This window comes from Caretta caretta, chromosome 8 (genome assembly GCF_965140235.1).
Source record: "Caretta caretta isolate rCarCar2 chromosome 8, rCarCar1.hap1, whole genome shotgun sequence".
In the NCBI taxonomy this organism is placed as follows: Eukaryota; Metazoa; Chordata; order Testudines; family Cheloniidae; genus Caretta; species Caretta caretta.
Genome location: NC_134213.1, coordinates 49,267,161 through 50,229,493, shown reverse-complemented (window position 1 = coordinate 50,229,493; position 962,333 = coordinate 49,267,161). Strand labels below are relative to the sequence as shown.

The following is a 962,333-nucleotide window of genomic DNA, read 5'->3' as shown; positions in this document are numbered from 1 at the left end:
TGCTATTTACTTACACGTAAAGTGCCATGCCTGGGTGACATATGAATAGAAAAACTGGACAGAAATTTTCCATTGGAATGATTTCCCGGCAGAAAATGCCATTTCCACAAAATAAAAATTTTTATTTTGCTGAAAACTTGATTTTCTGTCAGAGTAAATTGAAATTAAGTATTTCATTTCAGGTCAGTTTGATCCACATGGGAATATTTTGGGGGTGTTTTTTTTAACTGATCTTAAATGTTTTGTTTTGAATCAGTTCAACAAAATATTAAAATGCATTTCTCTATCAGCTAGCTGCTGGATGGGAGTTGTAATTCAAGCCCCCATTCTCTCCTGAGCTGATCTCCCTGGAGGACTACATCTCCCATAATGCAATGTGGATAGCCAAATGACTCAGCTGCATGGTGCATTATGAAAGATGTAGTCTGGCCAGGGCTCATAGGAGAAAATGTGGGGGAGGGGCATCAGACTCCTGAATGACAACTCCCATAAGGCAATGTGTCGCAGTGGGAAAATGCAGTTTAGCATTGAACTGACACAAAATTCTGTGTGTTGGATCAGTTGAATAAACCAGAAACATTTCAGTTTGGGGAATGTCAAAATGTTTGGTTTCTATCAGAGATGTTGAAATGAAATGTTCTGATACTTCCCCATGGAAACGTTTCAGAATTTCCATTCTGTGAAAAATTTCAAGTTTTTGCCCCACTTTGGAATGAAAAACGTTGAACATTTCAGAACATGTCCGATGGAAAAAACAAATCTCACTCAGCTCTGATAAACAGTAATTTCACATTGGCCATGCAGATGTCCCACGGCCTAGGTGGGAACAGTGACTGAAGGTGAAAGTCTCTACTCTCTGCCTAACGCCTAAGAGATCTAGCCCCACACTTGGGTAGAAAAAATAATCGATAAACAAACTCCCCTTCCCAGTGCCCACACAGCACATGCCGCACAATCAGCGGTCAGGCTGTCCTTCTAGGCAAGACCTCACCACATCTCAATCAAAGCCAATCTCCTTTCCCTTCAAAGCCTGCTGGGCCAGTAAAAAGTCCTTTGCAGTTGAAGACAAAGTGCCCTGAGCCTGCAAGTAGCATGTGGTTGAAACGTACGGATGCTGCAGCTGCTGCATTTCTGGTGTACAGGGCCTCACCCTTCACTTCCTGCCCAGCTACGAAGTGTTTAGTTTAGTTTGTCTCAAAACCACATCTCCAAAGGGGACCTGAACAGTGATGACACATGGGGCACAGCCTGAGCTGTTTTAGTCCATTTATTACTACACATGTCCTTGACAAGAGGGGCCTGCAGCTCAGGTTAACCACTCCTCAGGTGAACTTACTCTTTTAGTCCTCCTAGCAAAGAGAAGGGAGGGAGAAGTTGACAGTCCTGAAAACAACTATCTATGGAGAGGAAGGGTGTTGATAATTTATTTTGGCTTTCTAGTTCCCCTTGAAAAGAGCCCAGCCATGCAGAAACGGCTTGCAGCATCAGCCGCAAAGGAGAGAAAGAACTTAGCTTCTCCCAGAGGACCCTCCTCCTCCCACCAATGCACAGCCCCCCCTTCCCTCCCACAGGGGAGAAGAGGTCTGCTGCTCAGCTGTGTAGTGTCCACATTCCCAGAGGCAGTGGTTGCTCTCAGGAGATGATGGGGGTCAGAGCTGCAAGACATGAGCAGCCGGAGAGGTGGATTTCAGGGCAGGGTCTTTAAAGTGTTATGGGCTAGTTACCTCCCTGGGAACTGCCACCAGAACATTGAGCTTCTTCACCTAAGGGTCTAAGTGGCTTTTGTTTTCTCTCCCGGAAGGTTTTCCCACATCTATAATGCACCCCCAGACCTCGTGACCGAACAAGAAGTGGGATCCTTGACAGTCCCATATAAAGGGAAGGAAGTGGGCCCTAATGAGATTGGTATAGAGTGCAGAGGAGCTAAATTAAGCAGGAACACCACAAGATGATGTCACCTGTCTCCTCTGTGGCATATACAGAAACAGGAGGAGTATTCCCTCAGAAATACTCTCCCCCACCATGACTCATGCCATGCTGGAGCCTAAAAAGTTATTTCTACTCCACATGGCACATGCTGCTGTTAGAGTCAACATCAGCATGGCCACTGAGTTCGCCAGCAGCGGGATCTAGCCTGTGGCACACAGTCACTGTGCACCTGCTCTGAACATGTCAGTAAAGCAGTGGGTAAAGCAGAGCTGGTTGGCATAATTATTTAAGACTTCCAAAAGGCCTTTGGTTCTGCACAAGAGGCTACGAAAGAAGCTCACAACCTCCTGTGCGAGAGGCTAAACATTCTCATGGACCCAAACTTGGCTAAGAGACAGGAAACAAAGAGTAGGAATGAATGGCTGATTTTCATCATGGAAAAAGGTTAACGGAGGGTGCCTCAAAGTTCCATACTTGGTCCCATGGTGTTTAACGTATTTATTCCTGATCTGCAGTGGGTAGGGGAGTTGAGAGGAAGCAAAATTTGCAGATGACAATTTAGGTTGATCAGGGCCAGAGAGAATTGTGAGGAACGAAAGAGACATCAACTGGTTAGATGAATGGGAAACATGATGGCAGATGAATTTCAGCGTGGATAAATGCAAAGTAGTTCAGATTGGCCCTTCCCTAGAGACTGCGCTGTGATGTGGTGGGAAGGCATGTGTGCACCAAGGGACCTGGGAGCTATACAACGGGCAGTTTTAATTCCTGGAAGGGCCACCCAAGCTAGACAGGTTGAAGGGAAGGGACCAGCTGAAAAGCACTCCAGGTTGCAGGTTCAGTGATTGACCAACAACCTTGTAAAAAACCTGAGTTCTAGAAACACAACAAGGTAGCCATTCCGGCAAACAGCGTGATAGACAGGGATGGCGGAGCCTTGTTCACACCTTAAACTATGTCAGGTAGGACAGTAAAGATTCAGAAAGCAGATTAGAGGGGGGAAATTAAACTATTCATACACCTGACAGGGTTCTAAATTACTGTATCAGCTCAGAAAAGGGGATTGGGTGTCCCTGTAGACAGCTCAATGAAGACTGAGTTCAATGTGCAGCTGTGGTCAAAAAAGCACACAAGATGTTAGGAGGCATGAGGAATGCCTGGTGAATAATACAAAGCATATTATAAAGTCTTTTATATAAAAGCAATGGTGTGGCCTCATCTGGATACTATGTGCCATTCTGGCCAGCCCATCTCTAAAAGGATATTGCAGAACTAAAGGGGGGGTCAGCGAAGAAGGATGATCAAGGACATGGAAAAACTCCCATGTGAACAGAAATGGAAAAGACGGGGACTGTTTACCTTAGCAAAGAAACAAATAAGAGAGGATGTCACGAAACTCTATAAAATAATAAATGGGCCAGAAAAGGGAGCTACCTTCTGTTCTCCGTGTCTCCTAACCCAAGAGCACAGGGACATTCAATGAAAGGAAAAGATGGAAAATTCAAAACTGACCAAAAGAAATGCCTTTTCACACCACTTGTTTTTATTCTTGCGCTAACCACAGACATTGCGGGTAGTGAAATTAGCCGTACAAGGCAGTGGCAGCCCCACCTTTCATGGCCGAGAGCTTCCAGATGGAAGATGACACCAGAACCAAACTCCCTTTCTGCCAGGTCAACCCAGGCCTCTCCTGTTCTGCTCAGAACTTTCCCCTCCCCCGCTCATTTGCAGGAGAACTAGGTGGAGATGTGATCTGGGTATATTGCCTTGTGCTCTGGGCCTCTCCCATAAATGAAGAGAGAACTTGGTATTTAGAGAAGTTAAAAAGTGAAGGGCCAGACTGTCCCTGTTGACATTTAACCCTTTCACACAAACAGTACAGCATCCTCCCAGCCACCACGCTAGCACTTTACAAGAATTCCTACTGGGAAAGGCTGGGACTATTGACATCAGACGCTTCCCTGCAGGGATAGACCAGGACTAGCTACCTCCCAGCTAGCACTCCTCCAGCATTTGCTATATTCCTTCCTGCTGGAAGAGGCTGAGTTGGAGAAGGGGACAGCACACTCTTTTCAGTCAGTGCTTCTCCAGCGTTTCATACAGTGCCTGCTGCTGGGTTAGGTGGGGTGGGGCTTTCATAACCATGTACTTTGCCCACTGGTGAAATTTGTGTATAGCATCCTGAAATAGTAGTAGCAGGGGCACATGTCCCCCTAACCATCTACACCTAAATACTGGGGCCAGGTATGGAAATGCCATGGTATGAGCCTGAACACCAACACCGCTAGACAATCCCTGCCAGTAATCCAGCAATGCCAAACTGGATCACGCACAGGCCATCTCACCCAATATCCTATCTCCAATAGTGCCCAGTACCGACTGCTTCACAGGAAGGTGCAAGAAACCCTGCAGTGGACAATTTTGGAAAAACCTTCCCAGCAGAATATTTCTTCTCCGGACCCTTCAGTTAGTGGCTGGTTTATGCCTTGAAGCATGAGAGTTTATAACACATCTATTTATTTCACTTTTATTCTTCTAGAACCATAAATGGTTTCATTACCCATATAAAAATCTCATCCTATTTTGAATTTACCAAGTTTTTGGTCCCATGGCAGTGAGCTCTTTAGCATAATTATGCATTGTGTGAATCTGTATTTCCATTTTGCTTTTAAGTTTCATCAAAGTAGCCCGTTGCTTATATTATGAGAATGGGTCAAAGGGAGTACCTGATTTCCCTTCTCTGTGCCATTCTTTACCTTACATAACTCTAGCATGTATTATTTTAGTCTTCCCCTCACTAAACCCAGAAGTCCTAGTCTTGTCAATTTCTCTCCAGACAGAGCTACAGTAACTCCTCACTTAAAGGTTGCTGATCAATTAGGGAACATGCTCATTTAAAGTTGTGCAATGCTCCCTTATAACGTTGTTTAGCAGCCACCTGCTTTGGCCACGGCTTGCAGGAAGAGCAGCCTGTTGCAGCTAGCTGGTGAGGGTTTGGAAACAGTGTGTACCTTCAGCCTCCTTATCAGCTCCCCGCTCCCCTAAGTTCCCTCTGTTGCAGCCACCAAGCAGGCTGTCAATTGCCAGCAGTTCAGCTGTCCCTCCCCCCACTGCCATGTGCTGCTCCTGCACTCTGCCTTGGAGCTGCTCCCGGAAGCCTCCTTCTTGCTGTGCAGGTGGGGAGAAGAGGGGGGCTAATATCAGGGTGTCCCCCCTTCCCCCTGCTCCTGCCCCTCGCTTACCCCATCTCCACAGAGCAGGGGGGGAATGGACACTACAGGGCTCAGGATGGAGGGAGCTTGCTGGCAGCAGCTGCTGTCTCAACTTGCTGATCTACTTAAAAAGGCAATGTACTTAAAGTGGGGTCAGTGTACTTAAAGGGGCAATGCACATCTCTCTCGCGCTCACACACACACAGTGTGTGTCTCTGTCTGTCATGCTGTCTCCCCTCCCTCCATTTGTGCTGCCTTGCAGAGTGTGAGGCTACATTAACAACAATGGGTTAACCCTTGAGGGTTCAGCTGAGTGCTAGTTCATCATTTAGCAGTAAGGCATTCCCTGGGAAATATCCCACCCTCTTTCACCCTCTGACTTCACCACCTCAACCAAGCTTCACAATCATCATTGCTGTGTACAGTATTACACTGTTTGTTTAAAGCTTATACTGTGTATACACACACACACACACACACGCATATATAATATAGTCTTTTGTCTGGTGAAAAACATTTCCCTGGAACCTAAACCCCCATTTACATTAATCTTATGGGGAAATTGGATTCACTTAACACCGTTTTGCTTAAAGTTGCATTTTTCAGGAACATAACTACAACGTTAAGCGAGGAGTTACTAAAAGAAAAGGAGTACTTGTGGCACCTTAGAGACTTAACAAATTTATTTGAGCATAAGCTTTCATGAGCTACAGCTCATTTCATCGGCTGCATTCAGTGGAAAATACAGTAGGGAGATTTATATACATAGAGAACATGAAACAATGGGTGTTACCTTAAGTGATCACTCTCATTACAGTGTGTATGGTGAGCTATTACCAGCAGGAGAGTGGGGGAGGGGGGGAGAGAGGGAACCTTTTGTAGTGATAATCAAGGTGGGCCATTTCCAGCAGTTGACAAGAACGTCTGAGGAACAGTGGGGGGTGGGTGGGGGAATAAACATGGGGAAATAGTTTTACTTTGTGTAATGACCCATCCACTCCCTGTCTCTATTCAAGCCTAAGTTAATTGTATCCAGTTTGCGTGTATTTTCATGCCTCTCATCATTTTCAGCACCTGTCTCTGGGACCCTTTTGCTATTTATTTTTGAGGTCGAGTGACCAGAACTGAACACAATGTTCCAGGTGAGTCCATCCCATTGATACATAGCATGGCATTCTAATAAACTCAGTATCATTTTCTATCCCATTCGTTACACACCTTCACATTGTAATTGATTTTTTGCTATCATCAAGCAGATGCTTTCATTAACCCACCCACAATGACACTCGGGGCTTTCTCCTCAGTGGTTACTCTTCATCGAATACTCAGCAATCGACTGCAGCAGTTATTCCTACCAACCAGAATTCAATTCCATAGGCCATCCTAGAATCATAGGACTTGAAGGGACCTTGAGAGGTCATCTACTCCAGTCCCCTGCACTCATGGCAAGACTACATATTTTCTAGACCATCCCTAACAGGTGTTTGACTAACCTGCTCTTAAAAATCTCCAATGACAGAGATTCCACAACCTCCCTTGGCAATTTATTCCAGTGCTTAACCATCCTGACAGGAAGTTTTTCCTAATGTCCAACCTAAACCTCCCTTGCTGCAATTTAAGGGCCTTGCTTCTGGTCCTTTCCTCAGAGGTTAAGACAACAATTTACCTCCCAGCTCTTTGTAAACAACCTTTTATGTACTTGTAAACAGTTATGTCCCCTCTCAGTCTTCTCTTCTCCAGACTAAACAAACCCAACTTTTTCAAAAAAAGAAAAGGAGTACTTGTGGCACCTTAAAGACTAACCAATTTATTTGAGCATGAGCTTTCGTGAGCTACAGCTCACTTCATCGGATGCATCCGATGAAGTGAGCTGTAGCTCACGAAAGCTCATGCTCAAATAAATTGGTTAGTCTTTAAGGTGCCACAAGTACTCCTTTTCTTTTTGCGAATACAGACTAACACGGCTGTTACTCTGAAACCAACTTTTTCAAACTTCCCTCATAGGTCATTTTCTAGACCTTTGATCATTTTTGTTGCTCTTCTCTGGACTTTCTCCAATTTGTCCACATCTTTCCTGAAATGTGGCGCCCATAACTGGACACAATACTCCAGTTGATGCCTAATCAGAGCGGAGTAGAGCAGATGAATTACTTCTCGTGTCTTACTTACAACACTCCTGCTGATATATCCCAGAATGTTTGCTTTTTTTTTTTTTTTTTTGCAAAAGCGTTACACTGTTCACTCATATTTCATTTGTGATCCACTATGACCCCAGACTCTCCTTTCCGTACTACTCCTTCCTAGGCATGTGTGTATGCAACAGATTGTTCCTTCCTAAATGGAGTACTTTGCATTTGTCCTTTTTGAATTTCATCCTATTTACTTCAGACCATTTCTCCATATCATTTTGAATTTTAATCCTATCCTCCAAAGCACTTGCAACCACTCCCAGCTTGGTATCGTCCGCAAATTTTATAAGTGTACTCTCTATGCCATTATCTAAATCATTGATAAAGATATTGAACAGAACCAGAACTTATCCCTGAGGAACCCCACTCATTATGCCCTTCCAGCATGACTGTGAACCACTGATAACTACTCTCTGGGAACAGTTTTCCAACAGTTTTGCATCCACCTTATAGTAGCTCCATCTAGGTTGTATTTCCCTAGTTTGTTTATGAGGAGGTCTTGCAAGACAGTATCAGAAGCCTTATCAAGATATACCATGTCTACCACTTCCCCCGCAGCCACAAGGCTTGTTACCCTGTCACATCTCCCTGTAGCAGAGTTCACTTGGGGCCAGCAGGCCTTGTGAGCAGCTCAACAGTCTCCAAAGTCTTGGGGGCCTTGTCAAGCAATCTGGGGGCCTGGAGGCCAACTCACAGTCTATTATTCTCCCCGTTCCCCTCCCTTCCCCCGGTTGGACTAAGGGCCGAGGGAAGAATAAGGCGACCCAACCCCACCTTGTCCACTGGGTCCTGACCCAGGGTTCAAGGGGGGGGGGGGGGAGGATGGGATTGTTTTCATCCCCTCTAGCTGATACCCCAGACCATCCTCCCCTAGGCCACTTCCTACCTGACTACCCCTCAAGTGCTCTCTTCAGTTTGGGCATGGTCACAGCCCTCAGCTTCCCTCCTTGCAGAGGGTTGCTCTGCCTCAGTGATTCAGACAGTCCATCATGGCTTCCCAGCTCCCTTCACAGCATTCAGGGATTTCCCCCTTGTTAGGAAGAAGGGGAGAGAAAAAGGGGTCAGGACCCTGGCTTCCCAGCTGGACCTTACCCACAGTCCAGGGCCATTCCTGGAGTCCTCTGGTCCCAGAAGTTACTAACTGGCTTCCCTCCTATAGACAGCCCCGCCACCAGCTTGACTGCCAGAGCCCCATTCGAAGCAGGCTCAACAATTGCTGAGGGACGGGGCCGCCTTGGCTCCATCACCCCTTTTGTCTTAGTGAGGAGTCTGGAAGCCCCACCACACACCCATTTACCTAGCTCTTTATTATTCATTATTATCTGTATTGCAATAACACCCAGAAGCCCCAGTCATGGACCAGAACAAAAAGACAGTCCCTATCCCAAAGAGCTTACAAGCGAAATAAAAGAGCCAACAAGAGGAGACAGACAGACAGGAGCACTAGGACACAACGAGGCAACATTGGACAGCACTATAGTCTCAGCACACCTGCTGCCCAACTACCTGTTGGCTAGTTTTGTGCCAAATACCAGGCCTAGGATAGAATCATGGGAGCACCCACTGTCACCCGTCAGCCACACTGGGAACTGAACACCTGTCAGTCTGTTTACTGTCTCTTGCTCGGTTGCTCATCCGTGATCCAACTCCACCTCTCACCCCCTGACTTCCTAGTTTCCTTAACAGCCTCTTGAGCGGGACCTTGGTCAACAGCTTTTTGAAAGTCCGAATGAAGTATACCAAGCAGTTCTCCTCCAGCGAGCTGACAGACCCACCACAAAAGACCCTTTCGCTTCCCCTCCCCTGAGTTCTGTGTTTCTTTCTTTCAACAGACTCAATTTGCGTTTCACTTTCCTTCCCACTGTGGGTGGGTTCCCCTGACAGCTGTAATGATTTGCAGAAGTGACTTTAGTGCAACACACCCTGCCTGAGCCTCGGAACCACAGCTGCATCCTCCCCAAGAGAATTTCGGGGGGGACCCATTAACAAATGAGCTGGAGAGGAGGGAAGCTAAGCAGCGCATTTCACCTGTGAAGACCAAAGGTTAAACAGTCACTAGTACATGAGAAGCTTGGAGATCTCAGCCTGGTTCCTACTAGGAGACCCGCCACCAGAGTCTGCATCACCAACTCACTACCTAATATTGCCCTCGTTAGCAGCAACTGCTCTGGATGGCACCAGGACTGAGAGGGGGCAGCCTCATGCCAGGAGTCTGCTGCATTGGTCAAGGGGTAGAAGGATAAGATCCAGGGCTGGGGTAGCAGGGGGTGCAGCAGATCAGGACTGAGGTTCATTAGCAGAGCGACAGTACGTGAGGAAGTTTGATATTTTATTAGCAAAACTCCTCAATTTCACAAACCACCTCCTTTAAAAATACTATTCAGCATTCTCCCTCCAACTACTAGGCCAAAAGTGCAACACAAACTATCTGTGCAGTGCAGAACAAGACAAAAGCAGGGGCTCAGATGCATTCGCAACAGTTCACGTCTCCTTTCCCCAAACGCTCCATGCTCACCCCCAAGAATTAATAAAAAACAGTGTCAGAGAGAGTTAAAGGCTGAGCAAAAAGGGTGGGAGCCCAGCCAGAAGAGTTGTGGATCCTGGACAAAGAGTAACTCCTGTTTATACTGAAAAGCAGTGTCAAGAGCCCTCAGTGAGACTCTAATGCAGAAACCAGGTGTTCAGAGCAGCAAAAGGAAATAAACAAAACCTAATGCAGGGGAAGAGTGCATTAACCCCTGGGGAGCTGGAGCAAAGTGCATAGACTGAAGCCGGGGAATTGCAGAGCTGCTAGTAACCAGGGATGGAGTATGCCAGATCTGATAAAATGGCCTTTATGGACAAGTCCCCTACCACAAGCTCTCAAACCATTTCAGAGCACAGGCCAGCGGCCAGATCAGCCTCCCCTCCTAGCCATGTTCTGGCTTACAATCCCACCACTTCCCTCCAGCAGCTATGCAGACATGTCTTACACTGGCAGAGAACAATGGGGGTGAGGGACTCATCCCTGCAGAGAGCCACATCTCATTGTCCAGCTGCGCAGAGGTCTAAGGTTCACCCCCACTAGAGTGGGTGCTGCAGTCTCTGAGCCTGCTTCTGGGGAGATGCCATCCTCATCACCTTCCTTCTCGTCCCTGGCCAGAGGCTGTGTCCGACCTTTACAGACTTATTGCAGATGTGCTGCCTCTCTTGCTGTGCAGCTGGGCTGCAGTGGGAGTGCCTTAGAGATGGGCTGCAGCAGAGGCATGAAGGTTGGATCATGCCATTTATTTCTCCATATTTGGAGGTTGGTTACAGTGTCACCACCGGTATGAATGTGAAACGATGGGCCGAGCAGTCTGCAGCTTCATTTTAAGTTCACAGGCATGGCCAGTAATGTCTGCAAAACACACGGAGAGCCCCAGAGAGCAGGGGCTGTATACATGCAAATGTAAGCGGGGGAATAGTCCCGCTATTGTGGGGAACTTTCCTGGCTTCTGCACTACCACAGTGAAGTGGGCTAGCAAAAGGATCTGAGTCCTCGCTCCCACTTCCTTTACCCAGTGGCCTCCCTGCCCTTGAGGACTCCCCTTCCACTCTCCTGTCTGGCAGAGTCCTCGTAACCCCAACAAGGCTGGGCCCAGGATTCCTGGGGGCTCGACCCCCAACCCTGCTGTGGTCACCTAGGACAGGGGTTAGGGTGTCCCCACTCCGGGGTACTCTCTCTGCACTGGGCACTTCTCTGACCCACTGACCATTACATACAATTTAAAGCAAATGCAAGTTATTTAATCAACAATTAATTTTAAAAAGAATAAGGAAAAATGGGAACGGTTAAAGGAAACACATCAACCCGCTCTGTGGCAGGGAACATCACAAACAGTGTCCCTGGAATGTCCGGGCAGTTCACAGTCTGTTCCTTGTAAGTCCCAGGCCTTCTTCTCAGGCCCCGGCTGTGCTGCAGGGATGCTGTGAGTTGGACACTTGCCCTGGTAGTGGCCACATGCTCTGAGGCTCTAAGTGGTAGGACCCTTCTTCCCAGTGTCGCCCCCACCCTGTAGGGGTTACAATCCAAGCTTGGCCTGCAGAGCCTCTTGGCTGAGGCGTCTCCCTGTGCTGGGCCCGCTGCCCAGGGTCCCCCTCGCTCTCCCCAGCTGCTCACCGCACCCAGCGCCGGACTGCTCCAGCCCCACCTCTACCACACTGTCTCAGCACGGCTGCTGCTGCTCTGCCTCCAGCTCCCTGGGCTGCTTCTTTGGCCCCCCTGGCTCTGGTTGCTACAGCTCTGTTCCCAGGACAGGTCTGCTCTGCAGGCTGCTTCTGTGACTCTGCTCCCAGCACTGACCTGCTTCGTGGGCTGCTTTTCTGGCCCCTCTGGCTCTGGTTGCTGCAGCTCTGCTCCCAGGGCAAGTCTGCTCTCTCTGGGCTGTGCCTCTGGCTTTGGGGCTGCAGCTCTGCTCCCAGGACAGGGTCTGCTCTCTCTGGGCTGCTTTTCTGGTCCCTCTGGATCTGGCACAGCTCTGCTCCCCAGCTTAGCTTGGGCCCCTGCTTTCTCCTTAGCTCGGCTCCACTCTGTCTGACCCAGGCAAATCCAGCTCACACGGGGGACGGGACCTCCCTGGCCTCCTAACTCCCTGATTAGCCTGCCCGCCCTGTCGTTCAGGCTGACCTAGAGCATTGGTCTCTCCCCATTGTTCCAGGGGTCTATCAGTCTCAGGGTCCTGATTTCCCATAGACCCTTCCCCTTTTAGTACTGGGAGCTAGCCAACCAAAACACCCCAACTGAATGTTAGTAAGGGGCCAACAGTCCCCTTACACAAAGTACTCATATTATCTGTCCCATCAGATATACTTCCACCCCCCTCTTATCATGGAGCGTGGGGGGAGAGAGAGAGAGAGATTGCTTTCTAACACCTTCACTGCTCCTGATACAAATGCCCATTCAAGTAAATGAAGCATCAGAACATGCTGTCCCCCCCCCCACACACACACACACACACTCGGGTTCCACTGGGAAGTGGGTGCCCCAGCCATTAACAGAGCTGGTTTCATCCTTCAGCATTAATGAGGCTGATCGTTAGGCAATTCCTAAATTAAATACATGAAATCATCCTGCCTGGGCTTGCTCACCCCCTCAAGTTGCCACCCCTCTTTGCCCCACCTCTCTTGGCTTCTTCAGCCTGCCCCCTCACCCCCTCCCTCTGCTCCCACAGAGGGCTTTGCTCTTAGGATTTCCTCAGGAAGGAATTCCTGTTCATAGCCAAAAAAACAGCAAAATAAATGGGTCTGGTCAGAAAACAAACAATCAACCACCACCATTGCCATCTTTCCAAGTGCTGCAGCACCCGCAGCAGTGACTTGGAGACATTCCTAAGGACAGTTCTGTCCACTCCCAACCCTGGAGATTACAAGCCTCTGTTTCCCTAGATCCCTAAAGCATCAAATTTCTCTGACAGCACTAAAGAAGAACTGCTTTCTTTGGACCCTCAGCCTCTGGCCCTGAAACAGACCATGCTATCTAAGAATTTGCTACTGCATTTTAATGGAGCGTGTATCATCCAGCATAGGTATGGCCCCCATCTCCTTAGTATCTGAGCACCTCACAGTCTTTGAGGTATTTAGCCTCAAGACACCCCTGGGAGACAGGTCAGTGATATTATCCCATTGGACAGATGAGGAACAGAGGCACAGAGAGAGTAAAGACCAGATTTTTAAAAGGTATTTAGGTGCCTAGCAGAATTTTCAAAAGCATTTAAACATCTACCCCACATTGAAATCAATGGGTGCCTAGATCCCTTTAGGAATCTGACCCTAAGCAACTTGCCCCAGGTCAGGCAGGAAGTTGGAAGAAAGTTGAACCTGGATTCCCCAAACACCAGGCTAGAGTGCTAACCACCACATTCTAGCCCCCGCTCTGCCAGTGCCTTGCTGTATATCTATGGGAAAGTCACACGGCCCCTCTAACATGGGGAGATCGCTCGCCCCGCAAGGCTGTTGAGGCCTAGTACTGGCAATGTGCTCTGAGAATTTTGGCTGAATGGCAACTGGAGCCCTTTGAAAAACAGAGACTTTGTCTCAAACATTTTCCTGAAAAACGTGTCCGTGGCTTCCCTTGAAAAACGTGAAATCTGGGTGTTTTCCTACCAGCTCTAAAGATGATCTCCCCAGTGGGCTAGCCTCCTTCGCTCTGCACCTCGCGTCGTCACTCCCACCACCAGCGCCACTCTGACACGGCAGCGTACACACCCGCTGTGCGTTGGTGGCAGTGCCAAGAGAGAAGCAGGCCCAGTCAGTGCAAAGTATTGTTATTAACATAGGCAGAGCCCAAGAGCAGTGTAAAGAAGCCTTAAAGTGACTGGAAATGCATATTAAGGTCCCTGTATACTGGCAAAACAATGCAAAAGGGCCTGAGCATAAATGAGAATTAGGCCCAGTATGTATCACTTGCTATTACCGTAGGGATAAATCCTGCATTGCCCTGGCAGGCACAGAAGGGCCAGGAGACAGGAGAACAGCTACCGTTCCATACAGAGGTGTGGATTTACAGCTACAGAGCTGCCTGGGGACAAGTTGCCTTCCCACCCGCCAACCCCAATACTCCGGCCAGTTGCAGGATTTGGCCTCTACATTTTGCCACTGTCAAGCATCTCAGCTAGTCCATATGCCTCTACAGCTCGCATATAAGCTAGAGCTCAGGAGAGACAGTTAGAGAAGCTGGCTTGGTTCAGGACAGGAAAAAAAAAAAACCCAAGAGAAGACAGGAGGTAGAATGGCTGACTTGGAGCCTGTCAGTCCTGGGCTGCATGGATCTCAGCCAAGATAGAGCTCTCTGTTTATTCTTTCAGAGGCTGAACTGCTCTCCGAGGGGGTCATACATCCCACCCAGCTCCCAACTTTGGAGTTTTGCTCCAGAGCAGCAGCAGGAAAGGCCTTTGCTGATGCAATAAATAAATAACTGATAGGTCTATTTTTAGCTGGCCTACAGCTGGGTGAGTTTTATTTTTAGTGTTTAACATGAAGCCCTGGAGGTGAGGGGCAGAGAAGAAGAGAAGGAGGCAGCGCCCTGGAAAAACGAGAGGCATGCAGCTCCGGGAGCCAAATTTTCCATTGCTTACTTTAACCCCAGCCAGTATGTGCAAAGAGAACTCATAACTATCCAGACAGCCCACAGAGCTGCAGGCCAGGCAAACAAGGTATGTTCCTGCCTGGAGTTTAACCTGAGGTTGGGCCACATTTCCTCCACTCTGGCTTCTAGCCAGATGTTAAAATAAAAAGTGTATTATATTTGCCCATAGGTTTTTAACACTGTTTTATGTGCTGGAAGGATAAGGGGCAAAATTCTCAGCTGGTAGAAATGAAGGAAACTCCCCTGGATTAAATGGAGATGAATCTATTTATCCCAGCAGTGGCTTTGGCCAATGGACATTGTGACCCTATTTATGCTCTCATATTGGTGTAAATCAGGAGCAGCTTCCTCCCATGTAAAACTGGGGGAAGAGAGGGGATTCAGACCTTGTATAAGATACTAGGTGGTAAAAACGTTACTGTAGTGAGAGATGCAAGGAGTCCTGGAGAAGAGTCTGAAAAAAACCACAAAGTTTGGGCCTACATCTCAATATTCCCAATGGACGGGAAAGAGGGGCTGGATCTGGGATTTTGCATATCCCCATCCCTATAATGGGTCACTCACTTGTATATGAAACAGAACGCAAAGTCTGAGGATTTTCAGACCTGTGGTTCTGTGAGCAGATCCAGGGCTCATCTCTACTATTAACTAACTTCCTATACCTCACAATTAGAGCCACTGCAAACATTTTGTTCCAAAATCCCAAACCATGCCAAATGCAGACCAAAACCAAGACGTGTCAGCCTCTTGAGCGAACTTGGGCAAAGGGAAGACAGAAGAGCAGAAAAAACATCTTGAAATCCACTACAAAGATTTATCTGGGAAACATTTAGATATTACACTGATGGGTTCCACAGAAAACCCTAAAATGTAATATCTAAACGAAGATTAACACATTCTTGCTGGGAGGGGCAGATTAAAGGGGAGAATTGCAGCGGATGATGCAGTATAACAAAGTTATAACCTTCAGACCTGCCTGTCCCCACCCCTCATACTGTTTGGGACAGGGAGAGAGAGATTCTCTCTCTTCCCAAGAGCCAGACAACAGTTATGTAGAGGTCAGAATGCTCGTGTGAGGTACAAGGGCCCAACTCTTGCTCTGGGGGAAGCCTCCCCCACATACATGCTTACTCTTCCTTCAGGGTTATAAAGGAGTGACTTGGTGATGCTCCAGGGATTGGCTCACTCGTTTGGCCCCTCTGTCTTTGCACAGCACCTTACTGCCTGCCCCCAGTCTGCACAGGATAACTCCTATTCCCTCGCCCTGAACTAGGCTTGCACAATAGTGAGAACACTCCAGCAGCACTCTGAACCCGGGGTGCACCCAGTATATATCACCAGCACTAGGCTTCCTGAGAGCCCCTCTGCTCAATAGTTTCCACTCAGCCCAAGGAAAATGGAGAGAACACTTTGCAGAAGAACTTGGGTCTAGAAAGGGAGTGGGGTTCTGACCCTCGGTCTGATAGGCCAAAAGGAAATTATGATGGCTATGGGTTATGAGGCTTCACCCCCTTCCGCACCCTGTCTGGCTAAGGTACTTACATGGCCCCCATTACTGTAGTGTCTGAGCGCCTCACAATCTTTAGCATATTTACCTCACAACACCTCTGCAAGGCAGGGCAGGGCTGTTATCCTCATTGTGCAGATGAGCAACTGAGGCACAGGGAGACCAGACTCGCCTGGTCACACTGAAAAGCTGGGGTGGATCAAGGAATGGAAGCCGGGCCCCAGGCTAGCACCTATCCTGCTCATAACCCCTCCTCCCACTCCCTTCATCTCCTGACTGCCAGGAACTGTTCGTTAGCGCCAGCTGCTCTGCATTCTGTACTGAGCATGGCACCTGCCACAGCGGGGTGAGGTGCTGAATGGCTTTCCTCTCCTAGGAGCTCCTACAAACCACTAACTAGGCCAGAACGACTTCCCTATCCAGAAAGGACCCTAGTTGACCTAGGAATAATTCCCTGCAACGGCTGAAGAGCAGACAGGGTGCACACCCACCCGAGGGGAATTCGGCTACATGACCTCAGAAGCGGACACCAGACAATGCCTCAGGGGGCACGAAGGGGCCACACAGAGTTGTGCTCCTCCCTAACCACCAGCTCATGCTTCAAAAGAGGAAAACCCTGGGTTTCATTCCCACCCCCTTGCCAATTTAAGGGTTGACATTAACACCATAAGGCACAGTCAGGAGCAACGTTCCAAAAATAGCCATTTGTTTTCAGGTGCCCAAGTTGAGATGCCTTGGGCCTGATTTTCAGAAGGGCTGAGCACCCACAGCTCCTACTGAGTTCATCTGGTGTTCTGGGTGCTCGGCAATCAATCAGCATTTTACAGACAGGGAAACTGAGGCACAGAGAGTTTAAGGGACTTGCCCAAGGTCACACAGTGAGTCAGTGGGCAGAAGCAGGAAGGAGAGCCAGGTCTCCAGACTCCCAGTCTTGTGTTTAAATCGCAAGGTTACTCTGCTATCCCTTTAGTTTCGCCTTTATTCTACCTCCACCCCAGATATTCCACTGGATAGGCCCATACATCTGGCCAAGCAGAAGTGTGTGCAGCTTCCTCCAGAATCATGCAGTGCTGTGCCAGGCCCATCCAGAAGGGGGTGCTACACAGCAACATCAGGCGCTTTTTGCTTATTCCTAGGACCTATGCGTGCTCATTTCTCAGCATTCCCTGGCAGAGACTGCACTGCAATTTGCAGACCCAATTATTTTCGTCCCAGAGGACAAACAAAAATAGATGAGACATTTGTTCTCAGGCCTGAGATCAAAGCCCCACAATTCTGGGATGCGATTCAGATCGCTGCACTGCTTCTAGACTAGATCCAGAACTGTCCTAAAGTCCTTGTCCTAAAGTCTCAGACATGTGGGTTAGAGCAGATGCTATGGTTGGGGCCCATCTCCAATTTATAAAGCCTTACTATTTACCAAGTACAAGAATTCTAATGAGGACCTATGGTTCAAGGACATAAAATCCATGGTGGAGTTTGGTAACGTTACAAGTTGAAGGCTCAGTTCAGCGAAGGACTTAAGCAAGTACTAATGTCCAACTGAAGACAGCAGACTTGAGTGCCTTATTGAATGGGGAGGGACTTACACTCATGCTTAAATGCTGTGCTGAACAGGGATCCAAGAGAGGCACTGCATACAATGGGAGCGTCGCAGGCCAGTTTCTCCTCCCTCGGAGAGACGTGAGCCAAGAACCTGAGACCCTGAAACATACACAGTTTACACAGAGAACAGAGCGCATGTCTGAATCCCTGTGAAGAGCCTGAACTGCGGAGCTGCCCTGCTTAACGCCTGCCATTAGTGGAGCAGCATAAACAGTTATGAAAGGGAGAACTGTGAGCCGGACGTTACCCCACCATAATAAACGAGAGGCAGGGAAACCGGCAGGCACCTTTATTGGCTGAAATCAATGGAAGCTTTGCCTGAGTAGAGCAGCATCAAACCCCACTGGACAGATTTTTAAAAGAGTTTAGCTCTTAGCTAAGCACCTAAATGAAGTAGCCCAAATCTACAGACATGAGCCATACCCAGCAACTCCCACTGAAAACAAAGGAGAATTCACCTGCTGTTGAGAATCAGGGGGGGATTCCATGAGGTGGCTAAATGGGAGCTGAGCTCTCTTGAAAATACCTGGCCCTAGCTATATTCTGGCTGCTTTCACTGGTGGTGAACAAGCCTCCATTTCTCACAGGCCACTGAACATCCCCTTGCCAGCTTCCCCCTTGCTTCACATACAGCCACTTACCTGCTCAAGAATCTCTAAAGCTACCGATTTTAAGGTGATCATATTTTAGTCATTAAAAACTGGGCCACACCAACTAATAAGGGAGGGACCTAGAGACTGCCCAACCTTCCCCATTAGCTGCCAGGTCCCCATTAGCTCAGATGCCGGGAAAGATAATCAGAACAATTTTTCCCCTCTCACCTCTGATGCCCTGTAAGAAATTAAACTGTGGCTTCAAAAGTTACTCATTTTAAAGAGCTCTCAAGAGGAGCAAGTGGAGGAGGGAGAGGGGATTGGAGATTAAAGAGACAGACTACTTAGCATTGCTGGAAAGAAGCCAAGCTAGAAGAGACAGGGCAGAGGTTCCTGATAGATGAGCTCAGTGGTATGCCCAGCTGGAGGCTTCTTCCCAGCCCTTCCATAACACCAAACCAACAGGAAACAAAATGGAATCAACAGGCAGCAAATTTAAAGTGGGTAAGAAGAAGAATTTATTTGTGGAGCATGTGAACTCCCTGCCACAGGATATTATTGAGACAATGAGATTGGGCTCTAATCTAGGGACTCTTTTTAGCTGTGTCTGGTGCAGCACCGAGCACAACACCAGGTCTTAGCAACTGATAACAGGTCAGCAGGATTCAAAAAAGAGACTAGTATGAATAAAAAACAGCATCTGCTTGTGACATAGCTAGGATAGCAATGACTGAGGCTAACAGTCCACATGCTTCAGGGCATAAATGAGTCCCCAGCTGAGGGGTGAGGAAGATAATTCCTGACCCCACCACGATGGTATAAATTGCACACTTAGGTGTCTTATGGCCAGGTTACTCCTCCCACTAAAGCATCCTGCACTGACCACCACTGGGAGAAAACCCTAGATGGACCATTGGGTGTTTGCAACGTAGCATGGGCCATATTCCTAAATGCAGTACCAGCACAGACCCTCCCTTCACCCTTGAGTCCCCAGTGTTTTCTTTTATGCTTGTCTCGATTATCCTTGGCATAAGCTTTTGTGGATAAAACACCACTTCTTCAGACGCATGGAGTGAAAATTGTTTTACCCACGAAAGCTTATGCCCAAATAAATCTGTTAGTCTTTAAGGTGCCACCAGACTCCTTGTTGTTTTTGTGAATACAGAATAACACGGCTACCCCGATACTTTATTATCCTTTTCCTTCCTTTGTCCTCATTCCCATGCTCCCACCTTATTGTCTGCTTCTCTGCCCGCCGCCTCTGGTTTTCATCTATTTTCTCCTTAACTGTGCTCCTAGTGCTGCCCCGGGATGTTCACGAGGCACATGTGCACTGGCTTCCCACCCTGACTCTGACAGTCACTCCTGTAACTGCAGCTCTGGTACAGAGCAGCGCAAGGTGTCTCTGTAACCAGCACTGCGTGTGGTGTGCAGCTGCAAGGAGTGATCCAGCAGTGCAGGAGGTGGGGACAGGCAATGGGCACAGGTGCTTTTCTGAACCAGCAAGAAAGAGATGATTTACATTACTATAGCACCGGGAGGCCCCAGCCAAGATTGGAGCCCCACAGTGCTATGCACTGAACAGATACATGGTCTAAACGGACAAGACAGACAAAGGATGGGAGAAAGATTATCCCCATTTTGCAGATGGGCAACTGAAGCAACCGAGAGACCTGCCCAAAGCCATATAGGCGGTCTTGGCACTGGGAATTGAACCCAGATCTCCTCATTCCCAGACCAATGTCTCTTTCAAGGTATTCCCAGAAAAAATTAGCCATATGATCAACCTGGCCAGAGTCAATCATGCTCCATGTGTCCATCACCAGCAAAGGCATCGCTGATATTACATGGCAAGGGCCTCAAAGAGCACAATTCTTACAGAAGACAGACAATTCTCACACAATTTCAGCTGCCTCCAAACCCAAGCTGAATTCTCAGCAGACTGACAACTGGAGGGGTAGGCTCATACGTTCCCAGTCCAGAAAGAACTATTATAATTATTTGCATTGCAGTAGCACCTAAGACCCCCAGTCCTGGACCATTGTGCTAGGTGCTGTACAAACAGAACAAAGATGATCATTTAGTCTGACCTCCTGCATAACACAGGCCATAGAATTTCACCCAGTGATTTCTGCATCCAGTCCTATCACTTGCAGTTGAACTATAGCATCTCTTTTAAAGACACATTCAGTCTTTCAGGGATTCAAGTGGTGGGGGCATGAATGCACTCAGGGTATGTCTACACTACGGAATAAGGTCGAATTTATGGAAGTTGTTTTTTTAGAAATCGGTTTTATATATTCAAGTGTGTGTGTCCCCACAGGAAATGCTCTAAGTGCATTAAGTGCATTAACTCGGCGGAGCGCTTCCACAGTACCAAGGCTAGAGTCGACTTCCGGAGCGTTGCACTATCCCACAGCTATCCCACAGTTCCCACAGTCTCCGCTGCCCACTGGAATTCTGGGTTGAGATCCCAATGCCTGATGGGGCTAAAACATTGTCGCGGGTGGTTCTGGGTACATATCGTCAGGCCCCCCTTCCCTCCCTCCCTCCATGAAAACAAGGGCAGACAATCATTTCGTGCCTTTTTTCCTGAGTTACCTGTGCAGACGCCATACCACGGCAAGCATGGAGCCCGCTCAGGTAACCATCACCCTATGTCTCCTGGGTGCTGGCAGACGCGATACGGCATTGCTACACAGTAGCAGCAACCCATTGCCTTCTGGCAGCAGACGGTGCAATACGACTGGTAGCCGTCCTCGTCGTGTCCGAGGTGCTCCTGGCCACGTCGGCTGGGAGCTCCTGGGCAGACATGGGCGCAGGGACTAAATTTGGAGTGACTTGACCAGGTCATTCTCTTTAGTCCTGCAGTCAGTCCGATTGAACTGTCTTATGCTGAGCAGGCAGGCGATACGGATTGCTAGCAATCCTATTGCATCATCTTCTGCCGGGCAGGCAAGAGATGAGGATGGCTAGCAGTCCTACTGCACCATCTTCTGCCGAGCAGCCATGAGATGTGGATGGCATGCAGTCCTTCTGCACCGTCTGCTGCCAGCCAATGATGTAAAAGATAGATGGAGTGGATCAAAACAAGAAATAGACCAGATTTGTTTTGTACTCATTTGCCTCCTCCCCCATCTAGGGGACTCATTCCTCTAGGTCACACTGCAGTCACTCACAGAGAAGGTGCAGCGAGGTAAATCTAGCCATGTATCAATCAGAGGCCAGGATAACCTCCTCGTTCCAATAAGAACAATAACTTAAGTGCACCGTTTTTTATTGGAACCCTCCGTGAAGTCCTGCCTGAAATACTCCTTGATGTAAAGCCACCCCCTTTCTTGATTTTAGCTCCCTCAAGCCAACCCTGTAAGCCGTGTCGTCAGTCGCCCCTCCCTCCGTCAGAGCAACGGCAGACAATTGTTCCGCGCCTTTTTTCTGTGCGGACGCCATACCAAGGCAAGCATGGAGGCCGCTCAGCTCACTTTGGCAATTAGGAGCACATTAAACACCACACGCATTATCCAGCAGTATATGCAGCACCAGAACCTGGCAAAGCGATACCGGGCAAGGAGGCGACGTCAGCGCGGTCGCGTGAGTGATCAGGACATGGACACAGATTTCTCTGAAAGCATGGGCCCTGCCAATGCATGCATCGTGGTGCTAATGGGGCAGGTTCATGCTGTGGAACGCCGATTCTGGGCTCGGGAAACAAGCACAGACTGGTGGGACCGCATAGTGTTGCAGGTCTGGGACGATTCCCAGTGGCTGCGAAACTTTCGCATGCGTAAGGACACTTTCATGGAACTTTGTGACTTGCTTTCCCCTGCTCTGAGGCGCATGAATACCAAGATGAGAGCAGCCCTCACAGTTGAGAAGCGAGCGGCGATAACCCTGTGGAAGCTTGCAACGCCAGACAGCTGCCGGTCACTTGGGAATCAATTTGGAGTGGGCAAATCTACTGTTGGGGCTGCTGTGATGCAAGTAGCCCACGCAATCAAAGATCTGCTGATATCAAGGGTAGTGACCCTGGGAAATGTGCAGGTCATAGTGGACGGCTTTGCTGCAATGGGATTCCCTAACTGTGGTGGGGCCATAGACAGAACCCATATCCCTATCTTGGCACCGGAGCACCAAGCCGCCGAGTACATAAACCGCAAGGGGTACTTTTCAATAGTGCTGCAAGCTCTGGTGGATCACAAGGGACGTTTCACCAACATCAACGTGGAATGGCCGGGAAAGGTACATGACACTCGCATCTTCAGGAACTCTGGTCTGTTTCAAAAGCTGCAGGAAGGGACTTTATTCCCAAACCAGAAAATAACTGTTGGGGATGTTGAAATGCCTATATGTATCCTTGGGGACCCAGCCTACCCCTTAATGCCATGGCTCATGAAGCCGTACACAGGCAGCCTGGACAGTAGTCAGGAGCTGTTCAACTGCAGGCTGAGCAAGTGCAGAATGGTGGTAGAATGTGCATTTGGACATTTAAAGGCGCGCTGGCGCAGTTTACTGACTCGCTTAGACCTCAGCAAAACCAATATTCCCACTGTTATTACTGTTTGCTGTGTGCTCCACAATATCTGTGAGAGTAAGTGGGAGACGTTTATGGCGGGGTGGGAGGTTGAGGCAAATCGCCTGGCTGCTGGTTACGCGCAGCCAGACACCAGGGCGGTTAGAAGAGCACAGGAGGGCGCGGTACGCATCAGAGAAGCTTTGAAAACCAGTTTCATGACTGGCCAGGCTACAGTGTGAAAGTTCTCTTTGTTTCTCCTTGATGAAACCCCCCGCCCCTTGGTTCACTCAACTTCTCTGTAACTAACCACCCTCCCCTCCTCCCTTCGATCACCACTTGCAGAGGCAATAAAGTCATTGTTGCTTCACATTCATGCATTCTTTATTCATTCATCACACAAATAGGGGGATGACTACCAAGGTAGCCCAGGAGGGGTGGTGGAGGAGGGAAGGAAAATGCCACACAGCACTTTAAAAGTTTACAACTTTAAAATTTATTGAATGCCAGCCTTCTTTTTTTTGGTGCAATCCTCTGTGGTGGAGTGGCTGGTTGGCCGGTGGCCCCCCCACCGCGTTCTTGGGTGTCTGGGTGTGGAGGCTATGGAACTTGGGGAGGAGGGCGGTTGGTTACACAGGGGCTGTAGTGGCAGTCTGTGCTCCAGCTGCCTTTGCTGCAGCTCAACCATACACTGGAGCATATTGGTTTGATCCTCCAGCAGCGTCAGCATTGAATCCTGCCTCCTCTCATCACGCTGCCGCCACATTTGAGCTTCAGCCCTGTCTTCAGCCCACCACTTACTCTCTCCAGCCCGCCACCTCTCCTCCCAGTCATTTTGTGCTTTCCTGCACTCTGACATTATTTGCCTCCATGCATTCATCTGTGCTCTGTCAGTGTGGGAGGACAGCATGAGCTCAGCGAACATTTCATCACGAATGCGTTTTTTCTTTCTTTCTAATCTTCACTAGCCTCTGGGAAGGAGAAGATCCTGTGATCATTGAAACACATGCAGCTGGTGGAGAAAAAAAGGGACAACGGTATTTAAAAAGACACATTTTATAAAACAATGGCTACACTCTTACAGGGTAAACCTTGCTGTTAACATTACATACATAGCACATGTGCTTTTGTTCATGGTCGCATTTTGCCTCCCCCCACCACGTGGCTATCATCTCACCCCCTGCCTCCCCACCAGCGGGGAACATTTCTGTTGAGCCACAGGCAAACAGCCCAGCAGGAATGGGCTCCTCTGAGTGTCCCCTGAAGAAAAGCACTCTATTTCAACCAGGTGACCATGAATGATATCTCACTCTCCTGAGGATAACACAGAGAGATAAAGAACGGATGTTCTTTGAACGCCAGCAAACATACACTGCAATGCTTTGTTGTACAATGATTCCCGAGAACGAGCTACTGGCCTGGAGTGGTAAAGTGTCCTACCATGGAGGACACAATAAGGCTGCCCTCCCCAGAAACCTTTTGCAAAGGCTTTGGGAGTACATCCTGGAGAGCCGCAAATGCCAGGGCAAATTAATCCTTTCACATGCTTGCTTTTAAACCATGGATAATATTTTAAAAGGTACACTCACCGGAGGTCCCTTCTCCACCTGCCGGGTCCAGGAGGCAGCTTTGGGTGGGTTCGGGGGGTACTGGCTCCAGGTCCAGGGTGAGAAACAGTTCCTGGCAGTCAGGAAAACCGGTTTCTCCGCTTGCTTGCTGTGAGCTATCTACAACCTCATCATCATCATCTTCTTCTTCTTCTTCCCCGAAACCTGCTTCTGTGTTGCCTCCATCTCCATTGAAGGAGTCAAACAACACGGCTGGGGTAGTGGTGGCTGAACCCCCTAAAATGGCATGCAGCTCATCATAGAAGCGGCATGTTTGGGGCTCTGACCCGGAGTGGCCATTCGCCTCTCTGGTTTTCTGGTAGGCTTGCCTCAGCTCCTTAAGTTTCACATGGCACTGCTTTGGGTCCCTGTTATGGCCTCTGTCCTTCATGCCCTGGGAGATTTTGACAAGGGTTTTGGCATTTTGAAAACTGGAATGGAGTTCTGATAGCACAGATTCCTCTCCCCATACAGCGATCAGATCCCGTACCTCCCGTTCGGTCCATGCTGGAGCTCTTTTGCGATTCTGGGACTCCATCATGGTCACCTCTGCTGATGAGCTCTGCATGGTCACCTCTGCTGTTGAGCTCTGCATGGTCACCTGCAGCTTGCCATGCTGGCCAAACAGGAAACGAGATTCAAAAGTTTGCGGTTCTTTTCCTGTCTACCTGGCCAGTGCATCTGAGTTGAAAGTGCTGTCCAGAGCGGTCACAATGGAGCACTCTGGGATAGCTCCCAGAGGCCAATACCGTCGAATTGTGTCCACAGTACCCCAAATTCGAGCCGGCAAGGCCGATTTAAGTGCTAATCCACTTGTCAGGGGTGGAGTAAGGAAATCAATTTTAAGAGCCCTTTAAGTCGAAATAAAGGGCTTCATCGTGTGGACGGGTGCAGGTTTACATCGATTTAATGCTGCTAAATTCGACCTAAAGTCCTAGTGTAGACCAGGGCTCAGACTGTGACAGAGGTTACTTGACTTCTACCAAGTCACAAGATCTCCATTACCACACCGTGCTGTAGTGCTGCTCAGGCCTGACACCCATGGGGCTTAAAGCCTTTTGCAATGCTGCCATGAAATACGATCTCTACATGCAAGCAGTTGGGAGGATTTAACACTACAGGAGATCATTGAGACAAATAGCTTGGGAATTTTCAAAAGCTATAAATCAGGACAGTGTCTCCCAGCAGGGGCTCTCGGTATAAAGAGAGGTTTCAGAGGAACAGCCGTGTTAGTCTGTATTCGCAAAAAGAAAAGGAGTACTTGTGGCACCTTAGAGACTAACCAATTTATTTGAGCATGAGCTTTCGTGAGCTACAGCTCACTCTGATGAAGTGAGCTGTAGCTCACGAAAGCTCATGCTCAAATAAATTGGTTAGTCTCTAAGGTGCCACAAGTACTCCTTTTCTTTTTGGTATAAAGAGACAAAGCCACTCCTCTCCATAAGGGGCACCTCACCTTTGGAATTCACCTTCCTCCTCTCTCCCTGGCTCTCAAATAGGCCAAATCTGAATGTCAGGGCAAGCTGCTAGGCCCCTCTCTTGTGGAGGGAGGGATGATCAGGGTGTGACTTTCCTTGGGTATTGTCCATTTCATATTTTGGGGGGTGGTCAATTGCTGGCTCAGGGAAGTGGCTATTTTTTTTTTTTATGTTAAAGACACCTAGGGCCCAGGATAGAGGCTTTTTGCTGGTTATAAATCTAAAAACATCAGTCAATCTGCACTGGGACTCACTGGGGCAAAAAAGTCACAGCAGCTGTCAATCCTTCTGGAGCAGAAGCCGAGCCAGAGGCACATCATTGGGCTGGAAGAAACACTCACCCTAGCGCAGGATTGAAAAACTGGGTGCATTACATGGGAGGAGGGAACCTCTAGAATCGGCCACTGTCAGAGGCAGTGCACCAAGATGCACCATACATCTGTTCCAATGTGCCACTCCTGAAGTTCTGGTTACTACCCACAACCCAGTAGCTGCTATTAAACTTCATTTAGAGAGTTCGCTGATAACTGCACAGCTTCCTCATCAGTATAGACATCAGCATGATTCATTCCGCTTATTCCACAAGTATCTGGCACCTATTTTAAGAGTGGCATGACTGCACCCTAGAATAATATACATTTATGGGCTCTGAGCTAGCATCACACCATTTGGTCACAATCAATTCACACCCTCTGCAAACCAGCTGTAATAAAACTTTTATTCCAGGTGACCCACAGGGGCAAGCCACTGGTTTCTCCAGCTGGAAGGCGGACCCACACTGCTTTTTCAGCAGCAGTTTCTTTCCTCTCACTCAAGGCTGGTTCAAGTTATCATGTCCGAGTCAGCAGCTAAGACATGCACATTCCAGCTCACAGGGCACCACACTCCCTCCAGCCAGAGACAGCAGCACCCATTGTAATGCGCCCCTAGCTTGCCAGATGCCTACATGGATTGGGTCAGGCATGTGATGACCAGATTCAGTGAATGAAGACTGAGTCCTCTGTCTCTCACCTAGATGTGTGGTTATCCTCCCTGGGATACACTATCCTACGTACTCTATAACTGTCTTTGTGTACCTCCGCTGGTGCTCAGTTTTCACCCTGTAGCCTATCGGTTGTGAGTCTTGGTCATTGTTATTAAATGGCCTCTGTATGTCATTCATCTGCTTGGGCAGGCAGAAGTTAAAGGTCCCAAGCCAGGTTCTCAAACACCAGCCTCCACATTAGGACCTGCAAACTCTGGATGTAAATAATTGCCAGTGCAATTTTGCACCAGCAATGACTTGCAGCCACAGTTCATGTCATTCAGACACCTCAGCCCCGACTGCACCCACAAACCAGTGGTGGACCTAAAGCTCTTAAACTGTGGGACAAAATTCCACCTGTGTTTATTAGTACCCACAATATTGCAGGTGCAAAAACAAAGTCTTGATAAAGGCCAGACTGAAAAATACGACCCCCGGGGCACTTTCCAGCCACCCTGGTCTTCTGACCAGCGTTTCTCCTCTCTCTCAAACTAGCACCACTCCCAAGAGCCAGGGACAGGCGGGGGCTATTTGTACCTGCTGCCAAATTTCCTAACACCCAGCCACTCTCATTGCTGGACAGTTTGAGCTCAAATGCTCTGAGAGTAGGCAAAGGAGGCCTGAACCACACAGGTCTCTCTGCCATGTGGTTTGAAATGCTTGCATAATATCCCTGAGCCAGCTGATAAGGCTGGCCACACACAGGTCAGTCCCATTCTTCCCTATCAGCGATCTGATTCCTTCGCCCCCTACGGTGTTTTGTTACCCGGCTTGTTCTGTTAATAATACAGTACCTTAGTCAGGGAAGCAGCTACCATATCTCTCTCCACGTTAGGGTGTGTGTATCTTTGTGAGGAGGGATCTGTATGTGTGCGCACTGGTGTGTCTCTCTTCCTGTAGCATGTGTCTATGGATAGCACATCTGTGTATGTGTGCTGTGTATGCTGTGTGTATAGCGCATGGCTCTGTGTGTGATGGTGTGTCTCTCTGCCTGTAGCATGTATCTGTGTACGCGTGTTGTGTATGCTGTGTGTACAGTGCATGGATCGGTGTGCGGTGTGTGTCTCTGCTTGAAGCACGTGTGTCTGTGGCTAGTATGTCTGTGTATTGTGTATGCCTGTGTGTATAGCATGTAGCTCTGTGCATGGTCGTGTGTCTCTCTGCCTGCAGCATGTGTGTGTTGTGTATACCTGTGTGTACAGCGCATGGCTCTGTGTGTAGTGCTGTGTATTTGTGTGTGTGACTCTGCATACCTGCGAGTGTGGGTTTCTGTCTTCCCGGTTGCATGTGCACCTGTGGCTAGGATGTGCCTGTTGCCTTGCGAGTTAGCATGTGCCTGTGTGTTGTGGGGTGCGTTGTGGGGTGCGTCTGTGTGAGGCGGTGGGTTTTTTTATGTGCCTCTGTGCAGCTGGCCTCAGGTCTCTCTTCCCGCAGCATGTGCAGACAGGTCGCCCACGGGCCAGCGCCTGCACAGCGTGTCCCGTGGCGTGGGTGCGAGGGCGGCGAACGTGGCCGGCGGGCGAGGTGTCCCCCCAGTGGCCTGGGCCCTGCGTGGGTCAGAAGGGCCGGGGGCGGGTCACGCGTGGAAAGCCGCCGTGCCGGGGAGAGGGAGCCAGCGCGAGCAGAGCTGAGCGGGAAAGCTCAAACAGGCCAGGGCGTGAGCCCCGGGGCCGGCCTGAGCCGGCAGTCGCCCCAAGTACGGCGGGGAGAGCGGGCAGGGCAAGGGGCGGAGCGCTGGGAGGCCGCTGGCAGCAAACATCCCGAGCCGTCAGCTCACCACTTCCTCTGGCTGCTGCGAAACTTCTCAGGCGGCGGCGGCGGCGCGGGACTGTGGCCGGGGCAGCGCCCCGGGGAGCGGCAGGTAAATTGCTGGCGGCCGTGCCAGGGCGTGTGGACGTAGCCGCGGGGCGCCCTCCCCGGTCCCAGCGCGGGGTGCTCCCGGGAAGCGACTCCCCGTTGGAGCGCTGGGTCACCGCGCCCTGTGCACACAGACGGCGGGCTGGCGGAGCGAGCAGCCTGCTTAGCCCTGTTGCTCTGGGACCCCTATTATCCAAGGCGCGCTCCCGGGGCCGGGCGGACATCACCGGGAGCTAGCTAAAGTACTGTCCTCCGTTGGCTAAAGGGAAACTGAGGCACGGCAGCGGCGCTCAGGGGTTTCCCTGAGGTCCCCAGCGCCGGAACCCAGCATGTAGCCTGAGCGCCCTGTCTCGGATCTGTAAACAACACTGAACTTATGCCGCGGGCGCCAGCACTGTGGTCCAGCCCACAGGTCACTCGATTGGGAGGCAGGAGAGCTGGATCTGCCATTGGCCTTGGGAGTGACCTTAGGCACATTACTTCCCCGCTCTGTGCCTCAGTTTCCCCACTCCATTTGCTGGTCCGCTCTATTCCACTATAAAATCTTTGGGCCAGGGATTGTGGAGGGTGCCCAGCATGATGGGGCCTGGAGCTTCATTAGAGCCTCTGGCTGCTACTGGAATCCAAGTAAATAATAAGCTGCTGCTGGTGCTCTGGATTCTGCGCTGTTATTTAGCTGTGAGCTTGGAGAGAGCCATGCACAGGAGAGTCAGAAAGTGAGAGCTGCCTTTCCTGAGCACGGTACTGGGAGGGTGGGGGGTAGGTTAGCTTCATTGTTAAAGTGGCACATGCTGAACCTCTCAGCACAATTGCCCTTGTGTATAATGAACAGCTCCGGGGTTCCTGACTTGGTATTGCTCTGGGGCTGTCTCCACTATGAGCAGTTCAGACAGCAGGGGACGCACCCTCTCCCCTCTGTGAGCTGGCCAAAGGGTCTCCTCCTAATTCCAACAGGAGTGACACAGTATCCCCCATATCCGCCTGGGCCCTTCTCCCATTCCAGTAGCTGGAGCTGAGGGAGGTATGGAAACTGACATGAGCTGTGAAGTAGAGTTTCTTTCTAAATAAAATTTCTTGAGTTTTAAAAGGCAAGGGAGATCTCTCCCAGACCTCAGATGCCTTTGCTGGGACCTGAGCCTGGTGTAACAGGAATCTTTGACCCACAGTTGTTACAAACGTTCTTCTGCATTGGCTGTGCCAGTCAGAGGACCTATCTGGCCTAACCTATATAAAGGATACCAGCATGCTGTCCTGCAGGGATCCTAGTTCAACACTCAACTCATACTCAGGTTCTTTGATCTTATATCTTGACTTTGAGTAAGGCTTTTGATACTATCTTGCATGACCTTCTCCTAAAACAAACTAGGGGAAATGCAACCTAGATGGAGCTACTATAAGCTGGGTGCATAATTGGTTGGAAAACAGAGAGTAGCTTTCAGTGGTTCACACTCAAGCTGGAAGGGCATATTGCGAGGCGTCTCACAGGGATCAGTTCTGAGTCCGGTTTTGTTCAATATCTTCATCAGTCATGTAGATAGTGGCATAGAGAATACACTTATAAAGTTTATGGACGACACCAAGCTGGGAGGGGTTGCAAGTGCATTGGAGGATAGGATTAAAATTCAAAAATGATCTGGACAAACTAGAGAAATGGTCTGAAGTAAATAGGATGAACTTCAATAAGGACAAATGCAAAGTACTCCACCTAGGAAGGAACAATCTGTTGCACACATCCAAAATGGGAAATGACTGCCTGGGAAGGAGAACTGTGGAAAGGGATGGGGGGGGGGGTTATAGTGGATCACAAGAGAAATATGAGTCAACAGTGTAACACTGTTGCAAAAAAAAAAAAAAGCAAACAAACATTCTGGGATGTATTAGCATGAATATTGTAAGCCAGGGGTTCTCAACCAGGGCATATGTACCCCTGGGGGGGGGGGTACACAGAGGTCTTCCAGAAGGTACAATAACTCCTAGATATTTGCCTAGTTTTACAGTAGGCTATATAAAAAGCACTACCAAAGTCAATACAAACTAAAATTTCATACGACTTGTTTGCTCTATATACTATACACTGAAATATAAATACAATATTTATATTCCAACTGATTTATTTTATAATTATATTGTAAAAAGGAGAAAGTAAGCAATTTTTCACTAATAGTGTGCTGTGACACTTTTGTATTTTTATGTCTGATTTTGTAAGCAAGTAGTTTAAGTGAGGTGAAACTTGGGTAGGCAAGACAAGTCAGACTCCTGAAAGGGGTACAGTAGTCTGGAAAGGTTGAGAGCCACTGTTGTAAGCAAGACACAAGCAGTAATTCTTCTGCTTTACTCTGTGCTGGTTAGGCCTCAACTGGAGTATTGTGTCCAGTTCTGGGCACCACATTTCAGGAAAAATGTGGACAAATTGAAGAAAGTCCAGAGAAGGGGTAACAAAAGTGATTTAAAGGTTTAGAAAACATGACCTGTGAAGGACGACTGAAAAAATTGGATTTGTTTAGTCTGGAGAAGAGAAGACTGCGGGGATGGGGGTTGTGGGGGGGAGAAGACATGATAACACTTTTCAAGTACATAAAAGGTTGTTTACAAGGAGGTGGGAGGTAAATTGTTGTCCTTAACCTCTGAGGATAGGACAAGAAGCAATGGGCTTAAATTGCAGCAAGGGAGGTTTAGGTTGGACATTAGGAAAAACTTCCTGTCAGGATGGTTAAGAACTGGAATAAATTGCCAAGGGACGTTGTGGAATCTCCGTCATTGGAGATTTTTAAGAGCAGGTTAGACAAACACCTGTCAAGGATGCTCTAAAAAATACTTAGTCCTGCCATGAGTGCCGGGGACTGGACTAGATGACCTCTCAAGGTCCCTCCCAGTCCTATGATTCTATGCTTCCTGGAATGATAGGGGCTGGTCACACTGTGAAGGCAACGTGTGTAGGCCCTGCCCAAGGGGGAAGAGGATGGGGATGGGGATGTCTGGCTTCCATTTCTGAGTCCCCCCGCACTACAAAATTTCATTCCCAGTTTGCAGCACTGGTGTTCAGGGCAGAGTTTTGTGACATAGTGCTGGACGTGCCAGAGCCCAGGCTGCACTGGTGCTTGCATTTATGGCTAGCAGCAGTGCTGCAGAACAGATACAAAACATTGTGTTGACCAGGCCTCTGGGGCTGATCCGGGAGTAGCTTGGTGCACCGGAGAGGTGCAGCCATCTCTAAGCCAGGTCATTCATCAAGCAGAGGCAGGGCACCTCAGGCTCCCAAAAGGAGGCTGGAGAGAGACTCGAGAGTTGGGAATAGCAGGAGCAGGGCTGCCGAGCCTTCAGCCAATCTGAGTGGCTAAACACTCTTCGGTGCTTTAGGGTTTTGTTGATGAAAATCTGCCTTTTCCCTCAGGGTACTGGAACATGGGTCAGAACAAGAGCTTTGCTGAGCATGAGGATTTCAGTTCACAGGGAGTCACAAGATCTAGAGATGGGGTTGAGCCATACATTTTAGCTCCAATGTTGGGGGTGGGTGCAAATCCCAAGGCTGCTGGTTCCAGCCAGTCTCTAGTTAGAACTTTTATTATCAGTTTCACACAGACAATTCTCAGTAAGGAGTGATGCCCCACAGCTCCAAGCAATATTCAGCCAAAGCCTCCAAGATTCACAGGGCTGCCACCTCAAATCTTCAAGCAGCCCAGGCTGCCTGGAGAATCTTCCCAAAGGGCTTGCAAGCTTTGGTAAAGAATACAGCAAGCCCAGTCTGAGTTTCAGATCAGTCAAAAAGAAAAATGTAAGCAGAGGAGTTGTGCCAGGTTGATTATACAGCTTTTACAGAGATCTAGCCAGAGTTCACGAGAGCCATCAATTAAATATAGCCTGTGTAGAAACATGGAACCTATTCAAATCACCAGAAAAGCTCTCAGACTATAGGAAGGAATCATCCCTGTACAGAGATCAGCTGGTATCAAATAGGATCATCAATGCTTATTAGGACCCCGCTCCTTCAATAAGCTCCATGCAGATGAATCTCTGCTGGATTGGAGCCTCCAGGCTACGAACAGTAGATACTAGATACACATGGGGATGGTATTTTATAGCATATTGTGAAGGATAGACCATTTACTAAATCTCATTTTAGAAGTAGTTTTGGACAAAGTTCATTAATAACATTATGAGCATACAAAGTCAGATGGGAACAGTATCATTCTATTGTTGTTTGAATGATTATAAAAAGGGTCAAATTGATCAGTGTTCTTTAATTTTATTGCACTATCAGTATCTGCATACATAGATTGTGTCTGGGCCTGTGCATGCTTCTATGGTTAAATTTTCAAAATAGTTTCACTTTTAATCTCATGTTTTTAAACATTCATAACTTGCCAAATCATTCACCTTTGGGGAGAAAATTATCTACGCTTGGCTTCTGTCTGATATTTTCAGAGGGGCAGGGAAGGGAAATTTGATCAAAATCCCTTGAGCCGTTTGTGAGCTCTGGAAGAGTGAAGGGAATATACTATTCACCATTTCAAAAACATCCTAACCAGGCTTTCTTAGGTAATGTTACAAGGAAACCAGCTGAATGTGAAACTTGCACTGACCATGAGTAATGAAACATTTCCTTAAGTCTGCAGGTATGCACTGAAAAATAGCCCCAGTACATAGGTGTGGCAAGTTAAGTCCATGTTGGTCCAATCAAAGAACTTGCAAGTGTAACATCGACAGACCCTGGTTGTTGTCGGGCAAGATCGAACCAGGGACGTCTGGAGCTTAGTGCATGAGCCTCTACAGCATAAACTAAAAGCCAACTGGCTATTACTTAAGGCTGTAGAGCAGACTCATTTTCCCCCTCTCTCTTAAGTGGTCTTGGTGCCACTAGATGGGACAGAACACCACACCCAGAAGATGTGGGTGTTATCCAAGCTCTTCTGGTGAAGTCAGCAGAGCCATGTACCATGTTTAGTTATTTAGACCCCTGCAGAGGGGAAGGAAGGGAATACCACCAGCTCAGAATGCTAGCACTTTGCACCAGTGTAACGGTGCATTGCAGGGCAATAGAGGTTAGGCCTTGTCTACGTTAACAAAACGTGCGTCAGTGCAAGTGCACTGATCTGGCCTGGTCTATATAGAGACTTAGTAGGTGGCAAGCCAGGGTGTAAATCTACAGTGCTCTAGCCCACTACATACTAACTGACCACATGAAATCTGCTACCATGCCCCAAATGTTCTGTAGTGCGCTTTGACCTTTTAGTACACAGTAATAGGGCCCACATGGTCAACGCACAACAAGCTAGTTTATGTAGATTTACACCCTGGCTTGCCATGGACTAAGTCTCTGTGTAAACAAGCCCTTACACTGGTGCAAATTCCAAATGCAGGCAGGTTGTTCTAGCACAAAGTGGGACACATAGTGTAGCTTTTTGATAAATTACCCAATTAGAGTATGTAAGTCCCACTTTGGGGCAGTACAGCCCCCCACATCTCCATCGTGGGTTTGCAGTGGTGTTAACTACATCCATGCAGTTACACCAGGGCAAAATTTTTCTTAAATGTAGGCAGGCTCTTCTATGTATATATTTCAGAGAGTCACAGATTCCAAGGCCAGAAGAGACCATTGTGAATATCTAGACTGGCCTCCTGTATACCACAGGCCAGAGAACTTCTCCCGCTCCCTCCCCCCCACAATTATTTCTAGAGCAGAGCTTTTAGAAAAACAGCCCATCTTGATCTAAAAATTGTCAGTGATGGAGAAGAATTCATGATGACCCTTGGTGAATTGTTCCAGTGCAGGTCATGGAATTGCTCAAGCTATTACCCTCCAGATTTTAAGTTTTCTATTTTCTTCCAATTCCCCTCCCTTAAAAACAGCTACCCACCTCTAGGGCATTAAATATACAAAGTGTCAGCATTGTGAGAACAAGCACTCAAAAGTCACCATATTCCACAAGTTAAAGCCTCAGTTCTGCAAAGGAATCCAGACAAGTCTGCGAAGAGTCCCGGTGAAATGAGACATAAGAGCATGTCTGAATGGATCAATTTGTAGGATCAGAGCTTGAGGTTGCTGCAGTCCTATGAACTTGGCCACATTACACAGATGTAGTGCTTTCCAGTCCTTTTCCCATTGTTCAGTGTAAATCTTAAACTTCTTTTTAAAAATATTTGGTTACTATAAAATATACAGGATGTGGCCAACTCATGTTGCCGGAACAACTCTTATAATTTTAAATTTCCTGACACTTTTAGTGCTTGACCTTGCAACCTTTGCATAGTATCAATGCTAATTATTTGGGTTTTGTAGGTCCAAGTTGTCAAATGAAGATCTCTAAAATTAGATGCCTAAATCCACATTGAAGTACCTAAATAAGTGACTTGATTTTCAAAGGTTCTGGGCACCTGTCGCTAACATTAACTTTAATAGGAGCTGCAAGTGCTCAGCACCTGGGGGCGGGGGAGGAGAAAGAGTGTCACATCCTTTATTTAGGAGCATAACTTTAGACAACTAAGTTTGACAATTTATATACAAGAGACAAAAACACAAACATGTCCTATTGATACATCAAGTAGATGCCTAAAGCTCTGGTTGCAGCAAATTCTTCAAGTTACAACAAACTTTTCTCTGACTCATTCCTATTACATGCTTAGTGCCAGGAAAGGGTCATTATAATGCACTCATTTCTCTCTTCCATAACTGCTTTACAAGTGAACTAAGTGGCTCTCCTAAAATCAGGATTCTGATTGCATTTGCACAGTACCTGCTTGTACCATCCTCAGCTCTAATCAGTTCTGACACCCTCCCAAAAAAACTCTGACTATCCAAATGAATCAGTCCGTAGTGCCTCCTCCTAGTCCAGCCCTGAGCACTCAAGAGACAGCTCCTCAGTCCCAACTTGCAGCACCTTCTGCTCCTCCAGACGTGGGCCTGGAGCACCAGAAGAAAGTCAGTCACATCAAACTTCCCTGCTAGTTTGAAAGGTGCATACGCTGGGATCTGTGCAACAAACCCCTTCTGGCTGAATGGGGGTGTAGACTAGTGAGGCACACCCTTCAGCAGCCTTACTGACAAGGCTGTTTGTGATCTGAGCGTTGCCAGCTCTAAACTGAAATTTCATAGCTAGGGATGCCAAAAAATTTTCAGTGAGCCCCCCCCAATTATTGCACTAACAATCTTCATCTACAGAGCAAAAGGCAACAGAGGCCCTAAATAATCATTTAAAGTTAGTTGTGTATCAGATTTAACTGAGGGTCAGATTGGGACCCTGGCAACAAGGCCTTACAGGTGTGGAAAGCCCCCCTACTGCCCTGGACCAACTACCTGTGTTCCTAATAGCTGTGTGAGGACAGAACTTCCGCCTCCACCTCCCACAATGCATCACCAGCACAACTGAGCAGGCACAGAGGGTGGAAGTTATTTACACCTCACCAGATCCAGGGCTGATGCATGTTACTTCCCCTTCGAGTAAGAGTGAGAACCACAATGTGGCTTGTGGTCTGCTCCTCGGGCTGCACAGCTGTACACTGCCCCTTACTCAGGGCTTGAGGCAAGAAATTAGGGTCCATTTGGGCTAGACATTTTACACATACGTTAAGAGTCACGTTCAATTTATTCAGCTATGTTTTAAAGGGGAAAGACAGCCATGGCAACATTATAAACAGCTCTGCTTTTCTGTAACCAAGTAATTACAATTTAAAAAAGAAAATTGCAACCCCTGTGACAGGGTCAGGCCAGATAGCTACAGGAGAGTGATAGAAGGTAGATATTAGCCCCAGATTAAGCAGATCCCTTTTCCCTGAGTAAGATAATGGGCGGTTCCAGAACAATCCGGAAGTTGCTGGAACCAATTAAGGCAAGCTAATTAGGACATCTGGAGCCAATTAAGAAGCTACCAGAATCAATTAGGACAGGCAGGCTAATCAGGGCATCTGGTTTTAAAAAGGACCTCACTTCAGTTAGTGAGGTGTATGCGAGGAGCTAGGAGCTAGAGGTGCACAAGAAGCTGAGAGTGAGTAGGTGTGCTGCTGGAGGACTGTGAAGTACAAGCATTATCAGACATCAGGATGAAGGTCCTCTTAGGGATGGCGGAGAACCCAGGCCTGCCCTCTGCTCTGGGTTCCAGCCCAGGGCCCTATGGATTGCTGCTGTCTATAGTGTCTCCTGTGACAGCTACAATGCCCTGGGCTACTTCCATGTGGCCTCCTCCCAACACCTTCTTTGTCCTCACCGCCGGACCTTCCACCATCTGGCCTGACCCTGTCACACCCCCTTAAAACTTTCAAGACAGTAAATATAAAGCGTCTTGATGCAGGAATTAAAATATACATCCTGTTTTGTCTAAAATTACTTTTCTTGTGGAGTAGAGTATTATGGGAGTCTGACTTCCCGTTTATGGATAAATGGCACTATAGCTTCACACACACACAGAATATCCAGACAAAAACAAGATATTCTGTTTGTTTGATTACTATTTTTTTTTTCAGTTCCACAAGGATAAAGTCAATAGGGAAATACAATCAGTTCTAAAAATTATTTACAGGAGCCTCTGGGGGGTGGGAGAAGGGGATGAGTGTTGGGATTTTAATATTTTAAACAAGAGGCTCTCACATTTTCCCCCGTGATGCCCCTGTGCAGGAGGGTGGGAATCTAGGCACTCCAGGGAGACAGTGTTGTCTAATAGATAGGGCACTGGTCTAAGCCTCAGGAGACATGGGTTCTATTCCCATCTGACCCACTGGTGTGCTGGATGACCTTGGACAAGTCATGTCACTTTTCCGTGCCTCAGTTTGCCTATCTGTAAAATGGGGATGTTGAGACGACTCCTTTGTGAAGCACTTTGAGATCCACGGACAAAAAGTGCTATATACGAGCTAGGTATCATCATTCATTCGTTTTCCTACTTAAATAAAAAAGGCTCTTTAACAATAATCAAGGAGAGAGGCACCAAAATTGACTGAAGCAACATTTTGCTGCAAGTGTTCATTCCCTATTGTAGCTTATTAATGTTATTTATTGTTTCCATTACAGTAGCCCTAGAGGTCCCAACTGAGATCACAGCCCCATTGTGTTCAGCCCTGTACAATCACAATGTACTGAGGGAGTCTCTTCCTCTAGATTTTGGCCCACTGAATTAAATCCAGCTCCAGCCATTTAGGCCTTCACCCTGAAGCAATGGGTCTTGGGTGCACGCCTACAGTTAGGCCTGTAAAGGGTGCACCAGAATCCACAGATGTACCTTGGGTCTATGCCAGACAGGTACGTAAATCCAGATCTGGTTTTTCCATCACTAGGGGCTACTCCCACCATCCATCCCCAGTAGCACAGAAATCTAGGGTGGGATCTTTGCCCAGTTCCAAGTGAGCAAACAGACAGAAGGCAGTTTTGTCTACAACTGCCAGAGGGAAATTCCAGGCTGGATATTTTTGCCCTCCCTTCCTCAACACCCCATATATGGTAGTTTTCCTCTATAGTCTCCTTCTTACCTTGGGTGAGGTGTGGGCTGTGATGGAGTGGGCTGTGTACACACGTGTGCCAGTATGTATGGCACATGCGGGGCATAGTGTGCACATGTGTGAGGAGGCATGCAGTATGCAGGTTTTGGCCAGTTTAGTCCCCTCTATAGAACCTAGTAACTGGGGTTGCCCTGTTGTGATCCATCTGGCTTTTGCCACTAACCCATAGGCGTTGGAAGGCAAGTGGGGACAGTGCATGCCCTGCAGGGACACATGGACAGATACAGGTGTCTAGCTCCTCTCAGTTAGCTTTGCCAGCCGTTCCAGTTGCGACACACTGCCTTGGTGCTAGAGGGAAACCCTCCCCCAAGCTCTTTGGGGCTGACGCAGCTCCACTTTACCACCACCCTGCATTGCCAGGCTGTGACACTTCCCTCCCGATGGGAGGGTCCCACAGTAAGACGCAAACATCAGGCATGAAAGTTTGTCCCAAAGGCTGCCCTCGGCCGGATCGTGTCACAGTAAAAGCTCCTCATGGCTGGAATGCAGGGAGGAGGAGGAGTGGTGGCTGGGATGGTGTAATCTGTCTGACTATAGCCTCCTTAGCAACAGTCACTCCACTTGGCAACCCTCGAGGCTGGAAACCGGGGGAGTAGTTGGACACCAGCCTGTTTGCCTTCTTTTTTCAAATCCTGCTCTACCCATTGCATACTGTTTAACCCCTAGTTGATGTGCTGTGATGCTGTCCACACGCTATACACCACTTCCTGCAGCGTAAAGGATCCAGCCCCACTGTGACAAGGGGCTATGGTCATTGTCTGTGGACAAATGAAGGCCATTTGTGTATTTGTCAGCTAGTCAGTCCACCCAGCCACAGGTGCCCACAGACACTCTGTCTGCTTGGCTAGGGTACATGGGGTGACATGTTGATTTGGGAAATGCTGCTCCTGAAAGCTTCCAGAAGTGACATCGCTAAGTGAGCCAATCACATTGTGCAAGGCCGTGATGCACTTGCTCCTGGAGGCAATAATAGCTTTCTGTGTGCCAAGGTGTAGCAGTAGGTCAGGTGGCCTCATACTTCTACAGAGCCTAAAGAGAGTGTTTTCAGTGTAGCCTGTCTTAAAACATTAATGAATTAAGCCTCATGATCCTCTTGTGGGGTAGAGAAGTAGCGCTATCCCCATGTTACAGGTTGGAAACTGAGGCACAGAGCAAGTAAGTGACTTGTCTAAGGTCACAGAGCACTCAGTGGCAGAGGTGGGGACAGAACCCAGATCTCGTGGCTGCCAGATCATTCTCCCCAAAATCTTCTCCCCCCTAATTTTCTGGCCTTTCTGCTTGCAACCCCAGCCACATCCAGGCATTGCAGAGTCACGTGCAAATAAAGACATGTAGTTCAAACATGAATGTGCTTAGCAAAGTTATGATGTCCTTCACCACATGCAGATTGGGTTTGGGTTGGCATCACATAATATACCTGCTCTCAGGGACCACTCAAAATGCAAGCAATTAGGGTCAGGAGTGTGCAAACGCCCTTCCACCCATGCTGTCTTGTGCCACGGCATGGGTTTTCCTCCTGCTGCTGCCTGTGAAATACACAGACAGAGGGCACCACCTCAGAGAGCCAACTCTGCACCAGAACAGTGACATGGGGCTTGGGGCCAGGATTCAGTGTCAATGATATTCAGCCAGGGCCAAAGCATCACAGAGCATTTGGGTTTGTATGCAGTTAAAGGGGGTAGCTTGCCTAAGTTGACATGGGTCATGAGAAGGCCAGAATCAAGGGCCACTACCCAGAAGAATTAATGCCCATCACAGACTCTAGCCTTATACTGATATAAATTATAACCAACTGCTCCAGGTGAATGCTTCCTGTCCTTTTTAGGGCCTTAGGAGTTACACTGTTTGAGGGGGATAGGTCATCAAAAGAGCAGCCTGGTTGTCCATTGGGTGCTGAGTAGAGCTGGCTGCAGTTTTTCCATGCAGAATTTTTTACACACACACACACACCATTTTAAATGAAAAAAATAGTGTTTTGTCAAAGCAGAAATGTTTGCTGGAACTGTCCATTTCTGATTAAATGCGGGTGGGGGATGCTGAAATACTCAAACTGTTTCAGTTTTCAGGGTTTTTTTTCTGTTTTCAGCAACCAGAACCTGAAGATTTCAGCCAAAATTAACATTTTAAAAAAAAAATTGGCTCCACATGTTCAAGTCATCAAAAACCAAAACTTTTTGAAATGCTTCTGTTTTGGCTGCTGAAAATGGATTTAAAAAACAACAATATGCCACCCAAAAAAATATGTAGAAAATTTAGATGAAAAGGATAAAAAGTTTGTTTCATCATAATCTGTTTTCATTGTTTAAAAAAAATCAAAACAATTTCTCATGCAGCTGTAATGCTGCAGTGTTCTGAAAATCCAGCTGCTCCCACTGGGATACTAACAGCTAAGTGCTGAGCGCTTTGGCAAAATCTGTCCCTTGTTTTGGTGTTTAAATAAGACCTGAGCTCTTTTGAAAATCTAGCTTCCTCAGTGGGTGCTGAGCCCTTGAGAATTTGTCTCTTGGTTTTCTGTGATTCAGCAAAGAGACATGACCAGGAATGCATCATGGATCTGGATTCCAGACAGTGTTTAATTTCCCAGGGGCAGAATTTCTAATAGCAGACTTCTTCATTCTCTTTCAGGCCACGTTAACGCACCATGCCTGCTGCGGTAGTGCAAAATGGCAGGTCTGACTTGGTGGAGAGTAGGATGTCACTGCGGGCGGAGGGTAGCAAAGGACTTACCAGGGTGCACTCATGGCCCAAACTGCAGTGGACAGCCCTATTTTAGGCTGACAAAGATGCTCTGTGACAGATTAACACCTCCCGCAAGGGTGTCACACCCTCCCTGTGGCCAGACAGGTCAATGAAAGACTGGATCATACATCAAGAAGGGAGACCATACATGTTGAGTTACTGTTTAGAAAAACAACAGAGCCCAGGCTTTGCTGTTCATTAAAACAGAGGATGTGACTGCAAATCCAGAGCCCTGGGCAAGTAGCAGCATCCATCCACTAATGAGATGTACTGGCCCACTGGCCAGATGTACTAGCCAGCACCACAGACACGAGCGAGAGGGTAAAACCTTGGGTATCGTTGCTTGTGAGAGATACAGAAAGGGTCAGACAGCAATAAATGCCGCCCACAACAGGAAAACAGCAATACAAACATGGGTCCTTTAATAAACTAGGGTCCCTGGTGATTCCCAAAACAAACACCACAGCAGAGATCTCCCATAATTTAATAGTTGTAGAACACAAGTGGAGTCGAGATAACCAGGTTCTGTCTCTACCAGAGACAGTGTGTGAGCAAGGTCTGATTGTCAGAGGAGGATTGCAAGTACAACCTCCACGGAAACCTGCCAAGTTAAGTGTGGGTGTGTTTAAGGCATCCATGGTTGAAAGATATGGACCTGCTCCTCTCTGCCTCTGTTTCCCCTCTCTATAAAACAGGTATTCCAATAACTCACCCTGCCTCCCAGAGAGGCTGTGGGACTTGAGTTGTTAATGCAGGCCAAGACCTTTAATAAATAACAATACTTAGCTTTCATATAGCGATTCTTCAGCCAAAGCTCTCAAAGCACTTTCTAACCCTTGAGTGGAAAACACTAGGTAAGCACAAGTTTCGATTTATTAGCCCCCAAGTCATCTGCCAGTTCTCCTAGCAGGTATCTGACCACAATCTCATCATCATCCTTAACCTGGTCACGTCTGTGGGGAGTCAAAGCCTCCCAAAGTACCGCCCTTTCAGACAGCTCAAACCCATAAGGCAGGGGTTCTCAAACTTTTTTTGCTGGGACGCTCTTTAAAAAAATATTTAAAGCTGTGACAACCCACCCCCATCCCATGCTACCCTTACTTCTGCACTGCTGCTGCAACGGGGTGCCTCGCCTCCCCCCCACCCAATAGTGTTATGACCCCCTTTTGAGTCAGGACCCCCCATTTGAGAAACACTCCCATAAGGGCACCACCTCATGCAGCCCCTCAAAGGGCTTTGTTAGGTCTCTGGGGAGGCCGAGTGTGAACCCAAGAGGCGGAGCCAGCCCTCTGACCTTGCCCCTAGAAAAGGTATGCTTTTTTGAGGGAACCCGCAGGTCAGCAGTACCTCGCACTCTCCCCCAGGGAAGGAAACCTTACACGAGGCCACAAAAATGCTGCTCCTTCCCCTCCACAACCCCACCCACTTCTTGCAACAATTGCAAGGTGAGTCACAGCAGCTGCATCATCTGTCAGGCTCTGCACTGGGTCAAAGAGATGTGCTCACCCCACCACATTTTCTGACACTCTTCTTCAAGTGACTTGAGCCTGAGTGAAAGGTGCCTCTCCGATACTCCTGGAGACTGAGATCCTCTGTTAATGTAGCCACAAGGGCGTGCTTCTCCCACCTACCTACCTCCAAGCATACTCCAACACCACTAAGGTCCATAGAAAGACTCCCACTGATTTCAGTGGGCATTAGATCAGGCCATGTGCACCTCAGGCCATGACCTGCTGGGATCATCTTGAGTTGGGAAGAGAATCGAGTCTACAACTCATCTCCTGACCTCTCTGCTGAGTCTGTCCACCATATAGGGGCTGTGACCCAGACACTTAACCACCATGGCTAGGTAGATGTTACTACCCTCCCTCAGACAGCCAAACAGGCATCAGTCAGTATCAATGTTCAGTCACCACCAATCTAGACCTGAACCAGTGACCTGGTGATTAAAGGCTTTGTACCCCATCCAAGCCCACCAGGAGCCCAGCTACTGTCTGTCAGCTCTAATCTGAGCAGCCTTCCATAGAGCTGGCTACCTGCCAAGTTAGACCAAGTAGGACAGCACTAAACTAGCAGCAGGACAAGGGGTAATAAAAAATAAAATAAACCCCACAATTCCCTAGGCATATTGGGGGATGGGACCATATTTACCCCTCCCTCCCCACACACACACACACAACCATTCACACATACTGAGCAAATGCACCTCTGATTGAGAATCACTGGTCTATGTCCCCGTGGGGGTACACAGAGGTCTTCCAGGGGATACATCAACTCATCTAGATATTTGCCTAGTTTTACAACAAGCTACATAAAAAGCCATAGTGAAGTCAGTACAAGCTAAAGTTTCATACAATGACTTGTTTATACTGCTCTATATACTATACACTGAAATGTAAGTACACTTTATTCCATTTGATTTATTTTATAATTATATGGTAAAAATGAGAAAGTAAGCAATTTTTCAGCAATAGTTTGCTGTGACTTGATTAAGGACTTTGAACTGGTTAAAAGACAGGGAACAAAGGGTAGGAATAAATGGTAAATTTTCAGAATGGAGAGGGATAACTAGTGGTGTTCCCCAAGGGTCAGTCCTAGGACCAATCCTATTCAACTTATTCATAAATGATCTGGAGAAAGGGGTAAACAGTGAGGTGGCAAAGTTTGCAGATGCTACTAAACTGCTCAAGATCGTTAAGACCAAAGCAGACTGTGAAGAACTTCAAACAGATCTCACAAAACTAAGTGATTGGGCAACAAAATGGCAAATGAAATTTAATGTGGATAAATGCAAAGTAATGCACATTGGAAAAAACCACCCCAACTATACATGCAATATGATGGGGGCTAATTTAGCTACAACTAATCAGGAGAAAGATCTTGGAGTCATCATGGATAGTTCTCTGAAGACGTCCATGCAGTGTGCAGCAGCAGTCAAAAAAGCAAACAGGATGTTAGGAATCATTAAAAAAGGGATAGAGAATAAGACAGAGAATATCTTATTGCCCTTATATAAATCCATGGTACGCCCACATCTTGAATACTGCGTACAGATGTGGTCCTCTCATCTCAAAAAAGATATGCTGGCATTAGAAAAGGTTCAGAAAAGGGCAACTAAAATGTTTAGGGGTTTGGAATGGGTCCCATATGAGGAGAGATTAAAGAGGCTAGGACTTTTCAGCTTGGAAAAGAGGAGACTAAGGAGGGATATGATAGAGGTATATAAAATCATGAGTGGTGTGGAGAAAGTGAATAAAAAAAAGTTATTTACTTGTTCCCATAATATAAGAACTAAGGGCCACCCAGTGAAATTAATGGGTAGCAGGTTTAAAAGGAAGTTCTTCTTCACTCAGCGCACAGTCAACCTGTGGAACTCCTTGCCTGAGGAGGTTGTGAAGGCTAGGACTAGAACAGGGTTTAAAAGAGAACTGGATAAATTCATGGAGGTTAAGTCCATTAATGGTTATTAGCCAAGATGGGTGAGGAATGGTGTCCCTAGCCTCAGTTTGTCAGAGGGTGGAGATGGATGGCAGGAGAGAGATCACTTGATCATTACCCGTTAGGTTCACTCCCTCTGGGGCACCTGGCATTGGCCAATGTCAGTAGACAGGATACTGGGCTGGATCGACCATTGGTCTGACCCAGTATGGCCATTCTTATGTGACACTTTTCTATTTTTATGTCTAATTTTGTCAGCAAGTAGTTTTTAAACGAGGTGTAACTTGGGGGTACATAAGACAAATCAGACTCCAGGAAGGGATACAGTAGTCTGGAAAGGTTGAGAGACACTGAAATAGATGGTGATTTTCTGGTTTGGCCACCAAACCAAAAATCACACGCAAAAATTCAGTTAGTTTTGAACCAAACTTGACTTTTTTTTGTTTCTCTCACTGAAACAAAAACACATTTTGTTCGGATCAAATGAAACTATTAAAATGTTTATTCGAATTGACATTTTCGGAACAAAAATGTTGAAACACTTTTTTTTTTTTAAATGAAAAGTTGAAACTAAATGTTTTAACATTTCCCGCAGAAAAAATTTCAGGTGTTTTTTCAGCCAAAGCTATTCACTTAATTCAACTCAAATTTGTTAAGCGTTCCCTGGAAAAATGCATTTTTCAGTGAATAGTAAATTCACTCCCAAAAAATAAGTCCAGCTTAACTGCTGGGACCTCGGGAACTAATCAGGGTGAAGACACAATCTCTGTGGAATCACTTGAAAGCAGGCCTTGTGGATTCCTTGACAACTTGGCCATCACCCATACAAAACATGATGGTAATGACTAAGAGGTAAGAGTTGGACCAGGAGAGGCAGGAGCAATGCAGCACATTGACAAGGGGGAAAGTGGTCTGGGCCGCTGCCAAGAATGCAGTGCTTTGCTGGTTACGTGCACAGCTACGGGAATGCCATTGTTACGTCAGCCTCTGTTGAAACTTGTATAGTGGATAATGGTTCACCTCCCACAAGAAACCTCGACTGTGAGAAACACTTGGTTAAAAAAACAAAACGGAGGGCTGCAGGTGGCTCGGGGAACAAGCAAGGGGCTACAGAGCCTTTAACTTCAGAGTCACAAGTTGAAATCTAGCGCTGGTCTGCATAGTCTGAGCAACGTTGCTATCTAAATGCTGTAGGTGTGTGCGCGTGTACACTACAATCTGATTGGTGATTGCAACTCAGGGAGGCAAACCTGGGCTAGGTTTACCCACACTAGAATGGCTAAAAAAATAGCAGTATGGATGCTGTGCAAGCCTGCTGGAACCCTGGGGGGGGCGTACTTACATTGCTTGCCTGTGTTACCACTTCCATGCTGCTGTTTTTAGCTGCCTTTCTACCTATCCTGCAATCACACCTTGGACTGCCGCACAAACGTACTGTGTGGTAGTCAGTATGCTGGAGGGGGCAGCCCACTTTCTGGTCCTCATTACGGAAGCCACCCTCACAGTCTCAGCCCAGAGGTGAACTGTCAAGTGCACTCTGTAGGCAGTACTCAAAGCTCACCACAAGCACCTGTCATGGCTAACCAGGGTTGAGGCATTGTGGGAAGACTAGAGACTCCCAGCTAAAGCCTCACCAACTTCTACCCCAAGTGCAAGGCACACTTCCTTGACCTGCCTTCTCCAGCCTCAAACACAGAGCTGCATGTACTTTAAAAAAAAAAAAAAAAAAAAAAAACCCAAACACACCTACCAAAACAAACACTGCACCAAACATACAGTTCTCTGCTGGGGAAAGGAGGAGAAAGAAAGAATGACCCACACACAACAAACAGGAGTCATGTCATGTCATGTAATGACTGACTGGAAGGTGCTCAGACACTACCGTGTTGAGGGCAGCATAGGAACCTGAACAGAATAGAACTAGCACCTTGCATTAAATTTCCTTTGCAAGAGATCATTGTAAAAGCAAGTGAAGAATCAGTTTGAAAGTGTCCCTCCACATCTGCATTATTTACCATCGCTCCACCATTTCAGTTTGTTTTTCCAGCCACGGACAAATGCTACCCCTTTTCTTAGGGGCAGTGGCCCATACAGACATACAACCCAGTAGTCAAGGTAGGAATGAACAAGCCTCAAAAGGTTTCAAGAGTCAGTCCAGATAAAGCACTCACACATTTGGATAAGTTACAGAGTAGCAGCCGTGTTAGTCTGTATCCGCAAAAAGAAAAGGAGTACTTGTGGCACCTTAGAGACTAACAAATTTATTTGAGCATAAGCTTTCGTGAGCTACAGCTCACTTCATCGGCTGCATTCAGTGGAAAATACAGTGGGGAGATTTATATACACAGAGAACATGAAACAATGGGTGTTACCATACACACTGTAACAAGAGTGATCAGGTAAGGTGAGCTATTACCAGCAGGAGACGGGGGTGGGGGGGGGGACCTTTTGTAGTGATAATCAAGGTGGGCCATTTCCAGCAGTTGACAAGAACATCTAAGGAACAGTGGGCGGGGGGGAGGGGGGGAATAAACATGGGGAAATAAATAGTTTTACTTTGTGTAATGACCCATTCACTCCCAGTCTTTATTCAAGCCTAAGTTAATTGTATCCAGTTTGCAAATTAATTCCAATTCAGCAGTCTCTTCTTGGAATCTGGTTTTGAAGTTTTTTTGTTGAAGAATTGCCACTTTTAGATCTGTAATCGAGTGACCAAAGAGATTGAAGAGTTCCCCGACTGGTTTTTGAATGTTATAATTCTTGACGTCCGATTTGTGTCCATTTATTCTTTTATGTAGAGACTGTCCAGTTTGGCCAATGTACATGGCAGAGGGGCGTTGCTGGCACATGATGGCATATATCACATTGATAGATGTGCAGGTGAACGAGCCTCTGATAGTGTGGCTGATGTGATTAGGCCCTATGATGGTGTCCCCTGAATAGATATGTGGGCACAGTTGGCAACAGGCTTTGTTGCAAGGATAGGTTCCTGGGTTAGTGGTTCTGTTGTGTGGTGTGTGGTTGCTGGTGAGTATTTGCTTCAGGTTGGGGGGCTGTCTGTAAGCAAAGACTGGCCTGTCTCCCAAGATCTGTGAGAGTGATGGGTTGTCCTTCAGAATAGGTTGTAGATCCTTGATGATGCGTTGGAGAGGTTTTAGTTGGGAGCTGAAGGTGATTTTCTTTGTTGGGCCTGTCCTGTAGTATGTAACTTCTGGGTACTCTTCTGGCTCTGTCAATCTGTTTCTTCACTTCAGCAGGTGGGTATTGTAGTTGTAAGAATGCTTGATAGAGACCTTATAGGTGTTTGTCTCTGTCTGAGGGGTTGGAGCAAATGTGGTTGTATCGCAGAGCTTGGCTGGAGACGATGGATCGTGTGGTGTGGTCAGGGTGAAAGCTGGAGGCATGTAGGTAGGCATAGTGGTCAGTAGGTTTCCAGTATAGGGTGGTGTTTATGTGACCATCCCTTATTAGCACCATAGTGTCCAGGAAGTGGATCTCTTGTGTGGACTGGTCCAGGCTGAAGGTGGAATGGAAATTGTTGAAATCATGGTGGAATTCCTCAAGGGCTTCTTTTCCATGGGTCCAGATGATGAAGATGTCATCAATGTAGCGCAAGTAAAGTAGGGGCATTAGGGGACGAGAGCTGAGGAAGCGTTGTTCTTAGTCAGCCATAAAAATGTTGGCATACTGTGGGGCCATGCAGGTACCCATAGCAGTGCCACTGATTTGAAGGTATACTTTGTCCCTAAATGTGAAATAGTTATGGGTGGGGACAAAGTCACAAAGTTCAGCCACCAGGTTTGCTGTGACATTATCGGGGGTACTGTTCCTGAAGGCTTGTAGTCCATCTTTGTGTGGAATGTTGGTGTAGAGGGCTTCTATATCCATAGTGGCCAGGATGGTGTTTTCAGGAGGATTATCGATGGATTGTAGTTTCCTCAGGAAGTCAGTGGTGTCTCAAAGATAGCTGGGAGTGCTGGTGGCGTAGGGCCTGAGGAGGGACTCTACATAGCCAGACAATCCTGCTGTCAGTTATCCAAATGACATTCTATCTTAATCCTCTCCAAGAAGGAAACCTCATGAGACCAGCCTCTCACATGTATTTCACTGCTTCTGGTCTCCAGGGGAACCCAGAAGCACAGAGCTGTGTGACAAGGAAAACTGGGGTGAAAAATGTTATTTGAACTATTCTGAACTTATTAGATGTTCTAATTAATTCTTATTAGAGCTGAACCCATAACAAAAGCCCAGACCCAAACATTCCCCAAACTCTGGAAATGCCCATATACAAATGTAGTGTCTCGAGTGCTTATTGTATTCAAAGCAGTACATCCACCTGCGGCTCGGATCCTATGCTCCCATGCCAGAGGTGGGAGTTTGATGCCGGACTCTGGTCCCATTTGCCCTGGCCCAGAAGGGGTCTGGGAATATGGTGCTTTCAGTCCATAGGAGGAGGAGGGGATCCATGGGCATTACTATGCAGAAGTCCTGTCATTCAGCAGAAGAGTGAGAATGGCCTAGGCAGTGTAAGCCAGCCCCCTCAGAACTCAAGCCCTTCGGGGAACTCGGTAGTTTTAGGAAGACAGCTAGTGTTGGGTTTACACCATTGCTGCAGCCAGTGAGGAATCCTTTGGGACCCTAGACACAGCAGGTTTGCTGGAGGCTCTTCAGCACTGCTGGGCAGAAGGTCTGCATGATTCAGCCCACAGACCAAGCGTCCCAAACCATTGCCCTTTCGGGAGCTGCAGACTCATCTCTGCAGCTGGCTGAGCGCTCACCAGGCTGGCAGGCCCCATGGGCAGCGTTCAAGCTTTGTTGATCAAACGTGGATTTCAGGGCAGCCTCCTGATTTCCTGTTGTTTCCTCTGTCTTCACAGGCACTGACCGGAGCTGCTGCTGGGTTCCATTTGCCTTCCCTCAGGGCTGAAAGCCCAGCAAGGGGACCGCACCAGCCACAGGTGGGGAGAACAGGTGCCCAGCCAGCCAACTGCAATGGAGCAGGTCAGCTCCTTCTTTGACTCACTCTGGAATCTCATTCACACCAAGCACCAGGAAGGCATCTTCAACACCGTCTGCCTGGCAGTGCTGTTGGGGCTGCCCGTCCTTGTCCTCCTCGTCCTCCTCGTCATCTGCTGTCACTGCTGCTTCTGTAGACAGCAGACCAAAGGCAGCATCAACAGCAGCAGCAGCAATGGGCAGGTCCCAGCAGAGAGGAACAAAAAGAGGAAAAAGAAGGGTGAAGAGGACCTGTGGATCTCGGCTCAGCCCAAGCTCCTCCTGCTGGACAAGACACCATCGCTGCCTGTCTAGTCGGAGGGACGGAGCCAAGACCCTCCTCCCCAGGGAGCCCTTCTGGCCACGTGCTGCAAGGAGATGTTGTGATGGCTCCGTCTCTTTTGATAATGACTTTAAAACCAGGACTTTCAGGACAAGCCAGAAACTAGTGAGAGCACGGAGACATCACGAGAAGGCACGCAGTCCAGCATATCTTTACATGCACACCCAGAACTGGACTAGGCAGCTTGCTCCAGGACACACACATCCATGTGCACAAGGACGTGCATGCGCTCACATGTACAAGCATTCACGCAGCTATGAGCACATGGATATTCACCTTCATGTGCACAACATACCTGCACTCCCATGCAAATGAACCCAATGTCACGTGCACAAAGCCATGCGTGCCCAGGGATGTGCACCCCGACAGGCACATGAACATACATGTACACAAGAACATATACGCATGCACTTGAAAACTAACCCACCCTGGCACTCCTCTGCACACACACGGGCTCTTGCTCCTGCACAGACATGAACACATGGTTACAGCACAATGAAAAGGGTTTTCCTTCACACCCTGGCAAGCTATTGCTTCACAACTCCTGAAGACACAGGTATCCAGCCCACTGCTGGAGCTTCCCATGGGGCTTCCTAACCCAGCCCTGCCTTACAGGCCAAAAGACGCTCCCCCAAGGCAGCAAAGCAGCCACCCCTATTGCTGGCAGCCACCCCCATAACAGAGGATGGCAAGAACAGATCAAAAGTGGCACAGTAAGAGACTGAAACCTTTGCACTGGCACTATAAAGCCCGTCTAAGACTGGCCTTGGTACAGACTGGTCCTTTGGCAGCTTGTTCTGCTGCAGAGAAGGTGGCTTCATTTCTATACAGCAGCGAGAGAGAAGACTCCAGCTAATTCTGCACAGAAGCTTGGCTCCAGCATTAGAGTTATTTATTTAATGACTACTAGAAAGGGTTCATTCATGGAACCCATGTATACTAGTCGGGCCCCGGAACATTGACTCCATGCAATAACTTAGGCCATGCACCCCCCCGGCACGCTAGACACACACGCAGGCAGAGCCACACTCCCACAGACACACAGGCATGCCCATGTAGCACACCCAGACAGTGGTACACACAAATGGGCACACACAGGGAGTAGCTCCTGCCATCCAGCTGTGCCGCTGGTCCAGGGAGCACTGCAAGGGCAGCTGGCTCTGGAATACAGCACGAAGACATAGAAGGGAGCCTGAAATCCAGATACACTTCGTACCTCCTGCCCCATCCCGCCCCAAGAGACATTGTCCCAGACAGAACCCCCCACAGTCAGCAGGCCACAGTCATCTGTGCCCCCTGCTCCACCTCTGACCCCAACCATGCCCTCTTTGACTGCAGTCTATTTCCCAGGGGTCCTGCCTGACTCCTCCCCGTGCATGCACTATTATCATCAAGGTTTATTTAAGTCACATTTACATGGTTTGCAAATAAACAGAGTGGGTGGATGCCATCATCTTTCCAACAAGCCAGTGCAAGAGACAAATATTTTTGCTCTAAAGGCTCTGCTGGGAACATTCTGCTTTAGTTTATTTTTAGCCTCCAGAGCAGACTACCCAGACAGTTCAGGGAAGCACACAAACCCATCCGGATCAGCCCTGGTGGAGCATGCCAAATGGTACAGCCTCCAGCATGGCAGACTCCTGTGTGGTGACCTCATCTGCAGCAGGGTGTCTCACCCACCCTCCACTAGAAGAGCTCTCTGACTCTAGGATACCCTTCTGCTAGGGTAAGCAGGCAGCAGGGCGAGCTGGCTGGGGCTTACAGAATCAGCCACTTCTGCTGTGCCATCAAAGTGCAGCCCAATTTGTCCGACTTTGTGACATCACTTCATGGGGTTTGGCCCTCACTCAACTGTGTTGTTCGGAGCCTCAACCCCAGACGACTCCTCACCCATGCCTTTAAGTAGATGCCTTTCAGCTCCTTCATTCACTTCATCTCCATTAAAAAAAAAAAAAAATACACAGGGACCCCCCAATTTCAAGGCTGAGAGGCAACAAATAAGAGTCAGATTTTAGCTTAAACAGCCTTAAGGGAAACCTGATCCTAGATACCAACTCTCCCTGAACATCTCTGGCCCAGCTTCTGCTCTGGGATATTTGATTATAAAATTACATCATTTGGGAAACAGAGAGAGAAATAATCTCTCTCTCCCTCTCTCACACACAAAACTAGAGCTAGAGGAAAACATAACTGGGGGTACAAGCACTTACTGGCTGGCAGAGAGGAAAATATAGCTAGTTGTGACATGGCTACCTTTGGGCTACAGCTGTTTTGCTCTGCCATAGTTAAAAGACCCAGAAAGGCATCCCGGAAAAATGCTTCCTATGGGGGCCCTCAACCCTGTCAGGACCAGAGAGTCAAAAGAAAGGGCCGTGTCTGCATATAGGAACTCTACTACGGGCCCAAACCATTAAATCCAAACATGCCCAAACTTTGGGGAAGTTCAACTTTATAGCCCTGAGCCATCTCTTTAATGGACTGAACCCACCAGCCCAGAACTCCAGCTCCTGATGACTTGGCCCCATCTCTATCCACTACATACAGTCAAAAGAGCAAAGCTCAGGAAGCTACCTTGTATGAGAGCCATCCTCTTGGCCAATACCAGGGATCGAACCAGCACTTCCAGAACTGAAAGTGAGAGCGTCTGTAGCTTGAGCTGCTGAATACCCCATCCTCTATGGGTCTGTGTGACACATGCTAACCAGTAGGTTCCATCTGCACAGCCAACAACAAAGCAGTGTCTGATGCACGTTCAGTACACCCTGGTAAGGCCCACCTGGGCTCAGGTTCCTACAGCTAGCTCTGCCACTGTGGAGAATAGCCTCTGCCTTGCAGACAGTTCTTCATGTGCATGCATCTGGATTTCAGCATCGGCCTCTTCTGCACAGTTCATGCTCAAGAAAAATTTTTAAAATAAAACTTTTTTTTTTTCAAACTCCTGAGAGAGGTTTTGTCTCCAGATCTCAGCCATTTCTTTCTTTGGGAAAATCTTTTTGCACCATCTCACTGGCCTTGGATGAGACCTTTGTTGACTTCAGTCGAGAGGAATGCTGAAGGACACCTCTTTTCAGCCAGTCGCAGATACATTATACTTAAAAGGGCAGTTTCCAATTAGTAACGTTTAGTGCGTCTCCTCGTTAATGAGTGCAGGCCAACCTCTCTTGGCATGAAAAAAAAAAGTGGGAGGAAGAAGAGTTATGCTTCTGCTCTGTATGAGTTGGGATGCACACAATATTTTCCTTCGTGGGGTTCAGTCGATCTTAGTTCTAGGCTGGTTTAGGTCACAAATGAGGAAAGCTTAATGGCGCTCATCCAGTCCCTCGTAGCTGTTTGTATTGTACATATCACAAACACACAGATTGAAAAGCTAGGCCGAAGTGAAGATGCCAAAAGAGCTCAGCGTGTTGGCTGTATTTGAGGTGCTCAGCATTTTTCAAAATCTGACCTTATTTACATGCAACTTATTTCGGGGTCATTAGAGGAGGTTTTGGAACAAATATAAACAGTATACAAACAGTAATAGGTCACCAGGAACAGATAGGATTCACCCATGAGTTGTGAAGGAACTCAAATATGAAATTGCAGAACTGTGGTATGTAACCTATTGCTTAAGTCAGCCTCTGTACCAGATCTGTACTGGAGGATCATTAATGTGACATCAGGTTTTTTTAAAAGGCTCCAGAGGCGATTCTGGCAATTCCAGGCCAGTCAGCCTAACTTCAGTACCAGGCAAATTTGTAGAAACTACAATAAAGAACAAAATTATGAGACACACAGATGAACACAATTTGTTGGAGAAGAGGCAACACAGCTTTCGTAAAGGGAAATCATGCCTCACCAATCTATTAGAATTTTTTAAGGGGGTCAACAAGCCTGTGGATAAGAGCGATCCAGTGGATGTAGTGTGCTTGAACTTTCAGAAACCCTTTGACAAGGTCCCTCCCCAAAGACTCTTAAGCAAAGTAAGCAGTCATGGGATGAGAGGGAAGCTCCTCTCATGGGTCAGTAACAGGTTAAAAGACAGGAAACAAAGGGGACAAATAAATGGTCAGTTTTCACAGTGGAGAGAGATAAATAGCAGGGTCCCCCAAGGATCTGTACTGGGACAAGTACTGTTCAACATATTCATAAATGATCTGGGAAAGGGGCAAACAGTGAGGTGACAAAATTTGCAGATGATACAAAGCTACTCCAGATAGTTAAGTACAAAGCGACCGAGAAGAGTTACAAAGGGAACTCACTAAACTGGATGACTGAGCGACAAAATTGCAGATGAAATTCGAATGTTGATAAATACAATGTAGTGCACATTGGAAAACATAATCCCAACTATACATAGAACATGATAGAGTCTAAGTTATCTATTACCACTCAGGAAAGAGATTTTGGAGTTATTGTGTATAGTTTTCAGAAAACATCTGCTCAATGTGCAGCAGCAGACAAAAAAAGCTAAGAATGTAAGGAACCGTCAGGAAAGGGATTGATGATAAAACAGAAAATATCATAATGCTACTACATAAATCCATGGTACACCCATACCTTGAATAATGCATATAGTTCTTGTGGCCTGATCTCAAAAAATGATATATTAGAATTGGCAAAGGTGCAGAGAAAGGCACAAGATGGAACAGCTTCCATATGAGGAAGGATTAAAAAGACTGAGGCTGTTCAGCGTAGAAAAGAGACAGCTAAGGGGGGGATGTGATCGATGTCTATAAAATCATGAATCATGGAGAAAGTGATTAGGGAAGTGTTATTTACCCCTTCACCTAACACAAGAACCAAGGGTCACCCAGTAAATTAATAGGCAGCAGGTTTAAAACAAACATAAGGAAGTACTTCTTCACACATGCACCGTCAACTTTAGAGCTCTTTTCCATGGGATGTTGTGAAGGCCAAAGAGTATAACTGGGTTCAAAAGAGAACTAGATAAATTCATGGCAGATAGGTCCTTCAATGGCTATCAGCCAAGATGATCAGGGATGCAACCCCATGGTCTGCCTTGTCCCTAAACCTCCAACTTGCAGAAGCTGGGACTGGACAACAATAATTGCACTATTCTGTTAATTCCCTCTGAAGTGTCTGGCTCAGGCCACAGTCGGAAGACCGCATACTGGACGAGATGGACCCAGTATGGCCATTCCCATGTTCTCATGCATTAATGGGTGCTGCGCTCCTGAAAATCTGTCCTGGTCAGGGATGCTGAGCATGTCTGAAAATAAGGCCCTGAGCTCTTTTGAAAAATCTAGTCCTTAACAAAGACCAAGGACTGATCAGGCCAGGCTTGGGGTGTATTGGGAGAGCTATGTGCCTGTCAGGACTGGAATGACAGAGGATGCTTCACATCAGGAGTGAGGGACATAGGCAGAGTTGGGTGGGAGCATGGAACTGAACGGCTGGCAGTGGCCATAAGTCAGGACCTAGATGTACAGGCAAAGCCAGCAAGAGGAGAGGACAGGAAGCTTTCATGGCACTTACTTATGCCAGCTCTGACTCTAAGCAAAACAACTAGTCCCTCCCTTTTATGAGCTGACTTCACTAACTCCCTGGCAACAGAGCAAAACATCTGCACTGTCTGGGCTAGGCAGTAGAGTGACATCAAAATTTCTGCATGGACAGGATTTAACACTGAAAGATCTTTTCATGGGGGTCAGATGTTTCATGGCCAGATTCCCCAAAATGAAGTGGACCTAGGGTTCCATCTTGTGGCCATTTGTGATTATTGCAGTGCCTTATTCCCATATCATATGGCTTTTCCAGGGGATTAAAACATATCCCATGTTGAGTGCCACTCCTGGTGAAAGATAGGAACCCAAAATAATCAGGCAAAAATAAACTTCCATCCAGAGCTACACATAAATATGTGGTTCTCATTTTTTGTGAAGGGCCCCATTTTGGAAAGAAGCCGAAACTGTCCGATGTCACATACAAATTCTCCTGTATTGACAGCCCTCTCTAAGGACTACTTTTGCCTCTGAGATTTGTTTAGAGAGCTGCTAGCAGCAGCTGAGCCTCCTGCTCTATGAGAATAGATACATGAATTTCTCTATCAGATTATCTAAATATAGTACAATGACATTGCGCACCTTTACAAGTCATTTTACCAACTCAGTATGTATATACTACCTTTGAATTTTTCTCTAGAGCCAGCAGTAGCTGAAATTATAGCCTCATTTGCCACACACAGTCCCTTACCCAGCCCCAATTGCACCTACTCGTATCTATACAGTTCCCTGAACTGGGTGAATTAGTGGAATAGCTCATCACAAACAGGCCAGCATGGGGTTATCACATCACCATAGTAAAGAATCACTTACCTGAGACCCTCTGACACACCCATATGCTCACCAAACATTCTCCTTCTTTCTTTGAGTATCTTTGATTCAGCAGCTGGGGAAACAGGCTGTAGTCTTCCAAACCTCTCCAGGTAACCGCAATAGCACCCTGCTAAGTCCCTAGCTGCTAGCCTCTGTTCACACAGCTGTAGCCTTAGAAACATCAGAGCAGTAATTGGGGAAGTGGTGAATAGAGGCCTAAGTCCCCAGCTGGTGGGAATCAGCATTAAAGCCAATGGAGCTATGCTGATTTACAGCAGCTGAAGAGCTGGTCAGAGTCTTTAGACCCTGGAAAGTGCCCATCTGTGGATTATCCCAGATCCACAATGAGCGTGTTATGTAGTTTATACAGTTTTGGCCCTCTGAGGACAGAGCAGGTTTGAAGATCTGCTCTAAACTTTTCTCATTGTGAGGAACTGCAGCAGTTCTGTGTGCTGATTTCTCCTCTCCTTGGCCTGCCTTAGCTGAGAGGAGCAGTGGGGTGAAGGCGGGAAAGCTGTGAGCCAGGGAGGAGGAAGAAGGAGCCTTGGCTGCCTGCTCAGAAGCTCTGAGAGCAGCCAGCAGGGGCAACAAAGCTGGCACCATGGCTCATGGCTGCCTGCAGCTCTGTTTAGAAGTGACATTTCTACTGGGGTGGCTCAGAGTGACAGCAGGGGTGAATGTCTCTCCAGGTGAACCTTATTAGGCAGGAGGGAGGGGACAGTGGGAATCCTGGAGACCCCTTTTGCAGGAATAACTGCTGGCAGGAGCTGCCTTTAACCAGCAGCCTCTCTAAGTGCCTCCCCCCAAAGTGTTGGAAGGAATTTCACTCAGAAAATGCCACCCCCACACACAAACTTGGGGCAGGTAATCCTTTCTGAGGCTGCACCTGTGTTAGGCCCGCTGCTGGGCGGGGGGTGGAACTGGCAATGCTCCCTGAAGCTACAGCAGCCCTGCCTTGCATGACAGATATTGGCCCATATGCCTCACTCATGCTGACCTGTCCAGAAACTAAGGCCCTGAAGAGCTCTTAGGGTTACCCAGCTCAGCCTCCTCCCAACCCCACCCCCCAAAAGCTGCCTCTAGAAGCTCATTTGAAGGGATTATATCACCCTATGTGCTGTTCATTTCAAGCTCCAGCCTCGCATGCACTGAGAGCAGGGGCTGGGAAAGCTCACTTCATTTCTCTATACAGCTTTCCCCCCACCCCTTTTCTTCCCCCTGACTTTCACACTGAACCCCAGTTTTGGAGTTAGCTGAAGCTTGTGGCTTTGGTGGGTTCCCCCAGCATGGGGCATGGTAATTACCGCTCATCACTCCATACACACCTGAAAGGCAAACTATGTGTTTCCATGGCAACAAAACCTTATTTGTGTTGTAGGAGAGTGAGATTGAAATGTACAGAAAGTGGTTTTGAAAGCGCTTAGTAAAGGCCTGGGGGAAAGCTGTCAGTGGTAGTACAGAAAGCAGTGGATCTGGAAATGCCCAGAAGCTAAAAGCAACAGCTGAGAAATGAGACTAGTGGGGTTTCTTATTTCCAGGGATCATCTCTACAGGCCAGGACCATCCACCTGGCTCCCATGGAGTCCTGGGGCCCCTAGAGAGCCCACCAAAGGCTGGTTAGGAGGGGGGATCTTCAGCATTAGCACTGAGGAAAGGGAATTTCCACCACAGTTACAATGTGTCACCATGTGGAAAACAATGCACCTGCCTCTGGCTAGCACTGGACAAAGTAGCCTGAGTGGGACAAGGGCACTTCGAAGAGAAACACGCCTTCCCCCGGCAATTGCACTTCCCTTCCACAAAGGGTAGATCCACAGTAGCCAGCGCTTCTGGGTGAACTGGAGCGCCTCGTTTAGAAAGACATCCAATCATGATTTAAAGACTCCAAGAGAATTTACCACATGACTTGGGAAGCTGTTCCAATGACCCTCAAATAAACCCTAAGGGTATGTCTACACTGTGACAAAAGACCCGTGGCTGGCCTGGGTCAGCTGACTCAGGCTTGCGGGGCTATAAAATTGCAGTCTAGACGTTTTGGGGGCTCAAGAGCCGGGGCCTTTAGACTTGGGGTGGGGAGAGGTCTCAGAGCCTGGGCTCAAGCCAGAAGGTCTACACTGCAATTTTTAGCCCTGTGAGCTTGAATCAGCTGACGCAGGCCCTGAGAATCAGTGCCACGGGGGTTTTTGTCAAAGTGTAGACGTACCCTAATAGCCTTCAGACCTTAAGCCAGTGATTATCCAACACACGCTCCTCATCCCCTTCTGGGAGCAGACACCAGGGGCCCATGCCAACCGCAATGGTTTAAAAATCACGACTCAGACCCCCCACCCCAAATTCTGTGTTTATTGTAATTATATTGTGGTTTTGGCATGGCTTTTGTTATTTGAAACCGTCCCCCTGCCCATCCCCAGTGTGTGAGACAATTCATGTTGCCCACTCCCCCTGATTTATTGAGGTGAGTTGTCCCCTGCTGCAGGAGCTTTCACCCCCACATCTGCCCCTCCCCCTGCCCAGCAGCTAATTCTTCCCCCCAACCCCCAAATGAATCCCATCTCCACATTAGTTATGCCCCCCCCCACAATTCTGCCCCCCAGCCTCACCTCTGTTCCTCCTGTAGACCCTGGGCTTCTTCACACCCACCCCATTCCAAACTGGGCTCGGGGCTGCTGCAGGGTCCCCTCACCCCCTTCCCAGGCTGGGTGTTGTGGGGAGAGGCAGAACTATCCCCCCTTGCTTGGCAGGGGATGGGGGAGGAAAAAAAAGGGGCCCAAAAGTGGTGTGGATCAGGGCCCAAGCAGCATAAAGGTGCCTTAGTGTAAATGAGAATCATACCCCTTGTGGTCTCATTTACAGCAGAGCAAAGTAGGTGTGAAAGGCTCCTAGGAGGGCAAGATTTTTGTTTAGAAGTGTCTTTATTGGTAATGGCTAAGGGGCTCCATGTTGGTCTGTGAATGATTTATGATTCCTAGGCATTCTTTCTATTTAAGAACCATTTCCATTCAGCATTATGAACTAGAAAGAGACACTGATACACAGGATGCCCATGTTCCAACGGGCACAGCTGATTAACCCTTTGGGGAGGTGATTGAATGTGACTGGCTCACACCAGTCTTGGTGAGCTGGTACTTTCCCCTGTTGGCTACATTGTGTGCTCCAGGATCTCAGCTTTTCTTCACAAGCAAATGATGACTCACCCTTAAGACTATGAAGAAAATCTTCACCTTGTGAACTGGTTGTAAACCATGCAGTGCTGCCTATCTTAATCTGCTGGAAACAGCAGGTCAAAAAATAGTGTGAACTACCCTTGTTCATGTCAATGTGCTAATTCTGGGTCCTAATGATGACCATTTAAATGTCACCATTGTAATTATTTCTGCGCTGATGAAGAGGATACAAAGAAAGAGAGGGACAATAAGGCCAGGTCTACACTACAGACCTATATCGGTATAACTACGTCGCACAGAGGTGTGAAAAATCCACAGCCTTGAGCAGTACAGTTATACTGACTTAGCGCTGTCTACACAGGAGGTTTTGTCAGCAGGACAGTTTCTCTCATTGACATAGCTACCACCTCTCGGGAAGGTGGATTAACTACACCGATGGGAGAAGCTCTCTTGTCAGCCATAGGAATGTCTTCACTTAAGTGCTACAACGGCACAGCTGCACTAGTGCTGTATGTGAAGACAAGCCTCATACTGTGAAAATTCTTCACAGGCACCTGTGAGTGGCATCTTATTTTGGCATCATGAGCAGGCAGAGTTTAGGATAGTAAAACCACTTTTTTGTGCCCCTCCACCTCTTTATGAAGCCTGCCTAGGAGTCTGTGAACATGAATATACTGTACTCCCTCCTAGGCATTTGTTTTGGCTGGAAGACACCAGCTTTCTAAAAGTTACAATTAAATTATACAGAGGGATTTTAGTATGAAGAAACATGGAGCTGGAATTAGAGGACCCAAGACAACAGAGTTTAAACCAGGGTTGATTAACGTTACCAGCAGTTTAACAGAAAGCATTTCATGATGCTCAACGCCTGTAGTGGTGGGACTGTACCTTTAAGAGTAGAGAATGTTCTGCATCTAGCATTGAGAGGTGAAGGAAGAGGAGACAGGTACTGCATGGACCTAGGAGAGAGGGGGATGAGTGAAGAGATTTCTCTCCTGTGAAGTGTTATCTGTTGTATTCAAAATAATATTTAGTACTTAATTATCTTCAAAGCACTTTGCCAGCATTAACTAAGTAACACACAAAACACCCTTCTGAGGTAGGTTGGTGACTATTATTCTCCCCATCTTGCAGATCAGAACACTGAGGCAGAGGAATTAAATGAGTTGTCCAAGGTCACCAAGAGAATCCTATTCAGAGAACTCAGGTGCTCTCAGCTATTCCGATGTTGATGCCATCTGACAACAAATCCCCTATTGGTACATATTCCTCATTCCAGTCCCCATTTTCCTTTCCAAGCAACTAGAGGGAGAGCCATTCCTCTAGTCACAGCAGAGCCCATGTCAGCAGGGGGAGCATTACACAGAGCACCTGGAGTTGGCACTAAAATGGACAACCTGTAGCCAAAGAGAATTATGGAGCAGCTCAGGAGTGAGCTACAAATAAACCTGAACTGAGGTTTAATAACCAGGGGCTTTAAAATGACACTGTTGAGTTTCATTTAGATGGGAAATGTAGGTTTTTATAAAAAGAAGCTTATACAAAAACTTAAAACTAGGTGAAATTTTCCAGTGTTGTTTTTAAAATTCCAAAAGAAGCAGTGTTTGAAAACCAGATCTTTCCCCATAGTGTAGACACCCCAAAGACTGTGGCATTGTGCTAATGCATGAGGATCTGAAAGAGAAAGTGACTAGAGGCTGATTATTAATAAAAGTGAAGTGCAATGGCCTCTTTTCATCATCCAAGCTGGAAACCAGGAGAAGAAAAACACGGAGCAAAAATAGAAGCAAGTAAACTAGACTCTTAAAATTATCAACCCACGGGGTTATTTTCAACATAGATAAGGGTGCATTTTAACTGGATGCATTTTAACTTGACAAAATGATGCATTTTAACTTCACAATGCCCCCTTGAGGCCTGAGAAGTTACAGTAGTAGCTGGTAGCAATATCTAGTAGTGAAGGGCATTTGCAAATATGAGGGTCAGCAACTTGGGTTGTGGGAAGCCACAGCATGAGTTTAAAGCTTGCTTGTAAAGTTCATAATGATCAGGGAAAATAGATCATCTGTGTGCATTGGACCAGTCAGGTCCTTGTCGAGTTCAGCCAATCAGGATAGCTGTAAATGTTAATATTCCCCATCAGTCTCCTCCCACTCTGTGACCGGTGACTTTTATCAATAGCCTCCAAATGCTTAAAGCAGGCTGAACCCAGAGAGCTCTGAGCAGGGGCTGCAGCAGGCTGGACATTTGTTACATAAGTATTGGAACAAGCTGTTCAAGTCCTTACATTTAGTTACAAAATAATGGAATTTCATTGTCAGGAATTGACAGGCTCGGCCCTGCTTGGAGGCCATTTTAGGCCCTGGTCGTTTTCCTCTTCCCTGCCTGAGACCTTTTTTTCCTCCCCAGGATTGGTTCATTGCTGGATGATTGAGGACGGATCTTCATTTCAGTGTAAGGGATGGAGAACAAATGGCCTTTCCATGGTGCCCAGTTGACCCCCTGGAAAGAGAACAAGGAATTCCCTTTAGTAAGCATGTAAACCCTGTGTGAGGCACTGGGATACAATAATACATAACTCAGATATTGGGAGGGTTGTTATTTATTTGGATCTCTACCATAATAAGAAGAGAGAGTCTCAGCCAGCCCTCTGGACACCCCTAACACAAGTTAATAAACATACAGTTGGGCACGCACCAAGATTGAACCCCCTACACGCATAACACATTCAGAAACCTATGTAAATAGATGTATTTTGTGTCATGCCCTAACACCAACAGATCGGGACTATTTCAGACAGGTGTCTGAGGGAGAGCCCATTTCTGAGCTGAGGTTCCCCTTGTGGAGCGTATTATACTGCCAACCGTGTGCCCCCCCCCCTTTTAAAATTAGGAAGTTCCAGTTCAAAAGTTCCTGCCCATTTGCAGCTGTAGAAGCAAGGCATAAAGAGAGAGGTGGTTTCTCAGGGTGTGTTTACACTGCAGCTGGGAGTTGTGATTCCCAGCCCCTAGGTAGACAAATTCACGATAGCTCTCCCTGAGCTAGCAAGCTAAAAATAGCAGTGGGGGCGTTGCAGCACTTGTAGAAGCTGAGGCTGGCGGCCAAAGTTCAAGCCCACCTGCCCCCAACTGGGTCCAATCTCAGGTGCCTAGTCCAAGCCACCGCCCATGTCGCAACACCCACACTGCCTCAGTGTAGACATACCCGCAAGTAGCAAGGTCCCATGCCATCTGCGGCTTTATAGGTTAAAAGCACCACTTTGAATTCCATCAGCAGCCAGCGCAGAACATGGGGCAGCAGTGACACATGTTGCCAACACCTAATGGGGTGGGCCCCTGCCCTGAGCATCACGTATACAGCGCTTTTCATTTGCAGAGCTACAGCGAATGACAAAGGAAGGCAGGTAGCAGGATCTCCACTTTACGGATGGGTCAGCAGAGGCACAGAGAGATGAAGCAACTTGTCTAAGATAATGCCCCAGCCTTTTACCTCTAGAGACAAGGGTTCAAATCCTGGCTTAGATCACAAGAGAGGTTCCACTACTCCTGCTGTCCTTGCTCTCTGTATAAACACAGGATTCCAGTTTCTCATGGCTGTCAATCCAGCACCTTTCAGCACTACTAAATTCACTGTTCAGTACTGTGATCAGCTAGCTAGTGGCAGCGTGTCTGCAGCTATGTTTCAAAGGATGGAACTGGAAGTACTCAGTGTGCATGTGTGTCTGTCTCATAAACCCTATACCGATTACTATAAATGGATGCTCGTTTAGTTCAAGCAGTAGGCTCTGTGCTGTCTGGGCTGAATGCTGCGAGTTCCATCTCTGCAGTCACTCTGAAGTTACAGGTGGCCATGGTGGGTACCCTAGTAATGACTGTGAGGTTCCTAGGCTGCCACGGATTGATTACAATACACCCTTTTTAAAGGGAAGAAGTATGCCTGATCTATAACTATTGGATGAGTCTGGACAGCCCTTCCTGACTCAGGAACCATCTGAGCTGTCCAGTGTCACCCATGTCCCTGAAGTTGGTGAGAAGAAGCACACATGTAGCAGAACCCTGGCACTCACCTCACTGTGCTTGTTTTCTCCATATTTGCCATTGAGGTTAGCTAAGTGGCAGTTCTTGTACCACCAGGCACCCTGATGTGACCTCGCACAGTTGCTCAGAGCCACATCATTGTCCCTATCCCAGGTGGTGAATTTCCAGCCATTGTGGTAAGTCAGCGCATCCCCTAAAAGAAGGGAGAAGGAGATGTTAGGCACAGCAATCTCGGGGTGCCACTATCAAACTGCTAGAGGGGTGGAGGCTAGGAGGGTGCAGTTCCAAAGACTTGGCAATTCCCAGAGGGTGGGGGTTCAAAGGGATGGAGGCGTAGGTGGTAAATGGGGCAGGTGAGAGGATTGGAAGCCAAAGGCAGAGGCGTCATCAGGGCAGGGAATACCTGGAGTACCGATGGCAAAGGCCATTATATCATCAGGATGGGAAGTAATGCTGGGTGAACTCCCAAGGAGTCTGAATTCCAGTTCAGTTCAGGATCAGGTTGCCATTCCTCCCCACACAACCCTCCTTCTTCTCACCACCCCCCAATGTTGTCTTCCTTGATTGGGAATGCCTAACAGCCCCTCCAATGCCTTCACAGGCTCATCTGCTGGAACCACTCCCTTCTCTGGATTCTTCAGCAGGTGGCCTGCTGGGCCCGCTCCCCCCAATCCAGTCTGAGGACAGTTCCATGGGCCTTCCCTCTTCTCTGCCTCTTTATCCAGTGGCCGGTGAGCCACACCTAGTCCCTCCCTTCTCAGGAGATGGCTTGGCGGGCCCGCTCCCGAGGTCCAGCCAGAAATACCAATGTATATTTCTCTCCTTAGAGAAGCACCAGGAAACAACCTGGTTTATGGGACTTCTAATGCATCCCAGTCTATTCCAACCCACATTCTTATGGGGAAACAAGTGTCCCAGATTCCAGTGCCTGCTTCCATTATGTGAGACTGAAGCAGCAAGGATACAAAGCATTCCTTACCAGCAGTGCCCTGGTAATTCCCCACCGAGAGCCTGTACTTATCCTTGCTCGAAGCCACCTGGAAGAAGTCATAGACAGCATAGGCAGAGTCATTGGAGGTCTGCAGATCCACCCGGATCTCATATTGAATGGGTGTACTGCTAGTGAGATTGTGCAGCTTGTCAAGACCTGGGAGAAGAAACCAAAGTGATTATTCTATAGAGGGAAAACAGGTGTCAAAATTCATTCACTTTCTCTGTTCCAAGGTTTCTTCTTGCCACATTTGTGGTTAAATCAGTGGTTTGCTCCTTCTCCTCCCACCTTCTCCCCCGACTTGATCCCGAAGTTACATCGTATGGATAAGGATGAGTTTGCACTATCGCACAGAATGACATCAGAAACACAGGAGTCTGATTTCACTTCTAGATCAAGGAGAATAATCCAGACTCCAAAGGAACATTCACTATCTCTAAGTAAATCTAAAGACCCCAACCACAGTCACATCTACGTGCTGAATTTGCCAATCTAAGCACAGTCAGCTGAAACAGCCGGAAAGGAGATACAGAAAATGACTTGCCAAGTACAGTACTTTTTGTTCCTATTCTTCATGTTTCAGTGAATGCCATGTTCTCCTTTAAATCAGTGTGCTAATATCTTGTAACTCCTCTCCTGGTACAGGATCACAAAACTCCTGAACTGAACCGTTTCTGAGGTATGAAAAACATTGGTTCACTCTGAGTGAAAGCCAAATGAAGTTCAGTGGGCACTAGATTTGTTTCATTTGCCTATGCACTTCCAGGCAAGAGCAGAAGCAGCCAAGCCCAGGGCTGTTCCGATGGTATTTCCAACCTGACTACAGACCTAAGAAGTTTGCATGTTTCAGATAAGTATCAAAATGCCAGCCAGCCTCTATAAAGCCTGTCTTTAACTGTCCACCCTTCACCTGTCACATACAGATACAGTACCAAGCCAGAATTCCCCCAGAGGATCTCCAAAGCCTTCGACATAATTCCTCCAGCGCTTGTAGAAATCCAGCTGCCCTGTGTTCCGCCTCTGAAACACCTGCAAAACAAGCACTGCTGCATGAGTCATGAACAATTGGGTAAATTATCCTCATTTTCTGTGTGTGGAATATTCACTAGAGATTGCAATTTCCTCCCATTTGTCCATGATTCCGACCTGCCCACGAAGAGGGGGCGTTAATGAGTGTTCAGAATTCAAGCTGTTGGAAAAATGGGATTGGCCAGGTGATTTCACATGCTTTTTTTTTAATGTTCTCTGATTGGATAAGCACACAAGCTCTTCCAATGCATACACTTGTGACTGGAAATTTAAAATTTGCTTTCCACTAGGGCAAATATTTGCCCTAGTATAACTCAAATCACACTCATGTTTGTGGATAGTGAAGCTAAAAGGAACCACAGACTTCCCAAATGTGGTATAAACACCTAAATAAAGAGGAACTAGATATACAACAGGACCAACCAGAACTTTTTTTTGACGTGTGAATGAATATTCATGGGAAATTGTTTGCATTATTCATTCTTCATTAAAATAAAAACATTAAAAAAAAAGGAGAGAGGAACATAATCTTATTCTAGTGGAGAATGGGGTCCCAGAATCACACAGTTTTATGCTCCTGCCCTGTTGTACAATGCCCTTAGGTCATGGTTTCTATGCTGTGGCCAGCAATCTACTAGGAACTGGACTCAAGACTGCTCGTTCATTTCACATGAGCCACCATACAGTTATCAGGTGGTAAGAAAATTCAGTCACTAACACCATTGGCCTGACTGAAATAAGAGACCAACCAGTGAAATGCTTTGTATCTCAATGAACCTGACCCAGTCCCCAACCAACACACCGTGATTGGTGTTCACCCCACATCAGTCCCAAAAGGGTTAAGGAAGCTGAGAAAGGGCCCGATAGTGAGATAGGCCACATGAGGGGATTAGGCTGGGGTAGCAACTCCTGACTGGAAGATGGAGCTCAGCTGAGCAGGTGAGGGGCTGGGCTGGGCTAATACAAAGCCAGGAAGCTGGCAACAGTAATGGCTACAGTCAGGAAGTCTGCATCCATCCTCTGTGTATTAGAGAGGGAAGGAGGGAGGCCCTGGAAAGAGTGGGAACCTGGCCCTGAGGGAAGGATATATCTGGGAGAGAAAAGGGCAGAGAAGAAAGCCTGTTGGAGGCAGAGTAGGAAGCATCCCAGAGAGAAAGCAGCAAGGTTGAACACTTAGACTTTGGCTGCGTGTTGCAGGGGCCCTTGACTGGAACCTGAAGTAGTGGGCAGTCCCAGGTTCCCCTATCTGCCACTGACAGAGTGGCACTGCCTGGACAGCAGGCCTAGTGAGACTCTATACCCCAGAAGGGAAAACCACATAATGGTCTGGCCAGAGGGCTAAGTCATGAAGACAAAGCTGCAGCTCCTGGAGTGAGAGGCGGGCTGCAGAGTGAGGGAGAGAACAATGGAGAGAGAGACCACAAAAAGAGGAGTTGGACCTGGAAGACAGCTAATCCCCAGAACAGCCAGGAGGAGGCGCCACCTGCAGTGAGTAGATCATGCCATAACACCAAAACTGGCATCCCCATTGGCAGTCTCAGCAGAGGCCAAGGACTGAACAGGCATACAGGCAACTATCCCCTTGCCCTAAAGATGGTACTTCCCAGGCAAGAGTTGAGGAAACACTGATGTGGAGCTGTAAAGTAAAAGGAGGGGATAATTCCAGTGCTGCTGGCCATAAACAGAAGATTTCAGTCTCCAGGGATGTCAGAGCAGCGTTAGAGTCACTTGATTTTTTTAAAAAGTAAACAGATGTGCAAAGACCACAGCACCACTCACTATCCATCCGCCTCCATCGGTGGTCATGTCACAGTACACCTGCATGGGCCTGCCAGCATCACCATTCAGGTAGATAGTGTACATGCCACTGGTGGCATTCCCATTTTGCTGGGTCTGGCTGCAGTCAGCAGGATATGGGTAGAGGAAGGCAACTGTGGGAACAAGACAGGGAAAAACTCACATCAGCAAGTCTGAAAAGGAAGCTGGAGAGGCATTCCCAACTGAGTCTCCTAAAGAGGATGTGGTTTGAACAGGGGCACAGCCTTAGGATTATGGGATCATATAGAGTCCTGCACCATATGCACCCCCACAGGCACCCATCAGCTGGAGCACAAACCCGGATGCCCTGGGTCCTGCCATGCTCTGGTAAAGACTGCCCTCCACCTAAGCTGCAAATTAGCTTTACCTGCTGTCTACCTGGCCCAGGAATGGGGTCAGTGGAGACTGCAGGAGGCAGCCTGGTCCTCGAGAGGGTCTCAGGAAAGCTGGATTTGTGTGGGGATAGATATGTAGGGAAGTCATAGATGTGTAGAGAAGTACTGGTTCTAGATGGAGAGGGAGCTCACTAACCCCTCCCCACTTGCATCATTTGTCCACAATGGGCAATGCCTTTGTGACCTTCCCCAATAGGACAAACCCCTGCATCATATTGGCATGAAAGACACCTTAACAGGATGCCATTTTGATGCAAGTTTCCTGGACCCTGTTAGTTAATTTGGGCACCTCCTGAATGCCAAAAGCAGTGCTTGCAAGATACAAGTTGCCCCCATGCTACTGGGATGATGCAAGCACATCCAGAGTTGGTGATCGCCTTCCCTACCTCCAATCAGCTTTTCACAATCAGTCTATCTATTGTACTCAACTGGTAGGTTCTGCAAGCAACATCATCCAGATGGATCTGAATCTCCATATAAGCCATCCCACTGTCACCTCATGCTCTTCCCCAACTGCATCTCCAACCCACCATGCAGCCTGGCCCAGGGCACCAGACTGGGAGTCAGGAGATCTGTGTTCTATTCCCAATTTACCAACTTACTGGATGACCTTTGATGAGTCATTTAATCTCTCTGAGCCTCTGTAAAGTGGAACCATCACCACTAACCCTTAACTGCGAAGTGCTACAGATGAGATGTGCTAAGTATTATTAGTGCCAAGCCCTACCTGTCAAGAAGGTATTGGCTGCCTTTCTGCTCCAGCGGTCTCCCTTAAAGGCCACCACGTAGACTGTGTACCTCACTCCTTGTCCCAGGCCTTCCAGTATGAACCTTTGCTCATTAGGACCCAGTTGCACTTCCTGCCAAAAAAAGAAAAGATAGACTAAAGATCTGCTCAGCTCTACAGTCTGCGTCATCTATTCCCGGCCATGCTGCTTCCATTCTCTGCATGCTTTTAGAGGTGAGCAGGGCACAGGCAGAAGAATGCTGGTAGCAGGGTGTACCCTATAACTACAGGGCCATCTGCATATTAGTGGGTAGGTTGAGGATTCCCTGTCCCTGGAATGAGGATTTGGGGGAAAGAGTGAACTTGCACAGACCCTACAGACAACTGTATCCACAGGGAATAGGCTGTATACACATTCATGAATGAGATACCTCACGTTCAAGGTGCCCTCTGACATGTATAAACACACCGGAAAAGCAAAGTTAAAACACATCCCTGCCCCCAGTGTCAAGGCCAGTTATGATGGAACTCTCCTATTGCGTGAAGGATCTGCCCAATCCACAACACCCAGCTGCAGTCACAGTGGTATGTGCCGTCCAGTAGGACACCAGCTCCTCCCAACAAGTGTAATTAAGATGGAATATTCCACTCCCCGAGGTACCTTCTCACTTCAATTCTAAGGTTGTGCATGTGTTCTTGATAATGGGATCTGATTGGCTAAACCCAACATCCCATGTGCACTTTAAACTGGGGCGGTTTGTAACAAGCAGGAATTGAAGAGCTCACAGTACCTTGCTGGTGCCATCTGGAGCCTGGTAGGTCAGAGTGTAGCCACTGATCTGTGCAACAGGCGGTGTCCAGGTAACTACACCACTGCTGTGTGTCACATCTGATACATGGAGGTTCTTGGGAGAGTCAATTTCTATTTCAAACAAAAAAAGAGAACAGAATCAAACACTCTGATTGTACAAGTACCTCTGAGAAGAAGCAACCCATAGAGTGAATCTTCAGCATAGGGCATGGAAGTATAGAGCTTTTAGTTCCCAATATTGTTAACTGGGACTCTGCAACTAAAGAAACTATATTTCATGGTTAACAAGGAGGAATGCGTGAGGTACGTTAGCAGAGTGTTGGGGCCCAGAACTGAGATAGTAAAGACTGCTGCAGATCAGGCTTCAGATACACTGGCATGGGAGCTGAAATTGAAATAGGATGGAGTGTTTTAGGTCAGATATGAGGTGGCACCCTGGACTGAAATAGCATAGGGTGCTACTGAGGGAAGACGGGATTACATTGGCAGAGCTGTGAGGGCATCCAGAGTTGGAATAGCTGATGATCTGAATTTGGGTTCACTGGCAGAACTACATGGGAGAAGCTCACACAGCATTTGCCTGCACCCTGAGCCAACACCAAGCTCATCTTCAGCCGGTGTTACCTGTCCCACATGTTTATGATCACCAAAATACACCCCTCTTTCCTTAAAAACAAGCTAACCAGCCTGAAAGTAAATATGTATTTCTCACTTCTAAAGACTGAGGAGTTAAGAGTCAGTGTAAGGGACTGGGGCATAGGTGCTCTGGCCTAGCTATCATGGCTGGGCTGGTGGCCATTAGTCAGGGATGGCCATGAGGCAGCATCAGCAAGCAGGGATCAAAGTAATCACTAGAGCCAAGACTGATAAGGAAGGGTCAGGGTCAGAGTCAGCCCAGTGTCAGAGACCTGAGATCAGAGGTAACTACCAGGCTGGAATCAGGTTGCAAGAGTCAGGCTGGGGCTGGAGGCCCGAGCTCAGAGATTGTTACAAGCCTGGAATCAGGAGGCCAAAGTAAGGCTCAAAGTCAGGCTGCGGTCAGAGACTGGAGATCAGAAAGCGAGGTGAGGTCTGGAGTCACAGCAGGCCAGAGATCTGTGTGGTTGCCCAGACAACTTCCTGGGGTACCCTCTAGGATAAAATAGTGAACATGGGCCAATCAGAAGTCCACAGCGTGCTATCACTCTGGATCCTTTGGGTGGTACTTCCTGCAGTGCCTAATCTCCACAGTGCCCCTTGAATGTGGCTCTGTATGGCCACCTCCTGGCGATTTGGGAACAGGTTCCACGAACCCAGATTCTAGTCTCACGGATCCTTACAGTCATGGTGCAGGGACATGAATTAAGGTGGTCCTTCTCTTTCTCCAGAGGTAAACACTGCAACACACTTGGGGTTCTCTTCTCCAAACCCGGGGGCTTTGCATTAACGATCTATAACCACATAACCCATCCATGGCAAAGTGGCTCCCTTTGCAGGCACCAGAAACATTTTATTTTAATATGTTTGCTTACCCTAACAATTCACAAGTACAAAATAACCCACATCTCTATGGTTCTGATCTCTGGTATTTTGTGTGATTCAGACCGCCTCCACAAACAGCAAAGACTAAGCCATACATTCAAATATCTGTGTGGTTGTTTCCTGAGTGTGACAAGCAGGCTGGCTTTATTTTTAACCAATACTATTTCACTGTGATCATAAATAGCCTCTGATATTGTTTTATACTGGACATACAAGAATGAAGGGTACGAGGCATCCTTTGTGACCAGTGTGGTTTCTGACACTTGTTCCCTAGAATGATCCCCTCCTAGCTCCTGAGCAGAATTTTTCAAAAACAGAAGCGGAGGCAGCCGCTGAAGAATCCTTCCCAGTTTTCACACAATGCTTGGTGCATTCTGGGATAGGGTTCTTTGGAAACCTGTTGTTAATTTCACAAAGACCTCCATCCATACGGTCCCTCCCTGTTTCAATCTGAGGGTGTCGGGTGGGCAGCGCCGGTATTCAGGAAAAAGCACCAACTATTGACCTGGGAGCCTATGCACCCACCCACCGACGTATGGCAGAATTATTGACACAGGAGCCTATGCACGTGCGCATACACACACACCCACACACGTTTGGCAGAGCATCATGGAGCTCACAGAAATACTCAGCTCAATTCCCTGCTCCACAACAGGCTTCCTGTGTGACCTGGGGCAAGTCACTTACTCTCTGTGCCTCAGTTCCCCATCTGTCAATGGGGCTGCCCTCCCGCACAGGGTGTTGTGAGGATAGATAAATCCATTAAAGACTGTGAAGCACTCAGATACCACAAAAAGAAAAGGAGGACTTGTGGCACCGTAGAGACTAACACATTTATTTGAGCATAAGCTTTCATGAGCTACAGCCCACTTCACTGTAGCTCACGAAAGCTTATGCTCAAATAAATGTGTTAGTCTCTACGGTGCCACAAGTCCTCCTTTTCTTTTTGCGAATACAGACTAACACGGCTGCTACTCTGAAACCTGTCAGATACTACAGTAATGGGGGCCATATAAGTATCTAAGTTAGACAGATGGAAAGAGTGGAGCAGCAGTGGCTTGAACACAGGGTTGGGAGGCAGGAGAACCTTATTTCTCTTATGTTTAGAGAGTTTTTGTTTCATAAAATAGAAACAGAGAGAAGATATCTACACAGACAAAGATCCCTTATCAGGTGAGAGAGGCAGGAACTGGTACATCAAAGCGCACATAAGGAGCTATTAACTGTGAATGAAACACCATATATTCAATGAGCTGTTATTCCCATCAATTAAAATAACTATTTACTGAACTTCCGAGATTAAGAAAAAAATCAATTTTTATTACGTATGGAAGCAGAAATCCTCTCAGGTTAGTACTGTGGAAGCTTGGACAGCAGAGGGAGATCTAGGGTATTGGAATCCATTGTCCTACTCCAGTGATACTCTTGTCAGCATTCCCTGTGCTCTCCCAACCAATTCACAGTGCTACTGTTAAGGGTCTGAGCTGCAGGGGGCTGTTACAACTTGGACACCAAAAACAAACTGCCTCTTGGCCTAAAAACTTCCCATACAAGGTCTCTGCTACAAGCCTATTATTTTAATCATTGGGAATAACGTAGCTGTTGTCTTGAGTAAGATTTGAAAGGTATTAGCAGAGCAGGTCGAGAATTTTCTGGCACTGAAAAATACCATTTTGTTGAAATCAACATGTTTTGTGAGAATGTATCAATTTTGACAACAGTTTATTTAGGAAAAAATTCAAAATGTTTTGATTTTTCATTTTTAATTTTTTTAAACAAATGTGCAGCACTGGGGGAAAGCCGACAGTTACGGTGCAGCACGTGGTTCAGACAGAGACATCCCTTAGGAGAGGATCTATTAATGTAGATTCTCTATGTCCTAGTAAGGAGAAGAGGATGGAAGATGATAGAATACAGGAAGGATCGATGAGAAACAGTCAAATGAAAAAAGGCCCCATTCAATTACATCATGCAATGGACAGAAAACTAAAAAGTGACAAGTTTTTAAAGTGCTTATATACCAATGCCAGGAGTCTAAATAATAAGATGGGTGAACTAGAGTGCCTCATATTAAATGAGGATACTGATATAACAGGCACCACAGAAACTTGGTGGAATGAGGATAATCAATGGGACACAGTAATACCAGGGTACGAAATATATAGGAAGGACAGAACAGGTCATGCTGGTGGGGGAGTGGCACTATATGTGAAAGAAAGTGTAAAATCAAATGAAGTAAAAATCTAAAAGGAACCAAACTGTACCACAGAATCTCTATGGATACTAATTTCATGCTCTAATAATAAGAATCTAGCAGTAGGGATATATTACCAACCATCTGACCAGGATGGCAATGGTGACTGTGAAATGCTCAGAAAGATTAGAGAGGCTATTAAAATAAAAAACTCAGTTATAATGGGGAATTTCAACTATCCCCATATTGACTGGGTATACCTCAGGACGGGATGTAGAGATAAAGTTTCTTGACACCTTAAATGACTGCTTCTTGGAGCAGCTAGTCCTGGAACCCACAAGAGAAGAGGCAATTCTTGATTTAGTCCTAAGTGGAGCACAAGATCTGGTCCAAGAGGTGAATATAGCTGGAACGCTTGGTAATAGTGACCATAATATAATTAAATTTAACATCCCTTTGGTGGGGAAAACACCATAGCAGTCCAACACTGTAGCATTTAATTTCAGAAAGGGGAACTACACAAAAATGAGGAAGTTAGTTAAACAGAAATTAAAAGGTACAGTGCAAAAAGTGAAATCCCTGCCAGCTGCATGGAAACTTTTTAAAGACACCATAATAGAGGCTCAACTTAAATGTATACCCCAAATTAAAAAACATACTAAGAGAATCAAAAAATTGCCACCGCGGCTAAACCACAAAGTAAAAGAAGCAGTGAGAGGCAAAAAGGCATCCTTTAAAAAGTGGAAGTTAAATCCTAGTGAGGAAAATAGAAAGGAGCATAAACTTTGGCAAATGAAGTGTAAAAATATCATTAGGAAGGCCAAAAAAGAATTTGAAGAACAGCTAGCCAGAGACTCAAAAAGTAATAGCAAAAAAAAATGTAAGTACATCAGAAGTAGGAATTCTGTTAAACAACCAGTGAGGCCAAGGGACGATTGAGATGCTAAAGGACCACTCAAGGCCGATAAGGCCATTGTGCAGAAACTAAATGAATTCTTTGCATCGGTCTTCATGGCTGAGGATGTGAGGGAGATTCCCAAACCTGAGCTATTCTTTTTAGGTGACAAATCTGAGGAACTGTCCCCGATTGAGGTGTCATTAGAGGAGGTTTTGGAACAAATTGATAAACTTAACAGTAATAAGTCACCAGGACTAGATGGTATTCACCCAAGAGTTCTGAAGGAACTCAGATGTGAAATTGCAGAACTACTAACAGTAGTCTGTAACCTATCATTTAAATCAGCTTCTGTACCAAATGACTGGAGGATAGCTAATGTGACGCCAATTTTTAAAAAGGGCTCTAGAGGTGATCCCGGCAATTACAGGCCAGTAAGCCAGACTTCAGTAAGAGGCAAACTGGTGGAAACTACAGTAAAGAACAAAATTGTCAGACAAATAGATGAACATAATTTGTTGGGAAAGAGTCAACATGGTCTTTGTAAAGGGAAATCATGCCTCACCAATCTACTAGAATTCTTTGAGGGGGTCAACAAGCACGTGGACAAGGGGGATCCATTGGATATAGTGTACTTAGATTTTCAGAAAGCCTTTGACAAGGTCCAATCGAGTAAGAGCTTAGAACCAGTGACTGCTGCCTCCCGTGTTGTGTCGACGCTTGAGGCAAAGCTGGAGTACCTCTCCAGGGTGCAAGCCTGGGCAGATAATATGGAGGCCCTGAATTGCCCATGCATCAGTACCCCCCTTCTCTCGGCATCACCGATAAAATCCAGAGGAGAGGAAGAATCAATACATCTGGTCCCCGATCCATTACAGGAGTTGCCGGAAAGATACTAAGATATTAGTCTGACCACCTTTGGGGCTCCACTCCGGATTTTCTGTCTGAGTTTACTCTCATAAACTTTCATTCTCCTGACTTCACCCACAACGCAGTGGGGCTTTTCTGTCAGGGGTTGCTCCCTTAGCCTTATGCCCTCCCGGGCTACCCATAAGGCAGTGAGTTTAATGAGCCGCAGGTAGTACCATCTACTGTCATTATGATAGTAGGCATAGCCTGACCTGAGTAACTCTGATAAAATATAAGGGTCCTGGTTCTCCATTGCCCTGTGCAGTCATTTATACCGGTGCAAAGGGGGTGTAAAATGCTACCAAATTCAAAGAGTATCAGGATAAATTAGATGTCATTTGTGACAGAAATTGCAACCATATGCAATATCTTTGGGAACCATATTGTATTAAGTTTATGAATGTTTTATGTAGCATTATGGACCAGGGATCTTATGCAACTCCATGGTGGAAGGGTTACCACAGCTCCTCCAAGAACTAAAAAAGTCGGGGGAGATTACTGCCATCCCTGAGATTGCAAACAGCTCCAGAGAAGTATCACCTCCTTGGGTGGTTTGCATATACTCATTTAGGGCAGTACCAAAGGAGAGGCAAGAGAAAAAGGAAGAACTTGGGATTTAAAAGGCTGAGTTTACACAGACTCAGGGCATGTCTACACTACAGAGGCTACAGCACTGTAGCTATGCTAGCATAACCCCATAGTATAGGTACAACCTATAGCGATGGCAGGGGTTTTTCCACCACTGTGGGAACATCACCTTCCCAAGCAATTGCAGTTAAGATAATGGAAATATTCTTCCATTAACCCAGCTGTGTCTACACCGGGGCTTAGGTCAGCATAGCTACTGCACTCAGGGATGTGGATTTTTCACACTCCTGAGCAAAGTAGCTATATCAACCTAAATTTTAAGTGTAGACCAAGCCTTAGGGTCTTTCTTTGGATTCAGCAAACGGACAGGAGTTGTGGTCCTAAGGCGGCCCCAACCCTCGCTGAAGGGTTGGAAGGACTTAGGGCTACCAGGGCCCTATAGGACTGATGGGCTATTTCTGTTACATTTAGTGTGCATTTAGAGTCTGTTTTGTTTTACCTTTTTTCTGTGATGCTTTTGTCTTTGAATAAATGTGCTTACTTTGGATGAGTTTTGTGGTCACTGGTAAAACAGGGTTGTTATCCTTGGAAAGAAACGAAGGAGCAGGGGCTAGACATTTGTCAGGCCTGCCTAGGATAATCACAGTAAAGAGAAGGGGTGTGCAGCCTAAAACTCCAAGTTGGAAGGGAGTGGGACATGGGGCCCTGTCCAGAGAGAAGTGAAAGCTAGAGGCCTCAGACTTCAGGACCATTGCTGGAGTGGACCACAGAGGAGGTGGGTTAAAAGTGCAGTTACCCTTCAATCTGCAAGCTTTCAGGGTGCATATAGCTCTTGCCTCATCTAGTTCTGCTCTCTGTGCATTGCTAACAGCTCATAGTTATCCAGTTATCTTCATGATAGTTTAGCCACTGCAGAATTTCAAGTAGCTAATACCTGATTGGCAAAGTTACCTTTATACACAGTGATACAAAAAGAGATCATGCAACACCAGATAAAAAAGGGATAGACATGTCTCTATCTAACTTCCCTTCACTCCTGTCCCCCATTACCTGTCACAGCTTTTGTGTTTGCTCTCTTGCTCTGCTGGCCTCCCTTCTCAGCCCAGATATAGATGATGTACTCCATGCCTGGCATCAGATCCATTAGAGTGATGATGCTCTTCTCTTTCCCCACAGCTATCTCTCTGGTGTCCCCATCAGCTGAGGTGTAGCTCACCATGTATCTGTCTATGGGAGCCTGGACTCTGTTCCAGGAGATGGTGGCCGTGCCCTCTGTCACTCGGTCGGTCACCAGGTTAATTGGGCTGTCAATGTCTGAGTAAAAGTGTGGATTATTAGAACATTATGAACAGATTCTAAACTGTCTCCTTGAAGCTTGTTTCTTTTGGTCTCTAAACTTTATTTTCATACTCTTAGAACTTTAGTTAGGTAAAGTACAATATGTACATAGGTTTCAGTATTCATGTCTCAATGGCTAAGCATCACTCTTGCTTCTGGGGTTTTAGGACTGAAATATTGGGACAACTGAAGGTCAGAACTGAAGTTCATTGGAAGATGCCCTAGCAGTGGTATTGCAATTGATGCTGCAGGTAATGGCTCAACTCCCTAGGAAAGCCAGGAGTGGAATTTTTGGCTAGGGGCTCCAGCTCAAACCTGAACTGTGAAAGGACTTGGGACTGGAACAGCGAGGGTGCTGTAGGTCAGGAATGAGGCCCAACAAGAAGGGACAGAACTAAATTAGTAGGAGCCCTACAGACTGCAGTTGGGGTACACTGGCAGAGGTGTGAGGGAGAAGTGCACATAGCATTTACCCATGCTACATCTCACTTCTGCCAGTTCTGTTTCCTCTCACAGGAGAACCAGTTTCTGAGAGCTTTGAGATGCCTACAAGGGGCACACTCCTACAGCACATAGCTGTGTGGCAAAAAGTCCTATATTTTATATTGTGTGTAACAAACTAGGGGGAGGATACATTCACAGCTAATCCAATGTGAAGCCAGTCTGCTACTGTAAAAAGAAAAGGAGTACTTGTGGCACCTTAGAGACTAACCAATTTATTTGAGCATGAGCTTTCGTGAGCTACAGCTTTTCTTTTTGCGAATACAGACTAACACGGCTGTTACTCTGAAATCTGCTACTGTAGTATCGCATTCCAGAAATTCCCCTGGTTACCTGTCACAGCTTTAGTGTTTGTCCTCTTGCTCTGCTGGCCTCCCTTCTCAGCCCAGATGTAGATGTTGTACTCTCTGCCTGGCTTCAGACCCGTCAGGGCGGTGGTGCTCTGGTCTTTCCCCACAGCTATCTCTCTGGTGTCCCCATCAGCTGAGGTATAGCTCACCATGTATCTGTCTATGGGAGCCTGGACCCTGTTCCAGGAAATGGTGGCTGTGTCCTCTGTCACTTGATTGGTGATCAGGTTAGTTGGGCTGTCAATTTCTGCGAGTAAAAACCTTGATTATTACAATGTTATTGGCGGATTCTCAAATGATTCCCCTAGGGCACCATGTCTTCTAGACTCAAATCTTTCCATACCCTTAGATATTGTGTGAGATGGAGGAAAACAGAAGGCTGCTTACTTGTCAGCCCTATCACTCACATCTCACTAGGTAAATACTGCTCTTTCTATCAGTGCTTCTGGACTCACGACTGGAGGACTCAGAACTTGGCAGAACTTTTAGGGGGCCCTAGCCTGGAGTAATAAGCTTGTTGTGAGTCAGGATTTAGATACATTGGCAGAGCTGTGCATACTCTAGGACTAAAATAGCAGGAGATGCCATAGGGGAAGATTGTGGTGCACTGGCAGAGCCCTGTGGGGGAAGTTTGCACAGAACCTATGTCAGGGGTGGGCAAACTACGTCCCACGGGACACATCCGGCCCATCAGAACTTTTAATCTGGCCCTTGAGCTCCTGCCAGGGAGTAGGGTCGGGGGCTTTCCGCATGGCTCCTGGAAGCAGCAGCATGTCCCCCCTCTGGCTCCTATGTGGCTCTGCTCTCTCCACATGCTGCCCCTACCCCAAGCGCCACCCTCCCTCAGCTCCCATTGGCTGGGAACCGTGGCCAATGGGAGCTGCAGGGGCGGCACCTGCAGATGGGGCAGCAAGCGGAGCCACCTGGCCAGTGCCATGCCTCCACATAGGAGCTGGAGGGGGGCATGCTGCTGCTTCTGGGAGCTGCGGGGGCAGTGCCTGTGGATGGGGCAGCGCGCAGACCCACCTGGCTGCACCCTCCACATAGGAGCCAGAGGGTGGCATGCTGCTGCTTCCAGGAGCTGCTTGAGGTAAGCACCACCCAGAGCCTGCACCCCTGAGACACCACCCCCCTGTGTCCCAACCCCCTGCCTCAGCCCTGATCCCCCTTCCGCCCTCCAAACCCCTCAGTCCCAGCCTGGAGCACCCTCCTGCACTCCAAACCCCTCATCCCCAGCCCCACCCTAGAGCCTGCACCCCCAATTGGAGCCCTCAACCCCCCCTGCGCCCCAGCCCCCTGCCCCTCTCCTGCCCTCTGAACCCCTCGGTCCCAGCCCAGAGCACCCTCCTGCACCTCAAATCCCTTATCCCCAGCCCCACCCCAGAGCCTGCTTTCCCAGCTGGAGCCCTCACCACCCCCCTGCACCCCAACCCCCAACTTTGTGAGCATTCATGGCCCACCATACAATTTCTATACCCAGATGTGGCCCTCAGGCCAAAACGTTTTCCCACCCCGACCTATGTGCATTATGGAACCAGTCAAGCACCCCATTAAAGTCAATGACATTTTGCAATTGAGTAAATGGGAGTGGGGGTAAATCCTAAATCTCAATCTTGGAATGGCCTGCAGCATGTATGTACCTATGCCATGTTTGGCCCCATGACTAATTGTTCTATAATGTACACTGTGCAATAAGCTGGAAGAAAACAGAACAAAACACAGCTAATCTTCAGGGAGCAGTTTGTGGTATGCAGTTAGCTAGTATCACATCCCAGAGATTCCCCTGGTTACCTGTCACAGCTTTAGTGTTTGCCCTTTTGCTCTTCTGGCCTCCCTTCTCAGCCCAGATGTAGATGATGTACTCCAGGCCTGGCTTCAGACCTGTCAGGGTGATGGTGCTCTGGTCTTTCCCCACGGCTCTCTCTCTGGTGTTCCCATCAGCTGAGGTGTAGCTCACCACGTATCTGTCTATGGGAGCCTGCACCTCATTCCAGGAGATGGTGGCTGTGTCCTCTGTCACTCGGTCTGTCACCAGGTTTGTTGGGCTGTCAATTTCTTTTAGAGAAGGTTTAACAGTGAAAAGGTACAGTGAGGATTCTCCCCAACACTTCATTAGGAGAGACCCATCGGTCCTTCCCCACTTTTCATGGTCCTTCCCCCTTCCACAGCTGTGAAAATGATACTGTTTCTTAGGCCAACAGCAAAGCTCCTACATGAATCAGCACACAGGAAAAAGCGCTCTTAGGGACTGGCTGTTACCCTCCATCTACCCAGAGTGCAACTATATCGTTTCTGTTAAAAAAAAAACCAACACATCCCACAAGCACCAGATGTGCTAACCCTTACACCAGTTATCCCTCAGTGTCCTACTCTCAGGGTAGTTCTTGGAAAGGTCAAAATGGTGACCTAGGGAAGGTTTCTGAGGTTGTTTATGGCATTCTGAAGGCAAGTCATTAATTCCATGTTCAGCCAACTAAGAGGCCTTGATGATGGCTATGTTTTACTAATTGAATGACCTCCATTGTACTGATATTAATGACTAGCATCTGTGAATAGGGATCCCTACCAGCACTTGTGATTAAAAGGCTCCATTTTCACAACTAAAAGCTAGTTCAGCCTACTAGTGAGAATTACAATTTACAGGATAGATTCTTGTCTCACTAATACCAGTGTAGATCAGAAGTAACTTCAGTGAAGTCAATGGAGTTGATAAACTGGTGTGAGATCATGATCAAGCTCCACACTTCTTCCCCTGCCATTAGTTACCTGTCTCAGCTTTCGTGTTTGCTCTCTTGCTCTGCAAGCCTTCCTTCTCAGCCCAAATGTAGATCACGTACTCCATGCCTGGCTTCAGACCCATCAGGGTGGTGGTATTCTGGTCTTTCCCTACAGCTACCTCTCTGGTGTTCCCATCAGCTGAGGTGTGGCTCACCATGTATGTGTCTATGGGAGCCTGGACCCTGTGCCATGAGATGGTGGCTGTGTCCTCTGTCACTCGGTCGGTCTCCAGGTGAGTTGGGCTGTCTATTCCTTTAAGAGAGTGTTTGAAAGTGCAGGGTTAACAGACTCCCTGAGCAATATTCCACCTGATCACAACAGTCACATTCCTTGTCATGTGTAGCATGTCTGCATTTCTTTTACTCTACAGTGATCAGCAAACTCTTTCAAGAGTTTGAAAGTATTTTCCACCACCCAATTTTATTCTGTTCCTGACAGCGGAGAGACACACCTAGCTTTATTTGGTTTACTTTCTGGTCTGGTCAGCAGGAGGGCAGATAGCTTTGAGAATACTATTAGTGAGTTAAATCCTGGTGCAAAGCCAGAGAGTAGGGCTCAGAGTGTATTACTGGTGGGTCCTACAAATATGGTGGCTTTTAAAAACTTGAAATACATTATTTGTGGACGAAATGGCAGAATTATCTTTTAAATAGCTGTTTTGAATCCAGGAGGCACTCCTTCCTAGACTGATACCATTTCAAGAGAATGGAAATTTGGGGAGAATAATAATACTCAGTCCATTTCAATTTTCAAATTACTTTACCAGCAATAACTCATCCATCCTCACAATAGCACCCCAGAGGCAAGTATTGTTATCTGTGGATGAGGACAATGAGAGAGAAGGGCTAGATGACTGCCCAAAGACACAGGAGTCAATATCAGGAGTTCCTGGTTCCCAGCTTTATACTCAGAGGAATGGACTAGTCCATTTACTAAGGGCCTGACACAGGGATCCTTTAAAGAAGAAATTAGTATTCTCCATTAAAGCATCCCAGTGGCGCCTTGGCCTCTTCACGCACTATCATGAGGAAGGGAGGAGAGAGAATGACCCAGAGATGGCAGGAGAATCATCTTAAAGGAAAAATGGTAGTCTTGAGTATTGAATAATTCATAGATGTTCAGGTCAAAAAGGACCATTGTGATTATCTAGTCTAGTTCAACCTCCTGAACCACCCAGGCCAAGGAACTTCACCCCAGTAATTTCTGGTTGACTTACAGCATCTCCTTTAGAAAAAGATATCTAGTTTTAATACAAAAAGTTCGAATGATGGAGAATCCCCAAGATGAATTGCTCCAATGATTAGCCTCACTTAACATTTTGCACCTTAATTCCTGTCTCCATTTGTCTAACTTCAACTTCCAGCCACTGGAACTCATTATGTGATTTGTTAATGCTTTTGGAGACCTAGTTTAAGATCACTTTAATGTGTGAGATGTCCTTTATTGGGGAACTGTACCCATTGCTGGCAATGGAGGATGGTCTTCTCCACCCCTTCTCTGGTACTAACTCTGGAGTGTTGGGAGAGGCTATGCAAACAATTCATGTACCGTGCAGCATCTGTGCAGCCAACCAACCTGGGTGGGTCTCTCCCAAAGGAGCTCTTGTTCCACAAAACCATTACACAGCTGGCACTCCAGACAGCACACTTTATGCAGCTGTGTTGCAGTTATGTTCTACAAATTCCCTTAAACTTCTATGAATTGGCTGATCTGGTCACACTGAAGAGAACGAGGGGAAAATATTAGAGGAATTAATAAGTTCATGAAAAGCCTTGGGGCTGTGCAGCACTAGAATGGTCCTACGCAAAGCAGAGAGCATTCTAGTAATAGCCACTGAAAAGGAGATGGAATCTATATATTCACAATGTTCGAAAACATAGATGACAGATGGAGCCATCACGTTCCAAAGGCAGCAGTGCTTCCTGACCGCACTTCCTTCTAAGGGTAACTGGAATCAGATGTCAAGAGTAAACAAGAGCACCGATCAAAAGAAAAGTCCAGCAGACTCCGGCCAGGCAGTGGCCAACAAAAGAGACCTCGGCAGTGCCAAACCCACCCAGCAATCCCATTAACAGAGAAGAAATGTGGGAGGGACGGAATGACGATTCCATTTGGGGATCTGTAGGTTTCCAGTAGTGGGGGAATCCTGGATTCCCATCTCACAGATGAGAAACAGATGCAGTCAGAGTGAGAACAAGGCAGAATTGCCCTGCTGTTCGCATGCAGCATTTAATTACTGGCTGTTGGAGGACCTGGCCAGCTATCTGTCCTCTGCACAGTGTAGTGACCAGAGCAACATCCCCCCCCCCCCATATGCCTTCCTCACTCCTCTGAGAAGAGGACCCAGCCCTCTCTCCACCTTCCATGCATCCCAGTTGCTTCCCCTTGCTGCTGGTCCTACCTCCCATCTGTAACCCACACGCTCATCTGGACTGATGATGTTTTACATAGTAAGTTACAATGCAGCGTTGCTGAGTCTCACGATATTTGGTGTTTGTCTTAAAGCCCTAGCTCCCACAGTCTGGTGATTACCTGAAAATTTCAGGTTGGGTTTTTTTGTTTTTGTTTTTTGTTTGTTTTTTTAGTTTCAAACCCTCATGATTGTGGAGAGAAGCTTGAAAACATGAATCAACTCAAAACAAGCATCACCACCTAGGGAGCTTTGATCCTCCTTGGGACTTCTGGATACGTACCAGTTCGGCCATTCACTATAGATGGTTTTCCTTCAATCTCATCCTTCATGGATATGACAGTGATCTTGTACTCTGTGCCAGGCTTCAGGCCTATAAGAAAACAAAAGGAGCAGTCCCAACAATTAGGGAATAAAGTACATAAATGTTTTCTTAGAGAAATTGCATCTTCTTCTCTCTGATTTTACATTACAGCGGAGTTTGAGTTGTGGGACTGGGATTTGTACTTCTTGTTTGGAGAATATGTGGATATGATGTTTTGGTTTAGGCTCATCTCTACAGGCCATACTGGTCATAAATTGTGGGGATTTCCATTTTACCCATCCTTAGTGTTCCCAGGTCTGAAATGAGAGAGTAAATTTTATTTATATGAAAATAGAATTAAAGTTGAATGAACGTGCATTGACATTTACTAGCCATACCACATGGGGAGCTTTTCCATGTGATGTCCGGTATCACCCTTCAACCCACACACACAGAGAATATCCTCATGATGGCTACTTGTGAAGATGTGAACAAGTGCTGGACTTGGTGCAAAGAAGCAAGTAAAGCTGTAGATCCAGATTCACAGCTGGTGTAAATCACTGAATTCAATGGAGCTATGCCAGTATACACCAGCTGAGGATCTGCCCCATATGATTGGCAATATTGAAAGTGAGACTCCCAGCCAGACAAAAAGCAAATAATACCTCCTCTTTTGCTACAAGAGCAAGCTAAATAAAGTGCTCTGGTCATTCACATTCAGAATCTTTCATGATTTGAGATCAGATTGAATGGAAATGGGTCCTATCCTGGGGTTCTGCCAGTTAAATTCCAGCCCCGATCATCAGTGAACATATGTGCTGAAGGGAACTCAGTATAGTTTCAAACTAACTTGGCCAGTAGGTGCTACAGGTGGTTAACTTGGCAGACTTTCATCTATGTACTACAAGGTTCATGGATAAAGGCTCATCATGGATAAAGGCTCATGTGCGGGAGAGGGATGCATTGTAGGTGTCTCACAGCAGCAGCCTGGGCATGAAGTGAAAGAGTTCTGCTAACTGTCTGTGTCTGCTCCGAGCATCAGCCACACAGAAACAAAAGAGATGCTCTTCTCAGGTTATGGTTCAAGAGTCAACCTCTCTCTTGTGCCTGTCTCTCCCCATTTCTCCCTGGCTGTGACCCGTTTGGGCTGTATCCAGTCACTTACCGCTGATGATGTATCTGCTCTTTGGTTCGCTGCTTTTAGGCACCACCACCTCCTTCTCCTGTCCTTGCGGTGAGCTGAACCTCAGTTTAAAATAGTCCGGCTCTGTTGGGGGGTTCTCCCACTCCACTTCCAGCGAGTCCTCCATCTCCTCTGTCACCCAGGCAGCGCTAACTGCAGATAGAGCTACAGAAGACAGAGTGGGGAGGGTGATGAGCGAGCACCACATTATCATTTCAGCAGCACCAAAGCCACCTCTTCTCCATGTGTGCACACAAGACAGGAAAGAGCCAAACTACCTCCACCAGGGGTCTCAGGCCTCAAAACCAGGTACAATTTCTCAGATGAACTGAAGGGTTGTTAACTAGACACAATGCAATTATTCTTTCAACAGGCCTGACTGTACTCACTGTAAAGCTCTATCCCAGCCATAGAGGACTCTGGCTTCTATGTCTTCTGTTACAAATAAATACATACTCCCCATAATCCAACCCTTTACTGGCTTTACCAAGGGCATTGAGATAGCACAGTGTGAAGATCTCATCACCTAAGTAAGGTCAGACTAATTCAGGTCTGGCCCAGAGATGCCTGAGGAAAACATAGCTACTGCAGGGAGTGGTGCTGACAATTCAAAACTGGCACTCTGCCGTCTGAGTCCATAATGCTACAACACCCCAGCATGATGTTAGGAAGTGCTGTGCGCCTGGCATTGCCATATGTACAGATGAAGTCCTGACTACTTGTACTCTTTAAGGATCTTCATACCATGCTGTACAGCCTACGCAGTACCATAACCCTACCCAAGTCCCACCTGGGTAATTACATTCTCCTTCTTTGAAACCCTTCTGTGTCCATTCAAATGGATGGTTCTCGGAGAGTAAGGAGCTGCAATTTCTTGGAGAGAGGATGGCACAAATTAAAAAACAAATTCCTCTACCTCCAACTGCAGAGAAGGAGCAGAGAGAAGGCTAAGATCTAAAGAGTGGAGTGAGGAAGTATATATGAGGCAAGATCGCTCAGGCAGAGATTGGTGGAGTGGAGAGAGCGGGCAGGGTTATAGGTCAATATAAGTTCTGAGGGGTCAGGTGGAAAGAGTCCATGGAGAATTCTGAAGGCCAGCAGGGCATTTGAGATTGACAGGAAGACAATGAAGGTGACAGAAGACTGGAGGGAGAGTGAGGGGGAGATGTGTCTGTGACGGTGGTAAACCAAGTGCCAGATCTGGCCAAGGTCATAAGTGTTAGTTAAGAGCTGACAAACTCATAGCTGGAAACCAGATCAGCTCATCTTACGTTCATTTTGTTAAAATAGGTTGCAGCCTTATAAGAATGTATTGAGTGTTTAGACTCTACGGAAAGCTTGTAAATTGCTGCATGCATTAATCATACTTGTAATATGCATCCGATGAAGTGAGCTGTAGCTCATGAAAGCTTATGCTCAAATAAATTGGTTAGTCTCTAAGATGCCACAAGTACTCCTTTTCTTTTTGCGAATACAGACTAACACGGCTGCTACTCTGAAACTTGTAATATCAGTATTCCATGCTATCAGAAAATATGTCTGTTTCACTTTATAACTTTGAAAATGTTTGCTCTGAACTTGTGAACCCAGGCACAGAAATCCTCAAGATTAAACCGGCCATTAATGAATATCACAATACAAAGGATTGGTAAATGGCCCTATCACACCTTGGAAATGCCATGTGCAAGGGAGCTCGTCTCATGGACTATAAGGCGAAATGTAAAATATAAAACAGGGTCACAAGAAAATTGTTCCTTCTTTGCTGTTTGAACTTTCACAGGGCCAAAGATACTAAACTAAGGCAGAGATCCCCAGGGGTTACCCCTGGGTCTACCCTGAAAGACACATTGAATTGACAGATTACTACATCTCTGTCATCTTTAGGAACCATAGATAGTAACACATTTGCGTGTATGTTTGCTTACTTTAACCTGTAAATAATTCTCTCATTTCTTTTTCCTAGTTAATAAAACTTCAGATAATTTATTACAGGATTAGCTACAGGCATTGTCTTTGACGTGAGATCTAAGATGCAAATTGATCTGGGATAAGAGACTGGTCTCTTGGGACTGGGAGCAAACTGAACATTCTGTGAGTTTTGGTGTAAGTGACCATTTATCACCAAATCCGGATTTCCTGGGTGGCAAAATAGACTGGACAGTCTAAGGGGACTGTCTGTGACTCCTTGGTAAGACTGTTACAGTGATCCAGGAGTTCACGTTTGTTACTAGGTCAGTAAAATCTAATTATAGAACATACCACCAATTTGGGATGTCTGCCCTGAGGTAGGCACTCACAGTCGTGAGCCACTCCAGACAGCGTGACAGTGAAACATTCCTGCTTCCTGGAGTCAGAGAGTAAACTGGCCCTAGCATTGTGAACTCCCTTGAATTCAGAAGCAGAGAACAATGGCTGGGATTTTAGGGGGGAAGGGAAATTTTGGCATCTTTAAATGGGAGAAGAAAGGCTTAGAGAATGGGCCTTTCCAAAAGCTCAGACAGGAAGTCATGTGAAGTGCCATACACGCCCAAAGCCTAGCAGTTTGCTCCCCCTATAGTTTGAACCTGACTTTGAAGACCAGCGAATCCTTTGTTGGAGGAAAGGGACTTTCTAGTGCTCCCACCTGTCCTTGCTTGTAGGTGTTCTGGGTTACTGGAAATCCCCTTCTTCACATAACGAAGTGTGATCTGATACTTTGTGCTAGGATGAAGGCCCGGGATCTCATAGCTGAGCTGTCCTTTGGGCACTCTGACTTGTACTGCGGAGGCCTCATGCCCTATCGGATAATAGCTGAGGAGGTAATAATCCACGTCGAGCACCTGATCCCAGCTGAAGGTCAAAGAATCTTCTGTGGTCGACAGCAGCTGCACATTCTGAGGAGCAATGACTACAGGAAAAAAAGGAGAAGAAATTATAAGACTGATATCTCATCTTGGGGCATGGTCCAAAGTCCACTGAAGTCCATGAGAGTTTTTCCATTGACTTCAATGGGGTTTGGATCAGGCCCATATTTTGCATTGGTACAATGAATGAACAGCTGGTGAACAGGACTACAAAGACAGCGCTGGAGGATGAAGTCCTCTGCTTATCCACAAAGAGGTATAGTTGCAGTGGACAATGGGAATTGAGAACACTCAACGTTGCAATAAATGGGATATACTTAGCACCATGGACATGTCAAGCATCAAAAGAATGCCAAGAAACAACTTCCTTAACACTCTCAGTGTCACCCATGGTACCAAGTGTGCCTAGGTGCCACAAGTATCTAGTACAAGTGCCTAGGTACCTAGGTGCCACAAGTTCTCCTTTTCTTTTTGCGAATACAGACTAACACAGCTGCTACTCTGAAACCTGTCAAGGAAAGAGGCTCCTCCTTGCTTGGCTGGATGAGTGCAGTTACCATTATATCATTCTTGTTCTGTGGCATTAAATAATTCTGTACTGACGTTACAAGATCCAGAATAAGTGCAGGACCCTCTAATTGCCTAGTCAAAGAGGCTTGTCAGACATATAGACCCAGGAAGATAAAGACTGTCCTGGAGATCTGGGGGCAGGAACAGAACTCTAGGAAGGGCAGCACATCTCAATGTTCTACACTGGAGATAGCTGGTAGCAGGTTATCCTCTAAAGCCAGTGCTCTGGTGTTGTAATTCGTGGCCTATATTTTCATTGGCACCCAAAGCAGTAACTCTGTAATAGTACTGCAAAGTTCAACTACAGCTGGGGAATGACTTCATCACAGAATTTGAGTGGCAGCAAAAACGGGCCTTAACGCTTCTCACAACATTCGGTCCTGAACCTCAGAAAGACTACCGAGCTATCACAGCAGCTATACAACAGAACTCTCCTCACTCTACAATTGCTCAGACACTTACAAATGCCGAAACTGCAGTTCTGAAGGTAAGCCAGGCACTTTCAATGCACTGACTTTCACTGCTACTGCTGGAAGGAGGCCAAACACAGGGATGAGTTACAGCTGTCAGTCACACAGTGAAAGACAGTCACAGGCGGCTACTGCAGGAACTAACTGCTTACTGGAAAAGTGATTTCAAGGTTGTAGAGAGAAGTTCAGATGCGAGGGAGCATGAAAGAGAAAGTCCACGTATGAGAGAGAAAGAACAAGTGCACCAGACTACACGTATATATATAAATATATAAATGAGTATGTTGGAATGCATGTATGTGTAATATGCATGAAAGAAATAAAAATCCAGAATCTCTAGTTTGGTTGTTTCATGGAGTCAATATTTTTGGGCCTCCTGCTCCCCTTCCATCAATAACAATTCTCTATCCATTGGGCACAGACCCTGTGCCTTCAGTTTCTGCAGAAATCCTGCTCAATATTTGATGAACCTCCGATCAAAGAGAACCTTCTCAGTAACAGTTTGAGTTTGAGTTCTATCACATCTTGAGCTGAGTAAATCCCACACTTGCTCTTTGACAGTCAGTTTACACGATAAGGACACCCAATGCCACTAAATTTACAGAAAGTGATAAGTGATAGCAAATAATGGTGACAGATGCTCAACAGGCTCCAGCCTTAATTAACTCAAGTTTTGCACAGTATATTTTTATACCTTTCTGAAGGATTCAAAAAACTAACCATTCTCATGCTTTTCAGATAGTAAATTTATATAGACTCTTCTTTATAACTGTACATTCTATTTTACACAGTAGATATTAAGGGGATACTATCAGTTCCTTTCCAAGGAACGAGGAAGAAACCACCAGTTCAGATAAAATAAGGCTGGCATAAACTTTTCAGAAGAGCTTATGCTACTGAGGAGCCTAAGTTCCACTTTTAAGAATGACTTAGGCACTAAGTCAATTCAATAAGACTTAGGCTCCTAAGTCACGTAGGCACTTTTGTCAATTTTACCCCAAACCTTTTTGAACCTTTCCCAAAACTTGAATCAAACACCCAATGATTTTTCTACTATCAAAAAAGCTGGATTAACTTTTTAATATATGTAGGGCTTTTTATTTTTACATTTCACGTCTTGGAACTCCCTGATTTTGTCCAGGAGTAAAAGCAGAAATACCTCCAGGGTATTTATTGGTGCTATTCCATATCACAGCAAAAAACCAGGAAATAGTGAACATCTGCTCAGATTTCCATAACACATAAGCTCAGATAAGCAACAGCTGAACTTTCAGCGACCGAACTGAACTTCTGCATCTGCTGCGGTTGGCCCATCACAAAACAAGATTGTCTCAGTTCCTATTCCTCTGCTGGGAAACAAGTGTTACAGTTTATTCCAATGGATTTGTGTGCTGGTTTTAAGGGTTTATTTTATTGTACTAAACCAACCTTTAGATCTTCACTGTTAAAGTTACTTTATTGTTAGTTTAAGATGCGTTACAGTCAGTCTGGTCTACATTGACCAAGCAAAAATTTGTTAAACACAGTTTAGACTAACCAGAGCTGTGGTTCCCAATCATATGATCTTCTTGCCTCTCTCTCCCCGCCAAGTAGCTTATTGCTAACTGCCATAAATACTGCTTGCTGCATCTAATACAGTATTTTCCTGGCTTCTTCCCACTATCTTCTTAAGCTCACATTGGCACCAAAAAAAAAAAAAAAATGGTGTTACTTGATACACTTCTTATAGTGCCGTAATAATGTGTACAACTAGTTGATTCAATTGCTTATTATTTGGGGTTCAGGCCCTCTGGGGTATCTGGACCCTGATTGTCACACTACGGAAGTCAGTTTACATCTTCAGGAATGAAGAAGTCACGTGCACTAATTTCAGGGATTATTTGGGCCTTTGAAATAATTCAGGGATAAGGAGATAGTTTTCTTTCCTTCTGCAAAATCATCAGAACTCGCAGAAAGCTGGTGATATACTGGTCATTAATATCATTGTGTGATGTATGTATGGGTTGTGCATAAAGAATTACATGTGTGTGCTGGAAATATGTTCTTAAAATGTGTTTCAGAAGCAATGCATAAATCCAGCCTGCCCTAGACAAAGAAATGTGGATTTTCCTGGCTGACTGGCTTGATTACTGGCAGAGGAGCCATCACTTAAGGAACAAAGAACAGAAACCTCGGTGTCTGTAAAAAATGGATCCTCCTGGCTTGAAGGGCAGGAGCTGCTGGTAACTCAGAAGTGAGAAACCTATTTAGGCAAAGACTATAACTTGCTAGAATTAAGTTTAGTCACTAGAAAGCATGTATGGTTTGGTTTGTCACCAGACCTGTCTCTTTTTCTCTTGCTTAGTATCACTTAAACCTCTGTCCTTTTTATTAGTAAACTTACCCTTATTTTATTACAAAACCATCTCAGTGCTTCTATATTGAATTAAGTGTGAGTCCTCAATTAAACAGGCTGGTGTGTGCTTTGTCTCTTTGGAGGCAGCAAACTTAATAATTTTTGTGAGTGCTCAGTGAGAGGGACTGGACACTGCAGAGATGTCTCTGGGGAATTCAGGAAATGAGGTTCACTGATTGTTACCTGCAAGGCAAGGTTAAGATTAGCAGAGTGTCAGGGAGTTTGCTGGTGAAACAGACAGGCAGACATGGCAGGGAGCTGATACACAGTCTAAGTTCCAGCAAAGCTCTCTCTTACTGAGGCAGAGAAGTAACACAGTGGTTTACGGCTGTGCGTGCCCTGAGGAGAGCACCACAGTAGTGAAGAAAACTAAAGAAAGTTTGATCCCTGCAGAAAACAGATATTGACAAATCCAGTGTACACCCTAGCCCTTCTGATGGGAATAACATCTTACCCATTTGGTCAAAAGATACATTGCTTCAGCAATCATGAAGCCACTAAACATGATGGTAGTGTAATTTGTCCTACTGGGAAAGGCTCTCTCTTGAAACTAATTGGGCTTTTTTCCCAGCAATCTCTCCTCACTTCATCCACAGCTCTAGCCAAAGTCCATCCTTAGAGGTGCGTACACAGTTCCCATTGCCTTTAGTTGAAGCTATGTAACGCAAGGGCAGAATATGGCCCTTCATTGCCTTGGAACATACATGGGATTTGGGTTTACTTGTGGTAAAATAACCCCAAACACACAGGACAGATCTTGTTCTGTATGTAAGTGCAGTTTGGATGGAGCAGGCACTATCTGCACCCTTTAAAGTGAAGGGCCCAGCACAGAAAAACAAAGTTGTCTATTAGCCAATTGCATGGAATAGTGACCCAGGTGACTGCAATATCAACAAGCTGTCACTATTTCTTCTTCCTGGCTTTTCAGTTCTACATCATCAGCGGCATGTTTTGATGATGTGTTGACACAGAGGTCGCCTGCCATCTCATCCAGAAACAATACAAATTCTGAGATCAGCTAGAGCCATTCACCCAGGCAGATGTGACAAACCAAAGCCCTTCTGGGGCCTGATCAATAAATTGCAGTCATTTGTCCAGGGAAATGGCATGATGAAAACAAAGGTAAACAAATGCTACATTTTGGACACATAGAAACCACTGAAAATCCTCCTTCTTTCCTCCTCTTTGGTAACGAACAAACTTGCACTGTATGGAGTGAAAGGATTCTTTGCATAAACAATACTAATTGCTGAGGGAAGTATGAGGACAGATGGGGTTTGGATGATTAGATGCCAAGAGTCCATCTTGTGTTCTAATTACTATTATAAATCTTTCTCCATTAGCCAGTTGCTTCTCAGGAAATAGATTAAAGCCCTATGGCCTAAGCAAGCGGGAAACCAGGAACATGTTTCTAAATTCACTGCTGGGTTGAAAGCTCACATATCTGCCTGTTAGGAATCCTGGCCCCATTGGAGAGTCTCAGCTTCTCATACTTTAAAACCCCCTCCACTTTCCACCATTCCTATTGCTTCTGCTCCAACACAATGATTTTCAAGCAAAGGCAATAACTTGATAGAAAAATTTGGTTTTAATCAGGTGCCACGTTTATTTAAGGTATCCCAAAGTGCTCTATAGAGTGATGAGGTGATGTTAAAAAAGAACACAAGTCAGTATAAAGAAAAGGAGTTCTTGTGGCACCTTAGAGACTAACCAATTTATTTGAGCATGAGCTTTCGTGAGCTACAGCTCACTTCAGATGAAGTGAGCTGTAGCTCACGAAAGCTCATGCTCAAATAAATTGGTTAGTCTCTAAGGTGCCACAAGAACTCCTTTTCTTTTTGCGAATACAGACTAACATGGCTGTTCCTCTGAAACAAGTCAGTATCTGAGGTTTAATATCTAGTTCCCTCCATAGCTCCTTATGGATCATAAATGAATTGTAAAAATTAATGAGTGCAAATAATTCTGCACTTTAGGGAGTAGATACGTGCTAGTTGCTCAGATATGCCAGTAATAATGACAACAAATTATTAAATGTGTCTTGTTGTATGCAAAGAGATGTAAACATCAGTGAAACTGTACCACCGCAGCAGTCGGTAGTAATCCTTCAGGATCCAGAAGTCTCTTTCTCAGAACATGAAAGCCAGTTTAATGACATTGGAAGAGGAGAGCTTGGCGGATGCTGCAGAAATATAAACTGTTTCACACAGGATTTAGGAAAAGTAGATCAGCAAGGTCACAAAAAGGAAAAAAAGTCGTAAGTTACAATACAAAATGAATTCTATAATGTGTATTAATTTTATAACTTGTCCACCCTACTACTGGAGCAACAGCAGCAAGAACAGCGCGGGGAGGAAGAAGCTAGGTTGCACTCAGACCCTTCTCTTCGGGAGGCAGGGCCAGAACCCCCTTGGGAGACCAGAGACAATTCTGGCTGCCACCCTCACAGACCTGGCTGCCCCTCTGACAGCATGCACTCCTTGCTCATTTCTGTGGACAGAACAGAATGATCATAGACAGAGAGGCAAACAGAAAACCTGGAAAGAAAGACTGGGGGTTGACTCGGGTGAGGTGTGGGTTAAGAGCTTTGGTATAGGGGGAGAATTTTGTCTCTAGCACTTTTTCTAAACAAGGTGAACCAGTGAGCAAATGTAGGTTTTGAGGAGCAAGTTCAGAGCTTTAATGCTGATTCAGAGCACAGGGGATCTTGATTTATAAGGTATTTCACTTACAATAATCTGCCTGTACTCAATTCACCTGCCTCAGAAGGTTGAAGGGCTGAGTTGACATGGCTGGGATATGAACTTGCAGTTATAGGGATTTAAAAGACATTTCAAACTGGATGACTAGACCATTGAGCCATTTTTATGGGCATTAAGGCTTTTCAAGGATGGGAAGTAGTAATGGTAGCAAGCCCTCAGACTGGCAGCTGGGGTTGAGTTGGTTGTCCAGAACAGGATCCACTCACTATTTGACTAGGGCTCCTAGGGCACTTTTTATGCTAAAAGACCTTGAATGAGACTGAGGCTGAGATTTCAGAGGAGACCTATTGGAATGAGGTGCCCAACTCCTCCTGAAAGTCAATAGGATTGGGGCACATAACTCCCTTAGGCCCCTTTGAAAATCTCAGACTATAGATTCAACTTAATAGATACATGTGGAGAAACAACAGCAACATAAAACCTTCCCTAGTAGACACCCTCCAGCAAAGGCAGACCAGCACAAGGAAGGGGATTATGATCACGGTTTTCAGCTTTGTCATTCTGTGTAAAAGCAGACAAATGCAGGCTAAGGTTAATGACCCAAAGAGCAAGGCCATGCACTGAGTCTTAAGTACAGCTACACAAGGGCTTCAGCAGAAATCCTGCAGCAAGTAGCCTCACTGATAGTGTCTTTAAACTAAGGAGGTTCTGCTTCTGGCCCAGTCCAGTTGGAATCTCTGGAGAGAGAGCAGGGTCAGCTCACTCAGGTCTAATCAGTCAGCCCCCACTGCCTTGTGCAGATACAGGACAAGAAATAGCTTCTCAAAGGGGAGTTTCCAACAGCAGCAGTGGGAGCAAACAACCTAGCTAGATTTAAGATGGAGCTTGATCAGTTTATGAACAAGATTATATGATGACATTGCCTGAGACAGCAGGAGACTGGACTTTATGACCTACAAGGTGCCTTCTAATCCTAAATTCCCAACTGCCTCAGCCCAGAGTAGATTATTGAAGGTTTTCATGTACCATAGGTCACAGCTTGTACTGAATCCTCTGGCTTACTTACAACAACTGCAGACTGCAGCAGGCAGGCAGACCTGGCTGACTCCCTTGCCTTTATTCCCAGGACCGATCTATGGGCTTGGTTAGCATCCCTCTTTGGCTATAGGCCTCCATATCCAGCCTTTGGCTATGGGGGTGGGGATAGCATCCTCTCCAGCTAATGGATGTTGGGTGGGGTTAGCTGCAGAAGGAACCAAACATATGCCACAGTGGGCAGGAAGGAAGGGGGATATAGGGGACACTTCGGGATAAAAGACAGAGGGAAGGAATAAAAGGAAGGTGATTCTTACCCTGGGAGCAGTCAAGCCCAATGAAACCATCGTGGCAGTAGCACTCGCCGCTGTCACAGAAACCGTTGCCGCTGCAGTCATTGGGGCATCTCTTCTCGCTGCAGTCATCTCGAATGAACTTCTCATAGCATTGGCACACACCATTGTTGCAGATCCCATTGCCACTGCAGTTCATAGGGCACAGCCGCTGACTGCAGTCTTCACCAACGTAGGGTTTGCTGCAGATGCATTTGCCATCAACACAGCGTCCATTGCCATTGCAATTGTTGGGGCAGCTGGGGCGGGAGCAATCGCTGCCCTCCCAGCCTTCATCACAGTCACATCCACAGATCTCTTGGATGAAAGTTCCATGGCCACTGCAATTCGAGACACCTGACCAGTTAGGGACCCAGAGCCGACATCAGCAGGTAGCATGCAGGAGAGAAAGAGGCAGACAAAACAGCATTAGAAATAGAGCCGTAGACCGATATAGAGAAGGTCTATTCAAAACCACTGGTAGGAAAGAGAAACTAAATGGACTGATTATAACTGCACCCACTAGGGTTATATGAGACCATCACCTGGGCATTCTTCTTTGTTTTAGACAGTTACCTACCAAAGAAAAACAAACAAATTCAACATTTTCCTTTAAGATGAAAAATCCTGGGACTGGAAACAAAACAAAAAACCTAGGAATGCTACAATCACGCCTCCTGCTGTTGTGGAATTCCAGAATGTCCCCTCTCACAAACTCAAGAACTCCATGCCCTGACTTCTCAGACACTCCAGAATTCCTCTCAAAGCTGAAAGACACATGTTAGCACATTTTGGGAACTTCAGCTTTCCCCGCCAAGCCCAGGAACCTGACCCCTACCCCACCTTGGAGATTCCAGAGTTTGACTTCCTCAAGATCAGGAAATCAAGTTATCTTGGAAATGCAGGAGTCTAATCCAAGCCCAAACTCTTCCAGAAACCCCAGAATTCCACACCCCGCTGCTGAGTCTGAGCTCCTTGCCACTGTGAGGACACTTGAAATCACCCCTACCCCTGCCCATCACCACTGGGGAGCACAGCAAACCAAGCACTCCATCACCTCATAAACAGTAGAATTCCAGCCCAAGCTCTGGAACTTGAGCTCCCCCCAAAGCCCAGTGAAGTCAGTGGGAGTCTTTCCATTGGCTTCAATGGACTTCTGGCGTTCCTGACACAGAGACTTCCAAATTCCCCACCTCAAACTCCGGAAACTAATTGATCCCATTAATCCTGCTTTCCATATGCCTCAGACTTCCATACTCCAATGCAAGAAACCTGGGCTCCAGCCTACCCAGAACTTTTCCAGTAGGGAATAGCACAGCACAGAGAGGGACATACAATTAAAGTTACTGGAGTTAGAGAGAACACACTACAAAAAAATAAATCACAGTATGATGCACACCTTGGACTCCCCCACAGCACCTCTGTACACTGCAGGCCTCCTTGAGCACCATCATTTCTTTCTCCATCTTTTCCATCCTTTCCACCAGATCTTTCATGTGTCCCAAAGCTTCACAGTCACCTCTCGGTGTCTGAACTCGGATGTTGTGCCTGAATATGATATTCTGCTCCTCCTCCTCATCCGCATCCCCAGCAGCAAGCAGCACATGACTGTCGTCTTTGAGCGGCAACGGGTCCGCCTCCACCTTGATCTGGGATGATTTGGGTAGATCAATCTTGTATGAGTGGCTGAAGGAGATTTTCTGACCATTGCTGGTACAGTTGTGAGGTTCATGGGGGAGCTGAACAGCAGCTATTTGGAGAGCAAGGTACAGGAACATCCCCTGAGGGAAAGTAAGCCAACTCCAGACACTCATCTTGTAATTCGTCAGAGGGAAGGATCCTATAAAAACAGTGAAGATGGTTTCAAGGATGAAAAAAAATTCTACCATAAAAGCATCGCAGCAGGCCATGGTCTATCTGGTGCTGTGAGCTCACAAGTTCATCAGTGACAGGTTGGTCAGTATTTGGATAAGACATATACAAAGAATATCTGGGTGATACAGAAAATGGTAATTGTGTTGACTCAGTAGGCACCACTCTTCCTTATAAGTCAGCACTGAATTAGAGTCCTGACCCATCATTAGCAGGCACTGTGCTCTGCAAGATGATATCTTTCAGATGATACTTAAAACCTGATTATTAACTATCCCGTTGCAATTTTAGTTCAAGTAAAAGTGTTGGCCCTACCTGACATTAGGTCTAACAATTCCCCTGCAGTTTAAATGGATATAGTATTTTTCCCTCACTTATTACATTAAGCTGCTGTACACTGTTGCAGTGTGCTGTTAAACATAGTTCACCCCAGAGATTGCTGCATTTCAGTGGTGGATGGAGTAAACGCTATACAGTGAAACATGCTTTAAGGCAGCCACTCAAGGGTGACAAAAATCAGCTCCTTAACAGAGGTGATTTTCCAATAAAGTCTGTAGCAGAATTGTTCTCGGAACATTCAGGATAATATCTTGGGGCAGCCTCTTATGAAAAGAGGTTGGCTAATGCAGATTGTTAGGATATAGATATTCAGGCCTGCCTGTAAAGGCCTATACTTTAAGAATGTAGGTATATGTTTATCATTTAGCTAGTAATAGAGGTATGCAAGAAAGACTCTCTGTAAGGGCCTTCTCTCACTGTGACAGTCTGAGGCCCTGTTCTTAGGCCAATGCCTTTGGCTAAGCAGCAGAGGCAGCCATAAGCTGGGAAGCGTATGGTCACATCCTCACATTCCAAACTAGTCAATATGGGGCTGTTAGGAAGGTGATCCGATCTATCACCTCCAGAGAAAGGGAAGAGCCTAGAAGATGTAAAAGGAAATTTAGGTTGATAGATTTCTGTCTGTTAAGAACTCACTTATCAAAAGACACAGCTGGGAAACCCTTATGTCTTTATAGATGTAGTTGTGAAATCCTCACTTCTGTATTGTTTTGTCATTATAGTTCCCACTTTGCTATTGCTTATTTGCATGGTCTCTGTCTGGTTCTGTGATTGTTTCTGTCTGCTGTACAATTAATTTTGATGGGTGTAAACTAATTAAGGTGGTGGGATATAATTGGTTAGCTAATCATGTTACAATATGTTAGGATTGGTTAGGTAAATTTCAGTAGAATGATTGGTTAAGGTATAGCTAAGAATATTACTATATAAAATTAGGGGCAAACAGGAAGTAAGTTGGGATTCAAAAATAAGGAAAAAGGAACTTGGATTTAAGCTTGCTGGAAGTTCACCCCAATAAACATCAAATTGTTTGCACCTTCGGACTTCGGGTATTGTTGCTCTCTGTTCATGCGAGAAGGACCAGGGAAGTGGGAGAGTGAAGGAATAAGCTCTCTAACACAGATGGTGTCTTGCATAGGTTTCACTGCATATAGTTTACATAGCTGTTTGTTAATTGGAAAATATCACAGGATCCTTTGGAAGGAACTGCACTGTACAAATGTACAATATTTTTATTTATCGTACAGTGAATTTAGTGCTGGTGTAAGGTACCAGGCTCACAATCAGGGAGGCTGAATAGTTCTCTCCATACAACAAGTTCAGTGCAGACAATGATAGGGCAAGACTTTCACATACTGCTCTGTCTGTGTTCCTGCACCCTGACCTGGAAGTCCCTCTTCTAAGAGAGAGGAAGCACAGCTTCCATGCTGGGCATGCAGGCAAGGGCACTAACTGTGATGAGGACACTTGTACATTATCAGCTGGATTGAGACATCAGCTCATTTCATATGGGTCACTGAATAACAATGAACTGGTTATCATCAGCCTGGGTGATGTTTGAACCAATATCTAAAGGTTCAAGGCCCTGTATTACCAATTCCTTCGTCATCCAGTCTACCACTCCAAAGACTCCTTTCCAGTCTAAATCATGTTACTGGCCCCTGTGAAATAAAGACTGGGACTCAATTTGTGCATGCCGTTGGAAAATTAATTCTGCTTCTTCTAAGGTGTTACACATTTTGACCCTTGCATTGTCCTGAACCTGGGGAAGTCAAGGTGTTACCCCACATTCTATTTTAAACTACTGTATGATGACATGGTGCCATCCTGAGTTTTGAGGTCTCTCTAGGGATTTGAAGCACTTGGTTTAACTGGATGTCAGATTTGCTTTATAGTCACTGCAAAGGTAATCGAGGAGCCACACCAGATAACCTCATTGTTAGTTTGAGTGACAACAGGTCTGACAAACTAACTGATGCCAATGGGAAAGATAATTTCTGGCAGTTTTAATCATGGTGGCACTTGTAGTTAAGAGCGAAGATTGTTACACACACAGACACACACACACACAGCAGGGGAAAACCTACTTTTCATGTCCCAAATTCTGTCTTGGAAAATGGAGGAGATCTCCCCATGACATTACAGATCCTCACTTTGACTAGCCAGAGCCTGAAATCATGGCATATGGAGCTGTCCTTTAGAGCCTCCTTGGCAAGGTTCAGGAAGAGTACTCTACTTATTCAGAAACTTGAGGCTCTGGCTCCTAAAAAAAACCAAACCCCAAAACAATAACAAATGTATGTAGGGCCAAATGCTCAATACCTTACTCAGCACATGCTCAGGCAGAACACTCACTGAAGTTAACAGGAGTTTTGCCAGGGGAAAGAGTGAGTGAAATAGCATAAGGACTTCAGGATTCAGTCCATGAGCCTTTATTATGTATAAAGAAAATTTTAAAAATGAGAAACAATCTGTAGCTTTTTCCTTCCAGCATTTGTCAAACTATATCTAACCTATTTTTCGTCTCTCAGCACATTATTCTGCTGATGCAGGACTTCTTCATCCTTGTTCTGAGGTTTTGCAACCACCTGTTAGCCAAGGAAGATGAGGCTTTTAATCCTCTCTCCGTCCCCCATCATCTGCTATTCCATTTACAAACTATTTCCAAACCTCCCCTTTCTTAGGCAAAGAGCCACAGAAATTAACTACCTTCAGCTCTCTTTAGCCCTCTGAAACATATCAAGTAATAAGGGCTGTCCTCATCTCAAGGCTTTGAGCCAACATAGTACTTGAGATCCACAGATTTTCACAATAGACCACAGACAGGGTGTCCAGAACCTTGTTTTACAGGGTTTATTTTCAAAGCCCTGGAAATGAAAAACCCACACACGCATACACACATGAAAAGCCCTTTTCTCATCTCTGGGTATTGCATGCCATTCTGTGTTGTAACATGATGTCTCTACTAATTAGACTCTCTTGAGCACCGCAAATTGATCTCAGATTTTCCTGGGCAAGCAGATCACTCAAGAGAAAAAGTCCTGAACATAGCACTTCTGTCAAGTATAATGAAAGAGGATACCAGTACTTCTGGCTTCAACATCATGTAATAAAAGAGATTTTCCCCTGCTGTTTAAGAAAAAGAGGATGGATGTAACCAATCTTTCATTGAGAACATTATGGTCATATGTATAAGATCATGTAACTGGAAGTAATAGGGTGAAACTGAGTAAAGGAAAGGTTTAGATTGAATACCAGGAATTTTTTTTCCTAACAGTCAGATCTATTAGACTATGGAATAGTCTAAGGAAAGTGGTGGAAGATACATTGCTTGTGACACTTAAACCTCAACTTAGTAAAACACTAGATAATAAGACACTGTAGAGAACTGGCAGGATTCTCATGGGAAGGATAAGATGATCTAATCCTATAGGTCTTTTCCATTCCTAATGTCTATGCCTATGTATTTTAGTGTACTGAATTTTGCAATTTGCTGTTCTGGACAACAGTATTTCTTCAAGTTAACTGGCCGTTGTATATATTACTTGTAGTGCAGTGTCACTTTATCACCCCAGCTCCTTTGTGCTAGGCACTGTACAAGCATAAAACAAAATAGGTCCTTGCCCCACAGAATTTACTATCTATGCAAACATTTAAAAGGTAACATAGTTTTAATATCTTCTATGAGTGCTTTCATAGGATTTAAACCCACAACCTCTTATGCAAGGCTGATGTACCTAAACCACAAAGCCACTTGATAGGCTGTTAATAAGGTAGCTGTACTTTCCTAACCATTTTAGATGGTAAGCTCTTCAGGGAAGGGACTAGAATTTACAATATGTTTGTACAGTGCCTATCACAATGGAACCCAAATAGCTTCAGGTCTGTAGGAGCTAGCACAATACAAACATTAGATAAAAGTCACTGATCCAACTGGATGGTTCCTAGCATGGACTCAAATGTCTGCATCTTCTCTGAAGGTAGCAACCTCCTCGAACTAGAACATTTTTGGTTTTTAATTAATTAGTTAATTTAAAAAAATAATAATTTGACAACTTTCAGTGCCCTGAGAGCAAGAGTTTACTAATTGAACCAGATATAGTGTCAGTAGATGCTGGACAAACTGCCTCCCCACCTCCCATCATGCTCTGCCAACCCCAATGAAATGAAAGAATAATTTAAGTCTCATTTAACCAGTTCTTAAACCATACCCATAAGGATCAGTACTCCTGGGTTCTATTCTTATTTCTGTCACTGACTTGCTTTGTGACCTGGAAGGAAATGACATAACTTGTCTTGGAATAGTGCCTGACATACTAATTGTACCCCAAAACACTCCATAAATTAAATGCTAGATTTACAAAGTTAAAAAAAATAATTGCGGTGGAAGAGAGACATTTTCAGATGAAAATAGATACACAGTCAGGTAAGTGGAGAGATGCACGAAGGTTATTCCAGATGGCAGGAGATGCAAAGGAGAAGAGTCTTGGACCAATAATGGTGAGATTGTAATATGAGGCAGGGAGGATGCTGATACTAGGCAAGTGGGATGAACAGAAAGGGGAAGGGAGAGACCAAGAGCCAGTTGCTTGGCTGGTGTAAATCGTCATGGCCTGATTATAGTTCCAGCAAAGTCAATGATCTACACCAGCGGAGGATCTGGCCCAAAGGCTATGCAGCAAATCTATGAAGGGTTTTAAAAACAAAGGGGTTAATTTTCAACCAGATGCTGAAGTGGAGGGAAAACAGGGGTGTTGTTTGAAGATGTAGGGGATATGGTTACATGTCTTTTTATAGGCGAGAAGGTAGTGAGCAGATTTCTGTATATGCATGGGTTAGTTAAAGCATGGGAACACTGCAGGGATGGAAGCTACTATAATCAAGGCAAGGGATGATGAAACCACGGATGTTGATTTCAGCAGAGGTGGGACTGAGAGGAACATAGGGAGATTCACAGACAGACATAGGAAGCCTGGGAGAAGGAGAGTCCAGAGTGAAGGGTAACTCCAACATTGCAGACAGTGGAGTCAAATACAAGGTCTCCATCGAGGAGAGAAACCGAGGAAATGGAGTAATATTTGAGGATGGTTCTTTTCCCCAAAGGAAGCACATCAGTCTTTGAGATATTTAGCTAAAGGAAGTTGAGACACAGTAGTAAAGAAAGGCAGTGAGGCGGTGAATATGTGCATACTGTAAAAGTTAGCAGTGTAAGCTCAAATTAAAGGCAGAGGAAAAATGGCCATGAAATAGGAGAAAGAGCAGGGGGCTGAGAATTGAACCTTGTGGGATTCCATAGTGCTGTGCTATTCCCAAAGAAGAGCGGTTTCATTCTGGCCTTATCACAGAAAGTGCTAAGGATATTGTGGTTATTGGAAAGGTGGAAGAAGGCTGCTTCTAAACCCCTTTGCTGAGAAAGGGAAGGTCACAGACAGGTTTGAGCATCAAAGTCAAGGGACATTTCTTGAGGAAGGTGGTGGGGATTGGCTCCTTGAAGAGGCTCTTTTCTGGGCTAGCTAAGGGGAAGTGGCCAAACATTTTCCACATATGTTGCAACCAATATTGTGCAAAGTAATAATTCCATCCCTAGTTAACTGAACCTGGGAACGCTGGGGTTGGGTTCAGGAGACTTCAAATGCTATCGAGTATGAGTAGCCACCATTAGCTCAACCTTAATGTCCGTAACACAGACATTGGCTATAAAATTATTAGGGTCTTATTACAGCGAAGAGTTCAATAGCTCTGAAGCAGGGTGATGTGTAATAGCAGCTTGCAGATAGGAAAGGGGTGCATCCTCAGAGGTACGTGGCAAAATCCTGTTCCCAGTCACGCTGGAGTAGATCTGAAGTAATGCCATTGCAATCAGTTAAGTTGTCCTGATTTATCTTAGCGTGAATGAGAGCAGAATCTGGGCCATTTTATGTTGTTAATATTGCAACTTTGTACCAATGAAAAAGTGCTTAAATAGACACCAGCAACAGTGAAAAGCAGAACTCATTCATGAAGTTTTTCTATATACTTTGGCACCTCACAAAATACCCAATATCCACTGTGCCCAAGTTTCACAGAATCTAGAAATGGAATATATCTATTCAGTTCTCTAATATTCTAGTCCATCTCCCAGCCATTTGCTTCCTATTATGCATTTACTCATTTTATCCAGTCTAGAGGGGCACTCAGCCATGTGGATTGAAGAGACAAGTTACTTATTTTACAGAGTTTCCATAAACTTCATTTAGCGTAAATGACTGAATTTCTCATCTTGACTTTCTGCACTGAGGCTATGCTGCTATTTTCAACACCATTTCCTGTAGAAAGCGGCTCCTAACAATTTTATTTCCCTGTGTGGGATGATGTTTTGAATGTGATTTGTGCATGCGTGCACGTTCAAGTTTAATTCTGATTTTAATTCTGAAACACAAAAACACATCTTGGGCTCCAAAAGGAATGGGTTATTATAGTTATAATATGAGCTGACCATATTCTGCTTTGAGTACAACCGAATCCAACTTGGTTAGACTGTTTCTTTGCATGAGTCTATTGCCTTGTTCAAGGACATCACTCACCAACTGACTCTTTACCTAAGTCTACAAAAGTTTGGAATGATTTCAGTTATTAGAAAACAGAATGGAAACCAGTCAGATAAATCTTTTTCTTCTCATGCATTTTCTCTTCTACAAAGTCTACATTTTTGTATGTACCTGGTTTCCTAATTAGTTTGAATGATTTATGTCTGAATCCCTTAGACAGCTTTGAAAATCTCTGCATCTTTGCTTTTTAATTTTTTTTATTTTCCGACTTAGTTGTTTAATATAAGGTTTTTGTAGCAAGGGTGTAACACTAGCTATGAGGCTTCCTTTTATTATATATATTAGTTACCAATCAGATATTTACATTATTAATTCAGTATGTGGTTGGGGTTTTTACCTGTCATTAATTGTTATTTTATTAAAGGTTTCAGAGTAGCAGCCGTGTTAGTCTGTATTCGCAAAAAGAAAAGGAGTACTTGTGGCACCTTAGAGACTAACCAATTTATTTGAGCATAAGCTTTCGTGAGCTACAGCATCCGATGAAGTGAAAAAGCTTATGCTCAAATAAATTGGTTAGTCTCTAAGGTGCCACAAGTACTTCTTTTATTTTATTAAAGTAAGCCTCTCTCTTTAAGAGAAGAGAATTTTTTAAAATGCTATATAATTCACAATTTTTGTAGTTATTATAACTGATCATGTCTGCCTCTTTTCTTTAGTTTTGTTTTGCTAGTGGAATGTCATCTTTTTGACATAAACAGTATAATAAATAAAATACTTATTATGGAAAAGAATCAGTCTATTTAATTTGACCTGATGATAAAGAGCTTCAAATAATTTGGCCCTATGGAGTTTGTGAAGTGACGTGCACTGTAAGGCATGAAAGCGGCTGCTGAGCAGGTAGATAGTTTGTGTTGCAGTCGTAACATGTAAATATGAATAAACAACCTCAGTATGATCCCCTGGCAAGAGGAAGAGCATTTTAAAACAAATGAAAAACCATAGAAATTAGTGGCTGAAATAGAAAGTGTAAAGAATACAACAGAGCCTGAAATAACCAGTCTAGGAGTGAAATCCTGACTCCACTGAAGTAAATGACAACTCCCATCGACTTCAGTGGAGATAGCATTTCACTCTAAATGTTTGTTTCTTTGAAGGAAAACACTTTGAGCAAGTTTAAACCTTTTAACTTGGAACATATATATTAACTGGAACACCATTTTCTGTGAAATATGTATTCTAATAACGTTTACCTGCCACACAGGTGTGTTGTAAGGCTTATTTCATTAGAAGAACAGGAGTACTTGTGGCACCTTAGAGACTAACAAATTTATTAGAGCATAAGCTTTCGTGGGCTACAGCCCACTTCATCGGATGCATAGAATGGAACATATATTAAGAAGATATATATTCTTAGATATAGATCTTCTTAATATATGTTCCATTCTACACATCCGATGAAGTGGGCTGTAGCCCACAAAAGCTTATGCTTTAATAAATTTGTTAGTCTCTAAGGTGCCACAAGTACTCCTGTTCTTTTTGCGGATACAGACTAACACAGCTGCTACTCTGAAACCTGTCATTATTTCATTAGATTTTGTAAAGTGCTTTGAGGTCTTCAGGTGAAAGATGCTATAAAAGGGAAAACAATGATTATTTATGCTTCATCAAGATCTAAGAGTATTCCTATTTCTTGTCCTAAAGGAAATGAGAAAAATGTTCCCCTTACCTCTAGGATATTCTTCAGCTGTCTGATAAGCAGTAGGGTCCTTCTGTTTTGGCTGCCACCTGCAATGGGAAACTGGAGCAAGCTAAAGGTTAGCAACTGCTCTTCTCTTCCCAGCTCAGCTTCTGATGCCTCTTTTCCCCTCTGGGAGTTTAAATCTCCTTCAGAGGAGATGAAAGGAGCCAATAGAGACACTTGGGTGTTTCCCTTCTGAGCTTTTCATAACGAATGAAGAAGGTTTGAGAGATGGTGAAAAATTCTTCACTGTGTCTCACTCTCTCATTCTATCAGACCCTATCACTTTATGTTTAGATTTTGACTAAAAACCAGCAGATGTTTATACTTTTGCAAAAACAGGAGCAGAGATCTCAGAATTGTTCTGAAGTCCCATATATGGAAAAGAACTTTTAAAGCATTATTTTGCTGAGGCCTGGGTGTATTCAACACAAAAAAAGGAAAAGTATAGTACACTTCAAAACCAGTTAAGATTAAATCACAACACTGGGGCTCAAAAGCGTGTCTCTTTCACAAACAGAAGCTGATCCAATAAAGATATTACCTCATCCACTTTATCTATCACATCATTAGCAAAACTCAAGTACTTAAAAGAAAGCAAATTAAAAGTTAAGGATACCACTTCTTTTATATCACCCACATAATAAAATTATATACCTACAATAAGGCAAATCTAGAGTGAATTGGCACAGTTCCATAGAATCTGAGCCATTATTCTTACAAAGGACTAGAGCTGACTGAAATATAAAAACCTATTTTCATGAACATTTTCAGAATGTTGAAGCTCTTTTCATTTCAGAAGATTTGAAATGGACCTCTTAAAAATAGATTTAAAAAATGATATAAATAAAAAATTTCAAAAACCTGATTTTTGGTAAACTAAATATTTCTATTCCCATTTCAATGTTTTCTATAATTTTTAATGTTTCAAGAACAGACACATTTTTCACAGGAAAAGTCAACAATGTTGCCAATTTTTTGTAAAAATTTAATATCTTTTTAACAAAAATCTAACTTTGTATCAACATAATTATTGAAAATGTTATTGAAATGGTTCTCAAATGAAGCCTGCAGCCCACACAGATTTTGTAAGGGGCATAACCCAAGACTTTGCAATTTTCTTGGGTGTAGTTTGGCAACCGTTAGGCACTAGGGAAAACCCACATGCTAATGTTTCCACTGAATGCATCCAATGAAGTGAGCTGTAGCTCACAAAAGTTTATGCTCAAATAAATTTGTTAGTCTCTAAGGTGCCACAAGTACGCCTTTTCTCTTTCCACAAACTAATGACAAGCTTGATAATGGCAGAGATCTTTTGAATTTATGATACTACACCACTGAAGGAGTGGGGAGTTCATAAGGGGGAGCGAGGGAAAGGGGGCTCTAACACAAGCATGACAGAAGATTTCTGCTGTGTACATGGGGAGCCATTTTGGGGGGCCAGGGAAAGTTAAACCACTTTCCTTCCAGTACTCCAGATTGAACCCTATTGTAATCAGTGGCTGTCTTGGGTACTTTTATTTTTGAGGCTTGGAACTCTGGGTTTACTTCTTGCCTTCTTTATTCATTATCACTTGATCTTTTGCCTACAGGGAACTGATTCAGAGGAAGCAGCATGGTCCAATGGTCTAAGCATAGGACTCCGAGCCAGGAGTAGCTGCATTCTAGCCCCTTTTCGATTCTGACATACTGCGTGGCCTTGTGCAAGTCAATTAATCTTTCTCAATATCAGTTTCTCAGTCTGTGACAGTGACAATGGCCCAGATCTTCCAGTATTGTGAGCGAGGCCCAGCACAACTGGCCATAGCCAATTCTCCACTAGCCTAGTTTGTATGCCTCCATCTTTTCCTATTGCTGGCACAGGGGGCATATTCAGGAGAAAGGGGCCATGCCCAGGTTGTCTCTGGGGCCTGCTGATTCCCATCTACCACACAGGCTTCTTGGAACCAATGGCAGCTGGAGCAATTTAGAGTGCAGGCTGTCCCTAACTTACACTAGGGGACCACCCTGGCTCAGAATGGGCTCACAATCTAACCCAATCACACTTACCTGTCTCATGGGGATGTTGAGGATTCCAGCGTTCTGGAATGCAAGGCACCATGCAAATCTAAGTATCATAGACATGTATTGATCACTCCTTCTCTCGTCTGCTGGGATCTGTTATAAAGTATGGTGCACTTTATTGCACTGAGTGTATTTTTCCAAACACTCCCTATGAATAGGTGTCATGTCTGAGCTGTTGGAGTAAAGAATTCTCACCAACAATGGACTGCTAGAAGGGGAAAAAACGACGTTCAGGAAACTTTGTCAGCTAAGGCAAATTGAATTCAAAGTCTTACTTTTAAGAGATTCTGGACATTGTTTGAAATCACTTGAACATAACTGTTTATGCTAAAGGACATGCTGAAGACCCATATTAAAGAAACTATTGGCTCTCCTGGTCTAAAGGACTCCGATATGCCATATTCGTTTGCTTTTTCCAAATGGTTGCTGCAACAGGAGAGCAGAAAGGACTCCAAGAATAGTTCAGAAAAAGGCAAAACTATGCTTTCTGATAAGCATGGTTGATTTCAATTTGATCTGAGAACTCCAGCAGGCTCTGCCCACACAGGCAGAGACCATCAGAATCACAATCCATCAGACTGCTTCGAGAGCAGTATTTACCCAATGAGTACTTTCCCCTGAGCAGCTCCAGCTCTAGCATGGGGGAGGCTCTAAACTACACTAGCTGGTAATGGTCTCCAAGGAACCATCCCCAGCTAAGAATTGCTGGAGCACAGCAGTATGGCTCCAGACGTGCCTTGGCCCAGTTGCATCTCGTGAGCGGTATAAAGGGGCTATAATGGAGAGGAGAATTTGGATCGCAGGTTTGTGAGAAGATAACCTGCTTTTTAATAAGAAATATTTTAAATCACTAATTTAGTAAAGCTAAAGGGTGAAACACAGTACTTGGGAATTATGGAACCTTCCCCACATTGTTACAGCCAACACCTCAGTAACATGTACAGGATAGCAAATATTCCGCAGGATTCCTACATGCCCTGCCAGTTGTGCAATCATCATTCTGTTCGTTCAGCAGCCTTCGCAGCGTGTGTGTATTAGAGTGTACACATCTGCACAGTTACTGTTTCTGCACTGGATGGGTCAAATGGGACACTAAATTGTAGTGGGAGAGCTGGATTTTAAATTAGAGTGATAACAGAGCTCAGAGCTGAGTTTGTCCTGTTGAATTGCTTTATATCTTTAATTGGGCATCAATCTCCTTATATATCCCCCTACCCAGGATTATACTCATCATACACAGCACCTCCCACACTCACCTCCACCCATTTTCCATCTGGACTCACTAGCGCCCCCTGCAGCTGATGAAGGACAAAAGCAGAGCAAATGCTGCAAAAAATAATGCACAATTATTATTTTGATTTTTTTTACACAAAATCTCTTTGGTTGTGTCTGTGTCCCTTTTTGCATTTGCATTCCACAAATATTCTAGCAATGAGCTCACTGGCCAGCAGGTTTTCAGAAACAGAGAATTCAAGAAAATACTAGAGAATATCTATAAAAAGCAAGTATTTCATTCTTTCTGCAAGCACCAGAAACTTGATTTTAAGCATTCCATTCAGCCAGTCAGGGACCAGAAACACGTAACTTAGGTGTTCAGATGCACATAGCTTGACTTTTTAGTATCAGATACTCACAACAAACTGCTCATAAATGAGTTGCAGATCATGAGCCTGGATATCCCATATTTCCAGAGCTTTGTGCTCTTCACGTGGTGGGGGATTCCCTCGGTGTAGGGGAATCTTCATTTGATGTAAGAACAGTTGTAGTGTCTCCTATACCAGACCTCAATTACCCTCTTAGGTCAGCTTTCTCACTGCTTTGCTCTGCAAGCAGTGCAAAGGGGCCAGCGCCTGGGCCAGGATTTAGCCCAGAGCCTTGCACCTCTTGGTTGCTGGTCCTGAGTCATATCGGGTGAGTAGTGACTGAAAATTGCTACCATATTATGGCACTTTGGTAGCCTATGTGATGCGAGTTAGTTGTCTCAGTCCAGTGCCTAGAGGACAGATATCCACTTGACAGAAACTATCCACCACAAGTAGCACTGAGGTTGGCAGGGAGATCAAGGATATAATAAGCTCTGCAGATTGAACTATCCTCTCAACTATAAAATCAGTCTCATCAGGCCATGGACAAGGTTGATGTTCTTTGGCAGCGGTCAGGGTTCATTATGCTACTGATTCTGCTGTGCATAAATAGACTTCAATCCCCAGGACTCAAACCGCAAGGAACTGTGCTTCCGTTAGAGACTAACCAATTTATTTGAGCATAAGCTCACGAAAGCTTATGCTCAAATAAAGTGGTTAGTCTGCCACAAGTCCTCCTTTTTTTTTTTTTGCAAATACAGACTAACAGGGCTGTTACTCTGAAACCTGTGCTTCTGTCGAAACACATTGGAACCCCTCTGCCTCTGCTCAGATGTCTCAACAGGAAACCTGTCACATGGACAAAAGGCAGCACGTCAGGCCTGTGAAAGGAGATAATTTCAAAGGCAAGACTTTTTGGATGCTCCAGCCAGTAGATATGAATTGTTAATTTCATCAAGAGGTTGAGTTCAAAGTGAAGAGCCCAACATATGTTCCACCTGAAGTCACAACTCTGCTTACTACAGCAAAAAGTTATTTTAACGCACCTCGATTGAGATTCCACACAGTGCAAAAGGGCAGTTACTCTTTTGAGGCAATATAGTACAGGAAGAAACACACAGCACATGCAGAATTTCCCAGTCATTTTTCATTGGTGAGAGGGGTCATGATTGTTCTTTTGTCTGTAAACCACACATCCTTAATCAAAATTTGTGAGTTGAGGTGGTGTGAAATCTTGCCACTGTAAATTAGCTACTAAAAACCAAGAACAAGACCTATGAATAGCCAGGCAGATGAAGAAGCCGTTTGAGAAACAGAAAGAGAGAAATGAGAAAAAGAGACTGAGAGATAAATCAAATGTGTAGTAATTATGGACATGCAGCACAGACATACTTAAATGGAAAGTGATCACATTGTGTGGTGTATTGCTGAATTGCATTGCATCATATTTTCCTGTTGGAACTCCATCCCAATCAGTTTTACAAGCTCACCCCTCCCAACATCAGATCCTTGTGGTCTGCACAAACGCTTAGCCTGAGGTTTTGCAAAGACTACTAGTTTAATCTAATGAGGGAGGTATTTATTCAGACTGACATCAGCACGGGGATGAAGTTTCTACACAGTGTAACCCTCAAAAAAGGTTTGGGTTCCCCCCGCTCCCCACACACAAAAGCACTTTAAAGTGGAGTTTCACTGTAAAAGGAAAGGCATACAGAGCAAAAGATCCACCCCTTTTACTCCGAGAGTGGTGGCAAGAGTTCTCATCAGCCCTGCAGTGGTAATGGGTTGCCAGCAGCCTCGGTAATGATGGACTCTGAAAGTACTATAGTATCTTCACTCTCATTGGGAAGCAGATATAGCAAGTCTAACCCAGCTCTTCTTTGGTCCCTGTGTATAGAAGCAGCTGCAACAAGATCAGGAACTAGGGATTCCTCTCCCTTCCCCAGCACAGTGCTGACTTTCCTCCTTATCTTTGGCCTTGTCTATGTTGGGAATTTGCCCCAATTCCAGATGCACACCCTTGTGTGCATCTTTATGTTCTCTACAGAAAGCAAAGGAACATCAGGCCATCCGTGTCTAAAGAGTGTGTATGGTGTACATGGTGGCAATACTGCTGCCCATGGGTGTGGGGAAGTCTCAGCACATGGAGGAAGTAAAGCAGGAGTGACCCCATAATGCCACAAGTCTGAGCAGAGCATGGGGGAGCCTGACATGCTCTATAGCTAGATAGACTAGCCAGAGGAGCCCAGCTGCTTGCATAGGTCTAATGGTTAATTTGTCACAGACACCTCTGGGGCTCATCTCTTTAGTTGAGCCTGTTATGTGGGGCATCACCCACGGAACAGGGCCTGTGTCCCCCTTTGTTCATAACAGCACTGAGCACGCTGGCAGAGACTGACAAACTCGAAGGGTGCCATTCGGGGCTGTGAACTCCAGGCTTCATGGGGAGACGGGACAGGATCTCCCACTCCTGGCCAGGAGCTTTCACCTCCTGTGGATTTCACTCTGTCACATAGGTCAGCAGCTTGGTCCCCTGGGCCTGAAATAGGAGAGATGCCAGGGGTTGGGCTGCAGAAGGGAAATGAACAATGTGTCCTATTATCGAAAACCATGGCTCTGCCTGGTTCCACCAAACCTCTCCCTCCCCACAAACTCCCTTAAATCCCCCTCCAAAGCCCCCCTCCCTACCCCAAACCTCCCTTCCTCCCCCACGCCTCCCAAACCACCCCTCCCCCATACTCCTCTTCCTCCCCCTCCCACAACGCCTCGCCTCCCCGCTCTCCTCCTTCCCTCCGCCCGACGGGTGGCTGGAGGCGCATGCGCCAGGCGGGGAAGATGGCGGCCTCCATGCTGGGCTGGGCGCTGCAGGCCGCTCGGCAGGTCAGGCCCGTCGGGCGGCAGCGCCTGGCTCGGGGACTCCCCGGGGCTCGCGCTGGGGCTGGTAACTTCCCTGTCCCGGGCCCCCGGTCACTGTCCCGCCACCGACTAGCCCCCTAGCCCAACCTCTCTGCTTGCCCTTGCCCCTGCCCCCATCCGTGCTCCTCGGTGCCCCCCTGCCCCCGGTCCATCCCCATTGGTCCCCTTCAGTCCCTACCCAGTGCCCCCACTCCCTGCCCCCGGCAGCCCTCCCCCGGCAGCCTTTATACCCTTGCCCGGTGCCCTCTCTCTGCGGCGCTGCGTAGCGGCCCACGTCCCTCCCCTGGGTTGGTCTGTGTCTCATCTTCAGCTCTCCGTGCAGCGCACGGGGTGTCCCGCTGGGTTCGCCCCTGGGTGAAGTGCGGTCTTCCTGGCTTCAGGTCGGTTAATTTAGGCGGGAAGGATTGGTGGCGTGTCTGGAGAAGCATTTTGTGGAGTGTGCCACTTGGCTTTAGTGGCAGTGTTGTCTAGGACAGTGGCTCTCAACCTTTCCAGACTACTGCAGGTGAAGAACCAGCAGCAGGAGAAGAGAGTCAGCTACAGAAAAAATCCTGTTTTCACAGAAAGATGCCTAGTGATAAAAAAACAAGGGAAGAGAGTTTAGCAGCTAGAAATAGAAAAGGCCCTTTAGGATATTTGATGTGTGTGTGTCTCACATGATATATCCTCTATTGAGACTGTATAGGCTATTAAACAGATATAACTTAGACTGTGCAGTAAAAATATTATCTAAGAGACACAGACAAGGTTTTCATCTCGAGGCCAAAAGACCAAAAACATCAAGACACTTGATTATGGTCTTTGATAGGCCAAGAGACTACTGATACTTGATCTTAGCCAAAAATACACTGGATCCCAGCACCAAAAAACAAACAAACAAAAAAACACACCCCTGAAAAAACCTGGATTTTTTTCTACGGGTTCTAGGAGGTGCCAACAGCCCTTTTATTTATTATGATGATTTCTATTCCAGTCATGCCTTAGCCAAGATCAAAGTCTCCTTGTGCTACATGCTAGTAGGGCATTTTATTATGACTATGGACTGTGTATTTAAATCTTGACAGTCTTAAAAGACTCCATTGTATGCTGTGTAAAACACACCTGTGCTGGGATGTATGATCCTGCAGGCCTTGTCTATGCTACAGAATTTTGTGTTTGAACATAGCTGTCAACAACCATGTTAACACTTGAAACTACATACAGTTTGTCCTGGTCCACACTGATTGTTAAACATGACAGATCACAGTTGTCAACAATTGTGTGCTTAGACATGGTAGAATTTCATGACCTAGGCCAGGCCAACAACAGAGCTAGCTGGTGTGATTTGCTGAGCTACAGGATTAAATTCCCTGGATGCGTGAAGAGGGTGACTTGCCAGTATTGTCAGGCCTGAAGACCAGAGGAGTCAGTGAAGGCAGTGATTGAATCCAAATGAGGTAGATGCTAGGAAGAGTAAAGGAATAAGCAATATTTGGAATTGGGTGAGTGATAAAATACTGGAAGCTGCAGATTTAAACTTTATATTTTCCCTTTTGTTAGATATTTCCTTTGCCCTGTAGAGGGCAAGTGCGGGGTTACTATGTAGACTGGAGAATGCTGCGTGATGTAAAGAGACGGAAGATGGCTTATGAATATGCAGATGAGAGGTTGCGGATCAACGCTCTCCGAAAAAATAACATCCTGCCTAAAGAACTGCAGGTAAAGTAAAGTCCATCTGTACTTTCCTGTGGGACCATTTAGGGAGATGGTATGCACACCCACACTGCTGCAGCAGCAGCATTCTCTGAGCATCACAAACTACTTTGTATGAATCTAATTGTGCAGCCAGTGCCAGGCTTCAGATTCGGGGGGGGAGTCAGTCTAGAATACCTGCATCCATCTAGTTCACAAGCTCACTTCACATCATGTAGCCATCTACTTAGTATTGATACTCAGCTCCAGAGCCTTGTCCCTTTTGGGTCATTCTCAACAGGAATAAAATCTCTTGGGTGGAACTCCTTTGCCACTGCTAAAATCAGAAGTCATCAGAGGTTATTAGAACAGGAAGTGGTTATGTCCTGCAGGGGTACAGTGAACAGCCTCATTGTTCCTATGGATGTTCCTGGAGTCTTGTTTTTCCTTCTGTAACTGTCACAAATGGGTGTGTGAGGGCCATTTCCCCTTTAGGTATGGGAGGTTCACTGTCTAGTTCAGTGGTATACAAACTTTTCCAGTTGCATCCCCACTTACCATTTATGGAATCTGTCTGTGCCTCCCCCCTCCATTACTGCACAGCCAAGGCTTCCTCAGCTGCAGGCTGCTTCTACCTTGCAGACAGGCTGCACTGCTAGGGCAGCGCCAATACCTGCCCCCTCCCCTCTTGGGTCTTCAGCCTGGGGGTGGAGCCAGCACTCTGCACAGAGGATGCTGGGAGCAGAAATTGGCACGGCACACTGACCCATGGGCTAGGTGGCCCACTGAGGTGACTCGGGTGGAGGTGCTCCCTCCCTGCCCCCAAGGGGGCTGGCACAAGCTGTCTGGCATTGCCACTCAGCTCTGCACGTTCCTCTGTGCCCCCCTGGGGGGTGTGCCCCATAGTTTTGCTCACTACAGGTCTAGTTTACTAGTTCCTAAAGAAATGCTGTACATCCAGGCTGATTTCTGCTCCCACACTACTTTAAAATCTTGGGACGTGATTCTGCAAAGACTTACATATTTGAGATTAAGCATATGGGTAAATAGTCTCATTGATTTCAAAGGGCTGTGTGCCCTATTAAAATTAGACTTTTACAAGTCTTTCCAGGATCAGGACCTTTAGATATAAATTTCTGGATTTTTATTGTCTAGTCACCACTACCTCAACCCACCCATCTGAAAACCCTAATAGAGCCTGCAGGCGTCACCAGGGCTATAGAAATTGCTAGAGTGGGGAAAAAGGGAGAAAGATAAGTGCTGCTGATCTAACTCTGTAGTTAAAACATCCTGCTGGAGGTAGCTTTTTTCCCCCTAGCTAAGCCATCAGTTTCCTTATTTCCCAGTGCCAGCATTTACAACAGGAGATGCTGACTCAAACGAATGAGGCACTGAGAGAACAGGAAGCAAGACTTCTCCTCAGAACTCTGTCTTCAGCAGTTATTTGTCTGGAAGCTTTATTTATACTCTAAAATAAAGCTAGCAATCTTTTATCTTTACCAGGGAATAATGCACCCGAGCTGTTGCTGTGAGGGGTGATCGTGGGAATAAGTTAGGATTCTGCTCTGACTGGTTTGTTAAAGGGGTGCAGAAAGAGTTGATTTGTAGTAGGGAACCTTCTGACTTCTCTGGATGAGTGAGTGCTCTAGTATTTTCTGGGTGGTTGCTCACATAACTAGGATATAAACTCATTTCCTAATAGAAACTAATTCAGACCAAAGGAACAATTGATACCTCATGGGGAACATACTCATTGTGTCCTGGTTTCAGTCTGTCTTCCTTATCTCTCTCTCCATTTTCTGTGGAGTTTCCTTCACAGAGATGGCTTTACCTACCCTTTTGAGTGAGATATACCATGAATCGTTCTCATTGCTATGAGCTGGTCTTTACATGGCATATTCACCTACCAGTATTGAGGTAGCACCAGCCTGCAGTGGACATTTTGTATAAAAACAAGGATTTCTGTTGGTTTATCTGCTCATGCTATTCCCCAGGTAGTGGTGGTCATCTTTCAGAGTCACAGCTAGCTACTGTAGTAGTGAATGTGACTTAAGGTGGGGAATGAACTGTTCAGTATAAAATCTCCTTGTCATTCTAGTGCCCCTACTAGTCTTCAGAACTAGGGAAGAGGAGCATGGAAAATAAGATCCACGCTGTTGCTTTCCACAGCGTGATACTTGGGCTCTAAAGAAACACTTAAGCAACAGGCTCCAGATATATGCCTTTCAGAATCTGTTCCTCTTTGAGTAGCATCAGAAAGGCACCAGTTAATTCTGAGCAACTCCACTGTACAAATCAGACTTGTCTGTCTATCTCTTGTAGCTGTAATGTGGAAAATATAACAACTTACAGCCTCCAAAAGCTGATGCTACAAACTCCCTATTGAAAAATGGCAGTTTACATTTAATTTGCTAATTTAAAGGACACTATTTTCTAAAATCATTTTTTGCTATCTGTGACAAATTGTGGCTTGAAATGTATTTCCTTAAAGACTTGTTTCCCTAACTACCGACCTTCACTCCCCAATGTGGTTGCACTGGCTTGTTCTTGTAGGGTTGTTTGAAAGTATTAGGCTTTGTACATAAAGCTCTGAAGCATCTGGTTTGAAGGTAAAACATACAGTTACACTGACTTTGCAAAGGTAAGAAACAGAAGTAGGTCATCTGTGCCGTTTCTTGACCTTTTATCCCTTTGAGATCACATGACCTTTTTAGGAGAAGGAAATTTTGCAAGGGTACTGCAAGCCTCATGGAAACAGTAATTGAATGCAACACCATTTTACCTGATCCAGCATTAGACCCTGCCACTGCCTCAGTTTCCCTGTTTTGGGTTTCCCAATGTGACTGTATCCAGATTCTTCTGAATCAGACATCTCTTCTTGGAGTTTGGGATATAAAAACATTATAGTCCAAATGTCAACTTACTTCAAAACAAGCCTCTCCCTGATTACCAGATTCACAGCCCCTTGCTGGGCTCAACAGTTCTTTGTCAAAACCCAACTCCTGCTGGTTTTTTCAAGCCTCTTCTTCTTCTTACAGCTTCTACTCCTGCCCCTCCCTGCAGGCTGCTCCCACCAGGTCCTTCCTTCTGGCTGGAGTTGAGACACCTTCCCTAGTCTCTTCTGATACTGGGTCCCCTGCAAGAATTGTCCTGCTTATTGTAGGTCTTTCTCCCTAACTGAACAGACTCCTTTATCTGCCTGGAAGCCTCTCAGCTGGGGAGGTAACTAACATGAAACAGATGGGGCTGAGTCCAACTCCCTTAAAGGGCCAGCCCACCCTCTAACATAGACACTATTGACAATTGGTAATTGTCCAACTGGACTGTTCAGTGACTTGGGTGAAATACATGAGGACACTTTTCAGTTCCTAATGGAGCCGGGCCCTCATCCAGCAAGTGGAACCATTAAATCCCATGGGAAGTCTGAGGAGAGAGAACCTAGAAGAGCATGGAGAGCAAACTGCCCTCTCATTAGTTGAGAGGTGGTGGCTCCAGGGTAGGAAGGAGGCACATGCTGGTACCTCTGCTGTGGGTAAGGAAGCCTTCAGGCCTGTCCATCTATACCCCATTCTCTAAACTGTCTTAAAAAAGATAACCCTGGGCAAAATACAGCATAGGAACTTCAGGGTGTGTGTGTGTAATTGCCCTTCCTTTGGCTCCAGGAAATAGCTGATAAAGAGATTGCTGCCCTGCCACGTGACAGCTGCCCTGTGAGGATCCGGAATAGATGTGTCCTGACATCCCGTCCACGAGGCGTGAAGCGGCGCTGGAGGCTTAGTCGAATTGTTTTCCGCCACCTGGCTGACCACAGTCAGATGTCTGGGATACAGAGAGCTATGTGGTAAATCACCACTAGGACTTGTTTGCTCAGTCAAAAAGCGGAGACTGGGCCCAATTTATGCATTCCTGTAACTGAAAAAGCAAGACTGTCCTTTTGTTTAAAGTCCAGCATGAACATACCAGAAACAAGTAGGGGGAGGGGATAGAGAGGTTCTGTCACTGGGATACCACTGTGAGGGGACTATTGCAAATCTGATGGCAAAGAGATATGGTATAAGGGGCGAATAGGAATGCATCAAGCCAGGCTGTGCTAGAGGCAGTTTTATTTTGCCAGGAAGAGCTGCTACCCTGTTATAAAACCAAGCTGGGATTTGTAACTAAAAGGAACATCTAAATTAAAAACACATTACAGTACAAGACTTGTTCAGTGATTCCTGTTTGCTCTTTACATTCAGATTGCAATGACCTCTTTTGCACAGTTATCTGCTCAAAAGTATCACTAAAAACAAGGAATCACACAATGTAGCAGGGACGTATGCTGCAGTGAATATGAAGACAAGCTCCAACTACTCCGGCCAAGTAGCTGAAAGTGTGCTCACCCTCAGTTAAGGTATTTAAACACTACACCTGTTCAATTTATCTGTATGTTAGGGGCAGGCTAGGCTGGCAGTGGACAAACACCCCATTGAGCTGAAGTGTACTGAAGTTCTTCTTCTTCGTGCAGTTAGGGAGCCTGGTGCCGTAGTCCAAGAGCAGGCCAGGGTAGATGACCTGGATCCTAGGCCTTGTTCTCTTATCAACCCCCTGAATCATTTCACTGAACTAACATCTCCGGGCCTTAGTTTTTCCTTCATCTGCAAAATAGGAACAAGAGCATCATATCCCTTGGGAGTTAGGTGAGCTAACATCAAATGCTACATCTGCTTTGGGGCACAGGGGAGGAAGAGCAGAGAGCTGCTGCCTCCTGCAATCAGAGCTATACTGCTGCAGTGTGTACTCAGCCTCCCTCTCCTGTTGCAGTAGACCGTGGGAAAGGAATGTGGCACTGGGAGTACTGCACTAGGGAGCTAGTCACGGCCTGTGGCTTCCCTCCCTTCACACTGCAAAGGAATACCCTGCTGTAGGCAGTGTATGCAGAGGCCATCCTCACTGCTGTGGTGAAGCAGCACGGGTAATGAATTTGGCAGTAGCCCTTGTTACCAGATTTTCCAATTACTTTGGGGAATGCTCATTTATTAGGGTTACTCTTTGGGGCTGGGGTGGGGGGAAAGGGGAGCATGTTCTGTACTTCTTTCAATGTACTGCTTGTGTCCTCATATGGAGCTCTGCTCCCTGCTGCAAGTTCCCTGCCAGTGGAGTTATCCTGCAGGACCTAGGTTCCCCAGGGCTCGGTTCTTCCAGCCCCAGAATCAGACGAACACACACACACGTTAACAGAGTGCATCTGAGAGGACCGAGTTAATCAGCACTCCCAAGCTGACCTCTTATATGTCCCAAGCTGTCCCCCTCATAGGCCCTTGGATTCAGCAGGCTGGGTCGAACAGCATCTCCAAGCTGTCACCCTCATATGCCATGGGCACCACACTGGAGTAGAGTATGCCTGAGCAGCACTTTCAATCTGCCACCCTTATTTGCTCCTGGACTCAGCAGACTGGGTTGAGCAGCACTTCCAAGCTGCCACCTTCATATGTCCCAGGTTCAGCATGTCCCTATCTTCACTTCCATGTTACAATTGTTCTGATAGTAACCCACTTGATAAGCAAACCCCACAGGATTTTTGGGTGCTGCAGGGATCTTTAGCTTAGGTACGAGGAGCGTTGCTGCAGGGAAAATGAGGAAGCCAAAAACCATCCACGGGGGGGGGGGGGGGGGGCTAGAGAGAGAGAGAGAAGCAACCAGCTGTCACGGAGTCACCGGGCAATGCTCTGGAACTACTCCATACAAAGCCAGTCAGGACTCTGGGGGATCCTCCTTTGTCTGAGCAGACTGTCTCCAGGGCAAGAAGCTTTACACAGCTTTGACCTTCCTGGAGCTGACCTTGGAGCATTCAGCATCCCCTTCTCGCATGGTGCGCTTCCCACAGCGAGTCCGCACAGGCGGGGCTCCTGAGGAAGCCAGTGGGCCCGCACCCCAATTCCAGAGTCAGACGTGACTCTCAGCCAGCCAGTAAAACAGAAGGTTTATTAGCCGACAGGAACACAGTCTAAAAGAAGAGCTTGTAGGTACAGAGAACAGGACCCCTCAGTCAGGTCTGTCCATCTGGGCCTCCCTCCATTTCCCCAACCAGCTCCAAATGGAAACTCTCCTCCTCTCACCTTTGTCCCTTTCCCGGGTCAGGAGGCCACCTGATCTCTTTGTTCTCCAACCCCTTCAGTTGGCACCTTTGCAGAAGAGGGGCCCAGGCCATCAGTTGCCAGGAGACAGGGTGTTGGCGATTCTCTATGCAGACACCATCACACTGGCCCTCTAGGGCTCTAACAATCACATACCCTTATCCCACCACCTAGCTACTTAAGAAATGCCTAGGGGAAACTGAGGCACCAACACAGTATTCAGAGAAAACATTAAGACCATTCCCACTTTGTCACATCAGCTTAACCATGAAAGTTATTTACTGCCAGGTAATAACCATAGGGGAGCCAAAGAAACTAAATAGTTATACTATTAAATCTAACTTAAATTTGATTATAAAAGTCAGGTTTAGAAAACTGACTGATCACACAAGTCAGGGTCAGAAGGCTATACCTAGCGAGAGAGAGCTGGGTTCTCACCACTCCATGAAGCTTGAATCAATTGGAGGTTCCAGGTGGTGGTGGTGGTAGCTGAGGGTCTGGAGTGCTGGAGACAGGTAGAGCCCCCAGCACGTTCAGGAGAAGATTAAGTCCCAATAGAACTGATACAGATTTTGGATCCAGGCATCAGAACACTTACTTGAGCATGGGTAGGAGTTTTTGTAGAGAAACAACACACTAGATTTGTTTATGGGTGAACTGATGGCTCAAGGGAGTATACCAAAGTAGTTTTGTTCAGACTAGGCAAAACTGATCATTCCTGGCTCTGGGCAGTGTTCCTTGGAGGGAGCTCATAATGCAATTAGAGAGCTTCACTATTTTGGATACCAATAAAGGATTATTACTAGAATTGGTCTGATAACTACTGAGCTGGGTGTGTGCAGGCGTGGAGCACAGATTCCCCATCATGCAGTGCTTCCCTGCTTTTCTGGTCCCAGAGTTCTATGCAGTTCTTGCCTTGGAATCTCTGTTCTCCATTCTGGATGCTAATGGAGATGCCGCCCTGTCCCATCTTCGATGCAAATGAGGCTAGGGGAGTTTCCTTAATCCTGTCACCCTTTGTCCCAGTGTTTAGGTGCGTCTCCTATGGCCTTTTCATTGCTTTTTGTAAGTCTTTCTTCTGATTGTTTTTGGTTCAAGCAAAGACTGTGGGGGAGGGGGGAGGTCTTTTGTGAGTCAGACAGGCTAGGTACTGCACCCTGGTTCCCCAAGAATATAGAGCTGACAGGTAACACCCCCACATTCAAGGAGATGTTTTGGGGTGTACAGGATCCCTGCCCCCTTCCTGTTCTGTGATGCCTTCCCCATCCCTCACATTGCTGGGAGGAGCGTGTGTTTGATCCTACCTTTTACCCACATGCTACCAGTTGCGAGGCCTGCAGAGGCTCATGTTCTATCACAGCAATGGTTGAGCAGCTTCCTGCTGTTAATATGGGAAGCTACAATGAATTCCACACATTAACCAACATGGGGTCTAATACTTAATTCTGTTGACCTGTAGGCTCCTAAACAACTCAAAGTAGGGTGGGAGAAAGTCAACAGTTGTACTGTGCTCTGGTAGACAGCACCACCTTTTTTAAAGAAAGGGGGTCATGCTTATAGCAACTTATTAATTCATTAGTTTGGTACAGAACCTTCCTGTCAATGATCAAGAACTTTACAAAGGGTAGAGAATTGTTACGCTTCTGCCTTGTGCTAGTCCAGACATTGTTCTTGCATCTTTCCTTTTTATGGCTACTAACTGCACTGCTGTTACTCAGCTGTGTCTCCTGCATTTTGGGGAGGTGGTTGGAAAAATGGGTGGATTGCCTGCTGCAGGCAGATGCTGGATAAGCTGGTCACATTCACCTTCTCCTGGGTGCGCTTAAGCAAGTCTCTTGACTAGCAACAGGTATCTGCTCAGCATGCTTTCTACAGGATTCTTGCCATTGCCCTTCTGTAAAGAACGGTAGGTAAGAGCTACTTTTCAGCTCAATGAACCAATAACTAGTCAAAGATGCAGATTCCACTCTTATAATTAAGCTGTCTTCAGCTATTTAGACATGTCTGTCCTTTTGAGGTTTGTTTGACAGTTTCTCCTGCTTCCTGCATGTAGAAAGTCGCTTAAGCTGGGTTAATACATTAGGGCTAGGAACCAAATAGCCAAAGGCAGCCAAATGACATGGTGACTAACACACAAGGTAGCCATCCTGCAGCAAAAAAACTTCAGGACCAGGCTTCAAAAAGAAACTGCTGAGCTTCAGTTCATTTGCAAATTTGACACCATCAGCTCAGGATTAAACAAAGACGGTGAATGGCTAGCCAACGACAAAAGCAGTTTCTCCTCCCTTGGTGTTCACACCTCAACTGCTAAAAGAAGTTTAGCCTCATCCTCCCTGACTGAACTAACCTCGTTATCCCTAGCCTGATTCTTTCTTGCATATTTATACCTGCCTCTGGAAATTTCCACTACATGCATCCGACGAAGTGGGTATTCACCCATGAAAGCTTATGCTCCAATAGGTCTGTTAGTCTGTAAGGTGCCACAGGACTCTTTGCCACTTTTACAGATCCAGACTAACACGGCTACCCCTCTGACACTTGACACAACAGTTTAAGTTTTTTTTTTTCTGTTTACAATGTTTGCATAATTGTCAGTTTTCAGATGAGCAGACCAATGAAAAGCTCTTGGGGAAGGAAGCAATACAAATACTTTCTACTCTTCAGGGAAGAGGAGGAAACCACTTGACGGAAAGAAATGCTTTATAAGGGTATTTTATTTAAATATTTTCTCCAACCTGAAATGGAAAACAGGTAAGTGTCTTTGCTTGGAAGAAGGTTGTGTAAACAATGCACTTGTAGAACTGATCTCTGCAGCACAGCAAAAGTCTCATATGGAAGGTCCGTGTCAAGGCAGCCTTTGGAGTAGTCTCAAATATCTAATGGTATATCCCCTTTGCCTTGTTTCTCTCTGCTTTCAACCCAGGCCTTGTTAATGGTTCTTTTCATTTCATCATCTCCCTCCGCATACATCTTTTTGAGAAGGTTCATCAGCCCCTCACCAGGGTCTGAGGTGTCATAGGAGGCTTTCCTGTAAGACAGGTGGATATGTATGAAACAAGCTTATCATTGTATTACTAATCATAATGCCTAGGAGCCTCAGTCATTTGTAACAATTCTCTGCCAAACTTTAAATGCTTTAACAATTCTTATGCAAAAAATTGGTATTATGTAGAATTTTGCCTTGGGTTTTGGGAAAGGGTGTTATGGAGTCTCAAGCTGAGTCCTCTGAGCTTGGCATCTTCAAAAAGAAAGAGAGGATGTTGTCTAGACCGGGGTGGGCAACCTTTCAGAAATGGTGTGCCAAGTCTTAATTTATTCACTATAATTTAAGGTTTCGTGTGGCAGTAATACATTTTACATTTACAGGGGCTGGCGGACGGAACCCCAGACTGGCAGCAGGCTTACCGGGGCCGCAGCTGGCGGGGTCCAGCGGACAGAACCCCAGACTGGCAGCGGGCTGAGCTGCTCAGGCTGCTGCCAGTCTGGGGTTCTGGCCACCGGCCCTTGCCAGCCGGGGTCCCCGCTGCCAGCCCTGCTCAGCCCGCTCCCGGCCCGGGGTTCCGTCCATCCAGGCCGGCAGCGGGCTGAGCAGGGCCAGCGGCTGTGACCCCAGGCCAGCAACGAAGCCCCCGGGACTGGTGACCAGGACCAGGAGCCGGAACCCCAGGCCAGCAGCAGAGTGCCACTGTAAATCAGCTCACGTGCCTCCTTTGACACGTGTGCCATAGGTTGCTGACCCCTGGTCTAGACTAAGTGGAAAATAAAAACAAACAGACATTATGTTGGAGATGTCTCAGTAAGGGGGGGGTAGGAAGAACCTTGCAGAGGGCATTAGGGTTTGAAACAGGTGTAGATTAAGTTCATAGAGATGGTAACTAAATATAGCACTGGATCCAGGAAGTACCAAAAATCAATCTCTGCTGTTACCATGAAGTCGGTGCAAGAGCTTACTTCTTAAATCAGCCTCCTACCAAGGTGACAATCCTAAAGTATCCCCCGCCTATACTAGATCACATCTGTTAAACCACCAATGGACTGGCCCCTTAAGACATGTTTCACTGCTAAAGAAGCCAAATGATAAATGGAACCTACTTTGATTTATTTGGTACCCAATTTTACCACCTGCATATCACCACAAATATAAACCATAAGCACATACATTGCCCTTACTGGCTAGCATAGGGAAACCTGCCCCATAGCTTCTCCCCTCATCTTACCTTTGAAACTCCTTGTCTACTGTACTAATCAGCTGAACGGCTAACTAAAAAGTAAAGGGTTGAACCAAGCCCTGTTAGACCAGCAGGGGGAGCAAATTCCCCAGTTACAGGACTCTATGCCAGAGCCAGTCTTCAAAAGTTGACCCCTAGAGCAGGGGTTCTCAACCTTTTTCTTTCGGAGGCCCCCCACAACATGCTATAAAAACTCCAGGGCTCAGCGAGGGTGGGGGAGGCTCTGGGCAAGGGAAGAAGTTCGGGCATAGGTGTAGTTTGACTTCTATTTTCGGTGGGCACGGGCCAGTGGGGCTGGAGCCAGGTCCACACAGGGAGGTCCAGGGAGGGAGTGTCACCTCCACCCCCCGAGTTACCTCAGAAAGCCACTCGCCTGTTTGGGTTGTGGGGGAGTGGGCACAACCAAAAATTATAACTCAAAAGTGGGGGGCTCAGCTCAAAAAGTTTGAAAACGGCTCAGGGTTCAGGGAGAGGGGCAGCTAGGGGTTGTGTGCAGGCAGAGAGGTAGCTCAGGGTGGTGCAGGGAGGGGGTAGCTCAGGGTGCAAGGAGAAGGGTAGCTCGGGGCTGTGTGCGGGCAGAGGGATAGTTCAGGGTGTAGGGAGAAGGGTAGCTGGGGCTTTGTGTGGGCAGAGGGACAGCTGGGGCTTTGTGTGGGCAGGTAGATAGCTCAGGGTGCAGGGAGAGGGGTAGCTCGGGGCTGTGTGTGAGCGGGGGGATAGCTCAGGGTGCAGGGAGAGGGGTCACTCGGGGCTGTTTGCCGGGAGGGGGTAGCTGAGGGTGCAGTGATGGGGTAGCTAGAGGTTGTGTGCCAGGAGGGCTCCCCTGCAGCTCCTATTCACCAAGGGCTCTGCCAGCCAGGGAGCCAGGTCTCCCTGCCCAGGCGGCTCTTACCAGCTGCGTGAGCAAAGGGGGCTAGGAGCTTCAACTCCCTGCACAAGCAGGAGACAAGGGAACGCTGCAGCTGCCTGCTCCATGGCACTAGCCAGAGAGCAGCAGCTGTCCTACACTGCCCAGCTTTGGCTTCTCACCTCTGACCTGACCAGTGGGTGGCGAGAGGAGGTGGAGGGAGGGTGTGTGTGTGTGGAACTGCCCCAGGATTGCCCTGTTCTTGCTCTGTAGCTTTGGGCGGGGTAACATCCGTGTCCCTCCAACTCTGCCCATGGGCTCAGGGCTTCTGCCCCGTGGGGAACACCAGGGCTCGGGAATTCAGCCCAGCTGCTCCCGGCTTCAACCCCACTGGGGCTCCAGGGATTGGGGCTCCAAGCCCACTGCTCCTGGATTCAGCCCCTCTGGAGTTGCTGGGGCTATGGCTCTGGGTTTTAGCCAAGGGGCCCCGTGGCCCCCGTGAAAGGGTTCGTGGACCCCCTGTTGAGAACCGCTGCCCTAGAGTGTGACAGCAAGATTGTCCCAGCTGATCTACAAAATGGCTGGGTCCTGCAACTTTACGGGATTTATATATTGTGACTAACCCCTTGAACAGGGAGTCAGTGCAGACCTTTGTAGGGCTGGCTTAGTGGTAAAGTACTGCATTGCAGGAGACATATGTTCAATGACCAGTACCCAGTCCTTTGTACAGCATGCACCAGAAGGAAGAAAGAAATTGCTCATGAATTATGAGATACGGATGCAGAAAGAACGTAGTTTTGATCTGAATCCAAATTTTGCAGCTAAGCCCAATCTCTACCAGTGAGCCCTCACAGGATTTGCTGGCAATACTGACAGGCTCCTGTTTTATTCCTCCTTAGAAGGTTGCAGGTCCGAGCTACAAAGGAGGGACATAAAAGAGCCTCAGGCCATCAACAGAGATGTAGAAAACACTCCACTACCACCTGCAGGGAAAAAGCCTCTTAGAGCATTTAGTCCCAATTAGAGCAGCTCCTAATACAGCCTCCAAGATAGGAACATGTGGCTTAAAGAAGAGTTAACTTTAAGCCTCTCATTGCTGGTCTTCACCACCACGCTTCCTGTGCTGCACCATTCACCAATATCCTATTAAAACCACTTAAGGATGTACCAGGTGTATCCCACCTGGAGCATTTGAGCTGCAGAAGGCGGAATGATTTTAGCAAATCAGTGCAAATTCCTTCCCAGGGCACTAATCTTTAGTGCCAAAGGAATCCCCAGATCAGCTGATTACAAAGATCAGGGAAACAGCTATGAAATAATTCTCAGGCCATAAAACAGGTTAAATGCTAGGCCCTTGGACCATAATTCTCATTGTGTAGACTTAGAGATGTTAAAGTCGCAGTACACATCTGCTTTCTTTGAGGACACTAATGCAATATTGTTGGGGTGGAGTGAAGGGAGGGACACTTACTCTTTCTCCTTGCTCTCTTTTTCCACCTGAGTCAGGCAATCCCATTTTTCTTCCTGTTTCTTCCTACATAACACAAGGATCATGTCCGTCTTGATCTGTAAAGGGAGGCAAAGCAAAACAAATCTGATGGTAAGAGGTGAATTAAGGATACTTATTATAGGAGATACTCATTGCATCCACAATAATTAAAGTAGCAGAACAGTTTCTGGTATTATTCTATTGTTGGATGCTCAAAACTTTCTCAGAGAATTGCTGTCTGGGCTAGTTTTTTCTTATATGGGACATATTTTTAAATCAATATTAAGTATTTGGCTGTGGGGCACTAAGGGTTACTTTGTTTTGAATACTCTAAAAGGGACACAGTCATATCTAACAGCAGTCAGTATTAAAGGGAGGTAGAAAATACTCTATGAATTCCAAAACACACCCCCACTGCAGGAGCAGCCTGGCCCACAATACTTAAGATCCTGACAACGTTGTGGTCTGTCTGGTCAACGGCCTTTTTACCTGGTCAGAGGGACTAGAGACCAATCAATGTTAAAGATCCTATACCTAGTTTCTGTCTGTGGTGATTCATAAATATTACACCCCAGTGGAAAACTGGGGAAAAGGATTAGTATGAGCTTTTCTAAGGACTGTCTCAGAATTAATGATCAGATACAACCTTTTTGATCCCTGAAACTCAGGCACACCGCCCACCCAACCCCCAGCACTACTTAGCACCACCTGGAATTAGAAGACGTTATCTGCTGTGGTCTGTGCTAGTAGCATCCCCAGTTTATGACTCCAGCCAGTCCACCTCTGCACATTTTACTCGAACACAAGGACTCAGCTTATATTTTCAAGAGTATGTGGATTTTGGTTTAAGGACTCAAAAAAACCACCTCAGTTTAGATTCTCAACAGCCTCTGCTTTTCCACTTCAGACCCATAACCCACTTCTAATCTGATCTGCACCTCCTTCTACTATTCTATATTTTGTGATGAGGATAAATGGCTTAAGAGTCCAGTAACAACAACAACAACATTTAAATCAGGGGTAACTCTATTTGAACCCATATATCCAGGGATAAAAAGCTAGTCTGAAGACACCACCAAGCCTCAGTGCAGCACCCCAGTGAATTACAAGCAAGACCCTGTGTATTAAGATTGACCTTGTAACCTTGACCTAAATTCTATAATCAGATCCCTGCATTCTGCTTCAGATCAATTCAAACCTCACTCTTTTTTTAATTCAATACAATATGAAAAATGAATATCTCAAGAGTAGCCCCTCATTATTTAAGCCGATGTTAAGTTCAATTTATTTTACACTGCCGTAAAGAATTGTGGACCACAACCCACATTTTTATGTTATATATGTTTAGAACAGTGTTCTCAACGTGCGGGCTGCTTGGGGCCCAATCAGCACAGAGCTGCGGCCCATGTGACATCTGTAGGGCCATAGAGATAGCATTGGATGCGGTCCACATAACACATCGTGGGCCACATATGCAGCCCACGATGGTAAATAGGTTGAGAACCGCTGGTCTAGGATGACCAGGGACAGTCCCGATATTTGGGGGTTTGTCTTATATAGGTGCCTATTACCTTCGAGCCCCTATCCCAGTTTTTCACACTTGCTATCTGGTCACCTTATATGTATCATTGGGGAAAGCTGCAAATGTTGGCAGTTAAGTATGGGGCATATGTGGCTTTTGGCACATAGGAATGTATGAGCGGTGATTTGGGTTTGCAGATAGGCACATTAGCTGGAAGTTAAGATAATCAATGCTGGAATAGTTAATGATGTTTTCTATCATTCAACTTCAAAGCCAACATCCCACTGAGACAAATGGGGTAGCTCAGCTCTTATCTCAGGCTGTGTACAGATTCAGGCATCTAGTTACTTTCTGGGCTTGTCTACCCAAATATTTTGTTGGTGGCAAGGAAAGCTGGGACGTGAATCTACTCTGCACTAGCCTGCGGTGCACTAGGTGTCCATTTGGACCCTGCTGAGGTGCACTAAGAGTTTGTTCAGGATATATCGAAGCATACTAACAAACACTTAGTGCACCTCAGCAGGGTCCACTTGGACAGGTAGTGCATAGCAGGCTAGCATTGGGTAAATTCACACTCCCGCTTGCCACGAACTAAGTGTTTGTGTAGACAAGCCCTCTCTTCATGTTTGGAAAATTTTTCTTTGCAACCATAAGGGCTACACACAGAGATATTTAGGAGCCTAAAGATGCATACATACACTTAACAGGATTTTCAAAAGCACCTAAGCAGGTTGGGTGCTTAACTCCTATTGATTTCAGTGAAAGTTAGGGCCCAGACCCTCTAATGTGTTTAGGCGCTTTTGAAAATCCCACTAAGCATCTATCTGCATCTTTAGGCACCTATATATCTATGAAAATCTGTCCCTTGATGTTTTAAAACAAAAGCATGGATTCTGGCACACAATTCTGCAACAAGGATTCAATTTTTCAGCCACAGAATACGTGAAGTCATCATTACAATTTCCCTTTGGAGGCTGGAGAGAGCAAGAGAGAAGGTTTGAGGTTAGAGCAATCCTATACGGCTAAACTGGAGGATTCTACTGAATCAGGCTAAGATTACTCAGATGGTGAGGGGGGTCTATATAAGTACGTACAAAGATAAGACACACAGACCTTCCTTGAACTTCCTTCCACAGAGATGGGTTTCAGAAGGTTATTGAATGTCATGGAGTAATTCTTCCCATTCAGATTCTTCACAAGCAGATCAAATGACCTAGAATGGAGAAAGAAAGAGTATAATGAATGCACACACTTCACTTCCCTATCATACGTGCAATGCAAACTGACCCTTAACAAGAGAGGGATACAGCCTGACTCCTTGGGAAACTGAACCCCAAAACTTTTGTTGTTTATCCAGGACTTTCTGATTCCCTACTTATTGCAATATTGGAAGATTCCTTGAAAGGACTATTGTCTAAAGGTTACAAGAAACTATAAGTCAGAAGTCCTGCTCAGAGTTCTTTTTTATAGCTCCGCCACAGACTTGCTGTGGGACCTTGGGCAAATCACTTAACCTCACAGTGTTTCAGTTTTGTCACTCATAAAATGGGGCTAATAACACATCCCTTATGAGAGTGTTTTACGGCCTAATTAGCATTAGTAAAATGCTTTGAGTTCCTCTGAAGACAGCTACATATGCATGTGCCAAAGTATTGTTGGAGAATTTAAGATTTTAACCCAGAAGGACTCAATACAATAGGCCTTAATCTCAGGTATAGCTCTTCCAATATGTTCTTCCTGGTACAGCACAGCAACAGTCTGGACTCACCTTTCTGTAAAGTGGACCTGCACATTCTCAGCTGGAAGCTGCTGCACTCCATTTAAAGTGATGTAAATCTTCACAAACTTATCCGACTGATCCCAACCTGAAAGGGAGAAAATCAGATAGGGAGGCTGGAAAAAACCTCTTCCTGCTCATGAGTGGTGTTCCTCTGAAACAACCATAGTTCCCCCAGAAGAGAGCATGCCTTCCACCATAGGCCATACATTACTGCAACTGCCTTCAGAGGGAAGCCATTAGCTACTCAAAGAAGGGTGGAATGAAAGAGGGGAGGCCAGGTATACCCTTTGGGGCTCTGCTCTCCTGGTCCCCATAGTGCATCAAAGACCAACTCTACCACAGCAGGGAGAAGCAAGGCACCTCTGCCTGACTTAGCGGAAAGGGGTGGGCAGGATTAGAGCTGAGTGGAAGGTTTGGCTACATCTCTCCTGGCCTCCTCCTTTGATGCCCACTTTCACCCAGTACTCTATTCAATTGTGGCAGGGTGCTGGACTATGGGCACTATCTCCACAGATCAGCATGTTGGACACTCCCTGCACCTTTTGCCTAGATTGTAACTGAAGAGCACCTGCGCTTTCCCTCACATCTGCCAACTATTGGGAGGGGGGAGGGTTGAGGAGGACAGAGACCAGTAATTTCCTTCCCATTAATGCTGGAGGATTTGGGACTGCTTAAACCTGCCATGCCACCCTCCCCTGGACAGTGCAGCTAAACCTGAAGAGACTCTGAATGTCCCGCAGTGGCAGCTGCTGGGCTACCTAGTCTGCCGGATCTCCTGCTGGTGCCAGGAAAGGGGCTCCTCCTCAGATAAGGCGGGGATAGAGGCTTATTTTTGCTTTGGAGCCAGAGCTCTTGGGATCCCTTAACCCCTCCCATCTTTAAAACACAATGCCCATATTGGGCAATTATCATCCCTGTAATTTAAACACACACACACACACACGCACGGTGAGTACAAGTGACAAACTGAGTTAACCAGTTAACCACCAGCTGGCACTAATGCTCGGTTCCATTTACATCATTAATCTTAGTGTGATGTTATATGATTAAAGTATGACCATGTGAATCGTTGTTGCTACCATTGTTCTATAATTGCAACAAATCAAAGTATGTCATGTAAAGGGTATATGGAAAAGTTACGATTCGCTTAATATGATTATCCTATTTGTATGCATGCATCATTTTTATATCTAAAGTCATGAATATTGTCTTTATACCTGTATTTCAAATGTGTTTGCTTCTGGGTAATACCCACAAGGTATTTAGGCAGCACATTGTGAAGAGACTATTCAAGTTGAATGGCCCATCAAGGAACACTTAACTCACAATGACAGGTTTCAGAGGAACAGCCGTGTTAGTCTGTATTCGCAAAAAGAAAAGGAGTACTTGTGGCACCTTAGAGACTAACCAATTTATTTGAGCATGAGCTTTCGTGAGCTACAGCTCACTTCATCAGATGTTTACCATGGAAACTGGATTTAACTTGGATTTAAACTTGGAGAGTGGTCAGTTTAGATGAGCTATTACCAGCAGGAGAGTGAGTTTGTGTGTGTATGGGGGTGGGGGGGATGTGAGAAAACCTGGATCTATGCAGGAAATAGCCCGACTTGATTATGTAAAGAGTTGTCACTTTGGATGGGCTAGCACCAGCAGGAGAGTGAATTTGTGTGGGGGGGTGGAGGGTGAGAAAACCTGGATTTGTGCTGGAAATGGCCCACCTGCTGATCACTTTAGATAAGCTATTACCAGCAGGACAGTGGGGTGGGAGGAGGTATTGTTTCATATTCTCTGTGTGTATATAAAGTCTGCTGCAGTTTCCATGGTAAACATCTGATGAAGTGAGCTGTAGCTCACGAAAGCTCATGCTCAAATAAATTGGTTAGTCTCTAAGGTGCCACAAGTACTCCTTTTCTTTTAACTCACAATGACCATGGAAGACGCCTATCCACATCTAGGGTTGCCAACTTTCTGATCGCAGAAAACAGAACTTGTCCCACCCCCTGCTCTGCCCTTCTCCAAGGCCCCGTCCTTGCTCACTCCACCCGCCTCCTCCCTCATTCATTTTCACCAGGCTGGGGCAAGGGTTGGGTTGTGGGAGGGGGTACAGGCTCTGGGCTGGGGGTGTGGGCCAGAAATGAGGGCTTCAGAGTGCAGGAGGGGGCTCAGGGCAGGGGCAGGGTATTGGGGAGTGGGATGGGGGGCGGCCAGGAGGCTCTGGGAGCTCCAATGGGAGTTGTGGAACCAGCTCTTGGGGCAGTGCCTGTGCCAAGGAGTCGGAGGGACATGCCAGCAGTTTCCAGGAGCTGCACAGTGCTGGCCGTTACAGCCAACTGGACTTTTAGTGGCCTGGTCAGCTGTGCTGACCAGAGTTGCCAGGGTCCCATTTTGACCAGGGATTCTGGTTGAAAACCGGATGCCTGGCAACCCTATCCACACCTGATGGACTTTCATGTGAACGTCCTAACTGGAGTATGGGTAATGGCCTCTGCTATAACTCAGCAAAGCATGCAAGGCCATGTGACTAAATCATGACCCTAAATTCCATCTTGTTACCTATATTTTTCCCCACAAACTGTGCAGAGGGCTTTGTTTGAAACAATGGGTTTCCCTCCACATAGATTCATAGATTCATAGATATTTAGGCCAGAAGGGACCATTATGATCATCTAGTCTGACCTCCTGCACAATGCAGGCCACATGGCAGAAACTATTAAAGACCCTGGAAACATCTCCATTTTGCCTCTTTTCTACTCTGATTTCTGGACTATGGACTTATACTAAAGGGAACATTCTAACCAAGGGACTGAGGACCTTCCAATGATTTGGGAGCAACCAGAGACTTAACCAGTTAGCAGTTTATGCCATCACTGCTTCAAGCCTTAACCAAGAACTCTTTGCAACACTAAAACTCACCATCTCTACTATGACACTGATCTCAGAACTGTACTCATGTCTGTATGTATAATGATCTTTTAACCCATACTCTCTCTTTTTTATTTTTTAATAAATTTTAGTTTAGTTAATAAGAATTGGCTGCAAGCATGAATTTGGGTAAGATCTGAAATATTCATTAACCTGAGAGGTAATATGTCCAATCCCTTGGGATTGGCAGAACTTTCATATTTGACTTGACAGTCTAGGAGGAAGCCCAAGGCTGGGTTGCTTTAGGGAACTGTGTTTTGTCTTCTGGGTAACTAGTAAGGTATTACAGAAGCTGTTTTGTGGCTAGCTTGGTGGATTTAAGTATTGGAATGACCACCAGCTTTGGGGATTGTCTGCCCCATTCTGCAGTTTGCCCTAATTAAGTAACCTCAGTGTGGCCCAGTGGGACTCCAGTCACACTTAGCTCTGCAGGAAGTGGGGTTGGAAGAGCAATCCTACCATAACTGTTGATTTTCACTGTGTATCCCACAGCGGGTGGTTTCTCTTCCTCTGTAGTGTCTTCTTTTAGCTTGGGTGGTGGCTGGTTCTTGATTTCGATCTCTAGCTTGTACTTTTCTGCCATCAAGACATCATGAGTTCTTTTCCTTGTGGCTTTTTTCAGGAGCTCTTTCACCTCTTCCAAATCTTTCTCCAGCTGAGTTTAAGAACAGAAGACCATATATGTACATTAGACACATGCCTCTTTATCTGAGGTTTACTGCTGAGCCCATTCACTCATCTCAGTCACAGAAACTAGAGATGGATTAGATGACTGAACAGGTCTTGTCCATCCCAACCTCACACCCTGGGGCCAATGTAGGACTGCTACCTATATTGCTTTGTCCAGTCAAATATTAAATATTGCAGAACAACAAGAATATTGCCACTTCCCTATTCAATAGTCTGCAAATTTCTCCCAATGTTTAGCTTGCATTTTCCCTTTAAAAACTCCAAACAGATGTTTTAAGTTGTTTTTACTCATGGGGGCAGAGACTTTTTCTTATGTGTTTGTATTAGCATAACAGGATCCTGGTCCAGGACCTGGACTCCTAGGTGCTATGATACAAATAATAAAGAAGAAGAACATACGAGCTCCCACAGATATGAACCAATGGTTCATCAAGCCTACTACCCTGTCTCTGACAGTGGCCAATACCAGAGCGTACAGAACAGGGCAATTTGGAGAGCTCCATCCCTGTCTTCTCTTCCTGGCAGTCGAAGGTTTAGGGTCCCCCCAAGCATGGGATTACATCCCTGACCATCTTGGCTAATAGCCATAGATGGACCTATACTCCATGAACTTATCTAATTCTTTTTTGAACCCAGTTATACTTTTGGCCATCACACAATCCCATGGCAACCAGTTCCACAGGTTAATTGCATGTTATATGAAGAAGTATTACCTCTTGTTTGTATTAAACCTGCAGCCTATTAATTTAATCGGGTGACCCCTGGTTTCTGTATTGTGTGAAAGAGTAAATACTACTCCTCTATTCACTTTTCCACATCATTCATGATTTTATAGATCTCTATCATATCCCCGCTTAATCGTCTCTTTTCTAAGCTGAAGAGCCCTAATCCTCTTAGTCTGTCATTGTATGGAAGATGTTCCATATCCTTGATCATTTTTGTTGTCCTTCTCTGAACCCTTTCGAGTTCCATTATATCCTTTTTGAGATAGGGCGACCAGAACTGGACAAAGTATTCAAGATATGGGTGCACCATGGGTTTATATAGTGGCATTTTCTATCCCTTTCCTGATACTTCCTGACATCCTGTTAGCATTTTTAACTGCTGCTGGGCATTGGGCTGAAGTTTTCAGAGAAATATCCACAATGACTCCAAGATCTTTCTTGAGTAGCAACAGCCAGTTTAGAACTCATCATTTTGTATGTACAGTTGGGATTACTTTTTCCAATGTGCATTACTTTGCACTTATCAGTGCTGAATTTCATCTGCCATTTTGTTGCCTAGTCACTCAGTTTTGTGAGATTCCCCTGTAATTCTTTGCAGTCAGGTTTGGACTTTACTATCTTGAATCTCAATTTTTTATCATTTGCAAATTTTGCCATTTCACTGTTCACTCCATTTTCTATATCATTAACGAATATGTTGAACCGCACAGGTTCCAGAACAGATCTTTAGGGGGCCATGCTATTAATCTTTCTTTATTATGAAAAGTGACCATTTCTATGCTTTGTTTCCATCTTTTAACCAGTTACTGATCAATGAAAGTACCTCTTATCCCATGACTACTTACTTTACTTAAGAGTCTTTGGTGAAGGACCTTGTCAAAGGCTTTCTGAAAATCCCAGTATATTGATTAATCACCCTTATCCACATATTCTTTGTTGACACCCTCAAAGAATTCTAATAGACTGATTTAGTCATGACTTCCCTTTACAAAAGCCATGTTGACTCTTGCCCAACAAATCGCATTCAGCTATGTGACTGATAATTCTGATCTTTACTATAGTTTCTACCAATTTGCCCAGTACTGAAGTTAGGCTGACTGGCTTGTAATTGCCAGGATCACCTCTGGAGCCTTTCTTAAAAATTGGAGTTACATTAGCTACCTTCCAGTCATGTGGTACAGAGGCTTGTGTTAATCATCGGTTACATACGACAGTTAGTAGTTCTGCAATTTCATATTTGAGCTCATGCAGGACTCTTGGGAGAATACCAGGTGACTTGTTACTGTTTAATTTATCAATTTGTTCTAAAACCTCTTCCACTGGCACATCAATGTGGGACACTACTTCACATTTGTCACCCAAAAAGAACAGCTTTGATGTGGATATCTCCCCCACATCCTCTGCAGTGAAGACCCATACAAAGAATTACTTTAGCTTCTTTGCAGTGGAGTTGTCTTCTTTGTCATTTAGTGCCCCCACTGCCTAGTTGGCAGGCTTCCTTCCTCCAACATACGTAAAAAAATTCTTACTGTTAGTTTGTGTGTCTATTTCTTGGCCTCCCTTATTTTATTTAACCTGCCAGAGTTTGTGCTCCTTCCTATTATCCTCAGTCGGTTTTGACTTCCAAATTTTAAAGGATGTCTTTTTGGTGCTGATTCTTTTGGTCCTTTTATTGTTTTCTCTGAATTGGGGTATACATTTAGGCTGAGTGTCTTTTATGGTGTTTTTAAAAATAGTCCCCTTGCTGCTTGCAGGCATTTATCTCTTGTGACAGCACCTTTTAATTTCCATCTAACAAGAGTTCTCATTTTTGTGTAGTTTCCCTTTTAGAAGTTAAATGTTACTATGGTGGTATTTTGGTATTATCCCCCTACAAGGATGTTAAAATGTAATTACATTATGGTCATTATTACCAATTGCTTTAACTATAATTACCTCTTGGACCAGATCCTGTACTTCATTTAGGACTAAATCTAGAATTGTCTCTCCCCCTGTGGGTTCCAGGAGTAGCTGCTCCTCTACGCAGTCATTTATGGTGCCTAGAAATGTTATCTCGGTACCACTCCCAGAAGTGATATTTACCCAGTCAAATGAAGATAGCTGAAACCACCCACTGTTATTGGTTTCAGAGTGGTAGCCATGTTAGTCTGTATCAGCAAAAAGAACTAGGAGTACTTGTGAAACCTTAGAGGCTAACAAATTTATTTGAGCATAAGCTTTTGTGGGCTAAAACCCACTTCATCAGATCCATGCAACGGAGCTTTCTGCTTGTGTAACATCTTCAACCATCCTTAGCATTTCACAGTCACAGTCAGCATCCTGGTCAGGTGGTAAGTAGTATAGTCCTACTGCTATACTCACATGGAATTTCTATCCACAGAGATTCTGTGGCACAGTTCGTTTCATTTAAGATTTTTACCTTATTTAACTACTTAATTTATTAAAGAAAAAAAAATGAATACAGAGAGGGAGATCATGGTGATACCCACATGATAATTTCAGAAACATATGGTAACTATTTATCCTGCACTCTGCTAACTAAATTTTTTTTGGGACACTTATTTTAACCACCTGAGCACTTTCAAACAGCAGCTGTAAAAAATCAACCTACTGGAGAAGTGGTTCCTCAGTTCTAACCATTTCTCAGATGTGAAATTCCCCTGCAAAAGTTACACTGCTTTAAGATACAAGACAGACAATATTCAATCTTGGACCAGCAACATGGTTAGTCCAATACCATACAACCTTTCCAAGGTAGAATTTGGAATTTTGTGCCACTAGAAGGGGGAAAACTGACAGCTTTTTCCAGTGGGACACACAGCAACTGTTCTATTACTGGTAGGTTCTGAAGGATCAGATCTTAAAATGCAGACAAGTAGTTTTTCCTCCATGACAACTAAGATTGCAACTAGTCACCCACAGCATATTCCAAAGTTTTAGCTTCCACTTAGAGCTAAAGACAATAGAAATCAATATGTCCATCCCAACATATGGGATGCTTGCCAGAGGACCATCAATTAAGCTGAAGTTGAAGTACACATTCCCCTGGAAAGGAGTCTTCCAGCTACTCAAAGCAGTGACTCCTACTTCTTTTGGTCAAGCTAAGGAGAGAGACAAGAATAACTTCCTCATGTCCTGTTCAAAGTGCTCTATCATCTCCTCTTATGTGTTAATCAAGAGCCATAGATGAGTATAGAAACTATACAGGAGGTAAGCGGACTAGAAATAACTAGTTAGTTGACCCCAGTACAAACCAAAGATCAATTGTGACAAAATGCCTGTTATACCAAGAAATCCAAACCAACTAGCCTTCATCCCAAATTAAAAGTTGTATATTTGTCCGCTTTATGAATCAAAGGCACTCACTCTCTGTTTGAGGTTAACTTGTTCCTTCACAATGTTTCTTTTTCGACTGTAAGCCCTGAAAGATGTGAAATGAAAGGTATTAAATATAATCAAAGAACATATGACTATGTTCACTAAATTGAGAGAAACTTGATGGGGTATGTACCCCTCACAGGCTGTGAAAGAGTTAATGTAGGCCTGAGAAGCCAATTTATATACCAGCCTGCACCTGGAGAATGGGCTAGACTTAACTGAGGATGAAGCCCAGCTGGGGAGGAGCAATTATAAAGGCAGGAAGTTGAGAGAAGAAAGGAGTTGCTTGTAGAAAGTGAAGAACTCAGAGTAGAGAGGTTATGAAGGGAAAGCTGAGAGAGCGAGAGCACATACCCTGGGATCCCTTCCTATGTGGGGAAGTCTGGTAAGAGACCAGGTGAGGGACTAACTAAGCAGGGTTTGGGAGTGGAGCAGGCTCCAGTGGTAAGCCCTAATAAAAGGATAGGATTTGGACTACCAGGGGAGAGCCCAGGGAGGTCCTCTGTTGAGGAACAGAGCAGCAGGGATGAGAGGTCAAACTGAAGGAGGGCAGAAATTGGTTTTAATTTGTATATTTTTTATGGGGATTCCAAGGGAGAGACCCCTGAGAAAGAGAGAAACAGTGGAAAGCCTAGAGAGAAGAGTGAAAACCATGGGGCCCAGAAGTGGGGTAGATGATCCTTTTGTGAGGGTGTTAAGACTGTTTTCTGCTGGACTTTCTTTCCCTGGAAAGAGTGGACTAAATTGTGACCTGGCTGGAGGGCCAAGTCACAGAAAGAGACAGACCACTATTGCAACTATCAGCAGCGGGTGCCAGATGCGGGGAGAGAGACTCACTCCACTAGTAGAGTAACAAAATTCCATAGTGACAGGTTTCAGAGTAACAGCCGTGTTAGTCTGTATTCGCAAAAAGAAAAAGGTGTACTTGTAGCACCTTAGAGACTAACCAATTTATTTGAGCATGAGCTTTCGTGAGCTACAGAGTTTGTCACTCAAGTCAGGGGTGGGAAAACTTTCTGGCCTGAGGACACATCAGGGTTGTGAAATGGTATGGAGGGTTGTGCCTCTGCAAACAGCCTGGTCCCTGCCTCCTCCCACTTCCTGCCCCCTGACTGCTCCCCTCAGAACCCCCAATACATCCACCCCCTGTTCCTTGTCCCCTAACTGCCCCCCTGGGATGCCCCCCTTGTCATCTCCCCTCTTGGGACTCCCCCACCCCCATCCAACCCCCCCCCCGCTCCTTGTCTCCTGACCACCCCCTTTCCCCTTCCCATGCTGCTCAGAGCGGCAGGACAGGCTTATTGGAAAGTCCGGGAGGTGGGTGGGCGCAAGCCATGCTGCCGACGGGGCTGCGGGAGAGGGGGAAGAGCAGGGGAGGGGCTGGGGAATAGCCTCCCCAGCCTGGAGCTCAGGGACCGGGCAAGATGGTCCTGCTGGCCAGATGTGGGCCACAGTTTACCCACTTCTACTCTAAGTGATAGTGACCCTATAGAAGGGATATGAATTGTATGGCACAAGAAGGAAAAGAATATTGAAAGATAAGCACCTGTATATAGCCTTGAAATATTAAAATAAATTACTTAAAGGGGAAAGTCTGGATAATACAGAAAAATTACTGAAATACAGACCTTGAAATGAATGAAAGAAGCCTCCATTATGAAAAATATCAAAGAAATGTTATACACTGATGCCATCTACTGGATATCAATGGCAACTGCAGAGAAACTGAGAACTCAAATCCAAGAGCCTATCTGGTAAACTGACAACAGAAATAAGAATTGCATGTGCATGAGCCCCTCCTGGCCCCGATGAACCCTGAAACAGCATATACAGATTGAAGTCACCATGTGGGACCCTATAGTCTTGCTGAGTTCACAAAAGAAGCTGCAAAATTCAGAAGCACTACTGACGCTTGGACTAACCCCACGAAGAGACTCCCCTATCCAAGTTAACACAACTGAGAAGTGGTAAGACTTGCTCCAGAGATAGTAGTTTTGCTTTGTTTTTAAAGTAAGTAACTGAAAGTTCTCATGTTGAGTCTACACTTTCTAGTGAGACCACAAGTAACCATATTTTGGATTTTAACTAAGTAATGCTAGCTGCATGTTTCTCTTTTGTAAGTCCAAGCATACTGGCCTAAGAACCTCAAACAATAACTTTTAGCAATTCCTTTTGATGTTTTAAACTTGTCCAATTCAAACTAAACATTGGAAAGAACAGGAACCATATTCATAAGGACAGGTTTCAGAGTAACAGCCATGTTAGTCTGTATTCGCAAAAAGAAAAGGAGTACTTGTGGCACCTTAGACTAACCAATTTATCTGAGCATAAGCTTTCATATTCATAAGAGCGCCTTAAGACAAGGCTAGCCTTTTTGGAAAATTACTTAAAGCACAATGAAGCTCTCTCCTGGCGATAAAGAATGGCTACACTGCGTACCTTACAATGGGATGGCTGTGGCAGCCCAGCCAAGCTGTTCGAAGGTGCGCCGTGTAGACATAGCCTAAGTATCGTGATCTGAAGAATCATAGAATATCAGGGTTGGAAGGGACCCCTGAAGGTCATCTAGTCCAACCCCCTGCTCAAAGCAGGACCAATCCCCAACTAAATCATCCCAGCCAGGGATTTGTCAAGCCTGACCTTAAAAACTTCTAAGGAAGGAGATTCCACCACCTCCCTAGATAACGCATTCCAGTGCTTTACCGCCCTCCTAGTGAAAAAGTTTTTCCTAATATCCAACCTAAACCTCCCCCACTGCAACTTGAGACCATTACTCCTCGTTCTGTCATCTGCTACCATTGAGAACAGTCTAGAGCCATCCTCTTTGGAACCCCCTTTCAGGTAGTTGAAAGCAGCTATCAAATCCCCCCTCATTCTTCTCTTCTGCAGGCTAAACAATCCCAGCTCCCTCAGCCTCTCCTCATAAGTCATGTGTTCTAGACCCCTAATCATTTTTGTTGCCCTTCGCTGGACTCTCTCCAAATTATCCACATCCTTCTTGTAGTGTGGGGCCCAAAACTGGACACAGTACTCCAGATGAGGCCTCACCAATGTCAAATAGAGGGGAACGATCACGTCCCTCGATCTGCTCGCTATGCCCCTACTTATACATCCCAAAATGCCATTGGCCTTCTTGGCAACAAGGGCACACTGCTGACTCATATCCAGCTTCTCGTCCACTGTCACCCCTAGGTCCTTTTCTGCAGAACTGCTGCCTAGCCATTCGGTCCCTAGTCTGTAGCGGTGCATTGGATTCTTCCATCCTAAGTGCAGGACCCTGCACTTATCCTTATTGAACCTCATCAGATTTCTTTTGGCCCAATCCTCCAATTTGTCTAGGTCCTTCTGTATCCTATCCCTCCCCTCCAGCGTATCTACCACTCCTCCCAGTTTAGTATCATCCGCAAATTTGCTGAGAGTGCAATCCACACCATCCTCCAGATCATTTAAGAAGATATTGAACAAAACCGGCCCCAGGACCGACCCCTGGGGCACTCCACTTGATACCGGCTGCCAACTAGACATGGAGCCATTGATCACTACCCGTTGAGCTCGACAATCTAGCCAGCTTTCTACCCACCTTATAGTGCATTCATCCAGCCCGTACTTCCTTAACTTGCTGACAAGAATACTGTGGGAGACCGTGTCAAAAGCTTTACTAAAGTCAAGAAACAATACATCCACTGCTTTCCCTTCATCCACAGAACCAGTAATCTCATCATAAAAGGTGATTAGATTAGTCAGGCATGACCTTCCCTTGGTGAATCCATGCTGGCTGTTCCTGATCACTTTCCTCTCATGCAAGTGCATCAGGATTGATTCTTTGAGGACCTGCTCCATGATTTTTCCAGGAACTAAGGTGAGGCTGACTGGCCTGTAGTTCCCAGAATCATCCTCCTTCCCTTTTTTAAAGATTGGCACTACATTAGCCTTTTTCCAGTCATCCGGGACTTCCCCGGTTCGCCACGAGTTTTCAAAGATAATGGCCAATGGCTCTGCAATCACAGCCGCCAATTCCTTCAGCACTCTCGGATGCAACTCGGCCGGCCCCATGGACTTGTGCACGTCCAGCTTTTCTAAATAGTCCCTAACCACCTCTATCTCCACAGAGGGCTGGCCATCTCTTCCCCATTTTGTGATGCCCAGCGCAGCAGTCTGGGAGCTGACCTTGTTAGTGAAGACAGAGGCAAAAAAAGCATTGAGTACATTAGCTTTTTCCACATCCTCTGTCACTAGGTTGCCTCCCTCATTCAGTAAGGGGCCCACACTTTCCTTGGCTTTCTTCTTGTTGCCCCCAGATCCATAGTCATACTTATGTGGCTCTGGCTCATCAGCACATCATGACTATGACTGCTCCAGTTATCTTTCTCTGTGCCTTCTAGTCAGGTTATGTTCAGCCTTTTTTATTTCAGTGATCCCATGGCCTTTTAGCCACCACAGGCCCAGCAGTTCTAAAAGCAGGTGGATAAAAATCAATTATTTAATTTTTTTTTCAAAGTTGGATTTTTTTTATATAAAATGCTTTGAGGAAAAAACCTATATAAAGATAGATACATTATAGCTCAGACATCTCATCATGGAATAGGGATTATAAATTCTAATTCTATAGTATGAGATACTATATTAATGTAATGTTTAAGAAAAGTTTTGTAAATGAGTTCCAATAGGATTAGGGACCCAATCTTATGGGGCTCCAGGGGCTTCTGTATAGATTAATCTTTTTATCTACCCAATGGGACTTCAGTGATCAGTCTAGAAGATACCATCAGAAATGCTTAGTTTTACAGTTCTCAAATTGTGGATTTGTGTCTCCAGAGATAACATGCTTGTTAACAACAAAAACATTTTTAAACTAAATCAATATACATAACATATAGAGGTGAGAAATAACAGACCTCAACCCTATTGTCCCTCTGCAAATTTGTGTACAGCGAGTCAATCCCTTACCTCTCTATAGAAGTGCAAAGTTTCAAAAAGTTCAATGAATAGAAGATTGTTGGGGCTGGAATAGATCTGGACAAGGAGTAGAAGTCTGGAGATAAATGTGAGAAGGGAGGGACAGGCAGTGGAAAACAAAAGTGAAACTGTTTGAGCAGGTTTCAGAGTAACAGCCGTGTTAGTCTGTATTCGCAAAAAGAAAAGGAGTACTTGTGGCACCTTAGAGACTAACCAATTTATTTGAGCATGAGCTTTCGTGCTCACTTCATCGGATGCATACCGTGGAAACTGCAGCAGACTTTATATACATACAGAGATCATAAAACAATACCTCCTCCCACCCCACTGTCCTGCTGGTAATAGCTTATCTAAAGTGATCATCAAGTTGGGCCATTTCCAGCACAAATCCAGGTTTTCTCACCCTCCAACCCCCCACACACAAACTCACTCTCCTGCTGGTAATAGCCCATCCAAAGTGACAACTCTCTACACAATGTGCATGATAATCAAGGTGGGCCATTTCCTGCACAAATCCAGAAGTCTTGAGGTCTTTCTGAGTGTAGCCTTCATTGATTTGAGATCTACCATATCATTCTCTCACTGGAAGGGAAAACCTATAATGGCAGCAGGCCATAAGAGCCCCAGCTGGGGAATATTTTAATGAAGTTCCTCTACTTGTGGGTAAGACAGCCATGTGTGCAAAATGCAAACAGTGCAACCAAGAGAGGCAAGGCATGGTTGCCTGAATGAAACATCTTTGAAGATGATGAAAGGAACATCACTTTAAAAATGTATAATGTGTACCTTCTAAAAATGAAACCTACATCTCCCTCCGAGTTGTGAAGAATATGTATTAAGGTTATAACAACCAACAAGAATGCACTTTTATGTAGAAATCCATGATTAAACAGTCTTCCTGACGAGTGATTTAAACCATGATTTAAATCAAATCCACCCTGTCCAAAAGGATGCTGGGCCTTAAAGAATGTTGGTGCCATGGTCTGGTTCTTTATTTTGGGCACACATAGAGGGCATCACACCCAGCTTCAGCGCAAGGTGTTTTGAGTTCAAACCCAAACTATGTGCTTTCTTTGAAACATATGCTAAGAGGATGAAGAATCTTGCCCCTGCCTGCTTAACTGGGTGGAAAGGGGAAAACCGGTGCAACAAAAAGATACTTACCATAGCTAAGCCACTGGACATTGTTTTGATATCAGTTCCTTACACAACCTTGTCATTTGGAGGACCATGTCTAAATGGCTGACTGCATTTCAGGTTGCTAAGCTTTAGGTTGGCCAGGCCATTGCAATCTCCAGGTTCATTCTGTCTGAGACAAGGAAAAGCAGGGCTACTGATTGCTTCAGGGATGTTTCTGTTGTAGACTTATGCAAAACAGCCTTTCGTGCCTGCTCTTCACTCCATACATTTACAAAGAACTATTGCCTGAACTCTGCCTCTAGGGAAGAATCCTGCTTTGGTCTCTGCCTGGCAGATCCTCCTTCCAAAGTTGGGGAGCTCAAGCGCTTTTGCCTTCTAGAGTCAACCCCATCCCATCATTCAGTTTTGGACCATCAACAGGGTAAGTATAACTAGACCAGGATAGGTTTCAGAGTAGCAGCCGTATTAGTCTGTATTTGCAAAAAGAAAAGGAGTACTTGTGGCACCTTAGAGACTAACAAATTTATTTGAGCATGAGCTTTCGTGAGCTACAGCTCACTTCATCGGATGCATCTGATGAAGTGAGCTGTAGCTCACGAAAGCTTATGCTCAAATAGATCAGGATAGTTATTCCGGTAAATTCCCCTGCGTAGACAGACTGCAAGTCCGGAACTTGATGGAAAGGTTTAAGTGCAATGGTTAAGCTCCATAGTAGTACAAGACCACACCTTCCTACCTGCTACAACCACCCCTGTGGGCCTAGAAAAAACATCTTTAGAGTAGGGAATTCCACTTGTTTGATGCCAGGGAGCAGAGACCAGAAGTGAGACCTGTGCAAGATAATACTTTCAGAGAAACTGAATTACAGATAAGTAATTACATCTTTTGTTCCTCCATTTTTTTTGGGGCACTCAGAGGAAAGGAGAATGGGAAAAGGACCCCTCCTATGGGGGTACTAGGCTGTTAAGTATCTAAGGGAAGCTGGATCGGAGGAGGGTTAAAGGGCAATGGGTTAATACTACTTAGTGAAGCACTAATACAATGCCTTTTGTCTTCAGAACAGTTACAACCATTACATTCCACTGTGTCCCACACTGGAAAAAGGTGTCAATTTCCCCCTTCTAATGGCACAAAGTTCCAGTTTCTAGCTTTGAAAAGTTGTAAGGTACTGGACTTACCTTAAGGGGTATAGAGTCAGCATAGCCAGTCCTACGCTTCCTTCTTCACACCCTGGTGCAAGTGCCATGAAGGAGTGGCTGGAATCATAGTGTACCCCAACTATCTCCCACTGGATATGTACCATGTGGACCACAGGCAGCTGGAACAAGCTAATGTGTGCTGGGGCAGATTCAGGGAGCTTCTCCTCTATTTCCTCTGTGGGGGAGGAGAGCCATCCTTTCCAAGGCACTCCCCTTGGAGCCAGAGCTCCCAGCTGTTCTCTGTGGGGCTCCCACAGCCAGGCAGGGAAGCAGGGCAGGCACTGGGAGAAATGGCAAGGGCAGCCAGAGGTACTTTCTTCTCTTTCTGGGATAGAGCAGGCAGCCTGAGTAGCTGCAGCAGGGAAGGACCAGCAGCTGCAGGGGCATTAAGTGGAGGGTGTGTGTGTGTGGGGGGGGGGACGACGACAGGACACTGACTCCCGTAGGGATAGGGCCAGACCCAAACCCTTCCATTTAAATGGCAGCTCAAGGGAGCACATGGTAATGCCTAATCACACAGGAAGTCGCTCAGCCAGGCAGCCTGCGGGGCCACCAATTCGAGGCTGGAGGGCCAGCAGGGCCGAGTGCCCAGCAGCTCAGAAGGCAGGCAGGGTACCACGCATTTGCCATATTTCTTGTGCTCGCAGGAGAGAACTATGGGGTGTGGCCCTTCCAGAGCCCGTGTGTGCGCGCCCGGCTGGGCACAAGGAACAGTGGCAGGGCATGCTGGGGCACCGGGGGGGGGGGGGGAGGGACACGGACATGCTTCCAGGAAGGGGTAACACAGCCCAGCCAGCTGGCCCGAGGGCAGGGGCAGCAGCAAGACCTGCCCCGACCAGCCCTCCACGGGGCTCTGTGCCCCCCATTCCCTGCAAGACTGCCCGCGCCGGGCTCTGTGCCCTCTGCCAGCCCCTCTGGGCACTGTGCCTCCCAACACCCTGCAAGACCCACTCCCCCGGACGCAGCGCCCCCCACACCCAGCAAGACCCGACCCCCGGGCACTACGCCCTCCGCCGGGCCCCGCCAAGGCCCACTTCCCGCGCGCCCCTCCCCTCACCTCCTCCCGCGCAGACGCCATATCGGGGATGCTATGCCGCTGTGTCTGCTCCGTACGAGCTGCAGCCGATCTAGGGGGAGGGGCAGCGGCAGCAGCGGCAGCAGCGCCTGCTCCCGCCCCGCCCCGCCCCGCCCCTCTGGAACTTTCCGGAGCCCCCAGCCGCCACGCCCCATAGTAACGATCCCAGGCTTCCGCCTGAGAGCAGGAGCCCGGACCACGCCCCTTAGCGACTAGAGCCGCATAAACCACGCCCCTTCTCGCTCCCAGCAGGAAGAGGCATAGAGTTCGCGGAGGTTCGGGCGTCCTAGAAGGTCCTACTGCAGAGCTGGCGTAGACGCTCGGCGGCCATTTTATCGCCGTGCGCCCTGCGAGCGGGAACGGAGTGGGCGGGGCTATCAAAGGCGCGACGTTTCCAGGGAGACAGCCTAGCTGAGGCGCCGCCCGGGCCGCGTTAAGGGATGTTCGCCGCGGGGAGGCGGGCGCCTCTGGTCAGGGGGCTCCGGCTCTACAGTTGCTGCCCGGGGGGCTGTGTCCCAGTTCCGCCCCCATCCCCCTTCAGCTGGTGGCTGTCACACCAGCCGTGGCGAGTCTCTCCTCTGCCCGGAGCACTGGGGGTCGCTCTTGGTTGGCCAATGGCCGCCCAGAGGAAAGGGGTGAGGAGCCCCGCTCTCGCCGCGGGGGACGGGGGAGCCGGCGCTGTGCGGCAGAGGGGCCGCGCTGTGCGAGGAGAGCCGCGGAGAACGGTGTTGTTCAGGTACCGGCCCGGCCGGCAGCGTCCTTAGACCCGGTTAGGATCCCGCGTCGCCGCGCTCGCTGCCCTCTTCCTTTGGGGTTCTTGCTCTGCCCTCAACAGCTGCCAGCTGGTTCGCCCCTGCTCAGTGGGCGCTGGTGACTGCAGCTGTCATGGACCAGTAGCCCGAGGAAGGTACGTGAGCATCTTTAGCCCTAGACAGTTTTTTGAAGTGCTTATATACCAGTTGGTTTCAGAGTAGCAGCCCTGTTAGTCTGTATCCGCAAAAAGAAAAGGAGGACTTGTGGCGCCTTAGACACTAACCAATTTATTTGAGCATAAGCTTTCTTGAGCTACAGATCACTTCATCAGCTGCATTCAGTGGAAAATACAGTGGGGACATTTATATACACAGAGAACATGAAACAATGGGTGTTACCATACACACTGTAAGGAGAGTGATCAGGTAAGGTGAGCTGTTACCAGCAGGAGGTGGGGGGGGAACCTTTTGTAGTGATAATCAAGGTGGGCCATTTCTAGCAGTTGACAAGAACGTCTGAGGAAAGGGTGGGGGGAATAAACATGGGGAAATAAATAGTTTTACTTTGTGTAATGACCCATTCACTCCCAGTCTTTATTCAAGCCTAAGTTAATTGTATCCAGTTTGCAAATTAATTCCAATTCAGCAGTCTCTCCTTGGAGTCTGTTTTTGAATTTTTTTTGGTTGAAGAATTGCCACTTTTAGGTCTGTAATCGAGTGACCAAAGAGATTGAAGTGTTCTCCGACTGGTTTTTGAATGTTACAATTCTTGACGTCTGATTTGTGTCCATTTATTCTTTTACGTAGAGACTGTCCAGTTTGGCCAGTGTACATGGCAGAGGGACATTGCTGGCACATGATGGCATTTATCACATGTGCAGGTGAACGAGCCTCTGATAGTGTGGCTGATGTGATTAGGCCCTATGATGGTGTCTCCTGAAGAGATATGTGGAAACAGTTGGCAACGGGCTTTGTTGTAAGGATAGGTTCCTGGGTTAGTGTTTCTGTTGTGTGGTTGCTGGTGAGTATTTGCTTCAGGTTGAGGGGCTGTGTGTAAGCAAGGACTGGCCTGTCTCCCAAGATCTGTGAGAGGGATGGGTCGTCCTTCAGGATAGGTTGTAGATCCTTGATGATGTGTTGGAGAGGTTTTAGTTGGGGGCTGAAGGTGATGGCTAATGGCATTAGCCAAGCTCTACGATACAACTGCATTTGCTCCAACTCCTCAGACAGAGACAAACACCCGCAAGATCTCTATCAAGCGTTCTTACAACTACAATACCCACCTGCTGAAGTGAAGAAACAGATTGACAGAGCCAGAAGAGTACCCAGAAGTTACCTACTACAGGACAGGCCCAACAAAGAAAATAACAGAACGCCACAAAAGGTTCCCCGTCCCGCCCACCCGCTCTCCTGCTGGTAATAGCTCACCTTACCTGATCACTCTCGTTATAGTGTGTATGGTAACACCCATTGTTTCATGTTCTCTGTGTATATAAATGTCCCCACTGTATTTTCCACTGAATGCAGCTGATGAAGTGAGCTGTAGGTCACGAAAGCTTATGCTCAAATAAATTGGTTAGTCTCTAAGGTGCCACAAGTCCTCCTTTTCTTTTTTATATAGCAATGTTAGAAGCCTAAATAATAAGGTGGGTGAACTTGAATGCCTGGTATTAAATGATATAATAGGCATCGCAGAAAGTTGGTGGAATGAGGATAAGCAATGGGACACAGGAATACCAGGGTACGAAATATATTGGACGGACAGAACAGGTCAGGCAGGCGGGAGGGTGGTGCTGTATGTGTAAAAAAGCGAAGAGTCAAATGAAGTGAAAATCTTAGCTGAACCAAACTGTGACATAGAATCTCTATGGATAGTAATTCCATGCTCGAATAATAAGAATATAGCAGTAGGGCTATATTACCAACTACCTGGCCAGGATGGTGATACTGACTGCAAAATGCTCAGAAAGATTAGATTTCAGAGTAGCAGCCGTGCTAGTCTGTATCCGCAAAAAAAAAAAAAGGAGTACTTGTGGCACCTTAGAGACTAACAAATTTATTTGAGCATAATGCATCCAATGAAGTGAGCTGTAGCTCACAAAAGCTTATGCTCAAATAAATTTGTTAGTCTCTAAGGTGCCACAAGTACTTTTTTTTTTTTTTTTTTTAAAGAAAGATTAGAGAGGCTACAAAAATAATGGGGGAATTCAATTATCCCCATATTGATTGGGTACATGTCACCTCAGGATGAGATGCAGAGATACAGTTTCTTGACATCTTAAATGACTGCTTCTTGGAACAGCTAGTTCTGGAACCCACAAGAGGAGAGGCAATGCTTTAGTCCTAAATGGAGCACAGGATCTGGTGACTATAGCTGAACCATTTGGTAATAGTGACCATAATATAATTAAATTTAACATCCCTGTGGGGGTGACGACACCACAGCAGTCTGCCATGGTAGCATTTAATTTCAGAAAGGGGAACTACACAAAAATGAGGAAGTTAGGTAAACAGAAATTAAAAGATACATTGCCAAAAGTGAAATAACTGCAAGCTGCATGGAAACTTTTCGGAGACAGCATAACAGAGGCCCAGATGTGCCTACCTTTAAGATGCAATATAGGCACAGTGTGGTACGCAATAGAAGCACACTATGATACTTGCTTTTTTTATTTTTTGGTCTCTGCTCCTGCCTGATTGGTTACTTCCAGTTTCACATGGTGTCCAGTTGACCAGTCAGTCCGTAACTCTGGCGTTCGTATCTTTGAGGTTCTACTATATTTAGATTTTTCAGAAAGCCTTTGATAAGGTCCTTCACCAAAGGCTCTTAAGCAAAGTAAGAAGTTTAGCGGGATAAGAAGGAAGGTCCTCTCATGGGTCAGTAACTGGTTAAAAGATAGGAAACGGTAGGAATAATGGCCAGTTTTTAGAACAGAGAGAGGTAAATATAGTGGTGTGCATCCCAGAGGTCTGTATTGGGACCAGTACTGTTCAACATATTCATAAATGATCTGGAAAAAGGGATAAACAGTGAGGTGGCAAAATTTGCAGATGAAACAAAACTACTCAAGATAGTTAAGTCCAAAGCAGACTGTGAAAAGTTACAAAGGGATCTCATAAAACTGGGTGTCTGGGCAACAAAATGGCAGATGAAATTAAATGTTGCTAAATGCAAAGAAATGCACATTGGAAAACATAATCCCAACTGTACATATAAAATGATGGGGTCCAAATTAGCTGTTACCGTTCAAGAAAGAGATCTAGGAGTCATTGTGGATAGTTTTCTGAAAACATCCACTCAATGTGCAGTGGCAGTCAAAAAAGCAAACAGAATGTTGTGAATCATTAGGGATAGATAAGACAGAAAATATATTCCCTGTATATAAATCCATGGTATGCCCGAATCTTGACTACTATGTGCAGATGTGGTTGCCCATCTCAAAAAAGATATATTGGAAGTGGAAGAGATGCAGAAAAGGGCAACAAAAATTATTAGGGGTATGGAACAGCTTCCATATAAAGAGAGATTAATAGAACACACTTTTCACCTTGGAAAAGAGACTACAAAGGGGAGATATGATAGAGTTCTATGAAATTATGACTGGTGTGGAGAAAGTAAATAAGGAAGTGTTATTTACTCCTCATAACACAAGAACTAGGGGTCACCCAATGAAATTAATAGGCAGCAGGTTTAAAACAAACAAAAGGAAGTATTTCTTCACACAGTGCACAGTTAACCTGTGGAACTCTTTCCCAGAGGATGTTGTGAAAGTGAAGACAATAATGGGATTCAAAAAAGAACTCGATAAATTCATGGAGGATATATCAGTGGCTATTAGCCAGGATGGGCAGGGATAGTGTCCTTAGTCTCTGTTTGCCAGAAGCTGGGAATGGGTAACAGGGGATGGATCACTTGATGATTACCTGTTCTGTTTATTCCCTCTGAAGCACCGGGTATTGGCTACTGTTGGAAGACAGGATATTGGGCTAGATCAGTGGTTCCCAAACTGGGGTTCACGAAATGTTACAGGAGGTTCTTGGGGGAAAAAATTCCCTAATGGCGGACAGAGCTGTCTCTAGGGACTCCGGGCAGCACGTGGCCAGCAGCCCAGAGCCCCTGGACTTCCAAGAGCTAAGCAGATCAAAGCAAGCATATCTATCACACTGAGGAGATTTAAACTTCAAGACTCATAAGAAATGGAAAGGGAGGTGGATATTTTTTGCTGTTTTTAAAATTAAATAGGCAGCTAATATTGTTTTTTAAATTATTATGAAGAACAAGTTTAAGCTTTGTTGCAACGTGCGTTGTTTGCCTGGACTGCTCAAGACCTGAGTGCTTGTGTAGGAAGAACTCTTTGAATTGGCTTCTTAAATACCTTCATGCTGTTTCACATCTGATACTCCTTGATGAAACATAGGAGCCTTGTCTTATAACAGGCTTATTCAAAGTGATACAAGCTATGAAAGTGAGATCTTGGAAGTGTGTTGCCATTTTCATAATGTATTAATACTGTAATGATAATAATAGTGTATAATAAGCATGTCATAAAAACAAATTTTGTATTTCCAAGATCACTGCTTTTATAATTTATACTCAGGTAAAGAAGAAAATCCCTGGACATATTAATTTTTAGGAGGGGGTTCGTGAGACTTGACATTTTAGTGAAAGGGGTTCACAGGTTGTTAAAGTTTGGGAACCACTGGGCTAGATGGACTTGTGCTCTGACCCAGTATGGCCATTCTTCTGTTAGAAAAGGGTATTCCTTGCTTTTTTTTGCAAAAATGTAATCTTAGCCCTGGTCTACACTAGGACTTTAGGTCGAATTTAGCAGCGTTAAATCGATGTAAACCTGCACCCGTCCACACGATGAAGCCCTTTTTTTTGACTTAAAGGGCTCTTAAAATCGATTTCCTTACTCTACCCCTGACAAGTGGATTAGCGCTTAAATCGGCCTTGCCGGGTCAAATTTGGAGTACTGTGGCCACAATTCAACGGTATTGGCCTCCGGGAGCTATCCCAGAGTGCTCCATTGTGACTGCTCTGGACAGCACTCTCAACTCAGATGCACTGGCCAGGTAGACAGGAAAAGAACCGCGAACTTTTGAATCTCATTTCCGGAGACTGCGGGAACTGTGGGATAGCTACCCACAGTGCAACACTCCGGAAGTCGACGCTTGCCTCGGTATTGTGGAAGCACTCCGCCGAGTTAATGCACTTAGAGCATTTTCTGTGGGGACACACACACTCGAATATATAAAAACGATTTCTAAAAAACTGACTTCTATAAATTCGACCTAATTTTGTAGTGTAGACATACCCTTACTTTTATTCCGTGTCTTCCCTTCCCTCCTGCCCCCTCGCGCTTCCCAGCTGTCTGGCCCTCTTTTTCTCTGCTCCTCTCCCCCAGCACAAGCTTCTGTCCCTTTTCTAGTCTGCTCCCCTGGCCTTACTGCACAGCCACCTTCTCCTTCTCTTCTTGGGTATAGTGCTTGCCTGCCCCATTGCCTGCTTCCACTGTGTATTCTGCTAGGGAGATATGCAAGACCCTGTAACCTCACTCCTTGTGTAGCATCAGCCTCTAGGAGTAGTGTATACTGTATATAGACAGACTGGCACCTTTACTTCCAGCAGCTTTCGTAAGCCTGCAGGGTCTGAAGACCCCAGGCATCTCTAGAAACAATGGGAAAAGAGGAGCCATGTGACGTATCAGTTCTCCACAGACTGCCAGCAATTGAGCTGTGGACCACAGATACAGGTGTGGTACTGCATTACCCCATCTAGGGGTAGTTAATTATTTTTTGTGAAGGTCCAAATTTCTTGGTCAATGTATAGTCAAGATCTAGACTCCAGAGAAAATAATGATGATCATGCTAAGTAAAAAAAGATTTTGGGGTCCACTGAAAAGTGTCTGGTGGTCTGAATTTGACCCACAAGTCTGCCTATTGACTACCCCTGCCCCAGACCCTTGAAATTAGTTGCTTAAATATATAACATCCATTAGCGGACTTTCTAAGTGTGAATTCAGTGATAGGTAAAGATACAATTTAGTCACAGAGGTCATGGATTCTGTGACATTTTAACAAACCTCTGTGACTTCTTTGGCTTCTGTCCCCCCCTGCTTGGGCTGTCAGTTCCTTCCCCTACTTCCCCCCAGGACTTGAGCTTCAGTCCCCTGTGGCGGTCAGTGCCCCTTCCCCCTCTTCCCCAGTTATTTTTAGTAAAAGTCAGGGACAGGCTTCCATGAATTTTTGTTTATTGCCCGTGACCTGTCCCTGACTTTTACTAAAAATAACTGACAAAATCTTAACCTTAGTGATAGGACTTGATACACTAATGCTGCATGCCTGAGAATGACCAAACTGAGTTGCTGTAAGCATATCAAAAGTGCCAGTGTTAATAAGATTTATTATTGTAAATAGAGGTCAAACCATTTCTTGAGCAGACATTGAGGGTATCAGTAACGTAAGCAGTTTATGAAAACAAGCATCTCATTCCCATCTTGTTTGCATTTCTGTTTATTTTACAAGATATCATTCACACAATGAAAACAAGATACTGATCTAAACATGTCTAACAATTAAAAAAGTAAACATTTCTTCTGATGATGTACATTAATTTACACTTTTAATAACAAGTGTTACCTTTACATTTTTATATGATACATGGATTGGTTATACAGCGACTGATTGGCAGTATAGAAATGTTCCCAAATCCTATGTCTAACACAACAAAGCTCCTGTAGCTCCCTAGTCCACTAGCAGTGTATTTCTTTTATAATTAGAGATGGACCCAAATCAAGACTGTGCAGCTGAATAACCCAACAGGTGGGGAACCTTCACGCTGGATCCAAGCTTTGCAGCTGGTCCCTATTTCAAGAGGCTGAATAAAACCCTTGGAACTGAACCCCCTTTAAATTTTGGAAAACTAGGGATCTGGATAGGGCCCATCTTTGCTTGCACTTGACATCATTGTATTTTCTGCTTAAACTATAAAAAAGATTCTCTCCAGAGTTGGGCTTTCTAAGAGCAGGTGATGGTTCTAAGTGAAATGGCTCCCAATACAATTCTTGAAAACCTCATCCACATTCATTTCCTCTGGGGGTTTGTTGAAAGGAGGGAATCAGGAAAAGATGCCAATAACATTTTCTCTTGTTTATATGAATTGGTAGTAGGCTCAATGTATTATGTAAAATACAAAAATAAGAGAAACTGAAAGGAAATTAGTACAGCCCAGGATTCTGGTGGTTATCAAATCACATGAATGAAATTTGTGAACTAGACTCTTCTGATGTATTTTATCTCCTAATTCAGTTTCCTATATATTATTCTATATATAATATATAGTTTCCAAAGATGCATATATGCTCCTTTACAGGTTAAATAAAAACAAGTCTCACTGAATAAGAAAATAAGGGAAGGAAGTAAAGTTCTTATTTCTGAGCCATATTTTTTCCAGGTAAAAATAGGCATGAAATACATTCAATAGCAAACCACTGGGAGTCTGGAAGAAATTAATGACAGCTCTGTATTCCTGAAGGGCAAACCTGTACAAAGTGAGTAATGGTCATGAAATGTTGTTTTGCAGGCCTCTGAACTAGGAAAGGTAGGGTTGTAATTAGTGCTTGTGTGTAGTGCCCTTATATGCTCCAGTTTTTAGTTCTCATTATGAATCTCTTTAAAACTGGATGCTTTCTATGTCTCATAGCCTAGTTTTAGAGGGTGCATTAGGGGGTGTTCAGAAGTCAACTTGCGACATTTTCTACACTGAATAGTTCAGAATGAAAGGGATGTAGTGTGTGAGCATTTAGCACTATTTGGATAGAAATGCTTTTTTTGTGGGACACCTCTCCATGGGATGGTTAGTATAATAATCAGACTATATTTTAAGAGGAAAATGTATGGTGCTGCTTTACATCTGTGGGCATATGTAGCGCTATATGTCCAGTAAAGACAGCTATTGAACAACTGACTACTTTACAAGGCATCATCCACTGATGGCTGCTATGGGTTCAAGAGAACTATCATTGAGCTCTTAGTTAAAACCACTGCCTAGATGTTCAAATGTAAAACATGTACTAAAGGCTTCTCTAGGAGATGAAAAATAACAAAGTTCACATGTTCAGTACAGGGATGTCAGAATTCAGCCATGCACACTTCCTACTGAGAGGTTGTGGCATCAGGAAAGCAAGATTTTTTCATACTTAATTTGTAAATCATGATACTGTAGCAGCCAGTATGGGCAGTTTTTCTACTCTGCTAAAGAACACTACCACCAAGGCTAGTCAGCATATCACAAACTCAACTCCACTGGTGAAATCCTGGCCCCACTGAAGTCAATGGAAGTTTTTTCATTGTCTCACTGGGGCCAGGATTTCACCCCTGGTGTTTGCAACAAAACCTAATGCTGTAATGTATTTGTCTCTTCTCAGACTACAGGAGTCTGCTATGACGAATATACTCTGGTATTGAGGGATGAGTTTCTGCTCTGCCTGACTCTCCTTTCTTGTTCTAGTGAACCGAGATACCTCGCACCTGCTTTTTGCTTCAAACTAGCTTTTTAATGAAATAAGAGAACAAAACAAAATACGCCAGCATAAAACAGGAAATTCAATGGCTAAACAAAGTCCTGCCATACAACTTATAATACAAAAAGATTTTTTCTGTTTATCTAAAGATAACTTAGCTATAGCAAATGGGAAGATGTACAATCTAATGAGCAGGGCAGAGGCTGGGATGTGTGTGTCAGCTGGCTATATGATTCAGTGCTTTCCTTCTACCGAGGACTGAAGCATAAGAACCTTGAGCAATTTATCTGAATGAAGGTAAGTCATTAACTTTTCAATTTTTTTTAAGTAATATGAAGTATGCACTACTATTTTACATAAATTCAACTTTGATCCACAAAGATATGATTAGTGAATCGATGTACCATATAATTAATCCAACTTTTTATTTATCCTGTTAGGTGTTTCACCCAAACTTGTGCATAAAGTGGAAAAATATACTTGTTCTTTCTGCATTGTGCACCTCAGTGAGGCCTTAGTATCCACAAGATTAATAACTGCACCAAAATATATATTTTACAGAGACTTGTTTCTTTGTGAAATTAAGGCCATATTTCAAAATTACTTGTTCTGAATAGAAGTAAAAATAAAAATCCCCAATAACGCTTGCTCCTTACATATGGACAGACGCAAATTAACTTTAGTATAACTGTTGGAACTGGGTATGCATTTTGATATTGATTTAAAAAAATAATTACTTCCACACTTTGAGTTATGTTTACTGTTTCAGTGCTGTTTGAACAGATACACATTCGCTTCAGTGAGACTTTCAATTCAGGAAGTCTCCCATTGAAAAAAATCTGTACAAACATCAGCCTTTACCACATACAGTATGTCAGCCAACCCTGAAGGTGCACATTTCCATCATATACCTAATTCTGTCTTTCACCACTGAGAGGGCCAACTAAAACCAATTTTTTTATCCTTATGACAATCGTAGGTTATTTGTATATACAGCCAGGAAGTGGGATTTTACCTCCTATCTTGTAACCCTAAAGTCTTGTTAGCTTTCCATGTTATTGAATATCACTGTCATTACAGTCAGGAAAGTGCTATTTTATTTGTTCTTTCACTGATTCCAACAAGATTTACAGTTTTTAAAGTCTAAAGGTTATTCATTCTTCTAATTAGAGGTGATAGACACTCAACCTGGGATTGGAGGGTTGGGGGCTGTTAGAAAAATCAAGCCTCTTGGATCATAATCAGGAGTTAAAATTCTGTCATCAGCACTGGACTGATAATTTTATTGCTATCACGTGAAGGTAAAATAGAATCCAATTTCCTCTCCGATAACTGTAACAGCTCAGCATGGCTAACAAGTAGCAAACATTTTTATGACTGGAGACATGCCAGAAAGTGCCATTTTTAAATCACTTTTCTGTTTATACTGCATTGAAGACCTTGTTTGGAAAACAATATAAATCAACCTCTAGGCATGATTGAAATTAAAGGATTGGAATTTAAATGAGAAATTTGGACAGAACTGGTGGTTTGATACCAGTAATAAAGTTGGCTGTGAGCACAGTACTCCTAGTATTACAATATGGTAATTATCCTAATGTATATAATTGTCACCTCCAGTTTATTACATAATTTAGTTCAAGTTTGTTAATTCACTTTCCAGTGACACCTCAATGCTGAAATTAATACTTAACTGAATAAAACACCAGCGTTCCTGTCCAGTGGAATTACTAATAGCAATAAGCTGATTATGGAAAGCATGCCAAAATAGTTTCATTTGAAGAACCCTCTTATTTTTGGTTCCACTCTGTAACAACATCTAGACAAAACACTGTTCTTCCATGTAAGTTTATAAACCATTCTAAAGAGAGGAACTTAACTCTTTTCAGCTCTGTTCTTAGAAAAAAGAACCTACATCACCAAATTGCAGGACTTTTGCTGCCTACGGATAGTGACTACATTTTGATTTCTACTTCAAACAGCTGACTGCTCTTCAAAATGTCTCATTTGGCATAGGGTAAATATTAAAACTTGTACTATATGTAAAAATCTTCTGAAAATATACTTGAAAATGAAGCAGGATGTGAGTATCATTAAACTTTATTGTACAGAGCTGATAAAATATTGCATTACTTAAAGTTTAAAATCAAAACAGGGCTAATGTCCCTGGAACATGGGGAAACAATGCACAACTAACCTCTTGTCCAGCAACAATATTTATCTGCGAGACCTTCTTATAGACATGTTAAATATAATTAAAAAATATTTCCATCAGTTTAAGCAATAGTTTAATTTTTCATGAAATAAGTATTTCTATAAACATTTATGATAAAAAAAGACAACTGCTTTTGCACTTCAACTTAGAGATATAAAACAAGACAATCGTGTTTTCAGACAGACTCAAGAATAATCATCAGAAAAGTTTACCTCATGAGTAAAGTCTATTATCTTGCATTTTTAATATTTTGTCCTTTTAAAAAAAAATACAGGAACTTAGGGTTCCCTAATAAAGTGTCAAAAGTAAATAAACTGTTCTATGGTGTTTGTTTCTCCTGTGCAAAGAGAGTATTTTGATTTGATGCTTCCAGTTTTGTGCCAAGTGCAAGCCTTAAACCTTGGCCCAGTGTTTCATGTGAAAATGTTTCCACCAACTTTACCCTGGGGGGAAAAAAAGCTTTTATTGCACAGGGGTAGTAGAATGTCAAAACTAAGCAAGGTTTCAAATCTACTTATTGGCCAAAAAAACCCCAAACAAACCTCACCCAAGGAATATATCCTTCCCTTTGTTCTGATGGAGGGAATCATTTCTCCAGTTCAGAAAATAAAACATAGAATAAGAAGGGAACTAGAAGATTTCGCTTTAAATTCCAGTTCAGGTGTGACACACAAGAGTTAAACAGTGCTGCCACTCAGCGCCTGGAAGACCTGCGCTCCTTGAATTTGTGCAGGAAGCTAATTGCCAGAATCAAACACACACAATATTCGCAAGGAACATTATAAACACATGTGCTATGCCAGAGAGAGCACAAGACTATCTTGGTTGTGACTTAAGACTTATAATGAATGGGAAATGCTTCACTGCAGGATGCAATCACCATTGTAAACTTGAGATGATCCCATGGCATGAGTATGGAGCAGTATAGAGCCTGGCATTATACTGTGCTTTCTTTGACAAGATTTATGCTGCCCTCCTTCTTTCCCAAAAAGAAAACAGCTGTAGTTATAATTAGTTCACATACTAAACACTTAGTTCTGAATTATTTGATCCATCTTAACATCTAAGCATATAAAATAAAGTGTAAAAGGATGAAAGTTTTGGAACGTGGCTTTCAGGAAGGCAGGTGGGAAATAAGTATTCAACATAAAATTGGATTTTTTTAAATAACTTCCCTTTGGAAAGGGTCACACCAGAATGAGTAAAGACACTGAAGGATTTCACTTCAGTGCCTGCACTCCTGCCTTTTGTCCTTTTCCCAAGAGGAGAGACCCCTGGGAAAATCCTCCAGGGCTTCAGTTGCTTTATTCTTTGTGCTCTTGTGCCTGGAGTCTGGCTGGAACTATGTACTGCTCTCTTTGGGTGGCTGGGATGGTGGAGGCAGCTGGGGTGGCTGTGTGCTCGTGGCAGTTTTGATAGAGTTCAGGGTTTTGCTAAACCAAGAGTTTTTAGCAGCTTGGATTTCATTCATAAGGGTTCCTCTCTGGTGCTCCAGTTCCTAAGGAAGTAGAATAGTCAGAGTTGATCAGAAAATCATTGATTAGAGAGGCATCTTCAAAGTCACTCCCTTTAACTGAGTTCTTTCCTTCTACAGTCAGGGGATGGGGAGGGGAGAGGCAGTAGAACTACAGAAGATACTACTACAAATTAGAACTCTTTCTTTGAAGACCAGAGGGGAAGAGTGAAAAAACATCCCATTTTTCTGGGAATTCACAAAATCAGCTATGTCCAATTAGATTGGCATAAAGTAAACCCTCAGAGGTGATGTGTGGGTGTAGCAATGGTACAGATGAGCATATAGACACACTGTAGGCAAACAAGATTTAATCTATAGGAGGGTAAAAGACAAATGGTATGGTGCCTTGATGGCTTGGGAGCTGTGTGTAGAGATGTCTAGAAGTAGAACAATAGTATGAAAGGAAGGGCATATCTTGAGCTGCCACTGAACCAATAGAGGAATGGTAGTGTCTGAGGAGTGGAGGGGCTGCCTTGCTTGCAATGAAACTCTTTGCCATGGGTACTGACTGATGCCGCAAGGGATGATACTATGCATGATGGATGTACTATGCATGATGGATGTTTTGACTTGTGGTGAGAGCGACTCCACAAGCTTAGCAGAAGAGGAGAGGGTACTTCAAGAACAAAAGGGTTGACAACAGACAATCATATGCCAGACAGGACTGGGGTAAGTTAGGGCCACAAATGAGCTATTTTTTGGACATAGCACTATGTTATTAAAAGGCTGGATTGTGTTTTATAGTCATTGCCATGGATTGGGAATAATGTACAGTTACATTTACCCCCAGCAGATCTACAGGAGGCATTGAGTTTCATACCCTTTCCAGAGCTCCCTACCATGCAAGTTAAATGTGGCCATTGTGCCACCCTTTAAGAGGGTGCAGTATGCATTCTTCTGCAGTGGTCTTAACCCCCTTTGGCTGGGCTAGTCTTGTAGGGAGTGCAAGAATGACTCTATTCAGCTTTGGTGCAGGAATGAAAGGAACAGGAGACTCCTTTCAATTTGGCTATGTCTACAGGGCTTACCTTACAGTGGCACAGCTGTGCCTCTACAGTTATACCTCTGTAAGATCTCCTGTATAGCCACTCTTTGCCAGCAGGACAGAGCTCTCCTGCTGGCAAAATAAAACCACCACCAATGAGCAGCGGTAGCTTTGTTGGCTGGAGAGTGTCTTCCCTGACCGACAAAAGTTTTACCAGTGGAAGTACCAGTGTAGACATAGCCCTTAGCGTCACTGCATAAAAGCAGCATTCTAGCATCATCTACACTACAGAGCAGAACCAAAGTCAAGGAGACAGTCACGTTGCAACTAAATTCCCCATAGAGTAGATAAGGCTTAATACAATCAGTCTTTTCTGCAGTAAGATACCTGTACATATACCTGAATTTTGCACTTTGCTTCCACAAGCTGCAGTTTGGTCTGTGCCAGTTCCAGCTCCATCTCCCTCAGATGCTTCTTGAGGGCATCCTTCTCATCATCTCTTTCTGTTCCCCGGGTCTCTCTGCTTATAGCAGGCAGCTTCAATGCTCCTTCCTTACTGAAAATCTCACTGCAGTGTTTGCAAGCCATCAGTTTACCCTGGAACAGCCAGAGAATCCATTTTTAGCTATGTTACAGATGTCCTGTTTCCTGGAAGAGCCGCTCTTTTATGTTAGATTACCATCAAAAAGCAAATGAAGCCACTAAGTGTGTGAGTGTCACATGTGGTGTTACCTCAAATGATTTTAGAAGTTCATGAACAACAGATATGGGCACATGCACCAGGATAAGAATTCCTAATACTTTCACCATTTTTTCAACACATCTAGACTTCAGAAGTCACATTTACCCTCTTGTTGTCAAGACTTGTGATATTTTTGCAGTACTGCATTAATGTTAGCATATTTGTTGACAAAGTAGATTGCAGGGTTTTTTCTCTGGCTCAAACTTGCTGCTTTAAAAAAAGAAGAATACCTTTGATCAAATATTAAGGTTAATATGGCTTTTGGCACAAAAAATATACAGCCATGGGATATTGCTTAGAAACCCGCTCCCACCCAGGTTTTCCCTACTCGTCACAAGCGATCACTCTATGCTGGATGCAATGGCCACTACTTTGCTATTAATACTGGCATGTAATAGTGATATTATCTTACAGAATGCTCCTAGTGTCAAGATCACCTGACAACAGCAAGTTCCATACTGGGTTGGCTTGAAGAGGTGCTTACAAATTGACTAACAATTTGTTCCAGGAACTTTTCAGGTATCGAAGTTAAGCTGGCTGGTCTATAATTCCCTGAGTCCTTTTTGTTCCCCGAGTTTAAGATCTGTATTATGTATTATCTGTATTATGTTTGCCTTTCTCCATTCTTCTGGGGCCTCACCTGTCCTCCATAAGTTCTTGAAGATGGTTGCTTCAGCTATTTCCTTAACTACTCTAGAATGAATTTCATCAAGCCCTGAATACATCTAATTTATCTAAAATATTCTTTAAACTTTTCTTTCCCTATTTTGGCTTGCATTCCTTCCCTCTTGTTGTTAATATTGGGTTGAATATCTGGTCACCATTAACAATAGCAAGTGTCTGCTAATGTAATCCTGCTGACATGGCACTCAGACCACTTAGTAAGAGTAAACAAGTAAAAAAATTTACTGAAATGCTTTAAGAAATTAGATGCATGTCAGTCTTTATTCTTCTAAAATTACAGTTTCACAACAGTAAGTAGAGTGGCTGGTATTGACATTTCTGAAATGTCTTTTTTGGTATGAGAGGGAAGATATGTATGTTGCTATACTGCCAACTACTTGTAAAGCATGTGTAAAACCCTTGGTTTAATGTTTCATAAATAGTAGGCAGTAAAATATTTAACCCTAGTACAAGGCAGACATTTGCCACTGGATAGCAACAGTTATATACTTCAGAAAGTTTGAGAACTACAGAAACAGAGGGAGGGATTCCATGTACGTTGCTGTGAAGTCCCTTATTGGGGAAAATTCCGCTAGTGGGGAGACTATGTAGGACAACCAGAGACAGCTCTATGCAGATCTCACAAGGCCTTGGTGTTCAGGACAGAAGGGGGATGGTTATGGAAAGTCTAGGGCAGACCAGGCCAGCCCACCATAATTAAGAGCAGCTCCCTGGTCTGCCCAGAATCCATAAGTCCAAAGCAACCTTTGCTCTCTCTGTCTTGGGCTGTGCCTGTGTGCACTGTGCAAAATGGAGATGCACCCCAAAAGCTTTCCCTTTCTCAGCTTATTAGAACGTATAAAGACTTATCCTTCCATGCTTCCTGCAAAATACATACATTTCTGCGGGGGAAAATACAAGCATTCTGTGCACTCTAGTTTGGAAACTCCAGCATACCCGATATCCACAACGGCATGGTGAAGGGACATGTACTCTACAATTGTTTCCATCCTGTGAAACATCTGAGAGGGTAGTTTAGACCATCTTCCTGGCTCTCAAGGCTGCTACTATACGGCTGCAGTTCAGATTCCTTTCAGTATTTTACTGCCAGCATCTATGAATATTTGAGTTAGACACTTCACATACAGAGGCCTCATTCTCACCTTCACAACCTCCAGTTCCTCCTTACTTGCTGTCTGTTGTTTCTCCAGCCTGGTACTCAGCTGGGAACAAATCTGGAAGAGAGAAAACAATCCCTTTTATAAAGTTTATTAAAAAAATTTTTTTTGTGGTACATTTCAGCAGTATTTTATTATAGCTTCACCGAAATCATACACCGTCATTTCCTCAGAATGAATTAATTAGTGGTAGCAAGGCTGATGAAAAAGGTCTAAATGGTAGTATTCAAGATGCAACCTTAACACTGAGATTGATTTGACTAATTTCATGGGGAGCTGGCCTACATCCTTAGCCAGGAGCAGGGCAAAAGAGGCAGTTGCACTGTAGTGGGTTGGGAATGGCTTGATAAGGAGGTATTCTTCTCTACAGAAAACGGCAGATTCCACTTGGACAACTCCAGAAAGAATATAACTGTCTACAATTCATGCTCTCAGAAAACCTGAAATGAGACATGCCCTGGTCAAAAGTACAAATACGAAAATGCTGAACAGTCAGCTTGCCTGAGATGGGGAGTAGAAAGACGTTAAAAATGGTTTACAAATAATTATATGAAACAGGAATTTCTCGATAAATGTTACTTGTTTATATTCCGCAATAATGGCTGTGGTTTTCTTTATTTCAGATTCCGCCTTCTCTAGTTGTTTCCTGAAGATTTCCTTCAGCTGGAAAGTTCAAGGAGAGAAATCATATTAGTAGGTGTGCTTTGAGGAATTTTCCAACATGTGAGTGATGACTTCACTCTTGAACATACTCTGCATTTGTAACAACACTATAGCTCTTCATTACCAACTCCCACTACTTGATAAAGCCTGGTATTAAAAAAAGACTTGTTATAGCCTCTGTTTTAGTCAATGTGCAGTTATCTTTTAGTAGTATGATTGTATTCTCAGCAATATGAACAGCCATTTAAGAACAGGGACATTTACTGTATATCTTTGGTTGGGAAATTCTGCTCTAGAGTATGGGGAACATCTTTGATTATGACTGAATATAAACGAGCCCACTAGACAGCCAATTGTTGTTTAGTGTTTGAGTTCCCCAGATCCATACTCAAATATAATTTTCTCCTGAGTGAAAAGGAAGGCAGAACATGCCAGGATCATCACAATGACCTCTCCAGCCCAAATGGCTCAGAATCGCAGTACTGACCACCTATATGGCAGTGCATTAAAATACCATTAAATCCCATCCTGCCATTCAGCACCATAAAGCACACAGAGACCTTTCAACAGAAGTGAAGGTCTCTCTTGCTAGAGGTAGTAAAGCTCTAGCGACAGATGGAGAGAGGATGGGACTCTCCAATTTAGAGAAACAGAACTATGAAATTTTTTTTTTTTGTGGGAGATTGATAACCTTTTGTTAATGCAATGATGCCAAATAAGTCTCATTGCTTCAGCTTCTGTTTACAGACAGTTATCAAAGAAATCCTCAAGCATGATGAGAGGGGTTTTTGCTATTAAAACACACTTATATGTAGGTCATTGTCCAGGACTTAAAATAGCTAAACGTTTAAAAAAAAAAAAAATCTGTAAACCAGTATCAGGTGAGACCCAGTAGGGAAAAACATCATTTCCATTCTGTTCTTGGGCTTACAGCCTGGAAGCACTTAACAACTCATAGCTTTAACTTGTTGATTCAGCATGGCAAATTCTATGCAACAGCCATGCCTCCAGCTACGTTTGTAGGTTCTGAAGAGGGTCTGATTAGGCCTCCTTGGGTGTGGGTGTTTTACATAGTGGCAGTAAAAAGGATGTTGGGAAACCGGATTAAATGTTGGAAAAATGGGACCCTCAGAGCTCCAGTAGGAACACAAAAGATGCTCAGAAATAGAGAACTTTAATTTTTTCTCTTTATGTGCATTTTTTATTTTCACTCTGACTTAGAGAATGAATATTTTGAGGGGCACTAACAAACATTTGATACCATTGTTTAATACTGACCCTCAAATTCTTGTGGTGTGTGTGTGTGTTTGGTTAGGTGGGAACACTCAAACAAGTCTTACCTGGGCAGTTTCTTCTTCTTGCTTCCGCTTTTCTTCCTCAGTCTCCACTAGTTTCTGTTTAGTCAGGAGAAGCTCCTTGTTCAGAACATCTGCTTTGTCTTCAGCCTGACAATCAGAAGGGATGAGCTAAAAAAAAAACTTGATGCAACTCTGCCTCCTATGTTCTCCCACGCTCACTTTTTGCAGCAGAAACACGTTTTTTTCTAGTAACTGCTTGCTTGGTTATTGCATTATGTTTCAGCTGCTGTGCAAATGCCACACGACTATTTGATACTCTAACAGAAAATGTGCTGGGCCATATTAAGAGCAATTAAGGATCCTGGATCACGTGTGAGACTCCTGGCTTATGTTAGGGTATGTGTGACTCTGATGTAAATAAAAGGAAGACTACGAATTAGAAGGGAGGCAGCATGGTATAGTGGGTTGGGTTCTCAACCAAGCTCCCATGTGACCTGGGCAAGCGGCTTGATCTTTCTGTGCTTTGGTTACCACAGCTGTAAAATGGGGAAGATATTACATCACAGGAGAGTTGAGAGTTTGTGTAGCACTTTACACTTTCAAGTATTGTTTGTATTACAATACTTAGAGTGCAGGTCAATATAAGACGCAGAAGAGCATTATCTACCATTGTAAAAACACTGCAAAAATATTTTCTGGAGAAGCCAGATAATGCATGTTGGTCAGGATGTGTGAATTTGATCCCTCATTTGAAGAGCTAGGCATGATGATGAGATATTCAAGAGTACCAGAAATGTCTTGATCTGGTGGGGGTACCTTGCTAGCTTAGCTGACTACAGTGAAAAAGAGGTTTTGCCAGTGTTAGGTACAGTCAGTGGCTAGGTAACTTCTCCATTTCACAGATTAATATTGCATCGCAGCACTCACTCTGTTTGATAAGCAAGTTGATGGAACAGGCAGTGGTTGTAGCCAGAAATAACTCACTGGCTGCAAAATCATGGGAAAAAGCACTGCAAAATGATTGATTACCCAATGCAGAAATTGTTTGTGTGACCTGCAACATGTTTTCCCACCATCACTGGCACTATAGCTTGCTTCTTTGCCATGCTGCCACTGGTTATTAATAGTAGTTAAATGCAGAGGATGGGTGAAATCCTGGCTCCACTGAAGTCAATGGGAGTTTTGCCAGTGACTTCAGTAGGGCCAGGATGTCACTCAAGGTGCTATGAGACAAGAAGAATGTCCCTACCGTTAGAAGCTTACATCTACAAGAATAACCAAGATGCAGTGGGGACACCCACAAGGTTTCCTCCCCTCCCCCCAAACACAGTGAGAGGAGTTAGTGTTCGGGGAGGAGGGCAAAAGAGATGAAGCAAGTCTTTAGCAAGGATATGAATAAGAGGAAGGTGGGAGGATCAGTAGGTCATTCCACACAAAGTGGCAGTATGACAGAGGGCACAAACAAGAGAATAGTGAAAGGAAGGGGATAGTGATGCTAGCATCTGATGGCGCAAAGGAGGTAAGGGGATAGTAAAGGGGTCCTGCCAACTTTAAAAAGAAAAAACAAACTAACCTGTTTTAGACCCTAGACCAGCAACATAATACATGGTTCAACATAACCATTATAAACACCTGAAAGAACTATCTGAATATCAGTTCCTTTTTCTGTTTGCTCAGTCCCAGGTTCTCATCTGCCTAGCACCATCATAAGTGTCATTAACTCTTGTGGGGAAGGAAGACAACAGTTGCACATAGAGAGACAAAGCTATTGCCACAGCAGGGGTGAACTACAGGTAAAAAAGCCACTTCAATCTCCTACATAGAAGACAGCTAAAATATGAGAGCAGGAATGGGCAGAAAATAAGCAGCTGTGGAGCTAGCAAGTGTTACAGTTTGGCATGTATTTCAACTGCTGCTGGGGAGGATACATCTCCTAGCATCCCACAAGGTTTTATCATCTACTCCTAGCCTCCAGAGACATTGCCCGTATCCTTTGCCTCTTGTGCATCTCCCCCATCAGTATGGCTCAGGCTCTTAGTCATAACTGAGCCCAAAACAGCAGACACTGACTTTTAAGAGGTAGAGTAACTGCAGGGTTGTAGCATGGACTGTATTTCTTTATGTAAGTTGGGAATTGTATACAGTCAAAGCACAGTCCAATTCAGATACCCTTACTCATACCACGGAGCACCTTACCCCACAACAGTGCCTACTGGCTTCAGTTTGAGTAAGATGCTACTCACTGAAGTAAGAGTGCAGAATCTGTCCTGTTTATTATTTAATACATTGTTGATTACTAACAGTTCACCTCTAAAGAATGTAGCAGAATACATTCTGAAGCGCACTGCATTATTGCAAAGAGATAAGACAACACCCCAGTTGTGTATAACCTTCCCAAAGTCAACCTAATCATGTGAACAGCTCCCCCAGCACTTGTCCTCTGTGCCACAGGTTAGGTTTTGTAGGAAGCATTTTACTGATGGAAATACTACACATCTCAACTTTTGGTGCTAGCTCCACATAGCTTTCTTGGGAGTGCTGTCTGCTACCTTGGTAACTGGAGATGGGATTAGATGGTTTTGGAAGAGTAGAGGAATGTGTGAGGTGAGAGACATACTGGATGACATTGTAGCAATTTAAAATTCTGGAGAGCATGGCATAAATTTTTCAAGTTAGTAGCCATATTCTGATATTTGCATTAGAGATTAAGGTCTATATTTTCCAAAACAGACTGCAGTAGCACAGGTAATTTGGTGTCCACTGGTGCCAATATTTGTGCCTGCAACTGCATCCATTAGACACTTAGCTTCTTGACTGCAGTTACAGATCAGGTAGCTAGGCATCTCATGGGAGCAGATAAAGACAGACACTAATAATAATGCCTTCAGTTTTGCACTCATTCAATTGTGAATGCAAAATACTGCCATTGTCCTCCCCACCACCTAACATTAGGAGTTCAGGCTCAGGCCTGGCTACAAATCAGTGCCTGTGTTACCTGGTCCAAGTCATTTCGGAGGGCTATTTTGCTTGTTACAAGTTCATGGGCAAGGTCATCATTCTCCTGTTCCAGCCGCATGCTCGCTTCCTGGAGCCTGCGGTTCTCCCTCTGCAGAAAGAGAGGAACAAATAGGAGAATAAGTTAATTCTTATCAATTTTAAAATGAAGGAACAAAGAAACAAGTGAATATTTTGTGGGTGGGTATGAGAGTGAGAAAAAGTGTAAAAACCAAGAAGGCATGAGTGCACAGTTAAGGCAGGATTGCTGCTGTGGGAAACAACATTGAATTAAGCCAGCAGATCCAGTACCCCATCTGACAGAGCCTGTTTAGAAAAACTGAAACAGTGCTATGGAAATGTATCTTGAAGGGCAGTGATTCCAATTCCGTCCCTGTGGTGCTCTTTACAAACATATTTATTTATGTTCAGGCCCAAATGACACACTGATTGTAGGCTTCTCTGAGTGCAAAAGCACCCTTTTTACCAGAAAAATATTCTTCTACATGGTGATCGTTAAGGGAAATTGGTTAGATGATAAAATCCCACACAAAACACAGTGGTAATGAACAAGAGCCATTTTCAAGAGATGCTCTTAATAGTCTATTCAGGTCCAAAATAGAATCTGTCCTGTCCCATTTTACTAAATATTGATTTCAAATCTTCCATAGGAATATTATGTTCTGAAAATGATGTAGAATCAACTGTCCTTCCTCTGCTGGATCTCAAAACAGGGCAGCCTAGTAATGAACCTTTCTCTAGCTCTGTTGACTTGCTTTTCTCCAAAATCTGTGCCAGTGGATTCTAGTGTGTATTCAAATGACATCTGCCAAGAAAGAGTGCAAATGGGGAGAAGGCCTTTCTTTTTGAAATGTATACAGACTCCAGAACAGTGATGCAGATCAACTCAGAAATGAAAAAATATTCAATGTACAGACTGATTCTCCCCTGCCTTGTACCTTGTGTAGTCACCTATCCCTGTGCAAAGTGGTTGTAAAATATTACCAGACCAGTGTAAGTAAATTAGGGGAGAAGGGAGAGAGGAATAACGAATGCATTTTTTATCATTGGAATGATGTTTCTTGTCCAAGGGCTATAAGGCAGAAACATTTGTTAAAGATGTCTCAGGGTGAGCAGACAGACTGCCAAACATATTCTGAGAGTCCCCATCAAGCAGTTGGCTTGAGAAGAATGGGCTAAATATGGGGATCTTAAATGAATTTGCAAAGAGCAGCAGATTTACTTGCCTTAGCCCTTGCTTAATGGCTTCTAGTCTTTCATACCAAAGAAGGGACGGGGGGGGGGGGGGGGGGGGGGAGAAATCTATGAGCTATGTAAAATAAAGACAAAATTTCAAGTTTTTATGAAGAACTTCCTTATGACTGAAGAATGGAATTCTCCACATGATAACATTTGACAAAGATCATCTTTTCACTTGAGGACAGATGTCAGTTTTTTCCTTTGAACAAAAATAAAATGAAATATATTACAGCCTCTAAGATAGCAAGATACTGCCTCTGTAATATACTTTCATGAGTTACTCAACCAAAACATTGCTTCAAAACAAAGAATTCTTGAACCCACTGCATAAACGTGCTACTCAGCTTTCTTAATTTTCCTCCTACTCCGCAACTATGTTCCTAACAATCCTAATGGAAGATATGGGTAAGGCATTTCCTCTCTTTAAATCTCAACGGAGTAGGGTTGCTAACCCTCCAGGATTGCCCTGGAGTCTCCAGGAATTACAGATTAATCTTTAATTAGAGATTATGTCATGATGAAACCTACAGAAAAACCTCCAGCCAAAATTGGCAACCCTGCAACAGAGATACAGTCCTGTTTTTGCTCCAACATCTTCCTGCTGCAAGAGTATTTCATATGCTTGCCAAAACAGAACTACTGCTCAAAAAGGATGTTTTAAAAAGAAAAAAACCCTCTCTTGTTGTTAAACAGCTTCCTCTGTGCCAGGAAATGGAGCCTTTGCAAATACTTACTCTTCACTGTGACCTTATTGTGCAACAGTGCCTGAAATATTGCACTGCACAGAAAGGTAGATTTGTTTCCTTTTGAAGACATCATACATTAAATGACTGCTACACGATTACTGAAGCCTTAAATGAAAGAACCTTATTATGATTTCACACAAGTCAAGTAAACATCTTTTAAAGACAAAAACCTGCTGAGTTTTTATTTAAATTACACTGTACTCTGCTATAAATATAAAATTGTTAAAACTAGTTCTTCAGGTAAGGGTAATATATACTTGGATGTAAAAACTAAATTACAGTCTTCTATAGAAAGCTATCTAGGTGTCTTTAGTTCAATACTTTTGTTCACACTATCAAAGGATTGCCAATTTCATTAGCAAAGATAGCTGCCTGACAGCAGATGTAGCTGAAAAAGAGACCAAATTAACTTAAAATTTCTCACTAGACAGAAATTACTAACATAGCTGCTGTAATGCTGATTATAGGAACACTGTTGAAAGATAAGGAAGAAATCAGCTGGATTCCTTACAGACCTGTGTGAAATAACCCTGCAAGTTGGTTGGCTTTAACATTCTTTGCTATGCTTTTGCCAGAAGCTTCAGTGTCTGCAAAGCAAGCAGCAGAACGTGAGGTTTCAAACTCCTGCTCTGCACTCACAGACAAGTAGGAAAGCAAGCAATGTGGTTGGAAATGCACTATCCTCCTCTTAAATAGGAATCTGCATGCCAAGTTTTAAAATGTTAGATGTGTCCTATTCATTATACCAGCCAACAGCTATTTAGTCTCTGTGATTCTACATATATTTATTTTCTAGCTGAGGATAATTTATCAAGTTGCCTTTCCTTTCCCCCAGAACAAGGATGCAAAGTATGATTAGCCATGAGTAGACTTCTCCAGCCCCTCCCCACACCCTACCAACAAAGAACTGCATGCTTCCTCAGGAGCAAGTTCTCAAATCTATTTAAATAAAAAACAAAACAATTATTAACAAAAAAAGAGGAAGATAGTAACTAAACTGCCTCTCACAAAAGGAAGTGAGCTACTTTTGCTGCCTGTCAAAAGTGTTTTGCAGAGTTTTACACAGCCTCATTTTCAGGGGGAGGATTCTTCAGATTAACTTTAAATGCAGTTTGTTAGCTACAAGCAGGCTAACATCAGAACCAGCATTTTGTAACCTCACATGAGCTCACTAGTCAGACCTGCTAGATGTTCTGCAGGTGTAAAGAGAGACTCGCTATCACTCCCTGCTTTGTCTCTAAATATACAGCATTTATAAAAGTTTACTGACAGTACGAATTATTCCCTTCTTGTTGGTATCACCGTTTCCACAAGCAGTAAAATAAAAGATGCAGCTTTCCAAATTAGTTTTCTTCCTTTTGTCACAGGAGACAGCTGGTTACATTTGGTTAGCGTCTGTAAAAGGAGGATACTGCATTTCCAATAGAGACAAACACTTACACTGCATACATACAAACAAATAAACTTACCTCCTGCAAAGTCACAGACCAACTACTGCTTTCAATCATTGGTGTCAACACAGTCAAACAGGATATCCAGTGAATTTTAAATACCAAACAAAATAATTAGGAAATTAACAAACAAAAATTCCTGATTTGCTAATCCTACACTGGGATTTTCTCACTTTGTTTTTTAAAGGTATGGTCTACTCCAGCTTCCACTTATTAAAACAAACACTGATTTAAAGAAGAAAGCTGATTTGAAACTTGCAGGCAAGTCCCAACTCAGGAAGACTAAAAGGCTAATAAACTCCACCCTCTGCTATCAAGCTAGCATGAAGGATGAATATACATGATTACCAATGATGATGCAAATTGTTTTCACTGCTGCTACTAAGCTGGGTGTGACTTTGGTGTCACAAACCTTGCTGAAATCTTAATTTTCACATTTTGTTGTACCCAAAAGCAGATATTTAAACATAGAGAGTTTCTTATTGATGGAAATGAAAAGACTGATTGGAATTCACAGTCCTGGATGGCAGTAGGTTGAAGGCTTCATGAGTCAATCCAAAAGAGCAGTTAATTAGGTTAATTCCAAGATGGTAAAATTGAGAAATGTAGGATGGCTAAAAAGCCACAAAGCTTTAAAGGAACAATTATCCAAGACAAAAGCAGTTTTATGGAAGGCGTCACAAAGTTTTTCACTGCGCTCTCTGCTACGCTGATGAACTCTTGGCTCTGGTTTTAAAAAAACATTCCGTCAACTGTCATAGTGCAGAGTTTTGGTTTTTTAAAAAATTAAGAAGAAAACCACTCTAATAGTTACCAAATGTTTCTTCCCCTGCATTCAGGAATGCTAATGCAACAACTAGCACCAAAATAACAATTATTAGAAGATTAATTTTTACTTATTGACACTTCAGGCATACAAAAAGGCTAATACATCTGGATTATACATTAATACAGATAAAAAAATTGCTCCTGTATGGCAGTGGAGCCACAGAGGTGTAACTGTCCCACTCCGATGAAGTGAGCTGTAGCTCACGAAAGCTTATGCTCAAATAAATTTGTTAGTCTCTAAGGTGCCACAAGTACTCCTTTTCTTTTTGTCCCACTCACAGATCTCATTACAGGATCAAGGCTATTGTGTGCAAAATTAGGACATCAAAGCAATTTTGGATGTGAACAACTTTAGTTAAGGGTCATATTTTAGCAGTAAAAACTAAAGTGAACATATTTACTGTATTGCAGCAAAGTCACACTGTAGGAGTAGGAAACATTTCTAATTTATTTCATTAAGATAAATAGAGCAGCGACATTTAACATTTTTGGTCATGAGCGCTGTGTGAGCACACTTTTGCGCACATAGAGCTCCCGCTAAAGTCAATGGGATTCTGCGTAGGTGCAGGGTCTACCTGTAGGATTCTAGCTTTTGTTTGCACCACTGTACAAGACATTTTTTACAGGATCCAAGTTTTCATCACTGATACAGCCTATAAACCCATACTATAGGTGAGAAGTTCTCAGAGGCTGGAAAAATAACCCAGAATATGGGGAAAATATTTGTCTGAATTATTTTGGTACTTTTCTTGGACACGCAGCTCCCATTTTTTTACTGGCTACTACTTACAATTTGTGATATGTTTTCACTCAGAGTCAATTCATTTACTTAAGAATGGCAACTCAGGCTGTGTTTCTGTTTTAGTTTATGAAAATGTCAGACATTATATTTGTCTGAATGTAAAAACCCAACAGTAAAGTTATTCTGCTGCAGAAATGTGTCTGTATGTATTAAGTTTTCCTAAATGAAATATTTCTAAATTGAGAAGAAAGAAAATAAACCCAAAGTGAATTTCAGAGCACTATTTCTGATTTTTGTGTGTCCGCGTGCGTGTGTGGGGTGAATGAAATCTGTCACAATTGACTTGCAGAAAATAAGCATGCCCAATAACTAATTCTTGCATCATACTGTACATGTAGCATAGTGTACTACATTGCTTCCACTCAGTCTGTGTAGGATCTGGCTAGCTGATGATTAATCAGATGTTGTAAAATCCCAATTTTAAATGATATCAGAATTTACAGATGGTTTGGGGTTGGACAATTCTTAGAATGTAATAATCATAAATTTACAATCCTCCCCATACCTTAAGGGATATTGTCAGTCAGTTTGGACATACCTCTCTACCAGATCTGGTGAAGAATATTAAAAAAAAGTCTACTGCAGCGAAATTAATCTCCACGTCCACGCTTGTTTCTCTGGAGATCTGCATTAGGGGAAGAAGGAGTGCTTCCTCAGCAGTCCTTTTCCCCTCACCAGAACACCCAGATGCCCCTCTGTAGGTGTACTGCCCAGAAGAGACTTCACTGGGTGTTGAGCAGGGTGGGCAGGAGAAGGAGACTAGCCATGCTGTGCATCATCACCACTTGGTGTTCACTGGATTGGTGTGAAAGTGTGGCTAGGAGTTAATACAACTCAGTGCTGTACAGCTCTCCCAGATCCGCTCCATGACTCCCACTGAGTAGCCACTATGCCAACAGCAGTATGGTTTCGGCTAGAGCCACATTGCTAGCAACAGGAAGAGAAAGCCCACTGAACAGACAGTTCCTGGCTCTGTCAGTCTAAAGGGCCCTTTCCTGCGGATCCACATAATTTGTAAAGTTGGGAGGCTTCAACCCCTCCTCACTCCGCAGTCCCCCAAGCCCTGCCCCCCACATGGGATGAGAGGATAATTCACAGGACAGTTTAATTCTTAATTAAACCGTAATGGGTCTGAGCAAAGTGACATACAAGAAGGCTGTCAGTGTACGTCTAAATGATCATCCCAAAGTTGCAGGTAGTGAAACAAACCAAAACACATGCTGAAAACAAGGGAGAGAATAAATGTGTTCTACATCTAAAAGATGAACATGCTGCACAGACCCCTGCTCCACAGAGCTCGGAAGAAATCATTAAAACAAAAGCCATCCCCACTACTGAATGGTGAACTGAAAATAATTTTTTTCTTCTAGGAAAACTGAGTCTTTAAGCCACAACCCACATGGAGAGCATCATCCCAATGGGAGCTCTTGGAGCATTATGCAAGGACATCCTGGGACCTTTGACAAGGTGCAGAGTGCTATCCCCCAGTTCTAGGGAGCCTCGTACTAGCAGTGGTGTGAATATAGTCCTTGCACTCCTGAACACAAGGGCTGCAATGATGTCTTTTAAGGTATGAGCAGGACTTTTTGCTTTCTCCCCCTTGTACATCCATGCAGGCCTCCAATCATAACTGACTGACCCCTATATGCATAGTCTTCAAATCTGATTCTCACCATTCTCATCAAGACATACTAATAAAATTAAACATACAAAACTGGAGTTAATACACTTATCATAACAGACTTGTTCTCCCATTAAGAGAGAGAACCTCTTTCCCATGTGTGAAACCTATCAGATAAAAAGCTTGAACTAAATGTGGCTCAGCTGGTTGTGAGGGATCTCTCTACTAATCAGTGCATCAACAAAAGGTTGACCTGATCCAATCCAGATAAAAGTTACACAAGGAGATGCACAACTGCAAGCCAGAATCCTGAATTCTAGTCCTGCCTCTTGACAGTGACTCACTGTGGGTGTGGCCAAGTAAGTCACTTCACCTGTTTCACGATCTGCTAAATGGGAAAAATAACCCTTGCTCATCCATCTCCCATGAGTGCTGTAAGGTTTAATTAGCTAATAGGCTTGCACAGTGCTTTGAAGATGAACAGTACCCTACGTTTTCTAAGTATTATTGTAGTTCTATGTTAGTATGAATGAACTGAAGAAAGAAAACAATACCAGTTAACAAGCAGTAAATATGGTTATTTCTAAATAGGGAAATTAACTAGTATTCTGTTGGCCATGAAGGCAGTCCTAGTTCTGACAGAAAATTGGATCTATGCTGGATTAGAGTTATGTTAAAAAATGTTAATTTGCAGTTTAGCCTCAGAAATCAAGAAATGTCAGTTACACTTTCACACACAGTCTTAACTCTGCCTCTTCATGTGTATGCATTGTAACAGTCTTTCACTACATGGCTGTGTACCATTCCTCAGCATCATACATTGTTTTCTACAACCTTAGATACTGTACACAATTGTAGTATCTTATAGAACTGTTTACTACTCTGTGTATGCCAGACAGAATACATGAATGTAATTCATTTAAAAGTACATAGAAAATGGCACTTATACGTTATGTATAATATTGAGGAACAGTAAAAAAGTTGCTGGTATATACTGGCCACATAAGTTCACAGCTAAGTCACCCAGTAAGTAGTTCAGTGCCTCATCCCTGAAAAGTGCACCTAAGGAAAGCTGAGCTGCTGCTGGGGGAAAAAAAAAACGTGTAGTAAAAGGATCCTGAATTTTAAATCAAATACAAATCTTAGAAAGAACTTACCCAATAAAAGTCTAAATCAATAGAATATATCATTATGATAATGATAATGAAATTCAAATATATTATAATAAAAAATTGAAAAATATTACAAGGTGCCTCATGTTTATTAGGGATTGTAGAAAAAAATTGACATATTACTATAATGTATTATCTGAGGAACAACATCTGGGCATGAAATCAAAGCTCAGAGGCTCTAGTCCAACTGACCTGTGCTAGGAGTAGGACCTGAGTGCAGAAAGGTGACTTTATGAGTACTGAGTTCATCTTCAGCAAAGTTTTACGATATCTGTTGTGTTCGCTTATCTGTGCATTATCTGCAACATTCTTGACAAATTTTCCCTCAGTATTGTTTCACAAATAATGGTCAACATTGGTAGATGCAAAATAATGCTTTTCTGAACCCCATTCTGTAAGAATGACAAGCTACCCTACATGTGCAATGTTTTTCCAAGTTTTGCCATAAACAGGGCAATTACTCTTATAAAGTAAAAAGTACACCCCCTACCCCTCCCAGGGAAATGTCAATAGCTTGATCAAAGTGTGCTTTCTAGGCCCAGATCCTACACTGAGCTTTGCATGGGCAAACCCTCTTCATCTGCACAGAGCCCCACTGAAGCCAATGCGGCCCCATGCAGGTGCAGGGGTCTGCATACCTGGTTTTCAATGCAGGATCTTGGCCATAATTTTTGCCTTTTCCCCCTGTTCATAGCTGTGCATGAGTAGATCATGGAACTGTCAAATTTATTTATTATTTGAAATTATTCACAAATTGCTTCACTGAATGATTCCTGATCTGCCTGTGTATGCAGCATCAGAAAACAAACACAAGAAAGGATAACATCATGCATACTTATATTTTCTTATACATAACACAATACTGGCAAGATATTGGATAGTCACACTCAGGCTCCCATCCAGGAAGCTGCTGTGTGTGGCTGGAGCTATATGTACGTGGGGACCTGCCTGCAGAGAGCAGCTTTCAGCATTGGGGCCCAATTACCCTGGAAATCAGAAATTCAGATATACTGTTGAGCTAATCTTATTTTTGTGAGCCATCAACCTATCAGACTAACAACTTGACTCCTCCACAGTAACCAAGACATTTGACTTTGAATCTGTGGCCATATGTTGTTGATCCCATTAAGCTGTAATTGATATGCATTAAAATACATGTAATAACTACCAACATTATTCTGCTTCACACATCACTGGGGCTTTATTTTTCTCCTGTTCATTATTATGTCTATTGCAGTAGCACCAAGGGACCCCAAGCAGGAATCAGGGCCCCCTTGTACTAACAAAAATTATGAAACCTTGCAACAACAGAGATGGATGACAAGGACCATATGTCAGTCTTGGAAGAGTTCACCTTCCTAAAGTCTTTGTGGGTGTGACCATGCACAGTTTTTGCTAAACAGTAAGTATTATTTCCTCCTTTTTGTGTCAGTAGTTGAGAATCACCCTCAGTCTCTCAGCGTCTCATGCAGATTCCCAGTAAAAGCGCAACAGCAGGAGAGTTACCTACAAACATATAAACTGAAAGAAGAAAAATATTATATGTGGCTATTTGAGGGCTTCTCGAGTGTTCAATTTTTTTTTGACTGAAATACTCCTGGAAAATCAGAATGACTCCAAGTAGCCAAAGTGATCATTAAAGAAATTAGGTGAATTTGACCCACCACTTTAATTCCCAGTATAGTTTTCTGTACTGTATTGGCATATCCCAGTATGTGTGAAATACTGACATAGGCACCTCTTGCTGACTAGTGAAATCTGATCACTAGTCCATGTAATTTAGCCAATGGAGTAGGTTTCCATATAGTGTCTCCTTTACCTTGTATCTGTCCATTGGGTCTTCCTGCTGCAGCTGACTCTCTCGCATTGTCTGATACTCTCTTTCATATTTCTTCAGCTTCTTTGTGGGCACCTGTGGAATACATTCAGAAAAACATGTTCTTAGAGAAGCACAGGAAAAGGCTGCCAGAAGTCTTTACTTGCAAACATGAAGTGGAGGAAGCTCCGGATATTCTGTACTGAATAATTAATTCCTCATCTCACTGTCACCAGAAAGCTGCGGTGAAAGCTGGGGGAAAAGTAACATTTTTGCACTCTACTTTTGTTGACAGTAAAAAGAGGCACACCAAACAGTTATCAATACAGTACATGCGGAGAGGATCCTTAGTAAGCTTAATGGCATTTATTTTTAAATACTTCAAATTGAATCCTGAAGTAGAAACATTTTGAGAAAGAATCAGGAGGAGGAGAACAGGCATAAATATGGGGAATAAACGAAGAATGGCAAGAAGAACATGGTTCTTTTGGTCTCTTGGATCCACTGAAACTTTAACAGGAAGAGTTTGAGAGCAGTGATGACAAAGTGCTATGAAAATTGAATGATCAAAATGTCATGTGTCCAACAGGAGGATGTTGGGGAATGAATTAGGGGAGAATCAAGTGATTTTTCCCCTGCCAGTGAGAATCAGTTTTTCCATCAAACAGAAACAGCTCATACACTGCCCACATCACTTACATTACTTGTTGTTTAGATAGTGAGCTCAGACCTGTACTAGTCTCTGTGAAGTCTCATTGGAGACATGGTTGGTAATTTTGTGGTAGAACATTACCAGTGACTGAGGTGGCTCTGCTCTCATTCATCTGCCCACTCGCTGCCCACACCAAGTCTGTGCATCAGTGTCCCAGAGTTAAGTGATGCCCTGTGACACTGCTAAAGCTGCATTGTTCACTTCCAGCCACAGCAGGGAAACAGTGAGTCAGCTACACAGATGAAAATCACAGACAGATTTGGTAAACAACTGTGCAAACAGGTCAAGTCACAGACAGCTGGATTTACACGAAAACATCCATCTGCTTTTTTTGCAAAAAAAATCAGTCAAGATATAGAGACAGCATCTGTATTTTTAGGTGTAGAATGGAGATACTCAGCTTTACATTTATTTTTTAATTGGCTATAATGTAGCTTTGTGTATACTCTCATTACTTGCTCCCTTGACAGACCTTTAACAGCACTCTAATGTCCCCATACAACCCACAATAGGCATCAACAAAGTTGCTAGCTGTATGGCATACATTGGCATCATGTCACAGTGATTTATAAAAAGATACATGATTTGCCTTGATCTGTTCCTGTGATATTTCTGCCAGTCTTCTAACCCCCCCACCCTTGTTATTAAGCAATTGACGAAAATCAGGAGCATTACATGCTAATACAGAGCTTCATGTGACAGCAGCATTGCAGCTACTGGCAGGACAGTGCTGCACCACAACCACCCTGTCATGGTGGTTGTTGGGAAGAGAAGGCTATGTGGCCACTAGAGGATACTGCATGTGTGTGGGCGCGCATGCATGTGAGTGGGACTTAATATAGTTTCTCTCTTCAATTTTCCATTTGGGGATTTTCTTCCCCTGCCATAGGAAAGGGCCGAGGTGGTTCCCAAAGTCAGAGCAGAAAGGGTCGGGGGAGTTACAGCTGGGAGATGTGGAAGCCAATCCTGCTTTGCAAGGTGCAGTACACTGTCACAGGGAGTTTCTATGCTCGATGCAGGAAGGGCTAATACAGCACAATGAATCAGTTGCAGCCTATTGTTAAACATAAGCCTACAGCTCTAAAATAAAGACTTTGAAGAGAATAAGGAGAACAGGGAAGAATACAATCAATGCAATAATTCTGGATAAATGTTCATGAGAATTCTACTTGGATGCCTCTTAAATAAATATCTATGAAAAGTGCTAAGTGATAAGAGGGAGATAGTATTATTATTACCTGAAAACAAATTTGAATGAAAATAATTTAACAGGAGAAGCTCATTTATATGTCAATTGACTCCTACTAACTATATGAAAAGCAGGGCTTCCTGGGAAAGTACAAACCATTTCCTCTTTCCTACTATGCTATGGCTGTTAAGGCTACCTTAACATTCAGCGCTAAATGTACATTTCAAAGTAAGATTTTAAGGAAGTGAACCAATCCTACACAAAACCCAATCTATTCCCACCCTGCTGTGCTTCCATGATGTTTATTTTGATCTTGCTCAGAGAACTAGACACCAGAATGATGTGTCGCTAGGATACCTTCCAAGCTTATATCTCTCTCTTGTGCTACTGTGTGATGCTTTGCATCTACCGGCTATTGGCACAAAGCAGGGAGAGAAAAAGAAGGGAATGACAGGTGGAGAAGCATGTACAGATATAAAAAGCAGGAGTATTTATGAAGCAAAAGGAGAATTAGACTAGAAATTGCTGCACCTTGAAGTGCTGTAGTGCAAGGTAGACAATTCTTTTGGACAATGTTGAAAATTTCAGATCTGTATTGGAAATTTCAGGACAAAGCCACCAGACCCCAGTGCAAAGAAAGGGGCACAGTGAGGGAGAAAATAGTAAATGAACTGTTGTACCAACCAACTTACCTGCTTCTCGATATCTTTAATTAATAGAGGATCAAATCCTTAAGGTGCACATGCAAAAGTGTGTGTGCTAAATCTCATTAGTATCACAAGGTCTGGGTTTGCATACATGCATATATCTACAGTCATTCACTTACATACCTCCATGATGGGCACACATTCTACATACATAGGGTGGATACAAATAAATTAGATTGGCTAGACAGGAAGATAGGCAGAAGAGGCCGGAGAAAGATTTCATGGTCACCTGTACTCCTTACTTTCAGGTATTTGTGAGTTTAAGTCAAACCTTAATGACATATGAATGTTTATTTCATATTTACTGATCAACAGAACTACCAATTAAGCAGATCCATTATCAATCATTTCTATATTATGCACACTTCTATTGCATCCACCACTGCAGTCCTCCTGGATGGTGAAAGGGACTTGCTGGAAGGTCGTGATGGTTAAAGCATGACCTCATGCAGACCTACTAGTTCCTCAGAGATCCAAACATCGAAAAAAGCTGAGGGAGTTTCTGCACATCTTACGAAGGAAGCATGAGGCCCAAGTTCCTGCGTTTTATATCTTGATATCTAACTAGGTACGTATATGGCCGCCATCACTATAGCATCCAAGTGCCTCACAAACAATCACTTCTCCACCTCATAGGCATATAGGTTATTACTCCATGTTACAGATGGGTAACTGAAGCACGAAAAAGCCAAAGTTCACACAAGAAGTTTGTGACAGAGCTGAGAATTGAACCCAGGTCACCTGAATCCCAGTTCAATGCAAGACCAACCTTATTCTCTTCTTTGTAATACAAGATAGATAGGCAGAAGAAAGGCAGTATAAAGATATGGGCTGGGTAAGCAATAACCTATACTAGGAGGTTTGGAGGAGGGCTGAGAGACATCGCCATGAAACAAACAACTACAAAGAGCACAGTATCGAGGATTTATGGCACCAGTTTAGTGTTCTATGAGGATGAGGACTAGTTCTCCTTATTGGAACTGTGTTAGGGCTTGGCTACACTTGCGAGTTACAGCGCAATAAAGGAGCCCCGGGCGCACTAACTCACTACCCGTCCACACTGGCAAGGCACGTAGAGCGCTCTGACTCCGCAGCTACAGCGCTGCTGGTACTCTGCCACGGCATCAGTATAGACACCCTGGTCTGTTATTGCACTGTGATCGGCCTCCAGAAGTATCCCACAATGCCTGTTCTAGCCACTCTGGTCATCACTTTGAACTCTACTGCCCTGCCCTCAGGTGACCAACAATCAGACCCGGCCCGTTAAATTCTCTGGGAATTTTGAAAATCCCCTTCCTGTTTGCTCAGCCAGGCGTGGAGTGCTCTCAGAGAATCTTTCCAGGTGACCATGCCTCCACGCGCCAGGCAATGCCCAGAATGGAGCAATGGCGAGATGCTGGACCTCATCAGTGTTTTGGGGGGGAGGAAGCTATCCGGTCCCAGCTGTGCTCCAGCCGCAAGAATTATGATATCTTTGGGCAGATATCAAGGGCCATGATGGAAAGGGCCATGACTGGGACACACTGCAATGCAGGGTTAAAGTACAGGAGCTGTGGAACACCTACCACAAAGCCCAAAAGGCAAACAGGTGCACCGGTGCTGCCCCCGCAACTTGCTGTTTTTACAAGGAGCTGGATGTGATACTTGGGGGTGACCCCACCTCCATGCTGAGTACCACCATGGACACCTCAGAGGCCAGTGCAACAAGGAGGGAGGAGGAGCAGCAAAGCGGGAGCGAGGGGACTGAGGCGGAGGAAAACACCCCGGAATCCCTAGATGCATGCAGCCAGGAGGAAGGTAGCCAGTCGCGGCGGCCGGTGCTTGGGGAAGGACAAACACCAGAGGAGGTTCCCAGTAAGTGGCTTTTATTTTGGGAAGGAAGTTATTCGGTGCGGGCTCTTGGGTGAGGAGGGTTAGGGCCGTATGCATGCGTAGATGCGGAATAGGGCGTTGATGTGCACTCTCACATTGCGGTAATCGGCCTCAGTGATCTCTTCAAAGGTCTCAGCCAGAACTTGGGAAATGCGCTTGTGCAGGTTTCTCGGGAGAGCCACTGTGTTCCTTGTCCCAGTAAGGCTAACTTGTCCACACCACTGTACTGTGAGGGGCGGGGGGACCATTGCTGCACACCGGCAAGCTGCATATGGGCCAGGGTGGAAGCCACATTGCAGTAGAAGACCCTCCCTTGCTTTCCAGGTCACCCTCAGCAGAGATATCTTCCAGGACGAACTCCTGTGGGAAATGTGGGGACAGTGATCAGTATAGGGGCCCCCTGCCGCTATTGGCTCTCCCCAAGGCACAGAAACCCAGAGGACAGTACAGCCGTGAAAAAATCAGTCACACTTGACCCTGTGCTTACTCACCATTTTGGGGCTCCCATGGGTTATGTGCGCTTGCTTTGGGACAGGCAAATTATGCTATTGTGTAGACTGTGCTTGCCCTGGAGTATGGGGGAATCATTGCTCTGTTTGGTGTGAACAATGCTGCCTCTGTTCAGTGTTGCATTTTGCCTTTACAGATGCAACCTTGAGATCTCAGCCGTCTGTGTTATCAACAGCTGAGAGGCTGCAAAGAATCAGGAAGAGGCCACGTAGAAGCAAAGAGGACATGCTGCATGAAGTCATGCAGCATTCAACTAATGAAAATAAAAAAAGTGCAGGAGTGGCAGGAGAGTGAAAGGAGGGTCCGCCAGCAGAATGCAGATCGCCGGCACCAAAGCACAGAGCGACTGATAAGCATCATGGAGCACCAAGAGGACTCGATCCAGGCGCTCGTAGCCATGCAGGCGGAGCACTACCGTGCCCTCCCCCCCTGCAGTCCTTGTCCCATAACTCTTTCCCTTGTGCCACCATGTCACCTCCAAACCACTTTCCCCAACATCTGGGTTCTTACCACCACCCACTGCCTCCAACCCCTGTAGCTTCACCACCCAGCCCTGAAAACTACAACCCTTACCCACTGCACTCAACCCCCATCACCATGCAGTATAGTACAGTCATCCTGAAGTGCAGCACGCATTGCACAGCACTCCAGACAGGACATACGCAAATCTGTGATTGTACCATTCCCCACCCCACCCTACCCCCTTGCCCTTTGTGTTTCCCAAGCAGTTGTGTTGTGTTTCTTTTCAATACATTGATTTTTTGAATTTGAAAACATTCTTTATTATTGCATAACGTAAAAGAAACCTTAGCCTAGGAAATCAACAGGCACTGCAAGTCAGTGTATCATACATAGCAAACACAGATTCCTACTGCACTTCACTCCCGTGTAGGGCATCACACCAGACATTACTGTTTGCTTTCAGCCTCAAATTGCTCCCTCAAGGCATCCCTAATACTTGCAGCCCCATGCTGGGCCCCTGCTCTCTGTCTGTTCAAATTCAGCCTCCAGGTGTTGAACCTCTGAGTTCCATGCCTGAGTGAATCTTTCATCCTTCCCTTCACATGGAGGGTACAGCACGCAGATATAACCGCGGGGATGCTGTTATCGGCGAGGTCCAGCTTCCCATACAGAGAGCGCCAGAGACCCTTTAAATGGCCAAAAGCACACTCCACAGTCATTCTGAACCAGCTCAGCCTGTTGTTGAACCACTCCTTGCTGCTATCAAGGCTCCCTGTGTAGGGTTTCATGAGCCATGGTATCAAAAGGTAAGCGGGGTCTCCAAGGATCACAGTGGGCATTTTGACTTCCCCTACAGTGATCTTCTGGTCTGGGAAAAAGGTCCAGGCTTGCTGCTTCCTGAACAGGCCAGTGTTACAAAAGATTTGTGCATCCTGCACCTTTCCGGGCCAGCCTGCATTAATGTCAATGAAACACCCACAGTGATCCACAAGCATCTGGAGAACCATAGACCAATAGCCCTTCTGATTAACATACTCGGAGGCTAAGTGGGCTGGTGCCAGAATTGGAATATGAGTCCCATCTATCACCACTCTGCAGTTAGGGAAACCCATTTGTGCAAAGCCAGCCACAATGTCATGCACATTACCCGGAGTCACGGATCCTCTGAGCAGGATGCGATAAATGGCCCTGCAAACTTACATCAACACAATTCCAACTGTCGACTTTCCCACTCCAAACTGGTTAGCGACCGATCAGTAGCTGTCTGGAGTTGCCAGTTTCCAGATTGCAATAGCCACCCGCTTCTCCAACATCAGGGCAGCTGTCCTAGCGCCGCAGGCTGGGGGCGAGCTCCTCACACAGTCCCATCAAAGTGGCTTTTCTCATCCAAAAGTTCTGCAGCCACTGCTCGTCATCCCAGACTTGCATGACGATGTGATCCCACCACTCAGTGCTTGTTTCCCGATCCCAAAAGTGGCGTTCCACAGTGGTGAGCATGTCCGTGAATGCCACAAGCAAACTCGTGTCATTTGTGTTACTCGAGTCGATATCATTGTCGGAGTCCTCACTGTCACTTTGTATCTTAAGGAATAACTCGACTGCCAAACGTGACGTGTTGGCGAGACTCATAAGCATATTCCTCAGCAATTCGGGCTCCATTCCCACAGACCGAAAGGGAAGACAGAGCACACAGTACAAAAACCGTTGAAAGATGGTGCCAAATGTGGTTGGAAGGAAAGGAAATATGCTTGGATGCGAACCAATGCATCATAGGGCATTGGGACAGGAACCAGAATGCCCCGCACTCCCCACCCCTTTCCCGCAAGCCACAGCTCCAGAATGGGAAGAGGTGCTCTGTGGGATAGCTGCCCACAATGCATCGCTCCCAATGCAGCTGCAAGTGCCGCAAATGTGACCACGCCAGTGAGCTTGCAGCTCTCAGTGTGGACAGACTGCAGCACTTTTCCTACTGCGCTGTACGAAGGCGGGTTTAGCTGACAGTGCTCTACATCTGCAAATGTAGCCATGCCCTTAGAGGCCATTAACAGGAACCTAAACACACTAGCCAGTAGTGTGCAGAACTCCTTGTTAAATTTTTAAAACATACTTGGCCACCTGCTGGGAGCAGCCTTACTTGTCTGCTTTAGGGTATTGTTGTGAGCTGGCTGAAACCTTGTTATGGGTTGCTAAAACCACATTGAGATTGAGAGGTGTGAACACACCCTTCAATTAACATGAGGATAAGACCCCATCTAGGACAAAAGTGAAGTACCCCTGAGCCAATGGTTCATCAGACTGACACGGTTAAGGCATGTCAGTTTCATAGTCAATGGTACACAAGGGAGCAGTGTGGCCAGCATCATGTCCCCCTGCCATAGTCTGCCCTAACCTGAAGGAGCAGGTACCATTTTGCAGCTGGGTAAACTGGAAGTCACCTTTCAGCATGAGATTGAGCAAGACTCAAACCCACAACCTTCAGTATTGTAGCTCAGTGCTTTAAGCACTGTGACGAAGTGGGACTGTTCTTAATGTTCCCTCTGAATACAGTAGGGGTGCCTCAGTTTCCCCTATGCATTTCTTAAGTCTCTAAGTGGTGGGATAAGGGGGTGTAATTGTTGCAGAGCCCTAAAGGGCTGGTGTACATAAATGGCCGACACTCTGTCTCCTGGCAACTGATGGCCTGGGCCCTTCCCCCGCAAGGTGATAGCTAAAGGGTTGAAGAACAAAGGAATCAGGTGACCTCCTGGCCCGGGAAAGGGACAAAGCCCAGAGGAGGCTCTGGAGGGTGAGTCAGTTGAGGCTGGCTGGGGACATGGAGTGAAGTGCAGATGTGGCTGTCTGGCTCACTGCCCCCCAAAATGGACCCGGCTGAGGGGTCCTGTTCTCTATACCTACAAGCTCTGTTTTAGACCGTGTTCCTGTCATCTAATAAACCTCTGTTTTACATCTGACTGTGAAGCGGGGGTGCAGGATCCTCTGGCTTCCCCAGGACCCCGCCTGGGCGGGCTCTCTGTGGGAAGCGCATGGAGGGGCAGACGATGCTGAATGCTCCGAGGTCAGACCCAGGAAGATGGAAGCTCTGTGAGCTTTTTGCCCTGCAGACAGGTGTTCACACAGAGGAGACTTCACCCGAATCCTGCCTGGCTTCGAAGGGAGCAGTTCCAGAGCATCGCCCAGGGACTCCATGACAAGCACTCAAGTCACTGCACCTGTGAATCCACCCAGAAACTTTTGCTGAGTATTGTTTTAGGTAGGGGTGTGTGCAGAAAAACTGAACACAGGAACTGAGAACAGACAGAATAGAGAGGGAACCAAAAGCAAACAGCAAGAGAGTCAAGCAGTAACCTGTGGGGATAGTGTGACCCTGAGAAAAGCTAGAGAAATAAGCTGTCTTTTCGGTTGGCTAGAGAGGCTTGGGGACTGTAAGTTAAGAAACCGCTCCTTTTTGTTCTTGGTTCCTCCGGCATTTGTAGAAGCAAGACTCCATACATTCCTTGTGTGACATACTGAACCTCAAAATAGCACCCTGTAACCCCCACATTCACCACTAGTATATGGTTATGATATTTGTACAAAGAATGCTTTCTAAGATATCCTATGAAAGTCATGATTTGCTGGAACTCATTCTGTCAAAATATGTATATCATCATTGTATACGGAGTTATGAGATTTTGCTACATGATTGTTATTGAAATATGTTATGAGTCAAGGAGATGCCCAAAGCTAGCTCTCCAGTAGCAACAAAATGGGTGACCCACATCCAGACAGGTGTTAAGTGACCATCACCAGCCATTGACCGGGGGGGGGGGGGGGGGGGGGGGGGGACTGTAAACAAGAGATTTACAATTCAGTAAAAGACAGTTGCTCAAGCTCTGTACAATAGGGGATTGCTTAACTCCATGACTCAGCCAAGTATGAGGACTCGTGATGATTGACTCCATGTTTGAGCCAGTATTTTTCCAGGCACATGAACCTGAGAGTATAAAATAAGGGACAGTGGCATCATAAGTCCACTTCTCTCCTCCCCCATCTACTCTGAAGTAGCAAGAATGCTTGGAAGAAAAGACTTTGAACTGTGGAAACTGGTCCCAGGCTGAGCAGGGAATTCAGCCTGTGTATTAAAAACGGTGAACTGCTTACAACGCCTAGTGGGGTGAGAAAAACTGCTTGATTCAAATCTCACTTAGTCTGATAAAGTTTAGGATTTGACTGTGATTTTATTTTATTACTCTTTAATTTCTTATGTAACAAACTCTAACCACTATCCTAACACTTATAATCACTTAAAATCTATCTTTCTGTAGTTAATAAACTTATTTTAATGTTTTATCTTTACCAGTGAGTTTGTCCAAAGTGCTTGGGGAATCTGCTCAGATTACAAAGTGCATGCCTACTACCCTTTGGTGAAATGGCAAACTAATTAATGAGCTTACATTGCTCAAGGGAAGGTCTTGAGCAGTGTAAGATGGTACATTTCTGGAATCCAATGCTGGGGTTGGGGGGATTTGCTAGTGTCTCCCTGTGTACAGTTCATGAGAGGCTGTGAGAACCTGCATGTAACTTCGGGTGTGCCCTCACATGCTAATGGCTGTGTGAGAGCAAAGCCTGAAGGGGCTGCTTGTCACTAGCAGAGCAGTGTGACAGGTACCCTGATCCAGAGAGTTAAAGAGGACACAGAGGTCCCACAGTCCAGGTTGTACCTCAAGGTCTGTCACACCTTGTAAATAAACAAGACAGCATCAAAAAAATACCAGATGCTATCAATTTCTATTTCCACCTGGAACATCCCCAGTGCCCTGAACTTTGTCTAGCCACTTGGGTCAAAAGGCAACAACACTACTAGTTCTCCTTATTAGGATAGTGTTACAGACCATTACCAGGAGACTAAACACACTAGCCAGTAATATGCAGCTCTCCTTGTTAAATTTTTGAAATGTATTTGGCCACCTGGGAGCAGCCTTACTGATCTGGTTTCGGAGATCATTCTCTAGCTGGAGCAGAAGTGGAATTCTACTTGTGTGGATTCTACTTGGTGCTTTAACCACCCGTCCCAAAGGCAGCAGAAATCAATCCGAACCTGAATGGTAAACCACAAATGTTTATTGAAAACAAGTCAAACATAGGGAGTCCTAGAAACAAGAGTGTCTACTGCCTCTCTTAAAGCTACTCTGTTTTGCTTTCTCACTTTTCCATTCCCTGAGAGTTCAGTGGTGAGTTCTTGATATTTTATAGGCTTCCATACAAACTGTTTGTACAATCTCTCCTCTGATTTCCTAATGGCAGGATCGTGCCCTCATCCTATGTGTCTGTACAAGGGAAGACACCCCCTCCCCATCTGCTTAGGACCAAACCCAATTGCAGATGGAGTGTGGGAGAGAGAGCAAGGGCTGTGCACCTGGTACCCCATTCTGTGAGCAAATGTTATACTTTTATTCTCTTACTGGTGCTAAAGGTGAGTAATACAATCTCTCTAATGCTACTATTAGACAGGAATAGAATTACATTGGAAGATACAAGGGTAATGCAGTTAGAAGAGGTTTCAATGCTCAAAGAGACACATCTCCATTCGGACAAATATATCTCCACTTACACCACATTCCTATCATCACTGGAAAAGAATATCCAAATACAGCGAAATACTGTTCCAGCAATTTGAGAAAAAGCTTCCACTAGGAAAACATTCCACTCCAGAACAATAATCCCATATATTATAAACTTTACATATGCATAACAACTGGCGTGGCCTCTACTACTATCCAGTAGTAGTATTCTCCAAGGAGTCTGACATTATTATAGCTCTTTCTTTTCCTGGATCCATGCTGTTTTGCACTTTAACTCCTTGATACAGTTTGCCCAACTCATGATCTCAAACTGTGATCTATTAGTTTACAAACATCTGACATATCTCTGGGCCCTTTCATAAATAATTGCATTATGTTAGCCATGTTTCAATCTTCATGGATTGCGGCTGAACTGAGTATGCTCATAAAAGTGTCCATGAAAGCTTCTGCAATATTGATTTCTTCTTTTTTTAACACCTTGAAGCGTATGCTGGCTGGATTGTGTGGTATCAAATTTAGGATTTATAAACCTTGCTTAACCGTGTATCTCAATATCTTATATTCCATTCCCCTACATTTGATTTTTATTTTATTGTATTGTATTCTTCACAACCAGACACACACACACAGCCAGTCATGCAGTAATCTCAATAAAACACTCAAACACAAGGAACTGAACAAACAAAACTTCCCTCTGAAGAAGCACAAGACTCTCAATGGGGCAAAAACAATGCCATTATCAAGTGGAGTGAACATTCAAATGATCAGTACAATGAGCTGTCAGATGGCAGTTGAGGAAAAATAATACATTGCATTCTTTAGCTGGGCTAGCACCAGCAGGAGAGTGAATGTGTGTGGGGGGGTGGAGGGTGAGAAAACCTGGATTTGTGCTGGAAATGGCCCACCTGTTGATCACTTTAGATAAGCTATTACCAGCAGGACAGTGGGGTGGGAGGAGGTATTGTTTCATATTCTCTGTGTGTATATAAAGTCTGCTGCAGTTTCCACGGTATACATCCGATGAAGTGAGCTGTAGCTCACGAAAGCTCATGCTCAAATAAATTGGTTAGTCTCTAAGGTGCCACAAGTACTCCTTTTTGCGAATACAGACTAACACGGCTGTTCCTCTGAAACCATTCTTTAGCTTGTTCTCCCAGTTCACAGGAACAAAAAGATCTACAACTGCTATAAGGTCACCCTCTTTGAGGAGGAGTCTGAGGCATGGCAGCACACTGCTCTCTACCAATCATGGGTGGCCAAGACAAGAAGGAATCAGTGTCCACTCAACTTCTGGAGAGTTTTCTTTCATCCAACAATATTTCAAGTAATTTATGGATAATCCACACCAATCCTGATGTATTAATGAAGTCCACATCTACATCCCCTTTTCTCCAAGGATCTCAGAATGTTTTACAAACAGTCACTAAGCCTCAGTACCATGTGAATTTGTATTATCATGCTCATTTTATAGACAGGGAAATTGAGGCAAGTTATGTGACTTGCCATGGTTTCAAAGGGAGCCAGTGGCTGACCCAGAGCCAGAACAGTCAGCATGGATTCACCAAGGGCAAGTCATGCCTGACTAATCTAATTGCCTTCTATGACGAGATAACTGGCTCTGTGGATGAGGGGAAAGCCATGTTGTTCCTTGACTTTAGCAAAGCTTTTGACACGGTCTCCCACAGTATTCTTGCCGGCAAGTTAAAGAAGTATGAGCTGGATGAATGGACTATAAGGTGGATAGAAAGCTGGCTAGATTGTTGGGCTCAACGGGTAGTGATCAATGGCTTCATGTCTAGTTGGCAGCCGGTATCAAGTGGAGTGCCCCAAGGGTCGGTCCTCGGGCCGGTTTTGTTCAATATCTTCATTAATGATCTGGAGGATGGTGTGGATTGCACCCTCAGCAAGTTTGCAGATGACACTAAACTGGGAGGAGAGGTAGATACGCTGGAGGGTAGGGATAGGATACAGAGGGACCTAGACAAATTGGAGGATTGGGCTAAAAGAAATCTGATGAGGTTCAACAAGGACAAGTGCAGAGTCCTGCTCTTATGATGGAAGAATCCCATGCACCGCTACAGACTAGGGACCGAATGGCTAGGCAGCAGTTCTGCAGAAAAGGACCTAGGGGTTACAGTGGACGAGAAGCTGGATATGAGTCAACAGTGTGCTGTTGTTGCCAAGAAGGCCAATGGCATTTTGGGATGTATAAGTAGGGGCATTGCCAGCAGATTGAGGGACGTGATCGTTCCCCTCTATTCGACATTGGTGAGGCGTCATCTGGAGTACTGTGTCCAGTTTTGGGCCCCACACTACAAGAAGGATGTGGAAAAATTGGAAAACATCCAGCGGAGGGTAACAAAAATTATTAGGAGGCTGGAACACATGACTTATGAGGAGAGGCTGAGAGAACTGGAATTGTTTAGTCTGCAGAAGAGAAGAATGAGGGGAGATTTGATAACTGCTTTCAACTACCTGAAAAGGGGTTCCAAAGGGGATGGATCTAGACTGTTCTCAGCGGTAGCAGATAACAGAACGAGGAGTAATGGTCTCAAGTTGCAGTGGCGGAGGTTTAGGTTGGATATTAGGAAAAACTTTTTCACTAGGAGGGTGGTGAAACACTGGAATGCGTTACCTAGGGAGGTGGTGAAATCTCCTTCCTTAGAAGTTTTTATGGTCAGGCTTGACAAATCCCTGGCTGGGATGATTTAGTTGGGGATTGGTCCTGCTTTGAGCAGGGGGTTGGACTAGGTGGCCTCCTGAGGTCCCTTCCAACCCTGATATTCTATGATTCTATGAACTCCCAATTCCTAATCTGCAGCTCTAACTACTAGACCACATTAAGCAGAGTATTTTCATTCTTTACTTCTTATTTATTAGTGGTCTTCCTTTAACCATAGATCCACAGCTCCTCATAGCCTTCCTATATACTGCTTCATATACACTAATAACTGAATAGCCAACTGAATTTGCTAACTTTAATATTCCGTTAGATTTATTTCTGCAGTCTTCTACTGCTCTCTCTGGTTTCTATATATAAAATAAACAAACAAACCAAACATTTAATATTTTCCTCTCACTTTCTTTGAAGTAGGTGATTTAAGTTTTCGGCTCCACTTGTTTGCTTTCCTTGGTATTAGGGTTGCCAACTGTCTAATTACAGAAACCCAAATATCCTTGCTCCGCCCCTGCCTCGCCCCTTCCCTGAGGCCCCATCCCACTCACTTCATTCCCCCTCCCTCCGTTGCTTGCTATCCCCCATGCTCACTCACTTTCACCGGGCTGAGACAGGGCGTTGGGGTGCGGGAGGGGTTGCGGGCTGTAGGCCAAGGAGTTTGGAGTGTGGGAGGGGGCTGGGCCTGGGGCAGGAGGTTGGGGTGCGAGACAGGGTGAGGGATGCAAGCTCTGGGAGAGAGTTTGCGTGCAGGAGGGGGCTCAGGGCTGGGGTAAGGGGTTGGGGTGCAGGAGGGGTGCAGGCTCTGGGAGGGAGTGTGGGTGCAGGAGGCGGCTCTGGGCTGGGGCAGGGGGCTGGGGTGCAGGAGGGGGTGCAGGATGCAGGCTCTGGGAGGGAGTTTGGGTGTGGGAGGGGACTCAGGGCTGGGAAAGGGGATTGGGGTGTGGGCTCCAGACAGGAGGGGCTTACTTCAGGTGGCTCTGCGGGGCAGCGGTACAGTGGGGCTAAGGCAGGCTCCCTGCCTGTCCTGCGCTGCTCCTGGAAGCAGCCAGCACGTCCCTGCGGCCCCTGGAGGGGAGCAGGCTCCATGTGCTGCCCGCGCCTGCAAGTGCAGCCCCCATAGTTCCCATTGGCCACAGTTCCTGGCCAATGGGAGCTGCGGAGTCAGCACTCGGAGACCCCCTGCCCCTCCGCGCCCAGGGGCCTCAGGGATGTGCCGTCTGCTTCGGGGAGTGGCACGGGGCCAGGGCAGGCAGGGAGCCTGCCTTAGCCCCCTGCACCGCCTGACTTTTAGCAGACTCAAATCTCCCGGTTTGACTTCAGTAGCCTCCAGGAGATAGAGACCGATTCCAGGATACTCCCAGCGAAACTGGGAGGGTTGGCAACCCTATTTGGTATTTCAAGATTAGGGGGCGAAATTAAATTACTTCAAAGTCAAGATGCCACCACAATCTAATTATTTGTTATACCAATGAATGCTTAACTTTCTCCACACTTACTTTTAACTTTAGGTATTTTTAGACTGTAAGTCAATTTTATAATGATGTCTGGCTTATTGAAGTATGTCATCTGAGAACCAGAAGGTTTAGACTAAATTCTAAACCAATACTCAGAATACACAGTAGTGAAAACGAACTAAGATCATATGTAGTATCTTGGCTTGTATTTCAAGTAATTGTACCAGTTTCTTCCAGTTAATATCTTGTATTAAAAAGAATGTATTCAGCTAAACTAAGGTCAAGGAAGGATAATACAGCTCTATTCAAACAGCTGATTAAGCTTATTTAAGGCTTGAATGTAACAGTGAAACTTACAGTGAAACTGTCTTAAAGCTTCACTGCATTGTGTAATCATTGATGCAGATCACTGAATTGTCCTTTCAATAACAATAAGATATCTGAGAGGGCTCAAGCAGTACCTTGAGATAATTGTCAGAGTGGATTAGATTAAAAAGAAGATAAGTATTCTGTCCACATTAAAAAAAAGAAAACAAAAGAAAAGAAAAAGAAAAGGAAGCCACAGTGGGGTTTTGGCAGAACACAGTAGACTCCATTCATCCTTCTTGTAATCTACAAGAAATCTAATCCAGAGGACTAATATACCAGACATGATACTATACAAGGCAATCCAAAGAATTTGATTCTCCAGAGAGATTCAATTTAATCACAGGCATAAAGTCCCCATGGGAGTAAAAAGGAAAATTTGAACTGGCAACATCTTATGTTTACTGGGTAAAGGTAAGGTTTATAGAGAAAAACTTCTGACTCCCTGTTAAAGAATAAATATGGAGATCATAACAAGTAGCCTGTGCACATGGAAAATTCACAGGTTGGAATAACTGGGACACAGGTAGAGAGATTCCTCATTTCTCCTTTTGTCACAGTCTTGAGAACAGCTCACTGGCGGCTCAGTGACCATGCTGCTTCATAGTAGTCTTGAGATCAAACTATAGACAATGCTTCCCTCTACCAAGCATCCTGAAACATGCATTCTAAAAAATACCCAACACTGGATGCCAACAATCTCATTAACTATTGGCTAGTCTCCTACCTCTCTTTCTCAGGCCAAGATTATCAAGAACCAGAGAGCAGTTTCCAACTGAACCTCACCTTCAGCAATATGCTTCAGTGTCTGGCTTCAGGCCAGGTCCTGGCACAGAAAAAAGTAAAAAGAAAAGGAGTACTTGTGGCACCTTAGAGACTAACTGTAGCTCACGAAAGCTTATGCTCAAATAAATGTGTTAGTCTCTAAGGTGCCACAAGTCCTCCTGTTCTTTTTGCGGATACAGACTAACACGGCTGCTACTCTGAAACCTGTCAGAAAAAAAGTAGTTACCTTTTCTGTAACTGGTGTTCTTCGAGATGTGTTGTTCCTGTCCCTTCCATATGAGGTGTGTGTGCTTGACACATGCACCGGTGCCGGAAGTTTTTCCCTCAGCAGTATCCATAGGGGACTAGCTCTGGCGCCCTCTGGAGTGGTGCCCGCATGGCATGGTATAAGAGGCACCGGCTCCCCTCACCCTCAGTTCCTTCTTGCTAGAAACTCCGACAGTGGGGAAGGAGGGCAGGTTGTGGAATGGACATGAGCCACACATCTCAAAGAACACCAATTATGGAAAGGTAACTGTCTTTTCTTCTTTGAGTGCTTGCTCATGTCCATTCCATATTAGGTGACTCCAAAGCAGTACCCCTGGAGGCAAGTAGTTGTTCACGGATGTGTAGATTGCAACAGAGCTCTGCCGAACCCAGCGTCGTCTCTAGCCTGCTAACTGATGGCATAATGAGCGGTAAACGTGTGAACAGAAGACTACGTTGCGGCTCTACAGATGTCCTGGAAAGGGATGTGCACCAGGAAGGCCACAGGAGACGCCTGTGCTCTCGTTGAGTGGGCTCTGACAGGTGGCGGCAGAACCCCTGCCAGGTCCTGTATAAGGACCTGTAACAAGTCCTTATACACGAGGTAATCCAATTAGAAATCCTCTGTGAGGACACCGGGTGACCATTCATCCTATCCGCTGTAGCGATGAAGAGTTGAGTCGATTTTCGGAAAGGCTTGGTACGTTCTAAGTAGAACGCCAAGGCTCTCCACGTGGAGGGAGACTGGTGCCGGCTTGTGGAGGGTGCTGGGGGAGCACTGAGCACGGAGGCTGTGGTGCTCAGTGCGGCGTCGGACTGCTGCTCTGGTGCCGGAGTGAGTGCTGACTCCATTGGGAGCGCTCTTCGATGGATATCGCACTCCTTCTTTGTCCTAGGTTTAAAGGACTTGCAGATACAGCACTTGTCACTTATGTGCCCTTCGCCTAAGCACTTTAGACAGCTGGTATGGGGATTGCTGATGGGCATAGGCTGTTTGCACCAATCACAGGGCTTAAAGCTTGGGGTCCAGGGCATGCCCCGACCCCCGGCTGGGTCCCGTTGGGGACTAACGGAGAGTTTGAGTACTACTACTAAGGGTAATTAAGAAAACTACTAACCACGTGTAACTATTTACAGGATTTCAAAGTTTGCAAGATCAGAGATGGAATCAAAGCCCACCGAAGCAGCAGATGTTCCAGCACCATCATTGGCGGCAAGAAGAAACTGAGGATAGGGGGAGCCGGCGGCACCCCTTATACCGCGCCATGTGGTCACCACTCCAGAGGACACCAGAGCCGGTCCCCTATGGATTCTGCCGAGGGAAAAACTTCCAGCACTGGTGCATTGGCAAGCACACACACCTAATATGGAATGGACATGAGCAACCATTTGAAGAACAGTGCTTGTTGCTCTGTTTAACAATCTCCGCGTAGTGAAGGACAGAGGTGAATCAATGATGCTGATATTCTAATCTAGTCTATTCAGGTTCTTGCACGGCATGTATTACTATGAGATCTGAGTGCCTCATGCTATTCTACCTTCTACTCTATCAGCAGGGGGACATTCCGTTAAAGCTTCCTGGCGAGATAGGTTTTGCTGCATAAGCCCAACTGTTTGGTGCAAACCTACTTGAAAAGGCTCCTTTACATGTAGCATGAATCTCCATTTAGAATTCCAGAAAGGAGGAGTTTACAGATTCTCCTTTTATTGCAACAAGGCAGCTTTCCCTTAGCAATCACATCTACCAATATTCTTTCATTTCAGTGAGAGAACTTTTTTTTTTTTAACAAATCACCTTATTTTCCATGTTGTACACATAGATTTCATGAATAAAGAATCTGCAGAAGAATAAGAATCCCATTTGAATCCTAACTCGAAGCCAAGGAAAACTGGTTGGGCTGAAGTTTGGGTCAGTTTTTATTTTATCCTAACAACAGGATCATCAATTCATTATCTAAATGCATAGGGTGCAATTAGACTAGAAAGAGGAACTCATGGAATTCTAGAGAAACATTTTGAAAATATTCTATTCTACGGTGATGAGTTATCCTGATTCCAGATGGCAGTCTCCAGAGCCAGTGACATGAGATGCTTTGGACACTTCTAAGGTTGGGGGTTAATCCTTCCAAAAGATCTCCATATACCGAAAGCCAGCTGTCAATGGCATGATATTTTGCATTTCTATAGCCCTTTCATCTAAGATTTTTATTAATTAGGCCTCAGAATGCCCATGTGAGATAGTTAAGTACCAGGCGAAAAGAATATTTTTATTATCTATCATTTAAGGAAGGCCCGGACCAACTTTCCAAACAAGGTTCCTGCCTCCAAAATCTTATAATCTAAGTAAGTTTATCCTGGGGGACATGACGTGAGATCAGATAATTAGGGGAAATGTCACTTTGTTTAGGCACTGGGGACAGGATCCTGTTCACGATAACAAAGTTGTGGATAACTGCGGTTGAACCATCCATCAGGTTTGTTATTGGTTCATATCAATCCACTGCCACATTTTAATTTTTGTAAACGTCAAGTTTACATATATTTGGATTTGTTGCTGTTGCTCCTGTTTATCTTATGTGATTGTAGCATCACACTTCAGCTCAGTGTGAGGGATGTCTCTCACTTTTAAAGTTTAGACCATGTGTACACTAGCGAGCTTACAGCGGCATACCTGTACCGATGCAGCTTGTCTAGCCGCTCTATGCCGACGGGAGAGAGCTCTCCTGTCGACATAATTAAACCACTTCCAATGAGCAGCATTAGCTGTGTGGGCAGGAAGGGTCTCCTACCATCATAATGCTGCTGACAAGGCGCTTCTGACTCAATTTCCCCCCAGGCCCAAGTCAGTGAAAAGTCTTAGGGAATGCTACATACAAGGTGCAATTGCTCCTTGGGCAAGTTCACAAGGCTCACAAAGGAGTGGAATTGCTGGGGTTCTGCTACACTCTGCATGGGGAGACACTGCAGGGGGAGGCTGTCACACTGTATGCCACAGTGCTGTATGTAGCTCTACCCATGGTAATGCAGGGGTGGGTGAGGGGAGTTGTCAGTAGGTCCCACCAACACTGCAGGTCCACTGGCCAAATATCCAATACAAAAGGCATGTTACATTGTAGGCTGCGGCCACTACTCCAACGTGGAGACTGCCATAGTGGCCATGTCATGGTAATGCTACTACTCTGTACCCTGGCTCCAAGCTGGTTTATGCAGGCTCTGCACGGGACTCAGAATTTGGCTCTAAACTAAAGAAATGGGTCCCATTAAAAGGATCACTCAGGGCTAACTAGAGAACAGCACTGCTGGCTCTGCTGACTGACCTGTCAATTCTTCAGAAAGAAAATGAGGGCAATATATACTGTCCAAAGGAGCTGGGGCTTTCTTCTGCCAGCTTCCCCCGTTCCACTCATCCTTCTGCTAGTCACTGCAATGAGAAGGAGGGCAGCTGGGGGGTTAGGAGAGGACGACAGAACAGTGTCAGAGTACACAGGGAGGAGAAGGCAGTGCTGTAACACGTGAGTTAAATATAGTGCTGAACTCAGGGAAAGGAGACAGTCCCAAAGACCTCTAACTTACAGCAGCTTCCCAAAGAATAGCCAGAGTTCTCCAGTCATCTCCTTTCCTCTCCAGACAGACAGACACACCCCATGCACAGGGCCAGCCCCACTCTGCACAGTAAACAACCCTGTGTTAGGTATTCCTAGGTAACCAGTTAAACTGGCTTTCCAACCCCATTTACAACAGCTCAGACTCCTTGAAGGGATTGCAGGGGAGTGTAAAACTGAGGCCAGTGGCTAATATATGGTGATAGGAGAATTAGATGACTCAGCAAATTCTGGATCCTATTCACTTTACCATGGTGGAGCTGGTTAACTTCTCACAGCCCCAGGGTGGAAGGACTGGTTGGAAAAGAAAAAGTTGATTTTGCAATTGGTAGCCAGAGCAAACACAGAAGAGAGCAAGAGTGCTAGAAAATTAGGAAAATACCCTCCACAATTTTCTGGAATCATGCTGGGAAGGGGAAAAAAAACCCCAAAGCCCAGAGACCACAAATAAACTGAGTGAGGGTTAACTTCTCAACCTCTTACTTCCAGTATGTGGAAACCAATGCAAATTAATTTTATCATCTTACAACTTGTGGGCACACAATGTGTAAGCAGCCCATCCTCTTAACAAGGGGCCCTTAACCAGGTTCAGTGACTTCTAGATTGCAAAAGCTGTAAACACTCCACATTAAGCACATTTAGCACAGCCAACAGCTTTCAGCTAACAAGCAATCAACTGAGTGCATCTTGTGAAACCTGCAATTAGACTGGTGAAAACCATCTGCCCAGCAAACTGGACAAGCAGATGACTTTGAATGATACAAGCCATAATGCATGGCTTGTTGTCTACAGATTGTACAGAAAAGGTTATTGAAAAACCGTAGTTCTTGACATGAGAGAGATTTAGTGGTTACGGCATTAACCTAGGACTTGGGAAACCCAGGTTCAAGTCCCTGCTCCACCAGACTTCTTGTGTGACCTTGGGCAAGTCACTCAGTCTCTCTGTGCCTCAGTTCCCCCTCTGTAACATGACAGTAATATCACTTCCCTGCCTCACAGTGGTGTTGTGAGCACACAAACCTTAAAGACCAGGAGGTGCTCAGATATTCCAGTAAAGGAGGCTATAAGCACCACAGACTGACAGACAATTTGTGAACCAAGTGCCATGAAGGAGAGCTGGGTTTGTGGATAGCAGGTGCCAGAGGAGAATTCACAGATGTTCTCTATGGAAGATACCAGCTGTATCCATTCCTGCATCTTCTGGGCTAGGGGAGTAGAGCAAATAGATACAGATTGGATCAATGGTGTGCAGTGAATGAGGCAGGAGAGCACAAATTGAAGAACAACAATTGAAAAAAAAAACTGAAGAACTGTTCAACCTCTGTACTGATTATAAAACTTTTGCAATAAATGGGTTCAGAATGAGCGAAAACAGGATCATAAAACTGAGGGCTAAATGAGAGAGTTATTTGTAACTCAGATTTTCATCTACATAGATAAGCATTTACATTTTGTTCCATCCACCAGTTAGGGAAAAGACAGGCTTCTATAAAGAGTTTCATTGCTTTTTCCACTGGAAACTGGTTTCAGATAAGCTTGTTTTTGTCATCCTAGCTAATTCACTTTCTTATGAAAATCCCTCCAAAGCGGGTGGTTTTTAGCTAACAAACAGAGAAGTGAAACTTTCATTTGTTATTGTCTTATTTATGCAAAATGTACTTAGTGCTTACAGCAGTGAAGCATGTTTCATCTTCCAAGCACCCTGTAAAACATGGAAAGAAAAATGCTGCTGTTACAGGGGACTTCAGTTTGAGAGACATATGCTGGAGGTCTCATGGAGCCATCAGTAAAACATCATTAGAGCTTCTAAAAATTATGGATGATAATTTTCTGACATAAAAGGCATAGTACCCAACACAAGGTACTATTTTGGACTTGATTATGATACATAAGGATGAAGTCATCACTGGACTGGAAGTTGTTGGTTGCCTAGGAACCAGGGATCATGATCTGATTACATTCAGTATGGGCAAACAGAGGACAGTCCCAACTAGTAATATATGTATATACACACACATTTGGGTACTTCAAAAGGGCTAATTTCCCAAAGCTGAGGAAAATTATTAGTGAAATTGAGTGGGAGGAAAAATGTAAACAGAAAAATGTGAATGAAAACTGGAAGTTCTTTAAGAAGAGTTTATTAGATGGCCAAAAAGCCACAAATCAACAACCAAGGAAGAGGACAGCCTTGGCTAAAAGCCTCTCCTGGTTAGTGGTGAAGTAAAGGCAGCATTAAGAAATAAAAAAAACCAATATATAACAAAAGGAAAAAAAGGGGAAATAGATGGCCATCAATATAAATTGGAAGTTATTAAGTGTAGAAAATTGATAAGGGAAGCTAACGATATCAAGGAAAAATACAGGCTAGCAGAGCTAAGGACAATACGAAGGAGTTTTTAAAGTTTATTAGGAGCAGAAGATTTCTTAGCAAGGCCCAGTAATTGATGGAGATTGTAAAATTTTTATTAATACATAGAAAAGGCAGAAATATTCAGTAAATATTTCTGTTCCATATTTGAAAATAAGTAGGATGATGTACTCATATCACAAGATAATGATGAAGTACTTTCCAGTCCACTACTAATGAAAGAGGACGTTAAACAATATCTACAAGGGATAAACATTTTTAAATCAGAAGGCCTGGATAATTTGAACCCAAGAGTTCTATAAGACTTGGCTTAGGAGATCTCTCTCACTGGTGTTCCTTTTTAATACATCTTGGACATTCCAGAAGACTAGAAGAGTACTAATCTTGTGCCAAGATTCATAAAGGGCAATTGGGATGACCCAGGTAACTATAGGAAAGTTAGCCAGATATCAATCCTTGGCAAAATAATGCAAAAGCTGACATAGGATTCAACTGATAAAAAATTAAAGGACAGTAATATAATTAATGGCAGCCAATGCAGTATTATGGAAAATAGGTTTTGTCAAACAAACCTGATTTCATACTTTGAGGAGGTTACAAGTTTGGTTGATAAAGGTAACTGCTCAGATATAACTTAGATAATTTTTTCACTTCAAGGTCTAAGAGACACAGACAAGGTTTTCATCTCGAGGCCAAAAGACCAAAAACATCAAGACATTTGATCATGGCCTTAGATAGGCCAAGAGTACTTTGACTTTGTACCACATTACATTTTGATTAAAAATTAACACTATACAATATTAATAAAGCATGAGATACCCTGATTAAGAACTGGCTAACTGACAAACCTAAAAAAGGAGTTGTTGATAGGGAGTCATCATTAGCGAGTTGGGATGTCTAGTGGGGTTCCGCCAGGATCGGTACTAGACCTGATGCTATTTAATACTTTCATCAATGACATGGGAGTAAATATAAAATCACTGCTGATAAAATTTGCAGATGACACAAAAATTGACGGAAAGGTAAATAACGATGAGGATAGGGCAGGCATACAGAGTGATCTGGACTACTTGGTAAGCTGGGCCTGAAGCACTTGCATGAGAGGAAAGTGATCAGAAACAGCCAGCATGGATTCACCAAGGGAAGGTCATGCCTGACTAATCTAATCGCCTTTTATGATGAGATTACTGGTTCTGTGGATGAAGGGAAAGCAGTGGATGTATTGTTTCTTGACTTTAGCAAAGCTTTTGACACGGTCTCCCACAGTATTCTTGTCAGCAAGTTAAGGAAGTATGGGCTGGAAGAATGCACTATAAGGTGGGTAGAAAGCTGGCTAGATTGTCGGGCTCAACGGGTAGTTATCAATGGTTCCATGTCTAGTTGGCAGCCGGTATCAAGTGGAGTGCCCCAAGGGTTGGTCCTGGGGCCGGTTTTGTTCAATATCTTCATAAATGATCTGGAGGATGGTGTGGATTGCACTCTCAGCAAATTTGCGGATGATACTAAACTGGGAGGAGTGGTAGATACGCTGGAGGGGAGGGATAGGATACAGAAGGACCTAGACAAATTGGAGGATTGGGCCAAAAGAAATCTGATGAGGTTCAATAAGGATAAGTGCAGGGTCCTGCACTTAGGACGGAAGAACCCAATGCACAGCTACAGACTAGGGACCGAATGGCTAGGCAGCAGTTCTGCGGAAAAGGACCTAGGGGTGACAGTGGACGAGAAGCTGGATATGAGTCAGCAGTGTGCCCTTGTTGCCAAGAAGGCCAATGGCATTTTGGGATGTATAAGTAGGGGCATAGCGAGCAGATCGAGGGACGTGATCGTTCCCCTCTATTCGACATTGGTGAGGCCTCATCTGGAGTACTGTGTCCAGTTTTGGGCCCCACGCTTCAAGAAGGATGTGGATAAATTGGAGAGAGTCCAGCGAAGGGCAACAAAAATGATTAGGGGTCTGGAACACATGACTTATGAGGAGAGGCTGAGGGAGCTGGGATTGTTTAGCCTGCAGAAGAGAAGAATGAGGGGGGATTTGATAGCTGCTTTCAACTACCTGAAAGGGGGTTCCAAAGAGGATGGCTCTAGACTGTTCTCAATGGTAGCAGATGACAGAACGAGGAGTAATGGTCTCAAGTTGCAGTGGGGGAGGTTTAGATTGGATATTAGGAAAAACTTTTTCACTAAGAGGGTGGTGAAGCACTGGAATGCGTTACCTAGAGAGGTGGTAGAATCTCCTTCCTTAGAGGTTTTTAAGGTCAGGCTTGACAAAGCCCTGGCTGGGATGATTTAACTGGGATTTGGTCCTGCTTCGAGCAGGGGGTTGGACTAGATGACCTTCTGGGGTCCCTTCCAACCCTTATATTCTATGATTCTATGATTCTATTTAAACAAAATTTTAATGTAGCCAAATGCAAAGATATACTTCTGGGAACAAGGAATGCAGGCCGGCCACACTGACAGAGAGGGGTATTGTATTCTGGAAAGCAGTGACTCTGAAAAGGATTAGGGGTCATGGTGGACAAGAAACTCAACATGAGCTCCCAGTGTGATGCTGTGGCAAAAAGGGCTAATGCAATCCTTGGATGTATAAACAAGGTAGTAGGAAGATGAATTTACCTCCGTCTATAGCATTAATGAGAATGATACTGGAATACTGCATAAAGTTCTAATGTCTAAAATTTTTAAAGGATATTGAAAAATTTGAGAGGGTTCAGAAAAGAAGCATAAAAATTATTTGAGTGCTGGAGAAAATGCCTTTAGAGTGAGGGACTTGCAGAGCTCAGTCTGTTGAGCTTATGGAAAAGAAGACTGAGAGGTGGTTTATTAGCAGTGTATAAATACCCTCACAGGGCAAAAATACCAGGTATTAAAGGGTTCTTTACTCTAGTGGAGAAATGCATTAACAGACAACCAACGACTGGTAACTGAAGTCAGACGAATACAAATTAGAAATTGGGCATAAACATTTTAACAGTGAGGGTGATTAACCACTTAAACAAACTAAGAAGGGAAGTGATGGAATCTCCATCTCTTGATGTCATCAAAACCAAGACTGGATGCCTTTTTGAAAGATATGACTTAACCAAATACAAATTACTGGGCTCAATACAGGTATAACAGGATGAAATTTAATGGCCTGTGATATTCAGGAGGTCAGACTACATGAGCTAATGGTCCCATCTGATGGCCTCAAACTCTATAAATCTATGAAGTGTGAATGACCCCACTCATCTAAATAAGATGTTGACTCTGAAAACTAATGGTGGATATTTCATTCTCAATGTTATTGGCTATTTCACTGCAGAGCATTTAATAGAAACATCAAAATCAGCAAGCTAATGTGCTTATCCATAGATACTGGAGGCAGTGGTATATATCAAGGCAGGAAGGAGGGGGGTAAGTTACTGCTGTGATGGGGAACGAGGAAGTCAAGTTCCTCCCTGTAATGTCAGGTTACTTCCAATGAGGAAGAGGGCAAAAGGAGATGCATTTCTACCCCACTGCCAAAAGGCTCAACTTCTTGGATGCCCAAAAGCTAAGTAGACGCCTGTGCCTTTCCAGGTACTAAAAGTCCCAACTGTCCTGTACCCAGCTGACAAAAGCAATTGTTTCACCACTGACAGCTTGTACAGTGTTTTAAGAATACATAACAGCAAAAATCTGCTTTAAACATTAAAAATTTTGGGCAGCGTAAAATAAATCAAATTTTATGTAAAAAAATAAAGACTGATATACTGATTATTCCCTTCCATATTTAATTCAGTAGGTTTTATTCATTTACTTAAATATGCCTCAGAATTTCCACCCTGCTACAGAATTCAGCCTCTCAGAGCCATAAAACATAGGGCCAGAGAGAATCTAGGTCCACTTTACCACAGAGATCACAGGTGAGTCAGTGGTGAAAGCAAAATATACACTGGCAACTATCATGATATTTACCACCTACATGTACGTGAGTATTATGGAAAACATATGCTTATTCACTATTTACCAGTTCCATGATTGGCATTAAATATACATGCATATGCAAACATTTCTGGAAGTTTTACTAGACAGATGTCTGCATCACAATTATTTCCTTGTTGTCAGTCCCAGGAGAGAGGTGAAGAACTGAATGGTTGCTGGAGAATGAACTCCCCCTCTGGCCCTTAGAAACCTTCACATCAGGGTTGAGGTACCGGCAGTGCACATGGGATGATCTGCACTGCCACTGGGTATGCTATACCAGTTTCTCCAGATAAATGGAAATCAGAAAAGAATCTAAATATGATTAATTTGAGAGGGGAAAGGAATTGTGTTTAGACTGTTTAATCCCCAAGGCTGTCAGTACAGTACCTTTCATGAGCAACAGTTACTCAATTGAAAAAATAAATAAAAGCTAAAGAAATCGTAATAGAAAATATTTTCACTTTCAGAGACTGAAATAAAAAGGTAAGCTACTGAACAACTAAACTGAAGTCTGTCTATAGCATCCAGTGACTTTGGCCCCAATCCTTGTATTAGCTCCATATGGGCACACCCCTACACTCAGAGAACCCCACTGAAGTCAATGGGTTTGTGGGTGGTAGAATTCATTTTAGGCTTGAGGCCTCTGTACATAACAAAAGGATCTAAATTTCACAGGTCCTCTCTGTGCAGTTGACATTCTTTGTGATGCTGTTAAGGGAAAAGTGATGTGTCATCATGGTTACATGCTTAAGAACTCTGGCATCACAATGAAAGTAAAATGCTGTATGTAAATACAACATTAGCACCTTACCAGGCCCGATTGCATACCGCAAACTAAATAATCTAACCAGCCTGCAGTGGATAGATTAATTATTCCCCTGTAATCTATCCAACAAATAAATACAAGGACTCCATTGTCATAGGTGGATTCAGAGGGTGCAAGTAACCTGTGAATATATTTGTGAATGTTTAACAAAATCCTTCAGCTGAAGTATCTATCTCACACATCACTGTGGCCTCTCCAGGAGTAGATAACTGAGAAAGAGAAAATAGAGAACAAAGAAAACATGAGACCTGTTTGCTTCTTTTAGGCTTTGTCTACACTGGAGTATTTAAGGCCAGGTCTACACAGTTTTTGGACCAGTGTAACTATTTCAGTCTTTTCGTACAGGATTTATACCAGTACTGTATAACTGTGTCCACACTAGGGGGACTATACCACTTTAAGTTAAAGGAGTGCAACTTTTGTGTGCAGACAAGGCCTTAAAATAAACAAAATCCCAGTATGAACTGTGGGAGCCCTAATGTACATCAATCAATCCTTAACTAACAGGGAAGCCACTGAAGCCTTGTCCACACAAGGCCTCATCCCCAAACAGGTGTCAGTACTAGTGGAATTACTAGGAAAATTCCAAAGTGTAGACACAGCCGATGTGGTTTGTTGGAGACCATCACAGGAAATGGTGACAGGGAAGTATTTGGTAGATGGAAAGGTCAGACTGGGTCGAGGAGTTTGGACTCTGGAGAAGAGTCTTGGCAGTTAAAGAAATTGGGTGAGGTTTGTCATAGGGTGTGTTTAAGAACCAGAGGAAGGGTGACTGGTGTGTGAAATCACAGAAGTCAGAAGATTAAATTCTGAGCGACTGGGCGACGTGGGGAGAGAGAAACAGAATGTTTTAAATTCTTTCTTTTTTTAAAAACACCAATTTAACACAAGCTCACGAAAAGCACGTAGGAGAAAAGCTCTCTAAAAATTTCAATAACCTTCCCCTTCAGACTGAGAACAAAGAACTCCCACTCCATTTTTCTAGACCTCCTAGAAGGCCTCCAGAAAACAACCACCACCGCCACAGGGGAGATAAAACTCTGGAAACTGCTAATATTTTAAAAAAGCCTGGGAAAAGCTCCTTTTTTTTTGGCGATGGGTAGGGTGACCAAGTGTGAAAAATCAGGATAGGGAGTAATAGGAGCCTATATAAGAAAAAGCCACCAACATCCTATAAAATCGGGATATCTGGTCACCCTAGTGATGGGTGGGATGAGAAGGAATGAAAGAAGATAAAAAGGGCACAGTCAATGTTTGTCCTTTGCAGGGCAACTTTACAAATGACCTAAGGCCCTCAACACAACAGCTGTACGTATAGGAGGCAGGTCAACACAGATGACTAGATATTATGGGGCTTCACTAAATCCAGAATGAAAGTCCCAATTTCAACAAAACAGGTCTCAATACCAGGACAGCCATTTAACTGGGATGTATATTCACCCCATCTGTAACAGGCTAACACCTGAATTGGTGTGGCTGTGCTCAGAACTTGATTTGCAGTAGGTACCCCAAAATGTTGGCTATCACCTGATTAGTGTAAATTTTCGTTCTATGTGATTTATTCAAAAATCAGTTTTACTTAGGTTGCTGCACATACAAAATATACGGGCAGAAAAAGCTGAGTCCTATAATGCCACAGCAACACTATTCTTACACACTCTGGGTAGAAAAAGCCCGAGAGTCAAAAAGAGCATTTGCAGCATGTATTTTAAAAATAGCTTTTCACGCTGCATTGTTTGCTTGGAGATAGTGTCCATGAAAACCATTATGATGGTGTTGGCTAGTGGCTAACAACGAATGAGTTCTATGAAATGAATCCAAGTTCCCCCAAAAGAGGTGCAAAACAATAGAACAGGCAGTTAAATGAAAATACAACTAAACTTTCCAATGGAATTTACCTGAACTCTGGATTACATCGGATTATACCAGTTAAACCTCTTTGATACAAGTTTTCTGCAGCTAACCTGAGAATTAAAATTCCCTAGAGTAAAACCACTCAGTTCTGGTACAAACTGCACAGTGACCAACTTTGATTTGCTTCTGTCAAGTTCAGAATATTAAGTGCACGGTAGTTTCAAATAGTCATCTTTCCCCTTTAATGACACTGAATTAACAGGAAGAGATGCATTCTGGCCTTATGCTTACTGTTTGCTCAAAATATTTTGCTCTTTTCCTCCTATCTTTTTATTTAGCAATCTATGAAACTGATTCTCCATTGCCTTGCACCTTCCACAGGTATTTACACCAGTGCAAAACAGGTGTAACACACTACTACATCTTAACGATAGCATTTTACACCCACTTTGCACAAATGTGACTACACAGGTGGAAAATCATAAACCTCTTTTTAATTTACTACATGGTAATAATGTTAGCTATGTAACTGCAGTGTAGTAAATTATGTTATTTACAAAATATGATAAACTTTCAGCATGAAAAACATACAGAAGTATTGCTCTCATAATGATGGTTTTGGAATGTAATTTAAGATGACCTTATCTGAAATCTTCCACATATTTGGCACTTTGCGTATTCAATTATTTATTATTTGTATTGTGGGACTGCCCAAAGGACCCAATTAGGAGCTGGGCCCAGGGACGCTGGAACAATTTTTATAGTGGGGTTCCTGAGATCCACTGAACCAAACTTGTATATAACGGAAACCACTTCAAGCCAGGGGGTGCAGCAGCACCCCCAGCACCTCTGGTTCCAGAACCTATGGCTGGACCTCAGTGTGCTCGGTGCTGTACAAACACGAAGTAAGACTTGCCAATGCCTTAGAGAGATTTCTTTATATGGTAAGTGCTGTGATCCCACTTAACTCACTTGTATTTTTCTGAGGCAAAAGAAAAGTTTCTCCATTTCCTGTGGAAACGGCAGCTGAAATGAGTGTGAGCTGGGAAACAGCTGAAACTGAAGGGTAGTGGGGGAAGTGGTTTCCCCTCTTGCTGAGGGCTCATGCAAGGTCTTTACTGTTACAGTGATTAGAACTCAACAGCACCAGAAAGTTAAGTAAGACTGGCCTTAGACATAAGCAACAGCCTGTGGCCCTATAGTTTTATGCTAATTTGGCAACTCAAAGTCTAGGCTGATTCCCTCCTGTACATCTTGGCACTGGGACCGATAGCAAAAGTCTGTGTTTATTATATTTACTTAGCATTAACCTTTTGTGACCCTGACCCATGTCAGCTGACTGTCTTACTAGTACTCCTGTGTGTCACACACTTATGGTAGGACTTATTGGACGAGAGGAATTATGATGAAACTAGTTCTGCCAACCCCCCACATTAAAAAATCATGACTCAGGCCCCCAAAATCATGAGATTGTCTTAAAATAGCATGAGATTTTAAAAAATAATATATTTTGGAATCTTTTTATTTGCTTTCCAGTGCTGGAGCCTTTAGAGTTCATGTTTTCAAGCTTTTCTCTGCCAGTTTTCTCTGGGAGGGCTAGCAACTGCCTTTAAAAAAAAAAAAAAGCTGAAATTCTCATGTAATTGCATGAATCCAGAAGCTGGAGCTTTAAGAAAATCACCAAGTATCACTAGTCTTGTGATAAAGTCATGCAAGATGCCAACACTGGAAACGCATACTCTGATGTACTTTACCCCAATCCAAAAGTGAGACTGGAAAGGGGAAGGAAGTCACAGAACAAACCTTTGCTGGAAGCTTTGGGGTGCTGAAAATTGTGAGGCACTGGAGTTCAGATAAATCACATCAGGTTAAGACCAAAGCAGACTGTGAAGAACTTCAAAAAGATCTCACAAAACTAAGTGATTGGGCAACAAATGGCAAATGAAATTTAATGTGGATAAATGTAAAGTAATGCACATTGGAAAAAAATAATCCCAACTATACATACAATATGATGGGGGCTAATTTAGCTACAACTAATCAGGAGAAAGATCTTGGAGTCATCGTGGATAGTTCTCTGAAGAAATCCACGCAGCGTGCAGCGGCAGTCAAAAAAGCAAACGGGATGTGAGGAATCATTTAAAAAGGGATAGAGAATAAGACGGAGAATATCGTATTGCCCTTATATAAATCCATGGTACTCCCATATCTTGAATACTGCGTACAGATGTGGTCTTCTCAACTCAAAAAAAGATATACTGGCATTAGAAAAGGTTCAGAAAAGGGCAACTAAAATGATTAGGGGTTTGGAACGGGTCCCATATGAGGAGAGATTAAAAGAGGCTAGGACTTTTCAGCTTGAAAAAGAGAAATCTAAGGGGGGATACAATAGAGGTATATAAAATCATGAGTGGTGTGGAGAAGTGAATAAGGAAAAGTTATGTACTTGTTCCCATAATATAAGAACTAGGGGCCACCAAAAGAAATTAATGGGCAGCAGGTTTAAAACAAATAAAAGGACGTTCTTCTTCACATAGCCCACAGTCAACCTGCAGAACTCCTTGCCCAAGGAGGTTGTGAAGGCTAGGACTATAACAGGGGGTTTAAAAGAGAACTGGATAAATTCATGGAGGTTAAGTCCATTAATGACTATTAGCCAGGATGGGTAAGGAATGGTGTCCCTAGCTTCTGTTTGTCAGAGGGTGGAGATGGATGGCAGGAGAGAGATCACTTGATCGTTACCTGTTAGGTTCACTCCCTCTGGGCTACCTGGCATTGACCACTGTCGGTAGACAGGATACTGGGCTGGATGGACCTTTGGTCTGACCCAGTATGGCCGTTCTTATGTTAGTTTGTAACTTTGGGATTTCTCCCTCCATAGACCTTCCCCTTCCCAACATGGAATGAGGGATAAACCCTTCACAGCAGCACTCTTCCTTTTCCCTGCAGAGAGCTCACGAGAAGTCCAGGGATCTGCACCTGGGGATAGGCTATGGGGTGGGGGGGGTGGGCAAGCAGCAGTCTGAGCCAGAACACCTGGTCACTTCTGTGGAAAGGCAAAGCCTGGCATTAAAGAGGAAGAAGCAGAGGAAACTGTAAGGGGAACCTTATTCCCACGGAGGGGTACAATTAACTCCACAGGTAAATTGTTATGTCTGACAGTGGAAGAACTTAACATTGCTTCTAAACTAACTTACCATTTAAAAGAAAGCACACAAACCTGTAACCATTTCCAAAGTCAAATCCCTACAAACTACTTCTGCAGAATCTCATTCAATATAGCATACCCATCTCGTGGGGCTATCTGGTACAAGTGACCAAAGCAGACTCAACAGGATTTGCTATTTAATTTCATCCAAAAATCATATGCTGTTCAGTCCAGTATGAGACAGTTAAATGTATTTTAAGGCTGATTGAAATCACGATGGACTGTATTTGCCTTATAGTATCAAAATGGAGCCTGACATGACTAAAAATTAACCAACTTCAGAAGTGTCAAGTGTGTGCATTTTTCAGTCCCTCCACTAAAAGCTGTAGGTTTTCATCTTTGCTAAGGATTTGGCCAGTGTGCTGAAACACATGCAGCAACTTGTGCTTCAGAACCAAACCCTGTACGCCTTGATAAGCACATATATTCTGTGATGTTAAAATAAATAATACAGTGATAATAATACTTTGTCCTCCCACAGTGTATTTCATCCAAAGATCGCAATACACTGTGAGGTACTATTTCCATTTCACAGATGAGCAAAAAAAAAGTGACCACAATGTTATTTCATCACACAGAGAGAGAACGTGGTAGAATCAATTAAGGCTGTAACTGAGAATTTCTGACACCAATTCCTCCTTTAACCACTCAGCACTAGTGACTCACATCTGACCAGGGGAACAAATGTAGAAAATCCAGACTAAACTATGCACAACGTGTTGTTGTCTCTGCACTTCTCTGAATTTGTACAAACCATGGATGCAATTGCTAGATCCATGTAAGCAGAACTTCCCAAGTAATTAAACTATAGGCTTAGGCTCAGATGCAGTGTTTCTTACCATGAAAATTTTATCCAAATGATCCGTGAGAAATAGCCTAGTAGCATGGAAGCAATTGAGCATGGGAGACACTCAGGACAATATTCTTGGTTCTGGGCTGGTGAAACTCAAGAGCATGACAGAGTTTGAGAACTCAACTATAGCTATGCGCATGATAACCAACTGCTCGAACAGTGCTTCTGCTAGCCAATTTACAGCAGTGCTAGCTGTCTTAGAGAAAGATCTTATTCTGTGTTCTTGGTCAGGAAGAAGTTGCTGTTATGGCAGTTGCCTAAGAGAGGGAAGAGGGCTTTGTCTAGACTAAGATTTAATGAAAAAAGAAAAGGAGTACTTGTGGCACCTTAGAGACTAACAAATTTATTTGAGCATAAGCTTTCGTGAGCTACAGCTCACCTCATTGGAATGCATCCGATGAAGTGAGCTGTAGCTCACAAAAGCTTATGCTCAAATAAATTGGTTAGTCTCTAAGGTGCCACAAGTACTCCTTTTCTTTTTGGGAATACAGACTAACACGGCTGCTACTCTGAAACCTAAGATTTAATGGTGTGCGGTTAGAACATGTTAGCTAACACATTGTAAAAGCTTGGTGTAGACAAGGCACACAGCCTGTAACATTTGCTAAGCTGGTCGCGTGAAAGCTCAGGAGGTGCTTTGGCTTTTACTCAACCAAGTTTAGCACATGTTAAAGAATGCACTGTCTTGTCGACAGTAGACTTTTCAAACATGTTCGCTAGGGCAGTGGTTCTCAACCAGGGGTACATGTACCCCTCGGGGTAAACAGATGTCTTCCAGAAGGTACATCAATTCATCTAGATATATATCTAGTTTTACAACAGGCTACATAAAAACCCCCCATGAAGTCCGTACAAACTAAAATTTCAGACAGACAATGACTAGTTTATACTCTCTATATGCTATACACCAAAATGTAAGTACACTATTTATATTCCAATTGATTTATTTTATAATCATATGGTAAAAATGAGAAAGTAAGCAATTTTTCAGTAATAGCGTGCTGTGACACTTTTGTATTTTTATGTCTGATTTTGTAAGCAAGTACTTTTTAAGTGAGGTGAAACTTGGGGTACACAAGAGAACTCAGACTCCTGAAAGGGGTACAGTAGTCTGGAATGGTTGAGAGCCATTGAGCTAGGGTGACCAGACAGCAAGTGTGAAAAATCAGGACAGAGGGTGGGGGGTAATAGGTGCCTATATAAGACAAAGCCCTGAATATCTGAACTGTCCCTATAAAATCGGGTCATCTGGTCACCCTAATGTTAGCTAATATGTTTCAACATATCTTAAATCTTAGTCTAGACAAGACCTAAGTGCAAGGAAGAAAAATGGCACCAGAATGAATGTGATTGGACAAAATCAAAGGAAACTGGCTTAGCTCTGGAGTGCTAATCAGGTGTAATGAAGAGAGGTCAGGTGCACATAAACGGCAATTTCCACAGGTAATGAGGGGAAGGTAAAGTAGTCATGAATTTAATGTATTTTTAAAATACATGGATAGGGCATATTTTTCCTCTTGTGAAGATTATAGATCTGCCACATATGGAGGAATCCAAGCACTGTTACCTAAATAAATTCTTTCCTTCTGATAGTTATTTACACAGATAGTATACCCACAGAGACCAAAAATCGCAAACAGGGTGTCTAAACATAGGCTCCTAGATAAGAAATCTGATGTTTAGTGATGCTTAGCATCTGCATCTGTCAATAAAAAATTAAGCTCAACACCTCTGAAAAATCAGGCTTGTAATTTGCAAACCCTCAATCTCACCAATGACTCAGTCACGGCAGACCCTTGCATGAAGCCATTCACAGAATCTGATCCTAAAAAATGTGGAATTGGGAGCCCAACTTCAGGCACTCTTTGAAAATCCTAGACGAGACAAGGTGCAGGGAGCTTTTACTTTGACATAGCTAGGTGAGGTCAACCCTATACCTCCAATCAGCAGTTGAGTTCACCTAATTACAGCACAGTAAAAACTACCTGTACCTTGTCTGGATTAAGATTTTACAGCAGGATAGCTAATGGATGAGTTATCTCGCTTTTTTTTTTTGTATTGAAGACAAAGCTGTTAACTTCAGTGGTATCCCACATATTCACAGGGGTCTGCATTAACAGATCCCAATACAGGATCATGACTATACGATGCGTATAATGTACATACACGTCTCTAAAATGCTTTAGAACAGTAATTTGGTGCTGTATTTTAACTAAAAAGTTTGCATAGATGCTTATGCTGATCTTAAAATAGGATATATAACAACTCCTATAAAATGAGTGTGAAGTCTATGAACCATCATGTGGGCCAAATTCACAGCTCAGATCCACAGGAACTATGTTGATTTACACTAGCTGAGAATCTGGCCTTGAGTCTTTAACTGACATGCTAAGCCCTTGAAGTATTGAGGTTATTTAGCACTTGCTCTGTTTTTAGGAGAAAAATACTTTGTAATTAGTTCCAGTCTCATTTTTACTTCTTTCAGAGAGCTCAAAACACTTGAGAACCATAAAAGTTCAAATCAAAATTACACAAAAAAATTATTATACACACCACAAAACTAGCTTTTTTACTGAGCAATTCCTCCTCTCTTCACCTCAGTCTCAAAAAGACATTAACTCAATATGAACAGTTTAAATTATTACTGCAAATTAAATTACTATTATCATTATTATTACTATATCTGCTATTTCTCAGTACATATAGACAAACTGTAGAGAGATTTATATAATTTTTTAGAAGAACTGTTATTGCTTTCAATGAAAGGGCTTCTCTCCTGTAGGAGTATAACCATCACATGTTACAGTCAAAGGATCAACAACCTGTGAACAACAGTTCACAATCACAACAGCAACACCTACCACAGATTTGGGTTTGCTGATTGCCACCAGACTGGCCAGAAAATCTTCATCATATAGCTGGCTAAAAATATGGGAATTGTAGGCCACCACTATGGAGATTTCTTCCATCATTTTGTCAGCAAGCTCCCAGCTGTTAGCAGCAGCAGGTTCACTATCCAACAATGAACCTTATCTGAGTTCTTTGTGGGTGATGGTCGCCCACACCCACCTGAAGAAGCTAGAGTGGGTGGAGTGTCACAAGAAAAACCCCAACCAACCAAAGCAGCTCCTGTATGTAGTTTGTCTCTTGAGGTGGGAAGGGGGAGTCTCTTATCTTTACAGGAAATTTGTATTATAAATGCCTGCTCACATTCTCAGAGAAAGTAGAAAAGTAATTTACTGAAGTTTTCACAAATATTAGGAAACTATTTAATTCCCTCTGTTCATCCCAAAGTTCTTTGTAATGATTCACTCTTTAAATCCAATATTTATCCACAGGCAGATGATTCTTCTTGTTGGGGGAGTTTGTTTTTCTACTGAATTCTTGCTTTATGCTTATTCTGCAGATTCAAAGAAAAGGAGTGTATAAATGACCTCTCGTATGCCCTCCACGGAATTTTTCACAGGTTTATAAAGCTATCCTCAGAAATACTTGAAAAAGCAGTCACTTTCTTCTGCACAGTTTTAGGTTGTCATTTGTGTCACTTAGGGTTTTTTGGAAAACCTGTACGAAAATTAAAGCACAAGTAGGGCTGCTACAGCAACAATATCAAATTACAAGCAAGAGTCCCAGCTATGGTAGAGATTTAACAGATGTTAGTTTCCTTTTGTAACCCAGAGAGTAAAACAGTCACCTCAAAAAGGGAAGAATATGATGAAAAAATCAATAATCTTTTATCTAAACTATCTATACTCTAAAAAGGAAATATTTCAGGCAAAAGAAAACCAATAGAAATCCACATTATTTTTCCCAGGCTTGATTGTCCTTAGCATGAAATATTCAGGACTTCTGTAACTTTTAATTACAAAAGTGACAGGGTCTCAGACAGACAGTGTACAGTAGCCCTGTTGGTTGCTTCCTGGAGAATCAGTCTTGTCAAATCGTTTGTTTAAACATCCATATGACAAAGAAAAACTGCCAAAACAGAAAAAATAATTTGGAAAATGATAAAAGAAATTGAAAGTTATCAAATTATAAATGAAAATATAGTTCTACAGAAAAGTATAAATTGATTTAAAGAAATAAACAAAACATACCCTCTGAGAAAAACGCCCTTACGCACAGTTTTACTAGGAAAAGTAATCATTGCCAAATGAACACAGAGTAAAATTATATTGTCTGTGCTTCTGTTTAGCCCCATCTATTACATTTTTTACCCCCTCTGGTAGCATTTTGTTCCAGCGACGAAAACTCCAATCTGTGCAAGAAATATAAATGGATTCAGTTGGGTGTTTTTCCTCAAATCAGAGTGAATGCTGGACACTGCAAACCTTACAGAGATTTCCAGTCCAAATTACCAGTCGCATATTGTCACACGCTTGCTTTCCAGAATAAACAGGATAAGATCAACGTTGCTCTTCTCTTTTTCCTGTTTTTCCTGAAGTATCTTTCAAAGATTACATGCGTATTTAAATAGCACCACGTGTTATTTGCATTTGAATAGGAAACTTGAGCAACAGCTGTAGTGTTCAGGATTAAAAACCAACATCTCTTTTGCTTAAATAGAGGAGGAAAAAAATTACACGTTATTGCTAGGAAACAGAAGAGTGTTCTAATAGGCTTATGGCAAACAAAAATGAGGCACTTGAGGTGAAATCCTTGAGATTAAGACAGTTTCTGATCATCTTGAACCCTTGCAGGAGGAAGACAAATATTTTCACTTGAAATTTATCTGCAATGCAGCTTTTGTGCTATATATTTCTCCTTTGCTTAAAAGAGGTTGTCTTATAATATTTCTTTTACTTGTTTCCCTCAGGAGAGGTAATTCAGATTCAAAAATTAGAGTGATATCCAGTAAACAATTTGTTTATCAAGGAGTCCAGCAGACAGATCATACCTTGTATTCTAAAATCTTCTTATATTTTCAGAAGAGCTGTAACTTGTACTGGGAACTTCTTCATGTATGTTCTCTTCTGCTTCATGGCTTCAGGTTTTTCTTGTAGCAACACTTGCTGGCGCTGAAAGCAGTTCTTCCTGCATTCACATTTCTCTCAGTCATGGTGACTCAGTGTGTGCGGACAGTATCTGTATATGAGGTGTGCTAACAAAGACACCTGTTGTAGGAGGTGAAGAAAGAAACTTCCCATAATTCCACACTCCTTGCTGGCAGCTGTACAGAGGCTGCAAACAGGGACTGAAATTACATTTGAACAGTCATGTGTGTACCAAGGGAGCGAGCACACAGAACAACAAGCAGCATTCCTGCGATAGTGAGAGCACAACTTAATTCTACAACAAGGGTAGGGGGTAGAGAATGCAGATATGCAAAATAATACCCAGCTCAGATCATTAAATCCTTCTAGTCAACTTTTTGCTGGTCAGAGATTATGGGGCAGATTTTACTCTCATTTTACAGCAGAACAGTTCACTGACTTAAAAGGGTATTATTTCAATCATGTGAGCTTAGCTGAGTTAGCCTGATGTGACTGAAAAGTCCTGTTAGAATGCAGGCAAGTTGTGTTGCCTGACTGGGTTGTAGCCCAGAAAGAGCCTAAGCTGCAACATGGCCAGCACCTGCATCTTAACAGCGCTTTTCAGTACTGTTAAGATAACCCGATTGAGCTAACACAATTAAAAACACAACCTGTCTGCCTATCAAGACATGGCCCAGAGTATCATTTCACTGAAATTGGGAAGAGGGGATATGCCTTTTCTACAGAAACAGCTCACAATCTCTTCAAGTCTGCCCACGTGTTTTCTGAACTTGAATACTGAGCCCCTCAGCAACAAAGATTTTTAAGCACTCCTTTGATGAATAACATATCAGACACATGATGTAAAATCTATGTGCAGACTAGAGCTGCCTCACGTTACTCCTCATCCTTTGTAACAAATGCTGCTGCTTTGCATAACACCACACATGTACTGCAGCAGCAGTCATCAAGGAAGTGGTAAAGCAGTTTTCCTGTGTCATTTGTATTTCAACCAGTTGGTCATGGGGAGGCAGGAGGGCAATCTTAGCCAGCCAACAGATGGTTAGGACAGCAGCACAAGATTACACTAGCTAATATAACTGACCTGAATCACATATGCTGGGATTTTACACATTTGGATGAAAAGAAAATACGAATGGAATATTACTGAATTTTGCATAACATTTACCTTTATGCAGCAAAATTCTGCTTACTCACCGGAGAAGATTCCCTCCCACCCTACCTCCAGCAATGTCTTATTCCATATGACAAGGGACCTTTCGCCTGAACGACTGAAATGAGTAGGTGAGGTAACTTCTGTTGTTGGAACAGACGTGAAAGAGAGTGCAGCTAGAAAGCTTGTCTATTTCACCACCCACCTTGTCTCTCTAATATCCTAGGACCAACATGGCTCGACCCTCACTGAAAAGAGTTATATATGCTGAGTAAGGGCCCTCTCCAGATTCTGCCGCCACTCCTTTTATGAAGCAGAGTTTGGAGTTTCCTTCAGTTACTCCAAGTTGGATTCATTAACATAACAGACTTCAGACAATTACATTCAAACCTGTTTGTATAGCACTTGAGGTGCTACCTGGCAGCGTTTAAGAGATTTTTGCATAGTTTTTCAACCAATACAGGATGAACAATGGTACTATCATACCCCTTTCATAACTTCCCCACCATGTAATGAGAGGTAAGATCTGTTTCAAATGCAGCCATTAAAGTGGAAAACAGCTGATTAGAACAGAAAGCTTGTTTATCCCACATTAAAGGTCTACCCTCCTCCTTACCCCAAGAGGATTACTGGCAATTAAGAAGCCAGAGGAGTGGACAAAAAAAAAAGAAAAAGAAAATTCTAGCTCTTAATTTGCATAGGGAGTAATATTACTCTCCCACAGAGCTAAATATCACAGAAAAACCCCTCAGGACTGTAAAATGGTTGATCAAACCTGGGCAATCCCAGAAAACATTGCTGTACTCCAGAAAGAGTTTAATCCCACCCTCTTCATTAGGCTGATTCCTAGGGTAAATCACACTTTTGTAGCCTGGGGAATGCCAGACCAGCCTTGATTTAGGTGTTACCTACCTCAAGATAAGCAATAATCAATACAGTCCTATGTAGATATACCTTTGAGAAGGAATATTAACCATTAAATAAGTAACTGGCTTGAAACAATCATAGTAAAGGCTCATATTCTAATTATGAACTAGTTCAAATTTTAAGAGAAACATAATTAATTAGGAACCCCTGTGGATTTTCTGACAGGTTTCAGAGTAGCAGCCGTGTTAGTCTGTATCTGCAAAAAGAAAAGGAGTACTTGTGGCACCTCAGAGATTTACAAATTTATTTGAGCATAAGCGTTCGTGAGCTACAGCTCACTTCATTGGATGCTCATGAAAGCTTATGCTCAAATAAATTTGTTAGTCTCTAAGGTGCCACAAGTCCTCCTTTTCTTTTTGTGGATTTTCTGTTTTTACACAAATATTAAGTATAAAGTGATATTAATGGAGAGTGTCATGTAACTTCATAGCAGTGGTGTATGCTGAACCAGATGCCTATTGCTGGGCTAAAGCTTTTCATGGTTTTACTTTGTCAGATAACATGGCCTACATTTTAAAAAATGTGTGTGTGTGCACCTGGGTTGTGCCTGCAAAAATCCTGCCCACATGTGTACAAATCAGGGTTGTACATGCAGTAAGATATGTATGCATGCAAATCCTTGACTTTTGCAAGTGTATTGCCTTCCTTGTAACTTGGGTGCAGGCAAAATTGTGCACTCAATCTTACAGATTTAAGCCAGCAAATCAATATACTTTAGAGAGTTACTGTTATTCTTCTGGTGGTAGCAGAGGTTAGCAGGACTGGAATTGCTGAGGTACAGCCTTTTCCAGCAAGCCGGTGACTCTGGAATTCTCTCCCCCTCAATATAAATCTGTAGCAAGTTTTAGAGAAAAGGTCAAAACTTTTGCTTCTTTTTTATTTTATGGCTGTGCTCTGGCTGTGTTTGAATTATTTACTGCATGCATGGGTGAAGGAAGGGGAGATGAGATTTGTTTCCCTTACTTTGTTCTACTCCTATTTTAAAGTTAAAAAAAAAAAAAGCTTTAAAATTGTTCCGGCCTTCTCTATAGATTATAAGGAAGCAAATTTGCAAAACCTGAACTCCTCCTTTCCTTCCTCCATCCTTTGCAAATCATCTGTATGCCACACAGAAAGCTAACACTGACCCAGGTTCCCACTGTAGTTATTGATGAGTAAAGATCTGTCTGAGACCCACCTCCCAGATGCTCTTTCCTTGGCTGTGCACAACAGCAGACCTATTACCTCCCTCGGCATACACACCCCAAATGCAAAAGGGAAGGAGAGCAGGCCAGCTGTGGCTGCCCCAAGACACAGGCAATAAAGTGATTTTGAAGGCCACTCCTTTCTAAACAGGGTATAAAAAGGTTCATCTCAACTTTATGTGGAATTTCAGGTTTTGCGTTTTGCTGAAGCTTCAAGTAAACCTGCAGGACGTGAACCTGGCAAAACCAAATCCACCCCATTTGATTTTTAAAAACCTATGTGGACTTTAAACAGGTGATAACGTCTGTAGCTGTGATTCTAACCCAGTGGTTCTCAACCTCTCTCAACTGTACTCCTTTCAGGAATCTGATTTGTCTTGCCTACTTCAAGTTTCACCTCACTTAAAAACTACTTGTTTACAAAACTGAGACATAAAAATACAAAAGTGTCACAGCACACTATTACTGACAAATTGCTGACTTTCTCATTTTTACCATATAATTATAAAATAAATTGATTGGAATATAAATATTGTACTTACATTTCAGTGTAATATGAGAGTCTGTTTTTCACTTGTGAGTCTTGTCTGAAGCCTGAGCCCCAGGTGGCAGGGCTGAAGCAGGTAACTTAGCTTTGCCAGGTCCCCTGTGGCATGGAACCCCTGGCAGCTGCCTTGCTTGCCACCCCCTAATGCTGGCCCTGCACTTGTGACCCCCTAAACCTGTCCCGTGACCCTTCTGGGGGCTGCAACCCCCAGGTTGAGAAACACTGATCTAGATGAGTTGAGTACTCCCTGGAAGACCTCTTAGTACCCGCAGGGGTACACGTACCCCCGGTTGAGAACCACTGTTCTAAACTACATATTGACACCCAGCAACATTCAGCTCCATCCAGCCTTTTAAATTATGGCTCTCTCATTTCTTACTGAATTAAATCCAGATTTTAAAATTTAAATATTTTACATTTCTTTCCTATATTCCTTATTTCATTTTCTTTCTAAAGCTATGTCTACACTACCACCCATAGGCACCAACTCCATGGCTGCTCTGGGGCTGCAGCACCCATGGGAAAAAGATGGTGGGTGCTGAGCATCCACTGGAAGCCCCCCATCAGAACCTCCTCCTTCCCCCAGCACCTCCCACCCACCTGCGGCCTCACGGATCAGCGCCTCCCCCTCCATCCCAGCGCCTCCTGCCTGCCACAGATCAGCTGTTTCACGGCATCAGGAGGCAGTGGGAGAGAGGGGGAGGAGCGAGGGTGCAGCGCACTCAGGGGAGGGACGGAACTGGGCGGGAAGAGGCAGGGTGGGGGCAGGAAGAGGCGGGGAAGAGGTAAGAAGAGCAGGGTGGGGTGGGGCATTGGGGGAAGGGGTGGAGTGGGGGCAAGGCCTGGGGGAAGCACCCCCCGGCAGATTAGAAACTCGGTGCCTATACTACCGCTTGTGTTGGTATAATTTATGTCGCTCAGGGGTGCAAAAAACCACCCCCGAGCGACATAAGTTACACCGACATAAGCACCAGTGAGGACAGCGCTAGGTCGGTGGGAGAGCTCGCTGGGGATGGTTTAATTATGTCAATGGGAAAGCTCTCTTGCGTCATTATAGAGCCACTACACAAGTGATCTTACAGCGGTGCAGCTGCATCAGTACAGCTATTCTGCTGTAAGGTCTCTAGTGTAGACATGGCCTAAGGCACTAGCAGTTATTTCCTTACTTTCCTCTCCCCGCTTCAGCTTTCTCAAGAAATCAATGGTGAATTACTCACTTCATGTCCTTCTGTCTCTAGATAATGTATATAGAGATTTCTTTTTAAAAAAAATCGTCTATGCAAATCATTGTCCTGAACACTGTGTTTGTGTATAACAGTCCTTTCCCCCACCCTCCACCTACGTTTTGGGTGGGATTTTCAAAGGAGCCTAAGGCCTGGTCTATACTACAGAGTTAGGTCGAATTTAGCCGTGTTAGGTAGATTTTAAAATGAATGCGTCCACACAACTAACCCCGTTCTGTCGACTTAAAGGACTCTTAAAATCAACTTCTGTACTCCTCCCTGGCGAGGGGAGTAGAACTAAAATCAACCTTGCTGGGTTGAATTTGAGGTCGTGCGGGCGCAAATCGACGGTATTGGCCTCTGGGAGCTATCCCACAGTGCTCCATTGTGACCGCTCTGGACAGCACTTTGAACTCCAATGCACTAGGCAGGTAGACAGGAAAAACCTCGGGAACTTTTGAATTTCATTTGCTGTTTGGTCAGCGTGGGAAAGTCAGCAGCACAGGTGACCATGCAGTCCCTCCAGAATCGCAAACGAGCTCCTGCATGGACCGAAAGGGAGACACTGGATCTGACTGCTGTATGGGGAGAAACATCTGTGCAGGCAGAACTCCGATCAAAAGGAAGAAATACAAGTATATTTGCCAAAATCTCACAGGGCATGTTGGAGAGAGGCTACAACAGGGACATACGGCAGTGCCATGTGAAAGTTAAGGAGCTGAGGCAAGCCTACCAAAAGACAAAGGAGGCAAACGGTCGTTCCGGGTCAGAAACCCATACATGCCGCTTCTATGATCAGCTGCATGGCATTCTAGGAGGGGACCCCACCACTGTCCGTGGACACCTGCAAGGGGGGAGTCCCACGCAACACGGAGGAGGATTTTTTGGATGAGGAAGAGGAGGAGGAGGAGAATGCGCAGCAGGCAAGCTGTGAATCCGTTCTCCCCGGCAGCCAGGACCTTTTCATCACCCTGGAGCCAATACCCTCCGAAGGCGGGATCCCTGACCCTGAAGCTGGAGATGGTACCTCTGGTAAGTGCGCATTTGTAACTACAGTACAGGGTTTAAAAGCAAGAGTGTTTAATGTTTGATTTGCCCTGAAGAATTGGGATGCATTCATGGCCAGTACAGCTACTGGAAAAGTCTGTTCACATGTCTGGGGATGGAGCAGGAATCCTCCAGGGACATCTCCGTGAAGCTCTCCTGGAGGTACTCTGAAAGTATTCTGGAATCATTGCAGCACAAAGCATAGCAACGAATGGTCCTGGGTTTTGGTCGCATACAAGCAACATTCAGTCTATATCCTTCTGTGTTAGCCTCAGGAGAGTGAAATCATTCATGGTCACCTGGTTGAAATAGGGGAATTTTTGTAAGGGAACAGTAAAAGGACCCCGTTCATGCTGGGCTGTTTGAGCTTCGCTAAAAGGGATCATCCCGGAGAACAGCCACGCGGTGGGGTGGGGGGAGGGGTGTGCTGCACATCCACCCCAAAACCGCAGCCCCTCCTTTTAAATGTGAAACCCAACCCATTGCTTGCTATGAGAAAGGATGGCGCTGCAGTTTGAAACCATTCCCACATGTTATGCGTAAGAAGCCAACCCTGTGTACTCTTTGCCTTACCATGGCTGCGTGGAAACGGAATTCTGTTGCCCAGCCGTGTGTGATGTGTCACCATACCGGCAGGCGCTCAATATAAAAGGCAAAATGTGACCTTGTACCTAAAGCACGTGTGCTGTCTGCTGTGAATTGCTTGATTCACTGTGAAACATAAACATATATCTGTGTTGTTACCTTTGTCCTTGAATTACAATGACTGTCGTCATATACTGTATTTGAATAGCAAATGAGAACAGATATTAACATTAAACAACACATTATAAAGTGAGATTTGCAAATATGAAGAAACTTGAAGTTAGCAGGGCACCGTGGGCCAGGAGTCCTTCGTTCTAATCCAAAGTTTGCACCTGACTTGCTGTGTGGCCTTCTGCTAGTTGGACTGCTCTGATTCTGTTTTCTCATCCACAAAATGGAGGTTGGATTACCCGCCTATTTCATTGTGAAAATTAGTTAATATTTGCATTGAAAATACAAAATGCTAAGTATAATTATTTGGCGATTGCCTGTCAGGTTCTATCCAAATTACTGTCAAAACAACTTATTAACTGGCAGACTGCCACACTGTGCAGGGTGAATAGGACACAGAAGAAGAATACAATGAAATATTTATTTGGATGCTTCATATCACAACTGGTGGTGTGCCTCCTAGCATAAATGGTTTTAATTTTAATTTGATCATCTAGGGCATGTCCACAAAGCAGCTGGAAGGTGCAATTCACAGCGCGGTTAGATGTCCACATGCTAACTCTGCTTGAGCTAGCACCTAAAACAGTGCAGCCGCAGTGGCATGGGCACAGTCCCGCCTGATCCACTGCATACATGCTCGGGTGGCTAGCGGGAGCTGCCGCCCAAACCACTGGGGCCGCACTGCCACGTTTAGGGGCTATGTCGAGCATAGCTATGTTGAGGCCACTGAACTCAAGCTAGAGATTTTTGTGTGCGGATGGGAGTTGGGTTAAGGGCAAAATTCAAGTTCTAACTTGAGCGAACTGTGTTGTGAGACATACCCACATATGTGGTCCATAGTGAAAGAGTTCTGCAATGCTTGCAAAGCTGCTGTCATTACATTACTCCCTCCACTCCAGCCAAAAGAGCTCACCAGTGCAGAGGAGAGGTGACAGCACCCTCAGCAATGGGGATGCAGTGGCTGTGATATCCCTGGAAATGTGAGAAGCACTGTGCCAACTCCAAGCAGAGCTGTGTCCATATATTCCACAATCGAGCCCTTAGTTTGATTATAATGATGTGAAGGCTAGAAAGTGAATGCTGAGAAACTTTCAAGGGGAAATTTTTATATTAAACTTACCTCCAAAAAAATTCACAAGATTTTTGAGAGGGTTTTTTTTGTTTAATTTTCAGTGACTATTTTATTCTAGTTTTAAACATTTTGCCTTGGAAACTATTTAGATTCTGTCATGTTGCATAAGATATTAAATTATATACACAATGACCAGCAACACCACACTTTAATCTAAGAGTCAAGTTATCCTTTGCCACTACGTCTCTGTTCATCATTGCACTCTATAGTGAAAGGAATATAGTTCACATTTGGAAGAAAAAAATATTTCAGAAGCAAGGACAATTTCTCCTCAAAGGTTTATTTTATCTGAGGTTCAGTATGCAAGTTGTTTCAGTCCTTAATTGTGTTGATCCAGTTTCCTAATGTGGAAACTATATCGACTACCTGATGGTTCAAAAAATGTAATACAATTAGAAAAGCTATGGTTTTTTTCAAGATACATTTTTCTTGATTTGATAGAACAGGCTTATCTTTGAACTTGGAGTGGTATGTGAGCGGGAAGGGAGCATCTTACACAGCTGAGTGAGGCAATTCTTTCCATGATAATGAAATATTTCTTTACTCAGACTCGATCAAAGAGACTCCAGGCATTTTCAAACATTTGTATGTCCTGTTGGCATCTCCTCAGCTTTTCACCTCTGGCTCCATTTTGCCTTTTATTCAAGTAAGATACGATCTGGTCCATGACACCAGTATTACCACTGCTATTAAGTCTACGTAGCTAATGGAAACGAGCCACTCTGTAAAGAAAGACAAAGGAATATATCCAGCCCAGTGCAGGCACCCACAGGAGAAGAGATGGGAGTGTAGGGAGTCTCTTCTCCTTGCGTCCAGCTGCAAAGACTGGACAAAATCTACCACTTGGACTATTCAAGGCTAGTGCTTTTGCCATGTGATCGAGCTGGCCGGTAGCAGAAAAAAGAGGACACTGCACTTCCATCAATGGTGATGTAGTGGCTGTGCTCCCTCTTGCTCCCTGGAGGCTCAAAGACTCCTAGAGATCCTGCTGGTGTGGTGTCTCCCTACATCACCACAAACAGGGCTATGTCTTTGCCCTGGTCTGCACTACGAGTTTAGGTCGAATTTAGCAGCGTTAGATCAATTTAACCCTGCACCCATCCACACAATGAAGTCATTTTTTTCAACTTAAAGGGCTCTTAAAATCGATTTCTGTACTCCTCCCCCGATGAGGGGATTAGTGCCCTTGCGGGTCGAATTTGGGGTAGCTTGGTCACAATTCGACAGTATTGGCCTCCGGGAGCTATCCCGGAGTGTTCCATTGTGACCGCTCTGGACAGCACTCTCAACTCAGGTGCACTGGTCAGGTAGACAGGAAAAGGCCCGCGAACTTTTGAATCTCATTTCCTCTTTGGCCAGCATGGCAAGCTGCAGGTGAGTGCAGATCTTATCAGCAGAGGTGACCATGATGGAGTCCCAGAATCGCAAAAGAGCTCCAGCATGGACCAAACGGGAGGTACAGCATCTGATCACTGTATGGGGAGATGAATCCGTGCTATCAGAACTCCGTTCCAAAAGACGAAATGCCCAAACATCTGAAAAAATCTTTAAGGGCATGAAGGACAGAGGGTATAACAGGGACCCGCAGCAGTGCCATGTAAAACTTAAGGAGCTCAAGCAAGTGTTTCTACCAAAAAAACAAAGAGGCAAATGGCCGCTTGGGGTCAGAGCCCCAGACATGCCGCTTCTGTGATGAGCTGCATGCCATTCTAGGGGGGGCAGCTACCACTACCCCACCCCTGTGCTTTGACTTCATCAGTGGATTATCACGCAACAGGGATGCACATTTTGGGGATGAGGAAGATGATGATGAGGAGGAGGAGGTTGAAGATAGCGCACAGCAAGCAAGCGGAGAAACCGTTTTCCCCGAGAGCCAGGAACTGTTTCAAACCCTGGACCTGGAGCCAGTACCCCCCAAACCCACCCAAGGCGGGCTCCCGGACCCACCAAGAGGAGAAAGGACCTCTGGTAAGTGTACCTTTGTAAATATAATACATGGTTTAAAAGCAAGCATGTTTAATGATTAATTTGCTCTGAAGACTTGGGATGCATTCATGGCCAGTACAGCTACTGGAAAAGTCTGTTAACATGTCTGGGGATGGAGATCGGAAATCCTCCAGGGACATCTCCATAAAGCTCTCCTGGATGGTCACGCCTCATGGTCACCTGGTTGAAATAGGGTAATTTTATTAAGGGGACATTCAGAGGTGGCCGTTCCTGCTAGGCTGTGTGCTTGTGGCTGAAAAGAAATATTCCCTGCTATTATCCACACAGTGGGGGAGGGGTGAAGCGATCACCTCAGAGAATTGGGTATATGTGTGTGTGTGTGTTGGGTTTGTGCTGCACGTTAACCCGAAAACTGCAGCCCCTCCTTTTCCATGGCCAACCCATTTTAAATAGCCAACCCAACGGCTGCTTGGTATGGGAAATGAGGGCGCTGCTGTTTGAAACCATTCCCACATGTTATGATGCTTAAAGCAGCCAAAAGACTGTGGCCTACCATGGCTGCCTGCAAGCCGAATTCTGTTGCCTGGCCCTGCATGAGTGATCTCTCACACCAAACCGGCAGACCCTCAATATAAGAGGCAAAATGTGACCTTGTACTGAAAGCACATGTGCTATGTAATGTTAACAGCAAGGTTCTCTAAAATGTGTCTTTTTAACTACTACTCTCCCTTTTTTTCCCTCCCGCAGCTGCAAATGTTTCAACACTCACATTATCATCTCCATCCCAGAGGCTAGCGAAGATTAGAAGGTGAAAAAAAACGCACTCGCAATGAAATGTTCTCTGAGCTCATGCAATCCTCCCACACTGAAAGATCCCAGCAGAATGCATGGAGGTAAGCAATGTCAGAGTCCAAGAAAGCACAATATGAACGTGAGGACAGGTGGCGGGCTGAAGATGATAGGTGGCGGGTTGAAGATGATAGGTGGTGGGTTGAAGATGATAGGTGGCGGGTTGAAGATGATAGGTGGCGTCAGCTTGCTGACAGAAGGCAGTAGGCAATGCTGAAGCTACTGGAGGATCAAACTGATATGCTCCAGCCTATGGTTGAGCAGCAGGAAAGGCAGGAGCACAGACCGCCGCTACAGCCCCTGTGTAACCAAGTTCCACAGCTTCCTCACCCAGACGCCCAAGAATGCGGTGGGGGTGCCTCCGGGCACCGAATCACTCCATCCCAGAGGACTGCCCAAGCAACAGAAATCTGGCATTCAATAAGTTTTAAAGTGCAGTGTGGCCTTGTCCTTCCCTCCTCCCCCACCCCACCTGGTGCTTCCCTCCTCATCCACCCCTCCCGGGCTACCTTGGCAGTGATCCCCCTATTTGTGTGATGAATTAATAAAGAATGCATGAATTTGAAACAATAATGACTTTATTGCCTCTGCAAGCGGTGATCGAAGGGGGGAGGGGAGGGCGGTTGGCTTACAGGGAAGTAGAGTGAACCAAGGAGGCGGGTTTTCATCAAGGAGAAACAAACAGAACTTTCATACCATAGCCTGGCCAGTCATTAAACTGGTTTTCAAAGCTTCTCTGGTGCACACCGTGTCCTCCTGTACTCTTCTAACTGCCCTGGTGTCTGGCTGTGTGTAATCAGCGGCCAGGCGATTTGCCTCAACTTCCCCCTCCACCATAAATGTCTCCCCCTTACTCTCACAGATATTGTGGAGTGCACAGCAAGCAGTAATAACAATGGGAATATTGGTTTCGCTGAGGTCTAACCGAGTCAGTAAACTGCTCCAGCACACTTTTAAACAACCAAATGCACATTCTACCACCATTCTGCACTTGCTCACCCTATAGCTGAACTGCTCCTGACCTCTGTCCAGGCTGCCTGTGTATGGCTTCATAAGCCATGGCATTAAGGGGTAGGCTGGGTCCCCAAGGATAACTATAGGCATTTCAACATCCGCAATGGTTATTTTCTGGTCTGGGAAGAAAGTCCCTTGCTGCAGCTGTTGAAACAGACCAGAGTTCCTGAAGATGCGAGCGTCATGTACCTTTCCCGGCCATCCCACGTTGATGTCGGTGAAACGTCCCTTGTGATCCATCAGTGCTTGCAGCACCATTGAGAAGTACCCCTTGCGGTTTATGTACTCACTGCCTTGGTGGTCCGGTGCCAAGATAGGGATATGGGTTCCGTCTATCGCCCCACCACAGTTAGGGAATCCCATCGCAGCAAAGCCATCCACTATGACCTGCACATTTCCCAGAGGCACTACCCTTGATAGCAGCAGCTCAGTGATTGCGTTGGCTACTTGGATCACAACAGCCCCCACAGTACATCTGCCCACTCCAAATTGATTCCCGACTGACCAGTAGCTGTCTGGCATTGCAAGCTTCCAGAGGGCTATCACCACTCGCTTGTGAACTGTGAGGTCTGCTCTCATCTTGGTATTCTTGCGCTTCAGGGCAGGGGAAAGCAAGTCACAAAGTTCCATGAAAGTGCCTTTATGCATGCAAAAGTTTCACAGCCACTGGGAATCGCCCCAGACCTGCAGCACTATGTGGTCCCACCAGAGTGTGTTTGTTTCCTGGGCCCAGAATCGGCATTCCACGGCACGAACCTGCCCCATTACCACCATGATGTCCAAACTGCCGGGGCCCATACTTTGAGAGAAGTCTGTGTCCATGTCCTCATCACTCTCATCACTGCACTGTCCTCGCCTGCTTTTGTAGGTTCTGGTTCTGCATATACTGCTGGATAACGCGCGTGGTGTTTACAATGCTCACAACTGCCGCGGTGATCTGAGTGGGCTCCATGCTTGCCGTGCTTTGGCGTCTGCACGAGAGCAGAGTGGCAGTGGAAGCAGCAGGTGGATGACGATGCTGACAGCAATATGGTGCCCTCACGGATAAAGGCGTGAAATTATTGTCAGCTGTTGCTTTCACAGAGGGAGAGAGGAGGGAGCAAGGGGTAGGCTGGCAGCAAATGGTGCAGTACGACTGTAGCCGTCATCATTTCCAGGCAGACTGAATCTCCATGAGACGAAACTTAAGAAGAGAATGACCTGGAGTCACTCCCATTTATGTCCAGGCGCCCCTGACCGACCTCACCGAGGTCGGCCAAGAGCACCCAGGAGACAACGACGACAACAGCTACCAGTCATACTGCACCGTCTGCTGCCACAAGGCAATGATCTGCTGCTGTGTAGCAATTCAGTACCGCTTCTGCCAGCACCCAGGACATGTACGGTGACGTGAGCTGAGCGGGCTCCATGCTTGCCGTGGTATGGCGTCTGCACGGGTAACCCAGGAACAAAGGCGCAAAACGATTGTCTGCCGTTGCTTTCACGGAGGGGTGGGGGCTGACGACATGTACCCAGAACCACCCGCGACAATGTTTTTGCCCCATCAGGCATTGGGATCTCAACCCAGAATTCTAATGGGCGGCGGAGACTGTGGGAACTGTGGGATAGATACCCACAGTGCAATGCTCAGGAAGTCGACGCTAGCCTTGGTACTGTGGACGCACTCCGCCGACTTAATGGTGTTAATGGTCTTAAATGGGGACACATACAATCGACAGTATAAAATCGATTTCTAAAAAATCGACTTCTATAAATTCGACCTGATTTCATAATGTAGACATACCCTTAAAGGCACAATAGAGCTACAATATTTAATCCTACTTCGCATTTTCAGCATGCTTTCTACAAGCAGGAAAACTCTTCAGGCCTAATTCTTCGTGCACAGATTACAATGGGATTGTGAGATATAATGGAGGATTGATTCATATAGATACCCTCCCTTGATTTTTCAAGGGACACCATCAACCTAAGCATCATACCTCTGCCTGTTACAAGTAATGCCTAGGATTACTGTAACTACATAGTAACACCTAGGATTACTCTAGCAGATGAGAGAAATAAATAAAAAAATTTCTATATATATGTGGAGTTGGTTTACTTTCTGAATTTGACAGCACTTTGTGTATGGTCAGTGTCACTATTTTCCCATCGCTTACTTGGTCTTTCACAAAACTTTAGAAAAAAGTTTTAAAAGAAGAAAATTTGGTTTGTAAAACCATAAAAATGTACAGGAGACTCTGAGGCAGGTGTGTACCTGACATGACTTTTAGCACATTTGCTTTAAAATTAGCTAAATTTCAAGTTGACGGTGTTCCCTTTTACCCTGATTTGCTCTTTTGCTCCTACCAGTCAGCTTCTAGGCTGGGTAAGAACTGTAAGAATGTGGCAGCTCCCGTCTAACATCAATTTGTATGCAGAAGGTTCAGGTTTTATTAGATTCCAAGTCTGTATTCACCACTCAAATTAAAGAGGGAAAAATCAGTCTTTGTCTTCTATTGTTTACAAAAGGCTCTATTTGGGATCTCAAGAAAAAGCTCTGAGAATTCTGGCTCTACTCTATAACAGCACTGCTTTAAAGTAACACATGAAGTTGATCAGAAAATGGGTGCTTTCAAGCAAATGTTAAAATTAATGTGAAAAAAGAGACATTATTTTGTTTTCTCCCATGTGATTGACCATATATAATGTAAATCTAGTGCTGTGGATACCTATGGGGTTCTTAGAAAAATTTTTTTGGTAGCATCAGAGTGTGGCCACCAACCCTTGCTGGTGGCCGCTCTGACAATTTGTATTCACCTAAGAACTGCAACTGCACCATTTTAAGTGTAGACCTGTCCTTATTTAGCTGTAACACTCTGAGTACCTTTCCCAGACCTGAAGAAGAGCTCGATGTAGCCTGAAAGCTTGTCTCTTTCACAACAGAAGTTTATTCAATAAAAGATATTACCTCACCCACCTTACCTCTCTCTAACACCACATTCTTAGTTACAGACCATCTCTCTTTAATGTAATTCCCCAGCACTTCAGCTCAAGGTTGTAAGGATGCAGTCTTTGCATTCACTCGAGGATTCCTCTCACTTTATGTCATTAAAGTAGCACAACCTCGGCCTCACAGGTCTGCCCCTTCCGCCCAAGTAATTCATAGAATCATAGAATATCAGGGTTGGAAGGGACCTCAGGAGGTCATCTAGTCCAACCCCCTGCTCAAAGCAGGACCAATCTCCCATTTTTGTCCCAGATCCCTAAATGGCCCCCTCAAGGATTGAACTCACAACCCTGGGTTTAGCAGGCCAAAGCTCAAACCACTGAGCTATCCCTCCCCCCTAATTCTTCTATACCACATTCTTTCCATGTTTGGAATTCTCTCTGGCCTTTCTGAGCTTCAAAATAGCTATCTATCTATTGAGAAATCATTACACAGAGAATAGCTAGTATTATTGCCTGATATAAGTGAACAGCAAGAAGAGCAGCTTGTGTACATGTTTCCTAAAGGAATTAAAGAAGTATTTGAAAGAAAGATGGTTTTGAGAGTTCAACTATTAATTATGGCCAGGCTGTAGCAGTTAATAGCTGGCCAGAGTTATGAAGATGTCCTGTCCCAGCAGATCACTACAGGCAGCTCACTAACTGATGTAGAGCGGGTCAAGCCACAGGAGCAGAGAAAATGACAACTGTGGCTGGCCCCTGCGTGAAGTTCAAGGGAGAGGAAAGGCAATTTGCTCCCTTTGACACCCACAAAAAGTCAGTGATAATCTAGCCCATTATTATTATTAAGGTTCATTTACGTAGTGCCTTTAAATTCAGTGGCTCTCCCTAAACAGAAAAACATGCATTCCTTGCCCCAAGAGCTTATTACTATAGGCCAAATCCTGCTCTTATGCACAGGAACAATCCCACTGACTTCCTTTACACTACTTGTATAAGTAAAGCCAACAACACTCAGCCCTGGGTCAGCGTTCCCACTAATTTTTCCCACCTATGTGTGGAATGAATTTTGTTATGTGCACCAATATGTGTGACAGACACATCACCTTCATATTGGTGCACATTAAAAAATTCATGTGGTGGGGGTAGGGCCAAGGTGTTCTTGTGGGAGGGGGCTCAGGGCTGGGGCAGAGGGTTGGGGTGTGAGGGCTCCGGCTAGCGGTGTGGGCTCTGGGGAGGGGCTGGAGATGCAGGATTTGGAGTGCAGAAGGGCTCTGGGGCTATGGTGGGGAGAGAGGACTCCCCCCAACACCCTCTCCTCCAGCAGCACCTGGGCTGGGGGGGAGAGGCGCCTGTCCCTCCCACAGGAGCTCTAGGGCTGGGGCTGGGGCTGCAGGATAGGCACCCCTCCCCCGGCTGTAGCAGGTCTAGGCTGGGGGAGGACTGCACCAGGGGTGGGCCTGGGCCGCGCCAGCCGTGCCTGGGGCCAACCCGTGCTATGCTGGCCGCACCTGGGTCCGTGCTGGTTCTAAATAGGCTGCTGCCTAGCTATGCAGGTTACAGGGAATTTAGCCCTCAGGGAGTATGAGAGGGGTTGCACAAGCTGTTCAGGGCTCAATCAAGGAAATTGAGATGAGAGATTCCCAGCCCTATTTTATGCTCCAGAGCTATACCCCATCATCCCTTTAAAAGATGCTGAAAAGTACACAAGCCACCAGCAGCTGACCAGGCAGCCAATTACTCATCCCAGAAAATTGGAACACTGATTTATTTGAATCCTTGTGATTGTAGGCAGGGTTTGTGGGTCCTTGAGAGATGAAGGCCTGAGGCCTGAATGGCATTACAGTAGAACCTCAGAGTTACGAACACCTCAGGAATGGAGGTTGTTCGTAACTCTGAAACATTTGTAACAAAACGTTATGGTCGTTCTTTCAAAAGTTTACAATTGAACAGTGATGTAATACAGCTTTGAAACTGTACTATGCAGAAGAAAAACGCTGCTTTAAACCATTTTAATTTAAATGAAACAAGTACAGAAACAGTTTCCATACCTTGTAAATTTTCTTAAACTTTCCCTTTATTTTTCTAGTAGTTTACGTTTAACACAGTACTGTATTTGCCTTTTGCGGGGGGGGGGGGGGGGGGGGGGGATGTCTCTGTTGCTGCCTGACTGTGTATTTCCAGTTCCAAATGAGATGTGTGGTTGACTGGTCAGCTCGTAACTCTGTTTTTTATAACTCTGAGGTTCTACTGTATTTCACAGTTTGTCTGGAGCCTGATGGAAGGCAGTTGAGGCTTACTGGTGAGGTGGATAGTTAGGACAGATGGCATCCATTTCCTTAATGAGCCAATTAAGAGAACCTACCAAAGGGGTCTATCTGATCTCACAGGAAAGAAATAGAGATGGAGACTGCAAAATCTGTCCTGAGAGATTCCTAGGGCATAGAAGCCAAAGAAGTGAGTTATGCAATATAGTAGTTAATTGGTAGCAGTGTGGTCTTGCGGCTAAAGCAGCAGACTATGTCAAAATACCTGGGTTCTACTTGCAGCTGTGCCACTGACTGATCTACTGTGACTTTGAACAGGTCATTTCCTTTCTCTTCTTCAGATTCCCCCTCTGCGAGTTGGGGATAACAATATTTCATCTTCCAGAGGTGTTGTGAGGCTCAATTCTTTAATATTTGTAATGTATATTGTGATAGTTAAAATGTCTGGCAAAACTGCAAAATACTGTCGGCTCTATTTATTCAAACAATGTGAACGACTGAACAGAGACAATTTTCTTTTGAGTCACAAGAACTGGTGACAGAGTAGCAGCCGTGTTAGTCTGTATCTGCAAAAAGAAAAGGAGTACTTATGGCACCTTAGAGACTAACACATTTATTTGAGCATAAGCTTTCGTGAGCTACAGCTCACTTCATCGGATGCATGCGATGAAGTGAGCTGTAGCTCATGAAAGCTTATGCTCAAATAAATGTGTTAGTCTGTAAGGTGCTACAAGTACTCCTTTTCTTTTCAGTCATTTTTGTTGCTCTTCTCTGGACTCTCTCCAATTTGTCCACATCCTTCCTGAAATGTGGTGCCCAGAACTGGATACAATACTCCAGTTGAGGCCTAATCAGAGTGGAGTAGAGCGGAAGAATTACTTCTTGTGTCTTGCTTACAACACTCCTACTAATATATCCCAGAAGGATGTTCGCTTTTTTTGCAACAGCGTTACACTGTTAACTCATATTTAGCTTGTGGTCCACTATAACCCCCAGATCCCTTTCCGCAGTACTCCTTCCTAGGCAGTCATTTCCCATTTTGTATGTGTGTAACTGATTGTTCCTACCTAAATGAAGTACTTCACATTAGTCCTTATTGAATTATATCCTATTTACTTCAGACCATTTTTCCAATTTGTCCAGATCATTTTGAATTTTAATCCTCTCCTCCAAAGCACTTGCAACCCCTCCCAGCTTGGTATCATCCGCAAACTTTATAAGTGTACTCTCTATGCCATTATCTAAATCAGTGGTTCTTAACCTGGGGTGCACACATCCCCTGGGGGTGCAAGATGCCTTTTCGGGAGGTGTGAGACATGCCAGATTTTTTTAGAAGGTAAATCATTGAAAACACAAATTAAGCACAGGCACATAAGTACAACTACTTTGTTTCATGAAACCTATGTATTTATTAACATTATACATTTTTTAACGATTACTGTAACATACAAACAAAAATATATCTAGGTTTAAAGAACTGACCTACTTCAACGATTTTTGATAAGGGGTGTGAGAATATATTTTGATTTTTGATTAGGGGTGCGAGAACATATTTTGAGAACCAAAGGGGTGCAGGCTGCAGTAAAAGTTAAGGACCACTGATCTAAATCATTGATGAAGATATTGAACAGAACCAGACCCAGAACTCATCTCTGCGGGACCCCACTCGTTATGCCCTTCTGGCATGACTGTGAACCACTGATAATTACTCTCTGGGAATGGTTTTCCAACCTGTTTTGTACCCACCTTATAGTAGCTCCATTTAGGTTGCATTTTCCTAGTTTGTTTATGAGACGGTCATGCGAGACACTATCAAAAGCTTTACTAAAGTCAAGATATACCACGTCTACGGCTTCCCTCCATCCACAAGGCTTGTTACCCTGTCAAAGAAAGCTATCTGATTGGTTTGAAACGATTTGTTTTTGACAAATCCATGCTGACTGTTACTTATCACCTTATTATCTTCTAGGTGTTTGCAAATTGATTGTTTAATTATTTGCTCCATTAGCTTTCCGGGTACAGAAGTTAAGTTGACTGGTCTGTAATTCCCCGGGTTGTCCTTATTTCCCTTTTTATAGATGGGCACTATAATTTGCCTTTTTCCAGTCTTCTGGAATCTCTCCCGCCTTCCATGACTTTTCAAAGATAGTTGCTAATGGCTCAGATGTTTCCTCAGTCAGCTCCTTGAGTATTCCAGGATGCATTTCATCAGGCACTGGTGACTTGAAGACATCTAATTTGTCCAAGTAATTTTTAACTTGTTCTTTCTCTATTTTAGCCTCTTCTGATCCCACCTCATTTTCACTGGCATTCACTATGTTAGACATCTAATCACCACCAGCCTTCTTGGTGAAAACCAAAACAAAGAAGTCATTAAGCACCTCTGCCATTTCCACATTTTCTGTTATTGTTTTCTTCCCCGCCCCTGCACCATTGAGTAATGGGCCTACCCTGTCCTTGGTCTTCCTCTTGCTTCTAATGTATTTGTAGAATGTTTTCTTGTTACCCTTTATGCCTCTGGCTAGTTTGAACTCGTTTTGTGCCTTGGCCTTTCTAATTTTGTCCCTACATACTTGTGTTATTTGTTTATATTCAGCCTTTGTAATTTGACCGAGTTTCCACTTTTTGTAGGCCCCTTTTTTGATTTTTAGATCTTTGAAGATCTGGTTAAGCCAGGGTGGTCTCTTGCCATACTTCCTATCTTTCCTAAGCAATCAAATAGTTTCCTCTTGTGCCCTTAATAATGTCTCTTTGAAAAACTACCAACAGTCTGCTATTGTTTTTCCCGTTAGACTTGCTTCCCATGGGATCTTACCTACCAACTCCCTGAGTTTGCTAAAGTCTGCCTTCTTGAAATCCATTGTCTTTATTTTGCTGTTCTCTCTCCTACCATTCTTTAGAATCATGAACTCTATCATGATAAGCAACACGTGAAGAGTGAGAAGGAAACCATCAACGATATACAATTTTTATATTCATATTATACTGTTTGTGGCTGCCAGAGAGTGTGTCTGATCTATGGGCAATCACAAACCTCACTGAAGCTGATGGGTTTGCTAGCCACCTTTCATTCAGGCCAAGTGTAAGAAGCAATTAAGTGTCTTTATGAAGAAAGACACTGAAACAGTAAAAACTACTGCCCAAGGTAGTGTACTGAATAGGAAGGCCTGAGCAAGAACTAACTCAGGGAGAATAAGAAGGGTTTCCTTGGGACCAATTGCAAACTCAGGGGCGAGGATATTGATCAAGGGAGCTGTGTGTCTGTGCATGAAAGGAATCAGAAAGCCAGCAGACAGGGGGAGAAGCAGTGAGAGCATGGCTCTGGGAGGAAGTCAAGAGAAAGAGTTTTTTCTGGGCTGGCAGCAAAGGCAGGTTTTGAAATTGTGAGCCAGGAAACTGTCTGCTATTGTTTATTGCTATTGTGTTCAGTGAAACAGGATTTTGTGTACAATTCTTTGTAAAGAAACAGCATTGCACCAAAGAAATACCTGACTCTATCATCATTTTCTCCTCCTAATGGAAACAACATGCAAACACCCGAATATTGGCTAACAACTCAGGCCAAGGGATAAGAGATAGGTCTTGAAGAGATATGAAGGAGGTGAGGGTCACCTTACAGGATAGTCACCTTAAATGTAAGAGTGGTAGCCGTGTTAGTCTGTAACAGCAAAAAGAACAAGGAGTCCTTGTGGCACTTTAGAGACTAACAAATTTATTTGGGCAAAAGCTTTCATGGGACAGAACCCACTTCATCAGTGGGTTCTAGCCCACGAATAGAACCGGCTCTAGGCACCAGCAAAGCAAGCATGTGCTTGGGGTGGCACATTTCTAGGGGCGGCATTCCGGCCATCCTTTTTTGGGGGGGGGCAGTTGCACTCTCAGAGCTGCGCCACTTAGACGGGGCGAGGGCTCAGCGCCCCTGACTGCAGCGGGAAGGGGAAGCCCCAGCCCCGGGGCTGAGCTGCCGCTACCTGGGGAGGAGAGGGTGAGTCCTGCCAAGGAGCCAGGACTGCGCCGCCTGCTCTGTGCACTGGCTGCTGCGCCGCCTTGTGCCACCCCTTATATGGGGGTTTCTCTGCGCGGCTGGGCAGGGGAGGGGGGAAAGCCCCTGCAGGCGCTGGGAGAAGGTGACATCACTCCCTCCACTTCCAGCACTGCCTGCGAGCCCCAGCCCCACCTGAGCCGGCTCTGCCCACGAAAGCTTATGCCCAAATAAATTTGTTAGTCTCTAAAGTGCCACAAGGACTCCTCATTGTTTTTACCTTACATTTAAGTTCAGGGAAGGTTTTCTATGCATAAGAGGTAACATGGAAGAAATCAGAAAGACATTTGTGGTTGGAATAGCCAAACTGGTGATTTTGGCTGTTACAACAGCCAGAGTGGAGGAGGCTGGGGAGGTGAGAAGATAGAAGAAAAGTGTGGATACTTCTGTATTCATGATTAAATCATTTAATGAATTGCCAAAGCCCCTAATGACTGCCCCTCCATGTTCCCCATCCCTCACCAATCTCCCACTCAGTCCCTCAGTTCTCCCAATCCCCAACTGCCTTCTCCACTGGAGGCTGCTGTGTCACTTTTGCATAGTGCTGCAGGCAGGCAGGCAGAGTAAGCTGCTTGCAGTGCATAGGCACAGCCCTGAAGCAGGTGCAGTACAGTAGAGGTGGCCCTGCCCTGTGAGCTTGGCAGCAGCAGTGTCATCCCCAACACTAGGGTTCTCAACTGTCTAATCGCACAAACCCGAACACCCTTGCCTTGCCTCCCACCATTTCCCTGACACCCTGTCCCTTATTTGAGGCCCCTCCCCACGCCCACTCCATCCCCCCTTCCTCCATCACTTGCTCTCCCCAACCCTCATTCACTTTCACTGGGCTGCTGCAGGGGGTTGGGGTGAGGGCTCCAGGTGGGGCCAGAAATGAGGGGTTTGGGGTACAGGAGGGGGCTCTGGGCCGGGCCCGAGTGGTTCCAAGTGCAGGAGGGGGCTCAGGGCTGGGGCAGAGGGTGGAGTGTGGGAGGGGGTTCGGGGTGCGGGCTCTGGAAAGGAGTTTGGGTGCAGGAGGGGGCTGAGGGCTGGAGCTGGGGTTGGGGTACAGGAGGGGGCTCAGGGCTGGGGCAGAGGGTTGGAGTGCAGAAGGGGGGTGAGGGGTACAGGCTCCGGCACTTACGTGGGCAGCTCCTGGAACTGACCGGCATGTCCCTCCAGCTTCTAGGCTCAGGGGTGGCCAGGTGGCTCCGAGCACTGTTCTGCCACAGGCACCGCCCCCGCAGCTCCCATTTGCCGGAGTTCCTGGCTGATGGAAGCTGTGAGAGTCAGCACTCTGGGCAGAGACCCCCTTGTCACTCCTGCACTGAGGAGCCAGACATGCCGGCCACTCCCGGGAGCCGCATGGAGCCAGGGCAGGTAGGGAGCCTGCCTTAGCCCTGCTGTGCTGCCGACTGAACTTTTAGCAGCCTATTAAAATCTCCCGGATTGCTTTCAATAGTCACCGGGAGATCGATGCCGATTCTGGTAGACTCCTGGCCAATCTGGGACGGTTGGCAACCCTACTCACCACAATGGTGGAGTGGAAGTTTATGTGGTAGGAGCCCAGGGGAAGCCCCCCTCCTCTGCAGGCTGGAGACAGGGGCAATTGCTGGAGCCCACCAGGGAACTTGGGGGGAAGTGTACAGGAGCCTCTGGTGGGGAGCTAGGGGGTTTCTGAGCAGTGGATTGGAGCTGGGAGGCAGTCAAGGCAGGGGCACAGGGGAGCCAGGGCCTGAATATGCATGTGTGCATGTTTAGGATCTTTGAGGTGCAAAAAAACCAGGACAACCTGGATGACCTTGAGCCAATAAAACTGGACTGCTGGCAGCATGCCCTGAGCAGCCTTACAGATTTCTCAGCACAAAAGGGCAGATCCTGGGAAAGCCTGGACAGGTGGTAACCTTAAGTCAGTGTGCACTGATTGTTGCATTTTCAACCTGTAATTGTCACACACACATTAGGATGGTCGGGGGGTGTTCAAAAACAGAAAATATACAAAAACATGATTTCTTCTTCATTCCCCCCCCATCTCATTTTTAGGGCAATCTCATGATTTCTGAACTCTTGGGAGTGGACAATACTGATAAAATTACATGCATTATCAAATTTAATTGTATAAGTAACTGATTATATCAACAGTCACAAAAAGGAAAATCCAACCTTTTCCTATTGTATATCCTGTATAAATTATTTACATTTCTGTAGCAGCAGCCAACCTCTCTTCTTCCAATGTCAACAAACTGGTCTTTATGCTCTCAGACAGACTTTTGGAGCTTGAAGGATTTCGAAGTTTCAGATTTTAAGTCTCTATGTACTAGCATAAGGAACATTTAATTGTTTAGTACCCTTACTACAGGCATTTCTGAGCAGCTAGATGTTATCTACCTTTATTATTTCCAAAGCACATAATTATTTATAGTCTCACTAATCCTTTACTATTTGTTTTTGATCAGTAAGGGGCAATAGAGGGAAACCCAACATTAAAACCTGGATATATATTGTCTGACTCGTGCTCACCTTGTTCTGAACATCACCTCATCATTCTTGAAAGTTCTTTGGGAACCCTTAAATCAGTGGTCACCAACAGGCCGATTGCAATCGACTGGTCAGTCCAAGAGGATCTCCCAGTTGACTGCGATCTCCGGTGGTACAGCGGGGCTGCAGCTAAGGCAGGTTCCCTGCCTGCCCCGGCCCCACACCGCTCCTGGAAACATCAATGTGGGCCCAGGGGCAGGGGTCTCCCTCCACATGCAGCTCCTGCCTGCAATCACCACCCCCCGCAGCTCCCATTGGCCAGGAACGGGGAGCTGTGGCCATTGGGATCTGTGGGGGCGGTGCTTACAGAGAGGGGCATATGGCGGTGGTAGGCAGGGAGCCGCCAGAGGTAAGGGCTGCCCGGCGGAAGGCCACACCCCAACCCCCAGCCCTGACCCCCCCTCCCAGAGCCAGCACTCCATACCCCATCCTGCACCCCAAGCCCCAGCCCTGACCCACTCCTAGAGCCAGCACCCTGTACCCCCTCCTGCACCCCAATACTCTGCCCCAGCCCAGAGTCCTCTCCTGCACCCAAACTCCCTCCCAGAACTTGCACCCCTCAGCCCCTCCTGCACCCAACCCCCTGCCCCAGGCTCAGACCAGAGCCCCCTCCCACACTGCAAACCCCTCAGCCCCAGCCCAGAGCCCGCACCCCGTTCCAAACCCCTACCCCAGCCCGATGAAAGTGAATGGGGGGGGGGGAATGGAGTGAGCAGGGCTTTGGGGAAGGGGTGGGGCCTCAGGGAAGGGGCAGGGTAGATCCTGGGTTGCCCTTAAATTCAAAAAGTTATCTTGGGTGTGAAAAGGTTGGAGACCACTGCCTTAAATAAATAAAACACCAGCTAAAAACCAAGTTATTCTATCAAATGTTGTTTGCTACATTCAGTTAATCCCCTTCAATGCAGTAATATTTTTACTAAAAATTCTATATTTTGAAATCATAACTCAAGATCAGATGCAATCGGAACCACTGGAATGTGGAGGGGGTTTTAAGGAGTGAAAAGATTCTCTCCATTGGAGCCAGGATTCCCAATCGGCAGATACATTAGCTTCCAATCCAGCAATAAATCTATAAAAATATGCTGCTTGTTTCCTGATTGCTTAGGCCATTAGGCCTTAATCTACTTCCTGAGGGGAAAAAATGGCTAATGGAGAGATTTATAATAGTAATCAGAACACAAGATGGACTCTTGGCATCTAGTCATCCAAACCCCATCCATCCTCATATTTCACCTCAGCAATTAATATTGTTTCTGTAAAGAATCCTTTCACTCCATACAGTGCAAGTTTGTTTGTTACCAAAAAGCAAGGAAAGGAGGAAGATTTTCAATGATTTCTAAGTGTCCAAAATGCAGCATCTTTCCTGTTTGCATCCTGTGATTTCCCTGGTCAGATGACTGCAAGAAATGAACTGAAGAAGACCTCTGTGTAGCTCGAAAGTTCTCTCTTTCACCAACAGAAGTTGGTCCAATAAATTATGTTACCTCACGCACCTTGCCTCTGCAATTTATTTATCAGGTGTTTCACATCTGTCTGAGTGGATGGTTCTGGGTAATCTCAGAATATGGCATAAAAAGTGAATTAAAAATATTGTTTCTGGACTACATGGCACCCGTCTCTGTGTCCACACATCATCAAAACATGCCAGTCTCTCAATGCAGAACTGAAAAGCCAGAAACGGGGAAATGACGACAGCCTGGCTGTTGTCTCCATCCCAGGCACTGAGCTAACGAGAACTTTCTGTTCTGGGTCCTTCACTTTAAGGAGCACGGATACTGCCTGTTCCAAACTGCACTCATGCATGGGACAAATTCTATCCTGTGTATTTGCGGTTTTTACTACAAGTAAACCCAAATCTCACTTTATATTACAAGGCAATGAAGGGCCATATTCTGCCTTTGTGTGTACACAGCTTCCACTAAAGGCAATGGAAACTCTGTATATACATCTCAGGATGGAAATGGGCACAAGTGAAATTGAAGGGAGAAGAGGAAAATTACCCTACTTCATGTAAAGGAAGAGCCCACCCCACCACCAGTACAAGTACTATATCAACATACCTATTGCCAAATGTGTATGATGTTATTACCATCATAAGGACTATTGTGGACAATGAGTTTGCCAGGATCTAGTTTCTTTAGACACCAAACTTTATCTAATTTCCTTCAATACAAAAGTCTCTCTTCAAGTTCAGGAATGAGGAAGTCACAAGGAATCAGTGTAGGAACCATTTGGTATTTTAAAATAACTCAAGCAGTGATAAGAGGAGGCTTTTTTCCCCTCTCTGCCAATCAAGCCAGACTGGAAGGTCATCAGAGTTATAACTTGATAACACATCTTTCCTTATGGTGCCAATGTGGGTTTAAGACGATAGTGAGAAGAAGCCAGGAAACTACTGTATTAGATATTGCATGCCATGTTTGGCTGGTACCTAGGAACAAGTTACTTGGTAGAGAGAGAGAAGCAAATCTAAGGCCAGTTCTACACTATAAACTTCCATCAGTAGAACTATGTCGCTCAGGGGTGTGAAAATATCCACCACTGCCTCCCAGACAGACGATGCACTTGTACCGACCTACACTCGGTGTAGACAGCACTATGTCGACAGCAGGGCTTCTCCCATCAATGTAGTTACCACCTCTCGCGGAGGTGGAATAACGGTACAGTTGTGCCGTTGCAGCATTTTGAGTATAGACCTGGCTTAAGAGACTGATCGTATGTCTGGGAATCAAATTTCTGACTAGTTTCAGTTTTCTGAAATTACAGCAGAGTGGCAGCTCTGCTATAGTTAATGTTGAGCTTTGCTTACTGTTTAAAGGGCAACGATTTAAGTGCTCAAAAATCTACATGCTTACTTCGATTATCTTGAAATTTGATGTGCTTCATGGGGGTCAAGAGTAGGGTTATTAGTCCAAATTTGGAGTTATTTGTGAAAGGGGTTCCCAAGACACAGCACCTCCTAAAAACAGATTGTGTACAAAATCACCTAGTTCTTCTAACCTTTTTTGTGTCCATCTGAGGCTCAAACTATGGCTCTCCCCTTCGCCATACTGACCTCAATCACTCAATATTTATCTCAGTTAGTGTGTGGCACCCACTCCCCCTTTGGGGAAACAATATTGAAAAAATTATGAAGGGTAAGATATAGAATCTAGGTCAGCATAAGATATACCGATGACCTAAAAGAGTGAAATGTGCATGTGCGGCAAGATCAGGGCTCTGCAGGCAGTCTGTTTTCACAGTAACTTGCTATGGTCATTGAACCTGAGCTGTACCTTGCACTGTGAAGTTAAGGTGCACCCTCTGGCAGCTTTCAGAGAATATATGTTGTGCATTTTGTTCTCTGCCTCCATTCTGCTGGGGCTCCCTCTGGATGTTCTGCCCAGAGACCAAAAGTTCTGGTTTAAGAGCTGTTTTAAAGTTCTTAAGTAAAATTTTAGAGAAGTACTGTCAAGGAAATTTGCACTAATAAAATAGAGGGAAGATGAAAGACTCTAGTATACAGTTAAAGTAACACATTTCTTGAACAATGGATCGGACTGTAATCAAAGGAAAGCAAGTCACTGGGTCATTTGGTCAATGGATTTTTGCTATATAGCCCTCTAAATGAAAAGGAGTACTTGTGACACCTTAGAGACTAAACAATTTAAGGTGCCACAAGTACTCCTTTTCTTTTTGCGAATACAGACTAACACGGCTGCTACTCTGAGCCCTCTAAATGTGAGCTGCTCATACATTTTTACAGTTGTATAGATTTTGTTGTAGCACAGCTAGGGAATATGGGGGTTGGAGCAGGGGCAGGGAATGTGAGGGTTGTTGGAGCAGTGTGGGGGTTGAGAGAGTGCAGGATGACCACTCTGCATCTTCAACCACCTTCACCCCTTAGGGTTGTGTTCTGGCACAGTCACTGACAGGACAGCACGCCCTGAGATAATGTCCCTGATGAGTATAAGGATTCATTTCAACACTGCTTTTGAAAATCTTGTCTGATGACTTTGACAAAGAACTGGATTTCCAAAAACTGGCCATTCCTCCTGGAAAAGCTGCAGGAGTGGATGTGAAGCAGACTTGGGGAGTCAGACAGATATTTCCTAGTATATTGTGGTCAGGAGTTGGCATCAAAGTTGATTCTCCCTGCCTAGGTGCTTAACATGCCTTACAGAAAATCAAACTATAGTAATAAATGCTAATAATGACAAGATAAATATTTTGGCTTTCAACAATGCTAGAACCCCAGACACCATTGAAAAGAGGGGGAAGAAGTGAAGTCCTACACAGGCCTCTCAACTGAAAGGAAACACCTCTGTAAAAGGTTTCTTATCTTACCATTGAGTCAAATCAGAATACATTGGTTCATTTCACTTGTGCACACCATTGCACAGGCCTGGCCACTTTCCTCCTCTGCATTGGAATGTGAGACTAATTGTTCTTTTCCTGAGCTATTCTGTAGGATTAGTCATAGGTTCTGGTTACAGGACCATGTGTGTTTAGCAGGGTGGACTCGATTTAATCATGGATTTCTACATAAAAGTGCATTCTTGTTGGTTGTTATAACCTTAATACATATTCTTCACAACTCAGAGATAGATGTAGGTTTTATTTTTAGAAGGTACACACTATACATTTTTAAAGTGATTTATTTTGAAAACTTTTCAGATTAGTTTTACAACTATATCAGAAAATAAATGATTGTTTGTTTATTTCATTTACCAAAGCTAATTGAAGCAGATATTTCTGAAGTCATTGGGAGGTGAACTATCTCCGACTCAACAGGTTAGTCATTAATATTTGGAGGATTTTCTTGCCATGCTGTATTAGGAGGAGAACATCACCAGAAAGACATTTAAAGTGTTTTATTTAACTAAAACAACAACATTATGTAGTCTGGATTTGTTTCTTCAACAGCAAACATATAATATTTTAACAAAACAAGCATATTAATTTTTGAATTTAGTTAAACATTCAAAAACACTTCTTCAGATGCATGGATCTGAAGAAGTGGGTTTTTTTACCCACAAAAGCTTATGCCCAAATAAATCTGTTAGTCTTTAAGGTGCTACTGGACTCCTCGTTGTTTTTGTGGATACCGACTAACATGGCTACCCCTCTGATACTTAAACATTCAAGTTTTTTAAAATCAGGTTTGTTTTTGTTAAAATTGTTTTTAATTAAAATAGTTAAATGAAATATTTAAAAAAAACCAACAAAAATAAAATCGACTACGTCAGCCAGGTCAACGTGAGAAACTTAAAATATTGGCTTCTGCACTAACTCAGTCGTCTTCACCTTCATTTTCCTGTTTGTTCATAACCTAGAAAAGAAAAACAAGCTTTCCTGCTTTTTCAGGTCCCAAACAATTTCTCAAAATGGAATGAATTAGTCCAAAGGAAGAAAATATTCTTTCTACACCGGCAGAAGAAGCTACTGCTGTTAAAAGTGAGATTATCACTTCAACTGTCTCTGAATCCAAGTGACTTCCAGTTCACTGGTGTGACTTTCTTTAAAACGTTATCAGCAAACACATATTTCTTGAATGGTTCTTATTCCCAAACTGGGTCTCTTTTACGGCCTGCCGCCATGATAGGTTTTCCCTTCTAGTGAGAGAATGGTATGGTAGATCTCAAATCAATGAAGGCTACACTCAGAAAGACCTCAAGATTTCTGGAATATGCTGCTCAAACTGTTTCACTTTTGTTTCTACTGCCTGTCCCTCCCTTCTCACATTTATCTCCAGACTTCTTCTCCTTGTCCAGATCTATTCCGCCCCCAATAATCTTTCTGAACTTTTTGAAATTTTGCACTTTTAGAGAGAGGTGAGGGATTGCCTCTGTGTACACAAATTTGCAGAGGGACAATAGGGTTGAGGTCTGTTATTTCTAACCTCTATATATCAATTAATTAATTAATTTAAAAACATTTTTGCTGTTAACAAGCATGTTATCTCTGGAGACACAAATCCACAATTTGAGAATTGCAAAACTAAGTGTCTCTGATGGCATCTTCTAGACTGAGCTCTGAGTCCCATTGGGTAGATAGAAAGATTAAGCTAAATAATCTATAGAGAAACCCCTGGAACCCCATAAAATTGGGTCCCTAATCCATAAACTACTGGAACTCATTTACAAAATTTTTCTTAAACATTACATGACTATGTTGTCTCATACTATAGAATAAGAATTTATAATCCCTATTCCATGATGAGATATCTGTGGAGCTATAATGTATCTTAATTAAAAGTATCTTTAGATAGGTTTTTTCCTCAAAAAGCATTTTATCAAAAAATCCAATTTAAATAAAAAAATCCAATTTAAATTTAAAAAAATCTATTTTTTTTTAAATCATTGATTTTTATCCACCCTGGTGTTTAGGGATCATGGCTGAAGCTGACAAGATGTTGGGCTTCAAGTGCTATGAGGCCTACAGCAATAAAATATCGATTACAAATGAGGATTTGGAGTGCTTAAAACATGGATGAAGGACATTCACCAAAGGGCTGCTCAGTCTTTACAGAGCAGGAGACTTCACATTCTCATTCAAACTCAATCAGTTCTGGGCTCCACTCAATGCTGTGGTGAGCAGGAAGGGCCTGGATCAGATGAAGATCTCATGGAAACCTCTGTCAAGTCCTGTGAAGACTGAACTCCCACGATTGCCTATATGAGGGGGGAAGGAGCGGTGGATCTCACACTTTGAAGGGATGTGAGATTCCCTGAAGCAGTAGAGGCAGATCTTCTGCAGATCACTTACCAAGAAGACCAGAGGGCAGGCAAGGCAAGGTTTGAAACCTGGGACTTTGGGCATAAGTAACCTGGTCATAGAGGAAATAAGGGGGCGCGAGGGACAGAAACCCTTGCTGTCCACTAACTATTATTTAAAAAGCACTAACTAATAAAAAGAGTAAAATAACAAAACTTAAAACTATGTACAATATTTACAGATAATGGATCAAGTAGAAGTTAGAAGACTAATGGACACAGGAGGGTTCTGTCCCAGATGGCCAGTGATAAAAAGGAATTGGAGAGATGGTCAATCCACGCCACCATTTATACACTTGGATTGCAGCATATGAGATGCAGGGCATAGGTGTGGACCAATGAGAATTTCTGGTCCTGGGTGCATGAAGTGCATGCAGAGCCACAGCAAATACCCATACCCAAAAAGATGGGACTGCACAGATCAAAGAAATACCTAATATGTATGATAAATTCTATGTTGCTAGACAAATATATTTGTTTATGCAGAAATAAATGTACTGCATCCTAACAACAAGGACCTATCTTTACTGAGTTAAGGGAAATGATGACTCTAGAGGCTTATGCAAAAAAAGTACTGTTCTTTTGTAGTGCTTCAATCTGACATTCAGAGGTGCCTGTTCATTGCACGATGCTATACCATGAATCAGAGATGTAGCCCAAGTAGAGAATAGAGTGCGCAGTAAAAAACACGACCCTCCTTATTGTGATGACAGGATTGCAGTTCTGCAAACTGGAGATAACAGCACGTGGATAATAAGTGGAATTGAAGATCAGCTTTTAATAAGAAATCCCACATGACACAGCAGCACTTTCTGTAGGTCTGAAAACAATTTTCTCCAGTTTGATTTGGCTTCTCCTTCAGAAATTGATAAACGAGCAATTTTTTTCTGTCCCTTATGTTGGAAAATTAATTTGATGCATCACTGGCAGAGCCAGGAGGGTGAACATCTCTTGCAACCTTGGAGCCTTTCTACAAGGATCTCCTTCACTTTTCGGCTGGGTTTTGGGTTGGCTTTTCCCCTCTCATAGCAAAAAAAAGATTTCTAGCCCTTCCCATTGCAAAGATAGATTCCCTTACACACAAATCAATGCATGGTTACTTGTTAATCCAGCCTGGCAGGAAACTGTTTCCAGGCCAAACAGCAGTTTCAATAAAGGTGTGAACATTATTACTCATTCACTTCAGAGAAAAGAAAAGGAGGACTTGTGGCACCTTAGAGACTAACAAATGTATTTGAGCATAAGCTTTCACGAGCTACAGCTAACTTCATAGGATGCATCATGAAAGTAGCTCACGAAAGCTTATGCTCAAATAAATTTGTTAGTCTCTATGGTGCCACAAGTCCTCCTTTTCTTTTTGCGGATACAGACTAACACGGCTGCTACTCTGAAACCTCTCACCTCAGACAGGTGTTAGCTTCAAAGCCTAGTTGGAACTATTTAAATAGCAACATTATTAATGAATGTTGTTTTAAGCTACGAAAAGAACAATTTCCAGTTGAGACAAGTTTAGCATAGTCCCTACTAGCTTAGTTTGTTCTTTTTGGCTCAACTAGTAAAACTATTAGCTAGGTACCACAAAGGTCTTGCCTCAAGGCAGAGCCAAGGTTATTCCCAGGATGCACAGATCACCTTGTTAACATGCACCTGTGACAAGAGTTTGGGTAACTGTTTCATATTGAAAAAGCCACAATTTTGTTGAACCTGTCAGCTGCTGTTCATGTAACGTGATGAGAGCAGCACTCTGTCCTCTTACACAACCAATCCAATGGGAGAAACTCTACTTACTCTGAAGTGTGGATGGAAAAAACACAGTTACAAGGTTGGATGGGGCTGCTCTCATCAGGGCCTTAATGTGCGGCTATTATCAAGTCTTTCCTCCCACTGCGAAGAGGGTGAGGAGGGATTAGAAGAGAAGCCAGCTGCCATATGTGAGCTATGCCAAGGCAGAAGAGCAGCCATTAACCAATATGTTTAGACTGCAGGAAAGCAAGTTCATAGAGCTGAAGGCCAGAAGGGACAATTACATCATCTATTCTTGACCTCCTGTATTGAGCCCAATTACTTGTGTTTGATTGAAGTATAACTTGTGTTTTGGTTATAGCAAATCTTCCATTTAACTTGTTCTGCCTGGCAAATTCAGCTGTGAACAAGACTGTGCTTTGCCCTTAGATTCTGATCAGGTAACTTTACAGTGCCCAGGCCCTCTGACAGCAATTCTGGGCTCCAGGGCAGAATAGTCAATGTGCCCGCATGCATGTACAAGCTGTACCACGCGGACGCAGTCCACCTGACATTTGGGTAGTGCTGCACCTGCGCTGGCTGGTGCCCAGCAAGCTGCCAGCTGCATTACTGGGTGCGCTCTTCCGGCATAGCCAGGGCTTCCACACGCCTGTCCAGAAGGATTCCAACTGTCTAATCTCACAAACCCAAAAGACCCTTGCCCCGCCCCTTCCCTGAGGCTCCTCCCCTGCTCCCTCTATAGCTCGCTCTCCTCCTCCCTCACTCATTTTCACCAGGCTGGGGCAGGGGGTTGGGGTGCAGGCTCTGGGAGGGAGTTTGGGTGCGGGGTGTGGGCTCTAGGCTGGGGCAGGGCGTTGGGATTCAGGAGGGGATCAGAGGATCGGCGCTTACCTCAGGCGGCTCCTGAAAGTGACCGGCACACCCCTCTGGCAGCAGCTCCTAGGCAGGGGGCCCAAGGGGCCTCTGCACACTGCTGCCCGCAGGCACCGTCCCCACAGCTCCCATTGGCTGCATTTTCTGGCCAATGGGAGCTGCGGAGTCAGCGCTCGGGGAGGGGGGAGTGCATGGAGACCCCCTCCCCAGGCTGCAGGGACGCACTGTCAGCTGCTTCCGGGAGCGGCATGGAGTGAGGGTGGGCAGGAAGGGCAGCTGCCCTTAGTCCCGTTGCTCTGATGCCGCCCCCGGGCCCTTTTACATCACCCAGACCCCTGGGCAATTGCCCCCTTCCTTTCCCTCCACCCCTGTTGGCAGGACTGATAGTGCCTAGCCTCTTGAAGTTTGGGACAAAATAAATCACTCCTTAGATTCTGCAAATGTGGGGAAAATACAGCAGCCAAATTTGCTATTGGCTGTTGAAGATGTATGCTGACTTTGGAGTTACGTAACATGTATGAGTTGTGCTAGATGTAGAATTGTGTAAGAATTTCTACCAATCTAATAACAAAGTACAAGTTACCTCCAAGGTGTCCCCCAAATGCATGGAATACTATCCCACAATTACCTAAAAAACAGTAGTATTTCTTGCAAATTTCCACTGACCCTAATAATTAGTGAGCTCCTAACTAATAAACCATTCAAATCCAGAACCATCATACTTAGCACCGATCGATGTGTTCCAGACCGGGTGGTAAATCACTGCTAGGGACACACCCTAAATGAATGAGACAGCCTCCACCACACTTTACACACAGTCTTCAATGAACACAGCTTCTCTGTTTTCGCCAGACTGTCCTCAAGACACAGAGTGGTGCCAGTGCTTTCAGACTTGTTTTAAAGTTACAACTGTGTTTGGTTTCACTGTGTCTAGGGCCGCCCGAACTTTGAATCCCCGAATAAAGATTGGTCTCGCTTTGGGAGACTCTACCAGTGTTGAGACAAATGGTAACTTACCATTTTCTTCCCAAGTGCATTAAACGAGTATTGACAACCCAGAGCATTCAAAAACCAGGAATCCGGCTTAAAGGTGGTCTTTAAAAAAAAGTGCATTTCTTTTTATTTGTTTTCTGATTACTGAACCTTCAGGTTCATATTTTCAAGCTCTTCTGTGAAATCATGAGGGCTAGAAACTTACTTTCAGAAACAAACAATGAAAGCTGAGATTCTCATGTATTAACATGACTCCAGGAGCTGCAGTTTTAAGAAAAACATCCAATCATAGAATCATAGAATATCAGGGTTGGAAGGGACCTCAGGAGGTCATCTAGTCCAACCCCCTGCTCAAAGCAGGACCAATCCCCAACTAAATCCAGATGAGGCCTCACCAATGTCGAACAGAGTGGAACGATCACGTCCCTCGATCTGCTGGCAATGCCCCTACATATACATCCCAAAATGCCATTGGCCTTCTTGGCAACAAGGGCACACTGTTGACTCATATCCAGCTTCTCGTCCACTGTAACCCCTAGGTCCTTTTCTGCAGAACTGCTGCCGAGTCATTCGGTCCCTAGTCTGCAGCGGTGCATGGGATTCTTCCGTCCTAAGTGCAGGACTCTGCACGTTTCCTTGTTGAACCTCATCAGATTTCTTTTGGCCCAATCCTCTAATTTGTCTAGGTCCCTTTGTATCCTATCCTCACCCTCCGGCGTATCTACCTCTCCTCCCAGTTTAGTGTCATCTGCAAACTTGCTGAGGGTGCAATCCACACCATCCTCCAGATCATTTATGAAGATATTGAACAAAACTGGCCCAAGGACCGACCCTTGGGGCACTCCACTTGATACCGGCTGCCAACTAGACATGGAGCCATTGATCACTACCCGCTGAGCCCAACAATCTAGCCAACTTTCTATCCACTTTATAGTCCAATATTGCAAACCTCCTGGTAAAATCATGACTTGGCACAGTTGTGGTCCTGCTTTCAGGTTTGTTATTCAGTCTCAGAATAACTGGAATGCAGGAGAAGCCCCAAATCCCAAGCAGCACATTAGACATAAAATAAATGGCAAAGATGAACAACATAGAGGGCTCAGCATTGAGGGAGACCTTGAATCTTTGTACTTGTCAGTGATTGCTGGAGCTATTTGAATTCTTCTCCAGGTAAGATCTTCCATCTATTTTAAGCATTTACCCAATATCTGAATACTAGCTCCCACACCACAAGGCACCCAGATGATATTTCTATGTGACAATGTGGAAGAAAGATGAGGCCAAAACAAGGTAGCATGAAGTCATAGCCAAGTTTGACTGATGGGTTTCTGGCAGCCAGAGATTTGGTCAGTTCTGTAGCCATCTGATGGCTGTTGCTGAAACTTAGGCAACATGGCTTTTCTCCCTACAGAAAAAGACAGCAGAGCCTCTAAAATCCTCTTCAGAGGAGCTTCTGTTGTTCTGCAGAAGGTGACCTCAGCTGCTGTGCCCAGATTCCAGGGAGATGGTATTTCTCGTTAGCTGCCCTGGAGATAGTTACATTCACTTTTGGTTTTCTCAGGACAGTTTGAGTCATCTCTCAAAAACTAATGAAGGGGCCTTAGCAGCCTGTTATGCTACTTTGTAGCCATGATATTGTTGATAGAGGATAAGAGGGCCAAATGGAGAACTACTAGTTTGAAGATAAGATAATGGAAAGTATGCTTGTGCTATCCAGAAAGGGATGAATGATGAATTCACTGAAATGTTAAGTTATTTTCAGCAGTTATACATTTCTCACATTTGTGCTACTAGGATGAGAAAGCACTAAGAGCAGCACTGATTAAAAACAAGAACATTGGAAATAAAACTTTAAAAGGGCTTGAGTCATTAACAGCAACCTCACTTTTCACATATGTTTGGAACTGGACCATTTGGAACACTTCAAAATGTAAGACAATCAAAGAACAACAACTTTTTGCTAAAACTGGCTGTGTAAATGTAAGGTCCTAGTCATGCAATCTCAGTCCAAGTAATCTTCAGTATTGTTTTATACAACACATTTTTAAGATCAGGGAATAAAACAGCTTTGCTCAGGTTAGTTTCACAGGTCACTGTATTTTCCAATTATCCTTTTGGGTACAACTATAGAGGGCACTGGGTGTATTTAGAAACTGTCCTGTTAATCACTAGCTTAGCAATTTACAGAAAACACTCCATGGCACTTACACTCTGAGATTCATAAAGAGAACCATATATGTTTGATTTATTGTCATAACCACTTTCCAGTTTAGCATTAGTAAAACACACAGTCTCTCTCTCAGAGCAGATGTATGATGTTATTTAATAAAATAAAAAAAAAAAAAGTCAGTTTGCCACTTACACTCTGTGGATCCTGAAAGGGATTTCATGCTGGGGGAAAATGAACTCATTACTTTTAGTGGACATTCTGGGCAAGATTCTCCCACCTTGCCCCTTTACAATAACTTAGGCCTAGGCAAAGTGGCAGTAAAATGCAGAATGGCAGCATTTTATATCCATTTTTCACAGGTGCAAGAAGCAAGGGAGCAAAGAATCCTTTGTGTATATTTCCAAACACTCAGAAAATTGATGTTTTGGAACTAAAAGAAACCTGCAATAACAGGATTTTTTTGTGGTCTCTGCTGCTACCTGATTGTGTACTTCCAGTTCCAAATGAGGTGTGTGGTTGACCTGTCTGTTTGTAACTCTGAGGTTCTACTGTAAAACTTTCAGTGCTTACAGTGAATGATGACGGAGGAGCTAAAGAGCATTAACATACATACAAGACTCTTTTACTGCTTGTCCATATTTCAACTGTGAAATGCATGGCTCTCCCACATCCCCTAGTGCTTGCCCAACAAAAGCACAAAACAGGGATATATTTTGGGAATTTCAACAAAAGCGAACTTGCATCTCAAAGAAAATATCCAGAAACTGTTCTTTGCTACTGTTGAAAACTAAATAAATTTGGTCATGACCATCTCATATACTTAAGTGAGAGTAACAGATTTGTCATGAGTTCTAACAAAGCATTTGTCCAGCAAAATATTTGTTGAATTAACTGCTTCTATTTTGGCACTGAGGCTGGCAACAACTGTAGCGCAATCTGAGGTGGACTCTGGGTGTTAACGACGTACACAGCAGCAAATAAAGGGGCTGTGTTGGTAACAAAGGGGCAGCTAATATAGTATTCCTCATTTCAGAAATGTCATCACTATTGCCCACAATGTCATGTGTCACACTCACTAGCACGTTTCTCACTGTTGTAGCTCCAGGCAAGATGACAGGTTCTTAAAATATCAATGTGGTCTGAAAAACAACCATGCTTGCTCTTACTCATCTGAAGCAACCAGCTACAAAGAAAGGAAATAATTGCTTTTAAATATCATGGTTAAATCTTCCAAATCAGGGGTTTCCAGTCTCATTTATACATTGTGGCATATGAAATCAAAACCATCTGGGTCTATCATACAGTATCTCAGTGGATGGGTTATTTACCTCTCTCCTCAAAAGCTGAGAGAAACTTGTCCTAGCTGACATTTAACTTATTTGGCCAACAGCCCTAACACAATTATCAATGATTTCTGCTAGGAAAGGCTAAAACTGATATAAATGGGAGCTGCAAAGCATGTAGTGTCTCTAAACTATCCCCCTTTTTGCCCTTGATTGGCAGAAACTAAGGAAGAAGTAGCTCTGAAGTCCTCTGTATAGCAATAATCCTATGACCAGTGTTCATTAAGCATCTCTCTTAAAAGGAAATGGAAGATGTTTCTGGCCACATCTGGGCAAAAAGATCATTCGTGGTGACTCAGACAATCTGCTCAGGTAGTCTGCTAGGCTGTTCTGTATGCCTGGCAGACAAGATACTTCTAGATTTATCGAATAGGCAATACAGAGCTCCCACAGTAGAGTGGCTTCCTGAAAGGGTGGAGAAGTGCAGGCTCTCCCCTGTTTGTTGAGGTAAAACATTGCCACTGTGTTATCTGTGAGGACAACAGGCTGATTCCCCTGATCTGCAATAGAAATACTTGGCACACCAGTCTCACAGCTTTCAGTTCTCTGACACTCATGTGAAAAGCTAAGTCCTCTAAGGATCACTGACCTTGTGTCGGCCCAGCAGAGAACCCAAGTTGGCTCCCCATCCCACAGCAGAAGCATCTGTCACTTGTGTGAGAGTCGGTTGTGGGTGGGCAAACAGAATACCTATACATACATTGGCAGGGTTTGTCCACCAATCTATGTGAGGCCACGAGAGGACACTCTTATCACTAAGTCTAACTGAGGGCGGCTTGGCAAGTAGACTAATAACAGCCAGTCCTGCCGCGTTCTGCGGCACATTCTGGCATATTGAAACAGGTGCAAGAGTGCATGTAGGTGCAACAGGCCATGTGACTTAGAAGCCTCCAACAGTTTTGTGCTGTTGTGACTGGGTGAACTGTCAAACATAACAATTGATCAGATGGCCTGGAACCTGGAGTCTGGAAGAAAGGCACTCACTTGAGATGAGTCCAGTACTGCCCCTCTGAACCGTACAGCCTCTGGTCCAGGGAGAGGAGAGATTTTTCTCTGTTGATTAACAGTCCCTAAACATTGAACATTGACTGAATCAGGGCAACACTTATGTATTTGAAGTCTGGACTGGCCCCTGACCAGCCAGTTGTCAGGGGTAAACCTGAACTTCCAACCTTTGGAGGAATGTAGCTACTATTGCCACTACTTTTGTAAAGACCCGGGGAGCTGCTCACAGGCTGAAAGGCAATACAGTGAACTGGTAATGCTTTTGACTTACCAGAAACTGGGGTACTTCTTTTGAGCTGGATTAAGTGGGTGTTTTACCCACAAAAGCTTATGTTCAAATATATTTGTTAGTCTTTAAGGTGCCACCGGATTCCTCATTGTTTTTGTGGATACAGACTAACACGGCTACCCCTCCGATACATGGAAGTAGGCATCTTTTAAGTTGACAGCGGCATACCAGTCCCCTGGATCCAGGGAAAGGATAGTAGAAGCTGGGTGACCATGCGAGCCTTTATCTTTTTAAGAATCTGCTAGGTTGATGCAGGCCTATAATTGGTCTGAGATCCGCCCTCCCCCGCCTTCACTTTTGGGATTAGGAAATATCAGGAATAAAATCCCTTCCCTCTGAAACCATCTGGAACCTACTCTATGGCTCCTAAGCGAAGGACCGATTGTGCTTCCCGGATAAGGATTTTCTTGTTAAAGTGGACCCTGAAGAGGAATGGGGAGGGAGGAAATGCAGCAAACTGGAGAGTATATCCCACTTCCACAGTGCTTTAGATCCACTGGTCTGAAGTAACCGGGGACCAAGCACTGTGGAAGTGGACAGATGGCTTGTGAAGATGAGAGTGTTTGGATCTAGAGAGATGGAGACTCATGTTCACCTTGACTGCCCATCAAAATGACCACTTTGCATTTCCTGGGTGTCTTGAAGGGGCTGGAGCTGGTGCAAAACAGCAGGAACGGGAGGCCTACACCTATCACCCCTGGACCTTTTTTTTGACAGGTCCTTGTTGAGGCGGAGGAGCAGCATATTGGTGCATCTGCTGAGGCTGAAAGTGCTTCCTGACAGGGCAGATGTTATTGACCTAAGAACTTCAAGGTGGCTTTAGTGTCCTTAAGTCCATGGAGCTTGCTGTCCGTGTGGTCCAGGAATTACAGAAGGCTCTCAAATGGCAAGTCCTGGATAGTATTCTGGACTGCACAGGGAAGGCCAGAAGACTGCAACCAGGATGATCTATATATGGCAGCTGCAGAAGCCAGGGTTCTAGCAGCTGAATCTACTGCGTCCAGCCCCGCCTACAACGTAGTTCTCGCAGCTGATCTGCCCCCATTGACCAGAGAAGAGAATTCCTGCCTAGTGTTCTCTGAGAGAAGCTCCCTGAACTTTTCCATGGAGTCTCACAAATTAAAATCACACCACCCCAACAGAGCCTGTTGTTTAGCAATACACAGCTGCAAATTCTTGTTGAATAAATCTTTCTGCTGTATAAGTCCAACCTCATAGCATGTTTTGATTTGGGTGATGGCACCCTAATGCCCCGTCACTCTCATAGATTCATAGATATTTAAGTCAGAAGGGACCATTATGATCATCTAGTCTGACCTCCTGCACAACGCAGGCCACAGAATTTCACCCACCACTCCTGCAAAAAACCTCTCACCTATATCTGTGCTATTGAAGTCCTCAAATCGTAGTTTAAAGACTTCAAGGAGCAGAGAATCCTCCAGCAAGTGACCCCAGGCTAGAGAGGAAGGCGAAAAACCTCCAGGGCCTCTTCCAATCTGCCCTGGAGGAAAATTCCTTCCTGACCCCAAATATGGCGATCAGCTAAACCCTGAGCATATGGGCAAGATTCATCAGCCAGACAATACAGAAAATTCTTTCCTGGGTAACTCGGATCCCACCCCATCTGATATCCCATCACAGGCCATTGGGCCTATTAACCATGAATATTTAATTACCAAAACCATGTTATCCCATCATACCATCTCCTCCATAAACTTATCGAGTTTAATCTTAAAGCCAGATAGATCTTTTGCCCCCACTGCTTCCCTTGAAAGGCTATTCCAAAACTTCACTCCTCTGATGGTTAGAAACCTTTGTCTAATTTCTAGTCTAAATTTCCCGGTGGCCAGTTTATATCCATTTGTTCTTGTGTCCACATTGGTACTGAACTTAAATAATTCCTCTCCCTCTCTGGTATTTATCCCTCTGACATATTTATAGAGAGCAATCATGTCTCCCCTCAACCTTCTTTTAGTTAGGCTAAACAAGCCAAGCTCCTTGAGTCTCCTTTCATAAGACAAGTTTTCCATTCGTCGGATCATCCTAGTAGGCCTTCTCTGTACCGGTTCCAGTTTGAATTCATCCTTCTTAAACATGGGAGACCAGAACTGCACACGGTATTCCAGGTGAGGTCTCACCAGTGCCTTGTATAACGATACTAAAACCTCCTTATTCCTACTGGAAATACCTCTCCTGATGCATCCCAAGACCGCATTAGCTTTTTTCACAGCCATTTCACATTGGCGGCTCATAGTCATCCTATGATCAACCAATACTCCAAGGTCCCTTTCCTCCTCCGTTACTTCTAATTGATGCGTCCCTAGCTTATAACTAAAATTCTTGTTATTAATCCCTAAATGCATGACCTTACACTTCTCACTATTCAATTTCATCCTATTACTATTACTCCAGTTTACAAGGTCATCCAGATCCTCCTGTAGGATCTGGATGACCCTGTCCTTCTCTAAATTGGCAATACCTCCCAGCTTTGTATCACCCGCAAACTTTATTAGCACACTCCTACATTTTGTGCCGAGGTCAGTAATAAAAAGATTAAATAAGATTGGTCCCAAAACCGATCCTTGAGGAACTCCACTGGTAACCTCCCTCCAGCCTGAAAGTTCACCTTTCAGTAGGACCCATTGTAGTCTTCCCTTTAACCAATTCCTTATCCACCTTTCAATTTTCCTATTGATCCCCATCTTATCCAATTTAACTAATAATTCCCCATGTGGCACGGTATCAAACGCCTTACTGAAATCTAGGTAAATTAGATCCACTGAGTTTCCTTTGTCTAAAAAATCTGTTACTTTCTCAAAGAAGGTTTCAGAGTAACAGCCGTGTTAGTCTGTATTCGCAAAAAGAAAAGGAGTACTTGTGGCACCTTAGAGACTAACCAATTTATTTGAGCATGAGCTTTCGTGAGCTACAGCTCACTTCATCGGATGCATACCGTGGAAACTGCAGCAGACTTTATATACACACAGAGAATATGAAACAATACCTCCTCCCACCCCACTGTCCTGCTGGTAATAGCTTATCTAAAGTGATCATCAAGTTGGGCCATTTCCAGCACAAATCCAGGTTTTCTCACCCTCCACTACTTGCGTTATATTGATGACATCTTCATCTTCGGATGGTACCAAGGGCCCATGTGTCCTGGAAGCAGGCAACTGTGAAACCAGAGGTCGAATCAATGGTGGATGGGGCGTCAGTGCCAAGGGATCAGACTCCTTAAGGAAGGAGATACCAGCACCAACAAGCAGAGCAGATTTCTTGCTGCCACAAATGCCTCCGAGCTAGTCAGCACCAAGAGGATCTCTTATTGCAGTGCTCAAGAAGTTGATGGTGCTGCTTCCAGCACCAGGCTCGACAGTGCTCCTTGCAGTGCCAGAGCTGACTGAGCCAACTTAGGTACTGATTTGGAGAAAGAATGCTTAGGTTTCAGGTGCTCTGTACTCAACTCCTTAACAGACTTAGAGGGTGGAGACCTGGCCCTGGCTGGGGTCTCACTGGAAGGTTTGTATTTCTTCCTTGGTACAGGTGAGACAGAATGGTGCTGAGATTCTGCTAAAACTGGAGGCAAGTATCTCACTGAAGCTGCAGCACTTGGCATCGAGTCAAACCAGAACGGCTCCACAATGGCCTGAGTGCCATTTCCATCAGCAGGAATTTCAGCCTAGCCTCCCTTCCTCTTTTGTTGTAGGCTTGAACTCTGCAAATCTGACACCAGCCCCTTATGCTCACGAGCATCGGCCTCGAGCAAGAAGCACAGGGCTTGAAGCCTGGTGACGAAACTCTGTTTTGTGAATAAGAAACCACCCAAAACGGGGAAAACAACAAATCTGAAACATTTTGTTTGTTTAAACACATCTAAAACTTACTAACTATCCTAACTATACTGAAGATTAGACCAACTATATATATACACACACACACACACACACAATATTTACAAAGAGAGAGAGACAGAGCGCAAGCGAGCGCTGTTCTGGCATTGAACAGAGTTCCAATAACTGTCATGGGTGCTAAAAAGGAACTGAGCGGGGTGGGGGTAGAGGCGGCTCTGCCCTTTATAACTGCAAACAGTGGTGCACAGCAGCAGGGGGGAGCTCAAGCTGCCCAACGGGTTCCGCTAAGAGAAAAAGTTTCTGATGGCCGTACGCTGGGCACACCAACCTCAAGAGTGGAATGCACATGTGCCATCTCTCAAAGAAGAAATTAATGATAAATCAAGTTCAGCTGAAATCTTTTCACCAGGCTTGGCTGCTCCTAGGCTTCCTATAACAGGACTGCTAGATCCCCTCCCACCTCTCTTATGTTTGAATAAGCTAATGAACCACTTGCTTCAGTGAGTCAGCAGAACCCACTTAACATTCCTTTGCAGGAATAATACCTTCTAACAGGGTGGTGTGGGGTGTTTCTCTCTCTCACACACACAGCGCCAGCCTGTGACACTAAATCTAAACTGACATTTTTCTTTTAATTTAATTCCATTTCCCTCCACTGCCAATGAACTAGGCATCATTCTTAACCTTGAGTTGTCCTTCCCCTCCCTCCAACATTACCTATTTGGATGTGCATACCTCTGCAACATAACTTAAGTGGGACAGTGCCTTGATTCCACCTCTGCTGAACTCAGTTGTGCCTTTATCTCACCCTTCAAACTCCAGTATGTGCAGAATTCTACTTTCTGCCTTCTTATCCATATACACAACTGTGTCCACATCACACCCTCAAACAACTCAGCTGACTTCCAATTCATTTTGGGATTTAGTTCAGAATTCCCTTTCCTGTTTTAAAAAGACCTCATGCTCTTGCTAGAGTCAACCTCACAGACTTGGTTTCCTCCTCCCTTGCTAAACTAGTATTGGGCTCCATTTCTCCCCACAATATGGCTACCTTTCATGAAAGAACACTCCTTTCTGCAGCTCTTACCATCTGGAAGAGCGTTCCTCTGCATATCTGATTCATTTGATCTCCTTCCCCTTTTTACATGCGGTATCTGTTCTCCCTGGCTTATCCCTCCGAATACCTCTCTCCCTTTGTTATTGGCCTTTTGGCAGACTGCTTTCATCTATTCACCACACACCATTGTTTCTTGTAATGCATACCATAATATTATCTTGTATTAATTAATGTTGTGAATCATTTAAAGATATAGTTTGCTATCCAAACAGATATAAAATATATTCTTGTATAGAAAATAAAATTGTACTCTATTGAAATTTATTTTTAAAAACTACGATTAACTATGCTAAGAATAATTAATTTGAAGACGTATTGCACTGAGCTGGTTTGGTAATTTCTACTAGTTTGGGGATTGCATTTATGTGTGATACAAAAGTTTGTAACAATTTTAAACTCAAAATAGTCTAATAGCTTTGGCTGCATACCAGCAAACAGGTACTCCACTAGAAAAGTTGCAGGAGGACAAAAACAATGAATGACAAAAGATTTTAATGCAAAATCCTTTAAAAGGATAATAAACTGACTGGAAGAAAAATTGAGACAGCATAAGTATTCTGAGAATTCCATACTCTGCACAGATTTAATTTACCAAATAGAGTGAAAGTCATTCTAAGTTTGGGGGGGAGGGGGGAGGGGGAAGACTCTTATTAAGCATATGTAGCCAAAATCACAGTAGCCATCATATTGGGTGGTAATAACAAAACTGTATCTGACACAATAAGTTAATAACATCATCATTAATATACTACCTTTTACATTGAATGATTCCAAAATAATTCACAAACTAGGTATATACATAAAATCACTGAAATACAACCAGCTGGCACACAATGAACTGCACAAGAGTAAGGTGAGGGAAATTTGGGCCTAAGAAAATGGGCAAACTCCTTTCTCTTACAAAAAGTGCCATACGACTCTCTATGATGCCAACACAGAGCTAAGGCACTTCTATATCTAAGGTCTCTGAAAAATGCATACAAAGTAAACAGCATAGAAATCAATTTATTTAGCTCAGCAGAAACCAGGCCTGAAATTATTCGAACCAGGATTTGAACCGTGGTCTGACTGAATATAGGTATGTCAAACCTGAAGCTTAACCTTTTAAGCCCTTCCCTTCCATACTTTCATCTCTGAAGGGAAGGATTCAAGTCCTGGCGTAGGTGACAAGTAAAAGGGATTTTAGTCTCAACCTTATGTTCACTTTACAAACCTTGTCCTGGCACAATAAAAAATTGTCAACCAATGTGACACAGAAATGGTTACCTACCTTTCTGTAACTGTTGTTCCTCAAGATGCATTGTGCATGTCCATGCCCAGCGCATGGTTGTTGAAGATTTTCTCTTCTACCTGTACCTGTTGGGGTAGTTCAAGCTTCCTCTGCTGCCATGTGCTACTGGATGCAGGTATAAAGGGCGGAGCTGCTCTTGACCCCCCTCAGTTCCTTTCTACTGCATAGACTCCGATAGAGAGGGGTGGGTCATGGAATAGACATGTGCAACATATCTCAAAGAACAGTTATGGAAAGGCATGAAACTGTTTCTTCTTCAAGTGATTGCACAGGTCCATTCCACTATAGGTGATTCATAAGCAGATTGACCTGGAGGTGGGCCTGGAGCCTATTTGAACAGTGATTGTAGAACAACGTGCCCAAATCTGGCATCGTTCCTGGATTGAAGGGCTCTAGTATAATGAGAAGCAAGCGAGAGCACTGATGACCATGTCCAGAGTAGGAATTGTGCCAGGAAAACCGCAGTTGTGCGTGTGCCCTCGCTGAATGGGCTAGCATGCTAGCCGGTGGAATGACATTAGCCAGTTGGCAACATAAACACATATACAAAGAAATCCAAGAGAAAATCCTCTGAGAAGATACCGAGCGATCTTTCATTCTGTCAACCGATGTGATGAACAATTGTGATGATGACCTAAATGATTCAGTCCAGTCTAGGTAAAAAGCTGAAGCTCTTCTGACATCTAAAGAGTGGAGCTTTTCTTCATCTCTGTGAGCATGAGGCTACCGGAAGAAAGTTGGCAAACAGATTGCCTGATAAATGTGAAAGTTGGAAACAACTTTCGTCAGGTACTTTGGGGGAGGGCAAAGGTAAATGTTGTTCTTAAAGACCTTACAGGAGGCTCTGATACCAGATCTCTCCACTCGCCCACTCTTCTAACTGAGGTAGTTGCAATAAAACACAACACTTTCACAGAGAGGTGGAATAGAGAACAAGTCTTGAATGGTTCAAAGGGTGGTCCCATTAACTTTGCTAATAGGAGGTTCAGATCCGATGAGGGGGGGGATAAGTTCTTGTACACGTCCAGCCCTTTCAAAAATTTGATAGCAATGGGATTGGAAAAAAGATCTATTGTTCATGGATGAGTGGAAAGCAGAGAGAGTTGCCAGATGAACTTTGACAGAGCTAACTGCTAGATCTTGATGTTTCAAGTACAGAAGATCATCTATCAAATGTTGGGCTGGCACTTGCTCCAGAGGAACAACTTTCTGATGGGTCTAGATGGAAAAATGCTTCCATTTAGCCAGGTAAGTACTCTTAGTTGAAGATTTTCTACTATTTAGAAGTACTTCTTCCATGTTCTTTGAGCAAGTCTTTTCTAACAGTTTTAGTCATGAAGTTTCCATGCTGTCATGTGGAGGGCCCGCAATTTGGGGTGGAAGAGGCAGCCGTGGTCCTGGGAAATTATGTCTGGATTCAGCAGGTGAGACAATGTAGGTCTGACTGACAAGGTTATCAGGGTCGGGAACCAGTGCTGCCGATGCCACACTAGTACTGTAATTATGAGGCGAGCATGGTCTCGTTTGATCTTGGACAAGATTCTGGGCAGTAACAGGATCGAAGGGAAGGCATACAGCAGGGTGTTCTTCAAGGGCAACAGGAATGCATCCGTCAACAAACAGGGCTGTGATCTCCTTGGGAACAGAACTGATGGCACTTTCTTTTGGTCCTTGCTGCAATCAGGTCCATTTGGGGAGTGCCCCACCATCAGAAGATCGACCTGGCCATGTCTGGACAATGTGACCACTTGAAAAGGACTTGTTCAACTGATCTGCCAGCATATTCTTCACCCCTGGAAGGGAAGCAGCTCTGACATGAACAGAGTTGGCTATGCAGAACTCCAGACACAACCAAATGGAATGTGCTCCTCCTTGTCTGTTTACATAAAACATGATGGCTGTTCTGTCTGTTAACACTAGATTTTTCCCCTTAATATGCGGAAGGAAACCCAACACACAAGATGGACAGTTCACAATTCTCTGACATTTATCTGAGCCTTTAGATCTTGGGAAGACCACAGACCTTGAGTCTGCAGCGACCCCATACGTACTCTCCAACCCAGTGATAACCCATCTAAAGAGCGTGCTAGTTGCAGGGGAACAGTGGGGACCCCCCACAGACTTTCAGAGGGTCTGTCCACCATTCCAGAGATGACAAGATTAGCACTGGTACTTGAACCACCATGTCTAGATGATGATGGCTCAAGGAATACACTGAAGCTAGCTACCCTTGTAGCTTTCTAAGATGCAGTCTGGCATGCTTCACTCTGTGCATAAGTAAGAGTTGTTCTGGTCACCAGCTTGCCCTTGTCCACCATCGCATTTAAGTCCTGCCTTCAGCCGTCTCGTAACCTCTCCTTAAACTTCAACATGTTATTCTACAAGGTGAAATCATACCGACCTAGGAATGCCTGTTGATATGCAATCCTAAACTGCAGACCCCCACAGTAGCAGTATCAAAATTTAAACTGACTAAAGACCTAAAACTGAAACTTACAACTAACACTAACTAACTAACTACTATTTCTAAGAAAATGGGTATAATTTACACTGGAATGAGGGAAGAACTTGCAGTAGCAAGATTGAATTCATTCCAACAATTGTCATGGGCAGTTAGAAGGAACTGAGAAGGGTTGGGGGTGGCTCCACCTTTTATACCTGCACACACTGGTGCACAGCAGCAGAGAGCACCTGAGCTGCCCCGACAGGTTCTGTTGGGTGAAAAAATCTCTGACAAACATTCACTAAGTGCACACTCACCTACAGTGGAATGGACATGTGCAATCACTTTGAAGAATAACTGTCAATCTTCATTCAAATGTAGAAGTAAATTGGAGTTAGCAGTGGTGTTCCAAATGAAGGCTGAGGTGCATTGGCAGCATTATTTGGAAAAATTTGCACAGCATTTGCCTTCTATAGGCTGGACTCAACTTAGTGCTGAGAGTCTCTCACTTTCATGAGATAAGTGTTTTAATATTAATACATACAAAGTAGTAGCCTAATAAAGTATTAAACTAGAAAAACAGAAAGAAATTAGTTCTCAGTAGTGCACTGTGATTTAACAAAAGCTTCATTTTCTAATTTTTTCCCAGTGGGAAGATCATACTTTCTGGTGATACACTCTCAGCCCATTTTGCTGAGCATTACTTACACAATTCCAATTAATAGAAAAGCCTCAAGACTTGAGTTAAGAATACCCCTTTGTATTTAGGACCAAAATTTGCTACCAAATGGTTACGCTCTACTTTTATAATCATTCCAACAGAAAAATGCCAGATCGAAGAGGAGACCAACCAGCAACATCCCACCTCTACATCCTCTTGCATTTTATCAATTTAAAGTCATTATTTCCCCTAGCATAGACTTACGGAAGAACTGAGAGCGTTTCCCCAGATTAGCAATCCATCACTACAAAAACACTACCCTAGTACAGAGCTCCTAAGAAGCCCATTGTTTGCAGATAAGGCTCTGGCTAGGGTACCATTTGGACAGAGGACCATTGTCTCGGTAAGCGTAAACTGGAAAAGAGATTGTCTTCTACTCCAAAACATTTACATTATAAAACAATACCTGGCAGATGAATAGCCCCAAAGGCAAGACACCTGGTAGCCCAAATTAACAAATGGCTGTGTGAGCCTCAGACATACCATCCAGCTTTTTAGTCTTTTGACTATTTACAAATTAACTAAGTGACATCTCTACTTTTACTTTTCCAACTATAAATCAATTTCCCTATTCTACTTAGTTGCTTTATTCAAAGCAGAGTTGGAGGAAAAAATGCCCGATTCATTATTTTGTTTAAATATAAAGAGTAAGAATTTCACTTTTATTTCCATGTTCTGCTGCCTCTTTCCCTCTATACTCTTTGGCGGAATTAGAGATAGCGAAGAACACTCTTACCTTAATGTTGCAGGCCTGTTCCATCAGTCTTCTAGCGTTCTCTTCTGCTCTGTACCTCTTTGGCAGCTGAACTCTGAAGAATTTTAAAGCCCCTTCAAAATCAGCCTGTAAAAGGTCCTCCTTTGAGGTCTGCAATGAAATACAGATAAGAACTATTATACACACAGAGAACATCCATACCTACTCTATTATTGGATTTATCATCTGCTAAATTTATTCCAAACAGCCATCGTTCACATTAGCTCAAAAAAAAAAAAAACCAAACCAAACCAACCAAACAAACAAAAACCCTCTAGGACAATGGTTCTCTAAACTATACCTTATAAGATGAAATAAAAAGTCAAGAGCACATCCAGAAAAATCCCAGGCAAAGCAGCATGATAAGAGGACTTTAACAAGCTGATGTACTTATCTTTCCATACCTGGAGGCTGAGAAAGTGCATCTGGCAAAGCCTGTCAAGATGGAACTCAGAGACAGAAAAAGCTAGGTGGAGAATTATGGTGTTTTTGAGATGGTTTGTGCTTCTTAGGTTGTTGCTGATTTCAGTAACTCCCTGCTAGAAAGACACTGTATATGGCTGCAGACATGATCAGCAGACGTAAAAGTGCTTCTGAGTTATAACATGTATCAGCAAATCATTAATGTGGAGGAGCCTGTGACACTAAATTCATATGTAGCACTGTGCCAGAAAAAGCATTACACCCCACCTCTGTATTTTTCAGTTTAATGCTTATCACAGCGGTATTGAGCCAAAACCATAGCCAGTACTGTACTTGGAAAAGCGAAGAGATGAAGATTCAACAGAAATCCAGTAGTGCTGCTGACAGGGTAATATGAACAGTTGCATAGAGATTAGTATTTGTTTCTGTTACTCACGCTTTACTAAAAATATATGTAAAATTTAGTAAGATTAACTTCTGCATTTGAGAGAATACAAAAGACTACAGCTACAATTTTCAAGTGTGAATACTGTGATGGGGCAAGGCCAGATGGCTAGAGAAAAGTAGTGGGAGATAGATATATAAGCTCCAGGCTAAACAAATCCCTGGTACCAGGATAAGTTAAATGGCAGCTGCTCCAGGTCAATTAAGACACCTGGGGCCAATTAAGAACTTTCCAGGGAGAATGCTAGGTTGATTGGGACACCTGAAGCCATCAGGGACTGGCTGAAACTAGTTAAAAGCCTCCCAGTTAGTCAGGTTGGTGTGGCTGTCAGGAGCTGTGGGAGGAAGTTGTGCTGTTGGAGAGACTGAGTAGTACATACCATATCAGGCACAAGGAAGGAGGCCCTGAGGTAAGGGTGAAGTGGAGCTTGAGGAAGTGGGGGCTACTGTGGGGAAGCAGCCCAGGGATTGTAGGTGTCATGTTTCTAAAGGTCAGCTGCCATAGCTGATACTGTTAGGGTCCCTGGGCTGGAGCCTGGAGTAGAGGGCGGGCCTGGGCTTCCTGCTTTGCCCTCCCCTGATTAATCCCTGAGACTAGGAGACAACAGAGATTGTGCAAGGGAGGATAGCTTCTCCTCACCTTCCTTGCTGGCTTATGATGAAAATGGCTCAGTAGACTGTAACCCTTGTCTCTAGAGAGAGAAGGGTTATGTGGAGGGTCACAGTGAGCCTCTGAGGCTACCGAAATCCGCCAGGAAACGTGGGACCCATGGAGACAAGGACAGAGCTTTGTCACAATACCCAACTTCCATGTGTACACTGCACTAGGTTTGCACACAGGTCAGGGTTGCACATATGCAATAGGTGTGTGTGCACAAATCCCCAAAGTGAACTACTCAGTTTCCCAAATGAAGCCTCACCAGTTCAAAATCTCAAAGTCTTCAAATGAAGATTGGATGACTTTCTGGAAGATATGCTTTAGTCATACACAAGTGATTGGGCTCAATACAGGAATAACTGGATCAAATTCTATGGCCTGTACTATGCAGGAACTCAGACTAGATGTTCTAATGATCCCTTCTGGCCTTAAAATCTGTGAAAATCTAACTGGAGAAAATGATCCGGATGCTTTCAGTTATGAATCAATGCTACACACTTTGTGAACCTGGATATTCTTATTGCAGGATTGGCTCATTTACATATAAATAATTAAATCAACTATATAAACACTATTTTTTTTAAAAGAGCAAATATAATTTTTCCCAAATGCTTTAAATTATAATTATATTTCAGTAAAAAGCTGCAGGCTTTAAAGCATGTACCAAAAACAGTCAAGCATAGGAAGTGGCCCAGCTGGCCACAAACAGCTCTTTTGAAAATGCAGTAGCAGCTGGGCCCAAAAAAGATGGAAGGAGGGGCCTGAAAGGAACAATCTAGTTAAGCTTAATACAATTTTTAAATGGTACTCAAGATTGTGCAGGTGTTTACATTTTTGCTCCCATTTTTATTACAAAACATTTTTCATAGTGAGTATACAGTGCATACATCAGAAAAAAGGCTTTAAAATTCCTTCAAATTGTGTATCTAATTTGTTAAAGTGGTAGGAAGAGCCAGGGTGAATTTTCCTGATCACTAATCTCTTGAGTAGTTTAGTGCATGAGGATGGCACCTGAAGTATGCCACTTCAACACTGACAATGTTGCCAGTTATTGACCCATTTTTATACCCCTTTTTGGGAAACATCTTGGAGAAGGTTATAGTAGGCGAACTCTGGCAGTTTTTGGAGCCTTTGGATTTCCTCAGTTGGGCTTAAGGGGACAGATTACACTGGATGTGTTGACTAATGACATCCTCCTAATGACTAAAGAAGATCAAATGTCCATGCTGATTTTTTTTGGGTGTGTTGGTAATCTTTGCTACCACTGATCACAAGATATGGTTGATAGGTTCATGACCCCTCAAGGAGTAGCTTAAGTTGCTTGAGTAGCACTGTGTGCGTGAGATTCCAGAAAGCAAGTGTTGTTCTACCCCAAAAATTCTAATGAAGGGTTCCACAGGGATTTTACATAGAAGGAGCTCAGATACTATCCTGATGGAGTTCTAATAGATGGAAGGACTGCTGACAGAATGTTTTCCATCCAGGTTCTGGACTTCAAAAGTCGATGTCAGAGCCTTGATTTCTTAGCCTTCCAGCCACACTGCAAGTCCCATCTTTTTGCCAGGCTATGATAAGGAAGGAGATTGAGTGCTGGAATTACATTATCCTATTTTTATGACAGGTTTCAGAGTAGCATCCATGTTAGTCTGTATCCGCAAAAAGAAAAGGAGGACTTGTGGCACCTTCTCTAAGATGCCACAAGTCCTCCTTTTCTTTTTGCGGATACAGACTAACATGGATGCTACTCTGAAACCTGTCATTATGCAAGGCACTGAATTTAGCTGTATGGAGTGGATAAATTTGTTAGTCTCTAAGGTGCCACAAGTCCTCCTATTTTTATGTGACTTTTTAGTTTGAATTGGCCTGGATTAGTCTGTTCACTTGTGTTGTCTGTATTCTATTTGTATTTTTTAACTAATATATTGCACCAAGAGCTCCAGATAGGTGCCCTATAAATCAGTTAAATCAACTCAATTAAATACACACTACAATTTCTCCAGTATATCTTAATATGATATAGGGGTAGCAGAGAACAGAAAGCGCTATTTGAAAACAGGCACCAAAGTATCAGTCTTCAAATACACTGTGAGACAATTTCCCCCCACCCAGCAATGGGACTTTTCAAATGTATTCCAAATGCATTTTTGGGGTCCAGGACATTGTCGGGACCATTCTGAATGCAGTTCTAGGCAGCTAGAAAGTCAAGCCCTTGGAACAGCAAAAGCACCACACTCCCAAAGCAGTAGTTCGTTATAAAAAACTCTCAAAGCATTGAACCAAACTTTGATGCAAGCAACTTGCTAAGAGAACCAAATTTTGTTTTGTATAATTTACATGTATTATTTTGTTCTCCCAAGCTATTCATTTACTATTATTTACTACTCATGTAAATAAGAACTATTCATACGAGTAAGAGTTTACTGGATTGAGCCTATAGCCATTGAAAAGTACAAGTTATGAAGTTTTAGAGCAGGTACACAGTGTTTAGCTGAAGCCTTAATATTTGGACTTTTCTATTTCACAATGCATTTTTAATTTAAAAAAAACCAACCCTGTTAATTGAAACGTTAAAGTTTTGCAGTGAAAAATCACATGAAGTCAAAAAATTCCAAAGTAAAGATTCTAAGAATAAAGTTCAGTGATTGCATTTGCGTATGTCTTATACTCTTAAGTTGTTCAACAAACAGAAATATTTAGCTACTTATTAGAACAGGAAAGAAAAAAGCAACAGAAAACAGTATATGCGTGTGTGATGGGGTGTCCACTGAACACAAGACTGGAAAGGGTTAAGGTGGGCCAATTAACTGCCCAGGTTGCACCTGGAACAGGAGCCAGGGAGCAGGGATTGATTAAATGGGGCTCAGCTGGGCAGGAACAGGAAGAGCCTGTCTGTATAAAAGTCCAGGAGCTGAGAACAGGAGGATGCTGCAGAGGAGTAGTCTACAATCGCCCTCTGGGAGGTGTGTTTGGGGCTACAGAGAGTAGCCTACAGTTATTCCCTGGTTGGAGGGAGTTTGGCTGGCACACCCAGAGAGGTGGGAGAGCCAGCAAGGTAGGAAAGGCACAGGCGAAAACAGCAAGGAATAGGAGTGCGGACCTTGACTGCTGATTAGAGGGCCCCAGGCAGGGGTTTCCCTACCAGCTAGTGAGGAAGTGGCACCAGCTCAGGCACTCTTCCCGCTCAGTACCCAGCCGGTGCCACTCCCTCAAGTCAGGGGACTACTTAGCCACCTGATTCCCCTCAGCTGTGGCCTTTTGGGTTAATTAGCCCCCTTCTCAATCTGCATTAACCCTTTCAGGGTAAGTGTGGGGTGAACACCCATCATAGTGGGTAATACAAATTATACTGGTGTTGACACTGTAAGCCTTCCATTTTTTGACTTTTTGTGATCCTTAATGATGGATCAAAGAAGAATTCTGGAGCCATTCAGCATACAAAGATCTGTAAACTTCTTGGCCTGCAGTCAATCCGCTTGTTTTAACAAAAAAACTTTGTAAGCTTGGTGAACCAACAAGTCCAGCTGTGTATGTGTACATGTACACATGTGTACATGTGTTGACCAGTTTTTGTGTATGTGGGGACTTAAGGACACTTTCTAGTACTCAATAAGCAGCTTTCAAATGGTTGTGTTTTTGTTAAATTGATTTTTCTTTCAAACCAAAGAAAAATAGTAGATCTCAAAGATGTCCATGGCCATATCAAGTTGAAGTTTCAAATTTCAGCCTGTTTCATCACAGCTGTGTCTTTAAAAGGGTGGGCAAAAATGTTTAGGTTTTTTTGAAATGGATAAAGTGTGTTTTTGTAGATGTGTAAAAAGCCCTTCAAGGGATTTTACTGAAACCAGAAAAAGCACTTTCCACTGAAAATGTGCAGTTTTGAATAACCCTAAGCATGAAACAGGAGAAGAGAATGCACACTGTTTTGAAATTATGGGCAGTATAACATACCCACCTTGATTACTTTTTTCAGTGAGTAGACAATGTCACAATGAAGCTCCCCAAAATAGTTAAGAACATGCAAAGTGGAAAATGTAACTCTGACTTGTTTGTTTTAATTTAATTACTCTGTCCTGCTTTGCAGAAATTTCCAGCCTGCTTCAGTTATATCAACATCAACTCTGACTAATTGTTACCTAAGAAGTGATGAGGTATATGAGATTCAGGGTCACCTACACTGTACACTCTGGACTTGATTCTTCACTGTCTTGTATCTTGTATAATCATTTACACCTACCTGTACAGAGTATAAAACACTACCACATCAAAATGGCAGCATTTTACAACCTCTTTGACCAAAGATCAATGTCTGCCCAGAGCGCAAGGCAGTGGAGAGTCGGACCCCGTTCTCTCTAATTCATTTCTAAGTTCCCTACCATTATATTTGTTTTCTATGTGAAATACTCTTATCCTATACAGTTTCCCATCTGTAGAATGGGGATAATGATATTTACCTCTTTTTGCAAGGTGCTTTAAGCTCTATGGATGAAAAGCGCATAGATAGGAGCTAGGTACTACTATTATTATTGATCTTGCACAATATAAAATCTACTCTTCCAAGACAAATAGGTCAAACTGTATGTCTCTTATTTAATCTCTTACATATTCTAAATCTGGTTATCTAAAATCAAGGATTATCTGCTAATTTTTTTTAAAGCTTTGCATCCATTCCTTTTCCATTGATAGGAGAAAATCTGCAATGGTATATGTGACATGGTTCCCCATAATGCTGCCCTGTAAGTATTAGTCATGGATCCCACATCATTAGCCACTCCAATAAGATAAAGCTTGAACTACTGTACTTTCTACCAGAGTAGTGAGAAAACTTTCAGAGAACCAAGGCCTTGTCTGTTAGAAAATGATCTCCCTTTAGCGTACATGCAGTTTATACTGGCAAAAGAGTGCATTTGCCAGTATAAAAATGTCGTGTAAAAAAAAAAAAAAGAATCACAATGCTAACCAACAGTACCAGCACAAGTTTTCGTGTAGACCTGGCCTAAGCCTTATGCACAATGGATTGACATCCACAAGTGCACTGCTAATAACTCTGTGACTGAACATACACAATGTCTCTTGCCAATTCTCTCCAGTGCAGCTATGTCTACTCACAGACTTCCAAAAGGCACTGTAAATTAAGACTTGCAAAATAATCATGAAAATGTATCGGCCCAAACATAAATTCAAGGACTAGACACGCTCAGTCTAACCGTGATGATAATGAAGGGAAAAACCCAAATGAAATTAATGCTATTTCAGTTGCCCTTCAACAAGTATAATTGACTCAGGTGAGAATTTTACAGGCTGATGTAATTGCTATAGAGCATATTTTTCACATCACTCATTAATGGAATATATTCTGCATACAGCTCAGGATTTGGGCGCATTAGGAGTGCTACAGGGGGAAGCCTGGATAATGCTTATAGTTTGATTGATTCAAACCTGTTATTAGCCTCTTTCTATGATGAGAACTAAATCCATACCCACACCAAATGATGTTGTTCAAATTTGTCATCACTTTTCATTTCAAGTAACTGAAACTACTTGGTTTTTGATCTGATGTCTCACGATGCAGAAGGAAGGGAGTATTCTGGTGAACTTCCTATGCCTCAAACATCCTATAAGGAACAGATTGTCACTTATCTGGGTCTACTGCAGAAAATGGAGATCAAAAATAGGTTTCTAAAGTACTTGTAAAAAATCAAGCTTAGGTCACTCTAGTAATAGTACAGGATTAGTTAGAATATGGCAATAAAGAAACCCCCCTGTCCCTCTAGAAAACCAATTCCCCATTATAAAACTGTCTGGGTCCAGCTAAAGAACTCCCTCCTACACACAATAACCAGCTTAGTTGGAATATTTATGTTCATCTATGAAATACTGGATATTAGATAACAGAACTGCTTTGGACTAATTATACAACAGAACCAAAGCCTGGTTTAGTTAGAGAACCATGGAAGAAAACTGGACAGGGCTGGCTAGTGATTTTCAGTCTTTTAGCTTAACTATTTTGTGTGTTTGGCTTTGTTCTTGTGCTACTGTACAAAAGATAAGCAGGTCAGACATCTCTGTATCATAACAAGCCACACTAGCTTCAGGCCATTACACAGACACACAGCTCAGGTGCTCCAGCAGATAAGAGCATCTTTAACCATTTCCTTCCAGAGATAACTTAGACATTTTACACCTTGCCAGCTGGATTTTCACAGTCAAGCACAGAAATGTTAGAAGTAAGCAAATGTACAGCATCACTGCTTCAAATTATGGATGAAATTGCCTGCATGTCTGAAATTAATCATTGGCATCAGGAGTTAAGAATTCCGAATGCTAAGCACCGATGCATTCTGCATTAGTATTTGGGAATGAGTAGGACATACTGCACTAGCAATCACGATGAAATGGAGAACAAAAACATTCAAATCTCTCTCATGCAGCCCTAACTATGATCCTCACACCAGTTAAGGAGTGGCACTGATGGGCTCAGAAGGGAGTATCCATCCAGTCTTCCTTGGCTAGAAGGGCAGTGAGCAGGATTCAGTGCTTCTTAGGTGGGCTGTGTAAAGGAGGGGGGAAAAATGGGGGAATCCTCATGTATCTAACAGCTGCAGAGGATCCTTGGAGGCAGAGGGAGGGGAAAGGAGGATGGCAGATAAGCTATGAATTAATTTCAAGAAAATGTGATCTCACCGCAAGCAGCCGAGGCACAAACAGGCGATGCCCCATCCCAAGAAGTTCCAGCACACGACATGCATACTCATTCACCAGCTTGCTCCTCTCGTCATGCATGTCCTGTGACTTTTTGATGGGTGGTGTAAGCTTGGCAGCTGGGGTTGTGCAAGGTACCCCCTCTTCCATGAGCAATAAGCAGTAAATATCCAGAGTGAGAATCGCAGTCTCTTAGCCACAATCTGAAAAACTACAATATTATAGGAGCTAGCCTCAGGTCTCCCAAATAGGTTCACACTTCTGTCTAGAGTAAGGAATGCCAGCTAATGTCTTACAAAGAGCAAGGCATCTTGCTATGAATCAAAGAAGAATATGATCCACTGTAATGGCTTAGCAGGAGTCCAAAGTAGATTACAAAAAACAAACCAAAGAACACATGCATCTAAATATATCTGGAGAGCAGGAAAATGGCAGAGAATGAGAGCAGGAAAGCTCTGATGGGAGAAAGGCAAAGGATAGCTAGCAGGGCCCAGTGCATCTATGAATGTGTGTGTGAGCAGATAGGAGCAGCAGTAAGAGCAATAAAACCAGGGCAGTTATGAAGCTGCAAAGAGAAAAGGATGAGCTCATTGCACTCCCTGATTCGTGACAATCCTGGCAGCGGCTGCTGCTGCTGCCTCTTGCTGTGAATCAGTAATGAAGGGGTAGGAAAGGAGGGGGAGGGGAGAGAAGGAGGTAGGTGAATGAGCATGCAGTGTGTGTCTCGGGGGAGAATGCTGTAATAAGAAGCCAATAGTGAGCTGTTGAACCAATGAGCTCCCCCTCCCAGTCTACCTTAAATCAATGTTAGCCAGACAGTTTCTGCTGTTGAATCCTGAACTCACAGATATATGAACTACATCTTCTTACCATTGCTTAGAGAAAATCAAGAGACTGCCAACCAATATATATACCTTATTCATATCTGCTTTTGAAAAACACAGACAGATTCAATACCGTCCACATATATGTGGGTAAGGCAAGACACTACAGTCCCTCCTAGATGACTGCATGGAACAGTGAGAGATGCCAGGGTGTACTGATGGACTACTGATAGAGAGAGCACAGCACCTGGATTCTAAGAAGCTGGAATGACATGGCCTATGTTTGTTTCAGGTAGTATGACTTCAGGAGCTGTTTCTGAATGTGGAGAAGATTTGCACTGATGGAACAGAAAGTATAAAATATGATAGAAAAGAAAGAACTGCAAATTTGTCGGGGGGGAATGCTGTGATGTCACACCTTCAATTGTCTTCCATTTCTCCCATGCATGGAACAGGCCAGATACCTCTGCCATATGGCTAGATATACTGTACCGGGTTCTACTTCATCTCTCACTGGGAGTGAGCTTGAGAAAGCATGCTTTTTATGATGCTCTGCCTTTAAATCATTCAGTTAGAAAATGGACTGTCCAACAGAGCATATCTTTGGAACAATTCATACACTAGACTGAAAACTAAAATAATATCCCTGCCTAAGCAGACAGATAATGGAATTCTACATATTTCTAATTTATAGAAAGATGGTAGATTTTGTAAAGCTCTAAAATGACAAAGATATGATCCTTGAAAATTGCACACATTTCTGCAAATACAGATTAATTTGCAAAAAGCATTTGACCCTGGACTTTCTATATCCAGGATAACCCCCTTTAGCAGAGCTACTAGCCAAAACATTATTTTATAAAAAGTGAAATTCCACAATACAGGATCACCACATTGAAATCACAATCAGAATGCTCCCATATGAGTAGTCTAAATGTGAAGAAGATTTGACTTAAGACATGTCTGGATAAACTCTGCAACAGTAGTGAAAAATACTAAATTGAAGTTGATACAATTCAGGCTAATGCATCATCTATATTGAACTCCATTAAAACATGAACACATTTTCTTGGACTGACAAAGAACTGTACGGGAAAGGTGTTAGCAAAAATAACTCCATCCTCACAGGTCATCTTGGTTTACTGTGACAGATGAAGTGCATGGGGAAATGGCTGGAGCAGTCGTGGAAGAAACTATGGGCTAGCAACAGCTGACTATGTCCAAGATTCCTTAAACTCTTATGCATGGCTGTGCAGGAGGCAAAAAAGAAATTCTTCATTTTACTCTCAGCACCTACATATTTGCTCTAGCAGTATATAGCCTATTTAATCCAAGCAATCTTCTCCTGGCAGTTGATTTGAGTACATCCTGCTGCAAGGAAATATCTTATTTTGCAGAGCATATCATTCTTGTTTGGACTGGGCTGTCTGGAGAACAGAATTTTGAAGGAGGGGAGGCTAGACCATCTCTGATTTAGTTAAGGTTAGTGATACCCACTGAGGCTTGGGATCTACAGGGAGTAAGTACTTTGATCCACACCCTGCACCTGGCTGTTGAAGGCTGGTAGGGAAGTAGTAGGTCCGTGATTGGTAGATTGTCCTAGCACTCTTAAGAGAAATTGTGTATGACCTTTGCACAAGAAATCTTTACTTGTAACAGACAATCTGACCAACTATAATCTTCCATTTTGGGTTAAGATTATGGAGAAAGCTCTGATATTCTAGAATCCTCAGATCTTTGATTCTTGCCAATCTGGCTTCAGACCAGTTATGGAATTCAGACTGCACTGGGGAAGTACTGGTTGAAGACTAAAGATCAGGAGTCCATATTAATAGATTTATTAGTGGACTTCAGCACTGTTCATCATGAGGTGGTCCTGACTTGCTTAAGGCCCAAGCAGGAAGATAAAAGGTTGCCTTGTAACATGATTCCAATGAATGCTCTTGCGTAATTGTTTCAGTGCATGGAAGGTCTCGCGTGGTTACGCAAGGTTCTACCTTATCACGTCTAAACAATGTATGGGTAGGTCCACTGTGGGGACTAGCGAGAAAAGGACGTGTTAACCGGGTTGAGAAAAAGCTGAGGAGTTCCACTCGGGAAAACAAAACAACATAGTGGGGTTTTTTCCAATTTTGTTTTTGTATTTTTGAAGTATTTACATGAATATAACATATGTTGGAGAGTTCGCAGGTACTAGAAATATTAGAATCAAGTTTCAATCTGTGAATAGATTCACAGATGCTAAGGCCAGAAGGGACCACTGTGATCCTTTACTCTGCCCTCCTGTATAACACAGGCCATAGGACTTTCCCAAAATAATTCTAGTTTGAACTAGAGAAGACGTTTTAGTAAAACATCCAATTTTGGCTTAAAAATTGCCCATTATGAAGAATCCAGCATGACCCTTAGTAAATTGCTCCAGGGGTTAATTCCCTTCACTTTTAAAAATATATGCCTAATTTCCAGTCTGAATTTTCAGTCTTGTTCGACCTTTGTTGGCTAGGTTGATGAGTCCATGATCATAATCAAAGTTTCAAAATGAAAACTTTACTCTAAAACGTTAAAAAGGAAACAGTGTGACTATGCAAAAAGAAAAGGAGTACTTGTGGCACCTTAGAGACTAACCAATTTATTTGAGCATGAGCTTTCGTGAGCTACAGCTCACTTCATCTATGAAGGTTCTTGTTATGCCTACTGGGAAACACAAAGGAACTTACAGAACTGTCTAGAAGCATAGAGGGTGGAATGACTGGTGAGAGAGGCAGGGCTAGTGGGTGGAATCAACAGGAGGCAGAACCGTTTCATTCAGCATTTGTCAATTTTTGAAAGACCTGCACTCTGATCAACAGACCTCAAGCTAATTTTAATAGACGGGGGGCCTCCGCTATTGTGTTCTTTTGTTTTACTTATAGAAATGCAGACTTTTCATTTTGGATAAGGTTTGTTTCTTTTTATGTATGAAGAATGAATATGCTTGTGAAGTGAATACAAAGATGTCTCTTTACTCTAGCAGGCAAAGAAATAATGAGATCCAATTGCTGGGGGCTGAAGCAAGACAATTTCAGATTGGAAAGAAGGTGCGATTTTTAGCAGTGAGGATAATTAACTACTGGAGTAGCTTCCCAAGGGATGTGGTGCATTCCTCATTCCTTTACATCTTTAAATCAAGACTGATGGTCTTGCTAAAAAAGAGCCATATTGTAACAGGTTTCAGAGTAACAGCCGTGTTAGTCTGTATTCGCAAAAAGAAAAGGAGTACTTGTGGCACCTTGGAGACTAACCAATTTATTTGAGCATAAGCTTTCGTGAGCTACAGCTCACTTCATCGGTTGCATCCGATGAAGTGAGCTGTAGCTCACGAAAGCTTATGCTCAAATAAATTGGTTAGTCTCCAAGGTGCCACAAGTACTCCTTTTCTTTTTGCATATTGTAACACTAACTCAACTAAGAAGTTATAGGTTTGATGCAGGGGGTGCAATCTATGGCCTGAGTTGTGCGGGAGGTCAGAGCTGAATATCATAATGGTCTCTTTTGGCCTTAAAATGTGTGACTGACAGTGTTTTTTTTTGCGTTTCATTTTATAAAACCTTTAAGGGTTTTGTTTTGTTTTTCAAAACCCTTCCCCAGTTTTTTCCTTGGGAAAATAATCTTTTTTTTTTTTTTTGAAGGGGTGTGTGTTTTTCTAATAAGCCGATGATGATCTGGTGTCTCCATTGCATCCGAACCAGAGGGTACAGTGGAATGTTTCTCTCTATGGATGGAGTACAGTATATGCAGCTTATTAGCAACCCCTCAGTGGACAGCCAAAAGTTGCCATTAACCAGCAGTTGTCAATAAGCGAAAGGCAGATTTGTAAGGCTGCAGCCAGGGAAGGAAGCGCTGGACCTGCCCGAGCTCTGGACACAGGCAGGTTTATGGGGGCTGCAGCCAGGGAAGGAAGTGCTGGGACATCCCGAGCCCTGGATGCAGACAGATTTTGGGGGCTGAAGCCAAGGAAGGAAGTGCTGGGACATCCTGAGCCCTGGAAGCAGGCAGGTTTATGGGGGCTTCAGCCAGGGAAGGAAACACGGGGCTACAGGGTACCTCTCCCTGGACTCTCCAGGCTGCGTTCTGCCTTGGCACGGGGGGCCTGGGCTTGATACAGGTCAGCTCTTCCTTCCTTGGCTGCAGCCTCACAATCCTGCCTGTAGCTGGGGCTTTCCATGGGGTGCAAGGGTGCTGGGATGTGTGGAGTCCAGGTCCTGGTGCCAGGGCAGGACACAACCTAGAGAATGCAGGGTGAGGTAACTGTGCCAGCCCATTGGCCCTCAGTGCCCTGATCCCTATGCAAAGCCCTGGCATCTGGGTGTCCGCCTGCTGCCTATCCTGGGGTGTGGGCTCCACAGGTCCCAGCACTTCCATCCCTGGCTGCAGCCCCGCAAACCTGCCAGTGACTGGGGCTTTCCACAAAAAAGTTGTCAATAGCTGGCATGCCTGTTGCCAGTATCCAGACCAATTCACGTTGTAGCCCATTGTACGGTATCAGTTCCAGGCAGAATGGTTCTATTAACAGAAAGCGATTATTAACTAGGCCAGTATTAAGCAGAACCTCCTGCAATTGGCACACGAATGAGAGTGAACAGGCTGAGTCTCAATCCGGACTGAGCTGCTATTAGTAGGCTGGAAGAAACAACAGGAAGATATGGCAACAATTACCTTAACCCCTCAGATTGAGAGTGGGTCTGCTGTTTGTCATTCAAATTTGCGATTTGGCAGTCTTGTTACACTCCCAGCTGCTGCAGTTTTATAGCACAAGTAAGCAGGACATCTTATTTCCATCTGTTTCTTGTCAGGAAGTTCCAGCACTCTCTCTCTGATGCAGACCTTACTGCCATTCATGCAACATTAGGCTATTGCAATGGGCTCTTCAAAAGGCCACTCCTTAAATCAACTCAGAAACTGAGGCTGTTGCAACTGGGAGCAAAGCGTGCAAGTTAAGCAGCTTGTCTTGCAGTCAGCACACAGCACTAGTACTCTGAATCTCCACGGGCTGCTCATTAGCTTCTCAGTGGACTTTAAGGTATTGGTTCTGACCTATACATCCCTAACTGGCCTAGGGCTTTCTTCTCCAAGAGACTCTTTCTGCCCATGCGACAATGCCACAGTTGAGCTCAGCAGAGATGCATGATGAGGAGCTCCCTGCTAGAGAAGTAGATGCTAGAGAAGTAGCTGCTGGCAGGGCATTCTCTGCGAGGGCTCCTCAACTTTGGAATTCACTCTCCAACTTGGTTTCAAAATAGCCCACATTTGTTGACCTTAAGAGCATGGTTCAAAGCCATCTCTCTGATGTAGTTTTAATATATGATTGTGATTGAAAATGCGTCAAGGAGCCCCTAAAATAAAGGATAGGTACTTTTACGGAACTAGTGTATAAATCAAAACAAAAACATATACATGGGAAGGAATCTGTGGACGGATGAAGTTCAGGGGATTCTAGATGAGGTTGCGGATTTCTATCTGGGGGAGATTAGGTTCTGTGATAGTTAAGGAGGGAAATTTTAGTTTAGGACAAACTGGAGAAATGGCCTGAAGTAAATAGGATGTAATTCAATAAGGACAAATGCAAAGTACTCCATTTAGGAAGGAACAATCAATCAGTTGTACACATACAAAATGGGAAATGACTGCGTAGGAAGGAGTAAAATGGAAAGGGATCTAGGGGTCATAGTGGACCACAAGCTAAATATGAGTCAACAGTGTAATGCTGTTGCAAAAAAAGGGAACATCATTCTGGGCTGTATTAGCAGGAGTGTTGTAAGCAAGACACGAGAAGTAATTCTTCCACTCTACTCCATGCTGATTAGGCCTCAACTGGAATATTATGTCCAGTTCTGGGCACCACATTTCAGGAAGGATGTGGACAAATTGGAGAGAGTCTAGAGAAGAGTGATGAAAATCATTAAAGGTCTAGAAAACATGACCTATGAGGAAAGATTGAAAAAATTGGGTTTGTTTAGTCTGGAAAAGAGAAGACTGGGAGGGGACATGATAACAGTTTTCAAGTATACGCAAAAAGAAAAGGAGTACTTGTGGCACCTTAGAGACTAACCAATTTATTTGAGCATGAGCTTTCGTGAGCTACAGCTCACTTCATCGGATGCATACCGTGGAAACTGCAGCAGACTTTATATACACACAGAGAATATGAAACAATACCTCCTCCCACCCCACTGTCCTGCTGGTAATAGCTTATCTAAAGTGATCATCAAGTTGGGCCATTTCCAGCACAAATCCAGGTTTTCTCACCCTCCACCCCCCCACACAAATTCACTCTCCTGCTGGTGATAGCCCATCCAAAGTGACAACTCTCTACACAATGTGCATGATAATCAAGTTGGGCCATTATCACAGTGTGTGGTTTTTGGGAGGGGGGTGAGGGGGTGAGAGAACCTGGATTTGTGCAGGAAATGGCCCAACTTGATTATCATGCACATTGTGTAGAGAGTTGTCACTTTGGATGGGCTATCACCAGCAGGAGAGTGAATTTGTGTGGGGGGGTGGAGGGTGAGAAAACCTGGATTTGTGCTGGAAATGGCCCAACTTGATGATCACTTTAGATAAGCTATTACCAGCAGGACAGTGGGGTGGGAGGAGGTATTGTTTCATATTCTCTGTGTGTATATAAAGTCTGCTGCAGTTTCCACGGTATGCATCCGATGAAGTGAGCTGTAGCTCACGAAAGCTCATGCTCAAATAAATTGGTTAGTCTCTAAGGTGCCACAAGTACTCCTTTTCTTTTTGCGAATACAGACTAACATGGCTGTTACTCTGAAACCAGTTTTCAAGTATGTAAAAGGTTGTTACAAGGAGGAGGGAGAATAATTGTTGTTCTTAATCTCTGAGGATAGGACAAGAAGAAGCAATGGTCTTAAATTGCAGCAAGGGAGGTTTAGGTTGGACATTACGAAAAACTTCCTGTCAGGGTGGTTAAGCACTGGAATAAATTGCCTAGGGAGATCGTGGAATCTCCATCACCAGAGATTTTTAAGAGCAGTTTAGACAAACACCTGTCAGGAATGGTCTAGATAATTAATCCTGCCACCAGTCCAGGGGACTGGACTAGACGATCTCTCTAGGTCCCTTCCAGTTCTATGATTCTATGGCATTCATAGAATCACAGAAGTGTATGATTGGAAGTGACCTCAAGAGGTCATCTAGTCCAGTCCCCTGCACTCAAGGCAGGACTAAGTATTATCTAGACTGTCCCTGACAGGTGTTCGTCTGACCTGCTTTGTAAAAACCTCCAATGACGGAGATTCCACAACATCCCTAGGCAATTTATTCCAGTGCTTAACAACCCTGACAGTTGGGAAGTTTTGCACAAAACAGTTGCTGGTTTGCTACTGCTGTTTTTAAGTATTTGTCAAGGGTGCTCAGAGCCTGGCGATATGGGGGTCTTATGTCTTAAATGATCATCCTGGGCTCACACTCAGATACTACGGTAATGGAAGCCATATGAGTACCCAAGTTAAATAGATAGGCACTGAAATAACAAAATAAGCATCACTAATAGTTCCTACATCATAAACTATTGCTTTGGTGTGACAGTTTCTGAGCTACAGAACTGTCCAAAGAAAGTGTCTTTGGATTACCATTAGTATTTTAGTATCAAAAAAGACTGAGTCACTAAAAAGCTAATGAGAATCTAACATTGAAAAAACAGAGGTTCTCTTTAATGAAAATGCCTTCCTATGGAAAGATAAAACACAGGCTGCAATGAGAATAAATTTGAAAATACATGAAGACCATGTTTTTCTTACACTGGAAGACAAGAGACCAGAATGGTGGGCAGCAGTTTTCAGAGAATACTTTATCAAATAAGCCAGGGGCTTGGGGCCACTAAAGGGCTGAATTCTGGTGAATTTTGAGTTATTTTTCCTGCTTTCATTCTAGAACCCTTTTAAAGAAAAAAAAATAGCTTAAAATTCACATGAACATGTACATGACACTCTAGCATAGTGGTCCCTTGATCCTGAGCTTATTAGGACAAATTATCCATGGCAAACAGTTTCATATGGGAGTTGAAGGGTTCATCTACAGACTTGGTGTCTAAAGAGGTAATTTTCAATAAATATACTCAATAGAGCTGGGCTTTGAAACCTGCAAAACCCACTGCTGTTGACCTCCCTAAGCTGGGAGAACTAGAAATGTAAAGGAGAATCTCAGCTTTGTTTTTTTAAAAGATAAATTTCTAGATCTCTCCCTTGTGAAGACAGCCTTGAAAACACAGAACAATATCCACTGATCACTAATGCTGAATGGAATAATTAGCTGGAATCCACTTCTGCAGCAGGAGCCTTGGGAAAGAACCTAACAAACCCCTGTGCACCTGCTCCCCCTGCACACATTTTTGAGGTAAAATGAGTAAGTTTAAATTTGTTCTGCCTCTCAAATAACCGTCTCCCTAGCCATGCCGCAAATCCTTAGGCCAGCCTTGTGCACAGTAGCGTGATAATGGTGGACACGAAGCGGTTACACTTTGGATGTTGAGAGAGAAAACAAATTGTTGTCACTGTTTTTTTGCAGGGCTACCCAAAATGATATGGGGCTGGCTCTGCACTTAGACAGTTTTTGTAGTTTTGCTCAGAATTCAGAGGTATCTCTTGGACATGTCTAGAGACACAGCCAGCATTGGGCTAAGAAGCCCCAAAACCGCATCTTTGAAAAATCTACTTCTCATGTAGAAGTTTTTCTCAGGAAATCCTTGTCTCTCTCAGTTCCTGCCAAGCAAGTAACTGAGCCTGTATAGCTCACCAGAAAGAAAATCCAACATGACATCAACAGTGTCAACAAACAATCAAGAGAGGAGTGACTGTCAGACATCTTCAACAATGCTCAGAGAGAGCCTGGAATAAACTTAAAAGTAAGGAAAGGACAAATAACCCCCACCTCCCAGAACACGCAGACTTCCTGGGGAAGTGGCTTGTGCCAGCCTAAGCCTCAGAAACACCCCATCCATTTGCAAGGGGTGAAATTAACTCCATCTCTCTCAGCCTAATGCTGGATGCCAGTCACGGTATGTCTGCAGTGCAGCTGGGAGCCTGAGTAGATAGACACATGCTAGCTCTGGTCAAGTTAGTGTGCTAAAAAGATGACGTTGTGGCATGCATTAGCCACCCATGTATGGACACAAGGGATGGGGTAGGCTTCTACATGGGAGGCTAGCTTGTGTTGCCGCCCACGCCATAATGGCCACAGTGCTATTTTTGGTGCGCTATCTCAAGCAGAGCTAGTGTGTGTTTGTCTACCCAGGCTGGGAGGCACACTCCTAGCTGCAAAGTACACTAAGAAGCCTATATGTAGAGCTTAAGTGGGATTTAAGTGAGAGAGACAAGCATTGTGCTGGCCTAGTGTTGACAAATTATACAATTTTATTGTGAGTCTCACAATATTTTTAAAGCACTTGGAGTCACATGATTGCATGAGAATCTTGGCTCTCATTTAAAAAAGGCTCTAGCCCTCTTGGTTGCAGAGAAATTGTGAAAATGTGGCATTCAGAAGTGATGTGCCAAGTCTTCATTTATTCACTTTAAGGTTTCGCATGCCAGTAATACATTTTAACGTTTTTAGAAGGTCTCTTTCTATAAGTATATAATATATAACTGAACTATTGTTGTATGTAAAGTAACTAAGGTTTTTAAAATGTTTAAGAAGTTTCATTTAAAAATAAATTAAAATGCAGAGCCCCCCAGACTGGTGTCCAGGACCCGGGCAGTGTGAGTGCCACTGAAAATCCGCTCGCGTGCCGCCTTTGGCACGCATGCCATAGATTGCCTACCCCTGCTCTCAAGGCTCAGAATCCCAAGGCAAATAAAAAGAACACAGAACATATATTTTAAAATCTCAAGTTTTTCAGGGCTGACTCATGATTTTTAAATATTTGGAGTTGGCAATATTGCAAATTTTATCCAGAGTGAGGAAAGAGATGCAGTGCCTTCTTGTCCCCTGCCTATCCTTCACTGACATACCTGTAGTCCTGCTGGTAGAATTCCAAGAAATCAATAAAAACAATGAGGAGCCCTTGTGGCACCTTAGAGACTAACAAATTTATTTGGGCATAAGCTTTCATGGGCTAAAACCCACTTCATCAGATGCATGGAGTGGAAAATACAGTAGCAGGTATATACACACAGTACGTGAAAAGATGGGAGTTGCCTTACCAAGTGGGGGGTAAGCACTAACAAGACAATTCAATTAACAGTAGAATACCAAGGGAGGAAAAATCACTTTTGTGGTGGTAATGAAGGTGGCCTATTTCAAACAGTTGACAAGAAGGTGTGAGTAACAGTAGGGGGAGATTAGTATGGGGAAATTAGTTATTGTAATGACCCATCTACTCCCAGTCTTGAGTGACTAAAGCGAGGCTGTCTCAAATGCAGTAACTCGAGTGCACTACACTGAGCTGACGGTTGCAGTGAAGACAGGACTTGAGAGGCAGAGAACAAAATCTTATCCTTGATTTTTAAAGTCTTGGTACCGCCCAGAGCACAAGACCCAAAATTTGGGACTGGGTAGGTGTAAGCGTCCACCCAAAGGAGATGACAAGGTAGCATGAGAGCAGAATGAAAAGGGCTCCCTGCATTACTGGCAAGATGTTCGCTATAGAGGAAATGTACTCCTATGCAGAGGGCCAGTGTAACCTTGATGCATCACTTGCCTCCCACATAAACCCTGGCTTTAAGAGGTACACCACTTGTGATGGCCCTCTGCATAGTGATAAATTTCACTGCATGAGAGCAAGTTGTCCTTAACAGGTTGGTTTGATGAGTGAAGGTAGCAAAGGATAGAGAAGGGAAAGGAGAGATACAGAAGAATAATGATATCAAATAATCCACCTTTTTCATTCTAGTTTTAATTTATTTTTGGAAATGGGGAGCCTCTGAGCCTGCCCACCCCCACCAGCGAGCTGTCTGAAGTACTCCCTATCACTAACTTTTAAGACACTCTGGATAGCATATGTTAAAAAGATTTCCAACCCCTGTACATTTGAACTTAGTATCTTTTTACAGACCAAAGGACAGGCCTTGATCTGTTCGCAACCAACCAATATTTTCTTAGTGGTTGCCTACATCAGTGCACTTGATCAACAGCCAGGGTTCGGGAATTTTTATGAACCGTGGACAAGATTTTTTGTTTTGTCCACAGCCTGTAAGTAGCTCATCTCTACAAAGAGAGTGCGCATGTCCAAGAAGTCACGGTGCCAAAGCACTGTCAACTCTGGAACTCCTTGCCAGAGGGTGTTGTGAAGGCCAATACTATAACGGGGTTCAAAAGGGAGCTAGATAGATTCATGGAAGATAGGTCCATCAGTGGCTATTAGCCAGGATGGGCAGGAATGGTGTCCCTAGCCTCTGTTTGCCAGTAGCTGGGATTGGGTGACAGGGCATGGATCACTTGACGATAACCTGTTTTTCATTCCCTTTGGGGCACCTGCCATTGGCCACTGTCAGAAACAGGATAGTGAGCTTCTGTGAGTAAGATCTTTGGTCTGACCCAGTAGGGCCATTCTTATGTTATGTTTTGTTACACTTTTAGTTATTGCACACTATTTTCTTTGCGTTTCAGTTTCGTGTATTTTAATTTGAACTTTTACTTCTGTATGATTATGGATCTTTATACTTGCCTCATTTTGCTAGCCCCAAACTGAATTGAAAAGCGTGCATTTAATTTTCCAGGTAACCGAGTAGGAAGATTAAAGTAAGGAAACAATACATAATGTGTAGAATTTAAAAATATGATTTAAAAAACTGATTTTCCTGAGCCTCCCTATGTTACTTTGATAGTTGCTTAACCATAAACAAGAGAACATTGGCTCAGAAGTTGCATTTTGTGATATAGCTACATAAGTTTGGATGCAATTAATCGAAAATGTAAATTCCACCGTAAACCTTGCTTTACACTTGCAGCTCACTCAATTAAGAACTTTTGAGTGGGAATAAAAAAGCTTGCAATGGCTAAAATTGCCTTCCATATTTGTCTAAAATGGGGTGTCAAATGACACTTTTTAATGGAACAGGTTTCCTAACAGATGCAAATATTTTAATGTTTACTTTGCAATCCACAACAAAGAAGCTGGCTGTCCTGGTGATAAAAGGCACTTGAATAGGTGCCATGCACTGGAATGGGAATTCATTTTCCTTTTCACCATTCTAAATCTATATTCTTAATGATCGTCCTTTTTATGAATATGTCAAGATAGTAAATTGCTTGTGAAAGTGCTCTAAACTGTCCTTCATTAACAGTGTATCTGCCATTTAAACATGAATGTTCATTTTACGCTGCTGTGCCTTAGTCTGTCTCCCTCTTGGGAACTGGGAGGTGAGAGCAAAGAAAGTTGTTTACATCAATGAGCTCAACTTATTAACAATGCTTCAGTTACAATTACAATATTAAATATCTAAACAATAAGGAATTGTATAATACTGCCACCAACTGGACAAAATTATAATTGAGAATGCTTTGTGGATGCTATATGTCAGGGTGGCCAAACCACAGCTCGCAAGCCGCTTTACAGTTAAAGAGCAGCTTGCAGAGCCTCCTATGCCCTTCCCCCAGCCCATTCTCCACCTACCAGACTTGGCAGTGGGGAGCTCTGGACTTCTGTCCTACAGCAGGGTGGTGGCTCTCAGTGCTTCTGCCCAGCGGGGACGAGGCTCTCAGGGCTTGAGTCCCATGGGGTGCACCTGCTGGTGTTTGAGGCTTGAGCCCCACGTTGCTGAAGCCCTGATCCCCAAGATAACCCTCCTCCCTGCCAGGCAGACATCCCAAGCCCCAGCAGGTGTGCCCGGCTCTCTAACTTCTAAAGATTATCAGATGCAGCTTGGAGGGTCAGTAAGTTTGGTCACCCCTGTTTTATATTCTACATCAATATCGGAAAGGTAGTAACTGTTGGAGGAAGATGTGATGAAATGGAACACTTAAACTTTCCCTACAGTGTCCAAGTTGTATTTCCTTCAACAGTCTATTTTCCATACTGAATCAGACTAATACTCCCAATCAGGTCTGGGAGTCTATGGCAGTGGCCAATGCCTGTTGTTCAGAGAAAAGCAACCAAAACAACACATGATGATTGTGCCTAATCAACTGTGCATTGCTGTGAATGTGCTAGATCATGGAGGTGGGGATGAGAGCAGGTTCCTCCCCGATTCCTGTGACTATCATTTTATTCTCTGAAGCAGGTTAGCATGCCCAGGTTATTGGTCAGAGGAGCTTCACTGTCATTTTTTAACTCTAGCGAAAGCTCAGCTTTAATCTAGGCACCTGGTAGAGCAGTGACACCAAATTTACTAGGCTAGTAGACAGGTCAGGACCAGAGTTATAATTCTGTTGGTAATTAGAGGACATTACTGAACATTACTCACAGATGCCAGGAAGAAATGACATTTACTGGATAAAGGCTCTTTAATAGCCTGTTGATTCCTAAAATTAGAAATCACCCAAAAGATTGTGGAGGAGAAAAAACGACTAAAGTTGCCATTAATTTAGGCCTGGGGTGAGGTCTACCTAGACCAAACCCCCAGAGCTGTTGGTCTACATGCAGTATCCAGCTCCAGCTCTGGAAAGGAACAAGCTCCTCAGAAGCACATGGTTTCATAAAGATGTTGTTCTGAAGCACTCAGATTTCACTGTTATTTGAAAGACAGATCAACTAAAAACATATGGTTTCTAAGCTATAAAAGTTGGAGACAAATACATTTAAGTGGCAAATATTTATTCCAGAACTCAGAGTACAAAAATCTTATCCCCTCAAACAGAAGAGCAATTCCTGCTGAAAGCAAGCCATGCTCTAATTTAGATCATCATTTCCATGTTGCTGCTGCTATGGAAATGGAGTCTTCTGTAACAAAGTGAAAGGTACATCCTTTTAAACTAATAAGTAGTTTCTAATTTAGAACCTGATCTTACTTGACTATATTCTCTTTGTGGTTATTTTATGCTTTCCAATAGGGAAATACTTTATCAAGATAACTTCTCTATTACTGTCTAGTGCCTATTACTGCCGCAACATAAGGATGGATGCAACATAATGTATTGTCTTAAGAGTTGCTAACCAGAGTAACAAACCAAAATGCAGACAGTTACAAGCTTATAAAGTGCTTATTATAAAGTGATTCCAGAATACCTTCTTAAAAATTTTCCCTTCTAATCATCTGGGGTAGTCAATTAAGAACTGACTCAGTGGGCAAGGGAGGTAGAATGTACAGATAATCATCAAGTAATTAGATTGAGTGCTTTATGTTACAAATAACCAGGGCTAATAATTTAAAACAAAAAGTCTCCTTAATCATAACAAGGCCTTTCTAAAGGCAGATGTTTAGGGGTTCAATCCTCTTCCTAACATAACACCAAGACCCTTGCCTACACTTGAAAATTTTTCTAGAAACATACTACTGTTGCTAACATCAGCTCAGCTGCACAAGTGTTAGCAACGTTGGAAGCACTACTGGAGACAGACGACTGAGCTGATGCAGATGTTTTAAAAACCGTATCACATAACCCTGTTCAGAGCAAGTCTAATCAACATGGTGTTAAAACACTACCAGCAGCCTACCCATATGTCTGTGATAGAAACGTCATGTAGGCATGCAGCTGAAACATCTTTGGGTGTAGCAGAGTACGTTCCAATACCCCAAATAGTGAAACATCCGCCAGGTCACAGCACGTGTGTACACGTAACCTAGTCCATTAGAGAGACTCTGTGCTGAGATAAACTGGCCCCTAGCTTTAGCCCTATGAGCTATGAGAAGTCTAAGGGCTTGTCTACACTACCGCACGGGGTTGATCTAAGATACGCAATTTCATTTACGTGAATAGTGTAGCTGAAGTCAACGTACTTAGATCTACGTAACAGTGTCTTCACTGTGGTAAATCGACAGCAGATGCTCTCCCATCGACTCTGCTTGCGCGTCTCTTTCCGGTGGAGTACCGGAATTGATGGGAGAGCGCTCAGCAGTCAATTTATCGTGACCCCCACTGTGTCAATTGCTGCCTGCCATCCAGTGAGTAGTGTAGACAAGCCCTAAGAGTTTAATTAATTGGTTTTGTCTTGTCGAGGAGATAAGTAAAAGCTCTCAACATTTAAGGTGTATAATCTAATGTCTCTCAGAATCAAATAGGGTTTAGGGAAGAAGACAGGTAAATTAATGAGCTGATTAAGACGGAAACAAAAGACGACTTTAGTAAAATAAATTTTGGGTGAGGATATAGGGACCAGCTATCAGGATTTGGAACTCACTAACTCTGGGAAATCCATATAGAAAAGCTAATCTATTTCAGCATAAACAGCTGTCTATGAGAAGGTTTTCTGCTTTCTGAAATGATCTCCTGAACTTCTGCAGAACAGTCAGAGCTGAAACCTCCTGACAGGCCAGTAGCAAACTTTTAAGACTGAGCAACTTCCATGTGAAGAACATAGCTGTGATCCTGAGAGAATACACCCAGGAGACTGAGAAGTGAGACTTCAAGGTCCAATTCTAGATCCAAGAACCAGAGCTGTTCGGTCCAGTTTTGAGCTATCAATAACACTTTGTCCCACTTGCTCTTTCTGATGACTCTGGGAAATAGAGATATTTGGGGAAAACATGTAAGAACTGTTGATTTCAATTGCAAAAACAAATCTCTTGAGTTTCCTGGGATTATTCTGCATGATTTTTATGTTTGAAATCTCAGGTTTCACATTTCTTGTCTTCCTTGTTTTTGCTGGAGGTCTCCCTTGGAAAACCCAAAGAAGTAGATTAGGTGCTCTCTTAGCCCTTCATTGCTATGATGGGGTGCTAAATCTTTGAAAAAGGGAGCTTGCCTGTTAATTGTTCATTAGGCAGAATACATTGTTAAGTGAGTGGTAACAAAAACAAAACAAAAAAGCATTCAACACTCTGGATAAAAATCACTTTCCCCCTTGCAGGGCTTGTCTTCACTGGAAAGCTGATTCATGTTATAGCTCAAGTAATCCTGTTAATTAGACTCCCATTCACACTCAAACTCCTCTCTTCTGTATTGCTGTACTAGTCACTCAAGTTGGCTGCTATGACTAAGGGCATAGGCAAAACTCCAGTGACCAACTCACAGCTGCTAACATGACCATTCTGTCTCCTGGATGCAAGCTAGCACTACTCAATTGTTGCTAGTTCTCTAGTACTCTCCCACAATCCTGCTTGACCATGTGGGACTCCATTTTCACAAGGTATGTGTCATGTCAAACTGCTAAATTCCCAGTCATCCCCAGAATCTTCCGCCACTTCCCGCAGCTCCCACTGGACAGGAGCTGCAAACCACGGCCACTGGGAGCTGTGAGGGGGCCGTGCCTGCGGACGGTCAACGTCAGCAAAATGTCTCACGGTCCACAATCAGATTACCCTGATGGGCCGCATGCGGCCCGCAGGCTGTCCACCACTGCCCAAGAACAATAATAGAGCACAAACATTTTTTTCATCTTTTGCAGTCACTTTGAAAATTGAGAGTGGAAGCGAGTGGCGTTGCAGACTGACAGCTCTATTGAAATGTATGTGAAATGAATTTCCTTTTTCCAGGCTGTTCCTTGAAGATGTGTCAATATAACAAAGTAACCACACAATCTGGCACAAACTGGCTATCTGCTAAGGAAACTCCAGTTACCAAGGTCACATTTTCACTGCAAGGCTAATTTGCGTTGTCTTCGTTTGAGTTACATACCTCACATTAGCATAGCTCAAGTTACAATGGCCACACTATGAAATAACCCTCACATTGGGTTGTCCACAAAGGTGCTGCACTCACTCATGTGTGATGCTATGATTTCTGGGGGTATATCCCACGCTTCTTTGAGCTACAGTAAGGTGAGCTGCTCTATGAATTATTTCCCAGTAAATTGTGGGAGAATTTCTCTGTCCTTTCTGGACACATGGGAAATTGTGGGAAGACACTGGAGGACTAGTGACAATTGATTGGCACTAGCCTGCATCCCATTACAGAGTAGTTATGTTAACAACTGAGAAGCTGTGCTAATTTGAGTTGTAGTCTCTACCCCTTGAAGGGTCAGCCACTTTCAGTTAAAAGCACCAGGTTTTAAACAGCAGACTGTTGGACAATACGGTGGTTTTTTGACAGTAGCATGTTGGGAATACTGCAGAGCACTTGTCCAATTCAAGCACCACTTCCATTTCCAAACGAAAGCAAAGACGAAGTCCTGGCCCTGATGAAGTCAATGTGAGTTCTGCAATTTACATCAACTGTTGTTTTCTTCTGAGCAGGTACATCTATGAGGCATCTTAATCACGATATTACCTTTGTCACGAGGAACTTCACTGCATGATGAAGCAGTTTAATACAAACAACAAAGCTGAAGTTTTTAAGGACAACCCGTCCCCCCCCCCCCTTACAATATTTTCATTTTCCTCCATGATAACTCTGAGAGACCAACCATTATTGTCTGAGACTTTTCAATGTGTTTTTATTACAAGGTGTGGCATATTCAATTAAGCAATCCCTGAAGGTGAATATCTCATACTGCTTTATAATAAACAAAAGGGTTAAAATAAATAACTTACCTTTAAGAGTGCCAAGGCTACATGAAAGATTATGTTCAGACCCTGAAAAGGAGAAGAAAAAAAGAGAACTGAATCAGTCCCACTGTACCAGGTTTTAGTTCTCCATTAGTTCCCACCATTTATTACCAGGGAGATTTGCAAGATTTTTGTCAGAGTCCTGAGGTACCCCCAAATTTCCCACACTTAAGGCCCCATGAATCAGCTTCCAAACTTCTAGCTGAGGGGGACCGAGAGACTTTGGATTCCAGCGATTTTGCTCTCTTACTGGTCAGATAGGTGCTTTTGGGCAGCCCTCTGTCCTTTGGCTAAGTATCAGTCAAATCTGGTCTCTCGTGGACAGTACAGAATACTACCAGCAATAGACCATTGGGACAGCCTGTTTCTTCAAAGCCAACAGAACCAAATAATCTAGTCAATACAATTTTTGCCAATCCAAAGAAAGCAGCTTGTATCTAAATTTTTTTGTATTAAACACCCACAAAAATCCCAAGTCTTAAACACACAGGTTTTCTAATATCAACTCAAATGTAAGACAGTTCAGAGATCAGGCAGCTGTGTAAATCAGCCCTGTTGTGCTTGCCACTTTCACTACATTGCAAACATATGGTTCTACATACATGAATACATATAATAAAGGAAATAATGATAAAATAATGATGCTCCACTGATTTCTGATCCCCTGAGAGAACACAGTGCTGGAATTGCTAGGCTAGTGGAGCTGAATTAAAGGTACCAGTGCTCCCTCCTAGCCTTTCTAACATACCTTCAACAGGACAGCTCTGCCTTCATCTGGTGCCATTCTTGGTCCAAAGATAAAGATCTAGAGCCTCTTTCTGACTACACATAAAAGTTGTACTGCTTAACTGGTATAGTTAAAGTGGTGCAATCACCTTCGTGTGGATGCAGCTATGTCGGTATAAAGATACTTATACCAGTAAAGGTATTCCTATATGACAAGGCACTGTTATACCAGTATAACTGCATCCACATGAGGGCTTGTCCCAGTATAACTATATCAGTAAAAATATCACACCCCTCACCTATACAGTTATGCCAGTACAACTTGCCAGTGTAGACCAGGCCAAAGGGTACAGTACAGCTCCATTGTGCATGATCCAACATTCCCTATGTCAATAAAGCAGGCTCTACTATCTAGGACTACTTTGCCACACATAATTCCATTTAACTTTTTACAGGGCTTTGCAATACCTTGGGTATGGTAGATACCGTACTATATAAAACCCACATGTATTGTATTATTTTGACTTTCCTTTGTATTTATCACGATAACTTTACATTTTTTTAGCAAATGTAGATTGTTCAATTGCAGTGTACCTACTACACTGCCTTACTCAGATTTAACATATGAAAGAGTTCCAACAGACTTTCCCAGAAAGAATGTTGCCTTTATAATACACACAGTTATGGGATTATCGCAGGATTTCCTTAGTAATCTCCCCTTGTACAATAACAAGATTTCAATGAGTTCCTTGCTAATTTCACTCTGTAATTTGTTTTAACAATATCATAACAGAGTTTCTGAGGTAATCTCACATATTTTTATTAATTAGGGTTGAGTGACTTGGTTTTTGCAAGGATAAGAGCCCTTAAACTTTTGCCAATCCCTTGAACCAAGCCTTCTTTAAGGTTCAGAAATATTGATTTAAATTCCCTCCATCACATTTCACCTCCAACAATTTGCTGTCAAGATCTATCCTGCTGTTTAACGCTTCCCTGTTAGCAACATATCAGATTGCCTAGCACTCCTGGGAAACTAGCTCACATGTCAGGGGTTTCCAGGCACGCTGTGTCATTTATAGGAGTGGGTTCTGTTAGGAAAACCCAGACACAAAATTGAAGAGGCAGCATGTAACCCCTAATGTCCAATAGCATAGGGAGGGCTGTGGAGCCATCTGCTCTGCCCCTTAGAAAAATGCTGCTGGTAGCGGGAGGTAGAAGTAGCCTCCTCCTCGAGGAGCTTGCTGATTCTGCTGAGGAGAAGTCCTCCAAACTGCCCCCTAAACGCGACGCTCTATATCTTAAGTATAAATGCAAAACTGTGGAGTTTGTCGTGTCCTGCACAATCCAGACTTCATCAAAAGCTGAAGAACCTTTTAGAAAGAAGTTTTGTTCGAATGTAAGCTCTGTCAGGCAGGGTCTGTCATGTTTGTGCAGTGCTGAGCATAATGTGGTTGTGGTACACAACTGGGGTTCCGAGGTGCTACCACAATAACATAAAAAAAAATTGCATTAGCTAACAAGTTGTTTGGTAATTTTATATTTAATCACTATGGCAACAGATCACACATCCTCCACCAGAGGTCAGAATTGTAGCAGCACTGAAACCAGAGGAGCATTTATTGAACAATCCCTAGTTCCATGGGCGATAGCAGCAGTTTAAATATACACCAAAAACGATTTTGTTTATTTTTACTAGAAAAGTGTTAGATTGTCAACCATGCTAACTGAAATTCATGCAACAGGTAAAGCGCTGAAAGCAACAGTCGACGCGCCCAATATTGCCATTCCAGAATCTCTCAACCTGATCCTAGACAGAACATTTTAAGTGGTAAAAATGGTATTTCAAGCTCCATAGCCTTTCAATACTTGCCTTCTCTGCTGTGACTGCCAACAAGAGTGCCAATCAGTATGGAATTTTCTGTCATTTGTGATATCAATCCTTTAAAAGTGTAACTGAAACCAACAATTCATTTCACATAGTCATCGGATGGTAACAACTTTTATCCACAACTGAACTGGACTAGGTTTGAGCACATGATTTGTAAATGAAAAGCTCTGTATCTCATAACAGTCACCTGTGTCAAAGTCATAACTGCTGTCAGAATGAACAGTGATGTGCTCAAACAAGAACCTGTCAGGACCCCAGTATCAAAGCCAGGCTCACTAGGTCCATGGGCTGCATCCGGAGCTGCTGCACCACAGCAATGAACTGATGTACCACCTTGACCAACAGTCTTACTGCTAAAGGCCTACAGACCGACATCAGCCTACCTCAGGCCCCTGACTGGATGGACAGGCAGCATTCTCACTGGGCACCTGGACTATATAAAGACCCCCAACGGGAAGAGGAAGCTATCTGAGCATCAGACCATTGCCTGCTGGTTGCTGCCTAAACCACCTTGCCTTGTTGCTTTGCCTGACCATACCTTGTTGCCCGCTGCCTCGCCTGACTTCACTCCCTAATCCACTGACCCAACCCCTTGGATTGGATCTTCCAGCTTCTGACCTCTGCAAGAACTCCGACCATTGCTCAGAATACCTCTGATACCAATCCATCTCCCGGCTACCTCACCACCCGCACACACCTGACTACTGCTCTGGACTGCCACCTAGCCCACCTTGGCCAATGGGCATTACAAAACCCCACAATCAGCATGGATTGACTGGCAAAGCAGATTTTGTTATCATATGCCAACACACTGTCCTACTCCTGCAGAATTACTGATCATTACTGTCATGTGCAATTTCAGGCACGAAAAAAGTCCCATAAAAAAAATCAAGAGAGTGTTGGTCTGTCTTCCCAAGAACGCTTCTCTGTCACAGCTCTAAACATATAGTGTTTCCAGCTCCCCTCTACCATGTTCTTGTTATTGAGGTCACTGTAACAGCTCTTATATCACCTCTCTTCCAATAGACAGCAAAAGGGACATGATGAGCACCTTCCTGTGCCCTGAAGATCCCCAGCTGCTTTAACAGCCCCTTGGGGTGACTGACAGCCAGTGTAATTGACAGCAGCCCTGACATTGCTCCAAGTTACATTGGGCAACCAGTCAAACCCATAGGCAGCCCAGGATCAGGAGGGCACAAAGTGAGTTAAAACTTCCTATACATACAGCCCTCCTGAGATATGTTCTATGCTCCTTGACTGCAGCCAGTCAACCATCTATGTCAAGAGCCCTGAAGCAGAGAGAGGGGGACCTGTTCCCCTAGGATCCATGCCTGGAACTAACCCTTTGTGCACTGACCTCCCACACTTCCTCCACAGAGACAGAGAAAGGTCAGCAGACTCCATAGCATCACATGCAACTCCTCCTTGGGGATGGCCATCTGCATAGCATGCCCCCCAGCAGCCAGCATGACAGTCTCTGGAAAGATCAACTTCTCTGCAAGCCCCTGAGTGCTGCAGAACAGCTGGAGAGCCTGTGCAGAGGCCTAGTGCCTTTAGCAGGTCTCATGTGATCCATCGGTTTTGGGGAATGAACCTGTTCTAAAATGGGCAACTCTTGTCCCTCCTGCAATGGAAAAGTTTGGGTAAGACTCAGGGAAGGGGAAACTCACGAGTTTACTTCTCCCCAAGGCCCTATCCCAGGGGCTTTTCCAAATGAGGAACTGATATACCCCTCCAGAATCTATCCTGAGTTTCCTGTAGGGCATCAAATTCATACAAAGTACAACTTTAAGGCCATAGGGGTAGCGTGAGTAAACAGAAAAGAAAAGTTTTAGAAAAGAAAGCTCACTGACACTTTGTGCACAGCTGGAAAAAAGGAAATGAAACAGATGCGTGGAGGCTGCTGAACAGGTGTATGGGCTTGTTAGGAAGTGATGTTGATAAAATATATGCTAATGAATAGTATTCTCCAAACAAATGAAACATGAATTGTAAACAATATACCTGATGAAATACGGGGATTATTTTTCTCATATTTTTGGTTCCGTTGTAAAAGGCTGAGGTTCCGTTAAAAAAAAAAGAAAAAGAAAATGTTTCCCTCAACTTGATCAAAACCCAAGGTAATTGCCATCTGTGCAAGTTATTTCAAACAGAGGAGCTTGCTGACATGAGGGAGAGTCTGAAATTCCCGTTGTTGGCTGAACATAGTTGTTGACCACTTCATACTCCTGCTCAGTTCATTGGGTTCAATTTAAATATTTTCTTCTCACAAGTCAAACCAATTAATCCTCACGGAGGCTCTGGGGCAGAATTTAGGCTCAAATAATTCTAAAATAAGAAAACTCACAGCAGGGGCAAGAAGCTTGATCATATTCCCTTTGTGGAGATTCCTCTGAATTATTCTCTCAAAAGGCTGGAAGGGGGACCCCTCTGGAACAGGCAGGGAGTTCAGTCCCCAAGTCTCTGGAATTCAGGGGCTTAGCTAAAAAAGCATAGGTGTCCTGGTGAAGGTCTTGTGTGGGGGCCCATGGCCTCAGTGGACCCATGATTCCACAGACTCTCTCACTGGCTACCATGCTTTGAATCTCCCTTTCCCTCCTCACCTCTCAGGTGGCTTCCACAGGGTTGCACACACAAGCCAGAGGGATGCAGTATTAGTACTGTAAAGCAATAATGGTGGGGTGATGATGCATGAAGAGAGTTCATCCCCTGTCCCTGCCCACTCCCCCGCTCCGATTCAAACGCCATGAAAGGACTACTGCAGTGCCCAGCTAGTACTCTATGCTACTCTGCATGTGAAGCCAAAAGACTGATTTCCCAGGGAATTTTGGGTTCTAACCAGCAAACCAGACACACCAAATTTCATCAAAATTGTAAAATATGTAAAGTTTCAGCTGAAAATAATGTGTGTGTGTGTGTATACACGCATGCGTGCTGAAGTTAAGACTGAAAATGAGTGTTTGAATGGAAATTTTTTTTTAACTTTACAGTTCTGTTCCCCTAAATGTGTGAGTGCCCTACAGAGGGACTGTGTCTTTTTGGGGGGGACCATAAGGGGTGGGGAGTTCAAGGGGAGTCAAGTTAAATTCACCTGCAGCCAAGATTTCCTCTGCACGGTAGTAACACACTTAAAACTCAGCACAACACTAGGAGAATCCCAAAAGAGGATCAAGCAATCCTCAACAATCCTCAACTTTTAGGTCATGAACATGGCATTAATATCACTTAGTCCAGCATAAGTAAGTGCATCCTTTACTGAAACATAAACTACTTGTGTACATAAATTCTGAGACTATTTTCTCTATCCACGCCATAAACACCAAAACATACTCACTAAAGTGCATAAGTAAACTACAATGACATGTGATTAAAACCCTCTTTAAATACTCAGGAACTCAGGAATAATTAACCATTTCATTACAAGAGCAATCATGTTTTTTGGATTGATGAAGCTGACCTTCCAGTAGGGAAAATAACTGTATATTTTTTTCCCTAGGGCATAAAAATAACCTAATAGTCACAGTTCATGGGACATCATGTATTTCTCTTTCAAATATAACGAGAGGGTAAGATTAAGTGAGTACTAGGGATATGTTGATTTTTTGTTATGGACTAAACTATTGTGGACTAAAAAAGTTTTAATGAAAAAAATTAATTTATCACAATTTACATGTCAACACTTAGGGTAATTATGAATTAGACAAATATACATTGCAATATGGTTGCTTAGTGCATTTGAGGATTTGAGCCTTTTCACTCTAAAACTGGAAATGCAGAAGAAAGTGCAACTACTGCTATGGCAGAAGCAGATACAGGATTGAAAAGTGTTTGGCCTTGAATGCTGATACGCTTTCTTTTACAGAACCAATGATTTGGATCAAGTTACTCCTTTATGTATGTTTTATTTCATTGCTTAATTTAGTATTTGAATTCAAATTAACTTGTTATAAAGATAAACAGGCTGGTGCCAAGCTGCTGGCAACCTTCAATAACCCAGTGCGCAGCTGGCTTGTGCAGCTGGGAAGTGGGTGGGGCCACAATAATAGAATCATGGAAATGTAGGGCTGGAATGGATGTCAAGTGGTCAATTATTCCACCTCCCTGCACTGAGGCAGGACCAAGTAACCTAGAATACAGTGATGCAGCACATCTCCTGAAGAGCACGTGCCTGTGGGGCTTTTATGGAACCCATGTCCGATTTTCAATCTGTTCTCACATGGCAGAAGTCCCAAGGGAAGATATTGTTGGTACTGGCACCTCCCTTCCCAACGAGGCATCACCACTTTGACACAGATGCCTCTGTGGTCAGAGAGCAATGTTCTTAACACGACCACCCACCACCTCAGAGGGTGAATCTGGCCGAACAGATTTAATGGAAATTCATTCAGTATATTCATCTCTGATTTGGGCTTGCACGGAGGTGAATACATGTGGTTTTACTCCTATATAAGGATGGCTTCTAGAAGGAAATAAAAAGGAGTTATTGACAAAACATTCTCTACAGCTTACATTCAGATGGGTCAGGTATGTGCTAGAGACATCTGAGTTGCTCCTAAATAACATTTGAAAAATCTCAGACCAAAATGGATAGTATCAAGAGAACCAGTCATTGTAACTCCGTTTCAAAATTCCAATATTTACATGTTTCTAATCTGGTTTTTAGAATTTAGCTATTCATCTGAAGCTAATTTGAAGCTGTTTTGTAATTGTGTGTTCAGCTGAACTTGTAAAGGGTAATTGGGGTTACAGATTCTAAAAAGAAATTACAATTCTATTTAAATTTTGGATTGGGTCCAGCTGAATGTTTGTTTGGTGGCTACGATTTGTGGGAGCACATGAAGGGGCCTGAGGAATAAATTATGCTTCTTTGCTGACTTTAACTATATAGAGTAAAAGGTCTGTGGCACAGTCTTCAATTTGTAAGTCATGGAGGCCTCCTGAACATTTTGCAGGGATTGGTTTTGAATTAATTTAATAGATAATAATAATAATTTGCATTTACATACCACTTCTCATAGCTTGGTAAGCACATCTGTGCCTTTGTTGTCTCATCAGTAAAATATGGATACGGAGGATAAATCCAGCTCTGAAAAGTGACTGTGTAAAAATGGATCTTCTTACTCATAAGATCTATCTGTTCCTTGTGTGTATTCAAAGTCATAGCTGCTTGCTTTACTGACTAAAATAAGCTGTTAGTATTGTTTATTGCTGTTAGTGAGAAGTCAGGGAGAGAAAGCTGGATTCTATTTTGGCTCATTTGTCATTAACAGAATTGCTAAATTTCAATTGCAAAATATTTGTTCCTGTTCTGACAGCCAGAAAGAAATCCTACTTGACTCTTACATTCCAGGGTGAGTTTCCAGGGCAGGCAGCTTGAAAAAAACATTTAACTTGTAATTCTGTAAGAAAGTAAGCCTTGGGCAGGCAACAGACACAGCTTTCTTAGTAACTAGTCCTCAGCTATGGAACTCACTTCTGAAAGAAATCAAACTGATCACAAACCCCAATGTCTTCAGAGTAGAAGGCATAACTTACTTCTTCAACCTAGCCTTTTTCAATAGCCCCACCAAAATCACCTAAAATAAAAACATAACAATAATAAAAAATGGAGTCCCTATAGTAAAGAGGAGGAGAAAGAAAAATACTGAAATTTTCATGTCTATTTTTTAATATACAGTAGAACCCTGTTCATCCAACCCTCCATTAGCCAGGTCATACAGGTCCAGAAGCAGGGATCTCCCCTATAGCCGCTAGATGGCACTGCAGACTTGCACTTTCCCATTCCTTGGCTTATCCAAATGTTTGATAATCTGATTTTGACCCAGTCCCCATTAGATTGGATAAACGGGGTTCTGGTGTATCGGTATTTCTTTCAGATACCATGGTGATGGAAATAGTATAAGAATCTAAATTAGATTCAATTGAATGGATTAAATAGACAAGTAAATTGGATAGCTTGGTAGATAGATTATTAAGTATTAAGGGTGTCATTATTTATGAAAAGTGCTCAGCCACCCAGCAGTCCGCATTATGGCATTTTTTGCCAAATTTTCAAAAAAAAAAAAGCTCAGCGCTTAACTCCTAGTTCTTTAGAAAACATGGCCCGTTATTTTGGTGACTAACTAGGAATTGAGCTCATTTGAAAATCTTGTCCCAATTGTGAGTTCTTCCCAACATGTGACTTGCCTAAATATATATGAGACAGTTGCAAGGTAAGAAAAAGAACCCAGGATTCTGGTTTATGCCTAATCTACTAAACCACAGGCACCCAATACATGTTTTCTTTCTTCCCTGTAAATGGAACATTACCCCAATTCATCATTCTGGGTTTTTCTTTAATGGGTCATACTGAGGGATACATGTACAGTGAGTTTAAGAGGTTTTGATGAATTCAGTCAGTGAATGAGTTTAACTTGCCTATATTTGATTTATATTCACTGCATGTGAAGGATCTTAGAGTGACAGTACAATGGACGCCATTAAAATGTGTATATTTCCCATTCCAAAAGCAATTGCCATACCATAGTTTCTCTGTTTCAAAGTACAGGAAGATACTGTTGTGACTGTAAGCATGGTACATGGAACAGTTTATGTTGAGTTTTTAATTATACCAAATGCACTTGGCACACTCAAAGGACCTGCTCCTACCTCTTTAATTGAGTTTATATAGCTCTCATCATAGCCTCAAGGTGCATTTTACAATTACATTAAAAATACAATTATCAAATGGATTCCAAAGTTGAGAAAAGGTCTTCTGATCAGCTGCTTCCATGGCCTTTATATTATTGAGGGGCTGATATTACCAATGGTATTTTAAACCATAGTAACTTGTGCCTAAGGTTCGCATTCCCTAAAGGCTACATTATCAGAATCAGCAGGGTGAGTCCCACTATTAGAAATATCATTAGAGCAGGAGACTCCGGGAGCACATGAGTAATGATAGTAGGGACCACAACAGCATTCACAAGTTATTAATATTTCCTTTATTAAAAACTTTACTACACAGATAATTAATGCCACAGTTACAGACACCTAAGTGAAGTGTAGGAATACCATAAGATGTCGAGTATCAATATTTTCATACTCATATCCCCAAGGGTACCATAAGGATAGGAGAAATTTTCAACAAGTGGTCATCTGTGGAAGGTCTGCTGATGCATTCTTCCTCACTATTCAGTCCTTTTATTCTGTTACACTCACACCCATAACTCTTCTACATATGCTTAAGGGTTCCAACCCCTTTTCCCTTAATTGGACTTCCATACCTATAAAATTTGGGAGGCCCCACTTTTCAGAGGCTATCCTCTTAGTACCCCTTATTTTCATTAGCATTTACAAGTCCCCATGGTAAACTGTGATTGCTGCAGTATTTCCCAAGATGTTACAATCGCGCAACATGTGGTACATTGTGGCATATTTTCCCGATCACCATCTATTAGCACATAATTTACAGTAATCTTGTAACTTCACTGGCACAGGGTTACTCTTGGGTTAGCCACATTAGGCCATGAAAAGGTAAGTTAAAACCTTACAGGCCTCAGCCTGCAGGCCTTGCATTACAGCCTTACTTGCTTATATACTTAATCACTCATAAATGCTTGTCAGCCTTATACCCCTATAATACAATCCTACTTATTCCTATACCTCCAACTTAAATCTATTCATCACACATTGATTACATATGAATTAACCACAACAACAGATGACACAATTTAATGATTGTATAAGGTGATTACCTACAAATATGAGGGCTGAAACGTAAGCATCCCAGTAAATCTCAAGTGTCAAGGTTGTCATAGGACGTCATAAGCTAGGTGCCTACACTGGTATCTGAGAGGCTGGCCGTATTTCCCCATATTCAGAGTAAGAAATTTAGTACACGCTTCAATAGCATCATCCTTCCAAAAAAAAAAAAAAAAAAAAGCAGCTGATCTTGTTGGGCTGGTTAATATAACAGAGACAAGGTAGGTGAGGTAATATGTTTTATTAGACCAATTTCTGTTGGGGAGAGAGACAAGTTTTCGAGCTTACACAGAGCTCTTCTTCAGGTCTGGGAAACTAACTCAAGATATAACTCAGAGTTAGTTTCCCAGACCTGAAGAAGAGCTCTGTGTAAGCTTGAAAGCTTGTCTCTCACCAACAGAATTTGGTCCAGTAAAAGATATTACCTCACCCACCTTCTCTCTCTAATATCCAGGGACCAACAGGGCTACAACAGCAGCGCATACAACAATGGTTAATATAATGTCATTTCTCCATTTGTAATATTTACTTAAGTTCTTTTTGATATTGTGGTTTTGCTTTATGTACTTCCTGGAATGACTAAAATATGCTCCTATCCACAAGCAGCAGATGGCAGTACATGTTAGGTAGGAATCATGTTAGGTAGGAACCTAAAAAAATTATCCTTCGGGAGACTAGCTAGAAAGTGGCTCAAAAGCTCTTCAAGTAAAATGAGGGAGACAGAGTTCAAAAGCATGTTGTGATAATGCACTATGTGGTTCACAGCTGGTGCTGAAGAAAATAAAGGAAAGCCTGTACAGTGCTCTACAAAAATAAAGAGAAAATATCTACAGACTATATATATATATATAAGTAACAATAGACAATAAATGTTCTTCTGCTCTCAGGGTCTAATCTGGGTCTGACCACAGACTGATATATTTGAAAGGCTCTGCATTTTTATAATGCTATCTCTGCCTCTCTAAAGGCCTGATTCTGGCAAATTAGGAATTGGTTTCAATGGAATCTGTATTAGATCCTTATTCCAATTATTACCAGCACTCCTACAGTACATAATTCAGTGGGAATTTAACAGGCATGCTCAGCAACTTAAAAAAGACATTCTCACCAACTGCTTTCTTGTATTTGGGAGTTATTCAACTTCTGAATAGTTCCTTTTTGCAGAAGAATACCTGTCCAATGAATGTCAAATGATCAGAGAGCAAGTAAGTTTAATACAGAGGAAACTAATAAAACTCACAGCCAGAGAAGGAAAGTTAAATAGGGTACTCACACCTCAATGACAACGTTTTTCTTAGGTCTGGGTTGGGCTACACTTAGCCCTGGTCTACACTACGAGTTTAGGTCAAATTTAGCAGCATTAGGTCGATCTAACCCTGTACCCAAACACACAACCAAACTTGTTTTGTTGACTTAAAGGACTCTTAAAATCGATTTTTGTACTCCTCTCCAGCAAGGGGTTTAGCACCAAAATCAACCCTTGCTGGGTCGAATTTGGGGTTGTGTGGATGCAATTCGACGGTATTGGCCTCCAGGAGCTATCCCAGAGTGCTCCATTGTGACCGCTCTAGACAGCACTCTCAAATCAGATTAACTGGATAGGTAGACAGGAAAAGACCTGGGAACTTTTGAATTTCACTTCCTGTTTGGCCAGTGTGGCGAGTTGATCAGCACAGGTGACCATGCAGAGCTCATCAGCACAGGCGACCATGGAGTCCCAGAATCGCAAAAGAGCTCCAGCATGGACCAAACGGGAGGTACTGGATCTGATCGCTCTATGAGGAGAAGAATCTGTGCAGGCAGAACTCTGTTCCAAAAGATGAAATGCCAATATATTTGCCAAAATCTCCAAGGGCATGATGGACAGAGACTACAACATAGACACACAGCAGTGCCGAGTGAAAGTTAAGGAGCTCAGGCAAGCCTACCAAAAAACAAAGGATGCAAAGGGTCGCCCCGGGTCAGAGCCCCAAAATTGCTGCTTTTCTCTGAGCTGCATGCAATTCTGGGGGGGGGGGGGGGGAAGCCTACCACTGCCCCACCACTGTCTGTGGACACCTGCCAGGGGGGAGTCTCACGCAACAGGGATGAGGATTTTGTGGATGAGGAAAAGTAGGAGGAAGAGGATAGCGCACAGCAGGCAAGCGGAGAATCTCTTCTCCCTGGCAGCCAGGAACTGTTCATCACCCTGGAGCTAATACCCTCCCAACCCTCCCAAGGCGGGCTCCCAGACCATGAAGCTGGAGAAGGCAGCTGTGGTGAGTGTACCTTCATAAATACAATACAGGGTTTAAAAGCAAGTATGTTTAATGATTAATTTGCCCTGAAGACTTGGGATGCATTTGCGGCCAGTATAGCTACTGGATAAGTCTGTTAATGTGTCTGGGGATGGAGTGGAAATCCTCCAGGGACATCTCCATGAAGCTCCCCTGGAGGTACTCTAAAAGCTTTGCCACACAGTGCGGGGAGGCCCTTTCATGCTGAGCTGTTCGCGTTTGGCTGAGAGGGATCTTCCCTGATACTAACCATGCGGTGGGGGAGAGGGGGGGGCGGGGGTGTGAAGCACATGTGTTATGTAATGTGAATTGCTTGATTCAGTGTGAAATAGTCTTCCCTTTGTTCTCTAAAATGTATCTTTTTAAATACTACTCTCCGTTTTTTTTTCTTCCGCAGCTGCAAATGTTTCTACACTCCCCCTATCATCTCCATTCCAGAGGCTAGCACAGATTAGAAGGTGAAAAAAATGCACTTGCGATGATGTTCTCAGAGCTCATGCAGTCCTCTCACAATGAAAGAGCTCAGCAGAATGCGTGGAGGCAAGCAATGGCAGAGTCCAGGAAAGCATTAAATGACTGCGATGAGAGGAGGGAGGAGCATGTTGAGAGCAGGCAGGATGCAATGCTGAGCCTAATGGGGGAGCAAACTGACATGCTCAGGCATCCGGTGGAGCTGCAGGAAAGGCACTACGGGCACCCAGTCACTCCACCCTAGAGGACTGCCCAAGCAACAGAAGGCTGGTATTCAATAAGTTTTGAACTGTAGTGTGGCCTTGTCCTTCCCTCCTCCCCTCATCCACCACCCCATCTGGTGCTTCCCTCCTCACGCCCCCCCCCGGGCTACCTCGCGAGTTTTCCCCGTGTGTGTGATGAATTAATAAAGAATGCATGATTTTGAAACAATAATGACTTTATTGCCTCTGAAAGCAGTGTTCGAAGGGGGGAGATCGGTTGGCTTACAAGGATGTAGAGTCAACCAAGGGGGCAGGTTTTCATCAAGGAGAAACAAACAGAACTGTCACCCCATTGCCTGGCCAGTCATGAAACTGGTTTTCAAAGCTTCTCTGGTGCACACCGCACCCTCCTGTACTCTTCTAACCGCCCTGGTGTCTGGCTGTGTATAATCAGCCACCAGGCGATTTGCCTCAACCTCCCACCCCGCCATAAATGTCTCTCCCTTACTCTCACAGATATTATGGAGCACACAGCAAGCAGTAATAACAATGGGAATATTGGTTTCACTGAGGGCTCACCTAGTAAGTAAACTGTGCCAGTGAGCTTTTAAACGTGCAAATGCACATTCTACCACCATTCTGCAACTTGCTCAGCCTATAGTTGACCTCTCCTTACTACTGTCCAGATTGCCTGTGTATGGCTTCATGAGCCATGGCATTAAGGGGTAGGCTGGGTCCCCAAGGATAACTATAGGCATTTCAACATCCCCAACAGTAATATTCTGGTCTGGGAAGTAAGTTACTTCCTGCAGCTGTTGAAACAGACTAGAGTTCCTGAAGATGCGAGCATCATGCACCTTTCCAGCCATCCCACGCTGATGTCGGTGAAACGTCCCTTGTGATCCACCAGTGCTTGCAGCACCATTGAAAAGTACTCCTTGCGGTTTACGTACTGGCAGCCAAGGTGGTCCGGTCCCAAGACAGGGATAAGCGTTCCGCCTATCACCCCACCACAGTTAGGGAATCCCCACTGCAGCAAAGCCATCCACTATGACCTGCACATTTCCCAGATTCACTACCCTTGATAGCAGCAGCTCAGTGATTGCGTTGGCTACTTGGATTACAGCAGCCCCCACAGTAGATTTGCCCACTCCAAATTGATTCCCGACTGACTGGTAGCTGTTTGGTGTTGCAAGCTTCCAGACGGCTATCGCCACTCGCTTCTCAACTGTGAGGGCTGCTCTCATCTTGGTATTCTTGCGCTTCAGGGCAGGGGACAGCAAGTCACAAAGTTCCATGAAAGTGCCCTTACGCATGCGAAAGTTTCACAGCCACTGGGAATCATCCCAGACCTGCAACACTATGCGGTCCACCAGTCTGTGCTTGTTTCCCAGGCCCAGAATCGGTGTTCCATGGCAGGAACCTGCCCCATTACCATCCTGACGTAAAAATTGCCAGAGCCCATGCTTTGAGAGACGTCTGTGTCCATGTCCTCATCACTATCGTGATGGCCTCCTCGCCTGCTTTTGCAGGTTCTGCACATACTGCAGGATAATGCACAAGGTGTTTACAATGCTCACAACAGCAGCGGTGAGCTGAGCAGGCTCCATGCTTGCTGTGGTATGGCATCTGCAGGAGAGTAGAGTTGCAGCAGAAGCGGTGGATGACAACGGATGCACCGAGAATAGATATTTACACAGAACGACGAGAGGACCTGAGAGGTGGATTCATGGCACCAGGAGGGCAGAGTTGCAGTGGAAGCAGTGGATGATGATGACGGTTAGCAGTCCTATCGCACTGTCTGCTGACAGCAGTATGGTGTCTGCATGGAAAAGAGGCGCGAAACAATTGTCTACCGTTGCTTTCACGGATGGAGGGATGACTGATGACATGTACCCAAAACCGCCCGCAACAATGTTTTTGCCCCATCAGGCATTGGGAGCTCAACCCAGAATTCCAATGGGCAGCAGAGACTGTGGGAACTGTGGGATAGCTACCTACAGTGCAACGCTCCGAAAGTCGACACTAGCCACAGTACTGTGGACGCACTCCGCCAACTTAATGAACTTAGTGGGGACACACACAATCAACTGTATAAAATCGCTTCCCAAAAATCGACTTCTATAAATTCAACCTAATTTCGTAGCGTAGACATACCCTTAGAAGTTTTGCCAGAATACCTATCTCAGTTAGGAGAAGGGGGTGGGTGGGAAATCACTTCCCTAATCAACATAGATATGCCCAGCAAAAGACAAGTGTAGACAAAATTATACCATCAAAAATATTTTTGCTTGTATAGCTTATTTTTTGAAGGGGAGAGTGGGGCGGGGGGGAGAATTGGTATAAAGCTAAACCAGCAAAAAGCTCTTTAATCTGTCTCCCCTGTAGAAGGCCTTGCTGGTATATCTATAATGGTATAGCTGTACTGACAAACACTTTATAGTGTAGACAAGGCCTTAAATTCTGGCCAAAGCAACAGTCTTAAACATTTAGAGGATGTTTATTTATAATGAACTACAAAACAAAGTTTAAAACTAAACTAAGATCAGAAATATGTGCTCAATGTCATTCAAGCTATGGGTTGCATTCATCACATTATAAAAAATGTATGTATACTCTTTATGTATGTTAGCAAGAGGTGGGTTGCCTGGGAGGTCCCTGAACGTGTTTTTCTGGAGCTTCACCAAATCAGGAAACTTTGCTGTCGCAATGACCAGACTCTTGAGAATTAACATAAACGTTTAATCTTTAGGTTTATCCTTAAAATAATAATTAAAAAGAAAAAGACAAAATGTAAAAATATGCTATGGGGGTGGGGGGAAGGGAAATGTTCCCAATCTCCCATGAGACTGCTCAATGATACAGTAAAGATTTCCAGCAGGGTAGCACTGAAGCCATAAAACACATGAATTCTGGGACATCAGCAAAAAAATGAGATCCACCCAGTTGATTTAGAATCAAAGAATTTTTTATAAGTTACTTTTTAAATTATGTGCTGGACATCTCTCTCCTGTCCACCATAATTCAGCATTCAGCACACAACATAGAAATTTGCTAAATTTTCAGCAACATTGTGATGGGGCATACTTACCCGGCATTGGTTCAGAAGTGGTTCACTCTGTGGGCTGAGGAAGCCACATCCCCCTTACCCCTGCTGGGCATGCTCCAGCTGGAACCAGAGTATAAAAGGGAGTACCTCAGCTCAGGCAGGGGACAGACAAGAGTAGACTTGTGTTGCAGGCTCCCACAGGGAGACTGCTGGAGCTCCAGGATCCAGAAGCCAGCCAGGCTAAGGCTCCAACAGACCCCCAGCCAACGACGACGGAGGAGAGACAACGGAGGCCACGAGGCTACCAGCCTTGGAAGGAAGGGAAGGAAGCGATCCAGGGAGCAGGACTGAGGCACTGGGTGACCAAGACTGATTGTGGAAGCACTGATTCTCTAGGGCCCTGGGTCGGGACCCGGTGGAGCAGGGTGAGTCCGGGCCTCCCTACCCTAGCTGCCCTGCCAGTGAGGCAGCCAGCACTCGGAGGGGTGAATGACGCAGCAGGACTGCCCTACTGACCTAGGCCATTGGGCCATACTGCTCTGATCTACAGAGCAGCTAGACTGACTTTGGCCATTGGGCCGCACTGCCCTGCACCAAATGGCAGCTGCATTGCATTGACTCTGGACATTGGGCCGCACACCCCTGCACTGAAAGGCGGCTGCATTGACTCTGGCCATTGGGCTGTGCTGTCCTGGGAGCCAGGGCAGCTCTGGCAATACTGGGGGCGAGGCCACTTGGCCCACTAAATCTCTGTTTTGATCCCCTCACAACCTGATGCTCCACACCTAACTCACGACACACATCTTCAAAAAGAGAAATATTTCTTTTGTAAAAACAAAAGCAGCCAAAGCAATTTACTCCCAACTCTTCTCCCCTTCATCTGCTCCCCCTCATAAAATCAACAAGACCAAGAAGGCAACTTCTGCTCACATAAGTTATCCTGAGTTACAGATTGGTCTAAGATAGTTCTCACTTTGCTCATATTTTGTCATCAGCTTTGTCCTGAAACTGCACATTAGTTTTGGGATAAATAAATTGCATCTATGAATGAAAGGTACCTAAATTACAGGTGCACATAGGACTAGTTGGATGGCAACAAAAGGGGTTTTGTTGAATCTTGGGTCTTCTTGTGGCCACCTCATGCCCTCCTGGTGTCCTCCATGAAGTAGTCCTTTCTTAGACCCACGCTTTGATTTTTTTGTTTCTATACAGCTTTAGAGGTGAGTAATTATGGTCTGTTTTCTGATGATCCAGTGGCAATGAAAGAGATTGGTACTGTGTCTGGCTGCAGTTTTATATTCATTCACTCAAGCAATTTAGTCTTCCTCTGTTTTTGTGAGCATTATTTTGAAACTAATTTTAAGCCCTTTGTGATTCTAATCTAAACCATTTAAAACAAAAACTTTAAAGGTTCATTCAGCCATATACTACACCAATTGCTGAACTGTTTGCATTTATTTCTGTTCCAGTACTGGAAACCCTCTCCCCAACCCCTATAGTAACTATAAGATAAATTCAACTACAGTTATGCTTAAAATAGGTCTAAATGTCTGACATAAACCCATGAAAGCAAGAGAGTTCAGAGATAGCAAACTTGACTTAACTCCACTACCTTAATTTTGTGGGGGTGGGGTGGGGGGAGAGGAGGACATGGATGAAATCCACTGGCTGTATAATTCTAATCTCAAAATTGACAATATAAAAATCTATATATAAATATATGTACATAAACACACACTTTTTTATGTATCAGGTATGTAGTTCTGATACAAAGTTCTAGCATTTTAATATTTTAAAACACACTACACAGCTGTAGTTACACTTTTTTTTAAAAAAGGAACTTGTAATCTTCAATGATCTTTTAACTCTGGGCAAAGATGATGGATTGACAACCTTTTAGATGAAAGCCCTCTATTAGCCACATTACAGATACCATGTCTATTCAATACTTTACCCTGTGAGACTGCAAAGAGCAGTATCAATTAATGCCTGTGGTAATGGAAGGAATGTGATATGGAATCCTGTCAACTAACAAATGGACGAACAATTCATTTAACCCGTTCTGAGAGTGAAATAACTAATTCATTTACTCTTTTCTTTCAAACTACTACACAGTGGGTCTAGTGTACCATATTGGACATACAGGTTCAAATCCTACCCTTTAGTACCCTAAGCATGAGTGTTGCTGATAACCTACCCATCCCACCCTGCAATAAACTCTTAAGGACTAATGTTAATGGGCTCAGAAGAAAATACTACCCAGTTAACACTGGATGCTATGAGAGTGGTTGGTTGACATAAGAAAAGAAAACACCTCCACAGGATCTGAGAGAGATGTGGAAGAAGGGCTGTGGACTAAAGACGAAAAAAAAAGTGGCAAGGGCATTTAACCTAAACTTAAAGTCTGATCATCTATACCAGTGGCCCTCCAACCTTTTCTGTCATGCCCGCCCCTTACCCGTAATGAAACCTGTCCATGTCCTCCCCCACACCCCCTTCCAGAAGCCATGGACAGGAGCAGGGCTGGAAGCAGAGCTGTGGCTGGGGCCGGGAGCCTAGGCTGGGGCCGTGGCTGCAGCTAGGAGCGGGGCTGAGGCTGGGGCCCGAGCTGTGGCTGGGGGCGGGGCCAGAGCAAGGTGGTGCCAGAGTGGGGCTGGGTGGTGCTCCCTCTCTGCCCACCATGGGGATGGGCCCAGGCCCCACTGTGCTCCCTGAATTTTCCTCGGTGCAGCCCACAGTTTGGGGATCACTGATCTACACCCTTTTTATTTAAAGCAAATAAAGTTGTTTTTGACTTACAGGAGCGAAGGGAAACAGAACCTAACACACATCTGTGCAACTGTTGCAATGGTATATTTTCATGCTGAAACTTTCTGCACAGAATTTTGATCTAAAGCTAGTTTTTAAGTCTGAACTGTTACAACTCTAAAATAGGGTTTATTTTTAGAGAACCCTCTCTACCATTTAATAAGCTTTAGTAAAACATGCATAATGGAAATCCTGGCAGATGCTTAATTACAGGTTTGATAGACTATATAGCTAATTCTGAAAAGTTCCAGCATTTTTGTCAACAGAACCTTGGTAAGATAAAATATTGTAAACTATTTTTTTAAATTCACATTTTACCCCACTGTAGATCTGGGGAGGAAGTGGGTTTGTTCCAGATCCAATTCCTGAGGAAGTTTAACAGGTTAAATATTAATCTGTTCTTTTTCAACTTGGCTTTGTTGATGGAATCACAGCAGAGTTTGACAACAATAGATAAAAAATAACAGGCTATTATGACTTCTAGTACTAGAGTCAGAACTAATGTGCTGAGCAGACTAGTCTTATGGTCTGAGCTATACCATTCTGCTTAGTGTTTCCCAGCACCTACATGCCCAGCAAGACACTGCACTGGAAAAATCAAACCTTCCATGACAATGTGTATAATCCCTTTGCAACTTTAACTATTTCATTATGAAACCTAGCGCTCCTCAAGAATCATAGCTATACAATAGAGCTCCACAATTTAACTCTGAATTCATGCCCACTCACTAGATTTAAACAACATTTTCTAAGATTTATTTACAATCAAATCTATCAGTCTATTATTTTATACAAATAATCTACCAAGGCTGATTCTGAACATTATTTTTACACAAATTCTGGGCTGAATATTTATGGAAGGAGAATGGTCCAGGGTTATAATATAGGACAAGGAGTCACGAGATCTGTTCTATTCCCAGCTCTACCATTATGTCGCTGTGTGACCTTAGGAAAGTTAGCTTCACCTCTTTGTGACTCAGATTTTCCAGTCTCTGAATACTATAATTATAATACACATAATTTACAAAAAATAGATTGAATTCTGCGTAACTCATTTCTACTCAGTCCTCAGAAATGTTGATCCCAAAATGGCAGCTCGATATCCAGACTATTCATTTTTGTGACAACTGTCTCTTTCTGGTATGACTGATACTACCAAACATGCACCAAGCCCCACCAGATGTGTGCTAATATTTAATGTATACCCTTTAGAAGGAGAGAAACGTAATCCTTATGCACCTCAACATCCTCAAAGTTTTGCACAAAAATGGCCTTCTGTAATCAAAAACTAAACATAAGATTTCAAGTTATTATTAAAGTTGTGACACAAACCAACAAGCACCAGGAAATTCAAAGTTAATAATGGAGTGACAGCTTTAGCATTGAACTTCCTGGCTTTTGACAATACTGCTTGTATCACGACTCCATGTATTGAACATTTTCCTTTAACAGAAAATTTCATGAAAGGTTATAAAAGGCATATAATTTACCTGTCAGAATCTTTTTTTTTTTTTGCTTTCTAATAAATACGTAGTTAGACTTGTGTAAACACATTTTTTTTAAATGCATATTTATGAAAAAAAAATGTAAAATGTTAACTCACTGAGATTCAGTACAATTATCTAAATATCTATTATACATACATACATGGACCAAGAATTCAGTGTTGTGAAAGAACTGAGTACGTGGCACAAGATACTAAGAAAGTTCACTCATAAGAAAGCAACTTGTCAAACAGAAAAAAAAGAGTAAGATAAGAGATCCTTGATCTATTAAATATGATCTTTAGTATTTCTAAACTAATTTATGTACATACAATAAGAAAGCCCTACATAGCAAATACAACCACATTTTTTAAAAAGGAAGAAGTACCATTTCTCCTGGGATCTCCACAATGATCAAGGAGGGATGGCAATTTTGACTTTAAAATGCAAACAATGGGGAAGAAAGTGGTGGGATAAGCCAATTTGAGTAAGTGTTTAAAGAAGGCAAGCGATGTAGCACAGTGAAGAATCAGGTTACTGGAGATAAAATGAGATTGAGGAATGTGAGTCTCAAGGATTACCGACAATAGAGGGTGAGCCTATCTTACCTACATTTATGAGAACTGAATTGAAAGAAGAGCACTTCTCATTTGGGGTTGAGGTGATCTACTCAAAAGTAAGCTATTTAAGAATGTTATATGGAAATCTATTAGATGGGTGAGACGTTTAGTTCTCCTAACACTCTGTTCCACTATGTAGAACTCCACACTCCTTAAATCTAGGTTTAATTCAACCTAGATTTAATTCTCTGCTGTTCACCTTCCAACTATCAATATCCTGCAGACTGGTCCAGAGAGCCCCAACTTGATGATGTTCTGGTTAAGCTTCAAAAACCATTTCCTTCACAGGGTTTCTGGGGAAGGGTTAGGATACGGATATGTTCCTTTATGCCTGAGTGTTATAGCCTGTTGTTCTTGTATGAGGATATGTTCCTGTTACTTTGTTTAATTCTACTGACGGGCTACATTTGCAACCCATATGTGATTTTTTAATTCTGCTGTATGCTTGTAAGATCAATTATTCAGAGTGCCTAGAGCATTTTGTATGGCTTATTTCTTACTATTGTTAAAATCTAAATAAATAAATAATCAACAACAGTGACTAGCATACCCCCAACCCTAATCCTCTCTAGCCATCAGCAGCAATAGCCTCTGCTCAAGTCCCTCAGCCATAAAATCCTCCCCATTCCAGACAGGGCATGGACACAGAGGTGACAACGAGGAATTCCTAGGAGGCATTAGTGCAGGGACATTGGAAATGTGGAGCACCCTAGGCCTACATCACATCTTCAACAGTTGGGAGATGGGTAGAGGGGAAGTTGATGACTGGAGGTCACAGGGAGGATGATGGTGGGATGGGGGGAATGCTCACAAAAGGCAGTGGTTTGGATACACATCTGAGCCTTTGAACGCACATTCAAACCTAACCATTTGTTATTCTCCCAACATTCACTGTGACCTTGCATGGCAAGTTCCAGACTGCTATGAATTTTAACAAGGAAAATATTATCTCCATCCAACTATGTATACGGAAAAGATTAAAAGACCTTTGCTGTAGATGCACAAACACCACTATAATGCTAAAAAAAGAAATCCTGAACAGCAGTTCATTATCTATCACTATATTACTGGTTTGCCATTTAGTTTCTCCTCTTTCCTATCCTCCATCCCCCCAAATTCTTATTTTCCCCACCTATTAAGGTTCATTAGTGACCTCTTCCGTGAGACTTTCAGTGGAAAGCAGCATCCTTGCTCGTTATAAGATACCACTGTCACCAAAAAATGCTTTTCCTTTCTGGAATGAGGATTTAAAATACCCCTTTGAATTATCAATGTTCTTCCCTCTCCCAGCACAGATAAAATCAATATTGATAAACCCCACCTGAAATTATCCCTGTCTGGCACAAAGTGTTAATCCAGTAGAACCATAATTAGCATCACTTTCATGGGGACCAGAGAATCTCATTGCCAGTGACTAGCTCTGACCATCTATTCAGCGTTTGGTTCCCCATTTTTCTTTCTTCAGACTTTTTTTCCTGCATGAAAGAGTTACTGAGGATGTAAATATTTTGTCAACTACAGGCAGGATAGAGACATAGAGAAAGCACAGCCAGGAAGGAAGTTAAAAGCTATTCAAAATTCATCTGTATTTATGACAAAGACAAGTTAATGAAAAGGCTGGAAACCCATAAAAAAGCCACAACACAGCTCACTTCAAAGGTGTTTTTTTTTTTTAAGGTGGACATTTTCCATTGTTAACTGCTGCACCCATTTTTTTTCCCTTCCAGTTGCTGGAATTACAGATATGCTGAGAAATAAAGGTAAGAGCTATTTAATGCAGGCAATGCTATGATGCATAGCTCTTCTTGGAGGCTGCCTGGAGACGTAGCTTTACAATATGACTGAAGTCCTAAATTAAAGACCCATTTCTTGTCTTTTTTTTCAAGCTCCATATGCCCTTAGGTTTTATTTTTCTTCTCTGTGGAGGGCCAGAAACATTTTTGATTTAACCATAGGCCAACCCTAATACTATTTTTGACCATTATCTCCTCTAACAAATTCTCGGGAGCCCAAGTATTTTTAGGCTGGATTCTTTCTGGAAGTCAGAGTTATTTTCTGGCTGGTCTGTACCGTTGCTTCATTTTCTGTCTGAGACATTTTCTTGCTGGTGCTTGAGATTTCTACACATGACTTCCCACTAGCCCTCCATTTCTTTAATATTTCTGATTATTGTTTAGCCATCATAAATTAGGCCCCTTTAGCATTAAAGGGTTTTCCTCCCTCAAATGCTAGGTTTACTTTTTCTGGCAGATTCCAATTTTTCCTCTTACACAGCTTCACTTATACTCCCAAAAAGGAAAAAAAAAATTTTCATCTTTTTTTCTGTGTTTTCGCCAAACAAGATGAGACAGAGGCTACCAGATATGACATCTGTATTTCAATGTTTCTAGAGTTGAGTTGAGTTAAAAAAAAAACAAAATAATCTACATTTTCTTCAGCATTTGTAGTTTCTTATCAGGGTTAATACAATAAAGGGTGAAGTGTGGTTTTACTGTCAGACGGGCAATCACTGCTGTGATAAGCTGTGGATTCTTGTCTGCACTGTCTCTTACAATGACAGTGGCTGAAAGAGACTGGAGTGAATAGACATAACTTTCTCTTCAAGAACCAGAGTGTAGGGATACATTAGATTGACAGAGACTGATTGCACCCGCAGACAGAGTATTCTTCCCAGCAAGTTAAAGAAGTATGGGCTGGATGAATGGACTATAAGGTGGATAGAAAGCTGGCTAGATCATTGGGCTCAATGGGTAGTGATCAATGGCTCCATGTCTAGTTGGCAGCCGGTATCAAGCAGAGTGCCCCAAGGGTCGGTCCTGGGGCCGGTTTTGTTCAATATCTTCATTAACGATCTGGAGGATGGCGTGGATTGCACCCTCAGCAAGTTTGCAGATGACACTAAACTAGGAGGAGCGGTAGATATGCTGGAAGGTAGGGATAGGATACAGTGGGACCTAGACAAATTGGAGGATTGGGCCAAAAGAAATCTGATGAGGTTCAACAAGGACAAATGCAGAGTCCTGTACTTAGGACAGAAGAATCCCATGCACCACTACAGACTAGGGACTGAGTGGCTAGGCAGCAGTTCTGCAGAAAAGGACCTAGGGGTTACAGGGGACGAGAAGCTGGATATGAGTCAACAGTGTGCCCTTGTTGCCAAGAAGGCCAATGGCATTTTGGGATGTATAAGTAGGAGCACTGCCAGCAGGTCGAGGGACGTGATCATTCCCCTCTATTCGGCATTGGTGAGGCCTCATCTGGAGTACTGTGTCCAGTTTTGGGCCCCACACTACAAGAAAGATATGGAAAAATTGGAAAGAGTCCAGTGGAGGGCAACAAAAATGATTAGGGGGCTGGAACACATGATTTATGAGGAGAGGCTCAGGGAACTGGGATTATTTAGTCTGTAGAAGAGAAGAATGAGGGGGGATTTAATAGCTGCTTTCAACTACCTGAAGGGGGGTTCCAAAGAGGATGGATCTAGGTTCTTCTCAGTGGTACCAGATGACAGAACAATGAGTAATGGTCTCGAGTTGCAGTGGGGGAGGTTTAGGTTGGATATTAGGAAAAACTTTTTCACTAGGAGGGTGGTGAAGCACTGGAATGGGTTATCTAGGGAGGTGATGGAATCTCCTTCTGTCAAGGTTCCTCCCCCACTCTGAACTCTAGGGTACAGATGTGGGGACCTGCATGAAAACCTCCTAAGCTTACTTTCACCAGCTTAGGTTAAAACTTCCCCAAGGTACAAATTAATTTTATCCTTTGTCCTTGGAATAACCACTGCCATCACCAAACTCTAACTGGGTTTACTGGGAAACGTAGTTTGGACACGTCTTTCCCCCCAAAATCCTCCCAACCCTTGCACCCCACTTCCTGGGAAAGGTTTGGTAAAAATCCTCACCAATTTGCATAGGTGACCACAGACCCAAACCCTTGGATCTGAGAACAATGAAAAAGCATTCAGTTTTCTTACAAGAAGACTTTTAATAGAATTAGAAGTAAATAGGAGTAAAGGAATCACCCCTGTAAAATCAGGATGGTAGGTACCTTACAGGGTAATTAGATTCAAAACATAGAGAATCCCTCTAGGCAAAACCTTAAGTTACAAAAAAGACACACAGATAGAAATAGTCATTCTATTCAGCACAATTCTTTTCTCAGCCATTTAAAGAAAACATAATCTAACGCATACCTAGCTAGATTACTTACTAAAAGTTCTAAGACTCCATTCCTGGTCTATCCCCAGCAGAAACCAGCATATAGACAGACACACAGACCCTTTGTTTCTCTCCCTCCTCCCAGCTTTTGAAAGTATCTTGTCTCCTCATTGGTCATTTTGGTCAGGTGCCAGCAAGGTTACCTTTAGCTTCTTAACCCTTTACAGGTGAGAGGATTTTTCCTCTGGCCAGAAGGGATTTTAAAGGGGTTTACCCTTCCCTTTATATTTATGGCACCTTCCTTAGAGGTTTTTAAGGTCAGGCTTGACAAAGCCCTGGCTGGGATGATTTAGTTGGAGATTGGTCCATTTGAGCAGGGGGTTGGACTAGATGACCTCCTGAGGTCCCTTCCAATCCTGATATTCTATGATTCTATGACACAATTCTGTTTTGAAAATAAACTTGCTAACTTAATTCCAAAGAGATCAAAATGCTGAACTCAGTGTATGATTTACTCCGTAAGGAATAGGATGCACGTAAGTGAAATGGGTGGCACTGATGTTCTGTTCTCCTCTGTTTGTTTTACTAACACAACTAAGAAATTGTTAGAGAAAGAAGACTAAATGGTTTGAGTCCAAACTGGAACACACTGTGCTGCCGAAAAGTAAATAAAATAATCTTTACCCCACCTCCGCTGGAATTGTGAAATTGACAAAAAATCCATCTCCCCAGCCAGGCTGCTGTCCAGTCTCTGCTCCAAGCCAGGCTGCCATCCTGGCTCAGGCTGCTGCCCAGGCTCCCGGCTCCCCAACCAGGCTGCAGCCCGGACTCCCCACTCCTCGCTGGGAGCGCGGGACCTGACCAGACTCCGGGCGCAGATCTCCCCGCCAGGAGAATGGCTGGTTGGCTGCCATGCTCCCAGTGGTGAGCCAAAAGCCTGGTGGGGCAGCCAGGCTCCTGGAGGGGAGCCGAGAAGCCTGTTGCGACTGCCCCATTCCCATCGTGGACCTGAGAAGCCGGGCACATCTGCCCTAGTCCAGGTGGGATGGGGCTGTTGAGGTCCCAGCCGGTAGTGGACTACCAGTGGGGAGATGCGCGCAGTGCTGAGAGCTCTTGCTGTCAGCCCCCCACACTGCCCTTCTTAAGTCGGTGGAAGTGCACCTGGTGAGGATGTGTACCATCAACAGAAGAAGAGTAGTGTGGATATGAACCACCGCAGTAATTACTGCAGTGGCTGTAAGTTGATCTAAAGTAGGTTGACTTAAGTTTATAGTGCAGACATGCCCCAAGAAACTGCAACTCTGTTCTCTGGAGTAAGGCAGTGCTTGATTATTTTCTTTTGATTATTTTCTACTTGTCAGGCCTAAGAGTTTAATGTACCAGCACTGTTTGGTAATTCTCCACGATCTGTGAAATACCAGGCTATCAGAAACAACATGTAATATTCACACTGTCTTTGGATGTTCTGATCTGGGGAAACAATGTAAAGTTCTACCACAGCAGTCTCATCTGAGCAATTGGATGGTTGCCAGAAACCAGATTTATTAAACTTGGATGAACTATCCATTTTAAAAATTAAATGGCTAACTAACTGAACTTACACTTATTTACAAGTCCATCCTGAAAAAGTTAATCACTTCCAGCTAGTGCAAAACTACATTTATAAAGAGCAAGGTGCCTTGCTAGCGTCTTCAGTTTACCACATTCAGCATTCATTTAGAAATTAATCTGATAGAAACTGAGCAACAAATGACTAAATCTTCCAACAAAATGAGGTAAAAAAGGAAAATTAACAACATTTTTTGGACAAAAAGCATTTCTTCTGATTCAAGGATGGTGTCATTTTACCTCACAGAGTAGTAAATCAATGATGTGGAAGACCATGCAGAGTGGGAACTTGGCAGTAAAGAGGGTGAGAAACCACTGGGATGCATACATGTGAGCTTCCAGGTTCAAGTCTGAGAAATGGCTATATAAATCAGGTAGCTGCTCCTAGAGTAAGAAAAAAAAGGGGGGGAGGGGAGAAATGCTTAAATGTCACCCAAGGATCCTCCAGTTTCAGAAACGCACTGCCAGCAAGGTTATTTGAGGTTTGAGAAAAGAGCAAAGTGAAATCCTGGCTCCATTAAAGCCAATGGGAGTTTTGCCACAGACTTCAGTGGGGACAGGATTTCACTCTCATTTTGTGGCAGCTTCTCTGTGTTACACACCACAGATTCTATCATGCTAGCTATTAAAAGCAAAATCAAATCAATAATCTACCATGGGATTAGAAAGAGAAATTATAGCACATTAAATATGGAAAGGTAGAGTAGTTGTGCCAAGTATAACATGTGCGTAACTATCGATTTAAAAAAATCGTTAATGCTTTTGTTATAAATGGTTTCTTCTGGGAAAACAATTAAATTATGGACATTGAAGCAGGGAGTTTAAATCAGCGTCAGGGATCATGAAAGATAAGCAAAAAACTAAAAAACATTAACAATCAGACAACGAGGCAAGTTCCACAGGCCAGGAATGCAGTAATCGTCAACTACCAGGTATATAGTAATGTCAATTGTAGATCATTTAAATTGGTCATTAAAAATACACTTACTCGATAAAGTTCATTGTAGCTGTTTGGTACAAATATTGAAAAAAAAATACTGAGAACAAATTAATGTATTTTTTTTCCTATGTAGCACCACATAACAAGTATCAGTAAATTGTAAACATACACAAATTGTCATCCTGGAAAGCAAATTCAAAGGGGTTGTGTGCCCAAGATTGTATTTTAGTTTTTAAATCTCAGAAAGGGAAGTTTGCAGAACAGTTGTATTTTTACTCTGGTTAACTGATTCCAACAGCAAGCTTCAATTATTGTAACTGCACCACAGGTCAAATCTTAATGGACTGTTAATAATGGCTTATTAGTCAGGACAACAGCGTATAAAACTTGTAATGATTTAGTCAGAGTTAAATTGCTTTTAATATGAAAAATTAAAATGCGAAGAAAAACTAGATGCATATTGAGTCAAAATAAGATGACCCGTGACCTGCAAAATGACCTGTGTTGGACTTATTTTTCATATTCATAGAATTGTCCCAGCTTGTATATCTTAACTCATAATGCAAGTCATGCAAACAAAGACAATCCTATACCAAAATATTCTCATATTTTGTTAGAACTCAGAAGTTCTACTGTAGACACATCAATTTAACAAATAAAAAGAGAAGGGGAGAGAGAACCATAAATATTCTCTCTTTGAATCAAAAAAGTTAGCAAGAGTAAGTATATGGAAGCCAAAAGAAAACAGACACAGACCCAACCACAATGTTTAGCTTCAGATCTTAAATGTCCCTCACGTTGGGGCTCTTAGGACTCAAGAATTTGGTCCAATACACTTCTGAAAGGAGAAAGTTGTATTTTTCTAAAGCTGTAAGAGAAGAGTTTACCTCTTCTCCACCCAACGTTACCACGTATGACAGGACCAGAGTGCTTGATCCTGGTCCTACCTGCATTAGTTTCTCTAGTTGGTAAAATTTGCAGTGAAGATCTTCAAAGTTATTTTTGTAGAGGTCTCGCAAGCCATAGTCATACATGATCTTCACCAGCACACAAAAGGCCTGCTCCTCTGGCATCTGCAGGGAGAAACACACAAAGACACTCTGAATGACAATGCAAAGATTTGAAATACCATAGCTGTAAAATTTTAAAATTCCCTTTGCCCAAGTGATTGTAAGAGATTCTGAAAAAAATCTAAAGGTTTCAATTTTTTAAAATTCAAAATTACTTTTAATTTTCTGAAATTTTATTTTTTAAAACATTAAAAACCTTGAAATAAAAACCAAATGTTTTGTTTTAGGTCAAATGAAATGTTTGGTTTGGTCTAAAACTAATTTTTTTCCTCTTTTCAATTCATCACAATTTTTGAAAAAGTTTTGTTTTGAGTCAACCTGAAAAATTTTAAAAAAATATTTGAACTGCCAGCAAACCAGAAAAAAAAAAAAAAAAGAGTTATTCACACAGTTCTTTTAGGTACCAAAAAATCTGAGGGGAATAATTTATTCTCCTTGAGGAAAACATGAGTTAGGCCTTGTCTATACTGATTTGAAACAGTGTTAGGATCTTTCTTCAGAACCTTATTCAAACACAGTGTAAACAGTATTCTAGTCTTAGTTCAATGCTTGGGACTGTAAATGCACAACTGCCGTTAGCATTCCCACTACAAAGGTAAATGAGACTATTTAGCTTAGCTGGTACATAGTTCTTATCTAGAAAACCATGGTAAAAAACAAATTGTCATCAAAACAGTCTTTGTCAACTGGACATTAGAAAAACACTTCTCAAAAACTCCAGGCTATATCAGGCCCTCATGGGAAAAAATGCAGAAAGGGCACATTTACAGCCAACTTCCAGGTGCATCAAGCAGTCCTGGGTCAGGTTTTCCATGACTGAGGATGCAGCAATGAGCTTGGCCCTCCAAACGTGTGACCATTCTGAGACCTCTCCCAGCAACATGACTCCCTCAGAAGCCCTACTACACCATGGCCATACCTCCTCATCCAAATGATACCGAAAGCTTTAATCCCTGCTGGGGCTATACTCAAGACTAACTTAGGGGCTGCACTAAATCAGCCAACCTCACTTCTAGAGTTGTGCTGGCTGGCTGTATGCCCTATGGGAGGGGAGGCTGTGGGAAGTCTTGTGTCATCATAACCTCCCTTGACAGAATCCCTGACTTCAGGGGATGCCGTAACAGGGTATGTGTGAGCAGAAACTATTACAGACACAAATCAGGACCTTAATTACAAGAATGTCTTACTTCTGCAAATATCACATAAGTGCCAACGAGCAGAAACTACTTCTGAATATGTGAGTGACAACTCTTGACCTTTTACTATTTCCACTTGCACGCAGAATCTCTCTCCAGACAAATTCTAGAAAACTGAATAGAACAGCTGAATAGTTTTCTTCAAAGAGAATTTCAGTCCCTTTTTACTGACTTCTAAGGTTTCACCTTTTAGTGCCCAGACTAAGATCATGCCTTGCCTCTAGGCCTAAACTGGTGCTGAGTCCTTTGTCTTTAGCCAGTATACATGAAAGTAGCTGTTGAACCTCAAGAACTGCCAGCCCAGCTGCCAGGTGTCTCTGCAGACTAAAATCAGACATAATAAGATGTTATGAGATCTCAGATCTCTTGCCACAATTTTATCTAAAAAAATGAATCCCTATGGAGGACAGATAAAGGCTGGAGACCAAGTTAAGAAGAGAAATTAATAGCTTTATCCTTCATAAAGAGTTTGGGAACTGGGTCTGTTCTTTCTAAAACATAAATGTAAACTTATTTTACTTGTTCATATACGAACAAGGAAATTATGTTCACACACATGTGCATGCACACACACATTCATCCCCATCCAACACATATGGTGTGTCTGCAGTGCAAAAAAAAAAAAAAAAAAAGATGAGTTCTTAACTCAGGTTAAAATAGCAGTGAAGACATAGTAACTCAGGTTTTAACTTGGGTTAGCAGGTGAAGTTTAAACCTATAAGGGAACCTGGGGTTGAACTCAAGCTGCCAAACTGCAGTGTCTTCACGGGTATTTTAACCCAAGTTAAGAATAGATCTTCTTTTGCAATGAAGACATACCTACAAGGAGTAAGAAGGGATTGTTAGTTTGTTGTGAGGCCAAGTCTTTTACAGGGAGAGGCCATGGAGACTTTACTCTCAGGGGATAGGGATTTCCCCAGTATTACCAATCCCAAGAGTCCAAAATCATGAATCAATCCCCAAAATTTATGAGATTATTGTTAAGCCAATGAGATTTTAAAAAATAATAAATTTTGGTTTCTTTTAATTTGCTTTGGTTTTTGAGCCCCTTTTCCAAACATGATTGCTAAAAATTTACCAGTTTGTTAATAATGAGAGCTAAGATTCCCACAATTTCACATGAATGCAAGAGCTGGGCTTCAAGAAGCACACAAAATATTGTGAGTCCTGTGACAGCTGGAGACAAATGGTTCCCTGTGATTGTGAAATCTTGGCTCATATTTTGGTGGGTATTTCTCCAGCACAGGAAAACTATGAAGACTCAAGATGGAGGTTCAGGCTACCCATCCACCCCTAGAAGACAACTGCAGGAGAAGGAAAAAGCACCCCCTATCCCAGAAGAATAAATAGGGCCTGAAGATGATGGGACCATGTAGAGATTAATAAGTCTTAGAGAGGTTCTGAACAGAGTCAGTAAGCATTCAGGACAATTAACTGGTTGGGCATGGACAATCTGGGGGAGCTAGGGGCTTGAAGGATGTGATCTTCTACCTCTCCCCCACCTGAGCTCCTAAGCTACATCAGCAAGAATTTGCTTCCTCCCCTTCTCTGATCATTTCAGTTTCATTTCTTATTATGAATGTACGTATTATAAAGGCATATTAAGATGGGTGTGATTGCCATTTGAAGGTTCCTAGAAATATATTTCAAATTTCATCACAAACTCTAAAAACACTCAAAGGCAATTCTGCGTAGTAATGCCAGTGTAACATCATACATTTGGAGATAAAGGGAGCCAAACAAAAATTAATCATATTTGGAACTTGGCAGCTTATTCATTTTTGAACACCTGTGTCTCCACAAATAGCTCATCTTATCTGAACTAAACTTAAAAAAAAGTCTACTGTTGGGTACGAAATGCCAAGTAAAATATCTCTGGAATGTTTGATTTTGGAATATATGGCGGGGGGAAGGGGAATGTGGTTCTAGTTTCAATTGTGTCTATAAAGAGACAATCGTCTCTCCACAATGCTCTTACTGGGTTATCAGCTCCTTAGATCTTCAAGATGTCATAGTTGCCTTTTAAGAAGATAATACTTATGCCTGAAACAGTCTGAATTTTTCTTTTAGACATTTTACTTAGTAACTTCTTTCCTCTTGGGCTGTCTGTGTTAGGGATAAATCTTTAGGGGTCTTGTAAAGAACCGTACTCTAAATGGCAATAAATTCTGATATTGATTAATGTGATGTTACCAACAAAAGCCTGGCACTGAAAACAAGCAACAGCCTGCATAACTGTTTTTTTAAAATGCTCTTCACAATATCCCATTTCTTAACTCCGTAGATGTATCAATACATTTGTTTAGCAGGTTGTAAATATCTCGTATTTTTCAACTGTTCTAGTATCTTGGAAATGAAAGATGACAATACAAATTAACAATCAAGTATGCCAAGTATGTCTTTCAATGAATGGGTCAAATCCTTTATTCAGTTTTTGCTCATGAGGAGATTTCAAAAGTGCTCAAGTGACTTGGGAGCACAAGACCTATTGAAAGTCAATGGCACTTATGCTGCATTTGGGGGAGAATCCCACCCTCAGATAAGCTCCCACTAACTTCAATAAGAGTTTGCCTGGTGAGGACTAGGTTAAAAATGAAATGAAAATCCATTAAAAACTTCAGAATTTGGCACACAAATTATCCAAAAAAGTATCCTTAACCATCAAATAAAAACTGACCACGACAAAATATATAACAGCTTCTATTATAACAAAACCTAATTATTCCTGCCTAATGGCTTCTTAAGAACATAAGAATGGCTATAATGGGTCAGACCAACGGTCCACCTATCTAGCCCAGTACCCTGTCTTCTGACAGGGGTTAATGCCAGAATCTTCAGAGGGAATGAACAGAACAGGGCAATTATCCTGTGTTCAAAACCCTGTCATCCAGTCCCAGCTTCAGAGGCTAGGGACACTCGGAGCATAGGGTTGCATCCCTGACTATCTTGGCTAATAGCCATTGATGGACCTATCTAATTCTTTTTTGAATCCCCGGTCATACTTTTGGCCTTCACAACATCCCCTGGCAAAAAGTTCTACAGGTTGACTATATGTTGTGTGAAGGAGTACTTCTTTCTGTTTGTTTTAAACCTGCCGCTTGTTAATTTCATTAGATGAACCCAGTTTTGTATTATGTGAAGGGATAAATAACACTTGCTTATTCTCTTTCACCACACCATTCATGATTTTACAGACCACTATCATATCCCCCCCCTTAATTGTTTCTCTCCTAAATTGAACAGTCCCAGTCTTTTTAATCTGTCCTCATATAGGAGCTGTTCCATACCCCTAATCATTTTTGTTGCCCTTTTCTGCACCTTTTTGAATTCTAATATAGTTTTTGAGATGGGATGACCTGAACTGCACAAAGTATTCAAGTGTGGATGTACCATGGATTTATATAGTGGTATTATGATATTTTCTGTTTTATTGTCTATCCATTTCCGAATAGTTCTTAACATCCTGTTAGCCTTTTTGACTGCTGCTGCACATTTCAGAGAACTACTCAAGATCATTCTTGACTGGTCACAGCTAATATAGACCCCCCATCATTTTGTATGTATAGTTGGGATTATGTCTGGCAATGAGCATTATTGTTGATTTATTAACATTGAATTTCATCTGCTATTTTGTTGCCTAGTCACTCGGCTTAGTGAGATCCTGTGATCTACCCATGTACCCTTTGTAACTCTTCACTGTCAGCTTTGGGCTTAATGATCTTGAGTAATTTAGTACTGCCTGCAAACTTTGCCACCTCACTTTTCACCCCTCTTTCCAAATCATTTATGAATAGGGTCCTACCAAATTCACTGCCATGAAAAAAGCATCACAGACTGTGCTTTCTGGTCTCCCTCCATGACATCTGGTCTTTTGTGTGCTTTTACCAATGCTATATAGATTTCACAGGGGAGACCAGCATTTCTCAAATTGGGGGTCCTGACCCAAAAGGGAGTTGCAAGGGGTCATAAGGTTATTTTAGGGAAGTTGCAGTATTGTCACCCTTACTTCTGCGCTGCCTTCAGAGCTGGGCGGCGGAAGAATGGCGGCTGTCGGCTGGGCGCCCAGCTCTGAGGGCAGTGCCCCACCAGCAGCAGTGCATAAGTAAGGGTGGCAATGCCATAGCATGCCCCCATTACTTCTGCGCTGCTGCCTTCAGAGCTGGGCGGCCAGAGAGTGACAGCTGCTGACCAAGGACCCAGCTCTGAAGGCAGCTGCGCAGAAGTAACAGTAGCAATACCATACCATGCTATCCTTACTTCTGTGCTGCTGCTGGCAGCGGCTGTGCCTTCAGAGCTGGGCTCCCGGCCAACAGCTGCTGCTCTCTGCCTGCCCAGCTCTGACAGCCGCACTGCTGCGAGCAACAGTTCAGAAGTAGGGGTAGCAGTACTGCAAAGCCCCCCTACAATAATCTTGAGACTGCCCCCCCCCCACCCGGAACTCCTTTTTGAATCAGGACCCCTACAGTTCCAACACCATGACATTTCAAATTTAAATATCTGAAATCAAGAAATTTACGATTTTTAAAATCCTATGACTGTGAAATTAACCAGAATGGACTGTGAATTTGGTCAGGCCCTATTTATGAACACGTTGAACAGCACTGGTCCCAGTACAGATCCCTAGGGGACCCCACTGTTTAGTGCTTTCCACTGTGAAAACTGACCTATCTTTTAACCAGTTACTGAGCCATGAGAGGACCTTCCCTCTTATCCCATGACTGCTTACTTTGCTTCAGATCCTTTGGGAGGGATCTTGTGAAAGGCTTTCTGAAAGTTCAAGTACACTATATCCACTGGGTCACCCTTGTCCACATGCTTGTTGACACCATCAAAGAATTCTAACTGATTGGCAAGGCATGATTTCCCTCTACAAAAGCTGCGTTGACTCTTCCCCAATGTATCGTGTTCATCTGTGTGTCTGAAAAATTTGTTCTTTACCATAGTTTCAACCAATTTGCCTGGTACTGAAGTTAGGCTTACTGGCCTGTAATTGCCGGGATCACCTCTGGAGCCTTTTTTAAAAATTGGAGTTACATTAGCTATCCCCCAATCATCTGGTACAGAGGCTGATTTAAGCAATAGGTTACCTACTACAGTTAGTAGCCCTGCAATTTCATAGTCGAGTAGTTCATATTCTTATTTGTAGATGAATCACACATTTGTAGAGGTATAAGCCACATGTACTCTCTCTTGGCATCAGGCTAAAAGGATTCCACAGGGAAGGAAAAAATGGACAGAAAAACTAGGATTGGTGAATATTTGACTGACACCAAGTTACAGTACTAAAATTTTTTAAACGGTTTCAGCTTCATCATGTCAGAGCTTTCACTTTGTAATTTACTCACATGCAGCAGCAACACCGCAGCAAGGAAGGACTGTCCCTGACAATAGCCAATGTCTTCATCATAAACAGAGTATGCCTAGAAAAAAATAAAGGCAAGTTTAATTTCTTTATTGAATATTTAAAATCCATGTATCTCTTGTCACATAATGCAGTTTAACTAATGCAGTATTCAGATCATATGATATTCTGGAGCTAGAGGCACTGAAGTGCATGGAATTCTAACCACTTTGGTGTAGGCTTAATGTGCATTAAATAAAACATGTATAGATCGCTGTTTGTCCTTTACTGACACTGTATATTTGCCGAGGTGCTGAAAATGTTGGGCCTTATTCTCCTCCCACTTAAACCAGTGTGAATCAGCAGTAATACCACTGAAATCAATAGCGTTACATCAGTGTAAAACTGATATGAGAGGAGAATTAGAACAGTTACCTTTAAAAAAGCCAGACCAACTGTTACATGATAAAATTCTGGGCCCTGAGGGTGTTAAGAAGAAAACCACCAAGGGGTAATTTGAAACGGAAATTTTCTCTATAAGACAGCTGTCCCTGCCTTATTAGCATACTGAAAAGGAATAATAATACTCAACTGCAGATAACAAGGTTGTAATTCCACGGAGGATTTCAGGTGACATCATAGGAATGAGGCTTAAGACAATGTTTTCCAAACATTTGAAAGCTTCCCTTCAGGAAATGAAACCAACTGCACCTCCTTTCAAGCCATCCTGGCATTGTTAAAAATCTACCAATATTTTAGAATTTTAATTAAAGGGCTTTAAAATACAATTTGATCTATGTCCTTATATTTTTATTTTGTAGATCTTAATAATGATACCTACTCTCCTTTCCTACATGCTTTGAAAAGCAGTGAAACAGTTACTGTAGACACAAAAAGAAAATATCATCAACATCTGAACTGGAACTCACTGAAATGAATGGCTCTGTTCAGATCTCAGAGCTTTCATTTCAAGCTCTCTGAAAGCTCAGACAGACATCACATCAGTTGCATTTCAGCTCAAGTTTTGAAAAGTTTCTTCACAACCATAACAACTAGAGACTACGAAAAATTGCTTCACCTTATCCTCCACTGGTGTACGGTTCCTGAGAGATCGTATGCCAATCATGAGGTTAGCATTGCACCTTTGTAGCTCTAACTTGTGCTGAAGCTGGGCATTTCTGAATCAGGGAGCTGCAAACAGCTCCCTGCCTAGCCCTCACACTTCCTGTGAAGAATCAAGCTCTTCAGCCATAAATTCTACAGATATGTTATGAGCAATTGGGTACCATGAGTAACCTAGTGATATAATTCACATGGAAGTTTCATGTTGCCTGTATTCCTAAGGGTACAATTAATGACATGCAGCAATAGTTTTATTATAGCCCTATTCATCCAGGTCATCCAAATAACTAATGTCCCAAATGTTGCTTTGATTATGTGTGTTGCATCTCCAAAACAAGTAAAACATGTATTGTAATTTTAAAACAAATCCACACCCACAAAACATTCATTAAACCATCAATGTAAGTGATGCATTGCCTTCTGTACACAAATGATCTGCTATAGAGATAAAGTACAGGATAAACACAAGACTAATAAAAAAGAAATTTTCAACATCTGTCTCTGATTCTCTGTTAAAATTTTGCGCTTTGCTTCAGCTGAAAGTGGGTTTTTAGGAAGTTTTTTCTTCTTTGGGAGATATTACATTTTGAACACCCAGAAACATGATAGTACCTCACAAAATAAAACCGACATAGTCCTACCCCAAATAATAAATTTAATTTTAATATGACACAAATAGCAAGAGCCATAGGGTATGTCTCCCCTGCCATCAGTGCGAATCACAAAACAGTCTCGACACCCTCCCGAACATCTGATCCTGTAAGATAATGGTTTCAATTGGGACCCTACATAAGTGTTTTGTTTCTAAGTCTCAGATGAGACAAGGTTGCAAATTCTACTTAGCTGGGGATAGACTGGATAGTGTGGGAATAGGATAGTGTAGGCAATATTCATGCGCAGCTTTTTGAAAGGCGTGGTAACACATGGAAGATAGAATTATACATTGTAGTCACATCTTGGATCAGATTTTTTTGGATAACCTTTCCCTTGCATTTGTATCAAAAAGGATATTCACAGCATTGGGAGAATTACCAATATAACCCACAATGTTTTCACAGAAACCAAATTCTGTATTTTCTGTTCTTCTGGAGCCCCTCTGAAGTAAAAAGTGCAAAAGATGCTGTGTGTGAAGCTGCCATCAACAAGTGCAGTCAGTAGCAATGAACCCTTTTCTCAGTCCCGGGGAGGAAAGCCATTTCCAGTTTTGTTTCACGTTCTTTTGGCAGATTTTTATTGCAAGCCCCCCCATATAAAACTTTCATGTAGTGCATCTTCATTGGGGTCTTGTTGCAGTGCTTACAGTAGATGATGGTGGAGGAGCTAAAGAGCATTAAAATACATATCAGATTCTTTTACTGCTGGTCCATATTTCAATTGTGAAATTCATGGCTCTCCCACAGCTCATAGTGCTTGCCCAATAAAAGCACAAAACACTGAAATATTATGGGAATTTCAACAAAAGCGAACTTGCATCTCAAAGAAAATATCCAGAAACTGTTCTTTGCTACTGTTGAAAATTAAATAAATTTGATATTGACCATCTTCAGTGAGAGTAACAGATTTGTCATGAGTTCTAGCAAAGCATTTGATCTGCAAAATATTTGTTGAATTAACTGCTTCCATTTTGGCACTGAGGCTGGCAACAACTGTAGCGCAATCTGAGGTGGGCTCTGGGTGTTAACGACATACACAGCAGCAAATAAAGGGGCTGTGTTGGTAACAAAGGGGCAGCTAATATAGTATTCCTCATTTCAGAAATGCCATCACTATTGCCCACAATGTCATGTGTCACACTCACTAGCACGTTTCTCACTGTTGTAGCTCCAGGCAAGATGACAGGTTCTTAAAATATCAATGTGGTCTGAAAAACAACCATGCTTGCTCTTACTCATCTGAAGCAACCAGCTACAAGGAAAGGAAATAATTGCTTTTAAATATCATGATTAAATCTTCCAAATCAGGGGTTTCCAGTCTCATTTATACATTGTGGCATATGAAATCAAAACCATCTGGGTCTATCACACAGTATCTCAGTGGATGGGTTAGGGAGTCTCATGCACTCATATTTTCTTCTGCATTTATAGCTACCCTTGCTGGAAACTAGCTGTGGCCCACAGATAATATCTTTTTATCTATATGGTTTACTAATCTTTTGGTTGTAACCAAGAGAGTAACCAGAACGGAGACCACAACAGCCCAGATCCATTCTTTTTATCATCTGCTCAAATGCACAGAGATTCACATCCTCAGTTAGATAAGGAAACAGATTTACTTAAACAACATAATACTAAAACTGAAACCTGATTACTAATTTTGACAAATTTAGCTGCTGAGGTTACAAGGTAGGAGAACTCCATAATGCTTAATAACTGTCAGGAGCTGTCAGTCTAGTAAATGGATGCTAGTTTGGGTAAGTGTGTAATTAAAATTGGTCTCCTGGTCTACTAACCCCAAGCACTGGATCAATATAAAATGTTTTTTTAATTAAGAGTTAAAATGGAATGGATTCTGGACATGTCCTAACCAGTGCCAGGATTCGTTTAAAAAATAGAGTGTTAATTAAGAAAAAGCAATTAGGGAACATGTTTTTTTCATCTGAATTCCCACATGTCTACCAGTTTGTGGGTACTTAATCCCTTATTTATTTAGTACTTCCAAAAGTTGTTTCATATCTGCCTTTTAAAGGGCAGTGCCGTTCAGTAGCAAATACCCAAAGCAATAGTCAGTCATTTATTTTCAGCATTATAACAACATTCACTATTTTTTCACATTTTGAAGAAAAAATATTTCTATTTTTAATTTCTATTTCTATTTTAAACAGTAACACAAAACTAATAACAAGGGATAGACATTACAGAGGGTTCTATCTGTGGTCGGCAATAATTACGTAATAGTTAATTGGTTTAAAAATAGCAACAGCTAACTAATTCAAAGAGATTTTAAAACAGGTATGTTCTACGTCAATTAAATTATTGTTAGCACATCCTGATACATAAAACAGGAAGTATTCGTGAGGTAAATGTTCCATTTTCATCATCAGATTTTCATTTCATGGCACAGAACTTGTAGATAGAAACATAAAACTGTGATAACAGATCAGACTAATGTTTCCTCTATTTCAGTATCCTACCAGATGCTTCAGAGGAAGGTGCAAAAAACCACAAAATGGATAATTATGGAGTAACATGCCCATCGGGGGAGTTTCTGCCTAACCTCAGGAAGTTAGAGGTTGGCTTATACTCTGAAGCATACGGATATACATCCCTTGTAATTTTTAAAATCTTCTCTTATGTAACTGTATGTTCTTACTGTTCACATAAATGTCTAACCCCTTTTAAATTCTTGATACACTCTTGGAACTCACTGCCACAAGATATCAAAACCACAAGTTCATGACACGTGTAAATAGTACGGAAAAGATTAAAAACTTTGGTAGTGACTAGTGATCAATTAAAGAAATGACAGGCAGTCATATTTAGGCAGGATTAGGCAGCTGCTAGTTTGAGCATTAAGCCTTCTAGCCAGGGTAAAAGAGACTTGTGCTGCCAGGTCCCAAAGACACAATCATGAGGGCTTAGAGATTATTTTTTTAAATGAAATATTTGATTCTGGAGAAATTAATACCATTTGCCCAGGAAAGTTTCATACTCATCCTAGCTGAGCGGATTTTTCAAGCTTCATATTTAGGATATTTCAAAATACAAGGTTTTGTTTTGGTTTTTTGTTGTTGTTCTTGTTCTTTTGTTTCAGTTGTTTTTTGTTCAATAACTTGTAAAACTTTACATTGCAGAGCATCACAACAAGCTTTATTTCATCAATTTACCCTCAACAATAAGGGTGCTACCTACAGGGACCATCACAATATTATGCAACTAACAAGACCATCCACAGCAATTTTTCAAGGCAACATCCTTTTAGGAGCACCAAGGTTGTTTTTCCAGACCTCTTAAGACAAAATCATGCTCCCAGTGAAGTCAATGAGACTTTTATCATTTACTTGAATAGGAACAGGATTTGTCCTTTAATGACCTGGGACAATTTAGCAAACTTTTATGCTAGTATTCTGCTCTGACTGCTCTCAGAAATCTTTGCTTACTGTTGTAAGTGAAGAGTGAGATTCCTGCACCTTCCCCTCCCCCCCACAATGATATAGGAGTTTTTTAAATTAAAACAGACGGGCTGTAAGTCTCTACTGGGCAATCTTGTTCAACTCATTAATAACAAACAGAAACTGAGCCACCTCTACACGATCAATAAGCTTCTTTATAACGGCTATCAGTCTTCTAGAACTTGTAAGGGATTTTTCAAGTTATCACAACACCTATAGCACCTTTTGGGATCAACACAGCCTCCTAAAATAACACTTCTGATATGGAGTAGTCTGCTGATCCAAATAGAAGAATGCAGAAGTCTAGGGTCAACAGAAATGCTCTTTAAAAAACTGTCATAGAAAATTGATTGAGATCCTAGCCCTTAACAGAATTAAGTAGACTTAAAAATTAGAAATATATTCATTTCAAAGGTGAACAGAAAGACTTCTGGCCTGAACTTAAACCCTCAGATTTCTGTGATTCTGCTGCTACTGTGGATGATGTCACTAACATGAAAGCAGGCTAAGGAATGCATCTCAAAGCTCCAAAGTGAGATGGACTTTGATCACTTTGCCTTCCCAATCAAGAAAATTGATTCAGACATGATAGCTCAGATCTCCCAAGGTTCCATTGTACTCAGAACCCATTAAACTTCAACATACTAACTAGGAAATGTGAAATTACAATCATATTGCCAATTTGCCTTAAACACAGCGAGTCAGTCACACTAAACTACAATAGATGACATTCAAATATCCTTCTATAGCTTCAGCTCTGGGAAGATCTGCATTTTTTCCAGAGCTCGCATTTACCCCCATCTTCACACCAGTATAGGCACACAACAGAACTACCCTCTTTCTGGCAAAAGTCATGGATGGAGCTTCCTTAGAATTGGGTAACAGCATCTTTCTCTCATCTGCCAGGGTCACTGGTGAACACCACAGCAGGCTCTCTCTCCCATGAGTAAGCACCAAGCACATTGAATGCAAAGGATACCCACAGACTGAGAGTCAACGGCAGGTTTGCAGGACTACTGCAATCCCAGCTAGCTTTTTATTATCTATTTTTGTGTCAGTTCCATATTTCTAAGGATGGTCTGAGGGATATGCCAACAATGTGTGATGAAGGAATTAAACCTTTATATTACCAAAGTTTTACTCTAACAGAACTGGCTTTAGATTATACTTGTATTAACAGAATTACACTGCACTTCAATGACACCGTACTTCCAGGGGCTGATTTTGAATTAAGTTTCTTTTTTCTGTGCAACAGTGGGTCTTATATAAGAATCTGAGCTCCTTGCCATTTCCTTATACACAGGCAGGCTCCCACCTAAAGCAGTGTCAAAGTGGGAGCAGTAGGGTTTTCACCTCTCTTTGCTTTGAACTGCCTTTTCTGACCCTCATATAATTCACCTCTCTTCTTCCTTCTGCTCTGCCCACAGCAAGAATCTGTATGTTGCTCTCATAATTGGGTTGCAGGAGAAAGCATATTGCACAGAAAAAGCAACACTGCTCTATCACCAACGGCTAGCGTATTCAAACAGACTGTGCACGCTGTAACATCGTCTGCTGGAGCCTTGGGAGCATCACCCCTGGAACTGTCTTCAGTCCCCAGGCAGCAGTGTGACTATCCCAAGGTTCCACCTGAGCTTGGAGCTGGGTCTCTCATTTAACAGCTTATAGCGCTGAGAGGTTAGGAAGTTATTTACTTCATGTTTGGTCTCTTAATAATTTTGGTTGTACAGTAATTTACAACTCTGCACCCAAATCAGTTGAACAGCTAATTGTATGTCCAGGTTGCAGAATAACAGTATTCCTACTATTTTATCTAACAAGCTGGGATATCTTGGCTACATCACATAATACACCCTCCCACACCACTGTGTTTACATAGAGCTATGATTATTGAATTATTTAATCCATTTATGAAGTACCCACTGCAAGGCATTTCAGTTTCACACAATAAGCCTCATGCAGAGCTGTAACTACAATCTGAGACCAGGAGAATGAAGAAATATTTCCAATCTCTTCAGGCAGGCCTCCTAGCACAATAAATCATTTATTTTCTTTCCAGCACTGTAGCTTCACAAACCTGACCTTTTAACAGGTGCAGTCTCAGCAGAAAATTCATATGTGAGACCAGCATTACTCTTTCCTAGCTGATGCACAGAGGGAGAGTCTTATTAATATGTACGTTGAAGAGGACAAGATAATATTACAAATTTGTTTTTGCTTGCAACAAGAAAATGTTTACACAATTGCTTTTCAATCCTAAAAAAACTAAAATTACATTTAAAAAAAAATCCTTAAACTGATACGGTGTATGCTTTAAGCATCTCCACGGGCTGGCACAACAGGCTGCTGTAGGAGTCAGGCCTGCCCCCTGACTGGCAACAGAAATGAAGGCAGCAACTTTTCACACTGTAACTTATGGGGAACACTGGAGAGACCATTAAGAAAGTTGCAAGTGTGATGTTTTGGGATTCACCCAGGCCACTAAGGGATTGGGTCAGCCATGGCCAGCCTTAGGGATGGGCAAGGTGGGCGAACGCCCAGGGCACCATGTTCGGGGCGGGTGGGAACACGCCATCCAAGTGCTGCAAACTGGCAGGCCTGACCAGCCGTGCAGAGGGTGGGCGATGCCGTCTGGGGCTGCCAGCCTGGCAGGGAGGTGCAGGCACCAGGGTTTCCCCTGCGGAGCCAGCAGGCCTCCCCCCTCTGGAGCCAGAGGGTCAACTTCTGGGTCCCCCCTTCCCATGGGCACAGTTGTCAGGGGGCATATGGCTGGGCTCATAAAAGCCTCCTTCTGCAGCCCTTCCTGCAGGCGATGGTGGGGGGAAGCCCTGGGAACCCATGGGGACCAGGAACTATGGGGGAGATGTGCCTGTGAGCACCAAGGATGGTAAAATAAAGTTCATCCAAGGCACCATTTTCCCTAAGGCCAGTCCTGCAGTCACCAACTGCCTTGTAGCCCTGGGTGTCTTGTGGCTGTGCAGCTTTGGTCCAGAGCTCTGACCCCAACCGCCTGCCAGCAGGACACAAGCCTCACGCTGGCTTTGCCCAACCTGGTTACTACTCCTGGCAGACAGACCTGAGTACCCTTCTAGCCCCAAATCACCCTACTGCAGGGACCAGCCCCTCTCACTGGACCCTCACCAAAAAAGTGTTAGGTTTGCTGCCTTTACAGACACAGTAAAACATTCCAACATGTTAGCTTTCTAGAAGCACACACTTTACAGATCTCACACACCACTGATGATTCATAATGAAAGCAAGAGCATTGATTAAGTGATACCAAGTAAAAAGGATAAAGGTAGAGATGGTTACAAGCAAATAGTGAAAACATGCATTTAAAAGACTAAAACTGAATCTAGAATGATACAGTCTTTTTTCAAGATGGTTTCTCTAACTCAGTCTCCTTTCCAATTTTTACTGGCCAGGTCCTATCACAGAGTTCAAATCGCTTGGTTCCTTTGTCTCCTAAGGTGAAGGATAAAGATGGAGTCCCTCCCTTTTATCCCCAAAAGGATTGTCTTTGTCTAAAAAAATCAGGAAGGCCTCCTGGAGATTCAGTCTCCTTTGTCTCTCTGGGGTACAGGACCCATGGTAATTCTCTGTCTCTTGAATTCAGGATCAGGATAACCCGCACCAGTTTAGCTTGACAGCTTTGTTTATGGCTAATTTACAAATTGAGATAAACCCACATTCCTTTGTCTAGGACACACTTGTTTATCACCTTTACCTAGGCTAGGCTGTGTGGTCTTAGTAACATCAAAGAAAGGGAATTCATAACTTCATATATAGCATTAAACCATGCATTTTACAGTGATATTAATAACCAGCGTGTTATTAACTTTCACATGATACCTCCCAAGGCATATTTTGTCCAAACATTATTGCAGTAGTGTATAGGGTGTGAATACAGGGATGTCCAGCGTCACAGTAAGGATACGTGCTGTGACAAAGTTCCTGCTCTACTTGGTGGGTCTTGCGCTTATTGGCGGATTTGCTTGCTTTGGAGCTTCACGGCAGCCCTCAACTTGGCCGCTTTCTGAATTCACAGTCCAGGTCGACTCCTCCTGTGTCTGACCAGGAGTTGGGAGGATTTGGGGGGAACCCGGGCCTGCCCTCTACTCCGGGTTCCAGCCCAGGGCCCTGTGAATGCAGCTGTTTAGAGTGCCTCCTGGAACAGCTGTGCGACAGCTACAACTCCCTGGGCTACTTCCCCATGGCCTCCTCCCAACACCTTCTGTATCCTCACCATAGGATCTTCCTCCAGGTGTCTGATAATGCTTGTACACCTCAGTCCTCCAACAGTCCGCGTTCTCACTCTCAGCTCCTCGTGCCTCTTGCTCCCAGCTCCTCTCACGCACACCACAGACTGAAGTGATCTCCTTTTTAAAACCCAGGTGCCCTGATTAGCCTGCCTTAATTGATTCTAGCAGCTTCTTAATTGGCTGCAGGTGTTCTAATCAGCCTGTCTTGTCTCCAAAAGGTTCCTGATTGTTCTGGAACCTTACCAGGGAAAAGGGACCTACTTAGCCTGGGGCTAATGTATCTGCCTTCTATTACTCTCCTATAGCCCTCTGGCCCGACCCTGTCACGGTGCATATAAAGAAGAAGAGAGCACTGAAGGAGAGGACACTGTATTGGAGTGAATCAGGAAAGAGGTTTGAAGGATAAACAAAGGAGAAACCAACTGGATAGCATTATGGAGCAGCTTTGCCACACTGAAGGGTGAGCCAAAGAGCAAACCGTCAAAATAGGCACATCATGCTATAAAAGTTACATGTCATGATAGCACGAATCAATACAGCGTTTCCATTACATTATCTCCTATAGCTAAGAGAGTCCAAAGGAAAATACTTTGGGCATGAAGAGTACTAGCCGCTCCAGAAAAACAGCTTGTAATTCTCTCTTTGAGGCCCAAACACCCAGAGACATAGTCAATTGCTGCAGTGGGATTGTTATTCCATTGTAAACCAACCAACTGCTGTGCTGAATAATTCATCCCCATTTCCACAAGCATAGTTAGGATTCAGAATAAACTATAAACTAGATGAGCAAAAAGAGAAAGTGTCAGCAATGAAAGGTGCCATGTCACAAATGACGTGGACCCTCCTCCAGTTCCTCAGTTTTTATTGGAAACATTGACACCCGCTTTGAGTGAAAAAGAGTTACCTTTTCCGTAACTGGTGTTCTTCGAGATGTGTTGCTCATGTCTATTCCACAATAAGTGTGCATGCTCACCACGTGCACCAGTGCCGGAAGTTTTTTTCCTAGCAGTACCCGTGGGGGGAAGCGACCCCTGGAGCGGCGCCTGCCTGGTGTTGTATAAGGGGAGCTACACGCTCCCCCCACCCTCAGTTCCTTCCTGCCGGACAACTCCAACAGAGTGGAAGGAGGGCAGGATGTGGAATAGATGAGAGCAACACATCTCAAAGAACACCAGTTACGGAAAAGGTAACCGTCTTTTCTTCTTCGAGTGATTGCTCATGTGTATTCCACAATAGGTGATTCTAAGCTATATCTGTTGGAGGCGGGTAGGAGTTCACAAGTTCCCAGGACGGAGGACAGCCCTGCCGAACCCGGCGTCATCCCTGGTTTGGGGGACGATTGTATAGCGCGAGGTGAATGTGTGAACCGAAGACCACGTGGTGGCCCTACAAATGTCCTGGATGGAAACGGGGGGGCACGAAGGCAGCCAACGAGGCCTGCGCCCAAGTCGAGTGTGCCCTCACAATGGGTGGCGGGGGGACACCAGCCAGCTCATAACAGGAATGGATGCACGAAAGGATTGGAAAGCTGCTGAGTGGAAATCGGCTGGCCCCTTGTGCGCTCAGCTGAGGTGACGAACAGTTGCAAGAACTTTCTGAACAGCTTGGTCCACTCGAGGTGGAAAGCCAGAGCCCGCATCACATCGAGCTTGTGGAGACGGCACTCCTCACTGGACACGTGAGGCTTGGGGAAGAGAATTGGTAGAAAAATGTCCTGACCCATGTGGTAGGCGGAGACCACCCTCGGGAGGAATGCGGAGTGTGGGCGGAGCTGGACTTGTCCTTATAGAACACCGTGTGCGGCAGCTCAGAAGTCAGGGCCCTGAGTTCCGAGACTCGCCTGGCTGACATGATTGCAACCAGGAAGGCTACCTTCCATGAGAGGTGAGAGCAGAAGCACATGGCCAGTGCTTCAAATGGGGACCCCGTGACACGAGCCAACACCAGGTTTAGGTCCCACTGCGGGACCGGGGGTCTAGAATACGGAAAAAGACTGTCCAAACCCTTAAGGAACAGGCCAATCATAGCATGGGAAAATACCATGTGCCCTTGCACCAGTGGATGGAAGGCCAATATGGCTGCCAGGTGCACCTTTACTGACGAGGGCACCAGGCCCTGGGCCCTCAGGTGGAGGAGGTAATCAAGAATAAGCTGGATCGGGGCGGCCACAGGGGAGACACCCTGGTCCACCGCCCACCTAGAAAACCGGGACCACTTCGCCAAATAAGTGCAGCGAGTGGAGGGCCGTCTACTTTCGAGGAGGACATGCTGAACCTGTTCTGAGCATGTCCTTTCCTCTCCACCTAACCACTGAGCAGCCACGCCGTAGGGTAAAGAGCCGCTAGGCTGGGATGGAGGAGGCGGCCCTGGTCCTGAGAGAGCAGGTCTGGGCGGAGCGGCAACTGCCACAGCGGAGCTACCTCCAGGCCTGTGAGGGTCCCATACCAATGCTGCCTCGGCAATGCCGGGGCAATCAGGAGGACCCGGGCCTTGTCCGTCTTTATCTTCTCCAGGACCGTGCTGATTAGAGGGAACGGGGGAAAGGCGTAGAGAAGCCAGCCTAACCAGGACAGGATAAAGGCATCAGAGATAGCGCCCCTCCCCAAGCCCCCACTGGAGCAGAAGCGGGGGCATCACCGGTTCTGCCGAATCGCAAATAGGTCCACCTGGGGAGTTCCCCACCTTCGGAAGAGCCGGTGGGCCACTCCAGGTGGAGGGACCTCCCATGTTGCGAGGAAAAGTCCCTGCTCAAGCAATCTGCACTCTCGTTCTGGGCTATCCCACAGCCTGAGGGCTTCGTGGCAGAGGATCAGGCCCCACATGGCCTGTTGATATAGGCCATGGAGGCCGTGTTGTCCATGAGGACCCTGACTACCTTGCCCTCCAGGTGCGAGCGGAAGGCCATAAATGCCAGCCGCACCGCCCTGAGCAACTTGACATTTATATGTAGGGTCAGGTCTTGAGCTGACCACAGGCCTTGGGTCTGAAATTTCCCCACATGGGCCCCCCAACCCAGGTCCGACACATCGGACACTAGATCTGATGATGGGGCCCTGTCCCTGAACGGGACCCCTTGGAGCATGTTGTTTGGGGCGGACCACCACCGTAGGGAGGTGATCACAGAGTCTGGCACGGTGAGGACCTTGTCCATCCTGTTCGTGGCCTGGGAGAACTTCGAGGCCAACCAGAGCTGGAGGGGCCTCATCCTGAGTCTGGCGTGACGGACCACATACGTGCACGCTGACATGTGACCCAAGAGCTGCAGGCAAACCCTGGCTGTTGTCACCGGGAACCTTGTGACCGAGTTGATGAGACCTTTCAGGGTCTCGAATCTGTCTGGCAGGAGAGAGGCCCTGGCCGACGCTGCATCCAGGGGCACCCCGATAAACTCCATGCGTTCGACTGGGACTAATGTGGACTTGGTGTTGTTTACCAACAGGCTCAAGGTGGTGCATGTGGACAGGAGGAGTGCCATGTGATCCCTCACCTGCAACCGGGAGGTGCCCTTGACAAGCCAATCGTCCAGATAGGGAAATATCTGGACCCCCCACTGTCTGAGGTAGGCCGCTACCACCAACATTCATTTTGTCAACACCCTGGGGGCAGTGGACAGACCAAACGGGAGGACCGTGAATTGGTAGTGATTCTGTCCCACCACGAAGGGAGGAGATGATGGAGGCCAGGGAAACCATGCGGAATTTGAGTTTCACCATATACTGGTTCAGACCTCGCAGGTCCAGGATGGGCCTGAGCCCCTCTTTGGCCTTTGGGACAAGGAAATAACGGGAGTAATACCCCTTGCCCATGAACTCCTCAGGCACCGCTTGTATTGCTCCTACTCCTAGGAGCCGCCCCACCTCCTGCTCGAGCAGAGCTTCTTGCGAGGGGTCCCCCAAGAGGGATGGAGGCGGGTGGTAGTTGGGCAGGGAGGAAGTGAACTGGAGGGTGTAACCCCGGGGATGGTGTTGAGGACCCATCGGTCCGAGGTTAGCCGTGACCATTCTGGGAGGAAAGCACACAACCAGTTGGAGAAGGGGAGCTTTATTGGGGGTGGATCCCTGATGAGGACTGGCAGGGTGCCCCTGAGTGTCCTGTCAAAAGCACCTTTTCCCTGGCTGCTTGCCCTTGGAGGACCCAGGCTGGGGGGCACACTGAGACTGCCTCTGAGGGCATCTCTTAATAGTCCCGCTGCTTCTTATGGGCAGCCTCATACTTTGGGAGGGTGGCCTGGGCGGGAGTCTGCTGTGGCTTGAACTTAGGTTTTGCCGGAGCTGGGACATAGAGGCCCAGAGTCTGGAGGGTCGTGCGGAAGTCTTTCATACCATGCAGCCTTGTATCTGTTTCCGCTGCAAACAGAGCTTTCCCGTCAAACAGGAGATCCTGCATGGAAGACCATGCAACGCTGGACAGCCCAGAGAGCAGGAGCCATGACGCACGTCTCATGGATGCCACAGAGGCCATGAATTGTGTGGCCATGTCCGCAGCATCCGAGGCTGCCTGCAGGGACGCCCTAGCAGCTGCTGCCCTTTCCTCCACTAGTGCCCTGAACTCCTTTCTATCGTGCTCCAGGAGGGAGTCCTCAAACTTGGGCAGGGAGTCCCACAGATTGAATTCGTACCAGCCCAGGAGAGCCTGATGGTTTGCCACTTGTAACTGGAAGCTCGAAGATGAATAAATTTTCCTTCCGAAAGAGTCCAGTTTCCAAGAGTTCTTGTTCTTTGGGGTCGGAGCTGGCTGACTCTGCTGTTCCCTGTGGTTGACCAACTCGACCACCAGGGAGTTGGGCGCTGGGTGGGTATACAAGTACTCATGCCCCTTAGTGGGTACAAAATACTTGCGTTCCGCCTTCTTAGAGATGGGAGCCAACGAGGCCGGTATTTGCCACAGGGCATTTGAAATCTTAGCCACCCCTTCATGGAGGGGCAAGACTACCCTACCCGGTGCCGACAGGGACAGCACGTTAAACAGGGAATCGGAAGGCTCCTCCATCTCCTCTGCCTGGAGGTGGAGGCTTGCTGCCACCCTCTTTAAGAGTTCTTGATGGGCCCTGAAGTCCTCCTGCGGGGTGGAGGAGGATGGGGCTGCAATCGCCTCCTCCAGGCAGGGCAAGGAGGCCGGTGCAGTGCTCTGGGTATCGGCTGGCACCGGAGGGTCCACCACCTGGTCGGACTCTGGGCACGGTGCCGAGGACATATGTCCCACCAACTCCTTTCTCGGGGGTCTGGAGAGGGAGGCCGACAGTGCTTCCGAAGCTCTGGCCACCGAGCAAGCTCCCATCGGGGGCTGCACCGGAGTCCATGGTGCCCACTGGTACCATTGGGCTGGCAACGATGCTCAGTGCCACTACACCTGCTGTGGTACCAGCGGAGCCGGCTGTTCGAGTTGGCTGGCCTGGCCCTTCGAAGGACGGCTACGAATGGAGGCCGGGCTGGCGTAATATCTACTGCTGTCTCTGGACCGGGAGGAGCGGCGGTGCCGGGATCTATATAGGCCACAGGACTGCAATCTTGAAGTGAAGAACTGGTACCGATGGTAACAGCTGCTCTGTGAACAGCCTCGACGGGCGGACCCATGACAGCGAGACGCCTGTGATCGACGCCCAGGGCCGTGATGTCTTGGTAGAGACTTGGAGCAGGAGTCAGAGTGGGAACAGCATCAACGACTGTGCCATGACCGACTGCAGTACCCCCTCTGAGACGAGGACTCTTGGTGACGCCTTCCGCAGTCCCATCAATATTCACTCCTTGAGGATGAGCGGTGCTGAGAGTCCCGGCCCGACGAAAACCAGCCAGACAGTCTGGTCGGCGTCGATCCCCTTGGACTCTGCCCCAAATGGTCGCTGGGCAGTGAACGGCATCGTGAAAGTTCCCTTGACCAAGACCGGTACCGAGCCAGAGGCGACTGCGGAGATGCTAGTGGTGGCTTGCCTCTGGAGCATGGGGCCGACATCGGCAGCGCTCCGGGCGCCAGCATGGACATAATATCCCAGGCTGGCTGGAGGGCTTCAGGCGTGGATGGCATCCAGAGAGGCCTGTTCCGAAGGGGCCGGGCTACTCCACTCAATGCGAGTCGGAGGCCTGGGGCCCAGTGGGGATCGAGGACTGCCCGACATGGGCCTAGCCTCTGTTCCAGACTTTCCTCAGTGCCGCTGCGAAGAGGGAGTCTTTCTGGCCCTCTTGGCATGCCTCGTGGACGGGAAGCAGTGCCGACTGGTCGATGGCACCAGAAGGACGCCGTGTAGTGATGCCAGGTACCGGTTCGGAGCAGCGTGCCAGAGTTGGGGTCAGCGCCGACTCCATCAGGATAGCCCGGAGCCTAATGTCCCTTTCTCTTTTGGTCCAAGGCTTAAACGACTTGCAAATCTTGCACCTTTCGCTGATATGGGTTTCTCCCAAACACTGCAAACAGTCTGTGTGCGGGTCACTTCTTGGCATAGAACGCCTACAAGAGCTGCGCGACTTAAACCCCGGGGTACGGGGCATGCCCTGGCCCGGGCTCACCGACTAACTAAACAGCTAACTAACTACAGGTACTAATACCGAACGAACGAACAGCTCTGGGGATGAGCTACAGCAAAGCTGGAGCAGAGTACTTCCAACGCACCTTCACTGGTGGGAAGAAGGAACTGAGAGTGCAGCTCCCCTTACACCACAGCAGGCAGGCACCACTGCAGGGGTCGTGGGGGGCGCTCCCCGCTATGGGTACTGCTAGGGGAAAAACTTCCAGCACCGGTGCACATGACAAGCACGCACACTTATTGTAGAATACACATGAACAATCACTCGAAGAAGAATAAAACACAACCATGTTTGCAGAAACAGGTGAGTGCTGCATTTATTTTTGTTTGGTTCTTTGTACAATAAGGTTGTTAACCTAGACAAACTGGGATATTGATTTCTCTGCAACATATTTGATTCTTCCTATTAAAAAGTCACAGCAGTTGTTTCTACATCAAATAGGAGCTGTTTTAATCAGAAAATGAGAAAAAACAACATGCCTCAAATTAAATTGTGCAGTGCAGATACTCCAAACCAAAAAACTGAGAAGACTATTTCTGCCAATTGCTTTGTATCCCTATAGCGTAGTGCTTTAATTAGATGTGTAGGCATGGAAGTAGGTCACCAGCACTATTCCATTATACCCAGTGACACAGAGAATGAACTCTCCAAAAATAGCTCTAATTTTCATAACATTTACAAAAGTGCAAGAGTGCAAGAAATAAAAACTCTTTTTAGAAAACACTTGATCTATAAAAGACTAGCCAATCTGAAGCCCCCAAATGAGTCTTATATAGCCAGTAACTGCTGGTTCTTTTCTCATCACCATCTTCAGCCTTACAAGTTCATTTTTAGAGTCTTAATTTCATCACACAAATGTGCTGCAACAGAAAAATCTTCAAGTTTTCCTGATTTCCTTCTATTCTGAAGAGATTAAGAGAAGAAACAAGAACTGACAGTTCCATTAAAACATGGCAGTGAGCTTTTAAGACTTCCTTCTTATTTGACGGCTCTGATCATTTCTCATTTCACTGGGGCACAGAGAAACTCTCTCCTCTCCAGCTTTCGACTCTCCTATTGCAGAAAACAGAGACCCTTTCCTGGCGCTATTAAACAGCGGCATTCTTCAAATGTCTCCTGTTTTCACATTAGGAGAGCAGCAGGAGTGCACAGTATCTATTAAAAGACTCTCTCTAATAAAAAGCTGCCAAGCCATTGCTTTCAGCACTGAAGGTTTTCATAAAATCATCTCTCTTATAAGCAAGTTCATTAACTTTTAAAAACAGTTCTTGTAAAACTTGACAAGGCTCTTGTACTGTGTAACCAACTCAGGACCAGATTAGATATAGGCACAATAGGCACATTCCCAGGGCCCTGGCTTGCAGACATGTGATGCTATCAGACTGATTTCTGAGGTTTGTTTTTTTTAAATTATGTTTCTAGCCCTTATGGTACTGTCATCAGGTGGCTGTCTCCTAGGTGCCCCTTTGCGGCCTGAACAGCCCACAGCCTCGATTTCCCTCTTCCAGGCACCGATCGCCTGTCCATATTCTCCACCATATGTGATAAAGCGGTGTATGCCTGGCAGGTGTACCTGAAGCAGGCCAGCGCACTAGCCTCAGTTTCCTGTTTCTTCCAGAGTCCCCAGTAATTCCAAACAAGTTTTCCAAGTATAAATAGCTATTATCGGGGTTAATTTATTACAAAAGGTCCCACACCAACACAATTCAGATTTCCCCAGCACAGTCAGAAAAGCACATTCATTCTTTCAAATCCCAACACACCACATACAGCTCTGAACATCTCTCACCACACCTCCCCCAGGTACGGCTCTGGTGTCTCACACGATGCCTTGCCCCAACCCCACTAGCTATGGTTCTTCTCTGCCCTGCTTCATTCTCAGGTCTGGCTCTAGATCTTACATGGAGACACCAGCAAGTTAATCATTCACCAGGATTCAGCCTGCTCTGGCCCTTCGGCTTCAGCTCTCTGGCTCAGAGAGCCAACAGGCATCTCCCTCCTCTGCTTGCAGCCTTCAGCCCTCTCCAGCCATCTCTGGGCATAGCTCTCTAACCTAGAGAAGTCTGTAGGTGACTCCCCCAATTTACTTCCTGCCTTCTGCTTTACCAGCCTGATTTGGCTCCACTGTTCACCAGTGAACTCTCCCTCCTTCAACGACATCCCCTTGCTAAAGCTCTCAACCTAGTCCTGCTCTTCTTATGAGCTTTTTCGCTGGACTCACTCCCTTTCTCAACTCTGGGTTCTGAGCTCTCGCTTGACTTTGGGCTGTCTCCCACTAGCGTGCACCTGGACTAGAACAGAATAATTGAGACCGATTTCATATAAAGGGCCAGTTATTCTGTTACAAGTGTGAATAACAGCTTGAAAACATGACCCTGAGTTTCAGAGGAACAGCCGTGTTAGTCTGTATTCGCAAAAAGAAAAGGAGTACTTGTGGCACCTTAGAGACTAACCAATTTATTTGAGCATGAGCTTTCGTGAGCTACAGCTCACTTCATCAGATGTTTACCGTGGAAACTGCAGCAGACTTTATATACACACAGAAATCATGAAACAATACCTCCTCCCACCCCACTGTCCTGCTGGTAATAGCTTATCTAAAGTGATTGTGGCACCTTAGAGACTAACCAATTTATTTGAGCATGAGCTTTCGTGAGCTACAGCTCACTTCATCAGATGTTTACCGTGGAAACTGCAGCAGACTTTATATACACACAGAAATCATGAAACAATACCTCCTCCCACCCCACTGTCCTCTGCACAGAGCCTGAAGCAGAGGTAGGAGCAGCACTCACTGGGGCAGACCAAACTATTCTAGGAGGGCACTATGCCAAGGTTTAAGGGGCACCCTTCCATTGCTCAGAGAGCCCTGCCAGTACTCTCAGCAAGGCTGGAGGGCCAGAGAGCAGCCAAAGTCAACAGTCCAGAGGAGAGGGAGCCTCCTGGTTCCTCCTTGAGGTAACAACAAGAGCAGCCTGGGGAAGAAGCAGGCTCCTGCTGCAGGGGTCTGTATGAGCAAGAGCCCCAGTTACTGGGGGAGATGGAAAGGGTCATTGGTTCTGGCACTCAACAGGAGGTAGAAAGGGGGCCAAAGTCACTGTCACATCTCCCAGTGGTCTGAGGAAGGGAAGGTCCAGCATCTGCAGTCCTTAGCTGGCCTGGAGGAGCAGGGACCACTACTGTCTGCAATTTCCAGCTTTTGGGTCGGGGGGTGGTATCCTCTACTACTGCTCCTGAGAGAGGGGAGAGCCTGACATCTCTGGAGTTCCCAAGCTAGCTGGGTGGAAGCCTAGGGCTCCCCTCTCCCTTATTATTCCTTATTTTCTTCTAGGTGTCTACAAATTGCTTGTGTGATTATTTGCTCCATTATCTTTCCGGGTATCGAAGTTAAGCTGACTGGTCTACAATTCCCTGGGTTGTCCTTATTCCCTTTTTTATAGATCTAGACAAAGGCGTTGGTTAGGTTGATGAATGCCATGAACAGTTCCTGGTGTTGCTCTCTGCACTTTTCCTGAATCAGTCAAGCCACAAAGATCATGTCAGTTGTGCCTTGGGATAGCCTGAAACCACATTGTGATTCAGGGAGGTGGAGGAGGTGGTTTAGTAGGATCCAGGCAAGGATCTTTCTTGCGATGGAGAGGAAGGCAATACTGCTATAGTTCCCACACAAAGATTTCTCCCCTTTTGTGAATACTGTAACAATGGGTAAGCCGCTTTTCCCTATCCGCAATGCCCTATGGAAGGTGCTGTGCAGGTTTGGCTGTCCACAGAAATTCATTTCCATCATCAGACTACTCCATGATGGAGTGACTGCCACCATTCTGTGCAACAGCTCAGAGACGAAACCATTCATCATTCACACTGGTGTCAATCAGGGCTGTCATTGCTCCAACACTCTTCTCCACTGCGTTGCCGTGATCCGCAACCACCTTCCTGATGGAATCGGGATTGAGTATTGTAAGGATGGGCACCTCCTCAATCTCCAAATAAAATCTAAGATCACGAGAATTAGCATCACTGATCAGTATGCAGATGACTGCATCATTCTCGCACACACAGAGGCTGACCTACACCCTAAATCTTTTTGCAGATGCCTATCACAGCCTGGGTCTCCCTCTCAACATCAGGAAAACCAAGGTACTCTATCAGCCCTCATCTGCACAGACTACTCTTTGTACTCCACAAATCACCATCGGCAGAGAACTCCTGGAAAATGTGAACCATTTTCCATACCTTGGTAGCCACCTCTCCCAAACAGCCAGCACTGATCCAGAAATTGAATAAAGGATCTGCTGTGCCAGCACATCCTTTGGAAGACTACTCAAATGAGTCTTCAGCGATAGGGATCTGCTAACAGGCCCCAAGATCTTGGTTTACAAGGCAGTTGTCATCCCCACATCTCTCTATGGGTGTGAGACCTGGGAAACCTACAGACGACATCTCAAGCAGCTGGAAAGGTTCCAGCACCACTGCCTCAGGAGGATTCTCAGGGTCAGCTGGGAAGACTGACACACCAACATCAGCGTGCTCTCTGCAGCCAACATCAGCAGTATAGAAGTGCAGGTCACAAAACATCAACTCTGTTGGGCTGTCCACTGTGTACGTATGTCTGACACACTCCTCCCGAAGCAAGTAATCTTCTCTCAGTTAAGTCAAGGAAGAAGGGCTCACAGAGGGCAGTGGAAGTGCTTCAAAGACATACTGAAAGTATATCTTAAAAAGGAAGGTATCAACCCAACAAATTCAGCGCAGAACAGAACACAGTGGCACCACACTATAGACCAAGCCACAGCTCATTTTGAGGAGAACAGATGTGCTCATGAGACAGAGAAGTGACAAAGGAGGAAAGAAAGGGCACAACTGTCCAGTCAACAACTATGTCTCCTCCAAGATTACACCTGTCACTTCTGTGGGAAAATCTGCAGGGCATGTGTGACGAGTTGCCCCACTTCAGGGTGCCACCTGATGTGCCGAGATACCACTGAGCCCGCCTGTTCTGCTAGCATTGGCCCCTCTTGCTGAGCCAGGCTCTTAAACCTCTTCTAGCACGTACACAGGCAGGGCCACACCCACCTGCAGAAAAACACAGACACTCAGATTAGCTCTGGGAAGACTCAGTTTAAGGGACTTGCCTCAGCATTTAGGTGCCCACCTTCCTGAGAGTGCAGACCTAAAGGTATATTGTCTTGCACTGTATAAAACAATCTGCACAGTGCACGCTCATAAAAATTTGCCCTCTTCCTCAATATGAAGAGAGATATGAACCTTTTCGTGTCCCCTCCCCAGTTAAAAATTGCACAAACTGGGTTTAATAATAAACAAAACAAATTTATTAATTATAAAAGGCTGATTTTAAGTGGTTATAAGGGATAGCAAGCAGAATAAAGCAGATTATTAAGCAAATAAAACAAAACACAAAAACTAAGCTTGAGTCACGAAAGAAATTGACTACAAATAGTCATTTCTCACCTTAAATGTTGTTTCAGGCAGATTACAGAGATCCTTGAAAGCGTGCTGCACTGGCCTGCAGCTTGTAACTTCAGGTATTATTACTGACAGGCTAGACACGCTTCCTGGGCTCAACTCTTCTCTCCCGGGTTCAGTTCTTGCTTCCAGGTGATTCCCAGTGTCTCTTTGAGCGGGGTGGCAGAGGAGAACCACAATGATGTCACTCCCCCGTCTTCTATAGTTTTTGTGTATGGTGACAACCCTTTGTCTTCCAGTGGAAAAACACTGACATTCCAAGGGCGGGGGGGGGGGGGGGGGAGGAGGAAGAGAAGTCCCAGTACCAGGTGACTCAGACCCATGTCTCTGCAGGGTGATAGCTGCCATTACTCGCAAGCTGTCTGGAGCGTCCACAGGAAGACTAAGCTCTTTCACAGTTCATTGTCTTTACTAATGGGCCATCAGTGGATTATCACATTCAGTAAATCATAACCTTTCCAATGATATCGTAAATGAGCCATCTTGCATAAAGTATCTCTCAGTTATGCCATATCCATATCATAAGCACGTTTCCATACAGAATATGGAGTGTAATGTCACAGCATGAATTGGGCTCCTCAGCCACTTAGAAACTCAACAATGAACCCCCTTGGCAGACATCATCCTCGCATTGAGGGCTACCCGAAGAGTTTATATATAGGTATTATATTTGCCCTTTTTCAGTCCTCAGGTATCTCTCCCATCCTCCACAAGTTCTCAAAGGTAATTGCTAATGGCTCAGAGATCTCTTCAGTCAGTTCCTTAAGTGTTTGAGGACGTATTTCCTCAGGCCCTGTCGACTTGAAGACATCAAACTTGTCTAAGTAATTCTTAACATGTTATTCTGCTGTTTTAGTCTTTGATCCTACTTCATTTACACTGTTGTTCTCTACGTTAGTCATTGATCAATGCTAACTTTTTTGGTGAAAACTGAAACAAAAAAGGCATTTAACTCTTCAGCCACTGCTGCATTTTCTGTTATTGTCTTTTCCTCCTCATTTAGTAATGGGCGTACCCTATCTCTGGTCTTCCTCTTGCTTCCCATGTATTTGTAAAATGCTTTCTTGTTACCCTTTATATTCTAGCTAGTTTAATCTCATTTTGTGCCTTGGCCTTTCTAATTTTGTCTCTACATACTTATGTTTTTTCAATACTCATTCTTTGTAATTTGACCGCGTTTTCACTTCTTGTATGAATCTTATTTGAGTTTCAGGTTACTGAAGATCTCTTGGTTAAGCCAGGGTAGCTGCTTACCATACTTCCTATCTTTCATATGCATAGGTATGGTTTGCTTTTGTGCCCTTAATAATATCTCTTTGGAAAACTGCCAACTGTCCTTAACTCTTTTTTCTCTTATACTTGCTTCCCACAGGATCTTACCTACCAATTCTCTGAGTTTTCTGAAATCTGCCTTCTTGAAGACCACCGTCTTTATTCTGCTGTTTTCCCTCCTCCTGTTGCTTAAAATCAAGAACTCAATCATTTCATGATCACTTTCACCCTAGCAGCCTTCCACTTCAGATTCTCAACTAGTTCCTCCTTGTTTGTCAGAATTAAATCTAGAGTAGCCCCTGCCCTAGTGGCTTTCTCCACTTTCTGTACAAGAAGTTGTCTCCAATGCATTACAAGAACTTGTTGGATAATCTATATCCTGCTGCAGATGTCTGGACAGTGGAAGTCCCCCATCATCACCAAGTCCTGTATTTTGAATGATTTTGTTAGTTGTTTAAAAAAAGTCTCATACACGTCTTCTTCCTGGTTAGGAAGAAGGAAACCCCTACCATGATATCACCCTTGTTCTATACCACTTTTATCCTTATGCAGAGACTTTCAGTAGGTCTGCCTTACACTTCTGTCTCAACCTTGGTGCAAGTGAATACATCTTTAACATACAAGGCAACACCTCTTCCCTTTCTTCCCTAACTGTCCTTCCTGAACAAGCTGTATCAGTCTATACCAATATCGTCTACTCTGTCCTCCTGCACAGCACAGGCCATAGGACTTGCCTGAATTAACTCCTGTTTGAATCACAGTAGATCTTTTAGCAAAACGTCCAATCTTGATTTTAAAATGGCCGGTAATGGAGAATCCACCACAACCCTTGGTAAATTGTTTCAGTGATTAATTACCTTCCCTGTTAAAATGTATGCCTTATTTTCAGTCTAAATTTGTCTAGCTTCAACTTCCACACACTTGATCTTGTTATACCTTCACTACCTTGAAGAGCCTTGTACTATCACATTTCTGTTTCCCATGTAGGTACTTATACACTGATCAAGTCACCCCTTAAACTTCTCTTTGATAAGTTAAATAAACTGAGCTCCTTGAGACTATTACTGGAAGGCATGTTTCTCATTCCTTTCATCATTCTTGTGACTCTTCTCTGAACCCTCTCCAATTTATCAACATCTTCCTTCAATTGTGGACACCAGAACTGGACACAGTATTCCAGTAGAGATAACACTGGTGCCAAATACAGATGTAATACATAACTTCTGTACTCCTACCCAATTTTCCAGATTATACATCTAAACATCACACTAGCCCTTTGACCACAGCATCACACTGGGAGCTTATGTTCAGCTGATTATCTACCAGGATCACCAAGTCTTTGTCAGAGTCTCTGCTTCCCAGGATAAAATACTGCATCCTGTAATTACGGTCTGCATTCTTTTTTCTTAGATGTATGAATTTGGCCATACCAAAATGCATATTTGCATGCACCCAGCTTACCAAGCAATCCAGATCACTCTGAACCAGTGACCTGTCCTCTTTATTATTTACCAGTTATGACAAAGTTCCTCCTCTGCCTTGGTGGGTTCTGCGCTTTCCGGCAGATTTGCTTGCCTCAGAGGTTCACAGCAGCCCTCAGTTTGGCCACTTTTGCCACTGACACAAACCTGCCATTCACTCAGTTAATCTCATCACTGGCCAAGATGGGGGAAAGGGAGGAGAACAATCCCCACAGTCTGTGTTGTCCCACCTAGTGGGTCGGAGACAGGCCAGAGGCCTTCCCCTCTGATATGACTCTCAGTCCGGGTCAGCTTTTCTTATGTTAAATAAGGAGTTGGGAGAATAGGGGGAACCCTGGCCCGCACTCTACTCTGGGTTCCAGCCCAGGGCCCTGTGGATCACAGCTGTCTACAACGTCTCCTGTAACAGCAGTGTGACAACTACAACTCCCTGGGCCACTTCCCCATGACCTTCCCCCATCACCTTCTTTGTCCTCACTGCAGGACCTTCTTCCTGATGGTGTTTGTATTCCTCAGTCCTCCAGCAGCACGTCCTCTCACTCCCAGTTCCTTATGCACCTCTCCCTAACTGAAGGGAGGTCTTTCTTTTAACCAGGTGCCCTGATTAGCCTACCTGCCTTAATTGGTTCTAGTAGCTTCCTAATTGGCTCCAGGTGTCCTAAGTAGCCTGTTTGCCTTAATCGGTCCCAGCAGGTTCCTGATTGTTCTGGAATAGTCCCTGTTATTTTACACGGGAAAAGGGACCTGCTTAATGTGGGGATAATGTATCTACCTTTCACCACTCTCCTGTAGACATCTGGCCTGACCCTGTCACACACTCCAATCTTTGTGTCATCTGAAAACTTAATAAATAATGATTTTATGTTTTCTTCCAGATCATTAATAAAAACTATATCGATTAATCGCAGTTAACTCACACAGTTAACTCAAAAAATTAATTGCAATTAAAAAAAATTATCACAATTAATCGCAGTTTTAATCGCACTGTTAAACAGTAGAATATCAATTTAAATTTATTAAAGATTTTGGATGTCTTTACATTTTCATATATATATATATATATATATATAGTATTCTGTGTTATAATTGAAATCAAAATGTATATTATTTTATCACAAACATTTGCACTGTAAAAATGATAAAAGAAATAGTGCTTTTCAGTTCTCCTCCTACAAATATTGTAGCACAATCGCTGTTGTGTACGTGCAATTTACAAATGTAGATTTTTTTGTTACATAACTGCACTCAAAAACAAAACAATGAAAAACTTCAGAGCCTACAAGTCCACTCAGTCCGACTTCTTGTTCAGCCAATCACTCAGACAAACAAGTTTGTTTACATTTACAGGAGATAATGCTGCCTCCTCCTTATTTACAATGTCACCAGAAAGCGAGAACAGGCATTTGCATAGCATGTTTGTAGGCGGTACTGAAAGGTATTTATGTGCCAGGTATGCTAAACATTTGTATGCCCCTTCATGCTTCGGCCACCATTCCAGGGGACATGCTTCCATGCTGATGGCGCTCATCAGAAAAATAATGCGTTAATTAAATTTGTGACTGAACTCTTTGGTGGAGAATTGTATGTCCCCTGGTGTGTTTTACCCGCATTCTGCCATATATTTCATGTTATAGCAGTCTCGCATGATGACCCAGCACACGCTCATTTTAAGAACACTTTCACTGCAGATTTGACAAAACGCAAAGATGCAATAATTTGAGATTTCTAAAGATAGCTACAGCACTCGACCCTAGGTTTAAACATCTGAAGTGCCAAAATCTGAGAGGGACGAAATGTGGAGCATGCTTTTGGAAGTCTTAATAGAGCAACACTGATGCGGAAACTACAGAACCATCAAAAAAGAAAATCAACCTTCTGCTGGTGGCATTTGACTCAAATAATGAAAATGAACATGCATCAGTCCACAATGCTTTGGATTGTTATCAATCAGAACCCATCATCAGCATGGACGCATGTGCCCTGGAATGGCGGTTGAAGCATGGAGGGACATATGAATCTTTAGCGCATCTGGTCTGTAAATATCTTGCGACGCCGGCTGCAACAGTGCCATGAGAACTCTTGTTCTCATTGTAAACAAGAAGTAGGCAGCATTATCTCCTGAAAATGTAAACAAATTTGTTTGTCTGAGCGATTGGCTGGACAAGAAGTAGGACTGAGTGAACTTGCAGGCTCTAAAATCTTCCATCGTTTTATTTTTGAATGGTTCTTTTTTTTTTAACATAATTCTACATTTGTAAGTTCATCTTTCGTGATAAAGAGATTGCACTACAGTACTTGTATTACATCAACTGAATATCAACTATTTCTTTTGTTTTTTTTACAGTGCAAATACTTGTAATCAAAAATAAATATAAAGTGAGCACTGTACACTTTATATTCTGTGCTGTAATTGAAATAAATAATTTGAAAATATAGAAAACATCCAAAACTATTTAAATAGATGGTATTCTATTATTGTTAAACAGTGCGATTAATCGTGATTACATTTTTTAAATCGCCTGACAGAGCTAATAAAAACATTAAATAGCCTTGGGCCAAGAACTGATCACTGCAGGACCCCGCTAGAAACACTGATGATGATTCCCCATTTATAATCACATGTTCAGACCTATCACTTAGCCATATTTAATCCATTTGAGATATGCTGGAGTTTTTTGGGCATTGTTCTAGTTTCTTCATTATAATGTTGTGTGGGACCAAGTCAAATACTATTCCCTTTTTATCAACCAACTTTATAATCTCATCCAAAAAAAGGTATCAAATTAGTTTGACAAGATCTATTTGCCACAAAACCATGCTGATTGACATTAATATGTTACTCTTCTTTAATTATTAATCGAGTCCTGTATCAGTAATTTCAACATTTTTCCCCAAGATTAATTTCAGGCTGACAGACATGTAATAACTCAGGTCATCCTGTTTATCCTTTTTAAATACTGGCACATTAGGTTTCTTCTAGTCCTTTGGAACTGTCCCAAGATGCATTCAAAAGCAATATTAACACTTCAGTGATCTCCTTGGCCAGCTCTTTTAAAACTCTTTAATGCAAATTATCTGGACCTGATCATTTTAAAATGTCTAAATTTAGTAGCTGATGTTTAACTTCTTACTAAATTACTGTTGGAATGGAAAGAATTTCACCATCATCATATAATTTGAATATATCATCCAGCTATTTCCCAAATACAGAACAGAAATATTAATTGAACACTTCTACCTTTCTGCATTATTATAGACAATTCTACCATTTCTGTCTAGTAATGAAATGGAGGATGAGACATGTAACGGGGAGAGGGAAGGGGAGTGCCAGAGGTAGTGCTCAGGCAGTTATTCATTCTGCACACCAAAAAAAATTAAAGGGAATACTGGATGCAACCCCCACGCCCTTGCAAAAGTGGTCCCTAGGAAAAGGTGCCAGCCCCGTCTTTGGGAGCATGGATCACTATGTCAGAGGTCCCCCATTGATGCCAACCCAGCAAAAGTTTTTGTGGGGGCACAGGTTGTCACTACTGCCCCCCACCCCATCCTTATAAAAGGAGGGAGACACAATTACCACACCTGTGGCTGCCTACCGGAGTAGGTATAAATTGTTTAAAGCAGAAATTTAAGATCTCTTGGGGTGTAAAATATGAAGTGTGTGTGAAATTTGTCAGTTGCTCAGTGACTTATATAAATATTTGGCGGATGGAATCCTCCTCCCCAACCCACAGAACACCTGCACGGCCACTACATTTCTCATACACAGTGAAGTTTTGGCAAGCGGATCCATAACGTTTGTAAATCTACTGGTTATCCAGCCATCCCATCTAGACCCACATACAACTCCACTCTGACCTGTCCTGGAGATAACTGCCAAAGAATGCAGCACTCCCTGCATGGCCTCTCTTTGGCCTGTTCCCCATGCAGCAGAATCATAGCTCTCTTGCTGTGGTTTGGGCTTTGCAAACCTGTGAAAGGGGCAGACACGAGCCTCCTGTTTTTGGTAATTGGATAAAATCAAAGATTGTAAAGGAAAAGACCCTTGTACAGGTTACACTAAATCAGATCTCAGAAGGTTTTTTGTTTTTTTGTTTTTCTGTGTATCACAGGGGTTGACAAACTACGGCTTGTGGCCAGCCGTTTTAATCCGGCCCTCGAGCTCCTGCTGAGGAGTGGGGTCTGGGGTTTGCCCCGCGCCAGCCGGAGAGCAGGGTTGTGGGCCGCGCCACGCAGCTCCCAGAAGTAGCGGCGTGGCCCCCCACTCCAGCTCCTATGCTTAGTGGCAGTCAGGAGCCTCTGCTCTTCATGCTGCCCCCATCCCAAGCAGCACCCCTACAGCTTCCATTGGCCAGGAACTGCAGCCAATGGGAGCTGCAAGGGCTGTGCCTTCAGATGGGGCAGCGTGCAGAACCACCGGGCTGCGTGCAGAGCCACCTGGCTATGCCTCCACATAGGAGCCAGAGAAGGGACATGCCGCTGCTTCCGAGAGCCGCTTGAGATAAGCACCGCTCACAGCCTGCACCCCTGAGCCTCTCCCTGCGCCCCAACCCCCTTTCCCCTCCCATCCTCTGAACCCGTCGATCCCAGCCCAGAGCACCCTGGAGCTGCACCCCCCAACCAGAGCCCTCACACCGTCCCGCATCTCAACCCCTATATTGTGAATATTCATGGCCTGCCATAATATTTCTATTTCCAAATGTGGCCCTCAGGCCAAAAAGTTTGTCCACCCCTAGTGTATCAGCTCAAATTGCACGTTGAAAGTCATAGGATAGCCAGTAACTGACTATTTTAGGGCAGACATGTCAGTTTGCAATAGGATACATAAACTTGCAAGAAGCCATTCGATGAGATATAACTCAACATAACTAATAATCCCACAGCTTCACTAAAATAATTCCTGCTGACAAAAAGAAAATCTAATCTAATCTTATTTCCCATCCCTGGCTGAAAATCACGATGGTGGGAGAACATAACAGATCTAGCCGTGATACCCCACTTCGCGCATCTCTCCACTGTGGCAGGTCTGTTTTTTGTGCCTGGGAACAAGTTACTTCACTTAGTGCCTAAGCTTCTTCATCTGTAAAATGGAGCTGATGATACCCTCCTCCATCAAGTGCTTTGAGATGTATGAGTGAAAGTGCTACATAAGAGTTAAGTGTTATTTGTTATCTGAGTAGCTGCTTCAGGGAGGCTTTTTGCTACTGTCACTGCAGAACTGGCTGTGAAGGCTCATCCTGCCCTGGCAGCTCTCTACTTCAGACCAAGTGACAAAGCTCAGTTGCCTTGTGCCTCTACTGTGACAGACCTATGAGACTGCACTGCCCATCAGCAAAGCTGACTTGAGTTCATAATATTCCCACAGTCTCACTTGGGAAGATACAGAGTATGAAGTTACAAGATCTATTTTAGTAGGTCTAATCCTGAGGAACACTGAAATTACATCTGTAATTCAAAATAAGTTTTAAGATCTTACTGACCACTGATTTGAACCAGACCAAAGTTACAAGAAGGGAGTAAAATTACAGCAAAATCTCAAACATTTTTTTTTAACTGAAAAAAACTGACCATACCTTACATATCTTGTATAGCGATTCCTGCCCGTCTCCTCCTGTGTCTTTGAAATAGTCATGTGCTGGAAATGTTCGATGAATGTCTCGTGTAATGACGCTCTCCTGGGCAGAATCCTAATGAGAGGGAAAAAAATATTATTAGCAGAGTTACAGTATAATTAAATATGCAGAATGTAAAATTATATCTGCAGTCAACATGGGTAACTGCCTTACTGACTCATCCCCCAAAAATGCACTTAAAAAAACCTCAATTCCAATAACCAGTTGACAGCTGCTTTAGTAAGAGCAACGTGGCAAGTTTTTCTTCCTCCAGGCTTAGGGTCCAAAAAGCTTAAACTCTGGTAGCACTTTAAGGAAATGGTTAGTCATTTAATTGTAGTTGCTTTTCCCCTGGAAATATTGCGTACTATATCCCTCTGAATATCAAGAAAACAGAGTCAGACTGCCTTGAGCAACCTTACAGATGCATTTCTTCAAAACGTATCAAGCCAACAGCAAAACTGTGCTAATTACAAATTAAAACTAGTAGTTTGAACCTGGCTATCTGAAAATACTTAAAATTGACCATTTAATGCTCTCAAGAAAAAAACAAACAAACAGAAAATGCTATTATACTAGTATCCATAATGGCCACACACAACTATTCATCTTGCCTCTCTCAGAACAGCAAAAGGAAGGAATAAGTGATTGTCAGACAAGTCCATACTTTCCCTTGCTACCAGTAACCTCTTTAATTCAGCTGAATTTTCATGCTGGCTAGTAATTAGATCTGTCTCTGTGTGCAAAAGGAAGCAGACTGCTTGGAAAGCTATGTGTCTGTCAAAAAACATCCAAATTATTGCAAATCAATCCTGGGAACTGGGAACAATCCTCTGTATAAATCCATGGTACACCCACATCTTGAATATTGCATGGATATGTGGTCACCCCATCTCAAAAAAGATATATTGGAATTGGAATCCTTACAACAGCAGTTTCACATCTTTGAAAAGGGAATTCCCAGATTTTCATTGGTGCTCATCACTTGTTTCCAGTTCTGAAGGTCCAAAGATATTGATCTTTGAAGTGGACACTTTTAGATATTAAAAGGCTACTTTAGGACACTTTCAGAAGGTTTTATGACTCCCTCTGAGCCCCACAGAATTGAGAAAGAGTAACTAAGGCATCTGGCTTTACAGGCTCAGGAATATGAAAAATAATCTCAACATATTTTGTTAAAATTCCCTAAAATATTTGTAAATGTGACACACACACAATATATAAAGATGTGGTGTAGTATAAAGGTTTTGTAAGCACTGGCTTGGAATGACAACATGTCTTTGCCACTTGTGAATATGGCTTTCCCAAACTCATGCCTCAATAAAACTTTACACCACACAATCCTGTACTCACATTCTCTCACTCCCTTTCCTCTCCACATTCTCCACATTTTTATATAAAAATATATAAAATTGACGCAGCATGTACATAATCCCACACAATTCCAGCTTCACAATCAACTATTTTAAAAATTCAATAGTCCTTTTCCTTTTAAAATATCTCACATTAGAATTTGTATGTCACATGTTGGAGTTTTGTGTATTGAGTGAAAGATTTTTTTTTGTGAAGTTCAGTTCAGCTTCTTTCCATAAATAGACCATCTCTTAATTATCATAATCTTTTATTCATCTGGGAGTATAAAATGCACCAATCTTAATTAAAAGAGAGACAGGAATTGAGAAAAAGCAGAAGGGGCTATTCCTGGGAGGCTTTTTAACAGAGTTAGATACTTGGATGAAGAGAATGGTTAGGTTAGCCCAATAAATACACTGGTCAATTTAGTTCTGTAGTATGCGACCTTAGTCTCAAACATATTAACTGCTGTCATAGCAAAAATAGCTTGTACTGGCATTAGAATATAATAGTCTTGCTAGATATGAGCCCAAACCAAAACCTTAGATCTGAACAGCCCTGAACTTCGGAGAATTCAAACCTGCCTATGAAGTGTGTGTCCTAGGCCCACCTCTGACCATTACAATACTGTGGGCTATTAATTCATCTTTTTTCAAGACGGTAAAAATCTTTATTTCATCCAACTGTCTCCCACTGTCCTCAGACTGTTTTCCGGCCAAGATTTTCAAAAACAACAAGTGATTTTGATTTATAGGCACCCAAACTGAAACATTGTAAATGGATCAATTTTCAGAAAGTGATGAACACCTCTCCTCTGAAAATGTGGCTCCTTAAAAGACCCTCAGTTTGGGAACCCAAAATTACCAGTCATTTAAAAAATCTTGGCTTCTAGGTATTATAACAGCTTGCCGTTAAGGAGGTGGATCGTTTTCATATGGAGGAAGTCTGGATTTGGATTGGTCCTGAGTAAAACTGACAAATTCAAATTAGATCCATTTTTTTTTTTTTTAAACAGCGAGGGTGATTAACCAATGGACAAACTACCAAGGAAAGTGGTTGATATCCATTTCTTGATGTCTTCAGATCAACAGCAGACGCCTTTCTGGAAAATGTGTTTTCCTGCACCCCAACCCCCTGCCGCACCCCGCACCTTTCCTGTACCCCAACCCCCTGTCCTCAGCCCCCCCGCACCCCAGCCCCCTGCCCTGAGCCCCTGCTGCACTTCACACCCCTCCTGCACCACAACCCCTTGCCCTGAGCCCCCTTGTACATCCCACACCCCTCCTCTGCCCCAACCCCTTGCCCTGAGCCCCCTTGTACATCCCACACCCCTCCTCTGCCCCAACCCCTTGCCCTGAGCCCCTTCCTGCACACCACACCCCCTCACCATACCCCGCACTCCCTCCCGCACCCCAGCCCCCTGCCCCAGCCCTACATTCATGGCCCTGCATGCAATTTCCCCACCCAGATGTGGCCCTTGGGCCAAAAAGTTTGCCCACCCCTGCTCTAGGCCTAGAGCTACTGTCAAGGCTCTTTCCCCACTCTGAACTCTAGGGTACAGATGTGGGGACCTGCATGAAAACCTCCTAAGCTTATTTTAACCAGCTTAGGTTAAAACTTCCCCAAGGTACAAACTATTTTCCTTCTTCCCTTGGACTTTATTGCTGCCACCACCAAGTGTCTAACAGATATATAACCAGGAAAGAGCCCGCTTGGAAACGTCTTTACCCACAAACTCCTCCCCAAACCCTACACCCCCTTTCCTGGGGAAGGCTTGATAAAAATCCTCACCAATTTGCATAGGTGAACACAGACCCAAACCCTTGGATCTTAAGAACAAGGAAAAAGCAATCAGGTACTTAAAAGAAGAATTTTAATAGAAGAAAAAGTAAAAGAATCACCTCTGTAAAATCAGGATGGTAAATACCTTACAGGGTAATCAGATTCGAAACAAAGAGAACCCCTCTAGGCAAAACCTTAAGTTACAAAAAGACACAAAAACAGGAACATCCATTCCATTCAGCAGAGTATTTTATCAGCCATTTAAACAAAACAGAATCTAACGCATATCTAGCTAGATTACTAAGTTCTAAGACTCCGTTCCTGTTCTGTTCCCGGCAAAAGCATCACACAGACAGAGAGAACTTTTGTTTCTCCCCTCGCCCGCTCCCACCCCCGCCCGCCCGTCCCCCCGCCTCCAGCTTTGAAAGTATCTTGTCTCCTCATTGGTCATCTTGGTCAGGTACCAGCGAGATTATCCTAGCTTCTTAACCCTTTACAGGTGAAAGGGTTTTTCCTCTGGCCAGGAGGGATTTTAAAGGTGTTTACCCTTCCCTTTATATTTATGACAGCTACTTATACTCAGATCCACCTACCATATTGTAACGTACATCGCCCACTGCACATCCATCTCTGAATTTGGCCCAATAGAGTCTAAACATAAGTGCAATTTAAGGAATTTAGGATGGTATACACTGAGGAGCTAGAAGAGGAGGAGGGGGTTAGAAAAGAAAACAACAGAGGATATAACAATCCATATGTGAAAGCAGACTGCACCTTACTTTAATTTACAATGTCTCACCACTGCTTCCTGCTACTCAGCGTGTACTTACACCAGGATTTAGAGAGGAGTGACAAGAATCATCAAGAGCATGTGAAAAAAAAGAAATTGTAAAGCTTAGGATTGTTTACCTTTGTGAACTATATAAAATAAGAAATGGCCTAGAGAAGATTCAATGAGAACCTCTGTTCTCCCTGTCTCATAACATAAGAACAAAGGGACATTTAACAAAATTCAAAGGTCAGAAATTCAAAACAGATAAATGAAAATATGTTTTCACACAATAAGAACGGCCATACTGGGTCAGACCAAAGATCCATCCAGCCCAGTATCCTGTCTACTGACAGTGGCCAATGCCAGGTGCCCTAGGGGCAGTGAAACTAACAGGTAATGATCAAGTGATCTCTCTCCTACCATCCATCTCCACCCACTGACAAACAGAGGCTAGGGACACCATTCCTTACCCATCCTGGCTAATAGCTATTAATGGACTTAACCTCCATGAATTTATCTAGTTCTCTTTTAAACCCTGTTATAGTCCTAGCCTTCACAACCTCTTCAGGCAAGGAGTTCCACAGGTTGACTGTGCGCTGTGTGAAGAAGAACTTCCTTTTATTTGTTGCTCCATGCATAATTAGGCAGTGGAATTCACTGCCACAGGAAGTCACTGGGGCAAGGAACTTAGCACAATTGAAAGACATTTGAATATTTATATGGAAATCAAGAAAAGAACTATAATTAGTAACAAACATTTTGGAAGGGATATTAAGACAATCTCTAACTATCAGAGCTCAGAATAGGACCTACTGTGGGACACAAATACCACCACATCTGCTTACAGTGGGCTTTCCTTAACTTTTCTCTGGCATATCTGGTGCTCACTTCTGGCAGAGATGGGATAGCAGACCAGATGGACTTTCATTCTGATCCAGTCTGCCAATTCCTACATTCCAAAGAACTTTGCAAAATACAAAATTATAATACTAATAGTTTAAAAGAGCTAAATACATATGTAGATACTGTTCCATGCTTGTCCATTTTTCAGAACAAAAAAAGAAGGTAATATGCAGAGTTCAAAGGGGTCAGGTAACACCTGGTCAGACCCAGAGAAAAGTTACCATCCAGCTAAAAGATTAGGTGAATTTTAATTTTTTTCCTCTGTAAACATTCATTACACTATTAGAGCGGATACAATACAATCAATAATGCAACATTTCTTCAAAAAAACCCGACAACCCTTTACTCTGCCTGAGTTTTTCTTCATTCTTTCCTTTTTCTCTCTCTATTCTGCACTCTCTTTTTTCTGCTACATACTGATACATTTAGTCTGTCTCAATCTGTTTGGTCTTTCAAAAAAAACAACAAACCCCACAGGTTCCATTTGCTTCAAGGCATTGAGTGCCCGATGATCAGCTTGTCCCATTGTGATGGAGTACTATAAATTTAAAGTGGTCATTAAAAGCTTATCAAGGAGTCTCTTGAAGTTGCATGCAGAAGACAAAGACACTGTATATCAGAGAGAGTTTCTGCCTGTGGCATAGGTAAGTTGGAGGTGTGGTTTGAAAAAAAAAGGTGGTTGTCTGTCCACTGGAAGTTACCCAGACCATGATGTGCATACTCAGTGTCATTCAACATTTCTTACAGGCATAAAGGTGTAGCAGCCTCTAGTTCTTCTGGAAGGCTCTTTTCTACTTCTACTTTCCTTATTTTTACATGATTCTGTGGCAGTGAGATTCTGAATGGCTGCTATTGGGAACCATAAGAAATCTAATTATAAAAAATAAACAGATGACAATCCTGCACTACTTATTATTATTATTTATTTGTATTACTGTAGTGCTTCTTGCTAAATATTTTATATTTTGCTCTCATGCTGCTTCCATTAGCTGGGCGTTGGGATTGCTTCATTCCATTATAAGGTATTGATTTGATTCATTAAGCTGATGATTTTACTTAGTAAAGAATCAGCAAATATTACTAAAAAGTTCAAGTGACTACACTGGAGACAGAGTTAAGAAACTTTGGTTTAAGACTGCAAAAGGAAAACTGAGGGCATGGAGATAAATGATTGAGAGTTCCACTCTCACTCTTAATGAGAATACCATGGCTGTAAACCACTGAGAAAGTTAATTGAAGGCTACTCTTGCGGTTAAAGCACTGGTCTGAGTCAGAATACTCCTGACTGTGCCATTGACTCATTGTGCCACTCTGGGCAAGTCACTTCACATCCAATTAGCCACCTTAACTCACAATAAATAGTACCTTACTTCCCTGATATCAGATTACTGCAGAGTACCGATTTCTGATTAATTGCAAGAGTATGGCAAAGGTGATAGATTTGGGCTTTTACTTCCTATGCACGTCAGTTTCTTCATCTATATATTGGTAGTGTTGCAGGGCTTATCAAGTTTTATAAGGCTCTTTGAGAGCTCCACTGGAAGACATTATATAAGGGGAAAGTATTTTTATTGCTCCAGAAAACGACTTCAGTCAAATAAAAAGAGGTTAAGGTCATTAAAGTGAGGGTATTTTTTTAAACATGTTTATTCAACAGACTGAGGCTGTTCAACTGGCTGTTTATGTGTGTTCCGAAATTAAACCTAGTTTTGGAGATAAGAAGACCAGTGTAAATGGTTAAGATTTCAAGGAACTGCTGCTCTCCAGAGTTGGCTTATTTTTCACTTGCAAGTTGAGTGACTCCAGCTCTGAGGAATGGCCCTAATAAAATTCAGTTTAATAGGCCTTCAAATGCATGGCAGCCACTAACATTTGTACTGCCTGCTGCTAGCAAAATATTAATATTTGATGTTACAGCATTTTCATTTTAGAAGTCTATTAAGCTCGTGTCTTCAGTGTTTCTGGATTTTGTCATGGAACTGCATTCTTTAAGGTTTACACAGACTGAAAGAGTTGCTGATAGACTGATTTTAAAATATGTTTTATCTGCACATAGTGATCCTTATCAAAAGGAGACACGAGCCTTTTTGTATTTTTTGTTTCTACCTTTCTAGAACAGCTTAGTTTCCCCAATAATCCAAGCAGAAACGCTACAGAACTATTTTCAGTCGACTGGGTATCTTATTCCAACCAATAAGGATACCCAGCTGATCTCCAGTGCTAGGCATACAGTACAGCAAGCATTCTGATACCCCGAATATATTCCTGTCAATATTTGCCATCACAACATTGCTTTTTCAGTCCCCTAATTTGGAAACAGACAAGTTATTCTGAAACATCTTCTACTCTCTTGAATCCACCCTTCTCTCAGAATGGTTAAGGATCAACAATCCCATTAAAGGTTAGAGTAAGCTCTGTACAACGACAAGAAGGTACACTGACAGGAGATCAGTTAGAAATTTTTTGGATAAAGGGAAGAATTATTTGGAGTCTATCATCTTTGCATTTTATAGAAGAAAATCCAGTATCAGTGGTGGCCTGGTGTTTATGTGTTGGATTGGCAGTTCTTTGCATTACTTGGCAGTGACATTGGCTTTGGAAGAAAAGTAAGACTCCAGCTCCTTAGGCTGGTGGAATTTTGCTGCAATGTTCTTTCAACATCACTTGTCAGCCAATTCCAAAAACAGTTTTTACTCTCCTCTGTGGGAGAACGTGCATCCCAAGAGATGAAAGGTGGTCTTGTGGTTAAGGAACAGAAATGGGAATCAGAGAATATGCCTTCTAGTCCTGGTTCTGACGCAACCTGTTAGACCTCTGCATAGGCTGACTGCTGCATATTAGCTTCTGTACATCAGTTCCCTCAATTCTAAAACTGGGGTGATAACACTCACAGGGAAAGTAATTCATGTGTTTAAATCATCTTGATACATTAGATGGAAGCCACTATAAAGGTGCAGAGCATTATTCTTAAACTACCAATACTCAGCATCTCTGTAATGCTAACTAACATTAGCCCTAGAAAGCAGTCATCTGTGACCCAGAGAATACACAGGAGTCATAATAATGACCAAATAGTGGCAAGGGAGGACTGGGGAAAACAGATACTCTTCCCTTAAGTTCCTTTCAAACTATATCTATCAGTTTGCTATTCAGGGTGGAATGATTTAAATCAAAGTGAATCAAAGTGATTTAAATCACCAATTTTAATCATGATCTAAAACAGCAATCAGGAAACCTTGTTTAAATCACCGACTTCAATCTTGTTTTGCATTTGTACTTTTTAGTTATCTTCCTGAAGAAATGTTATTTTGATTGGTTGGCATAATTTGGTACTTTTTGCTAACCAAGAGGATACACTGTAATTATAGACATGCTTAACAGGTTTTTATTCAGTTAGGATATGGTGAACGATGCATATCATATTTACTCATGTGGGGTGGGAAACTGTGGGGAAGAGATCTCAAGATTGATGCAAAAATGATATTAATAACATTATTATAACAAAATATTTTTAAATAATTACAAACATGTTTGCACCTTTACTGACTATTAAGATAGAGCTACAAGAACATTATAGACATGCTGCTTGGAAATATAACAATGCATATGTTTAACTAGTTATGTTACAAAATGTTAAAGCTAATCAAAGAAATTCCAGAAGGTTTATGCCTCTATCTTCCAAGGACAACCACACTTCAAGACAACAGACCCTGTAAAACACAAACGTTTTAAATAGAGACCTAACTTTAAAAAGGAACGTGCAGTGTGTTATCAGAAAAGACTGTTACCTTTTCTGTAACTGGTGTTCTTCGAGATGTGTTGTTCATGTCCCTTCCATATTAGGTGTGTGTGCTCGCCACATGCACCAGTGCCGGAAGTTTTTTCTTCAGCAGTATCCATAAGGGACTGGCTCTGGCGCCCTCTGGAGTGGCGCCCGCATGTCACAGTATAAGGGGCGCTGTTGGCTCCCCCCACCTTCAGTTCCTTCTTGCCAGAAACTCCGACAGTGGGGAAGGAGGGCAAGTCATGGAATGGACATGAGCAACACATCTCAAAGAACACCAGTCACGGAAAAGGCAACTGTCTTTTCTTCTTCAACTGCTTGCTCATGTCCATTCCATATTAGGTGACTCCCAAGTAGTACCCCTGAAGGCGGGTAGGAGTTCAAGGATGTGTAGATTGTAACGCAGCTCTGCTGAACCGAGGGTCATCTCTGGCCTGCTGAATGATGGCATAATGCATCGTGAACGTGTGGACAAAGGACCACGTCATGGCTCTACAGATATGCTGGATAGGCATGTGAGCCAGGAAGGCCACCGAGGATGCCTGAGCTCTAGTCGAGTGGTCTCTGACAATCGGTGGCAGTGGGATCCCCACCAGATCATAACAGGTCCGTATACAAGAAGTGATCCAGTTAGAAATCCTGTGTGAGGACACAGGAAGGCCCTTCATCCTATCCACTGTGGCGATGAAGAGATAAGTCAACTTATGGAAAGGCTTGGTATGCTCTAGGTAAAAAGCCAAGGCCCTTTGGAAGTCCAGAGTGTGCAGCCACCTCTCCCCACTGGTCTTGTGTGGCTTAGGACAGAACAGAGGGAAGAAGGAAGATGTCCTGGTTCATATGGAAGGTAGATACCACCTTCGGCAGGAAGGCTGGGTGGGGCCTCAGCTGGACCTTGTCTTTGTAGAAGACATGTATGGTGGTTTTGAGGTCAAGGCTTTAATCTCAGAGACTCGCCTTGCTGATGTCATCACCACAAGGAAAGCGACCTTCCATGACAGGTGGGAAAGGGAGCAGGAGCCCAGCGGCTCAAAGGGTGGGCCCGTGAGCCTGCAGAGGACCCAGTTAATATCCCACTGTGGGACAGGGGTCCATACCTGTGGGAAGAGTCTCTTGTGGTCTCTCAAGAATCTGACCATCGTGTCATGAGAAAACGCCATCTGGCCCTGGATCAGTTGGTGAAAAACGGAGATGGCTGTGAGATGCACCCTAATAGAAGACTGTGCCAGGCCCCGGTTCCTCAGATGAAGCAGGTAGTCAAAGATAGAGTGTACGGAAGAGCATGAGGGAGAGATGCCATGCTTGGACGCCCAGCATCCATTTGGCCAGGTAAGTCAATTTGGTTGAGGGGTTCCTACTCCTTAGGAGGACCTGTTGGACCTCATCTGAGCAGGTCCATTGCTCCGGGTTCAGCCACACACAGCATCCATGCAGAGAGGTGGAGGGATGCGAGGTTGGGGTGCAAGAGCCGACTGTGGTCCTGTGACAGTAGGTCCAGTGGGTTGGGCAGGGGCCAGGGAGCGGCCGCTGTCAGGTTCAGCAGAGTGCTGAACCAGTGCTGGCGAGGCCACACTGGGGCGATCATGATAATCTGTGCCTTGTCTTTCTTGATCTTTCCTAGGACCCTGCTGATGAGAGGAACTGGAGGGAATGCGTACATCAGGTTCCCTGACCACCACAGGAGGAAGGCATCGGAGAGGGAGTCCTTGCCCAGGCCTTGCCGAGAATAAAACCAGTGACATTTCCTGTTTTGTCTGGTGGCAAGCAGGTCCACTTGGGGAATTCCCCACCTCTGGGGGATCACTCCGGGTGGAGTGACCACTTGTGGTGAGAGGAAACGTCCCTGCTGAGGTGATCCATTAGCATGTTCTTGACGCCAGGGAAGTGACAAGCTTCCATATGGATTTCATGGCTGATGCAGAAGTCCCACAGACAAAGTGCCTCTCGGCAGAGAGTCAACAAGCATGCTCCCCCTTGCCTATTGATGTAGAACATCAAGGCTGTGTTGTCCGTCAGGACTCTCACCACCTTGCCCGACATGCCAAGTGGACGGCCCTGAGTTCTTTGACATTTATGTGTAACGTCACCTCCTCCGGGGACCACATACCCTGGGTCTGGAGATCACCGAGGTACGCACCCCAGCCGAAGTCTGAGGCATCCGATACCAACTCGATGGAGTGATTGGGGTGTGTCGAACGGAACCTCCAAGACCATCGTGTGATCAGTCCACCATCACAGTGAAGCAAGTATCGTCCAGGGGATGGTACCAATCTTCTCTGGACTGGGAATAGACCGTTGCCAGCCATTGCTGCAGGGGTCGCATCCGGAGCCTGGCTTGGTGGACAATGTACGTGCATGCTGCCATGTGACCAGCAGATGCAGACAAACCCTGGCCATAGTCAGGGGAAACATGGAGACTTCCACGATGATGTCAACGTCTGGAACCTTTCTAGCAGCAGGAACGCTCTGGCGCAGGTCAAGTTGAACACCGCTCCGATGAACTCTATCCTTTGCACTGCAACTAACAGACTTTTTGTCGTTCACCAGGACACCCAGGAAGCGGCATGTTGCTTGCAGCACTGCAACATCCTTTTGGACCTGAGACCTGGAGTTGCCTTTGACTAGCCAGTCATCAAGGTACAGGTAGATCTGGATACCCCAACGCCTGAGGTAAGCAGCCACCACCGACATGCACTTGGTAAACACTCTCGGTGCTGCCACCAGGCCGAATGGGAGGACCACAAACTGGAGTGGTGGGGGCCCACCATAAACTGGAGGAAGTGTCTGTGACCTTGAAAGATCGCTATGCGGAAGTATGCATCCTTCAAGTCAAAGGGGCATGCTAGTCTCCCAGATCCAGGGAGGGGATGATAGATGCCAGAGAGACCATGCAGAACTTAAGCTTTTTTAGGTACTTGTTAAAGTCTCGCAGGTCCAGGATGTACCTTTGGGATTAAAAAGTACTGGGAATAGAACCCCTTGTTCCTGTACTCGAGAGGAACTTCTTCCACCACACCCAGCTGTAGTAACCCCTTTACCTCCTGAGCAAGGAGACTCTCATGAGAAGGGCCCCTGAAGAGGAACGGGGAAGGCGGGTGGGAAGGGGGGGGGAGAAAGGAACTGGAGGGTATAACCCCGTTCCACTGTACTGAGGACCAGCAGTCCAAAGTTATAGCCATCCAGGCAGGGAGGAAGATGGAAAGATGGTCAGAGAACACTGGGAAAGATTGATCCGGGGAATAGTCTGGTAGGTTGCCCTTGGGTGCACCCTCAAAATGACAGTTTGGATGCTTGCTTGATAGGGGTCAAGCCCGACTGGGCGGAGGAGGGTGGCTTATAGCCCTTGGCTCGCTTGTGGAGCTGGTCCTGCCGAGGTTGGTTCCCCTGGCCCTGAAGTTGCTGCAGTTTGAACCGCTTACACACTGGAGCTGGGACGTAGACACTCAGGGTCTTCAGGGTGATGCGGGAGTCCTTGAGGCCATGCAACTTGTTGTCCGTTTGATACATAAATAGGGCCCTGCTGTCAAAGGGCAGGTCCTGCAATGACTGCTGGGCCTTGGTGGACAACCCAGAGAGGAGCAGCCAAGAGACTTGCTGCATGGAGAGAGCGGAAGCCATAGTACGGGAAGCAGCAGCAGCATCCGACGCAGCCTGGAGGGCAGCGGTCGTGGCCTCATCGAGGATCGCTCAGAACTCCATCTTGAAAGTCTCAGGGAGCAACCCTTTGAACTTGGCCATGGCTTGCCACGTATTAAAATCCTATTGGCCAAGGAGGGCTTGGTGGATGGCCACACTCAGCTGAAGGCTGGAAGACAAATAAACCTTACATCCAAAGAGATCCAGCCTCCTTGAGTCTTTATTTTTGGGGATGGCCCCGGGTTGTCCTTGCCTCTCCTTATGGTTAACCGCCTCAACCACAAGGGAATTAGGGGCTGGGTGGGAGTATAAGTACTCGTGCCCTTTGGTCGGCAAGAAGTACTTGCATTTGTCCCTTTTAGAGATATGGGCCAGGGAAGAGGGGGTCTGCCACAGGGCATTAGTGATCTTAGTAACCCTTTCATGAAGGGGTAGAGCCACCCTGGCAGGAGCTGAGGAGCAGAGGACGTCAAACAGCATGTCCAAGGGATCTTCCAATTCCTCTGCCTGAAGTCCCAGGTTAGAAGTGACATTCTTCAAAAGTTCCTGGTGCGCCTTGGCATCGTCTTGAGGACCTGGATGAGGGGGCCCTGTGATAGCCTCATCTGGCAACAACGAGGACAATGCCAGTGCCGTGGCAACCTCCACATCCATTGGTGGTCTAGTAACTTGCTCCCCTAGGTCCTGGACCTGAAGGGTCTTACCCCCTGAAGCCTCAAGCACTGGAGGGGGACAGGATATCGAGGCTGCTGGCTTCTCTGAGGCTCCCAATACTGATCAGGCAGACTGGGAAGGTTGCATGAACCCTCAAGGGTTCCATGGCTACATGGCATCGGCCGCTATGCTTGGGGCCATGGGACAGGTTTCGGTGCCAATAATGTAGATGTCAGGGCTTGTCCCACAGACAGGGAACCTCCTCCGAGCCAGAGCTACCAGCAGAGCAGTCAGTCCCAGGCAACCAAGATTGGGTTGAGCGGTGGCTCTTGTCCAAACGGTGCTGGTCGCTGCATCCAGAAGTTGACCAGTCCAAGCAAGACTATCTTGATCAGGCTCTCGGGAACCGACGGCATTTGGTGGATCTGTGGTGGATACCTGGTGATCCATGCCTCTCACTACTCGACCGGTACCAGGACATTGAACGGGATTGGGAGCTACTATGGGCTCGTTGCTGGGAGGATCGTCCTGAGTAGGGCGACCTCCTTCTTGGAGACAGGCGATGATGGCCCAGTGATTGGTGGTCTCTGGTGTCCGATCGGTCTCGGGCCCTTGGAGTCAGTCAGGGCTGGTCCTGGAGTTCTTGCCGGGTGGCGCGTGTCTCAGAGGGCCTGCACCAATCTACCAGCGAGGTACGCCTCAAATCCCTTGATTGGTGACCCCAGCATGGGGACTGAAGAGGACTCCGCTGAGCCTGCCTCTCCAGTCCTGAGGCGTGAAAGCTTTAGGTAGGCGAACGCTGGCAGTACGTCCCTCTCGAAGGGAATCGGAACCACTGAGGTGGGTACACAAGCAATGGCATTGGCCTGCAAAAAGCTGAATCATTCATACACATGTGACTTGCCCAGGTGTCTACAAATTCCATCTTATTGCTGTGACTTTGCGCAGAAGAACGAAGGGGTTTCCACCCACAAGAGAGAAAATATAAAAGGCCTTGCAAGCCTCTCCATTTTGTCTTCAGCTGGCTTAAGAGATGGCCGCTCCACCCAAAAGAGATGTCTGAAAGAAACTGGAATAAAAGGACAGTAACTACAGAGGTGTGAGTGATTGCTGGACCCAGACTAGGAAGGAGTCCAGTCTGTGAAAGAAGCTTATTGGAACATTTCTGGGGGTGAGATTTCATCTGTATTCAGTTTCCTACTGAATTAGGCTTAGACTTGTGAATTTTATTTTATTTTGCTTGGTAACTTACTTTGTTCTGTCTGTTATTACTTGGAACCACTTAAATCCTACTTTTTATACTTAATAAAATCACGTTTTGCTTATTAATTAACACAGAGTAGCTGTGCATAGCTCTCTGTCAGTGTTATAGAGGGTGGACAATTTATGAGTTTACCCTGCATGAGCTTTATACAGAGTAAAATGGATTTATTTGGGATTTGGATCCCATTGGGAACTGGGTATCTGGGTGCTAGAGACAGGAGCACTTCTTAAAGCTGTTTTCAGTTAAAGCCTGTAGCTTTGGGGGACGTGGTTCAGACCTGGGTCTGTGTTTGCTGCAGACTAGCGTGTCTGGCTCAACAAGAGAGGGTACTGAAGTCCCATGCTGGCAGGGAAAATGGGCTCAGAGGTAGTCTCAGCACATCAGGTGGCAGTCCCAAGAGGGTTTCTGTGACCCAACCCGTCACAGAGACTGCAAGGGTCATCGACTCTAAACCCCTATTAAAAATGTAGGCCTTATTTCCAGCCTGAATTGGTCTAGCTTCATCTTCCAGCTATTGGAGCACGTTGTATTATTCCCTGCTAGATTGAAGAGCCCATTATTAAATATTTGGCCCCCATGTATGTAATTATAGACTGTGATTAAGTCACCTCTTAACCTTCACTGGTTGCTAAGCAAAATAGATCGAGCTCTTTGAGTCTATTATAATAAGGCATGTTTTCCAATCCTTTAATCATTCTCGTGGCTATTCTCTGAATCCTCTCCAATTTATCATTAACATTCTTCTTGAATTGGGGAAACCAGACCTGGACAAAATATTCAAGCACCAATGCCAAATATAGAGGTAAAATAATCTCTCCACTCCTACTTCAGATTCCTATTTTTATGCGTCCAAGAATAAAATTTGGATTTGGCCACAGCATCGCACTGGGAGCTCATGTTCAACTGATTATTCACCGCGACCCTCAAATCTTTTTCTGCTTCCCAGGACAGAGTCCCCCATCCTATACATATTGGCTTCATTCTTTGTTCCTAGATGTATAAATCTGCATTTAGCCATATTAAAACACAGATTGTTTGCTTGCACCAAGCTTACTAAGCAATCCAAATGTATGTGCATCAGTAACTTGCCCTCTTCATTATTTACCAGTCCCCCAACTGGGGTATCATCTGAAAACTTTCAGTGATAATTTTGTTTTCTTCCAGATCTTTAACAACAATGTTAAATAACGTAGGGCCAAGAACCAATCCCTTCAGAACCCTACAAGAAACACACATACAATTATGATTCCCCATTTATAATAGGGTGACTAGATGTCCGGTTTTCGACCACGACATCCAGTCAAAAAGGGATCCTGGTGGCTCCAGACAGCACTGCTGACTGGGCCATTCACTGTCCAGTTGGAGGCGCCGCACCATGGGGCTGGCAGGCTCCCTGCTAGCTCCCGCATGGCTCCCGGAAAGCAGCTGGCATGTTCGGCTCCTAGGCTTAGGGGCAGCCAGGAGGGTCCACGTGTTGCCCTACTCCCCACCCGCAGGCGCATCTCCCATTGGCTGGGTCAGGGCAGGAGATGAACTAGCGCAACTCGCGAGTGCTCAGCTGGAGGCTGTTGAGGGGTTGTGGTGTGCACCTCTCCCGCTGCTGCTAGCCCTCTTCTCCTCGTGCTCCTCCTGTGGCTGCTAGGCTCGAGCTGCGGCAAGTGCCCTGCAGCGAACCACAGTCTGTCACCCCATCGCCAGCACCCAGGAGTTTGAGAGGTATGTGTATCTCCATCTCCGAGTGCTGGGAATGGGGCTGCACCCCCATCCCCATCCCCCTGTCACTGCATCCCTCCCTGTCCCAATCCCCCTCACTGCATCCCTACCCGCCCCAACCCACCCCTGCATCCCATCCTACTCCCCTTACTGCATCCCTCCCCCATCCCATCCCAACCTGCCTGGCCACACCTACCCATCCCAGCCCTGTACCCCTTACAGCGCTCTCCCACCCATCCTCTCCACCTCCCAGAGCTGCCATATCCCGCACCCCCCACAGCCCTGCACCCCATTCATCTCCATACACTGCTGCACTCTCATTATGTCCCTATACACCTCTGTACCCCCCACAACCTCATGTACCTGTAGCCTTCTGCTTCCCCTGCATCCCCATCCACCCCACATACCCCCACTCTGCTCTCATCCTTGGTCTCTTTCCCGCCCCATCCTCTCTCCCCCACAATCTTTTCCCCTCCAGCCCACTCTCCTCCCTTCCCGGCTGGGTGATTTAGGCAGCCCCTAAATTGATGAGATAAAATATGTATGTATTCATTTCATAATACGTTTTTAAAAGAGAATGGAACTCTAAAAGAAATGTATTATTTCTTAAAAATTAAATGTTGTTGACTAGTACTTGCAGAAGAGCCAATGCATCATACATTTCTCTGGACCTTTGTCAAGCTACATTATAACTCTTTGTTGGAGACTCTCTCTTTTTATGTGTATGTCCAGCACCTACCACCCTGGAGCCCTGATCTTAGCTGGGGTCTCGAGGCACTAAACAACAATTGTAATAATAAATAATGTGGAAGTATATGTGTTAGTGCATGCTAGATGTGTACACATTAATACACGTGTGGGAGTCAGGTTCTACAGATTTATTTATATAGGTATCTGGACAGATGTGCATTTCTGGGGTTGTGCTCTATGGATTTGTATTTGGGCTTCAGGACTGGGCCTTTAATGGACCCATTGCAGCTGTGATAATGTGTGGTCCTAATTCCAAACATAAAACTACAATATAGGCATTTAGGAACTAAAAATTTATTAATTGATCTATCATTTCCACAACTGACTACCACTGACAAATGTGAACTGCAGTCCTTTTTCTCATAGATGGAACAGAATTGTTGCACCAATGTTGCATTATACAAAACCTTTATAAAGATAATGTGACATGAATAAATCCGGTTTTGTACTTGTCAAGAGCAATATCTGACAAGTAATTAAGAAAATAGAGCTAAGGGTGGAGCAGATTCTTAGTTTCCCATTTGGATTACCACTTATCCCCCTGAGAAAGTAAAATAGATCCCCAATTTATCTTTTACAAGTTATATTCTTACTAGCTGTCTTACTCACCTGCATTTGAAGCTTAAATTCACTTTAAGCTATCACACCTATTCACCCTTTTATCATTCATCCATTTTGTAGAGCAACACCAGCATGCAGGAGTATATGTATATGGCATTGGTGAAACAAATACTGGACTACTGTATCTGATTCTGGTGTCTACATTTTAAATAGAATGTTGAAAAATTGGAGAGGGTGTAGAAGAAGAAGTTTAAAAAGTTTAATTTTCCAGTAGTGTTTAAAATCTCTCCCTGGTGAGATGAAGGGTATTTGTATCACACATACCACCTCCCATATTCAAACTGTGGCAGCTCCTGGCCTTCTCCTAGTGCCTATTTGGGACTTACAGTAAAAATGAGCACATGAACGAGGGTGGGGAGAGCAAGTGACGGAGGGAGGTGGATGGAGTGAGCAGGGGTGGGGCCTCGGGAAGGAGTGGGACCTCAGGGAAGGGTGTTTGGTTTTCTGGAATGAGAAAGTTGGCAACCCTAATTTACAATTACATTTTGAGATCTATCATTTAGCCATCTTTTAATCCATTTACTGTGTGTCATGTTAATTTTATATCTTTCTAGTTTTTTTTTAATCAAAATGTCATGTGATACCAAGTCAAACACCTTACAGAAGTCTAAATATATTACATCATTATTACTACCTTAATCAACCAAACTTGTAACCTCATTAAAAAAGATATCAAATGACAAGTGCATACTTACAAATATGTTAGCTAAATGGAAAGCTCCTAATATAGTTCCTACTGTCACTAATGTGTAAATGGCAAGATGTTTTATGTACCAACATGGAATCTAATGACCTCACTAGACTAGTGTAAGAACCTATTTAACTACAGAATACTTAAAGGGAAATTATTTAATTACTGGCAGTTCACAAACACACTGTCAATCAATTCTGTGAAACAAGAATCATCTCTCCAAAGTCAACAACTGTTACCTATTTAAGCTAAAGATTTTGTAAGAGTTATTTAAGTTAAAAAGAATGTTTTGAGAATTAAAAACCTTTGTATAACAAAAGACTGTTTGGACTTTTTGAAAAAAATTTCATTTTCTTTCAAATTTCAGTAAAATTGAAAGAATATCTCAGAAACTGGACTGAATAAAAAGAAAGAGTTAAAACTAACTTCAAAAGTTATCTGGATCTTCCCTGCCACAAGAAGAATAAAGGTAATTTTAAAAATGTTACATCTTCGTCAAACAGACTGCATATTCAGGAGCTGAAAGTGTCACATAAGCCAACCCTGAAGGCAGGATGTCAATGAAAGGGTGACAACAACCAAATCTGAGTCTAACAAGCCTGAAAGCGGTGTGTTTTTCTAGAATTTCACAAAAATATGAAGAAGAAGAAGAAGGGTATAAAAACTCAGAAGTGAGCAGCCCACACTTACACCTTCTGCTACCCAGCTCAAACACAGGTCTCCGCAAGCAAGCTGCCAAAAACAGATTTCAGAGAAAAGGAGTACTTGTGGCACCTTAGAGACTAACAAATTTATTTGAGCATAAGCTTTCGTGAGCTACAGCTCACTTCATCGGATGAAGACTCGAGAAGAAACCAACACAAGTAAAACCTTCCCAAGATTTCAACATGGATTGGTGAGAGGAAATTAACTAAAACACAGCTAAGGGATTATATTTAAAATGTTTTAAATGATTTCTTAGAATACTGAAATGCTGCTGTAACTTAAAAAAACTGCTACATTGATGACATCTTCATCATCTGGACCCATGGAAAAGAAGCCCTTGAGGGATTCCACCACGATTTCAACAATTTCCATCCCATCATCAACCTCAGCCTGGACCAGACCACACAAGAGATCCACTTCCTGGACACTACAGTGCTAATAAGTGATGGTCACATAAACAGCACCCTGTACCGGAAACCTACTGACTGCTATACTTACCTACATGCCTCCAGCTTTCATCCAGACCACACCACATGATCCATCGTCTACAGCCAAGCTCTACGATACAACCGCATTTGCTCCAACCCCTCAGACAGAGACAAACACCTACAAGATCTCTATCAAGCGTTCTTACAACTACAATACCCACCTGCTGAAGTGAAGAAACAAATTGACAGAGCAAGAAGAGTACCCAGAAGTCACCTACTACAGGACAGGACAGGCCCAACAAAGAAAATAACAGAACCTTCAGCCCCCAACTAAAACCTCTCCAATGCATCATCAAGGATCTACAACCTATCCTGAAGGACGACCCACCACTCTCACAGATCTTGGGAGACAGGCCAGTCCTTGCTTACAGACAGCCCCCCAACCTGAAGCAAATACTCACCAGCAACCACACACCACACAACAGAACCACTAACCCAGGAACCTATCCTTGCAACAAAGCCCGTTGCCAACTGTGTCCCCATATCTATTCAGGGGACACCATCATAGGGCCTAATCACATCAGCCACACTATCAGAGGTTTGTTCACGTGCACATCCACCAATGTGATATATGCCATCACGTGCCAGCAATGCCCCTCTGCCATGTACATTGGTCAAACTGGACAGTCTCTACGTAAAAGAATAAATGGACACAAATCAGACGTCAAGAATTATAACACTCATAAACCAGTCGGAGAACACTTCAATCTCTCTGGTCACTCGATTGCAGACCTAAAAGTCACAATATTACAACAAAAAAACTTCAGAAAGACTCCAACAAGAGACTGCTGAATTGGAATTAATTTGCAAACTGGCTTGAATTAGGCTTGAATAAACACTGGGAGTGAATGTGTCATTACACAAAGTAAAACTATTTCCCCATGTTTATTTTTGACCCCTACTGTTCCTCACACGTTATTGTCAACTGCTGGAAATGGCCCACCTTGATTATCACCACAAAAGGTTTTTTTTCTCTCCTGCTGGTAATAGCTCACCTTACCTGATCACTCTTGTTACAGTGTGTATGGTAACACCCATTGTTTCATGTTCTCTGTGTATATAAAATCTCCCTACTGGATTTTCCACTGCATACATCTGATGAAGTGAGCTATAGCTCACGAAAGCTTATGCTCAAATAAATCTGTTAGTCTCTAAGGTGCCAGAAGTACTCCTTTTCTTTTTAAAAAACTAAGTTTCTTTTGTTAATCACCAACCAGTTAGACAATGTATTCCTGGAGAGGAGACCGGGGCTAAACATCGGTAAACAGAAATAGTGAAATGTAACTGGATTTAAGATTCTTACTATTCATAAATGGCCTATCTTAAGACAGCTCCTTAAATGGCTTCTTCTAAGTAATCACTAATTTAAATTTCTTCTTTGATTTAATAGGATTTAGTTAAAATTCCTTACTTTGCCCAGCTATAAACTGTTTAGATTATTAACAACTAGACAGACTTCACTTGCCCTGACATTATTTTGTCTATGCATAAACAGTTTTAAGTATCTAATAAGATACTAAAATTGAATTCCCAAGAATTTTGGAAAGTAATATATTTTGGTCTAAACTTATCAGGTGAAAAGTGCCCCAAAAGACAGTTCACTCTCATGTACATAAACTCTGTTAAAAGTTCCCCAGACAGACATTTGGAAGAGACTGTACCAAAAGGAACCAGTTTATTGTTTGAGTTCAGTCATTTGTGTGGTTTTGTCTAATTCCTTCTTCTTATTATTCTTTTTTTTAAAAAACAACAATCATGGTTAATAACTGTGATTGTTTTACTTGGACTCAATCATAGTATTCCCTAAGACATGTAAAAGAACGCCCGTAATTAAATAGTTAGAACCACACCCCTGAGCTGGTGGTCAGAGAAACTATTAGTAGAGCCAGCCTACCATTTCTTGTTCTTCTAAACTAAATATTTTTAGTAATTTCAAAAATAAAATTGCCTGGCATCCAACAATTTAAAACTAACCCTTTTGACCCTACATTCATGATTTGTGTCAAGCTGTATTTGGATGGAAATTGGAATTCAATTAAAAATGCATAAAAAAGCATTTTAAATTATTAGTTTAAACATACCTACTTTAATTGTGCTGGATACAGCAGAAAAAAGTTTAGGAAAACATATAAAGATTGAAAATTAACTGATTTATAAAACAAAAGCAGCATTATCTGTAGATTGTGAAATGAATTGCTTGTTGCTGGTCACCATATCTTTCAAGATTTTAGACTAGTAGATCAGATTCTGTCACACCCCATTGGTATTCACAGATCAGAGGATGAAAACAAGATTTCCTGTGTTTTCAGCACCCTATTGGTTTCTCAACTTTCAATTATCTAGTCATAGAACTGAACTGGTTCAATACACTGGAAAAAAAAATTCTCTCTGCTCCTGCAGAAGAGAGGATACTGCTCTCAAAAGCTGGTTTAGCGCTTCAACAAACTGGGGACCGAGATTCTTAGCCAGTGACTTCCAACAGTTCAGAAGTCTGATTTTCTTTAAAACTTCAACAGTAAACAAGTATTAACTGAATAATGTTTTTTATTTAATTGAAATTATTTTAGTAGATTATAGTAAATTCATCAAGATTAGAGTCCAACCCAAGAAAAGTGCAAAAAGTCCAAAAAGAGTCCAACCCAAGAAAAGTGGCAGGGGTCATAAAGGAAAATGTTATGGGTTGTGATAGAGGATATGGCATTGAAGAGCACTTTGGAGGGAGAGGACTGGTACAGTGGACCCCATCTGAATGGATAAATATAAGGAAGAAGAGTAATTTTATGCCTTAGCATAGATTGTTATAATTAAAAATTTAATTTAAAATAACTTTAAAGTAGTATTTAATTTAAATTTAAAAAAATCTCGTTTTAATCACTGATTTTAATCCATCTACTTTTATAGCACCCATCATCATAATATCTAAGCACTTCCCACATAAACTACATGGGCACAGCGAGATTTCTAATGGACTTCAGGAAGCCTTCTTCTCTTCTCCTTTCCTGGGTTGTAGGTACTTCTTTTCTTTTTTCTTCCCTGCTATTTCAATTTAACAACTTAATTTATTTGAATTGCTCTGGTTATGTGGGGAGGCTCTCTCACTAGACAGTACTGTCACTTCACAGTTCCCGCTCACTGGATGACATTTTCAAAATAATAATACATAGCACATAAACATACTCCTTGAATATATGAATGTTCTGCCATGACTAAAATAACCCAGAATCTGTTTAAATATGCAAACTTATAAATTAACTGACAATACCCTTTTTCTTAGTGCCTTTGAACATTCATGTCAGTCAGCAGCACAGATATAAAACTGCTGAAATCCTACCACAAAAGAAGCAAAGAATAACCCTCAAACACATGAAAGCTTTCATTATCAGGAAATGCAGTGAACTACATTCAGTATGTGCCCTCAAGCATGGAGGAATAAACAAGTTATATTGTAAAATAAAAACAAACAAAAAAAAAGATCTAATCCCTTCACATAAAGGATATTGTTGGGAAAATATCAGAAGACAGGACCTGCTTTGAAAGCTATAGAATCACCTTTCATTAATTTAATAACATAATACTGCCCAGTCACACATTTTCCTGCATCACAGGTTAACAACTATTCAACATGTCAAATTAAGGCTACATTAATAAACAGATTAAAAACAGAGATCTGGAGTTAAACAAAGAGTTCATTTGCTTACAATATGTTTAAAGGGCTACCATCAATTAAAAACACTTTTGTCTAATTTATTTTTAACTTAAATTGTTACTAGAATACTATGACTGAAAGAATTTTTTTTCACGTTTTTATAAATTTAATTACTTTGTGCACTTGGTGTTTTTCCATAGTCAGTTTAACTATTTCCTCTAGGTAGATAGTTAGATCACTATTTCTGTGGGTCTTTCACATCACAGCAGGGAACAGCTTGTTTTGTTTTGTTTTTTCAACAGGAAAATATGGTTGTAGGTGTAGCATCTGAGACTCGTGTAACTGATTAGGTTTCAAGATGGTGTCCCTTTAAAATACAATTTATCATGAGAATTTCACTACTTTCCAAACTAGTCAACATAAACCAAAACCAAACAAAACCCTTCTAGGAAGGAGCCCCCCCTTCCCCACCTGTTCTGGCCAACCAGTTGCCAGATTACTTTTCTGCCTCAATGTCCTTTTTCACTCCAGGCATATAAAAGAGTTCAACAAAGATTTTGGGGGTGACACAATGCTAACCAGAAACAGGCTTTGTAATCATGTCTGACAAACCGAGAAGATAACCAGACATATCATGCAGGGCTCAGTAGACTTAGCTGGGGAGAAGAAATGTTTGAGAATTCTGATGCTCTCACAAAACAGTCAATAGCAAAAATGACTTTTCATAAAGCAGAACCAATTAACCCATGTCTTACATGTAATGACATCCCTCAGCATTGTGGAACTGCAGCACGTACTGTGTTGTTTAACGAAGAGTCTAGGCATACAGAGTTACAGTGATGTGGTATCATTGCCTTAACTTTTTGTTTTACTCCTATACTTTTATGGCTTTGTATCTGCAATATTTTACCATGTCAGTTTTGTTCCTTTATTATAAATATATATGCATTGCGTCTAAAAGATTCTAACCTGTGATTAGGCCTTGACCTTGAATACTTTATAAAAGTGATTATGACAGTCAAATCAGTGTTAACACAGGAAAGAAATTCTGCAAGATACTCAACAGAATATGGAATAGACCAAAAAAAGAACGCGAGAGGAAAAAGAGGGGAGAAGGAGAGAAAAGCTAAAGACAGAAGAGAAGGAAAGAGAAATAACATAAAAGGGATGGGAATGGATCAACAGGACATGGTGAGAAAGATGATAGAGGAAGGAAGACATACAGGGGAAACGGAACAAGATAAATGATAGAGACAAAAAAAAGTCAGGAGATATCAGACTGATTATATTTTGCTCTCATTCACTCACAAACGGAGGCTATAAATCAAGCATCCTACCTTCAGTTTGGACCAAGGTAAATCAGATTGCAAGACAACTAAGATCAGTTGTACTCTGTTACTCTGACCAGGCTATAAAGATCTATAAGAGCCACACATAGTTATGAAATGGAAGAATGGCTTTTTCCTTTCTGAACCCTCTAGAATCTATCACTAAATCTGTTATACAATTCTACTGCTTCCAAAATCCTAAAATCTAAATGGTTAGATGCTGATGTGCTTACAATTTCAGCTCCCCCCCCAGAGTTGCTTTAGGCAGATGGATGCTCCTGCCCTGGATACTAGTGCTCACTACTTGTATTTAATTGCTATGAGTGAGTGGAAAATTAGGTAGTGAGCAATATGGCTCATACTAGTGACATGTTTCCTTTTTGAATCTTGTGTATTTATTTTTATTGAGGGAAGATGGATCCAGATTACAAGTGCTTTGGCTCACTTTCTCTCTCTTTGTCTTTCTGACAAGTGTTACTTGTGTCCGACATTTTTATATGAGCATTGCACTTCTAAATAGCTTTTAATTGCTTTGGTCTGATTATTTTTGGGCTTCCTAATGCTCATGTTGTATTTATCATACAGTATTTTTATAATCATGTTTGACACCTTTGCCTCTAGGTGCTATGGCTTAACTTGTAAAATCAAAAGAATAAAATACCGAACAACATTTCTATTTTTTAAAAACTTATAAAGATATCAAAGAATGTTGCAAATCAAAGAAATTAGTTTTTGCCACTGTGGAGTCTACGCTCTCCAGCATTTATATTTGTATGTTGAGATTATTTGACTCACATAACACTTGTATTTTTCTGTTTTTTAGGATATTTAAGAACTCTCCTAGGTCGGCTTGCCTGAGCCTTTATAACCTAGGTTAGTTCAGATGATATCTGTCCAAGTTTGGGATCTTTCAATTCGAGAAATTTACACTGGAAAGGTCAAAAGGTTTATTAGGATTCCTATTATTTACAGATGCTTAGTTCTGTTTTGAAACACAAATACTGTATAAATTATTCAGAATAGGATTTTGTGCATCAACATAACTGTGTCAGAGATGCACAGAATATGGTCTAAAGGCCAAATGAGGCCCACATAGTCACAAATTGCTACCACAAGGTACACTCTTCCTGCAACTACAGGTCAGGGCAAAACTAGTTTACTGATGCCATTTTTATTGCTGAAAAACATAAGCAATTCATCTATCAAGGAAGAACTGAAATACTATGGTTGTGTGCAAATACTATAGCTATGTGATTTTTTTCTTAAAAATTTGAAATGCATATAAATATATAAGGGAGCAACCCCACCCATCACAGCAAGTTACCAGTGCAGCCCTCAGTATCACAAAGTTTGAGCTTACCTGACTTACATAAAACTTTGCCACCCCTTGTTAATCTTATATGTACCTTCCCCTCACATCCGGTAAAGCTTTCAAAGCAGTTGCTTGACACTGTGGAGTTCATCACCTTTCAAGATTCTCAACTGGATAATTGAAAACTGTATTTGTTGCTATTTTAGTTGTTCTTTGTATCCTGCCTTATTAGAGATATGCATTCGAGAAATCAGTAATGGGAAGACAACATTCAGTTTGGGATAAGTAATCATTTATATATTTTACTTCCTAAGAACATTGTTTAACACAAATATCCTATTACAATATTATTGTATTAAAAAGATTTAGTGTTACTGTATGAGATGCATGCAACCAGCATTTTAAGTCAAAATACTTATTTCTGGGAAACAGAGCTGTGATTCAGCAAGGGTAAGGGTAAGTGCCAGGGTAAGAGACTTTGTCCATAGTTCTAAAAGCCAATTGACATCTCTGTTCCCAGTATGCAGACCAGTACCTACATAAAAGACAACACTAATATACAGAAGGCATTGAAATATATCACTCTGAAAAGTACTGAGAGGTTTTTAAAAGTGACAACTGATTTTCTAGTGGCAGCCAAACCTACAGTAACAATTTTTTCGTCTACCCAGGCTGATCTCCTGCTAGAACCTGCAGGCCAAATAGATGGCTTCTTATAGGTTTCTGTATAGCTAATATCAGTCTAAGTGGAAAATCAGTCATACTCAGTGATCATTGCTTTGTTACACAGAAGGCATTAGTAAATGTTAATGCCTGTTATAAATTTAAAACAATAGAATTAAAGGGCAGTAGCATTGAAATAGTTTTGTTTTCTTGTATCACTGTTATGCTCTGAAAGTATGATTTTCCAGAGGACCACACTGATGAGTGTGTATGGGGGAGGTGCAATGGCTCAAGCCTTGAGGGAATGTATCACATGAAAGCTCTCAAATTTCAGGTCCGTTTGGACCAAATACTGGCTAGGAAGCAACTGAAACCTCCACATGGTAAAGATGGTTAGGAAGGATAGACCTACTGTTTTCAGAACGATACTTTCAGATAAGGACTCATCCTTGGAGATTGTATAACTAGAATGATACCTATTTCAGGCGAAGGTGCAGTAAATAGACAACATATGTTTCCCTTAACAATCCATAATCTCCACCGCCAAAATTTACTAAGAGAAAAATCCTGCCTCCTTCACCATGGATGGGTGAATGCTCTAGCAGTGTAACTGATGCCATGGATGTGAAGGATTAAAGGGGGAGTGGGTGGAGACTATATAGGAAATACATGGCCCTTGAGTGGAATGGAGCCCTACTGTGCAAGAGCTCTCACACAGCATCAGGGAGGACACAGATGGAATCTGGGGCCAGAAGATCTGCACCTGTGCTGATCCTCTGGTGTTCACTCCCACAGGAGAGGGGCCATGTACTGGGGGCCACAGGGCACCATTGGTCTGAAATGGCCTCTGCAGCCTGGGAAGAGGATTTCTTCTCATTACCCTATTACACACATGCCCATTGACCAGGCCAGCTGCTAGGGCTGGGAATGCTGTTGAGATTTTGGCCTTGGGTGACCTATGCCTTCAAAGGGGACACAAGTATATACAAATAGTGCAAAAGATATTGTCAAGACAAGAACAAATTCTACCTCTATTCAGGAAAATCTTACATTATGAAAACAAAGTTTTAAAAATTTCTCCATTTATGTCCTTAATTTCGCTTTCTTGTCAGATTGAGCAATAAAACTATGTCAGCCAGTATCACTTTTTCCAGTTCTCAAGTATGGTGCTGTCAGGCTTGGATTCCAAACAATGCAGGAGAATTTGTTACACACAATTTTGTGTAACCATTTCTATTTATATTGGGTTTTGTAAACCTCTTTTCTTACAAAATCTAAACTTTGGGTCAAAACTACTTGACAGTATTTCTTTAAAAAGGAAGTGGGAAAAGGTGAATTCTCTAGAAGAAATTGAAAGAATTAAACTTGTGATAACAGGAGCACGGCATAACTCTTTCAAAATAAGGAATGAAAATGACCTGATTTGAAATAACTCAGCTCCTTCACTGATAAATAAAGGATGGAAAGATTTTACCCAGAAATTTATCAACATGGTGAATGTGACTATGTCCAAATCACAATACACACTGAAATAAATATAATCACAGCTACATGAAAGCTTGGCACTGTTCTCTAGGGATTTTGTTTGATCAAAAAAGCAGCGTTTAAAGTTTTCTAATGCATGAATTATACATTTTTAAATTACAAAATTATAGACATAAAATGTTGCATACAGATTAAGCCCTGCTCAGCACAGGCTAACACCATAGTTTTCTAATGAAGTAAATGCTTAAAAAGTGACCCAAAGAAAGAAATTAAACTCAGACTACAGTAGTTCATTAGATTACAGACAGAAAATTTATACCTACAAAGGGTAGGTATAAATAGTCAGTTTTCAGAACGGAGACAGGTAAATAGTGGTGTCCCCCAGGGGTCTGTTCTGGGACCAGTCCTATTCAACATATCCATAAATGATCTGGAAAAAGGGGTAAACAGTGAGGTGGCAAAATTTGCAGATGATACAAAATTACTAAAGTTAGTTAAGACCCAGGCAGACTGTGAAGAGCTACAAAAGGATCTCTCAAAACTGGGTGACTGGGCAACAAAATGGCAGATGAAATTGAATGTTGATAAATGCAAAGTAATGCACATTGGAGAACGTAATCCCAACTATACGTATACAGTGATGGGGTCTAAATTAGCTGTTACCACTCAAGAAAGATCTTGGAGTCATTGTGGATAATTCTCTGAAATCATCCACTAAATGTGCAGCGGCAGTCAAAAAAGCGAACAGAATGTTGGGAATCATCAAGAAAGGGATAGATAATAAGACAGAAAATATCATGTTGCCTCTATACAAATTCATTGTACACCCACATCTTGAATACTGTGTGCAGATGTGGTTGCCCCATCTCAAAAAAAGACACATTGGAATCGGAAAAGGTTCAGAAAAGGGCAACAAAAATGATTAGGGGTATGGAACAGCTTCCATGTGAGGAGAGATTAATAAGACTGGGACTTTTCAGCTTGGAAAAGAGACGGCTAAGGGGAACTATGATTGAGGTCTATAAAATCATGACTGGTGTAGAGAAAGTAGATAAGGAAATGTTGTTTACTACTTCTCATAACACAAGAACTAGGGGTCACCAAATGAAATTAATAGGCAGCAGATTTAAAACAAACAAAAGGAAGTATTTCTTCACACAACACACAGTCAACCTGTGGAACTCCTTGCCAAAGGATGTTGTGAAGGCCAAGACCATAACAGGATTCAAAAAGGAACTAGATACATTTATGGAGGATAGGTCCATCAATGGCTATTAGCCAGGATGGCCAGGAATGGTGTGTCCCTAGCCTCTGTTTGCCAGAAGCTGGGAATGAGCGACAGGGGATGGATCACTTGATGATTACCTGTTCTGTTCATTCCCTCTGGGGCACCTGGAACTGGCCACTGTCAGAAGACAGGATACTGGGCTAGATGGGCCTTTGGTCTGACCCAGTAGGGCCATTCTTATGTTAAAATATTTGACCAAATCTGTGGCATTTTAAAGTACCATACACAATTCAAGACCTACTCTACTGAAAGGCAGCAAAAATTATTTGAAATGAATGGCCTGTGATTGTCTCATGAATTATGATTTGGAGACTATAAATCAGCCAGTTCCAGCTATGAGTAACGGCTTTATAAAGAAAGTTTTCTACAGTAACACAAGCTCCAATGTAGAAACATTCAATTACTACTAAATACCCTTGTGTGCCCTCTCTCCACAACCTCTCTTTTTATAATATACATTACAAAAATACTGTGTTATAGGCAACACTACCAGTTCCACCAATAGTTAACCTGCCCGACACATCACACTATAACACCCTGGTTTCAGTTGCTTATAACTTTGCCAGACTTCAGCTGCTCAGGCTGAAATTTCCAATACCACGTACCTGACTGCCTCGAGCTGAATTTTTATTTGGAAAGTTTAGGCAAAACTGGTTCAGTTATTTTGAGAACAAAATTAAGAAAAATAAATTGGCTTGCTCATGTTAAAAAAAATCCTTACAACCTTTTCTTTAAGAAGCTATAGCCAGATATGTGCCTTTTTCTGCTCCTGTAAAAACATGCCCAAATTTGGCCACTCTCTCACTTGTTCAGGACAATTTGGCAGCTAGATACTCTCAAGTGTCCATCCGTGGTAGGGATGCTCAAACCTGGGGCTGAACAACTGGAACTGGAACAAGTGGCACTGCAGACTGAGAGAAAAGAGACAGTCTTTCCTCTGCTCTCAATGCTTCCCTGGCTGGAATCCAGTAGTGTGGAGGAGGAAACAGCCTGACTTGAATGAATAAGGATAAGACCCAGATGAAAGGGCGATAGTAAATAGGAGCCAGGGAGGTGGAACTGTGCTCCACATCCCATGCAGGAGAGCAACACTGGTTCCACTGCCATATACTGTAGGCCTGGCAGGATCTGCCCTGGGAACCTGAGTTTCAAGGTCATTCAAGTCTTCCATTGAAATTTTTATTCCTTAAGCAAAAAGTTGTGGGTTTTCCTCCCCCACTCCCATTTTGGTGTGTGCAAAATTCTGTGATTTCACTATGTCTTGCCAACTTTATTTTTGAAAAGTCTTAGAAATATCCCATTCAACAGTAACCAGACTGCAAGTTACCTCACCCACAGCACATTCTGGCCCCAAAATACTAAGACATTTGTCAACCGTTGTTCGGATTCCTAAAACTGTTTGGAAAGCTGGCCTTCTGCGTTATCAGCATTGAACAGTTTTGCCTTAAGCAAATAAATATGTTTGTAGAGACAGTATTTGAGCTAGAGATGCAAGAGTCCCCAGGAACTGAAACAACTCATTTAGCATTTTTCTCACATTCAACAATTTGTACTTGTCGCACATGCCATGATTTCAAAATATCTTCTTGAACTGTTAAAATAGACTGTCATTATTTAGATTTTTAAAGTCTTGAAGAAGTATACTAAAATACAATATTATCACGTTGTCTTTTGTTTATATGCTGCTGGGTACATTTCAGCGTGGAAGTTAGCAACAAGGCAAGTAATTCCCAAAATTAACCATTCTTGTGCTGAAAATGTAACCCTAAACTCAAAGCTCAGCGATGGAACATCTACATATTTACAACAAAGCACTTAAGTCATTACGTTGGAATAAATAAGTAGAATGTAACCTTTGTTATTATAACATAGTTAATGGTAGTTTGTAATTTTAATTGTTTTATAACAAATAAGGTATTTCTCAATAGACCTGTACATTTATAGCAGCCCTATCAACTTCATTAGGCCCAAAATCTGTCCCCTCTAAAAACTTTTGAAAGGATTGGACTGGAGTGAGACACACCTATCTTTACGTTATTGTGTTAAAATTCCCCCATGTTAATTATACCAGTCTCGTCTGAGCCCAAAGGATCACACCCATATCACAAAAATCCTGAGATCAATGGAACTGCACTCACTTGTGCCAGGACTGAATTTGATATTTAACACATTTTCTACTGAGTATTCGGGGCGCCTCTGGGGGGTAGGAAGTAAAATGGGGCCACCCAGGAACATACCTTCCCACTAGAACCTCTAAGACTCAGACTGAGGCCTGGTCTACACTATGGGGTTAGGTCGATTTTAAAATGAATGCATCCACACAACCAACCCCATTCCGTCACCTCCTCCCTGCCAAGAGTAGCAGCACTAAAATTCACCTTGCTGGGTCGAATTTGGGGTAGTGTGGACGCAAATTGACGGTATCGGCCTCTGGGAGCTATCCCACAGTGCTCCATTGTGACTGCTCTGGACAGCACTTTGAACTCCAATGCACTAGCCAGGTACACAGGAAAAGCCCCGGGAACTTTTGAATTTCATTTCCTGTTTGGTCAGCGTGGGAAACTCAGCTGCACAGGTGACCATGCAGTTCCCCCAGAATCACAAATGAGCTCCAGTATGGACCGAAAGGGAGACACTGGATCTGACTGCTGTATGGGGAGAAGTATCTGTGCAGGCAGAACTCCGATCAAAAAGAAGAAATACAAGTATATTTGCCAAAATCTCACAGGGCATGTTGGAGAGAGGCTACAACAGGGACACACAGCAGTGCCGCATGAAAGTTAAGGAGCTGAGGCAAGCCTACCAAAAGACAAAGGAGGCAAACGGTGGCTCCGGGTCAGAGCCCCATACATGCCACTGCTATGATCAGCTGCATGGCATTCTAGGAGGGGACCCTACCACTACCCCACCACTGTCCGTGGACACCTGTAAAGGGGGAGTCTCACGCAACACAGAGGAGGATTTTGAGGATGAGGAAGAGGAGGAGGAGGAGAATGCGCAGCAGGCAAGCAGTGAATCCGTTCTCCCCAGTAGCCAGGACCTTTTCACCACCCTGGAGCCAATACCCTCTGAAGGCGGGATCCCTGACCCTGAAGCTGGAGAAGGCACCTCTGGTGAGTGCGCATTTGTAACTACAGTACAGGGTTTAAAAGCAAGAGAGTGTTTAATGTTTGATTTTCCATGAAGAATTGGGATGCATTTGCGGCCAGTACAGCTACTGGAAAAGTCTGTTCACATGTCTGGGGATGGAGCGGGAATCCTCCAGGGACATCTCCATGAAGCTCTCCTGGAGGTACACTGAAAGTATTCTGGAATCATTGCAGCACAAAGCATAGCAGCGAATGGTCCTGGGTTTTGGTCGCATTCAAGCAGCATTCGGTCTATATCTTTCTGTGTTAGCCTCAGAACAGTGAAATCATTCGTGGTCACCTGGTTGAAATAGGGGAATTTTTGTAAGGGAACAGTAAAAGGACCCCGTTCATGCTGGGCTGTTTGCGCTTCGCTAAAATGGATCATCCCGGAGAATAGCCACACGGTGGGGTGGGGGGAGGGGTGTGCTGCACATCCACCCCAAAACCACAGCCCCTCCTTTTAAATGTGAAACCCAACCCATCGCTTGCTATGGGAAAGGATGGCGCTGCAGTTTGAACCATTCCCACATGTTATGCGTAAGAAGCCATCCCCATGTACCCTTTGCCTTACCATGGCTCCATGGAAACGGAATTCTGTTGCCCAGCCATGTGTGATGTGTCACCATACCAGCAGGCGCTCAATATAAAAGGCAAAATGCAACCTTGTACCTAAAGCACCTGTGCTGTCTGCTGTGAATTGCTTCATTCACTGTGAAAGTCTCCCTTTTGTTCTCAGAAATATATCTCCTTAAATTTTACTCTTCCTTTTTATCTCCCCCCAGATGCAAATGTTCTCAGGTTCCCCCATCATCTCTGTCCCTGAGGTTATCACAGATTAGCAAGTTAAAAAAAACGCACTTGCGATAACATGTTTTCCGAGCTCATGCAGTCCTTCTGCACTGATAGGGCACAGCTGAATGCATGAAGGCATTCAGTGTTAGAGGCTAAGAAAGCATTAAGTGAGCGCAAAGAGCAGATGCAGGAAGCGATGCTCAGGCTAATGGGGGAGCAAAAGGACATGATGAAGAGTCTGGTGCAGCTGCAGGAAAGCCAACAAGAGCACAGACCCCCGCTGCATCCATTGTACAACCCCCTGACCTCCTCCCCAAGTTCCATATCCTCCTCACCCAGACACCCAAGAACACGGGGGGAAAGGCTCCGAACACCCAGCCACTCCACTCCAGAGGATGGCCCAAGCTGTCATTCAAACAATTTGATTTGAAGGATTCTAGGTGGACTCCTCCTGAAGGTGGAAACAACAGACTGGACTTCTACATAGAGTGCTTCCGCCGACATGCACGGGCTGAAATTGGGGAAAAGCAGCATCACTTGCCCCATAACCTCAGCCGTGCAGAACACAATGCCATCCACAGCCTCAGAAACAACTCTGATATCATAATCAAAAAGGCTGACAAAGGAGGTGCTGTCGTCATCATGAATAGGTTGGAATATGAACAAGAGGCTGCTAGGCAGCTCTCCAACACCACTTTCTACAAGCCATTACGCTCTGATCCCACTGAGGGTTACCAAAAGAAACTACAGCATTTGCTCACGAAACTCCCTGAAAAAGCACAAGAACAAATCCGCACAGACACCTCTGGAACCCCGACCTGGGGCATTCCATCTGCTACCCAAGATCCATAAACCTGGAAATCCTGGACGCCCCATCATCTCAGGCATTGGCACCCTGACAGCAGGATTGTCTGGCTATGTAGACTCCCTCCTCAGGCCCTATGCTACCAGCACTCCCAGCTATCTTCGAGACACCACTGACTTCCTGAGGAAACCACAATCCATCGGTGATCTTCCTGAAAACACCATCCTGGCCACTATGGATGTAGAAGCCCTCTACGCCAACATTCCACACAAAGATGGACTACAAGCCGTCAGGAACAGTATCCCCGATAATGTCATGGCAAACCTGGAGGCTGAACTTTGTGACTTTGTCCTCACCCATAACTATTTCACATTTGGGGACAATGTATACCTTCAAATCAGCAGCACTGCTATGGGTACCCGCATGGCCCCACAGTATGCCAACATTTTTATGGCTGACTTAGAACAATGCTTCCTCAGCTCTCGTCCCCTAATGCCCCTACTCTACTTGCACTACATTGATGACATCTTCATCATCTGGACCCATGGAAAAGAAGCCCTTGAGGAATTCCACCATGATTTCAACAATTTCCATCCCACCACCAACCTCAGCCTGGACCAGACCACACAAGAGATCCACTTCCTGGACACTACGGTGCTAATAAGCGATGGTCACATAAACACCACCCTATACCGGAAACCTATTGACAGCTATTCCTACCTACATGCCTCCAGCTTTCACCCAGACCACACCACACGATCCATCGTCTACAGCCATGCCCTACAATACAACCGCATTTGCTCCAACCCCTCAGACAGAGACAAACACCTACGAGATCTCTATCAAGCGTTCTTACAACTACAATACCCACCTGCTGAAGTGAAGAAACAAATTGACAGAGCAAGAAGAGTACCCAGAAGCCACCTACTACAGGACAGGCCCAACAAAGACAATAACAGAACGCCAGTAGCCATCACCTTCAGCCCCCAACTAAAACCTCTCCAACACATCATCAAGGATCTACAACCTATCCTGAAGGACGCCCCATCACTCTCACAAATCTTGGTAGACAGGCCAGTCCTTGCTTACAGACAGTCCCCCAACCTGGAGCAAATACTCACCAGCAACCACACACCACACAACAGAACCACTAACCCAGGAACCTATCCTTGCAACAAAGCCCGTTGCCAACTGTGTCCACATATCTATTCAGGGGACACCATCATAGGGCCTAATCACATCAGCCACACTATCAGAGGCTCGTTCACCTGCACATCTACCAATGTGATATATGCCATCATGTGCCAGCAATGCCCCTCTGCCATGTACATTGGTCAAACTGGACGGTCTCTACGTAAAAGAATAAATGGACACAAATCAGATGTCAAGAATTAACACATTCATAAACCAGTCGGAGAACACTTCAATCTCTCTGGTCACTCGATCTCAGACCTAAAGGTAGCAATATTAAAACAAAAAGACTTCAAAAACAGACTCCAACGAGTGACTGCTGAACTGGAATTAATTTGCGAACTGGATACAATTAACTTAGGCTTGAATAGAGACTGGGAGTGGATGTGTTATTACACAAAGTAAAACTATTTCCCCATGTTTATTTCCCCCACCCCCCACTGCTCCTCGGACGTTCCTGTTAACTGCTGGAAATGGCCCACCTTGATTATCACTACAAAAGGTTTTCTCCCCCCCACTCTCCTGCTGGTAATAGCTCATCTTAAGTGATCACTCTCCTTACAGTGTGTATGATAACACCCATTTTTTCATGTTCTCTGTGTATATAAATCTCCACACTGTATTTTCCACTGAATGCATCCGATGAAGTGAGCTGTAGCTCACGAAAGCTTATGCTCAGATAAATTGGTTAGTCTCTGAGGTGCCACTAGTACTCCTTTTCTTTTTGATTTGTAGTGTGGCTACAATAAGCAATGTGGCCTTGTCCTTCCCTCCTCCCCCACCGCACCCCACCCGGGCTACCTTGTCAGTTATCTACCTTTTTTTTGTTAATTAATAAAGAAAGAATGCATGGTTTCAAAACAATAGTTACTTTATTTCGAAGGGGGGAGGGTGGTTGGCTTACAGGGAATTAAAATAAAAAAAGGGGGCGGGTTTGCATCAAGGAGAAATACACAGAACTCTCACACTGAAGCCTGGCCAGTCACAAAACTGGTTTTAAAAGCCTCTCTGATGTGCAGCACACCTTGCTGTGCTCTTCTAATCGCCTTAGTGTCTGGCTGCTCAAAATCAGACTTCAGGCGATTTGCCTCAACCTCCCATGCCACCATAAACGTCTCCCTCTTACTCTCACAGGTATTACGGAGCACAAAGCAAGCAGCAATAACAATGGGAATATTGGTTGCACTGAGGTCTGACCTAGTCAGCAAACAGCACCAGTGAGCTTTTAAACGTCCAAAGGCACATTCTACCACCATTCTGCACTTGCTCAGCCTATAGTTGAACTCCTCCTTACTGTTGTCCAGGCTGCCTGTGTACAGCTTCATGAGCCATGGGAGCAAGGGGTAGGCTGGGTCCCCAAGGATAACTATAGGCATTTCAACATCCCCAATGGTAATTTTCTGGTCTGGGAAGTAAGTCCCTTCTTGCAGCTGCTCGAACAGCCCCGGAGTTCCTAAAGATGCGAGCGTCCTGCACCTTTCCCGGCCATGCCACGTTGATGTCGGTGAAACGTCCCTTGTGATCCACCAGTGCTTGCAGCACCACTGAGAAGTACCCCTTGCAGTTTACGTACTGGCTGCCAAGGTGGGCCGATGCCAAGATAGGGATATGCTTTCCATCTATCGCCCCACCACAGTTAGGAAAACCCATTGCAGCAAAGCCATCCACTATTACCTGCACATTTCCCAGATTCACTACCCTTGATAGCAGCAGCTCAGTGATTGCGTTGGCTACTTGGATCACAGCAGCCCCCACAGTAGATTTGCCCACTCCTAATTGATCCCCGACTGACCGGTAGCAGTCAGGCATAGCAAACTTCCACTAAGCTATTGCCACTCACTTCTCAACGGTCAGGGCAGCTCTCATCTTGGTATTCCTGAGCTTCAGGGCGGGGGAAAGCAACTCACAGAGTTCCAGGAAAGTGGCCTTACGCATGCGAAAGTTTCGCAGCCACTGGGAATCATCCTGTACCCGCAACACTATGCGGTCCCACCAGTCTGTGCCTGTTTGCCGAGCCCAGAATTGGTGTTCCACTGTATCAACCAGCCCCACTGCCACCACGATGTCCCAATTGCCACAGCCCGTGCTTTCAGGAACATCTGTGTCCATGTTCTCATCAAAATCATCCTCGTGCTGCTGTCTCTTAGCCCGGTTCTGCATGCACTGCAGGATAATGCGCAAGGTATTTACAATGCTCACAACAGCAGAGATGAGCTGAGCCGGGCTCCATGCTTGTAATGGTATGGCGTCTGCAGGAGAGCAGAGTTGCATAGGAAGTGGTGGATGATGACGGATGCCACGAGAATAGATATTTATACAGAACGATGAGAGGACCTGCGAGGTGGATTCATGGCACCAGGAGAGCAGAGATGCAGCAGAAGCGGTGGATGACGACAACATGGAGAAATTTGCTATTGAGACTGAGCTCATTTACAAGAGCAGGAGATCAGAGTTGCAGCGGAAGCGGTGGATGATGACGGTTAGCAGTCGTACTGCACTGTCTGCTGACAGCAGCACCCAGGACACAACAGCAGGGCTGATGGTGAGCTGAGCTGAACAGGCTCCATGCTTGCTGTGGTATGGCGTCTGCATGGAAAAAAGGCGATTGTCTGCCGTTGCTTTCACGGAGGGAGGGGCAACTGACGATGTACCCAAAACCACCCGCGACAACGTGTTTGCCCCATCAGGCATTGAGAGCTTAACCCAGAATTCCAATGGGGGGGTGGAAGCTGCAGGAACTGTGGGATAACCACTCCGTAAGTGGATGCTAGCCACTGTAGTGAGGACGCACTCCGCCGACTTAATGTGCTTAATGTGGACATACGCAATCAACCGTATAAAATCAATTTCTAAAAATCAACGTCTATAAAATCGATCTAATTTCGTAGTGTAGACATACCCTTATACAGAGAAACCCCTTCCCTGAGGGCATTAGGACCCACATACCTCCCCCCTCCCCACATCAAAGTGGTCTTGGGGAAAAAGGAACAGCCAGACAGAGACACAAGCTAGGAGTAGCTGAAGCAGCAGCTTAAGTAGGGATGTTTTGGATACTGATGATGACAGTATTTTCTGTGGTTTTGACTGCACTTTCTCAGCCCAGTGATGATTGTCTGTTTGCTCCAACCTCCACCTGTTGTCTCCCAAACAGCCTGTAGTAAGGCGGTGTAGCCGCCCTGCAAGCCAGAGGGGAAGGAGCCACCCTCCTTGCCCAAGTGGGCAGAGCCAAGCCTGTCTTGCCCCTCCCACCAGATGTATGTCACTGGAACAGGAAGTATAAAGGGTGGGGCCTCCCACTCAGTTGGAGCTGAGACACCGAGGGAGGCAGAGGGCTCCTGCTTACTCCCGGCCATGGACCCTGCTGCTGAGCCCAGCAATGCCCTACCCGCCAGGGAACTTGCTTCTGCCATGGACCTGCTGGGACTGCTGTGGGCCACCTCTCAGAAAAGCCAGAAACTGCCCCGCTGACCCAAGTACACCCCGAGGGGAGGCAAGGAAGTGGCCCAGGGATAGCTGACCTTAGTCTGGCTACAGCGCTGCCTGAGGTACAGTCAGTGTGTTGCGGTTGGGATTCCTGCTGACCCCGTGGCAGACCACACTGCCACGGCTAGGGTCCTGGGTCGGGGACCAGTGGAGTAGGGTGGGCTTGAACCCCACCTGCCACCCCAATCCTGAGGTGGCAGCCTCCCCTCACCAGGTCCAGTGGCCTGCGTTTGTCGGGTCGTCCATCAGAGCTAGGATACCCAATCCCTGGGTTTGCTCTGTGTCTGCAACCAGAGGCCAGAGCTGATTGAGTACTGGTTTTGCCCTGTCTCTGAATCAAGAGACTAGGGCTAATTGACTGCTGGATTTGCCCTGTCTCTGTATCAAGAGACCAGGGCTAATTGTCTCCTAGGTGTGCTCTGTCTCTGAATCAAGAGACCAGGGCTAATTGTCTCCCGGGTGTGCTCTCTCTCTGAACCAAGAGACCAGAGCTAATTGACAACTGGGTGTGCTGTGTCTGTGCATCAGGAGACCAGGGCCAATTGATGTTGGTGTTTGCACAGTCGCTGCTTAAAAAGCCTTAAGGCTATAGACTCTTGACTGTTCAGCCCCCGCCTCGGGGCAAAGGCATATGGGCTCCTGGGAGAACCTGTTTCTACCTATGGGCTGAAGCTAATTGCCTATCTGGGAATTCAACCCCATTAGGCCAGTCGGGATACTAACGCCTAAATGCTAATTCCCCCCAAATACTAGGCCAAGGTCCCGATGGCATAGTGAGGCAGCATGGCCTCCCTCCGACCCAGAGTGGGAGGGACAACCACCACCAGACTACACAGCCTCTTCACCTGGCCTAACTTTATCTGCCCTTACCATCCTCTTTCCTCCCCTGCTTTGTCACCCCACCTCCTCCCTTTAACGTTCCCTCTCCCTTTCCTTGTCTTTCCATTTAGCTAACCCTCTCCCAGCTAAACCCAAACAACAACAACAAGAAACTAACATGATGTTTGCTGCAATCATATTGTTCAATCTGCTTGTGTGTTATACCCCTTCGCCTGTCATCTGTCTCATCCACTTAAACTGTAAGTTATTTGAAGCAGGGACTATCTTTTATTTTGAGATTGTACAGTGCCGAGCATGATAGAGTCCTGATGTTCACTGGTCCCTAGGCAGTACCACAGCAAACACAGATTAATAATAAATGATAATTTAAATAAAGATACCACAAAGCAGTCGTTGTCAGTTAAATCCTAGAATCATTTACCTAAAATCTGAAGATAGTATATGATCTTATCTACATAGCCAACTTCTTACAACAAATGATTGGCCTGCAGAAGGCATTCGTTCAGCAAGCAATAACTAGTAATCTGCACTTTCACAGTCCAAGCACATGAACTCTGAGATACACTTGAGCTCTGACAACCTGGGATCCAAACCTCTGAACCAGGTTTCCCCACTCTGAAGTGCATTGATGCTCTCATGCAACTACCACCCTGGCCCAGAATAAAGGTTTGACAAACAATTTAAAGTGTCTTTCCTAACACGGTCTGTGCTAAAACAGAGTTTATATAATCTGAGCAAAGATGTTTAAGAAACTAAATGCTAGATGGTACTGAATGAAGTGCAGAGACATCAAGGTTGGTATAAAAAGACATGTTGCCATAGAGACCATCTTTGAGCTACTAGTTGCAATTACAATTGTGCTGTGTGACTCGATATATCATCCCAAGGCCAAACTAAATTTAACCTTACTTAACAAAAAGCAAAACAAATGGATTACTTCCCTAGCACAACACAATAGAACTATAATGAAACATTCTGTGCTAGGTTACATACTAATGCTGAAAATATGTATCTATATTTCAAGGAATTATTTCATGCCCCAACTAGAGCTCAGTATTAATCTTACTCCCAGAATTTACTGAAGGTCACCTCACACAGTATGAGAAACAAAGGTCCCTTACCAGTAATTGTATTTTTTTTCAGCAGATTGTGAATATAGTTCCACAAGAACTCTGAGCATTGATGTGATGAGCCCCTCAGAGCCTTTTCTTCCAATTCTACCAACAGTTTGAGAGAGGGTGGGGATTACACTCCTCTAATGGAGTCACTCTGTCTCTGGATACTGCTAAATTTTCCTTCCATAGATATCTCTCAGTGGATCCATAATAAGGTACAATAATTCTGAAGAGCAACCAGGGTACACCTCTTACTGATGCATTTAGAAAAACTATGATACCTAGGGCTCCCTTACAACCACTAGTTTCAAACAGCAAAGTTTTACCCTGTGCTTCGATAGATTCAATATGTTCTTTCAGGAACAAAACAAATAGTATCGGCAAATTTCAATGACATACTTGTTTGGTGACCTGGGTTATGATTATAATTTTGGTGTTTACATGGAAGATTCACCAACCCTCAACTCCCTCTCTCTGCAAGTACTAGAATTTCTGGGAGCTAGATACAGAAACAGAAATCTCTGCTGTCACAGCTTTACTTGCTGGCAAAACTGCCCCAGCACATGCATCCTCAGGTTCCTGCTATAAAACATGTGGGGAATCTCCTGGTTTCTTTTTAAATTTTAATGGCAATTAGGTCTAGAGCTGGTAGAACTTACTTAGTGGTACTCTTCCAAGCCCTGTTTCCAAGCTCTCTCCCCCCTCCTCCCACAAACTGATCCCTGCATAAAGGCCTCCTGCCTTCCTGTCTAAATATGGTGGCATAGATAGATGACTTCTGGTGAGGAGAATAAGCAAAGAAGCAGATGAACATTTTGCACATAAATGTCCTTCAAGATGCAAAATAAAGGAAGGAAAACATTGAAAATAGAATGTAGAACAAAGTTTTCCATGAAGTATCAGCAGCTCTATCTGGGAAGAATCAGTAAATATAAACATGGATTGCTATTTATAGGCAACACAAAAAATGTACGTCAGAAAAACACCTGGGATCTCTCATTCTCAGATTCTGTGTCCTTCACCTCTACATGACAAATATCAGAAGGGGGAAAAATACTTTCAAATTAAATACATTCACCGCTCTTCTACTTGGAATTGTGATAAATCTATTTTTTTTTTAAACTGACTTTTGTGTATCCAAGAGAACTTTATAAACCACCATTTCATAATGAATACTACTAGTAGTTGTAGTTAATAGTAGGCCCCTTTATGCTACCTTCCACCCAAGGATCTCAAAGAGCTTCATAAATAGTGATTAAACCTAACAATACCCCAGCAAGATAGGTATGCTAAATATTATCTTCATTTTACAGGTGCGGAAACTCAGGCATACAGCATTTAAGTGACTTACCCAAGGCCACAAAGTGGGTCAGCAGAAAAGATAGGAATAAAACATAGAAGAGTGCTCCTGACTCACTGCTATACTCTAACTACAAGACCACATTGCTTTCTTAAAGTAGGGTTGCCTTTTTTTTTTTCCCAATAAATTCCCTTAATCATACTTCTTTATCCTCCCCACATTGCTGCCATTTTTCAAATGCTACCCCAGGATGCAAGATGTCTAATGTCACGTTATAGTCAATACAAATGGTATTTGAAGAACAAATTAGTCAGTATTTTCCTTTCTAAATGGTCAAGAATATTATAACCTACACAGGGTGAAAGAGTATTCTCTCCTAGACCTGATCCTGGATTCCTGCAGAGCACTACAGAATACTATCAAAACACCACGTCTTCCAGGGTTATCGCTTTCTTAACGACACTTATTAAAAAAAAGTAAATGAGACCAAAAAATCCAACAATACATACATCATATTCCAAGACAGGGAGCTGGTTACTTTGGGAAGATTTTACTTAATTTATCAAATCCTATTAAGTGACCGTGTAGTTTGGTTTTCTTAAAAATATGCACTGTGACAGCAGCTCATTCAGCAGTCACCCACATTTAGGTTTAAGATCTATTTTTAGTTCACTTTTGCTTTTTATCATAGAAAAACAGACAGACCATAAAAGCTCAGCTTGAAGGAAGGGTTTAAAATTACCTTCATGGTTTTCCTGGGACAAAATTCATAGCTTCAAAGCAAGCAGTAACAAAGTGAGATGAAAGCATTGGCCAATCTAAGGAGCAGTGCCAACTATGGGAAAAGAAATGGGAAATTTAAAATGGTTGGCCATTTACTTTAAGAAAAAATGCTCCTAGGTTGAAATTCCAGATAGCACTAGAAATATCAAATATGGTACAAAATGCACTTAAATTTTAAATTATTTCAGAGTAATGCATACATGCTGCTGTTTCTTCAATTGATTCACAAGTGGAGCAGTGAAAAAAAAACCACACCTCTAGCATCAGTGATTTGTTCCCCAAGGGTGATTCATCCCCAGGAGAGGGCAAGTGTTGTTTGCATTAACTACCCTCAGGAGGGCAAAAGAGATGGTAATAAAACCTAAGAAGGGCATGACTCTACCACCTTCCCCACCAAAGAAGGCAGTTGTTAGTTGTGGCTGACATTCCATACATGCACACAAAATTAGAGGTGGACAATGTCTGGGAGACATGTTAATTCAGTACATTGCCCAGCAGTCCTAGCCACATCCCTTCCCAAACCAAGGACTGCTCATTTTTTGAGCTGGGCTCTCAAGAGCAGAAGCAGAATCCAGCACCACACAGTCATGATTTGAGCCCCCTATCTGTAAAGAAAAGATAGGTAATTGGATAATCCAGTCCCTAATCCCAGGCCTGCCATATAATTAGTCAGTGTTCCAGGTTTTAATTAAATTCTCAAGGGGACAACAATGCCCTTTGCACTGAAAGTAAATAAGCAAATATTCATTTAAAAGGCAGAGAAGCCATGCTGTCATAAAAATTTGTTTCTGTTTACCTGATTTTCAGAAAAGTATCATTTCTGGAAGACTATTTTTACCCCTAGCCAAACACTCATTTTATATTCTTCTTGCTCCATCCTCTGCTACACATATAACATTGCTTGTTTGAATGAAAAACAATAAGAAAGTGAAAGAAATAAAGTGCCTGAGTGACAAAGGGACAATCTATTTGGGAATCACACAACTACTTTTCATTCTTAGTCATCATATGTATAGGTCATGCATTACATTTTCATAGAAGAAATATACAGTACACATTACATTTCAAACAAAAAAATTGCTTCTGCTTTGGAATTTTTCATTCCCAACTCAGCACTCTAAGAAAACGCAATATAAAACATTACAAAATGACAATTCGTTAAATTTGCAGAGTGGTTTTTTTCTGCCTTTGGAATTGTTCATTATGCACAAATGGTCCAAGTGCAGATCTCATCAATAATTGATAAACTGATAGGAGACTTGCAACAGAAAAAAATAAACAGTAGTTGAAAGGTCTGGAGTGAAATAAGGACACAAAATGCTTACAGAAACTACAGGACTACCGTTCAAGCTAATATTCCTGGATGTTATTAGTACTTCAGGTTTCAGAGTAGCAGCCGTGTTAGTCTGTATTCGCAAAAAGAAAAGGAGTACTTGTGGTAGTCTCTAGGGTGCCACAATACTCCTTTTCTTTTTATTAGTACTTCAGTGGTCACATGGTAAAGCTGTGAACCAGATGCATCCTTTCTGGGTCATAAATAATTCTATGTTCATGAAACTATACAAAGTCTGATAACTGATTTAGAAAAAAAAAAGCACATGCTACACCCTGAGTTCACTGAAAAAATGTTGACACTCAACATGTTGAAAGAATCGAAAGGTACTGACAAATTAAAGTGATTTAAACAAGATTGTCACTATATTTTTAATCATTTTAAGATCTATTTTTTCACATTGCTTTGTTATTATAGGATTTCTTCCAACTGCTGGGCTTGTGGCGTGGATTTATATTTTAAATAGACAATTAATTTTGGAAAAAAATAAAAATGACTGGTTCTTTGCAAACAGGAGTCCCAAATATTGAGCATTGTTAGCCTTCCCACAGCTAATACTTTAAGAATGACATTTCTTTAACCCTCTACATTATGCTTACATGTTATATTACAGCTGGCCCCTGCACAGTTGCATGAGGGGAAAGGGACAACCCCACGCACACACACACACCACAGCAAACCACAGTTGCAGTTCTTGCACTTCTGAGACTGTTTAGCTTTAATGTTTAGAATTGCTGAGTACCCATAATCCCAACTGAAGTTAATGGCAGCTGCAGGTGCTCAGGACCTCTGAAGGTCAGCCGAAGGTGTACCAAAGTTGAGCACCAAAAAACAGAGGCACCCAAAGTCATCAGTCACTTCTGAAAATTTGGCTGCATAACTATACATAAAGATCACATTTTACATCAGACTTCAGAGTGGTAGCTGTGTTAGTCTGTATCAGCAAAAAGAATGAGGAGTATTTGTGGCACCTTAGAGACTAACAAATTTATCTGAGCATAAGCTTTTGTGGGCTAAAACCCACTTCATCGGATGCATGCAGTGGAAAATACAGTAGGAAGATATATATACACACACACAGAACATGAAAAACGGGTGTTGCCACACACACTATAACGAGAGTGATCAATTAAGGTGAGCTATTATCAGCAGAAGAAAAAATCTTTTGTAGTGATAATCAGGATGCCCATTTCCAACAGTTGACAAGAAGGTGTGAGTAACGGGGCGGGGGGGGGGGGGGGGAGAGAATAAGCATGGGGAAAAGACTGGGATTGGATGGGCCATTACACAAAGTAAAACTATTTCCCCATGCTTATTCCCCCCCCCCCCCCCCCGGCGCTTACTGTCAACTGTTGTAAATTGACAAGCTTTCTGTTTTTTAAATTGAAAAAGAACTTCCCTTTGTCTGTATTGTGGTTCTCCGGGAAAGAGGGGAACAGGGAGCAGTTATGCTGTGAGAAGCTGAAGGCCAGATAAGAAAATCAGATCAGAACATATCTAGAACTACTTATTTAACAACCCAAATATGTAAGTAAATCAGGAATGTTTAGAAAGACGTGATTAGGTTTATTTCTGTTTATTTCTTATTGGCTTGTGAGTTATTCTTGATGTTTAAATTTTGTAAGTGGGTTTTTTAAATCTAGCAAAAGCTTAAGTTCCAGATGTATTTTCTTCCTTTTTGTTTTTAATAAAATTTACCTTTTTTAAGAACAGGATTGGATTTTTGGTGTCCTAAGTGGTTTGTGCATATGTTGTTTAATTAGCTGGGGGCAACAGCTAATTTCCTTTATTTTCTTTCTCAGCTCTTCCCTGGAGGGTGGGTGAAAGGGCTTGAGGGTATTCCACAGGAAGGAATTCCCAAGTACACCTTCCTGGGTCCCAATGGGGTTTTTTTTCCCTTGGGTGGTGGCAGCATCTACCCATCCAAGGTCAGAGAGAAGCTGTGACCTTGGGAGTTTAACACCAGCCTGGAGTGGCCAGTATTAATGTTTAGAATTCTTGCGGGCTCCCAACTTCTGCATTCTAAGTGCCAGAGTGGGGAATCAGCCTTGACACTACCACTTATGCCAGTGAAACTTATGTCGCTCAGGGGAATGTTTTTTTCGCACCCCAGTGACATAAGTTTTGCTGATGTAAGTGGTAGTGTAGACATGGCCTAAGATTGTCACAGCTAAAGACAAAACTGAACAGATAGTTTAGCATAAGTAGTTAGCAGATATTCTGAGGGACCATTCAAGGTAAAGTGTCCCATTAACAGCCCTGCAGTCATAGGACAAAAACAGGGGTTAGTGGGTTATAGATTGTTGTAACAAGCCATAAATCCAGTGTCTTCATTAAGACCAGGATTTTGAGTGTTTAGCAAAATTATGAATTTAATCTCCCAGGCTCATCTTTTGAAAGTGTTGTGCAGGTTTCCTTTGAGGATGGGGACTGAGCAGTCAGATAAGGAGTGACTGTTTTGTTAAAAGTGTTCATCCACAGATAATGTGGTGTTTTTGTCTTTTATCATTTTCCTGTGAGTGTTCATTCGAGAGTGCAGTGATTGTCTGGTTTCACTCACATAGTTGTTATTCGGGCATTTAGTGAACTGGATGAGATATGTCACACTTTGTGATAGGCATATGTAGGACTATGGATATTGCAAGGTGTGTTGTGACAGGTGTTGATCATTGTAGCAGTGGAGATATGTCTGTAGGTTTTGCATCTGTTGTCTGAAAGGTCTGGTGCTGCTTTGAGTTGGTGTATCCTGGTCTGTGGGGACCTAGCTTCTGATGATCAATTAGGCTGGGGGTTTGTTAGAAGGCCAGAAGAGGGGGTTCAGGAAACATTTATTTCAGGATGGGGTCCCCATCAATTATGGGTTATAATTGTTTGATGATACTCCATATGGGATCCAGTGTGGGGTGGTAGGTGACAACTAGGGGTGTGAGGTTGAAGGGGGTTTTATTTCTGTATTGAAGCAGATTCTCTTGGGGTATTTGGCTGGCTCATTCCATGATGCGATATACTTCTCTGGTGGAGTGTCCTTGTTTGTTGAAGGAGGCTTTGAGTGTGTTATGGTGTATATTCCCTGGACTTTCTCCTCAGATCATATTCTGTGGCATCTGAGTGCCTGGCTGCAGATAACAGATTTCTTGATGCGTTTGGGGTGGTTACTGGATCTATATCTGGAGTAGATGTAAACTGGAGAGCTACAGAGATAAATGAACCCCAAGTAACTTCTCAAAAGCGGGTAGGCAAAGAGACTCATAGTCTCTAAGGTCAGAAGGGACCACCATGATCATCTAGTCTGACTTCCTGCATATTGCAGGCCACAGAACCTCACCCACCCACTCCTGAGACAATAACCAAGGATTGTATAAAAGCAGAAGATTGTCCCACTTGTTATCCTCTGTGAGGGGAGATGGAGGTTTCGCCAATAGTGGATCCCAGCTTTAAGGGTTGGACAAGCTCTGGAAAAACTAACCATAGGGTGAGAAATGCTTTATTAGTCAAGAAAGTAACTTGTTAATAAGTATAGACTATAGATTGCATTTTGTGTTTTCTTTTACCCGTAACCTCATGTTTTCAAATTCTTTTACTTTCCTTTATTTTGACTCCTTATCTCAAGCTCTGTTAAATAAACTTTCATTTTGTTTTACTATAAACTTAAGTGCCTTGTGCTAAGGAGAGTGTTTAACTGATTTGTAACCAGTGAACTGTGGTGCCGTTTCCATGGAAACAGCAGACCAGTATACACTGCAGGTGTCCAGAAGATAGAGAAGTGAGCACTTGAGCGTAAAACAGTGGGGTGTGTAAATTGCTAGCCTGCAGAGACTGGAGTAGAGCACCTGTATTGCAAAGCAGCCAGTGGCTGGGAACTGTTTCCCCTGGTGGGCACAGACAGAACTCCCTCCTGCTGTGAGCAGATGTCAAGGCTGATTCCCCAGTCTGGCACTTTGAGTGCAGAAGGTAGGGGCCTGCAAGGATTCTAAACATGAATACTCGCTACTTCAGGTTTGTGTTAAACTCCCAAGGTTACAGCTTCTCTCTGACCTTGGATGGGTAGATGCTGTCACCACCCAAATGCAAAAAAATCCCTTTGAACCATGGAAGATGCATTTGGGAATTCCTCTCTCTGGGGTCCCCTCAAGCCCTTTCACACCCCCTCTGGGGAAGAACTGAGAAAGAAAACAAAGGAAATCAGTTGTTGCCACCAGCTAATTAAACAACATATATACAAACCTCTTAGGACACAAAAACCCAATCCTGTTCTTAAAAAAGGTAAATTTTATTAAAAACAAAAAGAAAGAAAATACATCTGGAACTTAGGCTATTGGTAGATTTAAAAAGAGCAAATATAATAATTAAGCATCAAGAATGGTTTTCTTGAGGTCCAGCTTAATGGTTACAAGCAAAACGAAAGCATTTGGGGGTTAGCACAGAGGAGTCCACAAGCCATAAAGAAATAAAAGAAATAAACCTAATCGTGTCATTCTAGACATTTCCTGATCTACTTACGTATCTGGGTTTTCAAATAAGTAGTTTCTAGGTATGATTTTATGGTTTTTCATACCTCGCTTAAAGCTTCTTACAGCATAGTCCATCCCTGTCTCTGCTCTCCGGGAGAACAATCAGACAGACAGACAAAGGGAAAGGTTTTTTTTCCCAATTTTAAAAAGTTCTAGCCCTCCCATTGGCTCGTATGGTCAGGTGCTCACTCCCTTCCTTTTACCTATGGGCTTTTTAAACCCTTTTACAGGTAAAGCAAGCAGAGAACAGCTACTAACAGGGATTTTGTAGCTAACTGGCTGGCTGTCCGTCCATAAAAGGGAGTCCCCTCCCCCCACCCCCTTCATTTATCACAGCAGATGTCAGTGATTCACCCCGGACACCCTTGGTAACCTCCAAAAGTATCACAGCCACTACATCTTTAATGATCATATTGAAATCTTATTCAAAAGATTTCAGCCTCCAGCAGCACAGTTCTCCCTTAAACCATGCAGGGGCCTTAGTGTAGCAGTAACTTTGAGGGAAGCATATACTGCCCACAGTATAAATAATATTCAACAACTTTCTGCAGTATCTAGATTCTCCTCTAACATTGCTGTTTACAATCATCATTTGGTTATGTCACTTTTCAGTGTCTGTCAGAGTGTTCGTATCCAAGCTACAGGCCCATCTGAACATATTTTATGTAGGATTTTGTGAGTCTGTATTAAATGTTTTATTGAAGTCCAGATATATTATATCCCTTCATCCACTAGTTTTATCATTCAGATTGTACTGTAAATGTCAACGACTTTCTGCCTCTGAAGCACCATGTCAATGGATGGCATTCTATAAATAATAAATAGGCCAGGTTTGTCTGGCATGAATTATAAAGTCACACAATTTATCATCATTTGTAGGTCCACTACTTAGATTTTTGTATACCTCTTTTAAACATTTTTTCCTCTCAATATTTTTTCTACTATTTTACTTAGTATTGAGGTTAGACTAATTGCTATATACCAGAAAATCAATACTACATTTGATGTTTTCCAATCCTCTTGTAGCTCTCCAGTTCTCCATGATTTCTAATAATAATTGTCAGTGGTTCACTACATTTATTAGCTAATTTATTTAGCAACTCTTGGCTCATGATCTAAACCAGATGGTTTCTATGCTATTTTTTTTCCCAAATAGATTCTCATACAGTAGCTGCTATTTAAAATCAGTAAATATTTTTATGTTTTCAGCTCTTTCTAATAATCTGTACTTCATTTTTTGCTTCACTAAGAAAATATTGTTTAAAAAGCCATGTTAGAATTATTTTAATCTCCACAGGGTATTGCTGTGTTCCTCAAACCAACTCTGTATTATGTTGCATCCAACAAGCCTGAGGTACTTATTTAAAAGGAAGAAAAAATGTAAATTGTTAGCACTTACACACAAGGTCAGAATCTGCCACAAAGACTGTATTACAAATTAACTGAAACCAAAAATAAACTCAGAAATTGACTTAATCCAACTGAGTTAATTTTGTGCTAAACCACACAAAATAAAGGTCACTATATCAGGAGACTATTGCAGCTGATTTCAAATCTAGCATCTTTTATATAAGAGACGTACAGTACAGATGGCACAAACTCAGCCCTAATCAAAACTAATGAAATTGAACTTGACAACTGTAATGAACAGAATGAATTCTTGCTTTCCTACCAGTTTGAAAAATATCAGAGTCTTGCAAATCATTAGTCTAGCAAACTAAATGTATGATGGTAATAGATGCACTATCCTTAAAACACCTGAGGGATACAGTCATGACAGAATAATGAACTACATTAATTTTTTAAAATTACATTAGAGATGGCTTTTCCTGCTTAATAATGAAGTCATGAAGAGGCATTTACAAAGCATTAACACTTAAGAGGAGCAGATTAAAAAAAATAAAAGAAATGACAACTTTGCAAGTTAACATACTTTCAAAATAAAGAACAACAAAGAATTAAACTAAAAGCTAGTACCATGGTCACCATTCTAGCTAATTTATCTAATTTACATATATCGCCCTCAATAATAAAGTTTTTTTATTCTTTTAAAATACAAATACAAGACAGCAAAACAATACTAACGACTAACAAGACAGAATTAAGGGTTACAGACACAAGAAAAAACTGTTTCCTACCTTTCTCTAACTGTTGTTCAAGAGGTGTTGCACATGTCCATTCCACTGTAGATGTGTGTGTGCCTCGTGCACAGGTGTCAGACATTTTTCTCTCAGCAGTTCCCACTGGGACCTTGCGCCACTGCACGCAGGTATAAGGGGATACACTGCCTCAACTACCCCTCAGTTCCTTTCTACTGGAAAGACTCCTATAGGGAGTGGAGGGAGGGCGAGATGTCGTAGAATGGACATGTGCAACGCATCTCAAAGAACAACAGTTACAGAACCATAGGTAACCATTTTTTCTTTGGGTGATTGCATATGTCCATTCCACTGTGGGCAATTCACAAGCAGTTTGAACTGGAGGTGGGCTCGGAGTCTACTTGAACAAGGATTGTAGGACCATTCATCCACATCTGGCATTGTCTTTAGAGTGATGACAGATGGCAAAGTGAGAGGGAAATGTATGGACTGACAACCGTACAAATGTCCAATATGGGTACAAGAGCCAGAAAGGCTACATAAGCTACCTGTGACTTGGTTGAGTGAGTCACCACTTTACTTGGAGATGCAATGTCAGCCAATCGGTAGCATAAACCAATAAAACTGGAAATCCAGGAAGAGATCCTCTGAGTCAGGGGTTTTCAAACTGGTGGTCGGGACCCCTCAGGGGGTCACAAGGTTATTACACGGGGGGGTTGGGAGCTATCAGTCTCCACCCCAAACTCTGCTTTTCCTCCAGCATTTATAATGGTGTTAAATATATTAAAATGTGTTTTTAATGTATGGGGGGGCGGGTCGCACTCAGAGGCTTGCTATGTGAAAGGGGTCACCAGTACAAAAGTTTGAGAACCACTGTTCTGGGTGGATAGTGGGTGGCCCTTTACTCTGTCTGAAAGCACAATGAAGAGCTGAGATGAAATTCTGAAAGGCCTACTCTGATTTAGGTAAAAAAACCTGAAGTTCTTCTAACATTTAGAATATGGAGTTTTTCTTAAGAATGGCCATACTGGGTCAGACCAAAGGTCCATCCAGCCCAGTATCCTGTCTACCAACTGTGGCCAATGTCAGGTGCCCCAGAGGGAGCGAACCTAACAGATAATGATCTAGTGATCTCTCTCCTGCCATCCATCTCACTCTCTGACAAACAGAGGCTAGGGACACCAATCCTTACCCATCCTGGCTAATAGCCATTAATGGACTTAACCTTCATGAATTTATCCAGTTCTCTTTTAAACCCTGTTATAGTCCTAACCTTCACAACCTCCTCAGGCAAGGAGTTCCACAGGTTCACTGTGCGCTGAGTGAAGAAGAACTTCCTTTTATTTGTTTTAAACCTGCTGCCCATTAATTTCACTTGGTGGCCCCTAGTTCTTATATTATGGGAACAAGTACATAACTTTCCCTTATTCACTTCTCCACACCACTCATGATTTTATATACCTCTATTATATCCCCCCTTAGTCTCCTCTTTTCCACGCTGAAAAGTCCTAGCCTCTTCAATCTCTCCTCATATGGGACCCGTTCCAAACCCCTAATCATTTTAGTTGCCCTTTTCTGAACCTTTTCTAATGCCAGTATATCTTTTTTGAGATGAGGGGACCACATCTGTACACAGTATTCAAGATGTGGGCATACCATGGATTTATATAAGGGCAATACGATATTCTCCGTCTTATTCTCTATCCCTTTTTTAATGATTCCTAACATCCCGTGTGCTTTTTTGACTGCCGCTGCACACTGCGTGAACGTCTTCAGAGAACTATCCACAGTGACTCCAAGATCTTTCTCCTGATTAGTTGTAGGTAAATTAGCCCCCATCACATTGTATGTATAATTGGGGTTATTTTTTTCCAATGTGCATTACTTTACATTTATCCACATTAAATTTCATTTGCCATTTTGTTGCCCAATCACTTAGTTTTGTGAGATCTTTTTGAAGTTCTTCACAGTCTGCTTTGGTCTTAACGATCTTGAGCAGTTTAGTATCATCTGCAAACTTTTCCACCTCGCTGTTTATGCCTTTCTCCAGATCATTTATGAATAGGTTGAACAGGATTGATCCTAGGACTGACCCTTGGGGAACACCACTAGTTACCCCTCTCCATTCTGAAAAGTTACCATTTATTCCTATGCTTTGTTCCCTGTCTTTTAACCAGTTCTCAATCCATGAAAGGATCTTCCCCCTTATCCCATGACAACTTAATTTACATAAGAGCCTTTGGTCAGGGACCTTGTCAAAGGCTTTCTGGAAATCTAAGTACACTATGTCCACTGGATCCCTCTTGTCCACATGTTTGTTGACCCCCTCAAAGAACTCGAATAGATTAGTAAGACATGATCTCCCTTTACAGAAACCATGTTGACTTTTGCACAACAATTTACGGTCTTCTATTTGTCTGACAATTTTATTCTTTACTATTGTTTCAACTAATTTGCCCGAAACTGACGTTAGACTTACCGGTCTGTAATTGCCAGGATCACCTCTAGACCCCTTTTTAAATATTGGCATTACATTAGTTATCTTCCAGTCACTGGGAACAGTAGCTGATTTAAAGGACAGATTACAAACCATAGTTAATAGTTCCGCAATTTCACATTTGAGTTCTTTCAGAACTCTTGGGTGAATGCCATCTGGTCCCGGTGACTTGTTACTGCTAAATTTCTCAATTAATTCCAAAACCTCCTCTAGGGTCACTTCAATCTGTGACAATTCCTCAGATTTCTCACCTACAAAAGATGGCTCAGGTTTGGGAATCTCCCTAACACCTTCAGCCGTAAGGCTGAAGCAAATAATTCATTTAGTTTCTCCGCCATGATTTTATCTTCTTTAAGTGCTCCTTTTGTATCTTGATCATCCAGGGGCCCCACTGGTTGTTTAGCAGGCTTCCTGCTTCTGATATACTTAAAAAACATTTTGTTATTAGCTTTTAAGTTTTTGGCTAGCTGTTCTTCAAACTCCTTTTTGGCTTTTATTACATTTTTACATTTAATTTGGCAGTGTTTATGTTCCTTTCTATTTACCTCACTAGGATTTGACTTCCACTTTTTAAAAGATGCCTTTTTATCTCTCACTGCTTCTTTTACATGGTTGTTAAGCCACGGTGGCTCTTTTTTACTTCTTTTACTGTGTTTTTTAATTTGGGGTATACATTTAAGTTGAGCCTCTATTATGGTGTCTTTGAAAAGTGTCCATGCAGCTTGCAAGGATTTCATGCTAGTCACTGTACCTTTTAATTTCTGTTTAACTAACCTCCTCTTTTTCGCATAGTTCCCCTTTCTGAAATTAAATGACAGTGTTGGGCTCTTGAGGTGTTCTTCCCACCACAGGAATGTTAAATGTTATTATGTTATGATTGCTATTTCCTAGCAGTCCTGTTATAGTTACCTCTTGGACCAGAACTTGCGCTCCACTCAGGACTAGATTGAGAGTTGCCTCTCCCTTTGTGGGTTCCTGTGCCAGCTGCTCCAAGAAGCAGTCATTTAAAGCATCAAGAAATTTTGTCTCTGCATTTCGTCCTGAGGTGACATGTACCCAGTCAATATGGGGATAATTGAAATCCCCCACTATTATTGAGTTTTTTATTTTGATAGCCTCTCTAATCTCCCTTAGCATTTCATTGTCACTATCACTGTCCTTGACTTGAATGAGGCTTTGGAAAGAAAGTCAATAAACTGCTTGATAAATGTAAAAATCAGAAACTGCTTTAGACAGGAATTTTGGGTGAGGTCAGAGGAAAATATTGTTCCTAAAGAAAATTGTATAGGGAGGCTCTGATACTAAAGCTCACAGATTCCCTACTGGCTGATGTTATAGCAACCAAGAAAGCCACCTTCATAGACGGTTGTTATAGAGAACAAGTGACTAGAGGCTCAAAGGGGGAACCCATCAACTTTGCTAGAACTAATTCCACTGTGGAATTGGGCTGTGAAGGGTATAATCTGAGCAAACCCTTTCGACACATGATGGACACAGGATTTGAAAAAATTGACTCGTTATCCACAGGAGGGTGGAAAGCTGAGACAGGCGCCAAATGGACTCCGATGGAACTAGGAGCTAACCCTTGTTGTTTCAGAAACAAAAGATAGTCCAAGATACGGCAAATTGGAGCCTGAGCTCAGAGGACACCTCTTTTTATGGACCAAATGGAGACTCTTTTCCATGTAGCAAGGTAAGTAGAACTGGTTGAAGGCTTCCTACTATTTAGCAGAAATTCCTGCATTCCCTAAGAGCAAACTCGTTCTGAGGTTGTCAGCCATGAAGGATTCACATGGTCAGATGGAGGGCCTGAACGTTGGGATGAACCTGAAGGCTGGGTCCTGAGAGATCACATCCACCTCTCTTGGGAGCAGCAGTGGAGGTCTGGGCTAGTAGAGTTGAAAACCAACATTGACAGGGCCACACTGGAGCTATTAGAATAAGGGGAGAAGAATCTTGCTTGACTTTGGATAAGAATTTGGGCAGGAGCGAAACTGGTGGGAAGGCATACAGCAGGCCTTTTGATCAGGGTAGAAAGAAAGTATCTATCAGTGAACCTGGGCTGTGACTTGCTTGGGAACAAAAAAAATTACATTTTTTATCTGCTCTTGTTGCAAATAAGTCCACATGGGGAATTCCCCACCACTGGAAAATAGACCTGGACACATCTGGGCAGAGACCACTAGGGGTGACCTGCAAACAACTTGCTCAGGCAGTTTGCTGGAGCCTTCGGAGCTCCCAGAAGATGAGCAGCTCAAAGGTTGATGAAACTGGTAATGCAGAAATTCCAAAGGAGGATTGCCGCCTAGCATAACTTTGACGAATGGGCCCTTTCTTGTTTGTTTACATTGAACATGGCTGTTGTGTTGTCTGTAAGTACCAACCAATTCCGCCCCATGACAGGCAGAAGGAACACCACACAAGCTAAAGGGATGGCCTGTAGCTCCCTGATATTTATATGGAGACTTGAATCCTGAAGGTTGGGATGAAAGAGGACGCTGGGTCCTGGGAGATCACATTCACCTCTCTTGGGAGCAGCAGTGGAGGTCTGGGCTAGGAGAGTTGAAAACCAATGTTGACAGGGCCACACTGGGGCTATTAGAATAAGGGGAGCAGAATCTCCAGTCAGACCCCAAGTCTGAAGCAGATCTAAGGGAGCTTCCCAACCTAGATTCGATGCATCTGTGACTTGAACAAGTGACTGTCATGGATGGGGAAAGGGAACTCCCTTGAAAACATTGACAGTTTCTACCCACCAGTCCCGCAAGGACAAGACCTGAGACTTGAAACACCATGTCCATATGATGACAGGCCAATGCTGCACTACCTTAGTTCTCCGAAGTGTAGCCTGGATTGCTGCACCACACAAGTGCACACTGCCATGTGTCCTAGAGTAACTATCCGGAATTTTGTTTTCTTTAGGAACTTGTTTAGATGCCTTAGCTCTAAAATAGGCCTGAGACCCGCTATGCCTTTGGGATTAGGAAGTGCCAGGAATAAAGTCCCTTCCCCGTGAACATGGGAACTTCCTGTATGGCCCCCACAAAGAGGAGAGATTGGATCTCCTGAAGTAGCACACTCTCATGAGAGTGGTACTTGAAGAGGAGGGCCTGGGAAGGCGGTGAAAAGGGGGGATAGAAATAAATTCAAGATCGTATCCCACTTCCATCATACTTAAAACTCACTGATCCTTGGTGATGATGTGGGTCCAAGCACTTAGGAAGTGGGATAAGCAGTCAGCAAAAACTGGGATGGAGAAAGATGGTTGTGTGCTCTCAACTACCAGGTCAAAATGATTGTTTAGAGAAGTGGTTCTCAAACTGTGGGTTGGGACCCCATTTTAATGGGGTCACCAGGGCTGGTGTTAGACTTGCTGGAGCCCTACCACCCAGGATTGAAGGCAAAGTCTGAGGGCTTCAGCCCTGGGTGGCGGGGCTCAGATTACAGGCTCCCAGCCCGGGGCTGAAGCCATTTGTCTTTCTTCCCCCCACCCGCACACACACTCAGGGCAGCGGGGCTTGGGTGGGCTCAGGTTTCTATATGACCCTCCTGGGGTCATAAAGTAACTTTTGTTGTCAGAAGGCGGTTGCAGTGCAATGAAGTTTTGAGAACCCCTGGTTTAGAGGACCCAGTTTGCTTAGAAGAACTGGCAGCTGCGGGGGGGGGGGGGGGGGGAGGCAGAATGCCTTTGGTAACTTCTGCTCCTCTCTTTGGACATGTCCTGGGTATGCAGCAAGAAGGGCTGAAACCGTTAGGACTGCTGTGGGTGGAACAGCTTTCTTTTTGCTGCAGATGTATAATTCTCCAGAGACTTACAGGTCACCCCTGAATCCTTAAGACTATGAAGCCTCTCATCTGTCTTATTGAAAAAGAGGAAAGAGTCTTCAGATGGGAGGTCCTGAATGGTTTGTTGCACCTCCAAGGGAAGACTTTATGACTGCAGCCAAGATGAACGCCGCATAGTGATGGTGGAAGCCATAGCTCAAGCCACAGAGTCCGCCACATCCAGGCTCTCATGCAATGATGTTTTGGCAACTAATTTTCCTTCCTCCACCATAGCAGTGAACTACTCCTTTGCCTCAGCAGGAAGCTTGTCTTTAAATTTCAGGGTATCATCCCACAGACTGCTGGTTCGTGATGCTAAGCTGTAAACCTCCTATGGAATAAAGTTTCCTGCTAAACAGGTCGAGCTTTTTTGCTTCTTTTCCTTTAGAGGTAGAGGCAAGGTACCCCTGTCTCTCTTTTTCATTACCAGAGAGCTTGGAGGAGAGTGATTATAGAAGAGCTCAAATCCCTGTGAAGGGACATAATATCTCCTCTCCACTCTTTTAGCAGTGGGAGACAGGGAAGATGGGGTTTGCCATAAAACATTGACAGGTTTCAGCATAATCTCATTAATAGGGAGAGCAGCCCTAGAGAGTCCTGCAGAGACTAAAATGTCCACAACCTTGTGTGACCTTTCTTGCACCTCTTCTGGTTGGATATCCAGAGCTGCAGCCACCTTCCTCAACAAGTCTTGCTGAGCCATGAAATCATCAGGAGGGGGAGAAGTAGACTCAGTCACTACCACCTCATTTGGTGACAAAGAAGAGGCTAAGGGTTGTTGAGGAGGTGCCTCCTCCAACTCCTCCACAGGACAGTCCTGAGTATGCGGTTCCCCCTGCACAGTATCAGTTCCAGTTCCAAAGGAGGGAAGAAGATGACCTTGCTGAAGATGCTCCTGGTGCATAGCTCATTTAGAAGGGCAGGAAGGGAGTGGAGAGGCTATAGAATGTGGAGGGAAGGCACAAGGGGTCCAAAAGAGGCATTGATGTGGGGGCGGGACCCAGCCATGTGAAGGCCATTGGTCCTTAGAGTGCCGAGACTGCAGCTGATACCACAGTGGGCAGGCATTCCACTGGGGCTCCTGGGCATGCTCAGGTCGAGACACCTCCGAGTCTGATGAGGAGTCTGCTTCCTCAGACCACGATGGAGCTGACCCTGTTGGTACCAGGGAGACCAGCTCTGAGTCTGGAGATGGGGGTATCAGTGAGATCATTGCTGGCTTCACTCCAGATGGAACTCTACAGAAAAGGGCCACAACTATAGAAACCACTGGTACTAAACGGTGCTCTGGTGCTGGAGCCAGGACTATGCCCTTCCAATCCTGGTACTGGGCGACATTCATGAACTGCAGGGAAAGTCGGCACCGACAGGTTAAGCAATTCTTTGGCTGCCTCAAAAGCCTTGGGCGTAGACAACAGCAGAAAGGGCTCCTGAGTCTGCGATCCTGAAAGGTGTACCAGTCCTTCAGGGACCGGTCTTGACAGGCTCTGGACTCAGCAACTCAGCCCTTCTTGGGCTCTGGACTCAGCAATTCCTCCTGAATTATGGTCTGTGTCTGGGGGTACCTTTTCTTTAAGCACACTTCCGAGTTCTTGCCTCCACTTGGTGACTCACCATAAACTTCAAAGGCTTCGGTACAACGTCTATGGGAGACTTATGTTGTCTCTTCTTAGGTACCACCACCAAGGGTCTACTGCTGGACTCAGTCAGAACAGGGAGAGCACTCCTCACCAACTCAGATGTGCTCTGTACCCATTCCAAGTAGGAAGGTTCCAACGACAGGCGAAATGCAGACTGCATAAGCAGGGACTTCGGACTGGCAGCCCTGTCCTTTTTTGATTGGGGTTTTAACCCTCGATAAATGTGACATTTGTCAGTCTCGTGTGAATATCCCAGATGCTCAAGGCAGCTGTAGTCTGGGTCGCTCACTGGCATAGACTTGTTACTTGAGAGACGGGCCTTGAAGCTGGGAGAATGAAGCATTAGTCTGGTACTGAGCATGGTACCCAACTGGGAACTGATAACCCCACTCTAGAAAATTACTACCCTAAACTTATTCTTATATCTAAATATAGATTAAAAACTAACTCTGTAGGCAAAATATACACTAAAATAGGGAAGACTTGCAGATACAAAAGATCAGAGCTCCAACAACCATTACTAGCAGTGGAAAGGATCTGATGGAGGTCAGGGGAGCGCAGCCATTTATACTTGTGTGCATACGCTGGCATACACTGCCCTGAAGGGGAATGCTAAGGGGAAAATCTATGACAACCGTGTACGAGGTAGGCACACAACTACAGTGGCATCGACATATACAATCACTCCAAGAAGAAAAGGAAATTTTTTAAAAGATATTTACCAGTTTTCAACTGCCAAATTAGATATGAGCAAATCAGTTGATGCAAGGGCTTAGGTTAGTCTACAGGCCCTAGATTACATATAGTATAACGTGCCACCATTCTGAGCAATTTACAGAAAACACCGTTTGTCTGATTCTGTTTCATCCTACCAAAACATGGCACAATGTACTGATGACAGGGATGGGGCAAGAAGATACTGGGAGTCTTTTCTACATAGCATACCGCACAGAAGCGGATCAGAAAATGGACTGAATACTAGATGGGAAGCCTGGCAATGCACCCAGGATTGCTTCATGGTTTCACTGGGGAATGGTTGAACAGCTTAGGGAAGTGGACAGATGACTGGCCCCCTCTCATAGGATACTGTTGACAGCAGGTACTAAGGGGGAACATGCAGACATCTTTTCCAGAGCAGTAAGAAGTGCTGGTGAATGAGTTGTGCTTTCTTCCCGCTCCTCCCCAAGACATTCTCACAGGTGCCCACATACAAAGACCCTCTATTGTAGACCCTCTATTTAGACATTACTGCTCCATTTCCTTCCCTAGGTAAATTTACAAGCAAAAGCAGACTTTTGTCCATAGTTCCATAGGAATCTGTACTTTCAATGAGACAAATGTTTATATGAAACAAAAATATGAGGAAAAAAATTGAAGGTAATGTATATTTGCTCTTATAATACCTAGATAATTAAAATTAATGCTATCAATTCCTCTTTTTCACAATACTTAATGGCCCCAATTTTCAGAAATGCATGCATCTGACAGCACACACAATGCCAGATGTGAGTACGCAACCAATGATTTACTGAGGGTGGGTCACCTGCGCAGTGCTAATTAGCCTTGAGACAGAGCACCAGGATGGGAGAGCACATGTGCAGACTGAACAAACACTGCTGTCGAAGATCTCTGATCAGAAGCACAGGGACGTGCATATACCTGCAGTGGAGCACCCATAGGGACACTACTCAAAGAAGACCCTCAACTCGTACATAAAAGCCAGAATTTGCACACTAAGAAGAGTGTGTTCCAGATTTACATGGGTTTGAAAACCTAGGCCTATGTTTTTATACGAAAACGATGTTTAGGAAGGTGGACATGTGGATGATTCCCCACAATAGAACAATTATAACTAGGAATGAAAAAAAGTTGTCCCTCCATTCTACCAAAACTAACAGAAGTGAAAGTCCCAAGTAGGGAAGAGAACTATACTAGTAGCACCACTGAAATCATCCCCAATACTAATTTTTTATTAGTTATTCTCATAAAGTTACATAGTGCCTTGCAATTAAAATGCAGTGTGCCTAAGTTGCTATGGCAGCCGTACTTCCAGAGAACAATAAATTCCTCAAGCTCAGTCATGAATAGTGCTACAAAGCTGAAATGAAGTCTGCATTTGAAAGGTTTGTGGGGGATTGGCAGGCGGAGGAAGCAAGAGGAAAAAATTTGATTCTTCCAGTTATGAAATAGGTAATCAGTACTTTGAATTACTTTCCCATCTCCAGCAAAGCTCCTGAGGTCCAGGATCTCTGGATTTTTGTCTGGTTTTCTTTTTCCTTATCCCTTTAAGAGCTGAAAATATTCCTGATAACCATTTCAGCATCATTCACCTCAGGCAGATTGGCTCAAGCTATAAATAGCACATTCTGCCATCTGCCTTTCTATTCTGGTGCTGAATGCAGTGCTGGCATTCTGTTCACACTTCAGTGATGCCAGGCCTGATGCTGTATAGCCAGCAGCAATAGAAAATAATAGTGCAAGACAGAGATAATGAGGTGAGGAACAGAAATGATACTACTATAATTAACTCTGTTTTGATATTCACTACTGTAAAGAATTCACACTGGTGCTAAGACAGTGATTCCCAAACTTGTTCCGCCGCTTATGGAGGGAAAGCCCCTGGCAGGCTGGGCCAGTTTGTTTCCCTGCCACGTGTGCAGGTTCGGCCGATCGCGGCTCCCAGTGGCCGCGGTTCACTGCTCCAGGCCAATGGGAGCTGCTGGAAGCAGCGGCCCTAACCTGCACAAGCGGCAGGGAAACAAACCAGCCCAGCCCGCCAGGGGCTTTCCCTGCACAAGCGGCGGAACAAGTTTGGGAACCACTGCGCTAAGAGAATCTTAAAAGCATATTTAGTAATATTGTGTATATCCTGTCAGTAAGACAGACTGCAGAATTATTCTTTAGTGTAATGGTATTCACTCAAACACTTTTGCTTTAATTATCACACAATCAGTAACAAGTACAATAACGCACCTCAATCCTGACTTGTGGCCGCCCCCAATACTCCAGTCAGGGGAACAAATCTAACCTTGGTGCTGCCCTTTTGAAACAAGAGCCAGACTTATCATTTTTGGGTGGGTTTACAAGGTTTTGCCTCCCCCGCCCCCAAATATCCACCATTATACACAGGGCCAACCTAAGGATTTTAAGAAGGGTTCGATGAGATGATTTTCAAATCCCCAAATTTATACGGATACATTTTACATAAAGAACAATATTGCTATGTTTGACTGAACTGAGCAAGACACAGGACCTGAGAAACGGGGTGGGATGGGGGGAGGTGCTCCTTGACACTTTTTGGCTCCCATGACCTAGAGGCCAACCTCGCCCCCAGTGTAACTTAGAGCAGCAGTTGGTTAAAGTTGTCCCCTGCTGGCTGTTCAGGGTTTGCCAGTGTAGTGTGCTCCAGACCCACCCCATTCCATCCCCTCATGCCCCCGGCCTGCTTTGGCATTCTCTTTCTCTCTATCTGGGGAGGGAGAGGAGTGCAGTGGAATGCAGGTGGTGTAGAGGAAATTATGCTGGCCTTTGGTCACCCATGTGTTCCCCTATGTCAAGAGAATCCCCAGCTACCTTGTTCAGGCAGCTTTCCACTATTTTTGCACCACTCCTGCCAGTGACTAGGATCTGGCCCAAAAATTGTGTCCAGGAACATAAGGGAAGGAGTTTTCTTTAGGTCTCCCCACACTACATCTAGAAAGTGGAATTCAGCTGCTCATTCCTTTCAGCCTTAGAGATCCATTTACAACAATCTATATTTATGCTTTCAAGGCCATCTTTGCAAGGAAAAGGGTTAGAAATTTAAGCCCTGACTCAGCAAGGCACTAAAGCATGTGCCTGACCTCAAGGTGACTACTCACGTGCATAAAGTTAGACATCTACCTAAGTACTTGCTGAATTGGGGCCTTTGTTTTGCTTTGTTTTTTAATGAAATCTGAGAATTTTCTTTATCTTTCCAATTCCTTCAAATCAACAGCAGCATATTTTACAGGGCCAGCTGCTGGCTCGCTCAATTGACTTCAAGATTTGATCTCCAAACAGAGACAGATTTCAGCAATTTTATTTTCACATGTAGAGAAATGTCAGCTAAGAAAGATAGGTTGAGATAACCAAACTCATTCTCATTTCTACATAATCCAGATGGTAACACAGGACTTCAGAGGTAAAAGTTTAGTGTATTAATTCACTACAGAACTTACTATCCTCCACCCCAAGAACTTTAATAATCACTGGTGTTTACAAACAATTAAGCAATACATTTCACATGGAACTATCTTCATGCATAAAGTAACATTACTACAAACCCACAGCTGTTAAACAAGAGACCCAGTTATAAAGTTAATAATAATGTAAATTGCAATGGAATTATCGCAATTGGGTCTGGGTCTCTTCTTCAGTTGGTTTGGCTTTTAATCACTGTAACCTATACTTACTTTAGTGGGGCTAAGTGGAAAAGAAATGTCTTATTTTGAGAAGTGCTTGGGACTTTATCCTCTCTTCATTCTGATTAATGGCAAAACTCTCAGCGACTTCAACAGAAGTAGGATAAGGCCACTAGCTAAGCAAGCTATCCCCTGAGACCGCTTCTGAAATTGCTTGGAAATTGAGTATGGTTTATTAAATGTATTTTTTCCATTTTTAAATGTGTATGTAAAGTTTTTACGAATGCATATAATTGGATATATGTTGCCTTGATTTGCTTTTTTAAATATACTACTGCTTTTCTTTGAGTCAATGTGCCATATTTCACATATTCCCCTTCACACTTTGAGTACCTTCAAAGCACAATAGCCTTCTGGTTGGTTGCCACCTATCTAAATTAAACTAAATTTTCATTTTATGTATATGAATGCTAAGAATCTTTCTGAAATAGTAACTAATTTTCCATATTTTATATCAGTTAACTGATATCAAATGTATTTATATTATTTAAACAGTTCTGTTTTGTTCCATTGGTACTTTCTGATTTTATCCAGAAAAATTATTTCACTGTTTTAGAACCTTTATCATACAAATTGTTTTACTCCCAAAACATGACTGCCTTAAGCCAGTTCATTTGATATGGAAACCATGACATAACTGTATTTTCTTTACCATGATAGCAAGATCTTTGAAGAATGAGAAACAGTTTTAAACACCTACCTTTTATAAATCCATGTTGGCTGTATCTACTGAAACTATATGTTTCAAAGTAGCTAATTCATTAAATCAAGCAAACCTGTTTTTAATATTTTCCTAACAAGTGATGTTAAAATTACTGTTCTACAAGGTGTATTGCAACTTGGATCTCCTTAAATTAATTGACTTAAACTGGGATCTTTTCAGTCCTCTGGAATCTGAACAGTAAAAAAAAAAAAAAAAATCTATTGCCTTTTCCATTAAAATCCCAGATAAATACAGCATGTTGTCAGAAATTAGTCCTAACTCCAGCACTTTACTTAACCTATACATTCCTGGAATCTTAAATTTTCACCTACCCAACATGTGGTAATCCCCTGAAAACTTTCAACCCCCGTAAAAGACGGACACTCCCTTTATGCAGAAAAGACAGAATATTACAACTCCATCATTTTTATGAAAGAAATATTTCCCCCAGTTGTACATTCAGACTAGCATGTTATTACATCTTCTCAGTGAGAAGGTAATATATTATCTCTAAAATGATCACCTGGACTGTCTGAATATAAGTAAGAGGGTATGCCTACACAGCAGTAAAACACTGTGGCTAGGTCATGTCAGCTGACTTGGGCTCCAGCCTGAGTCCAAACATCTACGCTGCAGTTTTATAGCCCTGCAAGCCCACATCAGCTGACACAGGACAGGTGCAGCTGTTTTACTGCATTGCAGACACACCCTTAGAGCTCTCTTTTTCACAACATTTGAAGCAGAGCACAGAGTATACTAAATCCATAAGATAGGAATAAAACCACAGAATATTCTATGTATACTCAATAGAGCTATAAAATGTTTTGTTCAAAAGAAAAACAATACCACCAGTTAGGTGCAATGCTGGACCTAATATGACCAAAAGTGAGTTACAAATATTTTAAGCAGCTAAATTCTGACATTAGTATTTTACAGAAGTCCCAGAAGGCTCCCAAATAGGGACACACTGCACTAGTCAGTGTCCAGACATGAAGTAAAAAGACAGACCCTGCCACAAAGAACAATTCTAGTTGCTGACAAGATGCAGCAGGTGGACAAAACAAACACCAGACGAGGTAAAAGGGAAGGATGAGAAAAGACTGAAATGGGGCTACTTTTTCCATGGTAAGTAGTAATCACAATTTGCCATCTGCCTAGTCATGGTCAGCCATCGGGTTTTGTAGGCATCACAAAAGAACAAAAACTGGAACACGTGTGTCAATGGCAGTAATAATTAAGTTGTAGTGCAATCATTAATAGAAAAAATTACATGGCAATGACAGAAGGTTAAAAGCAATTAAACGTTTCATATACCTTGGTCATGATGATATGATGTTATGTTTGTGTCATACACTGTCACGGAAATAATTTAAAATGAATTTTTAGAAGACTTGGTTCTCTAATTTTGGCCATGTTTTCTACTGAGGCGAATGTCATCCAACTTTACATAAAGAGGTTAGTCCTCTATCAGAAGTATTAGTCATACTAGTATAATTATTAACCTATAGCTCCTCACAGAGAGATACATGTACAAAGAAGCATTAGGCCCAACTCTTTATATGCTTAACTCTAGTTGAACACAATGGAAATTGTGTGAAAACAGACTGTGGGATCATGCCCATAGAGTATATATTACATTATGGTTTATGGGCTTGGATTTCTTTTTTTATAGCATGAGTAATTACAACTGGTGTTTGTTTTATAGCAGGAGTAATTCCAACTGAGTTATACTAATGTCTCACACCCGTGTTACAGGACAATCAGGTCCTCCGTGAGATGCACAGCAAAGTGAGCAACCCAATTAGCACTAACAGATATTATACACATCAGTCCCAGTTCTGCAAGTAACTGTGAAGACTGACTACTGCACCTGGGTGGAACCCCACTGGTTTCAATGGGACTCTGTATCAAGGCAGAGGTTGTCCTCATTAAGTCACTTGTAGGAGTGGGGCTTTAATACTCTATGTTTGGCACAGTAAATTTACCATCAAGTCTGCCTTCTGCACAACACACACATTTTGGACTCCAATTACTAAATGAATTAAAAAGTTAATCTTTCAGCTAAAAAGAAAATGAACATCAACGCTTTCACAAAGCAAATGGAATACCAGCAAGTGTTTTGAGCTTGTTTCTTCTCTGATTAAATTACCTGACTCTCCCAGTCCTCTGGGTAATCTCTCTCTCAAGTGGTCCAATAAACAGCATTGTACTTTTTCTCACGTCTAATAATAAGGTAATGATAATGTGTCCAAATTTTTCTCGTGCACAGTAAGTTAACCTTAAATAGAATGTGAGAGGAAAAACAAAGACCAATTTTTAAAAAACCAAATCATATAGAAATTTATCTCAAGAGCACTTTTGTGGAAACACAGAATTTGTCATATCAGATCATTTATCCACCTAGACCAGCACTGTACCTGTAGCAGTGAACACCAAAGGCAACACTCAACCCAGCATACAGCCCCCAAACCCACAATATAATGCACCTATACAATTGCAACGTGTTTTATTCATCTGGAGGGAAAAACAATTACTTAAGACATTCTTAAACATGATGTTCAATCACGCTTCTAATTCTTTTAGTTTGAATAGCTAGAAATGTTAACAGTCATTAAATTACCTTTGGGTTTTTTGTTTATTGTTCAGTGTTTTTCTTAAGTACAGTCACTATTTGTCTTGACCTCCTGGAGCTTTCAGTGCTACAGGTTGACTATATGCTACCTAAAAAAGCATTTCCTTTTACTGATTCTAAAGGCACTGCACTTTAATTTCACTTTTCTCAGTAAGCAACAGGGAAAAAAGCCACATCCTGATCCTGCAAACACTTGTGCATTTTAATAACTTTACTCAAATCAGCAATCCCACTGAAGTCAATGTGAGTATTCATATGACGACATTTAAGCAAGGTCATAAATATTTGCAGGGTCACAGCCTTTTTGATTACTTCTCACTTTACCATTCATCACTTTGAAAACCTCAGCCAAGCCTCTTAAATCCTTTATGTCCTAACATTATGCTCTTAATCTTTTGCAATATCCCTGTATGCCAAAGCTCTAAGTATTTTTACCACCTCTCCTTGGGACTTCTTAATCTCTGCTGCATCTTTCTTGAGAGCGTTTTTCCAGGAGTTACATGCAGGTACTGAGAGAAGACAGCCTCCCTGTAGACATTTCACTAAGACAAAACCACTGAGTTTATCCAGATTCTTGTAATGACATGTCATTTGCTTCATCACACAAATGGATAACTGTTTTTTGGTAACTATTCCTGGAAATCATGTCAACTTTTTATCTGGTGAACCCAGTAGAGTGTCCTTCCTACCTAGCCTCAACAGAAAATGTCTGCCTGTTTTGAAGAATTACATATATTTCTATTTATAACTAGGTTTAAAGGATGGCAGGCTCAGGACTCTGCACAGGGAGGCAGGATTTCTCTGTTGAGTCATCCTGATTGTCAGGCATTTGAACCCTACATATGAACGGCAAGTATAATTACTGCTGACTCACATTCCAGCAGACTTAACTCCAGCCAGGATGTCACAGGTCCTGTAAGGAAAATTCTACAGCCAAGTTTGGGGAGAAAGATTATGCTTATGTTTGGTTATTATCTGAATGACCAATAAAGCAAAATTCCAGGGAGGGACAATGTTGGGACTATAAGCAGCATGTATATTATATATTCTGTTCACAGCAGAATTGGAATTACATTTGCATACAATAAGATTTATGGACATTCATGGCAATAGCTACTAAACACTAATGCTTTCACAAGAAAGCAACCATCCAGAAATGTATTTATGTAACCAGTACCATATTCCTGTTAAGTATATTAGCAAACAAAAGAAAAGCTATGAAGACATGTAAGAAAAGAATAAGAAGACATTTTAAAAAATATTTGAAGATGGCACTTTCTTTTTCACAAGGAATAAAATAATATGGACATCAATGCCTAGCATTATTATTATTACTTTTTGTGGAGGTATATTTCATTAAAGATATGTTAGATGTGATATATCAGATAAATTTATACCAATCTTTTTCCCTTTTTGAAACAAGTTAGTTAGTTTCCATCAGAGTGACGCTTCCGGGGCTTGAAGCTAGTTTTCATTGTAAAACACTATGCCTGAAGCAGTAAAGTAGAGCAGCAAAGCAAGAAGGTACATATCATTACTCTTTATGCTTTAATTAACTTTCTCAACCACCTGAGACTGGCTATTTTTAAAAGATTGCTTCTCACCAGTGATGCTGTAATTACCTTCCCTTGAAATAGATTAGTTCAACCCTACCTATAGAGCTATCTGCATATTTAAAAATTACAAATTCATTTCTGTAAAGAGCTCGTTATGATATTTATCCCACCTAATTTAATTCAAAACACCAATTTGTATGTTTTCTTAATTTCAGAAGCCATGCTGGGAGATGGTTAGGCTCTCAGAATAACAGACACACACACAAAAAAAAGTAAAAAGGAAATATATGTTAGTAAAATGATTTAGCATTACAGCACAGTTTAATAGTAGGTGATTTTTGTTTATAAAGTGTACTTAGGATCTTTAAAGAGATATGGTCAAGTTAAAAATCTTATTTTAAAATAACATTACATAGGACAGAAATAAAACTTGATATTAAAATTAAATGTCATTAAAATTAATGTACAACTATTTCTGCTGCTTGGTTTTACTTTTGTTTACAGTCAGTTTCTAGTCCATTTCACTTCAGACTAAACTTTCAGTTGCAGAAAATCTTATGAGGCAATAACTGCAAGTCTGGAAATATTTATTGAGAAAACTGTTTTCCACTGGAATTTTTTCTTTAAAAAAACTAACATTTTTATTAAACATAGATTTTTTTTATTTGTTTTTAAAAAGGTGGGTTGCGTTTTTGTTTATTTTTAACAAAATCTAAATTTTGAAACAGATTTAATCTGGAATAGATTATATCATTTCATACCAACATAACAGAAATGCGTCCCGCATTTCAGTCAAGTTCACTGGTGAGATGTTAGATGAATTTATACTTGTAGTGTACCTAAAAAAGGAAAATAGTTTTCTCTCTGTGAGGAACTATAGGTTAATAATTATACTAGTATGACTAATATTTCTGATAGAAGACTAACCACTTTATGTAAAGTTGGATGTCATTCGCCTCAGTAGAAAACATGGCCAAATATAAGACCATTTACTGGACAGGTTACACAATTGCAGATAATGTGCTAATTCATAATGTGTCATCAGATTTTAACCAATTTATCCTTGTCTGTAGGTCCCTTTAATTGAATTGGTCAAAAACATCAAGAAAAGTAGCAGGAAGAAGTGATGAAGGCTATTTTACAAGATGAAAAACTAACCAATTAGATGGAACGAAGTAATTGGCTAATTGAGACGGAAGAGTGGAAATAGGATGCCAGAAAAACACAGGACAGGTAAGTAAATTCTACAAAGACAGAGTAAATACCCAACTGACAGGCAAGCAGAGAGACCACTCTGCATAGAAGATGAAAACTAAGGGCAGCAAAAACTGACCAGGACTGTTTTAATTTACATCAAAGTTTGCTGAATTAGATCATAATAGGCTGGGTAACTACACTTTGTGCCTCGTTCTGCCTAAACATGCACAACCCCTACTCACTTCAGTGGGAGCTGAATATTTGTAAATGAGAGCAGGAAGGATGATTCAGTGGTTAGCCTGTATTGGGCACAGTCCTATTTAACATATTCATAAATGATCTGTAAAAACATGTAACCAGTGAGGTGGCAAAATTTGCAGATGATACAGAACTACTCAAGATAGTTAAGTCCCAGGCAGACTGTGAAGAGCTACAAAAGGATCTCACAAGACTGGGTGACTGGGCAACAAAACAGCAGATGAAATTTAATGTTGATAAATGCAAAGTAATGCACATTGGAAAACACAATCCTAACTCTCTCTCTCTCTCTCTCTCTATATATATATATAAATAAAACGATGGGGTCTAAATTAGCTGTTACCACTCAAGAAAGATATCTTGGAATCATTGTGGATAGTTCTCTGAAATCATCCACTCAATGTGCAGCGGCAGTCAAAAAAGCGAACAAAATGTTGGGAATCATCAAGAAAGGGATAGATAATAAGACAGAAAATACCATATTGCTGGTATATGAATCCATGGTACGCCCATACCTTGAATACTGCATGCAGATGTGGTCGCCCCATCTCAGAAAAGATATACTGGAATTGGAAAAGGTTCAAAAAAGGGCAACAAAAATTATTAGGGTATAGCACGGCTTCCACAGGAGGAGAGATTAATAAGACTGGGACTTTTTAGCTTAGAAAAGAGGCGACTAAGGAGGGATATGATAGAGGTCTATAAAATCATGAGTGGTATAGAGAAAGTAAATAAGGAAGTGTTATTTACTCCTTCTCATAATACAAGAACAAGGGGCCACCAAATGAAATTAATAGATAGCAGGTTTAAAACAAACACAAGGAAGTATTTTTTCACGCATCTCACTGTCAACCTCTGGAACTCCTTGCCAGAGGGTGTTGTGAAGGCCAATACTATAACGAGATTCAAAAAGGAGCTAGATAGATTCATGGAAGATAGGTCCAACAATGGCCATTAGCCAGGATGAGCAGGAATGGTGTCCCGAGCCTCTGTTTGCCAGAAGCAAGGACTGGAAGACAGGGCATGGATCACTTGATGATAACCTGTCTGTTCATTCCCTTTGGGGCACCTACCATTGGCCACTGTCAGAGGACAGGATACTGGGCTTGATGGACCTTTGGTCTGACCCAGAATGGCCATTCTTATGTTACGCTAATTTACAATGTCACCAGAAAGTGACATTTACATAACACTGTTGTAGCTGGCATTGCAAGGTATTTACATGCCAGATATGCTACACATTTGTATGCCCCTTCATGCTTCGGCCACCTTCCATGGTGATGACGCTCACTAAAAAAAATAATGCATTCATTAAATTTGTGACTGAACTCCTTGGGGGGAGAATTGTATGTCCCCTGCTGTGTTTTACCCACATTCTGCCATATATTTCATGTTATAGCAGTCTCGCATGATGACACAGCACTTGTCATTCATTTTAAGAACACTTTCACTGCAAATTTCACAAAATGCAAAGAAGGTACCAATGTGAGATTTCTAAAGATAGCTACAGCACTCGACCCAAGGTTTAAGAATCTGAAGTGCCTTCCAAAATAGACGAGATGTGGAGCATGCTTTCGGAAGTCTTAAAAGAGCAACACTGATGTGGAAACGACAGAACCCAAACCATCAAAAAAGAAAATCAACCTTCTGCTGGTGGCATCTGACTCAGATAATGAAAACTAACATGCGTCGGTCTGCACTGCTTTGGCTTGTTGTCAAGCAGAACCCGTCATCAACATGGATGTATGTCCCCTGGAATGGTGGTTGAAGCATGAAGGGAAATCTGAATCTTTAGCACATCTGGCACGTAAATATCTTGTGACGCTGGCTACAACAGTACCATGCGAACGCCTGTTCTCACTTCCAGGTGACATTGTAAACAAAAAGCGGGCAGCACTGTCACTTGCAAATGTAAACAAACTTGTTTTTGTCTGAGCGATTGGCTGAACAAGAAGTAGGACTGAGTGGACTTGCAGGCTCTAAAGTTTTACATTGTTTTATTTTTGAATGCAGATTTTTTTGTACATAGATCTAAATTTGTATGTTCAACTTGAATGATAAAGAGATTGTATTACAGTACTTTTATTAGGTGAACTGAAAAATACTATGTCTTGTTTTTTTACAGTGCAAATACTTGTAATCAAAAATAAATATAAAGTGAGCACTGTACACTTTGTATTCTGTGTTGTAATTAAAATCAATATATTTGAAAATGTAGAAAAAATCCAAAAATATTTAAATAAATGGTATTCTATTATTGTTTAACAGTGTGGTTAATCACAATTACTTTTTTTAATCGCTTGACAGCCCTAGTTTCAAGCATTCAAAGTTAGCAAATGCCAGAATTAAGGTGGCCTGCACAACTCTAATTTGGCCCCCTTGTGCTCATGCATTGTAACACAGTCTTTAATTACATACTGTTCCTGCCCACCCCCACCCCACCCCCCCGACAGTGGGCACAGGAGAGACAGGTTCCCTGCTCTCAGTTCCAGTGACCAGCCCCACCCTGGCCTGAATCAGCCATCCCCAGGAAAGTCCAGCTTCACCCCTCTAGCCCTGGGCTGGAGAAGCATGCAGTCACTCTGTGGGGATGGAGTATGCACAATCTGGTGAGCTTGAGGCAGACACTTGTCATGGAAAATTTTAGCCTAACAGTTAAATTTGGCAAAATTAAAGATTACTTAAAACAGGGTCTTACCATGGGAAGTGTTGGTCAACCTTAATAATAGGCAGTGCTACAAGCCCCACCCATCAGTTTGCATTTTAGAAATATGAACACCACCCTTCTAAAAAGAGATTACACATAGTTGTTCATTTTGCTGTGCCCCAGACTGACCTACACACCCTTTAGAAAGACTGTCACATTTCAACACTAAGAGCCTGATCCTACAAGGGTTTAAGAGCCATCAACTTTCTTTACAATTCAAAGGGGTTGGGAACACTTAGCACCTTGTACTTCAGGCCCAAAGTTAAGATAAATATAAATCAATATCTCCAAATCCAATTAATAAAACCTAATAAAAAACTAAATGAAGATATCTAATCTGCAAATAACATATGTAGATTTAATGGAAAGAAATGAAATAAAAAATAACTCTAATGAGGTTGGGTCCATGAAACTAACACGATCTAGGATCAAATTAAGTCTGTAAGGCAATGAGTTTGCAGACCTTTTGTCTTCCCTTCTGGGAGAGACTGCTGTAATTAGTGTATTGCCATGGTCTTGAAGATGGGTATAAGAAAGAATGGAATTAACTTCTAAGTAATCAATGTCAGAGTTGCTAATACCACAACATACATCTCCCAGACATTAACAGAGACACTCAGCCACAAATAAAGTGGAGGCAGTTGATAAGCAGCATAAATTTTTAGTCAGCATCTCTAGTGAAGAATGTAGTTTGTGAAACAGGAGGATTGCTGGGATCTTTATTCTGGGTGCAATCCTTCTGAAGTTTTTCAACAATTACTTTTAAAATGTGAACACTGAAAATAAAAACAAAACAGACAACAGTGTCTGATTATTTCTCTGGTGAAAATAAGGATAATATCTGTCCTTGTAAGCAAGGATATCCATAGTTAAGCATCAAATCCCATTTATGCCATACACATATCGGTAAAGCAGTCAAATAACTGTCCACTTTTGAATTCCAGTCATGTGGATTTTATGAAGGCCTTGTAAATCAAAGAATTCCAAAGGCTGATCACATCCTGGGAGTGAAAGCCCTAGGCTATTTAATCTCAATTTTATTTTTTAAATTTCCAGGGCTGGCCTTCATGTACCTGTAGCAGATTAGTTAGATTTACATAGCTATCTAAGTTAATTTACCCCCTTTTCTAGTGAGATAGTTCCAATCACTTTCCAGAAGCTACCACCTACTTGTACATCATCGGCAGAGATAGCGTCAGCAACAGCACCAGAGGCAGCCGAGGCTCTGACAAAAGCAGTCTCTGGCTGCTGTTGTGGCTCTCTAAGAAAGCAGCATGAAAGAAGGAACACCTCCAACAAAGGAGGGCTCCTTGTAGTGAACTGGGGTGGGGGAGAAGAAAAGCAATCTCATCCACAACCTCCACAAAATAGGGAATAGGTGAGAAGGGCAAGAGAAGCTCTCTTGGGAGAAGGAAGCTAGAGTGAACTGTATTGGAAGAACCAGAGAGAGTGAGTAGGATACAAAGGGATACTAGATGGACAGAGCAGCAGGCAGTGAAGTTGGACCAGTCATTTAGCTTTACCCCACACCCTTGTGAATCCAGCTACAGAGCCATTACCACCCACTCTAATCCTCTCCAGGTGATCTTTTTATCTGGTGTTGGGAGAAAACCTGGACCTTGTTTCTCTCCCCCTGTGGAGTTCTGAATCCCCCCGCTCTGAGACAGGACACAAGGGAAAAGACAGGACAGAGGGTCCTGTCAAGAGATCAAAGGGCTATCAGGTGGGAATAAGAGGTGGATGGACTTGGCTCAATTCTGCAACGAGCAGAACCATGAGAGCTCAGTGACCCTGCTAATCTCATTGCTTGCTGAACTCCCAAAATCAATACTCTGAACATCCTCTCTAACGCAGCTTCCCACCACTGCCCCCTTACTGCAGAGCTGTTCTCTATACAGCTCCCATCTATTGTAGGGGCAATGGTACTTTTTTCTATATCCCCAGAATGGGAAGTGTTCCCTGCACAAATGTCTGTCTTAGAGCAAGAGCAGACGCTTGAGCTGTCCGTGATGCTGCTGGTCCTAACCCAAGATAACAGCTATCAGCAAATCCCAGCAAGAAGCGTGGTTTCTCTCTAGAAATGGGGCACTGACCTTCAGGGCACCACATGTGGGTTAAATGAATTATTAAAGCTTGGCCTGTTTCTTCTCCACAAACTTCACTTTTCTAAAGTGTGAAAACAGCCAAACCATCAGCCTTTCATTACTATTAAGTCTATGAAATCTTAAATTGATCAAAGTTATTCTTTTCAAGTAATTAATATTACCACAGTATTCTCAATATTCCCTGTTAATATCGCTGATATATTAATTAGGAAAAAAGGCAAAATTATAAAGATTTGAATGATGAGCACTATCAGCTCTTCCCTGGACTTCCCTAGAATTTATACCTCCTTTTGGAGTTACGGATTAAAAAAAAATGGACACAGCAGCAGCAGGGATTTCACCATTTCCTTGTACAATGACATATTTCCCTGCCCTTGCTCATCTTTTTCATTTTGATGCAGCTCAGAATCCTGTAGGCCTTATTTGCAGCAACTGAATACTTTATGTTTCCATTATCATGTTTCTTCTAATACAAATCCCGATATACTTTTAGTTACTTTTCAATATGTATATGTTTTTAATAAAAGTAATAGCAACAAAAATACTTTTCGTTGTCTTTTAAGACTGCCCAATGGAAAAAATTGGTTCTCAGAGTCCTAGAGACAAACATCTCTCTCTTATAAACCCCTTTTTTCTAATCTGGTGAGGTAGTTTAGCAGCTTTAAACTTCTAAAACGTAAGAAATTCCTACCTGTTTTTCCTGCCAGCAAGTAACAATGTAAGAAATGGTAAACAGCAAATGGGAGGGCTGGTAAAGATGTTCAATAATTACTATTTATTAATCATCTAGCAACAATCCAGCCTTGAATCATTGAGGCCTGCAGGGTGAACAGTAAATGTATAACCACGCCCCAGAGTCTGTCTAAACAATAACTCCTGAGTACCTATTTCAATTAAACTTTCATTAAAAAAAAATACAAAATGGTTGAGACTGAATGACAAACATCAGGACTTGAAACCTAATGCTGTGGCCCCCATGATGGGGATTGTAACTGAGCAGATTAATAAACAATGAAACGTTGTCTTACATGTAGTATTCTGACAAAAGTGTCCAAAAATGTTCCTTCTCGAGGAGAAAATACAATTATTACTGTGTCCTCCATTAACATAAAAATACATAGTACATTGAATTTGTGTGAAAGCCCATGACATCCTTTATCTCAAACAGGAACAAAAGAGCACTTCCTTAAAAAACCCAAACTACAAAACATCATCTGATACCGTTTTGTGGTTATTTACACAGTTAAGAAAACCCAACCTTTTAGATCAATGCAGCATTCAATAAAACTTGTTCTGCTAAGAAGCATTCACTGATATGTATATTAAATGGGCATTTTGAGGCTTCTGCTTTGTGTGTTGGTGAAAAGTGACACCTCCTATGATAGTAACTATAAGGGTTCAGTGTCAGCATGTGCCAACTAGTTCCTATACTGTCTAATTACACACACACACACGTCATTAAATGAACATTATTAAGGTTGCAAAGTCAAGCACTCAATGGTTAGGAAATCTCCTTGTGTGTATGCATTATGATACAGTCTTTGATCTGTGGCAAATTGCCGGTACGATTATGATGGGTCCCACACTTCCTCTTCTTGGGGGCGGTTCAGGGTGCAGATTCTTGCCCCTGAACTAGGGTATTTACTGTCCCACTAGTAAATACCCACCAGAGAAGGGTAGTGGAGAGGGAGGGACCCAGGCCCGCCCTCTACTCCGGGTCCCAGCCAGGGGCCCTAGGGATAATGGGAAACCACTTGAACTAGTGCTTCCTTCCCCTGGGCTACTTCCCTCTCCTGCTCTTCAGCTTGTGGGGCTTCCTGCACTCTCTCTGCACAAGCTGGGTGTCTCTCTATCTAGGGTCTTGGTCTTCTAGCCAGCCACAGCACTTCTCCAAACTGCTCTCTGCTCCAACTCCTTTCCCTGACTGACTGAAGCAGGGGTTTTTTTAACAGGTGACTAGCTTCAGGTGCTCTAATTGGCTTCAGGTGCTTTTAATTAATCTATAGAAACCTTTCTTCCCTCTACAGAGAATAAGGCTCCTCCTCATCCTGGGACTTACATATCTCTCCTATATCACTCGCCTGCTGCCTTCTAGTCATGCTGTATCACATATCCTCCCCCCCTGCTCAACACCATGGGGTTGGGCTACTTGGGACGAGAGGCAATGCTTTTGTGACAAGCCATCTGCGTTGCCGTGTTGGCTTCCAGCCCTATGTTGTACTCGGAAATGAAAGTGTTGCAGAGATAGGAATCATCTAGTCACTTTTGCATTCTTCTCCTTCATTCTGTGCATCCACTGGAGCAGGGCGTGGTCTGTCACCAGGGTAAATCGCCGCCCCAGTAGGTAGTAGTGGAGAGTCTCCATGGCCCATTTTATCGCCAGACATTCCTTTTCAACAATGGCATACTTTTGTTCCCTGGGGAGGAGCTTCCAGCTGAGGTACAGGATCGGGTGTTCCTCCTCCCCTACCATCTACAAAAGGACGGCTCCTAGCCCTACCTCCGAGGCATCTGTTTGTAGGACAAATTCTTTCTTGAAGTCTGGGGCTATGAGTACTGGATGGCAGCAAACGGCTGTCCTTAAACCTGCGAATGCTCCTTCTGCTACATCAGACCATTTTACTATCTCGGGGCCCCGAGCCTTTATTAAATCCATCAATGGCCCTGATCTTGTGGTGAAATGGGGATGAATCTCCGATAGTACCCTAGTATCCCCAGAAATGCTCTGACCTGCTTTTTACGGACTGACCGAGGCCAATCTTGTATTGCCTCCACTTTGTTCTATTGGGGTTTTACCAAGCCTCTCCCTACCACATACCCGAGGTATCTCACCTCAGCTAGTCCTATCACGCACTTGAGAGAGTTGGCAGTGAGGCCAGCCTTCCGCAGGGCATCTAGTACCGCTTCTACTTTCCCTAGGTGTGTTTCCCATTCAGGGCTATCGTCTAAATAGGCGGCGGCATACCTGGCATGGGGTCGCAGCAATTTATCCATAAGTCATTGGAATGTTACAGGGGACCCATGGAGTCCGAAAGGAAGGACAGTGTATTGGAACAGGCCATCGGGTGTAGAGAAAGCAGTCTTCTCCTTGGTGTTCTTGGCCAAGGGAATTTGCCAATATCCTTTGGTCAGGTCCAGAGTGGTGAGGTATCAGGCCTTGCCTAACTCATCAACTAGCTTGTCGACACGTGGTATCGGAAAGGTATCGAATTGGGATACTTCATTCAACTTCCGGAAGTCGTTGCAAAACCTCAGGGTGCCGTCAGGCTTGGGGACTAGGACGATAGGGTTGGACCACTGGCTGTGGAATTCTTCAATAACCCCAAGTTCCAACATCATCTTCACTTCTGTCCTAATTTCCTCTCTTTTAACTTCCGATATCAGGTACGGTCTTATCGTCACCCTTATTCCAGGCCTGGTGACGATATGATGTTGAACCAGTGTTGTACGGCCCGGCTGTGTACAGAACACATCTTGGTTCCGTTGGATCATGTCAATGACCTCCGTTCGTTGTTCTGGGGCTAACTCGGGGGGTATCCTCACCTGCTCCTGTGTGTCGTCCGCCTGAGGTGGAGCTCTCCGAATGACCAGGCATGTCTCTCGGTCACGCCAGGGCTTCAGTAAGTTTACAAGATCTGCTCTTGTCTTCGGTGGTCTGACCTTATAATCCACTTCCCCAATGGCTTCCACTATCTCATATGGCCCATGCCAGCTGGCCAGGAGTTTGCTTTCCACTGTCGGCACTAGCACCATCACCCATTCTCCCGGCCGAAATTTCCCGTACTTTCGCCTGGCGGTTATAATATGTCTGCTGGGTCTCTTGTGCTTTTTTAAAATGTTCTCGTACTATAGGGGTTACTCGAGCTATTTGCTCTCTCATCTGTGTCACATGCTCAGTGACATTCTTTCCTGGGTTGGGTTGTTCTTCCCAGTCCTCCTTGGCGATATCTAATATTCCACATAGGTGGTGTCCATACAGTAGCTCAAAGGGAGGGAAACCAGTGGATACCTGGGGGACTTCCCGTATTGCAAACATTAAGTAAGGTAGAAGGGTATCCCAGTCTTTTCCATCCTGTGCTACCACCTTCCGGATCATACCTTTAAGGGTGCGGTTAAACTGCTCTACCAGTCCATCTGTTTGTGGATGGTAGACTGAGGTCTGTATGGCATGGATGCAGAGCAGGGTAGATAAGTCCTTTATTAATTTTGACCTGAAAGGGGTTCCTTGGTCAGTCAGGATCTCCTTAGGGATGCTCACTCTGGCAAAAACCTGAAGTAATTCTTTTGCTATTGCCTTGGATGTGGGGTTTCTTAAAGGAATGGCTTCTGGATACCGTGTGGCATAGTCAAGGATGATTAATACGTTTTGGTGGCCCGTGCCGATCTTTCCCACGGGCCCACTAGGTCCATGGCTATCCTTTTGAAAGGGATTTCAATAATAGGCAAAGGTACTAATGAGGCCCGCAAGTAAGGTTGGGGGCTATGCAACTGGCATTGTGGGCAGGAGGTACAGTAGCGTTGGACCTCCGCGTGTATTCCTGGCCAATAAAATCTTCTTAAGACTCTATCAAGTGTCTTCTCTACTCCTAGATGTCCCCCAAATAAATGACTGTGAGCTAACTCTAGTACTGCCCTTGTGTGTTTCCACGGGACTAAGAGCTGCTCTACTTCTTCCCCTCGAATTTGCACTATTCAGTACAACAGATCACGTTTGATCATATAATACGGCCTTGGGCCTTTGGTCTTTCCTTCCACAGGTATGCCATTTACTTCCACTACCTCCTCCCTCACATTCGCATATAGCGGGTCATTGGCTTGGTCCTGCCCGAAATTTTCAAGTGCGGTACCGATTTGACCTAACTCCATGGGACCTATTTCTTCTCCGCCCCTTGGGTTGCCCCTACTTGGGCTAGGAACCACCTCTGAATCCTCACTGGCCTCAATTGTCTCCTGAACAGGCCTGCTTACCAACAAGGGAGGCTTTCTGGTTCTCTGCTAGAATCCTGGTCCCTAGCCTTTTATCTGCCCTCTTTTCCCGCCTAGACTTTTGGGGTTTCCCAGGGGATGAAAATAGCTCTGGGGCAAATTTGGCAAAAATTGGGGTGAGGCTATCTGTAGGTGCCTCTATCTCAGCCCTGGGGTTGCTACCCTCTCCTGGCTCTACTGTGGGGAGTAAGTTCTCAAACCCGGGGAAGTCCCTACCAATTAAGATCGGGTAGGGGAGCCTAGGGACCACTCCTGCAGTTACCCTGGTAGTGTTTCCCTGGATCTCAATCCATACTGGGATTGTGGGGTAGAAATTTACTGTGCCATGAACGCATGTTACCCCTGTGGTTTTGGCACAGGTCAGCTGGTCTTGCCACACCAAATTCCCCAAGACCAGTGGAACAGCACTCCCGGAATCTACTAATGCTATGGTTGCAATAGCGTTCATCTTTACTGACCTTGTATACCCAAGTGAGGTCATCACGACCCCTACCAGGCCGATTAGGCCACATTATTCCCAAGGATCCCCCAGATTGCACTGCATAGGCTCTTCCCTGTTGGGGCACTGGGATGCTATATGTCCCAATTCCCCACACTCGTAACACCGACCCCTTATCCCAGTTGCTGCCCTCTGCCTGGAGCTATTTGGTCGCACCTCCCCAGCCCTCTCTTCCCAAACCCCCAGGTTCCTTCTTGGCCTCGGGCCATTCCTCAGTGTCTTTCCTCCCAGTTATGGTTCGTCTGTAGTTCTCGACAATCCGAGGCCTTGGGTTTGGGGCTGTCTTCCTGGTTTGCAGTGTCTCACCCTCTGGGGTCTGGAACAGTTCACGAGCTGCCAGCTGTCTTTCCACGAGGGAGACCAAGTCATCGTAGGTAAAGGGGTCATTCTGGCCAACCGAAGCTCTGGTGGCAGCCCCCTCATATACCGGTCCAATACCAGGAGCTCCATCATTTTTTCAGAGCTGAGGGCCTCAGAGCACAGCCATTTCCGGGTCAGGTGGATCAGGTCAAACAATTGCGATCGAGGTGTCTTGTCCTCTGTATACTGCCATTCATGAAACCTCTGGGCTCGCAAGGCAATGGTTACTCCGGATTTGGCCAGGATCTCTGCCTTCAGCTGGGGGTAATACTCCTCAGCCATATCATAGTAGACCTTCTGGGCCTCTCCACACAGGAATGGGGCGAGGATACCAGACCACTGATCTCGGGGCCAGGCCTCCCGCAGGGCTGTTCTCTCAAATGCCAGGATGTACGCCTCTACATCATCCTCCCGTGTCATTTTCTGTAGGAAGTGGCTGGCCCGTATAGTCCAGGTTCCGTCGCAATTGTGGTTCTGCTCCATAAGGGCCTTCATCTGGTTTGCCAGCTCCTGTAGCAGAGCTCGGTCCTGGGCAGCCTGATTCATCAACAGCCGATTAGTCTCCTGCTGCACCCAAGTCGCCTCCTGTTGGGCGGTTGCTTGGATTTGGATAGCCTCCTGATGGGCCGCAGTGGCTTGTATTAGAGCCTTGACCACGTCGTCCATCTTGGGGACGGGATGGTTTTGGTTAACCCTGGTTTAAGTCCCCAGCGCGGAGATCGCACCCCTCACACCACATGTGGCAAACTGCCAGTACGATTATGATGGGTCCCGCGCTTCCTCTTCCAGAGAAGGGTGGTGGAGAGGGAGGGACCCGGGCCTGCCCTCTACTCCAGGTCCCAGCCCAGGGGCCCTAGGGATAGCAGTAAACCATTTGAACTAGTGCTTCCTTCCCCTGCTCTTCAGCTTGTAAGGCTTCCTGCCCTCTCTCTCTGCACAAGCCGGGTGTCTCTTTACCTAGGGCCCCTGGGCTGGGACCCAGAGTAGAGGGCGGGCCCGGGTCCCTCCCTCTCCACTACCCTTCTCTGGGTTAGTGGTGAGACAGTAAATACCCTAGTTAAGGGGCAGGAAACTGCGCCCTGAACCACCCCCCAAGAAGAGGAAGCGCGGGACCCATCATAATCGTACCAGCAATTTGCCACAGATCATATGATATTTTTCGACAGGACTCCTGCTGCATTCAACACACAGGATGGAGCTGCTGTAAGGATGAATCAGGTGTTTGTAGTGATGGAAGGTGTTGTCCAGTCCACAAGCAAAACAACACAGTTTTCCCTAGCCTTGTTCTTGGAAACAGCTGAACCTTTTTTGCTGAAGTATTGCAAAGACGTCAGCCTGTGGCAGACACATGGGATGAAGAATTTCAGCCCAAACAGTTAAAATTTGACAAAGTTATAAGCCACTGAAAACAGGATCTTATAATGGGAACTGTCAGCAGCCTTAATAAAGCCTTGACAAGGAGGGAGGGCTAACTCAGGGAAGCCAGCTCCTAAGCACAAGAAGGAGCAGCAAACAGGGAAATTGTACGAGGGAGTTCTCCAGGTGAAGGAGGAAGGACTACGTGATCCTTCGGGTGAGTTTGTTTATTATTTACTTACTTGCTTGCTGATTCTAGGAGCAGCAAACAGGAATTTTGCAAGGGAGTTTAGAGAGGGCATGTGAGAGGCAGATTACGTAAAAACATACGCCAGTAACATTCCTCCCAACACACAAAAAACCACACTAAGAATAAAATCAATGCAAGCAGTAGAGTGGGGGCTATCAAGTTAATTGCACTGAGTGCAGCATGTATACTATCTGCCTTGTGGGCAGGTGTTGTATGTAAGCATCTCAAGGCCCTCAGAGAGACCGTGGGTAGCTCCTGAGGCCAGAGTGGCTGAACTGGAGGAGCTAAAGGAGACAGAGAGGTAGGTACATACATAAGACTTTCCGGGACACAGTAGAATGGTCCCACCCCTGATCTGATAGCTTCTGTGCTGTTAAGGAGGATGAAAGTCTTGGAGAAAGAAAGGGAAACAATCCCATAGTTGGGATCCTCCTTCCAGATGATGTCATGCTAGATTCTTACCATGACTCTACCCCTCTGGGGGAGGGAGCCCCAGTTACTAGGGAGAGCCAAGGAATAGTAATATGTATTCAATTATTACAAATAGAGATAGCTGGGTTTGTGATGACTGGGAGAACCACATGGTGAATTGCCTACTGGGTGCAAAGGCTGCAGATCTCACAAGACATCTAGACAGACTTATCCACAGTGCTGGGGAGGAGCTGGTAGTCATGGTACATGTAGGTAGCAATGACATACAGAAAGGTAGAAAAGAGGCCCTGGAGGCCAAATTTATGCTGCTTGAAGTCCAGGACCGCCATTCTCTGAAATGCTTCCCGTTCCACATGTAGAGCCAGAAAGACAGGTAGAATTTAAAGCATGGATGAGACAATGGTGTAGGGAAGAGGGGTTTAGGTTTATTAGGAACTGGGGAACCTTTTGGGAAAGGAGGCAGCTATAGAGGAAGGATGGGCTCCACCTAAACCAAAATGGAATTAGACTGCTGCCATATAAATAAAAAATCCTCTACAATATTTTTAGTAAGAGCTGGGAGAAACCCAACAAGTGTGGAAGAGCACACGGTTCAGGTGGAGACATTCGTTAGGGATTAATTTATTAAAGGGGGAACTCTATATCTTAAGTAAAGAGGATAGGAAACAAGTTAGTAAAGTACAGGTAGTGAGAAATAGTCAAATGTCCAAGTGTCTCATTTAAATATAGCACATGAAGGCACATGAGCATGAAGAAAATGTACAAATGCTTATATACAAATGCTTGAAGTCTAAATAGTAAGATTAGTGAACTAGAGTGCCAAGCATTAAATGAGGATAATGATATAACAGGCACCATGGAAACTTGGTGGAATGAGGATAATCAATGGAACATGGTAATATCAGTGTACAAAACAAATAGGAATGACAGAGTAGTTTGCACATGTGGGGGAATGGCACTATATGTGAAAACAAGCATAGTCTTAATGAAATAAACTGTACCATAAAATCTTTATGTATAGAAATTCCATGCTTGCACAATCAGAGTATAGCAGTTGGAATATACTATTGACCACCTGACCAGGATGTTGATGGTGATTGTGAAATACTCAAGGAGATTACTGAGGGTGTCAACAAACATGTGGACAAGGGTGATCTGGTCAACCTAGTGTACTTGAACTTTCAGAAAGCCTTTGACAGATTCCCTCACTAAAGGCTCTTAAGCAAAGTAGAAAGTCATGGTAGAAGAGGGAAGGTCCTCTCCTGGATGAGTAACTGGTTAAAAGATAGGAAACAATGTGTAGGAATAAATGGTCAGTTTTCACTATGGAGAGAGGTAAAGAGCAGATCCTCCAAAGAACTGTACTGAGACCCGTGTTGTTCAACATATTCATAAGTGAAGTGACAAAATTTGTAGATGATACAAAATTACTCGTTAAGTCCAAAACTGACTGCAAAGAGTTACAAAGGGATCTCACTTGACTGGGTGGCAAAATGGTGGATGAAGTTCCATGTGGATAAATCCAAAGTCATGCATATTGGAAAAAATAATCCCAACTATAAAACATATATATGATGGGGGTCAAAATTAGCTGTTTCCTCTCAGGAAACATCTTGGAGTCATTGTGGATAGTTCTTTGAAAACATCTGTTCAATGGGCAGCTGCAGTAAAAAAAGCTAACAGAATGTTAGGCACCATTAGGAAAGAAATAGATAAAAAGACAGAAAATATCATAATGCCTCTATATAAATCCACAGTGCACCCACACCTTGAATACTACATGCAGTTCTGGTCGCTCAATCTCAAAAAAAGGTATATTAGAATTGAAAAAGGCACAGAGAATGGCAAGGAAAATGTATAGGGGTATGGAAAAGCTTCTGAATGAGGAAAGATTAAGACGACTGGGAATGTTCATCTTAGAAAAGAGATGACTAAGGGGAAATATGACAGCGGTCTGTAAAATCATAAATGGTGTGGAGAAAGTGAATAAGTAAGTATTATTTACTCCTTCATGTAACACAAGAACTAGGAGTCACCAAATGAAATTAATAGGCAGCAGGTTTAAAACAAGCAAAAGGAAGTACTTCTTCACACAATGCACAGTCAGCCTGTGGAACTCATTGCCAGGGGATGTTGTGAAGGCCAAAACTATAACAGGGCTCAAAGAACTACTAGATAAGTTCATGGAGGATAGATCCATCAATGGTTGTTAGCCAAGATGGTCAGGGATGCAATCCCACGTTCCAGGTATCTCTAAACCTCCAACTACCAGAAGCTGGGACTGGATGACAGTGGCTAGATCACTTGATAATAGCCCTGCTCTGTTCATTCCCTCTCAAGCACCTGGCATTGGCCACTGTCAGATGCAGGATACTGGACTAGATGGATCTTTGGTCTGGCCCCGTATGGCTGTTCTTATGCTAAACGTATGTACAAACAGTTGTGTGAATAAATTAGTCTACAGGCCTCCATCTAAATATTATAGTTGATTGTGAAAATCTTAGTTCCAAAAAAGCTCACTTATTCTGATACTATATTTTAATATAATAATTAAAATGGTTGAGCAAAGTCATTATGGTTGGCAAGAAGAAGCACTTTTGAATTTTCCCTTGGTCCAAGGGAGATGGGCACCCATATCCCACTGAAATTCAACAGAAGCTGGACGCCAAGTCCCCTTTTGCTCCTTTGAAAATCCCAGCCTTTATTACTAAATTCCATGGACAGTGGGAATGCAGCGTTTGCACTGCAGTACTTAAACACAGTTAAATCCTCAAACCAAACATCATTTTCCTAAAGCGTACTGTGGGTTTCTTTTTAACTACTATAATATACCACTGTATGCCCTCAACCATGCCTAACCTTGTATTACTAGAAGGCCAAGAGAGACTCCATTCTTCTTTGACTCAACTCTGGTTAGAAAAAGCTCAGTTACTATCCTGGGGTGTTACAATGCAGCTTGTAAGCAGGAGGAAGAGACAGGACAGGCAAGGGTGCTGAGAAGTGAGGGAGTTGGTCCTATGTGAGAAATGCAGCTTCACACCTACAGGAAAATAAGAACGGCCATACTGGATCAAACCAAAGGTCCATCTAGCCCAGTATCTTGTCTTCCGACAAAAGTGGCCAGTGCCAGGTGCCCCAGAGGGAATGAACAGAACAGGTAATCATCAAGTGATCCACCCCTTGTCACCCATTCCCAGCTTTTGGCAAAGAGGCTAGAGACACCATCCCTGCCCCCAAAGCTTAGGAGGGGTAAATACATATGGAGTTTGTGAAAGTCCCAATATCAGTGACACTGTGAACAACCTTAACAGCTTACCTATGCATTTTGGAAACTCCTTCGATGTTTTCATAGAAACCAAACTGCAGTGTTATAGCAAATGCAATTCTCTGTTAAGGAGATAAATATCAGCACTTCACCTGTCTCTCTTTCTCCTCAGGATACCATCAGAACTAGTGACAGAAGAGGCAAGCAATTATGGTAGCACAGAATGCTCTGGTAGCATCAGTGGGAGCAGCAACTTACAGTGTCTGCATTAAACCATCAGCGTTTACCAACAGTTACAACATCTTATTCCCTTATCAAATTACAGGAAATATTGCAGTTTCATAATGGTTAATAAATCATGCCTTTTTAATAGTAACCATTGTGCTAGTGGAGATAATAGCTGGCAGAGGACTGACAGGAGTAGCAGTGACTAGACTGCTACCCTATTTTTTTATTTATATATATATGTATGTGTATATATATATATATATATGAAGTAAAGCAGATCAGATGGCAAGGAAGGTAGGTGTGAGAGAAACCAATTTATTTCTTTTTCTATCGCATCTTTCATCCATGTAGTATCCACAAATGGTTCCCAGCCTGTTGATGTGTCTAGAAATCAAAATAATGAGACTGCATCCTATATTACCACCTATGAAATTGAATCAGTAAATCTGACCACAACATAGCTAGGCACGCAGCAGATGTAGAGTAAAGAGAACCATGTAACATGCAAATAATAATAATGCAAAGGAGGTTTGAAAAAGTTTATAAAGAGATTAAAAAGAAACTGCAAATATAAAAGGTTTGATTATGATACTAAAATAAATTTGTACAGCATAAAAATAATAAAACACTTAGAAATGAAATGCCATTCATCCTGTTAGAGCAGAATGACTTTTTGGTTGTAATTATAGCAATTTACTTCAATTTATACTACACATTAGATAATGTATTCAGAATATTAGAAAGTGTTATAGGATTTTCAGCATTTAAAATGAATAATCCTTCTTAATAGCAGATCAATGTCATTTCCAGTTGACTACTACTAATTCTCTCTTTGAAACAAACATTAATGATGATAGATGTTCCTTAGAGCATTCTTTAAAAAAAAAAAAAAAGGGAGCTGCAGCTGTAGGCAAGTAACTTTCTCTATTCCATTCTTATCTGCTAGAGATCTGCACTACTGAACACACAGTTACAGAAATGTCTCTGCAACACAATAGCATGTCAGGGAAGATGCACTTATTCCTGTAATAGAACAAAATACATTACTAAAACAGCAGTGAGCACAAGAGGAATTTGTGAACCAACTACTGGTGACCTTCGAAAAATAAACTGCAAACAGTCCCTATTGTAAACTGAAGGTATTTAAAGAGTCTGAATGTGGACCCTTGAAATTAAGTCACAGATATTCTATTTCCTTCCCCTCTCCTCCCCCCGAGGGACACAAAGAGGTGCCCACAAAAATTCTATGGAAAAAAAATTAAGTTTGAATGAAATTCAACAAATATTGTAAAAACCGAGGAAAATATGTGTAACTTTATGTATTCAAGATGGCAGTTGCCATACAGCTCAAGCTCTCATATGGACTAAATATCAGCATAACCTACTGGGGAAAATTCAATCCTGCTGTAAACTGGTACAACTCCACTGATTAGAAGAGAGCTGCATGCACATTAGGGCTTAATTTGACTCACTGAATTTCAATCAGAAGCCTCAGAAGGTAACAAGTGACAGAGTAGGGCATGGGGAGGATTGACCAGGGGATGTTGTGTGGGAGTTTTGCTGATACTGTCTGCATTGGTGATGGGATATCAAGGTGTGACTTCACTTGAGGGATGATACCTGAGCATGTAACCTGAGCCCAGGAGGGGGATGGGGCCAAGTGACACCTTCTGCCCAGGAAACTGGACAAAGGCTAGAGGAGGAGCCGGGGTGTGTGGCTGGAGGAGACTGCTGGAGGGGGTTTCAGTTTGGAGCTGGCTGGGGAAATGGAGGGAGACCCGGGGCCAGGGTCCAAGCTCCCTGACCCCACAATATGGACCTGACTGAGGGGTCCTGTTGTCTGTACCTGCAAGCTCTGTTTCGGACTGTGTTCCTGTCGTCTAATAAACCTTCTGTTTTACTGGCTGGCTGAGAGTCACGGTGAACTGCAGGAAGTGGGATAGTGCAGGGCCTTGTCTCCCCCACACTTCGTGACACAGCATATATAAAGTAAAGGAACATTTTTAAAGGAAATAATAAAAATACCTTATGTAGACTGGAGTTTAAGCTTGTAGGGCAAAGCTACCGTCCCTAGGGTAAAGAAAGTGACCACTAGTAGGGAATAATGACCTGAGTTGGTGGCTTTACTCTCACCCAGCAGGTGTACATTTTTATTATAAATGTTACCTCCAGTCTATATATTATATCTTTACTTCCATTCTGATATTTTTATTATTTTTATTTTCCTAAGTATTATTTTCTTGAATCAGATTATAGCAAAATGTTGCCTGAATATTTTAGAAATATATTTCATTTCTATAATTTTAATATTCCTTGCTAAGTTTTAGCTCTGGTGACATTCATATATTACCTTTTCAATCAAAAAAGATATCGTTCTGTATATACTGACCACATTTTTCATTATTTTAAATCTTCATCACCATTTTAAATTGCAGCAAGAGAGATTTAGTTTAGACATTAGGAAAAACTTCCGAATGTAAGGGTTGTTAAGGACTGGTACAAATTACCTAGGGAGGCTGCAGAATCTCCATCATACAAGGTTTTTAAGAACAGGTTAGACAAACACCTATCAGGGACTGTCTAGACAATACTTGGTCCTGCCTCACTTAAGGGGATAGGACTAGAAGACCTATCAAGGTCCCTTCCGTCCTACATTTCTATGATTTTCAGAACTAACCTATCTATCTTGCCGTTTGTATGGTGTTTGTTATGTTCACTGCTGCAACAAGTAAATTTTCCCTTGCTTACAGTTCCCAGTTGTAGGAACAATGTTATTTTGTACATGTATGCAGCCTTGCACAGGCAAACTTTAAATTTACATTCATCTTTATTAAAGCACTGATTTATATTTTATTAGCATTTGAACATTTAAAGGAAAATTATGGCTGAAGCTGAGGCAATGCCATGTTACGTGGCATTAGAATTCCTATGCCACTCCAGATTTTCATCAAGCTGCTGATGTGAACTCATCTTTTATACTGAGACTAGCCAGAAAGTCATTTTATATAAAATGCTTGTGATTAAATATGTACAATAGTAAAAAGATTGCAGGAGCATTTGTCCCATAAGAGGATACATTTCATCTGTGTCTTTTCAACAACCATACTGAGAGCGAGTATGCCAGTTAGTTCATTCGTTCTCGGTACTTTGTATTCTGATATGCTTTATTTTCAGACAGGTAGGTTTGGGACCATTACTACAAAAACAGAAAAAAATCTGCTAGTGAGTATAGTACTGATATTATTATTAAATCTGTTTTTTCTGGTCTCTCCAATTACCCTTCAACAATAAAAATAACAAATGTATTAATTTGTTTTATTGCTGACTAAGAATTTCTTATTTTCTAATGCCTAACAATGTCTTTCTAATGTCTAACAATGATGTCTGTTAGGTACTACCTCCTCATTCCTTAACGTCTAAATCCTGAGTAATGAAGTTTTAAGGGGTGCAGTAGGGGAGGAAGAACATGTTCTGTTTTTGTTTTTCTCTTTTACTTCCTAATCCATTAACTCCTCATAAGGCTCTGTCTCAGTGTGTTTCAGTATGTTTGCCAAAATGTTCTTTATCCTCATAAAGTAAGAGGTAATCATACAGGTCTTGTATGAAGATTATGTGAACCTGGACAAATTGTCCTTCCACCCGATTCTTTATGCAGTTCATTTCTCAATAAAGTACAATCTTCTCTAAAAACCAGTCTAGACTGTCTAATATTGGGACTCTCAAATGCTTCCAAAGGGTGGTCCACAACTTAGGCCTTGTCTACACTTACAGCGTGTAAAATACATGTAGCTACACATGGCAATAAAAGGCTCTGGCAGATGGGAAATGTTCCAGCAAACAAGAACTGCTGGAACCTTTCCCTGCTGTCTACCCCTGCCAGAATCTTTCTCCACTGCTGGAGCCTTTCACTGCGGTGGGGAAAGGCTCCGGCAGCAGTGAGGCAGTGGGACACTACACTGCTAAAAACAGCAGTGTGGATGTGAGAGGCTCTGCTTTGTTGTACAGAGAGCCATGTATGTTATAGACCAACCTAAGGTTCTAGCATTTCTATATTCTACTTGCCTAAGCAGTACCTCACTGTCTACACTGCTACTTATGTCTGTGCTAGCTGGGCATGCAGTGTCTGTACTCTAAAACACCACAAGTGCAGACCTAACCTACAAGGAGAACTTTTCTCATGCACATTTCCTCCCCGATTGGCACTTTCTCCTCCCTTTCTAGGGCCACCTGCCCTTCAAATAGTTATCATAACACATCCCTGTGGCAATTCGTTTAATTTTAGGAAAACATTTATTGCTTTTTGAAGCTATGACCAGCCAGCTCTACTCAAGATCACCAGCAAATTCCCTGCAGAGCAGTCAGAGAAAAGCCACTCTAGTACATCCAGAAATTACCTAGTCACAGTAATAGTATTTACCTTTCTTTCTGGGTAAAATCTACACAGAAAACTTTTGTGAGCTCCCTACAGCCTGAATGAGAGTAAGATCATTAAGGAAAGTACAAACCAGATCATTTAGAGCTATTCTTATTCAGGCTTAATTAAAGCAACATCTACAACCAATCTGTCCATCAGAATGCAGGGAAATAACTGCAAGTACAGAAAATCAGGACAATGAATTTTCAGATCTCCCACACACTCCTATAACTTATGTTTAGGGCCCTACCAAATTAATGGTACACTTTGGTCAATTTCATGGTCATAGGATTTTTAAAATAGAAAATTTCATGATTTCAGCTGTTTAAATATGAAATTTCAGTGTTGTAATCATAGGGGTCCTGATCCAAAAAGGAGTTAGGGGGGGTTGTGGTACTGCTACCCTTACTTCTGCAGTGCTGCTGGCGGCAGTGCTGGCTTCAGGACTGGGCAGCTGGAGAGCAGTGGCTGCAGGCTGTGAGCCCATCTCTGAAGGCAGAGCCGCCGCCAGCAGCAGCGCAGAAGTAAGGATGGCACGGTATGGTATTGCCACCTTTACTTCTGTGCTGCTGCCTGCAGAGCTGGGCCCTCAGTCAGTAGCCGCCACTGTCCAGCCGCGCAGCTCTGGAGGCAGCAGCACAGAAGTAAGATGGCATGGGGTATGGTACTGCCACCCTTACTTCTGCGCTGCTGCTGGCCACCCAGCAGCCGCCCCCCTCCAGTCACCCAGCTATGAAGGCAGTGCAGAAGTAAGGGTGGCAATACCGTGATCCCCCCTAAAATAACCTTGCAAATCCCCACCCCCACAACTCCCTTTTGGGTCAGGACCCCCAATTTGAGAAAGGTTGGTCTCCCCGGTGAAGTCTATACAGTATAGGGTAAAAGCACACAAAAGACCAGATTTCAGGGTCCATGATGCGTTTTTCATAGCTGTGCATTTTCATGGTAGGGCCCTACTTATGTTACAGCACTTCTATTTTGCTGTCCTAAGACTCCTGATCACCAAACACCAAAGTCACAACTTTAACCCATATTCAAAAGTTATTTCACTTCTCTGCTAATCTCCAATCCCTGCCCATTCTAATCTAGGTGGCAGAAATTTTTTTAATTGCGATCATCAAAGATGAAAACTCATCTTCATTTTGTTTTCACAATTTATATGCTGGCATGCTGTGACACAGAGAGATACAATTTTATTAGTCAGTCAGGATCTGATAAGGTGTTGGAAGTGATCCAAGAGGTCCAGCTACTCTGACACCCCCCAATTTCACATTTTCTCTTCTACTCCATACAGCAAACTGTCAAGCCAAGACACTACAGTTCAGCGTGCACCTAAAAGAGTAGGACCAGCAGATTGGCAGATAACAGACATACCAATTAGCAGAGCTTGTATGATTAGTGAGCAAAGACTGACCATAGTATCTCAGAAATTGACGGGCGGGGGAAGGAGAGACACAGAAAAGGAGAGAAAAGCAAAGTAGGAAGAATTCAGAAAATGTGAAAAGGATAGGAGGAAGGCGGGGGGGGGAAGGTGCGAAACAAGGAAGAAAACAGGAAAGGTAGAGACAAGAACAGAAATCCATCCTGCCAAAAACAGAACCTCTTACAAATCAAAGACAGAAAAGCACTGGCTTAAGAAAAAACATTTCAAGCATCAGGAAGTAGCAACGAGCTGTATTAAAAGCTCAAGTAACCTGACTTAGGTATAAAATAATTTACCACATAAGATGAAAGGCTAGAAGAAAACTCTCACATTACTATGCCATCAAACTGTTTATGAATTGCATTTCCCCCCAAATATATACCAGGGTGAATCCTCAGTCACTGAGTGCCTACACCTCCCTCGACTTCAATGGGAAATTGGGTTGCTCAGCAACACTGAAAAATCAGGCCACCTCTACCTAGATGCCTAAATATAGACTTACTATGTTAACTTTAGGTACCCAGGTTTGAAAATTTTGTCCTAGCTCTTTCTGCTGTGGTGACTGGCTTCAAAATGTAACAGTACACCAGTTACGACATTGAAAATCTTTTGATGTAATTTTTTCCCTAAAAATCCCTGGTTATAAACCACGCAGCAATGACCTTTAACTCCCAGGAGGCCTGTGGCTCTCTCTCTCCTACACCCAGTACATTTTTTGGGGGGTGGGAAAGGAAACTGACCAATTTGCAGCTGAAGGGAAGAAGCGTTATGGGTTCTGTGAGTGAGCTCCCATTGCTGACTGGCTGCTTGCAAGCGAGCAAGCTTCTCCTGTGAATGTGAGCACAGCCTCTGGACTTAAAGGGCCAACTCAATTGAGGCTCTGGCTCAGGGAAGAGCTAAAGGGACAAAACTAAGGTTTCAGAAGGGTAGCCATGTTAGTCTGTATCAGCAAAAACGAAGAATCCTAGGTGCCACAAGGATTCCTCATTGTTAAAACTTAGGTTGGAAGCTATCTATTTCCTCCCCTCTAAAACTGTATTGGTTAAGTTCTTGATGTGATCTGAATAATAAAAATAGCAATATTTCACAAAGTATACAATATCTTCATAGCACAGTAAAAACAATAAATATTGACATACAACCTATACCTGTCTGTCTGTTTAGGTAGTATGGACAGAATAGAATTAAAAGAATGCAAAATAAAGAGAGACTGATGACAAAATCTTAGTCAAAATAGAAGTCAGAACACATGAACATAAGCCCCATAAAGATTTCTTGGAAAGAAAAAAAAAAAGGGTAATTATATCAATTGTCATTTTAAAGCCATGGAAGATACTAATAAGAAAGTAATTCTCGCTCTTGTGAGTACCTTTCAGTTAACAGAGCCAAGAGAATGATTTTTTTCTAAAAATCAAAGTATTGAGAGATTAGAGCAGAGGTGGGCAAACTACTGCATGTGGGCCTCATCCAGCCCACAGAACCCTCCTGCCTGACCCCTGAGCTCCTGGCCTGGGAGGCTAGTCCTCGGCCCCTCCCCTGCTGTTCCCCCTTCCCCCGCAGCCTCAGCTCGCTGGGTGGCCGGGCAGCACAGTTGCAGAGCCACGGCCTGACCCGGTGCTCTTGGCAGCACGGCTGTAGGGCCGCCAGCCACTGGTGCGCCCGGCAGCATGGTAAGGGAGCAAGGGGGTTGGATAGAGGGCAGGGGAGTTCGGAGGCTGTGGTCAAGGGTGTGGATAGGAGTCGGGACGGTCAGAGGGCGGGGAACAGGGGGGTTGGATTGGGCAGGGGTCCCGGGGGGCAGTCAGGAATGGGGGAGGGGCTGAATGGGGCAGCAGGGGGCAGTCAGGAGTGGGAGGTCCAGGGGTGGTCAGGGGACAGGGAGCAGGGGCTGGTGGATGGGGCAGGAGTCCCCAGGGAGCCATCAGGGGACAAGAAGCAGGGGGGTCGGATAGAATGCGGTGGGCAGACCACGCCCGGCTGTTTGGGAGGAGATAGCCTCTCCTAACTGGCCCTCCATACAATTTTGGAAACTCGATTTGGCTCTTAGGCCAAAAAGTTTGCCCGCCCCTGGATTAGAGGATGGGGAGAGAGAGGAAATGCAGGGATGGTTGTGTAAATCACTCCCCTGTTCCACGTTGAGTCCTGCTGAGTGAAATCAATTAATCAGCCAAAAGCACAAAAAGAGCAATGCTGCAAGAGAACAGCTGACAACTCCAAAAGACATGTTCTCAAAAATAAGACTCAAGCTTTTTACTAACATGCTACTTAGATAAAATAACTGAAACCTCCCCAAAAAACAATCCACAACTAAGAGCACTGAAATTTAGTCTGAGAACTTAATGCTTTATGACATCATAAATGGTGGACATGGAAAAGAATCATTAGGTCATCTAGTACGTCTTTCTGCCAGTGAAGGATTTCCTAAGGTACATTTCCTTGTAATTTGTCCTGCCTGCTTCAAGGATTTGTTATGTTTACTAGATTAGTACCAAAATCCCATCTGCAGCACATCCTGGCTATCCCAGAAGGTATCTCTGTGTTTGGGAGAGTGGAGAGGAAAGATGCTCCCCCCTCCAGCGGTGGAGGTGCTGAAGGCATCAGCCTGGTCCTGCCATGACAGGAATATGAGGCCAGGAGGATCAACAGTGGAGTGGGGCCTGACGATCCACTCTTAACTGCCCCTCATGTCAGCGAACAGGCACCTCAGCAGTGCTGAACTGACACCCGCACGAAAAAAAACCCCACTCAAAACTGGTGCACGCGCTCTGCACGTTCCGCCCACACATAATGCAGCACCATGATAAAACTTGGTAAGCAACAGAAATTGTACACATTAATGTTATTAATGTATGTACTGAAATAGGGTACATATGCCACGTAAGATTTAAGTACTGCAATGAAAAACATAACAAGCTGAAATAACCTGTAAGAAAAGCAGAAGAGGTGCTGATGAGAGATGTTTGGATCTGATATAATACCAGGCAGAATAATACTAGTTTTCATTATAGACTAATTTTAAACCTCCATGGTCAAATGGTTAAATTTTTGCCACCAACACAAACAAGGGAGCATGTGTTCTCCATATACCTTTCTTCCTCATACTTAGATAAAAGAAAATGTTACAGCCAATATTTTCCAACTTGGGTGAGGATAAAAGAACTAATGTTTGGGAAGCATTAACATTCTCTGGTGATGGTAATAAGTACTTTCATAGATCTGCTGCTAGAGGAGTCTCTAAATCTACATGGAAGCAAGATTTGCTCCTTAATACAAAAGTGTTGTATTTCAGACTGCAAGCAATATAAAAAGTCCCCAAAATTATGCCTTGTTCTACTTAATACATAACCATAACTGAATTAAAATGTTTTCAGATCAACTCCCAAGACACAGAAAGCTGAATAAACCCCAAGGAAAATACAGCTCATGCAAAACAAGAATTTCAGATCATTACCAGTCCCAGAGCACTAACAAAAACATCTGCTTTGAATGTAACACATATATTCAGCTTCTGCCTAATAAGTAGTTCAGCTGGGATTAACTGTGTACGCTCTTGAATCACTGTCACACAGATATTGTACAAAGAGATCTAACTTCTTTAAAGATGGGATGACAAGGCCATGGTTTGGGTTTAGTTTTGTAAACCTCAGGTAGAATTTGGGTTTGCAAGATCAAAACCAGGGCAATTTGCATCTGAGTTCAATGTTTACTAAACCAAAGTTCAGGAGGATGAGGCTAAAAGGCTCCAGTTTTGGCCCATCTCTATTTCCAAGGATCACTTTACATTCTGCAAGCAGTCTATGAATAATACAAACTTCTTTTTGTCTATTGCACAATCCTATAACCGCATGTAATACTCTAGTCCTACAACTTTTAATTCATCTTCCACAAAAATAAGTAGAACCATTTCTGCTAACCAAAAGGCCATGTTAACTCATCCATATATGTGACAAAAAAAGTTTCTAAATAATATTCACTATTAAGTAACAACTAAAAATTCTTTGAATATTTATAGCCTCTCATACACAAATGAGCATGCACCTTCCTGAAATGAGGTATTCTTCTTACAAGATTGCATTAGAGATTTCATTTAAACTTTTAAGTATTCAGTATTATGTCGTACAAATTATGACTTAATATGAGAGCAATTAACACAAAAATTTCAAACTGAAAAGAATATAAATTAAACTGCTCAGTGAGCCAACAAGCCAAATTGAATTTACAATCTTTCTCCGTGACAAATCTGAAGATTCCAGCTAACAATAAAGGGCTTTTGTGAATTCCTAGACCTTTCATCCAGAAGCTACAGCTGAACATATCATTACAACAACTCAGTGATGCAGACAGGTTAAAGTAGGTGGGGATATACCTCCTCATCTCCTGTTAACAGCTATGGGGTGGCCCCCTCCTTTCTCTGGCGTGGGTAAGCAGCAATCCCAGCAGTTCCCCCTCCTAGTTCAACCTATGTGCCCACTACAGAGATCTTTATGAACACTTGCAACACAAACTGTCTAACAATGCTGGTGACCTCCAAAAATTCCACAGAAGATCTGTCCAGTTTATTTGAAAAAGATCTTGCTAATGAAATAATGGAGGATTGAGAGGTTATAAGGAATGTTTCCAGCTGGTTCACTACCATTTCATAACTTAGTATATGTGGGAAAAATATGATCACACTTCTTTGAAGAGACAGAGCATTTTGAGGGAAATATATTTTCTAAGTCTTCACATGCTATTTTTGGAAGAGAGCACACTGCCCTCTTAAACCAATATACTTTATGTATTAATAACGGTATGCAGACAGCTTGGTTAAGAAGGCTGAACCAGAGTCTCAAGATTACAAGACTGCAAGGTTTGAAGGCTCAGATGTGATGTAATCAAAGTCATTGCCATTCAGGGGCTGTTGTGTAGTCTATTGCTTTGTAAAATGAGTTGGTATTCTCAGTTCAGTTACGAGAGGCAAAATCACCCACCATGATTACCATCTAATAATGATAATCACAGCAGAAATGCCAAGGACTGAATGGACCATGGAAATTGATGCTGTGGATAAACAGAGGGCTTCTTTATCCTGTCAACATCCTACCACTTGCAAGGAAAGCACCCCTGGTGGGTCATCTCTAATCCATTCTCATCCCATGGCATGAGAGCAGGGATACATGGCTGATGTGGTTCATGGTTGCTTCTGATGCCTGACCCTTCTGCAGAGAGAGGGAGACCCTGCATACATCCACCTGCAGTGTATCAGGAAGCAGCCCCACTTCTGGCTCCTCCAAAACCACCTGCTTAAGTTCTGACTGCACTTCTCCCCACATTCCTCCCAGAATGCACTTCCCATCCATGTCCCACCAAACTCAGAGACCTGTGGCAAATTGCCAGCACTACTATGACGGGTCTCGCGCTTTCTCTTCTTGCGGGGAGGGGGGTTCAGGGCACCGTTTCTTGCCCCAGTAGTGTACTAGAGGAGGGGAGTGGAGAGGGAGGGGTAATGATAGCGGTAAACCACTAGAACTAGCAGTTCCTTCCCCTGGGCTACTTCCCTCTCCTGCCCTTCAACTTGTGGGGCTTCCTGCCCTCCCTCTGCACAAACTAGGTGTCCCTTTACCTAGGGTCTTGGTCGTCTTAGCCCACCACAGCACTTCTAAACTCTCCTCTGCTTCCCTCCAAACTGCTCTCTGCTCCAACACCAATCCACTCTGCTTCAACTCCTCCAAACTTGTCTGATTGAAGCAGGGGTTTTTTATCATGTGACTGGCTTCAGGTGCTTTAATTGGCTTCAGGTGCTTTAATTAATTTATAGAAAACTTTCTTCCCTCTACAGAGAATAAGGCTCCCTTCTAACACTCTCCTGCTGCCCTTTGGCCATGCTGTATCACATATTCCCGCCCCCCACCTTTGCTCAACACCATGGGGTTGGGCTACTTGGGATGAGAGGCAGTGCTTCGTCAGCATTGCCATATTGGCTTCCAGCCCTATGCTGTACCCAGAAATGGAAGGGCTGCAGGGATAGGAACCACCTAGTCACTCTTGCATTCTTCTCCTTGTTTCTGTGAATCCACTGGAGTGGGGCGTGGTCTGTCACCAGGGTAAACCGCCGCCCCAGTAGGTAGTAGTGGAGAGTCTCCATAGCCCATTTTACCGCCAGACATTCCTTTTCAACGACAGCGTACTTTTGTTCCCTGGGGAGGAGTTTCTGGCTGAGGTACAAGATCAAGTGTTCCTCCTCCCCTACCATCTGCAAAAGGACGGCTCCTAGCCCTACCTCCGAGGCATCTGTTTGTAGGATGAATTCCTTCTCGAAGTCTGGGGCTATGAGTACTGGATGGCAGCAAAGGGCTGTCCTTAAATCTGCAAATGCTCCTTCTGCTGCATCAGTCCACTTTACTATCTCGGGGCCCCGAGCCTTTATTAAATCCGTCAACGGCCCTGCTCTTGTGGCAAAAAGAGGGATTAATCTCCAGTAGTATCCTACTATCCCCAGAAATGCTCTGACCTGCTTTTTACGGACTGGCCGAGGCCAATCTTGTATTGCCTCCACTTCATTCCATTGGGGTTTCACCAAACCTCTCCCTACTACATACCCGAGGTATCTCACCTCAGCTAGTCCTATCACGCACTTGAGATGGTTGGCAGTGAGGCTGACCTTCCGCAGGGCATCTACCACCACTTCTACTTTTCCTAGGTGCGTTTCCCAGTCAGGGTTATCGTCTAAATAGGCGGCGGCATACCTGGCATGGGGTCGCAGCAATTTATCCATAAGTCATTGGAATGTTGCAGGGGACCCATGGAGTCCGAAAGGGAGGACAGTGTATTAGAACAGGCCATCGGGTGTAGAGAAAGCAGTCTTCTCCTGGGTGTTCTTGGCCAAGGGAATTTGCCAATATCCTTTAGTCAGGTCCAGAGTGGTGAGGTATCAGGCCTTGCCTAACTCATCAACTAGCTTGTCGACACGTGGTATTGGAAAGGTATCGAATTGGGATACTTCATTCAACTTCCGGAAGTCGTTGCAAAACCTCAGGGTGCCGTCAGGCTTGGGGACTAGGACGATAGGGTTGGACCACTGGCTGTGGAATTCTTCAATAACCCCAAGTTCCAACATCATCTTCACTTCTGTCCTAATTTCCTCTCTTTTAACTTCCGATATCAGGTACGGTCTTATCATCACCCTTACTCCGGACCTGGTGACAATATGATGTTGGACCAGTGTCGTATGGCCCGGCTGTGTACAGAACACGTCCTGGTTCCGTTGGATCATATCAATGACCTCTGTTCATTGTTCTGGAGCTAATTCAGGAGATATTTTCACCTGCCCCTGTGGGTCGTCTGTCTGGGGTGGAGCTCCCCGAATGACCAGGCACGTCTCTCAGTCACGCCAGGGCTTCAGTAAGTTGATGTGGTAGATTTGCTCTGGCCTTCAGAGGTCTGGTTGTCTGACCTTATAATCCACCTCCCCAATTGCTTCCGCTATCTCACATGGTCCATGCCAGCTGGCTAGGAGTTTGCTTTCTGCTGTCAGCACTAGCATCATAACCTGTTCCCCCGGCTGAAATCTCCGTACTTTCACCTGACGGTTGTAATATATCCACTGGGCCTCTTGTGCTTTTTCCAAATGTTCTCATACTACAGGGGTTACTCGAGTTATTCGCTTTCTCATCATAGGTGGAGGGGTCATTCTGGCCAAGCCAAGCCGGGAGGTCTGGTAGTAGCCCCCTCATATACTGGTCCTGTACCAGGAGCTCCATCATCTTCTCAGAGCCAAGGGCCTCAGGGCACAGTCATTTCCGGGTCAGGTGGATCAGGTCAAACAACTGCGATCGGGGTGTCTTGTCCTCTGCATACTGCCACTCATGGAACCTCTGGGCTCGCAACACTGTCATTACTCCGGCTCTGGCCAGGATCTCTGCCTTCAGCTGGGGGTAATCTGCTGCAGTCTCCGTGGACATATCGTAGTAGACCTTCTGGGTCTCCCCACACAGGAACGGGGCAAGGATACCAGACCACTGATCTCGGGGCCAGGCCTCCCGCAGGGCTGCTCTTTCAAAAGCCAGGAGGTATGCCTCCACATCATTTTCCCGTGTCATTTTCTGTTGGCAGTGGCTGGCCCATATGGTCCGGGTCCCGTCACAGTTGAGCTCCATAAGGGCCTTCTTCTGGTTCACCAGCTCTTGCAGCAGGGCTCAGTCCTGGGCAGCCGGACTCATCAACAGACGATTAGTCTCCTGCTGCATCCATGTTGCCTCCTGTTGGGCAGTTGCTTGGACCCGGGTAGCCTCCTGCTGGGCTGGGTGGCTTGTATTAGGGCCTTGACCACGTCGTCCATCTTAGAGACGGGAGGGTTTTGGCTAACCCTGGTTTAAGTCCCCAGCACGTAGATCCCACTACTATGATGGGTCTCGCGCTTTCTCTTCTTCGGGGGGGGGGGGGGGGAAAGAGGGGGTTTCAGGGCACCGTTTCTTGCCCCTGAACTGGGGTATTAACTGCCCCACTAGTGTCCTAGAAGAGGGGAATGGAGAGGGAGGGATAGCGGTAAACCACTAGAACTAGCGGTTCCTTCCCCTGGGCTACTTCCCTCTCCTGCTCTTCAGCTTGTGGGGCTTCCTGCCCTCCCTCTGCACAAACTAGGTGTCCCTTTACCTAGGGTCTTGGTCTTCTTAGCCCACCGCAGCACTTCTCCCAACTCTCCTCTGCTTCCCTCCAAACTGCTCTCTGCTCCAACACCAGTCCACTCTGCTTCAATGCCTCCAAACTTGCCTGATTGAAGCAGGGGGTTTTTATCATGTGACTGGCTTCAGGAGCTTTAATTGGCTTCAGGTGCTTTAATTAATTTATAGCAAACTTTCTTCCCTCTACAGGGAATAAGGCTCCCTTCTTACACTCTCCTGCTGCCCTCTGGCCATGCTGTATCACAGACCTAATCAACCTCCTGGCACTGGCCAAAATGGCCATTCACCAATCCAGAAGGAGAAAGCTTGAGAGGAAAATTCTCTGAGAGTATGGGGCCTTGTTCACTCCCTAATTGTCTCAGGTATCTGGGCCAAATTCCTCTGGGTAACATCCACCAATTCCTTGGACTACTTCAAAAAGCTGTGGGTCCAGTCCAGAGTTCTCTGCTCATCAGTTCTTTCACCTTCACTTTGGTTCCTCTTTTGTTGCCCACGCAATTAACTGATTTCTAGCCCTGTGGCCCCTCCCTCATCCGAGGAGGCAGGCCTTCTGTTCCTGGTGGACCTATTTTTCTAATTCAAATAAGCTGGCCCCTTTCACTTTGGGGTTCTCTGTTTGGTGTCCTCCGTTGTTACACCTCTGACCTCATCTTCTCCATTTTTCAATTTGTCCCATGTACTTAACTGGCTTCTCTTTCTTTGTGGCCTCCTACCTTCTCCTGAAAGGGAGGTCATTTTCCATGGAGAGGCCTGTCCAGGGTCTGCATCACTCCTACAGAAGTAGGCTTCTTTTCCATCTCTCTGAGGGAAAGACGGCTCCTTTCCTATCACTGTGAGGGGTTCCCTGCTCAATGCCCACCCCCCAGGCCCCAATAGTTTTCTCCTCTCACACACTTTACTTTTTTCATGATCACACTCCATTGGCCTCACCTGACCAACTCCCTTTGATCCCTCCCATCTGACTGAGTGGGGGGTTTGTTGCCCCAAAGCAGGCCTCTTCCAAGAGCTCTGTCTGTTTCCCCATACGTGATTACATTACACTGGCCCCTTTCACCAGCACAAAGTTCTCATTACCTTAAAGAAAGGAGGTACATAAATGTTTGAACCTAAAATAAAATCACCACGCCTAAAGAGCCCCAGTTTACATTGTGAACTGATACCATTGACTGGATTCCATAGGAACAAAATCCTCCCAGCAGAGAAATATGAAAATCCTAGCTACTCAACTGTCAAATATAGTTTTAAGACAACCTTTTTTTCTCAGATATATTTATTAACTGTGCAGTTTTATAGTTCTAAGTCATTTGAGTAATAAAAACAAATACATAATGATTAACGTTATTAATAAATTGCTTGTATAATAATTTAATACCATGATTAATTTAATACCATACCATTCCCACAGTATTCTTGTCAGGAAGTTAAAGAAGTATGGGCTGGATGAATGCACTATAAGGTGGGTAGAAAGTTGGCTAGATTGTCGGGCTCAACGGGTAGTGATCAATGGCTCCATGTCTAGTTGGCAGCCGGTGTCAAGTGGAGTGCCCCAGGGGTCGGTTCTGGGGCTGGTTTTGTTCAATATCTTCATAAATGATCTGGAGGATGGTGTGGATTGCACTCTCAGCAAATTTGAGGATGATACTAAAGTGGGAGGAGTGGTAGATACGCTGGAGGGCAGGGATAGGATACAGAGGGACCTAGACAAATTGGAGGATTGGGCCAAAAGAAATCTGATGAGGTTCAATAAGGATAAGTGCAGGGTCCTGCACTTAGGACGGAAGAACCCAATGCACAGCTACAGACTAGGGACCGAATGGCTAGGCAGCCGTTCTGCAGAAAAGGACCTAGGGGTGACAGTGGACGAGAAGCTGGATATGAGTCAGCAGTGTGCCCTTGTTGCCAAGAAGGCCAATGGCATTTTGGGATGTATAAGTAGGGGCATAGCGAGCAGATCGAGGGACGTGATCGTCCCCCTCTATTCGACACTGGTGAGGCCTCATCTGGAGTACTGTGTCCAGTTTTGGGCCCCACACTACAAGAAGGATGTGGATAAATTGGAGAGAGTCCAGCGAAGGGCAACAAAAATGATTAGGGGTCTGGAACACATGACTTATGAGGAGAGGCTGAGGGAACTGGGATTGTTTAGTCTGCGGAAGAGAAGAATGAGGGGGGATTTGATAGCTGCTTTCAACTACCTCAGAGGTGGTTCCAGAGAGGATGGTTCTAGACTATTCTCAGTGGTGGAAGTGGACAGGACAAGGAGTAATGGTCTCAAGTTGCAGTGGGGGAGGTTTAGGTTGGATATTAGGAAAAACTTTTTCACTAGGAGGGTGGTGAAACACTGGAATGTGTTGCCTAGGGAGGTGGTAGAATCTCCTTCCTTAGAGGTTTTTAAGGTCAGGCTTGACAAAGCCCTGGCTGGGGATGGGTCCTGCTTTTGAGCACGGGGTTGGACTAGATGACCTCCTGAGGTCCCTTCCAACCCTGATATTCTATGATTCTATGAGCTTCTTTAAATGCGGTCATATTACACTTCCAAAAAATGAAATTCAGACTGTTCAATATACTGTTTAATTACAAATGAGAGCAGTATACTACAGTATTAATCATTGGACTATCTCTACAGAATCACAAATACAAAAGATTGTAATTACATTGATAAATTAGTGTGCTCTGTGTGTCACAGAAATACATCACCTCTAGAACAATGTCCTATTAGAAGAGTTATGCTCTTTTTGGTGTGTTACCCGTATACTATCCAGTAAATATATATTAAGGACTTTGGTAGTCCAGTAAAGCAGCATAATTTTGTTACAAGTCTCATCTCTTCTTTGAGGAGCTCAGATTTATAACAAGAAAAAATAATCAAGTTATCCTAAATGTAAAGCCTCGTGTAATTAATCTGCTTGTCATGAAAATGCAAAGTTTTAGATACGATGTGGCAAACTGGAGCTACAGCATACTCTCAATTTTTTCTTTAACGTACTGTGGATTTTAATAGTTTCAATAAAGAATGAAGTAGGGATTAGACATAAAATTTTGTTGAACATGTTATACATCCTCTTCAGCCCAAGCATGCAAACATTTAAGCAGATGCATAATTATACTTGTGATAATCCTATACAAATAGTAGAGTTATTAAAGCTTCTGTGCATTCCTCTTACTTATGAGTAGTCACATTATAATTAAGTTATGCATCAGACTAAGTGTTTGAAGGATTGGAGCTTTAGATATTACTCTAAATAAAATCCACAACGAGACACTGGACATGCAAAACCACCAAGCTAAGATTCCCTGCCAATCTAAGACTCCCACTAAAGTTAATGGAGATTTGACGTGTAAAGAAAGCATCATTTTGTAAGTAATAAATATCTATGTTAAGAAAAAGCCACATTAAAATAATCTAAGTGATTGAAAATGGTGCAGTTATATTGCCTTCTTAACTGAAATCTCTTGAATGAATATACACATTGCAGTAAAGAAGCAAATTTTTGCTGGTGCATACATCTTCAACACTTGAAAACTGGAATAAGAAACATCTTGCAGAGGAAAAAAGAGACAATATACAGAATATTTTAACAGGGAAAACAGTGTCAATGAAGAAAAAGTTGTGGGAGATCAACTGCTTTTGATGTCAAACCATGTAGTCATTTCTCTAGTTTACTTGATACTTACTGCTGCAATTCTTCACGTGATCAAGTATCCACATCTTTTGCAACTGCCCTGTAAAAATACCTTTAGAATTGGATAATGTACAGATAGATACAGGAGGTCAGCTTCCCAGTGAAATCTCTCATTTGCTGCTCTTAAATCCATACTGTAGTAGATTAATATTTACACATATAACATGAGCAAATGGCTACAGTGAGGTAAAGGCTTATCACTGAAATCAGAAGTGCTTTAAAGCACCCTATGCTTATGTTCACTATGCAAGCCTGTGGGTATGTGGTGTCTGCATACAACAATGAATGGTACCTCTATATAAAAATCTGTAATACATACTTGATTCTGATTCACAGATCAACAACAGCATAAATCAGGAGTAGTTTACTTTCACCTTTGCATATATTTTTACAAATTTTAGGGGGCAGAGTTAAGGTTGGGTGGATGGCATACATCAGGCAGGGTGATCATGTGAGATAAAGGGTGATATGATGTGTAGTCTAGTGGAGAAAGAACTGGACCGGGAGCTAGAAGATCAGGATTCTAGTCCCTACTTGGCCACTGTCCTACAATGTGAACTTAGGCAAGACTCGTCTACCCTCTGTTTCCCTTTGTCTTGTCTATTTAGAATGCAAGCTCTTTGAGGCAGGGATCGCATCACACTATGTGCTTGTACAATGGGGTCCTGATCTCAGAGGCCTTGAGATACTACAGTAATAGCAAATTCCGAGATCCTTTAACTATTCATTCCCAAACTTGGTAAGGTTTTGACTGTTTGCAATTGTAGGATTTCTGTAAGAAATGTGTAGTATTGGGTTTTGGATATATACAGTTTTAAAACCTTTTGCTCAAGATTTTGTTTAGGAATTTCCCTGTTTTTGAATAAATGCAAAAAAAATTAATTGAGTTGACATATGTCGATAGGAAGAGAATTGGCATTTCTCATGTATCCCTCTAAAGCACTACGCTTCCCTGCTCTCTGTCTTGCCCCATATACACTCCCCTCAAAAATTAAAATGCAATTTTTCACAAATCAAACAAAACTGAAAAAAAAAAAGTTTTCAAGCCAGGCCATTGTAGAGAGATGATGAGCCAAAACAGTTAGGAAAATCTTGAAAAAGTGAAGACCAGATACATTTTCAAGAAATCATGGGCCTGATTTCAAACTTCAACCATTTGTGCAGTAGCTACATGCAGAACGTGTGGCTAGAATGAAATTCCAAGCATGGAAAGCTGCAGCCCAAAAGGAATTTTCAGAAAGTTATGAGCATCTGAAAAGAGTTAGTGGAAACCACTTTGCAACCTTAAATATAGATGTTCAAAAAAATGTACAAAGTGGCGAGTTTAAGATCTTTAAAAGGCTCCTGTGGCATGTGGCCACAGAAATAAAGGATTGGGGCTAGCAATGAAATTGCTAACAACTATAGTTTAAACAACCTGATGAAGAACTCAGTGTGGTTCAAAAACTTGTCTCTCTCACCAACAAAAGTTGTTCCAATAAGAGGTATTACCTCATCCACCTTTTCTCTCTAATATCCTGGGACAACCTGGCTACAATTACACTGCATACATGTGTTAATTGGAAAATTAAAATTAAAATTTCCATTTTACCCTTAATATATTTTAATCCACAATTGCGTAAGTCAACAAAAGCATGGCAAGGACATTTTTCTTTCGGATACTTCGATAGATTTCTTCTTCTTCTTTTTTTTTTTTAAATAAGGATCCCGGGAAGACAGTCAGATGAAGAGACGTTATTGAAGTATACACCTGAAACTTTAAGATTCCCTTTGCAAGAATATATTTTGTCTAATACAGAATATGCTCCTTTTGGTCTCAAAAGAATTCATTTTAGGAAGGAGAATAAAAAATAGTTTTACAAGTTCCCAGGGTGTTGCTGGTATCTGTCTAGTCACTTGCATCCTTCTACAAGAACATTAACAGGATGTTTTAAGTCATGAAATAATTTAAACATGGAAGCTTCACTGTTTTAAGCTGTGATTTCTTTTGACATTTTCCAATTCTTTCAACATTCATTCTTGAATTCATAAACAAGAGAAAGATGATGACAGGCTAGCCTGAAGGTCCAATGGCACTCTGAACTGCAACACAGGAAACCAGAATACAGAACAGAACTAGAGCTTCATGATTTAACCATTCCGGGACTGGACACTGAGAAGGTCAGACAATCTAGAGAAGGAAGGACTAAATGTGTGTCTTTTAAACACTCCATCCCATCAGCAGATAAACTGCAAACCGAAAAAGACTGATATAAAGACAAAGTCCCCTCCCTCCACTACAAATGTCTAGCCACGGCTCTATTGTTGTGAAGGTATACATACACAGCATATTAAACTCTATTTTCAGCTACACAGACCTCAATACCAATGACATGGAGGATAGGTTCCAGTCAGTGTTGTGGCCTTCTATTTGAACAGAGAGTGCAATGGTTAAGGATTTGAAAGATCCTCTGCTGTTTCTAAAATGTGGTGGCCACTGTGATGATTGAAATATGAACATGTATATAATTGATATTGCCACTGTTAGACAATTGCAACAAAAGTGGTACAAAGTATATCATGTAAGTGTCAGGGTTCCTTCCCCACTCTGAACTCTAGGGTACAGATGTGGGGACCCGCATGAAAGATCCCCTAAGCTTATTCTTACCAGCTCAGGTTAAAAACTTCCCCAAGGTACAAACTTTGCCTTGTCCTTGAACAGTATGCTGCCACCACCAAGCGTTTTAAACAAACAACAAGGAAAGAGACCACTTGGAGATGTCTTTCCCCCAAAATATCCCCCCAAGCCCTACACATACCCTTTCCTGGGGAGTCTTGAGAATAATATCCTAACCAATCGGTTACAAAAATCATCAAAGACCCAAAACCCTGGATCTTGGAACAATGGAAAAATCAGTCAGGTTCTTAAAAGAAGGATTTTATTAAAAAAAAAAAGAAAGGTAAAACTCATCTTTGTAAAATCAGGATGGAAAATACTTTACAGGGTATTCAGATTCAAAACACAGAGGATCCCCCATTAGGCAAAACCTTAAAGTTACAGAAAACAGGAATAAACCTCCCTCTTAACACAGGGAAAATTCACATAAAACAAAAGAAACTAATCCGCCTTGCCTGACTTACCTATACTGGTTACAATATTGGAGACTTGGATTAGGATGGGTTGGAGAAGATGGATTTCTCTCTGGCCTCTCTCAGTTCCAAGAGAACAACCATGTAAACAAAGAGCACAAAACAAAAGCCCCCTCTCTCCCTCCCTCCCCCCGGCCAAAGATTTGAAAGTATCTTATCCCCTTATTGGTCCTTTGGGTCAGGTGCCAGCCAGGTTAACTGAGCTTCTTAACCCTTTACAGGTAACAGGATGTTGCCTCTGGCCAGGAGGGATTTTATAGCACTGTACACAGAAAGGTAGTTACCCTTCCGTTTATATTTATGACATACGGTGTCATGGAAAAGTTATGCTATACACTAAAGATGATTATCCTGTTTAAATCCATGTATCTTCACTGTATCCGAAGTTATGAATATTGGTTATGTATCTATATGTTAAATATGTTGTTCCTGGGGTAACACCCATAAGGTAATTTACAGCCTGTCTAGCCAGAACATTGTGAATGGACTATTCAAGTTTGATGGCCCATTAAAGGACACTTTGCTCTAACAATGGGCCATAGAAGAAACTCCTCCTGCCCTGTGAGTCTTCCTGGGGATGGCTTAGCCTCCAAATGGCCAATGGCTGCCCCTGTGACTTTACAAGCTGCAGTCTATAACATCACCGCTACCAACATGATATAAGAACATTGCCATTATTGTATGTATATGATCTATTGAACATTTTAACTCTCTTCTTCTTTTCTCTTTCAAATAAAACTTTAGATTTCAGTTAGTAAAAGATTGGCAGCAGCATGATTATTGGGTAATATCTAAGTTATATATTGACTTGGCTACGGGGCTGATCTCTTGAGATCAGAACCACCCTTTGTTTGATTAAATTGGTTTCAATAACAACTCATCAGAAACTCTAGTATCTGGATGGTGAAACAAGGGCTGGGATGCCTACGGAGACTGCATTTTTGACTTCTTGTTAACCAGTGTGGTGAGACAGAAGTTTACTTTTGTTACTGGCTTGGTATAAGAACATAAGAATAGCCATACTGGGTCACACCAAAAGTCCATCCAGCCCAGTATCCTGTCTATCGACAGTGGCCAATGCCAGGTGCCCCAGAGGGAGTGAACCTAATAGGTAATGATCAAGTGATCTCTCTTCTGCCATCCATCTCCACCCTCTGACAAACTGAGGCTAGGGACACCATTCCTTACCCATCCTGGCTAATAGCCATTAATGGACTTAGCCTCCATGAATTTATCCACCTCTCTTTTAAACCATGTTAGAGTCCTAGCCTTCACAACCTCCTCAGGCAAGGAGTTCCACAGGTTCATTGTGCGCTGTGGGAAGAACTTCCTTTTATTTGTTTTAAACCTGCTACTCATTAATTTCACTTGGTGGCCCCTAGTTCTTATATTATGGGAACAAGTACATAACTTTCCCTTATTCACTTTCTCCACACCACTCATGATTTTATATACCTCTATCATATCCCCCCTTAGTCTCCTCTTTTCCAAACTGAAAAGTCCTAGCCTCTTCAATCTCCTCACATGGGACCCGTTCCAAACCCCTAATCATTTTAGTTGCCCTTTCCTGAACCTTTTCTAATGCCAGTATATCTTTTTTGAGATGAGGGGACCACATCTGTATGCAGTATTCAAGATGTGGGCATACCATGGATTTATATAAGGGCAATAAGATATTCTCCATCTGATTCTTGATCCCTTTTTTAATGATTCGTAACATCCCGTTTGCTTTTTTGACTGCAGCTGCACACTGCGTGGACGTCTTCAGAGAACTATCCACGATGACTCCAAGATCTTTCTCCTGATTAGTTGTAGCTAAATTAGCTCCCATCATATTGTACATCTAATGATAAAATAACTACCAGTCTGAGGTGAGTTTGCCCTATTTCTCAGCAGTTTGTCCCAAATCTGTCATCCTCAACTGCAACCCACTGAGGCATGGTGATAGCCACTTGGCCATATTTAGTCACACATGATCTCCAACAGCTTTTGTTATGGATGACCAGGATTATTGCTTTGGTGATTAAGGAATTTAGTTGCTAGAATATCTGTAACTTTGGTGATTCCAATGAGACCTGGGAAAATATGAGTCAGTTGGACATGGTGAACAATTGTATATCACCATACACAGACATTTTATAAGCAGCATCCTTCAAGGATCTGTCCTCTCACGTTTTCCAACATTAGTGGCCTCTTGGTGAGATAATTTTTAAACATAGGATAGATACACAAGTGTACATCTCTTCCCCATAGTCCTTGTTAGATCAAACTGGACCTTGGAGGAATGTTTCACTGATACTGCTAGGTGTATGCATCCTGAATCCTCTCTCAACAACAGCCCCTCCCCCTCACAAAAACCCAGTTACCTACCTCTAACTGTAGTTCTTTAAGACGTGATGCAGATGTGTATTCCGTGTGGAATGTGCACCCTGAACACTGGAGCCAGAGAAAATTTTGCCTAGCAATACCTGTAGGGGCAGTGCTGACACCCTGTGGCACAGACCCTACCCTGGCAGTATACAGACAGCACCACCATGACCTCCTCAGTTCCTTCAAACTGAGCATCAGATGTAGACTCGATTCAAAAGGGACAGAGGGTGGGTCATGGAACACACATCTGCATCACATCTAGAAAAACAACAGTTACAGGTCATTACCCACTTTTCTTCTTCAAGTAGATGCAGTCATGTATTCCATGTGGGTGACTCACAAGCAACACTCGCAGGAGATGGGGGCTCAGAGTCTTTTTAAAGGAGGACTGCCTTCCCAAGTTTGCATCTGATCTGGAGCAGCTGCAATGGCATAGTGGTTTGCAAAAAGTATGCACAGAGAACCAAACAGCTGCTCTGCAAATGTCCAATATAGGAATATAATTTAGAAATGCCATTGATGTGATGTGAGCTCTTGTGGATTGAGGTCATACACCCTGAGGAGGCATAGCCTGATCTACTTTGTACTCTGTCATGATACAGGAAGTTATCCACCTAGAGACTGTTTGCGAAGAGACTGCTTGGCCCTTTTGAGCCGCATATGAAACAAAAAGATGAGGCAAGGAATGGAAAGGTTAAGTTCTCTCCAGATAAAAAGCTAAACATTGCCTGTCATCTAATGTGTGAAGACACTGCTCCTCTGAGACTGAATGCAGCTTAGGAAAGAACAATAGCAGACAACTTGATTCAAGCGAAACTGGGAAACCACCTTAGATAAAAACTTAGGGTGCAGCTGCAGGATTACTTTGTCTTTGGAAAAAGGCAGGTAAGGAGTTCTCCACCATCAAAGCCTGCAACTTTCACACTCTCCTTGCAGATGTTATTGCCATAAGGAAGGCAGTTTTCTGACACAGAAGGGAGTAAGAAGAAGTTGTTGGCAGAGGCTCAAACAAAGATCCCATGAGAGCTGCTAAAACAATATTAAGGTCTCACTAGGGAACCAGTTCTTTAACTGATAGGTGGAGATGAAAGACTCCTTTCAAGAACCTCACTGCCATGGGGTTTGAACACACTGACTTCCCATGGATTGAAATCACCATCAGGTGCACTCTCAGTGAAATAAATACAAGACCAAAAGACTGAAGGTGTAACAATTACTCCAAGTAAGATGTCCTGGATACAAGCCAGCACTGGTTGAACTTCCCAGGCTAATGATCATAATGAGAACCACTTCCACATGGCTGAATAGGCAGCCTTGGTGGAGGGCTTTCTACTAGTAAGCAAGACCTGACAGACCACCTCTGAACATCCTTCCTCCTTATTTAACTATGTAGCAGCCACGCTGTGAGATGCAGGCAGCCAAGCACTGGATGCAAAACCTGACCATGATGCTGAGTTACAAGGTCTGGATGAAGAAGAAGGGACAGGGGGGTGACCAATAATGCGACGAGGTCTCAGACACACTGAAGCAGTGAGAATAAGCTCGGCAGGGTCCAATTTCAGCTTGATAATCATCGAATCATAGAATATCAGGGTTGGAAGGGACCTCAGGAGGTAATCTAGTCCAACCCCCTACTCAAAGCAGGACCAATCCCACATTTTTGCCCCAGATCCCTAAATGGCCCCCTCAAGGATTGATCTCACAACCCTGGGTTTAGCAGGCCAATGCTCAAACCACTGAGCTATCCCTCTCCCCAGGGGAAAGACCTGCGGGATGACTGGAATTGGAAAAAAGGCAAACAGGAGTGCTGATTCCCAGCGCAAGTGAAAAGCATCTGTCAGGGAGCCCAGACTGAGACATCCAAAACAGCCAGTATTCCTTGTTTGCCATGAGAGGCAACAGATCAATTGTCGGGATACCACAAACTGCAAAGATGAACCAACTGCAGGACACTGGCTTCACAGACTACACGAGATTCAGATAGAAATTCCTGCTGAGGTGATCCATCAGGTGACTGGATTCCAGACAAGTGATTGGCCATGGGTATAATGTTTCCCCCAATGCAAAACTGCCAGAACCTGACTGTCTCCTGACAAAGCAGGTTGGAGTGTGCTTCCTGTTCACATAATATATTGTGGTGGCAATGTCCGTGAGTATGAGAACCACTGAGCCCCAATGTGATCCTGAAAGGCACTGTAGATGACATGAAGCTCCATGACATTGATCTGCAGAGAAGCTTCTTGTTCTGACAACAGCCTGGAACTTTCAGCAAGTCCGGATGGACTCCCCAACCTATTAAGGAGCCATCAGCAACTACAGTCCTGGTCAGTGGACGCCAAGTTAAAGGAAAACCCTGACACTCATTGTCCTGAATAGTCCACCACTGTAAGGAGACCGGTATCAGTGGAGGTAGTCAGACCAGCATGTCCAAGAGACAGATCAATTTTAGTCACATCTGAATAGGATGCAGGCGCAGCCTGGCATATAAAACTACCTGCGTGCATGTGGCCAAGCAACCACAGCCCACATATACTTGAGCTGTGGGTGGGAATGAGACCACAGTTCCGACATAGGTAGTAGATTGCCTGGAATCGCTTGGTCGGTAGAAACAATCTTGAACTTTTTGATATATAAAAGGGCCACAATGAACTCCATTCACTGAGCTGGAATGACTGTTGCCTTCCCAGGTTCAGGATGAGTCCTAGATGATCGAGTTGAAGTAGCGTGATGTGAACATAAGAGAGGACTTCCTCTCTGGGCTTGCCCCTCAATAACCAATCATCTAGATACAGGAACATACGAATTCCCTTTACCAAGAGGTGCTGTGGTGACAATGGGGGAGCCAGCCCCGATGAGGCAAACCACCAGTCTGAAGCCCAATAAGGTGGCGAATTTGGTGCCAAAGAGGAGTGGGGAATCAGCACCAGCAGCATCAAATGAGACACTCCCACTTGGTACCAGGAGAGCCATCAGTACCAAGGCCGATACCAAACTCGATGATGGGATCTGCTGCCAAGACAATGGCAGTGCCGAAGGATCCACCAGCATCAAGGGGCTTTTGGTCCTGAGCCTGGCCTCAACTTTCTAGTCTGCAGCCCAGATGGTAGATGGTGGACAGACGCAGCGGCTTTGTGACATGGCCGAAAGGTGACACTTAATTTGTGTTTGGAATTAATTTGATTGAAACAGGGAAGAGAACCAAAACAAAAATATGGTATCCTTAACTGTATTAACATAAACTAAGAATTTGTACAATTTTCCTGCCCCTGAGGGTTTACCCACGGGAAGCCACAATTTGGCCCAACACCATTACTCCAATGAATTCTTTCAAATATAAAAATTGTTTGCTGCAATAAAGTCATGTGAGAGATTAAGAGCAGCTCAGTTGTAGACTTCTTAATTTTTTTGCCTTAATACACAAATCCTATTATTTATTCTCTTATAATAAAATAGCTAACAGGAAAATGAACAATTTAATTGGTTAATAAATATTCCAAGCCCTGTGGGTACCCTACATGCCTTTCATGGGTCAGGACAAATTTGCCTAATCACTGAAAATATCATTTGTCCATTTACAATTCTAAACTTAGAAGTCAAACAAGGAGAACTGCCAGAAGCAAAGTCTGGGGAAAGAACAAATTAAATATAAACACACAAATTGGATAATACGTAAAAAGGTTGCATACTCATAATAAAAAACAACTCCTATAACTGGGTGCAGGTATCTGAATAGGTTCACATCTGAGGTGTATGTGAATTCAACATAGTTGCAGGTCCATGCCTTTTTCCATGCAATTACCAACATATGGAACACCCTACCCTACTTTTTATTTAAATATCTCTTGAAAACTGACCTCTTCCATGATGCCCACAATAATTCATTATTTATTTATTCAATTTCAGTAATATTCACTCATCTCTATCTTCCTTTTCAAATTAAATATTTATAGAAGGAAACAAGAACAAAGGGGAGCAAAGAAAAATAACAATACGATCAAAATGTGGGCATGCCTTAAGTAACCATATATATCTGTATGCCTCAGAATGTGTCACATTCTTTCTCAAGTGGATGGGGCTTGGCACTGCAGAGGGGATCTGATAAAAATCACACTGTCCTGAGATCTGATAAAAATCACACGGATCTCATGGAATCCATAGAGGACTGGGGCATTCTTTGACCCACCTTCCCCCTACCTCCTAAGTCAGCCTGACTGAAAAGGCTGCATTGTCCTTGCATCCCACCTGTGCTCCAAATTACCCCTTGAGGGAAGTCTGAAGTTCTACACCAGGAGTCCACATGAATTAACTGTGAAATGGTGAGCATTAATTCTTGCCTGCATTTTCCCATGGGTTTGCTGGAGAACAAAGCTGTGTTGTGTACAGTGCTTTTCTCCCTTCTCCCAGACTCTGCTCCCTCAACACCCAAAAATTCCGGGAGCTTTGATCACAATTTACAGAAGGATTTCCACAGTGTTAGAGGAAAGGAAGGGAGGATGTGACGTTACTTAAACAGCAACTCCCTTCTAGCTCTCAGGCCTTGTCTACACTATAAAATTAGGTCAAATTTATAGTAGTCGGTTTTGTAGAAAGTGTTTTTAACCAATCGATTGTGTGTCCCCCCCACACAAATGCTCTAAGTGCATGTAGTCGGCGGAGTGCGTCCACAGTACTGAGGCAACAGTCAACTTCCGAAGCGTTGCACTGTGGGTAGCTATCTCACAGTTCCCGCAGTCTCCGCTGCCCATTTGAATTCTGGATAGAAAGCCCATTGCCTGATGGGGCTAAAACATTGTCACGGGTGGTTCTGGGTACATATCGTCAGGCCCCCCTTCCCTCCCTCCGTCCCTCCGTGAAAGCAATGGCAGACAATCGTTTCGTGCCTTTTTTCCTGGGTTACCTGTGCAGACGTCATACCACAGCAAGCATGGAGCCCGGCAAGCTAACCGTCACCGTATGTCTCCTGGGTGCTGGTAAACGCAGTACTGCATTGCTACACAGCAGCAGCTCATTGCCTTTTGGCAGCAGACAGTGCAGTATGACTGATAGCCATCATCGACGTAATCCAGGGTGCTCTTTTAACCGACCTCGATGAGGTCAGGGGGGCCTGGGCAAACATGGGAGTGACTCAGCCAGGTCATTTCCCTTTTAAGTTTTATCTCATAGCGATTCAGTCCTGCTGGCAGTCCTACTGCACTGTCTTTTAATGAGCAGCCAGGAGACTACGATGGCCAGCAGTCATACTGCACCATCTTCTGCTGAGCACCCATGAGATGACAATGGCTAGCAGTTGTACTGCACAGTCTGCTGCCAGCAAGATCTATAAAGATAGATGAAGTGGATCAAAACAAGAAATAGACCAGATTTGTTTTGTATTCATTTTCTCCTCCCTTCCTCCGTGAAATCAATGCTAAACCCAGTTTTGAGTTCTATCCTTGAGGGAGCCATTCTGTTTCTCGCAAAGCCACCCCCTTTGTTGATTTTAATTCCCTGTAAGCCAACCCTGTAAGCCATGTTGTCGGTCGCCCCTCCTTCCATCAGAGGACGGCAAACAATCATTTCCCGCCCTTTTCCCTGGATTGCCTGAGCAGGAGCAGACGCCATAGCACAGCAAGCATGGAGCCCATTCAGCTCACTGCAGCAGTTATGACCATTGTAAACACCTCACGCATTATCATGCAGTTTATGCAGAATCAGTACCTGAAAAACCAAGCAAGGAGGCGACGGAAACACAGTGATGAGGACATGAACACACTTTTCTCTAAAACCACGTTCCCCCGCAATTTGGCTATCCTGGTGGCAATGGGGCATGCTGTGGAACACCGATTCTGGGCTTGGGAAACAAGCACACTCTGGTGAGACCACATAGTGTTGCAGGTCTGGGATGATTCCCAGTGGCTCCGAAACTTTCGCATGCGTAAGGGCACTTTCATGGAATTTTGTGACGCTTTCCCCCGCCCTGAAGCGCAAGAATACCAAGATGAGAGCAGCCCTCTCAGTTCACAAGCGAGTGGCAATAGCCCTGTGGAAGTTTGCTATGCCAGACAGCTACCGGTCAGTCCATAATCAATTTGGAGTGGGCAAATCTACTGTGGGGGTTGCTGTGATGCAAGTAGCCAACGCAATCATTGAGCTGCTGCTATCAAAAGTAGCGACTCTGGGAAATGTGCAGGTCATACTAGATGGCTTTGCAGCAATGGGATTCCCTAACTGTGGTGGGGCGATAGACAGAACGCATATTCCTATCTTGGGACCGGACCACCAGGGCAGCCAGTACATAAACGGCAAAGGTTACTTTTCAAAGGTGCTGCAAGCACTGGTGGATCACAAGGGACATTTCACCAACATCAACATGAGATGGCCGGGAAAGGTTTGTGATGCTCGCATCTTCAGGAACTCTGGTCTGTTTAAACAGCTGCAGGAAGGGATTTACTTCCCAGACCAGAAAATAACTGTTGGGGATGTTGAAATGCCTATAGTTATCCTTGGGGACCCAGCCTACCCCTTAGTTCCCTGGCTCATGAAGCCATACACAGACAGCCTGGTCAGTAGTCAGGAGCTGTTCAATTATAGGCTGAGCAAGTGCAGAATGGTGGTAGAATGTGCATTTGGATGTTTAAAGGGTCGCTGGTGCAGTTTACTGACTCGCTCAGACCTCAGCGAAACCAATATTCCCATTGTTATTGCTGCTTGCTGTATGCTGCACAATCTCTGTGAGAGTAAGGGGGAGACGTTTATGGCGGGGTGGGAGGTTGATGCAAATCGCCTGGCCGCTGAATACGCACAGCCAGACACCAGGGCGGTTAGAAGAGCACAGCAGGAAGCGCTGCGCATCAGAGAAGCTTTGAAAACCAGTTTCATGACTGGCCAGGGTACTGTGTGACACTTCTGTTTGTCTCGCCTTGATGAAAACTGACCCCCTTGGTTGCCTCTAAATTCCCTGTAAGCCACCCACCCTCCCCCCTTCGATCACAGCTTGCTTGCAAAGGAAATAAAGTTATTATCATTTAAAAAACATGTATCTTTATTAATTGATTATAAAAATAGTGAGATAACTCACAAGGTAGCCCGGGTGGGGTGTGGGAGGAGGGTAGGAGGGAAGGAAAAGGCCACTTTAAAACTTGTTGAACAACAGTCCTCTGTTGCTTGGGCTGTCCCCTGGGGTGGAGTGGTTGGGTGCCCGGAGCCTCCCGCCCCGCGTCCTTGGGCGTCTGGGTGAGGAGGCTATGGAACTTGGGGAGGAGGGAGGGCGGTTAAGCCGGGGCTGAAGTGGCAGTCTATGATCCTGCTGCTGTTCATGAACCTACACCAGACCATGTCCATTTGATCCCGCAGTACCCCCAGCGTTGTCTCATGCCTCCTTTGATCTTCCTGCCGCCACCTCTCCTCATGTTCATCGGCCACTATCCTGTACTCTGCTATTGTGTCCCTCCACACAGCTCTGTCAGTGCCGGACGACTGCATGAACTCAGAGAACGTGTCATCACACGTGCGGTTTTTTTCACAGCCTTATCTGAGATAGGCTTTGGGACGGAGGAGGGAGGCTTGAAACATTTGCAGCTGCTGGAGGAAAAAAAGGGAGTGAAGTATTTAGAAAGATACATTTTACAGAACAATGGCTATACTCTTTCACGGTGAACAACACTATTCACATTACATAGCACATTTGATTTTGGTACAAGGTCGCCTTTTACATCTTATATTGAGTGCCTGTGGCTTTGGTGTTAGAGATCACACACGCAGTGCTGGGCAACAGAATTCGGCTTGCAGGCGGCCATGGAAAGGCATAGTCTTTCGGCTTCTGCAACCTTCATAACAGTAGCGCCCTCCTTTCCCATACCAAGCAAAGCCCATTGAGTTGGCCATTTAGTGCTACAGTTTTCCTGTTAATGTGCAGCAGCAGAAACCAAACTAACCCCCTCCCCTCATCCAATTCTCTGGGATGATAGCTTTACCCCCTCCCCGCACTGCTTGGCTGGTATCAGGGAAGATCTCTGCTAGCCAAACGCGAACAGCTCAGCACCAATGCTCCTCCCCCCCGCACCACATGGCTAACTCTGGGGAGGATTTCTTTTCAGCCACAGGCCAACAGCCCAGTAGGAACGGCCACCTCTGAATGTCCCCTTAATTAAATTCCCCTATTTCAACCAGGTTACCATGAACGATATCACTCTCCTGAGGATAACACAGAGCGATAAAGAACGGATGTTGCTTGAATGCCAGCAAACACCAGGACCATACACTGCCAGGCTTTGCCATGCAATGATACCAGATTACTTGCTACTAGCATGGCATGGTAAAGTGTCCTACCATGGAGGACTGAATAAGGCTGCTCTCCCCAGAAACCTTCTGCAAAGGCTTTTAGAGTACCTACAGGAGAGCTTCATGGAGATGTCACTGGAGGATTTCCACTGCATCCCCAGACACTTTAACAGACTTTTCCAGTAGCTGTACTGGCCACAAATGCATCCCAAGTCCTCAGAGCTACTTAATCATTAAAAAACGCTTGTTTTTATAACATGTATTATATTTTAAAAGGTACACTCACCAGAGGTCCCTTCTCCGGCTTCGTTGGGTTGGGAGGGTATTTCAGTCAGGGTGATAAAAAGATCCTGGCTGTCGGGGAGAACGGTGTGCTGTGTGCTCTCCCCAAGCTCCTCCTTCTCCTCATCTTCCCCATCTGCAAAATCCTCAGGCATCGTGGAGAGTACCCCATCATCGGAGTCCATGGACGGGGTGGGGTAGTGGTGGCGGCTCCCCGTAGAATTGCATGCAGCTCAGCGTAGAAGCGGCATGTCTGGGGCTCTGTCCCAGAGCGTCCATTTGATGCTTTGGTTTTCTGGTACGCTTGTCTGAGCTCCTTAAGTTTCACACAGCACTGTGTTGCATCCCTGATGTAGCCTCTGTCCCTCATGGCCCCTGAGATTTTTTGAAATGTTTTGGCATTTTGTCTTTTGGAACGTAGTTCTGATAGCACAGATTCCTCTTCCCATACAGTGATCAGATCCAGTACCTCCCATTCGTTCCATGCTGGACCTCTTTTTTGATTCTGGGACTGCATGGTTACCTGTGCTGATGAGCGCTGCATGGTCACCTGTGCTGATGAGCTCGCCTGACCAAACAGGAAATGAGATTCAAAAGTTCCCAGGGCTTTTCCTGTACACCGGGCCAGTGCATCCAAGTTCATAGTGCTGTCCAGAGCGGTCACCATGGTGCACTGTGGGATAGCTCCCGGAGGCCAATACCTACCTTAGCGTCCATACTAACCCTAATTCGAAACGGCAATGTCGATTTCAGCGCTAATCCCCTCGTTAGGGAGGAGTACAGAAATCAGTTTTAAGAGCCCTTTATGGCGAAAAAATGGCTTTGTTGTGTGGATGGGTGCAGGGTGCAGGATTAGACCAGGCCTCAGACTCACTAGTGATTTGAGAGAATCTTCCACTCTTTTCTCCCCTCTGAGGCTCAAATCTGAGTGCATGAACTGACCCTTAATCATCAAAATGATGTTAATAGCTGGATAGTCCATAGAATTTACAAAGTAAATAAAAAACTGAATCAAAACATTTTTCATTTAAGGAACCTTTTTGTCAACATAAAAAGTGAAATAAAAACATGCTACCTGTACTTTGGCTGCACACAGTTTATGATTTATGCGCCCATTAATAAATGAAATGCCATCTTTAAGCAATACTTCTGGAAATACTGCCCCATCTCCCAAGGATAAGAAAACAAACTTCATATATCTTCAGAAGGCCCTGGCCATCTTCATGGAAGTTGTGTCTCCACAACATCTTTGGCCACATGTGCCACTAGCACTTCTCCTTGGCAGATCAACTCCAATGGAGTCACATTGCCAGGCATTCTGCAACAGCTATAGGACCATGGACAGACATTCCAACTGTGGATGGGGGCATGGATCCTGTGGTATGGCAAGGCCCTCAGAAACTTACTAGCATAATAAAAAACTCACCATACACTTTTATTTGCTTGTCTACAACTTTATGAAAGGAAATGAGGATATAGTAATTTCATGGTGATAAAAGTACTCTGAGGTACTGTAATATCTGAAATGTTGCCAGGCCATCTTCATGTGCTGTTGCAATAACTATAACTTCTGTTTATATTTAAACTGTATTTGTCGTACACATGATAATGGACTAGAGCAATATCTAACCATCGTAATGATGTATTTCCCTCTGTACCACTTAGTGATACTATGCAGTTTGACAGGTGAACTACTTTTAAAATATATTCTAATTAGATTTTGCTGAGAGTAAAATCTAAAAATGATCAACGATATTCAATAGGGAAATACCAATGGACATTAAAAATATTTGAGGAAACAGAATAGCAAATACAATTTTAAGATCATCTTTAATAGACCCTGTACAGCCAAAAATCAAAAGTATTAGATCCACAAGGGGGAAAAAACCACCTTGTTTTGGGGGTGGGGATGGGGAGAGCATAGACTTAGTACAAAAACTATAGCACAGTAGCCATTAGGCATACAACACAGCAGGCCATTCTTCCCACAGTTCTGCCACATAATGGCATTTGAGCTTTTTCGGCAAACATGGAAGATCTTCAAATAAGAAAGCACATTTAAATGTGGCATTGTGTTTCACTGCTTATGATTTTCTCTGGAGAGACACCCTAGAAAGAGATTAAATTTGCCAATTCAAGAAAATGAAGAAGAACATTCCTCTGGAAAAAGTCACTGCATGGATAATACTTTTACCATCAGAAAATGGCTAATATTTTTTTTTCCATTACCCAAGTATTCAGTCCTTTTCACCCTTGAAAGCATCAATTGCACCTAAGTAGAAGCCAATCTTCCCACATCCTCTTTCATATTAAATGTAAAATCAGATTCAAAGTACCAATACAAATACTCAGGAGAAACAGAATAGCAAATGCCACGGCACAATATATGCAATCCATACACATTTGCACAAGGGGAATCTCATACATAAATGTAAGCAATTTTGCTTTGCTTAACCTGCAGTACAGGACGTGTCCTCATTTCAACCTTTACATTCTAATTTTTTGCTTAGCAGCTAATTTTTTATTATTGTGGGCCATTTCCTAAAATGTTTCAGATAACTCCAGCATTCTGATGGCACAGGGAGGGGTTTTAATGTTCATTTTATTAACCATGTTGATTTCACGACTTGGTTGGACATGTTGATTTATTTGGTTAATATTTGTACTGTTATTTCCTACATTTTATTTTTATTTCAAAAGGTCTGTAGGTACATGGAAGTGAGGAGTATTCCATTAACAAAACATTTATGTGACTTACAGTTAACAAAGAAATAGAAATTGTAACCACGGAATAAACTGAAGAAGAAAATAAATCAGAGCTTTCTCCTTAATCTGGTTTTCACATGCAAGAATGTGAGATCATCATACTGGGAGACTTTGTGGAAAATCAGGACGTGATGCAAATTGGGCAGTTGCCTGACTGACATAAGAAGAAATATCTACTGTACTTCCTTTTGTCCATCAAAAGGAGTTAAGCCTCATGTGGAATCCTCCAATGCATGCTAAGGAAAAGAAAAACCTTTATGCAAACCTCACAGAGAATTCCTTTATTAGAGAAGCCCTTCTTCAGAGGAGCAAACTGAAAAATAAATAAAAAGTATAGGTAGCCATGCTTGCTTTACAGGCCAGATTTTGACCAATATTCTGGCACATAGCAGTAAGGGACATACAGTACTGGTTGTAAACTCACGAGTTAAAAATTTCAGCAATCAGTCTGACAGATTCCAAGAGATGGTGGGTGAGGTAATATCTCCACAGCAGCCCCATCTCCGGAACCTACATAAGCAAATGAATGCCCTACTCCCATCCAGCATTCAGAATATCCACCCCTCCCGACTCCACTCCAACACAGAGGTTCCTGCAGCCTAAGGCTGCAGTAAACTCATGTAACTGTTAAAAGAAAGAGAAAGCAGGGACCAGAAAGAAGGAAACAAAGTGATCTCCCATTGAGCGGGGACATGGGTGTATTCAGAAGGTGTTCTGACTTACCCCTCCAGCAAATGGCCTTTGGAGAATCTTTCCCACAGCTGATATCTCCAAAGGCTGAGAAGAGGGATGGGGAGGTAAGTATAACAGATTCTGCCTGTTGGACAAGGAGCAAAGGCAAACCACCTGATATACACTCTGCTGTAGCATCTCTAGGGTGGAGCACCATCTCAGAATTCTAACTGCCAGGTAACAGAGTTCCAGCCAGCTCTCCAAACAGAAGTTCAGTATGGCCAGGTTTTGCGTCCCTATATGACGGAAGACTAGCTTCATATGCAAAACAACTTTCCTCTCCACTGTTATTTGCACAAAGGTAGCTTGCAGTGAGGACGCTGCTAGTAGAAGTGAATTAGTCACTAGGTCTATAAACCATCATGCACATCTGTGGTAGTATAGTAAAAATTTATTAAACTAAAATTTTTGAAAAGTAAAAGATTTGTTCAACTTTAAGACATTTCTGTAACTTGCTGAACAACTGTTAACTCTTATTACCTTATTTAAAAAAAATACCCACAGTTAGTCATCAGTATGTACAGGGTCAATTAAAAACCTTTTACCAGTTAATATGTATGCAGTATGTAATTTGGTTTTCCCCACCTTGTCACTGCTGCAGTGGAATTCCAACTGCATAACTGGAAACTGTCCTTCCAGAAAACAAGCAAACCTTCAATATATTTTCTCTTCTATAAAGATTTCATTCTAATCTCAAGAAAACAATAGCACATATAGATCATGTGGCCCTGTTTAGAAGAGACATTATGCAGCTTTCTGGATTCCATAAACTTCAGTTGGTGACATATAGGGGTTGTTGACTGGGTTGACCAGGAAGGTCAGAGAAGAGTATGAAGGAGAAGAGTATCCAGTTGAAGAGCATGGAGTTATGAAGCTGCTTTGGGTGACATAGGTGGGACAAGCCAGGAAACATAGTTAAATTAGCTTTTTCATTTATTTCTTGGCTGCCATATCCTGCATATCTGGGGTATGCTGACCAGGTTCAGGGCACCTTTACTTTTATATAGAATACTTAGGCTGGGAGGAATCCAAGTCTGCTTCTGAGAATGGAGTAGGATTAGGCAGCTATAAAAAGATGAAATCAGCTAGAGGAAATTCTCTGGAATAAAAGCAGCTTTATTGTAGCTGTGATACCCTAGAGGCTCACAGAGCATATGTAGGCTACTCACCCATGGAAATAATTATAAAGGGCTGGATAAGCATCATAATCAAAAACCCAAAGCCTCAAAAGCAAGAGTCACATTGCTAGCACACATTTTTGCATACTCAAATGATAGTAAATGGTAGGCAAACTAGTTAAAGTAGTAGTAAATCTGAAGAAAAACCTTTTTTTAATACCAGTCCTGCAAGCCCTTATATAGTTGTCCCATGGATCAGGCACTTTCTCAGTTACAACAACTCATAAAAAACAGATTTAGAGAAAATCAAAAAGATGTTAAAAATAATAGAAAGTATTTTGAGCCAAAGCAGTGATTTAAGAGGTTTGTTAAAGTTGCTTAATATCACCACACACAATTACAGGTAACCTACGAAGGAAAAGAGGTTAGTCTGTGATTTTATTACCGAATTTTTTTCCTATTTATTTATATGATAATTCAGGTTTCGTCTATCATGTTTCACTTAACAGATTTTGCAGATGACTCAAGATATACCTTGTTTATCATGTCACAAATACCAAACAAGTAACATTTATTCAGTTCAGGGGGAGTGATTTTTATTCAAACTGAATTCTTGTTTGTTTTTCTTAGCAGCTATTGAACTCAAACACCAAACAAAGAATTGGAAGAAAAGCTCTTTTGCTACACATTCACCCTTTCCTTTCAAGTGGGTGCTGTAAAATCTCCCTAACCACATCTTTGGGTCCTCTCAGGAAGGTTGATATTTGAAAGGTTAAAACCCCCCAAAACATTCATTTATTTTAGAAATCAAATCCTTTTGTGCTATCTTAATACTACACTGTCAGTAAATGAGAACGAAGAGGCAAAGCCCCTTTTCAAGTCACCTTTAAGACTTGAACCACTGTGGTGCATACCAAAACTAGTAACCTGAGACTTTGGTGGCAGGTTTTTAGTTTTCCCCCTCTTCACCTTAAAAAATTAGCTTATTTCATTAGAGACTGGCATACTGCTACTTCACCCTCCCATAGGCAGCCTTAACTACAAGTTAAATTATGAGTATGTGGGCACAGACTGGTCTTAGGCCAATAAACAGGTTACACTTCCCCAAAAAGGTGGAAGAATCACCATGTAGAGTTTAGCAAAACTAGCTGCAGCGTGAAGACCAAAGCTTGATTCCATGAACTACAGAACAGTTGGAGATATCTATGAAGTATCCACTGGGTAAACTTTTCAGAAGGATCTTAATCCCATTTTCAAAAATGATTCAGGCATTTACAAGGTGGATTGATTTAAATCACCAATTTTAATAATTATTTACATCAGCAAGAAATAATTTATTTAACCCTGTTTTGCATTTATACTTAAGCCATTTTCCTAAAGAAAGGTTTGTTCTCATTGGTTGGTACAACCATTAAAACATATTGATTTGCAAGTAAATATAACCTTTACACTAAACGTGTAACTAACACGTTTTTGCTAACATGAGAATACCCTGTATTTATAAACACTTAAACAATTGTATAGTTTAACATACATTTATTCATATTCTTAATTATTCCCTTTTTATTGTTAGAAAATGGTTAACGATACATTTTTTATTCACTAGATCATTAATTTTTTATTCCAGATTTATATGGAGTTACATTTGGATGGCAATTGGAATTAATTTAAAAATGCACAAGAAAAACATTTAAAAATTGTTTATCAATAAAATAAAGCTACCTTAAATGTGCTGAATACATAAGTTTATCAACTAGTTTTGCATTTAGGACTAACGGATTTATTGAACAAAGGAAGTATAAACTGTAGTTAGTGAATTGTCAGATTGTAAATCTGGCCTATGGTGACCAGGAAATAAAAAAGGTATGTGGGGGGCCAACAGTGCTGATAGGTTAGGTACTTTTCAAAATCCCACTAGGAGCCTATCTGCATATTTAGGCACCTAAATACCTTTGAAAATCTGGCCCCTTGTCCTTCAACTTTTAGACTTTATAGATTTAATTCTCTCTCACACCTGGTTTTTATTCAGAGATTGGATGAAAACATGCTTTCCTGTTTTTTCAGCTCCCGGTTGGTTTCTCCATTTTGAATCAATTAGTCCAAATGAAGAAATATTTTCTCTTCATCTGCTGGCTTAACTGAAAACAAAAGTAATTAAGACAAAAGCTTTTCTGCTCAGCAGAACTGAAAGTAAATGTAAATACTAGCATTCACTCAATTGCAAAGATTAAAAATAATATAGATACTGAATGCGGTATTGTGACATTTATAAAGCTTAACTGACTGCAAAATTTAAAGATGTTTTCCCCCTGATTCTCTGTATCATAAAAAAAGCTGAACCCATTAACTCATTAAAATTTGAGGAGGGCTCATTAAAGCAGCATTTTTCTTTTATGTATTTAAATTATTTTAATAGATTATAATAAATTTAGGCCTTAACATTGGCCATTTTAAAAAGGTTTGTTTTTAAAAAGAAAAATTAATTTAAACAAACTCTTATTTTGATTTATTTTTAAATACTTTTTACCCACCCTGGACACTTAGGAGCCTAAATCTCTCTCTCTCTCTTTCAATGACACATAGGCACCAAAATGCCTAAAACTCATTAAAAATCACACTAAACCACTTAAGCACTTACAAAAATTTCACCCATTATCTTCAGAAGGGAAGGAATAGGTTCATCTGTCTAGAAAGGAACAACTATGAGATATATGGGGTAAAGACAAAGGTACCAAGGAATTCCTCTCAAATTTTATCTGGAGTATTAATCTGGGGTAATTATCAACACCAAATAAGCTTAGCTAGACTAGAGGAAAGTTCCAACTGGCACTTAAACCTGGCTCACCAATACACAATATTAGAAACAATGACACAGACGCACGATATAGGGAAAGCAAAAAACCCAAAAATTAAAGTTTTTTGTTTTTTTTTTTAATTCTAATTCCTTAGTTGTCTCCCATTTGGACTTTCAGAGAACACAGAATAACATCAGGGAACTAAAGCCAAGTACGGTTTTGATATATATAATACTACTTTATTCTTTTTATTTTTTCTTACCTTTCTTACAGTTTTAAAAATGTACAGGGGTTCAGAACCACCTCAATAAAACAATGCGTACTTTTTTTTTTTTTTTAAAGAGACTACTGTAGTCAAACCATTGGTGTGCAAAAAAGGTTGACTTCCGTTATGAAAAGTCACAGGCACAATTTCATTATATGCATTTTGGTAAAATAAGAAACTACTTCGCAGCTGTTAAGAGTAGCAATAGTTAGGCCTTTTTAAAAAACAAATCTCCATCTGAGAAAATGGCACCTTGGGTTAAAACTAATATTTAAAATATGTCACTACCTGCCATACTATATCTGAACCGTAGGCAATTTATTACACATGTAGTGCCCTTGCAAAGTATTTTATTTAAGCGGTGAACCTGAAAGGCAGTTCATTACAAAAGGCAATACTGAGGCTCTTATCTGTATTTTATACTAAATTGTCTCTCCACCTCCTCCTCTAATAAATATCTATTTAATAACTGCATAAAAGTATTTCTCTTAGAGCAAGTAATTCTTTTTTAAAATCCTGTAGACTTAAAATTGACCTACTCCATATGCTATGAAAACATTAGGCACAGATCACATACTTTACATTTTCTTTTTTAAAAAAATACAATATGTGCAAGCTAGGTTCACACAAAGGATTGGCAGCTAAACAGTCAGCTATTCAGACCCCACAGAAAAGTTATTTTCCATTAAATTTTTTTTTAAATGCACTGAGCAGTGATTTACACTGCTGTTTGTGGTTATCATATTTGCATTAGGATTATTTGTGTAACTGCTAAAGGAAAAGCTTTAGTACATCCTAAAGGACACCACATCAGTACTGTGTGCTAATTTAGCAGGAACCAGAGAACAAATTTTGTAAAAGTCATTAGAATATGGTGAATGCAAACATCCAGCTAGTAAAAATAGCCAGAATTTTCTGAAGGAAGAAGTTATTTGAAATTAAGTTTATCTGACAGGCTCCTTCATTAACTAAGTCACTTCTGAATAATGGAACCCAGGGTGCAGGGCATGAAAAAATGGAAATGGGGGGCGGCGGGGGGTGAGGAGAAGAAGCAGGCTTTGTGGAAGCTGCACAAGAAATGCAAAAAACAAAACTTTAATTTTATCCAAAAAGTGTACCCATCAGTTTCTTTCATTTGTATGGGGTTTGGGGGGAGGTGGGAAAGGGGAAAGGTTTAGCGGATATTTGTACAACTGAAAATAGTACAAGACACAAGCAAAGACTATATGCAGCTGATTGTTAAATTGCAACATTTATTATGCATCCTCTGTCGATATCATTTATGGAGAGCCATTCACCGTGTTTAAAAAAGTATATTTTAATGCTTGAGGCTACTGTATATCCTGCCACATATATAATACTGTATATGACAATTTCTCTAAAAGGAAAAAAATTAATAGGTCACTAATTTATCTCAAGGGGGAGCCTGCTTTGAAGTGCCAGTTATTTCATGCCCTGCAGAAGATATGAGATATTGATTTCTTTCATCTTCTGTTAAATTTCCGTCATACCACCACACAATTTCACAAGACCCATATTCATTATAATTTGTGTACCCTTTCAGTGCCCTTTAATAGCAACCTTTTCCTTTATTACGAATCACTTGCAAACCCCATCTCATGTCCTAGGAACTATTCAAGTAAATATTTCTGTTGTGGCAAATTTCCAGATGTAACAAATGCTATCCAAACCCAATGTCAGATTGCATTTCATTAGTTGTCCCAGTTTTCTTTAAATGGAGCAGGAATTAGCCCGTTTTCTAGGTTTGGGGTCCCGTACATCCTTGTCTTTTAAACACATACAAGATGAACATATTGTCTCTGACAGTCTCCGGAGTCCCAGCCTGAAAACACTGTTGGAGAGGCTATATATCACACAGTTGCAGAAACTATTGCTTATAGCAAGCCATGTTGTTAAGAAGGAAAGTGCTGGATTTTCCAGCACCCTAGAGCTCTCCAGCAGAAAGTATATGATATAGGGGAGCCAAAGCATGTAAAACACACTGGTTATCCGAAATAAAACCATGGCATAGCGGCGGTCAGGGCTGTGCCCAGTCTCTCCCGCAGCATCCACTTCATGGCTAGGAAAGCGAGCTCTCCGGTCATTTATCTCTTTGGTGTGCTGCCGGCAAATTTTGAAGATGTGGAAATATGTGAAGCATATTACCAAAGCAGCTGGAGCATACAGTAAGCACACAATAAAGCCAGTAAAATAGGCATTGGTGAGCCAGGAGGTAGCACACCATTCAAAAATATCACCATGGTAACCAGGTTTTCCCCAACCAAAAAAGGAAGGTAAGAAGATCAGACAAGAGTATATCCAGATCAAAATGATACAGATTCTCAAGCGACAAGGCGTGACCAGTTGATTATAGGAGAGAGGTTTTGTAATAGCAAGATAGCGGTCGACACTGATGCAAGCAAGACATGCCATGGAGACACTCTTCAGCACAGAGATGATATATCCAAAAACCTGACAAGTCAAGGACTCATGGACACCTGTAGAATAGTGAAGCAATGATAATGTAGGAACCAGGCAGCTAACTCCAACAAAAAGATCAGCATAGGCCATAGTCTGAATAAAACAGCTGGTGGTATAATGATGTAAGAGCGGAGCACAGTGAAAGACAAATATTACAGTTAAATTACCAGCAATAATTAAAAATGTTAGCAAAACAATAATAACCGTCTCAAGGATGCAGATGTCGACTGCATTGTAGTGGCCAAATCCTAGCGGACAGGAGAGATGCTCAGACACGTTCACAATGATACTGCTCATGTTCAGAGTCCTCCATTCAGTCCATCTGGAGTGGTTCATGGTTTGGGATTAGGGAACACTGCAATCAGAGCTACAGTGAGCAGGTGACCTGCCCAACATCAGCTAAACTCTGTTTCAGAGTCTCATCATCTCTCTTTGTAGACACTGCCAGTGCTTCTATCAGGGAGGTTACAGTCTCATAGCTGTTGATGCCCCTTTAGCATCAATGCAACGCTCTGACACACCTTAGCTTTGAGGAAAGAAAAAAAAAAGCCAAAAAGGCCACTGATGAGTTTCCTCCAGTGCTCTCCATCTTTACCAAAAAAAAAAAAAGGCACTTCTAAAGAAAACAGGTTCTTTTTACTGTATTTGTGGAAGATGAAAATAAAAACAAAACAAAAAAAAGGAAGGGGGGGGGACAGGAAAAAGTCAACTGCTTCAAAAAAAATTCTGTGATTGTTTTTTTCCTGAGAAAGGCAGTTTCTTTGGAATTAGCTAAAAAAATACAAATAAAAAAAAGAGAAATGTCTCAATACAACACAGGTTTCCTGAATCAGCAATCTTTAGAAATGAATTAATGCTTTATGTTCATTTAAATAATTAAATCACAGAATGTCTGGAAAACCAAGGAAAAGTTCACCGTATCGTGCTGTGTCTTTTGGCTCCGTTCAGGAGATCTTTGCTTCATCTATCCTATTCATTAGAGAGGAAAGGAAAACATTTCTGTCCAGGTTAATTCCAATAGACTCACCACAGTTTGTGTATGAATAATGAATTTTATTTGGAGGGAGAAAGGTATGGGGAAAGCTAGGTTTGTCCTCTGACTTCCAGGAAGGAAAACATAAATCTACCTGTACAATGAGGAAGATCATGTGTACTCACTTAAAAATCAGAAAAATGTAAGAATAAATTTTGGAGCTTTAAGTCAGTATTCAAAGCTCTTTTAAACAGTTACGGTCCACTCCAACTATCAATGTCAGCAGCATAATCCAAGGTCCTCACAGACAAAACAAATCCTTCTTGCATTTCATTTCAGCAGTGATAATCAAAAATAATTTTCTTCAGAAATAATGCCATATCTGCTACAGTGGATCAGTACAGTGAAGTTCATAGGTATATCCATGGTATTTCTCACCTTTGTAGCAACACCTGAATCCTTTCACAAGCTCCATACAACAAGAACAGAAACTTCCATCTGCATTCTGCTGTGAAGCTAATGAAATGCTGATCAGACTAGAAAAGCTGCCATTGCTTACTCCAATATTCTGTCATTCAGCTTCAGCTTCTAGGCTGCCACAGACTTTCGGTTTTTATTAGATGATTAGCATGATAAATCACTGCTTTAAAAACCAGATCTTCTAATAGCTGGACATTACCTGTTAATTGTATTTGCAGTTATGGAGCAGCCATATGTTAAAGAAAGCCTCTTCTGTATTCATTTTTGAGTAACTGCTTGATTAGTGCAAGGACCATTAGCTAGGTTACTAAATGTACACAGTCTTGCTTTTAAAAAAACCCAGAAATACTAAAAATATCTTTAATCCTAGAATTCCTGAGATAATGAAGAGGCAGACAAGAATTAATCAATCCAAATAAAAAGATTTGTCAAGGTCATTTAGATATTATTTTAGTATTTGTTTAACGTCCCTTTAAAAGTACTGACATCTCACTGGTGCTTTTGATAGTCTTCGCTGCTCCTTCTGAAGGAATTTCATTCACTAGAAAAGAAGCATTTTCTCCACTTCTGATGCAGTAGTTTGATAGAAAGCATTCTTTTGAAGTTAATTTTCCAAGATGTACCATCATGCTGTACAGAAGGGTCTTTTTGATTTTATAACATCCCCAAAACACTTGCCAGTTGTTCATTCTCTCTGTCTATAAGTAACTTAATCTGTTACAAAATCACTACTTTTTAAAAAAAATTCTCTTGCTACATCAATAAACCGATGTTTCTCACCTACGTTCATTCTTATCAGCTGCTACGGTGAACTGCTTGATACAGAAGTCCTATTTACTGTGAGGCAGTTACAAGGATGCTGTCACTATTTCTCACATTCTCTCTCAAAATTATTGCTTGCACCTGAGCCTGCTGCTCCTCTTTATCCTTAGCTGATGCAGAAGAACTCACTATCAGAAAGGTGACTCGGTCCTTCTGCCCCAATCAACAGCACAGCCAATGGCTAAAGCAGCTGAAATTGTCACTAGGTAACAGTTGCCAGGCACAATGCAGGCTTACACAGCAAGAGGCAAATAAGAATGACAAATTAAGACAATGGAACTGACCATTTCCCTGTAATATATTAATGGCATTTGGAAACTTCTGAAAGAGGCTTCCCTTCTAGTACTTCCATAGGGTTATATCCTGCAGATTAGCAAAAAACCGTTGCATACCACATAGAAACTACCATAATATTACTATAACAATCACCAGTTAAAGAAGTCAGCAGTAATTAATTCTTATTGGCAGGAAAGACCTATTAATTATTAAACAAATAAGTGCTAACCTTCATAAAGTCAAATTGATTGTTTTAAAATAAAAAAATATGCTTCTTTTTTGATCTGTAAAAGTTTAAAATCAGCTTCTACCCTCTTATCAATTCAAATTGCTGAACTATTTATACAAGACAAATGTAGTTAAGTTAACATAACTACAGAATAATAAAAAATACATTTAAGCAACGTTTAAGATCCAAAATAAATACCCAAATGCAAAGACATTTAAAATTAAGGCTGAAACTACCTAATTAATTCGCTCTATTATGTCTAGATATGAAGAGGTCTCAGCACAGTATATTTATGGAGTATGCAACATTATCTACTGCAATACCTAAATACAATGTTGAGAAAGTTATTCTCACAGTATTTGTTAGGAATGAAACTAACATCCATTGCTTCTAAACGTTTAAGTGATTTAACATTAACCAATTATTTGTTTTAGCTTAATGTAAAAAAAAGGGGGGGGGATTACCAATGGATTTTAAAGGGGTAACTTAAAATATGTCCCTAAAATAATTCAAGATGTCTAATTGTATACTTAGTAAGTTATTAAAAAAAGATTTTGGGTCAGAATAATTTTCTTTCAGTAGGCGAGTCTGAGACAATGTAACAGACCGTTGTACTGTTAAAGTCCACAGATTTTTTAAACTCAATTAACTGATTTATGTAATACCAATACATATTCATGATATTATTCCTCTTCTGGTTATGGATCCATTAAATATATGTGTTTAGTCATTCCATGATACAAAATGAGCATAAAGTAAAATTATTACATTCACACTAGACACATTTTTAACACAAAATTGAAACATTCAGTATATTCAGAAAATACCCAATCATACACCAATACAGCACAGCACAATTTAGTTAAGGGCTAGCAAAATACATTTGTCACAGGTTTGGTTTTAGAGAGTGAATAAAATAGAATAAAGTATCTAATTACTAATTCTTGTAATTCTGCTACATCAAACCACAGACCAAATCTGGCAAAAGTTGCTCCTGGGTTAACACCTTGTATTTCAAATTCAGCCTGAAGCAAATTTGCAAGGCTGAATGACAAATCTCTAGAAATTGGAACTGCATACTGAACTGAAGCAACGTAACTACGAAATACACTGGTACAGCAGTGATACTGTATTCCTCCAGTCGAGGGATTTAAGAGAAATATAAAGCAGTACTTTAGTGCAATATAAAATATATTCCAATCACTTGCTATTGTAAATTGCTACAACAAAATGTGTTAGAACTAGATTGAGCCTTTAGGCTCAGCTCTGAGTAACACCTAGCTGCACCACAAGAGGAGCAAAGGAAAGGAATTTTGACTCCTCTCCTTTCCCACTTGCTTGCAGCCGGTGATGGGGTGAGGAGAAGGCTTGGGAGAGGAAAAGTGGATGAGACATCCCTCCTCCTCCCTTCCTTCTGCTGGACTCTACACATGAACCAGGCTAAAAGTGAAGGGCTCTTCTACACTTTTTAAAACACTGAAAATCAGACACTTCAAATTTAGCAGCAGTTAAACGTAGCATTAAGGGAATCATAAAAAGGTAAATGTAAAAATATAAAGTTTACATGACAATAGTTTTGAAACTTTCTGATTTCTTAATTTCTTACAACTACAATACCCACCTGCAGAAGTAAAGAAACAGATTGATAGAGCCAGAAGAGTTCCCAGAAGTTACCTACTACAGGACAGGCCTAACAAAGAAAATAACAGAACGCCACTAGCCGTCACCTTCAGCCCCCAACTAAAACCCCTCCAACGCATTATTAAGGATCTACAACCTATCCTAAAGGATGACCCAACACTCTCACAAGTCTTGGGAGACAGGCCAGTCCTTGCCTACAGACAGCCCCGCAACCTGAAGCAAATACTCACCAACAACCACATACCACACAACAGAACCACTAACCCAGGAACTTATCCTTGCAACAAAGCCCGTTGCCAATTGTGCCCACATATCTATTCAGGGGACACCATCACAGGGCCTAATAACATCAGCCACACTATCAGAGGCTCGTTCACCTGCACATCCACCAATGTGATATATGCCATCATGTGCCAGCAATGCCCCTCTGCCATGTACATTGGTCAAACTGGACAGTCTCTACGTAAAAGAATAAATGGACACAAATCAGATGTCAAGAATTATAACATTCATAAACCAGTCGGAGAACACTTCAATCTCTCTGGTCACGCAATCACAGACATGAAGGTCGCTATCTTAAAACAAAAAAACTTCAAATCCAGACTCCAGCGAGAAACTGCTGAATTGGAATTCATTTGCAAATTGGATACTATTAATTTAGGCTTAAATAGAGACTGGGAGTGGCTAAGTCATTATGCAAGGTAGCCTGTTTCCTCTTGTTTTTTCCTACCCCCCCCCCCCAGATGTTCTGGTTTAACTTGGATTTAAACCTGGAGAGTGGTCAGTTTAGATGAGCTATTACCAGCAGGAGAGTGAGTTTGTGTGTGTATGGGGGTGGGGGGGATGTGAGAAAACCTTGATCTATGCAGGAAATAGCCCGACTTGATTATGTAAAGAGTTGTCACTTTGGATGGGCTAGCACCAGCAGGAGAGTGAATTTGTGTGGGGGGGTGGAGGGTGAGAAAACCTGGATTTGTGCTGGAAATGGCCCACCTGTTGATCACTTTAGATAAGCTATTACCAGCAGGACAGTGGGGTGGGAGGAGGTATTGTTTCATGATTTCTGTGTGTATATAAAGTCTGCTGCAGTTTCCACGGTAAACATCTGATGAAGTGAGCTGTGGCTCACGAAAGCTCATGCTCAAATAAATTGGTTAGTCTCTAAGGTGCCACAAGTACTCCTTTTCTTTTTGCGAATACAGACTAACACGGCTGTTCCTCTGAAACCTAAATAATAACAGCGACTGAGTGAGACCACAGGTCCATCTAGCTCAATATTCTGACAGTGGCCGGTTGCCAAATGCTTCAAAGGGAATGAACAGAACAGGGCAATTATTAAGGATACAATTTAGTCATGGAAGTCACGGAAGTCACAGATTCTGTAACTTTATCAGACCTCCGTGATTTCTTTGGCTTCAGCTGTCAGTGGCTGCAGCTGGGGCCAGAGCCATATGCTCCCCTACCAGCCCCCCACAGCTAGGCGAGAGCTGGGGCTGTGTGCACCCCCGCCCCACCCCCGTGACTTCAGCTAGGCTTTACACCTCACTGTGGTGGTGGGGCTCAGGCTGTCAGTCCCTTCCCCCCCCCCCGCATAGGGCTCCAGTTGTCATTCCTTCCTCTTCCCCCATTTGCCCTCCTCCCAGTTATTTTTAGTAAAAGTCACAGACAGGTCACTGGCTCCCTCAAATTTTTGTTTATTGCCTGAGACCTGTCTATGACTTTTACTAAAAATAAGTGAGACAAAATCTTAACCTTAGCAATTATCAAGTGATCCACCCCCTGTTGTCCAGTCCCAGCTTCTGGTAGTTAGATGTTTAGGAACACTCAGAGCATAGGATTGCAGGCCTGACAACAGTGGTTAATAGCCGTTGATGAACCTGTCCTTCATGAACTTATCTAATTGTTTTATTAACCCAGTTATAATTTTGGCCCTCACAACATCGCCTGGCAACAAGTTCCACAGGTTGACTGTGAGTTCTGTGAAGAAGTATGTTTTCTTGTTTGTTTTCAACCTGCTGCCTATTAATTTCATTGGGTGACCCCTAGTTCCTGTGTTAAAAGGCGGGGTAAATAACACTTACCTATTCATTTTCTCCACACCACTCATGATTTTATAGACCTCTCTCATATCCTCCCCCACCCCCCTTAGTCGTCTCTTTTCCATATCGTATGTATAGTTGGATTATTTTTCAATGTGCATTACTTTACACTTAACACTGAATTTCATCTACTATTCCGTCACCCACTCACCCAGTTTAGTGAGATCCCTTATAACTCTTCACAGTCAGCTTTGGATTTAACTATCTGAGTAATTTTGTATAGTTTGCCAACTTTGACACCTCAGCATTCACCCCTTTTTTCAGATCATTTATGAATATGTTGAACAGTACTGGTCCTAGTACAGATCCTTGGGGGCACCACTCTTTACTTCTCTCCATAGTGAACAATTTATTTTTATCCTTTGTTTTCTGTCTTTTAATTCATGAGAGGACCTTCCCTCTTATCCCATAATTGCTTAGTTTGCTTAAGAGCCTTTGGTCAGGGACTCTGGCAAAGGCTTTCTGAAAGTCCAAGTACACTATATGCACTCGATCATCCTTTTCTACATGCTTGTTGACACCCTCAATGAATTCTAATTGATTGGCGAGGCATGATTTCCCTTTGCAAAAGCCATGTTGACTTTTCTCTCCCCAACATATTATATTTATCTGTGAGAGAGATAATTTTCTTTTTTACTACAGTTTCAACTAATTTGCCTGGTACTGAACTGTCATAAATATAAAGGGAAAGGTAAACCCCTTTGAAATCCCTCCTGGCCAGGGGAAAGCTCCTCTCACCTGTAAAGGGTTAAGAAGCTAAAGGTAACCTCGCTGGCACCTGACCAAAATGACCAATGAGGAGACAAGATACTTTCAAAAGCTGGGAGGAGGGAGAGAAACAAAGGGTCTGTGTCGGTCTGTATGCTGGTTTCTGCCAGGGATAGACCAGGAATGGAGTCTTAGAACTTTTAGTAAGTAATCTAGCTAGGCATGTGTTAGATTATGTTTTCTTTAAATGGCTGAGAAAAGAATTGTGCTGAATAGAATAACTATTTCTGTCTGTGTATCTTTTTTGTAACTTAAGGGTTTGCCTAGAGGGGTTCTCTATGTTTTTGAATCTAATTACCCTGTAAGATATCTACCATCCTGATTTTACAGGGGGGATTTCTTTATTTCTATTTACTTCTATTTTTTATTAAAAGTCTTCTTGTAAAAAACTGAATGCTTTTTCATTGTTCTCAGATCCAAGGGTTTGGGTCTGTGGTCACCTATGCAAATTGGTGAGGCTTTTTACCAAACCTTGTCCAGGAAGTGGGGTGCAAGGTTTTGGGAAGTATTTTGGGGGGAAAGACGCGTCCAAACAGCTCTTCTCCAGTAACCAGTATTAGTTTGGTGGTGGTAGCGGCCATTCCAAGGATAACAGGTGTAATATTTTGTACCTTGGGGAAGTTTTGACCTAAGCTGGTAAAGATAAGCTTAGGAGGGTTAAGCCATGTTGACTTTTCTCTCCCCAACATATTATATTTATCTGTGAGAGAGATAATTTTCTTTTTTACTACAGTTTCAACTAATTTGCCTGGTACTGAACTTAGGCTTAAAAGCCTGTAATTGCCAAGATCGCCTCTGGAGTCTTTTTTTTCCCTTTTTTCAAATCAGCATTACATAAGCTATCCTCCAGTTGTCTGGTACAGAGATTGATTTAAGTGATAGTTTATTTCAGAACTCTTGGGCAAATACCATCTGGTCCTGATGACTTATTACTATTTAATTGATCAGTTTGTTCCAAAATCTCCTCTGCTGACACCTCAACCTGGTGTATTCACTTTGTATTTACCTGTGACATTCTGAGTACATTTCCCAGACCTGAAGAGTTCTGTGTAGCTTGAAAGCTTGTCTCTCTCACCAACAGAAGTTGGTCCAATAAAAAATATTACCTCATCCAGCTTGCACCTCAGTCTTGGATGGATCCACATAATAATTTTGAATGTCGAAGCTCATACTTCCAAGCCCTAATGTACATAATCAAACTAGGCTTCCTGCAGAGATGCATCACTAAATAGAAGTTGACAACTGAGAACCAACTCACTCACTAGATCTGGTCCAGCATATTTTTGAATCATCAGGTCTTTTTACTGGGGTCAGAAAGAGTCCTACAAATATTTGTAAGCAGCAACCCTGCCCTCATATTTTGGAAGTTGTAAAAGGAGTCCAGGAGGATACTAACTAGCCAGTGTGTAACAGTGTGGAAACAATGTCAATATATGTTGAATCTTTTTCAGTGTAAAATGATACCGTTTCATGAATTATAACAAAAGTGATAAAGTAACTAGATTAATTAAAAGTGCCCCTTCTTCCTTGTGTGAGAATTACTATACAAAAGTAGGGGAGTTTGAGTTCTTCCATTCAGGAAGTGAAGTCAGACAAGAAGCCAAGTGGCAAGCTGCCAGTGGCTCCCCAGACCTCAGCTGCTCCAAGAGCCCAACTCCCCAGACCTCAGCTGCTCCAAGAGCCCAACTCATTATGGATTTTCTCAAACAGCTGAAAGGGAAATAGTGCAAGTTACAAACTGTCTACATTAATTTATATTGTCTTTTGTTGAGGGATGGGGGTGCAAATTAAGCAGAAACTAGCCAATCCTGACAAAATCCATGGAGTTTGCAGGGTATGGAGAAACTGATGTTATGCCTTGGAGACAGCACTGCCCCATTTCCACATGGGCAGGAGGAAAGCCACACACAACAAAGGCCTCCACATGTAGATCATTAGGAGACAAAATAGCTCAAAATTATTTTTTTAAACAAAATTTGTCCTCATTTTTTGTTCTGTTTCATTACTTCCCCTTTATATACAGTGGTATGCTGGAAGGTATTAATGGCTACCATCAAGCAGTTGTTTAATCTACAGAAAATTGCAGACCTGGTTCAAATTATGGAGTGTGCTAAATACCCTTCTTTCACGCTCTAATTGACGGAACAATTAAATGCCCCTTATATAGTGAAACAGCTGGAAACAACAGAAGCTACCACCCACAGCAAGAGACCACATGACAAGGTCTGAGCAAAACCATTTCAGGGAGATTAACGGGGTTTCCCCACACACAGCTTCTTGGACACAAAAATCACTGGAGAAGTAGATTTGGAAATTGTGATCAACGAAACTCCCTGCTGTTGCTTCTTCTTACTGAGCCCTGGGAAATAGGAGTGTGTGTACATTCACTGTAAATAAACAGGATTGCACCAAAGAAATATCTGACTCACATCATCAATTTCTCCTCCTAACGGAAACAACTGTGCAAGGCCCAGAATAGTGGATACTTGCTCAGGCCAAAGAGGAAAAAATATTCCTTTTTTTTTTTTTAATAGTTAATTTCTTTATAGTTTACTTCATTTCTATCAAATTCCAGCCTTTCCTTTATTTTCTATTCTAGATTTTTTCCTCCCCTGCGTTGGTTTACCTTGGTTCCCTTTTCATCCCAGGGATCTATTTATTTCAGTTTCAGCTCTAAATATTTTTTCCTGTACATTTATTTTCATATTTTTATTTCACATTTCCAAGCTCACTGTTCTCCATCCTGTCCATTGTTGCTGTTCCCCAATCCCTTAACATCTTTCCCTTCTGCTCTCCTCAATTCTGCCTCTTCCCTGCAATCTTTCCTGTTCTCAGCTGCAAAAGAAGCCCTGCTGACTCCTTAGTTTTCCTCCACCTCTATATTTAAGGTAAATACAAATGGTTTGTCCACCTTCCGCCTCGTAGTCTCAAATTCAGCCCCTAGTCTCTTCCCTTCTTCCAGGTTGCACCCAAGTCACCTCACCTGTCAGCTGCTAGCAGGAATTCTCTTCTCCATGTCAAATACTTCCCTTCCCACTGCTTTCCATCCTGTATTTACTCCACCTGCTGGCACTAAAAAAAGTTGTCGTCATTAAGAAAGTTATGTCCACCATGGCTGTTACCATGGTGGAAGTAATCAGACCTGCAAGGAACTATGCAGAATTGGTCACCCAGGGAAAGACATGAGACTGAATCACTGAGGCAGACAGAACTAACCAATTGCTGGATTCTCGTATCTGTGCCTGGGCAGCTCTTGAGAACTTGGGAACTGACGAGAAAACAAAAGGAAAAAGTTTTGCAGAATTGGATCAGCGAAGGAAACTGGCCATGAATATGTTAAAGTTCTCTGTCTGGTCCTTTTATGTCCCTGTGTATTACGCAACCACCTTTCATAATGATTAAAAACTTGGTATTAATGACCAAAATAGAGACTCCATCCATATAATCCAAAATAGAGACTCCATCCATATATATATACTCCATCCAATATTTGCATACATTAAGCTAAGTTCTTAGAACTGATCACTGCAGCTTTCCTTTAAAAAAATGTTTGGAACCTCAAGGATTAAGTGGCTACACTTTTGAAACTACAAACTCAATTCAGAGCTGTACATTCATCTGACTACCAAATTGTGGACATACATGGAATATTTTCACTCCTCAAGTCAATGAAAATTAAAAGCCCTGTGGAAAACTGGCTGGAGGATGATTTACATGAGGAGGGTGCTGTGGAGAAGTGTAAAGGATACTGCTCTCTTGCATCACTTAGTAAGTGGTTGTAATATCTCACAGCAAAAGTAGCACTACAGCATCAAGCTCGATAATCACACATTGTTTGAGCATCTATTGAGTGGAAAGAGAACAAAAAAATAGGTGACCTAGCATGAAGGAGACAACCGACCAGGACTCACTTTAGTTGGGTACCTATCTCAAGGCATTGCTCTAGGAAGGGGAAAATAGCAACAATCATGTATAGGCCCTCAGCCATGATCATGTGGCTACAGACACTGCCATTAAAACTAACAGGCCGGTCTTACTACGAACGGTAAGAGGCAGGCAAAAATAATAAACTGGCAAATATACAAAGCAGCATTAACTACCCCTGCCCAGGCACCATGATCAAGGGCACTGTTATTTGCATTGTCTTTTCCTTTAACCTCTCCTTCTGGTTATGTGACTAATGTGTATTTAATGGCTTGTGAAAGTATATTTAAGGTCTAAAAACCATGCATTTTATTTAAAACTGCCATTTTTGCATTCCAAATATCACATCATACCCATCCACTGTACAGTTAGCTTAATGTTAATACATAGCCCCCGCGCATGGAAATTACACTGCAGTCACAGATTATCATGGAATATCAGGGTTGGAAGGGACCTCAGGAGGTAATCTAGTCCAACCCCCTGCTCAAATCAGGACCAATCCCCAATTTTTGCCCCAGATCCCTAAATGGCCCCCTCAAGGACTGAACTCACAACCCTGGTCATCTGAAATAAATTAGCTATTAAATACACTATACAGTACTGTCAAGTAAGTGCCAAATAAAAGTTTGGACTGCTAAATACATTACTCAACAAATGACTAGCAATTAAAAGCTCCCAAAGTAGTTAGCACCCTGCTAAATACCCTTTTCACCACCTGCACGTCATATACTTTTCGCACTTGTAGACAAGCACCAAGCAGAACTGCAGCACATGAAAGATAATGGTAACATTTGGGAGGGGGAAGGGCTTACGGATTGGAGCTCACGCTCTGTGAGCGTATACGAGAAAAATGGCGATATTCAACTGCACAAATTTTAGGCTCTCAAATATATGAGATGTGGGGAGTTTTAACTGTCAAACTTTGACGAGGTAATCAGCTGGGTATGTGGATCCCAGATTTTCTCTGCGTTGGATTACCAATCCAGTTATTGGCAAAGATCTCTGGCTTGCAGTTATTGACTTTCAGCATGCTATCTCAGAGGTACAGCTATCAATGGCTCCCTTTTGGCTTAGTCTCTGCTCCTGGGATATTTCAGAGAGTGGTCTCTCAGTTCTTTCATGATATCCAGGGTACATATTGCTATTTGGATGATATTCTCCTCTTCGCTAAAACCATTCCTGAGCATAATACTATTCTGGACCAGGTGCTAGCCCAACTGCAACAAGCTGACAAAGTTAAATGCAGCCACGTGCAGTTTTGCAAAAGATGCTGTAGAGTTTCTAGTGTAGTATCTGTCAGCCAATTGAGCGTAGCCAATGCTGCAAACTGGAGCTTCACGACCATTACCCTGACTACCAGTGTAGTCTGGTCATAGCAGTTGACATTCGTTCAGTGGCCTACCTCAATACATAGGTGGTCATGCTCTCACCCTGATGGAAGCAAAGCATTTCCAGATTGAACAAGAGTTCTTGCTATTGTATGCTTCAAGGTCTACTTAGTGGAAAGACATTTCACTTTAGAAACCAATTATTTGCCTGTTTTGGCCTTTATCATAACACCATTGACCTGCTGACTGTGAAGTTGCAGTGGTGTATTATTCAGTTGTAGCAGTATGACTTCGATTTGGTACATACCAAAGGAAGACAATTTATTTGCCAATGACCTTTTGAGAAAGTCTTCTGAGTTGGCACCCGCATAGGCAGAAACAGCAGAGTACTCTATGCTTTTTACTGAAACATATGTGGTGGACTGCTGATGCGACTCTTCAAGATATTGAGCTTGAAAGGTGATATGTGCTATAGAAGTGGTTTGGATGGATCCACTCCTTAAGAAAATGTTGTGTACACTCTACAAAATTCGTTCCAAGATCACAGTGAAGACATGTGTTACTCAACATCTCTTATGAAGAAGAGCCTGTGTGGTCATCCCAGCAGTGTTGCAATATGCAGTCCTGGATGTGTAACATTTAGGAGTTACAAAGGAACTTCTGCATAGTTATGCTTGGTGGCCAGGGCTACACTCAGACACTGAGCATCAGGAGAAGGCATGCTCAGCCCACACAATGCGTACAACTACTGTTCCTCTGGATCCTTTGAAACTGGTAGTCATAGACAGACCATAGCAGAGAACTGCAGTAGATATCTCTGGCCTCTCAACTGCACTGCATGGCTACACACTGTTAATTGTTATAGACTATTACTCATGTTACCTTTCCACATTCATAATTTCACAAGGCACTTCAAAGGAGTTCATTTCTTGCTTAACCACTGAATTTGTTATTTTTGGCCTACTAGAGTGCCTTGTTTTAGATAATGGGATATCTTTTGTATCCAGAGAATTTGAAGGTTTTCTGATGAGTAGTGGTACAGAACAATAAAAATCTACTACGTACCATCCCCAAGGAAATGGAACAGCAGAGAGACTGCATGGAACTCTGAACAAACATATAGTTTGCATACTGGTGCAACACTGAGATACACCCTTCCCCTTATTGCATTAAGTCATGCTTTAAAAGATATTCAGAGGACACCTCATGAAAATACTGCTGAAATCCTGTTTTATCAGCTCTTCAGCCAACCTATGAGAACCAAGTTGTCTATGTTGACAGAAAAGGTTCATCCCAGCAATCGCCGTCCTAGAAGCCAACTGATGTGATGAGGAAATATATGAGTTTCAACAAGCATGTTGTGTAGACCTACCCATGTGTACTCCATGGGTAGGTCTACACAACAATTAGACATCTGCAGCTGGCTTGTATCAGCTGACTCAGACTTGCGGGGCTTGGGCTGTGGGGCTGTACAATTATAACGTAAAAGTTCAGGCTCAGGCTGGAGCCCATGCTCTGGGACTGGCAAGTGGGGAGGGTCACAGAGCCCAGGCTCCAACTTGAGTCTGAATGTGTACACTGCAATTTTACAGCTCCATAGCCCAAACCAGCTGACACAGGCCAGCCACAAGTGTGTAATTACTGTGTAGACATACCTCAAGTCTTCAATCCTGGACAAGGAGTGTAAATTAGGCAAGGGCTGGAAGCATTTTCAATATTTGTGGTATGATTTTGTGGGCTGCAGGGTATGGAACGTTGGTGAGTGCATTTACCACAGGAAGAATGCATTGTTAACAGACAAGTTATACTGCCTGAAAGCTGAACAGATAGGGAAGAGGACCTTCTTTCTGAACGTGATGTCATGTGACCAACTGGTGAAGTTGCACCACTGCAACAGCATTCATCCCCAGAACTGAATCAGAGGTATAACCTGTGGCCCCAGGATCACCTGATGCCTCCATCAGGTACCACCAAACTTCTGGGGGAGAAGGGAAGGAAATTATGACGACTGGTGTGTGGGTGTGTGTGACACCTTCCAGTTCCTTGTTCAGTTCCTGGTTCCTATTCCCTGAACTCAGTGTTCCTGTGCCAGTTTCTTTGCAGGGGATGAGGGAGGGGGAAGAACCATGTGCACAGTGTTGGGTGAGTGCAGTTACTCAAGGCTTGCCATTACACATCTTCTGTTTGGACAGTTATAATGTTTTGTGAGACTTGCTGACCTAACCAGCTCAAGGTTATTATATGTTTTGATTGACAACCTACCCAAATGTCTTGCTTCTTTATTTGTGTTTTGCAATTGATGTTCTGGGGTACATCTTTTTAAATGATATTCACTTTTGATTTAAAAAATTCAAATTCAATAAAAAAAATTTGAGAATCCACCACAACCCTAAGTACAAAGCCACAGCACAAAGGCAGCTAGTAAGTGGCCAACACAGGTATCAAACCCACAACCTTGGTGTTATTAGCATCTCATTTTAACCAAATGAGCTAGACACAGCAACCAACGATCACGTAGTATAGCTGTCAAGGTTCCTTCCCCACTCTGAACTCTAGGGTACAGATGTGGGGACCTGCATGAAAACCCCCTAAGCTTATTTTTACCAGCTTAGGTTAAAACTTCCCCCAAGGTACAAACTATTTTACCTTTTGCCCTTGGACTTTGTTAGACGCTTGGTGGTGGCAGCAATAAATATATAACCGGGAAAGAGCCCGCTTGGAAACGTCTTTCCCCCCAAAATCCTCCCAAACCCTACACCCCCTTTCCTGGGGAAGGCTTGATAAAAATCCTCACCAGTTTGCATAGGTGAACACAGACCCAAACCCTTGGACCTTAAGAACAAGGAAAAAGCAATCAGGTTCTTAAAAGAAGAATTTTAATTGAAGAAAAAAAGTAAAAGAATCACCTCTGTAAAATCAGGATGGTAAATAGCTTACATGGTAATCTGATTCAAAACATAGAGAATCCCTCTACGCAAAACCTTTAGTTACAAAAAGACACAAAAACAGGAATATACATTCCATTCAGCACAGCTTGTTTTATCAGCCATTTAAACAAAACAGAATCTAACACATATCTAGCTAGATTACTTACTAAATTCTAAGACTCCATTCCTTTTCTGTTCCCAGCAAAAGCATCACACAGACAGACCGACCCTTTGTTTCCGCCCCCCTCCGCTTTGAAAGTATCTTGTCTCCTCATTGGTCATTTTGGTCAGGTGCCAGCGAGGTTATCCTAGTTTCTTAACCCTTTACAGGTGAAAGGGTTTTTCCTCTGGCCAAGAGGGATTTTAAAGGTGTTTACCCTTCCCTTTACATTTATGACAATAGCCAAACACAAGTGTTCAAAAAGCATGAGTCAGAGTCTAAAAATCACAATATGGACTGAAAACTCATGAGATTGTAAATAATGAATTTGAGGTTCTTTGTATGCCTTCCATTTTTGAGCTGTTAGGGTTCACACGTTTAAGTTTTTTTCCTGCAGCCATGAGGGGTAAAAACTTACTTTTTTAAAAATGAAGGGTGAGTGTGTCACAAATCACACAACTCCAGGAACTGAGCTTTAAGAAAACACCAAATATCACAAGACTCATCATAAAAATCACACACAAGTTGGCAACATTGAAGCAGCCTTCCCAGACATGCAAAGAATTATGATGACTGCAAGTATTTATAAGAAATTTTACAAGATTCACTGACAAAAAACTTGGTTAAATGTAGAGCTAAGATTCCCCAGTGACATCTTGTGCCCTTCCAGCAAAACTCACACATCTAAAAACCAGGAAATACAGAAATAAAGTACACATCAACCCAAATTCCACTGTGCATCCTGGAGCTGTCAGTAATTAGTGGGAACTTTTTGGATGCACTGCCGCTCCATTCACTGTTAGGTGTAGCTGTATTGAATGGAGGAGGAATTAGCTGGAGAAACTTGGAAGAGCCATAATTGTGGTATGAGGCAATCTGGGGTCCCTGAGCACTTCTTCCGCCCCTTAACCTGTGTGTGTGATGAAAGGAAACAGGTGTATGTACTCCCTAAGGAATGCAGTTTGACTCATTTCAGCAGCAAGATGTGTAGTGAGTGTTAGCAGCGGTGCCCAGGAGCCTTCTTTCCCTGGGGCTCATCATCAACAAGGTGGAATAGGAGAGTGGTGTGTGGATGTTATAAGTAAAAGTGTGGTGTTAGATGAAGGGGTTGATAAAGTGTAAAGGTGAAGGACCTGTAAAATGTAGTAGGTGTAGGATTGTATCTGTGACATAGGCTCATTGTGTGAGTGTACAGTAGGTCCAGGTAGCTTCAGTTCAGTGCATCTCACCCAAAATACAAGTTTTGACTTAGCAAAAAAAATTAGACTCTGTCCTACAGTGGTCCTGGGCCCTATTCCTTGAGTGTTCTACAATACCTGCAAAGGTTGACTGCAAGTATGTTGGTATGGGTATATTGATACATCACTCAAAAAGGGGTGAGTTACAGATGGGTTCCTGTGTATTTTAACTTTGTATTTCTTGGTTTTCAGAGATTTAAGTTTTGCTGAATTCCACGTTGTGGAAGGGCATAAGATACCATCAGGCAACCTTAACACAGCATTAACAAAGGTTTTTAACAAAGGTTTTTTGTAGGAGTCAGTTGTAATTTGAGCAGTTTTAATTGTCATGTAGGTTTGCAGCTGAGGTGCTAATGTGCACAGCTACTATGTGATTCCTACCTGGTCCTGACCCCTCTTGTACACTTTGCTGAAGTGGAATGGGGATAATGGTCATGGTTTGAAGTGTTTGTAGCGGGGAGTTGCTGACAGCACAGGGAATGAAATCAAAGATATGGTAATCTTGAGGGTTTTCCCTTGCTGGTTACAGTAACGTGAAGCACATGAGAGAAGTCAGAGGTCTCTATCCTCAGCCGTTGCCTGCAACATATAACCTCACTGCCAAATTTCTGGTGTAAAAAGTTGCTCCTTGCTGTCTGGTGCCTTCTGCTGCTGTGTACACATCACAGGCAGTGGCTTACTAGAAGGTCGCATACCTGCTTGGTTATATAGACAGAGTTCCACATAGAATTAGGCCCCATGTCCTCATCATGCAACCCCACTATGCATCCTCCAGCTGGGCCACCCCATCCCTACTCCAGCCAGGCCTCATACCCCTGGCCCACCTAGTCCCCGCCTCCACAAGCCAGCCCCCACTTACCCATCATGTACAAGTGGTGTGTACCTTAACTTTCTATGTCCTGGTTTTCAAAGTTTACATTTCTGCATTGTCTGCATTCTAAAAGGCCACTAGATACCACTGCACAACCTTAACTCTCCATTAATGAAGTTTTGGTGCATTTAATTTTCTTAGTTCTTTTAAAAAAATTATCAGCACCCCTATTTACCACAGCACAGTTCTCTGCTCCACTGCCCCTGGCTCCTTGGCAATGATTACCCCAACCACAGAATGCACTGGCTGCACGTTGGTCCCTTCAGTGTCTCTGCATCATCTCCATTCCCTCTGACTGGTTCCCCTTTCCCAACCATTCCTCCCTGCCCCCATGAAGAGGCAGATATCAGCACAGGACAGGAAAACTAAGAATCTGGGAGAGAGGTCAGGAACAGTTCAGTGACTAGTATGGAGTCTGTGGGGGCATTTTTGAAGGGGGCGGGGCTAGACATGGGGGGCATGAGGGGAAAGATGGTCCAGTGGTTAGGACCTGGGAGACTTGGATTCAATTCCACGCTCCATGACAGACATGCTGGGTGACTTTGGACAAGTCACAGTCTCTGTGCCTCAGTTCCCCCATCTGTAATGAGGATGGATACATTAAAGATGGTAAGGAACTCAGATACTATGGTGAGGGGAACCATATAAGTTACCTATCACTGACTGACTGCAATGGAGATTTTGGAGGAACAGAGCTGAAGCCCCAAACACTCCCCTCTGACCTGACCCCCTCTTTTACATCCCACTCTTCCCTACGCTGGTCCAACACTTCCCCTCACAGCCCTGACCACCAGACTCCCTCCCACAAAATGCCCAGATTCCCCTACCAGTTCTGCAGCTCCTCCAACACACTCAGTGCTCAGAGCCCCCCCCCACACACAGGCCAACTGAAGAAGATGGAATTTTAGAGAAGATGGGGCATAAAGATGTTCAAACTATCAAGCTGAAGTGTGCCACAAGGTCAGCTGGTTACCTGTGCCTGCTTTGCCTCCCAAAAGTAAAGGTGAGACAGGCCTGGTGGGATATACAAGAGGTACCTGTTCCAAGCACAGGAATGAGCTACCTGGAGCACCAATAAGCTGGGTATGACCAGGGTCTTGGGGACGGACCAACAGTAGTTTACTGTTGAAAAGAAGCTAAGGGGAGATTTAGGGAAGGACAACAGATCTCCGAGGAGATTTCAGTGGTGGTTCTCAGTGGAGAGGGAGCCGTGGAATGAGCCTAGGTGTACCTCACCAGATGACCCTTCAAGCAAAGTGCTTCTAATTTTCTCCCAAGAATCAAAATGGAACATTAAGTTAAAATGCATAAAGCTCAACTGTAACACTCTACAACTCTTTTGATTGTTTTTACAGATTTTTTAACATTTGCTATTTAATAAATTACATTTTTTTTGTCTCAACATTAGTATGACCTTATTGCTTAATGAGAAAAATTCACCCTTTATAGAAATAAAGTGGTATGTGTTATAAATCTCGTGTGGGCTGGAGAACAAGTCTTAGATTTTTATTTGGTTTGAGGAAACTGCCACTTTTCCCACAAAGATTCTCCCACCATTCCAGGAAAAAAAATTAAATTAAATATAAGTATTTTGTTGGCGCACAAAACATCAGGTTAAAAATCTGCTTACTAAAAATAAATGTCCTTAACACTTTTACTAACACAAACATAGTTAATTAAAGCAGAATTGTAAGAATTTACTTTACAGTATTTATGCTCTTTGCTTACAGATTTCATTGGTCTCTGCTGGACAAGAGAATCTGAATACTGAGTTTCCCTTTTGCATATAGTACATTTCACTTTTGAAATCTTACATACTGGCACAAGGTAGAGGTGCAAATCCTGCTGGGGGATTTCACTGTAATTTTTATTTTCAGGTTTTGTAGAACATTTTACCAAACCTTAATTTTCAGGTCAGGGTTAATCAGATAATGCTTTTAAAGAAACAAATGAGAAGACAAGATTTGCTGCAAATTTTGAAGAATATTTTGTGATTAATTTCGGTAAACAAAACACCAAGAACTTATTTAAGCACTTAATTTTTGTTCAGTGGTGAGCTTACTCGTGTCCAATGGGACAAGCTGAGAGTTCTCTAAACTTCTAAAGCTCACATTCAGACATGCCAAGTATCATGCATCTCACACAACACTCACTTAAGAGGGCAATTTTTTTCATGCATTCCTGCATCTCTGGCAATTTATCACATTTTTGGAGAACTTAATGTATCCATGTCTCCCCACAAAACACCCTGTAGCCTAAGAAAACAGACACTGAGCTGCAAATCTGGAAACCATGAGTTCAAGCCAGATGCCTTTCATCAGAAATAAAACCACATACTTTTTTTTAAAACTGAATTTATGGTTATAAGCATATTATTCACAAATAAGTAAATTACTTGTCTAAAACGTCTCACAGAGCATAACAAAACTTGGCAGCTACTCATATTGCGTTATATTATGGCCCCTCCACCATGTCTGGGAAGGCACAGGGAGTCCTTACCCCAATGCACTCATACACATGGGCATATGAAATAGAGAGAATTAAACTGAATGCCTGAGGAATTCCGGGCATGGCAGCTTGGGGAGGAGCATCAGCAGAATAATGGAAGCACTGTCTCCTTGTTACATCGTTGTAAGTAAACCCCACTGGCCTCATTATAGGTTCCACACCATAGGACCTAAGTTAATTTGCCTTACACAAGCCAAGTAATTCCACGCACTGCTGGAATAATTTCAGTGCCCTTTATTCTCCCCAACATGCCTCCACTTCACATTTTAAGTGTAAACAGAACGCAGAATTTTCTACCATCCTTGTAATGAGAACAAAATGGCCAGCTGTTTTGGAAATACTGTAAATTTAAATGACTTAAGTTGTTTAAATGGATAATCCCCAACTCCATCAAAATTTCCTCCTTCGGACACCTACTAGCAACCCAAAATTAAATTAATGGATTGGTTTTAATATGGACCAACATGGTGTCAAAAAGTAGTGTTCTTTCTGTGCGCATGTTATTTATAACCTATAGTTAAAAATATATATATATGAATGTTAAATGTCAGGTCTATTCAGTCAACAACAAAAAATTGAAAGACAAGTCTCTGAGGCAACCTTTAGAGAATTAAAAATGCAAATGATAACATCAGAAGAAAAGAGAGATGGGCTTTCAACAGAAAAAAAGAAAAAAAAATCAGGGTTCTTTCTGCAGAAGAGATCGGTTGCTCCTTACAAATAACCAGTCACTACAGATAAACATGTTGGGGAAGGCAAGATTTTGTTTGTTTGAATCGAGAAGAATTAAACAAAATGTACTGAACATGAAACAAAATTCCAGCACTAATTAATTTTCTACCCGAGCAAAGGTTCCATACAGGTATCTCCACTGATTTTCGAATTCATGGAAATACAGGATCAGCCTTCAAAGACCTTATGTGAAAACCCATTAAAATTATATGAAAACATTTACTTTGGCAACAATCATAATCTAACCAAAGTGTTCATATTATAGGGGAAATTTTGCTATGCATTTAAACATTTTCCCCCAGAAAAAGTTTCTCTGTAAAACAAAAAGGACAAAAAAAGAGAGAAAAAAAGATAACATTCAAAAAGCTGTATTTTATTGTTATGGCAACTGATGTGCTAAAAATAAAGAAATATCAAAGTTGTTATGGCAACTGGAAATTTAAAAGCAGTCAAGAGTAGAATAATCAAACCTTCAGCTGCCTTAAATGTAACATCTATGACTCAATTTTCAGATGAGCTTTCAGATACAAGTTCTTTTGCTTTTGTGAATCTCCTTTAGAGACCAGAATTACAGTATAACTTTTTAAAAACTCTTCAGGGTAATAGAACGTGAGGAAAATAAAAGTGAATGGAAAACAAATTGGTCATTCAGACTTCTCATACTCAGCTTGGTGTCCTTGCAGCTTTATCTAGGCAGCAATTACCTTAGTTTATTGTAAGTCAGGGATAAACAACATTTATGGCATTCGTTGTAATGGTGGGAACAAATGACATTTTAAAAGTTGCATTAAGATACTATTAAAAACTATGCAGTCAAGTCAGGCCTTCCCAAAGTTAACTCTTTGTGTGTATGCATTAGAAAGCAGACAAATTAATGGATCACAATTTTTCTCAAATACCACAATACATTTAAATTTCTAATATACATAATACAATTTTAGGGATCTAGCTAGAGGTGCACATTTGCTATGAAGCTAAATTGCTGTGCAAGTCAGCTTAGCACAGCATGCTTTTTTCCCCCAAGTACTAGCAGATGATTGTTAAGTTACCACTTTTGTTAAAAATTTAACATATGCTCAAAGTGCACTTTCAAAGCCTCACAACTCAGCCAAATCCTAACCAATCTTTGACCAAAATACTCAAAAAGTCTCTTCTTAGTAAGACCTAATTTTTTTTTAAAAGATTTCAATTTTCTAATTAGTTTGGCTGTATTTCTGTTTTGAAAAAGATGGAAAGGTTTTTTATTTTGTATTTAAAAGGGGGAACCATTTTTCCTTAAACTAAAAACCCACCTTCAAGCAGAATCAAGGAACAGAAAATTTCAGCTACATGGATGAAATGCTGTAAAGTTATGAGTAACTGAAAATAATTTATAAATGGAAATACTTTGGCAACCTGAACTGTTTACTGTAGCTGTTGCTAGCACTCCAACAATATTGAGGGTCACAACTGAAGACAGCATGTGTCTTAGGGTACGCTGGCAAGCATTTCCCCTAACCCACTCCCATCCGTACACAAAATCCTCTTACCCAGGTTTAGTGGTGCTTTCAACCTGGGCTAGCTGGCATTGCTGGGGATACAGATTACAGCAGTATTTCCCAAACGCAGCCACCGTGGCTGCATGCGGCCACCAAAATGTGTGTCCTGAGAACCCCTGGGTTAGAGACTAGGTTTCACTTTCACTCAGGCCAGCATCCCGCCCACTTAACCAGCATCCATATGGCAAACCCACTCCGAGCTAGTCCTTTGACTTTTTGTTGTTGTTGTTGTTGGGGGGGAGGGGTGAGATTTTAGAATTCTGTCAGCCCTGTTGCTTAGAACATGTGGTAAGAATTTTACCTTGAACCAAGTCTAGTTAAGTTTTAGCTACTAGACAGTTTAGCTACTTATTTTTCTTTTAACCATTTCTGATTTTAATACCTTGTACTTGCACTCACTTGAAATCTCCTCTTTGTAGTTAAATAAACTTGTTTTATCCTTTAATCAAAACTTATCCAGTGTTGTGTTTGAAGTGAACTGTCCAGGTAACTCCAGTTAAAACACAAAATGTTGAACATTGACCCTTTACAAGGACAACGGATCTCTAATATCTGAACTCTCCAGGAGAGGTCTGGACAGTACATTATACACACTGTTGGGAAAATTTGGGACTGGGACTGGGTTGGGGGTCACCCTGCAAGTGGTAACCGAGGCTGGTGGAAGCCAGAGCGTGCATGGAGTGTTGCTGGCAGGCTGCAACTATACACAGACACTCAGGGTGTGACCTGCAATCTGTTTGACTATTTGTGAACAGCCCAAGTTGGGAGCTACAGCAGCAAAGCATTGTGAAGCACCTACAGAAGGAAACATCCCACACTGGTCTGGATTACATCCCCAGAATGTGATACCCACTGGATCGAAGGCAGATACCCCAAACTGGCAAGGAAAAGGAAACTTAAAATAAGTCAAAGGGTGAATAGTTATTGCAGCCAGTAGACTGGCAGACTCCGCTTTAAATAAAAATTTAAAAGAAAAATGTAAAGGGGGGGGCTATACATCCCTTGCTTCATTTCTTTATTCAGCTTGTGACAAAAGGCCATCATGCCTTTATCCAAGAAGAGAAAGATAGACAAAGAGTGTGCACATTTCAAGAGAAAAAGAAAATTTTGTATTTCTTTGTGGACATGAATGGAAAGTCCACATGCTTGGATTTGTACAATTTTAGTCGTCACTGGTCATTTGTTCACCCGGTCACAGAGGTATCAACACTTTTTTGCACAGCACCAAAATTCTTTGAGAAAAGAAATGAAATGGAAAGTACACAGGTTCACGTATTTATTTCACTCAGTTTTTGATAAACAGTTTTGTAGTCTTCTTGTTTTAGTGTTTAAAAATCTGTATACTTAACTGCCACCGTGATAGATATTATTATATAGAAACTAGAAATAAATAGTATAGGTTTTTTTTTAAAGGAACGGCTTTAGCATTAGAGACAAATTGATCTTACCTTGTGTATAACATATGGCATCTGAGATACAAATGGATCTTAACTTGTATGTAACACTTACATCAAAAAATATTATCTATTTTAAAAGCTGACTTTTATACAGTGCAGGAGACCGTCAGGTAAGTATTCAAAAAGTAAAGAGAACCCAATTTTTCAAGTCACAGTCTAATTTTGCATACAATCACTGTATTTGGGCACGCAAATCTGCACTGACACAAGCAAATGTAGTAATTCAGCATTTAACCACCTGATCTACATTGCCAAATATGACAGGTTTCAGAGTAGCAGCTGTGTTAGTCTGTATCCGCAAAAAGAAAAGGAAGACTTGTGGCACCTTAGAGACTAACAAATTTATTTGAGTATAAGCTTTCATGAGCTACAGCTCACTTCATCGGATGCATTGCCAAATATGTTTGCAGTTTTAGAAGCCAAGTTCAGGTTGGCTGAAATTTGCCCTAATGAATAAGGTTTACATTTCCTTTACAATCAGTGCGTTAAGGGAAGAAGTGAATTAGCCCTAAAACCAGAAGTAAATGTTAAATCATAATTCTGTGAATTTCAATGATGCCAGACATTCGATTTCCAGAATGGAAAACTACCAAAATACACTATATGGGACACTGTCTCTACTTCCCCTAAAGGCACAAGTCCCCTAGTAGTTGTTCCACACTCAGTAATATAGAAAGGTTAATGCTAGATCTCTCTCACACCTTCAAACAAATCTCGTCCTTTAGTAATGCAGCGTCCTGAATGGCAATTATGCAACCCTTTGTTTGAAGATGGTAGACAGTTAGGAAGAAGTCAGCATGCAATCAATTTGAAATGAGATTGTAATGTTCACAGGAGGTTCATTTTTTTATTTTATTTTCTCAGAAATTACAGTGATCTGTTAATAGTCTACATATGCAATAATTCTTTACATTTTAGAGAGTTCCTTTGGCTCTGGCAGCTAGGTGCTTATCTACAAACTGAACACAAATTACATACAACAGTCCACAATGGGGGAGTACTTAAGAACAATTATTCTTGCCTTCAGAAACATTAGCAGATACTTTTACAATATGCAAAAAGAAAAGGAGTACTTGTGGCACCTAATATGTCTTCTGCAGTTTCCACAGTATGCATCCGATGAAGTGAGCTGTAGCTCACGAAAGCTTATGCTCAAATAAATTGGTTAGTCTCTAAGGTGCCACAAGTATTCCTTTTCTTTTTGCAAATACAGACTAACACGGCTGTTACTCTGAAACCTTTTACAATATGGTACACAAAACACCTACTTTTAATAATATTTTCACTCTGCTTGCTCTATGAACAGCTATGTGTTCACGCTCAGGACGTAAAACATACCACTAAATATCTAGGGTAAGGAAGAAACCAATATGTATTATGACAGGTTTCAGAGTAACAGCTGTGTTAGTCTGTATTCGCAAAAGAAAAGGAGTACTTGTGGCACCTTAGAGACTAACCAATTTATTTAATCTCTAAGGTGCCACAAGTACTCCTTTTCTTTTTGCGAATATGTATTATATTACCCTTCTTGCTAATTGTCCCAGTTTGGCCTGGACTACCCTACCGGTTTTTAAATCGACCTGCCTAGTGTCAAGCATCTGACAGAACTATCATTCAAAAATGTGTATGCGAAGAGGAAGGAGAGACAGGGACCCTGACCCTCCACTACAAAATGCCCTGATGCCTAGGGGAATGTGTACAAAACTGCAACCAAGAGACCATAAATTCTAATCTGTTCCAATGACTGCTGTTAATACATCTGCACATTTCATAGCCCTTAATAGTCAAGACTTCATCACCCTACTTCAGGGGAGAGGCAATTATCAATCACCTAGAGATAGGAATACAATCTAGGTCTCTGATATTACAGACCCAAATCTCATTCACTAACGTTCAGAAGAAATGTGTCAAATTATGTACTTGGATAAGGTGTCTCTAGCTAGTAGGCCACACACTGCTCCCAGAGCCAGGAACTGCATCCTAATAACCAACAATACAGTGCTGTCTTGAGTTACAAATGAAGGCGCTAAATATATCGAACTACTTCTTATATTAGTGAGTATCCTAGAATAACTGTAGTTGTTGACACGATTTTATATTGCTAAATATTGTACTTAAAATGAATTTGGATGATTGTTAATATTTGTTTTATTGCTCTATTATTATTGTTTGTATTTTGGTCAATGGGGGCTGTTCCTTTAAGAACAGCTTTAATAGTAGAATATGTTTGAAGATGACAGAGCAGTGTGGGGAAAATTTTGCCTCTGTATCCACACAGAGAGCAGAGGCAAAGTGTCAGCTACCAAAATGTTGGAACTTGATTTATTACACTTATTTTCCCAGAAAGTTTACCTAGCATTTATTGAGGGACTGGATGCTTCGGGGAATTATTAAAAGCTACAGGACCTTGGATCTATAGGTCACTAGCCTGAACCCAGCCTGTATCAGTAAAGATTAAAAGCTGTTCCCATTTAAAAGATGTTTGCTCGCCCCCATAGGAGATGAGTTCGGTGGGTCTCAGTTCTAGATCCTACATCACAAATTCATCACCAGAGTTTGCATTAATTGGTAGACTCAGCAAAGAGCCCCAAAAACTGAATGGGTCATGGAGGCTGAACTATCCATTCCCTCAAGAGGAAACTTCCTGTGCCCCTATGTCAAAGCTGATGTATATTGGATAAACAGAGCCAACACCCTTCACCAGCACTAGAGCCACACCGTTGTTTTAAGTTGAAGTTTGTGACTATTTGCAATTGTTTTCATTAAATAATTTGCCTGTCACGCATGGAGCTGCACAAAACTTGACAGAGCTGTTTAAATGTTTTCCTGGGCACTTTCAATCCAAGTCAAAATCCCAGGCCATACACTGGCTCCATTTTCTAAAAGAAATTTGGTGCCTAGTCAGTAGGTCACAACGGGAAACTATACCCTCTCCCCAAGCCTGCAAGAGGTAGATGCTGAGCAGCAGAGGCTAGTAGAGGTCAGAAAGGGACCACTGCCAACCAGCTAGCCTGGTCCCTTAATGATGGTGAGACAGCACAGTCCTTTCATATGTAGTCTTTTCGATCCCACTCAGACTCCCACCTTAGGGCTGAAAGAGAAAGAAATGGGGAAAAGGCTGACAGGAGACATGCAGGAAGCTTTAAATACCATCCCACTACCAAAAGACTGTAAATTAGGGAGATCACCTGAGGTTCCCTAAGATGAGATTCAATGAAGGGAGAAGCCCTATGGTCCCCCATTTCCCAGAGTGGTGGGAAGAGGGAAAAAAACACCAGAAACGGGTGTGTAGGGAAAACTGTTCTCCATTAGGAATATCCGAGGTATGCAGCTAGCCTGCTCACGTCCACACATCCCCAAGACAATTGCAGACAGAGGGTGCCTGTTGCAAGAAGGGGCTTATATTGGGATGGAGGAATATGGAGTCTAGTTTGGGTCCCCACTGATGTGAATAAGCATCTAAACCTTGGTATGTTATTTGATCCCCAAACTTTTAAAAGTTAAATAAAATTAAAAGTTCACCAAAATATACACATAACTCTCCAGAGTTGCGTGTTTTTGATCCCAGATCCCTCGGCTATTTTAAAAAATTGCACCTAGAAAAATGCTTCTATTATTGGCAACTACATCTACTGCACAATTTTTCACTATGGAGAAATTTTCCTGTGAAGGTCTGGTACTGGCCGCTCATGCAGGATAATACACTGGATAGACCATAAGTCTGATCCAGAATTGCAGTTCCTACATCTCTTACACAGCTGCTAGTGGGAGAAACAGATGGGCGTTTGTAACAGAGAGCATTGTTTTTGGCCACACCTTGCTTAATCTTACTTTAAAGCATAATATCATTAAGTATCCATATTTCTGTATGTAGTGTTAAAATATAGATTTCCAAGTGATATATTTATCACCAGTGTGCCATTAGCTTTCAGAAAAGACCTCACTCCACACATTTTATAAAACAGTAATATTTATACAGTTGGTTGATTCAATTGCTTATCACTTGAGGTTCAGCCCCCCTGTCTTTACAGAGCAGTAAATCTTTGCAAATGTTCTTTGAAAAGTAAAACCTAGACTAAGCCTCTCTCTCCTGAGGGTGCAGAGACGCCAGGCTGTCTCTTCCCCTACTTGTTGGCTTGATACCTCTCTTTACCTAATATGTAAAAATGGGCCTTCATTGTCTTTTCCTCATGACCAGGCTGGTCAGAGAATAAAATACACGTTCCTTGGCTAAGATAGACAGTGCTTATGCATTGCTTGCCAAACACATTTTAAGAATATAATTCTAGTGTGGATTCATAACTTTTTGTACACATCCTGCAAGAATACAAACCATCATGCCATAAGTTTCCTACTGCTTAACTGGTCGGCATTATTCTCATATTTGGGGCCAGAAACAATGAAAATTCAATCTACCCTTTGTTCTATACTGTGCTACACTGAGCAAAGCAGAGTTGTTTGTTTCTTTTGTAGCCTTATTAGGACTTTCCTAACATGGAAAAATTGAGGATGCCCTACCAATAAATGACCTGAAAGAACAATGTTGGATATACTTTCAGAAAGACAAACGATCTTCAAAGTAATGTGCGCAAGGCCAGGGGAGGAAGGAATACTTCAAACACATAAGTGACAACTAGTTACTTCAGTTTATTATGTAGTATTATAACTACCCTTTAAATACGTAAGTGGGAAAGCTGTGCATTAAGACCCTGAAATCTGACAGTTTTCTAAGCACTTCCCTGCTCACAGATAAATCAAGAATTATGGGCCAGATTCTCAGCTGGTGCAAATCATTGAACCTGGCCTGTTATTTGTAGTTATAAGTTTCTCCTATTGTTTTCATACAAAATATGCCTCACAGGTAAGTCTGTCCAATACTTGAGACCTAACAAACAGCAATGATTGGGTTGGAGGTAGGGCAACCAGATAGCAAGTGTGAAAAACTGGGACAGTTGGTGGGGGAAGGTGCCTATATAAGACAAAGCCCCAAATATCAGGACTGTCCTTATAAAATCAGGACATCTGCTCACCTTAGTTGGCGGAAAGACGAGAGACTAATGCTTCATCAAATTTTATCACCTAGGTTTGCTGCTGATTTGTCAGAATTTTTCTGCCACTGTCTATGTTCAAGTAGGTGAAACAAAAGACAGCAGCGTAAAAACAGTTACAATTACTAAGCAAAAAAAGTAAGCATATGAAAAACTCCATAAATAGTTAAGTACCTGATCTTGCAATATACTGCATCTCTTCTCCAAGGTGCCAAGCATCTTTAATTCTCAGTGAAGTCAATGGAAGTTGAGGTCAAAAACAAGTCACATGATCAAGCTCTAAGCGTTAAGAAAGTCTTTAAAGCTAAATAAAACTAATTTCTATTAACAGTGTATTTTAGGCAAAGTGTTTTAACAAATACACATCACTGATTTTAAATAAGATCTTTTGTCATAACTCCTGTTCATTATTTTCATTAGATAATTTCATTCAAATCTGATATCGAACTACCTCAATGTATTTAACAATTGTATTCCTTAATTGGATATTCATTTATTGCACAATGGTACTGAAGAAGCAGTGTACAATAAACTATTATTATTTACTTGTTTAGCACTAATGAGTTTGGCACTGTGCACTATGCAAATACCATCTCAATAGGTTTAACAGATTAGAGAACACATTTTCAAACAGGTATATGTGCATTTTTTGTGCATGCCATATAAGCTGAAATTGTGGGCACTAATCAGAGCTTCCCACACCAGCTCAAATATGCACCAAAATGTGTACACAATTCATTGAAAATCTGGGTTTAAATACTTTATTAAAACATTATTAAAAATATATTTCTTTATGAGTCACTTCATTCCAACAACAAAGGTTACACTGAGGAAAACAGGAATGGGTTGGCTTTCCAAGTGAAATAATATGCCTCAACTTCTACTAATTATTTCTAATAAATATTCTCAGTTCAAATGGCATAATAGCTCAAAATCTTCAAAGCTGAAAAAATGCAGCACTCCCGAAATAAATCAAAAAGCTACTAGAAATGTTTGTAAAGCATGAGACCTTTCTATCTCCTAACTTTCAGCATTATAAAACTCAGATTATTATTAATTTACACCAGAAAATGACATGCTGTCCTGTCAGTCTGAGCGGACACTTGAAATAACCTTCCTTCATGAAGAGCAAAATGTATGATACTTAGAAAGATTGGCGATTCACAAAACATGGCATGAACAATCTAAGAGTGTGGAGAGAACCACCTTATACTTTGTCTCCTAGGAAAAATAGATAAAATTAAGGCAGCAGAATCTGCTACGGCTATTGAACAAACTGAAATGAAACAAAAATAAAATTGGGCAACAAGCTCATAGACAGCACACAATGATACTAATACCTGAAGGTATGCTCTCGCAAGAATTATTTCACCTAATATCCAAGCAAATCATTAAGAAACTGATATACAACACAGACCAAGTGTGATATGATTAATAAGAATTACTTATATGCCATTTTCACCTTTTAATGAGAAGATCTTAACTGCTTTTATAATGTTTAAATCATTGGATATTTTTCTCTTTTTTCTTAGCAAACTGCAGAAAAATACCTTATACATTATCAATTACAGAAGATTTATATGAGCCTGCAGTCACACCACCCTGTGTGGCAATCTTATCTCTAAGCAGGTAAGGAGGTCATGCCTACTCAATATGTAAATAGCACACAGCCAAGGAACAAGCCAGAGGCTGGAAGAAAAATTCAGTAGGTGAGAGCTTTCCACAGAGTTAGTATTGAGCAAATTTCCCACTCTAAAACAGCGTCATGAAACAATGTGCAGCCAGAAGTGCTTTTTTTCCTAAGCAGGTTTGAAACCATAGTTTGGACAAGTTGTGGTCTCCAAAGATCCCAAGACAAATTTTCACAAAAGTAAAGTTGTTAACCTACATCCCCTAGCCATAAATCAGTTCGTAAAGGTCTTTGCGGTAAATACTTGTCTTATTAGAAGAAGAGAAAGTAGTCTATTTAGAAATAATAATAGCACTTCACTGCAAAAACTCATTATCGAGAAGTTGCTGGACTTGAAAATGAACAAAATCTTGCCTCCTACTGGTGCTCTCATACAGGTTAATATTAGAAGTAGACCACTAAGCAGCAAGTTTAATGTCAAGTGATGCTTCCCAGGTCACTCAACAGGAGGAATAGAAGGTGCTCTACTCTAAATGGAAGCATAAACTCACCCACCCTCAGTTAGGACAAACAGATGAAATGTCCTGTACAGGAGAAATTTGCCAGAAAGTTGCTACGCAAATATTCTTTTCTAGTTTCCTTCTTTAAAACAGCCTGCACAGGCAGCTGGTATGCAATCCCCTTTTTAATTAGAGTCCTTTATTGTTTAATTAGTCCCAGAACATTTAACAATGTAAGCCTGCATTGTGCATTGGGATAAAAGATGCTTCTCCCTCTTGGTTCTCACTTAATATCCTCTGTTGCTGCTAGAAATAACAAGCTTGATCTATTTTCTATCCAAATCAATGGCGTCTTTCCATGTTAGAAATAATCCTCAAATCTACAATGAACATTTCAAGGCTACTTTTGCAGTCAGAAATTAACATGGGGGCTTCCTAATAGAAACAGAAATTATAAAGCTTTCAAAGGACTTCAAGGTATACTGGATTTACTCACATTTAAATAAGCTTTGGCTCACTTCCAATTTCCTTCATCTTCTATCTTCCAGCTGCATTAGTTAACTTAGAAAAATGAAGATTAACTAGGTGTATTAAAAGCAAAGTATATTAAATATGTAGCAAAGTTTTTCCCACTGTACAAATATAGTTATTAGAATTTCAAATGTTGAAAAATAAATGCTTGCACATGTTCTTAACAGGTTTACATGGGTTATTTGAAGGTTGATCTTTTACTTCAAGCTTTTCTACTCAACTTGTGCACAGAATTAACAGGAAAATGCATAGAAATAGCTGTATTAAAACTCTGTTAGCATAAAATTTAGTTCAGCTCTGTGGAAGAATGTGCTCCTCTAGAAGAGGAGCTCAAACTAAGTACTTTTTAAAACCCCAGGGTTGACCAGAATAGAAGAAAATAAGACATAATGGGAAAATTCTTACCCTGATTCTTACCTAAACCCTGGGTGGTTTGGAATGCAAAATCTACTTATTAGTTCAATTTGTTCTTTAGTTTTGGACCAGAGACTACTGGTAAAGGGACCCAGCCCCAAGCCCCGCCCCCACACACAAACTCCATCCTGAAGCCCGCACCCCAAACCCTCTCCCACACCCCAACCCACTGAGCCCCCTCCTGCACCCCAACCCCGCATCCCCTGCCCCAGCCCTGAGCCTGCTCCTATACCCCAAGCCCCTCAGCCCCATCTCAGAGTCTGTACCCCTAGCGGGAGCCCTCACCCCCCTCCTACACCCTAACCCCCTGCCCCAGCCAGGAACCCCCTCCTACACCCTGAACCCTCATTTCTGGCCTCACCCCGGAGCCCACACCCACAGCTGAAGCCCTCACCCCCCTCTCACGTCACAACCCCCTGCCCCAGCCAAGTGAAAGTGAGTGAGGGTGGAGGAGAGCGAGCGACGGAGGGAGAGGAGCTGGAGGGAGTGGGGCCTCCGAGAGGGGACGGGGCCTTGGGGAAGGGGCAGGGGAAGGGTGTTCGGTTTTGTGCAATTAGAAAGTTGGCAACCCTATTTTGCTGCAAGCAATTTTTTTTTCAGAGGACATACTTGCAAGTTTAATTTTACATTAGAGACCATAAAACCTCCTAATTTAAAGGATCTATAAAGACCTGAAGTCTTAACTCTGGGTCTTTTCTTTTCCCATTTAAACTGAGATAGTATGAAAAAAATTAGGAAACTTGTATCTGATATCACAATAATATGACAACAGCTGGAAACAGAATGAATATATTACCTAGTTTATTCTTTTCAATCAATGAGATTCTAACCAGCCAAGAAATAGTATATTTATTCCCCTGATCTGTCTCAACACTGGCATTTATAGTGCCTTCATTCAACTGGCCCCTCACTGGATGGCAATTGCTTCCCTGTATCCATTTCAATTTGTTTTTTGAAGAGATTTGTTCTCCTGATTTTGTAATTTAATCCCAGAATCAAACTTCCCATATTTTGAAACCCAGAAGAATCTCCGGAAAGGTTGTTCTCCAACTGAATGGCCTGCAATTACGTTCTTGGCCCAGATACATGCATTACACAGTGAGCAAACAGAGCTAATTTTGGCTGATTTTTTCCCACTTCCATTCATTTAATTAGTTGATTATATCTAATTTTCTGGGCAAATGCTTCTATTTCCATAGCCAATAATAATGACAAGCATGGACAGACTTGTCTGGTTCCCCTATACAAGTCAGTTCTTACAGAAATACAGCCATTAACTCTTGCCTGAGGTTCTTCATACAAATCTCAGTCCATTTAAGGAAATTTGTATTGCATTCACATCCAAATTTATCACCCCATATAACCCCAAACACATCTTATAATGACAATTTTGTTCTTGTTCTCAGCATACTAAATAAATCACTTTCAATTCTCTTTTAATATTGTCTGCTAATTGCCTGTCCTTGATCGTTTGTTCCTGTGTATGCAGTTAAGAAACATACTTAATATTTTATCTAGCACCTTAGCAAACAGAGAAATGTGATTTTAAACTGACAGCATCCCATTAAGTAATCACAGAGAACTTGAAAGAACAATAATTCTCAAGCTGATTCAATTCTGGCAACACTAATAATAGTTTGCCTTGTTCTATTATAAGTTTGTTTTTTTCTTAAGAATCAAGCCACAAAATTTAAGGAAACATGAAACATTAATGAGATGCATCTAGGATAGGAAAGATTTTATTCGTTTTCAAGTCCGGCAAGTCCTCTGCAGTGAGGTGCCTTTATTATTTCTAAGTGATAGGCCATTTTTGCCTCTTTAAATAATAATTCACATTTATATTGAGTCTTTCATTTAAAAGATTTGCAAATTGATTTATGGATAGGATGTTGTGGGTAGGAAACAGGGCTTATGAACTGTAAACAAAACCTGATAAACTTTATAATGTGATTGATACCTATGTGCCAAGTGTTGTCTTTGGTGAGAGATCTAAGATACAATTGACCTGGGGTGTACGTGACTGGTGCTTTCGGACTGGGAGTAACCTGAATATTGTTGCACCTTAGAGACTAACAAATTTATTTGAGCATAAGCTTTCGTGAGCTACAGCTCATGAAAGCTTATGCTCAAATAAATTTGTTAGTCTCTGAGGTGCCACAAGTACTCCTTTTCTTTTTGCGAATACGGACTAACACAGCTGCTACTCTGAAACCTGAATATTATTGTGATTTTTGGTGTAAGGGATCATCTATCACAAAGGCAGGCTTGCCTGGGTGGCAAGATAGACTGGAATACCCAAGGGGGCTGTTCATGACTCCATGTTGAGGCTTACAGTGCTTGAAGAGTACAATGCTTACAGTGCTTGAAGAGTTCATACTTGGTTGGTGAAATCTAATTATGGAACACACTAGTTTGGGGTTTGTGCCCTGGTTTGTAACAGTCTGCCCTAAGTTGGCACTCACATTTGTGAGCCACTGCAGACAGCCTGACACTACCACCCATTCCTTTTCTCTCTCATCAGAAATGCTTTCCTGCTTCAGTTTCCCTACCTTACATGCCATTTGTCCATCATAGCAGGTGGCTCCATTTAGCTTGCCTGCTTCTGCAAGTTGCTTCTCTCAATGTTGTGTCGAGAACAACGGACATGGCTCTTGGAGGACAAGGTATGTCATAAATCATCTTTCTAATAAGGGGAGAAATCTTTCTTTCCTGTGCTGAGTTTAAAAAACCCCAACCCCACACAAAACACAGACTCTAACATTCACAAAAGGGAAAACAAAATGTATTTAAAATGCTATTTTGATGTGCTTGCATCGTTAAAAATTAAAATTAAATATCCATTTTATGTTGTCACTGAACTGTACGCTGAAATGTGGGAACATTAATTATGAAGTTACTTGACAGTACATGGTTAGACAATTAGAAGTATTTTTTGCATTACTGTTTGTCAAATTATGACGTTTTCAAGAAGTTTGTACATTATTAAAATTCCAAATTAGAATTACATTTATTTTTAGTATCTACCACAATTTAATTCATCTTATGGTCCACATATGATGTATTTCCTGCTGTCTGCCTACAAGCAGTAATTTTCCATGAAGTCAAGCAGCTAGATCCTCACTGTGGGTTATGTCAGGTCAGTGCTGGAGTATTTTCAAAGCCTCCAGACACTAACATTACTCTCTTCGCTACTTGAGATAGTCATAAGCAATGATGACTAGATATTATACATTCAGTATTAGAGACCCTAAGTGTCATTTCCTCATTCCTGCTTAGGGACTAAAGCCAAAGTTTTCCTACTTTGTGCCTCAAGTTAGGTCCCTAAATCCATATTTGAAAACATTTAATTAAAGATAATTTATTTACTCGTTTGCATCCAAGTCTTCTACTGTAAAGATTCGTACTTTTAGAGACTATGCTACCAAGAGGGCAAGAAACCCAACAAGACATTGAGTTTCCAGAAATGAACCTAAGCATTGAATACTTATACAGGGTTCGCAAATATCCACAAATAGGAAAGGTCAAGTGAAGAGCAATGAAAATCAGAGAATGTAGAGACCTCCCATCAATGAAAGGCTAAAAAGAGGGTGACTAGTTCAGAAAGGAAACAAGTAAGAGAAGAGGCAATAAAGGCATTGAAGGGTACAGAAAAAAATAAGGTGTGCATTCCTATTTACCTTCTTTTCATAATACAAGGGCAAAAGGACACAATGAAATTAAGACAGGAAATTTAAATTTTGAAACCGAACAATCTATGGAATTTATTATCACAAAAATTTATTGCAGCAAAGACCTTAGTAAGATTCAGAAGAGAATATGGATATGGATAAAATACTGAGTTTTATTATCCAAGATTAAATTAACATTTTTTTTAAATACCAAAGAAAATTCTTCAAAATATAAACCAACCCTGAATTGACAGGGTTTAGGGAAAAACTTTCCCTATTGGCAGATTATTCCATAATTGTCCATTAAGAGGGTATCTGGTAACAGCCATCACAAGAGACAAGACATCAGAACAGATGGACCTTTTATCTGGTTCACTATAGCAATTCCTATGTTCCTAGGTTTTGTAACAGCTTAAAGAGATTTTCATAAAAAACAGAAAAATTATTATATGAGCAATAACTACATGCAGAGAAACAACAAACTATATACAATATTAGAAGAAGGTATACATAAGGCAAAATGATCTTAACATACAAAGTGAAATGACATTCAACCCAGCAATTTAAAAATACGCTGTGGTGAACAGAAGAGTTGAACCTGGATTTATTGTACAACACTGCCCAAGCTAGCCGGCCATCAGATATTTAGTTCAATTTGTAATAAAAGTCCAAAGTTCTTCACACACATAAAGATTTAAAAAAACAAAACAAAACAATCATTGACAATAAAGAACCCCTTCAAAGTCCAGTAAAGTAAAGGCAAACATCCCTCAATGCAAACTACAACCACTCAACCCCAAGAAAAGCATGAGAAAACAGGTAATCTTTACAATGTGCCATTAAGATAAAGATCCAAACCTTATGAAACTAAAGAGAGTGGGCCAAGATCTATTGTTGTGGGTCCCTAACTGGAAACACCATGCCACCAGCCCACTTCCATTTAAACGTGAAGGCTGTTAGCTCAACTACCACAGCTGACCTTACGTGTTGCAGTATCATGCAAGCGAAGAAGCGGTCTACACAGCAGCCAGCATTCAGCAGGTCACGCCCAGAAACAAAATGCAAGCTTCTTGATACACAGTGGCATGTGCAAAGGCTGTTCCATTCTGCAGGTACATAGAAAGGCTACTTCCATGCACCCCACCCCTTTCCACCCATTTAAAAGCTAGTCACAATGTGGCAGACTGCACAGTAGCAATCCAATCTGGAAGTTACAAAGGCATGCAGTAGTATCGCACAGTCTACATTCAAAATGAAAAAGTCACAACCTTCTAACAAAGTACAGCTAGAAAAAAGTACTCTCTGTGAGCGAATTGCAGAAGTTGTGCTGAGCTTCTTGGGTGGTATGAAATGTGCTTTTTTCCCCCTCTTGGTCTGCCAGCATTACAGGCGTGTATCAGATTTCTATCACGCATATTTGTTCTTAGAGTGGGTCTGTGATGTATTGCAATGCCGTGTGCTGGCCAAAACCATTGGAATAGTGGGAGGCACTTACACTTAACTGCTGGTGCACCTGCATTCATTTTGTGTGTAGCTCTTATTGAACCAGTGGCTTTGAGCCTGGACCAGCATCCAAGGTGCCAACATCCTGTATTTTACTTATGTTGCACCAGTCCGGTCTGGACCTTCTTGGATTGCCTGTGTTGGGGGAGGTGTGTAATTCTGGACTTTGTCCCCTTATAATTCAATGTCCGTCTTCCTTCTTTTACTCCCACAATTCTTTCCTTCGATTCAGGGAAATCTGGCAGTCACTGTTACAAAATACCGATATGTGCACACAGTGTTTTGAGTGCTCTCTTGTGGTATTTCTAATTACAATACTACTTAATACAAGCAATTTCCTGTTGGACTACATTATCTAGAATCATTCACAGGAAGTTGAATGTCTCTGTGTCTAGAAAGTGGAGAAACAATAAAGCATGGTGGATACTTAAGATAGGATAGATTTGACGTTTCTATCCTCTTCTGTAGATAAGCTTGAGAAGTTTATTGAGGGGATAGTATGATGGGATTGCCTACAAAGGCATGTGGCCCATCTGTCACTGCTATTACCAAACAATTTAAATGGCCAGAGATGGGACACTATACAGGGAGGGCTCCGAGTTACTACAGTGAATTCTTGCCCAGGTGTCTGGCTGGTGAGTCTCCCCCACGTGTTCAGGGTCTAACTGATTGCCATATCTGGAGTTGGAAGGAATTTTCCCCTGGGTCAGATTGTCAGAGACCCTGAGGGGTTTTCACCTTCCCCTGCAGCATGGAGCACAAGTCACTTGCTGGTTCGAACTAGAGTAAATGGTGGATTCTCAGTAACTTGAAGTCTTTAAACCATGATTTGAGGAGCTCAGTAACCCAGCCAGAGGTTAGGGGTCTATAATAGGAGTGGTTGGGTGAGGTTTTGTGGCCTGTGATGTGCAGGTGGTCAGACTAGATGATCACGATGGTCCCTTCTGGCCTTGTCTGTGAGTCACCACTCTTATCTGCAAATCCAGCACACAAGAAACCAAGAGGAACCCACACTGTGAACTGTAGCAACAAAAAGGCAAACCAATTCCTTCATTCAAAGAACTTCATGCCACCTTTGTTTTCCCTCTCACTGTTCTTCCCTGTCTGTCAACATTACTTCGGTCTTCCCTAAATTGAGCCTCTGCCAAGTAGCTTTCATTAAAGCCTCTATCTTGACCAGAGACTGGAAAAGCTGATAGACTGTGCAGTCTGGATCTGATATAGGAAGACCTTAGTGCTAGGTATCATATGTATACTAAAGGCACTCTAACTCATACCACTTAACTATCTCCCTTAACAGCCTCAGATACATGTTGAGCAGGAGGCATGACAGAACAGAATCCTGGAGTACTGCACGTGAGAGTGTTCACTATGATAAATGAAGGGGCAGGAGGGTAGTTCCCTTTTATGGACACACAGCCAGCAGTTATAAAATCCCTCTTAGTAGCTGTTCTCTAATTGCTCTCACTGCTATGCATAGGTAAAAGGAAGTGAGTGGGCACCTGGCCAAAAGAGCCAATGGAAGGATAGAACTTTTTAAAATTAAAACAAGACTCCCCTTTTGTCTGTCTGTCTGTTGTTCTCCTGGGGAGAGGCGGACAGGACAGCAGTTATGCTGTAAGAAGCTTGGGCCAGGTACGAAAAAATCATCAGTATTATACCTAGAAACTACTCATTTAAAACCCCAGATATGTAAATAGATCAGGAAATGTCTAGGAAGACGCAATTAGGTTTATCCCTTTTATTTCGTTATGGCTTGTGGATTCCTCTGTGCTAAGCCCAGGTGCTTTTGTTTTGCTTGTAACCTTTAAGCTGGACCTCAGGAAAGCTATTCTTGATGCTTAATCCTTGCAGTTGCTCTTTTAAGATCTAGCAATAGGCTGAGTTCCCAGATGTATTTTTTCCTTTTTTTTTATTAATAACATTTACTTTTTTTTAGAATAGAATTGGATTTTTGTGTCTTAAGAGGTTTGTGCACATGTTGTTTAATTAGCTGGTGACAACAACTGATTTCCTTTCCCCCCCCCCCTCCTCTTTCTCAACTCTTCCCTGGATGGGGGGTGAAAGGGCTTGAGGGTACCTCACGGGAAGGAATTTCCAAGTGCACCTTCCTGGGCTCTCAAAGGGGTTCTGCACTTGAGTGGTGGCAGCATATACCAATCCAAGGTCAGAAATGGGAGTTTAATACAAGCCTGGTGTGGCCAGTATTAATTTTTCGGAGCCTTGCGGGCCCCCACCTTCTGTACTCAAAAGTGCCAGAGTAGGGAATTAGCCTTGACATCCACAGATAAGCAATTGCCAAAATGTTTTTAAACTGTCAGAGAAAAAAGAATGGGGCTGGTTCAACTATCCATGCTAGGGTCCACAAATGTCCATGTTAACAGTATATTGTGATCAAAGACTGAAGATGGATCCAACAGAATGAGCATGTACCCTTAATCTTCAGTCACCAAAAGATGATCGTCCTACAATTCAACCTCCATACCATAACAAGGCCTAAAATAAAGATCCCCAGATGTCTTGACACTCTCGATATTATCTGAGCTGCTTTGCCACAGCCTACTCAATAAACCTCCCTTAAAAAGAGAGGTTGTAGACATTGCTCTAATTAAGATTCTCTGTATCAAGAGTTTAACAACTGCTTCTTTAAAAGATGCTAAAAAGGCATCACTGACAATTCCTACTAACAGCTGAATTGCTCTCCATCCACCTTTGCTAGCCAAGATAATCAGGGGTACAACTTCTCGGGTTGCGACCCAGCACGTTGAGAATGGAAGCAAGTGATACTTGCTGAAACACTAATGGGAAAGTCTTTATATTTTTCTCTCCCCCTCCCATTCATCTACCCCACGCACAGTTACACCACATAGGACGAACAAAAAGCATGCTACAGCCAATTTTAAACGTAAGCCTTTGAATGACAAGCCCCTCTCAGAACAATTTGAAACACAGGATGTTAAAACAACACAAATTGTATAGACTTTGTTAATACCTGCTAGATCTCATAAGGTCTTTAGGTTCTCACTTACAGAATAAGACCTCACTAGGACCGGCATGAGGGCCAGTGAAAGATGTAAGCAGAATGCAGAACATTTAAAGTGAAAATAACATCTTCACTGGGGAAAAAAAAAAAAAACCACTTCATCTCATTTCACTAACCATTTTATCCATCATATGCCAAATTATATAAATCACCAGCTTTTGTATAATTGTAGTTGATGGGGCAAAGTTCATGCCTTCAGAGAAAAAGATTTCCATTCAGCAAAACTGAGTTTTCAAAAATTTCATATGGAACATTAGATGCAATTGTCCCTTAATAATCTTGAAAAATATAAGCCACCTAGAAATCCTTATCTTCTATTAGTTCACGAAAACCACAAATTGCAACTACATATTTCTGTAAGGCAACAGTTTGAAGATCAGAGTCATATAAAAAAGTAATCAACTTTTTTAGCCCGCAATAAACAGCTTCCCCAATGTTAGAATGGAGGGGAGGAATAACGGTGAATGGATTTGATGCAGCACACAACAAAATGGTGGTCTCCAAATGGCGGTCTCCAAATGGCTCCCAGAGAAAACTGTGTCCAAATCACAAAAAACAGTATCAACTGACACTCCTGCTGGCAAGGCTAAATAGGCCATGAAGATCAAACTCTTCTCTCAATTCCAGGAGCAACTTTCTCACCTTAAAACCCCAGCTGACTGGTCAGATTAAAAGGTACAAGCAACAACAGGATAAGATAGAGTTCCATCTCTCTAATGTCTCTATTTAAGACTTGTGAGGGCACCAGATACTAAAATGATGGCACCCTACGCATGCTACTAATTACTACTAGTATAGTAGTCAGGACTGAGTCATACTGGGAGGACATTGTGAGAAGTTTGCATTGCCATTGCCCATGCTGTATGTTTTCTGTGGACAGAAAATTTCAGTCTCTGGGGCTATAAATCCAGTACATTTTACAACCACAACGTAAAACTGGAGTCATTACTTGCTTCCATCACACTCATCTTTGTGGCTATTGTTTTAAATCAGATAAAACGACAGTAATATGTGTTTTAGAAACATAAGATAGATAAATCTTATAAAACAGGATGACTAGTCTGAAAATGCACAGAAGCTTTGTAACTTTATGCTAATGATTCTCAAACTCTGGTCCATGGGCATCAGTAGTCTGGGAAGCCTTTCCTGATGATCTGCAAAAACTATTAGGACACCCAAGCACCAGAGGCATTGCGATGTGGTGACAAGAGGTGATCCAAGAGAGGATATTCCACTCACAGAGTGGTCCACAGAATGGAAAGTTTGCAGAACCACTGCTCCAGATTACTAATGATGCTATGCACTGGAAACCAGGTGACGAGAAGAGGAGCCAAGTCTCTTCATACTTAAATATACTTTTTAATATTCTTATATAAAAAAGCCTTTGCCAAGATCATATTCTTTCAATAAAGAGCAAAAATTAAAATAGCATCAGCCTCCAATTGCTGTGTAACAAACAATAAATCTTAAATAAGACCCAACATTTTAAAAATAAGACTATGCAGTGGTTGTTATCAAGGCAAGCAGAAAGTTAAATGTCAAACATTACTATGGATATAGGTCACTGGATTCTATTGTTAATTAATGCCATCCAGCAGCTACCCACAGCAGGGGGTAAAGTGTGTTCATCACCATTCAAATTACTTTTTTTTTTTAAAACAATTCTGCACACTTGTCACTTTTCAGCCACACAAAACTGAGGTTCTATATAGTTTATTCTAGAAAACAAAAGCATAAATAATTTTTACCTTTGTGATGAGAATTCTGTATTTGTCCAACATGGCCTGGTTGTCATGGCATCCTGCTAGCAACTGCCAAACCTCTGCCCTTAGTGCCTCTGGAACGCCACTCTTCACCAGTGTAGACAGTCCTTTTGGTCGCACAGCAAGGTTATTGTGCCTGAGAAAACAAATTAAGTGTTTACCTCTCCTAAATGAGAAGACAAAAACATTCAGTATGAGAAATACACGGAAAGTTTTCTGAGTATGTGTGTTTTTCTCAAAAGTACAGTCATGACTAATTCAAACCATAAATATTTGTTTCATTGCTCATATTTGCAAGTACTTCTCAGGTTACTAACAAAACTGCCACAAGAACTCATATCAGGATTGGTGACAAAATTTGCTGAATTCCCAAAATCAAAATTTGCTCATTACCCAAAAGGTCAACATTAGAGAGGTTTAATCAAGACTAGAAAAGTGAAGAACTGAAAAGGGAGCCAAGCTAGTCAATGGAGAACACATTGATAAATTAAATTCATTGTCAGCAAGTGCAACAATCTGTAGTGCACAGAACAGTTTCTCTATTCATACACATAGGTGAGCTCAAAATTAACTAACTATTAAGGAAAAAGGCATAGCCATATGGAAGTTCATTTAAAACATCTGCTCAATGTACAGTTACAGTTTAAAAAAGCAAATAAAATACATTGGGTATCATAAAAAGAGGCACTGATAATATTTTAATATTATTGTTATAGAGGCACTAGTTACAGCTCCATAGTTAAAGCTGAGTTGAGTTTTGCTTGTAAAGCAGGGATTCAACCTCTTTGTTACTTATGAAGAGTATACAGTGTTTCCACCAAATTAAATTTGTTAGTCTCTAAGGTGCCACAAGTACTCCTTTTCTTTTTGCAAATACAGACTAACATGGCTGCTACTCTGAAACCCACCAAATTACAGCACTTCCTTTGAGTACTGAATTAATTTTCCTAAGGATTTACAAGTAAATCTATTAATGAGTGAAAATTAATTAAAAAGTATTTTTAAAAATAATTTAGCACTTCTCTATTAGACTTCTTGTCCACTGCTTTTCAACCTAGTCCCCCTCCCTGCGTAGAAGATGGAAAAGATTCATGCATGGCTGGGACATATGTTTTTAAAAAATTAAGACATAATTCACCTGTGGAATTCACTTCAAAAATTGAGAGAAAGGGCCTAGTAGAATTTAAAAAGGATTACATAATGATAACGGCATCACTGCTATCACGTGCAATTACATTAGATGGGTTAATCTTGTACGACACATCAACCATCACATTTCGCAGAATAAAATCCCACCCACTAATCACCTAATGAAAGGGTGAAGTTTCTCCCATAAGTATATTTTGTAATTTTCAATTATAGAGATTTCAGAACTTCTTCTAAAAACATCAGATACTGTCCACTGTCAGAGACAAGACACTGAACTAGATGGACCATTGCTTTGATCTATCACGGCAATTTCCAAAAATGCAGCAGAAGGTCAGTGTTTGAACTGATTCTTTGGTCTCAAACACAAGTTACACACACAGTGAGCATGAACTAGTTAGCGAGGTATCTATACCCACGAGAAAGTAGTTTAAGATGTGTTTGGTAATTATTTATATAGTGCCATTGCTATGAACAGACAAGTAAGAAAACCAAGTCCCTACCCCGCCCCGCCCGCCGACTTTATAATTTAATTTAAACTGAAAGTGAAACAACCACCAACCAGGCAACTGGTAAGAAGGGAACAAAAGAAAAAAGAATGGAATACTATTGTGATAAAACCAAACAAATAACTATGCCCCCAAAATACACCAAAGTTTAAACAGTCTGAAATGGGGTGATGAAGTTCATCAATTCTGAAGCAATAATTCCATAAGATACATGCTGTACTTTCGAGTGAGCTTCCCACACCTGCACATTTAACTACAATTTCTTTTTATTTGTTAGGTAATTTACAGAAACCAAAGCAAAAAAATTTTCTTTGTAAGTAAACATAAAGGCCTACTTAATTCTGAGCCTTTTAACGTGTAGATAAATCCAACAAAGAGATAAGATTGTAAACTTTCACATGCACATGAAAGACAATAAGCAATTCTTCACTACCAGCAGCAAGAGCACACAGATAATAATATACAGTGATAGTCAAGAGAGCAGAATACTGTACTCCATTACCATCATATATTTCCAACTTCCAAGCATGTTCGAGCACTGCATGCACAGGATCATAACTGATTTGTTACATAAATACTCAAGTACATTAATTTTACTGCACAGATAGCACTTCTCGATAGTATTAGATAGTTCAGTTTACATTATAAAATAACCATGCAGTCAAGCAAAACTCTGTACCTTTACAATTAGCAACTCTTCAGGTATCTGAGCGTCTATCTGGGAAATAGTTTAAACTATTAATATTCCTTGCTGTCCATTTTACTGTAGAAAATAAATATGTATGCTTTTTATTTTCTCTATTGCCAGATGACCTTCTGCCATCTGTTTGGCTGTGGAAACGGCTTTAAAAAAAACAACAAAAAAAACACAAAGCTTTGCTTATCCGCTTATTTTTATCACATACACCGTTTGGCATTTGGAAAGGACTAGGTTTCTCATGGCTACTGGTGAATTTACATCTTTAATTTCTTACAAAGTGCATTTATTATCTTGGCTACACTTCAGCAGCTGTTATTTAATAGGTCAAAGAACAAATACAGGATATTATCAGAGATGCCAAGACCTTATGATTATGGCCTGGGAAGACATAACAAAAACAATAAAAAATTAGAGTTGCTATAAATATTTCTGGTTAAAGACTACTAAGTATGGCCATTATCTATGTACACATCAGAAGCTATTATCCACATCTTTTTGAGAATTCAGCTGGTTATGACAGAAGTTCAGCTCAGAAAAATAAACCTCATTCTAAGGATGCCCTACATACTGTGACTTATTAAATAAATGAGAAGACAGTCCCCTATCTTCCATTTGTTTGTTTGTTTTCTGCTTATCTTGTTATGACTTCTTTTAGGAAAAATCTCCTACAGACTACATCTATGCAATTTTTTTGTCATATCAGTCCACCCGTTTACAGTAACATTAAATGACAGGTAGCAATTAACATGCAAGAAGTTTTTATCTCCAAAACAATCAGTGCACCAATTCTCAAGACGGAAATGTTAATTTCTTGCAAAGGCATGTATCCTCTTTCAGCATATGCTGTAGTGTTTGGCACGTTGGAGGAGCTTATTTTATTTTATCTATTTTTAATTTTCAAACTGTTACATTTCTGATCAGCTGTTTAATGCTATACTTTTCAAAAAATCCTGGAAAGACTAAACAATTCCTCAAAAGTTCAAATACTGAACAGGCGAAATTCATCTCTGACATAACATCAGTGGAGTTACACTAAAGCTGAATTTGGGCAAGCGTGTTTTAGATTTAATCCATTTCCTCCTACCTCTCATTAATGCAAGCCTGGATTAAGGCAATCTGGGACTTCAGGCACATCTCCAAATCCCCTCCCAATCTGAGGTGGTGGTAGTAGCGAAGACCATCCACACAAGAATAATCTCCTAGGGCAGTGGACAGCCTACCTGTTCTCTCTTTGGGAGAACTTATACAGTATACCCAATTTATACTTATACAGTACGCCCAAACCTATCTCTACATCTGAACATGCTGGGGTCAGCACGTGACCAGCAATGCCCCAGCCCCACCTAACCACACAGAGGTCTCAAGGTGGAGGCATCCCTTCTACCACAACAGCAGAAGGCCCTGTAGAGCAGTGGTTCTCAACCAGGGGTACACATACCCCTGGTGGTATGCAGAGGTCTTGCAAGGGGTACTCAACACATCTAGATCAGTTTCTCAACCTGTGGGTTGTGAATTTCAGGGGGGTTGCAGGACAGGTTTAGAGAGGTCGTAAGTGTGGGGCTGATGTTAGGGGCTGGAAGCAGGACAATTTCCCAGGGCCCCATACTACGGGGGCCCCACGAAGCTAAGATACTTGCTTCAGCCTTGAGCATCAGGGCTTTGGCTTCAGCTCTGCCACCCAAGGCTCTGGCTTCAGACAAGGCTCACAAATGAAAAAACAGGCACAAGTATCACACTGAAATGTAAGTACAATATTTATATTCCCTTATTTGATAATTATATGGTAAAAATAAGAAAGTAAGCAATTTTTCAGTAATAGGGTGCTGTGACACTTTTGTATTTTTATGTCTGATTTTGTCAGCAAGTCGTTTTTAAGTGAGGTGAAACTTGAGACTTGACAAATCAGATTCCTGAAAGGGGTACAGTAGTCTGGAAAGGTTGAGCACCACTGCTGTAGAGGATGGCTCCTGGTGCCACCACCTAGACAGAGGACTCTGCTGGGTTAATAGTAGCAGAAGGTCCCCACAAAGAAAGTCCTCAGATAAACTAGCAGGCAGGGGCCTGCAGCAGCTGTTCTTCAAGCTGGTTGAGGTCCTTCCCCTCTGGCTCACTACTCATACCCTGGGTGTTTTTCAGGAGAATTTGCATATGAAAACTAAGGATGGAAAAGCGCTTTGCATTCCAACCTAATCTTATTTAAAGACTGAGTGAGTGTTGAAGCTAAATCCCGCAGCAGATCCATTCCATCCCATTCCTTCAATTACATTTTTCTAAAATTTTAAATTCTTAAATGAAAGTCGGGTATAACTCTGCAGTGGCACAATTTAGCAGAAACAACCACAATCTTATTATTGTAACCCTATCACCATATTAGCACCCAAAGAGTGCTAGGTACTTTACAGAAAAATAAAATACCCACAGCACCTAATGATCCTACATTTTAATAGCAGACTTGATTCAATGGGTGAAAGCAACAAAACAGAGGCAAGATAAAGAATAGAGTCACAAATAATAAGGGAATAAGGATCATCTGGTTTGATGTATGCATATTTTGCTAGTTCCATAACACACACACACAGTTTTTGTTCTAATCTATTTCCCACTTAGCTCTGAAATCCCAAAAATAACATTCCATCCATACTGGCACTATACATGTAGCTACTTCATTCCATGAACATGTTTCTTTTCACAAGCCTAGGCAGTACCCACTATAGTTATTTGCAAAACAGTTTCTATTACAACCTTCAATTTGCAGATGCTCATACCTTTCAACCTCCACATTGTGGCCTAAAATTTTCTATGCTTGGTCTGCATCTCAACAGCATTTTATTTTAATTTGGGTAAAACTCTTCTGGACATTTCTGAGTTGTGAAAAGGTGAAACGAATATGTTTTTATCAGTCTGAAAAAAGTTGCAACCTGTTTTCTAGGTATTTGAAAATTTCTAAGATATTTCATCAAATTGTAACTTTTCACCAGGCCTTTCATGTATCCTGGATTGCCTTCTTTTGAAAGATGTAAACATGCATTTGTTCACCTGGGAAGACTAAGTTTTCCTCAAACATGTAAGCCCTCAATTTTAATTTTTCTAACCTTGTGTCAATATGCATTTGAATGTTAACTTGAAATTGAGAATTTTGCCAAAAAATACATTTGATCAAATTTAATTTGGTCTAAGCAAGGCAATTTGAAGTCTGTTACATGATTTAAAAACCTCTTCCTGGCATCTGAGAAAACAGATCAGTGTTCCCTTGGGATTCTATCACATATAGGACCAACAGAAAGAATCAATACCAATGAAACCATAATACACAACATGTAACATCATAAGGAGGAAAGATTTGGGAACAGACAAATTAGTACAAATTAATAAATCAGGTTATAAAGATAAGCATTTAAACAGGATAGGGAGGGGGGAGCATGAAATGAACCATGTTTAACACCAAGATTGAGTAGAATAATTAGTCAAATAAACCTCGGAAAATGCAGTAACACAGGGACCAGGGCTTTCATGGAAGCACTGGGAGAGAGATCCCCAGAATAACCACCAATTAAAAATACAAGTGCTAATCCTTTATGCTCTGGGTTTAAATACATGTTTTCATATGGAACATCTCTACTTTATAATCATAACTAAAACGTTTCGGGGTTTTCTAAATGGAAAAAGAAAATTAAAATTTAAGCCAAGGGAATTTTAGGCCTTGTATTGTTTTATGAGCCTTTATCTGCTCTTCGGAAGGGTGAAAAGGTTCAGTATTTAAAAATCTAAATGAGAAAGTTAATATTTACCATCTCCCCAGTAATTCTCCCCAGGAATACAAGACCTTCTCAGGACAATCCTTAGACACATCACCAGTACCACTTGAGAGTTCATTATCGCTTTCTGCAAAGAAACAAAAACATGCACACATTTACCAAAGTGCTAACAGATTTATAGAGTAACAATTTTTTCTGAAAAAACAAAACAGTTATAGGAGACAACACAAAAAAAGGCAGAAAATACAAAGGAATATGGAAAGCTTGAGGATTTGTGCAGACAAGTGAGGGATGAAATGTAAGATGCAGAAGTTTAAAATTAACACATTTAGGAAAGAATGCACAACAGACATAGATTAGGGAACTAGTATCTAGAAAGGCATTATGTGAAGAGACTTGGTGGCAATCAGTGACGCATTAAATAAGAGTACTCAGTACTATACTACTGCCAAATACAAGCCAATTCCATTTCTAGGTTTTATATACAGAGAAATTTCTCATCAAGTAGAGCAGATTATATTAGTCCCTTACATTGCACCACACCTAGGACACCATGCACAGTTCTTGCCTCAGAAACTCTGATCACACTCCACAGTGATGAAACAGTATCTTACTGAAAAAGATCCACAGAAGAGCAGCAAAAGTGATATCGTGACTTGGAAGCTGAAATTATATGGGAAGTTAGAAGTGAAGAGGCAATAATCTCAGGAGTGTTAAGGATAAGTGGCTTTAATGGAGAGTTAGATACAGAGGTAAAATGGATGGGATGAGCCTGTGAATCAGAAATTATGTTGAAGATATGGGTTACAGGGAACATTTTCTAAACAGTTTAAGTGAGTTAGGAGTCTAAATCCCATTTTCAAACGTCACCGGGGAAACTGACCAGCACAGCTATTTTGGTATAATTTAGCTATAACAGAGTTACTCCCCCATATGGACACTATTCTGGAATTACATCAATTATGTTCTGGAATACATCATCGATGCAGGGAGCTATTCCAAAATAGCTATTGCAAAACAGTTATTCCAGAATTGCTATTTCCCTGTGGAGACAAGCCCCAAATCTCATTGAGTTCAGGTTCCTAAATCACTTCTGAAAATGGGACTTCACTATTGAAAAGTGTACTCTAAACAATTATATGCTTTGCTAGCTGAGATATATATCTACAGCCCAGGGGTTGTTTCTGAAGCTTTACCACCCACATTCAAACCTCAAGTTTCACAGACAGAAATTTAATGAAGTAGAGAGAGAACTCTTTCCAGAAAGGTTTCAGAGTAACAGCCGTGTTAGTCTGTATTTGCAAAAAGAAAAGGAGTACTTGTGGTACCTTAGAGACTAACCAATTTATTTGAGCACAAGCTTTCATGAGCTACAGCTCACTTTATCGGATGCATACCGTGAAAAATACAGAAGATGTTTTTATACACACAAACCATGAAAAAATGGGTGTTTATCACCCACTCTCCTGCTGGTAATAGCTTATCTAAAGTGATCACTCTCCTTACAATGTGTATGATAATCAAGGTGGGCCATTTCCAGCACAAATCCAGGGTTTAACAAGAACGTCTGAGGAACAGTGTGGGGGGGGGAGGAATAAACAAGGGGAAATAGGTTACTTTTTATAGTGACTTAGCCACTCCCAGTCTCTGTTCAAGCCTAAATTAATTGTATCCAATTTGCAAATGAATTCCAATTCAGAAGTCTCTCGCTGGAGTCTGGTTTCGAAGTTTTTCTGTTGTAATATCGCAACTTTCATGTCTGTAATCGCGTGACCAGAGAGATTGAAGTGTTCTCAGACTGGTTTATGAAAGTTATAATTCTTGACATCTGATTTGCATCCATTTATTCTTTTACATAGAGACTGTCCAGTTTGAGAGTGATCGCTTTAGATAAGCTATTACCAGCAGGAGGGTGGGGTGGGGGGAGAGAAAACCTTTTGTAGTGATAAACACCCATTTTTCATGGTTTGTGTGTATAAAAACATCTTCTGTATTTTCCACAGTATGCATCCGATGAAGTGAGCTGTAGCTCACGAAAGCTCATGGTAAAATAAATTGGTTAGTCTCTAAGGTGTCACAAGTACTCCTTTTCTTTCTAGAAAGGCTCATGATTAAAGACTAGATTCATCTCATAGGGTATTGGCTGGCACAACTGAAAAGGAAATGGGCTTGATGTCACAAAGTGTTCCCTCTCAGGTGCAAGACTTAGTGGGGTTACATGTGTTTTGTGTACTGGGAAACAATGTGACCACAACCATTATATGGAAAGACTGTAACTCATTTAGTTGGGTTGACCTAATCCTCCATTCAATCAGAATAATTTGAGGAGTCTATGAGATAATCTTGGAGCTTTTTTTTTTTTTTGAGGCACATGAACTTGGAGAAGATTCTTCTTAAGCTGTGGAAGGACTGGCCCAAGAGCTTTTGGAGCAACATACCTACCACAAGATGTTTACAGTCAGAGTGGAAGAAAGGAAATATCCCCATTTTGCAGATGAAGAACAGACGAATAGAGAGTTTAAGTGACATGCCCGAGGTCTCACACCGTGTCAGAGCTGGGAACTGAACTCGGATCTTTGAGAGTCTCAGTCCACTACCTTAACTACAGGAAAATCCCCTCCCGTCTCCCACTGAAACATTTCACATTGCATATTAGATGGCGTCAGATGAGAGCAGAGTGGTACTGACGAATTTATGGCCAAGGTGGGGCCAAATTAGACTGCCAAAAGAAATTATGAGATCTTTGTATTTCACATATATCAGAGGACCGACCATAACCAAAAATAAACACAGATACAAAGGAGGACCTGTTACCATCTATACAAACTTTTTCCTGGTTCCAACCACTGAAACCACAGATTTCTCATTATATGTTTACTAGTAATTTTAGGTCTTTAAACACAATCTTAAAAGCAAAATAAAAACCCAATACTGTTAAATATTCAAAACTAGTATGGTTTAGAAGATAACTGGTACTGTGATCAGGCCCAATCACAGCTCTTTTGTACCACTCTGGCAGCACAAAAGAGTCGCTGCGATGTTCCCATTATCCTTGGAGTCCCAAAGCAGCTAAGTATAGTTCAGAGCAGGCCTGAGTATGCTTTAAACTTTGCCCGGGGGCAAACTATCCCTAGAATCCAGAGAGCACAAAAGGTGGCTTAAAGCAACTTTTGCTCCACAAGAGAGTGTGACAGAGCTCAGCCACACTCTTGAGTCTCTGCCAACATCTTTAATTTTCCAAGAATTTTCAACATTTCATATTAGAAACAAGTTGATATATTGAACTACTGATGCCAACATGTAGAGGAGGATCTGTCCAACATACTGGCATGATTTCTCTCCAAACTAAATCTTCATCGCTGTCACTCTGACTCCAAGTACAGGTTCCTAATTAATAATCTCAGCAGTTGCCAAGTACAAGTCATTAATAAAAACATACTGGTCCTTGAATTTGACAGCCAACAATGAGGACAAAGATAGCTCATGTCTTGCACCTCAAAAACACTCAAAGCAATGTGAACAGAAATACTGGTTTGGAAAAACAGAGTTCCACAATCTCTTCCATTTCAAACCAAAACACGATTCATGAAATTCTTTGGGTCAGAATCAGTTTGCATGGTTTCATAGGTCCTGAAATAAAGACGACGAAGGTTTCAGTGAATCCTGTTGCCCCATTTTTTTTAATCTCCATGCAGTCCTACAGGCAAAATTTTGATTTGATGAGTTCATATCCTTTTGTGCAGGTTCACTGGAACCAAAAGTAGAAACACTGAGCTCAGAAAAATCAATTTTCCCTTATAAAGCAAGGATATAATGATAATGAAGTTTATTAAAATATACGATAGTAAAATGAGACCTCTTCCGATAACTTGAAGAACTCATTATGGCCCATGGAAATGTACTGTATTTTGAAACCCAGATCTGCAAAGCATATTATTAAATTCTAAACCAAGTAACGGAAAATATTGTGGACTCATTCTCCTTATCCTTACAACCTGAACAATAATTAAAATTTAAGAACAGTAATTTTTAAAAGAAATTTAATAGCATAAATGAAATTTTAAAAATTCTCCCGTCCTGATTTTCCCAGCTAGATCAGATACAATTCTTCCCTCTTCTCTCCCTCAGACACTAAGTAGAAATGGATTCTGCTGAGCAGATCCATTATTGGTTACATGGGGTAATTCAGCCAATCACAATAAAAATAGGACATGTCCCACTGATCTACCTGGCCCAAACCTGAAGCTCATTACAAGTAGAAACTTCTAAATCCAGAGCAGAACAAAAGCAAAAATAATCAGAAAAATGTTCCAAGGTTAAAGCTTAAAAATAAATAAATAAATAAATAAAAACTTGAGAACCTGAGTGGTAATGTATGTTCACAGGTAAAATGGTTCTACTAAACCACTGCTGAAAATAAATGCACAAGAAATATTCTTGCAGTTTGAGAAACATATGACTAAGCTCCACAAGATATATTCCAGCCTGGACAGCAACACCAGAAATGAAGGTTACTTAGCCTACAACTGAGGTTCTTGGAGATGGACTCTGCATATTCACACTCTTGAGACATGTGCCAACCAGTGCCACTGAACAGTGCAACCTTTTAGTAGCAGTGCCAATATGACCGCTCACATGGCCCCTCGGTGCTCCTCTCCTCAACATTTGAGCATGTTCTGATGGCAGGGTTGTAAAAGCGAGCACTGCAGCGGTTGCCACCTCAGTTCCTTCCACCGCTAATGCAGAGCCCCAAATAGTTAGGACTTTGCAGAAGAGGGAGGAAAAGGTACAGAGAATGAATTTGCAAAGTCTATCTCAAAGAACCTCGGCTACAGGTAAAGAACCTTCTTTTCTTCTAGATGTAAATCAAATCCACCCTAAAATATAGTAAAGCTTTTAGAAACTTCTATATTAGAAATATAGATTTTCCATCTAGTGGTGTGTGAAACACTGCAATTGCAGTTAAATGTACCCTAAGTGACAACAGATAAACCCTCGTTCTTTAGAAACAATACTTCAAATATGGATTGAATAAGGGCTACCCAAAGTGAAAATTTTTTCCATTTCAAATCATAACATTTTCTGGTTGATTGGCTTCTAGCATTTAGTAACACATGCTGTACATCTAGAGAGAAACAGTACTCTAATTCTGTCAGAGATTCTGTCAAATTTAACAAAAGTGGATACAGAGGATACCTTTGCTGCTATGACAGAAAGTCCTATGACAGTGGTAATACCCTGAAGTTTCCTTTGAAAGGAGGAGCTAGTTCACGTACCATTGCTGTCTTGGCCATTCTGGAGCGACAAGTATCGTCCTGGTTAATCATGATCAGAGCCTTCAATATTAAAGGGAATAGTGGGAAAGCATACATCAGATCTGTATCCAAACTGAGGAAGAAAGCATCTGTTAGATGCCCCTGCCTTGAACAAAAACAAACAGCATTTGGTGGTGTACCTTGTGGCAACTAGGTTTATATATGGAGTACCCCACAGGGCAAAAATTCTCCTGATCACAGTGTCTTTCATGGACCATTCTTATATCTGTGGATCTGCTTAGCTGGTCCACTAGGTGGCTGAAGGCTACCATATAAATCTCATGAAGAATACCCCTCTCCCAAGGCTTTAGTGGCTCCTCCCCAATTCTTAATATAATATACTGCTGTTATAACTGTCCATGGCCACTTGAACCACATATCCTTTCACCTGAGGGAGGAAAGATCTGAGTGCCAGACAGCTCGCTCTTAACTCCAGAGCACTGATCGGGGAGGTGACACTCTTGCTGATTCCAGAGCTCTCGTTACACGGTTGTTGACATGGGCACCCCAGCCTGTTTTCAAGGCACCTGTTGTAATTGTCATGATGGGGAAGAAGGGCTGAACCTCAGCTCCCTGCATTATATGATCCTTGTCCGTCCACCACAAGAGTTTTCTAGATCTTGTTTGTAATAGTAATTACGAGGTTCCCGTAGTCTATTGCAGGTTTGAAGTTTCTTGCCAACCAGTGGCATGAGGTATCATCTTTAGTCTCACATAAGGTTGATGTCATAAGACCTATTAGGGAGAGGAAGAACTTCACCTTCTGAGATGGATTCTGAAGCAGATACTGAATGGGCATATGACATCTTTAGGAATTTGTCCTCCAGAAGCCCTCGCTATCGTGGAGTCTACAATTACTCCTGTGAAAGGGGCACTTCGTAAAGGCATTTATAGATATTTATTTTTGTTAATCCAAATACTCAACCTCTGGAACAGAGACCACGTGAATCAAGTGTCTATTTCCAGCTTATGTTTGGAAGCTGCTTTTAAGAGCCAATCATCTAAATACAGGAACCAGGAAAATCCCGTCTTCTCAGAAAAGCTGCCGCAATGGATATGCACTTCATAAAGACTCTGGGTGCCCTGGAGAGCCCTAAGGGAAGGACCCTGTATTGGAGATGGTCCTGTCCTGTGCAAAATGAAGGTACTTCCTGTGTGATGGTCTTATTGAAATATGCAGTTAACTATCTTTCAGGTCAAGAGCAGCAAACCAATTGAGATAGGAAATCGATAATGAAACCCACTATTAACACTTTGAAGCAAAACCTTCAAATGTACCTGTTTAGTTTCCTCAGATCCAGAACTGGGCAAAAACCTCCACCATTCTTTGGTATTAGAACACATGAGGAATAGAAACACCAATTTCTGAAATTTACCATAACCTCTTCTACTGCTCCCTCCCTTAGTACAGAGTTGTTTTTTTCTCAACACCATCTTGTCAGAGGGCTTCCTGAATAGGGAAGGAGAAGGTTCGTTGGGAAGGAAGATTTTGAACTGGATGGTATAAACAGTCTTTTATAGTGTGGAAAACCCACTTTCTGTGGTGATCTTTTGTGAATTACTGGGAAATTGGCTTAAATGGTCTCCAAAGAAAAAGGAACAAAAATCAAAGTTGGGATTTGCTGTTCTCAAACCTTATGTCAAACCTAAGGTCGAACTGCTGGTAAAGAAGTGGAGGACAAATTCTTTTGTCTCAGCGTGGACTTAAAGGGACATCTTCCATACCAGTGTTGAGAAAAAGATGATTGCTGTTGGTGGTAGTGTTGTTGAAATAGGAAGAAGAAGAAAGTGGATAATACGGTCTTCGATATCTGAAGGCCGGTGTAGGAATTCATCTCTTAAAAGGCTGTAAGAGACTCAGGGATTTACACACATCTCACAAACCAGAGGCAGATGGGCTGAAGGCAGCTGAGGCAATTATTTGGATCTGTTTTGATCCAATATATTTTAGACTATTTTTTATCTGGATAAGAATATCTTTGATATAATAGTACAGTGATAGAATTTATATAATGGAGCATTTAAAGTATTTTCAAGTGGTTTTAGAATAAACTTACCATACCTGTAAACTGCCTGATCATTAAAACAAAGAATCTGCAGAGGAGGGTTTTTTGGTTGTTTTGTAAAACATATTTTTAAAAGGAAAACATACGCAGACCACACAATTATGGATTTTATGACTTCCCCACAGCTGAATCTGAAGCACTGGAACTTTCAGGGGCATCTCAAATTGTTTTAAAGTTTTCTTGCTGCAGAGTGGCAGGGAAACTTTAGAGCAGTGCATTAGGACAGCTGAAAATATTACTGCCAAACAGATGTTAACAGTGGACTTCCTTCAAGAGAGCAGTCCCCTTTTTATAAAGCTAATGGGTGGCTCCTCCTCTTGGACATTCCAGTCCCACACAAGTAAAGAAAGCTATAAAAACACAGTTGAGAGTCCAAGAGATCCAATATGCACACTCATTTGGTGTACTCTAACATTAGAGTGAAAGGCTTCTGCTGTATCTCCCCAAAGAAACTGTATCTCCCGAAACTGCTGAGAGTGTGACTAAAACAAGGAGGTAACTCCAAAACTTGACCTAAGATTAAAACAACGAGGAGTCCTTGTAGCACCTTAGAGACTAACAAATGTATCTGGGCATAAGTTTACCCACTTCATCAGATGCATGCATGCATCTGATGCAGTGGCTTTTAGTCCACAAAAGCTTATGCCCAAATACATTTGTTAGTCTCTAAGGTGCCACAAGGACTCCTCGTTATTTTTGCTGATACAGACTAACACAGCTACCACTGTGAAACCTGATCTAAGATTAGTGCTTCCTAAACTAGATTAAATCAGTGGACTCTTATGTCAAGATTTATTTGACTGTAGCCAGATGTAGTTCTTATAGATTTAATGTTGCTGACTACTGGATGTTCTTATGCTCCGTGGGCATCTTTACACCAAGTACAGCATGCAGTATCTTGCACCAGATATTCATATTTCCTTTAATTTATTTATGATACCTACTATAGTTCATCCAGTATAGAGATTAATCATTCGCAATACTTCAGCACCGGGAGATGGGGAGGAAACCATTTTGGAGTTACAAAAGCTACAATACAATCCTAAATCAATGAACTGCTTAAAAAAACTGATTAGCTATCTTTAGTAGCCACTTTTTCTTAAAACTGGTACAAGACTATTGTCAAGCTGAAACTTTTACAGCATGCCAAATTTCAGTTGTAGATAGTACCAGCCCTTTAAATAGAGTTTAATCATTAGAATTAGATGAACAGTTTCTGAACTGCTTTTAAGAATCCTAACGAGAACAGAACAGGAGCAGGATTTAGGGGCAGTATTTTGAGACCCTACTGGTAAAGAACACTGTGTATTGCTCTTACATGCCCTCTCCCCAGCACTCACAGATGCACTGACAGCCGCTGCAGGGGGAAAATCACAATGTTCTCCAAGAGGGTAACACATGGAGAACCCCAGAAAACCCATCCTCCCAACAGTGACAAGCTACCTAGCAGGCTATTGCACACCCTAATAACAAATTCATGATATTTTGATTTTCTGCTTTTCTGTTTGAGCCTTTGTTCCCTTGATCAGCCTCAATCAGCCTTGTGATCACCCTCCCCGTGTGTGATTAACGAGGGGGTAGGGCTGACCCAGGATGGAAGGCCTTAAAAGCCAGAGGCTAAGCAACCAAGGGGAGCTAGCGAACAGGGGACTGCAAACAGGGGAATTTGTGGGAGGGAGACGTAATAAAAGCGCTATGGTTAGGAAGGGCCATATTGCCAGTGCCAACACTGCTCCTGTCTCCTCCACCTGCGCCTGTATCCAGACAGGTTTCAGAGTAACAGCCGTGTTAGTCTGTATTCGCAAAAAGAAAAGGCGTACTTGTGGCACCTTAGAGACTAACCAATTTATTTGAGCATAAGCTTTCGTGAGCTACAGCTCACTTCATCGGATGCATACTGTGGAAACGGCAGAAGACATTATATACACAGAGACCATGAAACAATACCTCCTCCCACCCCACTCTCCTGCTGGTAATAGCTTATCTGAAGTGATCATCAAGTTGGGCCATTTCCAGCACAAATCCAGGTTTTCTCACCCTCCGCGCCCCCCCCCCCCACACACAAACTCACTCTCCTGCTGGTAATAGCCCATCCAAAGTGACCACTCTCTTTAAAATGTGTATGATAATCAAGGTGGGCCATTTCCAGCACAAATCCAGGTTTTCTCACCCCCTCCAAAAACCACACACACAAACTCACTCTCCTGCTGGTAATAGCTCATCCAAAGCGACCACTCTCCCTACAATGTGCATGATAATCAAGGTGGGCCATTTCCAGCATAAATCCAAGTTTAACCAGAACATCGGGGGGGAGGGGTGTAGAAAAAAACATTGTATCCAGACAGAGAGCCTAACAATGGATGCCTCTACCCAGATCCTGGTGTGGATTTGCAGAGACTGTGGCCTACATTTCCCACTCACAGAAAGCCAGGCTGGGGGGACCATCCAGTGTGAGAGGTGCCTGCTGGTGGAATCTCTCAGGAAGCAGGTGAGAGAGCTACAGGAGGTGGTGGCTAGGCTGAGGAGCATCCGTGCACACAAGGAATTCCTTGACAGTATTCATATGGAGACTTCCAAGGCTGAGGACGCTATCAGCTAGAGAGGACTGCTGTCATGCCACCAGGTGAGGAGAATATGGCTCTGGTACAGGGAGGACACTGGCTGCTGGTTACTTCTGGCAGCAAGCAGTTTTCCACCCCACTATGGTGATGGAGAACCATTATGCTGCCCTGGCAACAAGTAATGAGGAATCACCTCCAAAGGTTGAAGAGGAGAAGCCAAATACCCCCAAGGGTAGGAGGATCACAGCCTCCACTCCCAGGAGGAAACATAGGGTAGTGGTGGCTGGAGACTCTCTTCTGAGGGGGACAGAGGCACCTATCTGTCGCCCTGACATGGCATCCTGGGAGGTATGCTGACTGCCAGGGGCCTGTATTCAAGATGTTACAGAGGGATTGTCGAGGATCATCTAGCCCTATGACTACTACCCCATGCTACTCATCCATGTGGGCATTAATGATACTGCAAGGTATGTCCCTCAGCAGATCAGAAGTGACTACAGGGCTCTGGGAGTAAGGGTGAAGGAGTTGGGGCACAGGTGGTGTTCTCTTCAGTCCTTCCAGTCAAGGGTAGGGACTTCAGTAGAGACAGATGCATCTTGGAGGTGAATGCCTGGCTGCGAGGATGGTGTCGCCAGGAGGGCTTCAGCTTCCTTGACCATGGGATGCTGTTCCAGGAAGAAGGACTGCTAAACAGATATGGGGCCCACCTATTGAGGAAGGGGAAGAGCATATTTGGCTACAGATTGGCTAACCTAATGAGGACTTTAAACTAGGTTCGACGGCGGCAGGTGACCAAAGCCCACAGGAAAGTCAAAAACATGGAGACCTGGGAGAAGGGTCGGAATATGGGGGGAGCGTGGGCTGTTATAGCAGAAATAAGGGAGAAACAAGACAGAACTGCGGGGGCGGGAATCATATCAGTATCATAGATGTCTGTATACTAATGCGAGAAGTATGGGGAATATGCAGGAAGAACTTGAAATGCTAGCATATAAACACAACAATGATGTAGTTGACATCACGGAGACTTGGTGGGATATTGGTATAGAAGGGTACACCTTGCTCAGGAAGGACAGGCAGAGAAAAATGGGAGGAGGTGTTGCCTTATATATTAAAAATGTATACGCTTGGACTGAGGTTGAGATAGAAAAAAAGAGACAGCCTTGTCGAAAGTCTCTGGGTAAGGATAAAAGGGGTAAAAAACAAGGGTGATGTCAAGGTAGGGGTCTATTACAGACCACCAAACCAGGAAGAAGAGGTGGAGGAGGCTTTTTTTAAACAACTAACAAAGTCATCCAAAGCACAGGACTTGGTGGTGATGGGGGACTTCAACTACCCAGACATCTGTTGGGAAAATAACACAGCAGAGCACAGATTATCCAACTACTTCTTGGAATGTACTGGAAACATTTTTTTATTTCAGAAGATGGAGAAAGCTACTAGGGGTGAAGCTGTTATAGATTTGATTTTGACAAATAGGGAGGAACGAGTTGAGAATTTGAAAGCGGAAGGCAACTTGGGTGAAAGTGATCATGAAATGGTAGAGTTCATGATTCTAAGGAATGGTAGGAGAACAGCACAATAAAGACAACGGATTTCAAGAAGGCAGACTTCAGCAAACTCAGGGAGTTGATAGGTAAAATATCATGGGAAGCAAGTCTAAGGAGAAAAACAACTGAAGACATTTGGCAGTTTTTCAGAGAAACACTATTAAGGGCACAAGAGCAAACTATCCCACTGCATAGGAAAAACAGGAAGTATGGCAAGAGACCACCCAGGCTTAACCAGGAGATCTTCAATGATCTAAAACTGAGAAGAAAAAAAAAGTCCTACAAAAAGTGGAAACTTGGTCAAATTACAAAGGATGAATATGAACAAACAACACAAGTATGTAGGGACAAAATTAGAAAGGCCAAAGCACAAAATGAGATCAAACTAGCTAGGGACACAAAGGGTAAAAAGAAAACATTCAACAAGTACATTGGAAGCAAGAGGAAGACCAAGGACAGAGTAGACCCATTATACAATGAGGGGGGAAAGACAATAACAAAATGTGGAAATGGCAGAGGTGCTTAATGACTTCTTTGTTTTGGTTTTCACCAAGAAGGTTGGTGGGCGATTGGATGTCTAACGTAGTGAACGCCAGTGAAAATGAGGTAGGATCAGAGTCTAAAATAGGGAAAGAACAAGTCAAAAATTACTTAGACAAGTTAGATGTCTTCAAATCACCAGGGCCTGATGAAATGCATCCTAGAATACTCAAGGAGCTGACTGAGGAGACATCTGAGCCATTAGTAATTATCTCTGAAAAGTCATGGAAAACAGGAAACATTCCAGAAGACTGGAAAAGGGCAAATATAGTGGCCATCCATAAAAGTGGAAATAAGGACAACCTGGGGAATTACAGACGAGTCAGCTTAGCTTTTTTACCCAGAACGATAATGGAGCAAATAATTAAGAAATCAAGTTGCAAACACTTAGAAGATAATGAGGTGATAAGTAACAGTCAGCATGGATTTGTCAAGAACAAATCGTGTCAAACCAACCTGATAGCTTTCTTTGACAGGGTAACAAGCCTTGTGGATAGGGGGTAAGCGGTAGATGTGGTATATCTTGACTTTAGTAAGGCTTTTGATACTGTCCCGCATGACCCTCTCACAAACAAACTAGGGAAATGCAACCTAAATGGAGCTACTATAAGGTGGGTGCATAACTGGTTGGAAAATTGTTCCCAGAGAGTAGTTATCAGTGGTTCACAGTCATGCTGGAAGGGCATAACGAGTGGGGTCCCACAGGGAGCAGTTCTGGGTCTGGTTCTGTTCAATATCTTCATCAACGATTTAGGTAATGGCATAGAGAGTGCACTTATAAAGTTTGCGAATGATACCAAGCTAGGAGAGGTTGCAAGTGCTTTGGAGGATAGGATTAAAATTCAAATGATCTGGACAAACTGGAGAAATGGTTTGAAGTAAATAGGATGAAATTCAATAAGGACAAATGCAAAAAACTCCACTTAGGAAGGAACAATCACTTGCACACATACAAAATGGGAAATGACTGCCGAGGAAGGAGCACTGCGGAAAGGGATCTGGGGGTCATAGTGGATCACAAGCTAAATATGAGTCAATGGTGTAACGCTGTTGCAAAAAAAAAAAAAAAAAAAAAAAGCAAACATCGTTCTGGGATGTATTAGCAGGAGTATTGTAAGCAAGATACGAGAAGTAATTCTTCTGCTGTACTCCACTCTGATTAGGCCTCAACTGGAGTATTGTGCTCAGTTCTGGGTGCCACATTTCAGGAAAGATGTGGACAAATTGGAGAAAGTCCAAAGAAGAGCAACAAAAATGATTAAAGGTCTAGAAAACATTACCTATGAAGGAAGATTAAAAAAAACCCCTATTTTTTCAATCTGGAGAAGAGAAGATGGAGATGGGACATGATAACAGTTTTCAAGTACATAAAAGGTTGTTACAAGGAGGAGGAGAAAAATTGTTGTTCTTAACCTCTTAGGATAGGACAAAAAGCAATGGGCTTAAATTGCAGCAAGGGAAGTTTAGGTTGGACATTAGGAAAAACTTCCTGTCAGAATGGTTAAGCACTGGAATAAATTGCCTAGGGAGGTTGTGGAATCTCCATCATTGGAGATTTTTAAGAGCACGTTGGACAAACACCTGTCAGGGATGGTATAGATAATACTTAGTCCTGCCTTGAGTGCAGGGGACTGAACTAGATGACCTCTCTAGGTCCCTTCCAGTTCTATGATGAAACAGATTCTGGTTCAGAATTGTTATCCTAACAAATGGATGTATTTCAGATGTTTTATCTGTGGTATTTATAATGAAAAAACTAATGGCTCCATTTTGTGTGGGCCTTTTGTTGAATTCTATTTAACAAACATTCATTTAATAGACTTATTACTCTCCCACTAGTATTTAAAACCAATTACATATATAGAGTACTTAGCACTACCTTTTCAATAACTGCAGCTGTCTTTAAAAAGCCAGGCACAGTAGATCTGATTCAGTGAGTTTGATATTATTAACTTATATAGTAACTTAGAAGTAATTAGTCTAAGTGCCTTCTATAGCACATGCAAATAAACACATCCTTGCCCCCCGAAGAACTTACAGATTTGCTTGGCTAAGCAGGTGGATTTTTGGTAGTGATCTGAAGGAGCAGAAAAGGTTCATGAGGAGTTTTAACTGAGAACCTGTTACAAACAAAAGAAACTGTGCAGTGGGTAAGGGTGACAAAAAAGTAGTCAGGAGAGAAGCTTGAGCAGAGCACAGGGAGTGGAAAGGAATGTACAGAAGGAAATTAGGTTAGATGTAGGTGGTAATGTCAATAAAAGTGAAGTTTAAACTAAATGTAGGAGAATAGGGGAAGTCAATAGAAAGATTGAAGGTGACAAGGTATGGTCAGAGTAACAATAGGAAGATGCTACTGACAGCAGCATTTTGAACATATTAAATAAAACAGAGAGATAACAGTGAGGAAGACCAGAGAGAAGCAGGTTTCAGTAGGTAAGCGGAGATAAGAAGCACCAGAGCATGGACCAGAGCTTGTTTTGGCAATAATGATTGAGAAAAGGAGATAAATTATCAGAACTAGTCAGGAAATGTATGTCATTTCCCACAAAAACTTGACAAAAATGAAAAAAATTAATTTGTGTAAAAAAAAAAAAAGATTCTCAATGACCATATGATTTTTTGTTTCAATATAAATGCAAAAGAGGAAAAATAACCTCTCACATAAATTTCTATTTTATTGAAACAGCATTTTTTGTTTAAAAAAATCAGCCAGTTCTATAAATAAGACAAACTTATTTCTCTGGACTGCCAGAATCAATGTAACAGTAAATTAGAAGTACATTACATTTACATTAAGGTAAAATAGTTCATAGGGAGATAAGATCAGTTCTTAGGAAACAGCAATGACTTTGTAGATGCAGCTAAAAATTTGGACATGAATGTGAACAAAGCTAGCCATGTTGGCTCCCGCTCATTGAGAAAAAAGGCTGGATATTTGTAAGTTACATATTGAACTGGTATGGGAAAAAATATTTCCCAATAGCTATTTGAAAGATCACCTAAACACAGAGCGCAAAAAAGGGGGGGGGGGCCTTTAAAAAGCTACATAATAGTGTGTTTCTAGCTCTGTGAACAGCTGTAGCAAACAAGTGTTTCCATTCAGTATCACCCTTATTTCTTGTTCATGGTTTGAACAGACTTCAATTTTTACAGAACTTGTTTGCTATTCAAAATTCTTCAAGTACCATTTCATGCTGACAAATTCCAACATGTTGATTATTTGCAGATTATTTGCTGAGTGTCTGCTATTTTTATTACCACTATGTGATTAGTCACCATCACATGGTATTGCTTCTTTTTCCTCTTTGGAAGAGCAATTAAAACAGTGGCTGGGGGAGGACTGAATCAGATTATTATAATAGAGGCTGAGAGCAGATACAGAATTATCTCATCACATCAATATGAACTAATTGGGAAGGGCATGTGTGGTCCCCTCTCCATCCATGAAAGGTTGGGTCATATTCTAGCTTAGTTTATATAAAAAACAAAACAAAACATATTTTGAAACAGTTAAGGTTGTGTCAGGATGCATCCCACACTCTCAACACCTTAAAACATGGAAATAAATTGAGAGAAAAGTCTCCTGCATTCTTTGCTACTTTCACATTACCTATAACACAGTCGATTACACTCTCCCATCAGGCTTTCAATTTTCTCTCCAACAGATACCAAAAAGCAATGCATAGCCCAGCTTCAAATTCATGCTGTTGCACAAAGCCTTAATGGTGACCTCATGTACCCATATCATTTATATGAGCAGAGTGGCATATCTGACTATCACACAAACCATTCATATGGGAAGTTAATCTGCCTCTACAATGCTAAAGTCATCAAGGTTTTGCATGAAAACTCTGGGACAAAGCTCTTGGGTTAGGACACACTGACAGACTGACTCAGCCCCCTCACAGTAGTATGAGCAAAGGACCATTACATTGTGGCTATGTACATGGACCCCACTTTTTAAAATATCAGATGTATTTTACGTGTGTTTCTCCCTTTCCTTCCTGAGGGGGCAACAGGCAAAGAACTGGTAGCAAAGACTAACAGACTGGCAACATGCATTCAGCAAGGACCTGATCCAAACATCAGGGAGCATCATGCTGCTCAGAGGAGTGCAACAGAAACAACAGCAGCAGCATGACAGAGGCAATTCAGAGGTGAAAAGATCCCTGTGAAGCAACTTGGAGAACTTCAGACTGGTCAACATTTTCCCCACGCGCCCAGTAGATTCAGCTGAAGCCAGGGCTGCACAGATGGCCACAGACTTTATTAATATTTATATCATGCTCATTGTGTCTCTCCCCTTCATTCCCCAACACAGGTAGGATATATGCAAGGTCCCATTGTTGTACTGCCCATACAGACCCTTAGTTGTATTGGCATAGTGAAAGGGATCTGCAACTGGACTTTCACCTGTGCAGTTTCATCCTCCCTTCCCCCCCAAACTTACTTGGAGTGACTTTTTAGAAAGGTAGGTAATACACAGGTAATGTGAAGAAAATTACTTTAATCAAAACAAACATCCTCTTTCATACTAAAAAAAATACTTATCTAGTAGCAGCAGGGAAGAACAGAAAATGGTGTTGGATGTGAATGAGGACAACATTCAAGGACTATGTGCTCCTTGGTGAAAATCTGCAAATGACTGTCTGATCTTCAAAGAGACCATATACTGCCTTTTTTTGCAGACCATTTGGCTTCAGTTATATAATATTGTATAGGAGTGGGCTAGGGCCTGCAAGACAAAGCTAGAGCAACCACCGAAATACTATCTTCGGTACTCAAGGACTGGCATTCAGCATTCAGCATCAATGATAACCTAGTGCTAGTGCAAGTCAATACATCAAAAAACTTTCAGTCGGACCATGTTTTTATTGTTGCATTTGATTACACTATGTTTGCATTCATCTGCCTCTTTGTACTCATATGAAATCTAAAAATTTGTAGTAGGCAACGGCCACATCTTCCTACTTATGTCTATTCATAGTTTAGCATTATTGTAGATTTGTATGACCTGTAAAGACAAACTGTTGTGTATTCTCTTGAACATCTGCTATCTGTTGTGGAAAAAGGCAGTATATTGGCCTAGCTTAACAGGCTAGGCTACACTAACAGTACTGCTAAAGTAAAGTCTGCTCATGAAACCTGGGGGATGAAAGACTGTTACATCTAAAGAGGGTGTTACTACTGCTAGTCTTCTGCAATTTAAATTTTTAAGCTTGTTTAAAACAATTTTTCTATTCTATTAATACCAGCACATTATGTTTGTGCGATACTTTCAGAATTTTGCAAGGTCTGTCAGGAAACCAACTGGAGAAATATAACAAATGGCCCAACTATGAGATTTAATGTTCAAATAATTTGCTGTGCAGTGAAATGTTTTAGCACTCCAAACACTCAAAAATTAGAAATGCTCACCTCAAGTCACCCATGAATTAATTTAACAGTAAAACAGTTCCCCCATCCTAACATATTTGTTTCAAAATATTTTAGAATAATTTTAGCAAACATTGAGCTACAACTATTGAAGCAAAAACTTAAAATATGGGGAGTGTGAATGAAAGGTTAACACAGTAAACACACACTCCCACCTTCCCCAGACACAATTCTCCTGCTCAGATTGAATGGGAAGCTAGAGATGGATGGCATAAATAGGGTAAGGACATACATTGCCTGTAGAGGAAAAGGAGGTACACTGATAGAAGGAGGACATAAATCAAGAGGGGAGACACTTCACCTCTCATTCAAGTAAATATTTGTTCACCCCACTATCCAGGGCATGGCTTTGATGTGGCTGGGAACAATGGCAACAGCTTCTGGCATCTCAACTAGCAACAGCTGAAGCAGCGTTCCATGTACCTTTGCTCTTGCAATGCTGGTTTAGTTCATCATGTTGGGGCTGCTTCTTTCTCCGCTCCCTCCCTCCTTCCTCATACTGCATTGGGTGGGGGAGTGAGAGGATAACATGCTGCATCTGGGCCTGACCATCCACTGCCCCTGCCACTGGCTGATGTGAGTGGTGCTGGGCCAGGTGGAGCATGAGGGAGGGTTGATGCAGTTTTCTGCCTGGACAGGGTAACCCTTGTGGGCTCCCAGTTTCAGCCCTGCCCATCTCAATCTAGTTGCTTGGTCTGCAGTGATGACGGGAGCTAGGCTAATCCACAGTTTTGGCATCTGGAAACAATTTTTCTCATAAGGCAAAACTGGCAAATTGCTGTGTGGGTTTTTTTTACCTTCCACCTGGCACTCAAGAGGTCTGGCTTTGGCGTTTAATTATTTCAACTTTGGCAGATTCCAATGCAGTTGGCAGGTTAGAAAGGGTCCTACTGAGAGCGCTGTAATCTAGTGGCATACTTGGGCATTGACCCTGGTCACAGCACAGCATGGCGAGGGGTCATGCCGATGTGTCTCATGCTGCTTGCAACTCCGCATCTTCTCTCTCCTTCTCCACATTGGAGGCAGGAGACTTGGGCTTTCAGTCAGAGTACCTTAGCAGAGCTGAGGGTGGGAGGGTGCATGACCTTCACAATTACACACAAGTTTATAGTACATCAGGGTATACCACATAAGAGAGCTGCAGTGGAACAACCTTACTGGACAGTTTGAGGTGGTTACCCCAGTTAGGTAATATTTTAAATAAAGTTGTGGCCTCTGCATTTAAACAATATTATGGTGGGTGTCACGCTGCTTCCATGTCCATAGCAAATAGTTTTCACAACGAGCCAGTTCTCTCCTTCCCTCCTCTTCCCCCTTTCCAATCTACTGCTTGGTGGAATTGTGGCACAGACCCTAAAAAAGAAGAACCAGCAATCCCAATTCACAGATGAGGGATTCTCTGGATGAATCTTTGCCAGGTCTCCCCCATGCTGCTGCTCCTCTTCATGGGGTGATGTGATGGTAGATTTGAGCAATATTATTCTGCGCACATTGGCTCACCTGACTTGCAGACAGCAATAGTCCCTCTCCCTGCAGCCTCTGAAGCAAACATGGTCCAGTGGACCTTTCCAGCCCTCTCTGCCTTAATCCCTAGCTTCTTCCTCATTTTCAGATAAAATCCTATAGGGGCCCTGCCCTACTTTTACTCAAAACAAGTTTTGTTTACTCATTTGTTTGCTCAGCTATAGAGCAAAAATTTGTTTGTAAAAACATTTGTACAAAAAGAGAAGACTCCACTCATGTATATTCATAAATAGCAAATACAAAAGGGTGCTAACCATGGAAAATTAGAAGTTGGTATATACTTCACTTAAATCTTAATAGATAATTTTCCCCCACTCTTCATTCAGCATAATTCTCTTTACAGTTCACTAGTTTTACACCCACAGTGATGACAAAGCCAATTAAATGCAGCACAATAGATAAGTGCTCCTAAAAATGTAAATTCCTTCAAAATGTACTGTACCATCTGAGTTTGACATCTCTATGAAAAGGCAAAAAAGAGAAGGTTATTTTTTTTAATTTTATTTTAAAGCGTGGAACGAGAGATACTTGGATATCTAGTGGGAGCAATTCATAACCCCTAGGGACCACAACAGTAAGAGTTCAAGTCAATCAACCTAAGGTACAAAGGTGAAAACCTATAATGTAATTTGCATCAGAACCCAGACACACCAGAAAAAAGGTCACAGAGGTTATCGAGGGCATAGGTAACTTCACAGACACCCCGCCCCCAGGAGACTTGATAAACCAATAAGGAGACCTTTAAAAAAAATCAATATGCCATTTTATAGGTAACTAAGGTAAAGAATGCAGGGCAGGTGTAATGTAATCACAGTGGTTCAATCTCAAGAGTGGCTCATTTCTGCACTCTGCACAAGCTACACCCGTTTACTGTCATTTATTATTTACAAGGTAAAATATCAGTTTTACAGAGCATAAATTGAAGTGACTATATTTTAGCCTTTGATTAGATTAGCAGATAAAATGGTTATCAAAATCACATTTTTAAGCATTCCAGAAAGCCAATTGAATTGAACCAAAGTTGATAGACCAGATTTTTGAAAGTGTCAATGCAGATTCCACAATGATTTTTTTAATATGTATAAGCGTTAGCACATCCATGCGTATACTCCATTTGTCCTCAGTTTGCACTATTGGGTGCATGAATGAGGTCCGCAATGTAAATTTCATGATTTGCACACACTGTGCGAAAGTGTACAAAACATTTGCCCACACAAAACTGAATGTGCAGTGATTAGGATTTTACAAATTTAGCCTAAAACAAAATTGAAGTTCCTAAAAAGAACCTTACGGCCCCAAGATATCCTATGTGGTCTGTTTCCATACAGGGGACTGGAAAATCCTCAAATTTTTGCTAGCTGTTTCTACTCATCATTCTGTTGGAGGAGTGGGGCTTGCCCCAAAGCAATAGTAGTGAGGGGAACTGGCCCAAAGAAATAGAGGTTACTTACCTGTATCTGGAGGTACTTCAAGATGTGTGGTCCCTATCTGTAAGCATGCACATGATTTGCTTGAGTCCAGAAATTTTTAGTAAGCAGCATCTGTTGGTCCACATATCGCAATTGTTCTACTTGTGCTCCAAAGAAGAAAGTATTAAGGGCAGTGTGGACAGACACCTCTCCAATTCATTTTCTTACCAGGGAGAGGGGTAACTAGGGGCTGTGCGCCAGGATGGCCCCCCCCTTGTGGTCGCTGCTCCCCAAGGGCTCTGCTGGCTCTGGAGCTAGGGAGGTTCTTACTGGTTGCCTGAGCAGTCAAAGGGGGCTATAAGCTGAGGAGCAGTCGCAACCCTGGGCACCAACTGCAGGAGACGGGGGACCTCCACAGCTGCTTGCTGCATGTCACCAGCCGCCCTGCAATGCCCGGCTCCAGCTTCCCGCCTCCAACCTGGCCAGGAACGGAGGGTGTGGAGTTGCCCCTGAGGCTGCCTCTCTGTGGGTAAAGCACTGCAATTTGGGGGAGGAGCAACACCCCCCACACCCCCTAACTCTGCCCATGGGCTCAGCACTTCAGCCCCACAGGGGGTGCCGGGGCTCAGGGTTTCAGTCACAGAGCCCCATGGCCCAGTTGAAATGACTTGTGGCCCCGCCAGGGGGCCAGGGACCCCCAGTTGAGAACAGCTGTTTTAAAGTGTATAAGACTCATTGGTCTTCTCACTAAAGAGGTTATACTCATCGAAGGGAAGGTTCTCAATGTTATTCTGGTCCTCCCTGAGGTATCCCTGGGACTTATAGGGAATTATAGACAAGTCAGCTTAATTTTGGTACCTGAAAAGATAACGAAGCAAATAGTCAAACAATCAGTTTGTAAGAACCTAGAAGATAAGGTGATATGTAACAGTCAAGCTGGAAGGGGATATCGAGTGAGGTCCCACCGGGATCTGTCCTGAGCCTGTTCTATTCAGGATCTTCATAAATGATTTGGATAATGGCACAGAGAGTACACATATAAAGTTTGCGGACAAGCTGGAAGGGGTGTGAGCGCTTTGAAGGACAGGATTAGAATTCAAAATGATCTTTACAGACTGGAGAAATGGTCTGAATTAAACAGGATGAAATTCAAAAAGGACAAACGCAAAGTACTATACTCAGGACGGAATAATCAGTGGCAAAAATACAAAATGGGAAATGACTGCCTAGGAAGAAGTACTGCAGAAAGGGATCTGGGGATGATGGTGGGTCACAAACAAAATATGATTGAGTCACAGTGTAATACTGTTCTAAAAAAAGCCAACATCATTCTGGGATGTGTTAGCAGAAGTGTTGCAAGCAAGACAAGTAGTAATTCTTCTACTCTACTCAGCACTGATAAGGACTCAATTGGAGAACTGGGTCCAGTTCTGGAAAGATGTGGACAGAGGAAGAGCATCAAAAATGATGAAACATCTGGAAAACATGACCTACGAGGAAACATTGAAAAACTGGGTTTGTTTAGCTGGAGAAGACTAAGTGTGGGGGCCTGATGAGAACAGTCTAATTATGTAAAGGTTGTTATAAAGAAAAACGTGATAAATTGTTCTCCTTATCCACTGAGGACAGGACAAGAAAGTAATGGGCTTAAATTGCAGCAAGGGAGATTTAGGTTAGACATTACAAAAAACTTCCTAACTATATGGATAGTTAAGCTTCAAAACAAATTAACTAGGGAGGCTGTGGACTCTCCATCTTTAGAGGTCTGTAAGAACCAGTTAGACAAACACCTGGGAAGGATGGTCTAGAGATAATCCTTAGTCCTAGCCTGAGCGCAGGGGGCTGGATTAGATAACCACTTGAAGTCCCTTCCAGTCCTACATTTCTATGATTCTATTGTATAATTACAATCATAACTCATGTCTCATGACTACAGCTGTGACAATGGCTCTAGAGGCAGTATCTACTGTCACTTGAAGTGACATCTTGGCCACCAGCCTGCTTCCATCAGTAAGGGCTTGGAACTGGGCCCTAGCTTCCCAGGGAAGTCTGTTTTTAAAGTCAGCAAATTTGGCATAATTCAGGAAATCGTATTTTGCTAACAATGCCTCATAGTTAGCAGCTCTGAATTGGAGACTAGCAGATGACACTTTCCGACCCAAAAGGTCAAGATGTTTTGCACCTTTGTCAGTTGGGGTAGTCTTTGAGAACTCTGGGTCTTTGTGCAGCAACTTGAACCACTAAGAAGTTGGGAACTTAATGAGCTGAAGAAACCTCTGACACTTTCTCTGGCAAAAAATATATATTTTCTCACTCTCTCTGGGGTAGGGACACACCAATGTAGTGGGTTTCAAAATGGCTTGATTAACTACAAGGGCCACCTTCAAAGGGCCAGAGGCTTGGAGGATGTCCAATAGGCGCTGTTGTGTGTCCTGGTCTTCTTCAAAGAGATATCTGGAGCTCCATTGTCACACACTGCAATAACTCCTGTTCTGCTTTTGGTCATCAGATAGAGAGGGAGATGATGGAGCAACCACCTCTTTCAATGAGAATGATATACCCACCAGAACAACTGGATCCAGCTTGACTTCCTCCTAAATTCTGACAGAGCCAACTGGAATGGCTAGGAGAGGACAGTTGGTGTGATTCCTGCACAGATCCACGATGCCTACTGTATGGATCCCACAGGCCCCAGTAAGACCAGTACGGATTGACCAGAGGGGAAGGAGTGTAAGGCATCTGAGACCAGTGGTTGGAAGGAGGTAGACAGTTCCAGTACCTTCTTTGGTCTCGTTTCCCTTGTAGGAGAAGGGGGGAGAGGGAGCCTCATCTGGAATGTCAGTCACTTGATAAAATTATAGGCTCCTGTTCTACCAGCAGTGCCAATGATACTAGGGGAAGGATCTTCGAAATTGTGGACATAGTAGGGGAGGATACTCTTCCTCACAAGGTGGTCTCTCCGCATGTAGGTATGTTTCTAAAGGAGCCGAGCATGAGTGCAAGGGAGCTTGTGGGCAGGACAGAGTGAAGACATCCTCCAGCGAGGTAAAGGCTTCAGTCCTCAGTGTTTCAAGGGCTTCTGAGGAGTAGATCAGTGGATCCAGGTCATGCAAATGTCTTGTGTTTGAGAAATCTGGCATGGAGAACCAGAGGTGGATTAAGGTTTCGTGAGGCCCTGGACCAGAGCATACCCTCTGCCTGCAGCCTCACCCCCATTCCACCCACAGCCCCAAACAGCCCTGCCCATCCCACCCCCCAATATGGCCCCCATTGGCTCCTTTCTGCCCCACCCCTCGCTATGGCCCCAAGACCAGAAAGCTCTGTTCCCCCCTTACCTGGGCCCTGAGGCTGCAGCAGGAAGCCAGATCTCCTTCCAGTCCCAGGATTGCAGCAGTGGTCGGGGCGTTGGGGCTTCCCCCACTGCCCCGCATTTCTGCGGAGCCTGAGCAGGGAGCAGGCTGCTGCACCTTCCCAGCCAGGCTCTCTCCCAAGTAGCTCTGCAGGCAGTGTTCCAGCATAGCTGGAGAGGCTCTAGCCCCGTCCCTTCCTCTCCAGCTCTGAGTCTGGCCCTGTCCCTTCCTCTCTCTGCCTGGGCAGCTGCTGGGGAGCACTGGACCCTCCCAGTCATTGAGCAGGGTTGGGGCATAGGGGCTTCCCCTGCCCACCTGCCCACCCGGCACTGCGGCCAGGGAGTGGGGTCAGGGGAGTGCAAAGACTTCCCTTGCCCCGCCCAGTGCTTGTCTGCTGTGGGCGGGATGCCCATTTTTCCAGGGTCTCTCAATTGGCCGGGGACCTTGGGCACGGGTCCTGTGGGCCCAGTTGATAATACGCCACTGCGAGAACATCGGAGCCATCGGATGGGATCCCCATCATTGAACTCCTACACGGAACCATTGGGTACCACTCATTAGGTTTGCAGGATGGAGCGGGACCCAGTATGATTGGATCCTTCTTCCTTCATGCCTGTCCTTCTAGGACAGAAGGGTTATACAGACCTAACTCTTTAGAACCCTCACATGAGGACTCACTTGACTTTGACAGGATGGGGAGGAATCCTCTCTCTTAGAAGCAGATTTGGACAGAGATCTGTCCTTATGCCTATGTTCATGTCCCCTTCTCCTGTGAGAGGATTTCTTAGACTTAAGAGCTTTTGCCTCTACTCTGGAAGTCATGCTCGGAGGTCTGCTGCTCATAGTCTGAGGCCGTTGTATGGGGAAGGTCTCTCCAGCCTGAATCTGAATGAGATTTCACGTCCTGCTCCATGAGGTGCTTCTGCAGAGAAAGCTCTTGTCCCTTATGAGTTTGGGGAGGGGAAAGAGCAGCAGATGTGGCACTTGATGGCAATAAGAGTCTCCCCAAGGCAATAAAGGCAGTGCTAGTGGTAGCTGCTGATGGAAAAGGTGCAGGAGAGACAATTCTTGAACACCGGAACTCTTGGCATAGTCCCTCTTCAGAAGGAGAAGCTCCCTGGGGTGAGAAGAACTAAACGAATTATGCTAACTATAAAAATACTAAAAAAAAAACTAAACTATTTGCAACTATTTATAAATTATATTTACAGGTTAACAGTAAAGAAAGATCAAAGTGGACAAGGAGGATTCTGACTCCGTCCATGTGGTGGTATGAAGGAACTGGAGAGGTGTCGGTTCACACTACCCTTTATAGTCTGTTTGGAGTACGAGGAGAGTAACTTCACATCCCAGACCAAAGAACACTGTGTACTAAAAATTTCTGAACCCAGGCACATGGTACACATGCATACCCAAATGTGGAATACATATAGAGACCAATCGAAGAAAAACCCATAGAATCCTATCAAATACTCATGAATATCAAGGATATCCACAGAGGGCCATGGTCATTCACAGAACAGCCCTATGCTGCGAAGATTATCATACAGAACTTGCTGCAGATGGAAATTATCACTTAGCCCTCAAGGGGAGTGGGTTTGACAGAGAGAAGGGAGAATATTCTCATATAATGCTTACCCAGTCCACCACAACTTGCACGTATGTGTCCTGTGGATTTGGAAGAAGGAAGAATATGATGCTGTCCAGAGCACCCATCATCCCTGTCCCATCCACTCCTGACCTGAATCACAAATGAGTTCCCACAGACAAATTTTCATGGGGTGGGGGAGATTTGGGTACAGGAGAGAGAAGTAAGGATGTCATGCAGCTAGGACCCTAACTACAAACTATTGCCCCCTAGCAACTTTTGTTATAAAATAATTCTTGAAGAGAAGCAGCCATAAAATTCCAAATTTCAACATTTGACATGAGAAATTCACGTCATACAACTCTAGGTAGGTTTGCATCCCATGGAAATGTTTTGCATTTAAATATTTATTTTTTTAAAACTGAGAATTCACACTTGAATCACTCACTTTACAATATGAACATAAATCAAACTAAACTATCAAGTGCGTGTTACATCGAGCGAGAAAAAAAAATATACAGCAATATACTGTACTAAATTTTTCACCACTTAAAGGGATTAGAAACTACCCAACAGCACAATAATATTGCTGCAGGAGTTGATTCAATGTATTTTTAATAACTGAAAGGTTAACTTGCAATGCAGTAAGAATAGTCTAATGTTAGAGAACTGAACGTACAACCTGTAAAAATGAGAGATTGACTCATCTCAGGTGTAATTTTTTTATTTATTTATTTATTTTAAATGAGACACTATGGATTTGCACACGCATTAGAAGCTGTTGTATAAAAAGGTTAAATCTTGTGGGACTGCAACCAAGGTTTCTGTCTGATAGAAGGTCATCTTGTCCTATGTTCAAACAGACTGTCCTCACAAACTGAACAGGTTTTAGTTTTTATGACTACCGTGGGAATTAAAAGCCAATGCACATTTAAAGTTGTTTGGTTGAGGGAGGACCCAACAGCAGCAGCCTGTTTTTGGGTTCTGACACAGTTCTTATGAATTAAATGAAATATCAGCTATTTTTAGTTTGTATAAAAAATGCAGAATTGACTACTCCCCCAAACGGTTCTTATGTAATTTATTTGTTCTTATGTAATTTCCACAAAATAGGAATTCATTCTGAGATACTACTCTCCTCCACTAACTCTGCTTCTGTAACTCCTTGATTCTCTCATCCTCTTTTCTCCTGCCCCAGAGACCATGGTGATGCCACTGAGATTCTTTCCTCTTGCTAAAAGAACAGGAGGAGTTGTGGCACCTTAGAGACTAACTAATTTATTTGAGCATAAGCTTTCGTGAGCTACAGTTCACTTCATCGGATGCTGTTTCCTGTCCCTCCCCACTCCACAACTTTTCTTCTTTCAAAGTCAACTTCATAAAACTTTGCAGTGTTGTTGTAGCCATATTGGTCCCAGAGTATGAGACACACAAGGTGGGTGAGATAATACATTTTATTGGACCAACTTTTGTTGTTGGAAAGTACAAGCTTTTGAGCTACCCAGAGCTCTTCAAGTCTGGGGAAGGAAATCAGAATGTCATCACTAAATACCAGTTGGGACAGACTAAATGAAGTGGGCAATTGGGGCATAGACCATTATGCATGCAGGGTTTGAAGTGGGCAATTAAGGACAGTGTGGTGTATTACAAAATGTTAGACTGAGCCACAAAACCATGTCCCCGTTAAGTTCATGGCTTTTGCTGTTTATCCGAGTTTGAATTTAAGTTAAGAGGCTTGCCTTTTGAAGAAGTTGTGCAGGTTTCCTTTGAGGACAAATATTGAAAAATTAGATATGGAGTGATCGCTTTATGAAAACTGTTCATGCACAGGTGATATGGTGTTTTTGTCTTACTACATTTTTTGTCTTTTACCATACTCTGAGATGATCAGATCATTTTACATTGCTCACTCTGTCCTTACCAACTCTCTCTTTCTGGGTCCTCCAATACATAACTCTCTCAGATTTCTCTGCAGCTTTCAGACCCCTCCATCACTTGGATCTCCCTCTCATCTTCGAATTTCATGATGTCTATACGCAACACCAACCTCTCCTCCACGTCGCAATCCTCACATGCTATTACTTTGTTCTTATTTCTGGAGAGTGAAGCCATCTCAGAAGAGTCCAAGGACCAGGGGACTTCAGGAGGGAAGAACAAATGTGTAGCAGAAGTTCTACCTCTACCCCCCAACTTGTTAACAAAAAAATTCAACTTCACCTCCCTAGTAAGATTCACATATGTTTAATCACATTCCAACATGGCTCCGATAGCACAGTCCCTTCCTTCTGCACCAGCATCAGTGCAGAGACTCATTCTTTCATATCTGGAGGACGCCCAATTCAATTCCTGGTGTGTCAGCCATGGTGGAGGCCTAATCATCTTTAAGAAATCTGTTGCTATACCAAAAGGCTGACCGTTCCTTAGTTTTCCTTTCAGCACTGCATTTCAGGAAATCATGCGAATGTTCTATAAGATGACTGACCTTTGGGCAGATGCTTCTTAATTATCAAGCTACTCTCTCCAGAAGTGTCACCTGACTAATAAAGTGTTACTTATTTCTTTTCTTTTTTTTTTTTTTAAAAAGGAGGAATCACTTTTTGAAGACTATTCTTTGCCAATTTACAAAAATATAAAAGTTTACGAAGGAAAATAATGCCATTAAAACTATCTTACAGTTGGCTATACATTAAATAAATTCAACTTTTTGTATAATTTTGGCACATTTGTAAAGAAAGCATTTTATTTATCATCTATTTCCTACTTCTGAACTACTTTCTGAAAGCACTGAATATTAAGTATGACTTTATGTGGGCAACAGCAGGGAGGCCTAGTTTTTAAAATCATACAAAACTGTATCAAGAGAACTCAAAAGCCGTCATTGCAATAACAGTTTAATGACTGTGGGAGATACAAAGAAGACAAGTTAATTCGTGAAATTATTTACACCTAGTTGCTGTATATCAACTTCATATCAAAAGAGCACTGAGCTGGTGGACTGAAGTGGACAGCAGAAACAAAAAATCAGACCGAGTCGTCAAGGATGGTCTTCTAAGGGTAACCAGCATCATTAGAAATCAAAACACATTAACTCAAAAATAATACCTTTCTCCTTCCCCCAATCAATCCAGTCTTAGGACCTCAAATGTGGAACCCTGCCTTTCCATGAGCAATCTCCTAAGCAACCAGTTTACACTCTTTCCCCCAAGTATGTGTGTGGAAGAGGAGGAAACTGAGGTTAACACCTTTCACAATTTCGTGACCTTATACCAGGACCAATTCTGGCAGGCTATAGAATCCCCCAGTGGAAGGAAAAACAGGGAGAATCAGTTCAGCTGCAACCACTGGAACAGTAATGAACAACAGTTTCATTTGTTTGCCATAGTTTAGTGCCTACTTATTCTTCATTCCTCCATCACACACTATGAGGAGTGAATTTGAGAAACCCTGTGCTGTACTTCATATGCCTGAAAACTGCTTCCCTCCCCAGCCACCTCCCAGCCCTCCAAAAAGAAGATCTGTTCTGTTCTGAGAAGCAGTTCTCAGGAAGCTTGGCCAGGCATGTGAGGAAACAGCAGCATGAGGGGGATACTTGAACTTCAAGTTTGGGTCTTAGATGACCAGGAGAGGTGAGGGAGCACTGTCTTTTCCTCACTAGTTAGCAGCTGCCTAACTTCATTTCATGTTGCCCCTCATGGGGGTCTTTTAAGTCTCCACCCTCCTAGCTATTTCATATTGCCCTTTTTCTATAGGATGCCTCCAGACCCCCACTTTCAGGTGCTTCATGCTGCCCCCATCTAGGGGTTCTTTCCTGACCACTGATGGCTCTTTGTCTGGGGACTTCTGTCAGGGCAAATTTAAATGGGGGAGGAAATGAAAAAATTATTACAAAGGAAGCCCCTATGAGCGTGCTTGAACCAGCCATGCCTTGCACCTTGTCAAAATTCAAAATTACACATTAATAATTCACTCTCCCACTACTTTACCATGCTTTATGAACATGAGCACAGATACCCTAATACATTTCACTTGAGACCTCTTCCAACAACATATAAGGGAAAGTTTAGTCAATATATATCTGGATCTCTTTTAGTTAAATTATAGTCTGAATTAAGCAACCTTGTTAGCAAGGTAAGGAAATTTAGTGTGGAGGTTCAATGCATTCTTTTGCTTTGACAAGCAAGCTGTTAATATTAATTAAATAAGACTATAGTGATCCCCTAAGCAGGGGAACATTTCTGAGCCGCCCCCAGCTCTCAGGTTTGATGACTGAGCTGACAGAAATATGAGCTGCAATGCTAGTGATAAAATGTAATGGAAATGTATGTTAGGCTGATATGAAAAATTCCTAAATGGCCACTGTATGATTTTGCAGAGATCTTTAAAAAAGACAAACTGGAAGTTACTGTCATGAAACCAAAGCACCAGTAAGAACAAAGATATGGTTTATTTATTAGAAAAACACAATCCCGATTTTCTATAAGTTCTTGCTCTTATGACACAATTAAATGTATTTCCCATTCACATTAAAATGCTAATGACCTTAAAACCACCATGGGAAGAAAATCCACATGTCCGCCAATAAAACAGCAGCACAAAAGTCCTTCTGAACCACTCTCTTCATATATGGACTGAAAGACTATTCTGTCCTATTTCTTAAAGTGACATTTCCACTCCTAATCATGGCATGAGTCAGCTAGCTCACAAAGGACCACGGAATGCTTAGTCCTGGGGTTGGCAGAAATTGAGATAGCTGCAAAGGATAAGTAAGCAAGAAGAGGATGCAAATAAGGCATCATACACTTTTATGGCATTATGTAAATAAATAATATTGCAAGCTTCAAATGTCATACAATGAATCATGAGGAAAATGATGGAGCGAATAGAGTGGGGAACAGCACTTCATAAAGAATAAAGAACAACCCCGCAAAACCCATACATGGATGAACTAACTGGTAACCTATGAGATGGGAAAGTCCCTACAATACAGAATATATGCCATAGTCAGGACCAGGTAAAAAGGGAGGCGAGAGGGAATATGGAGCCGGTATTTATGGTCCCTGATCCTAAACAGAAATTAAACAAATAAATAAATCTTAGTCAAGATCTAAAATACAAACGAAAAAAACTTTGGAATTTTTAACTATTATATTTTTCCATAATAATAATTAATAATCTGCAAAAGAAGGTACATAAGAATGGAAATATATGTAGAACAACTGGTAGTGACTCATTTAATCGGCACATCTAGCAGGATGGATAACTTCTAGGCAAGTAATCTAAATGCAGTTTCCATGAGAACAGTGTTACATCGTAATGACATTTTTAAAAGAGGATTATTTCCTTTGCAAGTATTTTGAATTTAACATATGGAAACTAACATTAGGTTTAACTTACCATTTTATTTTTCCTGCTGTGCACACCTCTGTACTCTTATTTACCCTATTTTTAAATAAAACTGTTTTACACAACATCAAGAGGGCAAGCTCTAGAGAATATTTATTCTCTAATAGCACAGTGTTCATTACATTCTGGAATAATCACTTGTTATTCTCAATAATAATCACTGGGAAAAAAGGAATTAATTGTGCAATAGTAATTGACGCCTGCTCCATCAAACAAGCTGCTGAAAGGACACTTACTACAAATTTAAAATATATTCAGGATAGATTGCCAGCATGAAGGAAAACATCCACAAATAATTTTTAAGTTATATAAAAATGATCCACAGGCACCAGGGATTGAGTCAGAAATCATTACTACTATAAACAGCTAAGAGCTTCCTGGCATCACTGTTAATTATGAGAGCTCTTTCTAGAGAATAATGGACTCTGATTGGAAGAAAAACCCTTTAACAGAAGCTTGCTATCTTGTTAGCCTAACGGGTGAGGAGGAATGGCAAGTTTTGGTGCAGAGTGCTGTATGGATGCACCCTGTTTGCTGCTGCATCTGGATAAAACAGTCTAGATAGGACAGTCTAAAAGTGTTGGGCACTGCTGCTGGTAGTGAAGATGCACTAGTTGTGAATGACAGATTATTTTTTTTTTTTTTTGCTATTATAATACATCCCTGATGGGCACAAATAGGAAGGTTTCAGAGGAACAGCCGTGTTAGTCTGTATTCGCAAAAAGAAAAGGAGTACTTGTGGCACCTTAGAGACTAACCAATTTATTTGAGCATGAGCTTTCGTGAGCCACAGCTCACTTCATCAGATGTGTACAGTACGGTACACATCTGATGAAGTGAGCTGTGGCTCACGAAAGCTCATGCTCAAATAAATTGGTTAGTCTCTAAGGTGCCACAAGTACTCCTTTTCTTTTTACAAATAGGAAGAAATCTATATGGGAATAAAAGGCAGAAAAACTATGAAAAAAGCAGCATATACGGGAATTTTACATGTTCATTTTACTCTTACCTTCTTCTGCGTCATCCTCCTGTGGCGATAGCGGACCCCCTCCACTTGTTGGACTGACTGATTCATCATCTCTCTCAGACTCCCGCTGCAGACTTACAACTTCATAAATTGCATCTCCAGCATTTGTGTGGCTTTTCCCTGCAGACTAAAAATAAGGACATAAAATGAGTTTCAATGTTAGGTTCTTGCTATTCACCAATTCCATGTTTCTGCTGGTTTGTTCAAAATAGGTTTAAACCAAGGACTGATATAGTAGTTTGGGGGCAAGACTGTCCAATTTCAATGGAAGTTGCACATGTGGATTGAGATTAGTATAAGACATTGCTGAATGTAATTTGAGGAAGAAGAAAAACAGCAATGAAAACAGGCAGAACAATTATTGTTAAAGCTCATCCCGCAACAACCTTTATGTATTTGAGGAATTATAACAAAAACTTTACAATTTAAATGTAACAAACTGAGACAGAGAGGAGACTGCTTCAAGAAAAAATTGCAAAGAACAGACAGGAAAAATATTGTGATAATAAAAAAAAAGTACCAAGCATTTTTGAGAAACCAAGTTTCTTAGGCATTTTGTAGAATGTTGAGAGTTGGCAGTAGGTAGCATGTTGCGCATCAGAAAGATTACAATACGCACTGCATGGGCAACGTGCTATGAAAGGATCCTTAGAAGTAGGTTGTGTACAGTGCACACATTCACCTGTGCTCCAGGGACCACAATATCTTCCATTTAATCCCAGGAGCCCTTTAGGATTTGTATCCAGTGTATTTATGTTTTACCAGTAGCTGAATTTAGCTGGGATGCCTGAGCTCAATATCCCTAGTTATAACAATTTGGGGAATAAGGCACTCTCACTGGAGGGCACTTGACACTCAAAAGTAGCTTCATACCTGACTGTGCCTAAGTTTGATAACTTTCAAGGCACACTGAAAGGAATACATTTTCTGACATTCTTTATTTAGCATGAATCAAGTGTGATAAAAGATCCATTAAAGACCCATCAAAATTTTTTGTTGATTAAAACAACTTGTACTTCATATTTTTAAAAATGTAATTACTTAAATCTTGAAGATTGGATCAATGAATTTGATAAGTCTAAAAGAAAAAAAATCAGTAAAATAACTCTTTAGTGTGTCCACATTAAATCTTGAAAGAGAAAAGAACCAGACACCAAGACTGTTCCTAGATGTCTCCTCTCTAACATGTGCCCCAGCTGCTTCACTTCCCAGAAATCAGAGAACAGTATATACAACTCTCCTTACTCCCCACCCCCATGTAAAAAAGTTTCTTCTCTGATGTACTCAATATTATTATTCAAAAAGCATCGTGATTCATGTATTTTCATATGGTTGTCCAATAATAAAGCCAAATAGCTGTTATTAAGTGAACTGGAGATAAAGTAAAGCCAAAAAGTACATTTTAAGACCAGTTTTAGATCAGAGTTTAAGCCTCCTTAATTCTTTGCAAACCTTACATGATCACAGTTAAAATAAAGTCATTTTTCAAACAGGCTAATAATGTAAAGTCAGCCTCAAAAATCAAATGAAAGCAGTCTTACAGAGGTGGTGTTAAAATTGTCTCAGAAGCACGGTCTTAACCACATGAGAAAAAAGGAATATCCAATAAAGGATAAGTGAAAGAAAAAAAAAGTTACCAAGTATTAGAATAAGATATTACTGTTTCCTCTGTCAGCAAAAAATAAGAGTAACATATGAGAACTTGCTGTGTAAAACCAAGGCACTGACCACTTATCACTTAAGAGCCCCTGGCACCTTTCATTCAAAAAAGGAGCACTAACTCCAGCTTGCTCGCCAATTTCCACCTGCAGTAATTAACATCTTCCACTCTAAATACCTCCTCTAGTTTCAATTCCAGTTGGTGGAACTGTTCCATGGGCTAGTCTAAATCTGGACTGCCTGTAGTTGGACAAAATCAAGCATTTCCCCCCTACTCTGATCAGTCCATCACATCTGTTTCTATTATAACCAAAAAAACAGGGCATGGGTCCTCTTCTCTCTCTCTCGGAGTATCAGACAGTTTTCCATACAGTTCTGGAAGTGCAGGATGAAATCTGGGCGACAGTTTATAATTTAGAGCCATTACCCTTGTGATTAGTAAAATATAGCAGGGAGGCATTGGGTCCATTATCAATGCATACACGTTTCATCTCCCAGGATGTCAGTATCAGGTAATTGCAAGGCCCTTGGTCAAGCAATTATGTCGACACTGATAATCTCATCATTTATCAAAATCTCGGACATTCCTTTTGGAGGGATAGAGAGGGGTGTTATTGAGAACACTACAGTTATACAGCTTTAGCATTATTCTGAGGACTTGGGATAGTATTCAAAAATCTGTTTAAATGTCATTTTTTAAAAAATATATTTGTCTGAAACTCAAGGCACATATAAACAAACATTTTAAAAATACATTAAGAAGTTCAGATTAGCCCACTGCCAACATTTAGGACTCTTCTAACCACCAAAAATGCCCCCTCAATCCACTTTCCACTGATACCCTTAAAATCCCTTCAAAAAAAGGTGAAGTATTCCTTGAAACATGCTCTGCTGACTCAAGTTTACTTGGACCAAGAAAGAAACTGTATTTTATGATGAGTATCAAATAAAAAGGATTATAGTGTACGATCTTTAAAACTGGAAAGGGCAGCAGTCTTCCACATTTTCACATACTTGTGTTTTTTATAAATTCTACTGTATTTCACTTCTCTCTATTGTAAAACCGAAGAGCTGGAGTGCCAAAGAAAACAGCTTGCATGAGACTGATTTAGTCAGGTGGGCATTCAGTGTAGTCTGTGCCTTTACTGTACAGTAAAAACATCACTATCTGTTCAGCACTAACTGTTTTATCCCTTAGTAAGGCGACAATTGTCATGCTAGTTTAGGATCAGCAAAATTAAGTCAGTCCTATTCATTTAAGTCAGCCACAGGGGTTGTGATTCCACTGCAATACAACATAAATTAGAAGATCAGACTTCACTCTTCAGATCTTGAGCCAATATCAGTTAGATGTGTAAATCTCTAGAGAAAATGGATCAATGTTTATTGCAGGAGTATGAAACTCTACATAATTCCAAAATGAACTGAATAATAATGGAAAGCTGCAAGTAATGGGGATCAAGCAGGACAGAAAAACTATGGGGAGGACCTTTGGATTCTACTCTACTGAACATTATTCAGTAAAGCTTACACATACTAAGAAGCATATGCACCCTTCCACTGCATGGCAAGGACGGATGCAAAATCATGTAAATCACACACTCACAGTCGTGGGAAAGCCACACAGAGGGAATATGCAGTATGCTGTATCTTGAGTCCACCTCCCCTAGGTTGAACTACACAGCCCCTCATACAAATAATGACAGACAGAGCTGGGGGGGGGGCGCTAATGAAGTGAAATATTCTGGAGGAAATCTAACTTGCACAATAATCTGTTGTGTGTTATTCTGAGGAAGGTACATGTTTTAATCGATATTATTAAAGCATTATATAACATTACAATCATCTATATAGTGATTGTCATTAATAATGATCATTTAATGGTGCAATTTATAACATTCATTCCCTCACAGCTCCTTCCACACACCGGGGGCAGTGTAGATGACATCACATGAAATATCACAAGAAGGCAGACAATTAAATATTGTGCTTGTATACATATGCTGTAAGTCTAATTACTAAAATGGTTGAACCTGAGTGCCTGGGATTGAATAAGGATATTGAAATAAGAGGCATTACAGAAACTTGGTGAAACAATGATAATCCACGTGACACTAATACGGGGCACAAAATATTTAAGAATTCCAGTAGAGTGCACTGGTGGGTGGGTGTCACTACCTGTGAGAGAAAGCAAACTCAAATATAGTAAAAAACTTAAATAAATCAAACTTTACTATCGAATCTCTATGGATATAAATTTCATACATGAATAATAAGAATATAGTAACAGGAATATACTAAATCACCTGACCACGGTGGTGACAGTGATTGTGAAATACTCAGGGAGTTTACAGAGACTACAAAAACAGATCACCCAACAATAACGAGGGATTTCAACTATCCCAGTACTGACTGGGTATATGTCACCTCAAGACAGGGATGCAGACAGAAAAATTTCTGGATACCATAAATGACTGCTGTGACATTGTGTACCCTGGGGGAAACACCCTGTAATCCACCATATTCCTCATTTGTATATAATTGTGATATTATATATAAAGCATCCCTTGTAAGGTATCAGGGGAAAGGTTATGATCTGCTGAAAGTCATTTCTCTATCCAAATATGTATATCATTAATGCATATGAAGTAGGGCTGTCAAGTGAGTAAAAAAATTAAACTCGCTGTTAAACAATAATTAGAATACCATTTATTTTAAATATTTTGGATGTTTATTACATTTATAAATATATTAATTTCAATTACAATACTAAATACAAAGTGTACAGTGCTCACTTTATATTTATTTTATTACAAATATTTGCACTGTAAAAAAAATACATTTTTAATTCACCTCATACAAGAACTGTAGTGCAATCTCTTTATCATGGAAGTTGAACTTACAAATGTAGAATTATTTACAAAAAAACTGCATTCAAAAAATAAAACAGTAAAACTTTAGAGCCTACAAGTCCTCTCAGTTCTACTCCTTGGTCAGCCAATCACTCAAGACAAACAAGGTTGGTTACAATTTGCAGGAGATAATGCTGCCTGCTTCTTGTTTACAATGTCACCAGAAAGCAAGAACAGGTGTTCGCATGGCACTGTTGTAGCTGGTGTTGCAAGATATTTACGTGCCAGATGTGCTAAAGATTCATATGTCCTTTCATGCTTCAACCACCATTCTAGAGAACATGCTTCCATGCTGATGAGGGGTTCTACGTGATAACTATCAAAAGCAGTGCGGACAGACACATGTTCATTTTCATCATCTGAGTCAGACACCACCGGCAGAAGGTTGATTTTCTTTTTTTGGTGGTTTGGGTTCTGTAGTTTCTGCATTGGCATGTTGCTCTTTTAAGACTTCTGAAAGCATGCTCCACACCTCGTCCCTCTCAGTTTTTGGACAGCACTTCAGATTCTCAAACCTTGGGTCAAATTCTGAAGCTATTTTTAGAAATTTCACATTGGTACCTTCTTTGCATTTTGTCAGATCTGCTGTGAAAGTGTTCTTAAAACGAACATGAGCTGGCTCATCATCCAAGACTGTCATAACATGAAATATATGCAGAATGCGGGTAAACCAGAGCAGGAGACATACAATTCCCCCCCCAAGGGGTACAGTTACAAATTTAATTGACGCATTATTTTTTTTAATGAGCATCATCCACATGGAAGCATGTCCTCTGGAATGGTGGCCAAAGCATGAAAGGGGCTTACGAATGTTTAGCATATCTGGCATGTAAATACCTTGCAACGCTGACTACAAAAGTGCCATGCAAACGCCTGTTCTCACTTTCAGGAGACGTAAATAAGAAGCAGGCAGCAGTATCTCCCATCAATGTAAACTAACTTGTTTATCTTAAATAATGTCTGGTGGCACCTTAAAGACTAACAGATTTATTTGGGTATAAGCTTTCATGGGTGAAAAACCACTTCTTTAGATGCATGGAGTGAAAATTATAGATACAAGCATAAATATACTGGCACATGCAGAGAAGGGAGTTACTGTAATGGCTACTGCTCTGATACTTGTTTATCTTAGTAATTGGCAGAATAAGAAGTAGGAGTGAGTGGACTTGTGGGCTCTAAAGTTTTACACTGTTTTGTTTTTGAGTGCAGTTATATAACCAAAAAAATCTACATTTGTAAGTTACACTTTCATTATAAAGAGATTGCATTTCAGTACCTGTATGAGGTGAACTGAAAAATACTATTTCTTCTGTTTATCATTTTTACAGTTCACATATTAGTAATCAAAAATAATAATATAAAGTGAGCACTGTGCACTCTGAAATCAGTATTGAAAAGGTAGAAAAACATCCAAAGATATTTAATGAATTCAATTGGTATTCTATTGTTATAAGTGCAATTAATCGCGATTAATGGCGATTAATTTTTTTGAGTTAATCATATGAGTTAAATGTGATTGACAGCCCTAATATGAAGTTATGAGAATTGTGTTGTAGGGTTGTCACTAAAACATGCTGTAATTTGGGGGATCAACCAGATATTAGCTCCCCAGAGGCAACAGCAAGGAAAGTGACCAACACCTGGGTGGGATGTCAATCAACGCAGCAAAAACCATTGTCCAGCAAGGGAGCTACAATGCAATGACTCACCTGCATGAGGCCACAGCAAGGGAATTGTTCAACCTTGCCTGGAGACTCAGCAATGCCCACCCAGACATGCCTGGACTTGTGTTTTCCAAGCACATGGACTGAGGATATAAAACCAAACACAGGGGGCCCATGCTGGACTTTTCTCCTTCACCCACCTATGCTGCAAGCAACAAGGACACTCTGAAGACTCCAACTGAGGGGACTGGCCCAGATTTCAAGGGTGAAATCTGTATATTAAGGACTGCAATATCCAGTGGGGTGAGAAAAACTGCTTAGTCTAGTTGTTGCCCAGTCTAATCGGGTTGAGAGTTTAGACTGCGTGTTTATATTTTATTTCTTTTGGTAACCAACTCTGACTTTTTGCCTACCACTTAATTTCACTTAAAACTGATCTTTTATAGTCAATAAATTTGTTTTACTGTTGATCTTTACCAGTGAGTTTGTCTGAAGTGTGGGGCAAATCTGCTCAAGTTTTGAAAAGGCTGGTGTATATCCACTTCCATTGATGAAAGATGAACCAATTAATAAAAACCAATTGATGAAAGATGAACCAATCTTGAGCAGTGCAAGATGGTATATTTCTGGGGTACAGTGCTGGGAACTGGGGGGATTTGGCTCAGGTGCCTTTCCATGTGTGATTCATGAGTGGCTCTGGGAGCATTCATTCAATCTAGCTGGATGTGGGGTCTCCACATGTGGTTGTGCTGAGTGATAACAGCACCTAGAGGGGTTTGCTGCTGGTCACTAGCAAGGCATTGTGAGAGAGACAACCCAGGATGGAGAGAGTTCAGAGGGCACAGCGGTCCCACAGTCTCAGGCTGTACCCCGGGGATCCCATCACAACTGCCTTTTGAAGCTGTTTCCCTGGAACCCACAAGGGGAGCATCAGTTCTTGATTTAGTCTTCAGTGGAGCACAGGGTCTGGTCCAAGAGATTAATATAACTGAACCACTTAATAATAGTGACCATAAAAAAATTGAAATTAACATCCTTACAGAAGAGAAAATACCAAACTAACCCACCACAGTCACATTTACTTTCAAAAAGGAAAATACCACCAAAACAAGGAATCTAGTTAAAAGGAAACTAAACGGAACAGTGTGACCGAGTGGACTAGGATCTGAGGCCCCTTGCTGGAAGCCTCAAGGTCCTGACACACTTGTCCCAGGAAAGAGCAGTAGAGAGATTCTCCAAGCGGGCGAGAGTGGCTCCAGGGGAAGCAGCCAATCAGAGACCAGGAGAGCCCAATAAAAAAGAGCTGGGGGGGGGGGCAGTTCCTTGCTGGAGCTAGAAGAGTGCAGATGGTACTCCTGGCTGCCCAAAGGGAAATGCAGCACAACAGACAACTCAGTGCTAGTAAGGACTGGGGAAGCGAGGAAGGACTCCTGGCTGGCTGCTGGGCCTGAACTTTGAAGGGCCCTGAGATAAGAGTAAGGTGTCAGGGAAGGCTGGGGCTGTGGGGAAGCACCCCAGGAAACTGAATACAGTTTTACTGAACGGACACAGTGGAGCGTGGCTGCTATTCTTAGGGTTCCTGGAATGAGACTCAGAATAGTTGGTGGACCTGGGTTCCACCATAGGCCACTGGGGAAGGGCCTACAATTGGACAGTTTTAAACCCCCAGAAGGGGACTGAAGTGTCAGGAGGTCCAGCTGGAGAACTGGGGGGGCAGAACAGACTAAAAGGGCAAAACCATTGCCTTCAGGGAGGAAGCCCTGGGGGTACGGCCCAATACCAAGGCTGGTACTGGCTTAAAGACCACAGACACACCCAAACAGAAGCAGGAGCTCGCGAGAGGTGGGTGCCACACAGTGAAGTGCCTGCAAGGTGCATGGAAACTTTTTGAAAACACCATAGTAAAGGCTCGAATTAAACGTATACTGCCCCCCCCCCCCAAAATATAAAAAACAGTAAGAGCAGCACAAAAATGCCACCATGGCTAGACAGCAGAGTAAAAGACACAGTTAGAGGTAGAAATGCATCCTTTAAAAATTGGAAGTCAGATCATAGAATCATAGAGTATCAGGGTTGGAAGGGACCTCAGGACGTCATCTAGTCCAACCCCCTGCTCAAAGCAGGACCAATCCCCAACTAAATCATCCCAGCCAGGGATTTGTCAAGCCTGACCTTAAAAACTTCTAAGGAAGGAGATTCCACCACCTCCCTAGATAACGCATTCCAGTGCTTTACCGCCCTCCTAGTGAAAAAGTTTTTCCTAATATCCAACCTAAACCTCCCCCACTGCAACTTGAGACCATTACTCCTCGTTCCGTCATCAGCTACCACTGAGAGCAGTCTAGATCCATCCTCTTTGGAACCCCCTTTCAGGTAGTTGAAAGCAGCTATCAAATCCCCCCTCACTCTTCTCTTCCGCAGACTAAACAATCCCAGTTCCCTCAGCCTCTCCTCATAAGTCATGTGTTCCAGTCCCCTAATCATTTTTGTTGCCCTCCGCTGGACTCTTTCCAATTTTTCCACATCCTTCTTGTAGTGTGGGGCCCAAAACTGGACACAGTACTTCAGATGAGGCTTCACCAATGTCGAAAAGAGGGGAACGATCACGTCCCTCGATCTGCTGGCAATGCGCCTACTTATACAGCCCAAAATGCCATTGGCCTTCTTGGCAACAAGGGCACACTGTTGACTCATATCCAGCTTCTCGTCCACTGTAACCCCTAGGTCCTTTTCTGCAGAACCGCTGCCGGACCATTCGGTCCCTAGTCTGTAGTGGTGCATGGGATTCTTCCGTCCTAAGTGCAGGACTCTGCACTTGTCCTTGTTGAAGCTCATCAGATTTCTTTTGGCCCACTCCTCTAATTTGTCTAGGACCCTCTGTATCCTATCCCTACCCTCCAGCGTATCTACTTCTCCTCCCAGTTGAGTGTCATCTGCAAACTTGCTGAGAGTGCAATCCACACCATCCTCCAGATCATTTATGAAGATATTAAACAAAACCAGCCCGAGCACCGACCCTTGGGGCACTCCACTTGATACCAGCTGCCAACTAGAAATGGAGCCATTGATCACTACCCATTGAGCCCGACAATCTAGCCAGCTTTCTATCCACCTTATAGTCCATTCCTCCAGCCCATACTTCTTTAACTTACTGGCAAGAATACTGTGGGAGACCGTGTCAAAAGCTTTGCTAAAGTCAAGGAACAACACGTCCACTGCTTTCCCTTCATCCACAGAGCCAGTTATCTCGTCATAGAAGGCAATTAGATTAGTCAGGCATGACTTGCCCTTGGTGAATCCATGCTGACTGTTCCTGATCACTTTCCTCTCCCCTAAGTGCTTCAGAATTGATTCTTTGAGGACCTGCTCCATGATTTTTCGAGGGACTGACGTGAGGCTGACTAGCCTGCAGTTCCCAGGATCCTCCTTCTTCCCTTTTTTAAAGATGGGCACTACATTAGCCTTTTTCCAGTCGTCCGGGACCTCCCCCGATCGCCATGAGTTTTCAAAGATAACGGCCAATGGCTCTGCAATCACATCCGCCAACTCCTTTAGCACTCTTGGATGCAGCGCATCCGGCCCCATGGACTTGTGCTCGTCCAGCTTTTCTAAATAGTCCCGAACCACTTTCTTTCTCCACAGAGGGCTGGTCACCTCCTCCCCATGCTGTGCTGCCCACTGCAGTAGTCTGGGAGCTGACCTTGTTCGTGAAGACAAGAGGCAAAAAAAGCATTCAGTACATTAGCTTTTTCCACATCCTCTCCCACTAGGTTGCCTCCCTCATTCAGTAACAGGCCCACACTTTCCTTGACTTTCTTCTTGTTGCTAACATACCTGAAGGAACCCTTCTTGTTACTCTTAACATCTCTTGCTAGCTGCAACTCCAGGTGTGATTTGGCCTTCCTGATTTCACTCCTGCATGCCCGAGCAATATTTTTATACTCTTCCCTGGTCATTTGTCCAATCTTCCACTTCTTGTAAGCCTCTTTTTTGTCTTTAAGATCAGCGAGGATTTCGCTGTTAAGCCAAGCTGGTCACCTGCCATATTTACTATTCTTTCGACACATCGGGAAGGTTTGTCCCCGTAACCTCAATAAGGATTCTTTAAAATACAGCCAGCTTTCCTGGACTCCTTTCCCCCTCATGTTATTCTCCCATGTTATTCTGCCCATCAGTTCCCGGAGGGAGTCAAAGTCTGCTTTTCTGAAGTCCAGGGTCAGTATTCTGCTGCTCTCCTTTCTTCCCTGTGACAGGATCCTGAACTCTACTATCGCATGGTCACTGCCTCCCAGGTTCCCATCCACTTTTGCTTCCACTACTAATTCTTCCCAGTTTGTGAGCAGCAGGTCAAGAAGAGCTCTGCCTCTAGTTGGTTCCTCCAGCACTTGCACCAGGAAATTGTCCCCTACACTTTCCAAAAACTTCCTGGATTGTCTGTGCACCGCTGTATTGCTCTCCCAGCAGATATCAGGGTGACTGAAGTCTCCCATGAGAACCAGGGCCTGCGATCTAGTAACTTCCGTGAGTTGCCGGAAGAAAGCCTCGTCCACCTCATCCCCCTGGTCCGGTGGTCTATAGCAGACTCCCACCACAACACCACCCTTGTTGCTTCCACTTCTAAACTTAATCCAGAGACTCTCAGGTTTTTCTGCAGTTTCATACTAGAGCTCTGAGCAGTCATACTGCTCCCTTACATACAATGCAATTCCCCCACCTTTTCTGCCCTGCCTGTCCTTCCTGAACATTTTATATCCATCCATGACAGTACTCCAGTCATGTGAGTTATCCCACTAAATCTCTGTTATTCCAATCACATCATAATTCCTTGACTGTGCCAGGACTTCCAGTTCTCCCTGGAACCACAAACTCTGGTAAATCAAGTATAAAAGTATAATTAGGCAGACCAAAAAAGAATTCGAAGATTAATTAGCAAAAGACAAACTTAAAAAAAATTAAGCGCATCAGAAGCAGGAAGACTACCAAACAATCCATAAGTCCACTGGACGACCCATGTGCTGAATCAGCACTCAAGGAAAACAAGGCCATTGCAGAGAAGCTAAATTAATTGTCTGCATCAGTCTTCACTGAAGAGGATGTGAGGGAGATTCCCACACCCAAGCCATTCTTGTTAGGTGACAAATATGAGGCACTGTCCCAGATTGAGGTGTCAATAGAGGAAGTTTTGGAACAACATGATCAGTTAAATGGTAATAACTCAGCAGGACCAGATGGTATTCACCCAAGAGTTCTGAAGGAATTCAAATATGAAATTGCAGAACTACTAAGAGTGGTATGTAACCTAGCATTTAAATTAGCCTCCATACCAGATGACAGGGGAATGGCTAACATAATAATTTTTTTAAAAGGCTCCAGAGTAGATCATAGCAACTATGGGCCAGGACACCGAACTTCAATACCAGGCACATTGATAATGTTGTTTTTTACTATAGTTTCAAACAAACACATTGATGAACACAATATGTTGGGGAAGAGTCAACATGGCTTTTGTAAAGGGAAATCATTACTCACCAATCTATTAGAATTCTCTGAGGGTGTGAGCAAACACTTGGACAAGCGAGATCCAGTGGATATAGTGTATTTGGACTTTCAGAAAGCCTTTTACAAGGTCCCTCACCAAAAGCTCTAAAGCAAATTAAGTAGTCCTGGGATAAGAGGGAAGGTACTTTTATGGATCAATAATTGGTTACAAGATGAATAAATGGTCAGTTTTCATTATGAAGCAAGATAAACAGTGGGGTTCCCAAGGATCTGTACTGAGACCTGTGCTGTTCAACATATTCATCATAAATGATCTGGAAAAAGGGGTAAAGAGTGAGACGGCAAGGTCTGCAGATAACACAAAATTATTTAAGATAATTAAGTCCAAAGCTGACTACAGAGTTACAAAAAGATCACTGAACTGGGTGATGGGACAACAAAATGGCAGATAAAACTCAATGTTGGTAAGTGCAAAGTAAGGTACATTGGAAAAAATAATCCCAAATATACACACAAAATGATGGGATCAGTTATCACTCAGGAAAGATTGTGGAGACACTGCAGATAAGTTTTATGAAAACATCCACTCTATGTGCAGTGGCAGTCAAAAAACCTAACAGAATTTTAGAACCATTAAGAAAGGGATAGATAATAAAACAGTGAATATCATAGTGCCACTACATAAATCCATGGAACGCCCTTGAATACTGCACGCAGTTCTGGTGGTGCGATCTCAAAGGAATATATTAGAATTGGAAGTAGTACAGAGAAGGGAAATGAAAATGATTTGGGATATGAAGCAGCTTCCATATAAGGAGAGATTAAAAAGCCTAGGCCCATTCAATTTAGAAAAGATATGACTATAAAAACATGAATGGTGTGGAGAAAGTGAATATGTGAAGGGATAAATAACTTTCCTAACTCAAGAACTAGGGGTCACCCAGTGAAACTAATATGAAAAATGTTTAAAAACAAACATAAGGAAATACCATTTCACCTAACACCCATTCAACCTGTGGAACTCATTGCCAGGGGACTGGGTTCAAAAAGAATTAGATAAATTCACCACTGCTGGCCAGGAGTCCAGCTCTGAAGGCAGAGCTGCCGCCAGCAGCAGCGCAGAAGTAAGGATGGCACGGTATGGTATTGCCACCCTTACATCTGCGCTGCTGCCTTCAGAGCTGGACCCTTGGTCAGCAGCTGCCACTCTCTGGCCGACCAGCTCTGAAGGCAGCAGCGCAGAAGTAATGAAGGCATGGTATGGCATTGCCACCCTTACTTCTGCACTGCTGCTGGTGGGATACTGCCTCCAGAGCTGGGCGCCCAGCCGACACGCTCCGGCTGCCCAGCTCTGAAGGCACCGCTGTCGCCAGCAACAGCACAGAAGTAAGGGTAGCAGTACCACAACCCTCCCCACAATAACCTTGCGACCCCCACCCCCAACTCCTTTTTTGGTCAAGACCCCTAGAGTTGACAATACTGTGAAATTAACCAACATGGACTGTCAATTTGGTAGGGCCCTGATGATGCTGTAATGAACTACAGTAGTAGAGTGAGCTGTTGATATTTAAATATATAAAGATGCCTGGGTTGCTTTAATGTTAGAGCTACATTATTATAAATATCCGTAGAACTTTACCACTGCATCAGTAAGCAATTTAGAACTAGATAGGAAGGTTCCAATTTAAGCATTTATAAAATGTGTAATGTCAGGGAATACAAACTCAAATGCCTAGAGATGAATAATGGCCCTTTCATTAACTAGCATGAAAAGGAATATTTGAGATTAGGCAAAGTGCATTTGTAACCAAGTTGCACCTGTGAACTCCAACACATTTTACCGAAACAAATTAATTACTTTTATTTATTTTGTGTGTGTGTGTATTAGATAAATTATAAATTAGACAAATTATAACATGATAAAATTAAGACTCTCAAAGGATTGACTTTTCTTCATTTTTAATTGTTATTCTCTATCGCCATTACAGAGGTGGTGCTAGCCCACTGGGGATCCTAAGCAGGAATATTGTTCTCCCCTCCCTCCTCTCAACAATACAAAATGTGAATGGGGGCCCCCTTGAGCTGCTTGGGGCCCTAAGCAATTGCTTAGTCTGTTAGAGCTAGAGCCGGCTCTGCGCCACTATCAGGGGCCTTGGAAACATCTACAGAAACAAATAATTAGAAAAGGTTGACTAATGCTCAGAAAGTCAATTTTTTCTAAAGAAAGTCAATTTTATACTTATTAGAAAACACTGCTGTACCTGTTTTAGCTTCATGTAGAAATTTTCTGTGAAGGTCTTTCTGCTGAAATACCAGAAACGCTCATTAGCTGGATACACACGAACAACAGTCTCCAGCAAAAAGCGGACTGGCTCTACCACTTCAGTGACCACCATATCCACTGCCACAGTCATGTACACACGTTTATCTGGAACGCAAAAATAAATTCACATTCACAAAAGCAGTCAGTCTCAAAAAGATTCAATTTCTCAAGGTACTGATTAGTATAAAAAAAACCCACAGAAACAGATGGCTATTTAGGTCCAAATCCCTTCCTATTAAATCCATCTATTGATTCTGCAGCACATATTTCATTTCTGTTTTAGATCTTGTATATCCACATAGAATGAAATGCACAATAGCCAATGGGATAGTCTCCTTTAATAGCAAATAATTCTGGTAGTTCTCTAACACAAGCAAGCATTTGCAAGAATGGAGGCAAAACGTCCCATATGGGGTGAGGAGGGGGAAGGAAAGAAGAAACTGCGGACCAGAACCATGGTCTGAGGTCAAATGACTGGAAAATTACACTGGGTCAGGTCACAAATCTGAAGGTATCATCTAATGCTGAAGGAGTGAGCTGTCTTAGAAGCCAGATACTCGGTGTCAAAGCATCCCCCACATCATCCTGCATTTGTCCCAAGCCCCATTGGCACTCAGATACAAAATGGATGAATGATGCCTAGGCCTTGTAAGTTACAAATAAGACCCCTTAAGTACATGATTTTACTGTTGCAGGAAACACAGCTTTTAAAATAAGTGTTCGTTTTTAGTCATCAGGGATATGAAACAGAGCCTCAGGCAATAACAAATGCACTCACCTGGGATAGTTATGTGATCAGACCACAAATGGACAATGGAAAGAACACAATCAAGTCATGAATTGGAAATAGGGTCAAGCTGCACAGCAAGAGCCAAGTCTACACTACGCTAGAAGTAACAAACTACTGTATATAACATCTTAAAAGACACTAAAAAGAAGTCCAAGAATAAGGAAAAGTATGCTGTGCTCGGAGTCAATACTACTTTACGGCTAAAATCAAGGTTAAAAAAAAAGATAGGAGTTCCAGATTCAACCAAGCAGTAAAACAGGAACTAGGCGCAGTGAGGAAATGGCTGCTAAGTACCCCTGGGATTGAAAATTCTGATCCCCAGGGGAACATGCCTGTGACCTCACACACAGCTCTTCTACAGGATTCTGACCTGGCAGCAAGAGCACATGCCAGTATGAGCAATTCTTTATGTTATATGTGTTTATACAGTTCATCGCACAGTCAGGTTGTGATACTGACCGAGGCCTTTGGGGTTACCATGATGTTAACGTTAAACTGAAGTACACAGCATGCTCTCAAAGAGACAAAGGCAGAAAACATTTATTAAACAAGGTTAAGTATTCTTTACCATATTAAGTAATTACTAAGCAAGCAAAACAGCATTGTTAAAAAAATCATTTACCTTTAGGTGTTTCCTCATTAAGTACTAGAAAAGTAGGTGCATTGGGATTCCACATTCCAGTAATAACATACGCTCTCCCATCACAGCTCTTTCCCATGGACTCCTAAGAATAAACACATGTATTATATGCATTATAGTGGCACCTACATACAACCAATATAAGGGGCCCGCCCAGTTGTGCTAGGAACTGTACAGTGAGAGATAAGCCCCTGCTTCAAATCTAAACAGTGAAGACAGACAAGGTTGAAAAGGGATAGAACATACAAGCAAAGTGAACAACATGATAGCTTGCAAACATTTCATTTATTTTCATTTAGTTGAATTATTTTTGTTAGTATTTTATTTTGGGGGAGCGTGTTTCTGGCTTTATGTTTTACTGTTTTGGAGTGTGGGAATAGACAAACAAATGAAGGGAGAAGAGACAAGGAAGGGAGTGATGAGGGGAAGGCAGGGAAACAGACATGGAGGACAGTGTCAGGAAAACTGACTGTATAGGAATAAAAAAGCCAATCAGCACAGGGGAGAAAGCATTCAGAGTGAAAACTAGGGAAACTCTCTGAGGAACTCATCAACATCCAAACTTCCAGGAGAAAGGGGAGGAAGAAATCTCTCACGGTGCAGCTGTACCCATTGCACCTGCTTTGGTGTTTGCTGCTGGCTGGTAGATTTGTATGTGCCACCATTGAAGTAGATTTCTTTGAGAATTAAACCTTAACTTTAGGGGGAAATGTCAGAACAACATGCAGATGCATCCAGAACAGCCCCCTCCCACCACCACCACCACCCCTGACGTACATGCATGCACTAAAATCTCTGTTAATGTCTCCATGTTTGCACTAAAAGACAATTCCATGCAGTGTCTCCCATTTCTAAAAAAATTCATAATCTTGGGAGAAATAAGTCCCAACACAGAGTTACGTGTAGAGGCTATTGCCAAGTCTGTCATCGTATATGCACGCACACCAGACTCTTGAAGCCCTCTCCCTGTTTTAGAACATCCCTTCATTGCTCAGATCAAGGAGGGCCTTGCAGAATGGCCTCTCCACGGATCTTGAGGAGAGAGGTATCTTCCATCCTACCTCAGATTTGTCAGGGTGCTGGGTAATTAATCTGAGGTGCTCAATAAAGCTGAGTGAATAATTTATTCACTGAAGAGAAGAAAAATAACACTTCACTTTCAGGCAACCGGAAACTATCTGCAAAGTCACTTTGAGTCTGCCGAATAGTTTCAACCAAACAGAACGTTTCCAAAACATTCTGATTTTTTCCAATCAAAATGGTTTGGTTTGACATTGTCAAAACCTTTCAATTTGTCAAGCTGATGGTGGTGCCCTTTTTATAAGCCACTGGGGCAGAGTCTCCTGGAATGTAGAAAACCTAGGTTCAATTTCACCCTTTGTGGAGCAGGGACTTGAAATTGGGCCTCCCGCATCCTAGGTGGGTGCCCTAAAAAGCTGGCTATAGAGTCACTCTCACATACTTTCCCTGGCCCAATGATTATTCATAGCAATCATGGATGACTAAAAATTGCCACTATGAACAACAATGGAGAGAGCGAGAGACTCACATGAAAATATTCCACAGCCCCATGGCTAGGGCACTCTCCTGCAATGTGGGAGACTCAAGTTGAAATTCCCTCTCCCACTTCAGAGGCAGGGGGAATTGAACCCTGGTCTGCTACATCCCCAGAAGACTATCCTAACCACTGGACTAAAAGTTATAAGGAAGAAATGAGCACACCCTCATCCCTACCGATTTTGTGAATCTAGTCTTCCTCTGTTTGTGTTAAAATATCAGAACTGAAATGAAAGACATTGAGTTGGGTTGAACAAAATGTTTGACTTGATCCAGCTTGAATTTTTTTCTGATTTTTTAATTCACTGCAATTTTTTTTTTAAAATTGTTTTCACTTCCACCTGAATCAAAACATCTTTTTTTGGAATTGTCAGAGAATTGAAAAATCCATGATTCACCCAGTTGTACTGCTGAATTCTCCAAATAAACAGAAAAAGGACTTTTCAGAATATTTGTTATACTTAAGCAAATAAACTAAGATTATGTGATGCGGTAGTTTAATGCAAAGGGTTTTATTTCTGGAGACCTGGATTCAAATCCTTGCTAAGATGACATATTAAAATACGTTTTTTTAGACCTGTTTCAGTAGACATTTGTCTACATTACAAAGCAACCACAAAGTTTATTACAATTTGTTGTTCCATTTCCTAATCAAAGGATACAACTGGAAAAGCAGATCTGTTCATGTCAATACTGAGATATGTCTGGAGAAGGCTGAGGGGGGGCACTATAAGTAATCAAATATGTGAAAGGTTTTTATAACAAAGGATGGTGATAAGTTGGGGATAGTTTAGGTATATATAATTGTGCCTCAGCACAGGGCAATGGACTGGATGTCCTCTTGAGGTCCCTTCCAGCCTTACACATTTCTGTGATTCTGCAAGTGTGCCCATTATTTGCACACACTGTGTTTGGCTCAAGCTAGTATCATTTAGTCCCTTGCTGTCATCAGAATGACTTTTTTAAAAAAGTGGGGAAAAAATGGTTGTAGCAGGAATCTCATTAGGAAAAAAGACATGCTGCAGCAGGACAGGAAGAAGAATTCTTTAAAGTGACTGAGGGTTTTGGATGTCAGTGAAGACAACAGGTGGTAGAGATCACATCAGGGTGCATTACTCTGATCTTCACAGGGAGTAAAATATATCCTCAACATCTGAGCCACAGCCAAACCCCTGAGATGTGCCAACATTCTGAAGTGTCTTTCACTGCACTGACATGTCTTTTTAACTTGCTGATATGAGACAACATAGAATGCTTTGACATCTTCAAAGCACCACTGGAAATTTTCAACTTGAGTCAAATCTCATTTGAGGAAGATTCCTTTTCCCATAAAAAAGAAATGGAATGTCCTCCTCACTCCTAAAATTAATTTACCATGAAGTCTTCAGGAATTATCTTTCATGCTGACAACTCACACTTTGGAAAAAGAGGGGTATTTAGACAGGATCGAGGATTCTTGTGTCTTGACTGCTAGAAGGACATCCTTAAACAATTTAATGCCACCAACATTAATTGCTTGCTATGAAACACACCAGGATCAACTTGTCCTGATCAACCATTTTCTCACCTTACACAGGAAACCAGAGGGACATAAAAGGACTGGAAGTAAATCAAGGTTATTGTACTGATGCGCAACTCCTAACCAGCTCAAGTTAAGCACTTCTAGAATATGTTGAGATTTCAATATTGTAGAATACTAATCAAAAATCAAAAAATTAAATTACATAAACTATTAACTTGTATTTAACTTACAAACAACTTGCTATAGAGTGTACAATAGAAAAGTTAAAAATTGAAAAAGGTCAACTAGTAGTTAAGAGCAATGGCCAAAATTTTAAGTTGTAATGAAGCAAATGAGGGGCTGAATGTTTCTAAGCATCTAGAAAGTCAGGTCACTTATTTAGATGTCCAAGTATGAATGTAGGTACCTGATTTTAATTACCCATATTTGAAAATTTTGGCTTGTATGCCTACTTCTAATAAGTGTCAGCTCACCAAGCAAACTCCTCCACCGTTAAAAGCAACTGATGGCTACAGGTTGTGACGTCCTAATACAGTGAAACCTGCACAAAAAGACAACCTTCAATGGGCAACTCTTTGTCTTAAGCAACTACTTTAGACAATCTACACATGGTTTTAGTACCTTCTTCCTCAATGGTTTAGTTAAAATCCAAGGGCAAAATTTAGCCCTTCTTATAAATGGGTACGATTCCACTGACTTCAGTGGACTGGGTCTGCTTACGGCAGGACTGATTTTGGCTTCTCCTCTGCTCAGTGAATATTTTTTAGTGCTCATTTTGGCCATCAATTAAGTTAAAATATAACTAGATGTCATGCTGTTGCTTGGGCAGCCTATACAGAAGCCACCGAATGAGTTATGTACCTCCATGATGTTCTGTCCTGAACCAAATCTGATATATTACAAGACAGTGTGACAGACATGGCAATTGCCTATGATTTCTTTGGGAGAGCTTACTGTATTAAGTTTATGTATCATTGTGGGCCAGCAACTGTATGGGGGAGGGTAATCAGAGCCATCCATGAAATAAGAACCGTGTGGGGTTATCAGGCAAATTCAATCAAGTTGTAACACCTCCAGAGATACACCACCCCCTGGGGAGGCTCACCTACATTAGTTCAAACTGGATTTTTTAGAGGCCAAACAACAAAAAGGATTTTTGGATAAACAGCCTAAATTTAAACTGAGTCGAGACCTTTCTAATCCAGAAAACAGACAGGATCTTCTATCCAAAGGCAGGGCCTCAATCTTTAGGGAATGACTGGAAGGACTGACACCGATCAGAGCTCTTGTGGAGATAGGGGAAAGTGATCTCTGGTAAGCTTATTAGCATGTTTGTATGGGTTTTTTTTTTTCTTTTTTTTTTTTTAATGTTTTCTTGATAATTTTTTATCTTAAGAATAAATGTGCTTGCTTAGAAAAAGCTGTTTGGCAACTTAAACCATGGGCAATTATGCTGTTTATAGCCTCTGAGGAGAAAAGCAAAGTATATGGGCCTGTCAGTCATTCTGCCTTGCTGGGGGAACTCTGCAGCCTGAGAGAACCCCAGCCAGGAGGAAGAGAGAGAGGCAGGTCTCCACTCAAGACAGCTGATGGGGAGCCAGAAGCCTGAGGGTGGGTGCCCTTGCTGGACCACAAAGAGGAAATACAGGTGCAGTTGCCCTGAAATGGGACACTAAGAACGACTTTAAGGGACAGGTGTCTGTTGACACCATCCAGCCATCGTGTTTTAGGTTTCCGGGTGGTTTTTTCCATTCTCCTTTTACTGAGTCAAAAGTCAAAGATGACTCCCACAGGGAAGTTGGTAGGCATTCAAACAAAATGTCCATGCTACCTTAGAACACACTGGGCAACCATTTGAGAGAGCAGAACCTGTTTAGTTAGAAGACTGATCTCTTCATTTGTCCTGAATTTCAACCATTGGATGTTTTCCAATCATTCAGAGATATTTTATCTGAATGACGTCCAATTTCTATTCCATCTGGACAATGAGGGGCCATGTTTCAGTCCCGCAGGTCAAGATACTGACCACTGTATATCCTCAGCTCAATCTCTCTACTTATCATGGAGTTTGGCTTTCAAAAGACATTTTTGATTAAGCAGCACCCCATTACTGATGACGCTTTTGCACTGCAGGCTTCAAGTTCTTCTTTGATGCCACCCATGTTATCCACAATGTAGTTGAGGTAGATGGTCGCCCAACGCAGCCATATCGACTAGGTGGTTGCCCACTAAGATGCTAGTGCCCACACCACATACAAAGTCACCAGCTGGAAGAATTTTGGTTTTACTTCAGTTAATTTTCAGGCCAGCTTCTGCCGCTGAGCTTTCCAGCCTTTACATGCCACAATAAACTTTTCCACTGATTTGGCAATTAGCGGATGTGACAAAGTGGGAATTTTCTGTAGTATTTTTATGAGTCCTATGTGTACCTCAGTTTCCCCTCTATGGTGCACTACTACCCAGCTAGGAGAAAAGGATTAAATTTGCTCTCCAGTCAGACTAAGTCACAGGTGTGTGTGTTACCTCCCTGTATAGGTGGAATGAAGAGTCTTTAAGGAATTGGTTGAAATCAGCCCAGATCAACAAGAGGGCTGGAGACACAATGCAAGCTCCAAAGACTCAGATTTCCGGCTTCTCAGCAGAGAAGCTAAGCAAAGATCCAAGCTGAAGAACAAAAGACAGAGAATGGTGTTGAGGGGGTATAAGGGTTGGTTTCCAGAGGTAGCTGGAAGCTCTCTCACTTGGGAACTGACTAATGAACGAAGAGAGAGAGAGAGAACACACACGTGCGCAAGCACAAGTTAGATAATGGAGTTTGCTACAGCTTGGCTGGGGCTCTGGGTTGACCAGAATGGACTATGCTTTAACCTTAATTTCTCTATGCTAACCTAAGGACTTCTTATGCTGTGGTCCACTTGACTACAATACCACTGTTTTGATGCCACTACAAATCCTGGGTGAGGTGCATTAGTCCCTGAAGAGTGTACAAGTCTCTCCCAGGAATTTATCTCAGTTGGACTCACTGAACAGAGCTCACAGTGTGAAGCAGCAGTGCTTAAGCCCCAGAGGTTTAGTCTCAGGAGGTAGTGAGGTATCCACGGCCTACCCTGAAGGAAAAGAGACCCCTTAGGGTGAGGCACATCAAAGGATTTCCTTCAAGAGATTGTTCCGAAGTTGGGGGCGTAGCGCCGATCCTGTAGGTCTGTGACAGTTGTGGGCCTGTGGGGATCCAAAAGTGCTATGCCATTGGCAAAACTGATGTCAGTAAGGTTATCATCATCCAGGTATATCCCTAAAATATATTTACTTAGTGTTTGTTCAAGCACATATTCTGATGACATTAAGAGCTCTGGAGCGGCAAGATATCCTTGCTGAACATCTGACCTAATTCAGAGGAAGGCAATTTGCTTCTCATTTACAAGAATGCAGCTTGAAGAGTCATCATATCAGAGATGGAACACTACACAGAACTTGTCAGAGATTAACATTTGATTTACTAAATATACAATCTGAATACACAATATATGTTGCTTTTAATATGGGTTTCTAGAAATTTGAGGCATATTCACTGGATATACTCTAAGAACAAATAATTTGAAAATAAGAAGGATCAGAGGAGGGACTCTTTAAACAGCAGTGTCAGTCACATATGATAGATTAATGTCATGCTTTAAATAAGTGACAACAAAACTCTTGCAGATGCAAATTATCAGACCTTTGCTAGATTTAGGTAATCAGGTCAGACAAACGTAGAAAGCTCTACTTTATTTGCTTATTTGAGGGACCATTTTCGTTAAGGATAGATTTATTTATTTTTCCCCATAAAGGGACACTGTCAAGGTTGGCATTTGAATAATTTTTTTTTCTTATCTTTGTATGTAAAGTCCAATTAATTCTTTTAGATATGCTTTCTTCCCCAGGATAACAATGTTTCAAATGTTTTTATTTAATAAAACAAAATTCAAGAACAGCTCTACAATAGTAAACCAATATTTGCACATAATGGAGGAAACCTTTTGGTAAAGGACCAAATTTCACCTTCAAGTTTCAAAGCTGGGATTTTAAAAGACTGAATTACAATGGGCACCCTGACAGTGTCCTTTTTCAAAAAAGGAACAGAAAACTGCACCCCATAGCCTCTAATTTGTCAGACAAGATGATTATTACCATATCAAGTAAATGCATGTCACTGTTCTTCACATTTCGACCTGGGCTTAACAGCATCCCAAAGCATCTGCAAAAGGTTTTTAAAAATTAAAGACATTAGAAAGTCATTGAAAACTACAGCAATATCTTCTTGAGTGTGCACACGACAAAGATCACCCACTATTTTCCCTTTAAGTAGAACCATTTTTACAGTAAATTGCTGTTGGTGCTTTTATCTCTCACATTCAGAAAACGCCACCACATATACTAGACATGGCCAAGAAATCGTCTACTGAAAAGATAAAGGCAAAATCAAGTATTAATTTCTGTTACGAACTTTCTTGAATAAGTACAAAGCTTAAAGTATACAGTTTAAATGTTAAAATAGTTCTGATACATAGGAAGTATTTGAAAGCAAGATATTCAATATTTCACCACATCAAGGAATATATAGCAAAAATATAATCTACTTCTGTACAGAAGGACTAAATACTATTTCCAATGTTCCTTTCTACCATTTACAACACAGTATCAGCATTCTTTAAAAATGAAAATGCTTTTCTGTTCATTCTCTATTTTAGTGTCATGTCCATTGCTAACGTTACATTTGAATTGTAAAGGAGAAAAAACACTGAGGTTGCTTTCTTTTTCTGTAATTCTTTATGGATACATCAAATGAGCTGAAGGGTTTTGTTCAAATTTGAGCAACTGATATAGGAAAGGATTATAAAATATATAAAGCCCTAAACAGAAAACATACATGCACACCCACCCCGCTGACCATTTGGAAGAAATTATACCCTTCTTCAATGTTCAGTACTCCAGCCCCTTCAATTAAGGTACAGGAGCTTACAAAACACATTATACTAGCCTGCAGAGGCTCCAACTGAGATCAGGACCCCATTGTGTTAATTGTTTATATCAGGGGTCAGCAACCTTTCAGAAGTGGTGTGCCGAGTCTTCATTTATTCACTCTAATTTAATACATTTTACCATTTTTAGAAGGTCTCTTTCTGGAACTCTAACATATAACTAAACTATTTTTGTATGTAAAGTAAATAAGGTTTTTAAAATGTTTAAGAAGCTTCATTTAAAATTAAACTAAATTGCAGAGCCCCCCAGACCAGTGGCCAGGACCCGGGCAGCGTGAGTGCCACTGAAAATAAGCTTGCGTGCTGCCTTTGGCACGTGTGCCATAGGTTGCCTAACCCTGGTTTATATAGACAGCACCTCGTTGTAGAATCACAGAATATTATGGTTGGAAGAGACATCAGACATCCAATCCCCTGCTCAAAGCAGGACCAACACCAACTAAATCATCCCAGCCAAGGCTTTGTCAAGCCAGGCCTTAAAAACCGCAAAGGATGGAGATTCCACCACCTCCTTAGGTAACCCATTCCAGTGTTTCACCACCCTCCCAGTGAAATAGTGTTTCCTAATATCCAATCTAGACCACCACCACTGCAACTTAAGATCATCGCTCCTTGTTCTGTCATCAGCCACCACTGAGAACAGTCTAGTTCCATCCTCATTGGAAGCCCCCTTCAGGTAACTGAAGGCTGCTATCAAATCCCGATTCACTCTTCTCTTCTGCAGACTAAATAACCCCAGTTCCCTCAGCCTCTCCTCATAAGTCATGTGCCCCATCTCCCTAATCATTTTCGTTGCCCTCTGCTAGACTCTCTCCAATCTGTCCTAGAGACCCTGAAATCTAAACAGACAAGACAAAACAAAGGAAGTATTTACCATCCCCATTTTACAGTTGGGAAACTGAGGTACTGGGGCTATGTCTACACTGCACACTAAGCCCAGTCTCTGACTCAGGTTTCAGCCCAACCTCCACTTCTGTCCACACTGACGGGTTGGGTCACAGAGACCCCCTTGGAACTGCCACCTGATGTGCTGGGACTACCTCTGAGCCCGTTTTCCCTGCCAGCATGGAACTTCAGTACACCGTCTTGCTGAGCCAGACACACGAGCCTGCTACAAACAGAGACCCAGGTCTGAACCACGTCCCCCACAAGCTGCAGTTTTAACGGAAAACAACTCAAGAAGTGCTCCTGCCTCTAGCACCCAGATACTCCGTTCCCAATGGGTTTCAAACCCCAAATAAATCCATTTTACTCTGTATAAAGCTTATACAGGGTAAACTCAAATTGTTTACCCTCTAACACTGATAGAGAGATATGCACAGCTATTTTCTCCCCCAGGCATTAATACTTGCTCTGGGTTAATTAATAAGCAAAAAGTGATTTTATTAAATATAAAATGTAGGATTTAAGTGGTTCCAAGTAATAACAGACAGAACAAAGTAAGTTACCAAGCAAAATAAAACAAAAACACACAACTTTAGGCCTAATACAGTAAGAAACTGATTACAGATGAAACCTCACTCTCAGAGATGTTCCAATAAGCTTCTTTCACAGACTATAATCCTTTCTAGTCTGGGCCCAATCCTTTCCCCGGTGCAGTCCTCGTTCCAGCTCAGGTGGTAGCTAGGAGATTTCTCATGATTGGAACCCACTTCGTTCCACTACCTTATAAACCTTTGGTACAAGGCAAGAATCTTTTGTCTTTTTGGGTCCCCACCCCTCCTTCTAAATGGAAAAGCACCAGGTTTAAGATGGCTTCCAGTACCAGGTGACATGGTCACATGTCCTGTGAGACCCCAAGCCTTCATTCTTCCTGGCCTGACTCATAGGAAGGCTTGCAAGTAAACAGAGCCATCTAAAGTCAGTTGTCCCAGTTGATGGGAGCCCTCAATATTCTAAACCACCATTAATGGCCCACACTTTGCATAATTACAATAGGACCTCAGAGTTATATTTTATATTCCAAGTTGCAGATACAAGAATAATACATTAATATAAATAGGATGAACACACTCAGTAGATTATAAGCTTTGTAATGATACCTTACAAGAGACCTTTTGCATGAAGCATATTCCAGTTACATTATACTCACACTTATTAGCATATTTTCATAAAATCATATGGAGCACAATGTCACACACACAAATCAATCTGACTCAGGTTAGCAAGCACTCAGGACCCAGGTCCTAAGACCCTGCCTTGGAGATGGGTCAAAGTTTGAGTCCCACTGTAACTCAGGTCCAAGCCCTGTCATTTTGCAGTGTGGATGCAAGTCAAGCAGCAGACCCAAGTCAGAAGGTCTGTGTAGTGCAGTATGGATGTGTTAGCACAGCTGTGAGACCCAGGTCCTGTAACTGTAAACCCAAGTTAACAATGCAATGTGAATTCTCAAGTGTAGGGTTGGAAACACCAAGTTCACAGATTCTGGCTTAGTGTGCAGTGTAGACATACCATGAGAGATTAAGTAACTTGCCCAAGATCAGAAAGGAGTCTGCACTGAAACCCAATCTGGTGCTTGAGCCATAAGGCTATCTTTCTACGAAAGAATAAATTTAAAAAAAAAAACAAAAAAAAAAACCCTCTTCCTCTAAGATACCAAAGACATCTCCAGCGAGAGCTGGAAAAAACAGACTTAATATGCCTCATATTTTTTTAAAAAATAGAACACTTCTTAAAACAATCTCTTCAGGCTTCCTTTATACAGGATAAGGAAACAAAGGCACAAAGCCAGTTTTTAAAAAATCCTTGGTAAGTTCCTCTCTTCCTCTTGGTATCTGTTACATCACAAATAGAGTGGTTAGCTGATGCATATTTATAATGGACAAATGTTACGCAATATTACACAGAATATTTTTTAAGAAACGAGATCTCACAATCAAGAAAGCATCTGAGCAGCATTATTAGTAACAGGCTGAATTATAAAAAGCACAGACAATATTTTAGTCTTTTTTGACAGTTTTCTTTTGCACAATAGCCCAATTTTCTCTAATGGAAGAAAGGTTTGACTGTTTCATAATGAATATTTAGGTTTTACAATAAACAGGGATTATAAGGAATAGACAGTTTAGACATTTAGTATTCAAAGGATACCACAAAAGCAGTTTCATAGCTTTCAAATGACTGACAGCTAACTAATTAATATTGTGGTGAGCATGGAGTGTTATGAGTAGAGATGTAATAAACAATGCAATTACATTAGCAGAATGAATATCATTATATTAAAAACTGTTACAAACAGGTTTTTCCACATAAGTGATTACTACCCTATTAGCCAGGTTTGTTCCTGTTCATTTTATGCATGTGATATTCTTTCTCTGCTTCATTATAGAAATCAGACATGGTAGTAATTTATATAAAAAATTATGTTTTTTCTCTCTTCATATTTTATTATAGAGCGTAAAAAAGATCAATAGCAGCTACACAGGCTTCAAAAGGCAAAAGAGCAGAGTAACTCCTCACTTAAAGACGCCCTGGTTAATGTTGTTTCGTTATGTTGCTGATCAATTAGAGAACATGCTTGTTTAAAGTTGCACAATGCTCCCTTATAATGTCATTTGGCAGCCGCCTGCTTTGTCCACTGCTTCCAGGAAGAGCAGCCCATTGCGGCTAGCTGTTGGGGGCTTGGAATCAGGGTGGACCCGCAGCCCCCCATCAGCTCCCTGCTCCCCTAAGTTCCCTGTGCGGCAACCACCCAGCAGGCTAACAATTGCAGGCAGTTCAGCTGTCCCTGCCCCCCTGTCAGTGTGCTGCTCCTGCCCTCTGCCTTGGATCTGCTCCCCAAGCCTCCTGCTTGCTGTGCAGGGGGTGTGGAGGAGAAGGGGGGGGGAGGCTAATGTCAGGGCATCCCCCTCCCCTCTGCTCCTGCACCCCGCTTACCCCATCTTCCATAGAGCAGGGGGGACACACGACAGGGCTCAGGATGGAGGGAGCTTCCTGGCAGCAGCTGTGGTCTCAGCTTGCTGATCTACTTAACAAGGCAGTGTACTTAAGAGTAGGGTCAGCGTACTTAAAGGGGAAATGTGCATCTCTCTCTCTCTCTCACACACACACGGTGTGTGTGAGTCTGCCATGCTGTCTCCCCTCCCTCCATTCGTGCTGCCTTGTAGAGCGTGAGGCTACATTAACAACGAGCTAACCCTTGAGGGCTCAGCCAACTGCTAGTTCATCATTTAGCAGTAAGGCATTCCCTGGGAAATATCCCACCCTCTGACTTCACCACCTCAACCAAGCTTCACAATCATCATCACTGTGTACCAGGATTACATTGTTTGTTGAGAGAGAGAGAGAGAGTGTGTGTGTGTGTATATAAGTAAAATATAGTCTTTTGTCTCATGAAAAAAATTTCCCTGGAACCTAACCCCCCGTATTTACATTAATTCTTATGGGGAAATTGGATTCGCTTAACATCGTTTGGCTTAAACTCGTATTTTTCAGGAACATAACTACAACGTTAAGTGAGGAGTTACTGCATACAAAAGCAATAAGGTTACCAGGGAAGAGGAAAGTGAAACTGAAAGACAGGCACACAACTCAGAACTGCTGGTTACATCCTTAGGCCACAATCCCACAACTTGTTGCATGTGGCACATCATCTATGTCTGCACAAAGCTCCACAGAAGAGAATGGGGCTAAACGGAAGTGCGCCACTCTGCCTGCATGCAACAAGTAGTAGCACCAGGACCACCCTGAAAATAAACCGGTATCATTTTCAAATTAATACAGATTTCCATTTATACAACAAGCCTTATCCATGGGTAAGCCCAATGGCTTTAACATAATATGCACAAAATCAGAGTTAAGGTTAAGATTGAGTCCTTCAATCATGGGCACCCAGCTGATGTTCTGCAACTATGATCTAATGATACTGGTCAAGATTCTAACCTCAGTTACACTGGTGTGAATCAGTCTCTCTGGAGAAGTGAGTGGAATTACTCTACATCTGTAACTGAGGTCAAGTCAAGCCCACTGCCTCTAGAAATGAAAGAGTATTTCAATCTTCATACAAATTCTCTGGTTAGCCTCTCTGCTAAGAGTGTTAAAATATTTGATGTGGATACGACAGAGAAAATCAACAACTCATTTCACCAAACAATAACCAGTCACTCTCCTCCAGAGCAAGACTGAAGCCAGTGGCCCCAAATATGACAAACTATATCACATTAACAAGATATTGTAGCATCCAGCTCCTTCTTACCATCCAAATTCTAGAATTTAAATTTCTCCAAATCTATCAACAATCTTTTGTACAGTGTAGACACCAAAACTGGACATAGCATTCCAGTAAAGTTCTCATTAATGCCATATACAGGGGTATTAACACTTCCCCATGTCTAAATCCAAGGATTACATTTGCTCTTCTAGCCACAGCATTGCACTGCAAACTTATGTTCAGTTGGTTATCCACCATGACAATCAGGCCCCTTTCTGAATCACTGCTTTCCAAAATATAATCCCCCGTCCTAAAAATGTGACCCATATTCTAGATACCTAGATGCACAGTCTTGCATTTAGCTGTATTAACATACATGTTGTTCACTGTGCAATGCAGATCGCTGTACAGAACTAACTTATCTTCATTATATACCACTGTGCCAATGTGTCACCTGTAAATTTTACCAGCAATAATATATTTTCTTCTAGACCATTGATAAAGATAATAAATACCACAGGGCCAAGAACAGATCCCGCTGAGACCTGACTAGAAACTCCGCTTTTGTATTATAAGTCCCCATTTACAATTACTTTGAGATCAGTTAGCCAGTTTTTAATTCATTTAATGTGTGCTGCACTGATTTTGCAGAGTTATTTTTAATCAGCTTATGCAGTACTAAGTCACATGACTTACAGAAGTCTAAGCATCTTTTATCAACAGTTACCTTTGTCAACCAAACTTGTAATCTCAAAACACAGTATCCAGGAGGTCAACTAGAATTACTTCAAGTAAGTCATAATACTTGGTGCTAGAAAATCTATAATTTTTTAGGAACTTAAAGTAATTTTTACTAGTGGCAGCATGAGACCTTCAGCATATATCCCCAGATTGAAATTTCCCACAATAGCGCAATTTTTCTTTCTGCATATTATGAATGGATACTTAAAGGAGCTCTTTATCCTGTTCTCTAGCCTGATCTGGTGGTCCATAACAGATTCCCATCAGTATCCAATCTTGTAATCGGTCAGTTAGAACATTGATCCATATGCATACCAGGTACTGCACTTCTGAATTGTCAATTACTCTAAAGCAGGTGAACCTTTTCATAACATAAGTTTCTTACTGCACTTGCTGAAAGTAATTAACAAGATACTCTTATGAAATCATCATTTAAGATTAACCAAGATCAAATGTTGTACAAATCTTGAAGTTTGCATGAAACTACAAAAAAATTCAACAAATGCTTTGATGCCCCATAGCCTCCACCTACAAAGAAATTAGAAATTAATTCTGTAGCCTCTCTAACTATCAAAACTTGGAAAACCATCTGAATGACATTAAAAAGTGTGAACCTTTATAGGCAGATCTTCAATTAATGTTTTTGAAGTACAGAATGAAACAAGTAATTCCGAGTGTTTCCCCAAGAATATGCATTTGCACTGTTTGAAGAAAAAAGAAATCAGTTAGAGGCAATTTCATTTTTGTAAAAACTAAATAATTAGGCACTAATGCAACAACTATTCCTAAATTGTCACTGGTTGCTAGGAGCTGCAAGGAGTCTGAGGATCACATATGAACCAGTCATTAATTAACCCAAAATCACTTTCATCCACTACCCAAGAGGACACTATTAACACATGTAGGCTTACAGAATCCAAACTGAGCTTCATCAAATTAGAATACAGAAAGACAAAAATACACACAATCATCTTGTTGTAAAGAGACTTAGGTCTTCGCTGATCAGGATAGTCTGCTATAGGAGAATTTGCTGTTGGAATTTCCACAATATATTATCTGCAGGTACCCTCACCAGGAGTATAAATTCTCATCTTTGCAAAAACCTGAGTTTCCATCTCAGAAAAACAAGATGGAACACTAATTACTTGCTTTCCAAAACATACTGCCGAAATTCAGTCAAGTGAAGAACTCACCAGCTAGGGTCAACTATGTATCTGCAAGGCCTCATACACAACACAAGGAGCATAATTCCTGTCGAACAAAACCTTTGTGTTGTGCTCCAGACTCTAACTCTAGAGCTGAAATTCTCCATAGCTTGCTTCAAATCAAAAAGAGTATTTTTTTTTGAAGTTTGAGCAAAATCTTTTAACCATTTTTGAGTTATGTGGTTATAAACAAAATCTTGTTTAAATACTAAAATTAGAAATTAGCTTTACTATTTCACAATTTAGTATTTTTACACACACATATGTATATTCCATACAAAAACTAAGTTCTTTAGGGTTGCAAATTCAAACACTCAAAAGGTGGGGAATGCCAGATTTACAGTTGCCCATAAAACCTCAATTCTACCCTCTTGTATCCCTCCTCCACCCAGTCTGCATAATGAATAAGGCAGGGGTCCTTTGGAAAAATTAGCGTATGATTATGTAATTATAGACTATCATAATGCCCCCACTCCCACAGCAAAGAAAGGGTTGTATAATCTCCATCCATCTATTTTAAGGCTATATTTGACATACCACTTACTCGGTACAGAAATGAAGTTGTATCATGACAGCAAGAGTGGATTTACAGGTGAAGAGGGGGAGGGATAGCTCAGTGGTTTGAGCATTGGCCTGCTAAACCCAGGGTTGTGAATTCAATCCTTGAGGGGACCATTTAGGGATCTGGGGCAAAAATTGGGGATTGGTCCTGCTTTGAGCAGGGGGTTGGACTAGATGACCTCCTGAGGTCCCTTCCAACCCTAATATTCTATGATTCTATGAAATTATTCTATATCCTGTTTTCAATCCTATTTTTAGTTATTTTTTTAAAAAGCTCCCGAAGAGTAGGAATGGAGTTTCAGGATACAGAAAATCACACAATTGTGTTTAAAGGTAATATTTTTTATTATATTTTAACTGTCTAAAGTGTTAAATTTCCATTTTATGACAAAACTGGAAGTGAAAGAGAAAGATACATGTCTTTTTCAAGTTCTTTTTAATTATTTTTTTCTGGTGAGTATCTCGATCATTTCAAGGTACTTTCTCCTACTAATCACTGATTAGAATATAATACTTTCCTCAACTTTTTCACTATATGAGAGACTTGAAAGTGTATCTGAATTCTTTTGGTAAGACTGCCACCTGGTGGATTTTTTATGTTAATATTTTTAATGCTACTATTCAGAAGGAACTTCCCCATTATACCATAACAACCACCCCCATCACCACTGTAGTTAAGGACAGTTAGTATTTTATATTATGAAAGACAGTTACTTACCTTACAGTAACTGGTTCTTTCAGATGTATTACCCATATTAATTCCACTCTTGGTGCATATATGCATGAAATGAAACTGGAATCTTTTGGCCAACAGAGCCCATTCCTGTGCCCTAGATGGTCTCACCCCACCCCCCCATTCCAAGGATATCAAGGGCATAGCAGGTCCAACCACCCTTCTGTTCCCCCACCAGTGCAGAATCCCAAAGGAGTAGGACTCCATAGTAGCAGAGAAGGAGGGTGGGTCACGGAGTCCATGCGGACAACACATCTTGAAAACTGACTTCCATGTGGATTTCATTCTTGTTTACTAACAAGCAGTATCTGTGTGCTAGGAGGTAGATAATAGCTATTCTATTTAAACAATGACTGCAGGACAGACCTACCAAAAATGAGCATCTAATCTGGAAGTTTCTACCAAAGTACGGTGTCTTGCAAATATGTGGACGAAGTTCCATGTAGCTGCTCTACAAATTTCAGAAAGAAGGACATTCTTCTAACAGGCAGCAGAGGCTCTAAAGCCTGTGCTCTAGGTGGCTGTAACTTGGTTTGCTCCCAATATGTTCTTATACACTTGGAGACTCATTTTTATCATCTCTGTGAAGATTAAGATCAGGCAATATTCTATCAGCAAAGGCTACCAGCAGTTTAGGTGTGTTCATGAATGATTCTGACCTTAAGGTATAATGGCAATCCCCTGCAGTTGAGTAATGCTTGGGGAAGAAAACTGGGAGATGAATTAATAAGGTCATAGGCAAGTGTTTGGCCCATGCTGAGGCCATCGTGATCATTGATCCAGCATCTTGCCTCAGTTTCCTCTAGACCCTCTGTATCATTGAGATGGTTGGGAGAAGGTATACATGGGTCCCAGTGTCCAGGGGACAAGAAAGCCATCTGACAGAGAGCCCGGACTGGAGCAAATGATCTAATTATGGCTATCCTCATTTGCAGAAGACACTCCGAAACACTATGTCCTTGACTGACCACCTATGGTTGTCCGAGAACTGTCTGCTGAAGTAATCTACTAGCAAGTTCTCAATCCTTGGAAGATGTGGGGACCAGGCATGATAGGGTGATCAACATACAAAATCAAGAGCCAAACGGCTTCCTGACAGAGTCGAGAGGACCAGAATCCTCCATGTCTACTGACATAATCCATAGGCAGGATGTTGTCTGTCAGCACCTGACCTGTGAATCCCTGGAGTAAAGGTAGAAACCGCCACGCGTGCCAGGCAGATGACGGAGTTCCAGGATGTTTACATGCAGACAAACTTCTTGAGGGGACCATAAGCTTTGAGTTTTAAGGTGATTTAGATGACTACCCATCCCTGAGTGAAGGTATCAGTCACCAGTCTCTCTCTAAGTAAAGGTGAAGAAGAGCGTATTCTGTTGCATATCTGAAGGTCTTTCCATCAACGTAATGAGGAGAGAACTTTTTATGGGACTGCGAAGATCGTGTCCATGTGGTGTCTGCTGGGTAGATACACTGACGTCAACTGCTCTTGTAAGGAGTGTAGAAGTCTGGCAAGATTAGGGTTGCCAACTTTCTAAACTCACAAAACTGAACACCCTACCCCGTCCCTTCCCCAAGGCCCTGCCCCACCCCTTCCCCACTCACTACATTTCCCCTCCCTCAGTGGCTCACTTTCCCTGACCCTTGCTCACTTTCTCTGGGCTGGAAGGGTTGGGGGTGCGGGCTCCAGGGTGGGGCCAGAAATGAGGGGTTCAGGGTGTGGGAGGGGGCTCCAGGGTGGGGCAGAGAGTTGGGGTGTAGGAGGGGGTGAGGGCTCCAGCTGGGGGTGTGGGCTCTGGGGTGGAGCTGGGGATGAGGGGTTTGGGGGTATAGGAAGGGGCTCCAGGTTGCAGGGTGGGGCCGAGGGATTCAGAGTGTGGGACGGGGCTGCGGGTTGAGACAGGGAGTTGGGGTGCAGGAGGGGGTACAGGCTCTATGCTAAGGTGCAGGAGGGGGCTCTAAGCTGGGGGATGAAGCCGAGGGATTCAGAGTGCAGGAGGGGACTGAGGGTTGAGGCAGGAGGTTGGGGTGCAGGAGGGGCTTTGGGCTCTGGGTTGGGCTAGGGATGAGGGTTTGGGGTGCAGGAGGGGGCTCTGGCTTTAGGGAGGGCTCAGGGGTGGGGCAGGGGGTTGGGGCACGGGCTTACCTCAGGCGGCTCCCGGTCAGCGGTGCAGTGGGGCTAAGGCAGGCTCCCTGCCTGTCTTGGCACCACGCTACGCCCCGGAAGCGGCCAGCAGCAGGTCCAGCTCCTAGGTAGGGAGGCCAGGAGGCTCTGCATACTGCTCTTGCCCGCAGACACTGTCCCTCCAGCTCCCATTGGCCATGGTGCTGACCAGAGCTGACGCATTCTGGTCGAAAACTGGACACCTGGCAACCCTAGGCAAGATGCATCACATAGGTCCAGGAGACCATGTGTCCCTGAAGTCTGAGGCATGCTCTCACTGATGTTTTTGGGTGCTTGAAGTTAGTTGACAAGGTCCACCTTTGTTTGTAAACTTGTGTAAGGTAAGCTTTAGCTGACTTGGAACTTAACACAGCTCCTACAAACTGTATGCTTTGAGTAGGTGAAAGTGTAGCTTTTTCTCTGCCGACTTTGAGGCCCAGTATGATAACAGTTGTAAGGGTCACCTAAATCGAGTTGGTGTTGGGGTGATCTTCCTCAGATCAGTCAGTTAGTCAAGCTATGGGTAGAACTGGATTACCTGTTTGATTAGATGAGATGCCAGGACTGCCAAGCATTCTGAATGCCCCCAGTCCTGTGGAAAGGCCAAAGGGCAGGACAGTGATGAGAGTGTACCAGTCATGAGATCTTCCTGCTAGGAACTGGAGAAATTTCATGAGGGCCAGAAGCATTAACATGTGAAAATGGGCATCTTGAAAGTTGAGAGATGTGAGCCAGTCTTGAGAATCTAACAAGAGAATTATGGAGGCCAGAATCACCATCCTGAATCTGAAATGCCAGATGAACCTGTTGAGATGCTGAAAGTCCAGATATGGGATGCCATACTACTTTCCTTCTTTGGAATGAGAAAGTAATGGGAATTAAATGCCCTTCCTCTGCACTGCTGCAAGCACTAGATGGAGTCCAACTCTTGTTTCAACAGTGTCATGTGAAAGGGTGCCCCTGAAGGAGGGTGAGAGGTAGAAAAGGATTGGAATTGAAAGCAGTACCTTTTGCTGACAATGTCTAGGACAAACTGGTCTGAGGTGATCCCATTCCAAGCTTCCAAAAAAGAGATAGTTGCCAAAAGGGGAAGGAGAAGATTTGTAGGAGGTTCTGACAGACTCTCAATGGTGTTGGCAAATTTGTTGGTGGGAGGAAGACATCTAGTGTCCAGTGTTGAGAAAGAGCTCTCCTCCTTCTGCTGCAATAACTGACCTGGCTGGAAAGTTCTATGCTGTCTTTTGAGAGAAGGGTGATCTAGACCTAGAAAGAGGGACAATTAGCTAATGGTTTTCTGGGATAGGCTACCCAGTAGGCAATGGTTGATAGGTATATGAATGCTGGACTAGAGGACAAGAGGATACCAGGGAGCCTGTTCTCTGAGATGCACGCCTTTTCCTACTGAAAGAGCAGTCCCTGGAGCCTATCCCAAAATTCCACTCTGATCCCCATAGAGGGGAGGAGGGAGAATGGGAAATGAGCCCATAATGTGAACCAGTGGGTAGGATGAAAAGCAGTAAGACTCCTACAAAGGTGGGGTTGCCTTTTCAGTAGTTACAAGGATGCTCTCACGTCCCCTCATTTCAAGTAGGCGACTGAAGCAATGCCATCAATACTTTGTTTGTCTGCAATATTAAGGTCTCAGTGACAAGTGGTCTTGCCAGCACCATCACCAACCTATCCAGTGAAGGTGATCTTGAATCAGGCCCACAGCTAAATCATTTGGGGTCCATATATGCTCTAGAGACAGCACCAATGGGCGAAGTTCTAAGGCAGGGGTGGCCAACGTGCCGCTCCGGAGCCACATGTGGCTCTTCAGAAGTTAATATGCGGCTCCTTGTATAGGCACCAACTCCAGGGCTGGAGCTACAGGCGCTAACTTTCCAATGTGACGGGGGTGCTCACTGCTTAACCCCTGATTCTGCTACAGGCCCTGCCCCGACTCCACTCCTTCCCATCCCCTCCCCTGAGCCTGCTATGACCTCACTCCTCCCCCTCTGAGCCTCCTGCACACCACAAAACAGCTGATTGGGAGGTGCAAGGAGGGAGGAGGCGGCGCTGATCGGCGGGGCTGCCGGTGGGCGGGAGGCGCGGGGAGAACTGATTGGGGCCTGCTGACGTATTACTGTGGCTCTTTGGCAACATACATTGATAAATTCTGGCTTCTTCTCAGGCTCAGGTTGGCCACCCCTCTTCTAAGGTGACTGTGCCACAGCAAGCTCAATCCATGGGTTTCATGGTGTAGATCAGGCTAACTCAAAATATGTTGAAATGCAAGTCAGGAGCAGGAGTCACACTAGCTAAAGTTATGTTATGTTGTTAGCATGAGTGAATAGTGATATTAATAGAAGCGACAAGGCATAACCTTGGGTCATGTAGTAAATATGTTTTTGTTTTAACTGGGTTTAGCAAGTGTTGTAGGGGAATTTTTGGATGTTTTGGAATATTGGTAACCACAGAATTTGCAATGATGCAAATAGTAATTAGAATGATGTTTGATATTAATAACTAATAATGAAGTAGAAGGTATTTGAGTTTTCGGGTATGAAAGGTTTAATGTGGTAGCCGAAATACAGATATGGTACAAGGTAGGCTTAATAGGAGGGTTGTTGTTATAATTTATTATAAAAAGGTATTATTCTAATTTTAGATTTGCATGCTCATCCACCATCAAGGTGCTGTTAAAAAAAAAAAAAAAAAAAAGAGAGACTAAACACCAGTTCTTCTCATCCAGGGACTGATCATCCCAGAATGCACCATTTATTCTTGGAATGTGAATATAAACGGAGCATATAGTTATATTGTAATTCCTGTTTGCTTTATGTAATTTTTAAATTAAATAATGCCTTTAATTCGATCACTCATTGTGTCAGTCACAGTCCTCCACTAAATTAAATTATCTGTAACTACCCTGGAGGCTCAACCCTTAAAGAGTTCAGTATGGTTTTATTCCTTATGTTTAAACTGTTAATTGGAAACACATCAAACAAGGTTACAGTTGTCACATCAAACAAGGTCACTTTTGTCAGGCAGTTGGCTGCCCTTTGATTGTTGAGCCAGAGACAAATCAGACACTGGTGCCTAGCAAGTTGAGATGATCAGCAGCAGAGGGTTACTTGCACCTTAGTTCATATCTGGAGCGGTGCTCCTTCCGACCCTTCTCTGAGGTCATAGACACCAAAATGGAGGCAGAGAACGGGACCCTCTTAGTCACTGTAACACAGGAGCTCAAGTGGAATCTCAACTCACTGTGGCACTCATGAGGAGGAACTGACAGGAGGACTAATGTCAAGCTACATCCTTTCTTTTCAGGAGAGTGAGTTTGTGTGTGTGGCTTTTGGAGGGGGGTGAGGGAGTGAGAGAACCTGGACTTGTGCAGAAAATGGCCCACCTTGATTATCATACACATTGTGAAGAGAGTGGTCACTTTGGATGGGCTATTACCAGCAGGAGAGTGATTTGGGGGGGGGGGGGGGGGGCAGAGGGTGAGAAAACCTGGATTTGTGCTGGAAATGGCCCAACTTGATGATCACTTTAGATAAGCTATTACCAGCAGGACAGTGGGGCGGGAGGAGGTATTGTTTCATGGTCTCTGTGTGTATATAATGTCTTCTGCAGTTTCCACGGTATGCATCCGATGAAGTGAGCTGTAGCTCACGAAAGCTCATGCTCAAATAAATTGGTTAGTCTCTAAGGTGCCACAAGTACGCCTTTTCTTTTTGTGAATACAGACTAACACAGCTGTTACTCTGAATCCTTTCTTTTAGCGTCCACAGTTGCTTGTACATAGCACTCCAGGAGCAGCAATTTTAGGTGGGACTCTAGCTTTTTGAGTCCATTTAGAGAAGGAGAAATATATTGAACAATCACTTACGAATGTGTCCCTCTCCTAAACAAAAGAGGAACAGGTACATCTAGACTGCAAAATAAATAAATAAAAACCCTGCAGCAGCAAGTCTCAAAGCCTGAGTCTAACTGACTCAGGTTTGCAAGGCTCTCACTTCAGGGCTAAAAATAGCAGTTTAGATATTCCCTCTCAGGCTGGAGCTCAGGCTCTGAAACCCAGCAAGGAGGGTGGGTCTCAGAGTCTGTGTGGGAATATCTACACTGCTACTTTTAGCCATGTAGCACAAGCCTCACAAGCCAGAGTCAGTTGACAGAGGCTCTGAGACTTGCTGCCGTGTGTGGGAGGGGGAGATTTTGTGTTTTGCAGCACACATGCACCTACTGAAGCTTCACACAAAGAGGACAGGTTTTGAACTCCAGGGATTTTGCTTTTATCATATTGTCAGAGACCCTGTATATGGTGGTCCTCCCTATAAACTAAATGTCTGACTAAAAGGTTGGTGCTTGTGGCAACTGATAAAAAGACTAACACTAGTAACTAATTAACAAATACTAGTACCTACTAACACTAGTGCACAGGGAAGCAAGCAGATAGTGTAAGGATTCTGTCTCATTGCCACAGGTGGTAAGATGGAATGGAAGGACTATTGGACCACTCTACTCTTTATGCCTTCAGGCGAAGAAAGAGGAGTGCAAGAAAATATAGCATGCAGGCACACCAAAACCAGACATTGGTGGCCAAAAGAATCTAATCTCGCACACATGGGGCATAAGCACACCAAATGTGGACCAATCACACAAAAACTTTCAGTTTCCAAGGAAGAGAGTTTTTGCACCTAAGAGTCCTGTCAAATATTTTTATACAATACTTATGCTTACTTCTACATATTACTAATTATTAGGCCTGTCAATTAATCACAGTTAACTCATGTGCTTAACTCAAAAAAATTAATTGTGATTAATTGCAGTTTTAATCACAGTGTTAAACAATAGAATACCAATTGAAATTGATTAAATATTTTGGATGTTTTTCGACATTTTCATACATATTGTATTCTGTGTTGCAATTGAAATCAAAGTGTATATTATTTTTATTACTAATATTTGCACTGTAAAAATGATAAACAAAAGAAATAGTATTTTTCAATTCACCTCATTCAAGTACTGTAGTGCAATCTCTTTGCCGTGAAAGTGCAACTTAAAATTTTTTTTAAAAATCTACATTTGTAACACAACTGCACTCAAAAACAAAACAAACTTCAGAGTCTACAATCACCATTCCAGTGGACATGCTTCCACGCTGATGACGCTCATTAAAAAAATAATGCATTAAATTTGTGACTGAACTCCTTGGGGGAGAACTGTATGTCCCCGGCTATGTTTTACCCGCATTCTGCCATATATTTCATGTTATTGCAGTCTCGCATGATGACAGAGCACATGTCGTTCATTTTAAGAACACTTTCACTGCAGATTTCACAAAATATAAAGAAGGTACCAATGTGAGATTTCTAAAGATAGCTACAGCGCTCGACCCAAAACTTAAGAATCTGAAGTACTGTCCAAAATCTGAGAGGGACAAGGTGTGGAATATGCTTTCAGGAGTCTTAAAACAAAGTAACACGCCGATGCAGAAACTACAGAACCTGAACCACCAAAAAAAAAAATAAAAAAAATCAATCTTCTGCTGGTGGCAACTGTGATAAATGAAAGGGGGGGGGAGGGGGCAGGGAGTACCTCCCTTTTATGGACACCCAGCCAGCCAGCAGCTATGAAATCCCTCTTAGTAGCTGTTCTCTAATTGCTCTACCTGTAAAGGGTTAAAAAGTCTCACTGCTATGCATAGGTAAAAGGAAGAGAGTGGGCACCTGGCCAAAAGAGACAATGGGAAGGCTAGAACTTTCAAAAATTGAAAAACGACTCCCCTTTTTGTCGGTCTCTTGTTCTCCTGGGGAGAGGCAGACAGAGCAGAGCTATGCTGTAAAAAGCTTGGGGCAGGTATGAAAAATCATCAGTATCATACCTAGAAACTACTCCTTTAAAGACCCAGTTATGTAAGTAGATCAGGAAATGTCTAGGAAGATGCGATTAGGTTTATCCCTTTTATTTCTTTATGGCTTGTGGACTCCTCTGTGCTAACCCCAAGTGCTTTTGTTTTGCTTGTAACCTTTAAACTGGACCTCAAGGAAGCTATTTTTGGTGCTTAATCCCTGTAATTGCTCTTTTAAAATCTAGCAATAGCCTGAGTTCCCAGATGTATTCTCTCCCTCCCCCCCCCTTTTTTTTTTAAATAAAATTTACCTTTTTTAAGAACAGAATTAGATTTTTGTGTCTTAAGAGGTTTGTGCACATGTTGTTTAATTAGCTCGTCGCAACAGCTGATTTCCCTTTTTTCCCCCCTCCTTTCTCCACTCTTCCCCAAAAGGGGAGGGGGAGGTGAAACGGTTTGAGGGTACTCCACAGGAAGGAATTCCCAAGTATGCCTTCTTGGGTTCTCAAAGGGGTTCTGCACTTGCGTGGTGGCAGCATCTACCAATCCAAGGTCAGAGAAAAGCTGTAATCTTGGGAGTTTAATACAAGCCTGGAGTGGCCAGTATTAATTTTTAGAATCCTTGTGGGCCCCCACCTTCGGCACTCAAAGTGCCAGAGTGGGGAATTAGCCTTGACATCCACAGATAAGCAATTGTCAAATGTTTTCGTCCTGTCAGAAATAAAAGAATGGGGCTGATTCAACTATCCATGCTAGGGTGGGGAATTAGCCTTGACAGCATCTGACTCAGATAATGAAAATGAACATGTGTCGGTCTGCACTGCTTCAGATTGTTATCGAGCAGAAGCCATCATCCACATGGACGCATGTCCTCTGGTATGGTGGTTGAAGCATGATGGGATATATGAATCTTTAGCACATCTGGCACATAAATATCTTGCAATGCCTGCAACAACAGTACATGCAAATGCCTATTCTCACTTTCATTGTAAATAAGAAGTGGCAGAATTATCTCCTGCAAATATAAACAAACTTGTTTGTCTGAGTGATTAGCTGAACAAGAAGTAGGACTGAGTGGACTTGCAGGCTGTAAAATTTCACATTGATTTATTTTTGCATGCAGTTATTTTTTGTATATAATTCTACATTTGTAAGTCTAATGGTCATGATAAAGAGATTGCACTAAAAGTACTTGTATTAAGTGAATTGAAAAATACTATTCCTTTTGTTTTTTTACAGTGCAAATACTTGCAATCAAAATAATATAAAGCGAGCACTGTACACTTTGTATTCTGTGTTCTAATGAAATTAATATAGTTGAAAATGTAGAAAACATCCAAAAATATTTAAATAAATTGTGTTCTATTGTTTAACAGTGAAATTAATCACGATTAATTTTTTTCATCCCTTGACAGCTCTACTAATTATACCATTACTTGAAAACATTCAGTGCATATTATTTCCTAAATAATTTTATTAAACATTCACTAAAAGTTATAAAATTAGAAGGTAAGTTACAAATTCAAGAATCTAAACTTTGTATGAACGGAGGAGGATCACAGGACTTTGCACAGACATTATAGTCCAGACAAAACTGGAGGAAGATGGGCCTAGCCATCCAGCAGGAGACATGTTCTTGTAAAACTTAAAGCTGAAAAGAATAAAAACTTTCTAAGACTAATTTAGAATCAAACCACAAATTGGCAGTCTTCACACCTGTTACAGTTGCATAGAAACAGGAATCAGGAGAAATGGAACAGAAAACTAAAAAGTTGATCAGGAATCTGGATTTCTTTAACTCAAAAAAGCAGCACCAGCATTCAAACACCAATACATACTTTGTACAGTAATCAAACCTTTAACCAAGAACAAAGCAAAACAATCCTTGGGAACAGAAAGAATGAAACAGAAGCTTTAAGAAACTTTGGCCAGATCTGAACAGAAGGAGACCTCCACGGAAAAAAACAAAATGGAAAACCTACAGATTCAAGAATTTAAATTAATGGTCATCAGGGCATTAATGCCAACTCAGAGTTTGCTGGATCTGAAATTAAGGTATTGAAAACAGATTCATGTCCCACTAGCAATCCAGTGAGACACTAACTCTCCACTGTTTCTATTTTTAAGATGTTAGTATAGCAAATGTGGCTTTAGCAGATATGGCTGCCAGCATTTCAACAGGAACATACTAGACACAAAAGGCTACAACAGATGTACTACATTTTGTCCCACATATTTGACACATTAAGCAACATCAAAAGCAGTTAAAGTGCATAAACAACAAGAATTGTAGGCAAACCCAAAAATGCGACCAAGAAGTGAAGCAGAACGAAAAACCCTGAGTATTATGAGAGAGATTTTCAGAAAATATCTGCCCCCTTCCCTTAGGTACCAAAGTAAGTGGCCAAATCTTCAGCCAACATGCAGATTTAAAGAATAAAATAAAATGGGCCTCAAATCAACTGTAGCTCCAAGTATTTGATCCTGTGCTGAGACAACACTGGTTGGATTCACCTCATAGTAGTAGTGAACACTGGTCTTAACACTGAAATAATTCCAGAAGTGATAGATGAGCTATAAGGTGTTTGGACACTAGTAACCAATTAACCTATATTTTTCTATTCCTTTGGATATTTAAGAAGAAACACTTGGTAATACACACAAGTTAGCTCATTAGAGCTCCAAGTCTGAATTTAATATGTATGTATTATTAGCGCACAATGTATTCAGTTCCACTGAATCACAGGTATTTTGTGAGGACGATGATAAGCACATTAGAGAACATTTTCTTACACTTAACCTGTTTTACTTTATATCATGCTTACCTTTCAATGGCCAATTCTTTGTTTGACAGTTGCTGGACTGTGATCACAACTTTCTTCTCAATTCCCTGTTTCAGTTTGAAATAAAATCTCTCTCTGTCCTTTGGTACAGGGCTAAAAAGAAAGAATTAGTTCCTTTAGCACACATATAACACAATATAGGTGAATAACTATTAGAAATATGATGTGGTGATAGCTAGAGCCTCATAAAATTATTTTCCTTTTATTTTTAGGGCATTTCATTTTATTTTATTTTATTGTGGGAGGCCCAGGGGGAAGGGTGTCTGGGCCTGCCCCGCAAGGGAGTGGGAGGCTCCGGGAGGGGTGTTGCAGAGTGAGGTCACCCTGCATTCACCCCACAGTGGTGCCATCTGTCCCATGGAGCTGGGCATGGCTCCCCACTCCAACAGTTATGACCTGGTACACAGGGTTGCAGAGCTGCTGGGGTTTGGCCTGGCTAACCCATGGGACATGAGCAGCAGGAGCCACCAACATGGGGTAGATTTTTTGTTTTATTTCATTTTATGTTGTGTTATTTCACATTTGTGAAAAACCACAGAGCTCTAGCGATAGCCACCCACTTAGTTCCACCAGTGCCACCCATGTCTGCAATCATTCAATATCTCCTCTTCCCCTTTATTCGTCTATCATCAGCAAATTAATAGCTTGGTACTGAACAAGAGGAATCTTTGCCCCACCCGCAGGGGCCTAAATTTCTGTACGTTTCATTTTCATGTTTGCAGCTATTATGTGGTGCATATTTATCTACTATAGTTTAAGACTGCTTCTCAATCAGTAGCTATCTTAAGTTACAGTATGAGAATATTAGGTGCCCATAGTTGGGCACCATGCAAAATATAAAAGCAGAAACAAGTGTTACACAAAACAAAAATTCCCATTGCTACCCCTTTCTATCCAAAATTCTCACATATCTGTATGTCGTAAATCATACCCAAAGAACACTGTGTGTTAAGAGAAGGGTGCTCATGCTTATTGAAATGTGCTTCCTTTCCCACCTCCACAATGCTTGAAGACATTTTTCCAAGATTTTCTCCTGTACCCTCAACACACTGATTCAAATTTATTGGCTTATGAAAACTCAGTTAAAAGAGTTAATTTACTCTACTGAAAGAAACCCCAGAAAACACTGGTACAAATTTTCAGCAAGCTAGGCCTCAATTATCTTTCCAAGTTCCATAGGCACACTTGAGTATGTACACCAAGAACTAGAATTTAAAAGTTACAAAACTTGATTAATATTGTTTTTCTATACTGCTTTTTATTTTTGAATCAGGTTAGGCTTCTACAAAAAAATGTATTTAAGACAAACAAAGCAAAAACCTCAAACAAACAAAATAGCATACAGCAAAAAGTAAACCAAAACTAGTTTCTTCACTAAATGCTGGTTAGCCACACATCCCTCAAAACAGCTGCACATGTCTTATGGAGACTTCTAATTTTTCTCCGTTTTTCAAATTACCTAAAATTTCCTTTACCATCATCTTCTTTGACCTCTAAGGAGACACTGAAAGTGAACACATCACTATCTGGGGTAGGAAGAACAGTGTCTTTAACATGGTCTGAAGCTTGTTTGGAAGACCGTCTGAATGCTGTTGAGAAACTATATAAAATTCTGCTGACCTGAAAAAGGGAGGGGGAAAAAAAAGAGTAAGAGCACCGACGCCATCCGTTCATCTGCCTGTGGAGAACATACACAGTTGTGATGTATTCCCTCAAGGAATCATTTCTCAGCAAGCATATTTTTGAAATTCTTAAAAAAATAATTTTGCCCTTCTTCTCTCCTTCTCCCCCGCTCAATTCAAGTGTTTAATAAGAATACGTGTTGAGATACCATAGTTTTAGTGTTACAGAAGTGTGTTCATCTCTGATGCAATATCTCAGAAATTATTATTAAGTCAGCAAGTTTCACCTAGACAAGTGATTTTCAACTTGTGGTCCGCAGACAATGTCTAACGGGTCCATGAAAGGTGACTATGAAAATAAAGTTTCAGATCCCAGAAAAGTCATTCCATTTTTCTGATCAAAAGTATGTGAATCCCCCACCTACAGGTCAAACCCCGAAGTGTTGTCATTACCATAAAAAACAAAAGTTTAGCACCCTTTCTCCTGCTGCGTCAAATGACCTGCTGAGCACGTGAGACATTTATGGTTGAGTTCTATTCAGTCCGTTTTCAGCTTAAGACTACTATGGTACGGATCTGTGGACCGCAGGCTGAATTTCCAAAGGGATCCACACCTTTATTCAAAAATTAGAAGTCCACAAATAAAAAAGGTTGAAAAACCACTGGTCTACGCAGTTCATGAATGTAATTTTGTTGCTAAATGACCTGCAGATTTTGTTATTGTAATTAATTTTACATTTAAAAATCTGTCCAGTTTATTGTTTGTACCTGCCAGGTCCTAAACTTCACATTCGCTTTACTTTTTTCTTTTTACCATCTCCACCCTCAAGACCCAATACTGTGCTGATCATCATTAACTCAAGGAAAGCAGAAGTCTGCTCTTTCAAATGTCCCAATGCTCTTCTTTAACAATCAAGAGGAATCCCTACTGAGGGATTTAAGACGTTCCGTTATAACTCCAAGGCCCAAGCACACTATCTCATTGGTAATCTCAACCCAGATTTCAAGCAGGAGTGAAGGATTATCTCCCAAATCTCCCCATTACATCATAGTGCAATAAATTGTAAACTAGGACTATGTTTGGGCAAGACCCACTGCAAGATAAACACTTTGGTAAAAGGCATTAAAGTAACTTCCTAAATTATTTTAATATTCAAGAACACACAGCTGCACATCTTGTGAAATCTACTGCACACATGCCAAAATACTGAGGTTTATTTTACATGATAGTATGTGACAGCAGATATTTAAAGACTGGGAACAATCATAGAAAATACCTTTATTACGCTCGGTAACAAGTCATGTGGTAGTATTTTATACTTACTGCCTCTTTAATCTCACAGGAGAAAACATGAATCTGGAACTCCTCTGTTCCACAGTAGCTTTCAGTAAATGCAAAGCAGTCACTCTCTGCAGTTCCATTTTGTCCACGTGCACAGAACAATATCTTATAGATTGGGAAAGAGGCTATCTCCATATTGCTGGTTTGGTCTATTATTCTGCAGGGGGGAAGTGACAAATGTGAAGTCAGTCAAATAAACTGGAACCAAATAAAGATATCCACCAGCTTCTTTCTGTAACTGAATGAGCTATTATGCAAAGTATCACTACTATTCAATGCAAGCACCCAACATTATAATACAATTAGAATCATAGAATCATAGAATATCAGGGTTGGAAGGGACCTCAGGACGTCATCTAGTCCAACCCCCTGCTCAAAAGCAGGACCCATCCCCAATTAAATCATCCCAGCCAAGGCTTTGTCAAGCCTGACCTTAAAAACTTCTAAGGAAGAAGATTCCACCACCTCCCTAGGCAACGCATTCCAGTGTTTCACCACCCTCCTAGTGAAAAAGTTTTTCCTAATATCCAATCTAAACCTCCCCCACTGCAACTTGAGACCATTACTCCTTGTCCTGTCCTCTTCCACCACTGAGAATAGTCTAGAACCATCCTCTTTGGAACCACCTCTCAGGTAGTTGAAAGCAGCTATCAAATCCCCCCTCATTCTTCTCTTCTGCAGACTAAACAATCCCAGTTCCCTCAGCCTCTCCTCATAAGTCATGTGTTCCAGACCCCTAATCATTTTTGTTGCCCTTCGCTGGACTCTCTCCAATTTATCCACATCCTTCTTGTAATGTGGGGCCCAAAACTGGACACAGTACTCCAGATGAGGCCTCACCAGTGTCGAATAGAGGGGAACGATCACGTCCCTCGATCTGCTCGCTATGCCCCTACTTATACATCCCAAAATGCCATTGGCCTTCTTGGCAACAAGGGCACACTGCTGACTCAATGTAAGAAATGTAAGCAATAAAAATGTTCAGTTTCAACTACATTTGTTTCAATACAATTTATATCAAAATAAAATAGGAAGCATATAATACTCTAAATTATATCGGAGCAGTATTCCTCATAAAAATCACTGCTCTGCAGTTAATCACCAGAATCAAAGGGTCTGGTTAACTAGGAACCACAGAAATTGTGAAAATGCACTTTGTATACATACATGCCCAGAAACTCAGCAAAGGGAAATTCTGTAAACTCCCTGTCTGAGAAGTTATTAGTAGTCTGAAATGTACGCTGTTATGCTGTATACTGCTAAAACGTCAAATAATGGTGAAAACTGACCTTAATATCTTGTCTAAAAATATCAATAAAAGGCACACGACCCCCATTTGAGGTCAACTTCTCATCAAGATTTCCTTTACCCTGTCCTGCAAGCTATTTTAAGGGCCTGATATTTTATTTTTGGATAAAATCGGGGCATACTACCTCCTGACAACCATCAATAGGAAAAAATCCAGCAAAAAGTAATAAACCTCAAGGCAACTCCAGCTCCTGCATTTCATAAAGAAAAAGAAGATATACAAACTGTCTCTGCCCAAGGAAGGTCTTGGAAGTGCCCTGAAGAAACTGGAGATACTTCCCCCTGTCATATCATGCCCAAGCATCAGCTCCTTCCTAAAAGTAAATCAAGGGCTAGTAGAAAGTACCCATATTCAAAGGTGTTCGGAATAAAATCACTTGAAATTAACTTTAGCTGGAATATGTGAAAGGCTTCCTTTCTAAAATTTGGCAAAAGTTACCAACACTGCAGGTATGCTACTCCAAATGATTTCTATATATCTTATAAATTGAATTTCTCCAAACACTAGGCCAGGGGTGGCCAACCTGTGGCTCCAGAGCCACATGCAGCTCTTCAGAAATTAATATGCAGCTCCCTGTATAGGCACCAACTCCAGGGCTGGAGCTACAGGCACCAACTTTCCAATGTGCTGGGGGGTGCTCACTACTCAACCCCCAGCTCTGCCAGAGACTCTGCCCCCACTCCACTCCTTCCCACTTCCTCCCGAGCCTGCCGTGCCCTCGTTCCTTCCCCCCACCCTGAGCCTCCTGCATGCCACAAAACAGCTGATCGGGAGGACTGCCGGGGGGTGGGAGATGCTGGGAGCAGGGGGAAGAAGAGCTGATGGGGGGCTGCTGATGTATTACTGTGGCTCTTTGGCAATGTATATTGGTAAATCTGGCTCCTTCTCAGGCTCAGGTTGGCCACCCCTGCACTAGGCTATGCTAATGCCTCAAACCTTCCTAACATAATTTTCTATCTCAATGTGTATTTAAACTAATACTTTATTCCCTAACTCAGAAAAGTCACCTTTTACATAATCTGCAACAATATGCATTGCATTAATACACCATTTTTATTTAAACAGAAAAATAGGTATCTAAGTTTTTCATGAAGTGGGTCAAAGCATTCACAGATCCACAAAATACACACGTACCAATGATGTGTATATTTTTTCTGTTAGAAGTGAACCCTCTTTCTCTCCATTTCCCTTGATTTCTCTCTTGCATGACACCTGCAAGTCTGATGCTTTAGCAAAGTCACATCATTTCCAATTATATATTAGCCTGGAAGCATTTCCAAGGCGCCACCTTGTGGTTTCCACCAAGAATCGTAACAATAAATATTTTATTGTGCAGGAAAACCAGATTACCAAAAAAGACTATGCTCATTCGGAACCTATTTAATGAAGGTAATTTTATTTGTTTTTGCTTTAAGAAACGGGTGCCAGGGAAACTAACTACACTGACGATGAAAAGCAGAGTCAGTAAGGGAAAACTAACAAAAAGGTGGGTCTTTTCCAAAGGAGGCAAACTTGTCTAATGCATAGAATTTCATTATGGAAAAAACATCAAGGATCTTCATTTTATGAAACAGGACCTACAACATACACTAATATATATACTGTATTTACAGAATTAAGCTCAAGCACAACATCTATAAAAGCAATATGAAGTAGATAAAATGATCATTTAAATCAATGGGAGCTGTGCCTACGTACTTCAGTTCTAAATTTGGGACACAGTACCAAGATCTCACTGTAACTGTATGAATACCCTCTTAAAAGGTTATTGGCATAGATTGAAATTACAACCTAAAAGAATGGCACTACTTACAGCCCTTCACAATGGTCAGCAATAGAATCTTCACAGCTGTCTTTTTGCAAGCTCACATTACTTTTTCTGTCTTCAAAAATACTCCATTTAGTGAGCATATAGGACTTTTGGGGAATATTACTGTAAAGCTAACTGCTTGCAACACCTTTATAGAGTCTACAATTACAAACCCTGTATATAGGAAAATGCTAATAATGTGAGCATGGTTTTGGTTATAGAAATAAAGCATGCTCAAGAACTTCTCAAATGTGATCTTCACTGATTTCAGCATTAGGTATGTTTATTCTGTAAGGACAGGCTGAATATTTCTCATTATACAGTGTGATCTGTTAAACACAATCTAGAATATTTCAAATTCCAATGCAAATTAACAGAAGGTAGAGATTTTGTCTCATACAATACATCAGGGAGATTGAATTTATGTGATTGAGTCCTACCATCATCATACAATAAAACTAGTTTAATATTAAAGGGTTCAAGATTCTAAGTTCAACTTGTGCATTTTTCTCACTGGATGTTTTACTTATTCGTTTAAATATCCTTGATTTTTATTCATTTTATCATTTCCTCAGCAAACAGAGTTTGTGATAAATTATGCTTTTGGACAGACCTACGCAGTTCAACTTCACTGGAAGCCCAGTGTTTGCAACCCAGGTCAGAATCTGAACTCTTTGGGTATGTCCATACTACCCACTGGATTGGCTGGCAGCGATCTATCCGACGGGAGTCGGTTTATCACATCTAGTCTAGACGCAATAAATCAAACCCCTCTCCCGCCCCCCGCGAGTGCTCTCCCGTCGACTCCTGTACTCCACCGCCAAGAGAGGCACAGGCAGAGTCAACTGGGGAGCGGCAGTAGTCGACTCACCACGGTGAAGACACCGCAGCGAGTAAGTCTAAGTACGTCGACTTCAGCTACATTATTCACGTAGCTGAAGTTGTGTAACTTAGATCGATCCTTCCTTCCGCCCCAGTGTAGACCAGGCCTGTGTGTCTGCGTAAGTAAAGAAGTACCATTGTAGTTCACCTTACAGAGCCTTCTGGGACATTCGGAACATAGAGAGTCACAGGAAAAGAGGACTGGCATGAGGACCTCAAAGCTTCCATAGCACGTAGAGCTTCTGACTCATTACGAGGAGCAGAAATCTTCATAGAACCTAGATACATCAGTTTGTTAAATAATACACTGTCCTCTTCTGGGAGTTCATTAGGGGAAGAGGGTCTAGGTGCCGAGATTTCTGAAAATGAAGAAAATAAATGTTAACAATAAAACTCTCAGCCATTGCATTAAATTAGTGCAAGTTAAAAGCTGCAAGCCTACATTTGTAAACCTAAAAGAAACTATCACTGTATCTGAACAAGCTCCCTGAAGCATTACCCTAGACAATGATCACATAGACCTGGAAGGGCAGTTATTCTGAATTATGGCCATTTCATATTTGTGAAGCTTTTGCAGTCATAAATGTAGTCAGGTTACCAAAAAGACATTTTAAGAACATCTCCATATTTAGTGTCAATCTCTCCCTACTGACTACAGGTATTGCTTGCTGAATGAGTGTGAGTAGCCTAAGGTTGATTCATCAATCTGAGCATTCTGCAAGCATCCCCACATGGGCCATATTGAGGAGATAACTGGTTAATGACTGGATATTGAGCAATTAGCAAGGTAATGCAGCTAGTCAGTTGAGGACAGTTAAAAGACAGACAGGAGTAAGAGAGGAAGGCTTGAGGGAGGCCAGAGAAGCCCAGAATCTCAGAAACCTTCTCCCCCAGTTTCCCCTCCCCCAGTCTGGGGATTCTTGGGACTAGTATCAGACCTCTGCACAGTCAGACTCACCTCAATTTTTCCTTTGCTCAGTTTCATCCCATAACTTCAGTACATACCCAAAATATCTTAACCAGTACCTGTATTGGAAGGGTCCAGAATTAGATGTAAAGAAGGTTGCTTTGTCTGACTGGCTGACACATCTTCAGCTGACCGTCTGCAAGCATCATTGGAGTCTTTACAGTCAGTAGAATAACTTATTTGGCCTTTTTCAGAATCTCTCAGTATCTCTTCCATGGCTTCCTCCAGCTGTTCATCTCCATTTGAAAATATCTGTACAAAGGACAAGACACAGAAGACTTACAAATTGTCTGCTACTTTTACCTTAAGAGTTATTACACAAATATTTGAAAAATATTTTCAAATTTGTTTTACTTTTTTAAAGAAGACATTTTGCCAAACACTTCTTCAGCTAATTATACCAGATATCCATGTTACTCATGTGGCTAAAGCCATGAATGCACCCAAGGCTCATCTGTGTTCATTAAACCAACAAACAAAATGTGTACAATGGAAGAATATATCTGACTACCAAAGGTTCCAACATCCAGTATTACAATGCAGCACCCAGTATAACTACTCAGGTAATGACAATTTATATATCCTCAAATCTTTGACTATATGCAGTACAGATTTCACCTCTCCAAGTACTTTGTATTGTATTAAAATGGCATCCATGAGTCACGAATGTGTGCTATACTCAGATAGTATATTAAAAGGCACACACAAAAATAAAAGTGTAATTAGGTATATCCTTCTCCTCACATTTTTAATATACATCTGTAATGAATGGCAAAATTAATTTGGAGGTTTTGTTCCTTATTCTATTTTCATTTACCTTTATTTTTTAAAATGTAACTGAGAATTAGAAACAGAGCTCTCTCCAGGTGTTCAGACAATAGTAAAAACATTGTTCAATTCAGTTTCTGTATACAGAAAAAGGGAAACTACCTAATCATAACAAAACACATCTAGTCAGTTGAGACAACTACCTGGGAGAGACATTTTCATATCTGCCATCTCCTCAGCACAGTTCAACTTTGAGCCACACTGAAAGATAATTTAAAATTAATTTCCTCACCATAATTTTCTCTTCTTTGAATGGGAGCACAGTGCTCTGTCAGTCAAGTATTGACAAGTTTTCTATCTTGTCACAGATTTTGGATGAAGAGAATAATATTCCTAATGAGCTTCCCCACCCCGCCCGCATCTGTCAGTTACTTGCCTGCTAAAGTGAAGAATAATTCACATTCAAATAAGCTCTTATAAGGGAGTGGTTTCTGACAATGCACTAGAAGCTTAAAGCTGATAAAATTACAGTAAGGTAAAAGTAGAACTTTTACGTTTCTCCCATATAAACAGCTGCTGCCCCCATGAGACAAGTACTTATAGGAAACGGCAAACAGTAAAAAGACATCCATCAAATTTAAGGGAAAGAAAAACTTAAGTCTTTCAGTATCTGATAGCTGCATTGGATGAGTTTTTATCTTCTAAGGCCTAGTACAGCAGTTCTCAAACTTGGGTCGGGACACCAAGGTGGGTCACATCCCCATGTTAATGGGGTCTCCAGGTCTGGCTTACACCTGCTGGGGCCCAAGGCTGAAGCCCAAGGGCGGCAGGGCTCAGGTTGCAGGTCCCCTGCCTGGAGCTGAAGCCCTTGAGCTTTGGCTTTGTCCCCGCCCCCACCCACCTGGGGTGGTGGGGCTCAGGCTTTGGCCCACTCACCCAGGGTGACAGGGCTTGGGCAGGCTCAGGCTTCGGTCCCCACTCCTGAGGTCAGGCTGTAATTTTTGTCATCAGAAGGAGGTCATGGTGCAGTGAAGTTTGAGAACCCCTGGCCTAGTAAACAGAGCACTGAAAACCGAGTGCACTGAAACCCAACATCTCCTCAAAGGTTCTCTGTGTTCCTGAGCCCATGAAGCAGTCATGCACCTGCTAGCGTGTGCACTCACTCAAACGGAAGGAGAGTTCTTGTATAACCGATCGCCTACAAGTTACAGGACTATCTTGCAACAGTAGACTTAACTATTCACTTTTTTAGATCCTCTATATAAAGACAAATTTGCATCAGTCTTTCCCCAGGGCTTTGTTTTATGCAAGTAAAACTTCACATCCTTGAGCACATCCAACACATTTCAGTGCTTCTCATGGTCTGAGCTGGCTTGGGGTAGAAAGAGGGCAAGGGAACACTGACTCAAATGGAAGGTTGTGTTTTTCCCAGGAAACAAATTCTAAATCTCATCTAAGAGGTACCTTAAAATAAATATAAATGTTTTTTAAAATTTAAATTAAATTTTAATGAATTTTTAAAAACCTACACCCAACCACCCAGCAAACCACTGTTTAATGGATTTGGTGAGTACTTGCAAAACTAGATGCCGAGACCTTAGAACAAGGGGCTCTCCTGGCTGTGTGTGGTTTCTTAAAAGCAGTGTTTCAGTTTTGTTCAAGAGACAGCTGCAGGTGCATCAGTTCCTGTGGCTGAAATTAAGGAGTTCTTCTGGTACGTGCCTGGACCGTCCTGATGGTATGATCTTCAATCAGCTGCCTGCCACACATCTTCAAATACTATGAGGCCACTATTTCCTTAGATATTGTGGAATTAGCAAGGCAGTTTTGCCCTCTCCCCATCATTTTATCTTAAGGACGGTTTTGAGTTGGATGGTCAGGTTTGCAATATTTAAGGTGCAGTAAATATGATCCAGCAGCTCAACTTCATCCTACAGAGCAGACAACCTAAATCATTGGATTGGGACTTGGCTAATGCAGAGCATCAGAAAACTGGTGAAAATCTTGAAATCCCAGCTCCGGCCTCCAAGGCTACTGTATGTACAAACACATGGAGCTGAGAGCACCTCCTTTGATCTTAGTGTTCTAACCACTTCTAGCACTGTAGAAATCCACTGAGTTAAGGAAGTTTCAAGCTTCCCTTCAACCTTTGACAAAACCCCTCTCCCTACCAAAACTGCTGCTAAATTAAAGGGAAAAGCTGGGCTGAAGAGAAAAACCTGTCTGGGCAGAGAGCTTAGGGACAGAAACGAGGCTGAAAGTATAGTGTAGTTATAAGCATGTCAGCAGTGGAAGTTGGGTCATTTTCTAAAAATTTCCCACCTGTGCCAACAGCTCTTCCTGCACCAAAGTTCACCATGTTGGAAACCCTTATGAGGCAAAGTCCCACAGCCAGAACCATCTGTAACACTATCAGCCAAAAACGCTTAGAGAAAGTCTGACGTGGTATTAAAAGTGGCTCCAGTTGCAGGAGTCTTGCCTGTATTAAGTGTTCCAATGTTATCCACAGTAGGAAGTTTTTAGAAAAAGAGTCCTTAATGTATACCAGTGTTTCTCAACCTGAACTTAAAAAAAAAAAATCATGACCCTCCTCCCCCAGTAAGACTTGAAAAATTGCAAACCCCTACCTTAAATCTAATTAAGTAAATTATGAATAATACTCAGAACCAGCGTTAGAGGGTGGCAAGCAGGGCAACTGCCCAGGACTCAACACTTCACGAGGCCCCATGAAGCTAAGTTACATGCTGGAGCCCTGCTACGCGGGACTCGAGCATGTAATTTAGCTTTATGGGGCCCCAGGCAATTTCCCTGCTTGCCAACCCCTAATGCTGGCCTTGCACTTGTGACCTCCCTAAACCCATCTCGTGACCCCTACAGGTCATGTCCCCCATGTTAAGAAACGCTGGTATAGACAATGCTTAGGAAGGCAGATCAATAATGCAAAAGTCAGTGCAGTCTATACACATATAGCTTAATCCTGATCTCATATACAAACAGCGAAACAGTGTTCTCAATCATAAAGCCACATTGTTTCCTATCTCCCAATTTGAAATTTTTAAATTTCTAAGAATAACTGGTTTCTTTTGTCGACTGTATAAATCAGAAGGATGCACAGATGGCTAAGTCTTGACACTTCAAGTTATTACATAAGTGACTGGACTGAAACCTTCATTAGACAAACAGATTTGCTCACTCAGGTCCATTCATTTTGCAAATATATACAGCAAGAACAAAAGTAAAGGATTTTAAGAATCTGCACAAACACCAAAGTCAATTAAATAAATTGTAATATAAATCTCAATCTTTTGGCGCAAGAGATTCTTACTACGCATTTAAGAAAAAAAAGTGTACTTTTAGTTGAGGTTTCTCATCTTTTGCACAGGGATCCTCAGGTTGCTGATGAACCAAGACAAATTCTTCACTGTTTAATGTGGACACAGATTCAGATGATTGACTAAATTTATCAAATGAGGACCGGACTTCCATTTCAGGACTGCAATCCCCTCCTGCTGCACCAACCTAATAAAAAAAAATGTACAAACACTGAGTCAGCTCTGAAACTGTACGCAGCTATCCTTTTCTAATTGATAAATATATTTAATAGCAGTTGCAGAAGAAAAATAGTGCCTAACAAAAAGAACAGAATATTTTAAATTATATAAACATAATGGTTAATGGGAACTCAAAAAGAGTTTTTATTTTTGGCCTTCCAAACCATGATTTTAGATAGCAAGACCCTATAAGAGACATTCATTTTCCTTCCCTTCCTGACCATTTAAAGGGAAGGTGAAAAACAATCTAAAAATATACTAATTAAAAAGGAGAAGGGATTAAAACACTCCGTTCTGAATTGTCATTTTCATTATTTCAAAGTCCCAACCACAAAATAAAATTGTTTGGCATGCTCTATGGTAGCTCTAGAGCAGGGGTTCTCAAACTTTTGTACTGGTGACCCCTTTCACATAGCAAGCCTATGAGCGTGACCACCCCTTTTATAAATTAAAAACAATTTTTAATATATTTAACACCATTATAAATGTAAAGTGGGGTTTGGGGTGGAGGCTGACAGCTTGCGACGTAATAACCTCACAAACCCGAGTGGTCCCAATCCCCAGTTTGAGAACCCCTGCTCTAGAGCCAAAACAAGTCTTTGGCTCTTCCCTAAAGAATGGTGGCTTCATTGTGCCCATGTCGACACATGTAACTCCAGCAAAGTTCAAGAACATAAATATGACCTTGAAAATTTGACCTCCTCTAGGCTTGCAGACGTCATAAACAGAAATCTTGGAATCACTGCAGAACTCCATTCTATCCAGGGACTGATTTATACAGATTTTATACAGTATACTCTTGTCAGAAGGCTGTGCTTCCAGCAAAGCCACTGTCCTGTGGTTGCAACTACTGTGGTAGAGATTACCAGCTGGGGTTAAAGTTTTAACTGTACCTGTGCTCTTTCAGACATCATCTCACCATTTCAAAAACACTCACATATTTAAGAAATATTTTCAGACGAATGATGTAATGTGAGCTCCACCCAAGCCTAGTTGAGAGATTCAGTGTTGCAATAAACTTTGTTCCAGAGTTTAAAAATCTCTGTAAAAATGTTCTCTCACTTAATGGCCAAGTAATAATCCCTTCCAGCACCACATTGGAAATGCATGAGAATAAAGACACAGGGAGGAAAGTGCAATGATGTGATTATTACAAAAACTACAACAATTAATGTCTGTACAATTGAAAATTTAACATGCTATATAAGTGCTTGGAGCTCACTTACTATATTACTCTATTATAGAGAAATTCCTGTTATAATGAAGTGGGGTGAAAGTGCTTCAACGCACTTCAGGGGATTTGAACTGCTCTGATTTTCACTGAAGATTCACTTTAGAATAAAATTTCACTGCCCTCTTCTTGGAATGCAGCAATTAGTCACCATGACAAATATGCTCAAACCCTGTCTACATTAGAACTCCTACTGTTGCTAGCACCCATAGTTGCACCATTGCTACAAGACAAAATATTTTAATGTAGACAAGGCTTGGCTGAAACCTGGGAGGAGAAATTGCCACGACCCCCAGTATGGTGAGGAACCATAAGTATGCCTCTCAATATTATTGATGCTGCTCCCTTAAGGAGGAGATTGAGCTGTTGTAAAGGGCCCTATGCAAACACTGCTGATAAAGGCCCCAAAGCTATAGGGAATAAGAAGAGGCCCTACCACTACTCCAAACATATTTGGTGGGCAGGCGGGAGGATATTTTTCCAAGTAGGCCTCATTTCATTATAGTGAAACTCCACTGAGTGAATTTTTGCATACGCTTGGTGAAGGGAAATGCTGGGGGGGTGGGGGAGATAACAGGACTATACTATAAGAGGATTATTTTACCGATTATTAAGTAATCTGAATTCTACCAGCAAATCAAGTCTTTCTTGAACAAAAATGTCCAGTAAAAACAACCTGTCTCCTCAAGAAATAGTGTTATTCTGCAAGATTGTTTTCCTAGACAGCCTTTCTATTTGATTAACTTCAATGTTATTTGTTATTTGTATTCAGGTACAATGTAGGAGCCCCAGTCCTGCTGTACCAGGTGCTGTACAAAACAACAAAACAAAGAGACACTCCTTCCCCACAGAACTTGCAATCTAAGTAGAAGAGACAACAGGTCGAAAAAGGGCAGAGGAGCACAAGAAATGAGGTAATACTGATCAACAGGGATCCTAGAAATCCATTTGCCACAGGAAAACATGGAATTTACATTTTTGCACAGAATCTTTAGTTTTTACCTTTGTGAAAAAATAAAAACATATTAACTGTTAACTAAATTTTACTGAAAATACCAGTGTCACTTACTCAATGTGCACAACTTCCACCTCTTGTAGTTGATTTTTGAATGCACTTTAAAATTTACATAGCTAAACATACTCCAATAAACTGCTTCTTGGGTATAGAGGTTTTTTCAACAGTATATAGGGATTCCTGTTTTAATGCATTTCCAATTTCACTTCAGCCTCCAGATGTGAGAAATTAAAGTTATGAGAAGATGCCAAAAAATCACCCCTAAAACCATGTCACTGAGTTTGGCAAGGACAACATTTCATGGTAATGTGCAGTTCTGTACTGTATGCACCACAGCTGTAGATTACATTCGAAGACAGACAAATACAAACTGCAATTATATTAATTTTATTATAATGATTAATTGCACTGGTAGGCTTCAAACTTGCTTTAAAATGTTAAATATATCAATAAAACATTGTGTTCAACTGACAGGGTGACTAAAAGGCAGTGATTTTTCAAAACACAAATTTAAAAAAATCAGATTTTTTTTATTTAAACTGGATTTTTTTGATAAAATGCTTTTTGAGGAAAAAACTAATCTAAAGATAAAGATACATTATAACTCAAAGGTATCCCATCATGGAATAGGGATTATAAATTCTAATTCTATAGTATGGGACAATGTGTTCATGTAATGTTTAAGAACAGTTTTGTAAATGAGTTCCAATAGATCATGGATTAGGGAAGCAATGGTATGGGGTCTCAGGGGCTTCTGTATAGATTATTTAGGTTAATCTTTCTATCTATCCAATGAGACTCAGGGCTAAGTCCAGAAGACACCATCGGAGATGCTTAGTTTTGCACTTCTCAAACTGTGGATTTGTGTCTCCAGAGATAAAATGCTTGTTAACAGCAAAAATGTAACTAACTAACTAACTAACTACCTACAACCCTATTGTCTCTCTGCAAATTTCTCTACACTGAGTCAATCCCTTACCTCTCTCTAAAAGTGCAAAGTTTCAAAAAGTTCAATGATTTAGGGAAGATTAGATCTGGACAAGGAGAAGTAGTCTGGAGATAAATGTGAGAAGGGAGGGTCAGGCAGTAGAAACAAAAGTGAAACTGTTTAAGCAGCATATTCCAGAAGGGGTAGCCTTCATTGATTTGAGATCAACTATACCATTCTCTCACTAGAGGCAGCAGGCCATAAAAGAGACCCAGTTTGGAAATATTTTAATGAAGTTCCTCTACGTGTGGGTAAGACAGGCATGCGTGCAAAATGCAAACAGTGCAACAAAGAAATGCAAGGACTGGTTGCCCGAATGAAACAACATCATGAGAAGTGTTCCTTCTCAGGAGGAAGCTGCGTTGAAGATAATGAAAGGAACATGTCTGAACATGCAGGATCTTCAGGTTGGTAAACTTTTTTATTTCATCCTTCTTTCTTAAGGACTGCCTGTCTTGCTTCTGGATTATTCTTGAATTCTCATGTTTGAGCAAAAAATATAGTAGTTACTCTATGGTACTATCATTTTAAATACAGTTGTGATCAAAAATAAATAGCTGAAATAGGCAGATCTTCCTTTTACAATTTCACCTTTAAAGTAGTACTGTCAGTCAATGCAATGAGTAATACTAAATGAGCAGTATGGTGGTAATAATGAAATAACTGCACTGACTTATTTTGTTTAGGAGAATCCATCCTCAACATACAGGATTCTGAAGACTATCCACCTTCAAGATCACCATCATTTTCTATAGTTTCAGAGTTATCTGCCAATGATAGTGTTTCAGTCACATCATGTATGTCACATAGCCACAGTATATCACCTGTAGCAAAAAGAAAAACAACTCCATCATCCAGAAACAACCATAGATAAGTTTGTGGTAAGAACCAGCAGATTACAAAAAGAGGTAATTGATGAAAAAATGGCCCCATTTGTTTATGCAACAAACTCTCCTTTCCGTATGATTGAGAACTCACATTTCATAAACATGGTTCAGTCATTAAGACCAGGATACAGTCCACCCAACAGAGCAGATGTCGCAGGCAAATTGCTGGATAAAGTGTATGAAACAGAAATTGAGCAGTGTGCAAAAGGTCTAGAGGGTAAAATTGTTAACCTCAGTCTTGATGGGTGGAGCAGTGTCCACGATGATCCTGTGGTACGTGCTTGTGTGACAACAGAAGAAGGGAATGCCTTCCTTACAGAAACAATTGATACATCAGGAAACACACACACAGCAGAATACTTACAAGTAGCAGCAGTAAAAGCTAAAAAAACTCAAATGTCTACTGCGCAGCTTGATCACAGACAATGCTGCAAATGTATCCAAGATTAGAAGAAATTATTTAGAAGAGAGTCCCAAGCTAATAACATACGTTTGCAGTGCTCATTTGATGCACCTCCTAATCAAAGACTTCAGTGTTCCAGAAATAAAGGCTAATGTGGTTGAAATTGCAAAAATACTTCCGTAACAACCATTTTACAGCAGCTGTTCTGAAAAAAGTGGAAGGAACCAAGCTAACTCCCACAAGACATGCAATGGAACTCGGTAGTGGACTGTTTTGAGCACTGTATCAAGAACTGGCCTAATCTGATGACAGTTTGTGAACAAATAGATGGCACTGTCACAGCCAAAGTTCTCAACACTGGGCTTAAGACAAATGTTGAACGCATTCCGAGTACCCTGAAACCTATTTCCGTAGCCTTGAACAAAACGCTGGGAAATAGCTGTTTTATTACTGATGCTGTTGAAATTTGGAAGGAAATGAGTGAGATCTTTAAGAGAGAAACATGCAATGACAGAGTTAAGTTACAAGCATTAAAAAAATGAATGGGACAAGCACCATCTCCAGCTCATTTTCTTGCAACTATTCTCAATACATGGTACCAGGGTCAAACCTTAACTGCTGAAGAAGAGGAGCTGGCTATGACATGGACATCTAGCAATCATCCTGTGACGTTGCACTCCATATGACTTTATTCATACTCATTAGCATATTTTCATATAATGTAACTGGAATATGCTTCTTGCAAAAGGTCTCTTGTAAGATATCATTACAAAGCTTATAATCTACTGAGTGTGGTCATCCTATTTGTGTGAAGTATCATTCTTGTATCTGAAGCTAGAAATATGAAATATAACTCTGCGGTCCTATTGTAATTATGCAAAGTGTAGGCCATAAATGGTGGTTTGGAATCTTGCTGGCTCCCATCAACTAGAACAATTGGTTGTAAATTGCTCTGTTTACTTGCAAGCCTTCCTGTGAGTCAGGCCAGGAAGAATGTAGGCTTGGGGTCTCACAGGACATGTGACCATGTCACCTAGGACTGGAATCCATCTTAAACCTGGTGCTTTTCCATTTAGGAGGAAGGGTGGGGACCCAGAGAGACAAGATTCCTGCTTTTTGCCAAAGCTATATAAGGGGGTGGAACAGAACAAAGTGGGTTCCAGTCATGAGAAATCCCCTAGTTACCACCTGAGCTGGAGCTAACAAGAACCGTACTGGGGAAAGGATTGGGCCCAGACTAGGAAAACTCATTGGAACATCTCTGAGGGTGAGATTTTATCATTTTTTTAATGTATTAGGCTTTTTGGTTTATTTTCCTTGGTAACTTACTTTGTTCTGTCTATTACTTGGAACCACTTAAATACGACTTTTTATATTTAATAAAATCACTTTTTCTTATTAATTAATCCAGAGCAAGTATTAATACCTGGGGGAGGAAACAGCTGTGCATCTCTCTCTATCAGTGTTATACAGGGCGGACAATTTATGAGTTTACCCTGTATAAGCTTTATACAGAGTAAAACGGATTCATTTGGGGTTTTGATCCCATTGGGAGCTGGAGACAGGAGCACTTATTAAGCTGTTTTCGGTAAAGTCTGCAGCTTTGGGGCGCATGGGTCAGACCCTGGGTCTGTGCTGGAGCAGACTGGCATGTCTGGCTCAACAAGGCAGGGTTCCGGAGGCCCAAACTGGCAGAGAAAACAGGCTCAGAGGTAGTCTCAGCACATCAGGTGATAATCCCAAGGGGGTCTCTGTGACCCAATCCATCACACATCCCTCCACAGTGCCAACTATAATAAACTTCAGAGCTAAAGGTGAACCATTCAAGAAACATATGTTTGCTGATGATGTTTTTAAGAAAATCACACCAGTGAACTGGTGGAAGTCACTTAAGCACTTGGAATCAGAGACACTTAACAGCAGTAGCTTCTTCCGACGGTGTAGAAAGAATATTTTCTTCCTTTGGACTAATTCATTCCAAATTGAGAAATCGTTTGGGACCTGAAAAAGCAGGAAAGCTTGTTTTTCTTTTCCAGATTATGAACAAACAGGAAAATGAAGGTGAGGACGAATGAGTTAGCTGCAGAAGACAATACTTTTAAGTTTCTCACATTGACCTGGCTGACACAGTCGATTTAATTTTTGTTTTTTTAAATATTTCATTTAACTATTTTAGTTAACAATTTTAACAAAAACAAACCTGATTTTAAAAAACTTGAATGTTTAACTAAATTCAAAAATTGATGTGCTTGTTTTGTTAAAATATTGTATGTTTGCTGTTGAAGAAAAAAATCCAGAATACAGACCTCCTAATACAGCATGGCAAGGAAATCCTCCAAATATTATTGATTAACCTGTTGAATTGGAGATATTTATGAAGTCATTGGGAGGTGAACTATCTGCTTCAATTACCTTTGGTAAATGAAATAACCAAACAATCGTTCATTTTCTGATATAGCTGTAAAATTAATCTGAAAAGTTTTCAGAGTAAATCACTTTAAAAATGTATAGTGTGTACCTTCTGTGACGAAGTGGGACTGTTCTTAATGTTTCCTCTGAATACTGTAGGGGTGCCTCAGTTTCCCCTATGCATTTCTTAAGTCTCTAGGTGGTGGGATAAGAGAGTGTAATTGTTACAGAGCAAAGGGCCAGGGTACATAAATAGCCGACACTGTCTCTTGGCAACTGATGGCCTGGGCCCTTCCCCCCTGCAAGGTGATAGCTAAAGGCTTGGAGAACAAAGGAATCAGGTGACCTCCTGGCCCGGGAAAGGGATGAAGGCGAGCGGAGGAGGGGCTGGAGGGTGAGTCAGTTTGGGGCTGGCTGGGGACGAGGAGTGAAGTGCAGATGTGGTTGTCTGGCTCACAGCCCCCCAAAATGGACCCGGCTAAGGGGTCCTGCTCTCTGTACCTACAAGCTCTGTTTTAGACCGCGTTCCTTCATCTAATAAACCTCTGTTTTACTGGCTGGCTAAGAGCCAAGTCTGACTGCGAAGTTGGGGTGCTGGACCCTCTGGCTTCCCCAGGACCCAGCCTGGGCGGACTCGCTGTAGGAAGCGCACGGAGGGGCAGAGGATGCTGAATTCTCCGAGGTCAGACCCAGGAAGGTGGAAGCTGTGTGAGCTTTTGACCTGAAGACAGTCTGCTCACAGAGAGGAGACTTCACCAGAGTCCTGCCTGGCTTTGTAGGGAGCAGTTCCAGAGCATCGCCCAGGGACTGCATGACACCTCCTAAAAATGAAACCTACATCTATCTCTGTGGTGTAAAGAATATGTATTAGGTTTATAACAACCAACAAGAATGCACTTTTATGTAGAAATCCATGATTAAATCACTAGTCTTCCTGACTAATGATTTAAATCAAATCCACCCTATCAACTAATACCTATATATCGTGGCTAGGGAAACTAAAGTTCAGCATTTCATTTTAATTGTGGAAAAACACAGATTTTTATGTATTTTTTTAGTCAGAGCATTTGGGGTTTTTATCATGGAAAACTAGGATCCTGCTGATCAATATGGCAGGCAATGGTCTCAACACACTTGCTGTCTAGCCATTGTTGTTGTTGTTTAAGACATCCTGGCAAAGGACAGTTTTAACACAGTACATTTGCAAATGTTTACAGAAAGCTCCTCCCAAGCTAGAGGGGCAGTATGGTTTAAAGCACAAAAGTGCTTGTCTGAAAATTTTACCAGTGGGCAACAAACACTGGCTTCATTGGCAGGAGATGGGAGTCAATGTCTCACTAGCGAAAGAGAATAAGCAGTGTGGCGTTAGGCTGCAAAAGGTCTTAAAAGTGAAAACAAGAAGTTTATGTTTCATGTAATGGAGAAAGAAGAGCCAGTGGATGCAAAGAGAAGGATGACATGGAAATGAACTTTGTGACTTTTTTTTTTTAAATAAACATGAGTGGTGCAAAATTGCATTTACCGAGTCCAGAGAACACATTGCAGTAATTTAGATGCAAGATGACAGCATGAACAAGCATTTTGGAAATGTGGATAGATAGATAAGAAAAGGTCATATCCAGGGCCACCCCAAGGCATATGCGGAATACGCAGCTGCGTAGGACACCATGAAATTTGGTGCCCCAAATTTCATAGTCCCCTAAGCAGCCACATGCTGCATACGTGGCAGCACCAACTCCAGCGGCCAGCCCTATCCCCCCGCAGGCCCCCACGCGGGCTGCGCCCCCTGCAAGGGGCAGGGCCATCCCAGGGGGTGCCAACTCCCTCCACCCCGGCTCTTAGTCTCCGCCCCCAGCCCAACCCCCATTCCATTTCTTCCCCCAGCGATGGATGCAACCCAGAGGATTAGCAGGGGGCCTGCGCCAGCAGCAGTGGTCGGGCCCAACCCCGCGCTCACCGGCAAGAAGCAGAGCAACCCATCCCCAGCCTGCTCCACTGTGGCAGCTCCCAGCCACATTGCTCCGCTTCCCGCTGCCGGTGAGTGCAGGGGGTCTACCCCCAAGCAACAGGGCTGGGGCCTGGGCAGGGGAAGCGGAGAGGGCTGGGTCGCTGCACTTCCTGCTACCGGTGAGTGCCGGGGGGTGGTGCTTTCCCCAACACAAACATCCTGACGCAAGCGACACGGCTGGGCCCGGGGAAGCAGAGCGGGCTGGGGCCGGGTCGCTCCACTTCCTGCAGCCGGCACCAGGCCCCCTCCCGCTAATCCCTCGGGCCGCTCTAGGCCTGTGGGGGCCCCCCCAAAACAGCTCCCCACAGTTCCTGCTTCTTGAGCGCAGCCCATCCCCACCGCAGGGAGGGTAAGACAGGTGCTTGGGCTGCTTAGGGCACCATAATTGGCAGGGATGGCCCTGGTCATATCTTAGCTATGTTATGCAAAAAGACTCAGATTTTGACACAGCCTGAATGGGAGGGTAATTTCAGATAAAAATCTAGGCCTGGTGTCTTTTCAAGATACCCTCTTTTAGATACTAAAGAAGTTTGATATATTGTCATATGGCAAACAGCAACTTTACAGCAGCATTTGTATTCTAATATAGAATTTCTGCTCTATCACAAGAGTAACTTCTCATCTCAGAGACAGTTGACAGTCATTCAGCTCCTTTTAGCACCACAATATAGAACAGAAATGGGTGTCAGTACTTTTGTCTTGTGCTGTGAGGATAGTTGGGACTGAGGTACAAAAGTAAAAATGGCTTCCCCAGAGTACAAGTGGAAGATTGAACATGCTACTCAGTACCTTTTTGACGCTGAAATGCATGAATGAACCACAGAAGTGATTGATTTCTCATCTCCCTTAGCCCATTCTAGTCATGTGCTATTTTGATAGCAAAGGCTTTGTACACAAAAGTTAGTATGACACCATCCATGAGCCAAAGTAGCTTCCCATACCATGTACAAATTAGCCACCAAGTATTAAGAATTATCAACTTGAGTCACATTCCAGAGCATATAGCATAAGTATTAGAATGACTGCCTAAAGACATGATATACACTCCCAAAATGCACACCAAATTTAAAAGTTACCCCTAATTTCTTTCTTTAATGAGCTGCCTATAAAAAAAATATTCACATATACCACATAATAAACATTTGGATGTTGATACATCATACAGCTGAACACTTACCAAGTGACATAGTAATCTAGTAAAGCCTGTTAAGTGATCCATACAGATTAAAAGATCTTTATGAAGCAACTGACTATCTTGTGGGGCAGGGGAAGGCGCCGCACACAGACAGTAATTGAGGATGTAACATGCTCTTTTATTACCGAAAGAAAACAGAGGCAGTTCTTTACTGATTTTCTGATTACTTCTAGACAACAGGAGGTTATGAGGACTCTCTTTGGTAGCTAGTTTTACTCTTGTATATTAGCACCTTCCCCATCTCTCTCACTACCAATGGTTTTGAATTTAAATTCTTCCCTTCCTAAATCATAGCAATTTAAAATGTCAGAAACGTTAATGGGTTTGGTTTCAAGGAACAAGACTGAAGTTATGATGTAGCAGGCAGGCAGACAGGTTTATATATTCTAAACTAAATCTACATATCACACATTCAAGTTTGGCAGGTTATAACCCACAATACGATCACAAGGCTACTCTAGAAGCTCTCTTCCCTGGAATATATATGGCTGCAGTGAAGACGGGGAATCAGCTTCCTCGAAGAGAGGCACTCCTAGAGCCCAGGAAAAGACAGATATTTACCTCTCGTAATTATTCTTCGAGATGTGTTGTTCATGTCCATTACAATTAGGTGTGCGGGCCTCGCACGCATGGACGTCAGAAACTTTTCCCTTAGCAGCTCCCATTGGGATGGCAGAGGAGCCCCGGCGCCCTTATGGTGCTGTATATAGTATCCAGCCAGCCCGACCCCCCTTTGGTTCCTTCTTGCTGTAGACTCCAACAGAGAGGAAGATGAGGGAGGATATTGTAATGGACGTGAACAACACATCTCGAAGAACAACAGTTACGAGTGGTAAGTAACCGTCTTTTCTTCTGCAAGTGCTTGTTGACGTCCATTCCAATTAGGTGACTTCCAAGCTGACCATCAGAGGTGGGTAAGAGCCAAAGAATGACTGACTGGAGGACAGCCCTGCAGACCGCTGTATCATCTCTGGACTGTTTGTTGATGGCATAGTGAGATGTAAACGTATGCAATGAGGACCAGGTAGCTGCTTTGCAGATTTCGTGGATGGGTACAGGCACCAGAAAGGCAGTCAAAAATGCTTGCACTCTCGTTGAATGGGCTCTGATTGCCGGAGCTGGGACCTTAGTCAGCTCATGGCCAGTGCGAATGCAGTCTGTGATCCAGGACAAAATGCGCTGAGAAGATAGAATGAAGGCCCTTCATTCTATTGGCTATGGCCATGAACAGTTGGGTTGATTTGCGAAAAGGCCTCGTGCGTGCTATGTAGAATGCTCGGGCTCTTTGAACATCTAGCGTATGCAAGCTCTGCTGCTGCGGGCTCGTCTGAGGCTTTGGAAAAAACACAGGCAGACAAAATGTCCTGTCCCATGTGGAACTGGGAGACCACCTTGGGGAGGAATCTAGGGTGCGGTCTAAGTTGCACCTTGTCCTTATGAAACACCTTATAAGGGGGTTCGGAGGTGAGAGCCTTTAGTTCAGATACTCTCCTCGCCAATGTAATGACCACCAAGAACAATACCTTCCATGAAAGGTAAAGGAGGGAACAAATAGCCAGGGGCTCGAACAGCGGGCTCATTAGCTTGGAGAGGACCAGGTTCAGATTCCAGGTTGGTACTGGCGGTCAAGAGTAAGGGTATACCCTCTCCAATCCCTTGAGGATATGCACCACCATGGGATTTGAGAACATCGAGCACCCAGATTACCCTGGATGGAAAGCTGAGATACCTGCCTGGTGTACTCTGATGGATGAAAGTGAGAGACAGTGGTGAGCTGGAGCTGGTTAGCACGAACCGGTTAAATTTTGAAGCTGGTTTAGAACTGGTTGTTAAAGGGGTGGGCAAACTCCAACCCGCGAGCCACATCCAGCCCATGGGACCGTCCTTTCCGGCCCGCCTGAGCTCTCAGCTGGGGAGGCTCCCCTGAGAATTCCTTTTTAATTTTTACTCACCCAGCGGCGCTCCGGGTCTTCAGCAGCACTTCGGCGGCGGGTCCTTCACTCGCTCCGGGTCTTCAGCGGCACTTCAGTGGCACATCCTTCAGTGCCGCCAAAGACCCCGAGTGACTGAAGGACCTGACGCCGAAGACCCGGAGCGACTGAAGGAACCGGTTCTTCAGCTTTTGGCAGCTCATCACTGGTGATGGGCCTTGTTGCTTGAGGTGAAGCAGGTAGTCCAGAATAACTGGGATAGATACCTGGAGCGGTAACAGACGTCTGGGTTCACACCAGCAGGAGAACCTTTTCCACTTGGCCAAGTAAGTTGACCTAGTGGAAGGTTTCCTGCTGCCAAAAAGTATTTGTCTTGCTGGCTGACAGCACTGGCTCTCAATCAAGTTTAGCTTGAGCTTCCAAGTCATGAGGTGCAGGGACTGTAGGTTCGGGTGGAGAAGGGGCCCATGGTCCTGAGTGATCAAGTCCAGATACAGGGGTAGGGCTATTGGGGCATCTGCTGATAATTCGAGGAGTGTTGTATACCAATGCTGACGTGGCCAGGACAGGGCAAGCAGGATCACCATTGCTCTGTCCTTGCGTATCTTGAGCAAGACCCGGTGGATCAGCAGGATTGGAGGGAAGGCATACTTCAGGGCCTCTCCCCCACCGCATTAAGAATGCGTTAGAGATAGAGCCCGGGCTGTGGTTTTGAAATGAGCAGAATCGAGGGCACTGTCTGTTGTCCTTCGTAGCCAATAGATCGACTTGGGGATAACCCCACTTTTGGAAAACTGACTGCAGGACATCTGATCGGACTGACCACTCGCGAGCTTGGTAGGACCTGCTGAGGTGATCTGCCAGCTCATTCCTCACCCCAGGGAAGTAGGATGCTTCCAGCTGTATGGACCAGGCTATACAGAAGCCCCAGAAGAGCCGAGCCTCGCGGCAGAGGGGCGAGGAGCGAGCTCTGCCCTGTTTATGTAAAACATAGCAGTGGTGTTGTCTGTCAGGACGGTCACGCTGTGACCTTGCAAAGTGGCGTGAAAGGTTTGACAGGCCAGATGAACCACTCTGAGCTCCTTCCGGTTGATATGAAGGAGTATCTCATCCTGCGTCCACAGACCTTGCGTTCTCAGTTCCACTAGATGTGCACCCTAACCCAGATCAGACGCATCTGTTACTAACATCAGTGAAGGCTGGGTTGTGGCGAAGGGGACTCCCGCATAGACGACTGGTTGGTCCAGCCACCACACAGAGACTCTTGGACTTGGCCGGGTAGTTACTATCATGTCCAGGCTGTCTCAGGCCAGGCGGTACCATGATGTGAGCCACACTTGTAGGGGTCTGAGTCTCAGTCTGGCATGCTTGACTATGTAAGTACAGGCTGCCATATGGCCTATTAACTTCAGGCAACCCCTCACGGTTGTGGTGGGGTATTGTAATATCGTCTTGACAATTTGTTCTATGGCCTGAAATCTGGGTTCTGGGAAACTTGCTTTTCCCTGTACTGAGTCCAGGACCGCCCCTATGAATTCTATCCTTTGGGTCGATATGAGTGACGACTTGCTTATGCTGAGAAGGAGCCCCAGTCTGTGAAGGGTGTCCCTGACCAGTGTAACATGGGACTGCTCTTTGGAGTGCCCTGTCAGCAGCCAATCGTCAAAGTATGGGTACACTCGAACCTGTCTTTTGTGCAGAAAAGCTGCTACCACTGCCATGCACGTGGGAGGCTGTGGAAAGGCCGAACGGGAGCACCGTGAACTGGTAATGCTCACAGTTTATCACAAAACATGGGAAGCATCTGTGTGCCAGACGGATGGCAATGTGGAAATAAGTGTCCTTCATGTCAAGGGCAGCGTACAAATCTCCCAGATCCAGTGACAGGATGATAATAGTGCTTAGGGAGACCGTGCAGAACCAGAGTTTGACCATAAATGTCTTGAGTCCGCGAAGGTCTAGAATGGGTCGTACACCCCCCCTTTACCTTGGTTATTAAGAAATAACGGGAGCAAAATCCCTTTCCCCTTAGCTCCTGGGGAACCTCCTCCACCGCCCCTACATCAATGAGTGATCGCACCTCCTGCATAAGGAGTTGCTCATGAGAGGGGTCCCTGAAGAGGGATGGGGAAAGGGGGTAGGTGGGAGGGAGGGAAGGAGGAGAACTGGAGGGAGTATCCCACCTGTACTGTGCGTAGTACCCAGCGGTCTGATGTTATACGGGATCACGCACTGTAGAAGTGGGATAGCCGGTTTAAAAACTGTGGGGAGGGATCCTGGGGTTGGATTGGTACGCTGTCCTCATGCATGCCTTCAAAACCCTTGCTTGTTGCCTCGCTGGGGCTTATTTGGGCCTTGGTTAGACACATTGTTCGACGGTCTGCGTCCATTATTCCTGCCTCACCTGCAATAAGGGTCTTGTCTGGGGTAAGGTTGGTATTGCTTCTGCTGTGGAGGTTGAGGCCTGAAGGGCTTCCTCTGGGTTGCTTCTGTATGCATTCCCTGTATTTCATTGTAGTCCTGGAATCCTTGAGGCTATGCAGCCTGGAGTCCATTTGCGCTGAAAAGAGGCCAGAGCCTTCAAAAGGGAGGTCTTGCAATGTGTTTTGGACCTCGGGAAGGAGGCCTGACACCTGTAACCATGCTGAATGCCACATAACCACTCCTGATGATATGGTTCTGGCCGCAGTCAGCTGAATCAATGGAGGTTTGCAGAGATGTCTTGGCTACGCCTTTTCCTTCCTCAATTAGCGCAGAAAACTGCATGCGAATCCTGCAGCAGGTGATCCTTAAACTTGGACATAGAGTTCCAAGAGTTGAGGTTGTGTCTGTTAAGGATGGCCTGTTGGTTTGCAATCCTGACTTGCTGGCCTCCCAATGAATAGACCTTCCTGCCAAAGAGATCCAATCGGTGCCAAGGCCTGCAGACCCTGGCATTCTTTTTCATTCACAGCTGACATGACCAGTCAGCAGGATGGAGGGTGGGAGAACAAGAATTCATAGCCCTGAGATGGGGCGAAGTATTTTCTCTCCACTCCCCTGGCCGTCGGGGTAATAGAAGCTGGGGTTTTCCAGATTGTCTTATAATTACTCTGGATAGTCTTGATCAGTGGCAATGCTACCCTTGAGGGTCCTTCCAGAACCAGGATATCAACCATCGGATCCTCAGACTCAACAGCCTCTTCCGCCTGAAGGCCCATATTAAGAGCAATTAGGTGGACAAGTTCTTGCTGGGCCCTATGGTCGATAGGTGGGGGTCCTGATACAGATTTTCCTGCCAATTTCATCTGGGGTGGACAAGGATGTGTGCTGAGGTGGGTTGCCACCATCCTGACCCTCCTGTAATGCCCTGTAGTTCTGGACCATGTTGGGGCCTGTCAAGGCTGTTGCCTCTTCAGAGGCAGACTGTGCCTCCTGCGGTCTTGGGGTGTGCTTCTCAGTAGTGGTGCAGGCAATGGACCTGCCTCTGTTGGCTGCTCTGGGGGTCCGAGGTTGGTCTAGAGAGAGTGGCCTCTCTTGCCCTCAAGGTGCGTTTATATGGCGACCTTGAGCGGTGTTGCATTGAGTGCGCCGACCTGGAGGCTCTAGAAAATGTGCCCTGTAGGTGATAGGCCCATGGGGTCCAAAAGGGCCACTGCCCCAGAGGTGGCCACTGCGGCTGCCAGGCTGTGTGGGACTCTCTGCTGGTCTTGGTCTGGTGCCTGCTATAACTCGAGCGGCCTGAGTCAGCTTCGGAGGCTGATGGGGAGGAGCAAGGCAGTGCAGATGATCGTTGTGCCACCGTGGAGTGCCGAGAGGTGTGGGCCAGGGACCAGTGCCGAGATGATCGTGATAGTGAGCGTTACCGGCTATCCCGAGACCTGGACCACCTTAGAGCATATGGTGCCGGGGAAGTGGCTGGTACTGTGTTTCAGTGCCAAGTAACCGAGGACGACATGGAGCAGTGCTGGGTCCTCGTTGAGGGCACTTCTTCATCTGGTGCCGTAACCTCATGTGGGGTTGTCAGTGCCAGGGAGTGGCGCTGTGGCGAGCTCAAATGGGAGAGGTGCCGTGAGCGGCGCACCATTGCCAGTTTCCCTCTGGACAGCACCCGTCTGGTGCCAGAAGCTTCTCCCTGCATGGGATGGGAATGGGCGCCAACAGTTCGATGAGGTCCTTTGCAGCCTCAAATGTGTCAGGCATGGAGGGGGGTTCCAAGACCACCTCTAGACACTGGTCTGCGCTGAAGTCGCTGCGCACCGGACTCAACGGTGCCTGCAGCGCCGGAGTCAATGGTGCCGGTTCCTGATAGGAAACAGAGTCCTGTCTCTGAGTTGTAGGAGCCTCTCTGAGTGTCTTGGTCGCTCTTTGAGGGGAGTGTCCTCTTTCCCCTTTCTTATGGCACTTGGCCAGTGCCAGGGAGCTTGAGTGCTGCCGGGGCTGGTTGGCTCGTCTCAATGCTGGGGATTTACGGAGCTGGGAATCTCTAGAGCCCGGTGCCGAATCGCGCACCAATGCCAGGGCACTTCGCACGAAGGAACTTGGGCCCGGTACCAGGCATTCTGGGGCCGCTGGTTGTAACGCAGACTCCATGAGAAGCTGCTTAAGATGAAAGTCTCTTTCTTTCTCAGTGCGGGGCTTAAAGGCCTTGCAAATTTTGCAGCCCTCAGCCTGGTATGCCTCCCCCAGACACCTAAGGCAGCAGTTGTGGGGGTCGCTGTTGGGCATAGACTTGGGGCAGTTAGCGCAAGCTTTAAACCCCTGGTCTTGCTGCATGCCCCGCAGCCCAAGGCTGGTAGCTGAAACTAATTCCCAGTCACCTCTAGCTAAATTGTACCTAACTAACTTATTAACTATCCAACAACAAACTGTCTAACTGGTAAAACAAGATTGCTAAGGGATCACTCGCAAGTGAGAGAGCATATTCCAATGCCGCCACAGGCAGTAAGAAGTAACCGAAGCGGGGTCAGTCCTGCAGGGTTCTATATACAGCATCATAAGGGCACCACTAGGGGGCTCCTCCAGAGAAAAAATTTCCGACCTCCGTGCACGTGACATGTGCACACCTAATTGGAATGGATGTGAACAAGCACTCAAAGAAGTAAGATTTGAGCCCAGTGTGGAAACCAATACAAGAAGAATTCTCTATTATTCTATGCCTCCCCCAACCTCCATTTTGTAGGTCCACTTTCCATATGAATAACCCAAATTACACCTGTGGATGAGGACAATTCTTGTTGATTGACATCCCCCTTACTAAATTCTGAATAAGAGCACTTACGCTGACCACAGTCTTGTTAAATTCACTGTTGGTGCTATCTAAGTAACTAACAGCAGCAGAGGCACTGGAGCAGTCTGACTGCAGACTCAGAAAGACAATAGTATGCCTCTTGACATTTGGAAAGTTCTCTCAACACCTGTACAGATTAGAGCTTTATATTTACAGTAAAAATTTAAATTCTACATAAAATAATGGCTCGGGCAGCCACACACTCCCATAGGCAAATTTATTTTATCAAGCCTTGATCAGCAATACAGTACACATGCTGGTGCAGACGAAACCCCTAGAAAAAACACAACATGCATTTTTTGTTTAAACTATTGAGCATTACATAAACTAGTAATATACCTCCTAGGAATGCAGAAAACATTGCCCAAATGGATTTTTTTGCCAAATAGGTCACATTTTCAACTGCAAACTGAGTCCTGTTTTTAAATTTGAAGAGGATTACATATTTTGGACTTCACAAAAATTAAACATGTCCCATTTTATCTAGTTTTAAAATAGAAAGACCACATGCAACAATCTACGTTGAGGAAGTCTTAAGAATTGTGCTGACACTGTAGAAGATAGGATGGTTAAGGCAATGGACAGGACTCAGGAGATTTGAATTAAATTGCTGCCTGCCTCCTCCTACACAGATTTCCTGTGCGATTTTGGGCCAGTCATTTAATCTTTTGGGGCCTCAGTTTCCAATTCTTGCTCATATGCGGCTTCCAATTATCCAATCCTTCTTTTGTGTTGTGTACTTAGAGCACAAGCTCTTTAGGAAAGGGACTGTCTCTTAATATGCATTTGTACAGAGCCTAGCACAATTGGGCCCTGATGTTGATTGCATTACAGAAGTGCCTTATAGATCCAAACAGCTTTTCATGTTTAGTGCTATGAACTAAAAAGAAAACCACAGCAGAATGAGATTAAATTAACCTCACTGCTACTTTCTTGAAATAGAAATGATTCAATATAAAACACTAACAGTTTCTAACAGGAAGTAAGTTGCCTGTGCTCTCAGAGCAACCAAAAGCAAGCTTCTAATGTGCACGTTTCTCATCTAAGATAACAAGAGCAGGACAGGCAAACTCTTGCTTAGTAAAGCTGACCTATTTTGTCTTTAAGTAGATGATGTAAACTCAATAGTTTTGCCAAATGATCACAAAATGAAATTGTGATAAAAAGAAAACAAAAAAGAAAAATTACTTACCAGTACCTGATTCTTGAATAGTTGCTTTGTACTTATATGTACTCTGGGAAAGGTGCCACCCCTGGAATCTGAATTCCTGGAACTTTCTGAAAAGCCATGTCCGTTGGGGCTACATGAGCTGCATTTTACGCTACTGAGCAATCAGCACCCGAGATCATAAGGGAAGTGCAGTCCTTAATTGCTTCAGTTTCTTCACCTAAACCTCAGAGTCCAAGGTATATAGGAATTCAGAGGCAGAGGGGAGGATGGGTAGAGAGTGAGAATATACAGCAGCAACTCCCAAGGAACCACAGTTACCAGTAACCTCTTACTTCTTCAAGGGCCCCTGAGCACTTCCACTCAAAAAGGAGATTAATGAGCAGAACTGGCCAGACAGAAGGTGGGCTGAGGAGTTCTTAGTTAAACCAGAAAGAAACATTGCTCCCCTCATTCCAGCATCAGAGCAGGATGTTAAGTCCAGAGGCTAATGTACAGTAAATGCACTTACTGACCACCACACAGCTATTCTGCATATTTCTATAACAGGGATATGTTTAACTCAAGCCATGAAAGCAACTGTTAACTCTAGTTAAGTGAGCCCTAAGACCTGCAGATATGGGCATTTTAGCTATGTCATAACAAGTTTTAATTCAGGATCTTATCCACTAAATCCCTCTTGCACTTTTCCCCAGGAACTGCAATAAAGTGAGAGAAGATGGAGAGGACTAATGCAGAATCAGGTGACAGGCCCTTCTCACAAGCTCATATCAAAAAAAATCTCTTCCATTCTGAGTAACAATTCTAAGTTGAAAACGTCTTAGATTGTAGTAGAGGACAGCTTGAACATGTTGTATCTGTGAAAGTCAACATCCTATGACTCATGTTGCCTGGTACAGAGACTCTGGATTGTGAGGAAAAACTAGACCGTCCCTTTGGGATACAAGATGCTAATAAAACAGCTCTAGAATACCAGTATATCTTTGCTACTTTGGCCAATGCGAGCAAGCCTCTGTCTTGATTCACCTTTTGAATGACCAATTACCCGCATTTCTATGGAGTTACCCTCATTTCTAGGTTTTTTTTAATATATTGTTTTTGCAGCTAGTTTATAGTTCAACCACCCACCTTTCCTGAAATCACTTTATGTCCTCTGTAAATAATTTTCCCATACAACAAGGTGTTGTTTTCACCTGCATTTATGCAATGGGAGAATACAGTGGGGAAGAAAACTATTAGAGCCTCCCCTGGGATAGTGCTTGGGATGTGCTATACACCGCCGGGATCTAATTTGGATATGGATATGGATAGAGCCCTTTTTAATGTTTTTAATAAAGTAAATACTAATGGAAACTGTGATCATGGGAGACTTTAACTTCCCAGATATAGACTGGAGGACTAGTGTTAGTAATAATAATAGGGCTCAGATTTTCCTAGGTGCGATTGCTGATGGATTCCTTCAGCAAGTAGTTGCTGAACCGACTAGAGGGGATGCCATTTTAGATTTGGTTTTGGTGAGTAGTGAGGACCTCATAGAAGAAATGGTTGTAGGGGATAGTCTTGGCTCAAGTGATCATGAGCTAATTCAGTTCAAACTGAACGGAAGGATTAACAAAAATAAATCTGCAACTAGGGTTTTTGATTTCAAAAAGGGCTGACTTTCAAAAATTAAGGAAATTAGTTAGGGAAGTGGATTGGACGGAAGAATTTTCGATCTAAAGGTAGAGGAGGCCTGGGATTATTTTAAATCAAAGCTGCAGAAGCTATCGGAAGCCTGCATCTCAAGAAAGGGGAAAAAATTAATAGGCAAGAGTTGTAGACCAAGCTGGATGAGCAAGTATCTCAGAGAGGTGATTAAGAAAAAGCAGAAAGCATACAGGGAGTGGAAGAAGGGAGGGATCAGCAAGGAAAGCTACCTTATTGAGGTCAGAACACGTAGGGATAAAGTGAGACAGGCTAAAAGTCAAGTAGAGTTGGACCTTGCAAAGGGAATTAAAACCAATAGTAAAAGGTTCTATAGCCTTATAAATAAGAAGAAAACAAAGAAAGAAGAAGTGGGACCGCTAAACACTGAGGATGGAGTAGAGGTCAAGGATAATCTACGCATGGCCCAATATCTAAACAAATACTTTGCCTCAGTCTTTAATAAGACAAAAGAGGATCTTAGGGATAATGGTAGCCTGACAAATGGGAATGAGGATATGGAGGTAGACATTACCATATTTGAGGTAGAAGCGAAACTCAAACAGCTTAATGGGACTAAATCGGGGGGCCCAGATAATCTTCATCCAAGAATATTAAAGGAATTGGCACATGAAATTGCAAGCCCATTAGCAAGAATTTTTAATGAATCTGTAAACTCAGGGGTTGTACCGTATGATTGGAGAATTGCTAACACAGTTCCTATTTTTAAGAAAGGGAAAAAAAGTGATCCGGGTAATTATAGGCCTGTTAGTTTGACATCTGTAGTATGCAAGGTCTTGAAAAAAATTTTGAAGGAGAAAGTACTTAAGGACATTGAAGTCAATGGTAAATGGGACAAAATACAACATGGTTTTACAAAACGTAGATCGTGCCGAACCAACCTGATCTCCTTCTTTGAGAAAGTAATAGATTTTTTTAGACAAAGGAAACGCAGTGGATCTAATTTACCTAGATTTCAGTAAGGCGTTTGATACCGTGCCACATGAGGAATTATTAGTTAAATTGGATAAGAAGGGGATCAATAGGAAAATTGAAAGGTGGATAAGGAATTGGTTAAAGGGGAGACTACAACGGGTCCTACTGAAAGGTGAACTGTCAGGCTGGAGGGAGGTTACCAGTGGAGTTTCTCAAGGATCGGTTTTGGGACCAATCTTATTTAATCTTTTTATTACTGACCTCGGCACAAAAAGTGGGAGTGTGCTAATAAAGTTTGCGGATGATACAAAGCTGGGAGGTATTGCCAATTTAGAGAAGGACAGGGATATCCTACAGGAGGATCTGGATGACCTTGTAAACTGGAGTAATAGTAATAGGATGAAATTGAATAGTGAGAAGTGTAAGGTCATGCATTTAGGGATTAATAACAAGAATTTTAGTTATAAGCTAGGGACGCATCAATTAGAAGTAACGGAGGAGGAAAGGGACCTTGGAGTATTGGTTGATCATAGGATGACTATGAGCTGCCAATGTGATGTGGCCGTGAAAAAAGCTAATGCGGTCTTGGGATGCACCAGAAGAGGTATTTCCAGAAGGAATAAGGAGGTTTTGGTACCTTTATACAAGGCACTGGTGAGACCTCACCTGGAATACTGTGTGCAGTTCTGGTCTCCCATGTTTAAGAAGGATGAATTCAAACTGGAACAGGTACACAGAAGGCCTACTAGGATGATCCGAGGAATGGAAAACTTGTCTTATGAAAGGAGACTCAAGGAGCTTGGCTTGTTTAGCCTAACTAAAAGAAGGTTGAGGGGAGACATGATTGCTCTCTATAAATATATCAGAGGGATAAATACCAGAGAGGGAGAGGAATTATTTAAGCTCAGTACCAATGTAGACACAAGAACAAATGGATATAAACTGGCCACCAGGAAATTTAGACTAGAAATTAGACGAAGGTTTCTAACCATCAGAGGAGTGAAGTTTTGAAAAAGCCTTCCAAGGGAAGCAGTGGGGGCAAAAGATCTATCTGGCTTTAAGATTAAACTTGATAAGTTTATGGAGGAGATGGTATGATGGGACAACATGGTTTTGGTAATTAAATATTCATGGTTAATAGGCCCAATGGCCTGTGATGGGATATCAGATGGGGTGGGATCCAAGTTACCCAGGAAAGAATTTTCTGTACTGTCTGGCTGATGAATCTTGCCCATATGCTCAGGGTTTAACTGATTGCCATATTTGGGGTCGGGAAGGAATTTTCCTCCAGGGCAGACTGGAAGAGGCCCTGGAGGTTTTTTGCCTTCCTCTGTAGCATGGGGCACGGGTCACTTGCTGGAGGATTCTCTGCTCCTTGAACTCTTTAAACTACGATTTGAGCATTTCAATAGCACAGATATAGGTGTGAGGTTTTTTGCAGGAGTGGGGGTGAAATTCTGTGGCCTGCGTTGTGCAGGAGGTCAGACTAGATGATCATAATGGTCCCTTCTGACTTAAATATCTATCAATCTATGAATACTTGACCAGGAGTGTCAATTTCTTTAAACATCCCTCTCCTCTGGAGGATGGAACAACAATAGATCTATAAAGCACACAACAGATAAAAAAAAGTTTTAACCTTTTCTAAAAATTAGGGCTGTCGATTAATCACAGTTAACTCACGCGATTAACTCAAAAAGATTTATCACAATTAACCGCAGTTTTAATTGCACTGTAAAACAATAGAATACCAATTGAAATTTATTAAATACTTAGGATTTTTTCTACATTTTCATATATATTGATTCTGTGTTGCAATTGAAATCAAAGTGTATATTATTTTTATTACAAATATTTGCACTGTAAAAATGATAAATTTTATTTTTCAATTCACCTCATATAAGCACTGTAGTGCAATCTCTTTGTCGTGAAAGTGCAACTTACAAATGTAGATTTTTTTTTGCGTAACTGCACTCAAAACCAAAATATAAATCTTCAGAGCTTCAATCACCATTCCAAAGGACGCTTCCAAGCTCATGACACGTGAAAAAAATAATGCGTTAATTAAATTTGTGACAACTCCCTGGTTGAGAATTGTATGTCCCTTGCTCTGTTTTACCCGCATTCTGCCACATATTTCATGCTATAGCAGTTTCGGATGATGACCCCAGCATATGTTGTTCATTTTAAGAACACTTACACTGCTGATTTCACAAAACACAAATAAGGTACCAACGTGAGATTTCTAAAGATAGCTACAGCATTCGACACAAAGTTTAAGAATCTGAAGTGCCATCCAAAATCTGAGAGGGACGAGGTGTGGAGCATGCTTTCAGAAGTCTTAAAAGAGCAACACTCCTTTGCAGAAACTACAGAACCTGAACCACCAAAAAAGAAAATCAACCTTCTGCAGTGGCATCTGACTCAGATAATGAAAATGAATGTGCATCAGTCCACACTGCTTTGGATTGTTATCAAGCAGAACCCATCAAATGCATGGACGCATGTCCCCTGGAATGGTGGTTGAAGCACGAAGGGACATACGAATCTTTAGCACATCTGGCAGGTAAATATCTTGCAATGCTGGCTACAATAGTGCCATTAAATGCCTATTCTCACTTTCAGGTGACATTGTAACCAAGAAGTGGGTAGCATTATCTCCTGCAAATGTAAACAAATTTATTTGTCTGAGCTATTGGCTTCACAAGAAGTAGGACTGAGTGGACTTACAGGCTGTAAAATTTTACATTGAAAAATGAAACAATGTAGTTATTTTTGTGCATAATTCTACATTTTTAAATCCAACTGTCATGATAAAGAGATTGCATTGAAGTACTTGTATTAGGTGAATTGAAAAATAAGTCTTTTTTTTTTTACAGTGCAAATACTTGCAATCAAAAATACATATAAAGTGAGCACTGTACACTTTGTATTCTAAGTTTTAACTGAAATCAATATATTTGAAAAAGTAGAAAACATCCAAAAATATTTAAATAAATTGTATTCTTTTATTGTTTAACAGTGCAATTAATCTTGCAATTAATTTTGTAATCACTTGACAGCCCTACTAAAAATATGTATTTTCTAACAGAGGGAAAGGAAAGAAATGATTATTAAATGGTAGTAGCAGATACTGGTTTCCATTGTTACTTGACTTGGCTAAATATCATCCTTTTTCTCTTCCCCCTATTTAGTTCAGATCTCTGGATATCCTAGATGCTGTCATATCCTGCTCTTCCTTTCCCCTCCAATCCTCTAGCAGCCTGTTACAGCTAAAGCTCAGCTTTCAAGAACTATATTAAAAAGAGCAAATATTGTCTATGGCAGCAGTTCACAACCAGGGTGCCATGAACAAGTTTTACTGGGGGGAGGAGAGGTGTCGCCAAGCAGGGTCAGCATCAGATTTGCTGGAGTCTGGGGCTGGAGCCTCGCTTCCCTGACACTGGGGCTGAAGCCAAAGACAAAGTCTGAGCAACTGAGATTTGTGGGGCCCTCTATGGCATGGGGACTAACAGTGGAACTGGTTTTTACAGGCAGAAAAGAGTTATGGCACAGGTGGGCCATGGAGTTTTTATAGTATGTTGGGGGGAGGGGAGGGGGACTTGGAAACAAAAAGATTGAGAACCCCTGGTCTATGAGATGTAAGTTTAAGGCTACGTTAATAAACGACACGTGTGTGTGTATACTATATATACGTATTTTTTTTTAATTTTATCTTAATAGGTTTTAAAACAAAAAATGCCACTATATAAAACCTTTACTGTGTCCTTATTTAGCCCTTTTAAAATGGGACCTGCAAAGGGGGAAAGGAAGAGTCCCCTCCTCATAATATATAATGGCAATCTAAAAGATCATTTTCATATCCCTAAACTCTTTTTCTGCTTCTTGATTTTTTATGGTTGAAATGCAAGTGTTGTTTTCACAGAGATATCCAAGATAAACAATTAAATGAATAGGAATGTTTATTTTTACTCACTCAGTTTAAAATTCTGTTTTTGTTAACACCTATTTAAAGCAAACACCTGAAATCTCCCAACAAATTTGACAATTACCCTCAAAGTCCTCCAACAAAACCAGAAGCTGAAGTCAAACACTCTAGTATTTCTAAAAAAGTTTAAAACAAAAAAAGCTGAGAGAAAATAAAGTCCACACAAAACACTCACTTCACGTTCCACACGACACACAGTAAAGTACCAAAATAGGGTATAACCCTTTAAAAATCCTTTGTAGGATGTTTAATAATAAAATAAGACAGGAGATTCTAGAGAAGCACAAGAAGCACTGTATGGCTCTGGAGTATTTTTAAGAGTGACTGGTCCTCTCTCCTTGCCCCCGAAACAAGTAATATTTTCCTAGTGACCTTTTAAAGCTATAAATAGACACAAATACTTTTGCATCTCAAGCTTGTAATTATGTCGTACAATAAAAGAATACAATTTTTTCCACCATATTTTTTCCACCATCCCCCCACATACCCACATTCAACCTACATAAACAGCACAACAGATACCATTTATGAAAAAAGATTCTATGTTATGGAAGAATTAAACTGACCAACAAAAAGGCTCAGCCAGCCAATTTGACTCTAGCTTTTGGCAAGCTAAATCCAAAACCATACCACTTCTCTGTTTAACACAAAGAAAAGTAATGTGCTGGATAATGAAACAGAAAAGGTGACAAAAAAACAAAAAACAAAACATACTTTTCGCTATGACTAAGGTGACCCTTTTAATGTGGTTTGATCTTTTGAGTCACCCTGCTGTATTTATGCGTGCAGTGTTATTCAAATTTCTAGTTTGCTAAGGTGATGTGCGCCACATGCTAATTTGCTGCTGTGAAGCTACATATTGTCAACTTACTGTTCAGTGTTAATATAGTATGCCTGAGGCCATGTCTACATATTGGCATTATAGTTGCATAACTACATCATTGCAACTATGCCAATGTATCACCATAAAGCAGAAGTAAAGACCATAAAATAAAAATCAGAGGCAAAAAAAGGGCATCCTTTAATAAACTGAAAGTTAAGAAGAAAATAAAAGGGAACAAACTCTGGCAAGTCAAGTGTAGAAGTATAATTAGGCAGGCCAAAAAAGAATATGAAGAGCAACTCGCCGAAAACACAAAAACTAACAACACAAATTTTAAGTACATCAGAAGCAGGAAGTGGGGTCACTGCATGATGGTGCTAAAGGAACACAAGGCTGTTGAGGAGAAACTGGACTAATTCTTTACATCAGTCTTCACTGAAGAGGATGTAAGGGAGATTCCCACACCTGAGCCCTTCTTTTTAGATGACAAATCTGAGGAACTGTCTTAGATTGAGGTGTCAATAGAGGAGGTTTTGGAACAAAGTGATAGACTAAACAGTAATTTAAAGTCACCAGGACTAGACAGTATTCACCCAAGAGTTCTGAAGCAACTCAAATATGAAATTGCAGAACTACTAATTGTGGTATGTAACCTATTATTTAAATCAGCTTCTATACCAGATGACTAGAGGATAGCTAATATAACACCATTTTTTTTAAAAAGGCTCCAAAGACGATCCTGGCAATTACAGGCTGGTAAGCTTAACTTCAGTATCAAGCAAATTGGAAGAAACTATAGTAAAGAACAGAATTATTAGACACACAGATGAACATGATATGTTGGGGAACAGTCCACAAGGCCTTTGTAAAGGGAAATCATGTCTCACCAATCTATTAGAATTCTCTGAGGGTGTCAACACACGTGTTAGCAATGGTGATCCAGTGGATAGAGTATTTGGATTATAAGAAAGCATTTGACAAGCTCCCTCACCAAAGGCTCTTAAGCAAAGTAGGCATAGGTAAAGAGACAAGGTCCTCTTCGGTACTGGATTAAGCCATAAGGTAACTAAACTACAGCTCAGGGCCTCCCAATATGAGGGGCCTGTAAAAAAGAAAAAACTGACTCCATTTCAAATTTTATGAAAATCAGTTGATAAAGGAGATATGGAAAAAAGAGGATTCTCTCTAAATATAGACTTTTCATTCAAATATGACAAAAATATACACGTGGCTACACAAATACCCTTACCCTACCCTTATACTTCAATCATTGTTCATTATTGACAGGTGGGAGGCCAGTGCTAAGAAGAAAAAACAAAAACCTATAATTGCACTTCTAAAATTAGTATTTCTACTAGTAAGTCTACTGTCAGTCTCCTAAGGCAGCGTTTTGTTAGCCAGCTGCTACTGGTAAAATTCTGACCATGCCTTTCTAATTTATTTAAATAAATAATCTCACCGCTGATAAAATTGGGAAAAATGTAGAGTCTGAAACTGCAGTATCGTGAAGCAATCCTGCCAAGCTCATACTCGTATGGGACTCGTCCTAGGAGTGACGTCATGTATAGTGGCCCCCTTGGCTGGTAATAGCCGGAAGGCCACCATCTTTTGTTTATGATCCAGCATGCTCAGTCGCATCGTGCCTTTGTTCCCATTTTGTTTCGTTTTCTGAAGTGTTAGTGTGTTTTCTTCTTTTGATCTGTACATACGTACAATTGTGTATTTTAGTGCGCATGCTGCTTTCTGCGGTCCATACTTCATATGATTGAGTTTGCAGGTGAACTTCTTATGGACTTGGATTGAGTGGATCTTGAGGAGGACAAATTTGTGTTGGCTTCCCTCCGTCAGTTTCAGGAACCTTCACAGTAAATATCAGAGAGCGCTGACAAAAGGATAAATTGAGGGTTTTGAGAGAAGTATTCTGAGTACTTGGTGAGCAAGTTATTTCAAACTATGTGCATATATGATTTATAAGGTATTAAAGCCTATAATATTCATTATATTTGCTTGACTACAGGCAAGTTTTTCTCACTTTCTCAATGCTTGTCGAGAGATTACCAGTCTTTTTTTCTGGTAAATTCTCTCTCTTTCACACATACAGCTTGTTGTCACTCTGTGTCTCCGAGGTGTTTACTCAAGATTAATTAGTGGTCCTGGGGAAGACAGAGGATAGTGAAGTGAATGCGAAGAGAGATGGCTGCCTAGAAAAAAGATTGGGATTTTCTGCTAGGCGGGTTTGGTGCACATAAGGTAATATTTTATTATAGATAGTATGCTACGTAAAAATTCTTATATAGACTTATAAATCACATATCATATGCATAATGCATTGTATTTTTATAGTATGGCAAACGAAAAATACCAACAATTCATTGTTTTGTAGTGAAAATTAAATCTGAATAAACATCTGTAAGTAGATTTTATATATACTGTGAATAAAATTTGTATTTTTCTAACAAAATAATCAAACGGTTTTTCATTTATTCATATGAAAAGAAGGATAATTTTCCTTATTCACGATATAAAAAAATTATATATCCTCTCCTTTTCCTCTGAGGACAGACAAAATAGCACTAACTTTTAACAGAAATATCCTGGTATAACAACACTATATAAAATTAATATTTTACTGGTTTCAATTAAAACTTTCTAGTACTAATTTTAGTAACAATATTTGGTAATTCAGCATAACCTTCTATAAAAAACAAACCAAATAAATTTACTGGAAAAATACAACCCACATAGAATTTTCTGATGATCTGCTCTGATGATCTGCTCTGATGATCTGGTGTAATTCATATCAATATAATTAATAGTTGAGCTTTAAACTTGTGGGTTATCTGCATCATATATCTTCTATTGCCTTTTTTATCCTCTATTGCCATCTCTAGTTTTTGCCATTCTCTAAGAGTCTCATTGCATATTCCGACAAGGAATTCCACAATTTAGATGCCCCAACAGAGAAGAAACATTTCCTGAGAACTCTTCTAGCAAATGGTATTCTTTACTGTATTGTTTTTTGGATTTTTTTATACTGTATTGTTTACAATGTTCTTTCTGTGAAAATAATATATTTTTTTTATTTTTTATTTTTTTTTTACGGTATGGGGCCTCTTACACTTGAAGTAGTTTAGGGGCTCAAAATGTCATAATCCGTCCCTAGTCCTCTCATGGATCAGTAACTGGTTAAATGACAGCAAACAAAGGGTAGGAATAAATGGTCAGTTTTCAGACTCGAGAGAAGTAAATCGTAATGTCCCCCAAGAGTCTGTCCTGGGACCAGTGCTGTTCAACATATTCACAAATGATCTGGAAATGGGGGTAAACAGTGAGGTGGCAAAATTTACAGACAATACAAAAATCACTCAGATGGTTAAGTCGAAAGCGGACTGTGGAGAGATACAAATGGATCTCACAAAACTGGGTGACTGGGTAAGAAAATGGCGGATGAAATTCAATGCTGATAAATGCAACATAATACACATTGGAAAACATAATCCCAACTATACATACAAAATGATGGGGTCTAAACTAGCTGTTACCACTTAAGAAGGAGATCTTGGAGTCATTGTGGATAGTTCTCTGAAAACAGCCGCTCAGTGTGCATCAGGATAAAAAAGATAACAGAACGTTAAGAACCATTAGCAAAGGTATAGGTAAGATGACAGAAAATACGATGCCTCTATACGAATCCATGGTTCACCCACACCTTGAGTACTGTGTGCAATTTTGGTCCCATCCCATCCCCATCTCAAAAAAGATCTAGTAGAATTGAAAAGGGCAACAAAAATTATTAGGCGTATGGAACAGCTCCCGTACGAGCCAAGATTAAAAACACTGGGACTTTTCAGCTTGGAAAAGAGATGACTAAGAGGGGATGATAGAGGTCTATTAAATCTTGACTGGTGTGGAGAAAGTGAATAAGGAAGCGTTATTTTCTCTTTCACATAACATAAGAACCAGGAGTCACCTGCTGAAATTAATAGGCAACAGGTTTAAAACCAACAAAAGGAAGTACTTCTCCATACAATGCAGAGTCAACCTGTAGAACTCATTGTCAGGGGATGTTGTAAAGGCCAAGACTATACAGGTTCAAAGAAGAACCAGGTAAGTTCATGGAGGATAGATCCACCAATGACTATTAGCCAAGATGGTCAGGGATGGAACCCCTGCTCTCAGTGTCCCTAGCCTCTGTTTGCCAGAAGCTGGGAGTGTATGACATAGGATGGATCACTCAATGACTGCCTGTTCTGTTCATTCCCTCTGAAGCACCTGGCACTGGCCACTATCAAAAGACAGGATACTGGGCTAGGTGTGACCCAATACGGCTGTACTTATGTAGAGACAGCCTTCAGCAATGGAAAGGGTTTTTCTGTCACTGTAGGTACACCATCTCCCTAAGCAACGGTAGCTAGATCGACAGAAACATTCTTCCATTGCCCTACCTGCATCTACATTGGGAGTTAGATCTGCAGAGGTACAGCACTAAGGGGTGTGGATTTTTCACACCCTGAGCACCATAGCTATGCCAAGCTAAATTTTGTATGCAGACTAGACCTATTCCTTAAAAGTGCTAATGTTTTCAGGCCGAACATTTGAACCTAGTTTTTTGCTCATGAACATGTCAAACAGCTTAAAATGTATAAGAGATATATGCATATGGTGTACATCCACCACTAAACACACGTTATATTTTTAGTACATATCTGCATCTTAATTTTTAAATGCCTCTGGTAGGTTCATGTGTGTTTAAGTAACATAGCTGATAGTCTATATGGAAGGCAGACAGCACACTAATAGGGCTAAATCCTGGACCTTCTGAAGTCAATGAGATTGTTCCCACTACTTCAACAGAGCCAGGATGTCACCCCTAGCCTTCGTCTTCTCACTTCTGTGGAAACTTTTGCTATCAAGATACAGAACAAAATTACATCTGGTCGCTATTAGTTGATTAAGCCTCCCCAGTGCCTTAAATCCAGCAGTACTAGAAAGTGTTAAACATCTCTGAGAAACCAGTAAACTATCAGTATTTTCTTGATTTGCTAATACTGTTGTATGGGATAGAATAAAAACTTTTCATGAACAGAGAGGAGACAGATGTATATTATCAATATACTTCTACAATCATGAAATCTTTTTTCATAGCTTCCAAGAAAGCAGTGTTGAGGATGAAGTCCTTAAAAAAAAAAAAAAAAATCCCCTACCACACAAATGAGTCACTTGACTTATTTTGGAAAAATGGACATTTCTGTGAAAGTAAAACTACCCTCCATGGCAAGAGCACAGTTACTGGTCTGTTCATGGAAAACAAAGAATGATGTTTTTGGTTAAGTTGTTGTATTGGATACCTAAATAAAAAAGTGATGGCCACATTACAGATGCCATAGACCAGCAGTTCTCTACCAAGGGTCTGAGGCCCTCTGGGGGGCTGCCAGCAGATTTCAGGGCATCCGCCAAGCAGGGTCAGCATTAGACTCACTGGGGCCCAGGCAGAAAGCCGAGGCCCCACCATCTGGGGCTGAAGCTTGAACAACTTCACTGGGCCCAGTGTGTCGTGGGGCCCCAGGCAACTGCCCTGCTCGTTACCTCCTAATGCTGGACCTGGCTTTTATATGCAGAAAAACAGTTGTTGTAGCACCAGTGGGCAGTGGAATTTTTACAACATGTTGTGTGGGGGCCTCAGAAAGAAAAAGGTTGAGAACCCCTGCCATAGACAAACTTTAAAGTCCCTGCAACTTATAACCCAGGATCAACCACTTAAGGAAAATGGTATCAATACAAAGTCACATCAGCCAAGATTTATTCCCCCTCTGCAAGATTTTGCAACCAGTGCTTTGCACTAGATCGTATTATGAATACCAATGTATTTATAAGAAAGAGAAAAAATGTTTTGCTTACTCAGGCTTTGTGTATGCGCTGAGTCCCTGAACCACTTGGTAACACAAGAATTCAGTCTAGAGTCATTCAGGGAAAAATACTGTCCTGACTAGCCTTAACCAACTAAGCTGGGGAAAGAAGGTCCCAGAACAGTGCCAGCCATGTGGTTGGCACAGAGTCAACTTGCCAGCTCAGTGCAGCATGGCTCAAGACGACAAGGAGCACACACACATGCACAACCACACAAAGGAGCAACACATCCCCAGCCTCCTTTCTGCACACAGTCCATTGCAGAAGAGGAAGAGGAAGTACTATAGTTAAGAAGCCCTAAACACAGAGCCAATGTGCCAACCAGGACAACTAACTCAAACACTAGCCTAGGTTTTTCAAATGAAATCAATTCATAAGTAAATCCTCCCCCACCCCACTCCCACCCCCCCCCTTTTTTTTTTCTTCTTTTAAAACATTCAGAAAGTCAAGCTGGGTCCTTTCCTTTTCACACATCCTCAATAATAAACATTAGGCAGGCCAAACTATGCCCTCTGCATTACCTGTGCAACCCCACTGCCTTCAACAGGGTGCACAGGTGTTGTGACAGGTTTGTAACTAGAATTTAGTAGACAATTCTACTGATCCTGGGCAAGTTATAGAATCCCAACTCTCACTCAGCTGTGTGTGCAGTGCTAGGCATTAAAAACAGAGTAAAAAAATAAATGTTTACTTTTAACAACAGGTAGAGGACTGCATCTATTTAGAACTGATTTAGTGTTTGTCTGTACGGTGACACTCAAGAGAATTAATCCTAAGTATGAAAAAGTCTGAATTTAAAGTGGATTAGTTAAAACCATATTAAATCCATGTATGGATGCTCTCATTCAGAATTAAAATGACCTTCATCTTGTTTAGTTTCATTCACTTTAAAAATTTATTAAACTAAACACATTGAAAGCCAATTGAATTCTAAATACAAGGATCCTCACAGGGATTTTACTAACCCACTTTATATTTACACCTTTAGTTAATTCAGATTAATTTGCCTGAGGTTTCCATGTGTAAATAAGCCAATAGCTACACTGGTGCAGACCTGTGTGTGGACACACATCAGATTACAACTGATTATATTACTTAGGATTAAGTTGATTGAAGCATGTTCACCCATAGTTTTCCCACCAGTTTACATAATTTTTTTTAATTACATATTTTGCTAAACCAGGACTAGTAGCAGAACTGTCCTCATCTCCAGGAAGTTATGACTAATTATGCAGATCTTAGTGCTAATAAAAACTCAAGGAAGAAAAGGTATAATACATTTGCATGTTAAGTATCAGAAAAGTAATACTGAAAGTATTTACTATGCATGTATGCTATTCAGACTCCTGAGATCCAGTTTTTGTTGAGTAAGCAATTCTGAGTCAAGGGTACCGCAGTGCAAGTGCTACAAATTAAAGTAGTTCTGTAATATTCTTTCAAGCTGCTTCCTTGTCACTAAGCACACTCTTTAAAGTTGAGTAATTTAGGAAAATGTGGCTATCCAACAGTTCGGTTTTGACTTTGGAAAGTATGAGGTAGTGCTGAAGACAGAACGGATGATGCTACTTGAGTCAAGTTCTGATAGGCAAAAAAAAAAAAAAAAACCACCATATCACTGTTCCCGACTACTTGCGGTTTTCAAGCTCTCGGTCAAGCTCAATCCTGGTGCGACAAGCAGGTTACTAAACGTTATGGCCACACAGTTTAGAGTGATGGACTGTATTCCAGAGTGGAAAGCAACAGCGTAAGAGGCTCATTTTTTAAAATAATTTATTTAATATATTTTACTACATCAGAAAATAGTGCGAACAGTGGTGATGTGTTAATTTAGCCACTGAAACAAGCTCACAGTTAAATATATTGAGTGTTCCTGCCAACTACCATCTCTGCGGGCTATTATTTCTAATAACATGAGACTGTGTGAGAAACTTGTCTGAGATAATATAATAGTAATATTTTATAATAGCACAGCTCTATTCTTCCTGAAGTGCTTTATAAACAGGAGTCACTTCAGCCACCACTGAAATGCATCCACCTCTGATAAACAGTTGCTGGGCAAATAATCATCACACTACACAGTCAGCAGAGATAATTTGGGCAAGGAATCAGAGAAGTGTCTACTTTCACAAATTGACAGGTTTCAGAGTAACAGCCGTGTTAGTCTGTATTCGCAAAAAGAAAAGGAGTACTTGTGGCACCTCAGAGACTAACCAATTTATCCCACCCCACTGGGAGGAGGTATTGTTTCATATTCTCTGTGTGTATATAAAGTCTGCTGCAGTTTCCACGATATGCATCCGATGAAGTGAGCTGTAGCTCACGAAAGCTCATGCTCAAATAAATTGGTTAGTCTCTGAGGTGCCACAAGTACTCCTTTTCTTTTTACTTTCACAAAAACTCCAGAGGAACTTTGCTCTCCACACTGAGAAACGTAACCTCAGTTTAAGGTCTCCTTTGAAAGCACCCTTGTCTCTGTTCCATGGCCTATCAGCGGAACCAAGCTCCCTCCCACAGCTCTCCTAGGCCTTCATAGAGATCACCTGACCCCTTTCCAGCTGGGTTTGATAATTGAACAGGGCTGGTTGGCCCCAGGCTCTTAAAGAGGCAGACCACTTGTTACAGACTGTCCACAGCAAACTCCATAGAAAAAAAGAGAGAGAGAACTATATTTTTATTATATAAAAATAAACAAGCCATCCACTGGTGTTCCAGATTTTGAAAATCAAATAAAGATTTTTAGGAGTACCAAAAATCTTTACTCAGTCTTGACTAACACCTTTACACTGAACTCCCAAATCCACCTTTTTTACTCCTAACCAACCCCTTTCAATTCAATTCTATGCTCGGTCATTACCTGGATATGTCAATGTCAATTTAAAGTCAACATAACCAAAAGTCAACTCCTGATCTTCCCTCCCAACTCTCTTGCACTCTCTTATTTTTAAATCACTGTAGACATAACCTTCAATGCCCAAGACACCCTTCCATCTCTTCAAAGCTGTCATTAAGAGCATATTCCTCACCCATTGAGCGCATCACTCCACCAGCTACCTCTTCTCTTCCGCCCCAAACTTTCAGAAGCTTATTTTAACTTTCAAGATCCTCCATCAACTTTGCCTCGTCTAACATACAGACCTACCTTTTTGCAGAGACTCTTCTTGTCCCCCCAGACCCTACCCAATGATACCAGTCTTGACACCCCATACATCTACTTCCACAAACATCTCTACATTCTTTTAACACCTCAACAAATGGATTTCTTACTAGCCTAATTCATAAAGCCCTTCCCTTTTCACTGAAGACTACTTCTGCCATGAAACCTACATATTAGTCAACTAACCATCCCACATGGTAAAATAAAATAAAACAAGCTACTCTTTATACTACACCATGGCATGCACTTACCCCTACTGAATAAGCACATGGGCTTATTGCTGTTACTCATCTCATTTCCTATTGTTCCCTCTCCTCCTAATTACCACATCTAGTTTAGTTTGCAAGCTGCTTGGGACAGGGAATCATATCTGTCTGCTTTAGGCAAAGCCAAATACAAACTGTGAGCAATATATCACATCCACCACTTTCCCCATGTCCACAGAGCCAGTTATCCCATCGTAGAAGGCAATCAGGTTGGTCAGGCATGATTTGCCCTTGGTTAATCCAGCTTGACTGTTCCTGATCACCTTCCTCTCCCTCCAAGTGCTTCAAAATGGATTCCTGATTTTTCCCAGAGACTGAGATGAGGCTGACCAGTCTGTAGTTCCCCGGATTCTCCTTCTCCCCCCCCCCCCCCCTTTTTTTTTTTTTTTTTTTTTAAAGATGGGCACTTTATTTGCCTTTTTCCAATCATCTGGGACCACCCCCGATCACCACGAGTTTTCAAAGATAATGGCCAATGCCTCTGCAAATCACATCAGCCAACTCCCTCAGAACCCTCAGATGCATTGCACTGATCCCCATGGACTTCTGCTCGTCCAGCTTTTCTAAATAGTCCTTAACCTGTTCTTTCACCACTGAGGGCTGCTCACATCCTCCTCATTCTGTGCTGCCCAGTGCAGCAGTCTGGGTGCTGTCTTTGTCTGTGAAGACCGAGACAAAAAGAGCATTGAGTACTTCAGCTTTTTCCACATCATCTATCACTAGGTTGCCTGCCCCATTCAGTAAGGGTGCCACATTTTCTCTGACCTTCTTGTTGCTAACATACTTGTAGAAACCCTTCTTGTTACCCTTCACATCCCTTGCTAGCTGCAACTCCAATTGTGCGTTGGCCTTCCTGATTACACCCCTACATGCTCAAGCAATATTTTTTATTCTCCTTTGACCAAGTTTCCACTTCTTGTAAGCTTCCTTTTTGTGTTTAAGCTCACCAAAGATTTCTTTGTTAAGACAAGCTGGTCACCTGGCATATTTGCTATTCTTTCTGCACATTACGATGATTTATCCCTGCACCCTCAATAAGGCTTCTTTGAAATACAGCCAGTTCTCCTGGACTCCTTTCTCCCTCATATTGGCCTCCAGGAGATCCTGCCAATCAGTTCCCTGAGGGAGTCAAAGTCTGCTTTTCTGAAGTCCAGGATCCATATTCTGCTGCTCTCCTTTCTTCCTTTTATCAGGATCTTGAACTTGAACATCTCATGGTCACTGCTGCTCAGGTTGCTACCCACTTCTACTTCCCCTACAAATTCTTCCCTGTTGTGAACAGCAGGCCAAGAGGAGCATGGCCCCTCGTTGGTTCCTCCAGCACTTGCACCAGGAAGGTGGCCACAACACACTCCAAAAACTTCCTGGGATTGTCCGTGCACTACTGTATTGCTCTCCCAGCAGATATTAGGGCGATTGAAGTCCCCCATGAGAACCAGGGCCTGTGATCTTGAAACTTCTGTTCGTTGTCTGAAGAAAGCCTTGTCTACCTCATCCTCCTGGTCTGGTGGTCTATAGCAGATGCTCACCACGACATCACCCTTGTTGCTCTCGCCTCTAAACTTAACCCAAAAAGACTCTCAACAGGCTTTTCTCCAGTTTCATACTGGAGCTCTGAGCAATCACACTGTTCTCTTACATACAGTACAACTCCTCCACCTTTTGTCCCATGCCTGTCCTTCCTGAACAGTTTATACCCATCCACAACAGTTCTTCAGTCATGTGAGTTATCCTACCAAATCTCTGTTATTCCAATCACATCATAGTTCCTTGACTATGCCAGGACTTCCAATTCTTCCTGCTTGTTTCCCAGGCTTCTCGTGTTCATGTACATGTGTGACCGGGGTTCCGGGGGGGAGCCTGCTGAAGTCACTCAATTAGGGTGAACTGCAAAGAATGGGGCAGACAAACCCCAGAGCTGGTGGATATTTCAATACTCAGATTTACCAAGCCAACACTAAGCAGCTTCTGTTGACACTTAAGCAGATCTGAGATAAAAAGGATCTTTTATACAATTTCAAGCCTTCTTTGACAGGTCGGAGTCCCTTGATTTACAATAGATAATCAGGGTGACTGAAGTAGGTCCATCACCGGTACTTAGCTACATGAATTAACTTAAGGCAACTGCCCGTTTTCACCATTCGCAGATGATCGGCTACGCATTTCAAAGAGAGATGCAGTGATATCCCAGGTTTACAGTTCATTTAAATGTTAGGATATTCTTTTGATCTCTGAATTAACAGAATACAGCATAGACAGGGACTGTTGATAACATTGTTGATCATTACCCATATATATGTAAATACACAAAAACAAACATTATCTCCCCGCATGTCTTTACGGATTGAATTTGAATTGGATTGAAATTTGTCTTTACGGATTGAATCCTGCAGGACGCTTAACCCTTTCTGGCACATAAGATGACTAAGGGCTTGTCTATCCTTACCCGCTGGATCGATGGGCAGCGATCGATCCAACAGGGGTTGATTTATCGTGTCTAGTCTAGACATGATAAACGGACCGCGAAGCGCTCTCCCATCGACAAGAAGCAGAATCGGAGTGGATGGGGGAGCATCAGCCGTCGACCTACCACAGTGAAGACACCACGATAGGTAGATCTAAGTACGTTGACTTCAGCTACATTATTATTATTAATTATTAATGTAGCTATTAATGTAGCTATCACTGCGTAACTTAGATCGATCCCTCCTGTAGTGTAGACCAGGCCTAAGGCACATAAGGTTTCAGAGTGGTAGCCGTGCTCTGTTCTGTTATGAATCCTGCACTGCTTGACCCTCAAAAGATATAGTTCTGCTGACCACAAATGGACACCATAGCTCTGAAAAAAAAAAAAAAGACACTCGTGACCAGTCATGGGAATGCAAGGGCATTGCATTTGATGAGCCCATATACATGCACAGGCAAAAAGAGTTACAACAGCCTTCTTCAGAAATATTCCCACCATTGTTGAATGACGGATGTACAGACGTCAAACATTCCTTGAATAATAATAAATTAATAAATTATAGCCTTTTCCCGGCTTACATAATCAGAAGACTATAACCTTGTTGCCCCCTTTCGATTACTAGAATCCTGGTTATCATCACCTTTTTCAGACATTTGTTCTTTCTAAAGGAACTAGAAACAATGGTTGACATATCTCAAAGTTAGAGATACTGACTAAAGAGTCTTCCAAATATTGTAGGTCCCTCAAGCTGCAGACTCCCATAATTAACTTGAGGATGAAACTTCCATCTTCCTTGTGGCTAAAAAGAATCCTTAGCAAGTGACCAACAAAATATGGTTACATACCTGTTCAGTAACCACTGTTGTTTGAGATATGTTGCACATGTTCTTTCCACTTTTGGTGCGTATGTGCCGGTGCATCAAAGTCAGAGAACTTTTCGTAGAGCAGTATCCACTGGGGAAGTGGCTGCGCCTTCCACACTTTCATGCTGCAAGCCAAGGGCATACCGAGGCAGAGCAGCCCCAAGCACCCTCATTTCCTTTATACCTGAAGTCGCCATTTGCTGTGACCCTGACATACAGGGGAAGGAGCAGGAGTCGTGAAATAGATATGTGGAACACATTTCAAACAACAGTTACAGAACAGGTATGTAACCATTTGCTTCCACATGTCGATTCTGTTTTAGTGACTCACTCAAGCAGTTCCAAATGGAGAAGGGTATTGGAGTTTATCTAAATATCAGCCTCCCAATTCTATCATCACTCGTAAGGCCTGGAGAGAGCATAACGAGCAACGAAGGTATTAACAGATGAAGCTGCAGCCCTACAAACATCGCTGATGGAAACTCGACCTAAGAATGCAGCCATCAAGGCTTGTTAAAACTCTGAGGTAGTGGAACCTTAGCAAAGCCACAGTACAGACTAATACATGAGGATATCCAGGAAGAAATCCTCTGCAAAAGTGACAAATGGTCCCTTCATTCGGTCAGCAAAGGAGACAAATAATTGCAGAAATATCTTTACGTCTGTAGACTTAATGAGACTAATGCCCTACAAACATCCAAAGTATGGAGTTTTTCCATCATCGTGAATGAGGTTTTGGGGAAAAGACTGCTAAGTACATAGGCTAATTTAGTTTAAAGTCATTTAGTGAGAAATTTTGGGTGTGAATTCAAACTAACTTTAGTATTCTAAAACCCTGTAAAAAGGAGGGTCAGTCATCAAAGCCTGAAATTCTGCTAGCCTCACAGCCAAAGTAATAGCCATCAGGAATACTACCTTCATTGAGAGATGAGAAAAAAGATGTAGTCATTGGTTTAAAAGCTGGTCCCTATTAAAACCAAAAGCAGCAAATTCAGATCCCAGGATGATGAGGGGTCCCTGTAACAGGGTGACACCTCTCACAAGCTCCCCTCTTGGCAGAGTGCATATGCTGCACTCTCTTTCTGCCTTGGGGTGAGTCTTCAGTAACTCAGCCCTCCGGCCGGCCAAGTCACACACAGTCTGTATGTGAAATGAAAAGGAAATCCCTTCCAGGTTACAAGTCTAACAGTGGCCTCTCTGTGCCCTCTGTAACGTCTATCTACAGCCCTGCCCCTGGATTCGCTCCTCAATCAGTCCAGCAAGGCCTATCGCAGTACTCTGGTTTGAATAGTCTCTCAGCCTCTTCTGGGCTCTCTCAAATTGTCCCTGCTCTGGTACAGATCAGTGCTCCCAGGCTCCCTCCCCGGAATCAATGTCTTCACCCTCTCAAGGCCTTTCTGTCCCCAGCTCTCCTTCTGGGCAACAAAAAGAGTTCAGTTCCCTCTTCTGGGGTACATCAAAAGTCCAGGCCACCTCCCCAGTGACTAATTGAGGGGATGAGGGGCCAGACCCACCCACTACTTTAGATCTCAGCCCAGGGACCCTATTGATAACAGCTATGTCCCTTTAAATAAACTGGATTCCTTTAAGTAAACTGCGTCGCTGCTACAATTCCCTGAGCCACAATTCTTCACCCTTACCTCAGGGCCTTGCCTGGTTGAGTCCCAGCAGCCAGCCCAGAGCGCCTTCTTGCTCCCCTCAAGTCTCTGCCAGCATTGCTCTGTCCAAGGTCCTCTGGCTTTCTCAGTTACCCCGGCACACCATCCATACTTCTCCCACTCCAGCTAAGAATTGCACTCTTGCCCTGCAGCTCTTTTTATATTAGCCTGCTGGGCCCCGATTGGCTTCTCCCTTCAGCCCCTTCTGATTGGCTGCATCCAACACAGCCATTCTTGGCAGTTTGGAGGACCCTCTCCACTGCCTTCTTCTGGGGTGGGATGTGACAGGGCTGTGAGGCCACCAGCAGGGAACCTCAGGGCCTAGTCCACCCCATCACAGTCCGTACCTGGGAAGAACTTCTTCCAACCTTTCAAGAATCTAATATTGATAGGGTTGGTGGGGAGGGAGGGAACAGATCTTCCCTTCTAAAAAAGGATGGAATGCTGAGAGAACTGTCAGATGAACTCTCAGGAAACTGACAGTAAGTCCTTCATCCTTTAGGTGAAGCTGGTAATCCTGGATAAACTTAAGAGGAGCCCATGATGGAGGAGTATCTTTCTGCTGGGATCAGAGAGAACCTCTTCCATTCCTTAAGGTAAGTATATCTGGTGGAAGGTTTCCTGCTATTTAAAACAACTCTCCAGGAAGCTGCCTGTTCCAAGAGAACAGGCAGCTTCCTGGAGAGTTACCCAGGGAGCATCCAAGCAGCCAGTTGCAGGCTGAGAGAGCTGCAATGCAGAGTCTGGCCATGGTCCTGCAAAACTACATCTGAGACCAGAAGAATAGATACTGGATCTCAAATCAAAAGGCTCAACAGGTCCAAGAGCCAATGCTGATCAGACCAGGCTGGCACTATCAAAATTAGCAGAGGGATCCTGTCTGGGTTTGCACAAAACTTTTGGCACCACAGGAATGGAGGGGAAACATGCAGAGACATTTTCCCCCTCCAGGACACTAGAAAGGTGTCTGACAAAGATCCAGTGCTTGACCTGCCCTTGAACAGAACTCGTAACACTTCCTATTCTGTTGGGTGGGAAATAGGTCTATTTTTGGCATTCACCAAATCCAAAAAATAGGTTTTGCAACATAGGGATCAGAGATCACAAATGGTCCCCTCAGACAATGACCTGCAGAGATGATCCACTACACAAGTGGTTCTCAACTCGTGACCCATGGGCCACTTGCGACCCAATCAGCACACAACTGTGGCCCACGTGACATCCTCAGAGCCATAGAGGTAGCATATGTATTGTGTGGATGAGGCCCACATAACACAGAGAGTTGCATATGCAAGCCACAATGGTAAATAGGTTGAAAACCACTGCACTAGACAGTTTTGAAACCCAAGGGAGATGAGATGCTTTGAGCACAATTCCATTCTTTCTGCAGAGGTTGTGACAAAGTTCCTCCTCTACCTTGGTGGGTCTTGCGCTTATTGACGGATTTGCTCGCCTTGGAGCTTCACGGAAGCCCTCAGTTTGGCCGTTTTCATGAACCCACAGTCTAGGTCAACTCCTCCTGTGTCTGACCAGAAGTTGGGAGGTTTGGGGGGAACCCAGGCCCACCCTCTACTCCGGGTTCCAGCTCAGGGCCCTGTGGAATGCAGCTGTCTAGAGTGCCTCCTAGAACAGCTGTGCGACAGCTACAACTCCCTGGGCTACTTCTCCATGGCCTCCTCCCAACACCTTCTTTATCCTCACCATAGGACCTTCCTCCTGGTGTCTGATAATGTTTTTACTCCTCAGTCCTCCAACAGTATGCGTTCTCACTCTCAGCTCCTAGCACCTCTTGCTCCCAGCTCCTTACACATGCACCACAAACTGAAGTGAGCTCCTTTTTAAACCCAGGTGCCCTGATTAGCCTGCCTTAATTGATCCTAGCAGCTTCTTGATTGGCTGCAGGTGTTCTAATCAGCCTGTCTGTCTTAATTGTCTCCAGAAGGTTCCTGATGGTTTTGGAACCTTCCCTGTTGCCTTACCCAGGGAAAAGGGACCTACTTAACCTGGGACTAATATATCTGCCTTCCATTACCCTCCTGTAGCCATCCGGCCTGACCCTGCCACAAGGTATATTGCTTCTTGGCCAAAGGGATTCTACCCTAGCACCTCCATACTTCTTTAGGAAGAACACTGCACCATTGTTGTCCAAGAGCACGTCTCAGAACCACTTTTGACATGGGGAAGAAACACTTAGCAGGCCAGGCAGATAGCTCGAAGTTCTCAAACACTGAGGTAGAGAGAGAGAGAAAGAGATCCTGATCTGACCAGAGACCTCAGTCTGAAAATTACCGAAAAAAATTCCGCAACCAAAAGATGAAGCATGACTAAGATCATAGAGGGCAGGGTTGAGGCAAAAGGAACCCCACCGTACACATTAGCAGGGTTTATCCAACAAAACACTTTGAAGAATGTGAGTCAGCATGTCCAGTAGATAAGAAATGGTACACTTCAACCACTTCTGCATGACTGATGATGTTTGGCATGAGGATTCACATATGTACAAGCTGCAACATTGGCCTAGAAGTTCCAGAAAATTCCTCACTGTCGTTTAAGGGTAAACCTAGAAGTCTTTGCACAGGTGCAATATTGCCTGAAACCCGGCCAGAGGTTAATACACTCATTATGGTCGAGAACCACTCCTACGGATTAAGATTCTCTCTAAAGGGAGAAGAATTGAGTTGTCCTTGTTGATCAACAGGCCAGCAAATGGAAGAGGGGCTGAATCTTTTTGATGGCCACTACTACTTGCTGTCTGGATTGATCTCGAACTAACCAATCATCCAGATACGGGTATACCAGGACCCCTGCCTTCCTGAGATGTGCCATAACGAATGCCAGGCACTTTGTGAAGATTTGAGGGGCTGACAACAGGCTGAAGTGAAGGACCATAAACATTTGCTGCAATGGATCTTAAGAACCTTCTGTACCTCTAGTGAATGGCTACATGGAAGTAGGCATCCTTTAAGATGAGGGCAGCAAATCAGTCATTGGGTGTAGGGATAGGATAACAAATGCAATGGTAACCATATGAAGCTATCTTTTTTAAGTATCTGTTGAGGTTTTCATAGGTCTAAAATAGATTTGATGTCTCCCTGGGACTTTGGAATTGGAAAATGAAAACAAAATCACATACCATGATGGTGAGGTGATACTTCTTCTGTGGCCCCTAACTGTAACAGGCTGAACTTTCTGAATTAGTAGAGTTTCATAAGAATGATCCCTGAAAAGAGAGGGGGGATACAAGTGCATTGCAGGGTATAGCGCAGTTCTACTGTGCTTTGAACTCATCCATCTGGTGTAATGTGGGTCCAAGCACTTAGAAAGTGAAAAAGCTTGCTGACAAAGCAGGGGAAATAATAGTCATGGGCCAGCAAATCAATCAGTAAAAAGTCAAATAGACTGCTTAGATGCTACAGACTGTTTAGCAGTAACAGAAGGTTGAGGAGGTGTTTCTTTGCATCCTATGTCACATGCTCAACAGGGTAAAACAGATACCTCTGCTGGACCTATTAGACAGCTGGACCAAAGGGCTAAACTGCCTTCTCTTAGGGCCTGGAGCATAAATGCCCAAACACTTTAGGGCTGCCCAGGAATTTTTTAGATAACGCAGAATTTCATCTGTCTTCTCTGAGAATAGATCTGAGTTTTCAAAAGGCAAATCCTCAACTGTATGCTGGAATGCCCAATGACTTCAGGCAAGATGTATGATGTATAGTGACTCCCATCACCATCACTCAAGCCACTGAATCAGCTCTGTCCAACAGAGCCTGCAAGGATGATATTTCCACTTGGTGGCCCTCACAGATAAATAATTTCCTCCCTACTCTAATCTGGCAATTTATCCACAAATTGAAGCATTGAGTCCCAAATAATCACAACAGGCTAAGACAGCCTGTTCATTCGCAATTCTGAACCGAAATCCTGATGACGATTAATCCTTGCTTCCAAAGAAATCCAATTTCTTTGCACCTTTGTCTTCGGGAGTGGATTTAGACCACCATTGCATTGCCTTTCCATTCACAGCCATCATCAAACAGCACAGATCCTCGAATACTCATGTCCTTGGGAAGGAACTTAGTACTTTCCTCCATTCTTTTGGACATTGGGCATGAGAGAGAATGGAATTTGTCAAAGGATTTCTATAGGTGCCACAATGACATCAATAGGTAAAATATCCACTAACTTTTGTGGATTGGGCTAGACTAGTTCTATCTGAACACCTTGGGAGGCAGCTACCCTTTTCAAAAGTTCCTTGTATGTTGTAATCATAAGGAACCAGGGAGGATGATTCTAAGACAATGGCCTCATTCAAGGATGAGGAGAAAGTACAGAGAGTGCACGGTAACATCCCTCTTTTCCGCTGTGTCTGTACTGGAAGGGTCAGGCACTGGATGATTGGTACCAACCTCAATATTGGATAAAGTACAGTGCCTTGATGGAGATTTATTGGTATGCCGACAAGGCAATGAGGACCATGTAGGATAAATATGAAATTAAAGAATTAGAGTTATCTTAAATTTGGTTAAGAAAAATGTGTTGTAAAGCAAGGCCCTGATTAGGAAGTAGAAGAAAGGCCTTGAAAATAATGAGTTATAAGGCCAGAAGGAATGAAGTAGGAAGGATGCATGGTTCAAAGAATAACTAATGAGATGAATGGAAGTTTCTAAAAAGAAGACCTCTGGCCCAGTAAGGAAGACTGCAGATGGTTTTCAATAAAACAAAGATAATCTGTTTTAAAATAAGCCAACATGGCCCTTTCCCACCCCATATACCAGTGTTAAAGCATATGTGAACCCAGGTGTAATGGAAAAATTCTCAGGAAGGGAGGAAAGGCCATGAGAAGAAAGTAGGTGGTAAATTTTATCTAGATTAAGATGAAATAAGGTGGAACTGTCTCAAATTGGTTTTTTAGCTAAAGTCAGTAATTGGCAATGACATCACTTGTTTATTAAAGGGTATAAAAATTTGTCAACTCTTAAAGGGTTTATTGCTAATACCTGCCTGACCACGTTGGAGCCAACCAATATGGGTCTGAGCACCTCTGGGTGTAGCCCACTTATAAGCAGCTTGATCAAATGCTTATAAATGTTGTTTATTTTTAAACACTGTTTGGATGTAGTAAATTGCATATGATTTAGGCTTTTTAGGCATGTTTAGAGCAATTGTATAAGTACTATTTGGTTAAATTAGTATTTGGTAGTTTCCCATATCAATATTAATAATTTTAATTATTAATAATTCTAACAGACCTGAAGTCTGGAGGGACACCTCCCTCCCCAAAGATTTCAAAAAGGCCACACTCTTCCCCAAGCACTTGTTACTCAGTTGCCCTGGGAGAGATCTAAGGAGCCAAGGCAGTGGGTAGTAAGGCTAGAAGCTCAGCCTCCCTAAATCTGAGCCACCATGCTGTGATCCAGGGAACTCTTGATGCCAAATGGCAGACGATGAGGGGTGCACAACAAGGAACCCCTGCGATGGACATCTGTATCAGAGTTCACCAAAGGGTGTCATGTGAGGTCTCAACCAAGAACCAGTAGCCCACCTGTCATCATAATAACTGAAAAATATATGAATGGATAACATTTAAGGAGTTATGTATCCATATTCAAAATTATGCTCAAAGGACTTGGAGTTAAGACAAGTCATCAGAAGATGACATACCTTCGAGGTGTTCCCTTCAGGCAGGAGATAATTGACACCTATCTCCCACTAATGAAGCTCTCAATTCCCCCATTTTACAAAATGGCATCCTCTGCACAGCATGACCTCACACACAAGGCCACGCCACATGGAGGATACTATTTTTCTCTACACATTTGTGCCTCCATGCAGCGTGACCTCGCAAACACCGTGCATGTGCAAGGGCACTCTGTGTGGAAGATACCATTTCAGAAAGCAAAATGGCATCCTCCATGTAGCATGACCTTGCACGTACAGTTGCACTGCAGGGTGGGTGTCATTTATAGAGTTTCCCACAATCCCAGATAGTATATCTGAAAATGGGGTCATACAGGGGAAAATATTTAAGTACTGCTAGTCTACCCTCTTTCTAGCGAGACATCAAGTAACCTCATATATTTTGAATTTTAAGTAATAGTATATGCATGTTCTCCTTTCTAAGTTCAAGCAAATCGTCCTGAGAGAACCTCAAACAATACCTTTAAGCAATTGCTCGATATTTTCAATTAGTTCCCCCCGTTTCAGACTGAACTGAAATAGAAGGACAATATTCCTAAAAGTGCTTTAAAACAAGGGCAGCCTTATTTCTTGGACAACTACTGGAAACATGAAAATTAATTAGGGGTACTAAAGGTCTGTAACTGATATGTAAATATAATAAGAGAGCTTAGGTGGTTTGTGTTGTTCCCTGGTAGAGCTGCTGGTTCCCAACACTGGTCTATACTAATTGCTTACAAAACTGAATTTGATATTGTATTCTATGTGTGCCTAGAACATTTGTTGGATCTACACTTGATCAACGAACTGTGATTGGTTGCTTATGTGGTTCTGGGTGAATTAACTGTTGGTTGGTTAAGAATAACCAAGTGTCCAGATCTGAGGAATACTGTCCCAGACATGTAAAAGACGACTTGGAAAGAATCTAGTACTAATGTTAATAAGCTAAGACTCCTTGGACTCAATAAAGAGTTAAACCCAATTAAATTCCATTCCAATATTGACTAACGTTTACAAAGATTACAAATGTGGTTTGCTAGATTTTAAAAATGAGGTCTGTCACCTCAGAAAATTGACCCCCCCATTCACACTCAAATCAAAAAGCCATACGCTTCCACAGATGGCAGCAATGAGAGAACTAGTGTACACAGGGCACAGGCATTTTCACTCTTGCATCATTTAACCCTTTGCTTAAAGCAGGTCTAGATGACATAATAGTAAAGACACCTGCACTCTGACACTAGCACATCCACCACTGTTGCCCCCAACAAAGCTGCACCAGTTGTAGCAAACGGTGGGAAATTTCCTACAAAAAACTAGTTTGAATAAACCCAAAGGAGTCTTTATGGTCTAATACAGTGGATCTGTAATGAATTCAAATTGTTCTATAGGATATGAGTTAAATCAAGGAGAATGGAATCACTGGAAAATAGATTCCTTGATGGATCCTGGGGGGAGGGATAGCTCAGTGGTTTGAGCATTGGCCTGCTAAACCCAGGATTGTGAGTTCAATCCTTGAGGGGGCCATTTAGGGATCTGGGGCAAAAATTGGGGATTGGTCCTGCTTTGAGCAGGGGGTTGGACTACTGAGGTCCCTTCCAACCCTGAGATTCTATGATTGTAGTCTTGGAGGGGTCAAATGCCTATCCAAAAAAAATTGAAAGCGCTGTTCAGTTTTCATCTTAATGGCCTGGAATACAAATAGACCCCACCATGTGAAAATATGGCAGGGTCAATTGGGTAAATAAGTCCAAATTGGAAGGCAGCAGGAATGTGGCTGAGCAAAGGTGAAAACCAATTACCTCATGGAAGTGTGCAATCACCAAGGGCAAGAGGGGAAGGTTAGAACTTATTTCTGACTCAGGTATGATAAGTAAAGCTTTCAGTTCCTGCTTAGAATACAATCACCTGGGTGAAGCTTAACTTTTGTATAATTTAATGTATTTTGTTTTTCATGTCCCCAAAACAAAACAACTTTAAACCTGGACTTTCTCCGGGAAGGTTTGCTTGGTTGGCTCATATAAAGCTAGATTTCTGCCATAGGGCCTAACTTTCCCAAAAGAGCAACTTGTTAATTTTGTTTTCAGATTTGGTAAAAGTCAACTTGTTTTACCTTAAGTATAGTTGCCCACACACAAGTGTAGCTCTCCCCCTCGGATTTTACTACTTTCCAAGAAAGTTAATTGTATACACTATTTTCATACAGCAGCAGTCACTGGTAACAAAGAACAGCAGCTGAAAATTTTACTTTGATAATGTGTTTCGTTGGGTACTGCATACACCCAATTAAGAATACTAACCTGTTCATTTATCTACTCTGTATACATGTAACTTCCATTATACTTAAGGAGACAATATATATTTATCAAAGAGAAAACAGGTTTCCTGGATTTTGCCTGGACTGTCCATCTAAAGATGATAAATAGGAGTTTCCCCAAAAACATGAAATCTGTGTTAACATAATTCAAAAGTAGGGCTGTCAAGTGACTAAAAAAATTAACCATGTGATTAATCACACTGTTAAAACAATAGAATACCATTTATTTACATATTTTTGGATGTTTTCTACATTTCAAATATATTGATTTCAATTACAGCACAGAATACAAAGTGTATTTATATTTATTTTTATTACTGGTGTTTGCACTGTAAAAACAAAAGAAATAGTATTTTTCAATTCACCTAATACAAGTACTACAATGCAATCTCTATCATGAAAGTTGAACTTACAAATATAGAATTATGTACAAAAATACTGCACTCAAAAACAAAATGTAAAATTTTAGAGCTTGCAAGTCCACTCAGTCCTACTTCTTGTTCACCCAATTGCTCAAAGAAGTTGGTTTACATTTGCAGGAGATAATGCTGCCCGCTTCTTGTTTACAATGTCACCTGAAAGTGAGAACAGGAATTCTCATGGCACTGTTGTAGTCGGCGTCACAGGATATTTACATGCCAGATGCACACACTTCAACCACCATACCAGGGACATGCAACCATGTTGATGATGGGTTCTTCTTGAAAACCATCCAAAGCAGTACGGACCGACACATGTTCATTTTCATTACTTGAGTCAGATGCCACCAGCAGAAGGGTGATTGTCTTTTTTGGTGATTCGGATTCTGTAGTTTCCACATCAGAGTCCTGCTCTTTTAAGACTTCTGAAAACACACTCCATACCTCATCCCACTCAGATTTTGGAAGGCACTTCAGATTCTTAAATCTGAGTTGAGTGCTGTAGCTATCTTTATAACTTTCACATTGGTACCTTCTTTGCATTGTGTCAAATCTGCACGAAAGCGTTCTTAAAACAAACAACCATATGTGACGGGTCATCATCCGAGACTGCCATAACATGAAATATATGGCAGAATGTGGGTAAAACAGCGCAGGGGATGTAAAATTCTCCCCCAAGGAGTTCAGCTACAAATTTAATTCACATGTTATTTTTTTAAACTAACCTCATAAGCATGGAAGCCTGTCCTCTGGAATTGTGACCGAAGCATGAAGGGGCAAGTGCATGTATAGCATACCTGGCACATAAATACCTTGCAATGCTGGCTACAAAAGTGCCATGAAATGCCTGTTCTCACTTTCTGGTGACACTGTAAATAAGAAGCGGGCAGCATTATCTTCTGCAAATGTAAACGAACTTGTTTGTCTGAGCGATTGGCTGAACAAGAAGTAGGACGGAGTGGACTTGTAGCCTTTGAAGTTTTACACTGTTTTGTTTTTGAGTGCGGTTATGCAGGGCTGGCCCACAACATTTTGGCACCTGAGGCGGGGAGCTCAAATGACGCCCCCATACCCCCAGCTTGGGCCAAAACTTTGAAATGTCTCAATTCTGCCTTCTTCCTGTTCTACTCCTCTCATAGTACTGCTCTGCTACCTACCCCAATAAAGGAGAACTAAACTTAAAATGCCTTCTTCAAAAATTTTAAGTAACACTTAACTTTCAAAACACCTGAACAGCAAATGTAACTTTTCTTGTCTGCGGAGTAAACACTGGCATTTTTATCTGTTTGAATAATCTAATTGGTGCTTTCCGTGCCTTCTTGGTTGCAAAGATCTGAACTGCTTCCTGAAGGTCCACAGTCTGGGCCAGCTCATGCTCTATTGAGATGGTTGTAAGGCCGACCAGCCTCTCCTGTGTCATTGTGGAGTGTAGATGTGTTTTTATTAACTTCAGCTTGGAGAAGCTGCGTTCTCCACTGGCAACTGTTACCGGAAGTGTTAGAAGTACGCACAGAGCAACAAAAGCATTTGGAAAGAGGGTGGTCATCTTATTTGTGCACATATATTCCAGAACAGCCTTTGGAGTTGATCCTGCTGAAAAGTATCTTGAAAGGGCTTTCAGTTCATCACCTAAATCACTCGCATCAATATCACGCATGTCATCATGTGTCAACACTGTCTCTAGTGCCCTGCATTGCTGGTGTAGGTCTTCTTCAGATATAGTGAGGAGTTTGGGAATATCATACAACATCCCAAATATACTGCTGTGTTCCTTGAGCTGTATGAAACATTCTTCAACTGACTGTATTGCACAATCTAGCACCTGATTAAAGAAATCAACTTTGAATTGTTGTTTGGGGTATCTTATGGGATTATCCCGTGTCTCATAATCAAAATGTCGTCATCTTCGGTGATTCTTGTATTCTTGAATGGGTGGGAAAATAGCTTCAATGTGAAGTTCCTCTGCCAACTTCTGTGCTCTCTTCAGAACGTTTTGAAATCCCTCATCTTACCGGTAAGACTGTAGGTATGACTTTGCTTTGTCCCGTTGTTCCATTTCTCCAGATATATCAAGGTCAACACCTTGGAGTCTCTTGCTTACAACATTTATTTCAAACAGTATGTCATGCCACAACACTAAGCCAAACAGAAATTTGAAGTTATGTATGTTACTGGTGATTCCATTTCCCTCTGCCACTGTTCTCTCATGAACAGTTCCTGCAATAGCATTATTCTCCATATTGGCAACTATGGCATCATTTATCTTCCCAATTTGGTATTTGATAGGCTTTATCGCCTTCCACTCGACTTTCCCATCGTGTGGCACTCAGTCGTTTCAGTGTCAGAGAGGATGTTCCCAGAAGTTGCTTCAAAATTTGCCATCTATGAGTTGATACAGAGAAAAATACATAGATGCTTTGAATTACATTAAAATATTCAGCAGCCTCACTAGAAGCTGATGCTGCATCACTGATCACCAAGTTCAATGAATGGGAACTGCAAGGGACAAAAAAAGCTTGGCGGTTTAGCTCTCGGATCCGTGTCTTCACTCCTCTGTTCCTTCCTCTCATGTTGGCACAATTATTGTAGCCCTGACCTCTCATGTCAGCTATCGCAATTCCCATATCTTCCAGCCTTTTAAGGAGCACATTTGTCATACCAGCTCCTGTAGTATCATCAATGTCAATAAATTCTAGAAAATTCTCTCTGACAGTCACCATTGCAGGGATATTTTCCCCAAGTTCTGTTGTTGTTACAAAACGCACTATTGAAGTCATTTGTTCCGTATGGCTGATGTCAGATGTGCAGTCCAAAATAACAGAGTAATGTCTTGCTGACTTCAGACCTGGCACAATCTTCTGCTTGACTTTTGTTGCCAGTAACTATATGATCTCATTTTGAATTGTTTTTTCAAGGTAGTGGTGTGTGTACATTTCTTGGGTGGTGACTCTTCTTAGATACTAGGTTTTGGCTGGCAAGCATTCTCACAATGACAATGAGCCTTTTCAGAACATTTTGACAGTAAAGAAACTCTGATGCAATCATCTATGGTGGCCTTTAACCTTAGTCTCATCTCAAGCTCTTTCCACCTATGGAATGCTCTCTGGTGATTTGCTGCTTTCTCATGACATGCCAGATTTCTAGCCAGAGTTTTCCAGTCCTTTCTTCCTGTAGAACCTAATGTGGCTGGAACATCAGACTGGAAGAGTTTGCAACAAAAACAGTATGCAGCTTTCTGGGGCTGAGTACATAAGCCATGGCTTTTCCACTTTGTCACCATTAGGTATTTCACGCCAGTAATATGTTGGATGGCAACTTCTGTTTTCATTGTCTTTGGGAAACATGAAGTTTTTCACTTGCTGTGCCCATGCAGTTTAAGGAAGTCCCTCAGGCTACAAGTGGGTCCACAGTCCTGGATCATCTAGACTTAAGGAACAAAACTCAGCAGCAGCTGTTTCTTGTGCCTCCACCACACTCTTCTCTGATCTACACTTTTCTTCAGGAACTTGCACAGTTATATCCATTTGAGATGGAGATATGGATGTTGCAGTAGCTGCCAGGTCACCTGCACTCTGACTAACTGGAAGATCAGGCATCTCCTCACCACTCACATCCTCACTGGGGCCAGAAGGCTCACCGTGAACATCTGTGTCTATGTATCTCAGGAGAGCTCCTTCCTGATTAGATAGAAAAACTTCCTTTGCTTTCTTTTTCTGAATGCTGCCCCAGAGGGGCGTTTTCGTCTTTCACTCATGACTGCTGTTCTGTGCCAGCTATAGTGGCTCTCAACACTCAATTGAAGGGGACAAATAAGCAGGCTGACAGCAGGGCCTGAGTGAGGGAAGATATCAGCGTCTTAAGGGGCGAACTGGCTCCTACTGCTTCAGTTGACTGTCTGTTCTCCTCAAGTGGGTTCAGGGAAGCAGCAGGAAACAGGAAGCATCCTGAGAAGCTGGTGTTAATCAGTCCAGGCTCCTGGGGGTGCTAGAGAGGTACATCAGAGGCGGCTCCTCCTCCTCTCTCTCCCTGCAGCTTTCTGTTATTCCCTCTCACCTTCTCTCCTGCCTGCCTGTTATGTCTCTTGTGCCCTCCTTCCTCCAGCACAGCACTCCACCATCTCTGTGCATCTAGAGCAGACAGAATACATATGCACCACAAGCAGACAATTTTTTACACTCTGGGTCCCAGTGGCACCCCCACACACAGTTGGCACCTGAGATGGCTGCCTCAGTTTGCCTCATGGTAAGGCCAGCCCTGCAGTTATGTAACAAAAACATCTACATTTGTAAGTTGCACTTTCAGGACAAAGATCGCTATGGTACTTGTACCAGGTGAACTGAAAAATAATATTTCTTCTGTTTATCATTTTTACAGTGCAAATATTTGTAATCAAAATATACACTTTGATTTCAATTACAACACAGAATACAAGTTATATATGAAATGTAGAAAAACATCCAAAATATTGAATAAATTTCAGTTGGTAGTCTCTTTTTTAACAGTGCAATTAAAACGGAGATTAATCGACAGCCCTACTCAAAATACTAAATTCCTCCAAGGAGCTTGTACATGTGTATACTAAAATGTTTAAGACACAGATACTAAGAAATAAGCCAAATGGAATTTTTCAGAAAAATCTATGACTTTATTTTAGTAGAACTAGGTCATATCCTAAGTCTTCAAGCCCACTTATTCCTTGATATTTTTGGTTGTGTCTCACCTTCGTATGCAAGGTATCTCAAAATAAATTTTACAATTCAAGATAGAATTACTATTAAAATTAGTGTTTCCCAGCTCCAGGACCAAAGTTATTTGCCCACCCTGCGGTAATGAAAGGATTAAGAATATTTTACCCCATATCAGAAAATCAACTTCCACTGAAGGAGGAGAATTTTGTAAAGCTATACGATGCCAGGGTGAATACAAACCAATGATTTAAAAAAAAAATTGGACTTCTTTTATTTAAATTGGATTTTTTGGATAAAATGTTTTTTGAGGAAAACACCTATCTAAAGACTACATTATAGCTCAAAATGTATCCCATCATGGAATAGGGATTATAAATTCTATAGTGTGAGACAATATATTCATGTAATGTGTAAGAAAAGTTTTGTAAATGAGTTCCAATAGTTCATGGATTAGGGAACAAATTTTATGAGGTTCCAGGGGCTTCTTTATAGCTTATTTAGGTTAATACTTCTATCTACCCAATGGGACTCAGTGCTCAGTCCAGAAGATACCATGAGAGATCCTTAGTTTTGCAGTTCTCAAACTGTGGATTTGTGACTCCAGAGATAACATGCTTGTTAACAGCAAAAATGTTTTAAAATAAATAAATGATCTGGGGAAGATTAGATCTGGACAATGAGAAGAAGTCTGGAGATAAATGTGAGAGGGGAGGGACAGGCAGTAGAAACAAAAGTGAAACTGTTTGAGCAACATATTCCAGAAGTCTTGAGGTCTTTCTGAGGGTAGCCTTCATTGATTTGAGATCTACCATACCACTCTCTAACTAGAAGGGAAAACCTATCATAGCAGCAGGTCATGAAAGAGACCCAGTTCGGGAATATTTTAATGAAGTTCCTCTACCTGTGGGTAAGACAGGCATGCATGCAAAAAGCAAAACAGTGCAACAAAGAAATGCAAGGCCTGGTTGCCCGAATGAAACATCATGAGAAGTGTTCCCTCTCAGGAGGAAGTTGCGTTGAAGATGATGAAAGGAACATGTCTGAACATGCAGAATCTTCAGGTTGGTAAACTTTTTTATTTCATACTTCTTTCTTAAGGACTGCCTGTCTTCCTTTTGGACTATTCTTGAATTCTCATGTTTGAGCAAAAAAATATAGTTGTTCCTCTATGGTACTATCATTTTAGATGGAGTTGTGATCAAAAAGAAATAGCTGAAATTGGCAGATCTTCCTTTTACAATTTCATCTTTAACAGTAGTACTGAGTGTCAGTCAATACAATGAGTAATACTAAATGAGCAGTATGGTGGTAATAATGAAATAACTGCATTGACTTATTTTGTTTAGGAGAATCCATCCTCAACATACAGGATTCTGAAGACTATCCACCTTCAAGATCACCATCATTTTCTATAGTTTCAGAATTATCTGCCAATGATAGTATTTCAGTCACATCATGTATATCACATAGCCACAGTACACCACCTGTACCAAAAAAGAAAAGAAAAACCTCCATCATCCAGAAACAACCATAGAGAAGTATGTGATAAGAACCAGCAGATTACAAAAAGATGATTGATGGAAAAACTGCCCAGTTTGTTTATGCAACAAACTCTCCTTTCCGTATGATTGAGAACCCACACTTCATTAACATGGTTCAGTCATTAAGACCAGGATACAGTCCACCCAGATGTCACAGGCAAATGGCTGGATAAAGTGTATGAAAAAGAAACTGAGCAGTGTGCAAAAGGTCTAGAGGGCGAAATTGTTAACCTGAGTCTTGATGGGTGGAGCAGTGTCCACAATGATCCTGTTGCATGTGCTTGTGTGACAACAGCAGGAGGGAATGTCTTCCTTACAGAAACAATTGATACATCAGGAAATGCACACACAGCAGAATACTAACAAGAAGTAGCAGTAAAAGCTTTAAGAATCTGAAGAAAATTTCAAATGTCTAGTACGCAGCTTGGTTACAGACAATGCTGCAAATGTATCCAAGATTAGAAGAAATTATTTAGAAGAGAGAGTCCCAAGCTAATAACATACGGTTGCAGTGCTCATTTGATGCACCTCCAATGTTCCAGAAATAAAGGCTAATGTTGTTGAAATTGCAAAATACTTCCGTAACCACTTTGCAGCAGCTGCTCTGAAAAAAGTGAGAGGAACCAAGCTAACTCTCCCACAAAAAGTGCGATGGAACTCAGTAGTGGACTGTTTTGACCTCTGTATCAAGAACTGGCCTAATCTAATGACACTTTGGGAACAAAATTGTGAACAAATAGATGGCACTGTCACAGCCAAAGTTCTCAACATTGGAGACATTGTTGACATTAAGACAAACGTTGAACGCATGCTGAGTACCCTGAAACCTATTTCTGTAGCCTTGAACAAAATGCTGGGAAATAGCTGTTTTATTGCTGACGCTGTTGAAATTTGGAAGAAACCGAGTGAGATCTCCAAAAGAGAAATATGCAATAATAGAGTTAAATTACAAGCATTAAAAAAATGAATGGGACAAGCACTATCTCTAGCTCATTTTCTTGCAAATGTTCTCAATACTCGGTACCACGGTCAAACCTTAACTGCTGAAGAAGAGGAATGGACTATGACATGGACATCCAGCAATCATCCCTCTATAATGCCAACTATAATAAACTTCAGAGCTAAGGGTGAACCATTCAAGCAATATGTGTTTGCTGATGATGTTTTAAAGAAAGTCACACCAGTGAACTGGTGGAAGTCACTTAAGCTCTTGGATTCAGAGACTGTTGAAGTGATAATCTCACTTTTAACAGCAGTAGCTTCTTCTGCCAGTGTAGAAAGAATATATTCTTCCTTTGGACTAATTCATTCCAAACTGAGAAATCATTTGGGACTTGAAAAAGCAGGAAAGCTTGTTTTTCTTTTCCAGATTATGAACAAACAGGAAAATGAAGGTGAAGACGAATGAGTTAGCTGCAGAAGACAATACTTTAAGTTTCTCATGTTGACCTGGCTGACATAGTCAATTTAATTTGTGGGCTTTTTTAAATATTTCATTTAAAATTGTTTTTAACTAAAATAGTTAACAAAAACAAACCTGATTTTAAAGAACTTGAATGTTTAATTAAATGCAAAAATTCATATGCTTGTTTTGTTACACCTTTGTTAAAATATTATATGTTTGCTGTTGAAGAAACAAATCCAGAATACATAACTTTGTTGTTTTAGTTCAATAAAACAATTTAAAAATCTGTCTGGTGATGTTCTCCTCCTAATACAGCATGGCAAGAAAATCCTCCAAATATTAATGATTAACCTGTTGAATTGGAGATAGTTCACCTCCCAATGACTTCATAAATATCTGCTTCAATTACTTTTGGTAAATGAAATAACCAATCATTTTCTGATATAGCTGTAAAACTAATATGAAAAATTTTCAGAATATATCACTTTAAAATATGTAGTATGTACCTTATAACAATGAAACCTATATCTATCTTTGAGTTGTGAAGAATATGTATTAAGGTTATAACAAACAACAAAAATGCACTTTTATGTAGAAATCCATGATTAAATTGAGTCTTCCTGACTAGTGATTTAAATCAATTTGATTTAAATCAAATCCACCCTGAATTTAAGTATTAAAAGTGTTTTCTTGCAAATTACTGCTGTGGCACTATGCCCCCATATTCTTCATAGAAATATTGTTATAGGATATGATTATGGCATAACTATGATGCATTTTATGCAAGATAGGGAATGTGAGATATCATTGGAAAGGGTTATAATGTACTGAATATGATTATCCTATTTATATGCATGTGTCATTTTTGTATCTGAAGTCAGGAATATTGTGTATGCATCTATTACAAATGTGTTTACACCTGAGGAATGCCCACTGGACAGAATGCAATCAATCTAGATGGCCAGTTGGGAAGGGGCATTAGGGAAAACTATAGGTCTCTGAAATGCTAACCTCCCACCAGGAAGCCTTACGCTGCAAACAGTCTCTGAGTTATGGCTACAGGGACATGTGACCAAGTCACCTGGTATTGGACTTTATGATAATACTAGTGTTTTTCCACTGACAGGAGGTGGTGGGGGCTTGGGGGAATCAAACTGGGAGACAAACAATTCCTGCCATATGCAAAGATATTTAAGGTAGGGGAGTGACATCTTTTGCCAAATCCAGAAAGGCAATTAGGTTGGAAATTCCCTTTACATTTAAAGTTTCTCTTGGGTTCCCTGGCCTATTGCTGTGACCACTTCATTCCCCTCTTTGAATCCCTTCACTTGTTCTTCTGCACGATATAAAATGTAAAATTCTTGCCCTAGCCTTCAAGGTCCTCTACGCCCTCAACTTGTCTGCCCTTGTCCTTATTATGTTGATGCACAGCATCATACGGGGGGGGGGGGGGACCAGAAGGAGGGGAGGAGAGGAAGTAGTGGCATTCTTCTATACTTCACCAACAAACCAAGTTTTGATTACTTGGGGAGACTCCATTCTCAGTAGACTGTGCAATGTGCTAAATACAGTGTTGTTCTGCTAGGATCCATTGGACTCCTCCGGCTTGGCTCCATGTTGGTGAGGCTTGAGTGCTTTGCTGGGCATCTTGAAGGTTGAGCTCAGCTCCTCTTCAGCTGGGCTCAAATGTACCTGTGGACATTTTGTGCTTGATTACCCCTTGGAAGGAGCCTGCATGCACCTCTGGGCTATTCTGTGTATCTTGGTCTTGGCTCTTAGTGAAACTTGCATACCTCTCTTGGCTCCTTTTAGTTCATTGGCTCCATGGGTCAGATTGGGATCTGAAATAAATGGGTGAAACTTTCCCAAGCCATGCCCCCACTCTCTTCTCATCCAAATGTGATTTATGAATATGAATAAATGACTATTCATATTGTTTGTGTACTTAGGTCAACAGTATAACCGTTTACTATGGGTGCATCTACACTATGAGCTAGGGGTGTGACTTTCCTGCTCATGTACATATACTCATGCTAGCATATCATCGAGCTAGCATGAGTATCAATAGCAGCGTAGCCGTGATGCCATAGGTAGTGGCACTGGAAGCACGGCTGGACTGTGCTGAGGACAAACCCACCTGAAACTGGTAGTGACGTACTCGGCATGGCTCAGCTGTGCCTCCACTGCTTCTGCTTGTGCTACTGTGGCTGCATGTGCCCTAGCTTAATGAGAGCTAACAACAAACGTATACAAGAGCAGGAGAAGAGCACCCTTAGTTCATTTTATAGGCAAAGCCTGTGTTGACACTTAACCTAACTGAAACGAATAGAAAAAAAGTTCACACCTCTCAGCTATTGTTCCAGTTCTCTTCAGATTTAGGGGATGTCTACTCTATAGGCGCTACAGCTGTAGTGGTACAGCTAAGCCACTGTAGTGTAGACGCTTAGGACATGTCTACACTACAAAATTATGTTGACCTAAGTTACATCAGCATACAGCCCCTGCAGTAATTAAACTGCTTTTGCTTGTCCACACTATGCTTGTTTTTGTTGGCCGTGTGTGTCCTCACCAGGAGCTCTTGTACTGACTGTTTGGTCAGTGCAAGGCATTGTGGGACGGCTTCTGAAAGCCAGTAACCGTTCATAGAATATTAAGGTTGGAAGAGACCTGAGGAGGCCATCTAGTCCAATCCCCTGCTCATTATTGATTATAAGCAATGCATTGTCTACACTCACACTGTCTATCTAACTACATCCATGTTGACTCTATGCCTCTCATGGAGGTTGAGTTAAGTTGGAGTAGTGGGGTAATTACGTAAGCGGGATTGAAATTTTAGTGTGGAAACTTACATAGTTAAGTCGACGTAAGCTGCCTTGAGTCAATCTAACTGTGTAACGTAGACCAGGCTTTACTACAGCGACTGAAAGTGTTTTTTCTGTTGCGGTAGCAAATCCATCTCAAGATACGGGTTGTCGCTGCTTACCATTCTCCCTGCCACAGTGTTGTCAGCTTTTCCCACATTAATGTTTTCTCGGACACTGGCCGAATACTTCCGGATGCTACTGCCACCGCCTCTTCTGTTGCTCTATTTTGTGTCTTGATTCTGTGTAGTTGTCATTTTACTAAGTTCTATGGTCATCAGGCTCTTCCACGCCAGAAGAGACCTGAATTTCAGACATGAAAAACAAGCAGACTTTTTTCCTTTGGGCTCAAAGACAAAACCTTTGAATCTGATGTGTGTGTCATGGAGAAGTAAAAAGGGTACAAGACCAATTTGTCTCCTCTTGCTGGTCATCTTTCCATTGCAAAATGACAAACTAAGTAGATGAATAGGGATAAAGCAACTAAATCTGTATGTAGAAACCATTTGAAGAAAGATATTGGTAGGTAAAGTGATCGGATTTAGTTGTACAGTATTCAGGGAGACTATAACTGAAAAAAGCAGAGACTAAAAGATAATGAATTTAAAATGTTCAGATGGGTGATATGTGCTTATTTGTTACGTTGTGTAACAGAGCATGACCATTCTTTCTTCATTTTTCTTAGAGTGGAAAAAGGTTTTATTATTACGTGTAACTTCCTCATCTTGATAGGAGTATAAGCATTCCTGTGGGGAGACTTCTGTGGTAAATATTTCATGTACTGCTTTATATGTGTGTTTATATTATAAGCACACAATATAAAAAAACTAATACATTATAAAATGTGTTGAAGAGACCTCTATGTCATGTTCACGTTTGGGAGGTTATCTTTGCATAACGGTTTATATATAAACTTAGATTCACAAGATGATGACTCTTGCCCTGAACAGCTTCTTGATTTTCAAAGGCAAGTGGATTTTTCAATTTTTAATATGGGAAAATGAGTGCAAATATTCACCTGGTGTGGAAGAGAGAAAGTGAGATGTGCCTCATAACTGGCAAAAATATGCTGCAACAATTAAAATTCCAATTATTCTTCTAGTTAACTCACCACAATAACCAAATGCTGGTTTTGTTTGTGATTGTGGGGGAAATATATACACATTCAGGTTGCTTGAAGTTCACAAAAATCCAGTAATCTTTTAAGTAAGATTACGTAAATGTATGACACAACTGACAGCTGTATCTGGCTGCCAGTTTTCATGTTATGAGCAAATACATTTCAGGACATCAGATTTTTTTTTCTTCTCCAATAGGGTCTTACTGTTACTGTTAGCTTTCAGGTTAGCCTGGGCTGGGGCTTGTCGCAAACATGTTTTATACAGTTTCAATGGGAGTTTTGTAAACTGGGTGCAATCTTGTTGTGGGTGGAGTTAAAACCTCATTGAGATTGGTAGGTGTGAACTCACCCTTTAGTTAAGGTAACTGTAGGGATCTGCTCCAACTTAAGACAAAGTGAGTATCTGAGGGCTTGTCTACACTGGCACTTTACAGCGCTACAACTTTCTTTCTGTGGGGTGTGAAAAAACAGCCCCCTGAGTGCTGCAAGTTTCATCACTGTAAAGTGCCAGTGTAGCCGTGCTCCCAGCACTGGTAGCTATTTCCCCTCGTCGAGTGGGGGTTTTTAGAATTCTGGGGTCTTGTCTATGCTTATATTTTATCTCAACATGATGCTGGGCATCAACATAATAAGGACAAGGGCAGACAAGTTGAGGGCGTAGAGGACCTTGAAGGCTAGGGCAAGAATTTTACATTTTATATCGTGCAGAAGAACAAGTGAAGGGATTCAAAGAGGGGAATGAAGTGGTCACAGCAATAGGCCAGGGAACCCAAGAGAAACTTTAAATGTAAAGGGAATTTCCAACCTAATTGCCTTTCTAGATTTGGCAAACAACTTCCTTCCATACATTTTTTTTTTTTTGGGCACACGGGACTCTTACCTGATCAGTCTCCAAGAAAAAGAGAGATAAGCAGCAGTACTGACCATAATTAAAAATTATTGAATTTTCTAGCATTTGTCCTGAGAGGTTTCTCTTTCCATCGAAGTGGTGAACCATTTCTTTATCTCCAAGGAGGATTCAAGTAAGTGGTTCCTCTGTTTACTGGAAGTTCTATATTACTAACACAAGCTATCATTTAAAGTGTTGACAGCTAGGATCAACTATGATTAAGGGAAGAATATATCTTTACCCTATATCTGTGTAGCATGCATAAACCAGTACAGCTTTTATCTGTAAAGGCAGTAATATCCTACAACTATTAAAAATTAACATATGCCAGGAAAGCCAAGGGGTAAATGGCATTGATACAGAAGTAGTTAAGGTAAGCATGCTGGATGAAGCCTAAACAATCAGAAAGGAGAAACAAACCAGAGCAAGTTGAGGAATGTAAACAAGCAAAGCCAAAAGGACAAGCCTCTTACTAATCATCTTTAGAGATCTTAAAATGCTAATTCTAGACCGAAAGCTAGGCTCTTAGTTGTGCAAGCCCTCTTTTCTCCCTACCAAGAAAAAAAAACCCTACAGGGTCACCACATTTTTAACTGATATCAAGGCCTTTGATATGCTACCCAAAAGGGCCCCAAACAAGGCATGAAACTAAGCTATTGATCTTTTATTTTTCAAATAGATTTTCCTGATTCTCTGACAGAAATGAAAGTAAAGAGTTTGATTAAACAGAATGCTACTGTTTTCTATATGCTATAAGTATGCTACATATTCCATCACTGAATTAACAAAAAAAGATGTTCAGCCAACAGTTGGGACCTAAATGTGCTAGCCTGGCACTTGGGAGACCTGGGTTCAATTCCCTGCTCCACCAGTCTTCCTGTGTAATCTTGTTTAGATTTGTAGATTGCTGAATTAATTTTTATTTTCAAATTAATTCTGAACCTGCCAAGAGAAAGGCTGAGGACTTTTTGTGGACGCAGAGAAAGTAATTTTCAACCTCAGACCACCAGCTAGCATCTTGTTCTCAGCCTCCTTTACATGCACAGAGCATGATGCAAGAAAAGGAACAAACCAAGCATGACTCTCAGGCTATGTAAAGTTTGCAGGGCTGGCAGTTTTTAAAAAAAAAAAAAAAAAAAACATGAGAGAGAGAAATCATGGACAAAAAATATGGACCCTAGGATCCACTGCCGGCAAAGCCATTTTTGTACAGTCACATTTCAGAGAAAAATCACAACTAACATTTTACACACAGTACAGGGATAAAACAAACTTGCTTTCTTGATTACTGCTTATGTTGCAGAAAAGCAAGCTAAATTTACTCTAGATCCTTTGAAATCCAGTATTCAAGCTAAAACATCTAACTAACTTGAATAGTTTCCAGGAGAAAGGGAAGGTTACATCTTTTTCAAGACCAACAGCTAGTATTTTTGTATGTGCAAATGGAACCCAAGTTACACGTTTATGATTCTCCACTGCATAGGCTGCCATTTATAAGTTTCTTTTCTGCTTAACAAAATTATTTATTCAGCAGCTAGCAACACACTGAAATGTTATTGCATTTCAACCACAGTGTTTTTAAATATTTCCAATTTTTTAAATTTAAAAGACCAGATTTCAAAGAGAAACTGCTGAGCTTCAGTTCATTTGCAAATTTGACATCAGCAGCTCAGGATTAAACGAAGACTGTGAATGGCTAGCCAACTACAAAAGCAATTTCTCCTCCCTTGTTGTTCACACCTCAACTGCTAGAAGAGGGCCTCATCCTCCCTGATTGAACTAACCTCGTTATCCCTAGCCTGATTCTTGCTTGCATATTTATACCTGCCTCTGGAAATTTCCACTACATGCATCCGACGAAGTGGGTATTCACCCACAAAAGCTTATGCTCCAATACGTCTGTTAGTCTATAAGGTGCCACAGGACTCTTTGGTGCTTTCACCTGAACAGTGTTTGCAGCACCACCTTGCCAAAGTTGCATCAGACCTAAAGGCCCTTGTGACTGCATAGTGCCAGATAAATATATGTACTGAGGATCAAGTAGCAGTCCCACAAATGTTTAGTATGAGAACATCCTGAGCAAGGTCACTGACATGACTCGGGCCCTCACCAAATGAGCTGAGAGCATCTATGGAGGAAGAATACAGGCTACCCCACACACTCAACTGATGCAGAAACCAATCCAGTGAAATACTGTTTGAATCAATATCACCTGACCCCTCATGATCCACACAGGGGAAAAAAAAAAAAAGACAAGAAACACCTGTCTAAAGGGCTTTAACCTGTCAAGATAAAAAGCCAGTGTTAATGTTTAAAATAGAGACATTCCTTAACGTCTCTTAATGTTTAAAATAGAGACATTCCTCATCTCTCAGGGAACATGGCTTCAGGAACAAGACTGGAAGACATATCACATGATTTAAATGAAATACTAACAAGATTTTAGTTGAGAACTTGGGATGAGGTTTAGGGCTACTTTGTCTTTAAAAACATTAAGAAGGGCCCACCAACAATGGGTGAGCTCAGAGATTTTTCTGGCTGAAGTTATAGCGATAAGAAAGAATCTTCTGGCTTAGGTAAGGCCAAACACAAGTGGCCACTGGTTTGAAGGGTGGACCCACGAGCGCTGCTAAAACTGTGCTGAGGTCCCAAAGAGGTACTGAGTCCTGGATTGGAGGAAAAAGGCAGGTTACTTCTTTAAGAAACATAACCATCACTGGATTGGCACAAACCAATCAAGACTGTTTTGGATCACTGCCAAGTGTGCCCTCAGCAAAATCAGAGGCAGGTCCAAAGATTTCAAATGTAGGAGATACTCTAATACATCTTGGATCTTTGTTTCCAAAGGCTGTACTTTGCAAAAACAGGCTCAGCTGGAAAAATGTTTCTGCTTAGCCAGGTAAGTCGGTCTTGTTGATTGCTTTCTGCTACTGAAAAGGATTTCTTGACCCACTATTGAACACTGTGATGAAGCAGAGCAATGGCCAGCCAACACATCAGGGGTTAAAGAGAGCTTCTGGGCCCAGCAAGCCCTGCCCCATTATACCTTCAGCCAATACCAGCCTGGAAGGAGGAAAAAAGGAAAATGCCTGGCTCAGTTCAGGACTGACTGGCAAAGAGGCAGGAGCTAGCCACCTCTCTAACTGAGGGGAAGGATCACTAACCTGGCCCACCAATGCAGCCATCTGAGAGGAAGCACAGTCTCCCCATCCAAAGGAGACTTTGGAGGAGACCTAGAAGCCTCCAAGCTCCAGAGGCAACTGAGTGGGCAAAGCCCAGAGACACTGTGGGGCTTGGTCTGCCCAACTTGCAGCCACCTGCCTGCAGGAGCCTGGGACCATGATGAGGTGCAGCTCAAGACCCATGAGAAGGACCCTACAGAAGCAGACCTCTCAGCTAAGCGGACTAGAGGAGCCATGCCCCAAACTGAATAGATTGATAGGAAGTAGCCCAGGGCAGTGAATTTAGACACTCTGCCAGGAGGGCTGCCCCTATTCAGGAGTTGACACACACAAGGCCATGGGCTGGGACCTGGTAGAGAGAGACGGCCCGATTCCCCCCTACTTCCCCACCTCCAGCCTTAAAGACTGAGGCCCCACAACCAAGCAGAGGACCAGGAGCCACATACTCTAACCTCTAGACTGTCTGGTCCTCCAGGCCATCCTTTACAATCACATTCTCTCTTCTTGGTTTAGCCAGTCAGAAGCCAGTCTGAAAAGTGGAGGCTGCCCATGCCCAGATGCAAAAGGAAATCCAGAAGAAGAGGCAGGGGTGAGGAGGAGGAACTGAGAGACTGAGGAGAACCGAAAACCAATACTGCCTTGGCCATTCTAGGGCTATAAGGATCAATCTGGTACAATCCTCACTTCAGCTTGTGAAGGACTTACAGAAGAGGAATTGAGGAAATATATACATTAGACCCAGTGTCCATTAAAGGTGTCAGAAAGGGAATATGGGCTGTGCCCTGCTCAAGAACAAATCAAGTGACGTTTTCTGTTCGCTTTTGTTGCGAACAAGTGGATGGAAAGGAGGCATCCCCCTCTGAAAAACGAGTCTCAACACTCTTCTTGAGAAATCATTTGTGACTGAGTGAAAGCCTCCTGCTGAGGAAGTCATCTAGCTGGTTCTGCACTTCAGGTAAGTGTGCAGCCCCAGGTGAAGCGTTTTCCCCAATGCAAAACTCCCAAAAGTTTACTGCCTCGACACAGCAGGGTGCACCAGGCCCCTTCAACCGCCACCTATTCAGATAATACATCGCAATGGCGTTGTCAATGAGAATCTGCACGAAGAGTCCCTTGATATGAAGGAGAAAAGCCTAGCAAGTTTTGTGGATTGTTCAGAGCTCAAGGACATTGATATGAAGATTTGCCTCATGCTGTGATCAGAGGCCTTGAGCCCAAGAACCCTCCATATGAGCACCCCATCTTATTAGGCTATATCTATACTATAGCTTATGTTGGCAGAAAAGTTGTCACTCAGGGGTGGGAATAAACGACCCCCCAGAGCGACGTAAGTGCCAATGTGGACCATGCTATGTTGGCAGGAGAGTTTCTCCTGCTCATGGAGGTGGTTTTGTTATGCCGATGGCAGAGCTCTCTCCTGTCAGCATAAAGCATCTTCACCAGAACCGATGCAGCTGTGCCGCTGCAGCACTGTACATGTAGACATGCCCTTAGAAATTAGTCAGTTACAACTGCCAACTCCCGAGGCTGGGGGAGAACAGAGGACCCCTACACACACATTGCCTGGGTTCATCCACCACCGTACGACCTCAGCACTGTTGGTGTAGTTAGACAAACTTGTCTCAGTGGTGCCTCCTGGGCCAACGGACTAATCTCACCCACATTTGAACCTTGCAAAGACAGTCGGACATACTTGGTTACTTATGTACATGAGGACATACGGCCAACCAACCTCAGATCAGTCCAAGCCACGATGGATCGGTGAGTCCTGAGAGACAGGCACAGGTCGTGAATCACCTGAAATTTCTGCTGATACAGAAACGCAGTTGAACTCATAGAATCGAGCAGGACCCCAAAGAACTCAATTCTCTGAGTAAGAATGAGTGATGTTTTTTATTCAGGATGAGTCCCCCATGACTGAAGAGGGGGATGATGAATTTGATGTGACAATGAACCTGACTCTCAGATGACCCGTGGAGCAACCAGTGGTTGAGGTAAGGGAAGATGTGAATACCCTTTCGCCTTAAGAATGCTGCCACCACTCCCACACATTTGCAGGAGAAAAAAGGAAGATGTTGAGATGCCAAAGGGGAGTACTATATACTGATACTAATGATCCCTTTCAACAAACCTGAGATATTTTCTGTGACCAGGAAGCACCATAATTGGAAATACACATCTCAAAGACTGAGGACAACAACCTAATTATTTTGATCCAGGGAAGGGAGGATCGATGCTAGAGATTCCACATGGTTACCAACATGCTTGATGAATTTGTTGAGAGCACAGAGATTGAGTATGGATTGCAGTCCCCCTTTGGCTTTGGGAATTAAAAGATGGCAGGAGTAAAAACCCTGTCCCTAAAACAGTGGAGTAAACTCCTCTGTAGCTCCCAGGGTAAGCAGTGACTAGATTTCCTGAAGGAAAACAATCTTGTGAGATTGGTCCCTGAAAAAGGGAAATGGAGGGAGAGTGAAGAAAGGGGGAAATTAGCAGAATTCATCTGAATATCCTAGACCCACAATAATTACAATCCACTTGTCTGAGGTTATCATCTGCCAAGTGCTGAGGAAAAGAGCTAGTCTGTTTTCAAGATGAGGATAAGGAATAGGAAGATAGCTGCTAGTTGTGTCGCTGCCCTCAAAGAAGTCAAATGGTTGCTTCTCTGTCACAGGCGGAGACAGAGACAACTGGTTTGAACTGGAGTTAGACAATATCTTCTTTTGAGGTCTGTCTTCTTCTGGAGGTGTCCTGGTCCTTTGAGGGATAGAATGTCAGCCTCTGCTCTTGTTGATAAACGTTGAGAAGGTTTGTATTGGCACTTCTTAGTGAATGGGTTACACGCTCCCAGAGGACAGAGGGTAGCACGGAAGTCTTTAGAAGAATGCAAGACTTCATCTATCTTATCAGAGAATAGCAACTGTCCACCAAAAGTTAAGTCCTCATCTCAATAGAATGTTGAATGTCTAGTGCTATTCCAGAATTGTGTAACCATGATCCCCTTCTTATTGTAGGGGCCATAGCCTAGAAAAGACATCTGCAACATCCAGTGCCATGAAAGTAACATGAAGTCTTTGCCACCAGCCTACCCTCAGTGAGGAAGGCCTGGAACTCATTCCTTGCGTCCTCCGGGAGCTTGTCAAAGAACTTAGCCATCCCTTCCCAGCTGAGGAAATCATATTTTGCCAAGAACACTAGCGTTCACTATCTTCATTTGGAGCGAGGCAGTCAAATAAATTCTCTCTCCTAACAAATCCAGACTTTTCAGCTTTTTCTTTCTAAGTTGCTTTGGACCTCCCCTGCAGCAACCTCTCATTGGAAGCTGTGATGATTGAAGAGCTAGGCATTGGATGTGAATAAAACACATTCAAACCCCTGAGCAGGTACGTCAGAATGCTTATCCACACATTTAGCCTTTGGGGGAAGCAAAGCAGGGGTTAATCATAAAGCCTTCACAAATTGTAATAAGGAGTCATTAATCTGAAGGACAACCCTTTCTGGAGTAGTTATGTGAGTATCTTCCTAGACTAGTTCAGCCTCTATACTCAGAGCTGAAGCCACCCTTCAAAGCAGGTCCTGGTAAGATTTAAAGTCTTCTGGAGGGGAGATGAGGAGTCTGGGACTACTGATCTTCCTGAGGTGGCAGGGAGGGAACTGGGTATAGTCAAGGTTGTCGCACAAGAGAGGTTGTTGCTCTGACAAATGCTCCTCCAGGATTTGTGGTTTGAGAGGATGGACATCCTCCTGCATTCTTGATAGGGAATTCTCTATAGGCTGGTCCCTTTGAGGGTAGGGAGATCTGCTTGCAGATGGGAATCGAGTCCTAACTTTAAGTAAGCAGGAGGCACTCCACAATTCCCAGGAGGGGCACTGCAAGAAATGGCAAGGCATAGGAGAACAGTACATCAGGCGCCAAGATGGTCTGTCCTTTCTATAGGAGTGGAGAGACTCTCTGCAGGGTGCTGCTTAAGGGATTTGCTAGATTTCTTCCACCATGGTGGAGAAGAACTGAAAGACTTTATAGCATAATCTGAGAAGACCTCTATATAGTCTGTGGGCTTGGGTGGAGCCCAACCAGATGGGCCTACAAAGTATATTGACTTGTCCACAAACAAAGAATAAAATGGCCAAGTCAACCCAGGAGCATTGTTGGTACCAGACACATTGCCAAAAAGTTCAGGAAATCACCTCTTATTGGTGCCGAAGACCACAATGGAGTTGGTGTGGGCTCAAAGCAGAGTCTAGGTATCGAGATCCCCAGTGACAAGGTGAAGAATATTCACGGAGCGATAGAGTAGTGCACCTCTACCAAACCTACAGCCTCCTGCCCTGATGATGGTGTCTGTTCCAACTTCATTACCAAGGATGTCAATGGCATCAACCTTAGCCTCAGTGCTGAAAAAGCGGAAGGGCCTAGAACAGCAGTTGGTATTGATAATCCTGGTGACTCCTGAAGTAGGCAACGCCAGAATGGACAAACAGAACAAGTTGATTGTTGCCACATAGGCCTGCGAGGCTGATAGAAACAGTTGTAGCACTGTTGCTTTTGATACCTTAGGTACTGGATTTGACGGCCATCCCCCAAACAGATTGAAGTAAATGGTATAGTACTCGAAATCTCCTGCCCTTGTACCAGGAAGATGTAGGCCAAATGGCCAGCTCCACATTGGGTACCATGGTCTTGCAGATGTCTCAAGGCTGCCTTTGAGGAGGAAGATGATGAATCCCTCCTTTCTTGCAGGTGCCCCGATCTGTCTTGTGGGTCCTTTTTCAAAGTGATTCCCGAGACATAAGACGACACTGGAGCTGGCTCATAATGAATTCCAATACAGTGAAGTGTGAACCACAGTCCCAAGTTTCCAATGTCTTGTAATGTGCAGATCACAGTTTCACACTGAAACACAGCCTATACTAAGGTCCTTTTTGTGGAAAAGTAACTTCACCATAAGACTATCCCACCATATTTGCTTGTATTACAAATTATGATCAAGAGACCTTTCAGCCATGCTACTTTTTCCCCGCAGAACCTGTACTATGTCAACGTCTCATGATTTTGCAGATAGACATTCTAAGCTAAGTCAGATCATCTTAGTTGCTTTACTTACTGCTCTACTATCAAATGAAATACTAATCTGTTCAAACATTTTTTGACTGAACTGACATAGCAGCAGCTTTCTGTAATACAGTGGAGTCGCATCATACACGCATTTAACTTACGCAAATTCAACTATACGCACTCAGCAAAAAAAAAAAAAAAAGAAAGAAAAATAACAGTTTAAATAGTTGCGGGCGATTCCGCCCAGCATTCCACTCAATGAGCGTATGTCCCGGAGTGAGCGTGAGATGGGAGATGTGAATCTGCTGTTCCCTCAGTTGGTCTCAGTTCCCGCATGCCTCTCATAGTGTAAGCATCTCGCCGTGCTGTGTGTGATTCTAGTGTTTAAAGATACATATTTTTCGTACAACATGGCCCCTAAACACAAGCCAACTACTTCATCTGGTGCTCAACCGAAGAAACGGCATTCTGTTCCAACGCTGGAGGTAAAACTGGCTGTGTTAGATTTATTGAGAGACGGTATGTCGGTCTCCAGTGTGGAGCGTAAATATGGGCACAACGAATCTAGCATCCGTGCCATCAAGATTCGAGAGAGAGAAATTCGTCAAGCCGTCGCATCAAGTGCTCCAATAACTGCTAAAGCGACGAGCCAGGTGCGTGATAAGTCTTTAGTGAAGGCCGAAAAGGCATTAAACTTATGGCTGGAAGATATGAACCGTAAAGGTGTGCCTATCGATGGCAATAAGTTGCGAGAAAAGGCTCTTAGCCTCTACGCGCTGTTCAAACCTCCCGCCGAAGAGGGACAGCCTTCTGATGAGAAGGAATTCAATGCCAGCCAAGGTTGACTTAACAGTTTTAGGAACCGCTTCAACCTCAAAAACGTGCAGACTACTGGTGAAGCTGCATCTGCCAATGAAGAGGCAGCAAAAGCCTATCCCGAACAATTAAAGAAAATCATAGAAGAAAAGGGCTATCTTCCGGAACAAGTTTTTAATGCTGACGAGACTGGGCTCTTCTGGAAAAAAAATGCCCAACCACATTTACACTTCGAAATCAGAAAGACAAGCCCCGGCTTCAAAGCAGCTAAAGACCGTGTGACACTGTTTTGTGGCAATGCGGCTGGGCATTTAATAAAGCTAGGCTTGCTCTTCAGGGCCACAAATCCCCGTGCCCTAAAAGGCAAGAACAAAAATCTCCTGCCTGTGTTCTGGCAATGAAATAAAAAAGCTTGGGTGACAGCAGCATTATTTCTGGATTGGTGCCAAAAGTGTTTCAATCCAGTGGTCAAGCGGTACCTCAAAGAGAAAGGACTTGACTTTAAAATGTTGCTTATAGTAGACAATGCTCCTGGCCATCCTGAGGCACCCCGGTGCGCATAACCATGTTGAAGTCATCTTCCCCCACCCCCCCATACCACCTCCATCCTCTCGAGCAAAGCGTGATTTGCTGTTTCAAGGCCACGTACCCCAGGCTTACATTCTCACGGATACGTAGCGCTATGGATGCTGATCCCAATCTTAATGTGATGGAGTGTTGGAAGTCCTTCAACACTGCTGATTGCATCACTTACGTTAAACAGGCAATGGATGCAATCAAGCCTGACACAGTCAATGTATGTTGGTGAAACCTAAAAAAAGAATGTGTGAATGATTTTAAGGGTTTCCCGACCATTGACAAAGAAGTAAAACGCATTATTCAGATGGCCAAGCAAGCAGGTGGTAATGGCTTCGTCGACATCCTTGAGGAAGAAACTGAAGAATTAATTGAGGGCTATAGAGAAACATTAACTAACGAAGAGTTAGAGGAATTGATAAAAATCATCTTCAGAAGACGAAGAAGACAACCACGAACAGGAAGAGCAAGCAAGTTGGAATCTTCATAAATTTGCTTAAGTGTTCCAAGTAGAAAACACGTGAATGATTTAATTTCTGAATACGATCCCTCTATGGAACGAAGCCTCAAAAATCACATGTAGTATTACGGACGATTTGAGACCCTATCAAGAAATGTTCGAGCAGCTCAAGAGACAACAGCGACAGCTGCCGATCACCATGTTTTTCAAGAAAAAAAACCAGCAGCAGATGAGCCTGCACAATCAACTTCTCGAGCTGAACCAGAGCCAACCACTTCATCTATGACTCGCTCTCCATCACCCAAGTTCTCCGTCACCTCCATCTCCTGGATTGACATCAAGCCCTTAGGACCCCTCAATAGCGTTGTCGGGGAAGAGGAAGACTAATCATCGGAGCGTGTACAGCACCCATCTTCATCGTTTCATTGATCATACAGGCACTGTACTAATCATCATAGTCACCATTCATCATCGTTGCATCACCATTGTCTTAGTCGTCGTAGACTAGCAAGAATATCCAGGATGTATGGTGAGTGGTTAGGTTTACTGTTTTCCTTTTTTATTCTTTCATTCTTCCGTCTCTCTCTCTCTCATGTAATTAAAAATAGTGTAAAATTATATTTTGCTTATGTACTCATTATATACTGTAGATTACTGTATACATATTACTGTACAGGCTACACAAAACCATGTACAGTACACTGTACTTTATGGGCGACTTAAGGGATTTTCAAGAGTAATTTTGACTATACACAATTTTCACCTTACGTGCTGACTTTAGAACCTAACCCCCGCGTAAGATGTGACTCCACTGTACTATACAGGAGACCCGGGCTGTATTTCCAGTCCTCAACTCTGACTCCCTAGCCAGCAGGAGCCAATAATTTTTGAAGCAATGCTCTCTGCCCTTCTGTGGCCATGCACAAAAGGAATGAGTTTCTCAACAATAATTGCTCTGGCTAATTGAGTAACAATGGAGGAATCTGAAGGGGAACCCTGTGCAGCCTCCTGCGGCGGGATACCTACCAACTCTCCCCCAGTGATGGAAGAATGGAAAGCAGATGATAAGAGAAAGGCTAAATCTTCAGTATGCCAATAGGAAGGCAAAAAATGCCATTCGGAAGTGAATTGATTATACTTGCAAGCTTGATACAACAAGTACCCATGAAATTAAATACTGCAACTCCCATACCACCAAACTCGATTTTCAACCTTCAAAAAGTAACAGCAACATTTAGAAACTTTTGTTTCTACATCTACTTAATGGCTCCATATGACATTCAAAATATATTTTGAACACGGAAGGCTATCCAAAAAAAGAACATGCCACTGAAATACAGGATTCGTTTCTGCTTGATCCGTCAGTGCTGTACTCACACATATTCATTTCTATAACCAGGAAAAAAGACTTTCTATAGATCTAATTTCCAAAGAAGGGGCCTAGAAATTTTGCAAGCATTTTCACTGGCTTTCTGATTCCAGAATTAACGGTATAAACTCCCTCATGCTTGTGAGATGTTGGGTGCACTTCTTACAGGATTTGCTTTTTTACCCTTATTGTACCTGGATTTAAGTTTTCAGCTAAAATAGGTGGAGATCAGAGTGGATTTAAATCTGATTTTTTTAATTAAATTAATTTTGTTTTTCAAAAAATAAAGTTACTTAAAATTTAATTTGAAGTTTAATAACTGTGTGAAGTCAAACTTACTGTAATCTATTACAATTGTTTAAACTAAAAATTAAATTAAAAACTATCCAACCACTACTTGTTTGCTGCTAGAGTTTTAAAGAAAGTCAAATCAGTGAACTGGTGGTAGTCATTGACTAATCACTTGGAATCACCAATTGTTGAAGTGCTAAACCAGTTTTTGACAGCCTTTTTCAAGGGAAGAGAGAATATTTTCTTTATTTCAGTTCATTCTACAAGTTCAGTTCAACGTTAAGAGATCAATTGGAAGCAGGAAAGCTTGTTTTCCCTCTTCCAATCTATTAATAAAAGCTAGGTGTGAGAGAATGAGATATACTACTTTTAAAGACTTCAAGAACACGGTGACCAGAAACAACCGGTTAAATTCACTAACTACAGATAATTCCTTTTTTAATACATCAGTTGCCTGTTTTGATAAAAAATTTTCTTGTGTATCCTGTACATAAGATTTTATTTAAGAAAATAATTAAAATCCTGGTTTCATGCATTTTTAATTTAATTCTAATGTCCATCCAAACACAGCTCAACACAAATTATGAGCAAAACAAAAAAACCAATTAGTAAATAAGAAATGCACCATTCATCATTTCCTGACATAATAAAAAAATTCTGTGCAAGAATCTGAAAAAAAAGTATGTTGAGCTATTTAATTGCTTGAACATATACAGACCATGTTTCCTCCTGGTTAGCAAAATAAAATAGTACCAAATTTAGCGTAGAGGCTACATTTACTTGACAATCAACATGTTTTAATGGTTATCAACCAATAAGAATTAGCCTCTCTTTATAAAAAATAACTAAAGTACAAATGCACAACAAGAGTGACTTAAATCAATCCATCATGATTCCGGATGCAAATTCAAGTTCTGGAATAAACTAGAAGGTACTATCACTGCCTGTCCTTTACCTTTTCTGTGCATGAACGGAGGATTTTTTCCCCATAAGTACAGCCCATGATCCATTTTGATCAATTTCACGGTCAGAGGATTTTAAAAATCCACAAGTTTATTGACTTCAGATATTTAAATCCAAAATTTCATAATATTGTAACTGTAGGGGTCCTGACCCAACTCTGAAGGCAGAAGTATGCGTGGCATGGTATGGTATTCAGAGTTGCAGCAGTGTTAGTCTGTATCCGCAAAAAGAACAGGAGTACTTGTGGCACCCTAGAGACTAATAAATTTATTAGAGCATAAGCTTTCGTGGGCTACAGCCCACTTCATCGGATGCACAGAATGGAACATATAGTAAGAAGATATTGTGACAAAGTTCCTCCTCTTGCACTTATTGGAGGATTTGCTCGCCTTGGAGCTTCACGGCAGCCCTCAGTTTGGCCGTTTTCATGAACCCACAGTCCAGGATGTGTCTGACCAGGAGTTGAGAGGTTTGGGGGGGAACCCAGGCCCGCCCTCTACTCCGGGTTCCAGCCCAGGGCCCTATGGCATGTAGCTGTCTAGAGTGCCTCCTGGAACAGCTGTGCAACAGCTACAACTCCCTGGAATACTTGCCCATGGCCTCCTCCCAACACCTTCTTTATCCTCAGTCCTCCAACAGTATGTGTTCTCACTCTCAGCTCCAAGCACCTCTCGTTCCCAGCTCCTTACACACGCACCACAAACTGAAGTGAGCTCCTTTTTAAACCCAGGTGCCCTGATTAGCCTGCCTTAATTGATTCTAGCAGCTTCTTGATTGGCTGCAGGTGTTCTAATCAGCCTGTCTTCCTTGTCTCTAGAAGGTTCCTGATCGTTCTGGAACCTTCCGTTACTTTACCCAGGGAAAAGGGACCTACTTAACCTGGGGCTAATATATCTGCCTTCTATTACTCTCCTGTAGCCATCCAGCCCGACCCTGTCACAATATATACACACACACACACACACACACAGATAAGTTGGAAGTTGCCATACAAACTGTGAGAGGCTAATTAGTTAAGCTGAGTTATCAGCAGGAGAAAAAAACTTTTGTAGTGATAATCAAGATGGCCCATTTAGACAGCTGACAAGAAGGTGTGAGGATACTTAACTTAGGGAATCCTAACAGGCAAAAACTTCAGCCTCTCTGGCCACTCAGTAAAAGAAAAGTAAGGGTGGCAATTCTGCAACAGAAAAGATTCAAAAACAGACTCCAACGAGACACTGCTGAGCTTGAATTAATATGCAAACTAGGTACCATTAACTTGGGTTTGAATAGAGACTGGGAGTGGCTGGGTAATTACACATATTGAATTTATTTCCCTACGTTAAGTATCCTCACACCTTCTTGTCAACTGTCTAAATGAGCCATCTTGATTATCACTACAAAAGTTTTTTTCTCCTGCTAATAGCAGCTCATCTTAATTAATTGGCCCCTCAGTTTGTATGGCAACTTCCAACTTATCTGTATGTATATATCTTCTTACTATATGTTCCATTCTATGCATCCAATGAAGTGGGCTGTAGCCCACGAAAGCTTATGTTCTAATAAATTTGTTAGTGTCTAAGGTGCCACAAGCACTCATATTCTTTTTATGGTACGGTATTGTTACCCTTACTTCTGCACTGCTGCTGGCAGGGCACTGCCTTCAGAGCTAGGCATGTGGCCAGCAGCTGCCACTTTCCAGCCATGCAGCTCTGACAGCACAGAAGTAAGGGTGACAATACCACGACCCCCTTACAAAAATCTTGTGCCCACACCACTGCCCCACAACCCTCTTTTGGGTTGGGACTCCCATTTTGAGAAACGCTGGTCTCCCCATGTTTCAGAGTAACAGCCGTGTTAGTCTCTATTCGCAAAAAGGAGTACTTGTGACACCTTAGAGACTAACCAATTTATTTATTTATTATTCATGGTCTCCCCATGAAATCTGCATAGTATAAGATAAAAGTACACAAAAAAGACCAGATTTCATGGTCCATGATGCGTTCTTCACAGACATGAATTTGGTAGGGCACTATCCATAAGCATTAAGTTCATTTTTAAAAGAAGGTAAGCATGGCCTTGTTAACAAGACAACAGAAGGTATGACAACAGCTAGTGTCATTCTATTCAGGAGGTATTCTACCATTCTACAGTATTTTCCACAAAAGGGTGCAGCAGAATCCAAGCTTTCAAGTCAGAAAATTAGGTTACAACCTTATGGATGTAAAAGACTTGTCAACACACAAAAAGTTGCATTGCTTTAAAATCAGTTCAAATTCCATAGCGTATACACAGTTACAACTGCATGGAGGTGCCTTTATAAGAGAAGGGGAATAAACTATACCAGTAGAAGGCATATTCACAACCCAGTATAACTGCATTCATACCAATGTCATTGTACTGGTGCATTTTTTTCAGTCAAAGAATCTCACTACTAACCAAAATAATACTGGGGGGCAGAGATCACTGTGTGTGTAAACCAGGCCAAGACAACCCCGAACATGCGAGCAGAATTTAAGCCAATGCAATGCTGTTTTTCTGTGTATGCAAGCAGCTTGAAATAATAGTTCACACCTCTGAGAACTATCCCATTTATCTCAATGGATTAAGAAGCCTGAAATATAAAGGTAACTTAAATGCTGAATGGGCTCATCCCACAATTACAAAACGTCTCCTCTAACTCCCCAGACACCATACAATTCAACTGCCAAAATCTTTAGGTTTCATCCCTAGAAAATTCTACAAAGCAGTTATGCATCAATAAAAAAAAGCTTCTGGCAGGCTTAAAATGTAGCAGAAACAAATTGAATAGCAAGATAAAGAGCTACAGTACTGATTGTATTATTCTGTTTCACATTTAATTCACTTAAGACCAGCTTGCTGCAGAGTACTTGAGGCCTTGATTATATTTAGAGCATACCAAAGACAAAACACATAGGTATAATAAAGTTTCTACCTGAAATTTTTCCTTTTAGTTGTTACAAAAATAGTTACACTTTGGTTCATATTTCCTATTGGTGGTTTCACCTGTATCTCAGTACAAGCTATGTCACTCATTTTAGACACAAGTTATTGCCTTATCATCCAAACCTGGTGTTTCACTGTTTCTTCCTTACATCATTAATTGCAAATATGTTTTAACAGAGGTTAGAGAAAACCTGACTGATAGTTTAAAAAAACAAAACAAAACACTCCCTCCCTATTTTCCGTATTTTATAGACGCATAGATTTCCAGGCTTCAAGGGACCATTATGATCATTAAGTCTGATCTCGTGCATAACATCAACTGTACAATTTCACCCCGTAATTTTTGAATCAAGTCCATTACTCTGGTTTAACTAAAGCATATATTTTATTGCACACCTCATTCTAGGTCTGAGTCATACCTGGTTGATTTAGACACACATATACCTACCAATGGATCTGTCCTTGTTTGTGAGCCCATAGCAGCATCTATCTCACCAGGGAACACCTACACTATTCCAAGGGGAAAGGAGTACTTGTGGCACCTTAGAGACTAACCAATTTATTTGAGCATGAGCTTTCGTGAGCTACAGCTCACTTCATCGGATGCATACCGTGGAAACTGCAGCAGACTTTATATATACACAGAGAATATGAAACAATACCTCCTCCCACCCCACTGTCCTGCTGGTAATAGCTTATCTAAAGTGATCATCAGGTTGGGCCATTTCCAGCACAAATCCAGGTTTTCTCACCCTCTACCCCCCCACACAAATTCACTCTCCTGCTGGTGATAGCCCATCCAAAGTGACAACTCTTTACACAATGTGCATGATAATCAAGTTGGGCCATTTCTTGCACAAATCCAGGTTCTCTCACCCCCTCACCCCCCTCCCAAAAACCACACACACAAACTCACTATCCTGCTGGTAATAGCTCATCCAAAGTGACCATTCTCCCTACAATGTGCATGATAATTAAGGTGGGCCATTTCCAGCACAAATCCAGGTTTTCTCACATCCCCCCCACCCCCATACACACACAAACTCACTCTCCTGCTGGTAATAGCTCATCCAAACTGACCACTCTCCAAGTTTAAATCCAAGTTAAACCAGAACATCTGGGGGGGGGGAGAGGAAAAAACAAGAGGAAATAGGCTACCTTGCATAATGACTTAGCCACTCCCAGTCTCTATTTAAGCCTAAATTTATAGTATCCAATTTGCAAATGAATTCCAATTCAGCAGTTTCTCGCTGGAGTCTGGATTTGAAGTTTTTTTTGTTTTAAGATAGCGACCTTCATGTCTGTGATTGCGTGACCAGAGAGATTGAAGTGTTCTCCGACTGGTTTATGAATGTTATAATTCTTGACATCTGATTTGTGTCCATTTATTCTTTTACGTAGAGACTGTCCAGTTTGACCAATGTACATGGCAGAGGGGCATTGCTGGCACATGATGGCATATATCACATTGGTGGATGTGCAGGTGAACGAGCCTCTGATAGTGTGGCTGATGTTATTAGGCCCTGTGATGGTGTCCCCTGAATAGATATGTGGGCACAATTGGCAACGGGCTTTGTTGCAAGGATAAGTTCCTGGGTTAGTGGTTCTGTTGTGTGGTATGTGGTTGTTGGTGAGTATTTGCTTCAGGTTGCGGGGCTGTCTGTAGGCAAGGACTGGCCTGTCTCCCAAGATATGTGAGAGTGTTGGGTCATCCTTTAGGATAGGTTGTAGATCCTTAATAATGCATTGGAGGGGTTTTAGTTGGGGGCTGAAGGTGACGGCTAGTGGCGTTCTGTTATTTTCTTTGTTAGGCCTGTCCTGTAGTGGGTAACTTCTGGGAACTCTTCTGGCTCTATCAATCTGTTTCTTTACTTCTGCAGGTGGGTATTGTAGTTGTAAGAAAGCTTGACAGAGATCTTGTAGGTGTTTGTCTCTGTCTGAGGGGTTGGAGCAAATGCGGTTGTATCGCAGAGCTTGGCTGTAGACGATGGATCGTGTGGTGTGGTCAGGGTGAAAGCTGGAGGCATGCAGGTAGGAATAGCAGTCAGTAGGTTTCCGGTATAGGGTGGTGTTTATTTGACCATTGTTTATTAGCACTGTAGTGTCCAGGAAGTGGATCTCTTGTGTGGACTGGACCAGGCTGAGGTTGGTGGTGGGCAACAACCACATACCACACAACAGAACCACTAACCCAGGAACTTATCCTTGCAACAAAGCCCGTTGCCAATTGTGCCCACATATCTATTCAGGGGACACCATCACAGGGCCTAATAACATCAGCCACACTATCAGAGGCTCGTTCACCTGCACATCCACCAATGTGATATATGCCATCATGTGCCAGCAATGCCCCTCTGCCATGTACATTGGTCAAACTGGACAGTCTCTACGTAAAAGAATAAATGGACACAAATCAGATGTCAAGAATTATAACATTCATAAACCAGTCGGAGAACACTTCAATCTCTCTGGTCACGCAATCACAGACATGAAGGTCGCTATCTTAAAACAAAAAAAACTTCAAATCCAGACTCCAGCGAGAAACTGCTGAATTGGAATTCATTTGCAAATTGGATACTATAAATTTAGGCTTAAATAGAGACTGGGAGTGGCTAAGTCATTATGCAAGGTAGCCTATTTCCTCTTGTTTTTTCCTCTCCCCCCCCCCCCCCCAGATGTTCTGGTTTAACTTGGATTTAAACTTGGAGAGTGGTCAGTTTGGATGAGCTATTACCAGCAGGAGAGTGAGTTTGTGTGTGTATGGGGGTGGGGGGGATGTGAGAAAACCTGGATTTGTGCTGGAAATGGCCCACCTTAATTATCATGCACATTGTAGGGAGAATGGTCACTTTGGATGAGCTATTACCAGCAGGAGAGTGAATTTGTGTGGGGGGGTAGAGGGTGAGAAAACCTGGATTTGTGCTGGAAATGGCCCAAGCTGATGATCACTTTAGATAAGCTATTACCAGCAGGACAGTGGGGTGGGAGGAGGTATTGTTTCATATTCTCTGTGTATATATAAAGTCTGCTGCAGTTTCCACGGTATGCATCCGATGAAGTGAGCTGTAGCTCACGAAAGCTTATGCTCAAATAAATTGGTTAGTCTCTAAGGTGCCACAAGTACTCCTTTTCTTTTTGTGAATACAGACTAACAGGGCTGTTACTCTGAAACCTATTCCAAGGGGGTATTTCTCTCTTATTTCTGGTCACAGGTAACAGCCATTGTTCACATGCTACCTTGAACGTCCTCAGGTAGACTTCTTATGTGGATTGGAGCCTTCCAAGATCCATTGTCCGTTAAGTGTTTCTTGATTGGGCACTTAACTTGCAAATTCCTTTCTAAAGAAGCTGCCCAAATGACTTACTAAGGCTATTTAAAATCAAACTAGTGCACAGCCAATATTCATAACTTCAAACACAAGAATGATACATGCATACAAATAGGATGAATATGTTCAGTAGATCATAACCTTTGCAGAGATGTATTACATGGCATACATAGCATAAAAGATATTCCAGTTGTGTCATACTTATATTAATAAATATATTTCCATAAAGCATTATGGGGTGCAACGTCACAGTGGGCTCTTGGGTGGGGCTGGAAATGAGGAGTTTGGGGTGTAGGAGAATGCTGTGGGCTGGCTGGGACCGAGGGATTCGGAGGATGGGAGGGGGATCAGGGCTGGGGCAGGGTGTTGGGGTGCAGGCTCTAGCTGAGGATGAGGGGTTTGGGCTGCAGGAGGGTGCTGCAGGCTGGGATCAAGGGGTTCAGTGGGCGGAAGGGGGATCATGGCTGGGGCAGGGGGTTGGGGCACAGGGGGGAGGCTCAGGGATACAGGCTCTGGACGGCGCTTACCTCAAGCAGCTCCTGGAAGCAGCAGCAAGTCCCTTCTCTGGCTCCTATGAAGAGGTGAAGCAAGGTGGCTCTGCACGCTGCCCCATCTGCAGGCACCGCCCCTGCAGCTCCCACTGGAGTACCAGAGGTGGGCACTGGAGTGCATAGGAGCCGAATGCTGGGAGCCACGTTGAGCGGCCCCTGACCCTGCTCCCTGGCTGGAGTGCCGGAGTGGGAAAAGTCCCAGACCCTGCTCCCTAGCGGGAACTTGAGGGCCTGTTTAAAATGGCTGGCGGGCCAAATCCGGCCTGCGGGCCGTAGTTTGCCCACCTCTGCTTTAGGATATATAAAGGAGGCAGGGTAGATTTAAATTGCTTTGATTTAAATCAATCACTAATTTTAATCATAATTTCAAGAAGAAAGCAGGAAACTTTCATTAAAATGATTTAAATTATGTCTTGCATTTAATATTTTTTAGTTATTTTCCTAAAGAAAAGATGATTCTCACTGGTTGGTAACCATTAAAACACGGTGATTTACAACTAAAATATAGCCTTCACACTAAATTTGGTACTATTTTTTGATAACCAGGAAGATACATTTTATCTGTACACATTTATTTAAGCAATTATATAGCTTAACTTACATTTATTCAGATTCTAACATTTTTATGTTAGAAACTTGTAAATGTATTTCTTCTTTCTAGATTACAAGTAGTTTCCTGGAGCGACAAAGTAGATGAGATAATATCTTTTATTGGACCATTTTCTGCTAGTGAGAGTTGGGCCAGTAAAAGCTATTACCTCATCCACTTTGTCTGTCCAATATCTTGGGACCGACACGGCTACAACAACACTGCATACAATTAATTTACTTGTGATTTGTGTCCAGACTGAGTGGTTATTTGACACTACTGAGGACACTAGTCAACTTTGTTACAGGAGCCTCTATTAATAGGAGTTTGAGAAGGCCATCCTGATCCTTTTCCTAGAGTGAAGGAGAAAGAGAGAGCACTGGTTGGGACCATGCTCTTCATTATACCTCATAGACACTGAGCAGAGTCATCCCTGCGTCTTGGAATGCCAAAGTTACCACTAAGTCAAAAGCTAGCTTTCTTACCAGTATCAGCCATGAGCCCCATGGCCTAACAGCTACAAAGAAGAAGGGGCAACACAATGGGAATGAAGTCAAAATGAAGTCCGTATTTGCGGAAACAAGGCTGAGAACAGAAGAACAACCCAAGACTACAGTACCTGCAACAGTGGAAAATAAAAATATTTTTTAAATTAAGAAAACTTAGTAAATACTAAACATCTTAGGAGATGGAAGAAAGCACATAGGTCACCACCAAGAAGGAAGAGTGGCATTTGGGAAAACACCTTTTTGAGTATGTCTACACTGGAATAAAAGACCCACAGCATGGGCATAGCTAGCTTGGGTTTGAGGGCCTTGGGCTCAATGGCGGAAAATTGCTGTGTAGACGTTTGGGCTGAGGCCGGAGCCTGGGCTCTGCGGTCCTCACTGCTTACAAGCATTTGAGAAAGAGACTTTTTTGTATTCTTGGGCTCAAATGTGTACATTAAAAAGCAAGCGTACATGCCCCAGGGGGGGCTACCAGCTAGACTACTTAAGACTTGCTAATATCTTTCAAGAACAAAGACCTACACAGGCAAAAAAGGGAATAAAAGTGGAAGACACAGATTCACAAGTGATGTGTTACTAAACAAATGCCAATGAAGCACAGGTTGAATTATACCATCACCAGAAAAGAAAGGAAACTAATGGTGTTTCGATAGTCAATGGAATTAACATGTTCCAAATATCATAATTACATAAGGATGTTATGTGTAAGTTGTCTAACATGTCATAAACATCAAACAACCAGACCACGGGCTGGATCTGTTCCACTTTGTGTATTTATATGGCCCACATAGAATATTCAAATTCTGCAAAATCTGAGTTTTCAGTAAAAACAAAGGTTCTTGCCCTACCAGTTGCAAAGATAACCTTTCAATCATGAACTAAGAATAGCTACTCTGAAACCTAAGAGTAGCTGATGTACTGTTCTCTTCCTGAATCTGCAGACAGGCTGAAACAATGACTGAGAATTCCCGTGCCGTATTAATCTCATTAGAATCTTAGCCCTGGTCTACACTAGGACTTTAGGTTGAAATTAGCAGCATTAAATCGATGTAAACCTGCACCCGTGCACACGATGAAGCCCTTGATTTCGAGTCAAAGGGCTCTTAAAATCGATTTCCGTACTCCACCCCTGACAAGTGGATTAGCGCTTAAATCGGCCTTGCCGGCTCGAATTTGGGGTACTGTGGACACAAGTCGACGGTATTGGCCTCCGGGAGCTATCCCAGAGTGCTCCATTGTGAGCGCTCTGGACAGCACTCTCAACTCAGATGCACTGGCCAGGTAGACAGGAAAAGAACCGCGAACTTTTGAATCTCATTTCCTGTTTGGCCAGCATGGCAAGCTGCAGGTGACCATGCAGAGCTCATCAGCACAGGTGACCATGATGGAGGCCCAGAATCGCAAAAGAGCTCCAGCATGGACCGAACGGGAGGTACGGGATCTGATCACTGTATGGGGAGAGGAATCGGTGCTATCAGAACTCCGTTCCAGTTTTCGAAATGCCAAAACCTTTGTCAAAATCTCCCAGGGCATGAAGGACAGAGGCCATAACAGGGACCCGAAGCAGTGCCGCGTGAAACTGAAGGAGCTGAGGCAAGCCTACCAGAAAACCAGAGGGGCGAACGGCCACTCCGGGTCAGAGCCCCAAACATGCCGCTTCTCTGAGGAGCTGCATGCCATTTTAGGGGGTTCAGCCACCACTACCCCAGCCGTGTTGTTTGACTCCTTCAATGGAGATGGATGCAACACGGAAGCAGGTTTTGGGGACGAAGAAGAAGAAGAAGATGATGAGGTTGTAGATAGCTCACAGCAAGCAACTGGAGAAACCGGTTTTCCCGACAGCCAGGAACTGTTTCTCACCCTGGACCTGGAGCCAGTACCCCCCGAACCCACCCAAGGCTGCCTCCTGGACCCGGCAGGCAGAGAAGGGACCTCCGGTGAGTGTACCTTTTAAAATATTATACATGGTTTAAAAGGAAGTATGTGAAAGGATTAATTTGCCCTGGCATTCGCGGCTCTCCTGGATGTACTCCCAAAGCCTTTGCAAAAGGTTTCTGGGGAGGGCAGCCTTATTGCATCCTTCATGGTAGGACACTTTACCACTCCAGGCCAGTAACACGTACTCCGGAATCATTGTACAACAAAGCATTGCAGTGTATGTTTGCTGGCGTTCAAACAACATCCGTTCTTTATCTCTCTGTGTTATCCTCAGGAGAGTGAGATATCATTCATGGTCACCTGGTTGAAATAGGGTGCTTTTTTTCAGGGGACACTCAGAGGAGCCCGTTCCTGCTGAGCTGTTTGCCTGTGGCTGAACAGAAATGTTCCCCGCTGTTAGCCACGGGGAGGGGGGAAGGTTGAGGGGGTAGCCATGTGGTGGGGGGAGGCAAAATGCGACCTTGTAACGAAAGCACATGTGCTATGTATGTAATGTTAACAGCAAGGTTTATCCTGAAAGACTGTAGCCACTGTTTTATAAAATGTGTCTTTTTAAATACCGCTGCCCTTTTTTCTTCTTCACCAGCTGCATGTGTTTCAATGATCACAGGATCTTCTCCTTCCCAGAGGCTAGTGAAGATTAGAAAGAAAAAAAAAAAAACGCACTCATGATGAAATGTTCTCTGAGCTCATGCTGTCCTCCCGCACTGACAGAGCACAGACAAATGCGTGGAGGCAAATAACGTCAGAGTGCAGGAAAGCACAAAATGACCGGGAGGAGAGGTGGCGGGGTGAAGACAGGGTTGAAGCTCAAATGTGGCGGCAGCGTGATGAGAGGAGGCAGGATTCAATGCTGAGGCTGCTGGAGGACCAAACCAGTATGCTCCAGTGTATGGTTGAGCTGCAGCAAAGGCAGCTGGAGCACAGACTGCCACTACAGCCCCTGTGTAACCAACCGCCCTCCTCCCCAAGTTCCTTAGCCTCCACACGCCCAAGAACGTGGTGGGGGAGGCCACCAGCCACTCCGCCACAGAGGATTGCCCAAAAAAAAGAAGGCTGGCATTCAATAAATTTTAAAGTTGGAAACTTTTAAAGTGCTGTGTGGCATTTTCCTTCCCTCCTCCACCACCCCTCCTGGGCTACCGTGGTAGTCGTCCCCCTATTTGTGTGATGAATGTGTGATGAATTAATAAAGAATGCATGAATGTGAAGCAACAATGACTTTATTGCCTCTGCAAGCAATGATTAAAGGGAGGAGGGGAGGGTGGTTAGCTTGCAGGGAAGTAGAGTGAACCGAGGGGCGGGGGGTTTCATCAAGGAGAAACAAAGAACTTTCATGACTGGCCAGGCTATGGTGTGAAACTGGTTTTCAAAGCTTCTCTGATGCGTACCGCGCCCTCCTGTGCTTTTCCAACCGTCCTGGTGTCCGGCTGCGCGTAACCAGCAGCCAGGCGATTTGCCTCAACCTCCCACCCCAACATAAACGTCTCCCCCTTACTCTCACAGATATTGTGGAGCACACAGCAAGCAGTAATAACAGTGGGAATATTGGTTTCGCTGAGGTCTAAGCGAGTCAGTAAACTGCACCAGCGCGCCTTTAAACATCCAAATGCACATTCTACCACCATTCTGCACTTGCTCAGCCTGTAGTTGAACAGCTCCTGACTACTGTCCAGGCTGCCTGTGTACGGCTTCATGAGCCATGGCATTAAGGGGTAGGCTGGGTCCCCAAGGATACATATAGGCATTTCAACATCCCCAACAGTTATTTTCTGGTCTGGGAATAAAGTCCCTTCCTGCAGCTTTTGAAACAGACCAGAGTTCCTGAAGATGCGAGCGTCATGTACCTTTCCCGGCCATCCCACATTGAAGTTGGTGAAACGTCCCTTGTGATCCACCAGAGCTTGCAGCATTATCAAAAAGTACCCCTTGCGGTTTATGTACTTGGCGGCTTGGTGCTCCGGTGCCAAGATAGGGATATGGGTTCTGTCTATGGCCCCACTACAGTTAGGGAATCCCATTGCAGCAAAGCCATCCACTATGACCTGCACATTTCCCAGGGTCACTACCCTTGATATCAGCAGATCTTTGATTGCGTGGGCTACTTGCATCACAGCAGCCCCCACAGTAGATTTGCCCACTCCAAATTGATTCCCAACTGACAGGTAGCTGTCTGGCGTTGCAAGCTTCCACAGGGCTATCGCCACTCGCTTCTCAACTGTGAGGGCTGCTCTCATCTTGGTATTCATGCGCCTCAGGGCAGGGGAAAGCAAGTCACAAAGTTCCATGAAAGTGCCCTTACGCATGCGAAAGTTTCGCAGCCACTGGGAATCGTCCCAGACCTGCAACACTGTGCGGTCCCACCAGTCTGTGCTTGTTTCCTGAGCCCAGAATCGGCGTTCCACAGCATGAACCTGCCCCATTAGCACCATGATGCATGCATTGGCAGGGCCCATGCTTTCAGAGAAATCTGTGTCCATGTCCTGATCACTCACGTGACTGCGCTGACGTCGCCTCCTCGCCCGGTATCGCTCTGCCAGGTTCTGGTGCTGCATATACTGCTATATAATGCGTGTGGTGTTTAATGCCTAATTGCCAAAGTGAGCTGAGCGGCCTCCATGCTTGCTTTGGTGTGGCGTCCGCACAGAAAAAAGGTGCGGAACGATTGTCTGCCGTTGCTCTGATGGAGGGAGGGGCGACTGATGACAGGGATTACAGGGTTGGCTTCAGGGAGCTAAAATCAACAAAGGGGGTGTCTTTACATCAAGGAGTATTTCAGGCAGGACTTCACGGAGGGTTCCAATAAGAAATGGTGCACCTAAGTTATTGTTCTTATTGGAACAAGGAGGTTAGCCTGGCCTCTGATTGATACATGGCTAGATTTACCTCGCTGCACCTTCTCTGTGAGTGACTGCAGTGTGACCTAGAGGAATGAGTCCCCTAGACAGGGGAGGGGGGGAAGCAAATGAGTACAAAACAAATCTGGTCTATTTCTTGTTTTGATCCACTCCATCTATCTTTTACATCTTTGGCTGGCAGCAGACGGTGCAGAAGGACTGCATGCCATCCACATCTCATGGCTGCTCGGCAGAAGATGGTACAATACGACTGCTAGCCATCCTCATCTCTTGCCTGCCTGGCAGAAGATGGTGCAGTACGACTGCTAGCAATCCATATCGTCTGCCTGCTCACCATAAGACGGTTCAATAGGACTGACTGCAGGACTAAAGAGAATGACCTGGTCAAGTCACTCCAAATTTAGTCCCTGCACCCATGTCTGCCCAGGCCCTCCTAGCCGACGTGGCCAGGAGCACCTTGGACATGACGATGATGGCTACCAGTCGTATTGCACCGTCTGCTGCCAAAAGGCAATGGGATGCTGCTACTGTGTAGCAATGCAGTACCGCGTCTGCCAGCACCCAGGGGACATACGGTGACGGTTACCTGAGCAGGCTCCATGCTTGCCGTGGTATGGCGTCTGCATGGGTAACTCAGGAAAAAAGGCAAGAAACAATTGTCTGCCCTTGCTTTCACGGAGGGAGGGAGGGAACGGAGGCCTGACGATACGTATCCAGAACCACCGGCGACAATGTTTTAGCCCCATCAGGCATTGGGATCTCAACCCAGAATTCCAATGGGCAGCGGAGACTGCGGGAACTGTGGGATAGCTACCCACAATGCAACACTCGCCTCGGTACTGTGGAAGCACTCCGCCGAGTTAATGCACTTAGAGCATTTTCTGTGGGGACACACACACTCGAATATATAAAACTGATTTCTAAAAAAAACGACTTCTATAAATTTGACCTAATTCCATAGTGTAGACATACCCTTAATAATATAAAGCCTAATGATAACACTTTATATTTCATAGACTGATTCATAAAGACAGGAAACTTGAAGCAAAAATACTATAGGGAAGGAGAGGAACAAGGGGCAGAAATACAGGTGACCATAAATGCAAGTAAATTTTCCCACCCTGTAATGCTGAAAGCGAAAATAAGGAACTAATAGTGATGGTAAGTAAAAGTTTGGTAACAAAATGAAAAACATACTGTACCCTTGATCTTTATGCAAGCCTCTTATTGACATCACTGGAGGCTTCAGTGCAGACATGGGTTGTATGTGGCCCACACCTTAGCACATGAACCAAAATTTAAAGTTGAATTCAGCCCTCTAAACAAAATGAGGCTCAGTATTCCACCATATCTCTATGAAAATTACAGTTAAATACTTCCATCAGTTCTTCAGATTTAGCTTCACCTTTTAGAAACACTATTCAGACCGTTCTGTGCTAACAAGTCAGTCAGTATTCCAGGCCCAATCAAGTTCAAACTGCACATTTACCTCATACCAGTATCATTTGATGTTTAATTATGTCAGATGTACCATACAATCCAAAAGTGCTGCACAAACAATGTTGGCCCCAGTCCTACAGAGATTTATACATGTGCTTAACTTTTGAAGACGACTCACAATGTATCACGGTGAGTACATGTACACGGGAAGCCTGCAGAATTGGGGCATTAACCTTAAAATCACCAATTCCAAAACTTCAATATGTGCAGATGTCTTAAAAAAGGCAAAAAGTTATATTTTGAAAATCCGGTTTCAGAGTAACAGCCATGTTAGTCTGTATTCGCAAAAAAAAAAGGAGTACTTGTGGCACCTTAGAGACTAACCAATTTATTTGAGCATAAGCTTTCGTGAGCTACAGCTCACTTCATCGGATGCTTATGCTCAAATAAATTGGTTAGTCTCTAAGGTGCCACAAGTACTCATTTTCTTTTTGAAAATCCATTTGTACACGGCCGCTTTGTTACACTTTGTTGATGGCTTTACATACAGGATAAAGTGAATTTTAAGTCCCCAAAACATGCAAGCACGTTGACATACAGAACTTGGGAGTTTCCTTAAGTCAAGTGAACACTTCAGTGGGGTAACATGGGTTTGCGGAGAACAGAATTTGTTGCTTTCTATCCTAACAGGCAGGAAGTTTGTGAAAGAGGTAGGGGGTGCAGCTGCTCTTTACCAAAGTGGGATTTGGCATCATGTCATCAATATCATCATGAAGCTGGCTAAAGCTTGAAAATGAAAACATGAGAAATGTTTCTACACAGGCTTCTTTTAAACAGAAGGTTTTTTTTCTCGTTGTTGGTTTTATTTTTTTAAAGCGGCTGGTACTTTATATCTATAGCTCAAAACACAAAAACATTCAAAATCCCTTGCTAAGAAAAATTATATGAGATGTAATTAACATACAACAAAATCAAATGCAAACAGCCCAGCCCTGAACCCTTGACAGTGAGATTGAAGTAATTGCCACACTTTAGAAACATACAGTAGAGCAGACGTGCAAAGTCTCACTCCTTCAGAGAGCGACTCCCTCATTTGGGATTACGTTTTAAGGAGTTTTTAAAGTGTCTCCATGTGCATGAAGGGTTTTGCTGTGTGTATCAAGTAAGTGTTTGTGCTCCTCAGACACACAGACAGATGCAGACTGCTGCTTTGCTAGTTTTAGACTTGGGAAGTGACTTCGCTTTTCCTATGAGGAGAAGAGAGGAACTCTTCCACCGAATCCCCCCTTCCCAGCTCAAAGGGCGAGCAACTTTACCATTACACGCCAGCTTCATAACACATACACACACACCCCCGCAAAGCTGCACTAACCCAAGGACCGCTGGAGTGCAGGGAAGCACGCACACACACACACACACACACACACACGAAATACCTGGACACGGAGCAGGACGACACAGCAACTCCCGCACCAAAACACACACACACCTCGCGTCTCCTCCTCCTCCTTTCGGGGCAGGGGAGGCGCAGCCGGCGACTCTGAGAGGACCGGGGGGGGGGGGCAAACACCGAGGCAGCAGCAATGTCGGCAGGTCACAGCTAGTGCCGCCCCCTGGCAGGAGAAGCCACCCGAGGTCACGAGGACCTGTCACAGGCTCAGGCCGCCCACCCAGGGCAGGGCAAAGCGAGACTAAAGACTCGCGGACCTGAAAGAAAGCAGCTCCCTCCCCTTTCCGGGCACCAGCGGACCCAAAAGAGAACCGCTCGCCCCCCCCCCCGGTGAAGAGGGGCGAGGTACCGCCTCCTCCCGTCCGCACACAGGGGGCAGCCCAGGCACAGCGCAGGAGCGGGACCTCGAGACGTTGTTCCCCTTCCCCTCGCTCACCAGTCGCAGAACTCTGCGTGCCCGGCCCGGCCCGTTCCGGCTTCACTCCAACCCCGGCGCTCCGAGAAGTGGGGGGGAGGGAGCGAGCAGGAGGGGAGGAGCGGGGGGAGGGCCGGGAGTCGCGCAGCCGCGCTGAGGTTCGAGAGGACGGCGAGCATTCCAACAGCGGAGCGCGCGCGCGGGTCCAAGAGACGCAGGCCAAGCGGCCGTCGAGGGCGGTCTTTGGAAAAGGCGGTGTGAGGGCGCCCCCAGCGGCTATTGTTGCCTCTTGCTCGTTGGTGCGCGCGCGGCGATCTACGGCCTTCTGACCGAGGGGCCTGCCGCGCGTGCCCCGTCAGTCATTGGCGGTTCAGGGCAGCCGCGTGCCCTACTGCGCGGACTGCTCTCGCGTATGAAGGGGGCGCTGTGGGTTGCTCGTCAGGGAGAGCCGCTGAAGCCCCGGATTTTCCAGGGTGGCGGTTAGGCACCTAAAATAACTGGTCTGAGCTGAGCTTTGCAAGGGGGGTAGCCGCACGTCTCCTGAGGAGCGGCTCTGCCAGCTCAGCCCCTTGCCCCCAGGGGGCGGCTAGCTGCCTTAGTGTGGCTAATTATGTTGGTGCCTAGCTTCAGGAAATTGAAAACGTTGCCGTTTGTGGCTGCTTGCTGACACGCGTTGCTGCGTGGCAGGAGTAACTACCAACCACAGAGGTCAGAAAATCCAGAGTCAGCCCCTCTCCTCCGAAAAAAACACCCCATTAAGTGAGATTGGCGTGCAAGTCATGAGGCTCTTTGAAACAAGTCTGGTGTGGTTTTCTGTCTGTCACCCGATATTTAATATGTGCCACGGCTGAGCTCTGGCACTTCTAGACTTGGCAGTTTATAGCCCTAGCATCTCTGGACTTGCTGCATCAGTTACGAATGAAAAAAAGTGTTTTAGCCCTGGCACCTCTCATTACAAATTAAGCATTGCTGTCAGCTGATTTGCAAACTCCCAATGCAAGTCCTCAGGGTGGGTGTCAATCACAGTACTTCCAGCTCTTGCAAATTAAAGTGCTTCCTGCTACAGCTGCTGTGAAAATAATGAGAACACTTGCTTTCATGCAATTGTGGTGCAGGTGTCTGTAAGTCTCATAACCTTCCTTTCTAGACCTGGCAGCCACCTGTTCCCATAGCTGCCAAAGCTTGTGCAGCTCCACCTGTAACATTTCTGACAAGTGAGAAAGTCATTAATGTATGTATCCTAATCCTATATAGTTTCCCGTTATTACTTGCTGTGGGGGACAGGGATCCATGGCAGGGACATTGGAGAATGTCAAATATGGAGCGGCATAAAACCTTCACTTCTTTCCAAAAAAGTCAATTGCTACTGATTATCCCATTCTCCCATGCCCCAAGTAAATTAGTGCCTTTCTACTTTTGTGCTTGACCTTCAACTGCCTCTGGGCCTGCTGGATCAAGTACATAATGGCTCAACATAGGGGGGGATTATATTGCCCTATAATTCCAGCAGATGATACCAATTTGTTTCTGATTATTGACCCATCAACAATTATATATCCATTTATGTAACTGGAGAGTGTTCTGTTGGTTTCCTTTCTCTATTTCTTTCACTCTTATTCTCCTTTTATGCTGAAACAAGCTATAAAAATAAATTGTAATTAAAATTAAATATACATATTATAGAGCTTGTCAGGGCTGCTTCTGCCTCAAAGATAGATCAAGGGTGGTTGCCTAGAACAGCAATGGGTTAAGAAGCTAAGGTGACCAGATAAGAGGTGAGGGGTAATAAGAGTCTATATAAGAAAAAGACCCAAAAATCAGCACTGTCCCTTTAAAATCAGGACATCTGATCACCCTATAAGAAGCATCACTCCAGAATGCTTAATAATGACTATTTATTGTGTGAATGACTGTGGGCTGGATGGGGCAGATTTTTCCAATTAACATAAGGCAGCAAATCTGTAGAGGTGGCACATGATTTATATAATTAGGTAGGATTTAGAAAAGATGGTGCAGGGATATCTTATTTATGCAATGTTCTACACTAGTTTCTCTCCACAGAAGCTAGTTCTACACTGATTTTCCATGCAAGGAACCTGGGTATACTGATGGGGATCTTGGACAGGGGATTAGCAACTATGGCGATCCTATGGCCAAAATTCTATGCTTTTGGATAGTTCAACAGGTCTAGACAACCCTAATAAACATACAAGAGACTGCCAGTATGTTCTTGGGGGGGAAATTTTAAGGGAAAAAGCTAGTGCAGACAAGACCTTAGGAGTTACTGTAACAATAATAGATACAGCATTTACACATGGAAATGTGATTTTTTTCAAGATCCTGATGTTGTTTGAACTTATTTAGTGTGACTAGAAAAAATTGACACATCCAAACATTCCATTCAGATGAATGATTATTCATATACTGTAAGAAAAGGACAGCAAGTTTTGAATATACAGTCATAGACCCAGGTTCTATAGTGAGGAAGGGCTGCTTTGCACTGCACTGGCATCATAAATTGGCACTAAAGCTGGCCGTTCATAGGGAAAAGGTCATGGCCAGAGGAAAGGAAGTATGACTGATACCTCTCTAAAACGATGCTGAGTGCCAGCTGTCTTTTTGACCTATGGTGGCTATTTTCAGTTGGCATAAGTTAGAGCAGTCTTCAGGCTGTTCCAACCTGGTCTGTGGTTAGACACAGACATGTGGCAATATCAGGAGAGTACAAAGTTAAATTTCATGTCCTGTTTGCATATCCCTGATTTGCACAGCATCCAGGATCTGGCACTTAGAGTACATTGAGTTCCCTTTTAATGATTTGGTTTATTGAGGTGCTTGCTACAGCCTTTTGTAGGATTATTTATTTAATAATCTTGTTTGATCTTTACATTTTAATATAATTAAGTTGCAACCTTCATATTGGCTTCACTAAGAAGAAACAGATATTTTCCCTACAGTTGCAAAGACGACAGAAATATAGCAGAATATTTATTTTATCATCTATAAAACTTCTGAGATTTTCCTTTTGGTGTTTTAATGCATGTAATCAATAGTTAATGACAGTAATCATTCACTGATAATGGTGCCAAAGAATACAGTCAATTGCTATTAAATTAAATTGCAATTCATATAATCAATTATAAATTAAATTTATTCATAATCATCTAATTTGTATTGCGTAGCATCTATTAATGCAGTTGACTGTGGATTGGTTATTTTGTAATTCAAACACCATTCATTAACATTAATATGAAATACATATCACATTTTAATATCATTTATTCTCTATTAGTTATTTTGTAGTGCATACCAATAGCGAAGGATATGATTAAATAATAGTTAATTTGCAATGAAAATACAGTAACACATGCCTTAAATTCCTTGTTGTTATTTTGTAGTGCACCTCAGTTTACCCTTCTAATGCAACAGCCATACTTAGCTTTGTGTGTTCAATTTATTTTTTCTTTAAAATGTTACTATCTTTTTCTGAAAATACTTTTTTTCTAATTAAAGTGTAGCAGTGCTTCCCAGCCATTGGTATTCATCACTAGAGCTGATGCATTAGTGTGTAGGGCCCAATCCAAAATCCAATTAAGTCAATGGAAAGACTCTCATTTAGGTCAAGGATCTGGAGATTGATATTCTAGCCTTCACCTTCCTGCCTTCTTCATTAGCCTCTGTTTAGTCCCTCCCTGTGCACTTCCATATCCCGCATTTAAATTGTGTACTCTAATGGAGCAGCAATATAAGACCTGGATTTGGAGCAGTTGATGTTCCATTAGATAGTGTATATTTAAGGGCTGGTCCAGTGCCTGTTTAAATCAATAGGAGTGTTTAAATTGATATCAATGGGCATTGGACTAGGCCTTTTTTGGGAGACATCAGGGACTGTCTGGTACAGTCAAGATCTTGCAGGATCAGGCTTTTAATCTAGTAATGCGGTACAGTTTCTCAAAAAAAATTCAGCCAGAAAAGGTGCTTGGGAATTTCCTGATCCACAGCACCTCCAGTAAAAGAAAAAGGATTTAATTAACTTTGTTATTTGGGGCTACTAATAATTTTTTTCTAAACAAAAGCCTTTACTGACTTTCCTGTGTTTCCTTTTGTTGTAATGGAGCCCACTTGGTTTGCAATTTTCTCTGAAAGCATTCGCCAAGCTCTTCCGAAAATAAGGCAACAGGAGTCAGCCTACATCTTTCATGTTTGTAAGAGATTAACAGCATCATTTGTACATGGTCTCCACCGCCATTGAGAATAGATTTCCTGCGGTTACTTGCTTCTAAATTGCTTGACACAGCAGACCACAGTATCCCCCAATAGCCCAGGTGTTTCATAGATTTCTATGAAATATTTTTCCTACTTTTGGCATTCATCACATTTGGATACCACTGTGGTCTTTATCTCATGTGTGGGCACAGAATTTTACATAATATAAGAAGGAGAGACTGTATGTTTCAATATTAAAACTGAATATATCCCAAACTATTAAGCATTGACATTCTCACCATATGACAGTGGAAAAATAATTTTTCCTAGCTATGGAAAGTCTCAAACTTAGACTATTACTTTCATGTCACAGTAAGATGTCTCTTCTTAATATATCCAGATCCTCAAGCAGATAACTTCATTGATAGTTCAAATAAGCTTATTGTGAGATAAAAAATCCAGTAACATCAGTGAGATGTGTTTCTAGAGGCTTTTTTTTTAATATAGAAAAGGACAACATTCCTAATTAAATTTCTTCTGTTATTTGTTGGAATTATTTGTATTCTTTGTTTTCCAAGTGAGCACTACAAATATCAGGTGACAAAAAGATAGACTATTCCACACTAAGGCAATTTTTCCAAAGTTTAATCAAATTAGATCCTTTTTTGTTTAAAATGTATCTACCAAAGCCACAATGCGAAAATCTTCCTATCAGAAAAGGACAGGTTTCAGAGTAACAGCCGTGTTAGTCTGTATTCTCAAAAAGAAAAGGAGTACTTGTGGCACCTTAGAGACTAACAAATGTATTTGAGCATAAGCTTTCGTGAGCTACAGCTCACTTCATCAGATGCATTCAGTGGAAAATACAGTGGGGAAATTTATATACATAAAGAACATGAAAGAATGGGTGTTACCATACACACTGTAATGAGAGTGATCAGGTAAGGTGAGCTATTACCAGCAGGAGAGTGCGGGGGGAGTAAATCCTTGATGATGCGTTGGAGAAGTTTTAGTTGGGGGCTGAAGGTGACGGCTAGTGGCGTTCTGTTATTTTCTTTGTTGGGCCTGTCCTGTAGTAGGTAACTTCTGGGTACTCTTCTTGCTCTGTCAATCTGTTTCTTCGTTTCAGCCGGTGGGTATTCTAATTGTAAGAATGCTTGATATAGATCTTGTAGGTGTTTGTCTCTGTCTGAGGGGTTGGAGCAAATGCGGTTGTATCGTAGAGCTTGGCTGTAGACAATGGATCGTGTGGTGTGGTCTGGATGAAAGCAGGAGACATGTAGGTAGGAATAGCGGTCAGTAGGTTTCCGGTATAGGCTGGAAATGGTTTCCGGCCAATGGCTGACGGCAGGATTGTCTGGCTATGTAGACTCCCTCCTCAGGCCCTATGCTACCAGCACTCCCAGCTATCTTCAAGACACCACTGACTTCCTGAGGAAACTACAATCCATCAGTGATCTTCCTGAGAACACCATCCTGGCCACTATGGATGTAGAAGCCCTCCACGCCAACATTCCACACAAAGATGGACACAAGCCATCAGGAACAGTATCCCCAATAATGTCACAGCAAACTTGGTTAGTCTCTAAGGTGCCACAAGTACTCCTTTTCTTTTTGCGAATACAGACTAACACGGCTGTTCCTCTGAAACACAGCAAACTTGGTGGCTGAACTTTGTGACTTTGTCCTCACCCATAACTATTTCACATTTGGGGACAATGTATACCTTCAAATCAGCGGCACTGCTATGGGTGCCTGCGTGGCCCCACAGTATGCCATCATTTTTGTGGCTGACTTAGAACTACGCTTCCTCAGCTCTCGTCTCCTAATGCCCCTACTCTACTTGCGCTACGTTGATGACATCTTCATCATCTGCACCCATGGAAAAGAAGCCCTTGAGGAATTCCACCATGATTTCAACAATTTCCATCCCACCATCAAACTCAGCCTGGACCAGTCCACACAAGAGATCCACTTCTTGGACACTACGGTGCTAATAAGCGATGGTCACATAAACACCACCCTATACCGGAAACCTACTGACTGATATTCCTACCTACATGTCTCCAGCTTTCATCCACACCACACCACACGATCCATCGTCTACAGCCAAGCTCTACGATACAACCGCATTTGCTCCAACCCCTCAGACAGAGACAAACACCTACAAGATCTATATCAAGCATTCTTACAATTAGAATACCCACCGGCTGAAATGAAGAAACAGATTGACAGAGCAAGAAGAGTACCCAGAAGTTACCTACTACAGGACAGGCCCAACAAAGAAAATAACAGAACGCCACTAGCCGTCACCTTCAGCCCCCAACTAAAACTTCTCCAACGCATCATCAAGGATTTACAACCTATCCTGAAGGACGACCCATCACTCTCACAGATCTTGGGAGACAGGCCCGTCCTTGCTTACAGACAGTCCCCCAACCTGGAGCAAATACTCACCAGCAACCACACAAGAGAACCACTAACCCAGGAACCTATCCTTGCAACAAAGCCCGTTGCCAACTGTGTCCACATATCTATTCAGGGGACACCATCATAGGGCCTAATCACATCAGCCACACTATCAGAGGCTCGTTCACCTGCACATCTACCAATATGATATACGCCATCATGTGCCAGCAATGCCCCTCTGACATGTACATTGGTCAAACTGGACAGTCTCTACGAAAAAGAATAAATGGACACAAATCAGATGTCAAGAATTATAACATACATAAACCAGTTGGAGAACACTTCAATCTCTCTGGTCACTCGATTACAGACCTAAAAGTGGCAATACGTCAACAAAAAAACTTCAGAAACAGACTCCAACGAGAGACCTGCTGAATTGGAATTAATTTGTAAACTGGATACAATTAACTTAGGCTTGAATAGAGACTGGGAGTGGGTGGGTCATTACACAAAGTAAAACTATCTCCCCATGTTTATCCCCACCCTGCCACCCCCACTGTTCCACAGACGTTCTTGTCAACTGCTGGAAATGGCCCATCTTGATTATCACTACAAAAGGTCCCCCCTCTGCCTCCCGCACTCTCCTGCTGGTAATAGCTCACCTTAAGTGATCACTCTCTTGTTACAGTGTGTATGGTAACACCCATTGTTTCATGTTCTCTATGTATATAAATTTCCCCACTGTATTTTCCACTGAATGCATCCGATGAAGTGAGCTGTAGCTCACGAAAGCTTATGCTCAAATAAATTGGTTAGTCTCTAAGGTGCCACAAGTATTCCTTTTCTTTTTGCGAATACAGACTAACACGGCTGCACCTCTGAAACCTATCTTCCTATTGTATCCACTAGGGGGAACCATAGGGTAACATGTTACCAGGTAGATTATGCTCTAAAAATACATTTGTTAGCCCTGGTCTACACTAGGACTTTAGGTCGAATTTAGCAGCATTAAATCGATGTAAACCTGCACCCGTCCACACAATGAAGCCCTTTATTTCGACTTAAAGGGCTCTTAAAATCGATTTCCTTACTCCACCCCTGACAAGTGGATTAGCGCTTAAATCGACGTTGCCGGCTCGAATTTGGGGTACTGTGGACACAATTCGATGGTATTGGCCTCCAGGAGCTATCTCAGAGTGCTCCATTATGACCGCTCTGGACAGCACTCTCAACTCAGATGCACTGGCCAGGTAGACAGGAAAAGAACTGCGAACTTTTGAATCTCATTTCCTGTTTGGCCAGCGTGGCAAGCTGCAGGTGACCATGATGGAGTCCCAGAATTGCAAAAGAGCTCCAGCATGGACCGAACGGGAGGTACGGGATCTGATCGCTGTTTGGGGAGACGAATCCATGCTATCAGAACTCCGTTCCAGTTTTCGAAATGCCAAAACCTTTGTCAAAATCTCCCAGGGCATGAAGGACAGAGGCCATAACAGGGACCCGAAGCAGTGCCGCGTGAAACTGAAGGAGCTGAGGCAAGCCTACCAGAAAACCAGAGAGGCGAACAGCCACTCTGGGTCAGAGCCCCAAACATGCCGCTTCTCTGAGGAGCTGCATGCCATTTTAGGGGGTTCAGCCACCACTACCCCAGCCGTGTTGTTTGACTCCTTCAATGGAGATGGAGGCAATACGGAAGCAGGTTTTGGGGACGAAGAAGATGATGATGAGGAGGAGGTTGTAGATAGCTCACAGCAAGCAAGCGGAGAAACCGGTTTTCCTGACAGCCAGGAACTGTTTCTCACCCTAGACCTGGAGCCAGTACCCCCCGAACCCACCCAAGGCTGCCTCCTGGACCCAGCAGGCGGAGAAGGGATCTCTGGTGAGTGTACCTTTTAAAATACTATACATGGTTTAAAAGCAAGCATGTGAAAGGATTACTTTGCCCTGGCATTTGCGGTTCTCCTAGATGTAGTCCTAAAGCCTTTGCAAAAGGTTTCTGGGGAGGGCAGCCTTATTGCGTCCTTCATGTTAGGACACTTTACCACTCCAGGCCAGTAACACGTACTCGGGAATCATTGTACAACAAAGCATTGCAGTGTATGTTTGCTGGCATTCAAACAACATCCGTTCTTTATCTCTCTGTGTTATCCTCAGGAGAGTGAGATATAATTCATGGTCACCTGGTTGAAATAGAGTGCTTTTCTTCAGGGGACACTCAGAGGAGCCCATTCCTGCTGGGCTGTTTGCCTGTGGCTAACCAGAAATGTTCCCCGCTGTTAGCCACGGGGAGGGGGGAAGGTTGAGGGGGTAGTCACGCGGTGGGAGGAGGCAAAATGCGACCTTGTAACGAAAGCACATGTGCTATGTATGTAATGTTAACAGCAAGGTTTATCCTGAAAGACTGTAGCCACTGTTTTATAAAATGTGTCTTTTTAAATACCGTTGTCCCTTTTTTTTTTCTCCACCAGCTGCATGTGTTTCAATGATCACAGGATCTTCTCCTTCCCAGAGGCTAGTGAAGCTTAGAAAGAAAAAAAAACGCACTCGCGATGAAATGTTCTCCGAGCTCATGCTGTCCTCCCACACTGACAGAGCACAGACGAATGCGTGGAGGCAAATAATGTCAGAGTGCAGGAAAGCACAAAATGACCGGGAGGAGAGGTGGCGGGCTGAAGAGAGTAAGTGGCGGGCTGAAGACAGGGCTGAAGCTCAAATGTGGCGGCAGCGTGATGAGAGGAGGCAGGATTCAATGCTGAGGCTGCTGCAGGACCAAACCAGTATGCTCCAGTGTATGGTTGAGCTGCAGCAAAGGCAGCTGGAGCACAGACTGCCACTGCAGCCCCTCTGTAACCAACCGCCCTCTTCCCCAAGTTCCATAGCTTCCACACCCAGACACCCAAGAACGCGGTGGGGGGGCCTCCGGCCAACCAGCCACTCCACCACAGAGGATTGCCCAAAAAAAAGAAGGCTGCCATTCAATAAATTTTAAAGTTGGAAACTTTTAAAGTGCTGTGCTTAAAGTGCTGTGTGGCATTTTTCTTCCCTCCTCCACCACCCCTCCCGGGCTACCGTGGTAGTCGTCCCCCTATTTGTGTGATGAATGTGTGATGAATTAATAAAGAATGCATGAATGTGAAGCAACAATGACTTTATTGCCTCTGCAAGCAATGATTAAAGGGAGGAGGGGAGGGTGGTTAGCTTGCAGGGAAGTAGAGTGAACCGAGGGGCGGGGGGTTTCATCAAGGAGAAACAAAGAACTTTCATGACTGGCCCGGCTATGGTGTGAAACTGGTTTTCAAAGCTTCTCTGATGCGTACCGCGCCCTCCTGTGCTTTTCCAACCGTCCTGGTGTCCGGCTGCGCGTAACCAGCAGCCAGGTGATTTGCCTCAACCTCCCACCCCGCCATAAACATCTCCCCCTTACTCTCACAGATATTGTGGAGCACACAGCAAGCAGTAATAACAGTGGGAATATTGGTTTCGCTGAGGTCTAAGCGAGTCAGTAAACTGCGCCAGCGCGCCTTTAAACGTCCAAATGCACATTCTACCACCATTCTGCATTTGCTCAGCCTGTAGTTGAACAGCTCCTGACTACTGTCCAGGCTGCCTGTGTACGGCTTCATGAGCCATGGCATTAAGGGGTAGGCTGGGTCCCCAAGGATACATATAGGCATTTCAACATCCCCAACAGTTATTTTCTGGTCTGGGAATGAAGTCCCTTCCTGCAGCTTTTGAAACAGACCAGAGTTCCTGAAGATGCGAGCATCATGCACCTTTCCTGGCCATCCCACATTGATGTTGGTGAAACGTCCCTTGTGATCCACCAGAGCTTGCAGCACTATCAAAAAGTACCCCTTGCGGTTTATGTACTCGGCGGCTTGGTGCTCCGGTGCCAAGATAGGGATATGGGTTCCGTCTATGGCCCCACCACAGTTAGGGAATCCCATTGCAGCAAAGCCATCCACTATGACCTGCACATTTCCCAGGGTCACTACCCTTGATATCAGCAGATCTTTGATTGCGTGGGCTACTTGCATCACAGCAGCCCCCACAGTAGATTTGCCCACTCCAAATTGATTCCCAACTGACCGGTAGCTGTCTGGCGTTGCAAGCTTCCACAGGGCTATCGCCACTAGCTTCTCAACTGTGAGGGCTGCTCTCATCTTGGTATTCATGCGCTTCAGGGCAGGGGAAAGCAAGTCACAAAGTTCCATGAAAGTGCCCTTACGCATGCGAAAGTTTCGCAGCCACTGGGAATCGTCCCAGACCTGCAACACTATGCGGTCCCACCAGTCTGTGCTTGTTTCCCGAGCCCAGAATCGGCGTTCCACAGCATGAACCTGCCCCATTAGCACCATGATGCATGCATTGGCAGGGCCCATGCTTTCAGAGAAATCTGTGTCCATGTCCTGATCACTCACGTGACCGCGCTGACGTCGCCTCCTCGCCCGGTATCGCTTTGCCAGGTTCTGGTGCTGCATATACTGCTGGATAATGCGTGTGGTGTTTAATGTGCTCCTAATTGCCAAAGTGAGCTGAGCGGCCTCCATGCTTGCCTTGGTATGGCGTCCGCACAGAAAAAAGGCGCGGAACGATTGTCTGCCGTTGCTCTGATGGAGGGAGGGGCGACTGACGACACGGCTTACAGGGTTGGCTTCAGGGAGCTAAAATCAACAAAGGGGGTGTCTTTACATCAAGGAGTATTTCAGGCAGGACTTCACGGAGGGTTCCAATAAGAAATGGTGCACCTAAGTTATCGTTCTTATTGGAACAAGGAGGTTAGCCTGGCCTCTGATTGATACATGGCTAGATTTACCTCGCTGCACCTTCTCTGTGAGTGACTGCAGTGTGACCTAGAGGAATGAGTCCCCTAGACAGGGGAGGAGGCAAATGAGTACAAAACAAATCTGGTCTATTTCTTGTTTTGACCCACTCCATCTATCTTTTACATCTTTGGCTGGCAGCAGACGGTGCAGAAGGACTGCATGCCATCCACATCTCATGGCTGCTCGGCAGAAGATGGTACAGTATGACTGCTAGCCATCCTCATCTCTTGCCTGCCTGGCAGAAGATGGTACAATACGACTACTAGCAATCCTCATCTCTTGCCTGCCTGGCAGAAGATGGTACAGTACGACTGCTAGCAGTCCGTATCGCCTGCCCGCTCACCATAAGACGGTTCAATAGGACTGACTGCAGGACTAAAGAGAATGACCTGGTCAAGTCACTCCAAATTTAGTCCCTGCGCCCATGTCTGCCCAGGCGCTCCCAGCCGACGTGGCCAGGAGCACCTCGGACACGACGAGGACGACTACCAGTCGTATTGCACCGTCTGCTGCCAGAAGGCAATGGGTTGCTGCTTCTGTGTAGCAAAGCCGTACCGCGTCTGCCAGCACCTAGGAGACATAGGGTGACGGTTACCTGAGCGGGCTCCATGCTTGCCGTGGTATGGCGTCTGCACAGGTAACTCAGGAAAAAAGGCGCGAAAGGATTGTCTGCCCTTGCTTTCACGGAGGGAGGGAGGGAACGGGGGCCTGACGATACGTACCCAGAACCACCCGCGACAATGTTTTAGCCCCATCAGAGTGCTCCATTGTGACTGCTCTGGACAGCACTCTCAGATGCCCGATTGTTTGCCGTTGCTCTGACGCCGGGAGGGGCGACTGAGGACACGGCTTACAAGGTTGGCTTCAGGGAGCTAAAATCAACAAAGGGGGTGTCTTTACATCAAGGAGTATTTCAGGCAGGACTTCACGGAGGGTTCCAATAAGAAATGGTGCACCTAAGTTATCGTTCTTATTGGAACAAGAAGGTTAGCCTGGCCTCTGATTGATACATGGCTAGATTTACCTCACTGCACCTTCTCTGTGAGTGACTGCAGTGTGACCTAGAAGAATGAGTCCCCTAGACAGGGGACGGGGGGAAGCAAATGAGTACAAAACAAATCTGGTCTATTTCTTGTTTTGATCCACTCCATCTATCTTTTACATCTTTGGCTGGCAGCAGACGGTGCAGAAGGACTGCATGCTATCCACATCTCATGGCTGCTCGGCAGAAGATGGTGCAGTACGACTGCTAGCAGTCCGTATCGCCTGCCCGCTCACCATAAGACGGTTCAATAGGACTGACTGCAGGACTAAAGAGAATGACCTGGTCAAGTCACTCCAAATTTAGTCCCTGCGCCCATGTCTGCCCAGGCGCTCCCGGCCAACGTGGCCAGGAGCACCTCGGACATGACGATGACGGCTACCAGTCGTACTGTACCGTCTGCTACCACAAGGCAAGGGGTTGCTGCTACTGTGTAGCAAAGCCGTACCGCGTCTGCCAGCACCCAGGAGACATAGGGTGACGGTTACCTGAGCGGGCTCCATGCTTGCCGTGGTATGGCATCTGCACAGGTAACTCAGGAAAAAAGGCGCGAAAGGATTGTCTGCCCTTGCTTTCACGGAGGGAGGGAGGGAACGGGGGCCTGACGATATGTACCCAGAACCACCCGCGACAATGTTTTAGCCCCATCAGGCATTGGGATCTCAACCCAGAATTCCAATGGGCAGCGGAGACTGCGGGAACTGTGGGATAGCTACCCACAGTGCAACGCTCCGGAAGTCGACTCTAGCCTCGGTACTGTGGAAGCGCTCCGCCGAGTTAATGCACTTAATGCACTTAGAGCATTTTCTGTGGGGACACACACACTCGAATATATAAAACCGATTTCTAAAAAACCGACTTCTATAAATTCGACCTTATTCCGTAGTGTAGACATACCCTTAGTCTCTAAGGTGCCACAAGTACTCCTGTTCTTTTTGTGTGAAGGAGTTAGGCTGCTTAGTTAATTAAGGGAAAGTGTATGGTGCAGTGACCTATTCATTCCCCTACTCTGACCTTATGTGATGGTGCTCAGAAGTAGAACTTTCTCTCTGTAAGTGTAAATGGATCAGAGCAATTGCTCTCTGTTGGAAGGACTGTGATGGGAAGTACAGGTATTTCTGCACCTGCAGGAAGGACCCCATAGTCCACTTACACAGCAGCCCTGAGTGCAGGCCCCACTGAGTCAAAAAGCAATGCGTTTTTCTGGGTTCATTGCAAGAAAGGTTTCTGAATTCAAAGAGGCACTCCCACCTAGGAGTTATTTATGTGAGCTGGTTAGGCTCAGTACTTTAAAGAAGGGCTGGGTTAAAGAGGATGGAATTATGGACCGATATCTGGGGCAGATATGGGAAAACATGATGCTTGGGTATTGGTTTTGGCATATAGTAACTGTGAATTTGTCTGGAAGGAATGCACCCAAAAACTTCTAGCAAGTTTGCATCATTTTGGTTAACCCAGAACTCTTGTAATAAATCTGAAAACCTAGCAAGTTTAAACCTGGTGTTTAAATCTTATTCCACGGTGAACTTTGTCTCTAGCTAATTAGAGACTGGCTTTATCCCAGGGACCTTGCCTCCGCGTGTATGAACACACTAGTCTAATTTATTAATTTTAGTATGACTGGAGTCAGCTTTAAAAACAAGCAAAGCAAGTAGTGTCTTTGCCCCACAACCCATGCAAAACATACAACTTGAAGATGAGGAGTCTGATTTTCTGTTGGGCTGCACCTTGTGGTAGTTATGTATACCTGCGGAAAGTGGGTGTAACATGGTTCCATCGTGTTTTAGTAGCATGTTACAACCACTTTATACTAGAATAAGTGATCACACAAGGTGCAGGGCAATTAAGAATTGGGCTCAATAGAAACACAAAGCATAGAGCCAGACCTCTTTTAACAGGACTGGGAGTGGTGTGGGGACAACTCATGGTATGATATTATCTTTCCACAAAAAGAAAAGGAGTACTTATGGCACCTTAGAGACTCACAAATTTATTTGAACATAAGCTTTCGTGAGCTACAGCTCACTTCATCGGATGCTGTAGCCCACGAAAGCTTATACTCAAATAATTTTGTTAGTCTCAAAGGTGCCACAAGTCCTCCTTTTCTTTTTGCGGATACAGACAAACACAGCTGCTACTATGAAACCTATTATCTTTCCAGAAACTCAGAACCTGGCAAATCTTAAGGCTGGTGCTGAACATGGGATATATGAAGTACTGTATTCAGTTAGCAAATTCCCCTTGACCAACTGTGAACTAGTCTTTATGTTTTCTTGGGGACGTATATCGCATCTCAAATCTTTAGGAGTTTTTTAAAGCATAAAAATAACTGTGATAGGCACTTCAGCTGAGCATAGTAATGCCCCAGAACATATAAAACCTACTTTGCTCTTGCCTCTGTTATCAGCACAAAGTCATATTATCAAATGGTTCTGCAGTTCTGAATTTACAAGGCTGTAGCAGTTAAAACACCATGTAATTCTGTGTACATGGTCAAGAACAAACTATATTTTATCCATTTTTAAATGTTGTAACTGGGTACCCAAATTGGTAATTCTGTAGCACAACAGGACCATAGAAGTTAGTTCTAAAAGAAAAAAATCCATACTGATCCATTTTCACCATGTCAGTGTTATGCAAAACTGAATCAGTAGCTTGCTTTAATTGGTAATTAAAATTAGACGGAAAACATGCATTGACTATTGTTGTTGCTAGCATAATTTAATCTACATTATGGACCTAGTGTATGCATTGTCTATTGGTTATAGCAGCAGATTGCGGATCAGGACTCATGAGAACAAAACCCAGCTCTGTTAGTGATTCAGTGGGTGTGTTTGGGCAAATAAATATTTCTGTGCCTCAATTTTACCAGTCTGTAAAATGAGGCTAATACTCTGAAGTCTAATTAACTGCTGTGAAATACTTTGAGATGTTGGGTTGGAGGTGTTAAAAAAGTACAAAGCAACATAATATAATTTAATTTTAATTTTGAAATGCAAGACTTCACTCTCTGTTGAGATTCTAAAAGTGTAGCAAAGAACAGAAATTTCCTTCTCTGTAGATCAAATAATTATTTGCCATTGTAATGTATTAATGCTAAATTTTTATGGGATTTTGGGGGTTGTTTCATATTGCAGCTTTATCCATTTCAGGGCTTCATTCCTTTCTCTTTAACTTGGAGTATTACTTGTGTGTAATTCCTTTAGGAATTTGATTACTTTTTTGATTTTTAGTTAGAGCTTTGAAGTTCAGCTCTCATATTAGTTTTGAAATTAAAGATAAATATGATGAATAAAGGCTTCTTGAATTGGACTATATATCAAAATTGTCACCAGTCTGCTTCTCTAGTCATAATGAGAGGGAATGGGAGGGAAGGAGACCACGATGAAAAGTAGTTTGATTGTTAAGTGTGGTGTTCCAACTTTGTGAATTACACACAGCTCACTGTTTGAAAACTCAGTTCCAAAGAATTCTTGTGGTTGTGGGTCTAGCTCTTTCAACAGCATTTGCTTAGTCAGGTACAAACTTTCCTGAGATGTGATTTGCAGGTTGCAAGTGGTAGTTGAAGACAGCCATGTGATACCATGAACATACCAAGTTGCAACAGGATAAGAGGGAAGGTTCTCTCATGGACTGGTAACTGGCTAAAAGATAGGAAACAAAGGGTAGGTATAAATGGTCAGTTTTCAGAATGGAGAGAGGTAAATAGTGGTGTCCCCCAGGGATCTGTTCTGGGACCAGTCCTATTCAACATATTCATAAATGATCGGTAAACAGTGAGGTGGTAAAATTTGCAGATGATACAAAATTACTAAAGATAGTTAAGACCCAGGCAGACTGCAAAGAGCTACAAAAGGGATCTCTCAAAACTGGGTGACTGGGCAATAAAATGGCAGATGAAATTTAATGTTGATAAATGCAAAGCAATGCACTTTGGAAAGCATAATCCCAACTATACATATAAAATGATGGGGTCTAAATTAGCTGTTACCACTCAAGAAAGATATCCTGATGTCATTGTGGATAGTTCTCTGAAAACATCCACTCAATGTGCAGCGGCACTCAAAAAAAGCTAACAGAATGCTGGGAATAATTAAGAAAGGGATAGATAATAGGACAGAAAATATCATGTTGCTTCTATATAAATCTATGGTATGCCCACAACTTGAATACTGTATGCAGATGTGGTTGCCCCATCTCAAAAAAGATATATTGGAATTGGAAAAGGTTCAAAAAAGGGCAACAAAAATTATTCGGAGTCTGGAATGGCTTCTGTATGAGGAGAGATTAATAAGACTGGGACTTTTCGGCTTGGAAAAGAGACAGCTAAGGGAGATATGATTGAGGTCTGTAAAATAATGACTGGTGTAGGGAAAGTAGATAAGGAAGTGTTGTTTACTACTTCTCATAACACAAGAACTAGGGGTCACCAAATGAAATTAATAGGCAGCAGGTTTAAAACAAATAAAAGGAAGTATTTCTTCACACAACGCACAGTCAACCTGTGGAACTCCTTTCCAGAGGATGTTGTGAAGGCCAAGACCATTGATACCAGTCAGCTCTGTGTTTTTGCGGAACCAGGGCGCAGTATCTAGCCTGTCTGACTCATGAAAGACACTCCCCCTCCCCTGGTCTCTGCTTGAACCAAAACTGATCAGAGAAAAGGCTTGCAGGGAGCAGTGAAGAGTGTTGGGAGACACATCTAGACCCCTCCTGACAAGGGTGACAAGATTAAGACATCTCCATTTGCATGCAGAATGAAGAACAGAGACAACTCCCCTAGCCTCATCTGCATGAAAGATGGGACAGGGAGACATCACTATTTGCATACAGAATGGAGAACTGAGAACCACACTGAACTCTGGGACAAGAAAAGCAGGGAAGCACTGCATCATGGGGGATCTCTGCTCCAGATGTTAATGAACCTACACCTGCACACACCCAACTCAGCAGTTATCAGACCAATTCTAGTAATGAATCCTTGATTGATATCCAAAAGACTGAAGCAGCCTAGTTGCATTGTGAGCTCCCTGGAAGAAAACACCACCCACAGCCAAGAGTGATCAGCTCCTATTGTCTAGCCTAAAGAAAACCCTTGAGTCATCAGTTTACCCATAAACAAATCTAGTGTTCTCCCTTGAACCATTGTATTTTCTCTACAAGAACCCCCTACCTATACCCAAGTAAGTGTTCTGATGCATGGACCCAAACTCTGCATCAGTTCCACTGGGACTCCATCTCCTGACTGATCATCTCTGCCTGTCTTCAGCACTCAGGACGCTGAGCTACCAACATCACCTGGGAACCCTGACCAGTTCAAGCCTCGTGGAGTGGGTGAGATCCCCCGCCACTCTGTTTTCTTTTCTACCTCAGGTATTAACCTTTAATAATGTAACTGTTATGTTTGTTTAGCCCTCCTTGTGTAGTTATCACTATTATTCAATAAATAACTTTTATGGTTAAGCTGCTTGCGTCTCTATGCCCTGGTCCACACTAGGACTTTAGGTCGAATTTAACAGCGTTAAATCGATGTAAACCTGCACCTGTCCACACGAGGAAGCCCTTTATTTCGACTTAAAGGGCTCTTAAAATCGATTTCCTTACTCCACCCCTGACAAGTGGATTAGCGCTTAAATCGGCCTTACCGGGTCGAATTTGGGGTACTGTGGACACAATTCGATGGTATTGGCCTCCGGGAGCTATCCCAGAGTGCTCCATTGTGACCGTTCTGGACAGCACTCTCAACTCAGATGCACAATTGTTTGCCGTTGCTCTGACGCAGGGAGGGGCGACTGACGACACAGCTTGCAGGGTTGGCTTCAGGGAGCTAAAATCAACAAAGGGGGTGGCTTTACATCAAGGAGTATTTCAGGCAGGACTTCACGGAGGGTTCCAATAAGAAATGGTGCACCTAAGTTATTGTTCTTGTTGGAACAAGGAGGTTAGTCTGGCCTCTGATTGATACATGGCTAGATTTACCTCACTGCACCTTCTCTGTGAGTGACTACAGTGTGACCTAGAGGAATGAGTCCCCTAGACAAGGGAGAGGGGGAAGCAAATGAGTACAAAACAAATCTGATCTATTTCTCGTTTTGATCCACTCCATCTATCTTTTACATCTTTGGCTGGCAGCAGATGGTGCAGAAGGACTGCATGCCATCCACATCTCATGGCTGCTCGGCAGAAGATGGTACAATACGACTGCTAGCCATCCTCATCTCTTGCCTGCCCGGCAGAAGATGGTACAATATGACTGCTAGCCATCCTCATCTCTTGCCTGCCCGGCAGAAGATGGTACAATACGACTGCTAGCCATCCTCATCTCTTGCCTGCCCGGCAGAAGATGGTACAATACGACTGCTAGCCATCCTCATCTCTTGCCTGCCCGGCAGAAGATGGTACAGTACGACTGCTAGCAATCCGTATCGCCTGCCTGCTCACCATAAGACGGTTCAATAGGACTGACTGCAGGACTAAAGAGAATGACCTGGTCAAGTCACTCCAAATTTAGTCCCTGCGCCCATGTCTGCCCAGGCGCTCCTGGCCGACGTGGCCAGGAGCACCTCGGACATGACGATGACGGCTACCAGTCATATTGCACCATCTGCTGCCACAAGGCAATGGGTTGCTGCTACTGTGTAGCAATGCAGTACCGCGTCTGCCAGCACCCAAGAGACATACGGTGACGGTTACCTGAGCGGGCTCCATGCTTGCCGTGGTATGGCATCTGCACAGGTAACTCAGGAAAAAAGACGCGAAACGATTGTCTGCCCTTGCTTTCACGGAGGGAGGGAGGGAACGGGGGCCTGACGATATGTACCCAGAACCACCCGCGACAATGTTTTAGCCCCATCAGGCATTGGGATCTCAACCCAGAATTCCAATGGGCAGCGGAGATTGCGGGAACTGTGGCATAGCCACCCACAGTGCAACGCTCCGGAAGTCGATGCTTGCCTCGGTACTGTGGAAGCACTCCGCCGAGTTAATGCACTTAATGCACTTAGAGCATTTTCTGTGGGGACACACACACTCGAATGTATAAAACCGATTTCTAAAAAACCGACTTCTATAAATTCGACCTAATTCCGTAGTGTAGACATACCCTAACTCTCTCTGAACTTTACTCTTTTGTGTTTTATGTAATTTACTCTGCAGCAACGCTTCTTTTACCTAAGCTAAAGATCCCTGTAGCACCCAAAAATACTGTGGGGTTTGTTCATCAAGTGGGTTACTACCAGTATAACTGTCACATGAAAGTGGGGATAGGGATGTGCTGAACCTGTGGCGTATAAGGGTGATAGCTGAAAGTGCTGCTTGGCCCAGCCTACTCAGACCAGGGGCATGTAAGGGGGTCAGTTTGAAAGTGCTGATTGATCCAACCCATTGAGCACAGGGACATACAAGGGGGTCAGCTTGAGAGTGCTGATTTACCCAGTCCATTCAGACTTCCTCTGTTAGTGTGCATGCGTGTGTATGTTCATCTGATTCTGGGGCTGGAGGAACCCAGTCCTGGGGAACCTAGGTCCTGCAGGAGAGCTCCATTGGGAGGGGACTTGCAGAAGGGAGAAGTAGAGCTCCATATGAACACACAAGTGACACAAGCAGTACATTAATAGAATTACAGAACACGCCCCCGTCCCAAGTCTCCAGAAGAGTAACCCTAATAAATGAGCATATCCCAAAGTAATGGGCACATCTGGTCACGCCATAACAAGGTTCAAAAAAGAGCTAGATATATTCATGGAGGATAGGTCCATCAATGGCTATTAGCCAGGATGGGCAAGGATGGTGTCCCTAGCCTCTGTTTGCCAGAAGCTGGAAATGTGCGACAGGGGATGGATCACTTGATGATTACCTGTTCTGTTCATTCCCTCTGGGGCATCTGGCACTGGCCACTGTCAGAAGACAGGATACTCGGCTAGATGGACCTTTGGTCTGACCCAGTAGGGCCATTCTTATGTTCTTATGTATACTTGTGCTAGCCAACATGATTTGTGTCTGTCCAGTGGCAAAGAAAAACTCTGGTCCAGAGCCCTGCAGCAGGACTGGGATCCCCCTGCTGCCATAATAGCGGGAGCGGATAAAATGTACTTTGTTGCGGGTGGGATTGGGTGTGCAAAAAACCCCAGATTGCAGTTGTGACGGGTTCCTCCCCTCCCCGGGGTGCCACTTGGAACTGGCGTACTACTGAGCTCGCCTGACCCACCAGGCAGGGTTCCCTTTACACTGTACTGTTATGCAGTCTGTCAAACCCTTCCCCAGGCTTCCGACTGCACTTTACCAGCACACATACAGGTAGGGACACACCCAGCTGAAGCTATACACACAGATGCTGAGATCAGCTAAGGAACAGTCCAGTTACTGAAATGCACACCCCCCTCTGAAGTGTAAACCCAAAATTATACCATCTTGCGCTGCACAGAGAACTGTACAGTGTAAACTCATTAAATTCACCCCCTCCCCCAACGTGAAGAGGAATATACACAGCTTTCTGCCCCAAGTTATGATTTCCACACACACTGGTTTTAAACAAAACAAAAGCAAGTTTATTAACTTTTAAGTGATTGTAAGGGATAGCAAACAGATCGAAGCAGATTACCTAGCAAATAAAACAAACATGCAATCTAAGATTAATATAAAGAAATTGGTTATAAGTAAAAAATTCTCACCCTAAATGTTGTTTTGGGCAGATCTCAGACATTCTTGAAGGCAAGCTGCGCTTGCTTGCAGATTAAAACTCTAGATATTCCTTACACAGGCCAGACAACCCTCTGGCCTGGACTCAGCCCTTCTCCTCAGTCCATCCTTTTTGTTCTCACGTGTTTCCAGCAGTCCTCTTTCTTGGGAAGGGAGTCAATGAAGAATGAACTCTGATGATGTCACTCCCCTGCCTTAAATATCTTTGCATATGGCAGGAATCGTTTGTCTCCTAGTTTGGTTCCCACCCCCACCCCCCATCAGTGGAAGAAAACTAGTATTATCATAAAGTCCAGTACCAGGTGACTTGGTCAAATGTCCCTGCAGCCATAATTCAGAGACTGTTTGCAGTGTAAGGCATCCTGATGGGAGATTAGCATTTCAGAGACCGATAGTTCTCCCTAATGACCCTTCCCAACTGGCCATCTAGACTGATTGCATTCTGTCTAGTGGGCATTCCTCAGGTGTAAACACATTTGTAATAGATGCATACACAATATTCCTGACTTCAAATACAAAAATGATACCTGCATATAAATAGGATAACCATATTCAATAAATTATAACCTTTCCAATGATATCTCACATGCCCTATCTTGCATAAAATACATCATAGTTATGCCATAATCATATCATAACAATATTTCTATGAAGAATATGGGAACATAGTGCCACAGTGGTAATTTGCAAGAAAACACTTTAAAACTTTTAATACTTAAATTCATGGTGGATTTGATTTAAATCAAATTGATTTAAATCACTAGTCAGGAAGACTCAGTTTGATCATGGATTTCTACATAAAAGTGCATTCTTGTTGGTTGTTGTATCCTTAATACATATTCTTCACAACTCAGAGATAGATGTAGGTTTCATTCTTAGAAGCTACACACTATACATTTTAACGTAATTTATTTTGAAAACTTTTCAGATTAGTTTTACAGCTATATCAGAAAAGGAATGATTGGTTATTTCATTTACCAAAGGTAATTGAAGCAGATATTTATGAAGTCATTGGGAGGTGAACTATCTCCAATTCAACAGGTTAATCGTTACTATTTGGAGGATTTTCTTGCCATGCTGTATTAGGAGGAGAACATCACCAGACAGATTTTTAAATTGTTTTATTGAACTAAAACAACAAAGTTATGTATTCTGGATTTGTTTCTTCAACAGCAAACATATAACATTTTAACAAAACAAGCATATGAATTTTTGCATGTAATTAAACATTCAAGTTCTTTAAAATCAGGTCTGTTTTTGTTAAAATTGTTTTTAACTAAAATAGTGAAATGAAATATTTTTAAAAAAAAATTAAATCAACTATGTCAGCCAGGTCAACATGAGAAACTTAAAATATTGGCTTCTGCAGCTAACTCATTCGTCCTCACCTTCATTTTCCTGTTTGTTCATAATCTGGAAAAGAAAAACAAGCTTTCCTGCTTTTTCAGGTCCCAAACGATTTCTCAATTTGGAATGAATTAGTCCAAAGGAAGAAAATATTCTTTCTACACTGGCAGAAGAAGCTACTGCTGTTAAAAGTGAGATTATCACTTCAACAATCTCTGAATCCAAGAGCTTAAGTGACTTCCACCAGTTCACTGGTGTGACTTTCTTTAAAACACCATCAGCAAACATATATTTCTTGAATGGTTCACCCTTAGCTCTGAAGTTTATTATAGTTGGCATTATAGAGGGATGATTGCTGGATGTCCATGTCATAGCCAGTTCCTCTTCTTCAGCAGTTAAGGTTTGACCGTGGTACCGAGTATTTAGAACATTTGCAAGAAAATGAGCTAGAGATAGTGCTTGTCCCATTCATTTTTTTAATGCTTGTAATTTAACTCTATTATTGCATATTTCTCTTTTGGAGATCTCACTCGGTTTCTTCCAAATTTCAACAGCGTCAGCAATAAAACAGCTATTTCCCAGCATTTTGTTCAAGGCTACAGAAATAGGTTTCAGGGTACTCGGCATGTGTTCAACGTTTGTCTTAAGCCCAATGATGAGAACTTTGGCTGTGACAGTGCCATCTATTTGTTCACAGTTTTGTTCATAAACTGTCATCAGATTAGGCCAGTTCTTGATATAGTGCTCAAAACAGTCCACTACCAAGTTCCATTGCACGTCTTGTGGGAGAGTTAGCTTGGTTCCTCCCACTTTTTTCAGAGCAGCTGCTGCAAAGTGGTTGTTACAAAAGTATTTTGCAATTTCAACAACATTAGCCTTTATTTCTGGAGCACTGAAGTCTTTGGCTAGGAGGTGCATCAAATGAGCACTGCAACCGTATGTTATTAGCTTGGGACTCTCTTCTAAATAATTTCTTCTAATCTTGGATACATTTGCAGAATTGTCTGTGACCAAACTGCATACTAGACATTTGAATTTTTTCCCACAGTTTGTTATAGCTTTTATTGCTACTTCTTGTTAGTATTCTGCTGTGTGTGCATTTCCTGATGTATCAATTGTTTCTTCTGTTGTCACACAAGCACGTACCACAGGATCATCGTGGACATTGCTCCATCCATCAAGACTCAGGTTAACAATTTTACCCTCTAAACCTTTTGCACACTGCTCAATTTCTGTTTCATACACTTTATCCAGCAATTTGCCTGCGACATCTGCTCTGTTGGGTGGACTGTATCCTGGTCCTAATGACTGAACATTGTTAATGAAGTGTGGGTTCTCAATCATACGGAAAGCTGAGTTTGTTGCATAAACAAACTAGGCAGTTTTTCCATCAATCATCTCTTTTTGTAATCTACTGGTTCTTATCACATACTTATCTATGGTTGTTTCTGGGTGATGGAGTTTTTTTTCTTTTTACTACAGGTGATATACTGTGGCTATGTGACATACATGATGTGACTGAAACACTATCATTGGCAGATAACTCTGGAACTATAAAAAATGATGGTGATCTTGAAGGTGGATAGTCTTCAGAATCCTGTATGTTGAGGATGGATTCTCCTAAACAAAATAAGTCAATGCAGTTATTTCATTATTACCACCATACTGCTCATTTAGTATTACTCATTGCATTGACTGACACTTAGTACTACTTTAAAGGTGAAATTGTAAAAGGAAGATCTGCCTATTTCAGCTATTTATTTTTGATCACAACTGTATCTAAAATGATAGTACCATAGAGTAACTACTATATTTTTTGCTCAAACATGAGAATTCAAGAATAGTCCAGAAGGAAGACAGGCAGTCCTTGAGAAAGAAGTATGAAGTAAAAAAGTTTACCAACCTGAAGATTCTGCGTGTTCAGACATGTTCCTTTCATTATCTTCAACGCAGCTTCCTCCTGAGAAGTAACAGTTCTCATGATATTGTTTCATTCGGGCAACCAGGCCTTGCATTTCTTTGTTGCACTGTTTGCATTTTGCATGCATGCCTGTCTCACCCACAGGTAGAGGAACTTCATTAAAATATTCCCAAACTGGGTCTCTTTTATGGCCTGCTGCCTCTAGTGAGAGAATGGTATAGTTGATCTCAAATCAATGAAGGCTACCCTCAGAAAGACCTCAAGACTTCTGGAATATGCTGCTCAAACAGTTTCACTTTTGTTTCTACTGCCTGTCCCTACCTTCTCACATTTATCTCCAGACTTCTCCTTGTCCAGATCTATTCCACGCCAAACAATCTTCTATTCATTGAAGTTTTTAAAACTTTGCACTTTTAGAGAGAGGTAAGGGATTGACTCTGTGTACACAAATTTGCAGAAGGACAATACGGTTTAGGTCTGTTATTTCTCACCTCTGTATATTATTTATTTATTTAAATTTTTTTTGCTGTTAACAAGCATTTTATCTCCGGAGACACAAATCCAGTTTCAGAACTGCAAAACTAAGCATCTCTGATGGTATCTTCTAGACTGAGCACTGAGTCCCATTGGGTAGATAGAAATATTAACCTAAATAATCGATACAGAATCCCCTGGAATCCCATGAGATTGGGTCCCTAATTCATGAACTATTGGAACTCATTTACAAAACTTTTCTTAAACATTACATGAATATATTGTCTCATATTATAGAATTAGAATTTATAATCCCTGTTCCATGATGGGATACCTTTGAGCTATAATGTATCTTAATTAAAACTATCTTTAGATTAGTTTTTTCCTCAAAAAGCATTTTATCAAAAAAATCCGATTTAAATTTAAAAAGTTCAATTTTTTTTATTTTTAAAAAAAAATCATTGATTTTTATCCACCCTGCTTAAATTCAAGTGAGGGATAGAAAGAGATTTGATGTCTATTGTAACAGGAGTTAAAGTATGTTTTACATGATTTAAGTAAGATTTGTTTTATTTTTTTCATGGTAAAAATTGTGTCTGAATTCTGTTATAAACCAACTTTTTGTTGTTGTTGCTGTTGTTGTTTTGGGGTTGTTGTTTTTTTGGGGAGCATGGGAAAATATGTCTCTCTTGTGGGATCTAATTTTTTTGCAGGCGGGAGTGGGATAAAAATACAAGAAACAGTGTGGGAGTGAGTGAGAGTGGGTATTGCAGGACTGGACAGGAGCAGGATTTAAAAAATAATCCCACACAGGGCTCTACTCTGGTCTTCCTCTTTGGTCGAATAGGGCACTTCTCTTAGCCTTTAGTTTCTTTATCTGAGAAGAATTCCCTTCTATTTTTAAGCCTCTCATCACAAAATGAAATCTGAATTAAAGCACCAGTTCATGATACCCCTCTGCCAACACTTTGACTGTAGTTGATTATATTGCCCTTCATTATATACCACTATCTATGTGTAGATAATAGAAAATTATCTCATCACGTATATGTTATAAAGATGTTATCAGCGTGACTTTTGAATGGTTGCTTTCTTCACAAGGTAAATGTTAGTTATACAGATAATCCCAACGTGAGTCAGTAGACTTTAATACCACACCATCATGTAGTCTGTATATGCTATGTATATTACAGAACTACTTTAGGAATGTTTCCGAGTTCTAAAACTTTCTATTAGGACTATTTCTTATATTTTTGGGTCTGTAAATCCAGGGGTGTTCATTTCCGCAAGTTCAAATATGTAGGGCTTGGGAGAAATAAAAACCTTTATATATAAAACACCTCCAAAATTACCTAAAATATCATGTTTCTAGTCCTAAATATGTCACTGACTTACTTGGGTATCTTCGTCCCTTCCCGGTCAAGCAGCAGTTGGCAGGCTTCATGGGGAGCCTCTCTACAAAGGCACAGAGGTAAGTTGCCATTACATGAAGCTCAACATAGGAAAGAGAGCCCTCGGTGTTATAGCCATTTGGGCCCTACTCAACAGCTGGATCAGCTGAGTATCTGCTTCTAGGCTAATGAGCCGCTGAACTTCAAAGTACCATTTCCCCTACAAAACAGACAGCAAGCAAGAGGGGAAAAGTGGCAAACAATTCTGAAGAAAGTAGCCCTCAGAGTGAGCTTCTGAGAGAACCCTGTTCCTCAGCACAGACTCAGAAGACTGGGCAGCAACGTTGGTGCTGCTAATCATGAGGGGCGAAGGATGCTGAAAGGCAGACTGTCATGTGACTTGAAAAGGAAACCTTTTGCCAGCGTCTGAGACTTGAAAAAGGAAGAACAACACAGCAGATCCAGTCTAACAGAGCAGCAGATTCTTGCAATAGATGACTTGCAAAAAGGCTGGAGAGACAATGTTCTGAAATAGATAATAGAAAAAGAGAGTCCTGTTCGGTCATCTGGCCCAGCCATAAGGGCTGGTGCAGGACCGTTCCCTTTAATAAAATTTCTAATTCACTGGTGCATGATTGACCTTTAGTATAGATCATAACTCAGTGCTGATGTAGTGTGGACTGAGATGCTTGCAGGTCCTAGACTTCCAGTTTCTATAACTAGGGGTTTGAACCCCAGCAAAGTCAACTCAGTTCTTGAAACAGATAAAAATTTCATGTTGAGTACTGAGACAAGGGTGTTTGGCTGAAACCTCAGAAACTGAGGTTCTGGGTAAACATTGAAGATTCTGTGGTATTTTTAATAAGGGTTTGGTCAAGTTTCTTAAGAGGCCATGTCCATTCCCCCACATTATTGTCTCCCTATTTATTTGCTACTATGGCCCACAAACAAAGTTTGGGTGCCTTGGGCATCTTTGATGTGTTATAGTTAGTAATTGCACAATTTTCATTTTGTGGTGTTTACCTTAGGGTGACCAGATGTCCCGATTTTATACGGACAATCCCAATATTCAGGGCTTTTTCTTATATAGGTGCCTATTATCCCCCACACTCTGTCCCGATTTTTCATACTTGCTATCTGGGCACCCTAGTTTACCTAGTTCTTCTGTTGCTGGTTTCACTAAGGTGAAACAGTTGGAAGTATCATTTGATACAGCCTATGTTGTCTCAGTCTTAAGTGGAAGAGTATGGTAGTTTCCTTAAATGTGCAAAGGAAAAAAATGGTCTTGTGTCCTATTTCGTCTTCTTGATGCTTAAAGAATCTGTTATTTTAATTCTGTTCATTTTATGTATTTTTTTTTTAAACAAACATTACAAATTCAATTCTTGTCTACTTGGATAGATTGTGTGGCTGGTTGGAGAATTAATAGAAGTATGACATCACAAGGGCCAAGGAAGTGAGGCCTGATTGGCTAAGGAAAAGTGACTTTTTTAATTCAGACTGTTTTAAACTTTATTTGATTATTCCCTATTTAACTAAAGTAGCTGAGTGAAAAATGCCCTTCAATTTCTCCATCCATTCAATAAAGATGGAAGAAAGCTAGTCCCATACACACTTCTGAGTCATTCAGGAAGTCTTCAGCTCAAAAAGAGAAGGTGAGACTTGCCATTCCTGATATTTATAAGGAAATAGGAAGGTAGGGGTAAACAAAAATGTTGAGGCTGCTTTTTGCATTACAAAGAAAGAAAGGAAAACTTACAGTTTTAAGGTCTTTATTCAGCACCCAAGTACTGCAACTGTCTTGTCTAGAGGGGCTTCAGACAGCTTGCTCTTCAGATTCCCATCTTGGCAAGCCACTTGGGGAGCACAGACACTGTACTACCATTCAGGTCTGATGAGAGTAAGATCTGGAGCTGTGTCTTCTGTGCACTGATGACACTGCAGCTCAGAACTTGAATTAGCATTTGCTTAATTTGGCATGTATCTTCTGTTTTTGCTTGGTCTTGTGTAACATCTAGCTTCCAACAGTGGTGACAGTGATTATGTTACCCATTGGGGTAGATTTTTAGGCTCTGATAGTGCAGTCTTTGCATTCACAGAACTCTAATTGAGCCTAGTCACTCTGGTGAGTTTTGGGAGCACAAGAAATGCAGGATCAAAGATGAATATATCTTAATCTCTGCATTTTTGCATTTAAATACTATGGTTGTAACTCTGAAAAATTAGTGAATGAATACATTTGAAGCATCTCTTTTAATGTTTTGTAAAGTCGATACATTTGGTTTGTTTAGTTTCTTGGTGGCTTTTGTTTTGATTTGTGTGTACTTAAAATAAACATTCCATTTTGTTTAAGCACTTAATACAAAAGGAGAATTGGGGAAGAGGCCTTTGACGTGTGGGAATTAAACCATTCCTTGTTTGTTGTCTTTTGCAGAAGCTGTGCGCAGCAATGAAAACACTGACAAGAGGAACAGCTGTCTTGGAGAAGCAGTGATAAGCAACCGTATAAATAGCTTACAGATGTGACATTTTAAAATTCTACTTCTAAAATTGATGCTGTCTTGTTAATGAGCTAGAAGACCGATTGAGAGACTAGTGAGGAACGGGTAAATCATGTATCCAGCTCCTGATTTCTTGCCTCTGATAGATACGCTGACACATGCTACCTGCAAGTCATTGGAATAACAAAACCATTGGGGCCAAATAATCTAGAGATACTAAGGACTTGTATATGCAGGAAGGCTTTTTTGGTGTAATCTAAGGTATGGATTTAAACTGATATAACCCTGTCAAGGCTAATTCCCCATTCTGGCACTTCAAGTACAGAAGGTGGGGGCCCACAAGGATTTTAAAAATTAATACTGGCCACTCCAGGCTTGTATTAAACTCCCAAGATTATAGTTTTTCTCTGACCTTGGATTGGTAGATGCTGCTACCACCCAAGTGCAGAACCCCTTTGAGAGCCGAGGAAGGCGCACTTGGGAATTCCTTCCTGTGGGGTACCCTTAAACCTTTTCGCACACACCCCTCTGGGGAAGAACTGCGAAAGAAAACAAAGGAAATTAGCTGTTGCCACCAGCTAATTAAACATGTGCACAAACCTCTTAGGACACAAAAATTGAATTCTGTTCTTAAAAAAGGTAAATTTTATTAATAAAAAAAAGAAAGAAAATACATCTGCGAACTCAGGCTATTGCTAGGTTTAAAAAAAAACAACTACAAGGATTAAGCACCAAGAATAGCTTTTCTGAGGTCCAGCTTAAAGGTTACAAGCAAAACAAAAGCACCTGGGTTTAGCACAGAGGAATTCACAAGCTTTAAAGAAATAAAAGAAATAAACCTAATCACGTCTTCCTAGACATTTCCTGATCTACTTACATATCTGGGGTTTGAAATGAGTAGTTTTTAGGTATGATACTGATGATTTTTCATACCTGGCCCAAACTTCTTACAGCATAGCTCTGCCCTGTCCCCTCTCTCCAGGAAAACAACCACAGACAGACAAAACGGGAGTCGTTTTTCAAATTGAAAAAGTTCTAGCCTTCCCATTGGCTTTTTTGGCCAGGGGCCCACTCACTTCCTTTTACCTGTGCACAACAGAGAGACTTTTTAACCCTTTTCAGGTAGAGCAATTAGAGAACAGCTACTAAGAGGGATTTTATAGCTACTGGTTGGCTGGGTATCCATAAAAAAGGGAGCTCCCCTTCCCCTTCATTATTCACAAACCCTGTTATAACTTTTCCATGTACATAAGCCTTTCGGCAGAACTGGAGTGTATGTGAGAACAGAATGGCTGCCCTTGTTTCGTGTGCTTATCAGTGGCCAAATTCTGTCTGAACATGGTGACAATGCAATTGTGTGTAATAGGAAGATGATGGAATAGGGAGTGTAATGAGAGTTTCAGTGGAAGAAGAAGAGAGAACCACATACCAGGAAGGACAGCAATAGAAGAGGGTAGCATTCACCCTGCGACCCGTTCTTCGTCTAAAAAAATGTAAGTCCAGTACTGCACTTCAGGCAGGCTTACGCAAGGAGAACAATGACTGTATCAAGTTGTTTACAGTGCTTGTCCTTGAAATGGTTCATTACATCAATGTAGCAACACTGGCTTTGTGAAGAAGCCAAAATGGTCTTGCCCACACAGCTGGTCTTATGTGTGTGATTATACTAGTGTATTTTGGGACACCTGAAGCAACTGTATCCTAGTGTGTAGTACTGTAGCTCTGGGCTCGTGTCTTTTAAATAATTGCCAAAATGGCTACTGACCTACTGCACTATTCTGAAAGCAGAGGACTATTTGGAAATTTTGTACAACTATCCTAGAATAATCCAGGCCTGGTCAGCATCTCCACATTCTGGGGTGCAATCTAGACTAGTGAAGGGTTGTGTCAGTACTGAGTGTCTCCTGTGTTAAGCAGCTCTGACTCTCCAATTCTGATTCCAGTAGCCTGCTTGTTACACCCTAGCCATACTCTGGTTTCACCTGGCAAGTGACCCTGCCATCCCCCTGTCCTGAATTTTCCCAAAAACATGTGCTCTGCAATGTCCAATCCTCTACTGGCCCATTCAGAGAGATATTAATGTTTGTTTGTTCCTTTACAGATACAATAACCAGCAGCTTGCCACACTCACTTTAAATCAAAGACAGCACTGGGTTTAGATTAAAATAAGTTTATTAACAAAAGGAGATAGCATTTGAAGTGAGTTCAAGTATAAGGACAGAGCTAAAACAAACAAAAATTAAATACACTTTCTAGATGCTCAGACTTAAAAAAACAAACGGCACGGTAGTTTCCCTCCAGAAAAATGGCTGACCATGTCTATAGTTAGCATCTCCCACAAAGTACAAAAAGCTCAGTTCCTTTTTCTCCCTAAGTAAAAGATCACTTGGGGTTCTGTGCCCTTCTTGCTCCAGTCCAGTCCAGTGAACCTTAGGAATGGATTCTTTTGAAGGTTACCCCCCAAAGTAAAGTAAATTCAAACTGTGAGGAAGGTGACATGAAGTCTCCTGGTGAAGGAAGTTTCATGCTGTTTTTCCCCCCCACGGTGTTTGCAAAACTGGAAGTTGATCTGTTTCCTACAACATCCTCCCCCTGCTGTCTTGATGGTCCTGTTCACTGTCTATGTAATTTGCATTGACATTGTCTCTTAATGTACCTAAGAAATATTTTCCAAGGAACCACATTCCTTTGTCTAAGATGGGGTAACTTTAGCCTTGCCTGAGAGACGCACGTTGATAACATAATCCCCAATGTGTTTGTAATTTTGAATTTGTCCTCTGTACAAACACCATGCACTAATATTAATGATCAGTATGAAATTAGTTTTCTATTGATATCTTACATGACATCTTCTAGATACAGGTTATGACATTAGTGAGTTGAGGTACATTCAACTGGTCAGACCAGCTGAAACTCACTACCAGATACCACTGAGCCCCTTACCCTCTTGCACTGGGATGCTGTTCGGGTCATAGCAGTCTCACATTAATGTCTTCCTTACCGCTTTGTTAGCATAAGCCTTACCAAAGTGGAGTGCTATTTCTGGACCAGCGTCCTGTGCTGGGACCCTGCAACAAGTTAAGATTTATTGGGCCAAAATAATTTCCAACTGCTCTTACTTTTCAGATGTTCCCTTTTCTTCTGACTTAATCCCTCGACCAGGCCACCAGCCTGGGCCCTGAGCCCCACTAATGAAATATATCTATAAATGAGGAAGGACACATATGATCTCTGTGCAGAGCTTGACCTGACAGTACAGCACGAGTCCACACAGGTGTATATGTATTTCTGCTAGATAAAAAATGCAGATGCTTGGACTAGCAGATACAATTAGTGTCCATTTTAGCACTGAGCTAGAGTTTTTTAATTGGCATATTAATTTATTATGCACCAGTGAGTATGGAAAAAATCCAATAAAAGTGACATATTACCCCTCAGATTAAATTTGGGAATTAAACCATTCAAGTGCCTTTAACTATATTTATACTGTGGACCACATCTCCTCCACTCCCATTTGCAGTGATGCAGCCTACCTTCCCATCCATTCTGTGCAATTAAGGGATGTTGCATAATCTTCCCACTCCCTTCTGCTCTGTTCCTTTCTCTCTTCCTGTGTGCATGTTTCTCTACTACCTGGCCATTTCTTCCCTGTATGTGGTAGAACCAAAGAGGAGCAGCAGCCAGCAAATGTGGAATCTCTTCTTGAACTACTATCAAATGAGTCACAACCTACCATACTAACTCTTTGCTTATGGAAAAATACCATGTTCTATAATTAGTATAATCAGTTAAATTTTACTGAAATACATTATTTCAATTATCTTAAAAAATGAAGAGGGGTTACTTAGCAACTGAAATCTTATAAACAAAGATTATAGATTAAGATTAGAAATACAGATTTTATTTGGTTATAACAGGCTGTTATTTTTTATTTTATTAATTAATAGATCCATTCTTTTATAACATAAATCTTATAAAACATGTTTTACAACTGAAAGACAAACATACACAAATATATAATTCTGAACTGGCCTATGTAAGTCCCTAAAGCTGTGTGCACAAGGCCTACTACCAGTCATTTTCTTCAACTTTTTGGTCTTGATCACATTTTGTGGTTCATGATATTCTACTCTTCATCTTCCTCTTTTGTCTTGTCAGTTGATCGTGTTGGTTAAAGTCTTTCATTATCTCATGTTTAGGCCCAAACTTCTGTTTTTGGTACATGTAGGTGCACAACCTGTTTATTGGTTGTCCTATAAGAACACTACACAATATTAATATCTCAAATTTAGAAAGGTTTTTGATCCTGTCTCACATGACATTTTCAAACAAACTAGGGAAATACGGTCTAGATGAATTAACTATAAGGTGGGTGCACAGCTGGTTGGAAAACTGTACTCAAAGTAGTTATCAACGGTTCACAGTCAAGCTGGAAGGGCATACTGAGTGGGTTCCCACAGGGATCTGTCCTGGCTGTGGTTCTATTCATTATCTTCATAAATGATTGGGATAATGGCATACAGCAGTAGTTTTCAACCTGTTTTCATTTGAGGACCCATAAAAAATTTCAAATGGAGGTGTCGACCCCTTTGGAAATCTTAGACATAGTGTGCGGACCACAGGTTGAAAACCATTGGCACAGAGAGTACACTTATAAAGTTTGCAGATTATACTAAGCTGGGTGGCCTTGCAAGAGCTTTGGAGGGCAGGCTTAGATTTCAAAATGATCTTGATCAATAGTCTGAAATGAATAGGATTAAATTCAATAAGGACAAACGCACAGTACTACACTTAGGAAGGAAAACTCAATTGCAGAAATACAAAATGTAAATAACTGCATCGGAAGAAGTACTGCAGAGAAGGATTTGGGGGTTATAGTGGATCAAAAACTAAATATGAGTCAACAATATAATACTGTTGCAAAAAAACCAAACGTCATTCTGGGATGCATTAGCAGGAGTGTTGTAAGCAAGACACGAGAAGTAGTTCTTCCACTCTATTCAGCAGTGATAAGGCCTCAATAGGAGTACTGTGTCCAGTTCTGACCTCTGCACTTCAGGAAATATGTGGACAAATTAGAGAAAGTTCAGAGGAGAGAAACAAAAATGACTGAAGGTCTAGAAAACAATACTTGTGGTGAAAGATTGAAAAAATTGGGTTTGTTCAGTCTGGAGAAGAGAAGACTGTGAGGGAAACAGTCTTCAAGAACATAAAAGGTTATAAAGAGGAGTGTGATAAATTGTTCTCCTTAAACACTGAGGACAGGACAAGAAGTAATTAGCATAAATTGCAGCAAGGGAGATTTAGGTTAGATATTTGGTAAAGCTTCCTACCTGTAAAGGTAGTTAAACACTGAAACAAATTAGCTGGGGAAGTTATGCAATCTCCAACAATTTGAGGTTTTTAAGAATAGGTTAGGCAAACACCTGTCAGGAATGGTCTAGATAATACTTAATCCTGCCTCAGTGCAAGGGACTGGAGAAGGTGACCTATCAAGGTCCCTTCCAGTCCTACAATTCTATGATTAAGCTTTTCTCCTTTTTCTTCCTATTTTCCTTATTTTAATATCTTAATTTTGAGTTAAATTTTGACTATTGTTGAAGGGGTTTCCCCCTAACCTAGTATTCAGAAAAAGTTCTCAAACTATAGGCTTCATGGCAGATGATCCTCTACCACCAAACTCCAAAAAGTTTCACCACATTTCTAAGGCCTGGTATACACTTAACAGTTAGGTCAACATAGTTGCACTGCTCAGAGATGTGGAAAAACACAAAAATGAAAATACACACCACTGACCAACATAGTTGTGCCAACCTAGCCCCCAGCATAGGTATAGCTATATCGATGGAAGAATGTGTCCGTTGATGTAGCTACAGTCATCAGGAGAGGTGGTGTTCCTACACCTAAAGAAAAATCTCTTTAGCATAGGCTGCCTCTACACTACAGGGCCATGCCGGCATAGCTATGGAGATGTAGCTATTCCGATATAGTCTGCATAGTGAAGACATAGCCTCAGTAGTTACCATTTTTTCCTTCTCTACTGTAGAACTTGACTTGAATTATGTTTTTTAATACCAGAATTTCCCAAATATTTTTATACCAGTCTATAGTTTTAGGGGAGTCATTCCTCTTCCACCACCTTGGTATAATAATTCTAGCACCAACTAGGAAATGAGTAATCAGTTTTTTATAAGATGCTTAGTTTCTAGGACAATTTAATAAAAATACTAATGAGTTATCTGACTAGCTGACACAGTTATCTCCCTTATGGACTCTCCAATGGCTTTGCAAAGTGTCTTAATTTTTGGGCATATCCACCAATTATGGAGAAATCCTCCCATTTAAATACATTCTCTCCATTCTTTGCCCATCCCTGTACCATATACTCACTTTAAAGGGATTAGATACCGATGATAAAGAACTGTAACAATTTTCTTGTGTTAATGTCTTTACTGAGGTGTGGGCATCATTGTCCCATATATTCTTCCATTCCTTAATTTTCGTGTCTACGGCTACATCAACTTTTCACAATTTAAATTATTTCCTCTAAGTAAATTCGAAATTACTTTGTATAAAGTGAAAAAAGTTTCATGGATGTACTGAGTAGTTTTTCAGATTCCATCAATTTTCTGCATAGGTTTCCCTTTTTGTGAAAAATGTCTGAATCATAGGTATTGTTATACTGGAATTTTGGTGTCTTTTGCAAGTTCTTGTCTTTCATCAACTGATCTAAATGTATTCTCTCTAAGCAGCTGGCCAAATTTTGATATACCTATACATTCCCAAATGTCAAAAATTCCCAGGCATTTATTGGGGTAACATTCTATATTATCTAGTATAGGCTTTAGAAGCGAGGGATATAGGCTTAACTTTTCTAAGCAAATTATCCCAAGTTTCTATTGTTGCTTTCGTGGAAGGGTGGTTATATACTGATTTTGACATCTAGGTTCTTCTTCAAATGATGTTTCTGTGGGTGCTCCATTTCAGGTGTCGGTGCGTCCCGGTGCCATTGATCAGAGATTTTCAGTAGCAGGGTTGGTCTGGGTCACATGTACACAGTGGTCATCTTGAGGCACCACTGGTGCCTCATCTAGTGCGCATGTGACCTGATGACCTCAGTTCCTTCTCAACTGTCCTCGGCCTGAGACGAAGCTCTGTAGCAGTGTCGATGATGAAATTAGAAATAGCTAGCATTATTTAGAAATAGTTAAGTTTCAGTTAGTAGTTAGCTAGACAGTTTACCCTTTTTCTCCTAAAAACCAACCAACCCACCCACCCTTTGGTTTTTTGTTAAAAGTTACGTCAGCGAGGGACCAAAACAACATGTCTGGTTTGCCAGGCTTTAAAAGATGCAAGTCATATACAGACACTATGCCTATTTCAGATGGGCATTCACTTTGCGTCCACTGCCTAGGTGAGTCGCACATACCACAAAAATGCACTCACTGCAGCAATCTAAAAGCCAGAGCCAGGCGAGGTAGACATCTCCACCTGAAACTTATCCTTATGGAAAAGTCTCTCTGGCCAGCCTCTGACCCCGGACAACAGAACTGCTTGACCAGGGACTCTCCAGGCACCTCCTCGTCGATAGGGCCCTGTCAAATTTACAGTCCGTTTTGGTCAATTTTATGATCATAGGATTTAAAAAATCATAAATTTCATGATTTCTGCTATTTAAATCTGAAACTTCACCGTGTTGTAATTGTAGGGGTCTTGATCCAAAAAGAAGTTGTGGGTGGATTGCAATGTTATTGTAGAAAGGATTGCGGTACTGCTATCCTTGCTTCTGTGCTGCTGCTGGCAGTGGTGCTGCCTTCAGAGCTGGGCAGGCAGAGAGCAGCAGCTGCTGGCCAGGAGCCCAGCTCTGAAGGCAGCGCCCCACCAGCAGCAGTGCAGAAGTAAGGATGGCATGGTATGGCATTGCCACCCTTACTTCTGCGCTGCTGCCTTCAGAGCTGGGCCCTCAGTCAGCAGCTGCCACACTCCGGCCGCCCAGCTCTACAGGAAGCAGTGCAGAAATAAGGGGGGGCATTGCCACCCTTATTTCTGCACTGCTGCTGGTGGGGCACTGCCTTCAGAGCTGGGCGCCCGGCCAACAGCTGCTGCTCTCCAGCCACCCAGCTCTGAAAGCAGCACAGAAGTGACAGTGGCAATACCACAACCTCCCTAAAATAACCTTGTGAGACCCTCCTCACCCCCCACAACTCCCTTTTGGGCCAGGACCCCCAATTTGAGAAACACTGTTCTCCGTCATGAAATCTTTATAGTATAGGGTAAAAGCACACAAAAAAAACAGATTTCACAGTTGGAGACCAGATTTCACAGTCTGTGCCACGTTTTTCATGGCCGTGAATTTGGTAGGGCCCTACTCATAGGACATGGCAAAAACCTATTCCTCCAAGAAAAAGAGGAAATGAACCATGTCCTCCCCACAGAGAGAACCACTGAAAAGAAAAAGGACTCCTGCAAGGCCGCTGTCCTTGGTGCCAACCACATTGAGAGTGAGCACCTTTGAGATGCTGGAAACCTCCAGCACCATCCACATCAGGGCCTCTGCCACCAAGGTTAAGGAGCTGAGAGGCAAACACAAGCCAAACTTCTCCTCCCCGGCACTGACAACGCCAGTGAAAGTGATGGCGCCACAGCCATCTCGCCAATGGCGATGCCTCTGCCACCAGTGCCACCAACAATATTGGCACTGACGGAGAGATCTAAGACGTCACCACTGGCACCAGTCAAACTGCTGCATGCTCAACATCAAAATCATCAGCACTGATGGACTCAGCACCGAAATTCTCGCATTTCGACGTTTCACACAACATGCTGACATGATGGTGTCTTTCACTACAGGCTCTCCATTATTCAGCACTGATGGCTCCCCAGTGCAGATGGCACTGGGGCAACCAGATTCCCCCATCGCCCCACCTTTTTCCAGCAATGAGGATGATGACCAGGAGGAGGGCGTCTTTGAATTACACCATTCCTCACCGACAGGCACAGAGTCATCTCTGGCACCCGTGAGATCCAGGGACCAGCACGCCTGAGACATGCAGCTCTGGTACGGACATCCACAGATGTACCCACCCATGGCCTTCCTAATACAATGGCCACAGTGGGACCCATGGGTGACCTATAGGGGACATAGTCACAGACCTCCTACCCCTCAGAAATGACATGTATGCTCCACAACAGCCTCCTTACAGGAGCCTTTGTAGTCTCTGAGAAAACAGAAGAGGATGAAGACACAGAGCAGGATATGTCTCCTGTCCACAATTTGTCTTCGTCACCGGACCCGCCCCGACTGCAGCAGACAATTTTAAATGATTTCAGGAGTTATTCCAATGGGTAGCATAAAGCCAGAACATCTCTCTTGAGGAGGTGACAGAAAACCAGCACAAACTCCTTGAAATTTTACACACTTCCTTCACATCAAAGATAGCTCTGCCTATCAACGATGCACTGATGGAACCATCAGACATAGTCTGACAAATGCCAGCAACCATTCCTGCGACGTGTAAGAGAGCTGACCGAAAATACTGTGTACCCACTAAGGAGATGAACTTCCTTTTTTCGCACCCCTAGCCCAACTCCCGAGTGGTGGATGCAGCAAATCAATGACGGAAACAGTTCCAGTACAGGTCTACACCTATAGATAAAGACGGAAGAGACTAGACCTATTCGGCTGCAAGGTCTATTCTTCAGCAACCTTACAGTTCCTCACAGCCAACTATGCTGCCCTCCTTGTGAGATGTAATTATGATAATTACAACAAATTGAATGAATTCCTCCATGACATCCCCAAGGAAAAATGGGAACAATTGTAGGCTATCGTTAGTGAGGGACAACTCATGGCCACAACAGCATTACAAGCATCCCTCAACGTGGTGGACACGCACGGGTGTCTGGTGGAGCCCCTCTTCAGGGAGGCTAGCTCAGCCTCCGCTCCTTCCACCCACTCCTCTTGTGACCAGAGGAGCCCCGAGACCCCCCTCCCAATCCCTGTGGCCGGTGTAGTACAAGAAACTGCTATCTGTAGGAATCTGCTACATCAGATAGCAGTTTCTTACAATCCCTTACATATGAGTAACTGTTACAGATAGCAAATTCCTACAGGTAGCAGTTTCTCACACTATACCAGAACTTCAAGGCCCCCCCCACACCCGGAGAAGCCCCAAGCCCCTCCCCTCGGCAGGAGGAGCCCTGGGCCAGCGGGAGCCACACCTCCCCTCCCCAGACCCCAAGCCGCCCAGAGAGAAGCATCTTCCCAACTCTCCTCCAAAGAGGCTTTTGATATGCCCCATACAGGTTCCGGGGTGGCTGAGGAGGTGGTATTTTCTACTCAGCTTCCTGGGTTCATCAGTAATCTCCCTGGAGTCTGGAGATTACTGATGAACCAGGGAAGCTGAATACCATATACTGCCTCTTTCAGCTGCCCCAGAACCTGCATGAGGCATAATAAATCAAAAACTTCCCCCAAAAACCCCGTAACCGGGGGCCGCAGCAGCACCAAGGAAGGCTGAGCTTCCTCTGGCCTATTATACCCGCCGCCCATGTGGACATGGCTGCACAAACAACAGCATGGCCATAGTTATGCACAGAGCGCCATGGCTCCAGTCATCCGGGATCCTGAAGGACCTCCAAACAAAGGTAGAGGACCTACAATATGATAGAGAAAAACTGTTCTCTGCCAAAATAGATGAAGTTCTTTATTCCATGAAGGAGTCACAGGTGACTCTCCGCCCTCTAGACATTTACATGCCCACAACAAAGCGGAGAAGATACCAATTGTATCAATGTGGTAGAGACAACACCTTCCCACAGCAGCAAAGGTCATATGACTCTTAAGAGACAGAGACAACGACCCCAGAGACAGTGAATACTGCAGTCACAGTCTTCAACATCTCAAACAATGTCGGCCAAGCTGCACTTTTGAAACATTGGTCGAGGGTCTGAAAGACCTCCCATGACAAACAGTGCCATACACAGATACTACCCAAGCCTTTGGCCACTGCCTATGCCCTTTTTATTACACCTGGATATCCATCACCACAGACCAATGGGTACTAGAGATAATAAGGTTGGGTTACTCCATCCCATTCACTTCCATCCTACCCACCCACCCCCCTTCCCCGTCCCTCTTCAGTGATCCTTCTCACGAGCACCTTCTATGACAAGAAGTAATCCATCTTCTACAATTAGGTGCTGTGGAACAAGTTCCACCACAACACAGGGTGAAGGGTTTCTAGTCCCACTACTTCTTAACCCAAAACAAAAATGGAGGACTGAGGCACATCTTAGATCTCAGAAAACTCAACAAGTTCGTACAAACCCAAAGCTTCAAGATGGTCACACTGTCGCTCGAAAGGGGGGACTAGTTCTCAGCCCTGGACCTACAAAATGCCTACTTCCCCATCACCATATATCCCACACATAGGCAGTTCCTATGGTTCATAGTGGGAAATGACCACTTCCAATACAGAGTACTACCATTCAGACTTTTGACTGCTCCGAGTCATCTCCAAAACCCTTGTGGTAGTAGTAGTGGTACATCTTTGTAGACAAGGGATAATGATATTCCCATACCTAGACAATTGTTTACTGAAGGGTGCCACCCAATCAGAAACAACAGATATCACTCAAAGGACTATCACCCTTTTTCAGACCCTAGGGTTACAAATAAACAAACAAAAATCAACCTTAGTCCCCGTACAATTGGACTTCTTCAGGGCCCATCTGGACTCAATAGAGGCCAGGGCATCTCTTCCAATGCCCAGATTCCTGAAACTGAACAACCTTATCTCGGTAGTCACAAACAGCCCACAGGTATCAGCACGCACCTGCCTACAACTACTAGGTCACATGGCAGCCATCACTTTTGTAGTAAGGCACACACTCAACCATAGGTGCTGAGCTTTCTTTTTCCCTGGGGATGCTCCACCCCCACTCCACCCTCTCCCCATGCCTGCCCTGCTCCAACCACTCCCTTGAGGCCCCGCCCATTGCTCTCCACCCTCCCCCAAGTGCCTCCCCCAGCTCCCGAACAGCTGCAGCTGGGGGGGTGCTGAGCACCCTTTTTTTTCCCCTTAAGTACCCCAGCCCCAGAGCACCCACGGAGTCAAAGCCTATGTGGTTGACTACATATGCATTTCTTACAAGGCTGGCTAAGTTTGGTATATATATTATACAAGCACAGCCAGAACAAAAGTCTAACAGTGATACCAAATGTCCAGCAATTACTACAGTGGTGGACACAGCTGGAGAACGTGTGTATAGGGGTTCCCTTTCAACAAGACCTGCCAACTATACTGATCACAACAGATGCCTTGCTGATTGGCTGGGATGCTCATGCAAACCAGCATACAATCCAAGGGTGGTGGTCTCCCTGGAGACACAGTTGCACATCAACCTCCTCGAACTACGCACAGTTTGCAATGCGTGTGTTCACTTCCTCCCAGTGATAAAGAACAAAACAATACAAGTAATGACTGACAATATTGCATACATGTTCTACATAAATTGACAAGGAGGAGCCCGCTCCTTATGCATCAAGACCATAAAGTTGTGGAACTGGCATATAACCCCACAACATCAGCATCACCGCTTCCTATCTACCCAGTCACCAAAACACAACGGCGGACACATTAAGCAGACAATTTTCTCAGACCACAAAGGGGAACTGCGCAGCAGCATCTTACAACCCATATTCCAATTATGGGGGTTCCCCCTCATCGACCTATTAATGACATCACAAAACCACAAATGCCCACACTTTTGCTCACAAGCAAGACTGGAACCCCAATCTCTAGAGGATGCCTTCTTAATCAGATGAGACACACCTCTTCTTTACGCATTCCCACCGATACCAATACTCTCACGGGTGATACACAAGATATGTGCTGACAAAGCCAAGGTCATATTAGTAGCCCCAGTGTGGCCAGACAGACCTGGTATCCTTACTTGATACTAATGGTGACCTGCAAACCATGAACTCTCCCACTCAGGCCAGACCTGCTCTCACAGGACAATGGTCAGATTCTCCACCCAAATCTGGAAAAACTTCACTTGAAGGGGTGGCTCATCCATGGCTCCATCATGATGAGTTAGCCCTTTTGGAACAGGTTAAACACGTATTATTAAACAGCAGGAGATTAACCACGCATGCTACTTACCTCCAATAATGGAAAAGGTTCTACTTATGGCATCAGAACAAACAAATAACCACATTTATAGCGCCACTTCTGTTGGTGTTAGACTATATACTAGAATTTAAAAATTCAGGACTTTCAGTAAGCTCACTGCCATTACCACCTTCCATCACCAGATCGACGGAGAGTCAATATTTGTGCACCCAATTACTAAATGCTTTCTCACAGGGATGAAGAATGTTTATCCAGAAATATGTAACCCTACACTGGCATGGGACTTAAATCTGGTTCTCAGAAGCCTCATCAGACCTCTGTTCGAACCATTAGATACCTGCTCCCTAATTCACCTACGTATGAAGGTAGTGTTCTTGGTCGCAATCATGTCCATGTGACGAGTAAGCAAAATAGCAGCTCTCACAGCATACCCTCCATACACCATATTTTTCAGGCACAAGATCACTTTGAGACCACACCCCAAATTCATACCCAAAATATCATCTTCCTTTCCTCTCAACCAACCAATCCATCTGCCTACATTCTATCCCAAACCTCATGGAAACACACAGGAGGCTATCCTACATACCCTGGACATCAGACATGCAATTGCATTCTACCTGGAGAGAACTAAGCCTTTCCAAAAGTCTCCAAGGTGTTTTGTTTCCATGACAGAGCATTCCAAAGTCTCTGCCATAGCCACACAGAGACTATCAAAATGGATCTCCACTTGGATCCATTTCTGTTATCAACAAAACAAAACAGATTCCCCCATCAGGGATCAGAACTCATTTGACGAGATCAATGGCTACCTCAATACCCTTTCTGAACAACGTACCGATCATAGAAATATGTAGAACCACCACCTGGGCCTCAAAACATACTTTCATGAATCACTATGCGATAACTCAGTGCTCAGACTCAGATGCAATGCTAGGAGTAACAGTAGTAACTTCAAAAAGAAAAGGAGGACTTGTGGCACCTTAGAGACTAACAAATTTATTTGAGCGTAACTTCATCTCTACATACAACTCTGTCGACACTTCCATCCACAGGGGGGCACTGCTTTACAATTACCTGAAGTGGAGCACCCACAGGGACATCACTCTAAGAAGAAGAGGCGGTTACTCACCCTGTGCAGTAACAGAGATTCTTCAACATATGTGTCCCTGTGGGTGCTCCACTACTCCTTCCCTCTCCTCTCTAGTTTGGAGTTCGCAGTATGGAGTCTGCAGAAGAGAAAGAAATGATGGGGTCAGGTTGTGTGTGCGCTAGCTGAGGCACCAACAGCACCTCAAGATGACCATTGCGCACATGTGACCCAGACAGACTCTGCTACTGAAAATCCCTGATCAACAGCCCCGGGAAGCACCAACACCTGAAGTGGAGCACGCACAGGGACACATATCTCAAAGAACCTCAGTTACTGCAGAGGGTGAGTAACTTTCTCTTCTCTTTATCCAGATGACATAGAGTTTGATTGCACAACAGTAAGCCTGAATCTATTCCCAGTGCTTTTTAAGGTTTGGCGTTATCCACTACATCAAGTTTCTAATCTGACTGGCTTGGTAATAGATCTTAACGTTTGGTAAAGAGAATACTCCCTTTTTACATGGCCTTTGTTAAGTAGATGCATAACTGTGGGTTTCTTATTTCCCCAGCTGAATTTGTTTATCAGGGATTGCTATTGATTTAAGACTTCCCAAGACTAAAACCAGAAGTGTCTGGAAAAGGAAGTTAATTAAGAATAAGATTAATTTTAAATGCCACAGTTTTGCCTCACCATGAAATGTCATACTTCAACCAGTTTTCTAGATCTGTTTTGATTTTCTTAATCAGAAGAGTATAATTATTATGGAAGTCTTGCCATCTTTTAGAAATGGTGTATTCCCAGCTATCCTACCGTAGTTACCCATTTGTATTTATCTTTTATATTTTTCTGTAGATCAGAACCCACGCTTATGTCCCGTAAATCTGACTTATCGTAGTTTACTTGAATTCTGACACTTTGCCACATTATAAGATCTTTTCTTATAATTCTAGTAGTATGTGAGCTGGATTTGTAACAAATGCCATGACATCGTGCACATGAAAGCTAGTTTGTGTTGTTTCCAATTTATATTAGTATTGTTTCTGATTGACTGGACAAATGACTCCATTACCATGGCAAAAAGAAGATGAAAATGGGCATTCTTGGCATGTGCTTATAAAAAGAGGGACTTTTTCTGATAGATATCCATTAACTGTTATGGTAACATATGGGTTGGAATACAAGATGGAAATGCAATTTTGAAATTTAGGGCCTAAACCAAATGTATCTACAGTATCTTTTAAGAACTGCCAATTTAGTCAGGCAAAAGCTTTATCTTCATCCCGTGGTAAAAAATGATGGATCTCATTAGTAGAGTCTGAAGAAGATCAGGCATAAAACTCTGAATGTTGTCAGATAGCTCTCTGTTTAATACAAACCCTGTCTGATCTTTTAATATACCTAGGTAACAATTTTCGGTCTATTTGCTAGGACTGAAGCATAAATTTTTGCATCTTGATTTAATAGGGATATGGGCCTGTAAGACACAAAGTTGGATTCTCCTTAGCACGTTTTGCGATAACTACAATTTGTGCATCTCACCCAGTATACAAGATATTTATTTCCTTTTGATATTTAATTGACGACATCTATTAATAGTCATATTAATTGTGCCCTAAAAAAATTAGAGAATTCTGGAGGAAATCCATCAGGGCCAATGGCTTGATCATTTTTAAGGGACTTAACTTATAGGACTTCCTCTGGTTTAATATCTTTCTCCATGGTGTCTAGGTGTTCTAGTTTTGGTACATTAGCTTTAACCAATTATTTCTTTATTAGCTTATCGTCAGCTGACTCTAAGGAGCAAAGCCTCCTATAGAAGTCTGCAAAAGCTCACCCATTTTGGGCCAGTTGCCAATTCATTTGGAGCCTTGCAGACTGGAGATATGATTTTACTTTTTTTTAAAATGTTGTTAGCATATTAGCTAATTATTTATCACTTTCATTACCCTTTTTCATAGTATAGCTTTGTGTATCTGATTACCTGGTCATTTTTTTCTGTTTCAAGTAAATCTAACTTACTTCTAGCTTCTTCATTTTTAATATATTTTCTGTGATTGATTTGTGTGGTGTAAATTTAAATTGTTCAACCTCCTTGAGCAATGTTTGCACTTCTTTTTTGAGATAGGATTATTTATTAAACTGCCCCTAGTCACTACTTGGAAAGCATCCTATAGAGGACTTCTTAAAATCTGCTCTGCATTGTTTTCTTTAAATTATTGCTTAGTTTCCTGTCTGATATCTTGAATTCTTTTCTGGTCATACAGAAGTGGGATATTTTATCCCCATCTTTTCATTGTAGGTTTGTCTTCCCAGTTTCTAATAAAAAGCCAAACTGGAATGTGATCGAACCAGGAGACGCAGCCTTGCTGTGCTGATGTTCCTGTATTAAGTAAAGATCTAAAGATTAGAGTCATATCAATTCTTGTATATATTCTGTTAGGTACTGAAAAGGAGTAGCTGCTTACCTTTAGAAGACGATGGCTCCAGGAGTCACACAACTCATGCTTATGAGAGACATCTCCAATCTTCTCTGTCAGCTCTCTCTTTCTAGCACTTTAATTCTGTTCTGTCTCAAATCTCTCCTCTTTTCCTGTTTCCAGACCACTCTCTCTAACCTCAGTTTGCTGATATCAGGCTTAAATTCATCCAGTTTGATATTTAGGAGGGATTTTGGAGATCTAAACTCAGAAATTAGCTCACAAAAATCATTTTTAGTGATAGGGATCCCTGTTAGGGTGGCCACTCATGCGTCCCCAGAATACTGAATATTCCAGTACTTCCAGGAACCCGAACCCCACCCCCACTGGAGTGACCTCGCCTGCAAGGTCACAGGGCAGAGCAGCATGCTCTTCAAAAATGGCAGACACCATCCAATACTGGATAAAACTACAGTGGTTTTACCAGATAGGGACAAACCACCCAAAAAAGAGGACTGTTTGATTTAAAATTGGATGAATGGCCTGCCTATCCCCTCAGAAGAAAGTGAGAAGGAGACAGGATTTGTTCCTGGCAGCTGCAATCTTGGATTTTTCCAGCTCAGCTGTTCTGCAGTCTCACTGCCTTGTAGTTCCTTTTCTGGAATACTGTTCTCTTCATATGAAGTACCCATCTAAGAATTAGGAGAGGCTTCCTGTGAAGTCATGGGGGCTGGGGAGCAGCAATGTCCACTAATTGTGCCAGTTTCAGCATGGAGCTAAATGCGGAAGAAGCCATTCAGCTCCAGTGATGTCATTTCCCTGGTTCTCTTCAATTTAAAACAGAAAAGTAAATAATGTTATATGTAAAAGTCAGAGCTTGCCAAAGATAAGTGAATGTATGCTGCAGGAACAAATGGGGATAGTCAATTATAATTAAGAAATGTCTGCATTCAGAACTGAAATTAAACCTTTGTGATGTAACATGGCAGCTTTTTAACTGTACAATAACTAAAGACAGTAAGTGAAGAATAATATTGTGTCAGTTGTAACTTAAGGGGGAAATCTTAGGCAAGCAGAAAGCTTTTTATCCATGTTGGAATCTGGCCAGGACACTGGAACTGGTAAGCAGAATCTGATAAAATAAGTAAGGAATTCACCCTACAGCTGTAACCTTCAAAAAAGTCTTCTAAAAAACCATATTAAGAAATTTTTGACAAAACATACTTCAGCCAAAGAGGATCTTCTCATGAATAGCTTACCAAACACAAACTGCAGCTATAACTTTATTTTGTTTCTTTTCTGTTCAGTTTCAAAACTCTTCAAAAATGAGGGTTGTTTTAAAACGTCTCTCTCTCCAATGAGCTAAACAGACACACATTCTAAAAAATGAGTTCTCCTGGAGTGAGATCTGAATAAAAGGTTAGTTCCTGTGGATTCCTCTCTTAACTAACAGTGCTCTTTACAGTCACAAACTTTAGGATACTGTTCTATTTTTGTACATTTCAACATGTATTTCTCTACTTCAGTAAATATAAAGTAACATGCCTGCAATGCATATTTCTATATGGGGACAAATTCGCCCCATTCTAACTCTGCAGAAGACAATAGAATTTCACCAGGGATTAATTTGACCCTTTATCTTTATTTTCTTAAGGGAACTGAAGAATATGTTTCCTAGAAGATGTTTTTATGGGGTTTCCTGTCTGATGCTATCACAAACTAAGCTACAGCTGCATGGAACTAAGAATTCACTGATGGTAACATCAACCAAGAAAAACATGTGATAAGCAACTTGTCATAGCAACATTTTTACTACTGGTGTAAAAATATATGACTGCATATAGTTAAGACAGAGAGACGCTTTTATTTGTTATCAGTAGAGCTCCGGGTGTGCCATGGAGGTCGCGGAAGTCACGGATTCCATGACTTCCTGTGACCTCTGTGACTTCTGCAGTGGCCAGTGTAGTTGACCCCAAGGCTGCCCAAGCAGACAGCCTTGGGGCCAACTGCTCAGGCGACCCTGGGGACAGCCACACCAGCCACTGCTGGAGCGGCTCCACAGCCAGCCACACCCACTGCTGCTTCAGCGGCCCCAGGCAGCTGGCCCCAGAGACCGCCTGAGCAGTGGTCCTGGGAGTGGCGGGAGCAACTGCGGCTCCCAGCTGGAGCAGCATCTGGCCCCTGGGCTCTCTCTCCCACCAGCAGCTGGTGCCGCAGGCTCCTCCCGCACTAAGATTCAATCGTGGGTATTTTTAATAAAAGTCATAGACAGGTCACGGGCTGTGATTTTTTGTTTCTTGTCCATGTCCTGTCCATGACTTTTACTAAAAATACCAGTGATTAAATCATAGCCTTAGTTATCAACATACTCTGCATAGCATAGAAGGTGAAGACAAATTCCACTGGGAACATTATTTACGGAGCATTTATACTGGTGTTATAATTGCTCTCAAGTACATGTTTGGACGATGCAGTGGGTCTAGTGGTTAGAACAGGAGACTGAGGTTGGGAGTTCTAGCTTTCATTCCTCATTTTGCCAGTACTTGCTGTATGAACTTGAGCAATTCACTTATCCTCACATTATAGTTGAGAATACTGAGACACAGAGAGGTAAACCACCTGTCTCACATGGGGAAAGGGTGTGTGATAATTACATAATGTTAAACTCAATGCTTGACAGAAAATTTCAAAAAATAAATAAAAGATAAACTTTTTAAAATCTGCATTTCTAATAGTTTGTTTAAATTATAAGTATCTAGATCTCAAATTGCCTCTTACATGGCAGTTATTTCTCCCTAAGAGAGTCCTATGATATGCGGATTTGAGAGAATTAGTAGTTTTAAATTGGAGATTATATTTTATAATTTGTATTACAGTGGCACCTAATAGGCCCTAACTTAGATCAAGGTCCCCTTTGGCTAGGCACTGTGCAAACAAAGTAAAGATAGCCCATGCCCCAGAGAGCTTGCAATATAAATAGACAAGACAAACAAATGGTGGGAGAGAAAACAGGCAGAATGGGGAAGTGATTTGCCCAAGGTCACACAAGAGGTAAGCATGAAAGCTTGGAATAGAACCTGGGTTTCGTGACACCCCAGTTCTGTACTCTTTCTCCTAGACTAGTGGTTCTCAAACTTTTTTTTAACCGCAGACCACTTGAAAACTGCTGAGGGTCTTGGCGGACGACTTAATGATCTTTCCAAATGTTGTTTATACCGTTAGCTAACTATTGTAAAGAACTCTGCATAAAAGTGCTATATAAAATAAAATAATAATTATTATTATAAAAATATAATTATTAACTTTTTTGGTTCTACAAATAAAAGCACACAACTCATATTTTAATATCAGTAGTCTTACCTTTCTAATGCAATGGATGTGCCCTCTCTCCCAAGCTGGGCCTGGGAAGAAGGGAGGTCTCTCCCCTGCCAGAGCTGAGGCTGGGAAGGAGGGCCGTCTCTCCCCAGCAGCCACAGCTCTGGAGCTGGGGAAAGTCGTCTCTTTCTCTGGCTACCGCAGCCCTGCATATCCCAAATTCCCCTCACCCCTTCTTCTCACCCCACTGACCCCCTCCCACGTATCCCCTCCTCCCCCGAAGGCCACCACCTCACCATACATGTGCGTCTTCTCCAGGGTCCAGGCATCTAATTAATTGAGCCACGCCTGCACAGCTCCACTAATTAGGTGGGTGGCCCTTCATTCTCTCATGTGCAGCCACCCAGCTGCACACCTTAGAGGGAACTATCTGCAGACCACCTGAATGGAGCTCGCAGACCACAGTTTGAGAACCTCTGTCCTAGACTTTACTGTCTCATGAGTACAATGAGAAATCTGCTATAGAGGATCCTCTTTGAAGAATGTAACTTCTGTTAATAAAATAATAATGGATTGTTAAATTATATTTAGGCTTAGTATCATGTGTACGTGCAGAGCAGCTGCAATTAATCCTTAAAGTTAAGACTGTCATAATCCTTTATAGTCACCAACCAATGATCCTTGTCTTGAGCTAAAGGAAATGGTGTTAATGCAAAGCACGAAGAAATAATTTTACAAGAGAGGACAACAGAACAGACTGTAATATAAGCACTACTGGGTGAAGGGAAAGAAAAATAAAGGGTGCATACTTCATGCTAGTAGCATATGGAGAAAAGGAAATGTTTCATAATAAATCAGGGAACCATAGTGCAAGTGCTAGCAGTTTGCAACATGAAGAGGCAGCAGCATGTAGCACTTGGCGTATGCATTCAGAATCATTGGCCAATATGCTGTAGTTACTTCAGCAAAAGGCACCAGAACAATTGAGTGTGTTAAGTCAACTACAAGTTACTGCTATGGCCACCTAATATAAAACAAAACTTGGACATTCTCGGTGTTGCAGCCCTTCATTCTTTTGCGCTATGACTTCTTGGGTGGTTTTTTTGTTTATTTTGTGTGTTTTTTGTCTGTTATGACTGCAGGGGAGTTTTCACTGCTGAGTGACACAGGATACACCTTCATGGACCAAGAGTGCTGCAGAACAAGTTAGATCAGGAATTAAAACAGTGCACATCACTAACGTCTCGGCAACCAGACAGGAAGGACCCAGCTTTAGATTTTGTGGGACTTACTAAGAAGGCAGATATGTGGGATCTCTGGAAGATGACAATGCATAACATCCGAAGTGATAGGGTGTGGCTGTTAAATGGGTTGTGTTGCTTCTAATTAAGAGGTGTAGGAGGGTTTTAGCAACGGAGGGTATGGTGTATGACTGTACACTTGAGACAGTCCTAGGGCCAACCTGGAAGGGTGGTCTAAATCAGAATTTAATAACTATACTAATACTTCATACATCTAACACCTTCCATCTCAGAATTACAAAATACATCACACATTTTAATCAATATAAAATATTGATTTTACAGATAGTAAATAAGTGATATATATTCTAGGCCTCACAGTAATTTACACAAAAGCCCCTTTATACTGCCTGAATGGTGAAAAGGGGCTTTAGTGTAAATGAGAAACAAACCCTGTATCTGGAGAGAGATTGATAAGCTAGGAAGAGGAAAAACTAGATTGGAATATTGTAACAAGGGGGACTCACCACTGAAGTATCTCCTTGGGACTGGGTATGGCGTAGTGACTCGCTCCACATCTGGGATCCCCTGCTGATGGCCGCTCTGGTGTTCTGCAATCCACCCCTTCCCATAATTTGGTCCTCCATGCATGCCATGATTTAAGTCCACCCGTTCTGGGGTAACAAAGGCCAACAAACCAATGTCCAATACCTTGTATCAAGTCTTTAGACCCAAACCTGCTCTCTGTGGTCCTTATTCCCTTTTGTCAGAGGTCTCTGTCACTCTTCTTTCCTTCTGCAGTCTCACACCACCATATCAGTGGCTTGTAGGGGGAACGTAGGCCTTCTCCTTACACCAGGGTTCCAGTCCATGGACCCTATAATCAGAAGCCAAGTTGTTCAAGAGTTGTTTCATCCAACTTTGCTGTTGCACCCCTGGACTTCTTCCTATGCAGTCTCTCTCAAGCCTTCTTCCCCACAACCTCTCTAGGTTCACCCTTCTCTCAGGCTTCCCCTCAAATCCCCTAACACAGTGATTTTCAACCTGTGGTCCATGGATAATCTCTCTCCTAGTTTCCTACCAGACTTCTCTAGTCAGGAGAGGATCCCTGGGCTTATTCTCCTTCTTGGGCTTCCTTTTTGGTCTCTCTCTCTCATTCCATTCACTATGGACTCTCTCCCAGCAGCCCCCTTTCTTTATCTTTGTTTACTTTTAGCACAACAGTGTCATTGTAGGAGGTTACAACCACCATTTTCTTCATTCATCTTGAGCCCCTTTTTAAAACGAAAATCCTTTTACTCATTCTAGTATCCTTAAGAAAACACAGCAAGGCTTTTTTTAGCACTATTTTCCTGACATTCTCATTCGTCCCCTTAGGGGAAAAATCTTTGATTCTAAGCTAATGCATTTTTTTTTTTATAAAGCAACTTTCTTACCATAGGACAATGCCATAGAACATGATCAACAGTTTCTTCGGGTTTGTGCACATTACTCAGCCCATCCTTTTGTCTTTTTAATAAGTTTAACTTTTCATTTAAGGTACAATGACTGGCTAATACTCTAAAATTGACTACTTCACTTTTTCAATCATAATTATGGAATTCATCATCAGTGATTTTTGAGCTTATATCATAAAACCTTCATCCTTTTGTTTCCTTAGTCTATAGTTCTCACTATTCCTTTGCAAGTTCCTTCATGACCACACTTTGAAATTCTTGTCTGTTAAAGATATACCTCTTTCTGCTTTGACCTTCCTCTGTTTATAGTCCTCTGCCAGCCCCTCCCAAGCTGGGCTTCTCCCTTAGTTAAGCCTGGCTTTCCCTGCAGGTGCAGCCTGGTATGTTAATTGGCCTCTCTGGAACAATAACTCTTTTGACACCCCATCACATATATAAAGATATATACAAATCAACAGTCACCCCAAAGTGCAGAGCATTATTGCTGTCATCCTTTCCTTTTTTTAAATTGCTACAAAATATAAAGTATGCCAGTCACTTTAGAAATGATTTCTCCTTTCTTAAATTATATCATGGTTGTATGGTATTAACATACTTTCAGATGGATGTTGACTACTCTCATTATGATGTCACTGTGTGTAAACATGCTTCACTCCTCTACTTTTATCAGCTTTATTTTGTGAAAAGTGCAGTTACTTAGGCCCTGATTCTGAAAACATTTACAAACATGCTTAAAGTAAAACACATGCATAACTACAGGTTTCAGAGGAACAGCCGTGTTAGTCTGTATTCGCAAAAAGAAAAGGAGGACTTGTGGCACCTTAGAGACTAACCAATTTATTTGAGCATGAGCTTTCGTGAGCTACAGCTCACTTCATCAGATGTATACCGTGGAAACTGCAGCAGACTTTATATACACACAGAGAATATGAAACAATACCTCCTCCCACCCCACTGTCCTGCTGGTAATAGCTTATCTAAAGTGATCAACAGGTGGGCCATTTCCAGCACAAATCCAGGTTTTCTCACCCTCCACCCCCCCACACAAATTCACTCTCCTGCTGGTGCTAGCCCATCCAAAGTGACAACTCTTTACATAATCAAGTCGGGCTATTTCCTGCATAGATCCAGGTTTTCTCACATCCCCCCCACCCCCATACACACACAAACTCACTCTCCTGCTGGTAATAGCTCATCTATGGCCAGTTTAGATTTGTGCTGGAAATGGCCCACCTGTTGATCACTTTAGATAAGCTATTACCAGCAGGACAGTGGGGTGGGAGGAGGTATTGTTTCATATTCTCTGTGTGTATATAAAGTCTGCTGCAGTTTCCACGGTATACATCTGATGAAGTGAGCTGTAGCTCACGAAAGCTCATGCTCAAATAAATTGGTTAGTCTCTAAGGTGCCACAAGTCCTCCTTTTCTACATGCATAACTGTTAGCAGGACTGGGGTCTTATTTTGTTGTCTTTGATAACATGATTTGGTTTAGAATATTGACTGTGCTAAATATTTGGGATTTTTCAACACTCAGCCAACTGGAACAGAGGACAGTTGATCCTTGCCTTTCATTCTGATGTAATTCTAGAACATCTTTCAGTTCTAAACCTGTTATCAGCACTGCAGGTCATTTGGAGCATTGAGATGCCTGGCTAAAATTTCTTTTGCAGCTGAAATCTCTCTTAAGTTTTAAAAATCTGTATGCTTGTTTTTATTGAGGCCATTTACAACCAAAACGGAAGCATTTTGTGTTATGGTCAAAAAGTTATATAGCTAAAATGCTCTAGTTCAGCTCCTGCAAAAACATTATAAAAAACTTCAACATATTCTCCATATGTCAGACATGTTTGTGCAGGATCAGTTTCAAAAGCAGAGACTGAAGAACACTGCTAGTTGGCCCAAATAAATGAAACACTGGAAGTGTAACTGCATCAGGTTTTCTGTTTTCAAAGAAATAAAGAAAATAAAGGAATGGAAAAGTGAGACATCACGTTGTGGGACCAAATATCAAAATTTACTCTGGGTCCTTGAAGACCCTGTACCTCATGGCAGAATCATAAGAGGTTTTGGGGTAATAAATTATCACAAATTAAAAATTACCTTGCAGTGAGATATGGCAACGGCAATAGCCAAAAGCAAATGCTATTTTGAGTTGTGTATGCAAACACATCATGTCACAGGGGAGGGAATGGATGCTTCATTTGATAATGCTCTGGAACTGGAACTCATTGCACTGAGTTTTGAATACCTCAGTCCCAGAAAGATATGGAAAATTGGAGAAAATATAAAAAAGGCAGTAAAAATGATAGGAGGTTAGAGGATTGATTTGTGATGAAGAGGAGATAAGATATCCTACAAATATCTGAACATTTAAAATCCAGAAGGGAGAGGAATTATTTAGAGCATGGGTTCACAATCTAGGGTGTCCCGAAAAAGGGTAAAGGGATCATAACTACTCTGCCCTTCCTATACTGGTGAATATGAGGTGGGGCTTCAACTACATCTCACCTCAATGGGAAGAGGGTCCTGGGTGGTCCTTGTATAGAAAAGAGGTTTGTTGTATGGAAAAGTTTGAGAACCACTGATTACAGGAGAAATTAAAAAAGAAAATGTAGGTTGCGTAACAGGAAAATCTTACTAACAATAAAATTTATTATGTTGTGCTTAGAATATTTAAAACCAGACTCAACTAAACACTAGAGTGTGCACTATAGGGAACCATCTTGCATTGGCAGGGAGATGGCCTGGATATCCTCATGGGTCTTTTCCATCTCCTACTTCTATAATTCTAAATTAAGACTAATGGGGTGGGGTGTGCTGAAATTCAGGACACATGTCATGATGAGATCTATTACTTAGTGTAATAATATTCCAAGAAATGAGATATGTTGGAAATCTTCTGTTAGTTGTTTAAAACTATATAATGTTGGAAACAATCATGCATTAACTGAAAATCGAAAAGATTACTCTTGAGGGCAGGGACTATCTTTTTGTTATGTGAGTCTACAATACTTAGCCCCAAGGCACTACCACAATACAAATAATAAACTACTTGATAAAAGATCATTTAATAATAAATTGATCAAATAAAATTATCTGTGATGCCTGAATCTGAAATATTTTGATATTTTTTATAAAATTATCTGTGCAAACATTATATTCAGTTGTGTCAAGATGGCACACCAGATTCTGAAATCAGGAACAGTAGTTAACATAGGAAGATCCTACTGTATATAACGTAGAATTCAGAACCCCATTTGTTAAAGCCCACTGTTGTCTCTGTTTGTTTGTAAGCCCTACTGTTCAAATTTTACCCGTACGTGTCAATTAAATTTTCCAGTTAATGATACTACTGTAACCAACCCTACTGCAGGATGTGTCGGAGTGTGTTGGCTACACCAACCCCTAAGTATGTGATAGCATGCTGAGTGTACCACAGATTTGGAGGCAAGTGCTGTCTGTGCTCCAAATACTTGGCTCTTCAGGCTCTAGTCCTTGGTGGGTTCTCAGAAACAGTTGCACACTTTGTGTGCCAGGGCAGATTCCTCTGCAAGAGTTGCCAAAATAAAAAGTGCAGTTACCCTAGGTACAATTGCTTAAGTCACAACACAAAGATCAAAAGAACAATTCCCAATCCAGCCCATAAGGGCAGTCCAGTACCGGGATATGAAAGTAAGGGCATCTCTAGACAACAGTGGCACAGTTATTGTACCACTGTAGTGTAGATGCTTCCTATGTCAATGAAAGGGGTTTTTCCTCAGTGTAGTTAATCCAACTCTCCAAGAGGTGGTAGTTGGTTGGCAGCCACATCTACACCAGGGTTTAGGTCGACCTGAGTGACATAGCTAGGTTGACCTAATTTTTAAGTGTCTAGCAGACCTGTGAGTCCCAGTGTAACCCTTTCCCAGTATCCTTCTGCCTGCAGACCACAGCCGTGTATACTCCTACTGCAGATACTAATAGCCCTGTGCCTACAACCATCTGACTTGACCCAACGCTAAGGCTACCTGCTCTCCAGTCTTCTCTCTTTGACCAGCTCTCAGGCTGCTGTCTCCAGCCTTCTTCTGTTTACATGAAGCATTGTACTTCCACATGAGCCAGGTCACCACTTCTGACCTCAGGTAGCCCTTCTCTTTCCTGTACTCAGGAGGTTCTGGAGTCCTGTGCTGGCTAGATATTGAACTGGGGATGAATACAGTCCCCCGTAATGAGTGAACAGGTTCATTACACATTCATAGTTAATTAAGCTGTACACAACAACAACTTTTTCAGGCCCCCTAACAGCACAGACTACCACAGGGATAACACTTTAGAATCATTCAGCTCAGGGAAGCTGAATGTCCCGTGAGGACTGCCCCTTTAAGAGGGAGCAGGGTCCAGTGCCCCTCAACAGATTATCTGTTGCTCAGTTGGGCTTAAGAAAAGGCACTTAGGCCTTATAAAGAATAAAATCACTGTATGTGGGTGTCAGCATATGCATGGGAAATAAGAAAGCACCTACAAGGCCCTGAGTCAGCAGGGGGAAACCACTACTGGGGGAAAGTCCTGTGAAGAAGGCCAAATCCTCTCTTCCCTCGCTGTATCTTTCCCTACTAATTCAGGTCCCTGCAGGGGCATTCTTCCTCCCTGAAGGCAACTGCCAACACTCACCTGTAGCTATCTACCCCTTATAAGGTCCAGGTGCCTTCCCCTAAGTTAGGCAGCAGGTGATCAGTCCAGGTCCATGGGACTCTTCTCTCTCAAAGAGGGCAATCATGCCTAACACGGACCAAAAAAAAAAAAATTGTACTGTTAGTAGGATTGGCAAAATTCATTTTTTTAAATAACAGTTTATTTGTAAGCATTTTTTATTTTTATTTAAATGTTCACAGTTGCACAAAATTGTGGGTTTTTTTTTTAGAATTGTATCAATTTAAATTTTCATAGTTATGGGAAATAATAGGGGGATCATATAATTATTTAATGACAGTAAACAGTGAGGTTAAAGCTTTATAACCATTAAAAAGCAAATTGTCAACATCTCATGTCAAAATATATAAATTATCCTCAAGAGAAACTCTAAATTCTCAAGCAACATTTTCCTTACTTTACCTATTTGTAGATTCTGAATGTTACTGATGGAAATATTTATCTGTTAGTGTGTGTGAAAATGCTATTTACTAATTAAAGAATCTAATTCTGCCAAGCCTAATTATTAGCACCTGTTGAACTGTATCCATCTGTTGCCTCTTGTCTTATACTTAGATTGTAAGCTATTTGGGGCAAAGAGTGGCTTTTTGTTTTGTTTATACAGTGCCTAGTGCAATGGGGTCCTGGTCCATGAGTGGTATAATAATAGCTCTGAAGCACCTATGTAAGAAAGCAATTTGTAGAAGGGGAGGAATAAAGATGTGTTTTAAACCCACTTTTAAAATACACTGTGATTCAATTAACTTTCTGAAAGGACAGAGTGAAATGAAATAGTACAAGGCCCTGATCCTGCAAATGGGTCTGAATACCCTATTGAAGTCAACAGGACTCCATGTGAGCACTGCGGTCTGATCACACAGAGTCAGTTGCAGAACTGAAGTCCAGATTTTTTTAGTATTTATAGCACACAACTGGGCAGTAAGGACTGTTGGTTTGTATTGTCAGTATGTCCTTGAACAAGTCACAACCTCTATGTCTCAGTTTATGCATCTGTAAAACAGAGGTGTGGTTAATAATATTTAGCTCTCACAAAGCAGTTTAAATCTTCTAAACTTTGGACATTTACTACCTAATTAATGCAGTGAGGCGTCATTAATTTTTGGAAAGTACTTTAAAATCCTCAAATAGCCAGGCTTGCCGTGCGAGGTATTATGTGACAAAGGAATCCTTCGGGGGGACCCTGAAATATCTTACCTTTGTTCTAAATTATTTTAACAGCAGTATAACAAGGTGTGTCAGCATAGCCCTTCTCCTAAGGAAACCAAGGACTGGCCTCTCCCAGCCTAGGATACTTGGCATCCATAGGCCTAACACCACCAACAGCTGAAGCCGCCACTTACGGAAGGTTCCCTTAGAGTACAAGGGGTGGGGAGCTATTAATCTTTCTCCACCCTCTGCCCAAAAGCGTGGGTGACGTTTGGGCAAGGAGGAAGAAAGAAAGCGTTTGGGGGAAGGGCACCCGTTAATCTTCCTCCCGCTTCGGAAATACGTGTGTGTATGTGGGGAGAGAGGGGGTGGTGTTGCTAGAGGAGGAGGGGAGTAGCCAGGCGGTTTCACCTGCGTGTCTCCTTCCCAGAAAGGGCAGGGGCCTGGTTGTCGTCGTGGGAACAGCCAGAGTGGAAGCGAAAGGCTACAGCAAAGGGGTTTCAGCCTTCAAGGGCTTTGTTTGGCAGTTTGCTCCAGAAGGGGTGGCTGAGTGAGGGGCGAAGCCAAGCAGCCAGGGCGTTGTTAGCAGCATTCGTCCCTAGCCGGGGAGCGGTGTAGCCCCCGCCAGGGACTCCGCTTCTCTTCTCTCCCCTGGCGCTGCGCGGACGCCCGCGGCAGGAAGGGGAGGCGGAAGAAAGGGGAAGAAGCTCCGGGCAGGCCGCGGGAGGGAGGAGCAGTCTCGGGGGGAGGCGGCAGACGCACAAGATGGCCCCTGCTGCAGAGGCAGCAGTAGCAGCCGGCCGTGGGGCGGAGGTGGCGGCGGCCAGGCGGCCTCTGCTGCTGTTGCCGGTGCTGGAGGCGGTGGGCGCTGTGGCCAGCCCCGTCTCCCGGAGCTGAGAGGAGCCGCTGCTGGGAGTCCAGCCGTGCGGTGAGTGCGGGTCCTGGGCTTCGGTGCGGGGAACAATGGGGCGGAGGTGGCTTCTCTCGGGCCTGGCCCAGTGGAGGTCGGGGGCTGGCCCTGCCTTAGTTAAGGCTTTCAGTGACAGGGGGTCATTGCAGGGGGCTCTAGCTTGTGTTCCTGCCTCCATCTCTAGGCCTCAGGCTTCGGCCGGTCTCCATTTCCGAGTTGCTGTGTCTTGGAGGAGACCAAGGAGGCTAGTTCTATGAAACTGGGGGCCGGAAGAAAGAGGTTTCCTTTGCCCTTGGAGGAGGAGTGGAGGTGGTAGTTCCAGGGGCTCTTGGTTTAGGGGAGTTGGGGCTGGCCTCGTGTCACTCTGGGGTGGGGACAGAGGACACTTTTTTAGTTGCGGGGAGAGTCTGAAGTATGAGAGAGAATACATTCTGCAGCCCCAGTTATAAAGGTATGTAGCTTTTTACAACACAGATGGGAAGTTGGTTTCTGCCCTCAAAGGGTTTAGCTCCCACTGTGGATTTGCAAAGCTGACGTGACACACACATTGGATGCTTTGTTTAAAATATATCCACAAATATCTGTTTCAGAGGAACAGCCATGTTAGTCTGTATTCGCAAAAAGAAAAGGAGTACTTGTGGCACCTTAGAGACTAACCAATTTATTTGAGCATGAGCTTTTGTGAGCCACATCTGATGAAGTGAGCTGTGGCTCACGAAAGCTCATGCTCAAATAAATTGGTTAGTCTCTAAGGTGCCACAAGTACTCCTTTTCTTTTTACAAATATCTGTGTGTCTCTCGTCTCTCTCTTCCCCCTCCCTCCCCCCTTAGTCAGCCTGCTGCTGTTTTGGGTGCCTATCAAAGTTGTAGGGAACATTCAGAGTAAGTTGGCCAGTGATTTCTGTGAGTGTCTGGAAACTGAGAACCTGGCATTTGTTTGGGAAATGTAAATCTAAAAAGACCCAACTAACTTGACATTGTTTTTCTTTCTGGTATTATGTTAGACACAGAGTTAAAAGATGGGGCACGGATTTCCTGCCAGGAAACAGAGCACCGAGTAGCTACCCTTATATCTTTGGGGGGGAGGGGGAAAAGAAGAAGGCCCAGAAATGATGTTTTGTCTTCAGAGGCCATATTGAGTGAGATCTGTGCCATTTTAAGAGTCCACGAGTAGGGAAACTGATATTTCTTCTAGAAACTGGTCTTTCATTAAATTCTTTCCACACACGCTGCTTTCTCCTGAACAGTTGTTTTAAAACTTGTTTTGTTTCAGTCAGTTACAGAAAAAAATGCATTGGTGACATTTTATCAGTTAGTAAGGAGCATCCATTATTTTAATGTAATTTTGATGGCCAAATGGTTAAATTGCAAAAATGAGTTCATGTTAAAACAGCCAGTTCACTTCTATCAGTAGCAATGCTGCTTTTTCACCACTGACTCTTTTAGTGACATATTATCCTTTGATCACTCTGTTGTAAGATGACAACTGGACTATTTCTACATTTATACTATACTACAGTGATGCCTAGTTTCAGTGACATATGGAAGTGTGCTACCTTTTCCACTAAAGTTTTTTTTCCATCTTCAGGGATATATAAATCTTGTTTTAAGCCCTCCTGCCAATTCTTGAGCATATGGGTAACTACTTTTGTGTGGTCTCATTGACTTCATTGAATAAAGTTATGCACATGCTTGAGTGCTGGCAGGACTGGGGTCCACATCTTTATCAGTTAAATTAGCATAGAAATTATCCATCCATAAATGCAGTGTTTCATTTCTACCATTGATGTGAAGATATAGTTTCCATTAAAGTTAATAAGATCTAGGTGCATCAAAGGGAGATGATCTCCCCCTCCCTGCCTTTCCTGAAATTTTCAGCCTATTATTCCTGCCCTAGAAAAGGCTCCTCCAGAGCAGATGATTAGCAGGTTATTTTGAGGGACCTTTGCACTGATAGTACATGCGTTCTGTTCATTTGTTTGGACTCCAATTTCCATGCTGTCAGTAAAACATCTTTGATCAGTATTAAAATTCATGGGGATGAGGAGGAAATTGCTTGTTCTTTGTACCAAAACCAACATCATTTAAACCAAAATGTACTAGATTGTTGGTTTGAAGTTGGTCTGGGCTGGTAGTGACTACAAGGTCTGACCTAATGTCTGTCTGTGGTTCATGAAACTAAGGGCAGATCTACATGTAAAATGTTGCATTGATGCAGCTGCGCTGGTGTAGTGTAGTTAATCCACCTCCCAGAGAGAGGATAGCTATGTAGATGAGAGAAGCTCTCTAGTCAACATGTCTACGGGGGGCGGCTAGGTCTGTATAACTCGGTTGCTCAGAGCTGTGCATTTTTCACACTCCTGAGCTATGTAGCTATACTCAGATAGGTCTGTAGTGTACACCTGGCCTGAATGATGGCTTCAGCCCACTTCTCAAAGTGTAAGTGTCTGCATGACACAGACCAGCACCAGTTTTGCTAAGGGCGTGGCTACACTGGAAACTTCAAAGCGCTGTCGCGGGAGTGCTCCCATGGTAGTGTTTTGAAGTGCGAGTGAGGTCACATGTGAGCACTGGGAGAGAGCTCTCCCAGCGCTCGGAGCCTGTTTACGCTAGCGCTTTAAAGGGTTCTGACTTGCTGCACTCCGGAGGTGATTTTTCACACCCCTGAACCAGCAGGTTAGAGCCCTGTAAAATGTAAGTGTAGCTAAGTCCTAACTGAAAGGTTTAACAGAGTTAAGTGCTGAAGACCTAAATTATTTAAAGATGGCCCTCCAAAGCAGGTTTGAACTAACGTTGATGGGACAGTTTGCAGAAACTTGAACTCCTGTTGCCTATGACCTACCAGCTATCTGGATGGAGATCTTCTATCGCAAATGCTGTCAATCTGGTACTCTTCAGTAGTGGTGAATTCAGAAAATATATACACCCAAGATTTTGAATGAATTGGTTTATTTTCTTGTATGTCTGAATATTTGGAAAGAATCTGAAAAGGGTGGCAAGGATTGAAAATTTCACCGGTCTGAGACTTGCTATATACACAGGCTTGGCAGGATTTGATTTGATTTTTTTTTTAAATTTAATGTTTAATATTTTTAATCATTTAATTTTCATGGTTGCAGGACATTAAAGGGGGTTAGTGTTAGAGTAGTGCTGACAGCAGGGCTTCAGGGGGCTCCCTGCATGGCCAATGGGCCTGACACCTGGCTACAGCATTCAGGGGAGGCTGTGCTCCAGACTCCATGAGGAGGAGGGTGAGCTCCCAGCCCTAGAGGAGGCCACCCTCTGAAGAATGACTTTTGCGTGGGGATGGCCCCTGTAAATCTGGCTGTGAATGAGCGAGCGGGGAGGTGACAGTGGGGCTGCAGAGTGCTCCCTGCATGGTCACCAGGCTGGTGACACCAGATCCATGCAGGTGTTAGCTGTGGGGGAAGCTGCACTTATCGACTGTTACAGATATTTTTTGTTGATTTCTCTGTCAGGTAAAACTGATGTTTCACAATGACTAATGATTTAAATCAAATCCTGCCAATCCGACGTATATGATACTGGACAAGTGCTCCAGAGAAGTACTGCTAGATTAACAGATTGATAGTGTTAAAGTTTATTATCTCATGACTCATCATTGCGAAAAAGGTGTGCTGTGTGCCATTCAAAAACAGGAATTAGTTTTTTGTTCGTTAGCTATGCATGTTGTGATTACCATATTTCTTTTTCCATGTGAATTCCAACATGATTTTACTGTCTAATATCTAGAAAACAAATGACTGCAAAATAATGCTTTAAATGCCTTAACTGTAAAATAGGGATAATGATGCTTCCTACTTTTGTAAAGCTGTTTAAAGCACTTTCCATCAGTAGATAGTATAAGACCTGGGTATTTTTATTTATTTTATTTATTTATTTATTTACGTTCTCCCTGAAAAGCTTAGAAATCCCAGCTTTCAAATGGTATGAAGAATAACACTGAAATTTTAAAAAATGAGTGTCTAAAGTTAGGATCCCAAATATGTGGCCTGACTTTCCAAAACTGATGATCACCCGAGAAGCTCCCATACGTGGTACAACCAAACTTCCTTCTAAATCTTGACCTGTCTCTCACCATCACTGAAATCAATTGCAACATGATTTTAAGTAGGTGCAAAGTAGAAGAGGAACAAATAAGAACATAATCAGTGTGGTTTTTCCCCTAGTCCCCCAAGGCCTGGTATACTGCAGCCTGCTTGAGTTTTTGATGGACTAATGTTTAGAACCAGAAAATTTTCCCCAGTATTGCCATTGAACCATTGATTACACAAACATGTTCAAATCCTGAGTGGAGATGCATACATCTGGGGGGAAAAAACATTTAATTTTTCATTTTACAAAAAATCTTTTGTGACAGTTAGGTATGTGTAAAATAACTACACCATATACCGAAACTCAGCAAGTGAACCAATGTCAACGAGCAGTAACCTTTCTATAAAAATTCTTTTGGTCTTCCACCCTTTCAAACCACTTTCAAGAAAAGCCTGAGAAAATAGATAGGCCTTGCAACCTTCCCCTCTCAATGGAGATAGATGAGGAGGGAAGCAAATTCCATTTGTGGATGGAACTCCACAGAAAACTGTCTCTATATGTACAAAGCAAGTGGTTGGTGGTCTTTTAACAGCTGAGATCAACTGGATACTTGAGCCATTTCTCTTTTTGTGCTTTAACCTAAGATACACAGGATCAGGACCATAAAGTAACTTGTATATCAGAGCCAGTATTTTGGAGATGCACCTGACAATGAACTCGGAGCTAGTATAGTCAAGGGAGCACAAACATGTGCTTTATGTGTGAAATGGCAGTAAGTAAGCAGGCAGCTGCGTTCTGCACTGCTTGCAGTTTCAGTGTGACCTTTAAGGTTAGTTGTATGGAGGGCACATTGTCTGGAGATTGTTGGGTAACTGTCATGACATCCACAAATAGCTACTGATCATGTGTAATTTTGTTACTGTACAAAAATATTAATAACACATGTTCACTTGTAAGATACGTTCTCCTTTTGAGTTGATCCACGTGTAGCTCCTGTTAGCGCCACTGTGGTCATGAGCATGTCTTGAGAAATATGGTAGGGCAAACTATCTCTTGCACACAATCCCATTGTTTTAATTGGTGGCGTGTGTAGTAGAACTTGAAGTGACAGAATACTACAGTAGTTTCAAAGGAATTAATGACTTATGTCATTTCAGAAGTATAGGGGACATAACGAGGAGACGTCTTAATGTCTGTAAAACTGTATGGGCACTAACCTGTTTCAGTGTGGTATTACAAATGCATAGGTGTTCTCTGCTCCCCTCTTCCCCCCCCATATTGGGAAATCAGTTACAGTGCTTCAGGAAATAATGTCTCTGTTGGAGCACAGCAGTTACTCATATATCAGCTGTGAGAGGTACTTGTTCTGACCTTTGATTAGGTGACGATTCTGGATAATCATTCGTTCATTGCAGTTTCATGCTGTTGTTAGAGTGGCACTGATTGTGTCTTCCTATAGTTGAAATTACAGAACAGCATCCATAAAACCTCCCTCTTGGTAGTTTCTCCTTCAAGCTGAAATTTTCTATGCTTCATATTTGACCAAAAATGATTTTTTTTTAAACATTCAGCTCTTTGAGTGAGAGAAAATGAAGTAGATCAAAAATACAAAATGAGCAATTAGAGAAGATAAATGTTTTTTATAAGTTTTGTCTGCCCTCTACTACACTGAAATGGAAAGCAATGTGCTGGAGAGAAAAAACATTCCTCTCTCTCCTAAGTTTACTTCCTTCCACAGAACATATGGTAGGGGTGTGTATGGAAATGGGTGTTGCGGGAGGTGAGTGTGTTTCATATAACTTTTTGAGAGAGAGAGAACCTGTTCTCTATATATTAATACAATTTTCAGCCTTCAGTGGCAGGGATGGCTTGTTGATTGAAACATGTTTGAAATGCTTATTGTCCTGGAGCTATCCATTCAAATTTAGGCAATGTTGATTTCCCTGCTACTTACTGATTGGGATTTTCAGAAGCAGTGCAGTTTTGTAGTGTAAACAAGATCTGCTGTGGTTGGATGTTTCTTTTAAAGTGGTCATCAGTGAAATAGTTAGATGTTGACTTCAAATTACTATAAGTCAATAACATTATGCTTGTTACTGCCACATTTTTCCTGGTGGAGCTGAACCAGTGTTAGTAACACTGAAACTTATTCTGGTGTAGACAAGGCCTGAGAGCCCCAGAGCTGCTTCTGGACTTGTAGATCCCATGCAAGATTTCAGAACTACTGCTAGCCTACCATGATGGCTAGTATACTATCTGTAATTCCTCTTATTTAAACTTTGCTGTATATAAGGTGGGGCCAGGATTCAAATATAGATCTTGCCTTAAATGAACTTTAAAAAACGTTTACAATCTTAATAAGTGGACTTTCAGACAACGTGATGGTGAGGTGATGTCTGAGATTGAAGGGTTAGAGGTTCAGCAAGGTTCAGATGGTGCATATCCATGACTTCCTAAGTGTGAAGTAGCTGAACTTCTAGCAAAAACATGCAATTTCATTAAAAACAGCTACTATATAGGAGCATTGGAGGGTAATAAATGTTGTAACCAGGGGTGATCCAGGGAATTAAAAACAGTAAAACTTACTTCTGTACCTAGTAAATTGGTTGAAATGATCATTAAAAATAGAACAATAAAACCTCCTGGAAGATCATCATATGATATTATACTATGTAATCTGCATGGTTCTGCAATGGAAAGTTGTCTCACTAAACTCTTATAAAGCTTTGAAAGTGTCAGCAAAGTAGTGGATACAGCAGAACTGGTTGTCCTAATTTATTTAGATTTTTGAAAGGGCTTTTGGGGTGTTGTGGAAGCTAAGTTTAGTTAGCATTCAGAGGGAGATTAGATGCTTATATGGACAAGAATATTCCCACTGATGCATTCAGAGTTTTGGAAGGGGTTAAAAAAAACCCTCATGCTTCATGTTTTAAACTAGTCTCTAACTATCAGGGATGAGGATGAGAGCTTCATTTGGATAAATTGTATTTTATCTGCCTACTGTGATTCTTGCACCTTCCTGTTAAGTACCTGGTACTGCCACTGTCAGAGAGGAAACAGGATTAGGTGGACCACAGAGTCTGGTGCAGTATGACAATTCCTATGTTTTCTATATGGAATACAAATTGTGATAGGATAAAATGAAAGCCAGAAAAGGAAAAGCACACTTCTCTTGTCCCCAAAATATTCTCCTCAGTAGTAATGAATTATGCCAACTTTGGAATAGTATCAGAGGGGTAACTGTGTTAGTCTGTACCTACCAAAACAACGAGGAGTCCGGTGGCACCTTAAAACTAACAGATTTATTTGGGCATAAACTTTTGTGAGTTAAAAAAAACATTTGTTCAGTTGCATCTGAAGTGTATTTTTTTTTTTACCCACGAAAGCTTATGCCCAAATAAATCTGTTAGTCTTTAACTTTTGGAATAGTTCCTTTGAAGAAAGGGGAGGGTGGAGGAAGAGAGGGAAGACAGAAATTAATTAAATGTTAATAGGAAAGTACAATTCTCTGTTAAACATTCACATGCAAGTATTGTATTTATATTAGCTCTTGTACTCATCTTATACGAGCTCTTACTTTTTCGTGGTGTTTATCTTTACACTTAATAGCATGATGTGAGCAGTCATTTCCACAGCCAGCATAATGTGTGATCAAAGCTATCCTTTTCCTGGGGTTTCGTTTTGTCATTGTACTATTAATGAAGTTCACCTCAGGCCTTCCCTCCATATTTAGCTGCTCTTAGAGATGGTCACAGGACTTCTGCACCTGTCTACTAAATCCTCTCTTCTGCAGATCCAACCTTGAGAGCCACTCCCGTGTAACTTATATCAGTGGTGGAATTTAGTGAACTTCATTGGTACTAGTGAATCTGCTGTCGTCTTGGTCTCTAGCAGCAGAATCAACAATAACTGCAATTGGGCTGGGTTCACAGAACTGTCAGCCTGTTACACATGCTAATACAAAAAGATGGAGAGTTACATGTTCCTGTTGCAAGAACAAGCTGTTCTCCTTCAAGGGGTCCAGCACGAATTTTTTTTCATCCCTGGCATGTGCAACATTCCATGGTTGTTGTATTTTCCACTCACCCATCAGGTGCTGGCTACGGCCAAAATGTGGGGGACTACTGGTCTGATATAGCGTGGCAAATCCTGCAATATTTGCTTTTAAGATGTGTTGAACAGTAGTTTAATTTGTGAAGTGGTTATCTTGATGTGTGGAGATTCATTGTCCAGGCTACCATTTCCAACAGTGTTGGGGGGCATAATTTAGGATGCAGAAAGGGTATTTGGAGTTTAGAAACATCAACAGAGGTACTACATGTACTCACATGAGCTAGTTCTGCAAGACCAGGCAATTCCTGTGGAGCTGGAGACGACTACTTGTTGGGATTTTGCATGCAGAGTACATTGTCAGGAGAAATTAATTGCAATGGTTTGGAATTTGGGGGTGACTATGAGTCATTTGAACTCTTTCCAGTCACCAATGGGGTCAAGCAGGACTGTGTGTTGTTGGCCTCAGGTCTCTTCAGTATGATGTTCTTTGCCATGCTTACAGACACCTTATGTGACTGTCACACCAAGATTTGTCATCAGATACCAGACTGATGGCAAGCTCTTCAATTTGAGGAGACTACAGGTGATGACAAAGGTACAGGAAGTGACTGTTTATGATCTTGGGTTTGCTGATGACTGTTCCCTGAATACCAAATATGAGTCTGACATGCAGCAGAGTATGAGCTATTGTTCTTCTGTTTCTGACAACTTTGGTCTCTCAACATCAAGAAGACAGAAGTGATGTACCAGTCTGCACCAGGAAAGTCTGACGTACAACCTACTATCACAGTGAATAGCCAAATCCTTCAGGCAGTGGACAGGTTCACCTACCTTGGAAATACACTGTCACATTTGCATGGGTGATGAAACCAATGCCAGAATTGCAAAAGTGAGTGTGGCCTTTGGCAGGTTATGTACAGATGTGTGGGAGCATAGAAGCATTAGTCAAAAAAACTGAAGGACTACAAAGCCATAATGTTGCTACCTCTGATGTCTACATGTGAAACCTGGACGGTGTACAGATGCCATGCTATGAAACTGAATCACTTCCCCATGCGCTGTCTAAGGAAACTGATCAGGATAAGATGGCAAGAAAAGGTTCCAGATACTTAGGTTCTCATACGACCAGGCATTCCAAGCATCCATATTCTGATCTCACATATGAGATGGGCAGGCCATGTCAACAGAAGGTCAGATAATCGACTGCCAAAGAAGATCTTTTACAGCAAGCTGAAGGAAGGAAAGCACTCTGAGGGGCTGAAAGAAATGTTTCAAGGACTCCCTCAAGTTACCCCTGGGGTGTTCCAACATTGACTTTTGGGAAGATCTCACACATGATTGTTCTACCTGGTGAAGCCTCTCATCCATACTGGAGCTACAGGCTATGAGCAGATGAGAATTGCTGAGGCAGAACAGAAGTGCCAGCAGCATAAGGACATGTCTACACTTCCACTTAAGTTGGTAAAATTTATGTTGCCCTTGGGGGGTGGGGTGAAACCCTTTCCCTCGAGCAGGGCCGGATTAACACAGGGGCTTTAGGGGCTGTGGCCCTGGGCGGAGGAGGGCGCTGGCACAGCAGGGCTCAGGCAGGCTGCCTGCATGCCATGGCCCCATGCCGCTCCCGGAAGCGGCCGGCTGCTCGCACGTCTCTGCGGCACCTGGAGAGGCTCAATACCTTGCTCTGTATTTCTTGGTTTTCACAATTTGGAGTTTTGCTGAAATCAGTGTTCTGGAAAGGCACCAGCTGTCACTGGGCTACCATAAATCTGTATATAAATCAGAGCAGTGCTTCTCAAGCTATCTGATGTAGGGGACCAGCAATTTTTTTTTCCAATGTGTGTGCACACCGGCAGCTGATGGCTCGTGGACCTGCACCGGTCCACAGACCACCACTTTGAGTAGCACTGATTTAGAGGATGCATGGAGGGACAAACAGAAAGTAGATGTGCACCAATATAAATCAAGAATCAGTAAATTAAAGGGTCTTATGGCAGCTGAAACTTTAACTTGATCCCAGTGTTTTCCAGTACCTCAAAATATCGAGAAGAATATGTTCCTTGCTCATTTAGATTCATTATACTTTTTCTGTGATATTGACTGAATAATAATTTGAACAAGAGTAGCATTGTGCCTTTTCCCCTTCCCCAACAATAACAAGTAATACAGGGTGTATGTAAAGGAAAGAGTTAAAGAATTTTCCAACTTACTAAAGGCTGAATTCTGGATACCCTTATAAAACTTAAGTAGAAGTGCTTGCTCAGGAGAAAATGTGGATGTTGAGGAATAGGAAATGGAATCCTCTTTCCATTGCCTTACCTGGGGGTAAAGTGTAGAGTAGTTGGTGAAGAGATGCATTTAAAGCTGGTTTATTTTGTTGTAAAACTTACTTCTCTGATTTGCAAAGTGTTGCGTCTTGTTAAGGGATTGCATGTGGTGTTGATTTTTAAGCAGCTGTTCTCTGTGCTGTTTATAGCAAGAAGGAATGTCTCCTTTCTAAAAACGAGGGATAGTTTCAGGACTCGACAAAATTATATAATGCAAATACTATTGCTTTGGGAAATCAGTATTTAGAAACCCCTGAATTCTTGTTTCTTAAATAGGCACACAATCAATAATATTTCCACATGCAGCCTGGAGAACAGTAGTTGGTCTTTGTAGAAGAATAGGCCTCTTAATCAGGCATTCGAAGTGATAAATTTTATGAGTTGAATGCATCACTGCATAAGTGTTAATGGGCCCCTCTACTTTGAATGGTCTCTTGTACTAAACTATCTGCTCCGCCTTGCCTTGTTCAGAATACCTTTCCCGAACCTGAAGAAGAGCACTGAGTGGCTCAAAAGCTTGTCTCTCACCAGCAGCAGAAGTTGGTCCAATAAAAGATATTACCTCACCCACCTTATGTCCCTACATTTTTTGGGTGCAATTTTGTGTGTTTAACCTACATTTGTTGTTTTTCTAGAATAACTTTAGAGTCTGTTTTGCAAGTCAATACTTGTGATTGTTTTTAGACTTTTGTATGGAAAGTGCAGATGTTTACAGAGTGTTAAGTTGTTTCAAGCTGACAAATTGTCTTGTAACGGTTAGCAAAATTGTGGTTTTAGTTGGGTTATTCCATGTTGTACACATGAAATTTATGGTATATTTACAAATACTGGCCTGTTAGAATGTCAATTCCTTTGATCTGTCTAGTGAAGTTTACTAACCAGTATCTAATTTATTTGAGCATAAGCTTTCGTGAGCTACAGCTCACTTCATCGGATGGGGCATCAGATGAAGTGAGCTGTAGCTCACAAAAGCTTATGCTCAAATAAATTGGTTAGTCTCTAAGGTGCCACAAGTACTCCTTTTCTTTTTGCGAATACAGACTAACACAGCTGTTACTCTGGAACCAGTATCTGGTACTGGCCACTTCTGAAAATTTTAAGCATAAAACTCCCACAATTTGAGTAATCCTCTAGCATAGGAAGAGTTTCTTTGACACTAGAAGTTGGCTACCTTTTTATATACTAATAGTTTTTATTCTAAATTTGTCAGCATCAGAAATTGATGAGTGGGTCTCACACAAGTTTTCCTTAGTTTAGATGATTAAACTCTGACCGTCTCTCCTGCCTTTTTCCAATGCCTGAATTGACACTTCTGTAGATAGTGCTTTTTGTTTGTCTGACAACAGGCACTAGTTCTAATGGGATAACTTTTCTAACTCCATTGATCACTACCTCTATTGCAGTGTTTCAGAGGAGCAGCCGTGTTAGTCTATATCCGCAAAAAGAAAAGGAGTACTTGTGGCACCTTGGAGACTAACCAATTTATTTTGAGCATAAGCTTTATTTGAGCATAAGCTCTCCTGGGGCACAGAGGATCGTCCAGGGGAGCGCAGTGGGCCGGGGCCAGCACCCTGGGAGGTGGGGAGGGAGAGTCACCCAGCCCCACTCCTTCACCAGTTCCGCTCTGGCCCCAGTCCCAGCTGCCCAGACATTAAGAGGCTACCTGGGGTAACTGCCTCTACCACTAGGGGTTGGGAAGAGCTGCTGCTGCTGGAAGCTGGAGGAGCACTGAGGGACAGTACTGGTGGCTCCCCTCACCTGCCCCAAGTGCGGCAGCTCCTGCCCCACTCAGCACCCTGCCCTGGCTCCTGGGGGCCACAGATTGGGTAAGGGGGGGAGCGATTTGAAAAAGTTTGGGGACCACTACTCTATTGCTCTGTTCCTGCTCCTCTTTCTTATCTCTTCTTTCTCCTGCTGTTGACCAGTCTCCTCCTACCTGATGCTCCCTCTGCTACTTTTCTGCTAAGTTTAGCCAGTAATAGATTCTAATATCTAATGCAGGCAACAGAGATGGCATGTTGCCTATTAATCGCATCACACTGGCAGTTTAAAATTACTTCAGATTGGTCTTCCACAATGTATTTCAGCTCTATTATTAGAAAAAAGCAATGTGGCCTGATGAGCAACTGTGGGACACTGTACTCTGGCTGTTGTGGCCTCTTGATTGTCATGGCTTCCCCTCTGGAGAGGGTGAGAAGTTAGCGAGTATTGTTCATGGCATACTCCCTGGTTGCTGCTTTGGCCATAGCTGTTAATCTGAAAGGTGAAAGACAAAATTAGACTAGGTTGAACTGGTTTCACCAAATGGATTGGAGGGTTAAACCAGAGACTGCTAGTCTGGCTGCGCTTCCTGTGTAGGGGCGATAGATGGCACGCATATTCCAATTCTGGCACCAGACCACCTAGCCACAGAGTACATTGATCGCAAGGGGTATTTCTCAGTGGTTCTCCAGGTGCTTGTGCATCACTGTGGGCATTTCGCAGACATTAACACAGGATGGTCCGGAAAGGTGTATGGCACACGCATCTTTCGGAACACTAGCCTGTTCAGGAAGTTGCAAGCAGGGACTTCTTTCCCAGACCAGATCACCATAGGGGAAGTCAAAATGGCCATTCTGATCCTGGGAGACCCTGCCTACCCCTTAATGCAATGGCTTATGAAGTCATACACTGGGCAACTTGACAGCAGCAAGGAGCAGTTCAACAACAGGCTGAGCAAGTGCAGAATGACTGTGGAGTGTCCTTTTGGCTGTTTAAAAGCCTACTGGCATGGTCTCTATGAGAAACTGGACCTGGCCGATGACAATATTCCTATACTTTATAGCTCAATAGTTCTCAAACTTTTGTACTGGTGACCCCTTCCATATAGCAAGTCTGAGTGCGACCCCTCCCTTATGAATTAAAACACTTTCTTATACATTTAACGCCATTATAAATGCTGGCTGCAAAGCGGGCTTTGGGGTGGAGGCTGACAGCTCACAACCCCCTCCCCCCCCCGTAAAACCTCGTGACCCCCTCAGGGGTCACGACCCCCAGTTTGAGAACCCTTGTTATAGCCGCATACTGTATGCTCCATAATATTTGTGAAGGGAAGGGTGAAAGCTTCACTCAGGGTTGGACAGAAGAGGCTTAGCACCTGGAGGCTGAGTTTGAACAGCCAGAGACTAGGGCTATTAGAGGGGCACAGCTCAGGGCCATAAGGATCAGGGATGCCTTGAGGCAGCAATTTGAAGCTGAAAGCCACTAATATTTGTTGCTATGCTCGGGATTGTAGTGCTTGTAATGCTAGGAGACGATTGGTGCACATGATGCAATAAGGGGGTTAACATATTTCTATGTTGCTTTGTAGTGCTCTTTTTTGCTTTCAATTAACAGAACAAAGATTGCTTTCAAACCAACTAAATTCTTTTATTAAAAGATAAGAACTGGAGGGGAGAGTCAAACCAACAACAACAACAAAAAACAGCAGGGAGGGGGATAGGAGAAGGGAAGGTCCCAGGAAGGCTAAATATTTGTGTATGTCCAGAGATCATATACAAAATTCTCCTTTGGAGTACAGTGCAGTGGGTACTGTACTTGAGCAGGGGCAAACTGCAGATGGATGGGTGTTGAGTGCAGTGGGTAGTGGGAGTCCACAATGCAGGACCATGAGGGGGGAGGAGTGCAATGCTGTGGATATAGACTGGAGAGAGGAGGTTGATAAGAGTGTGTTGGTGGTGTCTGGGGGGTGCATGGAAAAGAGTTTTGTGACAATGGCTGCAGGAGAGGACAGGCGGGTACAGAGCTGCTCAGTTTGAAGAGCTACTATTGCCTGTGGTTTGTCCGCTTGGTGCTCCATAACTTTTAAGAGCCGCTCTGTGGCTTCATTCTGGCGTGCTGCATTCTCCTTTCGGTCCCTCTTCTTGCTGTCCCACCACTCCTTCAATTCCTGTTTCTAGGCAGCAAAGTGCATCATAGCATCACGCAGAAAGTCCCCCTTAGTTCTTCTTGGACGCTTTCTAATTCTGTGCAGCCATTCAGCCACCAATAACAAAGACGGAGGCTGGGCTCCCAAGGTCCTCTCTGTGAAGTTTAAACGCAACATTTCACAGAAGCAGTATTGTTTGCGACACAGACAACACTAATTCAGTGCTTTAAAGCACAGCCAGTACTCTCATGCTTGTCACTAAATGGCAGACCCCAGGCAAGCACACATGAGCCGCAAGACCCCCAAAATGGTGAGTAGCCCCATGTTCAGCAGGGTAAATCACTCTTCCAGGACCCTGCTGTACATGGGGCATATTGGGTCATATGAGAGCCACCACTGTAGGGGGGAGCCCTGATAATCATTCCTGTCCCTACACTTTTCATGGGAAGTGATCATTATGGAAGATATCTCGCTGCTGAGGGTGAACAGGGAATCAAGGGAGGGTCTTCTCAAGCCTGTGGCTTCTGCCCTGGCCCCTATGCAGCTCACCTGTGTGCAGCAATGGTGTCGTTCCTCTCTCCCCCCCTCATGATGGCACAACGGTGCGGGAAAGTTACCATTAATAGGACAAGAAACAAAGCAACTCTGCTGAAGAACCTGCTGCAGGAGATTGCCCAGGATCTCCATGAGTTTCCTGGAGATCTCTGAGGGAGATTGCCATGAAGTGAGGGAATCAATCAAGCCTGTTCCGCTCCTCAGACTGGGCATGTGGTGGGAGACAAACCTACTTTCTGCAACCTTCCTGCCCCCAACAGCTCACTTCAGCGATTTCCCCAAATCAGATCCACTTACCAGGGGCCTCCTCTCCTGTTTAACACTTCACCAATCTCCGACAGCTGTGACTGGCTAGCCGCCTCTGGGATAAAAAAGAGCTGGCTGCATGCCTCCTACTTATCCACTGCCTCTGGATCCCCCTCCCCATCCTCATCCAAGATTTCCTCCTCCTCCTGGCTTGGTCCACTGTCAACTGACATGCGAGCCACCGAAGTATCCACTGTAGTCTTCGCAGTGGAGGTGGGTTCGCTGCCGGGTATCACGTCCAGATCTTTGTAGAACCGGCAGCTCGTGGGCGCAGCACTGGAGTGGTGGTTTGCCTCTCGCACCTTGTGGTAGGCGTTCCACAGCTCCTTCACTTTGACCCTGCACGGCAATGTATCCTGGTCATGGCCCCTTGCTATCATCCCTTGTGAAACCTGTCCATGGATGGTATAATTCCTGCAGCTGGAGCGCAGCTGGGACTGGACAGCCTCCTCTCCCCAAATGCTGATGAGGTCCAGCAGCTTGGCATTGCTCCAAGCGGGGGATTGTCTGGCGCATGGAGGAGGCATGGTCACCTGGAAAGATGTGCTGAGGCTACTGCACGCATCACTGAGCAAACAGGAAGGGGACTTTCAAATTTCCAAAGGAATTTATGGGGTGGGGATGACAGTGGGTCATGCCGAGGGCAGGGCAGTAGAGTTCAACCTGATGACCACAGAGGAGAGAACAGGCATTGTGGGACTCCTTCCGGAGGCTAGTCGCAGCGCTGTAATCAACCAGGGTGTCTACACTGGCACCACAGTGCTGTAGCCCCGACACAGAAAACTGTAAGCCTCTCATTGGGGGGGTGGTTGTTGTTTTTTTTAACGCACTACAACTGCACTCTTTCTGCGCACTAAGTGGCTTGGCAGTGTGTACATCTTGGGAGTTACAGCGCAGAAAGCTGCTTTACTGCACAGAAACTTGCCACTGTAGACAGCCTCAGAGAGGAGGCTTTCTTGTCAGTGGAAAACTTTCATGTTGACCTCGCTTGCTAAACACTCAAGCTTTAGGGTTTGGAATTTGGGCACCATGTCTTCAGAACAGATTGTAGAATAAGGGTTTTTGGTGTTTTTTAAAGCTGCATTCAATTAAGTGCATTATTTGAACCAGCCAGTTAAAGCTTAGAAAACTATTGTGATCAGTCTACTGTGCTTTAATTTCTACCCCACCACACCTTGTTGACAATCCTCAGTAGTTCTCACCATCTCCACTGTACAACAGGGTTCATTAGGAATGTGACTGCCAAACTTGGCTAGATGCAAAAAGATTAACACAAAAAACTTGGTTAGAGCAGATGTCATTTGTTTTACCTCTTAAACATTCCATGTAATCAAAGTCTCGTGGACAAGATAGGAGTTTAACTTTATTTTTTTTGCACTCATATAGTCATATAGCACTTCCTAGCTGAGGGGATATTAAGGCATTATCCTGACTTTTTTTGTTTTTCAAGTAACTTTACTATTGTATAAGAGGCCATATTGGCAACTCCTGTTGACAGATTCAGCATCACTTCTGGCTTTCATGCATCATTCAACCAGTGCCTCAAATTTTGTTTGAGAACCCTTGTGTAGACATGACAAGAAAGTTTATTTTTCTTTTTCCACTGAGTTGTTGCAGCCTTTTCTGAAACTCCTATTACAGGCATCAGTTTTGACAGCATATTTCTACTAGAAACTGAAGGGAGGTGAACTATTTGGTTCACATAGGTCATTGAACAGCCTTCTGCTCGCTAATGGCATAGTCTGAATTTGAACCATTGAACAAGAGCGGAAAGGGTTCATAGTTCACCGGGAATCTTTCAGAACCATCTGGACTTCTGAATTCTTCTCTTCTAAATAGTGTGAGACTGCTTGATGTAGTGGTGGTAGTATCCCAGGAACTGGAAGTCAGGACTCCTAAGTGATTTCTCTCCCCCCGGCTCCCCCCAGTATATTGTGACTGTGGGCGAGGAACATAGCCTCTTTCAAGTACTCCTTCCCCTTTAATAAAATGGTGATACTGGCCCATGTTGTGTAAATAGGTTTGAGAGCAGGGATGAAAGGAACTGTTCGGATACCAAGTATTAATGTTCTTATAAAAGTAATAAGATTGTAGGTTAAGCACTATTGAAAGCTGCACTGTTGCTGGGAGAGCAATTCAGAGCCTGAAGGCACAGTAGTTCCAGTTGGTTATGGAATCCTGCTGGATTAGTGTTTACATGAATCAGTGGTTACTCTTGGATACTGTATTCAATTTTTAGCTTACGCAAAGCAAGCATATTAGCTTTTAGAGAGTAATCCACTTCTTATCTTCTGTATCAGTTTAGTGAACAGCCTCTTCAAGGTCTGAGAACGGTAAAGTACAAACTCCTGCTGGTTAAGCATTCCCCAGGTGGTTGGATGGTGACCCAGCAACCTTGTGACTGTGAAGCGAAGTAAATTCCATAATGTAATGTACTCATAATTTATAAAACCTATATCTTGTACAATGAAAGAAGTGGACAAACACTCTGTCCTCCTTTCTCAATGTAAGGTAGCATTTTGCAGAGTAAGGGAAGTTCCTGTGAAAATAACATTTTATGTCATTTACATGATCTTTCTCCTCATTGTAACTGTTGTAAAAGAAAATAACTAAAAATAGGATTGTTTGAATTACGCAAGAGTTGTGCATAAATCAATCTTTGAAAGCAATTTTTAGTAAACTTTAGATTTCTTATTTTTGGTACACCTGATTTGAACCATATTGATCTGTGGTTTGTATTAAGGATTGCAAATCTTTGCTATGTGTTTATAGTAGGAGTTTATTTGCTTCTTCCTTAACTTTTCAAGCCTTAACAGGGTTTTTACACAATTAAGGCAAGTACTGATTTGCAGCCCAGTTCTTCTGGTCACTCCTCTTGCATTGGAATATTTCAGGGCTGGTTTATTCTGGGAATTTACATGGGCATAACTGCATCTCAGGGTGTGAAAAATCCACATCCTTGAGAGAGAGCGAGCTATGCCGACCTAACCCCTGGTATAGATTGTGGTAGGTCGATGGAAGAATTTTTCTGTTGACCTAGCTACTGCCTCTCAGGGAGTAGATTACCTACACCGATGGGAGAACCGCTCCCATTGACATAGGTAGTATTTACTACACTGAAGTGCTACAGCAGTGTTGCTGCAGCAGTTTAAGTGTAGACGTACCTTCAGTATAATATTTGTAACCAAACTAAATATGGAGGTGGAATGGGAGTCTGAGTATGTGTTTCTGAAGAGGATTGCAGCCACTTTTTTAGGTGGATAGTTAAATAGTATCACTGGACTAGTTTAAACTCGCATAATTTAATCTGTATGTGCAGATGGAATTCAGGTGTGGTAAAATGTTTCAAGACACAGGCAGAAAAGATTACATAGGAATGGAAGCTGTTCGTGAGAAGTAAACAAACGCCTGAGGAGGTAATAGTGTTGCGGTTTCATGAGCAAGGGGGTGTGATGGCTGTCTTACACTGAAGCATTAGAATGATCATCTGCTGCGTTTCTCAGAAACTTCTCTCATGCAGAATCTGAAGAGTTTTGATTCCATTGTTTTTTTCTGTGAGCAGTGGGTGAAGTCACGCATGAAGTAGAAATGCTGGATGGTTTATCTAGCCACTCAGGTGGCAATCATAGAATCCTAGAAATGTAGCACTGGGACCTTGATAGGTCAACTAGTCCAGTCCTCTTCAGTGAGGCAGGACTAACTATTATCTAGAGCATCCCTACCATAATAGTAAATGGAGCCTGTGATTCATCAGGAGAGGGTCACCAGCAGACCTCTTGAGCGCATCTGACAGATTTTGAAACTACATTGTATGAATCACTGTAATATTTAAAAGTGGGAGTACAGTCATAGTCATGCTAGTGTGACATGCTGTCACCTGAGCTCTCAATTCTGATGAAAGTTGGCAGTTAGCCTGTTATGGGACAGCGTTTGCAACGTTCCACAAAATGTCCTTCAAGAAGTTTGCTACTAACCTGTCTCCGACATAAGACAAATTTCATCCCGGTTGAACTTTACAGGCTTCAGTGGAGTTATGCTAAGGATGAAATTCATTCACATTTTGAAAAGGTCCCTCTTCAGGCAGATTGCTTTGTTTAGTTTCTCTTTCTGTCACTGCTTTTGCTGTGACAGTAGTTAGTAGCTGAATATAGGAGTGTGTGAAGGGACACTGATATTGGCTGGTGTGGGCGGAATGGTGGCTTGAGTACCTAGATTTTCCCCCCTTATGCCGTTGTCTGTCTAAACTGCTGTTTAAAATGGGGATTTGCGCAATGCAAGACAGATGGGGAATTTAACTGCTGTATTCATGCAAATACTAAGACTGAAAGTTATTTATAACCTGTTCAATCTGCAGTGATGGAAATGCATTTGCAGTTTTACACACACACACCCTTCCATTTCATTTTCAAAATTTCCATCTTTTAAGATTTGAAGGCTCGGTAGTTAATATACTACATAGGTTTCAGAGTAGCAGTCGTGTTAGTCTGTTTCTGCAAAAAGAAAAGGAGTACTTGTGGCACCTTAGAGACTAACAAATTTATTTGAGCATAAGCTTTCGTGAGTTACAGCTCACTTCATCGACTGCAACCGATGAAGTGAGCTGTAACTCACGAAAGCTTATGCTCAAATAAATTTGTTAGTCTCTAAGGTGCCACAAGTACTCCTTTTCTTTTTGTGAATATATCGTGTAGTTCCGTTATGGAGCAACAGTACAATATTCTACTGTTCAGCTTCTGAAATGGATGCCATACTATCATGCATTTCTTCATTTAGATGCCTATAACACAAAAGCCCACATCAAAAAGCTTTGCGGAGATTTTTGAAGGTAAAAATGGAATTAAGTGCCCAAATCCTAACTCCCACTGACTCCTTTGAAGACTACAACCTAAAAATTTATACAAAATTGTATGATAGAATAAAACACCCTGGTCAGCCATACCTATCGCAACATCCACCTGGAATTTTAAAAACTGAGCAAGTTAATGACCCATGCATCCTCAGACCGTCATGCCCTCATCCTTCCCAGAAATCAGATGGGCTTTGCAGCATGCCCTTAAAATCAGTGGATTAGGTCTGGTTCAAATGGAGAGAGAATTCCGTAGTTGAGGAGTCCTCACAGAGAATTCCTGCCAGCAGCCACTTCTCTAGTCTTGTGTACATTGTGTATTTTTTTTGTTTTGCACTTCTGTAGTGAACACTGTAACAAATTCCTAGTGTAGGTGTTCAGCACAGATGTGGTTTTCCTCTCTTTCAAATAAAGATAAATTACTTTTGGGGTACAAGTTATGGTTTAGGAGTTTCCTAATGCCACCAACATCAGAGGAAACACTATCCAAAAATCAAGCAGAAAAGAATGTGCATGTATTCCTTCAAGATAGTGCCCTTTTATCACACAGATAGGGATAGTTCTGCCTGAGGCCATGTCTACGCTAGGGTAATTGCAGAGTTTTTGCACTGTAAGTTTCACCAGCGAAAGAAAAGCGCTGGTTTTTGTACTCACTTCCTCAGGCGTCAGTGTGTGTTTAGAGTGGAAGCAGCACTTCCATCACTGATGAGAGTAGGGCGACTGGATAGTAAGTATGAAAAACTAGGACAGGGGTTGTGGGGTAATAGGAGCCTATACAAGACAAAGCCCCAGATATCAGGACTGCCCCTATAAAATCGGGACACCTGGTCACCCTAGATGAGATCAGCGCTCTAGGGCTGCTATTCCACAGTGCAGCTCTCTCCATTTTGACGATGGATCTTGTGAAAAGGGCGGGGGGTGATCATGGGGTATTCTGGGTCCCTGCTCAGCATCGCTCCCAGCAGGGAATCGTTTCCTCCATGGAGCAGCCATTGTCACCTGGCCAGATAAGTGAGTACTTGCCAAGAAAACAGGAAAGGGAGTTTCAAAGTTCCCGGGGCTTTACAAGGGGTGGGGTGGATGTCTGTTTACCTGGCATCAGAGCAGCAGAGCTGCTGGCCAGAGTGGTCACCTTGGCACTGTGGGATATCCTCAGGAGGCTAAAAGCTCTGTAAACAGGAAGAATGTGTCTTCACTTGCACATCACCACTAAAGCATCACCAGTAAGAGCTGTACGCCTGTCGTGAAGGTGGTTTTCTTTTTGTGGTGAAACTTCTGAGTTTCACCGCAAAAAGTCATTGACAAGTGTAGATGCTCCCACAGATTTTTGTGCAAAACAGGGACTTTCTGCTTTAAATGGCAAATGTAGACATTCCATTACAAGCTTACAGCGGCACACCTCTGAGTGACAAAAGTTTTGCCAACATAAGTACTAGGGTAGAGATGGCCATAACCTGAGCAACTTCTCCCACAAAGTACCTAGAGATTTTCCTCACAATGGGAGAGACTTGAATTGGCAGCGAAGCGATTTTCTGAGCAATATTTTTCAAATCTAGTAGTGAAGACAAAACCTCTTGTTTTTTTTTCCCTAATAGCTATGGCATAAACCTTTTTAAAAAAGTAAATGGGAGAAAACCAAACTCTTGATGCAGTCTGACTCTTTAATTCACCGTGAATCTGAATCATTAGGCCAAATTTTTATTATAAATTAAACATCAAAATTCCTTTGTTTAAAAGAGGGATACTTTAATTCTGCATGCTTGGTAGATCACAGCCACAAACACAATTCTGCTGTACAACAAATGCCTTCTCCTGTTTCTTTTCTTAGGCCTTGTCTACACTGCCACTTTACAGCGCTGAAACTTCCTTCGCTCGGGGGTGTGAAAAAACACACCCCAGAGCAATGCAAGTTTCAGCGCTGTAAAGTGGCATTGCAGATAGTGCTACAATGCTGGGAGCCATTCCCCTCGCAGGGGTGGCTTTATTACAATGCTGAGAGAGCTCTCTCCCGGCTCTGGACCCGCAACTACACAGCCAAGTTAAAGTGCTGCTGCGCCGGTGCTTTAACACTGGCTGTGTAGACATATCCTCAATGTTTTCCAGTCTTCACTTTCAGAAGGCTGTTGTGAATAAGGTTATATTGACTTAAATATACCTTACCATCTGCTTAAAAGATGTTGATATCACTGCAGCATGGCTTGCAAAATCTTGCACTTTTTATTAATAGATCTTTGTTGGTGCTCAGTGTGAAATCCACACAACTCTTCTGAGTTTATCACTTCTTTTTCCCCACTTTATGGTACTCAATTTGCAGTACCAACTTTCTTTTGGCAAAACTTGTACTGGCTTACACCAAAAGTTGTTGTGGTAAGCGTTAAGGGGAGTTTAGTGTTTAGCTAAGAACCAAAAAACAGGAGCCTTGGAAAGCTAATCCGCTTCCAACAATTTTGTGTTGAGAGAACAGTATAAACCTGCTGAGTGTTTTTCCCAAACCACAAAATCTGTCATTAATGAAACTCTTTTAAAATAATTTAAGAATGACAAGCAAAATATTTAAATTTAATATGTTGCCAATTTATTTTTAATAGATCACCTGTTTGGCTGGGTTGTTTTCAGGGTCTGTAATTTGAAGCCAAATAGGACAATGTATAGCTTGGACACTCAGCAGAAGTTTTTTCATTCCCCTTCTTCATTCTTTTAAATCTAATTAAAAGGCCTGCATTTGGAAACAAGTAATTTCAGTCTTACTCCAAAGTACAGGTCTCAGTCTACTGTTTGAATCTGATGGATCTTCTTGTACCTGTGCTAACTGATGTTTTCCCTTTAGAACAGATAGTAATCTCATTTTGTTTTGCATTGAAAAAACTCTGAGGCAGCATTTTTTTTCTTTTGTGGTTAGGTTCTAAAATGCCTGTTGTCAGATATCAATAGATGGGTGAGTGGAAACCCTGAAACAAAAGCCTTTTGTTTCCATTTATGAAAACCGCATGAACAGTTGTATGTAATGTTTTATAAACCCCTGTGAGAGAAAGGAGATAGATGAAAAAAAAAATCTGAAGGGTAAATGGGACTAATGCCAAAGTGGCACTCCTTTTAAATATATATTTTGTAAGGTTAAATGAAAAAAATCACTCTGCATTAGTGCCTTGCCCCAAGGTTAGTTCTGGTCTCTGGATCTGCGCAATCTAGCATTGCTACAAATTAAATCACCAGGTGCCAGTAGTATTTTAAGCTAATGAAGCTCAGTTACACAGTCAGAAGTGCTGAATTAACCTGCTTTTCAGCAAGTGTTTTGTGACCTCTCCCTCGCACTGAATGACTGAAGAGTTAAGCCGTGCCTGTGTGGGAATGTAACACTGCTTAAGAGTGACAAGCAAGTTTATCCACACTGTTCACTGTTCCAGTTTTACTGCAAATCCATGTTAAAGGGCATGGGGACATCCTTGAGCACAGTACTGGCTAACTTACGTTACTTTTATGCTACAATTACAGCATAGTCAGGAGAGCTGGTTATGGCATTGTTCTAGTCATTCATGTCGATGGTACTGTAACTACGTACCCTGACTGCAAAAGCCTTGGACACGTGCAAAGCTTTAACCCGGTTATGGGACACAGTTACTTGTACTATAAGTCCAAAGACATTTTGTGTGATGTTAGTCAGTCTAGAGGGAATTATGTGCCCCCCAAAAATATTATGCGCACAATATTTTAAAACTCTGTAAATTATGTATTTGTCAATAAATAAATGTGGCTTCAGCATGGCAGCTGGGAGCACAGGCCACTGGCTGCACTAAGGTGAAAGATCACTTTGAAGCCCCCACCTCCCCCGGTACAGGGACTCGACAGTGAGGCTGCACCTGACCCTGAGACAGTGCAAGGGCTGAGCCTGCCACAGAAACACCCCGAGGTGGTCAGGCTCAACCCAACAGGATCCGAGTGTGGAGGGGCTTAGTGTGGGGGGATCCAGGTGTGGGGTGAGAGATTTGTGTGGGGCAATCTGGGTGCAGGTGGCTCAGTGGGAGATCTGGATGCACTTTCATTGTGGTATTCTGGGTGCAGGGGCAATGGGACTGTGCAGAGGATCCAGGTGAAGGTGGTTGGGGCTCGGGGGGTGGGAGGGATCTGGGTGTTGAGCTTGGCGGGAGGGTCTGGGTGCTGGGGGAGTGGGGCTTGATGGTGTGGGGGTCCATATTCAGCTGGTTGGGGGTCTGGATGTGGGAGGGCTAATGGAGGGGGTCCAGGTGTAGGGGGGTAGGGCTCATCAGGATATGGGGTTGATGGGCCTGCTTAACTGGGGAGTCTTAGCTGCTGCCAAGGGGATGCTACATGCTGGGCTCCCACTTCCTCCATCTCCCCCTCCCCGCCCCCCGATTTCTCTGTCACCGTTTCTTCCCCACCCTCTATCTTCCTCCGTTCACTCCCACGTTCCCCTCCCTCTCCCCTATTCCACCCTTTCCTTCCCCCCTGCCTCTTCCCCCCCCCATCCCTCCTTCCTTCATTCCTCCCTCCTCTCCTCGTCCTATCCAGCCCCACCATGGGCATTCACTGTTGCACAGAAAACAGGAAGGCTCCAGCACACAGTAGGGGACCACAACTTACACTTGGACCCAGGAGGCAGCATTGAGCTGCAAAGTCAGCAGATCCAAGACACAGCCTCCTTCAGATGGGCAGCTCTGTGCTTGCAGAAATGAGGGGGATGGGGGACAGTGACATGTAACCCTATTGTGCCCCCCATGTCTCACCTCAGTTTGAGGGAGGGACAATTCCCCCCCCCCCCCCAACTGCACCCATGGTCGTCCTCATTGCCCCTACGCAGCTTCCCTTTGCTTCCCTGCCATTTTCTGCAGGGAAGCACAGAAATTTGGGGGGTGGGTTCTGCTGGCGCACAGTACCTCAGAATTCCCCCAGGAGTAGATCATCTTCTAAACAGGTCACCTAACAAGGTTGTACTTTCATGGTAGATAGGAGTGTTGCAAAAATAATTGCGGTAAACATTTGTGAAAATTCTATTTTTTTTTTTCCCTCTAACAGTCTCACTGGTATAGTTACACTGTAAAGTAGCCTTGGTAGAAGTTATAGCTTAGACTGGCCCCTGGCATTTTAACCATTGTTGTGTAACCCACAGTCAGAGCTGGTCTTAGACAATAGTGATTAAAATTCTGTAAGCTCCCTGTGTCGTCTCTGTTCTAGCACTCCCACCATTGCTACTGCCTTTGGAGTGACACCAGTGATGGTAAATGGGAAATTTTGAAGGCAAGGCCATGATGAATTGCTAGACCATAATTTCCTTTTTTGCCACCATAGACAGAAGACTGTGCTGTAACCATGTTAGGCTAAAATACTGTTTCACAATACAGTTATAGAATTGTCTTCTGTGCACTCCGGCAAGAAAGAGGCATGCCTCGTGGTTGGGTTTACTTTACAAAAAATTAAGTAGGTTTAATTAACACATGCAGGGAAAAGAGAATCTTTCTTCTGAACTAATGCTCCCACCTGAGCTCCTAACAGTTCAGTGGGATTTTTTTTGTAAAATTCTCTAGTATAGACATAGCCTTTGTCTGTGCTCCATCATGGGGTTTGCCTTTGCTATCATTTAAAGGTGTTGTTAGACAGTATAGATTTTAAGTCCTTCACTAGGGGGGAAAAGGTATATTTTAACTTGATAATTAATCTGTGTTAAAATCCTAGTGAAGACCAGGCAGTTTTAGTTTCAACTAATTTTAGCTGGGGAGATAACTACTGGGTTAGTTACCTTGCTGTAAAATTCTAGTGGTGAGAAGTCTTTCAGTGCTCTAGTTAAGAGAGGTCACCCATAGACGGTGAGTATAGTGTTGACCTTGTCTACATATGTCAGAGTAAAAATTACTTTTGCCTTATCTTAACTAAGACTTTACAGCAAGATAGCTAATGCATGTTAGTTATCTCACCAGCTAAAATGGGTTAAAACTATAACTGCTTCATCTTCACTAGGATTGTAACACAGATAACGTTAAGTAACATGGGTTAAAAATACTCTTTTACCTAATGCAGACATAGCCTAAACCCCAGTGATGATGGTTGAGTGGAAGCCCTTGTCTGTAGTAGAGTTTTAGCATAAGTTAGCTACCATTAACTAACAATACTCTTTTTTTTTTTAAAGCCGAGACAAACTCAGCAAGGACTTCACTGAAGGATAAACCTTGAGCTGCCTTCCACACTGGAGACCCAAACTCTGCTAGCTGGACAGCTTGAAAATGGCTTTTGAATCATATTCTCTTGCACTAAGTAGAATGGTGCTTTACAACAATATATGAAAACAGATGTCACTGGGACAGTTTGGTGCTCCAGTGTAGATAGAGCTATACATTTCATTACCTACTGGAAATCCTATTACATGGTTAGCGAGGGACAAGGGCGTGGGGTGAGAAGCCTAGACTAGTAAACTAATTTTAAAAGTGGTTTTTAGTTAACACAGTTCACAAGCATGAGGGGTTATTTACCCAGTATTGTGCATAGGATTATATCGCGTATATCAGGGGTCTCAAACTCCCAGCCCACGGGCCATCTGCAGCCTGCAAACCTCCCCAATGTGGCCCGCGGGGTCCAGCAGTTTTGGGGCTGGGTCTCTCCCTTGGTCCCACCTGCTGCTCCAGGGGTCCTAGCAGCATAGTGGAGCTCAGTGGCGTCTGCCTGCTTGCTCCAGTGGCTGCCAACCCCTCCCTGCGGCCCTGGGGCGGGCTGTGCCTCTGTGTGTTGCCCCCTGCCCCGAGCGCCCCTGCGGCCAATGGGAAGCTGCAGGGGCGGTCCCTGGGGGCAGCAGTGCGTGGAGGCCCCTTGGCCTGCACCACCTTGGAGCCCCAGGTAAGCGCCGCACTCTCTCTCAGAGCCTGCACCCCCCCACTGCACCCCCATCCCCTGCCCCAGCCTTAGGTAGGTGCGGGGTGGAGTTTTGGGGGGTGGGTCCTGGGTGGCATGAGTGACATTATTGGCCCACTGGGAGGATTTGAGGACTGGCACTGGCCCTAAGGTAAATTGAGTTTGAGACCCCAGGTGTGTATAGAATTGTGGTCTGTCTCAGAAAAGCACAATTTGTTGTGGCATAAGTTGAAGCTTTTGTTTGTGGTATAACTCCTGCCATGATGAAATATATGTGTATCAAGCAACAATGTCCCAGTGCATCTTTAAATAGCATAATGGGAACCTGGAGGTTATTCCCTGTACTACACCCTCCCCCCCCCCCCAAAAAAAAAAAAGAAAAAAAAGAAATTGGAGCCCAGAGGGAGGTGTGTGATACCCACCTATGAACACAACACTTAGACTCCCATCTGTGGTGTGGGGTTTTTTTTTAATTAAAATTACTTTGGTAGTTAGGAAATTAATCAAGTGTCTTCATTGCTTGTGATGGCTAACTCTTGTGCTATGTCACGGACAAAGAATTCTAAGTTCAGTGCTCAAAAGCACTCTCTTCCAAAATAAATTGATGCACAATGGAGATTTAATTTTATTAAAATAACTTCTTTTTATAGCAATTGTCTGTGATGGGCATATATTTGGTTTTGACTTTTTTTTTTTTACGAGTGTGTTTTCTAAAAGCATGGTTTAGTTTTCAAGCTGAAGTTTTCACACTGTAGAACATTTAAAACCTATTGGAAATAAAATGTTTTATGGTTTGCCTTGTTCCTCTATTCCTTCTGTCTGAACTGCACACCAACAAAGAGTTATTGAGCTCTTGGAGTATGTCTACGCTTCAATTAAAAACCCACAGCTCACCCAGGACAGCTGACTTAGGCTCGCAGGGCTAAGGTTGAAGGACTGTTTAACTGCAGTTGTAGAGGGTTCCCTCTAAGCTATGCTCCTGTGCAGCCACAGAGCACTCCAAGTGCCACACACTTGATTATTACAGTCATGCAGGTGTGCACATCCTCAGCAACCGTGGGAGGGCAGTGCCCAGGGGCAGGGCTGGAAAACAGCAGCTGGGGGGGGGGAGAAAATCCAGGGCCCGGCAGCTGGAGGGGAACCGGGCAGCAGGGAGCTCTGGCCACCCCAGCTCGTGGGAAGGGAGCGGTAGTGGGGTATCTCAGCACCAGGCGGGCCCCCATCCCTGCCCCAGGACTCGCAGGGCTACTGCACAGCACCCTCCCTTCTGATTTTTGCGAAACACCCCCCCCCCCCCCCCCCATCCTCCACCCCGGGTCATGCTGTGTTGTAAGAATGGGGATGATCGTCTCTCCTGGGCACCTCCCGCCCCTCAAGAGCAGAGGCTTGTGAATGGCTGCAAAGTGGCCAGGAGTTCAGGGCGAAAACAAACAGACCGGGAGACAAGCAGCTGAGCTGCCTGGGCCATGCTTGGCGCAGCTGCAACCCCAAGTGAGTAGCACCAGCAACTTCTGGGTCTGCTACAAAGCACTTGGCAGGCATGTGATTGGTGCACACAAGGGAACCCAAATTGGGAAACCTGGGCTCAGGGGTATTGGGTCTGGGGAGAGAGTGGGCACTTTTCCGCGCACAAAGAAATGGCTCTGATTCTGGGCTACTGATGCTATTTGCACTCTGTAGAAGTGTAGGGGGGCACTGAAAGAGCTCGGGGTTACTTATTTTGCTTTTAAAAAAAAATGTAATTGCACTTCCTTCTACTCCAGGGTGGGCAAACTTTTTAGCCCGAGGGCCACATCTGGGTACAGAAATTGTATGGCGGGCCATGAATGCTCATGAAATTGGGGTTGGGCTGCAAGAGGGGGTGAGGGCTCTGGCTGGGGCTGCAGACTCTGGGGTGGGCCCAGAAATGAGGCTTGGGGGAGGGGGGGGGGCAGGTGCGGGCTCTGTCTGAGGGTGCAGGCTCTGGGGTGGGTCTGAGGGGATTGAGGGGTTTGGGGTACAGAAGGGTGCTCCCAGCTAGGATCGAGGGATTTGGAGGGCGGAAGGTTGGGGTGCGGGAGGGGCTTGGGTGCAGGCTTCAGGTGGCGCTTACTTCAAGCAGCTCCTGGAACCGGAGGCATGGCCAGGCAGCTCTGTGTGCTGCCCTGCCCCAAGCGCTGCCCCTGCAGCGCGCGTTGGCTGCAGTTCCGGGTCAATGGGAGCTGCGGGGGCGGCACTTGGGGCCTTGGCAGTGCCTGGAGCCCTCTGGCTGCCTCTGAACATAAGAGCGGCAGGGGGACATGCTGCTGCTTCCCGGAGCTGCGTGAAGCAGCCCCCAATCCCGCTTCCCAGCTGGAGCGCTGGAGTGGAGCAAGTTCCAGAGCCGGGTTAAATTGGTTGGTGGACCGGATGTGGCTCACCCCTGCTCTACTTTTTTTTTTTTTTTTTTTTTCAAAGCTCATGCAATTCCCTAGAGAGTCATCCTAGTTATCAAGTACTTTTAAAGGTATTATGTTGTTGTTCAATCAGTCCTGTTCAATCAATCAATCAGGAGTTCAGCTGCAACATAGTCTAAGAAAGAAATGATTGATCAGCTTACTGTTTCTTCTCCAAAAAGCAGCAGTTATTTTCCGTGTAGATTTTAGTGGCACTGGTCTGTGCTTCTTTTAATCATGTAAATTTTTTTTTAAATGAAGAATGAAAAGAAAAAAAGTAACTGAAGATGCCCGTTGCTTTCTAGTTGCAAGTTTCCACTTGGAAACTAATTAAGGGCTACTTGTAGATAATGTTCAAGAATCTAGATAAACAACTTGCACATCCCAAGGAAGTGATTTCTTATGAATTTTTTCAGGGAAAGCCTGATCTTTATGATTATGTATGTATGTTTGATTTTGAATCTTTAAATTTTGTTCAAACACTTCCTAAATAAAAGGGTTTGGTATTAATCTATTTGGGTCCTTCACTGTATACTAACTCCTGCTCCTGTTGCAAAAACTCCCATGAACTTTGTGCTGAACAAGTTGGCCAACGTTGACCATCAATATGTAGAAATAGCAACCCACCGAGATAATGTAACAATCAATACTGCATTGTTACAAGCACCATGTGGTTTCACAATTCACTGTGTTAAAAGCAGGTAATTTTCTCCTTTTGAATATAAATATACTGTGTCTTTTTTTTAAAAAGAGGAGAGCAACTTTAATGGTATATGTACTGCTGTTGGCATTCAAGTAATTTCCTTTCAAAGGTACGCTATGTGTGTGTAACTCACTTTAAAGAAGACTAAGAGGGATTCAAATTTTCAGATTGCATGCATTGCTCACAGGTCTCATCTATGAAGCTTGTACATAAAGATTTGGATTTTGTTTGCAGATTTCACGTTAATAGAATACTGTGTACAAATACGTCACTGCACAATTATACTCCAGATGTTTTGTTTTCAAACTAACAGATTGAACATTTTATGTTGTCAGGCGGCAGATGGACTGAATTTTTAAATTTGTTGAATTTGAAGGTGACAATCCAGGTTTAAATATGCTGCTGATTGTAGGTTCTTTTTTTGCAAGTATTCACCTCTAGGGCCAAATTCTGCCAGTGTTAGTTAAGCAAAACTCCCATGGGCTTTTAAAGTGAGGACCACAGACTTTGGCCCTTTGGTATAAATTGTTGCCTTACCCTGGATGTAAAATAAATGGTTGGGTTAAACTATACTGTGATGGGTTTGGGCCCTTTGGGGGTGTCACCTTGTGTGCTGGGATGCCGCTGAACCAGCCTATTCTGCCAGCCTGGGTCCCCTTTACCTGTCCTTGCTGGGTTAGGCTCACAAGTCGCTTCCAGCCGAGTGCACAGACAGGGCCACACCAAGCTGCACAGAAAGACAGAGATCCGCTCTGGAAAGATTCAGTCTTAGGGGCTGGCTCCAACACTCTGGCCACTCCTTTTTAAGAGCTACAAACCCAAAGGTTTTATGAAAGTCGCCCCCTCCCTCAATGTGGGGGCAGATGTGCACAACTTCTTTCCCAACCCTCCCCCCGTTAGAAATTTACATAAACTGGGTTATATTATAAACAAGAATTAAGTTTTAGTAACTACAAAAGGTGAATTTTAAGTGAATATAAGAGAGAAGAGACTGAACAAAGCCGATTACTGACCAAATACAGCAAAATACACAAGCTAAGCTCAATGTACTTAAGAAACAAGTTACAGAATGTAATTTCTTACCCTAAATGTTGTTTTAGGCAGGTTGCAAAGTTTCTCTGGTTCAGAGTTCCAGTTATATTCCTTTTCAGACTGGACCCCTGTTTCAGTCTGGACTCTCTTCCTGCCTTCCCTTCAGGTGGCTTTAGCAGTCCTTCTTGGACAGACAGATCATGGAGAGGAGGAGTCCCATTTGCCTTCCTCCCCACCCTTAAATAGGATTTACATAGGGCAGGAATCCTTTGTTTCCCAAATTTGACACCCCCTCCGCCCCCTTCCCTTCCAGTGGAAAGTTACAAGAACTCCCAGGTAATGTTTAGTATCAGGTGATAAGACCACCTGACTCTGTATCCATGAGTCAGTGACAGTAAGAAGAGTCAGCAGGACTGCCAAGCCTTTTCAGTCCTTGTCCTCGCTGATGGGCCATCAGCCCTGTCTGGCTTTTCCATTGTTGTACCTGAAGTGTTAGCAGTGGGCGTCACCCAAAGTAGCGCAGTTGAAATACAGATACATAGTCCATAATCCTAACTCAGATACAAAAATGATACAGGCATACAAATTGGATAATCTCATTCAGTAAATTATAACCTTTCCAATGATATTTTCCAAGACCCATCTTGCATAAAGTACATCTCCTATCCTAAGCATATTTTTATAAAGAATATGGAGTGAAATGTCACATACTATATATATATATCTAGGTATTTTGTTTCTACTGGTGGCACACATCTGCACATTACCTTGATATTGGTGCACATAACAAAATTCATCCTGCACATGGATGGAAAAAATTAGAGGGAAGTTGAACAGCCCCTTAGCCTGAGCCCCATGAGCCTGAGTCAGCCGTTATGGATCAGCTGTAAGTTTTTAATTGCAGTGTAGACGTTTCCTTAGAGTCTAAGTTTTAGTGTCAGACTGGGAATTGGAAGATTTGGGTTCCTGACTGATAGTAAATTGTGTGTATAATGTTGGGTAAATCACATAATTCCTCTGTCTGTTTCCACATGTATAATAAGAAAAAAACTACCGTTTGTGGAGTTCTTTTGGGATCCTTGTTTGAAAGTTGGCAGTGTAGCTTATAAAACTTTTTTCATGCTGTAAATGCTGCTTAACTTTTTTGAGGACAAACCACATACAAGTAAAAGTATTAACTGTGGAATTACCTGATTAGATTTAAAACAATTGTCCTAGTATATGCAATTCTGGAGGGGTGTGCTAGCTTAGCCAAAGTTTTTCAGTCAGTATCACTACAGGTACATATGAAGACCCAGGCAGAGTAAAAGGGAATACATTTCGAATGGTCTCGTGTGTGTGGCTGGAGAAGCAGAGTTTAAAGGCCAGTGAAGATATTTCTAAAACATTATTACTTAATGTGCAGGAGTATGTCACTACTTGGTTGTTTACAACTGGGTGACCTCTTAATATGGAAAGCTCATCTTTTATATGGTGTACAGGAAAAGTCATGTTCATAGTTTGTAATACTTCTGCAATACATTTCAGCACTTTATCCAAAAACTCATTTGCGACAGCATTATCTAAAATATTTGAATAAAAAGATTTAGTGTGTCTTCCATTAGAGATATGGTTGCCTTAGGATTAATGAGAAGAGGTAGGTAAAGTGACCATCTGTGAAATCCATGGCTTGCAGTGGAAAACAAGCATCTCATCCACATTTCTCCATTCATCAGAAAAACGAAGTTCTGAATCAAAATCCCACTCATAGCAAATCCTGTTCATGGGTCCATTGTTCTGAATTTACTTAATTACTTATGCTGGTGGAATGCTTACATGACAAGTCTTTTAATAAGGAACACTTTTTTCCCCCCACTGGGTAGCATTCATTCAGATTATTTTTATTTGTATTACCATAGTGCCTACGAGCCTTAGTCAAGGACCAGAACCCCATCATGCTGGGTGCTGTAGAAAGACAGAACAAAAAGATGGTGCCTTATCCAGAGAACTTAAGACAAATAATAGATGGCTCTCGTGAAACAGACTGGGGAGTACAAGGGAACACATATTGGTTTGTGCAATAGACAGTGTTTCTTGACCATTTTCATCTTTTTTTTTTTTTAATAGGGATCTATGGCAAAGGAGAGTTTTAGGGAGAGCATCACTGATCTATAGGATCAGTGCTGTGCCACGATTTTTAAACCATCCCTTGGAGATGCCAAGGGAAGGATTCAAAGAGAGGAGTGATATGGTCGAAGTAATGGGCTAGCAAAATGGTCTTAGCCGTAGCACTTCAAATGAATGGTACAAGATTGCATTTGCTAAACTTAAAGAAAAGGATATTCCAGCAATTGAGATGTGAGGTGATGATTCTATACAAGAGTTTTAGCTGCCGGATAGGGAAGGCTGTATCTTTGGGCTTGTCTACATTTACAGCGCTGCAGTGCTTAGTGAAGACACTAGCTATGCCAATAGGAGAGCTTCTCCCATCAGTGTAGGTACTCTGCCTCCCCGAGAGGTGGTAGTTACATTGACAGGAGAAGCCCTCGTGTACACCAGGAGTTAGGAAGTTAGAACTGCGGGCTTGTCTACACTGGCAGTTTACAGCGCTGCAACTTTCTCGCTCAGGGGAGTGAAAAAACACCCCCTTGAGTGCAGCAAGTTTCAGCGCTGTAACGTGCCAGTGTCAACAGTGCACCAGTGCTAGGAGCTACACCTCTCGTGGACGTGGGGGTTTTTTGTTCGTGTTTTGTTTTGTTTTGTTTTTTTGTTAAGAGCGCTGGGAGAGCTCTCTCCCAGCACTCTGCCGTGACTTCACAAGCCACGTTAAAGTTCTGCCGTGGCAGCACTTCAGCGTTGCAAGTGTAGACTAGCCCAGTGTCTGAATGACGTCGTTATACTGGCATTAGTTTGTAGTGTAGACCAGGGTTTAGAGAGATACTACAGAAAGAATCTGCAAGGTGTAGAAATAGGTTGGATGTGGAGATGTAAAGAGAGGTCCGATTTGAAGATTGCACCCAGGTTACATGCAGAATGATGTTGTCCACAGTGATAAAGAAGGTGAGTGGGAAGAGGTAAGGGTGTGGGAGGAAATCGGAGCTCTGATTTAGCCATGTTGACTTTGAGCTGAGAGCCAGACATCCACAAGAAAATGTCAGTGAGAGAGGCACAGATTTTTAATTTGGAGAGAAGGGAGACTGATCTGGTGTAGAAATGTACATCTGAGAGTCATCAGCATAAAGATGGTAGCTTAATGTGTTTTGTAAATGAGATTATCAAAAGTTAAGGTATAGAGGGGAAAAGAGAGGGAGCTCTGTGGAACTCCCAGAGAAAGCTGGAGGGAGCATGAGGCAGATCCTCTTAGGGAGCAATTGGAGATTATAGCATGGCCTTATTTGTTTACAAATGTAGCTGTTAGTTTATCTTTTTAAAAAGGCAATTTTTTGATATTGATATTTTCAGTCGAACTCCTGAAATGACTATAAAGAGAATTGGGGGCAGGGGAAAACTGCAATACTTCACACACATATATAGGCCTCTTGAATTTGATGTAGTCATTGTGTAAGAAACAACAGTCAAGATTGTTATTGTTGACTGGTTCTAGCAGTTTGTCAGCAAAATATTTATTAGGAAAACATTTCACCATAGATTTCAAGACCTCTAGATTGAAAAAATAATTGAATGTGGCTGTGTCTGTTGTGTTTTCTGGAAAAAGGCTGAAAAGGTGGAGTTGGTGAAAAGCACCATGCTCCATCATGATCTAGCTCAGGTATTGCTTTGCGGAAAGCCACTAGAGGATGGTAACTTAGGTTACAGGCCCAAGAGTAACCACGTGTAAATCTTGTGCTCTTGAGTACAAAGAAGTTGCCGATTAATTCTGGGGTTCTCTGCATTTCCACAAATAGATAACTGGTCTCTTTTTAAAAGAAAGAATAGGATTAAAAATGTACAATGCTTCACAGATTTGTTTTATGCTTGTATGGGGGCTATGCTAATCTTCTGTTTATGTCCCATCTGAAAAATATATGCTGCCAAAGCAAGCATTAAGAGGTATTGGTTGGGGGTTTTGCAACTTTCACAGACATCTCCATTCGGCCGCTGTCTCATTCTCTATCCTGTTGTGGTCTTGTAATGATGAGATTATGATAGTGTTGTGATATCTGTGGTATCCCTGTGATGTCCCAAACAGGATTATGACTTTACTGCAGGATGAGGCTGATGGGGGAACTCACTGAAAAATATAAAGTTTAAAAATAAATGGGAATTCAAAAAGTTACTGGCATATTAAGTTGTCTTGTGTCGATAAGACTCTTGCAGTTGTTGCAGTCTGAAACATGGTGAAGACATTACTGTGGAAACAGGTTTCAGAGTAGTAGCTGTGTTAGTCTGTATCCACAAAAAGAAAAGGAGTACTTGTGGCACCTTAGAGACTAACAAATTTATTTGAGCATAAGCTTTTGTGAGCTACAGCTCATTTCATCGGATGCATCACGAAAGTAGCTCACGAAAGTTTATGCTCAAATAAATTTGTTAGTCTCTAAGGTGCCACAAGTCCTCCTTTTTCTTTTTGTGGGATATTTTTTAGGATTTCTTAAATTCAAATCTTAATTGGTTGCTGTGGCAATGTTTGTCAAAAATGGATGATTAGGTTCTAGTACCAAACTGGTGGTGGTAATTTTTTAAATTCTGCAGGAAAAGGGGCTCTTAATACCTTTCTTTTTGTTGTTTTATTACTCCTTTAATATTAAATAGTATTATTTCTAGAGAGTAAGGTGCAGGCTCTAGAAGTTTGGTCTCTGGGAATAACTACAATATTTAATAATAATAGTTTACACACAGTGCTTTTTATCCATAGGTCCAAAGCAGTTTTGAAAGGGTAAGAATCTCATTATCCCTATTTTACAGCTGCTTTTTTAACTTACTTTTTAAATTGTGAATCTGCTGAAGGAAGTTAAAAGTTGAAGACATGTAAATTGGATGAGCTTGTCCGTCTCTCCATCATTACCATCATTTCCAGGGTAATCAAATAGCAAATTACACTGGCTGAACTGTAAAAATCTTCCCTATCGTGGATTAGCTGCATGTGGCCCAGGGCAGACCTTACCAGTGATAAGTGCAAATGCACACACACAACTTTAGTTGAGCAAAAAGAAAAGGAGTACTTGTGGCACCTTAGAGACTAACCAATTTATTTGAGCATGAGCTTTCGTGAGCTACAGCTCACTTATGCTCAAATAAATTGGTTAGTCTCTAAGGTGCCACAAGTACTCCTTTTCTTTTTGCGAATACAGACTAACACGGCTGTTCCTCTGAAACCTTTAGTTGAGCAAATTATTCCTACCCTACTGGGATGGAGGAGAGAGTCCTTCCCTCCCCCCCCCCCCTTTTTTTTTTTTTAAATATCTGGGAGCCACCAGGATGTTCTGATGATGGAAACCATATAAGTATCTAGCTGAATAAGTATATATAAAATCAGTTTTAAATTGTTGCGGTGTCAGCATTTACATTTCAGACCTGCATTTTCCCCCATTGGAATTCAAATTTGGTTATTTGTATGTTTAGACAACAGCTCTTCAAACCTCAACATCTACTTTTGGGGAGGACAGATGTTTTATTTACTGTGACTTCTGCTTTGGAAGGTTAATGAATGGAGTTCTTCTGACTGTTGACCCATAGATCTAATATCTTTTCTCTGAAAAGGTGACTTTTTCTTTTGTTCCTCTTGAGCTAAGTTGGCTCCTCCCCACCCTCTTCCCCAGCTTCAGCCCTAGCGCATAATTGCTAGTTAGCGGCCCATATACCTAAATTGCAATTGCTTAGTAGGAAAATGTGTGCACAACAAGGTCTGCTGCTTTAGAGGTTTGTGAAGAACCTCTAGTTGCAATGAAGGGATGTAGTTCTAGACATCCCCCTCTTTTTTCCTTAACCTCTCCTAAACCTTGTGCACTTAAGCTGGTGACATGTAGAATTTTTTTCTGGCTAATACCTCAGAGTCTACTGATTTGTTAAGGATTGCCCCTTTCTTTTAAATAAATTGTAGAGATACAGGTTTCAGAGTAGCAGCCGTGTTAGTCTGTATCGGCAAAAAGAAAAGGAGGACTTGTGGCACCTTAGAGACTAACCAATTTATTTATGCTCAGATAAATTTGTTAGTCTGTAAGGTGCCACAAGTCCTTCTTTTCTTTTCATAGAGATACAGAGTCTCTACTGTAAAATGTGAGGCTGTTATGGCCTGCTAAATTAACTCTTGTATACTTCATTGAAAATTTACTGACTGTTGGCTTTTAAAAATTACAGTTTTTATTTCCTATAAAGAGAGCTGTAGCTATTCTATATTAAAATGTACACAACTTTTTAAATATACAGCACAACAGATGTATGAAGGATGTAAATGTTCTTCAGTTTTTTAACCTTGGTGGCAAGGAATAGTATTGTGGCTGAAGCACAGGTCTTGCAGGTTGGGAGGGGGAACTGAGTTCTAGTCCCAGCTTTTACCCAAGGTGTCTCAGTTAATGTCATTTAACCTGTCTAATCCTCAGGCTTCCCCACTTGTAAAAATAAATTGATTCTTGCCTCTCAGGATGTTGTGAAGCTTAATTCATTAATGACAAGAAGGTGCTCTGAGATCCTCTGACAGGAGGTGCTATGGTAGTATAAGCGTTTTTTATGTTCTTAAAAACTGGGAAGTTTCAAGTGAAGGCTAGTCTTGTCCTTAACAGGTCCTTGTTTTTGCCAAAATATTTTATTGGCTACCAAACCAATGACTTTTACATAATGCAGAGGTATGTGTCGAGAAGGGGATCTTTCTGACTTTCCCATTCGTGCTCATGGGAGTTGGTCTAGAGAGGGGAGGAAGCCCTTCTTTGTATACTGCAGCCTTGATATGTAATGGAAGGTAAAGCAACTTCAGCCCTAATTTTGATTGGATTGTGAGTTGGAGTTAGCATTCTGGTTTTGTACATAGTTTTATGGTTTCTTTTTTAGCTTAAAAATGAAACCTAAGTGTGCACAAACAACTCTACATTGAATGAGAGTTTATCTAATAGTCTGAAAATTGTATTTCATGTGATATACTGTGCAGTATCCTTCTAAGGGTCGGGGAGAGTATTTTTTAGGCATAAACCACCTAAGTTTTGCTGCTTTTCCAGGACTTGCTTTTGTCACAGGACTCTGCTATCTTTTAGGTGGATGGCTGTTTGTGGGGGTGGGTGGGTGGGTGTGTATATATAAAGAATGAGGAAGTGAAGCACTCAGAACGTGCAGTCATTTGGCTAACACTGTGTATGACTAGTCCAGAGAGCTTTTTCCTCCCTTTCATTGATCTTAAAATACAGTAACCACACAGTAATATCCCAAGCATATTTGTGATGGTTATGGAATTCCACAAACGAAGGTAAGAATCTCTTTTCTTGGCATCTCCTCTTGGTACTCTTCTTCCACCTCCCCCACATCCAAAAGTTGTTTGTGATCAGAAGTAAGCTTTCATTTTCAGATGCTATTCTGCAGAGCTGGGTGTGGAAACATTGTGTAACATGATTTTCCCTTTTCATGCATGCTGCAGTTGGCTGCTCTGTCTGTTCTTAAAGACAGAAAAAGATGCAGTTTTGAACTGTATCTAAATAACCATTTTCTTTTGGCTGGTAAAGGAGTTGGGTAAAATAGTTATAATTTCACTTTACCTTTTAAAATGTAAGGTTTTTATAAGATTTTTTTTTTAAATGATCATGAGGGGAAGTGAAAGAAAATATTATAGTGCATTCATAATGCTTTTTGCTAGATAGGCCAAACTCAGAACAGTTCTGTTAACAGATAACTTATTTTAATGTGAAGTGCTGGTGAAAGGTGAGTCATCGACGGGCTTGGAGAATGAATTCGTCTCACCTTGGGTCCTACATGACAGTGGCAGTGCGAGCTCCCCCATATTGTTCTCCTACTGGGTTGCAGCCTTGTTTTGAAGGGTCCAAAGAAGATCGTTTATCCTGTAAGCTCCTTAAACCCTTGTTCTCTGTGTGCTTGCAAGGTTTTCAGATATGGTCGATCTCTCTCTCTCTCTCTCTGATGTTAACTCTTCGCCATTGGGAACTTGCCGGAGACAAGCAATTCATTTTGCTTGGGCCACCAACTTGTATTTATTTTTAATAATCCTGAGTGTAGGAGGAATATAATTGATTAATCCAGAGGATCTGCTCCACCAACTGAGGGGAAGGTGCAGCAAAATGCATGGATCTTCCATTGGGTAGATTTATCAGAAGTTCCCACAATATGGGATGAATAAAGGCAACAGGAAACATACCTGGAAAATTATTCTTCTAGTGAATAGAAAATATATTTTGACTACTTCACCATCTTCCCTTTCCTATGCTACTGTTGAGGAACAGCAGTTTTAAAGTTAATGTTATGTTAACAACTACTTGCAAAATATTAAATTAGAGTCGCCAGGAGCTGTCTCCATATAAACAGATGAAATGGTAATTAGGATTTTTGTGGGGTACAGAATTGGAGTTTGAACTGGAAGTGAATAAGTTTATTTCTCTCTCAGGTTGATTCGCAGGATCCCAGTTGAGTTTGGGGATTGAGCCTTATAGATAGAACCCCTGTATTTCTCAAATGTGAAATAAAGTATAAAATGGAAGTGTTTTTTTAAACACGGCTTATGTTTGGCTCAGCCACCCCTCTGTCATGAGGAGAGTGACCGGTTAAATTTGAGGAAATGGCATTGTGACTTGGCACACAGGGTCTCTGTGCCCTTCAGGTTTGGCTGGCCACTTCTCCGTCATGATGGAGGGGCAGCAGGACCAGATTTGAGTGTTGCTGCAACTTTGTGCACCAGATTACAATGCCCAGGGCGAGGAACCAAGCTGAGTCTCCTCAGACTGGAGGTACAGCTGTAGGGTGAGTGCAGGGTGGGTTTGCTCGCCAGCCTCCTTGCCCCTGGCCTCCACTCCTCACCAGGCTGGGGCAGGACCAAACCCTTCTCCCCCTTCAGGGTGACCTTGCCCCTCCCCCCAAACCACACACAACTATTAAAAAAAGAAAAGAAAAAAAAAGAAAAAAAATTCCATGAGCTCTATTTATAGAACTCCAGTTTCACCTCATTCCTATTGTTGGAGTGGGGAATCAAGCCATGAATTGTTGGGGCATTCCAGGGCCTCTAGCATCTGCTTATGTTTAAGGCAGGCCCTGAGCTATAATGAATAAATAGGTGGCAAAATTTGTCGGTGACATGATTATTTTTGTTAGTAGAGACTAGGAAGAATTATGATCAACCACCAGTTTTTACCAGAGTTTGACAACAAGACAGTTGGTGAACTTCATGATAGACAGGAGGCAAATCACTGTGTACCAGGAATAATTTGAAACAATTCATATCCAGTTGGCTTATGAATCTGTTGTAACCTCTTGGCAGGGGGGAAAAGAGCTAAAAGTCATCTTGGATGTTCCGCTAAGCATGTCTGCTCAGTGGCTAAAACTAAATAATTGTGATATTTGGTTGTACTAAGGATTAGACAAAAGTATTAAACTGTTTATAGTTGCACTACGTACACTGGACAGGTAGTCTCACACCCTGAATACTTCATTAAGTTTTATTTGCTTCATTTTAAGAGACCTAGCAAAAATGGAAAAGATTTAGGAGAGAGCAACAAAAATTATTGTAGAGACCATGGAGAATCTCTATAAAAGATCAACATGATTATTAAGACTGAGGAAGATTATTTAGCTTGAAAAGGAAAAGATTATCAAGATGTTGGACATGGTATATAAAGATTAAGCTCTTTGTAGCTGCAGATCATGGAAAAAGTGAGTAGTAATACCTGGAGGCACAGCCAGGGAGCCCAGGAGGCTTGCTGTAAACTCCATTTAACTTTCACTAAAGCTCTGAGTTAGTGATCTGAGTATAGAATAGTGTGGTTTGAGTGGAGGTACTGAATGGAAGTACTGAAATATTCAACGATCTCTTCATTCTGGGCTGCTGTCATCCTTTTTGTTTGAGTCCAGTATCCCTAAATAAATGTAGTTGTGGGGGTCAAAGGAGTCTCCTGTCCTTCCTTCCACCCACTTCCTCCTCTTATGAGGATTGCGCCTATTCTACTCTTCAATGCAATTTTACTTTTTAAACTTCGGTGGAGAAGCATGAAACTGATGAGAATTTCCTTCTATTCTGAGTTGGTTCTGCTTTTTCTGGTGCTGTAAGGCAAGAACTTTGGGCAAGAACATTAGCACAAATATGATTCTATTCAGGAGCCAGAGATGCAAAAAAGAAAGATGGTTTGAGGTGAGTCAATGAAGGAGGGACAGACGCACACAAGGGTGGGACCGTGCTCATAGAATCATAGACTTTAAGGACAGAAGGGACCATTATGATCGTCTAGTCTGACCTCCTGCATAACGCAGGCCACAGAATCTCACCCACCCACTCCTATAACAAACCCCTAACCTATGTCTGAGCTATTGAAGTCCTCAAATTGTGGTTTAAAGACTTCAAGGTGCAGAGAATCCTCCAGTAAGTGACCCGTGCTGCAGAGGAAGGCAAAAACCCCCCAGGGCCTCTGCCAATCTGCCCTGGAGGAAAATTCCTTCCCGACCCCAAATATGGCGATCAGCTAAATGCTGAGCATGTGGGCAAGACTCACCAGCCAGACACCCAGGAAACAATTCTGTGTAGTAACTCAGATCCCATTCTGTGTAGTAACTCAGATCATCAACAAAGTGACATTGCATCTGAGTTCATGAGCAAGTTTGGGGACTGGTGGGGAAAAGGACAGTAAAGCTCACTGATGTAACTTGCTAGGAATCACCATGCCCCAAATGAAAGACCAGACAGCAGCAGATTGCCAAGTAAACTACCTCTAGCTCTTCTTAGCTACTAAGAGGGTCACGGATGTGTGACCTTTCAGGTAGAGTAAAGTGAGTAGTCCTGGAAACCACATGATGGTAAGAATAACTCCATGCAGCCCCCAGTAGCTCTCTCCAGCTCTTGTATTTGGTGGAACTTGAATTTCAGCCTCAAATCCATTTTGTAGTTTCTGATATGCAATGCTTAAAGTCCTTATCTCCTGCTATCACTATTCTGATTACTTTTGGTAAAGAAGGGAGACCAAAACAGAGCCTGAAGAGAATTTGGCAGAAATAAGATGTTGAGGATGTGGGTGGTGGGTGAAGAGAGTGCATAAAATCCATATAGTAGGAAGACAGAGAAAGAAGCGACTATACTGATTTTTAGCAGGAAGTTTGTACTGCAACTCCTCGCTTAATGTTTTATTTATGTTCCTGAAAAATGCGACTTTAAGCGAAATGATGTTAAGCAAATCCAATTTCCTCATAAGAATTAATGTAAAATTTTTTGCCAGACAAGATACACACACACACACACACACACACACACACACACACACACACACACACACACACACACACACACAGAGTATAAGTTTTAAACAAACAATTTAATACTGTTCACAGCAATGATGATTGTGAAGCTTGGTTGAGGTGATTAAGTCAGAGGGTGGGATATTTCCCAGAGAATGCCTTACTGCTAAAAGATGAACTAGCACTTGGCTGAGGCCTCAAGGGTTAACACGTTGGAATGGAGGGAGCGGAGACAGACACACACCGTGTGTGTGTGTGTGTGAGAGAGAGAAAGAGATAGAGAGGTGCATTGCCCCTTTAAGTACAATGACCCCGATCTAAGTACAGTGCCTTTTTAAGTAGATCAGCAAGTTGAGACAGCAGCTGTTGCCAGCAAGCTCCCTCTGTTCTGAGCCCTGTCATGTTCCCTCCCCCATCCCCCCCCCCGCACTGTTGAAAAAGGTACAGTACAGGGGGAGGGGCACACCCTGAGATTAGCCCCCCTCTTCTTCCCCCCCCTGCACAGCAAGCCGGAGGCTCCGGAGAGCAGCTCCAAGGCACAGGGCAGGAGCAGCACATGGCAGTGAGGGGGAGGGACAGCTGGGTTGTCTGGCAATTGATGCATGGGGAGCGGGGAGCTGATATGGGGGCTGCTGTTCCACCCTGGTTCCAAGCCCCCAGCAGCTAGCTCCAACAGGCTGTTCTTTCTGCAAGCAGTGGACAAAGCAGGCTGCAAAACAATGTTATAAGGGAGCATTGCGCAACTTTTAAACAAGCATGTTCTAGTTGATCAGCAACGTAACAACATTAACCAGGATGACTTTAAGTGAGGAGTTACTGTATATGAATATTCATCACGGGCTTCTGTGTATTTCCAGTTATAAGATTTTGTTGCCTCTGACATAGAGCTGCACAATTATGTAGAAAAGCGATATCCTTGGTGGGTGAAAGTGCTGTGCTGATATAGTTGGCTCAGTAGAAGGGAGTGCGCCCCCAATCACCTTAACTGCTTTGCCACAGAGAGCTTACAGAACTGCCTGGTATTCATGAGCTAGTTTATAGTGTTGTTTGTTGAATTATACTGTATTGTAAAGGGGCCTTTCACCTCAGGTTAATTCTGAGGCTGTGGTAAGTCCCAGCTTCCACATAGCGTTAAAAAGATGGGCATCTGGCTGAGCTATATATTCCAAGATAGATACCCACATTAGCTGTTGTGTGCCTGGGAGAAACCAACATCATATCCCAGTGCATGATCTGCTGTACCTTTACTCCCTGACAAGGAAGAATAGACATGCCCTTGGTTTTCTTAAGCCTTCAACCTGCTGTTTCCATCACTCCTTCGGGAGTAAGAAGGCCAGTCTTTTTGCTGAGGTTTTCTGAAAAGAGACCTGAGACATGCCCTGTTGCCCCAGTCTTGGTGCTGCCCTTGATGATATTGGGCCCAAGAAGTCTCTCTGCAAGACAACAGTTGGCTGGGATCTAGCTTCCCCTCTGTCCCCATCCAGTGTTACAAGCTCCATCCCCCCCAAAAATGTCCCATATTGCACCATCGGCATAAAAGGTTGTTTCATGTCATTAGAGTTGACAATGGTCTGTGCCACAAGTGGGATGCAAGGCTCCTGATTTCCTGTTATACCCTGCCTAATTGGTTCATTGATTTAAATCAAAGCAATTTAAATCACCAATTTTAATAATGGTTTAAATCAGCAAGCAGAAAAATTTGATTTAAAGCATCAATTTTAATCTTATTTTGCATTTGTACTTTAGTTATTTTCCGAAAGGCTGATTCTCACTGGTTGTTAACCATTAAAACATGTGGATTTGCAACTAAGTATAGCCTTTACGCTAAACTTGGTACTTTTTGCTATCTGGGAGGGTATGCTATATATGTACACATTTAAGCAATTATATAGCTTAACTTATATTTATTCAGATTCTTAATTTTTTTACAATATTATGTTGGAAATTGGTGAATGATGTACATGTATCTCTTTGCTAGATAGAATTTTTATATATGATTTGTGTTAAGCTTTATGGAAATTCAAATTCCACTAAATGCACAAAAATGTCATTTTCAAATAGTTTTAGTTTAAAAAAAAAAAAACAAGAAAAGATTTTACATGTGCTGGATAGATAAGAAAAAAGTGTTATCAAAATGCTTTTCCAGATAAAAACAATTATTAAACCAATTTTTTTGTGTAGTTAGTAAATGAAACTGCTTGTTTCTAGGTCACCATGTCTGTCAAAATTTTTGAATTAGATCTCATCCTTACCTTGTTTTTTTTCATAATTTGGAGGGGGACAAGCTTTTCTGCCTTTTTTTCACCTCCTAATTGGTTTCTTAACTTTGAATGAACTAGTCACTGAACTGAAGTAGTTGAATAAACTGAAATGAAAATCGCTTTTCTCCACCTGCAGAAGAGACTACTGCTGTCAAAAGCTGATTGAGCACTTCAGACTCTGGGTCTAGGTGCTTTGCCAGTGACTTCAACCAGTTCAGTGGTTTCACTTTCTTTAAAACTTGCCCGCACACATGCACTGTTTGTTTTTTAATTAATGTAAATTATTTTAATAGATTATAATTTTAGATCTTAGAATAGGTTGCCATAATTTAAAATTGGTTATTTTAAAAAATATCATGTTTTAAACAGAAAAAAATCCAATTTAAGTTAACTTTAAAAAGATCAGATTTAAAGATTTTTACCTACCCTGGTATTTGGGGTAAGAGGAAAGAAAGAGAACATTCAGATCCTTAGAAGGATTCTAAGGCGAGAGAAAAAGGCATTGTTTTCCTTTACTACCACTGATGCATGTTGCCTTTGGTGGTTCCTTTCTAGTCGTGACATATCATTTGATTGGTACCCCTTCTCAGCTCAAGGCTTTGGTGCTAATTAATTTAGATACTTTACCAGTGCATATACCACCAACCTCATTGCCATCACCTTTCTTGACCAAGGGACCTGTTCTGAGCCTTTTGGCTATATATCTGTTGCTTGACTCTGCACAGCAACATTTTTCACAGGTCTTAATCTGAAATGCCCTCAAGAAAGAGGGGAGTTTCAGCTGAACTTTGTAAGTGGTATTGTAGCAGCCTTCCAAAACTAGTATGGAAATGTACCAGCAGAGGCACAAAGTCCTCTTGCCCACCCTTTACCTATTCGACATTGGTGAGGCCTCATCTATTCGACATTGGTGAGGCCTCATCTGGAGTACTGTGTCCAGTTTTGGGCCCCACACTACAAGAAGGATGTGGATAAATTGGAGAGAGTCCAGCGAAGGGCAACAAAAATGATTAGGGGTCTAGAACACATGACTTATGAGGAGAGGCTGAGGGAGCTGGGATTGTTTAGCCTGCAGAAGAGAAGAATGAGGGGGGATTTGATAGCTGCTTTCAACTACCTAAAAGGGGGTTCCAAAGAGGATGGCTCTAGACTGTTCTCAATGGTAGCAGATGACAGAACGAGGAGTAATGGTCTCAAGTTGCAGTGGGGGAGGTTTAGTTTGGATATTAGGAAAAACTTTTTCACTAAGAGGGTGGTGAAACACTGGAATGCGTTACTTAGGGAGGTGGTAGAATCTCCTTCCTTAGAGGTTTTTAAGGTCAGGCTTGACAAAGCCCTGGCTGGGATGATTTAACTGAGAATTGGTCCTGCTTCGAGCACGGGGTTGGACTAGATGACCTTCAGGGGTCCCTTCCAACCCTGATATTCTATGATGAAAAACAAGTATACTTTTACCGTCCTGTTGTTCTAGACAAGTGGAAGTTGCGGGGATTGCAGCTTTGCTTCCAGGGCTGTGGTTAGACAACTTTATCTGTATTTTATATTTCCTCTTTTGCCTACTGGCATACATCAAGTCAGCACTTTGCAAGTGGGCAATCTACCAATTCAGTGTCTTTTTGCTTAGGCTGATTAGGAGCCACCCAAGTGTTTTCCTTTACTTGCATATGGGTATTTTTTTTCTTCTTTCTAACTCTGCAGTCTGGCCACAGAGATGGATGATTCCATGGCTTTATTCTTAGTGTGGAAAACTAAAAGTTTTATATAAGAACTTTGTCAGGACAATGGATAAATATTACAATAGATAGATAAAGTTACTCCAGTTGTCTTGGCATAGCCAGGACTTTTTTTTTTTTTTTTTTAAGTACAGGAGTCTGTAAATATGAAAAAAAAAAAAAGTAGAATCCAGGATAGGAATATGAATTCAAAATGTCCTTTTGTTTCAAATGTGAATTTTAATACTGTTTGGATTGCATTATGGAACGGAGCTGTGGTTAAATCCCTTGGTAGAGAAGCCATTTTTAAAGTAGTATTACCCCTTCCATTTTAAGTCTTTTTTTAAAAACTTTCTCCCTATCTAGGGAACAACTCTTTTGAGCCTGAAATTTCTCATGTTGAGTTTAAGGCCATGAATTTTTTTTTTAAGAAGCTATAAAATAACTTGCCCATACTGTTTTTGAATTATGTACATTATTTTGGGAAAAGAATTCGTCTGGCTTTTTAAATTTCACCTTTTTGATGGAAAGGAACTTCAAACAGCTGGCACTTAAACATTCAAACTTCTTCATACTACTTTATGGGAAATAATGCATATATTAGATTTCACTTACTTTTTGTCTTGCTTCCTGCTTCTGCCGGAATCTTAAGAAAGCATAGTGATAACCAAACCAGCTTTTGTAGGGTAACTGAGAGTGACTCTGCTTCAAGTGTTTGAGATAGACGTACAAACAAATGATAGGAAGCAAATTCCCTGTGATGTTTATAGTTGGTTCGTATGGTTCATATGAATCAATGATTATTTTTCCTAGTTTTGTTTAATGATATGATAATCCTGTAAGAAGTAGAACAATTTGTTTTGCATGTCTGTGTTACTAGCAGGCTTGTTTTTCAATGATGGATGAAATAGAAATGTGTTCATTCTGGGGTATGGAGGTTGTTCTAAAAACAAGTTTCCAAATTCTCACTCCATAGGTTGGTAAAGTTGAGGAGTTGGGCATAGGAAAAGCCTCCAGCTAGTGCCTTGTGGTGGTCAATAACAGCCTCATTAACAGACTGAGTTGTATTGATTCCTATTCACTCCTCCTTGGCCACACTTTAAGGCTTCAAGTGTGGAGAAAAATGAGACACTTCTGGGATGTACACAGTTGTTAAACCTCTTTTTTGTCTGAGTGCTTGCTGTGGTATGATACTATTGACTGAACCAGTCTTTGTCATATGTGATACTGTTAGTCTTGGCCTTGGTTTAACTGGCAACTTTCTTTGATCAGGTAGGATAGTTGTGAACAAGTTACACTAAACTCTGGGACACAAAGTTAACCAGGTTTTTCAGACAAAATATTTTGATTAGTTGTGCATGGTTTTTAGAGTACCTCTGATTAAATGCATCTGATGAAGTGAGCTGTAGCTCACAAAAGCTTATGCTCAAATAAATTGTTCAGTCTCTAAGGTGCCACTAGTACTCCTTTTCTTTTTGCGAATACAGACTAATGCGGCTGTTACTCTGAAACCTCTGATTAAAACAGGTTCTAATTTGGAGGCCGTTAGTCCCATTTAAAACTGTACTTTTAAGTAAAAATGTCCAACCTACTAACTTTTGACAAATGGCTACTACCCAGCATGCATAGTAACGTTCTATTTAAAAATATTATGGCAAACAAGTATGCTCCTTCCTGATTGAAGGGAAAATCAGTGCAGTGAGGAAATGATTTTCAAGGTTCCAAGGAGTAATTATAAAGCGGGAGAGGAAGGGGGAAAATACTTTCACAAAAGTACTAGAGTTGTGTATAATAGAAATAAGTTCTTATTGAAAATCCTATTTAGAATGGAACTAAATCCATGCAGCCACACTGGCTTTTGGTAACTTTTGGTAGAAGATAAATTTCAGACTGAAGATATTTGTAATATCTCATTTACAGTGCTTTTTCCATGATAAAGATATTACTCTAATAATTTGTTCTTATTCATGTTTAGTCTGTTACCTTGTTTCTCATAGCAGTTTTGTTTTGTTTTTCTTCTGTTTAATTTTTTTTCACAGCAAGGGGATGTTTTATCTTGTACTTCCTTACATTTATCAGCATTCATTTCCTCTTTTGGCATTCAGATCATGAATGCCAAAGACTTCCCAGGTTATAATTCTCTTGAAATATTCAGTGAAATCTGTAAGAGCAGTAGGAAGTATCTCTGCTACATTTCTTAAAATATAGAAAGGCCCCGTGTTGTGGCAATGGTTCTTTCAACGAAGAAGGGTTGGATGTGTGTCTCTTGGAACCAGTCACTGTCGCTCATTGTGGTCCAGAGTTGACTTCCTGAAGAATCCTCTTCTCACTGCCTCTCAGGGTTTTAGTTGATTTAGTTCCCAATGCCACAGACACACAATGAAGATTCCCTTACTTGCAGCACACTGTCTCCATCAATACGTAGAACAGTGGTCACCAGCCCATTGATTGCGAATGACTGGTCGACCCTGGAGCCTCTGCCAGTTGATCATGATCTCCGGGACACTAAAAGTCCAGCAGTGCAGCAGGCTCAGGCAGGATGCCTGCTTGCTGTGGCCACATGCAGCTCCTCGAAGTGGCTGGCTGCTGGCATGTCTCTGCCACTCCTGTGGGGGAAGAGGGGGCGGTTCCGTGGGCCACCCCCAGCACTGTCCCCACAGCTCCCATTGACTGGTTTCTGGCCAATGGGAGCTGTGGGGGCGGTGCTTGTGGATGCGGGCAGTGCACGGAAACTTGCTGCCTCTCCTTTGCCCCTCCCCCCAGAGGCCGCAGAGACGTGCCAACTGCTTCCGGGAGCGGCGTGGGGCCATGGCAGGCACGCAGCCTGCCTGAGCCCTGCTGCACCGCCAGGTGGGAGCCACCTGTGATAAGTGCCTCCTGGCTGGAGCTTGTACCTTGCACCCCCTCCTATGCCCCATCCTGGAGTTCCCTTCTGTACCCAAACTCCCTCACAGAGCCCGCACCCATCACCCTCTCCTGCCCCAGCCTCAGCCTGGAGCACCCTCCCACACTCCGAATCCCTCAGCCTGTACCCCCTACCCCCGCCCGCAGCCCAGTGAAAGTGAGTGAGGGTGGGGGAGAGCGAGTGACAGAGGGAAGGGGGAATGGAGTCAGCGGGGCAGGGCCTCAAGGAAGGGGCAGGATAGATCCTGGGTTGATCTTACATTCAAAAAGTGATCTTGTCCTTAAAAAGGTTGTGGACAACTGCTGTAGAATGATGATGATGAAGTATCTTCCAGACCAAGGCTTTTTCTCCAAATGCATGCAGCAAGGTATCGCATATGTGTTAAATGACCAAATTAGGCAGCATTGTTCCCCTTTTCTTGTCTGCAGTACTTTTTACCGAGAGTAAAATGCATTGTTGGAATTGGAAGTATTTCAGAGTTTAAGGATGATCTTTCAGCAAAAATAAAAATGAGTTAAGCCTAGATTTCTGTCCTGGGATCCCTGCTAACAAGGCTATGGATGACTAGTAGATTGATGGGCATGCAACATGGACATGCATTTTGACTTGCCTCTTAAAATTCTTTTTGTTCTGTGGAATCTTCTTGATTTCCTGAGTCGCTGAGGCTATCTCAAGTGACATCTCATGTACACGAAGCCGAACTTTACAAATACTACAGATTGAAGTAGTTTGCAATGTCACTAAACTCTACGTTCTAGGCTATCTTCAGTGAATCAGGAAGCATCAAGATGACTTGATGTTGGGAAGGGGGAAATTGTTATTTTTTTAATTTCTGGGCTGAATGCTGCTTGGAAACCTACTTGGTTTTAACTTGGTTTTGGATATTAGGAAAAACTTTTTCACTATGAGGGTGGTGAAACACTGGAATGCGTTACCTAGGGAGGTGGTAGAATCTCCTTCCTTAGAGGTTTTTAAGGTCAGGCTTGACAAAGCCCTGGCTGGGATGATTTAACTGGGAATTGGTCCTGCTTTGAGCAGGGGGTTGGACTGGATGACCTTCTGGGGTCCCTTCCAACCCTTATATTCTATGATTCTATGATTCTATGAACTTGGTTTTCTGCTTTTGCTTTGTAGTTCACCTTTTAAAGGAAAATTCTTTTTGAAAACAAGATTCATATCAATCTGTGCATATCTGATATTTGGGTCATGTCATTAGTGCAGGCTATGTTCTCATTTCTTAGACTGTTGAATTAGTTTGATGCTACTAGTCCTGTTTTCCAGGTGCGCATGTTACATTGAAATGTTTTGCACTTTCATTTTTTGCCTGATCCCAAGCCAGTTGAACTCAGTGAGAACATTTCCATTGACTTTGAAGGGATTTGGATCAAGCCTTGTCTGAACAACTTTGTGTCAGTTTAACTGAAGGTGTGTTTTTAAATCCAGTGGGAAACCTTATGTTGACATTTATTTGATTAAAACCTGATTTATATTATTTTGCTCAATTTGTTTTTCATGACCTTCTTCTCCTTCTTTGCAAATATCAATTTATCCAGCTTTATTCATAAGGTAGATAATTGTTCCCATTTTTACAATTATGTAAAAACTGAGAGGTTTGTGACTCGGCCAAGGTAAGGGCAAAGCTGTCAGTAGAACAGAGGTCATGACTCAAAGTATCCTGTTCTAAATACTGAATTGCGCTCCCAATTCAATTAGGCCAGTCCATGTTCAACAATTAGATTAATAACATTAAGGACTTAAAATGCCTCTTGCAATACAGAGGGCTAACTTCATTTTTCCCTTTTCTTCCAGGTTATGTTTCACACTCTCTGCTGGCTGGCTGTACTTACAGAAGATATTTAAAAACAAACATTTTTGTCAAAGATTTTGATTCCAGTGGAATCTGTGCTTTAGATTTTGTCTTGTGAATTAACTTCTGAAACCATGCCTGTACAAGCTCCACAATGGACGGATTTTCTCTCCTGCCCAATTTGCACACAGACTTTTGATGAAACGATCCGGAAGCCCATCAGCTTGGGCTGTGGCCACACTGTCTGCAAGATGTGCCTCAACAAGCTCCACCGTAAGGCATGCCCCTTCGACCAGACCACTATCAATACAGATATTGATCTCCTCCCTGTGAACTCAGCCTTGTTGCAGCTAGTGGGTGCTCAGGTAACAACACACTTCTTTCTTTTTTTTGTTCTTTTTTCTGTTACTTAGTTTTTCTTTACTTTATTTTTTTTTAAGGCAAGAACAAGTGAATGAAACTTGTGGGACTAATCATGGTGGCTAGATGGGTGTAGAGCAGACAAACCCCAGTGTGACTTTACCAATTGCAGGTTTTGGGCCTGCAATGTGCTGAGGCAGTGTTGCTTATTACAGTAGTTCTTAACCTTATTCTACCTGGGGCTTAAATCATGCCTGATTTCTTTCTGTGTCCAACACAAGCCCATGGTACTTCGTGGTCATAAAGGATCGTAGGATTGGGGTCATCCAAAACCTGTCTAGCTTCTGAGTGGTGAGCCAGGGTGGGGGGAAGGAAGGGCCTGGGTGGGTGTTGCAGGGAGAGAATGCTGAGGATGGGCAGGGGATTCTTCCTTTTCACCTCTCCGATCCACCCATTTCTTATTTCTGTTTAGGAAGCAGAAGAAAATTGCTCCTGACATGCCCTTTCCCGCTAAGGAAAGATGGGAGGAGTTGTAGTTGTTGATAGTAGAGTGATTTATGTGTGTGTGTGCACACTGATGAGCTGCTTTGCAGCTGCATAGAAGTTGGAAGGGGTGCAGCTACAGAAGGAGGGTGAAGGGAACAGGTTGCTCCTTTTCACTGGCTCCTGCCATGTACTAGAATCTGTGGGATTTTGCTGCATTTTTCTTTTTGGTTTCTCAGCTGGTGTACCCATTTATGGGTTTCCTATTAGTATCTGTTAATTATATGAGAAGACTAAAAATCAAGTTTTCTGAACCATTGGCAGAGTCAGGAAATCTGGGATGCTGGACAAGTTGCTTACTCTGTTGCTGGCTCTGTTTCCCTTTGTGTAACATGTATGCTGCTCCTTCAGAAAAGCTGTTGTTAGGCTTCATTAATGTTTGCAAAGCACATCGAAATCCTTTAATACTTTTTAGTTGTATGGGAACTAGGGCTGTCAAGCGATTAAAAAAAATTAATTGCGATTAATCGTGTTGATAAACAATAATAGAATACCATTTATTTAAATATTTTTGGATTTTTTACATTTTCAAATATTTTGATTTCAATGACAAAACAGTACAAAGTGTGTACAGTGCTCATTTTATATTTTTGATTACAAGTATTTGCACTGTAAAAGAACAAAAGAAATAGTATTTTTCAGTTCACCTAATAAAGTACTGTAGTGCAATCTGTTTATCATTAAAGTTGAACTTACAAATGTAGAATTATGTTAAAAAAAAACAAAACACTTCATTCAAAAATAAAACACTGTAAAACTTTGGAGCCTGCAAGTCCACTCAGTCCTACTTCTTGTTCAGCCAATCGCTCAGACAAACAAGTTTGTTTACGTTTGCAGGAGATAATTCTGCCCGCTTCTGGTTTTCAATGTCACCTGAAAGTGAGAACAGGGGTTCTCCTGGCTCTCTGTAGTCAGTGTTGTAAGATATTTACCTGCCAGATGTGCTAAAGATTCATATGTCCCTTTGTGTTTCAACCACCATTCCAGGGGACATGTGTCCATGCTCGATAACCATCCAAAGCAGTGTGGGCCGACCCATGTTCATTTTCATTATCTGAGTCAAATGCTACCATCAGAAGGTTGATTTTCTTTTTTGGTGGTTCAGGTTCTGTAGTTTCCACATCGAAGTGTTGCTCTTTTAAGACTTCTGAAGGCATTCTCCAGACCTTGTCCCTCTCAAATTTTTGGAAGGCACTTCAGATTCCTAAACCTTGGGTTGAGTGCTGTAGCTATCTTTAGAAATCTCACATTGGTACCTTCTTTGCCTTTTGTCAGATCTGCAGTGAAAGTGTTCTTAAAACGTACAATGTGTGATGGGTCATCATCAGAGACTGCTAAAACATGAAATATATTGCAGAATGCGGGTAAAACAGGGCAGGGGACATAAAATTTTCCCCCAAGGAGTTCAGTCAAAAATTTAATTACCGCATTATTTTTTCACAAGCATCATCAGCATGGAAGCATATCCCCTAGAATGGTAGCCGAAGCATGAAGGGGCACATGAATTTTTAGCATATCTGGCACGCAAATACCTTGCAATGCCAGCTACAAAAGTGCCATTCAAATGCCTCTTCTCACTTTCAGGTGATCTTGTAAATAAGAAGAGGGCAGAATTCTCCTGTACATGTAAACAAACTTGTTTGACTTAACGGTTGGCTGAACAAGAAGTAGGAGTGAGTGGACTTGCAGGCTCTAAAGTTTTACATTGTTTTTTTTTTAGTGCAGTTATGTAACAAACAAAAAATCTACATTTGTAAGTTGCACTTTCATTATAAAGAGATTACACTACAGTACTTGTATGAGGTAAATTGAAAAATGCTATTTCTTTTATCATTTTATAATGAAAATATTTGTAGTCAAAAATAATATACACTTTGATTTCAATAACACAGAATACAATATATATGAAAAAGTAGAACATCAAAAATATTTAATAAATTTCAATTGATATTCTGTTATTTAACAGTGCTGTTAAAACTGCGATTAAGCACGATTAATTTTTTTGAGTTAATCACATGAGTTAACTGCTGTTAATTGAAAGCCCTAATAGAAACATTAATTTAATTATTGTGAATTTTCCAGGCCTGGGCATTTCCTGAAAAGGATGTATCATTTGTGGCCAAATACCTGGATTTACAATGGTGATCCTTGCCAGGAATGCTGTTGTGCAAATCAAGGCCATGGGTACAAGAGTGGAAAATATAGTAAATGCTACTTTCAAGTTTTCATCTTTCCATTGGTCTAGAAAATTAACATTTGATGATGAGGTAGACCTTCCAAGGTAGATTTTTAACATGACTGCTGTTACTGGGCATTGCAGAGTGTGTTGGGAGGCTTTCAGGTGAATTGATCAGAAAGTAAAGGGACAGGTAGTGGTATGTTTGTTTGTTTTAAGAGGAAACTTTACAATGACTTTTGCTTGTGCTTTATTTTATTTTATTTTAAAACCTTCCCAAAAATAAAATCCTTTTTGATGAGATGGAAAATAGCAGTGTCCTGACCAGTTAATTAATGATTCCATGGCGATCTTTGCTAGATTTAAGGATGTTAAAGGAATTCTAGCTACATTCTAATTGTTTATTGCTGTATAGTTTCAGTTGGATGAGGTGTTTAGAAAGGAAAGATGGTCTTATGATTAAGGCACTGGCTTGGGTTTCAGGAAATTGGGGTTAAATTTCTGGCTCTGTCAGACTTTGACTTTGAGCAGTTGGCTTAATTTCTCTGAGCCCTGTTCCATACTTGTAAAAGAGGATGTTTTCTTTCTCTCCATCTCTTTTTAGATTGTGAGCTCTTCAGGGCAAGGACTGTCTGTCTCCATGCATATTTACAGTGCCTGGCACTATGAGGTTGTGATATTTGGTGGGGCTTCTAACCATTGCTGTAATACAATAACTGTTCTTAACTTTTGTCCTGAACATAAAGAAGGTTACCACTTTGTCCTAGTCTTTTTCAAACACAGGGCACATTGACTATTTAGCAAAAAGGCATTTGAGAGAGGCTACAACCACTTGGAGCTCTTTCATACTGAAAGGGTGTGTTCTCTTTGGCACATCTCCACAAAACTGAGCTGGGATCAACAAAACATGATTACGACGTATACGTCACTCAGGAGTATTCTTGCCAGCCTTCATAGTCTAATACTGCTCTTTTCTGGCTTCCACTTCCCAGTTAACACTAGAGGGGTATCAGAGTAGCAGCCATGTTAGTCTGTATTCGCAAAAAGAAAAGGAGGACTTGTGGCACCTTAGAGACTAACCAATTTATTTGAGCATAAGCTTTCGTGAGCTACAGCTCACTTCATCGGATGCATAAAGTGGAAAATACAGTGAGGAGAATTATATACATACAGACCAAGCAAAAATGGATGTTTACCATACACATTGTAAGGGAAGTGATCACTTAAGATGAGCTATTACCAGCAGGAGAGCGGGGTGGGGGGAGAGAAAACCTTTTGAAGTGATAATCAAGGTGGGCCATTTCCAGGTTAACAAGAACCTCTGAGGAACAGTGGAGGGGGGGGAGAGGAATAAACAAGGGGAAATAGTTTTACTTTGTATAATGACTAAACTACTCCCAGTCTCTATTCAAGCCTAAGTTAATTGTATGCAATTTGCAAATTAATTCCAATTCAGCAGTCTCTCGTTGGAGTCTGTTTTCGAAGTTTTTTTGTTGAAGAATAGTCACTTTTAGGTCAGAAATCGAGTGACTAGAGAGATTGAAGTGTTCTCCGACTGGTTTATGAATGTTATAATTCCTGACATCTGATTTGTGTCCATTTATTCTTTTATGTAGAGACTGTCCAGTTTGACCAATGTACATGGCAGAGGGGCATTGCTGGCACATGATGGCATATACCACATTGGTAGATGTGCAGGTAAACGAGCCTCTGATAGTGTGGCTGATGTGATTAGGCCCTGTGATAGTGTCTCCTGAATAGATATGTGCTGGAAATGGCCCACCTTGATTATCACTTCAAAAGCTTTTCTCTCCCCCCACCCCACTCTCCTGCTGGTAATAGCTCATCTTAAGTGATCACTCTCCTTACGATGTGTATGGTAAACATCCATTTTTGCACGGTCTGTGTGTATATAAATCTCCTCACTGTATTTTCCACTGAATGCATCCGATGAAGTGAGCTGTAGCTCACGAAAGCTTATGCTCAAATAAATTGGTTAGTCTCTAAGGTGCCACAAGTCCTCCTTTTCTTTTTACTAGAGGGGTACACTCTTTGCTTGACCCTCCCTCCACTTCTTGTAAATCTTCTGAGTTTCAGTGCTTGTACATCTAATGGCTCTAATGTCTTAAAAAGAGAAGCATGAAATCCAGAAAGCTGAAGTTTAATTGTAGAAGGAAATGATGCAGGAAACACTTAAAACTTCCGTCTGGGGAAAAGGAGCCCCTTCTTTCAGTTCAGTACTTTTGTAAGGGATTACTAATTTATAGCTTTGTTTTTCTTGGGTTCATTCCTGCATGTTTTCGTAAAAAGAATAATAATAATTTTAAGAAGCAAAACTATTCTACGTGGAGTAGAAGTAATGACAGAATTCACTTAAAACAAATGGAACGAGGAGTACTTGTGGCACCTTAGAGACTAACGAATTTATTTGAGCATAAGCTTTCGTGGGCTAAAACCCACTTCATCGGATTCATGCAGTGGAAAATACAATAGGAAGATACACACACACGTGTTGCCATACACACTATAACAAGAGTGATCAATTAAGGTGAGCTATTAGCAGCAGGAGAAAAAAACCTTTTGGATTGTCCTTGCCTACAGACAGCCTCCCATCCTGAAGCAAATACTCACCAGCAACCACACACCACACAAGAGAACCACTAACCCAAGAACCTATCCTTGCAACAAAGCCCGTTGCCAACTGTGTCCACATATCTATTCAGGGGACACCATCATAGGGCCTAATCACATCAGCCACACTATCAGAGGCTCGTTCACCTGCACATCTACCAATGTGATATATGCCATCATGTGCCAGCAATGCCCCTCTGCCATGTACGTTGGCCAAACCGGGCAGTCTCTATGTAAAAGAATAAATGGACACAAATCAGACGTCAAGAATTATAACATTCAAAAACCAGTCGGAGAACACTTCAATCTCTTTGGTCACTCGATTACAGACCTAAAAGTCACAATATTACAACAACAAAACTTCAGAAACAGACTCCAACGAGAGACTACTGAATTGGAATTGATTTGCAAACTGGATACAATTAACTTAGGCTTGAATAGAGACTGGGAGTGGATGTGTCATTACACAAAGTAAAACTATTTCCCCATGCTTATTTTGCCCCTCTACTGTTTCTCTCTCTCTTCTCAACTGTTGGAAATGGGCCATCCTGATTATCACTGCAAAAGATTTTTTTTTCTCCTGCTGATAATAGCTCACCTTAATTGATCACTCTAATTATAGTGTGTCTGGCAACACCCATTTTTTCATGTTCTCTGTGTGTGTGTGTGTGTGTGTGTATATATATATATAAAATATAATCTTTCTATTGTATTTTCCACTGCATGCATCCAGTGAAGTGGGTTTTCGCCCACGAAAGCTGGTGCTCAAATAAATTTGTTCTTCTCTAAGGTGCCACAAGTACTCCTCATTCTTTTTGCTGATTCAGACTAACGCGGCTACCACTCTGAACGCTTTATATCCGCGGACCATGTTTGCAGATCGGATGTGGATACAAATTTTGTATCCACGCAGGGCTGTAGATAAACAATTCCTTAGAGGTGTCATAGGATAGGATGTCGGGCATGGGGGGCAGAGGAAGAGAAGGAAGATAGCCATTATCAGATGAGAAGAATACTGTACATTTTATCTAACCATACAGACTAACACGGCTACCACTCTGAAAGCTTAAAAGAAATGGGTCACATTGGCCTGTTTATGTACCAGCATCATTGGTGAAGTAAGCAGAATGGTATGTGTTACTGGGAATAATGTGCTAACTGCTACAGATACAGCACAGGCATTAAAAGAACACTTTTTTTTTTTGGTTACAGTTATTATGCTTTTGTGATGGTAGAGAGTATAGATTTTAGTTTTAAAAACTTAAAATAGAGAAGAAATTCTTAAATAAACCACTTTGACCACCTTAAATATCCCTTCAGTGCTTACTCTGATTAGCCATTTTAAATATCTACCAAAAAGGTCTTTTGAGGTTGTATAGTCACTGCTTCAACATCCAGTCTCTCTGTCCTCCCGGCTTTTTCTGTGACACATGAAACTGCAATGTGCACATTCCAAACAGGTGACATCAAATGGCCAAAGTAAACTAGAATCCACATGTCAAGCTTTAGTTTCTTAAGTCCAGTTCCTGATGAGCTAAGTATAGTTCTGTGCACTAGATGTAGCAGAAATGTATGTGACAACATAGCAGGTGGGGATTAATGCCCTTTTTCTCCAGAGATGGATTTTTTTTAAGTGTCTGTCATCAGTTAAATTGGTGGTACAGCAGGCCATGTCAGAAAAATGAACTGCTGTATGTGAATGTGACACTTCGTTTTCACAAGCCCTATGGAAGATAATAAATAGGTAGAGTTCTACCCTCTGTGTTCAGAATGAAGCATTATAAGAGTTTTACTGCATGCAGTTCTTTCAGTGTTTTGTGTTTAAAAGAACATGTGCAAAATTGAAGTATAGAAATGTTTAAAGAGGGGAAGATGAGCAACTAGACAGCTCATACCATCATATTTGGAGGTGTTGCATTGAAATTAATCATTAAGTTGAGCTCCTTTAAGAGGGAATTCTGTGCTGAGGAAAACCGCCTAGCTCATTTCAGGAACTTAAAGCTCTGAGCAGTGTTGCTTCTTGACATGAAACAAAATGTGCATCTGTTTGAAAGGGTGGAGGAGTTAGGAGGAGAGAAGGGGAGGCTAACAGTTGGAATTGGACAAAACGGGCTATGCCTTTGCTTAGTATATCTTTATTCTGTGCAATTAAACTCTTGTTTTAATATGACTGTTACTGTCAAGTAGACATCCCCAAACTGTGGGGCATCCCCCCCTAGGGGGGTACAGAGAAACATTTTGGGGGGTGCAGTGCGGCCTGAGCCATCCCCCACAGAAGATGGGGAGGGCGTGCAGCCCAGCTACCCAACCTGTCTCTGGGAGGGGGAGACCTGGATGGGGGTAAGCGGAGTTGAGGCTGGGGCCAGCAGCCAGGGGGGCTGCAGCACCCCCCACACCCGTAGTACCTGTGCCTATGTCCAAATCCCACCCCAGGAACTGGAACCCCAGCTCCTGGTGATGGGGGGACAGGAGGAAGCTGGATGTGGTAAGTCAGGGCGTGACCCTGAAAAGTTTGGGGACCACTGCTATAAAGGATGAGGCTGATACCCCTCCCCCAAAACAAATTTTTTAAATTATCAATTCAGAATCTTGTAGTTGCTCTCAGCCTGCTATGAAATGTATCCTTAGCATTCTTTTTCAGCCCTGACCCCATATATTTCATCATAACCAGCTTCTGCCCACAACTGCAGTTGCTTATGCTTATGGACTACATTCCAGTGTCATTCTCTGTATTATTCATTGTAGGGGAAGATGCATGGAAAATAAAGGCACATTTAAAGCACCAAAATATCCTTGATATTTTGCCTGCCTTTCCTTACACTAACTGGCTCTCTTGTAGGACTAGAGTATTACACAAGATTAGTTTGCACTGTGAGCCCTGGTGGGTTTGGGGAGGGGATGGGGTAAAGAGGTGATGAAGATGACAATAAAGTAATGCTTCAGTACTATCTATTTTGAGGATCTCTAAGTGCTTTGCAAGCACTAACGAATATAAGGTGTCAGTCATTTTGTGAATAAAGTGGTGAATTGCTAATTTTGCAGATAGAGAACTCAAGGCACTCTGAATGTAAGTGCCTTATTCAAGGTCACACAGCAAGTCTCTGGCAGAGCCAAGAATAAAACCCAAATCTGTCATGTGCTAGTGAACCACAAGACCATCCTTTCTCTCTAAAGGCTGTTCTTTACCCCTTTAAAGTACAATAATTAAAAAACAAACAAACCTGGAATTTAACATCATATTGCCAGTGAAAGACTAAATTATTTGTAAAATCTGCTGGCAAATGTCATGCTTTATCTTTCTCTTTTCAAGTGAAACAATTACATATGTACCTTCTCTTCTCCTGAAGAGAAGATAGGCCTGATGCCACAAGATAAATGTCTGTAATACTTTAGCCATGCACTATGCCTACTCAGGCCTAACTTGAGATACTTAGCTGGTCCACTCTAAAAACTTACATTGGCATAGCTTTATCTCTCAGGAGTGTGAAAAATCCATATCCCTTGAGAGAGATAGCTATGCCAACCTAACCCACAGTGTAAGGCTTGTCTACACTGACACTTTACAGCGCTGCAACTTCCTCGCTCAGGGGTGTGAAAAAACACACTCCTGAGCGCTGCAAGTTTCAGCGCTGTAAAGTGCCAGTGTAAACAGTGCACCAGTGCTGGGAGCTGCGCTTCCAGCTCTGGTAGCTATTCCCCTCGTGGAAGTAGGTTGGTTTTTTTTAAGAGCGCTGGGAGACCTATCCCCCAGCGCTATGCCGGGACTACACAAGCCGTATTAAAGCACTGCTGTGGCAGTGTTTTAACATTGCCAGTGAAGATGTGCCCTTAGACAGTGCTAGGTGGACAGAAGAATTCTTCCGTTGATCTAGCTACTACCTCTTAGTGAGGTAGTTTAACTACAGCGTTGGGAGAAACCCTCCCATTGCTGTAGTGAATGTCTACGCTGAAGCATTACAGCTCTACTGCTGTAGTGTTGTAAGTGTAGACTTGCTCTAACCCAAGTTTCCCTCAGTATGGGGCATTACACTGTCTATCAAACTGCCAGGTCATCTCACAGACATTTAGCAATTACTTTGCAAAAAGTTAAATTAAAAGAAACTCTACATTTCAAGCTGAGCTTTCCAGTGGGAAGGGGAGAAACCGAGATTGAACGTCTTAAAATATCTTGGATTTAGAATTGTTCATTGTGTAGTTTTACTTGCCTTTAAGTAGCTTTTTTTATGTTGGTTTTTTGTTGTTGTTTGTTTTTGTACTATTTGTGTCTGGGGAAAACTTTCTTGTTGGTTGCCTAGGCAGTCTTGGTCTCTCACTAGACCAGTTCTGCTGTGTATAGCATTTCTAACGAACGCTGTGAATGCATGCTAAATCTACCCTGATTCGCAATATAAATCCATTGCTGACCGCTGTGTTCCTGTCTCACGCCTATTCGAAGCCATCTTTCTGCTAAATGTAATAATGTTGTTGTATTTTATGTTGTCCCATAGTCCCTAGATTGAGTGAAGCAGAGTTAAATGGAAACATGCACACAGTAATCTTACAGCAGGGATTCTGTACAGTGCTCGCCTCAGCACAAACATAGATAGATGCACATGGTTAGACCGAGACATGTTCTGTCTGGGTACTTTCCCAGACAGAAGCAGATTTTTACAATGATAGAGGCTTTGTAAGGGAAACATAGTAGTATTAGAATGATGGTTAATATTAACTGTGTTGGTTAAACTAGTGTCTAGAGATTTGGGAGAAAAGCCATCTGGGGTAGCTCTTATTGTAGCATTTTATGGTAGTGACCAGTGACTGAAATGGTAAAACATTTAATCCTAAAGCCCTCTTTCACTCAGATATGAAGGAAATTGAATGAGAGAGTTATGACTAAGATTCTTGCTGGGAGGGAGGAAGTAGATTGCAGTTCCGGTATAGTAGTAATACTCTGAGGAAGCCTGGAGGCCGCCCTTGATCTCCTGCCAGGATTGAACTTGTTTTTAAGATTTAACTTGTCTTGTAAAATGTGTGCGCATGCGCATTGTAGTGGTGGGGAAATATGAATCTTAACCTTTTATGGAGGAGATGACGCTCTTCTGTGTAAACTAGGTTCGGATAATCGAAGTTCAGCTCTTCCAGTTGGTGGAGCTTGTAAATTGCATAAAACAGCTTAATTTTTTTTTATTTTAACCAACAAAAAAAAATTAATGCATTGTAAATGTTGTGTCGCTAAATACTTTTTTGAATGCAAATGCAAAATTTAAGTTGAAAGCACACACGTCATATTGTCGGAAATATTTGTGGACATCAGTATGATTATACACTAAAATCTCATTCAGGTAAAGCTCCTCCCCAATAAAGAAACCATATCAAAGCCAGGCAAAAATTTCAGTGTCCCTTGGATGGTTTTGATTTCTGATGAATTAGCTGAAAAAAGAAATCATAGAATATCAGGGTTGGAAGGGACCTCAGGAGGTCATCTAGTCCAACCCCTTGCTCAAAGCAGGACCAATCCTCAACTAAATCATCCCAGCCAGGGCTTTGTCAAGCCTGATCTTAAAAACCTAAAAGGATGGAGATTCCACCACCTTCCTAGGTAACCCATTCCACTGCTTTACCACCCTCCTAGTGAAGAAGTTTTTCCTAATATACAACCTAAACCATCCCCTCTGTAAATTGAGACCATTACTCCTTGTTCTGTCATCTGGTATCACTGAGAACAGTCTAGATCCATCCTCTTTGGAACCCCCTTTCAGGTAGTTGAAAGCAGCTATCAAATCCCGCCTCCTTCTTCTCTTTTGCAGACTAAATAATCCCAGTTCCCTCAGCCTCTCCTCATAAGTCATGTGTTCCAGCCCCCTAATCATTTTTGTTGCCCTCCGCTGGACTCTTTTTCCAATTTTTCCACATCCTTTTAGTGTGGGGCCCAAAACTGGACACAGTACTCCAGATGATGCCGAATAGAGGGGAATGATCACGTCCCTCCATCTGCTGGCAATGCTCCCATTTATACAGCCCAAAATGTCATTAGCCTTCTTGGCAACAAGGGCACACTGTTGATTCATATCTAGCTTCTCGTCCACTGTAACCCCTCAGTCCTTTTCTGCAGAACTGCTGCCTAGCCGCTCAGTCCCTAGTCTGCAGCGGTGCAAGGGATTCTTTCGTCCTAAGTGCAGGACTGTGCACTTATCTTTGTTGAACTGCATCAGATTTCTTTTGGCCCAATCCTCTAATTTGTCTAGGTCCTTCTGTGTCCTATCCCTACCCTCCAGCGTGTCTACCTCTCCTCCCAGTTTAGTGTCCTCTGCAAACTTGCTGAGGGTGCAATCCACGCCATCCTCCAGATCATTAATGAAGATAGTGAACAAAACTGACCTTTGGGGCACTCTGCTTTATACCGGCTGCCAGCTAGACATGGAGCCATTGATCACTACCACTTGAACCCAATGATCTAGCCAGCTTTCTGTCCACCTTATAGTCCATTCATCCAGGCCATACTTCTGGAGACCATATCAAAAGCTTTGCCAAAGTCAAGGAATAACACATCCACTGCTTTTCCCCTCATCCACAGAGCCAGTTATTTCATCATAGAAGGCAGTTAGGTTAGTCAGGCATGACTTGCCCTTGGAGAATCCATGCTGACTGTTCCTGAACACTCTCCTCTCCTCCAAATGAATACTTTCTCCTAATGCTTTAAAAAACAAACAAACAAAAAACAGCTAACCTATTGTGGTATTAGAGTCTTAGACTAATAACTTTATGCTCCATAGTGTGTGTGTACACCTAGCACAAAGTCACTAGTTGTTAATGGGTTTACAGTCTCGCCCTTTTTGCAAGTGTAGCCTGATACATGTGCTGTTATCATTGTCTCCCTAAACTAAAAATGACAGTAGCCCTAAGTCAGTGGTTCTCAACCAGGGGTACACGAACCCTTTGGGGTACACAGAGGTCTTCCAGGGGGTACATCAGCTCATCTAGATATTTGCCTAGTTTTACAACAGGCTACATAAAAATCAATAGAGAAGTCAGTACAAACTAAAATTTCATACAGACAATGACCTGTTTATACTGCTCTATATACTATACACCGAAATGTAAGTACAATATTTATATTTATATTTCAATTGATTTATTTTATAATTATATGGTAAGATGAGAAAGTGAGCAAGTTTTCAATAAGTGTGCTGTTAACCTGTATTTTTATATTTGATTTTGTAAGCAAGTAGTTTTTAATTGAGGTGGAACTTAAGGTTGAGAGCCACTGCCTTAAGTGATTCAAGTTCAGGGAGGAAATAAAGCAATTACATGCATCGGTTTGTGTGCTTCATCTTAGACACAAGTCTAATGTGCAGTGCAGCAGTTTGACTATTTGCCTTTCTATAGAAAATTTTAGAGCAGCCAAGTCCTCAGTGTAGATCTGCACATACCTGCAAACCAAACCAGCTGGTAAGTCTAATTTTAGGCCTACTAGCTTTGAGTGTCTTTCTAAATATCTTGCTTTAGCATCAAAGACTGATCACCAGTACATATGAAACTACTGGTGTGTTGCTTTAATATCTGATATACCGGAGTGTGTTCCAGTAAATTATAAGTGTTCTGCTTTTATCATTTCAACCACTAAATCAAAATGGTTGTGTTGCCACAAATTCCAAGTAAACTTGAAATCATTGCAAGCTTCAGCATTTCTTTTAAACTTCATTCTAAGGCGTACATTGATATGTGCCACAAGCTTACTAAAGTGCCTTTGTGCTGCCATATAATACAACTAGCTATGTAAAGAGAAACTGTTAGACGTTTTAGCATCATCACACAATATGTTTAATATCAAACAATTTTTAAAAGCTTCAGGTTGAAAAAGCTTTTCAAGTGTTAAGAATACCATGGATGAAGTGAAATGTCAAGGGTTCTAAAGCTGGAGCACGTTCCCAAGTTAATGTTGTGGAAAGGTTGGGTAGTTGGGCGTGAGAGAATATTTGACATTAAAGAGCTTGGTATGGTGTGTTTGTGTGTCTGTGCATACTGTGGTGTGTAAGTTTACCTTCATCTGTTTTCAGGTTCCTGAGCAGCAGCCAGTTACTTTGTGCAGTGGAGTAGAAGACACCAAACATTATGAGGAGGCCAAGAAATGTGTGGAAGAACTAGCGTTGTACCTCAAACCACTCAGCAGTGCGAGAGGTAAGTCCTGCACTGCCCTACTTCCTTGGAAGGGAGAACTGGTAACAGGTAATAGTTCATCACTTCTTTTAAAAAGACCTTACACCATCAAAATAATTCTAGTTAAACCCGCTTGAAAAAAGGTCAAGTCCTATTAAAGAAATGGGTTTTCTAAGCACTAAAGCTATTTCTTTAATACCGTGGTCCCCAACCTTTCTGTGGGAATAGCATATTCCTATTCCCAGAAGACTGTGGCGGGCGCCAGACACCCCGCCACCAAAATGCCGCTGAAAAGCCGGCAGCGGCAAGAAGTGTTGCTGCCAAAATGCCGCCGAGAAACGGCAACGCTTCTCGGCAGCATTTCGGCAGGCGGTTCTTCAGTGGTGGCATTTCGGCAGAGTGGTGTCCTGTGGGCGCACACAACTGCCCCGGTGGGTGCTGTTTGGTGACCTCTGCTTTGCAGGGGGGAAGGGGAGATATATCTTACTCTAAAATCATAGTGATACAAGTCTCTGATAGGTTTTACGTTGTTGTAGCTAGTCAAGGCCATCCCTATACTCTTGACCTCCACTAGCTACATTGAGGTAAGTCACCTGTTTCTTGTCTTACCTATCTCACCGTAAAAACTCCATTTTGTAGTGAAGATATAATCTGAAACAGGCAAAGTAAAATTTTGTTTGATGTCCCATGGGTCAATCCAGGAAAGTTGGACTTGTATTGTTCAGCTAGCAGATGGGAACAGGAAGTCGAACAACTTCAATGTCATGCTATAACGGGGTGGCTTGACTCTTAGACTGGAGGGCTGGGGCTAGCCAACGCTGATTGCACATGTCCTTATATAGGTACTGGATCTGTCTGAGTAATCCTGTTTGAACAATTGTAATAACAATAGAACTCTTTTATTTAAATATCTGTGTGCTGGTCTAGGTGATTGTAAATGTCTATACGTGAGACACCTGCTAGCCAGAGATAGCTAGAAAGGATGAGAGAGACTGAGATGAGGCCCCATCAGTGAGTCTGGGGTATAATCGGTACTAGTAATACTTGGGTTTTTCTTTAAAGCAAACAAACTTTTTGCCTTTTACTAAAGATTTCTACTAGGCTATTCTCTCTAGACCTGCTCAAGGGTTTCATCTTTCATATCTGCCTATGGTTAAAAGGTTTTTGACAAATTTATCTTCACCCCATTCTGAGTCTCCTGGCAAAGCTATGAGCAGCTGAAGCACTAAAGCTGTCTAGTGAGCAGTTTGTTTGTTTTTTCCCTTCAAGCACTGCCTGAAATTAACCTTTCAAAGTTCACAGTGCATTTTTGACAGGTTTGGATGTAGTGTTCAATGTACTAAAATGAAGTGCAGCAGGAGCTCGTTAGAGGATGTTTAAATTGCAAAACACAGAAGTTGAAAGTTGGCTTGGCTAGAAGAATGTGATACCTGTAATGCTTTTAGATAATCCTGTAGAAGGAGAAATTTGGCTCATTGTCTTTGTATGCTTTTTTTCTGAAGGTGTGGGTCTGAACAGTACCACTCAGAGTGTGCTAAGTCGCCCCATGCAGAGAAAGCTTGTGACGCTAGTTCACTGCCAGCTAGTAGAGGAAGAAGGGCGGATCAGGGCCATGCGTGCAGCACGGTCACTTGGTGAAAGAACAGTCACAGAGCTCATTCTTCAACATCAAAACCCCCAGCAACTCTCTTCTAACCTCTGGGCTGCAGTGAGGGCCAGGGGCTGTCAGTTCCTTGGGCCAGGTATGTATCCATGAGATCACTAGTTCTTCTGCAGTATCAGGATTCAGGGATTGGAGAAAAAAAGATGGCTGGAAACTGCCTTGGCAGTGTTATTCGGTGGGGGTTTCTCTTCAGATATTTTGCAGTAGGTCTTCTGACTTAATGGTAACTTTGAACTATTTGTATTGTCTTTCAAATATTTTTAGGGTTTATTCTGTTGTTGTTTTTGCAAAGCTCAAAAAAATCTGATGTCTTTAGTTGTTGACATAAACAGAGAAGACTGAGTAGTTTGCCTCAAGGTGGAGAGGTTTAAATACGTGATTTTTAAAATTACTAACTTTAATCATGGGTTAAATCAGCGAGCAGGAAACCTTCATTTAAATGATTAATTTGCATTTGTACTTTAGGAAAGAGAAAAGACAGGTTGATAATCATTAAAACATATTGATTTGCAACTAAATAAAGCTTCTACACTAAATTTAGTGGTACTTTTCACTCGCCAGGAGAGTACACAATACCTATACATGGCTATAAAAGCAATTATAACTCAGGTTAAGGTTTTGTCATGGTTATTTTTAGTAAAAGTCAGGGATAGGCTGTGGGCAATAAACAAAAATTCACAGAAGCCCATGACCTGTCTGACTTTTATGAAAAATAATGGGCCTTGGGAGGGGGCTGACAGGGAATGACTGAAGCTGGGGGGGACAGGGAGTGGGGGCAGCACATTGCTGCTCCTGGCGGTCTCCTGCCCCCCAAGAACTCAGGTGGAAAATGTCACACAGGTCTCTGGAAGTCATGGAATCCATGACCTCTGTGGCATAACCTTATCCTTAATTGTAGTTTAAGGTACATATTCTTAATTTTTATGTTTTTACTATGTTAGAAAATGGTGAATGGTGCATTTTTTTAATTTACTAAATAATTTAATTTTTACTTGTTGTTTGTGTACACCTGCATTTGGATGGAAATTAAAATTAAGTGCATAATTAAAAAAAATTTATTTTAGTTAAATATAACTATCTTAATGTGTTTGTATACATCAGAGAAAAGGATTATCAAAACATGTTTTGCATTTATAACTGATTTATTAAACAAAGGAAATATCTGTAGCTAGTGACTTGAACTGATTCTTTCTAGTGATCACATCCTTCAAGATTTTAGGACTGGTAGATTTCATCCTCTTGTACCTCGTTTTTATTCGTATATTGGAAAAGGAAAAAAAGCTTTCCTGCTTTTACATCTCCCAGTTTATTTCTCAACTTTGAATGAATTAGTCAATGAACTGAACTAGTTGAAATAAACTGAATTAAAATACTCTGTACATGCAGACAAGGCTCTTGCTGTCAAAAGCTGGTCTAGCACTTCAACAAACTTCTGCGAGTTCAGTGATTTGACGTTCTTTAAAACTTTGGCAGCAAGCATGTAGTGGTTGAATTATTTTAATTTAGTTTAAATAATTGTAATAGATTAGAATAAGTTTAGGCCTAAATATAGGCTCTCATAATTAAAAATTTATTTTAAATAAGTTTATTTTTAAAAGGAAACATTTATTTAAGTTTAAAAATCTATTTTTTGTCCACCCTGGTTTGCCTCTTCCATTTGTTCTCGTTTTGGAAGAACATAGCCCTAGTGAGGAGAGCACAATATTAGGGATGAGTGGATATGAATTTTTTTTCTTTTTGCTCTGCCCCTGACTTGTGTGCCTAGCCCTTCCCTGAAAATGGGGGATTCCTTTTTCCTCCCAAGCTCATAAAAAGAGAGGGCTGGACACACTCCATCTGCTGCTCCATAACGTGGGACCAACAAGCTGGGGGGCTCTGACTGCAGCGGGATGGGAGGTAGTTGAGAAGTTTGGTGCTTAGGCGGCTGGTTTGCTGTTTCCTATCCCTGCACCCTCCTTCCATTATTAATGCAAGGGTGTTGAAAGTGTCTTCCACATGCCCTACTGCTTTCTGGGAGCTTTGGAGTGACTTTGCCTGCCCCTTTCGGTTACCTACTGCACCCATTTGTAGGGAAAGCATGTTATTAATGCAAGATCATTCTTGGTTTGTTTCATTTTTTTTTCTTTTGTTGCTTTGTATTTTCCAGCAATGCAAGAGGAAGCACTGAAGCTGGTTCTGCTGGCTCTGGAAGATGGATCTGCTTTGTCACGAAAGGTCTTGGTTCTCTTTGTAGTGCAGAGATTGGAGCCACGATTTCCTCAAGCTTCTAAAACCAGCATTGGGCATGTTGTCCAGCTTCTTTACAGAGCCTCCTGCTTCAAGGTATGAAGTAAACCCTGCGTGGAGGTTCCACAATGCAAGGAAGATTTACTTGTTATATCCCAGAAAATGCTAAAAGACTTCATTAAATTTGGAACCACACGCCAATCTGTCCTGCAAATAAAGAAGGCTTTTATTTGCTTGCATCTTTTGAATTTATAGTTATGCTATAAATTAGTTATCAGTGGTTATTCATTATCAGTTGTTCAGTCAAGCTGGGCGGGCATATAGAGTGGGGTCCCACAGGGATCATTTCTGGATCCGGTTCTGTTCATTATATTCATAAATGTTGTAGATAATGGCAGAATAAGTACACTAATAAAGTGTGCAGATAATACCAAGCTGGGAGGGGTTGCAAATGCTTTGCATTAAAATTCAAAATGATCCGGAGAAACTGGAGAAATGGTCTGAAGTAAAAAGGATGAAATTCAATAAGGACAAATGCAGAGTACTCCACTGAGGCAGGAACAGTCAATTTCCCACATACAAAATGGGAAATGACTGCCTGGGAAGGAGTACAGTAGAAAGAGATCTATGGGTTATAGTGGATCACAAGCTAAATATGAGTCAACAATATTGCGGGCACTCACAGCAAAAAAAAAAATCAAACATCGTTCTGGGATGTGTTAGCTGGAGTGTTGTAAGCAAGACACAGGAAGTAATTCTTCCCTTCTACTCTGCACTGATAAGGCCTCAGTTGGAGTATTGTTTTCAGTTCTGGGTGCCACATTTTAGGAAGGATGTGGACAAATTGGAGAAGATCCAGAGGAGAGCAGCAAAAACAATAAAAGATCTAGAAAACATGACCTATGAGGGGAGATTAAAAAAAAAACAAAACCCATCTTTTTCAGTCTGGAGAAGAGAAGAGTGAGGTGGGACGTAAGTTTTCAAGTACATAGAAGGTTGTTACAAGAGGAGGGTGAAAAATTGTTCTCCTTTAACTTCTGAGGATAAGACAAAAAGCAGTTGGCTTAAATTGCAGCAAAGGTGGTTTCGATTGGATTTAGGGAAAAACTTCCCAACTGTCAGGATGGTTAACCATGGGAGCAAATTGCCTAGGTAGGTTGGGAAATCTGTCACTGGAGATTTTTAAGAACAGGTTAGACAAAATCTTATTAGGAATTATCTAGTTAAGATATAGTCCTGCCTTGAGTGCAGGGGAGTGGACAGGAGAACCTACTGAGGTCCATTTCAGTTCCACGCTTCTATGATTCTGTGATTAAATGTATGACACTTGTATTTTCAGAATGGGTCTCATTTGTGAAGTCCCGAATGTTCAGAGTTCACGGAGGGGGACTTTGGCTGTAATTTGGTTTTAAGTTGCAAGTGAAATGCAAGTTTGGGCTCAGAGTAGGTCATAGTGGATGAACAGTATCAAAACCACCAAACAAATTAGCTTCTTTTCTGTCTGCTTAGGAGAGACTTGCTGGTAGAATACCCTAGGATATGTTGAATGAGTTGTATGTATGGTGGTTAGGATTGAACTAGTGTGGGGTGCTGCACATCAAAGGTGAGATTCACTGGTAGAGCTGCATAAGGGAAGCCTACGCTGTTGTTGACACCATGTTTTTATAGTATGTCCATTCTTTGCACAAAAATTCACCAAAATGAAGTTACAGTGAAAAGAGACTAAACTGAAATTGTATTGCGTTGTTGCTGCTGGTGAAAGATTTCCATGATGAAGTGAAGGAACTCAGGCACCATGGTGATGGGTACCAGTGTAAAAATCTAGAATGCAATGCTTCTCTCTCTAACATCTGGAATCAGGCTTCAAGTCACTGATCTATACATCTGAGTTAATGTATTCCATAGCATTTCAATATATGAATATAGGAAAGCTTATCCCTTATTAGTCAGGAGAAACCATTCTCATTTGTTGGTGTTTACTGTGTAGCATTGTGATATTAATACTATTTTGGGAGGAGGAAACTTGGTACTCATCTAAGAATGTATTTGCTCTGAGCTTGGCACTGCCATCTGATTTATCCCTGGCTCATTGTAATGGGCAACTTTTTCCCCTTCAGGTGACTAAACGTGATGAGGACTCCTCCCTGATGCAGTTGAAGGAGGAGTTCCGTACCTATGAAGCTCTGCGAAGGGAACATGATTCCCAGATTGTGCAGATTGCCATGGAAGCAGGTTTACGCATTGCACCGGATCAGTGGTCCTCGCTGCTATATGGAGACCAGTCCCACAAATCCCACATGCAGTCCATCATTGACAAGGTAAAGCCACCTCAAATCAGCCCAACCATCTGTTCTCTTCCCCAGCTGTTTTGTAACCTAATACCTCGTCGTGAGTCGATGAAGGGGCTATTCTACATTTGAAATGTTACAGTGGTACAGCTGGAGCACTTCAGTGTATCTACTCACTACAGTGATGGAAGTTCTCCCATCATCATAGTTAATCCACTTCCAATAGAGGTGGTAGCTAGAAAGAATTCTTATTACTGTTACCTTGTCATCCATCCCCCACCTTCCTTTCTTTTCTTTATTACACTTAAGTTAAATTAGATTGCAAACTTCTTGGTCTGGAGGCCAAAGAAAGCTTTGGGCCTTTAGGAGAGGTCTAGCACAATGGAGCTCCAATTCTTGTTGGTGTCACTGGATGCTACTGGAATATAAATGGCTTAGAACATCCAGGGAGAACCAAAGCCTCTGGTGTATCTTTGGTTGAGGTATAGTCTTTCGTATTGAAGAAAGGGGAGCACATGGTGAAGAAATCATCTTGGGTGAAAATGAAATGAGACAATTGGAAAGTGACTCTGTGACCTAGTGGAGCAGCCTACAGAAGCAGTGAGGGCTGCCTTGCCTGTAGAAAGTTAATTGTTACAATTTTTTAAGTTGCAGACCCCAGCCTCATTTGCACAGAGTGTTCAAGAACTAACCATTGCTCTCCAGAGGACTGGAGACCCAGCCAACCTGAACAGGCTTCGACCTCACCTAGAGCTCTTGGCAAATATTGACCCTAGTCCAGGTAAACCTGTTAGCATCTTGTAAGGTCATAGTAGTGTCTGCTTTAACGGAATGGCCTTACTGTATTAGCTGTTTAATCAAAAACTCTGTGTCTTGAATTTTTCCCGAGAGGTTTGTTTTCGTCTTGAATATTCTCTACAGTGGTAGGTTCTCAGAATTTTGGACTACACACTTTCTTTTTTATTGTTTTTTTAAATCAGAAGGCATTTTCCATGAAAGAATTATTGAGGAATCTTAATCCTAATACTTTGGAACTACACAGAGTAGGAAAAGGTCAGGCTAGATAGACAAGCAGTTTGTTTATTGTGGGAAGTGTCATGCCATTTTGCTGGCTACTCAGAAATTTTGAATGGCTGAAGTCCTCCAAGATCACAGAATGGAAGAGGGAACCCTTCAGGGGAAAGGAAGTGGGGAGAAAGAAAGTAGGGACTGGGAAGGGGAATCCAAGTTGTGGGGAAGGCAGAAGAAAAGGCAGATTGGAGAGGGAACTTGAGGGGAAGGGAAGTGGATTGGAGAGGAGAGGAGAAAATAAATGGTAGAGGTTAGGTGGGTACCTGTGAGGCGAACCTAGGCTCATGTGGCTGAAGACTGCTCTACCCACCTGTACAATAAAATGTATAGCCTTAAATCTACTCACTAGTGGTGAGTGGGAAGCTTTCCCCAGTGAGTGTGGAGGCCTAAGCTATCTATTACTACAGGAACTGATAAGGGGTTTTGGTTGTTTGTAAAGTTGACTCTTATGGTTGCAAACAGAACCTTCAAAATATGGACCAGTCAGTGCTTAGCAACCAAAAATGCAGTGCTTTCTTCCTGAATCTACCAAAGAGCTCTGCTACTACTGTTTACACCTGTGGGAAAGAAGAATAGAGTGAATTTGACAGCATTGCTGCAATTTAATCCCTGGCAACACTGGAACTATCAAGTACCATGGCAGTGTTCTGGGCAGTGGCAGCTGCTGCTACTTGAGAAAACTAAGACACAGAAGAGAATTGAGGAGAGAATAACAAAATAACATAAGGTGACTGCAGGAGTATTGGTCATGGAAATCCTCCCCTTTAAAGCACCCAGGTAGGGTGCGGGGGAGAATATCAGATCTTCCCCCTGCCTGCTTCCTACTCTGGGGCAGGGAGAAAGGACAGAAATGTGTTTTTCACTTTCTGGAACTACAGGAGGGCAGAACTTCAAATGTATCAGATACCTACTAGACAGAGGCTGATTATAGGAGATGGAGTCATCAGTGCCCCTCCTTTTACCCAGCAGATGAGTCTTCAATGGATCTAGACTTACCTTGATGATGTACCTGGACCCAACTTACATTTTTCATAAATATATGAGCTAGAAGGTGTCTGATAAATTAAAGATTTGATGGGTGTAATAGATTTTGAGACTCAGTGTATGTAGAGCACTTTGAGATCCACTGATTCAAGGCGCTGTGTGCGTGCGCTTGCACCCAGTGGTATTATCTTCTGCTGGATTAGGTTAAATAGCTGGAAGAGTAATCAACCAGATAAAAGAATAAATATCTATTCTGGCTGATGGCCCATAGTTACTGATTCTGTCATGTATTAAATAGTGGTTGATTTGAGGAGTTGTATTGTTTCGCATCTGGGGGAGAGAGAGAGTGAGTAACTTGTGGTGTTTTACAATGAGTGCCTCTCTAGATGATCTAGGACAGGGGTTCCCAAACTGTGGTAAGTGTATCCCGGGGGGGGGGGGGGGGGTGTTCGTGAGACATCTTGGGTGGGGGAGGGGGGATAATGCAGGAAAAACTATGTAATGGTGGGTTTTAATTTATTTATTGCATTTTCATAATAGGCTACTCAGATTAAGCTTTAAAATTGTGGGAATTTTATATAAAATACAATACAGTAGAACCTCCGTTATGAACACTGGAAATGGAGGTTGTTAGTGTCTCTGAAATGTTCATAACTTTGAACAAAAAGTTGTTCTTTCAAAAGTTTGTAACCGAACATTGACTTAATACAGCTTTGAAACTACTATGCAGAAGAAAAATGCTGCTTTTAACCATCTCAGTTTAAGTTACACAAGCACAAAAAGTTTCCGTACCTTGTCAAATCTTTTTTAAACTTTCCCTTTATTTTTAGTAGTTTACTTTTAACTTGGTACTGTACCATATTTGCTTCTTTTTTTTTTTTTGGTCTCTGCTGCAGTCTGATTGCGAACTTTTAATTCCAAATGACGTGTGTGTTGACTGGTCAGTTCATAATTCTGGTGTTCATAACTCTGAGGTTCTACTGTAATTTACTTCAAGAGAACGCAGATACAGAGATGCTGATGTACAGAGCTCTCGCCTCCATTCACCGTACAGCACGGGCTCAGTTGCCCAGCAACTGTCCAGTCTAACTGAAATCAGAACTTAATCAGGGTTTGGGTGTTTTTTCTGATTGTATACGTTGCACTATAACTATTGTGACCAAGTTCTTGCTCTACCTTGGTGGGTCTTGCGCTTATTGGTGGATTTGCTCGCCTTGGAGCTTCACGGCAGCCCTCAGCTTGGCTGTTTTTCAGAATTCACAGTCCAGGTCAACTCCTCCTGTGTCTGACCAGGAGTTAGGAGGATTTGGGGGGAACCCGGGCCCGCCCTCTACTCCGGGTTCCAGCCCAGGGCCCTGTGGAATGCAGCTGTGCCCCCTGGAACAGCTGTGTGACAGCTACAACTCCCTGGGCTCCTTCCCCATGGCCGCCTCCCAACACCTTCTTTATATTCACCATAGGACCTTCCTCCTTGTGTCTGATAATGCTTGTACACCTCAGTCCTCCAACAGTCCGCGTTCTCACTCTCAGCTCCTAGTGCCTCTTGCTCCCAACTCCTCACACACACACCACAAACTGAAGTGAGCTCCTTTTTAAAATTCAGGTGCCCTGATTAGCCTGCCTTAATTGATCCTAGCAGCTTCTTGATTGGCTGCAAGTGTTCTAATCAGCCTGTCTTAATAGTCTCCAGAAGGTTCCTGATTGTTCTGGAACCTTCCCTGTTACCTTACCCAGGGAAAAGGGACCTACTTAGCCTGGGGCTAATATATCTGCCTTCTATTACTCTCCTATAGCCATCTGGCCTGACCCTGTCGCACTATATTTGTACGTAACAGTGAAATATGGACAAATGGCTAAAGAGCAGTAGTGTTAAGAAGAATACAAAATATCAGTGATGAGAAGGGTAGGAGTATGCAGGCAGCTGGTAGATCTAGAAGGGTGTACTCAATAAGAAGTTTGGGAACCTGTGATCTAGGGTAATGTTGGCTTTTGTAGATAATATTGCCTAAAATAATGTCTGTGTGATATAGGGCCTTGCGGAGGTATCATGCATCTGGAGGACAGGCCTTGTCCTGCAGAAAAGACCCTGCTTCCAAAAACAATCCACTTCCAATGCACCAAACACTAACGTACGTCAGAGATGTTCCGTCACAGTTAGATATATTAAACCAATATGTTTTGGTGCAGCATTTTTAAAATGAGTTGCACAAAAGAATGGTGTGAAAACAGACTTTGATCAGGTATTTTCTGTGCAAAAGACTTGTGTGCTTGTCAAGTTTCTATAGTACTGTCAAAATCAAAATATGTGCAGTGATTTTACTTGTCAGTCTGTCAAAGCTGAACTAGGAACTAAAGCACCAGTGTTTCCTGAATTTTTTTTTTTTCTAACATGCCAGATACTGGCTTGCTGATTTTATGTAACTTGTTGTGCAGCTCAGTTCTCTGACATTGTAATTTTCGTTCTTTAAATTATCAATACAGAGACTCCGAGCGTTTTTTTTGTTGATTCCTGGTAAAGCGCTCCTTGAGGTTTGCTACTTAAATTTTTGTGTAATTTGGGTTTTTTAACATTGAAATATTCTTGATAACTAGTTGTGGAAACACCTTAATTTTAATTGTAAGAAATGTTCTGTTTCTTGTGAATGCTGCAGATGCCCCACCCCCAACATGGGAACAACTAGAAAATGGATTAGTTGCTGTGAGGACAGTGGTACATGGACTAGTTGATTACATTCAGAATCACAGCAAGAAAGGAACAGATCAGCAGCAGGTAAAGACTGGAACATTAGGAATCTGGGAAACTATTAGCCTCTAAACTTTGGTTGGAGTAAATGGCACAGATTTATTTGTATGTGACCTGGCTTCAAATATACTTCAATAAAACTAGTTTGGGAGTCTCATTGTAGTGCCTCATGAGTATTGTCCTCAGCAGGCAATCATCTCACACATCTTTGCACAGTAGATCAAGATGAAGAGAAGAAAATCTAATCCATCTGAAGCTACAGGGAAACCAATAGCAAACCCCTTTCCAAAAAAAAAAAAAAATCTTTGTGCCAATGTTGCTTTTTTTAAAAACTGGCATATTTCACACATGAGGTGGCACCTTTTGAGGGACGCAATACCAGTATTACTTGCTTGTAATGGTTCTGTAAAGCTTAACACTTGGAACTCGAGGGAAGTGCTATTATACATCCCCAAACTGAAAACCTTTGTTTCAAGAACTAACTGAGGTAGCTAAACAGTGTTCAGAGTAACAGCCGTGTTAGTCTGTATTCGCAAAAAGAAAAGGAGTACTTGTGGCACCTTAGAGACTAACCAATTTATTTGAGCATGAGCTTTCGTGAGCTACAGCTCACTTCATCAGATGTATACCGTGGAAACTGCAGCAGACTTTATATATACACAGAGAATATGAAACAATACCTCCTCCCACCCCACTGTCCTGCTGGGAGGAGGTATTGTTTCATATTCTCTGTGTATATATAAAGTCTGCTGCAGTTTCCACGGTATACATCTGATGAAGTGAGCTGTAGCTCACGAAAGCTCATGCTCAAATAAATTGGTTAGTCTCTAAGGTGCCACAAGTACTCCTTTTCTTTTTGCTAAACAGTGTTGTTACCTATCACATAATTTACCAAACCTCAGTCTTTAAAGCAAGGAGCTGCAAGGGGGATCAAAATTAGCATTAGAATGGGATTGTAACTACAGCCTTTGTGTGGACGCCATCAGCTAGCCATAGTTTTCATGCACAGCTGGGACAAGAAACCAAATCCTCCTACCTCCCAAAAAGCAGGTGTGTGCCACATAGCTAGCAGAGCTCTGTTGCTCATGTCTGATAGACATTTCCTTCCATTTTTTCTTACGTACAACTAGCCAGTAGAGGGCAACATGCTCACATACCCCATGCACTATTCAGTTCCCTTTGAAGTAAATAGTGGTGATGGGGAACTTCAAAATCCCACTGACCTCCATGGGACCAAGATTGGCTCCCAAAATGTTCACCCAAAAATAATTTAATTTTTATTTATCAACTACTATGTTGTTCAGATACAGCCAGCACAGGAATTTTCAGTGAGAGGTAACTAATATGTGAAGTTCAAAGGGGGTAGTAATGGGCCATTTTGAGATAGAGGGAGACTCAAGTAAAGTGTTAAACTGGTAAAATTTGAAGTATGGGATAACTTGTTAATCTGTAACGCAAAAACAGCTTGTTGAATTTTCTGCAGGCTTTGAAGAACCCTTTCCCTTTGCCTGCTAAGTAAAAATGGCCATTTTAAGATAACTAAGATTAATGTAGATTAACATTAAAATCAGTTAGGTATTTGGGTATGGGTGTTAATTTAGCAAGTTTTCTGCCCTCATTGTGAAATTCTGGCTTGCTTCAATGATGGTAGCTTCCACGGTACTTGATGGTGTTTTAGCCCCAACACTCAATCTGTGATTACTAAGTGTTTTTTTAATAATGTGAAAAGAGACACCAAGCTCAGAACTGCCAGTAATGTTTTGTCCACACTTGCTTGTTATCTGAACCCACAGGCTGTTCCAATCCAGCCTCAGTAAATAGTTTTGCTTATGTAATCACTGATATGGATGAGTCCTTTAAATCTGGCACTGGATCTGCTGACATAGTACCTAATCCTGAGTACAGTGTACAGTTGTATCAAATTATCATACACACAAGTCCTTCAATTGCTTATCTCACCCTGCAGTCATCTCTGAATAAATTTTGTCAATAATTATTCACTTTGAACATCCTATTTTGTTGAGAGCATGGTAGTCTAAAGTACCCTCTTGGTTAATTCCGTGCATTAATTTATACTCAAGTGCCTTATTTTGTTGTCTTTACTCTTCATAGCCTCCTCAACACAGCAAGTATAAGACGTATATGTGCCGAGACATGAAGCAGAGAGGAGGGTGTCCCCGTGGAGCCAGCTGCACCTTCGCACATTCGCAGGAGGAATTAGAAAAGTAAGAGTGCCTTGTATAGTGAAAACCTTTCCTTGTCTTTTTTCCCCTGCCATTATCAATGGAAGCCATTTATCAGAATTGTGAGAATGAGGAAGGGGGGTGGGTGGGTGTGTTTTACCAGTTAAGAAGTTTTTCTAGTGCTTTCTTAAACTCGCTTTGCCTTGTTTGGCAGCTATGAACAGTTAAAAATCCTGTAACAAGCATACTTAGTGCATTAAGAAAAGGAGTACTTGTGGCACCTTAGGGACTAACAAATTTGTTAATCTCTAAGGTGCCACAAGTACTCCTTTTCTTTTTGCTGATACAGAGTAACACGACTGCTACTCTGAAACTTAGTGCATTGTTTTTCTTCCTGATTTTAAACATACTTCCAAAGTGCGCTGCTTTGACTGTTCCCAAGTGTTTTGCTCGTTACCTCAATTTTATAAACAGGTGAGAGAGGAAGGTTGGAGCTGATAATCCTTCAAATCTTCAGCTCTTTCTTGGTTTTGTACCTCAAGCTTTTACACTACCTTGAAGAGCTTGAAACTGAGGGTTAACCTTGCTCAGAGCTCTCTTCTTGCAACAGTAACTCTGTTGAACTTGTCATTTACACAGTGGCTTATAAACCAGGAAAGCTAATGTTAACAACATAATGAAATGCCATCTGTGCAAGTGAATCCTGGGATAAATAAATTATAGAAGCTGTAGTTTTAGAGAGAGCTGAATATTTGAAAGAGCAGAATTGTGTTGGTCTAAATGTCTCAGGTTGGGGGTTTTTTGGACTTTTTAAAAGCTAAGCAGTGATGATGCTTTTAAAGATTAGAATTTCATTCTATAGTTCAAAATTTATATTTTATATGGCTTATTTCTCAAAACTTTTGCATTTTGGGCTGAAATTACTCATGAGTGTTCTCAGCCCAAAGGTTACCTTTTTTAACTTTGAGAAATACCAGTTCGGATATTCAGAAATGTTACTTCATGGTCTTTAATTTTCTCTTTAAAATTAAAAAAGAGAGAGGAAAAAATGCCACATTTTGATTGTATAAAATTAATGAACCACAGTTGTGCCCTCTTATACATTAGAATAAGATCTCTTTGGGAGGGAATGCTTTACAGCTTGAATTTCATTCTATAGTTCAAAATTTATATTTTATATGGCTTATTTCTCAAAACTTTTGCATTTTGGGCTGAAATTACTCATGAGTGTTCTCAGCCCAAAGGTTACCTTTTTTAACTTTGAGAAATACCAGTTCGGATATTCAGAAATGTTACTTCATGGTCTTTAATTTTCTCTTTAAAATTAAAAAAGAGAGAGGAAAAAATGCCACATTTTGATTGTATAAAATTAATGAACCACAGTTGTGCCCTCTTATACATTAGAATAAGATCTCTTTGGGAGGGAGTGCTTTACAGCTTGATAGAACACTGTACTCAGAGTTTGGAACCTAATTATCTTCAACTGTGTGTTCTTCTCTACTCCTAACCATGGCTCTACCTGTCATCCTCACAGGTTGTCATGGTATATAGATGAACTTTGATAGGTGAAACAGGGAAGAGGCTAACATACCAGATGTGGATATCTCATGTAGTTTGATCAGCTATGACACATAATTAGTAAAAGTCCTATGCCGTCATTGTGATGGAAACAGTTTTCTTTTCCTTCACTGTGGTGTCCATAAAGTACTGATTGGAAAAGCTGTTCTAGACCATTGGTATTCTGGTGAATCCAGGTTACCTCAGCTCTGAAACAGTTGAGTATATGTGCTGTTATTTCCAGGTGTTTTGAAGGTGGCATCTATTGTATCCAGACTCAATTGGCAGCTTCAGTGGCAGTAGTTCTGTTTTGGGAGGGGGAAAATGTCATCTCATCTTGAGTTTCAAATTGTGTGCTCACTGAAGTTCTAAAGGTGGCTGGATAACTTTGAGCTGTGTTTCTGATCTGTGCCTTTCCCTTCTGCTGAACTCCAGTGAAGAGCTATTTGATTCATTATTAGAATTAGAGGGTCAGTGCTTTCCTAAAAGAGAGAAGCAAGGTGTCAGCATATCTTAAATGAACTCTTGCTAGAGACCTGCTCAAGAAACTAACTGCCTCTTGCTGATTGTCTCCTGTGTAGCCTTTCTTTTTAGAGGAAAGTTGTAGTGAAGCAGCTCTGGTAATGCCTGGAGTCCTCAGGCTTCTGTGGGCCCATTCCAAACTTGGTTTCACAACGGCTTATGAGATAGTCAGCACCCTGGTTTCATTAGTGGATTATCCTCTCTGGCAGTAGGCAAAGACCAAGTGTCCATGTTTCAAATATATTAGCTGCCTTTGAGACTTGGTATATTTGCAGACTACAACAGGGATTCATGGGACTGCCTGAATGGCTTTTTCCTCTGAGCGAAAAAAATACCACCAGAGGGTGGTATTGTGCAACTGCTGTTCTTCTTCTTGAAGGCTTTCTCATGTGATGTGCCACAAGGATCCATTCTGTCACATTTTGCTGAATATGCGTGAGACTGTTGGGAACATGAGGTGTTCCAGCCTGCAGTGCTTTGTGTGCTAATGAGACTGTTCTACAGCTCCTTTTCATCATATCCAAATGATGTACGCTCTACATTCCCTGTCTAGATGAAATTGGGGCTGTCTGGCTGAAGTTTAACCCAGATGAGACCTTCGTGATGCTGGCTGGCAGAGGGTTGAGTTACAGCCAGAGGAGATGGAAAAGTTGATGTATGTTCCCTTGATTAGAAGGGTTTGGGCCTGCCTTCTGTTAGTGAGCTGTGCGTTCTTTCGGTCCTGATGGATCCTCACCTGCTTTTGAATGGATTAGTAGTAACAACAAACGGTGCTTTTTTTTTTTTAAATCTAAGCTTGGCAAAACTACAACTGTTCCTCTCAATGCAAACTTCAGCAGCGTTACCTGTGCCCTTATCACCTCTAGATTGGATTACTATTGTGCTGTGCTTGCACCTACATCTGAAGACCTCTGAGAAAACTTCCTAGGGCAGAATGCAGCTGTCCACTTTTTTCAGTGGCATTTCTTGCAATCTTGGCTGCAGTGTTGAGTCTGCATTAGCTTCTGATTTTGCTTTTGGGTGCCATTCAAGGTGCTGGTTTTGATTTATAAAATCCTTTTAAGTTTTTGAGTCTGCCTTTGTAGGAAATTCTTATTGTTCAGTCCAAATAGTAGAGACCAGTTGTTGTGTTTAAGCTAACACACCTCCAGATTTTAATAACTGAGCTGATGCCAGGATATCTTTAGTAAAGGGCATTCACCTGGAATTCGCTCTGGGCTGGTCCAACAGAGTTCTAGTCTGCTGTTTTTCAGGGCACACATATAAAGCTCATATTTGCTCAGGCTTTTTTCCAGAGGAAGTGGAGTTAGATTTATTTGAGGGTGGGGAGATTGGGATTTTTATCTTTGAATCTTAAGAAATCACTCAGTTTATTTTGCAGTGCAAATTGTGTGTTGAATATTGTGCATGCACTTTGGGGTCTCAGCATATTTTGCAAATGTTGTAAAATAAAATGTGATCACACAACACTGAGAGAAGTGACCTATTATGCAAATAGTAGGATAGAAGAAAGTGGTTCTTTTCCCCTGTATTTTTTCATTCAGTAATGCTGTGTAAATAAATTAGATTGTCTATTGTGACCCTTTTCCTAAAACCCTAACTGCACAGATGTTGTATTTTGAACACCTGAATGTATGTTGTTCCCATGTAAACGAGGACCCTATTCTTGTAATGTATATGTGCAAAGAGAGAACCAAGTTCAGTTTACTGTGGAAATCCTAACTCTGAAATCCCTGGAACACTTTGTCATTTAAAAAAACCTATCCTTAATATTGCATTACAACTTTTTTTGCGTCTTAATATAGGCACATAATCTTTGCTGAATATGTAGTATACATACTCATTCTTCTGAAAGAAAACATTTTGCTAACATTTTGTTCAAATAGCACCAAGAAACTCCAGTCCACCAGATACTAGCAATAAATTTCTGGCAAAGCTTCAGGAAACTTGAATTAAAAATTGAAGCTCTTTCTGTAGCACCTATGTGAAAAATCTTGAAACCCAACTCCTTCTAGTTTCTTGTTTCATTTTTTGGTGTGTGATTTCTTTTTCTGAAGATTTCGTAAAATGAACAAACGCCTGGTTCCCAGAAGACCCCTGAGTGCCTCCTTGGGCCAGCTAAATGAGGTGGGCCTGCCTTCAGCAGCTATCCTCTCGGATGAAGGGGCAGTGGACTTGCCCAGTAGAAAATCCTCTGCCTTGCCGAATGGGATTGTGTCTACAGGCAGCACAGTGACGCAGCTTATCTCCCGAGGGACCGACTCCGGCTATGATTCTGCTCTGAAGCCAGGGAAGATCGACCACCTGAGCAGCAGTGCTCCTGGATCCCCTCCTGACTTGTACGGATCTTCCTAACTATTGTTCGAAGTGTCGTTTGTGTAAATGTGTGATGGAGGAAATATAAGGGACAGTAAATCCATTCTAGAAATGAAACAACAATTTTCCTGCCTTGCACCTTTTAGTGATTAAAAATGGCCTAGGAAAAAAAAGATGCTTTACTTCCTGCTTTTTATAAGGAAAAGTGGTGAGAGCCATCAAAAGATGGAGCTTTGAAATCATACAGTGTTTAGTCATGTTCAGTATTGAAAGCACATCAAGCTGTATGATGTGGCCTAATCATGATTGATGTCTTCCTTCTACTTTAGGCTGGAGTCTGTCCCCAAGAGCTCTATTTCTGCCTTACCAGTGAACCCCCACCCTGTGCCCCAGAGAGGACCAACAGACCTGCCTCCAATGTCTTTTTCCAAGCAACCCCAAATGGTATCACGAGGATCACAGTTGTATCCTGCTCAACAAGCAGATGTGTTTTATCAGGATCCTAGAGGAGCTGCCCCACCATTTGAGCCGTCACCTTATCCACAAGGTAAGAGTGTTGGGATCAGTCTTTTTTTCCCTCTCCTCTCTTTTCTCCCCCACCTCCCCATATTGGTTCTTTGCTTGTGCTCCCCCACTCACCAGTGATTTTACCTCTTCAATTTTGGGTTTTCCTGTGGGAGCATGAAGGATAAATGCTTAATGTGCTAACAGCATAGTAAAATGGAAGTCCAGCATGGAGAAAAGGTGCACTTTAGTGGTAGAAATTTTTTTCAGCCGAAATAATAAATTTCTTATGCGATAGCATTCAGCCAGTCACATCCAGAGGGGATTTTGTGCCCTTAAATGAGAACTCACTCTTCTGGTTTTTAAGTTTACACTCATCCAGCATCATAAAGTCTCTTTTGCCACATTAAAAAAGTGGATGAGATGAAGTGAAGATCACAAGGCATTGTGGAAAATGGGAACAGTACCTACCCAGTCAGGGTGTTTATAAAACTTCATTCATGTTAAAATATTTTGAGGTACTCAGATGAAAGGTTCATGGCTTCTGCAGAAATATTTGCACCAGAGTGATGAATGTGGACAAGGAGTGGAAGCCATAGGAATAGTTTTGAAAAGAGAACAGAAGGGCAGTTCTGGGGGAGGAAGAGACTGATGGAGATGGTAAGGATAAGAGAAGGAAGTACTTCTTTGAAGAGCGGATTCTCATGATTGAACATGAGTCAGGCTGAGGAGAAGTAGAAATAAGGAAGGGAAAATTAGTGTGAGGGGGAAAGAGATGGAAGGAGTGCAATATGGTTTTAGAAAGGAAAGAGAAGGAAGAATAAAAGCAAGATACCCAAACCAACAAATTAAAATGTATAATATTTTACTTCATGTGCAAGTGGGAAACCTGAGCAATCCACAAAATTTGATCATGACCCTTTGTTTACATATGGGACACTGCTCTGTAAAGTCCAGGGTTTTTTTCCCCCATGCCAGTTCCAGTGCTAAGAGGCTCCACCCTCCATTTTAGCCCCAGATATTCCAGCCCTTCCAGCATTGTCAGTTAACAGAAAAAGGGGGAATTAACCCACACAATTATCCCATGATTGTGGAAAGGTTCTCTCCTGCTGGGATGCTCTTGTTGAGTAATGGACCCTCAACTGAGTTCAAAGACACATACAGCAGGATAATCCCCACAAAAGGGCAGTCTGCCTCGGGCCTGCCCTCCCTTCCTTCCTTCAGGGCGAGGCTACTGAGCAGCAGCTGTCTGAGGAGCTCCTGCCTTCAGTCAGCCCTTTCTCCAGCGGCTGGGGACCGGAGGTCTGTTCTCCCCGATCAGCCACCAACTGTGCTGCATTTCCCCATTTTTAAGCTCCTGCTAGGGCTTCTTGAAAAACGTTGCTCAGGCTACTTGTGCCCAGAACAGTGCTAGTCACTGACTGGCAAGATCACTCATGTGAACTTGGAGGGACACCTGATAAGTTTCTTCTGAAAAGTTGTGGGAATTATAGTCTTTGGGCCCAGTTGTGGTCTAGGCTCAAGAGAGCAGGGTGCACCTTCTCACCTGTGCTGGGCTCAATCTCCAGCTGCTGTGGCTTGTCTCCAGCCATACTGGCTGGTTTGGTTAATTTAAACTTCGCTCTCTGGGCTCTAAATCAACCTTTACATTCTCAAATGTCTTGTGGCTGATTTAGAATAGATTTTCATATAGGAAAAAGTCCTTATTTATAGCACTAAGATGACAGATGTGATCAAGAAATGACTTGCGGATGCCAATTTTCAACACTGTTGTAGACTGGAATTTCTAAGAATAAATTGTGGTGAACAGTTGATATGTCTAATCATGTACTGACTTTTTGTATTGTTACATAAATTCAGGTGTGTACTATCCTACTCAGTCCTCACAGTGCATGTCTCGTTTTGTCCGACCTCCATCATCTGCTCCTGAACCTGGTGGTCCTTACCTAGACCATTACCCACCCTACGTTCAGGATCGTATGGTGAATTCGCAGTATGGCACACAGCCGCAGCAGTATCCTCCCATGGGACAGCCTATGTACCAACACTATGAGAGCCGTCGTGTGTACCCCTCTGCCCAGCCATACCAGCGGGAAGAGATTGTCCGAGGAAGCCCCGTGCCCATTGATGTTCCACATGGAGCTGCACCTCCCTACGTACCTGAATCCAGAGACAGATACCAGCAAGCGGAGGGTTATTATCCAGTGGGTCCACATCTCAGTCAGATCAGATCTTCATACCACAGAGTACGGTTTTCTATATACTTCTTTAGTTTGGTCAGAGAAAGAACGTCAAGGGACCGTTAACTTTGGGGAACTGGGCACTTTCTGAAGGAGGGGGGTGAAGTACTTTTTTAGGAGAATTAAATGCCAAACTCAAGGTTTAGTTAGTGGCTCAGGAGTCTGCTATTCCCTCCACACACTTTGTGCCAAATTTTAAAATTTGGCACGATGGCAACTGATGAAAACTGAGCATTGGTGGTGGTCACTCCTGAAAGAATGTAGTGCCATATAAATCATTTCAAGTAGAGAAATGTCATATATTCATATGAAACCCTCGATGACCCTGACTTTTATGGCAAAATAAAATTTGAAAATAGTGTCTTAAATCTTTTCATTTCCAGTGTAGTGGCATGATTGTGACATGACTGGAAACTGACATCCTCTCTTTATACACAGTGCAGATACAGCATGGGCACATGGTAATGTGAGAGATTCCATGCACTGACCACTCTTGACCTGGAGAGACTACCTCCGGAATGGGCCAGGAATTCCACTTTCATGACCATTCTATATTTAGCCCTTTGACTGGGATTGCCAACTGGAGTATCCATGTGTTATGGTTTTGTGTGGACATCAGTCCAGTGGAAACTAGAAAGAGACAGAACTTGCTGCCCATAAGCCACTTGATGAAAATAGTCACTCATGATATAGCTAGATTCAAATGAGTGATGTGGAGATTGAGGGCTCTGTATCCCATTATCTGGTCCATGAATGAACTTAAACTTTTCAATTTACCCAGTGTGTAGCTTCATCAAGTCGGATATCTGATAAATCTGTTCAAGTGGTATAATTCTGTTATAAAATATATAATATCCCCAGATATCCTAAGTAACTGAGGTAAGATTATAACCTGCAGAGTTGTACAGCTACTGTACCCCAGGATGAATGACAGCTTTGGATTTCTCCACCTTGGAGTGCACAGTAACTTGAAAGCTAACTGCTGCACACCACCCACAAAGGAGTGGTTTGCAAGACAAGTATTTGGTCCTTTTGTGGGTTGAGGATCAAAAAAGCTAGGACCCGCTTCACTAATGGGGATCTAATCAGTTTTGGCAGCTTGTGTATGTTCCTTATTTCTAGGAAAGCTTGCACTATCACCCATGTGAACTCTTTCTGTGAATAAGATGCTGCAGTCTCCAGGACAACTTTAATGAGCACTAAATTGAGGCAAAAGTTTAGAGAAGGATCTTGCATATAGAATTGTTGAGTTTTTTCCTTCTTACAATGTGAACTGTGTTCTGGTGTTGGATTTTTTTTTTCCCCACCGCATTTTTCCTCTTGTAGGGTGATGTTGCTCTACTTTGTGTTACATAAGTTACTCAACAAGTTGTTTATATTAAAACTTTAGGAGCCTTATAACCGACTTCCACCTCCATCTCAAACCCATCCCAGCCTGGATGAGCTTCATCGACGAAGGAAGGAAATCATGGCCCAGTTAGAAGAGAGGAAGGTGATCTCCCCACCTCCCTTTGCACCGTCACCAACTTTGACTCACCCCTTCCACCCAGAGGAGGTAAGCATATTTTTAACCAAGCTTTTGGGTTGCTGATATGGTCCTAAATTAGTTTAGGGGTGTGACAGGGTGCCACCTGGAACTGGGGTACCACTGAGCCCACCTGACTCACCAGCGTAGGCTCTCTTTACACTGTACTGCTGCGACAGGCCCTCAAGCCCCCTCTAGTACACATACAGGTAGGGTCACACGCAGCTGCAGCTACACACATGCTGAGATCAGCTCAGCTAAGGCTCCTCCTAGTTTCCAAGGCACACGCCGCCTCCTCTTCGGAGTGTAAACCGAAAATTATACCATCTTGCGCTGCAGAGGGACCTATACAGCGTAAGCTCATTAAATTTGCTCCCTCAATGTTGAGGAAGATATGCAACAGCTTTCTGCTCGCACTTACGATTTCCACGTACTGGTTTTAGACAAAACCAAAACAAGTTTATTAACTAAAAAAAGATAGATTTTAAGTGTTTTATAAGGCATAGCAAACAGATCAAAGCAGATTGTGTTTTTGTTTATTTGCTAGGTAATCTAAGCTTAATATATTAAAGAGATTGGATATGAGCAACAAATTGTCACCCTAATTGTTATTTTAGGCAGTTTGCGGAGATTCTTGAGGGCAAGCTGCACTTGCTTGCAGTTTAAAACCCCAGGTATTCCTTTCACAGGCTAGAAGTTCCTCTAGCCTGCGTTCAGCCCTTCTCCCCTTGTCCAGTCTGTTCCTCAGGTGTTTCCAGCAATCTTTTTGGGCAGAGAGGCAGTAAAGAACCATGATGATGCCTTAAATATCTTTTGCATATGGCGGGAACCCTTTGTCTCCCCTTTTGGTTCCCACGCCTGGTCAGTGGAAAAACACTGGAATTCCAAGATGGAGTCCAGTACCAGGTGACCTGGTCTCATGCCCCTGTAGGGACACAGCAGCTGTGACTTGAAGGCTGTGTGTAGCATCCTCAGGAAGGCTCCCGGTGGGAGATTAGCCTTTTCTAAAACCTGTTGTTCTCCCTAAGGGCCCTTCCCAGCCAGACATCTAGACTGAGTGCATTCTGCCTACTGGGCGTTCCCCAGGTGTACACACATTTGTAATAGATGCATAGACAATATTCCTAACTTCAGATACCAATATGGTACATGCATACAAGTAGGATAATGATATTCAGTAAATCATAACCTTTTCAGTGATCTCATATGACCCATCTTGCATAAAATACATCAGATATGCCATAATCACATCTTAATAATATTACTATGAAGAATATGGGGCGTAATGCCACAAGGGATATGTAGTGTTAAGAAGTGAGTTTCTTTCACTGATCCTGACCTTCTGAAAGGCTGAGATGAGCCTATAGGATAAGAAAGGGTAGACTAATAATTTAGCACAGTACTGAACAATAATAAATCTCCTAGGATCTTATATTAAACGTTTTAGGGAGAATTTTGTGCTCCAGTTATGGAGGTCCATATGGTGACATCTGAGGAAGACTGTTCTTGGTTCTCCATTAGACCTCTGATCTATCCTATCAGTGGTCCTTAGTTACCTATTTATGCAGCCATGAGAGCAACCTTTCTGCTTTAATGTGTGGCGGCACTATTAGATTGTTTTGAATGTCTCTGTTAATGACCGGAATACCATTGCTAGACTTGGCTTTATTTACACCTGATATGGATAGAATTAAGTAATAAGGCAAGTCTTCAACCAGACCAAGGTCAAAATGTCACACCTTGCTGTGCACTGAACATTTAATACTGGGAGCCCAGCCATGTGATTTGAATTTCACAAATAATATGAAATATAAGTTTGCAACTTCGTATATATAGTACATCCGGTTGAAGTCCTGCCAGTATCTTGCTTGAAGTGAACTGTCACAGGAGTTAACAATGTCTGTGATACGCCTCCTGCCTTTTACTTACAGAACCAGCTTTTTGTTTTTGTACAGTACTTGGATGAAGACTTGAAGGTAGCTGGGAAATACAAAGGAAATGATTATAGCCAGTACTCTCCTTGGTCGTGTGACACCATTGGCTCCTACATTGGAACCAAAGATGCAAAACCCAAAGATGTTGTGGCAGCAGGGAGTGTAGAGATGGCGGTAAGTTGGGATGCAAGAATGCAAAAAAAGTTAAATTGCGAGGGACCTCCTTTATATATTAGTTAGACTGACTGCAACATGTGCCTTTTTTTCAGACCAAATGTATCTGACAGTCAAGGGGATAGTTTTATAGTTGCAACAAAATGCTCTGTTTTCAAAATGAGAAATCCAAAAGCCACAATATCATTTCTATTTATCTGTTTGTTCTCTCAGTTCTGGGTATAAATATAAACTAATAGCTCCTACCCGACTTGAAGCCACTTAGTGAGAGAGATACTATGGTGTTATGTCATCAGTTTCTCAACACTAATTTGGAGTCCAAAAATATTTGTAATGAGTCCTAATTAGTTGGAGCGGCTCACCTTTTGTTTCCTTCACTGAGATGGAAGAAGACCTGGGATTTTAAAAACATTTTGGGTGCTTTCATGGTCATGGTTCAAGTTAACATTGTTTAGTTAGTTTTTTGTTTTTGTGGGGCTGACTCAGTGACCATCTTTTTTGGGATCCATGACCAAGAGAACTCACCAAATATTTCTCAGAAGTGCTGCAAATGTAACATGATACTGCAGTCTGGTATTGTCCTGAGTGCCTTTCAGCATTTTTCTGATTCCTCTCTCTGTTACACACACAATCCAAAGCTATTATTGCCTGGAATTGCTCTGCTTTAAAGAATATGGGAGTTCTTAATTTAATTAAAAGCACAGTAGTGGTGCAGTGGAACAGGGATTAACTGGCCCAAACAGGCATGCCTTAGTGGTGCTGTATTTCTGCAGGACAGACTTTGCCAGGAAGATGCCTACTGGGGTATCACATTTATTGGGAGCCAGTGATTGCAAGGGAAGAATAAGGCATGGATCTTGCATTAACACCACATTTCCACATGACCCCTAGTTAGAAAAACATTCAAAAAGTGCTGAAATTGTCCTTAGTAAACTTGAAGCAGTCACACACAACCTTAACATTTTTGCTTTTTTGAAAAATGTATGTGTAACTCATCTCTATTGTGACTGTAAATGAAGCAGAAGCCAGTTCTCTTTTTTGAGAGAGTGTCAGGGAGGAGGAATGTTCTTTATGAAGAATTCCCCTGTTTCCTCCCCTTCGTTGTATTCCCCACCTAATTTCTTCACTGTCCTACGTCATGGTGACCTGTCTTAGGACAAAGACAACTGGATGAGACTACTTTTCAGAACTCCTCATTCTGTGATATGCTGCTACCAGTGTGAACGAGTTCTCATCTGTCATCTGGCCACCGCCTGTCTGACTGACAGGATTTTCTGCCCAGCTCCTCCTGCTCCTCCTCTGCATGCAGGCAAGTTTCCCCAGTTCTTCTGCCTTACTGGAAGCAGCTGCACCTGGTGCTTCACAGCTGAGTTGCCCTCCATCTTCTGACCTCAGTGGAGCTATGTGGATCAGGGGAAGGCAAAATTGGTTTACTCCCAGAAAAAGAAGGGCAAGAAGCATCTTTGGGCAGCTGGTCCATTTTGTTTGTCCTGCATTCTCACTCCTGCACATTCTCACCATGCAGAATTGCCACAGCTAGGTCTGGGAAGTGGCAGGAGGTATTCTAAATGAAGCAGTTGCTTTCTACTTCAACAGCCCTCTGTGGACTTGGGAGCTGTCCTGCAGTTCCTCCTAAGTTTCTCACCTGCTTCCCTCCACCACCCAGAAAGACCAGGTCACAGATGGGGGCTGACAAGATATCCTCCACCTTCAGTGTGTCATCCAGTTTCATGGGTGGGAGGAGGGGAATTACTTTTCATCACCACAAAGAAAATTCCTCCACCTGAGCCATATACTGAATAAATAAATAGGGCCTTTGCTGCCTCACTGCTTTCACCCTTCCACTGAAAAAGCTTGGCACGAAACTCACCATTGGGTTCAGGTGACCTCCTGAGCCCCCTTTTCTGTTGTCCATTGAAAAGACTTCTTTCCTAGGGGCAGGAAAAGCCTCATCTTCTCTTCTCTCATAGTCTCTCAAAGAGAGTGAGCTAGAATCAGATCTGAACCATCTTGCTGTACTGGATCCTTTCTCCTTCCTGGAAAACCATAGTAGGGTCATGCCAGAGGAGTGGGGTTACGTGGTCACTCACGTAATGAAATCCTTTATCTCTTCAGAACAGAAATCCTACAGAAATCCCCTAATGAGGAGGGGCTCACATTTCCCCCCCAAGGGCAGCCTTGACTTCCAGGACTTGTAGCTACTCCACCCAAAGGTGAACTTACGATTTCTGATTCTGAGTCCTGAGACCTGCCTGAGGACACAGTGTGTCGTGTTTTGGCACCTGGATAGAAAGGTGAAAAGGGCTGTTTTAGAGTGGGTGCTACTCAAATTACAACTGGAGTCTGTGCCTCATAAACCTCAAGGGAAGCCATCCAGTGGCTCCCAAAGATACCAGGGGACAAAGCAGTTGGCTCCAAACATCCCTCCTTGATAGGCAGGACATCTCTAAGTAACTTCTTTTTAATTCTCTGAATGGCATGATTAAAGATTCTGTGCATTTAGGGGAGAGCATCCTGGCTACTCCCTCCTTGGATTGGTTCTGAAGGCAGCTTACCTTTGTTTCCTTGCCACCACTTCAATGGAATTTGGAGAGGCCATTAATTGATGGGGGCTTCAGCTGCCAAGTTCCAGAAGGGCTGACTATGAGATTTGGAAGGAGGGCCACTCGCTCCAGTAGGCTGTGCCTTCTCTCCTCCTACTCTTGTCCCCCACGATTCTCCCTTTTTGTCATAGTAGTCATCCTCCATCTTAGTTTCTTTGTAGATCTTCCTTATCTAGGTGTGGTCGTTGCTTGTCAGAGCATTGATTCATGGAGGTGGCAGACACACAGGTTCAGTCAATTCAGGTGATAGTACAACTCCAACTGTGGAAGTTCTGAACTGGAAAAACAGGAAGCCTGTCTGGATGCTGAGAGGAAGAGGAAGGAACCAGGTGCAAAAATCCCATAATGGATAAGCCACCTGACAGACACCCTGAGCAAGACTTGTCCATACTAATGTTGGCACATTCTGGAAGACAAGCAGCAAGGAAAGAGACACTTCATATATTCTGTTACTGCTGTGATCAACTTTATTTTTCTTTACCTCTTGTCCAGAACATAGACAGTAAAGGCATACGTGACCAGCGGTTGGACCTACAGAGAAGGGCAGCAGAAGCTGGGGATGATGACCTCATCCCATTTGGAGACCGGCCAACTGTATCAAGGTTTGGGGCCATCTCGCGTACTTCCAAAACGATGTACCAGAGTTCTGGCCCCATGCAGGCCATGGCGGTACAGGGAGCTTCCACCAAATCTATCAACATTTCAGGTATAACTGGTACACATGGTTATTTTTCTTTTAGCATAGTTTTGTTTTTAGTGTGGTAGTATAGTGCAGGTAAAAAATGTCTTAGGAAATGTTTTCTCAGAATCTTAAATGGTACCTGATGCCACCAGGTTCTGATTAATAAATTATAGATATTAAAGATGGAAAAGACCTGTTGTCTTCCTGTCAGTGCAGGGTTGTTCTGTAAAGTTCATGTTTTAGTGTTTTACCTGGTATTAAGTCCCATGCAACAGGGCTCCCACCACTTCTGTTGAGAGAGACTGCCAAAGCCAAATAGATCTCACTGTCAGGAAACAATTTCCTGATATTCTTCCTTAAATATACCCTTTCTCAGTTTCATCTCATGTACACCAGTAAATTCTTCTTCCTCTTTGGTGTTTACACCCTTCAGATATTTATAGATTAGCTTTTTGTGTGGTGTGTGTTGGGAAGTGGTTTATAAACTCCCCTTTCCCCTTTAGGGCTTGCCTACACTTAAAAGTTATTTTGGATTAAAGTAGGATGTGAATTTAAAATGTAATAGCTATTCTGGAGTAGTTCCTCTTGTGGACAATTTCAGATTTTATTTTGAGACTTCCTTTCCTAAGGAGTTGGAAGTGTAACACAACTGAAAGTACTGCACTTATATTCAGGTTATAATTACCATTGCAAGCTTAAAGAAAGCTTTATTTTGTGTAATGCTCAGCAAAGCCAGTGACATAGAACAATGTTCCATTTCTTATTGTATCCACACCATTGATTTGATAAAATTTTCACTCTAGGAAATTGTTTATTTTAGATATAGTAAACAAAACAACTGGAGAATTGGCCTAATTACAGTTTTACAATTCCCTAAATCTATCTTCCTGGATTGTGAAGAAATTAATTGTTGAAAACTAAAAACCTTGTTTATAGGAGATTTGCATATCATATTTCTAGAGTTGCAGATCTTTAAATACCTTAGAGTTCTCTAAGAGCTCATTTTTCAAACTGGGGTTGATTACTGGATTTGTCAATGAATCAGCTGATGTCTTCAGGGGCTAATATAATACGGGTAATAAATAGTAAATTAATACTGAGTGAGATTTACCCTCTTTGGGGACTTGAAAGTCCAGAATCTTTCACAGAATATTGAGTGGAAGATGGAAATGCTAGTTGGCCTTGTGTTTCAGTGAGGAAGCCGCCTCCACCTGTTTTTCCTACAAGGGTTACTGTACTTACAGGGAGCTGGGGAATGATGATTTTTTTACCATCTGAAAGTATGAGAGAGTTCAGGCATAGCATTCCTATGGAAAAAGCATTTTGGTGGTTAAACTAATCTTCCTTCCCAGCTATTATGGATATTCTCTTCAACCTATATACCAGTCTATTGGATTATATATGGAATAGTTCTGTAACTCAAAGCATTGTAACCTAGCATGTGTTATCTGGGTAACTCCTTTTGTTCTTTTGCAGATTACAGTCCATATGGAACTCATGGCGGCTGGGGAGCTTCTCCATATTCACCCCACCAAAACATACCTTCTCAGGGACGCTTCAGTGACAGGTGGAAATGTCTCTGTTTCTCATGCACATGCTCACTCTTCTTGTTTGTACTTTTTCTGTTTATAGTAGTTTCTTCTTTACCGAACTTAGTAAAGCTATTTTCTTTCCAACCCCTTTCTTGCCCCTCAAAGGGAGAGATTGTCCATGTCAGATGTGGCCAGTCATGGGAAACCCTTACCTTCAGCTGACAGGGAGCAGCAACTCAGGCTGGAACTGCAGCAACTAAACCATCAGATCAGCCAGCAGACACAGTTACGAGGACTGGAGGTTGGTACCTGTGCCTTGGAAGGGGCATGAGAGAGCCAGGAGAGAGGTGGAGTTGGCAGATTTGCTTATTATAAGCCAGAGATTCTTCTATCATATTGAACGTAGTACAAAACTTTAAATCCATGATACCTGACATCAGGACTTGCCGGCACTTCAGACAAAAGAAAAACCCTTGACTATTTAGCAGCAGGAACTGAGGACTTGCTCGCTCTTAATTTATTGATTTGATTTGATTTATAGCCTAAAGAGAGCATACCGTGTGTGTGTGTGTGTGTTCATGTCTGCTTGCTTTTTCTCTCTCGTGGTCTTTTCTGGGCCCACTAATCTGTAAGTAAATAAAGCTCTTGGCTTTTCAGATTTTGAGTTAATCAGACTCTACCTGTAGAAAGTTAAACCATTTTGTGTGGTGTTTGGCTTTGTGCTATAGCCCTTTTCTTCTTAAACAGCACAAGCCACAAAACTGAACAAAATAGATGTTAAAGTTTTTTAACTTTAAAAATAAAAGCTCAACTTTGAAGTCTACTTAAAATGAGTGTAATTTCTGCACAGAGGAATGGTATGGGAAGTTTATATTTATAAAAGGAACAATGAGCAGTATGTATAGCTTTACTTCATTTTATGGGACCTTGTGGTAGGAGGGAGTTGTAAAACAAAATTAAGCAATTCTTGCTGTCGGAAAGCTTAGTTACTTAGTTATTGACCTTTTCTGGAAGGAAAAGCCTTATCTTCCTACAGAAAGCAATAGAGAACTACTCTAAGGCACCACCCCTCTAGTCAGATTGAGGTTTCTCTCTGCAAGAATCATTGTTCGGTAAGAAGTCTTTGTTCTAGTAAGAGCTTGGTTCCTAAAGCAGGAGTTCTCATTGTGCATTTATTAGGTGTTCATGGCACTCACAATGTCTGAGTGGCAATGACAATTTCAAGAAGCACGCACTTCCCAGTTACTTGAAAAGTGACTTGTTTGCGTTCTTGGGCTCTTATTCAGGAACAAGAGGGAAATTGTATTTAAATTGTGCATGCTTGCTTTTGCTGATACTTTAATGGAGGAGTATTGGGAAGTTTCAAAACCTTTACCTGGCCGCCTTCCCCCACATACCACTATGACTGATCTTGATTGTCTTACATCCTAAATGGTTAGATGTTGAACATTAACTATAAATTTAAAACCTTGAGAGTAAAGCTGCTGTTCAGGTCACAGGCGCTTTAGCTGTCATGTTTGTTTCTAGACACAACTAGCTATTTATAATCCAGGAGGCATTTCCCAGTTAAGTACTAGAGGGGTAGGTCAAAGCTTTGGGTATAAACCAACCTTGGCCATATACATTTCACTGTAATGGATAAGTATCTATGCTAACTGTAGACCAGTAATCTGTGATTACTATAAGGAAGGATGGCCTTGCAATTAAAGTACAGAACTGGGACTCAGTCTTGTGCTCTGCTTTTTGGGTTTCCCATTTAATCCCTGTCTGACCTTGAACAAGTCACTTGATCTTTCTGTGCTTCATCTTTCTTCCACACTTCCTCACATGGGTTGAGGAAGAACCATTCATTGCTTGTACTTACATAGCACCTCCCATCCCAGGATCTTCAAACAATTTTATAAAAGTAGCAATATTGTAACTACATTTAGTTATATTGTAGGGATTTGGTGATCTCTATTGTAGCAAACCCCTTTGCTTCTTATTCCAAGGACATGGGTTTGCTTAGCCTTCAGGAATTTTTGTTAAGCAAAAAGAACATTTATGCATGGGAATGTATTGTGGCTTCATTTGCAAATGAAAAATAAAAATCAGGGCACAACAACCCTTACTAGGATTAATGATTTGTCACAATATTAAAATAAGTGCACGTTAAATACTGACATCTTTTTTAAAAAATACAAAAAAAGACGTTTAACTGGATGTAAGTGAGACAACTTGAAATATTGTTGGAAGTGCTTTCAAAGTCATGACATTATAACCCATGTAAGGGAGGGAAGGCTTTGGGTTTTGCAACTAGGCAACACTCCTGAGTTACAGCCTGGTCCAAAGCTGCGCATGGTTGTTGTGTGCTCAGTTGTATATGTGCTTGGCTTTATGCATTTAGGCTGTTAATAACAGGCTGCTGTTACAGAGGGAGGCGACCACCCTGGCAGGCCAGCCACAACCACCACCTCATAAATGGCCTGCAATGATCTCAAGTGAACAGCTGAGTATGGAACTGCACCAGGTGGAGAGGGAAATCGGGAAGAGAACCCGTGAGCTGAGCATGGTGAGTGCTGTGGGTGTGGGATGTGGCAAGATGGAATGTAGAGCTGCTTGGTTGGCTGCAGCACTTTAACACTTGCCAGTAAGCCTCTCTGCTGGGTGACTGCTACCAGTGTTAGTCATTTCCCTGTCACCATTTTATTAGTTAAAACCTCTAGGTTAGTAGTATTGCGTGTCCAGGATTTGAACTCTAATGTGCTTAAAAGCATTCAACTTCATTTTTGTAGCCTTTTGAAAACAAAAGTAGGACTGATTTTTTTTTTATAATTGGGCAGCTAACTGCAAACTCTTAATATCAAATTGCTGTCCAAGTCTTCCTTTGGTTATAAATGTAGCCTTTCAGCTGACTACAACACATACTGTGTTGTAACATGCATAAGAATTTTGCAGTTCCATCCAGGAGACGGCCAGTGTTCAGTACTTAGCCTGTGGTGTTCAAGTCCTTGGTCTTTGCTTCGCAGTGTACAAATCATTCCTAGCTTTTGGGAAATTCTGTATCCTGCAAGGATGGACAGATCCTTCTGAATCTGTGGTTTCTTAGCTTTTGTGCGGTGCTTTGTGCAAGATTTACAGGCATTCTCTTCTTTTCCCATGGAATGAAGCCACAGAATTTGTACAGTGTGAAACAATATTTTCTGTCCTCCTCTTTTAAAGGAGACCCAGTCTTCACTGGACATGAAAAGCAACCTTGGCACCAATAAACAGACAGAAAATGGGCAAGTTGAACCACAAAGCAAGGTTCCAGCTGAGGACCTCACACTGACGTTCAGGTAACAGGAGTTTCCTTTGGTCCTTAGAGGATAAGTTAGTCAGGGCTGTCTCTTTGGAATACAAAGAGCATCTGATACCTGTTGCTTTTGTATCATTTTTATATTGAGTATACATTAGTGAAGAATGGAACTACTCAATTTATAGTTTTACCATGAATTTGGGGTGATTTCAGGCAAGTGGAGGAGTTAAATGAGGGGGGGGGGTGAATTGTTAACTCGTCCCACATAAAACAAATTATTCTGGTTTTAGTAGCAGAAATATTTCCGACACATTAGCTGTGAAATGGGGATGTTTATGAAGATACTGAAAATCAGGGCAAAATTCTGCTTTTGCACCTGCAGGAAGCTTCCAATGGTGATTGATCTCTGTGAGTCTTGAACTAGGACTGCATCTGCACTATATACAAAAAGCATTACAATATGCTGTTGGCTGGAATGTTAGAAGTCCCCACATCAGCCATCTCAGGAGTTTTTACAAGCAACCGTTACAACAGTAGTAAGGGCATTACTTCCGATGTACTTGAACTAGGAAAGACTACAGTGGCTCCTCTCCACTATGAACAGAAGGGCACGAGCTTTGCAGTTGTCAGTTAGACTAGTCTGTATAATTGCCATTAGGTAATTTAAATATTGATATTAGCTCGGTGGTTGGACATCAGTGAAGATTTTTATTTAGCTGGTGTTTAACTTGACCACCAAGCTGTTACAGATTCCTGAATTTTTTTGCATATCAGGTAAGCAGAGGGACAGCGCTGAACCTGTGATGTGATGGTGCTATATTCACACTTAATTTTGTCTTTCCCTTGTAATTTAGAAGTTATTCTAATCTCTACACCTAACTGCAAAAAATAATAAATCACTAAAACTATTTCCCCATGTTTATTCCCTCCTCCCACCCCCCACTGTTCCTCAGACATTCTTAAAAAGAAAAGGAGTTCTTGTGGCACCTTAGAGACTAACCAATTTATTTGAGCATGAGCTTTCGTGAGCTACAGCTCACTTCATCGGATGCGAATACAGACTAACACGGCTGCATCCGATGAAGTGAGCTGTAGCTCACGAAAGCTTATGCTCAAATAAATTGGTTAGTCTCTAAGGTGCCACAAGTACTCCTTTTCTTTTTGCGAATACAGACTAACATGGCTGCTACTCTGAAACCTAAAATATTAATATTTTTTGCATCCTAACACTGACTCAAATGTCAAGACAGCAGGGTCCTAAATTGCTGATAATAGCATGACTTTGTTGGAGTCTAATGGAGGGAACATAGAGATTATTTAGCTGTCCAGAGAAATTAGAGACCTTCAGAGTAGTTGAGGTCCATAAATTAAATTCAATGATTAATTTAAAAGTAGCCAAACCTCTTGTAATTTAGCCAGTTAAAATATAAAATGAAGATTTCTTCACAATTTTTTTTTTAGTAGAGTCCTCACTTAACCCTTTGTCAGACCTGCACAATCTGCCCTCTTCTACGTCATGAAACGGAAGCCACTAGAGGGAAGTATTAGTACAATGGCCATTTCCATCTGCGCTATGGAAATAATGAAACAGTGACAAGTATCTTGAAAAACTGTTCTGGAAGTTATTTTGGGCGGGGGGGCTACATTAAATACTCTGTTTATGCAATGTATAATTTGAGTGGTAGTTAATTTTATATGTATTTCTTAAAATGGATACTATCGAGTGCTGTTATAGAAACTGTACAGTTTTTCCTTTATAGTGTTGTTTGTTTTCCACTATCCTTAATGTATATTTTTTTTTCTGATCTGGTGGGTATTCATGGAAAGTAAATAGATTTGTTGTACAAGGCAAGCTTGTGCCTATCTCATGAAATAGTCACAGATAGTCATTATGACACCGCAGCAATGATAGTCAGGGCCTTGTTGTACAGTTTGTTTTTTTTAATCAGTTTATCCTCCTTTTCTCCTTCCGCATCCTTCCTTCCACAGTGATGTTCCAAATGGATCAGTCTTGTCGCAAGAGAACATCAGCCTCCTATCAAACAAGACCACATCTCTGAGCCTGTCAGAGGATCCAGAAGGGGGAGGAGACCACCAGGACTCCCAGAGAACAGGAGTTGCACCCACCTCTTCTCCATGAAGTGAGGAAAGCATCCCCCAAGAGTTTCTATTGAGGAGGAGGAGTTGGTAGCTTCCATCACACTTCCCTCTAAAGGTGGTCAGAGAAACGCAGGAGCAGCAGCAGCAGGAGGTCCGGAGGCAATGTGCACGAACACCACTACTAGAAACAAACCCTGCACATAGTTCACATTAATGCGTTTTTTAATTAAAAAAAAATTAGCAGTATCTGCAAGCGATTCAGATTAAATTTGTTTTTGTTCTGTGAATGAACTTTATTTTAATAACTTCGGACGCCTTGGATCCCAGGGCTTTAAAAAAAAGATATTATATATATATACTCTGTTTGATTAATTGTATGATCTTAATGAAGTAGGTTTTTTCTTTTACTTTGGTATTATTACATACCCAGTGTATAATTCCTTACCACCTCCGCTCCCTTTCACCTCCGAACAATGTTGGCTGCCTCCTTATATGAATTTAAAGGTGAATGAGGGACATAGGATGGAGGGAGGTGATGAATTGCAGTGTCAGAAAACATGCAGCAAACATGAGTAGGTTTTTTTAAAATGAATTTCTTGTAACTAGGCGTTCTCCAACGCTTACAATACCTTTCTACTTATAACCATTGGCTTTTAGCCACAGTTGATGCAATCGTCTCAACTCAGTGAAAGCATTCCATAATATCCATCCCACTGCAGCGTGTATCCCCAAGGCTATTATTTAAGCAGTAGCAAAAGGAATCCAGTGTATGCACATTACATTTATTTAACTAGGAACTGATCATGACATTGTATTTTGTGGTTGGGATTAGAGTTCAGTAAAGGACAGAGGGCCTCAACTAGCTGAGACCTGTATGTTTCAGAGAGAGATTGAAGAAATTAGTTGTCCAGCTCCTGAGCCTGAGCTGCTTGGCCAACAAGCAGTTGTCACTGAGCAACATGACAGAGGTACCAAAAAGTTTCCATCCCTTGCAATAGGAAGATAAAAAGAGCGAGAACAGATTTTAAGGAAGCAAAATAACTGAAAACTAGCTTGCAAAGACCTTTTTTCATCAGCCACTATTTAGAAGGATGGAAGTTTCCTTTGTTAGGGCATGGGAAGATAGTCTTTTATAAACGGTCTTTTTTTGAAGCCCAGCCTCTTGCAATCATGATAGTATCCAGGGTTGCTTCAGAAAGAGCATGGACTACCTGTTACGGACCCGATCCACAGCCCACTGAGGTCAGTCAGTGAAGAAACTTCCATTGATTTCTATGAGCTTTGGAACAGGCCTTCCATTTGCCTGTTTTAAACACTATTTCAATTATAGCTTTTTTTCCCCCTTACCGCTAATTACTGAGCGGCTTGTATATAAATAGAAGTCTTCTGATTTTATAATCTGCCACTTTTGGCCTGAAATTTGTTTGTGGTATCAGTGAAGGCTTCTCATGGGAAGAGGAAGAGAACTTTGGTTTACCTGCACAAAACTTGGCATTTAGCAAAAGTAGAGGAGGGCAAGTGTAGAAGTAGTTGTAAATGCTTGGTAAGACCCATGGATACCAGAATTAGACAGCAATGTCTGGAAGTCCAGTTGCTGCTCTTGAGCTTTGCCTGTCACTGCTGCATGGAATCCTTTCAGAAGCGAGCATTTCTTCTCTGTGGGAGAAAAGTTGCATCCAGAAATGCCACTTCAGGTCCAGCAGTAATCCTGCCAGAAGCATTTGGAATACTTCAAAGCCAGGAATTTTTTGTGACCTATGTCATTTGCTCAGTCTCCCAATGGAGGTGGGTAGGTGGAGTTGACACTTGAATGGAAAAGGTTTTAAGAAGTCACAGGCCTTTCAGTTCTGTGTGGTATCATTCCACTGAAAAGTTCCTCTTAACAGGCACAAAAATCAGGGAGGGTTTGCTCTTGCTGCATGTATTTTGACTCTTTTTGCCTGCACTGAACTGAGTCCTTCTGAATAGAAAACTCAGTGGAGAAGAGTCTGTTCAGTGTTCCTCCCTCCATGCCCCCGTGGCCTACTTTTTGTTTTTCTTTCTGGATTAACTACTAAATCAGAAAGCACTGGTTATGTAATAAATTTATTGCATTGCTTTGGTTGGGTAAAAGCAAGAGTTAATACTTTTCTTGTTTAGTTGTTTCTTAACCCTTAACTCCTGCTGAGGTCATAGGAACCTTGGACTAAGCTTTGCGTCCATTATACTATTAATTTAAACAAAATGGGGGAGGGGGAAGATACAGTCCCACTATATTGCCTACCAGTAGAGTGTCCAAACAGAAGACTCTTTTGAGTAGCGATTATTTAATTTGCCCAGTCAAGGCACCGCATTTATATACTATTTCACATTGAATTTGATTATGCCCTACAGACCTGGCTGGTCAAGGATTTGATACACATATTGGCTTGGGATTCGAGCTTTCTTTTTTATTTAAATAAAAATTTATATATATAAATATATATATACATATATACATAGTTATATCTGTATATATATTGGGTATGTTTTAAGAATTTTTTCACATGAGCGCAGCTGTTCTGATCAAATGTCTGATAGGGAGGTAGAAGCACTGAATGAAGATAAAGCATTTTTGGCACACAGCCACACTCTTCGTGCATTCGTGCACATTTATTTCACTCTTAGCTGAACTTTGGCCTCAGAATTGCCAAGGAAAGCAGTTTTGAGGCTTGTTTATTTTTTCCCTTGATTTGTGGGGAGGACTCTTCTCTGCCCTGGATTCTCACCAGCTGCACTATTTCTCCCACTCACACATGTTTACACCCTACCCCTTCCTTGATCATGGTCTCCATCCTTCCGGTTTAGGAGGACTGGACTGGCTTCGCTGAGAGATTATTTCTGTTCCATTCTTCTCCCTGTTAGGGTTGGCTCAGTGCGCTGTCTTGACAGCATGCTGGTGAGTGAGCTGATTCAGGGACCCATGCTGTGGTCTCTACTCCTGAAGTGAAGGTCACCAACACCAGGTCAGCTTTGACTGTGTTATTTTTAAGAACCTTTTTTTTTTTTTTGCTGTGTAAATGTAAACATACGCTCATTTTAGTCAAGATAATTTAGTGCAGTATCCTAATCTAGGAGGGCAAGTGCAGAATGCCAGATTTTCTACTTTTGACTAGAAAACTCTTCTTTACATAAAGTAATTAAAATTATCAAAATAAAAATTGCATGCTACGGCACATTCTCCTCCGCCGTAGGAAGAAAATCTGGAGGGAGCAAAAAATTATGGCCCATTATCTGTTGTGCCAACTAGTTTAATTTCCAGTTCAAAACTGACCCTCTTCTCTCTAAACCAGGGAAAGAAAAATTCTACAGTAAGAACTACTCAGATCACTACATGTAGGTCAGCAAGGGTAAATGCTCCTAAACCTATGGATTAGAAAGAGTACCTTTATGTTGTTTTTCCACCCGTTTGTGCTGTACTTTTTGTGCATAGTGTCCTTGTTTTGATCAGTCTCTCCGGGTGAATGCCCTGTTTGCTCAACATTGTCGTTTGGCTTGTTAACTAGTCTGTTTAATATGTGCAAATCTTATTGATTTTGGCTTTGTTTCCTTTTTCTCCTGCTCTTGCTCTTTCCCTGTGCTTCTTTGGAGAAGTTTAGGTGATAAAACTAGTGGAAATAGGGAACCAGAAAAAGGCTTTAAATTTTCATGAAGATAGTATCTGAAATCCACTTTCTGTGGAAAAATCCTGCCAGCAGAGCTGAGAGAACCCATTACTCTTCAGGTGCAAGGACTGATTGTTAAAGCAGATAACCTACATTCCCATAGACAAGCTATGTTTACTGCCTCACTCATTTCTGTGTCCTGTTCCTGTCCCTGTTACACCAGGACACTGTCCAGTTCAGTTAAATGAAACTGCTACAGCCTGGCTTGGTCCCATCTACTCCAGCAAGAACAGTGTTGGAATACTGTTGGGACACTATCATGTTGTATGGCAAGTAGGGTAAATTTGCTGGTGTAGATCGAACCTTTGACTGCTTGTTGCTAGCAGAGTTTCAACCATAATATACACGGAGCCCTGAAAATGAGACACTTCAAATAGTACGCTAGTCTTCACAATGTCAGACACAAATAGTTGACCCACTAGGAGTATAAACAATTTCATTTTTCCTGGAGTATCATGGGTTCTTTCCTTCTTACATGTGCCCCAGTTCCCCAATCTTAATTGTCGAAATCTATATCCTTATCTTCTGGCTGTTTGTAGGCTGCCCTGCACCATTTCAAAATAGAAATCCTGTGGATCTAAGCACCTTTCATACATGTAGTCCTGTTACCACTTTAACCTCAAATTCTTCAGCTCTCTAGGTTCTACTGGCCCTTGTTATCTCCCTCTAGTCCACCCCTCTGGCTTGCCCATCATCCTCCCTGATTGTGCAACAGTGACAGCTTGCTGCCTCAAAACAGAGCATTCAAATGAATTCGCTTAGCCAATAACTTCTGTGAAGTTGCCTTTTCTAATGGTGTTATTACTCAGTGATGCACAAATGTGATATTGCCCCTACTGGTAGGCAAACAGGGGGTCTGTATAAACGTGGTAAACTGCTGTTTTTATTTAAAGGAGAGCCAAAGACTTGTGCTTTACTTTTTTCACCTTTTTTCCCCCCAGGATAGCCATTTTGATAGTCAAATATTTGTAGAATTTTGTGAGTTGACTGTATTCTCCTGGTAGCAGTTTGCACAGTTAATGATTGTCAAGCCTTAAACATATGTTAAAAGGTGGCTTCAGTTCATCTAGTTACACAATTTGAAAATGGTGTGTTTAAGCACCTAATATATTTTGGAGTCTAACTTTCATACTTGTTCTTTCATCCACTCCCATGCACACTCTCAGCTAATTTACAGGTAGCAGAGAAGGCACTTAGAAGTTTACATAGTTTAAAAAGCCATGTTTATGAAAATTATTCCTTGATTAACATGTTGGATTTTGCGGATTTAAAATTAAAATTTCTAAAAACTAGTTTGCTGCAAACGTGAATCTTTGCTGACTTCTAAGGAAGTCCAGTGAGACTGACATGACTCCTGTCGAGCTGTACCGTTGCTTTAAATCAAATACAGTACAAATACTTCATGCAAGGACATGGTTGCCTACTGAGAACAAGCATTTAATATCTGTGACAAACTCACTGAACTGCAAAGAAGTAGATTGGGGTTTTGAGTTTGATATACAGTAAAGCTGTTTTTTTTTGTTTGTTTGTTTGTTTTTACTACTTTCAGTGGGCTCACTGAAATCTCTTGCCAGTTTATGCTTTTGAAATTCAGAGGGGAATATCTAAACAGTAAAAGTAATCAGAAAACCCTCAGCTTCTTGCTGTTCCCATTCACAAAAGTGTGGAGCTTTTAAAAATATTCTGACAGCCACAGGTCAGTGATAAGTACCAACCCTCAGGGCAGCTTTTTGAAGAGGGAGCACTTTGTCAAGAAGCTGTCTTCAGTCAAAAATTGACTTAAACTTCAAGAAAAAAGCCCAAGAAATTCAGTGCTAAAAATGAGAGCATTGAGTAGCAGTGCTGCCCGCTAGCATCCTCTGTTTAACAAAGGGAAAACAAATCCGTGCAAAAGCTGTTTGAATGTGAAGTAGTACATAGAGTAGTTTAAATGAGCAGGCAGAATAACTGGCATGACTTCACCTACCTAACCATCCATTATACTGATTCCCTTCTTCTCCCCTTGTCTCTAAAACATGTACACTTTCTGCCCCACCTCCGAATATTGGCAGTATTGACAGTGATTGATACTACTGTCCACAAGATTATACATCCCTTTAACATACTAAAATGCTTTCCCTGTCTTGTTCAGCATAGTGATTCAGACATTGACCTGGTGAAAGGCCGGTCATGCTAAATATAATCTCAATTTATATTAAAAATCAATCAGCACTTCTGAGCCACCTTCTAAAGACAGCCTTGGTGCTGAGAAGTGACATTTGTGTCCTTTGCAGTATGTGAGTACATGGCCAAGATGGTTCATATGACATTGAAACTGATTTTGTCTCACCGTAACTTTAATATGAAATATAAAAATTAAATACTGATGCCATCAACTACTTGCTTTCTGACAAAATGGCAGATACTGGGAAGAGGCTTAAGTGCCAGTTGAGTTACCTGTCAAGTCAACTGGTCTGGGGGACCTTATTCCAACAGAGTCTCCTGACACAGGTTCTACTTCATAGTAAAAAAACAGGTGTTATCTGTGTCTTTGATCATGCCTCATCCTTGGAAGCAGTTGATTGTTGTGATGTAGATGGGACCCTAATTGGAGGGGAAAGGAGCATTTAATGTCATTTAAAATGATTGAATAAGTGGTGAGAGCTGTTTCATGCCATGGGAACTCTGAACACTGTAAGCAGAGAGAGTGGAGCTTTCTTTGAAGTCTTCTAATGAAGAAGTGCATGAAGAACTCGGTTCTTCCTCTGTGTACACTGGACTTCCTTCTCAACAGCCTCCCAGTGCAGGTGGGACTTCGTAACACTGTGGCCAAAATGTCCCAACTTGGATGTTGACAGTTCAGCCACCTGAGTAAGTGGTCTGAGCTTCAGTGCTAGTGAGCCCCTGCAGCTTCCACAGAATTAACCTCTAAGTCCATTAGGAGCTGCAGATGCTCAGCCCCTCTGAAAATCAGACATCTTCCATTCAGGTGTTGAGCTCCAGCCACCAGATTCTGGACGCTTTTACCCAATAGATCTGGAGTTACGTAACCAGTTCCTCCTGGTTCTGAAAGTTTTTTGGCCAAAAGGAAAACACAGCAGTATCAACTTAAAAATAGAAAAAAAGTTTTGTCTTGGGGAAAGTACAACCAAAGGGAGATGCAGTCCATGAAAAGAAAAAGTATTAGATATACTGAAATATGTATATGTATCTGTAACTAAAAAACAAAATCCTGTGATGTATTTGATGTTTATGGTATAAACTAAAAATCATTTGCTTCTCTGTAACATTAAAGTTGTTGTTAATTTGTGGCAGATAGTACTCACAAGTCTTTGGCATCCAAACCAGATTGTGTACTGGATAGATCCCACAACTGGACCTATGCAGTGAGCTCTTTTCTAGTTTTTATTAGAGGTAGCAGAAACTTTCTCTGCATGCAGAAAACAGCCTGAGTCAGGAGAGGAGAAATAACCCCCCAAGTAACATAGCCGATCCATTAATAATTTTTATGCCATTCCTTTGCAGCTTCTCCTAAGTGGGCAGTTGCAATGTGGACAAAATAGCCAATAACATGAGACTTTTAGCTTTTCTAGTGTAAGGAATTTCTGCCTTCCCTGTGGCTTCTGCTTGCCAGGTAAGCAGCCTCTGTGCTAAGAGGAGCTTTCCTTGAAGGTCAGCTTATCAGCTACACTGTAGCTTGGTTTATTTTATTTTTTTCCGCTTTTGATAACCGGTGATAGTAATGTGAAGAGCTCTGTTCCCATTTTGTTCCACTCTATGGGGAAGTGGGTATTAGGTGTGGGGGGGAGGGGAGGAGGATTATGACAGTTAAGGGACCGAACACACACAACCACATGCATTCCCACTTCAGAAGCCACCTAACTGTTTCCAGTTGTGGGATTTCTCTACAGAAATACTTTTATTTGTAAGCCTAGTTTTCTTTGGTTTCTTAGGCTCATACCGGTCTCCCCGAGACATTCTGCAGTCATTATCACCTTTTTGGGTGGAATTTATTTTATTTTTTTGTTTTGGTTTTTTAAAAATAACTTTTTAACATTGGTGCATATATGCTTGGGATAGAGCTTGTGTAATTTACCAATCGTATTGATTGTATGTGATTGTGCCCTGCAGAGGTATATTTAACAAAAAAAAATTAAAATAAAATTAAACAAAAATAGGATAATAAAGGAGACCGTGAGATTTGAGTCGAGTCATGAATGACTTCTTGAACTTATTTAGTACTTTGGATAAGTAAGGATGCCTGTATGCCATTCCTATAGGTCAGCGTTGAACAAAATGTCTGTCTGTCTTTCTTTTGTTTGAAGTGGCCTCTTGTTGCTTTTCCCCTTTTTTCCTCCCTGTCAAGAAAAAAAATGTCCTGAGACTTAAAGGGACAGCACATTCCACACTTGCTGATTATTATAAATACTGTTTGTACAGCTCAAAACACTCTTTTTAAAGAGTAGAGATTAAATAGAACATGTGGGTAGAATTCCAAAATTGTGAATTCTGCGTGCACACAGGGAAACTGAAATCTGGTACATGGAGGTTTGGCTTGGGGGAGTTATTGAAAGGCATGTATGGTAGTTAGGTGTCTTTCAGTGTGAGTTCGGTATCTACATGCCATTTTGGGGAGACAGCACAATTTGCCTTTTCTTCCTTCCCCTGTGTTTTAATTCTCACAGTATTCTGAAATTGAAATTTAAAAGTAAAAGCCTTCTGCATATTATGTTGACGGGAAGAAGGGGGTTGACCGATACTAAAACCAAGAGGGTGTCTGGTTGGAAAGTTAATATTTTCCCTTGCGATTTTAATTGGTTTGCTTTGCATTTCTGATTTCACTTTTGTATTAAAAAACAAACCTATTGTGTGTGTATGGTGGTTCTATAAAAAATGCAACATGATGAAATGCTGTTTCCTTCCTCCCTTTTGAAACTGACTCAGACTCATGTTGCTCCAGCATAGTTTTTAAGGCTCCTAAAGGAGGATTTATTTGAACAAGTAGAAAGGGGGTGATTCATTTTGGGGTTTGTAAACAGATGGAAGTGTCAATAAGGTCTTTTCGGCTTTTCTGTCAGCATTTGTATTAAATGATAAACTAATGGAGAACACATTTGAAATATCTCTCATTTTCTCTCGGGATTGAAGTGTGTGGTCACCTAAGTTTGTGTGATGTGATCCTGTTAATCATGAAGCTCTTTCTCCAGTACAGCCTTTAGAATCCTGCAGGGTAGGGAGCTGCCCAGTATCTGAGCAGAGAAGCCTGTGCCCCTTTTTGAAGACTTCTTCCCTTTCCTCTCTGGTCAGGGAGTCATGGCAGGCTCAGGCACAGTGGTAACTCACCTCGAATCCTCTCCTTTGCGCAGAGTGATTTTTGTTCATTGTGTGTCCTCCAGACATGCACAAAAACGGATATTTGAGACAATCCTTTATTGTTTAAAGAGCCTGTGTTCTAGAAGTGCAGGGCTGGCAGTCTTAGGTTTGTAATGCAGTTGACCTCATTGAAATACGTATTTTAGTTCATTTGCTTCAGAATGAGAGTAAGCTTGGCCCCCAACCTGTGGTGGTTGTGCACTCTCTTCTTCACACCCTGCCCCCTGCTGCTTGTTGGCTTTAGCAAACCTACAATAGGCGCAGATTTTAGACCTCTTGAGGGCGGGGGACATCAAGTGTGTGGAGCAAGTTCTTTCTTCAGTGAAAATTCTGTCTTGTCCTACCTGACCCCATTCAGCACAAACCAAGGGCAGCCCCTGTAACTGGCAACTCACTCAGATATTTGTGTATGCTACGTTCATCTTTAACGTTGCACCCCAGTCGTCATTCATCCCATGTCGTGCGCATTTTGTTGTGCGACTGGTAGTGGCTGTGACTGCATTTAAGGTCCCGTCGTAAATCCATTTGTTCTCAGCCTGTTGTTGTAATGCTCAGATTGCATAAACTCCTGTGGAGTGACTAACGCTCAGAGTGCACTGTGCTGAAAGGTGTGCTGCTCATCCCAAATAGTCTGGGTCCCAGGATGCTGGGGAGACCACCCTAAGTGGAAAAACAACTTGGGATCTTCTTTTAGAACTACAGTAAGTGATTAATCTGTTTGATCCCTTAGGAAGGCATCTGTGGTTGCCCTGAGGATTAGCAGTTTCCATGTTCAAAGTGCTTTACGGACCCTAATTAACCCCTACCTTATTCCTTCGAGAGAGAGCATTTATTCTCCCCATTTATGGATGAGATAACTGAGGCAGAGGTCATGTTTATCCAAAAGCAACCAAGGGAATCTGTTGCAGTGGGCTGGAGCATGGGGCTGCTTGAATCCCAGTTCTCTGCTCTAAATGCTGGATTCCTCTGATGTTCCTGGAGTCTCCCTGTCTATGGCTCCCTGCAAGAACCTGGCAATGTGTTGCTGTGCTAGAAAGCATGGCCACTGTTCCTACAGCCTCCTCAAATATCCTTCAATACCTCTTTCTTTTCTCCTCCCGTGAGGAGTGACTGTGAAAGCCTTACTACTGTGCTCTGAAACAGCCCACCCCATTTGTCGATTTACCCATAAGCCACCCAAAATAGGTTCTTTATGGCTCTGCCAAGCGTAAAACAACTTTCAGATGGGGAAACTGAGGCGCACGCACACACCCCACTACCTCATGTGCAACACCCTCCTTGATGTCACTGGGGCCAACATGGTGCTCTGTGCATTGTTCAAAAGTGTGGCCACATCCAAAGGTTTGTAATATTTCAAAAGGCAGTCTGCCAAGGAGAGTGACACACACTAGAGGCCTGTCTGCTCTTCCCAGTTGTAGTGGGGTAGACCTGCAAAGCCTCTTATTTTCTCTGTTGTGAATGGTGACTTTTCTCCTTAGAGTTGAAGGTGGGAGACCTTTACAGCAGTATGGCTGATGCTTCTGAACCTTTGCCATCAGGTGAGAGTGTGAGTGGGTCACCAGTTTCATCTCTCACTTGAGGAACCTGAGATGCCAACACCTGCCCAGTGCAACAGAGCATGTCATCAGGACAAAAACTGCCTGCTCCATAGAACCAGACAAAAAGTAAACGATATTTGATTTAATGCATTTACTAAAAGAAAAGGAGTACTTGTGGCACCTTAGAGACTAACCAATTTAAATTGTACTCCTTTTCTTTTTGCGAATACAGACTAACACGGCTGTTCCTCTGAAACAATGCATTTACTGTGTCAGACACAGGAATAGTGCCTATGCAGTCTTGACATATGTCTTCTGTGTTTTGGGCCTCCCCCAGCTGCAGTGACTCTGTGATCCAACAAAGCACTGTAAGAGCCTAGAGAGAGAAGGTGACTGAAGAGCTCTGTGTAACTCGAAAGCTTCTCACCAACAGAAGTTGGTCCACTGAAAGAGAGCTCCTGACCCGTTTTGTGTCTCTAATATCCTGGGACTAACATGGCTACAACAACCCTGCATGCTGTCAGTTTTAAAAATCAAATCACTTTTGGAGCAGAGAGAGGCTTGTATCCTGGCTAGATGGCCCCGAATCTGCACTATAGTCTACCTTCTGCTAATGTACGCTGCCCTACGTACGTGGATATTTTTTTTATCGCAATTCTGCCGCAGCCTTAACTTTCTAATTGGTGTCATTCCAACACCCACTATAGTGGGAATCTTTGTGACTTTCAGGGTGCATTGGGCCAGGCTCTTAGCCCTTTGCTGCAGGACAGGTTGATAATTTCTTGGTAATACAAATGTACTTTTCTTGTCCTGGTAGGAAATACACATTCCCAATGAATTAAGGGGAAGTGGCCATGACCAGTCCTTCCTTTGGCTATGTTGAAAGTTATTCTCAGTTAAAAGGCCAACAAATGATATCTGGTGAATGTAAACCAATTACCTGATGTTTCTTCCTTCTTCCGTCTGTGTGTTTTATCAGCCAGAATTGGGGAGCCCTGGAGTGTATGTGGAGAAGGTGACCAAACTTTCCCTCCTCAGACTGAACTTTAAAACCTTTTTCAGATCAAACATTGCTTTGTTCAACTCTTTGCTTAACCTTCCACAGTTGGTCATCAACCTTTGACCTCAACATCCCACCTCTCCCCTCCCTCTCTCCCCTGACTTGACTGAGCACTGGTGGACTGGCAGAAATTCAGTGTAGAAGCTACTATTGACTAGCTTTGTGTCTGATTTTTTTTCCCCCTGCTCTAAAGCAAGCGTGCCTGTCACTACGTTGCAGATCACGTCCAGTAGGCGAGGAATCTGAGACACCACAAGGTAAGAGGAATTGGTTCCACAGTCCTGCTTGCTTCCAATGAGATTTTCATGTTCATTAACATAGTTTCTTATGGACTCATCCTACTTTGTAGAAACTTAAAAACTCCAGCCACTGCTGGATTGCTTGTCTGACAGGAATCCCTGACTGTCGTGCTGAGGGGCTGTTTTTGTAGAGTTCCATCTAGGTTTCCTAAAGATCCTGGTTACGCCATGTGCTGCTCACTAGAATGCCTGCAAACCCTTCACTTCTTAAACTGTAAAGTGGGGCAAAATTGTTTCAAGGAGGCTTGGAAAGTCCTGGCTTTCTCTCACTTGTCTCTCTAATAGGCTATGTGCCTCAGAGGGGCACCTCCTTTTCCTGGGAATTTCACAAGAGAAAAGCTCTGGTGGGAGCAATTCCACAAAGGCTTACACTCTTTAATATTTGTTCAGCTTTCAAGCACTCGGAGCCAATAATAGTGACTGATGACTTAGTGCATGTTGTGGAGGGAGCATGTTTGTTAGAGAGTTAGCCATACATTTTTAACACTAATGAAAGCTGCCCTTGTCAGAAGACAACATTGTTGAGCAAAGGTACTGGAGTGGAAAATTACTGGGATTGTAGACCCTGATTCTGGTGGGGGAGGAGGAGGTTGTTTCTAAAGTGCGTTCTGGGTGTTGACTCCTGAACTTCCCATGAACAATGCAAGAGACTGCTTGGAGCCTGGCAGTTTTGAGCTGATTAAGCAATTCTCTACCTGACCCTCCCACACCAGCAAAAAAAAAAATCAAAAAAATCTTACCTGTGGGGGTTTTGCCACTGACTGCAGTCAGACTAGAATTCCACCATCTGTGTTTAAAACATGACCACTTTCAGTTCTCTCGTGGTGTAAGGCAGGACCAGCCAATCTTCTCTGCTCTATTTAGGTTTGCATGCATGCCATTTGCAATGATATCTGAGCACCTTTCAGTAAAGTTTGTATTGCCAGGGGTGGCCCCATGACTGTGGAATTCACTCATAAGAACATAAGGCCATAGTGGGTCAGACAAAAGGTCCATCTAGCCCAGTGTCCTGTCTTCTGATAGTGGCCAGTTCCAGGTGCCCCAGAGGGAATGAACAGAACAGGTAATCCTCAAGTGATCCATCAGCTGTCACTCATTCCCAGCTTCTGGCCAACAGAGGCTAGGGACACCATTCCTGCCCATCCTGGCTAATAGCCATTGATGGACCTATCCTCCATGAATGTATCTAGTTCTTTTTTGAATCCTGTTATGGTCTTGGCCTTCGCAACATCCTCTGGCAAGGAGTTCCACAGGTTGACTGTGCGTTGTGTGAATAAATACTTCCTTTTGTTTGTTTTAAATCTGCTGCCTATTAATTTCATTTGGTGACCCCCAAATTTTGTGTTGTGAGAAGGAGTAAATAACACTTCCTTATTTACTTTTTCCAAACCCGTCATGATTTTATAGATCTCTATCCTATTCCCCCCGCCCCCTTAGGTCATCTCTTTTCCAAGCTGAATAGTCCCAGTTTTATTAATCTTCCCTCATACGGAAGCTGTTCCATACCCCTATTCATTTTTGTTGCCCTTTTCTGAACCATTTCCAATTCCAATGTATCTTTTTTGAGATGGGCCAAACACATCTGTACGCAGTATTCAAGATATGGGTGTACCATGAATTTATATAGAGGCAATATGATATTTTGTGTCCTATTATCTATCCCTTTCTTAATGATTCCCAACATTCTGTTAGCTTTTTTGACTCTTGAAGAATGCATCTGAGCTATAGCCTGGTTATGGAAAAAGCAATGCCTAGACACTATGATGATAGGCACTAAGGCACGTGTCTTTACAAGGGCTTTTAGCTTTGAAAATTTGGACATTAGGCTGTCAGAGACAGCATATCTGTGCCTGTAAATAACCCTGTCCTTGCAGCTGACTGAGAGGTGAGTTGGGACCTTCAGCATGCTGCTGCTCCTCCTAACTTCCTGAAATGGGAGATATGATGCAAAATCAGTCACTGATACAATATTGGAGGAGCAGTTATAATACTCAGAAAAACCTTCTCCAGTGAAGATGGTAGGCTAAAAGTGAGGAAAGCAACAGCAGGTCTGGCTGTCCATGTACACAGCAGAGACCCTTGGGTGCAGATCTCAATTTTGCCTTGACCCCTTACTCATTGCTCCCACTGGGAATGAAACGTTCAGAACGTAGCACTGTGGGTAGCTTTCCTGGCTATTCACCTGCCGCTCTTCATTCTGTTTCTAGGTCTCTCTGTAGCACTTGTCACCATTGCATTGTTTATTATTATGTAAATAATAAAAACGGCTACCACCCTCAAGCAAGATCATTGTGCTAGCCATTCTGCAGACACCTAACAAGGTCATTTCTGCCCTGGAGAACTTGCAGTCTAAAGAGACAAGACTGCAAAGGATCGGAGAAAGGATTATTAGCTCCCTTCTAGATGAGGAAGTGATTTTTGCACAAGGTCACGCACAGTATTTGTGACAGAGCGAGGAATAGAACCCAGATCTCCTGTGTCATAGGCCACCATGTTAACCACAAAGCCACGCTTCCTTCCCAATACCATTTTATCTAAATGCCTTTGAGTAAAAATTGTACTGCCAGAGGCTGCGCTTTCCTGGTAGTGGAACCATATCTATGGAATCACCCAAGATAAATGCATCTCAGCTTGCACCTAGCCATAAAGTATGCCATGCTGGGTTACTGTGGTCATGGGCACTGTGGGAAAACCTAAGAGAGATCCATCTTTTTGCAAAGGCTCTTTATGGAGTATTGAGTCCTGGGCAAGTAGCCAAGTCTCCATTCCTTGTCTTTCAAGCTAGACAGGAGCGTGGTCTGTATGCTGCAGTGCATAGGATATCTGATCAGACCCAATGTTAAGCCATGCAAAAATGCATGTAGAAACCATAGTGATGGAAGCCTTACAAACAGGTGTACCCAATACTGTGCATTCCACTGTGCCTACGCTAGGCTGGGCTGCTATGCTACTGCTGATCAGAGCAACATAAGAAGTGGTGGGATTTATAATCCTTGCACGAGCAGAGGTGTGACCATCAGTTAGTAATAGTTATTTGGCTAACCTGTGCCTTGAGTATGACATTCTGATAGCCCCTTTTCTGCTTGGCCTGATCTTCCGATCAGTAATACTGACATAACTTGCAGGGGCACAGTGAGTGTTAATGAATGTAAAGTGCATTGAGCTCCTCAAACAGCGATTGGCACTGGGTGGGCACCTCTGTTTAACACCTTGTAGGACTGCCTAAAAGATCATTTTACTGTCCCCTCACTCTGCTGACTTGGTATTTTCCATGTTAGTAACTTTCAATAACATAAAGTTGAGCTGGGACTGAGCATGGAGCTCATCTCTTGCTAAGGACTAGGAAAATGTTTAGATTAGAGCTGTCAAGCGATTAAAAGAATTAATTGTGATGAATTGCGTGGTTAATAATAGAAAACCATTTATTTAAATATTTTTGGATGTTTTCTACATTTTCTAATATTTTGATTTCAATTACAACACCGAATACGAAGTGTACAGTGCTCACTTTATATTTATTTTTAACTACAAATATTTGCATTGTAAAAAACAAAAGAAATAGTATGTTTCAATTCACTTAATACAAGTACTGTAATGCAATCTCTTTATCATTAAAGTTGAACTTACTTTTTGTACAGAATTCTACATTTGTAACCTCATTCAAAAACAAAAGACTCTAAAATTTTAGAGCCTAGAAAGTCCACACAATCCTACTCTTTGTTCAGCCAATTGCTTGGACAAACAATTTGTTTACATTTGCAGGAGATAATGCTGCCCGCTTCTTATTTACAATGTCACCTGAAAGTGAGAATGGGCATTCGTATAGCACTGTTGTAGCTAGTGTAGCAAGATATTTATGTACCAGATATGCTAAAGATTCATATGTCCCTTCATGCTTCCAGAGGACAGCGTCCAAATTAGTGAGGACCAATGCATGTTCACTTTCATCATCTGAGTCAATGCCACCAGCAGAAGGTTGATTTTCCTTTTTGGTGGTTCGGGTTCTGTAGTTTCCACATCAGTGTGTTGTGCTTTTAAGACTTCAGAAAGCATGCTTCACACGTCGTCCCTCTCAGATTTTGGAAGGTGCTTCAGATTCTTAAACCTTGGGTTGAGTGCTGTAGCTATCTTTAAAAACTTCACATTGGTGCCTTCTTTGCATTTTGTCAAATCAGCAGTGAATGTGTTCTTAAAATGAACAACATATGCTGGGTCGTCATCTGAGACTGATATAACATGAAATGTATTGCAGAACACGTGTAAAACAGCAGGAAACATGCAATTCTCCCCCAAGGAGTTAAGTCATAAACTTAATAATGCATTATTTTTTAAACAAGCATGGTCAGCATGGAAGCATGTCCTCTGGAATGGTGCCCAAAGCATGAAGAGGCGCATGAATATTTAGAATATCTGGCATGTAAATACCTTGCAATACCAGCTACAAAAGTGCCATGTAAATGCCTATTCTCACTTTCAGGTGACATTGTAAATAAGGAGGGGACAGCATTATCTCCCATAAATGTAAACAAACTTGTTTGTCTTAGCAGTTGGCTGAACAAGAAGTCGGACTGAGTGGACTTGTAGGCTCTAAAGTTTTACGTTGTTTTTGTTTTTGAATGTAGTTATGTAACCAAAAAAATCTACATTTGTAAGTTGCACATTCACAATAGAGATTGCACTACAGTACTTGTATGAGGTGAATTGAACAATACTGTTTCTTTGGTTTATCATTTTTACAGTGCAAATATTTGTATTCAAAAATAATAATATAAAGTGAGCACTGTATACTTTGTATTGTGTGTTGTAATTTTTGAAATCAATATATTTGAAAATGTAGAAAAACATCCACAAATATTTAATACATTTCAATTGATATTCTATTGTTTAACAGTGCAATGAAAACGGCAATTAATTTTTTTAATCACAATTAATTGTTTTAAGTTAATTGTGTGAATTAACTGTGATTAATTGACAGCCCTGAGGAATGGAATGATTTCCATATGAAGATTGCAGTCGGACTAGTGAGTTTGGAGAGGAGACTGATACAATGGCTGTTATGTCCATGAGTCCATTTGGAGGGATGGCTCATGCAAGGCTTGCAGCTGGATTGTAACTTCTCTTTCTGGTTTCAGGAGGATGCATATGTTCCTGTGGTTGATCATCAGCCTCTGGGGTGCAGTAACTCCTCAGTACCACCCTGTGGAAGATATCTGCACTGCAAAGCCAAGGGACATCCCAGTGAATCCCATGTGCATTTACCGTAACCCTGAGAAGGTGAGCGAGGGGCTAGGGTCGGAGCAAATGAAGGAGAAGATCCCAGAATCTACTAATCCTCGTGTCTGGGAGTTATCGAAGGCCAACACCCGCTTCGCCACGGAATTCTACAAATACCTGGCAGACTCCAAGAATGACAATGAAAACATCTTCATGTCACCCCTCAGCATCTCCACAGCCTTTGCAATGACCAAACTCGGTGCTTGCGGTAACACCCTCCAGCAGCTCATGGAGGTGAGTGGCACCACCTCAGCCTCTTCTAGTTGCTATCCTAGCAACTGAAGTTAGGGCAAGGTTACTAAAGGCTGGCTGCCAGCTGTTTGTTGGTGATAAAGCTCTCTCTAGGGCTCCTTCACTCAGGACATTTCCCTGCTTAGAGAGAAAGACCTCTTGGCTAAACAAGCCCCTTGTCAGGACACCTGTCCTCGTGGAGAGCACTGCAGGAAGCTCCAGGCTGGCTTTCCTCTGGTCTGTTGGGAATCCCAACTCCTGTAGCTCCAATTGTTGAAGTAAATTCTTCAGTTGCACTCTAGGTTCGGGCCTGTTGGCTCCATATGGAGGAGCGGGAAACTCTTCAAGGGGCACCGAGGAGAAGGCAAATACTTGGCTCCTAGTGGACCTGACAATGTGTAGATAGGCAATGTTAACATGCAGGGATAGATCATCCTTGTGCTGAAAACTGAGGGAAACCAAATGAAACCTGGGCATGGGGTTAGTGTTAGAGTTCCTCCCCCTTCCTACAGCAGCCCAAACTCAGGATGCCCCTCTCCGGATAAGGGAAAAGAACTCTCCTATCGCTCCATGGAAATGCTGCCGGACAAAGGCTGCCTCCTGGAATGAATAAGATGGGTGGAGACCACAGACTAAATTCTGAGTTCAGACATCATAAATTCACAGCATCACCCAATATCCAGGAAGCTGAGTCCTTACTGATCTCAAGGCACTTAGAAGATCCTCAGTGCAGTTATCACAGTCTGTGCCTGCCCTAGGGAAATCTATGGTGCTAACCACGGAGTGGTCCCACCAGTGTGCTTCTAATGAACCTCAGGGTGATCCAGCTCCCATTGAAGTCAATGGCATAAGCCCCACTGATGCTAACGTGGCTGGATTCAGCCCCTTGTGAGCTCACATGTGCAGGCTAAGCTAGCACCATTTGCAGTAGACTAGCAAGATAGGCTCAGTGTCTTCACTTTGCTAGGAAACCCATTAGCAAAAATATGAATCAATGAAAAGGTGCCTGAGGCATCTCCCTGGAGCCAGCTCAAGGGCATTCTCCAGATCCGCACCCAGTTGTTGCCGGGTGGTGACTCTCGGGTGGCCTGAGTGAAATGAGCTTCTATCAGCATGAGTGTCTCTTTGGAAAGTCTGACAATAAAGCTGACACAGGGCAGTCGAAGTGAGGAGCAGGTTTTCTGGTTCTCACAGTAGCCAGAAAAGGGCACTTTTAGGCATGTGTCACTAGACTGTAAATCTTGTGACTTTCAGGGTCTCTAGTTCCCTACTGGGGCCATGGCAGTGTTAGTTTTCAGAGGGCTCCTCCATAGCGTGTATGAAAGCTCCATGGGATAGAAAACAATGGAGGGGAGTGCAGCTGAGAATATAAATGGCTTGTGCCCATTTTTATTTGGCAATAGATCTCTAAGCAGAAGTTACTGCAGCAAGGTAAGGGCTCCTGCCTCATGAGTAAATGATTGCATGGGCTGTAACAAAGCAGCAGTTCCAGAAACAAGATCCACCCATTACCCGAATGGCAGATTGTTTGAGCCCCCAATTATAATTGGGATTCTAGCTTGTTCATTTTGCTTGTACTGCTCCGCTTTGACTAACCAAGTGAGAGGTGTGCTCTGGGCACAGGACTGTGAGCCAGATGTGCTAGTCCTTCGGCTGACACCAGTTTCCTCTGTAGCAGAGTCATATGTCTAAAGTACCTAGATGCACCCCCATTACTGTCGTATCTGAGCACCTCACAATCTTTAATATATTTATCCTCCCAACGCGCCTGTGAGATAGGGAAGTGCTGTTCTCCCTTTTCAGAAGGGACACCGAGACCCAGGGAGGTTAGGGCTTTGCCTGGGAAAGTTATACTGGTGTAAACAAGGAGATGTGAATTTAAACCACTATTGTTACACTGGTTTAACACCCCAGGTGGACTCTTATGCCTGAATAAGCATGTCCACATGGATAATTACACTGGTAAAAAGAAAAGGAGGACTTGTGGCACCTTAGAGACTAACCAATTTATTTGAGCATAAGCTTTCGTGAGCTACAGCTCACTTCATCGGATGCATTCAGTGGAAAATACAGTGAGGAGATTTATATACACAGAGAACATGAAAAAATGGGTGTTATCATACACACTGTAAGGAGAGTGATCACTTAAGATGAGCTATTACCAGCAGAAGAGGGGGGCAGAGAAAACCTTTTGTAGTGATAATCAAGGTGGGCCATTTCCAGCAGTTAACAAGAACGTCTGAGGAACGGTGGGGTGGGGAATAAACATGGGGAAATAGTTTTACTTTGTGTAATGACCCATCCACTCCCAGTCTCTCTATTCAAGCCTGAGTTAATTGTATCCAGTTTGCAAATTAATTCCAGTTCAGCAGTCTCTCGTTGGAGTCTGTTTTTGAAGTCTTTTTGTTGTAATATTGCGACTTTTAGGTCAGAGAGCGAGTGACCAGAGAGATTGAAGTGTTCTCCGACTGGTTTATGTATGTTATAATTCTTGACGTCTGATTTGTGTCCATTTATTCTTTTACGTAAAGACTGTCCAGTTTGACCAGTGTACATGGCAGAGGGGCATTGCTGGCACATGATGGCATATATCACATTGGTAGATGTGCAGGTGAACGAGCCTCTGACAGAACGCCACTAGCTGTCACCTTCAGCCCCCAACTAAAACTTCTCCAACGCATCATCAAGGATTTACAACCTATCCTGAAGGACGACCCATCCCTCTCACAGATCTTGGGAGACAGGCCAGTCCTTGCCTACAGATAGCCCCCAACCTGAAGCAAATACTCACCAGCAACCACACAACAGAACCACTAACCCAGGAACCTATCCTTGCAACAAAGCCCGTTGCCAACTGTGTCCACATATCTATTCAGGGCACACCATCATAGGGCCTAATCACATCAGCCACACTATCAGAGGCTCGTTCACCTGCACATCTACCAATGTGATATATGCCATCATGTGCCAGCAATGCCCCTCTGCCATGTACACTGATCAAACAGGACAGTCTTTACGTAAAAGAATAAATGGACACAAATCAGATGTCAAGAATTATAACATTCAAAAACCAGTCGGAGAACACTTCAATCTCTCTGGTCACTCGCTCTCTGACCTAAAAGTCGCAATATTACAACAAAAAGACTTCAAAAACAGACTCCAACGAGAGACTGCTGAATTGGAATTAATTTGCAAACTGGATACAATTAACTTAGGCTTGAATAAAGACTGGGAGTGGATGGGTCATTACACAAAGTAAAACTATTTCCCCATGTTTATTCCCTCCCCCCCGCCCCCCCCACTGTTCCTCAGATGTTCTTGTTAACTGCTGGAAATGGCCCACCTTGATTATCACTACAAAAGGTTTTCTCCTGCCCCCCCCCCCCGCCCCGCTCTCCTGCTGCTAATAGCTCATCTTAAGTGATCACTCTCCTTACAGTGTGTATGATAACACCCATTTTTTCACGTTGTGTGTGTATATAAATCTCCTCACTGTATTTTCCACTGAATGCATCCGATGAAGTGAGCTGTAGCTCATGAAAGCTTATGCTCAAATAAATTGGTTAGTCTCTAAGGTGCCACAAGTACTCCTTTTCTTTTTGTGAATACAGACTAACACAGCTGCTACTCTGAAACTGTAATTACACTGGTATGATTACAGTGGTGTGACTATACTGGTGGTATAACTAGAAACATTTCCTGGGTAGACAAACCCTTAGTGGCTTGCCCAAAGTCATGCAGGAATCCTGCAGCAGAGCTGGGAACTGAAACTGGGTCTCCCAGTTTCCCAGGCTAATGCCCAGGGTTTAAAAGAATCCAGGTCTCCTGATTCCATGTGCAGCAGCCATAAGGGCTCCATTCACTTCCTGAAAGGAGAGAGGGAGGATGGTTGGTGAACGAGAATTGTGAGGCTGTTCTTAATGTAAGGTAGAGGCTTAAGAGGGTAGAGAGAAGGGATCAGGCAAAAGAGACAATTGGGGAGGAGGCTGGGTAGGGTATAGTCTGAGCGTGGGAGGGGAGACATCTGTGCTTTGAAGGGGAGGAGGAGAAAGAGGAGCAGCCGTATGATTTTTATATAGACATTTTTCTTTGTTAAATGGTGTTTGTATTCTGGACATTTCAAAGTCTTGTTTCTGCACAACTGCACCCAGCTTTCATGGAGAGAGAGAGAGGGGGGCTCAGCTGCAAAGTTTGTGGATGTGTCTAAACTCCACAGATCTAAAATCTCCAGACCCTATCCAGGGGGTTGGATCAGGCCTATCTCTGCTTCCATGTGAATAAAACCAAACAAACCAAGAGCTCTCATCAACTCCAGAGTGAGTGGTCCTGTGTCTGTGGAGTTAATGAGCGGTCATCAGCCTGTCGCTACAGGAAATGGGGAGCCAGGTCTGGGATTCCTTCTCACTCCTTTGGTTCCCTAGGTTTTCCGGTTTGACACTATTTCAGAGAAGACATCTGATCAGATCCACTTCTTCTTCGCCAAGCTGAATTGCCGGCTTTATAAGAAGGCCAACAAATCCTCAGAGCTGGTGTCGGCCAATCGTCTCTTTGGGGAGAAATCTCTGACCTTCAATGAGACCTACCAGAACATCAGTGAGGTGGTTTACGGAGCCAAACTCTGGCCTTTGAACTTCAAAGTGAGTCCGAAGGACTTTAGTTTCTATCCCTTTCCAATTCCTTGTGCTGTTGATAAACTCTCTCCCTCACCTCGCTGGAGCGGCCTAATGGGTGCTGTGAACCAGGGGCACAGGGCTGCATGTGACTGAGTGTGCTTGAATGCAGCACAGGTTTGCTAGTGACCAAACCTGCATTAAGCTCAGATTCTGGTTTATCCATTTACAAGCTTCTGACTTCTGAGTACTGCAGCACAGTGCTCGGAACACATGGTCTGCACTGGGAACATGTCCCGCCAATTATTGGTGGCTGCCTCCTACAGAGAGAGACAATGGGGTGTTGAAAATCCCCCATATAATTTATTGTTTTGGGTTCCTTCCTCCAGGAAAAGCCGGAGCAGTCCAGGACTCTAATTAATGAGTGGATCGCTAATAAAACTGAGAAGCGAATTACTGATGTGATCCCTGAGGGAGGCATTGATGACCTCACTGTCCTGGTGCTGGTCAACACCATTTACTTTAAGGTACAGGAAACAACCCTAGGGAAATCTGCTCCCCTAGGGAGAGAGGGGGTCTACAGCCAGGCTTTGGGTGAGGTGATGAGAAGTCAGTAGATCATTCTCCTAACTCAGACACACTGAAGCTTTAAGAAATGAAGATGCTGGCTCAGACCTGTCAGCTGTGATGACTCGTGTGAGAGTCAAACAGGGAACAGCAGTGAAAACCCAAACACACCAACATTGGGACAGAGGACTGAAAAGTGAAGTTCAGTATAAGGTAGAGAGGGATGCAAACCAAACCAAAAACCTGGACCTTCCCATCCCTGATCTGTGTGTGTTGTGGGGAGAGGTCTGGAATCCAGAGCAGAATTCTTTGGCTGGCCTTTATTTGGGTTGTGCCAAAATCCCAGATCCAAACACCCTTAAGATATGGAAAGGGTCTGAAATTTGAATCTAGCTCCAAATTCTGCAGCCCAGAATGTACATATGACTGGTCTGATTTCATTGCCCGAGCTGGGCTGAGATGCACAGTCAACAATCATCACAACTGGGGACAAGCCAGTGAGTTCTGTACGTTAATTCTGTTTCGGGGAGGTAGTGGGGGGGGCTGAAGAGCATCCTTCTGGGATAGGGGAGTTGTCCGTTCCCTAACCAGCTCTGCCACTGAGCTGCTATGTGGTGTCACCTAAGTCACTTAGCCTCTCTGTGTCTGTTTTCCTATCCATAGCCCCCTCCCCACCGTGGGTTGGGAGGAGGTAGAGAGGCTAACCTCATTGTTCACCACAGAAATCCAAAGCACTATTCATCACAACAGTGGGGAGCCAGCTCCTTCTCTCACAAAACTTTGGGGAATTCAGGTTGATTGGGACCTTGATCTCGGTTTGCTCATGAAAAATGGAATCCTTATTGAAGTTTTGCAACAGCCAAAACTGCCCCTCGTCCTGCCCATCTCTAGCATGAAAAACAGGAGGTACTGCTAGTAACAAATGGGAAGCCAATGATGATCCAGAGAGTGTCCCTTTCCGAAGAGGGGAGAGAACTGCACTGGTTCCCCATGGCTCAGCATGCGCTGGGCCGTGGGGCTCGGATTCTCTCATCTGTGGCTGATGACTGTCTGTCTTACCATGGTCCCCTAGGGGCACTGGAAATCGCAGTTCCTTGCTCAGAACACAAAAAGGGATAAGTTCTATAGAAGTGATGGCCAGATCTGTACCACCCCCATGATGTACCAGGAGAAAAAGTTCCGTCACGTCACCGTCCCCAGCGACCATGTGCAGGTGCTGGAGCTACCGTACAAAGGGGATGACATCACCATGGTTCTCATCCTGCCCACCATGGGCAGTTCTCTTGGAGAAGTGGAGCGGAACCTGACCCCAGAGCAGCTGCAGAGCTGGCTGGGCTCTATGAAGGAGATCTCGCTCTCTGTCTACCTCCCCCGCTTCCGCATTGAAGACAACTTCAGCCTGAAGGAGAAGCTGCAGCACATGGGGCTGGTGGATCTCTTCAGCCCTGAAAGTGCCAAGCTGCCAGGTCAGTCCTGTCAGGTTCCCACACTGAGAGCAGGGGCAGGGAACTGAAATGAAGCAGCACCCTGTGGAGAGGGGCCAAGTATTTTAAAGCAGTGCTAGAATTGTAGTGGCTTCTCCACTGAGCTGCGCACAAGTGTCCTGATCACAAAATCCAGTGTCACCACTGGGGCAAAGTCCCCGCTGATCCTAGGGGTGGCCTGTTTGGGTCAGGGTTGAATCTACAGAGAAATTGTCAGACTGGCATCTTCCACCAGCACTAAACTTGCCTGCAAAATATTCAGTGCTAAGGGCCCAAATCTACCCTTATATACGAACACTTAGGATTTCCACTGAAGTCACTGTGGGCCCAATGCAATGGCAGCAGGGCAGAATTTGGATCTTTAGCTTGACCCTTGTCCTCATTTCATTTGCCCTTTCCCCATTAGTGTCATCATCTGCCTCAAACTCCCTCTGGTGTGAGAGCAAAATGTTTTGGTGCTCGGGGTATTGTCTTCTCAAAAAGCTGTTCTTGAAGTTCCCTGTCTGTTTATGGCTTGTTGGTTTGTTTGTTTTTTTAGGCATAGTTGCAGAGGGCCGTACAGACCTGTATGTGTCTGATGCTTTCCACAAAGCCTTCCTTGAGGTAAGCCTTGCTTTCCAGTACTCTCCTGTGGTTTGTTTCTTTTAATGTAACTTTTTGTTTAGTCTTTTTAACAGCAGCAAAAACCTTTTCCTTCCCTTCTCTCCCTTCTGATAAACTTAAAATTGTGCCACTAATTTCCAATCTAAGCCTGTGACTCTTCTGGGTTCCAGTCTGTGGCAGGTGAAGATAAGGCACCAAAACCACCAACAATTGAATTCCAAAGCCCAACAGCACAAAGTAGAATGTGTGGTTTGGAGTCTGTAAAGAACCTAGGACCTGAGCCAAAGCTTGTTGAAGTCAAGTCTTCCCATTGACTTCAGAGGGCTTTGGATCAGACCCCTACAGCATTGTTGGGCCTATACAAGAAATACCCTGTAAGGCTGGCTGCCAAAGAAAGGGGGTGGGGCAGAGAATCCAGGGTTTTGGCAGGGCAACGAATTCAATGTCATCATTTTAGTTAGACGGTTTTGACCTGCTGCTTTAATATTAAAGTTGTTTGTCCTGGGAAGTTATGAGACAACAAATATCCTTTTACTTAACAATAAAACTTGCTTAAAAAATTTCAGTAGCCAGTGATCGTGATGCTGGTCTTGCTTCCACACCTAATGTTGCAGATTTAGAACTTAGGAGAATCTAGAGACAGAGAAGGATGCATCTAAGTCAGCTAGGCTCAGATTCTTAAAAGTACCCGGGCGCTGAACTCCCACCAAAACCAGTAGGAGTTGAGTGCCCAAGAACCTTTGAGAGTCTGGGCACTAGTCCCTCATCCCCCTGTTGTTGCAGGATTGTCCGTGTATTGACGAGAATAGCACAGGTGGTTTGTGGGCCTGTTTTTCAGTCATGCATAGGCCCTTGCGATTTGCACAGGACCATACTTACCCATGTGCTGGAAATCATGGGGTTACACATACGCATCAGAGTTTGGAAGCAGATGAGTTTGAAAATCTGGCCTCTTAGGTCCGGATGCATGGAGTGTTAACCAGGTGTAAAGGACTGTCTCATGACTTTCACATAAAATGATGCTTGGGTATTCTTCTGTGTGCTTCAGATCCATAAAAAAATGGGGGAACCCTTTTAAAACAGCTCCTTGAAAATCCTCTGTTAACTGTAGCAGAGGGGGCGGGTGCTCTGTGGTACCATGTGGAGAAGCCTGGTGTATCCCCTGCAGCCAGCAGGGCATGGGAGCTCTGCACCCAACGTGCCGCTCCTCTCACAAGTGGGAGTGAGCGTTTCACAGCCAGGTGACTGACTTTTCTCTCATTCACTCCCAGCCAACCTGGAAGTAAGGGGGTGCTGCAACATGCACATCTGCCCTGTGTACGTGAGGACTATATGTTAATCCCATCTTCTGTCTGATCGGCAGGTGAATGAGGAAGGCAGTGAGGCAGCAGCTTCTACCGTAGTCATGATCTCGGGGCGTTCATTTCCCATGAACAAAATGGTCTTCAATGCTAACAGGCCCTTTCTGCTCCTCATCCGGGAAGTTGCCATCAACACCATCATCTTCATGGGCCGAATATCCAATCCCTGCCCTTAAGGAGTCGTGGCCAAGTCCCAGCCTCTCTGTCCCCATTGGTATCCAGTCAATAAAATATCCTCTCCCCATGTCTGTCTCTTACGCAGCATTTTCTGCAGTATTGCTAGTCAGCAGTTTGGAAGGCCCAGCTTTACTCAGGGCAGCTGTCCTGTTGTTTGACAGAACCCTTACTTAGGGACTGTAACCTGTTAAACTGTTTACCCCCTTGCTGTCACAGTCGGGCGAGGAAGGGTGATGCATCTAAGGTGATGTTCTCTCAGCACCAGAGGAAGTCCCATCCTGCATTCTCCCTGTTAAAAGGAGGTTGGATTCTCCCAGTATTTTGCACCAATATTTGTTGTGTATTGCTGTCCTCATTCAGGCCTCAACTGTAACTCTGATCACAGCTTCCATTAAAAAACAATCCAGCAAACTAAAATATGAATGGCCAGTTTCTTCCTTGTTATAAACTTTTCAGTACGTGGGAGAGGAGCAGGCTGGGCCCGGAGAGCCCTCAATCTTTAATAAATGGGTGGTTCTCCCCATCCCACTCTTATCCTAGTGGACGGGCATGTCAAACTTCCTGCTGGGGTGTGGCAAATGTTCCCACTCACTCATGGGGTCATAATGCCACCCCTTGAAATGTGGCCTGCCTCACCCCTCTGTTATGACTGGGGAGGCTGGGCCATATTTGAATGAGTGGTGTTACAATGCCCACTAAAACGCTGAGGCTCAAATTGAGAAATACTGCCCTGAAAGCTTTGGATATTAAGGTACACCTCTACCCCGATAGAACGCTGTCCTCGGGAGCCAAAAAATCTTACTACGTTATAGGTGAAACTGCGTTGTATCAAACTTGCTTTGATCCACTGGAGCACGCAGCACCCACCCCCCTCTTACCCCCCCGGAGCGCTGCTTTACTGCGTTATATCAGAATTCGTGTTGTATCGGAGTAGAGGTGTAGTGCTTTTAAAAGGTTTCCTAAGATATGCAAAAATAGACAGCCGGATCAAAAGACTGATTTACTTAAAGTAGAATAAGTTTATTGGAATCAATGTATTGATGGTCCCAATTCCATCTAGATTACATTGGAAAGTCCCATTTTGTAAGGGGGATGGCTCGAAATTAAATAAATAAATTTTGCATTAGAACAATGCTAAATTAAGGCCTAACTCTGCTCTATGGAAGTCAATGGCAAAACTGTCAGGGTATATCTATATTGCAATATTGTAAGACCAGGGTTCAAACTTAGGCTCAAGCCTAACGCCCACTTTCATCTGCACACACATCATGCTAACCCAAGGCTCGGAGTGAGGATCCTAGGACTTCACAAGGGTGGAGGGTTCAAACCAGGACCTGAATTCTACTAACCCTGGTTTTACAATGCAGTGTAGAGAGCAGTTGCCCCTTACATCCCACTGTTGGCCTTCAGGAAGTTCTAGTCTCTAGGCAGGACCCCAATACACATGAACAAATTTCAGTAATTTAACTGGGAAATTTTGGCCTAGTAGCTGTGGCAGAAACATCTCTGGGTGATGGTACATGAAGCACCTGACAGATAGAAGAGTTGCATGACCCCACTATACTGCTTTGAAATGGTATTGACTTGTCAGACTGAAATCTGTTTGTTCACCAGTAAAAGGACCTGCCAGTCAAAGTTGTAAATACCTGTCAGTTCCTAAAAGGATTTTCCCCATAAGCAAATAGGTTTGTTTGTTTTTTTTCATCAGCTCTGCAAATAAGTCCTGAAAGCTCCATGTTAGTTACACTTCATTCAGAATTACGGAAATCCACAATGAAGGTAACCCCAACAGCCATCACTCTTCCTCTAGCCCCTGCTAATCAGCCACCCATATTAAAGGCTTAAAGAATTCCTTTATCTACTTCATTTGCACAATGACAGGTTTCAGAGTAGCAGCTGTTAGTCTGGATCTACAAAAAGAAAAGGAGGACTTGTGGCACCTTAGAGACTAACATTTATTTGCGCATAAGCTTTCGTGAGCTACAGCTCACTGAATGCATCTGATGAAGTGAGCTGTAGCTCACGAAAGCTTATGCTCAAATAAATTTGTTAGTCTCTCTAAAGTGCCACAAGTCCTCCTTTTCATTTGCACAGTTACTTTGTGGAGTTGAGAAACTGGTGTGGCTTTGGTTTTGTGCATCTGTCTCCTGTATAAGTGTGGTCTCTGATCCTTAACTTTTGCTCCACTACTGAATAGGTTTGTAGCTAGATGTCTCTGCTATACTTCACAGTGCTCTTATCCTGTCAGTACCACCACAGCCAGAAGCAATTTACTTGCATGAGTATCTTTGGCTCAGTCTATTCACAGACTTGCCAATAGGTAGAGTCCAGAATCCCTGCAGTTTGCCACCTAGGCTCATAGGAAGTTACAGGAGTAAGTCAGAGGGATACTTTTTGCCAGAATCATGGAAAAGACAATAGGTGGAGGATGGAGGGTTATATAATGGGTATGTAGGTGTTTGCATAGTAGCTCTCCTTCTCTTTAATCATCTATTCTCCACCTTCTATCTCTTCTATGACTGTGTCAAACCATTCGGCTCCCTCACTTCCATAACCTGGTCCCTGGCTTGACTTGCCCTCTAAGGGCAGGGAACAAGTGGTGAAATCCACCAAGTGACTTATAATGCTGTTTTGCTAGCCATACCACTATGGTGAGGATCTTAAAGCACTTAAGAATCAGCTTCCTATGAGACACATGTATACCCATTTTACAGCAGGGAAGGCTCGAGACTACATTCAACATTTTCACACTGGCCACTGATTTTTGGGTTACAGCCTGAGAATGCTGTAGGCCTGATTTTTAGAAGTGCTGGGCGCTCAAACGCCAGCGTGAGGTGAGGATGAGCAGCTCCTTTGAAAATCAGCCCCAATCGCAAGTTGAGCACCTAAAATCAGTGGCCGCTGTTCAAAGCGTTGTCTGTAACTTATCCAACGGCAGTGGCTGAGCTGGAATTAGAAGCCAGATCTCCTGAGGCCCATTCCTAGGCCTTATCCCTTCACTGGTTAAGGAGGGTACAAGAACAAGCAAGTACTGGATCCAGTTTTCAGGGCAGGGCTTCCATATCACTTGCACGTGCGAACAGTGGAGCTTTAGGGGCAGCAACTAGGTTCCTGGAGTTCAAATAGATGCAGATGGAGGCCCTAGTTTTGTAGGGGTGGCCTTTGGGTGAGGGTGTGGAAGAGTTGACTTCCATCTCACTTGTGGGCTGCGAAGAAGAATTGGTTAATCCAGCCTAGGAGTGTGGGTGCCAGATGAGGGGGCTGTATGTTAGGAAAAATTCCTCAGGTGCTGGCCAAAGGCTATTTTCCCTCTGATTCAGTGTTTTCTGGGAGGCTCTCTGCAACTGAGCGCTTTCCCACTTGCTGTGGGAGAGTGGGCTATGCTGCCCTATCACTCCAGCCTGCAGCAAGATATTTGCTGCTGCTCCCCCTAGCTGCGGGAGGGGAAAATGCAGCCCCAGCAAGACTGCTGTGTTCTCTGCAGAGGCTGTCCGGCTGCAAAAGGAACAGAGGAATCCTGGTTCAGAATGGCCTTTTCAGGCTTGATACCTATAAGAAGGGACTCAAAATGGCCATCAAAAGGTCACCTCTACTGCCTCTGAATCTCTAGGAGGGAGAAATCAAACGGGGGAATTTGGGGAGACTGAAGATGTTACAATCTGAATAGGTTTCAGACTGGTAGCCGTGTTAGTCTGTGTCAGCAGAAAGAACAAGGAGTACTTGTGGCACCTTAGAGACTAACAAATTTATTTGAGCATAAGCTTTCATGGGCTAAAGCCCACTTCATCAGATGCAAATAGATTGGTCTCGTTATGGCAACCCCCATTTTTTTTCATGTTCTCTGTGTGTGTGTGTGTGTGTCTCTCTCCCTCCCTCCTGTATTTTCCACTACATGCATCTGATGGAGTGACTGTAGCCCACGAAAGCTTATGCTCAAATAAATGTTAGTCTCTAAGATGCCACAAGTACTCCTCATTCTTTCTGCGATCTGAGTAGTTGTCAGTCTGCTGTGTGACTGAGGGTGGCAGAGAGAAACCAAGTGGGTCTTGAGCTTAGATGCGGGGGGGAGGACTGACCAATGAAAGACTAGGGACAAGGTGGCCCAGGGCCTGCTCCAGCCACAGGAGAGCTTGTTTGAATGGCATGTTACTAGTTTGTGTAAAGAACAGATTGAATGAACGGTAGCACTGTAACAGACTAGTCAGCTCTAAGAAAACCAGTGAGTATTAAACCATTTAATTTTCAAACCACTCACATGCATAATGTTCTTTTACAGTGTTAAAAGAAAGAAGAAAATGCAATTTGTTTTTAATACAAACAGAATTTCAAGTATACATTTATAGAATTTTCAAAGATTCCTAACCAAGTTGCTACGTTTTCATTCACATTGTTTTTAAAGCTGTATGCTGAGAGCTTTTTCTAAACTGATTTAAATGTTTTGTACAATTGTTTATCTTCCCCCTTATGCCTCAAACCCTGGTCCTCTTGCTTCCCTTCCCTGTCAGCACCATCAACAATCAGTGTAGGCTACCAGCCAGCCCTCACTAAGTGCTGGTGTGTGCCTGGATCACTGAGAGGAAAGGAAGGTGAGAGGACCAGCTTGGGAGAAGCTTGTAAAATCATTTAAGACCAGTTCTGATCTTACCAAATTACACATAGCAGGGCCCCACTTCAACCTACTGCAGACTCAGTGTGAACGTCACCTTTTTAAAATAAGGACTCTAACAATGCCCCACGCCAAAAAAAAAAAAAAATTAAAGAAGTTAGTATACCACGAAACTTCTTACCTGTGAAAAAAGTCTCAAGGGTTAGGACAGGTGTCATACACCAACTTTAGCTTCATAGGTCAGCATTTTAAAGAGATGTCCCAATTATTATATTTTTGGTTACTCTAAACATGAGGCAAAAGCAGGGTCCATGTGAGACATGAATAACATTTGGACTTTAAAACCACAGAACTGACTAGGGCCCCATCTATACTAAAACCCCAGTAACAGCTCTGTCGTGGCTCAGTCCTGTTATAACAGAGTTAAGCCTGGGGCATGTTGATGGTCCATCTGCTGTAAGATAACTGGTGTAACTTCTGACCTATTATAAATGGGTGTTAAAACACACTCTACAGCTGAGGGCAATTTTTTTTAGGCTCACTTATAAAAGCATTCACACAGATCAATTTGTGCCCATTCAGAGAATGCTACTGCTGTGCAGAGTTACAACCACTGTTGCTGTGGTGGGTAATCTCCTGGGTTTTTTAGTGTAGCCGGGGCCACAGTCTTGCACGAGGAGGGGATGCTGAGGTAGGAGGTAGAGCTGCATTTGCTTATGACGCTGCAGCAGGCAATGGCAGCAGCCAAAGGTTTAGCAACATCACTCCCTCCAAAACACTCTTGCTAAAACAATCCAGCTGCATGTACAAGTGGCTACAAAGCCAGCAACAGCCACACTCATTTTAAGATTTAAAGTGCATTTTTTCAGGCATGGGGTTTTTCTTCCTTAATGTAACCTAGGTAAAGTGCTGTTCTCATTTGAAAAGGGACTTTGTAAAAATGGCACCTTTTTACATAGCGGGTCTGTTTCTCCCCTGTCTATTCAGAGTCAGATCTGCTGCCTAGTGACTAGAATAAGGTATTTATTGCTTTTCGCATCTGTCAGCTCTGCACCAACAACTCTTCAGGAGAGGGAGGGAGCTGGAGTCTTCCCCTACTGTAATAGGATTGTTAACTTCCTGGAGCTGGAACTGAGTTAAGTCCAGTCTTACAGGTTTAACATGGGCCTTTGGCCTTCATTATTAGAGCATGAACAAGCCAGAAAGCACCCAGCTTTACTTTCAGAACTGAAAGGTAGTTTGTAGGGCTGGCTGTCAGAAAAAAGATCTGGCTTGTAACCCAAAGCTGGAGTCGGTTAGAATGAACACCCAACCCCAGATGCCATTTTCACAGAGTCACTTAACAGAGCAGACCTGCATTTTAAAAACACAGGTGGGGCAAAATTAAATCTGTGTTCTACATCTGTGGTTCTCAACCTATGGTCTGTGGCCCCCTGGGGGGGCCACAGACTATGTCTAAGGGGTCTACAGAAGACTTTGAACAGCATAAAACTACATGTACAGATAATGGATTCCCAAAGGGGTCCACATCTCCATTTGGAATTTTTTAGGGGTCTGCAAATGAAAAAAGTTTGAGAACCACTGTTCTACATAAAAGCTTTGTAAATAGCAACATGTGTAGCATGGCAACCTCAGCACTCAGACAGAGGGAGGTAGTTACTGTCCTGTACATCTTCTGCAGCGTGATGCAACTCAGTGGATGGAGTGATTGCTTCAGAAAACAACCACCACAAAAACTGTTTTCTCTGTTGTTTTTCTAAGGACAAAGTTACCCCAGTTCTTTTCTATTGAAAACATATTCAATCCTCCCCATCTAAGGGGTTTCTGTATTTTAGAAATTGATTGTCAGTTTAGTATATTATGAATCAAATTTGATTAGCAAATTGCAATAAAAAGCCACTTATAGTAAGTTTAAATTACTTTAGTAACTAAATGCTCCATTCTCCTTGGGAACGCACCCATTCATCACTCTGCATGGGTCGAGATTGCTCAGTCAGAGCTATTCTTCCTCAGTGTTACCATGCGACTGCATAGGACAACATTTGATGCAAGACGCAAGGTTACCGGACACATTTACAAAGGAAAAAAAAAAAAAAAGCCAGTAGCCCCATAGCCTGAGGCTGAGGCTCACATTCACAGCCTTGTGTAGAAAAGAGGGGGTGAGGTTGGGAAATGGGAGATTTGGTCAAGAGAAAGTGGGGGAAGAGAGCCCTCCATGGGGACAATTCCAGATTGAATACAGGCTGAGATGCCAAAGCAGGGGGGGGGAACCTGGGCCTTGTTTTCACTCTTCCCCCACAAAGCGCTGTTTAGAATAGCTTGCTTTCAATTTCAATAAAAATCGCTCCTACCTTGTTTCCTTCTCTTGTCACTCATCTTACGCACAGCCCAAGGTGAGGAATCACAGTACAATTGGAACACTCAGGGACAGAACCAACACATCCTACTCTTGCTAACTCATGTTTTAAAAAAGGCTGTGGGCAAGTCCATACGTCCCCGTTTTCCTCCAAGAGAAAGGTTGATTCTCATATTGTGTTGCCCAGTCTAAAAATCAATCAGCAACTTTACACACACAAGCATAAAAGAAACAAATTATAATTGAGAGGAGAAAACACTTCCCCGTTCAATTTAAAAACACTTCCCTGATTCAGTTGTCCTGCTGAAGCTGTAGCCCCAGAATCCTTTGCAAGTCATGTGGTGCCAAGGGAGGTGACTCAAAGCCAAAGGGAATGCTTCTTCGGTAAGTGGCATTGTACGATTATTGCATAACTCCGCTCTCTATGCCACTCAGCTGATTTTCAGCTCAGACATACTGCTTTCCCTACAGGCAGAGAACCCCCCACATGGATGTTCCTAATGCTTAGGAAGAACAGAAGTGCATCACACCAAAAATCTAGCTCCACTGTGGCAGATACGAGACAAATTGTGCCCTAAGCCTGTATTTTGAGTGTAACCAGACAGCACACTATGTTAACTGAATCCTACCACTGCATTTTAACAGAGTAAGCCTGTGATGTGAGTCACCATGAACTTTAGGGTGCTTCAAATTTATATTGCAGCAGACTTGAAAGGGTTCTGGGGGGAGAGGAGAGGATTCCTCAGCAGAAAGAGAGAGTACTGGAATGTTTCAAACCTTTTTGTGAACTCTTTTTGTGAAAGCTCAATGAGCATTTCCTTGTCAACACTTTGTTAATGTGAAGCTTACATAATATCTGGCTTCAAATACAAACTGGACTTGGCTCTTGCCAATCACTCCCACCCCATTAAGTGTGGTAGGTGTGTTCACATACTGATTTGCAGGATATAAAACTATTAAATAAAAGCTTCACAGTAACCCAGAGAGCTCCCGTATATGTGAAAACCCTAAGGGGTATAGCATCATGGGAGGCACAAAGTCCCATTTGTACTGAATGCCCTAGACATCTAAATAAAAACAGGCTCCCCATCCCCACCCATCTGCTGGCTTTATGCACCTCACAATGTACAATTTTTACTAAGCAGAACAAAAACTTAGGAACTGCTGCAGTGACATGATCAGATTAAAAAAAAAAAACACTATCAAAAACGGTCTTTGTCCAAGGTAGGTTTTTAAACTTTTTCAGATTTAATAATTTAAAATTTACCTTTCCCCATTTATACCATTATTTTCTGTATTTCACTACGATTGCCTGAAACTAGACTGGCCCGTTTCACTTTTTTTTAAATCCATTTCACAGTTTCTCGTGCTCCGTTCAATGGTGGTGTATGAAATCCAAACCCAACAGGGAAGGTTTAAATAAATACATTTCCCTACAATACAAAAATAATGAAAATACGTATTCATGGGGGAGGGGGGGTCTGAGTTTTTCAAGAAGGGTTTATACAAAGCAAGCTAAATCAGGGGCTTAATAAACCTGACAGTGCCCATGGAAAAATAATGCAGAGGTTTGTTTTTTTATTCCTGCCTTAGATGACTATTCATGAAATCAGAATATGTAAAATTGAACAAGGAAGTTGCACAGCAGTGTTTAAAGATACCTGAATATGTTTCAAAAGTGTTACTGATATGAATAGGACAGCCTCTTGGGAGAGGTCAACACAGCCTGGTTTATTTGTAAACCAGGGAAAATTAGAGCCGCAATCTGACACAGGAAGCAGCAGATTTCTATGGCACGTTTTAGGTAAGAAATGTAATTTCATGGACGTACACATCCATCACTGATTATTCAAAAGATAGAGAGCTAAGGCAAGACTTTCAAAGGCACATTCGCCACTTGCCCCGAGGGAATTAGTCACATTTTAAAGTGGTGCATGGGCCTGGAAACTCCTTGATATTCCACTACACTTCACTTTGTCTTCACTTCAGTGCTGACGCAATCCTTTCAGTTATTCTCCCATTTAAACTCAGATTATCAATTTCTTATAGAGGCTGTAGTATTTAAATTTCAGAGAAAGGGATTTTTAGTAACTTAGGGGAATCTGGATGCTTAACTGCCATTAATGATAATGCCTCAGGCACCACTGACAATTTCAGCCAGGGATTGAAACACCTCTAAGGACAAAGCCTGCTGCACCTGATTCAGCCACACAGCACAAATTTTAAAACGCTTGCCATCACTTCCTGACCTTGACTAGAAAAATTAAGTGAAGTATTACAGCAACTCCCGCAGCTGCACTGGTGGGAGCAATGGTATCAGCACTGGTATAGCCAGGGTTCAGGCACCTTGCCCATCATGCATGACACAGTGGTCAAGAGGTCAGAAATGCCTCTGCCAGTGGCTTAACATTGCTGCAGCTGCAGATTGCTGGTTGTTGCTGAAAAACAGTACATGTATTATTAGGATAGAGACACTGTTGGGTGCTGCTAAATGAACCTAGGCTTTTAATTTGCTCCCCCCCTTTGCACAACATCTGAAACATGCTAGAGACAAACAGTTCTTTCCCATCAAGCTTTGCAGGTGCATTTCATTCCCATTCTCTCCAATGCTTCTTGCTGGCTACTGCCAGAAACAGGCAAAGCAACACTTACACTGAAACACCACCAGAAACAACTGTGGAACTAACTCCTTGTCTTGGCCCAGCCGGCTCCTCTCCCCAAGTTTTGTCATTATCATGCCACCAAACCAACCTTACTTTCCACTTTATTTCTGTTTACACTTTGCAGACATCCTCTTACTGCTTACCCAGTGGCCCTGGTTCAGAAGAATTCCGGTACGAGAGCCAGGTGGACACGTCAGTCAGACAGATCCATCACTTTTGCAGCAAAGTGCTGCCTCCAATCAGCTTGTGTAAATGCTCAGCGTTTTTAAACACTATACACATGGGTCTGCAACACGCTCCTCCCAGTGCCAAAACAGGCTCTGCATGCTATGCAGAGAGATGCAGGAAGCACAGCTCTTAACATGATCCTGTTTTTCCCTTTGAAGGCCATAAGAGTACACATCCCAATTACCCATCCACCAACTACATAAAGCACAAAGCTTTAAAACTGGGACTCAAACACGGCCTGCTCACGTTAATAACAGCACAACGGTGTTTGGGATCCGTCAACAGTGAAAGGACATTTCCCATTTGCACAAGGCAACAGGCCTTTGCCAGGTGGGAATTTGCACCTGCCTGTAGGATTTGTGACTGCTTAGCAACAGAGACATACTGCAAGAGAAAAAGCGGGCTCATGAGCACCAGCAGCAAACTGAGCCATGCACTGCATACGCTAAACGATCAGTTTGTTATCAGACGGAGTGAAGGCATTGTTTGCTAATGCTGCTCTAGCCACACACTCTTCTCTCCCTTGCAAGGCTTGGACTACCTTGGCAAAGCCTGACATTCCAGTAGGGGATGCTGGTCTGAGTCCAATAACTTCTCTTCCCTCTCATCTCTGTCCCCACCCCTGGCTTGACTTGCTATTTCACCATCACCTAACACACCCTCTAGTGGACGCTGGGAAGCTATGGTTTGCAATACAGTCAAGCGGCCTCTACCCTGTTTAGTGTATTATTGCTTTATAAATGCAGGAGTAGGTGCCTATTCCAAATGCTGGGCTCCCTGGCCTTATTTAATTTCATAACAAAGTTTAAAGGCTCCTTTTCCCAATGCCAAATAATTGCTTACCAGTGGATAAAACACAACAAACCACAAAACAGCTCCAGCCTGAACTCCCCCACAGCTGGAGTTGTGGGTGGAGGGGAGGGGGAGAGGCGGGTCTTGTACTATGCCCTGAAGGTTTACAGAACTGGACTCTGGCAGGCTGGGAGGAGCATGAATTTCAAATTTGACCTCCTCCCAGAGAACACCATGCTAGCAAGTCCCTGCCCATCTAGCACAGGGGTTCTCAAACTTTTGTACTGATGACCCCTCTCACATGGCAAGCCTCTGAGTGCAAACCCCCCTTACAAATTAAGAACACTTTTTAATATATTTAACACCATTATAAATGCTGGAGGCAAAACGGGGTTTTGGGTGGAGGCTGACAGCTCGTGACCCCCCATGTAATAACCTCAGCTTGAGGAAGTCCCTACCCACAGTTTGAGAACCCCCTGATCTAGAGGAAGGGGGTTTGGCTCACTGCACTCTCAGCTGTGGCCCTATGGCATAAAAAGAGAGGTGGTCTCTCAGATAGGACTTCACTGTGCCATATCCACAATTTAGGCTGGGACAATCAGCCTTAGTGAACGGAACAGTTGTGCACGGAGCTTTTTACGAGAGTCACCAATGCCAGAAGCTCCGCATTAATGACTTTCCTGGTCTGGGGGTGGGTGAGTTCAATATTTATTACTGCTTCAGCTGCCTTGAAGGGGACATACATGAACTGTGATACGTTGATTCAAGGACGGTACCTAGATTCTTGGTTACTGTAGGGGCTGCCATAAGTGCTTGTAGTGCATTGTCCCCTGAAATGCTATTGTATCATTTCCTACATATCTGATTCGCTGTGAATATCACCACAAATATCCATAGGCATCTGATACCAAAGAGGACCTAGGGAGAAATTATTGTTAGTCTCTCCTTAGTGGCAGAAACATACAAATTGCTGAGCTACAACAGGGCTTTAGCCCTCTCTACAGAGAGACCAATAGGCCCTGCACTGAAAGTGCATACATAGGGCTATATTTTCACACACACAAAAGGCTCTAAAGTTACACCAACAAAAAGTGTGTGGACGTGCAAATAGGTAAAGGCTCAGGCAAACAAACATAAAATGGGTAACTGTGCAGTTACTTGTGTGTGCAAAAGCGTATTTTATTGGCATACCATAAGGGCTTTTTAGAAACGTTTAGACTTAAAAATTGATTTAGACACTTGAAATGGAAGCCCTGGAACAATGAGACACCGGGCCCATTAAGGATTTGTAAATGGAACTCTCCAGCCATCTTCTCCTTCACAGATGTCTAAATGGTAGTGTGTAGAGCAGCCCATTTCACCATGTGGAAACTGAACCAGTTGACTATATAGAATATAGTGACTGGCATTTGGGGCCGACCCTGAATGACTACCGTCTTGCTAACAGTGGATTTTGGTCATCATTTGCAATGATCACAATAAAAGACAAAGGAAAATGTCTTTTTCTGGGGTTGAGTTCTGTGATGACTGCTCTGGTCCCTCTAGTAATTCCATTCTCACAGCATCTCTGCTCAGTTTTTAGGCAGTCGCCTCCTGATTAAACTGAACACGTACAGTAGCTTTAATTTCAACCACTGCACTGGAGCCATTAACCCTCTTGACCACACTGTAGCAATGGAAACCCTCATGCAAAAAGAGTTTCACAGGGATTTAATAATTAGAAGACAGGGTTTAGTATCTGCCCATGGTGAGAAGTGCTTGTCTACTCTGATAACTGGGCTGGGTCCGGTTCTCTTTGAAAAATAGCAATTTTCTGATCAGTCTGGGACTCTGTGGCAGAGAAACCAACACAGGGGGCTTCACCAGGCTCCAAGAAATCCATGCTGGTGGCCAGACAATTCATCCAACAGGCTGGGCTGCAGAACCAACCAACCAACCAAAACATGTTTGCTCCTGACATCAAAGGTAGCAGAATCTGTAGTCAGCCATCTACACTGGAGAGACACACTACAGCCCAAGTACTCATGCAACAGGTGGCCAGTCACAATGAAAACTTTTGAGGAAAAGCTAATTGCCATGTTAAATGTTAGGCCATAGTCAGCAAGCTTCACTATTTGATGTCCCCACTCCGTCTCTGGTATATGCTGACTCTCCTCACACAGCTGCAGTCCCTTAACCTCTCTCCCCACATTTTAGAACATGCCCCTTACTTGTAACACTGATATCAGCCTGCCGTAGAGACCCACTTAGAGAAGGGTACTAAATGATATTAACTATAAACAGAAAGTGCAAAAACGTCATTGTACTGGAAAAAAGTCTGGTTTTTGCACCCAAATTTCCAGGACAAGCATTAAAGCTGTAAATCAACGTGGCACATTCACAGTAAATGCTTTTATGCAATCAAGATGGTCACAGCTGACGTGGACGCAGTGCCATAAATATTAATTTACAAAAATTTAATCTCCAGACCACCCACCAAAACCTTTGCCTGGAGTATCTTTACTAACTCACTGTGCAATCAGGGTGGGGGTTTATAGCTGATTTAGATTAGTGTAATTTTAAATTTATTCTGCCCATTTCCAAGAGGGAAAAAAAGGGCTATTTTCTTGTTAATAAAAATGACATGATTTAAAACTATTTTAGCACCAATACAAATAGAAGTACCATATACACCCTATTTGTCCATTTGTTCAACGATTCTTTTCTGCCCCACTGGGATATTTGTTCTTAGGTGCGTGTCCTCCCAGGATCCTATATTCCTTCCCTTTAACTGGTGTATTACAGTGGCTCCTGCTAAAGACAACTGCACTTAGGAGTTCACTAGTGCAGTGGTTCTCAACCTGTGGTCCATGGACTATGTCGAAGGGCTCTGCAAAAGACTTGGCCTGAAATCTGGCTGAACAGAATTCAACATACGTTCATACAATAGATTTCCAAAGGCATCTGTACCCCCATTTGAAATTTTTTAGGGGTCTGCAAATGAAAAAAGGCCGAGAACCACTGCACTCGTATGTCCATTATAACCTCAGAAGGGATGCAGGCTGACTGCAAGCTGAGGTTTACCATGGGAAGCCTTGGCCTAAAGGAATTTTTTCCCTCACAAAACTGACGTATGACAAAGCTCCTTGGGCAGGGACTATGTCTTCCTATGTGTTTGTACAGTGTCTAGCACAATGCAACAACCAGTAATTGCAGAATAGTACCCAGCAGTCACCGTCAGAAACTGGTTAACTTAAATCTTTTTGTATTTGCCAGATATGAACAGGAGAGCCTTCCCATACTCTTCACTGTCTATAGGAGTCTCTGGAATCAGTAAATGCAAACTGGACTGGACTGGACTAGCTGGCAGAGATTGCCTGAAACACCCCATCTTGCTAACAGGCATTGATTATCTTGGGGAATGGACAGTGAGTTCTGCTAACTTATAGAAGTAGGTGGCTCATTACCCCACTGGATACAAGGGAAGAGAGAGAAGCTTTCTAGAAGGAGGCAATCTAGGGTGTGGGCTGAGTAATGCAGTGGGAGGAACACTATGAGCAGCCAAGCCCGGAGAGAAGCTATGTATGTTATAGTTAATTTCTGTGGTAATAAAACAGAACCCTGTGAGGGGAGTGAGTTTGGACTCTATACCGTGTGTGGACTGTGTTTGTGAGTAAACTGGGAAAGACACCTGCTCACATAGAGCAAACACCATTCTGTATTCATTCCCCCTGCCCCCCACTTCTGCTGAAGTCGTACAAGTATAGTGAGATCAGAGGGCTCTCTCTCCAGTGAGTGACACAAAAACAATCAGCTGGAAGCCTGAATTCCCAGTCCTACCAAGTAAAAACACGTCTAAATTACAGTGACGAATGACCTACTATTGTAAAAAGAGTATATGTTTCAGAATATGCTCCGAAATTATCTGAATGCAACAAAACCTTAGCGCTAACAGAAGCCATGCCAGCACCATGCAGTTTCTTGGATCAATGTATTCTTAACAAGTAACCCTCTGATTCACCAGCTAGGGCTTTGTCTACACACTGCCGCAATGTGCATTAGAGGGGTGTGAATTCTAAAGCACACCAAAGGTGTTGTATGCTAACTGGCCCGCATGGGCCCTGCTGGCATGCACTCAAAGTACCCTCGTCCACCTTAACATAGTACTGCTTGTAATTATAAATAATTATTCCCTTCCATGGTGGTGCATTTTAGAATTCACTCTCCTCTACTGTACATGGCCGCACCATGTAAACCAGCCCTTAGTTTTAGCAGGGAACTGGACACAAATGCTGCAATACTTCTTGTAGGACCCATCTGCATTACAGATGAAATAGTCAGGAGAATAGTCACATTATAGTGCAGACAATGCTTTACCTCTGTTCCATACCAGGCTAAAGCCCTGACTCAGCTATACTGGTGGCATAGGTGATCTCTTAAGGAGTGTTACAGGCTGAGAATGCACATGTATGCGACTGCTGTTTTATACTCAAGGTAGGTTAATAACCACTTCTCTGCAATCTAACAGCCATTTCATTACTGGCCAATCACAGCGGCAGTAACTAATGTTCTACTGTGGCTACAAGAGAGTCAAAATGTATGGACAGATGCAATTTGCTTTGCTAATGTCATTGCTTGTCACTCTCCCTTTCCCACCATGCCGAACAGGGATTTGTCAATAGCCAGTAGACCTAAAGGGTGCTGCTGTCAGATGCAAAAGAAAAGCAGCTCATTCCAATGCACAGAAGACCTACCAAATAGGCGAAGCCATAATACTGAGAGCCATCAGTCCCGATGCCACCTCTCTGATCTCATCGTGAGAGCTTTCTGGTTAGCCACCACAGTAAGACACGTGCCTCTTCTGAAGCGGCTGTGAAACCCTCTTTAGGGACTGGTAGCTGCCAGGGGTGTGGATTGTAATGGGGTAATCTGTCCCATCTAATTAGACACTAACCGTACAAGCCACACTTTGAAAAACTCTGACACTAGGGAAGATACCAGAGAAACCAGTAAGAGATTCAAAAGGAGAAAGCTTGTTTCTCCAAAAATATAAACTACTTTGGAAGAGAAAAAAACAATTTAGAAATTTCTTTTTTAATCCATTCCCTTCACCACCCAGTCTCAAAGGTTTCAAGGTTAAAATTCCTAAGAGATTCACCAACACTGGGTCTCAAGTCAGAAATATGGATGTAAATAAGACATCTAAGAACTGCTCAGAATCATCCCCTACAAGTGCCCTTCTGCTGCCAAGATGTGTCATCTAGCAATCTGTAGTTCGTGACCAGATTAAAATTAAAATTTGATTAGAATATTGCAGCCCATCTTAATATTGAAAGGCTTATACACCCCTAATGATAGCTGTAGTAAGAAAAATTCTGCTTTCTTCACCCAAGGCTTCTTTTCTCCCCACCATAATATATATCATCCATTCCTGGGGCATACAAGATACCAAAGTGCTGGATGGTGACATTGATGATACAGCTGAATCACAGACTGACTGACTTTTATGAACAAGAACAAAATAAATTAAAGGAAACAGTAGTAACTTCTTCACAGTTTGGAGGCGGAGAACACAGCAAGACACCTGAAACCTTAGACTCCCCAGGAATAGGAAGTAAAATAAAGCAATGAAGATTCTGGCTAGGAATATTTTGAGTTTACATCAGGAGTTAAGACTGAAGATTCGTGCCAGAAGCAGAGATCTTACCTGCCATGGAGAAGTGGTACAAACCACATCAGACCCTTTGCTGTCAATGGGGCAAATTCTGGTCCCATCAAAGTCAATGGCAAGATTTCCAGTGACGTCAATGGGACCAGATTCAGCACAATGACACTAAAACAATAGGTCCCAGCCATTCTCCCTCAGTAATATTCAGGGATAAGAAGATTCTTGTGAAGCTAACTCAACCCTTGGTATGGAAGACGTACATTCCCAGTCAGACTCCCACTCAACCATGCAAATTTCACTGCCTAGTTCTCTAGATCAGAGGTTGCCAAACATTTTTGCTGAGCCCCCCTTTGTAGATTCATGTCCCATGCTCACCCCTCCATAACTGTGGAGAGGGGGAGGATCAGGGAAGGGGTGGGGGCTCAGCAGTCACAGGGGAACTGGGTTGGCTGGCTGGCTCCCATTGGTGCTGGGGCAGAGCAGGGTATCATTATTGCCAGGGTGCAGCCTTTTGCTCCCTGCTCACAGAATCCCTGCTGGCCTCCCCAGCAGAGGAGGATAACTGCTGGCTGCTGCAATCGAGGAGCAAGATGAGCAGGGAGCCTGGTCTTGGCTGCACAGAGCCCCAAATGCTTCCCCTGCTGAACACCCCCCCCCCTTGACCCTGGCTTTTGAGCATGGCCCCATCATGTCTTCGCGCCCCCATTAACCTTATGGTGCCCCTCCCCGGGGGACATGCCCCACAGTTTGGAAACCTTTGCTCTAGACCTTCCGTCCTTTTCTAGCTAGCATCCGTAATACTTCAGATCCACCTTCCCAAACTCCAGGCTCTGTATCTCCCGTTATGCTTGTAAAAAAGCTACATTTTCAAAGACAGCCTTTTTAGTATGCACTTCGTTGGTCATTCACGTGCAACAATGCGCCCACGTAACTAGAGATGGGAGGACTCTTTTGGCCAAAATCTATCACCCACTTAAAATGGGTTGTTTCCCGCCCCCCCTAGATTTACAACAGTTTGAGGTTCCAGTTCCCCTGGCTGTGACACAACATGAGCTCTGGACTGCTGCCTTTTTAAAAACCAACCTATTCTATTCCCCAAACAGCCCTAAAAGGCCTGACACTGATTGCGGTCAAACAACAGCCTGTAGTGTTTGCATAGTACTAGCTTCCATTTGGTCACAAATAAATATAGTTTTATATAAAAATTTCCCTTGAATCACAATGGCTTAAATAATAAACATTTTTTGCTAGCTCTAGAGCCTTTCCTTGAGGATCTTAAAGCGCTTTACAACCATCAATGAGTTATGCCTCACAACATGTATTCCACCCCAATGAGTATCAGTATCTCCATTTCAATGAAGGGAAACTCAGGTATAGAGACTTGCCCAATGACACATAGCCCATCAGTAGCACAGCTGTTCAAAGAGCCCAGATTTTCTGACTTCAGACCTCAAGCTTTAGCCACTACAGAACATCCTCTCGTGAAAGAGAGAATTAAGGGAAATATTTTTCTCTGACAAACCTGAATTACACAAAACCCCAAACTAAAAGCTCAAACAATTTGAGGTTCCACAAAGCAGCATTCCTTTGGCTTCTCCTATCCCCAAAACATTTCTCCAAAAGCAAAGCAAAGCAGCCTGAGAATGGAAATCGTCTGCATGCTCTAATCGTACCTCTAAATTAGTCAGGCACCACTATGTGCAAAACAGCAGATTTTTATAAAGTTTTAACTAATAGGTTTTCTGGGTGCTAATTTTTGCTGTTAATTAAAATGCATGACTCAAAGTATCCATTTTATGGGCTAATTTGCACTGTAAACTGCATCTTCCAGATAATTTTTCATCTGCTTCTGCAGTAGCACATAAAAGTTAAGGCCCGAATCCTCCAAATGGATCTGTATGGACAGATCCCCATTAAAGTCAAAGGGGTTCCACACAAGTGCAAGGGTCTGTTCTCTTAGTTCATTTGCAGGATTGAGGCCACATTTTTAAGTAAATTTATTACTGGTGAAAGTTGAGGCACTGACAGCACTGGAAAGTGAGGTCATTTGGGTGTCACAGGATAGATACAGAACAAGCGGTAGAAGAGAGAGCTTTTCCCAGTCAATTTGTTTCAACCCTGGTCTGGAAGGACCATGTGTGGGATTACACATGTCCTGGCTCTATGCTCATTAAATCCACGATCATCTCTTCGCTAAGACTTTCAGAAAGACTGCCAATTAGTTCCAAACGTATTTCCTGCACTGAATAACTGTCAGATGGTAACAAAGTTTAGTCACTACCTGTCTCCCTGGGATTTAAACCAGTGATCTAGAAGTGAAATTATCCATATTCCATTTCTAGTTCATCATCCAGGCCTTTGAAAACTGAATTCTACAAAAGGTGGCTTGAAAAATTTACTAACAACCTGACTAGACAGAGGACTAAACATACTGACCAGGGTATGGAAAATGATCAGTGGGTGCAATAACCTGATGATAGGCCCAGAGACTCATACGAAAGATAAGTAGGGGCTTCCCCCCCTAGCTCAACTGCTTGGATTCTTATCAGGTTGCTATCCCTGGATCCTGGTAGGAGGCTCTATGTTTTGTATCAGCCTCTGGCTAGAGATACAAATAAATGTTGTACAGACATCCACCCTTCTCTAGCGGTCTGTGGGGAAAGAGAAGCCGCTCTCTTTTCCCTTCCTGCAGCCCCAGAGCCTCATGGCTGCTGCAAGAGTGTGGGGAAGAGTTTGCCCTTCCCCAGCCTTCTGGCAAGGAGGATCAAAAGGAGGAGTTTAGCTTTCCTAAAAAGCAGCAGCACAATATTGACACGATTCTTGGTTTTTCCACAGCTATTCACAGAAAACCCAGTGGCAGCAGCGAAACTGCCCAGAGTGGCATTAATTACACGCTGCTCCTACTTGGCAAAGCTATGGCCAGCAGTGAGGGGACCAGAGCTTTCTGCAGACTCAGGGAAACGCCTGCATCAGTTCACATTTGGAAGGTTATCTTTGCAACCATCAAGAACTAGAAACTTTCCCCCCCCCCATTACAGAAAAACAATATTCTCCAGAAATTGATGATCCATGTTCCTCTCTTGGCAGGGGCACATAGGCAAGTGGGATTTTAAGCCCTGGTTCTGAAGCTCTAACAGACATATTAATTACAGAAGTATTAATATATGACAGAGCTCTTCTCTACACATGCCCCTTCAAATCAGAGTTGAAATCACAGTTTAGCAAAGGTGAAAAGTTGCAGTTACACACTGAAATGCAAAGCCAGATCCCCAGCCAATCCGGGATATGTCTATACTAGAAAAATATGTCCCTTTCCCCACCCCCCCAACATCAGTGGAGCTGCAACAAAGGTATAATTGCCAATGTACACCGGCCTAAGGTTTTTATCACTATGTCATGAAAAACTGCTCAAAGCAGCTGCACCCTTGCTGAAAAATGAGTAGTATTTTTTCTATTGTAGGCAAGACACCAGTCATTTCTATTCTCCCATCTTGGCCTCATTTTCACTAGAAAACTGAACCATTAGTGATGATAATTTCAGAAACAGCCCCATCTGACCTGGTTCTCAAATTGCTAGCATAGATAGCTTTCAGCATTATTACAGAAAGCACTAGAGACACCAGGATCTCCACACACACAAATATACACACATACACATTCAGTAAATGTACAAAAAGAGTATTAATGATCCCCACTCCCATACTTTACACTTACCCTAGCTACAAGCTATAAACTTTACCTCAACGAGGCCTAGGCAAGAATATTGGCTCTTTCACATGCAATCAGAAATGGTTGTTTGTACAACCGCAAGTGCTGCACAACACAAAAAATTCTTTCACAAGCTTTATTATTGTTCATTTTTTAGACTAGCCTAGGCTAATAGTAAAAAACAATTTCACGGCTCTTGCCAGGCCAATTAAGAGGAGTGAATCAGCAAGCAAGGAGGTGCTGACATTATCCAAGATTACTAGGATCTCCTCTGTTCACAGTATCAATACAGTAAAAACCTGTTCAAGAAACTCATAGCCATGTCATACGGACAAGGCATTCAGTATTTCATTTCAGCCCTTCATCACTTAATGAATTTGTTGCCATCGGCTTCGGAGAAATTTTGCTTGTATAGCAGTTACTGCACCTTCACCCTTCTCTTCCCAGCAAGCTCAGTAGGGAAACTTTCCTACTATATATATATACATACACATGTATATAAATAATTTTATGTTTTACAGTTGGTAGTATTTTAAAAGTTAAATTTTAAACACTTAAAATTTTGTAGGTAACTAAAAGTATTTTCTGATGCTCTCTAGTGCGAACAGGATAGTTTGGGGTTTTTTTTTGGTAAGTTCAACAGCTATGACTAACGCAGCATATTCTGTGCATCCCATTTCCCCTCTGGCCTTGATTCTGGAGAAATCCACACTAACAACCACCTCTCTCCTTTCTTCTGTGGCCGCTTTCAAACACTCTTAAGGTTTCCGGTCCTATTTTGTTTGACCTTCACTAGATTGCTGACTTTTGATGGTCCTGGGGGTGACTCATTAGAACAGCTTTCACTGTCTTATTCTGCCACTTGACAGGTGGTACGGCATCAATGTCTATGTTTTAAATACAGTAGAACCTCAGAGTTATGAACACCTTGGGAATGGAGGCTCTTCGTAACTCTGAAACGTTCGTAACTCTGAATAAAACATTATGGTGGTTCTTTCAAAAGTTTACAACTGAACATTGACTTAATATAGCTTTGAAACTTTACTAGGCAGAAAAAAAAATGCTGCTTTCCCTTTATTATTTTAGTAGTTTACATTTAACACAGTATTGTAGTTGCTTTTTCTTTTGTCTTTGCTGCTGCTTGATTGCGTACTTCCGGTTCCCAATGTGGTGTGTGGTTGACTGATCAGTTTGTAACTCTGGAGTTCATAACTCTGAGGTTCTACTGTAATCAACAGAACTGTACTTTGCAACTATCCTACCTCAGAACATCCCCAAAGCTTCCCTCTGAGAGAGCATCCTCATTGCATTCTATCATGGCACCACCAGATTCAAACTGTCTATTCCAATTCCTCTCCTTTACATTGCACGCAAAGAACCACACTACCATGGCCTTCGCTAGCTGGGAAAGAGGTGGAGGAGGCAGTGTGACCCTTATGTTACACAGGAGAGTGGATAATAATACTTTGCCCTTCTAGAGATTCTTCCATCCAAGCATGCTGTGAGGTAGGGAAGTAGTATTACCCCCATTTTACAGATAGGGAAACTGGCACAGGAAGGTTTGGTTTGCCCAGGGTTACACTGTAAGGTACATCTACACAGCAAAACACAAAATTCTGTAGCAACAAGTCTCAGAGCCTGCACAAAATTCTGTAGCAACAAGTCTCAGAGCCTGGGTCACCTGACTCGGACTTGCGTTGTGGGGGTAAAAACAGCAGTGTAGACGTTTGGGTTCGGGCTGGAGCCTGGGCTCCAAGACCCTCCCTCTCTGCCAGGTTTCAGAGCCCAGGCTCCAGCCTGAGCCCCAATGTCTACACTGCTATTTTTTAGCTCTGCAGCATGAGCCCTGCTAGCCTGAGTCAACTGACCAGGCTCTGAGACTCACTGCCACAGGTCTTTTTTTGCTATGGAGAAGTACCCCAAATCACTAGGAGGGAAAGGAATAAAAACTGAGGTCTCCTGTCTGCCAATTCTGTGCTAATGTTTACACTGTTTTTCAAACGCCTCCTTGCTCCTCCCACTAGCCTGATGTTCATCCTCCCCCATCACACACTATGTTCCCTCGGACCACAGGCTTCCTTCAGACACGCAGCCTCTCCTAATTCCAAGCTCCAAAAGCAGTAGGACCAGCAGTTCATTCCTATTTGCACTTACATACAACCCAGCATCAAAGTCAAAGCCAACTCTTCAACTATTGCATATTTTTAAAGACTTTTTAAAAGGACATCAAGACATTTGCTCTTTTGAACTTGCACCGATGTACCTATACTATTTTTTAATTTATAAACACATTTGCATGTGCAAACATGTCTGAGACGTGATGAAGGCATATCGCTCTGGGTTTGGTACACTTACCCTTCACTTCAGAGCTACCTGGAATATAATATGTGCAAGGGACAGAGTTACGATTACTGTAGGAGCAGCAACTTTGAATTTCCTGAACCATTATGAGGAGTTAATGTCAGGTTTTTTTTGCATTTGATTCATATAAACTTATCAAACTAGTACACGGAGACATAGTTAAAAACAACCCATGATAATTTCACTGGGATTGGACTGTTTCAATATACAGTATTGCTGTTATGTAAAACCAAGTGCAGGGAAAGCCAAAGATGACTTAGGTAGCCAGCCTCTCACTTGTCAATTCATCCAGACAAGAAATCTCTTCCTAACTCTTGGCAACATGTGAAGCACTGCAGTGTGCAGAAACTGGTCAGGAAGTTGAAATGCTCTGTGCTATTAATACTAGCACCAATAAGCGCACCCTGTCCCAAATCCCCTCCCCAAAAAATGTAGACGAATCTAATGCAAACCTCACAGCTGCTAATTTCACTTTCAGTAGCCTACGCTCTTCAGATTTTGCTGACCTCTAGAATACTGCTCAAAGGTTGCTGCCCGCTTTTAACAAGTGGGCAGAATGCCATATGCCTGGAAAGGGCAAGCAGAAAGCCCTAAAATAATGGTTTAATTAAAATTTTAAAAGAGACACACCAAAATAAGACAGGATAAATACACTCAGGTAGGGCAAGATCCACCAGGAGAGTGATATTTCTTTAACATGACAACTACCTGGGAAAAGGGGAGGGTAAGTGTTCCTTGCCCCTGCTACCCCATGTGATGGACCAGCAGCTGTTGCGAAGACAGACACCTGTGCACTGCACTCACTGAATTGGGGCCATTACAGCCAACCACCACCACAGAGACCGAGGTGCTGAGCCAAAATGCTGTCAAGAAATAAAACGACTGCTTCTCCTGGATCGCTACTGAATATATTAAAAACATTAAAAAATCCCGTCGATCCCTGAATCAGAAGTCGATTGACCCAGTTTTGTTTTTTCCCAAGGAGATGAGGAAAAGGGGAAAAGCTTTTAGCACTTTGTTTTTGTTAATCTTCTGTTTTGGCAACATCCCGTCCGGTGGTGGCATTGCACTGATTACAGTACCAGCCCGCCGTCTCGGTGCTGACTGCTTACAGCCAAACGGGAAGAGGGTCCTCCCCCACAACCCATTTCAATCTGGCCCGGTGGTGGACACAGATCCCTGTGCCGTCTCCCCTGCTACAACAGCTTCCTCCTGCGGGGGAGACTCTTCCTCGGCCTGCCCCCTGGAGGTGACGGTGGTCTCGGGAGAAATGCTGTGCGGCCCCTCCAGAGGCACACAGCCAGGGTGGTTTTTGCGAAAGTGTTGGTTGAGGATGGCCTGGAAGGGGAAGCTCTTGCCGCAAACGTGGCAATGAAAGGGCTTGTTGCCTGTGTGCTTGCGGATGTGATACTCCAGCTGATCCTTGCGGGTGTACTTTTTACCGCACATGCGGCAAACGAAGGGCGTGATGCCCATGTGAAGACGCATGTGCCGGTCCAGACTGCCTTTCTGGTTGAAGGATTTGGCACAGTAGATGCAGGTGAGCCGTGGGTTGTACCGGAACCACCGCTCAGACACTTCCTGTTCACGGAGATACTCAACATAACCGCTCACTCCAATCATGGCGGACTCCTCCACCTGGGCCAGACACATTGAAGACAGAAAAAGGAAGACAGTCAGCTAGAAAGAAACAGTATCTTTTTATTCCTCTCTTGAGCACCGATCCAGTCAAACACTTAAGTAAATGCCAAACCTTGAAGTCAATAGGACTACTCACATGCTCAGTCTTAAGTACACACTTAAGTGCTTAGCTCAATGGGGCTTTTGCTCTGAGGACTAATAGATTACCTAACTTGTTCCCTGGGATCTGGGAAGATAAATATGGCTATCATCAGTATGGCACTTAGCTGAATCGAGTTTTGGATCAAACGTACCAATGCTGTGTTCACTACCCAAACCAGTGCCCTTTTATTAAAATATTGGTGTTTCCTTTTTTGATATTACTTGTAAAAAGAAAAGTAAGTGAATGGTCAGAGATTTAGTATGATGAAGGCAAAATAAGTATGAAAATTACATCTGAAGAGCTCTAGGTATTTCACAGGCAATGAATTATATCTCACCAATGGGACGTGAAGTCAGTATTACCCCACTTTACAGAAGGGAACCTCAGGGCAGAGAGGGTTTAAATGACTCGCTCAAGGTCACAAAGCAAGGAACAGCATGCGGATGTCCTGATTTTCTGTAGTATCTGGCTGGTGAATCTTGCCCATATGCTCAGGGTTTAGCTGATCGCCATATTTGGGGTCGGGAAGGAATTTTCCTCCAGGGCAGATTGGAAGAGGCCCTGGAGGTTTTTCACCTTCCTCTGTAGCATGGTGCACGGGTCACTTGCTGGAGGATTCTCTGCTCCTTGAAGTCTTTAAACCATGATTTGAGGACTTCAATAGCTCAGACATAGGTGAGAGGTTTTTCGCAGGAGTGGGTGGGTGAGATTCTGTGGCCTGCGCTGTGCAGGAGGTCAGACTAGATGATCATAATGATCCCTTCTGACCTTAGTATCTATGAATCTATTATCTTATTAAACTAGAAAGAAGGGTAGCCAAGCGTGGCTCTTTAACCCCAACTTGGAAGCTAGGACAACCATTCACATTGCTATTCCTGGCCAGCTACCACACTCATACTGAACTGACACAAATACATAGTCCCCTGGATACCTGCACTCTTGCCTGCAGGTTGGGAGGACACAGCACTTGCATTTGAAGTGTTACGCCAGTTTCATAAAATGCCATATCCCCAGACAGGTAGCCCATGTAACCCCGGAAGGGCCGTCCCTTCAGCGGGGAAACATGGAGCATGTGGCAGCAGGAGCATTCCAGTGCCAGGTGCCTCACCATTCCATCATGCTTAGAACAGAAAGCTTGGACGAAATGAAAGGAACAAAACCACAGCACGTTATATGAAAGTGCTGCCCACAGGTACTCTATTTACACCCGCCATACAAAGCCAAGGGGAGCAGGGTGATGTAACGCTTGATCATTGGTGTGGCTAGAAGTGCACAATTCCAACCAGCCTTTTCAACTGGAGTTTAAGGCCATTTCTGTATGGAGAAGCAGTAGCCTTTTCATACTTAGGGTAGCAACTACTGTCCTGCCCTGCCCTATATGTTTAGCTTGATCTGAACATTTCTGGATTTCTTCTGAAGGCACAATAGGATGTTTTTGCAAAGTATGATGAAAATCCAAGGTATTTTTATCTTATGGCACATTACAAACCTACTGTCATAACCATACAGCTAAGGGTAGCCTAGAATTCCTCCTTACCTGTAAGGGGTTAAGAAGCTCATATAACCTGGTTGGCACCTGACCAAAAGGACCAATGGGGAAAGAAGATACTTTCAAATCTTGCGGGGTGGGGGAGGCTTTGTTTTGTGGTTCTCTTGGGAAGCAGAGAAGCATCAGATCAGAAAACTCCTCCTATAGACCATCCTATAAGTCTCTCATATTACAAAAATTGTAAGTAAAAGCCAGGCAAGGTGTGTTAGATTATCTTTTGTTCTGCTTGTGAATTTTTTACAATGTGGTAGGCGTGTCGGGAAAATGCCACGTCCAGTTTCCACTTTAGGGCTCTGAACTGCCGACGGGAATGCTCAAGTGTTAGCCCCATTCTGATTCTGGCCTGTTTTTTAAAAAGTTCATAACTGTTCATGTGTTCCTTAGGTATTTCAGCCGCCACCTCTGCTAAGGGTCCACTGAGCTGCGGCCTGAGCTCTATCATGTATTGGTCTGCAGAGATGCTGTACTCAAGGCAGGCCCTTTCGAAATTTTCCAAGGCGGCCTCGGTATCATCGCCTGCCTTGTAGATGGGGAACTTTCTGGGATGGGAAGCGGTACCTGGAGAAGGATTACTAGGGTTGTCTGGTATATTCTGCCCTTGCCATCTCTAACTCCAGTTCATGCTTCCTCTCTCTTTCCCTCTCCTCCTGAGCATGCTTCCGGGCCTCCCACTGGGCCTCCATAGCTCTCTCATGGGCAGCTTTTTCTGCCTCCATCAGTCTATCATGTTCTTTTGGTCTCTCATCAGCTTCAAATCTGGCTAATTCTAATTTCTTTTTGACGTCACTGTCAGTCATCCTAGCCTTTCTGTGTTTCATCTAGCCCAGAGGTCTCAAACTCAAATGACCACGAGGGCCACATGAGGACTAGTACATTGGCCCGAGGGCCGCATTACTGACACCTCCCCCCTGCCCCGCTGCCCTCAGCCCTGCCCCCACTCCACCCCTTTCATGAGGCCTCGCCCCTGCCCCACCTCTTCCCACCCCTCCCCTGCCCCATTCCAACCTCTTCCCTGAAATCCCCACCCCAACTCCACCCCCTCCTCCACCACCTGCAGGAGGGGTGTGGCGGGAGCTCAGGGCAGGGAGTTGGGGTGTGGGGTGCAGGAGGGGTGTGGGGTGCGGCGGGGGTCAGGGTGCGACAGGGGGCTCAGGGCAGAGGGTTGGGCTGCAGAGTGCGGCAGGGGGCTCAGGGCAGGGGGTCAGGGTGCAGGAAGGGTGCAGGGTGCAGCAGGGGGCGCAGGGCAGGGGGTCGGGGTCCAGCAGGGGGCGCAGGACAGGGGTGCAGGGTCCGGCAGGGGGCACAGGACAGGGGGTTCGGCTGCAGGAAGGGTTCGGGGGGCAGGCTCTGGCCCCGGTGTGCACCGGGGGCAGGGCAGGGAGGCCCCCGCACTGCTCCGGGAAGCGGCCGGGACCTGGGGGAGGGGGGCACAGGGGTCTGTGTGTTGCTGTTGCCGGGAAGGCCAATGGGAGCTGCTGGGGACGGTGCCTGGAAGCAACAGCAACACACAGACCCCTGTGCCCCCTCTCCCCTAGGTCCCGGCCACTTCCCGGAGCGGCGCAGGGGCAGGACAGGCAGGCAGGGAGCCTGCCCTGCCCCCGGTGCACGCTGGGCCGGAGCCACTCTAGGTAAATGCTGTGAGGGGGACCGTGGGGAGCTGGTGGGCTGCAGGAAATAGCCCCACGGGCCGCGTGTTTGAGACCCCTGATCTAGCCTAACCCGAGAGCTAGAAAGAAAACAAAACAAAACAAAAAAAACACACTTGTGAATTCCCCTGCAGGAGGTTAACTACCCTGCCCTCAGACAGAGAACAAAACCTCCAGGTGCTCCCAGCTTTAAAAAAAAAAAACCTCCCTGCTTTCCAAGCAGCCAAAAGGAAAAAAAAACTGTCCTTTTAAAATCCTACTGTGCTTTTGATTCAAAATGATCCCACCGTGCTGCCACCAAGTCAGGGTTCCTTCCCCACTCTGAACTCTAGGGTACAGATGTGGGGACCCATATGAAAGACCCCCTAAGCTTATTTCTACCAGCTTAGGTTAAAACTTCCCCAAGGCACAAATTCTTTGCCCTTGGATGGTACGCTGCCACCACCAAGTGATTGAACAAAGAATCAGGGAAAGGACCACTTGGAGTTCCTATTCCCCCAAAATATCCCCCCCAAACCCTTACACCCCCTTTCCTGGGGAGTTTGAGAATAATATCCTAACCAATTGGATACAGAGTGATCACAGACCCAAACCCCTGGGTCTTAGGACAATAGAAAAATCAGTCAGGTTCTTAAAAGAAAGATTTTATTAAAAAAAAAAAAAAAAAAAAAAAAAAGGTAAAAATCACCTCTTGTAAAATCGGGATGGAAAATAGCTTTACAGGGTAACAAAAGATTCAGAAACACAGCAGAACTTCCTCTAGGTTTCGTTTCAAAGTTACACAAAACAGGAATAAACCTCCCTCCAGCAGAGGAAAAATTCACAAGCAGAACAAAAGATAATCTAACATGCCTTGCCTGGCTTTTACTTACAATTTTTGTAATATGAGAGACGTTTAGGATGGTTTATAGGAGAAGTTGTTTTCTGACCTGATGCTTCTCTGCTTCCCAAGAGAACACACAAAACAAAGCCTTCCCCCGCCCCAAGATTTGAAAGTATCTTCTTTCCCCATTGGTCCTTTTGGACAGGTGCCAACCAGGTTATTTGAGCTTCTTAACCCCTTACAGGTAAGGAGGAATTCTAGGTTACCCTTAGCTGTATGGTTATGACACCTACCAATCTGAATTTCTGACTTTTGTCTAACTTTCCTTGGTCTCTCCTCCAGCTTACAACAGCCTGTTACTAACCTTCAAACTTCCCATAAAGTTAAGTCTCCTTGAAAACTCAGGCACCTGCTCTATGTGAAAAAAACAGTTTGTCATAAAGCTATTAACAATGGACAGTCAGGGGCCCAATCCTGCTTCCATTGACAGTTATGGATCCAATCCAGCACCATTAATGTCAAAGGGTATTTTCTATCATTGACCTCAATGGGATCAGGAGCAGTCACTTTGGGCCTGGATTTCAGAGATACGGAGCGCCCATAGCTGGACTTCAACTGGAGTCCTGGGTCCTATGCCTGAGAGAGAGAAAGAGAGAAGTGGCTGCCAACTCTATTGGCCAACTCCAGCTTAGTAAGAACACAAGAGTCCTTCTCCAGATGACTCTTATAGAGCTATTCCTTTGGCTCAAGCAGTAGATGCAAATTTTTTTAAAGCTGTAGTCCTGGCTCTGTAGCTGTGCATGGTTTCATCTGGAGAGGTGGTAGCCTCCCACTGTTCAGGTTGATTTTAGTTCCCCATTATAACAACAAAATCCTCATGCTTTCCGGGTTTATGAACCAGTGACTGACAAAGTGTGGGTGCTTAACATTTACTTCACTGAGTACGTACATTCAGAGAGTAAAAGCCTTTAATATGTCTGCTTTTTGACATCTTTGCAAAATGTCTTTTTCCTTGTATTCCTCTATCCCTCAAAGACATGTTTTTAAATGACCGTAGGTGCACTTTTATCACCCCATCAAGGACATCAGTGAAGACGGACCCCAGAACCATCAGCACAAGCTCCTAACACCTGAACTATTCAAGTTAGCTGGAAACCAATAGACAGCTTTTATCTTCTATGACTCTAGCTATCTGAGGGCATTTTTAGCGGGAAAAAATCCCTCCAGAACTACTATCAACACAGCTGCACCCATGGCAGCATCAGCAGGAGTTTGTGTAAACATGGTTTGGTGGTCTTCTTGTTCTTTTAATCCAAGTGTGAGTTACCTCTTATGTCATTTATGAAACCCAAGCACTTAAAAAGCAAGGGAATAAATAGCAAAGGTCATCCTAAGTTTTACATTGCCACAGACACATACAGCATTTCTATCAAGTATAACATGCATATGTGGTCACAATACAGTAACTGTAACTTTCCAACACCATCATTCACTGGTTATCCAAACCCCTGAGCTAGGTTGTGTACCTGGGAATTGGGCTGCTTAGGCTCATCCATCCGCCCGGGAGACTCACTTTTCGATCTGTACCGCTCAGTTACAGTAACCATGCTGCCAGAAGGACTAAATCTGTGGGGGTGAAGAGTGTAAATAGAGTTTTTAATGGCTATCGGTGCAGTATGGTCAGTACATGTACTGGGGGGCAAGGGAAGCACCTGCAGAGAATCTCTTCTTCCCCATCAGGAGACAGAATATGGAGCAGTGCAAATGTAAAAAACACCAGGACAGACTGGTCTGTTCTTCCAGTGTTAATATCTGAAATATGAAACTGGGTCAACCAACTTGATTCAGGAATAGGCAGATTTTTGATTGCTACTAAAATAAAAAGGGAAATGGGATAGCGCACTGACTCAGGCAGCACTGCAAGAGAAGAAACCTCTGCTCAAAAGGCACCTCCAGTCTTCCAACTCCCTGGGCAAGTATAGATGAGGGATGTCCCACAGATGATGCAGATGGCTTCAGGGAAGGAGTGGTGGAAGTTGTGTGTGGTGAAAAATGATGGATACCCAAGTGTCTAAGGCCAGCTGATCTAAGGAGAGGAATGAATCACAGAAATTAGAAATGAGACCTGCCCAGAGCTAGTTTGTTCCCTTGAAGGCCAGCCCAGGATCGTTACCTCCAGTATAGTTTTCAGAGCTTTTATAGTTTTAAATGATGGGGTATCCACCATTTCCAGGAAGCTGCTCTCCCAGAGGACTGGAGGGTTTGGGATGGGAGAGAAGAAAAGGAACGGTGAGGAAAAGCACCACAAATACAGCTGGGACCTTTTGCTTTAATCAGAACAAATGAGGCAGTGGGATAGGGAGTTGACAACACAAATATAATCACTTCCTATAAATGAAGGCCTTCTGCTCTTACCAGAGAAACTGTCACATCAGGAAAGAACAGTGGTTCATCCAATCCCATGTTCTCTTTCTCAAAGTGGCCAGATGACAGCTGCTTCAGAGGAATATTTAACACCCTCCACAACACACTGAATTCTGCAATCCTGTACCACGGAGAGGCAGATTTCCTCCTGACTTACTGGGGGTGACCAGCTTGTTTCTGAAGGAGGATGGTTGATACCCTTATGATTTTACCCTATCTAGCCTGTAACTGGAGAAGCTGTTCTTATTCACCACACAGCAAATACTTGAGGACTAGTAACAGATATACTTTTAAAGAAAATCTGTCAGCACATAAGCCTAAGAATAGTGTGTGAAATAAACAGCGATAAATGATCAGGGAAGACACATGGTCAAGCGAGATACAAATATTGTGGAGTATGCTCTTCCAACCACACTCAGTAAACGGGTTAAAGGAACCTCACCTGTCAATCTCACTGCTGGTTGGCCTAACCACTTTGGCTCCTGATGACCCTAATGTGTAAGTCTCCTGGCCCATCGATCCGTGGCCTGTTGTGTCAATTACCATGGTCGTGACCTCCTCAGCGCTGCTCCCATCTTCTCCCGATGGCTGATTCTCCGTTCCCAGCCACTCCTCCAGGTTCTCTGTTTTAATGCGCACTCCTCCAAGCACCCTAACATCATCGTCGTTCCGTCCCCCACGGTCAGCCACTCCTGTCTCAACGTACCACTGTCCTGCTCTGTTAATCCGCAGTATGGGCTCCCTGCTCTCCACATCTGAACTCTGCTCAATTATCTGAGGGCTGGTGGACTCCTCAGGGGGGCTCAGCTCCCGAATGTCCAGCACAGTGCTGACCTGGCCTAGACGACTCCCTTTTGGAGTGTTGTGACGTGGGCTCAGAGAGCGGTTTAGATTTGGGGTAAGCCGGTGAGACTCTGGGGGTCTCTCCTGATGCTTTGTCCTAGTCTGACTAGGTTCAGCTTCAACCTCTGCCACATTAATTTTGAAGTGAATTCCCTCGAGGATCTGCGTGCATTTGTCTATAATGTGCTGCATCTGTAGGAAGCTGGCTGCCGTTAGGTAACTGATGATGTCAGCCAACTGCAGGCATATCCGCCCGGTATAACAAAAGGAAAGGAGCTGCTCAAAAACAGTGGGGTTCTTGATGACTGAAATGGAGACTGTGCTCATCTCGTTCAATGACATATGGTCACGGAAGTAGGGTGAGCTAGCAGCCAGCACCACTTTGTGAGCACGGAAAGCCTGTCCTTGCACATTGACCACTATGTCACACAGGCGGCCCTGCATGCGCAGCTGGTTTAGGTGGCTCAGGACAGAGTTGCTGAAGTCCGGGATCTCCAGCTGAATGTTTCCACTTTTCTCCATGGCTCCCCAGTTGTAGGTGTACAACCCAGCTGGAAAGAAAAACAGAATTAATAGGACTAGTGATAATTTGTACTTGGAGCACCCTTCACCCATGCATCTTGGGGGTGACTTGATTACAACGTATAAATACCTACATGGGGAACAAATATTTAATAATAGGCTCTTCAACCTACCAAAGAAACATATAACATGATCCATCGGCTGGAAGTTGAAGACAGACAAATTCAGATTGAAAACAAGGTGTACATTTTTAACAGTGAGGGTAATTAACCATTTACTATGGGCCATGGTGGATTCTCCGTTACTGCCAATTTTTAAATCAAGATTGGATGCTTTTGTAAAAGCTCTGCTCTAGGAATTATGTTGGGTAAAATTCTCTGGCTGGGGTTATGCAGGAGGTCAGACTAGACAATCAACGCTTCTGAAACTGTGGACCCCAAAGTGGGTCGGGATCCCTTTTTAATGGGGTCTCCAGGGCTGGCATTAGACTTGCTGGGGCCTGGGGCTGAAGCCTGAGCCCTGCCACCCAGGGCCAAAGCTGAAGCCTGAGAGCTTCAACTCTGGGTGGCGGGGCTCAGGTTACTGGCTCCCTGCCTGGGGCTGAAGCCCTTGGGCTTTGGCTCCCACTCCAGAGTGGCAGGGCTAGGGCGGGCTCAGGCTTCAGTCCCCCCTCCTGGGGTCATGTAGTAATTTTTGTTGTCAGAAGGGGGTCGTGGTGCAATCAAGTTTGAAAACCCCTGGACTAGATGATCACAACAGTCCCTTCTGGCCTTGTAATCTATGAATCTTGAAGCACTTTGATTTTCCCAGAGGTATTGTGAAGCTTGATTTACTAATGCTTGCACGGGGTCTCAGCTTTTGCATTCTGTGGATCACTTTATAAGATAATTAATCTTCTAATGGACCCACCTCCACAACTCCTGCTGCTTAGCTCTCAAAATTTCACTCTGTGGGCCTCCAAAATGAGCTCAGTAGAATTGATTTTCCCCACATGGAAAACATTAAAAATGGTTGAGACACTAACATATGTAATTGATTGCCTAATGGATGATAATAATACTTAGCACTTATACATCATTTTAATCTATAGATATCAAAGGACTTTACAAAGAAGAGCAAGTATCTTTATACCCATGTTCTACAGAAGGGGAAACAAAGGTGGAAAGTTGAGGCCTAAATTTCCATATGTCCACTAACTTTGGTTGCCAAGCTTCCAAGAATTTTTCAGAGGGCTCAACCCATATAACTTAGGTGCCCTAGGTGTTTCAGGTAGGGCACTCAAAATGGAGGCTCTCAATATTAGTAGACACTTCTGAAACTTGCCAAAAAAAAAAAAAAAATCACACAATAAGTCAATGACAGAGGCTAGAAGAGAATCCAGTTCTCAACTGCAAGTCCTGTGCTCTATAAACTGGCCAAGCTCCCGCTGTGAAAATGAAAAATACAGTAGCTAACATTTTTATTTCTTTGGGCAAAGAGATGAATACAGCAAAATATTAATTGTGAATGATGATGGTCAATGACAACAAGTTAATTAGTTTTCCTTCCTTCATTTTTCTATGATCCTCGTGTATCTTGTTGGCAAAGTCTGAAAATGAGCCTTCGCCATATATGGTAAAAATTCCAAATGACCAAATGTAGATGTAATTACAAATAAGAATGATACAAAACTAAAACTATAGATGCAGACCAAGTAAATAGCACTCAATAAAAACCACTTGTGACATAAACAGGCTCCAACTTGGATGGCATTTGAAATGCTGATTAAGCAGACTACAGCAGGCATCAAAACAATTTTGGGGAATCCAGGGATATCCTGCCTTAGATTGTATCTACTCTGAGAAATCATGAAGTCAATGGGACTAGTCATATGCATAAAGTTAAGCATGTGTGTCTTTCCAGGATCAGGGACTAAGGCTTAAAAGGCACTTTGTGGGGGGTTTGTCCATGCACAGCAAAATACAGTACTAAGCTTGAAGCTACATAACTGTCTGTCATACCACAAAGATGTGCAAAACATTGCAAAACTGTACAATGCCGCAGGTAGAAATTTTGTGTACCTACAGGGTGGTTAAGATTAAAACCCATAAGTTGCACAAAGCAATTGTGCAACTTCACAGTGCCATATCTAAATGTTCTTCCTTTTTGTCCTGTCTTTTAAAAAACAAACAAGAAAATGGAGTGCAAAGGTCTAAGTTCATGCAATACTAAGGTTAGAATTTTAAACATGAGGAAATATAAAAGCCAGGGTCTTGATTGTACTCTTAACAGTGATGTACAAAGGAAAGTAAATTGGATGGGTATTCTTTTGTTTTTTCTGGTGTAGTAGGAAAGCCAAAAGGTGGGTTGATTTTTTTGGTTTTTTTTAAAAAGCATTTTATTCTGTTTTTTTGTATTCCTTCGCAGTATCTGGAATCTCAAGTCTTGTCTTCCCTGGTTTGTTGAAGGTGTCAGATGTTCATTATGAGCTCTCTCACTCCTTAACTGAAGGGACAACAATGCTGAATCTTTAACAAACGGATCCAACTGTTTGTAGGGTGTTTGAGTAAATTGGTGGTAACAAAAAAAAGTTTCACTTCCCTTCTTAATTAATCTGGTGTCACTTGTCTAATATCTATAGCCCTCATCCTGCAAACATTTAAACACGTGCATAACTTCACTCATGTGAGTGGTCCCATTAACATCAAGTTATGCACATGTTCAAATGTCTTCAGGATCAGAGGCCTGAAATCACATAATCCTACTATGTCCTCCACTTGCACATTTCTAATGTAAAAATAAATGGTATTTTTTCTCTTGTTAAATCATTCAGGTCTTCTTTCTGATCATAAACACAGAATGGCATTGCATCAGGGTATACTACACATCTGGGTCTGGAAGCCCTAGGGTTCAAGGCAGGACTATGATGGGAAGCAAGGGTTAATGGATAAGGTTCAGAAGCAGCTGGAGCCTATTAGCCTCCCAGGAAACCAGCCTGAGATATATGAAGGAATTTAGAGTAGCAGCCATGTTAGTCTGTATTCGCAAAAAGAAAAGGAGTACTTGTAGCACCTTAGAGACTAACAAATTTATCTGAGCATAAGCTTTCGTGAGCTACAGCTCACTTCATCGGATGCATTCAGTGGAAAAAAAGAGAAGGAAGACTCAGTTAGGTTTTGGCTATTGGCAGTCCTATTCTACATGCATGGTAAGGGAAGGTAACTATTTTTGGTAGAGCCTCTTAAAAACAATCTGTGAGTTTGTTTGCCTTAACCCTGAAGGCAGAGGAAAATCAGAACCTGCATTTGTTTTCCCCTAAGCAGGGTGGATTTGATTTAAATCACTAGTCAGGAAGACTCTCTATTGATTCATGGATTTCTACATAAAAGTGCATTCTTGTTGGTTGTTATAACCTTAATACATATTCTTCACAACTCAGAGACAGATGTACGTTTCATTTTTAGAAGGTACACACTATACATTTTTAAAGTGATTTATTTTGAAAAATTTTCAGATTAGTTTTACAGCGATATCAGAAAATGAATGATTGTTTATTTCATTTACCCAAGGTAATTGAAGCAGATATTTATGAAGTCATTGGGAGGTAAACTATCGCCAATTCAACATCTTGTTAATATTTGGAGGATTTTCTTGCCATGCTGTATTAGGAGGAGAACATCACCAGACAGACATTTAAATTGTTTTATTTAACTATTTCTCACCTCTATATATTATTTATTTAAAAGCATTTTTGCTGTTAACAAGCATGTTACCTCTGGAGACACACATCCATAGTTTGAGAACTGCAAAACAAAGCCTCTCTGATGGTATCTTCTAGACTGAGCACGGAGTCCCATTGGGTAGATAGACAGAGTAACCTAAATAATCTATATGTGAAGCCCCTGGAACCCCATAAGATTGGGTCCCTAATCCATGAACTATTGGAACTCATTTACAAAACTTTTCTTAAATATTACATGAATATATTGTCTCATACTATAGAATTAGAATTTATAATTCCTATTCCATGTAGAGATATCTTTGAGCTATAATGTATTTAATTAAAACTATCTTTAGATACGTTTTTTTCTTCAAAAAGCATGTTATCAAAAAAAATCTGATTTAAATTTAAAAAATCCAATTTTTTAAAAATAATTCATTTTTATCCACCCTGCCCCAAAGGCAAGGGGATTTAAAGACCTTTGTTTACATTGACTCTGAAGAGATGACACTTTAGGACTTGGGTAAGCCTAAGTGAGAACTTTTCGTTCTAGTTTGTCCACAGACAAGTGCCCCCCTTTCCCTTTGAAAATCACCTTTAACTTGCCCCCACTGTTTAGAAGGTAAATTCCAAGCAATAAAACATAACAAACATACACTGTATGAGTCAACGTTGCTGCGAGACCTCAATTTTTGCATTTTCTGGTATTAGTTCCTAACCTTAGTTTTGCAAAAAACCTGGGTAATGCAACTTAGAATCACAGAACTGTAGGACTGGAAGGGACCTCAAAAGGTCTTCTAGACCAGTTCCCTGCACCCAAGGCAGGACTAAGCTCTAGATCATCCTTGACAGGTGTTTGTCTAACTGGCTCTTAAAAATCTCCGGTGACTGAGATTCCACAACCTCCTTATGCAATTTAGTCCAGTGCTTAACCACCCTGACATGGGAAGTTGTTCCTGATGTCCAATCTAAACTGTCCTTGCTACAATTTAAGCTCATTGCTTCTTGTCCTATCCTCGTAGATTAAGGAGAACAATTTTTCTCCCTCCTCCTTGTAACAATCTTTTTGGTAACTGAAAACTCATTTTATGTAATAGAAAAAACTGAGTTTGTTTAGACTGGAGAAGAGAAGAATGAGGGGAGACCATTACATAAAAGGTTTTCCATCTTCCCTCATAGTTCATGTTTTCTAGACCTTTAACAACTTATGTTGCTCTTCTCTGGACTTTTTCCAATTTGTCCACATCTTTCCTGAAATGCGGTAACCTGGACACAATACTCCAGTTGAGGCCTCATCAGCACAGAGCAGAGCAGAGCAGAATTACTTCTCGTGTCTTGCTTACAACATTCCTGCTAATGTATCCCAGAATGATGTTTGCTTCTTCGTAACAGTGTTACACTGTTGACTCATATTAGCTTGTGATCCACTATGACCCCCAGATCCCTTTCCACGGTATTCCTTCCTCGGCAGTCATTTCCCATTTTGGATGCGTGCAGCTGTTTGTTCCTCCCGAAGTGGAGTACTTTGCATTTGTCCTTATTGAATTTAATTGTATTTACTTCAGGACATTTCTCCAGTTTGTCCTGATCATTTTGAATTTTAATCCTATCCTCCAAAACAATTGCAACCCCTCCCAGCTTGTGTATCATCCACAAACTTTATAAGTGTACTCTTTGTGCCATTATCCAAATCACTCAGAATACTGAACAGACCCAGAACTGATCCCTGGGGGACCCCACTCATTATTCCCTTCCAGCCTGACTGTGACCCACATGTGCACTCCCTCCAGGTCTTCACTTGAAGAGCCTTTGGAAGCATCAGCTGGGCAGTACTACTTGCAGGAGCATATTACATTTGTGCTCCAGATGCTGCAAAGGCTTCTGATGTATTTTAAAATACAATTTAAGGTATTGGCCTTATAACACTTGTTTTCTGCTTATATTAGAAAATGCCTCACTCTGAGGTGCCATAGCAGTTGAGGCCACCAATCTTTGCCTAAAGTTTGGGGGACAGGTTTTCAGTGATGGACCCTCAACTTGAACTTATCCCTTGTAGCACAGATACACTCTTAGTCATAAGAGAGCAGGCTTGATGACTTGCAGAGAAAGCTGCAAACCCTGTGTTGGAGGGGCTGAGTTGAACAGGAGAGGCTTAGTACTTGTGGACTGACAGTATTAATTGTTGGCACTGGCCAACTTGAATAGCTTTTGAACTGTAAAATGTAATTTGGACCAAGAACTCGTCAATTATGAACTAAAATGGGGGATCTTGTCACTCTAAATCACCAACTTTTTCCATCAACAGAAAAAGCTTGCCAGCTCTTGTTTTTTAGCATGAGTATATTTGGTGTCTCAAAGCCTCAGCTCCTGGAGTTGGGTGATAAATGCAGGGGGCTTTTGGTTGTTTTTTTTTTTTAAAAGCTTCTAGCTCTCATGGTTGCAAAGAAGCTCGAAATCATGAACTTTAAAGGCTCAAACAAGGCAAATAAAACCTCCAAGTTTATTCAGTTAAAATCTCATGGGGGGGGTGGGCTAACCATGACTTCTGAATGCTCAGAGTTAGCAATAGTAGGGCTCTCATCTTAGGTTTTATCAATACATCATGCAGAGTCTGACATTATCTGGAGACTAAAGAACACTTCATTCCTGATTCTCTTCAGAAACTCCTGCACAGGAGTAGGTGACAAACAGAAAGTTTCTGGTAGCAACTGCCGCTAGGCTAGCACGTGTGTAGAATGTACTGGGGGCAGTGGAGTGTCTCCAAACCACTGCCACCAATAGCCAGAGCACCAGATGGTGGGGAGCGCACAAGCCCAACATAACCAGCAGGAGTCACCTGAAACAGCACAAGATAGCATTTAATTCCCAAAACAGCTCCAGAACTAGTGCTTGAGCCAAACTTCTGGAAACAGCCTCTTAAAGACTTCAGCTCTGCTGGATTCCACACTGATGCCAGCAGTCTGAGCATACTTCAAGTCACTGTTCTCTGCTTTCTTGATGCTACTTTTTTTTTTTCTCCTTCCCTCACCTCGGTCCCAGGGAAGCCACACACTTCTGCTCCAAGTCCAGCTCTCTAAGGGAGGGAGATTTGCACAAGAGATACTTCACACAACTGGGCTACAAAAGCTGCTGCTCTACTGTAACACCACGCTGCTTCTACCAGCTCTTCCAAAACTGGAGCCCCAAGGAACCACCTTCAGGGCTTTTCACTACAAACTAATTTCACCACTGCCTTCCATCACTTTCTCTGGAAGCCTGAATTCAGTCACCAACTAGTTAACTTTGGTGTCGCAGCCCTGTGTACTATTCTCATGTGTATTACCTGCATCTATCTCTTTGACCCCTGCCACTCTTTATCCTTCCCTATTGCACATCTTTGCCCACTACCACTTTCCTCCCCTGTGTCTTCCTAACAACCTGTGGTGCTTGCACTCTATCCAGCCTCCTTTACTCCAATCGCTCCAGTTCCATCAGAATAACACAACTCAAAGTAAAAGCTTTCACTGTTAAAGAAAAGTTAAAATGCAGAACCATTGTGGCCTGCGTCTATAACAAACAGAAGCAACCACATGATCTTATCACTGTAATCTTTTTCTTGGCTTCTACCTCCCGATAAATATTGTTATCCTTGCACTTTAATAGTAAGTTCCTCAAGGAAGGGACTGCTTCTTATGTTTGCAACTGCAACTGCATGCTTGTTGTGCTGTATAAATAAACATTTGCAGGGGGTGTTCCCCAAGGTGAAGTAGGTAGGGTCTTGCCCTTCATATGGAAGTGGAGTAGGGTAGAGGGTGAGAGGACTTGTGCATCAGGGTAGGGGTGAGAAGGTCTGCCTCTCACAGCTTGCATGGACATTGCACCGCCACCCATGCAGGCAATTGTCGTGTGGGGGTTTAGTCAGGGCATGTCTTGCCATCTAATCCTACTCGGAGCAGGTCTAGAGCACACACTGACTAAAAACACGGGTGGCAGTCCATGCCTTATATACACAAGCAGTCACATGATCACTGGCCCTGCCTGGTGGCTGTGCACTTAAGGGAGAATTCCCCCAGAAGTCTAGTGTACACAAGACCACAGAGTAGAGTTACTGCTAAGGAGGATTTCAAGGCTGGCGGGTGGCTAAAGAGTTTGCGGGATGGGGATGTCCTGCCTTTTGCTAGGAAAAGAGCAGACGTGCTTCTCCTGGTGGGATAGAGGGACAGCATCTCATTGGGATGCGGCTGTGGGTTCAGGGACAGCCCTGGGGTGGGGGAGAAGTACGATGGGTAGGAGAGTGCTGGGGTGGGGGGAATGAGGGGAGCTTGCTCTTGGTGGGCTGGGGTAGCCACTCACAGAGGGGCTAAGGAGTAGTTGTCCTTGGTGGGTCGGTGGTGGGGGTGGAGCGGCCCTAGGGATAGGGGGGAGCTGACCCTCATGGGACAGGGCTGGGAGTGGTGGGGGTGGGACAGCTCCTGGGAGGGGGAATGTGGCGGGGAGCTGCTCCCCATGGGACGGGGCTGGGGCAGCCCGAAGGTGGTGTTGAGATAAGGGGGAGGCAGCCCCCGGGGGGTGCCCCGCCCATAGGGCGCTGCTCCGTGCGGGGAGGGTGTCCCTGGGAGCACTGCGCTGCCCCGGCAGGGGTCTCTGGGCCAGGGAGGGGGCCTCCTGCGCCGACCCCACGGGGGTGAGAGTGACAGCGCCCCGGGAGCTGGGCGGTTCCAGGCCTCGCCTCGTCCCACCCCGGGGGGGCTGCCGGACCCCGAATACAGCAAGTACCTACCTCCCGGGGGTGGGAACGGGCCGGAACACCGTCCCGGAAGCGAAACCCCCCGAGCGGGCCGCACCCCGGAAGAAAATTCCTCCCCCCTCTCCTAGTTCGTATCCCCCCGCCCCCCCGGTGCCCCGGTAAGGAGCGGCCGCGCGTCATGTGACCACGCCCATTGCAATGCGGCCGCCATGGCTCTTTGGGGGTGGAGCCTGGCTTCCGTCATCGCCACTGCTCTGTGGGTAGCTCCTATGAGAATAGAGTTCCGGGTCCATGATTGCCGCTGCACTGTCACGTGACAGCGTGTCGAGGCGGACATATATACCGCTGGCACCGCCTCCCTCCTTCCTTTTGCTGAGCGGGCCCCGGCGCGGAGGTGGCGGCGCGGCTGGGTGAGTATCACGCGCCTTTACGCCGCTCTGGCAGCTCGATGCTGATCAGTGCCGACGCCATCGCGGTCCATGGGCGGTGTGGCCCCTCTATTGGGGGGGCTTTGCCGCCGATGGATGCGGGCTGAGGAGGATGGAGGTGGATTGTTCCCACCCCCCCCGCCCCGCCTTGTGTGAGCTCCTGCTCCTTGGGGGGCGCGACGCTTAGGTGGCTTCATTGATCTTAATTGGGGGCCCGTGAGGTCTGGGCAGGCTGGCGCACCAACGTCCCTACCCCCCCCCGGGTCAGCCTAGCGGCTTCGCTGAAGGAGGAGCGTTGTATGCGGGGGGTTGTAGTGAGTGTCCTTGCGCTTTGCTAACCTGGTGTAGGGATGGCTTTGGTGGACTCCGACTATGAGGCCATCAGAGGCGCACGGCATTGTAGGGTCTTGGATTGGACTATGGGGCTGCACGTGGTGCAGTGCCAGGAGAGCTGGACTTTGCCCTTAGCATCCCCAGTCTGGGAGGGTCTTCAGTAGAGCCTCAAGTGACTCTAGAGCAGTGGTTTTCAACGTATGGTTTCTGGGTGGTGCCTAAGATTTCCAGATTTCAAAATGTTTTATGTTGCTGCAAATGAAAAACGCCTGCTTTAGAGAAATGCCTGCTACTAGACTGGCAAAAGCAAGTCTTTTGTGTGTGGGACAGTCCTTGGTTCTCAAAAAGTAGCCCATTGCTTTTCCTAAAGCTGTTCAGACACAGGATTTTTAGGCCTGAGCTCTACGAACGAGCAACTTGTAGGAATAGATCAAAAATAGTGTTGTGGCCCCGTTCCTCTATTTTATAGTCATGTGTAGGCTCATAGTAGATCACTAGAGCTTGCTGTAGCTTGGGTGCCCATTGCTAGCTTCTCAGTAGGAAGTAGCTTGGGGAGTGATTGGCCTTCTTTGCAGCCCATGTGGTAAAGGTTGAGATGGAACTGGAAAGATGTAGCATCAGTGTAGTTGGAAGGTCGAACGCCCTTAGAGTAAGTTGGAAAGAATACCTGAACATTGCATGAGAATACCTAGTGGAAAGTGTTGAATCTCTCCTACTGTATGTAGGAGAGCAAGCAAGTCTGTACAAGCATGGTTGTTCCTTAATAATAGTTACCAGGCCCAGATTTCCTTTTTTTTTAATGGGATAGTGTTCTGTCTTAGTGCAACTTGCCCTCATGTACATGCACATGATGAAAACCATGTTGGTAGGGACATCTGAGAGTATGATGAATACCAACATCTCTGAGCTGGACATGGGGTGACTTCATCGCTGGGCAATGACAAAAATAGTTTGGAGGTAGTATGTTCTAGTCCCGTTTAGACAGGCAAAATCAAATTGTATTAGTGATTGCCTGAGTGTAACTAGGTGCTGTATAAAGTTGTAATTGCATTGGAGAAGGAATGGTGGGTAATCATTAATGCCGGGGGGGTGGATTTTCTTGCAAAAAAACCATCTAGTTGGCATTAACTGGCCCTTTTAATAGTCTGAGACCTAACAATAGCGCCTCAGACTATTAAAAGGGCCAGTTAAACAGAACAGGTTTAAGTGAATTTGTCGTGCAGTGTGCTGTAGCTGTTCTGGAATACTTGCTTTGGAGTCCTATTAGTCTTGCACCTTTTGTCAACCTGACATAACGTTTTCAGACTATCTAGGTAGGCTTTTTTCTGAGACTGAGGAAATTATGTAACATACATTATATCTTTCTGTTTTTAGCCATGATACATCAAGCAAGTTCTTCCCTCACTGGTAACTATAAAACTGGTAGGAACCGCTTTTCAAATGTAGGGTTTAACTGGGGAACAAATACTACACCTGTACTCTGATATAACACGAATCCAGATATTACGCGGTAAAGCAGTGCTTTAGGGGGTGGGGCTGCGCGCTCCAGTGGATCTATGCAAGTTCGATATAACACGGTTCCACCTATAATGTGGTGAGAGTTATAAGCACCTGGCTCCCGAGGACAGCGTTATATCGGGGTAGAGGTGTATCTGGCCTAATACAGGTCCATTTGAAGATGTCTGGCTTGACTATTCTTAAGAAATCTGGAGTGCCTGCTGATCTCTGGAGATGCAGGGCCAGTGGTGTTCCATGAATCTTCCAATTGCTGTTTACATAGCAAGTTGCTCTTAATTGGCCCTCTTCTGTGGTTGTATGGGCAGTCCCTCACCCTGCTGTGGGTGAAGAACACCATTCTTTCTCTAGGCTTTAATATCTCCCTTCAATCAGTCTAAAGAGATACTCCATTCTGCAGTTGTTCTTCCCTCCACTAGTAACACTTCTGAAGGGGCTAAACAATGGCTTGATTTTTGGGACAGGACACTGGCTCACATTCTGACTTTTAGGACAGTCACTTCAGATGCGTTTTCTTCATATAGGCCTATAACAAAAGGTGTTGAGTGAAAGATTGCTATTAAACTGAACAGCCAATGATGCTTTAAAGATAAGAGTAGTGGACAGAAGTGATTTCTGAGAACTCTGTTCTGAGGCTTTATTCAGTGCCTGTTATCTTTGATCTCAGACTTTGTTTTACCAATGCCTGATTTGGTTTCTTTGTTTCTTTTGTTAGCAGACCTGATGCCACTTGCTAAGGTAAAATCCTGTTTAATTTTTTGCATCATAAATGAGGAACAAGGTTACTTAAAGATAACTGAATGTAAATTACAGTCTAGATGCCTTATTTTTTAATCCAATCAGTACGCTAACTAAACATTTCCAGCAGCCAAATACCAGACTTTCCTCTTGTGCCACAATGATGACACTTATTTGCTACTCTTGACCAAGAGAATGATGAGCGCTCAACCACCTGTATTTCAAACTGAGGCACAACGCTGTTAGGAACAGTTTCATCTACTGATGTCTGAACCTGCTTCAAAACTCTCCTCTCTTTTTTCTCAGGATTTAATGGAGGAAGTTGGAAGCCCCAGAGAAGGAAGGTTCTCTGGTAAGAAACAGAATAACTCCTCTTGGAAAAACATCTCTATGGCCCATTCATGGGTTTCTCCTTCCTTTATGGAGCTGAGGCAGTGCAATAGCAAGGGTGGTTATGGAACATGTTTGGAGTTCTGCGTCTGCTTAATACAGTAGAATAAGTCTAACTCTTGCTATTACTCTGAGACTCTTGGGTTGTCTTCTCTGAGTAGCTTTCTCTAGAGCATCTTTTCATTCAGAGCCACTCCCACCTATTGGTAGATCACACTAACTAAACCAAACTCCTTATTAGAAAAATAGCTTAGAACCAGTCTCACCAAAGCCGATACAGTGATGACAACATAGTTCAGCAGAATGCACAGTGACGAACACAAGCTTTGTCTTTCGCTCCTATCTGATGTATCTGGCTATCATGTGATCCTCCCCAGTACATATTAGAAATGCTAAAATGGTAATGGTGCCTAATTTTTCCTTTTCATATAGGCCTGAAAGGTGAATCCTGATGAAAGGTAAGTCATTAATCCTGACCTGGGCAGGTTGTTCCTCTGGCAAAAACTGCTGATTAAAAGTGATATTTGACTAGTAAATAGTGTCTGGGGAAGAAATCAACTCTAAAGAACTGGCTTATTTTTGGGATGCCCAAGTCTTTCATGCACCTCAGACAAGGAAGTAACTTGACTTGCTTTGTATTTTCAACTGCCATTCATCTTATCTCCAGTGGAGGCTGTATATGATGATAACATAGTTCAGCAGATGGTCTATGAAGAACATGCTGTACTGTCTTTCGCTCCTATCTGAAGCATCCTCCAGTTGCTTGTGATTTACTCTGGTAGCCAGTTCACATGGAAAGCAGGGGTCATAAATGTGCTCTCCCCTTGTCTACCAAAAACTGCTCTGAAGAGTGGCTTAGGCAAAAAAAAAATTTGCTAGTCTTCTCTAGTAACTGGATTAGAGAGAAACTCTCAAGGGGTGGGATGGGGGAGAGAGTCAGTTCCCACAAATGAATCTAGAAAAGGTGAAGCACAGATTATATTAGGAATAACTTGGTGCAGAAGTTATTTTTGTGCTTGGATACTATTGGGTGTCCTAAAATGCATTAGATCAAATAGCTTGGTTTAATAAACTTCTGAAGTTGATGGATGTGCAGCTAGCTATACAGGAAATGCTATGTAAAGCCACTTCGCCACTCTGTTTTGACCATTAAACTAGAACAGTTAGCATAGTAACACTACAAATCTATCTAAGCACTTAAATATAAGACACTTAAGTGTGTCTACACAACAGCGTAAGAAAAAACTTCTGTCTGTAGATACTCACTTCAGAGGTCATGGTTAAGTTGACTATCTTTTTTTAATCCATCTAGCTGCATCTGCGCTGGGAGTTAGGTCAAGTGCTCCAGTAATACTCATATCTGTAGTTATTTATTGTATGGTAAATGTCTCTTCTTTTACAGGCTGTGTTAAACAGATTGGCTTTGGATGACCACTGCCTAATCTGTGGAGATGATGATTCAGCTTGAACACAGTTCCATATTGTTTGCAGGGAGAGTAGAGCACAGGACACTTCACACACAAGGTAACTTTGAAGGACGCACTTTCTAGTGTAAATACTACATATTCCACACTGTCCTGCAGTCATCTATTGAATCTGCTTTACTCTTGCTTTGCTTCTGTCCTGTTGATTATTTGAATGTTGGCAGTAGGAAACCTTGAGCTTTAAAGTGGAGTGAAGCCAGGAAGGGGAAAATATATGGAACAAACAAGAAATGTAGTATATGAGGTTGATCTAATAGCATCTGATCCTATTAGACAATTTTCACTAGGACTCCTCAAATGTTTACAACGAATATTCTTATAGTATTAAACCTGCTGTACAGGGGGGCAGAAATCCTAAAACTGAACCAAAACTTGGAGTACTAGGTTTAATTCTTGACTCTGCCATACGCTCCTTCAGTATTGGGTAACTTGCTTCATCTCTCGATGCCTTGTTTCTCCATTTTTATGGATAGAGAATAACTTTTGCTTGTTGAAAATGTAAGCAGTTCAGAACAGGGACTGTCTATGGTGCCTAAACACTCCCTGGTAGGTTAATGTTTTTAGCAAGCTGATTTGCATTGTACAGTCATATGGTGTACAACTCTCCTTTAAAATGCAGGAGGCGTAGCTTTAGGGGAAATGGCCACATCAGTATTTTAATCTGGCAACTAGGTTTAATTAGGGTAAGTGCAGAGTACTTCTTTCCCAAGCCCTAGCCATTTTATCCTGCTGTAACATTTGAAGTTAACTTACTATTGACTAATTGTGGGAACTATCTGTTTTTAAAATCTTTGTCCATAAGACTAAGAGGCAGCTCTAACAGAGACAAGAGTTGCAGAGGAAGACTGACAGATGCAAGAAGCTGTTAAGTTAGGGTTTGCTCCAGAGGGAGCCCTGTCCATCTTTATTTGGGTGGTGGGCTGATGTAATCTAGACCTCCAGGCTTGTCTTCACTGCAGAGTTAATTTAGGGGCCACACCTGAGTAAGACGCTTCCTGTTCACATACAGCCCTGTGGTCTGAGTGGTACTTTACACTCAAGCTAGCTGGCCTGTCCTAGGGTATACCCTAATGCCCTGAGTGCTGCTTATCTCCTTGCTTTGCAGTCAAGATTTGGCTAAACCAGCTGAGTGCTGATAACCATCCAGTGCCTTCCCATAACTTCCACCCTAAGTGCTCAGGACAGACAAGTTCTCCAACAACTCACTGTGAACAAATCATAGCCATGGGATATGCACCCAAAAGTCCTAGCAACACACAAATGCAGCACCAGTGTGAACCAGTAACTCAAGATACAGCTTTGTAGTTTGGCTGCTTGCACCCAGTTTAAGCCAACATAGGAGATCAGCAGTCTAGCACCTGAGTTAACCTCATCAATGAGACCTATCCAGGAAGGGGGCAGTAAAATAGTTCCTTGAGGGTCTCCTAGGATTGGTGCAGGATTCTTAGGCGAGTACCCATCTCCTACATTAGAGAGGATGTCATGTGTAATGGAAAACAGGCTGTCTCTGTACTGTAGATGATGATGAATCAGGTCTCTGATCCTAATGAGGATAAAATTGACTAAACTCTGATACAGTTGTATAATTAAATACTATATAAACTTATTATGAGCCCCAGCTAATACCAGCTTTCTCTTGCAGGCTTCGAAGGGGTGCTTGGGTATCCTGTAAGTACTATATTTTTAACTTCATGGGAATAACAGAGTAACTAGAGATGGGAAAGGGATGGGTCTAGAGTATGCCTCTAAAATAATGAGGTTCTAGCTATAAAATCTGTTGAAGTAGCTAGAAATATCAATGCTGGTTGTTTGTTGCACATCACATCCTAAAATAGAAGGATGGGAGGAGAGCTGGCAAAGAGCCCAACACTAACAACTTAGCCCACGTAGCAAACATGTACAGCTCCCATTGGCATGAGAAAACTGTTTCTCATCTGCTACTCCACCATGGCCTATCCTCACCACACAGATTTTTAGTTAAAAACCGATTGTTGCCCAGTCCATGCAAGCAGCCTGTATGATGAGGTGCAAATAGACTGACGCAATCATGGAGGTCTGTAATTAGCTCTATCTGACTTCGGGCATCTGGCTTGGATTTTCCTGTTTCGTGGTTGATTCTCTGGGTTGTCCTGACACTTTGCTTCATTCCAGGACTGGGATGACTTGGATGTACGGAGTGCTGCTATTAGCAGTGGTAAGTAATCAGTCTGCTTAGTTTTGCTTTGGTTTTAACTTGGCTATTGACCTAATGTAATAAATTGTTCGGTTCCCTGCTACAGTCTGGTGACCAGATGCTGGCATCTAAGGGTCTCATGCAGTATGGTGGAAGTCCTACTAAAGTTCTTAAAGTAGAATTCCTGTGAGGTTTCCTGGTTTGTCCTTTTCCTTTTTCTGCCACGAGATTTCAGGTACTGCTAGCCTGCAGGGCTCACTTAAGGATAATCCAAGAGTGCTTCACCAGAGACTTAATGCTTTGTTTGATACCTGTGGATAAACCGCTACAGTGGATTTTGAAGACTTTTGTGTTCTAGGGAATCGTGGAATGTTGTAGGCTAATCCACATAGCAGCTGTCTCCTACAGGGTTTATAATGATGTTGAGAAATGTCTGACCTGAAAACAGTATGTGGACTACTTTATTACTGAAAGACCCTGTAAATGAAATAATACAGAACTAAAGACACTATTTTACTTTATGCAGAATTGCTTCCTTTTTACTCATGGAGAGCTGTCAAAAAGAAACTAATGCTCTCACTTCTGCTTGTTAGGTCCTGGCCCTGTCTTGAATAAACTTGGTGAGTATGTATTTTTGTTTGGACCAATCAGTTGTTAACTTGCAGCTAGTAGGAGCATTGTTGTAACCAGTGATGAAATTAGATTCTGCCAAATGAATGTCCATGATATTACTCCTTTCCGTTCCATTTATTCTGAGGTTACATTCTTGCTCTGTCAAAGTTAGAAATGGGAAAGGGAGTGTCCTCTAAACTTAGACTGGCCCACTGAAGCTTGGAGTTGAGGGGATTTTAAAAATGTATGGAATACATGGAGTGTGTTGTGGCTTCTCAACTGTTAGAATTCTTTAACTTGTCCCTTTTGCTCTAAAGGTTACCCATTTCAATGACACTTATGTCTGGATGAACATCTCTCAGATGACAGGGTCTGAAACCTCTACTGCTTAGGATGGGCCAAGGAATGATCTGTTCACACCCTTAAATGATTAAATTAACCAAGCTTTTAAAAAGCTGGTTCATACTTCACTTGGTCACTTCTGCTAGTCTTCCACACTGTAGATCGAGAGGAAATTTATAGTCTACCTAGTTTGGGTTACTAACTCGTGTTATAGTACACTTTAAACAACTTTCTTCCCCCCCATAGGCATTAATATTAGAAGATGACAGATGATCAGGACAGCATTTCAAGTGAGAGGTTTGTATCTTACTCTGTTCCTTTGTGGGTTATATGTGACAAAACCAGTTGGGTTTTAATCCTGTCAAAGTAACGGCATTGTATGATGGAACCAACCTTTCATTGTTGTGCTTGTATGAAGCTCAGTGGCTTCACTTAAATACTGTAGTTTTAAACTTTGGTCCTAGAAACAGACATGTACTGTTGTCAAACTCTACCACTATCAAGCATGCAGAGATTTGTGGTAGGTGTGCCTCTAAACAATTAAGGAGCAAGCCCTTGTTCCAAGATACTAGGGCTTTCAAAAACACTCAATTTTAGCCCAGCACTGTTCCCACTATAGTCAGTGGGGGAAAAACTCCCATTAACTTAAATGAGAGCAGAGGGGGGCCAACACAGAGCACTCGCAAAAGATGTTAATAGGCTTGTATGGTGGGACTTACCCATCTTGAGATGCTCCTAAACATTCTTCTGTTTTAATACACCTCCTGCACCCCCTTTAACACTTGTACCATAGAAGCAACATGGGAGTAGCTTTCAAAAAGCTTAAATTCCTACAATAGCACTTTGGGCCACTCTGTGCAAAATGGTGATGGCAACTCTTGCAATAGGGTATTTCATGGGGTGAATGTTTACACACTTTCAGGGATGAAATGACTAAAACTGCATAGTACACATCTGTGCAGAACCTTGGGCTCCTGGGCCCTAGCCACTGGACCACAGTGATGTGACTCCTTCAGACTGAGTCGAAGCACAGCACTTGGAATCCAGATTAAAATCTACTAGGATGCCTTCCCTGAAGCTGTATAATATAGGTTCCCTTCCCTCTTGCTTTCCTTTACAACTGAACAAACAGTGATGCTTGGCTTGGGGCTAGAATTGAAGCCTGTGATGACTTAGATTATAAGAGTAGTGGACAGAACAGGTTTCTGAAAACTTCACTCTGAGGCTTTGAAACTAGTAGTATGTCTGCAGGTGGAGCAAAGAATGACATGTAACATTATGAATTTTTCCCCCCCTCCAGAACTGGAGCGCACACCTGGAAAAAGGATCACTTTGCTGAGGTAACTCTTCACTTGAACTTGGAGTAGATTCTTCGCTCTAGATCTCTGGCTGCCAGTGGAAGCACACACTATGCTAGATATGTGCATTGACTGAACTGTTTGCAGGCATTATGAGCTGCTCTGCTTTAGAGTTGGGTTCTGGCAACTGTCCAGAGCTGGGAATGGGTGGCAGCCAATGGATCACTTGATTATCTGTTCTGTTCATTCCCTCTGAAGCACCTGCCATTGGCCACTGTCAGAAAACCAGATATTGGGCTAGATCAGTGGTTCTCTAACTTTTGAATTGGTGACCCCTTTCACACACAGCCTCTGAGTGCGATCCCCCCTTACAAGTTGAAAACACATGTTAAAATATTTAACATGATTATAAAAGCTGGAGGCAAAGCAGGGTTTGGGGGTGGAGGCTGACAGCTCACACCCTCTCATGTAATAACCTCATGACCCCACCCTATTTGAAAACCCTGAGGTTAGATGGACCTTTAGTCTGACCCAGTATGGCTGTTATGTAAATGCTAAAGCCACGCAGCTCTCTGCACAGACCCAAAGCCATAGTGGACTGTAGATGTTTCTGAGAATGTAGGGCTGAGGCTTCGCTGCTTATGGACGTCTGTAATGTAAAAGTATAAAGAGGTGAAACTTCCTTCTAGTCTCATGACTAAAAATGACCACACAAGAATTACCAGACATGACTTGATATGGTAAGTTGGCTGTTGCATTTATCTGACACGTCAATTATGAAAATGATATTCTAAGACTCCTCTTCCACTTCAGTTTTATGAAACCTCCACTCTTACAATTGACCAACCTCACTGCTAGTTATCACCAATTCTAAAAAGCAGAGACATCCCAGAATAAGTCACACCCAACCCAACATCATTTCTCCATCTCTGCTATATGGTTTGACCTAATATTTGTTTTTATATGCTAGCTGTCTCAGTGGCAGGTTGGTGCTACAGTGCGACTTTCAGCCCTCTGTATTGAGGGTGAGAGTGTATTGTTTAGCTCCAGCGGCATTGAAGAAAACTGTTCCACTGCTGACTATAAAGTATATTGGTGAAATGCTGATGTGTGTGTGTGTGTGTGTGTACTGTTAATGATGATTTTGTTGTAAACAATGGGAATCTCTCTGAAAGAGAATGAGGAGGAGTCTTACGCTGAAACAGTACAGAACTTCAAGCTGTCTCTACTAAAAATCAGATTCTACCAACCAGAACCTGTTGGTAAAAACTGAATTATTATGTTACAGAGTAAAGCTGGTCAAACATTTTATGAAGCAATCAGCCCACTGCCTGCCTGAGAGGTAAGGATAAAGCAGAGTACTGGGAGCTTATTTTAAAGATCAAGGTGACTCAGGCTTAGATTTTTGGAATCTCTTCTTGAGGGTCCATTGGACTGTCTGACTCCAATGCAGTTTAGTGAGGAGTTACTGAAACCTAGTGCTGAGACAGATCTGCTTGGCATATATTTGACCATATCTGCCAGCTCCCATGACACTCTTCCTTGTGTTAATCCTGCAGTTCCTGTTCACCAGTGGGGATGTCAGGAGAATTCTGACTCTCACACCAGCAGAAATGGTCAATTAGTTCTTTATGCAGAATCATTATTAGAAAACAGCTCGACTTCCATGGCTGACCATTAGAAGGACAGTATCTGTCTTGCTTCCATTAAAGCTAATGGGAGCAGGATTGGGCCTCTTCTGCTGGTGACAGTAATACAGTCTGGTCACTGCAGTCAGACAAAGCTTAGAAGCCCATTTTAGTCACATTCTACCTTGGAGTAACTCTGAATCAAAGCACTGCTTTAAAGCAAGCACATCTTAGTCTGTCACTAACTTCATGCTCCCACTTTTTGGGAGATGTAACAGTAGAGGGATAACAGCCTGAAACTAAACACCCCAGTGAATGAAAGTGCTATTAAGCTGATACAATGATAACATAGTTCAGCAGAATACACAGTGATTAACACAGCTTTGTCTCTATCTGATGTATCTGGCTACACCTGAATCCTGACATTAAAGGGCTCTTGTGGTCTTAAGTGGCTACATGAAAACAGCACCTTCTTGTTCCATGTTACCTGCTCCTCGGGGGCAATTAGTATGTCCACCTGAAGCATAACTTGCCCATGTGTGGTTGAAGGCAGAATTCTATAATCAGGGGCAATGGCTTGGCCTGCAGAACCTCTGTGGGGTGAACCTTTTATAAAGGACCTATCCTGGTGCTGAGCCTTGTAGGTCCAGTCAAATGCTGTGAAATGATATAAAAATACATCTGGCTTTGCTCAGGAAGGTTCCTTTGCAAAACTAAGATCCAGTTGTCTGCTAGCAGTTAAGGTCATCAGACTGTTGCACTTGCATTTTTACAGTGCAGGTTCTAAAATGCAGATGGGAAAGGGCACTTGTAACCACTGATTAAATTTGATTCTGCCAAATGAGTTCCAGTGGTGTAAACTATTTCTATTCCACTCTTGCTGAGGTGGTGCTACTGATGGGAGAATTCTTAATGTCCATTTTCCTTCCCTCTCTTTAGGGAGCAAGATTGATTTGAATGGACAGTTGAGGAACCAGAAAGGTGGGTATCACTTTACTCGCATTGCTTCAACACTTAACAGTGAAATGCTGCTTTGATCCCTTTGCTGGAATGGAGAGATGATGATTACAGCCTTAGCTTGAACTCTCTCTCTGATGAGTGATGGAAAATCTAAGGTCTGATCTGTTCCTGTCAATAAATCTCTTGTGCTTTAGAGTTCGGTGCTTCACCCTATAACAGTTTTTTGTCTCTCCTTGCAGCATAAGGAGTCTCTGGATACACATTCTGATGTCTTAAGTTTTGCCCCCAGAAGATAGTGCTCTTGCTTCTGAGGTGCTTGGGCATAGCCATGGAGGGGCCGGAGTCAATCCTGCAGCAGTGGGTGTGTCAAGCTGAAGGGAAGCAGTCTCTCTGCCACCCCATTTAGACTAAAAGTTCGGCCTGGAGTCCTTGTGCCACAGTCCTGCCTGCACTCGGAGCCTACCAGGACCATTTAAGGGGCTTGCAAGCATGTTGAAAGGGTGGATGCAGCAGTGCCAGGATCCTTGTTGTGTTCTACCCTTGCCACAATAGGTGACATCTTCTGGATGAAGAGTCCTCTACAAATTTGTGCAGAAAAGATTTAAGTTCAGAATGTCTCGCAGAAGCATGTTACAAGTAGGGCAACATTGACACACACACACTTTGGTCTCTTCTTAAATATCCAATTAAGAAACTAGACCTGCTCTGAACCTGAACTTTTTTGCCATATGTGGTTTTTAACCAGCACTAAGTAGACTTTAGCAGTAAAATAACAGCTGTCTAAAAAATGTGCTAAAATAAACTCATCAGAAATGACTAGTCTGGAGTAGTTCAGTGTATTATGTATGAGTTCAAAGCCTCAATGCGGGTTTTCTTTAAAATAGAATGCACCCTGAACTTAAAACTGTTTTAGGTCTAACCCTGTAGACTCCCTGCTATCAGTCTGGAACTGATGTGAATGTAAACAACCTATACCAGTTAGTACAGCACTTTCCGTACAGAAGGAGGGAAAAATCTGAAAAGGAAATGGGCTTAAAAATAAGATGGGCTTGACTCACTTCAGTAGTAGTATGTGCTATTGGGTAACTTGAGTTACATTCCACATCCAGCTGCTTCCACCTCTTTGCTGCAATTGGCAAATGTGTGTGCTGCTAGTGTCCTCTCACTAGCGCTGCTACTACAGGGAGGGGGATAGCCATGAACATGAGGTGATTTGTTCACAGCCCTCCCTTAGTGATAGCCTGATTCGGATCTACTGCTTAAGAGTGCCTGTGGGCTAAAACAAAACTCGAACTGATTATACTTAGTGTGAACAAACTGACTGGGTTGATGCACTCTCTGGCACAGACCTGTGTACAGTATCTAGCGCAATAGAGCCCTGTTCTAGGAACTCTAGCTGCTACTATAATATTGATCCAGTCTCTAGCCAAGGCCCCCTGGCTGCTGCAAATTGACAGCCCAGGGTGAAGCTCTACAAGCAGATCTGAAAGAGATGCAGCAGATCTTCAACAGAGCTTTGTGCGGCATAGGTGCTGCCACAGCTCCCGACTTGAAGTCGTTTCCATCACATAGGGTTTACTATTTGGTTCAATGTCTCTCACCACCCCCACTATAAAAATTGTTCCAGGGGTTTGACACCATGTGTTCACATATAAAACACAGCACAGGAGCAGAAGACATTTATTTTTTGCTCCTAAATATCATTGCACAGGATAAGTCACTCTACAAAAGCCATTCTCACTGTTAAAGTAGAGCAGTTAATAACAGAGGTACATGTATTTTATAAAGAGAAAAGGTCATTAGGAGACTAGTGTGTAAATGAAAGATTTGGCACTTGTAAATCTCAGTAGTTCCTCAGCTAGAGTGATTAATACCATACTCAGTGTAAATGAAAAACACCTGTTGTGCAAATGGTTAATTATCTTCCACCTGAAGACAAACAAGTGGCACAAGCTGGTATATTTAATGCTAGCACCAGTAGCTTCCTCCAGTGTGTATCCACCTGCCTGGGTCATTGCCCTGAAAATAACAGGGTTTAACAATTGCTGTCAGTTCCAAAAATGGGTGTCCCACTGCTGAGGACAGGATAAAACAAGCATCCACAACAGTGACTACACTTGGATGCAAGTGTCATCAAACCTAATTGACAAGGCATTAGCCTTCGTCCTCCACGATAGCATCACCTTCAGACACAGTAGCAGTTGGAGCAGGAGCAGTCATCGTTAGGGGATTTTTCTACCTTTTGTTTTAGGTACAATTTTTCAGAAGCTCCTAAATCACTGTCACAAATTGTACACTTTCACATCATAGCTGTTCCCTATGTTCAATGGATTAGGGGAGACACCTGCTACCCCTGAGAGAGCAGCAGGTCTGAACAGACTAAAATTTCAAAACAAAAGCAGCCTTCTGCATAAGGAGCACATAAATTTGAGAGAGGTTTTTGAAGCCAGTGTCTGATCTATAGTCCTAGGTAAAATGGAATGGGGAGGTCTCTTTACAGTGGTTAGCACATACACAAATCTATGACTAAAGAGTCTTCAGTACATACAAAATCATGGAAGCAAAAGGCACAAGCAAGGTCTGTCTTCATCCAACACTCCAGTATTACTTCTTGAAATACCACACTTCATTGTGCCTATAGAAGAGCTTGAAGGGACTGTCATAGCCAGCAGTGTAATAGAAGTCTTCATGGAATGACTGACCTGCATTCTTTAGGATTCTTGCCAGTGCCTGGGCTTCCTCAGCATATTTCTCTGGAGAGGCAAACCCACCAAAGGACCTGGGGGAGGACAGTGGAGAGAGGGGCTCTGGTTTGTAACACTGTTGGAGTTTTAACAATGCAAACCTTGTAGTTAGAGATGAGCCCAAACCAACCCCCCCAATCCAAATACTCCAAGCTTTAGCGGGGGAGGATCCGAATTCTGAAATGTTCAGCTGGCTCCTAGTAGCCACAGCAAGGGTAGATCCGAAACCAGACCTGGAGCTGAATTTCATGGAGGGGCTTCATCTTTAAAATAGGCTGAATCAGCAGCCTGAATCCAGACACTCACAAACTGTGAGGTGTTTGAGATCTGGCTTCATGTTCTGTAGCTAAGGGTCATGTGTAACTACAGTCAGGGATTCATCCAGCATGTGATGGTGTGACCAGGCACATCTATGTGTATATATAACGGCCCCAGCTGGCATGTTGCAGAGAGTTGCCTAGACATACAGTGCTAGCTGTTTATTTTCACCACTTCTGTTGGTGAAAGAGACAGCTTTTGAGCTTCACAAATGAAGGGAGTGAGGAACGGGGTGCTCTCTGGAGGGTTTCTCTTTCCCAGACATGGTATTGAACAGCAAAGGGTGAAACTGCAGGCACCAGCCCCCTGTTTATGCTTTAATCAGTCTCCTCTCCCAAAGAAGAGACAGGAGAGTGCTACCTGACAAAGATGGCCTCTCCCTTCCGCTCCTCGATGAAGACGTCTGGGGCTGTGGGCTGTGGGGGGGACTCTTGGTGCTCGAATGGCACAAAGAATGAGACCTTGAAGTCTGTGCAACCAGATTTCACCAGGCACGTCACCGGCACAGTCATCTCAATCTTCATCTCTGGAAGAATGAGGATAAGAAAGGTCCTGTCTCGCACCAGCCGCAAGCAGAGGCAGAGGGTGAATGCTACCTTGGGACCTGCAGCCACTGGGGACAATGTCAAAGAGGGGCTTCAATACTCGGGGCAGAGGCAGCAGTGTTCCTGCAGCACCATCTCCCCAGTGCAGCAGGGACTACTCCTGCCACAAGCCCTTTCACCAGGTTTGGCTCGGGGATTCATACTGCTGCCCATTCCCATGGTATGCAAGTACCCATCATGATGCTCTCATCCATCAATGCTTCTCCCTATTGCCTGTGAATACTTCCCTAGTAAGCATCTCCATTTCCTCCACGCAGCCCCTGATCTTCCCCACCTCCCATCCCACACACCCCTGGAGGAACAGAGACACTCTGTCTCTTCCATCTCTTCTCCCCCATTCTGAGGTTCCCCTTCCTCCCCCACCAGGCATAGGGCAGCTCACCCTGGATGAGGGGAAACAGCCCCAAAGGACACCCCTTTGCAGGCAAGAAAAATACGGATGCATTAACTCACCCACACCAAGAAAGCATCTCTGACATTTCTAGTGTACTTCCTATCCCCCAGAGCTACCCGAACCTTTGCTGTTCCCAGCTCAGTCTCCTTTGTGCCCTGCCCACAATTGGACGGCTGGGTCCAGGGGTTTCCCAATGACTGTTCCAAATCTGGGTGACTTCATACCTTTCTCATTCTTCCCCTGAATGTAGCAGAAGAGTTTCCAGAAGCCCTGGCGCAGTGCCTCCTTCTGCATCTTTCCTTGAATTACTGTGCTAGCCCATTTGGCCGTCTCATAGTGACGCAGCTCGTAATCTTGCACCTGAGACAGAATAAGGTTACAAGGCTTAGTGAAGGTGTGGCTTTTATTTCCAGGTCAGTGAAATGTCCCAATCAGCCCACATCTTCCTGCAAAATCACCTCCCTGGGAGTGTGCCCCTCGCAGGCCCATCTCAGCAGCCACACACTCCCACACCCTTTCCCCCAACAAGTTACATGCCCCTAACAAGGCACCCCCCCAGTTGCCAAACCATCACAGCGCTCCCCACCCCCACCCCCCGGCATTGGCTTCAGCCCAATCCCCCCCTCCTCACCCAGTTACAGGAACAAAAGCTGCACTGGCAAAAGCACTCTCTTGTCTATGTGAGCTGCGTTTACACTGGAGGATTTGCAAGGACAGCTGCACCCATGAACCTTTTCTAGTGTAGGCAAGGTCGAAGATATATGGCTACTGTCCTATAGCTCCAGATGTTCATTGCAGTTTCCTTCTTGCATGGCTTCTTCGCTGACAGCACTAATTAGTTTATTTCTGCAAGATCTACCCATCAAAAACAATACCCCTCAGCTTCTGATATAGAGATCTCCCCAGCAACTAGCATTTACCGTGATCTCTGCTGAGCTCCACCTGGGCGACTGCAGCTCCAGCGACAAAAATCTCTGTTTGAACGACTTGATCATCTCTCCTGAGCTGAAAGAAAACAGTTAATTGGCACTGAGTAACCCCCAGTGCAAGGGATCAAGATTTCTTGCCTAATCTCAGGCTTCTAGAGTTAGTTTTCTCAGGCCTGCACAAAATCTCTAGCCTTTTAGCACTGCCACTAGAGTGAGCACTTCCACCAAGAGTGGAGGAGGAACAGAGAGATCATAGAAGATTAGAGTTGGAAGAGACCTCAGGAGGTCATCTAGTCCAACCCCCTGCTCAAAGCAGGACCAACCCCAATTAAATTATCCCAGTCAGGGTTTTGCCAAGCCAGGCCTTAAAAACCTCTAAGGATGGAGATTCCACCACCTCCTTAGGTAACCCATTCCAGTGCTTCACCACCCTCCTGGTGAAGTAGTTTTTCCTAATATCCAGTCTAGACCTCCCCCACTGCAACTTGAGACCATTGCTTCTTCTTCTGTCATCTGCCACCACTGAGCTCCATCCTCGCTCCATCCTCTTTGGAACTCCCCTTTAAGTAGTTGAAGGCTGCTATCAAATCCCCCCTCACTCTTCTCTTCTGCAGACTAAATAAGCCCAGTTCCCGCAGCCTGTCTTCGTAAGTTATGTGCCCCAGTCCCCTAATCATTTTTGTTGTCCTCCGCTGGATCTCTCCAATTCTTTCTGTGTGGGGGTGGGGAGTGGGGGGAGAACTGGATGCAATACTCCAGATGTGGCCTCACCAGTGCCGAATGAGTGGAATAATCACTCCCCTCAATCTGCTGGCAATGCTCCTACTAATGAAGCCCAATATATTGTTAGCCTTCTTGGCAACAAGGGCACACTGTTGACTCATATCCAGCTTCTCGTCCACTGTAATCCCCAAGTCCTTTTCTGCAGAACTGCCGCTTACCCAGTCAGTTCCCAGCCTGTAGCGGTGCATGGGATTCTTCCATCCTGAGTGCAGGACTCTGCACTTGTTCTTGTTGAACCTCATCAGATTTCTTTTGGCCCAATCCTCCAATTTGTCTTGGTCAATCTGGACCCTATCCCTACCCTCCAGTGTATCTACCTCTCCCCCAGCTTAGTGTCATCCATGAACTTGCTGAGGGTGAAATCCATCCCATCATCCAGATCATTAATGAAGATGTTGAACAAAACCAGCCCCAGGACCGACCCTTGGGGCACTCCACTTGATATCGGCTGCCAACTAGACACTGAGCCCTTGATCACTACCTATTGAGCCCGACTATCTAGCCCGCTTTCTATCCACCTTACAGTCCATTCATCCAATCCATACTTCTTTAACTTGCTGGCAAGAATATTGTGGGAGACCGTATCAAAAGCTTTGCTAAAGTCGAAGTATATCACCATCCACCGCTTTCCCCATATCCACAGAGCCAGTTATCTCATCATAGAAAGCAATCAGGTTGATCAGGCATTACTTGCCCTTGGTGAATCCATGTTGACTGTTCCTGATCACCTCCAGGTGCTTCAAAATGGATTCCTTGAGGACCTGCTCCATGATTTTTCCAGGGACTGAGGTGAGGCTGACCCGGTCTGTAGTTCCCTGGATTCTCCTTCTTCCCTTTTTTAAAGATGGGTACTACATTAGCCTTTTTCCAGTTATCCAGGACCTCCCCTGACCGCCTTGAGTATTCAGAGATAATGGCCAATGGCTTTGCAATCACATCAGCCAACTCCCTCAGAACCCTCAGATGCATGGAATCTGGCCCCATGGACTTGTGCATGTCCAGCTTTTCTAAATAGTTCTTAACCTGTTCTTTCACCACTGAGGGCTTCTCATCTCCTCCCCATACTGAGCTGCCCAGTGCAGCAGTCTGGGAGCTGACCTTGTCTGTGAAGACCAAGGCAAAAAAAAACAACAACGAGTACTTCAGCTTTTTCCACATCATTCAATGAGGCTCCCACACTTTCCCTGACCACCTTCTTGCTGCTAACATACCAGTAGAAACCCTTCTTGTTACCCTTCACATCCCTTGCTAGCTGCAACTCCAATTGTGCTTTGGCCTTCCTGATTACAGCCCGGCATGCCTGAGCAATATTTTTAACTGCTCCCTAGTCATCTGTCCAAGTTTCCACTACTTGTAAGCTTCTTGTGTTTAAGCTCACCGAAGATTTCTGTTAAGCCAAGCTGGTCGCCTGCCATATTTGCTATTCTTTCTGCACATCAGGATGGTTTGTTCCTGCGTCCTCAATAAGGCTTCTTTAAAATACAGTCAGCTCTCCTGGACTCCTTTCCCTCTCATATTAGCCTCCTAGGGGATTCTGCCCATCAGTTTCCTGAGGGAGTCAAAGTCTGCTTTTCTGAAGTCCAGCATCCATATTCTACTAATCTCCTTTCTTCCTTCTGTCAGGATCCTGAACTTGACCATCTCATGATCACTGCTGCCCAAGTTGCTACCCACTTCTACTTCCCCTACCAATTCTTTCCTGTTTGTGAGCAGCAGGTCAAGAGGAGCACGGCCCCTAGTTAGTTCCTCCAGCACTTGCACCAGGAAGTTGTCCCCAACACTCTCCAAAAACTTTCTGGATTGTCTGTGCACTGCTGTATTGCTCTCCCAGATGACATCAGGATGATTGACATCCCCCATGAAAACCAAGGCCTGTGATCTGGAAACTTCTGTTAGTTGTCTGAAGAAAGCCTTGTCTACCTCATCCTCCTGGTCTGGTGGTCTATAGCAGACGCCCATCATGACATCATCCTTGTTGCTCTCACCTCTAAACTTAACCCAAAGACTCTCAACAGGCTTTTCTCCAGTTTCGTACTGGAGCTCTGAGCAATCATACTGCTCTCTTACATACATTGCAACTCCTCCACCTTTTCTCCCTCGTCTGATGGGTGCTGTCCATTTAGGCCACAAAATAGGATGACTTTTCCTGAAATCTGGGAGTGTCCCTGTTTTTTACAGCTAGCCTGTTGGGTTACCCCACTGTGTTTTGTCCATGTCTTTGAAATCCTTTCAGCCCAGAAGGAACTATTGGGCAGATGAACCTGCGACTCTGACACCAGGCTGGGTAGCTGCACTGGTGCCTCAGGGATTACCCCATGCTCATCGCTTTCCCCATCGGTGAAACTCAGGTGGCTGCCCACTGGAAAGCCACATATTGAAGGAGATCCACGTGGAGCCAGAAATTCTGGCACGAGGCAAATCTCCAAGCAACTCAGGTATTCATCATCATGATGGCAAATCCCTCAGGGACATGGCCCCCTTGCAAACTGAGCACCACCCAAATTGATCTCTGGCAAGGTGTTTAAGGTGGTCTAGCTGTATATTTAGTGTCTATGAATCACTGGCAATCTTATTGTGCCACCAAAGTTTTTGGCTCCCATGTGATTACCTGCTGTGTCGCATCGTTCCTCAGTAAACATGCTTTAGAATGAATTGATTTACCATTCTAATAATACCTCTGTACCAAGAAATATCCCAAACCAAACTCATGCTGGTGGAGGCAGTGGCTGCATTCAGCTTAGAATATCCTCATTTCTGATCTTGTCCTGCTACTTGATACGAAGCAGTTGATGGAACCGTCAAGAATGAAAATCATCATTCTGGAGTTCTTCAGCCTTCCTCAGTGCCCACGTTTCTCTTCCGTACAGCAGAGTTGGCATAAGCGTGGTTCTATAGAATAGCAGCTGCATAGCAAGTGTGACATCAAGACATCCCCAGGGAGGCTGCTGAAGCGTGTGAAACATGGCATTTCAAGCATTCCCAACACTGTTGATAATGTTACCCAAATATTTGACAATCGCCACCTGCTTGATGTCTGGTCCGGATAGGTTAATGGTTGTACTCTGGAGCTGGAGGCTGCTCGATGGTAATGGCCAGGGATTTAGTTTTATCTGGATTAATAACCACACCAATGCACACTGCCTCTGGCCTGACCAGATCGACCATCAGCTGCCATGACTCACCGAACTTAGCCAGCAAGACAAGGTCAACGGTGTACTACATCAGTTCAGCTACTGCATGCTGGCGAATGCTGACTCGGCTTGGGAAATATAAGGAAGGAATGTGCAGCCTTCTCGACCTCTCTCCACATTGCTGCCAGCTATCAAAACCTGCCCATGTGTGATCCACACCCATTGAGGGGTGGGGTGCTACACAGGAATACCTCCATGACACGCCACCCCCCCAAATTCTCTTTTCCTATTCGACCCACCCAAACCAGCCCTTCTTTGGGAACGTGTTCCAGATGTCCATTCACTGTGAAAGCCCAAAGGGGAGAGCTCCCACGTTCCATCATCATACTGGTTCATTAAAAGTAAGGTATTTTCCTCCCAGCTGATTTGTAATATTAAAAAGATGATGTCTGTCAAGAGGAAACCTCTGCCTTTTCAACCTCTCATTGAAGATGAGGTCTGGAGACAAAACATTAGACCTCCACCTGGGAGTGAGGTTTATGTTCTAGATCACAAGAAATCAAGAGGAGTAAAGTCCACACGATAGTGTTGCGAATTCTTGTGTTTTTCTTAAAGCTCCGGCTCCTGGAGTCATGTGAGAATCTCAACAATATTTTAACGGGAGTTTCTAGCCCTAGGCAGAGAAAATCTTGAAAACATGAACTCTGGAAGTCTCAAAAAACAGAAAAAGTCAGAGTTGAAGGCTAGAAGGGACCATCAGATCATGTAGTCTGACCTCTTGTTTATCACAGGCCACCACCACCACTCAGCACCCGCACACCAAACCCAACAACTGGAATGAGACCGAAGTATTACAGCCCACAGGAGACTAGAATGATATGTGCCACAGGTGGAGAACAGGAGGGACCGAGATGCACCAGTACCCATGGCAGAGAAATGATTAACTGAGCTACACCCAGATAATCCTGGCAAGTGACCCACACCCACACACTGCAGTGTAAGGCAAAACTCTCCACCCTCCCTGACCAGATCACTGCCAATCTGACCTGAGGGAAAATTTCTTCCCCACTCCACATATGCCTAGACCCTGAGCATGTGAGCAAGAAGTAGCCAGTCAAGTACCGGAGAGAGAATGCTCAGTGCTACCTCAGAGCCCTGGCCTCTCCATCCAGTCAGGGCAGTCTCTGATGCTTCAGAAGAAGGAGACCAAAACAAAAACCTAGAATGCTTTGGGGTGGAAGTAGTGGAATCCCATCCTGACCCCTGCTGGTGGCCATCTGAAGCCCTGAAACATGAACAAAGAAAAACAATGCTTTTTAAAAAAAGATCTCATGATTTTTAAGGGGCTTGCTCATAATTTGAATGCTTAGCATTGGCAATACCACACGACACCATATTCCACAGAGCTCTGCCCTCTGAAAGAGTAAATTCCCCAAAAAGGAACACATTGGTGGAGACTAAGACAAATAATGTGCCAATTAGGCAATCATCTGGATTCTCAGAGGCTCAAACCAATACAGTAGAACCTCAGAGTCACGAACACCAGAGTTACGAACTGACTGGTCAACCATACAACTCATTTGGAAGCAGAAGTATTCAATCAGGCAGCAGCACAGACCAAAAAAAAAAAAAAAAGATAAATATGGTAAATTACTGTGTTAAACATAAGCTACTAAACAAAATAAAGGGAAAGTTTAAAAAAGGAAGATTTTACAAAGTAAGGAAATTTTCTGTGCTTGTTTCATTAAGATGGTTAAAAGCAGCATTTTTTTTCTGCATAGTAAATTTTCAAAGCTATATTTAGTCAATGTTCAGCTGTTCTTTCAAAAATTTACAGCCATAATGCTTTATTCAGAGTTACGAACAACCTCCATTCTCAAGGTGTTCGTAACTCTGAGGTTCGACTGTATATTGTGCTGCTGACTGACAGTCGTATATTTCAGATGAGACAAAGTACTGCGGACCTGGATCATTCGTAGTCAGTAAAGAACCCATAAGTAGTTATTTATTAGAAATCTTTTGTATCATGCCTTATAGCAGGGTAGGCAACCTATGGCACAGGCGGCACTCACACTGCCCGGGTCCTGGCCACCGTTCCTGGGGGCTCCGCTGCTGGCCTGGGGTTCCGTGTGCCAGCCCCGCTCAGCCTGCTGCCAGCCCTGGGTCCTGGCCGGTCTGGGGTCTCTGCTGCTGGCCTGGGCGACTGGCCGCTGGCCCCCTGCCATCTGGGGTTCCGGCCGCTGGCCCTGCTCAGCCCACTGCCGGCTCCGGGTCCTCGCCAACCGTGTGGAGGGCTCTGCTGCCAACCTGGGGTCCTGGCTGCTGGCCCAGGGCTCTGTAGCCACTCCCAGCTGTAGCCCTCTGGCCCTAGCCTGGGGCACTGAGGGGTGCAGACGGCCAAGGTGGGGGCAGCTCAGCATGGATCACATGGATTATTATTACTGGCACATGAAACCTTAAATTAGAGTGAATAAATGAAGACTCGACACACCACTTCTGAAAGGTTGCTGACCCCTGCCTTATAGTATTTTACGTAGTATATTATACTCGTTTACATGGCACTTTGCAAATATAAATAAGATCAGTTTATTGTCTCAAAGATCATGGGCACTTTTGCAAGAATTGGAACTCTAACCCCTTTGACCTAGTCAATTTCTCTCTTGATTAATTTTCCATCCCTAAATTTCCCCTCTAGCTTTAAACAGAGATGGCATTTATTTATACTTCCTGTCCTAAATTGTTCTGTAGCATTGCTGTGTGCTGATAATCAGCTGCTATGTTCCACCTCAGAGGTGGCTGCACTGAGCCCACATAATTTGTATATTAGTTTGTATAGCCCTCTGGGAGCCTTCAGGGTGAAAGATGCTGTAGAAAAGGAAATTATTCATATTGATTTCACATATTACCCTTCAAATAAGCAGTGTACAGAGCACTCAAACATTTAAAAGCTTCTACTAAATTAAGAGCAGCTGCTTTAAGCAGTCACAACAGAGGAGGGAACTAGCATGCAAGCATCAGAGAGCCACACCGCAAGACACTGATGCCCGTAAACCTCAAGATGCATCTGTAAACTCCTGTGACTTAGCCGCAGGGAATGCCAGGCACGATATCTACGCCCTGCCTGTAAACAGATGCAGTGGGATCATCTCAGTTCTGCAGGCAGGCTGCTTATCAAAGGGGCCATTCAAGAAGATCCAACTGTAATACACACACACTTCTATAGCACAATAAATGATACAGGTTACCAAGGCATAAGAAAAGAGTGACAGACTCCAAAGATGTGTCAGAAGCAGATACAATCAGCCCAGGGTCAGACCTGACAGTGTATTTGGGGGTTTAACTCCTGTCTATTCCTGATTCAGTGGCAGTGACGCTGTATCTCTGCCATCTCTCCCAGGTTTCAGCACTGCTTTTCTCACTGCTCTTTGATGAAAAGCACTTAGTCATTTCTGATTATTTAAGGAATTCTCTCTCATGCTCCCACTTCTCTTGGACACTGGAGTAGAAAGCGTCTCTCCCCCTAGCACTGACTTCACCATCCCTCCTGCCCCCAAAACTCATCACATGGTCTAACATTCTGGCCAATGCTGTTAATTCCTGAATATAAGTGGAACCTTTGTGTACTACTTACAGCAAACATTGCTTATGAAATGCAAAGAACAGAGCATGACTAAGCATAATGAGACATTGGACCACAGGACAAAAGAATATGTTCCAACATGCAATAGTCCTGGCATTTACAGACAGTTCTCCAAATGGGAACAATAGCACCAGCATTTATAGTTAGTTGCAGCTCTACAGTTAGATCTACAGTAAACTTTAGCTGGGTTTCCCTCTGTTATTGATTTATATGACTTTCCCTTTGCCCATTAGATCGGAGATTAGGAACTTTTTTCTTCCCCTGAGGATTCCACTTCTTCTCCAGCTTTAAGGCACGTCTGCCCCATCTACATACGCCATCCTGCTGCTGCTATCTCACATGGGCTGGCTGTTCTCTCACAGCACTCACTATGGGGTCAGGGAGAGAAGAAAAACACTGGGGACTGTCACAGAGGGTTTCCTATAGCAACAGTGGGGAGGGAGAGCAGCCTGGCCATGCCATTCAATGGGCACCTGCTGTTAGAAAGTGGATGCAAAACTGGACAAGACACTTACATTTTGAAGTCTACGCCCTATTGTCCTTCTTCCCCTCCAGCTGTTATGTTCCTGTTCCTTTCTCCAAGCTGTGTACACTCTCCCAGTGCTGTGTTTCAGCGTTTATTTCTGTGCTTTATCGGCAAACTCCACCTCACTCCTATTGGGGGGAACTACTGTTATGAAAAACATAACAATTCTAGTCATGCTCTCCCCTATTGCTCTCATTGGTTGTCTCCAACACCCACCCCAAAATAACCCCACCTCTTGCTCACATGTTGCATGGGACCTGGCTCATTAGTTTCAAGGTCGTAGGTCAAATCCAATCCTTGTGTAACTTCCATTGACTTGGCTGTGCCCACTGATGTGAATTTGGCTCTAAGTTCTCCTGACAAAGACAGAATTATATACAAATAACTTCCCCCGTAACGGATTTGACTAAAGGAGGTTGGTGCTAGAGTGCGATAGTAAGATAGATAGACTCTAGCTGTGTATACTGCAGTGCATTTTGAAACACTTCCTGTCCATCTTTCATGGATGTGTCAGCTGAATTTAGAGACACAAAGTGGGAGAAGTAGGATCTTTTATTGGATCAACTTCTGCTGGTGAGAGAGACAAGCTTTTGATCTTACATAGGGCATGGCTACACTTGCAGATGTAGACGGCTGGAAGTTAAACCTGCCTTCGGAGAACGCAGTAGGGAAAGTGCTGCAGTGTGTCCACGCTGACAGGAACAAGCGCACTGGCATGACCACATTTGCAGCACTTGCAGCGGTGTTGGGAGTGGTGCATTATGGGCAGCTATCCCACAGAGCACCTCTTCCCATTCTGGCACTGTGGCTTGTGGGAACGGGGCAGAGGGGCGGGGCATTCTGGGTCCTGTCCCAATGCCCCATGATGCATCGCTTCACATCCCAGCAATCCCTGTGCTTCCGACCACATTTGGCGCCATCTTTCAACATTTTTTGTACTGCACACTCTGTCTTCCCTTTCGGTCTGCGGGAATGGAGCCCGAACTGCTGAGGAGTATGCTGACGAGTCTCACCAACACGTCACGTTTGGCAGTTGAGTTACTCCTTAAGCTACAAACTGACAGTGAGGAGTCCGACGATGATGTTGACTCGCGTAACGCATATGACATGAGATTGCTTGTGGCATTCACGGACATGCTCACCACCGTGGAACGCCGCTTTTGGGCTTGGGAAACAAGCACTGAGTGGTGGGTTCACATCGTCATGCAAGTCTGGGATGACGAGCAGTGGCTGCAGAACTTTCAGATGAGGATAAGCCACTTCCATGGGACTGTGTGCTGAGCTCACCCCCAACCTGTGGCGCAAGGACATGAGATTGAGAGCTGCCCTGCTGGTGGAGAAGCGCCTATTGCAATCTGGAAGCTGGCAACTCCAGACAGCTACCGATCAGTCGCTAACCAGTTTGGAGTGGGAAAGTCGACCGTTGGAATCGTGTTGATGCAAGTTTGCAGGGCCATTAATCACATACTGCTCAGAAGAACCGTGACTCTGGGTAACGTGCATGACATTGTGGCTGGCTTTGCACAATGGGTTTCCCTAACTGTGGAGGGGCGATAGATGGGATGCATATTCCAGTTATGGCACCACCCCATCTAGCCTCTGAGTACGTTAATCGGAAGGGGTATTTCTCCATGGTTCTCCAGACGCTTGTGGATCACCGTGGGCGCTTCATTGACATTAGCGCAGGCTGGCCCGGAAAGGTGCATGATGCAAGCATCTTTTGGAACACTGGCCTGTTCAGGAAACTGCAAGCCGGGACTTTTTTCCCAGACCAGAAGATCACCGTAGGGGAACTCAAAATGCCTATTGTGATCGTTGGAGACCCCGCTTACCCTTTAATGCTGTGGCTCATGAAACCCTACACAGCAAGGAGCAGTTCAACAACAGGCTGAGTCAGTGCAGAATAACTAGGGTGGAGTGTGCTTTTGGCTGTTTAAAGGGCCACTGGCGCTCTGTATGGGAAGCTGGACCTGGCCGATGACAACATCCCCACAGTTATATCCGCATGCTGTACCCCCCATAACATTTGTGAAGGGAACAGTGAAAGATTCATTCAGGCATGGAACTTGGAGGTTCAAAAGGACCTAGGGGTGACAGTGGACGAGAAGCTGGATATGAGTCAGCAGTGTGCCCTTGTTGCCAAGAAGGCCAATGGCATTTTGGGATGTATAAGTAGGGGCATAGCGAGCAGATCGAGGGACGTGATCGTTCCCCTCTATTCGACGTTGGTGAGGCCTCATCTGGAGTACTGTGTCCAGTTTTGGGCCCCACACTACAAGAAGGATGTGGATAAATTGGAGAGAGTCCAGCGAAGGGCAACAAAAATGATTAGGGGTCTGGAACACATGAGTTATGAGGAGAGGCTGAGGGAGCTGGGATTGTTTAGCCTGCAGAAGAGAAGAATGAGGGGGGATTTGATAGCTGCTTTCAACTACCTGAAAGGGGGTTCCAAAGAGGATGGCTCTAGACTGTTCTCAATGGTAGCAGATGACAGAACGAGGAGTAATGGTCTCAAGTTGCAGTGGGGGAGGTTTAGATTGGATATTAGGAAAAACTTTTTCACTAAGAGGGTGGTGAAACACTGGAATGCGTTACCTAGGGAGGTGGTAGAATCTCCTTCCTTAGAGGTTTTTAAGGTCAGGCTTGACAAAGCTCTGGCTGGGATGATTTAACTGGGAATTGGTCCTGCTTCGAGCAGGGGGTTGGACTAGATGACCTTCAGGGGTCCCTTCCAACCCTGATATTCTATGATTCTATGAACGCCTGGAGGCTGAATTTGAATAGCAAGAGAGAGGGCTATTAGAGGGGCCCAGTGTGGGGCTGCAAGGATTAGGGATGTCTTAAGGGAGCAATCTGAGGCTGAAAGCCAACAGTAATGTTTGGTGCCCTGCACAGGAGTGAAGAGCGGTGGTTCCAATGTTAGTAGGAATCTGTGTTTGCTACACTGACTTGCAGTGCCTGTTGCTTTCCTGGGCTAAGATATCTTTTACTTAATGCAATAATAAAGAATGTTTTCAAAGCCAAAAAATCCATTTATTTAAAAGAAAATTCATTTATTGAAAGAAACACAACTGCTTGGGAAACAGAAAGGGCAAGGGGGTGGTGTGGTGAATGGCTCAATCACAGATTTGCATATGTCCTGTTATCATACTCTGCCTTCCTGTCTGGAGTGCTGTACAATGAGTGCTGCACTTCAGGCTGGCTAAAATGCATGGTGATTGGAGTTGAGTGCAGTGGGTAAAGGTCATAGTTTCCAGGGCTGGGTAGTGAAGCTACAGGTGTTGGAGGCAGCTGGTGGTGATAAGAACCCGGATGTGGGGGAAAGTGGGTTGGAGGTGACATGGTGGCACAAGGGAAAGAGTTTTGGGACAAGGGCTGCAGGGAGAGGTGGGCGCGGTAGTGCTCCGCCTGCATGGCTATAAGAGCATGCATCGAGTCCGCTTGGCGCTCCATAATGCTTAGCAGCCGCTCCATGCTTTGGTGCCGGCGATCCGCATTCTGCTGGCGGACCCTCCTTTCACTCTCCCGCCACTCTTGCGCTTTTTGATTTTCATTAAGGGACTGCTGCATTACTTCATGCAGCATGTCCTCTTTGCTTCTACGTGGCCTCTTCCTAATTCTTTGGAGTCTTTTGGCCGGAGATAACACAGACGGCTGAGATCTCAAGGTTGCATCTGTAAAGGCAAAATGCAACACTTAACAGAGGCAGCATTGTTCACACCAGACAGAGCAATGATTGGCCCGTACTTAAAGACGAGCACAGTCTACACAATAGCAGAATTTTCCCATCCCAAAGTGAGCACACACAACCCACAGGAGCCCCAAAATGGTGAGTAAGCACAGGGGCAAGGGGGACTGATTGTTTCACGGATGTACTGTCCTCTGGGATTCTGTGCCTTGGGGAGAGCTAATAGCTGCAGGGGGCCCCTATACTGAACACTGTCCCCACATTTTCAAAAGGAGTTTGTCCTGGAAGATATCTCGCTGCTGAGGGTGACCTGGGATGCAAGGGAGGGTCTTCTACTGCAATGTGGCTTCCGCAGCTTGCCTATGTGCAGCAATGGTCCCCCCGCCCCTCATGGCACAGCGGCGCGGATACGTTAGCCTGACTGGGACAAGGAGTACAGTAGCTCTCCCAAGGAACCTGCGCAAGCGCATTGCCCAGCTTCTGCATGAGACCTTTGAAGAGACCACTGAGGCCGATTACCGTGATGTGAGAGCACATCAACGCCCTATTCTGCATCTAGGCATGCATGCAGCCCTAACCCTTTTCGCCCCAAGAGCCCGCACTGAACAACTTCCTTCCCAAAATAAAAGCCACTTACCAGGCACCTCCTCTGGTGTTTCTCCTTTCCCAAGCACCAGCTGCTGTGACTGGCTACCTTCCTCCTGGCTTGAGAACAGCTCCTGGCTGCATGCATCTAAGGATGCCGTGGTGTCTCCCTCCTCCTCAGCACCGTTGCTGATGCTTTCCTCCTCCTCCCCCTGCCTTGTTGAACTGGGCTGTGAAGTGTCCATGGTGATCCTCGGAGTGGAAGTGGGGTCACCCCAAATACTGCGTCCAGCTCTTTGTAGAAATGGCAGGTTGCACCGGAGAGGCCGTTTGCCTCGCGGGCTTTACGGTAGGCATTTTGCAGCTCCTTCACTTTAACCCTGCACTGCTGTGCATTCTGGTCATAGCCCTTTCCATCATGTCCCTTGATATCTACCCGAAGGTATAGTAATTTCTACGGCTGGAGCGCAGGTGGGACCGGACAGCTTCCTCCCACCAAATACTGATGAGGTCCAGAATCTAGCCATTGCTCCATACTGGGGATTGCCTGGCACGTGGAGGCATGGTGACCTGAAAATATTCACTGAGTACTCCACGCCTTGCTGAGCAAACAGGAAGGGGATTTTCAAAATTCCCACAGAATTTAAAAGCGGGGTCTGATGGTTGGTCACCTGAGGGTAGGGTAGTAGAATTCAAAGTGATGACCAGAATGGCGAGAATAGGTACTGTGGGACACTTCTGGAGGCCGATCAGAGTGCATTAACAGTCCAGGGCATCCACACTGGTGCCGGGGCGCAGCAAGCGTTATGTCTCTCGTCAAGGTGAATTTTGCAAAGAACTCCTATCTTTGTAGTGATCTAAACAAAACCCCTAGAGCCTGAACATGCCTGAGTTTTGTGGTGTTGAAATCCAAACCCGGATCTGATTTTTACAGCTCTACTGTTTTCCAGCCACCTTTGGAAGCTCTGGCAAAAGCGTCTGTTGCCTGCTGAGAATTCTGTGAAATTCAGGGACAAACTCCCACATTGGAAGGAGTGGGACATCAGATTGAGATGGCACATTTCTCCCTACTATGACAACCCTGGGGCAGGGTTTCTTTTTATAAACTCCTGATTATGGAGGTTTATTAATAAGCCTATTAAAACGTGCTAAGGACTGAAATTTGGGGCCAAGTTTCTCTCTAGGTATAATGCCATTATTTCAATTACATCAGCAGAGAATTTGGACCTTGGTGTGTGATGCAGATAGGAACTGAGGTGGAGAGCAGGAAAAGGAAAAATAATTAGAGATAAACGTGGCTTTGAGAAAAAAAAATAAAAAGGTGATGGCCAACAGCCAGGTTCCTAAAGGGCAAGCATTTGGAGCCTAAACTCCCACCCAACCACA

The 962,333-nt window shown here is 43.0% G+C and overlaps 11 protein-coding genes, 5 long non-coding RNA genes and 10 other non-coding genes across 49 annotated transcripts; 15 read left to right on the top strand and 11 right to left on the bottom strand.

The window, feature by feature from the left end:
- Positions 1 to 23,143: 23,143 nt before the first annotated feature.
- On the bottom strand, positions 23,144 to 28,739 carry LOC125641653 (uncharacterized). The gene is made up of 3 exons (XR_012669643.1): positions 28,537 to 28,739; positions 24,240 to 24,873; positions 23,144 to 23,662 (listed from the first exon to the last, which is right to left on the bottom strand). It is a non-coding gene; the product is annotated as an uncharacterized LOC125641653 (long non-coding RNA).
- KIAA0040 (KIAA0040 ortholog) lies at positions 28,271 to 52,549 on the top strand. The gene is made up of 2 exons (XM_048861929.2): positions 28,271 to 28,620; positions 49,154 to 52,549. The coding sequence occupies exon 2, from the start codon at positions 49,269 to 49,271 to the stop codon at positions 49,584 to 49,586; it is 318 nt and encodes a 105-aa protein (XP_048717886.2). The 5' UTR covers positions 28,271 to 28,620; positions 49,154 to 49,268; the 3' UTR covers positions 49,587 to 52,549.
- Positions 52,550 to 60,723: 8,174 nt separating this feature from the next.
- TNN (tenascin N) lies at positions 60,724 to 96,051 on the bottom strand. Its single transcript, XM_048861074.2, has 15 exons — positions 95,621 to 96,051; positions 94,207 to 94,578; positions 86,498 to 86,761; positions 83,857 to 84,039; positions 82,671 to 82,760; positions 78,991 to 79,254; positions 77,183 to 77,446; positions 76,061 to 76,324; positions 68,884 to 69,014; positions 68,093 to 68,225; positions 66,932 to 67,083; positions 65,056 to 65,152; positions 64,112 to 64,279; positions 63,162 to 63,325; positions 60,724 to 61,597 (listed from the first exon to the last, which is right to left on the bottom strand). Exons 1-15 carry the CDS (start codon positions 96,033 to 96,035, stop codon positions 61,451 to 61,453), a joined length of 3,108 nt encoding a protein of 1,035 aa, XP_048717031.2. The 5' UTR covers positions 96,036 to 96,051; the 3' UTR covers positions 60,724 to 61,450.
- Positions 96,052 to 109,883: 13,832 nt separating this feature from the next.
- Positions 109,884 to 111,827, bottom strand: LOC125641345 (uncharacterized). The gene is made up of 2 exons (XR_007358028.2): positions 111,491 to 111,827; positions 109,884 to 110,883 (listed from the first exon to the last, which is right to left on the bottom strand). It is a non-coding gene; the product is annotated as an uncharacterized LOC125641345 (long non-coding RNA).
- On the top strand, positions 111,123 to 117,128 carry MRPS14 (mitochondrial ribosomal protein S14). The gene is made up of 3 exons (XM_048861161.2): positions 111,123 to 111,224; positions 112,800 to 112,958; positions 116,594 to 117,128. The coding sequence occupies exons 1-3, from the start codon at positions 111,162 to 111,164 to the stop codon at positions 116,774 to 116,776; spliced, it is 405 nt and encodes a 134-aa protein (XP_048717118.1). The 5' UTR covers positions 111,123 to 111,161; the 3' UTR covers positions 116,777 to 117,128.
- A 4,612-nt stretch (positions 117,129 to 121,740) lies between these two features.
- On the bottom strand, positions 121,741 to 145,166 carry CACYBP (calcyclin binding protein). Of its 4 annotated transcripts, none has more exons than XM_048861156.2 (7): positions 144,979 to 145,166; positions 136,615 to 136,669; positions 132,293 to 132,488; positions 128,900 to 128,996; positions 128,245 to 128,344; positions 125,592 to 125,686; positions 121,741 to 122,072 (listed from the first exon to the last, which is right to left on the bottom strand). In XM_048861156.2, exons 1-7 carry the CDS (start codon positions 145,149 to 145,151, stop codon positions 121,913 to 121,915), a joined length of 876 nt encoding a protein of 291 aa, XP_048717113.2. In that variant the 5' UTR covers positions 145,152 to 145,166; the 3' UTR covers positions 121,741 to 121,912. The 4 variants fall into 4 exon arrangements, with proteins under 4 accessions (XP_048717113.2, XP_048717114.1, XP_048717116.1 ...); XM_048861157.2 differs by lacking the exon at positions 144,979 to 145,166 and adding an exon at positions 143,901 to 144,040; XM_048861159.2 differs by lacking the exon at positions 136,615 to 136,669 and having other exon boundaries at positions 144,979 to 145,134.
- Positions 145,167 to 145,225: 59 nt separating this feature from the next.
- LOC125641344 (uncharacterized) lies at positions 145,226 to 186,010 on the top strand. The gene is made up of 7 exons (XR_012669642.1): positions 145,226 to 145,903; positions 153,205 to 156,290; positions 162,196 to 162,295; positions 172,985 to 173,184; positions 175,645 to 175,809; positions 176,305 to 180,685; positions 181,350 to 186,010. It is a non-coding gene; the product is annotated as an uncharacterized LOC125641344 (long non-coding RNA).
- Positions 156,356 to 707,951, bottom strand: RABGAP1L (RAB GTPase activating protein 1 like). Of its 8 annotated transcripts, none has more exons than XM_048861147.2 (26): positions 707,834 to 707,951; positions 617,707 to 617,874; positions 613,647 to 613,839; positions 612,769 to 612,979; positions 608,602 to 608,776; positions 607,115 to 607,275; positions 605,638 to 605,748; positions 585,576 to 585,642; positions 578,312 to 578,414; positions 576,838 to 577,004; positions 562,825 to 562,969; positions 531,107 to 531,200; positions 524,949 to 525,099; positions 355,321 to 355,434; positions 325,508 to 325,582; positions 318,844 to 318,969; positions 317,197 to 317,340; positions 289,909 to 289,950; positions 263,279 to 263,407; positions 176,227 to 176,319; positions 166,529 to 166,639; positions 163,576 to 163,680; positions 162,152 to 162,235; positions 161,558 to 161,629; positions 159,389 to 159,586; positions 156,356 to 157,986 (listed from the first exon to the last, which is right to left on the bottom strand). In XM_048861147.2, exons 2-26 carry the CDS (start codon positions 617,839 to 617,841, stop codon positions 157,831 to 157,833), a joined length of 3,162 nt encoding a protein of 1,053 aa, XP_048717104.2. In that variant the 5' UTR covers positions 617,842 to 617,874; positions 707,834 to 707,951; the 3' UTR covers positions 156,356 to 157,830. The 8 variants fall into 8 exon arrangements, with proteins under 8 accessions (XP_048717104.2, XP_048717106.2, XP_048717103.2 ...); XM_048861149.2 differs by lacking the exon at positions 707,834 to 707,951 and adding an exon at positions 707,384 to 707,498; XM_048861146.2 differs by lacking the exon at positions 707,834 to 707,951 and adding an exon at positions 645,300 to 645,367.
- GPR52 (G protein-coupled receptor 52) lies at positions 478,636 to 485,358 on the bottom strand. Its single transcript, XM_048861155.2, has one exon. It carries the CDS (start codon positions 483,226 to 483,228, stop codon positions 482,143 to 482,145), a length of 1,086 nt encoding a protein of 361 aa, XP_048717112.1. The 5' UTR covers positions 483,229 to 485,358; the 3' UTR covers positions 478,636 to 482,142.
- A 49,699-nt stretch (positions 707,952 to 757,650) lies between the features above and the next one.
- On the bottom strand, positions 757,651 to 765,788 carry LOC125640744 (uncharacterized). The gene is made up of 3 exons (XR_007357888.2): positions 765,537 to 765,788; positions 763,941 to 764,048; positions 757,651 to 758,708 (listed from the first exon to the last, which is right to left on the bottom strand). It is a non-coding gene; the product is annotated as an uncharacterized LOC125640744 (long non-coding RNA).
- RC3H1 (ring finger and CCCH-type domains 1) lies at positions 765,784 to 872,954 on the top strand. 7 transcript variants are annotated; one of them, XM_048859594.2, is made up of 20 exons: positions 765,784 to 766,053; positions 817,120 to 817,482; positions 830,864 to 830,984; positions 832,466 to 832,705; positions 834,773 to 834,948; positions 836,970 to 837,170; positions 837,795 to 837,921; positions 841,847 to 841,965; positions 844,051 to 844,163; positions 848,258 to 848,539; positions 848,846 to 849,063; positions 850,881 to 851,266; positions 852,651 to 852,815; positions 854,717 to 854,893; positions 857,989 to 858,202; positions 859,655 to 859,745; positions 859,876 to 860,011; positions 862,097 to 862,261; positions 862,912 to 863,027; positions 864,977 to 872,954. In XM_048859594.2, the coding sequence occupies exons 2-20, from the start codon at positions 817,252 to 817,254 to the stop codon at positions 865,125 to 865,127; spliced, it is 3,429 nt and encodes a 1,142-aa protein (XP_048715551.1). In that variant the 5' UTR covers positions 765,784 to 766,053; positions 817,120 to 817,251; the 3' UTR covers positions 865,128 to 872,954. The 7 variants fall into 7 exon arrangements, with proteins under 7 accessions (XP_048715551.1, XP_048715554.1, XP_048715552.1 ...); XM_048859597.2 differs by having other exon boundaries at positions 837,789 to 837,921; positions 854,741 to 854,893; positions 862,124 to 862,261; XM_048859595.2 differs by having other exon boundaries at positions 837,789 to 837,921; positions 854,741 to 854,893.
- On the bottom strand, positions 801,006 to 801,109 carry LOC125642029 (U6 spliceosomal RNA). Its single transcript, XR_007358237.1, has one exon. It is a non-coding gene; the product is annotated as a U6 spliceosomal RNA (small nuclear RNA).
- SERPINC1 (serpin family C member 1) lies at positions 867,983 to 891,743 on the top strand. Of its 2 annotated transcripts, none has more exons than XM_048859601.2 (7): positions 867,983 to 868,071; positions 882,152 to 882,527; positions 886,946 to 887,161; positions 887,524 to 887,661; positions 888,774 to 889,167; positions 889,724 to 889,788; positions 891,152 to 891,743. In XM_048859601.2, the coding sequence occupies exons 2-7, from the start codon at positions 882,156 to 882,158 to the stop codon at positions 891,323 to 891,325; spliced, it is 1,359 nt and encodes a 452-aa protein (XP_048715558.1). In that variant the 5' UTR covers positions 867,983 to 868,071; positions 882,152 to 882,155; the 3' UTR covers positions 891,326 to 891,743. The 2 variants fall into 2 exon arrangements, with proteins under 2 accessions (XP_048715558.1, XP_074987575.1); XM_075131474.1 differs by lacking the exon at positions 867,983 to 868,071 and adding an exon at positions 876,912 to 876,977.
- Positions 891,744 to 895,546: 3,803 nt separating this feature from the next.
- Positions 895,547 to 931,830, bottom strand: ZBTB37 (zinc finger and BTB domain containing 37). The gene is made up of 4 exons (XM_048860327.2): positions 931,737 to 931,830; positions 922,355 to 923,306; positions 921,015 to 921,114; positions 895,547 to 915,325 (listed from the first exon to the last, which is right to left on the bottom strand). Exons 2-4 carry the CDS (start codon positions 923,275 to 923,277, stop codon positions 914,837 to 914,839), a joined length of 1,512 nt encoding a protein of 503 aa, XP_048716284.1. The 5' UTR covers positions 923,278 to 923,306; positions 931,737 to 931,830; the 3' UTR covers positions 895,547 to 914,836.
- Positions 931,831 to 932,070: 240 nt separating this feature from the next.
- Positions 932,071 to 944,420, top strand: LOC125640808 (uncharacterized). Of its 7 annotated transcripts, none has more exons than XR_007357906.2 (14): positions 932,071 to 932,113; positions 933,839 to 933,886; positions 934,695 to 934,717; positions 935,024 to 935,069; positions 935,540 to 935,565; positions 936,510 to 936,631; positions 938,234 to 938,259; positions 938,743 to 938,785; positions 939,358 to 939,384; positions 939,965 to 940,015; positions 941,019 to 941,058; positions 942,305 to 942,358; positions 943,584 to 943,625; positions 943,844 to 944,420. It is a non-coding gene; the product is annotated as an uncharacterized LOC125640808 (long non-coding RNA). The 7 variants fall into 7 exon arrangements; XR_007357909.2 differs by having other exon boundaries at positions 932,093 to 932,113; positions 933,839 to 933,871; positions 934,698 to 934,717; XR_007357907.2 differs by having other exon boundaries at positions 932,097 to 932,113; positions 933,839 to 933,871.
- On the top strand, positions 933,301 to 933,378 carry LOC125642043 (small nucleolar RNA SNORD74). The gene has a single exon (XR_007358251.1). It is a non-coding gene; the product is annotated as a small nucleolar RNA SNORD74 (small nucleolar RNA).
- On the top strand, positions 934,550 to 934,616 carry LOC125641996 (small nucleolar RNA SNORD75). The gene has a single exon (XR_007358209.1). It is a non-coding gene; the product is annotated as a small nucleolar RNA SNORD75 (small nucleolar RNA).
- On the top strand, positions 935,379 to 935,462 carry LOC125641989 (small nucleolar RNA snR60/Z15/Z230/Z193/J17). Its single transcript, XR_007358202.1, has one exon. It is a non-coding gene; the product is annotated as a small nucleolar RNA snR60/Z15/Z230/Z193/J17 (small nucleolar RNA).
- LOC125641990 (small nucleolar RNA snR60/Z15/Z230/Z193/J17) lies at positions 935,775 to 935,862 on the top strand. The gene has a single exon (XR_007358203.1). It is a non-coding gene; the product is annotated as a small nucleolar RNA snR60/Z15/Z230/Z193/J17 (small nucleolar RNA).
- LOC125641988 (small nucleolar RNA SNORD44) lies at positions 938,604 to 938,668 on the top strand. The gene has a single exon (XR_007358201.1). It is a non-coding gene; the product is annotated as a small nucleolar RNA SNORD44 (small nucleolar RNA).
- Positions 939,176 to 939,239, top strand: LOC125641995 (small nucleolar RNA SNORD78). The gene has a single exon (XR_007358208.1). It is a non-coding gene; the product is annotated as a small nucleolar RNA SNORD78 (small nucleolar RNA).
- Positions 939,449 to 939,524, top strand: LOC125642042 (small nucleolar RNA SNORD47). The gene has a single exon (XR_007358250.1). It is a non-coding gene; the product is annotated as a small nucleolar RNA SNORD47 (small nucleolar RNA).
- LOC125641997 (small nucleolar RNA SNORD75) lies at positions 940,878 to 940,945 on the top strand. The gene has a single exon (XR_007358210.1). It is a non-coding gene; the product is annotated as a small nucleolar RNA SNORD75 (small nucleolar RNA).
- LOC125642032 (small nucleolar RNA SNORD79) lies at positions 942,144 to 942,223 on the top strand. The gene has a single exon (XR_007358240.2). It is a non-coding gene; the product is annotated as a small nucleolar RNA SNORD79 (small nucleolar RNA).
- Positions 944,421 to 945,267: 847 nt separating the features above from the next.
- On the bottom strand, positions 945,268 to 956,831 carry LOC125640807 (heme-binding protein 2-like). The gene is made up of 5 exons (XM_048859748.2): positions 956,664 to 956,831; positions 948,586 to 948,670; positions 947,890 to 948,025; positions 947,027 to 947,192; positions 945,268 to 946,383 (listed from the first exon to the last, which is right to left on the bottom strand). The coding sequence occupies exons 2-5, from the start codon at positions 948,658 to 948,660 to the stop codon at positions 946,209 to 946,211; spliced, it is 552 nt and encodes a 183-aa protein (XP_048715705.1). The 5' UTR covers positions 948,661 to 948,670; positions 956,664 to 956,831; the 3' UTR covers positions 945,268 to 946,208.
- A 2,927-nt stretch (positions 956,832 to 959,758) lies between these two features.
- Positions 959,759 to 961,804, bottom strand: LOC125640806 (uncharacterized). The gene is made up of 2 exons (XM_048859747.2): positions 961,000 to 961,804; positions 959,759 to 960,348 (listed from the first exon to the last, which is right to left on the bottom strand). The coding sequence occupies exons 1-2, from the start codon at positions 961,190 to 961,192 to the stop codon at positions 959,795 to 959,797; spliced, it is 747 nt and encodes a 248-aa protein (XP_048715704.1). The 5' UTR covers positions 961,193 to 961,804; the 3' UTR covers positions 959,759 to 959,794.
- Positions 961,805 to 962,333: the final 529 nt, after the last annotated feature.

Excerpts from the sequence above, each read along its gene's own strand:
- KIAA0040 (XM_048861929.2), top strand. The coding sequence starts at position 49,269 with ATGGAGCAGGTCAGCTCCTTCTTTGACTCACTCTGGAATCTCATTCAC.
- TNN (XM_048861074.2), bottom strand. The coding sequence starts at position 96,035 with ATGAGTGTCTGGAGTTGGCTTACTTTCCCTCAGGGGATGTTCCTGTAC. Across the intron at positions 67,084-68,092 it reads AGCCAATACCTTCTTGACAG|TTGCCTTCCTCTACCCATAT; the intron begins GTAGGGCTTGGC and ends TTGTTCCCACAG. Across the intron at positions 64,280-65,055 it reads TCTGGGGGAATTCTGGCTTG|GTCTTGACAAGCTGCACAAT; the intron begins GTACTGTATCTG and ends TTCTTCTCCCAG.
- MRPS14 (XM_048861161.2), top strand. The coding sequence starts at position 111,162 with ATGCGCCAGGCGGGGAAGATGGCGGCCTCCATGCTGGGCTGGGCGCTG. Across the intron at positions 111,225-112,799 it reads CGCTGCAGGCCGCTCGGCAG|ATATTTCCTTTGCCCTGTAG; the intron begins GTCAGGCCCGTC and ends CCCTTTTGTTAG. Across the intron at positions 112,959-116,593 it reads TCCTGCCTAAAGAACTGCAG|GAAATAGCTGATAAAGAGAT; the intron begins GTAAAGTAAAGT and ends CTTTGGCTCCAG.
- CACYBP (XM_048861156.2), bottom strand. The coding sequence starts at position 145,151 with ATGGGGCGTGGCGGCTGGGGGCTCCGGAAAGTTCCAGAGGGGCGGGGC. Across the intron at positions 136,670-144,978 it reads TGGCGTCTGCGCGGGAGGAG|GGCTTACAGTCGAAAAAGAA; the intron begins GTGAGGGGAGGG and ends CACATCTTTCAG. Across the intron at positions 128,345-128,899 it reads CAGGTCCACTTTACAGAAAG|GTCATTTGATCTGCTTGTGA; the intron begins GTGAGTCCAGAC and ends TCTCCATTCTAG.
- GPR52 (XM_048861155.2), bottom strand. The coding sequence starts at position 483,228 with ATGAACCACTCCAGATGGACTGAATGGAGGACTCTGAACATGAGCAGT.
- RABGAP1L (XM_048861147.2), bottom strand. The coding sequence starts at position 617,841 with ATGGAAGTCCGGTCCTCATTTGATAAATTTAGTCAATCATCTGAATCT. Across the intron at positions 613,840-617,706 it reads ATGAGAAACCTCAACTAAAA|ATATTTTCAAATGGAGATGA; the intron begins GTACACTTTTTT and ends TCCTTTGTACAG. Across the intron at positions 162,236-163,575 it reads AAGAAGAAGAAACTGCCCAG|CTGAAGGAAATCTTCAGGAA; the intron begins GTAAGACTTGTT and ends TGAACTTTCCAG.
- RC3H1 (XM_048859591.2), top strand. The coding sequence starts at position 817,252 with ATGCCTGTACAAGCTCCACAATGGACGGATTTTCTCTCCTGCCCAATT. Across the intron at positions 834,949-836,969 it reads ACAGAGCCTCCTGCTTCAAG|GTGACTAAACGTGATGAGGA; the intron begins GTATGAAGTAAA and ends TTTCCCCTTCAG. Across the intron at positions 848,540-848,845 it reads CCTGGATCCCCTCCTGACTT|GCTGGAGTCTGTCCCCAAGA; the intron begins GTACGGATCTTC and ends CTTCTACTTTAG.
- SERPINC1 (XM_048859601.2), top strand. The coding sequence starts at position 882,156 with ATGCATATGTTCCTGTGGTTGATCATCAGCCTCTGGGGTGCAGTAACT. Across the intron at positions 882,528-886,945 it reads CCCTCCAGCAGCTCATGGAG|GTTTTCCGGTTTGACACTAT; the intron begins GTGAGTGGCACC and ends TTGGTTCCCTAG. Across the intron at positions 889,168-889,723 it reads TGAAAGTGCCAAGCTGCCAG|GCATAGTTGCAGAGGGCCGT; the intron begins GTCAGTCCTGTC and ends TTGTTTTTTTAG.
- ZBTB37 (XM_048860327.2), bottom strand. The coding sequence starts at position 923,277 with ATGGAGAAAAGTGGAAACATTCAGCTGGAGATCCCGGACTTCAGCAAC. Across the intron at positions 921,115-922,354 it reads ACCAGCAGTGAGATTGACAG|ATTTAGTCCTTCTGGCAGCA; the intron begins GTGAGGTTCCTT and ends TCACCCCCACAG. Across the intron at positions 915,326-921,014 it reads CTAAGCAGCCCAATTCCCAG|GTGGAGGAGTCCGCCATGAT; the intron begins GTACACAACCTA and ends TGTCTGGCCCAG.
- LOC125640807 (XM_048859748.2), bottom strand. The coding sequence starts at position 948,660 with ATGATCAAGTCGTTCAAACAGAGATTTTTGTCGCTGGAGCTGCAGTCG. Across the intron at positions 948,026-948,585 it reads GGAGCTCAGCAGAGATCACG|GTGCAAGATTACGAGCTGCG; the intron begins GTAAATGCTAGT and ends ATTCTGTCTCAG. Across the intron at positions 947,193-947,889 it reads TCAGGGGAAGAATGAGAAAG|AGATGAAGATTGAGATGACT; the intron begins GTATGAAGTCAC and ends TCATTCTTCCAG.
- LOC125640806 (XM_048859747.2), bottom strand. The coding sequence starts at position 961,192 with ATGGACACTTCACAGCCCAGTTCAACAAGGCAGGGGGAGGAGGAGGAA. Across the intron at positions 960,349-960,999 it reads AACACCAGAGGAGGTGCCTG|ATGCAACCTTGAGATCTCAG; the intron begins GTAAGTGGCTTT and ends TTGCCTTTACAG.